The 1,137,944-nt window shown below is 47.5% G+C and overlaps 31 protein-coding genes, 4 long non-coding RNA genes and 1 pseudogene across 63 annotated transcripts; 11 read left to right on the forward strand and 25 right to left on the reverse strand.

The window, feature by feature from the left end:
• Positions 1-860: 860 nt before the first annotated feature.
• On the reverse strand, positions 861-28,669 carry SHISA5 (shisa family member 5). Of its 3 annotated transcripts, none has more exons than XM_063411233.1 (6): positions 28,536-28,669; positions 21,559-21,645; positions 20,345-20,401; positions 6,949-7,064; positions 6,001-6,219; positions 861-3,935 (listed from the first exon to the last, which is right to left on the reverse strand). In XM_063411233.1, exons 2-6 carry the CDS (start codon positions 21,642-21,644, stop codon positions 3,859-3,861), a joined length of 555 nt encoding a protein of 184 aa, XP_063267303.1. In that variant the 5' UTR covers position 21,645; positions 28,536-28,669; the 3' UTR covers positions 861-3,858. The 3 variants fall into 3 exon arrangements, with proteins under 3 accessions (XP_063267303.1, XP_063267302.1, XP_063267305.1); XM_063411232.1 differs by lacking the exon at positions 28,536-28,669 and adding an exon at positions 25,920-26,161; XM_063411235.1 differs by lacking the exons at positions 20,345-20,401; positions 21,559-21,645; positions 28,536-28,669 and adding an exon at positions 18,902-19,059.
• Positions 28,670-28,684: 15 nt separating this feature from the next.
• Positions 28,685-76,208, forward strand: RNF123 (ring finger protein 123). Of its 2 annotated transcripts, none has more exons than XM_063411219.1 (39): positions 28,685-28,817; positions 30,994-31,187; positions 32,224-32,308; positions 34,301-34,380; positions 35,243-35,340; positions 36,500-36,554; positions 36,882-36,967; positions 37,706-37,792; positions 38,290-38,357; positions 39,200-39,325; positions 40,025-40,139; positions 40,940-41,044; positions 41,175-41,300; positions 42,450-42,542; positions 42,727-42,800; positions 43,237-43,354; positions 43,848-43,947; positions 44,375-44,436; positions 44,526-44,597; positions 45,271-45,391; positions 46,167-46,268; positions 47,437-47,543; positions 48,024-48,222; positions 48,838-48,983; positions 49,167-49,250; positions 49,559-49,666; positions 52,227-52,404; positions 53,389-53,463; positions 53,866-53,953; positions 54,200-54,287; positions 54,412-54,496; positions 61,458-61,597; positions 61,734-61,922; positions 63,361-63,436; positions 63,586-63,670; positions 74,934-75,076; positions 75,398-75,492; positions 75,592-75,677; positions 75,767-76,208. In XM_063411219.1, exons 2-39 carry the CDS (start codon positions 31,106-31,108, stop codon positions 75,864-75,866), a joined length of 3,927 nt encoding a protein of 1,308 aa, XP_063267289.1. In that variant the 5' UTR covers positions 28,685-28,817; positions 30,994-31,105; the 3' UTR covers positions 75,867-76,208. The 2 variants fall into 2 exon arrangements, with proteins under 2 accessions (XP_063267289.1, XP_063267290.1); XM_063411220.1 differs by lacking the exon at positions 28,685-28,817 and adding an exon at positions 28,841-28,971.
• AMIGO3 (adhesion molecule with Ig like domain 3) lies at positions 70,743-73,671 on the reverse strand. The gene has a single exon (XM_063411225.1). The coding sequence runs from the start codon at positions 73,165-73,167 to the stop codon at positions 71,641-71,643; it is 1,527 nt and encodes a 508-aa protein (XP_063267295.1). The 5' UTR covers positions 73,168-73,671; the 3' UTR covers positions 70,743-71,640.
• A 67-nt stretch (positions 76,209-76,275) lies between the features above and the next one.
• On the reverse strand, positions 76,276-78,565 carry GMPPB (GDP-mannose pyrophosphorylase B). Of its 2 annotated transcripts, none has more exons than XM_063411230.1 (8): positions 78,334-78,565; positions 78,188-78,268; positions 78,066-78,114; positions 77,358-77,659; positions 77,203-77,302; positions 76,983-77,110; positions 76,620-76,802; positions 76,276-76,465 (listed from the first exon to the last, which is right to left on the reverse strand). In XM_063411230.1, exons 1-8 carry the CDS (start codon positions 78,460-78,462, stop codon positions 76,334-76,336), a joined length of 1,104 nt encoding a protein of 367 aa, XP_063267300.1. In that variant the 5' UTR covers positions 78,463-78,565; the 3' UTR covers positions 76,276-76,333. The 2 variants fall into 2 exon arrangements, with proteins under 2 accessions (XP_063267300.1, XP_063267301.1); XM_063411231.1 differs by having other exon boundaries at positions 77,203-77,281; positions 78,334-78,562.
• A 513-nt stretch (positions 78,566-79,078) lies between these two features.
• IP6K1 (inositol hexakisphosphate kinase 1) lies at positions 79,079-116,223 on the reverse strand. Of its 4 annotated transcripts, none has more exons than XM_063411227.1 (8): positions 116,036-116,223; positions 115,669-115,723; positions 111,195-111,294; positions 87,062-87,408; positions 84,630-84,840; positions 83,874-84,058; positions 82,390-82,565; positions 79,079-81,548 (listed from the first exon to the last, which is right to left on the reverse strand). In XM_063411227.1, exons 4-8 carry the CDS (start codon positions 87,282-87,284, stop codon positions 81,036-81,038), a joined length of 1,308 nt encoding a protein of 435 aa, XP_063267297.1. In that variant the 5' UTR covers positions 87,285-87,408; positions 111,195-111,294; positions 115,669-115,723; positions 116,036-116,223; the 3' UTR covers positions 79,079-81,035. The 4 variants fall into 4 exon arrangements, with proteins under 4 accessions (XP_063267297.1, XP_063267298.1, XP_063267299.1 ...); XM_063411228.1 differs by having other exon boundaries at positions 115,978-116,223; XM_063411229.1 differs by having other exon boundaries at positions 83,874-84,055; positions 116,019-116,222.
• Positions 116,224-117,872: 1,649 nt separating this feature from the next.
• Positions 117,873-123,903, reverse strand: CDHR4 (cadherin related family member 4). Of its 2 annotated transcripts, none has more exons than XM_063411160.1 (20): positions 123,794-123,903; positions 123,388-123,408; positions 123,069-123,259; positions 122,834-122,996; positions 122,669-122,754; positions 122,457-122,552; positions 121,918-122,021; positions 121,709-121,845; positions 121,463-121,628; positions 121,223-121,373; positions 120,829-120,931; positions 120,420-120,635; positions 120,200-120,339; positions 119,979-120,126; positions 119,703-119,905; positions 119,485-119,624; positions 119,371-119,406; positions 118,326-118,392; positions 118,201-118,231; positions 117,873-118,065 (listed from the first exon to the last, which is right to left on the reverse strand). In XM_063411160.1, the coding sequence occupies exons 1-20, from the start codon at positions 123,843-123,845 to the stop codon at positions 118,010-118,012; spliced, it is 2,307 nt and encodes a 768-aa protein (XP_063267230.1). In that variant the 5' UTR covers positions 123,846-123,903; the 3' UTR covers positions 117,873-118,009. The 2 variants fall into 2 exon arrangements, with proteins under 2 accessions (XP_063267230.1, XP_063267229.1); XM_063411159.1 differs by having other exon boundaries at positions 123,388-123,460; positions 123,794-123,850.
• A 13-nt stretch (positions 123,904-123,916) lies between these two features.
• On the forward strand, positions 123,917-126,894 carry INKA1 (inka box actin regulator 1). The gene is given in 3 exon segments (XM_063411169.1): positions 123,917-124,021; positions 124,023-124,103; positions 125,965-126,894. Coding segments are annotated over 3 exon segments (1,056 nt in total). The 3' UTR covers positions 126,835-126,894.
• Positions 126,895-126,903: 9 nt separating this feature from the next.
• UBA7 (ubiquitin like modifier activating enzyme 7) lies at positions 126,904-135,248 on the reverse strand. Of its 3 annotated transcripts, none has more exons than XM_063411153.1 (24): positions 135,153-135,248; positions 134,886-135,051; positions 134,029-134,163; positions 133,855-133,961; positions 133,599-133,689; positions 133,345-133,486; positions 133,144-133,241; positions 132,843-132,989; positions 132,605-132,763; positions 132,335-132,442; positions 132,175-132,255; positions 131,945-132,097; positions 131,682-131,850; positions 131,408-131,604; positions 131,116-131,180; positions 130,784-130,958; positions 130,596-130,670; positions 130,061-130,250; positions 129,793-129,902; positions 129,619-129,705; positions 129,352-129,543; positions 127,622-127,723; positions 127,443-127,543; positions 126,904-127,152 (listed from the first exon to the last, which is right to left on the reverse strand). In XM_063411153.1, the coding sequence occupies exons 1-24, from the start codon at positions 135,191-135,193 to the stop codon at positions 127,026-127,028; spliced, it is 3,018 nt and encodes a 1,005-aa protein (XP_063267223.1). In that variant the 5' UTR covers positions 135,194-135,248; the 3' UTR covers positions 126,904-127,025. The 3 variants fall into 3 exon arrangements, with proteins under 3 accessions (XP_063267223.1, XP_063267225.1, XP_063267224.1); XM_063411154.1 differs by having other exon boundaries at positions 126,906-127,152; positions 131,682-131,847; XM_063411155.1 differs by lacking the exons at positions 131,945-132,097; positions 132,175-132,255; positions 132,335-132,442 and having other exon boundaries at positions 126,905-127,152; positions 131,682-131,847.
• Positions 135,249-135,443: 195 nt separating this feature from the next.
• Positions 135,444-136,377, forward strand: TCTA (T cell leukemia translocation altered). The gene is made up of 2 exons (XM_063411168.1): positions 135,444-135,829; positions 136,279-136,377. The coding sequence occupies exons 1-2, from the start codon at positions 135,498-135,500 to the stop codon at positions 136,319-136,321; spliced, it is 375 nt and encodes a 124-aa protein (XP_063267238.1). The 5' UTR covers positions 135,444-135,497; the 3' UTR covers positions 136,322-136,377.
• A 53-nt stretch (positions 136,378-136,430) lies between these two features.
• Positions 136,431-138,627, reverse strand: AMT (aminomethyltransferase). The gene is made up of 8 exons (XM_063411164.1): positions 138,190-138,627; positions 138,035-138,115; positions 137,795-137,926; positions 137,558-137,636; positions 137,290-137,435; positions 137,021-137,201; positions 136,760-136,915; positions 136,431-136,652 (listed from the first exon to the last, which is right to left on the reverse strand). Exons 1-8 carry the CDS (start codon positions 138,610-138,612, stop codon positions 136,474-136,476), a joined length of 1,377 nt encoding a protein of 458 aa, XP_063267234.1. The 5' UTR covers positions 138,613-138,627; the 3' UTR covers positions 136,431-136,473.
• A 51-nt stretch (positions 138,628-138,678) lies between these two features.
• NICN1 (nicolin 1, tubulin polyglutamylase complex subunit) lies at positions 138,679-142,430 on the reverse strand. The gene is made up of 6 exons (XM_063411167.1): positions 142,235-142,430; positions 141,461-141,634; positions 141,058-141,171; positions 140,628-140,699; positions 139,126-139,230; positions 138,679-138,984 (listed from the first exon to the last, which is right to left on the reverse strand). Exons 1-6 carry the CDS (start codon positions 142,397-142,399, stop codon positions 138,943-138,945), a joined length of 672 nt encoding a protein of 223 aa, XP_063267237.1. The 5' UTR covers positions 142,400-142,430; the 3' UTR covers positions 138,679-138,942.
• Positions 142,431-143,596: 1,166 nt separating this feature from the next.
• DAG1 (dystroglycan 1) lies at positions 143,597-193,072 on the reverse strand. 3 transcript variants are annotated; one of them, XM_063411157.1, is made up of 4 exons: positions 192,927-193,039; positions 175,619-175,740; positions 158,742-159,151; positions 143,597-146,475 (listed from the first exon to the last, which is right to left on the reverse strand). In XM_063411157.1, the coding sequence occupies exons 3-4, from the start codon at positions 159,021-159,023 to the stop codon at positions 144,067-144,069; spliced, it is 2,691 nt and encodes an 896-aa protein (XP_063267227.1). In that variant the 5' UTR covers positions 159,024-159,151; positions 175,619-175,740; positions 192,927-193,039; the 3' UTR covers positions 143,597-144,066. The 3 variants fall into 3 exon arrangements, with proteins under 3 accessions (XP_063267227.1, XP_063267226.1, XP_063267228.1); XM_063411156.1 differs by lacking the exon at positions 175,619-175,740 and having other exon boundaries at positions 192,927-193,072; XM_063411158.1 differs by lacking the exons at positions 175,619-175,740; positions 192,927-193,039 and adding an exon at positions 192,411-192,874.
• Positions 193,073-193,521: 449 nt separating this feature from the next.
• Positions 193,522-198,183, forward strand: MST1 (macrophage stimulating 1). 2 transcript variants are annotated; one of them, XM_063411161.1, is made up of 18 exons: positions 193,522-193,689; positions 194,104-194,245; positions 194,407-194,519; positions 194,645-194,759; positions 194,968-195,104; positions 195,176-195,296; positions 195,396-195,514; positions 195,607-195,772; positions 195,856-195,986; positions 196,069-196,171; positions 196,262-196,398; positions 196,520-196,555; positions 196,638-196,749; positions 196,819-196,896; positions 196,961-197,107; positions 197,189-197,295; positions 197,727-197,866; positions 197,947-198,183. In XM_063411161.1, the coding sequence occupies exons 1-18, from the start codon at positions 193,638-193,640 to the stop codon at positions 198,106-198,108; spliced, it is 2,118 nt and encodes a 705-aa protein (XP_063267231.1). In that variant the 5' UTR covers positions 193,522-193,637; the 3' UTR covers positions 198,109-198,183. The 2 variants fall into 2 exon arrangements, with proteins under 2 accessions (XP_063267231.1, XP_063267232.1); XM_063411162.1 differs by having other exon boundaries at positions 193,523-193,689; positions 195,610-195,772.
• Positions 198,184-198,186: 3 nt separating this feature from the next.
• Positions 198,187-202,470, reverse strand: LOC134558275 (acylamino-acid-releasing enzyme-like; annotated as a pseudogene).
• Positions 202,471-202,577: 107 nt separating this feature from the next.
• On the reverse strand, positions 202,578-207,469 carry LOC134557892 (acylamino-acid-releasing enzyme-like). The gene is made up of 22 exons (XM_063411163.1): positions 207,186-207,469; positions 206,478-206,607; positions 206,243-206,369; positions 206,053-206,158; positions 205,883-205,958; positions 205,645-205,808; positions 205,435-205,572; positions 205,255-205,346; positions 205,102-205,142; positions 204,903-205,024; positions 204,676-204,736; positions 204,510-204,607; positions 204,383-204,434; positions 204,211-204,299; positions 203,964-204,102; positions 203,803-203,886; positions 203,648-203,728; positions 203,465-203,553; positions 203,165-203,355; positions 202,982-203,084; positions 202,808-202,914; positions 202,578-202,737 (listed from the first exon to the last, which is right to left on the reverse strand). Exons 1-22 carry the CDS (start codon positions 207,270-207,272, stop codon positions 202,632-202,634), a joined length of 2,283 nt encoding a protein of 760 aa, XP_063267233.1. The 5' UTR covers positions 207,273-207,469; the 3' UTR covers positions 202,578-202,631.
• On the forward strand, positions 206,273-209,248 carry LOC134557894 (uncharacterized). Its single transcript, XM_063411166.1, has 2 exons — positions 206,273-206,411; positions 207,838-209,248. The coding sequence occupies exons 1-2, from the start codon at positions 206,333-206,335 to the stop codon at positions 208,527-208,529; spliced, it is 771 nt and encodes a 256-aa protein (XP_063267236.1). The 5' UTR covers positions 206,273-206,332; the 3' UTR covers positions 208,530-209,248.
• A 64-nt stretch (positions 209,249-209,312) lies between these two features.
• Positions 209,313-296,504, reverse strand: BSN (bassoon presynaptic cytomatrix protein). 2 transcript variants are annotated; one of them, XM_063411325.1, is made up of 12 exons: positions 296,255-296,504; positions 274,500-274,887; positions 250,748-251,578; positions 223,095-223,559; positions 215,452-222,084; positions 212,593-214,717; positions 211,553-212,289; positions 211,108-211,201; positions 210,836-210,976; positions 210,600-210,654; positions 210,416-210,513; positions 209,313-209,921 (listed from the first exon to the last, which is right to left on the reverse strand). In XM_063411325.1, the coding sequence occupies exons 1-10, from the start codon at positions 296,410-296,412 to the stop codon at positions 210,614-210,616; spliced, it is 11,613 nt and encodes a 3,870-aa protein (XP_063267395.1). In that variant the 5' UTR covers positions 296,413-296,504; the 3' UTR covers positions 209,313-209,921; positions 210,416-210,513; positions 210,600-210,613. The 2 variants fall into 2 exon arrangements, with proteins under 2 accessions (XP_063267395.1, XP_063267394.1); XM_063411324.1 differs by having other exon boundaries at positions 210,836-210,979.
• A 3,159-nt stretch (positions 296,505-299,663) lies between these two features.
• On the reverse strand, positions 299,664-319,723 carry TRAIP (TRAF interacting protein). The gene is made up of 15 exons (XM_063411326.1): positions 319,458-319,723; positions 318,257-318,314; positions 316,965-317,048; positions 312,990-313,029; positions 310,315-310,442; positions 307,679-307,773; positions 306,930-307,043; positions 305,949-306,036; positions 304,373-304,462; positions 304,076-304,164; positions 303,284-303,436; positions 303,035-303,083; positions 302,381-302,506; positions 301,812-301,862; positions 299,664-300,858 (listed from the first exon to the last, which is right to left on the reverse strand). The coding sequence occupies exons 1-15, from the start codon at positions 319,553-319,555 to the stop codon at positions 300,730-300,732; spliced, it is 1,392 nt and encodes a 463-aa protein (XP_063267396.1). The 5' UTR covers positions 319,556-319,723; the 3' UTR covers positions 299,664-300,729.
• Positions 319,724-320,042: 319 nt separating this feature from the next.
• CAMKV (CaM kinase like vesicle associated) lies at positions 320,043-327,120 on the reverse strand. The gene is made up of 11 exons (XM_063411327.1): positions 326,973-327,120; positions 323,825-323,933; positions 322,501-322,632; positions 322,347-322,421; positions 322,134-322,272; positions 321,935-322,055; positions 321,622-321,697; positions 321,406-321,542; positions 321,250-321,328; positions 321,089-321,176; positions 320,043-320,952 (listed from the first exon to the last, which is right to left on the reverse strand). Exons 2-11 carry the CDS (start codon positions 323,917-323,919, stop codon positions 320,515-320,517), a joined length of 1,380 nt encoding a protein of 459 aa, XP_063267397.1. The 5' UTR covers positions 323,920-323,933; positions 326,973-327,120; the 3' UTR covers positions 320,043-320,514.
• Positions 327,121-337,299: 10,179 nt separating this feature from the next.
• MST1R (macrophage stimulating 1 receptor) lies at positions 337,300-345,467 on the reverse strand. 2 transcript variants are annotated; one of them, XM_063411518.1, is made up of 21 exons: positions 345,322-345,467; positions 343,605-344,908; positions 342,242-342,430; positions 342,036-342,161; positions 341,786-341,956; positions 341,419-341,588; positions 341,150-341,327; positions 340,919-341,064; positions 340,650-340,811; positions 340,414-340,507; positions 340,098-340,319; positions 339,865-340,011; positions 339,629-339,788; positions 339,453-339,545; positions 339,142-339,375; positions 338,981-339,061; positions 338,727-338,908; positions 338,544-338,653; positions 338,284-338,449; positions 338,074-338,210; positions 337,300-337,995 (listed from the first exon to the last, which is right to left on the reverse strand). In XM_063411518.1, exons 2-21 carry the CDS (start codon positions 344,820-344,822, stop codon positions 337,728-337,730), a joined length of 4,254 nt encoding a protein of 1,417 aa, XP_063267588.1. In that variant the 5' UTR covers positions 344,823-344,908; positions 345,322-345,467; the 3' UTR covers positions 337,300-337,727. The 2 variants fall into 2 exon arrangements, with proteins under 2 accessions (XP_063267588.1, XP_063267587.1); XM_063411517.1 differs by having other exon boundaries at positions 340,092-340,319; positions 345,322-345,466.
• Positions 345,468-346,702: 1,235 nt separating this feature from the next.
• MON1A (MON1 homolog A, secretory trafficking associated) lies at positions 346,703-351,883 on the reverse strand. The gene is made up of 6 exons (XM_063411878.1): positions 351,732-351,883; positions 350,353-350,494; positions 349,645-350,112; positions 348,692-349,457; positions 348,456-348,603; positions 346,703-348,006 (listed from the first exon to the last, which is right to left on the reverse strand). Exons 2-6 carry the CDS (start codon positions 350,477-350,479, stop codon positions 347,866-347,868), a joined length of 1,650 nt encoding a protein of 549 aa, XP_063267948.1. The 5' UTR covers positions 350,480-350,494; positions 351,732-351,883; the 3' UTR covers positions 346,703-347,865.
• Positions 351,884-352,017: 134 nt separating this feature from the next.
• Positions 352,018-410,270, forward strand: RBM6 (RNA binding motif protein 6). Of its 4 annotated transcripts, none has more exons than XM_063411875.1 (23): positions 352,018-352,140; positions 356,394-356,503; positions 358,697-360,035; positions 360,794-360,883; positions 362,180-362,249; positions 374,584-374,657; positions 393,948-394,022; positions 395,585-395,645; positions 397,109-397,177; positions 398,271-398,522; positions 399,011-399,171; positions 399,890-399,987; positions 400,473-400,515; positions 401,092-401,152; positions 402,092-402,183; positions 402,873-403,025; positions 403,923-404,012; positions 404,695-404,784; positions 405,414-405,680; positions 406,236-406,310; positions 406,896-406,993; positions 408,160-408,271; positions 409,971-410,270. In XM_063411875.1, exons 2-23 carry the CDS (start codon positions 356,460-356,462, stop codon positions 410,094-410,096), a joined length of 3,540 nt encoding a protein of 1,179 aa, XP_063267945.1. In that variant the 5' UTR covers positions 352,018-352,140; positions 356,394-356,459; the 3' UTR covers positions 410,097-410,270. The 4 variants fall into 4 exon arrangements, 3 of the variants coding, with proteins under 3 accessions (XP_063267945.1, XP_063267947.1, XP_063267946.1); XM_063411877.1 differs by having other exon boundaries at positions 398,274-398,522; XM_063411876.1 differs by having other exon boundaries at positions 352,060-352,204.
• Positions 410,271-415,766: 5,496 nt separating this feature from the next.
• Positions 415,767-439,598, forward strand: LOC134558188 (semaphorin-3D-like). The gene is made up of 18 exons (XM_063411817.1): positions 415,767-415,943; positions 427,919-428,119; positions 432,796-432,956; positions 433,632-433,694; positions 433,901-434,020; positions 434,354-434,456; positions 434,554-434,682; positions 434,993-435,138; positions 435,368-435,482; positions 435,629-435,698; positions 436,041-436,185; positions 436,270-436,492; positions 436,606-436,688; positions 437,176-437,217; positions 437,481-437,638; positions 437,861-437,925; positions 438,086-438,216; positions 438,297-439,598. Exons 1-18 carry the CDS (start codon positions 415,805-415,807, stop codon positions 438,705-438,707), a joined length of 2,505 nt encoding a protein of 834 aa, XP_063267887.1. The 5' UTR covers positions 415,767-415,804; the 3' UTR covers positions 438,708-439,598.
• On the reverse strand, positions 439,318-518,888 carry RAD54L2 (RAD54 like 2). 4 transcript variants are annotated; one of them, XM_063411816.1, is made up of 24 exons: positions 518,753-518,888; positions 505,356-505,464; positions 485,415-485,621; positions 460,985-461,183; positions 459,423-459,562; positions 457,742-457,873; positions 456,795-457,027; positions 456,122-456,304; positions 455,717-455,850; positions 454,816-455,012; positions 453,942-454,284; positions 452,519-452,696; positions 451,783-452,034; positions 451,111-451,229; positions 450,689-450,804; positions 449,600-449,699; positions 449,067-449,272; positions 447,706-447,881; positions 446,800-446,996; positions 446,491-446,687; positions 445,933-446,022; positions 445,289-445,381; positions 444,619-445,080; positions 439,318-441,996 (listed from the first exon to the last, which is right to left on the reverse strand). In XM_063411816.1, exons 3-24 carry the CDS (start codon positions 485,563-485,565, stop codon positions 441,929-441,931), a joined length of 3,966 nt encoding a protein of 1,321 aa, XP_063267886.1. In that variant the 5' UTR covers positions 485,566-485,621; positions 505,356-505,464; positions 518,753-518,888; the 3' UTR covers positions 439,318-441,928. The 4 variants fall into 4 exon arrangements, with proteins under 4 accessions (XP_063267886.1, XP_063267882.1, XP_063267883.1 ...); XM_063411812.1 differs by lacking the exon at positions 439,318-441,996 and having other exon boundaries at positions 442,156-445,080; XM_063411813.1 differs by lacking the exons at positions 439,318-441,996; positions 505,356-505,464 and having other exon boundaries at positions 442,156-445,080.
• Positions 518,889-519,064: 176 nt separating this feature from the next.
• LOC134558189 (uncharacterized) lies at positions 519,065-527,643 on the forward strand. The gene is made up of 3 exons (XR_010082304.1): positions 519,065-519,206; positions 519,733-519,868; positions 522,971-527,643. It is a non-coding gene; the product is annotated as an uncharacterized LOC134558189 (long non-coding RNA).
• A 9,986-nt stretch (positions 527,644-537,629) lies between these two features.
• Positions 537,630-859,003, forward strand: DCAF1 (DDB1 and CUL4 associated factor 1). Of its 2 annotated transcripts, XM_063411931.1 has the most exons (25): positions 537,630-537,761; positions 542,708-542,825; positions 547,383-547,459; positions 547,709-547,782; positions 548,741-548,854; positions 550,693-550,830; positions 551,647-552,150; positions 553,289-553,390; positions 554,594-554,752; positions 556,029-556,208; positions 557,449-557,658; positions 558,822-558,991; positions 560,167-560,291; positions 561,379-562,639; positions 563,536-563,734; positions 564,420-564,502; positions 565,286-565,370; positions 566,745-566,978; positions 567,439-567,532; positions 567,992-568,096; positions 568,805-568,878; positions 569,786-569,890; positions 580,509-580,764; positions 584,291-584,386; positions 858,991-859,003. In XM_063411931.1, exons 2-24 carry the CDS (start codon positions 542,716-542,718, stop codon positions 584,347-584,349), a joined length of 4,518 nt encoding a protein of 1,505 aa, XP_063268001.1. In that variant the 5' UTR covers positions 537,630-537,761; positions 542,708-542,715; the 3' UTR covers positions 584,350-584,386; positions 858,991-859,003. The 2 variants fall into 2 exon arrangements, with proteins under 2 accessions (XP_063268001.1, XP_063267999.1); XM_063411929.1 differs by lacking the exon at positions 858,991-859,003 and having other exon boundaries at positions 584,291-584,814.
• Positions 590,013-593,143, reverse strand: RBM15B (RNA binding motif protein 15B). Its single transcript, XM_063411879.1, has one exon. It carries the CDS (start codon positions 593,033-593,035, stop codon positions 590,294-590,296), a length of 2,742 nt encoding a protein of 913 aa, XP_063267949.1. The 5' UTR covers positions 593,036-593,143; the 3' UTR covers positions 590,013-590,293.
• Positions 593,398-598,354, reverse strand: MANF (mesencephalic astrocyte derived neurotrophic factor). The gene is made up of 4 exons (XM_063411880.1): positions 597,970-598,354; positions 595,590-595,717; positions 594,696-594,837; positions 593,398-593,741 (listed from the first exon to the last, which is right to left on the reverse strand). Exons 1-4 carry the CDS (start codon positions 598,337-598,339, stop codon positions 593,557-593,559), a joined length of 825 nt encoding a protein of 274 aa, XP_063267950.1. The 5' UTR covers positions 598,340-598,354; the 3' UTR covers positions 593,398-593,556.
• On the reverse strand, positions 602,087-757,832 carry DOCK3 (dedicator of cytokinesis 3). The gene is made up of 51 exons (XM_063411958.1): positions 757,807-757,832; positions 757,008-757,104; positions 728,684-728,832; positions 720,092-720,176; positions 712,548-712,589; positions 710,607-710,761; positions 696,958-697,039; positions 692,502-692,562; positions 690,365-690,512; positions 685,745-685,833; positions 683,505-683,630; positions 674,353-674,477; positions 669,183-669,345; positions 666,894-667,000; positions 666,042-666,213; positions 665,485-665,582; positions 663,772-663,855; positions 662,979-663,079; positions 661,561-661,642; positions 657,460-657,630; positions 653,795-653,987; positions 652,793-652,920; positions 651,777-651,881; positions 649,609-649,707; positions 647,409-647,503; positions 645,900-645,975; positions 644,945-645,045; positions 644,610-644,668; positions 643,067-643,215; positions 640,758-640,843; positions 638,717-638,812; positions 636,986-637,046; positions 636,398-636,491; positions 635,582-635,730; positions 630,925-631,011; positions 629,268-629,372; positions 624,619-624,760; positions 623,745-623,911; positions 623,143-623,229; positions 622,505-622,684; positions 621,456-621,539; positions 620,092-620,208; positions 619,536-619,657; positions 617,912-618,047; positions 617,320-617,401; positions 615,297-615,449; positions 611,820-611,938; positions 610,849-610,936; positions 607,415-607,537; positions 606,781-606,863; positions 602,087-606,308 (listed from the first exon to the last, which is right to left on the reverse strand). The coding sequence occupies exons 1-51, from the start codon at positions 757,830-757,832 to the stop codon at positions 605,802-605,804; spliced, it is 6,036 nt and encodes a 2,011-aa protein (XP_063268028.1). The 3' UTR covers positions 602,087-605,801.
• Positions 759,330-769,314, reverse strand: LOC134558233 (uncharacterized). Its single transcript, XR_010082323.1, has 3 exons — positions 769,230-769,314; positions 761,171-761,211; positions 759,330-759,386 (listed from the first exon to the last, which is right to left on the reverse strand). It is a non-coding gene; the product is annotated as an uncharacterized LOC134558233 (long non-coding RNA).
• Positions 794,716-827,284, reverse strand: LOC134558227 (uncharacterized). The gene is made up of 4 exons (XR_010082320.1): positions 823,878-827,284; positions 800,648-800,808; positions 795,691-795,744; positions 794,716-794,838 (listed from the first exon to the last, which is right to left on the reverse strand). It is a non-coding gene; the product is annotated as an uncharacterized LOC134558227 (long non-coding RNA).
• On the reverse strand, positions 836,915-882,396 carry MAPKAPK3 (MAPK activated protein kinase 3). 4 transcript variants are annotated; one of them, XM_063411933.1, is made up of 12 exons: positions 882,242-882,292; positions 881,606-881,689; positions 881,139-881,488; positions 850,824-850,963; positions 849,928-849,992; positions 847,772-847,851; positions 846,261-846,384; positions 844,739-844,814; positions 844,448-844,572; positions 842,541-842,626; positions 839,825-839,905; positions 836,915-838,556 (listed from the first exon to the last, which is right to left on the reverse strand). In XM_063411933.1, the coding sequence occupies exons 3-12, from the start codon at positions 881,361-881,363 to the stop codon at positions 838,398-838,400; spliced, it is 1,161 nt and encodes a 386-aa protein (XP_063268003.1). In that variant the 5' UTR covers positions 881,364-881,488; positions 881,606-881,689; positions 882,242-882,292; the 3' UTR covers positions 836,915-838,397. The 4 variants fall into 4 exon arrangements, with proteins under 4 accessions (XP_063268003.1, XP_063268005.1, XP_063268002.1 ...); XM_063411935.1 differs by lacking the exon at positions 882,242-882,292 and adding an exon at positions 881,885-882,213; XM_063411932.1 differs by lacking the exon at positions 881,606-881,689 and having other exon boundaries at positions 882,242-882,396.
• A 7,192-nt stretch (positions 882,397-889,588) lies between these two features.
• On the forward strand, positions 889,589-897,942 carry CISH (cytokine inducible SH2 containing protein). The gene is made up of 3 exons (XM_063411414.1): positions 889,589-890,290; positions 894,791-895,011; positions 895,499-897,942. Exons 1-3 carry the CDS (start codon positions 890,244-890,246, stop codon positions 895,999-896,001), a joined length of 771 nt encoding a protein of 256 aa, XP_063267484.1. The 5' UTR covers positions 889,589-890,243; the 3' UTR covers positions 896,002-897,942.
• Positions 897,943-951,002: 53,060 nt separating this feature from the next.
• Positions 951,003-979,186, reverse strand: HEMK1 (HemK methyltransferase family member 1). Of its 3 annotated transcripts, none has more exons than XM_063411171.1 (11): positions 978,975-979,186; positions 976,492-976,566; positions 975,295-975,386; positions 973,652-973,745; positions 961,686-961,835; positions 959,595-959,659; positions 957,125-957,174; positions 955,822-955,927; positions 955,000-955,095; positions 953,173-953,286; positions 951,003-952,911 (listed from the first exon to the last, which is right to left on the reverse strand). In XM_063411171.1, exons 1-11 carry the CDS (start codon positions 979,131-979,133, stop codon positions 952,857-952,859), a joined length of 1,056 nt encoding a protein of 351 aa, XP_063267241.1. In that variant the 5' UTR covers positions 979,134-979,186; the 3' UTR covers positions 951,003-952,856. The 3 variants fall into 3 exon arrangements, with proteins under 3 accessions (XP_063267241.1, XP_063267240.1, XP_063267242.1); XM_063411170.1 differs by having other exon boundaries at positions 976,162-976,566; positions 978,975-979,145; XM_063411172.1 differs by lacking the exons at positions 976,492-976,566; positions 978,975-979,186 and adding an exon at positions 976,138-976,251.
• A 41-nt stretch (positions 979,187-979,227) lies between these two features.
• Positions 979,228-989,676, forward strand: C14H3orf18 (chromosome 14 C3orf18 homolog). Of its 2 annotated transcripts, none has more exons than XM_063411174.1 (5): positions 979,228-979,362; positions 982,655-983,044; positions 984,335-984,360; positions 985,825-985,954; positions 987,163-989,676. In XM_063411174.1, the coding sequence occupies exons 2-5, from the start codon at positions 982,811-982,813 to the stop codon at positions 987,241-987,243; spliced, it is 471 nt and encodes a 156-aa protein (XP_063267244.1). In that variant the 5' UTR covers positions 979,228-979,362; positions 982,655-982,810; the 3' UTR covers positions 987,244-989,676. The 2 variants fall into 2 exon arrangements, with proteins under 2 accessions (XP_063267244.1, XP_063267245.1); XM_063411175.1 differs by lacking the exon at positions 979,228-979,362 and adding an exon at positions 981,686-981,821.
• Positions 988,737-1,007,117, reverse strand: LOC134557900 (uncharacterized). Its single transcript, XR_010082219.1, has 6 exons — positions 1,006,800-1,007,117; positions 999,493-999,703; positions 998,864-998,956; positions 998,382-998,429; positions 996,533-996,623; positions 988,737-993,305 (listed from the first exon to the last, which is right to left on the reverse strand). It is a non-coding gene; the product is annotated as an uncharacterized LOC134557900 (long non-coding RNA).
• Between the last annotated feature and the right edge of the window lie 130,827 nt (positions 1,007,118-1,137,944).

Here is a 1,137,944-nt window from a genome sequence, read left to right on the forward strand (position 1 = left end):
CAAACATTAATTTTATGTTTTCTAGATTTAGGTTTTTAGGAGCATGCATTTTGTCTGCTGCCCTCAGTATACTAAGAGAAAGTGTGAAATAAAACTGGAAGTGAAATTATTTATATTGCACCTCCAATATATTATCAGACTGCAGCTGAGACTCCAACAAATTCAAGAAGTAACACTACAAAACTCCCCAATTATTATGGGGTTTTGATTGGGTTTTAGTGGGTTTTTTAACAATTTCTGTGTTTCTCTCTTTGTTTTTCTTTTAAATGCTGCATTAGAACGTGGCTGGCAATTCAAGGAAATAATGGTGATACACTTAACACCAATTCACTGCTGTGTGGTGTCTTTATATAAAGAGTACTCTTGACCTGTTCAAAGGAAATATTTTCAAGTGAAAGACTAATGGGTATGGGATGTGAATACAACCTTTCTAAAGCATTTTTATCAAAACTATAAAATACACAAACACTTCATCAAAAACATTTTCAGACAGAGTAGAAAATCACTTACCTCATGTTGAATTGGTTAAATTGATGAATGAGGCACAATACTCAACACACAAGTCTACACAGGTTGAGAAGATATTTTTAATGGAATTACAGACTTCCCTAGAGTAAATCCTTTTGGACTTGCTTGGCAGCAGCCTGTCAGGATCGTTTAGGAGCTTACACTGTCCTTGCTTTATGTTGTGACCTGTAATTTTGGTTAGGCTTCAGTCTCTGAAAGTGATATTCATGATACAAGGTGACCTAAAGAACACTCAGTAACACAAGCTGTCAAACACATGAAGGAAAATGTAGCTTTGCAGATACACCCCTAAATAATACTCAAAATAAACTAAGAAAACCAAGTTGACAGGATGTACTTCAAACACTGCATTTATTACAAAGGTGCATAGAATTTATGCCATTTGGTTTGAATACTTATGTTTAGCCTACAAACAACATACAAAGCAAGGTTACAGTATGTAACAAAAGCAACAATGATTATCTAGTAAATTCAATATTCTACTGTATTTAATTTCACAAAACATTTCTGAAACAAAGGCACTTACAGAATTTAAAAAAAAATAAGATATACCAACATTTAAAGTCTTAAGCTCCCTCTCCCCTCCTGACAGCACTGTGGAGAACAAGTGTGATGTGAAGGCAATAGCTGCTGGGACTGACACATCAGCAGTGCTTAAACTGAAAACTTAGGGATCATCTCCATCTTTTCTGTAACCATCCCATTCTCTTCAGTATTTGAAAACAAGCTTCAACAAGGCTGCAGGGCAAGAACCAAACAAAATTTGGTCCTACACCTCATTGTTAATGATGATTAAGCACTAACAATAAGAAATTAATCACAATCCGATTAATTGTGAACTGGGGCAGTTTATCTTTTTTCAGTAAGTTTTGTAACTGAATTAGTAATAGTACTGCTAGGGCAGATCATTGTACATTAATGATTGATGTCTTCACTTGTATATAGTTACTATTTGCACATGTCCACTGAAGCTTTCCTTTGTGACATTTTCATGCTCCTGAACCCCACCCACCCCTCATCTCCCACCACCACACACAGAGCAGTGGCAATTCAGGACCATCTCTTTGGTCTGTACAATTTCCACCCCAAAACCTCCTATTTGGGAATGTCTGTTTTTGCTGCCACTTTTTTACTTCCCTCCCATCTCCTCGGGGATGATGACTGAGCCATCCTGCTGTGACACTGCAGATTTTCTCTCACACCCCAAACATGACACTGTGACTGCCACAAGCTGCTCCCTGTGTCACACCTGGGGGGACAGGAAGAGCAGGGCACAGTACAAACCTCAGGAAGGCCCACACTGGGTGCTGTGCCTGTGCTCTCCCTGGCTGGCTCCAGCCAGGCTAACAAAGGTGCTGGAACAATCTCTGCCCTCCTTCTCCATGAATAAACACCAGGGGTGGGATCTGTAGCAAGGGATTTATTTCTCCAGTTACTCAGTGCCCTCCCACAGAAACATTCCAGATTTCTAAGGCAACATTTCCTCCTCCATACAGGAGACACCATCCTCTTTTGGTTGTTCCCATGTAACACCTGACAGTGTACTAAAGTTTTGCCCAATTTCTCAGCTGACAGGGCAGGAAAGAGGAGGCACGTGCAGACACAGGATGCATGGATACCTGCTCTCTAAATGCCTCTTGGCACCACTTCATGCTATTAACTTCAACTGAGAGGTGTTAACAGAGGGGCACAGGTTGTCATGAACCCCAATGTAAAAGCTTTCAATGAGTTTCTTCTGAAATGCCCTGAAAACTTTCTTAAAAAAAGAATTGGAATAATCCAGAAATAAACTCAAAAAATCAGGGAGAGGAACAAGGCTGCCTTTGACAGCAGCAATTTCCATCCACTCCGTGAGGTAAAACAATACCACCAAACAATAATATACCCCAAATGTAGAATCACAGGACAAATGGCTCAAAGGCCTCTCTAAAAAAGTAAAATCAGTGTAAAAGATGTATTAAAATTATTTCGCTAATTATGTCACAGTGATACATGCAAATAACAACATAGTTCTAGGAGGATTAACGACAAATTGCATTTCATGTTGGAAAAGAGAATTGTTGAAGACAGTGAAAAAACCCCCCACCATATATGAGTAATGAAAGATTCACAAAGCCTAAAGCCCCAGTAGTGTTAACAGTCATGAAGATGTCTCAAGATGTTTCACGACTGAAAGTATTACCTTCCTAAAAATACATCACCTGGCTGTGACCAAATCCCTCCTTTCCCTGACTCCTCATTCTCTGCTCAGCTTTATGGCAATGTTGAAGACAAAAGGGAGGTTTAATGCCCACTGTGGCCCCTCACCCAGCACATTGTTACTCCAGTGCAGACTGGATTTATAAAAGTTGGTAATTCTTAGGTTCCTGCCACCTACAGTTCCCACTAGAGAAAGTGGAAAAACCCTGAGCATTTGAAAACCCCAACCTTCTGCCATCATCCAATCTCTCCTGTAAAATAAATTCCTTATCTGTGATGAGGCAGGACTGAATATCTCTGCTTAACATGTGATTAAGGGGCTGATTTTAATTCCAAACTCATCAGTAACAGATGGCTGAAGTAAGCTTGTCCAATACTACCTGAACAAGAAATACTCATCCAATCATTTTTAAGAAGAATTTTCAGGGTTTCAGCTTTTGATCTATTTGGTCCATTAAGTGGCAGAGACTCTGTTAATGTTTAGCTATAACACCCAAATGAGGCACAGTTTATAAACCTTAAAATTGGGACAGAAAACAAGGAAATAACCAACTTGTGCTATTTAGAACTAGCTCAAATGCAATTAAACATGGTTTACTACCCCTTACCAAAGGTAAATGTGTTGCAAAAAAGGAAAATTCCCTTTTGAATGGTAAATCAAACATATCAAGTGGTAGCTTACCTAACAATAGTAGCTTCAAAACAGGCAGAACTTACGTAACATGTATCAGGTAGTTTCTTAGAGGTTAAGTTTTTACATTTTAATACTGTGCAAAAGATTGCTACAGCTTTGGGTATTTGACAATGCTCATATTAGATCATTCCTCTCAAAATTATTGCACAGCAAATAGTATTGTGGTTCTGTATTTCTGAAATGCTCCATCTTCACATTTCTCTCCTTGTATCTAGAGCAAGATCTCTTTTTGTATTTGCTTGAGGTATAAAGGAACTTCTGCAAGAAAAATACTCCTTCCTTGGAGCATTAAAAATAAGAAGATACTGAACTGATTTTCACTCTACTTAGACAAAAGATTGTTGTCTTCCAGAGAAATATAGTACAGGTGCATGATGTAAACAGAACAAATGATATTTTGAAAAGTTTTGTATGGAGAAGCACAGTGGAGGAGCTTTTCAATAGGTGGGCTTCTGAGGATCCATGTAAGCAGGGTTGTAAGGGGGCTGGGTGGGGTAAGGGGCTCCAGCACCAGCTGCAAAAGCAAAACACAAGGAAAAACAGATTTATAAATTGTACATTCTGAATTCCACATATAAAATGGCAATTTCTGTTTTGAGCACACAGTTAAGAGGTTCAACTTAGCTAGTGTCTTAATTAGACTTGAAAACAGCTTGTGCCCACTCATAAAACATCTGCATTTCAGAACTAAGATCACAAAACCCTTTGTTCTTGTTGGCTTTGGGGCTTTTTTGATGCTGAGTACCCTTTAGGGGAGAACCTAGTCTAAAAAAAAAGGAACAAATCTGGCTCAAAAAAAGAGCCAGTGGAAGTTAGATGTGCACATACAAGAGGATATACCTGACAGTATGCTGGGAAAAAAACACTGGCCAAAAGTAAAAGGACTAGAGAAATCATCTTAGGATTCCTTCAGGGAAAATGCTTTCCTGCTAAGTGTCAAAAAATTAATTAAGGAAGTAAAATAAAAGGGCAAAAATATCCCACTACTCCTGAACACATGAAGGAGTTTGCCTTATATACCAGACGTGTATCCTTTGGAAGAGATCCTTATTTTCTACTGCTCTGAGAAAAGCTGCTCTTAAGTGGCATCTTCACTTTCAGCTCTGTCAAACAGCACAAGTTTGCTCAGGTAGCACCTGATCAGATCCCTGGAAAGTGCAAGTGTGGTTATCCTCTCCTGATCTTGTAAAGTGAGTGGGTTTGGCTCCTGTGTGGCAGAGCAGGTACTCTCCCCTGGCATCTGACCTAATTAACAGCCAGCTCCTTGGTTAACAGGCAGGAGAAATTATGGAAAGAACTCTCACTGTGAGGCATTTTCAGCTGGAAAAGTGCTTTGGTATGTTCCCAGAAAAAAAAAATCCAAAAAACAACTGTTTTAAAAACTAACAAACCAGCAACAGCCTGAGAAACCAGAGAGCAGGAGAAGTGAAATGACTAATTTATTGGCTCCCTCATATGAAAAACGATGAAGCCAAAGCACTTTGGCATAATCTTGTAAAATCCACAGCTTCTTTGGCATTTATGACAGAAAAACAGAGTCGACAGTCCTGCCAAGTCAGTGTTTTCACATGTGGGGCTGGTTTGCATATTATTAATGTACAATTTCTAACTGCATGCAAATCTTTCATACCATGAAAAGCCATTTTATATTTGAGTTGTCTCAGAAGTTACTAAGTGCATTATTTATTAGCCAGGACTATAATTTGTTACTAAAAAGGAGGAACAGTGAGGTTTCTAAGAGGGCTTGAAGATGCTATAGGTAACAGCCTAGTTTTGGCCCCTCTGAGCAGTCTGGAACCAGTCGTTCAGAGAACAGCTATTACCAGCAGAAGTGGGAATTAGTCATTGCAACAACAAGGCTGCCTGAAAACAATGCTGGGAAAGAAGGAAAGCAAAAGAAAAAAGATTCTGATAATTCTAACTGCAAGTTGTCAACAGACTTCTCCTTCCAATCCCTTTGTCATGGGCAGGGAAACCTTCCATGAGACCGGGTTGTTCAGGGCTTCATCCAAACTGGCCTTGGACACTTTTAGAGATGTGTCCATAGCTTCTTTGGCCAACTTGTGCCAGGGCCTCACAAACCTCACAGTAAACAATTTTTTCCTAATAACTCATCTAAACTTAATGTCTTTTAGTTTGAATCCATTCCCCCTTGTCCTGTCACTACATGCTCTTACAGAATAGAGCTAGCAAATATTAAATTAGGAAGGGAATGTGGAAACATCCAACTCATGTATTTATATATGCGTATCTATATGTGTTAATTGGCTTTGATTTTAATATTAAATGTCAGCTGAATTAGTAAAACCTTCTACTGGATCTGCTGACAGCCAAACTTTGCCAGTTCAGCCCCAGCTCACATCTCCTGTGGCAATGCTTAACACAGAAACAGCGAAAGGGAAATTTCCACCGGGGTGAATAACAGCGCCCACCACAGCTTGAGTTTCACGTAAAATTTGTTTCCCTTTTTATCACCACAGCCACAGAAAATAATCAATGTAAACGACACAAGATTTTCTCCAGAAATCTGTCTCTTTAGCCATTTAGGAGATGAACAAAAGCACGTGGTGCTGCCTTACCTGCCACGGTTTCATGGTAAGCTGGGGGTCCTGGCGGCTGCATGGGGTAGGGGGGAGGGTACTGTGCAGGGTAGGGGGCTGCGGGCATCCCCGGCTGGGGCTGCACAGCCACGGGCTGGTAGCCCTGGTACGGAGCTGCCGGGTAGCTGGGGGGCACTGCTGGCTGCTGGGGGTAGGCTGAGTGCACCACCGTGGTGGTGGCAGTGGTGGTCACCACAGCTGCGGGCAAGGAAAGGGAACACGGTTAGTGCTGGTGAACAAAAACCCCCCAACAAAAACCCCCAGGCAAACACATAGTGGGAATTTGCACCTTTTAAATGCTCAGAAAATACTTCAAAACATCTCTCTGCAACTTCACGTTCTAGAGCTTATTTTTAATAATAGAGCTTAATAATTAATTCAATAATTTAATAATAGAGCTTATTTTTAAGCATCTACATGCTTATTTTTAATATTTAGGTGTTGCCTTGGTTTGTCTGAGATTTTTTAAAGCCTTCTACTTGCTTATAAGATGGAGTCAGTTCTTTAGTTACTGTACAATATTAAGGGTCAGTTTTTCACTTTCTCACACTTTGGAACATAAACAACCTTTCTTGTTTTTGTTCACTATCCTTTGCTTACATATTTCTAGCCTGAAAATAATGTTGGTTGACAGCTGGTCTGGCCAGTGGGGTGAAGGGGTAGTAACCCCAGAAGCCAATCCACTACCAGACCCACAAAATTATAAAATGAAAAGAAATAAACAGGCTGGGTCCCTTTTCTGGGAGCAGCTTTTCACTGCAGACCTCTGCCTCCGTGTTGTCGTTTTTGTGTTCCGGTCAACATTTAGGTATTGCAACTTCTGAGCAGAGTATTTTCACCTCTTAAAGGAACACAGTTTTCTAGGAGGGATATAAAAAAAATTCTCTTCAAAGATGTGAAAGAGAAAATAAATCCAGAGCTACTTACGCTGTGGTCTTCGACATGCTTTGTACAGACAGCAACAGGAACAGGTGAGGCACAGGATAATAGTAACAACAATCACTGCAAAAACAGTAACTCCAATGGCAACAAGGGTTCCAAAACTGCAAGAGAGAGACCACCAGAACTGGTGAGAGTGACTCCTTAACCAAATCTGCAGCAAACACATTGCTCCACCTCCAATCTCTCAGTACTTACTGGACTAAGAAACAACTGTGCAAGGCAGTGCTGCAGGAGGTCAGGCCTGCCAAGCCAGGGGAAGCTGAACCACCCCTGAGAAGGGGTTCTGGATCTCTCTCATTTTAGTCTGTCTGTGATTGTTTTTGTTTCAGTGAACACACAGGTTCAGAGCATGCCCACAATGAAGTATCCCAGCTTTTGGCATGACAGCAACTTCTTCCCAAATTCCCTAAGACCTCCCAGTCCCAAACTGAAGACAATCTCAGCACTGAACAGATTCTTGGCAGGTTCTTTGGCATATCTAAACAGGTATTTTAGAATCCATGTTCAGTTAGGAAGAACTGAAATTCTGACTTTATTGCAACAGCAAGTATGCCAGGCTATATTATGGGATACAGAAACACTGCCTAAAAGTCACAGATTTATTATGGGAAGACCAAAGATTACAATAGCTTTGACTTCTGTGATGAGCACCAAATGATGGAGGCAGACAAAACTAGTTACCTCTGGAAACTTTACAAGTTCTGTTCACCACACAGGGGAGAAAAGGTATCACAGCAAAGCCAGTGACAATTCCCTTTGAAGTGCTAAGTGCAATGATCTGTTTCCTACTGTCTGAAATCAATAAAGCCCATCTGCCATGGAAGCCAAAGCCTCCAGTAGTCTTATTTCTTAAAAAACACACCATGCATCAGCTTTGGGAACAATTGCAGGAAGTCAGTTTTAACGAACAACCAGCTCTAAAACAGCGACCAGAGAGCCAGTTTCGTATCCATCCTGTTTTTGCTTGTTGGTAGAGATTTTGGCTACTGAGTTCTCTTTGTTTTTTCCCCTGGTCATTTTCCTGTTAACAGCTTTAAATAAAATGACACATCTCCATAGCATCCAGCAATTTTCACTTGGCTACCAAACACCCACCAAATGTGAAAATTGCATTTGAGCATCAGTGACACTGTAAGGTTAAATAACTGACAAAAAGAATTGCAAAATGCTTTACCCCTAGCTCAGATTTAAAAGACCTCACCTCAGGATCTTCTAGAGGAACTTAGCCCTTAGTAAGCTGAGCACTGACTGAATACAAGCACTGACAAATAAAAAAGGATCAATTTAAAAGGCATTCTTTCCCCTTAAGAGAGGTTGATATCAATTTTATTCTGTTTCGGCAAAAACTACAAGAAAAAGCTTGAGTCAAATCTCTTTCAAAACAATGATTTTATGAAACTGTATCTGACTTGAGCACTGATTTTGTGAAGCACTAAATACAGCACTGTGGATACAACCATGAAGTACTGAATGGGAGACTGTGGCTTGCACACACGTACTGCAAATGAACATTTACATGTAAAACAGGAAGCAGGAACTGCTGCAGCCTCCTGAGTCACAAGAGCCATGTCAGAGACATTGCCAGGAAAATAAATGGATTAGTGCAACACAACCACAGGATGTAAAGGTGAAAATAACGTGTTGAGGAACACATGCATGTTTTACTCCATTTATTTGCACCCTTACAGAACATTTTTGAGATGCTGACCTAAACATGCACTCCTAAACACCCAGCTTTTAAATGCCCTCTCATCCTCATGAGCACTAGCTTCACTTCAGCATAGCAAGTTCACAGCCACCTCATCACCATCCAAACAATTCAATTTCTTTCAAGCCTAAAAAGCAAAATACAAATGCCATTTCAAGAGAAGAAAACAGAGAGAGAACTGCACTCAATGGATTCCTAAAATCCACTGAGTTACCCACCCTGATTCCAGTGTTCACAAGAAAGAGCAAGAACACCTGTGACAAACTAGACAGCTTCAGAAACTGCAGGACAAGAAATGTCAACTGCAATTTCTGATACTTGCAGAGCAGCCAACAGCTTTTTTCTTTCCTCTTGTTTCCACTGCTGGATCAACCCCGAAAGAGCTCTCTCACTAGGGAAGTCAACATAATTTCTATTACACACAGTTATTCTCAGCAATATTAGCAGAGACAAAGTAAAGGAGTCTTCTAGGTTCTTCCTTGGGCTTTTTCCCCAGTAAAGGAAAAACCATTTTTTTCCAGTGAACTGTGCGAATGAAAGGAATTCTTGTGTCAAGGAAAGAGATCAGGGCTGACAAAGACAACTAAAATTCTTCACTTGTACGGACAATGAACTTCTTAGAACTTTAGCAAAGACTGGGCAGAATCAAAGATACCAGAAAAACTGAAATAAAGTGGAGAAATATTTACTCATTGTAAATTACCAAGCACAGCAGGGAACTGGTACAGCCTCCTTATCTTTCATGACTAAATTAATTTCTGATATGAGGAGAGAAAACAGCACAAGCCCATCCGCAGTCAAGCTGGCCATCAACAGATAAAAACACCAACCACAGGCTCCATTTGTTTATTTTTAATAAAGTTTTCTGTTCAATGAAGCCAGTATCTTGTATTTGCTACCTCTAACAAGGAACACGACAAAAGCAAAGCTAAAAAACCAACACACAACGTCCTTACATTCACCAAGCTGTTAGAGACACCCTGTGCCTTTGGAGCATTTGTATCATTGGCAAAATGACACAAAGACATTTTGCACCCATCTTTTGAGGAGTTAAATGGATTCACATGTTTGAAGTGCAGGTGTGTCAGGTGTACACGTTAGAGTTCTGTGTTTGTGTGTGCAAACACTGGGATCCAGTCCTACCCACTCAAACACTGTCTGATTGCTGCAGACCAAAATTATTATTTCAACTTATATGCTGAGACAACCCAGCAAAATAAGTAAAATAACAGAGGGGAGTTAGCTCTTCTCCCAGTTCTTTAAGGAGTGTAACAACCCATTACTGGCAGGCATTTTTATCACCTACTTCAGAGCAGATAATTTTTCTGCCAGTGCTTGGGTTCATGCAGGCTAATGTCTCAAAACAGCACAAAGTAAGGAGACATTTACAGAAAAAACAGTTAGTGCTGTGAACTTGTAATTCATGTCATCAACACTCTCTTTCAACACTGGAGTTCTTCAAAAAGAATTTTTTCCTAACTATTTTTATTGATAATCAAAACTAGCAATACTCTTCCAGAATTTCTGCATGGTCACTACCTTGCTGAAATAATGTATTTTTACTGCCCAAGGAGTACTGAGCACTTCTTGAGCATTTAAGTGATATTCCACTACTGAAAAAGGTGCAGGAAGGCTGCCACCAAGGGATGACAGTCAAGTGAAGTCAGAATGGTGCTCAACGTGCTTTACTCAGTGAACCTCCTAACCTTCAGGAGACAAGACTCTCTTGCAGTGTGCTAACCCCTTCTTGGACAAAAATTGCTTCATTTGATTGCTTTGACCTGATCAATCTGCCTAAAGGGCTCTAAAATATTTGCAAAAAAACCCAGTCACATTAAATTATAATTTAATTACTGTTAGCATTGTACATAAATGAAAAAGGAAAACGTGAGAGATTGCTGCTTACAGATTCTTCCCCTGAATGGTTAACCATGAGGAAATAAAAGCCAACCCAAACCGAAAGCACACCTGACCCCTGCATTCTTCAAACAAACGTCAGAGTGCAGAAATGAGGGTGGCCACAGCCCCAGCTCAGAGTGCTCTGCTGGCGTCAGTCACAATTCAGGTTCCCAGACTCCCACATTTCATATACCATAGTCTAAATAAAGCACACACAGTTATAAACAGCTTGGGCTCGCTCACTGACATTTCCTCCTTCTTTCTCCTCACGGAAAAGCGAACTTTTGCCAATGATTTCATAAAAAAACAAAATCAAACCTCACAGCAGTTTTACTGCAGCAATGACAAACTGCAGCTTCTCATAAAATGTACAGGAAAGCAAATACAGAGAGATTTACCCCATTTAGTAAAATTGGAGAGATAACACCCTGCCCTTTCCCACCACCACCTCTCTCCTGCCTTGCCCTACACCTCCACTTTCACCCCATCCTCTCAGCTCTGCAAGACACTGAAGTGTTTGTGTAATGAGAACGTCTCACAGACTCACCTTTAAAACTGTCTAATTATTCAAAATATCTATCAGCTCACATAAAGGGTGTTACTTGCCTATTTCACCCCCTTCAGGACTGAATGAGATGCAATGGGCATATTAAAATGTGAGAACCAAGCCCAGGATATAAATAATACTATTTGTATTATAATTTGTATTGAAGTTCATTCTCAAGGCAGTTGTTCATGTTGGAGATCTCAATCTTGAAGAGTCAAGTGGAAAAAAATGTAGAGTTTATTTAAAGCATTTTCAAATATCAAAGTTTCAATTCCAGCAATGTATTTTTCACTCTTCTTAATAGTTTGAATCACTTAAGTCAGTGACATTTTCCAAGCTGATACAAAAGAAGTTTTCACATATCTATGCCTTCATGTGAGTAGGACACACTAAAAAATTTGTCTTAAAACATAAAAAAATCCCAATGAACAATGAGACCACCTAGTTATGAAAAATGAGTTTAAGCAGCCTTTTTATTGTGCAAGTTTTAATCTATTCCAAGATTTGTTCCATACTTTGAGAAACACATTGGCAAGGCTCTTTTCAAAAGCATTGCTGCTTTTGAAAACAAACATTTACAAATAGTGAGTTATGGCTGTGACACGGGGTGGTCTGGAAAGCCTTCAAAAGATAATTTAGGCCATTCCTAAAAGTAAAATAAAAAAAATGAGTATATGTATGTCATTCCTTACTGCTCCAGAAAAGGATCCAGTTCTCAGGAAAGTGATGACATGATAAATATCCACATTTGCCCTGACTCAGGTGTAGGGCATGACCAAACAAGTCCCCAGAGAGAGATGCTTGATTAACATTTTTGTCACAGCCACACAATGCCAGATACTGCCTCTAAAGTTTAGCAGGAAAATAATATTGTTTTTAAAAAATGCAGTATGAATTCCCAAGAGCCTTTCAGAGGGATTAGTTTTTACAACTTCACTAACAACACACTTCCTCAATTGAATGTTTCAGCATAAAAACTCAAAACATAAGAACCACTTTTCTAAAGATTAAACGAAAATAACTTACTATTACTCAGAAAGCAAACTCACAGGAAAACATTAGGCTGATTTTAACAAGAGTGACCAGCCTATTTTAGCACAGCCAGGAGCTTCAGCACAAGCAGATAATTAAAATATACACCACAGCTAAGCCTCCCACTCCAGGTGCAATCACAGTAATTGCTGGTGCAGCCTTGGCCACCTCCCCACAACAGGATCTCTACATGATCAGGAAGTTTCCAAGTGATTCTTGTGGTAGGCAACAGGCAGCCTAAGGCTCAGACTGAGCAGCAGGGGTTCAATTTTACAAAATCTTGGTTCTTTCATCAGACTGGCGGGTTTGAGTAAACTGCAAAGTCATTTCACAAGCTCTGCAATGCAGTGAAGTGTGGATTGGAATTGTCAAGTGTTTCAGACAAATGTTAACTCAATTAGCATTTCAGAGTGTCTCTCCTGTCTGCCCATATAGAGTGCCTTAATGACATGAAAGGAGTTTCACTTTATTTTGACTAACCTCTCAGAGCAGCACCAGCTCACACCATCACTAACTGCAAACTGCTCTAGCAGGGCCACAGATGAAATGAAAACCCCTAAAACTCAGCACTACTGTCCAGAATTCTTTCTGGGTACCCCCAAAAGGAGAGTTTGCAGCGGGAGCCCCAGCAGAACAACCCCTCTGTTTACCTGCAGTATAAACAGCCCTGAGCTACATCTCCCAGAGCTCACAGCTGAGCACAGCCCAGGGCGCCAGCTCTGGGGTGAGAAACAACCTAAAACAACAACAGTAATGCCATGGGAAGCAAGGAACTCTGACACTGACAGTGCTGTAGAAAAAGGGAAGGCAAGAGTCTTTCAGGAGGAAGCTTGCTAAATACATACTAAATTAAGCCTTTAGCTCAAATAGGAATCTGATGTGGATTACTTCATGCCCAAAATAATTAATTTTATACACAAAGAGCTACTGGAAATAAAGCTGACTACTATTTTTTAATATTATATTTACTTGTCTTTTAAATTCTCCATTTTTATAAAATAACATGTTTAGCACAACGTGTTCTTAAACAGCCTTTATGAGAAAGTGGCAGGGAGGGAACTTCCTGGAGTTTGTGGTTTTACTCAGACATCTGACACGCTGACCCACCAGGTTACTATGGAATATGTATACAAGCATCTCTTCTTGGTCCATAAAGAGTGCACTTGTACTAAATATGTCTATTTATATAAATCTCTTTCTAATACATACCAAAAATACAATTTTCCGGTGAAGTTTGCCAGGAAGTCTATTATTGTACACTTTGTAAGCAACTGAGAGTAATTGCTGTAAGTAACTGGTGCATTAAAATATGCACATAACAAGGGGAAAAGTCAAGGCTACATTCAGAGAGACTGAAGTCTCTCATCAGCAGTGCAAGAATTAATGCTGCAGCTTCATCCAGACCCCCAGATAATTTTCAGTTCATTGGACCCTCAGCATATAAACTGTCCTAAAACACAATGAAAAGCATTGCTTCTGCAGGTGGTAAATAAATTTTAGATGTTCCTTTAGTGGCAAAAAGAGAATGTAGCTTGATTACAGATATTTAAGGCAAGCAACATGAGTCAGTTCCCTTCCTACCACCCACTTCAAGGACACAGGATGTTACCCCCACACCCAAATTCAAATTTGGCAATGGGAAGGATTTTTCTTAGATGGTTAACTCCATTAACAGAACAACTTTAACTGGGAAAACAAAACAAAACCCACAACTAAGTGCCACAAAAAAAATTCCCAAAAAACCTGCAATATTATGAATTTACTACTGCCAATACCATACTAATTCTAGAAAGATGTAAGCAACTAATTAGAAACTAATTTGGCCAAAGAATTAAAGGATTTTTTTCCAGGCAAATTGAAACCTGGTGAATGACTTGTCAAACACACTGGAACTGCAGTAAAAGGAAGTTTGGACTAGGTTACATCCACCTGGTTTGCCTGCCTTATAACCCAGCTTTTATAGGAAACACACCTTTTCCTTACCCACATTACTCATTTATGATCACATACGTAAAATTTCCAAACACTGTGTGCAGGCAGGAGCAAAGTTTAAATTACATAAATTAATTATTCTATACTACTATGAGCTGACATCCCGCCCCACATTCCCCTTCTCTTCTTGAATATTACTTGTGCAACACAAAAATGATCATCAAGGAAAATCTAACACTGTACAAACGAGAACAGATCACTGCAGCAGAGGTGACATCTGGCCAACCACTACTTCTTTTAAATGGCACTGATTATTAAAAAGACCTTCACCTTAAAAAGGGTCACAAAAGTGACTTTGATGACTAGTTCCTTTCATAGCCTAAAAAAACCCAAAAGTTTATCTCTTGGTGGAATTGAGAGCCAGACATCATGCTAATAAAAACACAGGTGTATCACAGCAAAAATAAATGGTATAAAATACTTTGAATACAGAGATTTTTGTCAAAAGGCCAATCTCTACACAAGTGGTATTTTCCTGAAATTAAATTACTTTCTTTATTTCACTGACTACCCCACAGCTGCAGTTTTAAAAGGCTGGGCAATTTGAGGGTATTCTCCTCCTCCCATAAGACATCTACAAATAATCTGTGGCAAATACATCCAGCTACACCTCAGGCCATGGCTTTTTTTATGGCAGTATATGAAAAAGCAGAGTTGGAGCTACCTTTGGAACTCACATGCTCAAATTTTTACAGATCCTAATAAATAGCCATCGTGGTGTTTTGAACACATTTTTAAAGGATTCTCTGTTTCTTGGGCTACAGGACCCTTCTCTGAGGGTTACCCTCCCTGCAACCACTTCCACAAGCTCTCTCCAGAGTCAACTTGTATTTTAAAATTTTACTGTTTTCAGAGTTACACAGAGGTAGAGCAAAACACACAGCTAGAGGGAACACTCTACCCTGGTAGGTACCTCCAGTCAATGAAGCACACAGCCACAGGAGAATTAACAAAATCCAAGTGATCAATCTTGCTGTGTCTTTGTATGCTCAGGGTTGTCTTGTTTGTGCTGTCACACAGCTCTCTGTGGTTAGCAGAGCACGCTAACCCAGCCATACACATCTGCCTCCTGTGCCAGGCCTGCATTTTTCAACCTCTCCTTCCTGCTTGGTTTCTGAGGAAATGAAACTCAAGTGCCTACAGCAGCACACCACAGCTCATAACTCTCTGCCACCTTCAAGCAGCCTCTTCACCAAGAACACAGTGAACACAAAACCAAGCAGTCTGCAATGCAAGTTAATATTGCTAATTGTGAAAGCTGATGTTTACTCTTCAGGCTGGTAAAAAGCATAGAACATTTTTTGAAGCAACTTCAAATCCAAGTCTCAGTTGTTTCCAGGCAAGAAGCTTACATTCCTTGGTGAGATTAGCCCGTGCCTGAACACGAGCCTCACAGAACAGGCTGCATGCAGTTTAACTCCTTTATTACAGAAATTACCAAGGACCAGCATTGGAAAAGAAATCCTCTGCTCATTAAACAGAGACTGCTTACATTTCTAGAGGCCTTTTTCCAGTTTTCATGGAGTCTTCCCTCTGGAAACATTCCACACCCACCTGGGCACATTCCTGTGTCACCTGCTCCAGGCGACCCTGCCTTGGAGGGGGGTTGGACTAGATGATCTCCAGAGGTTCCTTCCAACCCTAACAATTCTGTGATTCTGTAATTACCTTCATGATTTACTTTCTTATCACTGGCAACCTATTACAGATCCTAGAGCATCCAAAAAGACCAGCAAGTACAAACTGGAGTCCCTGACAGTGATAGCAGGGGAGGAGAAATGGGGCACAGTTCAATATCCCAGTATTTTTGATCTTGTCTGTGGAGAAAATATGGGCTTAAAAATATCTAAACCAGACAAAGCAGATCAGGATAATCATATCTTTCACTGTTAGAAATATGCTGGTTTTGACAGGTTGGCCTGTAGCAGCCTATTACAGATGGCACACTTCAGCCAAAGGCAGGCAGAATGACATGGATTTTCTACATATCACAAAAGGACAAGGAAGCCACAAGACTACACATGGTTCAAACCCCAAAAGAGCACATCCCCATCCAACAAGGCTGCTCTGTCTCCACAAAGCTTCCCAGGAAGATGGACATTCTGCCTCCCCCTTCTCCTAAGGAGGAACAACCTTGCCTCAAGCATTACTGTACCTGTTACACAATCTGCTGTGTTACATGCAGAAATTAATTCAGAAACAGAGCCAAATTAACTGTGTACAGACATGTGAGGTTTTGTTTCCAATTAGAAAGCCCAGTATCAGCTGCCCCAACAACATTATTTTCTTCTGTAACTCTGACACAGATGTTCTGAATTGCTCCACCTCCTTAAATGCTCAAATACTTCACAATTAGTTGAATTGTGGATCTGAGTCATCTAATTTCCTTTTCCAGTAAGGGTCACTATTGGAAAATTGGCATACCAAGGCTAAGTAATCACATTACCAATGAAAATAATAAGCTCTGTCCCGGTGAATCAGTGCTGTGTTTTTTGCACAGTTTCTTAAAATAAGAATACTACGTACAGCAGAATGAAAGGGGGAAAGCAACTAAATTAACCTTACTGCCCACAATCCATCTTTGAAATCAGAGTAAAGCAGGGAAAAACTCAGTAATCAAATTAAAAAGGGGAAAAAATATCCTGAAACACTTTCCAGTAATAAACTCTTGCCACAATGCATTCACTAGCAGCAGAAATCGGAGAAATCACTTATGGTCAAGGAAAAATCACTTATGGTGACAAATTTATCAAGTTCAGCAGTCTGAAACCTATGCCTACATCCTGACCCAAAAGCTCCACATGATCTTTAAAGACTAATCAACAAAGTAAAAGGCATGAATCTGAGTTAACCCTGACTTTTATACTTTTCCTAGAATGCATACATTTGCTTCCAAATGCTTTCAAGTTCTTAGAAGTGCATTATTAATACACTCCAATGGAGAGTAGTTTTGTTTTTAAAATGTTCAAAGATTATAGGGTATGGACTGCTTGCAATGTGAAATACACTTAAAAGGATTGCCCTAAGTGCATGCCTGCCTCAACAGCACCTGATACTCAATATAAATACTGACAGACACTAATATTAAAGGATAATACTAAAAAGAAACCTACTGAAACCTGGTGCTTTGCTGGCACTTCTGCAGAAGACCTCAGAATAAAGACAGCAAAAAAGCAAAAGTACAAGCAAACTAGAAATTGCTCAGCCAGGCAAGACAACAAAGAACAAACACTCCACAGCAGCCCTTCCCTAACCCTGTCCTTAGAATCAGGGTGGAATTGTGGCAGGACTTCCAAGCAGGGAGAAGAAACACCCAGACCACAGAGTCCAGTGGCAAGTCCACAGGTAGTTTGTAACTAGTCCTCAGAAAGGGGAAGTTCTCTTAAAAAGACAGGATTTGTGAGCCGTGTGCCCGGGTGGTAACTTGATCTAGAAATCAGCCTGATACAAGAATGGGGAACTGAACCTTTTCTGACCCATAATGCCAGGAAACCATCACCTCCTTCTCAAGGGCTGTGTCAAAGGTAATATCTGCAACTCCTAAGAAAGAACAGGGCACTAAAGGAAATTGCCCTTTGTTGCCTCCTGTCATGTTACAAACTGTTCAAAGAGAATGCTTATCTTGTTGCAGATACAAAGATATACTCCAACTGACATCAGCCCTTCTCTCTACACAGCGAAGAATTAAACTAACACAGCCATCAAGAAACAAGGCAAAACCTGCCTTTTAAAAGAATTTGGCATGGAGAGAGAGGGTGGAGCATACCTTGCAGGCAAGGAAGCAGGACAACTCTTCCAGAAGGAATACAGCTTACTACTTGGTTGAAAAAGCACAGAAACCTCAACATACACAACACAAAATACTAGGCACTGTCTGTAACTAAACAAATATCTTTTTTGGTGTCCCACTGGCTGCAGTCACAGATGGTGCCACTCACTGCAATTCCCAGTATTGAAGCACCCTAAATGGGACAGTTCAGTCGTAAGTCATTTTGGAAAGTTCTGAGATGTGGTTTTCCTCCAGTCATATCTGGGTGGCTCTTCAAGGATAGTATTCCTGTGAGTAATTACCACCTTTCTAATAAAATTGCCTAACAAGAAGCTAAGTTTGATGTCAAGTCTAGGCCTTTGCGCAACAGTAATTTTTCAGTGCTGCAATGTAATTGAAAGGGAAAAGAGAAGTCACCTATCTTCTCAAGCTGAGACGTCCATGGTTCTCTTTTTAGACATTCCATAGCTGAAAGCAAAGGTAATTAGAACAATTTTACTTCCTAAATTTCTTTTCTGTCATTTACAAAGAGCAAGCCCTGACTTCAAGATAAGGCTCATGCCTGCTGTACTGGAACCACACATCTGAAGACAGAACATCAGCCTAGCTGAGACGGGGCATCCCTCCTCCAAAATATTTGTTACATCAAATCCTTCTCCTTGTGGAAGAGACCAAAGCTCCAAGACATGCCGTGTACCCACGACACCCACGTTCAGACCACCGCGGCAGTGCCTGCCGCCCTTAGCTCGGCTCCCTACTCCCCGCAGGAAAAGCCGTCCCTGGATTTCCACAGCGCGGGGGCTCCGCCCGCTGTGCCGGGAAGGGCGCACGGCCCCGACCCCCGCTCACCGTTCCCGGGGGCGATGCCGCTCGCACGGCCCCGCTCGCTGCCAGTGCCGAGCCCGCTCCGCCGGAGGTACCGGGAAGGCCGGGCAGGCTCTCCCTGCCGCTGTCCGGGTCCGCCCCGAGCCCCCCGAGCCCCGTCGCTTACCCCATGCTCGCCGCCGCCGCTCGCCCCGCGCCCGCCGCCCTGCCCCGCGCACGTCACGGCGCCCGCACCGCCCCTTAAAGGGGAGCCCTGGCGCCGCGACCGCCCAGAGCCGCGCAGGGACATCCAGCGGGCAGCCTCGGCGTCACCGAGCCAGGCTAGGGAGTCCCCAGCAAAACAAGGACACGGAAGTGTTGGAGCGAGTCCAGGGGAAGGCACGATGTTGATAAGAGGGCTGGAGCACCTCCCCTAAGGAGACAGGCGGGGAGAGTTGGGGCTGTTCGGCCTGGAGAAGAGAAGGCTGTGTGGACACCTCACAGCACTTTCCACTGTCTGAACGGGCTCCAGGGAACCAGAGAGGGGCTCTTTGTCAAGAACTGGAGTGACAGGACAGGGAGTCATGGGTACAAATTGAAAGGGGGAAAATTTAGGTTGGATATTAGGAAGAGAGTTTTTACTGTAAGGGTGATGTACCAGAACAGATTGCCAGTGGAAGCTGTGGATGCCCCCGGTCCTGGTAGCATTCAAGGCCAGCCTAGATGCACCTTCATAAGTGGGACATGTCCCAGGCCATGGCGGGGGGAGGCTGGGAATAGATCATGCTTAACATCCATTAGAACCCTGTAACATTCTGATCAATCCCTGCCCTCTCTTCATCATCTTCTGCACTGTGAAAAACTGACACATTTTTACAGCAGGACTCCTGTCATCACCAATACATGTTTAAAAGAATTCACTTCTTCCCTAGATTGAAACAGATAGAGAAATATTGACAAAAACTAACTACAAAAGATGCAAGAAGACCAAGGAGATACTTCAAAAGCAGATTTTCTTCCAGAGCCACTATGGATTTTCTAAGAGTACAAAGCCCAGAGTAATGACCATGAGCTAAACCAGAGGATGTTCCACCTCATCATGAGGAAGAACTTTGTTTTGTTAAGAATGGCAGAGAATTCCCTGGAAGAGGCTGCCCAGGGAGGGCGTGGGGTGTCCCCTCTGGAGACATTCAAGTCACACCTGGACACATTCCTGTGTCACCTGCTCCAGGTGACCCTGCCTTGGCAGGAGGGGTTGGACTGGAGCTCCAGAGGTCCCTTCCAACCCCAACTGTTCTGTGCTAATGCTTCAACCTCCTGTTCAGCAGGGAGGATACAGATTATTATATATGGAGACTGTTAATGGTCTAAATAGCAATATCCAGCCTCTTCCTCATATCTCTCCTTCTTCCAACACATACACAGATTTTGAGTGCTCCACACTCTTAACACACAAATAAGCATTTCTATTTTTGTATAGCAGCACAGAATTATGGAATTGTTTAGGCTGGAAAGGACCTTTAAGATCACTGAGTCCAACTGTTAACCCAGCACTGTCAAGTCCACATGTCCAGATTACACAATGAAGAGCCTCTACACAAATCCCATTTTAAAAGGTTGCATGGCTTACCTGGGGCCAGAATTGAAGAAATCATCAGGATCCTGAAAAATCTCCGGCTCAGAGATCCTGTAACAAGAGAATTAATCTCAAAAAATGGATTTTATTACTTATTCAAGTTACCTAGCTAAGTTTCAAGCACTTATGAAAGGTAATGTACACTAAAAAGAGATTCTTTTTGTTGCCTGTGGTACTAAAAGTATGGATTTGACAATTGCCTGACAGCACCATTCCAAGGCAGTTTGGCAAAATCCAAAAACAAACAGACCACACATAGATTTGGAGCAGCTGTGGATAAATGCATTTACTGCATTAGCCCTAAATAACTAAAGTTAGTCAGTGATTAACAATAAAAATCAACAAATTTAGCTTTTTACTAAGCTCACCTTCACCATTAATTAAGCTTAGTTTCACCCAGGTAATGCTCTGACACAGACATCCCTGCTTTGGGGAGGAGAGAGGAGCAAGCACAGCAATTTGTCCACCAAGTGGGGTCATATTCTCATCCTCTATATGGAGAAAACCAAACACCAAATTTATGAGGGTTTCTGTTACCTTCAGTCAAACGGAACCAAAGGCAGAACAGAAGTGTGACATTTCAGTGTCACCCCCTCCTCCACCTGGCTAAAGGATATCTGACAGTCTTTGCTCCCACACTACAACTGCACATCACCATGGCCTCCAAGGACCAGATCTGTACTTTGAACAAGGCCTCTGATGCCTGGGGAGTAATCTTGCTTTCCCTGCAGAGATGTGGGTGCTCTTCTGTGCTTCACAGAGACAACATCGAGCTCAGGCCAGTGTTTCACCCCAGACATTCTTCAGTGGTTAAGCCCTGCCTGAGCCAGGTACAAGATAAGCAAGTTGGTGCTCAACCAGCCTCCCTCACTGATTTTCCAAAGCCAGCTTGGCAATTTTCCACTTCATCCACTCTGTGACTACAGTCAGAACTCCACAATAGGTAGTTTTAGAGCGTGTCCTCTCTGCTCCTTTGGGATGTCTTTCACTTGTTAACATTCTCCATCTGGAGCAGGCACCAGTGGTACCTATCTGGTGTCCTGGAGCATTCTAAAGTGTGAAGTTAAGCTTCCAATAACAAGGACTTCCCACATGATATAGTGACACTGACAACAACAATCATTTTAACAAACATAAATGTATATTGTATCAGGTCTTGAAGCCCTCCCACCAAGGTAAATAAAAGCATATTAAAGCTTCATCCCAACCAGTTGTTGGACAGCGATCCACTGAGTTCCCTCATTTTCTCGCCGATCTTCTTTAAATCTTCCAGAGAGTCTTCTAGGTCAGGCATCCTTTGAAAAATTAAATAGAGTGCAAGTATTTGAAAATGATCAAGAAGACAAACATCAGTTCATGCATTAATTTATCCAGCTCATTGTTCTCATTTCACAGATAAGTAACAAGCAATAATGTTGATCCCTGACAGAGCCCGATAGAGATATGGAGGAGAAAGGTCCTTTAGGAAGATTTAACCATTAAACAGTGTGGTTTTGTCATTTGATGACAAAATTATAATGTGTTGTAAACATTCAGTTTGCCTCATACCTTTCATTAAGCTGATTGCACTGGAATTTTTGTTCACCAAATTTTAGGAATACATTAGAGCAGCAGTATCAATCCAGACAAGATCCACAGCAGAAATCAGGACAGGAGTGTGCAAGTTGTACTTTGCCAAAATAACCAGTATATGCCTGACAATCCTCACCCAAAACTGGAAAAAGTTACAATCCAACAGGAAGTAGAGAAATTCTACAAAGTCTTTTTCTCATATTGACCAAATCACCTAAGTTAATATTTAAATATGCTGAAAGTATTTAGGTCAGGTCTTACAAACCAGGTATTTCCTTTAGTGTATAGCAAAGGCAAATAGTTACTCCTCACACACAGAGTATCTCATCTTCATCAAGCACCTCTATCCGAATGTTCACACAGACATAAGCACTAAACTGCATAAAAATACAAAATGCTGGTGATACTCTCTTCACTATATCTGATAGTAGCTACCAAATTAGTGTAAAGACTCCAAGAGCAACAGCAGTTGCCAAAACGGTTAAAAAAAAACCAAAAACCACCAAGATCAGTTAGAAGAAAATGTTAAATGTTCCTAGAGATTTGACTTGATGGAAAAGATGCAACACCACCGCATTCACTGTAGGTTTGGTTGTTTCTACCTGTTGCTTTGTTTACTTCACAATCCTAATCCTGATAATCCACTGCAGAAAACAGAGATGTCATACAACAGATCCTTAGAACTAAAATCAGTCAGGGGTGGCATTCCCACTGCAAGCATCACCATGGCACAGCCACACTGGTACTGCAATGGGGATGTTCATGTGCCAGGATGGCTCCCTTAGGGGACATCCCACACTTTTCAGAGCTGCATTGGGCTGGCACATTCTTTAAGAGACTGCCTGTTTTCTCTGACTTTGCCCTCCCAAGCCTGAGCCTGCACCATAAGAATGGCATATTAAAAGCTTTTAACTACCACATAAAAATACTTCTCAAAACTTAAGCAAAAATCATTTCCCAAGAAGGGTATCACGTCATTTATCAGTGACAAATGCTGCAATCAGATGGTTTCTATTCATCATTTTCCTTCCTACCACATATTATGTTAACAAGACATTCCCTGACATCTTGCTCCTAAACCACACTCCATCCAAAAAATTCAAATTCCTTCAGGTGTAGTTGTTCAGAGAACACAAACAGGAAGAGGCAATGACAATATTTAAACTGACTTTAACATTTGAAAATTAGTCTTCACTCTCTGGCATCAAGAAATACCTGAATATTTCAGCTGTTACCTGGAATAAAACATAAAACCTTACTAAACAGTGTTAAAATTATAATAAATGCAAGTCTTTAATTGAAAGCCTTAATGGTGCACAATATGCTGATATGCACACATGATACAGTATTTCTATGATTTTTATGAGGTTGATTAATATATCTATCAAATGTATATATCTATCAAATGATGTCTATCAAAAGTAAGAAGAGCAGTTGGTTAGGTAATTCTCTCCAGGTTCTGCCCCACTGGAGCCCCCCCATCTTTTTTAGCCCTACACTTTACTGTGACTACGATAAGGTAGTCATGAAGATAAGGCAAAATGAAGTGTCCTTGCTATACTAAAAGCAAGATTAAACAGAATTTCAAGAATGTAATATCAGAATAAGTTTGGTAAAGGATGGGGGAGGACAGGAAAAGTACTAGAAGTTGTAACTTTGTATTTACAGTCTACAAAGTTACAAATACATGGAAAATACATTAAAAGCTAAAAATATTTAGGCATCACAGCCAATCATAAAAACAAAATCTTCTAAGGGTGTAAAGAGGAAGATTCTTTAAACAGAAGCAAAGAGGAACTTCTGTACCCATAGCACCGTACTTTTTACAGCTTTACATATGCTTACACACAGGCAATCAAATTTTTCCTCTGCAGACACCTAAAGCCCCCTGATTCCTCCCTCCTTCCTCTATCCACAACAAGGAAATGACAGGTAGCTAAACCAATTCCAAAATACCTCGTGAAATTACACAGCAAGGCAACAACAAAATTCCTCCCTTCATCTCACAATTGTACTACTGCAGCACAATAAAATAACAAGGACAACCAAAGCCCTAGGCCAGTTCTCAGGTGGCTGAGCTGAGCCAACAAGGGCTGAGCACACCAAAGGAGAAGAATTTGGTGCCTCTACTTTGTTCTTCTCTTCTTCCATCAGCTGTGGCATCCATGAGATCTTTCTCAACTGACTGAATTCTCCAGCTTATCAGCTGATCTACTGATAGCACTTTTTTCCCCATCTGGTCTTCTGATAGGGTAATTCTTTGAATCGCTTGAGAACAAGTACAGTCCACACCCAACCCAACACAATCCACTTACTGAGGGGTTCCTCCTACCCTGCAGGGCAGCAGCGCGAAGATTTCACACCATCGGTACCACAAAAAACCTTTACCAGACCGACCAAGTTCCATCTGGAAAGCAGAGCTGCCAAACTCTTCCCACCCAATCACTGCAATAAATACCAACCTCCACCCCTATTCATGCAAGAGCAGCTTGCATACAATCACAGCTATAGCACCTTCAGGGTGAGTCAGCTTAAAGAACCCTTTTCTAGTCCTCATATCTTGAAGTACTTACAAATAAAACTTTGACCATTTCAGCCACACTGATTTCAGCTCAGCCCCCAAGCCAACTGTGATCCTGGATTACTCTGACCAAGTCAAATATCTTCTTGCATGTCACAAGCAACTTTCCTGCACAGGTTTGTGCAGAATTTAATCTCTCTGATCAAGTGACACCACTGATATATAAAATATAGGGAATGTTTCTCCTTCTCTGAGACCTCACCAGCTAAGTTCTATGATTACATCCACTCTTTCTAACCACACGGCAAAGCTAGGAAAGACCACATGGTCCATCCTCTAAGCACAATAACAAACTTGCAACAGATTGGGCTGCTGAAAAAAAACCCCCAAACAATTATCAATAATAGCATCTGATGTATGAAGTCGATTATCAAAAAAGCTTACATAAGTAGTGCTGTTTATGTGATATCATCATTTGTGATATCATCATTTAACACCTCAGAGTTTCTATTACCTTCCAGTAAAAGGGTGGAATTTACTGTGTCGAGGGTGAAAAGGTGAAAGTTTTTAATGGGATGCTTCAAGAATGACCGGCAGCCGCTTTAGTACCTCACTGCCTTCCCTTAGTTCCCAGCAGCCCGCACATCAGGCGGGGTGCCGCAGCCACTGCGGGCCGGCACCACCGCTCCACACAGACTCACCCTGCCTCGGCACAGCTTTTCTCTCACCGGGACTTTTCCCTCGGCGAATCCAATTCCGCGCCAAAACCGCTGTGGGTGTGGGCACCTCCCGCCGCCGCCGGGACCACGTGTCCCCAAAACACGCGTTCCTCAGCCCCTACACCGCGGATACACAGCCCCCAAAACACGCGTTCCTCAGCTCCAACACCGCGGATACACAGCCCCCAAAACACGCGTTCCTCAGCTTCAACACCGCGGATACACAGCCCCCAAACCACGCGTTCCTCAGCCCCTACACCGCGGATACACAGTCCCCAAAACACGCGTTCCTCAGCTTCAACACCGCGGATACACAGTCCCCAAAACACGCGTTCCTCAGCTCCAACACAGCGGATACACAGCCCCCAAAACACGCGTTCCTCAGCTCCAACACCGCGGATACACAGCCCCCAAAACCACGCGTTCCTCAGCTCCAACACCGCGGATACACAGCCCCCAAACCACGCCTTCCTCAGCCTCAACAACGCGGATACACAGCCCCCCAAACCAGGAGTTCCTCAGCGTCCTCACCACGGTTCCTCAGCCGCCCAAAGCACGCGTTCCTCAGCCGCGCCCCGGGCGGCTGAGCTGAGGGGGTTGAGCCCGCAGCCTGGGGCTCCCCACGCCAGAGGCTTCGGCCGGGCCTCCCCGGGGATGTGGTCACCGCCTCCGAAAGTGACCCCGGAGCCCCCCAACCTCCCCGAGCCGAGGCCCTCCCGCCGGCCGCTCCCGCACTTTACCCTCTCCCCGAGCTCACCGGCTGCCCGCAGCAGGAGGAGGCAGAGGACGGAGAGGAGAAAAGGCAGAAGCGCAGCGCTCCCCGACACAGCGCCTGAGGGCAGCCGCGCCCCGCGGAAAGCGGCAGAGACAGAGGGAGGGGCGGGCCCGGCACGGGAAGCGCTGAGGCGGTCCCTGACACCCGATCCCAGTTCCCCGACCCCTGTTCCCTGTTCCCCGGCTGCGGCTCCGGCCCCTGTTCCTCATCGCGGTTGCTGCAATACCAGCTGAAGGCTTCTTTTTCCCTGAGGGGAGAGCTCATCGCAATATCACAGAATCATTTAGGTTGGAAAAGACCTCTGAAGATCATCGAGTTCAACATGTGGCTGATCACCACCATGTCAACCAGACCGTGGCACCAAGTGCCACATCCAAGCTTGCCAAGGTGCTTGTTCCCTGAATGAATCACTTCTGTCAGCATCAAGCTGATGGAGTTATGTCATGCCCTGGCCTCGGAAGGCCAAGCAAAATACCAGAAAGGCTGGTGAGAAAACCCCAAGCACCAGAGTTTGGCTTGGAAGGTGGCTGGTAAAAGAGGATCGCTGGGGACACTCTAAAGGCAGGAGCTGAAGGAAGCAGTCACTCCCAGCAGTGTCACACAACTAGTATTGCAGGACTTCTGGGCAGCTCGGGTTTGTGTCCTGACCCTGAATTGCATTTCAGACCTGAATCGTTCAAGGCTGGATTTCATATTCCTTTTCCCTATTCTGGTTGTACCTGAGACATTGTCTAGTTGTTGTCCAGGCAGGTTCAGTAGTGGACTCTGATGCTGGTTGAGGAAACATTCCTGCTGCCTGGGCACTCCAGCTGAGCCCATAGCCTGGTCTGCCTTCCCCTGGGGACTGCTCCTGCCTCTGGATCAAAACCTGTGTTCCAGCACTGTTGCTAAAGAACACCAGGATTGATGAAGCAGCCTCTTGGCTGCCCAATAAGTTTCTGAGGGTAAACACCCTCTGCTCTATCCTTTCCTTGATTGTTTTTTTTTCCTTCACAAGACATCCTCACAGGCCTTCCAGAAGGTGTCTCAAGGAGAGGTTTCAGTCTCCCCTACCCTACCTGCTTCCTAGCATATTGCAGACTCTCTCCCTCAGAAGAGGAAGCTCAGGTGTGTTAGGAGATGACTTGGGAGCATTGGCAGAGGTAAATGGTCAGCAATCCAGAGAGTGGCACAGGCCTCTTCCACACAGAATCCCTTATTTATTTCAGGTAAATGCTTCAGTTTGGATCCAGTTGAAGAGCCAGGGCAATTTCTTGACTATGTGTTAGATAGCAGGTGCAGTCTACACCAAAGTCTTGGGTAGATCCAGACTTGTGACTAGGAGGAAGATCTCCCAAGCTCAAGAGCTTTCCCAAGGTGGTTTCTAGGAAAAGGCTATTTCTTGAGCTCCACCAATGCTATAACCAAGTGCATGTGTGAATTGTGGATTGTTTTCCACACCTCACCTGAAGGTTGTATGTGAGCTCTAGAACTGTATGAAGTAGATTGTGTAGATTTGCAGACAAGTAAACAAAGACAGAAATGGAGAAATTCTGTTGCTTTCCAGAAGTGAATTGTTCAGTGAGTCTACAGCTCCACTGTGGCCCAGTGTCTGGTGTTAAGATGGAAAGAGTGACTGAATTGTGTGGTGTTGTGATTTCCCAATACCTTAGGAGAGCGAAAGACAGCAAAGGTATTGTTTCTCATGCAGAAACCTTAACATTTTGATGAGTCTGCTGTAAAAGGCCTGGGTTTACATAGCAAGGAGAAGCTGCACAAGGTCAAACTTCAGGACACAGAGCATTTTGTTCTCAGTGGCCCAGTGTAATGGCAATGTGGCCAGATACTTTTGTCAGGCCTGAGAGAGCCTCCCAGTGCACTATATTGTGCAGGTGAGATGGGATCAGGGCCAGCACTGGGGGATGGTGCATGGTAGGTCCTGCAGGGCATCTGGGCTGGCTGTGGGGATTCTGGGCCCAACGCTGCAGGCTGGAGTAGTCTTGGATCCACACAGGCCCAGGGGTGCTGGAGCACCTGACATTTTCTGTGTCTCGGGAGACACAAGAGGACCCTCATGGTATCTGGCTGGTGGGGCTGGGGCTGCTGGAGCTGGATGCCAGTGAGCTGAGGGCAAGGTGAGGCCTTGGCACAGATTGCCCAGAGAAGCTGTGGCTGCCCCATTCCTGGAAGTGTCCAAGGCCAGACTGGATGGGGCTTGGAGCAACCTGGTCCCGTCGGAGGTGTCCCTACCCACGGCAGGGAGGTGGAATTAGATTACTTTTCAGGTTTCCTACAGCCCAAATCATTCTGTGACTCTGTGTTTCCACCTTGAAAGTGTGAGATAATCCAGTCCATGCTCCTTGGGCCCATGTGGATCCAAGACTGCTCCCATTTGCAGTGTTGGACCCAGAATCCCCACAGCCAGCCTGGACACCACCACAGGACCTGCTGTGGACTGTCCCCCAGTCCTGGCCCTGATCCCCCTCCACAGGCACCATAAAGTGCACTGAGAGGCTCCACGCTCATGTGTCCACTTCTTCCTTCTCCTCTCTGTCCAGGGACAGCGTTCGGGGCCTGGGACAGAGGGTTGTTCTCTCCCTGGGGGTCAGCAGCACCTACCCTGGCCTCCCTCGTGCGGGCTGGCCTCGGCCGCTTGCCCAGCTCCACGGCCGAGAGCTTCGCGTCTCGGCGGCCCCGACCCTGCTCGGTTTCTTCGAGAGACGTCCACACGAGCACCGAGGGGTTTCTGCCCCCGGTCCTTCCCCGGGGCAGGGCCCCGCGGCCCGGCCCTACGGAGCGCGGAGAGAGTCCCTCCCGTCTCCCGGCAACGCGTCCCGCCCGTGCGCCATGGCCCTCGCGGGCCGCCGTAGCGGCGGCGGCGGCGGCGCGGCCGGGCCGGCGGTGAGTGCGGCGGCCGCGGGGCCCGGTCCCGGCAGCGCGGGGGCTCCCCCGGGGCCCGCGGGGGGCTCGGGGCACGGCCAGCTCGGGGAGCGTCGTCCGGCTATGCGGGAGGCTCCCGATCGGGGGGGCGGCTGCCGCGCCTCACGGGTTGTAGGCAGGTGTAGGGGGTTCTGGGGTGTTTGTGGGCATGGAAGGTCCTGCCGGGTTTGGGGGTATCTGTGGCGGCAGGGAGCGCCGCCCGGTTCAGGGGGTGTCTCTGCGTTGTGGGGCGCCGCTGGGCTCGGGGCGTGCTGCTTTGGGGCCGGTTCCTGGGTGTGAGCACGGCAGTGCTGCCCGCTGTTGTGGGCTGGGGGTGCCGGCAGGCTGGGGTGCCACGGGAGCCACGCCTGGGGTGAAGGCAGGGCGGGTTTGTGATCATATCGGGCTGTCCTGTTTGCTTTGCCTGCTGCGAGTCTCAGGGCTCAGCCGGCAGCTGCCACACAAAGTTGTGTTGGACGGCCTGGCTTCTCAGCCTCCTCTCCTGCCTCCAGTCGCCTCCACTTCGGATCTGGCTGCTCCTGTGTTGTGTGTTCTGCCCTGGTGCTGGGAGCTGCTTGCTTTTGCCAAGAGAAGGGATTTCAGCCCGGGGCCAGGCTCAGAGCAGGGCTCATCTTTGCTTCTGTGAATCGCACGTGGGGCAGATGTGTGTCCCCCTGCTCTGCCCTTTCTCAGACCTGTTGAAAGCAGCTTCTGCTCCAGCCGAGCGAACACCCTGGCACGGCAGCAATGCATCTCACGTGGTGCCAGTGTGTCGGTGCTGCATGCTCTGCTTTGGGCATTCAGTCGCTTTCAGCAGCGCTGGTTACCAGAGGGGTTGCCTTTTAGGACAGCCGTGGGCACTCCTGACTGCCCTCGGGTGTTTTTAACTTGTCCTGACAGAGGTGAAATCATGTCATTTGTCGAGTACTTTTAGGGTAGTACACATTGTGCTGTCTGCTCTGCTTTGGTAGTAAACGATGTGTTTCTTTTTATTGTTTTATCTCTTGTTTTGAGTTCCTGACGCATCATTCAGGACTTTTGATCCAGGCTGGTTTTTGCTTTGTTCCCCCTGTTTTGCTCAGCAGTGCTGCAGGAGGGAGGCCAGGCAGCATTGCTCCACTGCTGGGTGCTGGGGTGGTCCTGAGGAAAGGGGCTTTAGGAAACCCTTTCCCAAGTCTAGCTGAAGCTCAGGTGATTTGGAGTCGCCGTGTTGCTTGTATTACTTGACACTCCTTTTCTGGAGTCACTAACTTTTCTTGGGTTCACCTTAGTTTCTGTTCTGCATGAGATTGCCAACAAGCATTTAATTCCTGCAACCTTTGAACCTGTTGCATCTCCCTGTTTTTGTGTGTCACAAAGTGCTTTGACAGATGGATGCTCAGGGAGAGTCTTCCAGTGAGGGTTGACTATTGGGACAGCTGGAAGCAGGAGAGTTCCAAATGTTGTAACCTAACATTTGGAAGCTGGATGGAACTAGCCACTTGAATGTATTCTTTTTGTCCCGGCACATGTCAGCTCTGATAGCATTCTGGTGATATCAGGAAGGCTCCTGAATCTGTAGTCTCGTGGTGGATTTTCACTTGTAAACACTATTGTATATTACCTGTGTCTGCTTTTGTCCCTGTGACTCTGACAGCTGGGTCTTTCCTGTTGTAGTCAGTGATATTCTATTGTAGTCCAGTCCATCTGCATTTGTCTCATTCCTTTTCCCTCTCTCTTTATTTTGGGTGGTGGAATAATCTAAACAGCTGTTAAACAGAAGATTAACCAGGCACATGTTGCTGTCCTAAAGAATACAGAGTGGGAGAGAAAGGCAGAAGTGTTTGTCAGGACATGAGCAGCAGTGCAGCGCGGTTCGCAGTTTCAGCGGTGTTTGGCAGTGCTGCTGGCTCAGTGCTTCTGGCCCAGGCTTGGTGGGAAGGTTGCCTGTGTTTCTGGCTTGGTTGTGGCTGTGCCTCTGTTTGGAGTGGGGTTTGTGTGTCTGTCTGGAGTGTGTCTTAGTGGCTCATCTGCTCTGGGAAGGTTTTGAGCTGTTGGACAACAGCAGGACTGAAGAGCAGGGTCAGCAGTTAGCTGCTTTGGGGCCTCTTGTGTAATGTCATTAGGATATGCAAGGACTGTAGCTATTTTTTTGGCTTATCCCTGTTGTTTAATTCAGGTAAACCAACCTCCAAGAACAGGAGAAGTCTAAAGGCGGCATCCTCCCCAGAAGGTTTTGTTCTAGGCCTCTGCCCATCTTATGTCTGCTCTGGAAGTGGTGCCTGTGAAGAATGACGTCAAGAGGAGCTGGGACTGCTTTCTCAAGGAAGAATTACAGGCTGACCACTGAGCCAGAGAAGTCCAAGGTCACAGGTAGGGGCCTGTACCTGCCTTGTGAAAACAGGAGCACTGTGGATCCAGGGAGCATCCCTTGCCTTGAGACCAGCTGGCTTCCAGTTGCAGTTACCTTGGTGGTGTGAGGTGTAAGGGGGCTGAAACTGAGTAAATCCTCAAAGTGAGATAAGATTTTGGATGGGACATTGCTGCAGTACAAAAACTCCAGAAACTCATGTCACAGAGCCTTTTCTTCAGCATGCCGTATAGCCCTGCCTCATAAGGCTGGAGAATGTTTTGTTGCCTGCCTGCCATCTGATTTGAGATTCATCAGATTTAGGGAGTCCCCCTTCCAGGATGAGCAGCTTGTCAGATTCTCAAATTAATCCTTTTCTGGGAAATTCTGCTACCTGCCAGGCAGTCTGGTTTTTTTCTTGGCTTCACCAGTCCAGCACAAGTGTGCTTATGAGACCACAAATCTGGCATTTGAGGGCACTGTTGTGCTCAGAAACAAGGAGTGCTGCATCAGTGTGACACTAGGGGTTGTTTAGTGAAGGTGAGGCACACATCATTAAGGAGGGTTCTGAGTTACATGAGGTGAGCTGCACCTGCAGCCTTTCCATCTCAGCATCTTTTATGTGGTTAAGAGACATCCTGAGTATGAGCAGGACATCAGGAATTGCAGTAGGGTTAAGCTGTTGGGTTTTTTTTAATGAAATTGGATTCCTACCTTCAGCTTTTGGAGTTACTTTATGAGGAAATAGCACAGCAGGATTCCTGAGGATGTACTTCCACCTGTGTGGAGCAGTTTATAGACTTCTGGTTGCTATGGCAGAGCAGCTCAAATTGGAAAGAGCCTTTTTTGGGGAGATGCACCCAATAATGCTGGACTCTGGTTCTGCTAGTGAGGACAGTAAGGTGGTGAATGACTGCTTGAAGCTGCATTTTCCACTGTGTTAATCAGCAAACATTAACATAATTTACCCGTAGTTACCAGTTTCTTGCTTTTACCTGAAATGCATGTTTGAGGTTACCCCAGACTCTCTAAGCTTATTTCCTTTCTGTTTTTCCCAAGGGATTGTGAACAGCAGGCTGCTGAATGATTATCTGCATCGAGTCTTTACCAGTGCTGATGGGAACCAGCCTGCAGCTGCTTACAGGTATCAGACTTCTCACTGCCCAGGTGGCAAGCGATGCCACCTCCAGATAAACAGCACTGCATGAAAGGAGAGATCTTTTAGTACCCCACAGTGATCTTTGTTAAAAGCACAGCAGCTCCATGTTACAGAAACAACTCTGAGGTCTGCTCTTTTAATGGCTTTTTCCAGGTGCTTGTGAGGAAGGATTCATTCTTGCCTGAAAAATCCTATCTAGAACATCAGCAGGCAATACTTTCGAAATAAGTAGCCATTCACCTGATTGTTCCTGTTCCCCCTTTGCTTGTAAATGCAACATGCACAGATTTCAGATGCAGGAATTAAAAATAGGTTGTGAGTGCCCTGTAACCTAAAGGCAAGACTGTCACTGATCCATGAAATACCATACATTTTTCAGGCTGTGGAACTGTTGGTAATTTTATTAGGAGTCACCAAAGGAGGAGAAACACAAAATTCCTGTCTAGTGACAGCTTTTTTTCCCTTTTTATTTTCAGTTCTCCTTCATCTTTTATCCTAGAAACTTGTGGTGTTGGATGACAGGAATTCCTCTCGCATCTCTTTTGCCAGAGGCAAGTCAGGCAGGTTGAGGGCAGGCAGGAGTGTGGCAGAGTGAGGCAGGCCCGTGGCTGCTGCTGCTTGGCAGTGCTGCAGCGTGGCTGGGGTCACATTCCACGGGCTATACTTAGGGCTGCCAGCTCCAACACGAGCTCAGGGCTGCTATAAATAGTTCCTGGCCCTCTGGCTCTTGGTGAGCCGGGGTGATGGTGCGGGGGAGGCAAAGTGGGTCATGTTACTTTACCACAAGCTCTCCTGCCAGCCAGCCTTGGAGCAGTCCATCTGCCTGAGCATTTTGGGTTTCAGCATTTCTGATTGCTTTGTCTGGTGATTAATGACTTGAATGCACAGAACTGATAGTTTTTTGGACTGGTCTATTTTTTTTTTCCTGCCTTCCACCCTTTTGCCCTGGATGTGACTGCTTGGTAGAAAGCCCAGCAGCAGTCAAAGAGGTCTTGGAAATAACGTTTGCCATATGAGAGCAACTTTTATGGTATGACATCTTGCCTTCAAAGGCCTGAATTCTTCATAGAGGAGCTCACTGCAGACATCTCTGCCTGGGTCGTGCTCTTCCACTCTCCTTCCCTGAACTCCTCCTCCATGCCAGTGCTGATTAAGCAGCTTTGCTGAAGCCACCCTTCTCATGCCAACCAAAAGTGTTTCTGTGATTTCACTTCTGTGCATCTTCACATCCATCCAGGCTTTCACAATGTCTCTCACCAGTCTTAGGGAAATCCGTAGTTCTGGAGAAGCGAGAAGTTGTTTCCCAGATGGCTTTGGAAATGGGAAGCAGGGATAGGAACAAATAGTGGTTCTCACAGTAAAAGGAGGTTCTGGTGCAAGGATCAGCTAAGTAAACTATCCTTGAAAGGAGAGAACCAAGGAAGGGCAGTAAGTTCTCTATAACAGTGACCCAAAGGGGATGCATGAGAGAATTTTCAGTATGAAAACAAAATGGTTTTAGCTCTTTTCACAGAGAGAAGATGCTGGACTATCCTGACCTTTGTCTGAACTGCTACAGCTGCTGCTGGGGTCCTTTCTCTTCTTTTGTATTGCAAAATACTTTGGGGGAAAAATGAATCCTGACTTGGGCCACATTTGTATGATGCTGGCTGCAGCAAAGTCATGTCCATAGTTATTGGTAGTACAGCTGGTTTCTTGCTGCCTTGTACCACAGTTTTCTTACTGCCTCAAAACACTTCTGAGCAGACTGAAGACTAAGATTCTTTGTTAACTGCTTGGCTTGTTTGTGCTGTGTTTGGTCCTTCCTTCCTTCATTGCCCTGACATGATGGGCAACAAATTCCTTAGAGTCATGACATGAAACAGATCGACAGAACTTCATGGTTCATGTCTCAGCACAGGACATGTGTCTGGGCTGCAGCTCTTGAAAAACTGGAGACAAAGGTTTTTTAAGAGCTCCTGTGTGTTTATTCCCTAGGAAGCACCTGACGTTCCAGAACCTGCAGGAGCACCTTGAGCGATTGCTGGCAGAGGAGAATGGCTCTGAAGACAGCAGAGGTAGGAGATACTGCCTGCCCAATTTGTGCTTCTTGCTTGTGCTGCTTAATTGGGAAGGACAAGTTGTATCATGAAAGGCATTTCCCTGAGTGAGCGCTGTTCTGCCTCCCTGTGCTCTAATTTACTGTGCTATTAAATCCTGCCTGTGAGGGGCTCATCAGCCAGCCCTGCAGCAGGTTTGTTTGCAGATGGAGGCATATTTCCAGGCTAAAATGTCTGGAAAAGCAGTGTGGGGCAAATGGTGGTGGTGTTTTACTGATAATGATATGCAGAGCCATTGCTTTGACCAGGAGTGTGCAGTGCTGTTGTCAGTGGGAGATACAGAGGCTTGTTGATAATTTTTACTTGCTGGTCTCCACTACATGTATTCAATTTGTGCCTCAGGCTGTGCCCTGTGTTCTTACTAGCATCTTACCTCTAGTAAGTTCTTACTCTTAGTAAGATTCTTAGTAGTTCTTACTAGTTTCTCTGAATGAATCAGGATGTGGCAAGAAACACCTGGCTCCCCTCCTAGAAAGGCAAATTTTTCTTGCTGGCTGCAATCGAAGTGTGACACGTTGGCCAAACATTTGACACAGAGTTTAGCCTTCAAATTTTGTCAAAATAAAATTTTCGGGAAAATTTAGTGTTGAAAATTTAATGTGTCCTGAATGCTTCATAGCTGAGTTGCTGCAAAGACTTTCCTTTAGATCTCTCTCCTTTTCTGAGTTTCTCAGGGTCTAACATAGGCAACACCATGTTAATCTTCCTCCCCTGTAGCAGAATCCAGGTGCTGTCACAGTCTAGATGGAAGCACCCAGCGGGTGAACTGTTAAATCATGCACAGCTCTCCCCAACAGGTTTTCTGCCACTCTTGTTTCAGATCAGGTAGCAGAGGGCCGCCTCGGTCCCTCCACTGTGGTGCTGGACCACACGAGTGGCTTCGAGGGGCTCCTGCTGGTCGATGATGACTTACTTGGGGTGAGTGTGTTGCTGGACACAGCAGAAAATGGTTCTGTGGGACTAAAAGCACTTGGGGCCTCTTGGTTTGTTCTTTGTAGTGTGTGTAAATGGAGTCTGCCCTAAAAGCTTCAGGATCCTGGAGGAAATGAGCTCTCCTGGGAAAAAGTCTAGCAGTCCCACTAAGCCTCAGCAAGGCCTGAGTGGGGCTGTGAGGAAGTGAAAGGATTACCCTGGCCCAGGGGCTCACTTGGTTAAGCAGCCAGCTCTCTTGTCCCTCCCTCCAGCAGGCGGCCTCTTCCTTCCTTCCTTCTGGTGTTCTTAAAAGGCTAGAAAGAGGCCAAAGCTGAGGTTTTCCTTTCTCCTTTATTTCCGCTAATTACCTGCTTGCTCCTTAGCTGATGTTGCCTGTGCAAAAAGTCAGCTGAAAGAATCCACTGGAATTTAACCCTTTCCTACTTCAGTAATTTCTGCACTCCTTTCACTCCTTCACCGAGCAAGCACATCCCCTGCTCTTGAGCTGATTCCCTCCCTTGGATCTATGCCTGCTTTTTAGCCTTTAACACATCAGGCTGCCCTGACCTCCCCTTTCCCTTTAACCACCTGATGTGGTTTACTTTGGCTGTACCTAGATTTGACCCACAGAATGGATAGGACTGCCTTGTCTGTGAATTCCCTGTTCTTACTTTAATTTCCTCTTCATGATCTGTCCCAAGATAGCAAGAATGAGGATTTAGAACGGTTCAATTTCTAGGCAGCATGTTACCTGCCAATCCTGGCCTTTATTCTGGACACCTTGAATCTATAGTTTTGTTCTAGCTTGTCCAGCATTCATGTATCTTTCCCATATCACAATCACTTTTGTATACAATTTGGTGCCAATTCACTGGGAACCTGTCTGTCAACATGTTACCCTTGTACTGCTGCCATGCTGGGTGCTTCACTGGGGTTTGTCAAGTACAGATGAGCTGTGAGAGGGCCCTGATGGATTCCCTGGGGCCAGCTGACTCCAAGGACACCTGCTGGGGTGGGGAAGATGTCCCTTCTTGTCCCTATACTGTCCTTCTGAATAGCTCTCCATCTTGCTTTGGTTTTGAGTGCTAGGACAGAGGGAAAAGGAAGGACTGGACAAGCCTCTCTTTTTGTCTGACGTTAAAATATCTTTTGTTTGTTGGTCCAGGTGATCGGCCACAGTAACTTTGGGTCCATCAGGGCCACAACGTGTGTGTATAAAGGTAAGGAGATAAACCAGTGCTGCTTTGAGAAAAGACCCTGGGAGGAGGGTATGGGGAGTTAGACAACTGGAGAACTCAGGAAATCTTGAATATGTTCCAGATCTTGACCACTCTCATCCCCTGTCTATTCACTGAACTTTTTCAGGGAATGAGAAGGATGGGGAGTTGTGTGATGCCAGAGTAAAGGGGTGGGAGCGGATTCCTGGGGATGCCCTGAACTTCCTTTGTGTGCCACATGTATCTCTGTGGGAGCAGTGTCAGGTTCAGCTTCTCTAGCAACAGGCCAGGGAACAAGAACTCACTGTGTGACATCTCATTTTCTTTCAGGGAAATGGATTTATGAGGTGCTCATCTCCTCCCAGGGACTCATGCAGATTGGCTGGTGTACTCTCAACTGCAGATTTAATCAGGAGGTAGTATAGCTACTCTGGGGGATGCTCCTGCATTGCTTTTTCAGTCAGTGAAGAGCATTGCAGTGGTGCTGTGCCCTGCTGGCATTCACACCAGGAATGCCATATATACACCCAAAATGCCAGGCCTGCTGTTTTCAGAGTCTTCATGAGACTCTGGTGTGCATCCACAGAATGGTGCACAGTGTGAAAGCCTGTGCTGGGTGTGTTTGTGCTCTTGCTGCACACAGAACTGCTACATATTGACTTTCGGCTGGTGTCTTTCCCAAAAAGTCTGTGTGTCTGCAGTGCTGGCAGCCTGTCCCTTGGGATGGGCCTCAGCAGCTGGTGCCACAGGACTTCTTTTGCCCAGGAAGAGGGTGGGATGTTGTTTCATCTAGGTGGGATGTTTGGTGCTGGAAAGGGGTGTCAGCTGCAGAGTTTCACTGACTTGTCACCCTGCATTACGTGAGAGGGGAAGTGATGGGCATCCCGGGGGGCTGCTTTGATAGAAATGGGAAATGTTGGATGCCAGCACACTTCTTCTGACCCAACAATGAGTAGGGAGTGGTGCATTTCTCTGAACCAAAGATCACAAGCCACTGGATTCATTTCTGGAGTGAGGACTTTTCCCAGGCAGAGCGTGTGTGCTGTCAGCTGCTCTCCTTGTCCACTGGTTTCTCCCTTAATGGTTCTCTTGCAATGAGAGGAATCTTCTGTGCCTGACCTGGTGTGAGTCTCCTCTTTTGTGCTTTGGTGCAGGAGGGCGTTGGGGACACGCCAGATTCGTATGCCTATGATGGGAACAGGGTGCGCAAGTGGAACGTGACTACTACAAACTATGGCAAAGTGAGTAGCTGTCCCCAGGAGTGGCATGGAGAGGAGGGAAGAGAAGGAAGGTGACTCCTTCTGGCCAGAGAATTCTGCTGGGCCTTGTGAAGGGCCCTCAAGCCTTCCTCCCTGCTTCAGTCTGGGTGCCAGCACTTGTCTGTACTTTAGGGATGCTGGACGTGCTGTCTGGGTGCTTTGTTTAGCAGCCCCCACAGACTGAATCCCAGCCTAGTGCTGCTGTTGGTCCCTGGAAGGCTCTGGTTCTCTGTAGTACATCAGAGCATGGTGCATTGTTGGGATAAATACACATTCCTAGTGCCAGAGGGGAAAAAGATCCCAGTCAGGGGCTTTATGTGCAGCTTCCAGAAATGCCTGAAAATTCTGTGAGCTGCTGAGAGAAGGAACTCTCTCTTCTTTAACCCTGAATCACAAGGGACTGGTTGGGTTGCAGTCTTTCTTGTGGTGTGGGTACACAAAAGAATACATGTTTAACCTCTTCTCCCCCTCTCTTGCAGTCCTGGGCAGCAGGAGACATCGTCAGCTGCCTGATAGACCTTGATGAGGGCACCATTGCTTTCTGCTTGTAAGCATCTTTGCTCCATTCCCTGCTTTATGTCACTGTGTAACAAAGTTTTCCTCACTGCTCAGCAGGTTGCTGAGCCCTATTTCTGCTCTCTCCCCTTTATGTTCCTTGGTAGTTCCAGCCTTTGTTTTCCTGCCTTGTGTTCAGAAACCATCTGAATGGGTTGTTGGGTCTCAGTTCAGTTAAAAACATTTGGCAGGAAGATGTTCAAGCTACAAAGTCTTTGTAAAGTTTGCCAGAATTTTAGAGGGAAGGGCATCTCTTGTGATGCTTAATGCCACACTTGGGTTTAACTGATTGCTTTTGTGGTCAGTGTAGACCTTGCCTGTCCTAAATTCACAAGGAGCTGTGGAAAGGGTGATAAATCTCCAGTTTCCAGCTCTCATGTACAGTGAGAATTGTTCTCTGGCCCTGGCCTGCAACAAGTCTGTTGCAGTTAAGAACTGTTAGATGGTCTGTGTCATCTTTTATGGAGGAGTAGATTGAAAACATTATCCTTGATTACCACCAACATCAAGTAGATGAGGCCAAAATGTCACATGCTTTAAAATGTCCCACTGCTTTAATTATCTCACAGATTTGGGTTGCCCTTGAAGCTGAGTGGGCTCTGCATGTTGTGTAGGCTCCAGTGCCTTCCCATGCTGATATGAAAGTGGGAGTGCCCCTGTGCTTCCCGTGGCTGTTACTCAGCAGAGCTGTGACATTTGCATGTGTGCCAGGTTAAGGATGACAGGAGGCATGACTGACTGTGTGTCTCTGTTGGCAAGCTGATATCTGTATTGCCCAGCTGACCTCACACCCCTCCTGCTGTGACTAAAACCTTGTGGGTTTTCTTTTTTCAGGAATGGCATATCTCTGGGAACTGCCTTTGACAACATCACCAGGGGGGCTGGAATGGCTTATTTCCCTGCCATCAGCCTCTCCTTCAAAGAGTCTGTTGCTTTTAACTTCGGAAGCCGCCCACTCCGATATCCTTTAGGTGTGGGGAGAGCAGGTCTGAAGGGAGAAGAGCCTGTCCTGAGGCCATCTTTGGAGGCTGTAGAATACACACACCTGGTTGCAGTTACCTTTCTGCTGTCAGCACTTGTGTGCAGAGCTGAGTCAGGGAGAGAAGAGTCAAATACCTCCTTAGCTGAAGCAGAACTCCAGAACACAAACATAAGTCTCTGAAATGAGAGTTGCTTTCAGCTCTGAGGCAGCAGCTGCTGCTTCAGCTGGGGGCTGCCTGCTCCTAGACACTCAGATCCTGCAAAATTCTCACTGCAGTTTTGGAAACCCTAAATCTGAGCCTTGTGGTCACTTGTCTATTTTACCTCCCAGCCTTATGGGATCTCTGACATGGTTTTAGTGTTGCCTATTGCTGTGTGAATGCTGAGGCCTGGAGCTCCTGTCAGAGCAGTCCTGGCTGTGCCTGTTGATGGCTGTAGTGGGAGCTCCAGCTGGTCTTTCTGATGAAAAAAGGATTTCACCCCAAGCAGAAGTGAAATACTTTCTGCCTACAGTATTGAGGAAGTGGAGATAAGAGCTTGTGACTTATCATCCATGTAGAAGACACTGTGTTTTGAACAGGGACTGGGTACAAAGTAAAGCAGACAGAATCTTCTCCTTGCACAGACAAAAGAAGTCCCAAAAGGATCAGATTGCATTTTCCCTTAACACTTCCCTACTTATCCAGTGGAAGGTTACCGGCCCTTGCAAGATCCTCCTGTGGCAGACCTGCTGAAGGCTCGGAAGCTGTTGGGCTACTTGAAGAATGTGATCCATATTGGAATAGATGTGACGGTAGGCTGGCATCGCTGCATGGATCTGAGGGCACCACACTGGGAAATGGGGTTCTGCTTTCCCTGGCACATGCTGCCAGCTCAGATGTTTCCATACACCCGGGAGTCTAAGTGTCTGCATGGGGCATGTGTGTCCCTGGAGCTCTCTGGCTTGCAAAATGGGCTTCCTGATAGTTCCAGGACTTAATTTAAGTCATACTGGGCTTTGCTGTTCTCAGTCCTATGCGGTTTCATTGCCAGTATTCAAGAAGTGTTGTTTGTCAGAGTCACAACTGCTGGATTTGATTTTGCACCCTTGAAATCAGTTTGTTCATATCCTAAGCTTTTTACTGATGTTCAGTAATGTGAATTCTGAAAGGTCTGCCTTGAGGATTGTTTTGGCTGTGGCACTGTTTGCTGTGGCACTGTTTTCCACTAGGATGAGGGATGATGTGTTTATGCCCAAAGCATAGGGAATGCTATATGCTATGGATTTGGCTTGAATGGAGGCCTGCTTTGCTAGTTGTCCTCCTCTGAAGGTGTTCCCATTTAATTATCATGTAAACTTAAGCCTTTTCGTAGAAAAACATTGTCAAAGTGCCTGCATGTGGTTGACAGTGACACCTGGACTGCACTGCAGCTTTCCAGAGGAATAGGCCTGGCTTCTTTGGCATTCTAAATTCCCATGTTCAAGGTTTTCAGTGCAGTCAGGCATGGGACAGCAACAGTGGCTGCTCCAGGCACGTGCTTCATTCAGTTTTTGGTGTACAGGTGGACTGGGCTAGATCCAAGCCATGTGTTTCTCTGGGTTTGTCATTGCAGGAGGGGAAGCTGGTGGAGAAAGACACATCCATGTGGCAGCTGCAGGGAGAACCCACAGTGCTGATTACATTAGCTCACATCTTCAATTATTTCTCCCCTCTTATGGTGAGTTTTGCCTGCCCATTGCCAGGTTCTGTAGTGCTTGTTACTGCTCTTGCAAGGCAGAGTAATCCCCAGCTTTTGCTGGGAAGGGGCTGTGCCACAGAGGAGTGCTGACCTGGCTGTCTGTGTGCAGTGCAAGGTGTACCTGGTGGAAGATGTGCTCATGACCTTCCTGCTGAGCATCCTTGAGCGAGGAGGGGCAGTGGAGGCCCACCCCCTTATTCAGCAGCTGCTGGATCTCATGTGGCTTCTTATGGAGGTGAGTTTCTGGGGTGCTGGTTCCTCCCTAGGGATCCCAGGGAGGTGCTGAGGATGGGAGCCTTCCCTACAAAATGGTAGTGTTCGGTGTCTTTCTCTTCTTTTTTTCTTTGTGGTAGACCACCCTCTCAATTAGCTCATGTGGCTGCTGCTGCACACCCAGGCACTGAGGGTTGAATGCAGACACTGATGGGTTAACCACGCATTTCTAAGCTTCTCCTACTGCTAAAGGAACAGATGATGGTTAATAACTTCTTGCTTCTGGAAACATCAAATTTATCAATAAGGATAGTCTTCTGATTGTTATTAATTTGTGTTTGACTGTGGAGGTCTTAAGTGCTGCCATGTGCTGAAGAGATCAATCAAAGTGTGCAGAACTTGGGTAGAAGTGAGCAGTGCACTCTCATTATCTCCAGCACTGCTGGAGAAAAGCCTCCTCCAACTTCCCTTCCTATCCATGCTGGATGAGCTTACTCCTTCCTGGGACAAACGTTTGAGGCAGCTGGGAAGCTGCTGCTGCTGGAGTGCTTGGGTGGTTACACAGAGCCAGTCACTGCCAGGGATTTGCTTGGAGACAGCACGTCTGCCCTGTGGGTAACAGTTCCCAGATGTGGGCACTGGCCCAGCCAGCTGCCACGAGAAGTTTAATGGAAAAACGTCGTGACTCCTTCAGGCCCACCATCGTGGCAGGGAATCTGGACCCTCTGGTAGGACTGCTGTGTTTGTGGAAGAGTTGTCCCTCATCCTGCTGGTTGGCTATGAGTTGGATTCAAACACATAACTCTTCTCTCATCACATTTACCCAAGACTTACTTCTTTCTTTTCTGGGTTGGTTCTACCAACACTGTGTCCTGGGTAGAGTCAGGGAATAAGAGGACTGGGGACTGCCCAACAAATAGGGCCTGGGACTTTGGCTTTTTGTAGGTGATTTTGGGTCGGACTTTCTGCAGGAACTTTTTTCCCTGTAGCAAAGCACTGGCACCAACTTCTGCTTGGACTCTCTCCTGTGGAGTCAGAGGGACACTGTGGGTTCAGAGCACCTGCTTTCACAGTTCATAAATGAATGCTTCCTTCCAAGGTCTCACTCTGGGAGCTATAGCTGTTCCTGACTCCTTGCTGTCATTCTTCAATGTATTTCTTATTTTCTCAGGAGTATGAAGTGCATGAGTGCCTCAAGCAGCTACTGATGTCCCTGCTGCGGGCTTACAGGTTCTCCCCCATCATCCCAGACCTGGGATTACAAGTGAGTATGCACTTCTGAATGCCCAGGAATCTGTGACTAGACAGCCTCTGTTATGTCCCCTTGTCCCTGATGTTTTGGATTCTGTAGTTGTTTCATCGAGAGATGGCAGTTTTGTCACACTGTAGCTATTGGAGAGTTGTGTGTTCTGCAGATGCAGTCACTTTTGCTTCTCCTGTTTTCCTAGATCCACTACCTCCGGCTCACCATTGCAGTCTTGAAGCATGAGAAATCTAGGAAATACCTACTCAGCAATGTTCTGTATCCTTTGTGCTTCCTCCTGTCTCAGTTTTCCCTTCCCTCAGTAGTGCAGCCAAGGACATCCAAGGACCTGTAGGTGCAGGGAAGCAGAAGCCACCCTGTCTTGAGAGGTCATTTCTCAGGTCTCCTCTGCCTGACACCATTCCCTACAAAGCCCTGCTTTGAGGGGAGGGAGCAGTGTTGTATAGTTCACATTCTAGTAACACACAGGAGCTCATTTCGACCTGACTGACCTCTAATAGAGCAAAAACCACTTTCAGAGCAGTCCATCTCTATAGTACCATTTGTGCAGCTGCTGATAGCTGTGTGTGGCTGCTCCAGAGGCCTCTGGATCTTGCAGTGGTAGTTTGGAAAGAAGTCTCTGACTGCAGCTCTGAAGACATTCCCTGTCCCTTCTCCAGCTGTGGTTTGTGTGCTTGCTTTAACTCCAACACAGCTTTGACGTGCTCCGTTCTGTTGTGTTCTTCTACATCAAGAGCCCGCTGCGTGTGGAGGAGGCGGGCTTGCAGGAGCTCATCCCCACCACGTGGTGGCCAAACCGCTTCACCAAGGAGGTGAGTACAGGCACTTCACCCAGGAGGCTGAGGAAATGTTGTCGCCTGCCATTTGCATCTTTTTCTGGCTGAGGAAGTTGGATGGCCCCTGTTTCCAGCTGTGTTAGCACTGGTGGGTCCTGCAGAGCTGTATGACAGCTGTAGTTTCTCCATTCCCCTGTCATCTTTTTTGTCCCCTTTATGTATGTTTGAGGTGTGATGATGCTCAGACAGGAGAGGGGGGACAGTTTTCTGTGGCAGCAGATTTGGAAGGGAACCTCACAGTATTTAAAGAATTACTGGGTTGACTGGGGTGTCCTTGGAAGATCTCCTGCTCTAATTCATTACAAGGCTGGAGGAGACCTGTTCAGGTGTGCTGCCAGCTGCAGTCACACACTGGCATGTTGTTTCAGGGAGTTTGTGCTCTCCATTTCACATTGTTTAAGGGAGTTTCTGGCAAGACATTTTTCCTGTGCAGTGGTCTCCTACTAATCAATGTTTGACCCCCAATCAGGGCAAGGAGAGTAAGGAGGTGAAAGAGGAGAGTGCTGAGGAGAGATTGAGGCGTCGGGGATATGAAAGAGGCTGCCAGCGGCTCAAGAAACGCATTGAAGGTTTGTGAGGAAGGAGGGAAATTGCCAAGATCCCACACCTTCTGTGCAGCCCTGATCTGTTTCCAAATCCCATTCATGACCTGAAGTACAGCTGTGTTCCTGCCAGGACAGGCTGTGGTGCAGAGGTGGGGACCAGCTCTGTTCTGATGGCACTGTAGGAGTGCTGGGACCCCACTGCACAGACCTGCAGCCCCTCGTGGTGGGGCAGAAGCAAACCTATGCATTGTTTTTAGCTGTGGATGAATTTGTTGCTAGGTGGTGGAAGAGACAATTCTCAGTGGTGGGATTAGCCTTCTGCTGTCACTGGTTCTTCCTGGGCCCCTGTGCTGGGGAGGTGTCCTTTCTCCTGGGTCCCCAGCTGGGGTTCAGAGGGGTAGTTGCTCTCCAGTGCTGCTTTTCTGATGGCAGATGTGTGTCCCCCTTTTAGTGGTGGAAGGTCTCCAGGTTCAGATTCTGAAGTTGCTGCTGAACAACAAGGACAGAGGAGGGGTAAGCACTCTGTGGGTCTTTTGTGACAGTATCTTCATGTCATGTGCTTTGTAAATCCTAGATTTACCACCTGGTTTTCCTTCTGCCAGGGGGAAGCTTCCAGATACATCTTCCTAAACAAATTCCGCAAATTTCTTCAGGAAAACGCTAGCAACAGAGGGGTAAGTCGGGCCAGCCTTCCTACAAGCCTGACCCTGCGGGCTCTCTGCATCCTCAGGCTGGGAACTCTGCCCTTCTGGCTGGGCTGCTTCCAGCAGTTGATCCACTAAGGTTTAGATATGGTAGGGAGTGAGGAGGGGGACATGTGAGGCTAGAAACCAAGCAAGTTAGATAAGTCCTGTGCAGTGATTTAAGGGAAAATGAGAAGTCCTAGGTAGGGGCTGAATATCCTCCTGTAGCCCCTCAGAGAGTGTGGCTGTGGAGTGCTCTGCCACAGTGGGGCTGCTGGCTTTGGCATCCTCCTCACAGCCTGGGGGAGGACTTTTCCTCTGGCCCTGGGTCAGGCTGTTGGTCTGAAGCACTGGGAGGCAGGCATCTGCTGTTGTAGGAAACCCTTTCTTCAGCTGCATCTCTGTGGTCATCATCAGCCACATCTTTCATGGTGGAGTGTGTGTTATCCCTCGTCCTCTGTCAGACCACTGATAGAGGGGTCCCAAGACTTCCTGGAGGTGGAAACTGCTGCCCACCATCAGCTCTGGGCTCTCTGTCAGAGCTGTAAGCTAGAGATGCTAGCGTGGCTGAGCACACAAAAGTTTCTGCCTGCTTCATGTAGCCCTTTGGACTGAGATGCACTTTCACAGCTGCCCTGATGCTGGACTCTCCTTCTTGCCCTAGAACTTGACTGTGTTGTGCCCGCCAGAGTACATGGTGTGCTTCCTGCACCGCCTCATCGCTGCCCTGCGCTACTTCTGGGATGGTCACAAAGCAAAGAGCCCAGCTGCCCTCAGCAGTGAAGGTGAGGCCTGGGGGAGAGGCTTTGCAGGTTTTTCTGTGGTTAGGACAAGGTTTGCCTCTTGGCAGTGCTTTCCAGGATGTTGGAAGTTTTATGTTTCTAATGAGTGCTTGAGCCTTCTGTCACCCTGGGAAGTTTCTGTGTGCAGATCTATTCCGGTTAACATCCAGATCTGAGACTGCCAAAGGACACCTGTACTGTTTGCTATTCCCCTGTCTGCTCTGGAGCAGAGTCCACTATTGACTGTGGGTCTGTGGAAGGGCAGCTGAGTGATCCCTTAGACAGAGTTTTGGGGAAGATATTTTTCTGATTTTGGAGTTCCCAAACTGTGGAATTAAGCGGAAACGAAATCTGTGCCAGTGGTTTTCCCACCCTGAGACACCACTGGCATTCCCTTTACTTACTTTAGGCTGACCTTTCCTCTAGACTCTGTAAGTGCCTTACCATTCCTGTGGGGCTAAGTGGCAGAGCTGGAGTAGCTGGGTGGAGAGCTGCCAAGTTTTCTGATGATCCAGTTTACCCCAGTGACTGTGGCTGGAGGGAGGAAGTGCTGGCAGTCTTGTTGATGGCTGTTGGTTGCTCCTGTTTCTGCATGGATCTAATGCTTCCTCCATTGTGGAAATCACCTCTGCCTTAATGGCCTGTGCTTTTATTACAACAAAAGTTGTCTCTAAATGTTAGTCCTAAATGTGGGGTCTGCTTTAAGAGCTCTTACATGACTTTGTGGATCCTGTGCATGGGATCTGTGGACAAAACCAAATCTCCTCTTCTGTTTTAGAGGCCTATGTCCCTCCTCAACTCTTCTATAACGGGAAAGTGGATTATTTTGACCTTCAGCGGCTTGGAGGTCTTTTGTCTCATCTTAAGAAGACTCTGAAAGGTGAGTGCTTTCATTGCCAATACCTGAATCCAGGTCTTGGATGGAATTCATGCAAGACATTCCAGGGGGGGAGCTGCGGCTAATGATTCTTGATTAAATTCAGGGAGAGGAGACTTGAATTTAATGGGATTCAAATTATTCTGAAGAAGACACTACACCTCTTAGGTAGAGTGTCCTTTAAGTTAACTGTTTGTGTCCCTAAATTGGGTATGTGGCAGTTGGAGGGAAGGGGATAATCTGGGAATATCCTCTGGTGTGGTGCCCTTGCTGCACCACAGGGCTGGGAGCTCTCAAAGCACTGACCATCAGCTGGGCTCTGCTGGGTGTGAAGGATGCCCAGGATTTTCTTGGTGCACCACTCTGGGCAGGGAGCCACTCTTCACTTACCTTGTGTGTGTAGTGCAGCTGTGTGTTTGTGTGCAGCACACTCCTCTGGCACCAGGCTTCCAAAGCCTGCCCTGTGCAAGGGTTAGAGACCCCTTGCCTTTCCCTTGGACTTGGTTTGTCTCTGGTTTCTGGCTAATGTGGTGCTTGTCTAGGGCTCAGATGTCTCTTCTCCTTCCCCAGTGTGTTTGCAAGTTGGGGATCTTTCTTTGTCTCATGCTGATCCCTGGCTGCTCAAAATTAGATTACTTAGCTTGAGAACCACGTAATCTCCTCTGGTTTCTTACCAAGGTATCCTGGCCCGCTTTAAAGACAGAGCTGTGGACTAAAGAACACTTTCTTCAGGCTTTGCACAGTGTAAGCCATCAGCATAGCCTTCCTCTGGGTGTGGTTCTCAGTCCTGGTGACTTAGGGACACATCATGAGACAGCATTGAAGAGCTGGATGTTTAAAAGATGGTCTCGGGCAGAGAGCTGCCATTCCCACACTAGTCCAGTTTGGCCCTGGTGGTTGTTTCCTGTTATCCTACTTGTAGCTGGTAGGACCAGGAGCAGAAATGGGTCCTGGGAGGGCAGAACCTGCTGCTGCTTGGTCTCTGTTCTTTTTATAAGGCAGATCTGTTCCATGTAATGAAGCTTGGGACAGGTGAGCTTGTTCTGATAGAGCATCTGACTTTTCTGGCTGCTTCTCTACTGCTGAGAAGCAGGAAAGAGGATGAGTCTTCCTCATGGTATGTGAAGAGTGACTCCTGCATTGACTCCTGGCTTTGGTGTGCTCTGTGCAGATGACCTGGCTGCAAAAGCCAACATCCTGATTGACCCTGCGGAGCTGCAGGCAGTGACTATGGATGATCTCGATGAAGATGAGGAATCAGCAACATCAGCAGCACAGGTGAGTTGTGTTATTCACCTGCAGGGGCCTCTGGCTGGAAGGGCTTTGCTTTACAGCAAGGCAGGGTTGGCCCAGGACTGTAACCAGTCCATGGGCTGCCAGCTAAACAGCTGCACTTGTATGAGAGTCACTGGACATCAGCGTGGTCTTGGGTGCACCAAGTTTGAGCAGCAAAATTTTCTGTGCCCTGCTCTCTCACTACCCACTGATCTGAGTGTGCTGCCTCCTCTCCGTGGCAGCTCTTGGTGCTTGCATTTGGAAAGGTGCAAGGCAACTGTAGACACACCAGCTTCTTGCTGTGCAGGTCTGCTGCTTGTGCCTGGCATGTGCCCTTGGAGGAAGGACTTACCCGTTTGCTACCCTGCCTGCTCATCTTCCAGTGGCCACTGTGCGTCTATACCAACATCCTTGCAGGGCCAAGGGAGGAGCAGCAGGCAGCCAAACACAGCTGGAACTGCTTCTCCCTTCGTTTCCTTCCAGTCCCAGCGCCCCTCTGCCGCCCTGGCCATCGGGGGAGCCCTGGCCAGGCCTGCCTGGCTCAGCTCGCCCACCCTGGGCCGGGCCAACCGGTTCCTGAGCACGGCGGCCGTCAGCCTGATGAACCCGCGGCGGCCCCTGGGCGCCCTGGAGAAGATCAAGGTGCTGACGCTGCGCGTGGAGCAGCGCACGAGGGAGGACAGTGAGTACTGCTGCTGGGTGCTGGCATGGTGGCCCAGCTGGGCCTGGCAGGATGGCATCTTCCAGCTCCCCAGAGGAATGCAATCTCCTTACTGCCAGCATTGCTCCTTCCCTTTCTCAGGGCAAAAGACCCTTTTGCCATCTTGGACATGACACTGGTGATGTTGTCACCCTCTGTGTGTAAGGAGATGCTGCCTTGGTTCCTCCAAGTGCAGTGAGGCTTTGCAGAAAGGCAGTTCAGAGGTAGCTGTAGCCACACTTGCTCTGAAGACAGACCAGCCAGAGGGTGATGTGTGCAGCAGCAGCAGCACTGTTGCTGTTTGGGTGGACCAGGCAGGGCTCTGAGGCCTGTACAGGGCTTGAGGTAGGGGAATTTGCATGATTTGGGTCAGTCTGAACAGATCTGACAGGTGGCCTGATGAAGATCTGACAGGCAGCAAGATGAGAATGGTGTGGTAGTGTGATATCTAGTGAACCCCATGGGCTGGGAAGAGGCTCCATGTTGTTATGTTACAGAGGCACAGCAGGGCTTTGGCTTCAGAGAGGAGCAGACAGAAGCTGAGGTGCCAAAATTCCTTGCTAAGAACTTCTTTCCTGTCTTGGTAATGCACTGCAGTTGAAGGCACCCATGGAAACGAGGGTCTCTTACTGGGCAGACCCCCAGAAGAGCCAGACCAGCCCATCACTGAGAACTCCCTCCTGGAAATCCTGGATGGGATAGTGATGATGTACAACCTCAGTGTGCACCAGCAGCTTGGGAAGGTGAGTGGTACTTGCTGTTCAGGAATCCATTCCCCTAACATCTGTGCTTCTACACCAACTCTGTTTTCTGCTTATTTAGTGACTGTTTGTGCCCTATCCTGCCAGCCTCCATTGGAGTTCTGGTTGCATGCTTGTATGTTTAGGGGGGAAAAAATGCTTATTTTTTGTTGCAAACTGCTTCAGATGGTTGGCGTGTCAGATGATGTGAATGAATACGCCATGGCACTGAAAGACACGGAGGAAAAAATCAGCCGCTGCCCAAAGAGGGTAAGTGTCTCTGGATTCCCAGCTTCCTTCCCTGGCACAGCCTCAGTATCTGGCAGGGTCAAATGCTGCTGCCTAACTGTACCAGCACCTGCATCAGGCCTTGTGGGCTTCAGCTGAGACTGATAAGTGCTTTTTATAGCACTGGTTCCCTGTCCCTCCACGGAAAGGCTGCTGACCCCTTTCTCCCCTGCCAGTGCTCCCTAGCCAGCCCCAAGGTGGTATATGCTTTTGCATTGTTTGTCCAGCACTGAAAAAGAACGCTATAAATGACAGTGACATCTGCCCTCACATCTCTGCACTCTTTTCAGAGGAGAGACATCCATGAGGAGCTTCTGAAGAGCCAAAAGGTCTTCTCCGAGAAGCTCAACCACCTGAGCCGGCGCCTCGCTTGGATAAATGTCACCATTTATTCAAAGGTGGGCAGGAGCATAACATGAGCAGCTGAAAGGAGAAAACTGAGCCTCTGCATCTCTGCTGCTTGGCTCACGTATCACAGGTGTCATTTTCCTAGTGCTGAAGCAACACCAATGATCTCTGGGGCTGCTTTTTCCTTTGTTGTGTACCGGAGACTCCTTTCTAGGCTTGGCCCCTCTCCTGTCCCCCAGTGTCCCATAGTGATCAACCCAGTCTGATCTACTTCCAGTTCATGATCTGAGCTGTGCATGGTGCTGTAGGATTTCCCTTAGGGCACTGCAGACAAAAGGGTGCAGATCAAAGGGAGATTCAGTTCTCAAGGCATGTCAGAGGATAGAGGCTACTGTGAGCCATTTCCCTGAGCTGTGCTGTGTCACAGGGGGGTCTCACTGCTACAGCTCTTCCTGGAATGTGGGATCCAAGTCAAGGGTTCTTGTTCAGGTGTTCTCCCCTTCTTCACTGGGTTTCTACGCAGAGAGTGTATTCCACATTTACTAAGGCAGTGGCTATTTGCACAGATTGGCCCTTTTCCCCCAAATTCACCATTTTCTAGGATAAAAGCTCTGGTCTGTTTTCTCACAAGCAGTTTGCTGATTTTTTCCTGATTTCCACTGCCTTGCCCTATCTCTCTTTGTGGCTTTTGTGTGTCCCAGGATGTAAACAGGTAGGGGAGGAAGAGTTCTTATGAATGTGTTTGGCAGAACTGCAGTGGCTGATCCTGACTCGTGAGCTCTTTGCTCATCCCTTCCTTCCCTCCCAGGCAGGATTGCAAGGCAGAAGCTCTTCAGCTGCATTAGCACAGCCTATGCTTGCCAGAAAATAATCCTTTCTTCCCAGAGTCTTCTGGGAAGGCTGAAGGGCATCACCGGGGTGCACTGCAGGTATCACTGTGCTGGCCCCTGCAGGAACACTATTCATGTCTCCAGATGATCCATTGTCATGCTAAACCAGGACTGCAGTGTCACTTTTCCTGATGAATCAGCAGCATCTGGGAGTGAAGGTTACAGCCTTCCCTGTCTGTGGCCTGTGCTGCTATCCTGGCCTGCAGGGAGAGCAGGAATGTGCCCCAGGAGCCCAGTGAGCTTGTGGAATGTGGCTGCACTGAGGAGCCTGTGCCCTCAGGGCTCCATCTCACAGGCATCTCAAGTCCCTGCTTTTTCCTCATAGAAGCATCCATCCAGCAGCTCCTGCATTCCTGGGAATTGGATGGTCACATCTGGATGATCACAGCTGCTGCTGTTGGAGAGAAAAAGCCTGGTTCTGTCCGGGGTGAAGTCCTGCTCTGTGCTGAGGTGTCAGAGCATGGCAGAGGCTGCTCCTTCCTCGAGGGAATTAGCCACTGTTTTATTCTGGGGTATTCAAAGTTAGGCAAAAGGGAGTGCTACTGCTTAAAAGCACTCGTGGTTTTAAAGCACATCATTCTGCCTTCAAAACATCCCTGTGGGGATTACAGCTTATTTTATTACAACACTGTATTTATCTATCTCACTGGCTAATCACATCTTTGTATCCTCTGGTGTAGGCTTTCTTCTAGCTTGGCAATACCTGAAATTATGTTTGAAGTTATCTTTAAGCCAAATGCAGCTTTTTCAACCTTAATGTTGTTCTGCAGAGTTGCTTTTTATCTTGAAAGTAAAAATTTGGCTGGGATGTGGGTCAGTGTTGAGAAAAGTATGTCTGTTAGTCAGTTTAGTTGATTTGCACTATTTCAGCCTAATTTACAGAATAAACCCATGCAAATCTCCCAAAGATGGTAACAACATACTTTAGAAAAGCCATTAAGCAAATGAAATGCCTTATCTGCACCTCTGATTTTAATTTCTTCCAAAATTAGAAGTATAACCCTTCTCCATCTATTTTTATGCAAGTAGCTATTGCTAATGCTATTTCTTGGCATTTCAGGATATGAACTAACATTTCCTCTTTTTATGGCTTTGGTGGCGCCCATTTTTATAGCTTAAAGTTATGTAGATTACCTTAAATTTCCTGTTTTTCATTTAGGACCGTCTGATTTTTGTTTAGAGAGACAAGAGTCTGATGTTCCTCTGAACAGTAAATCTGGTTGAATGGCTGGCACAGAACCTGAAGGGCTGTGGCTGCCTATTGCAAAGATCTGACTTGGTGTGAGCTTTCATCCCAACAATGGACCAGCTTTCTTTCCAGATTTCTGGAGAGTGCCAGTGCCTGCTTTCCTTCAGCAGTGTCCTTAGAATCCAAACTCACATGCTTGTTTGCCAGGCCTCTGTGGTTGCATATACCCTGGTAAGGAGACTCTGCTTGAGGGTCTCAAGGCTTGGTGAGACAAAACCATCACAATTAGTGAGAGTCATGCTCTGAGCTTGAGGTTAATGTAGACATCTCTGATTGTTTTTTCCAGCTGCCACTTCTGGGGCTTTATGGAATGACCAAATGGCACAGATCTGGTTACTGAACTTAGAGCAGTAAGATGTCTGAGCAAGGTCTCCAATATGGGGATGTTTCTGAGGCCTGAGTGCGATGCTGGTTGTTGTTTCTCCCAAGAGAAGCTGTCAGCTGACTGGGAGTGGTGTTTTTCCTGGGCAGGAGAAGATGCAGGATATCTACTGGCTGCTGCGAGTGTGCATCCGCACCATTGAGCACGGCGACAGGACGGGCTCACTTTTCGCTTTCATGCCAGAATTCTACCTCAGCGTGGCTATGAACAGCTACAGTGCACTCAAGAACTACTTCAGCCCTGTCAACAGCATGGAGGAGCTTCCAGGTGAGGGCATGGGGACAGCTTCCTGATTCTGGCCTGATAAAATCTAAAGCAAGCCACATCCTGATGGTGAAGCAGTAGCTGGGCGTTTTCTTTTCTGTGTCTGTTCCTGGTTTTGGTGTGCTGCAGCAGGGCATTGTCTGAGCTGTGGGGCAGGTAGTGAGCTGTGGTCACTGTGCTCTGGTGGGGAGCCCTTCGTGCCTTGCCTGAAGCTGTCACAGGGCTGGCTGTGGTGAAAATCACTGGCAACTGTGGGTTGTGTTTCCAAGGAGGTATCAGGAATGGGCTGGGGTGCTGTGAGATGTGATTGCCTCAGCAATTTCTACCATGGCCTTCTGGTTTCTGTGTGGGAGAGGATATGCCATGAGTGCAGAAATTGGGACTGCTTTCAAATTCCCCTGGGATTTGAAGAAATTCCTATGGAAATGACCACTTCCTTGATGCCAAGAGTCTGTGTTTAGGTGGATTCTGTCTGTGCACATTCTGTGTTTTCCTGGTTAAATCACCTCGCTGAGCTCTTAGCAAATAGTTCTGTGCCTTCCAGAGCCCATGAAGGTAAGAAAAGTTTCTATTCCCACCAGTAGGACATAGCTGAAATGCTCTTGTTTGGGAAGAGCAGACTTGAGCAGTAGTGGATTTCTGCAGGGCATGCAGGCTGGACATGGCTTTTCTGCACAGACCTAGGGTGTTCTTTGTGTTGCTCAGCCTCTTCTGCACCAGGCACTTCTCCCTCGCCATCCAACTCGGTTGCATGGTTTTGTCTTTCCCTGAATAACTGTTTCAGACTCTGCAGACTGAGGTGAGAGGCTCTCCTGCAGGTGACTGTGTCTTCCCAGCTCTCTGTTTTAACACCCAGACACACAACTAAGCTGCAGTTAGCTTTAGCAGAAATTCATTCCATGGCCTGTGCTGTGTCCCTGGGAGCACTGGGGCCACAGGGCTGCCCTCAGGCTGTTGCCATGACCCTGCTCCCTCCTTCTCTTGCAGGCTATGAGGAGACCCTTATGCGCCTCGCTGCCATCCTGGCCAAGCATTTTGCTGACTCGAGGATTGTGGGCACAGGTAAGGCTGCATTGCTCTGCGTTTGGGGTGATAATGTCACAGGTCTGGCCAGTGCCACTGCCAGTGGCTCACCAGACTTCTGCTGTGACCTGTCTGTGGAATCTCTTGAGTGCTTATGCCTCCACGTTCAAAATGAGGCTGGGCACTGTCCTTACCCTGCTTATTGCAGGGTGGATACATGACCTAGGACACCCTTTTGAGAGCAGGACTCGTGTCCCAGCTATCTGCACGTCCAGTCTGGGCTTATTTCTTAGCTGCTTGAGCCTAAGAATGCTCCCCATGTCAGCAGGGACAGCATGTCTCTCCATGAGGGCCAGTCCCTCCTGGCTGCTGGCATTCAGGTGCTCCAGGTGTGCTGGGTGTCCCTGAGTGCCTGCCCAGTCCCCTCTCATTCCTCCCCAGACATCCGGGACTCCCTGATGCAGGCGCTGGCCAGCTACGTCTGCTACCCGCACTCGCTGCGTGCCGTGGAGAGGATCCCAGAGGAGCAGTAAGTGCTGCCCTGCCTGTTCCGGGCAGCTGGGGCAGGGCTGGGGTGGTGGCAGGGCTGGGTGAGCAAGCAGGAAGGCTGCCAAGCACCACTGAGGGTCCTTGAGTCGCCAGCAGGGTGGTGGAGTTGATTTGGGAGCCCTCTGTCACCCTTTTACCAGTGGCTTTGCTCTGCCCCAGCTCCACGGGTCCTACTGTGTGTCCTGTTTGATCTGCTGTTCCCAATCCCTGTGTCCCTGTCTGGCAGGCGTATTTCCATGATGAAGAACCTCCTGGCTCCCTATGAGCAGCGACCCTGGGCACAAACCAACTGGATCCTTGTCAGGCTGTGGCGGGTGAGCATCCTGCATCCCTGCCCCTCTCAGCACCTGGGGCTGCTGGGACACTGAACATTTCACTTTCCCGTAGCAGCAAAACTGTTTTTCAGCCTCTAAGATCTTTCCTTGCCTCTTTTGCCAGGGCTGTGGCTTTGGGTACAGATACACACGGCTCCCACACCTGCTGAAAACCAAGCCTGAGGATGCCAGCCTCCCCAGCCTGCAGAGTGAGTGGGGCAGAGATGGGCACTCAGGGCTGTGATGGGTGCTGAGGGAGGACCAGACTCTTCTGTAGCACCTGTCCCTGTGGGCCTGGCCAGCTGTTGGGATAGTTGCCAAAGTAGGGTGTTCCTGGCCAAATATCCAGGCCTGGTTTTTACAGGCTGGCCATCCCCAGCCTCTCTACTGGTGATTCAGGCCTGCCAAATGGTGAGTTAGATCCATCATAAGTAGGGGTTCTGCCCTCTAAAGGAGAGCAGAGAGGCCCAGGACTGCATCCTTACCAGAGTTGTAGCCTGAGAGAAAGCTCTGTGATGTGCACGGTGAGCAGCTGCTGTGGGGAAGAGCTGTCATGTTTGCCCAGCAGCAGGTGCCCAAGGAGACAGGGCACTGTGAGTTTCCATCAGGGAGTGTTTTATCCTGGCATCTCTGAGCCTGTCCTGCCTTTGGCACTGCAGTTTGGTTTTTAGCACTCTCACTGAGCTGAGGGATTTCTCAGCTCTGTTGTGGCTCAGAAAGACGTGGGGAGAAGCTGCCTTTCTTGAGCTGAAGAACGTGTCCCCAGCGTTACCCTCCCAGGTTCTGGGCTTGTGTGGATACATTCCTGATCCTCCTCTGCTGTGGAAAAGGCTTTGTGCCAGACTTTGTTCCTGGAGAGCTGCACAGGGATGTGGGACAGAAGGACAGGTGGCACGTGGAGGTGTATGCTGAGCCCTGTCCAAGGAGCCTGTCTGTTCTAACAGCACTCTTGTTCTCTTTTCTCTCTCCTGCCCATCGTGCCCAGGAGATCTCTCTGTTGCTAGTTTCCAGAGTAAGTTTGTTGTGTGACCCTCTCTCGTCTGGTGGAGTAGCTTTAGAGAGCCCCCTGCTTCCCCTTTTCTGCCTAGAGAGACCCTTCTTTGTAGGCAGAGCTTCACAAGTGATTGTTTTCTTCAGTTCCACCCCTGGGAGAAGCCAGGGGGGCTGTGCCCATGTGTCAGTCTCTGAGGCTGCATCATGGATCCGCTCTTGCTCCTGTTTTACCAGGGTTACCTCTGGGCTCAGAGCCCTGCTGAAGGGATCCCTCCATCCTCACCCTTAGAGGCTGATGGAGAAGCCCTGGCACATATGCAGGAGGGACCTTGTGGCTGTCCCTACTGCACAACCAAGCCCCTGAGTGGCTGTCACCAGCCCTGGGGGTGGTACCCGAGCTCAGCCCATCCTGGGGGCCCTGGGGCAGCAGCAGAGCTCCTCAGCTGTCGAGGCCTTGCCCCACACGGCTCCGCACAGTCTGAGCCTGAGCCCGGAGTGGGCCCTGCTGCCTGCTGGGGACTTACTCTTGGCAGGGCTATTTTAAGGCTCAACCAAATCAATAATGGATGCTGATTTAATTGAGGAGGAGCAGGGGACTCAGAGGTGTCCTTGAGGTGCTGTCCAGGGAAGGAGGAGGAGGAGATGAACCGCCCCCTCTCTTTCACACCCATCACTCTTCACCTTGTTGCAATTTGAGCACTGGCAGAGTCAATGGGACAAACTGCTGAGCTAAGCAGGTCCCTGTTTTTCTGGGTCTGCTGCTGCAGGACAGTCTGAAGGGAGTGAGGGCAAATGCCTCTCTTCTGGTGCTCCAGCCTTGTCCTGCTTTTGGGATACTTCCTTGGAAAAGTGCACAAGTGGGGAAGGTTTGCTCACAGCATCCATGGAACACCCAGAGCTCAGACTACCTGGTCTCCTCTGCTGCCTTTTGAGGGTGAGCAGTGGATGCTGCCTGGCTTAGCCCAAGGGGGCAGAGGCTCAGAAAGGCCATCTGTGTCCCTGCTTATTCCCAGAGTTATCCCTCAGCTCTGCTGGCACTGAGCAGCCCTCATGCAAGCAGAGCTCTGCCTCAGTTTGGCTTCTGGGAGCAGATGGGGCTGTGTCCAGAGCTGGGTAGTTGTGCTCAGTGGCTGCTGCAGGGACTTGTTTTGCTTTCACAGTGACTTGTAGGCAAGGCCAGGCGCTGTCCCGGCATGCACAGCAGCAGTGGCTGGGCCCAGCCTGGCTTGGAAAAGCAGGAGCTGCAGGGTGGTTTCAGGTTGTGTCACAGAGCTGCTCTGCCCCAGGCCTTCTGCCCACGCACCCGTCAGGTGGAGGGAGGGTAGGTGGGACCATGAGATCATCGAGCTGAGATGTTGTGCAACACAGGCCAGGGAGTTTATCTGTGACCCCTTCCCAAGTGCAGCAAATTGCCTAAGATGAAGAGGGCATTCAGGAGGAGATCCCACCTTCATCTGACAACAGCAAAAGCATCAACTGGTAGTAGCTGAACTGTCCAAGCCCTTCTGATGGTGATTGCTCACCCTCAGAAATAAATCCAGAGCTTGTGATTCCTGATGGGGGTCACAGAATGGTTTGGATTGGATGGAATCTTAAAGCTCATTCCTGTTCCAACCTCCTGCCATGAGCAGGGACACTTTCCACTAGACCAGGTTGCTCCAAGCCCTGTCCAACCTGGCTTTAAACACTTCCAGTTGTGGGGTGTCCATAACTTCTCTGGGCAGCCTGTGCCAGGGCCTCACCACCCTCACAGGGAAGATTTTTTTCCTGATATCTAATCTAAACCTGCTCTCTGTCAGTTAGAAACCATTTCCCCTACCTAACCTCACTTTCTGTCTTCCACTGCTGCTGCCCTGCCTTTCTCTGCTTTACATTTTATTCTTCAGAGGCACTTATGTACCAGGGTAAACTCATTTCTTGGTCCTTTTCAGTGACGAAAAGTGCATGGCCTCTGTCTTATTCAGGAAGGTGTTTTGCTTTTCTGTGAGCCTTGTGGGGTGTTCACTCTTGCCATGTTTTAACAGCCCCAGAGGTTTTGGTGTCGTGCAGGTGGGAACTTTGCTGATATGCTGGTCACAGCCAAAACTCTCATTAGCCTGTTTGCCAGGGCTTTGCTTTGGAGGCACACAAGGATCCCAGGAGCCCTGGGCCATCCTGATGCCTCTCACTCAACCTTATGAATTTCTCATCCCCCAAGTGCTGCCTGCTTTCCTTCTGCCTTGCCCTGCAGCCTTTCCTTTGGTCCTCTCTAAATGCATCTCTGAATGGGCACATTGACGTGGCCTCAGAGATATGTCTGGAGCCTTTCAAAAAGTCAGATTAGCACTGGGTGGAGCTGCTTTGCTTCTGAATCTGCTCCATGTGGGGCTTTCCCCTTCTGTGCTCTGCTCTACTGTAAATGCTGCTGGCCCAGGGACCTCCTTGGGTTGCTGACCGAGAGGGGTCACATTTAGCCCTTTTATAAATCTTGCTGGGTCATTAGCCAACTATAAAAGGACATAATTACCTTCTTGTGATGAAAGTACATGACCCTGCTTCTTTGCCATTATCTAGTAGGAACACTTATTGAAGGAATCCACTTTGCCTGCTTTATTAATGTTTAACTCTAATAACGGGCTCCTGCTATTGTTAGACTTTCTGCCATTACTACTTCTATTAAATAATTCTGCTGTATTTTTTTCCTGTAGTTGTAGTTGCATTGCCATGGTCAGTCAAGGATGTTTTTTATGTCTCCTCCATCTATTACCCCTTTTCTCCTTGCCTTTGCCTACCATTGCCTATGTTTGATTATGTTCACTTTACCTCTCACATTTTAACTTATATCTTTGCTTCATCAGGCCCTCGGTGACCCTTCTAACCCAGCTGCTTGCTGGAGCACTGGGGTTTCTGGCTCCTTTATCATCTTCCTAAAGAACTCTATGTTTTAATTCACCCCTTCTCCTACCTAGATTTTCTTTTCCTCTATTTTGTTTATATATTTGCAGGGGAGTTTCTGTTGTGGAAACATCGGCTGTATCTATAACCCCTTGGTTCCACGCTCTGTTGCCCACATTAAATGTATTGAGGCCAAAATTTCTGGCCTTGAAAAACTTCCAATTCCTGTTCCAATGACTGATGTTTACCTATCATAATGAAGGCTAAGCCAAGATTGAGTGGCTTTTTTATTATGGAGGTACAAATTTTGAAGCATTGATGACTTACTAGTGCCAGGATCAAGAAAGTTTCCCCATCACTGAGTAGCCACAGGCTCCCTGTGAAATGCCATCCCTGCCTGCAGTGGCACAAAAGGGATGTGCCATTGCCCAGGAGGGCAGTGGTAACTGAGGTGGATGGAAATGTCCCATCAAAGGTGAACATATTGCAAATAATGGTGGGCACAATCATCAGGACTGGGTTTTGGATACCAGTAGTAATTACCTGATCTGGGAACCTGTTCAAGTAATGAAGCTGTTTGTGCTGTACTCCAGGGCTTGTTCCTTATGTTGCTTTCAAAGAATAGCAGTGATCTCAGCATCTTTAGATTCAGAATGCTCTTGGGATCAACAAAAGCCAAGGAAATAATTGTTTCCTGGTGTTAGCTTTAAAACCTTCAATAAACCTCTTTACCTGTGGAGACGTTTGACAAAAGGCACCAGTTTTTAATGCTCTTACAGTCTGGCACAGTCTGCCAGCACCAGGGAAAGCATTTAAGAACCCAGAATTGCAGAATCTCACCACTCATTGAAAAAAGACTGTGAGGAAATAGTCATTGGCTAAAAATCAGGATAAAGCAAGTTATTGCAAGCATAGGAGCATCCTTCAAAAAATCAAAGCTGCCTTCAAATGAGGTAGACTTTGGCTGGGCAGTTCATCCTGAGATCTGTCCTGACTTGCAATGTTAGTAAAAGTGGCTTTGGCAACAGACCAGCAGGACAACATGCAGAGTTCTTCCATGAGGAGTTGTGATCTCTGCCTAGAACTGCTTTGGTACCTGAAGGCTGTAAAGGGACTAATACATCAGCAGTTTTAACAAAAAGCGGTTTCTACATGCTGAAGGGAGGCTGGGGAAAAGAAGGCACTAAAAATTTAACCCTGCAAAAAGACCTTTCAATTCTGAATGACTGGGAGAGAAAACATGGATGGAATTCAGCATCACCAAGTGTAGAATGGTGGAGTAAGAATGTGCTGTTCCCCTTCATCCATCACTGACAGAGAAGACAAGGTGTGCCCCAGCATTGACTCCTGGGCTTCTCGTGCCTCAGGACCAGTTCCTGAGGGTTATCCTTGAACTGGCAACCTCTTGTGATCTTTTAGAGAAGAGCAGCTTGATGTTCAGTCCAAGGAACAAATCACACAACAGGAATTATGAAGAAAGCACAGCAGAACAAAACCAAAACCACATTATGCCTTTGTGCAAATCTGCCATGCGTTGTGGTTTGGATGCTGCATGTGCTTCTGACTCCACCTCTTCAAAGAAAACCTGGGAGAGATGTTGGGCTTCAGGGAGGAGTGGCAAAAGGGAAAAAGATGGGACAGTTTCAGTGTGAGAAACTGCACTGGCTGGGGCTGATCCCGTTTAAAAGACTGTCATGAAGGTCTGCAATCACAGCTAGTGGGAGGAAGTGGTTGGAGGAGGTGCATCTTGCTGTCTCTACCACCAGAAGGAAGGGGTTACAGAGAATAAATTTTAACAAATAACCCGAGTAGGAGCCAAGCTCCAATCTGAATTCCTCGTGCTACACACAGCTGAACTGTGGAATATTGCTCTGGGACATGTTTAATGCTGAAGGCTTACAGAGTTTCAGAGGACACTGGGCAAGAAATCCCCAGTGGACCAATAAATTGTAAAAAGGATGTCTGGCTTTGCCAGTCCCTGAGCCACATGTAGCCAAAGGCTGGGGTGGCAGTGGGACATCAAAGACATTTGTTGTGATGAAATCCCTCCCAAAAACGAGCTTTTAGTCAGGATCAAAGCCAGGGCACTGGCCTCCTTGGGGTGGTTATGCACTGTGAGATTCAGTGAGTGTCCTCCATAATAACACAAGTTCATTGCACTTGCTAGTGGGTATTCCCAGAATAATTCGTCCTGTTTCCATTTCAGATGATGGTCTCCTGTCATCCCTCTGCCTTTACTAATCCCAGCTAGCAATCTGCCTCTAGTTATGCCTTGCTTCTTGATCCCTAGGGATGTGATTGAAGTTGTCCTGTGTTTGCTTTGCCCATGCTGGCCCTTTGAGTAGTCTGCAGCCCCAGAGAGCTTTTGCAGTCACAGCACAGCTTGTTCCTCTGGGCATGACAGTCCTAGTGCTGCCAGGGTTCCCACCTGCTATTTCTAATAGCTTCTAGTTGAGGAAAATGTAGTTAGATTGGGGTTTTTCCCCTATGGTTGGTAAATCTGCTCAAGTTTCTCTTTCCATGCCCTGAGTTTTGGGCTGAATTTCAATACCCTTCCCTTACAGTGCTGAATGTTTTGTGAGCCTCTTGCTGACAGTGGGTCCTTCTGGTGGTGAGAAGCATCTGTCCCATTTGTGCCTCCTTCTTTTCCATGCCCATCCGTGGGGGCTGGTGTCCTACTCAGCCCTGACTGTGCTTCCCAGACCTCATCTGAGGTCTTGATAGTGAGGAAGCCCAGAGATGGGATGCCCCAAAACCGAGGGAATGTGTCTGTGCTTGGGCTGAACCTGGCTAGGGAGTGTGGGCAGTTCTGCCTGAGCCTGCTAAGGGCAGAACCAGCCTCAGCTCCATAAAGAAGCCTCTCAGGAGTGGGATTTACTGGATACCTTCCTCCCCAGACACAGGCAGACAGGCACGGCCATGTGAGGCCAGGGTGGCTGTGCTGGCTCTGGGCAGCTGCTGCCACACTGGTATCAGCAGCTGAGCTGACACGCTGAGCTGACCACAGGCCTCTGCAGAGCTGAGCTAAAGGGATGCTGAGCTGCAGGGCAGTGCTCCTGTGCATGTGGGCAGCAGCAAGCACGGAGGGCTCTTCCCTGGCTAATTCAGGCTGGCATTGGAAAGAAGTGCTGGGAGGCCCAGCAGGCGCAATCACTGCTAAGAATAGTCCTTGTGCCAGCTCCCAGTGTCCTGCCATCTCTGCTTACTGTAAGGCACAAGCCAGCATTTCCCAAACCCAGGACTGGTCTCTCACTGTGGCTGCCCTGGGATGGTGGCACTGAGGCTGTGGCTGTCTGGTTTCAGAGCCGTGTCCCTCCACCCTGCTGCAGCAGCACATGGCAGACCTGCTCCGCGGCGACCGCGAGCTGGCCCCCAGCTTCCTCAACAGCGTCCTCAACCAGCTCAACTGGGCCTTCTCCGAGTTCATTGGCATGATTCAGGAGGTGGGTGTGCCCCCCAGGGCTCGCTGGGTGCCCTGTCCTGCACACAGAAAGGCTTCAGGCACAGCTCACGGGGCTGGGGTCGCAGCCCTCCCTTGGGGAAGGGGCTCCTTTTTAAGCTGTCTCCGTTGCTTGGCAGATCCAGCAGGCAGCAGAGCGCCTGGAGAGGAACTTTGTGGACAGCCGGCAGCTGAAGGTGTGTGCCACGTGCTTTGACCTGTCGGTGAGCCTGCTCAGGGTGCTGGAGATGACCGTTACGCTGGCGCCAGAGATCTTCCTCGACTGGACTCGCCCGTCCTCGGAGCTGCTGCTGCGGAGGCTCGCCCAGGTATCACCTGTGTGGAGGGGCACGAGGACCCCTCTGCCCACTCTACAGATGTGGGGTGAACCGAGGGCTCCTCTTGCTGTAGTATTTCAGAGCTGCTGCAGAACAAGTGGTGCTCCCTAAAATCTCTGCGTATCAACTGCTCCCCTCCTTTGCAAGTGCTCTGATTTCTACCTATGCTGGGAAGGAGGGTGACAGCTGCTTAAATCTTCCTTATGAGAGGGGGCAGTAAATGCTGAATTCTCCTGTGACAAGCAGTGTCATGAAATCTGGAGGGAAGGTGTGGTATCTCTGGGTAAGGAGCTGTGCAGAGTGTAGCTGGTTTCACACACTCCAGTGTTTGGGCAGGCATCTTGATCCTTTATCCCTCAGTCCTAGAATGTGGTACCAAATGTCTCCACTTTCCTGCCACAGTGCCTGGGACAGCCCCATTCCAAGTCACAACACTCCTTAGGCTGCAGTAAATTCGATTCTTTTCTAAAGCATGGGCAATACTGGGAGGCCCTGAGGGCAGAGTGCCCGTGTACAAGCTGGATTGGCAGAGAACAGTCGGATGTGCCTTAGCAGTGCCCAGAGGTTGATACTCAGGGCTCTGAGCAGATGGAACAAAGCAAGAGGTAGCGGGGTCTGGTACCATAATCATGAGGGAAGTGCTCAGCTGAGTGGGGAGGAAAGTGAGGGGCCCTTATCAGGTGGCTTAGGTAGGCTGGGGAATGTGCAGCAGAGAATGGAGTGCTGCAGCTTCCTCCTTGCCACCTGGTGCTTTATGAAGCTGTACCCCACCAGGCCCAGAGAGGGGTGCAGTGTTCTGCTGTTGTGCATTGGGGCAGAAGGAGAAGGGATGCTGCATTTGAGAGATGGTGCTCAGCTTGCAGCACTTGTGTCGAGCCTGGAGCAGTCCCTACTCCTCCCACTGGGGTTTGGGTGAGAGCTAATGGTGGCTAATTAAGTGTCATCACAGCTGATTCCATTTCTGCAGAGCTGGTAGGTCCATCCTGCTGCCAGCTCCAGGCAGGGCAGGCCCTGGACTGTGCTTCACCCTGGTGACACTCACCATGGCTGCCAGCTCACTCCTCACAGGCTCTGGCTGAGGTGGGGACTGCAGCTTCTGCTTACCAGGAGCTTTTATCTGCAGAAGCAGCTTGGCTTCTGCAGGTGGGAATTCAGATTTAGGTGGAAGATGCTGACATTCAGGTGTCTTGACCTCAGACTGACTCTTCCCTGGGAGTTTTTGGTCTGGTACAACCACTGTGATGTGGTACCACTCCTTCCATGCCAGGGCCAAGCCAGGTGTGTGCTGTGAGCCTCCCTCTGTGCATCCAGCAGCTCTCAGGCACTGACTCTGAGCTATAAAGGACATGCTGCCCCAAAGCTCTTGAGATGCTGTTCACAGGAAGGCCCATCCAGAAAATACAAACCCTCTCTGCTTTTCCCTGCACAGCTCTTGAACCAGGTGCTGAACCGTGTGACAGCTGAAAGGAACTTGTTTGACAGAGTGGTCAACCTCCGCCTGCCGGGTGAGTCCACGCTGTGCTTCTCCATGGAAAAGGTGCCCTTGGGAAGGGAGGGGTGGCTTGTACTGAAGGTTAGTGCTGGATGGGGTCAGAGCTCAGAGCTGCCTCTTGTGCACAGTGGCAGCTCTCACCTTTCTCTTTTGCCTCCATAGGGCTGGAGAGCGTGGACCATTACCCAATCCTTGTGGCCGTGACAGGGATACTGGTCCGGCTCTTGGTGGACACTGATGTTCAGGGGTGAGTGGCTTTTGCCTTCCAAAGCACGGGGTTTCTGTGTGTGGCACTGCTCTGGGTGTTGCAGTGGGGCCATGGGAGGTGTTGCAGGAGCAACACGGGGTGTGGAGACTAAAGCAGGGTGAAGCTGATGAGTGTGGAGCAGGCAGAAACCAAAGAGCCACATTGCCCGTAGCAGCTGCATCCCAGTGCTGCTGCTGGCTGCAAAACTCCTTCCTGTGGTGGTGGAAAACCCCTGTGAGAGGTGGCTGTGATGGAAAACCCTTGTGAGAGGTGGCTGTGATGGAAAACCCTTGTGAGAGGTGGCTGTGATGGAAAACCCTTGTGAGAGGTGGCTGTGAGGTGCTGTACTGATGGGGTCTGGCAGTGTGATAGGACAGCTGCTGGTGGAGGTTATGGGTGCTGCATGTGATGGAGCTGTGCTGATATAGTGACACATCAAAGTGCACACAGTGATGGCTGAAAGGCAGCTCAGTGGGGCTCCTTCACCCTGGACCCCTCTCAGGAAGGCATCAGAATGTGTGCGGAGCTCTCTGGCTGCCCAGAAATGTGCCACAAAGGTGAGACCAGTCTTCTCCAGGCACTTGGGTGATGCTGATTTGAAGATGAAACAAATCTTGTCTTTATGGTAGCCAGTTATTCAGAGAGGCAGCACTAGGGGAGTGTTGTGGCTGGACAAAGCCACAGCTGACCTGATCATTTATGTGTCTGTGTCTGCTTGTACCAAGTCCTGCAAATAGACTCATTCAGACACTCTGCAGCCCTGCCTTTGCTGTTTCTCAGTGCCATTTGCAGGTGTCTTGCCTGGTCAGTGCTGTAGGAGATGGGGCTCCTCTGTCAGTGCTGTACATCCTGCCTGTTTTCATGTTTGGAGAACACAATAGTGTCTGGCTTTGCAGAGAGCAGAGTCCCATCTGGCCGAGTGGCTCAGCCCCGCAGCCAGTCTTTCAGCTTCTTCTCTCAAGGACTCAAAGATGTAAACAAATATATCTAATTATAACCTGCCTCCCGTGGCTGCAGCACCAGTCCCACAGCCCCAAGTGTGACAGTGCCAAAACCTGGGCACAAGGTCATTGATCAGGGGCCTTTCTGGGCTGTGAACAGAGGTGGATTCTGCTTGCCCTCACAACCTTGTTCCATGGAAAGGGCAAACATCATGAATTTGATGCCATAACTAGACACTTCTTCCTGAAGGGAAGGGAGAGGTGATAAAACAGTTCCCTGCATGCCAGGCCAGGATGAGAAGTCCTTCCCTGCCTGTCTCTCCTTTGAACATCTGTGTCAGGTCAGGTCACTTGTCAGGTCAAAGCTGGGAAGGGAAAGGTTGTGCCTAAGTTTATCAAACTCCAAAGAGTACTTGGGAAGATGGTAGTGGGATATCAGTCACACCCTTCCTAGCCTGCAGGGCATCCTGGAGAGACAGAAAGCTTCCAGAGTCTGTCCTTTCCCTGAAAAGCCCATTGTGCTTTGGGTTTGTGAATTCCAGGCAGCCGGTGTCATCACCAAGTGGCCCTGTCCCCTGTGTGCCAGCAGCATCCTTCGTGCCTTGGGCTGCACCATCACATACCAGAGACTGTGCTTGAGGGAACTGGCAAGTCTCTGATGTTCAAGGGCTTTGTAGTCACTTCCCTGAGCACTGGAAAGGAGAAATAAATGCAAAATAGTGGAATGATGTGTAAAAAGCATCATATGCTTAAGGTGAACCTAAGTGAGTAGGAGAAGAAGGTGGAAAGGAAGGAAGCCCAGGGAAAAAATATCCATAAAGCAAAATTCTTCTGTGTGATTTTGCAGAGCCATGCACTAAACCTGAGGTTAGATACGTCAGTGATCTATAAAAGGCAAGCAAATATTGCAGGGAGCCACTGAGGTCAGTCAAGACAAAAGAACCGAGGCAGGCAGCTTGGAGACCCTCTGGTGCTGCCTGAGGAGAGGGCATGGCAGAGACCAGGCAGAGATGAAAGGCTCAGTGTCAGGGGAAGGGAGAACTGAGTCCCTCTCAGCACCACTCTGAATTGAGGACTGGGTGTTGCACCTCACTTACAGAGCAGTTCTCTGTGCAGCCACACTGAGAAATGGCAAACAGATGGGATGGAGAAAACCAAAAAACTGAGGCTTTTCTGCTGCTTTTGTATTCCTTGAGGGCTCAGCCCTGGTTTCATTCTCTGTCCAAGGCACCATCACCACAGGGTGCTGAAAGCTGAGAGGTGCAGCTGGGGTGACAGTCACCCAAACCCAGGGTGCATGTCAGTGATGGCTGGCCCAGAGCATGGCAGGGGGAAGCATCTGTCTCCAGGTGTATGAGGAAGAGGAATGGAACAGGAGAATTCAGACCTTCCTCAGGTCTTTACATTTCTCATGGGAGATGATTGCCATGGCTGAAGTGATTTAAAGGGTCCTGTATGTAACCAGGCTCTCCAGAGCAGACCCATTTATGTGAACTCATCTGTGGACAGCTTTCCTTTTTCCTTTCTCTCAGTGCAGCAAGCAGGATAATAGAATGGGCTTTTGTCCTTCCCCAGAAGCACTCTGTGTGGGCAGTGCTGAAAGCTGGTAGAAATCTCTTCCAGGTCTCATTTGGTAACTCCCAGATTGACAGAAATCATTAACAGAGAGATTTTCCAACCCACATTTACACACAGGAACGTCCCTGTGGGAATTACCAGGGACAGGGTGACCCTGACTGGTTCCCTGTGAGGAGGCTGTGCCCCAGAGAATGAGGACAGGGACAGGACCTTGGGAGACTTCCTTGGCTTGGCTGTGTTTTTTCTGGTTGCCTCTAACCCAGACACTGTGCCAGGCGCTTGGTTGGAAGGTGCTACAAACATCTGGGACATGGGGAGTGGGCTCATCTGGTAGTGAAGAAATGAAGTCCCATTTATGGGATGAAGACATTGCATTGCAGTAAATAAGTGTGAGCCAGGGCCCTGCCAAGTCAGTCACTTCATCAGGCCCCAATCAGATGCCTGAGCTGCTCCTTTCCCAGCACAGGACGCTCATCCAGGCATTGAGTCCTCTTGCTGTGGACTCCTGGCATCAAACAGAGCCATTAAGCACAAGGAGAGGGAACATTGCCCAGGCTGGGCTGTGGTGAGACAGTTGATCCCTCATTTGCTGTAGTCCCTGGATGGAGCAGGTTGTGCTTTTGAGAGAGGTGCATTTCCTTGCTGGCTCAGGCAGGATGGGCTGGTGCAGCCTGTGGTGAGTGCCCCCTCCCTGCCCTCGGCTCTGAGAGCCTTGGGCAGCACTAGAGAGTGTCAGGGGCTGGCAGGGCTGAGGGCAGGGATGTGTCCCTTTGCTCCCTCTGCCAGCCTTAGTGACTGAGCAGAGGAAAGGCAGGATCTGCCAGGCTGAGCCAGGAGCTGGGCTGAAGCCATGCCACAGACCCTAGCTGTCTTCAGGCAGTATCCTCCCTCTGTTTGTCTGCTTGCTAAATAATTGAGCAGGTTTTCTATTAAGCCTCTCTCAGAGTGAGCTAATGGAGCAGCATTGGCCAGAGCTGGTGTCAGGATCCTGGCGAGAGCGAGTGGCAGGGAGAGGGGTGAGGCCCAGAGGTGAGGCTGTGGTCCCCTGTGTGTGAGAGCATGCTGTAATTAGGACTGGCTTTGTGAGAAGTGAGTGGCCATCCCAGAGTGCAGATGAGCTAAGTTGTCCATCCTGGGACAGGGCAGGGCCACTGCTCTGCTCCCTGGGCTTCCCCACACTCCCTCCATCCCCACAGAGGCAGGGAGGTGATGCTGTCAGGGTTGGGACACACACAAGGAGCCAGAGAACCAGTCTGTACAGGACAAGTCCTGAAGGGCCTTCAAGGTGCATCTCCCAGGGACTGCTGCATGAAGGATGGAGAGGACAGAAGGAAAAGCACTGTTCTCACTGGGAACATGGTGGTACCGGCCATCAAAGCACAGGACAGAGGCCCTGGACCAGGAACAGCCATGCTGAGCCAGTGGGATGCTGAGCAGGAGCCAGCAGGACCTGCCAGAAGCAGCACTGGGCTGGTGAGATGTCGGGGTATTTCTGTCTGGGTCTCCACACTCCTCTCCTTTGCAAACTACAGATGGGTGCAGAGAGATGGGCTGGGAGGAGACAAAGGGGTTCCATGGGCAAAGCAGCACACTGGTGAGCAGGAAGGTAAGGAAGCACAAGATTACGTGGGAGAGGAAGGCTAAAAAGACTGCTCAGTTGCTAAATAGTTTTGGGATCACCTCCACTGGAAAGATCAGAAGATCCCAGTCTGCAGATTCCCAGCCTGGCCATCCACCTGTGTGTTCATGTGCTGCTGGGACCCTCGGGCTTGGCTGGACCTGTGGACATGGCAGTTTTCTGCATAGTTCCCATAAGACTTCGTAATTACTGATCCCTTAAACACTAATGCTCCCTCACTAGTGTTGGTGAGCAAGCTGTGGTGGAAAGAGGGGCAGGAGTGGACATTTCATGGACTACACAGTCTAGAGGAATCCTTGGTACCTAAAAAAATGGGTGGTACTGCAGTTTGGCAGTGTGTGACATCAGGGTGAGTGTGAGCCAGAGCACAGAATGATTAGCTCTGGCCTAAGTTTATGGTTAAAAAATGAGTCTGGTCCCTGTTTCTACAAGCTGCCACCTCCAAGTGCTGCATCCTGAGTGATGGGACTGCCAGGGCTGTGCTCTCCCAGCCTCTTGGGGCTGTCAGGCACATGCTGGGAGGCAGGAGCAGCCTTGTGCTGGCCAGCACCAGGCTTGGCTGATTTGAGCTCTCTGGAAAACTGTGAGCATCGTAAGGAAAGGGTCTGGGCCCCACCATGTCCATCCTTGGTGACAGGACAGGATGGGACTGGTGCACCCCTGTTGTCCTGGCTGAGGAGACAGGAGTCAGTGTTGGTCCCCAAAGCCAGTCCTTATCCCTAAGCCAGTCCTTATCCCTAAGCCAGTCCTTATCCCTAAGCCAGTCCTTATCCCCACAGGCTGGCACATCTCCCTGCGTGCCAGGGCCAGTGAGCTTTGTGCTGACCCATTACTTTGCCCTGCAGAGCCAAGGAGCAGCAGGGAGGTTTGGCAGGGAGCCAGGGGTGTAATGGCAGAGACGGCTGCCAAGAGAGGACAGTAAATTCCTTGGGGAACATCCATTAGGTTTCCCAGCTCCTGCCTGTCAGAGGAGCTTTGCTCCTGGTTGTTTTTCCTTGCTGAGTTGTTCTGCCTTTCAGGCTGCTTAATGAACTGCTCTGACAGTTCAAACTGCCTCCCAGTGCTCATTGGATCAGCAGTGTGGTGTGGGATCCTTTCTGAGCATCAGGAACATGTGAAAAGCATCAGCAGGACTTTCCTGGGTAAAGACAGAGGGATCCCTTGGGGGCAGCATGGATACAAATCTCAGAGCAAGTCCCTGGAGAGCAAGCCTCAGCTTTCCTGCAGGGATAGGAGAATTGCAGCCAGCCTAGAAGAGCTCTCCTGTGCTTTTTCAGGCTGATGTGTCTCTGGAAAGGCGCCTGGGAGCTTTTCTTACGCTCCCTGAGCTTCCCCCAAGCTTCAGTCCTCCTCAGCTGAGGATGCAGGTTTGCAGGAACACAAATGCCTGGAAGCTGGTGTTGGCAGTGGGGATGGGGAAGATTTCTGGGGAGACAGACAAGGATGGTGATAATGTGTAGGTAACGCCCACTAGGGCAGCTGGGGCCCAGAGCAGCCCTTCATCTGTCCTTCTGGAGGAAGAGGAGCTGCTTAGATATGGCACATGCTCTGGCACGGGCTTGGCACTGCCTCAGGTGCACGCCACACTTGGGCCAGTGCCCTTGTCTGGCTGGGACCTGGGTGCAGCCAGCTGGGTCTCTCCTCTTCCCCAGACATTCCCAGGTCAAATTCAACCTTCCCTCCCGTGGGATCCTTGCCTGGGTGCCAAGCCAGAGGTGATGGCAGCTCCTCAGCTGCACCCTCCAGTGCCGCTCACCTCTGTGTCCGACACCTCGTCACCCTCTGGCAGCCCCCGGCATGGCCAGCACGGCCAGCACGGCCCGTCAGGACACTGCAGTGACACGAGGTGACAGGGCAGCGGTGGCAGGCATGGGGCAGCAGGGCACGGCCAGCAGGGGCTGTCGCTGTCACTGTGCATCTGTCACCCCCACGGCCGCGGGGTTGGAGCTGTGCAGGGTCACTGCAGGAGGCGCTGGGAAGCCGGGCTGTCTCAGGAGAGCTGCTCCCAAATGCTCAGCCCTCCTTGGATGGGGGGTATTGACAGTTTATTTGGGCACAGAGTTGAGTTTTTGCTGGGAAAAAAGCTGCTTGTTTCCTGGCTGGAGAAGTTGAAAGGATGTGTGCTGGTGCAGGCCTGATGCCACAGTGTTCCTCCCCTCCCACCAGTCCAGGGCTGCCTGCAGCTCTTGGGACCAGGGTGCTCAGCCATGGGAGGGACTGCAGGTCTCTGAAGGGTCCTGGTCCCCACGGTGTCTGAGCTGTGCTCCTGCCCACAGCCAGGTAGCCCCGGCCTCCCTTGTGCTGCTTGTGATGGCCACGTGCTCCTGCTCCAGCTGTGGATGGGATACTGGTGACTGGCAGATGGGTAGGATGCCCTTACCCCTCTGTGGGATCACACAGGCATTTTGGGGGGGCAGAACCACTCCCTATTTCAGGAAGAGGCAAGGGTGGGTGCCAGGGAAGGCAGCGCAGGTGAAACCAGGTGGGGGCTCCATCTGCAGAGCGCACCAGGCCCAAGCCAAAGGCAGCGCCAGTCCCACCCCTAGCAGTGCCTTTCCCCCCATCTAAACCCTGCTTGTTCCTTTTGGGATCTGGATGTGCCCTCGTGCCAGTCACTGCTGCTCCTTCCCCACCTCCCAGGCATCATTCTGGGGACCTGCCCTCCCAAGGACAAACCACTGGATGCTCCTCTCTCACCAGCACCAGGCCACCAGCACATTTACCCCCTTGCTGAGGCCAGCTGAAGGCCATTTGGTGGAACAGAGGCTGTCAGTGCAGTGCAGATTGCCTGGCTCCATGTGCTGGGCCTGCAGCAATCTGGGGCTTCCTCACCCTCCAGCCTCCCTCCGCTGTGCCCATGAGCCGCGGGGTGGCTGCACACTGCTGCAAGGGCAAGGAGACACTCAGCCCAGCGTGAGCTTAAAAAAATAGGCATTTTTATTCCAATGGAACTAGAGAATTACGACCCAGGAGAGGGGAGGATTACTCACATTTATCGATAGGCTGATTAGGTTACTGCCTAAATAGCTGTGCTTGAGCAGTGTCCGCCTCAAGGAGAAGCAGCGAAGGAGCGCGTGGTGCATCGGAGACCTCAGCGTCCTTGGCGTGGGGAGCTGTGAGCAGTGCAGGCTGGGGCGCTGTGGCACATCACCTAATCCTGCCTTGACGATTTACAGCTCCTTGGGAGGCAAAAGCTTTTGTAGGGTTTGCTTGGCTGCGTGGCTGGTCAGGCGCTGAGCTCCGTCCCTCCTGCGTGGCCACGTTTGGGGAGGGGTGTGTACCCCCCGTTTGTGATGGGGTCACAGTCCCCTGCTCCCAGCCGTGACGTGCTGATGGTGACTGGCATGTGCTGGGAGAGGACAGTGGCATTGCCATTCCTGAGGACCCTGGCATGAGCCAGGACAGTGTCCCACTTGTCACAGCTATTCCATGGCCCGGGGGTGGCTGTGGCAGTGGTGTCAGGTTGGGCATCTCATGCCTGAGGACATGGCAGACCCCCAGGCCTGGTGTCACATTAGGGAGGGCGGGTGCCCAAATGAAGGGGTTTCTCCAGCATGCTGGGTTCATCAGCATTACCTGTGTGCTAACAAGGCCATTGCCAGTGGATTATGCAAGGCGCTCTTACTGGGCCCCAGTGTGCCTGTGGCCCAAAACCCACCAGGAGCCCATGGCTGAAGCAGTTGTGGTGATGTCGATCACTCCTGTGGGTTGTGGTCAAGCTAGGAACTCAGGATGCCCAATAATCCTGTTCTAGCAGCGATGGAGGAGACCAGCTCTTGGGAGGCCTCAGCTCTGCTCCCAGCTCTGTCCCACTAAGACACAATGGGGGTATCAGAAAAGACAGAGCTGATGGACTCCGAGTCCGACTTGACCTGCAGGACCTTGGGGTGCTTGGGGTCGGGGAAGTCCTCAGCGAGGGCCAGGCGGATCTTGCCGTTCTGCGTCTCCCTGATGGGCTCCAGGAAGACGACGTGTTTGTTGGCGCTGGCTTTGCGGTTGGGCCCCTCGGTGGCGGGGGGAGTGGTGCTGAGGATGGAGGACTGGGCGCTGCACTCCTGCGGGGGGCTGAGCGGGGCCGGCTTCCTGCAGCAGCCCAGGCAGCGGCACGGCGTGAGGTACAGGTAGATGATCACCAGCACCAGGCTCACGATGCAGCCCAGCAGGGTCGTGAGGCCGGTGCTGAAGGTCTCTCCAGCTGCCTTGGGGTAGAGGATGGTCACGTTGAACTCGCACATCCTGCTGAAGTTGTAGGCGCTGTTCATGGCCAAGCCTACGTAGACCCCCGAGAGCCAGGGCCTGGCTTCATCGATCCTCAGGCTGCCGTTGCTATAGACCTCCAGGGAGCCATTGCTGTTCCCTGGGTGTCTGATGGGCTCCAGGTGAGGGGTGATCCACATGGAGGTGGTGGCTGCGGGCGGCAGGCTGGTGTTGGTGGCATTACAGGTGAGCAGGATGGGCTGGCCCACCGTCACCTCCAAATGCAAGAGGTGCTCGTCTTCAGCTCTCGCCGAGCAGTTCTCAAACATGCGGCTGTGTTTGAGGAACTTGATCAGGGACCGGGGCACGTTGTCAGACAGCTTGCAGGTGTGTTCCTCAAAGAAATCTTTCACGGAGCTGAAACCTCTCTGATTCCAGCGCTGAAGCATCAGGTAGAGCGGGCAGCTGCACCTGATGGGGTTGTTGTGCAGGTACAAGCCGTTGCCGATGTGTTCGGGCAGAGCTGCCAGCACCTCCACGGGGATGCTGCTCAGGTTGTTGGAGGAGAGGTCCAGCGTGCGGAGGTTGTAGATTCCCAGCCCCTGCATCGCGTGGAAGGGGAAGGCAGTCAGGTTGTTCCAGCTCAGGTAGACTTTGCGCAGATCACTCAGCTTGGCAAAGGCATTCTCATCCACCCGCGCGATGTGGTTGTTGTAGAGCAGCAGCTCCTCCAGGCTCACCAGCGCCTCGAAGTAGTGCCTCTTGACGGCTTGCAGGCGGTTGGAGGACATGTCCAGGTGCCGCAGGAAGGAGGCATTGTGGAAAGCCCGCGGGGTAAGGTCCCGAATCTGGTTGTGGTTGATGTGGAGGGCCTCGAGGTGCGGGAGGGCGGCCAGCCAGTGGTCGTGGAGCTGGGTGAGGGCGTTGTGGCTGAGGTCCAGCGTGCTGGTGGTGGGCGGCAGTGCCTCGGGCACCCACTGCAGCATCTGCCGGCTGCAGCTCAGCAGGTCGGAGGTGCAGATGCAGGCGGCGGGGCAGCGGCGGGGCTGCGGGGAGGTTCGGGGGACGCACAGCTGGAGCAACAGCAGGAACAGCTTTGCCACCCGCGGCCAGACCGGGTCCGCGGTCACCAGCGAGGACATTGTGGCGGGCAGGAACCTCTGTACAGCCCGGCGGCACAGCCAGGCTCGATGAGACGCGAGAAAAAAAATCTGCCGCCGTCTCTGGTCTCTCCCCCAGGGCTGGCTTGGCTCTACCAAGCATCCACAGACGCCCTTTTGCACCCCGGAAAAGAGGATCCCGATCCCAGCCGTGGGGCTGGAAAAGACCTAAAGGGCGGCATCGCCCTGCCCGGCTCCGCCGCGGCTCACCCGAGGGTGCCTCGTACCTGTGCTCCGGCCGGCCGGGGGCTGCCGAGGGTCGGCCGGGCGCCGGCGATCATCATCAGGGCGCTGAGGCGCTCGGGCGCTCCGGGGCTCTGTGTCGGGCTGCGCGGGCGCCTCGCTGCCTCCTGGAGCTGCTCATCCCCGGAGTGCGAAGTTTCTCAGGGCTCGGCGCCGCCGGGGCACAGCGGCAGCTGCGACCTCCGGGGAGCCTCGTCCGGCTCCTCCCGGGCAGCGTCTCCGAGAGCCGGGCGCGCTCCGGGAGCGCGGCCCCGCTCCTGCCCCTATTTACGCGCGGGCGGTGCGCGGCGAGGGGGCCGGGCGGGATCCCATTGGCCCCAGCGCGGGGAGTGGTGGCCGCGACGGTGGCCCCAGCCCGGTCCCCGGCCCCGTCCCTGGCCCTCCCTGCAAGTGGGCAGAGCGCTGCGCAGCCAGCACCGACCCTGCGTGGTCGCTCGTCCCCGGGGGAGCTCAGGGCCACTTCGGCCGTGCCGGTGTGCAGCCCCGGAGAGCCGCGGCCGGCTGTAATCCATAAAGCAGCGGCTCCGCCGCTGCCCAGCCTCTGCAGAATGCTGGAATAAACCCGTACCCTCCGGGAGCCCCTCGTGTTACATCCTGCACCCAGGCTGGGAGTGGGGACCGCGGTCAGCCCCCGGTGCTGCTCCTCTCGCAGCCGCGGTCCTTCCTGCTGCCCTAATCCTCAGCCCCCCACGAGCTGGGGACCCCCCGGCATCCCCGGCCCTGGGGCGAGCCGGGGGCTGAGCCCGGTGGGGTCCTCACGGCAGAGGGGGCGCCGCGGGCTGCTGGCGGGGAAGGAGTGGCCATAGGGTGAAGGACACACAGGAATGTCATTATCCAGAGCTCAGGCGGTTTAGTGGGAAGAGGAGAGCTGGGGAATTGGTTTCCATTAGGGCAGCAAAAAGCTAATTTGGCGGCTGCTGGAGTCAAGGAGCTGTTAACTCCCTGCGCCCCGGCTAAGCCTGTGCTGACTGGCTGCTCCTTTGCCCCTCCTGCCATGGGCCTGCTCTGCTCGCCCCCGGGCCAGCCACGGAGCCAGCTCTGCTCCTTGCCAGGGGCTGTTACCAGGCCACGGCACTGGTGCCCGAGGGAGACACTCGTTAAGGCGACCTCCATCCATCCTGCCTGTGCCCACTGAAGCCAGACAGGGCCACAACTTCTCCCTCCTGCCTTTTGAGGAGAGCTGCTTGCCCTGAGCACACCCTGAGCTGTGCTGTTGGGGCAGGAGGCTCTGCAGAGCACCTCCCCTGAGGTGCTGTGACCAAGGGCAGCGCTGGGTGCTTCAGCTGCCCTGCACCAACCCAGGGTCAGGCACCAGCCCAAGGGCTGCAGCCTCAGCAAGTGCTGAAGCACTGCATTGATCCCCGGAGCCTCCGAGTTGGGGTGGCAGATGAGGAGGAGGATGGCTGCTGCTCTTTGGCTCCATTTGAGCACGTTCCCCTGGACGGGGGGACACCAGGGGGATGCTGGTGTGGGAGCACAGGGTCTGAGGTGCGTGTCCTTGGCAGGACGGAGCGCGCCACCGCGGTGCTGCTGGCGGATCCCTGCTTCCAGCTGCGCTCCATCCAGTACCTGCTGGGCCACGCCGAGCCCTCGGCCCTGGCAGCAGCTGCCCCGGCCACGGACAAGCGCCACTTCTCCCTGCACACCTGTAAGTGTTGGCCCTGCACTGGAGCTGGGCTGTGCTCAGCACCCACAGCTGGGGAGGGAGGAATGGGGCTGCTGCTGTCTGTGTCATCCCCTGTAACATCCCAGTCCTTTTAGTTCTGGGGACAGGTATCTGTGCCCTCCTCCACCACCCCAGCAGTAGCACTTGGGGTGGGGATGTATCCAGTTCTGCCCTTCTCAGTGCCCAGTGCTCCCTGTCCTGGCTGCTCCCCAAGGGCAGCTGCAGCCCCTGTGCATCACTCAGCAGCCTCAGGACAGCCTGAGGATCCCATCCACCCCACACAAGCCCAATCTGCCCCCTCAGACACAGAGTACATCAGTACTGAGGAGCTGGCAAAGGTGGAGAAGATGCTGAACCATCTGAGTGAGGAGTTCAAGCAGGCAGCTGCTACCACATTGGTGAGTCTCCCCCTGCCCCGGCCCTGTCCCAGTCCTTGACAGCAGGCCTGGGACATGGGACTTTGGATGCCACTGCTCACTGCCTGGTGACCCCCACAGCCCACCAGCGAGGAAGACCTGTGCCCCATCTGCTACGCACACCCCATCTCGGCCATCTTCAGGCCCTGCTCCCACAAGTCATGCAAGTGAGTAGCTCCCAGGTCTGACCTTCCCCAGGAGTGCCAGCCCCTGGCCATGTGGGTGGGGGCTGATACTCTTTCCTCCTCTGTCCCAGAGCCTGCATCAACCAGCACCTGATGAACAACAAGGACTGCTTCTTCTGTAAGGCCACCATCACAGGGGTGGACGACTTCACCAAGCCAGCCAGCTCGTAAAGCCCAGCCCCACAGCACGGGCTCCCCCAGCTGAGCAGGGCAGCCCCCCCTGCCTCACGCTGGCTGCTCCCCAGACGCCCTGCTCAGGCCCTGGGACCCTCACCCAGAGGGTCAGGACCCAGCATGGGGCAGCAGCGTGGGGCGGGAGGGCCACAGGGTGGGAGGGGCAGTGCCCAGCAGCCCCGTGGGCCGTTCTCAGGGAGGGGAGCCCAAGGCCTCGGCTGGGAACACAGGGCAGCCCCGGGGCCAGGGCAGGGGGGCCGAGCTGGGCGTGTGGGCTGTCAACTTGCCCCTGGCTGAGGGCTGACTTCATGAAAAGCAGCATTAAATTATTCTTCCTTATGTGGTGCCCTGAAAGATGGGAAGCCCCTAGTGTTGGGGCCGCACTCAGGTGATGCTTAACAGTAAATGGAAATATAAATATTTAATCCAAGGAGAGCTGGGAGCAAAGGGCCTGCTGGGGGGTGCTACATGATGATGCGTGGCTCTGGCACGGACTCGGCGATGGATTTGTGTGGCAGCACGTTGGCCCCGTTGAGGTAGAGCTCGTCGTTGACGATGACATCCTCGCCCAGCACAGTCACGTTCTCCATGCGCACCTGCCCCAGAGAGGCCCCGTCACATCCTGGGCTCGGGGCCCGGCACCAGGCACCTGCTCCTGCCTGCAGGGACCGCATCCCTGCAGCTGCAGCCCCAGGAGGTGGGAGGGCAAGAGCTGAGTCCTGATCCCCTGCAGGGGCACCCTGTCCTCACCCACTGTCCCACAGAGCAGCTCCAGCCCACGATGCAGGACTCCAGCCAGGAGTGGGAGCGGATGCGGGCCCCTTCTAGCACAGTGCAGCGCTTGATGCGCACCCCGTCCTCCACCACCACGCCGGCCCCAATTGTCACGTTGGGGCCGATGACACAGTTTGCCCCGATCTTGGCGCTGGGGTCCTGAAAGGAAGAGAGCTCATGTCAGTGCTGGGAGGGCAGACAGCTCTTGGCACAGCCTGTGCCGTTTGGCCAGCCAGGAAAGAGGAGGGCACGGCTTGAGGATGGCAGCAAGGACAGCAGCGGGACAATGCAGAGAGCTCATGAGTACCCAGGGCTGGTGTGCTGGGGGCTGGCACTTACCACCAGCACATTCCCCACGACACCGGGCCCTGAGTGCAGCTTCTCAGGGTGCTGAGCCCGCAGCGCCTGCAGGTACATGCACATGCCCGTCAGGAAATCCTTTGGCTGCCCAATGTCCATCCAGAAGCCTGTGGGGACAGAGCCACGGTGACAGCCCCCAGCATGAGGGTGGCAGTGCAGGCAAGACCCCGGTGCTGCCTGCACCATGCACAGGCCTTACCCTGTAGCTCCATGGCGTAGAGCTGCCCATCCTGTGCCATGGCAGGGAAGATCTCCTTCTCGATGGAGGTGGGGCGCAGCTGCGAGGGCAGGGCACAGGGCTGAGCGGAGGGCACAGCCCCTCGGCCTGGCTCAGCCGGGCACCCCGGCTCATACCTGGATGCGTTGCAAGATGCCAGGGTTAAATATGTAGAGGCCAGCGTTGATCTTGTTGGACACAAACACGCGCGGCTTCTCCACGAAGCGGCAGATGCGGCCGCTGTCAGCCTCGCACACCACCACGCCATACTTGGCCGGCTCCTCCACGCGTGTCACCACCAGCGAGCCCTCGCCGCCGTGCTGCCGGTGGAAGCGGGCCAGCGCCGCGAAGGGGAACTCGCAGATCACGTCGCTGTTGAGGACAAAGAAGGGCTCCCCGTCCTCGGACAGCAGGTCCCGCGCCAGCGCCAGCGGCCCCGCTGCGCGGCCGTGAGTGACGCCGCAGGGACGTGGTAAGCCCAGCGCCCGCGTCCTGCTGGCCCCACCTCTGCCCGCCTCAGCATCCCTCCCAAGGCCCCCTCTGATCCTCACCCGGCCCGCTGTACCCGGTCCTGCCAGTGTCCATCCTGGTACAGCCCTCCCGATTCCCCTGCTCCTCCCGGCCCTACCCATCCACAGCCATGTTGCTCCCGGTGTCCCACTCCCGGTGTCCCCCAGCCCTGCCCATCCATACGCACCCTAGCACCCATGGTTCCCCCGCCCAGCATCCCCGGCCGTGCCGTATTCATCCCGGTATCCTCCCCCCGCACCCACCCCGCTGCCCCTGGATTTCCTCCATCCCGCCTGCGCCCGCCCTCCAGCCCCAAGGCCCTGCCCGAATCCTACCTGTGCCCAGCGGCTCCTTCTCGTGGGACATGGAGATGCGGATGCCGAGCTGCGGGCACAGCGTGAGCGGCGGGGCAGGCCGGGTTACGGGGAGAGGCGGGGAGAGGCGGAAGGGCCCTTACCCGTTGTTCCTGCTCCCGCATGGCGGCCTCCAGCGCGTCCGACATGTAGCTCACCGCCAGCACCACATGGCTGACGCCCGCCTGCGGGAGCGCGGGTCAGCCGGCGGCGGGGCGGCCCCCGCGCCCCCCGCGCCCCGCGGCCCCACCTGCCGGAGCGCCTCCAGCTGGTGCAGCAGCACCGCCTTGTTGCAGAACTCCACCAGCGGCTTCGGCCGGCTCAGCGTCAGCGGCCGCAGCCGCGTCCCGAAGCCGCCAACCAGGATCAGCGCCCGCATCCCGCGCGTCCCGTGTCCCACGCCAGCGGCCGCACCGACACGTCAGCGCCGGGCGCGTCAGCGCCGCCGACACAGCGCCCGCCCCCGGCACACCGATCCGCCCGTCCCCGGCACAGCGCCCGCCCCCGGCACACCGACCCGCCTGTCCCCGGCACAGCGCCCCGCCCGCCGGGACCTCGCCTCCCGCCCCCGGCACAGCACCCAACCCCAGCACTGACACACTACTGCCCGCCTCTGAATACACTGCCCGCCCCCCAACACACCGCCTGCCCCCGACACACCGCCCCGCCCGCCGGCCCCTGCCTCCCGCCCCCGGCACACCGCCCAATCCCAACCCTGCCACCCCGCCCGCCCGGGTCCTACTGCCCGCCCGCATCTCAGTGCCCGCCCCGCACACTCCCCCACCCAACAGGTCCTCAGGCCCGCCCGTGTGGCCGGGTCGTTGCTGCACCCACCGCACCCTGCCCGGCCCGGGGATCCCTGGGGATGCAGCAGCGACGGGGCGACCCCGATGAGAGCGGCAGCCACAGCCGCACCGGGCGAGGGGGTTCATCCGAGCCCCCTAACCCCGTCCCCAAGGCTCAGACGGTGGGAGAGGCAGGCACGGCACACCGCGGACAAAAACAGATCCTTTAATGGTTTTTGGTTCTCTGTGAAGCACAAACAGGGTGGTTATTCATGTAAAAACAAACGGGGCCAAGGCTATGTACAAGCTGTGGAGTCCCACCGCGGTGGTCTGAAGGGGAGGCAGCTCCCACTGAGCACCGGCCCAGTGAGGCGGGGAAAGGCAAAAATGAGCGCGGGGGACAGCAGGGGACTCTCCCGGAGGTGCGGCCTGACCCGCACACGGGGACAAGGACATGCAGAGGTGGCGGCGATGGGCCACGCTGGGGCAGGGCCAGGGAATAATAGGCCTGTTGAGGGTACCTACAGCCCAGCACTCACCCAGCCTCACTCCCTCCTGCAAACCTGCTCCCTGAAAATCCTGCGAGTCCTGGCAAGGTAGGGACCCGCAGGAGCGATAAAGTAACCCAGTGCAGGGCACCGTGCCATGCATAAAGGTCCTTGTTCAGAGAGTGGGAGGGGAGGAGTGCCTTGGGCAGGCTTTGAGGAGCTGGGAGACAGGCAGAGAAGTGGGCAGCTCTCCTGTCCGCTTCCACACCAGTGCCACAGGCCTGTGCCTGCTGTGGCAGCCGTGCTTTCCCAGCGGCGTCTGCGCACATGGAGTCAGCACACATGCGACATGCGAGGATTCCCCAAACGAGCTTTCCTGAAGTAATTAAAAAAACCCGCAACCCTGGCCCTGTGGGTACCCAGGGTAATGGTAGTATCATGGAACAAGTCAGTGAGAGCAGGAGGGAGCAGCCAGGGCCCTAGCACAAAAACTGGAGCTGAGGTGGAGCAGGGTTCGGTCCGGTACCACCAGGCCACAGTATCAAATGTTAATTCCTCATCAAAGGAGGCTGGGGGACATTTATTTCAGGAGACACTGACTCCGTGAAGCAAAGCTGAACAGTCAGGCAGTGGTACTCAACAGTCAAGACAGTGACACTCACTGCTCAGCTAGGTCACCCCTCACCTGCCCCTGGAGACCTTCAGGGAGGAGATGGGGATCAGCCCTAAGCCTCAGCCTCCCCTTCCACCACCCCCAGACCTGTTGGAAGAGCAGGGCCTGGGGGCAGAGGGTCCCCGGGGGAAGAGGGCAGCTTTGTGCTGGAGGGACATACTCTGCACTTAGAGGAGGGGAGGGGTTGAAATGGTCCAAAATGCCCCGCTGCACAGCTGGGGTCATGTTAACTGCTACAGATACTATTGCTAGCCCATGAGCTGAGTGCTTGCCAGTCAGTGGTCCAGAGCAGTCTCACTCCTGCAGAGCCCTGTGCCTGCCCCTGCCATCAGGGAGTGAGCAGAGCCCAGGCTCGAGCACAGCTCCACATCTGTGGCATTCCCTCCAGGCCACAGCTCTGCCAGGGATTGCATCTGGTCATTTCATTTCTGTGTTTGGGGTGGTTACTCACAGTGCCCAAACAGCAGAAGAAGGCAGCATCAAAAGCAAAGCCCCATCAGCAAAACCCAGGGCAGAGCCAGTGATCGAATGCAGGGACTGGCACCTGACTTCTCACTGGCCCCACAGACGCTGCCAAACCGTCACGTGAGCGCCCTTTCCAAATAACTCAGGAAAAATTCAAAGGGGAAGCTCCTGAGGCAGGAGGCTCCTCACAGCAGAGCTCCAGCCTCATCAAGAGCCCTGGGCTCTCCTGCTTTCTCTTCCCTATGTCCAGGTCCTCCCTCCACAACGCACATGTGATGAGCAAAGAACTGGGACACCTGACACCCAGCAGGCATCTACAGAGCCTCCTCCAGAAGGCAGAGCAAGTGCGGTCAGAACTATCTGGTTAGCACGAGGAGTTCTTCCATCCTGCCTCACCTCAGCTCTTCTATCCAAGTACATTTAAAAAACAACGGAGTGATACAGTTGTTTAAAACCAATTTTGTCTGTGTTTTTCCTGTGGTAGTGGGTGGTCTTGTCTGCTCCTGCCACCAGGACAAGAATAAGAGGCCACAGCCCAGGGCTACTGGTTTTCCTCACGCATCTGTTCCATGATGTTGATGAGGCTTTCCAGCCCGAACATGTAGCCCATGTCGGGCCCGTCGTGCACAGTGGGGTCGTCGCGGAAGCCTTTGAAGGTGCTGTGTGCAAAGTCAATCATGCGCACGTCCACCTTGGGCGGGGCCGAGGGGCCGGGCTCCGGGCCGCCGCCGTCCTGGAGGCTCTCCGGGACCGAGCCGTCCGCCCGCTTCAGGCGCGCCTCCGGCCGGCGCTCCACCAGCACCCCCTCCCGGCTGTCCTTCCTCCCGTCGTAGATGATGAGGAGGGAGCTGGAGTAGAAGCGGTAGGAGGCCTGTCTCTCCAAAACCGCCTTGAGGCTGCGCAGTTTGGCGAGGACAGGCTCAAAGAGGTCCTTGCGCAGCTCAATGCCGTTGTGCAGATACTGGTAGAGGGCGTTGCGGAAGCCTTCGATGGAAAGGCCGCGCCCGTAGTATTTATTCCTGCATAAGTAATGCCCTGTATCCAGCTGATACACCTGGAACACCAAAGGAAATGCACATCAAGGGGGAGCAACAGGCTACGGCCACGCAGAGAGCCCTGAGCTGTCCTGCACTGACAGGGCAGGGGGAACTCATCCTGTCCCCATTATGACTGTGTGGGAGCAGGACACAGCTCTGCCCGTTCCCTGAATCACAAAGCAGCTCATGGGGAGGCCAGGGGCACACTCAGGATGCCTGAGCACCAGTCCTCTTCCAGGACACCCAAATGGGGCTCACCAGTCCCAGTGCCCCAAAAGGCACACAACTGACCCCAAGAGTGAAAAAGCCAAGTCTTACAGCAATTCAGACAATCCTCTGGCAGCAGGAGCTGCCAACACCTATTGCCATTATGTGGCAAGTGATTAATGAGGAGCCCTTATTGCTTCAGAGTCTGTGGGCAGAGATCTGGGTTACAACATCTGTCTCCTTCGGCAGGTAGGGAAAGAAGTGATTATTGCACAGCAGCAAAGCCTTGTGCACAGGGCCCAGGCACAGCAGAGCAACTTCTCAAGATCAGTGCAGTATAGAAGGAAATGTCAGACACCTCCATCCACGGGCACTGTGATTCTGGCTGAACACTAAGCCAAAAAAAGAATTTTATTACAAAATCCCTTAATTGTCTGTGAACAAAAGAGCTCTGGCCAAAGCAGGCCATCTCAGGAGAAGCAGGTTCCTTTGCTTTAGGCTTTGAAATGAAGACAAAGATAGCACGAATACTGACATACCTACCTGCAGTGGGAGGTTCAAATTCAGTGCTCAGCAGGAAAACCCTAACTGGGAGCTTAATGGAGCTGTGACAAGGAAGGTGCAGCATGTGCAGCCTGGGGGAATCCCTACCTGCATCCCACACACACGCACACCCAGGGTGGCAGAAGTGCTCTGCTCACACTTCTTCATCTGCCGAGCAGCCTTCTCCTCAGAGGCATCGTCCCCGTGCTGTCTGGTCCCCATCTTCAGATCAAGCACACAGGGAAGCTTGAAGTGATGCACCACGTTCTCCAGCAGCAGGAACTCTGGATATGTGTCAAGGAGAGCTCCCTCACCAGAGACACCTCAGGACAGACAGGGACTTGGGCCAGCAGGAGACAGGGCTGGGCAACAAACAAATAGGAACCAAAGCACAGACAAGACAAACAGCTTGGTTGAAGAAAAGGACAAAATCCAAACAGTGGACCAAGGCTCTGACAGCTGGTAGAAGGGAACATCCTAGAAAGTGCAATGGCCAACAGCAGGAAGGTCACATGCAGTTGTACTGGAAATTCAGAGGGGAAACTGAAAAGCAAAACACTGGTGGCAGGAAGGACATAGTATACCAGTAGGAATTGCTGATCCATTAAGAGAGAGCTTAAAGTCTAATCAAATTAGCCATTTGACCATATGGATAAACAACACAAAGCCCAGGGACTGAAAACTCAAGGGTCAGGTAACGGCAGAGCTGGCCTGTCCAGAACAGCAGCACTGCCCAGCACTCGGGGGAACTGGGGAAGTGACAAAGCCAGGAAACAGAACAGCAACAGGAGCTCTCTGTCACCAGCACACAATGGACAACCTCCTGCACTGGGGCACAGCACTGACAACACACCCCAGGCACTCTGTACAGCAACTTGTTCCAAAAGGGGGGAAAAAACACCCCAGAAGTTTGCCCTAAGGAGTCCCACAGGGCACAAATCAACACTGAAATGTAAATACTGCATTCAGATGTAAACACTGAAATGGCAACCAGAGCACAGCTGGATTAAATCTGCAAGAGAGAAACCGTGTTTGGTTTAGAAAGAGGAACTTCATAAAAATAAGGAAGTGGGCTTAAAAAGGAGAGGGCAGCCAAAGAGAATGACTTCTCTGCAAGTGGTGAAAGCTTTTTCAAAATAAAATCTGGAGTCTCCAAGCACACATTTGGGAACCAGAGAAGAAGCCCACACAGTTAAAATGATGAAGAATACAACCATTAAAAGTAAGTTTGTTTCTATGTGGGGAAAACAGAATCCAGGTGAAACAAAGTAACCCCACAAGCTGGCACACTCAGCAAAAGCATGAGGAGTCATTTGTGAAGGCAGAGAAAACAAACCTCTTCAACCATATGAAAAAGTCATTCAGACTGCCTGGAGGTGGAACGAGAACTTTAGGGTCCCTTCCAACCCAAACCATTCTATGATTCCTTAGTGTCACAGTACTGGAAGCAGGAAGGAACAGCGGAAAGGAACATGCAGCTCAACTGTGGCTGAGGACAGAAATGCCAAGGGAAACGCAGGCCTGGCTGCCTCAGGGGGCAGGGCCAGGGCAGCAGCAGCCTGACACGCCCCGCTGTGCTTCCCAAAGGATACTGTACAGCTTCCTCTCCTTGGACTCGGACCGCATGCGGCTCAGCTGCTGCTTGTGGCAGCGCAGGCTCCAGGGGTTGTAGCTGATCTTCTCTGAGCTCAGCCCGCTGTTCCCATCCAACATCTGAAATGGAACATCTGAGTGGATGTGGCAGTCCACCCTGGGACTCTTCGTTTCCTGGATGCTGCTGGTGTAAAGACAGAACAAACCTGCCTGTTAGAATCCATCAGTTCTTCACACACTTAGGACTGTCACATCCTTCCCGGGCATACAACCATCTCCTGTTCCTTTTCCTGCTGCACACAATGCCAATCTTCTTAAAAGAAAATCCTCACCAACACCCTGGGCTGTGGACCCATGCTCCAGGATCTGGTCTATTTAATATCTCTGCTAATAGAGCAGACAGGAACACTTGTTTCTCTGGAAAGTCTGGCTGGGGTGAGGAGGTAGAGGACCCATATTCAAAATACCCTGGGAAGAAACCCCTGGGTTAATAACCAGGCGGACTGAAGAGTCTTCGAATCTGCTCTGTATCCAACAGTTACCCTGTGTCAGAAGCACTTCACGTGGATGAATTGGTCCTGAACCCAGCAAAACTCCTGACACAGTCTGCAATGCCAAAATGTGCTGGACTAGCAAAGTGCACAACAGCCTGGCCACCTCAAGGAATTGCAAAACATCCTCAACCAAAGGAGTAACAAAGAGATCTCCCATTATTGGTGTTGTCACTGGGCCTCCACTGGGCCCTCCAGGTTTACCTTTCAGTGGTGTCACTGGCCAGGCCAGGCTTCTCCTCCTTGTGCTCGGTGCCGCTGCTTGACCTGTGAAGGCTGCGGCGCGAGTGCTTGCGCCGTGGCTGGTCCCTCTCTGGGAGATCATCCTGCTCCACAGCCTCGTTCTCCACATAGGGATAGGCCACCAGGTTAATGTAGCCATCGCTGTCGCCCTCAAAACAGACAGACACCACACCTGCCACGGAGAAGGAACACGTCAATTCTCCCGGAGGAGGGAATACGCAACCATCAACCAAACGTTCGGCAGGAGAGAGGAAAATGTAGCTCACAGAGAAGCAAAGCAAACCAGAGCAATGAAAGAGGGGGAAGCTTTGCCACCGCAGGAAATAAGGACAAAAGTGCAGCTGGTAGGCTGAGGGTGTGATTTATTTCCTTCCTTCAGTCTTGCAGCAAATGTCATCAAGCTGGAGAGAGTCAAGTACAGTCTGCCAAGATGCTGAGGGGAGCAAAGCATGTTAAATAATATCTGGTTTGTCTGGATAAGTACCTATGTCCTGCAGAAACGTTCCTGCTGTTGACAGGGGCATCACTGGTTAAGCAGGACTGTGCTTTCTCTGCTAAAGGAGCTTTTGCATCAGAGTGATGAAGTACAGAGCCTTAATGCTGAGGTGACACCTGTCATTCTTATTGCAAGTCAGCCAGTCTCACAAAACAGGGACCTGCAAGGGCCCAGGGCTTCCTAGCAATGAAAACAGGGGGCCCTGGAAGCATAACTACCTCTGCCAAGGGCAGGCAGGCAGGACCATGTGTGTCCTGTCCAGTTTTACCTTCTGAAGGCTCCTGGAAAGCACCATGGGTCCAAGGGAAGTTACAGATCTTCCACAGCACAGACTGTATCTGGCCAGCCAAAGAGCAGGACCACTGACACTTCCAGTTAGGGCCAGCATCTTCATTTCTGGGACTGTCCCAGCCCTGATAATGAGGCCATCAGCCCATCTCCTGATGTGCAGTGACAAAATGTTTCATTAGCTTGTCACTAGTATTGACCAGCTGCCAGGAGTCTCAAATGACAGATGCGCTGAATCAAATGATTCATCACAAACGTGAGAAAACCTTGCCTGCTCAGTTGGTGCAAACCATCCTGTTCCTCTCCTTCCTTTCTCCTTATCTGCCCAGGACAATGTTAATGAGGCTCAAGGGGCTCAAACACAACTCCAGAGCAGATCAGGACTCCAGAATGTCACTACATAAATGCTATTCTCCAAGTGCTGCCTGGATGTGCTCAAGATATCTCTGTGAAGTCTTACAGTAACATCCAAGTGCTCAGATAGAATATATCATACCCAGTGTTCCTCTCATTCAGATCAGCAGGAAAGATTTCCGGGACTATCAGGAAACTGCACAGGATGAAATCTCACTGGGATGGACGTGCACATCCCCGTGCCATTAGGGCACCAGGAAGTACCTGACCTCAAGAAGACAAGAATCCATCTGGACCTGTCAGCTTTATTGGTTTAAAAAACACCTCCCCAGGAAAACTTCCTGTCATATGGGCTCTAGGAACTACACAGGCTCCAGTGGGATTTCTGAAGGGACACTAGAGCACTGTGTGGCCCCAGGGTGGCTGCAGGGTAAGAGAAGATCCATCTGTTGCAGACTGCACCCCTCACTCATGAGCTGTGTGCAGCACTGGGAGGGAAGCTGACGCTGCTTTGAGACAGTCAGGCTGTAGGCAGATGCCAAGGCAAGACCCTGAGCAGATGGTGGTCCCAGCTGTCTGTAAAGCACCACCCTCCCAACGCCACGTGGAGACAGAGCAGCAAGGGGAACAGAACACTGAGCCCCCCAGAAGGCTACCTGACCACACCACCATCCTGAACACAAACACACAAGGCTGGAAGCCTACTGAGCCTCTCAAAGACCCAGCTGAGCTGCCAACCTCCTACAATGACACAGGCACTGGAAAATTCCACTCCTTCACAGCAGCTGGGGACAAGGTTGCACTTCAGCACTGGGAAAGCTGTACTTCCTGCTTCAGCAGCTTGCTGCTGTGGGTCCATAAAAGAGATGGGACAAGGAAGCAATAAATTATGGAACTGGAATGTGCAAATGCTCAGTATATGATCTGGCTTCATTAGCTCAAGGTCAAGGCTGTAATTGACAATAATTTGGTAATAAAATTGCTTCAGTTACACATCCATAACCTCAAACTTTGGACTACAATTTTCACACTGCATATTCTCTGTCTAGAAAGAAGAGCACATTCAACTCAGAGCACCTGCAAAAAAAAAAAAACAACGCCTTCCTCCTTTCCAAGTGCTGCTATAAATTGCCAGCCCACAAAAGCAAGTTTAAAAAAAGCAAAATGACACCAAAAGACAGCAAGACAGCAGCAGCTGCAGGAAAATGGAAGGACAGGTTCTTCAAGGCTGCAACTGAATGCCAAGAGCCCTCACCTTTGTACTCAGGTGTGAACTCCTTCATTTCTGGGGGCAGGGACTCGTAGAAGCGCTGCTCCCGGGTGATGAGGGGCTTGCAGACAGTGTGGTCGTCGTAGCGCATCATGCTGCTGTGCCCGCCCACCTGGTGAATGAAAGGCTCCAGCAGCACCCCCCGGTCTCCAGTTTGAGTGGCATTCTTGCCATACTTGCCCACTTCCATGGTTTGACAAACACACATTGCGTTGGGCACCCCTTGCACTCTTGGAGCATGGGGGAGAGCCGCATGGGCTGGGAGGGGGAGCTCAGCAGCGGTCAGGCAGCCACAGGGGGGAAATCCTGGCAATTTGCTTCCTGGCAGTGATCTGAAAAAGCAAAAGAGATTCCTGCTAGTAAAGGACCACTTACACTCATTCCTTGTTCGCTTGGAGAAGTTTATGGTATTTATTTATACCCGTATCCTCTTGTTTTCTGTTTATATCCTGCTTGTTCCAGCATGCTCCTCACCAACTCTTTAATCCTACAGGTAAACACACACTAATTCTGAGGCAGTCCCATCCAGAGCTCCTCCAATAGGATTGACAGCAGCCAGGGAAAGGAGGAGATATGGCTATTGTGAGCCTCCCATTTTTAGAATATATTATTTCCTTCCCTGATCATTTTATTAGTAAGGCAGTGAAGCAGACTGTGAGCTGTAGCCCACACCTGCCCATCAGTAATGGTGAGTGACACAAGCAGTACAAACACTTCCAGAATCTGAATTCCCCTCCTCATGCCTCTGCATTTTTAACATCTAAATGACTAAATAATTCCTGTTCACCTGCTACTGACACACTGTTTCTTTCCTCCTTTAGTGCTCACTTCTCTTCAGATATTGACATGAAAGATGCAGAGTAAGACAGTCATTCTGTCACTGTGTGTGTGCTGGAACTGAATGGATTCTGCTCAGGTTCTCTCCCCTTTATTACTCTCAGCCTTCCAGGACAATTTTCTAATGCTTTCACAGCACCTATATGCACAACAATGCCCTAATCTATAGAGGTAAGCAAGATATACCACTAAATCCAAATGAGATTACAAGTGCTTTAGAGAAGCAGATGCTCTTTTAATGTTTGCAGAGTGCCCAGTACAGCCACAAGTGGACTGAAAAGTAAAGCTGCCCAAATTCTCTCCAGATTACTTGCTCTTTCCATCTTAGACCACAGCTGCCCCTGAGGTTGCTGGGGAAAATGTCATAGGATTTCCTCAACACGATGAGTTATCCAAATGTTGGTACAAGAACCAAGTGGTGACTGCAGCTTCTGAATGCATCGAATTTCCAGTTTCTTTGCACAGCCACGGCCAATGAATGGCAGTAATTTAAGAACGGAGGGATCCTGGAGGCCTGAACAAGGGCCATGGCTCAGGCTGTTCCTCATCCGGCCACGGGATGTCTCTGCAGCTACACAGCACAGGCTGGGGGAATTCCGGATCAACAAAGCTCATCTCCCCCTCTCCAATCAGCCATGTCAGAGACGAAGCTCAAGAGATTCAAAAGGAGGGGTGATACTTTATAACATGTTTAACCAAATCGAACCCAAATTCCCCACAGCAGGACAATGCTTCTCTCTCCTTGTCTGCTCGTTCCTGCTCACTTCCTCTGGAGTTTTTGGGATAGTATGAGCGTACATGTGTACGTGCATTTGAGTTGAATCATCTCACTGATCCCATGGAAAACATTTCCTTTTGTGGTTACATGACCACACTGCCACATTCAGTGCAAGGGGAATAATGCGAATATTCAGCTGGCTTTTAAGGCAGGGGCCAGGAAATAGGAGGGAAAAAAACCCACAACACAGATGGTCCCTCTCTGTAGCAACTCATATCAAAGTCTGTTCAAGGCATCCCTCAAAGTCTGTCTCCCAAACTCACTCAGAGCCTAAGCTGGATCACAAACAAAAACATGCTGGGGATTTCTCTCCTCTCTCTTATTTGCTTTATCAACAAGAAGACATTTCAACAGCAGTTATAGCTGTTATAACAATCACAGATGTTTTAGTTGGGTTTAACACAGTTAATATCCAAGAACAAGCACGGTACCACCATCTGCAAGAGGTCAGCACTTCACAGATTTCAGACAAATGTTTCACAGACTAAAGTCTCCCCTTCCTGATACAGCTGTCTTGGATTCAATTTCTTGAAATGTTTTTGCCAATGATTAAAGCAGAGCTTTCAGCTATTCCAAACAATACAGAGCACAAACTTAACTTCACACCTTCCTGTAGTTTAAACTTCATAGGACAAGAGAAATACAAGATTTATCTGTGTGACAGTTGTTGTCACACTCAGGAGACAGGCACATGATTCTCAGGACTACAGTCATCCAAGGGCTGCTAGGAAATGGCTGTGGCCAAAAAGTGATCTGGGCTCACTGCCCAGAACCCCAGCACCCCCAAGAAACCCCAACAGGACAGGCTGTGGGTGTGCAGGCACCCTGGGAGGAAGTGACAGCCATAAAACCGTAACATTCAGAGGCTGGGACACAAGAGAGGGAGCTGGGCATCAGGTGGGGACAGAGTCCAAAGCCAGACACAACTGCTCCACACAGGCATCAACACACTCTAGAGAAACAGTGATACAGGCAGTATTTTCCCATGTTCAAGTGAATGTGAGAAAAAAGTATTTTGTGGCAAGCAGCATTCCAGAGGAAACATTTGTAAAGAGGAAGATTTCATAGGGCTTGAGAAAGAGACACTTTATAGCTCAGATACAGCTTAGTGTTTTTCATCAAACTAATTCAAAGTAAAAGGGTTATTACTATGGACACTACGCACAAAGACAAGAATCCTAGCAGTTTGTAACGAATATAAAACAGAAAACTATTTTAAGTCCTAAATATTACTCATTCTTTCTCTGTTAAACAAAGGCATGAGTTCAACTATTTTAGCTGGCTTATAAAATTCCAAGTCCTTCCAAATAAACTGCAAAACACAGTGCACAGTCCAAGGAACAGCTTGAGGGAGACCAGTTCATTTAAGCAGATCCTTGGTATCCTCCACCACCACCACCACAAGCAGCAGTGAAACACCCGGGTCAGTTTAGCACCTCCTTCCAACAGAATGAACTCTCCTTAACAAGACAAAGTGCCCACTGAGCTGGATTCAGGAAATGTGGGGGCTGGGGCTCAGGAGCAGAGTTATCTGTGACTACACAGACATACTACGCCTCATATTTCATTATCCTCCCCAGTAACAGACTCGTGCACTGGAACACAATCTGCTCTACAATATTTACGTCTAGACATCTCTTTGTCAGTGTATCTGCTCCAAGTCTGATCTGCATACCTCACTGTTCAAACACTTCCTGGCAATAACATGTTTTTTCTTATAGGAACACGTATTTCCAAACAAAATTCAGTAAGACATCCAAGATAACTCTGCTGTTCCTAACTTATTAAGTGGAGTAAACCCTGTCCCCAAAACCAAACATCACCCTCCAGCAGGGAATATATCCCTTCATAGAAACAGTGCTGTGTTCTTGAAGACCCAGCCAGAGACCTCTTAAACTGAACCCTGGCTGAAGACTACAGGTGTCTTACCAGAGCAGCATCAGACCCAAGGAGATGCTCCTGCCAGTACCCAGCACCAGAGAACAAGAACAGCAATGTCTCCTCTGAGGGTGTAACTTAAAGGAGACAGAAAAATTTGCCTTGGAGGTCACCACACAATGAGAGGTGAGGGCAGGGAGCTGCAGTGCCATGGCTGTGAGAATTACTGCTGAGCACACCACCATGCTGATGTCCCTGCTCTCTATAAGCCACCTTGTACGGGAACATTGGCAATGCTTCACGACTCACTGCTAAAGCTACTTCCCTAAATAAAAAGGAGGACAAATGCTTTTAAATTGTGATGTATCACACAGCAAGAACCCTGACTGCCCTCAGCAGCTTGCACATCCGTGTTTCCTGCATTGCCTCTCCTCTGTGTGCAGCCCCCAGGCCCCGCCGTGCCCAGGGCTAAGGCAGATGGCTACTGACGGCTCTGGAGATGGGCCACAGGCAAGGGATAAATACAGACCTACCTGTCACGGTGACAACAAGCTGCACTTCCCTTGAACAACCCCAGAGCACTGAGGAGCAAAGCACAAGAATAGAAAATACCAGGATAGCAAACAAGAGGACTACAGCATTTGGTCAATTGGTTCCTGGTGAGCTAGACTCATTAACAAAGAAAAGCAGAAGCATCTGTGCAGGGAGAGCAGGGCTGTTTCTGGTCATGCTGGATTGGATGAGGTATGAGAAGAAAATCCAGTCTAAGAAAGTTATAAAAACCCCTGCGTTTCCCACTGTGCTATGAGATCAACTTCCCAGCACAAAAGCTGATCCCCACAGGTTTGAGACCTGTCTGTCTGGTCAGCAGTAAATGGAGATGAGCCCTGGGATGTGGGCAGAGATCAACTCTCCAGGAACCTGCAGCAACACTTAGGATGTAACCAGAAACATTTGGCCTTCATGATATCCAAGAAGATACAAACTTTCCTAGCTTGCTTAAGCACATAGCTTTGAATCCTGAGCCTTCTCATGCATCTTGTCCAACACTTGAACTGCTACCAAATTCTCCTTTTTGGACAGGCTCTCACCATGACAAGTGTGGCTTGCCAGACTGAGGCCAGGAAGCAGAATACAATGTGTATACATGCATCCAAAGTGGAACAGAAGTCTTAGGAAAAACTGCTCAAGAATGCCAGCTGAGGAGGAGAATGGCAACAGTGAGGACAATAGCCACTACCAGGCATGCTCCACTCTATGGCATGAGCTGAGCTTCCTTCACCAATCCTCTTTCTTCCTCATCAACAGGGCACATATGCACCAACTGCTAAATGTTCACAAGGAAAAAGCCTGATCTACTTAAGACAGAGCTTGTCTGAACCTGGAGAAAAGGAAAGAAAATTAAGCTTATAGTACAAGTCCTTGGACATACCCTGTGTTCCTGGTTCCCGAAGATCTGAAGGAGACTGTGCTGGTTTTAGCTGGGAGACCTAATTTTCTTCCTTTTAACTTGTATGGGGCTGTGGTTTGGATTTGTGCTGAAAACAATGTTGATAATAGAGATGTTTTTGTTACTGGTGAGCAGGGCTAACTGAATCAAGGTTTTTTCTGCTTCTGACACTGCTCCACCAGTGAGGAGGCTGTGGGTGCACAAGAAGCTGGGAGGCAACACCTCAACTGGCCCCAGGGATATGCCAGACCATATGGTGTCAAGCTTAGCTACAGAGCTGGGCAAAGAAAAAGGAAGGGGAATGTTTGGAGTGATGGTGTTTGTCTTTCCAAGTCACTGTTACTGTGATGCTTTCCTGGGGATGGCTGAACACTTGCCTGCCCATGGGAGGTAGGGTATGAGTTCCTTGTTTTACTTTGCTTGTGCATGTAGTTTTTACTTCACCTGTTAAAACTGTCTTTATCCCAACCCACGAGTTTTGTCACTTTTACCCTTCCAATTCTGTCCCTCATCCCACCACGAAGGGAGTGAGTGAGTGGCTGTGTGGGGCCGAGCTGCTAGCTGAGGTTAAACTGTGACAGACTATTTGTGCCATACTTCCATCACACTGATCACAAAGCTTCAGCACTTCTGCCAGCAGCCTGCGAGACCAAGAATTTTCTCCTCTTCTTCCCCTAAGAAAGGAGCGGAAGCCAAGCCTTTTCAGCTCCTTCTGAAGAAAGAGAGGCTGAGCCATGTACTTTTAACTCTGGCTGGAATGCTGAAACCACTAAACCACTCACTAAACCCAGTGCTTAGATCTGGGGTTAAACAAGGCTTTTTTTTTTTTTTTCTTACAGGCCAGATTAGAAAGAATTGCAAGGGCCCTTCTGCTGTCACCTACGCATCAAGCGTGGCAGGCTTTCCGGGAGGGATGAGGTACTGGGAGTCCTTGTTAGGGATTCAGAGCCAGAACACAGACAATACCCATTTTCTCACACTGGCACGCTACAGTGGTAGCCTCTCTCACTGTTTTTCCTCTTTCTTTTTTCTTTTTAAGCCAACTCAGCACACAGCCATGAACAGGGAAGGTCTGTCACATTAAGCACCATATGGAGCAGGTATCTGCAACATTTTGTGAACACCTGCCATGCAGCTGTCTGTACATGGAGGTAACCCAAGCTGGGGCTCAAATGGCCTCTTCCAGCTTGTATTCCTGTCTGGCCTGATGCTGGACAAGCTGGCACTACTGGGATAAGATGATGCTGGGGAGCAGTGGAGGACTGCACATAACGGATGATAGGATTTAATTCCCTTGCTGCTCTTTTCTCCAGGTGTCCCTTTCCCCTCTGGAGAAATGCAGCCCATTAGCAGGAGGGCACAGGCTGTCTGGGGACCTGCCAGTCCCTGTCACTGCTATCAGAGTCACTGCAAAGGCTGCAGGAAGGGCCAGCCCTGGCCTGGTCATCACCACTCTTTCCTCTCCAGCAGGAGGGGATGATGAGCAAGAGGGAGCTGAGCTGCTGAATCCTCGTGCTGCACTTTGCCACAAATACACTCTGCCTTGGTAGAAAAGGGCACCTTCCTTCCCTGTTCCAAAGCATTGGCTGCAGTCCAAGCCTGAGAGTTTCCACAGCAGCAAAACCTGACAGAGTATGTACAACAAAAGGTTGCTTTATCAGTACCAGCCCAGAAGACTTTTTTCAAGCCTGTGCCTAAAGAGAGCAGGGCCATCCAATATCGGCTTTGCATTTTATGGGACAGATGAGATTATGACACATGCTTTCTAGAGAAGGGCTTAGGGGAGATCAATGCTTGTGAAGCCTCATTGCTCAGCTTTCTTTGAGCTAATTTCTGGCTTCACATCATTTACAAAGAGGAAGAAGTCTCCACAGGTTATTTTTAAATTATTCCAATGCAAAAGCTGCTGTTCAGCACAGCTTTCCAATCCACTGGTCAGAGACAGTTAGAAAGGAACATACTTTCAACAGTCAAAAGCCACAATGAATTAACCTAACCCACCAAGAAAAGACATTTTTTACAATTTACATTAGTGCAGAGCTCAAAAACTCATCAACAGGCAGAAAATTGTCCTTGAGTTCACAGCACGATGGGGAGAAAAGGAAAAAGATTCAAGCCACTCCACTAATGAAGCTTGTCTCCAAGACTAACTCAGAAAGAATTTGTAACTCAATTTATGGACTGAATAAGCAGAGGGAACAATTCTACCTCCTGTCTCAAAAAATCTTATGTTTAAAATTTTCATCTAAAATAAAATACACCTACTCTTTAGTCACAGACCTTGGCTTCTTCCCTGACAGTGAGGCTTAAACAAGGCAGCTACAACTCTAAGAGAGCCCTGCACAGTCATCCAGGTAACCACCCAAACCCTCACCAGCAGGACGATGATGGAACAACTACGCTGAGTTCAGCATGAGGAGTCCATTCAGAAACTGCACTTCCACGTCAGCTGTGGGCACCAAATCCTACAATCTCAACAGCATCAGAAGGCAGGATGGATGAGCAGGTAAATGCACCACAGTTGCTGACAGCAAGAGAATGAGTCAGAGCTGGTGAAGGCTGTGCTGAACCAGAGGACAAACGCATTGCACAGTGAGCGCTGCTGGCAGGAAGAGGGAGGTGTGATTCCGTGGGAGCGTGGGCAGAACACGGGCAGATGGATGGCACAGGGAAGGGCTGCTCGGCACTGAGGAGCTGCCCCACCAAACTGAGGAGAATCCACTGCAGTCAGGCAAGCAGCTCTCAGGTTTGTGTTACAACGGGGCTGAAGAGAACAATTGGCACCTCCCAGAGTTCTCACCTCGTCTTGTCCTGGCTAAAAATGCCCCAGAAGACCTTGAAGGCATCACGCCAGAGGCAAGGAAAACAATTTGGCCTAATCTCCTACAGAGTAGCTGCTGGACTGAGCTGAAAGATGTTGCTGTCACCCACAAATCCAAACACCTCTGGAGCCTGAGCTCCCACTCACACCTCCACTGGACAAGGAGAAATGGTTGTGCACCTCAGCCTTGTGTCCCTCAGACTCCTAGCTAATACCCAAAAAGCAGGTGGAAAGATGGGACAAGATCCTTCCAGCTTCTCTAGAGAGAAAACTTCCAGCAAAAGTACCAAAATCCCAGAAAAAGGAAGTACTTGTACAGCAATAAAAGCAGTTTTTTCAGGCCTCAGAGGGTGGTTGACAGGAATTGAAAGGAACAATCAATGTGCTGCACCTTACACTTGTCCCCCAAAGAAAGCAAAGCACAGGTGCCAAAGTAAGGATTCCGCAAGAGGAAAACCAGTCAATTCCTCTAACTCAAGAGCAAGGGCACACACAGCTTCAGACCTTATGTGGGTAACCAAAACAAGAGAAAGAAGGTGTGTTTACTGGCTCTTTGCCCTCCACAACCATATAAAAAATAAGGGAAAGGAAAACACAAAAGAGCAAAAAACACTATAAAATCTATTTGAAGATAAAAGTCAAGAAAAACCTTTTTTTTTTTCTTTCAGAATGTGTAAAACCAGTGAATTAAGGAAGAAAACCCAGGTGAACACCCAGGCCTCCAGCCCTCTGATAGGGAAATGACAGTGAAAACACATACATCAAAAGTCTGGTCTGCACAAGAAAAAAGTGCACAGCAATACTTTATTCATCCACCACATTCTCTTCAGGCTGGTAAAACAAAGCAGGGTTTGGGCTGAAAAAAGCTTGCTTGTCTTGGTTGCTCTATAAAGTGATCCTCCACAGAGGAACCAACGCCATCCAAGTGCCTGGCTTTAAAAAACCATCCAACATTATGCTGAGATTCCTTCTGGCACTGATTGAGCCAAATCAGTCTCTAACTCCTCCTTCAGTTATTTCTTCAGACCATGGTTGCACAGGCAACCCTTTGACATCTGGAAGAGCAGTAACAGCACCCTCCCACTCAGCTCTGCTGCACTGGTACAACTGTTTGCAGCCTCACCATGAATCCAACTAGCAAAGTGATCGCAGTTAAAAATAAGCCAGCACTTTATTTTGTTTTTTTTAAGGATTACTTTTCAACCCAGGTCAGATCCTCAATCTATTGTGCAGCTGTACAAACAGTTGTATCAGCACAAGGTGCCTGAATTGCTGATGGTTATCCTTGTGCCTAAAGCCAGCGTTTGCATTCCCAGCTCACCTCGTTTCATGGCTGCTGGAGAACAGGATCACTGACCAAACTGAACACGTGGGAGATTTGACTGCCACTGCTTACAACTGTGGAGGGTCTCTTCAATGAGACAAAATGAGGTCACACTGATGTCTACCCTACAGCTAAGGCATGCCTACTGAGCTCCCTCGAGCTGTTGCTTGTCCAAAATTATATGTCATTTTTGCAGTGTGCATGCTGAAATAAACATAAAAACATGACTAACCAAGTCACTAATGCGAATGAACAGCTTTGGGCCAAGTTCTGAAACAAAACTCTCGCAGAAATTGCATAAGCACTAACTATCTTGGTGATCTTCCATTCAAGAAACACAAGCCTACGTGATGTGCAGATTCCCACTAATTTGAAGACTGACATTCAAAAAGCGAACAGGGAGCCTATCTGCAGTTTTGGCAGCTCTTCAAATTGCAGCTGAATTTTTATTTGAACATGGAAATACAAACAGAAATACTGACAACCAGAATAAGCACTAAGCAATGATGCCATGTTAGCACACTTTAGAAACAACTATGAGAGAAACAGACTGAAGGTTTTCCCAAATTACCAGCTCAAATAGTGTTTGATACAAAACCAACTGAAAATGCCTCTTTTTTTGATGGCTGCCTGGGAACCTACTGGGAAATACTTGATTATCTGCTTTCAGCTGGTGACAGGTACCTGCAACAGACACACACCATTGTGAAAGGCCTTCTCATTGAAAACAAGGCAGAAAAGACTGAAGAACCATAAAGATCTGACTTGTAGTACAGGGCAGGAGGCACATTAATGAAACAGCCTCAGGAAACCATCTTTCTACAGTTTCTGTTGTGTCTGCTCTAGAAGGCAAAAAAATAAGTCTCCAAGCTATTCAACAGCCTTTTTTTTTTTTTGTAGATGTCATCACATCAATCCACGAGGACACAAAACCGAAAAAAATGCTAATTGGCAAACCTTACCCTTTGCTCTTTAACATGCATCTCAGGCTATAGTTCCATGACAGCTTAAATAAATCTCAGTAAGCATTCTTCAAACCTATCCTCTCTCCTGAGTCAGCACTGGCACTCCCTGATCCTGCTCAGAAACCAGCCTGGCAAACAAGTTAACCCGGAAAAAAAGAAAAGTTGTTTTCGCCAATGTGGCTTCCTGAACTGGTTTACTGCCAGTGCCTAACGAAAGTAAAAGGGGAAAATCATTGAGCAGGACAAGAGCAGGCACAAGAGGAGCAGAGCCAATTCCATTCAGCTCCAGCTGCCCTGCAAACACACGCTCAGAGAACAGTCTCGTCCCCTGACTTTAAAGAGATGCGAGTTGTCACTTGCAGCAGAAACATCGTTTGACTTTTTCACCTCTCCTGACATCATCTTTACACCAGCACCCCTGAAGACAGCTACATTAAGTACCCAATCTGGTAGGAAAACAAAACAGCAATATATGAAACAAAAAAAAAAGCCTTCAGTTTTCAGTTGGTCCTTAATATATCTGACCAACAATCCCCCAGCATCAAAAGATGGGAGAAAGTGGGAACCAAGGCACAGCAGAACTCCAGCTCCAAGCAGCTGTGAAGCTGCTCTCTTACTCAACATAGATAAAATATCACAACATAACTACCTAATAGTTATAAAAAACCACTTTGGTTCAAAAGATTTAAACAGTACATTGAAAAATCTGCAATCTAATTCTTCATGTTTTCATCTTCCACAACACACCATTAATATTTAAAATGCCCTATTTCCTCAAAATTAAATCTTTAACTTATTTGATACCAGCATTATTTTCAGAGCAAACGAGCTGCTAAAATATATAGAGGAGAGTGAGGAACAGCCTGTTGTGATTAAATAGGGCATGACAAACAGCAGCAGCATGCACAAGCAGTACTGGGAAGCAAAGCCAGGGGGAACAGTGACAACAACATTATACAAACAACACCGATTCATGAACAACAAAGAATTCTTAGAAACTGCTGCCTGGGTTACATCCAAGGTTCTCTTTACCTTGGTTAAACTATTAAGAAAGTCCCTTCAGAAAGCTGAACACTTCTGCACAATGAAGCTTTTTAGGAAGGAAGAGTTGATCCATCTAAAGGGGTCTGTGTAGGAAACCACTGCAGCAGTTCCTGTGAAGCAATGGAGTTGCAACAACACTGGAGGTGACACAAGGCTGGGACACACATTTGTCCCCTGTCTCACCATGAAAGGGCTCTTGTGCCAACACAGGTCCAAAAAGCTGTGTCTGTACCAAACTGCTGGAGAGCAGACATCACCCGTGGCTGTGCACAGCAATTCCTCAGTGGTAGGGACATCCTAGGGTCTCCCAGGAGAATTTCACTAAGGTGTGTTTCATAACTTTAGCCTCACACCCTCATGATCAACATCTGCTGTAGCAAGCTCTCATCACTGCTTGTAATACCTAACTCTGGACACTGAATTATTTAAATTGGGGATTCCTGGAAGGCCCAGCTTTGCTTCAGAGATGCAGAAAATTCAGTTTTTACTTGCCTTCTGGCTGCCACATGGAGGACACCACACCTAAAGAACAGTCTGGGCCACTGCCATGCAGAATTCACTCCTCCAAAATTCATAGATTAAGTAGTGGCTGCTGCTTGGACAAGAAGCAAGTTACCATTGTATTTGGACAATCTTGCAAAAAAAAAAAAAAAAAAAAAAAAAAAAAAAAAAAAAAAAAAAAAAAAAAAAAAGTAGGTCTTTCAAAGAAAACACTAAGTTCATGAGCAAATGCTACCTCTCCATCCCAACACATCACTAAAATATCATAAATTACAAGCAAGAAGTTAATAAATTTCTGGCTGCTGACAGTCACTAACACTGAAAGTACTGCACTTTAAAAATCAAATACACATATTACAGGGTTTTTAAACATTAAGGAAATTTAAGTAATAAGTAAGTAAAGCTGTCATTTAGGACTGCACTTAAGACATCTGAATTTCTCACAACTCTCCAACGCAAGCAAAATACAGGTGCAACAAAATAAGGCAAAGGTAAAACTGCAGTGAAGCTGCAGAGCAGCTAAGCAGAAGCACATGGTTGTCCCCTTTAGATCAAAGTGTCTCATGGGGAACAGACCAGTATCGCTGTACAGTGAGACTTCATAACCCTGCCACACAAGATTATCAACCCATATACACACAGCTGTCTTCTGGCAGGTAGTCAAACCTGAGGCAGTGGGAGTTTTACAGGGGTCAAGACTCCTGCAGGATTCAGCTAGATCTATTTTCTGCTGCTGTGAGATGAAATATGAAAATGGGAGAGGAATTGATCACAGAGGCAACAGAGCTTTGCACAGGGATTGTTTCTCACCCCGCAAAAGGTGACCTTCCAGAGCCTCTGATTCTCCTCTCCTTTAAGAGGATTATGAATCCTACCCTTGGGAGACTTCTGCTCAGCGACCAGCCCACTGTTATTACACATTAATACTATGTCTTGTCTCTTCGTTGCTATCAGCAGAGAGATATTAGAAAAATTTATAAGATTGCTGCTCAAAGACCAGACTTTTAATGGAATCTCTAATGCAAGTAGGGAAAGCCACAGCCAGTGATGTTTGGAGGGGACTCTTCTTTGTGCTGTCACACCCAGCTGCAGAGCTGCTTAGTGCTTCCCTGCTCAAATCCCAATTCAGCTTATCTGCACATGCAGGCTGCAGACTACCCTGGAAGCAGACATTTCATCAAGGAAAAACTGAAAAGCAGAGATCATCATATGCTCAAAAATTAGGGCAAGTCTGTGAATGTAGTTCACAGCTCCTCAGCTCGTGTACTGAAGCAGAGCCTCAGCAGGCACCAAGCCCAGGTGGGCTGTCAGGAAGCGAGAGCAGCAATGCCCTGCAAGAACATGCTGGCACCTCCGAGGGAAAGCCAAGGAGCAGAATGCAGCACAATCAGTTACATAAATCCTTCTTTTTCACAGACATCAGACACCAAGAATTTGAGGACAACTTTCTCCCTGTTCTTCTGGGGTTTTTTTCACCTTCCAACAAGACACCATTCGGACACTTCTGAATGGAGTCTACAAAGCAAATCCTGAGTCTTCCCTAGACAACATAACCAGCAATCACTCCCTCCCCTTGTCCTCTACCCCAATGTTTTAACAGTGCACACATGTAAAGCAATCCATGCTGCCATAGAGCTGAACACATACATCTTTTCTCCATAAGGTAATCAAAGTTACATTGCATTATGAATTCCATAATTACAAAAAAAGCTGGGACTAGACATGAAGGGAAACCTCAACAGGAAGGAGCACACTGCCAGCATCTCTGTGAATGGAGATTTAGGATGATATCAGACACACATACAAGCTAAATCTAATGGACACAGTTCCCATTTGGGACAAATGGCAAAGTGTTCTCAGAAGAAAAACAAATTCCTGGCTAACATAAGAGAAGATCTCAGATGCATCTGTAAGAACACTCCATGGTTTTGGCTGTTTCAGACTACACAGTGCAATAGCAAAGTGCAGCCAAGAGTTAAACAGTTTTAACCAGTAACTGTACAGAGAAGCCACAGGGTTAACCAGACAAGTAAAAGCCATAAGGAGCTGAACCCATGAAGAATTACTGCAAAAGCCATAAAGGCAGAGGAGCTAAAATTACACTCCTTAGGCAGTTCTGATAAAGTAAGAATGATCTACAGCTTTCCAAGAGACCACTAACTGAAAGACAAATGTAAGCAGCTTGTGGTGAACTTGGATTTTTAGTACTGTTCTCAACTTTTAAATTATGATGCTTTTAAAACAGAAAAAACAGCTTTGATTAGAAAGTCACTTGCTGCAGATAATTGATCCCCACAGAAAAATACACAACTAGGACAAAAAATGAACTCCTAATTGCTATTTTTGATTCTGCAGTGGCAAAAAAACCTCAAGACCAGCGTTATGTAAGACCATTAACCTCTTTGCTCATAACTGGCACCTTAATTTAGCACACTACCACATTTGAAAGCTTAAACTGAATTCTTAATTCCAACACATACCACTGGCTGCAGCAAGGCAGTAATAGCAGTATCGGAAAGGAAAAAAAAATCCCAAAGCAAACACCATACACTGAATTTTGCAATTACAGTGTCTTGGGCATAAGTACATATACCTTAGCCTGACCAGATCTAATGAAACAGTATTCTTTTCTTTTCAGACTGGTAATCCTGAGAAGATTATAAGATGCTCCACAGTATTTTAGGAACACTGAAGAGAATTCAAAGTACACACTAGGTACAGAAAACCTCTAGAACACCTTTTATAATAGCAAATTTGTCAAACCCAAAGAAGCTGTAACCTGCTGAAAACAAAATTACTTTGTTTTGACTGACTGTTTTTCTTCTTTTCAAACTAACCTTGCAGCATTCCAAACACATACTCCCTAGGTACGACTGAAATCTCCAAAACTACCATGTATTGTGTTTAACTATAATTCAGTGGCAATCACAAATACACATGACTGAATGAAAAACAAAACAAGGTAATCTTGAAGAACATTCATGTGAACCCCTTTACCTCTTCCCAAGAAAAGACAGATTAATCCTCTACACTGATAACGAGCCAGACTGATGAATTTCAACCAGACAGCCTCTTAAATACTGTCTTCCATCTACTCTTATCACATTGTGGCAAAGAATTACGTTCAGGAGGAAAAAAAAGACTGATTAAGAGCCTACTTTCAGCAGCTAACATCCTGTGTGGAAAGAGCTCTATGAATCACCCGTTCATCCATGTCTGACTCCATTTACTCTTCAGAATTCCCTGATGTGATTGAATTCATACTCCACCCATCCAGTCTGTGATGTCCTAACTTGCATACAAGAATACTGTGGGAGTGTCAAAACATCCAGTATAGTCAAGCTAAACGGCCTCTAGTGTTCTTCCTCATGCACAAATCCGATTATTTCATCACAGAAAACAATGAGGTGCGTCACACACAACTTAAAGCCAGTAAATCCATACTAACTGTTCCCAGTCACATTCCTTTGCATGTTTCACACAGGAAAGGTGCACCAACAGGGCCTGACCCACGACTGTCCCCAGCACTCAAGTGAGACTGACCACTCTGGATTTTATCCTTTGGGCCTAGTTTGAAAATAAGTGATCAGAGAAGTGCCAGCACCCCTGTGACTTTTCCAAGATGGCCAAGACTGGCACCACAGCACCATGAGGACCCACGGGCTCCCATGGCTCCAATTCTCTCAAGTAATCCCCCACTCTGTTTCCATTGGCTTCTGCCTGCTGGTTCCTCTTTCAATCTTGTCTCTAGACACAAGAGCCAGGAGACCTTGTAACTGAAGGAACACTCACTCAGGCAGAAAAACCACTAAATACCTCAAGGAAGTCTGTGCATCACTCATCCAAGCCCCCTTCCTCAGCAGAGTCTTTGTTTACCCTTTTACTGCCAGTGTATAGGTAGAAGTTATGTCAAAATTATCAGGAATGTTGCAAAAAGAACTTCCTGTGAGAAAGTAGCTGCTTCCCCCCTTTAAAGACAGAAATGCAGACTAACATGGCCAAGTTTGTTCTGTCTGTATTCCAGGCTGTCAAAGAAATCCCAGGTCACTTTGCAGACATAAAACAAACTTGCTGGAGTTGCATGACCCCATTTCTAAAACATTTGGCAAAACAGCCTCCTTCTCACTGTTGGCCAGGCTGAGTGTATTTAGCAACTGGAAGTTAAGCCTGTAAAGAGCAAACTTAGACCCCTCTGAAAATCTCTAAGAAAGTTGCATGGAGAAGTTTCTTTCCAGCTTTAATTAAGAATAAAAATCTAGATGACAGAATAAGGAATTAAGATTTTCACACACTTAAATGCCAACTGTCCAGATTGCTCTTAGTACAGAAATAAAGATGTTTTATGATGACTCCACTCTCTCATGGCTTTAACATGCACATCATTTCAGTGTATCAGATGAGGGGGAACTGCAGGAGAGAACTCTGAGCTGTTGCAATGCTCCCCAAGTGAAAGGAAAGACAAGGCACAGAAGACTTGCAGCCCAGGTTCCTGGCACTGAGCAGGCGCCTCATCGTGCCACGCTCCCGCTGCCAGGGTGGCAGCAGCGCCTGCTGTGACTGAAAGCCAGCACAGAAGTGTCACTAAACCAAACAAAAGTACTTTTTATCAAACTCCACAACTCGTGAGTCTCCCCTGCCCCCTTCTGGGAACAACATGGATTTGAAAACTTCAGTATCTTCTTCCAGTGATAAATTGTTTACTTGTGCAAACAACAACAACAACAACCAAACAAAAAAAAAAAAAAGGCACTTTTTGCCTTAAGCGTAAGTCTCTTCAGCAAAGACATGGATATTATTAAATGCATCTCCTGCAGCAGCAGAGGCAGACTCAAACTGGATTTTCTTCACCCATACACTAAAGCCACTGTCAAGAGCTCTTGCCTGCCAGAAAATGGCCGGACAACTCAGTACAACTCAACTCTTATGACTGAGCTGATTCACTCCTTAGGTCACGATGCTGATGCGCAATGCAGGCTCCCTGTCCTCTACCCCGATGTTTTAACCCAGCTACTTACTACCCCCAAATTAAAAAATAATAAAAGAAGAAAGCATAGAAAAAATAGCAACTGCAGCAAAACTTGCACCATACACATTAGCTGCTCAAAAACCTCCACAAGTTATAGAAACCACATTCTATTAAGCTGCTGACTGAGACCTGACTTAAGCAAAAATCCTTTTGCAGAGACTTATTTATATTGAGACTTTAAATGCTAAAGACAAACAAGTCTCATTAGGGCCAGAGGCTGAAAGTTCTCCCACCTGCCTCTTCTTACCACTACTAACAAGGAGAACACCACGCTGCTGTTTATATGTGCAGTTTTCCATTTCACAGTGCTTAGAAAAAAAGTTGCACTTTCCTCTTCACCTTCAGAGTATAGTCCTGCAATATTCTGCTACTCAGAAACTTACACAGATATTCAAACACTTTTCCTTTGTCTTTGCTTTGCCTGTAGACTGCAGAGGAAAGCTAAGCCAAGACCCCACATCCCACTCACACCTGGGGCAAAGAGAAGGGAATTTTCAAAACCTGGCTGCTGGTAAACAGCCATTTAGGATCTCTGATGGGAAATGTTTCTCATCTTGAAGAGACTGACCCCACAGTCAAGATCCAGACACTTCATCCAAAAAGCACATTGTGAACAACATGTCCTGTGCAAAGGGAGGGGAGAGCAAAGTCAGCTGGTAAGGAGTAGAAGCTGGCTCCAGTACTCAGGAAGCAGCGCAAATATTTTGTTTCCTTAGGAATTAGGACAACATATAGATTTAAACCCATCAAGTCTAAGAGTTATGTATCAAAACCCAACACAGACTCGCCACAAAGAACCATCACAAGCCAGCTAATCTCACCCTTAGGGCCTCTGTAAACCAGTGTTTGATTTGGTTCACTTCAAGCTCACTGCAAAGCAGCTTTACAATTCCTATCATACACTGTGGGCTGTGACACCACTCTGATCCATCTCATCCTCAGATCTATACATTGCCCTCTTTCTCAGCAGCCTGAGAATTAATTATATGGAAATGAACAGTGGGATTCGAAGCAACTGGCTCTCTTAAAGGAGCTGGGAACTGCAGGATCTCTGCCTTTAGAAAATCTGTGGCAATGCCCATTCAGCACAACTCCTGTTGTTAGAGAGTGAGTTTAGGACCCAAACAAGCAAACATTGTTATTATATTCATCATCTCACTTCTCTGGCCAGAAACAAACATCTGCTCAGCCATGACTTGGGCTCGACCTCTGCCTCTAGTCACCACCAGAACACATCAGAGCAGCATCCTGACTGAGGATGTTCTGCCAAAATTTGTGTAAGTGATACACAAACAGCAGCTCTGAGCAAAAAGATTAGCACACTGATTTTTAATATGTTGTCTGCATAAGCTCCACCTACCCCTCCATGGAATGCAAGGCACTAACAGCTTCACAGCCTCCTGTGAGCTGGAATTTCAGTACCCAAGAGGACTTTAATCTCACATATGCAGACAGAGATACACCAGGGCGTTTTGGCAGTTACAACAGCATTTGAGAGTGAGGGGAGAGGCACGTACATCAGAATTTTCTCTTTCTCTGTTTAACTGTGAAGATAAAGCTAAACAAATGTTTTGCTTCAGCTACACCCATCTTTTTCTACACAGGGAAGCAGAAAACACATTTATTTGGCAGGTTGTCTTTAATGGCATCCTGCAGTTTTATCAGACAGCACAGCTTCTGTCTGAACACTGGTAAAACATTTAAAGCCAGGAGAAATGCAGCAATTCTTACATCTCTCTGCTGAAGCTTAACAAGTCAGCAAAGTGCTTTGTTTGATTTAGCTATTTTAGATATCTTTTAGATAACCATAATCTACCCAAGATTACCCAAATGGAAAGGAAAGAACCAAGAATAGGCTACTGGTTTTGATGCTTCCACTGAATGTTTCCATGATCTTGGTAAAACCATCCAGTTGTGGTGCACTTCAGCCAGCAGAAAAACAGATTTTCAGAGAGGAACAATTCACTTGACTATCTTGCTATTTCTATATTTTGAAGACAGAAGTTTGGCAATCATTTCACTTTTCATGATCCCCTTGCACTTCTTTTCAACTTAGTCTTGTCTGGTAATTAAAATTCTCGAAATCTAAAGAATTTGTGTCCCAGTACATGAACAACTGAACTGGTTTTGTTAATACAGACTCAAATTAGGGCACCTGCTTTGAGTGAATGTGATGCCCTTTGGCTGAAGATCCAAATCCTTGAGGAACTTTTCTGTTTACATGGCAGAAACAGAAAGACAATCCAGGAGCACATCAGTCCAACAGAAAGACTTAAGGGACTAAAAGCAAGATTATCCAAACAAGCTCACTTCACCCTGGTACACAAATTCTTGTGCCAAACGCACAAGGAGCAGTTGTTACCTAGTGGTTTGTTCTGCCACTGTAATTCTGAGACATCGATACTAAACAAAATTTGGGGCTTTCTTAAACATCTGAAAAAGGTCGCAGAAATGCAAGGCAGTCAGTTATACAGTACTCCAGATTATACCAATGCTCAGGACACCATTTAATTTACTGTATGAGAAAATGGAACTGCAGATTGCCTTGTAATTTCAAAGTAGACACCCATGCTAGAATAAATATACCTAGGTTTGTATTGATAGTTAAAATCTTCTATGCCCAACTGAGAGATGCCCTCCTGTCTCGCTGCAACCCCTTCAAATTTTATACTGCCAATGAAAAAATCAGTTCAGCTGGAAAAGAAGTATTTTGGGCCCCCACTTTTCTATCTAATTGCTTTTCCTTGCAAAAAGTGCTACTCACAATGACAAATAAAACACTCCTCACACTTTACCTTCTCAACACCTCCAGCAAAACAAGCTTTATCTTAGAAGTGTAGTTTTATCACTAATCACTGCATCTACATTAAGGGATTCCACTGGCAGAGCTTCACTAGGTAAGGATGAACATGCTGATTAATGCAGCTGTCCCAAGCAGTTGTAGCAGAAACAACCTCAGAAGCACGTCCACAGGGAGTTAAAGCCACATAATCACGTTGCAAATCCATGCCCCCTACTTGACACCAGTTTAATTTTCCTAAGCAGGTGACCCTTGAGGGTCACAGGCAAGAAAACATGAGCTGTAACTTCTCAACTGGACACTTTACTGTGATTTTTTTCTCCATGAGAAAGTACCAAAGGAAGGTACATTCTTATATACAGTATATTCTCTTATACTGTCAACCCACTGAAAAAAAACAAACTAAAAACACTGAAAGAGAAAAAACTGAGCTCTGCATCAGGAAGAAACAAATCTTGATGTAAGTGCTGCAAGAAAGCAAATAATGCCATGGAAAATTCAAAGATAAAGAGCAACATTTATTTTTTGAGGTTTGGAATGGGAAATATTGAGGTCTGTCATGGCAAACATACTTTAGACAAAGTGCACTAAATCTAGTACTTAATTTAAGTAGAATATATATGACATAGTATCTGATGGGACTGAAAGCTAAGGTAGTAATTTCATTTGAAACCAGGTGAAACTCTACACAGAATTTCATACAAGGATACTGTCACCCCTTCAACATGGCAGAACACACGACACACAACCCAGGGTCACTGAGGGGATTTTGATCTGGGCCTGTTGTTATCCTGTAACTCTCCTGAGGATCAGCATAATCTGCAAGGCTTTCATCGCTCATACTGAAAATCTTAAAGCTGTTAGAATACCTTGGGGTTGTTTTGTGGCTTGCAGCATGTCCTGGAAGGCAAAGGACAAAGAATTACCAGGAGGCCCAGCCAGGTGAGTGGAAATGAAAGGCAATCTGAACCTGAAGCTGTCTTCTCAGGAGACACATGCCATGAGTCAGACAATCACAACTTCAAGCTTGGCAAGGTGCTACATGTTCTGAAGCACATAACCCCAAACCTGGCATTTAAAAATGTCTGCAAGATTATTTTACCTAATCAGGAGCCAGTACAACCATCCTTTGGTACCTTCCTCTAGCAAATGTCACACTTCCAAGGGATCCAAGACAGGAACTCTGAACACAGTTCACTATATTCCTAAAGCATCTTCCAAAGGGACCTTTAACATTCCAAATCTTCATTATTACTCTCCTATACACTAACCCTGGGCAGCAGGCCCGTTCAAATGCTCCACCACATCAGCCAGCTCTGTTTGAGGGAACAAGAAACTCTTCCTCTTCCTTTGGAATTAAGAACCAGACAACCAAAGCAGTCATAAACAAGTCCCTGCAAACACTCTACAGGTCACAAATTCCCAATATCTTATCTACATGTTAAGCTGCTGAAGTGGATCTCAAAGCTCCTTCCAACAGGCTTTCTAGTGTGCCACTTACAACAGCTGAGGCCACTGGTTACGTAAGACACGTAAAGCCAAAGCAAAACAAAAGTATGTTAAACCTGATATGTCAAATTGGTTTGCAGATAATTAAATGCAACATCTGCATATATATATAAAAATTCTGCCCCATATGCTAAAAAAGCACAGCACACTCATCTGGAAGTCACACAAATTGTGGCAAGTTTTGTCTTTAACAGCAAAACCTCTCTCAAGTGTATTACAGCTACCTTGGCTTTTCACACTTTAAATTCTTCTAAAGACACTGCAAGGCCATGCTGCAGGTTGGTTTGGGTTGGGTTTTTTTCTACAAAATAACAGTCTGCCAAATCACGTGTATTCTCACAGCCACCACACATCACGGGCTGTAAACAGCTGGGGAAAGCCAATTTCCCTTTAATTTTCTCTTCCAGATCAATACAGTGTGATAACATGTGCCAAAAGCTTATCATCTCAGGCTGAAAAACACAAAATAACAAGCATTATGGGTGGAAAATAACACAGAGTTCTCTTCCTTGAGAATCATAAAAAAAACTGTAAATGACAGGAAACCTGAAACAAAGTGCTTTGCACTCACAAAAGAGTCAACCTGGCAAGCTCACTACCACAGGACACTGATCTTTGGAAGAATTCTTAAAAGGTTTTGAATGTTCTTCTGGCTGTCACGTCACAATGGGATGAACTCCAAAAAACAAACTCTCAAACAGTTCACCATCTAACCTGTGATCTTTAAATGCCAGGTTTTAGGAAGATATTTTAGCTGCAGTGAATAAAGACCTCGGTTCACTTTTGGCTGGTGAATGACACAATACCCTTAACTATTTTAACTAAGAATATTTGAGTCAAGCTGCATTCACAAATCAAATAATTTTTAAGACGGCTAGATTTTGTCATTAGGTGAACAAAATTGTCAAAATGTTCAGTTTTCTAAGCTGCTGAAATTCATTGGACATGTCAGTGCTAAGGATGCTACATAACTAACATACAAACCACAGGAATGGAAAATTCTGTGATCTGACTTAACTAAAGCTAAGAATAATTAAGGGGAAAAACAGAAACCCCCAAGTGCTGTTATTAAAGGAAAAAAAATACCAGTGTGCAGAGCACCTGAATAGAAGTGAAAACTATTCAAACTCTGCATGATGCACAACAGTGATACACCTATTCAGTCTGACTAAAATAGAGATATTTTCCTCAGTTCTGTAAAAATAAAAGATCCATAAAGCATGCCTGATAATGTTTATTGGTTCACATTTAGCTTACTGTCAAATTTTAGTAAGTGTATTCAGGTCAACACTTGTGGTATGAACTGTGAAGTATTAAGACCTCAATTACACAAAGAAGATTTATGCCCAAGTAAAGGAAATGCCAATTGCACAGCATAAGAAAACACACTTAAAATATCTGGTTCTAATGGAAAGTAAAGCAAATCAGTCCATTATTTGCAAAAGTACAGGGGATCCATAAACATTTTATACAGTGTAACATTTAATCTAAGTAAAATCTACATCGTTGAGACAAACATGATATGAGTTTATTACAGGAAGCACGGGGGTGTTTAAGAAACTATCTAAAAAAACCCTGCATGTGTATTGTTTCAACACAAATTGAGCTTCAGACAGCTTCAACCATTTTTTTGAGACAGACTCAAAAGACTGAAGTTAAAAGTTCTTTTTATTTCTGTGTTTGTGGGATGAGAGTCAACTTCAATGAATTCAACATGTCTATTCCTCAGGTGTGTCACAGGACACCATATATAAGTTTTGTAATGAGATCACAGCTCGAAAAAGTGCAATAAACCTTTCACCACGCAGCAGTGCTATGAGGGCCTTCCAAAACTCAAGGACTTTACCATTTTTTTAACCAACAAACCAATGGAAGAGCAGAATATCTCATCTCTTGCAATAGCTCCAGCAATTTCATGGCAGTTACTCGATGGTTTGATTCAGACACTGAGTAAGACACAGCACTGTGTAGCCCCCAGGCTTCTCTCCCAAATCCTTCCTGCTTTAAATAACTCACTGACATCTGCACTCGGTGGTGCACTGATTTTGGTGCTCAAAGCTGCTTATCGCCTATAGTTAGCTCTAATGAGATCATGACTGCTCCCCACACGTGCTTAAGCTGCTCAGACAGTTCTGTCAAAGGACACAGAACAAACAGCCAGCCCTATCTTCTTGTGCCCTTTTTAAGATTTCTAAACTCACTTTTGGAAATGCTTGACAATACTTTGATACCAACAATGGAACAATTAATTGGAATTAAAGATCACATGATATTTAGCACTAATACGCTCTGGAAGTTTAAAAAATTGGGGGAAATGCAGCTCAGCACAGAACTGCGGGGGGGTGGGAAGAAAAATGTCAGAACAGAATATATAAAAGGGTATACAGTAGTTTAGCTTTAGAGCAGCACTTAAGTCAGCTGTGACAGACACAGGAGCATGCCCTGAAGAGAAGACACCACGTGTCTCCTCTCTTTACTCCAGGAAGGTGGAGCTCAGCTTCTCTGAGCAAAAATGCATTTTGCATTTCAAACTAAGACCATTACCCATACAGGTCAGGGGCTTCCCCACCAGGAAACTGAAATGTGAGACAAACACTGCTTAAACACACCACGTCTAAAGAACACAAGGTCATCTGAGTCTGTTTATACCACAGGTACACTGAGTCATATCTTTGTTGATAAAGAGTTGGGGGAAAACAGATATGAATGACTTTCTTCCAAATTCGGGACAGCACAAAGCAACCTCTACGAAACTGAAAGACTGTCAGACCAGCCTTACCAACTTTCAGCAAACTAACCTCAGCATAGAAAGGAAAAAAACAGACAATGATGAGAGTTCTGAAACCATCATAAGGTGACTCAGCTGCAAATCAGCCACCTAAATGGCCAGAATTACTAAAGCATGAGTGAGCTTCCAAATCTTGGAATTCTAGTTCTTATTACAAAGAACTGACACCAGTTTGGTGAACGAACAGGACTGAATTTTTTTCACTCTGTGCTAGTAGTGCACTTACCTGGGTACTCCTGTCATATCTCTCAAAGATAAAACTCCAACAAACTGTATCTACATATGCTTACTTGAAGAGTAAAATTACCAAGGGAGAGGTAAAAAGCAAGCAGTTTATTTCTCCTTGCATCTCTAAGGTGGCTGCATATGTATTCTGATTAAAACAGAGAAAAGTTACCTTGGAGATGTCACCCAAGCTCCTTTGGCTGAGCAGTCACTGGAATATGGAGCCAACTTCTCTCAATCAAGAGGGAGCAGGACCCCAGAAGCAAGTCAGCCTGCAAAATGATGTATGGAAAGGCGTTAGCAAGTCCTAAATTAGCTTTGATTTAGATCTTTACTTGCTTGTCAATTCAGAATCTTTGAGAGCATGCCTTCCCTAGAGACTGGGACTGGAATTCACAAGTTCCTTTCAGGATGCAAATGCTCTCACTCACTCCTGTGGGCTCTGACAGATGCTCTTTACCCAACCCACCAGTTGGGCTGAGGGGACACAGTGTCCCCAGCTGCCTCAGCCACCCTCAGCTGAAAATTCCCAGCCATGGAGCAGAGCAGGATCCGTGACTGTTCCTCACCAGGCAGGGATGGGCATTAGGGAGGAAAGGCTGAAGCAGAGTATATTAAACCCCAGCAGCTGCACAGGCCTGCTTGGAGGCACCAACACAAGGGAGGCAGTGTTTGGCAAAGCAGCAGGACAGCTGGTGAAGGAGATAACCTTTCTAACTACAAAAGCTAAATCAGAGACAGCTTATCTACTGCAGCTCTCAAGCACGTGTAGTGACGCTCCTACCAGGACAGACACATCCATATCATAACCTCTTTAACTGCTTTTATCAGATTTGGTTGACACAGATCCTCTACTAATGTAATTATGGCAGCTTTCTCTGTGTTATTTTTTAACAAAACAACTGCACCCGTTTTAACTACTGTGGATACATTATACAGATCTGGAGACACCCTGCAATAGCAAAGCTTATTCCTTTACTCCCAAAGAAGGGTTTCAAACACTAATGACACCACATACTGACAGAGGTGATGCAAAATAAATGCAAGCTTAAGACGCTTGTCTTTTACACGCAGTTAATGCTACTCAAAATGCATACCGAGGAGCCTGTGGAAATAAATACAGGCAAAGGAGCTGCACCTCAGTACCATCTGCAGAGTGGTTCACACCAGTATGGACTACACAGGAAGCACAGGCAGCCCAACACACGGATTAAGAGAATTGCATCTATTAGGAAGCACATCCACCCGAACAGCACACTGGGAAAGCCAAAAATAACAGCTGCTGCCACATCAGCACAACACTGCGCACAGCGATGCCTGCAAAACAGAAACTAAGCAGCCACACACACACACTTCCTCTTCCTCCCCCCACCAGCAACAAACCTGATATTAAACACTGGCCAGCATCCTGCTCTGCATTCCTGTCACACCAGGAAGGGAAAGGAGGGAGACTGCTAGCTGCTCCTCCATATAGCTGAAGGGCTCCTTCAGTTTACAGCACATAACACAAATACTTGACATGGCTCTTGCAGAGGGTTCTGTCACATTTTCTTTTCTTTTGCTCCTTTTTTCAGGCTCACCCATTTCAGAGCTCACTAGGGACCCTCTGTACTTACTAGACTTGTTTTTGATACATTTCCTCTCACAGACTGAGAGGTCAGAAATAAAAGCAGTAGTTCCTAGTAGTTCCTGGACATGTCTAATGGCTTGTCCATTATATAAACAAGCAAGCAGAGAGCTACACACGAACTCTGCAAATCAAGCTCAGTGCTAAACCCTGCCCAGCACCAAAACTGACAATGTGACACTGTCAAATGCAAGAGTAAACAAATCAGGCTGCAGCTTTTAGTCAATGCTAAGTTCTGAGACTACAAGTCCCAGCATCAACACTCCACTAAGATGTTCATGTCTCCAACACGTTACAAGCTAATTCCTGATGGACAGATTGGGGGAATCTACTGACAGCAAGTGAAGTGCCTGGGTTACACTGCAATAATCAAGGTCTCTGTAGATTTTCCATGGCTTCAGTATCTTGCATTTCAACCACAGATGGAAGAAACAGACTTCTTTCTAGAGCATGGGTTCTGGATACCCAATTCAAACTTAGCACCTACATTTCTTATCCCAATGAAATGCACAGTCAGTGCCACCCCATACCCAGCATGCCAGCCAGAACTCACCAGATCCACAAAAACCTTTAGGCCCAGACAAACTAACTTAAAACTGAAATCTGAAAAGTGATCAAACCTTTTTATAAACATTTGGTGATCCACTGGACCACAGAGACTGTGCCCTGTCAGCAGATGGGCAACAAATAGCCCCGAGCTTGTACAGGGCTCCTCATCTCACACCAGTCAAGCTCAACAAGGTCACATTTCAGAGTCTGAGCATTTTACCCAGAAGGAATAAGCTCCACATTTGTGGAGAAAAGGAAAGAAACAAACCAGGCAGCTCAGATGGGATGAGCAGAGCAGACAACTGCGTCATTAAGAAGAAATCATAACACTTGTTTAAAAGGCCAATTAGCTGATTAAGGGCACAGGTACTACTCCAGCCTGGGCACTTTTCTGACCTCTGAGTGTTTGCTAATCTAACCTTGACTTTTCACTACGTGCAATGCAAGACAGAGTAACTTCCAAGTCAGTTGACTTGCATAATTTGCCAAGAGAGGGGATCTCAAAGTACATCTAATTTTACTTTCTATAATGTTTTTATAAGAAGGACATGCTCAGTGCTGTCAGCCTGATGATGAGGCACACAATGATTCACAAAAGCAAAAGGAGAGAAGCATGGGCACTACTGTTTCATTTAGTTCTTAAATATATGTGAAAAAGTAGTTTAAAATTATATTTACATACAAGAAAATGGATAATGTAAAAATACACCGTTGCAGTCTTACACAGTCCCACTGCAGGTTACCCTGAACTCAGCTAAGACCCCATTCCAGCCACAGCCCCATTTCCCTTGCAAATTCATTTAAGCACCCACAAAGCTGGGTAGAAAAACAGTTTGTCTTCAGCTTGATCAGTCTTTAAGGGAACTCTGATCCTCACAGGCACAATCAACAAGGCAAGAACCTCCTAAGGGTTGCAGTCTAGACTTACATGAGCTGAAGTACCTGTGAAACCACACATGGAACATGAAACTGGTGATCAGAAGCAGATCTTAAAAGCTGTCCCCTTTCTCATCCCAACAGATAATCGTGCTCAATTTCTCTTCTTCTATGCAAGAAACACGTAGAATTGCCACAAAGTGCCTAATGAAAAACCAGAGGGTCCAGGAGAGCATCCCACCTGCATATCCTACCCTTCCCATCAAAGATTCCTATACTAATAACGTTGTATACATCAACTTCCCCCTCCAGAAGCTAAGGATCACTTCCCCTGTTCTCCCAAAAGTCCTTACTAGACAGGAAGCAAAGGCAAGGCCATGAAAAAGGAGATCTCAGATCAGCCTAACAGGCTCTAACCAGAATAGAATAAAGTGTTCATTCATGCACCTGGAAATGGTTGTGCTGAAAAAGCTGAGAGGGTATGAAACACCCTTTAAGAAAGAAAAAATAAAAATTAGCACTAAAACAATTCAAAACATTGACAAAACAAGAATTTGATGCCATTGAAAAAGTAACCCAATGCTATCTTGCTTTATAGAGCTCACAACTAAATCTTTTCACAACCTACCACTTTCCTTCCAGCTCCAAAACAAAGCACTTACCTTAGGTCAGAGCTAAACTAACCCAGAAAAATACTTCAAAATCTACATAATAAAAAATGTTACATGGGATTAGGAGAGACCTATTTAGGGTTACAGTGACAACATGCAATAACTGATACACCTAATCCTAAAACACTTTGAAGCTCCTGACAGAATTTCTATAAAAAGGAAATCAGAACCTTAGTTCAGTAATAAACAACAAGGGTACCATTATTTTTCTCCATCAAAAGCCTGATCACACACACAAGTGTTAGCATATCAGCTGCAGGTGACAGTTCACTACAATGAGACTTTCACAAGACACTAATGCATATTATTTTGTGAGACAAGCTACCAACTATGCTTACACAGCCCTAACAATCACAAAAACATTACATTAAATATAAACAGAGACCCAAGCCCCCACCATTCCTGCATCATTCAGTGTTTCGTTAGGAAAGGCCAATTTTGGAATCCAGCTCTGGAAGCTCTGAATACCAAGTTAAGCCAGGTGAACCTGAAGGGAGGAAAAGCAGATGGAGCAAAAACAGAGCAATACAGGTTGAAATGACAAAGGCAGCACATACAAAAGTATATTGCTTGGGAAAAAAAAAAGGAAAATAAAAGGAAAAAAAGAAGGGAAGAATGAAAAGAAAGAGGGCTGGCGCTGAGCTTAAAAAATAAGGAATATGGACCCTGAGACCAGTATAAATTAAGAGTAGCTAAAAAACGATAAGGAGTCGGTACCACCAACCCTAATTCCACTCCTCCTTGGAAGCCCCGGGGAAGGTTGGTCCTGGTCCAGGTCTGCGGCCCCATGAGCACACCTGGCCCGGGGGACTGCCAGGCACTCCGGGTGTCCCCAGCGGGGCAGGCAGCGCTCCCGGGGCCACCCACACCCTCCCTGCCGGGGGGCAGCACGGACGGGCCCCCAGCCCCAGCAGCCTCCTCACCATGTTGGTTTCATGTTACCGCCGCGGGTTCCGAGCTCCTTCCTGCGCGCAGCTCCTGTGGAAGGCAAGGAAGGGCACAAAGGGAGGGGACGCTCGCTCTGCCCGCTGGGCACGGCCCTGCCCCGCCACCGCGCTGCCCAGCCCGGGGAACCCCGCCCTGGCCGTGCCCCAGGCGGGCCCGCAGGGGAAAGGTCCGGATCTCACCCATGCACACACCGGGACGTACCGGGCTCCCCCCAGCCCCTCCTCACGGGACCGCGCACGGACCCCTCCATTCCAGGCCCACCCCGGTGCTCGCTGCCCCCTCACCCCGGCTGCTCACACGGGGCCGTGCCTGTGTACCCCCTCACCCTTCACGGCGCCGCACCCGGATCTCCCCTTCACGGCAGCGCGCTCGGCTCAGCCCCCCGACCCTCAGCCTGGCCAGTCCCCGCCTGCCGCGGCTCACGGGGCCGGCGCTGCCTGCCCGGCCGGGACACCGGAACGCGGAGCCCCAGCGCCACCGCTCCCAGCCGCTCGAATCAACAACAAGATGGCGGCGCTCTAGCGGGCGGAGCCCGGCGCTGGCCGTCATAGCAACCGCGCCGTCCAAAGCCCGCCCGGTCGCGCTGCGCGCCAATCCACACCCGAGTCCCGCCCCACGGGGGCCCTTTTGGACGCTGATAGGTCAAAGCCGGTGTCGCTCAAGCGCGGAGCAGACCCGCCCTTTCCCGAGCGTGGACGGCAGCGCACGTTAGGCACACGTGACGCCCGCCAGAGCCCCGCCCCCTCCCTGGCAGCGCCGCCTCATTGGCTGTCCGCGGAGAAGGGGGGGCGCTCGACCAATGGGCGCGGCCCGCGCGGGCTGGGCGCGCCCCGCCGAGCCGCGGCTCCGCGTTCCGAGCCCACCCCGGCAGCTCCGCGCTGCGAACAGTGCTCTTCGGTCAGAGCCCACCCCCGGCAGCTCCGCGCTCCGAGCAGCGCTCCGCGGTCAGAGCCCAACCCGGCAGCTCCGCGCTGCGAACAGTGCTCTTCGGTCAGAGCCCACCCTGACAGCTCCGCGCTCCGAGCAGCGCTCCGCGGTCAGAGCCCAACCCAGCAGCTCCGCGCTGCGAACAGTGCTCTTCGGTCAGAGCGCACCACCGGCAGCACTCGTCACTTCCCGATCAGAACCCACCCGGCAGCTCCGCTCTCCGAGCAGCGCTCCTCGGTCAGAGCGCACCCCGGCAGCTCCGCGCTCCCCGCTCCGAATTCACCCCCGGCAGTTCCTCGCTCCTCAGTCCGAATCGCGCTCCCCGATCAGAACCCACTCCCGGCAGTCTGCACTCCATGTTCCCCCATACAAACTCACACCCGGCCGTCCCTCGGTCCCGCCCTCAGAGCTGCCCGCCCCAAGCCCCCGGGGCAGCTCTGCATCCCCCTCCGGCCTCCGCTCCGAGCGGGGTCTCGCCACTGGGGCACGCTCACGCACCACTCTGGTACCATGAAGGGTTAAATTTCCGAACGGTCACGGTTCCCGTGGGTTCAGGGCAAAAGGGACCCTCAGGCAAAGTCACACAGGTGACCCCTCTGACTGTGAAATTTCACGGCTGGCTCCTGTTCCCCTTCCCTCCCCTTAGTCACCTATTCCCCAAATTAGTCTCTTCCCTCTTATCCCGCCAGCGCTTCGTTTCCCGAGGAGATGCCAGGGAGGCGTCCCGTGGCGCGCTCCTTTGAAATTCAAATAACCAGTTTTCCGCCTCCCGCTGACGCCTTTATAGACTCCCGCCGCTCCCAGCTCCTCCTGCGGCGTCCCGCTCACCTGCACCCACGCTAATTCACTTTTCCTCCCAATTATCAACCCATCCCCTCTGCCGACCAGCTGCTCATCGCACCCGTTTGCGCCTGCGAGCGCTGTAACAAAACAGCTTGAGGGACACACGGGACTCAGGGCAAAAATTGCTGAAAATTACCCGTGGCTGGGTTTTCTTGCCCCAGATAACCTCCCTGTGGAGGACTGCCCTGGCTAGGTCACATCCAGAGGCTACAGAGATGCTTCTGTGACCCAAGCAGACTTGGCCAAAGCTCTTGTGATATTTTTCACAGTGCCAAGCCCGGTGCCAATCCTTGTCCTGGGTCATGCCACTCACACCGCTGACGAGACAGTGTTAATGACCACCACAGCAGGACAGCCACCAGCAGCACTGCCCGGCAACGAGACTCCCTAAGGCAATCACAGCAGCGTGTGCAAACTCTGACACCATTTATTAGGTCTAGACTGGCTGAGGTGCTAGGGGTCTGCCTGCACCCCGTGTGAAGCAGTTTGGCCACGAAGGATGGGTCTCCTCCTCGGGGGTCACGCCAGCTGTCTGCCAGTGCCTGGTCAGATCCAGTGCCAAGCCCCAGACACGCTGTTGAAGACATAGTCCCTGCCGGCGCCTGAGATGGAGGCAGCACTCAGTCACTGCCACACGGGCTTGGCCCTCATCTCCCCTGTCCCCAGACCCCTCTGCCTGGGGGACACAACCCAAGGCTGCTGTTGGGGCTGCTGGGGCTGTGGGACAGGGCACTCACGTGGGTCCTGAGCACGGCCATCACACTGCCTCTGTGTGGAGGAGAGACAGGAGAGGCTGCTGAGGGCCACAGAGCTCTTCCTGCCTCCCTGGCAGGGCACCCACCCTCGGCTGCCACACACTTACTGGGCTACTGGCACGTGGGTGTCCCTGTTCCTTTTTGCCCCCGCTGTGCTCCACCACATCCCAGGAGCTGCAGAAGGAAGAGGGGAAGGGAGGGAATGCTGTGAGTGGTGGGCTGCTGGCCACAACCCCAAGAGACGCTGGTGAGAGTGACTTGCCAGCCAGGTTTTGCCCTGCCAGCTGCACCCTGTTCAGCCCATCATCCACCTACCTGATTGTCCCTTGGCAGAAGGGGACTGTGACAGGGCCCTGCTCCCTCAAGCACCACCACCTTTCACCAGTGCCTGAGCACCAAGCAGGTCTGCCACCACATCCACTTGTTTCCCCATGTGGTGGCACTCATCTTGTGCTTGGAGGATGCTGTGCTGGGGGAGCCGCCAGGGCCACCCACAGGGGCTGAGCCCGGGTCTTCTCCCTTGCATAGTCACTACAGCCTCAGTGTCACCAAGCACTGTGTCCCCAACTTTACCAATTAATCCAGATCCAGCTATGCATCACCTCGGGGTAGTTATGCCACTGGATGTGGCTGTTACCCTGCCCATGAGCTTGCATGTCTCTTCCTTGCTGTGCAGACACTTGGCACAGGCTGGTCTCCTCAGGCTCTCTCCTCTCACCTGTCATTATCACTGATCCTCCAGGGGTTGTGCAGCCTGCTCACCTCCTCCCTGGGAGCTTTCCCTGACAAATGGGGCTCACCCCTGCCAAACAGGGGCTCCCCTGGTGAGCTGCAGTGACCTCAGCCCTAGTGCCAGGACCCAGCCTTGCAGTAGGCATTTGCACCAGCACTGTGCCATCCCACCCTGTCCACTGCAGAGTTTGTGCCCCAGCCTGGGCACCAACATCACTGTCTACTGGCCAAATTACCCTCTCTGCTCCTCTAGCTCCCATCAGGGCTGCAGCCTTGCCCTGGGCAGAGACAGCTCCCTGGCACTGCAAGCCACGGCCAAATGCGGAGTATATTAAACACACCCCATGTGCTGTGTCTCCCTGGCTACCTGCAAGGACAATACAACTGCCAACACGACCTCCCTGGCCATCTAGCACTCACCTCTTGGCCAGGAACAGCTTGCCAGGGGCCCAGTTTCTGTGGGAGGAGCAGAAGGCAGCCGTGAACCCTTAGTCTTGCTCACCATGCTGTGCTGTGAGGGGGGCTGGGGCTCACCTGCACAGCAGGTTCCGGGCCATGCAGCCCAGGGTGGCCAGCAGCAGGGCACCAGAGATGGTCAGCACGGCTACAAACCAGGCCGGCGGGAGCCACACTGCCTCTGTCTGCAGGACAACCAGAGGCTCCTTCCGCAGCGTCTGTGGAGGCAGTGGGGTGAGGGGCCACGGGAGCTTCAGTGGACCTGGAGCACCACCTGGTCACTGGGCTCTACCCACCGTGTGCTGGGTGGTGGTGCTGGGTGGCACCGGGGTGCTCCGGGGGGTGACGTGCACCACCAGTGCCACCAGCGTGCTGCGGTGGCGGGCACCAGAGCCGCCCCACACCTCCACCAGTAGGACAAAGGGCTGGGGCTTGGCTCGGTCCCTGGGGAGGTAGACAAGGGTGTTCCCTTCCAGCCGAAAGCGCCCGTCTTCATTGCCTGGACGAGAGGGTCTGCTCAGTGTCACACCACGGCGAGGGCCGGTTTGCGCCGCGGCTTGGCCGCTCCTCACCTCCAACAATGGTGTAAGTCAGTGCGGCGCCGTCGGGGCTGCTGTAGCACACCAGGCGGGTGACAGGCTGGCGGCTGCCCGGGGACCCGGCCGTGATCCGCAGCTCCTGCACCTCGGGGATGCACAGCGGCAGCTGGTCCGGCACAGCCTGCAGGGGGAAGCGGCAGGGCACGCACCGTCCTCGCACCCACCACGGCTCACCCAGCGGGCTGCCCTCGCACCTGCAGGCGCACAGACACGTCGCACAGACGGCTCTGCCTCTTCCTTAGGTCCAGGTCATTGTGCGTGTCCGTCAGCCGCACCACCAGCCTGTAATTCTTCTGCCGCTGGGAGTCCAGGGATCCCGCCACGCGGATCTCTCCTGCGGGAAGGCAGGAGCTGCTGGGGACGGGTTGGTGCCATGGGGTGTGGCCAGGGCTGTGGAAGGGACCGGGTGCTCACCTGTGTGCCTGTCGATGGAGAAGGGCTGTGCAGGGCCAGACCCCCCCTCCAGGCTGTACTCGAGGCTGTCCAGGGGGTAGTCATTGTCAGTGCCAGCCACACGCCCCACGACGCTGCCGAAAGCCGCTGTCTCTGGCACGGTGAAGGTGGCACCGTTGGGGCACGCCGGTCTGAATTCGTTGACAGGTGTCACCGTCACAAGCACAGGCACACGGGCTGTGTGGCACACAGCTGCTTAGCCATGCTGGCAGCACCCCACAGCCTGTGCCAGGCTGGGTGACACGGGGACAGAGGCACCAGCCCTGGGGTGGGCATCTCTGGGGCAGCAGGGAAGGAATTTTTCCTCTGTGATCCACTGGTTTGGGGATTGGGAGAGGTCTATTCCCACCCTAGGGACGTGGGCACTCACTGCTCTGCAGGGGCTGCCCTCCCACTGTCACTACAATGGTGGCTGTGAACTGGAAGCCCAGAGCAGCCACAGCCTGTGAGTCGTAGTCCAGGGTGGCGTTGACCTGCCAAGCCAGGAGGGGAATGTCAGGCAGAGCCGAGGTGCTCTGCAAAGCTCAGATGCCCTGCAAAGCCAGAGTATCCCACAAAGCCAGGGTGTCCCACAAAGCTGCAATGCCAGGGGAGAAGGAGGGAGCAAGGACAGAGAATGGGCAGGCCTTGGGGAGCAGGGAGCCCTGAGGAGCCCTGACCCAAAACCTGGCATGACAGCACGCGTCCCAGGGTCCCACTTGTCCCACTGAGCTCTGGGGTCTGGGCTTGCTGTCCACCTGGGCACTGCCCATGGCCGCACTCACCTTCAGCTGTGGCCCCTCCATGCACAAGTGGGAGCGGGAGAAGGGAGGCCCCTCAAGAGCATAGTGCAGACACCCATCAGTGCCGGTAGAGTCAGTGCACCTCAGTGTCACCAAGGTGCTGCCGGGGGACACAGTTTCGGCCACCTGGGACCTGTGGCAGGGCAGCCAGCAGCTCAGCCTCTGCCCCACGACCTGGGCACAGCAGAGAGTCCCATGCACCCCACTCCCCCTGAACCATACACGATGATGGCTGGGACACATCTTGGTGCCTGACGGTCTGTCCCCTGCACGGTGACATTGACTGTGGCGGTGGCCTGGTCTTTGGGGCACAGTGCGTTGTAAGCCCGGATGAGGAGGTGGGCACGGGTCATCTCCAGCCGGCGGGTGCTGCGGATCTCACCTGTCACTGCAGGAGGAGCCATGGCCTCACACTGGGCACAGGGACACGGACAGGGCGTCCTTGGGGATCCCCACTGCCCTGCTCACCCTCGTCAATGGTGAAGAGTACAGGAGCCACAGGAGCAAGGAGGGCATAGCGGACATTGTCACCTCTGGCATGGACCTGTGTGACCACCTCCCAGGGGCCAATGCCTCCTGTCACCGTCACAGCCCGGTGTGGCTCCCTGCAGGCGAGGTGGGCATTGTGGCACAGCCTGGTGCCACCAGCACCCCCCTCCTGGCCCAGCCCCACTCACGGGAAGGTGATGTGGGGACGGTGTGATGGCAACACCTCCACCTTTACAGCCCCGCTGCAGTTGTGCCCACGACGATCCCTCACCTCAATCTCCAACCTGAACGTCTGGGGGGCGGCACGGGGGAAGCTGTGAGACAGCTCCGAGTGGCACCAACAATGGAGATGGGGATAGTGATGAAGTTACTAATACAGACAGGAACAGGAATTGCAATGGGATGGGAACAGAAACAGGGACAGAGACAAAGGAGAGGGGGCAAGGGATGAGAATGGGGCATGGAGAAGGAACAGAGGTGGAAAGAGGTGTGGAAATAGAGATGAGTATGAGCTGGACACTTAAATGGGCAGGAATACAGACAGGGATGAGGCTATGGACAAGACTTGAGATGCAGAAGGGAATGGGGACAGGGCAAGAGCACTTGTGGGTCCAGGGAGACAGGGGCCTAATGGGAAGAGCAGGATGTGGAGAGCTGTGGCTGGGGAGGGTCTAAGCCCCAGTGGACTGAGAGGTGGCTGTGACCAGCCTGGACTGCTGGTGCCCACCTGGGTGTCCTTGTAGGGGTCAAAACCATTGTCAGGTGCCAGCACCAGGCCCCGGCGGGTGAGCGTGAGTGGTGTGTTGTGGTTTCGGAGCCTGAACTGCAGAAAGGAGGGTGATGGGAAGCCCTGTCCCACTCCTCCACACCCAAGGCTCTGATGTCTCCAAGGCTGCTCCCTTCTATGGGAGTGTGTCCCCCCAGGGAGCTGCCACTCACCGTCAGCCCACCAAGCGGCTGTGGCAGCACCGCATACAGGGGTGTCCGGGGTGCCACATCTGCCAGCACCTGCACCACGTCACCCTCTGGAGCACAGCACAACTGTGGGAGCTTGGTGCTGACTGGCACCCACAGCCCCCGCTGCCCTGTGCCCCCATTCCCTACCTGCACTGGCAAAGGGGCTGTCACAGCGCAGCACATGCCCTGCTGTCACCCAGACAAAGAGCCGCTCTTCCACCTCATCCTCACCGGGACAAGCAGCCCGAAGGATCAGCGTGTACTGGTTCACCTGGTGAGCATCGAGCTCTACACCAGCACGCAGTGTCACCTGCCATGGGGACACAGTCACTCAGCAGGGTGCCTGCCAGCTCCTGCCCCACCCCCTAGTCCCCAGTCACACCTCTGCCCGGAACGTGGTGGCATCCACGGAGCTGATGGCAATGGAGTTGAAGGGGTGGTTGGGCTCGATGCTATCCAGGGTGACATTGGGACTGCTGCTTGAGTTGCTGCAGGACACAGTCACCTCAGCGACGCGGGTGCCTGACATGGCGTCCTCACTCAGGGCCACCACACGTGGCAAGTCGGGCAGGGCTGGTGGGAGACCCCAGGGACCACCGATGGCTCATCCAGCTGTGCTTATGGAGCTCTGCTCCTGCACCTCAGCAGCAACGCAGGTTTCCCTGCCAGGCACAGCTGGGTCCAGAACTCCCCACTCTTACCTGTTGCTCTGACGAAAGTCCCTGCAAAGAGGAGAGTGTCATGCCAGCCTGCCAGGTGTGCCCTGCCAATGCCCTGAGGAGGCCCCAGAATTCCCTCTGTGAGCTGCTCTGATGAAACCCCAGGGGTGTCTGGATATGCCACAGTGCTGCCCAAAAGAAGCCCCAGTAACGTCCTGGCAATGCTGAGGACACCCAGGCAATGCCCTGAGTATGCTCGTGTGATGTCCCACCCCACCTCAACCCAGCCAGGCACCTGCCAATCCCTCTGCCTATCCTGGGGTCAGCCCAAGGAATGCGGGAGCAACCGAGGAGAGCAGGAGAGCCTCTCCCCTGTCCCCTTCCTCTCGGTCAGCCACCCAGCATCTGGCAAAGGGTGCCCCGAACACTGTGCCCTTGAAGCACCTACCTGGGCCAAAGAGGCTGAGGAGGAGGAAGGTGAGGTGGCCATGCATGCCCATGGCTTGCTGGGTGTTTGGGACAAGCTGCAGCCGGTTGCCAGGGCTGCTGGGCACCACCCTGGCCCGGCGTCATGCTGTCCATTCCCACCCATGGTGGCCGTCCCGGCCAGGGGAGGGACAGGGCACGGCTCCAGTGCCCCCAGCTCCGCACGTCGCCGCTCCCAGCCCCTTGCCACTGGCAGCTCCGTGGCGTTTGGCTGCCACCCCACGCTGCTTCACCACGCGGCACGCTCGGGAACCGGGAAAATTAGCTGGGAGGTAATTTTTGGCCGTGTTCTCGTTCATTTGCAAACCAGTGCCGCTTCTCCCGGGATCCCCATTAAGCGCTATTTGTTCTCAATTAACGGGCGCTGCGGCCAGGGTCACTCTTCCCTTCCCTCCTCCAGCGCCCAGCTCGCCTCTGGCAGCCCGGTGGCGGGGGGTGCCGAGGGGGGCTGCCCTCCCTCCCGGCGGGGCACACCGGGCTGCGGGACCCCCGGTTACCGAGGTGCTGCCGGCCGGGACACGGATCCCGCCCGGCCCGGCGGTGCCCGGGTGGTGCCCGGCGCGGGGCCCCGGGGCGGCGGGGAGGGGTCCGTGGGCGGGGCGGGGCCCCGGGGCGGCGGTGCCGGTGCGGGCCGGGCTCACGTTACGGCGGCCCCATTGGCCGGGGCGGGGCCGGCGGGCAGCGCCGGGAGGCGGCGGGCACGGCCGGGCGCTCCGTCCGCTGTCGCTGCTGCTGCTGCTCCGGCACTGGGAGCGGAGCCGGGAGCGGCGCCGAGGGAGCAGGACCGGGCATGCACAACGCCCGCCCGGACGAGATCGGCGCCGACCGGGTGAGTGCCGCCGCGGGCACCGGGAGGGAACGGGACCGGACGGGACGGGACGGGACGGGACGGTGCCTTCACCCCGCCGCACCGGGACTGCCGTGACGTCCAGGTGCTGCCGGTGACATCAGGGCCGTGACATTACACGCGAGGCCAAGGGCGGCGCGGGGGACGTGGGCCTCCGGTGGGACACTGATGGTGTGGGGGCACGGGTGGCCAGTGGCCACAGTGTCCAGCTGTCAAGGTGCCAGCGGCACCGTCCCCGCGGAGCTGCCACCCTGCCACCTACCTGGGCTGTCCCGAGGGACGGCGGTGACAGCCCTTCGGCTCTCCTGGGCCTGCCCGTGCTGACCCAGCACCTCACAACCGGCTGCCCCAGTGTTCCCGGCCAGTGGCGAGACTGGGCGGCTCGGAGTGGTGGCACACTGCCACTCGGGCTGGATTAGAGACGGTCCCAGCCAGAGGGGAGGGGGACAGGGATTGGGACGGGGACGTGGAGAGGGACAAGGACAGTCCTGCCAGCAGCTCTGTCAGGGCCAGCCAGAGGGGACAGAATTATCGGTCCTGGAAGCAATCCCTCCTGCACAGTCAGCTTCCCGCGACTCCAGCGCGGAAAGGAAAGCGGACGTAACACCCTGCTTTTGGGTTCAGACAATAGGAATTCAAGAGCGAGGAGCGGCCCGGCTGCGGGAGCCAGGAATCCCTTCCAGCGCCCGCCCGGCCGTGCTCCGTTCAGCCCTGGCTGCCTTGGTCTCCTGTATTCCTCTGCGTTTGGGGGGCCCAGGGCTGACGTCACCTGGGGTGTCCCCAGCTGGAGGGCACAGGGTGGGTGGGTGGCCCCGCCAACGCACAGGGGCAGAGCCCTGCCCCAGCACCCGTGGGTGCCCTGGGGCTGCCGCTGGCCCGGTGCCACCGAGTGGGACCCTGCTGGAGGGGTGTCCTTGTTGCCTCCCCCCCGAGAAGGGGGCACTCGAGGCGCTGTCGGGGGGGCAGTGGGGCGCCCGCTCCTACGTGCCGCGGCCCTCTGTCACTTCCCGCAGGCACGGCCGGGGTGGGTGCCTGCTGGCTCACCCGACAAGCCGCTGCACGCCGGCCGGCTCCGCGCAGGAGCCGCAGGAAAGCGGGGCCCGGGGCTGCCGGCAAGCCGGGACCTGCGCCCCGCTCTCCGCGCCCTGCTGCACGCCCATCGGGCCCGCAAAGCCCCCCCGAGCCGGGGCGGGGGGACGCGGGGTGCCGAGGAGGGCGGGCTGGGGGATCGCGGGGCCGGCTGGGGGCGGCGGGGACCGCCGTGCTGATGTGCTCTTTCCCTGCAGTGGTGCCGGCGGGACGCGGGCCCGACGCTGCGGGCGCACATGCACGGCACGCGGCAGGCACCGCACCACCCCGGGAGGGCGCCGGGACCGGGCCCCCGTGCCCCGCGGCCCGGCTCGGCGGCGGACTCGGCCTGCAGCCTGGATCCGGGCGGCGACGAGGAGGAGGGGGGGAGCCCGGCCGCTCGCTCCCCCCCGGCCAGCGAGCGCAGCCTGGAGTTCGACTCGGGGTACTCGGAGGCGTCGGGGGGCACGTGGAGGGAAGAGGAGGTGCCCGTGCGGCGCCGGCATCTGCTGCCCTGCCAACGGGCGCACCGGCTCTCCGCCGGCCCCGCCGCCACACCGGCCGCCCCCGCCCGCCGGGTCCGCCCCAAATCCACCTCGGACGCCTGTCTGGAGCAGTGGCGAGCCCTGGAGCCCGCCGACACGCAGGACTGGACCGTAGCACTGCTGTCGCAGAGCCGGAACCGGCAGCCCCTGGTGCTGGGCGACAACTGCTTCGCTGACCTGGTGGAGAACTGGATGGACCTGCCCGAGGTGGGCGCCGAGCCGCGGCGCCGAGCGCCTGCCGAGCCCTCCCGGCGGCTGGCCAAGCCCCCCGCCTTCCTGCTCAGCCTCTCGGGGAACGTGCGCCGCAAGCTGGCCAACATGGCCCGGCCTCGGGGGGCCGACGGTGCGCGGCCGGGGGGCCGCGATGCCACCAAGCGTTTCTCCTGCCCGCTGGGGCTGGGGGGACAGCCCAAGGGCGCCTGCTTCCACCAGTCCCACAGCAACATCGCCCAGCTGGCCACGGACTTCCACCGCTTCACCGCCTTGATGAACAGCCGCAGCCGCCAGCCCATCATCTGCAACGACGTTATCGGCTACATTTAGCCCTGTCGCTGCGGCCCGCACCCCCACCCTGTAAATAAACCCCCGTTTTGTACGGTCTGGGCGCCGCAGCGTTTATCAAAGGGAGTGCCTGTGCCCCAAATCTGGGCAGGGGCAAGCAGGGGTTTTTTGCAGTGAGGGCCATTGCAGCTTGCAGCTTTTATTGCACGGGGCAGGAGGTGCCGGCCCCGTGCTCAAGGTAGAGAACACAGGAGAGGGGGGCGGGTATCTTCAGCCTCAGCATCCTCTCCCTCGCACATATACAGCAGCTCCAGGTCCTGCTGCCGGGGCATCCTGGCATCCTCCAAGTTCTCTGATAACCTATAGCAGGAAAAGAGAGTGTTTGGGGCACTGGCTTGTCCCCCAAGGCTGGCTGAGTGCTCCAGGGGTGCCTTGGGCCCCTCAGGGGTGACTGGCCAGGCTGGTGGGATGCAGAGGCCAGCAGCAAGGGGCCGGGCTGGGGTCCCGCCACGGGAAGTGCTGCCGGCAGGATGTTTATCCAGCAGCTGGCTGGGAGCTGCACTGCAGCTGGAGTGGCTCAGGATTGAGGCAGTGGGGGCTGGAAGCCCCCTCCCCCCGGGCAGGATTGGCCCCTGGAACCGGGGACCTACCTCTGTGCCTTCTGCCGGGCCTGTGTCTCTGCATCTGCCTTGCTGTCATAGAGCACGATGTCGCCACACAGGAGCATGGTCACGGTCCAGCCATGTGTCCTCTGCAAGAGGTGGGTGTCAGGGTCTGGTCCTGCATCCTCCAGGGTGACCTGGCTGAGTCCTGACAGCACTGGGCTCACCTGCAGCCAGTCCAGCACCTCCTGCACCGTCATCGCCTGCCCATCTGCGCCGACTGCCTGCAGCTCCAGCCGGTCCCAGCAGCTCCACTCCCGCCCACCGTACTGCCGGGGGGTAGCAGCCAGAACTGGCACCCCATATCCTGGCTGCCCGGCCCCGTGGGGCAGGGACTGGGGCAGCACAAGTGCTGGGGGACATCAGGGCAGGCAAATGGGCAGGGTGATGGGAGCACCATGGCGGTGCAGGGGCAGTAGGGGACACAACTTCCCCCCCAGCACTGCTGGGGTCGACTTCAGGGGTCAGTGTCAGTGGGGGGCCAGCACTGCCCCTAGCCCCAGGCCAGCACAGGCGCACAAAAGGCCATTGAAGCGCTGCCCAGCCCCACACAATCATCTCTTCTCATGCCTGTGGCCCCACGACCCCTGCTCCGGCCCAAGGAGGCCAGTGTGGTGCCAAGCCCGGGGCCGAGTGGCGGACGTGGCCCCATGCAGTCTGGCAGGGATACACGGCCATCTGCCCTCGCTGCAGGCAGCGCCAGCCCTGCCTGCCTGGCCCCAGCCCCACTCGGGAGGGGTGTTCACACCTGGTCACTCTCCCTCCTGCTTTCTGTTGCCTTCTCACCTCCGCCTTCTGCTGCCTGCACTTATCCCACTGGTGGAGAGAAGCGCTTAACCCCATCCTCACCGGGGCAGCAACTGCTGAGCACAGAGGGAAAGCCATGGCCTGGCCCTCCACCACCAAAGCACATCACTCTGCCCTGGGAAGCATATTCCTCTGGACAAGGCTGGCCCCAGTATGGGCTCCCCAGGTCCCCATGGGGACACAGGTCACACCAAGCAGGCCTTGGGGACATGTGTCCCCACCACAGCCAAACAGCTGGGTGTGAAATGTCACGCCAGGTGTCCTCGCCCTGGGACATGGAGGTGTTGAGTGGTGCTGCAGGGACCTGAGGGCATGGGCAGATCCAGCAGCATCCTCTATTCAGGGATGATGCCAACCCAGGGACACCACAGCCAGGATGACGCAGGGCCGGGCATGGGGTTTGAGGGGGCCGGGGGCAGCCCTCAGCCCGCAGTGGTGCTGGAGCCGGCGCAAGGCAGTGGAGCTGGCTCCCTCCCCCTCTTCCTGCCCCCGGCCCTGGGCCCCCCGGGCCAATCTGGTTCCAATCGGCGCTTCCTGCCGTGCCGGAAGGGCTGCCTCGCACGCCATAAACCCCCAGACAAAGGCGCCTCTATAGCCCAGCCGGTCCCAATCTGGGCATGCCCCCACCCCCGCTCCCCTCCCTGGTTCCCCACTGCCGGGACCCCCGGCCTCGCTACCCCGGGCCCTTCCCGGCCCGGTGCCAGCCACAGCTGCTTTCCATAAGCCAGATGAGTGTGGCCTCCCAGCCCTGCCTGTGGGGCTCGGCGTGGGGCCTGCCATGGGGCACTGGGGCTGCCTCAGCCCCGTGGGCACCTCAGAGTGTCCCAGCTGGGCCTGAAGCTGGGACAGTGGGACAGTGGCAGTGTCTCAGTGCTGGGGGACAGCCAGGGGAAGGAGCTGGTTCCTCACTGCCTGGCAGCATTCCCAACCCACTGCAGCACCTGGGTCCATTTCTGGAGTGCCATGGCCAGGGCTGCCCTTGCTGCATGGCCACCTCCTCTCCCTCAGGTCCCCCTGACATTGTCCCACAGCAGATGCCAGTGGGCCCTGATGTCCCCCACCTGCATTTCCCCAGGGAAGAGGATCCTACCCGGTAGGTGGGGGCTGGTGAGGGCTGGACACGGAGCAGCAGGCAGGCAGACAGGCTGATGTTGCTGTTGCGGTAGCAGCTGAGGTCCTGGCACCCCCACACCAGCTTGTAGACCTCCAGGCACGCCAGCCCGGCCACGGCTGCAGTGGTGGTGATGATGGCGGGCACAATCTGCCCAGCAATTCGCTTGCTCTGAGGACAGGAGGGGTGTCACCAGCTGCCCCACACAGGACAGGGACTCCTGACCCCACAGGCTGCCCCTCTCACCGTCAGCCAGTTGGCAGGGGAGATGCCATAGTTCTCTGCACGCAGGTTGGACGCTGCTGTGATAAAGTCTATGTGGACATCATTGTCCTGTGGGGAGGAGTGGGGGGACATCTGCATCCCATGGGGACATCAACACCCCCCAGCTGAGCAGGGCCACCTGCCTGGCTCTGCTACCTTCTCAAAGTAGATGGGCTCCATCAAGGGTGCTTGTGCCTCCTCATCCCCCACCAGCTCCTGTCTCCATTGCACCAGGTCCTGGGTAAGCTCTGTCAGCTGCCTGTGACCTGGGGGCACAGGGACCCCTGGTGTGATACCCCTGCACTGTGGCACTGCAAGGGTGCCCCCACCTTGGTATGTGCCATCTTGGGTGCTGGAGCAGGGACACGAAGCCACAGCCCCACCACTACCAGGCTGGACCCAGGAACAAACCTGGGAACCTCACCTGTAGGAACTTGTGCCTCCTCTGTCGGTTCCTCTGTGAGGGGGATCTGGAGCCCTTCCTGGGGTGCAAAGGGTGGCAGGACCACATCACGGAGGATGGCCTGGACGGCCACCCGGTCCCTGCATGGTGGCACCCTGTGTACTTGGGCAAAGAGGTGGGCAGCGGCCATGACATAGTCCAGGTGGGTGTCCTGCAAAGTCGAACAGGGTGGCCATGGGGTGCCTTGCTGGGGTGGTCCCACACAGCCAAGGGCTGCCAGCACTGTCCCAAGCTGGTAGAACTGCCTGGCTTTACCCAGAGTGGAGGTGGAGGAGCCTCTCCTCCTCCTCTGGCCACAGAGCATGTGCAAGCTGTCCCCTGCAGTGCCCTCACTGACTGGGGGACAGGGACAGACCCAGCCCAGGACTTGGAAACCCTGCACAGGCTGGGACAGATGGAGCACAACCACAGCTCAGTATTTCCTGTATGCCCAGCTTGGTTCTCCCTCTGCCCATACCATTCCCACATGGGACTCCACAGCTCTCCCTGCACTCACATTGTCAGGGTTGAATGTCAGTGGATGGGGACAGCTCCTGTCCCCAGCCCAGAAGGGGACACCCGGGCTGGTTTCCTGGCACAGGGAGAGAAGAGTCAGGCCCAGGAATGTGTGCCCCTGGCTGCAGTGAGGTGGGCAGTGGAGAGAGGGGCGTGAAGGGGGTGCCAGCCCTGTGGGGCCAGGCTCACATGCTCCGGGGGGTAGATGTGCAGCAGCTGGGTGATGGCATCGTGGTAGCAGCTCTGCCAGCGCCGGCGTGCCCAGCACACACAGTCCCGCCAGTCCTGCGGCCGCTCCCGCAGGCTGTGCCACACCTGCTCCAGGACCTTCCCTGGTGGCTGCTGCTCCAGGAAAGCTGGGTCCCTGCAAAACCAGGCAACTGTTGATGCTGGCCTGAGAGCAATCCTGTGAGACACCTGGGTGGGATATGGCAGTCTGGCATGTTCTCCCCATTGCCAGCAGCACCCTGGCAGTGCTGGAAGTTCTTCTCCCAGCGTCACTACCCCCAAAGCCCACTCACTCCATGAACTGGTTGACTTGTTCTGCAGGTAGCTGGAAAAGCCCCTCAAACTCATCACGGGCCCACTGCGGAGGAGAAACGAGTGTTGAGCACTGGAACCTCCCCCTTACGGCCCCAAGCCCAGAGGGAGGGGGAGGCTCTGGCAGGGCCAGCAGCAGCACTCAGGCTGCAAGCAGGAAGCAGCTGGGGCCATATCCTGCCCGTGGCCCACCACGGCAGGGGAAATAGGGAAGGAAGACAAGGGTCCCGGTGCCTCCTCGCTGGGTGTTGTGGCTGGGGCAGCTCAGTCTACCTGCAGTGTGTGCTGGATGGTGCGGGGGAAGTGCCGCAGGGTGCAGAGGGGGAAGGTGCCATCCCTGGGGGCACTGGCTGGCTCCAGAGGCTTGGTCAGGGACGGTACCATGGCCAGCACATTCCCCCGTGTCCCCTCCGTGCCCGAGTCCAGCAGTGGTGTGCGGCAGCGGAGACAGCGTCTCTCCAAATAGGTGCCTGCAGGGAGCCAGGAGTGCTGGGGACCCAGGGAGCACATCCAGAGGCTCGGCCCCCTTGCCCTTCCTGGCACTCACGGGCCTCTATCGTGTCCAGGGCGCTGGCAACGCCATCCAGGTGCTGGAAGAATTTGTCCCCGTAGAGCATCTCGGTGGCAGGTCCCACCTGGTTCTGGTGAGCTGTCACTCTGACATCGGGGTTCATGCGCTGCACGGCTGCTGCAGCCACCACCGACTTTGGCTCCTGCTGGGACAGAGAGGGGGTGGGCAGCGCTAGGGAGCCCGTGGGACAGCCAGGATGCCCTTTGTGGGGAGCTCAGCCCTGCCTCCTGCTGCCTCACCGATATATCTGCTGAGCGATAGAGAAGCTGCCGATGGAGGTTGGAGAGGGCAACAGTGTCCATGTCAGTGACAATGAGTTCCCCATCCCCCGCCGCCAGCCCCATCATGGCAAAGTTTTTCAGCAGCTCGCAGCCGATGGCACCAGCTCCCACCTGTCAGGGCAGAGATGCTGCAGCTCCCCGTGTGGATGCTCTGCAGCCTCCCAGTGCCATGGCCCCTGCCCACTCACCACCAGGTACTTCTGGTGGCCCAGCTTCTCCTGGAAATTGGCCCCGAAGATGGCAATCTGCCCATCGTAGCGAGAGCCTCTCTGGCGGGACAAGGAGCTGTGTGACCTCAGCAGCCACAGCACCCCAGGCAGGCAGGAGGGGCTGGACACGGGGTCTCACCGGGGCACAGTCTGCCTCTGTCAGCTGCTCAGCCCCCGCCAGCGCCAGGCACTCCAGGGAGTCGAAGTACAACCACTGGTCCAGGGGCAGGAACTTCCCAGTGATGGCCTGGGGCGGACAGCCAGTGAGCAGGTGGCCAGCGAGGTGTTCCCCCTCACCTCGCCCCAGCCCTGCTGCCTGAGCCGGCGTGCCCGGGCGGGCAGCAAGTGCCCTCTCGTGGCCACCAAGCGCCGGCGGACAGCCAGGGCCAGCGGAGCCCGCCCCGCTCACCTTGAGCACCTCCTGGGCCGCCAGCGCCCCGAGCACGGAGGCCACGGGGCACAGGTCCCCCGCGCTGACGCTGGCGAAGGCGCGCACCACGTCCTCATCCAGGGGACTCTGCTGATGTCCCAGGCTCCGCGCCAGCTCCAGCACCCGCTCGGCATCCGCCTGCAGGCAGAGGGGAGAGGCAGTCCCCGGCAGGGTGGTGGGGCTCGGCAGGGCCCGCAGGAGCAGGACAGGGACTTACCGGTGCCCGGGGCCGTGGCAGGCGGCCCTGCTCCCTGCGGAAAGCGTGAAGGGCCTGGAAGGCGGCGTGCAGGCTGCGGCTGCGTGGCAGATCCTCGGGATTTGCCACCTGGATTTTGGGCTTCTCCAGTGCCCGGCACAGGGGCTCCTGCCAGCACAGCAGCAGGGATTCGGTCAGTGCTTTCCTGGGGCCTGGCATGGCACAGCACATGGCACAGCACATGGCACAGCACATGGCACAGCACATGGCACAGCAGTGCCCCAGCTGGGGTGGCAGCAACGTGGGGCCGAGAGGGACTTACGTGGGAACACTCCTGGGGCCGCTGCACCTGAGAAACCAGACCCCCACAGCGGTAGGGCGAGAAGGAGCTGGTGTCACCTATCTCCAGCCTGAAGGCATCTGGGGACAAGAGGAGCACAGATGTCACATCATGGTCACTGCCAAGGACCCAGCGAGTCCTCAACCCTGAGCTAGGGCAGCCAGGATCCCCTGGAATTCTCACCGAGCACATGCACGGGGACAGGCTCCTGGCCGTTCAGCTCTGTCATCCCCTGCACGCCAGAGAACGTCACCAGGTCACCATCGCAGAAGAGGTGGCCACGGCTGTTCTCTGTGCCCATGTATGTCACCACTCCTGGGTTGCCCTGAAGAGGGGAAGGCTACGTGAGAGTGGGGCACTGGACTAGGGTGGCGTAGAGCCAGCTGAGGAGGCAGAAACATTTTGGGGTATCCTGCAGGGGCTGTCCTCCCTCCTACCTGGGAGATGTGCTGCACAGCAGCAGACACTGGATCCCCTTCTGCTGGATCATCAACAACAAAGTGTTCCCCGAAGTCACAGAACAGCTGCCTGGAGGTGACCCATGGGGGTTTGCCAGAGGAAGTGCCCCACCAAGCTGCAGGTCCTGCCCAGGCTGAGCAGCCCCGCCAAGGTACTGGGGACATGGGCTGCAGCACAGGGTTGGGGGTTCTGGGGACAAGGTGACCCAGAGCAGGACCCCATGAGACCCCTTACCCTGCCAGCCCCTTGGTGTCAGCCACGATGAAGCAGATGCCCTGGGCATGGCAGAAGTCCCCAACACAGAGCTGCTCCTCCAGCGAGGACTCAGTCAGCACCACCACCTGTGCCAGGTCTGTCAGTGAGCGCTGCCATCCCGGGGGTCCCCGTGGTGCAGGGATGCAGGCTCACCTGGAAGGAGGCAAGGAAGGCCTCCGACAGCTCCCCGGTGTAAGCCTCGACCACCACACAGGGGTTCAGCTCGGCCAGGGCCCGCTGGGATGCCTCGGCACGGTTCTGGCCTAGATCGCTCTCCCTCAGGAGGAACTGCAGAGTGGACACATGGTGGGGCACCCTATGGGTCTGGGGTGCAGCTCACCACTGTGGGGTGCTCCACAGGCCCTCCCTGCTCTGGTAAGGGGGCATCTGCTAAGGATCCTACGAAGGGCACTCTGTACCTTACCAGCATCCCCAACTTGTACCTGTTATTGGAAGCCCCTCACCCCAAATCCATACCTGCAAACAGAGATTCTCCCAACTGCACCAGCACCTATTACGGTGATTACTGTATCCACCCACATCTATACCTGTTACTGGGACACCCTCCTGAGTCTGCACCTGTACCAAGACCTTTGTCTGTACTGTATATGTTATGGGGCCTTCCCATCCATGCCTGTACTTGTTCCTGGGATTGCTGTCTGTACCCATTATAGGGATCCCCATCCATACTTGTACCTGGTACTGGGAGCCCCACACGAGTCTGTACCCATTACTGGGACCCTTATCAATACCTACACACATTATGGGGCCCCTCATCCACACCCATACTCTGGGATCTGTGCCCATACCCATACTCATTACTGGGACACCCACCCATACCTCTGCCTGTTACTGGGCCCCCTGTCTGTACCTATTATCAGGGTCCCCACCCATACCTGTACCCACTGTCGGCTTTCTCACTGCTTCCTGCTATGAGATCTTCACCTGCACTGTTACAGTGAACCTCACCCGTACCTGTCACCAGCAGCCCCGCCCGGCCCCGCCGGTACCTGCTGGGTGCGGTCGGCGGCGCAGACGGCACCGCAGTCGTGCAGGACGACGCGCCCGGTCCCCGCCAGCACCAGCGCCGTCGCCACCTGCGCTCCGGTCCCGCGCAGCCCCGACACCAGCACCGCCGACCGGGGCAGGCGCCGCGCACCGCCGCCCAGCACGTACCTGCGGGTACCGGCGGGGGCCGTCAGCGGGGGCCGGCACCGCTGCCCCGCCCTGCCCTGCCCCGATCCTGCGGCGCTCCCGTCCCCGGTGCCTGCACTCACAGCTGCCGCGAGTACCGCGGCTCCTCTCCGCTTCCCGCCATGCCGGCCCCACCCACCGAGCGGACTTCGGCCCCGCCCCGGGGCGGAGCCAATCCCGTACGGCCCCGCCCCGGGGCGGAGCCAATCCCGTACGGCCACGTCCCGACGGCGCAGGCTTGGCGGCGGCCCCGGGCAGGCCACGCCCCCTAACCCAGCGCCCCCGAGGCCACGCCCCCAGAGCGCGGGCGGCACGCGGAGGCCCCGCCCCCCGGTGTCCGCGGCGCGGCGGCGGTGAGCGCGAGCAGAGGCCCCGCCCCCTCCGGCAGCCCCGCCCCCCGGCAGGCTCGCCCCCGGTAGCCCGCGGCCATGGCGGCGGTGGCGGCGGGCTGGCAGCCGCCGTGGCGGGCGCTGGCCGCGCTGGGCCGGGAGCTGGCGGCCGAGTGGGCGGCACAGGATGTGCGGGCCGCGCTGTGCCAGCTGCTGCTGCTCTGGCTAGGCATCAGCCTGCTGGGCGTCCGCCTGGCCTGGCGCGCCTACGGCGGGGCGGTGGCCGCGCTCTGCTACCGGACCGGCCCCTCCGGCCGCCGCTCCCCCGGCACCGCTTCCGCGGCCTCGCCCGCCCGGCCCCGCGCGCACTCCCTGTCCCCTGCCTGCCCCGCGGGACGCAACGGCGCCGCCGAGCGGCACTGCCCGTCCCGGTGAGTCCCGACCGCTACCGGGCCCGAACCCGCTGATTCCCCCGCTGAGCCTCCGCGGGCCCGCCCGGCTTCCCCCGCCTCCGCCAGCGCTCTCGGAGCGCAGCCCGCTGAGCGCCCCCTGCCCGGTGCCCCGCCGTGAGTGTCCCCCCAGCTGCACCCCTGCGCCAGTGCAGCCCAGTGACCGCCCGCCTGCCCAGTATGGTCCGATGGGGGCCTGTGGGACACCGGCCCCGGTTATCCCCACCCTGCCGTGGCTTTTGACAAGTGCCCCCCAAGCTCTGCCCCCCGACTTTTGAGCCCCCCCTCATCGGCAACCCAGCCCAGTATGCTTCAATAAGGGCTCCCCAGCCCTGCCCTGCCCTGCCCACCCCACACAGACCGGCAGGTGCCTGCCTCGGTGCCGTGCTCGGTGCTGCCCCAGCCATGCTCACGCTGCCTCTCTCCTGCAGGGACGGCCCGGCAGCAGAGCCCATGAAGACACACTGGGAGTGAGCAGCACTGGGACCGCCAGCTGGGTACTGCCAACATCATTAAAAGTGCTGTGCCCACCTGCTGCTCCTTGTTTTGGCACTGCCACCATCACCAGAGAGGAGGCCAGGGGAACGGGACCGGGTGTTTATTGGGGCCAGGGCACTGTGCTGGCCTCACTTGGCCATGTAGTACTGGGTGGGCACGAAGGGCATCTTGGTGATGACGGCAGGGTGCTGCTTCTTCCGCACCTCGACGGTGAGCTCGGTGCCGGCCCGGCTGTGCGCTGCCTCCACATAACCCATGGCGATGTTCTTGCCCAGGCAGGGCGAGGGACATCCGCTGGTCACTGTGCCTGGGATGTGAGGATACAGGGAGCTGAGCAGGGCCTGGGCAGCCCCTGTCCGTGCCATGAACACAGCTCAGGGTGATGCCTGTGCCAGCCCCACTGCCCCCACCTACCCACGGGCCTGCCTTCGGGACCCAGGATGGCCATGTGCGGCCGGATGGCGGGTCCCACCGACGTCAGCCCCACACGCCTGCGCCTCGGCTTATCCTTCACTTGTGCCATGATGACAGCAGCACCAGGGAAGTCCATGGCCACACGCCGGCGCTTCCCTGCAGGGCACAGATGGGTGAGGGTCACTGATGCCTGACTGGTCTCCTTGTACCCACTGGGGACACCTTGCTGCTCTGCCTGCCCCAAGGAGGAGGTGGACCTACCCAAGGTCCACATCAGCCCGGCCTCGGCAGGGGTGACGGTCTCGTCGATGTCATTGCCGTAGAGGCAGAGCCCGGCCTCCAGGCGCAGGCTGTCCCTGGCTGCCAGCCCTGCTAGCCACACATCGGGGACACCCAGGAGCTGCTCGGCCAGCTCCACCGCCCGCGCCGCGGGCACTGAGATCTGTGGTGGGACAGGGGCAGGGTCAGTGGGGCACGACTTTCCCTGCACTGGTACCGCCGTGGGGATGCTGGCGGAGCTCCCTGGGTACCTCCACGCCATCCTCGCCGGTGTAACCACAGCGTGTGACACGGCAGCCCGGCACGCCGAAGACGGTTGTGGAGATGCTGTTCATAAAGGAGAGCTTGGCCAGGTCATCCGACAGCCCTGCCTGCAGAACCCGTGCCATGGAGGGACCTGGGGAGGCAGGTGGCTGGACGACAGCAGTGCCCAGGGAACAGGGGGGGAGGTGGGGAGGGCGGTGACATCCACTGGGACAGGACCCAGAGGAGGGCAGGCCCATGTGGGGCCCCCACTACCTTGCAGAGCCAGCAGCGCGTTGTCTGACACCTCCAGGTGTACGTCACTGCCGGTGGCCTGCAGCTGTGCCGCTCTGTCCTGCCAGGGTGACAGTGGGCTGCTAGCACGGGGGCCAGGCCAGTGCCAGCCCCATGCGCGGCCATGGCTACCTCACCCCACACAACATGCGTGTCACCAAAAGGCCACCCCATTGCCACTGCGTGTCCCCACCTCCCGGGGCTCAAGCAGCCCCATACCCTCAAGATGGCCAAGTCCTTGTCAGCACAGGCGGCATTGGACACCACGTAGAGGTGATCTTCTGACGTGTTTGTGACAATGAGGTCGTCTGTGATGCCGCCCTTCTCGTTGGTGAGCAGCGTCAGGGTGCCCTGCGGGACACGGCCCACGAAGCATGGGCGGGCTGTCTGCACCCTCCCAGGGCATCCCGGGGACCTCTGACCCCACTGGATGCCTGCTGCCCGCCCAGTGCCCCGTACCTGTCCTGGCTTCAGCTCGGCGATGTCCCCCACCACCAGGCTCTCCATGAACCTGATGCGGTCCCGGCCGTACACCAGGGTCTGCAAGGGGCCGGGGGCGTTGTGAGGCGATGCGGGTATCCCCCCTTACAGCCCCCTCATCCCGACCCCGCTACCTGCAGCATATGGGAGACGTCAAAGAGGGAGCAGTGGCGGCGAGTGTGCAGGTGTGACTGCAGGTGGCCCTGCCCGTAGTGCAGCGGAAGGGTCCAGCCGGCGAAGGGCACCATCCGCCCTCCGCGGGCCCGATGCAGGGCATCCAGCGGCGTCTGCTTCAGCCCCTCCTCCCCGGCCCCGGTTCCCCCGGCCCCGGTTCCCCCGGCCCCTCTCCGCGGCGCCGAGCCCGGGGGCCGGCGGGACAGCGCGGCGCGGCAGCCCGTCCGCAGCATCTTCCTCTTCCTCCTCCCTCCCGGCACGGCTCGGACCGGCCCCGGGGCGCCTGGGACATGGAGTCCGCCCGGCCCTGGCCCCGGCCCCCGCCCCCGGCCCGGCCCGCCCTCGGCACCGCCTCCCGGGGCTGCCGGCACGGCCACCCCCATCCCCCAGAGACAGGCGGGCACAGGCAGGGCCAACGTAGCAGCTTTTAGTGGGGACCCCTCCAGCACCCCCGCGCCCCTCGGTGCCCCCGCACCCCCCTGCGGTGTCCGGGCTCTGCCCACGGGACGTGCCCAGGAGAGGCTCACAGGGGTCTCTGGAGTGGCAGCGCTGCCCCTCAGTGCCAGGCAGTGCAGAGGGAGTCAGAGAAGGGGCATAGGGAGGGCTTGGGACCCCCGCGGGGTCAATGGCCGAGGCAGGAATGCAGGAGCCCACTCAGGCCCCAGGAGCATGGAAGGGACACTTCTCCCCAGCTGGCACCAGCACCAGCGGGCTCAGGTGTAGGAAAGCAGGTTGACATCGTAGCAGCCATCCACCTGAGGAAGAGAGCGACTGTCACTGTCTGCACAGCACTGCTGGGATACTCCAGCCCCGTCCTGCTGGGAGCAGCCCCTCTGGAGGGCTCCTGAGCCGTGTGGCAAGGCCGGGGTCCCTGTCAGCAGGGTGGTGGGACTCACGTCAAAGCGCCCGATGCGGGCGGCTGCCTGGCGAGCCCGGATCACCTCTGTCAGCACCCACATTTGCTGGACCTCTGTCGACACCTTCTCTGGATCAGGGAGCTCCTGGAAAGAAGTGGGCACAGTGCTGTGGAGTGGGATGGCCCAGATGACCCCCGGTTTGGGCAGTGGTGTGGCTGGATGGCTGTGCCTCCCAGGGAGCCAGGCACGTGATGGTGCCCATGTTCCTGACCTGCTGGTGGTTTCCCAACGTGAGGTGAGCAGGGCCCCTCTCTAGGAAAACAAACCACTGGGGACATGGGTGAGTGACCCTGATCCCTGCGTGCCATGGTACCGACACAGCCCATCTCTGCTGGCACGTGGCCAGGACGAGGACAGAAAGCTGAATGCTGGCTAATCATTAAAAACCTAATCGCACAGTCCAGAGTTTCCCAACAGCCTCACTATGCGATGCTCCCTGGGCTTGGGTGCACAATCCTGGGCACACGTGCTGGTTCATCCCAGGATTTTTAGCCAGCTGGGACCTGTGGGCTCAGCAGCAGCTCTCCTGGCTGGGGCACAACTCTCATGGGGGCACAGTTCTGTTGCATTGGGCTGAGGAGCGTCTCTATGTGATATTGGGAAAAGCCAATCTCAGAGCAACCTCTGGCACCTGCCCCGGATACTCCTTGCCAAGGGGAACATGATCCAAGCAATCAGCACAAGACAGGGGTGCCCTCCCCAAACTGTCACACAGCTGGGCAAGGATTGGGAAGAACAGCCTTACTGCTGGTGCAGTGTGAACACTGTTGCATGGAAGCCCAGTAGCAGAACTGCCTCAGCAGGTGTGGGCAATGTGCACCCTCCTGCAGGCAGCACTTCCAGTTGATTCAGCAGGTTCCCATGGGTGAGACAGCTCCCATCCTGGCCCTGCTCTGCCCAGACTTTGGCCACCAGGCAGATGTGGCTGGCAATCTGTAAACACGTGCCGTGGCTGTGATGCCCCTCTGCCCATATGCTGTCCTGGCTGCAACGTGTTCCCCAGAGCAAAGTGCTGGGAACCAGCCCTGTCCTCACATGTCCCACCCACCCCTGAGCGATGCTGTGCACCCACTGCTCCCACAGTGAGGTCCCTGTTCCCACACATCCACCTGCCACTGGACCATGCTGTGCACCCACTGCTCCCACACGGATATTCGCGTTCCTGTCCCCACCCCATTGCACCCCACCTGTCCCACAGAAGTGACACTGTTCACCCACTTCTCCCTTGGGGATGTTCCTCTCCCCAGACTAGAGGGCAAATAGACGTAAGTGTCACCTCAAAAGCCCCCATGGAGATATTTTTCTTCTTACTACTACAAACTACTTTCAGCACAGGGCGGGTTATTTCAGGGCTCCTATTCCTGGTGAAAGCCTGGAGCCAACAAGGCAGGCCTGGGCCTGGCAGCCTCCCGAGGGATGCTCATGGCTGGTACCCCACAGAAGTCCCTCCTTCCCCCAATACCTCAGCAGTGATTACTCACCCCATGCAGGCTGGCTGGCTGCTCCGGAGGGGTCAGCTGGGAGAGCCAGGAGGGAAAATCCTTCTGGGGACTCTGAAACAGATCCATAGGGTGACACAAGGTGTTCTCAACCCTATCCATTTACAGCAGGCAGCATGCTGGGGCTTAGAGCTCAGCCCTAGTGATATTGCTATGGAAGTGTCACTTTACTATCCTTAAAGAGAATTTTGTAGGGAATTCTGTGTTCTAAGCAGTGGTCAGAGCAGTCCCCAGCATCACTGGAGCACAAGTGGATCCCAAGTGCCCAGCAAAGGACAAGGACTTGGACCCACATCCCTGTGTGTGCTCCCCTGAGCTGTAGGGGCAAATGCCAGGTATAGAGCTGGGGACAGTGGCGTGGCCTGGCCCCTTGCCTATGCCTGGCAGTGGGGTAGCTCTGGTACCTGCTCACCTTCTGTCCAGGGGGGAAAATCTGCAGGTCCTCGATGGTGAAGTGGAGCCAGACGGGGGAGGGCTGTCGCAGGATGAACCGCATTGCTGTCACCTGGTCCAGGTCACACAGCATCTGCAGGGCAAGGGCCAGCGAGCGTAACCACTGGGGCTGGCACTAACTGGGGGCAGCTTTTGGGGTATCCTCCAAAACCCCCAAGCCACCCCAGATGGCAGAAGCCCAAGGGAAACACCATCCCACGAGGGCTGGCTGGGCTGAGCAGGGCACAGGGACCCTCGCAGCCATGGGGGTCAGTGCGACATCGGCACAGAACCCTGGACTGGGAGCCATCCTGGGAGGTGGGCGAAGAGTGGAGAGCCCCGGAGGGCTGGGTGATGCCACGGTCCCATCCGGACATGCTGACCTGCTGCCGGCGGAGGCAGAAGTAGTCCTGGGAGCCCTCCTCGGTGTGTGGGCAAGGCATCAGGCACAGGTCCCGCAGGCAGGTCACCCAGCGCTGGGACCCGCCGGGGCCGGGCCGCTGCACCCGCACGCTCAGGAACGCCGTGTAGAAGTTCCTGAACACGATCTCCTGCACCTGCGGGACCGGCGACCTCAGCCCCAGCACGGCATCCCCCCCGATACCGACACCGGCATCCTTCCCCGTAATACTGGGACGGGCACCGGCAATCCCTCTCCCACACCGGGATCGGCACGCCCCCATGCCCCCACTAGCACAGCTCCATATCGGGACCCGCACCGGCATCCCCCACTATACTGGGAAGGGCACTGCATCCCCAGCATCCCGCCAGCATCGGTAAGGGCGGTACCCAGCACCGGCATCCACCCGTTATCAGCACCGCCCCCGGCATGCCCTCCGCCCCAGGACCGCCCCTCACATCTTACCCCTACCGCCCACGGCATCCCTTCTGCCCTGGGACCGCCCCCGGCTTCCCCCGTACCGGCACCGGCATCCCCACCCACCCCGCCCCCGCTGCTGCCCCCGGCATCCCCTGTCTGCCCCGGCGCCGGCACCACACCGGCCCCGACTCCCCCGGCCCTGTACTGTCCCCGGCACGGCCCCGGGACCACCCCGGCACAACCCCGTCCGGTACCGCCCCCGGCATCCCCCCGTGACCCCACGGGACCACCCCGGTACCCCCCGCGCCGGTACCGCCAGGAGCGCGGCCGCACTCACGTCGGCGGGAGCGTCGCGGGGGAAGCGGAGGTCGATGACGGCGACGCCGGGCCGTGCGGGCTCGGCACCCCCGGCCAGCTGGAGCGGGGCGGCGGGGCGGGGGGCGCAGGGCAGCGGGGAGCGGCCCGGCCCGGCGGGCGGACCCGGCCCCGCCGCTCCCGACATGGCGGCGCCGCGCGGCCGCCGCTCCGGGGCGGGGCCGGGCCGGCGGCGGCGTCACCGCCCGTGGGCTCCGGCAGGGGGCGCGGCCGCGCCGCGGCGGCAGCGGGGCGGTCCCGGGGCCGCGCCGGCTCCGGGCATCCCCCGCACCGCGGCCACCCCAGCGCCTCCCCCAGACCGGCACCGGCATCCCCGGGCGGGTTTGTTTTTCATACGGAGAGGACATCGCCCCGCGGTGCCGAGACCGGGGCCGGGGGTGGAGCACCCCGCCCCGGTGCCCTCCCGGGGCCACCCCTGCGGAGTGAAGCGGCGGGTCCGGCCCCGGTGTGCGGGCTCAGCCCTCCACCCGGGGCGCACACGGGCAAATCCCGGCCAGGGATGGCGGGGCGCGGAGCAGAGGGGATGGGGACGGTTCCGGTACCGTGGCGGGTCCCCAGAGCCAGCCCGAGGGGGCTGAGCCCGTACAAACTGCTGGCAGCCGCACACCGGTTTTCAAGTTGTTTTTTTTTAATAAAACAATCGGAGTCTGTATCAAAAATTTAGTAAAAAATTAGATTTGAGAGTTCACCGATTTTTTTCTTTTTTAACTATTAACTATTCCTGGCGTGCTTTTTTTCTGTTTTCTTTTTATTTTTTTTTTAATTATAGTTTTTTTTTTTTTTCTATTTTTATCTTTTCCAACAGTGTCCAGGCTGGAGTGCCAGCATGAGACCAGTGAGGCCATTCCTGCACAGTCCCAAGGAGCAGCGGGGACAGAGAACACACCCTACTCTCATCAAAACACCCCACAGGGAGGGGGTTTTGATTAAAATCGATCCCCCCAAACCCTGGTGCTCGCTGGGAAGCAGAGAAGTTGTCGTGGCACAGGGCTCAGCTCATCCTTCTGCAGGCGTTCCCCGACACAGCGATGCACGCCCTGCTCAGCCACGGACACCCCAGGCCAGGCTGACACAACTCATGACTATTTGATGATGCGTGAGAAAGATAGGATTTCTTTGATTAAAAATAAAATAAATGATAAAATAATCAAACCCTGAACCAAGAAGCTGATCCACCCCGAGAGGAGGAGGAGGAGGCTGGCTGGCCCCGCTGACCAGCCTGTGGAGCTTGCCTGCAGCACAGCACTGCCCTCCCCCTCCCCAAAAACTACACATCCCAGTTTAGGTAAACAGCAGATTAAATGTAAAAACTTAAACCATCGACTTCAGAAAGTCCCTTGAATTTAATTATTTTTAGGCTACCTTTCATGTTACGTCCTGTAGCTAGACACACGTGAATAGAAAAAACAGTACAGTTAGTGTTAAAGGCAAACAGCGGAGACCCAGAGTGCTACCCCAGTGCTGCCTGCTCCTCCCGACCCGGCCCGACCCATCCCGACCCCCCTCCCTGCCCACCGCCCCGGCCCCGGCCAAAGCCCAGCCGCCGGGAAGGCATCTTTGAGCCGAGAAATTTTTTTTTCTATGAATAAAATAAAACCAAAGCTTGTTAGGCAAAAATAAAACAAGTGTCCCCCCGAGTCCTGCGAGCGCTCCGGTGCGGCAGGCGCAGCCGGGGAGAGCCTGCTGGGGAGCGGGCTGGGGTTTCGTGTTCCCGGCTGGCGAGGGGGCTGCCAGCCCACAGGCAGCACCGGTGTGGAGCTGGAGGCCCCTTCTCCCCCGAGAGCCTCCCGTTTGTTAAGGGGGGACGTAGGGCGGGGGGGACCTGTACGGGGTCATGTTCTTCGGGCGGGAGCCTTTCCCCTCCATGGGTGCAGTGAAGGGGGGGGGAGGCTGGTAGGGCGGCGCGTTGGGGTCCTCGTCCCGCAGCGGAGTGTACTCCCCAATGGTGTCCTGGTTGAGCGGCGTGGTCTCCGGCATGCTCTGGTTGGGGTACTCTGGAGGGGGCAGTGGGGCTTTCTCCTCCTGGAGGATGAGGGGCATGCTGGAGGATGGTGGAGGCTTGGAGTCGTCCAGCTCATCGGCGAAGATGATGGGCACGCCTTTCTTTATGAAGGTGGCCTGGTCTTCGATGGTCAGCTTGCCTTTCCTCTTCTTGCGGTAGCAGATCATGGCAATGATGCCGGCCACGAGGAGGATGGCGGCCACCACCACGGCGGGGATGACGGTGTGCAGGTACACATCGTCCTCGCTGCTCTTCTCGGGGTCTTTGCCTGCTGCTACCGTTGGCGTCGCCTCTGAGATCACCCTGCCATCCTTGGTCACGGGCACAAACTGGATGTGCCTGCAGCTGCCGGAACCAACCACAGACACATTCAGAGGCTTGAACTCAGGCTGCAGGACATTGGAGAAAGCTGGGCTCGGCCTGCCAGAGTCATCCGCAATTTTTTTGCTCAAAGTCCGGATCTGCTCCCGAGGGCAAGGCTCCAGGGGCAGTGTGTTGTTGGTCCACTCCACTACGATGGAGCCTTTGGCGATGTCCTGCACTGTGATTGTGCTGCTGTTCCTGTCGCCAAATGCCAGAGCCAGCTTCTTCACCAGCATGATCTTCTTATGGATGTCATTCACCACTGCGTTATGGTCCCCTTCCAGCCTGGCCTTGAACTTCACTGGAGACTTGTCCCCGTGTGGGCGTTTGTGGACATGGATTTCAAAAGCATCCACGGCAAAAAGCCCGCCCTTGTCGGTGGCATACATGAAGTACTCGTGCTTCCCGATGTGGTTGTGGTCTGGCATGCCATACATGAGCTGGCTGGTGCTGTTGAACTGCACCCACGAATTCTCCTTGATCATCTGCTGCTCCTTCAGCTTCAAGGTCAGCTGCAGCTTGTCAGTGGTGGTGTCCTCCTTGTCGTAGAAGGTATCCGACGGTATCTTAACCTCAAAGTACGTGCCCTCCCACGCGTCGACCCTGTCGATGTGGTTTGTCAGCTTGGGTGGCTCGTTGGGCTCCCAGGGCCGGGGCAGCCCGCTGGCTGTGGTGCGCACGCGGGACGGCGGGGACGCCGTTGTCAGCTTGGAGATGGGGGATCTGGTTGTGCTGGGAGGCTTTGTGGGACGGGGCGTTTTGGGCCTCCGAGTGGGCCGCCGTGTTATTGCTGTGGACGAATCTGTCGTGGACGGTGTGGCTGGCTTCAGGGTGGAGACTCTTGGTTTCTTGGTGGTTGTTGAGGGCGGTGTGATCATTGCTGTGGGCTCTATGTACCCAGGCATGGTTGGGCGGATCGGCACAGAGGCTGTGCCCGTGCCTTCTGCTACCCTGGTTGGCTGGATCGGCCCCAGCGTGGGCGTCTGGACAATGGGGCCTCTGGTTCTGATGGTGACTGTTGGCTTCCTCGGCAGTGGAATGGGCTCCCGGACAGGGGGTGCCGTTGTCTCCGTGGGAGGTGCGATGGCGGGTGATGTTGGGGTGGGGACAATCCTGGTGGGTGGCTCTTGTGCGGCAGTGGTGGGCGGCCCGATGGCAGTCAGAGGCGTAGGGGTGGCGTTGATCTGCCGCCGCATCCTCTTTGGGAGGTGAGGTTTCTTGTTAGCAATGTGCCAGCCAACAACAGGGTAGCCAAGGCGGGCAGACATGGTTCCCTCCTTAGCTGGAGCTTCCACCTTGCTGATGTTGGGGACACTGTTTTGGCTCAGAGAGCATCCCAGTTTCCACGAAAGTAAGGCCCCGTTTTCCACCACCTTCTTTGCATTTCCCGGTCCTGCCATGAAGGCCGACATGTCAAAGAGTCTGTTATTTACAACAGGAACTAACTTCATGTTGCTAAGTTCCACCTCTGAAAAGCTTCTCATTCTGTTTAAGAGTTCAATCCTCTGCTTTGGTGTCATTTTTGTTAAGTCGGCATCCAAAATGACAGTCAGGATAGTGACTGGCTCTTCGGAGCCACACACGAAGGGCGCTGTGTCGCTCGTGTCTTGGACGGCCACTCGCAGCGACTGAGGCTCGTTGTGGTCTTCTTGGTGGACCTCAACAGAGAAGACGTTTGTGGTCTGCGGGACATAGCTCCCGTTTGGGAAGGGCTGCAGAGTGGTCACCGAGATGTAGTGGACACCCTTGTCCGTGTCAAGGGGCAGCCCTTCCAGGGAGCTGCTCTCCGCATTCCAGTGCAACCAAGAAGGCAAGGAGTCCTTCCCAGCTTCGGAGATCTACCAGACAAACAAACAGACAAAGCAGGCTTTTAGAAGTACATTAGGACAGGTTCTATCAGCAGTAGTGCTTAATGTCAAGGATTAAAGAAAAAAATCTGAAATGTAACAACTGGGGAAGGAACATCCTGGCCAGAGCATGGATGCCTTTGCCTCCTCCTCCACGTGTTGGCAGGGATGAGCTCTGCGGGGTGCACTGGACCCAAAGGGATTAAGGAGCCACAAGAGGTCAAAAGTCCCACAAGGCCCCCTTGCCTGCAAGTGCTCCAACACTTGCTGTGCAACTGCCAAGCACAAGTGGTTCGTTTTCTCTGAGGGCAGACGGTGAGTTTACGTCATGGGGACACTGACAAAGCTGAGGGCGATGTTATGCTGCACAGCAGAGCTGATCCAACAACTGCCCTCTTCCCACTCCTTCCTCTCCCAGCTTGGCCATCTTGCTCCTTTCCTCACCCCATCAGACCCTGCCTACCCTACATACATCAAGTCCACTGCTCCAGCAGCTCAGCAGAACATGTATTTTCTCCACTTACTTTCAGCTTATCCCACTGTCCCCAGAGCCAGGATCACCCAGAGGGGCCAGAAGCTGGCCAGCTGTGGTTCTGAGTCCCTGGCCTGGCTGGAGCACACCAGCTCTCAACAAGCAGCAGGAAATCCTGAGAGCTACAAGGTGTTGTCCTGCTCTACCAGAGGAACAGCAGCTGAGGATAGAGGAAGAGGACAGACCCAATGTAATGGCCAGTGGGGGCAGGCAGGGATGGACACACGGGCTGGGGAATTGCTGGACATGACACAGGACAGCATGCTAGTCTGGCTTCACCCCCAGGCTAGCTAAAAATGAAGGCTCTCCCTTTCACATAATAACTTTCTGCTGCAAGGGAAGCCTTTGTCTCAGCGCACAGGTACCCCAGGCCTCCAACACGCTCTTTACAACCTCCTTCAGCCCATGGGACTCTGTCTCCTCCCCTGGGTTGCAGATGAGGGCGGGTGCAAGCCCCCAAGCCCCCAAGCCCCCCCGGTTCCTGACAGCTGACACCAGTCTGCTCTACGGCAGTTCACGGATCACGGGGCACAGCGGAACCGCTTGGGCTGCGCGGTGGAAGGGGTGAGGCTGCCAGCTCGGTGGGCTGTGACATTTCCCGGCGCTGTAGGTACTACAGAGTGAGTAACCTGAGCTTCGTCACCTCCCAGGCCCGGAGGCGTTTGGCAAGGGCTCTGGCGGGGCCTTCCAGAACTCCCGGAGGCATCACCCCTGACACTCAGAGCCAACAGGATGCTTTGGGGCTCATGGAAACGCATTTAGCAGCCACTGCAGTGCAATACAGAGCCAGGCTCTGGCTCTCCTCCCGAAAGGGTGCTTCGGTTCTCTGCAGTTCTGTAAAGCTTATACATATTTCATAATTTACCCAAATGCAAAGCTGGGAGAGGAGCTTCACAAGGAAACCTGCCTGGCAGGAGCATTCCTGCATCCAGCAGCAGGTGCAGAGCCGGGGCTGGATTAGCCAAGACTGCAGGTCCTGCTGGGGAAAGCCCCTGGATGGACAAGGAAGGATGCCTGGTGCTGCAGGGCCGGGCACATTGTGAGCCCTGGGTGCCACTCCCGGGGTGCAGGCAGGGTTCATGCAGCGCCCTGGGGCTCAGCCCCACACTGGGGTTACACTGAAGGGTCTGGGTGCACAGCTCTGCCAGGATAGTGCAGGACCCAAAAGCCTTTGGGAAGAGCAGCATAAAAGCTTTTGTGCAAGAGTGGCAGAGGGTTTCAGCCACGATCACACACACAACACCCTTGTTCTTCTCCTCTGTGGAGGTCCAGCCCCACTTTGAGGCAGCCTGGACAAGCTGGAGAGCACACCATGAGCCACATGCTGGGTACAGCTTACAGAGCACAGTTTAAAGCTCTCAGCTTTAGTTAACTCCTCACCAGCCATATCCCAGAGCAGAGAATTCAGATTCCTGCTTGCAACAGCTGGAGGAAGCCGTCCCAAGGGCCCTACACCTCAATATATGCCACCATGCACCAACATGTGAGCATCCTTCCCCTGGGCCTTGCTGTCTACCCACGTGTCTGGCAGAGGACAGGGCAGAGCTGTGGCTGCATTCACTCCTCCTCCACTGCAAGAACAGGAGCTGCTTTTAGCCCAGACATCCCAAAGGAAAAGCAGCCCTTCACCTGAGCTGGGCACAGGGAGCCAAGCCTTGCTCCTGCAGGAACAAAGGAATGAATTGTCCTTCCTTGGCATTTCTTCTGTGAAGAGAGAACAAAGGCAAAGGCAGGGTCTGTTCCTGCCCAGCCAGAAGCACTGACCTACCCCTGTCTGCCTTTAAAAAAGTGTCATTTCCTCACACCCTCTAAAAACTGAGATGTCAGGACACTGCCCAGTGCAATAAAACATTTACAGTAGCGTTTACAGGAGCTGGATGGTTCCACTCTTTATCCTCTTGTGCCAAAATTAGCCACTAACCTGGCTGCTGTGGAGAATGGAGGGCTGGGCTGGGCACACATAAGGAACAGAAATGTAGGGAGCCAGGACAAAGCCACAGCGTTATTGAGGCTTACACAACCAAGAAGAATAAAAACTTTAATAGCGAGTGGTTAAATTCACTCTGAATGTGTAATTTTAGGCTACATTTGGAACAAATCTTCCCCTTCTGTGCACTCTGCAAAAGCCCTTAATTACAGGATCACACACTCCACACAGCTTTCCTGAGAGTTGGGGCTTTCTGATGCTGCCCCCTCCCTGGGCACTGGCATGACTTCGAGACCTCCAAGCAGCAGTGCTTTACCCAGTCTCATGTCACAAGGTGATTCTTCCTTCAGTCATGTCCACTCCTACTTCTGACAGCCAAACTCACTCAAGAAAGGTGGCTGACCCCACACAAAGAAGTGATGGTGAGGGAGACACAGGCTAGTCTGAATATTCCTGCTTGGAAAACCATTTTTAACCTACAGTTTACATGTAGGGCCCATGCTAGAAATAGAAACGGCAGCTGGACAGATTCACACCAAAAACTAGGCTCTCCTGAAAACCAAAAACAGGCCAAGCAAACACTGACAGCGATGACTTGTTCCAGCAGGGCTGCGACAGTTGCAAAACATTTATAAACCTTAAACTTGATTTAAAATGAGCTGAGCTAGTTCAGCTGTATTCAGCCTGCGAGGAAATGTGGACTGTTTCTAAAGGCTCTGCAAGAGATGATTAAGAAAATCAAATTTATGTGGATTACTCCTATGAAGCCTGTGCTTCCCCTGGGAAATTTTTGGAGAAGGCAACAAGTCACAAATATTCGATGTCTCTGCACTGCTTTAAACACAGCAACTGACCTGATAGTAGAAATCATCCATGTTCATGTGACAAAAAAGAGCCCAGAAAGATTAGAGTAGATAAATAAAGCTGTTATCATGATGGATAAAAATACTTGCTCCTACATTAATGCTGACCAGCGGAGCCCTTGGTGTGGGTCTGTCCTATCCATCGTCACTGCTGTGTTTGCAGTGGTGCAGAACTGGGAGGAGGGAGACCTGGACTCTGTTCTAGCAATGTTTCCTTCAGATATTGCTTCAAAAGGTATTTGTTGAGACTACACATAGTTAATGATTTGGGATCTCTAGTTTTCATGTTAAAAGTTTCCCAGTTTTCTATGTATGCAGTAAGTACCAGCCTTAAGCCTTGCCATTTCCCTCAAGGAGCCTGGTTTCAAATTAACTCTTCTGTTGCCCAATTAAAAAAAAAACAAAAAGGCTGTCTTTGTTTTCCCATTATTTGAGGTAATTGTAAATGAATGCTCATTGGCTAAAGATTACACAAGCCTGGCAGTGTATTGAAGATCATTAAAAAATAAGTCATGACTGTGATTTAAAATACATACAGTGAGTGGTCTGGATGGTTTTGAAGACCTTGTTCACAAAATCCTTTTGGATAGACATGGTCTGTTATTTTTAGGCCAGCCAAGAGCGGTCAGCTCATGAAAGAAGATAGCTCAGTTTGACTTGTTTTTTTAAACTTGGATATGAAAGCCCTGTAGCCAACAAGACAGAGATAAGCAAAGGAGCAGTGAGCAAAACTTCTGCCTCGAGGGAATTCAGGCAAAAACTGCATTCTTGCCTACAACAGTGCCTTTTAAGCCTCCAGGTATTTAGTCCTCCTCCTCCTGATTAATCTCTCAAAAAGGAGGCAGCAAGCCCTTTGCCAGGAGACAGGTACCACTGGATCCTGCCACAGGTCTCCACTATGAAGTCTTCCCAGTCCTGGAAGCATCCCATGGGATCTCCCCTGTCTGTGCTGACAGACCTTCTTCGCATGGGCAGCAGCAGCTGGGAGTCGGCTCCTTTCAAACCAGTCCTAAAAACCCCCTGACTGCTTTTGGGCAGAGTCAGCATGGACAGTCCTGCAGCTCTGCCAGATCTCCCACTGGCCCCTTCCCCTCCCTGTGTCCAGCAGCTGCTGAGAGACAGCCCCTGTGCCAGGTTTTTATCTGGGGTGTAATTACTGATGACAATTTACTGTAGCCAGACTCCTTCAGCATCACCCCAACACACATGGCCACCAATGAGGAACATCCCAGCTGGGCCCTGCAGAAGGTGAGCTGAGCTGTGCCCAACCAACTGACCCAGCCAGTGTCACACCAAGTCTGCAGCTCAGGCTTCTGCAAGCAATTAACCAGCAGGCAGGGGAAGAAAATGGAAATTCAAATGCAATTCAAATGCAAATATAACTGCAGAGAAAGAGTCAAGCCTAAGCTGTTTGCCTAAGCCCAAGCTTCATCTCAACCCCCTGTTAATACTGCAGCATGGGGAGTGTTGGCAGCAGAAGCAACAGGCAGCCTCAGCCCTGAATCAGATCCATGGGCAGGCAGATTCCCATTGCCTTGTCCCACACAAGTTGGGGGAGCGACACTGGTTTCAATCCACCCCAGTGCTGCTGGAACTGTGGGCACTGCAGTGAGCACAGCCAGACTGGAGTCAGGAGAAGTGACAGGCATGGGCCCTGCAGGCTCCAGCTCAGAGGATGGAGTCCTTGTTTTGGGAGGCAGGCTCTGCCTGTGGATCCATCAGATGCACTCCCCACCTGGCACAAAGGCTGCACCGTGCCTGCAGACCAAGCTGGCCAGGAAGCACAGCCCCAGGCAGGTCCCAGGACAGCAGAGGCTGGGTCATGGAATGTGATGGTGCAAGACAGGAGCTGGACAGCCCTCAGCCCACAGCAGCTGCCAGAGCCTGCCAGAGTTCAAGTGCTTGGACAATGCTTTCAGACTCATGGCGATTTTTCGTGTTGTTCTGTGGTGGCTCAGGGCTTGGACTTGATGGTCCTTGTGGGTCCCTTCCAACTCTGACTATCCTATGATTCTATGAAGCTGTGAGCCTTTGGCCCCGAGGAACAGCCCTGCCAGGGAGGTTGGCCTGTGTGCACCTGGGAGAGGTTGTGTGACAGAGCCTCCAACCTTACTCCCCACCTCCTTTCCTCAAACACACCAGAACGGCAAACTAGGACATCAGACAGGCCATGGTGAGAAAGACAGGGCCCAGAAAAGAGTGGTGCAAGGAGGGTGGGCACTCTCAGAACCTCCTCTGTGCTCACTGGGCACAGCTACGGTGCTGCTGCAGTGCTGTGCTGTGGGGAAGCTCAGGCTGGAGACAGGAAAGTTGTGCTTGGCACAGTGAGCAGGGAGGACCTGCAACACAGATGCTTCCCTGTGAAGGGACTGTGATACCTGCCAGGGCTTTTGGGTATCCTCAGCAGACACTGCTCCTCTGGGCTGCTGTGTACCCTGCACAAAAGGCCCAGGAACTCATGCACAAAAACAAGCTGCTCCAGGACATTTCACGCAGATGCCTCTGCCCCTGGAAGTCTAAAAATAGCCCAGAGACTTGACTGGCTTTCAGAAGTACATCAGCCATGGTGACCCGAGCCTTCATTACCAGCAGGAGCTCACCACCTCTGTTCAGAGACCAAAAGCTACACAAGAACAGCCGGTAATTGGTGCTTCCTTTGTGCACAGGTAGGTCAGGATGGTTGAACTAGCCCCACATTTTTGCTGGTCCCAGCCAAGCCCTGCAAAGCCCTTCCTGTATGTCTGCATGCACTGAAGCTGTTGCTTTAGAAAATCAAACCCAGCCCAGAAAGCTGAGCTAAGGGGGGGCATAAGGCTTGCAGAGGCCACATCACTGGTCCTGGTCCTCATCTTCCAGTTCAAACTCCAGCCTCTGAAGGACCAGGTAGCAAAGCTACTTGAAGCAGCTGCTCTGCTTTTATGTGCTCATGAAAACCTGAATGAGAAGTTTACGTGTCTCCTGCTAATCTGCATTTTCCAGCCATTCAAGGAGCGAGCCTCACGCACAGCCCCCCTCCTCTGCGGATGTGGGGACAGGGCTGTGCTGCGGGCTCAGCCTGCGTTTTACACGAGCTGGGCTTTGTCTGACCAGCTTCTTTCCCATCAGCAGAACGGCTCTGACACGGTGCAGGCTGAGTGGCTACGCCCAGCTCATGCCACCCTCGCATACTCCTGCCATGACGGCTCCTTTTCCAGATGCGCCTCTGTGTTGGCTATAAGGACACCATTCAGCGTCCCACTCTGCCTGGGCAAGGGAACACAACAGCTGTTTCACTGGGAGGTCACTACAAAACATTGAGTGTCCCAAGAAATCCTCCTTTCATCGGTCCATGCAAGCAGCTTGGAAGGATTTGTTTAGCCTTATTGTTGGAGCGGGAAGGCGCAGCCCGCCCGCGCCAGGGCTAGGGTCAGCACGGGCTGCCCACACCCCTTTATCCCTTGTCCGGGGGGCGAGCACTGGGCAGGAAAAGCCTCAAACAGCTTTTAAAAAAAAAAGTTTGGTCAGGCTCTTCTTTCAGCACGACTTTTATAAGCAAAAGGCCAAAGGGAAGCAAAAATACCACAAAGCAGAGATGCCAAGTTCTGGGGGTTTAGTGCCGCCACTGCACAGCTAACCAAGCCCTGGCAATTTATTCCTGCCATCAGCAGATTGCTGGAAAGCTGGCTTTCAAGAGCATGGCGAGGAAAGGCAGACTGGATCTTGCAGTCTCAGGTCTGCTCCTTCGCAGGATTCTCATTACCATCACATTCCTCTGTCTCCCTGCATGCTCAGAGCAACAACCTGTAAGAGCAGGACAAAACAAGGAACTTCCCAGCCCGTCTGAAAAGCCAGTTTATAATTAGATTGAGTCACATTTTCCACTCCTCCAAATTCAGAGCTTGTTACTAAGCGTGCACTGAAAATGCCAAATTTTCTGACTCGGTCTCGCTGCAGGAAGGAGATAAGCGTCCCCCTCGGCCTCCCCGCAGGAATCTTATCAGCTCATCGCTCAGATTGCCGAGTGGCAACCAAGCAAAGCCCTGCCCAAGTCTTCTCCTTTGCCTGGACCTGTTCCAGACACTTCCATTTATCCCAGTGTGCTCTCCTGTAAATAGCTGCACCTCCCAGTTAGCCCAAGAAAACCAGGGACCCCAGGGAGGAGGTGAAGCTCAAAAGCCTTGACACAGAGAGCCTTTCAAGATACCCAGCTTGATGACACAGCCCCTCGGGAGTGCTCTTTGCTTTTCTTCTTCCTTTGAGAAATGCCACTTTAATAAATTTCACATTCAGTTAAAATGCTTTGAAATAAAGATCATTGCAAGAGGGAAAAAAAAGTCAGTATTTTGTGGTTTTCTTCCCTGAAAGCAAGTGTGTCCTGGCACTGCAGGCTGGCTGCCAACATCCAGCCCTTGGCTTTGGGGTTGGAGCAGGATTGAGGTGAGCAGCACAGCCCTGACAGCAGATACTCATGTCAGGACTCCTGCAACCCAATCTCTGTGGATCCTGTTTATAAATCAAGCTCCCTGAAATCTGATGAGAGCAAAGCTGTTCAGTAAAAGCCACTTCAGCAGATGGCAAACAGAACAACCATTGGAAACTCAGCCTCTTGCTTGGAAAGTTTAGTGGTGGACTTGGCAGTGCTGGATTAATGGTTGGGCTGGATAATCTAAAAGGTATTTTCCAACTTAAACAACTCTGTGATTCTATGAAAGCAAGACTCCTTTTTTTCCCTGATGGATCTCCAGGCTCTGATAACCTCCAAACCCACTCCATAGCTGCACTGTATATTTCATCTGAGCGAATTCTGTTCTAATCACTTTCCCACCAGCTATGTTTGCTTACAGAGACAGTTTCTCGGGGCCTCTGCTACATGTTTTACCTGTTTTCCCAACAAAGTACAGTGAAACTGTGCTCTTCAAACCTAAAAATAATCAGGGGCTAAGACACACTTGGGAATGCTCACCTGTGCCCACCTGAGCTTCTCAGCATTGGAGAAGCAAAGGAGAAATGATGGCTAAAGGAACAAGGAGGGAAAAGAGATCCAGGGAAGCAGGGAGGTGGGAATGATGGAGAGAAAGTGAAAGAACAAAACAACAAAGTGAGGGAGAGCTGGAGATGCAGATCTGCTCTGTGGGATCCATCTCACACCCAACACTACCAGCACTGAGGGCAGGTCAGCAGCTTTACATGACCTTCAAGGAAGAAACAGCAAATCTCCTGCTCTGGCAGGGATGTGCCTTGGGAAGCAGCACACACCAGGAGTTTCTCTCCTTCCAGCACGCTTTATAGATCCACCTTTCAAGTTATTTAATAATGTCTCTGTGTGTTGTGGGTATATGAATTTAGGATATCAGGCTGTGCAAGGGCTCAGTCCCTTGTGGGGATAGCATCCCTTGGCTGGTGGGATGAGTGGAGAGCCATGTGTGACAACAGCCACCACCCCAAATCATACACCTCACCTTTTGTCCTCTTCTGCATCTCAACAACTGGAAGCAACAAAAACTACAGACCTGGATATTTCAGCTGATAAGAAAATGTCCAAACCAAAGCAAAGCAGACATGGAAAAGCAAACAGTCGTAGGATATAACAAACAAGGTTATTTATAGAAGAGAAAAGGAAGTTTTGATGCTTTTATAAAAGGTTCTGGTAAAATTTCATCTGGAATGTTTTGTAACGCTGTGGTCAGGCAAACAATAAGAAAAATAAACTCAAGCTGGAGGAGGTGCAGAAGACAGCTGCAAAGCTGAGGGGAAGGAAAAAAAGCTTATTTTATGAGAAATACTAAAGAGGTTGGCTTGTTTAACCTAATAAAATCAAGATGGGGAATAAGCCTGTCACCTATAAATACATAAGGGAAGTAAATATTATGAAGGTAGAATTTATTTAGGCTAAAGGGCAGCACATATAAATATTTCTAGCCATTTCTAAATTTAGGCTAGAAGCTGCATTTTTAATCAGAGCAGCCAAATTCTGGAGTAGCTTCAAACAGAAGTGCAGGAACAGGAAATCCAACTGGTCTTTGACCAGAGCACGTGTCCTTTGACAGCTGAGAGGTAACAGGTCAGACTCCACTCAGCCCTCAGTGGAAATGGGGTTCAGGAGATGATGACTGGTGAAGGTACCAGCACTAATGCCCACGTTTACTCTGTCCTAGCCAGCATCTGCCAGGAGCCAGTGGGAGACAGTGGCAACCCACTCACACATTGTTTGTATGGCAAGGGTGCTTTATGATATGGGGAAATTGGGTTTTTTAGCCCAGACCCTGTAAAAACACCAATGTTTTGGTGCCAAATACGACAGAAAGGGCTGCAAGGTGCCTTTTAGGAAGGCACAGCAAGGAATTTCAATTTCCAGCCACCTCCAGAGAGCAGTCTTACAGCCAGATGCCCTGCTATAGTGAGGAAGCTAGAAGACAGCATCTGGACTGACCTGCTGCCAAATCCAACAGCTGGAATACCTGCAAGCTCCAGCTGCTTTGCAGAGGACGTGACACTGCTTGACCAAGGCACTTGCTTGGGAACACAAGGCACAGGGGAAGGGCGTTAGCACAGCCCCAACGCCTTGCAGGCAGCTGGCTCTGAGCAACATGGAAACAGATTCTGAAATTATGACACGTGGTAGTCTTTTACTTCTCTTGAGCACATTCAAATAAATTTGCTTTTGTCCTTAGCCATAAAACTCTCACCTGTTGTTCAGCAGCTTTGGGGGTGGCAGGGAAAGGCTGGGGGCTGCTCCTGAGCACATACCTGACTGTGCAGGAGTGCGTGCCTGCGGGGCACTCCTCCAGCACGCTGCACATGCCTGGCGTTGTTTCCATCCCACAACTGAGTTTGCAGAGAAAAGTATTTTGTCTACAGCTGGCTGGAATCTGCTAACAAGCAGGGAGAGGAGCTGAGAAGGAGCTTCAAGGCAGTCCCCACCACAATCCTAGAAATCATCAGTGCGAATCATCTAGAAATGAAGCGATCTCACTTTCTCCAGGCTCCAGTGGGAGTCTGGGGACAGCAACTGTCACCTCTTTTTTTTTTTTTTTTTAATAAAAATTTGTAGACAATTTCTTTGAAATTTAAGAGGAAAAAATATAGGTAACCATATCTCATTGTAAACCCTGCCCCATCTCAGAAGGCACAGCCCTTATTCTTTCTTAGCAGGGTTAAAGTACACCAGAGACTAAGATTCAGAAGTCTTATGCTCCAGCTGAGAAATGTCAGGCAGCCTGAGAAAAAGACCAGAGCAATGTGCCCTGAGACTGACCAGTAAAACAAAAATGCACCCTAGCACCCAGAATTGCCTACGCAGTTCTCACTAGCCAGGAATGAAATCCCCATAGCAAAGGTCAGCTGTGCTCAGCAGCCAACGTGCTTTCTCCACAAGGAGAGCCCTTCCAGAGACAGCAGCTAAGTGAGAGCCTGCTGCATTTTTAAAATCAATTTCAAGGTGAACAGATGCAACATGCACTTGGATAAACCCAGGGATAAGCATGAAAATCACTCCCAGAGTTTGTTGAACTACACACAACCAGCAGCTGCTGGATCCTGCTGCAGCCCAGTCCATTCCAGGCTCTCCAGGCACGCTGGTGTTGGTCAATACACCTCATATCTACATGGCAGAGGCATAATTTGATGCCATCAGGTGGGTTGGAAATGATCCATTAGTATTTTCCTGCAGCTATTTGGGCTATCACAGACGACTTTTGTGCCAGGGAAAGATGACAGAGGAAGCTGTGGTGTTATATAAATACTGACACTTATTCTTGCCATCAAAGCAGCTATTAGACAACACCAGAACAAGCCACTTGGATGCAAAATCCCAAACCAAAGTTCTCATTTCTGTAACATGAAATCTAGGGCTCACCACAGCCCAGTGCTGTGCAGGTGCCCTGCTCTCTGAGCACAGGCTGTGGGTGAGGCCGGGCAGGGACCTCAGCCAAGGGCCAGCTCAGAGTCACTGAGAGCAGCCTGGCCCCTTCCCTGACTCCTCTGGCCAGGGGCTCACCCACTGCCCCCCTGCCCTGTCTGGCCCTCTGTCCATAACAGCTGCATTCTTCAGATTTTCTGCCCACCCTGGCACATCGTGGTCCAGCACCCTCGCTGGAGCCAGCAGGATCACGCAGCAGGATTGGGATAACTCTGTGACTGTACACAGAGCTAAACCAAACCTGCCTTCAAGGAGAAACTGAGATGTCAGACTCGCTCCTGACTCGCTCTCCATCTCCCTCTGATCTTCCAAGACACACCAGAGGCTCATCTTTTTAGAATGCTTTATAATGCTCTTTGAAAAGAAATCCTGAGACTGGAAGGCAGTTCTGTTTTTTAAGAAGAGAATTTTCTGAATTCCACATGATCCATGCAAACTCTTCCAGGAAAGGACTAACAATGAGCACACCTGTATTTGGCCATGTCCCTACCTTCCTCTGGGCTATTCTAACCCTCTCCTGCACTCAGGACCGATTCCAAAACTCAGTTTTTAGGTCCTTGCAGTGCCAGTGGCATGATTTTACGTCAGGTAATCTTTCCCAAGGGGACTTAGGGGCAAGGTCAGGAGAGACAGTGTCACAGACAGCCCAAAGCCCTGCTGGCAGGACAGGGTCTGTTTGTCTGGCAGTGTTTTGTTACCACAGTGAAGCAAACTCCCTGAGCCTGAGAAGCAGTCCCAGGGAATCTGTGGCTCCCCAGATCCCACGGCAACATCTCCTCATGAATGTGCCCATCGTTGCAGGGGCAGAGTATCTCATAGTTTAAATACAGCCTACAAACCCAATTAGTCATCCCTGAGAAGCCTGCTCTCTTACAGAAGAGAAAAACTTTGCAACATGAGACTAAGTTTTTATAAAAATCCTTCTACAAAACTGTAAGGCTGCTTCCCAGCCACTCTCATGACCAAGCCGATTAGTGGGGTGACTGAATCCTGCATGAATATAACCAAAAACAATCCTGGGGGAGTGGCATTTCTCACCTGGACAACTTCTCCATTGGAAGCAATTAAATCTGTGGGGATGGAGACCCTGAAGTAGCGGCCCACCACGGCAGAGCTGTCGGGAATGCCCACCACGGCCGGCACAGTCTCCCGCAGCTCCGACAGCACCGAGTGCATGGAGGCCTCCAGCTGGTTCTCCCAGTCCCGAACCACCTCTGCCGGCTCGCTGGGCCAGTGGCAGTGGGCAGAGGCTGCCAGCAGCAGCACGGGGAGCCAAGTCCTCCCCAGGACAGGGGCTTGCAGGAGGCATCCAACAGTCATTCTTCCCAGCAGCCTTGGACACCGTGCTCCAGCCAGAAAGGGAACCACGGGGAATGTGCAGGCACCACAGCAGAGGCGGGGGATCCACCAGTCCTTCACAGCAGCCTCATCCTAGGAGTCCTGGGAACCTGGTTAGACATAGGAAATCCAATCAGCATGTTAATTAAGATACCCAAGCCAGCCAGTCAACTCACAGTGAGGTTGCAATGGGCAGAGGGCTACTGGCCATGTTACTCTCTGTGCCTCAGCTTTTGATTTAACTGCAAGTTACCACAACTGTTAGAGAGCACAAGAGCTTTAAGCTCCTCTTCTGACATACACCATCTCCAAAGAAACAAGATCCTCCTGCTTTTCCGTACACACATGTTTGTGCTGCTCTGGAGACACAGCATCCCGAGATAGCCACAGGTAGGGAGACAGGGGAGATACAACCAAAGCTGAGACTGAGCACAACACTAATAGTTGACCTTTCAAAGTGAGCTGAAGCCAGGCTGGAATATCACTGGATTTAAATGGCAGTTACCCAGCAGGAAAGATAACAAGAAACCTTTGGAAGTCCAAAGCTGTCGTCCTAATGGCTTGACACATGACAGATGCTTCTGCTCCCCTGAGCCACGAGCCTGGTTTTCAAGCCAGGTCTCCTCACAGGTTCAGCTTTTTGTATTAGTGTGTTCAGAGTTGATCTGGGGGCCCACAACATGCAGCTCCAAATCAGATTGGAGTGAGCTATGCACACACAGTGTTTTATGCTGCCGTCCAGCTCTCTTGCTTGCACAGCTCACCTGTCCCCATACTCTGCCAAGACACATCTCCAGCTCTCCCTCACTTTGTTGTTTTGTTCTTTCACTTCCTCTCCATCATTCCCATCTCCCTGCTTCCCTGGATCTCTTTTTTCTCCTTGTTCCTTTGGCCATCATTTCTCCTTTGCTTCTCCAGCTACTTCTCCCTCCAGACTGCATTCCGCCATGGCAGTCGCAGATCTGTGCCACCACGTTCCTCTTCACAGACTGCTTGCAGGAGACCAATGGATTCATAGAACAGGACAGAGACATTTGGGACCTGAGGGAAGTCATACTGCCCACTCTGGTATCCCAGTCTGCAGCCAGCACAGCCCCTGGTAACCAGTCTGCAGTAATGAGTGGAATGGTGGGTCACACAGGATGGCAGGACAGAGACAGATCAAGCAGGTGTTGTTCAATGCCAGGAGCACACAAGACCGGGTCCTTAATGCCTTGAACCAACTCCTTTTCCCCAGGCTGAGAGAGAAGTGGCTCCAGATTCCCAGAGCAAACCAGCACAGCCTCTAACCACTGGCTCCCAGTCTGATTTATTTTAGCCTGTTCTGTCTGCACCATATTGATGCACATCAGGCTGTCCCAGGAGACCCTGGGGGCAGTCTGTGTGGGAAGGGAAATCCCACTGCTCCTTGGCCTTGCAGAGCTCTGGGAGCAGCACGACAGGGCTCAGCTGCCCGCTGTGCTGTGGCCAGGCAGGGGGTATTGCCCACCTGAGGCTTGCAGGAGCAGGCAGAGGGTCTGCCCATGCAGGCACCAAAGCCCAAGGCCACCTCAGGAGGCTCTGGGAGCAAGGAGAGATAAGGTTTGGCTGCTCACCCTAAAGCCTGAGCTCTAGAGAAGCTGAGAGGCAGCGTGTAAGGACCTGCACATCCACACCACCCAATGGGCCTTTCACAATAAACCCCACACAGAGAAGGGCTGACACCTCCCACCCCAAGGTACAGCTCAGGGCACAGCTGCAGCCAGCAGAGAGGGCTGTGGGTAGGAGGAATTAGGAGCTGAATGCAACAACCTCTGGCTACAGGATCCACTAAGCAGATACCTGATCTGACCGCTGCTCTGTGGAGAACCTGTCTCAAGTGAAAGGCAGAAGAGACAGCAGAGGCAGGATAACATTGCTGGGACACAAGACAGATGGGAGAATGGCTGGTAGGAAGGTCAGTGCCACAAAAAAGCCCACTCCCTGCTGCTCTTGTGCTTCCAACTGTCTGAGCTGACTGGGAGGGGAATGCACCAGATGAAACAAGAAGGTGAAGCCAGGCTCTTCCCAAAGGCGAAGTAACACAGATCCATAGGAGCTGCTGAGTTGGAAGGGACCCATCAGGATGATCAAGTCTAACTCCTGGTGCTGCACAAGACACCCCAAGAATCCCACCATGTGCCTGAGAGCCCAAATGCTTCTTGAGCTCTGTCAGCCTTGGGGCTGTGACCATTCCTTGGGGAGCCCATTCAGTGCCCCATCAGTCTCAGGGTGAAAAACCACCAGCACAGGATGGTCTTTATCCTGAGAGAGGTGCCTGAGCTGCCTCTCCAGACTTTACCCTCAGGAAGTGGCTGCTGGGCAAGGACAGGTCATGATCCCTATTAAGGCACATCTCTCCTAGCATCTCCCTGCGTGGTCAGAGGAGGATCTGACACACTGCAGCTGATTTCAGATGAGGACAGAGTCATCTCAGCAGGTAAATGAGTACCACAGCAGATGTCTGGTGGAGAATATTCAACAGGCCATGTGAATGAACTACAGAGATGATGCAGACATCTGCAAGAGGTCCTGAGGAAGTCACTGCTCATCACAGTGAGAAATCAGGGGACTCTTTGTCCCTGCACTGTGCCTCAAAAAGCTGAAAGAGCTACCTTCATCCTCATGGAGCCTGGAGCATGGCCACTGCAGCAATGATGCCTTGTCCATGAGTTACTTCTCCTGAAACCTGCTTGTTGAAAAGTCCTGATGCATATGGCAAGCACAGGCAGGACCAGAGACTTGTAGCTGGGGGAGGAATGTGGCAGCAACCCCACGGCTGCCGTGGGGCCAAGATGCTATCAAGGAAACATGACTGCCTCTCAGTGCTGCACTGAGTATCCACACCTGAGCAGAGGAAAGACACCCCAGGCAGCCAGAGACAGAGCACACAACTGCACAAGGCTGTAAAAACATCTGGAGAGGTGCTTCAGGCCAGTCCCTGCCCTGTCACACTGCAGTGGAGCTCGTGGTACAGCTCTGTGTTGCTCAGCCAAATGACGTGATCCAGCCTGGGGTGTTGTTGTTGGATGGAGAGGAGTATTTGGGCAGAAAGGAGCTGGTTCTTGATATCTGTGGTGAGCAGGAGAGGAAGATGAAGTCATCACCTATTTCAGAAACACTTATCAAAGCAGGCAACAAACACTGGCCAATACATGCCCCTCAGCCCAGTAAGTGGCCATTATGTGCTCATGTGACACTTGCAGGTTGCAAATTCAGTTTCATTTTAGGGAAACTGCAGAAGAACAGGCTCAGCATATAGGAGTGGAGCACACAGGAGGTATAGGAGTAATTCAGTAGCTGATAACAAAGAACAAACAGAAGAGCTGAGAACAAATGAGAACAAACTTGTGCCACCAAAAAAAAAAAACCAACTCTTAACAGCTCCACCTCACCACACAATGGACAGAAGCTGAACCACTGCCAGCTTCTCACAGTGTGTGAAGGAGGAAAAGCAGGGTGGTTCCAGCTATCAGTAGAGCTGTGCAAGGCATTGCCCTGCAGTGCTGAGGTCCACATGGACTATCAATGCAAGGTGGAATACTTTTCGGGATAGGAGATCCCCTGCCTAAAGCCAGTAGTGCTGCTCTGCAAGCCTACTGGCCACCAGCACTCTGGGTCTGGATGCAGCTGCAGAAGGGTTAATGTTACCTGCAGCAAGGCTGGAACAGTGATGGGGACCTGCCTAGTGCCTCTGGTTTGAGAGCCCACACCACCTCACATGGCACTACCATGGGCACAACCCTGACTCAACTGAGAAATCACCCCAGCTGCATTTGGAAAAAGTCATTGGGTCATTGTCCATGACCAGTGAGTGGCACAGAACTGGAGCTCTCCAGGAGCAAAACCTTCAATGCTTCACACAGTTCCCCACAAGCTCAAAACAGGGCCAAAAACCAAACACAGATGGAATTCTGCAGGCGGTTTCCTGCTGATCTCTGAGAAGCATCAGGCCATAGGGCTGACTGACTGAGACAGCACTTCCCAGTTATGAGGGAAGGCTAAACCACCCCAGCTTCTCTACATGGCACTGTGCTCCTCCTGGAGGATCTGCACTGCCCAGCTTCGCAGAACAAACACAAAGGTTCAGGTTACTCCTGAATTTCAGGATGTTTCCTTCTGTCTGATCTTCTGAAAGAACAGACTTACTCTTTATTCTCCTGCTTTGGTGAGAGCTCTTTTGGTCTCAGGTTCAAGCCTTCAGAGTGTTGGATGAAACATCAAAGTCAGTATCAACATCTGCTTCAGTCCTAGCACTCACTGCATGTGCCAAGGTTGATTCCTGATCTCCAGTGCCAAACCCTCTTGCAGAGCCACGGAACTGGGCCTGCTTGGTGAAGTTGTGGTGCTGCATTTGATAAGATGCTGACTTGTCAAGGCAGTGCTGGAATATTCTCCTTCTCCATGCAGCCATGAGACCCGCTGACACGGGGACAGTAGGGACATGCTGTACCTTTGCTATCCAGGAACACTGAACAGTGCAGGCAGAAGGTGGGACTGAAAGGAAGGACTGAGAGCAGGACAAAGTAGCATTTCCCAGCCATGCATTTTCCCAGATATCATTCCTTCTTCCCATCACAGACCCAGGAGTGTGGGGCCAGGGGATGTATCCCAGCCAGAGGAGGGTGGCTGTCCTAGAAATGACTCTTCCTCTGTGGCCAATTACGACACCACTTCAGCAAGAACCAGTGAAAGTGAAGTCTCTGTCCAGCTGCATCTAATCCAATTGCTCAAGCACACAATCACATCACTGGGCTGCGGTAATTAATCACCAGCAGCATATTAATGCCGCTGAGCCGAGCATGCAGAAACCTCAAGTAACTACCACGCAATTCCTGACTCTGCTTAAGAAGGTATTTAGGAGTTAGGAGGAATCCCACTTACCTGATTGCTTATTTACCAATATCCTCGTTAAAGAAAGCATTAAACAAGTGGCCTGTCTTTAAGCAAGCAAACTCAGACAAAAAGACTTGGTGCAACTTTGCAGAGCAGAGCTGTTGTCTCTGCAAAGATCTCCCGTGCGTGTTCCCACAGGAGGATCTCCGGGCAAGTCCCGTCAGCGACCGCCCGCCTGCGAGTCGTGGCAGCGAGCAGCAGGAATGATGAAACGCGGCGTCCCTGGCCAGGCACACAAAGATGGCTCTCTGCCGGCCGTGCTGCCCGCTCCAAACACGACAGCAGCAGCCCCGGTGCCAGCCTGGCGGCGCGGCCCGGGCACAGGCAGCTGGCGCTCCGTGCGCGTCTGCGCCGCGCTGGAGGAGCCCAGGAAGGGGGGCACAAGGGACAAACAGCTCAAGGGCAGTGTGTCTGGGCACAGCAGCCCATCACCAAGTTATGAACTAACATATCTTCAAGCCCAAAAGCGTCCTAGCCTGCAAAGCTGGCATGTAGTATGTACAAAGTACACCCTGGAGCATGAAATTTAGGAAACAGTCTGCTTCTGTGCCTGCCCTGCTCCGGACATACCCTGAAACAAAGGCAGCAGCCCTTCCAACAGACTGTGTTAAAGGCTATGGGAAGTGCAGCAAACGCCTCTGGGGGTTATTTCCAACCTCAATGGCTTCTGCCATGTGCATTCACAGATGACCCAAGCTCCAGATGCTGCTGCACACGGGATGAGTTAGAGACAGGGATGTACAGAAGAACAACCACGCAGAGACACACTGGTCACACACAGGCTCAGGGCAGGCATCTGCCATGAGAGAACAGGCAAGGAAGAGCACAGAAGATTCACCATCAGACATAAGACATAGCTCCTCACTCCACATTGCTTGGAGTGACAGGATCCTGTCCTGCACAACACTAACCAGGATTCTCTACAGATGGTGGCCTTACACGGAGACTGGAGGACATACTCGTGCAGTTTCTGGCTTAATGCTGCACTCACAGCTGCCTGCTCAGAGCCACACGTGCACCAAAACCAAAGCAGCAGGAGCTCATGATCAGAGATGAGACCCTGAGAGACCTGCCTGCCTGGGGAGCCCCAGATCAGTGCTCCTGAGGGCCCTGGAGCCCCTTCCACTCTCTCCCCTCCACAGCCATCAAGAGCTGCTCACCCCAGACACCGCCAGCTCAGGATGTACCAACCAAGCTGTACTCAATTCTTCACCCAAAACTTCCTTTCAACATGGTGTGCCCACCGTGTACTGTCACATTAAATGTGGTGACGGTGCCCAGAAGTGACACCCAGCCCAAAGGACACGTGCACAAAAAGAGCTGCTTTTTTCATCCTTGTCCCTTCTTGTATTTCTGTGCTTCTTGTCTCCAGCACATCTGGTGTCAGTAACAGGAAACCCTGACGCCAAAGAACAATCTAGGGCAAAAAAACAAACTCAAACAAACCTGAAACAGCAGTGCTAATAGAGTGTGCTGGGCAGGGAAACAAGCAGCACCCTCCTGCTGACGGGGAACTCGGCTGCAAACTGTCAGCAACTTGTTGCTTTCAAGTCCCAGAGGCCACAGGCAGTTTGGTGACGCTTGTGCAGGAAGTGGTCACCGCCATCAACACCTTGCAGCAGTTTTTATTCTGCTAGGGCAAGCACTGAGATACTTTCCTGTAGCTGACAGGAAGACTTCTGCTACCTTCATTACCACTCTGTGAAAGTGAGAAAAGATGCAAAGAGCCTGGTTTTCCTCCTCGCCCCTGTATTGCATCTGCCCAGAAGCTGGGTTATTACACTGTCCTCCCCAACTGGGGACTCCATTCCCAGAAAAACTTCTTTTCCTGGAAGAGGTAAGCACTGAGGATATGCTCTGGTAAGCACCTCAGCAAGTGCTGTGCAGGGAAGGAAGCAGCCTGGCAGTCCCAAAAACCCCCAGTCAGGGCAGCCCTGCTGAGGTAAGTGCAAGGAGCACTGCAGAGCAGCAGCAGAAGCACGAAGGACACCAGATCCCTTCTGGCAGCTGGAGCATGTTTTTTCTTCCCTGCAGAGCACATTTCCTCTGCAAGATGCTGTGGCAAGACTTGTTCTGGAGGCAGCAGCTTCCCCAGCCTCCTGCAGCCCTGAGGAAGGATGAGTATGGTACCCACAAGTGCCTCTTGACTATGCACCTCCAACACTGACCTGACAGACCTGTTGCAAGACCATGTGGATGTCCCCCTGCTCACCCACCCTGCTGCACTGGCCCCTCACAGGCTCTGTGAGCTACTTGCCCTGTGCTCGAGCCATGTCTGCTCTGCCTGACCCGCAGCAATGACCGGCAGCTGCAGATTTTGGCTAGGCAACACTCTTGACTCTTTGATGAAAGTTTCAGCAACCACAATCAATCCCTTCCTCCACTTTGTTATTCCCAGACAGCCAACTCAGATGATATCTTCAAGTGCAGTCAGTTGAAAGAAAACTCAGATATTATCTTCCCAAGTATTTAGAAGGCCTCAGAGATCTTTTTTTCTCTGTAATTACAAATATCGCAGCCAGGTAGAACTGCCATTTGCTTGCTGCCAGCAGCCAGGAAAAATTAGGATATAAACATCCAGCAACAAGCCAAAACAGAGGGACAGCTTCAACAATGCCACCCCACACCTCCTGCATCCTGTGAGCCGGGCCCATCTCAAGGGAAGGCTGGCAGAGAAAAGTGATGGGAATCAAGGGTATAAAATGGATCCTTCCTGAAAGAAGCTGGAAGAGAACAAAGTGGGATGCACTGGGGCACTAGGGAGATGGGAAATGAACCCCCACTCTCCTCTAATAAAAGGACCAGAAGCCAAACTAACTCAAACAAAATGGGTTTTCATAAGGATCCCGTGGGGTTTGAACAAGAACGCTTAAACTTCACATCGGTTTAAAAAAAAAAAGGGGTGGGGCAGAAAATTTTATAGAAGGCAGAGTTACCAAGGCAGCTTTTCTGGCTCAAGCAGCACTTGATCCCGGGGATGGCATTCAGGGAAATGATGACTTGCATTCCTCTCCAGGCATCTTCTCCTGGCTGTTACTGGAAAGGGCATATAGGCTAAATATACAGCTGCAGCAGGGCAGAGCAAGGGTCTGCTTGCCTCAGGGCATGTCCTGTAATGTGGCTTTGGCTTCACTTGTGTTTCCAATGCACAGCCAGCCAGAGCAAGTCCCTAAAAACTCTGCTTATAAGTCCTGGTTTTGTCTGAAAACAGAGCGACAGTGTGTAAAAATCCTAGTATTTAATTCTGTGTTTAAGGGAACGTAAGCCAAAGGTAGTAGTAAAATCCACAGGAAATTAAACTAGGAAAGTTTACAGAAAAAAAAATGGGACTAAGATCTCTTTCCATAAAAATGCATATTTTGAAGATAAACACAACAGATGTGTATATATATATATCTAGGCATATATGCACATATGTGCACACAAAGACACATACAAATGTTCTTTAAGTTCCCAAGGTTTAATAAAAACCAGAACTCAAGGCACCAAGATACAACAGGGAGTTTTGACTCCAACTTTCTCTTTAATAAGGAAAGTTTTGTATCATGCTGAACTTGTCACTCATTCTGCAATGAAGACCTTGGCAACAGAAGCAGAGGACACTGGGCTGGCAGCTGAGGCACCTGGAGACATGGCAAGAAAGAGGTAAAACACAAGATGGCACTTTTTAAATGTGAGGACTACAAGGTATCAGTCCGACCTTGTGTTCCTGAGCAGGCAGGTTGCTCCCCAGCAAGTGCCAAAGGACATGTGCAGGAGCAGCTAGAGTGACAGTCACCACTGTGTGTCCTGTCCCCTGGTATCACTCACCATCCACCAGCTGTTCCCAGCCTAATTCACACCTGTTAATGACCTTTGATAGAAGTCACCAAGATGGAAAGTGGGTTTCTATCAAAGAGGAGGTTTCTGCTGGCTCTGAAACAGGTTTAAACCAAGCCACCATCACTGAGAGGTGACTGCAGCCTTTCCTCTGCCCCTTGCTCCAAAGCGACAAAATCATCCACAAATTTCCTGCAGCATTTGAAATCTCAGCCTGGAAAAACCCTCCCTCCCTTAAGCTGCTCAGCTGTGCTGTGCAGGAGATGTTCTTTACTGCTGTAGTCATGAGCCCTGAAACCAATGAGACTAAAAAGATTTACATCTCTTGCTTGATTTCTTAATTGAATTAAAGGCTGAACAAAACCCCTCATGAGGCTTCAGAGAATCCACACGGAGAGAAACAACGAATATCCTAATTGGAGAGGAAGCTTCCACCGGACATTCTGTCTTGACAAGTACTCAAGAGTCCTTACAAAAAGAGAAAGACCCTGAGGGATAAACCCCTAAGTCCAGCAAGGCAGGAAATCTGCAGTTTGGGAGTACAGTACACGTTGAATGGGTCACACAGAGGAGGGAGGTGAGCTTCAGTGTCTTTTTAGCCAAAACTCTTCCACCTACCAGTTGGCTATTTTTCATTTATTAAATTTAAATAAACAAGGTACAAAAGCCCTTCTGCCAAATTAGCAAGCAGAAGCTAACAGAGGGGTGCAAGACATGAAAGACACTGACAGACAGGACAGCTCTGCAAATCACCTTCTTAGGAAACTTGATCAAACTTTCAAATCCTGTTCTAAGGAAATCCTCCTGAGATTGCAGCTCTCCCTTACACTTGAGTTAGAAGGCTCATGACAGAATCCTTGCCTGTGCTTTGACACATTTTTTTCATCACTAGAACAGCTTTTGGGGCTCCCTAGGACACGCTGGCACTGCGGCCACCAGGCAAGCACTGGCTTTGTTAATGCTACTGAAGCAGGAGCACCCAAGCGTGGGCAGCTTGGGCAGGGGATCCTCCAGTGCCAGAACACACAGCCTGAGGGCTGCAGGCACCAACCCCAAATCTGAAAAGAAGAAAGAGTCGGTGGAGGTTTCAGTCACCTCAAAATGCTGCTTGGCTGAAGTGCTCTGTGGAGACACGGCCACATTCCAAGGGTTTATAATCACCTTCTGGGTATTCCACAAAATTCCTCAGATAATGAAATATTTCTAGCAGGTCCTTGAAAGTGCTCAAACACTATAATTTCCTACAGGTTGGTGTCACAGTGCCAGGACTGAGGCACTAAGCAGAGGAATGGAGGCAAAGCTTTGGATCTCTCCCCTACCTGCTGCTGCTACCAACAGCTGACATTAAGCGGAGACAGGAACCAAGGAAAGCAGCACCAACAAAAAGCCATTTTCAGCACTTCAGCTGCGATGCAGCAGTATTTATGTTCTTTGTGGCAGCGTAACTAAGGGCAGGAACATTCTGTTTAGAAACATCCCACCATTCCATCAGCTTTACTACCCCACCCTGTTACTCCAAGCCAAGGCATTTAGATTCAACTTCATGGAGTTTCTCAGCCCTAATTTATTACTCAGCTTGCAAGACTGCTACAGGTCTTAATTTAAATATATTTAACCCCCAGTGACTAATGTGAGCAGCCAGGGCATCAGCTGGACCTCCAACTTTTAATGTTTCTCATGAAAACTGTTCTAAATGCTTCTTGGCAGAAGGAGATAGAAACGTTCCAACTTTAACCATCAACCATAAAATGGGAAAGCTGCAAAATGAAGCAGCATTGCTCCCATGCCACAGAGGCAGAGAAAGCTTCTGGAGGAAGAATTAAGTCCCTAAAGATCAGCAGCTTCCAGCTGGGCAACCCCCTCTTTTAAACCAGCAGAAATTCGGGAGTCACTAAAAGCCATCAAATGAATAACCTCTTCCTGTGGGTGCAAATTTTAAAGATGCCTTCTTTTCCTGGAGACCAGGACTGAAGGGATGGACTGCTCCAATGACACTCTCTGCTCCTCACAGTCACTTCTGGCCCAAGCTGGCCACCCTTTCCATCAAAGGGCAAGTCCAAAAGCAAGAGATCTCCAAGAGCACAAGCTCACCAAGGCAGAAGGACAGTGCACAGCTTCACAGGTCCATCTCCTTCCCCGATGCTCTGCTGCAGGAAGACTGATTTAAATTACAAAGCAAAGATGAACACCTCAAAAGACCAGACTCTAACACAGCCTGCATCGCATTCCTGCTGCATTAATTTCACTGTATCATGTTTGAACTAAATTATGTTGTTTAATTGCACTGTGTAATTATAAAATAACTCTCATCTGGTTTTGACCATGGCCTCAATGGCTCCAGCCAGGAGCAGGGAAGACGAGCTGCTCATCACAGGTCCACTGGTGCAGAGACAGCTCCAGCTTTTCTCCCAACCCTGCTCTGGAACTGAGAAATCAAGAGACAAGTTCAATTATTTCAAGGCGAGACCAGACTACTTCACTGCAGTGAGTATCAGTGAGATTTGGGCTTTTTAAAAAACACAAACATTCTGCCCCATCCATACAGATATCAGGATACATTCAGCCATAGCTCAAGCTCATTATTTAAACCAGGAATCGTGCATTCAAGATCTGGGCAAGAAGGGCCAGAGAAACAACTCTGACAGCACAAAGCCAGGTTAACTAAATACTGTGCAGGGTAACCTGCTCCTCTCTCACACAAAGCAGTTCCAAGGGTTGCTCTGAGCAATCCTCCTGCAGCAATTCCAAAATAAACATCCTGCCATTCCCTGATCCCAAATTCCACAGACAAAAAAGTCCAAAGGACTTAAAAATAGGATCAAACTGTCCTGGTCAGAAATCAGACAAAACATGATGCAAAACTGGGTCCCAAAGATAAACTGGGTAAAGAACATTCACAGGAGAAGGAGGAGGCAGAGAGATTGAAAGGACAAGGCAAGGAAAACTTGTTTTCCTTCTGTAAGCAGCCACAGAGCCTGTGTAGGTAACACATTTGCAACTGTTAACTGGCTGGCGTGGTATCTGGTATCAGCCCTCAAAAAATGGCCCTGAGGTTTAGCCACAGCAGTAATTTTTCCCTCCTCCATCTTGTACAGATCAGATATTTGAAAACAACATCTGAATGTTTACAAGGAAAAAACCTCTAAATTACAGTGTATTTCAAATAGTGTGAGCACAGGCTGCATCCCTCTATTTTGACTTGCAATGCAATCTTTCCACAGGAGACCAAAGCTGCTTGCCCAGCCCGCTGGCTCTGTCCCACACCTTCCTAGGTGACAATCTGGATGGCTGTGAAGGGACAGCAGCACAGACTCACAGCTGCACACTGACACGCAGCATGACAGCAGCTGTGGCAACTGAAGTGGGAAGATTAAAATATGAATTTAAGTTATCAAAAAATAAAATAAGATGGGACAGACCCTGTACTGACTTCTTTCCCAGTGCAAAGAAACACTGTGGAGCATGGGATGACTCCTTTTGCAAAAATCCAAAGAATGGGGGCAAAGTCATCAGAGCTCCAGCATATGGCCCAGGAAAACAGGGTCAGATGCCATTCTGAGGCAACAAGGAAAATTAAACCAGCACTCAACTGGGTATGTAATAGTTTGATCCTCTCTGAGCCAAGCAACACCTTTTCTCACTCACTGTATTTGGACACTCAAAAACCACTCTCCCCTTCACGTCTTAGCCAAGTTAGACATACTCTGACTGTGTAACCCTTTGTAACAGCAGTGCCTCGACACCCTTTTCCCACTACTTGGAGCTCTGCTCCCACAGAACCACCCTCTCTGCCTTGGGGCACCCAAGAGAAGAGAGCAGAGCCCAGGCACAGTCTGTGCTGATGACCTCGGGAAAGAAATGACAACAGCCCCACTTCCCAACCAACAGCCACCCACAACAGTCCTGAGCACTCCCAAAGCTGTGTAACAGCAGACAAATGCATCTGTCCTTAATCACTTCTGAATCCACCCCTCACCAAGTCACTCTCACTTTGATGTCGGCTCAGCACTCGCCTGACCTTCATCGCTAATGCCATGTCCAAAACCCAGTAATTAGTTTAAGAGGGCATCCTGTTACTTAGCACCCACTGGACTATCCTTGCTGTTCTCACTCACATTCCTATGGCTGCACATATCCCAGTAAGTCTGAAAAAATCCCAGGAAAACCTGAGGGCTCACTGCTACCAAACAGCACAGGAGAACACAAACAGTTTAGCAAGAGCATATGGGCTCTATGCAGAGATGCACAAGCTCCAGAGGAAAAAAGGCAGTGTTTGAGTTGCAGGGAGGCTGTGGAGCTCTAAAGGTGTGTTCAAGCCTGCCTTTGCTTACAGAGCTGCTGCAGATGTGGAGAAACAATAAAACTGCTTATCACAGTACATCCCATTCAGGTTCCAGAGCAATTGCAATCCCCAGGTGGCAAGCGCAGCAATTAGGTATCCAAGGACATGCACCAAAGCTTTGCTTGCTTATCTTAACTTCAATGGTTATACAGTATTTCCTGGGCTTACTGTCGTTAACAAATTGTTGGTTCAAAGAATGAGATCAGGTCAGTCCTGCAGGACCTTGTTGTACCTCGTCCAGCATTTGGAGGATGCAGAATGGTCCAGATGTAGGCAGGGAACTTACAAACAATTCAGCAGAGCCCCCTACAAAGCCTGGTCACAATCCCCTTTCCCTCACCTGGGGGGTGGGGGCTGGGCTTAAAGGTCAAAAATAAAAACCTAATTACACCACAGCCAGGATCTCTACAACAGCCCACATCTGAAGTGCAACGCTGGATTGGCCTCTTCTGAGCTTCATAAGGGGTTGTAGGGGGAAATGTGGTTTTAGCAGCTCAGTCCACCCCTTATAAAGCAGAGTTGCTATGCCAAAAATAACCTGGCTTATTAGTTACAGTCACCAAGCACTCACTTGGCAGCTCTCTGATCAGGGACCACACTGTCCACACCACAGCATCACCACAGTAAACCGTTTAGAGCAAAGAAATCCAGGTTACAGATCTGAAACACCTTCCACACAATCAAAAAACTCTTTCCAAGGTAATGATGATGCCTCCTACTGCAGGCAGCAGCAGCCAGACTGCTTCTCACTTATTCCTCAGGACCTTATGTGAGCCAGGAGCTTTGCTCACTGCAGTAGATTGAGCCTAAACCCCTCTGCCAACAGAGTATGATGCTGCTGTAGGTAACAAAGGCAACACCTAAAACCTCAAGGCTGCAAATAATGAGTTAAAAAGTCAGAATACCTGAGAATTAAGGTTGTCCATGAGCTGGTCCCAGCAAGCACCACAGTTTACTGCTTTTCTCCACCTCTACTTTGAGACAGGTGAGCCCATCACCCAACCATGACTGTCAGCAAGCAGCCCAGGAGAGACTGGATCCTGCTCCCAGCACTGGGATACTGGGAGAGGCAGCACCTCCCTCCCACTCTGGATTCAGCCCCTCTGGCCCCAGGCTGGAGGAGGTCCTGGATAGATAGGATCTGTGAAAACCAGTCTACATATCACTGTCGAACTGGGAGCCTTGCAGACCCCGGTAACCTGATAAGATCCGCAAGATACAGGGCATTTTGCTGGTAGGGGAGATAGCACATCCATTGCAATCAGAGCCCGGGGCTGCCAACCTTCCATGCAGCCTTTGTATCACCCTCAATGCAAGCAGTTAGGGGCTGTTTGGTTTTTAAATACTGACAAAATAAAACTTTTTTTAAAAGCATCTTTTAACTCTTGGAAATGGCTGAACTGCTTCTGCTGAAAAGCTGAAACAAAGCCTGAGGCAGGGACACAGGATGGAAATTCAGCATGGGAAATTCCAGTGCAAGCAGTTAAGTTCAAGAGTTAAATTCGACTCCAGTCTCTGTGGCAGGTAGTGTGACTGGTGTCACCCAGACACCGCTGCTGCACACTGCCCTGCAGAGGCAAAAGTGTCCCCAAAACTGCAGCTACAGCAGCCCACCCCACACCCAGGGCGTGAGCCTGGCTGCACTCCAAATGCGAGCCGATTTGGGAAAATCCTGCCCGAGGGAGCCCTGGCCGAAGGGCTGCGAGTGGGAGGCAGCTCCTCGGGAATGCGCTGCGGGGCCGGTGGATGTGGACGTGCCGCTCCCCGGTTACAGCACAGCCCCCGCCGGTGCCTCCCGTCGGGGCAGCTCCCCGGGAACACCGCCAGCACTGCCCCGCTTCCCTGGAGCCGGGCAGGGCAGCGGGGGCAGCCCGGGTGCCACAGTCCACAGTAGGGTGCTCCAGGCAGGATCCAGTCAGGGGTAGCACTGTGACCAGAATTGTTGCTTCAACTGCTGCTAAACTGAAAGCAGAGCTTCCCAACGCAAGCTCCCTTTAGCCAAGGTGGTGCCCTGTGAGCAGAGTTTGAAAAGGGCATTTTGCTGCTGGAAAAAGGAATGTTTCTGAGATCTTTATTCTGTGTTTGCTCCCTTATTCTCACTGTGCTTATTCCTTGGGAAAGCTATTTCTTTCTTCCACTGCTCTTTCATAAAACCAAGCAACAATCTGAAGAAAAACTGATAAGAAGGCTTGGGGCAGATGTGCCTTCATTTTTCTTAAAGATAACTCTCTACATCAGTAACGTCCCTACAAAGGCAAATCACTGCGAACTGGAGCTGGGTGCCCGGAGCACTGCAGACAACAGCAAGATCCACACCGCCTGAAGTAGCCAGGCAAAATACCTGCAAGCCACTGAAGGAGAGGTCTAATGACATCACCTGCAACCCTATGGCTTATCCTGGGCTTTGCAAGGACCAGTGCACAGAAATGCAGTGCATCCGAAGCACCGGGATAACACAGGAATTCTGACACAAGCACAGCAGCCAGACCGAAAGCTGGGAGGGAGAAGTATCCATAATGTCGTTTGTGACGGCAGGTTTGCTCTGCTTGTAACATACACTGCCAACACTCCCGGGAAAGCTGCTTAGAGATCAACAGATAAAGGCTTTTCGCCATTCAGCCTGTTACTTCATGTAAATCGGGTTGCCCTGCTACAAAGAGGCATTTCCATATGAAGTGAAAGGAGCTCAAAAAATCAGGAGCAGCCACACCAAACTATGGCTCGATCTCTCTGAACCCCCGAAGACCAGAGGATCCTGCTCCCCTTTTCACAGGTCCAGAACTGCAACCCAGAGTGTCAGGCTCCTCACTCAAAAATGCAAGTGATCTCCTCAAAACACCACCTCCTTAAAATAGGGTTTTTCCACTGAAATAACTCCAGACTCCTCTGAGATATGAAGTCATGTTTTGAAAAGCAACAGTGCAGAAAATTCAATTAACTAATCGAGTCTGTCTTCTGCTTGGGCACCACGGAAGCAAGCAAGACTTCCCAAATCCCATCCCTGAGATGTGGCACGTTATTGATGAGGTGTGCTGCTGCAACCCTTCCAGTGTGATTTACCGGGTCTGCCCCTGCCCTCCCCTTCTTCCTGGAGCAGGGAGTCCTGCACCAAGCATGACATGCCCCAGAAAACTGGGAAATCTACCCTGCTCTTAACCTGAACCTCGGCAGAGGCTGGAGGGGGTTGGAGAGGACAGGAGTAAACCAAGCTGGAGGCAAACAGTAGCTCTTTAGAGGAATAAACCACTCGTCAGCCTGTCGTGATTGATAAGTACATCTGCCAGTCCCCACCTGCTGTTCACATTCCTGGCATTTCTTTCTGCAGCATTTTTCCCCCAACTGCTGCAGAGGAGATTTAAAGGAAGGGAAACAGGCCCCAGCTTAAACAAAATGAAGAGATATCGGGCCGGTTTTCTTGCATCACATGGAGTAATCTGCTGAAGGGGTTTATTGCTGGAGCCCTTGCAGGTTCAGAAACTTGTAATGAGTGTTACGTGCTCACCTTTGCTCTTTCCTGCCATCATACTATTCAATTCCTGGCAGATAAAGCAGGGGGCTCCAAAAAAGTCTCCAGAGCCTCCAACCACGAAGCCAAAGTAATTTTCTGCACTGGTCAACCACTCCCTAGAACACAAAGGAGATAAGGGTGAAAACACACCAACTCCTCCAAAACAGAGACGGCTCTGCTGCCTTCCCTGCAGCTGAGCACAGGCAGCAGGGAGAGCAGCACAGCTGTTAGGAGCAGCAGCAGAAACTGCTGGGAGGGCAGGAGCAGGAGTTCTACTTCTGGTTTTCAGTCCTGCACATGGGCTAGGAGTTTCGCCTTTTCATCATTAGTTTTAACATGGTGAGAAGGTGATGGAAAATAAACCGGTACAATAATAGCAGAGGGTGGAACGTGAGCCTGCTTGTTGTCCAAATAGGAAAAAGCAGCTCTGAGGAGCTCTTAAGAGATTCAGTGTCTAAGTTCCCAACCTCTCTGTCGAACTAGATCAAAATTAGCTATTAGGATCAAGTTTATTAGAGCACATACCCACACTGAAATCGTATCAGGCTCGTTGCGGCAGGGAGCCAAGGCAAAGTCGCATTTCTAGAGCTCAGGTGTCCCAGCACCCATCTAAAGTGATTTCCTTTCACCAAAAGATGAACTTGGACACAACTGCAAACGAATCTGTGAGGTTTTACTTATTTGCAGTCTTTGGGGAAGGAGGGAGGAGGCAGCAGGAAACAATTGCAGCTTTCCCCACGCCTGGAAGAGGAGCAAAATATGAACAAAGTTTTTATTTCAGCCCAGGGTGGATATTTCCATGGCAGGCAGCACCACTCCTTAGGGCAAGAGAGCACAGCAGATCCTTTATGAATCACGGAGAGTGTGATACAAAATGTGACTGACCCTGGATGCTCCTGGGGAAGAGCCAGTCCTGATAGCTCTGGCTCGGAAAGGACATCCCAAACCCTGGGAGCACCAGCCACTCCTCTGCACAAAGTTTTTGAATATACTTCCCAAAGCTGCCACACTCACTTGCATGAAGGAGCCCAAAGTTAGTGGTGGTGGTGAGAAGGGGAGGGCAAGCCAGGGGTGAGCAGTGTTTGATTAGTCGGCTAATGCGTGCAGCTGTCCTCCGGTTTTACGGTCCTTGGAGGAAATTTAAACAGAAACTTTCTATAAATTAACTGCCCATAAAATAAGCATGTTTTCTCAGCACACCAGAAGGTCAGGAAAGGTCTGCTCAGCCCCCCGTTCCCAGGACACGGCCCACAGCCTCCACAGTTGCTGTTTCTCTTCCTGAAGCACAAGAACGTGAATTCAGCCCGTGCAGCAGTGAGCTGGCAAAAGCACGCTCGCAGAGCAATCAGAGTCATTCTCCATTCACAGCAAACTAATAATTTGTCTTTCCCCTAAAATCCCCAATGCAATCCAGATGTCTAAGTAGTCTTTGTCCCAGAAAACAAACTACACCATGGCCTCGGAGAGACGGCTCCGGCTCCGCTTGCCAAAGTCCTCGCGAGGCTGTTTATTCTGCCGGAGTGACACACACATCGATTTCAGCTCCTGCCAGGTCTCAGAGCTGCAAGTGATAAGGTGGTTCTAGACACTCTACCCCAACCCTTCTGGTTTCCTCTTCATCAAGAGGATTATTTAAGAGCTGCCCTTAGGGATATTCTGTTGAAAAAATGCACCTGACATGTTCCCAGTTTTGAGGAAATCAGGAGGAAGGGAAAAGGCAGGGTGAAGCCAGTGCAGCAAACATGGGAAATAGAAGAAATAAAGCAAATCGCTCCAGGGTGGCTGAGGAGGACAAGTGTGGTCACCCCGAGCCACGGGAGGAGAGGCCCTGTCACTGAGGCCCCTGGGAAGGGCTGTTCCAGCAGGGGACAGGATGGATCATCCCAGGAAAGGAAGAATGAGGCATTTGGCAGAAGGGCTGAATTCCTCTGGCAACAAAGGTTAAGCACACAGCTGCACCTGTCCTGGGGAAAGGGACCCGTGCCAGGTGGGGAAGGAGCTCACAGCCCCCCCAGCATCCTGCTCTGGGACTGCTGGCAAAGAGCAGCAGGTTTCCCGTGGTGGGGGTTCAGCACTGAGCCCTTCTGTTCCACTGGCTCTCCCAATCTGCTGGCAGCAGCCTGGGCTGCAGCACGCCAGGGAAAAGCTGTCCAAAACACCTATGGAAACGTTTGGAAGAGCTGAAAATAGAGTTTGGAAAACAAACGCTGACCAGCCACACAACTCTTCCAGGAATACATTAAGCGTTAGTGTAGTTGCATTCCAGTACCTGAGTATATTTTCTATAAATAAATATTTTAAACCGCTTTGTTGCAAAGTTTTTTATATTAGTCAAATATAGTGCGATGCTTCACATTTTAGACCTGCAGGCTGCCAGGCAAAATTACTGCTGATTTTTAAAACTGTGCTGCGCTACCTAGGGTATCACTTTTAGGTTTTTTTCAGGTACTTTTCTACAAACACATTTATTCTGTATTATAACATCAGATCTCTACCAATACATCAAATCCTGTGGATTAAAACATCTTTATTCACAAACCAACAATAGATTTATTTTCAAATCTACCTTTTTCCCCCCATTTTTACAGGCCAATAAGCAAAAGAAAATACTGCATGCACAGTAACCCTCTCAAGAACTAGGTATTTTTGTCATTGACAAAGCCACAGTGCGTTCCACTGGCAGCAATTTCTGGGAGCTCCATTTGAGCAGTGAGCAGGGCTGCCAGGACACAAGTGCTGCACGTAACAAGCCAACTACACTACAGACATGCCAAAGCTCCCCAAAGGCCCTGCTCCTCTAAAGACACGGCAAAGAGGAAAGTGAAAATGGATCACCCTGTGTCCTAACCCGGGTAGCCTGTCTGCACACAGACCTCAACCCAAACACACTGCATTCACAGGGATATCGAACCCTCTTGCAGAGGGGAAAACCCAAACACAGCAGAAGGGAAAACTTCCAAATACACAGTGCTTTTGGAAGGTACAAAGTACAGCAAACAGGAGAGTATGGCTGAGGGCAGGTCCTGCTCGCAGCATCCATGCCATTACAGATACAGGTCCTTGAGCACCAGATGCCAACAGAACACAGCTTAACCTTCAGAGCACGAACTTCCACTGGTGCTTTACAGTACACAAATATTAATTATTGACAAATAAATTCAGGCCTGTTTAATCCAAAACACACAGCACTGTGGCCAAGCTTGTGTTTTGTTTGGAGAACAGACCAGACACTCCAAGCCTGGCTGCCTTACCTATTTTTGAAAGCCAGACTTAAGTCAACCGAACAAATAGCAACCAAGCTGAAAGCCCAATCCTCATCACAAACCCCTCCTGCTCATCAAGCTCTGCAAACTGGGAGGGGAAAAACACCCTCGGGGTACTGCAGTTATCACCATCAGAGCTGTGGGGAGCTGGGGAAAACACATGCCTGCTAGGCCAGGTACCTGGGGCAGGTAAGTGCCTGCCAGTGTTCCTCCCCACTATCAGCTAAATCAGCTTAGAGGAGCTCTGTGACTGCTCAGCAGAACAGCACTACATGACCCCTCTATCTCCTTTTCCATCCTGACAGCTTAGGCTGTAAATTCTTCAGGGACAGCTGTAAGCAGGAGGTCCTGACGGAGCACTGCTGGCCATGGCTACTTGGGACCTCTGCAGGGAGCCACGGCAGCAGTGCCAGCAGCTCCAGGGTAAGGATGCTGGGTAAGCCTAAAAACTGTGGAAAATGTTCATTTCCTGCACTGGTATGCAGACTGCACCTAAGAAACTGCTTAATTGGACACGTGAAGTGAAGTGATTTGCATTAGGGTTTTTTGTCTTTGGTGTAGGGTAGCCAACACACACCAGATAATTGTAGGGGAGCTTTGGGGTGTGGAGACTTGCGAGGCCACTGAGGTGACACCGAGTCAGGTAAGGCTGAGAGAGGAAACTTCCTATGCAGCACAAACACCAGGTTTGGGTATGGATGCAGCAGAGTTTAAAGTGATGAGCAGAAGGTGATACAGGGCTGTTACCTGGAAATCTGGGCAGAGAAAGGGAGGGACATGGGCAAGGAAGAGATGGGTTCTGAAATAGGAAAAAATGGAGAACAAGGTGTAAGATGGAGGACAAAGGAGCGTCAACCTTCCTGTTGTAGAAGCAGGGGCAGCTACAGACAGTCATGACCCCAAAGAACCGACTGAACCCCCAGGAAGGCCCCAGGCAACCTGTTGGACTCCCCACCTGGTCTGTGGCCAAAAGATCTGCTGTGGGAGGGCAAAGTGGGGTGAACTTGCACACTAACACAAAGTGGGATGGGAGGGAGGGGTGACAGATCTGCCATTCAGAAGCGGTGCCATTTGTCAGATTTAGCAGTAATAATTATGAGCTTTAGAATACTAAGTGTGCAAAATGCTCTAACTGGAAATTAGTACCAGTGCTGCTGTTTATTAGCGAATCAATTAAATAGTCAATAATTCGACTGGCTTCTTGGTGGAGCGTTGCTTCATAACAAACACTGCAGCCCCTCTGATCAGCCTGCACCCCAAAGGGGCTGGATGAGCCAGGGCTCAGCAGGATCCCCCAGCCCAGAGGTGGGGCTGGCTGCTGAGCGGGCGCCTCAGTGGCAAGGTTAAGCCTGCGTGGGCAGAGACAGCCTTGGCTGCTTGTTACACATTTGTACAACACTGACCCAACCACTGAACACTGTGCACACCACCACCGTGGAGTGAACACACCACTGGACACACTTTTAATTACTTCTTTTTATAAACTGGGATAAAGAGCTCAGAAGTTGGAAGTGCCTGTGCAAAGCACACCTGCCATTAAAGGGGCACTCCTCAACCATACATCAGCAGGAGCAGAGAGCTGGCCATGCAGGGACAGGGCCCTCCATGCATCCTCCCACTCTTTGAGCAGGACTGACCTAAATCCTTCTCTTTTCGTACTCTGGTGGCAGGAGGAAAACAAGCCAGTCTCATTAATTTCACCTCCTGCTGCCTGGTGAACTTGTCTGCAGCAAAAAAAACCTAAAAAATTCAAAGCTATGCTGGTGACCTGGCAATTCAAACCTTGTGTGGAGCAGGAGGCACAAATGGCCTGCTGCAGCATTGCTCACCTCATGGCCAAGCTCTGGTGTCCCTCTCAAGTTATTCAGCTGTGGACTTTTTACAGATGCAGTGAGGACACCCAGCAAAGGAACTGTTCCTCTGCAGGGCAGTTGATGCAATAGAAGGGCACGTAGTCCATGGACAGCTGGTGGCTCAGAAAAGACTTCTCTGGTATGCAGGAGACCCCGAGACTGGCACACTGCGCAACACAGGCGACTCCTCCCTGCAGCTTCCCAAGAGTCTCACTGGAGCCAAGTACACCGGGGCACCCTATTTTCCTGTGATTTCCAGAGTTCGAGTCGATTTTTTAATCTGACAGTAACAGTAGAAGACTATTAAAAAACCCCACAGTGGCCTGAGCAGCTCCGGAGTCTAAAATAAACATGCCAAGCCCTGTTTGTGATGGAGTAAAAATAGCTTGTTTCTCATACCTTCCCAGGACCTCTGCTTCGTACACAAAAGCTTCACAGGTTAGCTACAAAAATATCAGATGTGCAAGGAATGGCTTGATTTGAGCTTTGCACTGTTTGAGGAGTTCAGAAAAGCACCCTGGCCCCGCAGTGAAGGGATGAACCCTCAGAGCTCATCTCCCGCCCAAGGCTAAAGGCCAGGCACTGCCAATTCCCTTTAATAGAAACCACTGTCCTTCTGGATGAAAAAAATCCAAACAAAAAAACCCACAAACGTCACTGGAATTACATCTTGTGCTCTTCCTTGGCTGGATACTTTTTAAATGACACTTATTGCAAAGAGCACTAACTATAAAATCTAGTGCAGAGCTGTGCAGCCAGGACAGGCTCCCTGGGAAGCAGAGGGAGCACAATCAGTGTCTGCATCAAAAGGAGAAGACAGACTGTGGCTGGTCTGTCTCATCTTAAGAAATGCCACTTCATAGCGAGTTCTGCTAAATTAACTTTTTTCCAGGGCCTAAATGTATCTCACCTGGCACCTGTGATGCTCCTGAAGAGAACAGAAAAACAAGACCTGGGAGGGAAGCTCGGCAGGAAAGCCGTCACGACGCTGAGTTTAATCATTACATCATTTCTAATGACAGCTCTGCCGGACCCACAAGTGAGCACCAACCTATTTATGAGTTGGGCTTAAAAAAGGGCCAGCATTTGAAATGCATGAGCCGTGCTGGTATTTATACAGGCACTAAAAGGCACCCAGGGAAAAGGCCAGGCATGCACGTCCCCAGCCCCAAGGGCCAGGCTTGCAGGAGCCACCAGCTCCAGGAGCCTTCTGAGAAACAGCCAGCACATCTCCCTACAAGGCAGTGGCACATGCAGCTGTCCATCTGCCTCAGGAGCACACACAGCCTTCAACCCAGCCCAGCCAACACAAGGCAAGGAAGGCACTGCCTCTGTGGGAGCCCAGGGAGCACCTCCACCAGCCACACCCACCACCGACCACCCTGCTCGTGCTCCAGGGTCACTGCTAAAATTCATCTCCTGAAACCTGGGTTCAAATTGAGGAGACATAAATTAAGCAGCAATCTGGGACTTAGGGTGAGATGCAGAGGCATCTCCAAAGAGCTCTTAGCACAACCACGTTCATTTAAAGTGAGAGGGACAAGAAAAACAAATTTTCTTGCTAAATACTCTTTTAGTTTAGCAGGTCACATTGAAAAGCTCAACATTTTTACTTTAGATTATGTTCTTAACGATGCCCACATCATATTGAAGGCATCTAGTGAGACCTGATCACAGGTCCCTAAAGTCTCCAGCTCTTGCTGAAAGTCACTTTTGCACCTTGCCTTGAGTCAAAGGCAGTCAAAGGAAAAGACAGTCTCCCCTCAGTTACTTCTTTACATTACTAAGCACTCTAGCAAGTAAACAAGGAAAACCACACATTTTCCCCAGCAGAACAAGGAGAGAGATCTGCAGCTTTCCAGCTTTCTTTTACCCCCTGCCTACACATTGTCACTGAATGGTCACCTCACCAGATGCCTGAAGGTAAAAATCACAGCTTATCTTACATGAATATTTGGTGTTAGCTGTTACATATGTTACATACATACATACTGCTGCTTTTAGAGGAGGCTTCTCTCAGGTCTCCTGCTCTCCTCACTTGCCATTGCTTCCCATTCTTTCAGCTTATTCTGAAAGAGCAGAACTCCTGGAAAAAATGGTCTTCATATCTGGTAGGTGGTGGTATGACAGCCCAGCCACCAAACATCTGAAACGTCAATAACCTCACCCACAGGTGCACCCCAGGATGTCAGCTCATGCTTCCACCCTCCACTGCACTGCATCATGCTTCCTTCCTACACCGGTGAACTTTTCCTCCTATTCAGAGGCCACAAAGATCTCAAGGGATCCTGCAACATGGGGCCTGCAAGCTGTATGCATCCTCCCATGCTGGCAAAGACTTGGAAAATCTGTAGAGAAAGGAATGGCTGAGCTTTCTCCGTGCCTCTTCCTCACAGGGCAGATGTGTACTGGCCTGCTTGAAGACCCACAGCAGCAACATAGGCAGCCACATCATCATTTTAATCACTGTACCTGCTCAAGGAAGCATTTCCACCTCTCCCATCCCACTATTCTCTTCCCTTTGTGCTGGTACAAGAGTTATAATGCACAGAGAAATGGATGTGGGAAGTGACACACATTAAAGGAATGCAACAAGAGACATACAAGGGGCCAGTTTCCATCTGGTTCAGTTTCCAGGCTGGATGTGGGGTCTGCAGGACCACTTCCCGTTTCAGCAGCACAAGGAAAAGGCAGGACTTCTTCTGCCAGCAGCACCTGCTCAAACCAACTGAGAAGCTGAGCACACCAAGTCTGGACCCTGCAACAAACTGTGCCAGGCACTGCACAAGGACACCAAGGAAAACCCAGACAATTACAAAGATAAAGAGAAATTAAACTGGCTTCAGCTGGACATCTCCCATTCATTTCCCACTATTGTCCTAACCAGCATCTAAGCAGCACACGCTGAGAGCTACGGTCACCTCCCACAGCCAGCTGCATCCTGGTAGCAGGCAGAGCAATTCCTTACAGCAGAAGGCTCCCACTGGATCTATTCCACATTAACAGTCCGCTCCAGCACTCCTGGGCAAACTGCAGCAAGCAGGCGAGTGACCTGACGCAGGTTTCTTTTCAGCCACTAAGCCACTTTAAAAGACATCTAAAAATACATGAAATGCTTTTCTCATGTGACTTTTCTAAGCGAGGGACTGCTCTAAAGCCTGCCAGCCACAAATGAAAGGAGACACCACTGCAAGACCTGCACCAACAGCCTCTACACTGGCAACCTGTTGTGTCCAAGAGACCAGCTGAAGATAAAAACCTGGAGTATTATGCTTGGCTCCTGATGTAGCACCATTCTCCCCAAAGGGCTGTGCTTCCTTTCAGGATCACCACCCAAATGGGGAGCTGCCATGTTTTGCTGTGTTTCTGCTCCAGAAGGATCTTTAGCTACGCCCAGAAGAGTTCAAATTTATACTCCTCCCCACCAAGCCTGAAATAAAAAATAACTCCTCAGCTCTGCTGACATAGGTAATTCCTCTCCACTGAGGAGAGGAGGTAAATAGGACAACTGTTTGCCTTTGAAAGTGCTTTGCAAATCAGCTCAGATGGCTGCTGCCACAAAGCCCAAGCAGGAGGACACTGGCCACTTCAGCTGATCCTCAAGCTCCTTAAAAATAGATTTACATCACCAAGTTTTCCATCAAGACTCTTCCTCCACCCCCAGACCAGAGCAGAAAAGCTCCTTTGAGATGCAGACCCTTGTGCTTACAAGCTCCTGTACATGCCAGTGCCCACTTTGAACTGGAGCAGACACACTGGGAAAAGAAAGGTGTCTGCTCCTGGACGAGCTCAGGCTGCAGAGCTGAGCCATCTGCCTCTACTGAAGCTGAGGGTGGCTCTTCCTTGCTCCAAACCAGACACCTCGTTGTGTGCCCAGGCAGCTCCAAGCTTTAGCTGACCTTTTCCAGTTGGCACAGCCTACAACTGCTGGTCCCAAACAGGGCTCAGAGTCAGCTGTGCAGAATTCACTAATAATCATCGTCTTAGTCACTGCTTAAAGAAGAATCTCACCCCTAAACACTTGCCTAGGGAGTCAGCTTCGCCAGCCTTAATTGCCATATATGACCAGAAATGAGGACTTCAGCATGTGGAGCAATCTTTCCTGGGCTCCCAGCTGGAGTGACCAAGCCACACACTACTCCAGTCCAGAAGACACTCCCAGGGCACAGCTCTGCACCCAGCCTTGCTCTCCATGATCTCCCTCATGCTGGTGGTGGATTGCTTTTCCAGCAGGATGCGAACTGACCAACTCATCACAAAACACAGGTATGTGTGGCCACGGTGTGCCTTCAGAACTGCCCCTATATGCAGTATCTTGACTTCCCCTTAACTTCAGAAAAAAATCAAACCCTAAATCTCACTGCCTCCTCTGTTCTCTGCCTTTCTTTACGGCACAGGGGAGAAGCTGCCTCAAAGGATCTCCTGAAGCATCATATCAAGGCAAAGGTTTTGAACCAGCATGTGAACAGACTGTAAGGAATCCATAAAAAGTGCAAAGAGGCTTACCTGGAGTCAGCAGGATTAAGTTCCCTATACAAAGCTGTGCACCTCCAGGGGAGGCTTTAGGAGCCTGCCATTCAGGGAAGAGAAAAAGGCTGGAGGCTGCTGAGCTGGGTCACGCTGGAGCAAAGCACACAGCACCAGGATGCAGCACAGAGGTCTGCAGGAAACAGCTCCTTCCTGTGACGGCAGGACAGTACCACGACCCCTCTCCCCTGGGATACCCACGGGGCAGGCACAGCCAGCTGCCAGAGCAGGCTGAGCTCACACTGCCACTCCAATCACCATGGCACCAGCAAAAGATGCACGGCCCTACCTGTCCCGGCAGCATCCTGCCCCAGCAGGGAAAGCAGGAGGTGCAGGCGAGCAGCACTTGCACCACTCCCACCTGACCCAATGACTAAAAAACTGGAGGAGCTTTGGTGGAGTAGCACAGAACAAAGAGAAGGGTCAGCATTCCAGCCTTCAGGAATAATGGGTGTGCAGTGCACTGGTACCGGTGCTGGGACGCTGGTTTGAGGGGAGGGTGGTGACTGAACCACATCACAGGCTGGAACTGTGCTTCCAGAGTGCAGGAGCTCGTCCACCTCTGACTGAGGCTTTGAGCAAACCTTCTCACGCCCAAATTAGCCATGGTAATTTCAGAGTACTTCCCTCTGCCACGTTCAGCACACAGAATCGCACACAACTTTTATCCTGGCTTATCACCACTACTGCATTGGGGAGCACTGCTGCCTTCTCAAAGCTTTAATTCCTCAATATACAATTTTACATCATTGCCAGTAGCAAGTGAAGCCCTTTTTCATGTTAGCTTTGACTACAAAGTTTTCATGAGGTTGTAAAGTCCTATTCTGACACTTTTCTTGGTTTAGTGCCAAGGGTTCGTGGGCTCTGCATGCAGTACTGTTACAACATGTTGCTCTAGTTTTCTCTGGACATTTCTGAAGATCTGTATTTATCTCAGCAATTGTCATTTTCAGATGAAATTTCTGATGTCCCTAGAGGCTGACCCCTGCTATTCAAACAAAATCTTATTCTAAGATGTGATAGCTCTTTCTTGAAAGAGCAACCAGCACACAAACACAAAGCACTGGCTTTACGAACACCACTGGATGCACAAAATTCCCCAGCTGGAGGACACAAAAGTTTCACATTTTGGCCACACAGCTCACTGTGGAGAGGTAAAGTGATACCATGGAAACACATACTGCACCATGGTACAGACCTTTATGCTGGATTTTATGACAGTATCAGTCCAATCACTCAGTATTACTGCCATCAACACAAACGTTAATGCTCAGCCTAAAAAACACCTGATCTGACCCAGACACTCATTAAAATCAAGCTGACTGCCCTATTCCTGATGCTCTATCCCACGCAGGATGGGCAGATCTGCATTGTGACCATGCTGCAGAACTTGCAGGACCTCTTACACATCCCATACGACAACTATTCTGTGCTCAAACACCACACTGCAGAAGCTTTCAATGAACTGAAAGTGAGAATTAATGAAACAAATCTATTATATGAGTTGTTTGTGCCCACTGAGTTCAGCTGATGCCAGTACCACTTTCCCACATGTCTTAAAGCTTTTGCTATGGTGGGAGAAATAAAAGATGCCAAGGAATTTCAGGAGAAGATAGGCAAAGGAGGTTTTGAATTTTACGAAAAATACTACAAGAGTCTCCCTTTGAACTGGCATAGTCCCACCCTTGACTCCAGCCAGCCTTTACCTGTATCTGTAGAGCCAGAAGTCTGATTTTTAGAGAATAAGAGAGAGCTCCACTGACTCTGTGTAGCTTCCTGGTAGGATTCCATGAAGTTGAATTCAGAGAAGGTTTTAGAATAACCACCTTTTATCCCCTTAATGTAGGCCCCCAGGCACTATCATAAAAATTCCACTAGAAATATTTCCTTTGGGGTGGGGAAACACCATGCATGGTCTGTCATGCAGGAATGGGCTCCTACAGCAGAGAATTCACACTCCACAGAGGTCAGGACCTCAGCACAAAGCCTAAGGGACATGAACAAGGAATCACTGCAGCCTCAAATATGCCTCTCATTCCCCACCTAGAAGCCCACACCTGTGTAAAGCCTTCGTGCAGGAATCCCAAGTGCCACAACACAAGGGTCACACCTTACATTTCAGCAATACTTAAACAGGACCGGATGAAACTTCTTGCTACAGAGGGAACTCCCAGCTAGAGACCAATACTGAAGAGCTGCTTTAGGAAAAAAGTTTATGGGAGAGGCACAGAAACCATACTGGAAAAACTCACAACTGTTTCCATCCTCATTAAAGTGGAATCTGTACAGTATCCTGGACTGCTGAATAAATGAGCACTACAGACAGGGATCTTGGTACCTCTCTGCTGAAATTGAGAAGTCCTAAAGAAGCCATGCACACAAGGAAATCCTGGAAGCTCTGGAACGAGATGTGTTTCCCAAAGAGCCTGGGAGAATCCACTTTGGGGGAAGAGGCAATCAGGGCCAGCCCAGCAAGGACCAGCAGTACACAGTCCCCACACTGCAATCTGAGGTTGTGACAGTGGCACAAAGCTTTCACATCACCTGTCATGATTCAACATTTCAGTGGAAAACCGCTGGTTCAAACCATCACTCAAGCTCATCCAAAAATCAATCCCTAGCCCTTGGGACTGATATAAAGTGATCTGTATCTGCTACTGGAAACTCTCATCAAAATTACTGAATGCTAATCCCCGCCCTTAAGGAACATACTTCACAGAAGATTAAGCTTTCTGAAGTCAAAATGCACAGTCTAGTTCAAAAAAAAAGAGAGAAGCCCGTGTGAATCCAGCACTGGTGTGACCTGTAACTATCCCAAGTAAACTGAAACCTCTCTGTAACCACTTCTTCACCCCCAGAGGAGGGAGGGCAGGAATGCAGCCTGTCAGGTCCCTAACGAGGAATATCTGCACCAAGTACTGCAGGAAGGGGCTTTTGAGCCACTTTGCTGGAATGTTCAGAGAAACCAGCACACAAAATATTTTAGAAACTGCCTATGTAAACCCTCTATGAATCGAGCCCTTCTCAGAAATTACAGCAGGAAAGGCACACCATACCCTTACTTGGGGTTGCAGTGACGGCAAAAGCACCGTGGTGAGACCACAACATGAGAAAAGAGGAGAAGAGAACTCATCAGCGGAAACTTTCACTCAGACACATTTTTACAGGTCAGGTGAGGCTGTGAGCCTGGTTCTCTACAGAAAAACCCAAAACAAAGCTGAACACAGTGGGGCTGGGACAAGTTTTATTGCTGTTTACAAGCCTCACCCTCTGCCATGTCAAAGTCAGATAATACTTTGAATCCCACCAAGAATTACCCTCCAGGCCTAGAGGATACCTGCAGGACAGTGTAACAGAGGGGACAACTCAACCCTGAAAAAGTAAATATCTGTTATGGCCAAGAGCACCATGAGAAAGGGAGAGCTCTGCTGATCCAATGGCTTCCTGCCTCCACAGATGGTCCAACACCCTTCCCTTGCAAAGCCTTGCAAAGTCAATAACGGGGCAAGCTGAAAAAACCACCAACTTTACACCAAATCAGCAGAATCAACTGGTCAATCAATTAGCTCAGCACCACAGCTGGCCCCTGGGAAGAGGCAAGAGGGCACAGCAGAAAGCAGAGAAAGAGAAGGGCCCTTTTAAGAACATCAAACCACAAGGGTGGCTGAGGTGACCACTTGCTCTGATCTAACCCACCACAGGGACCATGCCCACCTCTTCCTCCAGGCTGGGCCTCACTTCTTTTCCCCCTGCAGTGCCTCCTGGTTGGGGATTTACGAGCTCCTTCCATGGACAATCCAGGTTAGTAAACTGCAGAAAGTTAACCCAGGGACAGAAGAGATCAGCTGAGCAAGGTGACTGCAGGCACCACCATGGCATGAATGGGGTCTGACCTCTCCTCTCCAAAAGCACCCGGCTTTTTACCCAGCTCAGCCCTCCCACACCAGCCCTCACGCCGGGACAAGCACGGTGCCACCGGCACGGCCTGACAGTGACACAGCCAGGGGTCACATAGCTGAACACCATTTGTGTTGAGGTTTGGAAGCCACTGTGAGCTCTCCACAGACATGTGCAAGGGCCACAGTAAGGAGATGTGGGAGCACCTGATAGCCCTGCAGCCTTCATCTGGCTCTTAGGTCCCACCACATTGTCCAGGGACAGGATCCCAGATGTGGAAAAACCTTGCAAGGCTGCACTGCTGCCATGGAATCTCCTAGGGTGCCTCAAGGCTCTGAAAATCCAGCCCTGAGGTGACCTTGAGCAGGACATGGCATTCAAGAAAACAGGAGGCCCCTGCTGCCTACCCAACTCCAATCAAAGCTGTGCCACTCACCTTGCCCTGTCCCCTCTTCACTCACCCAGAACAGCTCACAAACCAGGCAGGGAGCTTTCTGCTGGTCCCCAGGTGAACAGCTCAGGCACTGCACAGGGAGAGGGCCTGCCTGCCTGGGGGACTTGGATCATCTCCTTCAGACACTGCTGCATCAGCATCAGTTCAGATGCTCATGAAAAATCCACTGACAAATATTGGTAACATCAAACATACACAGCCATCTTTCTTGCTAGCAAGCTAGAATTTTATCCCACAGAAGCTGAACCAGAGAGTTTCAGTCAACAGATAAACACGGGGAGATACAGAGATAGAAAAAGGCACCAGACTAGGACATGCATCTACCTTGAGTGTTCACACAGGTTAATACATTAACTTTCCAGCCAGCAGCACCTTAGTAGTTTGCTCAAATTCAATCTCACAGAACAAGCCCTAAAAGCACAGGTTCTTCTGGTTGATATTTTATTTTTCACAGCTTAAACATGGTCACAGTCCTTTGCAAATTGGGTTTAAGGTACAGAGCTCTCCAGACTGCACAAACATCCTAAGAACAAACATTTTCAGCATACCAAGAGCTCAGATACACTAGGTCAATCCAACTGTGTTTATTTGTATTTCACCCAAATCACCGCCAAAGTACTCGGAGCTCGAGGAGCAACAGCCTCCCACTGATTCAGCAAGAGACCAGAAGTAATTGGTAGACAGTCTGCAAGCACCACAAAGAATGCCAGAGGCATTTATTTACATGACCCCTGTTTGCCTAAGAAGAATTCAGCGTTTGCATTTTCCTCACTCAAATTAATCATCACTAGACTTAACCCCTCAGTACTGTTCCTCAGCTAACAGGAGTAAAGGCACAAACCACCCAAAATCGTCCCCACACAACTTTTCAGAGAGCTGACAGAGGCAGACCTTTACTCCATCAGCTGGAGTTCGTCTCCAGGCTGGCACAGTACCCTGCTATCTCTCCAGGCAAATTTGTTTCTTTATCTCTCCAAGGAACATGGAAAAGGCAAGGAGACACCATTCCTACCTGTGAGCAACACCGCTCCTGCCAGGGCAGAACAATCACCCCCTTCTCTGCTACACTGACAACACACTGCCCCTCACACCTGCTGCAGACACTAAAGCACGAAAACTCCCCCAGGATGTAGCTGCTGCAGCCACACTCTTCTCCCTCAGTCCCCAGCAGGACCCCTGGTCTTTAGTGCTGAGCCCCACAGCACCTCTCAGGCCTGTCTGCCAGCACGCTCACATAAGCCAGGACGCAGCAGGGCTCCCTCTGACGCTACCCCCTCGCTGCCAGGGCACGGCTCTGCCCGTGAGAGGCAGGCCAGGATTCCTCCAGAGCAGCTGCCCGTGGAAGACAAGGCACGCCTAGAGCCTAGAGCTGGGCCAGCTCTGAGCAGGGGCTGCACGGCTGAAGCTGGCAAAGGGTCCCACTCATCCTCCTTCGCTTCCGAGAGCGGCCGAGCTCTGCGCTCCGGGCACTGGGAGATGAGGAGAACAGAGTGTGAAAGTTACCGACCAGCATCAGCATTTCTAAAAGCAGACAAGTGCTTGGGGTCAACAGATCCCACACAGAGCAGAGCACCTTTACTGTTATCAGCCCCATAATTCTTACTGATTCCCCAGGCCAACAATTATGCACAATTTACTACTCTTATTTACACAATGCTTAAAGAAATGGGTATATCCAAGCCAGCAGGTGCTGTCAGCAACTTCTCCCAGTTATCGGAGCATTTGTGCCAGCTCCCAAAGAAGTGAGCCTGAACTGCAGTAAGGAGTCGGCATGACCTGGAATCAGCCAGGCTTTGCTGATTACTCCTCTGAGTAAACAGTGGTGTTCCCAGCACTTCAGCTTGCTCTCAAGCTCCTTCTGTTGGCATACTACCCTATATTTAGGATAGAAGAGTGCAATGACAAGCATCGGGACGAATGAATAAGTGGTTTAGGATGCTCAGTATAGCAGCAGAAACTGTGTGAAGAAATCTAAGAATCAGAAACTCCTAAAGTGAGGAAAGGAATCTGTAAAGCTAAAGGTGGGATGAGACAGCATTCCATTTGGAAAGTTAAACAGCAAGTTTTCAGCAAGTTTTGTTAAGGTACTCGCAAGGCAAGAGGCATTAGTAGTCCACCATGTAACAGCAATGGGCAGCAGAAAGAAGCTCCTGCCAGGAAGGGCTAAGAGAAAATAGGTAAATTCTTGGAGTTTTCTACACAAAAAGATGATTTTAATCTCGTTTTGGAGAGGTGAATGCCAGTGGTGTTTTCCCAAGCCTAGGAGCTCAAAGCTCCAGGACCAAGGGAGATATACCACCTCAGGGAGTGACCACAAACCCAACAGCCAGGTCCCACATACTCCTGCCCACACCTTCCCCCCTGAGCACCACGATCTAGTTATACTCCAAAAACACACGTTTGCCAACTTCAAACCTGTGGCAAAACTCAGTAAACCCAGGCCTGTTGACTTGACGGGCATTGGAAACTTGGGTGAGCCACATTACAGCCTGTTGCTTCCGAAAAACCAGGGAGGCCACAAGGAACACCCGGCATTTACACCTTTTAGGTGGCAGAACCACTAAGTCGCCTCTAGTCACCTGCACTGGGGACTGAAGATAAAGTTTGCCTGTCGGTGTGTCCCTGCCGGAACAGCCTCTCCTGTTAGTCACGCTCCCAGTGCCCGGAGCCAAGGTCAGCCCTGGGAAGTGGCGGGGCCCACGGAGCCCCACAGGGGCAGAGCCGACGGTGTCCCCGGCCACCCTGCCTGGGAAGCCACCTGTCCCCGAGGAACACACAACCCGGACACCCACCTGCGCTCCCACGATGGGCCCGGTGAGCGGGGACAGCCCGGGACGCCCACACGGGGTTTGTCACAACCAGAGGCGGCTGCCGCTACCGACAGCACCTGGGCCGCTCCCGGCGAAGCCCCGAGGCTCACCCGGAACAGCCCGGGCCGGCCCGGCCGCTTGAAGCCCCGGGGCCGCTCCGCCTCCCGCCCGGCCCCGCCGAGCCCTCTCGGGCGCGGCGCCCACCCAGGGCCGAGGGCGGCGGCGGCGGGAAAGCGGCGGCGGAGGGAGCGCGGCCCGGCGGGAAGGCAGCACGGGGCCGGCCCCGCCGGCCGCGGAGGGCGCGCCGAGCTGAGGCAGCGCCGCGCCGGGAAAGCCGCTCCGCCGCCTGCTCTCCGCCAGGCCCGGGCCTGCCGCCCCTCTGCCCAGGCCGCGCCGCCGCCGCCAGCCCCGCTCCCCGCCTCCAAGGGCAGGGCGGCCCGACAGGTGCCGCCGCAGCCACGCTCCGGGCGGTCGCGGTTCCCCCGTCCCCGCTCTCACCGTGCACGCCGGGCCCGGCCCCGCTCCCGCCGGCTCCGCGGCCCCGACGCACCGAGCGGGCGGCGCGGCGCGAGCGCGACCCCGCGCGGGCACGTACCCGGGGGCGGGGCTCGCGCGCGCGCGCGGCGCCTGGCAACCGGCGGCACGAGCGCGCCGCGGCCAATCGGCGCCGGGCGACAGCGCTGGCCACGCCCTCCCCCCGCCCCGCCCCGCCGGGCCGCCCCTTGCGGCCACGCCCCGTCCCAGAACCCCGCCCGCTCCCGTGGGGCCCGCAGCACAGCCCCGCCCCCTTCCCCGCCCCCAGGGCCCCGCCCCGCCCCCAGACCCCGCCTCACCGGTGCAGGGTCCGTCCCCGCTGCTCCAGGCCCGCCCCCTCTGTGCGCAGGCCCCACCCACGCCCCGTGCGTGTCCGCCGCGGGGTGACCGCGGCCCCGCCAGACCCCGCCCCGCCGCTCAGGCCCCGCCCCACGCCGCACGTGTCCGCCCCGAGGTGACCCCGGCCCCGCCTGGCCCCGCCCCGCTGCACCAGGCCCCGCCCCTCCGCCCACGCCCCGCCCCTCCGCCCACGCCCCGCCCCCGGGCACGGCCCCGTCTCCCCCACGCGCGCCCGCCGCGGGTGACCCCGGCCCCGCCTGGCTCCGCGCCCGGCCGCAAATATTTGCTCGGGGCCGTCCCGGAGCTCCAGCGGCCCGGGGACGCGGGGCCGCCGCCATGCAGCCCGTGCTGGGGGTCCTGCTCGCCCTGGCCGCGGCTCTGGGCTCAGGTAGGACCCCAGGCTGGGTCGCCGTGGGGCTGGAGGGCGCGGGGCAGTGCGGGGCCCAAGGCTGGGCCGGCGGCCGGCCCGAGAGCCTGCAGGCCATGCCCTGTCCCACGGCGGAGGGGGACAGCCGGACGCAGGGAACTGCAGCGGGGGATGTAGGGCAGGGACCCTCCTGCTCCACGGCACATGGATCGGAACATAGGACAGGGATCCCCTGCTCCATATTACATGGATCCCATGCTCCATAGGACAGAGTTCCCCTCCTCCAGGGGACACGGATCCCATGCTCTGTGGGACAGAGATCCCATGCTCGGTGGGACAGGGATATCCTGCTCCATGGGGCAGGGATCCCACGCTCCACAGAGTCCCAGTGCTTGTGCCCCCATGAGAACGCTGAGCTCCTGCCACACTCCCCAGGCCACCGCTCACCCCTCAATGACTTCCAGCGCCTGCGAGCCACCGAGCTGCTGGCGGTGCCCGCGGATCCACCGCCACCGCCGCCGGAGCAGGGCACTGCGGAGCAGTGTGCCCAGCGCTGTGCCTCCAGCCTGGCTTGCCGGTGAGCAGCACACGGTGCCACCGTGGGGCAGGTGGGAGTGCAGGGGCCACAACACCGGGTCCCTCTCTGCACTTGGATACTGGGTGCTCACGTGTGTGACCCAGGTCCCGCGGGCTCTGGCCTCACATGGTGCCGTGCCAGACTTCTGCTGTGCCTCCCAGGGCTTTCCACCATGACCAGCAGAGCCAGTTGTGCCAGCTGCTGCCCTGGACCCAGCACTCCCCCCGCATCCAGCTGCAGAAAAACATCCGCTATGACCTGTACCAGAAGAAAGGTGGGCTGGTGCCATGGGCGGGTGTGGGGACACCACAGACTGGGCACAGGCCACCGGCACAGGACTCTTTGCCCATGTGCCCTGACCGGGCCTGGGGCTCTGAAGAGGTGCCCGGCTCTGCTCAGACTTCCTGCGGGACTGCATTGTGGGCGATGGCTCCAGCTACCGCGGCACACGGGCCACGACGGAGAAGGGGCTGCGCTGCCAGCACTGGCAAGCCACGACACCACATGACCACAGGTGCCCCGTGTCCCTGGCTGTCCCGTGGCACCCACCGTGGGCAGCAGGGGGCAATGGGGAATGGGGAGGGAACAGTGTGGGATAGCGCAGGAGCAATGGGGACAGCCTGGGGGCAATGGCACTGACAGGAGTAGTGCATCATCCTGGCTGTGCCCATTCCACGGCAAAAGATTCCTGGCAGCTCTCCTACCCACTCTGCTGCCAGCAGGTTTCTGCCATCCTCCCACAATGGGCTGGAGGAGAATTACTGCCGAAACCCTGACCGGGACAAGCGGGGCCCGTGGTGTTACACTGTTGATCCCAATGTCCGACACCAGAGCTGCGGCATAAAGAAGTGTGAGGATGGTGAGTGCCACATCCCGGAGTCACCCTGTGCTGTATGTTTCCCCCACACTAAGCCCTGCAGTTGTTGGCAGCTGTCTGCATGACCTGCAATGGGGAGGACTACCGTGGCAGCGTGGACCACACCGAATCAGGGACAGAGTGCCAGCGCTGGGACCTGCAGCACCCACACAAGCACCCCTACCACCCCAACAAGTATTCACCCCCAGCCCCCAGCAGTGCAGGGCCCTGGTGGAGTGCCAGGTGCTGGGGTGATGGTGCCACCCCAACTGCTGCTCCCTGTGTCCGGCCCAGGTACCCTGACAAGGGGCTAGATGACAACTACTGCCGCAACCCTGACAGCTCCGAGCGGCCCTGGTGCTACACCACCGACCCCGGGCGGGAGCGTGAATACTGCCGCATCCGCATCTGCAGTAGGTCCCCACCAGCATCAGGCACAGCTGGGCCTGAGGGTCCTGGGTGCCAGCCCTGACCCTGCTACTCTGCCCCTCTCTGGCCACACAAGCAGAAAAACGCCCACGGCCTGTCAACGTCACCACCGGCTGCTTCAGGGGCAAGGGTGAAGGCTACCGTGGCCGTGTGAATGTCACCGTGTCGGGGATCCCCTGCCAGCGCTGGGACTCCCAGGTGCCTCATAAGCACCACTTTGTGCCCGAGAAGTACCCGTGCAAGTAAGGGACCCCAGGAGGGTGGTGATGGGCAGCACCCATGAGTGTGGGATTGAGGGGGGACAACCACGTGGCCCCTCCTCCAGGGATTTGCAGGAGAACTACTGCCGCAACCCCGACGGATCAGAGGCGCCGTGGTGCTTCACCTCCCGCCCCACCATCCGCATCGCCTTCTGCTTCCACATCCGCCGCTGCCCTGATGAGCAGGATGCACAAGGTGAGCCACCCCAGGCCCCCGTCCCTGGGTGCCCACCCCGGTGCCCCTGTGAGCGGTGCCAGCCCTCCTTGCCTGTCCCCAGAGTGCTACAACGGCCACGGCAAGCACTACCACGGCCACGTCAGCAAGACACGCAAGGGAATCACCTGCCAGCCCTGGGCTGCCCAGACACCCCATGTGCCCCAGTGAGTGTGCGAGGGGGGATGGTGGGTACAAGGATGGGGATGGAGATGAGGCTGGGAATGGTGACAGTGATGGTGACTGCCTCCTGGCAGGATCTCGCCTGCCACCCACCCTGAGGCACACCTGGAGGAGAACTACTGCCGCAACCCCGATGACGACAGCCACGGCCCCTGGTGCTACACCATGGACCCCCGTACCCCCTTTGACTACTGTGCCATCAAGCCCTGTTGTGAGCCCCTACCCACATCCCTGCAGAGCTAGAGGGGACCCTGGCCCCACACAGGGTAGTTTTGGTCTCCTCAGGGTGGCTGGATCCTGTGTCAGTGCAACCCTCTGTTTTCTCTCTGCAGCTGGCAGCACAGTGCCCTCCATCATGGAGAATGCAGGTGGGGGCCCGCGGGTCCTGGGTGGGCACCCTGGGGTGGGTGCTGGTGTTACAGGCCTGGCTGATGCCCACCCTGCCCACAGACACAGTGACATTTGAGCAGTGTGGCCAGCGGGACGAGAGGCTGCAGTGGAAGGGGCGCATTGTTGGTGGCCAGCCTGGCAACTCGCCCTGGACTGTCAGCATCCGCAACCGGTGCGTGGGTGTCCCACACACACTTCCATGTACTCGGTGCCCCCCAGGGCTCACCCCCTGTCCCCACAGGGCTGGCGTGCACTTCTGCGGGGGATCCCTGGTGAAGGAGCAGTGGGTGATCAGCACACGCCAGTGCTTCTCCTCCTGGTAATGCTGGGTCTGGAGCGTGGGGTGGTGGGATCCCTTGTGCCCTCATGTCCCTGTTCCACAGTGATGCCGACCTGATGGGCTATGAGGTGCAGCTGGGGACGCTCTTCAGGGACCCTGGCCCTGGGGACCCTGACCAACAGACCATCCCCATCGTGCGGATTGTCTGCGGCCCCTCTGAGTCCCAGCTGGTGATGCTGGAGCTTGCAAGGTGAGAGGCTGTGCCTTGGCCTCTGCCGTGCTCCACTGCTGGCCAGGCTGGCACCGTGTCCTACTGCCCCTCTTGCTACAGGGCAGCTGCTCTGACCAAGCGTGTGGCCCTGATCTGCCTGCCCCCCGAGCGCTACGTCGTGCCTGCGGGCACTGTCTGCGAGATTGCCGGCTGGGGGGAAACCAGAGGTACCTGCCATGGGCAGCCCCTGCTGGGGGATTCCCTGTTCAATACAGCCCCTGCCAATGCCTTTCCATCCCCTCTGCCCACAACATCCCCATGTCCATGGCATCTCTGTGCCCACAGCTTCCCTTGCTTGAAGTATCCCCTGCCCACAGCAACCCCCAGGTCCCTGGCATACCCCTGCTCACAGCATCTCCCTTCCATGGTGCTTTCCTGCCCATTCCATCCCCCTACCTACAGCATGGCTTGCCCCTGGCATCACCCTGTCCATGGCTTCCCTCTTCCACAACATCTCCCTTCCACATCCCCCTGCAATGACATCCTACTGCCGTGACGTCCTCCTGTCCATGCCATTCCCTGCCCGTGCCATTCCCCTGTATCCCTGCATGCCCGATGCTGCATGCCATGCCCGCTGCCCCGTGCTCTGTGCCCGCAGGCACGGCAGACAGCAGCGTGCTGAACGTGGCACGGCTGCCAGTGCTGGCCCACAGTGAGTGCAACAGGGCGCTGCGTGGGCGCCTGAAGGACAGCGAGCTCTGCACTGCCCCGCTGCGGGCCGGCGTGGGTGCCTGCGAGGTGAGCTGGGCTGGGGACACCCATCCCAGGGAGGTGGCAGGTGCTGGCACCAGGATGACACCGCTCTCTTCATGCCACAGGGCGATTATGGTGGACCACTGGCTTGCCTCACTGCTGACTGCTGGGTGCTGGAGGGGGTGATCACTCCCTCCCGTGTCTGTGCCCGCACTGACCAGCCCGCCCTCTTCATCCGTGTTTCCTTCTATGTCGACTGGATCTACAAGGTGATGAAGATGGGTTGAGCTGGCATTCCCAGCCTGGCACAGCCGCCACTGCATAATAAAGGCACAGCCTTGGCCACAGGGGTTGACACTGCACAGGGTCTCAAGTTTATTTAACACCAAACCCCAACCCACATCCCTGCCCCTGACCACGCTCACTCCATCTGCCTCTGGTCCTGGTGTGGTCCCCAGGGCTAGCAGTCACCCTGGGGCTGGCATAGCCCAGGACCACAAGGGGCTGTGCTGGCCTGTCCCATCCCGCCTGGGCTGCCCCAGGTGCTGGAGAAGCCAATGGGCACAGTTCTTGAAGACATCAGCCTCCATCTCCACACCAGCCAGTGCGTGGCCACCCTCCAGGTACCACAGGAGCCTGTGGGGAGGGACAGGATGGGAAAATGCTCATCCACCACCCCGGAGCTCCCTCCCTGCACCCCACTCACCGTTCTGGCACACCCCTGGCCCACAACACCCGGTGCAGCTGCATGGGGCTGATGCACTGGTCCTAGGTGCCCACACAGAGCAACACCAGTGTCTGCACCAGCACCACTGCCCTCCGTGGGTGTCTGAAACCCCACACCTGGCACACCACACCTGTCCTGCCCCTGCCTTACCTGGGCTGCCTGGGAGATGGGCGAGCACAGTAGCACGGTGGCCACCTCCTCAGCACGTGGCACCCGCTCAAAGGAGTAGGGCAGCCCCAGGGAGGCGCAGCGCCTGCGGCACAGAGACACTGGTAGGTGTCACAGGGACATGGCATGGCATGGCACAGGATGGGGGGTGGCACTCACCAGTCAGGGATGTCCGAGGTGCCCAGCAGTGCAGGCAGGTTGGAGATGGGACTGTGCAAGGTACAGGCTTGGTAACGCTCGGGCTCACGGGTGAGGAGGTGGAGGGCGATGAAGGCTCCGTGGGAGCCAGCCAGCAGGCCCAGGCAGTGTGGGGCCAGGGGCTCTCTGTGCAGCGCCTGCTGCACTGCCAACTTCACCCATGGGACACCCACCATTGGCACCCAAACATCAGCATCCCCTCAGCAGCATCCCCACAAGCACGCCCAGCCCAGCACCCCTCACCAGGGTGTCTGCCACATTCTGCTCACCCACAGGAGGAAGCAGGGAGCTGATGCTGGCCTGGCCAAAGCCCAGAGAGCCACGGTGACAAGGCCATGGATGCCATGTCTCCCCTGGGACACAGGGCCACATGTCCTCGAGCTCCCCAGCACTCACCCAGGAACAGGCTAAGCCCAGCTGGCACAGCACAGCGATCAAAGACAGCATGGCCGAAATGGGCATCACCTGGGGTGCCACCAGCACTGCCAGGCTGTACCCACTGTCCCCTCACTCACCATGGGGACACACAAAGAGGGGTTGTGGTGGTGTGCCATCTGAGGGGCTCAGCAGCAGGGCCTCAAAAGCCTGAGTGTCTGCACCAGGGAAGGGGTCCCACTCAGCAGCCCCACCTTGGGCACCAATAACCCTGCCCAGCCCCACTCCCAAGGGTCCCTGGCACCCAGACAGCACCGAGGTGCAGCAGGGGCCCCCAGGGGCTCACCCTGTGCAGCGGGGCCCTTCCCACTGCAGGATGGCTGGACCATCAGAGTCTTCCAGGTGACACCAGGCACTGTTGGGGTGTTTTCCACTGGCACCCAGCCAAGGGGCAACTCCTGGCCCACTGGCGACAGCACAGCCACCACCTGGGCACAGGCAATGGGTGACACTGGGGCTGTGCCGTGACAAGGCTGTGCTATGCCAAGGCTGTGCCATATTGGATCTGGCTGTGCCATACCACAATCCCCTCCAGGCAGAGCAGGCGCTGGCCATCAGGGCTCAGCCACGGGGAGCAGACAGAAGCATTTTCTGCTGGCAGCAGTTCTGTGGGCAGCAAGGGGTCAGCACTTCCAGGGCATCCCCCCAGGGACCCAGCGCTCACCGCAGCACCCGCTGGGCAGGTCCAAGTGTAAAATTCCTGACCTGGGAGGAAAGAGGGGGTCAGGTTGGACCCTCACTGTGCTGATACTGCATGGGCATCCTGGCATGGTGCTGGTTGCTGGCTGGGACCCACCTCCTGTTGGAGCAGGCATTCAAACCCAGGCAGAACAACCAGCCCAAGAAGACCATGGTCATCCAGGGACCACAGGGCCTATGTGACAGTCAGGCTCATCCCACAGCCCCAGGCTGGGTCCCCTGGGGTGCTCCCTGCACCCCAACCTGACCTGGCCAGGGGAGAGGGGCTCTGGGACTCCCTCCAGCACTGACAGGCTGAGGCCCTCCAGGTCCAGGACACAGAGGACTGGCACACTGCATGTGCTCAGGGCTTCCCCCCAGTCCTCGTGGTACATGTGAAAAACGAGGTTCACTTTCTTGGTAAATTTTAAGAAATAGGCTTAATAATAATAAAAAAAAGACAATTAGGAGACAGAAAGCAAATGGTTAATACAGTTAACCTGGTACTTTGGCCTCCCGGTGTCTTGGCACTCAGCCAAGAGCATACTCTCTTATCTTGGAGAGATTCTTTAAAATACATCAGCCTGTTCTATATGCAGAGTTATCACGCATATTCATCTTTTTCTAAGAACAGTTTAGCATGGCCACTTCCTTGGGTCCACCTCTTTAGAGCATGCATTTTTCTTGGCTGTGCTTTTATCACCACCTCCAGTTTGGGCTGTGGTCCACACTTTCTTCAGACAGCAGGTGCTGATAATTTGGCATATCAATAGCAGGGTCCTCTTCACATGTTCTCTGGATGTCATCCAAACCAAACAGACCGTTCAATTGCAAGCATAACTATATACCATGTCTAAGCAAAACCATAAAATCTATATCCTTACAGCAGAGTTATTTTAACACTATACACATAACATTCATTTTAATATTAGTGAAAAGCCAATACTATAGTATGTATCTATAACAGTAGAGAAACTGCTTGCCCTGTGGCACAGCCTGGTCAGCCCCATGGCCAGTGGGCCCAGGCATGGAGCTCTGTCCATGACACACTCATGGGATGTATGGCACACTCATGGGGTGCACAGCATGTTCAGGGGGTGCGTGGTGTGCCCAAGGGGCATGTGCCACGTTCACAGTGTGCATGGCATGCCTGGAGGTGCACTGAACACACCCATGGGGAAATTACATCCTCATCCTCATCCTCATCCTCATCCTCATCCTCATCCTCATCCTCATCCTCATCCTCATTCCCTGCTGCCGGCCAGGCTGCTCCTGGCACATCCCAGGGGCAGGGGCACTGTCGTTTGGGCCAGCTCTTCTCAGACACACAGAGCCGTGCCTCCTAGTGTGACCAGGCCAGGCAGGCAAAGGGCTCTGGCATGCCAGGAGGGTGCCAAAGCCCAGCCTGTCAGAGGCACAGCTGGGCACCAGGTAGCCACCAACAACCTCACAACCTGTAGCTCAACAACCTGTTGAGCCGTGACAACCTCACCCTTGCTGTGGGCAGGGACCATGGGGAAGGGGCTCTACCCTCCGTGTAGACGCCCCTATGCTTCCCCAGCGCCGTGAGATCCATGCTGTGGCTGCATCCCCCACTGTCCCACACCTGGGGGCACGGGCCCCAGCACCGGCACGCCGTGTACACGGTGCCCAGCACCCTGCACTGGCACTCCAGACACCCCGGTGAGCGGCCAGCACAGCCCCGTTACCGCCGCGGGCAGCGTTTGAGGGCGGCGCTCCCGCCTGAGGCGCCTGAGGCGGGAGGGACGGAGGCTGCGGCGGGCCATGCGCTGTGGGCACCGGGCACGCCGCAGGCACCGGCCGTGCCAGGGGCACAGCGCCCCGTCCCGCAGCCCGCCCGTGCCCCGCTGGTGGCGGATCTCGGCGCTGAGCGCGGTGCGGCTGAGGGCGAGGCCCTGGCGGCGGGCTGTGCGCCGCGGGCTGTCGCGGCGGTCCAAGCGCAGGAGCCGCCGGCGGGCCGGGTCGGGCCGGCTGCACCCTGAGGGACGGAGCCGTCAGCGCCCGGGTCCCGCGGGCCACAGGCGCGGGGGTGGCCGGGCCCGCCACTCAGCGGCGTAGAGCAGGAGGGTCCGGCCCCCCACCGCGGCCCTGAGGGTGGCAGGGTGACGGCAGGGAACCGGCTCAGCTCCCGGTAGCAGGCAGCGGGGCCGCGGGCCGCCTGGGTGAGGGAAGGGGCATGTTGGACGGCGGTAAGCTCAAACCCCTGCCCGTGCCCACCGCCCGAGACAGGGCTGCGCGCACCCACAGCTCCCCTGGGCCCCCTTGCACACCCTCCTCGGTCCCTGTGGCCACGGGGCTGTTCTCTGCCGGGCTGGGCTGCTGCCCGCAGTGGGACGCCGGCCAAAGCACGCGGGAGCAGCCTGGCGCCAGCGCCCCGGCCGCTGCCAGCCCTGCACCGCTCCCCGCTGCCCCTCACGGCCCCAGGCAGCGGTCACCCTTCCCATGGCCCATCGCCGGCGGCACAACCGGGCAGGTGAAAGGTCCACTGGGCACCAGGAGTGGAGATGACACCAGAACCAGCACCACCACTGGAGACACTGAACTGTATCGTTTATTGGGGGTCGGCAGCAGGGGTCAGCACCCTCAGCACTGCAAGTGCTTGAGCAGCCATAGCGCCGTGTTCATGAAGCCATCACCTTCGGCTTCGATGCCAGCCAGCGCGTGGCCGTTCCCTGGGTACCAGAGCACCCTGGAGGGGAAATGGGGATTAGTGCTGTGTCTGCACAGCTCCAGCCCCTAGCTCCCAGCACCACACTCACCGTGTGGGCACCCCCCGGGCCTTGAGGGCACGGTAAAACTCCAGACCCTGCTTGGGGGGCACACGCCGGTCATCCTCCCCCAGCATCAGCAGTACGGGTGCACGGACCTGTAGGAGCAGCACAACCTCAGCACTGGCACTGCTATTGGGGACACGGACAGGGACAGTGACATACCCGGTCAGCATAGCGTATGGGTGACTTGTGCAGCATCTCTGTCCACTGGGCTGGGTCTGGCAGGGCATCAGGTTTGTAGGGCAGCCCTGTCTCTGTCAGGCACCTGCGGGCAAGAGAGTTGGGGACACGTGTGGCCGGGATGACAAGGACCTTGGGAGGCTGGGGGCAGGAGTACTCACTCACCAGTCTGGGATGTCGGTGGTGGCCACCATGGAGGCAATGTTCACCACGGGGTTGCGGAGCACGCAGGCGTGGTAGGTGTCAGGGAACTGCCCGATGAGGTGGCACGCCAGGAAGCCCCCATGCGAGCCGCCGACCAGTGCCACACGGCTGGCATCCAGCGCCTCCTCCTGCAGCACCCGCTCCACGCAGAACTGCCGCCATGGGGAACACCTACTGAGCAGGCAGCCCCACTTTCCCTACTCAGGGCACCCGCAGGAGCACAGGGTGCTGTGCTACCCAGCACTATGTGCCAAGCCTTACCTGCACATCACGTACGTCCTGTGTGCCCACGTTGCCTGGCAGGGAGGCCACGCCGTCCTGGCCAAAGCCCAGCGAGCCGCGGTAATTCACTGTGGGGAGCAGCGTCAGAGCCCTTCCTCCTTCATGCCCCAGCCCCTGGCCCCTCCATGGGTGCTGGTCACCTGGAGCCCTTGTGTCACTCACCCAGCAGCACGGCAAAGCCTGCACGGCACAGCACTGCCGGGCTCAGCATCCACCCGGCTGTGAAGACGGAGTGAGGACCCCCTGCAAACGGCAAAAGCAAACTGAGAGGTGACACTGCTTGGCTGCGGTAGAGTGAGGTGGGGACAAGCTCTTACCATGGGGCATCACGACCAAGGGGGGCTTCTGGGCAGTGGGACCCTCACTTGGGCGCATGAGAATGACATCAAAGTCCAGGCCAGCTGTGGAAGCAGGGAGGGGGTTGTCAGGAAGCAGTGAGGATGGTGGAGCACAGCCTGACCCCATCTTGGGCACTCACTGTACTGGAGATTCTCCTGCTCTGGTGGGGGCTGCAGGGTGCGGATGCTCCAGGTGATGCCGGGCACGGGGGGTGCGTCCTGCAGGCAGATCCACTGTATCTGTGCCTCATGGCCGGCGGCGGGCAGGACAGCCACTTTCTGCACAGGGAGAGGGGTCAGTGCCTGTGCCAAGGGGCTGGTGGGCACAGGGGAGAGGGGTCAGTGCCCATGCCAAGGGGCTGGTTCGCACTGGGGATGTGACTTTACCAACATGGGAGGGCAGCTAGGGGTGGAGAACCTGGCCACCAAGAGGTCTCGGTCGATGGTGAGGACAGACCAGCTTCCCTTGGGGGAATCTGGGGAGGAGGGGGTCAGACCTGCAGGTGTGACCCTCTCCCCACCCCTGGCACCAGGATGGCCCCACTGGCCTGCCACTCACCAGCTGTCAGACAAGTTGTGGTGCCTGTTGCTGTGTCCACCACGAACACATCCTAGGGGCATGAGGGCAGAGTCAGTGGAGCCCTGACCCAGCCAGGGCCCCCTTGTGTCCCCCACCACCCCCTCACCTGCTGGCTGCGCTGGGCTGTGTCCAGCAGGATCCTGCGGCTGTCGGCCGCCCAGCACATCCCTGGCAGTGCACCGCAGTAGATTCCCGGGAAGGCACCTGTGATGAGAGTGGTGGCACTCAGCATCCCCCTGAGTCCCCCCCAACACCCCCAGAGCTGTACTCACCCCATGCTTGCCGTGGCACAGCCTCCAACACTGTGCTGGTGTGTTTGGTGTACCAGTCGTACTGCAGGAAACATGGCACAGGACAAGTTTTGCAGGGTCTCTGCCTGCCTGTCCCCACACTGCAGCCCAAGGAGGGGGACACCACTGCCCTCCTACCAGCCCCACCCTAGCACGGGCACCCTGGCACCTCCCTGGTGCCTGCCAGTGTTCCCCCCGGTGCTGCTCACCATGCGGAGCTGGCTGCACTGCTGGTGGGGGCCCAGGACATTGTTCTCCAGGTAGACGATGCGGCAGCCATCGGGGCTGAGTCGCGGTGACCACACGGCCCTGGTGTCCTCAGAGAGCAGCTCTGCATGGGCATGAGGGGATGGTGAGGGGCTGCAGGGGAGCCAGGGCACCGGCAGCATTGGGGCGTGAGCTGCTTACTGCATCTCCCACCCGTCAGGTCCACGTAGAAGAGCGCTGACCTGCCAGGACAGAGGGGTGTCAGAGTGGGGCTGGGGGCCAGGCTGTGGGGTGGGTGCCCTGCAGGGTCCTACCAGCAGGGCTGGGCTGTGGGGTGCCCTGTGGGGGACTCACCGGCGGTTCGTGCAGTACCGCAGCCCCAGGCGGAAGGGGTCGTGCCACCAGCCCACGAACACCACGCCAGTGTCCTCAGGCGACCAGAAAGCCTGTGGGGAGAGGGGAGATAAACAGCTCAGAATGCTGCTGGCACCTGAAACCTCCCTTCTCTGGTTCCCTGCAGCCCCCCATCCTGACCTGGCCGGGAGAGAGGTGCTCTGGGATGCCCTCCAGCACTGAGATGCTGTTGCCCTCGATGTCCAGGACGCAGAGGACGGGCACACTGCGGGTGCTCAGCGTCTCCCCCCAGTCCTCATAGTACACGAACTGCTCACCCTGTGGCACAGCCTGGTCAGCTCCACAGCCTCACAGCCAGCCCCCAGCTGACCCAGGGTGGGGAGACCCCACCTTGATGGGTGCATCCTCCTTCTTGGGGTGCCCCGTGTCTTCGTCAGAGGTGCCCAACTCGGGGACTTTGCTCTGGAAGAAGGACTCAGCCTTGGGACGCTTCTTCTCCGCCACATAAAGCAGGTGGGTCTCCGAGTGAGACCAGGCAAGGCAGCCAAACTGGTCTGCAGGGGCAGGTCAGCACTGGCCACCCTGTCCCCTGAAACCCCACATTGCCTGGCATCCCCCAGCCCCTCACCATCATCATAGACGCTGCCATGCTTGTCCAGCGCTGTCAGGTCGATGCTCTTCACCTTCTGGTTCTGATCCCAGACCTGGGGGCAGAAATGCCAGGCCGGTCCCGAGACACAGTGTGATTCCAGCCCTGAGCCCCAGTGAATATCCATTTCCCCCCAGACCCCTTCTCACTTCCAGGAACTGCTTGTCCTTCTCCTTCTCCTTCTGCTTCTCCTTGCCAGGGACCTTGCGCAGGACAGCCTTCAGCATCCCGCTAGGGGACTCACGGCTCAGCAGCCTGTGGGTGACGGGGTGAGTGCCCATCAGCCCCCACTTACCGCTACCCCGAGGGATCCTGTGTGGGGAGCAGGATGGGACTTACTCGTCCTTGATCTCAGAGCAGGTGCCAGTGGGCCCCGAGTAGACAATGGAGGCTCCATCGTGGAACATCAGGTACTGACGGCAGAACTTGATGTTCTCAGCCCTTGCCAGGTCCCGCTGCGACCACTCTGCAGGGAGCAGGGTGAGGACATCAGCTGCATCCCCACCAGGTAGGCAGGGACTGCCCCGACCCTTCTGCCCCCACCTGCCCCCACCAGTCTTCCCCACCCCCTTACCTGTGTAGAGGCTGCAGTACTTCCCCCCATACTGGGTGGTGAGGTCGGGGCCGAGGCAGGCAGTGCTGAGCCCCGGTCGCTGGCTCAGCTCTCGGTACAGCTCCGACAGCTCCTCTGCACGTGGCTGTACCTGCGGGACACGCCGGGGTGGCTGAGGTGGGGCACAGGGGCACTCACTGGGGCACCAGCATAGATGGGGGGGTAATTAGGGGGGTACTGGGGGCAGCGCTTGCGGGTAAAGAGCTGGAGTACCTGGGGGCAGGAGAGCAGAGGGGTTAGTGCAGCACTGAGGCAGTACTGGGGGTGCAGAGCCAGGGCACTACTGGGGCGCCAGGGACCAGGAGGGCACTGAAGAGCCCATCCTGGGGTACATAGCCGGGATCGGGAGGGTACTGGGGCAGTTGCTGGGGTACCAGTGGGTACCAGGATACTGGGTGCAGGTCCTGGGGTGCAAGGGGCTCCTAGGAGGGTGCTGCAGCACTTGGGGTCTCTGGGGGATTAGAAGGGTAACCGGGCAGTTCCCGGCGTGTTGCCGAGCCGGAGAGTCAGCGGAGCAGAGGGGTCGGGTGTGCCGGGTTGGCGGGGCGGGGGGGCAGTGCGGGACGGGATTCCCGAGGGAGGGACAGGGAGGGACAGGGAGGGGGCAGCGGGACCGGGGGGGTGGGGGGGTCCCGGAGCTCTGACGTCACTCCCGCCCCAGCCGCTCACCGACGGCTCCATGTCCTCGCGGCGGGGGCGGGGCCAGCACCGGCACTTCCGGGATGGGGCGGGGCCGCCGGCTCTGGCACCTCCCATTGGCTGCGGCGCTCGGGCCGCCTCCCGCTTTAATGCGCCCCCCGGTGGGCACGGGCGGCACTGCAGCCGCAGGCACCGGGGTTCCCGCGCCCCCGTCGTGTCCCGGCGGCCGCCCCCAGCCACCGGATCACCCTCGGGCCCCTCTGAGGCCGCAGCCGGGGGACAGACCGCGGCCCCGCAGCATCTGGATCGCGCCGGGGTGGTTTACCCACCAGGTGGCTGCAGAACAGGGGCTCCATGCACAGGACCTGGGGAATCGGGCCATTGAGGGGCACAGGGATCCCCAGCCCAGCAGCCTGGCCGGGGGGGATCGGGCCATTGAGGGCCCATGGGACTGAGCAGCCTGGTCAGGCAGGTGAGATGGGTCGTTGATGCCCACAGGAACCCCCTATCCCACCAGCGCGGGCGTGAGTGGCAGAGCTCAATAGTGCTTGGTGACAACTGGACCCATTCCAGCCACCCCCACCATGGCAGGGGTCCCGATCCCTCGCCCCCACACCTCAAGCAGGCAAGAATCGGGGCCAGTCCGTGGTTTGTGTCAAGTCCTTTTATTCTGTTCCCACAGAAACACCTGGTGAGGGGGCAGCTTCTGGGAGGGAGTCACGACACAGCGGCAGGGGTGGTACGGCACGGTACGGCACGGTACGGCACGGTACGGGGGTCACTACGGGTGGCACAGAGCACAGCAGACACGCACACCGTCACAATGTTCAGAGGAAGCGCACCCGGCATCGCACTCACCGCTGGAAACGGCACCCAGCCGCGCTCGGCCCTCGGTCTTTGCAGCCCCCCGGCCCCCCGCCCATCCAGCAGATTGCCACAACTCGGGCCGGGGGCCTGGCCCGGCGGGGAGGGGGCTGCGTGCCCCCGGTCCTGGCAGGCACCAAGGCAAGGTGGCGGATGTGCTCGGGCGGCGAGGTTGGCCCCGGCGGGGTCTCGGTCCCGCGTGCGATTTACACACTGTACAAGTATTTACAGCGCGAGGAGCGGCGGGGCCGGCGGCCGGCGGGAGGCACCCCGGCCTCTGCACTTGTCATCGGCGGGGAGAGGCGGTGGCTGTGCGCGGGGCCGGGGCTCTCCTCCCTGCGGTTGTCCCCGGCATCCCCGTCCCACAGCCGCCGGCCTACCCCCAGCCTTGGGCACCGGCAGAGCTCCCGGCGAGGGATCTGCCACAAAGCGTGGGCTTCCCGCGGCAGCCGGGTCCTCGATCACAAGTGCATAAATCTGCTAAGAGCTTTCAGTACAGCGATGGACTGATGGAGAAGAAAATAAGAAAAGTCCAGGCAAAGAACAGCAAGCACTGAAAGGCGGGTGGAACCGTGCAGAGAAGTAGCAAGCCATGCTCTACGACGGGACAGACGGTCACGGGCGCTAGGGCTGCCCTTTGGCAAAGTGGCCCTCCGTGGGTCGAACATGCCACGAATTCATATGCACGGGTGGTCGGTACAGAATAGTTCTCGGGTCGCTCGGCGGCACGCTTTGCGATGGAACCCTTAGGCGCGACATTGAACTGATTAGCTATTCACAGGTCTTGTTCTGGAGTCGTGTTATTTCGTTGCATAGAACATCAGGCGGGTGAGCGGGCGGCTGCCCCCCGCCGTGGGGGTGTCGGCGGGGCGCTGCCAGCACGGGGAGGCGGCGGGGCGCGGGCAAGCCCCCTCCTCGGGCTGCCTCCCCCCCTGGGAATCCCCTCCTGGCAGGGCGAGTGGGCTTTGGCCGCCGGCCGCTGCGCCGGCCGTCCCCGCAAAATGGCTTGAGAAGGACTTGGATTGCACAGTAAAAGGAAGGATACTGCCGGAGGCAAAGCTCTCCTGATCTTGTTCCACGGGATTTGTGCTCTTTTGTAGCCTCCTGCACTCTATTGCTTCTACAGACGACAGCCCGTGTGCTAACTCATCGCACAAAGCAAAGAGGGAAGAGGATTTGGTATAAACTTTAGAAAAATAAAACCCCGAAACCAAAAGAAAGTGAACCCAAAGAAACTGAGAAAAAAGGACCCCCCCTGACGACGCCTCGTGCCCCCCCCCCCACCCCCCGGTGCGGATGAGGTATCACAGAAATCAAAGTGGGATGATTAAGGCTGTTCTCGAAAGAAAAGGGGTGCCCGGCGGCAGGCGCGCTGGCTGCGTGGCGAGGGCGAGCGCGGCCCTTTCAATGCTTCCAATGGCTTCGGGACACGCGCCCAGCCGGCCGCGCCGCCTGTCAGAGTCCTATGGCCTCGTATTTCGGTAGTGAAACAGTGTTAGGTCCTAGCTGACGCGCTCCGGGGCTCCCCGGCGGGGCCGGGGTGGCCGCAGTGCAGGGGGCGTGGGGACGGCCCCCGTGGGGCGGGTGGGGTCGGGAAGGAGGAGCGGCGCCCACGGCGCCCAGCCCTCGGCTCGCGGGGGGAAAAACCTATGAAGAGGCCAGAGCTGGGGTTCAGAGGGAGCAACTCTGCGTATAATCTTGAGAAAGGGCCGCAGCCCACCTACGGGGCCTGACCCGACGGTCCGGACCAGGCCCATCCCCTCTGGGCAGCTGCCGGGGCTCGCCGTGTGCCGCGCCGGAGCTGCTCGCCAGGCGTGGGGGGCACCCGCCCCGGGGCATCCGCCGGGCCCCTGCTAGGCCGCCGTTTGGTCCTGCATCCAGGGATCGCCCTGCTTTCAAAAGCTTGCGAGAGACAGAGAGAGAGAGAGAGAGAGAGAGAAAGGCGTCAGTCCGAGCAGCCCCTCCCCGCGGAAGGGACCCCGCCGAGCGGCAGCGCTGGCCCGAGCTAAAGAGCCCCAGAGAGCCAAGAGGTACTGCCGGCGGAGCAGCTGCCGCCGCCTCCGCCCGCCCCCGCGCTGGACGGGCTCCCGGAGCAGAGCCTGGACAGCCCAAACCTTCCCTGGAAACCCAGGGTCTGCACCAGCACTGCCGAGACTGTGGAACTAGGCCAAGCCTTCACACCATGGCTTGAGGCCAGCACCTGAATGAAGGTGGATGAAGATGGGGATGAGTGGCCCATCACAAATGGGATGGGTCCGTGCATCTTTCCCAGCCTGGGGGCTGGAAGTTTGGCAAGGCAGGGTTCAGCAGGTGCTTGAGGGACAGTGGTGCCGCTTGTAACCTCAGAGACAGCATGGTGGAGGGGACTCGTGTGCAGGTGTGACCTGTACACTCACCGTTATACTCAGAGTCTGGCGCCGCGTGCTGAATTCATTGGCTTCTTCATAGGTTTTTCCACTGCAACGACTCAAATCTCCACTCACTTCCCAAACTCCTGCAGTGGAAGGGAGGAGGAGGGCATCAGGCATGGCTGGGGCAGGGAGAGCCCACGGCACAGTGCCCGGTGCTGGCTGCACTCACCTTGTGCCGTTCTCTCACCAGAATGAAGTGAACTTCTTGCCGAAAGCTGACACCGCTGTGGGGAAGCCAGGACAGGTGTCAGTATGGCATAGTGACCCTGGCCCCTAATCTTCCTGGGCCCCAAACTGTGAGCACTGCCTCCCACGGGCTGCACCCAGCCATTCCCAAGGTGCCTGACTCCATCTTGGTGCAGAAGAGCATCACCACCCTGTCCCCATCCCGGGAGCAGCCCTCACCTTCAGTCAGTTTGCCTGCTTGTTCTGCTGCCCCCCCTGGCAGGATTTTAGAGAAGACGCTCTCTCCTTCCCCGCCAGGCTGCCCCGTGGCCATGCCCGTGGGACCACGTGGCCCGGCCGCCCTTGGACCAGCCTTGCTGTCTGCTGAGGGACAAATGAAGCCACTGTTAGCAGGGGACAGGCCCGGCTGGGGAAGCTCAGCTGAGCTTTGGGGTGCCAGGCAGTTGGCACAATGGGGGACAGATGGCACAGTGCCACTGGGGCTCACCGACCTGCTGCTCCCAGGGGCTGTGCTGTTGGCGCTCTCCCTGGCTGCTGTGGCACTTTTGCTGCAGGTTTGGATGTGTCTGTTGGCTCCACTTTTGTCTGGAAAGAGGAAAACAGCTCTCAGGGCTCACACTCCCAGTAGAGCATCTGCTGGGAGTGGCCCAGGATGGGAAGTGACACCGAAACCCCCAAACACTGCTCCAAAACCCCAAAAGAGGCAGCAAGGGATCCAGGACATAGTCATGTCCCCTCCTGGGTCCCCTCGAGGGGACGGCAGCTTCCACAGCACCCAGGGGGTGTCTGTAGTGGGCCTCTGAGTGGGATACACTTTACTCCGTGTCTCCCATTCCCAGCCTTTCCTCTGCCAGCCCCTGGCCACAGTCAGCTGTGGCGATTCCAGGCAGAGCTGTGGGGTCAGGATGCAGCCTGGACAGCTAAGCCCGTACTTACCGCCGGTGCTGGGTGTCCGCCCGGCTGCGCGTGGAGCGTGGCTGGTGCCTTCCCTGCTGCCTGGGCTGGCCCTGGCTGCTGCTGCGTTGGCCGGGCTGAGGGGGGTCCCTGTGTCCTGCCCCTGGTCTCAGGCTGTGCCGAGCTCGCTGGCTGGGCAGCCTGGCGTGCCGCTGGCTGCTGCCGCGCTGCCGGCTGCCCTGCCTGCTGCTGCCTGGCCGCTGGCTGCTGTGGGTGTGTGAGGGGCTCCGCCTTCGGCGCTGGTGCGGCCGACCCATGCGGCTGGGAGGGTTTCTGTGCCTTGGGGGTCTCAGTGCCATGGTGGTGAGCAGCAGGGCGGGATGATGGGGCATAATCGGCGGAGCTGGGGCCGTAAGGCGTGCGGGACTCGGGCTGCTGCGCCTTCTTGGGGCCGGCTGAAGGCCCATGGCCACGGGGCTCATGGCGGCCAGATTCTCGTGGGTGCTGCTTTGATGAGCGGCGTGGCGGCTCGTCGCTGGCGTGCCGGGAGGAGCCAGCGTGGCGATCGTACTCCCTGTGGTGCCGGTGCTCGCGGTGCTGGGGGTAGTCGTCGTGCTGCCATGGGTCTTCATCGGGGGGCTCGTCATAATCGTGGTAGGTGTGCTTAACTGGGGGTCTCTTCTGCGAGGAAGAGTGGCCACCGTAGTGCCTGACCCTCTCTGCCCGCGCCTCCCTGGGCTTATCAAACCAGTCTGTCTCCTCCTGACCCAAATGATAGGCTTCGGAAACCAAAAACAAACCACAGTCAATCTTTCGCTCGAGGCTGCGCGGGCAGAAGCCATGCAATGAAGTGGGAGGGGCAAGCAGCAGGCACGCGCGCGGGGGACAGCACGTGCCGGTGGGGACGGGACGCGGCGCAGCAGGGCACCGTGTGGGACCGGCTAACACCGAACACCCAGGGCAGGGGGAGGAAGGCACGTGTCAAGCAAACTGAGGCGGTGAGAGTGTCTCTGCGTACGAGCGGACGGGCATGCCCGGGGGAAGTGCCATGCTCTGGGGTGGTCACCATGGGGAGCTGTTACCTTCGCTGTCCGAGACAACGCAATGGGCATCATCCATGCCGTAGCCCTCCTCGTGCTTGTACGAGTGACTCCTTGGCACGTCTTTGATGTGCTTTTGCACATCAGGCAACGAGTGGCTGGAGCAGAACTGGGAGCAGGGATCCCCCGCTGACTGGGGGCCTGGCCCTCCCACAGTGCGTGACCCCCCCATTGACTTCCCCACGGGGCTGACGGGGCTCTCCTCCTCCGAGTGCTGCGAGCGCATGGGTGCCCGCCCACGGCTCTGGCTCATGCTGAGGGATGAGGGCTTGGAGCTGACTTTCTGGGAGCGCTCCATGCTCTCCCGCTCATACGACTTGCTCCGGCCACCCATCTCCCGGCTGGAGGACTTTTCCACCCCATAGCCAGAGGAGCGGGTTCTGCTGCTGGAAGAGTAGACCCTCTCCTCCTCATCCACCAGATCCCGGCTGGAAACACCGTAGTACTTCTGCTGCTCGTAGACGTTCTTCTTCAGGCCGTAGGTGATCTCATCCTGCAGCTTCTTGGCCCTGGAGGCCACGTTGCTGCTGCCAATCGAGGTGGTTGTTGAGTAGGAGGCCAGGTCTGACTCCACATCTTTGGCTTCTTCAATGGGGGAGAACTTGGAGATCTTCTGCTCCATGCCCTGCTTCCTGTGCTTGCTGCGCTTGGAGGAGATGACGGCGGGTGCCAGGTTCTTGGATGAATGCTTCGGTAGTGGTGTGCCAGAGCTGTGCTTGTCCATCCGTGAGGAGTGCCGGTACTCACTGTCCCCATAGTAGTAGCTCGAGCTGGTGGAGCTTCCTGACACCCTGCCATTGCTTTCTGTGCCCCGGTAGTAGCTGTTCTTCCCACGGTGGTCGGGGCCATGGTGATCATAGATGTCCTCCTCAGACTCCTCCTCGGCTTTGGTGTAGCAGCAGGGACGGCTGGAGCCCTCAGTGTCCCCTAGATCACTCTTCTCTCTGCTGTGGCGGCTATCGGTGCTCATGCCCACCGGCTCTGCTTTCTGCCCATCCACTGCTGGACTCTCCTTGGTGAGCTCACTGATGTCCTCGATCATCACATAGTTACGGGGGATGTTCTGCTCCAGACTGGTGTAGAGGGACTCAGAAGAATAGCTGGCTGAGGGGCCTGGTGCCGTGCTGGTTCTATCAGCCGGCCGGGTCTCAGGCGCCTTGTACTGCTCGTAGCCACCGCTGGCCGGTGCAGTGCTGAAGGTGACGTCAGGCACGGCGGAAGAGCTGGTGGCTGCACCGATGACCTCGTAGTTGGTGGGGATCTTCTGTTCTAGGTCAGCCAGAGAGGTCTGCCGTGGCTTCTGGTGCGTGCCAGCTACGTCTGCCGGGCTCTGGTAGAGGGTGGGCTGTGCCGCTGGCACGGTGGCTGCCCCAGCATAAGCGCTCGGGGCTTGGTAGGGGTGTTGGGGTTGGAAGCCTGGCTGGGCCGGGGTGCCCAGCTCTGGGTATGTGGTGCCAGGGGCTGAGAACCCACCAGGAGCGGTGAAGGTGGGCAGTGGAGCTGCCGGCAAGCCATCCTGTGAGGTGCTGGCTGTGGGGTACTGGGGGTGCTGCAGGCGTGGTGGCGGGAAGGCAGTGGGGCCCTGCGGGGCAGGGTATGGGTATGCGCCATAGGAGGCGGCGGCGGCGGCAGCGGCAGCGGTGTAGTCGGGGTACTGCCCAGCAGGGCGCAGGCCGGCGCTGTCGTAGGCGGCGAGGCGCAGGCTGTGCAGCTCGCTGTCTGACAGGTAGTCGCGGCGATCCCCGGGGTAGCGCAGGTAGGGGTGGTCCCGCCCACCAACCCGATCCTTCAGCAGTGACTCCTTGCGCTGGGTAATGCCCAGCTCCAGGTACTTGAGCTTTGCATCGATCTCCTTCTCTTCCTCGTCCAGCTCTGCCTGCTTCTTCCGCAGCTTGGTGGCCTCGTGTTCCACCAGCCTCAGGTCGCGGTCCAGCTCCTTCAGCAGGCTGGCCTTGGTGACAGGCGCGGTGGCCTTAGGAGCCAGGCTGCTCAGGTAGAGCTGAGAGGCAGCTGGGCTTGCCAGGGGGACGTGAGGCTCCTCAGGTGGTGGGCTGGGCAGTGTCCGCTTCACCTTGCGTGCCAGTGAGCTTGACTGCAGCCCCCCCACCTGCAAAGCCAAAGGACATCTGGTCAGGGGGGCAGGTGGGTGTCCCCCCCATATCCCACCCCAAGCACTGCAGTGGTCCTCCCATGTCCTAGGGGCTGGGGTGAGGCATCCTGCTGTGCACGTGTTCCCCATGCACTGAGAAAGCAGCGTTTATGTAAAAACGCAATAAATAGGATGGAAGTAACAGGCAGGGCGCTTTCCGTGAGTAATTACCGGGGGTGGCAGCCGGCCAAGCGCTGAGCTGGCCATGTGCATACTCTGCTGCAAGAAATGCTTTCTGTCCGTGGGCACTTGGCAGAGGGACTCGGAGGACTGCCAGTGGGTGCTGCTGTCCCAGGAATTGCCCTGGGACATCTACTTGACTGCCCAAGGCAACCTCGGTGTGTGGAGGTAAAGATGTGAGCAAGAACCACCACAACCTTAAATGGAGCCGTGCATTGTGGTGGCTCCTCGAGAAAGAAGGGGGACCCATCTGGAGCAGGGGACAGCCTTGATGCTGCCAACCTGCAGCATCTCCTGCCTGCTGACAGGCTCATACAGCCGATAGACCTCCAGGGCCTCCCTCCAGCTGCTGGTATTGGCATGCACGTCTGTGCCTGCTGGCTGCCATCAGCTGCCGCAGGGAGCTGGCCTTTTGAAATATTAATTGCCACAGCGCTAATGAAACTGAAATGTCCCAAGGTGCCTCCCAGGGCTGCTCCCTGAGGGGAAGGTTGTTCCCTGTGGTGACGTACCTGTGAGCTGGGAAGCAGAGGGTGTTGGTAGAGAGAGAACCTGTCCTTGCCAGCCTCCTCAGAGGTGGGGCTGATGGGCTTGGGGTCGGACAGGGAGCGCTGCATGGTCTTGATGGGGCGCGGCAGCGTCTGCTGGCGCTGAGTTAAGTCGGTGGTGAAGTGCTTCTGTGGGGGGACGTGGGCCTTGTTCAGCCGCTCGCTGGTGGCAAAGGAGGACTCCAGGAGGCGATGGGGGGACAAGGGGGAGACGGGTGAGTAGAGGACCTGGGGAGAGCGGGGTGGCTGGCGGGTCACCAGCTGGGAGAGGGATTCGGCCGGCAGATGGGACTGGTAACCGATTTCCAGGGGATCTGGCTTTTTCTTCTCAAACTTGCCCAGGGTCTGCTGCCGGACAGTGTGGGGGTCCAGGGGGCCTGTGCTCACTATTTGGAGGCTGGTGGAGTAGGGCGGGATGGTGGTGGGCACTGTCAGCTGGGGGACCACGACACCAGGTTGGGGAGCTGGCTCTGGTTCTGTCTGGCAGGCCAGGCTCTCACCCCGCTGCGTCTTCTCTGGGGCTGAGATGTACTTCACGATCTCCACTCGGGGGTCATGGGTGGTGATGTGAATGGAGGGGGAGACGCGGAGGAGCTGGTCGGGCTCTGTCTGCACCGAGCAGTCACTGATGGTCTGGATACCCACGCTGGCTGTGCGGGTTGCCCCGTCCGTCTTGCCCTCCGTGCTGGCCTCAGAGTGCCGTGAGGCCCTGGAGCGCCGGCGGCGCACGGGCTGCTCCCACTCCCCGCTGTCCTCCTCGTCCGTCTGCACGCTGCAGTCAGCGCTGCGCCGCGTCCGGCGCCGCCGCGACAGCATGTACCGCTCCTCACCGTCCTCCTCATCTGTCTGCACACTGCTGTCCGCCATCTTCCGTGCCGCAAATGTCTCCTTCTCATAGGCATCCCTCAGCCGTGGCATTGAGTTCCTCTTCTTGATGCCCCGGCCGGGCTCCCAGGACTCCTCGACTTGAAGTGACATGTCCGAGGCCGAGCTGCTGAGTGGCCGCTGTGGCACAGGGTAGCGAGGACCGGCGGGCCCCTCTGGGGGTGTCTGGCCCTGTGGGGGCCACGCCTGCCCATTGTGCGGCAGCACCCGTGGCGCCTCAGCGGGCCCCTCGGGTGGGCGGGCGGTGGGCTCCATGGGAGCGGGGAAGATGGTCTTCTGCCGCTTCTGCTCCTCCAGCTGCTGCTGTAGCTGGTGCTGGAGCTGGTGGATGTGCTCGAGCTGGAGGCGCTGCTGGGCGAGCTGCTCCCGTTGCAGCGCCAGCTGTGCATGCCGCTCCTCCTGCTGCTGCTGCAGCACCTGCTGCTTGATGCACTGCAACTCCTGCAGCTCCCGCTGCACCAGCATCTGCTCCTTCTCTCGGTGCCGCTGCAGCTCTGCACGCTCCCGCTCCAGCTCCTCCTGCAGCCGCAGCTGCCGCAGCTTCTCCAGCTCCACGCGCTCCCGCTCCAGCTGCAGCACGTGCTCCTGCTGCTTGCGCTGACGCTCCTCTTCCCGCTCCCGCTCCTCCCGCTGAGCTCCATCCAGTGGTGGCTTGGGTGCCGTGGCCACTGGTCCGCTCTCCTTGGGGGCTGCTGGTGCTGCTGGTGCCTCTGCACTGGGGGCAGCTGGTGGCGGCTCTGCTCTCTGCAAGCCACTGGCAGGTGCAGCGGGGGCAGCAGGTGCTTTGGGAGCGGGAGCAGCTCCCACTGCTGCTGGTGCTGTGCTGGCGACGGGCTTCCCCAGGTAGACAGGTGTCTCCATCATTGAGGCAGCTGGGGCTGGCCGGCTTGGGGCCGGGAAGCGGTAGAGACCCTGTGCTGCAAGTGGGACACGGGGGGTGACAACTGGCAGCCTGCCCAAGCTGGCCAGTGGAACTGCTGCCACGCCGCCTGGGCCATAGGGTCTATACAGCCCACGCAGCATGGGCCGCAGCACGGAGGCTGGCTGGGTGGTGATGGGCAGCGTGGAGGCGATGGGGGTGTTGATGGTGGAGTAGATCATGCCGTCAGCCGCCCGCACAGTTGCAGTGGAAGGAAGCATTTGCCGGATGGCGCCCAGGCGGACACCGGGAACGTTGTACTGTGCCAGGTTGCTGAAGCCCTGCCGTCCCTCGGGGAAGGTGGGGTTGTACATCCCACTGGGTTTGGGGGGTACAGAGCCATGCTGCTGAGCTGCCAGCCCCCCTGTGCCCCCCTGCCCGCTGCTGGGGCCATAAGGCAGCACGTCAGGGCCGTTGGCATGCCGGCCCCCGTACTGGTCCATGGAGTTGAGGGCAGCACACATGCGGCTGATCTCACGCGCCGTGGTGGCACTGTAGTGGGCCAGGCTGGACTCCTGGAAGCTGGCCAGGTCCCCCCGGTGTGAGAAACGGTAGTCTGAGTAGATGTTGGAGGCCGAGCTGTACCTCCGCATGGGGAAGGGGTGGTTCAACAGCTCTCCTGGTTGGCGGAGGTCGGAAAAAGAGCCATATTGTAGCCCTTGGCCGAGGTAACCCCCCTCAGCAAAGCCCACGCTGTAGGAGTGCTTCATGGTGCTGAGGTCCACAGCGGCATCACCTGCTGCGGCAGGGAAGGGCTGATCTCCCTTTGTGTGGTAGTAGCTCATCCCGATTTCAGAGAGGTTTGTGTCTGACATGGAGGAGTAGAGACGTCCGAAGGCGCTAGGTGGGTAAAACTTCTGCTCCTCGTAGAGCGCAGGTGCTGGGGCCGGCTGCTCCCGGTAAGGGAAGGTTTCCGGCAGCTCTGGATCTCTGCTGCCATACATTGGTCCACCAGCTTTCCGACCAGGCATCACTGCCGCCTCCCCGGTTTTCTTCTCTGGCATCTTGGAGGTAGGGTTGAAAGCACCCGTGCAGCTGCCACCGAAGGGGAACTTGTAGACCATGTCACAGCAGGCCACCTGGCTCTCCGGCTTCACGCCAGTGAGGTCCAGGACGTTGGCTGGCACCTCCTCCTTCAGCACTTTGGTCACTGGGCCAGTCGCTGCCTCCTCCATCTGCACCATCATCACCTGGGATTTCTTGCCACCCAGGGCAAGGAGAGGGCTCTGGCTCTTCAGCTCTACTGGCACTGCCCGGTACACCTCCGATCCTGGCTCTGGTGGGAAGGACTGAGGGACACCGCTGGCATTCTGTGCCCCACTGGTCTGTGTGAGGAGCACATCCTTCTTCACCATCTGGCCTGGCATGCCGTACCTTGCAAATTTGGTCTGGGGAGCAGCGGTGGGCTCAGGCTTGCCACTGGCCACCCCACTGGCTCTGACAGTGGCCGTCTGGACACCCTGCTCCACCTGCTTCACCTGCGCCAAGCACACCGGGCTCCCGGTCCCCTGCCCGAAATCCACACGGCTCTGGAAAGGGTCTCCATAGACCACAGGTTGCTTGGACTGCGAGAGGATCATGGGAGAGGCGATGGCCAGGCCAGCAGTGCTGGCTGCTGCAATGATGGCATGGGGCTGCTCCTGGGCATTGAGGTTGATGATCAAGGGCTGGATGGCTGTGGACTGCCGGCTGGGGATGTGGTCCAGGGTCAGGCAGTACTTCCTGGCCTCAGTAGCCAAGGACGTGAGATCCATGCCTTGGTCTGTTATGATGATGGGGGCAGACTTCAGTGCGGTCCGTAAGTCCACGGCATTGCTGCTTGGCACCTTGGGCCCTGGCTCCACCCGGGACGTGCCGGGGATGGAGGAGATGCGGCAGAGGGAGATGTTTTCTGCAGGGAGCGCTCCCCAGCTGTACAGCCCTGTGATGCCGTCAGCAGCTGAAGTCACGGCAGGTGCTTTCTGGGCGTGGTCCTTCACTGGCTGTGCCCTGATGTAGGCACCTGTTGGCTCCTCTGGCTCCCGTGTCTGCGTGTAACCATGTGCCAGCAGCTGCCGGCTTGGCCTGGTGGGGGACGAAGTGGGAGATGTCAGGGCCCCAGAGCTGACTGGCTTGGTTTGGCTGGCTGCATCGGCCGCCAGTGTGATCACCATGAAGGGGGAGTCCTGAGAGGAGGCCTGCCGGGTCAGGCGTGGTGAGCCCGCCCGGTGCGGTGTTTGCGTCCCCTGTGCCACCATGGAGGAAGAGGTGTCCGGGCTAGCAGCAGAAGGACCCTCATAGGAGAGGACTGGGCTCTGTGTCTGCGTGGAAAACTCTGCTGTGGCCTTTGTGGTGCGGGTGGGACTCTGTGTGGGTGAGGTGGGTGAGAGCGGGGGGCTGGAGCTCTTGAAGAAGGTGTATGTCTTGGGCAGTGTGGGCTTGCTGTCACTCGCAGCTGGGATCTTCTCCCTGGCTGTCTGCACACTGATCTCCACTGTCCTGGTTCTGGTGGTGTCCTCGGTCTGTGAGCCATAGCTGACAGTGCTCTTTGATGGAGTGTAGCTTCTCTCAGCTATGGATGGGGCCTCTGGGCTTGGTGAGCTGTAGCTCTGCAGTGCACTCCCAGGGCTGCCTGCTGCTGTTGTCACCGTGCTGGTGCCTTTGCTGTAAGCATAAGGAGTGGTGGTAGCCTTGGATGCTAAGCTGGGTGCTGCTGGGGCACTCTGGAGCTTGGCTAGGTCTTGTCCTTCTTTTGCAAAATGCTGAGTGACCCGGACATCAGGAATAGTCTTGCCAGTGCTGCTGTTGGAGCTGGCAAAGGAGACAGGAGCAGAGAGCTGTGTGGGGCTTGTGCCAGGGGTGAGCGGGCCACCGTTCTGCTTCAACAGGTCAGCGTAGGCGCTCTCGGCGTTGAGGAAGCGCTTCTCCTGGTACGCCTCCTCCTGCCCCTTCACTTTCTCACCCTGCTTGAGGGCCAGGTCAAAGGAAGAGGACTGGTGCATCCTGGAGATGCTCTGCGAGGTCTGCAGGATCTCCTCGTACACCGCTCCTGCCTTCGGCAGGGTACTGGCATAGTCGGGCTGGGCGGGGCGCGTGAGGCTGCCGTCATACCGGTATTCCTCACCGTATTGGTAGTCAAAGCCGTTCTGGCCCTCAGTACTGCGGTAGCCACTCTGCTGGTAGGTGCTGCTGTAGAAAGAGGCAGGCTGTGACTGCTGGACCTGCTGCTTCTGCATCATCTCTGCCTTCCTCATCATCTCCTCATAGGCTTCCTCGGCGCTTTTCAGGGGCTTGCTGATGGGCTGGCTGGCACCACTCTCCACCTTCTCTGTTGGTGAGTACAGTGACATGAAAGTGGGCAGGTTGTATTCGCTGCCAGACTTGTACAGCTTGGAGGCCACAGCATCAAAGCTCTCTGCTTCTGAGTCAATGGAAGGCGAGTACTCGGAGCAGGAGGAGCGGTGCAGCTCCTCCATCTCCGCTGCCTGTCGCAGCTCCTCTGTGGGGGAGGCATCTTCGATGGGGGAGAGATTGCTGGGGGGGGTTTTGGAGCGCTCCCTCCTCCGCTGGGCCCTCAGCTCCTCCTTGTCACGTTTGGTCTTGCGTGCTGTGCTCCGGATTCGCTGCTGCTCCACCTCCCGCATCTTCTCCTGCTCCCGCAGGAGCTCCTCTTCCTCCCGCATCTCCTCCTCCTCGGATGAATCCTCAATGGTGGGCAGCAAGGGGCCGTGTGAGCGATGCCGAGCTTTCCTCTGCTGCTTCACCTCCTCCAGCCGCTGCCGGCGGCTGGGGCTGCTGTCGCTATCCTCCTCCAGCGAGGAGATGGAGGTGGGTGAGGTGCCCGAGGTGTAGCTAGGTGTTGTGGCTGGGAGGGTGGAGGAGTACTCGCCCCGTGAGCGCTCCTCGGGGGAGCCTGTCAGGCTCTCCATCTCCAGCTCGGGCTCCCGGTCCACGCTGGTATCTGGCTCCTGGCTGATTTCCATCTCCCGGCCATAGCCGGTTGTGCTGTTCAGCTCGATGGTCTTGAATCGCCGCAGCCCACCCTGGGCCGTGCTCAAGTCATCACCCTCCACTGCCTCTACCTCCTTGCTCTCCTCGGTGTACATGCTGCTGGCACCATGTGGCAGGCGCCGCTTGGCCGACGCTGGCTCTTTGCCCTTCTCCGCCTCGGTCTTCTGCCCAGCTTTGGGGATGCTGTACTTGGTGCGCCCATAGCCTTCCTCCTCCTCCTCGAGGTTGTCCTCCTCAGCACTCATCTCCAGGATCTGTCTCCGCATGAACTCCTCATCGGTCACCTCTGCCTCCTGGCCCTTGGTCCTGGGGGGCACTGGGGAGAAGCCCCCCTCACTGCTGTCCTCCACATAGTCATGCCGCAGCTTGCTGCCAAACTCATCTGAGGACTCCGCACTCTCCCGACGCTCCCGCTGGTTCTCCCACTCCTCATCCTCCTCCAGGATGTCCTCCAGCTCCTCATCTGAGTCAAAGGCTTCAGGGGTGATGGAGAGGTACCGTGGCCGCTGCTGTTGCCGCTGGTCCTCCTGCGGCTCAGTGCGGCTCTTGCTGCGCTCAGGGGACTCTGTGGGTGCGCCCCGGCCTTCCAGGAGGGGCCGCATGCTGCTCTCCAGCTTGGTGAGCTCGGAGGGGCTGGGGGGGCTCTGCCCGGCCAGCCCGGTGCTGCTCAGCTTCTCCTCTTCCTGCTGCACCAGGCCGGTGATCTCGCTCTGTGAGCTGGAGATGCCGTCGGAGGAGTAGCCGGTGTCGCTGAGGCTCTGGGGGCTGCGGGACAGCTCCGGGTGGTAAGGCTTGCTGCCGTCCTGCAGGCAAGGGGGAACACAGCGTCAGATCCAGGCAGCTCCACAGCTGCTGCTCCTGCTTCCCCCCAGACTGTCTCCCAAGGAGCACACAGAAAGTCTGGGCACCAATGGGAGCCAGACCAGAGGAGAGGGTGGGGGCCACCCTGTGTCCCCCAATTCATTGGCACATCAGCAACTTGTCTGTGCTAACAAAGGCAGATGAGAGGGTGTGCTGCAGGCAGGGGATGGTATAGCAAATGGCGCTGGGCATAAAGACATTGGGGAACCAATAAATATGTTTGAGAAACTGGGCCTTCAGCCCCCAAGGCACCCTTCAGAAGCAGGGCTGGCCCCAGAATCCTTGCTAGATGCCAGCAGAAATAAAGAGCCCCCTTTAATTGGCTTGAAAATTAAGCAGTGTGGGGGACAAGTCTCTGACCCTGGGTGCTACTGGCAGGACCTGTCACCCTGGCAGCACAGAGGCACCACAGACCACTTGATTTTGGGGGCACAAGGAGCTTCTTCCCTGGGGGCTGCTCAGCAGCAAGGGGACAGCCGTTCCCTCCCAGCTGGTGGGGACCTTCTGCCATGTCCCCTCCCCATGGAGGGCTCTGCTGGCTGCTGCTGGGATGGTTGCTTGTGGGGAAACACCATCCCAAGGCAGCCAAATGTTTCCCCAAATTGTGTTGAATTTTAGAAAAGGTGGGATGAAGAGCTTGAAAAACATCCACTGCTGCAACATGGAGTGCTGGAAAATGAGTTTTCCATTTGACAACAAATCCCAACTACCCTTATATTGCTTTAAAAGAAATCCAAAGGCCAGACATGACCTGAACTATTGCATTTTGCCCAAACTGATGTAATTCTAATAAAAAGAAGGCAAATACCAGCATGCTGCCATGGAGCCTGTGAAGGTCCTTCCCCATCTGTAGGCACAAGTACTTACAGAGTCACAGCTCAGTACCACACCAGCCTGGGGCAGGGTTTGGTGCCCAGGGATGCCTGGAGCCGGATGCACCCTGAGAGCTCACCTCCTGCTCCTTCGCCCGCGGCGCCTCGGGGAATGCTTTGCTCTCCTTGCTCTCCACCTCTGGTTTGGGGGTCACGCTCTTCCCCTTTGGAGCAACGCTTTCAGGAGCTTTGGAAGGCTCTGGGGCAGCTTTGGGCAGGGGCTTTTCCTCTGCCAGCACCGGGGGCTTCTTTTCTGCTGGCGGCTGGGGCTTCTTCTCCGCTGGGGCGGGGCTCGGGGTCCGGCTCTGCTCAGCAGCCCGGAGGCTCCTGGCGGGCGAGGGCTGCTGCTCGGGGGGTGCCGCTGGCTCGGTGGGCACGGGGGCCGGCGTGGGCGCTCTCTGCTGCTGGCCGGCGGCGGGCGGCTGGTGCCGCGGGGAGCCGGTGGATGGCGCCTTTGCGGTAGGCAGTGGCATTGGGGCAGGGTCGCCGAGGCTGCCTTCCAGGAGCCGCTGAGTTTGGCAGTTCAAGCACAGCCATTCGTTCTTCTGCAAAAGAAGAGAAGGAAAAGTCCTGTTGAAATTGTGGGAGCTTCACCCCAGCAGGGATCTCAGGGAGGAGCTCTACTGGTGGGACACCTGGCAATGGTGCAGAGGACTCGGCTCACTTAAACCACATAACCAGCTGTGAAGGGGCATGCAGGGTCACAGCCATACCCTGCAAACCATCCACATCCAACTTCAACCCATCTCTATCCTTGTCCAGAACCCAGAGATCTCCAACCAGCATCACAGGAATTGCACACTCTCCCCCACAGTCCCTCACTATCACCAGCTCTTTCATTCTTCAGCCTTGTGATATTTCAGTTTTAAGTGAAATTAAACAATCAAAGGCAGATTACTACCGTAGCTTAACACTTTTCAGCTCCATACAGCTCCTCTCTCGCTCTGATTTGTTTTCTTTGATACAATAAAGGTTTAATAGCATAAGCATAACACAGCGCTTTTTTTCTAGGTTAACAAAAATACCGGGTACACAAGTATGCCAGAATTTCCCAAAGATATTACCCAAAGTACACGCTGTGCAGGAAAAGAACAAGACAATCTTGTCTAGTGAAATTCTCAGCAAGAGCTGTCGTTTTATGGCCTGGATAAAGCAGAGGCAAGTGGAGCTGTGAGTGGCTGAGAGCCCGCAGGGCTACGGCAGGGGCTCTGCATTAAAAGATCAGAAGCGCTTTCCTCCCCCGGGTTGCCCAAGGGCTATTTTTACCCACCTAGGAATGTCCAGGAATAGGAGCCTGACATTTCCTTCCCTTTATATGTTTCAGCACCTTAAATCTTTTTGGTTTTGCTGCTAAGAGCACAATATGCTCCAGGTTCTTTTCCCAGACTTCTCCTTTGCTGATCCATGGCTCCCCAAAACTCAGGGTGGCCAACCTCAAGTGGTGGCTGGCCCTGAGGAGCTGTCATGCTGTCAGAGGGGTGGTCCTGGTCTTCAGTTGGACCAGCCTGGGGCCAGGGCTGTGAGCCAGCTGTGTCCCCTGGGGCCCCAGAGGCCATGGTCTGCCTGGAGAAGACGAGGTTCATCAAAGTGACATTGAGGAAACAGCCTCAGGTTGCGCTAGGGGAGGTTTAGATTGAATATTAGGAAAAATTTCTTTGCTGAAAGGGTTGTCAAACACTGGAACAGGCTGCTCAGGGAAGCAGTGGAGTTACCCTCCCTGAAGGGATTTAAAAATGAGTAGATGTGGTGCTTAGGGACAGAGATTAGTGGTGGGCTTGGCAGTGCTGGGATAAGAGTTGGACTCCATGATCTCGAGGGTCTTTTCCAACCTGAACAATTCCATGATTCTAATCTATGACTCTAAATCCCGTACCTATGGGACAGCAGCACTGTGATAGCCTTGACATCTGCATCCCAGGAGTCTCCAGGTTATGATAACATGCTGGAGATGCTTTGCAGCTGGTGGTGGCCAGGAGCAGCAGGACTTTCCTACTTCTTCACTCCTGCAGCAATCCAGCCCAGGAGCAGCCATCCTGCCTCACTCTCCAGGGAGCAGAGGGGCAGGAGGGCTGCTCCTGCAGGAAAGGGGCAGGTGTAAAACATCCTCCCACACCCAGCACCCTGCAGCAGCCCCTGCTCTTCACACCAACATCTTAAGAATACATTAGGGCTTTGGAGGGCCATTAAAAAAATCCCTTTCAGCACGGTAATATTTAATTACTGCTTAATCAAAGAGAAAGTCTAATTAAGGGGCAAGTGCAGCCTATTGTATCTTAATGATTGCATTTGTCTTGTTTTATTTCAGAACTCATTCCCATGCCTCTGAATCAGATCTGCTTACCCCACTCCGCTGTGTAATTATTCCAGACCGCAGAAGGAAATGTGATTGTGTGACACAAATTGAAACCATGCCTCATGGAAATACACGACCTTTCATTTTTCGTTCAGGAATCCCATTTTTCTTTGCCAGCACTCCCTCCCTGAGAGGAGGGCATGATGCACAGGGGATGGGTTGGATGTGCCAGGGCAAAGCTCAGCTCAGCTCCTGCCCATACCTGTCTGCCACACCATCACACCAGCTCCCAGCATGGTCCTGAAGGAGCTGGAGGAGATCAGCCTGCCTTGAGCTACCCAGCCTGCCTCACTCAGATCCTTCACACCCTCTCTGAATGGGGCATTTTATATCCTCATGATGTCCCAGCCTGCCAGACTTTGGTGACTGGGGAGCTCTGTATATATGATGGGCACAACTGCTTTTGCCCTTCCAGGGAAAAATTCAAGCCCAGAAAGACCGTGGAAGGCCAACACTGGCCATCAGGTACCAAATGCAGATGCTGAGTGCCAATCAGGTCCCATTCAAGGAGCCCATGGACAGCAGGTGTCACTGCTGGTGTGATCTCACCACCATGGGGTTTAGGGCTCCTCCACAACAAGATGAGCACAGTACTAATCTATTCCATGGGGATGCCCATCCCTGGAAGTGCTCATAATCAGGCTGGATGGGGCCTTGAGCAACCTGGCCTAGTGAAAGGTGACCCTGCTCGTGGCAGAGGGATTGGAATGAGGTGAAGGTCCCTTCCAACCCAAACTGTTCTGCGATTTTATGATCTGATGTCTCTGCAGGTTGGCCTGAGCCTCTTCCCTGAGGTTCCTCCCAGCTGTGGCTCTGCAGCCACTCCTCTTGGCAGCTGCCCCAGTTTGAGCAGCTCACCCTGCCATCCTGCTCTCGTGGATGTGACAGCTTGACTCTCCATGGGACCGCACTGGGAAGAGGATAAGGGAACAATCTCTGTTAAAAATAGCTCTGCCAAAAAGATTGTGGAGCTCCACTCTGAAATGCCCCTCGACTTTCAAAGCAGGCAGGAAGGCCTGGGTACAGTGGGAAGGCAGGAACCAAGGAAGGGCAGGCAGAGAGGGTCCTTTGGCTTTGCCAGCTGTGAGAAGTGCCAGCCAAGCCCCAGAGACACTCAAATTGAGAGACTGGCACATGCCGAGTTTGCATTTTCTCTGACTGACATTTCCTTCAGCACCTCTGGGGTCTTACATGCCGAAGAGACCCTGCTGACAGTCCTGCACCCTGCGCTTCAATCTGAACTTCCGTGGAAAATCACTGTGGCAGAAAAAAGGATAACTGAATTTTCCTGAGCTGTGGGAGAGCCACATCCCTGTCACACCCAGTGCCACGTGGAGCTGTGTGTGAGCACAGACTGCTGCAGCAGCCAGCGCATCATTTGCCATCACAGCTCACACTGGCTGCAGTGAACGCTCCAGCAGCAGCAGCTGTGAGCTGCCCAGCTCCCACAGGCACACGAGGGAGAGAGAAATCCTGCCCATGGCAGCTGTGGGAAGGTGGAGGCAAGCAAAGCTGCCCGTGCCAGTGGGACTGCCTCCGGTAAATCACTCCGAGCTCTTGGTTCCATCTTTAAGAGACCTCTGCAGCCCCATCAACCCCAGCACTGACACCTGTCACGTGTCTGGGGGCTAAATCCCGGGTGGTCTGTGAAGATCCTGAACCTGAGGCACCTCCCGGCCTTGTGCCAGTGCCCCACACTCTGCTGGTGACAAATGATCCGTCCCTCTCCCGCAGCGTTATCAGCTCGGTGTTTGGTTATCCCACAGCAACTCTGCTCCCTCTCAGAGGGACTGGCTCTGGAGCAGCTTCCTCCTCCATATAACCTGGCCTCGGGCATTTCCCAGAGAACAAGGCCAAGGGGATTAAGCTGCCCCTGAGAAAAATGCAAACATTGGAGGAGTCTGCTTTGCTAACAGCTTGTAAATCCCCATTGAGATTAACCAGATCCCACGAAGATAATAATAATTAGGCTGTATTTAGTGCTTTACATGTCCAAACCCTTGGATGCACAGGAAGCCAGGGTGCCTCTTGGGGTGGAAAATGGGTAAGGAGCTTATGGCAAAGGCATGGCAGTTTCTGTCTGAATCTCCACACTTAAAAATGCTGGAAACCTTAGACCTGAGCAGGATGGGGATTGGACCTTGCTTGGCACTGAGGTTTGCTGCCTTAGAACTGCTGTGGTGGTGAGCATGGGGGTGTTTAATCATGTGGAGCACAGGTTAGGGGGAGCTGGGGCTGATGGAGGCTGTGGCATGCAGGGAAGATGGGCAACACTGCTGGGATGCAGAGCAGGCTCCAGATGGAGGAAAGCATCAATAATTAAGAAGAGGGATGAAACCAAAGTGCGCCTGAGATGTCATCTGAAATGAAGAGGCGCTGGCATGGCAGGGCACACTGGAACACAGCCAGCCAGAGGCAGCAGGGTGAGGCTGCTGGGGGCTGTCCAGCCTAGCTGGTTATCAGTTACAGCCTTTGAGAGTCACTGCCCTGATTCCTGGGGCTCCCTGCTTTCCTTCCCTCCAAAGAACTGGGATTTGCAGAAGAGTCACAGAAAAAGTGGGTTTCTGGAGTGCTGGTGGGGTCACAAGAGGCGGGACAGAGCTCTGGATGCAAGGCATGAGGGACTGAGGGCAGGCAGCTTTGTTTAAGACACTGTATCCAAGTATGAATGACCATGCCAGTTTTCAACTGTGCACCATGCGAGTGGCATCAGGAGATGCCAGATTTGGCCACGATTCCTGCTGGCTCTGCTGAAGGGGCAGCAATGGGCCCATGGCTGCCCGTGCCCCCTCCTGGGTGGAGGCAGGGTGCAGGACAGGGGGGTCAGCAGTGAGGGCTGCAGGGATGGGGAGTGCCCAGCTCCCCAGAGCTGCCTGGCAGGTGGCCACAGCCCTGCTCGCCAACCTCCACTGGGCTTTACCCTGCAATTGTTTTAATTTACTAATGGGCAACGACAAAACTGTAATTAACTAAAATAGAAGTCTTCCTGCATAATTCTGGTCAACGTTACCACTTGGCAAGTTAATTAACTGCTGAATTCCCCCAGCGCCGCTGGGTTTTTTTAATGATGGAGCCAGAGAGCTTCAGCATCACAGTTAAACATGAATCCTCTGTTCTTGGAGGTCTGACAGGCTTGGTGGAAGCCACTGGTGCCAGAAGCTTCCCAGCTTCCCCAGTTAGCTGCTGGTTACCAGTCCCACCATCCTCATCAGCCCCGAGGACCCTTGGCTCAACCTCTCCAGTGTCTGGAAGATGCTCAGCCATGGTCTTTATACCCAGGCAAACTGCTCCCCACAGTCTCACCCCTGGGACTCTGCCTGGTTACTTTTGCTCTAGAGCATCATTTTACACAATCAAAACAGTATCTATTAAAATACTGGGACAAAAATCTGTACAAAATGAGATAAGCAGCATGAGGTACAAGTATCTTGCAAGCCAGATCTCATCTCCCAGCATTGAATGCAGTGAATCTCACCAGAATATTTCATGTATTTGCTGACAAGTACTGTGCAGGGCTCGTCACTGTGACAGATGGATGCCTGGAAAATATGGAAAACACTTCTGGTATCTGAATCAAGATCCAAATTAACAAGAACCTCATAAAATCACTTCCAAAGCCCTCTTCTCTGTCCTGCTAGCCGGAAAGCTCACTTTAGGAGGGCTCCTGACAACCAGACACCTTCCACACACCCTCCCACGGCAGAAATGGGGGCATTTCACCGTGTGATCCCAGTTCCCTAAGACTCTGCATCCTTGTGCTAAGAACACTGCAGCTCCGTCCGTGCTGTGTGTGGTTTTTAGCACAGTGTTAAAGGAAAGGGACTAAGTCATGCTTGGTCACTGGCTTCCAGGGTTGTTTCAGACCCACCTCAGGCAATGCTGGGGGTCTGGCTGGCAGGTTCCCCACTTTCTAAGTGCTCCTGTGCCCTTCCCTCTCTCAGCCAGCAGCGTCCCCAGGCAACCCTGGTGTTCAGTCATTTCAGATGCCAATGCCTGAGCACAGGCTGATGCTCACTCCCCCTTGAATTCTGCCCATTCTCTCAGCTGAACTCTCCAGAGCCCCTCCAAATCCCCCCCCACACTCTGCCAAGCACCTTTGACTGAGCTGCCACAGTTTTGGGACATGGGGGGGTGTGCTGACCAGTGCCACAGGCTCTTCTCTGGGGTTCTTGATTACAGAGGGGACGCTGTACAACAAAATCTGATCAGAGCACGTTCACAAAGGGTGCTTTGAACAATCATGTGCCATCAGCAGAGAGCCACAGGCCTGGTTTTACCTCCGCCCCAGCCCTTATCTCTCCTAGGAGGCTGAGGCAGTGATGGGATTTGAAATGAGGGCAAGGAAACAAAACGTGCGCTGTGACGGTGGAAGCACCAGCGATCAGGAGAGACGGAGCCCACGCAGGAGGTGCTTGTGGGATCTGCATCCGTGGTGGGAACAGAGGGAATTTGGGTGCCCCAGTACCAGGAAGGGACTGAGATCAAGGGAAACTGGGGGCAGTGTGCAGACAGGGGCATCCCCGGGGAGAGTGTGGGGTTGTGTGTCCCACACCATCACTGACAGCCAGGACACAGAACAGGGCAGAAAGTGTGGGGTACTTTATTAACCTGATTGTGCCTTTTTTGCTCTAAAACCACCTCAAAATCCCATTCAAGCTAGATGCAGAACTGTCTGCATGCATGCTTGCTAACTGCAATGCTGCTTCTGAAGCTTAGCATGTGTGTAGATTCATATATATACAGTCTGTAAACAAAAAAGGAGCACGATATTGAACTCCCAAACAGAGGTCAGCAGAGATGCCTGCTAGGCTGGGGGAGCAAGTGGAGCTCCCCACGCATCCTTCCCCGTGCCTGGCTCCCTCAGCCACAGAGGGGAACGCCACTCCCAGTGGAACGCCACGGGCTCCCAAGTCCATCTGCAGGGAACGGCACAGAGGGGACTGCACACACCTCAGGCAGCTGAGTCTCTTCAGCTGCCAACTGCTCCACACTAATTGACTTTATTACCATCAACTGGGCAAGTTTTAGCACAACCCCGGGCTTGCAGATCAGCTCCCCTGAAAGCCACCACAGTTATTTCAATCCCTTGCTATATATAGCGTTTGACTAAGCCACCCAGTGATGTGTTTTCCAGCAACAGACTATTCTTATCTGTTCCTGTGACCTGTCTCAGGCTGATGGAGCTGATGGTCCCTCCCCAGCTCTATTTTAAACGTGTGTGATGTATTGATGGCCTTCACACCGCAACAATGTGATTAAAAGCAGCACAGAGTAATGAGCTGGCCGGGATGAGCTCTGCCTCACAGGGCTTGCTTTCTGCCTCCCATCTGCTCCACTTCATCCCTTCTCTGTGCTGGGACCTCTCTCAGGTGGAAAATAGATGCAGAAAGAGAGGATGGAAGAAGCTGCACACGATGGCTGAGCACTGGAGCTGCTGTCAGCATGTTGGGGGGAAGGGAAGGACATGGGCAGAGGCATCTCCCAGCCCCTGACAGCTGCAGGGAAGATGGTGTGCATTGCACCAGTGCTCCCTCCCCTCCTCAAATCTACCCAGAGGGGACCTGGAGCAGGAGCAGGGTGTCAGCTCCACATTCACCCCCTTTACTGGTGCCATGGAAAGGGGAAGGCAAGTAGAGGTGAGCAGCCAGACAACAGCCAGGTGCTGAAGTGGCCATCGCAGTCCTGGTCCTTGTCTCTCCCTTCCCCTTGCACATCTCATCCCAGGGATTATGCTCCCTGCTCCTGGCTGCAGTAGGGATGCACCAGCCCTGCACGGCAGGACCCGAGGGTCAGCCAAGCAGCTCCCGTGGGGCTCACAGCCTCCCACCCTGCAGCTCCAGACTCCACAGAGCCAGCGGAGGATTATTCCAGCTGAAAGTCTTTGACTGATGAGTAATAGCAAGGCTACCCTCCGCTTGCCTTCGAGGAATAGCTGTGCTCTTGCCAAGTCCAGCTTATTCCACCGCAGCCGGGCCGGTGAGCACCGCCGCGCCAAGGGGAAATGTCGCAAGGCTCTGCGGCCGTAGGAGAGCTGCAGGTGGGGCTGTCACCACCATGACCAGCCTGCACCACCTGCAGCTCCTTGCCCAGCTGCAAACCCCACTGGCTGTGACCTTGGGTCAGGGTATCCCATCCTGGGCAGTACCTCCTGTGGCAGAAGTGGAGGTGGAATTATAGAATTATGAAATTGTTTAGGTTGGAAAGGAGCTCTAAGATCGAGTCAAACTGTTACTCCAGCACTGCCAAGACCACCACTAACCCATGTCCCAAGTGCCACATCTGCATGTCTTTTAAATCCCTCCAAGGGTGGTGATTCTACCACCTCCTTGGGAATCCTGTTTCAGTGCTTGACAAACTTTTTGCAAATACATTTTTCCTAACATCTAATCTAAACATCCCCTTGAGGCACAACTTGAGGCTGTTTCTATTATGGTACCATTTGTTACTTGGGAAAAGCGATCAACCCCCTCCTGGATACATTGTCCTTTCAGTCAGTTGTAGAGTTGAAGTTTCCCCCAGCCTCCTTTTCTCCAGGCTGAGCTCCTCCAGCTCCCTCAGCTGCTCCTCAAAGGATTTGTGCTCCAGACCCTTCCCCTGCACTGTTGCCTGCTGCAGTAAATGGATGGACTTTTTGGGGTGCTGACCTGTGGACAGGTATCCTACTCTGCTGTCCCCTGGGCTGTCCCAGGGCTCCCAGCAAGGCTCCTTCCCAATTCTGGCTTGCCAGAAGCTGAGGAAAATGCCACCAACTTTTCCATGTTATCAGGAACTGTGGTGTTAGTCAAGCTCAGATTACTTTTTGATATTGTTATTTCTCTCTTGGAGCCCCAAAATTTTATTCCACAGAACTAGGAAATCAGTTCACCCTGACTGACCCAAATGCCAAGGGGCCAGCTGGAAAACCTGTTTGGGACATCTGGCTGGGACCCCAGAATAAAGCCCTGGCTCTGGCATCCAGCTGAAGCCCCCACAGCCAGCAGCAGCTCCTGGCAGCTCCCACCCTGGAAGCATCTCATCATCTGCATCCCTGTGTGGCTACAGCCATGAGCCAGGCTCCCCCCTGCTCATCCCTGCCCATCTTCCATCCCCTCTAAAATTAGGGCAGCTGCTGCGGCAGGAAGCACCTTCTGTATTTTTGGAGCTTAAAAAAAAAAAAAAGAAAAAAAAATCCTTTTTGAATGGCAAGAATGTTTCTAAGTCAAAGGATTTAAACTATTTTGCAATCAAGTAAGCGTATTTCCAAACGAGCTGAAGGCGAGAGCCTGGGTGCTGTGTGGGCTGTGTGAAGGGGCTGCTAAAAAAGGGTATACAGCTGTCCAAAATTTGGAAACCGGTGCTTTTGCAGAATATATATAGACATCCCTCCCCACTCAACATATTTCCTTCCAGTTCATTAGATTAAAAAAAATAAATTAAAAAATCAGTATGATATTGAGGAGAGCACTTTGATGCTTTTGGCTTGTCTAAAAGCCATGGCCCCCATTCCCAGGGCTGTGGGTCAGCATCCATTGCCCTGGTAATGGTCTGCTGAGCAGCAGTGTCACTGCCACGCTCCTGCACTAACACAGCAATAAACCAGCTGCCTTTGGGAAGGGGAAGCAGAGGTGCCACCTCCCAGAAGGGCAGTGGTGGTGGAGATAAACGTGGGTTTCCCTGGAGATGGTGAGGAGACAGGGAGGCCAACCCCAACCTCCTCCAAAGGGCCATTCTCTCTGGTACTATCAGCCACTCCCATCTGCACCAGGTCACCCCTCAGCACTTCGGTTCAAATTTCACATTTCACCTTTGATTTCCCACAGTTGCCACCACTGGGTAGCAGCTTTGACATTTATCTCTGTTGTTATTTCCAATCTGGATGTGGTCCTGTCTTTTCTTGGCCATTGGCTATCACCACACATCTTCTGCTACCTTGAACATTACCTGATGTTTCCTTCTGCAATGAGCAGGGGGAGATAAAACTGCCCCTGGCCTGGGATGGAATCAAGATGGAGCATCTTTCCAGAGAAGTGGGAGAAAAGTCATGGCCAGGCTGGACAGCTGGAGATGCAATGATGGGAGGTGACACGTGAGCAAGTGCTGAGTATTTATGAAAAAGAAAAATAGGAACAAGAGAGCAAATCTGATGCTGAAAGCACTTTTCATTTTCCTTTTCACTGAGCCTTACTATTCCTCTCTGTTTCATCTTGGAGAAAGAGCTAAATTAACTACCAGCTCAGTTCCGAGAGACTGGATCCAAATGGATGAAGTATTAAGAAGATTTTCTGTTCACAATAAAATCCAGGCAATGGTATTAAAGCAGCAGAGGGTTTGGTCTGGTTTTCACAGATTAGCTATGGCTGTCCCAAGGATGGCAAGCTCTAATTTTCCCATTTTGCTCCAACGTGACGTTTATAGAGCTGTCTGGATCATTTACAGTCATTGCAGACCAGACTGGGATGATCATAATCTAACCATGTAGAGGAGAGGAACGCAGCTCTTGTTCTCCACCATGTCCAAGCTCCCTGTCCCTTCTCACCCACACACAGACCAGTTGTTTCCAGTGCACCCTCTCTGAGGGCTCTGCTGGGTTTCTGCTCTGCCACTGCCAGGAATGCACCTGCTGAAAAGCTGCATCTTCTCAGCAAGCTCCAGTGCCATCCAAACCCACCAGCACTGAGCCAGGAGTCTACTCCCCCAGCTGATAAAGAAGTAATATATTGTTCATTTTTGTCTGAATCGGTCTGGCCATGCATTGTAATTTACTCTGTGATCTGGGTGCTCCTTAATGAAATTTATCAGCCTGCCAACCAGCCTTATCTTTAACAGTGCCCATTATCAGGATGTATTTCTCAGCCAAGGTTAGCAGCAGCAGGAGCATCTCTGAACACCAGCTGCATGACAATAATCCCACAATAACGCCCAGGAGACGTGAAGCAGGTCCAGCAGAGCCCATGTCCAGTCACAGGGACCCCAATCCCATTGAAGCAGGTGTGGTGGAGGTGCAAGGTGTTGCTGGTGGCTATTTCACACGTTTGACACAGTAACTGTGACTCCTCAGGAGCCACTTGAACCTGCATGCAGAAGATTTCAAGTCTGCAGCAAAAATAATGCCTGCTAAGGGAAACCTGGCCAACTCTGCAGAAAACAAATACACTACTCTCTGTGTTTTTCCAACAGAATGGAAGAAAATCCAAAAGCTAAGTTTATCAGAGGAGTCTTATTTAACCAAAACCTTCTTTTTTCATAGGCACTAGTGTTGACTAAAATATCCAGCCATACAACTAGTAATTTGCTGCATCTGATAAAAGCAGATTCAAGCTGTCTGATTGCTCTGTTTTAAATTGCAGAGAGCCCCAAGTGTCTATCAGACGCTCATTTCCAAAGCAGAAGAAAATCAGCATCTTGGGAAGCTTCAGCTTCCTTCCCCTAGGAGCTGCTGAGTCCCCTGTCCCCTCACCCCAAAGCAGTCCAGCAGCAGCAACCTGGGTTTGAACCTCTTTCATGATCACAAGGGATCATTTTCACAGGCCGGGGAGCCATCAGTGGTATGGCTTGGAAGCTGAGGACATCACAAACCAATTTCCTGCAGTACCTGCACATAAATCTTTCCAAGCTTTAAAAATAGTTGTATTTTTTTATATTACTGCAAGAGACAACCCTCTGTTGGCAGAGACTGAAATCTGTACTGCTAAGAGCCACCAAATCCCTCTTCCCATGGTCCTTCCTTGGGGAGCAGATGCACCACTGGAGGAGATATCTGCATCCCTGAAATGCATGTGTGCCTAGAGGACTGGGTGCTTTGGTTTCTGTGGCCAGTGCTGCATGACCACATTAAATGACTGCTGCTTCAAAAAAGCCCATGCACTCTGCTCCAGGCTTCAAGGCTGTGAGTCCTAATTCCAGCAGCAGAAATATTTTAATTAAATGAACTACCTTTACGGAATAAATCAAGTGATAAGCTTGAAAAATTAACTCCCATAATCTTTCATGCTGCTGTGCAGGTCAATTACACTAAAAGGCTGGGAAATGTTCTAGAAACACGAGTTGTTACAATAGAGATGGATGAGCCGTTTTACTTCTCAAATTATACACAGCAGCATCTTTCCATACTCTTGCCTTGCACACCCTTTCCCCTCACCTGTTGCCCACGGCAGAGCTGGAGGGGCAGGGCCAGCATCTCCCACCTGCTTGGGGTACAGTTCCCTCATCCTCCCCAGGAACACATCCCCTGTCCTCACCATCTGTCCTCATCTTGGGTGTTTCCTGACTCCTTGCAGCCCACATTTTGGGGGACTTGGATGGAGTCAAGAATCACGAGCTGCCTACAGAAGGATAATGTGTCTTGGTGAGGCAAATTCAATTTTCATCATCTTCAGAATTTAAGATTCTTTTGGAAACCACTTTATTTTATCTTCAGCTTCTGTTAGGAATAGCTGATAGCCCCTCAGCTGGTACGTGGTGATTTGCTGGTGACCCTGACCCGGATGGATGTTCCCCCCTAGTCTCTCTGAAGCAGGAGGTAGGAACTGGCTACAGCTGCTGGGGTGGCAGAGCTGCAATTTTCCACCTCAAGAGTAAATGCAGCAAAAACGAAGCTGAGAAGCCAAAAGGAAATGAAATGGTGAAGTTCACATAAAATGGCTGCTTCAAAAAAAAAAAAAAAATTAGAAAATCATACGAATCACGTGTTTACTCAATTTAATATGATCTGTGAAGGCATTTCCTTCCCCAGCTGCCCTTTCTGCAGACAGACAGATGCCTGTGGGACTTTGTGGCTCCTGAAGCCACAAGAGGATATACCTCACATAAACCCTTTAAGTAATTTAAGAAGCTCCACTTTAAGAGTAGTTCGGGGCCACCGCAGAAACCTGCTCCTCTAAAGGCTGCCCTGACTTCCAGCCTGAAGAAAAACCCAGATTTGTTAAAAATACTTCTGCCTAGCTCTCGTTTTCTCCTCTTCTCCTCATGTCCTTTTGGCTCTCGGCAAACAGATGACTGTTGGTCATACTTAACAGTTCTGACTAAAGCAGGGGATTATGTAAAAAGGGGAATTTCACAGCTCCTTCGCAGGCCCGAGTGCGGGTGTTTGTTCCCTCACCCAGCCATGCACATCCCGAGGAGAATCCAGCTCCAGAGCCTGCACCCTGCCCTGGCTTGGACACAGCCCACACCTGCAGAGTCACGGGCAAACCCACACCACAGCTCATCTCCTCATACTCACATCCACACTTTGTGGGCTTATTCCCAAACCAAATACCTCATTTCTTTGCCAAACTAGGGTTGCTTTTCTTTTTCTTTGAGAATATTTTGTCTCTGTGTCAAGCAAACCCCTCTGAAATCAATGCTTACTGCTTCAACAGGTTTGGGAACCAGGTGCTCTTGGAGCTCCAAACAATTAAAATATCCTAACCAAAAAAAAAAAGCCCTAAAACAGCCCTTCCTGTTGGAGCTCAGAGACTTCTACTTATCTCCCAGTCATGGCACAAATAATGGCCAAAGGCTGCTAGCTGTGGCATGGGACATACAAAGCATTCAGTGATCCCATCTGAAAATCCCAAAACAGATCTCTAAGACTAAGAAATCCCTCTTATCGCTCCCAAAGGTGTCTCCAATTCCCCCAAATCCTCCCTTTGTGTTCCAGTGTTTTGTTTTACTCTCTCTTCCAGTATCCCATGGCAATGAGGTCTCTGGGCTAACCGTGCAAAACATCTTCTCCCCATCTCCCTTTCTGGGTTTTGTGTTGAGAGAAACACACAAGCAGATGAGGGACTGTGCTCTGCCATGTGTTAGGACACAGAGCGATTCCCAGCCTGTCCTGGTTATTCATATTTTTGGTGCAAAGAGGCCCCCAGAAAATCTGCCTTTGAGGCTTTTCATCACTCCAGGGAAAAGGGTGGTGGAGGTGGTCCCATATCTATTTCCTTACAGTAACTCCTTCGCAAGGAAAGCATGGGAGAGGACATCAAGGGATGAGAGCAGCATGAAGGACTTGGGCCGTTCTCCAGAGACTTAAGGTCTCCAAATGTAGGGTTTATTTCAATTAAACTACATAAAATTTAGGCATCCAGTCTCAGCAAGTCACCATCTGCCCCAGGTGGGAGATGAGCATCTCCAGGATGAGAAGCCAAACCCCTTGCAAGGCATCCCCCTGGGTGGGTACCACTCTTCCCATCAACTTGGAGAGATAAACCTGAAACTGGTGTGGGGCAGGGGGCAGACAAACCCTCCCCTCCATCCCCAGAGGCCACAGCATGCCAGCAGAGGGTCCCTGTGCTGAGCAGCCTGGGCAGAGCAGAGGCTCCCTGAGCACAGCACCGCTCACCCGCAGCACGCTGCCTTATTTTAGCAGGCAGAGCAGATGGCAGTGGGAAGATGAGGAGGCAAAGCAGCAGTGAAGAGAACGCTTTAGAAATAAAGCTCCGTGCTCTGCTGAGGGGGCCTGGTGCATTTTGATGGCTGTAGCCAGAATGAGCTTTGAGGCAGCTCAAGGGCTCGCTGGTGGGGGACCTATAGGCATGGAGAGGAGACAGGGAAAAGCCTGCCCTGGTTCCCAAATACTGCTTGGCACAGACAGGGACAACTGGCGCTGGCTCAGCACGGCCTCAGTGAGGCAGAAACAGAATTGAAATAATCCTCAGCAAAGGAGGCAGAGCCCTTGCAGAGGCTTCCAGCCCTGGCGAGAGGGTGCTTGGGCTCCACCTCCCCCCAGCTCCCACTTCCCCCAGGGGCTGGGGGAATCTGGGACTGTTCCCTTCCCCAGCATCACCACGGATTTCTGCGTGGCTGAGCCTGAACATCTCTCAGGGCTGGATCTTCCCTGCCTGAAACACAGGGGATGCTCTGCAGAGCACCCCGGGTTCTGCGCCTCTCCGAGCCTCTGCAGAGCTGGGGACCACGACAGCAGCACACAGGGACCAGTCCAGCACTGAGCTTGGACTGCAGGGTATGCTGGGGAAGATGATTTACTCACACCCACCCTGTGGCACCTGCCAGCACAGCCCCCCTGTGCCCCAGAGGCTGAACCCCACAGCGTGGCTGCCAGGATGCTCAGAGATGCCATCCACATGGGACAAGAGCTGTGACATCGCAGCTTCCTCCTGTCCCCTTCACCTGGCTCCACATCCGCTGTGACCAGCAGGATAAAGCACAGCAGTAACCACAGCCAGGGCCCCCAGATCCCTGTGCCTCCACTCTGCCCTCCAACACACAAAATATAACTACAGCAGCTGCACCTTTCAAATTGTTTCTCTTCCAAACACCCCAGAAAGTTGTTTAAGTTTCAAAGTATTACCTGGGGCTTTCTCATCAGCTTTTTAATTAGCACAAACGATTTGCTTGTTGTGGAATCGTTTCCAGGAGCTCCTAAAGAGCTTTAAAATCAGCTCTAGGAACAGTCTCAGAAGGGAAATGAATTTCAGCTTGGCAGAAAGTCCAGCACTGGGCTACACCTCTGCCCACCCTCACCCCAGCAAATTCCATTTTGCCACACAAAGAATTGAAGCAATTTTTAAGAAAAAGTTTGATATTCCCTTCTGTTGGTGCAGGAGGCTTCCCTGGCTGACGTTCTCAAGCTTTTAATTCCTGGATTCCTGGCATTACCCTCACTGGGAATTCCAGCTCCCTGCTGCTCTCAACACACCTGAGTTTGACTGTGACTGCATCAGGAATATAAACCAGCCAACATTCAGTTTGCAAACAACTATTTAACAACCCAAAAGGAGTTTTTTTTTTCAAAGAGAAGGTGCCAGCATTCCTGTTAATGGGCTGCTTACTTATAATAGCTCATTTTGTGTACTGCTTAGAAGATCTCACTTCTCTATGTGCCATTTCAAGCAACATATTTAGAAACTCTTGGCAAAGTACAAAGTAATAAGTAAATTTGGATGTCCTTTTGCCAAGAGGACACACACATGAGCTCCTGCTCAGTTTCCTGAGGGTGTGGCTACGCTCCCTCTTTAAATTTTGTGTCCTATTTCTTATCCATTTTCTTATGCCTTGCCAGGATTGCCTTTAAAATTTGGAGGATTTTAAATTAAAAAAAAATTTGGTGTCAGAGCAGCCAGTTTCAGGTGGAACTCACAATGCTGAAGTGATCAGTCCCAAGCAGATGTTGGCATTCCCTCTAGAAGATCATAGAATCCTAGAATAGTTTGGGTTGGAAGGGACATTCAGGATCACCTTGTTGCAACCCCCTGCCATGGGCAGGGACACCTTCCACTAGAGCAGGTTACTCCGTGCCCCATCCAGACTGTCCTCAACACTTCCAGGGATTGGTCACAGGGCTTCTCTGGACAACCTGTGCCAGGGCCTTACCATCCTCACAGCAGAGAGAAATTCAGTTTGCACTGCAGCAATCAATGTCCTTAGGAAACAGGCAAGCCCCTGGGGACACCGGAGCCCTTGCTGGCCCAGCCTTTGGCACTCTCCTTAGCTCTGTCAGATTCTCAAGGGACATTTCCTAAAAACTCCCCGTTTTCTCAGGGAATTATCACACATTTGATGGAGCATTTTATCCCCTGGTGGCTTCCAAATACTGCCTATGCTTTCTAAATACTGCAGGGTGAACACACAAGGGAAGGAAAAGTGGAAGCTGAAGCCCTGGAAAAACCTTTCCACTTGCTTACAGGAGCAGGAAAGGGATAAAAATCGAAGAAGGAAAAGAATGCAGTCATTGCTGGATCAAGCATAAGCATCTCTGTTAATGCCCTGGCTTACAATTACAATCACTTATGTTAATAATGGCACCTCCTGGCTAATCCCTCCTACGCTCCCAATCATTGGAAAGGAGCTGGTTTACAGCTTTATGTGAAGAAAGAGACTATGGAAGCATCGGGGTTTTAAGGAATCCTGTCTCACCACCAAGGAAGCTGCAGCATGGCTTCTGTCTGCCCAGTGGAGCAGCTGCTCTGAGGCACAAAAAAATTGGGACACACAGGAAAATGAAGCCGTTTCACATGAAATGACAGGGGTAGGGATGATGATCTGTGCTGAATGGGTTGACTGAGGGCCAGGAAATGAACAGGGAATGGAAAATGGAGGGACATGTCCTTCCCTCTTCTGCTCTGTGGAGAAAATGCAGATGGAGAAAGCCAGGGTTCACAAGATTGTGACAAGGCTTTTACGCAGGTAAGAAGCAAATGAACCCCCTGGAGGGAGTCAAAGTGCCTGTAAAGGTTTGGTACCCAACTCCTCCTCATGCCAGGATGCAGGTCCCCAGAAGCCATGCACAAATTTCCTCTGGGGGAACAGAAAATCAGTATAAATAAACCCATTTCTAGCATCTGGGGCTTTGCCACCCAGCATCTGCCCTGGGGTGCCACATGGAGACCCACCTTCTGTGAGGGTCTCACACCTCTGGAAGACAAACTGTCCCTGTGAAACATTTTCCTCTCAACTTACATAGCAAATGTCAACCGAAAAGGCATTCAATCATGTGTTTCCACTCAGTCTCTGACCCCTGTGACAGAAAAATTATTGGAAAGGTGGCTGTGAGGTGGCCACAGGCCACACTAATAGCTCCACCACCGAGACTGAAAATCAGCCTGGGTAATGTAAGAATGAAACATTGCTCAAAATATCCATTCAGAGATCTTCCCAGGCTCAGAGCCTCGGTGTGCTTCAAAGAATGAGCTTGCTTTCATTTTCTATTTCACTTTGGTGTTTATTTTTGCTTCAGGCTGGTGCCATCCACCTTCCCCAGCTCATCAGCCCAGTAACCAGGCCAGGAGGAGGAAGGAGCAGCTCCTTAGTGCACCTCCCTGGTCCATTCAGCTTTCTGCTTTTTCACATGCTGTGAGGTTTTGTGCTTTGAAAGAAGAGGCTGAAGTGCCCTGGCTCGCAGTGCTTGCTCCTGGCTGCTGCCCGGCTGCATGGATGGAATGGCTGCATGCAGGGAATGCTGCACTGGAGCCTGGGTGAGTCCTGGGCTCTGCAGCACTGCAGAACCCCGATTCTCCTGGCAGCATTAATTATAGAAGGCTTCTCTCTCCACCGCAGAGGAAGGCTTTGTGGAGAGGAACCTCGGGAGAACAGAGGTTATGCTGCAAAGCAGGGAGATTTGCAGGGAGGGATGATGGTGAGGGCCCAGCTCCCCATCCCACATCTCCTGGCAGGGCCACCTGATGGGACAAGCTTGTATCCCTCCAGCAAAGCCCCAGCACAACCTAATCATCCCTTCTCATAGGAGGGGATTGGAATCAGATGGGATTTAAGATCCCTTCCCACCCAAACCATTCCATGATCCTGTGATTTAATGGAGAAAGAACAGGAACACCCAGCTGGCCACCTCCCAAGCAGTAATTTTAACTACACCAATAATGCCATTTTTTTCCATAGAAATAAATGTAATTTCTCTTTTACCCAGCAGCGTTTTCTCAAGCACCCAGCATACTCCTTGGGAGATGGGCTCTTAGTCCTTACCTTGCATGGCTCATCCCAGTACATGTGTAGTCAGGAAAACAGGGCATCCCAGCACACAGCAAAGGCTGAATCCTGAACTACATGGTATGTGGAACACTGTTAAACCAGGGTGAATCTCTGCACTGGTTGAGTTGTAGACATCACAAACTGTCTTTCAGGTCCTGCTGATCCTTACAGAAGGACACAGCCTTCAATAGCACACACTGGGATCAAGGCTTGGGCTTTTTTCAGCAGCACAGCACCAATGCCCATCCAGTGCCAAAGCTGCCCACATGGGCTTGTCCTGCCCATGGACTTTACCAGCACAGCCTGGATATGGCAAGAAAGGAATCAATATAAGAGCCTGGCCTGAGCTAGCAAAACCCAACCCCAACAATCACATCCCATCATCAGCATTCCTGTTGCGTTCTTTCCCAGCATGGCCACACTCTTCACCTCTGGCAGCCCCTCTCCTCACTCTCATTTTGTCCCATGGACCTTTACAGATCCTAAAGTCTGTAGGATACAACTGCAAAATGCCACTGGGCTCAACAGGAAAAATGATGGTGCTTTGGTAAGTGCACCAACAACAGCAAACTCCGTCTGAGATGCTCCCACTGCTGCTGGAAAATTGAGCCTCTCCACTGCAGCCCAGTCCTAAAGCTGCCTCCTCCTCAGCCCACTCAGAAATCCACTGTTACAAAGCCAATTAAACGCTCGATTAAGTGTCCCAACATGTTCCCAAATAAAGCACTAACATGGCATGTTATTAAAAAAAAATAGAAAGAGGAAAGATACAGGTTGTATAATAGTTTGTGAGCCCATCAGGATAAGCTGCGGCTACTCCCAGGGGTGGAAATAGGAGCTGAACAGCCAAATCCTCTCACCATCTCCCACTAAAAGAGCTCTTTCTTTGTCTGCCCAGCACAGCGTTAGACCAAGACTCTAATTTAGGTGGTGCCACCATTCTCATCTTCTACTCCTGGTACCTGCTCAGCAGCTGCCAGCCCCCACAGTGCTGCTCCCAAGGGTCCCTCCAATGAACCCCCCACACCTTTTGCCTTTGCAGGAGCAGTGTCTACCACCACCTCCGCCAGCAGCTCCTGCTGTGGGCAAGGGAGAGGTCTAGGATGCAGGAGCCCATGCACTCCACCAAGCAGCCTGGACTCAGGGGTCAGTGCTGCCACATCCTACCAGACCCCAAGGAGCCAGCTCATAAAGCAAATACAATCCAAGTGTGATCCAGACCCCTCTGATCCAAGCATTTTGTCTCCCAGGGTTGAGATAGCAATAACCTGCTGATGTTTGGTACCAATCCCTACACTGGGGACTGATTCTGAGCCTCTTCAGACACTCACTGTTCAATGCAAGACACAGCAGGTGCAGCAATGAGAGCCCAGGCTGTCCCCATTGCCCTGAGAGCTCCATGCCTCCTCTGTACCATTGCCCTCCTCTTCCTCTGCCTTCCTCCATCACCTCCTGCTCTTTGCTGCACCTGGCACAGCGTCAGGAGGATGACACAGGAACACCCTCACTTTTCCCCCGTGCCAGCTGTGTGACGGAGTGAGGTGTCCACAGAGGTCTGCAGCAGCTCCCTGTGAGGGGGACTCATATGGGGGGCCAAGAGGGCATCTCTGGGTTAGTGCTGCAGTGGACATCAGAGATATTGCCCAAAGCAGCAGAGAGCACAGGGCTCCTTGAGGCACAGAGCTCCAGGGCTGCCTCACCAGAATGGCTGCTGGCTCTGACTTGAACAGCAAAGGCAGAAAACCCTGTGTTACAACCAGGTGACCTGAATTTTGTGAATAAACTGGGCTTTTTTGCTCTCCAGTACCTATATATATGAAACCCTTTCTGATATCTATAAAACACTACGGCAGCTTTAGCTTGTCCTGCTTCCTCTCTGTGCTTCCACTTTGCCTATTTTTGCTGCCTTCAACCTTTCATGTGCACAACAGTAACTCTTTTCAAAGCTTCTCAAGGTCAAGAACATCCCTAACAAGGTGCATTAGGGCAGTTATTGATCTTCTCTCAGCCTTTCCCGGAGCTGTTCCAAACTGTGAAACCTCAGTCGGGTGATGGAAAGTTACTCAGGCCCTTCCCATGTTGGTGAATTTTAATATTCATGGCACCCAACTGGTTGAGAATATCCAATGCCCTTGCAGTGACGGCCCCATACGTCTGTGTCCATGTCCCTGCTGCAAGGTCACTGTCCCTGTCTGTCTGCTCAAGGATGGCTTGAGTGACTTTCTGAAGGATGAGTCTGTGGAAGTTTCACGGATAGAATACCATCATCCCTGAGAAGCACAACTGCAATACCTCCCAAAATAAGCATTTGCTGGGAAAAGCTGTCAAAGCTGAGCTAGGGAGAAGAGCTGCCATGAAGACCTATTCATGTTATATGGGCAAAAAGCATTTCCCCACATTTTTCTTTGTCACTTTCTAGGAAACACCATGATCAATACCACATGGATAAAGTTTCACCACTAATTAAAACAGAACCCGCAGTGAGGTGGTGGCTCCAAGAGCTCTTACAGACCATTGAGAAGGACATCTGCAGTGGAGACTCAGGTGTCACGTCTGCCCTGCTGCCACCATGGGCTGGCCCAGAAGCTGTACTGACCTCCCCAAAGCCAAAGAGCTCCCTCTTGTAAGCCCAAATCTTTTAACTGCCTGACCCACAGTGAGCACTGATCCTGACATATCCACTCACTTCCCAGCAGGACAGCTCTGGAGACACCTTGGCACTGCTGGCCCTAGCAGCTTGCTAGCCCAGGAGCACAGTAATACAACAGGCAGTGGCTCCAAGTCCTAGGGCACAGCAAATGTGCTCTGGAAAACCAGCCTGGCATCGGGGAAGCATCATTCACTTCAAATATATCTTCATTTAGAAGGCAGAAATCCTCTATTCGCTCAGCCACTGTCGCCCCTGTAAAAATATTGTTTCGTTTTATGAACCATTGAAAACAATCTGTGGTATCAGAAGTATCAATCAGCAGGGTTGACATACAGCTGACATTTGTCCCTTACTAATATAATTGCAGCTAAAACAAGAAAGGAACCTGGAGCTCTGGGCTTTTTTACTGATTAAAGAAAGGAACAGCAGTTCTTAAGATAATTTTAAAGTGGTCAGAAGCTGAGAGCAGGCACAGTGAGGAACAGTCCCAGAAGTTCCAAAACCACAACCAGCAGAAGAGGAGAGCCAGCAGCAGACACAGCGGGGTTCTGCAGAAAATCCAGCAGTGAGGTCAGGCACAGAAACATGGATTGCATGAGTGGACCACCCACAGATGCTGCTCATCACCCATCAGGAGGGACCCCACTTATAATTCAGACTTCTCTGCAAGGTTACAATGACCACAGCCCCGTGTCTGCAGGAGGAGCTCTTGGGGAGCCCAGCAGCAGGAACCAGCTTAATTACAGCAGGTTCAGCAGCACAGAAAATTCCTGAGTCACAGCGAGCTGTTAATTACCAGGCCTTAACAGGATTTGAGGGCTCAGGCCAGCAAAACTGCCTTCCTCTCTCGTGCTAGCCTATTATGCAGAGCTCCCAGTTTGACTTAAGTTTATGTGACTGACCCAAATATTCATACCCTCCGGGCTGGGGTATTGTTTAAAATCATGATTTCTGCACAAAAATCTAGGAGAAACCCAGCAATTGCTGCACCTTGTGTCCTGCATCTGTGGCTACCTCTTTCTCCTGCAGAAAACTCCAGGGTCCAACCTTCTGCCCACCTTTCAAGAGTGGCACTTTGCTCTTCCTCTTCCCAGTTCCTGGAAAGGGGACTGGGCCATCCTAAAGCCCACCTGAGCTCCAGGGACACTGCCAAGCTGTCATTGCAGGACACTCGACTTAGGGAAGACAGCCTCAAAAGGGTGACTGACAACAGCTGCTCACTGCTCCATCAGGAGCTGCAGAGGATGTCCCTGCTGCCCTTTGAGCCTGGCAGGAACAGGACAATAACAGGACCTAGATTCCGATGGAAAAATGACGCCTGAAGCCCCTGTCCCTGATTGTCACACACCCTCCCTGTCGCCCTACGAAAGCAGGTGGCTCTTTGGGAAGCATTTCTGATCATCCCATGAAGGATACAGGGCTTTCTGACATGGAGAACTGCTGGATCCACAGCACACCTGTGCTCCAGGGGGCAGGAGTCAGGTTCTTCTTACCGCACATATATTCTGCTTTTCTGCCTTGAAAGGAGGGGGAAATGAGCCCAGACAACAGACCGAGGCTGGGATTTCCACCCCAGGACAGTGCTGAGCTGGAGGCTCTCTTAACCCCCACTAATCCTCTTTGCCTAGGAGCTAATTACATTCCCAGCGAGAGCAGGGTCCCTTGGGAAGGGGGCAGGGAGGCACACCGGGAGTTGAACACAGGCTCCTGGCTGTGGCCTCCCCAGCAGCGGGGGCAGGTGAGGCAGGAGCCTGATGCTCCTCCCGCTCTCTTTTCAGCTCTTCCCTGAAACCGATCTGCCCACACCAAAATAATTCTGGCACAAAACCCTTCCTCGGCTCTCCTTCTCTGACCCATCCTCTGGCTGCTGGCAGCGACACCCTGTTCTGCACAAAGGCTGACCTCAGGGAGCTTTTTTCATCTCACTGAAGTCCCTTTTCCCAGGCATTCCTCCCTGTAGCCGAGCGCAGGAGCTGCCGCGGCTGCTTCTGCAAGTAGGGCAGGTCAGTCCCATGCTCAGCATCAGCATCTCGAACCTGAGCACTGCAGCATCCCACCCTGGGGAGCTCTTCTGCTCAGGGACCAATTTTATCCAGCAGGAGCTCTTGGATCGTGATGAAAAGAGAGGTAAGGGGCTTTCCAGACAGTATTTGATACAGTGATTATCAAGCTCTTTGCAAGAAATCCACCTGAATGGGCTGGTTTGTACCTGGCTGCAGGTACAAGGGGAGCAGGCAGAAGGGAACATGTCCCGTGAAGGGCTCAAGCAAACGCTGCTCCTGCGTCCTGTGGTACCACATCCAGGATAATCACAGAATCCCAGATTTGAAGGGACCTTAAAGCTCATCTCATTCCACGCCCCTACCATGTGCAGGGATGCCATCCACTGGACCAGGTTACTCAAAGCCCCATCCAACCTGGCCTTGAGCACTTCCACAGATGGGAAGTCCAGAGCTTCTCTGGGAAACCTGTTCCTGTGCCTCACCAACATATGATAGGCATATACATATTATATATGAATATAATGCATGTAATAAGGAACCTAAGAGCATTAAGATCTGGTGAGATCAGACAGGGCAACACACCAGCACCACCTATGAAAACACAAGTGTTATTAAAAAAAGGATGTTTTTTACAATGCATGGGGAAATCAAGGGAAAAAAGCAGTTTTAGGATCTGATTTTGGATGGGGTATGGTGAGTACCACAAAGCAGTAAGAGGACCCTCCTGAGGGTCAGGTGGCCATTGGGGGTCACAGCCTGGCACCTGGGAATCAGCAGTGTTCTGCAATGAAACTTGTCACTGCTCCTGTTTCAGGCTGGTTAATAAGGCAAAGGGGCATCCTGCCAGGTTTATTTAGTAACACAACATGCATAGTTCATTTGTTCCTTAATGCAAAACCCCTGGAGTCAATTGGGGTCAACTGGGGTTACTGGGAGAACATCAGGCAAGCACAAGGGCAATCAACTGCAAGCCAGCTCTTGCCAGATCACTTGTTCCCTCAGCATACTCTGCCATAAACAGGAGAGGTTTTTTATGTTCCCAGTGAAATGACCCAGCACTTGGTCTTTCTGCAACAGAAAGCTCTTCCCTTCCTGCATGGCATGGGGCTGAGGCTGTAGGGAATTTGGGAGAGTCCCAAAGTGTCAGTTCTGTCTTGAGAACATCTCATGGTACTGCTCCCAGGATGCAGCTCCTGGAGGAGGTGTGAGGAGGTGGCAGGAGGCTCCAGGCACCTACACTGGTATTTCATATAAACAACTTACTTAAAGCTGGGTAATGTGTATTACAGCAAGCATGCAGAGGAAGTGGAAGTCAGGTGCTGTTGGGATTCCTCTGGTGGTCACCCACAGCTTCCAGAGCCATGGGCCACCACAGTCTACACACTTCTCCTGGGATCTACTGCCAAAGCACCACCCTTATCCCTAAACTCCTTACATGCCCTACGCTTTCAGTCCTCATCAGCACCTTCTGATCATGCCCACCAAGACCCAAAACCAGAGGAAAGCCAGTCTTGCTGGCAGATCTTGTGAAAGGGCTCAGAGGTATAACCCATGAATGGGACACGCTTGGAGCATCCTTCACCTGCATAAGCATCAGTCTACAGTGGTGCAAGGACAATAAGAGAAGCACAAGTTACCCTTTCCTTTGAGTGGCTCAGCACCAATGCAGCTCAGCTAGTGAGTTCACAGAAAAACAGCACTTTTAGTATCTTCTCCTCTTTTGGTGGGTTTGAGTGCACTTGGCTGAACAGACTGCTGGGGAGGAGGCAGCTCCTTGGATACCTCCCCAGGCAGCTGCAGAGGGTGGGAGGGGACGGCAGGGACACAGAGCCTCTGACTCCATCTTTAGATCAGGAGTGGGATAGGAATGAAAATACCACGGGTATAATAACACATTTTTCCAGGGAAATCAGAAGTTTTAGGGGGTTGCAAATAGGGGCAACAGGCTTCCCCGCTTTCTGGAAGTGGCAATACAAGTTTATTTGCAGGAAACACATGGGTTTAGCACTATTTTCCTGCAAAACTCCATCCTTCCTCCAAAAACCAGGCCACTGTGGGCCATGACCTCTCCCTCCCTGTGACTGATGCATTTTGGGGCCAGGGTGAAGCCTTGCCCAGGCTCCAGGGGTGTGTACAGAGCATGCTGCCCATTTCACCCACAGTTCATGCTCCTCTGCACTTACCAGACTCGGGATCAAATCCCTCATTAGTTTTCACACAACTTTCAAGGGCAGCTTATAGCCAAGGTCCTAATTCATCAAGCAATTAATGGATCAAACCTCACTACTTCAAAGAGTGAATTCTGGTATTTGCATGAACCTCAGGGCTTGGGACAAGCCCATGTGAGCTGCAGGCAAAAAGAGATCAGACCACAGAGCAATTTTCCCAGAAGATCAAGCAAACCTAAAGCCCAGCCATGTTACAGACCTTGCAATGCTTTCCTTTCCTCAGAAAGTTTTTGTTAAGAACATCCACAGCACAAGCGCTGCATTTCTTCTGCAACTCTTATAAAAATAAATCTCATGAACCAATCTAACCATGAGCTGGATGAAAATTCAGTGTAAAGGGAAACAAAACCCATGACAGCACAGTGCCTGGTGCCTGAGTGAGACCTTGCTGGGGGTCTTCCCTCTATGGGAAGGCTCGTAGATGTTGCAGGGATGAGCTGCAGCAAGAAACACTAAGAGGAGAATACATGCCAGGGTGGGTTTGCCCAAGGATGTCTGAAGGCTTTTGCTCAAGAGCTGAGGGAACTCAGGCAGAGTTCAGACTACAAAATCTGAAATTTAATCCCAGGTGTCAGCTAGTGGCCCTAGAGACAAAGGCTGAGGAGAGCTCACCTTTCCTTGGTACATGCAGAGATCACCGTGTTACTGGCTACAACCCAACCCCAAATTAATTCTGTAATTAATTAATTAGCAGCTGGGTGCCAGCGAGTGTTAAAGCCTTTTCACCAATCCATGAGCTTTCTGAAGCCTGGGAACACACTGCTGCCCAGGGGCATGCCAACACGGGGGGTTCAGCCCTACCCAAAGAACAAACACTTGGACAGATTCCCTCACTCAGGCCCCCGGGGCAGGGTGGAGGCAATAGTGGGAGCAACAGCAGGAGTAGAACACTGCCTTTGAAGACAGCATTGTGTACACTGAGATGGCCATTTGGAGGGTTTGCACCTCCACAGACACTCTGGGAGAGCTTCTCCACCATCAACGTGACCACGAGCGGTGGCAGCAGCAGCAGCTTCAGGAAGAACAGAAAATTACTGGATGTAATTGAAACTGCAGGGAGGAGCTAGGGACATAAAATGTAATTATCTGCTGTGGAACGGAGCCAAGATTAGCAATCCTACTTCTGGTCATTTCAAGTTCCCATTAACTTCTCCAAGTGCTGATATTATCAATTCTGTGTCTTAACTCTCTGTGAGATGCAGCACTTCCAGGAGCAAGCCCTGGGCCTCCTCTGCTCAGGTCTCAAACCACCTGTACAGGAGGGGGTGAAGGGCCTGGAAGAAGCCCTTCCCTAGCTTCCCAGGTGGAAGGGGTAGGAGGATGCTCCAGCTGAACCAGTTGCACCACTCTCCTCTCCAGGCACAAGGAGAGTGCTTTTTTGGTGCTTGGGAAGATGATCTATGTGGGCATCACAACAATTCAGACATTCTCAACTGTAACTATAAGACTAGGTGGATTTCAGACCATCTCAGCCTCTGTTCTCTTCTCCTTGCACTCCATCTCAGCAGGCTGCAGAATGCACACCCAATTCACATCCAAACAACACTGGGTGTCCCCCACATCCACCCAATGCTCAGCCCATTCCATTGTCCTGCACCCAGGCTCCTCTTGCTGAGGCCCTGACACTTTCTTCCCCTGTATCACCTTCCTTGCAGTCTCACCACTCGAGAATGCAGGAGCTGCAGAACATCCCTCATTATCCTCATCTGCACTCTGGCCAAGGCCTTCATCCACACCAACAGGAGGAGGATGCTAGTTGATGTCTGGCACTTGCATGGCCTCACCCTGGGACAACTTTGGGGAGCAGTGGGCACTGCTGGGGGTGCCCTTAACAACAGCCGTGCCTTGCTCTGCTCCTTGCACGAAACCAGCATGAAATCAGTGTACACACATGAAATCCATGTCTTTGCCAGGAGATGGAGGACCATGGACTCCATACCTGCAGCTTGCCCCAGGAGGGCCTTGGCTTCTGCAGTTTCTTAAAGGCTTATTAATAGACCTTTGAAAGCAAGCACCCCATCTTTTCTCCATTTTAAGCAAGGAGAGAGCACACACCCTCGGATCTGATGACGCCCGCCCCTGCCAGCCCCCTTACCTCCACGAGGTGAGGCGTGGGGTTGAAGCCACACATGTTGCAGACCTGCTGGTGGCAGGTTGTGCAGGTGTTGTAGTTGGGGGGCTCACTGGAGCCCACGTTGATCTCCGCCTTGCAGAGGGGGCACAAGACCCTTGCTTTCGGCACTTCCTTTGGCTTGACGCCCTGCTCCGGTTTGCCCGGCTTCGCAGCCGGCGCGGCACCAGCCCGGCCCTGTGCCCCTGGGGCTTTGGGACCAGCCTCTTTGCTGGCATCGCTGAAGACAATTTTTGGAGGCACTTTGCCAGGAGACGGCTGGCTGGGAGCAGGGGCCTCTGGCTGGACAGACATGAGCGTGCTGGCCTGGGTCAGGAGGGATGCCCCGAAGCCAAAGAGCTTCCCCGTGAGCCCCTCCTGGGGCTGCTCTGGTGCTCCAGCCCCGGGGGTCGGGGCAGCAGGCTTCGCCCCCGCATCTCCTGCCGTCTTTCTCTGCTCAGAGGGGGAAGGCTTGGCTTGCTGATGCTGCGGGGAGGCCCTGGCCTGATGCTGTGGGGAGGACCTGGCCTGATGCTGTGGGGAGGACCTGGCCGCCTCCTGAGGTTTTGGCTGTCCTTGGACGTGCGGTTCCCTCTGCGGCGTTGTGGGCTGAGGTTTGGGTTGCTCTTGTGGCAGGGGGCGGGGGGCTGGTGGGGTCTTGTCTGCAGCCGGGGGTTGCGGGTGCTTGGCTGGGGACTGGGAGGGGGATGGCGAGGGGGAGTGCAGCTGCTGCTGGCTCTTGGAGCGAGGAGCGGTGGTCATGTCCATCCCCAGGGCCCGCTGCATCTGGCAGTTCAAGCACAGCCATTCCTTCACCTGCGGGACAAGGAGAGGACACGGGCAGTGAGTGGTGGGCAGGCACAGCTGCCTGCAGGCAGCTCCAGTTCACCCCTACCTCCCCCCAAACAGACCCCACACAGCCACAGGAACCAGCCATCAGCCCCTGAACAACATTTTGGTCCATGTTCTTCACTAGCAGTACCTCACAGTCAGGGCGAGCAGCCCCCATCTGTCACAGGTACCCACGGCGCAGCACGCCGGCATGAACGCCAGCTTTAATTAGCCTTGGTCTGCTTCCAAGGCTTCTGCTGTGAAGTGACTGCTTGCCGTGAGGCTCTGCCTCTCTTCAGGGAAGAGGGGCCTTTCCGAGGGCTCATAGCTCCACCAACTCCCCAAAGCCCATTTTTCCCTCCTGCTTGGTGACCAGAGATACCAAAGAGAATAGCCAAGGCCAAATGAGGAAACTCCACTGTGCCATGCTCAGTGCCTCCCTGGGGCTAGCAGAGATTGATTTTCTGGAATCAGTGCAGTGGTTGTGATATTCTACCTCAAAATTTGGCTCTGGAATGCTATAAGGGAGTGCTGCTCCTTGCACAACGCATCTGCACTTCCAGGAAGGAAAGTGCAGGCTGGGTAGCAAAAGGTTAATTTTCACTCTCACCACGATGAACTTGCATGCAAATGAAAAATAGAACAGTTCCCTGGCTAAGTGGTGATAAACGAAAGACTTTCCCCACGAGAGATGTTCCCTGTGACACACTAATGTCTAAATTAAGTTAATTAAAGAGGCTGTAGAGCCTTTCCATATGAGGAATCACCAGGATGCTCAGCAGCTCCACAAGTATTAATATACAGCACAGTCAGCAGGACGGCCAGGTCTGCTGGCAAAAGACTTCTCCAAGACAAGCAACTAAGGTGGCAAAAAGGACCAGAACATTCCCAAAAACCGGAGCAGCACCCAGGACAGGCAGATGCAGAGCCTGGCAGGGGCAGCACACAACAGCTCCTGGCCCTTGCACTCTCTGGGGGCTGCACATTCACTGCAGGGTTGTGCAGGCCTGGATTTTCCTGCCTTTCATTCCACAAGCCATCTCTTCATTCCAGTGTTACGGATCACCTCTAAGGCTCAGCTTAATCCCTGCTGCAGAGACACTAATCACCTTGCCCAGTCCCACAGCTCCAGGTCCACTTGGCCTTTTGGTTCTGTGGTTGGAGGCATAGGTGACTCAGAACCTGGCCACAGGGCTTTTCCTCCTACACTCCAACCACACAACAGGCACATTTCAACCTTTTTCTGCTCGCAGGAGCTGCCTGCAGAGATGCAGTTGGGTGTTATTGTGGGTCTCATGATGGTAGTCCTTGAGAGGTGAGGCAGATAAGCCCTAAACACCTCCTTACAAGTCCCCTCCTCAGAAGGGTTCTTGTAAACACCAGCCTTCAAATAATAAACTTCTAAAACCAGGAAATTCAGATCAGCTAGGAAAGATGGGTTCAAATTCATGGTGGGTAGATTAAACATCCCACCTGCCCACTGCTCCCCTTCCCCTCTCCGCCCAGCACCTGCCGGGTGCCAGGGCTTGGCACTGCCTGCAGCAAAGCTCTGCCCATCACCTTACAAGCCTGGCTGCACATCAGCTCTGTGCTTTTCCCAGACTTCCCTGTACTTGCTGAGCTCCCACGCCACTTTCTACACCAGCCTCCGCTCGAATCCTTCACTTGGAGCTGAGAGAAAACAGCCTCGATTTTGCCCAGCAATTTTTGCACTACATTGTTGTTTCTCCAAGCTGTTCCAAAGAAGGCCCTTTATATTTAGTTCCTGAAAATAGTACTTCAGTTTTTATAATTTCTTAGGGTCTTGCCGTCTCTCTTCTGACATCCAAAATTTCTTGCGTTATTTTTGCTTTCACACCCCCTGGAATTTCTTCCCACAGTTCTATTTCAAGAGAGTGTCTACCAAAATCCCATCAGCTTTGCCCACCATCCCCATCAGCTCAAATTAAGGGAGAACCAAGTCTTTCTATTCAGATTCTTGCTCCCAGGATGCAAGAAATTCAAATCTTCCCTCTCTGCATAATCTCCTTACCCGCACTTTAGGACCCTTAGTGAGGTGGAAACTGGGGGAAGAGGAGATCCACTCCCTCCCTGTGCCACACCCTGTCCCCACTTTGCCTTTGGCCAAGGCTCCTCCAGGAAAACCCGGGCAGTGGGAGGCACAGGGAGGTCCTGGGGGCACAGGAGCCGTGTATGGCCCATGGACAAGCACACCAGGACCACCCTCAGCTCAGGGCTGAAGAACAATGGAATCATTTTAACTATCTCACTTTTCACAAAAAGCCACAGGGTGTTTTAGATGGGATAGGGGCATCCAATTGCTCTTGCCCTGAGGAACAGCTGAGGAACTGTCCTGGGGAGCAGGAGAAAGCTGCAGGAATTACAGTGGGCCATGAGCTCCCAGAGCAAGCATTTGAAATGTAAATTGAGTTGGGATTATCACAAATTGCCTGGCCGGGCTCCACTGATGAAACCGATGACACACCGTGTGGGTTACACAGATCAAAGACAACTTAAAGGATGCTGCAGGGAAGATAGCAAAGAAGAAGGGCTGAGTTGTCTTGCCAAAGATCCTTCCCCCAAGGAGGAGAAAGGAGAAGGGAAAAGCCTGGGTGATAAAGAAATAGTAGAAAAAAATCATTCTTTTCACTAAATCATTCTTTCCCCCTATTTCTCTCTACTGTTTTCTGAGAATCTTCCCCCTGTATGATGAATCTGCAAACTAGAAGAGAAGCATTTAGAAGATGGTGATGCAAGTCAATGAAATAATCACGTTCCATCTATTTTTGTGTCCTATTTGCCCAGTTCTTCACCAAATCAAAAGTTTCAGGGGTCAGATTAGTAAAGATTTACACCTAGACTCTTCCTAGAAAGGATGGGGGTCTATCACTGGGTGAAGATGGAGGAGCTGCTAACGAGACAGATATGATGGACATGCTGTAATCACTGTCCTGGAACATTTGGGAACAAGCAGGATAACGCTCGTTATCAGGATGAAGCATTTCCATCCTATTAGCAATCGAGAAGAACATTCAACATCTACCAGCACCAGAAGATATTTAAATTTGGCAGAACTGAATAATTTTGCATCCAAGAGCTCTAAGAGAATTAAGAAAACTGCTGCGTGCTGATGTTCATTTTTAAGAGGAAATTTTAGGAGGCTGAAGAGTCTTCTGCTTGAAGAAGGCAAAGGTATGGCCTGAAGGGGACAGGGAGACTGACATCTGTCCAAGGCAGAAAGACAGTGCAGAGAACTGAAGGACATACAAATATGCCCATCAACATGGTTTTAGGAAAAATAGGTCACAGCAAAGCAAACCTGATTTTATTCTCTGCACATCTGATATTAGTAATGCACAGAAGCAATATCCTTGATGTCCAAGAGGTGTTTTGACCTAGTACTGTATGACATGCTGACAAAAATGAAAAGCATTATAGAATATGAATAGTAAATATGCTAAATGGATTTCAGACTGGTTACCTGGCTGAGCTGGGGGCAACGAGAATTCACCACTGCCAAGGTATCATCATCTCACTACAGGCAGCACCACTCACACACAGTGGATTTTGCTAAAACCACAGAATCAGAATGGTTTTGGTTGGAAGGGACCTTAAAGATCATCTTGTTTCAGCCCCCCCATATCTTAAATATTGATGAAGATGAGTCTCTACTGCCTAGCAAACCTGTGCTCAGTCCATGCAGGAAGCCTGGAGCTGGAAGGAGGAGTGAGGAGGTGGCTCAGACTCCTCTTCCAGCACCAAGGGACTCCTTCCAGAGCCCTCCATGGTTCCACACTGACATTTTAAGATCAGTAAAACACTGTGGGAGACATGGGCCGGATCTGTAAGAGTGATTCTAGAGATGCAGAAAATGTCTGAAATGAGAGAATTGAAGAGGTTGATCTTTTTCGTTTATCAAAGAGAAGATTAAGAAGTGACTTGATTACGATAGAGCAGCACATTCAGTGGAAACAGTATCAGGTACTAAAAGGTTGTTAATTAGGCAGAAAAAGGCATAAAAAGAACTAATGACTGGAAGTGGAAGCCAAATATATTAAGCATCACTTTTAACAGCAGATGTTTCTAACCATTAAAGCCAATTATACACATGCAGAAGACTGCATGTTGGGCTCAGCAGAAGACTCGAGGAGGTAAAGCTTGCAGGCCTTTCATCTATAGGGTATTTTATGTCTGTTTTGATCTTACAAGCTTTGATAGCTTGAACCATCCCATCTGTATGGACATTTGGAGTGCTTGTATCTGATACCTGACCTGCCCCAGCCCAACACACCCTCGACCACCAGCCTTACCTTTCCCACCACAGAGCCCTCCAACATCCCAGAACATTCCTCAAAACCCCCTTCCAAATCTTATTATTCCTCAATGCACGGGTAGGTCAGTAAGTGGCTGTGCTTGCTGGGTCACAGCTGCCAGATGTGCCTCCTCCCTCAATGCTGTTCTGTGAGCACCAACCATTTTTAAATCCCATTAAGAATGAAAACTTTCCAATCAGCGTTTTCTTTACAAAAATTGCAGCAGGAATATCCACAGCAGGTGCTGGCTCTGCCCAGTGCAGATTTAACCATTGATAAGAATTATAAATTAAATATATATACACACACATACAAAATTACAGGCATGGTGGGCTAGATTGTGACCCTCTGCAGAGCAGGTACATAAGGGGGACCAAGATCCATCCTTGTGCACTGTGCTTTCCAAACCATCTAGAAAAATACCAAGCAAAGCACACGTTTAAAAAGGATCTGAAATGATAGACACAGCTTGAGTCTATAAGGCTTCTGCAGTTATTCTAACACCACCTATTTTAGGAGACTATGTGAAAATAGCCCATCCCCAGTATTTGTTACCAGGAGATGTGAGGGAGTTATGCTGGTGGTTATGTGCAGGTTGTTTTGTTCCCCTGAGATAAGACAATACAGCTCTAAAAGTATCTCAAGATTGAGTTTAGCCTTTGCAGGGGGCAGAAGCTTTAAAATGAGCATTGCAAGCAGAAAAAATTGTAATTGAACATCCAAGATGTTTTCACGCCAAAATTTGGGATTATAATAAAGAATAATTCTGTCTTTGCTGAGGGTTGGTTATTTTGGACCATTTGGAGGTCACCCAGGATGCTATCCTACTACAGAAGAATAATAAAACCAAAAAGGAGAGACCATATTTAGATTACCATATTTATGACTTTGGAGACGTGAGAGGGAATGGTTCCTCGCTGCAGCCAAAGCCATTGACCTTGCTAGCTACACACCCCCATGTCAGAGGAGGTTACAGAGCTCAGTCCCTCTGACCTGTTTCAAACAATTATTTTAGACTGGGAAGAACAGCTCCCAAGTCATCTTGAGTCCATCTTGAGCATGATCAATCCCACCCAAAGGTGGCCATTTTGGACAGGACAGAGAAAATGAGATGTGTTCAGCAGAAGAGACAACCCACAGTCATCCTTTGGCATGAGACAAGATATACAACGAGCTGAAAAAACAGAAACCAAGTTCATGGGAATTCTGAACAGAAAAGGAATGTAGATTTTCTGTGAGTTGATGAAAATGTGCATTTAATAATTCTACAAAACTGGAAATCCTGAAAAAAACCCTACTGTGTTTAGGAAGAGCATGACAGGGCACCTCTGGCAGCAGCTCTTCAAATCCAAGAGCCCCAAGGGTGTCCCTTCCCCACAGCACCCCCCCAGATGAAGCCACCCTCCAGCAGATGCACCCCAAGGCCACAGTCACAGCTGCCTCTGCCTTTTGCAGGCACCAGTATGAGTACAAAAATAACCCCAGCTGGAACTGGGTAATGAAGGTACTGTGTTAATCAGGCTAACAGAGAGGCTTAACAGCAGGATCGCTGACTGGATGGAGACAGGTTTCATTCATGGCTGCTACTGGCTTATCCTGGAGGAACACTGCAACAGCCTGGCCTCTCCCCAGAGCTGCCAGTGGCCTGCCTGAGAGTGTCCTTATGTGTCTTCAGCTCAGCAGCTCTGCCTGAAGATGTTGTCTCACAAAATCAGCCAGTCAGCGAAATGTCCCTTCCATCCATGCCTCCTGGATCCACTCCTGAGGAGCTCTCTGGGGGGCATGTCTCGTGTTTTACATTGTCACACAAAAATCTGCCAAAGCCACACACATACTCTGCAATTAAACAATATCCTGATCCAAGGGAAGAGGCAGTGCTAGAAGGCAGCCCTTGGCTAGAGAACAGAGGGAACAGCAAGTTGTGGGGAGCTGGGATACTGCTGGGAAGGCAGAAGGTGGGAATGGCTGCAGGACAGCAGGGAAAGCTCAGCAAATCCTGGAGAAGCTGCTGATGCACGGAAAAAGCTAAAGGTACCATGTGGATCAGGCTTCCTACACCATCCCAGACTAGCTGATGGAGTGCATGACAAACACCAATATACACATTTTTCTGAAGTTTTAGGTTTGTTTATAGCAGAACTAAACTCTCTCTGGAAGTGTTTGAGGCAAAGGTTGGACGGGGCCCTAAGCAATCTTATCTAGTGGAAGGTGTTCCTGCCCATGGCAGGGGGTTGGAACAAGGTACCTTTAAGGTCCCTTCCAACTCAAACCATTCCATGCTCCTGTTGCTGAGTTCTCCTACAGCAGCACAGGTACAGTTTGCTGTGGAGTTCTTGTGTGGAGGGTAGGAAAAGCAGCCCTGATTGTTTGGATCCGTGCACAGCCTACATGCAAATGGAAAGAGGAGCCTGCAAAGCATCCCGTGGAGGCTGTGATGTGGCCCAGAGTCTGGGCTGAGGGGCACAGATAGCACCAGGAGATGGAGTCTCCTGAGGTGCCTTGAGAGGACCATGAGCAGCCCAGGGTGCAGGAGGTGTTGTGAGCCCGGGGCCAGGCTGCATGTCAAGACATCACCAGAATTCACGCCTGCATCCAGGTGGAGAGGAGGCGGATGCAAACACGCAGGCAGCGTGGGCTGAAGCTTCCTGGTCCAAATCTAAAGCAGTTTGAGGAGAATCCAGGGCTCCAGAGAAAATGTGCAATTAGGAGTGTTTCAGCACTTAATTGACATGGGAATTGGTCACTGAGGCACCGAGTCACTTGTGAAAAAGGCCACCTTATGCTCATCTTTATCTTCAAACATCTCAATATAAATAAAATCTAGTCCTTGGCACTCCTGCCCAGAAGGGGAAGCCACTGGAGCTGTCAGTAATCATCCTGCTAATGCTTGCCAGAAAATAATCAACTTGCTCGCTTGTTGGCGAGTGAGAGGAACCAACCCCCAAACTCATCTCCTTCTCTGCAAATAACAGATGGGAAACTGCGTTTGTCCAGAGAATCGAGCTGCGAAATAAGACAGTGCCATTTCATCCTATGAGTCACTTCTCAACCAGTTTCCTCTCTCTGGTTAGCACTCCCTGAACCAACCCCAGGCTACTTGAGCACATCTCCTCTCCCCAAAGGGCTTCAGGAGGCACTGACCCCCACGAGGCTCAGCAGTTTCAAAGACCTCCAGCTCCTGCACCTCACTGCTCGGTCCATCTTTCCCTGCACCACACAACCACGGACACGGGGATGAAACAAACACTCGAAGGAAATGACTGCATGCCCAACAGCTTTGCAACTAACCTCGCTCCGCCGTCACAGGCAGGACAGTGCTCCCCGGCAGCATCCCCCATGGCTAGCTCCTCGGGAAGTGAGAGCATCCCCTCCTTCATGGCTTGCCCTTGCTGGCAGAGAGGAGCAGATGGGCAGAGGAAACCTTTCCAGCGCTGCTCCTCTGCTCCCCTCGGAGCGCGGGTCCCCCGCCAAACAAGGCACTGCCTAGCTAAGCAAGCCGGCAGTGCCGCTGCCCCAGGCAAAGGGACAAGTCCTTCCAGTTCATTAGGGAAGGTTTCTTGTGCGATTTGCTGCCTCACTAGCTCCTGTTTAGACAGCCTTTGTTCCCCGTCCGCAGGAGCGCATGAAAGGTTTGGACGTCTGTACGTGCTGGGAGGATGCTGTTCCCTGGGCCGAGAGCATGGCAGAGAGCTCAGCCTGGGCTCTAACTCCCTGTAAGTGCAGCCCCAGGTCCCTCTGGCTCCGTAATGCGGGATTTCCACGGGAGCCCTCTCGGCCAAGGAAAGCCTAATGGCTTGCTTTGCCTTTTTCTGCTGCTGCTCCCGTGCCTTGCCGCCGGCCGAAGGACGGACGTCCTGAGTAACAGGAGCCTCCGGCCCTGCTCACTCATTGTCTCCTGCAGAACTAAAATAGCAGAATGGGAGGGAGCAGAGGAGCTCAAAACTTTCCATTCCCTGGTACCTCCTGCCCAAAGAAGAAGAATACAGAGGCTGCGGGGCTCCTCAGGGTGTCATGTGCAGCAGCAATGCAATTCACAGCTATAATGCTATAAAGAGCACAGGCTGCTCCCAGTAAATAGACTTGAAACACATTAATTTAAAAGCAGCCCAGTTTCCTGTTAGTAACACAAAATAAAATCATCCATTTACTGCACGGCTCGCATTTATTCAGCTCTGAGTGGTCCCTGGTGTAGCCTTGCTCATGAGCTTCCAGCTCCTTTGGGAACCCTCCTGGACAACTACAGCAATGGGAGATAATGGCTGTAGCTCAGGGACTAAACACTCTTGAGTATTCAAAGGTCCCTTCACCCCCAAACTTTGAATTATCTTGGCAGCATCAACATCTGAGTATAGCACAGCTGTGATGAGGGCAGAGAGGAGTGTGATCCTCTGACCCACGTGTCTAGGATGGAAGGCTTTAAATACTATAAATCATTCTGGTGCTGGCATAAACAGCCCAAAGTGTTTTCAGAGACAGGGTTGCAGACCTGATGTTATGGCCTCACAGTTTTTCCAGACTGAAGGAGCCAAGTTAAGTCTAATTTATCCTGGGCTAGTGTGTATTTATGAGTTAAGCCACTGGAATGAAAAACTTGTGTGAATGAACACATCATAGTGGATCAGTGCATCAAAGCAGAGTGTATCTTCTGCCTTTTTTTTCTCTTGTTGTTGTTATTCTGGATTAAAAATGTAACAAATGTTCTTGCAGAATTGAGGGCCTGAAGATAGACAAGCCACTGCACAATCTTTTTACATACCTAAACAGACTTAATTGCTCAATTATTCCAGATAAACACGATAAGTTGCCTGTCATGAATAATTTATAATCCAGCTAGCCACACAATCTGTGAAAAACAAATCTATGGCTGCAGCAAAAGAAATACAAGCAGATGCCATGATCCCAAGACACCTTGCTGGGTACTAAACACTGGCTAAAGGAGCAATAGGCTGGCCAGAGCAGGTTTGATCCTCCACAAAACCCTTTGGAGAGTCCAGACCTTCATTTGGGTTATTGTGCTGCCAAGAGGATGCAATTATTGACAAATAAAATAGGCACAAAGTATGGGTGTGCACCTGGGAGGGGACAGGCACTGCACACACCTCCCTCCTGTTGATGGTCTAGACACAGCTGGGTGTCCCACACCAGCCCTTCCTGGGAGCTGGCTGTGCTGGTTTCCCCAGGAATTGCATTAATGATGGTGATGAGCTGCAGAGCTGCAGCGAGGCACAACAGGATGCAGTGCTGCAGGATGGAGCCCACAGGGCCTGCCTCGAGGGACAACACTCGGGTTGCTGGGGAAGAGCTCAGGGAAGGAGCACTGCCAGGGGGAGGAAAGGAACCATCCAGCCAGAACTTACCATGGGTAGGAGAGACCCAAGAAAGCAACCTGGAAGGAGTCCAGAAGGAGGATTAATCCTAAACCCATGACAAAGCCACCCAGGAGCTCCTTTCCCACAGCACAGGGGAAACGAACCAGGCAGAGGGGCAGGTACCAGCTCCTGGCTCCAGTGACCCCAGACAAATGCCAGAGGCTTCCCATGGGGCTCAGGGCCCCAACACAAACCTTGGGTCTCTCCATGACTCTCTGAGAAGCAGAGGAGAGGCACTGGGTAGATTTCCTCCAGCCTGGGCACTCCTTCCCAGAAATAGCTTGTCCAGTCACCAGCCACCTATTTTAAATAAACTAGAATAGGGATTTTTTTGTGTTGGAATTCCTATCGTCATCCAAATAAACCTGGACATCCAAATAGACCTGGCATAATGACATAAGTCATTATCTACTAAATAAAATTTACACAAGAATCTGCAAACAATTAGAATTTTTATAGCTATTATTTAGCTTTGAAGAAGGAGCTACTTCATTGCCAGCCAGTCTGCAAGAGCAATCACCCTGTAATGAAAAAAAAAATCATCAATTTGCAAAGCAAGATTAAAATTGGTCATTCAAATCATGATTTGGTGAGAGTTGGAGTTGTTCAGCTAGAAAGAGAAGGCTCTAGGGAGCCCTTAAAGCTCCTTCTAGTACCTGAAGGGGCTACAAGAGAGCTCAACAGGGACCTTTTACAAGGACATGGAGTGACAGAAAAACAGGGAACAGCTTCACAGTGACAAGAGGGCAGGAATAGGGAGGATATTGGCAAGAAATTCATTACTGTGAGGGTGGTGAAGCACTGAAATGGGATGCCCAGGGAAGTTGTGAACTTCCCTTCCTTGGACGTGTTCAAAGCCAGGTTGGATGGAGCTTGGAGTAACCTGGTTTAGTGGAAAGTATCCCTGCCCATGGCAGGAACTGGGATGAGATGAGCTTTAGGGTCCTTTCCAACCCAAACCATTCTGGGATTCTAGTGTGTGACATATTGCTTGCTGAGCTGAAGTCATCATTGCCATGGAGATCTAAACCAAATACACCAGAAAGGTGAATAAACGCTTAATGAAAAAGAATCCTGCTACTTGAAAGATTGTCTTTGCTGTCACAACTCCAGCCAAAATGTGAAGTGACCCTGTTTGGGAGCTTTCTGCAGCCTTTCTGAATGGGGGCCAGAGGATTAGAGTAGCCTGCTTAGGACCCCTTAGCACAACTGAAAACTCTTACAAGCTTACAACAAAAGCTAGTTTAGTTCAGCTTAAATAAAGGATCAAGTCCTTAACTGCAAGACTGGAGAGTGCTACAAAAGAGAAAAACATTCCAATAGGAATCAGTCAGGTAAAAAAAAAAAATGGCAGAAGCAAATGCCCTTCTAGGGCTTCTTAGCTTTCCTTTGAAAAATCTCCAAGAAGCAGCACACAGGCAGTGCCAGCTGCAGTGCTCCATGTCCATCCAGACAGCAAGAAAACTACAGAGGAGCAAACTGCACAGTTCAAGCTGATTTCATCCTGCTTTGATTTGCTCCAATGCCAATCAGAAACCACTTCTGAAGAGAAGACAATAAATCTTGTCATGTCCCAGCTGCAAGGCCAGGTGACTGGTGTGTAATTACCAGCCACGGGACTGACTCTGATGACCTGGAGGGCATTTCTTTTTGCAGGTGAGATAGCAGCAGTGATCACAGCTCCCCCCACTTTCAGGGGTTCAGCTGGAGAGATCTTGCCTCTGATTTTCAAGTATCGTGCATCAAAACATCCATCTGAACAGTGGGAGCTACGCTGACTGCAAGCAATCAGCCCCAAACTGCCTCAAACCGGGCAGAGAAGGCATGGATTGGCCACCAAGGGGGAAGCAGCAGGATCCACGCACCAGGAGGGAAAAACATTTGATATCCAAATAAACACCACCTTCCCATCAGCTTTTATCTGCCCACAGCCTTGTCTGTTGGCGTGGGCTGACTCCTGGCACACTGCAGAGAAAGAAAAGGAGGAGCAGTTCTGAAGCACGGGATGCAGCAGGCGTGGGGATGCGGCAGAGCACGCGGTCCATGGGGATGCAGATGGTGCACAGTGACCTGCTCCCACAGGGAGAGGGTCTTGCCATGCCAAGAGCTTTGCTTCCCAGTAGGATGCAGGCTGGATGGCACAGGACAAGTGTCTGCAGCTGGAAGACACGGGAAAAGGCATTGCATGGAAAAGAAGGCTGACTTGGGGTAAGAGCTTGGGCACTGAAGCTTTCAGTTTTTACTGGAAGAGTGACATCGCCTGATTTTGGCTCTTGTTTGGCTGCCATAACTTGGAGAGCCCTCAGTGGAGTCGAGCTCTTCAGAGCCCTCCAAATGACTTGTCCTTCAAAACCATCAGATCATAAGATTTTTTTGGGCAGAACTGCAAAATCTTTACATCCAGGACCTGCATAAAAAGTATTATTATTCCAACATATCCCCCTGGTCTCAAAAGGAATTTAGCACCTGGAATTATTTATGGAAAATAATATTTCAGAAATTGCTGGGTATTCTTTTCTTCCTAATTCAATAAAGCAATAACAATTGTCTGCTGAGAGCAAGTAGTGGGATCCCAGAAGCAGCTCAAAGACAGATGGCAGCAGCAGCATGCCTGTTTGGGGATACTTCTCAAAGCACTCTCCAATTTGAAAGCCACAATCATATCAGCTGGAAAATTAATATGGCAGGTCACAACATAAGGAAGAGTGTGTAGTAATAAATTTCAGGGCATTAGCTGGCCTGGCCCAGCATCTCCGTACTGACTTGGTACTCCAAGAAAAAGCAGGATTTATGTCCCAATCTGCCAAAGGTCCCTTGAGCAGGTTGCTGAGGACTAGATGATGGCACCATGCATGGGTTCAGGGACTCACTTTAACTGTGCTTCACCTTGTGGGATGGATCCCAGCACTGCTGGTCTTGCATTAACATACTGTGCTTCATCAAACATTGAGGGTATTTGCTTTTCTCAGAGCTTGAGAAAGTTTTGCAATACATAGAGTATGTGGGCAAAACAGAGGTAGGAGAGCCCAAGGACGGGTCTCTCCTGTAATAAGTATGCTCCTTATTTCAGAGGAATCCAGAAATACAGGTAATTCAACCCCTTCTCAGGTCCCCAGAGTAATTTCTACACAGATCACTAGTTTTTAGACCTCTCCACTAGACCTAGTATTTTATCTAGTGGGGGTCATACTGAAAACAGAGGTTCTCAGGGGGAAAGGGCAGCAAGCAGTGCTTTCCCAGAGATCAGGACAGACATGGGATGTCTTGTGGGGAGTAAGGGCAACATGGTATGCCTGAGAGAACAGGAGGGGGTGAACAGAACCAGTGAGCAGCTCAGAGCCATGACAAAGCTGTTTTTGGACAAACCTCATCCTCAAGGACTCACAGAGACATGGCCTTTACAGCTTCTAGGGTATTCTGCAATTAGAGGGGAAAGACCCCAAAACTAAAACCCCAAGGGGAGCTCCCACTCCTAGGTCTAAGCCCAGCAGTGCCCCCCTCCATCACACCCAGCTGGCTGCTGCACTACACGTGCAGCCCTACGTGTTTGTGTCCTTAGCAGGTTTTTAACGGGGAACACTTGCTGATCCTGCGATTCCTGCAAAGCTGAGCTACAAGCAGTGACAAGCTCATTTGCTCTTTGGGGACAGGGCTTCAAATAGCTGCTGGCTCGTGGCAATTAAAACGGGCAGAGCACTGCCACCGACTCTGCCAGCCTGCGCTGTGACTGATGCAAGCGCCGGCTGCAGCGCTCTGATAAGGATGTTGGATGATTCAGAATAATCTAGGCTTTGCTGAACAGATGAGCCCCAGAGTTTGTGCTTCTGTTTCCGTCTAATGGGAATACTGTGCTGTGCTCATCGGAAAGGGGAGAGGACGGCTGGAGGTGGGAGGGCACCAGAACTTCCTCTCCACGAGACTGATGGGCACATCTCTCCTGCCTGCCACCTCTTCCTTCCACAGAGGTCTCCAGCTTGAGGGTCTGGCCAGTCTGCTCCCTCAGCTTGGACACAGTAAGGGGGTGGCAGAGGAGCTGGGGAGGGAACAGAAAGTCAATGTTAAAACTTCTCATCCTGAAGGATCTTTGCAAGGCTGCTGCACAAGCAGCTGGGCTTGACTAAGATACAGGAGATAGGCATCAAAGTGGGCAGGGCAGGGACCAAGAGAGGAAGGGGAGGAACACACTTGTTGTTCAGTCTTCAAAAACAACTTCTAGCTGGTGCAGTGCCATGTTACCACATACACGCCTTAACTCCTCCTGACAAACCTTTAATCTCACCGGGCTGCTACATAGTCTGCTCCCATTCCATTAAGATCACACCTTGCTCTCTGGATTTCCAGGGCCATTCCAACAATTTGGCTTTGATTTACTCAGAGCAGCAAGCCATGCCATCGGCACAGCCTATTTACAACATAAACTGACTCCAGAATGGAAACATCCCCCCTTTGGCTGTCCTTGATCAAAGCGTTTGCAGCTAAAATAAAACACCATTTCAATCAGAGTTAAAATAATCAGTTTTCATAGTCCATCAGCACCATATCCCTCAGATCTGGGCTGTCCAAGAGCACAGCTGCATATCATGTGAGCTGGGTATGGCAGGAAGGTGAGGTCTGGGAGCAAGGCTTGAATTAAGACAGTGAGAAACACCTCTGCTGTTCCACTAACACCTCACTGCATTCACAGGGCTGCTTTCAGAAATCTCTGAGGCTTTTCAGTCCACCACACTACGTAAATCCCTTTTTAGCATCGAGACGTGACCATGGCCAAGAGACAGACAAGAGACAGGGTGAGTAATAAGTAAGTTGGTTTATTGTGGTGGGAGCCCACACAGCTCTTCAAATAGCACTGGTGATCAGCTAAATTCAGGTTACAAGAGACACTGGCAAGATGCCACCACCTCTGTCTTTAAGGACCAGACAGACCTTGCATGTCACAACCATTCAAGATGGGAAGAGCCATGCCACAACATCTCCTTTGCTGGGGTTCTCCTACTGGGCACCCCTTGCTGCACCAGAGATGCAGCCCCTGGGACAGTCCCGTAGGGGTGGGTGCAGAGTGTATGCTGGAGTGCCTGACACCCTCCATTACAGCCACCCTGCTCTCTGCAGCTTGTAGAAAGACTGTAAATAGGAATGAATTCAGCTGGGATTAACTCAATCCCCATCAAAGCACTGAAAGCTCTTGAAGTTTCCTCCTAAGCGCTCCCCGAGGCAGCGCAGCGTTCCGGCAGCAAACACACAGCGCAAAGCAGAGCGCACAGGCAGGGCTGTACAGCCCTGCGCAGCTCCTCTGCTCAGGAGGGACGCTCAAACACCGAGCGATTTCACACACTCCACCGGTAGGAAAACCTGGAGCAGCATCTGTGTGAGCAAAATATCCCCATCCACATCACGGGCTGTAAGGGATCCTATCCTTCTGCCTTCTGTTCAGGGGGAGGGAAGGAAGGCAAGCAGCCGCCACAGCAAAACTCTCAAGAACACAGGGAGCCTCTGACTCGGTACCCTGCTCCACTATGGAAAGATTGACAGCCGCTTCCCATCCTCAGCTGGCTTTTCTTTTTAATGATAAAGTGATCTGGGAGCTGAAAGCCAGAGGAAAGCCTTGTCTCATGCAAGCAAACAGCTTGTTATAAGTTAATGTGCCGAGGCAAGGACGGCGCGGGGTGGCGGCGGCTCAGCCCGTGCGGCTGCCGGGCTCGGCGTTCAGCGAGCGGCACAAGGCGCCAAGCAGAAAGGAGGCCACTTCCCATCCCTCGGGAGGGCTCCTCTTCACTTGCACTTGTTTTAATTACCCCTCTGCACCGCAGCATCGCTCCAGCCTGCGGGGAGCCCCGCTCTCCCGTGCCTTCCCAACAATTTCAGATGTCACCGCAGCCCCTCCCGTGTCCCCGCAGCCGCGGCTCAGCCGAACCCGCTGTCAGCGGAGAGGACCCACCCTGAGCAGCACCGGCCCCCTCAGCCACCAGCTACCGCTCAGCCGAGATCTTTTTTGACATTTTCTGCCAGCGAATTTTGCATTATTTGAATCATCCACGCGGAGTGCAGCAATAGGCGGCACTTTGGGAGAAACAGCCAGAATTACTCATGAGCTTTTTCTTTTCATGGGCTCTAAGTGAAATTGTGATCTGTCAAACAGATGAGCCGCATGTCACTGTGGATGGCTGGGAGAAGCTCCTGCTCAGGCTGCAGCACGGGCTAAAAAGGCAAATAAGCCATTTCTAAGTAGAAAAGCTCAGCAAGAGCAAGTGTGCTATTCTTCAGCTTCATAAGAGCTGTTTCATTCAGTGTTAATCACCCCATTAAAAAATTCAAGTCCACCAAGGGATAACAGACACATCCTTCACTGCAACGCTGCAGATACAGGATGGAACAAACACCTGGTGTAGGGATAAGGAGATTAAGAGGTGAAGGGCAACAGTGAGGAAGGCTTCAAACGTGGCAAATATACATACACGTACAACCTGTTGGTTCAAGATGGTGAATCCCATGTTCCTATCAGTATTTTCTCACCATAAAAAAATCCACAGAATATTCACTGCAGCCACAAAGAGCAGATTTTTAGTGCCCAGCTTACAGGGCTCTCTTGAGGAGAGGTGTAGGGCAGAAAGGACTGATCCCACCTGCCCATGGGGCAGTGCTGACCTCAGACACTGGGATGGAGCAGCCCTGTGGCAGCAGATGAGGCCAAGCATCCCTGCCCAGGCAACTGCAGCCCAAATTGCTGCATCCTTAGGAGAAGGCAGCAGGCATGCCAAGCCCCAGCTCCTGCAAACAGCATCACCCGCTGCACATGCGGCTCACTGCTGGCTGAAGCTCTACTAAAAACAAAGAAAAAGCTGGAATAAAGCATGCATCTCACCCCTATTGCACAGCGTGATCCAATGGAAAATTTCTCCCAAATCTGCAACGTAATGCTAACGGCAGATTTATTTTTACGGCTATATGGTGAAGGGGGATGATCTCAAAAGACAAATCATTCTAAAATGGGCAACCTGACTCAGCAACACAGGGGTCTGGCTGAATATAGGGTACATCCTACCATGTACACACACAAAAAGCTGTCTAACACCACAGCAGAACAAAAACACTGCTTGCCTAAGGGTGTCCAGGGGTTTGATCTGATCACAGCAGGAAAAAAACACACCTGTGAACTTGCTGAAAGGTGCACACAAGGAAGGAGAACTGACAGAGCCAGCCCCATTTCCCCAGCTACCCACAGACACCACAAGCATGACACCAGTGTGAAATGCCCCATGGGATGCCAGACCACAGAAACACTTATTTTTCAGACCCAACATCCATTCTTTAAAATGTGAGGGAACTATAAGCTCTAAACAGAGCCTTGTGTTTATCCATGAGCACAATAATACAGACACAGGACATGCAGGAGATGCAGAACCACACACATGCAATGGCTGGGGCTGAAGGGGCTTCATGGCCAAGAAAACAAACACTTGTTGAGGTCCCAAGGGCAGGAGAAAACGTTGTTGACTTTTCCTCATTCAGCAAGAGAACAGACTGTGTCAAGGTAATATCACTGTCACAGCTTTATCCCTTCCACTGTAAAGAGCTACAAACATGGAGCTGACGCACCCAGAGGAAAATTACAAATTTAAGACGTGTCATGCCAGCATGGCCCCATGGCTTCTGTGAAGAAGAAGTGAAGAACACTTTGGTTGCTTGAAAAGGCAGGGAGAAACAAGGGAGATCAAATTTCTCACAAAAGTCATGTTTAATTATCTCTCAGCAAGTAGATCCCTGTTTTCATCCAGTTCTTCAGTGCTCAGCCCTGGGTAAAAGCACTGATGCTTTTCCCTGCAAACAGGGATTCTACCCACACTTGTAAATGTTTGGATGTTGAATGAATGACAGGCAGGAGAGGAGATGGATGAGACCAAGAGATGGGATTCACTGCCATTAGTAACAGCCACTGGTTTCATGCAGGACTAATAACTCCCCTGGCATGCTAAGCACAGCCCTTGGCTTGCAGGGTTTCTGAACCAGTGGTCATTAGTCAAGCCAAAGCCTCCCACGGAGTAAATAAGTTAGATTGGGCCCCTAACTCACAAATATGCTGGGTTTTACTGAAAATCAGACAACAACAATGTGTAAAATTGGGACAATGAACCAAATGAGAAATGGGGTCCTTTGAAAGCAGTCTATGAACAGCTTCACAGTTTCAATATTTGAGTTTTTTTCAGTCATTTGCTAAATGACTGAGGTGATGCAGTGGGCAGGCACCACGCTTGACAGTACAGTCAGGTTGGAAAAGGCTTTTGACCACAGACATTCCTCCAGTGCCAATGAGCCCCACTCCTGCCACCAGAGATGCTCTGCATTGTGTCACCCTCAGCTTCCCTGAACTTCTTTTTTCCACTTTACCCAAATTTTCTTATACTACTGATCAGAAAACCATCTGCTGTGAGGTTATGACAGGATAAACACAGCCCTACACAATGCTCACATTATTTCAGATTCATCTCCTCAGCTGATGGTCTATTTTTTATTAATACAATTTAAACATTTACCTAAAAACTCTAAATTATTTTTGTGGCTACCTCCTCTTGCTACAGATAACTCAAGAGCCACTGAGAATTTTCTTCTCCTGTTAAGCAACCCTGACCATGGTTGGGAAACCAACCAGCAAGTTTTTAATCCTCCTTGAGACTTTCTATGTTTCACTTGCTGAAGGTCCGTGATCAAAGGTTTATGATGAGCTTACATGGCACAGAGCATGTAGGGAACAGATTTGCTCTCAAATATTTTCAGTATTTCATAATTCATTATATTCATAGCATAAAAAGTACGAAGAACCTCTTCAATCTCTCTAAGTGAAGCTAAAAATGTGGGGCAGAAGTGAAGTTAAACACCTATAAGTCATAAACACAGCCACATACAGCAAATAAAATCAAAATGGCTTGGGGACAAAAGCAGGGCCTTCAACAAGAAAGTAATTTGGTAAAGAACACACATGTATAAACATGTTCCTTTTATTCAGGGTGGTGCATCTGAATACTTAGGAAACTGCCTCTAATAAACACTACTTCAAATTGAAAAAAGCACAACAGAAATAAATGTAAGGCAGACAAGAAAGGTTTCCTACAATCCCAAGTGGTTCCAAGCAGACCTATTAGGCAGCCAGGCATTTTGAGTTTCATTTCAGCTCTAACTAAAGCACACATTTTAATGCTGTGCTGCTGCTCTTGATTAAAATCAAACTCAAGTTCCTCATGTTTTTGGTTTAGCACTTAGGATGGTGAGAAAACAAATTAAAAGAAACCCAACAAATTTTAAGAGAAGACTGGAGAAGAAAATAATGTATCAAATTAGCAATGTGCAGCGGCACTTCAAAACCCCAGAGAAGCAGAAAGGATGCCTGCAGGTTACTCCTTATGATACCAAACAGAGCAAATCCAATCAGATGAACATGCTGCTGGATCAGTCAGGCAAAAGCCACAGGAGCAGCAGAACAAAGTGAAAGATGTATAAAAAGAGGATTTTCTAAACCTATTGTACTGGTTTGAAACTGAGCTATTCCCCCCGGAGGAGATGACAGCATCACTGGTATGGTCCTGCAGAAAAAGCTGTCCAAAAAAGCCCTCAGAAACAACACAGAGGAAAAGTAGAAAAAAAGTTTTAATGAGAAATTAAAAATCATACTAGAATGTGAAAGCTGCACTGTTGCACTCAGAACAACACATCTTCATTCAAAAACTTACTTCGGGCACAGGACTGTAAACAAGCTGCTAGATTTTAGCACGTTACTTCAAAACTTGTTCTCTTTAATGGTCCCACCATTGCTCTCTGCTTGATAATCCCCCTTCTTTGCTTAAAATAACTGTCAATGGCAAGAGCACTGACCTTCAGGAATAAGTGAATGAACAAGGAAAGCAGCCCACCAGCACACCACCAAATTGAAAACTATGACAGCAGCTATTCTGGGGCACAGAGATGAACAGAGGGAACAATATAATTATCTACATGTAAAATATGAGTGACACCAGCAGCAGACAGGAACTTCTGTTTGCCCAGTCTTGTGAAACAAGAATGAGCTGCTGCTCAAAGGAATAAACAGACAGTGAAATAAAAACAAAAAAAGAGATTTTGTATTTCTCAGCAAGCGATCAACTCAAGATGCCACAGAGGCTGATTGCTTTGTCAGCACAGAAATTCATGACTTGCTGTTCAGATAAAATGGCCATCAAGCCACACAAAAAGGAACAAAATAACAGCCAAAGAAAAATAGTATTTCAAAGGGAATTACGTGCTTCTGAGCAGAAGGTACCACCAAAGTACAAAGTGAAGGGGTTTCATTAGGCAGTGCAGTTAACCCTCCTCTGAAAAATCTGCTCTTGAAGTCTTACGTGGCAAGATAGGGCTTGATGGACTACAATTCACACACTAAGTCTATTATTTTCTTTAAAGATATATTACAAAAAAAAATTTATACTATGGAGATATATATATGTAAAAGTCTAAGGAAAACAAAGTGTTTATATAAGATTTATACCCCGGCTCTCAAAAAAATTTGAGAGATCGTTATACAAAACCAGGCCTGCAGCTCCCACCTCACCATGCCAGTGGTTTCTGGCAGTTCCACAGATTGCACAGGAGAGGATATCCCAAGAAAAATACAACTTTGGTTTTCGTGAGTTTGATTTGCTTAGAAAATGTGGTATTTTTGATGATTTAATCCTGCAAGAGAGCCTTGAATGCAGAAAGAAGTCACAAATTCATATCTACTGCAGCACAAAGTGGCAGTATCAACTACACACATGAAAGTATATTCATAAGGAAATGCAAATAGAAAATGCAACACCTCACAAGCACTGCTGCAGCCACCCTGCAGCACCTGCAGCGTTCAAGGGACCAGACTGGGCAGAAGTTTTCCCCGTGAGGGGAGGCACTGGAGCAGCTGGGCCCAGCATGTCCACCCTTAGAAGGTTCCAGAACCTGAGGAGGTACAGCCTGGAGATCCCTTCCCTGCTTGCTGCTTTGAGCAGAGGTTGGAACAGGTAACCTCCAGAGATCCTTCCCAACCCAGCTCCCACCACCAACCTAGAGAGCACCCTCCCAGCTGCCTCCATTCCCCCCTCCAACACACCAGGATGCTTCAGGCACCTCGCTGTGTGACTCTGGAATAGCAGCACAAGGAATGATGTTGAGGAAAATGAGTCACACTCCCAACAAGGCAGCAACCACTGCTGCTCCCCCAGCCAGCCCATCACACAGGCTGCCAACATGAGCTGCAAACACTTCTCTTGGACAACTGTTTTCATCCCCCAGCTCCCACAACGACCTACTTACAAGTCATAAGGTTGGTTGCTGCTGAAATGCATATTAAACTCAGGACAGACAAAAAAACAAACATCTTTTTCCATTTCAGGTCCAATTTTCTTTGATTTGATGTTTTAAAATGCTCCGCAGTCAAACACATTTCTGAGGGCACAGAGACCTAGAGATGCCAAGAGCAAAATGGCCTAGAGCTGCTAAGCAAAGTCTCTGTGCACACACATATTTTAACATTGGTATCTGTGAGAGAGACTCAGAGAGAGCCCACTGTGGGTAAGCTCTTGGAGCAAAGCAGAAGAGACAAGACCAGAAACCGAAATCATTGCGTTTTTTATTTTGTTATTTCCTTGTTAACTGATACTATTCAGAATAATTGGACAACTTTCAAGGCAATGCTTGGAGACCAAATTAATGTTTGGCAAAAAGTTGTGAATGTCACATCCTTGGAACTGTTCAATACCAGGCTGGATGGAGGTTGGAGCAACCTGGTCTAAGGGAAGGTGTCCTTACCCATGGCAGGAGGTTGGAACTAGGTGATCTTCAAGGCCCCTTCCAACCCAAACCATTCTGTGATTCTATGATTCTTTCCATCAGGATAATGGACTGGAAGGCAGGAGTTCCTCAAACAATGATGTTCAGACACCACTGTGTCTGTGTCAGGAGCAAGCATTGAATGCTTACCACAAAATGGCTAATGGAAGTACATCCTGGCTATCCAGGGGGCTTCAGTGCCTAAATCCTGTCTTATCAAGCACTGAAGTGGCACAGTTGCTTTCCAAAGTGTGGCTTTAAATTTCTGTTTCAAGCTTAAGATAAGAAACCCCTGTGGGTTTGTCTCTTACCAGCTGCAAAAACCATGCAATCACTTCCCACCCTGTTTGGAGATCTGTCACCTGAGGGATTGGCACAGGGAGCTCCTCACCTCAGCCAGCCCCAGCGCCCACCTGTGCACCGCTGCCGGATCCTCCCCCAGAACCTGAGCCTCCATTTCACACATCCCCTGGGATGCTCACGCTCATCCCCGGCCCTGCCGCGTGCTGTGACTCTGGGCACTCCCCTCCCGCTGCCCGGAACCCACCAGAACCTGCCATGACACACTCGACACCTCTGTGGCCCTGCAGCCCCTCTGCTCCCCTCCTTGCTGCCAAGTCCTTTGACTCTGGGACAATTTTGAGGATGGAGACTTCAGCTAAATGTTCTGGCGTCTCAACAACAGACACTGAGCCCTGGTAATCTACCAATCCCCTTCAACTGTTGGAAAGGATGAAGTAGAAAGGCCCTGTAAATATGATGGTTTAGATTCTGGGAGTATGAGACCAACAAGAGAGATGGAAATGAGGGCAGGCTTTAGGGTGTGGGGTACCAAGCCATCAGCTAGTGAACAATAGTGTGCCTAGCTGAGGGCAGTCTACCTTGATTAAACAATACCCTCCTGCTTGCCAAAGGTAAAGGGATAGTTCTATTGGCTGTATGTAAATGTTGTGAGATTGGTATCTTGTATTAGATTGGTTGGTCCAACACAGACTATTCAACTTGGAAAGACATTTATTGTAGGGTATTCAGAACCTCCTCCTCTTTTGCCCTCCTCTCTTTTCCCTCTCTTTCCCGGCTCTCCTGGCCTGCTTTAGCTGTGCCTAGCAGCTACAAGCAAGGCCCTCACAATAAACCACGCGCTACCACAACTGCTTGGCTTACAGAGATACTTTGTTGCTGACTCTGCAGTCACCAAGAAGCTCCTACATTCAACTAATTTATGTCCCCCATCTCATCAAAGCTCACATTATCACAATTATTCCCTTGTTACCAGCAGAACCCTTGCTCCTGCTCAATGCTTTGCAGCTGCCAGAAGCAGAGGTGCAACTTCTGTGTTTGGAGAAAGCGAGAACCCACCCGAAGCAGCCAGGAGGGCTGGTGAGGAAGAGAAGGCCTTACCTGGGTGAGGTGTGGGTTGGGGTTGAAGCCACACTGGTTGCAGACCTTGCTGTGACACTGAGTACAGGCATTGAAGTTCGGCTGGCCGGGGGAGGAGGTGAGCTCTGTCGTCTTGCAGATGGGACACAGGGTGCTGCTGGGCAGGGGGGCAATCTGCGGGACGGAGTAGGGAGAGGTAGGAGTGCTGCCCCGGTCCGGTGACACTGAGGGAGACCTCCCCGAGCCCTGGCTCCTGCCGTCCACCTGCAGCGTCCTCCGCGGCCCCTCCGCCGCTGCTGCGGGCTGGCCCCGGCCCCTCATCTCCCGGGGGCTCTGGGAGCTGGGGGCAGTCTGTGCGAGGGAGGGCGATGCTGACCGCTGGTCCAGCTGCTCTGGTCTCCTCAGTGTGCTGAAACACCATCAAAACACACATCATAAGTCTGGGTTTCAAACATTTAAATGTCAGTCAATGTAGACAACTGCCACAGCACCCTCTCCCCCTCAAAATCCCAGCTCAGCCAAGGAGGCATAACAAAACCCCACTGCAAACCAGGGAAATTGCTCAGATCAGCAGAAGGAAACACTTTACCTTACGAAACAAGGCGCGATTTCAGCTTTCTCTTACATAACCCAGCGGCAGAGATGTAATTGAATTATTCGGTGTATTCTGAGTTGAACTTTAGTCAGAAAGTTGCACATAAAAATGTGCGTGAGCAGTTTGGGAAGCTCAGCCTCCTGCCAGCCAGGGCTCCCAGCACTTCTCCAGCACAAACTTCAGCACCAACTCACTGGAAGAGGCAGCCGTGACTCTGCTTTGCAGCCTGCAGGGCCCTTTCTGCAGGGACGCGGCCAACGCGCGCTAAACCAGCTTCTCACAGCCTACTTTCACGGCTGGCTGTGAAACCAGAAGAGCCTATTTATTAAAGGAAGACCCCTCCAGAAGTGTAACTGAGGCAGGAGAACTATTTGTACTTCCTCAGCTGTCAGGCAAAACCATGCAAGTTACAGGTGAAAGCAGCTAAGGGCTGGTTTCTCAGCAGTGGGAAATCAAGAGAGAGCACATTGGCTCTGATTTAGTAATCAGTACTGAAGTGACAAATACAGACAATAGGGACTTTGTGGGCTGGCTGCCCCCAGCTGAACTCTCTTCTGGATGATGTGAGTCTTGGCTGGGCAAAAAAAAACCCAGCTGGGATGACTGGTCACCAGGACAGGGTGATGAAACCTTCCTGTGAAACCAGAGCTGCTTACAAGGAGGAACCCTGAGGACAGCATTGCACCCACTGCTGGTTTGGCAGCAGTCCCACAGCCTGTGTAGGATGCTCAGCACCCTACAGTGCTGAGGGATGCTCCTGGCCATCCCAAGGAGCTCTGGAGCAGCTCCAGCTGCAAGAGCTTTGAGCTGTTGTGGTGCAGAGCACACCAGGACAGCCTGCACACCACTCTCCTCCCATGTGGTTTCAGGGCAGGCACCCTGTAACGTGCTGCTGACAGATCATAAGTGCACAAGAATGAATCTGTGATGGAAGATACTTATCTAATTACTGAATAATTTGGTCCATGTGCTTATCAGTAATGCCCACAAATATTTCTCGAAAAAGCAGAAGCCCTAATGCCCTCACTACCTGTGATCTACAGCCGTTTAAGGAAAAGTATTACTCAGGACTTCAAATTTAATACATTGTTGATTTACCCAGGCAGGGTCTGACCTTATAAAGGTTTAAAAAGGGAACTTAAATGCATAAAACTAATGAAATTCAAAGTGCATGTTGCCACAGCAATAGGAAGTCGGATGAAAATAAATAGTAAAATAGCACTTTGGGAATACTTTCTGGCTGCAGGTTGAAACCCACTTCTCTGAAGGAAGAATCACAATAATAATAAAGCAAAGCACTAAGGGAGGGAATGATCTGCTCTAGACTGAAAACTGCTGCTGGCCCTGCAGTAGGCACCTGCCATGAATGTTGTTGGCATGTGCTGCTCCTCCCTTGTTAGTTCTGACACCCTTCAGTTCAGATTTGGGGTTTGCCTTCTGATGTTGAGGGCTGCAGAGCTACTGCCCCATAAAACACATAAAACCATCTGCAGCTGGTGGAGATTGGAGAGCTCAGCCCCAGACACCAGAAGGAAGTACTGCCAGAAAGCAAAATGCATCTGCTCACCTTAAATTTAGTATTTCTATAAAACACCCTGCATTTATGCATTAGACACATGCTATCCTAATGATGTATTAAACAACTCCCCAGTAACATTATATGGCCAATAACTAATTGTTGTTTGGAACAGCAGAATGGTTATTCTGCCCAGAGAAGCTGTGGCTGCCCCATCCCTCGAAGTATTCAAGGCAAGGCTGGATGAGTCTTGGAGCAACCTGCTCTAGTGGAAGGTGTCCCTGCCCATGGCAGGGGATGGAATGAGATTGTCTGTAAGCTCCCTCCCATCCCAAACCATTCTGTGATTCTATTCCACTACAAATTTCAAAATTCAGGGTTTTTTTCTCCATTTGATACGAAAAAATATTTGCCATCAAGTAGGAATTCGGACTCCATCAAGGAGCTGTCAGATAAGACACAGACAAGTTCACATTTCCTACCCACAACAGGGTGTCTCTCTTGGAAGTGCAAGAGCCCATGAGGAACAATACACCAGGTGCTGTTATTTTACCCTGAGCCTCACTGCTGGCATGTAAGACAGAGGAAGGTGGCTGGATGCTCACTGTCTGGCAGGTCAGTGCTGCTCTAGAGATGCTTCCCCAGCCTGAGCGTGAGCTCCCTGCACTTTTTCAAGTGCTAAGTAATGCTGGGCACCACCTCCATCCCACTCCCAGCAGCAGTTTCACTCCATGCACTTGTACCAACACTGCATTTATTTATTTTATAATTATCCAGGATGCCTCAACCCCCCTGTGACACAGGCTGCACTGTCTCTCACTTGCACCAGTTGAACATACCCGTGAAATTTTAAGACCAGAAGAAATCATCTGGTCTGTCAAATACAGTAACTCAATCCAGGAGAGATGCCTCAGGAAAGAACATGAGAATAGTCATATGGAATCAAACACAGGCCCACGCTCGCTGCATCTTCTGCGAGGATGATCCAACATTTGTATGATTTGTACCCATCTATGAATCCTTTTTTTTTGCTGTTACAAAAGCCAAAACTGCAGCTCAGCCCAGATCAAAATTTTGATTTTTTCCCGACTTTATCACTGGTAGTTAACTAGCACTGGGCTTCTAACCAGTTCCAAAGAATTCCTCCCAATTCCACTAGAGTGTCTATTAACAATTAAATTGGAATGCCTTAACAATGCAAGGTTTCCCCTATTTGATGGGGGATGTATTTATCTTGCACTGCCCTAATTGCTGAATTAGAATTATTGGATGATATGAAGTCAAAGGTCTCTGCAGGGTCCAAACTCAGCAGCGCTCTCTGTTACCAACAGAGCAATAATTTTGTACAACTAAAAAATATCAACTGTTTGACTGAGTGTATTAAGAATTATACTGCTAAAGTTTTCATTTATGATATTCTATGAATGCTTTTAATCACAAGAAGGGCGGGCAGGCAGCTCTACTCATCTGCCCACAGTCAATGGGAGGGTGGGCAGCTGGGAAGATACTGGGAAGATGTTTCCTTCCTTTTTTCATTGTTTTTAAATTGAAAAATGGTGTCTTCTTGCTTGCTAAAACTCCCTTCATTTTCCAGCACAGAATTAAGTAAGCACCCACAAAAATTAACTCTCAGCTCCATAAAAGAGAGGAGGCAAAGCTGCCAGGTTGCTGCTACAGAGCACAGAGCTAAAAATCACCCTAAGACATTAATCCATACCCAGCTCTGCCTCTCCATCTTCTCCTGATTAAAAGGCCCAGAACTTCCCTAGTTCCACTCGGGAACAGACATGGATATGAAACCATGAGAGGGAAGAGCTGCCCAAGATGATCAGAAGCACAAGAAAAACCAAGGGCCAAAGCCAATTCACCACAAAACCAAGTTCAGCAGTGTGAGGTGTCACAAGCACCTCAGATTTTTTATGCCTGATTTTTTTCCCTAATGTAAAAATTATGGTTTTTCATTAAAATTACAAAAAGTGGGAAAGCTTTAAAAACAAAGTCCTACTTACAGCCAAAACAAATGTTAGACTGCTTGCTGGTTAATATTTAATTTCAGAAAAACATGATTTGTCCTAAACCAAGCTTTTGATGCCACAGCAGCACCAGGGAAAAGATGTCAGCAGCATCAGTGGAGATAAAAGCAATGCAATGACATAGCACTGGTTCACAATTCTGTGCCAGTAAATGGGTACAGCTTTCTTATCTGGGAATTCCCAGGTAAAGTCAGGGTCTGTGGGAGGGAATTGCTTTAATTTAACTCAAGTAGGTTCATCAGTGCCACTAAATTTTACAGGCAAGACCCAGGCTTGGAGCCAGCATCCCAAGAGATATCAACGGGCCCTTTTTCACATGAGGTGCTAACTTGGGAGCAATAACCACCACAAGGTAAATGCCAACATTGTTAATGTCTCTGCTGTAAAATCAAGCAATAACGTTATTACACAAAATCTACACGCACAGCTGGTAAATCAAGTCTTGTTGGCTTGTGTGGGAAAGTTCAAGAGACAGCATTGGTTTTCTACTGATTGATTGTTTTTTGTCTAATTTCACATCCCTGCCTTGAGCACACTGGCCACATCCACCTGCTCAGCTGCCACAAAACTCTGGCAGTGTTTGCATCCACAGGAGCTTGGCATTTGTGGTCCGAGTAAATCCTTCAGGAGCTGCAGCCCTTCCATGCAATTGAGAAACACAGATTGCATCCCTTTCTCTGCCTGGTGCTGAGGGAAATGGGTCCTTGCTTGCTGGGCAACTGATCTAATTGCTGCATTGTAGTAGATTAAAACCATGAAAATAAGTGTCATCACCATTTTAGAAATAGCATGCCCTGCTCAGGCTTTCCAAAGAGGAGCTGAATTTGTCCATGGAAGGGAGCTCCTAGCTTCAAATCTGGATCAAAAATCAGCAAAATGAGGACAGGCAAGTCTTTTCTGTTAGTAGAAAAAAAGAAGAGGGAAAACTGGGTAGAAGAAGAGGGAAAATGATTCTTTACCTGCAGTAAAACCAAGGGGATGAGCACCAAACAGCTCAAGATAAAGCATGAAAAGAGACATGTGAAGAGGCTCACACCCGAAAGAGGGAGGCTGGGCTGACCAACAAGAATTAGAGCTGCTCAGCTACGAGCACAGATTTGACCTAGTTGGTTCGACTGAAACCTGATGTGAATATCCACATGACTGATTTTAAGAATCACCCAGTATAACCTATTGAGAAAAAAAAAAAAAACAGGTAGCTAAACAAGCAGGCAGTTGTACTCTAGGTCAAAATAGCACTGGGTTTGACTTAATTCTGGGAAAGGCATAATTCTGAATGGTTATGGGTCGACAAAGGAGCAGCATGGGATAATAGCAAATGTTAGCTAGTATGTACTGCCTGTCAGCAAGTCTGACTAGAAAATAGGACAACCCTTTTAATAAATAAACAGAAAAAGAAGCGTCTGATGGGGAGGGCTTTGGTTTCAGCTCCGTGCACTGAAAATCTCACACTAGCAATGCTCAGTTATACTCTGAGCTTGGGTGTTTCACTGGGGGCAGCTTTGTAGCTCTAAAAAGTCCTACAACTGACACAGGGAATCCTGTATCAGGCTCTCCTTTGACAAAAAAAAAAAAAAAACAACCCAGCAGTTACAGAATTAAGCACCTGCCTAAATCCAAGTAGCCCTAAATTAATTACACTGATGTCCATGCAGGGAGAGGATAATTCTGGAAGTGTGTGTGCTGGATGGTTTAAAAACAGTGAATGCCACACAGCTGAAATCAAAATAGAAAATACGAAATGGTGACTAGAAACTGTCAGGCAATGTTTTATTAGAAGGCAACACAAGCACTCTTGTGAAAGGCCACAGTGTTTAATGACTTGCTTTTGTGAGCAGTGGAAAAACCCTATTCTCCTGCAGCTTTCTGCTCCAGGGTTGCTTTATCCCCATCAAATCGGATGCAACTTCTGTCAGGCATTTTCCCAGTGACTGAGGCATCCCTAAAGCACATCTCCTGATGCTGACAGTGTACTTGAGCTCCTGCCCCAGGCTTCCACACAATCTGGTAAACATTCAGGTCCTTAACCTCCATCCTCATACCTGTTCTCACAAATACAGAGAAATGTGATATTCTTGAGTCCTGTGCCTTGCTGTTACACCCTGCTGGGGCTGGGCTTCAAGGAGGGGCTGCCAGGCAGTGGCACAAGCCACTGGCAACCCACGCACCACACTAAGAGCCTTCCCCAGGGGGTGGTGCTCCTGTGGGGTGAGCAATGCTGCATGCACAGTGTGCCTGCCAGCTTCCTCCTCTGGCCCTGGTTCTGCAGGAGATAACACACCTACAGCTGCTGCTGGTTTTTCCTTTCATTTAAAATGCCATCCAAGGAAAGGTAATAAGAATCAGAAGATTTCCAGTTTACAGTTACCACTAACCAGTTATTCTCCATCTTAGCACCATGCCTAGTTCCACCTAGAATCAGTGACAGGAGAACACATCAATGTCACTCTCGCTGCTGTGCTGTCAGGCACGGCTGTTGAGAGGCATCTGCCATCTTATTAGCTCAATCCTACATACCACAAGAGGGGTTTATGACTGATTTAAGCTCTAAATAAGCATTTATTTGCTTATTTTCATTCCTGCACAACTGCCTTTTTGTAAAGGTTTGTGAGTCATTATCATTTGCAGTTGGACTAGATGATTGTTGAAGGCCCTTCCAACTCGAAATATTTTATTTTCTACCCTATTTTATTCTATTCTATAGTTTACCATTCTAATTTTGCAATGTGGGAAGCAAATACTTAATTTTCTCCTTACTTGGCCCTGGTTGAGCCAAGAGCAATTTCTCTTGGAGCACTTTGCAATATAAAACCAGAGCAGTGGCTGCTCCTGCTCACAAGCCCAACATCCCCAGACCTCTCCAAAGAACCCCAAGGTCAGATGTCTGTTAGACACCCCATACAGACCACAATGAACATCTGCAATTAAATGCAAGGCAGCTGATCCCTACAGAGTCCAGAGCAGCCTCTGTGAACCCCAAGACCTGAACTGGAGTTAGGGCAGAGTTTTGCATCTCTCACATGAGCTCTCACAAGCCAGAAGTGACCTGCAGACCACCACATGTTGCTCTGGGGAGCTGCTCTTTCAGCTGCTGATGCCTGAAACGTGTGGCCACCACTGTCAGAATCTTGGCCAGGCCCTTCAGAGCCAAAGGCAAACAGGCCTGACAGAAGAGTTGGCAGGTAATGATCTCAGTCCCATTTATATCAAAGAGTTCACTTCACAGTTAGCTTTACAGGAGCAGGCACTATAAAGGTCCAAAGGTTTGAACAGGGTCTCTTTTTAAAATTATATAATTGTTGCTGAGAACATTAATGATCTTGAACTTCAAAGCATTAAAATATCTCATGGGTAACTGCAGTGTCCAGTATTCCTTCTACTTCAGTGACAGGGAAAATCTGTTTCCTCTGACAGCTGAAAACTACACGTAAATCTTCCAGAGACAGCAGAAGCCATCTCTTGATCACAATGCCATCAGCTGCATGGTGTGAGAGGAGCTGTACAGCTCAGGGATGAGAACCAGGAAAGTGCAGGTGCAGAGCCAGGGCTTCACCATGCCTGGGATGAACACAGAGAAAGGCCATGGGGTATCTAATCCCTCTCTGCCTCTCTCTGGGCACTTAGGAGGTATCTGGAAGGTCCAGGACAAGGAGGAACATTACCTCATCCAGTGAAAGGGTGCAGTTGGAAGGTCAGCTTTGGACCTTCAGTGCAGATGAAGCCTTGGAGTCTTTGGGGAGACCTGGAGGGACAGGAGGCATCAGTCACCCCAGCTGCTGGACCCAAGGACACTGCTGAAGGGGAGGATGCTCAGCAGGTCTGCGGTCATTAAGTGCCCCTCATTAAGCACTAATTCAAGTGATGCTGAGGGTGGCCATGCAGGTGGCCTGCAGGTGGCCTGCAGGCTGGACAGGAAAGTGAGCTGCTGCCTGCAGAGCTCCTCTCCTCTTTACTGCAGGATTTAGAAGGTCTGCAATGAATGATGAAGAGCTGTGCCACAGAGTTATGGCCCTGCAACCAATACCAAGGAGCACGTAGGGAAATAGCAGCTAAACCAGGGATAAACATCCCCAGGAGCCACGGAGAGGTGTGGGCTGGAGCCGTCTCTTCAATCTGATTTCCACTCAGCTACTCGATGTGTCGCCTCCGTGTCCTTCCCTGGTACAACTGATTGCTATGAGCAAGTCATTTATGTGTGTTAAAATTACATAAAAGAGCCATGACAATCTTGAAAGTATTGTGGGCAGCAGAAAGGATGAGGATGCTGGGGAGAGTGCCCCAGGCAAGGAGCAGCCAGTCCCCTCAGCCTTCATCCTCTCACATCCTGCATCTGAGCTGTGGCAATTAAAGGGTGGGAGAGCTGATTGCTGCAGTCACGCTGAACTGAAGGCCTTTGTCCCAGGAAAGCCAACACCATGAATTACTGCTCTGTATTTACGAAATGCCAGCAAAGCTGAAAGATAAACCATGCCATGAAGCTAAGGAATTTTTATGGCACACGGCTGGTGAAAGCTTATCTTGTAAATCTATGATTATAACCCACGCCCGCCCTCCTTGAGAGCCTCTCTGATTTTAATTAGCAGCGACACAATTTTTTGTTTAGTTCGTTAACTATTCCCTAAAGCAATGCAGAATGAAACTACCTGCTCTGGATTTAATCCTGTGACAGGAACATGCCTGCTCTGAGGAGCCAAACCTGACATACAAACTTTCAGTAACAGTGACTGTAATAGACTTGGCTTCAATCTTTTTCCAGGACTGGAAAAAACCACAGAAATTCACATGATTACTGTAATTTTCAGATACCACTGGGGAAGAAAAAGAAGAGAAAAAGTGAGAAGGTTTGTTAGAAAGAAATTAAAAGCAGCAGGTGGAAGGGTAAGAAAGGGAAGCTTCCACAGCACCTGTTAGAAAAACATGCACCGTCAAGAAAAGGTTTAAGACGTGGCCATAACACAGCAATATCATTAAACAACCAAGCTACAGGAGTAAAAGGTATTAATAGTCTGAAAAATCATCTCAAGTGGGAGAATTGTTAGGATAAAAATCTAGAAAGGGGCGGGGGGAAAGAAGTAATAAAAGATAAAGAAATAAGGGGAATCCTTCTTATGGGTTAATAACTTATCAGGATTTAGGACACCAAGGATAGAGGCAGATGGTCAGGTTTGCACAAGCAATGGTACAGGATCTTGCCATGGGATAAATGGGATATTCATAAATGGCTTGGGAAGGAGGGGGAATAAAGAAAGGACAAGTTTGCTGAGCCATGCAAATTTATTCAGGGCATTCAAAGCTAAAGCTGAATGCAAAGAGCTGTAGAAGGCCCTCCTGAACTGGATGTCTCGAAACATCGTGGCAGGTGAAATCCAAGGTCAAGAAATGCAGAGTAAGGCACAGAGAACAACCCCAGCCACGTGTAGTGATGGGTTCTAAATGAGACACTGCTGCTCTGCAAAGAGTTCTGCAAGCCATGCTGGACCATTCTCAGAAAACGTCAATTTAATGCTCATCAACAAATATAGAACAATCCACCCCAAAAAATACACAATTAGGTTATTTTGGGAAAAACGCATTTTGGGAAGCAATTCAAAGAGAAGAGCAAAGGCAGCCCATTCTCTTCACTTGCTTCTGGCTTCCTTCCCCACAAAGAATGGCACCGAGGTCTGGTTTTGCAATTCTCCCTTTTGCATTCAGCCTTGACTCTGTCCAGGAGCTGGATGGATTCCTGCAGGTGCTGCCTGGCTGCACAAAACCAATCCAACACGAGCACAAACCAGTTTGTCACAGGTGGGTAAAAAGGGGTCAGTCCAGGGGTCTGGCTCCAACAGGTCAACATCCCTGGTCATGTCCACACCACCCAAGGGCTCCCACACCTCTACAAACCTCCAGCCACAAGAAGTTGGTATTCAATCATTAAGAAACTGGGAAGACTGCAGGGCCGTTTTTTTGGATGAGTTCCATCCATGATCCAAAATTAAAAGCTGATGCAAAAAAATGTATCATTATCCATCTCCATGACAGCTTGAGTCAACCAAACTGAGCCCAGAACGAAGAACAACACTCATTCCAGGCATAAAAAATAGGAAGATCTATCAGAAAGAGAAGTGCTGTTAAAAAAGAGGCAGTAATGACAGACCAGAAAGAAACTGGTTTATATTTTTAGAAAAAGGAAAGAAAAACTCAGTTAAAAAGCAATTTCCAGGAGAGGAAATCAGAGTGCCATACTGCAGAGAGACAGGCAGCTCCTGGTGACTATGCAGCAACCAAAAAATCCTGACTTTGCACGCTCATTTGTCTGAGCCTGGGCAAATGAAACAGAAGACCTGATTTTTGTGTGTGTCTGTAAAAAACCATAGCATTTTTATCCATCCTGCAGTTCGTGGTTTTGCACCTCTGCGCATTTTGGTTGTCTCATAATCATCCCTTTAACTCTTCCCCAGGCCACTTAGGTCCTTAATACTATTTTCTTGTTGTTGCCTCAGGTTACTAGAATGGATATCTGAGGTGTGGAAGAGCAATTGAGGCAGGGACTGAGAAACAGCCATCAGCTGATCCCCCACAAAGAGCTCCAAATACAGCACGTGTAGAGGGGTACATGGAAAAACCAATGAGCCCACACTTCCCTGTGAGGAGGAGAAATCTGTGTCCAACATGGCCAGATGCCCTTAAACAAAATCTTCACATCAGGTTGTGTTTCTCAGAAACACTTCTCAGCTGCAGAGGTTTCTCCCTCCTCACATTCCCCACATCAGCTCACAGGGTCCAATAATATCTGTTACTTAAGACTGTGGTTGCAAGTGCCTGGTGGGACACTACCCAGGGGCTGGCACTGGATAGGCTCAGTATCAGTGATTTGCACTTTCTGGTTTTTAGAGATTTGAATTTGAACAGCAAACCAAACTCAGAACTCTGTTTTTATGTGTAAAACTCGTTATTCACAACAGGAAAGGTAAAGGAAACCCAAGGAACAATACATTACCAATACTGTCAGAGACACCATCAACTTCAATAGCTCAAGCTGTTTAGTTTAAATGTACTTTTGAAATAGGAGAGTCTGAAATTCCCCTGTCAAATTTTTATAGGATCAAAGGAAAACACTTCTCCAGCTTCTGCAACTCTTTGAGGTGCCTTGTTCCTGCCTGCATTTCCCTGCTGCACGTACCTCAGCCCAGAACATTTGTCCCCAAAGAGATGGAGGCATCTGCATATTTGATGTATCTGTCCTTGCAGAACCCTCAGAAGGCTTAGCTTGGCAGAAGTGGCAGTAGGTAAAATTTAAGGCTGAGAAGTTTAGTTGGTAAGTGAAGCAGATTTTAGACATGTTGAGAAGCAGAAGGCACTTTATTCCTACCTAGCGCAGCTGGTTGGTTTTTATTTGTGTATTTCAAAGAAAAATAAAGGTGTGATAATTTGTCAGTTCAGAGTGTTTGGGCCTGTATTTTCACTTAATAATAAATCAAAAGTAAATTGGTAATCATGGACATGGGTTGGATGAAACTGAGTTGTACGGCCAAGAGGAATCCTATCCTAATCCATTAACCAGTGCTTAACATCCATTAACAATGCAGGAGGAGGAGAGACTGGAAGATGAGGAAGGCAGATAAAATAAAGCAGAAAAGGGATGCCTAAGGAGACATTTCTTCAGAGTTTCCTCCCAGAGGGATGTTTCTGGATGCCTTATTTTTGCCAGGTTGAGGTAGTCACTGGCATATAATGTGGTGATAGGGATCATCTTTTCCACTCCAACAGGAACTGATGTTCTGTCGTAACTGCAGCGTGTAACCAGTCAAAATGTCGTCTAATGCAGTGGTAAATGGGCTCTGAAAATCACCACCATCACGAAAGGTTCTATATAACACACTCTATATAAATGGAAACAACCTCTTTTCCTGGGTGCTCCTCAGCTACAGGATTCCCAAGCAAAACCTCCACAACTTAGATACGGGTGGGAAAAGGAGAAGGCTTGGATATTTTCACTCCTTGGGGCTACAGATCTGCCCTGAATACAAAGGATGGTCTGTTTTATAGGGATGAGAGCAACACCCAACATCACCTCCTCACGTACGCCGGCGTCAGGAGCATTTACGGAAAGCGGCCGCTGCTGCCTGGCCCCGACACAATGTGCTCCAGCACTATCTGCTCCAGACATCTCACTAGCTCATATTAGAGCTGGTGCAGCCCACGGATGTGTTTGAGACTGACAGCAGTTCCCTCACCCTCCCAAGAGCCATTCCCAGCAGAGGAGAGGGGAGAAGGTCCCAAAGGGCAGCGTTCCAGAGGGCCGCTGGCAGCGCTTGCCCAGAGCGTTGGGAAATCCTGCGATGAGCGGGGAAGAAGAAACCTGAATTATGGTGGCTTACCATTGGTGGGCAGGAGACAACAAAACTGAGAGAAAATATGGGAAAGATCGGCACACTTGAAGGACAACATGGCTTCTTTGTGTCCTACATGGACTACCTTAATGGGTCTCAAACCTGGAACCCCGTGAGTCTCAGACTGGAAATCAAAAACACGACAGAAGTTCACAGAATCACAGAATGATTTGGGTTGGAAAGGACCTTAATGATCATTTCATTCCTACCCCCTGCCATAGGCAGTGACACCTGCCACTAGACCAGGTTGCTGCAAGCCCCATTCAGCCTGGCCCTGAACACTTGCAGGGATGGGGCAGCCAATTCTCTGGCAAATTACTGCAGATGAAGTACTGAAGTAGCCTATGGCAAAATTAAAATCTAAAAAAATCCATTTACTCCTTGCTGTCAACTTGGGGGTTGTTGCTGAGCACAATGAGAACAGTTCAGGCTGTGACCACCTCGGTGTTCAAACAGACCAAACCCAACCTACCAAGGCAACAGGCACTGGCACTGCAGTGCCCACCTGCCCAACCTGCAAAGGCTGCAAAAAACCAGCAGAGTTTACTCTGCCAGTTAACTGGGAGGTTAGTGTTTAAAAAAAAAAAAGAGAGAGAGAAAGAAAAAACCCAACCAAACAACAATTTGTCTCCCTAAGAAGATTAATAGGTGCATTTAAAGAAATCAGGCTGTAGGCTTAATGAGAGAGAGGCAGCAACATCCTAAATGTGAGACCTCCTACAGTTTTTCAGTCCAATCAAATAATAGTTTATGTAACTAGGACTGAAACAAAATAAATTAAAAGTAATTTCATGTTTCGTCAAAAGAAAAAGTACAGTTCAGGGTCAATATGGAAAAAGATCTTGTTCAGACCCACATTTTCCCCAGCCTTTCATAAACTTTGTATTACCACCTGATTTGGTTTTTTTTTTTTTGCCACAAGACGAAGGCAAATTAGCAAGTCCCTTAAGAACTTATTATACATTTCTAATTTTCAACTATTCCTATTTTATAATGCATAAATTCACATATCTATAAGTGAAATGTTTTCTTTAGAAGATGAAAGAAAAAGAAAACATGCTGTTTTTCTTAGGCTGCAATCTGGTTTTTGGTTAAATAATAATAAAAAAAAAGGGTGGTTAGCAGCTACAACATGTCAATCTTTCCAAGTAATTCCCACGCACAACTTCATCCTTTTGCAGACATTAAATATGGCAAAATCTTTTAGTACTTCTCATGTCTAGACTGATGAAGGAAGGGTACAAGCTACCAACAGATTCTTTCTTCTACTGGAAAGCCCATGGCAGACCCATTTGGGTCTCAGGTGGGTTGTCAAGAACATCAAACCCCTCTGGATTCATTCAATAGCTGAAGAAGACACGTCTCACCTACATACAACTTCCAAGGATGGAGCACCCTGAGACCACATCAGAAGAGGCTGCATACTCCAAGCATCTCCTAACAGAGCTAAAAAACCATAAATAGAGGCAATTTTCAAAATAAATCTCCCTATTCATGATACAACCCTCAGGACTGGTCCTGCAAAGGGATATCCACTTGCGGAGCATCCTCTGCTCTGAGCCCCCCAGCAGTTGGAAAAGTCCATGAGCCCCCAAGGCCAGGAAAGACTCCAGACAGGCTAGAAAGCAATGTTCCACTGGTATGCAAGGAAATAAAGAGAAAAAAAGATTCAGGGGCTGCTCTCAGTTATTGACATCTGGCCTCTGCAAGTGTCCCTGCCCTGCAAGGCCTCCAGCACTCTGGGAGGGATGGAGGAGGGCCTGCCACCCTCGGACACCCAGGCTGAAATGTGGCATTTTGCCACATCTGTATCAAATGACATTTTGATTCATGGTGATTTTTCTTCTACACCCTTCAGAGGAGCTGTCAAATCCTCATCTGAAAGCTATTCAGCATGGGAAAGTGCTTTGTCATGTCTGAGAGCCTCTGGTCCCTGTCAGGTCCTGGAACCGAGTAAAGAACAGTTAGTCACACATGCCCAAAACCACTCAAAATTCTGCAACATTTCTCAAGCAGCATGGATGCATTTTCCATGCAGTATCTGCTTGCTCTGAGTTTAGTTACAGCTACGAAAAAGAGGGGAAATCCTCCAGGAGGGCAGGAAATGCTCTTCTCATGAGGACCTACGCATGACCAAAGAAGAGGTCCAGGTGGGTGTAAGGTCCCCCTGGAGCCTTTTTTTCTCCAGACCAAACAAACCCAGCTCTCTCATCCTGTATCCATAAGAGAAGAGTGTCTCATTCAAGACCTCTGTCATTACCTCATTAGTGGAGGTGTGATGGGGTGTCTAATGGTGTCTATCAGCAAGGAATGACCCAGAGGCTTCCTGTGCTTTCCCCAGCAGTACCTTGCACATTGCAGTCACTTGGTTCTTGCCCACCCCAGGGAGCACTAACAGTCTCCACACGGAGATTTTCATCTTGTTGCTCTAGGGAGAAGGTGCAAAGGCTCTTCCTTCCTGTGCTAAGGACAGGAGAGAGGTCTGGGAACAGACTGGGCAGGAGAGGGGTTTGTGTTGCAGCTCCTCTTAGAAGATGCCTAACGCACTCTACTGCATTAAATATATGAACATTTTTCTTCTATAGACAATGACCTAGAAACACAACTAAATCAAAAAAGAGAATGCACCAAACTATTTAATCACATCTTCAGGGGAGAATGAAGCCAGTAAGAACAGCTAATCTGCTGCTCATCACAGAAACTATAGTTTTGGACTGAGGGAGAATTTGGATATTCAGAGGTGAGGGTTTTATTTAAAACTTCTGTGATCATTAATCCCATTATGCCATATGGTAAACTGCTTCTACATTTATTTATGCTCACTGTTGACATACATTTCATTACCATTTGGCTACCATGGGCCTCTGGACTGCAGAAGTGTGCCTTTGCTAGCCATCATAACCATCTTTACCACCCAGTGACAGCAGCCAGGCTGGAAGGCAAATTCCCTTTCCATCTCCAGCCAAAGCACTTAAATAATAAGAGAAAACAGAATAAAAATTACATTCAGAGGTGCTTTTCTTGACCTGTCTGTGGGGACCTCAGCATGGGCAGAGAGCTCTGTCTCCTGCCCTGCCAACCCACTGTTCCCAGTCTGTTAATGGGGCTGGGGTCTCTCTTCAATATCAAACACTAGGAAAGCTGCAGAGGCCAAGAGTGAGCGAGACACCACCATCAGTGGTATTAAACATGAGCAGAGCACCTCATGAACATCCCCTCCAGCCACCCCATACAGCACAGGCCAGCGTTAATAGGGTCCAGTGATGCTGATTGCTCCTGAAAGCTCCTAAATAGCACATTGGAGGTGCTGGGTGCTCTCAGTGAGGAGTCACTCACTGCATTCAAAAGAACCTCCCAGCATCAGTGACATGAAAAGCGGTGCTACGTGCTCAGCGATGACTGACAGGCTGCACAGCAGCACCTCGGGGTCACACCAGAGCTTAGCACCTCCAGGCACGAAAAAAGACAAAAAAATTGTTCGTAGGAATAGTCATGCTCATAGACTGATACAAAAATAACAAATCTGTCATTCAAACAGACATTTGAAAACATGGTGATGGCTCAACAACGACGATCTCAAATTCAAGAAGAATAACAGCTTACAATGTGTGGGACTGGGATGACCATCAGCACTTGCTGTCATTCACTAGACAAAAAAAACCCCAAGGATTATCCTGGAGCAGCAATGCTCAACAGCAAAGTCAATGTGATAATCTTATTGTCACATTTAGTGAAAAACCAGACTGCCTTTGCCATGAAACTGTTTCACCCTACTGAGCTACCTGTTCTTGGGAAGCACTCTTTGCATCCTGACTGCCTGTCCCATCCTTCCCAAGGGGAATCTCACACGCTAGGAAATTAATCTGATATTGGAAAAGGATTGCAGGAAAAACACCCTGGGCCAACCACGATGCCAGCCCCAGCCGGGGAAGCGGTGAAGACAGTTGTGCAGAGAGGCTGTGTGGCAGGCAGGCTGTGGTGTTCTGCCAGTCCAGATGCACATCAAGTATTCCCCAAACTCATATAAACTGCAGGAATATGCCACAGCACTGACTATCTGTTTGCACTGAATTGGAAACATGATGGGAAACATCAAATATGTGCTCGACTCGCACAGCAGAGAAAAGAAACAGCTTTATTCCAGCATGCTGGAGAAGCAGAAGTGGAGAGGCAGAAGCCAGCTCAACATGAGCAACAATGTGCAGGGATCCACCAGCCCCAATAGATGCGGTCACTTGAGCTGCAGCCCCATTCCTGAGCATCAGCAGAAGAATCAGGATGGTTTGGGTTGGCAGAGACCCTAAAGATCACCGAGTTCCATCCCCTGCCATGGGCAGGAACACCTTCCACTAGAAGGCTGACCATCAGCACTCAGCTTTCCAGTGCAAGGGAAGTGGTCCTGCTGTAGCTTCAAACTGTACCAGAAGCAGCCAAGGACTCCTCCAACCTTTCAACCAGCAAAAGTCAACACAGCAAAGGACATCAATCCTTCCAAATTCTTCTACACCCTTTCTGAGCAGAAGTGGACACTGCAGGGACATCCCCTGGAGCCTCTCACCCAGCAAAAGCGAGGGGTAAAGACCCATGTCTGCAGCAAACCATCCAGGCTGGCTGCAGCAGTGAGAAACCCCAACCTGTGAGGCGGATTGCAAATCTGTGTATTTGTTTTGGAAATAAAGGCATTAAAAATTGATGCCAAACACTGTGAATATTGATGAGCACATTCCCAGAAGAGGTTTTGGAGTTACTTAAGCACCCGGAATTGTGCCGTCTGGATTCGGTGGCCTAATGGCTGCTGTCAGAGCAATCACAAGTGCTCAAAGCACTGTCACAGCCAGCACCACCTGCCCATCACAGGGGGAAGATGAACTGAAGCCCAGTGGGGTATTTAACACCACAAATATTTTGACTCGATCCATCATGTACACCATTTTCTACTCCTTTTACTTTTTGTTTAGCTCACACAAGTGTAATGACCTCAAAACATTGCACATCCGTTCTTCCCCTCCCCACTTAAAGCCAGCCTCAGCTCCCTCCTGACCCTCCAAATGTCTTGCAGCAAATAAACTAATGCTCAATAAGTGCAGAAGGATGGCAGGCTTTTCCAGAGTGCCAGTCTATGGCTCAGGCAGGGAAAAACTATTTTAATATTTGAGGAAATTCCCAGCAATGCCTCTGATGGTGATGCCTCTGCCCCATCCTGTGCAGGGCTCAGAGCAGAGCACAGAAATGAGGATGGAGCTGTCTCTCTGGGCTTTCCAGGTGAGGATAAGCCCTCTCTGCAGCCTGACTTCCCATCACACAGTCTGGTTTTATTTCTAGCACAGTCATATGAAAATGGACATCAACTGCTCATTTCTGCAAGCCTGGGAGAAGTGCCCACTTAAAAAGGAATAGGCAAAGTTGCTTTTTTAAAAAAAATTATCTTTATGTATAAACTTCTTATCTCTCATTGTGATAGTACTTTATGGCAAACAAGCACACTCAAGTGAGCTACTGAGAGGGTAAAAGGGAGCATCCAAACTGCAACGGTTTGTCCAAAGTTTCCCTGATTTAAAGGGCTATTTCTTTCAGTTCTGTTTCTCCTATACTCTTCCCTATCACCAGATTTTTTTACCTCAAGCTCCACCATCTGCCAAACAGAGCAATGCTGAATGTACAGCAGGGTAAACAGGATCAGCGCTTGCCTTGCCATTGTTCCAAGCCAAGAGAAGGCTCTGGGGGAGCTCACAGCCCATGCCAAAGGTGCTACCACGCAGTACTGGAAATATTCCCCCTTGGCTGCTTTCAGACCTTCAGCTAACAGCAAGCCTACCTTGAGGCTTAAGAAATGACCCACAGTATGATCCACAAAGGTGCTGCGAGCATGTCACAGGAGCAAGCTCCCTCCTGGCCTCACAGCCTGCAGTGCGTGCAATGTGCATCACCCAGCTCCAGAGAAACAGTGGTGCTGCAAACACTGCTGCTCCCACAGACAGCCCCGGGATTTGTGGCTCAATGCTTCCTAGGAGACTGGCCCTCTTTCCCCCTCCCATCCTTCAGCCTGAGCTCATGCATCCAGGTGTCAAAAAGAGCCTTTTACAAGCTCCACAGCTGAGCAGCAGAGAGACCAAAAAACTGAATGAATCCAGCATAAATCAAACACATACAATCAGAAGCAGCAATAAAGTCTCTCTGCAGGTTACCAGGAAAACCAGCCATGTAAAGCTCTGTGCCCCAAGCTGCAGTTCTGAACTTGGGATCATCCCTGCTCTGCCATCCAAGCCTTTTTCATCCATCCATCCATCCATCCATCCATCCATCCATCCATCCATCCATCCATCCATCCATCCGCACTATGGAATGAGCTTGTCCCTTCTGCTTAGGGGGTCTCTCTGGAGGAACAGACCAGAACTTGCCAGGCACTGGAAACCTTTTTCTCCAAATTCATCAACAACCAATCTGGGTTCCTTTGATCCTACAGGTTAATGATGCTCCAGCTTTTCAGCTCCTTTCAGAATAGAGGCTCTGTCTGAGCAGACCAGCAGTAACCCTTCCCTCCCTCCTCAGATTCAGCCTCTCCTTGCTGGGGTACCAGAGTCAGCCCCCTCAGCAGTGAGATTCTAGCAGTTCCTTGCACAAGGGTGAGGTCTGCACTGAAAGCACCTTGCCTGATGCAACCCTGCACCATGTTGGCCTTTTCCAGAGCTGCATCCTGCTGGCAGAGCCAAACCACCCCACAGCTCCCAGCTTCCCTCCAACCTCTGGCTCCCCTGTGCCTTGCCAAAGCATGCAAGCAGAAAATCAAAGTTTATAAATAGTGGTAGATGTTGCAACCTAGTGAGAAGATGTCCTATTTGTGGTTTCTACTCTCTGAAGTATCTTCACAGTGGATACACAGTTCCTTAGAAAATGTTATTATGGATTTAAACACAAGACCCCGAAATCCAGGGTACTGCCTATAAGGTATTCAGACTATTTCTCTGTGTAACACAAAGCAAACTGTGGAAAATGACACAAAAAATCCTACTACTATGGTTTTCACTGGCTTACATGTGGATTTAGGTTACTTAATTCAGAGGGGGAAAAAAATTGCTCTGATACTGAGAGAAACTCACTTTCTCTGGTCACTTGAGATTTCTGGAGCAGCACCTTTTGCACTGCACACTCACTGCTCAGCCAGCACATCCTGTGCTCTGCTGAACCTTTCACAACATATGGTCTGTCTTATGTGCTCGCTCCTTCACCTCACAAAAGCGACTTTCTTCTCAAGGCCTGATTTCCCCTCATTGCCACTTTGCTACCTCGAATTAGAATCCCTCAGTGTCATCTCAGCACCCCCCACCCCTCCCACGCTTAGGTTTTAAACACAGGCATGGCTCAGCATCGTCCCCATCCCACTGCAGCTCCATGGTACAGCCCCGCTTGGCCCACCTCTTTAATTGCGTTAATTAATTGCAAGGGAGGGCAGCTCCCCAGCAGCAGCTTCCCAGGAGGTGCAGGAGCATCAGCTCAGTGTGCAAGGGCTGGAGGATGGCTGGAGAAAACAACCTGGTGTTTCTGGCAGGAGAGGAGCGTGGATGGCCAGTGCTACAGACTGTGCTCCTCCACCTACCAGCCCCGTGTGCTCCAGGACCCTAAAAGCCCTGGAAACCTCAGTGCTGCACAACAGCAAACACAGACACAGGATAGTAATAGGGGAGCAGTGCCAAAATCAGACAGAGACAGCAGACTTGCATGGCTTCCTCAGCTCCTCTCATTAAACAGCCCCGCAGGTATTTAATTTTAAATTGTTCAAGCTGCTGCGAACAACTTTTCAGCTGCAGAATACAAAGTAGAGGGGTTGTCACTCTCTAGCAAAGGAAACTGAGAAAAATGTAAAGGAAAACGAGCACGATTTCACTCAGAGGTGGGGTTTTTTCACACTCCCTGTGTGAAAGCTCACAGGGATCTTACAGACAGAAGCCTGCCCACAGCTTGGCTGCCCTGTAACATCCCTCAATCCCACTGGATGTTACGGTGCCACCTGTAAGCAGTGATTGCAGCCCAGCAAGACAGAGCCCATTGCCAGGCGAGACTGCAGCTTCCTGGTCATACTCCTGCCTGGATTTTCCCTGTTTGAAGCAACACCACTGCAAGACCAGCAGTGCTCATCGCTTCTCAGGCGAGACGAAGAGCCCAGAAAGCCACTGCCTTGGCCACACACTGAGGGCAAACCACCCGCCAAGTCCCCCTCATCCCTCTGAGCAACTTTCTGCTCCTCGCCTTTATTTTTTCAGATAGGATGATGTTTCAGGATTAGCTTTTTTTTTGTTTTTAAGGAATATCTCTTATCCCACACTCGCTTCTGAAGTATCTCCCTCCCAGCTGGTGCTGACTGGCAGAAGGAGAAGGGCTGGGTGCAGTTCCCTGCGAGGTTTTGCACGGATGACTCCTGGCAGGGCTGCATGTCCCTCCTGTTACGTAACAACCTTTCCCGTTTGGTGCTGGCTCCACTTGGGGTGGCCACGTTTGGGAGTAGTCACATTTGGGGCGGCGACGTTTGCAACGCTCACATGCCCCAGTGCTCTCAGCCGTGTGCTGCCAGGCACCATCCCCCCATCCTGACCAGACCCACCAACCCTGAACCACCCTCCCTTCTCCTTGTGCCTCTCCCGTTGCTGCTGGACCTCTGCCCACCGGGCAGCACCCCACTTTCTGCTGCCTCTCAAACACAACACTCCTCCCCGGGCACTCCATCCCTGTCCCACATCCAGCCCCAAACCGCACCTTGTCCCTCCCCAGCACCCACGGGTGACCCAGAGCTGCCACCTCTCCTGGGGCTGCACCCTCCAGCAGTGACCTGCCTCGGGTGCGTCCATCACCTCCCTGAGCCCCGCTGCACCTCCCTCACGGCTTCTCCCTGCTGCCCACACCCCACAGCCGCACCGTCTCTGCTCCCGGCCCGCACTCCGTGCGCACTCCTGCGTTCGCCTGCAAGTGCCCCACAGACCTGCACCCCACGGCACCTCCTGCCCCCAGACATCCCTGCGCCCACCACACCAGCACCCACCACAGCTCTCCGCCGCACCCCGGCACTGCTCACCCCTGCGCCCCACAGCCCTGCACCTCCTGCCCGCGTGCCCCTCACACCCGTGCCCCCCACACAGCGGCACCCACCGCCCCTACGCACCTGTACCCACACCCCCCCCAGCCGTGCCCCGCGCCCTGGCAGCCCCCCGCAGCCCCGGAGCCCGCGCCCGACCCCGCGCCCCCCGCCGCTCCCCGCGCCGCGCTCTGACCTGGGCCCGGCGGCGGGCGGGAGCTGTCCGCCGCCGCCCGGTGCTGAAGGCGGCGCGGCGGCGGCGGCGGGCGGCGGCGGGGCCCCTGCGGCGGCGGCGGCGGCGGGCGGCAGCTGCCCGTCGTCGCCGCCGCCCTCCAGGCTGGCCTCGTTGCCCATGTCAGGCCGGGCGGGACCGGGACCGGGGCCGCTCCCTCAGCGCAGCGCCGCCCCCGCCGCCGCCATCAGCCCCGCGCCGCCATCGCCGCCCGCCCGCGCCGCCTCGCGCATGCGCCGCCACCGCGCCCGCTCGCGCCGCGGGCACGCGCGCGTTCCCCCGACCAATCGCCGCCCGCCCCGCGGGGCCCCGCCGGCACGTGCCCCCCGGCCCCGCCACGCCCCGCCCGCCGGCCAATCGGCGCCGCGCAGCGCGAGCGCTCGCGCCCGCCAGGCGGCGCCACGAGAGCTCCCGCGCTGGCCGTCAATGAGCGATCCGTCTGCCGTGACGTCACGGGCCGGCGGCCAATGGGCGCGCAGTCCCGCATGAGGTTACACCCAGCAGCCAATGAGCGCCTGCTCGCCCGTGAGGTCACGGGCTGCTGCAGGATGTCACACACCAATGACCAATGAAGTGTTCCCTCCTCCGTGAAGTCATGTGTTGCTCCTGGAAGTCACAGCCTGACAACCAATGAGCACCTGCCTCATCCATGATGTCAGAGGCTGCCTCAGGACATCACACTCTGTCAGCCAATAAGCACCCACCTCACCCACAATGTTATGGACTGTCCAAGAACATCATGTCCTGCCAGCCAATGATTGTCTTGTGCCATTGTGAGGTCATGCACTGCCTTGTGATGTCACTCTCTGCCAGTCAGTGATTGGCCTGCTCCCTGTAAGGTCAGAGGCAGCTCTGCAATGTCACGTGCTACTGTCCAGTGAGCACCCTGCTGCCTGATGAGATCACGGCAGTGGCTCTCAGGCAGGTAATGAGCACACGCCTCCCTGTGAGGTCACAGGCTCGCTGATGAGGCGATGCAGCTCAGCCAATAACCAGCCATCCTTCCATGGCCACCCAGAGCCCAGCCAGTGACCACCACTGCTCTTCTATGGCATCACTGGGCCCAACCAATAGGCTCACACACTGTCCCCAGGCGCCAGCCCCAGCCAACCAGCACCCCCTTCCCATGATATCATGCAGCGCTCAGCCAATGGTCACACTCTGTGTGGGTGAGGTCACACAGTGCTCAGCCAATGGTCACGCTCTGTGTGGGTGAGGTCACGCAGCGCTCAGCCAATGGTCACGCTCTATTTAGGTGAGGTCACACAGCGCTCAGCCAATGGTCACGCTCTATTTAGGTGAGGTCATCCAGCGCTGAGCCAATGGTCACGCTCTCTCTGGGTGAGGTCACCCAGTGCTCAGCTAATGGTCACGCTCTCTTGGGGTGAGGTCACCCAGTGCTCAGCCAATGGTCACGCTCTGTGTGGGTGAGGTCACACAGTGCTCAGCCAATGGTCACGCTCTATGTGGGTGAGGTCACACAGTGCTCAGCCAATGGTCACGCTCTCTCTGGGTGAGGTCACACAGTGCTCAGCCAATGGTCACGCTCTATGTGGGTGAGGTCGCACAGTGCTCAGCCAATGGTCACGCTTTAATTGGGTGAGGTCACACAGTGCTCAGCCAATGGTCACGCTTTATTTGGGTGAGGTCACGCAGCGCTCAGCCAATGGTCACGCTTTATTTGGGTGAGGTCACGCAGCGCTCAGCCAATGGTCATGCTCTGTGTGTGAGGTCATGCAGCGCTCAGCCAATGGTCACGCTCTCTCTGGGTGAGGTCACCCAGTGCTCAGCCAATGGTCACGCTCTGTGTGGGTGAGGTCACGCAGCGCTCAGCCAATGGTCACGCTCTGTGTGGGTGAGGTCAGAGGCTGCCCGTGGCGTCAGAGAGCAGCGGTGCCTGTGGCAGCGCGCCCAGCGCCGCCGGGGCCACCTCCCGCCACCTGCCGTTAATGAGGGGCGGTAATTAACGGGGCCGGCACCCGTGGGCGGAGGGACGCGCTGCCACCGCCGGTCCCCTGCTGTCACCACCGGTCCCCTGCTGCCACCCTGCGGCTCCCACGGCCCGGACCCCACCTCGGGGGGACCCCAGCGGGGACCAAAAACTGAGCTGGGGAGCGCCAGCCCTGCCGAAGCCGAGCCCGGGCAGTGCTGGCGGCTGCTTTTTATGGGCTGTGAGTCAACACACACGCGCTAAATCCTAAAATAAACGTGAAACTGGGTCCAGCCTCACCTCGGAGCGCACCGAAATAGCAACCGGCTCCAAGAAGCCCCAGGAACAAGAGACCTCCGCCCCTTCCCCGCCCCTTCTGCATCCCCCAGCCCAGGGAAGGGGATGCTGGCACTGGAGGTCACTGCTGGCCCCCGAGGAGCAGGTGTGGGGTGTGAAAAGTGCAATGCGGGAGCAAAAGAGCTTTGGAGGATATGAAAGCACTGAGTGAGAGAACTAAACAGCTTCAGTTCTGGGCAGGGGCAACAGACGTGCAATAAACCAGAGCAAAAACACATCAGAAACAACCCAGCAGTAAGAGTGCAGGAGTGGATGAAAGAGGTCAGGACGTAGTAGGGGCCAGGACACACAAAAAAGTTTGATTTGTTTGGATTTTTTCCTGTGTCCTCCAAACACAGGAGACTCAAAACATCCGCCTTGAATGCAGCAGAGGTTGGGGCAGCTGCCAGCAGCAGCACTGGTGCAGGTGGTGCCCAGATAAGGTGTTCAAACCTCAGTTTAAACTTGCCATGCTGTCAAAACAGCCCCAAAAACCCTTCTCAACCCCTCCACTGCAGGCTGGGATCTGCTCTCCCTTTATGGGCAGACACAACACCTGCTCTCCAGCACCCCAACATGGAAGCCCATGTCCCCCACCAGCCTCACACCCAGACCTTCACTGCTGCCTCCTTAAAAGGGTTTTCCTGAACCGGAGAGATCCAGAGCAAGTCTCACAGTTTACAGACACCTGACACCTACCTCAGAGACAAGGACAGCACACAGCAGGGTCTCTGCAGACCCTCCCCCAGGCTTCTTCTCTACAGAACTCCCTTTGCTTAAGTTCCCCTTCCCCCAAGAGTTTTTTTCCAGCCCTCTGAACCCTCTCCTTGCTCCTCCAAACTTCCCTCATCCCACTTAATTCTGAGGTCAGCCTCAAGTGATGCAGGTGAGACACAGCTCAAGCTCTGCAGGGCTTTGCCTTGTTCACTTCTCTGGGGATGGACATCACTGTCCCTCCCTGCACAAGGGGCCTGTCTCCCAGGGCTGGCACCCCAAAGGAGCCTGAAGGGTTGAGCACATCCATCACCCTACATTCAGCACTCGAGCTCAGACCTCCACTCTGCAATAGGGTGAAAAATGCTCAGAAGCCAGTTGGGTTAACAAGTGCACAATAATGTATTTTATTTCCTAAAAACATGCTTTTAGTCAGTCCACATACTACAGATTCCAGCCTGAAGTGTCAGACTTGTACAGTAGAGTGCTTTATTGCAGCTCAGACAGCTCTGCAGCAGGTGTGGATCTTCTGTTCCACAGCTCCAAGCTGAAGAACCCAGACAGGTTCAGCCCCACCAGTCTACCCCTCCCCTGAAGGGAAACACTCTTCAGCATTTCTCCAGGCCAATTCCAAACCCTCTAATCAAAAGGCAGAACAGTTACAAAATCATAAAAATACTCTACACTCTTATTGAGAAATAGAAATTAATACACAAGTTTCACACCAACACGTGCCAAGCACAGAGGTTGCACCAGCACACCTATCTCTGCCTCCAAGTGGAGCAGGGCCTCACCTCAATACTTTCCTTCCAAGTCAGTAGTTGCATTGCCAAGTCTGCAAGACCACTCTGGACTTCATGGCCCAAAACAGGGCAGGGCAACACAGCTCCCAAGTCCACCTGTGGATCTCCCCAGCCCCAACAGGCCTGTGCTTGAGGGAAGGCGTTTAATTTGATGATGAATATGCAGACACTCAACAGCCACACAGGTTGCTCTACACACTTCTTCCTCCAGTAAACTTTCTCAGAACTATTTACACCAGGCATGGAGCTCCTTCCTGCTCCCTGCTGCTCTCCAGACACCCTTCCTGCACCTCCTGCTTGTGGCTGCATCCAGAAGTGCAGTTCCACCTTGTGCCAGAGAGCCCAAGGCAGCAGCAACTGCAGAGCTCTGAGGAGAAGGCAAGAAAACTGTTAATTCTGCATGAAAAATGGAGGAAGGAACAGTAAAATGAGGATGGTAACTCAGTCCAGGCATTAGCCAGAGGCTTGGCCTCCAGAGGCTTGCTGCAAGGGCAGGATTCTCCACAGGGCAGCTCATCTCACCCACAAGGCAGCACCAGTGCTCTGCAAACAGTACCCCAGGCAGTGGTGGCTGCACATTGCCTCGTGCCAGACTCTGGGCAAGCGTGCTCTGTCCTGCAGCCTCTTCCAAGCCTCTCCCAGGAAATCAGGGGCTCTCACAGCAGGAAAGTGTCCATTCTGGCCTGGCTGCTGCTGGAGGAAACTGCAGAAGGAGCTGCAGATGCTGGTCTGGAGACCTTCTTCTTGCTTTTAACTGATAATGGACGGATTTCTGCCAGGTTTGTCTGGAGGTAAAACGGTCAAGGAAAGCACAGATCAGTGCCCTGGGAACACAAGTGGTCCAACCCCTGTTGCAGTCCAGCCTGAACCATAGACCTGGGAGCCAGCCATATATCTGCACCCAAGGAAAAACCCCCTGCAGGACAGGATGGGCTTTGCTACCCTCTCACAGGAGCAGAGCTCGGACACACACCTGTCCCATGTATCAGGGAACATTTTCCAAACAGGGGGTTTAAGTGGATATTAGGAAACATCTTTCACTAAACAGGTGGTCAAGCATTGCAACAGGCTGCCCAGGGAAGTGTGGAAGTTCCTGGAAGTGTTCAAAAAGCATGCAGATGTGTTGGTTAGGGACATGGGTTAGTGGTGGGCTTGCTAATACTGGGTTAATGGTTGGACTCTGATCTTAGAGCTCTTTTCCAACATTAATGATTCCATGAGTCTATGCTATCCCCTAGCACATAAACCAGCATTTTAACAGCATATTTATTTGAGTTGCAAGACCTCCTGAGCCAGGACACTGTGCAGGTGAAGGCAGAGCAGCCAGAGCCTGCAGCCTCCCATGGCAGAACAGCTCCACACCCAGGGGGTGAGCTCAGCCCAGCCACCCCTCACCACAGTGGAGCAGCAGCATCCTGCAGAAATGAGGGCTCTGGCTGCATGGGCTGGCAGGCACAGTCAGAAAAAGCGGTGCTACACTGCTGCTACAAGATCTCAAAGGCACAGGCAGTCCCTGAAAATTGCACTGACTTCTAGCTGATGCACTCCTCTGAACCAGCCACAAGTGCTCTCAGAAGTTCAGGTCCTTGATGCTTTTTCTGAGCTCAGATTTTTTCAGGAAGAAATCAGATCATTCCTTGAGGATCCCAAGGCTGTTTTTTGTTGAGACTAAAGAGACGGAATAGAGCTGAGGTGCCCACAGCATCAGTACTGCCACAAAAGCTGCAGGAAAGGATACTGGCTCTATGAACTTCGTCCTGCCTCCCATGCCATCGTAGCCCGTCCTCACCTAGGAGAGAGAAACAAATGAGCACACAGAGCCTTGGCTACCTCCCATCATGCTGGTTATTGGGAAGGGGGAGTCTTGCAGACCACAGCTTCTGGAGAGGGGCTGAAGGCATTTGGAAATACTCAGTACTTGCACTAAGCCCTCACTTTTGGAGAAAGACAGACCCATGGGTATTAACAAAGTTTGGGAATATTGGGCATTTTTTCAGACAAGCCGAGCAAAGCTTAGGATTTTGTCACTGGGATTGAGGAGTACCAGGAGAACACCTTAAGCTCCAAGCAAGTGGAGGAAAGGACATTGAGAGCCACTTAGTCTGCTGCCAGGAAGGGAATGAGCATTTGTCATCCCTGGAGCTCTGCAGGTCTGGAAAGTAGCCAGGTTATGCTCCAAGATTTACTTTCCACACATGGTATGTGGCAAGGTAAAAGCCTCATTCACTTCCTCTTTCAGGGTCAGTTGAGGACAGAGGTGGCAGTGCCAGCCCTGGGCACACTCACCAACTGGACAGTTATACTCACACAGCCCATGTTCTTGTGGGAACCCAGCAAACCACCTGAAGATGGTTTCTTGGAGAGAACAGAGTTCCTGATGAATGCTGGCAAGAGTCCTTTAAGAGCATCATCCTCCAGATCATCTGCCCCATTCTGTACCACAAAAAAACCCAAGAAAAGCCCTTTAACCAGCCCAGTCTGCTGAATGGAATCCACATATAGGCAGCACTAACAACACAAACAGCTATTTAAGGTAATGGTTACTGCCATACCACATGTCAGGTTGAAAACCAGCAGCTTCCAAACTCCCACTGGGGCTTACGTGGAACAGTGCCCAGGAGGCAGGACACTGCCCTCAGCAAGCCTGGGTGAAGAGCCACCTCAGCTGACCCCACAGCCCTTGTGCTCAGCTCCAGGTGGGGTTTGTGAAGCACATCTGGGGCAGAATCATCAGCAAGAAGCAAGTGGGTCCCCACCCTCCCATCTCCTGCCCAGCTCCAGGAGGCCTGAGGCAGCAACAGTGTTTCTAAGAGACCATCAAGAAAAACACTTTGAAGCACAGACTGGTTCTATAGATGGGCTAGTCTATGGCCACAAGGGAGAAAATAGATTCTTTATCCCAAGCTTATTAACAGGAGAACCAAAGAGGTGACATAGAAAAATCAAGACTGGTCCTTTTACCTCCACTGTTTCCTTCAGAACTTTCTTCGCCAGATTTACCACAGGAGGCCTGTAAGGAGCCCAAGGAGCAAATCAGCAGAGATTCATTGTTCAAGTGGAGCTGACAAGGACAGACAAGGCCAAGCAAATGACGACAAAGCTTGCAGCACGCCATCAGGCAGCTGGAGAGCTATCTGATCTCACACAGCAACTTCCAAAGCAGTGAGACTTTGATCTCCTTTAGAAGCAGAAAGAGCAAGGAAAACTCACGGCTTTTTATCCAGCTTCTGCCTTTTTGCAGGGCCGAAGGGAGGGGTGCAGGGCTGGTGTTCAGGGGTGTCCACATCGTAGGTAGCATCCAGATTGATCTCATCGCTGTGGGCCGGGCGGTGGAGCTTTGGGTGGAGCTCCACGGGACCAGGGCTGCAAGGCCAAGAAAACATCAGTCACTGGGCCACTGCCTGCCACCCAGGGGAAGGCAGAGCTGCACCCCACAACGCTGAGGGATCAGACAGCAGAGGCACCAGGAGCAGAGCCCCGTTCTACTTACAAAGAAAGAACAATCTGAACCCCGGAGTTTAAATTCCATGTCCCAAATTACTGTAACAGCAGCACCCAGAGCCCAGGAATCACACTGAGACACTGCTTGCTCTACTGGGGTAATGGCACAAGCTCCTCTAGAAAGGCTGGATAAAAGCAGATGTCATTTTTCAGGCTAGATTCGTCTGCCTAGCTAAGATCTTTGGTCCCCATACACCAGTGCATGCTCATCACAAAGCCAACGCTAAACCAACTAGAAGAGCAGCTTTAGGGATGTCTCCCAGGCAGGACACAGTGAAAAACACTTTATCAAAACTCAGGCCACTCCTCCACCCTCTCCTGACCCAAACCCTCCAAGGGTTTCCATGTAAACCAAAGGATACAAGGAACAAACCAGCCATACTTCGGCAACATCTGCCAGACTAGTCCACCTCTGCTTTCTCAGATGGTTAAACTGTCAGCTCTGGCTTTGAACCTGTCACCTCCATGCCTGTACTGTGCCTGAGGATGCAGCTCACTAACCTTTCAAAGATTAGCCGACTGAGTGTTTCCCTGGTTACTGATGGGACTTTCAGAGTATCCTGCAGGATGTCTATCTTCTTCTTCAAACTCTGGAGAGAGAAGGGAAAGCAGACAGTGAGATAAGGTAAAATTTAGCAGTAGATACTTTGCCCCTTTTCCATAAATCAGCATCAGGTGGAGCTCAGAGGTAGGCTGGGAAATTTAGCCACTGAGCAAAAGCCAGCACAACTCCTGGCTTTGCAGCTGCAGACCAGTCTGCAGTAACTGGCAGCTAGCCATGAGGAATGATATTCTCACCAAGATCTCCTTGTCTGCATTCTTCAGATCTTTCTGTGTGTTTTTTAACTCCTCCTTTGTCTTCTCCAAGTCTGAAGTTGTTTTCTGCAGCTGCAAAACACAACAGAGTGTGGGTTACATTGGCCTGGGTAAGGGGGACTCAGAGCAGTGTGCTCTGCACCACAAGCTACTTCCCCTGTTTAAGGGCTCGATTTTCCTGTGTCAGTCTGACCAATCCCTCCTGTATCAGCACAATCCAATCCCTACTCAATTCCACGAGCTGCCTGCAGAGGGATGTCCAGGGCTGCTTGCCCAGCGTTTATGCCTGACTGCAACAGTTTTTCCCTGCTCTAACACTTGGTGGCTGCATTCTGAATTCCTGCAGGACACCAGAGCACAGGAATCACAAACCACAGGCCGGAGGATGGCTGTGCATCAGCAGTGCTGGCACATGGACAAGCCTGATTCAAGAGGGAAGCATGCCAGCAGCAGGGGTCAGGAAGTGGACTGCTACCACTTCAAACACTTTGGTGGGTCCAGGAGCCTGGGCCAGCTCACAGACTGTGGATACAGTCAGCTCTCTGTCAGCCAAGCCTGGAGCCCCCTGTGCACTGACTCGCATCCTCCTGACCCACACTGGCTATCCCAGCTTGGCTCTGACTCAGCCAGGAGCAGCCAACTCCAGCATCAGCACCTTGTGTAGGGGTTAACTCCTCTGGGGAGCACAGCACAGCAATCTGAAAACTTCTCTCTCCATTTGAGGGGACAACAGCTATGGCTGAGTAACAGAAGTAGGCCAGATCCACCCACAGCTTCTCACTTTGTTGGCTTAGACATGGGGATGCCCCAGGGAACACCTGTGCCTTGGAAGTGAGGCTACACACACACTTTTCACAGGGTTGTGCTACCAGAACAGACAAAGACAGTCCTGCCTGACCTGAGCTGACAGACCCCAGCCAGGCCTGGAAAAGGAGGAACACAGCGGCAGAAGCACATCAACATTCTCAAGCTTTGCACCAGCTCTGGACCAGCCCAGGCAGGCTCTGTGCACGGCCACCTGGGTGTCCTCACTGCTCTAGGAAGCTCTCCTGCCTGGGCACAGCATGATGTGGGAGCCCTGGCCCAGTTCAGTTGGCTGAAGGCACAAGGCTGGGTGTGACTGGATGTGCCAAGCCAGGACTAAGCCCTGCTCAACTGACACTGGCTCCAAACCCCTTCCCACTTCCTTAGGAGCTCAGTTCTGCAGCAGGAGGAGCTGGCAGCTGAGTGCTCAGCAGTGTAGCCAGATGAAGGAATTGGTGCTTCCAGAACCCAGTGGGAGCAGCAGACCACCTGTGTGATTCTGCCTTCCAGCACAGGCTCCTCGCCAAACTCTGGCTGGCTCTGCACATCCTGCCCCAGCACTGTCCCCAGAGACCACCCTCCTGGCAACAGCCCACGAGCTGCTTGCTCACCACATCACATCCTGAGCCAGAAACCCCAGCCTGACCCTTCCACACAGCTATCAACCTGGGAGGGGGTCACTGCACAGGCCTTGGGCCTCAGTTATGGACAGGGACCTACAGACCAGATGTCACCCTGGCGACTGACACTCTACCTTATTATTGACAGAAAACAGCTCCTTCTTCAGCTTCTCTGTCATCTCACCAGAGATCTTCCGAGCCTCCTTCAAGTTCTCATATTCCCTGCAGAGACCCAAAGAGTCACACTGTTAGTAAGACAGCTGAGCCAGAACTTCTCAGAGATAAGCCAAGGCCCTTAAATTGAAGCTCTGAACCTGCAGAGCCACCAGAGAAAACCCAGGAGACACAATGCCCTTTAAGGAACAAAGATAAGTGAGTGTACTGACATTGTATCACACATTCCACCACACCACGGGGGAGAAAAAACCTGCATGGGGTACCACCAGCAAAATGGGAACCAGAGCCAGAGACATTTCAGTAGCCAGTGAAAAAGACAGAAAACAGAGCACAGCCTCCATGCTGGCAGCAAACAGGAGACTTTGCTTTAAGTGACTTTTCAGAGACTTCACACTAGTGGCCGTGCACATTCATTCCCAATTACACCACAGGGACACTTGCCTCATTACAGCTTTGTACCAAAGCTGCAGTTATTCAGCTGCCATCAGAACAGACACAAAAAAGCTGTGTTTTTTCCCCAGCAGGACCAGATGGATATCCAGGTAGGGGAGGGCAGCAGTGCTGGCTCACTTTGCCAGAGGCCACAGCTGCACAGTGCAGTGCTGCAGAGGGCACAACCCAGAACTCTGTATCCGCTCGCTTTCCCCCGGGCACGGGAGGAAAGCAGAGGGAATAATCATCATCACTTCATAGGTGCACTGACAACTCTGGAGACAGTTCCCATGGTGACACGCATGTCACTGCAGTGACAAGAGGAACAGTTCAGTGTGACAGGCTCCAAACTAGGTCCCCAGGATCTGTCAGTCAAAACCCAGTGGAAGCCCTAAGAGGGGGTGAGAGCCCCGGAGAGCCCATGTGCCTGTCGGTGCTCAGCAGGGGATTCTCCCTGGGCACCCTAGGACAGCACCAGCCAGCTGTGCCAAGCCTGCAGCACCTACTTTTTGAGGGAGACACAGTAGATTGCAAGCTGCTCCACCGCTGCCTGCCCAACTCCCATCTCTCTGATCATCTCCTCCACTTCTGGGCGCTGGCTCTGAAGCAACAGCTCGATCCTGCACAAAAAACCCCACAAGCAAACACATATCCTCAGCTCATGAATCACAAACAGACCGGGGAAAGAGACAAATGCCCTGCTTCCCCCTCAAGGGGCTGGTGCAGCCTGAGCTTCTGCAGGCACTCTGGGTATCATGGGAAAGAGATACAGCTCCCTCACCTTAAGCAGGGCTTTTCACTGGGGAAAAGCAGCACTACTTGGACTAGAGAAGGGACAGCTGTACACACATAAGGCACACGGAACTGATGCCCAGCTCTTGGTCCCTATAGCCCTGTGGCTGACTGTGTTGCTGGGCTGGCATTCTGCCCCAGCATCCTCTGATAATAGAAATGGCACATAGCCATGCTCAGTGCACTAGAGATGAAACCAGTACCCTGCCTTGCTGCTCTTTAATGAGAGCAGATGTCTGCAAACATAGCAGGGGCAAGAGGCATGCAGGGTAGCTAAAGCAGCCGTTTTGAACTTTACAGGTAAGATGATGCAGGAGGTGGGTGCTGCAGCAGGCCCAGCAGGACCCTCCTGCCCTCCCCAAAAAGGGAGAAGGTGTGCAACCCAGGCAACACCCTGGATCTCACCCCTGCGAGCGCCCCGGATCTCACCCCTGCGAGGCCCGGGCAGCACCCCGGATCTCACCGCTCCATGGTTCTCAGCTTGTTTCGCAACCGGCGGGCCTCCTCCTTTGAACTTCTGTTATCCTCCTGCTGCTGCTCCAGGAATTTCATCTGCTTCTGCAGGAAGCAAGCACACACAGACTGTTAGGAAGGCTCCAGGGGTTGTTGGAGAAACATCCCGGCTTATGCGCGCTGCGGGCAGCCGGGAGCATACATCAGCTCTGAATGCTATCGCCACCTCAGCAGCCCAGGATTATGGAGAGGGGAGCTCCCTCCCACTGCACCCCCAGCTCTGCTCCCCACGAGCACAGCAGGGTCTCAGTGCTAATCACGAGGCGAGGCTGGAGCTGAAACCATGTCATGGCCCCTCTCTGCTGGGAGCACTGGAGGGGCTGCACATTGCCCTGTACGCGTCAGTGACAATTTTTGTTTCTCAAAAGCAAAGGAGCCCACAGCAAGCAAACCTTGCTAATGCCTTCCCCTCCATGCACAGCTGATTGTTTCAGCCTCCCAATTCTCCTTGCCATTAGCTGTTTAGAGCATAGATAAGACTGGGTGGGTCTCTTCTGGGAGACCTCAGCCAAAGCAGACACCCACCCAGGCACCTCTCTCACCTGCTGCGAGCCTATTGCCTCTCAGCAGTAACACAGAACCTCAGCTGAGCTGGAAAAGCACACATCTGCAGTGTGGCAGAGGGTGGGGATAGCTGAATTAGCACCATCCTGATGCATCTGTGCTGTCTAGGTTTGTGTGTGCCTTGGCACCTTGCACAGCAACTTTGAAAGGCTCTGGTTTCAGTACGGTGCTGATTCCGGGGAAAGGCCTGGCAAAAGATCATTGCCTTGTAAACTCCTTCCCACACAGATGTTCAAGGATTTTATCCACTTCCTGCCACAGAAACCAAACAGCTGTGAAACCACTCGAAAATAGAGGATGGACAGTGTTGCAGGCTCATGTGTCAGCCTGTCTTTGGCTTTTCCCTAACCAGAACTCTCAACACTTGAGATCCCCACAGCAGTGTTTTGTGCCTGGTCAGAGAAGAGTCCCCAGCTTCAGCCCAGCTGAAACAGCAGCAAACTGACAGTGCCAGCAGAAGACAGGACCAGTTCACAGCCTTAACCTGCTTCACAGCAAGTTAAGCCTGTATTTTCACTGCAGAAGTTTAGAGATTAATCTTTAATGATGCAGTTTAAGACAGTGCTTGGTGTTCAGCTGGGAAACCCCATATGCCACAGAAAAGATACCTCCAGGTCCCTAATCCTTCTGCCCTGCCCAGCTTTCATTAAAGGGACTTAAGCATACAGAGAGGGTTTTGCAACAGGGAAGATAAGCACAGAGCCTCCTCCAGAGGTGTCAAGGCAGAAAAACCAAGCACTGAGATGCTGAGTTGAGCAGCAAGCACCAGCTTCCACTGTCACAATTATTTCTACTGGAGTAGGGGGCATCAGCAGCATCCTGCCACTGACCCACCCAGAGTCACACCAGCATCTCTGGCATGGCCAAGATGCCATGGCCAGGCTGCCCTTACATGCAAGCAGATTGGATATGATCCCATGGTTGGGCAAAAACAGTTGTGCTGGCTCACAGCTAGGCCTGCCTGGCATTAATTCCTTACTCTCTCTATCCTAGTGTCAGGTAGATCTCCCAGATGCTTCCTCCCAAAAGAGCCCAGATGCAGGTGGCATATAGCATGACAGCATCATGATAAGTCAACAAGCTCTCTCTGGGCTGCTTGGCCTTGCAGGTCAAGAATCATGCTGCAGTTTAGGATGCTGGGTCAGGCAGCTTGGGAAGTGCAGTAGATACCTATCCCACTTTTCAGCCTGCAGCTCAAAACCCCACCTGCTTGCACCCCACCTTCTTGAGACAGGCACATCACCTTCACATAGCACAAACTGCCCAGCCCAGCACCAAGGCAAAGCTGCTCCAAGACATCCCAACAAAGCTGCTCCTGCTCTTACCCTCTTCCTCTTGCTGTTTATGCATAGTACATGACTACACACTGAGTCACTGCACACTGAAGCACAACAGGAATATTTGATCCCTGGACTTCACAACATTACTAACCTAACTGAGGCAAAGCCCTGGCAACAGAACAGAGACAGGAGAGTTAGCTGGATCAGATCCCACTCAGCTGAAGCCTGCAACTCCCCCTCCATATTTTTCAGTTTGATTTCTACCCCAATCAAAGTAAGAAACTAATTTTCCTTGAATCTCGCTTGGCCTAAACCCATTTCAGAACATTCTACCTCAGGGAACCAGTGTTTCAGCAACGGGGTGCTGGGGCCAGTTCCCACACTAGATTCCTGCCATCACCTTTATGACCAGCACTGCCACTTCATTAGCGAGGCTCAGCCACATTCCTCAGGCTGGGCTGGCATTTCTCCCTCACCAGGGATACCTCTGCCTTAAGCACCTGTACACAAACCACAGGCCTGTAGGCTTTTTATGCCTCTGAGTCACCTCGGGCAGAGCACAAACAGGACCTCGAGTCCAGCAACAGCAGTTGCTTCAATTAATCAAACCAAAACGAAAACCCAGGCACCAGACCCAAAATCCCACCAGCACAATCTCTTTATTAGCAGGATCTGCAGAGATCTTCAACAGAACTAACAGTGACTGCACGATGGTTAGTCCTGCTGGGGACAGGAAGGGTACCTTGAGAGAAGAGCACAGCATCTCTGTCTCTCCCAGCATCTTCTGGAGCGACTCTATTGTGGCATTGCGCACGTCCAGAGTTTCCCTCAGCCCGTCCACAACACCCTGGCATTCCCGCTTTTCTTTCTCTGGAAAAGAAGAAAGAAAAAGGTCATGGCCTGGTAACCCAGACTCCAGCTGCAGCACAGCAGCAGGAGCACACAAACTGCTGGCAGGCTCAGCTCCAGGCTGCCAGGACTTGGCCATTCCTGGAGAGAGCCATTTCTCTAACTGCTGTCTGCACCAGGGTCTGTACTGAGCAATTGCTTCTCTCAGTGCCAGCAGGCTTCAAGATTTCTTTACTAAAGATAAAAAATTGCCTTTAATAGCTTTCCAGCGCCAGCCCTGCTAGCATTAAGATGATGTATCTTAACTCTTGCGTTTTCTCAAAGCCAGGCTTGCACAAGGAAATAATTCCTCTCGAGTTACACCAAGCTGTCAGAGAGCTGGAGAACAGAGCTTTGTATCCATCCTCTCCACATGGAATCTTACAGGTCAGGAACCCCTTTGGGGGCCATTGGGCAGCTATATGCAGGGGTCCACCAAGCTGCTGCACATGCCCTCACCAACCACTGCACCTACATCAAAGGGCAGCAGCCAGTGACACTGGGGACACTGCAGGACACATGACAGTTTAAGTAGATTTCCCAAGTGCCCTCATTTTGCAGGTCACAAAACCTTTGCATCCTGCTGTCCCTCCCCCTGGTAATTCAGGAGCAAAGAACATGCCGCTGACCACTAGAGAGAAGGTGGTGGAAAACACCACCAGATTGCAATTTGTTTTGTGGAGACAAGGGAAGGACAGCTCAGAAAGCAACAACCGCCATCAGGAGCTGCCAGACCTATGCAGGGAACAGCCAGCATCGCTGAGAAGCTTAAAGCAGTTGGGTAATGAGGGAAAGCAGGAACCCCTGCACCTAACCCTGCTGAGAGCAGGGTAAAGATCTTCAGCTCAGCATCTTTGGTCTTTGCTAAAATTGCCTGTGGCTCAAGCCTGCAATAGTAGAGCCAAAGAATGCCTTCCCAAAAAGCTTGCTCTCCTTGCAAGCCATCCAGTTTGAAATTCTGCCCCCACATGCTGTGGAAGTATGACCTGCAGTGAAGCTTCACTGTTCAATCAGGGAGTAAAAGAGCCATGTGGGACCGAGGAACAAGAGAGGAGCGTGTTCCAGCAGACGCATGCGGGTGGCTTCTCCATTGATCTGAATAACCCTTTCCCACCACAGGCACTGCCTGGAGATGCTCCCTTGCATTTGCAGGGACTCCACACCCACCAAAAGAATTAGGGCTTCCCCCTCCTCCGTTCCCAGCTGCCCAGAGGCAGATGGCAGGAATCAAACCCCTCCGTGCTGCAGGAATGAGTTTCCAGCTCATTCAGAGTGCCTCCCACAGAGCCTGCTGGGTCTGCTCAGAGCTCGGCACCTCTCGAGCCATTTGCAGGCTGATCAGAGCCTGGCAGCTCCACAGCTCCTCTGCAGCCTCACACAGAGAACTTATACACAGGGACCAGCAGAGAGCAGAGTACCCACAGCAAAGGAGGCAGGAGGTGGGAAGGAGCTTCACATTTCCAACATGAAAAGAGAATGGGACAGGGAATGTCAAATCCAACCTCTACTCACCAGAAGCCGAGAAGATTAGCAGGCCTTCAAGCAGTTTTTCTTGGATAATATCCTAGCAAGAATCCCAGCCACCTTCCCCAGAAGATCTGGCTCTCTACCAAGTCACTAAACTCAAGCAAGCTGGCAGAACAGGCCTCAGAATAGAGATGTGCAGACCATCCAATTCTGCTCTCAGGCTAAGGACTGAATCCTCAATCTACTGGCTATTCATGTCTGTCTCGTGCATGCAGGAACACAGAGGAAAGACAACTCTTGGGGCGTGGGTGAGCCCCCAGCATTCTTTAAACATTTTTTTCCCCTTCTGCTAGCATGTTTTAGGATTTCTGTCACTTAGACTGACATTTTCCTTTTGCTGCTCATGACTCATGTTCTGATGACAGGCTGCCTACAGACGATGCTTAAAACCCATCGACAAGTCTCCAGGGCTTTTGCTTTTCCTGCCTCCCTCAAACATCCTCTAAAATTAAAGATGGGAAGATGGAAGTGCGTGCACACTGAACTCCGTCTGCTCTTTGCGTGACACATGTGGCACTGCAACAGCCAAACAAATCCCACTGCTGCTTTTGGACATCACTTTCACCCTCTCATCTGTTGGAGGGAATGAGCCTTTGCCACATGCAGCTGTGAGTTTCCCAGCAAGCAAACCAAGGCTTTTGCTTTCAAGCCCGCTCTGGATAGAGCTTTGCTGCGATTCTGTAAGCTTGTGATTAGGCAGAGGGGCAAAAAAATTGCATCTATTTGCCTAAACTGACAGTGAGCTCCTGGGTTACAGCAGAGCTGGGCCAGGCTGCGGACTCAGGCTCTGTCATATAAGCTTTGCATCACTGTAGGTGTTCTTGCCTCAGAAAAAACTACAAAGAAGCTGCTCTAGTGAACAGTTTGCAACCTGACCCACACCCTCAGCTTCAGAGAGGGGTGGCCTCTGCACAGAGGTTCCTCAGACCTGGGCAAGCCACCTGGCACAGGTAGAGCTGCTGATGGTGGGCTGCCAATCCCCTGCAGGCAGCAGGAACTCACCTTTCAAGGAGAGCTGGGCCTTCACCTTGTCCAGTTCATTCTGAAACACAACACAGAGAACCCCATTAGGAAACCTGCAGAGATGCCTTCACCAGATCTTAAAAGGACCCAAGAGATTTCTCAGCAGGACTTTGGGACCAGGCAGGTACTAAGGAGGGAACATGGAAACAACAAGCACGGAGTTACAAGCCCGGACTATCACAGGGAACGGAAAGAGCACCTCCAACTGGCATTCTTCAGGGCTAGAAGAAAAGATCACAGCTTCCTCTTAGCCTTGTCAACCTTGTGTTTCTCACACTGTCAGTCATCCTGTTTTAGCTGAATAATTTTGGAAGGCTCTCAGGGAAACACAGGAAGTCAGGCAAGAACAATTTTTATAATGTTTTACCTAAACAAGGCAGTAAGGGAGGGATGTTGCCAGACTAAGTGGATTACTGAGAGTTCTTTAAACTGAAGTGAACTTTAATCAGATGCAGGTGGGAGACAGGAGCACACATCCAAACACCTGCAAAGGTAACCAAGCATGCACTCAAACATGCTGACAGGCACTGAAGTCACTGCAGTTTGAGATGCTGATATGAGCTAACAGCTCAATCGAATGGCTGGAAACAGATCACTGAGAAACCAATCCATAACACACCAACTGAGAGTGCACAACATCTCCTGGGTACCACAGGGGTCTGAGGAACATCAAATATTTCTAACACCTTCATCATGGATCAGAAAGAGGCAGCAAATGCCCTGTAGTTTAAATTACAGAAAATGAAGCGATATGCCTTAACACTGGCGACTAGCCAAAGGAAATGCAGAGAGGTTAAAAAGAGAGGCTATTTATATCTATATATCTATATGTATATTTAAAATAAAACCAGAGAGATAAATATATGCAGGAAAGAATCAACAGAAGATGACTTAAAAAGCTGTGTTAGAGAACTGCAGAGGAAAGCACATAAGTCAGGCAGGAACTGCAGTGGAATAAAACCACAATAAAATGCCAACACAGGCACACAAATCTGTGCAACCCGGAATGCTACATGCAAATCTGAGCCGAGAATAGCACCAGCAGTGACCACAGCTCTGACGGGACCGCAGCTAGGCTCTGCTAGTGACAATAAAGGCAGGAAAGGGAATGTGGGATGTAAAGCTTGGTAAGCAGAATGGACTAAACACAAAGCCTACCAGAGCTGACTGGGATTTGCCCCATGGGGCACAACTGCTGGAGGGCTAATGTGGAATTAACTCTGCTGCAGGAACTATTTTGAAGTAGCTTCCTCAGAGTCCTATTCAGGAACGATTAGTGAGCTCACAAGATGTGCTAATTATCATGATAGCAAAGAAACCCTGGGCTACTTCAGGCAGCTATGTAACATTACCTCATTCATCAACTTAATCTCAAATCCCTCATCCTCCACCACAGCTCCTAAAAGCTGCTCCCAATTTTCTCTCCTCTGAGACAAACTCTCTCCGCCAGGCTGAGTTACAAGACCGCATTTTCCCAAGATCAAACGAGTATATCCTGACCACAAACAGACAGCTATCCTCCAAGGCTTCTACCTTCCCCAGCAGGTTTACAGGCAGGAATCCTCCCCCCACCTCCTCTTCACCAAGATGAAACCTCATTAGGAAGAGCTCTGCATTCTCCGGATCACAGGCAGCTCCTGACAGACTCACTGAGGTGTTACACCCCAAAACTCACCCTTTTCCTGCTCTGGGAACAGCCACATGGAGACTGTTCTGCTCACAAGGACCACCTTTAAATTCAGTATAGGCTAAACCCAGGTTCAGTAATGAAAGAAAGGCTTGGACATTTAGCCTGTGGTCTGCAGCTACTCCAGGGATCCAGGTTCCCTCTGGTGTTTCTATTGAAGTTTTAGCCTGGGGATGGAAAGCAAAGCAGCCCCAGCACTCCTTTGACTGTAAACATTTCAGAGTAACAGCAATAATGAGGAACAGTAACAAAGACAATTACTGCTCAAAAGATAATTTAGCTAATTCTGCAACAACAGGAAGGGGTTTCAGATCATGAGGGAGCTCTTCTGACCACTTCACTGGGTACCAAAGACTGGTTCTCAGAAGAGAATCCCAAGCTTGTCTCCCCAAGATGACAAGCAGACCACAGCTACACGCTTGGCTTTCTAGCACATCCTTTTCATGGCAGGAGGCCAAATGCTCATTCCAAGACAGCTGTGGGCAGCACAGATGCAGCCCCAGTTGATTACAGAGATGAACACCACTCTGTGCCCAGGCTCTTGGAGGGCCAGGCAGTGGTTCATCACAAACCCTGGAATTCTTATTCTTTTTTTTCAGGTGAAGTTGCTTCTGGCTGAGTATGCCAGAAATTCTTATCTCATTCTCTGAAGAGCCCAGGCTTGGCTATCCATGTGTTTGCTTTGAACTGCTGCCTGGCCAGAATCAGACACTCCATTCCAGACAGACCTCACAACTAGGTGGACATTAGTCCCTCACCCGTGGTGAAGAAGGCATCTATGTTTAAGGTACTCCATGTCCTCCAAAATCGAGGCAGCACACTGCATGAGACTGGTGACAAAGGCAGCAGCACCCTGTGCAGAGTGCACAGCAGTGAATACCCACACAAGCTAATGATGCTGATTTACCCAAAAACGTATTTGGTTCTTTCTGTTGGTGACCTCAGAGCCCTCATTAAGCAGGCTGTACACTGAGGCTAGATGTTGCTCTGACAGACACACACAAGACTTATAGGAGCAGGAGGAGTTACCATTAAGCTTGTTGTGCAGGAGCAGCTCCACAGTCCTGCCCTTGAGCAAGGGAGTAGCTCTGCACAACCTGCCTGGAGCAGAAGGCTGGGGGAACCCATTTTGGATCCTGGGCTGGGGGTGAGAGAAAACAGGAATATTTTCTAGGGCAATTTTCTCCAGGCAACCCATTTCCAAGTCACCCATCTCATTACACTTGTGAGAAGAGATCTCAATATGTACGGAAGGAAATGTTTATCTGCTGCGAGGGCACGTGGCTCCCAGTGCCCAGAGATGCTCCTCCATCCCTCAGCACACTTTGGCCTTTAGTTTTGTTACTGGTGATCTTGTGAAAAAGACAGTGCTACTGACATTCTAGTCTGGCTGGTTTTATTTTAAAGACATACGAAGTACATATAGAATTGTCATGGCAACTGCTAATTATGGTAATTGCTGCACATGCTGCTTCTAAACACAAGAGGGTACAAGCATCCCGTTACACCAAGGTCAACCGGCCACCCTTTTTTTGGAACAGATAATTCCAAGACAGAAGGAGCCCTGTTTCATCCACACTACACAAAGGAGAACACGCAACAGCCACTCTGTGTTTATCCCTACTCACACCCAACTCTCCGCACCCAAAGGTGGCACTTGGAGCACACCACCCAGCACCCTAGCCCCAGCCAGGACCCTGTCAGGACCCAGCCTCCACGCTGTTCACTGCTGCTGGTGTGGCTTCAGGCAGTCTCCCAAACAATCTCTCTTGGGAATCGTGACTTTATCATCACCCTGCCCCACATCCTTCAATCTGCACAACCTCCCCGCACAGAAGGGAGGAGGAGGCCCTTCCTCCCACAGCCCCTTCTTTCCAGAGGGGTTAGCAGGGCTCATACGCAGCCGAGCCACAGATACCAGCAGCAATTCACTGCATCTGGGATTTCCCTTCTCCTGCCTTTGGGACAGCTCTGTACCCTCATCCCCAAGGGAGGAACAGTCCAACGTGATGTTGTTTCAGGAGGTTTCCAGGTAAAGTGAGAAGCAGAAGGAAGAGCAGGAAGTAGAGCAGGTTCCTTGAGTCACCACATGGGATTTGTCAGGGGGAATGCTAAATCACCACTGAGGCTGATATGCTTCAGGTCAGAAACACGAGCACAGCAAGCTCCAGCTTGGGAAGCACCCTCTGGCAGAGGACCAGCAGGCCAGGCCACCCTTCCAGGAGGCTGAAGCATCACATGAGGAAAGAACCCCTCCGTCAAGTTACCTGCAAGGTCTCAGCATCCGGTGCTGCTTGCTCCTCCAGGGTAACATCAAAAAACAGCTTATTGATGATGTGTCTTTTGCTGACCTAAACACAGGAGACAGAAGAGTTTGACGGGCACAAATATGGAAACAACGGATGTGGAAGAGAGATGGAGGGGGAGAAGGTACTGTCTTGTGACAAGGCCATGAAAGGCAAATCAGATCACGTGTTTGACACCATTAGTGGTGATGCTCTGCTTTGGCTCAACAGCACAGCAGCAGACCCCCCACTCAGTTTCTGGGAGTGTGACTCCAGCCAAGCTCCTGAGCTGCAGCAGAAAGATTCAGACATTTCTGAATCCAGCGCAGTCTGTTCTCTGGCAGCTCAGCCCCAAGCAGCTGATGCTGAGCTAACATGATGCCAAATCCTAAGACAGAAGTATGTGCTGCTTTCTGCAGGCAGAAGGTGCTGTAATTGAATTTGATAGCTCTCCACACCTCCCCCATGCAGTTACAGCTTTGTGTTTTAAGTATTATATACAGTCATGACACCAGCTAATTGCATGGTTACTGCCACATAAGATGTTATTTCGCGATAACTCCATGGTAACCCAGAGATGTAAGAGGTAGAGAAGAACAGAGGGAATCAACAAGTCAGGGAAGGAACAAGGGCCAAGACCTTGAGAGGAGGAAAGAAGCACGAACACAGAATAAGCCCAAGCAGCAGCTGGCTAAAAATTTACATCTGAGAGCAAGGAAACATCTCCTGCAGCCACTATGCACCAAGACCTACTGGTGGCATAAAAGCTGGTGACACAAGGGACTTCAAAGATGTTCAGGTCCCAGCTAAGCCAATGGAAACCTCAGCTTCCTATCTCAGAAACAGAGTGTATCCTTCTTTCTCTCCCCAGCCATCCCTTTTCTCAAGGGAGGGTTGAGTACTGCTAAGCCAGGAGGGGTGGTAAGGCCCACGTGCAGCAGAATGGGCTGTGCACCTGACAGCAATGGGCTGGGCATGCCAGAAACACCAGTCAGGTGTCCTTGTTAAGCCCTTGCAGCCCCTCCTGTCATCATACCCAGCCTTACAGCCTGAGCAAAAGCTGTGCAAACCCAGAGCGCCTTTCAAAAGGAGCTGCAGTGCCGACAGAGGCACCCACTGCAACCAGAGGGGCTGTGGGGAGGAGTTCATCCTCCCAGCCTCTGAGGAGTTCCAGGTGACAGAAAGTCCCTCTGCTTTTTACCATGAGCCTTCTTCCAGCATCACCCCAAACCACAGCTCCCTGGTGCCACAGGTGTGCACGGGGATGGCTTTACCTGGTTCCTGCACTGCGGGCATGTCCGGCTTGGTGCAGTGTCAAACCACTGGAGGAGGCTGAGAAAGAGAAGGAAAACATACAGTAAATCCTTAAAGTCCTGGAGCACTGCCTCCAGGGGCCGTCCCCAGCTCCCCAGGAGACAGCAGGGTCTGACTCCTCGTCACACACTAAAGCAGAACCCCAAACCTTCAGTCCAGCGGCGCGGCTGGCAGGAGCTCAGTGTTCCACACGCACGCTCCACCCGCATCTCCAAGACAATTCCTGGCTGAATTTAGCATGTGAGCTTATCTTCAACAGGGCAGAGCTTTTGCAGAGCTCAGATCTCTCTGGGAGACAGGCTTTGAACAGCCGCAGCTTCGCAGGAGCGAGTGGACCCACACATGAGCTGCTCTACCAGGATGTGAGAGCTGAGATCCCGGCCCAGTCAGCTCCCAGGGGTGCCACCAAACACGGATCTGCAGAGCAGGGGACACCAGGCTGGGCTCTGCTCTGGGATGATGAATGTAAACCTGCCGGGCTCTCCAGGAGAGCCACTAATGCATTTTGCAAGCAAGCCATCACGTCACACTGGGAAGGTTTATTTCGGGAGCAGGGTAACGATCTGGAGCTGGCAGGTTACCTTTGGAAGCTCTCCCCGCTCTGCTGCCTGCTGGAAGAGCAGGCCCGAGCAGCGCTGCTGAGTGAGAAGTGACAATCACACCCGTGGTCCTCTCCAAGCTTGTTAGCCAGGAAAGCAGATGCCCACCCTCTCCCCACACAAAGTTTATTTCCTCAGAACCATTTCCTTTCGACACAGACACTTGCAACCCCGTCCTAAAAAAACACGGAATTGCCAGGGTGGCTTCACCATAATCCAACACCACTCCCTCCAAACGCCCTGTGACACCGGCTCTTCCGGAGAAGGGAGCCTGCAGGCAGCACAGCGACAGAGCCACAGAATTAATTAGGCCGGAAAAGCTCTGAGACCGTCGAGTCCAACCTAAGACCGATCACCACTGGGCCAAGGGCATTTCCAGTCTCTCCTTAAAGACCTCCGGGGACGGCGACTCCACCACCTCCCGCTCACAGGTGTCATCGGCACAGCCTGGGCTGCCGCGGCAGCTCCGTGCACTCCTCAGAGCCCTCGCGCGGGGCCACAGAAGGTGCCCGTGGCCGTCACCCCACGGCCCGGCCCGACGCCCACCCGCCCCGGCGCTCACCAGGCCTGGTGGAAGGTGTGCCCGCACGGCACGGCCGCCACGTCCCGCTCGTTGTCGAAGAAGTCGGAGCAGATGGTGCAGTGGGCGCGGATGGGCATGGCGGGGTCAGGGGAGCTCTGAGGGGCGCGGCCCCGGCGCCAGAGCGGCCGCGCGGCCCCGCGCGGTTTAAACGCGACCGCGAGCGCGCCGCTTCCGGCCCGCCCCGGAAGTGACCTCAGGGGACCCCGCGCCGGGGCCAAGGGTGGGGCGGGATCAAATGGGCGTGGTCCCTGGGGGCGGGGCAGGCGGGAGTGGGCGGGGCCTGTCCGTGCTCCGCCCGGCCCGTGCCCGCGGAGCCCCGCGGCGGCACCGGGACCCTTCGGCGGCCTCCGCTCGGGGATCCCGCTGCCCTCACTGCCCTCACTGCCGGGCAGCGGTGCCGCTTCCAGCCCGCCGCGTCCCGCTCAGCCCCGTGCTGCCGGCACGCGTGGCACATCCCCGGCCCCACAGAGAGACTGGGCAGGCGGCGCTGGTGCTGTCTCAGTTTGTCCTCAGCGGGGTCTTTATTTGCCAGAGATACAGCGGCGGGGCGCGGGGCGGCGGCGGCAGCCGCGGGCAGAGCCGGCCCTGCAGGCATGCAGCTGCGAGGGGGGAAGCGGGGACCGGGGAAGGGGGCACGGGGGGGGTGCAGTGGGGATCCTCCAGGCACAACGCGTGGGGGGCCGTGTGGCTGCCCCCGGGCGGGGGTCCCCGTGTCCCCCCCCGGGGATCCCGGGACGGAGAGGGGGTCTGCGGGACGGCCCCCGCTCCGTCCCGCGCGGCCCCGCCTGCGGTCCCGCACATGCACGCGTGTCCCGGGGGGCGTGCGGCCGAGGGGGGCTGCCCCGCGTCTCTGGGCATCCCCGGGGCAGGGGGACGGCGGCGGGGGACAGACTGAGAGAGCTGGGAGGACATGGGGGAACGGGCGCCATGCAGGGCTCTGCCCCGCGGCCGGCTCTCCGGCGGGGCACGTAGAAAAGGGGGCGCAGGCGGGGCGGGGGGGCCATGCCGGGGCTATGTACAGGGGGTGCGGGGCCGATCAGCCGCTCTGCTCACTGGGGGGCTCGGCGGCGGCCCCGGCCTCGTTACATGTGCTGGCGGCCGGTGTGCCGGGGGCCGGGGGCTGCGCGGCGGCAGGCGGCGTGCCGGGGGCTGCGGGCTCCGGGGCGGTGGCGGCGGGGGCTGCGGGCTCCGTGGCGGGGGCTGGGGCCGTGGCCGTGTCGGTCGCGGGCTCTGTGGCCGCGGCGGAGGGAGCCGGCGCCGCGGCCGTGGTTTCTGCCGCGGCCGTGGTCGTGGTCGCTGCCGGGGCCGTGGCAGCTGCCGGGGCTGGAGTTGCTGCCGGGGTCGCTGCCGGGGCCGGGGTCGCTGCCGGGGCCGGGGTCGCTGCCGCGGCTGGGGTCGCTGCCGGAGCTGCCGCTGACTCTGTCTGCTCGGGCGCCCGCAGGCGTTTCATGAGCGTGGTCACTCGCACGGCTTTCTGCGGAGGAAAGACGGGGCGGGGGGAGTGTGGGGCTGACGGACAGGCAGGGACTGGCAGCCTCACCAGGCTCATAGCCCCACGGTGGGGGACCGGGCTCGGCTGGGAGGGGACACGGAGGCACAGCCACACCCACCTTCCACTTGGCCCGGGCAAAGTTCTTCTCGATCTGGGCACAGACGCCATCCTTGATGTTCTTGTCAGAGGCAGCATTCCCAGAGATCCTGGAGAGGCAGTGGAGGGTGAGTAGCCCCCACCAGCCCCCCTGGCTCCCCATCTGACCCTGCTGCTGCTCACCACTCATGGGAGATGGCCTCCTCCGCTGTGATCCTCTGGTCCTGCTCCACTTCCATCAAGCGCGTCACCAGCTCCTTAGCTGGTGGCACAGGAGGAGAAGTAAGTGCTGGTAGGGGACAGTATGGGACCCCACGTGCCCCCCAGCGTGGGGCTCACCTGCTTGCGAGATGTCATCCCAGTACGGCGGGTCGAACTCATAGTCCCCAGCCAGGATTTTGCGGAAGAGGTTCTTGTCGTGGTTCTCGTAATCATCCTCGTCTGCCTCCTCGTAGAAAGGGGGGTTTCCCGAGAGGCTGGGGAATGTGGTGGGGGGCTCAGTCTGGTCCCAGTCCTGAGCCTGTGTAGCTGCCCTGTCCCTCACCCCACACTCACAGGATGTACATGATGACACCGATGGCCCAGCAGTCCACCGGCCGCCCGTACCGCTGCCGCCCCACCACCTCCGGAGCTGCAAGAGACAGAAGAGCAACCATCCCCAGGGTCCCCAGCCACTCGGCCTCTTGGCTCTGGGGTGATGGGGAGCGGGAGGCACCCACTGGAAGCACCCAGGATCAGCTCCCAGGGTGATGGGGAACGGGAGGTGCAGCAGCGGGTAGTAAGGAGTGGATGGTAAAGAAAAGCAGGGACATGCTGGGAACCAGCACTGCCCACCCCTGCATGCCCAACCCAGCTGGCTCTCACCCACCCAGGTACTCGGGGGTGCCACAGGGCTCCTTAATGAGCCCGTTCTCCAGCTTGGCCAGGTGGAAGTCACTGATGACGATCTTGGAGTTCTTCAGGCGATTATAGTACACCAGGTTCTCCAGCTGCCGGTGCAGGGACTGTGAGTGCCAGGACAGGGGGCATGGCAGCACCCATGGGTGCTCCCACCCCTTGTCACCCACCTTGAGGTTTCTGTGGACGATCTTGAGTGAGTGCAGGTAGGCAACAGCCTCCAGCACCTGTCGGATGACATTGCTGGTGTCCTTCTCCGAGTAGTAGCCCTGGTCCAGGATCCAGTCAAAGACCTCCCGGCCAGTGGCCCTGCAGACAGCAGCTCTGCTGTGACCCACACCTGGTGGGGCCACCCCCTTCCCCCCTAAATGTCCCAAACTTACAGCTCCAGGAAGATGAAATATTCCTTGCGGGTGATGTAGACATCCACCAGCTGTAGGATGTTGGGGTGCTTCACCCTGCAGAGAGACAGGGGCGTGGGGTGGGAATTCCCAGTTTTCCCAGTAGCACAGGATCCTCTCCAGCCCCAGCACTCACATTTTGAGGATGATGATCTCGTTTTTGGCTGCCTTCCGCACTTTCCGCCCATCCCGCTTCAGAAACTTCTTGCAGGTGTACAACTTCCCCGTCGTCTTCTCCTTGGCCCGGAAGATTTCACAGAACTCCTCCCTGCAAGGGTATCCCCAGACATCACCCCGTTCCTGGGGCCCACTGAGACTGGGGTGCTCGGGTGGTCCCTGGGCCCACCAGCATTCCTCCAGATCCCAGCAGCCAGGGGAGATGCCACAGAAGTGGAAGAAAGCTGTGGCTCAAAATTACTTCAGAGGGGAAGAAAAAAACAGCAGTGAGAAGCAACTGATCTGGAAGAAGCAATTTGATAGGGAAGGGGGAGAATTTGCTGGTTTAAAAGCCCCAGGACAGGAGGGATAACACCTACAGGGAAGCCACTTGTGCCAAGGTGGAACAGCAGCACACCCGACATTAACATCAGCACAGCAGTCGGGGAGAAGGAAAGGGAGATGTGCGGGTAGCTGCAATATTTCTGTTCTATTATTAATGGTGCTTGAGCCAATCGGCCAGGCTGGAGCTGCAGGGGAGTCCCTGGGGGCTCTTGGCACTGCTCCAGCAAAGCCGTTGGCTTTCCAATCCCCCCAACTGCGGTGAAACCCTCACGGCCACTGCCCTGGGTGGAGGGAAACAGTGACCTGTGAGCTTTGGAACAAACTGCCCCGAGGATGGAGCAAAGACCTGAGAGCACCAGAGTCCCCACTGCCACCCACTGTGACTCTGGCAGGTGTGACCTCTGTCTACGCAGGTGTTTTGGAAGTTGATGGAAAAAATTCTGGTGCCTATTTTGTGGTCAAGCTGCTCTCCAGGGGTGCGAGGGCTTCATTTTTTGGAGTGCATCCTAACAGATTCCTCAGCAATGAAGGTTGGGGGAAGCAGCAGTGCTCCACTGCCCCCCAAGTGACATCTGCCTTTCATTTGCTGTAGCTGAGCCCTCCTGATTCACAAAATGCTCGAGGGAGCCAGGATCGTGTGGAATTGCTGCAATCCCTGCAAATCTTGAGGGGAGGAGGGAGGGATACGGGGAGCTGCCCAGCTGCAGCCAGCAGCAGTGGGAAAGCTCACCGCCCTCCTTGGAGCTAGCTGTGACTATCCCCCATGCACCCACGAGCAAGAGGGACTAATTAGGGTAAAGCCACCCCAAAATACACCCTGCAATCCCAGCCCAGCTGGGGACCAGCACCCCCAGAGCCCCCACAGGAAGTGTTGTGCCACTCCTCAGCACCCCAAGAGCCCCACACAGGTGGCTGGGGTTCCCCAGGGCATCTGTGGGGCCGTGGAGGGACCAACTCACGTTTTGATGACCTGGCCCAGGTCATATCTGTCGGTCACCTCAGACGGCTGGTTATAATCTTTCTTGTCTCCCAGCGTCACGCAGCCAAACGGCATCGCAGGGCCCGGTGCTGGCAGGGCAGGGAGAGGCAGTGAGTGCCCCGGAGCCACAGCAGACCCTCCCGAGCTGTGCTGATGAACATGGAACCTGAGCACAGCGGCTGCTCGTGCTCTGCGGCTGCTGCGAGCCACCCTGTGCCCAGCCCCACAGATGTGCATCCATCCCCGTGGCATCCAGCCTCTCTGCCTGGGCTGCCAGCACAGCCACAGGCTGGCCCCTCTGGCCTTTGTTTGTGGATTATTAATGATTAATTAGCAGTCAGGGATAGCACAGTGCCTGGAGCACCCACCGGGGAGGCAAGCGGAGGTGAACGGATCCTTCCTTGTTCCTCAGCCCAGTTTTGCCCACGGTAACATTTCAGCAGACGGGGCCTCCCCAGGCAGAGCATTGTCACACATTGTCACATGTGCAGTGGGTTACACCAGTCTCAGCTTCCCATCCCCAACCGGCCCTGACTGGCACCAGGCAGGTGGCACTGCAGCTTGGAGGTGCCAGCCCTCCTGCCACCGGCAGCGATCAGGACACCAGCCTTGGCACACGCCAGCTCCTCCAGCCCTTTAGGAAGGCTGCATTGCCCCTTGCTTCCCTGTTGGGAACCCTTCAAAACCAGATCCTTCCTGGAAGCTTCCCACAAAAAAAATTGGTCCCATAAAGTGATCTTTTCCCCTTTCTCACCGTGTTACCAGGAGGAAGTTTCAGCTGACACTATTTTTTGATGGCTCAGGAGATAACAGAGCTGCTTGGGTCCCCCCAGCCCTCTCAGACGGGCCTGAGCGGGACCTTGTGATGGGAAGCTGGCACGGTGCTGGAGGCACCCATTGCCCAGTGCTAAAGCTCCCCAAACACCATGCTGAGCTCTGCGGGCCTGGCTGCGCCGTGCTGGCAGCACCCGGGGCCCCGTGGCAAGGGCTGTGGGCAGGATGGCTGCGGGATGCGGGAGCCGGCAGAGCGGGTACCCAAGCGCTGAGCCTGTTGCTATGGCAATGGGAGCTGAAGATGCAGAAAGCGGCGCATCCTTTGGAGGGGGCAGGGACGGGCAGCACCCGGCAGCACCCAGCAGCACCCGACCCACCTGCAGGTGCACAGCCCCCTCCCTGCTGTGTGGGCCCTGGGAGGAAGGCGTGATACCTGCAGCACCCGGGGCATGCACTTAAGTGCTCCCCGGGGAGATTGACCCAAACCTGGGTGGGACGTGAGTGCAATGAGCCAGGGAATGGGGGGATGCTCCTTCTTGCCTCCATCTTTTGGGGTTGACTGCCTCCATACCTGCTGGAGCGATGCCCAGGGGATGGGTGCTCCCAGCTTGCAAGGCACCCAGGCAATGTCCTTCCAGGAAAACCCGCACTGGGTAAGAGCACCTGCCCCAGTCCCGCTCAGCGTGCACCAAGTCCCAAAAGAGAAGCAGAGCACCCGTGGGACACCACTGCTTGTGCCCTGGATTGGGTGAGGCTTTCCAGCCTACACCTGACTCATCCCAGCAGCTCTCCCAGCAAACGTGCCCTGCCTGGCACTTCTGTGTCCCCATGCCACACGACACCGGCTCTGCTGTGCCACTGTACCTGGCCAAGGGGAATGAGGGCTGTCCTGGCAGCTGCTGGAGGGGCAGTGGGCTCAGTGCCACAGATCATCAGGGGAAGGGCTGGCCGGCAGGTGGGCAGGCAGGCTGCCAGCACTGGTGGCACGATGCCAGGATTAGCCGGGAAGGGGACCCGGGTGAGATGATACATCGGGATTTTATCGCTGTCTCTGGGAGCACTCAGCTAATCTGCGCTCGTAACATTAGTTCCCGTTGGTTTAGTGGGGACCCATCCTGCCAGGGCTGAGCGTTGCCACCCTTCCCTGCCCCAGGCTGGCTTCAAGGGGCTCAGTGCACCTGGAATACCCTGCAAGGGAGGCTGGCACCCAGCCCAGCATCGGGGTCAGCACCTGCACCCCACAGGTGAGAGCACCCCCACCGGAGCAGGGGCATCCAGGCAAGAGGTGGGTGAAGGGATGAGTGCTCCCTCCCCGGGGTGCCGGGGGGAAGGCTCGGTGCTGCGCTGGCACCCGCACGCAGCCAGCACCCCCTCCAAGTGTCTAATTTGGGAGCAGAAGCAACAGCGGGTGTAAGACAATAGCGGGGAAGTGGGTGGCCGGGTGGGGATGGCACGGAGGGATGACGCAGCCGTGCAGCCCTCGCCAGCGGGGCCCCCCAACCCCCGACCCCCAGCTCTGCCCCACGGCGTGAGGTGCCACCGGCTGGTATTTCATTTCCAGCCCCGCTTCCACCTACAGCTGCCCTGGACATGTCCGTGGGGGGTTCCCCCTGCTATCCCGCCCCCACGTCCCGGGGAAAAGATGTACCGGGGAGAGGCAGAAAACGCAGCCGGGCTAAGACGGACCGAAATATTGCTAGTGCAGGCAGCGGGCAGGTAGCGGGAGGCGGAGGGGCCGGCCCAGCACTGCCCGAGACGCCGCCGCTGGGGCTGAGACAGGGCTGAGGGAGTCCCACCGCCCCCGGCCCGGGGCGTACGGAGGGACAGCCCGGGCCGCGCACCGCAGGGAGCTCTGCGTTTGGCCGGCTCGGAGCGCTGCGGCAGCGGGAAGGGAGCGGACTGCGGGAGAGAGAGGTGCGGGGTCCGGGAGGGGATGCTCGGCGGCGAGAGCACGGGCAGAGGCTCCCCGGCAGCATCCCCTGCCGCCGTGCCGGCCCGGTTCTCCGGGCTCCTCGCGTAGACGGGGGCGGCACGGGGGCAGCAGCGGGCCGGGGGGGCGAGCGGGGAGCGCGGGGGGAGCCGGGCTCCGGCAGCTCGCCGTGCGCACGGCGCCCGTCGGGGCTCGGGGTCTGCGGGGCGCGGGATGCCGGCAGGGGCGGTGCGGCGGCCGGCAGCCGTCGGGGCGCGCACGCACCGGACAGGGATACGCGCGGCCCCGTCGGGACGTCCCAGGCTGCCGGGGGCGGGAGGAGAGTTGGGGGCAGCCCCGGGCCAGACAGTGACAGATGTCAGCAACGCCCCTCCCGCAGGGCCCGGCCCCCGTCGCCCCCGGTCCGGCGCGGCGCGGCGCTCACCTGCACGCCTCTCTGACCGCAACGGGGGGCCGCGGCCCGGGGCCGCCGCTCGGGGGGAGCGCGCCCCTCCCGCCCGCCCTCCCGCGCCGGGCCGGGGCCGAGCCGAGCCGAGCCGAGCCGAGCCGAGCCGAGCCGAGCCGAGCCGAGCCGAGCCGAGCCGATCCCAGCGATCCCAGCCGATCCCAGCCGAGCCGTCGGTCCGTCGCGGCGCGGCCCCGCGCGCCCGGCGCGGCAAGTTGGGGGGGCGGGACCGTGGGGGCCACGCCCCCTTCGCGCCCCGCCCCGCCCCTGACGTCACCGCCAAACTTCGCGCCCCGCCCGTGGGGACGGGTCACGCGTGGCGCTGGGAGCGAGCGGCACCGCGGTGGGCGAGGCGGGAGGGTCGGCGGGAATTGGCACCGAGCGGGGACACCCTGGGGGCCGGGGAGCCTCTGGGGTGAGCCGTGATCCCCTGGGCTGTGCCATGGCCCCTGGCCCGGGATGGGAGCAGGATTTTAGCAAAGCTGAGCGTGGGCTCAGAATCACAGGTATCTGTCCCCTGAGAACACTAAAAGGCGCCATGAGGACATGGGTAGACACAGGTTCCTGCCTCTGTGCCATCATCCAGTGGGAACCAGGTAACTTCTCCTCCAGCAACAGGACCGAAGGCTCTGCTCACTTCCCCATGACAGGGTTTGTCCTTGTCCCCCCACAGTCTGGGGCAAGGAACAAGAAAGGGACAAGAAATCAGCCACCCTGATCCTCTTGCCTCTGTCTGCAGCCCAGGCACGGGACACAGCCTGGGGTGGGCAGCACGGCCTCCAGGACACAGCAGGGCGCCAGTCCCTTCCCCAGCCCCCTTGCCCCCGCTCCTCAGGCAGTGCGGCCACGTGTGCGGAGCCTCCCCGACGGCTGTGTGCCACACGCTGGCATTTGCTGCCCATATGGTGCTTCTTCCGAACTGCACCCCCACATCCCTCCCCTCCCGCCCCTGTGCCCACCAAACCCCAGGACTCACACCGTCCTCAGATGCCACGTGGGTGTGGCCATCCTCTCCTGGGACCTACAGTCCCCTCCTGTCCATGGATGGGGACACCAGGGTCCCAATGCCAGCGCCTCCCCTCTGCTCACTGGAGAGCAGCCAGCACTCCAAGGGAGAGCCAGCTGGGGTGCCCCTGACACCCACCCCCTGTGTGGCACCGAGCCCTGCTAGCCCCAGGCCTACCATGCTGGGTAATTAAGGGTGTGTGAGAGCAGGGGGAATTAGCAGGGCACTGTAGTTTGAGCTTCTAATCAAGAGTTTAATCATACCGGCTGGCAGCAGCGCACCACGGTTATTAATCTCTGCACCTCACGGGGACCTGGAGCGTAAGTCATAATTACCCGGCAGGGTATGTGGCTTGGGGCTGCCCGGTGGTGGCTTGCAGTGTGAGAGATGTGGTGGCACTTCTCCATTGTCCCTTGACCCCAGCTCGTGCCTGTCACCTCCTGGCACCAGTCTGCTGCCCGTGGCAGAGCTGCCACAGGGTCCCATTGCTGTGCCCTGGTCCCCTCCTGGTCCTGACTCTGGTTCAGATCTTGCTGCACTCTGTGCCTTATTTTGGGGTGATGAGCTTTGCTGACCCCAATGGCATTTGTGCTTGCAGTGCTGTGTCCCACCGCCCCATGCACCCATGCCCTTCCCACTACACCCCAAAGCTGAGTGTGGGGTGGCAGGGCTGGTGGGGGGTGATTTTTCCTACAGCACTGCTGGAGAGTGAGCCTAGCATGCCCGAGGTGGGGCCGCCAGGGCTGGGGCACCTGGCTGTACACCTCTGCCTCAGATGGAGGACATGGGGTGGGGGCACCTGCACATCCCCCCTGCTTCAGCTGGGGGACATATGGCTGTGTCCCCCTGCCCCAGGAGGGAGAAGGGGGTGGAGGGCCAGCCCAGATGGTGCTGGGGGGTGCCGTGGGGTGCAGGGGGGGGTGCTCAGCATGTTTGTTCTGGGGTGCAGCGGGATGCACGTTCAGCATGTCTGTGGTGGGGTGCAGTGGGGTGCAGGGGGGGATGTTCGGCGTGTCCGTGACTCAAGCACCACGCGGCACCGCATCCCTGCGTGCTTGCCATCGCCATGGCAACCGCCAGGCAATCAGCGATAATTGCGCACGTCGGCCCGGCAACGGGGCCAAATAAACCCCAGCCCTGCTTTCGGGGGGCCAGCGGGGAGCAAGGGGGAGAGAAAAAGAGGGGCTGCGGCTGCTGATCGCCACCCCTGGCCCTTTCCTGGGATGAGCAGCAGTGGGGGGGCGCAGCGGTAGGGCTGCCCTCCCCAGAGGTGTCCCATGGCACCCATGTGCCCTGGAAGGCGTCGAGGGAGACAGCCAGAGAGCCATTCAGCTCGGCCACCAGGCACGGTGTCCCCCACGGTGTCACAGCTCCGCCAGCCCATCCTGTGATCACACCGTGTGTGAGGACAGGGCTGCCCCACACCTGGCTGGGCAATACTGACCGTGGCTGCTCCTGATGTGGCCTGTCCCTGGGTAGATGACAGTACACAAAGTCTTGCACCTCTCCACTGGCTTGGTCCCTGTCCAGGGCTGGCTCTCATCCCTGGAGCCCTGATGGGGAAAGGGGCCTTGTTTTCCACTCCTGCATCACAGGGATGGCATGGCATCTGGATTCGAGTCCTCTTCCCCCGAAAGAGCTTTGGGTGTCCCCTGGGTCTCTGGCAATACCTGCAGCCATGGGGACCAGGGTACAGGGAGGCTGCACAGGGCAAGAGCTCAGGGAGAGAACTGTCCCCCAGGGAGAGAACCAGGGCTGGGACTGGGACATGACTGGCACTGGTCCTGAATGGGTGCCGGGATGGGGTGAGCCTCCCCAGCTGAGGGCTGGTGCTGTCTCAGGGGCAGAGAAATGAGAAAAATACATGCCTTATAACCTGGAGGGCTTTGGGGTAAAGTAAAGCTTCCTGAGGACAGCAGAGCTCCCCAGGTGCCAGCAAAGCTCCTCCGGGGGTCAGCAGATATCCCCAGAGACCAGCAGAGATTCCCAGGGACCACCAAAGTTCCCCAAGGGCCACAAAGCTCCTCAGACACCAGGAGAGGTCCTCAGGGGCTACCAAAGCTTCCCAGGGGCCCTCGAAGCACCCCAAGTATCAGCAAAGCTCTCCAGGGGACAGCAGAGCTCCCTGAGGGCCATCGGAACCTCAGGTGGGTGCAGGGGTGCCCCGGGCTGTGCAGGTGCCCGCAGTTGCAGTCCCAGAGCCAGGCGGGGAGGGCAGAGGGGCAGGGCTGCCTGCGGGGCCGGGGTGCGGGCAGCAGGGACCGGGGGTGCCGGGGCGCAGCCCCCCCGCCGCTCACAGGCATCATGAGCAAAACTTGCCGGTTTCTAAAAATGGCACGTCGGTGCCGCGGCGGCTGCTCTTTACGCCCGCTCCCCAGCACCGGCAGCCGCTAAAAACAGCTCGGCGCTGCCTCCTGCCACCTCTCACCGGGACGGCTGGCACCGGAGACCGCTGCCTCACCCAAACACTGATTGAGCACAATTTTCCCCGTCCCCGGTCCAGCCCCCACCCCGCGGCAGCCGCTGCCTGCACCCGCTTTGCCACCAGGAGCCCGGAGCCGCTGTCGAGGTGGCATTGCGGCATCACCGTGGCGGCAGATCCCCGGGCCATGCCGGTGGCGGGACCGTGCCCGGCTCTGCCTGTGCACCCGCAGCCCCGCGTGCGGCCACTCATGTTTTATAGATGGCTCCGATTTTAATAATTAATCCCTGCTAACGACAGCACTTTCCCCAAATAAAACATTTAAAGTGCTGTGTGTGCACGGCGCGTTGCCGGGATGGGACGCCGGCTGCTCTGCTGCAGCCGTGGTGGATGGGCACGGCACAAGGTGGCTTGGCACGGCTTGGCACAGCGTGGCACGGCCCGGCATGGTCTCACCTGCCCACAGCTCAGCCCAGAGCTCCATCAACCAGGCCCAGCCACACAGCACCTCAGGGTGCCACCACCTAGTGCCCACCTGTGGTGCCCAGGTAGCACCTCTAAGACACCCCTCAGCTGGGGCAGAGGTGCCAGGTGCTATGCAAGGTGCCATTCTGGGAGGTCACCTGCCTGTCCCTGGTGCCATGGCAGTTGGCACAGTGCCAGTACCAATCCCAGCTAGTGTCAGGCAGCATTGGACAGGGGTGGGCACATGCCAGCCCTTGGCATGGAAGTCTGGGCACTCGCTCCTCACCTCCCGCAGCGTAATTAGGGCAGGATAAATGTGGATTAGCATGAAATCTGTCATCTCTGCAAGCACATTCGTGGGGGGAGGGGGGCAGCCTAAAGCAGGGGCCGCTCTCACGGACATCACCATAACCACACCAGCCTTGTCAGCTAAGAAGCAGTGCACTGTGCCACCTCACTGCCTGCACGGACAGCCCTGCTCCCACCAGGTACCCTGCTCCCACTGGGTGCTCCCACAACTGTCCCCTGTGACACCAGACAGGAAGCCTGGCATACATCTGCCACCCAAACACAGCCCTGGGCGCCCACCCTGCTTCGAGCCAAGGAGGGCAATAGCCAGGGTGCCAGTCCATCTGTCCATCCATCCATCCATCCATCCATCCATCCATCCATCCATCCATCCATCCATCCATCCATCCATCCCTCCATGCATCTACACATCTGTCCATGCATCCACACATCCCTCCATGCATCTACACATCTGTCCATGCATCCACACATCCCTCCATGCATCCATCCATACCTCCATGCATCCACACATCCATCCATCCATGCATCCATCCATCCCTCCATGCATTTATTCATCACTCCATGCATCCACACATCCATCCATGCACTCATCTATCCACTGACCCATCTGCCCATCCATGCATCTATCCATCCCTGCATCCCATGAGCTGCTGGTGCTCCAGTCAGCCACCCCGGCTGCCCCCCAGGCATGCAGCATCCCCCAGTGCCAGTGCCCACCACCTCCCATTTCTGATCCAGCCCTAATAACCACACAGTGCCCGGCTCTTTCCGTTGCCACAGCAACTCGGCAGCGAGTCGAAATGGTTCTGCTTGGCCTTGCGTGTGCAAGGTCAGCACCTACACTGGAGGTCACGGTCACCCCAAAAGCTCTGCTCAGGGGAGCAGAGCAGCAACCATGGGGAAACTGAGGCATGGTGCTGGCAGCCGCCCTGGTTGTGGGATGGTGCACTAAAAATACCCCGGGGCGTGTGGCGGCAGAGCCGTGCAGGTGCGAGGCACCGGTGGAGATGGACAGCTCGGCTGATGGGAGCTGACGCGGCCCCGGGCTCCGGCGCTGCTTAACGAGCAGCAGAGGAGGTTTTATTTAAAGCCAGTGTTGGCGGCAGGGCCTGTATGGTTGGACATGGAGCAGGGGCAGTGCTGCCCACAGCCACAGACCGTGCGTGTCTCAGCATCCCTTGCCCATCCTGGGTTTGTCCTGAACATCCCCTGCCCACCCATCCATCCATCCATCCATCCATCCATGCATCCATCCCAGATCCTGCCCTTGTCCCCTGTCCCTAGCTCTGGACCTGCACCCAGATGAGGGATGCCCATCACTGCTCCCCTCCTCTTTTCCAGTGTCTTGTTCTTAGTGATTTTTGCCCCAAAACTGCAGCAGAAGGGACCTCTTCATCAGGACAAGTTCCTTGCAAATGTGGGATCTGCCACCACTTCCATCAAAAGGAACAGAAAGCCAGCTTGTTGTGGTATGGGTTTTTGCTTTGAGTTTCCAGGCCAGCTTTTTATTTAATTTGTGTGTTATGATTGTAATTATGCTTTGTGACATGCAGCTTTTCTCCCCTAGACCCATTCTCTCCCACTCCTAGAGACAGGCACTGTCCTTCATTTGTATCAGTTTGTTCTGTTCTTAGGTTCTGTACCTTAATTATTATGCATACTGTTACAGGTCAATGCCTTTACTTGTCAGCTGGCAACTCCCTAGAAGTCTCCCCAATGGCCCTCAAACCTTTGTCCCTTCCCTAATCCCCTCCTTCCCCAGTTGTCAATCCCTTGTATCCCTGCCCCTGTTTCTAGAACCTTCCCTGCCTATTTCCCCTTGTTTGATATATCATTTGCTGTTCTGTATTGTTCCACTCCCTTTGTGTGGAACATTGGGATTTGTGGAACATTGGATTTAGTTCTGTATTCCCTGCCTTAGACACCCTGAGTGTACCCTCATTGGTTGTTTGCTTTGTGCTGCCCCTTCTATAAAACCCACTGCCAGAGCCCTGCTCTTGGTTCTTGGGGCTTTACTCTTCAGTTGTCCATGCTTTCAATAAACCTCCTGAGTTTACCCCAAGACCCGTCTCATCTCTGATTCATCTGTGCTCCCCAGAAGCGATCGCTGAGAGCATCGGAGTCCCTGGGTGGGGAGGTGGGAGCTCCCCGGGGGGAAGGTGTCTCACCCCTTGCTGCCGTGTGCCCTGGGACACATCAGAAGCACACACCGCGACATTGTGGTGCCCAACGTGGGGCCTTCCTGCCTCTTCTCAGAAAACAAAAGGGCAAATTCTCGAGGACGCCCGCCTCGCCCGAGAAGAGGAAGGGAGTGAAGAACATCGGCAGCACGGGACTCCTCAGCTCCAAAAAGGAACCGAGAAGCAGGAGCGGTTCCGGGACTCTTTCGTGCCCGTCCCCAGTGGGGGCGTCTACCAGGGGCCAAAAAGAGAAAGCTCATCGAAAAGGCCCTCGCAAGGTGAAGCACGGGCCGAGCCTTGGACGGAAGGTGCAGGAGCACACCGTGGCTGAAGTCTCTGCCATAAGTGACTTGGGGAGATCCAGTTGTGGAGGCGGCGAGCCGAGAAAAGAAAGGAGTCCCCAGTAAGTCATCATTTCATTGAGACCTGCTACCCGACTAGCTGCAGGAGTCGTGGTGAGCCGAGGAGCACTGGATCCAGCGCCGGGGTGGCCCACCCGGAGGGACCAGCACCAGCTAGACCTGCAAGGAAGCTGAGGTGCTTTGAGGGCTGAGCACCTGTGACGGGCAGGGCTTTGGGGTCGCACCCCAATGATTAAACAGGTTTTCTTTTCCCTGTCGGTGAGTGGAAATTGTAACTGGCCAGGCAGGTAAGGAGCCTCTTTCAAAAGAAAAAAGGGTGGTTGGGTAGCTTGCTGTTCAGATCCTACGGCAATCTGTGGCTCTGCTCGGACCCTAGGGGGGAACTGCAGTAAGATACCCAGGAGAGCTTTTGGAGGGGGAGACGAGTAGGCTCCCAGATCCCTTCCACTCTCACCCCCTGTAACCGAGTGTAAGTCAAGGGTCACATCTCTGGGGGCAGGAGGGAGAGTGGAAGGGACAAAAGGATGGGACAGAGACTGTCAAGCAAATGGTGAGACGTTTATGTTAGATTTAAATTAATTTTAGTTACTTATGGGAGAGAGTTTAACAAAAAGGATTTTAAAAAAGATGATAATTTTGATTTTCAGGGTTTTCCCAGGGACCCCAATTGATGATTTCTTTAAGATTGAGTTTTGGGATTTTTGGGAGAATTGGATTTGGGAAGATGAGTTAAAATCCATTTGTGTTATAATTAAGGAGGCCCTTCACCACCACACATCTGGTCAAAATTCAGTTGCATCGGGCCCCTCTCCCATGAATTTCCCTTTGACTTCTGTGAAGCTCCCCTCACCCTCAGCCGCTCAGACTTCCCCAAACCCCTGCCTTTCCTTTTTGCTGGCCGCCATTAACTTAGGGCGTGCAGGCTCTTCCTTCCAAAATGGCAATGGGCACTCCGCTTGGAGCCCTCTTTCCCGCGCTTCTCCTTTTCTGCTCCCTCAGTCTGTCCCCGGTTCCACGCCTTCTTTCAGAGGCCCTTCCTTCCATCCCCATGAGGGTTCAGAAGGGGAGGTAGCCCCAGCGGGGTCTCTCCTTCAGAAGGGCCCTCCGGGGTCAGAAGGGGAGGGGTCAGCCCCTTTGAAGGGATTCCGAACTGTCAATCCAGCTCCTTCTTCCAGCCCTACAGCCCCCTCCTCTAAGGAGGGACGCCACTCCTCCAATGGAGGAGGTAGAGCTGGAAACCCAGACCCGGAGATTGTCGTCTTGCCTTCCCCAAAGTTGGCTACGCCCAGGTCACACCTTTTACCGATAACCCAAACCGATTGTGACAGTCACCCAACTCCCAGTTTCTTTTCTGCTTCTAATCATTCCCTCATTAATCCAGATGTTTTTGCTTCTCTTTTCAAAATGAATTTTCCCCGATTAGTTTGCGTTCAGTCCTTGGCATTTAATTTTTGGAGCAGTTTCCAAAAATCCCAAGCAGTTTCCATCCTTCGAGACCCTTGAGGAAGCCTCTCCAATCTGTAAGATTCTATTGCCCCAACAAAAGAAAATTAACAAGAAAAACTCCTAGCATTTGAATTGGCCTTATCTGATGAGCTTTAATTTAACTGTTTAATGCATCAAATTAATTTGCCTGTCTTTGCTACATTATTTCTTGGATTTGATCATTGAAAGAAAAGACGACTTCAGTGTAGGTTGCAATCATTTCATTTGTGGTAACTCCACAAGTTCCTATCCACTCCCTTAGTCATACCTTACCCAGTGTTCCTTTTGATTTCTTACTATTGTCATATTTATATTTATTATATTTATATTTATCGCATTTTATTATCTTTATTATATTACATTTATTACTTATATATATTTAATATATATTTGTTATTATCGCAACAGTATTTTTATTAATGTTTCTCAACTGGATGAATTTAAAAATATAAGTTCATGAGTCTACTCACTAAACCCTGTTCATTGCCTTCTTGCAAGGGTCCAGCAGAAAGTCAATGCTCACAGTTTGGTGATGGAAAGCAGATTCAAAACAAGTAATATATTAGTTAACTAAGTATCATTCAATGACAATTAATTTGCTTTGTAATGAATTTAACTATCAGTTTAATGTTTTGTCTAATGTGTTTCTTGCAAGAAATGATTTGTTGAATCACTTTGAGTTTCTACCTTAAACTTCATAAAATTAAGTGACTTAAGTTAAATGCCTTATTTCATAAGCTTGATTTAATCATTTAATTTCTGTATCCCAGTTTGTTTTTCCTGTGTTGCTTTTCAACTCGAGTGTTCTCTATGTTCTAGATAGTTTTGAAATAATTTATCAAGTTGTGTATTATAGAAGGAAAGTCATGTTGCCACACCTGCACCTGCCACCTTGTGCTCTGAAAGAATTGAGACTTCTGGGAACTTTTCAACCAGCTGACAGTGAGAACAGCCATCAATCAGATTTGTCAAAAGAGAAAGTTTGCTGCGACCTGCCCTAAGAGAACTGTTTCAAAGACTAAATGTCCTTGTTGTTATGCTGTTCCTCACAATTCAAAGAGCAAGTCTTCAGCTGCCCAGAAGATCAAAGGAAAGTGATTGCAGAACAAGTGGCATGAGCAGTACTTCTGTTGCTCTATTTTAGTTCTAAACATAATTTATTATCACTTTAATAAAGAAAAGTTTACTTTGTGAAAACACAGTAACCAGGAACCCATTGACACCAGATTAAATTTGGCATTTAAATTTCGGAGTTTGAGGTCCTCAGCTCGAGCTCTGACGTCAGGACAAAGGATTCCCAAAGTGCAAATTGGCGAAAGATAAAATTTTGCAATAGTAAATGCAGTTCCTGAATACTGTAAATGCTAGCTTCCTTTAAACCTGCTTTCCCTTTGTCTTTTGTAAACGTTATGTCTGGATATCACCCTCTCCTTCTTTTGAAAAGAAAAGGGGGAGATGTTGTGGTGTGGGTTTTTGCTTTGAGTTTCCAGGCCAGCTTTTTATTTCATTTGTGTGTTATGATTGTAATTATGCTTTGTGACATGCAGCTTGTCTCCCTTAGACCCATCCTCCCCCACTCCTAGAGACAGGCACTGTCCTTCATTTGTATCAGTTTGTTCTATTTTAGGTTCTGTACCTTAATTATTATGCATATTGTTACACGTCAATGCCTTTACTTGTCAGCTGGCCACTCCCTAGAAGTCTCCCCATCGGCCCTCAAACCTTTGTCCCTTCCCTAATCCCCTCCTTCCCCAGTTATCAATCCCCTGTACCCCTGCCCCTGTTTCTAGATCCTTCCCTGCCAATTTCCCCTTGTTTGATGTATCATTTGCTGTCCTGTATTGTTCCACTCCCTTTGTTATCCCCATTGGATTGAGTTCTGTATTCCCCTTCTTAGACTCCTCCCTGTGTGTACCCTCATTGGTTGTTTGCTTTGTGACACCCCTTCTATAAAACCCACTGCCAGAGCCCTGCTCTTGGTTCTTGGGGTTCAGGAGTGGCACTCACCCATGCAGGGGCACGAGGGTGCTGCCAACCTGGGGCATGGCCCCCTGAAAGACACAGCCCCAGCCAGGGAAAAAGTATAATAAGGTTTTAATGAGTGATTTGAGCAGCCAAGAGGCTGGAAACTCCATGGGAGCCCTGGGAAGGCCAGGTCATCCAACAGCACCCACTGGGTACGGGGCCCCACAGCATCCATCCACTGTGGGATTGAGCCCCAGACCCCAGAGTACAGACTCATCATGTGGGGCTGAACCTTGCACCACCCAGCCAGCGCAGGACTGAGCCCCCAGCATCCTGCAGTGTGGGACCAATCCTGGGGAGCAGTAAGCAGGCTCTGGGTGTGAGCCATGGGAGAGCACTCCACGGCACCCAGCTGCCTCCCAGCACCCATCCCATAGGGAGGGTGCCCCGGAGCATCTGGCTGCACACTGCATCCCTCCTTGGGGATGGATGTCTATGGCATATGGGGGTCTGGGAGACCCCACGGTGCAGGGAATCCCATCAGCACACAGACGTGTTGTCCTCCTCCTCTTCCTTCTCTTCTTCCTCCTCCTCATCATGTTTATCCTCATCCTCGCTATCAGGCAGCTCCCCCGGGGGAGCAGGGGGAAAGGGAGGACCCCAGTCCAGGTTGATGTAGGTGACAGCCAGGTTGACATAGTGCTCACCATCCAGCGTGGCCAGGACACGCTCCAGCTCACCCACCAGCCCGGTGAAGGACGGTCTCTCCTCGGGCGCCGGCGCCCAGCAGCTCAGCATCACTCTGTACCTGCACCGACACCCCAGTCAGCACTGGCAGCCCCCCAGGACAACCCCCTGCACCCTGCCCACCCCCAGCTCCACTCACAGGGTGTCGGGGCAGTGAGAGGGCTGTGGCAGGCGTCTCCCCTGCAGCAGGTAGCGGGCCATGTCGTACGGGTCCACTCCGGCATACGGCGATGCCCCGCGCGTCAGCAGCTCCCACATGAGCACCCCGAAGGACCACTGCCGAGGAGAGAGCAGCCGTGGGCACACAGGGAGGATGGAGATGGGGGATGGGGAGGGGAGTCATGCCTACCACATCAGACTTTGTGGTGAATTTTTGGGTCTGGAGGCTCTCCAGCGCCATCCACTTGACAGGCAGCTTGGCATGGCGGTGCTGCTGGATGCTGTAGTACTCCTTGCCAAACACGTCCCGCGCCAGCCCAAAGTCAGCCACCTTCACTGTCAGAGTCTCGTCCAGCCTGTAGGACACCAGGTCGAGGTGGGGACCCCTGGCACTCTCATACCCAGGTGGTGATCCTGTGGTGGAGGTCTGGAGGGCACAGCCACACTTACATGCAGTTCCTGGCTGCCAGGTCCCGATGCACAAACTTCTTCTGGGCCAGGTACTCCATGCCCAGGGCCACCTGCAGCCCGAAGCCAATGAGCTCCTTCACTGTGGGGCTCTGTGAGATGGGAGCAGTGAGCATGGAGACTTTGGCACCCATCAGCACCCACACCCCTTGGGGTACCTCCTACCCGCTCCTGGGTGCGGATGAACTGGCGCAGATCCCCGTGGCGCATGTAGGGCAGCACGACAAGGGGCAGCCCATGGCGGGGCAGGCACACCCCCAGCAGCGAGAGCACCTGGGGGTGATGGAAGCTCTTCATGAGGATGCCTTCACGCAGGAACTCCTCCACCTCCTCCAGGTCCGTGATGCCTGCAGAGAGCTGAGCTGTGGACATTCTGCTGCTGTGCCATGGGAGCATGCATGGGAGGGGGAGTTACTCACGGTGCAGGGACTTGACAGCGCAGTGGAGGTCCCCCAGCAGCGGGTCCGTGTAGGTGCCATGGTAGACGCTGCCAAAGTGCCCTGCAGGGACAGGTGGCACAAAGCTGGCACCACACACATTGGGCAGGTGACACCACAGCCAAATCGGGGTGCAGAGTCACCTTTGCCGATGACCTGGTGGCGATGGGTGACAAGCCGCTCCTCGGGGATCAGGATGTCCTTCACCTCCTCCAGCAGCTCTGGCCGCAGATCCTCCAGGCAGCAGGATGTGGCCCTGAGCAGGGGCATGGGGGATCCGCCACCCGCAGCACCGGCACCAGCACTGCCGTTGGCACCGGCACCGGTGACTCGTGTGCGGGGCCCCACGGGGCCGGGAGTGCCCGCTGTGTTCAGCACTGCCGGGACAGGCAGAGGCAGGGTGAGGGGCTGGCAGCACACAGCACCCCACCACCCTCCAGTGACACCCACTTACCCAGCACCTCTCTGTAGTCCACGCCGGGGCGCTGGGTGGTGACAGGGGGGTCGCTGCGGCCAGGCTGTGCCAGCAGCTCCAGGTTCTCTGTACCTGCAGGCGGCAGTGAGGTGGGTAGGGGGTGGTGTGACAGGGGCCTGAGGGGCACCACAGTGCCTGGCGAGCACGGCACTCACCCCGCCTCTTCCTCCAGCGCCAGCGGAACAGCACGGCAGCCAGGATGCAGCAGACCAGGAAGGTGAGGCCGGTCCCCAAAGCCAAGCTGGCGGCCAGGTCCAGCGAGGTGGGGGCGGACAGCACCCAACCCAGCGCCTGACAGGCTCCGTTCACACAGATCTGGAGGATCAGGGCCTCAGCATGGATGGGGTGGGGGGCACTGGGACAGGTGGGTGCCCACCTGAGGGGTTCCTACCTCCACGGGGGCCCCATCGGGAGGCAGCTGCAGCTCGCGGGGCACTCGGCAGGTCACCTCGTTCTTCAGGACGTTGGGGTGGCAGTCCCGGCCCCCCACCGTCATGGTGATGTTCATGCAGGTGGCCACGGCATCCAGCCGCAATTGCTGCCCAGACAGAGCACCGTAAGCTCGCGGGTCCTGGCAGCGGGACCCCCTACTCCAGCTCACCCCACTGCCCCACGTACGTGCACCTCGATCTCATCATCGCCGGGCTTGAGGCGGAGCCGCCTGCCCTCCTGCTCGAAGGGGATGACCTTGGGCTGGGAGAAGTAGCGGAGGCGGAACAGCCAGCGGCCATCGGAGCCATCCAGCAGCACGCTCAGGTTCCCCAGCACCACCTCCACGTTGCTCTCCAAGGGGAAGGCTGGACTGTGACACAGCAGCCGCTCCGGTGCCAGCGGGTCCTCACACTCCTGTGGGCAGGGAGATGCTGAGCACCGGCTCGGAATGAGCCCGGGGGATTGGGGTGGGGTGGGCAGGGCCAGGGGGCAGATGGCCGGTGCTTACCGTGGCTTGGGTAATCACACCCCCGGCTTCAAAGCGGACCTTGGCGCGATACACGGAGTCCAGGTGGGTGCCGATAATGGTGAGCAGCGAGCCCCTACAGCGGGCGGGGATCAGGTTCCCCGGGGTGCACATGGTCCCCAGGGTGCCTGGAATTCCCAGCACCTCATCCAGCCCAGCCAGGGCAGCGGGAGGACAGGGCTGTCCCCTCACCCAGGGGAAGGGTGCCACGCACTCACTCATAGCTGCAGCTGGGGACGATGGCAGATACGGCGGGGTCAGGGCGGTACTGGAAGGGCACGGGAGCCAGGAACTGCTCCCCGTCGATCCACAGGGCTACCCGGGCTGCGCCCAGGCCACCGGCGGCGGGAGCCGTGCATTGGAGTGTCCCATTGCCCTGGCTGGAGACACCACAGCCGCGGCTGGGAGGACAGCGGGGCTGCAGGGGCTCCCCGTGCCCCGTGCTGGGGACCCTTCTGTGCCGGGTGGAGACAGGGCAGGGGTGTACCTGGGCTGCCCGGTCAGGGCACACTCGGAGCCATTGACCATCACCCGCCAGCTGCTCCCTGCTGAGAGGTGTCTGCCGTGGAGTGAGAGCTGGGTGCCACCCCCCCGGGGACCAAACGGGGGGTGCAGGGCACTGACGTGGGGCTCCTAAGCAGAGATAGGGTCAGTGGGATGGGTGAGGGAGCCAACCCCCCCCAGCCCTTCCAGGGGCACTGCCAGTGTGGAACCATACCACAAAGACGAAGCCACCGAGGGTGGCGGAGCCGTAGACCCGGAAGCCTGAGGGTCCTGCGGGCTCCTCCACAGTGAGCACCACGTCGGCGGGGCCCCTCACTGCTGCCGGCCCCCCCGGCTCCAGCTCACACACCAGCACATCCACAAACTCCTTGCGGCGTGAGGTGGGCAGGGGCCTGTGGGACAGCGATGGGGGATCAGCCCCAGGCCGGGGGCAGCCCCAGGCCCCTCCCTCTGCTGCTGTTCTCTCCCGGCACCGCTGCACACCTGTAGCTCCTGCTCTCCTCCGGCAGCACGGCGCAGCCTCGCCGTCCCACTGCCACCCGGTAGGCACCGGGAGGGCTGTGGCTGGGGTCAGGGTCCAAGTGGGAGCGGAAGGTCATTCCACAGAGTGTCACCCGTGTCCGACCCCGCAGCGGGGCGCTCCGGGGGTGGAACTGTGGGAGAAGCGCCTGTGTCACCCCAAGCCCGCAAAGTCCAGTGACTGTTGAGGGTCCAGAAATACCCTTCTCTGAGGAACACAACACCCATCCCAGCGAGGGGGCCCTACCACACGCCACCCCATTTGCCATGTCCCTCCCCATCCGAGTGCCTGGGAGGTGTGAGGAGCAGGGGGACGGCAGCGCAGACCTACGTCGGTGAGGACAGGTGGGCAGCTGTCCTGGAGCCAGTGGCCGGTGCACTCGTGGCGGCGCCTGCACTCATCCCCGCACCAGCCGCAGCCCATGAAGCGCTTGGCCCGCAGGCACTGCTGGCATGTGGAGAAGTGGCGACAGCCAGGGCCAGTGACGTTCATGAGCCACACCTGGGGATGGAGAGGGGAGGTGAGGGGGATACATGGAGCTCCAAGCCCACCCTATGTCCCTCAGAGCCCCCCCACTCACCTTGGCACCAGCAGTGAAGAACAGTGAGTGGCTTTGCAGCCCCATGGCACCTCGGACTGGCCCCGGCTCTCCCAGGGAGAAGTTGGACAAGGTCAGAAGGTAGGAGCTGGAGCGCTGGAGCACCATCTGCAGCAGGGCAGAGCAGGGGGCTGAGCATACCCCACAGCCTGCCAGGACCTGCCAGCCCACCCGAGCCCCTATCCCACCTGGAAGATGCGTCCTTCTGCTGTGCCCAGGTGGGCCACAGTGAGGTCTCCCATGGCGGTGACGAAGAGGGAGGTGAGGAGGACACCTGTGAGCTGCCCGTTGAACAGGTCCACTTTGTGGGAGGCAGCAGGGATGAGGGTGGGCTGATCCCAGCAGCTGGTGTCGACCACCGGTGCTGAAAGGTTCACCTGTGGCAAAACATGGAGTGGGTGACTTGAAGCTGGCCCTGGCACCCCAACTCCCACACCCTCAGAGGTAGGCACCAGCCTGAGCTGTGAGATATTTTGGGGCAGCACCAGATTGCTTAAGTTCCCCTCCAGGCTGGGAAAATTTTGGGGGAAAAACCACATCAGCAGGCCCTCCCTCAGTCCCCCATGTAGCGTCAGATCCTGCCCTCCCATCCCATCTGGATATAGTTATTCGTGCTGGCACCACAGGATGCACACTCCAACCCCAGTCCTCCCTGACCCCTGGAGCTCAGCGAGTGGCTGGGGTTAAAGAGGGCCACCAGAAGCCATCGGGTCCCCACCGGACGCCCCCAGTGCAGAGGGGCTGCGGTCCCCTCTGAGTTTCCCCTGCCACAGCGTGAGTCAGCGGCAGTGAGCTGTCTGCTCTGTGCAGGAAGAGGAGGGGATTTGGCTGCACCTTGCCCTGAGCCTGGCTGAGGACACCAAAACTTGTGTCATGTGCTGGGATGAGGGGGCCCTGCCGGGGTGCCCACCCATCTGCATCCTGGCCGTGCTGGGGCTTGCACCTGGGACACGGTGTTCCTGCCCCCCGGCTGCGGGAGACGAGGAACCGCGGTGACTAATTGCACTTCCGCCTGCGGTTTGTTTGCCCAGAGAAGGCGGTGGCTGCCCCTGAGGGACAAGGCAGGAGCAGCCTGCACCTCACTCATCTACTACGCGAAGCACCGAGGCCCTGTGGCTTTCCAGCCCCTCCACACATAAACAAGCTGGAGAGGGTGGCTGGGGTCCAGGGACAGTCACCACAGGGGCCGGAGTCAAGGCTCCCAGGAAGGCCAGACCAGGAGAGGAATGGGCCTAATGCGTGACATGCAGCAGTGTGCCCATGTGCTGGCACATGTACCACTGAGGTGGGGGGCTCAACAGGATCCCCACCCACATCCGCCCTCCTCAGTGCAGCCGGGGCTGCGGAAACACCACAGCCCCTGCAGCAGCTGGTGGGTGGCTGCTGGGCTGATTCATGCCTGGGTGATGCCGCTCTCCCCCTGCCCTACCCCACCCCTGCCCACCATCCATCCTGCTCTACCAGTGTTACCCATCTCCTGAACCCATTTTCCCACGTCCCAGCCAACCCCCAGGGTCCTGAGCTGGATGCGGGGCAGGGTGGAGCACTCACATTGTGTGGGCAGTACTCCACCGGCTGGAAGAAACTGAGCCCCCGCAGCAGCGGCTGGTGCCCGGTGCCGCAGCACTTCTCCATGCCCTCCTCCATGGCCTGGTTGAGGAGGCGGAGGGGGAAGGCGCAGACGGCCGAGTTCTCCTGTGGCGCTCGGCTCTCCGGCCGGCTCTCCGCGAAGGCGCCGAAGAGCACCGTGTCGGTGTCGTTGATGCCGAGGTCGCGGGCCAGGCGTGCGCCGGGGCGGGCAGCATGGGCCGCCTGCAGCACGTTGTAGGCAATGTCCCTCTCAGCGTCCTCCTCGCTGCTGCGCCGGCGCCGGCGCTTGGACTCGAAGCGGCAGTCGAGGACGAGCTCGCGGTAGCGGCGGAGGTCGCGCTCGTGGGTGCTGAGCCGCGCCAGGCGCGTGTGGTACGCCGCCGATCCCGGCCGCTCCGGCTGCACCGTCAGGAAGTAGACGTGGTCCCCATCGGCAAAGGAGTGCACGTAGTGGATGGTGTAGTTGTTGCGGTATTGCGGCAGCACCGTCAGCCACTGGAAGTCACTTGAAAAGCCATCCAAGGTGCCCTTCAGGCGTCGCACGGACACTGACTGTGGGCTGAACTGTGCTGCCACACTGCTGTTGATGGTGGAGCCGAGGTAGAAGAAGGAGGCGTAGGAGGTGGCCACCACAGTGGCACTGGTCCCCAGTGGGCTGACCACACAGTCGGGGCAGAACTCAGGGCTGTTGCCCGTGGCTGAGTACAGGCAGTGTGTGGCTGTGATGGCCACCTTACCGTCCCGCACCTCCAGCTGGTGCTGATAGCACAGCCCGTGCCGTGCCGTGCCACAGCTGTACAGCCACGGCTCCAGAGGGTCCAGCAGCAACAGGACATTGTCTGTATCCTCAGGGCCATCTGTGGTGGCTGGGCACAGGCGACAGATCTCACACTTGGCACTGCCCACTGGGCCGGTGATGAGGATGGAGAGCAGGCGCAGCTCGGGGCTGACCAACAGGATGCGGTTGCGGACGGCCACAAAGACAGCGACTGGGCTGTCAGAGTCTGTGAGGACAGCAACATTCTGGATGGGGCTGCCAGCATCGAGGCTGGGCAGTGTGTAGGGGATGGAGAAGTTTCTGGTGGAGCTGTAAGGGATGCGGGGACACTCCCAGGCACCGGCACCCAGCAGGGCCAGGGCAAGCAGCAGCCAGGGGCACACACAGCACAACAGGCCCATGCTGTGCAGTGCACTGGTGTAGGGTTATCGATGGTGGTCAGCACCCAGCAGGTTCAGAACAGATGGAGGATGGGCCACCATTGCATCTGCCAAAATAAAAAAGGAAGGGTTTTACCCTCTTATTTTAGGTGAGGACCCGGGCACAGTCCCAGCTGGGTGTCAGTTGGGGGTGCCAGGGTTCCCAAGGGCCAGATGATGGATGGGTAGTGCTGAGGGAGGATCAGTCACACCAAACCTCTTCTGAAATACCATGAGTAGGAGGTGATGCCAAGCTGCCTGTGGCAGAGGGACAAATCCTGCCTTCTGCCACCTACAGATGCTGCCTGTCACCCTGGGGCATCTCTGCCCTGCAATGACCCATTCCGGGGACGGGGATAGGGACCCTGCCAGCCCCCGGGTCAGCAACGGGGAATGGGGATCCCTGCGGGACTAGGACAAGGCCTCCGTCAACCTCCCGGGACTGGGATCCCGAACCACCCCCGGCCCCGCCGCAGCTCACCAGATCCGGGGTCTCCACTGGGTCCGGCTGCCCCAGTCCCACCCGTCCGGTCCGGTCCGATCCGAGCGCTGCCGGGCGGCAGGGCGCTCACCTGGGCGCTGCCGAGCCGTGCCGTGCCAGGGCGGAGCGGAGCAAGGCCGGGACGGAGCAGGCGAGGCGGGACGGGACAGGGCGGGACGGGGAGGGCGGGTCCCGCCCCCGCGCCGCCCGGGGCTCCCCGAGAGCCGGCACCGGCACACGCAGCCCGGGGGCACGGGCTGTGCGGGGAACACGGAGATCGGGGTACCCGGGGGGTCGCTGGGCACTCCCGGGGGGACAGGCACGGCTGGGCACGGTGCCCGAGAGGCGCACCGGTGTGAGGCGGGGCCGCTGATCGGAGCGCGGGTGCAGGGCTGGCGCAGTGCCTCGGTTGCCCGCTGCAGGTCCGGGCGGCCGTCGGGGGATCCCCGTGCTGGAAGGTGGCTGCCAGCAGCATCCCTGTGTACGAGTGGGGTCCTGCGTGCCGGTACCCTTTGGCCCCTCGGCCGCAGCCCCCAGCCCCGCTACCATAGGGACGGGTGACACATGGAATCGAGATTGCCACTTCCCTAAAGTTCCCGCGGTGGCACCGCATTCGCTGCTCGCTTCCAGGCCAACAGGGCAGCCTTGGCGGGAGCGGCAGGCTCAGCACCAGAGCTCCCAGCTGGGAGAAAAGAGCACGGCTGGGAGAGCCACAGCTTTGCCAGGGCAGCTGTGAAGGTTATTTCTGTTGTGCCCACTCTGTGCCTCATGTCCCTTTCCTCCCTGGCTGTCCACAGTGGCAGGAGGTGCCAGCACCTCTGGGAGTGACTGCTGTTCATAGAGATGCAGGAAGATCCTTTACATCCCAATCCATACAAGGATTTGGCCTCCAAATGCCCTGCTGCCCTCGGGCGCTGGGGCCATGAATCCCAGCTTTGCACATAAACCTTTCCTCCAGGTGAGCAGGGCGCTGGGGACTTTGGTCCCAGGAGAGGCTGAGCCTGGTGGAAATGCCTTGTGCCTGCCGCCTGGCCAGCCCCGGCCCTCCCAGGGTCCCGCCCCGCGTTGTGTAAGGCCCGGCAGTTCCGCTGGCTCCGGGCCTTACCCAACAGCTCCTTCCTTCGGCTGCGCCTCTGCTCGGTTTCGACATGAGCTGGCCGTGACCAGCTCAGCTCGGGGATATTGCCGCTCCCAGTCTCCAGCCAGCGCCGCCTCCTGCCAGCACAACCCCGGCAGCCTCGCACCGCTCCCAGGCAGCGTTCCTGGCTCCCAGCAGATCCTCGGGGCTGGACTGCACCGTAACAACACCCGGAACAAACTTCCCCCCAGCTTGGTCATCCCCCCACTCCAGTGAACATACAAGAATGCAACAAGACTTAACTTAGGGTCCAGATAATGTTTATGAGCAAAGACAAGCGATTACACTCTGGCAGGAGCATAAATACAGGAGCAGATGCCTGTGCTAGCCCTGCTGGATCCTTCCCAGCTCCCTCTGTGCACGGGTGTCACCCTGACGGCTCTGCCCGTCCTCCAACACCTATTCCAGCACTATTCAGACAGCCCCAAACCATGGAGTTGGGCTGTTCATGGGTGCTCAGCCCTACACCAGTGCCTCGGGCAGTTAGGGAGGTACAGGAAGCTCAGCGGAGCTGGCTCGAGGGGCTGGGTTTGGGGGACGGGTGCTCCTGTGCCAAGGAGAAAACTCCCCATGGGCTGGGGAGCACCATGGCCCTGTCCCGGGGGGGTCTCCAAGGAGATGTGCTTGAGCTGCCCCTTTAGGGCCACTACCCACAGCCAGAACCAGGAGCCCACAGGCACGCTGACAAACACCTTGGCTCTCTGGAGCTGCTCTGTGTCCCTACGGTGGGGTGGGCAGGACCCTGCTGTCCCACCCTGCCTGCCAGCATCCCCAGGGACAGACATCCTTTTCACAGCCACAGTGGGAAGGGTCCAGGCTTACACAGATGCCAAGGGGGCAAACCCACTCTGGGGCTGCAGAGGCTCCCTGGCACTTGGGGGGTGCCAGATCCCCCAAGGCAGGGAGAGGAGCAGTGTGTGCCCCAGGCCAGCCCTGTCCCTCCCCTGGACGGTGTCACCCGCCATCTGCGGGCACAGCAACACAAGGGTCCCCTGAGTGCTGCCACATCTCCCCTGGGGACCCCCACCCTTGGCACAGCCAGAGGATGCCAGAGAAGGGAGATGCCAGACACAGAGGCTCTGCTCCTCTCCAGTAACCTGGGGTACCAGCAGCCCCACTCCAGGACCCCCACAACAAGGGATGGAGCTGGGGACTGCAGAGGAAGAGCAGCCCCCCAGCTGGAGCACTGCCTGCAGCTGAGATAAAGTCCTGCTCATCCCCTTCCCTTTCCCTGTGCACCCCATCTCTAACACCCAGGCTGGACAGTCCCACAGGTGGGGTTTCCCTGTGCTCTGGGGTCCCACCATGCCCTCTCCCCTGGACACACAGCCCGGGAATCCCTGGGAATGGGCTCCCCAGCACAGCGGGGGCTCTTCCAGCTGGCTCCATGCCCTGGGTGACGCCCATCAGTACGTCTGGGGCGTGAGGATGAAGAGTCGGTCTTCCTCCTTGCGGATCCACTTCATGAGCTTGTTGACAGCGTTGATGGCGCCGGCCTTGGTCCCCAGGGGACTGTAGCATATGTAGAGCTCAAAGGCGTTGGTTACCTGGGAGAAGGAACAGGGCACATGCTGGGAACAGGACTGTGCCCCACTTGTGGCTGCCAGTCCATCTTCTCCCCCATGGGCTACCAGCAATGGGCAGAGGGGCTCCAGTGCAGGGACATGAAGTGGCAGTGGGGTACCCTAAATGGCTGGCATCTGGTTTGCTCAGAAGTGGGAGAACCAAACCCTGGGGTTTGCCCCCAGAGTGAGTTTTCTCCATGGCAATGAGTTCACAAGAGGACATGGCACAGCCCTTGGTGCCAGAATTCACCAGCTCCCACTGCCACCCCTGCCTGTCCCTCCCTCACACAGGGGCAGACTCACCCCCAAAAGGACCAAGGCTGGGGTACTCCCTGGAGACCACAGAGCTGGTGCTATGTGGTGTTACCACCCCTTCCCCACCACACAAGACCAGAAAAGACAGGCTCACCAAACCCCACCAATGGCCTTACCCACGCCAGGAGGTTCTCGCGGGGGCCTGTGAAATAGATGTTCTTCAGAGGCCGTGGAGAGTTGTGGGCGCGACTGTGCAGGTACTGGTAAAGCCCCAAGAGCCTCTCCTTCTCCTCCTCCTGCACGTAGGGAGCCTCAATCTCGGGGCTGCAGGAACACAGCACCCCGTTAACCCCCTGGAGAACGGGCTTGGCCCATGCCACAGCCTTGGCCCAGGGGTTCCCCGGGGGCTCACCTGGTGAAGAGCCCGGAGCTCTTGGACTTGTAGATGAAGTGCCGGAGGTCAGGGATGCCCACCTGGGCGACACTATAGAAGGGGGTCCGCAGGGCCTCCTGCAGAGCGTGGTGCACCCCCCGCCGCCGCAGGCGCTCCTGGAAGCGCCGCTTGCAGTCGGACACGGTGAAGAAGTCCTCACGGTCAGTGGAGACCAGCAGCAGGCACAGGTCCATCTCCTGCTCCAGGTAGGAGATGTGGGCATGGAAGAAACCGCTGGAGTTGAACTTAGGGAGGCAAATGGGAGTCCAGGCTTCCCCCTCCCGGAAAGAGGAAGAAGAGCTGATGAGGTTGAAGAGCAGATGGAGGTCAATGGGGTGAAGGAACTGATCCTTCTTCCTCACAAGAGACACCAGCTGGTTCCCAGACAGCAGAATGGAGAAGACCAGGCTCTTGGCCTTGGCCTGCTGCAGGCTGCTGCTGACAGCGTCCCGCACGCTGGCGGCCAGGGGCAGGCAGCGCACGGCGCCCATCAGGAAGCTGGGGTCGTGGGCCATGAGGTCCAGCAGGTTGTCAGTGATGCGCTCGGAGCCAGCCAGGAGCCGGCGCAGGTCATAGTTCTGCTTCTGCTGGAAGATGTGGTTGAGCTGGGTCCAGGTGAGCAGGCTCAGAATCTGGTAGTAGATGTAGAGCAGCTCGTGGGCAATCTCCTGCTCCGACTGCCGGGTGCGTGCCACTGCCACCAGCACCAGCGGGCTCCTCCGCACGAAGACCACCTTGTAGCCATCTGCTTGGGAGGGAGTCCCCGGGGGGCCAGGGACAGACCTGTGAGCCTGTCTCCCTGGGGCTACAGCCAGGCTGCAGCCTCTCCTCATGAGCAGCAACCCATCTGCCCCTGGGGACAGCTGACATGGCCCATGGTGGCCATGGTGGCAGGCTGTGACCCCCCCCACCCCATTCCCCCAGGGCGGTACCTGCGTGGATGGACCGGATGGCGTTTTTCTCAGCCTCCAGGAAGGACACCAGGGCCATCATGACGCCCATGGTGCTGGACAGGGCCTCCTCAGAGCCATAGCGGGAGTACACGGGCTTGCCTGCCTCGCTCAGCACGAAGACATGCTTCCTGTGCAAGCGCCAGGCGTCCATGGTCACATCCTCCTCCTCCTTCCCCGACAGCACTGAGTCACGGCGGGTGGTCTGCGGGGATGGCTCCAGCTTGCCCTCCTTGCCCGGCCTCATCTCCTCCTCCAGGTCGAGGGCCATGCCCGTGAGCTGTGTGCTCAGCTCGCTGAAGTCCTTGCTGATCTGCTCCATGCTGCTCTGCTCGGCCGGCTCCCCCCGCCTCTCCTCTGGGCTCTGCACCGTGGCTGCCCCGTCCTCGGGACTGGTCAGGTCCTCGTAGGAACGGGTGTGCACGAACATGGCTCCCTCCTGGCCCGCCCCTGGGAACACACAGCCCGGGAATGCCTGGGAATGGGCTCCCCAGCACAGCATGGAGCATCTGTCCATGTGTCCCCCACGCTGGGGGAAGGATGCAAAGGGGACCTGCTTCCTCTCCCCATCCCACATAAGTCATGAGTGGGCCCATCTCCCCCTACCCACAGGGCTGTGGAGGTCCCAGCTCACATGAGGAGCTGCTCTTTCCCCCGTTGCTTCCCCCCTTGGTGAGTTGTGCTCCATACCTGGCTCCGTGCCCTGTGCCAGCCCCGGCGTGGGGCTCTCAGACCTCTCCACGTGCTGCCCATCTCCTGGTGCCAGGGACCCATTGGGTACTTCCCAGCTTTTCTTCTTGTGGACATCTGCAGCCATTCCTCGGGGCAGGACCTGCATGTGACCCACACTGTCACCCCTGTGTCCCTTCACTTTCAAAGCAAGCCCTGAAATGCTTTGTTCTCCCGCGGGGCCAGGCCAGCACCCATGGCCCAATTCCGCTGGCTCAGCAGGCAGCACCGAGCCCTGGTGAGATGTCAGGAAAGCTGCTCTAATCCATCAGGATTTCCTCTCTCACGCAGCCCCAGCTCTTTCCAGTCCCCTGGCCACGGCACCTTTTATCCAGGCTTGGCCCCGATTTCCCCCATGAAAACTGCTCAGCCTCCCTGTGCAGCGAGGGGGAAGGGACACGGCCTGGATGGAGCTTGTCCCACACACCTGAGATCCCAGAGGCCTTGTGTTTGCAAAGGGAGGGGTTTATGACCCTGCTTGGACCGGGTGAGGTGGCTGCGCTGGGAGGAGGCTGGTGACACTCCTCCTGATCTGGCACATATGGCGTCACCAAAGAGCTGGGTGCCCTCTCCAGCAGAGGCCATGCCTCCAGCCTGCTCCTTCTTCCCTTCCCTGGGGGAAAACCAGCCCAAAAGTGAGCACAAACAAAAGCAACAGGAGGCAGGCAGGCTGGCTAGGAGCCTGCGCCTCTGAACCCGGCTGCTAGGGAAGCTCATGGAGCCCGGGCTCTGCCCTGGCACACCTTCTGCCCCCAAACCCAATCCCAACTAACGCTGCACCTGGGGGAGCCAGACCAGCCCCTACAAAGTCCTGTGACAGCCCTGAAGGGTACCCTGGAGTGGATCAGGGCCCTGTCCTTAGGGGACTCCTCGGGGAGTTCATGCAGCCCCCACCCCCAAACCTGTGACAGCTCTGGAGGGTGTTGGGGTACTGGTCAAAGCTCCATCCTCCCCCGGGGGGGCTAAATCCTCATGCCACAAACCCCTGTGACAGCTCTGGAGAGTACTGGGGAACAGATAAGGGCTCTGTCCTCATCTGGAGGAGCCTGTGACAGCCCTGGAGACTGCCGGGGAGTTACTGGGATCCCGTCCGCACCTGGGGGAGGCAGACAGCCCCCTAAAATCCTGTGACGGCCCTGGAGGGTGCCGGGGAGTGGATCAGGGCTCCGTCCTCACCCTGCTGACCTTCCCCTAGGCGAGACTCGCCCCAGGGACCCCTCCCGGCCCAGCGCGGACCCACCCGGACCTCTGCCCCTTCACCGCTGAGGTGTCACCGCTCCTGCAGCCCCGGCACGACTCAGGCCCGGGACCCCCCCTAAGGACAACGAACAGGGACCCACCTCCGCGGCTCCTCCCGGGGCCGCCCTGCAGCCCCCTGGGCACGGCCTAGGCGGGTCGGAGAAGGGCTCGGAGCCGGCGGCGGGCGGTCACCTCCCGCCCTACCCCCGGTCCCGGCCCCGACCGCGGCGACACCCCCGCCATCGCGGGGACCCGCCGGGGGGCATCATGGGAGTTGTAGGCGGTGCGCGCCAAGGGGGATCATAGGAGTTGTAGTCCGTGAGCAGCAGGGACACGCCAGAGAAGGGGCGGCAGGGACTAAGGGACAGAGACTACAATTCCCAGCAGCCCCCGGGAGCCCGCGGGGAGGAAGGAGCCGGAAGTTCCGGATTCTCGCTGTGGCGGCTGTGGGGCCTGTGCGAGGCGGGAGCGGCGGAGCAGGAGAAGGAAGAGGAGGAAGAGGAGAAGGAGGTGATGAGAGTATCCCGGGAGATAAAAGGGATCGCCTGGGATAAAGGGGATCTCGCTCAGCGGGGTGAGAGGGGCGAGGAGTGTCCCGAGGGGCTCCCGGGGTGGGCTTGCCCGGGGTAGAGGAGGAGAGGCTGCGGAGTCCATGAGGATGGGGGAGGGGGCGGTGTCTGTTTTGGGGTCACCCGTGGTGCAGGAATAGAGTGAGGCGGGCAGCGGCCCGCTGCGGGTGCGAGGCAGCAGGTCCTGGCGCTGTGGGCCCGCATGCCGTGGGCTCGGTGTCTCCATCAGGACCCCCGTGGGATGTGGGTTGTGGGGTTGGGGTGCTCGGCCCCTGGATCAGGCTGCGCTATCCCACATGATAGCGCTGGGGCCTGCCATGTGTGTATCGTTGTCAGCAGTTGTGGTGTTTCTGGGTATCTCACTGTTGTTCTGAGGCCCTGATCAACACTAGGGCCTTTTTTGCACCAGGTCATATGTGTGTCCGTCTCTGAATGCTTGTGGTTATAAAAGGGATGGACCGAAGTGGGCTGGAGTCATGCCGGGGTGCAGAGGAATCTGATGGGAGCTGTGTGTTAGCAGATGTAATCCCAGTGATGGGCTAAATGGGGTTTTGGGCTGTAAGTAAAGGCCTCGGTGGAGGCAGGATGTGGTCTGGCTCTGGTGGAGGCCGGGTAAGGAACGACTGGGAGTGACGACAGTGACCTCCCATGCTCTGTTTTTAAAAACAATTGGCACTCAAGAGGCTGGTGTTGCTGCTGCTGTGTGGTGTTACTTTTAGCAATGCTGCTGAAGGTGAAGGAATCCACTTTGCTATCCCGGCAGGGTGTTGGTGATGTGAAAGTCTTTCCCAGCATTCACTGGCTGGGAACGCACTTGTGAAGACCTTTGAGACAAGCAAAGTCAGGGTAGTAATGGGGTGAGGTGTGTGTTATAAAAGCACCCAATTGTCTCTAATACATGTTTTTAGAAACGTCATACAGATGAAAAGTATGCACATCCTCTTGTTTTAAAAATTAAAATCCTCCAGCCTGACACCTATGAGAGCCAAAATGGTTCCCTCTCCCTTCACTTTCATATGTCAGTGACATGCTTTTGATATTTCTTCTGAATTGGGGATCTTCAACTTTAACACTGGATATAACTGGCTTTCTTGGCTACTTGCAGTTTCTGTAGCTTTGGGGAATAGTTTTCTCTTGTACCTCCTGCAGTACTTGGATTTCACAGAGGCTTTTTCCTTTCTTCAGCCTTACAAAAACTTTACTGGGTACAGAAAGTTGTTCCACAGCAAACTGCTTCCTCTGTGCCTGTGTGTAGTTCTGTATTCGATTTCCTCGTGCTCTATAAATACCAAGTCTTGGCAAAATCTGTTTGTAGAGAAGCTCTGAATATCAGAGTATTTTTCTGAAAATAGCACCCAGTCTGTCACCAATTACCCTTCTCTCCCCCATATTTGGAAGAAAAGTGCAAAGTTGGGTGTAAATTGGTGAGGAGACACTTGAGGGCTGTGCTGGCCTTTCCCACTCAGCCCCTTGACAGATGTCTTTATTTAGTCCTCAGGAAGACCAGTTCAGCTGCACAATTCCCATGATCAAAGCCACTATTTTACCACAGCAGGATATAAATTGGAATAAGAGATCCAAGAGTTTGCTGTCAGGCTTGGCACGTGCAGTTTGGGAAGCAGAGTCAGGAACTTCCCCAGAGTTGTCCGGGGAAGTACTGGGGAGGGCAGGGGCACGGTCCTGAGGAAGTCACTGGGTGTGATTTCCAGGGAGCATCTGCAGCTCCACCAGCCTCTCCTGGGAGGGCTGTGTGACCACCAGTCACTGGAGGAACTAAAACCACAAAAGAACTTCTCCTTGTTTAGTTGTGCCTTCTGTATCTTCAGTGGAGCTGAGGCTTTGCCAGCAGGAAGTAGAGCCAGCTGGGGCAGGAATAGGGAAAGATGATGATGCATACCTGCCTCCCAAATGTTCAGGGTAATTGTAACAGCTCATTATTGTCCTAGAGAGCTGTTGGTCTGGGCTCTGCGAGTGACTGGACTGTTTCCATCTCCTCAAACACTTGGTTGTGACCAGAGTATGAGAAAACTAATGGATGCAAGTTCCAAGCTCGCAGGTGGCTTTTTGCCATGATTTGCTGTTGGCCTGGGGTTGTCTTTGGCAAACAGCCTCACTCACACTGACCTGTCTCCCAGCATTTACCTGTGAGCTGGGAGGTGGGAGCTGAGCTGGCAGATAACTGCCCGTGGCAGAAGGGTGAATCCTCACGATGTCGCATCATGATGTGCTTTTTTTGGAGCAGTTGTAGCAGGGTGTACCTTCAGGAGATCCTGGCATCAGTGGAAGCCAGGCTGAGACCCTTCTGTCCCTGTCCTGCAGCTTGCTGTCACCTTGGTTTGGGGGGTTGTGTGGTGAAGTGTATCACTGAAGTGACCTGGGTTAAATATAACTCTCTTCTGAGGGTCATGCGTGGTGCAGACCCAGAAAAGCACAAGCTGGCACAACTTACACCCGGTGCTGTGCCAAAGGCGGAGGCAGGGAGCAGATCAGGCTGACTGGGGGCTCCTGGAGCCAGTGTTGCTCCCTGTGTTATTGAACCATGACCTCACAGTCCCGGAGGTTGCTGCATGGCTCAGCAGGTCTGTGCCAGGCCTGATAGCTGGCCAGTGGTATTTTTTTCCTTTTCTGATAGTTTGAATATTATGTCTAAACAGTTCCCAGCTGGCAAGGGATTTTATTTTTTTTTAAGTATCGGTAAGGTTGTTGACTTAAGGAGAACTGAAGTGGGGGAGGAGAGCCCAGAAAGGAAGAGCAAGAAATGTGAAGTCTGCAGGCTGCAGAAGATCTTGGATGAAAGGGCTGGCTGAGGACAGGAACCATCTCCCTTTGCCTGCCCTCACCATGAAAGGGGCGCAGTCTTGGTTCTCTTAGAAAGAGAACTTTTCCTCCTAGAAAGATGGAGGAAATTCTTGGGATGAGGGCGGTTATTTATCAAGAGCCATGTAAAATGTGAGCAGACTGGTACTCTCAGGCTTGAATGGCCAATGGAATGAACCTGTTTCTTTGGAAGTGACATTGGGGTGGATGGATCTGCCTTCCTCAGCCTCTGCATGCTTGGTTTCTGCCAGAACCTGCTGTCCCTGGCTCCCACCTGAGCCTTCCCCGGTGGGTGGTGGACCCTGGCAAGAGCATGGACTCTGTATGAGCTCCTTGGCACAGACAGCTGCCAGCAGCAGCATCTGGAGTTGCTCCCTGGTGGAAGCTCTGTCATAACCTGCTCTGCTGACCTGCCTCTGCTATGGCAGCACTGACCTTTGGAAGGGAGAACAAACAGGACTCTGTGTGCCTTTCTTTGACAAGAGCTGCTCTAGGCAGGCCTGGCAGTGACTGTCTGTACTGTCCTCTGTCCCCTCAACCACTGGAGTTAAATAATCCTGCTTTGTAACAGCATGTAAGCACCAGGTCTCCCAGCCTTGGACTGGTGACATGGCAGCCCTCCTGCAGTGGATTGGCCAGAGCAGGTATGAGGCCCTCAGGTTGCCATCTCCCTCAGTTTTCTCCATGCTTTGCTGCAGCCTTTTTTTTCCTTCTGGAAAGACGGAAGTACTTCCTATTTCAAGTCCTGGTTTTGGTTATCGCCAGGAAATCCTCACCTTCTCCGCTGGTGGGAGGAAGTGGATGAAATTTTAGATTTCTGTTGAGGCAAGTGTTACTTGCGTCATTCCGCTTGATGAGGGCAGCGTTGGAGAACAGTGCCTGTCATGATTTATTGGCAAAACCTCCTCTGTTATCTACATACTTCTGAGGGCAGAGTGTCTGTGGTAGACCAAGACTGGGGGTCATTTCCTTGAGCAGCAAAGGGCTTTTGGCAAAAATAGTTTGGATTAAACATTAATGGAAAACTGTTGTTCGGCAGAGGTCCGTGTTGTTTATGGATGGCGGCGTTCTCACATTTCTAGCTGCACCCTGAATAGTGTCAGACAGCACAGTATGTTGGAAAGCTCTATGTTAATCAAAGCAGATATCAAATTGTTTGCCCACCATATTGACAGTTTGATTTCAGGAGTTGTTTGACACTTACAAATTTGGACGTGGAGAAGTGCAACGCTTGAATTCATTCATGCCTGAGTGTGGTCTTGTATGTCTGTGGATCCTGATCAGATGTTACGCATTCCCCTTCCAACCAGCAGTGTTTTTCTCATGTCAAGTGTGTTCTTTGCCTTGTGGCTTATCATCATGTTGTTTATTCAACAGGTTGTGGTGTCTGGGTGTTGTTAGAGTGAATTAACCATTTCTGGAAGCCTACCAGACAAGATCAAAATGTGGGGAGACCATCGACAAGGCAACAGAATGGGGTCTTTTCGGTAAGCACTTGGATGTAAAGTTTATTTCAGGAACATTCTTAAATACAATAAGCCTTGGGAGCTCTCTGTTTACTATTTTGGTAGAAGTTGTGAGGTCTCTGTGGAGCTAGTTGTGATTGCCAAAGAACAGACGAGTTAATTGATGGTTTTTGCATTTCTGTGAAGTTTTTAATTTAGTTTTTAAGCAACAGCTGCTTTTAATATTCCTAGTCCTTCTTCACACCACCTTTTCTAGTGATACTTAGTTAAGCTGTTGTGAGCTAAGGTGATGTGCTACATGGCTTTTGCTATTATGTGCTGTTAACACCTGTAAGAGAAGAAAATGAGTTCAGAAATACTGGCACATTCATTGCACACACAATTTTATGAAAACTTTGAGAGTTTAATTCTTTACATGAGGTTAATAAGTTCACGTATCATAGAATCACAGAATGGTTGGATTGGAAGGGACCTTAAAGACTCATCTTGTTCCAAACCCCTGCTATGGGCAGGGACACCTTCCACTATCCCAGGCTGCTCCAAGCCCCATCCAACCTGGCTTTGAGCCCTTCCAGAGTTGGGGTATCCACAACCTCTCTGGGCAACCTGTGCCAGGGCCTCACCATCCTGACAGGAAAGAATTTACTGGTACCTAATCTAAACCCACTCTCTTTCAGTTTAAACCAATTCCCCATTGTTCTACCACTACATGCACTTGCAAAAAGCCTGTATCCCCATATACTCCTTTATAAGACATTTTTGAATATCACTGCAACTGCTCTAAAGATTGGTGTGCAGCTGATCTGTACAGCACAATATTTTTATTAGTTTGTGTTCCTCTGGTTGTTACTGAGACCTGTGTTTGCAAGAGAGTGCTGGGTATAAAAATGAAGCCACCAAAATCTAGAATTTTCCACTGTTGTGCATAATTCTTTCGTCCTTAGCTCCTGTGTGCACCTCAGTCCCTTGAAAATCAGTGTGATAGAGGTACTGCTCATGGCATGCCTTAGGTTTCTGCAATAAGAATGCTTCAAATAATTGTCTGCTGTAATATGTTGAGAAAGCTGATGAAAATCAGTATCCTCCAGAATATGTAGTAACAGTGTTGATGATGGAGTGATTGTGTCTTGTGATGATATCAATAGTGCTGTTCTAATGATTTTTTTGTGGACTCTGTTGGCATCGTTCTTTAATGTGTTGGGTGGGGAATGCTGACCTTGATCCAAGTTTTAATTGATATTCTACATGGTGATGAAATGGACCGTGTACCTTAGGAAATCTGTGTATGCTTTGATTAGTCTTGGTGAATGATTCTGTAGTGAAACTCAGAGTACAACATGACTTGCTCTAGTTGCTAAGGAAATGTCCACTGCTTTGGGTAGCATTTGGTGTTATTTTAAAATGTGCTGATACTGTATTACTCTGTTTTTTAAAAAATGTATTGGAGCCTTGCTTAGATGAATAATCAGATAGTTCCAAAAAAAAAAAAAAAAGAAAAAAAAAAGCCCCATTGGATTTTGAAAAACTGCCTTAGGAGGGAACTTCTTCCTGAGCATTTTTATGGTGATGTTGGGAGAGCTCATAGCCGTAGTCTTGTGAATTCGGTGTAAGACAGTCTGGAGGCACGAGCACAGGAGTATCTTGGATGTTGATTGTTGGCATAGTCCTGTGAGGCACCCTAAGTGTCTGAATTGATGGCTTTCAGAATTTGCTGGTTTGGACTCCAGCACAAGGAGGCATAAATGAGTTTTTGTAGCATGTCAGTAAAGCCTGTTTGGTAACCTCTGCTTTCACGTGCCTCAGGAGGATGTGTTACTTTAGCTGTTTCCAAACTGCCCAGAGAGCTTAAGCTCCTGGGTTCCTCACAGGCGTGTGCTGGTGATGCTAAAGAACCAACACACCAGCTGCTGGCACCTCAGACAGCTGCAGAGCTGTGTGCAGTGCAGGACTATGTGGATTGCTACCATCATTAACCCATTAATATTGCAGGTATTCCCTGTTGAGTGCTTCTGGAAATTGTGCTGAAATGGGAGCACCCAAGTTTACTTTCTCACATCTGTCGTATGCTGCCTCATCTTAAACTGCCAAACATCAATATCTTCTGCGGATCTTAGACTGTTACACAGCTCTATAAAAGTTTAGAGAAGAGTGTGCTGCTGTGTAGATTTCAGACTCTTAAGCACGTTATGAATAATACTGTCTTTATTTCTACAGTGGGAGCCAAGAAGAAAGGTTTGCTCCCGGGTGGAACAGGGAATATCCTCCTTCCCTTGATAGTCTTGGTCAAGAAAGACACTCTGGCAACTTCTCTGGCAGAAAATCACTTCCTTTTGATATCCAGGCACTCTCAGGCCTCCTCAATCCTCAGTTTGCCAACAGAGAGGAACCTTCTTTCAGCTATGGAGCTAGAGATGGACCACGTAGTGACTTCAGAGGTGGGGACGGGCACCATGATTTCAGGGGCAGGGATTTCCCACCATCTGACTTCCAGGGCAGAGACGAGTCTCAGATGGATTTCAGAGGCAGGGAGCCACCCCCTTCTGAGTACAGGGGCAGGGATATGTACTCTGGAGACTTCCGGGAGAGAGAAGGGCCCCCTATGGACTTCAGGGGTGGGGATGTTCCCTCAGGGGACTACAGGAACAGGGACACGTTCCGAATGAACTACAGGGATAGGGAAGCACATAATATGGATTACAGGGGCAGGGAGGAACCTCCATCAGACTTCAGGGGAAGGGGGTCTTATGATTTTGACTTCAGAGGTCGAGATGGGCCTCATTCGGACTTTAGGGCAAGAGACATGTCTGAGTTAGACTACAGGGGCAGAGAACATCCTTATTCAGACTTCAGAAATAGGGATGCACCTGATTTGGACTTCAGGGGTGTGGGCACCTCTGACCTGGACTTGAGAAACAGGAACGCACCATCTTCAGACTTCAGAAACAGGCACAGATCCCGATCTGATCAGGATTTTAGGAGCAGAGACGTGGCTCCTCCCATGGACTTTTCAGATAGGGAAATGCCTCCTGTGGATCAAAGCCTTGTAGATTTTAGGCACAACCAATCTACCGGACCTTTAGCAGAAAGAGAGGGCTCTGGTTTAAGCACCAGCAAAAGAGATGAATCTGCACTTAGTCTAGATAGAAGTCCCTTTGGTAGCCAAAAAGGAGAATTTCAACACTCAGAAGCACCAGCCAGAGAAGAGGAATCCCTGGGACTGGGTCTTGAAGATGACACTTCGCACAATTTCCAAAATAGCCGCGGACCTCTTCCTACTCTTCAGGACCAAGAGGAGCAACCTCAGACCTTTGCTAACAAGCAGCAACAGCAGCAGCTTTCTGGGGGGGAGCAGCAAAGATCCGATTCTGATCTTGGGTTAAAGGGTGAAGGTGACCTGGATTTCCTTGGGAGGCAAGATGCAGACTACCGGAACATGGAATATCGTGATGTGGATCACCGGCTGCCGGGGCATCACATGTTTGATTATGAGCATGGCAAGTCCTTTGCAGAAGGAAAACCCAGCAAAGATTCTAGGCCCTATAAGAACCTTCAGGTAGGTGGTTTTGTTAATTGATGTCTCTCTTAAATGTGTGTTGGCCAAAGAACGGAAGGAGTTGGGAAGGAGTCTTCATCCATATCCCATCACTTCAGTTCTACTCTAATTCACCATCCTTCTCTGAGATCATTCTCTGCTCTAGGTTATTTAATGGGTACCCTTTCTGTCTCAGAAACACTTCCCAAGAGAAGTGCACTTTAGCAAGTGAGAGTTGCTAAATATGTGGAAACAGATTTCATTCAGAAAGAACCCAATTTGAAAATGGCCAGACAGAGGGTGTTGGGGGAAGTAGTTACAGATAAACTTATTTTGTTATTTTCCCCTGGATGTTGCTTATGAGCAACATCAGAGAGAAGCTACTGTCTTGTGTGGGCCTGTGTACAGCTGTTCTCGTACATACTTTATTTTCCTTCAGAGTTATCTTGGAAACCTGAAGGTAGTGGAACTACTGAGTTAATAACTGCTATTGAATTTGAATAATTACTATTGAATTTGAATCTCCCACTGCTGGAAAGCAGAGATACGATCTGCCCATTTTATTTTCCTGGAGCTAGATCTTACTATACAGCTCAGTGAGCATGTGAAGAGTTCCTCCAGAGCTCCCTGAATCTCCAACAGGGGTTAAAGCTTTGAGTCAGGCTGCTTTTCTGGGCCTTTGCCTTTGAATTTTCCCCTGCTTTGTTTGGCTACTGCTTGTGTATCTTGTGAGGCAGCATCTCTCATTTCTAAAACCATCTTGATTGTATGAACTCAAGGACCAAGATTACCGGACCTGCCCCAAGTATGAGAAGCCAAGCAAGCTCATTCGACTAGGAGGAGTGCCTGAAACTGCCACAAAGGATGATGTAAGTGGGATGTTTCTCATCCAGAAACTTCTATTGAGGGTTTCTAAAGTACCACTTTTAAGTCTGGTTAGTGCATATCAGATGGTCTGTCATTTCCCCAGGGGAAAATCCAAATTTAGAAGTCACTGCAATGTTACCTGCTATCCGATTATTCTGGGTTTTTGGGTTCTAGAAGTGATGAGTTTTCCTTTGGTTGCATGTGGGGTGTTGATAGCTAGAAGCCTTGACTCCAGGCTCTGTAACATGCCTTACTTCATCACTGCTTTATATATACCAAATATTGTTACTGCTATTTTGGGCTCAGAAGTCACGTAGTGTCTAAGTGAACTTGTTTGTTCTTAGTTACTTGAAATTGCTTAAATGAGATCTTGAAAAGATGGTGGCTGTTCCTGCTGCTTTTAGTAAAAAACCATAAAATGATCTAGGCTACAAAGTGAAAGTAGCTCCATTTCCTAAAGCTTCTGCTATGAATTAGGACTTCAGTTTTGAGATTTTTTTGTTTATTTGGTGAAAATTCCAGGCATGAGAACCCCTACATATAGCAGGTTTTGCTAGGGTTAGCTGTAGTGATCATCCTCTGAGGCTTGATAAAGGAGAACTCACGGCAGGAACTTTGTCCTTCAGAGGGTGATAAGACTCAAAATAGTTGCCCTTGTACTTTGATTTTCTTAAAGGCAGGACATCTTTGACCTTAAATAAGGATGTGAGTTGAACTGTCTGCCTGAAACCATGCCCTCGTTTTGCAGGGAAGTGGTTTTTTCAAGAAAGTTACATTACAGCAAAACCAATCAGTGACTGGGTTTGAATATTGACGTCTGGTAAAGCCACTAGGAAGATCACACGCCTCTGTGACCACACAGGGTTAAAATCAAAGAAATCCCTGGAAAAGACCTCTTTTCCTTCTGGCCTGGGAACAGGTAACAGGGGTGGCCCCCCAGCCTGGTGCTGCAGCAGTCCCGGCTGCATCGGGCTGGCACTATTCAAACTTAGTCACTGATTGGTTTTGCTATAACTTTCTTGAAAAAAACATTTCCCTGCAAAACCAGCACTAACCAGTGTAATAAACCTTTGGAGAGTTGAACTGTGGTGTAAATGTGCTCATTTCCTCTAACAAAACCCAAAAATACTTTGAAAACTCGGTAACAATTCCCAGGTACTGCTGGAAAGTGTGATAGGTTGTAATGGACTTAAACTAGAAAGAATAGAATCCTTGGAGAGACAGAAGTGAGCACTGGGAAATGCCTTGGGTTTGGAGGTTTGATTCTGGAGGTGAAGTGGATCTCATGTTTCCTGTAGATCCTCAATGCTTTCCGAGGGCCTGATGGGACACCTGTGAAGGACCTGCGACTGAAAGATTACAGCTCAGGTGAGAATGCTTTTCCAGTGCTTCTAGCTTCAAGGTGACCACAGGGTAGTTTTTACACCAATATCCTCTTAGGCACTTTGGTTAAAGTCTTACATGCCCTAATTGCAGGTATTTTTTAATGAAAATGTCCTCTGAGTTTTGTAGTTTGTCCTGTTGTCCTCAAAATTGATGGCTTTGCTCACTGCTGCCTCAGAGGTAAAGCATGTGTCCAACTGCCTGTGGAAAGGTGTAGGAGCAGCAGGAAGAGCACTAAGACTGTTCTAATAGCACTCAAGAGTAAAGCCATGGGACAGCAGGTTAAATCCTCCATAGTTTGTTTTTTTTTTTTTTATGGGACAGCAGGTTAATTCCACCATAGGTTTTTTTTAACTATAACTAAATAATTTTGGATTGTTCTAAGTCCTGTTTCTGAAGTGGTCTTACTGTGAAACACATCCTGCACAAACAGTGTCCTCAGAAAACCTGTTCCATCCTAACATTTCTCCTTCAGTAACCTGAAACTGGTACCCTGCTTAGATATGACGACAGGTTAAAAAAAAGACAAAGTAAGTTTTATAAGCAGATATCCAAATACTGGGTCTGGATGTTCTTCCTCATTCAAAGAATAAAGTTCTGCTGTACTTCTGATCAGTGTGTATAGGATTCTGAAGAAAGAAATATTTTACAAGGCTGCTTTGTGAAAAAGTTGTACTGGAACAATGATGTGCGATGGTAGGAAGGGTGAGTCCTGGGGATTGGTGTGGGTAATACTAGTAGGAAATACCTGGAAACTGGTATTTTATTTTATTTTATTTTTTTAAACCTAGGAGAGTAGAGGCTTCTACATTCATCAGTGCTTTTTCTTACTTTCAGTATTGGTTGTATGTGAAGCAGCTGGAGTTCTTGGTGTCAATACATTATATAAAGGCTTCCAATGTGTTTAGTAACTGGGGAGAGAAACTGGGGCAGTGGGGTATTTCTCAAGTGTATTTTTGTTTCTGGAAGCTGTCAAAGGAGATTTCACAACCTTCTCAGGAACCTTTGAACTAAAGAACATCCCTGTGTCACGTAATCTGGCCCAACAAGCAGGGCTTAAGGGGCACAGTTAGTCCTTCTTGCTTCCTTTCCCTCTTTTCTAAGGGAAATAGTTCAGCATGGCTGTCGTCACCCCCACAGCCCTGACTGCAACACAGTAATTGCAACACACTCCTTTTTTGCCTGTGCTGGTGAGATTTGTCAGTTGTGGGTTTTTTTTTTCCTTCTGAAACGTGTCACTTCAGTAAGAAATCAACTTGAACTGGAAATTTCTTCCTAAGTCTCTTCCTATGTACGTTATTAGGGCTTACTGCCCTCATTAGAGAGCTGCTGTGTCTTCCTTCCCCTCCCCAGTTTCAAAGGCTGCTCAGGATGAGACACAGTGTCTGAAGTTCTGTGCAGAAGCTCCGGTGTCTGCGGGTGGTCACACGTGATGCGAGGGTTGCAGTTTTCTGCTGTCTCTCCAAAAGCTGCATTCTGTTTCAGGCTGTCTCTTCAGCTGCAAAGTTGGCTTTCTAAAAAGTTTTTCTGGCAATTGTGGGGAGGCAAAGAATGAAGTTAAAATTGGCTCATGGTTTATGAGCTGTGTAAAGCTGTTGTTTAACCCTCTCCAGTCAACATCTGTCATGTAAGTGGAGTAGCTTTGTTCAAGGTTACGTGGAGGCTCCAACATCTTTGTTTTGCATTGTGTCCTGAGGCTGCATTTAAACAGCTCTCTGATCCTTCTTGCACAAGATGGATATGTCTAGGGCAATAAAAGCTTCCTGCATTGCAAATACTTCTTTTAAAAATGGGGTAACTAGAAGCTGTAGTAAAATTAATCCAGCTTTTCACATTAGCTCCTCCTAGAGAGGCGTACAGAATTGAATTAATATTAACTTCTGAAAAGCTTTGAAACTAGAGGCCAGTCATGGACTAAACAGTGCTTTTGTGATGGGGTGTGTATGTAAATATCCATAAGAATTAAAAGCGGACCTTTTTGGATTACTGATGTCTTGGGATACACCTGCTGTATCGGCTCGGTGGGACAATGACAGCCTGGCTCAGAGGAGCACGTGCTAAGCCAGTCTGAGTGGGGTTTATATTTTTGAGTGCTGTCCAGAAATGTTAAAAATAACATTTATCATGAGTGTGCATGTTGAGTGTGTTTGAGAGAAGAATGCCTGCAGCTGTGGGGGGAACAATAACAGCCGTAACAAATAACACGCAATTAACTCGAAATAAGCAAGGTTCAGATCAGTTTCTCAAAAAGATAACGCTTATCATAAAGCTTATCTCAGCAGCTTCAGTGTAATGATTCCACTGTATGATCTTTTTCAAGGCTCTTTCTGGTTTGGGGAAAAAGATATGGTTGATTTTTCTTGGAAAAAGCAGCTCAATTTCTTTATAAAGCCCCCTTTTTTTTACATACTCTGTATGTGCGAAGGAAAGTCTATTTTCACTGAAGGCTGTGCTGAGAATGGAACTCTGTTCTTAATATACCTGATATGATTTTGGTATGCGTTCAAGCTGTTGATTCTTTAGATTATTTTGTCTCTGTAGCCCACAAACTGAAATGATGGCTAGATTTTAAGGCAGTGAAAGGAGAGACCTTAAGAAGTGGCATAGTAATTCTATTTAAATCAAAGAGGCAGATATTTACAATGATAAAATGTCAAAGTCAGACTTTATAGTATTACCCTAAAAGACATTAACTTGTAATTTCCGTCAGTTAGATTTTTGAGTTGATGCCTGTACATTCACATTGTAAGTGCCAAATCCATATTTTGGGGGAAGAGGTCTTCTTCCAGTGTGATGTGTCAGCCTTGGCAGAAATAACTATATTATATCTTTCAGCTTGCCTTCTGAAGTGTGTTTGATCATGTCTGTCCAATTAATCTTCGCAAAGAACAAACCTTGAGGTGCCCGTGGAGCCTTCTCAAAGACTGTCAGCTGCTTTGGTGTGCAGTGTGTCCTGGAGCCTTGTGTGGAGGCAGAGCATGGATGTCCCACTGCTCTGCAGATGCTTGTGGTGATGATTGTCAGCAGCTCTCTGGGAAGGGGTTGTGAGCTCCCTTATGCCATCTGAAGGTGCTTGTCTCTGCTTGCTGGGCTCAGGGCTTTCGTGTGGCTTTACACTGTGCTGTCCCCTCTGTGGAGGTGTTAGTGCAGGGTGTGACAACACTGGCTGCCCGTGGTATGGGATCTCTCCTCCTCCTGGTACTGTCCCTGCTCCCACCTTGGTGCTGACTGCCAGGAACTTGAAGCTGATACCTTTTGACCTTTGAGGAGTCTAACATGAACACACGTTGCCCTGGTTTTGATTTTGATCATATTTTAAACTTACCTCCTGCCTGATTTTCATCAGGCTTTATTTCTGCTTCCCTGGCTAATGTCAGACATAAGCCTGAGATCTCATCTTGAGGGTCTAATAAGCACAGAACTCCGGCTGAGTCACACGTGTGCCCTGGAGAAGGAAGCACATGGAGCCAGCTTTATCTTAAAGAGCTGCTTATCTTAAAAGACACGGCAGTGGTGTCCAAAGTAATAAGTGAAAGCACAAGGCACACTCTGAGCCTTCTGTTCAAATTGTTCTCCTGGATGCAGCATGCAGTGGGACAAGCTTGGAACATGTGTTTCCCAACCAGGATTCATGTTAGTGTTGGTACCAGCAGCTGTGAAAGCTGCTCAGGGAAAGTAAGCCTGAGAAATGGCTGGCAGCCCACGATGCTTTTCTAGTTCACTCTGTAAGCCCATCTGGGGAACTGAGAGGAATTTTTACTGGGCTGGGAGAGCCTGGTGGAGAATGGACACTCTCCCTAGTGTGGAGAGCAGCATGGCAGAGAGGAGCTCTGAAGTGGACCTGGGAGGGACCAGGTGAGCTGGATTCTAGTCAGGAGGAGCAGTGAGACCTACCCCAGCCCCTTTACATACTCTAAATTAGTGCAGCACTTCAGGAATTGGGGAATTTGGGGGTTTTAACCCTACTCTGACCCTTCCAAATACTTGCTTTTGAACCCTGGGTGGGTATGTGGGGATGCAGCACCCCTGAGAAGCAAAGCACCCATGTAACAGGAATGCCTGGAGCAGGTAGAAGCTCCCTGAACAGTAATAATGCTTAGGGCCAGAGCAATGTCCATACAGATACAGGTGACTGGTGCTAAAGGACAGACTTCTTCCTCTGGTGGAGGAACACCCAAGAAATGTAGTGTTACCTGAAAACATGAGCTGCTTTATGGCAGCTGCCTGCTCCATTTTGAAAAGCTTTTGTTTTAGCAAGTATTATTGCCACTAAATGTACTTTATTGCTTGCTCAGCCAGCTTCTTGTCCTAGCGTTCATGTTCTGTTTCATTTTTCTAGACCAGCCCCTTATGTGGTGCTTCTATTATCCTTCCCTGTGTTAAACTTGAAATTGCCTCGGCCAAGTCCTACAAGAAACTGGATTATCTTGCTTGTTCTCTCTAAGCTTTGCCGCATTGGTGCCCTGTTAAATATTAATAAGTCCCTTAGATAAATCTTTAAAAGGTGCTGCTTTTTTTTCCCCCCTCCAAGTGCAGTCTATCTTGTATATCACAACAGTGAATCATTGGTTTCAGGAATATATCAGGAAGCCTCTGGAATTCAGAATTGTATTTTTCAGTGTTATATTTTGTTAAAACTCATAATCTAACAGTCCAGAAGTTTCTAGCTCATGATGGAAAAATTGGTACTGATTTTTTTTTTTTTTAGATTGGTGCACCTCTCCTCAGTAGGGATAAGTTCTCCATTTTCCATGGCTGGAGTGCATTCCAAGGCAGTGAGATCACCTTTCCCTAGAGCAGATGTGGCTGTGCATTTGTCAGGCCCATATATAACATATAAGGGAACATATATATAGCTCCCTTGCTCTGGGTGGTGTTTGGGTACTGCTGCCCTTGGAGGCCAGAAATGCAAGCAGGGTGCTGCTCCTGCCACAGGTGCCATCATGCTGCAGTCCCCAGCCTTAGGTAGGACTGCTGCTCCCTCTGGAGGGAGTGTTTCTGGAACTGTGCCAAACAGAAACCTTTTTGTTTCCTTCCTGGAGTGATGCCCTGCCCTTGGGGAAACCCCTGGGAAGGGTGGATTTGTGGTGAGCTGGTGGCTTCCCCATATAGAGGGCTTGACACCAACCCTCTGGAGCTAGATGAGAACTAGGTCCCACAAGGACTTAGATTCTTGGGTTTGGTACAAAGCACACGCTGTGGGATGTCTCTAGCACGTGCTGTGGTGCAGAGGGACATCTGGCCTGTTGTGCTAATTATACAGAGGACAGCTTGGCTCACCATCGAGGCTGATGCACCAGAGGATGAATAATCTCCTGTTGCTGTACTTAGTGCTTTGCACAGTGAAGCTTGTGTGGCCCACTCTGCTGCATCAGCCATGACTCAGGCAAGCAGACCTCAGGCACTTGCTGAGAGCTGAGGTGACCATCCCTGAGCTCAGGAGATGCTGTAGCACATGAGGACTTTCCCCTTGAGGCGTGGTCAGATCCCTCAGTCATCAGCAGAGTTCTGCAGACTGCAGGACTCACCTGCCAGGACTTGTGGAAATATCTTCAGCACTGATCTGTCTGAACCATTTGATTCTAGCTTGTAGCCAGAATAGCCTGCCAAGAACCAAAAAATACACTTAGCTGGAATTAGTCCATGGTCATCAATAGCAGTCCTTGCCAGTTTTCCCAGCTGTGTGGGCAGTAGGCTTTTGACTTGTCTTGCTTGGTTTCAGGGCACTAGTGCATTGTCTCTTGGACACAACAGGTGTTCTTGCTCCTCTTTCCTCATCTGTGTTGTGGTGGCTTGGGAAATAGGAAGTACAAATCTGGTCTAAGTCAGTATTTATGATAGTGATCAACTTTGGTTCAGGGTTATAAGGCCTATTCTGAAAAGGCAACAAACATACCCATTCATAAAACATGCTCACAGCTTTTTTGACACGCAGAATCCATTTTTACAAAGGTGCTTATTCCTTTTGCATCTCTGGAGCAAAACTTCAAGGCTTTGCACAGTGTACTGACATTACCTTGATTACCTTGTGCTGATATATGACAAGTCATATATCCTGGAGAGCTCACATTAGCAGCACTTAAAGTTCCTGGGTGGAACACCTTCTCAGGTATGCAGCTCACAGTCCTCTCTGATGGAGTTTGAGAGCCCCAACCTTCCTCAGATTCCAGATTTCTGTACAAATATAATGCAATACTTTGTCTTTAATAAAACTACAGTGTGTACAATATTAGCACTGGGGGTTTTTCTCTCCTCTCCTTTGTGCTGGTGTATAAACGATCCTCCTTGGGCCAAGAAGGGCTGAGAGGCATTTGGGACTCTCTGACTGTAGTAGTTCCTGTAGTTTATGGAGCTGCTGGTGTCTGCACAGAGGGGATCTCTCCTTTGTGTGTCTTGTTCTCCAGGATGGAGGGAGGAGGATGGACTGTGGTGCTCTGTCTTTCAGAATACAGCTCTGTTTCATTTCCTGTGGTTTCATTGTTGTTTTTTGTCATGAATGAGTGTAAGAGTGTACTTCTTTACACAGAGGGACAGCAGGAAGTGACAGGCCTTTTCCCAGCAGCAGGTGTGGCTCGTAAATGCTCAGCCTTTGAAAGAGATTGGGGATATGACTTGTTGCAGATTGTCCTGTTTATTCTAGTACAGCTCTTCAGCTTTAGTGGCTCTGAAGACCAATTTATCTGTGCAGTGAAGAGATATGACAAATTTATGGATGCTCAGAATCCACCAGCTGGTATTGAGAGAGCTCATGATTTTGGCTTCTGTGGTAGCCTAGATAGATTGCTGCCGTCCCTGCCGTGCTGTGGGGGTGCCCTCCAGCTTTTCAGACTGGTTGGACAGATTTATTTCCTCTGCCTGCCACTACTCTGGTGTCCATCCTTGCTGCAAAGGCAGTGCCCTGCTGCACAAGTACAGCCATTCCTGCATGTCCAGGAGCTCCTGTTTTCTTGGAAGCATTGAGTGTATGATGCCTCCTAATAGTAGACCAGTGTAATAGCACAGGGATCCAGAGAAAGCCCTGTGTTCTCCAGTATTGTTCACTCTGGTATGGATGACCTACATTAGCACCTTTCCTTGGAGGAAACAGGTGAATCTTGTGCATGGGGTCATGGGCACATTGCCAAAATCTCCTATCATGAGGTAGATCTTCCTTTCAACCACAGAATGGCAAATTCTCTGAGAACAGGGTGCAGAGGCCCTGTCTGCATTACCTGAGCTCCCCAAAGGTCCGTGTGTGAGACTGCAGATTCCTTCAGGATGTAGAATTCCTTCATAGTCACTCTATACTTTATGCTGTAGCTGCGTTTGGAGCAGTAGAACTTTCTTCTCTGGCATGGGTGAAACACTCTGAAGCATTTCCTCAGCTGCATTCAGCTCTGCCAAGCTGTCTCTGGAGGTAGCAAGCAGCAAGAATCTCCTGCTTCAGCTGCTGGTCATGGCTCTGCTTTAATGTGCCGTCTCTGAGTCCTAGAAGTCCCCAGAACTGCAAATGCTTTTCTTCTGTGGTAGTTCTGTCTTATCCTAGGGCAAAAAACAGGTGAAGTTTTGTTGGGATGGTGGGGAAGCTCTCTGCCTATGGACACTGCATTGCATCCACCTGCCCTGAGGCTGCTTGGCCCCAGCTGGCAGATGCAGGGACCTTCACCATGCTAGCAGGTGGCCCAGCTGCCCAGGTTAGTGTAGTGTCCTTAGGTGAGCTGTTACATGGAGTTACTCTAATGGGAGACCATCCTTTTCCTGTCCCAGAGGAGAAGGAGCATCTCTGTGGTGCACCAGAGCAGCCAGGGGTTTGTCACAGTTGTTTTTGCAGAGGCAGGTGATGACTGCCCATCAGTGTGAGGTGACCTCATGCCTTAAGCTTGCTGGGGTTGTGCAGGAGCACGACTGACTGCACACTCATACCTAGAATCGAGAAGCTGGATTGCCTCTCGGATTGGATGTCTTTGTCATGTTGCCATCCTGCCTTCTTTCCAAAACTAATTTTGCTTTGGCACAGACAGGGCTGCTGTCACTACAGGATCTTTTCGTCTGGTCTTCTAAAACTCCAGAGATTTCTTTTTTTTATGTCTTCACACTGCTTGCAGCCCCTATGAGAACAACATTATGGTTTTCCTTTATTTAGATCTTTGATATAACAAACTATGGTGAAGTAACACATTACTATGTGTCAGTTGTTCAGTAGAAACTGTGTCTGTATAGAGACAAGACTTATTTTAAATCTCAAGTCTTTGATCTCTATATCTGAAGCCAAAGAACAGTAATTTTAGGGCAGGCTTTCAGGATTTTTAGCCAAACTATTGCATGCTAGCAGGGATGCTCCATTTGCTGTCAAAATTCACTTTACTGAAACACGTCTGTTTCAGAGGCAGAATGTTCCTTATTCCAGTGCTCGCAGAGCAGCTTCCCGGAGCTCTAAATGTGTCCTTACTTCCAAGTATTAAGCGTTTGTGCCATTTTCAGTGCAGAAGACAACCGAGCATGCTTTGGGAGCATCCATAAAGGATTGTGTATACATAGAAGCACTTAAGGGAAAGCAGAAGTCCTCTGCAATCTATGTGCACGCTCTCCTTGCATTCTGATTTCATCCATCACACACAGCCTGTGGTACTGTAGACTTGCACAGCTGAGAGGAAGTAGCTAAATAAGGTACAAGAGTCCTTAACACAGTTGACCTAAAACCTGGGGGGAGATGAGGACATGCATGTTTTATGGCTGTGCTAGGGCCAAAATCTGGGCAAGTTCAAGTGTTCCTGTTGGAAAGATCATTTGGATATTGTAGCTGTGCTGCGGCATGCTCGGAGGTTGTGTGGGGGAAATACCACACGAGGATTTCTTTCCTTTTTGACAGTGTTGATCATATATATTTCTGCAAATCATTACTCCATTCTAATTTCTTGTGGATCCTGAAACTGTAGTATGGTACTAATCAATACGTGAAGAAATCAGGATTTATATCTTCATGTGAAACCTTGCATGTGAAGTTAGGCCTCTTAGTCAAAAACCCCACAGTGTTCTTCAGCAGTGGTTTTGCTTTGCTGGTTTGATTGCTTTGGTTTACTGCTATGACCTGAAGAATACCAGAGGGTGTCCAAGACATCTCACTCACAGGGGAGCACTGCTTACCCTGGGATGCCTGTGGAACCCGTTCCTGACATTAGGTGCCTGGCCCTATTCCTCTGTCAAATTCCCATGCCCTGCTTCTGGTAAGAGCACCTAATTGTTGGCATTCTGACAGGCAATCTGTGTGAAGGCTTCAGAAACAAAAATATCTGAGCTCAGGAGCTGCTACACAGAGCTGGACCAGCCCTGTGGAGGAGGCAGGGAAGAGGCACAACGTTTGGTGGCAGGAGCCTCTGTAGTTGCTCCCCCTTAAGAACTAGCCTTGAGCCACTTGGTTTTGTTTCAAGTGTTGTTCTCTGGATAATGTGATTGTTGCAGATGGTAGAAAAACCAGCAGCCATTGCATTTTGAAGGTGTGGTGCCACTGTTCCACAGGCTTCCATTTCAGTCTCCTCCCTGCCGTGGTCTAAAATGGAAGGATGCTCTGGAGGAGCTGGGGGCAGGGGGGCAGAGCAGGGGTGGCATGCCGCCCAAGGCTGATGTTACTCCGTAGTTCTCACATCCTGAGTGTGCTTGTCAGATCCATGCAAAGCTCTGGATCTGGGGGAGGGGAAAAGTGTCAAGCCCCCACACATCTTCAGCAGTGGTTTTCAGCAAGTGGCTCCAGGCTGCTCTCTTCTTGCATCACTACTTCGGTGCTGTCTGTGCAAGGACAGCTTGTAGTGAATTCCAGAACGCCGTGTCCCTCTGCGAGTCGACCACGAGAGCTGAATGTCTGGCCTGGAGCTGCATTTTGGCAGGATATGGGGCCCATGGTTATTGTTTCTGTGCATGTTATTGGTGCTATGCTTATGAGTTCGGTGGGGGAGAGCAGAGGTGGGGAAAGTACAGAAGGAGAAATGTGCTGGGCTTCCTCTGGACTGTTTCCATGTAATGCTTGGAATGATCCTGTGGCGTACATTCCTCCGAGCGTCTGAGCTTTTGTATCTCTGTATAACATTCAGCCTTACACTCTCAGTTGTGTCATGCTGGATTAAATCCATGTCTAAACTGCTCATTCCCTTCATGAGGACTGGGATGTAAGTGTCCTCTTACTGCAGAGCAAACAGAATGAAAACTTCTGCAATCATGCTTTGTCTCTCATGAGGTCTCCTACACATGGGAGTAAGATAGTGCTCTGATCTGGCCTTGCTGATTACAACAGCTTTCAAAAATCCTCTCTGAAGGGGAATCAGGAGCCTTATGGGCTGACAAATGTCATTCATACAGCCCTTTTCTAAACAGAAGGGAAAGAAGTGACTTGAGAGTTCTGGATTTGCGTAACGTTTTAAAAGTACCACGTGAGGCTGCACACTGTGCATGGAGTAGCAGAGGTGTCTGCCCGGAATGCAGAGCAGTCTCCCAGCAAGGGGCAGCACTGCTTCTGGAGAGCAGCTGCTTTCTGCAGAGACAAGAACTCCTTCATTTTCAAAATGTGATCCGCCGTGGCTGTACTGCATAGCAGAATGGATGCTGTGGGAACAGCTGGGTCAATTTGGTTCTGTCAGTCCTGCCAGCTGAACCTCTAGTTCTGCAACCTCTAGTTGCAGGTGCCCACTTGATGGCAGAGTGTCAAGTGGCTTTAGCTGCCTTCCACCACAGATGTTGTGCTGCTGGACTGCATCTTCCACTGAGCTGAACAGCACACAGATTGATAAATTTCTGTTTAGCATAATTATATTGACTGAAATAATATGGGAAAGGGGGATGAAATTCCTCTGTGAGGTGGAAGAGGTGCTAGATTCAAACTGGAGTCTTATTATTAAAGGCAAAGATGCAAAGTCAGGATTGTGTTGTTTGAACAGCATGCAAAGAGCTTCCAGAATCAAAAAAAAAAAAAAAAAAAAAGAAGATTAAAAAATCAGTAGCATTTGATGATGAAATAGTTTTGTGTGGTCCTGTCTTTGATGTGGTAAAATACAAAGATGGTAAAGTGAGATTGAAGGAAAAACTCGAGAGTGCAGCTGATGTTCTTAGGCATAAGCTTGAGGGAGATACAGGCTCTTTTCCAGAAGGCTGGAATGCCTTGCCTAAGAGAAGCATGCATGGAGTTGCCTTTTCATGGAAAGTGAGGGGCTGAAGCATTAGGAACCAGATACGTACCTGGGTTGAACATACTGGAGTTGAGATGTGCATCTTTAGTAGGAGGGAAGATGAACTCTTCACCAGCACAGCTGGGTGCCTGAAATGGCACAAATCACATGCAGATCAGCCTTCCTCTCGCTCCAAACCAGCCAAAAGAGCAGCAGGAGGAGGGAACCAAGCCCTCTTACTGCTTATGCCTACACAGGATCATCTCTGCCCATGATAATCTGGAAAGTATTGCTTTGGAGTGTGGTGGCCTTGGCATGTGAAGGGTGAGGCTGTGACTTAAGGTTGTTCTCAGCGCTCCAGTTCTTGGAGACAGTTTCAATATCAGGGATGGATCTTGAGTTGATTTTAGATTCTGTAGGGTTCAACCCTGCACTTCACTTTGGGACATAATATTTCAGTGCAGGTGACTGGAGTACACAGTTAAATCAGTGGGTCTTTTCTGCAGTGACTGAGATGACAGCTTTCCAGGGAGTGAGAAGAGTAAAGGCTTTAGAGTTTCTTGAATCTAAACTTTAAGCTCCTACACCCTCTTGTTATGTGTGCAGTGACATCTATACCAAAATGAGAAAGTTGGAGTTCTCATTCCTTCTCAGGCTACACTTTTTCATAATGCAAGGGACAGGACTTCAAAAAGTAAGCAGGTGTTGAAAGAAAAATAGCAAAGGCAAAGGAATTGTGTTAGTTCTTTCTGAAATATTGCCCAATTAAAATGCTGGCTATTTGTGTAAAATACATCTGCAGCAAGGTACTTGGAAATGATTTATCAACACTTACTTTGGAGACTGCTGCCTCCAAGGTAGCACAAAATGTGAAACTGGCAATGAAAAGTCACTATGACTTGGAAAAAACAAACAGCAAAGCAATCTTTTCTTGCCCTAAGAAAAGGTGTGTCTGTCACTGGGTTATGTAAGGGAAAGTGAGAACACTACTATTAACGTTCGTGGTAAACTGCACAGTTAATCATCATCCAGTTAGTCTCTGGTTTCCTTCTTTTTCATTCTGAGGTAGAGGGGTGGTGGTTAGAGGGCTTGTCATTGGAGGGAAAGTGAAATTGATTATTTAATGTGGCTTTCTTTATGACAAGGCACTAACATGACTCCCGTCTGTATTTAAATGCTGTCCCCAGGTTACGACTATGGCTATGTCTGCGTGGAGTTTTCACTCTTGGAAGAGGCCATCGGATGCATGGAAGCCAACCAGGTTGCTTTACAATTCGGTCAATGCTGCTAGAAGATTTTTAATTTTTTTTTTTTGGTGGGGTGGTGGAAAGCCAATGAGGTTTTTGTGAAGGAAGATCTATTCTTGTATAATACACAACACCGCGGTTTAAATGTTGTTGTTACCAGAATCTTGTATCAGGCTTAGAAATGCCAGCGGGAAGGAGCTGCTGGACACCAGGCGGTCTGCCCTCCTCCCTGGTGTGTGTCAGCACACTGGCTGCAGTCAGAGGCTGGTGCTGACAGACTCCTACTGCAGGTTTTGACCCTGCTGTTTTTGTACTCGCTGAAATGCAGTCGGGAAGAGCTGTGCTGGCAGTAAATTCTTCCCCTGCTCATGTTGGTGCACACACACATGCACATGTGACTGTAGGTGCATACCCTCGTGTGTAGCTCTGAGTCAGCTGTGGCTTGAGTGTTCCACTTTGCCATGTGCCTTATGTGTGGGAGAGATGTTTAATTGTGCATCTCCCTCATATCTATCCTGTCCTTTGGCAACCTGGAGCTGCAGACACAAGGACTACCCTTACATGCAGTTGAGCCTGGTAAACCTGAACACTTCCAGCCCTTAAAGGGACAAAATGACTGAAGTCCTCAGCAACTATTCAAGAGGGGCTTTTACTCTGACCTGGTATTTGAAGCTAGAGCTGTTGTCCCCCATATAAGAGCAAGATGCATAAAATTTGTTAGAAAAAACATGAATTCCCATCTCCCTTGTGCCCTCCTTGTGCCTTGGAACTGCAAATGATAGATCCCTCAACACAGCCAACTTCTGATCCCCTGTCCTTCACCATATCCCTTAAGTCTCCTCTATGCTGCCTTCTTCCTCCTAATTTGCCTGAGTAAGAATCCATATCAATTATCTTAAGCTTTTTACCTGAATCCCGGGTCTTGCTGTCACGGGAGGAGAGTTATGAGTCAGAATCAGAGCTGTGCATCTGCAAAAATGTGCTTACAGTTAATGAGTATTCACAGCTGGGGTTTCAAAGGTCCCACTAAGCGCTCACATTTGCCTCTATTTTCAGTTGCAGAGGTATTGCAACTTACAGAAATGTTTTACAGAAATAATTCTGTTGCTGGGAAAGAGCCTGGCGCATTCCCACCGAGGTGGTGGTGAGGAGCAGAGAAGAGAGAAGGCTCCAGATTTAATTATTACTTTTACCATCAGTGACAACTTATATTTCCCCTTCAGTGTTTCTACAATTCCAAATTTATTTTGTTGTCACTGAGAAATCTGTAATTATAGATGACACTGCTTTTAACCAAATGCCTCTCCATATTCTCTCCACCATTCTGCTCACATTAAGTAACATCTTCATATGCAAGAGCAATTCCCAAGTATCTGTGGATTTGGGGAGTCCCTCTTTTTCTGGATGTTGATGCCTGCTCTGCCCTTTCTCCCATTTGGAGCATATAGAATTGGGCAGGTGTTTTAATTGATTGGGTTTGGTCCATTGCTGCAGGAGAGAGCCTGTAGGCACCAATCCTTAAAGTGAATTGAGTACCTGCAGGTAAATCACTGCACACACAGGCATGGGAAGAAGCTCTGGCTGGTGTTCCAGTGCTGCTTACACTGACCTCCCATCATCAGTTACAGCAGCCACTCAGGCTGGGGAATGCTTTCCTGTGCTTCCCTGCTGGTGACAGAGTTGAGGTCCCAGCCATACACATTGGGATGTGCTAAAAACAGATAGGGGATGAAAGATTTCCAGTTTTCTTCCTGCTGTACCTGGCTCTGTGAGTGTGCAGAGGAAAGCTGGAAGATGGAGTGCTTGGAAGGGATTGTCTCCCAGGCCTCCATATGCCAATCTTCATCATGTTTTAGTAGACTTACTGTAGTTAGTAATTAGAGAAGTTAGAGATGTAGGGTTTGGGATGACCCAAGCTACATGCATTTGGTCAGGAGAGCTGTAGCTTCTGGCTTGCCTCACATAGGTTAACTTGTCTGATCTGCTTTTGACTGAACATGAAAAAGAGCCCTTCTAATTACCTAAACAAAAAAAAACGTAGCACTATTTGCACCTGACACACTGCAAAGGAAATAGGTGACTTTAAAATTCTCAGTAAGAGACAAATAGAGACCTTCAGAAAGGGAGTTATGAATTGTCCCTAGAGACGAGATATTCCACTTCAGTGACCGCTGGGGCAGAGTTGCAAGATCATCTCCTTAGACCGAGAGTGTGCATTTTTGCAAGCTGCAAAACCAAAAACCTGTGCTAGCTAAGACACAGATCCTTTGATAGTTCAGTTATTTTCAGAAGGTTATCAACTGTCCCTGTCAAATTCAGTCACTTGTGAGAGCATAAATAGCAAGTGACATGCTGGTCCCTCGCTAGTCAACCTGCCTCTTTCTCTAGGCATCTGCAGGCTGGGAATAAATAGCTTGTGCAAAACCAGCATTTTTGATGCTTTTTAATGCCTGTTGTACTGCCCCTGCCTGAAGAACAATTTGCTACATCCCTATATTGTATCATTCTGGTATTGTGAAATCCTTTTGTTTTACTCAACACACACCAGCACCCACTTAAAATCATTGCCAGACTTGCAAACTACAGATTTACCAGGTTCAACTCCCTCCATTCAGTAAATCTTAGCATATATATGTGACTGCTGAGATTTGAGGGGGCTTTTCTGTTACATATATTGTGAAAAGGAAACACCCATATTCTGTGTTGCCCTAATTTTGCAGGCGAGTTTCATTCCATGTGTATTAACTGCCACAGCTAAAGTAATGACAACAGGCACCTTATTAATTGCTTTGACTTGTTAATTGTTGCATTGGCAACTTAGTCCAGTGCCACCTAACATGAGTGAAAGGTGCTGGGTCACAGTTATTCCCAGTGTGGAGGTGCTGAGCACAGGGCTGGGTGGGTGAGGTGCTGGGTGCTGGCTCTCCCACTGGCTTTGCAGGGGCTCTGCCCCAGCAGGGCAGATGAGCCCTTGATTTGTTGTGCAGAGCTGGATCCAGCCCTTGTAGCAGCCTTGTGGTTGGTGATTCTCCTGGTGGCCTTTGGTTTCACAGTGGCTGTCACTTGAGTTGTGTGAGACCTCTTTTCTGTTGGCCATGAGTGGCTTTTCTGTTGGGGAGGAAGTTATTTTGAATGGAAAATGGAGTTTCTGTCTGCTAAGTCACAGACAGATAATTTTCCTTCCCTTATTCTAGTTTTTGAAAGAGTGTGTTGTGGCATTTGGCGTTTCTTTGGCGTTGCCCCTGGTGTAGTAGTGTTCGTGTCTGAGGACTCCAGGTTGGCTTCTTGGAAGCAACTTTGGGAATACATCTCATGGCTGCTCTTGTCCATAGGCAAGGGATCTTTTTGCATTCCTCCTTCATGTGTAGAAAAGAACAGACATAATGAGCATGTTACTTGGTTTGATAAAACCAGACGGGAAATGAAGTACCCTTTGTGTACTGTTGTGTGTCATAATAGCAAGAGGAGGAGAAATGGAAGGAGCCTGTCTCTGCTGCTTGCATATTTTACTGTTTTCACTGAGATGGAGCTGGTTCTTACATGTATGGAAGCAAGAGGGGTTTTTTTAGCTCGAGAGCAAATGGTTTGTCTCAACTGACTCTGTGGTATTGTCTCCAAATCCGCTCAAGGCCTCAAACTTAGCAACACTGGCTGCATGAATATTTCCTAGCTTTTGTTGCTAGTAACTAACAGCTTTGTAATTCTTTCCTCCTGTTTCTTAAGCAAGAGGGCAAGACGAGAGCTATAGCATGAACTTTAAAAAATGCATATACTGTACATTACTGTGCAGGTTTCCAGGCATGTGCTGGAGTGGTTGTTCAAGACTTGCTCTTGTGCCTTCCTGCACTGAGGCCGGCACTTGTCAGAGCAGTTTCCCTGCAGTGCTGTCTTGGCTCAGCTTGCTGAGCACACCAGTGTCTCCACTCCCTGCTTGTTTTTTACTGGAGAGGGTAAGAGGCATTCTCACTGGATTTTATAGGTGCTCACTTGAGCATGTCCCACTCCCGTGAAATCATCACCTGTGTGTTTCTCCAGCTCCGAGCCTATTCCCCTGTATCCATTCACTGCGGGGCTTTTCTGGATTCTGTGTGAACAGAGCTTCTGGTGCAGATCAGATTTCACAGGCTTTTCACTGTAGCTGTTGGTGTTAAAATCCACAAGATGCTGTGACAAGCAGGAAAAGCTTAGGACTTTCTGTCCTGAAAACATTTGCAGTAACAAGCCACAACTCTGTGTGGCTTCCCAATTAAATAAAGAAGGAGCATGTGCTTATCCTGAGAATGGAACTTCTCTTGTGACCCGTAGTCTTGGAGTATTTATTGAAGCCTGTGGTACAGGGACTGTGTTGCAATTTATGAGAGAAAATGTGTGTCCAACCATCAAAACTAATTTCTTTCCTTTTGCTAGAATGTGCCTAATTGTGGAGTCTGGAATTCTTTTTTCTAGAATCTGCCAGATTCCCCCTATAATGGCAGATGGCACCTGCCTCAAATGCATTTTCACGGCTGTCTGGTATCCGTCATTTATTCACTTGAAAATGTTACTCTGTCTCTGTAGCTTTAACCTGCATTTGAGGGTGGGTGGCATGTCCACAAATACACTGAAATCCATTTGTGTGTTAGGCTAAGGGTGCTGGAGATGGCTTTGCTTCTGATCTGTCCTTGGATCCACAGCTGGCATTATATTCTGCTTTTCTTGTTGCATATTAGGCGTGTGGATTTAGCTCAGGTTGTATCGTTAGCACACTTCTTTTTCCCCTGCTCTCCCTCACCCCCACAAAGCCTGTCCTGCTTTTGACTATATGGATTTCTGGAATCTGCTTTTGGAGTCTGACTTGGAGTGAGGAAAAGGCTTGTATACCTAGGCAGTTTCTTCTGTAAACATCCCAATGGTTTGGGAAACATGCACGTTGTGGAGGAATTTTTACGAGCCACCTGACCTATGGAAAGTTCTCTCCACAGGCTAGTGGATGAGTGGATTTCCAGACAGCAGAGATGATTTTGGTGGTTTTCTATCTGATTCAGTGTGTGCCCTTGTCACGAGTTCACCCTGGTCTTACGTGGCAGAGGCTTGACGTGTTGAGTCAATCATTTTTTCATTCCCTCTTGTGTCTCACTAATCACCACATTGTGCCGGCATTTAACTGGAGCTGTAAGCTTTTGAGATCAGCATGGAAGCCTGCAGTGGGAAGCTCCTGGAGCTGGGCAGACACTTGCCTGTGAATAAGCAGTTGGATCTGCTGCAGTGACCTGTGACAGGGCTGGGTGTGTGGGTGCACGTGTGTGTATCCTGCAATGAAGCTGTGATAAATGCACTGCCTCTTTGGAAGGACTGGCTTAATCTCTGCTTGCTGCAGAGACCTTTCATGTGCAGAGAAGGGTGGCTTTGGTTGTAAAATGTAACTGCCAAAAAGTACTGAAAATATTTCTCTGGACCTTTTTCTCTTCTGTCTTCTCAACATCTTCTGTCATCTCATCTCTCCAAGCCGTGTGAATACTCTTAGTCCCTCTTCCTTTGGCACAGAAGGTTGTAAGAGATCTTCTGCCAGAGACTTCACACACTCTTCCTTTCAGCCAATAGTAGCTTCCCATCAATGTGTTTTCTCCAGCCCTACCCAGATAAAAAAACTACAACCTCCTTCTTGGCAGCTCTGTCCTGCCTTGCCTCAAGAAGCAAACCATGCTACCCAATGTGTTTTAAAATAAGTTCACTTCACTTGAAGAGTTGTGAAGCTGCATCTTCTTGCTCTACTTGTGTGATTCCCAGCTTGCCATGTCCCTCCACCTCCCTGCTCGTCTTCCAAAATCCTGTCCTCCTTTTTCCTTCAGCCTCACCTTACCCATGTGGTGGGGACTGTATGTGTTTGCTGCTGCTGAACTGCTCTGCAATGGGATTGTCCCAGAGGACAGCTTCTGGGTGAGCTGGCTGGAGCGTGCAGCACATGCTTAAGTGGGACTTCCTCAGTGTCTCTGATTGCTGCTGGGGATGTGTGGCCCAGCAGGGTTATCTCAGGACTCAAATATTGCTGTATATTACAGAATTGTCTATTCTGCGTGCTGAGGTTGGCTTGGGCTGCTGTATAAATAGGTTGTTTCACATAAAGCATCACTCTCTACCCTTCTCTAAAATGAAGCTGCTCTCCCTCCTGGCACCTGCATTTCTATTTTGGTGATGGGTTTGTTGGAATTTTTTGCCCCTTGACATTAACAAATCTGTGTGATGATGTAACTCTGAAATAACCATTCTTTCCCTATAGATTATAAACACCTTGTTAATCAAGTTGTTCTCTGTTGTATTAGATGTTCTGTTTACAGTAGCAGGAGCTGGAGGGAGTAATTGTGATTTCCTGAAATTAATAACTTAATTTAAATAACTTGATCTGTGAGTGATTGACAAGATAAGTGTCGAGTGCTCTCTGGTTGATTTGCTGTGTGATATGGTATATCAGGACCTGTGCTGCATCACTCACAGCTGCTGGACAGGAGGAGGTTGGAATTCCCTGCACTGGTGGCTCCAAGTGAGGCACCACCATGGGACAGCCGGACCTGTGGTCATGCCCAGGACTGATGTTGTAAAAATGGGAGTACTTGAAAACTTCTGCTTGTGCATGCAAAGTGCAGTGTGTACTATGGATAAGTCTGCTTCTGTCCCTTCCATAGGGCTAAAGTTGTGTTGTAGAGAACTCACCCGCAGAGCATTCCTTAAGAAATAGCTCTGGTTTGGTCATTTTCAGTACTCAAAGCATTTTCCTGAGTGATGAGGCATCTGGAACACTCATCCTTTGAATTCGTTTCTAGGTGAGATCTTGCCTTGAGCTAGGAAAGATTTGAAGTAATCTTTGGATGCATGGGCAGGATACAGATGGCACCCTGTCTCTGTAGCTGTCAGTTCCTCTCCTCCTAATGTGTTAATGGAATAATTGTGCGCCAGTGGGGAAATCTTAGTCATAGATTATGCTATGTATGCTGCACATAGGTGCAGTTTCACCTTAAAACAAAGAGCGGTGGTTTGCTGCTGGCTGCTCTTTATCACAGACTGGATGTTTTTTATTGTGTTTGCATTCATCATTAGTTTATTTTCTGCAAAGATTTGTAGAAACTCTGAATATATCGTTGTGTAACCATTTAGAGGTATATACCTTGTAGCCTCAGAGTGCTTCAAAGAAACATGGTAAATCAGGTGTAGGACAGGTTGTGTGGTGCTGCAGTTGATAGATTGTGTATATGGTCAGAAGGGGATTTTGGATTAGGATGTAAAATCCCTTGATCAAGCTCCTATATGAAAGTAGTAGGACTCATGCCATTAATTTGCTTTGATGCTTTTGAAGTCATCCTTTAAATAAGCTGGTGACTAACCAAACTGCGGCTGCCCTCTCAGAAATTCCCTCTGTACTCTTAGAAGTGGACGGTGCTGATGATGCAACTGAAGTGTCTTAGGGGAGATGAGCAGGCAGCGAGGGGGAAATGTCTGTACGGGTTCAGTCATGAATCAAGACATCTCAGTGAATGCACCACAACTTTCATTTCCAGAGTGAGACCATTTTCTATCACGGTTTTGCCACAATGTTTTGCACAGGACCCGTCACTGAGAACGAGGTGACATAAATTGTGACATAAATTGTTGGTCTGAGTCCAATGAGTCCTCAGCCCAATTCCAGCACTGTCGAGGGGAACACCAGATATGTTTTACAAGCATATGAGACAGATTATAATGCTAGGACTCCATCTGGACTGTTTTGATAAGTGGGAGCACACCAGAATGTTGCAATTTTCACTTGATGAGTCGTTTTTGTGAGCTTCAGCCTCAGAACTGTTCCTTCATGCTTTTGTGCTATCTTAGCAGCGATTGCTTTTCCATTACTTGATGCACTGTTGGTGTTGGATAACTGGAACAGGAAGGTAAAATGTTGACTCCAGAGGTGGAAAAAAATGCATGCTCCCTGGGGTTAAGGAAGAAGGCAGAACCACTGCTGAATTCTCTTCAAAGAAAATGGTCTGCCTACCGTTCTGTAGAAATGATATTTGTATATCTACGGTTTTGATAGTGAGAGAGAGCTGGATTCCCTTCAGATGTGGATTTTAGTCTCTGTTCTTCCCATCTGAGTTTGTGTTGGACCTTTTCAACTTTAATGACAGAAGTTTGGCTACCTGGAATTTGGCTTCATTCAAAAGGAATACATTGCACTTTGCTGTTTTCTGCTCGGGTTGTGAGACTTACACGAGTAAAATATTAAATTCAGATTCAAGTTTGATGATGCAAGATCAAAGCTCTGGCAGTCAGCAAGTTTTATTTGTGAATTTCTGTTTCCATTTGGCTGTAACTGGGTTGTTAATGTTCTTGTCCAGAAATGAAATTATTACAGTGGAAAATGGGGGTGGCACGCCTAAGTGGGCTGTTGTGTCATTATCCATCAATCACAGGCAACAAGGAAACAGGTATTTAACACAGGAGGACATGGAGTTATTATCCGCCCCATTCCCCTGCGAGCCACAGGGCACCTTCTAGACTCTTATTAAAGCTTTAATACCTACGGAGAGCACAAGAAACACTGTATGCTACCAGATCAGAGATTGGAGTTTTGCTGTCATTCTGCATCTGTGCAGCACCAGGAAACACATGAGGTGGGAGAGCACTGAGAGTGCTGGCAGGCAAAATCCCTCTGCACTGCTGAGGAGAGGCACCAGCTTCCCCTATCCTCTCACATAAGGGGGATAATTTCTTCTTCCATCCTATCAGGGAACCTGTGAATGGGACAGCCACTGACAAGTCCTCAGTAGCACTGTGTGACCAACTCACTGAATCCTGGCTGCAATTGCTCCCAGAAGAGGGTTGTGTGGGAAAATCTTGGAGCTGTTTTGTACAAAAAGACACAGGATGGAGGTGGGAAGTTCTTCCTGGCTTCTGCAGAGCAAAATCTATCAGGAGCTTTCTGCCTGAAGGTTTATTTTGTGGTACTGTTGCACTGTGTATGTGTTGATAGCTACCAGATGTTGCATCCAAGCATCTTCCTGCATCTCCATCGCGTCAGGCCACCTATAATTTCAGTTAGTTATGCCTTCCACAGGATGAACAAATAGCTTCTGAAAGACAGGAATCTAAAATCAAGTCTCTCATGTAAGGAATTACATTTTTAATGAGGGTCAAAGCAATAAAGCTGTAAACATACGATTTAAGTATTTAAAACTCTGAAACTGTCTTTAGAACAAGAGAATGAAAGTAATTTTCTCCTGTTTTTATAGACAACAGGGGAAATCTTAGTTTTCTGTGATGTACAGTCCATGTCTAACCAGAAAATTAGCAGTATTCAGATGGGCTTCATGGACCAGATTTGAGCCAGGATGGCATTTAAAGCCCAAGCAAACATTTGATGTACTTTTCCATCAAGAATCTCAGGAGCAGATTTAACAGAGAAAGTAATTTTAAGTCTTAAGAATCCCAAGATGTATTTTCATACACTTAATACCAGGTTGAGAAGTCTCACTAAGAAGCTTTCTCACGGTGCAAAGCTGTACATTAATGATATGATGACTAAGGTATTTTACTGTTTATAACCTTAAGTTTTTGAAAGCCTGATTGATTCTTCCCAACCTGTGGTATCACTGGAGAGGAGTGCTGAGGTGATTTGGGTTTTTTTCCCCTGACAAACTGTTGTTCTGTGCCTGGTTCATGTGGAACTGGTGTGTCCACTGCCACTGCTGCCTTCTCTGTCCATTCTGTTAGCTCATCTCTTTTTCTTCCTTCCAGTGTGTATGGGCACGTCACTAAATGTGAGAAGTGAATACCAGAAAGTTTCACAGATAGCTCCTAATCACAGGCAAATGATTGATCCTCCTGGTTCTAGGAGGAGCAGCTGAAAGCATCACCCCTCTGGTGCTCCAGTGCTTGCTGCAGAGGTGAGCCACACACAGGGAGCTGCAGGCAGCACCCTGTGCTTGCCTGCCCTCGCTCTGCACAGGCCAGTCTCTGTCCTGAGCCACCAGGTATTAAATCCCCAGGTATTAAAGTCCCACAGAGCATTCAAATGACAATATCTGAGCCACCCACTACTGTGCAGCTTATCTGACGATTTAAAGAGATGTCTGTGCATGCTGTTTCCCTTTCCCAGTCCCTAAGGAATTCAGCCATGCTGAGGCACTTCTGACTCAACAGGGAACTGGGTTCTTTTCCTTCCTTGGTGTCAGGGTTATCAGAGGAACTGCTGTCCTGCACACTCATCTCTCTGTCTCCACGCTCCCAAAGAGCTGAGATCAGCCACCAGAACCTTAGAGCCTGGAGAGTCACTACATCTGCACCCTGACAAGGCACTAAATTCCTGTCTTCAGTAGTTCTGGGAACGGACCAGGAAAGAATGATCTTAGTTTACCTCTGGACTTTGTGCAGTGCAGTTGCCTGAATGAACCTCTTAAACCTCAATGCCCTGAAAAAGGAAGAGGTGCTGAGTGTTCTCACAGGGAGCTGTGACACCCACTAGTGTTACATTGCACCCAAGCCAGGCTGGCAAGGAAAAACCATTTCCCTCCATAGCGCTTGGATAACTGTTCTCATGCTGTGTCAGGTTTCTTGACAAGTACTGACCCAAGAGGTTAAAGCAGCTGTTTTCCAAATCACCTCCTAAGAAGAGCTCAGGAGGCAGCATCTGCTCAGACACAGAAATCTGTACAGGAGCCAGCCTGGAGATGGGCCAGCTGCCTTGAGGTTCTGTCCAGGTGTGACCATTAAGGATATGGATACTGCTTTTGGACAGGCCACCTTAAGGTCACAATGATGTGCTGGGAATCATCACTGGGATGACACAGGTAAGTGTTGCACTGCTGGTGACAAATGGCAGGGCTCTTACCCTGTGGAAGGCAGTATCTGACACTGGGAATTTAGGAATATTGAGAAATAATGTCTCTAAGGATAAAACCCTCTTTTCTTCAGAGGTACTTCCTCTTCCCAGGGGTTTGGGTCTTTTCCTTTCAGCAGAGGGGCTGTCCTGCAGGGAGCTTGCCTGAGCACTGGCTGCAGAGAAGGCACTGCCAGGGAAGGCTCCGAGTGCCTAAGAATGGAGTTTAGAGGCGTGTCTGGAGGAGCCTCTGGAGCACGCCCTTCCCCATTACAGTTGGTGTGTTCTTAGCAAACATTTGCTGCTGCACAGAACACCTCGAGTTCTGTTCACTATGCAGGTGTTGGAATTGGAGTGTAATCCCATAGGTACATGCTCCACTAGAAGAACATGTGTTGTTTGTGTGTGGAGTCTTCAAATTAAGTAGCTTGAATTGTCTAGCAATAAATTTACCCCTTTAAGGCAGAGCTTTCCAGCCTGACTTTTTTTCCACCGTGATTTTGTATTGGGATTGGTCTTTAGGGTTTTGATATTTGTGCTTCAAACCTATGATTAAGGTGCTGGGTGTTTCCTCATTGTTTCCCAGCTTCCTTATGGCCGTTGCTAATTGTAAAGTATCCCTGAGGGAGGTGCACAGGAAGGTCCTGGACTGGATTAGTTCTTTGTGCTAATGTGCTTAAGCTTTATATTGTTTAACAGTGAGATGGGGTGAGATGACCTTTGAGGAAAAAGGTGGCCATGTGGAAAAAAAAAAAAGAAAAAGAAATATTTACAGGCAGTAGAGCAGCATTTTGGAGAGAGAAGTGAAATCCTTGTGTTGGGAGAGAAGGGCATCTGTGAAGCAGCTGTTGTTCAAACATTGTCCATGCAGTAGCCCATGATAAGTCAAGGAATACTGATGAGGCAGAGCCATGTGGATCCTTCCCTAGAGCCATCTATGAATAATGATACTCAATATACTAAATATTTAAATACTCTTAAGTTTTGATAGTTTAAGTATATTTTTCAAATAGAGGATTCAACCTGATTGATACTTTCCTGAGCATGAAGGTGAGTGTTTGACTTAGAATCATTTAGATTGGAAAAGACCTTTAAGATCAAGCCCAGCTGTTAAAGAAACTCACATGCGTGGCTTCCTCCACTTACCTTCCTTAACCATCCATGCTTCTCTTTAGCTGTGGAGTGGAAGCACAGCCAGTAACACCAGAGCACAGAACTTATCCCTCTTCAAGCTGTTGTCCCCAGATCCTCACTGACTGGGCTCTAAAAATCTTCTTCTGACTCCTTCATGCTGTAAAGGAAAGGCTTTCATTTTAAAATTTCCACTTTTCCCCAGTGATCCTATAAGCTGATCTGCAAAGGTGCCCTCTTCAGAGGAGTGAGGGAAGCTGGAGGTGGGTATTAGCCAGGCAGAGATGCATTAGGGCCTTGAGTGGCAGGTGAAAGTCCACTTGGCTTGACTGGATCAAAGAAAACTTTCAGATATGTTGAAATCTGCTTAAAGGGTGAAATGCAGAAGCTATTCCTATCACCTGCTGCCCAAAGCTGGCCCTTGAGCTTGTGAGGTCCTGAGCACATTGTGTGTTTTCCCCAGCTAAGGCACATCACTGTTATCCTTCCTGGAGCTGTAACTGGGAGCTTGCCTGTGCCCACCGTTTTGGTGCTCTCAGAGCAGGGCTGAGAGTGCTGACAAGCAAAGCAAATGCTGTATTTAAAAGATAAGCACTTTGAGAGTCCTAACTTGGAACTGAATTGGAGTTCAAAATTCAGGCATTAAAATGTAGAGAGCTGGCATAGTCTGAAAAGCAATTACTGTGTGTATTTGCGAAAAGGATATCAGTGGGGGGAGGTGAGCTGTAGAAAGATACTGGGACTTGCTTAAAAAGAGTATGGCTGGTATCCAGGGAATTTAGAAACCGTAGGAAGAAAACTGGAGGTGTCTTAGCAGGCTAGCTGGGGTGTCTGTGGAAATAAGGTACTTAAAGGATGCAGACTGGCACCTTCTGCTAAAGGACAAATGGCCTGGATAACCAGGCAGGAAGGGAGGCCTGAGGAGGGAGCAAGCAGATATGGAAGCTTGTGTTGCATAGTGGATGGTCCTAGTGCTAGTGGGTAATGGGTTTTGAATGAAAGGACTTTGAAAAAGAGGTACCACGAGCTATCTGGGATAAAAGAATCCTTATATAGCATCTTAATCTGTTACATTTAGCTACTGAATCTTTAGGACTCCCTCAATTATCTTCCTGATGCCTCAAGTTCTGTTAGTGCCAGTTTTGTTTAACATGCCCATCGGTGGTGTGCCCGAAGCAGTATTCTGTCAGCTCAGGATGGATGGTGATAGCTTTGGGCTCTCACTCTCAGGCCTCCCCTGACCTTGAAGAGCAGGAGCCCTGAGCATGCCATGCTGGTTAACCTTGGATCACTGTTGTAATAAATGCCTTACTGCTGAATGCTTCAAGGTGATGCCACATGCTCTTCAGCTCCGTAGCATCTCTGATGCCCAAGGGCCAAATATCCTGCTCTTTGGGTGACCACTAATACACTGTTTATGTTGTCAGTTCTCATCTCAGTGTTAGTCTTGATGGAAATCTGTAATAATAGTACATAGCAAAGTTGTTTGGATCAATTTGGTGATGCAGCTATTCCTCAGGGATCCACCACTTTTCAAGCCATCCTTTTCCCCTGTCTATCTTGAATCTTCTGCCTTGGCTGTCAGCCACTTAGCAGTAGAGTGCTGGACACACTGGAAGATCAGGCCAATAAAAGGAAATCCCTGAGCTGCAGCTGGTTTGAGTGCTCAAGAAAGAGGCTGAGTGCCTTGAGGAAAATCCTACCTCATGAGGAATTTGCTTGTAGTTACTCTTGCTATAGGAAATGGCAGATTGCTGCAGTACCCTGCAGCAGCCTGGGTTGCTCTTGTTTTTTCGGCTCCATGTCACGCTCCTTTTTCTTGCTGTTTCTAACTGTTCCATCTAACATACAGATGGATTGTGGTTCGTGGATTCACAGCTTTTCTCATCTGCTTTTTGTCAGAGGTAAGCAGATGTACTGCCTGTTGCTCTGTACAGTTGAGTCCCTTGTACAGCAGCTGCTGATGAGTTTGGAGATAAAAACTTCAGCATACAGAAAATGGGATGAGAAGCCAGTTTCTGTGGCTGAGGTGATCTTATTCTGAAATATATCCAGGTGGTCTCTTATCCTCCCAGGTGCTGCCCCTCTGCTTTGTCCCAGGAAGGTGCTGCCTCCTCAATTCCACAAGCAGCTGGGGATAGTTTGGGAGACCTTGAGTGTTTGAGCTCACCTGCCTGCCTAATTTGAAGGTGAATCCTGTCAGGGAGAGAACCCTGTGCTCTCCCTGCCAGCTCCCACTCAGCCTCTGCATGGTGCATGCCAGTGGAATAGGATGCCATTACATAACTTGCATTGTGTGGCAGTTGGGGGTTGTTAAATCTGCATTTCTAATCCATACTCAAATAGGAGCAGAACCTGAAAGCATTCTGATTTGCAGTTCCAATTAGATCACCTGGCTTGTGCTGTCAGCCCCTTGTCTCCTGTGCTGTGCCATCCAGTGCATTTGGAGGCCAGGGCTGCAATATACCCTGAGGATGGTAAGAGCTTTTTATTCTGGGAAGTGCTGCTGGGACCAGGGGCATCCACTGCATTCCCAGACTGTCTCCTGGGGTAGTGTCTGAGCATTCCCAAGGCAATAAACACTTGTAGTAAATAATTTTAAATAATTTTTAAATGACGGATGTATGCTGATTTTTGAATAACCATCCTAATTATAGTAAATATGCATAAGAGGGCTGAATTAACATCATATAAACAAGGTTAGTTCTGGTATGTTAATGTGACTGCTTTGCTCTCCATAAGCATTCTTTTGTCATAATCTTCATATTCAGTTTTTTATCTATTTACAAATGGTATTTTCAGTTAATTTTTATCATGTTGAACCACATCAGTCTTCCAGCTTGGTTATTACTCAGCAAGAAGACTACTTGAACCTTTCAGTTCATGGTACAGATATTTTCCACCACAAACAATATGAGGAAATAATTAGCTGATGTGGTGTTTGATTTGTGCATGAGCCAGGTGCTAAAGGGGGTCTGAAGATGGTTCACTTGTGGTGTAGGCACCTCCTGCCAAGAGTTGTAGCCAAGAAGAAAAGTTTGGCTTATTAATCCTTGTGGATTTGGGTGCTTGGTAGCTGAGCCTTGGTTCTGTTCCCAAAGTGATGTGCACCGCCCCAGGTGTGTCATCTGTAGAGGTGACACTGACAGCTGCTGTTCCACTGAGTCAGGCACTCCTGGTGTTCCTGTGACCAGGGATGGTGGCATCCCGGATGGATGGCTGTTGCCACCCCCCTGGAGGAGGTGGAGCACATTCCTCCACAGCAGTCCATGGTGGTGTTGGTTGCTGCATCCACATCTCTGTGATTTCACAGTCCCAGTTGTAGCTGCTGAAGCATGACCTGTGGGGTGAAATACTTGGGGCGCTGTCCGCCCATTGTTTGGAGGCTCCAAAGTGAAATTTTACTGAAGGTTTTAGTGTTTGGATAGATTCAGTTAAAGCAGAAGCCTGGTTTGGTTTGAGGAAGTGGCCATGTCCGAGAGCTCTCCTTCCACATTTCTGATTTTCTAGGTCACTCTTGGATGCTCTAATTTTTTTTCAGAGAAGCAGTTAGCAAATCTTTGACACTGATGATTTGTATTCTGTCATCTCCGTCTTGAGAGCAGAGAGATATTTTTTTGGCAAGTTCTCCCCCTCCTCAACCCCCAGTCTTCATCATTAAAAGGCTGTCAACAAGCATGAAAAATCCTAGTGTGCTAACTGTAAATGCTAGTTGACAGACAAGCAGCTGAAGCGGTGGCTTGTGCAGAGCCTGACCTGCAGCAGGCTGTCTCCTGGCCCTGGCAGTCCCTCCATAGATTCCCTAGGAAGTGTGATCAGAGTGCTCAGTGCTCGTGTACCTGCAGAGCCAGGCTGGGCTCTGTGCAGAGCAGTGCTGCTACAAACAGGGTAAACTAGAGGTGAGCTAAACCTAACCTCAAAAGTGGGCATGCTGTGTCCTGGGGTGTAGTTTGGCTTTTTTCTCACAGGTAAGCCTACCTTCCTGGTATTCTTTAATGCTTCTTTTGGGAACAAAAAGCTTGGGAACTGCTTTAGTAAAAGTAGCTTTGTTGCTGAAACCCTGTGCCCTGCTGACACAGTCTCCAGAGTGCTTTTGGAAGGATTGCATCACCTGTGGATATCATGGCTTAGGGATTTTCTCCTTTTTCTTTCCCTCTGTGAAAGCAAGCTGTTCTTGTGGGGTTTGTCCCTGCTGAGTGAAGAGCTTTGAGACATGGCTGTGCTGTGTGTGCTCTCTGCAAACAGGCTTTATGGTTTCCTGGCACAGCTCTCTAGGACCATCTCATGGCAGGGTGGCTCTGTGCATCAGTCTGCTGACAGGAGTATTTACATACTTGGCCATAGGGCAGATTTTTTAGTAGCTGAACTGGCTGGGGCTGAATTGTATCACTTAGATTAGAATTCACTGTTGCATCTCCAATGACCTCTAAGCAAAAAATCCATGTATAACTGTGTTTGAAAGGTATCAAGCAGTAGCACAAATCATTGCTCCCAGCAGTAAAGTCCTGATGCTCTGTTTTGATGAATTTGGCGATTCGGAAAACAGTAGAATCTTTTCATGCCCTCGGAAATCTGGGCATTTCCGTGGCTGAGAGCTTGCTGTCCTAATACTGCAAAGCTGTGCTGCCTTTTAAACCCTTCACTGGTGAGTCAACTCTGTGTTTACTGCTAGTTATGAGGGGGAGGTTCCTGACTGGGAAGACCAGAGAGACATTTCTGTTTCATTCTGACTTAGAAAAAGCCAAGCTGCTCTGAAGTACAGGGTATTAAAAATACAGAGGAATTAACAGACATAGTGCAGGTTGGTGAAAAAGTCCAGGATAAAATGCCTGAATGTGGAAGAGTATGGTGCCAGACACAATATGTGGCATACTTTAAGCTTACCCTTTTTTTTTCCTCCCTAGCACTGTTCCCTGAAATTTTCATTTCATCCAGATTTGCACAATTGAAATCTGCTCAATTGGACTGAAATTTAGAGTATTATCCAAAAATTTTGCACAGTAAAGGAAGATCTCAATGAAGAAGAGTAAGCAGAGACAGGCACTAGAGGAAATAAAGGTTCTGAAAATATTTGTGATGGAATCTGGTAACAAAATGGAGGAATGAGGAATTCAAAGCCATTGAATCCTGACAATGTGTGTCCTAAGTGAACGACTCATTTTGGAGAGTTAAATGATGATTGCAACCTTGAAAATTATTTTATCAAGAAGAAATCACTAAGAGAGATCTTGCTGAAAAGTGAGCAGGCAATCAGCAGGGTGTTAGAGAAATCAGGGATTAATTATGCAAGTGACACTTTCTGCAGTCTCCGAAAATGGAATTTGCTGAAGGGACCAGCACAACATGCACTTAAATACCATTTTCCATAAAACCAAAAATAATCTTAAGGCTTTTTGGCAAGGTTTGTCCTCAATGGCTGGTAGAAGAACGAAGCTCTGTGATGGATTGCCCCTGCCAGAGGAGGTGTTCTCTAATCAAGTTTTTTGTTTCCTGAGCTTGTAGGCAGGGCTGCAGCTGCCTGCTGAGGGGCTGCTGTTCCCAAGGACTTCCCTGGGCTCATGAGGATGTGCACCCTGCCTTCTCCTCCTGCCTCTGCTCGTTGTGTCCTGAGGCATCCATGGGCATTTCTAGCCTACTCCTGGCACTGCCCATCTCTTAAGTGTGTGCTGGGATGTGATGGGTACCCTGCCTGGGAGAGGGAACGTGTCTGTCTCAGGGACCAACATTTTCAGTGGGACAGCCTTGATTTCCACTTCCCTTTCTCACTTGTGTTTCCTCATGTGCCTTCAAGAAGGTGCAAAGCCTCTTGTAGACAGGTAAAGTGAGCAATGCTCCCTGCTGTGGATAGACCCTGAGCAGATTCTCCAAAGGTGCAGCAGTGTGCTCTGGTGCACACACCAGCCTTCAGTGAGGTCTGGTAATGGCTCAGCTTTCTGTCAGGCAAAGGCAAATCCATGTTGGAAAGCAATGCTTGAGCAGCTGGGTGGCAGAAAGGAGACCCTCAAAGTGTTCAACATAGGCCTGGTATGGTTTTGGTTCGTAAAAGGCAGGATGTGAAGAGGGGAGGTGGTGGAACCCTGCTGTGTTCCTTCGTAGGAGTTAAAGGATTGTTGTACTGCCACTCAGTGATTCCCTCCTATGAACTCTTCACTCCCACTTTGCATATTCCCTAGCATCTCCCTCACGTTCTGCAGAGCAGTTAATGCATGGGTGTATCATGACTTTTGAATAATAACTCTGGGAGCTTGTTTTCTCGTGTTCACGGTTGCACTGGGGGTTTTGTATGGTGAGACTACTGGGTCAGAGTACCTGGGAAACTCCAGACTCAGCAGAGGTCCCCAAAATAGGCTGGGACCGTTTACAGCTCGCTGACATCTGTCTGTGCAATGAGGCAGCTGCTCTCCTGGGACCTGGGGGAGCTGGGTCTGGTTCTCTTCATTGATACCGAGTCTCAAACTGTGGTATTGGGGAGTGGAATTGGCTGTGTGGTCTGGCAGTGCCTCCACTGACAGGAGATGTCTCGTGGCTGTGTGCATCTGTGACTTGGCCTGCCTGCATCCTGCGTGCCCAGGCGTGGCCTGTTGTCCATGGCAGATGGGAGCCACCAGGAATCATTGCTGCTCCAGGCAGGAGCCAGGGGACTTGTACCTACGACCCGTTTTATCTGCATTTCAGCAGAGCTCGTGGGTGTGTTGGCACGTCTCCAAAGCATCACTTGTGGATCTGGAAGCAGTGTATCTGTGGGCAGTGGAGGCCCTCAGGTACTGCTGCTCAGGCACTTGAGGCCAGCCTTGGCAAGGAAGGGCTGGCTGCAGAGAGGTGGCTCTGCTGGCTGCAGGGCCAGTAGCAGATTTCTGGTGTATTTCTCTGAAGAAAAGCCATGGTTTCATTACTGGCATGAAGACTAAACCAAATATGAAAATTCTCTAACCTAAGAGGATTTTTCCACACATTCCTCCTCAAGCAGCTGCATTGAGGCCAACCTGGTGGTGGCTGGCATGAGGGAGTCTGTCCAGCTGTCCCTTGCAAGCACCTGGACTAAAGCAGGTTAAAGCAGTTTCCCACTCTAGTTATTTGTCTCTGCTTTTCCTGGGAGGTGGCAAGGCCTCTCCTGCCTGGTTCCTCTGGAGCTAGCTAACACAGCCTTGTAGCCCCATGCTAGAGCACAGGCTGTTTCCCTCCCACTTCCATGGCAAAGCTCCAGCTAACTGAACTGGGAGACTTTCTCCCCCTTTCACCCTGTTTCACTTGCAAAACCTTTAGGAACCAGAGCTTTCACCCCTTTCTTTGCCTCTGAATAACCTGTGTCTGCTGGGCACGTTTGTCATTTACCCCCTTGTCTCAACAGGGAACTCTCACGATCGGTGGCAAAGAAGTGACCCTTGAATACACTCCTTGCCCAGAGTTTTGGCGCTGCAAACGTGTAAGTATGTGCTCAGAGCTGTGCTGTGCTTCCCCTGCTGGCACTTGTGGCAGAGGCAGCTCAGAGCAGTCTTAGATATTTACTTGGTGGCCAAAGTAAGCTCAGGGTAATTAATACCTGCCCTGAAGCTCTTGCCCCTTCTAAACTGTGCTTTTGCCTACCTTGTTTTTGGTCCCACCTCTGCGTGCATGTTGCTCTGGTACAGGTAGCCAGATTTTTTATGCACAGAGCAGCCTTGTCCCTATGCAGTGGTTCCTTTTTAAAATGTGGGAAAAAGTGCATGTGGATCCTTTCTCCTTAAAAACCACAATGAGACTGTGATTCTACCAACTGGAATGGAGCAGGCTTCGCTCTGGTTCATGTGTGTAACCACCCCTCTGCCTCACACAGGAATCTGTGGTCTAGCTGTGACTGTAGTAAGTGCAGCAGGGAAGGAAGCATGGAAATGGATCCAAGTCTAGGCAGCAAGAGCCAAGTCTAGTACATGCTGGAGCTTCCCATTTCTGGGAAGGCACAGTTGCCCAAGGGTCAGTTTGTTCCTGTGCCCTCCCCAAGGTTCTCCCAGTGCAGGAACTTGCAGCTGCAGCAGGCTGGAGGTGATTGCTGGAGAATGGAGAGGGTTGTTGCCTGCATCCCCACTGACTGCAGGCTGAGAGGTTGCAGCAAGACATGAAGAGATTGGTTCTAATTAGAGCCCCACCTTGACCACTGGATCACCCTGGGCCACAGAGACCCTCATCCAGCTGACTGGATGCACTCAGCTGCAAGCAGAGCTGTTGCTCCGTGCCTCATCTCTGCTTGCAGCGTTCCAGGGGTGGAGACACAAGTTTCAAGCAGTGGTTTCAAACAACTCTCAGTGCACTGAGGGTGGCTGCACTGTATGTCCCCACTGTTGCTGTGTGTAGTCATGGCCTGAAGGAGGTTTCTTGTGCCCCAGAGCATCCACAAGGCTTCAGTTGTAGGAAGAAATTGCTATAAAACAAAAGCAATGCATTGCAAAGAGCTTAAGGAGGAAGTCAGGAGTGCTGTGTTTAGAGAGAGCTGTGAAAGTGGGGCAGCTGGCTCTCCCCACAGTGGCTCTAGGCAGGATAACCATCCAAGCCTGTACAGCTCTGCCTCTTGGTTAGCAGACACCTCATCATTAACTCTCCAAATTACAGCAGGATCTACAGCTCTGATAAGGACTTCATCACTGCTTGAGGGTGAGTTCAGGTTAGAGAATGCCAAGGTAACTTTGGACCCTTTGATTGAACATTGTGCCTAGCAGGGAGCTTCTGATCCAGCATCACTTGAGAGAGGGAGGAGTCCCATCTCAAGGATTAGTGAATAAATACGTGCTCAGGAGTTTTGTGAAAGCCCTGTTCCTAAGGCAAACGCAGCTGTGAGTCATATGAGCATTTACCTGCAATTCCATGAGGGCCCCTCCTGCCATTCCCCATCACTGTAACTTTTTCATGGCTGCTGCTTTCTGAAAGCACACTGCAGAGTCTGGAATTCTGGAGCAGGTTGTACCCACTGCCTTCAAAACATGGCTTCCTCATGCTGTCCATCTTCCATTGCAGTGTAAGGTGTGTACTGTGGGCTACAGATCTTCCTGTTCCTATTGCAAGCTCCCAAGAGATGGTGAGTATATCTGGTCCCTTGAGCTTGGTTGGTAAAAGTTTCGTCTACCCTGGACAAGTAAGTTTCTCTTCTGGTTTCCCGTGGCATCCCTGTTGGTGGACTAGCTGAGCACTGTGTGGGAGGATTGTTAGTTTTCCTTCACTTAGACCCTTTTTGTCTGTCCACACTAAAGATGTTATGTGCAATGGGTCGCTGTCAGGTTCTCTGCTCATGTGAGTCTTGGTGGAGAAGTGTTTTCCTGCCCACAGCCTTTCCCTCGTATTGTCTGGATTGTCCTTTCATCCAGGGAGTTACAGTTGTATGTTCTCTGGGACTGTGAGCTGGTACTCTGGTACTGCTCCCTGTAGATGAGATGGTTTCCCCTCGACCCACCTTTCCTGGGAGATGCAGCTGCATGGCTTTAGTGTCACTCAGAGACTCTCAGGTTTGCATCACTTTTGAGACTCTGAGATTAGGATCACAGAATCATGGAATTGTTAAGGTTGGAAAAGACCTCTGAAATCAAGTCCAACCATTAACCCATCATTGCCAAGCCCACCAGTAACCCATGTCTCTAAGCACCACACCTACAGTTTTTTTAAACACTTCCAGAGATGGTAATTCTACCACTTCCCAGGGCAGCCTGTTCCAACGCTTGACCACCCTTTCAGTCAAGAAATTTTCCCTAATATCTAATCTAAACTTCCCCCAGGGCAACCTGAGACTATCTCCGTTTGTCCTATCACTTGTTTTTGGGAGAGGAGATTAGAGGTGAATCCAGCACTGGAATTGCTGAACTCACCTTGCTGGCTGTAAAAAATGCATGAGAGGAGTTATCCAGGAGCTTCTCCTCACCCTGCCAGCACCTCTGATTTCTGAGGTGGAAGGGTACAAGAGCCAAAACACGCTTCCTTGAGGAACTGATTTCTTTGGGATGATAGCTGTGCCCACCTTCACCATCCCTGGGTGCAGCACCAGGGGCTGCAGGGCCACGAGTGAGTCCTCCAGCCTCCTCTGGCACTGCCTGTGTGTTCCAACCACTGTTTAAGCCTTGATTCTGTACCTTTGAGCAGACTTCTGTGTATTGCCCCAGGCAGAAGGGCAATACATCAACTGCTGATGCACAGTCTCTGTTCACTGAAGCACTGTCCCTGTGGTTGTGCTTTCTGTGCTCTGTGGCTCTTCCATCAGTGCTGTGAAGGCAAAATTGACACAGCTGGCCCAGTGCAGCTGTGGGTTGTAATGAAACTGCTCAGGAGCAAATTAAACAGAGACCCTTTAAGCTGCTATGAAGACAGATTGTGGTGAGTGCTTCTTACTGACCTGCTTTTCTTGGGAAAGGGTGCAATAAGGTAACCTCGCTCTGACTGGTGAAGGAAAGCAACTCTCTAGACATTTACAGTGGTTATTGCAGCTTTGTATGTGTTCTGGTGTGCTTTGTGACTGATGGGTGTGAAATGGACTTAAGTGTTCCTCTCTTACAGGGAGCAGAGCAGGCCCAGAGTCCAGAGGTGATGCTGAGGGAGAGGACACGTCGGCTGAGCAAGAATTCAGTAAGAGACTTGCCTTCCCCATCTCCAGTGTTGTGCTCATGTCTGTGTCATTTACACAGGCAGTTTTCACAGCTGCAGGTGCAAACTGGTTTCATGTGCAAATTTTACATGAGGTTCTGTAGCCAAAACTCTGCACTCTACAAACTGCAGAGAAATGAGTACAAGCCTGTCTAAGGTGAGCTGTGCTGGCAGCCAGGCAAGGCACTGTGCAGCTTTCCCAACAGCTGTGTGCAAAATCGTTGTGTGTTCTGCTATGCTGCCCACTGCCCAGACAAAATGAGAGCAGAGACTTGCTCTGAGGGACACAGCTTTACTGTGCCACGTCTTGCACCCTCATTTGCCTCTCTTTGTGGGAAGAGGCTTCAGCAGCAGGTGCTGGGCGGGTGGTATCTGCCTTTGCAGCCTCACAGATTTGGCTTCACTTTCCAGCAGTGTTAGAAGCTCAAGTAAGGATCTCCTTTGCAGTGAAGCCAGGCCATTCAGAGGCCTTCAGGCACACAAGCTTGTTGGGGTTTATGTTCTCTGAATGGCATAGCTAGACTGGGTGGGCAGGGTGTTCCCACATTGTTTCTGCTCAGCCGTGGGCAGTAGGCACCTGGTAAAATCTGTGACTGTATTATGGATGTGTTTCACTCAGTTGTCTCAGGGGAGTCTGAACCCAGATTTCCTCTAGCATGTAAACAGGGTGACAATTACTAGTTGATATTGTTAGGCTGTGGATGATCAGGAATACGTCATGGATAGTAAGGATATCACTGCCATAATAGCTTGTGCTGGACATGGAAGGAATGTGTCTAAATCCATCCCTGATTCTTGTTTGTTCAGGCAAGAGCCAATCCTAACAGGAGGGCAAAAACCTCTTGTCTCTGACTAGAAAAGTCATGTAAAGCAGCCCAACACAAAAGAAGGCAATGGACGGATGACAGTACCTGAACAAATCTTGAGTATGCCAAGTGTTAGGACAGCAGATTTGCAACGTGCATAAGGTTGGCCTTTTATAAGGAGCACTGCTGCAAGGGCCACAAAATAGGAGAAGAAAAATACCTGCTGAAACATTCTTACGTGAAACCAATTTATTTCTCCTCTCTAATAGCAGAGACAAAGCTTGAAACACCTGAGCAAGAGTTGTCAGGTCAACCAGGATCTCCAAAGCAGCCTGTCCAGCCCTCAGTTCCTCCTCCACAGCAGGAATGTCAGCCTCAGGAACAAGAGCCAAGGAAGAGAGATGAAGGGAGAGAGCGCCGGCCTTCACAGGAGAAGAGAAGGGACATGGACCGGCACCAGGAGCCACCCTCTCAGAGGGAAACAGAGGAAGCCACGCCACCAGATGGTGGAGGAAGCAGAAGTGAGTGACACAAAGGCCAGTTTTGGCTTCCTCTTGCTTGGACTCCATGAGGCTGTCTGCAGAAAGGGCAGCATTTCACTAAAACGTCTGGAGGCTGTTCCTGTGTTGTGCAAATCCTCGGCGTAGAGTAATGGGGGGCTGTCCAGCTCCAAAGGTGCTGACAAATTGCCTTTAGGAAAATTAATTCAGGCTGAGATGGCTTTAGGGTGGTGCAGTTAACTTGGCACAGCTTCAAAAGTCTTTTGGGTGAGCAGTTACCCTGAGCTGAGCTCTGAGAAGGGGCTACTCTCTATTTTCTGGGAAGGAAAGGTTAGCAATTGGAGGCGATAACTGGAGCATCTTGCCAAGTGGAGAGGAAAAAGCAGTGGCTTTGTGACTCGACTGCAAGAAGCCATGCTCTTGCTTTGAGCGAGTTTAAACCTGGTTCTAAATTATCTTTTTTTCACTATGTTTTCTCCCTGGGCCACGTCCCTGGCTGTGTCTCTCAGCGATTATACTGAAGCGGATCACGCGGTTCACGCCGCCCGAGGTGATCGTGGGGCTCCTGGCTCCCTACGTGCGCCTGTCCACGTCCAGCGTGCGCATCATGAAGAACAAGGCTGGGCGGATGGGGCAGACCTATGGCTTCATCGAACTGGAGTCTCATGCTGTAAGTAGTTTCCTGCTTTCATATGCTCCCTCTGTTGGCACCTGATATCTGTAGAAGTAGAGAAACCACAGAAATACAAGAAATCTCTGTATTTGTGAGCCTGCTGTGCTGGAGAGAGTCCTCTCTTCTGCTTGTCTGACCAGGTACAGGAATTAGCTGGTACAGCTGTTTTCTCTGGCTTTAGGAGTCAAAGATTGGTTGTTGTCACAAGCTGGGAAACTGATCGAGTTTCTCACCTCAGTACATTTGTTTTTAGACACTCTTAACTTGAACACTTCTTGCATAGGTATTTTGTTTGCACAGGACTTGAATCCAATCATTTTTGTTTGTAGAAGGCAAGGATCTCAATTAACAGACCATCTCATGTTGGAGGGTTCACATTTTCTGTGTCTGGGTGGCTCCCAGACTCCATAGCTGTTCTTTAATGTTGGTCTAGAGGGTGTTTACCACTGGGCAGCAGCAGCCACAGTGTTGCACTGTCTGGCAGCCCTAGGAGAATGCCATCCCCAGCTGGCTGCTGTAAGTCGTCACAGGACAACCAGATAACATCACACTGCATTTATCCCTTTTGTTGCATCCTAAATACCCTTCACTGACACTTAGACTAATATTTAGCGTTTTTTTCTTGTCCTGCTGAGCACAAAACATTACTTTCAGGCAGGCTTGATTTGGAAAATGTGCTGTTTCCTTCTCATGTAAAGTGACATTCTTTTTACAGGAGGCACTGAGGTTGCTAAAGATACTGCAGAACCTGGATCCCCCGATCTGCATTGATGGGCGTACGTTGGAAGTGAATCTTGCTACAGGGAGAAGAAGGTACAGACAGATGAGGCAGTGGGGCTGTTCTTTACATGCTGTACCTTGTGGCTAGAACTCTGTTGTCAGAGCAGGTGCTAAAAGTTTGGCATGGGAGTTAGCACAGATGTTCCTACAAGCAAAAAATGTGTTGGAGAAGTGAAGGCATTGAAGCTTGGAGAAGCTTCAGTGATTGAGCAGAATGGGATTAGTGATCATAATGGCATCTTGTTGTCCAGCCATCAAATCCCATTCTGCAGGAATTAGTGGGTTCAGCTTTTTAAAAAACATGTGGAGAGATTCATCTTTGTAGACACAGCAGAGTGGTGTCATATTTCTTGTGGAGACAGTGGTTTGCCAAGTCTGTCTTCTGGGGATGGACACAGTCCAACATGTGACCAGAAAAGATGGTCTTTCTGCCTTTATTGGTCCTGCTGATCATTTTGAATATACTGAGGTTAATGTAAAACTAAATTGCCATTAACTTGCAACCTTTATCTCAACAGGAATGACTATGGGGAGCACGGTGGCAATTCCTACTATGGCCCGGTAGGTCTGCACAGCTTCCCTGCAGGTTGCTTAAAGAGAGGGAGCACTGGGGGGTGATGGGCCTGGCTGTGTTAGGCTTTTTCTCTTTGGGCTGCTGAGATACTGCAGAACATGTTTCTGCATGTTTGAAGATGGGGTGATCATGCTCAAATGTGCCCACTGCTGCTCTGCCCCTCATACTGTTTATTGTGTGCATAGAGGTGCAAGTCAGTGCTGCTGGAGGGAGTTCTGGGCTGGGTTACTTGATGCCACGCTTTACAGAGTGATTTCACTGATGACTGATCTCAGTTCCCAGAGTAAATGTCTCTTCAGTGTTTGTTACTAGACTGCAGGACTCTTCCCTTATGCTGGATGGGGTGGAGGCTTCCATACAGATTGCTGTGAGCCGCTCTCATGGAAGCTGTGGAGATCTCGTGCACTGTCCATTGCTCTGTAGATGAAAAGCTCTGTCTGCTTGTGCTCTGTTTAGGATGGCTAAACGAGCCCTTCTCTTGAACTTTGGGCCTGTCAGAGGGAGGAGAAGCAATATGTTTGTTAAAGAGTCTCTGACCTGTTTGTGTTGTTCACTTACTCCAGGGCAGAAGGGGCATGAGAGACAGGAGGGGTGGCGAATCACTGAGACGCACCAGAGCACAGTGTAAGTTAAACTCTGCTTCACTCCTACTGTGGAGACTTTTCTTCCTTAAAAGGGCACTGACATGTAGAAATCAGCCCAAAAATATTTTTAAAGGCTAAGAGTAGGTTTGTTTGCTACACCCACTTGTGAGTTCCTTTGCCAACTTTGTTTAGTCACATTTTCCTATCTGATGATGAGTTTCTCTCTATTCTCACTGTGCAAAACTACATGCAGATAAAGGAAACTTGCTGCCTATTTTTCCTTGTTGTGGAAAACTGATGGGATAAAATCAGCCTGGCAGTTACTAGAGAAGACAGAAGAAAATACACTCGATGCAGCAATGCCAGTAGCTGAAAGAGCGCTCCTGATTGTTTTTCTGATTTATATATAGCGTTCCTGAAGTCTGTCAAAGGACAGTTTGGAAATGAGAAGCCTTCCTGACGTTATGGGCCTACTACCCTTAAGACCTTTGGGTTTTCCTGTAGGAATAGTTCACTCCCTTTTCTTCTCGGAAGCTTTCATGCACCGATGGGGTGGAAGGGATGTGGGGAGTGTCATCACTTTAAACAGGATTGAGAGAGAACAGCTTTTCCTTGTTCACAGGAGTGGGTGGATGTAGATACTCATTACCCCATTCTTAGGGAAATTACTGAATTTCATGACCAAGTGTTGTGGTCTTGTGATCTCAGCACAGCTCCTGTAAGTCTGTTTTGATGTGGAAGTTTTGCCAGAGTCCTAACCAGAATTGTGAAAACTTATCACCCCTCTTACGCCTGAAGGAAAAGATTATGTAGGTCAAGTCATGTGAAGATACTCATACCTCTCTTGCCAGGAGAAAAAAACAATTCTTTCCCGTTCTAATCCTTTCACCAGTAAAGTGTTTATTTGTGCTTTTGTCTTTGTAAAAGGCAAGTTCTGCTTTTGGAAGCCTGTGGTGCTAACTCTTATCTCTCTCTTCAGCACCGTCAGATGTGTCCACATACATTTATGATCCTGACACTGGGAATTACTATGATCCCATAGCTGGGACATACTACGACCCCAGAACTCAGGTGAGTGCATGGGAAGGAAGCTTTACATGCAATGTGTTCTTACAAACTGCTTTTCTCTGGAGGGATTTTGCAGCCAATTGTGAAGATAAGCCAGCATAGGGCAGTTCAGAGGCAGCTTTGTGTCTTTCACTCTGTCTTCTGACCTGTGTGAAAGGGATGCATGTTGCAAAATATCAGCTTAATGAGAGGCTAGGAACCCATTAGCTGTGTGTTGAACCAGCTGTAGCCGCCTCTGGCCTCTGAAGCCCTGCCTTTGGAGGTTTCTTGGTCTGCCTTTCCTTGAGTAGACTTACAGGCAGAGCATCATAGCTAAATTTTGCTGTAGACATGTGATATGTGACTGTCTGTAAGAAAGAATGGACAGCAGAGCTCTGTTTTCTTCTGTGGTCTCTTTGCTTCTCAACCCTAGCCAGCAATAGCTGTAAGGATGCCAAAAAAGAGGCATCAACAGAGATTTTCTGGAACTTGTCTTGTTTCCATGATTCTGGGGATGTCCATGTTGTGACAGAGCAGAGCAGCGCTCTGGTGACCTGGCTGTGCTCAGCTGTCTTCTGCCCCAGCAAAGTTCTGAAGCCTTTGCCCTCTGCAGTCCCTTCTCACTGTGCCAGTCTCCCCAGCTGAGCAAGGACAAGAAGGCAGTGAGAAGACTGCAGGGGCTGGGCTAAGCCTGCTCCAAATGCCTCTTTCAGAGGGAAGTCACCATAGACCGGGAGCCCTCCTCACCCCCGATGGAGAGCAGAAGGCGGCGGCACGGGAGCCAAGAGCGGACGAGTGACAGGAAGGAGCCACACAGCAGGGACAACAGGGACAAAAAGGACAAAGGGAAAAGTGCTTCTGCTAAGGTAACTCCCTCCACGCGTCAGAGTGACCTGAGGCCAGGAGGCTGAGGGAAGACAGGTTAGAAGATAGAGAGTAATTAGAGGATTCAAAAAGGAAGGGACAGTGAGGGAAGACAGTGGGGTCAGCAGCTGGAAAGGAACATGGTGGTTGTCCAGCCAGGGAGTAAGTTCCTGAAGTTCTTCTCTCCTTACATTAAATCCAGGGCTTCTCATCCCTTCCTTATGGTGAAGGATTCAGACACATCTGGGTAACTGAGACGTGTTTCACTCACACTGCAGAAAGCACCCAAGTATTGTAATAGAGACAACAAAAAAACTAGCAAAGACATTTAAACACACAAGTCAGATGATGATGGAGACTCAGCTCTTCCCTAACTGCAGTTTCTGGCCCTCCAATCCCAGGACAGTGCCCTTCACTGCTCTTTCCAGTATCCAAATCCCAATGTGGGAGCTGCTGATTGGGAGTAGCTGCCTGAAGCAATGTTTGAGCACAGCCCAGGGCTGTGACACTTACAGGGCCTGAGGAATGCCAGGAGAGCTGGCAGAAGTGATCTAGCCACCAGTGCAGAAAACCTGGTGTTCTTCCTTGCCTCGTGGTCTGAATATGCTCAGTGGCATGACCAATCCTGGGCACCTGGGACTGGAGGGCTGTAACTGTCCCTGAGGCTGGTAACAAGCCAGCCAAGGAGTCACTGGGTATGGAGCTCTCTGGGACACTGATCTAGGAGAAGCATGGTCCTGTCTAAATGGAGGGTAAAAACATCTCCAGTAGAAATCATTCTGTTGTTTTTCCCACTTGCCTGTTTCCCATGGATGCTCAGAAGTGGCTTCCTGGCTGCACTGTGCACTCTCTGACACCTGTGTTGTTGCTGGACTAATGCCCAGTTTTGGGTTTTTCAGAGTGAGCCTGGAGAGGAGAGATTCTTTGCAGAAGATGTCTTCAAAAAGCCATTGCCTCCATCTGTGAAGAAGGATGAGAGCACAGGCCTGGTGAGGTGTTACACTTGTCTTCCTCGGTCAAGTATGAGTAACTCATGAGCCACTAAATTGGAGCCTGTCCAGGGCTCCAGCCCAGTTGTCTGTTAAATGTGTGAAAGTGAAGCTTCATCCAAGCCTACTGTCTGTGTTGCTGAGCACACAGCTGAGTATCACAGGCTCATCCTGTTGCAGTGCTGCCTGCAGCCTCTGGTGCCCTCTGTCCGGGATAAAGAAGATCCTGGAAACCCCACCGTGCTGGCTGGGCCTGGCCATACACTGTGCCACAGTCACAGCAGAGAAAATCGGTGTTGTCTGGCAGTGAGGTGGCTTTGAACCTGGTTTTCATGTCCTTTGTGTACACACAGAGGTGCTCAAATGTGACCTGGCCCTGTTCCAGCTCCCTCACTGATCCAAGGCATGACTGGGCCCACTGTCAGCATCGCAGTGTGGCAGAGAGTGAGAGTGGGGTGGGCTGGGACAGCATGGGGAGCTGCTGCAGCTGTCTCTGAAATCACAAGCATGGCTCCAGGAGAGCTCTGGATTCCCCAGAATGGGAATGTCTCCCACCAAAACCACCACCTCATTTCTGCCAACCACTTGGTTTCCTTGGAGGCCTGTTTGAATGAGTGCTTAGCTGTTGTGTGCTCAGAGTCTGTGCTGTGGCAATCTCAACACATGATCTTGACTGTTTCAGACTGAGACTGGAGAGGAGAAGTTCTCTGCAGAAGATGTCTTTAAAAAGCCTTTACCTCCTTCTGTGAAAAAGGAAGAGAGTGCGGCCCCAGTAAGTATCTCCATAGGACTGTATTTTGATGTGTTTGAGCCTGGAATACAGTTCTAGGGAGGCTCAGCACAGCCTGGCTGCAACTGTGAGTGCCAGAGGTGCCAGAGATGTTTCTCATGCCAGAGGAGGGAGTGCTGGGGGTGGAAGGCGGTTTGTTTTTTAAGTCTGACCTTGTTTGTGGGCTTCTTGCATGGGGAAGTTTGGTACCTGCATTTGAGCAGGATCTCACTCAACCACTCCTAAGGCAGAAAACTCTTCCAGCCACCTGCAGGCTGAGGAAGGCCAAATCTCACTGATCTCCATTTCTAGAGGAAGTGAGTGACAGCAGCTCACTGCCAAACAGCCACTGCCTCGATTGGCTTCTTGTGCTCTCAGGTGTGTGGCAAGTTGGAAAAGCCTCCCACCAAAGCACAGCCTGTCTAGAGAGCAGAAGGGCTTCCACCCCGTGGTGTGAAGGGAAAGAAGCCTGCCAGCTCCTCTGCTTCCTGCCTGTGCTGCTGGGAAACAACTCTGCCTCGAGGACTGGAACAGAGACAGGAGTCACGGAGAGATGGGTTGGGAAGGCAAAGCCCCGCTGGCCTGGCAGACTCGATGCTACAAATTGTCACACTTTTCTCCACTTCCCTCAGCCCAAGGTGGTGAACCCTCTGATAGGACTTCTGGGAGAGTATGGAGGAGACAGCGACAATGAAGAGGAGGAGGAAGAGGAGGAGCAGTCCCAGGCTCAGTGGCTGCCGCCTCCCCCGCACCCACCGGCTCCGCGCGAGGAGCAGCCGCGCAAGGTCAGCGATGACAAGCTGACTGACTGGAACAAGCTGGCCTGCCTGCTGTGCAGGAGGCAGTTCCCCAACAAGGAAGTGCTCATCAAGCACCAGCAGCTTTCCAACCTGCACAAGGTATGGGGAAGCTGGGGGCTGCTGTTGGCTTGGTGGCTTTGTGTGCTGCACAGAAAATGCAGTGGTTGGGTGGGAAGAGCTGTGCTGAAATAGACACAGTAGCAGGCAAAGTTCCCCCAAAGCTCTGTTCAAAGCATTGTGTGAACTGCTTGTTCCTGCCATGGGAGTGATGTAACATCAAGGTGTGACTTTGTAAGCTGTAGTGAGATAGCTAAGGCTTGGGGAAAGTGGGGTGCTGGCACACACGAGTGTGAGAGTGGTAAGAACTTGGCACGTGCACCCCCATGTTCTGTGCTGCCTTTCAGCTCTTGCTGTTAGGAGAGCCAAGCTGCACATGGGTTAAAATAGGACTGGTTGCCTTCCTTGCTGCAGGGAGGAAGGGCTCCAGGCCTCTGGGGGGGAGCAGGTAGTCTGGGCTGCAGGAGAGGCTGCTGTGCCTGGTATAGTGCACATACAAGAGCATGCTGCTTTACCTGTGCTCCTTATGGGTGGAGCAGATGACCCTGACAGCTTGTGTTCTCTGCTTGACACTGCTTTCTGTCTTCCTCCTTCCAGCAAAACCTAGAGATTCATATGAAGATCAAACGATCCGAGCAGGAACTGGCGTATTTGGAGAAGAGGGAGCGTGAGGTGTGTCTTGGTGGTGAGCAGGCAGCTGCTTGTGCTTCTGCACTGGGGGTGGTGGTCCCAGGAAGACCCTTCACTTATGCACCAGGTATCAGCAGGCATCCACTTAGGCATCAGGCATCAGATGCCTCCCAAAAGTGAGCTGTAGGCTCACTCTGCACTACCTGCAGGTAGTTCTGTGATTTCTAAGGGCAGATCTCACTCTTCACAGAAGGGTCTGAGTGTGGGTTTGTTGTCCTGCAAGCCAGCACCAGGCTCTGGGCTAAGTGGGACACAAATTTCCATCTGAAACTGGTGGGGTGTATGGGCTGCTGCTGCCTGGCCAGGGACAGGGGAGCTGTACCTGTCCATTGTTTGGAAGGTCACAGAGCTCCTGGTGTGGTAACTGGAAGGCTGCAGCAACAGGTCTGGGTCAGCCCAACAGATGGCATCTGGACAGGGCAGGTGTATTGTGGGATGTGAGCATTCAGTGTCTGTGAGTCCCCAGGACAGCCCTCCAGCCAGCTGAGGATGAGATGAGACCTGGATGCAGAGCAGTGTTGAATCCTTCATAGCTCCCATACTTACTTTGCTCTTTCTGTTGTGAAGGGGAGGCATAAAGACAAAGGAAATGACCGGAGAGAGAAATTCCAGCAGATGGATTCTCCAGAGAGGAAACGACTCAGATATGACCGGGACTCAGAGAGGTAATGGCTGTTGTGGGTTAGAGCTCTTGGGAATGCTGATGTTGGGATGTGTGCTGCTGGCAGAGCAAGGCTGGGCATTGTCCTGTGGGGTAGAGCTGCAAAGTAACAGCCAGACAGACTGAGACACAATTCCTCAAAGTGTGAGCCTGTTGTACTGCAGGACATCTCCTAGAGGTCAGGAAAGGACTGGAGGGGTGGAAACAAGGGTTTAGGGCAGAGCATAGAAAATCTGCCTGGTGCTGGAGGGGTGAGATGGGGTCTGAGCGTGTCTGGTTGGACACAGAGAGCAGAATTCAGCCTGTTCCCATCCACCTCGTCCTTAAGGCACTTGCTGCCCTCCTGTCCTGGCACCTAGCCATTGAAAGAAAGAGCAAAGCTGTGTTTCATCTGTTCCCTGACTCAGAGGAACGCTGGGAGCTGTTTCCATCTCATTCAGAGTAGGTGGAGGAAGAGATGCGTGCTGTGTGGAGCTCTCGACAGGCCTGCCTGCTGTAAGCTCGCGTGTTCAGTGGGCTGAGGAACGGCCAGGCATGTGTTGAAGACAGAGCTGGTTGTGTGCCTGTGTTCTTCTGGCATAACACCTCAGAAGGAGACCTTTCCTCTATGTCTTGCAGTTTAAACATCCACATCTTCTCTTCCCTGTTTTCCTGGAGTAGCTGTAGATAAACTGAAACACTTTGTGTGCAGTGTCACCAGCAGCCAGAAAGTAGAAATTGTCTGAAATAAGAGTCTTTCATGCTGAGAGGTTTTCAAAACTCTGGCTTTTGGTTAATGGTCTTGGCTGAATAATGAGGTGGGAGAAAGAGTGTCCGAATCAACACTGCATCTGTTGACCACTGGGGGAAAGGAAAACTCTAAAAGAGCAGCAGGGATTAGATTTTGCTTTCTTGGTATTGCTAAGACTTTAATTAAGAAATACAAGCATAGAAGGCTCCTGGCTTGCTTACACTGTAAATATTTTGGAGTCTGAGCTCATTTCCTGTGCCCTGGTGTATTTCCCCCTGAGGTGGGACAAGAAATGTTGCAGTCAGAGGTGTGTGAGCCTTGCACACAGAATCTGCCAATTTGATTTCCTTAGGCAGTGTGCTTCTGGCAAGAAACTTGGATATCCCTTGTGAGAGGCTGAAATGTCAGTGAGGGTTCTATTGATTCTGGTTCTTTTGCAGTGACTATGACCCAAGGCTTGACAGTAACAACAGAGGGAACCGAATGGTGCAGTCTCCGGGGTGGAAGAAGGGCTTTGGCCACAACCAGCAGGGCACAGCATCACCAGTGGAGGTGAGTCTTCCCTGCCTTTCAGAGCACACCACTGTCCTGCAGCCCTTAATGTTTCCCAGGACAGCTGGAGGGAGTTCAAGTCAGGCTGCAAGTCTCGGCATCCGCTTGATGGAATAATATGTGTGCACTGATGAACTTTGCAGGCTGGGAGGGGCTGCAAGTATGTTGGCTGTAGAACAAGGTTAGACTTTATATGGATCTGGAGGTGTTGAAAATAGAGTAACAGTGAGCAGGAAGGGTGTGAGCATCTCATTAGTACCTGCTCAAAGTCAGGCTGGGGTTTGAACAGGGCACCACCTTGGTTCTCTGCAGCAGTGTGAGCTGGGGAAAAAGGTGAACTTCCCCTGGGGAGGTGTGAGCATAGCCAAAGCCACAGGGCCCAAGATGCTGTTTGTCTGCTCTGCTTAGCACTTGAGAGGCTCTTGCTGCCGTTGCAGACTCTGGACATCAGAAGATAATACCAACATACAGCACCTGACAAGGAGCAGAGGCCCGTTGGCAAAGGATGTCAGGGATAGGCAGGGTCAGGAAGATCCTGCCTTCTGTGACAGGCTGGACTCTCAGAGGACCTTAATTTACTGCAGAGGGTTGATCAGAGAAGCAGCCTGGGGCAGGGTCTGCTCTGCCTTGCCCAGGGCCACGTGAGCAGCATTGTGCTCTGGTGGCAGGTTCGTGGCTGGCCAGGTGCTGTGCTGTCCAAGCTCTCTGCTGAAGGACAGGCAGCTTGGAGCAGGGCTCACAGGGTGACATTCAGCCTGCAGTCAAGTAGATCATTAAAGCAAGATTTGAGGCTTTGTGACGCACGTTTGCTTGAGCCCATATACACGAGGCAAGAGTCCCTCTTCAGTGCAGGCAGCAGGAACTGACCCCAGCTGCTGCTCAGGCCTCGTGGTGAGGCCCCCGTGCCCATAAAACAGGCTCTGCTCAGAGCCAGCTCCAGCGCCGTGCTCTGGGAGGTCTGAGCTCCCCTCAGGGCTCCCATGTGGGTGGGGAGCTGATGGCAGAGCACAGCCCTCAGACAGTTCATAGAAAGGCCAGAAGAGTTGTGTTTGCCTTTCACTCCCAAGTCACGCTGGGCAAAGCCATGTGACCACGCCAGCCCCACACAACTCTGATCTCTTGGCCCAGCTGGTGGGGTCTGTGGTGTTCAGGTAGGTTGGTCTGAAAAGCCAGAGAAGCTTCCAGCCTTGGGTCTGCTCTGCTGAGCTAACTCCAGGCACATTTCAGTAAATTATTATTGCTGAATAATGCAGGTGCTGGCTGCAAGATCCAGTCCTTGAAAACTGGTTGAAATTCCAGGCGAGGTACCAGTGCCCATGGGAGCTCTGTTAGAGAGAAAAGCTGAGCTTGTGCCTTTGCAGGCGAGCTGCAAACAGCTCCCCAGGAGCACGGCTCTCACCAGAGCTTTCCTTTGCTCCCTTTCAATCCTGGCTCGCCCGTGGCTGCCGGCGCCGCCTCTTGGCTGCCCACCCTTGGCTGCCCGTTCCTCCACAGGGGGAGGTTTGATTCCCACTGGGCATTTGCTGGCTGCTTTTGTTGCCCTCAAAGGGTCTGTGGTTTTTCCCAAACAGCTTTTGGAAGAACACAGAGCGCGTGCTCTTCCTCTGCTCGCGGATCCGCACGGGAGCAGTCAGCAGCCCAGGGAAGCGTTTTATTTATGGGAGGAGAGATCACTAACACAAGCTGTGTCTGTTTGCAGGCAGAGAACAGGAGGAAGGGCCCTGGGCTGGGGGCCCCAGGGAAGCCCCCCAAGAGGCAGTCCAATGAAACCTACCGCGATGCCGTTCGGAGGGTCATGTTTGCCCGCTATAAGGAGCTTAAGTAAACGGTGGAGGAACCCCAGATCTGTCTCTCTCCATCTCCTTCTCTTTCTATCTGTGTCATGTTCTTTTGAAGGTTTGGTCTTTTTTTTTTTTTTCTCCTCGTTTTGTTTTGTTTTTTGAATTGTTACAGGTTTTGCTGCTAGAATTTTTTTAATAAAACTGAAAATTTGTCAGTGCTTGTCTTGTGGCTAAAATGGTGTGTTTTAAAAGCACAGTGCTTTGGAAGATTCCCATGGTGTTTTACTCTCTGCTGATGAGGTCACTGGAAGTTGCAGCTGTGTCAGTGGGACTGGAACAGGTTTGGTAGCTTGGAGACCCTAGCAGCAGTGCCACTGTCCTGCAGCGTGTTTCCTGTCACCTCAGGGACAGATACCCCTGGTGCCATGGGTCAGGATGGGAGCTGGGAGCAGGAGATGGCCCCAAGGCCTGGGAGGAATTCAGGAGCAACAGTGATCTCTGGGGGATTCATCCTGGCAACAGATGAGGTCAGTGGGGTTCAATTAATAGCAAGAGCTTGGTGGCTGAAGGTGACCTCAGGAGTGCTGGGTGTTGTCTGGGTGTCCCAGCCAGGGCAGAACGTTCCACATGGGGTGGGCTGGGTCTGGTGGCAGTGTTGTGTGGGGACCCTCGTGGGGGTATAATCATGCCCAGGGAGTCAGGGGAGTAGAGCAAAAGCCAAGTAGATGCTGCTGGTGTGTCCCAAGGAGATGTGGAGGCAGCTCCCGGGCAGGGATTTGTAGCAGGGGCAGTTTGACCAAAGCACAGGGAGGTTTGTGTGTATGAGCACATCAGGGGGACAAGGGTGAGTGTGGCCTGCAGGGATAAGGATGGTTCCAATGGCCGTGGCTGATGGCAGCAGATCTCATGCCCAGTGAGGAGCTGGTACCCATCACCACCTTCCTGTTCACGTGGCAGAGAGCAGGGCCTGACACTGCTTTCAAATACCCCAAAGAAGGGAAAGCAGGAGATGTGGAAGCTGAAGACAGCAAGATTTGGAGGTGAAGAGTCTCCTGCAAGAGCTGACAACTTCCAAAGGCAGCAGCAGACCTGTCCAAGGTGTGTTTCCTTGTCCCTGGCATAGGCAGTGACAGAGGAGTGTGGAGCAGTCGTTTGCAGTATTGCAGCCCCTGGTGCTGCACCCAGGGGTGGCAGAGGTGTGCCTGGTGCTGGTGAGTACATGGGGGATGAGGGCCCCCAGCCCTCCTGGGAGCCCCAGGCATGTGAGGGGTGGGTGAGGAAGGTGATGGGCTCCTGGGGATGCTCTCCCACAGGGAGAAATGGTGGTGGCATCACAATCTGCTGCTGTCATGTCTGGAAATTATCCATGCACAAAGGGGGAAGAAGTGTGACTGATGGGGCATCGTTTTCAGGGAAGGAATCTGGGTGCAGATCAGTAGCTGCTGCACAGACTGTCCTGCACCTGAGTGTGCCGGGCACCTGGGTATGCCAAAAATGAGCACCCACAGAGCATCATTCCCAGGACAACCAAAGGGAGCCTTTACAGCTGCCAAATGTGGGAGCCCATCAGCTGATTTTATTAATTTGCTAAGTGGGTACATGCATCTTAGTGAAAGCCTGTTAACGACTGATAATACGTGATTAATTAGAAGATAATAAACCAGATAAATGTAAGAGCAGCTTCCCTTGGACAGATGGACCACACTAAATAATGCATGTTCCTTGGCTTAGTCGTGTGCTTGCCTGCTTCTAGTCTGTGATGTGCATGTGTGAAAGGAGAGGCAACACAACATTTTCCTTGCAGGCCCATTGCCAGGGCTGAAGTCAGGAACAGAAGACTTTGTGAAAATGAGAAAAAAAACTAATTAAAAATATCTACTTGCAGGATGTATCCATCTCCAATCGAGAGAAATCCTTTTTCTGCCTGTGGTGGTGGATCTACCTCCCATTAGTTGTATTAATCATATAAATACTTGGTGTGTTTGCTTCTACTATTTTGATGATCATAGTAAATGTTTATGGGAAATCAGGCATATTGTTTGTGTAGTAAGAGGTCAGAGCAACACAGAGTTACTCACACAAGGGTGGGATTTCTGGGGATGTGCTGTGTGTGCCTTGAGAACACCTGAACTGTAGGAAGTATCCCAGTGCCAGCCCATGGAAAATCAAGGAATCCCCTGGATAAAGACTGACTTAATTCCTCCAAATTCCAGTTCCCCAGGGTAACCCAGAGTGAGTTCCAGTGTATTCCCTTGAAGATGTGTGTGTATAGACTGTGCATACATCTCTCCATAGGCGTGGCATCTCCCCGTGCTGTGCATCTGCAGGGGGATATCCAGGATTAGGGGACAGGGAGCCCTCCACTGGGGCTGGGTTGAGGTGACTGGAATGAGGTTATTCACAAACTGGAACAGACAAATAGAGTGAGAAGCTAAAAGCATTACAAAGAAGCACCAAACCAGAAAACATCATATTCTCTTGGGAAAACAGCAGCGTAGTTGGTGATACAGAAACCCCCACTATTTATCCTTGGTGCGGTGGTTTTGATGTCTTTAATATTTTTTAAAGGATGGTGACCCAAAGCCGTAGCTGAATTGCAGCTCCCTTTACATCTTATAACTATTTTGCTTTTATTTCAGAGATCACTCACCACTATGCTTCTGCTGTGGCTGTGTTCAGCACATTGCCTTGTGTGCCATCATGTGGTGATGGGTATGGCTGAAGTTAGAATTTATTTTTATTTTTGGAAGGTCCTAATAAGAGAACTGGAGCAACTCACAGGGTAGGTCCTGAGCAGCTCCTTGGTGTGCAGATCTTACACACAGGAGCAGGACTGGGGTGACCCATAACCAGCACTAAGGTTGGGATGAATGGAACTGTGTGTACAAAAAGCCCAGGGAGGAAAGGCAGAACAAGGGGGTTAAAGGGATTATTTAATTTAAAAGGAACAGGCAACAGGGGAACCAAAGGGGAGGTTAAATCCACCATTTAGAGGGTTGGAGGCACTACTGCCTGGACCCCTGCCCAAGGGAGTGTTGATTCCTGAGCTCTGTCAGTCACACAGGTTGGTATGCAGGAGGCTGCTTCAGACATCTGAGAAGTTCTGGAGCAAGAGATTCTTTTTTCCACCCTTTCCCAGTGCAAAGCAAATAGATAGTTTTAGATTTTTAATATTTATTCATATTAATACTGACACAGCAGTGACTCATGCCCTTTTCAGAGAAACATATTTATGTAAAGAGCCGGGGCTGTGCTTTGTAAACAGAACAAAAGGGTAAGGTGGGCTGAGGGAAGTGCTTGTAAAAGGAGGAGGAGAGAGAAGCCAGGGAATGCACTACCCCCTGCAGCAGGACCTGCCTCAGGGCTGCTGGAAGGAGGACGAGGCTGGAGGTCACCCCTCAGGCACCAGATGAATATGATGAACAATTTTGCTCATTTCATGTTTTAGGACTCGAGAAACAGGAGTTCAGTGTTCAAAGGAGGTTGTTGCTCAGCTCCTGCCCCTGTTTTAATGTAGGTTCTCCATTTCCTTATTTATCCACATCCATACAAAGACCATTCTGTTCTTTGTTCCTGTACTGGGGACGTTAACGCTTTCAAATGTCACCAAGTATAATCTTTGTGAAGCTGCACTTTAATGGACTTCCTTTTGGTAGCACAAAGGTTCAAAGGAAGATGAATGACACCATAGTCAGTCACACAGTGCCCAGAATAGCTGGGATAAGCATGGACACAAGCCCTTGTCCAAGCTTCATGTGGATTTTTCTTGCCAGCACGTTTTGAAGGGGTTGTGGTCTGGTCAAAGTACTGCTGCTGGGTGTGTGGGTCTGTGTATGAGCTGCTGTGCCCTCTTTGCAGCCTAGGGGAGGCCAGTCCTGTCCAGCTGTTAAAGTGCACCTCTTTCCCTGTGGAGTGCTTGGGAGGGCTGCAAGGAAGTTGGGAATGAGAGCATTGCCCCCCAGGGACAGAGTCCCCCGTCCCACACAATGGAAGGATGGGCTGGTCCAGAAAAGGCAGAGGGCTGCAGAACAGCTTGGAGCTCCCCCTGAAGCTGCCCCAGCCATCACCTCACAGGCACTGCTGCAGCTGCAGACACCTGATGAGCATCTCCCACCCCAGGACAGCCCTCTGCCCACCCAGCAGGATTTCACACTGCCCCACGCTGGGCTCCATCACCAGGGAAGGCGAGGATCACCCTGAGGAGCTGGGGCTGTGTTGGGGTGGTTTGGATTCCCGTTAAGGAGGGGCAGCAGGCTTGTCACAACAAGCTGGCACCAAAGCTGCCTGTACCTCCTGTCCAAGGTCCATCCACATCCACCTCAGCCTGAAGTCTGGCCAGGAGAGGAGCCCGGCCCTGCAGCACAGCTTGAGAGAGTGCTCACAGCACTGACCTAGCCTTAAAGGGAGTCCCCAGTCCAGTGGGCAGCAGATGGGTGGGTGGGGGCTCACCTGAGGCCACTTGGTGTCCTCAGGGCCTCAGCAGAATCTTAGGTAACTCCCTTGGGTCCTTCTGTTGCTGGAGAGGGGCCAAGCAGCTCTCCTGCAAAGATGGGAAGTCCCTTTTCCCCAAAGTTCTCTTGGGCTGTGCCTGATCCATTAATTTGGCTCTGGGGTGCACTTCTGAAATCCATCTCACAATTCCCCCACTTTTGGATTGTGTCCTGGAGCAGCTCAAGAGAGGTCTGGCTTGGGCCAGTATCAACCAGATTCCTTTCAGATGAAACCAAACCCAGTGTGCTCCAGGAATGCACCTCATGCTCCCCAGCCACGGATGGGCGTTCAGGCCGCAGGATCAGCCCAGAGCCTGTCTGGAGCTGAAAAACACCTTGTAAATCACAGAATCCTTTAGACTGGAAAAGACCTCTAAGATCACTGACCCCAGCTGTTAACAGAGCCAAGTCCACCACTAAACCATGTCCCCAAATGCCATTTATACATGATTTTTAAATCCCTCTAGGGATGGTGACTCCACCACTTCCACGAAGAACATGTTCCAATGCCTGACAATCCTTTCAGTGAAGAATTTTTTCCTAATACCCCATCTAAACCTTCTCTGGCAAAACTTGAGGCCATTTCCTCTTGTTCTGTCTTCTTGTCCTGATTAAACCACAACACATTTGTTGCCTGGGGGAAGAGCCTGAACCCCTTCCGCCCAGCTCCAACCTGCTGCCAGGGAGCTGTAGAGAGCCATAAGGACTCTTTGAACCCCCTTTTCTCCAGGCTGAGCCCCCCCAGTTCCCCTAGCCAGGTTCTCTTCTCACCAAACTGTGCTCCCCTCTCCACTGCCCTTCTCTGGACGTTCTCCAGCACCTCCTGTAGTGAGGGGCCCAAAACTGAACACAGGATTCAAGGGGAAACACATAATTAATACATCAGGTCCTTGGTTATCTGTGTCTGCTCTTGCTGCTCTGTGCATCAGAGCCTGCACCGTCCCGGATTTGCCTTTCCATCACATTTCACTGGAGCTGCTCGTGGACAGGAGCTTTCCTTTCTGACCCTGGTGCTGTCCCCGAGTCTCTCCCATCCACCGCGCTGCTCTTCGGCTTCCCAACCCACCGCAGGAGCTGCACCCCTGCTTTCCTACGCCCTCCAGAAACTGGGCCGCGAGCTGCAGCGATGGAATTTCCCGGGAAAAGGCGAATATTCCCTGTGACTCCACGGCAGCGCGGCCACAGCCATCCCACACCGCTAGATGGCAACTGCGGTGTGCGCTCGGAGGGGCCGGAGCCGACGGAGGATCCCCGCGGCCGGAATGAGGGGCTGCCCCCGGCTGTCCTCCCCACCTCCGGCTCCTCCTGCCGCCCCCAGGTGCTCTGGCTCGGCTGGGAGAAGCCACTGGAGCCGCTGGGCTGGCGGCAGGGCGGGCATCGCGGCTGGGATCCCGCTGGCCGGTGAGTAATGAGCGATGGGTTGAATGATGGGTTTAATTGCTGGTGAGCCCGGGCTGCTCCGGGCTCCGGTCTGCTCCCTGTGAGAGCTGCCTGGAGCAGCATTCCCGCGGGGAACAGCTCGGGGCTGAGCCGGGTTCATCCCTCTGGAGCTGGTCCACTCTCACTGTCAGCCCCGTTGTGTTCTACAGCTCCGTGCGGAGCAACTCGTGAGGGGCTGGTCTTACCCCAGCCCCTGCAGGGAGAGCAGGGCTCACTCTGCCGCTCTGCTTGCCCCAGCATGCCGTGAAAAGTTCTGCTAAGCTTTACAGAATCACGGAATGGTTGGAGTTGGAAGGGACTCTAAAGATTACCTTTTTCTGATCCCCTGGCACTATCTTCCACATTTGTGTTGTATCTTTTGATGCTGTAACTTGGGTCCCAGGAGGTTTTGTGCTTTTTTACTGCACTGAGGCTGCTTCCAGAGCTGGTTTTTCTAGGGTTTCTTGGCTTCAATGCTCTGCTTTCTGCTGGGGTTTAACAGCCCAAAACCCCACTCTGGGCTAGTTGTCACTAGCCCATGCTGGGGGCTTTGCCACTGCTCTGAGATAACTTTGTCAGATTTCTCTTTCCTCACCAGATAAAAATCAATCATTTGCCTCCAAAACAGCTGTGACATTCTTGATCTAAGGAGAAAAAAACCCGGCCTCCCTGATCAGTGAGAGAATTATCCTCTGCTTGGGCTTTATAAAATCTGTTGGGACAGGAAAATTGTGTTTCTTCAACCCCCTCTGCAATGCCTCAGCTCTCAGAAACTCAGGTCAAATGATACAGCAGTCAGAAAAGAAACAGAGCCTGAGAAATGCTGAGTGCTCTCCAAAGGAGGAGTCCCTTAGCTAATGATCCTTCTGCTTGGAAGCATCAGGGATCTTGGTATGGATGGCCGGGAGTGGGAGCCTTGCACGCCTGAGTGTCCTGGGAGTGGTGGGAGGGTGTTTCTGTATGAGGGGCTGATACTCAGGGTGAGGGAGGAGGGAGGCTGAGCGGTTGTGTATGTCCAGAAACAAATAACAAAACAAATTAAGACAAAGAGGGCTATTTCTCTCTTTCTGTCCTTGAAATAAGACCACCCTTGGCATGAATCACAGGTCCTGAATGTCCTGAAGGCCATGGGATGCTGCCGTGAGCCTGCCCTCAGTTAAGAACTTTATTGCCTTTAAAGAACCACTGCATTGATCCAGCTGCTGAGCACTGTCAGGAAAATACTGCTGAACTGGAAAGCAGCATTTTTCTGCAGCCCAAGGGAAGGGGGGAAGTGCTGCAGATCTGGTCCCAGAACTGCACCCGTCCCTCACACACACTGCCCCACACCCCAGGCACAAGCCATGGGGAGCTTTCCCTTCCCTGAGTGGAGCTTGTCCCAGCTTTCTGCTGGCCACTCCTTGCTCAGCCTTCAAAGGAGGGGTCAGGCAGCCCTGATGGGTCACTGGTTTGACACGATGGGCTGCTGGGACAGACAGATTACTCCTGAAGAGTTAACGGTATTGAAAATGACACAGACACAAACACCCCCGTGATTAATGAGCTGGGGATGGGGAAGTCAATCTGAAAGCCAGGGCAGAGGTATCAGCCCTATAAGAAATATGGGAAGAATTTACCCCTAATCTAATCTCACTGAATTCCACAAGCGTGTAAAACAGGGATCATTTGCTGCAGTTCCTTAGGTTGAGAATTAAACAGGAAACCCCCCAGGATGTGAGATGTTCTCCCAAATGCCATTGTGCCTGTGCACAGAGGCTGGAGAGCGTCTGCCACAGCCAGAGCCATCTCATCTGGTTGGACAAGAGGTGATGCCCAGGCTGTGGAGCTGCCAGCAGCAGCATCCAGCAGCATCCAGCTCCAGGACAAGGAGCTGGAGCCAAGTCTGGGGTCCTTGGCAGCTCTTGCTCTTTGCCAAACCCAGCCCGATCCAGCAGGGCTGGCAGAGGTTTCAGATGGGGTTTTGCTGCCTCGCTCTCTGCTGTGCTCCTGTGACACCCTCTCAGGGGCTGTTTATAGCAGGCATGAAGATTTATTGTAAATTTTGGCTCCCAGACTCTTGGAGCTGCCTCTTCCTCCAAGCCTGTCTCTCCCCACTCCATCTGGGATTACAGTGAGAGGTGTTTCAGAGAGCAGAGGGCCATTAGAACCCTACAGACACTCACTGACATGGTTACAAACCTGCAGAGACACACAGGTCAGTCAGCTGTCACCTCCTGGCCTGGGGGCAGCCAGGAATGGCTTTGGATGGGGGACAGAGGGCACATCCAGTCCCACCTGTCCCTTTTGAGGAGCCCCCCATTTGAAGGAGGTCAGATCAGGGGATCTTGCTCCCCACTGCTTGGAGCAGGGAGCAAAGAGTGCAGTGGGAACAGGAAGAGAGGATGAAAACAGTGTTACCTGCCCTGGACTGCGTCTCCATCTTTGGTCCCCTCTGGTCCTTACCTGGTGCCTCCCTGCTCCTGCCCCGCTCACAGGAGCTGGCTGTAGCTCCTCCAGCACATTTTAACTGGGGAAGCTGAAGCACAGGATGGTAAAAAGACCTGTGTAAGTGACAGGGCTGGACTCACAGTACAGGGGACTTAGTCATTCTCCCTCCCTAAAGACTGGATTATCCCAAATCACAGCCATAAACCCCCAGCATCTCCCTGCAGGTAGATGCTGTGAATGACAGATGTTCTGTGGTACTCACAAGGGAGCACTCTATACTCCTGGCAGAGATAAGCCTTTATTATTCCCCAGTGTAGTCACCATAGGATATTTGGGCTCTGCCACCTCCATGCTCAGCCATTCCCTGTCCCCCCACCCCTGCACTGTACCTGCAGGCATGGCACACCTGTGCTCCAGACCAGCACAGCCCCTCTGCACCGTCAGCATCACATGGAGCACAATTGCTGCCAGCATCAGCCCCCGTTGGCTTGGGAGCCTGACCAGGACCTGGTTTCCCTGGAACGACGCCGTTCACAAGCACTCAGCCATGTGGGGTTATTGTTCTGCTCTCGTGTGCTGGCCAGCTGCCATTTATTGTGTGCAGGCACTCCTCTGCTTCTCCCACTGTTGGGTCCGGATTTATTTCCCCCTTTTCTAGGAGGAGACCACTGATGTCAGCTAACTTGGCCTGAGCTCTTTGTAGTGTGAAAAGGAAAACAAGGGCTTTCAGTTTCAATCTGTGCCTTGCTTGTCCTCTGAGGGGAGAACTGGCCTTCCCACGCAGGCGGGTGGTGACATGGTCACAGCTCTGCCACCATGTGCTGAAGCCACGTGCTGGAGTCAGGCTCGGTGCTGGGCTGCTCTGTGCTCAAGGAGGATGAGCTGCTCTTTGGGGGAAGATGAGACACTTTGGGTCAATCCCTGCCCTGCTGTGCTTCCCATTTGGCCATGAGCAGGTCACAGAGTCCATCTGTGCCTCAGCCCCACACTAGAGTAATGCCAGCCTCGGTGGCCTTCCACAGTGGAACCCTGTGCAGATGAGTCTGTGAGGGCAAAGAGGCCTTCACACGAGGCAGGGGTTGGGCAGGAGGACGTGGTGCTCTGAGCTTCTGACCCTCTGGAGACACTGGCGTAAGAGCTGGGAGGGGACAGCCCCACTTGTGTCCCTGCTCTGGGCTGGCTTCTCCCCGTGTTTGCAGGGCAGGGAAGTGACAGAGAGCAGGGGAGCTGTGTGCTTTGGAGCATCCTGCTGCGGCTGCCCTGGGTCCTCCACAGCAGCGCTGTGACATCTGCCCAGCCCCTGAGCTGTCCCAGCCCCTCCAGCCCCTGCACCTTCAGCCCCTGAGCTGTCCCAGCCCCTCCAGGCCCTGCACCTTCAGCCCTTGAGCTGTCCCAGCCCCTCCAGCCCCTGCACCTTCAGCCCCTGATCTGTCCCAGCCCCTCCAGCCCCTGCACCTTCAGCCCCTGAGCTGTCCCAGCCCCTCCAGCCCCTGCACCTTCAGCCCCTGAGCTGTCCCAGCCCCTCCAGCCCCGGCACCTTCAGCCCCGCCGGAGCCCCCCGGGAGCAGTCCGGGCCGGGGTGAGCGGCCCCGCGTCCGCCCCAGCGCCTCTGCCGGTCCCTGCCCGCGGGAAATCCCCGGCACAGGAGCTGCAGCCCCGGTGCGAGCAGCTCCCCAGGCCGCTGCCGGGGCTGCCGGAGCCTCGGGAGCCGGGCAGAGCCGGGCAGAGCCAGCCCCGGCCCCGGGGCAGCCCGGCGGGAGCTGCCGGAGCGCGGTGCTCTGCAGGGCTCCAGGGCTTGCGAGCCGAGACCTTACCCGGCTCCAGGCTGCAATTCCCGAGGAGCCCAGCCGGGAGGCTCTGAGAAGAAGCAGATACCAGGTCAGGCACCCTCCATGCTCGTTAAAATACTTTCTCCGGCGGAGCCCCCCACGCCTGGCCAGCCTGTTGCAATTAGCGCCGGGAGCAGGGCTCCCGCTGATGAAAAGAAAACACTGCAGAGCTTTCAAGTGTCGGGGGAGGCGGGTGGCCCCAGCTGGGACAGCCCGCGGCCCCGGAGTGCCACCAGCAGCCTGGCTGGCAGCTCATGAGCCGGGTCACTGAGCAGCAGAGCAGGTGTTTCACGGCAGCTCCTGCCTGGAATGAGGAGATGTGGCAAAGGTAAACGCTCTCTGAGAGGTGTGAGCATCCCTGTCCAATAGGTTTGGAGTGGGAAGCAATAATCCCGACGTGAGGGAAGAAAATCAGTGCTGCAGATCCTGAGAGTTTGCTGCAGAAAGCCTTGGCATCTTCAGTATTGACGACTGAAAGGGAGATGGGAAGACTGACTGGTGATCAAAAATTGTTTTTTACTGTGATTTCCAAATGTTTATACACTACCCTAGCAAGGCTAGTAACTTTTTACTACAATGATTAAGTTAAGCATCACACAGAGATGCATTTTACATCTCTTGCTTGCAGAGGTTGATTTAATGTTCTTTTACTGTCACCAGTCTAGACCCAATCTCCTTGTAATCTTCAAAGCTCTGTTTGTTCTTGCCAAGGCACCTTGGTTATCAAACTGACTATGCTAATTAAATCCACAGTACCCTCTGTCCTGTGCACCCCAATATCTTCTACACTTCAGGAAGCAATCAGTGCTGTCTTGGGGGTGCTGGGAAAGGTTGCAGCCTGCCCAGGAATTCTTTTCCAGGGCTAGCTCTCCCTGGAGACACCCCTGGGGATGGAGCTGTCCCTCCCAGCCACTGAGTCTTTGCAGGAATTCTTTGCAGGGGTCCAGCCAAACCCACCACCTCTTTTCCAGAGGCTCCCAAAGGAGCAGCAGCCCCTGGCCCTGGGTTCCAGCCCAGGGCTGGTGAGCTCAGCACTGAAACCCCCGGGTGTCACTGAGTCCTGCCCCCAGCAGAGGCTTCACAGCCAGTCCCTGGCGAGGAGCGTGGGCAAAGTGCCCCTGGCTGGAGTCCGTGCTGACTCCTGGCCTTGGAGCCCCTGCCAGGTTTTAGCACATGTGAGATTCTCCCAGGCTGGAAAATCTGAAGCCCAGAGAAGAACTCCTGTGTGGGGCAGGGCTCCCGAGCCTCCCCAGGGCTGTGCTGAGTGTCAGGCCATGTGGCAGACAGGTGACAAGAGTGGGTTTCAGAACGGGAGTACAAATGGCTCTGAGGAATTCAGTGGTGCCTCTGGGGACCACTGAGGCTTTGGGGACCTGGTCTGGCAGCTCAGCAGGCAGTGCACAGCCTCCTCTCTGCCTTATTTGGGTACTTTAACACAGCATTAAAGCATGGCAAGCCCGCTCCAATCATGAAGTGTCTCCTCTGAGGAGAGACTGCAGAAGCTGGGCCTGTTTAGTCTAGGGAAGAGAGGACTGAAAGGGAAACTCATTACTGCATATAAATATCTCAAAGGTGGGTGCCAAGAGGATGGTGCCAGACTCTCCTCAGTGGTGCTCAGCAGCAGGATGAGGAATAATGGCCATGAGGAAAAGCACAAGGAGTTTCACCTCAACATGAGGAAGGACTTCTTTACATTGAGGGTAGTGCAGTACTGGAACAGCTCCCCAGGGGTGTTGTGGAGTTTCCCTCTCTGGAGACATTCCAAGCCCACCTGGGCTCATTCCTGTGTGACCTGGTCCAGGTGACCCTGCCTTGACATGGGGGGTGCACTGGATGATTTCCAGAGGTCCCTTCCAACCCCAACTGTTCTGTTATTCTGTGAAAGAAATTTAAGCCTCTCAATTGCACTAGAAGGCAAATTGGGAGGTTAGGATGCCAAGTCAGCCCAGAGTTTAATACACCAAGTTAACCCACACTTGTCCCACCTCCACTTTGTCCATGGAGGAACCCAATCCTCTATGAATTTGCCACTTCCCACTAGTGTCCCAGTGTGGTTTTCCCACTCCAGAAGCTCTGGGGTGGGCAACAGGGCTGTGGCACTGCTCTGTGCTGGAAGGTGCCTGTGCTCTGGCAGCATTTTAGGTGAGAGCAGACCTGCAAGGTGCAATAAACTCTGTGTCTCCATTCAGCTTTCTGTGCACACTGGGCTTGCTGCCTCCCTGGGGCTGGATGCCCTTGGGGTAAATTAGGAAAAGAAAGAGTGGAGCTCCCGTTCAAGCAGCACATTCAGGAACACCTAAAAGTCCTGCAGGGGCTGAAAGCAGGGGCTGACGCAGCCCTTCACTGTGCCCTGAGACAAGCCCACTGCTGGGCTCCCTTCCCAGCCAGATGCCCAAGGGCCAGGCCGGGTCAGGCTTCACCTCTCAGTGGCAAGGGAAAGGTAGGGACTGAGCCAGCAGCCTCTCAAGAAAGGGATTAGCAGGATGCTAAGGGAAGCCAGCTCCTTATCCCTTCATAAACAGTTATTAATACCCTGGCCAGCCTCAGGCTTGGCAATTGCCCATTTGCTTTCAGGGGATGTGGGCCTGACTGGAGCGTGCCTGAAGCTGCTGTAACTGCAGGGAGACAAGCACTGCCAGAGGAAATGCTGTGCTTTTGCTCTGAGGTGTCACCACAGGCAGCGAGGTCCCTCTGACAACACCCAGCTGCCAGGGCTGTCCCTGCCCATTGCCATTGTCACCCAGTGCCTGTGAGCAAGGAGCCCCTGCCTGGCAGGGTGACATCCCGAGGCTCTGCAGTGTGCCAGCAGCAGCTGGGTGCCTCTGTAGCACCCGTGGTGCTTGGCACACTCCAGCAGTGTTGTCTGGCAAGGAAGGGTGGTCTGGGGCTGACTGCAGCCGGGGACTTGAATCTCTGGGGGCTGCAGTGGGGGAGATGTCCCTGCTGGGCAGGATCTGCTGGCCCCTGGCCGTGATGGCAGAGACACGGCTGAACCTGCAGCAGCCTCAGCCTCTGCTGCTGCCCAACAGGCCCTTCATCCAACCCCTGCAAAACTCTGCTTCCCTCCATCCCTGCAGATCTCTGTGGGCACATGACCTTGTTACTGAAGGTTTCCCTGGGACCTTCACACCGTGGTGTCCCAGTGCCACCCAAGCTCTAGCACTTGGTTTTACCATCCAAGGTTTAATGTCATGGAGCAGGACCGTCACATCCTCCCCCCACAAATCACTCAGCACCACAGCCCCCCTCAGGGGTTGGCTCTGCCCCAGCCTGGCAACTGAGGGGGAGGGCAGGGAGGGCTCACCCTTGTGTCTTTGTCCTTCCACCGGAGAAAGGCGACAGCTGCCTGTCCCCGCAGCTGCCAGGGAATCCATCATCCCTGGGAGGGAGAGGGACAGGCACAGCCTGCGCTGAGCGGGGAGGGCTCTGTTCCTGCCGGACAGGGCGGTGCTTTAGGCACAGCTGCGGGCAGGGGTGCCCGGCGCCAGCAGCCCTGGCCGTGCCCTCACACTCGGCTCCCGTTCCCAGGGCACGGGGCAGGCACCGGGCTGGCTCAGATGAGTGCGGGATGGCACCGGGCTGGCTCAGATGAGTGCGGGATGGCACCGGGCTGGCTCAGATGAGTGCGGGGTGGGCACCGGGCTGGCTCAGATGAGTGCGGGATGGCACCGGGCTGGCTCAGATGAGTGCGGGATGGGCACCGGGCTGGCTCAGATGAGTGCGGGATGGCACCGGGCTGGCTCAGATGAGTGCGGGATGGGCACCGGGCTGGCTCAGATGAGTGCGGGATGGCACCGGGCTGGCTCAGATGAGTGCGGGATGGGCACCGGGCTGGCTCAGATGAGTGCGGGATGGCACCGGGCTGGCTCAGATGAGTGCGGGATGGGCACCGGGCTGAGCCCACCGCGCCCCTGCCCTGCCTTGGCCCCTCAGTTTCCTTGCCGGGTGTGACTGCTCTGTCCCAGCTCCCAAAAGTGGCGGGGAGGGAACCACCCACACCAGGGCTTGTGCTGGGAGAGGCAGGACAGCCTCAGAAGCGTGGGGCTCAGGTCTGGGAGCCGGGGCTCGGGGGCTTGGGAGCCTTGCGAAGCACCAGCCCCACGGAGGGGTCTTGGCTCCGTGACGCTCCCCCGTCTCACTGCGAGCTCCAGCCCAACGCTTCTGTCCCCCCGTGAGGACAATCCCTACGGATGGATGCTGACAAGGGTGCAGCGCCTCTCCTCCCCCCGCTCCTCTCGCCTGAGGTCCCCCAGCTGCTGGGGACAGCATTTCCCTCCTGCCCCGGCCCGGGCGGTAACTGGAGCCGGCAGCAGGCTGCCAGCGGCGTGCCGGGATTACCCGCGACACAATCGGGCTGTGGAATCAGCGGGGCACAGGGCAACACGTGCGGCGGGATCGCTGGGGAGCTGAGTTCAGCACGCTCTTCCCTCTCAGAGATAATCTGCAGCCTGCTAAACCCACTGCCAGGGCCCTTCCCCCTCTGAAATTTGGGCTGGTTTAAACTATTCCCGGCGTTGCAACACAAAGGAGCTGTCAGGAGGAAATTGGTGCTTTCATGGATAAATGATTCCCTCCCCTACCCATGTCTCAGACAGAAGGGTCTTTTCTCTGGGCTGCTCACTCTCTGGCAAGGCTTTCCAGGGGATTTTGTGTGACAGCCCAGAACCTCAGACCTGCTGCACTGTTCTGTGAAAAGCTCAACTCAGCCTTACTGTAATTAAAGAGAGCTTATAAAAATGAGGGAGAGTGACTTTCCACACAGCCAGATAGTGATAGGACAAGGGGGAAATGGTTTTCAACTAAAAGAGGAGAGACTTAGATTAGATGTAAAGAAAAATTCTTTACTGTGAAGGCGATGAGGCCCTGGCACAGGCTGCCCAGAGCAGTGGTGGGTGCCCCATTCCTGGAAGTGTTTCCAGCCAGGTTGGATGGACTCTGAGCAACCTGACCCAGTGAGGGGCATCCCTGCCTGTGGTCATCTGGAATAAGATGATCTTCAAGGTCCCTTCCAACGCAAACCGTTCTGTGATTCTGTCACTTCTGCAGATCTCCAGTAGAAGGGGAGGGAGGGGGGAGGGCACAGGGAAGCTGCTGGGACCAGGGCACCTGGTGGACTGCTGGCAGACTCAGCCCAGCACTGTGGTGTCACCTCCTGTGCCACCTATGCCTGGCACTCCTGGTGACTGCCAGCCCCCCAAAACAAGGCTGTCACCCCCCAAGTCCTCCCCTGTGGGTCCTGTGGTGCCTGGAGTATGAAATGTTAACTCCCTGCCTCTCCTTCTCTAGGCAGCCCACCCTCACCAGCACTTCCCTCTCCAAACTGAGATGGAAAGAGCTGCAGCTCTGGACAGTTGATTATTTAAAGCTGTCGGGAGTGTTTAATTTAACCCTGGATTCAGCATTCCCAGCCTGTTTCCATCCACCAGGCACCCGAGCTCCCCCTCTCTGTGTAAACCCTGCCGAGCTCCTCAGCTCCAGCAGATCTGTCTCCCTGGCTCCCTGGGCTGGCTGGCACAGCCAGGGATGTCCTTGTGCCAGGGGCTGTGGGCACAGGCGGCTCAGGGGGCTGTGCTAGGATCTTAGCTGGGTGTCAGGAGGTGGACGAGCCACACCACTGCCTGGGCACGATGGGAGGGAGCCCCTAAAAATTCATGAAAGGATTACACCCATGGGAAGTGTTTCTTATCAGGGGGTTATCCACTGGCAGTTTTTTTTTTCCTTATCTGCTGCAAAACCCTCACTTTCCTATGCCTGTGCCCAGCTCTGCCAGGACTCTGGGACCCTCCTGGGCATGGCTGTGGCTCCTGCTGCCATCAGCCCTGCCTTTGGCATTCCCAGGGCAGGAGATGGAGCACTGGTAAATCTGAGCTGTACACGGGAGCGCGTGCCTGTCCCTGAAGTTCACCAGGAGTGAACGTGTCTTGAGGCAGGAGCAGTGCCCTGCCTGCCATCTGCAGAATCCCAGCCTGCCCTGGCATCCCCTGGGCCATGAAAGAGTCCTCCAAGTCTGCCTTAGCCCAAAGCTGAGCCTAGCACAGACCCTGCTCCATTTATAGAAACCTTCAATTAGAGGACAGCATTTTCCCGAGTCCAGCAGCAACACAACACACTTTGGCAAAGGAAAAGAAAAATCCCTGTCAAATCCAAGCCCCGTCCTTGTGATGACCCTTGGGCCAGCAGTGCTTGCTCAGGACATGGCTGTGAGTCCAGAGAATGGCTCAGGGAGAGCCCTGCAGGTGCTGAGCAAAGGGAGAGCTGAGGTGCAGCTTTGTCACTGCTGCCTGCTGGGGAGGTGCCTGTGAGTGCCCACGTGGTGACGGGCTCCCAACAGAGAACCCCACCTCTTCACAATCCAGGAGCAGCTCGAACCTGGCTAACCCCCTCATGCTTATGGGACTGTTTTTTCCCCTCCCTAGACAATGGTTGACATGTGGAAAAGTGCCCAGGAAGGGCTGGCTGGGTGGAGAGAGCAGCCTCAAACTAAAGAGGGACAGAGCATGGCACAGCCACCACCCTGAGGTCACATCCCTGTCCCAGCGTGGTGCCAGGTCTCCTGGTACAGGGGAAGGACCTGGAGCAGCAGCAGGTTGTGCTGACTGGAGTGAAGTCAGGGAAGGGGCAAGAACGGGGCTACACCCCAGCCTGGGGGGCTGCACCCCACCCTAACCACAGTTTGCTGCTGGGAGGCAGAGAAAGCCCAACCCCACCAACCCAAAACCTCCTCCCCAGGCAGAGCTGAGCACTCCTCCCTGTGCAAGGCAGTTGGAAACACTTGGCTCCACCATCCCTCCCACAGCCCTTCACTGGGATGGCAGGAATCCCCTGCTCCTTGTGCCAAGAGCCTCTGGCCAGGGACGAGCCAAAAAGCTCATTTTAAATCTTTCAGTCATGGGGCTGGAAGAAGTTAATATGCAGCAAGAGGGGGAGTTAGTCAGAGCTGCCATGTAGGGATCAGGTTTTTTATTAAGCGGAGAAAAAGCATCTAAGTAGCCTGAATTAACTGGTTGGAACTGGCAGGCGAGGCCTGCTCCTGGTAAGGGCTGTGGGAGCTGCTGTGCAAGGCTCTGAACCCTTGTACACCTCCAAAGGAGGGGGGATGTGTTAAAGAGCCCTTCCAATCCACAGCACCTGGAGCCAGGTGCTCTGAGGCCTGGTGGCCTCAGAGAGCTCTGTGGTGCCCAGGAACCTGCAGGCATCCTGGTCAGAAGGGTGCCATGCACACACAGAGCCACAGATGGCATTGGGGGGATCACAAAAATGGCATTTATGGATGGTGCTCCAAAACATCAATTCCCCTTTCAGAGAAAGGGGTGAAATTTAACCCCAAGCAGAGAACAGATGAATATTAGGGATCCTTCACCAGGCTCTGCCAAGCATTGGAATCTGAGCAGATCCTGATCAGAGGGTGCCCAGGCTCTGAGGGCCTGTTGGAGGGTGTACTCCTATTCTCATGTCTGTTACCTCCAGGATGCCCAAACCCCAGTGCTCCCAGGTACCCCATGGCGTGGGCATGCTGGCATCACCCTGCACACCTCCCCTAGGCAGGCTGGAATGGCCAGCCTGTGAAACCCCTGGACATGGAGTGTGCTGGAGCTCCCAGGGGGGTGGAAGGTCAGAGGGTGTCCCAGGCACAGCTCCCTTCCCAGTGCCCACACTGGTCCAGTGAGCACAGCTGCAGCCTTTTCCCTTCTCTGCTTGCAGCCGGCGTTGGAGGCGGCATCGCGGTGCTGGACCATGGTGCTGTGAGGGCCAGCAGCCCCTGCCCCCTGCCCTGTGCCAGCATGGGGGCTGCCCCTGGCCTCTGGCTGCCCCTCATCACACTCCTCTGCCTCCTCCTGCAGCAGCTGGGCGGCAGCAGGGCATGGAAGCAGCATGCCCCACGCCTTCGCCTCACCTACAAAGGTAAGGGGTTCCTTGGGGTCTGCACCTTGCCTGGGAGGGCTGAGAGAGCACCCTGCAGGGAGGAAAAGGGTGCTCAGGGCTTGGGAGACAGGCAGCCCTGTGGTCGTGGCTGTGACCTCTCCACACTCTGGCCCCTCAGGATGTTTCAGGGGTGCAGCTTCAAGCACAGCCCCTGAGGATGCTGCACCCGTGATTCTGCTACAGGAAAAGGAGAATCCAGCAGATCCCTGGGACCAGAGGGGATGTGTCCTTCTGCTCAGTCTGACTGTGGATCTCTCTTGGTGTGTCCTGGGCTGGGGCTGAACTGGGTATCCCTGGGGATGTCCCCTGCCTTCAGCTCACAGGGACACTGAGCCCCAGGACAGTCTCACCAGCCTCTTCCTCTGCCTCCCACCAGCACAGTTTTACCCCAGCTCAGCCCTTCTGCTTTTGATCCTCCTCTTCTGCTAGGAGAGATGGATTCCCTGTGCAGATGATCTCCCTGCTGCACCTCTCCCTTCCTCCCTACAGCTGTCTCTGTTTAGATGATGAGTTCTTCAGGGGGGGCAGTTTGCTCCTCTCAAGCCTGATGCAGAGGGGGATTACTTTGGGGACCAGAATGTGCAGCAAGGGCAGGCTGGCAGGTACAAAACACAGCCCAGGGAAGTGTGGAAAGGGAATACCTACAGAAAGTCTACAGGGAAGTGTCCTGAGCAGCTGGAACAGAACCCTGCCAGCCTGGCAGCTTCTCACCCTGCCATGAACCTGCAGCATGGATGTGGCCAATTGAGCTGCTTTCAGTTCCTCCTGTGTTAAAACCAGCAAGTTTCTTTGGAGAGTGGCAGCTCAGCACATCCCCAGTGCTGCCCTGCCTGTGACCATGGTGAGGGCAGGACCTGCCCTCTCCACACCTGAGAGGGGCAGGAGCAGCTTCCCCACGGGCAGGGCACTCCAGCTCCAGGGCCGTGCTCCTGACCCACTCCATCACCTGGGAACTGCTCCCCAGGTAGAGGCAGGGATGTCCCTGTCAAAGATGCCCCCCATTTGTGTCTGGAGAGGGCTGGATGTCCCAGGGATGTGGGATATCTGTGTGAGGAGATGGCCCTGCTGATAGCCCAGCTCAGAAACAGCTCAGCTCTGCCTTTCCTTGGAGCCACAGGAGGCAGATGGGGGTGCTGGGACAGCTGGAGAGAAAGGGGCTGCTGACTTCAGAGCCTGCAGTGCCCCGGGCCAGGCATGCCAGAGCCCCCAGGCCCTGGGCAGAGGCACAAGAGGAAGCTCCCAGCATCAGGAGGGCTCAAGGACGAGGTGAACAATGGCAAAGAGATGTGACTCAGGGACAGCGCGGGGCGGGTTCAAGGACACAATGCCTTGAGAAGTTCAGGTTTAAAAACCCCTAGGAAAAACAAAAAATAAATAAAAGGAGGCCTTTGAGAGACCATCCACGGGATCAGGCTTGCCCTCAGATCCCAGCATGGGGGTGGCAGGCAGAGCCCCCGGGGCGGGGGGAGAAAACGTAAGTGAGCAGGGTCGAGGGAAGGAAATGACAGCAGCGAGGGCCGGGAGAGCACAGGAAGGATGGGGCACAGGGCACGGGGCCAGGAACAACAGCAGCGGCTCCCACCCTGCCGAGGAGGTGAGGAGGAGGTTTAGAATAGCACACAGGGGCAGCCCGGGCTCGGCTGGGTCAGGCTGGGCCAGCCCCGGCGCTGCCTGAGCTCAGCCTCTCCTTCCCCAGGCTGTGCAGCAGTGCCACCACGGCCCCTGCCAGCTCCTCCCGCGGGAATAGCCCAGGAACAGCAAACGGGTCCTGTGCCAGCCTTTGATCTGCAGCCAGGCAGGGCTCAGAGGCCACCAGCACACGGCAAGTGCTCTGGAGCACGGGGAGGCCACGGGGCTGTGGTTATCACACCGAGGGCTGCCCCGGCACATCCCTTATCAGCCAGTAGCAGCGAGGGGCCAGAGCCCGATTTAGCACCGAGCTTCCCCTGGGCAGCAGGGATCTCCTCCATGCCTGCTGTGCCTGCTGAGGGGAGAGGGCAGGGGGCAGCCCTCCGGCACAGCCGGGCTGTGACCCCAGGAAGTTTGGGGTCACCCCACACTGAGGACGGTGTGGCTGAGGGGCAGGCAGAGATGATGGATGGGACAAGGCACTTACAGTGGTCTCAGCAATAAAGACAAACACCATGGCCTTGGGAGATAGTGAACACAAAGGAGAGGATGTTTCTCTGGGCTCACCCATAGCCATGACACGGCTGCTGCAGAGCCCCCCTGGTTCCCTATCTCCAAAGCCAGGTTTGGATCTAATGAGCCGAGGGTGAGAAGAAGCTGGTTTTTGTGCAGCAGCTCCCTGGGTCTGGATCCCTGCACTCAGTGTCCCCTTGGTGAGGGAGCAGAGCCATGGGGTCAGGCTCAGACCCTCCTGGTCATTAACCTTCCACAGGGTGCAAGTGCAGGGCAGTGAGTCCTTCCAGGGCTCCTCAGGGACTGCCAGAGGCAGCAGAGAGGGCTCTTCCCTCCCCCTGCCTGAGCCTGTCCTCAGGCAGGGCTGGTGCAGGTCAGGCGGTGACCAGCAAGTGACACTCACTTAGGACCAGTCCTGTACCCACCCATTCCTCTTAATTACACTCATGTACTGGATGAGCCTTTGCCCTCCCACCCCCCTCCCCAGAGCCCTGCCTGACATTTCCCCCGGATCAGGCAGGTCCTGGGAGCCTTGGCAGGCACAGGAGGGTGAAGGATGCACCGCACCCTGTTGGAGAGCCAGCAGGGACAATGGCCCGCAGGAAGGGACAGGAATTCAGCTGTTAATCCCATTCAGCTGGTGGGAAATGGCTTGGAAGCCTTCTGCCCTGTACCTCTGATACCCAGAGCAGAGCCCTTGGGCACCGAAGGGAAGGTGGGGAGTGCGGTGGGGCTGTGCAGTTTTTGTGGCAGCAGGAGGAGAGCCAGGAGCTCGCTGATGTGGCTTGGAGGTGCTGCTGGCAGAGGAGGATTTGTGTCCCTGCCTAACGGGAGCTGCCCGGAGCAGGGGAGATGGAAGTGCTTGCTGGGAGCCAGCCTGGCTGCTGGATCCGGGCAGGGACCCGCCACTGCCTGTCCCAGCAGGGGCCGGCGGACGTCAGCGGTGTCTCCAGCCCACAGGCTCCGGCCTCGCTTCCCCTCTGCCCTGGAAAAAGAGTGGAAGGAAGTGAAACAACCTCCAGGGTCAGCCGGTTCCCTTTGGATCAGCCGTGCCTGTGCCCACGTCCACCCCGCCTGCACCTGGGGCCGCACGTCCCCCGTGCTCCGTGTGCACCGGCCTGGCCAGCATCACCCCCTTCCCTCTGCTCCTGACTCACCGCCTCACTCCCTCTGATTCTGGGCAGACTTTCAGCACGGGTCTTACAGGTTTCCCTTGGTTTCCAGCCACATTCTGCCTCCATTCAGCCCCCAACTCATCTCCATCTTCCCCTCCCATGGCCCCAGTTTTGCTCATTACGCTGCACTACACCAAAACCAGCAGCAGCCTTGCCAGAGTAGCCAGCCCTCCATCCCCAGCCATGTCCTGTCACTTTTAGAGAGGCAAGAGATGTGTTATGACTTCTGGAAGCTCCGGGGACTGACTCGAGGCTGGTTTGCCCCGCCTTGATCCCCGGGAGCAGAGGCTGCAGCTGCTGCGCTCCGGTGTCGGTGGAGCCGCCGCTCTGGCTGCACTGGGGATGCTTGCCCAAACCTGGCACATCCCGGACCAATACCGGCCCCAGAAGGTTGTTTCTGGAATTTTAACCAAGACACAACAGCTTATTGTCCTCCTCTCACACCCACATGGCCACAACTGTGCCGGAAAGGCGAGGCGAGCCGCCCCGGCTGCCGCATGGGAGGAGCCGCAGCCAGAGCAGCAGAGCCTTTCCCGCTGTCCTGTGTCACTCCCGAAGGAGTGCTCTGGGTCTGTGGCACCCTTGGATCTCTCCCTGAGCCGGTCCAATACTGGGTTTAGGCTGTGCCTAGGGACACAGAGTAGGAAATGTGGGGTGCTGGGCTGGGGTGGCACGGGGACACAGATGGGGACTACCCTTGCAAGGGTCCGTCCCAGTGCAAGCACCCACCTGCCTGACTCAGTGAGTGGGGCAGAGCCCAGCAGCCCCTTCACAGACTCAGAGGCTGAGGGGTGGCTGCAGAGGGTGTTCAGACCAGGTTGTGTTGGCTCTGTTTCCATACAGCCTTTCCTTGGAGGGATGCTTTGCCCCAGCAAACAGCAAAAACCATTTTTATGGAGACTCTCTTGATCTGAAGCCCTGGGAAAACATGCCAGGATTCACAGCAATGGTCTCCCCTCTCTGCTCCATCCTCTGCCCACGGTTTCAGGGTGCAGAGGCTTTGGGTCTCCAGGAGCTCCTCTGGGAGGCAGGCTGGAAGCTGAGCACTCCGAGCTACTGGGGCTGAACCTCTGTCCTGCCCTGTGCCTGCAAACCAGCCCAGCCAGGGCAAGGTCAGCACAGCTCTGCTCTCTGTATGGGTGCCCCCCCTCAGCCAGGCAGGTGGAGGAGGCTCCATGATGAGCTCAGGGGCACCCAGGGTGCTGGGTTTTGCCAAGGCAGTGGCAGGAATGTCATATACCCTTGGAGCTAGGACAGGTAACCAGAGCTGTCCCAGAGAGGAAGGCATGGGGCCTCTGGATGGGTTTCTCTTTCTCCCATCTCGTTTGTGCTCCTCAGACCTGCTGAAATCCAACAGCTCTCGCCTGCTGCTGGCCTTAGGGGATGAGATGGATTTCCAAGCCCTCTTGGTGGATGAAGACAGGGCCTGGCTGATGGTGGGAGCAAAAGACCATATCTTCCTTCTCCACCTGGACCATCCCAGCAGAGAGCCTGAGAAGGTCAGTGCTGGGTGGATGGTGACCCTGGCCAGGCTGGCCTCTTCCTCCCTGGGAACCACTCCTTGTCCCAGCACCAGGGCATGGGTGTGGATGTGCTCTGAACGGGGCTGTTCTAACCTCACCAGGGACACATTTACACCAGGATGTCTCAATCAGTGGGGTCAGCCCATCCCTGGTGGAGCTGAGCCCTGCTGGGAAGGGCTGGCGCCAGAGGGACAGGGTGGCTTGGCCAGGAGGTGTGACCTGGGTGGACTGCAGGCAGTGCCCAGAGCCCTGCTGTCACACCCCGTCCCTGCTGCTGCCTCAAGAGCTCCAGCAGCAAGTCCATTAATGTCCCAAGACATCCTGCTGGCCGGGTGTACGGCCAGAGCCCAACAAAAGAAAATCCCATTATGGTGTTCCCACAGGCTGGGATCCAGGAGAGCCTGCCCACTGCCTGGGTGGGCCACGGCATGTCCGGGCTCTGTCCCCACGCCAGGGTCACTCTGAGTTGTTTTGGCAGGCTGCCACTGGGCCCTGGGAACTCAGGGAGGTGTCAGACCTGTGCCAGAGCAGCCCCGTGGCCTCGCTGTGCACCTGAGCCTGGCAAGTGCCCGCTGGCTGAGCCTGCTCCCACTGCTGCCACAGGAGGCCAAGGGAAGCAGGGGCTGCATCCACGAGGTCCTTGTGTTTCAGATTTTCTGGCCAGCCCCCAGGGAGCAGGTGGAGCACTGCCAGCTGGCAGGGAAGAACCTGGAGGTAAGTAGGGCTGGCAGCCCCACCCGTCACCTTTGGCAGCTCCCCACCGATGTTAAACAAACCCATCACCCCAAGGGGAGCCTGGGGGATTGCCTGGAATGCTGCTGTGGAGCCAGCCAGAGCCCAGCTGATCAGCTGAGAGGACAGGGCCTGGCCAGGCTCTGCACCCCCAGCAGTCAGCACTGACAAACATCTCCCCTGCACAGACCGAGTGTGCCAACTTCATCCGCCTCCTGCAGCCCTTCAACCAGACCCACGTGTTCGCCTGTGGCACCGGCTCCTACCAGCCCGTCTGTGCCTTCATCCAGCTGGGAGCCAGGGGGAAGGTGAGGGGCAGCCCGGACAGACACATCCCTATGGACGTGGATTCCCCTTGGCAGAAGATGCCAGGAGACCCCTCTCCCTGGGAGCAGGGGGAGAGGGAGCCCCAGAGCCTCGGGAGGGTGGCCAGCTTGGTGCAGTCCCTGGCATTCACATGGAGAGAGCAACTCTGGCTTGGGAGGGTCAGGGTGTCCCAAGGGGGATGGGACCAGGTTCTAGCATCCCTCCCGAGGAATTCACACATCACAGGCACACCATCCTCCTTTCCACTCTTTCCCCCAAGTTCCAGCTTGTTCCCAGACCCCCCTTGGCTGACATCTCCCCCTTGGCTCTGGCAGGGTGCCAGGGCTCCCCGCATGCAGCTGGTGAGCCACTCCTTGGAGTCGGGGCGAGGCCGGTGCCCGTACAGCCCCCGCGAGCCCTTCACGGGGCTGCTCATCGGTAAGAGCAAGGAGCAGAGGGGATGTTGGGAGGGGAGTGCTGGGAACAATCTGTCCTGGGAGCTGCTGCTTCCCACCCACACCCCCTGACCCTGCAGATGGGGAGCTGTACTCAGGCACCTCCAGTGACTTCATGGGCAGCAGCGCTGCCTTCTTCCGGACCTGGGTGCATGGGCCTGAGCAGAGCTACATCCGCACGGAGCAGAACCAGGACCACTGGCTACACGGTAGGAGCAGGGGACCTGTGGGGAATGGGGGCCTGTCCCTCCAGCTGGGGAGAGGCTGGGGCCAGAGCTCTGGTCTGGGTGCTCTCTCCTTGCTGAGGGGAAGCACTGATGGAGCCCCTGGTGGGACCCATGCTCCAGCACATGTTCCACAGCCTGAGCTCTGGGAATGGTGTTCTGCCTCCTGGGTAGCCAGGTCCCCACGGGCCCTGTATCCCCTCAGTGCCTCACACTGTTCCCAAGGGCTTTCAGGGCAGTACCACAGGGTGGGGTCAGGGCACAGGGCCATGCTGTGCTGCTCCTTCCCCCGCAGAGCCCGCATTCATTGGTGCCTACGCCATCCCCGATACCTACAACCCCCACGATGATAAAGTCTACATCTTCTTCCGTGAGACGGCCATGGAGGCTGGGCAGTGGGAGTGGCGGCAAATCCACGCCAGGGTGGCCAGGGTCTGCAAGGTCAGTTGCCAAGGCCAGCACTCTGTGGCCAGTTGCCCCCACCAGGTGAGCTTTTACCTGCTCTGGACCAAGGAGCATCCCAAGCAGAGGAATGTGAGGGTGTCACTGCACACCCACCACAGGGCAGAAGGCTCAGGGCTGGGGGTGTCCCTCTGTGGGAATGAGGAGGGCACAGCAGCGGAGGAGACTCAGAGAGGCTGGACTGATCCTGGCTCTTGGTGCCTGGCAGAACGATGTTGGAGGGAAGCGCAGCCTCATCAACCGCTGGAGCACGTTTCTGAAGGCCCGCCTGGTGTGCTCCATCCCCGGGCCTCAGGGCACTGAGACACACTTTGACCAGCTGGGTGAGTGCCCAGCCCTGCCTGCAGCCAGGAGCAACGCAGCCCCACCATGGCTGCTCCCTCCAGCATGGCCCCGGGATGCCCCCCCCGCATCCTATGGAGCAGTGCTCCAGCTCTGGGGTGCCTGACCTCCACCCCTCTCTTTACAGAGGATGTTTTCCTGCTGCGCACCCGGGACCCCCAGAACCCCCTTGTCTTTGGGCTCTTCACGGTGTCCAGGTGAGCAGGACCAGCCCCTGTGTGGGACAGTCCAGCCAGTGCTGCTCCCCAGGGGGCTCTGTGGGGAGAGGGGCAGGACCAGTGCCCAGCTGGCCAAGGAAGGGCCACCAGCATTTCCCTGCTCTCCCTGCACTGGTTCACCAGAGCATCGTTCAACCACGGTTTGGGCATCTGCACAGTCGGTGATCCCCAGGCTGGACTGGCTGTGCTGAAGGCATTCCTGTCACCCCCGGGGTGCTGTGCATGACTCCAGGGCTGGCAGGGGACAGCGTGGGCTCAGGGGTGGGTGGGCCGATCCCCGTGGAGCAGCAGGGACACTGAGAGCCCTGTGCTTCCCTCCAGCGGTGTCTTCAGTGGCTCTGCCGTCTGCATCTACTCCATGGCCGCAGTGAGAGCCGCCTTCAGCGGCCCCTTCGCACACAAGGAAGGATTCGATTACCGCTGGGTAGAGTACAAGGGACGCGTCCCCTACCCCCGCCCCGGCACGGTAAGGGAATGAAGGAATGGGGAGCAGCTGGAGCGGGGGTGGGACAGGCCGGTCTGGCGCTAATGCAGCCCCTGTGTCACACAGTGCCCCAGTGAGACGTACGACCCCCTCCTGCAGTCCACCAAGGACTTCCCCGACGAGCTGATCAGCTTCATGCGCAGCCACCAGCTGATGTGGGAGCCCGTGTACCCGCAGGGCCGGCAGCCCGTGCTGGCGCGGGTCAATGTGCCGTACCGCCTGCGGCGCCTGCTGGTGCACCGCCTGGACACGCAGGGCCGGGACTGCGACGTGCTCTTCCTCGGCACAGGTGGGGCTCAGCGCAGCTCAGGGAGCGCTGCCAGCACGGGGCAGCCTGTGCGGCACTCCGATCCCCCAGCCCGGGGCTCCCCACCCTGACAGCTCCTCCCACTGCCTTCACAGATGATGGCAAAGTCCTGAAGGTGGCCCTGGCCGGCGGGGCGAGCCCCGAGGTGATCAGCCTGGAGGAGATCAGCGTCTGTAAGGTACGGGCAGCCAGGGTGGCACCACGGGGTTTGAAGTGAGATGGTTGGACCACACAACCTCCCATGGCTGTGGCACCTCCCTGCAGGCTCTGGCCGCTCTCAGGGACGTTCTCACCTCACTGCTGGGGGCTCCCACCTGCCCTGGGCAGCAGAAAAGCACAGAGGGGTGCCAGTGGGACTGGAGCCAAGTCATCTTCTAGCTTGCCATCCAGTCCCTGAGGCAACATGCCGGTTGCACTTTGGAGCCCAAACTGGAATGGGAGGGCTGAGCCCAGGTTTGAAAGCAGGGCTGCTGGGCAGAGCTCTTCTGGGCTGCCCACGCCAAGCAGGGCTAGCCCAGGGCCCGGGCTCCTTGCATGGAGCAGGTAGAGCTGTGACCAGGGTCCCAGGCTCCTGGCATCCTGTAACCCCTGGGGACACAATCCTGCTTGGCAGCCTGGGGCACCCAGGAGGGACTAACAGCAGCACCCTCTTGTTTCCCCTCCAGGTGCCTTCTCCCATCCTGGACATGAAGTTGTCACCAAAGCGGGTGAGTGGCCCTTCTGCTTCTCCCTAAAGCAGTCCAGGGACACGGAGAGAGGCCAGCTGGTCCCTGCCGGGTCCCTTGGCCCCGGGGGATGCACATTTAGGGAATGGGATCCTGCCAAGGCATTAAGGGGAGGGCAGGCTCTGTCTCGCACTCCTCCTGTCCCCCAGTGTCCCCTCCCCAGCACGGGGCAGGGGCTCTGTCCCCCGCCAGCCCCGATGTCCAGCCGTGGGTGCTGACTGCCGCTGTCCCGCTTGCCCGAGCAGCAGGAGCTGTTCGTGAGCAGCACGCACGGGCTGCTCCGCCTCTCCCTGTACCGCTGCGAGCTCTACGGCAAAACCTGCACCGACTGCTGCCTGGCCAGGGACCCCTACTGCACCTGGGACAGCAAGAGCTGCGCCCCGCACCTGCTCACCGAGAAGAGGTGAGTGTGCCCGGCCAGCCCTGTGTCCCCCTGCGAGGTGATGCTGTTCAGAGCAGGGAAGGGCAAGCGGCAGCCCTGGAGCTTTTCCCATCAGCCAGACCCCTACTGCCCATCTGCCTGTCTGTCACCCACCCTTTCCCGGTGCTCCTTCTTGAGGCATTGCCACAAAGGGATCCCGGAGCCTGGGGTGGGACAGCCGCAGCCCTCTCTGCTCTCCCGCAGGCGTGCCCGCTGCCAGGACGTGCTGAAAGCCGACCCGCTCAGCCAGTGCCAGGACACGGCAGAGGGTGAGCGCCAGCCCCGGCAGGGACAGCCGGCTGTGCCCAGGGAGGGAGCGCCATGCCCAGGGAAAACAGAGCCCCCAGGGCGGACTGGCTGCTCCTTGCTGCCCTCCCTCCCCCTGGTCACACCGCCCCCACTCAGGGTACCCCCCGCTCCCCTGCACAGGGCCTGCTGCGGTGGAAAAGGTGGTTTTTGGGGTGGAGAAGAACTCGACATTCCTGGAGTGCGTGGCGCGCTCGCCGCAGGTCACGGTGCGGTGGCTGGTGCGGCGCGGCGAGGAGACAGCCCCGAGCGAGGTGCGGGGACAGGGGGGACGGGCAGGGCAGGGGTGGCCTTATCCCCAGGGACTGACCCACGAGCTCTGTCTCTGGCCCAGGTCAGGAACAGCGCACACTTCCTGGTGCTGGAGCAAGGGCTGCTGATCCGCCAGCTGGCCATGGAGGACGTGGGCACCTACGAGTGCCAGGCGGTGGAGCGCTCCTTCTCCCGGCTCCTCACCCGCTACAGCCTCCGCGTCATCAGGCACCAGGCCGCGGAGCTGCCGCCTTACAAACCGAGCAAGACCGAGCCGGGAGGCACCCACCACAGCCCCCGGGCCCGGACTGACCCGCACCCGGGCTCCAAGGGCTTCCCGCGGGCCCTGGGGGCACCGGGCACCAGCCTGGACGCCTACTGCCATGCCCTGCGGCTGCAGGAGCGGCAGCGGCAGCGGGGCTGGCATAAGTGGCAGCCCCCGTCCGGGGACAGCAGGAACGGCCGGGTGCGGAGGCAGCCGCAGCGCCTGTGAGGGGCAGAGGGGGCCAGGGCTGCCCACAGCTCCCTCCCCGCCCTCTCCAGGGCCCTCCTCGCACGACGGCACCAGCTCCGGGACTCCTCTCGCCTTCCCGTGCAGAACCGCCTCGCTGTTACTACCTCAGCCTCGCCAGCCCCGCCGCCTCTCCACGCCCCACGGGGCACCGGGGACAGGGCACGCAGCCCACGCCGGCTCCCGGAGACTCAGAGCTGTTTACCTGCGGAATATTTATTTTCCTTGTTTTCCCCTGGCCCTGACTGGCGATCAGCAGCAGCAATGGAGGGCTGTCCCGAGTGTTCCCTGGCTCCCGCAGCACCCAGCCCGGGCAGGGCCAGCCGTGCGATGCCTCCCTTCCCTCGGAGGCGGCAGGATGCTCACCTGGGTGGCTGCCGAGGTGTGGATGGAGCCCAGGTGCTGCTGGAAGCAGCAGGATGCAGTTCCTGGCTGAGCCTGGGCTCCAGGTGTGCAGAGATGCTCATGCCCAGCCCAGCTCCAACCCACTTCAAACGACACCACTTTCCTTTTAGCATTTTGACATTTATTTTACGGGGAAAAAAAAAAAAAAGGAAAAAGGAAAAAAAAAAAAAAGAGAAGCAACAGGCAGTTATACCAACTTACAATTTATTATTTTTTTAAAAAATGACATGAAACACAAGTAAAAATAAATACATCATATAAACAACAAATTGTTCAAAGTCTCTGTTCTGGGAGATCAGGCGAGCACATCCCGTTTGACAGAGAGAAGAGGGAAGCACATGATCATGCGTGGGGCCAACCAACCGACCCACCCTGCTAGCAAAACTCCTCTTTCCAACCACAACAAGACAGGCCACAAACTAAGGTGGTAGTAAAAAAAAAAAGGAAAAGAGAAGAAAAAGAAACCCAAACCAACAGAAAACCCTACATGAGACTCAGTGATGGATTCCTCCAGGCTCCCATGGATCTGCCTGACTCCAGCTCCGAGCCGAGGCAGCAGTGGTGGTCTGGGAGGTGGCAGAGGTTTCTCTCCCTCACTTGCCCCATCGTCCCTTCATAGGGAGCGTTTGCTCCAAGGTGCAAGGAGCCATCCCTCACTGTAATCTAGCTGGACTATGGTCCTTGTTCAACCTCTGCCCGCAGCCCTCCCCCACCCCTGGTCCTTCCAAGACTGGATCAACAAAATTTATTCCAGAGTGGCAAGAAATATCAGCTGTGAAGGTATTTGCTGTACTTGTCCCTGCCGGCCTGGAAGCCACCCCCAAACCAGCAGCAATCCTCGCACATTCAGCCTCTTGAATTTGTTGCCCAGAGAAGCTGTGGCTGCCCAATCCCTAGAAGTGTCCAAGACCAGGCTGGACAGGGCTTGGAGCAACCTGGTCTAGTGGAAGGTGTCTCTGCCCATGGCAGGGGGGCTGGAACAAGACAATCTTTAAGGTCCCTTCCAGCCCAAACTATTCTATGATTCACTGACATCATTAAGTCACAATACACATCATTTCTAGTGAAGACCCTGTGGAAATCCCACCCTTTGCTTGCCAGAATATTTGCTTTCTCCAAGTAGCTGCACCCAACCTCCCCACCTGGCCAGACACTCCAGGACAATGTGCAGCAGCTCCTGCCCAACATGGGCCTGGCTGGGCTGTGTTTCCCCCACCCTGCAGCCTCCAGGAAGCCCCAAGAGCCACATCAGCAGTGGGGGCAACAAGCCCACCAAGCACAGGGCGGCAGCAGCAGCCCCATGCCCATGGCACTGTCCCACAGTGGCACCCAACCCTCACCCAGGAGAGCAAACCTCCCACCAAAGGCAAGGGCTGAGGGCTGGGTGCCAGCACAGAGGGCAGCTGACCATTCCCGAGGCCCCCACAGATCTGCCCTGGCCTTGGGCTGTGCTCAGAAATCTTCCCTGCTGTCCAAAACCCTCTGCAGAGAGTCCTGTGTTGCTGTTCTCAGTGTCACCCACAGCCCTTCTGAGAATCAGCAGCTGCTTCCCATCAGGTCATTTGGAGACAGAAATTCAGCAGCAAAGGAAAAATTTAACCCGTGCATGGAAAGCCCCTGTTCCAAGCTCGGGAAAACCAAGAGAGGACCCTCTGCAGCAGAATCACATGCTGGAGAGGAGAAACCTCTGGGGAGAGCACATGAGGGAAAAGAGCAGGCCCCACGGGAAGGGAGTTTTAGAGCTTAGAGAGCTCCTCCCACGGGGATAACCCACACCCCCTGTGGCTGCTGTGGGGCAGAGAAATCCTTCCCATGGCACTGTGGTAGAGCAGGTGCCTCCAGCTGCCTTGGAGCAGCTCCAGGGACTGCCAGCTCCCACGGGAGCCCTGTGCTCAGGGCACCATGGCCATCTCTGTGAGCCCCCCAGGGGCTCTGCCAGGGCCCATCCCCTCACCAAGGGGGGCCCAGGGCCGGTGGATGGGGTAGAGCTGGGGCTGGGGCTGCATTTGGGCCCTTGCTGCTGCAGCTGCCCGGGGCTGTGGGTGTTTGCAGCAGTGGGTCATGCACAGGAGGGTGCCAGGGAGTGTACAGGCCATGGGCACACAGGAGATGAACAGCCCTCACACCTTGCCCCGGTGCTAGCAGCCAGCCCTGAGCACATTCTGCACCCTGTGGCAGCAGAATGCCAGTCATCCTCAGCTCCTACAGCCACAGGGCTCAGGCTCTGCCGGGGGATCACTGCAGAACATCAGGTGGCAGCACAGGGATGTGCCAGGGCCTGCTCTGGAAGCCCTGGGCACTCTCCTGGAGAGGCGAGGAGCAGAGAGGTGCGCAGTCACCAGTACCACAGCCAGACCTGACTGCCCCCAGCCACATTTTCACACCTTGTCCCAGCACAGGCCCCAACCAGAGATGACGTGGGAGGGTCACTGGGATGAGCCCCACTGCCCTGACCCCCAGAGGAAGGGCTGGGGCGGCTGCAGGGCTCTGGGGGGGTCTGCTCATGTTCCCTCCTCCCACACGCGCCCGCAGGTCTCAACGCTTGCTACTCTCGACAAGGAAAGCCCTTGGCTAGGTCCATTCCCCAAATCCACAGGAAAACTGACAGCCTCACAGGGACGCCACGGACATCTGGGCAAGCTGGTCATACAATCAGTGTCAGAGGGTAGTGCATGAGGTGGACACACAGAGCACAGGAGGGCATGACTCACAGATGCAGCACTGTCAAGTCTTTGGAGAAACTTGCATGAACACCATCAGTTAATTTGCTTTGTTACTTTTGTGGGGGGTTTTGATTTTTATTTCCATGGTGCATCCAAAGACAAGTTGTCCAGCAGTTTGCTCAGAACCCCTCGGTTTTCAACTCCTAGGATATGTTAAAGAAGAAAGCACTATTTTAATGTTTGTTTTTTAAAAAAATAATTAAAATAATTTGCATAGCTAAACTGTTGATCTAAGGCTTCTATGAATGGTGTGGTTATGTTTGACAGACAATGTCCATTAAACAGAGAAAGACACTAGGAAAGCCCCATAACAATTTTTATTGTGTTTCCGTAACACACGCGTGCACACACAACCCTCTCTCTCAGGAAGGGAGGTCCCCATATTCCAGCACCCCTTTGGTGGAGCATGTCAGGACATCCTGCCCTTTCCTACACCTAGTTGGTCCCAGCAAACACCAGTGACTGCAGCTTCCATGGCCTAGGGGGCCCCTACAGCCTGCCACCAGCTCCAGGGACATCCAACACAGGCAAGCACAGCTCCTGCATGGTGACCCAGATGTGACATGGAGGTTCCTGGATTTCAAGTGTCCACCCTAGTGCGTTCTCACACACTGTCATCTGCTCCAAGCCCAGCTGCACCTGGGTGTCCCAGCCTCTCCCTAGGAGCCCTGGAGCTGAGGAGCAGCCGGGGTGCTCGCTGGCAGGGCCAGGACCAGGCCCTGCACTCCTGGGACTGAGCAGGAGGGCCAATCCTGCGTGGGGAAAGGCACTTCCCCAGCAAGAGCTCAGTTTTCCCAGCTCCACACACCTCACAGCTCTCCTCCTTCTCACTAGGATTGAGCACAGCAGGCTCCCACATGTGCTCCTCCACCTGCCCCATGACAGGAGGATTCCATCCTCCCTCCAGCTGCTCAGCACCCAGAGCAGCTCCTGCTCTGGCAGAATGCCCTGATGGGACACATCCAACTGGTGCCACCTGGGCCAGCCACAGGCCACCTCCACAGTAGGCCCTGCTCCTAGGCTAGGCTTTGGTCAACCAGCTGCTTCTCCCCACACAGACAACCCAACAAGCGACCACTGCATGACGAAGGCCAGCTTTTTATTTTTTTAATATGGAAATTAACTTAAAAGTAGAAAGAAAGACTCTCCCAGACAATAAATATTAAGCCTTCATGAAATAAATTAATGTAGAGATTCTGTGCAGGGGAAAGTCTCTCCAGTCACAGATTCAACAGCAACTGGCACTGGTCCAATGTCCCCTCCAACCTTCTCCACTGCCTGGTGCTGTTCAGAAGCAGCAGCGAGCCCACCCACCCCTGGATCTGGTGGGCCACAGCAGGGTGAGACGTGGCCTTCACACAGCCTGGCAGGATATGGGGAAGTCAGCAGGATTCCCCTCTGATGGCCACCAAGACATGTGGGATTTCTCCACCCATCTGGCCTGGCACACAGAGGTGGCATCAGACACACAGGGCCAACCTACCTTGGACGGGACCCTCCAGAAGGGCCTGGGGGAACCCCCCATCAGAGCCCTGGCACAGGAACCTGCCTGGAGCCCTCACACTAGTCTCACGTGAATTTGAAGAGGGTGACAAATTGTGGGGTATTTTCTTTTTTTTTTTTTAATCTTTTTTTTTTCTTTTCTTTCCTCTTTTATTTGACATCAATCCCCTCCCTCCCTGCCCCAACATACACAATGTAGATGCCTCCCCACTCCCTCCCCATTAAAAACACTTTGTCCCCAACCTCTGGTGGAGTCACCCCCGGCCCACCCCTCTCGCAGTGAGAGAAGTTCACAGATAAGGCAGTTCGTGTGAGAGGGAGCTCGGCCCTGCCAGCAGTCAAGCCCGTGCCTCCAGGCCTGAGAAGGGCAGTGACTCACAACACCAAGGCTCCATGGCCAGACAAGACAGAGAACAGAGACAGACAGACAGACAGAGCGTGGTGGGGAGGCACTCCTACAGTTTGCATTGCTGCTTCCCTCCTCCCCGGCTCTTGCTCCCCTGGCTCTCAAAGGTCCACTCTATCCCTCTCCCATCTCCCAGCCCCTAATACAATTCTTATCCTCGACAGCTAAAAAACAACAAAACAAAACGAAAAGAACAAAACCACCCCCACGCCACACCCTTCGCATCCTTCTCCACCCACTGCCGTGGCCCAGAGAGAAAATCCTGACTCCCAAAAAGGTCCTGCAACTTTTGCCTCCTGGCGGAGCTGAGACCGAGCAGGAGCCGGGCCTTTTTATTTCCCTGTGATCTCTATGACATCGTCGTCTTTGTCCTCGTCATTAGAGCTGCATCCCACCTCTGGGACCTCCTGGGGTTCAAACTGAGGCACCTGGGACCGAAGGAGACCCCCAGTCGGGTAGCCCGAGTGAGGGGACATGTAGCCAGGGTAGGCAGATGCCATGCTCCTGGGAAGGCTGCTAGGCAAGACGGGGGCTGGGAAAGGAGCAAACATCCTGGGCTCGGGCAGGAGTGACTGCGTGAAGGGAAGCGAGTAATTGGGCAGCACCCCTGCCAGAGAAGGGTTTAGCATGAATGAGGGGACGCTGGCGGTGGCTGAGGTAGCAGCAGAAGAGCTGGCGGTGCCGGCTGTCAGCAGAGGGTCAGTAGTCACAGGGAACACCAGATGAGGGTCTGAGAGTAAATTGGGCAGCTGGTAATAAGAGGAGCCAGCGCCCATGTACAAGGAGTTTCCTGGCTGGGAGGCAAATGGATGGGTTAGGTTGTGGTTTAAAGAGACAGGAGGCATGGTGAACCCACCAGAGACGGGGTACCCGTGTTCGTACGGCTGCGCGGACGACGGCAACTGGCGCTTCTTCTGCTGCCTCCGGGACTGCTCCTCCGCGGCCGACGGCGACGTCGACTTGCGCTTGTTGCCCCGTAAGTCCAACACCGGGTGGGCGTTGCTGTGCTGGCTGGTGGCCGGCAGGGCCGAGGACACGGAGGGAGCCCCGCAGTGAACGCCCGCGTGCTGCTCGGCTCCTCGGGCGGCGCCGGGCGTGCCGTCGGCGCGGGCGGCGTGGCCCTGCGCCGCGGCGGCACTGGGGGAGCCGTGGCGGGACTCGCGTGCGGCCGCCGCCTCCGCGTACTGCTGCAGCTCGCTGATGATCTCAGGGCTGTCGGGGGAGATGGGCCGAGTGAGCTCCTCGGCGCTGGGGAGCTGCGGGGATGAGGCACTGTGTCTGCCGTTGCTTGTGGACTCCAGGGAAGAGCTCTGGGAGCCTGCGGACAAGGGGATGGGGCAGGTGAGAAGGATGACCTCAGAGAAACACCTGCGGGCCAACGGTGGAAAGGAAGGTGGGAATATCTTGGGGATATGGCAGGGTCAGCTCTAAACGCAGATGTGATGGAATACACCAGGGCCTGCTGCCCCAGACACTCCAGTAGGAAAGCACACGTGCAAGCCCCACACTGACCCACAGGCCCCTACCTGAGGCAGCTGTCCGACGGTCTTCATTGCCCTTCGGCTTCCCAGTGGTCCGGATGGCAAAAATCCGACCGTCGCTGGTCCGGATATACGTCCCTGGAACAGAGGCAGGACAACTTCATTCAACAACTTCATTACAACTCCAGTCTCAGCTCAGGACCTGGATCTATGAGCCTGCGAGGTTCCTTGGGCAAGAATTGGACAGCAGTGCTGCACAAGCCCAGTAGAGGGCTTCTACCCCCTTCCTCACCCTTCACTTTCCCCCTTCCAGCTTTCCTGGACTGAAGATCACCCCCTGTCAGTGTGCTAGTGGGAAATGTGGAACTCCACACTTGAAACAGTTTGCTCTGGGAGAAGCAGGGAGTGTTTGGCTGCCTCAGGACTTGCAGCGAGTGCTGAGTGAAGGAAGAACTGAACCCCAAAGTTCAACAGCTCCTCTTGGAGACAGGAGCAGCCACAGCTGCAAGAGCCATGCAGCATCAGCACACCCAGAGCATGGGCTGCAACAGAGTCACTGCAAACTCTAGGCCTCCTTCCCTTCTTGTTGCTTTTTTTCTCAAGGGATTGATTAATGCCTTTACATCATTTTCTTTTCTAACTAGCACTGGCTAGGACCCTCTCCACAAGTCTCAGCAGGACAGAATTACCTTTTGTCCCTCGGATGATGTGGATGCTCTCGCCAGCACTGATTCTTGCTTGTACATCAGTGGATGTGTTTGTACCCGGAATCACAATATCTGGCAGTGGGGAAAGAAACAGGATAATGCCCATTAAACTGCATGCCAGCCACAGCCAGGAGAGGGCAGGTGTGCCACCAATCCCTTTTTCTGAAGTGTAACTGTCTTTCCTATGTGCTGTGCCATAAATAAGCCCCGGGTTTATTTCTACACAGTGCAAGAAGGCAGCAGAGGCTCCAAGGAAGCAAAGCCATACTGTCCTGGCACAGCATCTCCAGAACCACCAGCAACAGCACTGCAGCTCCTATCAGGGAAAGTTCACTCCCAACAATCCACCAGGTCCATGGCTCTTGTATTCCTGCAGGGAAACTCCTTCAGGCACAGAGGAACCACTCAAATGCAGAGAGACAGTACTTTTGCCTCTGATGCCCATCTGCCCACAGCTCATGTGGACATCAACAACTCACCCTGATCCTCAGTTCACCATGGGCAACACAACCCAACCCACTTTGTGACGCAGCAACTCACCCGTGGTGGTAACAATCTTCTGCACAAAGACACCAGCTCGCTGTAGATAGTTGATGGGAAAGTTGACAGCAGGGTTGGAAGTTGAGGTTGATCCTGCACCGCCCATGGGGACATGCCGGGGCATCATTGGAATGGGGGTGGACTGAACTGGGCGGACACTTGCCACTGGTTTGTCCTCACCCTTGAGGGCTGGTCGCCTAGTGAGAGAGGAGGGGGGAGAGTGCAGCATCCACCCCACAGCGATAAGCATCCTCTGCCCCCTCATTTCATGTCTACAGCGTGGAGAGAAGGGAAGGGGCAGGTGCTCACCAGTTCCTCTGGCTAAAGGCAGGGATGCTCGTCAGGCTCTGGTCACTGGCTGGGTAATACTGTGCGTAGGACGGCCGGGTGTAGGGGACGGATGCTCGCTTTTCCTCCTCATAGCTCTTCTTGGCTGCTTTCTTCTCTGCCTTGGTCAGCTTGTGCTCCTTCCGGTCGATCAGCAGTGACTCATGCTGAAAAGGCTCCTGCAAGCCCACAGCACCGCGGTTCTGGCACCCACACACCGCAAGAGGGAGGCAGCACACCCCGAACGGCAGCCGCCACTCCCTGCGCAGCCTGACTCCTTCCCGGGCTGGCAGAGCCGACCCCGGCCAAGCACGTGTGGGGGGCACCGCTGTGGATGTGACCAAGGCTCATCCTGAAGGGTGACAGTCAGCTAATGCCATCCCCTGCCCAGCCAAGGCCATGAGCACACAGCAAAACCCAGGAGCTTTGGCCAGGCCAAGAGCACAAGCACGGAGCCTGCCAGGATGTCCCACAGCCCCCAGCACCTGGCACAGGCACACTCTGCAGCACCACCCCACCAGTGACACTCCTGACAGCACAGGACAGTGCTGCCTGTCCCAGCTTTGGCTTAAAGTCACCTCAGGAAAAGAGCTGGCAGTAAGCTGGGATGTTCCACTGCCACCTTCATGCCCAGCACCAAGTTGAAAAAAGGGGTGCCTGACAACCTGCCCCCACACCTGTACAGGACAGAGGTGTTTCTAGATGAGTGGAAGATACTACAGGGAAGGGCAGAGATCTTTGGGTCCTCTCTAGAGAATTTTCTGCCTATTCCCACCAGCACCTAGGTGCATCCTTCTTGCAACCACGGCCCCATCACACTGCCAGACTCCTCCAGGCCCACTCCTACCTGTGCTGCACAGTGCCAGCAAAGAAGCAGGCTGGTCTTACCTTGGTGATGAGGTGAGGATACTTGAGACAGGCTAATTGTAGAACAGACTCCTTCATCTTGCTTGGATTGAGGGAGAGCTGAGCAGGGTCAGATTCTTCTTCCACAAAATGCAGCAGGTTCTCCACCTCCCGTCGAGTGAAGTTCAGTACTGGGTTCAGATCATCCACCACCCGATCTGGAAAAGAGACGGAATCGATGAGCAGAGAAGGGAAGAGAGCACTGCTTGCCTGCTGCCTTTCTGTCCTAATACAGCTCCCTCCCTGCAATCTACACAATCCTCAGAAGTATTCTGTAAATGTCAGGGCAAGGAAAAAAATCATCATGTTCAGAGCTGAGCCTGTTTGACCAAGTCAGGCTGACAAGTGCCTGTGCTCCAGACTGCACAGCAAAGCTGTGCAGGTCACCAAGCTCCTGGCAAACGGGAACACAAAACTAATTATGGATAGTGTCCCACCTCACGTAACAAGGCTGTAAACATACACATCCTGGGACAGAACTGCAGCCACACCAGTATGTGTTCTCCCACAAATCCCACCAACAAGACTCAAATTAGTAACTATGTACTAAAATGGAAAGCTCAGAAAAGCAGCCACATTTCCTCACTCACAAGAGCTTGAATGTTTTCCTTGAACATTCCCTCCTGCACACAGGTCAAATGGAAGGACAAGGGGAAAACACTCCTATCCAGGACTCTTCTGGGAGCCAGGACAGAATCTTGAGTGCACAACAGCAAACTGAGCTGATCATGCTGGGCTGCTGCCTCTGGAGTTTTGAGAAAAGGAGACAGAGCTCTCTTTGGGTCACCACAACCCTCAGCTGCATGTTCTATGAGAGCAGCTTGACAACTGGCACAAGCCAGCACAAAAATACTTTTGGTACAAAGGCAGGTCAGAACCACAATGAATTAATTATTCTTGGCAAGCACTATCAGTCAAAGGTATCAATATATGTTTTCACTTAGCTATTTTCCCTCTCTTACTGCAGGAAAAATGGAGATACAGAGCTATTTAAATAGTAACACCCAGTTTGAGATGAGCAATATCCAGGCAGAGGGGAAAACAGGATGAGCACTCCCTGAGTCTCCAGTCTGTTGCAGTAGCCAGCAGAGGAGCAGGGAAAGCAAATGGCACAGCAGAGGACTGGGACCACAACTGCTGCAGGATGCTCTACCACCATGAATTTCTTACAGGATCCCATGTCACTGCCAACTCAAACCTCAAACACAGCCCTGGGGTAGTGCCTGTCACCTCTCTGCTTTTAAACCTTAAAGAAAGAAGTTACAAAACCTACAGAAACAGGACTTCCATGAACTAAGAGGAGTGGAAGCTGAGCATGGAACGTTGTGCTCATCTGTGCTTACCTGACATGCCCTGCTTGGAGATCTGGCGGTCGTAGATCTTCTTCTCCAGGGTGTAATCAGACACCAGTCTGTAGATGTGGCACGGCTTCCTCTGCCCGTAGCGGTACACGCGGCACACGGCCTGCGCGTCGTGGCACGGGTTCCAGGAGGCATCAAACACCACCACTCTGTTTGCTCCAATCAGGTTGACACCCAGACACCCAGCACTGGAAAATTAAGGCAAATTTCAAATTGCTGCCCGGGGCAATTTCCAAAACTTATAGGCAGGGACAATCACCACAGCCAAGAGCCCATAAAGGGTCTATGGAAAGTTTCTTCCAGTCAAACTTCAAGCCTAAGTTTGGTTTTCAAGACTGTTAAGCTGTTGCAGAGGCCTAAGGCTGAAACGCTACATTCCTAGGGAATTCAGAAGCAGATGGCACTATCACACCACGGAGAGCATATCACAAAAGAAGTTAAGAACTGAAAACCCACATGCATCCAGAACATCAGTACGAGTCCTCCCCCGTGCCCTTCTGCTCCAGCCAACTCACCGTGTGGACAAAAGGAAGAGCCAAACAGAGGCATTGCTGGGATCATTGAACTGGTTAATCAGCCGTTCCCTTTCCGAGGCAGAGGTGCTGCCATCCAGTCCTGAGAAGGGAATTAAAGATACATGTAAAAGCTCTGTATGTTTGGGGGATTTCTATCAGAATAAACCCACTTTCTGAAACTGGTTCCAAACCAATTCAAGTCGTGTACTCCAGAATCTCAACTAGACTACTCTGTATCTGAAATATGCCCAAAAAGGCAAGTGCAATGCAGCCAGCCAGGCTGGGACTTGATCAATTGAAAGATCAAGTAAACATTACTCAAGCTTGTCAAGGCCAGGCCTGTGAGCATGACAACACATCTAGCCCTTTAAGGCTCTGCTTTAGGCAAGGTGGATAGCAAGCAGGAACAACAGGAACAAAGGCCTCATTTATGCAGAAAGCTCCAGGAATCAAGAGAAAGCAAAATTGTAAAGCTTTTGGCAAATCCCCAGAAACTAGACCTGAGCGCAGAAAGTGCTGGTGTAAAGGAGTGCAAGGGGTGTCATGTCTCTGTTCCTGGGCAGCAGCCTGCTTCTGGCAGCTCTGCAAAAATCAGGAACACCATATCCACCATTCTTCTCAGTCCTGGCCTGTAAAGTAGCCACACAAAGCAACAACCCATACCAGAAAAAGATTTAAAGCTGGGGAAGAGGGGAAAGGAGTTCACAGCCTTGAGCAAGTGAAAGCATTCCACAGTGACTTTGCTTTGGGAACCAAGATGTAGCAAATAGCCAACAGGAGGCAAAAAGTGTCTTTTGCAACTTTAAAAAAGCAGTAGTGTCTAAGTGAGATGTCAGAGATGTCTAACATGTACTAAGCAAGATGTCAAAAGAGGATTTGGAAATTACTGTTTGGCTGCTATCCAACTGACATTGTCCTCCAAAACAACTAAAGCAAGAACAGTCTGAAAGAGGTTCACCGGAAGAATGCTTCAGCAGAGCATTTCACACCCAAAGACAACTACAAGAAGATGGTGGGTGACTTTCAGGAATTAGTCCTTCACACGATCAAACAGTGTCACAACACGAGAGGAGGACTGGATGCACTCACTGTAGTAGTTGATGTTCCGGACCCAGTTATGAACTCCTCCATCTGAGCCTGGAGGACTCGGCATCGGTCTCTTTGCCAAAAACTCTTCAATGACAGATAAGGTGGACAAGCTCTGGCTGCAAAACCAAGATCTCTGTTCAGGAAAAAGCCCCCCAGCAGCAGAAGTGGAGCATCAGAACCCTTCCCCATCCATGACAGTGCTGCTGGTTGTCAAACCTTGTTTGTGCAGCACATCCCTCACTAGTAAATGTGACAGTGGCAGAAGTATAAAATCCACAGATGAAAATCCACATTAATACAACAAAATAGAAAAGGGAAACAGCCACACCATTCATACTCTGTAAAAACCTCCTAGTACCAGGGGGGATCCAACTACTCCAGTATGTAATGACTGTAGGATCAGTTGGTGGTACTCTGCTTACCTGAAGACCAAGATCTTGTCTCCAAGCTTCACACTTTCCTCTATTAGGTGGAAAAGTAACACCATCTTGGGTGAGTTCTCCAGGACTCCCGTCTGGTAATCACACAAGATGTCTTTGGCCTACCAAGAAACAGGAGACTATTACAGGTGGAGTTGCTCATTCCCTGCTTAGTTCAACAACCCTGTCTCAAGGTGAGAGAAATAAATCGTGGAAATGAGGTCATTTACACCCAGTTGTTTGAGGTGACAATGTTACTCCCAACTACTGCTGCTATCTCCCTTTTCCAGAAGCTCCAAATGACAAACTTCATCCATGAATGAGTGTCCTCTTAACCTCTCATGACTCTTTTATCTCAAGAGCTTTCCTCCATCCTTCTAGATTTACCACCATCTTATTTAGATCAAACTTCACCCTAACACCTTTATTTAGAATAACAAAGTCCACAGTCTTTTTGGGCAATGAGATCAATGACATAAGAGTGCTGCCTGCACCTCTACCTCACCAGTCACAAACCCCTCCCAGTACCACGCAGATCTGCTTATCAAGATGCTCTGTGGTAGAGAACATAAGAGAAACCCACAACTCAGAAGAGTCTTCTCTTTACTCTGCTTCAGAAAACTGTCCAGTCTTTCAGACTCTCCAAATGAAGAGCTTTCCAGCAGTGACACTCACCCACTCATAAGTTACAACCTGATTTGCTCTCTCCTGAAAAGGGTTGAAGCCAACACTCTGGAGGAACTTGCTATTAGTGGCTTCTCCAACTGGTGATGCCAAAGCATTACTCTCTGTTTTGACTTTAACTCCCTGAGGCTGGCAGCGGGAATTACTGTTTGCTGTGCCAAGGTCATCCACATCCAAATCCTGCTCATTTGCCAGATTCTCCTTTTGCAGAGCTTCATACAACACATCTGGATGGTTCCAGATCTGAAGGGATAAAGAAAGAAGGTGGTTAGACCTGCACTGGTCTGCTGCTTGCCAATGATTGTAACCTGAAAGCCCCCACAGCTATTCAAAGGGAAGAATTAATACTTCTTCTAGCTCTCCTGTCTTTAAAAGTGCCTAGTTCTTTCCTTGAGAACAAACCAGGAGGTCACTGTGCACCCCACACAGCACAAAGGCAGAGGAAGCTGCCTGTCTGCACTAAGCAGGTAAGGTTATGCAGTTTCAGGTATCAACCCAGACTGTTTCAGCTGATGGCAGCAGGTTTCTTGCACAGTTTGAAAGAGACATTTAACATCCCTGCACCTCAGTTCTGGAAGCAAAGACAACAACACTGTTAAACCACTGCAGAGCACTCTGGGGAGAGATGATGTCCCTGGCCAAACACAGTGTCACCTCCTCTTTTTGACTTATATTCCCCTTTCCCCAACATATCAGAATCTTTCTTTGTCTCTTCTGCCGAACCCACCTTGCAGCAGACGCAGAAAGCTTTGAGTGGGTTCAGCCCCAGCCAGCCGCTGTTGCCGGCGTCTCGGAAGCGGTTCATGAACTCCGTGTACAGCGCCCGCTGGATCTTGGACAGACGCACCAGAATCACGTGTTCCTCCTTGGGTGGCAGCTGAACCTTCAGCACGTTGTGGCCTCGCCTGTGGAGGAAATAAAAAGGGTGAGATAAATACAGGGAAGGGAATTTCCCAACATGATCTCCCTGTGGCTGCCTGTAGGGTAAGATTTTGACTTCTTGCCCACCCAGCTGCAGGGAGAAGGACCTCTAAATTGCATGTTTCTCTAATGCATGACACTTCTGAGATACTCTCCCTGCAGTCAAATACCAATTGTAAACACAGTTATAAACGTCTCAAACATTACAATCCTCTAGCACAGGTCACAGAGTTAACAGGATGATGAAAGTTCTGTTTTCCATAGTAGCTGCAAAACAGAAGTAAGATGTAAAGTCTATTTTCAGCACTGCCAATGATTAAGACACTCCAGACCAGCATCTTAGAATTCTCATCTGAGAAAAAAATGCTGATTTGTTTCGAGTGGTGGAGTCACATCACTTTTCTTAACGCTTTCATGAAACACTTTCAGATCCTTGGATAAGGATGTCACAAAGCACACATCCAAATTGGCTATTAAGCCATCCAAATAAACCTAAGGTCACTCTGGGGCAGTTAGAGATGTAGTTCTCCATTATCAGTCTGTGGTACCAAAGCAAACCAACTTTACAGTGTGGCCAGCAGGGCCAGGGCAATGAACCTCCCCCTGAACTCAGCACTGATGAGGTCCTGCCTTGAATCCTGGGCTCAGCTGTGGGCCCCTCTCTACAAGACAGTGCTAGAGCATGTCCAGAGAAGGGAACGGAGCTGGGGAAGGGTCTGGAGCACAAGTCTGATGAGGAACAGCTGAGGGGGGCTCAGCTTGGAGAAAAGGAGGCTTTGGGGGACCTCTCTCTCTCCACAACTACCTAAAAGTAGGTTATATCCAGGGACAGAACAGTCTCTTCTCACAGGTAACAGTGATAAGACAAGAGAAAATAGCCTCATATTGTGCCCGGGAGGTTTAGATTAGATATTAGAAAAAGTTTATTCATGGAAAGGGTGGTCAGACATTGGAACAGGCTGCTCAGGGAAGTGGTGGAGTCACCAATCCTGGAGGGATTTAGAAGACTCATAGGTGTGGCACCTGGGGACAAGCTTTAGTGGTGGCTGTGGTGGGTTAACAGCTGGACCTGACAATCCTCCAGCTCTTTTCCAACCTATCCGATTCCACGATTCTATAAGGCAGCAAGACTCAGCTGTACCCCATGCACTCAGCAAACAAGCCAGGCAGCTCACGATGAAGGAGCTGTGTGCAGGAGCTGCAGCCCTCAAAGTGCCCTCAGGACTCACCGCTGCACGAAGCCCTCGAGCAGGCTGTGCAGGACGTGGCTGCGGTAGCGCATCAGCCGCACGTCCTGCGGGGTGCTGTCGATGCACTGCCCGTTCAGGATGGGCCGCTCGAACATGTTGCTGAACTCCTGCCGCGAGCCCAGGAAGTCGGGCCGGACAAAGTCCACCATGCACCAGTACTCGATGAGGTTGTTCTGGAGGGGGTAGCCCGTCAGCACCACGCGCCGGCGCGAGCGGATGTTCTTCAGCGCCTGGGAGGTGCTGGCATGGCAGTTCTTGATCCGGTGTCCCTCGTCACAAATGACCACGTCTGGGCCGGGGCGGGACAAAGCCTTCTCGATCCCTGAGGACAAGGGGCATTAAGGGTTAGTTAGAGATGAATAAGACAAAGTTCTGGTTTTATAAGGTCACGGCAGCTTTGCAGAAGAGGGGTATGTCTTAAAGACAAAGGGTTTGTCTTAAAGACAAAAAGCAGCATCCATGGGTGCATGCATGGGTGCAAGGCTGATGCAGCAGATAACATAGGACTAGTTCTGATTTAGCAAAATGTGATAATGAGCAAACATGACTGTCCCTTGATTTCTGTTCAATGACCTGCATCAAGTCGGGTGTCTCGCATCCAATCAGAGTGACAAATTTCACACTGACAAATCCCAGAGTTCAGTGTACTGACTTCCACACTTCCAGGTCTTTCAAGAAATTAAAGACTCAGACAAAGCTCAACAAGCTTCTGCCTCCAAAGAAACAACCTAGCCAAGTTCTATCATATCAGCGATACTAAAAGGAAGTTAGAGGTTGTTTCCCTGTGCTGCCACAGCTGACAGCCAGCTGGACAGCAGGGTCACACTCTCCCTCTTGAGGGCTGACTTCCCACCTTTCAGAAGCTCCTGCTGCCTGTCCTCCTCATCCAAGTCAATAATGACAGGGCCAGTTTGTTTCTTTGTTCTCTTCTTCCTGCCAGTGGCAAAGGACTTCTTCAGTGAGAGCAGACGGTACATCTCGTATCCCATCAGCAGCACACCACCTTCTGTCACCCAGTCATTCACTACCTTTGCACGTGCAGCTGTTGTCCTGCAAAATAAACCATAAGCTTTACTCTAATTTCAGGCTAAATCACTGCATTGGAGACTGCTGAGAAAAAAAAGCCCATTCAATTAATTTAAGAACTTTTCTCACATCAAATCAGATGGAGGTTTACAATGAAACTTCTTTAGGAAATAGATACAGAGGGAGAAAAAGCCTTTTATGTGCCACAGATAGCAGGATTGAGAATGACAAATCCTTACAGGAGCTGAGGTGTAGAAGTTTGTCATGCACAAAAGCATGTCAAACTCAAGAGTTCCCTTTTAATAGAGCTGTTGAGTTTGCCTCTGCAGAAACCATTTTCAGAATGAGCTGCCAATGCACATAATTGTAATCTTTGAGTTGTTTATCCCCTGTTGTCTCCTTCAATGCTCCTGTCCCCCAGGCTTCTTCCTTCCCTTCCAGCCAATTCTGTTCAGAATTGGTTCAGATCAAGACACTGTCTTTTCTCAGTCCAGCACAGCACATCAGATCCTGGCCAACAGTAAATACATGGCTGGAGCAGCATCAGCAGATTCAAATTTATCCCACCCAGAAGGTGAAGACATCAAATATTAGGTGTATAGACACAGCCAATGAACTGAGAACTCCCCAGGACCACTGCACTGCCCTGATCCATGCAAGGAAAATAACCCAGAAAGAAGCAGAGCTCCCTGAGCCAAGAGCTCAGAAAAGCTTTTCCTGTCACCTACTTGTGTTCATCATTCAGGATGTGGACTTTGAAGGTGCGGGGCTGGACCTCTTTGGAGTTATAATCAGCAGGAAGGTTTTCAGGTGCTGGGAGCCACATGTTGAACTCTGCTAGCCAGTTCTGGAGCGTATTCACCTGAAAAAGTTAGGCACGGAAAGATTAAAAGCCCAGTTGAGTCACTTGGGATTTTTAAGAGCAAAAATGAGATCAGGGAATGACACCCAGTGTGCTCAGAGGGAAGCAGCAGCTCACAGCATGCAAATTCAGGAACACAGGCAATGACAGAGGGGGAAGAGCAGAAAGGATGTGACAGAGCTTGATGAATGACGGGACACCAATCTTCTGTATGCAAAGAAAGAAGCAGTGTAAGGAAGCCCCTCAGCCAGCCCTTCCTGTGGCTACTTACAGGTACGATGGCAAGAACAGTCTTTGCCTCCGTGTGCCGAAAAAGGACGTCCAAGAAGGAGATGACCTGTATGGTCTTGCCCAGGCCCATGCTGTGTGCCAAAATACACCCAAATCCACTGCTGGTTTTAAATCTCTCCAAGGACTCCACCAAGTTGTCGTAAAGGAATCGGATCCCACCAATCTAAGCATAAAAGTAGAAAAAGTGTTAGAATGGTGGCAGACAAAAAAGCCCAGGATGGGTATGTTTTTACAGAGTGGCAAGTACATGAGGACCATGAAAATGTAAAGGGGATGTTTCAAGCTCACTAAAGTACTCTAATCTAGGAAAGGCTCAGAAACTCAGTATTTTTAGATGCTCATAGAATTTCTTGAGAATGTATCAATAAATCAAAATTAATTTGTAGTCAGAGGATCTGAATTTGGGTTGATTAGTTTGTTTAGAAATAAAATTTAATTTTTTAAAAGTTCTTCTGAATATACAAAGGTCATAATAACAACAGCTGGAGTTATACAGAGCCTTGGCCTTCCTCTAATTCAGTTTTATCATTTGACTGTCCACAACAGTCACCACCATAACCAGACTGGTCACAGGGCTCACCAAAGAAGCTCTGCTGAGATTCCCAGGTAGGCTTGCCCAAATTCATTGCATTTTCAAGGCTGACAAAGCCTACCTGATGAGGTTTTACTGCATGTGCAAGCTGGGGAGCCAGGAAAATGTCCTCCTCATTTGGTGGATGATTGATGTTGACGATGACTTGCCCCAGAGCATCTGACTGATTTAAGGCATCATTCACATGAGAGCCACTGCTCCCTTCACTGCCATCCTCCTCCTCCTCATTGCCAGAGTCACTGCTGTCCACAATTTGGAGAGTATCATCCTCTCCTGAGCTCAGCTCAATCACTTCTGTAAAGTAACCAAAACAGGAGAGGATAAGGACCAAGTTAACCCGATGTCAGGGTTTACCATGAATTGAGAAAACCTATCAGGAAATAAGGCTACCCCCACCTTTTGCAATTCCACCCTGGCCTGATGATGTACCCTGAATAAGCAGGCACACACGATGCCCCTCAGACCAGCATATGAAAGTATCAGCTTCCCTGGCTTCCAAATGTTTCAGGGAACATTAACTTGGGCTGATCCAAAGACAACATCAGACAGTTTCTAGGAGTGTTTTACATTCTCTTCCATGTTTTCTTAATTCCCAAGCCCAGACATGTATTTTATCCACTGATGTAATGCCTAAGGATCACCAAGTAGTCTGGTTGAATTCATTTGGGACAAGGGACACAAAAAACACTTCCAGCTGCAAATCTGAATACTTAGATGCTCCTTTTACATCCAATAAATGGTGCCACATCTCCTGCAAGCATTCTTCAGCAATGCACTGAGCAAAGTTAAGTGCATTTGTAAACACAAGTTCACAAGAGGGCCTGACAGGCCATTTATAAATGTCATTTTAGGACTCAGAGGCAGAACTGCCCATATAACTGGAAACCAACAGGCCTAAGAAAGTCTGAAGTGATTCACCACTGGAACATCTGACCAGATGAAAACAGACTTGTGGCTGAATAAACAGCATATGGTGAGGAGAGCAGGCTGAGGCAATTGGTCACTCACCATCTTTAATGCTGTTTTTTCCTTTAGTATCATCTTCACTGCCACTGCTAGTACTGTCGAGGCAGATCACTTCCTCAGCCAGCACCTGAGGGGGGAGCTGGGTTGCCTCTGCTGTCCTGAAAACGATGTCCTCTACAAACATAAAATACAATAAGTAATTCATAATAATGGGGAAGGAGACAAAACTGTTCAGAAACCAGACAGTATTTCCTTCCAGTTTAGCTCCAATAACTTAGTCCTGGAATTTTCCATAACAGACTCTCACTGTCTACAATCCTGCTATGACTCAGCTTCCTGGGTCACACTCTCCTCCATTCTCAGTGTGCTGAAACAATAGCCCATTGCTGATGGCACCCTCTGTTTCATGCCCTGACTGGGGCACACTGACCATGCAACATGCTAAAGCCCTTTGTTCCTCTTTTATTTGGTCTCAGTAAAAGTTGTGCTTCACCCAGCAGAGAAAGTACCAACTGCTGAAGGGATGATTACTGCCCTTTGTTAGTAGGGACATTGTAATAATTACATCCCACATATCATAAACAACTTTTGCTGATCAAGAGCATTTGTTTGTATGTTTTAAGTGCTGCCATGTGGGGGAGAGGCTAATGGGGTCAAACAGCAGCACTGCAGTGACACAGCAAGCAGTGACATTCTTCTGGGGCTGAACCTACTCTGCATAAGTTAAAGTGTTTTAAACAGCTCTTACTCCTTCTCCCACATGTAAAAGTGTTTTTAACACTTGCATATAAGGGAGAATATATATTTCCTCAAGAGGCAAGGCCAACTCAAGAATTCCTTACCCTTGCCCAACATCCAGCTGCACTTCTCTGCCCTTTACACCTTTTGAAGCTGTGCTAAACTAAATCACCAAAATGACCCAGATTGGGAAACAATGCAAGGTGACATATTCACCCAAAGACATGAATGATACTTAACCATTTATACTGCCTGCAACTCACTGCTTGCTGAAACATGCAAGGAAGGCCAAGGTTACATCACCAACATATATACCCAGCCTATTGTTCCACTATCCCCAGTATCAGACACATGTGTTACCAGACCATTCCCAGCACAAACAGGATCTGGCATTTCTGCCAAGCCTGTTGATTTAAGCTCCTATACCAGCTGGAAAGACAAGAGAGCTCTGTTTCAGCATCCCCCTACACACACTTAATATGTGTCAAAATATCTTCAACAAACATTACCTGGCATCTTTCACCAAGCAGCCTCTGTATCTTGATACAAAACAAGCACAGAAATGGAAGTGCCTACACTGAACCTACAAGTGGTTTGGAACTGCTGTTATTTCACACTTGAAAGCCCAAGTACAGCATAAAATCACAGAATGTTTGGGGTTGGAAGGATGCTTCAAAGGCCATCTAGTCCAACCTCTCTACACTGAACAGAGACATCTTCAGCTACATCTGACTGCTCAAAGCCCAGCCCATCCTGACCTTGAATGTTTCCAAGAGTGGGCATTTACCACATCTCTGCATAACCTGTGCCAGTGTTTCACCACCCTCATTGTGAAGCATTTCTTCCTCGTATCTAGCCTGAATCTACCTTCCTTTAGGTCAAAACCATTACCCCTTGTCCTACCACGGACAAGCATGGCACTACCTTCCTCATTCAGCTTCTATCCTTAGAAGTCTTGCTTTGGCTGGCACCTCCCAGTGCTTACCAGGAAGAAACTCCAGGGGTACAGTTGGTATAGAGGCTGGATAATCCTTCCGCTGCTGCTCAAGCCGTTTCCTTCTCTCCAGCTCTTCCTGCTGGGCTGCCTTTGTCACAGCTTCCAGTTGGTCCTCCCTCAACAGCTTTCTGAACACAGGAGCAAATGTGGTTTAGTTACACTCAATTTGTTCCACAAACCTGAATGGCTGCACAGCTGCTGCAAAGAGACTGACAAGCTCCAGGTATTCTGTCAGCCACACAGAGTAGGAACAGTATCCCACAAAAGATATGGGCAAATTCTACAGTGATTTCAACACTGTGCATTCCAACTACAGGTCAACTACTGTCACTCAAGGAAAAGACTAAAGTTTGACAGAAGCAAAGCCATGAAAGGAGGAAAAATGTAAGTGGGTAAGCACATATTTAAACTAGGTTACCAGAGCCTAGTCTTCTGCTTGAAAGGATGTTTTTATTGATATGCATCACATTATAAACACAAAATGCACTAAGTCATGCAAAGAAGAGATATGAGAAGAAAATGCATCAACTCCCCCAGAAAAAGTCATCACCCTGATTCTCTTCTGACAGCATTTTCAGGAGCTAGGATCTCTAATGGTTTTAACAATTGTTTCAAGGCATTCTCTCAAAGCACCTTCCCTTTACAGGTAATTTTGTTTATTTTCCAGAAGTTTTTGTTTATTTGCTTTTCCCCTGCTTCAGTGTCACCGGTCCAGTCCTGGAAATGAAGGTGCTTTTGCCAGAGGAGAGGTGCAGTACAAGCAGTGGTAAAATCTAGCTCCCTCAAAGTAGTCTTTAAAACCACTCAAACTCACACTTCAGGGACATCTTCTTCATCCTAATGAAGTCTCACTTTCCAAGGCCTATTCAGTGTTCATTCCCTCAGCTTTAGGAAATCAATCTGCACAAGTTTAAACCAGAACCAAAGACCACCAGCACAGGGCATGAGAGCCACTTGCTGCCACAGGAGCTCCTGCTCCATTAGTTCTCCTCTGAGCTTATAAAATTCCCTTGAGCAAAATTTCCTGGTGATTTACCACCTCACAACCTGTCCCAGAATATGTGATGAATTACAATCAAACAAATACTGCTTTATAAAACCCGGGTGAAACTGACTTCCAGGATTTCAGTCGCCAGTTGTAGCATCAACATTCCTGTCAACAAGTACCCAGGATAGTATAGGAAAGGACTGTATTTTAGGCTGTTTGCAATAGGATTCACCTCAGCAAATATCTGGAACTGGTATTTACTTAATGGTGGTGCTGTTTTTCAATTACATCTCTCAAAAGACAGCAGCAATTACACAATTTTTGCAATATATTCCATAACCAAATATTCACTCTTCTGAAATACCAAACAAGTCTGCACCCACATGCAGCACTCCAGTCTGAGATCACTCTACTCCCACTGGTGAAATCCTAAGGTTTTGGAAAAGAAAAACCATCTGGCTTGCCAGCAGTGGCACAACGTAGCTCAGAAGCAAAGTGCAGAGATTCTGTTTTCACCACCATACGTGACCCGAGCTCCTTCTGTCCTGCTGCTGCTGCTCACCTTATGTTCCTCCGCATGTGAGACGGTTTCTGAGCCCTCTTCTTTTTGGTGTCCTCAGAGGCCAGGCTCTTGTGCTGGTTCTGCAAGAGTTGCTCTGCCCGCTCGCTCTGAGATGAGGTAGTTGAAGTCGAGCGCTGCCACTCTCCATCCTCGGCGTGCTCTGCATGGTCACCACTGAACACGGCGTCCTGGGGTTGGTCTGCAAGGGCAAGAACATGGCATGGGAAAGCTGTGCCAGGCTGGCAGCTGGCTTTTCCACCAGCATTCAGCAGGATTTGAGCTGAACAGGAATCTACAAGCCCTACTCTCGCTCATTTGCAAGCAGGTCGCTCTGAGGGTCAAAACTGGGGTCCTTTCTGACAGTCAAAGAGAGTTAAAAGGTTTGTCAGTGAAGGGTCTGTCCCTAGTGAAGGCCAAGACTAACACCCCTCAACACAGCCCTAAAGTGTACTGACAAGAAGACAAAATTGTTTAGGTCCATGTGGAGCACTTGTAATCCCAATGGTCTGATTTTCTATGAAGGCTTGAAAAGCTCTGATTAAAACAAGGAACTTGAATCTCTTTTTCTTTGTTTCACATCATTCAATTAGGGCAGACATTTCCATCTATATGACACCTGTGTAGCCATCTCCTGAGCCAACAGAACACAGCATGTAAAAGGTTATCTGGTTCAAACACTGGGTCGGTCATGGCTCAGCAGGCAGCTCAGTGGTTTCAGCACCAGGCTTCACTCTCATGGTTTAAATGGTAATTTCCAACAAGCTTTTTGACAAAACCTAAGTGGCAATACTCTTTCTACATTATAAATCCCATGCATTCCTTTTTCTCTTCATTCTCCTATTTTCAGACCTCCATTTGTGCCCGATTCCACTCTTAAAGCACAATGTGAAATGACACCTTGTTCTTCGTGACACTTGGCTCTTCAACAGGCTGCCAGTGACCAAGCTAATGCTTGCAGAGCAAAGAAAGGAAATGTTTCTGTTCAAAAGCTTCCTTTGAAGCTAACTGTTTCTGACAAGCATTGTAATAGTTTCTTTGAAGCATCTTGTCTCCTTGTGTCAGGCAAAGAGATACCCTGAACTTCATCTAGTAATCAGCTTTCTTGCTTACATTGTGTATCTAAGCTAATGACTGAATTGAAATGACACTTAGACAGAACTTTGAAGGAAAGAAGACATCAGTGCAGAGGAATGTGGCAGATGAAGTAATACAAAACCAACAAGCGTCACATTGTGACTCAGGGATCTGGAGACACAGAGCATTCTTTCTCAAAATGCTGGGAGCTTAAATGAAGGATGCTACAGTACAGCACATTGCACCTACAGCTGTCACGTTGATATGCCCATTGAATTAATCTTATCTCCAGTATCACATCTTAAAATTGACATGACAAGAAGTAGATTCACACCTTATTCAAAAGCACCAACTTTGCAAACTTCCTCTCCAGACACCCCACCAGACCCACTCCAGCATTTGCTGCAAGTCCAAGACAAAACACATTTAGGACTTCAGAGCTCAGCCCACAGGGACCAGTACCAGCAGAGCAGCTCAAATATTTCTGTGAATATCTGTCTCTGCAAGCCCTACACGTACCAGAAAACCAGGTATCCACAGCTTACGGGATGGAACAGATCTCATGATGAATGCAAGGAGGGTTATGCATATGAAGATAAAGGCAAAGGGGTTCACTGCTACAAGCACAGCAGTTCTACCACAGCCATGGTCTTGGAGCCCTGTCCTCCCACCATGCCTCTTCAGAGTTATAAGCTCAGACATCAAGCATCAGGTCACTGACAGACAGAGAACTGTGCTGGAAATAAACCCAGCTTCTCAGGCTTCCCAGACAACAACTCTGCTATTTGAGCTACAGACACATTTTAGTCACATTACCTGCAATTCTTCAGCACTGTTTCCTTCCCCCCACCCCTCTTGACTCCTGGTTATATAACTAGATCAAAAGATTGGATGAAATAGGGCAAAGGGAAGCGGGGAGGCTGCACACGTGATCACATGCTCCGGGATGAGTCATTAAACCTGAGACAAACACTGCCATGGTTACACTGCTGCCATCTCACCCTGGGCCCGGAGGACCTTGACAAGGCACCAGAGAGCACAAAGCCATGCTTGTTTGGAAAAGGAAATGCTTCCCTCCCCACACTCCAGCAACTGCCCACATCACCACTGTGCCAAGCAAGTGCCTTGTCCTGAGGACATGGGTGAGAATAGCAAAACCTAAAGGCTCAGGAGCCCATATTATGTCTCCTCTATGTTTTCAGATGTGTTGTGTAATCCCTATGTAGACTCATTCCATTTCTGCATTTTACCTTTTCTTTCCTCTTAATGATATGTAATATGAGCTCTGGTGAAACCTACACACAGCTGGATCAGATACAGTTCTTAAATATAATTCTCATCTGATCAGGAGCCTGAAGCCCAAAATTTGATGATAAATTTGGTCCCGTACTGAGCACAAACTCTCATTCGCCACAGCCATGTCTGCTCAGGCTGGTGTTTGTCCTGCCAATACAAGTTCTGAGGTGAAGAACACAATCTGTGCCTCAGCCCACATTCCTGACAGATATGCATCAAGAGAGCTCCTCCACGCTAGCTACAGCTCCACACACTTCACTTACTCAGCTGCAGTGGGATTCAGGGGACAGCCGGCTTCCCAAAGGCTGCTCCTATCCTTGCCACCACCACGAACAAAGCTCTTCACAAAGTTTAACTAACACAATGACAAAATCACAGGCCTAACCTTGCAACAGCTCCCACCACACCTGTGGCATGAGCTGGCAGTTACACGCAGGAATTGTTCTGCTGCTGCTTTGTGTTAAACTGCTGATTATGTGCACAGCCTAAACCTGACCCAGCTTTAAAGCACGGCTCCCCACTGCAGTTGTGTGGCTGCTCTCCAACACGGTGAGCTCCAAGCTGTGTAAATAGGACCCACACTGGGACAGAAACACACTAAGAAATAATAACTACACACACAAACACCTATTTTGTATAAGAACAGGTCTGATCTTTGCATTGGAGGGAGTGTTGGAACAGCCTCGTAGAACAGGTCCCATCAGGTAATCAATGGAATAATCCTGCCCCATTTTTGCCAAACCTACATCTACAACAGAAATGCAATTAGAGTTTTGTAACAGGAGCTCAACACGCTACTCTGACATGGTTATACAAGTAGTGTTTTACACAACACAAAAATTCATCAGCCACGTTTGCATGTTGACAACTGTCTGGTCATGCTGGAGCTGCTGTGCACTCTAGGAAGACCTGGGATTTATCCACATTGCCAGCTTGAGAGGAGCACTGCCACCAGCCTGGAGGGAGACCACCCAGCACAGCCCTGCACAGCAAGATGAGCCACATCAGAAAAGCAGACCCAAGTCTGCCCAGCCAAAGACAGCCATGGGTCAGATATGGTTGTTGGCAAGGGTGTAAATCCATCCTATGGTTACACTCTGTGGGTACCAAGAATCACCCAGTTCACACCAGCTTTATTCCATGTTTTGCACCATCCTCACCAGATCTACAAAGAGGATTTCCCAAGTGAAGTGGTGCTGGCATCAATGCAGCTGCTCCTTCAGGTGCGTTACAGCTCTGTCTGAGAAAACCCCAAACAGTTCCCAGTGGTTATGGACACTGGATATACCCAGGCACTCTGTCCTGTGAGGTACCCTGAATGCCAAGAGGGGCACGACTATCCTTTCTCATGCACTTTAGAGGTGTGAAATGTGCCTGCACCCTCAAAACCCAACAGACCTGGTTTGTAGCTCTGATTTGTGCTGCAAGACCACAGGTTGCCAGTTTTCTTTGCTCAATAAGCAGCAGCAGCACCACCCACAGATGTACATACAAACAGGGGGGAGGTGTTTGACCGACACTTGCGTGCCACAGTATTACAGTTTAGAAGTCTCTGTAAGAAAGGGAGTCGTGACTGCCGTGTGTAACGCTGCTTCAGATGCTCCCTGTCCGGTGTGACAGCCAGAGCTGTCCCTAAACACTGCACACAGCTGTGACTCATGATGTGTAGCACAGCAAAAGACGTGTCCCACAGTCAGGTACCTCCTACAGCAGCCAAGCTCACCTCATCACCTCCTTCTCACACTTCCATTACAACAGCACAGGATTCAGCCTGGAGAATATTCTCTGGATCATCGATTCAGCAGAGAATTGCTCTTGACAGAGCCTGCTCTGCAAAATGGCTCAGGCTGGTGCAAAGTGTCATGAAGCACCAAGTTGTTTTGAGGTGTGACATTTGTGTAATTAACACTGTCTTCTAACACCAAGGTGAGTGAAAAACAGTGTTATAGCCCATCTCCATGCTCCAAGGCAGACCTCAGTAAGTCCAAGTGCATCAACAGTTTGCCTCTAGCAACAGTCAGCACTCCTAGGAGTACAGAAATTCCCATTCAGAAGATCTGAGGGTCTCCCACCTGAGGTTGCTGCATAAAAAGATCCAAGAGACCCCCTCAGTGGACAAACTACTGTGTAAGCTGGTGACTTTCTCACCTGCTCAGTTACTAGCCAACTAACAGGGCTAGCTAGAAGTATGTATACACCTCCTCCTGGGAGACCAGTTTCATTGCCAGGGTAACTCCAGTGACTCCAGGAAAGATACAGCACTGAAAACCAGACACTTGTTTATTTCTAAAATCATTTCACTGTGGAAACTCAGGATACCAAAGAGGACAATTTTGCTGAATTTTTAGGCATTATTTCCTACCCTAAGGACAGGGATGTGCATGCAGAGCAGTGAGCAGTTAATTCTTACTTTGGGAGCTTTCTTTCGTTGTGCACAAAGAACAAAGAGCAGTTAAATATTACTGCAGGCCTTTTGGGAACTTCTATGCAGTTTGCGGGCAAAAGCCTGTCAGAGACTAGCTAATACTAGCTAGTGCTACTACAGCCGGTACTGAGCTGTCAAAGCAGGAATGGGAGGAGCACTGAGGGATGGCACAAGAAAATCTAATTGCACAGCTCCAGCTGCAACTCAGTCCCTGACACACTGAACTACAACTGCAGTGCCAAAGGCTGGAGGAGCAAGTCCACACAGCAAGCCTGACTGCAAAGGCTCTGATAGCCTGGGAGGTGCTCTGTGGGGTTATGTGTTGTTCCTCCAGTGTGCTGGGAGCTGGAGTGGTGGGTAGGTGATGCCAGAGTGCAATTGTACCTGCAGTTCTCTAACTGCAGCACAGCAATCAGCTTGGAGGCTGGCAACATCCAGAGTCCTCTGGCTTATCCTGTACTCAGCTGTGCAATAGAAATGAAATATTTTCAAAATATTCTTTGCATGCAACTGGTGCAGCTGTTGCGTGGATGCCATGCAAGAAGGGAGAAGTGGTGTCAGCACAGAGCACACTTGAGCACCACAAGGCTGGGCTGGAGGCAGGAAATTCCTTGTGAAACCCCTCAAGTACAGTGTAGGTGAAAGCAAGGGAAAAGCTCAGACTCCCTTCCTCCAGGCTTTACCTGTTGCAACACCCAGGAGAGACACAAAGACGGCACACATCAACACCTCGTTGCTTCCACCCAGAGCACTGGAAAAGCCCAGAGGGGGTCGGAGCGGGACAGAGCGGGACAGAGCGGGACGTTCCCTTCGGGGACTCGGGGCTCTCCTCGGGGCAGCCGCTGTCAGGGCAGCTAATTAGCAACAAGACTTTGTTCTCCTCGGAAAATAATCGGGCTCAGTCTTCGACGGCAGGACGCCCCTCCCAGCCACCAGCGCTTAACAAAGCCCTAATTATGTAAGTATTATATAACCCGGCACACCTGCCCTCAGCTCGGCGGACCCCGCGCCCGGCCGCCCCTCCCGGTCACCAGCAGCTGTCACTGCCGCCAGCACGATGGCCAGGACGAGCCTTTTGTCCGCTTGTCCGCACCGAACCACGGCTGCGGGAGCTCCCAGGCCAGCGGGCGGCCCCGCCCGGCTCCAGGGAGCGCAGCCCCTCGAGCACAGCAGCGAGCGGCTCCCGGCACCGCTCCTGCCCGGTGTCCTGCTGAGTCACAGCCGTGGCACTGCCAGGCACAAAGGCGTCTTTCGGGCTGAGCCTGCTCCCAGGGGGAGCTCCCCTCACTTGTCAAAAAGCACGTACATCTTCATTCCCGTTGCTGATTTATCTAGGAGTTAACCAGCCCAGGTGTGTCGTTCATACCTGTCACTGTAACCAGACACAGAGTCTGTCATGTTGGTATAACAAAGAGCGCTGCTTGAAGTCTGAGTAACATGTTTTTCATGTCTCTAAGTATCAGTAAAGTGATCACTCGCTGTGGGTTCAAGACACCTACGTGAAATCTGCAGATTGCTGCTGAGGGATGGCAGGCTGCCTCTGTCCCCAGTGCAGGACCAGAGGATGGAGGGAAGAGATGAGCTCTAAAGAAAAAGCCACCAGCACTGACTCTGTGGGCACGAGGAGGGAGCCAGACCGTGAGCACACACAAGTCAAACCCATCTCCAGTCTCCTTTGGCAAGAACTAAGCCCAAATCAATGGAAAACTTTAAAAGACAAATTACAAGGCAGCACTGTCCTTCTTTTTTCCTTCAGACATCTTCCAGCATATCAGTTGCTGATGAGGTTATGCTGCAGAATAAAACTCCTTTCCTGTCCTGAAGGAATCCTTCAGAAACAAAAGGCAGCAGAACTGAAGGGCAGGAGCAAGGAATATATCACCCAGAAACCAAAGGGCATGGAAGCAGCCAAGAAGTGCCAAGAGGCAAACTGGAATATCCAACAGCCAACTTTGGTGACAGGCGATATATCTTCTAACCCTGGGATTATGCAAGCAGAACCAGGCCCCAAATACCCAACAGATCTTGTTCTGGCTGGGCCTCAGTGCTGCGGACGCTGAGACCCGGGTTACATAAACACCAAAGAGCACTTATATAACTTGTATAGCACAGGCTCGCAGGCACTGGCACCCCATTGCCACAGGAGTGTGGCAGGTACCTGCTGTGGGACCCAGCCCCTCCAGAACCTCCTCCCATCCCTGCACAAGCCCCTGAAGGCAGCCCAGGTGAGGTGCCCATCAGGTTGTCCTCTCTTTCGCAGGCACCACAGGCTCACGGTTACTCTGGAGCACTGGGCAATCCTGTATCCACTTCCAGCTCCAAAATGCTCAAAAGAGGGTCGTGAAATTTCAAATCAAACATTTTCATAGTGCTTTGAGACAGCAACACCTGGAGAGGTACAGAATGCTGCTACCTGCCATCCCTCTTCTACATACATAATCAAAACTACTTTTCCTGATGAAAGTCCTCAAACATGAACTGTTCCCTCCTGCCGTGCCCCCTCTCCTGCATAGACACTGCGGGCATTAGTGAAGACAGGGAAACAAAGACAGGGAAGGCCCCCACTAAGGTGGCAAGGGAAGCAGGGATCGGTCACATTTGTCCTTTAGCCAGGGGTGTGTGAGAGCAGTGAGTTACATAAAGCTGCTGCTCTGGAGTCAGGAAGTGTTTCAGGCTGTGTGCTGGGAAGTTTTCAACATGCTGTGCGCAGGAGGGAACTGAAACCTCCCCTTTCTGGTTATCCCAGTTAACTAGTAACCCAGAATAGAGTTCTGTCAGCCAGATTATGAAAATTACCATGGGGATCTAAACCACAAGTAACTGGATTTAACCTTATTTATTTTCACAACAGTTTGAAGCTTTTTAAAAAAACAGAAATATGATCTAGTTTATTGAGGGGGCTAAATATTGATTTAGGTAACAAAGATAAATTTCCCCTTTCCAGCTTCAGAAAATAGATGCATACGGGGGCTTGACACATTCTGAGCACAGTGAATCCAGCTGGCTGCTACCATAATTCTTCTAGGGATAAATTTCAGGGACTAAGAAAAGAGGACGAGTAGGGGAGCAAGCATTCTGCATTATGCAATGATTACATAAGCATTAATTTACACTAGGTAAGCTTGTGAGTTGTAGCTTTATACCAGCATACCCTCAGAACAATGAGAAATAATAAAGAAGGGATTATTGCTGCCACACACTTCCAAGGCCACCAAAATGGCAAACAAACAACAAATACCAGCTGAACTTTAATCTCTGCCTCAAGCTCTCACCACAGCTTTGCTCAGGACCTGCTAACAGAGACAGGTGACACTCACTCCTAATTTAAAAGAGCAGCATGGGAAATAATCCCAGCACAAGGCGTCCTCCAGCATCTGAGTCCTCCTTTGTTGCTGCTCCTGATGGCAGTGGTATAAGAGAGGAGTGATTACAAAATTATAATAGTGTCATTTGAGTTCTAGTCAGTGTTGAAGGAGTTCATGGGCATGAAGAGCTCCTCACAGCAACCTGTGAAACACCCTCCTGTCCATCTTGCAGAGGAGGAAACTAAATCAAAGCAATCAGGTAGGCATCAGTGCTGAGTAACTCAAGTTTTTGGCTCCCTGTCCTATGCTCTAACCAACTATTCTCTTTCTTCTCCTTAAATACAATTTCCTACTTGAAAAAAACAAAACACAGTTGGGGATTTTATTTTAGAATTGTAACAAAGCGCATAACTTCAGCTACATTCCCTTTTTTTGCCTCAGTCTCTAAAGTAATTTCAGAGGAATTTTTAAGTACTCTCTTTAATGAGGGAGGCATTACTTGGGAGAAAAATTCAAATTGTTGAGTTGGAGCCTGTGTGCCACCGCATTCCACTGGCACTTCTCTCATCAACTGCAGCCAGAAAAGTGACCAAGAGCACTGGAGAAAGTTAATAAGACCAGGATGAAACACCATCACTGAAAGAACAATCTGTTCCTGGTTTTCCTTTCCAAAATATTGGTGCTGCTAAAGGAGTTTGACAAAAGGCTGTGAAGTTGTTTACGGCAATCAGACTCACACAAATGGAAGTCACAATGTCACAAGGATCCCTCCACCCGAATACCCAACACCTAAGAGCTAAGCACATTTCAGCCTGGAAAAGAAACAGGTACCTGTTCCCTTGTAAGGTGGCTAAAATTACAATTACCTCTATGGTCAAAAATGAAATGTATGTGTATATGAGGAGGAAACAGGATCTTTACATAAAAGACATTTTTCTCTCAGGACAACAGGGGATAGGTAGTGTGCTGCAACAAACCTTGATTTACTAGCTGGTGGGTGCTACCATAAAATAATTAAAATTGCTCTAACTTTCCAGAAACATTTTTAAAATAACAAAAAAGTATCACAGCACTGCATATACAGGTTCTTGCTACTTTGGAGACCCCAAAGAAGTGTTCAGGCACCTGGAGTGAGAAAAGCCATACAAACTAGAGAGGAACAGAAACATTGCTCAGTGGTTGAAGCACAAAACCAGGGAAAAACACGATGTGTAAGTTCTGCACAGACTCACTCAGTGACCTTGTGCAGTTTATCATCTCTCCTGGGACAGAAAGATTGTACAGAAGTGTGATGGAGACTCTCCTGCATCCACCAGTCAGAACAGAACCTCATTAGATCAGTTAAAAAAGCTTCCTCAAAGAGAGAGAATTTTCTACTGCTACAGACTTTGGTAGAGACACCGACAAACCTTACCCCAGACTTTACAACTTGATGAGTACAAAGAGGAGTTAATTTGCACTTTTGCTCTCTTACTTTTGCATAAATACCGTTCCACCAAAATTTCTGAAAGGCCTCTAACCTTGCATTCTCCCTCCATCTGTGACCTACAGTCTAATTTCCAAAAGCATCTTTCCTTCCCTGTCTTCTCTTTTTATACCTATTATCTAGACTAAGTTACATAAGCCACTTGTATCATCACCCAGATTCCTCATTTATCCTAACTCATTTTCTATTGTAATTCCCTTTTTTCTCAGTTCACACTCTCCCAGAATTAGCTTCTTTGTCCTGCCACCACAACCAGAGAAATAAGATGGATTTTTTTTTCTAGAACCCCCCCTTCCCACTACTGGGTAACTAATATTACATGGCTTATTTCTGTAAAAACTCCTCATGACAGCGACACTGCACTTCTGTAATAAACCAGGAATCCAGAGCTGGAACTCCTGGGGACCATTTTTGATCAGTCTGTTAGGGTGACCTCAGAGGTATTTGCCACATGGTGCAAGAAGCTTGGCATCACAAAGCACCTCACCCCAAAGTAGGAAGTTAAATTACAAATTTAGAAAGTTCTTCAAATCTGAACCAAGTTTTTTCTCTAACACACAACATCCTCCTACCAGCAAATAAATTAAGTGGCAGCTATCCCCAATCTGTAAACTCCTGTTAGGATTTCACCAGCATCTTCCATTTGATAGGGGGGAAAACGGCCAAGTAGCTTTTAGTCTCTTAGGCACTAATTAGGGGATCTGGAGCAAGCACCAACAGCTCTGCCAGGTGCCCAGATTGTTGCCTGGTCAGCAAGTCACCAAATATTTCACTGACAAAAGAATATCTTGAAACTCTTATCAAGTAGGATGTTGCAGGGAAAGTATACACACAAAGTTGAAGTGGGTGGGGGAGAGGACAGTGGATATAAAATGATGCTGCTATTAACAACTGCCTCCTCTCTTGGAAAAAATAACTTTCACAGCATTACAACACAACAGCAGCAGAAACAGTAACAGCCAGACCCAGAATGTCACATCACCAAAGACTTCAGAATTATAGAGACAAAGGAAGAGTGAGCTTCCTTCTCATGTCCCCTCCATCAGGCCAAAAGGCACTGCAAGGCTCTGAAATCCCAACCTCTTCCACCCCTGCCTGACAGGGAGCACATTAAAACCTGAGACCTACAGAAGAGCCTTGGTTCCTGATGGAACCAGTGGTTTACCAGCCACTGAGTGTGGTGCTCCAGCCCAGGGCTGGGAACATGAATGGCCTGTAACAGGAAAGCAAGAGAGAAAAGAAAACAAGGGGAAAAAAAAAAGAAAAATCAACCCTGAAAATCCCCCCACAGGTAGCTGTGTCCTACCTGGAAACTGCTGAGCCTCATCCAAGAGTAGCATGCTGCTCAGTGCAACGAGCACACTTGTTCACCGTGGCCGTACACGCTCAGCTCTTCTGCTATTCCTGTCTCAGGGTCTTCAGGACAAAAGTTTCCAGTCACTCCTGACAACTCCTTATCTCTGCCCACAGCCCAGTGAGCACTAAATCCACTCTCACTGGCTGCTCAGTTTGCAGGCGGGAAGAGACTCCTGATAAAACAGTCCAGGGTACAGGCAAGGAAACCTGCACTTAAAGTTTCTGAAAATAACTTTGGTAAATAGCTCCTAGTGCTTGAATTCACCCAGCTGGTGTGACGAGAAGCAGTACATATATATCCTCCCTGCACCCAGCTGAGACGGACCAGGGTCACTGTTACATAACTAGTTAAATATGCCTCGTGTTCAGCCTAAATAAAAATTGTCACTATCTCCTCCCCTGCTTGGAGAGTCAAACAACAGAGCCCTGCCCGAGGTTCTGCTGCTCCACTGGGAACCGATGCCTGGAGCTGTGCTGCCGGGACGTTTGGCTTCTGATCAGCGGGAGCAGCCTCGGTTATGCCTGGGAAAAGAGTTTTAGAAGAGAGGAGAGGAGCAGGGAGGCTGAGTGGGTGTGTACGGGGGAGGGCTCTCTCCTCTGGAGCAGCAGAGCTGCGCGCCGTACGGATCAGATCCCATTCACTCACCCTGTGATCCAGTTCAACTAGTGGCAGAGACCAAGACGGAGAATAAAATAAAAATCCTTACATAACCGCTCGGGCTCCGCTGGGGCCCCGCGCAAGGGGAATCCCAACAGACAACAGGACAGGGGACACGGAGGAACGGGACTCTGCCTCCGAGTTTCAGAGCACACAGGGCAAAGTGAGTGGGGAGGAGATGCAAAAAGGAGCACAGCCTTTCTGGCTTTGAAAACAATCGTGATTTTACGAGCCATTTGCATGACGCCTGCTAATTTGCAAGAAACCTGGACAACCGAGACTGAAACTTGAGCAATTTGATGGAGCTGGTAACCTGTTTGCACAGTAACAGGTAAAAGAGCATCCTGTTCACTTGGTTAAATCAGCAGCTTGTAGACCACTGCAAGCTTCTCAGTTTTCAGGAAATAAGTTGTCAGAATTTGTGGAGTGGGAAACTACTTTATGTGAGCCTTTGTCCCAGCCACTCACTTGCACCAGGACAGGCAGAAGAGAAAAGAAATAAGTACAGAGTAAGTCCTTTAAAGCTGTGGTTGAACCCCTAAGGGTATCCATCCTGCCTAACCTTCTTCAGTGTTACAGAGACTTTATCCATGCCCAATTCCCTTCACAGGCATATCTAATGCCAGTAATAAACAGCAAACCTGGGCTGAGAGACATCTAATGAAATTAGCTCGCTGGTGGTGAGCATGTGTCCCTGTCACAAAGTCAGCTGCTGACTGAAACAACTGGTGAGAGAGTGCTGGGACAGCCAGGACATGCACAGGAAACCCAAAGCAAGGCAGTGTCCAAACTGCCCTCACACAGAGCTGCACCAGCCCAGGACAATGAGCTGCACTCACAACAGCAAAAGCTGATCTAAAGGTCTGCAAGCACAGCCAGGACAGAGCCCAGCTCCCCTTTCTTTGTGTGGCTCCAGCCATTTTTATTTTGAGCCTTTTATTTGAGAGGGCAGCAGGACACTGCAAATGCTTGCTGCCATCAAAACACCCTCAGTGCTTCAGGGTACATCACAACTTTGAAACAAACCCAAGATGCTTTTTCATAATTAGAGCTATATAAATTTTACCAAAAAAAACCAAAAAGAAAAAAAAAAAAAAAGAAAAACTGTATTACAATTAAGACACTCAGTAACAAGGCAGTCTTTCACCTATATTACAGATTCAAACAGCCTGGCTGGCACACAATGTTTATCAAGGGGGGAAAAAAGGGCAAATATATAAAGGAAGTGTATAGCCAAGGATCTTGTAACAGGCTTTATAAGGACTTTGTAGGGTTGGAATAAATAAGCAAACATGACCTCAGCATCTGAGCTAACAGATTTACAAAACTGGAAAGCAAGATTTAAAAACAAGTACCGGGTAAATACAACTGGGTATTTGCAAAGCACGCAGTGCTGGTTTTGGCTGGGAGAGAGTTAATTTTTCTCATAGCAGCTTGCATGGGGCTATGCTTTGGATTTGTGTTGGAAATAGTGTTATAATAGAGATGTCTTTGCTATTGGTGAGCAGGGCTAATGAAGAGTCAAGGCCTTTTCTGCTTCTGACACTGCCCCACCAGTGAGGAAGTTGGGGGTGGCACAAGGAGTTAGGAGGGGACACAGCTGGGACAGCTGACCCCAACTGGCCCCAGGTGTCATGCTCAGCATATAGAGCTGGGGAAAGGAGGAGGAGAGGGGGGATACCCAGAGTGATGGCGTTTGTCTTCTCAAGTCACTGTTACCGTGATGGAGTCCTGCTTTCTGGGGGATGGCTGAACACTTGCCTGCCCATGGGAAGGAGTTGATGAATTCCTTGTTCTGCTTTGCTGTTAAACTATCTTTATTCAACCCATGAGCCTCATCACTTTCACCCTTCTAATTCTCTCCTGTCCCACTAGGGGATAGTGAGTGGCTGTGTGGGGCTGAGCTGTGGGGTTAAACCACAGCACATCCATACTACAGCAGTCAAGCATGAGAAAAATGGAAGTTCAATACTCTGGGGGAACAGGAAACCTATTCCTGTCCTTCTGCAAACAGCAATAAAAAGGGAATTTCCTTCTTCATCTCAGTGTGCAAAATGGAAAAGGAATTTTTCTAGCTCTTCTACTCACAACAGCCTGCTGGTGAGGCCACCACTGTTAGCCAGGATAAATACATATTTGCACAACCAAGAACTAAATCAGCCTGAAACAGTCAGTTTATAAAATGATCTCCTCATGGAAGGTAATCTTGTTACAGATAAGTCTATTTGCTGAATAGCTTTTCCGTGAGGCCAGTCTTACCAGTAAGGAACAATATTCTCCCTCCCCTACAGTGTCTGAAATCTCACCCAGCTGTCACACCTCACCTTCCTCATCTCAAACCACAAGCTCTTTGCAATTGTACAAACTGTGCTATACATCACAAGAGGCTTCTCAAAAAGCTTTGGTGACCTGAGAGATTCCCTTGCTAACAATTTAGGAGATTACGTGTATTAAAAAAACCAAACAAACTATCAAGTTTGTATTTTCATAGAATTTGAAGATAAAGGTTCTTCAGAACATGGTATTTTTTTGGCTGGCAAGTGTTTCCAGCAGCAAAGTCAGCATCCCTGAATATTGCAAATTTACAAGCATTAAAACTCATTCCTAAACCTGTCTATACAGAAAAGTAACTTGACTGTAAAGTGTTTCAGGACACTAGTTCCTCTGTATAGCAAAGAACATTATCAAACTGAAGTCAGTTAAACTAAGTTAATTTCAGCAAAATGTCTCAAAACACGCATTCCCTTCAAGGTGGAGTAGCTCCTTCCCCAGCCCCATGCCTGTTGTCCACCATGAATCTCTCAAGCCCTGCTCCACAGGCTGAACAGCTCCATGACCTGATCCAAGCCCAGCAAGGACAGCCTCAGAAAGCAGCACTGGATCTCTGATGTGCCACTCTGCTCCAGGCCCCTGCAAGCTGGGGGGCTCCCTTCTCTCCAGGCTGTTCCTCCCCATCACCACCCCATAAGGCAGAAAAGACCTTCCTTGCCCACCCTCAGGTGCTCCAGGCTGCTGCACAGTCCCTTCCCTGCCCCACGGCTCCTCCCAGCCCTGCTCCACATGCACCAGCTCCTTCTGCACACCCCACTGACCTCCACTGCTACTGACCCAAATTGTTTGAGGTTACTGAATGGGAACTAGGCTTGACAGCCACATTTCACTCTTGATTAGCACCTGCTAGTAGCACATAACACATATCATTAAGGCCACTTTCCCTGTCCTAGTTTCCATGTTGTTTTAGCAACACAGAAAACACACAAGAGTACCAGGTTTGAGTTGGACACGGTATAAGGTGTTGTTTATCCACCCAGAACAGTCCAGACAGAATCACACTTGGACTCCACAACACTCTGTGTTGGCAACTGAGTATTGCTGGGCTTCGAGAATCATTTGCTTTTTAAACAAACACTGCAAAGCAAATAAAAATGATTTTTAATAATATCTAAACCAACCATGGAAAACCAGAGGAGTTTTTCCATTGAGTTTAGTGAGGTTTAGAAGAATCATAAGGCATAAAATTTGATCAATCTGGTTTTTCTCATTTTATTTTATTCATATAAATCTTGGTGTATTTTCTTTCCCAAACTCATGAAATCATAAGTGGGGGGAGGTTGGGAGGTTGTATACAATTTAACAAAAATCTAATTGCACAAAATACAGGAAGTGACACAATGCAATGCCTCTTGCAAATGCTTTTCACACTGGCACTGTGGCAAAACACTGCTCGAGATTCCAAGGCTTTCAAAAGTTGTTTAAATGTACCAAAGAAAACAAGCTGTTACTAGACAAGATGTAATGATTTAACGTCGAAGAATTTATACCACAGACATTTATCATCATTTTAATTAAAACTAAATCCACTGAGTTACAATCCCAGTTACATTCAAGAAACTGACTCCTCATTTCTGTAACTTGCTAAATTTCTCTGCTGTTGTAACGACACAACATATTTGTGCATCACTGAAGAGTTCTTTGGTACAACTTTAATTTCATTCCATTAATTTTCAGCTATGTGCAGATTTGGCATAACTCACAACCTGAGTACACAAAAGTATCACTTTGAAATTGCTTCTAACAGTTCAAGTATTTAAATACTTTACACAGATGAAGATTACCTGCAGATGTTTTAATTGCAAAATTTGTTTTGATGGAGATTTAAACAAGAAGTTTCTGTTCACCTAGCCCAAAAAGATTTTATCTTGTAACTTTCTCCTGTCTCATTCCTATTTGCATATTTGCAAGTGAAAATAAAATCCTGACTCCTACTTGGAATTTTTTTGAGGCTGAGTCAGTGAATTGCATATTGAAGAAAATGTGAACAAGACATTTTAAACATCTGCAGTACAAAATACTGTTAATAAAAAACACTTTGGTCCAAAAAAAATGAACCAGACACTTTGAAAAGTTTAGTGTTGCAGTTTCTTTAAAGCCTAAGCAAGAAGTTTAAAAGATAAATAAAGGAAATAACTGAGTTGTGATACTGTGACTTTGCCACTCCTTACCTGTTCAAGAGGGAAAATACCACATTACAAATTTGCTAATTAGTTTCCATGTGATTTCATCACTGTTACAGAAGTTGCAGATGAGGGAATACAGTATCTACTAGCAATGGGGAGGTGTGGTACAAAGCTGACAGTCGGAATGTACACGGGGGAAAAAGGCACCAAACAGGACAGAGGAGCACGTGGGACTGTCCTTTGTTAGAGATTCTCTGGCTTTATGAAAAGAAAAAGCAAGTTTTTGGCCAATAAAGCACAACCTCTATATCCTGCAAAGCTTATCAGAAAAGCAGGAAGATGACTTGGAGCAATTCTTTGTTCAGTTAAAAACTGCTCATTCACTGACCCTGCTCCCCACACCTTCATGCTATTCTCACATTTGTGACAGCTTTAAGAGAAGAAATAAAAAAAAGGCAAAAAGGCATTTGAGAAATTCCATATACTTATATATAGAAAATGCAGAGCCATGGATGTGGGCTGCTCCTGAACTGCATAGAGAGATTTCTATTTTGTATTCCGTCATACGCAATAGATGAAAGGGGAGGAGGGAGAAGAGAGGAGAAGAAAGCGTAGCTGGTTCCATCTGCCAGTCCTGCAGCCGATTGGCGGCTCCGAGGGAAGCGGAGCTCTGGCGTCATCACCTCCTTTTAAAGAAGTAAAGCAAGTCATTACTCCCGCTTATATAACACTCAGACTATGCCAGACTTTGTGCCACCCTCTCAAAAAGGAAGCCGCAGTCAGAGAGCCTGGGAGGCGGGCAGGGGAGTCACCGACGTTTTGTTTGGGAGCTTCCCGTGCTCGGGATAAGCCGAGGACAGCGGGGAAGAGGGCGCTGGGACCGGGCGGGCAGCGGCGACAGGCTCGCACTGACCGGCAGTGCGACACCTCCTGCGAGGGGACAGCGCTCCTCGGGAGCTCATCCCTCCTTCCTACACCTCACCCCGCCGAGAATAAACTCGTTCACAGGGTTAGTTAGAACGCTGGAATCAGTCAGGAAAGCCCCCGAACCTCAGGCACCGCTCCGCCCCATTCCTCCCTGATTTATTGGACCTCTACCGCCCTGCCGGCACCGAAACTGCCCCGACACAACAGAACGCCCAGCCAGGCAACCTGCAGCTTCAGAACCGGAGATAACAAAGCATCCAGCGCTGGCTGTTCCCAGCAAAGCACCAGGAGGATTTTTCTTTAACATCGCCATTTAGTGAGTCCAGTAAATCCAGTTCAGGGTGCGCACAAAGTGCTGGGGACGGGACTCTTGCTGGCCGGGCAGGGCCAAGCCCCTCAGACTGCACACACAAACATCATTTTGCTCTGACACACACACTGTGCTCCCAGGAAACCACTAGGATAAAAACAATGGGTAAAATCTGCAGCTTTCTGTAATGATGCAAAGCTCCCAGAGAAATCAGTGGGGCTTTGCCTAAATGAGAGGCAAACCTCATCTGCAATTTCAATGTAAATCTTCAGTATTACTAAGTAACCAGGTCTGCTAAAACTGTGAATCCTACCCATCCTGTCCCTTTCTACCTTTGATACTACTGGCATCTTTTGTATTTTATTCAGATGGACTGTGGAAACATAGAAGCCAGACAGCTCCTAATTTTTTGGGTCTTAAGAAACCAACACAAATCTCGAACATAACAAGGTTTGTGGACACAGAGAGCATATGGTGAACAGACACAATGCTCTTACCACTTTCAGGAACTGAGAGAACAACAAAACCCCCTCAACTTCTTACGTATAGTACATCACCTGAGAAATGCATTCACTATCTGCAATTGGAGGCACATTTACTGAGTCACCCACAAGCATCTGAGGCTGAGCCCCACATTCTGCACCTATATGATAAAGTACATTTAAACACTCTGATCCATAAGGATCATTTTCTAATGTAATGCAGTTTCCTACGACAATCTGATTAAGTTTAAACACACTTTAATAGGTAGGATATTAGTTCACAAGCAAATTCTTTTACAGGTAGTGATTGCTTTTGTACCTCTTATGCTCTTTGCAGGCTATTATTGGCTTGGAAGACAGTCTACATAAAGTTACTACAAGCATGAAAACAAACCAGGCTTGTAAAGAACATCAAAGTGCACAGTGGTACATAAAAATTCAGGTTGGGCTCTTTACTAAGACCAGAGCCATTGCATAGGCAACAAACCTGGACTTGAGCAAAGGTTTGTTTCCCTCAGGATATGCCCTTCCAGCTTCCTTGGAAATAGTACCGGTGGGCTCTAGAGGGAGCTGCATCCAGCCACAAGTAACCAAAATAAAAGAATCTACATAGGGAAGCCCATCAAGAAGGAAGAAGTGAGATGATGTCAATCATCACTCTTCCTCTTCCCTAAGAAATCCACCTTGTGCACTGCAAACATCCACTTGTAGATTAAAATGCAGGATAATGATTTATGGGGACTCACCACTCTGGCATAGGTACACGCAGAACACGGAGTTTACAGTTAAAGCCTCCCTCATGATTGTCTTCAGTGCTTTTCTAGATTTAGTACAGTCCTGACTTCTATCTCTTTCCATACCTTTTGCTCCAACTCATCCACTTTCAAACAATAAAAAGCGCCCGCTCTCCACTCCAAGCTTACTCTGATGGGCTTGTGCCTTCCCTTCGCCCCAGCACCTGCTTCCAGCTAAAAAGGACAGGAGATCAAAGCACAGGTCACCAGTCTGAGGAAGCACACAGCACCCAAGGCCGCTGTGCCACACACTGCAGCAGATGGGAGCAGGGCTCCTCAAAGAGCAGATCTGCTCTCTGAGCCTGCCTCGACCTTGGGACGCCCATCTGCCCTTGGTGCCACCTGGAGACACAGCTGTGAAAGGCTGCTTTCTAAAAAAGTGGAGATTAAAGCAGTACCTGATTGCTCCTCCTCTTCTTAAGGAAAAAATTTAATTTTCTAGCAGATAGGAAGGACAACTTAAAACCAGTGTTTCCTAAAAGAAAATGCTGTGCAGTCTGGGCAACAGTAGAAGGTAAAAGGTTTCAAGCTGTTGGAACAAATCTCCATTTACCAGCACAAGCAGGATCATTAATTTCAGGGAAAAAGTGCAGGGAATTTACTTCCTAATAGCAGTTTATTTTTTCTTCTCCTTTTTATCTCCAACATGATGGGCCTTTAAAAATCTGAATATAAAATGATATATAATATAATAGCACTTAGCAAGACAGGAGACTCTCCATTCTCTGCCTCTCTCTCAGTTTCATACAGGTAGGTATAACATGACCTAATTTATAAGAATAACTACAGTCAAAAATCAAAAACTCATGTATTTGAGGAGGAGCCTGCAAAATGAAGAGATTTATACCAAAGACTTTACTCTCTTCCCCTGTAAGGACAGAAAGTTGCTCTGTTCCCAACCACACACATCCAGCTGGGGACTCCCACACACCCCAGTTTTGTTTTGTTCCAGGACTTCATTGGGGAGAGAAAAAGACAGAATGCTTTGTGGTGGGAAGCACATGAATAACACTATCTCCAAAATGAGCAGCAGATCTCTGTACCTCAATGATGCATTCATGTATCATTCAAAGAAATACTAACCCACACTTCCACATGACTTTAAAAACAGATTTCCAAAATAATTTCAGCTTTAATAACCTCAGGTGTTAATGTATTTTTTAGTAAGTATGGTGTTAACTACTCATTTTTTCCGTCAGATTAGACAAAGAAATTGCCCAGGCAGCTAAAAATTGATTTCCCTTTCAATGTAATTGCACCTCACAATGACGACCCACGAAGAGCACCATATTAAACAAAATCCATACTTGCTATAATTGCATGCCAACATTTTTTCCCTCAAAAAACAAGGGAAAATTGTAGGAAAAGCTGATCAAGCAGGACCCATTTAAATGAACAGGTTTTCCTCTAGTGAAGGTTCAAGGGAGGCAAAGATCTTTTCAAGCCTGGATCAGCAGTGGCTGCCACCTGAAGTCAATAATTCCTGCCTTGGTAGCAAGGGGGGAAGCTCAAAACTGTGAATACCAAGAGGCAGCTCAAGTTCAAGCAGAAAGCAGCTACTGAAATACATTGTGGATCGTGCTGCAGAAATGAAAGGAAAGGCAGCTCTGTTTGAGCTACCAAATAAATGCCTTAAGCAGGATGAGCAGTTTTAAGAGGCTAGGGTGAGGAAAAGGGTCTCTCTCTTCCCCCTCACTCACCTCATGTGCCAACCTCTCAGATATTCTGAGGTTTCCTCATGCCCTCACCCTGCCAAGGAGCTCCAGTACAAAACATCACTACACCCATGTGTCCTCCTCTCCTGGACTGTTCTGTACCACCAACCAACTGTGCTGCTCATCCACTCCTCTCTAAGAGTCTGTATGTCCACAAAACCCCACACGAGCCAGTCTTGGTTTGCTCCAGCACTTTTCCAGGGAGTAGGAAGAACAGTATGAGTCTGAGCTGGGAAGAGAGAGCTCCTCCAGCTCTCCAGCAGTCAAACAGAGACGCCACAGAGCTCGCACGTTCCCAGCCCTGAGAAGGAAAGAGGGGACAAGAAAGGAGAAAAACTGCACAACACAGGGCAGGAGATGAGGCCAATTCCACGGAGTTTGTCTTATCACAACAGTGTAATCTGTTATTATTTGGTATTGCCTGGTATCTTTGTACAGTAAAAATTACAGCACCACTGTAACACTGGAAAATTGTTCACTAGTATACCCTAAAAGCACAGATTCCAACCCCTGTCTGCTGCACCATGCACTCTGTAATGCAGACACAACTAGGAGCCTTTGACGACAGAACCTGAATGCTTGTGCTCATTAAGACATCTTTAAGAGATGTCTTACTTTTACCTCAAAACTGCACTTTAGGCAAGTGTTTAACCCATATACTCAGAGGTAAGAAAGCAAGCAACTTGCCATCACTATTAATAGCAGAATTACAGCAATATGTATGAATAAGAGATAATGAATTCCAGAGACATCAGAATAATCCAGAAACATTCCCAAAGTGGAAAAACAGAACAGTTCAGTGGGATTCATGCAAACACTCAACAGCTTTCCTTGGGAGAGCTCTGAGGTATAAACAGTCCATGCATTTGAAATGATCTGTAAAATCCATATTGGAGGTTTGTTTCCTCTTTGCTCAAATTAGCTTTTATTCCTATGGAGGTCTACACAGCCCTGAGCAACAACCAGGATCAGAGAAAAAGTGCAGGACTTGAAACAGCCCTTGATCTCTACAGTCATCACATTTCTAGTGAAAACAATTTAGGGAGTTAACAAAAAGAGTTCCTAGCAGTCACGCATTGCTATCACAAAATCAAACACGATAAAACAGGTGCTGCAACCCACAAGTGGTGAGAAAACAGATGAAGTGGGCAGGGATGACAAGGCTGGAAGAGCAGTGGCAGCCTCTGGCTAGGACTGAAGTGCTGCTGGGATGGGTGTGCAGTCTGGCATTGAGGGAAGGGGCTGTCAGTGCCAGAATAGGTATGTTCTGGAAGGAGCATTCCAGAAAAAACAAAAATACTAAAGCTGTAAGAGCTCCTACACATGATGTTCAAGTTCATTAAGTGACCACCACTGAAGAAATGGGTAAAGGAGTAAGCCATGTGGTTATTAGCTTTCACTCAGAAATATTCAGAAAACTAGCTTTTCATGCTTTTTTGTTTCCTTGAGGGCAGGGGCAAAGGTTGAAGAGCTGCATTCTTCAATACTGAAAGCCTGGACCATACAAGTACAAACTAAACTCTAGACCACCTATAGGACAGCCTATACTAAAAGCAAATAAAACTCAGCAGAAATGAGATAAATGTACCAAAACTGAAGATAGCACTCCAGTATCAGAATATACAAAGAACTCCAAGACTATGAAACTACACACAAGGATTAACTCCACACTCAAGATGTATCAGAAAGACAAAAACAGGTTAAACCTACAAAACACAAGTCACTGCTAAGTCTGAGATGATACTGTCAACCACCACCAAGTGTGGATAACATTACATTAACACTGGAAAATTCTTAAGTTATTTGAACCACCATCAATACATGGAAATCCTAAACAAAGCCACTAGTTTCCAAGCAAACGGTAAAAATGTTATTTTTGTAATTGATATAATCACTATTATTTAAAACAAGTAATCAGTTTCAGTTTGGAGAAAATGTTTATGCAGCCCATCACCCTTCCAAGGAAATAGCTGAGAAAGATTAATAATCATCTAAATATGCATGAGCCCATCCACAGGGGAAAGATCCCCCCAGGATCCCCAGTGGGATCAGAACAATCACAATACCAGGAGGGGAGGAGAACAGCACAGCTGGGAATAGGGAGAGCAAAGTTTTAACAGAAATTATTAAAATTATGCTTTTTAAAAAGCTTCATAATATAAACATTAGAGCACTGCATCCCTTCTTACGAAGAAACTGTCTGTTCCAAATATGATAATTATGAATGAGGTTAGTCTACAAAGCAACAGGACTACAAATATCAGATGGACAAAATAAAATGAACCTATTAATTCTGAAGTTGGTTCTATTTCATAGGCTAAAGAGCAGGAGACCAGTTTATATTAGATCTAAGGTGATACAGATGCCAAATGACATTTTGGAGGCAGAGTGTAGCTGTAAGGAGATATCAGGAAAAGCAGACTGGACACCTCCACAAAAGATAATTATACATCTAAGCACCCAGAAAGCATTCTGATATTGTGGAAGACAGAATTAAAGCTGAACAATATGAAACCTCAGAGGCAATCTAGTTTTGCTCAGCTCCACAAAGGGAGTTTTCCCTTGTACCTAATGAACAACCACAAAGTATTTTATGTTCATTTTATGTAAATTCTTTTCACTGTTCCTCATTATTTTCTACAATTGTTAATTTTTTAAATTAGTCACTACAAAAATATAAACCAAACATGTTTCTAGTGTTCTAACATGAAAATAAATAGCTGTCACTAGCAGTTCACAATGTTCTATATACCTATATTGATCTCGTTTGCTTTGGAAAGAATAATCCTGACAAACAACAGTGAGTATTCACTCACAATAATATAGATTTTGATGATAAAGTACATAAGTCTATGACAAAATAACCATTGGGAATGACCCACTTGGACATGACACACAGACACTCCTATTAATAAAAGTTTGGCAACCACATCACACTTCCTCCTGCTCCACTGGCTGCAGGGTCCTGTGTGGATATTGGGAATTCCCTTGTTTCCTACCTGAACTAACACTTCCATTTCTGCTGCTTTCTCATTAGAAAAAGCCATCATGTGAATAAAAAAAGAGGAATACTTTTTTTTTGTGTAAACATTTTTATAAAAGCATTTAAAATCAAAACAGCATCTTCAAGTAGCACATGGCTGAAAGAATATAACAACAAAACAAACAACACTTGAGGACAACAATTTATTTTGAAGCCAAAAATTCTTTAGTAACTAGAAGAGAGAAGTATCTGTTTTTAACACATTCTATGCTAAGTAAAGGAAGACTACTCTTAGTTGGTTTAGGTAGGTGTATTCAAATACCTGCACACCCTCTGAAGTTATTAAAAATCGCAATTTTAAAGGAAGCAAATAGAGCATCCCCTTAGGCTCTGGCTACAGTTTTGTGATACAAAGGGTTTGGTGGCAAATTCAGCATGGGGAATTCCCACCTGAGCTCTGTATTCCTGTCCATGTGTCCTAGAACATCAGCCCTTCTGGACCAACAAACATTTCTAGGCTCATGCCATGACCCAGAACAGTTATCTAGCAACACTCACATGTAACCTGCACAGCACAGGCCCACAGAGACCTGCATTACCCTGACCTGAACTGCTCCTCTCCTGAAGAAGGGAGTAGGGCAGGTAGGACTAGGTGAGGATAGAAGGTGACAAGTTACTTAGCACTTCCATCTTTCATCTTGTAAAACAAACAAAGGAGAACCTAACCTGTATGCTGGCAGAAAAGAACATTTTCCAGCTGTTAAAGATGATTATTGTGAATGATTGTCCATAGCATCCATCAAATTGTTTGTATGGGGCAAGCCAATGACAATAATATTTCTTTTCACCAAATCCTTTAAATAATACAAGTAATTGTATATCAACTTATTTACTTCTTTATGTAATTGCTTCCCCAAAATTTGAAGCTAATTTAAAAATTCTATTCTCCTTATAATTTACACTTGTGGCTTGTTTTCATGATGGAAATATTTTTTTGTCAGGAGATCATACTCAACATGCATTAAATACCTATTTAAACTAAACAGTCACATAAGGACTTCTCCCTGTGAATAGCTGGACAAACCCTAACCCTTACACAATCTCCCAAGGGGTGACAGCCAGTTTTCTATAACAATGCATATTCCCAAGCCCATTCACTCACTGCTTTCATCAAGTAAGTCCTCCTCGTCATCCCCATCATTGTCCTCCTCCATCGCCTCCTCCTCATCTTCCTCCTCCTCCTCTTCCATATCCTCCTGCTCCAAGTCCGGGTCCAGGTCTGGATCACTCCCTGAGATTGACTCGTCTGACATGATTCCCAGTGGTGCTCCTTGTGCATTACCTGCTCATGTTCTACCGTGAGGCAGCCCTGCAAGGACACAGCAGAGGTACGTGAGCCCAGCAAACCCCAACATCACAGCAGCATTACTGCACATAAAAACCAAATCAGCTTTTTAAATAACAGATATCAGACAAAGCACAAAATCCTGTGAAGAAAACAGATGCCATAAGAAATGGATCACAATGATACAGGCCCAGCACTGAAGAAACTCCATCTCTTCGTTGGTATCCTTGACAGGCACAGAGCAGGAAGATTCCTGGTATCAACGCCTGATTATTCAGAGATGCAAAAATTAATGAATTATGTGAACAATTTCAGAACACTACCATCCAAACAGGAAGCATACAAGAAAGGATCAGTGGCAGCATCCCCTCTGGATACCTGTTACCCTGATCCCTGCAAACACAGTGTGCAGATGTGGCTCAGAGACAGGCATTCCCTCCTGCCTCAGCTGTACCCACTGCAACATCACCCAGCTCCTTATCACAGCCTGGCTCAACTCTCTGATCCAGCCACACAACAAAAACACTGTTACCTTCATGATTCGGGCAGAAGACAACAAAGATCCAGTTCTAAAGGCTGAACTCCTTTGTAAAACAAGGGATTTATAACAGGAAGAAAAGTAAACACAAAGGATGGATCAGGCAACATTTGCATTTCCTTTCTCTCAAAGACAAGAACTGGGGCTGGCTGTGCATAACTTCTGTTACACCCCTCCAGTGCATCACAGCAGAAATTGTGGTAGAACACAAAAATAAAGCCTGAAGAGAGGACCAGGGCAATCACAAAGTCACCAGTTTATCTGCTCAGATCATGCACTGTCACTGCTGGACAGTGATGGGTACTGCTAAGCACTCCTCTTCCACACACACAGAATGATCCTAAAGGAGCTGTGTCAGGTGGATGAAAAGGAACACAACCAAGAAACGAAAATATGGAAGGCGTCTTGATCTTAAGGAACATAAGCAAAGGAGGTATTCAAAGGTAAGTATCTTTGATCAATTCTTCTGCAGAAGAATTACTACCCACACATTCTCCAGAAAGCTTTAAAGCAAGATGGAGGAAACATTTCCTCATCACTCACTTCCCCCTGCCCCCTACCTACACCACATTTCCACTGTAAACTATAAAATGTTTGAGAACTAATCAGCCACTTAAAACAAAAAACCACTAACCCCCCAACTTCTAAGCAGATAAGGCAGTTCAAATATCTATAAACACTTCAAATTTCATTTAATACCTAATTTCATTTCCAGCTGTGTTTCAGCAGTTACCAGATTAACTCAGAAACCTGACAGTTAAAGACAACACTCCTGGGACAGGTCTGAAAATCTAACTGTTGAGTATGCTGAATTATTCCAGCTGAAGTCGTCAGCTCCTGCTCTGGCCCTCTCAGCTCCTCAATAACATTGAAGATTGTCAGAAAGAAAGTACACAAAGGGAAGAGGAGGCTTTGCAGAGATTTTCTTTGGAACAGGAAGTCTTTCAGCACTCAGTCCCAGGAGCATTTTACCACCAGGCAGAGACAAGTCAAGTCCCTCCACTAGTACATGTGTCACACAAAATAAGTTGGCTTAGTCAAGCAGATGGCAGAAAAAGCCAAAACCTGAATTAGTTCGAGTGGAACTGTGCCAGTTTACACAAGCCAAGATATTAATTCAGCTTCTGTGGTCTCCTGGTAGGCAGGTACAAGCCCAGTTGCTGTCAGGATGCTGCAACACAGTCACCTCCAGCATCCCTTGTTTTCTGACGTCTGGTGACTTCAGTCAAGGGCTGCATACACAAAGCCATCTATTACCAGTAGTTTTCCCTAACAAATGTTGTGCTAAAGTCTATGTGTATTCAAAACAGTGGCTTATTTTTTATTTTACATAGAACCAACCATCCAAAGAAACACAAACACCGCTAATATGGCAAGGGTGAACTCTCCTCCACAAACAGGAAAAGCAGAAGTGCTGTAATGTCACTGAACGCTCCAGGTCAAAGAATGACACACGATACAGTTTCTCCCATCAGTATCCTCCTGTGTGTCATCCTCTCATCTTCCGTCATTTGTCCCAGAACCTTAAAATAAAAAAACCCAAATCAAAACACAAAACATTCTCTGAAAATTGTTTAAAGGCAAGGATATGGGTCCCTGTATATCTACAGATAAAATCAAACCCGTGGAGAGCAGCTCTCCCTCAGACTGAAGCACAAAAAGACTCGAATCAAAGCTTTATTTTTGTTTAGCAGTAAGTACACATTCTGTACAAGCCAACTCCTGACACCCGGCCATATGCAGGGGAGTTAAACAGAACCTTTTGAAAAGACTTAATTAAATCTTGCAGAGCTGGCTGAAACAAAGATGGTTAACTCCTCTGTGCCTGTTGTGTTTATCCCTGTCCCTTCCCTCCCTGGCGCTGGGCTCCGTGCCCGAGCCCAGCCGGGTCCCGGGAGGGCTCCCACCCTGCCTGGTGCCCAGCCCAGAGCCTGCCCTCGTTTCTCACACCGATCTGACCCAGTTCGGAGCCTCCCACCAAGGGGAATTACACAACAGGGCCAGATTGTGGCTGCCGCTACTGTTTTATGGCTGAGTTATTCCAACCTGCCCCATCTCCTGCCTCTGCACATGCCGTGCTCGGTGTTTAATCGCTGGAGGAAGGGCACTTTGCGGGAGATAAACTGATTACCTGCACCGCGCTCTGCCCAGTCCCGCACCGGATCGGCCGGGAGCTGGCCCCGAGCGGGACCTGTGCCTGGGCAGGGTTACAGCTCCAAAAATCCAAATGAAACCCTCTGCACCACCCCTCCAGCAGATAGCCAGACAGCCCTCCAGCAGTGCCTCGACATTGGTGAGGCTGCTGAGAAACCGCGCTGAGATGTTAGGGGGAAACACTTGGAAAATTCCTCTTGCTTACTCAGGGAGGAAAAAAGAGCTGTCATGTTTATCCTACCCAGAAGTTAAACCCTGCAATCAACTGCACATCAAATTAACATCCAAGACAGCCTCTCTCATGTATTATGTCCTGTCTTTCAACATAGATAAAAATAGTTCTGAAGTTTTCTGGGCTTTGCTTTTTTAAGGTAGAACACTTAGATAGTAAATGCCATGTGCTGATGACTGCCTCCTCATCAAGCCTGCACAGAAAGGAGGCCCATTTCTACATGAGGAACCCTTGAGAATTTGGACACATTTCTGTTGTCCTCATGTTTTTCTTTCACTCTGCAAAGCTTTAAAATCACTTCTCACATATAAAGTTGAGAAAGAAATGTGAAAGCAACTTCTCCCCTTCTACACAGTTACTCTCAGCAGAGAGGAGTATGGCATGAGCCAAACTCTCAGGTGAAACAGCAATCATCAGGGGATGTGGGGACTTAGGGCATTTCTGTACATCACCTTCATCAGAGGATCCACTAGCACTGTAAATACTAAACCATTATTTAATTAACTATTATAAATACCATCTAGTAAAAAGCAAGGATGCAGGACAAGGCAGAATGGAGTCCTTCCTCACTTGAGAAGGAGCAGGGCTCCCCTGTACCTACAGAAAGCCACAGAAGCTCTCTGTCCACTACAATACAAGTGACATAGGCACAGGACATGCTCATTCCTGAGTACACAACCACCCCATACAAATCCCTTCAGAAAGGGCAGATGTAATGCTAATGCTGCTCCAGTGCTGAACAGTAAAGAGGATTCCATCACCTCTCCAACCTCCAGCCAAGCCCAATATCTGGGACTCATCAAGACTTGTCCCTTAAAGCCTGTTTTGTAACCAAGACTTCACACTGCCCATTGCGGTGCCTGGCCATAGAGACAGGATCAAGAACCCTGGCAAATCACAAGAGGATTTGCACAGACAGTTTAATAAAAACAGATATTTCTAAGTCTGTACTGCATAACACTCCTCAGTGTCTGTTACACAGTCAGGTTTTACAGCAATAATAATTTCCTTTCATGTTTTTCTTTTTTTGTTTGGCAGCAAAAAAGTAAAATGGTTGGCTGGGGCCATAAGATTCCTCTTAATACTCTCAGCTCACACACAAACACTCCAAACTGAATGTGTATGAAGGTAACTGCTGGTTCCTTGGGGGAAACCTCATCTCTGTGTTAGATCACTACTAGCATCATTTGGTACCTCATAGGCAGCCTTCACTATCTAGCAGAACATTACTATAAACCACACAGCTATATGAGTAAAGGAACTATGAGCTTAAGCTTCTCCATGACAAAAAGTCTTGTAACAGTTTGCAAATGATAACTTGCAATATTCTTGCAAAATAACAAGTAATATTTCTCTGTTCCACTTAATCTAGTAAGAAATAAACCTGAGACCAGTGGTTTTGAACAGTTTGATTCTAACAAACACTAGAATTTCTCTAATTTACATCATGCAACATATTAACATCTCTTTTAAATTATTATGTAAAAAACAGTGTCAGGGAGAATCACCTAAAAGGATAAATATTTTCTCAAAAAGGAGCCAACAGTTTTACTATACTAGTCCAGCAGACCCCTATGTGCTTTAACCAAAGTGAAGAAGTGTTTACTGAAAAGTCAAAAGGAACTTTTTCCCCACAAATTCCATTTAAAGCTATTCTTAATTGATTACTCTGTGTTTTAAATCCCTTCTTCCTTTGCAGCCTGAGACTGCTGAGACTCCAGCTATGCAGCTTCTCTGCCGTGACTCACACCTAACTGGTGGCCACACGCTGCTGGCTGGGAAAGAAGAAAACAATTCTCCTCCTTCATTTCATCTTGTTCAAATCACAAACAAACTAAGTGGCACTGATCCCCTCTAACTGATGTGTTCTCCACAGGAATATTAAACTGAAGGAAAAAGAAGCAGCCTGTGAAACCACAAATTGGGGAGCATCTGCTTGTCCTGCACCACCCTTCCAAGGAAGGCAAGTGTCCTTCTCCCCACTCCACATAAATATTGCACAATGGATCTAGTCTTCACCCACACTGGACTGTGTATTAAGGAGCCCGCTGTGATTTGTGGGGAACAGGAACTGAGAGGAAAAAAATAACAGACTGCTTTTAGAAACACATTCATATATCAGTTTTGAGAGAACTGCAGGACCTGCTCTATTATTCTATCCAGGCTAACAATCTCCCTCCTAAAAGGCACCACAAAACTAAAACCAGCCTGAAACTGGTTGTTCCCTGACAAAATAAACAACAAAAGCTGCTGCAAGAAAGGGTGGGAGAAATGAAAACAAAAATCAACCAAAAAACCCCCAAAACACATAAAATCAACCCCTAAAGAAAGAAAAGGGAGAGCTAATCCTTCCTGTGATATATGCCAATAACTCGCTTCTTGAAATTTATGAAAATTTAATAAAGAATAAAAATTGGTTACAAAAAAATTAATACAATAATAAAAGTTTAAAAAGTTTTCAGAGACAGGACAAATAATGAGGCAATAAGAGCAAAGAAAGGTAGCCCGGGTCTACCGTCCCCTCTCCTCTCAGACAAAAGCTGCGAGAAAGAAGGGCCCCGTTAGAGAGAAGCATCTCTATTTTTGAGGACAAACTTTGATGATTATGCATACTTTATCTAAGAAAAGCCCGTTTGCCAAGAGCCTTTTGCAAAACCCCTGGCGTCTTGGAGTCTGGCTTAACCAGGTGGCTTTGTGGATTCAAGGAGATATACAATGGTCTCGCTTGACCAGGGTAGATTCAAGGAGATATGCACGGTCTGGAGTGACCAGGGTGGTTTCAAGGAGATATGTATCTTTCCCTCTGAAACATCCAAGAGGGGTTTTTAGTATGGCTTGTTGTAATTGTTCTCTCTGTGTAGAAACCTCTGGGTTATCTTCTCTTTGCTCTTGAGCTAAGGACAATACCTTACACACAATTCTTACTTAGATTCAATGTTAAAAACTACATTTACTACATTATTTAAATGTTAATATTGCATAACTTTTCTACCTAGCATATTACATATAGTAAATATCTGCGTAGAGCCACACACCCAATATGCCTTTTTCACAATCCCTCCTCTTTCTTTTTATAATAAAATTGGCTCGAGCGATATTTACTGCTCTCTTGCATCCCTTCTATGTTCATTTTCTTCATAAATCAGTCTGGCTTCCTGGAGGGGGTCTGCTACTCTGTTTTGTTTCCTTAATACCATTATCTTTTGTACCGTTTTTGTTGTATCCATCTTTTGATCCAAGGTCACTAATTGCATACCTTGAACTACACTAGTGATTAATCTGATAAAACAAGGGATCAAACAAGGGAGGAATATTAAACCAGCTGTAGCACATAAGAGGAAAAAACCTAGTTTCTTCCACCATTCTATTCCTAGCACATTATCCCACCAGCTGGTACTTAGCATGGATTCCCACTTCTGGACTGGTACATGGGCGATTTTTCTGATATCATTGACTATATCCAGGACAGCTTCTCCATTATCATCTATTTTTAAACAACAATCTGATGTATTGAATTTTCCACACACGCCCCCTTCTTCAGCTAATAGGTAATCCAGTGCTAACCTGTTTTGGTACACAGCGGCTCTGATTTGAGTTTGTTGCCTGGATATTAATTCCATTGCACTACCAGTTTTGTTTGTTATTATCTCTACGACTGCTTGAAGCCTTATGATACGGTTTAACATATAAATGGGAGTTCGATATCCCCAACTCCCGTCCTGTGCCCAGGTGGCTGGTCCGTATGTTTCCAGTATGCGTGCAGGGGGCCACTCATCCTCTCCCCATTTTTGGAATCCTCCAATTACATCTCTCTTGCTTCTTTTTAGATCCTCATAAACTGGTATCCCTAAGTGATCCCCTTCAGGTCCGGGCAAAAGAAAAAATCCTGGTTGTATGACACCCAGAGTACAGCTCCCTTTCCACTTGGGAGGGAGTTTTGGATACGCCCTTTTCCCACATATCCAGAACAAACCGTCTGGAGCTTTCCAATAGTCCAATTTTTGCTCATCCATATTCTCCCAAAATTTAGAAATCTCTGGGATGCCAACATAAGGATTCTTTCCTGTATCATTACATTGAAAAAGCCTGATTTTATTATTATATTCACAATTTCCGTTTTTTTCTTTTTTCTGGGTCCAGTACATGGTAGGTTCTTCTGGGATCCACCATACAGAGGTTCCATTACTAACCTTGTATCTTTTACAGGGAGTTTTTCCTACTTCACGGAGGAACTTTTTTCCTTCACGCCAAAGACATTCCTCCCCTATGACTACTGAACTTAAAATCCATCCCCCTGGCCGATTTTCTCCCTTTATACTTGTTTGGTTCCACTTAAGGAGCTCGATTGGGCCTAAGCTGCTGCCTTTCCATGGCCATTCTTCTGACATCAAAGCCCCTCCACAGACCCAACAATTGGTTACGTTGAGTTCCTTACTTATTCTTTCTCCCAATTCCACAAACAGATTTTTACCCATCCGTGAAATATCTATTTCTTTCTCCAGTTGTTGTTCCAATTTCTTATACAAACCATCCAGCGAGATTGGTACAGGCTTTGGTGGTGGTGCAGGCCTAGCTTTTTTGCTTATCAATTCCTCCTTTACCAAATCCTTTGTTTTACTCCCAGTAATGTGGGTGAAACACATCCATTTCTCCCCTTTTGCACATTCACTTCCCCTCACATTTTCCGCCATCCAGTACTTTTTCCCATTGTGTATGCAGTTTCCCAATTTGGAAGGGTTATAACAGTGACTGTTGATATGAGTGTGAGAAATAAAGAAGGAGCCTCGGTGTCTTTCCATATACAGTTTTTGGTAACACCTGTAGCATGGCCTGGTCGGCATCCCAAAAGGGAAGAGCCAGAAAATGAGTGACAGAACCAGCAGAGGTCCAGTATGGCTTATACTCCCACCTCCCATGCCTATGGGGTTGCAGCCCACAGCAGGTGTATGTGATCTTCTCGGTGGCGATTACAGAGGCCAATCTGGTCTTGCCCTCTCCTCTATTGTCACTTTCTCTTAGCTAATTTCCAGGCAAATCGTTTTTGACACTTCTTGACCGTGGTCTCCCACTCTTCCTCAGCTATCTCCCATTCAACAGGCACTAATAATTCCCAACCACACAACCAAGTTATTATTTCAGTAGCTTCAAGTTCTGCTTGGATAGGGGGCTCAGGTGACACTCTACACTTCATGCAACGAGAGCGTCGTTTGTGTGAACTACAGTACCAATTTTTCCCACAGCTCAAACACTTACATTTACACCAACCAGCATGTCCAGTATTTGGGTGAATCAAACAGGGTATTTGGCTTGGCAATGTATGAGGTAATTCCCCCTCCTCTTTATATAAATCACAGGCTAAGGCAAAAACACAGGGGTTTTCTGTCCGAAACAATCCCGATCCTCCTGTCTGTGGTGGAAGTATTCCTCCCCAGGGAGGGTACCGGAGGTGTCTCAAAGTTTTCCCAGGTGGTATTTGAAACCACTGGTGCAAACTCGGTCTAGCTTCCCAGTCTGGTGTGATCCTGTGTATGTTTCCTGGATCATGCGGATCTCCCCAGTTCATCACCTCTCATTTCCGTTTTAGGGTTAATTTCGTTTCACCCGGTTCCGATGATATTGTCCACTCCTTAGGCTTTTCCACAGGTCCTTTGATTCTGCTGGCGTGGATCCACCCTCGTTCTCTGGTCCGGACCGCCGCCTCGGTCGTCAGCAATACCTGAAAAGGACCTTCCCATTGTGGAGTTAAAGATTGTTCTTTCCATGTTTTTACTAATACCCACTCCCCTGGATGAATATTATGGATTTTAAAGTCTAAAGGGGTGGTTTGAGGGATTATTCCTTTTAGTCTTAAATTCTCAAGGGTTTTTGCAATTGTGTTAATATATCCCTTAACACTCCTTTCCCCTACTTCATAAGTAGCATTTTCATGTTTAGTGGTCAGAAAAGGTAACCCAAACATCATTTCATAAGGTGACACTCCCAGATCTGATCTGGGTTGTGTTCGAATTCTCAGTAATGCTAAAGGCAAGCATTGTACCCATGACATTCGGGTTTCAACTATTAATTTGGTTAAAGTTCTTTTTAAAGTTTGGTTCATCCTCTCTACTCTGCCCGAACTTTGTGGGTGCCATGGGGTGTGTAATTCCCATTTTATCCCCAAGGCTTGAATTAATTGTTGTAACACTTTTGATGTAAAGTGTGTTCCTCTGTCTGAATCTATTCTATTAACCATCCCATATCTTGGAATAATTTGTTCCAAAAGGGTTTTACTTACCACATTAGCAGTAGCCTTGGCAGTGGGAACTGCCTCCACCCAATGAGTTAAATGGTCTGTTATTACTAATATATATTTCCATCGCTGAACTTGAGGAAGTTCTGTAAAATCTACTTGGATACTTTGAAATGGTCTAAGGGCTAATTCCCGACCTCCCCGGGTGGTTTTCCTCATTACTTTCTTATTTATCCTTTGACAAGTTATACATTTTTCAGTTACCCTTTTTGCTACCCCATAAATCCCAATGCACCCATAGTTTCTTAAGAAATGATCACACAAAGCCTGGGTACCCCAGTGAGTTTTTTGATGCATGTCTTCTAATATCCTTCTAGTAAGTATTTTATTGAGTAATTGCCTTCCATCAGGAAGTTTCCATTTCCCTGATTCATCTTGTTCACCTCCTATCTCCTTTAACTCTTTTTCCTCAGTTTCACTGAATTTTGGAATTTCCAATTCCTCCTCGTTTGTAGTTAATATTAACATTACTCTTTCCACTCCATTCTCTGCTGCGTCCTTTGCTTCTTGGTCTGCCAAATTATTTCCCCTTACTTCTGGAGTTACTCCCTTTTGGTGACCTCTAATATGTACTACAGCTATCTCTTCAGGTAATTTTAATGCTTCTAAGACCTCTAAAATGAGCCCTTCATGTACTAATCCTTTTCCTCTTGAATTAAGCAATCCTCTTTCTTCCCAAATTTTTCCAAAGGTATGTACTACTCCGAAGCAATACATGCTGTCAGTGTAAACTGTACCCTTTTTATGTGCTAAGTGTTCTAGTGCCCTTTTTAGAGCATATAATTCACAGGTTTGAGCTGACCAGTTTGAGGGTAATTTCCCTTTTTCAATAGTTTGCATGTTTTTCCCATCAACTACTGCATATCCGGACATTCTTTTTCCTTGTAGGCATCTGGAAGAACCATCCACATAAATTATTTCCCCTTCTAAAAGGGCTTGGTCCTCAAGGTCTTCTCGAATCTTTGTCTGGTATTGGATAATTTCTAGACAATCATGTATTAAGTTATCTGTTGGTTCCCCATATAAAAATTGAGCTGGGTTCAGGCTTTTATTTACTTCTAATGTCAAATCATCACTGTCTATCAAGATCGCCTCATATTTTAGCATCCGAGAGTCTGTCAACCATTTTTCAGCCTTTTGGTTTAACACATTTCGAACTGCATGAGGTGTGCACACAATTAGTTTACCTCCAAAAGTCAGTTTACGGCTTTCTTCAACTAGGATTGCAGTAGCTGCTATAGCTTGAATACACACTGGCCAGCCATGGCTCACTGGATCCAACATTTTTGATAGATAAGCCACTGGTTTCTTTACTCCTCCCCACTCCTGAGCTAGAACTCCATGAGCCACTCCCTTTTCTGTATTCACATATAAATAGAAGGGTTTTGATAGTGAGGGTAAACTTAATGCTGGGATTGAAGCCAGTTTTGACTTCAGTTTTCCTAATTTATCCTCATCTTCCTTGTTCCATCTTATATCATCTCCCTCTGTCAACTTTTTGTATAAAAATTTTACTGCCTGTGTGTATCCTTCAATCCATAATCTACAATATCCCAATAAGCCGAGTAGTTTTCTGATTTCCCTTTTGGAAGAGGGAGAGGGAAGGGATAATATTCCTGCAATCCTTTCTGGGCTGAGCTTCCGGTTGCCCTTACTTATTAAGTGTCCAAGATATTTTACCTCTGGTTCCACAAATTGTAATTTCCTTTTTGATACTCTCAATCCTTTTTCTCCAAGAAAATTTAAAAGCTTTATAGTAGCCTCTCTGACTTCAGCTTTTACTTCTCCTGATAGCAAGAGATCATCTACATATTGGATAACTTGTATCCCAGAGGGAGTGGGGAAAGTTTGTAATATGGTTTCTAAAGCTTGTCCAAATAAGTTTGGAGATTCAGTAAAACCCTGCGGCAATTTTGTCCATCTTAATTGCTGCTTTCTCCCGGTTTGTGGGTTCTCCCATTCAAAGGCAAAGATATCTCGGCTCTCCTCGGCTAATGGGCAAGCCCAAAAGGCGTCTTTAAGATCCACTACACTAAACCACTGATGCTGGGGAGGGACCTTACTTAGGAGAGTATACGGGTTGGGAACTACTGGATATCTGGTCCGAGTTCTCTTGTTCACCTCCCTTAAGTCTTGTACCAGTCTGTAACTCCCATCAGGTTTCTTTACTGGAAGAATGGGGGTATTATGAGGAGACATACAGGGTTCTAGTGTACCATCCCTTATCAGTCCTTCTATTACTGGCTTCAACCCTTCCCGTCCCTCTAATGAGATAGGATACTGACGCACCCGTATGGGACAATCTTCTCTTTCAATTTTAACTTTTATGGGGTCAATATTCAATCCTCCTCTATTTCCTTCAGCAGCCCATACCTCCTTTTTAATTTTCTTTTCATCCTCCTGTTCTAGTTTCAGTATTTTAGCTGTCATCTTCCCATTTTCTGGTATAACTCCTATTCCTAATTTTATTTGGAAGTCTCGTCCCAATAAATTACTGCCTGCCCCCGGGACCAGCAAAACATCTCCTACCCAAAATCTAGTTTCTCCCTCTATTAATACATTTTTGATGACTGGAGCAGAAAAACTTTCTCCTTTTGCACCTACTACCTTTACAGTCTCTTTACTTACTTTATAACCTTTGGGAATATCTATGAGACAAGTTTTTTCTGCGCCAGTGTCTGCTACAAATTTCACTTCCTCTCCTTGGGGACCCACTTTTAGGGTTATCACAGGCTCTAGATGGTATTTGTCCCCTAAAAAATAGAGCCTGAGACTTCCCTAGTCACTTTCTGTATTCATCTCTTTGAAGATTTTCAGATCTTTTGCCCGTTTAGGGCAGTCCCTTCTATAATGCCCTTCACCTTGACAGAAAAAACAGACATTTTTGGAATGCCTCTGTGGCTTTGTTGGTGTTGGGTTTTGATTTTTTTCCATTCTCCTGTCTTTATGACCATCATATTTAGAAGCAGTGCCTGTGTATCTCTGATTTTTCTGGAAATTGCTTCCCCTCATAGTAACTGCCATAATTTTTGCCTGTAGCTTAGTTTGTTCTTCATCCCTTCGAACATAGACTTTTTGAGCTTCCTTCAATAAATCATCTAAGGGTTTTCCATGCCAATCCTCAATCTTCTCTAATTTTTTTCTAATATCTGGCCAAGCATTTGTAACAAAATTTACTCTCAATAAAGCTTTTCCCACTTCAGTTTCAGGATCTATTCCAGAATATTGTTTTATATTTCTCCTAAGTCGATCTAACCATTCAGTTGGGGTTTCTTCTTTTCCCTGTTGTATTTCAAAAGCCTTTTTAGCATTTACTCCTCGAGGGGCTGCCTCTTTTATCCCCTTGATTATGGTATTGCGATAATCATTCATACATTTCCTCCCTTCCTCATTATTCTGACCCCATTCTGGAGGTTCTGTCGGCATTATGTCTTCTCCAGAGGGTCCCTGGGGATGCTCTCTATTCCATATTTTTACTCCTGCTGCTCTAATCATCTCCCTTTCCTCATGAGAAAATAATATCTTAATTATGGATTGCAATTCCTCCCAAGTATAGATATTTGGTCCCAGGAACTGGTCAAGCTGTTCAGCTGTGCCTATGGGGTCTTCCAGAATCCCTCTTATTTCCTTTTTAAAACTCCTGACCTCAGAGGAGGTTAGGGGAGCATTCACGAAACCCGTTCCTCCCCCTCCCATGGGTACCTCTCTTAGGGGAAATAGCCCAATTTCTTTTTCCCATTCCTTTTCTTTAGTTTTGTTTTCATGTGGTGAGTAATAATCAGGAGAAAGTTGCTTCCTAACTGCATTTCTAGTATTTTTGTAAGGGGCATCTGGCAGAGACAAAGAACTCTTTTTAACCGTAGCGGCAGCGGTTTCCATAGAGACGATTCCCCTAACAGGAAGTGGAATTCCTGGAGGACTCACCATAGAATTTTGGTCCTCCCAAGTAACTATAGAGTTTGAGTCCTCCAAAGGAGGGGCATGGGCGGGGTCTGCCACCGGAATTTCCGAAGGGGAAGTCATTTCCTGTCTACTCCATGTGGCTGGGCTGCCCACGCGGCCCATGGCGGCTGGGCCTGCCGTCTCCGGCACAAACGGGGCCGCGGCAGCAGCGCCCGGCATCGCCGGGGCCGGGGTCGTCGCCACGGTCCTCGGAGACGGGACCGGCGGAGACCCGCCACACGCTGGCAGCGAGGGACTCGCCGTCCCAGGAGGGCTAGGAGCCGCAGATGCCTGCGGCGCCATCACCGCGGCGGACGGGAGGGCTGGCGATCTCATAGCCACAGGAGAGGCGTGCAAGGGTCGGGCCGCTGCTGCCGCCGTTTCTGGCGATACTATTCCTGCGGCTGGCGGAAAAGCTTGGGGACCTGGGGTCGCGGGGGAAAGGGGCAAGAAACGGGCGGCCTCCGCGAGCGGGAGAGGGTCTGCTGCAATTACTGGCGGAGAAAGGGAAGGGAAAGCCTCCCCCGCCGCCGCCGCCGCGGGCGAACCCGCCGCCGCCACCGGCGGAGAAAGGGAGGGGAGACCTCCCGCCGCCGCCACTGCGGCGGGCGAAAAGGCGTGCGGACCTACAACTATGGAGGAAGGGGTCAGAAAGCCCGCTCCTGCTGCCCCAGGCAGACAGGGAGCCACTACTGGGGGCGGGCGGGGGAGGGGGCCCGGTGCCACCGGGGCTGCCGCCCCAAGCGGACCCACGCCCGGGACGGGAACCGGGGCGAGACCACACGACAAGCCGGGACCCGTGGTATACGCGGGTGCAGGGACGAACTCCGACATTGGGGCCGAGGGAGACCTCCCGCTGGGTCCTGACTCTGGCAATGCAGGCGTGCTTTGAAAAGGAGGGGGTAGAAACTGCAGAGGGTCCCATTCCTTTTCTCTCTTTTTCTCCTGTTCCCCTTTTTCCTGTTCCCCTTCCTTCCCTTTCCCTGTTTTCCTCCCTTGCTTTGTTCCAGGGGTTTCTGCTACTTTAAAAATCTTGATTCTCCTATAATCTCCAGTCCAACAGGCCGCATAATTTCTTTCTTCTAAATCACTCTGTTCCTTTGAATTTATAAATTCATTTAAAGCCTGACAAATCCATTTTTCGAAGGAACCATATCTAGGCCAATAAACGTGATCAGATCTTATTTTCTCTCTTGGCCATTCTAGCATACAGAATTGTATCATCTTTATTTTATCCTTTGTCCTTGTACAAGGGTTTTTTTCCCAATTATTTAACATGATTCCCAGTGGACTGTCTGGAGGAATTTCTGTGGATGGTTTTTTACTTTTTCTTTTCTTCCCTATCTTCTCTTTACTGGATTTCTGTCCCATTTTTCAATATTCTCTCTACTCCAACCCCCCTTGTCTCTGTTCAACTTCCCTTTACCCCCACAAAAGCTACTTTTTTCCTTTCTCTCACACTATTTCTTAATACAGTTTACTTTCTCTGAGGAACTATAATAAAGTTTAAAATAAAAATTTACACTTTCTATACTTTCATTCATCCACATTCACTCCACCCTATTTTCCACTTATTCTCACACACAACCAACAATCATGACAACAACAAGGTACCTTTTTTTTTTTTTTTTTTTTTTTTTACACAACTTTTACACTCTTTAAAGAGTCCCTGGCCAGATAATGTATTTCACAAACCTTCAATCTGGCAATGTTGGGATTTCTCTTCCCAACCCCAGATGTCTTGGGTTTATTTCATAGATTCTGCAGAATTTAACATAACCCTGGATGTCTCAGAATTTCTCTCCAATCCAGCTGGTTATCAACCCTGGGTGCTCTCAGAATTTTCCTCAACCCAGCTAAATTCTGGGTGTTCTTGGAATATTTCTTCAACCCAGCCGATTATTAAAATAACCTGGGTGTTCTTGGAATAATTTTCCTCAACCCAGCAAAAGCTTTTAGGGTTCCCTTTTCACACACTTCTTCCCGGGGGGGGTTTCTTTCACTCCTTTTTACCATTCACTTTCGTCCCGGTGCTGGCCGCGTCCCTCGCGGGACAACGGAACCGCAGCGTAGGGGACTCCGCTCTCGCTTGGAAGGTCTGGGTTTTACCCCAGCCCGCCTCTCAGACACACACACTTTCAGCCCCCGTTCCGCGCAAAACGCTGCCACCCCCAATCCCAGCAATTCTTACCACTCCGTTGTCCTTGGGTCTTTATTCTTCGTGCACACTTTGATGTTAGGAGCTGGTTACCGCGGTTTTTAGGGAATTCTTTCCCTTCTCTTTGCCTTATTGTCTCCTTTTGTCCTTGGATCTTACCCCTTTCTGGGGTACTTAGCGAGGACCAGAGCCGAGGCCGCCTAATGCAGGCGGGACGCGTCTTCCTGGTCTCTAATCCTCTCACAGCACCCACAGTGGGGTATTTTAACCATCCTCTGCTACCAAATTGTGATATATGCCAATAACTCGCTTCTTGAAATTTATGAAAATTTAATAAAGAATAAAAATTGGTTACAAAAAAATTAATACAATAATAAAAGTTTAAAAAGTTTTCAGAGACAGGACAAATAATGAGGCAATAAGAGCAAAGAAAGGTAGCCCGGGTCTACCGTCCCCTCTCCTCTCAGACAAAAGCTGCGAGAAAGAAGGGCCCCGTTAGAGAGAAGCATCTCTATTTTTGAGGACAAACTTTGATGATTATGCATACTTTATCTAAGAAAAGCCCGTTTGCCAAGAGCCTTTTGCAAAACCCCTGGCGTCTTGGAGTCTGGCTTAACCAGGTGGCTTTGTGGATTCAAGGAGATATACAATGGTCTCGCTTGACCAGGGTAGATTCAAGGAGATATGCACGGTCTGGAGTGACCAGGGTGGTTTCAAGGAGATATGTATCTTTCCCTCTGAAACATCCAAGAGGGGTTTTTAGTATGGCTTGTTGTAATTGTTCTCTCTGTGTAGAAACCTCTGGGTTATCTTCTCTTTGCTCTTGAGCTAAGGACAATACCTTACACACAATTCTTACTTAGATTCAATGTTAAAAACTACATTTACTACATTATTTAAATGTTAATATTGCATAACTTTTCTACCTAGCATATTACATATAGTAAATATCTGCGTAGAGCCACACACCCAATATGCCTTTTTCACACTTCCCCTCTGCTGACATGACAGTGCTGGCACTGAGAATGTGACAATGAACATTACATAAGGCCTGGCTCCCACTGTGTCTGGAACAAAAAGAGCCAGTGTGAGTCAATGGCAGCATCTGCAGCTCCTTACACAACCTGAGCACCCCTCACCTGCTGTGGGAGCCCTTCTCTCCTGCAGTTAGGGAGGGACGTGGGAACACCCTGCTGCTGGCAGTGCCAACCTTTTGTAACCCTTGAAGAAAACCTGAACTCTCTGTGAGGTGCCAGCACTCCCTTCCCCACAGACTTTGTGAGGTTCTTCACCTCTGGACACAGCCAGCAGAAATGGGTAAATGTTCTTCTGTTTGTATTTATGTATGTATATATATATATATATATGTATATAATTATTTGCCTAATCACTGATGCATTGCTTCTAAAAGCAATATTCTTTAATCATATCAAAGCAGAAACTGACTTCCTATGAGTCAACTCTCTCCTTTCAAACACTCAAAATGTCCTTGCCAGTAAACCACCACAGAAGAGCAGTTTGTTTTTTACTGCATGAAAGTTCAGCCTACCTGAACCTGTGATCAGTCTGTCTTCCAGTAATTACTGACATCTGGACTAACACCATCACAAAATAACAAAAAATTTCTCTTACTTCACAGAATCTCCATCTATGTTTTTTGCTTTGTCAAATTCTATATAAATGGCACTTGCATTACCTGCTAAAGGACGCTCTCCTTCCCTGATCAGTTTCTTTCAAAGCAAACAGCATTTTAATATAAAAGCCAATTTTAAGTGTGTTTTTACATGTTTTGCCCATGCTGTTACAGCTATAAAAAAACAACCAACACCTGTGCAAGGAGTAAAATCCCGAGAAAATATTTCAAATTATGAGGAAATCTCGCTAGTAGGGCACAGTGTGTCAGGATTCCAAATTACATTCAATACGTTTTATACAGCAGATTAAATTGGGAAAGACTTGCCTACCTTGCATTAATGATAACTATTCTCAAATTCCAAAAGATCAGTTTGAAAAGTCAGCTCATGGGAGAGGTGTGCCAAGCCTTCTCTTTGTGAACACCCAAACTATGTCAAGATGTGAGCCAATTCTGTGTTGCAGAGACATTATAAAAGAAAGGCCTTATAAAATATGGTTTAGGCCTTGCTACTCTGGCTAACCTAGAAGTAGCTTGTAAGTTCCCATAAAGAAAAATTATAATAATGAACACAACAACCTATTCTTAGAGAGAAAAATAAGTTTACAACTGTATAAACAATTAATCTGACCCATGAGAATTAGTAAGAAAATATGTAAACATATCCAGAGAGAGAAAATTTGATAGACATATACTAACAAATTAACTGAGTTTCACTGTATTGCTAACCAATTAGGTTTAACACATTGCCTTCTGATATTTCCTATAAATATCAGCTTTGTGAATAAAGAATTGGCTTTTCTACATGAGAAAACTGAGTTCTGTATGCTGATTTATTCCAACAATTCCCAAGCAGGAAAGATAGAGATAACTGGAAGATCGCTCTGGAATTTAAGCTCTTGTCATACATAGGTGCCAGAGAAGAAGTTATGTAATAAATTAAGACTAAATTACACTGTCTTAGATTGCAATGCAAGATGTGACCAGAAGTATGTGTTCTTCACCATCTGTTGAGACCAGGTGGAGCAGTGCTCTTCATCTCTTCTCCAGGGGGGATGTTCTCTGTTAATGGCCAGCTGTTAAAACCAGGTGAGGCAGTGCTCTTTATTTTCCACAACCCATCCTTCCTCCAGGGGATATCTGCTGTTAATGGGCCACTGAGGCTCACTGCATGGCTGATAAAATTACATCATCCATTGGGAGATGCTCCACCCAGCAGGAGGAGCCCAGCATTCCCACCTGGATAAAAATCTAAGATTCAGAACACCAGCACAGCCTGTGTGCACTGCATTCCCAGAGGAAGACCAGACCCATCTACATCACCACTAGACCTTCAGAAGAAAACTACACCCTTCTACAGGAACATTGCTTCAACAGGAGCACATCTGTCACTGCAGGAAGACTGTAGCCACTGTTTAATTAGACTGCTCCCAACACCCTGAGCAACAGGGTGTCAGGTTGTATTCCGACTGTCAGTGTTTTGGGGTTTTGGGTGTTTTTTTGTGTTACTACATTTTAATTTTAATTTTCCTAGTAAAGAACTGTCATTACTATTCCCATATCTTTGCCTGAGAGTCCCTTAATTTCAAAATTATAATAGTTCAGAGGAAGGGGGTTTACATTTTCCATCTCAAGGGAGGCTCCTGCCTTCCTGTCTTTTCAAACCAAGACATACATAAACAGAAGCAGTGGAACAGAGAGGAGTGGAAAGGCATGGAGCTATTCCTCTCTCAAGGAAAGATCAGTCACTGCCACTCTGTGAAGACAAGCTGTGCTTTGGTCATTGGGATATGCTAACATTATGGCTCCTTGAAGGGTATCCCTCAGAAACAGACTGGGACAGCTCATAAACAATGTTTTCATCCTTCAGGATGAGCAAAACTGCAAGTTTTCCAAATGTTAAGACGTCTGATTTTATCCTATTTTCTCAGCACCACCCCATCCACACACTCTTCTGTCTTTGCCTCCCAGAGAAGCACATTTCCCTCCAGGGGAATGATTCACTGCCTTCAGCTGTGTCCCTGCTCAGGAAATGAGCTTTCCCATCAGCAGCAGTCCAGGGCAGCCCACCACCCCCTGTGAGACAGATGCCAGTCACATCACACACTGGCATCACAGACCACAAAATAAACACAGCTTAACTCTGCCTTGGGTCATGGGTCTGCATTCAGTACAAAGAACCACAGAGGTCTGGGAGCTTGGTTTTGATGCCTCATCCTTCTCCCTCTTCAAAACTGGACTTAAAATCTGAGGTTCTGGTTTATGTGGTGTGTAGAAAAAGGAAGAATTCCACATGGGGTTTTCCCTCTTTATTCCCTACCCCACCTCCAGCAACAATAATTACACCAGGGATGAGGAAGCATTACTTATGCCACCTACAGTTTACCAAAGAAACTTGAACATGAACAAAAACAAGAAAGAGGAAAAACAAAAAATCCTGAAGTAAAGGAAATGGAAATAAACAGTTTTGAACTCATGGGATATGACAATTAGCATATGTTAGACTCAATTTGCTGCCAATCAATGAGACATTAAACTAATTTTTTAGTGAATTCCAGCATAGATTAAAAACCATTAAAGTCAAACTTCCTTCAGAAGTCATTCCCTCTCTGCAACATTGCACAGTGCTGGAAAAACTTAATGTTTAAGTGCCACTTTTCTGCTAGTTTTGAGAACAAAGTAATCAAAACCTGTTGATTTTTGCCTTTCCCATCAAGCAAGTCAAAATGAAACACTGACACTGATCCTTATCTATCCTGCACAAATACATCTGCTTTGATAACACTGAACATTGACACTGTAGGCAGCTTACATGGAAAGCAAATGGATGAAAGAGCCTCCTGTGGTTCTGTCCTTAGTAATGGAAGTGCCACTTGGGTTGTGCTTTGCTGGCTGAAAACTTCCCAGTGGTTTGGACAGGCCTGAAAGGGAAAAGAATGGAGCTTACTGCCTCTCCCCACAGAGCACAAATAACCCAACACACTGCTGAGGGGATTGTTTGGATACACACAAAAATCACCCCAGTGGAGATAATAAATATTATTTCACAAAAAAACCCAGAGCTATGAGTCTCATGATATGCATATTACATGTTCAGCTTAGAAAATTGTGAATATACAACTCTACATACTGGAGTTTACTTCCAAAAGAGCTTTAAAAGTAGCACAATGCAAGTTGGGCCAAGGAGATATACAAATATTAGCAGGAAGATAATATATCCTGAGGGACACCATACCCTTTCAATAAACATCTCCAACTGTCCTGACCCAATTTATGCTACACAGGATATCAACTACCAACCAGCACAAACAGATCCAGTGTTAAGCCAGGAAGAAGCAACTGAAAAGGGATATACTAACAAATTACTGTAAAACACTGTATGGCAAATAAGCACCACAACAATAATCCAGGGAAGTAACTGCTGGCTACCAAACATAGCTCTTTTAGAGTAAAAATGTCACTGCCTCCCAAGTGTTTAAATTCACTTAACTTTTGTAAATGCTAGCAATGTCTTTTGCAGTGGTTGTTCTTACCAAACACAGAATACTGTATATTCATACCTACACAGAATCCAAAATGTTACATTTCCAAGATTCAGAAGCAGAATGACAAAGAGTATTCGGCTGTGATCTTCAAAAAATCCACAACCTTATCAAGTGCTTTCCCCAAAGGACCACTTTTTCTATCAAAGCTCATTTAGCATTTGCAAATACTGCCTGACTGGAAGCTGTGCCCAGTGAGCAACAACAGGGAGAACAGCAGGAAAGGCAGGTCTTCTCGTGTCCTCTTGACTTGTTACCATCCCAAGTGAAGGCAACCAAGTCGTAAGAAGCCAACATCCTTACACTCAGATGCTGTTATCTCCCCAAAAACAACAGGAATTGAATGTCTTGCCTTACCACTACTTGTCTCCCTTCCTTTTCAACTATTAGTTAGATTATTGAATGATTCGTCTTGAATCATAGAACTGTTTGAGCTGGAAAAGAGCTCCAAGATCACAGAGTCCAACCACTAACCCAGCACTGTAAAGTCACCACTAACCCATGTCTCCAGGTGCCACACTGACACATCTTCTAAATCCCTCCAGGGCTGGTGACTTCATCACTTCCCTCAACAGCTTGTTCTGATGTTTGATAACCCTTTCAAAGAAGAAATCTTGGCTAATATCCAATCTAAAACTCCCTGGCACAACCTGAGATTGTTTTCTCTTATCCTGTTGCTTGTTCCTTGAGGGAAGAGACCTCAAAACCTGGCAACAACCTCCTGTCAGGAGGGGCAATAAGGTCCTGAGCCTCCTTTTCTCCAGGATGAGCCCTCTCTGCTCCTTCAGCTGCTCCTCACCAGACTTGTGCTCCAGACCCTTCCCCAGCTCCGTTCCCTTCTCTGGAGAAGCTCCAGCGTCCCAATGTTTTTCTTGTCATGAGAAGCCCAAAATTCAATCCAGGATTTGAGATGCCTCAGCAGTGCCCACCATAGGAGACAGTCACTGCCCTGCTCCTGCTGGTCACACCAGTGCTGGCACAAGCCAGGTGCCACTGACCTCCTTGGCCACCTGGGCTCCTGTCCAGCCACTGCTGACCAGCAGCCCAGGTCCTTCCTGCCAGGCAGCTCTCCAGACACTGCCCCAGCCTGCAGTGCTGCAGGGGGTTCTTGTGGCCTTCCTGCCCTCCAGGAGATCAACACTCCTGCCCAAACTGGTGTCACCTGCAAAGGTGAGTGCCTCGATCCCCTCAAGTAACTGATAAAGATATTAAAGAGGTGTGGGCCCAGTACCAAACTCTGGGGAACCCCACCAGTGCCCAGCTGGATGTGGCACCATTCTCCACCACTCTGGGCTTGGCCAGTTTTTTTGCCCAGTCATTTAACTGAACTTGCTCATTCATCTAATTGTAAGAATTCTTCATTATTATTGATTTGGGCTAAAGTGAGAAATTTGTGTAGTAACTACAACTCTTGCTTTGATAGGAGATTTTGGGTACAGTAATAGCGTTCTTTAACAGAGAAAACTAATTACGTTGCACTTCCAAAGGAGATTTACTGGCAATGCTGTAAATTGTGAAATCTCAATCAACTTCATTCATAGCTGTCCCCTTGCTAGGAAGGAAGGAGGCAAATGATAAAAGTTAAAGACTTTCTCATCACAATAAAGAGATAGATATTCACAAAGAGGTTCCACACAAGCACAGAGGCAGAGTATCTCATTCTGTTAAAATAAGCATTTCACTGACCAGAAGTATTGATTTAATTGAAATATAAGATCTCCTCTCTTACTTGTTGTGAGGGCCATGGTAAGTACAGGAGGAAGGAAAAGGCACCTCTAAACAATTTTTTGTAAAGGAGGAAAGAAAAAAGGCATTTTCCTACAGAGTCTGTATGACTAAGCAGATGACTCCAGTGTTCTCTACTCATTATCTGGGTCTTACTTCTCTCCAGCAGTTAACTATTGTCATCATAAAATAAACAAATTCAGATCACAGACCTGAACTACTCCCATTCATTGGAGAACAGGATGTGAAGTTACAGTTGACAAAAACTTAAAAATGCTGGCTAGGGTGAATCTCACTATGCATTGTCCAGAACTGAGAGCTCCCCCCACCAAAAAAACCCCAGCTTCCCTAGGAAATTCTTCTCCAGAGATAACAAAAACACACACCAAGACTGAGGGAAAAATCAGGGAAAAAATCTCTTCTGGGATAACAGCTTCTCCCCAAATATCTGATCTCAAATGCACTCCTTCAATTCCAGTTTTTCTCTATTCCATGCAACAATCACCTTGACACCCAGTTTTCAAGGCAACTGTTGCTCCCTATTTAGAGCCTGTGTTACACTTCATATTCTAAGCTCAAAAAGGCACTGGTCTTGTACAGTTTATTTCTTGATCCTGTTACCTAAATTTCTTGACCCCTACGTACAAGGAACTTAAAATCCAACTGATGTCACCACTCCTACGACAGCTTCTTGATTAAAGAAAATATTCTTTGTTCCTGCTATTTCCTCCACCCCAACATCCCCATAAAAGCAAGCTAATTTTTCTTACTTCCTATGCCCGGAAGCTTGTGTTTGGTTGCTGAGGTGCATTCCATAACCCAGGCACATTTTTTTAAGGAAGGAATATACAGCTCTTGCACTACTTCAGGAAAGGAGAAGCCACAGCCAGCTGTCTTTTCACACAAGTGTTAAGCAGCAAGGCTGCAAGAGTAATCAAACCTCTGGGCAGTTACATTACGCTGGGAATGCTGTTACTTTCACTTCCATCAGTAAGTGATGCAAACAATAAATGCAAAGACTGAATAAAAGAGTGCACTAAACAGAAGATGGATACCAAACCCTGATGCTAAACCCACCAATTAGAGAGACAGACATGCCTTGACACTGACAGAGAGTTTTCAGATTTCACAGGCACCAGAAGGGTAATAAACATTTGGCCTTGATTAAATTACCCATTTTCCCTCTTGCTGACTGCAGCCTCCCAGGCCTCAGACACATTTTCTGCAGCAGCTGCTCCTCTCCCAACTCACACACTGCTACCACACCGTGCCAGCACAACCCTCTGCATGGCTGGACAGCAAACTGATTCAGCTGAAAACCTACTTGGAAGCAAAATTCAGTTCCCAAATGTGATTTACCACTAAGTTGCATGAACAGCTGTGCAGGCACAAAGGGTAAAAAAAAAAACCAAACCAGTGAGAGGGTGAGAACACGCAGCCCTGGGTATGGGCTGATCCAGCTGGAGTCACTGTCACCAAGGCCATGCTCTAAGCAGGCAGACACTGCTCCAGTGCAAGGGACAGACAGCACTTCTACTTGAGAAAGTGAGATGGGCCTTGTGACAAAGCTTCCTTGCCTTCAAAACTCCAGCCCACAGGATGATGCATGTAGCCAAGGTAAAGACAATCTCAACTGTCTCTTTCTTTGAATAGTCATGGCATCACTATGTGGTTTGTGTAAACTGAACTTCATTTTGCTGGACTTTTTCAATTGAAAAAACCAATACAACTGCCACTCAAAGCACAGAAGTATCATAAATCATGCAGTCAGACACCCTTGTCTGTGCACATCTCTTTCCCCACAGCAAATACTCTTAAACTGCCCAAAGCTCAAAGCTAAATACACCTCCTCATGTAAGTCCTTACCATGTAGCATCTTTAGTGAGAGCCTCTGTAAACAGGTCCTTCCAATTACACATGAGCACCAGAAAAGGCAGGATAAGGCTCTGTTTTAGGGAACAGGAAGATAAGATGTCCCAACCTTGAGACACTGGTATCCTGCACTGCCAGAAATTTCTCTGGGTCAGGGCATGCCCCTTCCTAAATGCACTCGGGGGACTTGTTAAAGGAACACCTCTATGGGGTGACAAAGGGAAGTGATTCAACCTGTACTATGAGAACAAATGGGTAATTCCTTTAACCTCATGAGTAGAATTCACTTTGGCCATGATGACATCCCCCACCCCTCACGAGATCAAGGGCTGATTTTTAGTACTTGAATAAGAGATGACCTTCTTTAGCCCTCTGCCTTTCTTCTTTTCTTGTTGTATCTTATTGTCTGGGATAAGTAGATATTCCTGGGCTGTCCTGGAACATAGACCTTTCCCCAAAATGCAACCAGGAGCCACTGTGGGGATCTGGCCATAAATACATACCAATGTATGCAGCCTCTCATGCACATCCCCTGTGTTTGCTTTGTGTTTGTTTCACTCAACACTTGAATTTCACCAAAATTGTTCAAGGAGGCATAAACACCCTTGGCATGAGGTCCTAAAAGTCTTCTCTCATCCTTTCTTCTCACAAGAATGAAGTTGCCACTCCAGAGACTGCTGCCCTTGGTCTGAATTTTCTGACCCAGGCCACAGGTAAACTTTTTCACATTCTATAGCTTATACTAAATAATGTCACAGCCAAGCATAGATAAAAGCGAGAAGTGACAGGTCCCCTCAGCAACCATGAGAAAGATCCCTGTAGACATCCTGTAGGATACAGGAGGAGTTCCAGCACATTAAGGCCAAATGAAATAAAAAAACCTGAAATCCTTATCTCCTGAGTTCTAAAATCTCCTCCAATCCCAAAACCTTACACTGACTCCCAGACAATTAACTCTGCTCACCTTCAGTCTTCCCTGCCATAAAGCAGCTGCAAAGAGAAGCCAGCAGATCATTGCAGGGGGGGAGGGAAGGTAAAGAAATTGTTCACTTATAACCACTTCTGTCTCTCTTCACTGCCTTCTTTCTCTTTGTCAGCAAAATGGGTCAGACAAGATAACAGAAAGGAGAGCAAGAGATGCAGAGGAGACACACCCCCTCCAAGCTGCAGGGAAATTGAAAGATAAACAACTTCCCTCACCAGAAGGATTTACCTCTAAGTCTTCCTGCACAGGCCAGCCCAGGAGTGCAAAAAAAAATCATACAGACCTTGCCAAAATAATAAACTAAATCTTAGAGGGGAAAAGGTAACCCTTGGCTGGAAAATGCTCCAAGGAGGTAACTTCTTTCAGCAGGACAGCCTCCTTCAGTGATAAAATAAGCCACTTCTTATATTGCTGGCCCTTCCCCAAACCCAGAGGTCCCAAACAGGCAGATTGCATCTGATGCTTGCTGGAACACCCTCTGTGCACAAGGGCTGCTGGTGCAGGCACACCTTCCCTGCCGAGGGGGAGGCAGTGCCTGGGGAAAGGCCATGCAGGACAATCTGCCACGGGCAGAGCATCCAACTCCTGCATTTCCCACAGCCCTGCCCCTGACACATGACTGGGCACGCACCCATCCTGTGATGGGGAAAAGATCAGGATGTCTGGAAAGCTGGAAAGGTGCCCACCAGGCACAAGCTGCTGCCACAGCCAGACTACTTTTCATTGTACTTCCAGAAGGGTTTAGGAAAACATCCCAAACCAATTGTCCACAGAGAAACCCACAGACAACCAGTAATCTCCCCAGTGGCCAAGGCAGGAGAGTTTTTACACAGTTCTTTCCTCTCTACATCCTTTACTGCTTTGGCAGACAGAACACAACAGAAACCATTCCTCTGGTGGACAAGGGACACACTGATCTCATACCACCAGAGACACACAAGGCACAATATCCTTATGCACCCACACTCAGCCACCTCTGCCAGCAAGAGCACATGCACGTTCTTCCCCAATGAGAAAGCAATTTCCACAGAATGTAAAGACCACTCACTACTGGAGTAAACATCTTCAGCGCACATTATGAGATTTTTTGAGGAAAAACACTGGGGAAGATATTCCAACCTCTTCAGGAAACAAAACAACCATCCCTGTCCTTCCCTGTCACCAAAAATGACAGTGCTTCCCAAAAAAGAGATCAGAAATACCTGATTTCATTTAAGTACATGGTGCATACAAGCACATTTATTGCCCCAAGAAAAAGCATACACTCAGTAGATTTAAAGGACTGCTATAAGAGAACAACTACCACCACCAGATCCTTTGACTGACCTTAGCATGTGCAGGAAGAGTCTGAACACGACTGGGTGAGATTTGTTCAGCAAGTGTCAATGCCCCTGCATTTGTCTGGCGGCAGGTACACTGGTACACTGACAGTGCATTTCCTCACCCATCTCCTCCCAATGATACTCCATCCTGACTTGATGACTTCAAGAGATGGAGACATCCTAAGCTAAACTGATTGAGCAGTTCAAGAAAAAGTTTTCTAACGAGCAGTTTAATCTCTCAAATAACATTGAACACTACATCTTTCTTGCCTTTGAACATCTCTTTAAAAACACCAACATTAAACCTTGTCAAAATACTCCACAACTGATTTCACCTCTTTGTCCTTATTCAGTATTTCCTGTTATTATGAATGTACATTAGTATTAAAAAAAATAATTAGCTTATTTTAAGCTTTGAGGACTCACTGCTGTATATCTGCTCTGCTCCTGTCATCCATTCCAAGGTCACTGTTTTCTGGAAGCACAATTCTGTATTCTAAACCTACAGTATTCTAAACCTTCTGTACTCTAAAGCCTCCAGTCTTTCCCATAACATGCATAATGTGCTCCAGCTCTATGAAAACATTTGGCCATATTAAACCCAGTTACCCAAACAATTCAGAGGACACCGTACAGCTGCTGTTCCTTCTTCATGCTTCACCACTCAGGCACAACCTTTACATAATCCACAAATTTGGATTTGTTTTCTTCCAGGCCACTGACAAAAATACTACAAAGCTCTGGACCTACTATAAATCCCTGAAAAAATCCTCCATTCATATTCTATTTTCCACATCTACTGTTTTGAATCCAGTTGTTGACTCACAGATCACACATGAAACTGTATCTGTTGAACAAGATTCACTTTTCATCAACACCCTCACTGACTGAAGCAGTCATGGGAATACAATTACCACACAAATCCCATTTGTAAGTATGTGTTTGATACAAGAGATTTAATTAGAATTTTTTGATCTTTCAGAGCACTGCTACTCCCCAGCCACGTAACAGAGTCTCTTTTGCTTCACTAATTTTTAGTAAATCCCACCATCAGCCTTCCTCAGTCAATTCCTTTGTGAGCAACATTCCATTTTCCATGTTGGCTCAGCACACAGTTGGAGCACCTGTGCTCCACTATCCACTCCCAGGCTTTGACAGGTCCACAGATTTCGTTTTGTTTGGGGTTTGGTTGTTGTTGTGGTATCAGCAACAAACAGCTAGAGCAATTCACATAAGATCAATACATTTTAACAACCTATTTGTTATGGATTCAACAACTCCAAATACAATAACCCACACTGCATTGATGCTGATGTTCTGGGTAAGACTTGAGAAAATCTTTGGTGAACTATCATGTCTCTAAAAGGTCATCTCCACAGTTCCGTGGGGCTAGGAGAGTTCTCTTCCCAAGAATTTTAGATAAAAATTTTCCTTGTGAAGAGAAGGAAGTCAAGTCAAAATTATGTTACTTCCACTGTGTTTCAATTCCTTCCCATCCTGTGTTTGCCCTACAAACTCTTTGTACCCAACCAGCCAAGTTCTGCACTTTTTGTTGGTCAATTCTGCCTTTGTATAGCTCTACTCCTTTGTTAATTAGATCAAGCTGGTTTGCCACAGAGAACACCAGAGTAAAGTTTTCTGCCAAATCACTACAAAACCCCTTTAATTGCTTTTGTAAGTCTAGTGCCTCTCTTATATAAAACATGTTGTTTTGCACTTGACTCGACCCAAGTCCTCCTGGTTCAGTGTAAGTGTCAATGTATTTGTAACTAAAAAAGCATGTGGGCATGTTGAGCTTTTCCACCTTTGGTTTTCTACCTATCTGCCATCAGAGGTCCACCAGCATAGAAATAGTTACAGTGGCTGAAGAGAAATTTTGTTAATATGCTTAATTTCTGGCTAGCTCCTTCCAGTACCATTGTGTGTGCAGGTGTGGAGGAGAAGGAGGAGAGTAACTCAAGTCATACCAGCAAGAAGCTGGTTCATCTCATCAACTCTCATGTTTCAAATAGGTGTCCAAGAAGCAAATGGTAACTGCACTTTGCAGCTCAGAAATTCCTCTCAGGATTCAGGGCAGTAGTAAAGGGCACTGTTTGTATGGTTTGAATGCTGCACTCCACGTTTATACCACAAGTTGCACTGATTGCATCTAACAGATTTCTTCAGCCTGGTTTCAAAGCAACCAGCAAACAGTCTTCCCCTACAGATTTCTGCATCTTTGAATGAGCTCTTCAGTCATGAAGTTATTCAGCACTTTTCCCCAGCACAGGATCAATACTTCCTCCAGACAAGTGCCTACCAGCCTTTACATCTTTTCCGATGCTTGAATAACTGACTGTCACTAATACAAAACCTGGATCGTTCTTTCTTTCTTTTTGTGCATTTCAACTTGCAGATACACTCTCAGAACAGCAGCTTTGGGACAAGCTGACAGGCCATCCTAGAGGGCTTCAAATTGCTGCTCCTCCTTGCAGGTTTCAGAGCATGCTGAAAATGCTGCTATGAGGTCTAAGCAATGGATGTAACACTTCAAGTGAGTCACAGACACCTGTGAAACACCACAAGATTTCTGGAGGTGTCAGACTGACCCCAACTCCAGCATTACCACTGAGTAAGAGCAAGATTTCAATTACTACAGCTGCTCTGAGATTGCAATAGCACTGAATCAGCCTTGCTCACAGGACTGCACAGAAATTCTGCTACTCCACATAAGGCATAAATGGAGCCAGTGGTATATGTGACCTTTAAGAATTTCTGAAAGGTTATTTTCTATACCTTGAGATATTTCTCAAAGTAACCAGTCTTATTGATATTCTTATGCAGTTTTATATCTGCATGAATGAAAGCAATGTATACATTTTCACCTTCTTTTCCCCCCCTCAAAACTTGTTTCAACCTCAGATATACCAATTTTGTCAGCAAATGTGCAGTTGGCATTTGCTGGTTATCACATACAAAATACTGATCAATAACTCACTATTTAGAATGTCATGCTACCAGCAAGCCGGTTTTAAAAAACGACGACTTAAAAAAAAACCCAACAAAACAATACCATCATAGTTTCAGAAACTCAACCTTCTAAAGGTGCCTTTTCAACAAATTTTACCTTCTCATGGCTACCTGTAATTCCACCTTCTTTCTTCTTCCAGTATATAATGACACCTGATTTCATCAGCTAATTCTGTCCCTTTCTCAAACAACAAACAGTTGTTTCTTATTTCATCATTCCCCTTCATCTTTAAAATTGTTTCTCAATAAGCATAAAGCCCTAAAAAATAAATGTGAGGTTTCCAAAGTTTGTTAAGAAACAAAATGTTCCTTCATTGTTTCAAATCACCTAAATAGCAGATTCTATACACGTCTTCTTCTGTGCTGGCAAAAGTACTCAGCAAGCACTGATTTGGGGGGCAGGGGAAACCCCAGCTCTCTATAAATTATTTTTATATAGCTAAAACGTTGCTTAAACACAAGTCCCTGTCTTGAGATGAGCATTCTCTGAAACAAGTTTAGCTGTAATTAACTCAACAATCAGATAAATATAATGCAGAAATTATTTAGAGTAAGCAGAAAACATGTCTCAAAATTATATCTGTACCAGGATCTAGGAAAAGCAAGCAGTACTTAACCTCTGCAGGAATTAAATTCTGGAGAATTAGGTTTAAAATAAGAGACTTTGTTATCAGAGAATATTTATTCCACAGGGTATTGTCTCCCAAAAACTTCTAGGCACCTGATGGAAACAAGTTCAGAGAAATTACAGGAACAATACTGCATGGTAACTAACAGCATTCTTAAAAACCTTGTACCCAACTGTTTCATTCACCTCACACCCATAAACCACCTTATTTGAAAGCACACTGTGCATTGTTACATTCTGGATTTGATCAAACGGGATTCAACTCCATCTCCTCGGGAAAAGCCTGCCACTCCCTTCCTAGAACAGTGACTTGATAAATCTTAAGTGTTTGAAATAACAAAATTTTGAGGAACAAAGTGAAGGCAACGCAACAGGAAGACCTATCAGCTGGGAAGTGAGGACAGCTGGGACAGCAAAAGACTTAGGGAGTCAGGGAGCCAAGAGCCACAGCAGTGACAACTGGAATATGTGGAAAAGGATGAACAACTCCTGCTCAGGGCTGCAGGTGGTGTGATTTGACACGTGTGTGCACCTCCACACGTGTGTGCACCTCCACACGTGTGTGCACCTCCACACGTGTGTGCACCTCCACACGTGTGTGCACATGAATGAGGCTCTCTGCAGAGCTGTGTGGCAGGAGAGACATTGGTGGTGAGCACGTGTGTACAAACACATCCCTGCATGCAGGAAATGCAACACGTGGTGAGAGCACCGGGCTGTTCAGCAGGAGCACAGCCACCCTGAGCCAGGGAAACCACGGCTCCCAGGCACTCAGCACTTTTCAGAGCCACTGCAAACACCACAGGCAGTTTTGGGCACCCCCAGAACAGGCATTGATACACCAGGGTGGGTTTGGTGGAGATGACCAAGATGCTCAGAGGGACAGAGCTGTGTGAAGAGAGGCTGTGGGAGATGGGGAGGTCCAGCCTGGAGAAGAAAAGGCTTTAGGGAGCTGGCAGCAGATCTGCTGGACCTACAGGGGGGTCCAGCACATGGGCACACAGCAGGACATCAGACACAAACTGCAATGGTACAGGTGTGACCTGACCTAGAGAAAAGGCCTTTCCTGGTGAGGACAGTCAAGCACCACAACAAGGACACAGAAACTGTCAAAGCTTTGTCTTTGGAGGGTTTAAGACTGAGTGAACAAAGTCCTGGTCTGACCTTGGTGTACATCCACTTTGAGCAGCAGGTTAGACTAGACACCTCTTGAGACCCTTTCCAGCCTGAATTATTCCACAATGTCAACTTGGATCCCAGAGAACACCACAATGTCCTGTTACAAATATACTGTGCCAGGTTATACCTTTCAAATCTTCACTAAAATGCAATCACTATCAAGACAAAACCCATGCTGTCTGGTTCATCTCCTCACAAGAGCACAGGTTCCCACCCAGGGTCTGAATAGCCTTGAGTACCAAATATGGAATTCCAAGAGATTTTAGAGGCAAAGAAGTTACCAGTTACCTGAGTGCAGTACAAGTGGAACCCAGTGCCTAAACAAGCAGATCTTTTTTTGGGAGAAGGTGGTGTTTACTCCGAGGCAGAAAATGTCACACATGCACAACAGCTCTTCCTTAAAGTAGCAACTGAATATTTCTTGAAAGTTTCACGTTCAGCACCTACCCTCAAGGAACAACCCCTACATTCTGATGCTGTAAAGGCACAGGGTAAGAAGCTGCATTGTTGTCTCTGTCTATTCAGGGTGTACAGCTCCACACCTGGGAAAAGAAGCCTCACTTAGCAAACCAAAACCATGCCAGCTCCCACCAGGAGCACCTGCAGTAGTCTGAGCAGACTGCTTTGTTTTTATTCTTCTGCTGGGTGCTGCTGCCCCTAGAGCAGAGTTACTTAAAGCTATTTATTCTAAATTAATTGATTCTGCATTGAAGCACACAGAGACCACTCACAAGGCCCATTACTCTAAGTCAGGAAGGGGAGCTACCACCTTCAACCAGGCAGCAGAACACCTTGAACCAACAAAGACGTTTCTGCAGTGATTTCCCATAGGGTAAGAGATTATTCACCAAGCATGATGCTTGCATAACCACACAAAGGCTATCCAGTGTTAACAAAGTTATAAAGACAAGCAAGTGTAACCATCTTATTAGCATTAAAAAAAAACAAAACAAAAAAAAACCAACAACAAAAAACCCATTACTTGTTTTTACTGTTTGGTGGTTTGTTTTGGGGTTATGTTTGGTTTTGGGGGGGTTTTGTTTGTTTTTTGGGTTTTTTTAAAATCAGAATTCCCCCACCCGCACATAGACTGGAGGGATGCAGTAAGAACTTTTTAAAGCACCACTTTTGTACCAATTGACTATGAGACAGGAGGAGATTTCAGTGGAGTTTATGAGCACCTCAAATGTGAACACTGAAACACCTATTCCTATTCCTGAACACTCAAAACCTATTCCAAGGAGGGAGCAAGTTAAAAAGCTGTGAGACAGGATCCAGAGAGGAGAGGTAACAGGAACAGCACCACCAGCTCAGCACACCGAGCCTTCCCCTTGCACAGCCCACAGACAAGTCTCACACAGACAATAAATTATGACTTTGCATGTCTGTTTACCAGCCCCATGGCCCGTGTTTACCAGTGCCACAGCTCGCTGCTGCTCGGCCACAGCAGAGCGTGACAGGCGCCGTGCCCGGGCTCCGCCAGGCCCGTCCGCCTGAGCCCCGCGCTGCCCGCACGGGCGGACCCCGGGGAGCCACGGCCCCCACAGGGCCATGCGCACCCCCGGCTCCCACAGCCAGCAGAACCCCGCTCAGGCCCCGAAGCCCGGCCAGGCGAGCCCCGGGCCGGCCGCCCCGCTCCCGGCGGTGGGTGCAGCCTCAACCCCGGGCCCAGCCCCGCAGCCCCCGGCTCCTCGCCCCGCACCGGGACCCGCCCCCCGGGCGGCCCGGCAGCACCGCCCCTCTGCCCTCCCACCCCCGCAACGCTCCCGGCCCCTCGGACCGCGGGAGCCGCTCCCCCGCCGCCCCCGCTCGGCGCCCACCGCGGGCCGGGCGGGCGCCCCGCGCCGCTCCGCGCACACCCCCGGCGGGGCGGGCGGGCCTCCGCCGGCGCGCCCCTGCCCAGCCCGCTCCCATTGTGGCGGCGGCCCCGCGGCGCTGCGCTCTCACCTGGGCGGCGGGCGGGGGCTGCGGCCCGGCGGCCCCGGGAGCTGCGGCCGCCCTGGGAGCTCCGGCAGCTGCGGCCGCCCCGCCGCCTCCTCCCGCCTCCGCCGCTCCTCGGGCTCCGCCGCCGCTCGGGGCCGCCCCCCGTCGCAGCGCCCGCCTCGTCCCCCGGGCAGCAACAGGCGCCTCCGCCGCGAAGGTTCCGCAGGGCGTAGAAAGGTTCCCCCCGGCCCGAGGGGTCCCGGGGCGGCGGCGGGACGAGGCGGGGAGCGGGGCCCGGGCTGTGAGGAGAGCTTCTGCCGGTGCCATCGGCTGTGAGGAGAGCGACTGCGAGGGGCAACCCGCCACCGCCCGCGGAAAGCTGCTAATGAGCCACAGGGACCCATGGCCTCGGGGGCCTCTGCTGCGGCCACCCTCGAGGCAGGGACAATAGGCAGCTTAGCTCTGGGCCTTATCACGGGTAAATCCCTCCACATGCATAAAAACCCATCAGGCTTACAGCCCCTGCTCTAGCTCTGGGCTCTTCACAGGAGAGAACTTTTTTCTCGTACCCGGTGATACAGGACCCATTTATGCTCACCACTGCTGTTCCCTGTTCTCCTGCCACGAACCTGGCTCTGCTGCCTCCCTGCCCTGCCCACAGGGCCTGGGCAACCATCACTGGGCAACCGAGGGCCACCCAAGCCCTTCTCCAGCTCAGCATCCCCCCTTCCCTCAGCCTGTTAAACCCCAACCTTTCTGCAGCCTCCCCAAGGTTCTTTAAAATTCAAGGTCTCACATACCAGGGGTATCCAAAAGCACAGACAGCATTTCAGATTGAGTGCTGAGAAAAAGGTGAGCTCGTTGCTCATCTCCATGGGCTGGCTAGTCCCACAGAGAGCCCAGCGTGTCCATGGCCTCTGTCACTGCCAGGACACTCTGCTGACACCAGTACGAGATGCTCAGCCTGCCCAGCAGCCCAAGTTCTGTGTTTTTGTCTTTTACAGGGAAGAAAAAGGACAAGGCCAGCAAAGAAAGACCCTGTCTGGTTCCCCTGTGCTCAAATATCCAGAGCAAGAAAAATACAAGTGAGAGACTGGTCTGGATATGTGGCAACCTGAGCATCATCAGTGTAACTCAACTGTGAGTACTTCAAGGGCCTCCTGGGTTTTGGGGAAGCCAGAGTTAATCCAAAATAAAAAGGCCACAGCACCACAGGGCCATGTCACAAAGAGTGTGCCCTACAGTACTTGGCAAAGGCATGAAGGGATCACAGTAAGCCTTTATCCTTCTCACCATCTAGACACATCCAAATCCTCTACTGTACCTTCTGCTGTTAAACCTGATACAAAAGTCCAGATTTTCCTTCCCTGCCTCAGCCTGTCACACAGGGGAGACCTTCAGAGAGAGGGATGGTGGCAGAGGCCTCAGAAGCAGTGGAACAAGTCCAGGTTAAAGCAGGCAGAATGCTCCCAGCAGAGCATCAAGGAGTCCCTTATGGGCTTTTATTCTGTGTGACAACATTATAATGTGTCATGCTTCAGGCATTTGCCCCACAGCAACACGGACAAGCACAGCCCAGTAAGGGTGGCTGCTTCGCAGGCCACTCCTCTAAACACTCCAGCAGCTAAGCACCTACCTCCTCCTTATTTCTATCAAGTTAGCTAAAACAGAAAGCCTAGAAGGTTATTCTTGGTTTCTGTAGATGTACAACCACTGTCTTTCACAGCCAATGAGCCTTTGTCTGGTGGACACACTGGGCTGTGCCTGCACAGTCCCACTGCAGAGCTCATCCCTTCACACAGCTTCACATCTCCCACACCTCCCCAACAGGCAGCTCATGGTGCAGCCTCAGGATGCCACAACCAAAAACATTCAGTCCAAGCAGCCAGTGTGGGTTATGACTGCTGGTTTGCAACACTGAGGCTGGAGCTGCACCATCCAGAGAGAACTGAGGTTGCAAACTCAGGTGTTGTTTCTCAAGGAAGTACCCTCAAGTCCCACCACATACAACAGCTCTGGCTCCTTAAACAGGTACCAGCAGTCCTTTACCATCTCTGGTGGAGGATTAGTTTGTAGCAGTGACTCCTCCCAGAATAAGCAAATAAAGAAATGGTCTGAAATCTTCCATATGGGATCAGTGGTTGCCCCATAACTTCAGTGGAGCAGCTACCTGCACAACCCCCCAAGTGCTTTTGCAGCCTTTCACACATCAGCCATCAGCAGAAGTGCACTACAAACAGCCAGCACTGTTCCTCAGGCTGCTGGCTGGGTGCTCACCACAGCATGTGTCCTCTGCCCTTCCCTCGTGTCCTGTGCCTCAGCTGAATACGACAGGGCACCTGCAGCTGATTTTGCTCTGAGCTGGGCAGGCACCCAAGCATTGGGAAATTCCTGCAGCTGGATGTTGGGAAGCACCAAAGCAAAGGGACATAGAGTAATCCTCCTGCCTTGCCAGGCTCCTGCTCTAGCTTACAGCAGTTATTTCAGTCCCAGAGTTGACACTTTGCTTTTTCAAACACAACCAGTGCATGGACCCAAGGGGACACACAAAAGATCTGCAGAGCAGTTGATTTTCACCTGCAGATCAGTATGTGGGGGTGAGATATGTGAACAGCAACAGAACATTCCCCACCTGGGTCCCAGGCTTTCTGCAACACCCCATTGCCCTGGGTCTCCTTGGGAGATCCCTGCACATCTCCAAGGAACAGCAAAGCCACACCTCTAGGGATAAATAAAGCTGACTGATTGATGCCCTACAACTGGACCCCAAAAGAGCAAGGCAGACATTGTCTCAATACAGGAAAGGCCATCAGATTTCAAAGGGAGAGCTTCAACTTCTGACTCTTTAAATGCTCATATCATTTGCAGTCTGAATGGGGTTCTTGGGCAGTATCAGTTACATGGATTAGGAGCTGTAGAGGACATAAGTACAATTCCTCTTCCTGAGGTTTTTACGGCTTAATGGACAGGAAGCATCGTTGATGAGCCTCTAGCTTCTTACACTATGACCAGAATCTCCCCATCTTCCCTTTGTGCTTTACTCTGTCCTAGAATCACTCTCAATTAACAGTACAAAAATAAAACCGATGTCATCCATCTCTCCTAAGCTGCACATGCATTATTCATCAACATGCCCTAATTGATTCTCTTATAACCATGAGCACTTCTGCACTTGGCTGTGTTCTTCTTGTCCAGCAGAGCACAATTTATGAAGTTTTATTCCACTTGGAAAAGGCACTTTCAAAGTGGTACCTTCCATGACTTTTCTGATCAGAACACCAAGTTTGATCTCAATGCATAGAGGCTTCAGTCCTAAGTTTTGTGCCCAGATAAAAGTGTCAGTCAAATAACTCAAGATATTCAGTGTCCTGACTGAGAGGTCAGTACTGTTCTGGGTACTCTGGGCCTTCTTCCCCATAACAGGATCTATAAAAGAGGTAAAAAGGAAGATTTGAAAAAGACTCCACACCCCTGATTAAATGCTCTGAAACATGTAATCTACAAAACACATAGGGAGCCAAAATGCCCTTGCAGCAGCTTTCCATGGAAGTTACAGAAGCATCTCCTGAACTACTCAGCCAGAGGACAAGAATCTCTGAAGGCTCCCTCTAGAGCAAGAGAAAAATTCATATCCTATTTACGTGAGAATAATTCAGCTTTGCCTTCAGCACTGTGACACTAGAATACCTCTGGATTCTTTCATCCTAAGATTTGACCAAGATTTCTGGGAACTGAAAGCCTGTGACAGAATGCTTAGAAGCAGCACATACTATCAAGGTGCAGCCCAGACACTCAGTGAGATGAGCAGGTCTGAATTTCATTCTGCAACCCAAGCAGATACAAGTCAGCATATGACACCCTATACAAAGCAATTAATAAATCAAATCTCACCATGGGCACAAGTGTGTTTGGTTTGTTGGGACCATACATCACAGCAATTTCTTCTCAAGTACTCTATTGACAGCACAATTTCTCCTACTGGTGGATGTGCCCTGTTTGAGATCCTTCTTTTTCACATGTGGGTCTAACCTGTTATGCCAACTGCCACTGAAGAGACACAGCCATCAGTGTGCCATGGTGACACCACTTGTGCTCCCTGGAGACCTTCTGTGGCCAGGGGTGTCACACAGTCCTCTGGATCACACCTTCATTCACCATTAGCCACATCTGAGTTGCTTCCTTTTCCACCTGCCTTTACTAGTCTTTGATATTCCTCATTTCTCTATTTGGTGCTTGTTCCAGATGCTATTCACTGGTCCCTTTGCTTGCTGCTGCACTGCCCCATTGTGAAAGAAAGGAGGACACTCCAGCCACTCCCTCACAGGGAGCCCATCCCAACCACAGGATGGGAAACCTGACGGTGCTGCCAAGCTCTTTTCATCCTGAGAGAAGGGCTCAAGCAGTCATGCGGGGGGAAGTGGAAAATGAGAAGCAGAAGTTCACTCGATTTCTAATATCACAACGTATCGAGCTTTGTGCGGAAGACTTGGTCAAGGAGTCACGAGGGAACCACAACTCGGAGTAGCCGAGTTTTTAGGTTTGTGGAGCTCCAGCCTCACGGGCATTTCATCAGCGAATGATATCCAGGCTGGATTTCACCTGCGCTTCACCACTCAGCCTGCAGCCTCCTCTCTCCCCCGCTAGAAGGGGCTAAGAACCAGCCACTGCTGAGCAGGAGCGAGGGAGTTTCGTTATGGGCAGGTTCAAGGCAAATCCCACCACACGAAACAACTTAGACACTTCTCTGCCTGTGAGGGTCTGCACTAGCCCAATCCAGAAGGGATTCAGTGTCCCTACAAAGCAAGAGCTCTCTGCTTGAAAAGCTGGCATTTTGGTTTCTTGACCCTGTGGTGAGCTGCTCTGGGGAGGATTTCAGCACTGAAACGCTGTAACGTCGTTGCATAACTCAGCACAGCACTGCTCACTTGAAACGCTCTTCATCCTGCAAATCTCCACTGTCAAACACTGGGGGCAGGAAGGTAAAACAAGGCACCACTTCTTCCAGATGAAGATGGAAGGGTTTACAGTTTCAGGAAAGTAAAGAAAATAGCAAAGGTATGATGATATAACAGGAGGGAGAAAGATTTAGACAGGGTGTTTTGCTCATAGAAGAGGTAGTTTTATATTTAAAGAACTAAGATTAACAAGTTTACAAACTAATACAAGGCAACACCTTATTAGAAAAGGTCACACAGCTGCTCCTGGCCATCCCCAGAGCAGGGTGCTGGCTAGAACAGGCTCCCTCTTCTTAATCACCCACTCCGATGGTGATGTCTGTGAGACCAGCAGTGAACCCCCAGGTACCCACAGTGCTCACACCTCCCACAGAGGGGTGCAAGTTAAACCCACAGCACATGTAAATGCATCACTGAATTACCTTGGGAAGGCCCATTAGCAAATTCACAGCAGGGTCAAAAACATTTGATGTAGCTTTCTTCTTGCTCTGCTTTACCAGAACTACAGTGTGATATAACTGAGAAGCAAGCAAGCAAACAAACAAAAATTGCAATGTTACAAGAAGGCATCACCCTACTTGCTTTTAAGCCCAGCCTAAGAAACCCAGCATCTCTCCCAACAACTACAGCTTGCTCCTTTTAATTCCTCCTTCCCAGCCAGGTGGTTACAGCAGGTACAACAACGTGAGCCAACAAGATCCACCCTCACACCACCCCTGAAATGTGCTCCAGTGTTGTGATGCAAGCAGTGACTGGGGAGACCCCTACCCTGCTGGTCCTGGGATCCCCTTGGCTCCTGGTTTCTCGTTCCTTTAAAGAGCAGCAGGTATTTGCTCTTGATGGAGAAGTGAGGGACTCTTCAGCCTCTGCTCCTCTCCCTGTGGTTAAACCTGGTGACCCTCACCCTCAGAGTATGTGTCGATGGAGAGCCTGGGGCTTTACCAGGGACAGGGAGAAAGGCTACAGATTGCTTCAGACAGTGATTTTTTTTTGTTTGTTTTGCTCATTTCACAACTGCTTTTTAATTGATTAGCCTGAAATTTATCCTTAACACAAAGGTGGCACAAAAAGGAAGGAGGGTTTTTTGGGAGATGAGGCTATGTGCCATTAAATGGCTAACAATAAAAGACTTTTTGGTTTTGAGTAGATATGCAACAGACATAAGGACTATGAGTGGATTATCAAGGTTTGGGAAGAGAATTTAGTGCACTTTTCATGTTAATGCTGATAAGACCTACATTTGTTTCTTCAATCTGTAGACTCATCCAGGATTTATTATTAATCTGCAGCCATAAAACAAGATAGAGAACTTTGCTCTTCTTTTCAATACACTTTCTACTCTCTTGTTCTTCATATAGGAGCGAATCTTTAGTCTATTAGAACAGTTGTAATCTCTGCAAATTCTTTAAGCAACCCAAATGTAGGGCTTGGTGTTGATTTCACTTTTCATTTATTAGCAGTAATGCTGCTTTTTAGTATCATAGTCCTGAAACAATGAACAATGAGAGATGCCTGGTCACACAGGTGATTGTTCAGGGAATGAGTGCAGGCATTGCCCACTATCCACCATGCAGAGCCAGTTGTTCTAGAGGGGTGCAATCACACTAATGGCAAAAACTGGTGTGCTTGAAAGCCTCAATTCATTATGCTGTTTGTCCCAGCACCTATTGTTTTTGGGAGGAGTTGTTCACAGCAGTTATTTCTGCTTCTTTACTCAGTGGGAATACCCTGGTGTAATTCAGTGCTCTCTGCAGCCTGCTCTCCCGCAGTGGGTGGGATCTGAGTTTTGAAACAGGCAACCACTGTAGTTTGGTTTTTCTCCACAACAGGTGAATTCACTCATTTGAAAAGCAGTCCCTGAACAACAACTGTTTAAACTACATTAAACAATATTTTCTTTTTCATCAACTCTTCTGGCTTTACAGTTCTTTCTGAGGTTTAGGTGCTTAAGGAAGTTTGTGTTTCAAAAGCACATTTTCATTCCTGCACTGCTCAATCTCTGGGGCATGACTTAGCTAGATGATTTTGATGGTGGATGTATTTAAGTAGGGAAGTTACAGAACTGTATATATAAAGGAGGTAATTTGGGGCTGCCTGTATGAATCAAATGTCCTGATACATAAAATAGGAAGCACCATTAACACGTTGTGGGATATGGGGTTATGGACAGCAGCACTGCAGCTGAGCCAGCCAATGGGTGCCCTTCTTCTGTTAAGTTTTGGTTATGTTTAATTGAGACTACAGGTATAAAAGGGGAGTGATTTCTACAATAAAGAGATTTCCTTCACATGCATAAGAGGGTTCATGTCTCTTTGTTCCCCATTGCTACAACACGTGTTTTCTTCACCTGCATGCCTTGAGCCATGGTGATGACCTTCTGTGCTCAAATGCAACAAGATCTGCCAGCTAGGCCAATGCAGCAGCGAGGGGAGGATGATGCAATCAAGAGGCTGAACAATTATTTTTGGAAACTTACTGTTTACCGATCAATACAGCAGTTAAGGTGACAACATACCTGTTGCAAGAGCTTTGGAAACTGTACTGGGCTCCCTTTCAGGTACTACCTGAGAGGGCATGTTATGAAACACCAAATGGTTCTTTTTATAGTGCAGGGACATGTGTTTGGCATGTGGGGAAACAAGACTCAGATCATTCCCTTTCCCCAGCTTCTGGTAGAGTCAGCAGCCTCTAGGATTCTCCTCATCCCCCTGTGTGGTGACCCAGCACAGGCCCCATGGACATGTCCAGATATGTTCTTTTTGACTTGCAGTTGTACTGTGCTGCTTCTTTGCCCCTCACCACCCACCTTATGGCCCTGGTGAGAACAAAAGTGGGAAGTAAATTGAGCCATACAATTTGTATTCCTGTCTGCATTTTTGTCTAGACCACATAAAGGATGGTTTTGAAAAAGATTAATTTGCTAAAGTTAATTGGCATTAGGAGAGGGAAGGTATGAATAACAGCTTTATTTCCAAGCATCTAAAATAACTATACAAAAAAAAAAAAAAAAAAAAAAGGCAAATTAATCAGCAAAGTGTCCTCGCTGCAGCCAAGCTGCACACACACATGGAGAGGGGTTGTTACAGGCAGCTGAGCCTGCAAACCCTGCATAGCAACCAGAATTATGTGAAGTATTAGGGCAAAATTAAAGAAAAAACACAAAAGAAGAGACAGAAGAAGGCAGATAATAGCAGGATGTAGATGCAGAGGGTCAGAAATCAGCCAGGTGAGGGAGTGAAGTTCACCCAGACACATTTGTGTGTACCTGCCACCAACTCCCACAGCCCTGGTGTGCTTTGCCACAGTGACAAACAGGACATGGGCAGAGGGCTGCAGAAGAAGCCGACAGCCCTGCTTGCTCCTTTGCACAGCCCTGTGCTCCACAGGAGTGAAGAGCAGTGGGTAGAGCAGGTTTTACCACTGATACAGACTCCTGGAAGACCAGCAGCCAGAGGAGGTGTTTTGGCACATCTGGCAGATGAGCTGGACGCAGGGACTCTGGCTCTTGGGATGCCTCAGATCTGTGTCCCTCTCAGGGCTTTGCAGGAAAATTGCAGAGCTTTTCAGCTGTTTCAGGCTGGAGATAATTCCACAACACACGAGCTTGTTTTTCTTAGTCATCTTTCATTTTCTTAGTCATTTTCAGCTAGTCTACACTCTGGATTTAAAATTGCTTGTGTACAGTCTGGGTGCAGAGCTGAGCAGGAATGGATTGCTCCCAGCTGGTGTCTGTGTGGGAAGGAGACTGCTGAATTCCCAAGAGATGTTTGGGACAAGAGTACTGCCAGCAGTTCCCCAGCATCAAGTGATTTGAGATGGGATAGAGGCATGGACCAGAACTGGCAGACCTGGGTGCTGTGACTGTGGCTGAAGCACAGGGTGAAGTCAAAGAGTTCTTCCAGAAAAAATAGCTCAGGGATGTGGATGCTGCACCTGACACTTATTTGGGGCAGAGGGGAGTTACAGCTCCCTCCAGCAAATCCTCCCTGGCCAGTGCTGAATCCTTCCTGGGGATTGTTCCTAACTGAGCAAACCCCCCTGCCTCAGACACCGTTTCCCTTAGGAAGGAAGATACAAACTCTGGGATTCCATAGTGTCTGCAGGTTGACATTCTCCTGTGTGCACAGGATAAGGAGTGCACCACCATAACTCCACCAACTACCAAATCTATGTGTTACTAAAGTCTTGGCAAAGGTCCAGACACAGAGGACCAAGAGAGAAAGCTGCATTAGGAAGAGGAGCAAAAACATTGTAAGTGTGGGGTGTCTGCAAGCAGTCCAGCAGGACAAAAGGTTTTGTGAACCTGCCTGAAAGAAAGCTGATTTCTTCCTCCTCCTTTCCTATTTTCCAAGGCTCTTGGGAGAGTGATGCTGATCAAGTCCAGGCAAAGAGGGAACTAGATCAGAAGCACTGGATCTCAGCACTCCCTTTTCTCTTTGTGAAAGGGAGAGATGGGGAGCTGCATGGCTGGATCTGGAAATGTTGCTCTAAAGCAAACATTGAATATTCACCATCTGCAGCTCGCTTGTAAAACTTTCCACAGCAGGCAGTGTTGTTCCCTGGAGCTCTCCCTTGGGGATCCATCCTCCAGGGCATTCTCTCCTCGCTCATGGCAGTTTCCTGTACCCCAGGAGAATGTAACTGTGGTTAGCAGTAAGTAGTGGGAGGAGGCTGTGCCTCAAGGAGCTCATCTGGCCTGATGCACCTGTCTGCTCCAAAACAGGCTGAGAGCAATCCCAGCCAGCCTGCTGGGATGAAGAGAATTCAAAATGTCTGTGGTGAAATCTTGCCTTTATTATCCTAGGCACTAACATCCCACATATTTCAAGGAGACCAGCATTTTACTCCCACAATCCACAGACAAAGCAAAATAAATCTTGGTACTCTCAGCCACAGTGCAAAACTCTGATTTATAGAAAATAGCATCCTAGCCTTGAAGAGTGGCTAAACATGCCTCCTTCTTCCTTCTTGGCTTAGAGCTTTGCATCCCTATTGCTAAAATCTCCTGTGAGTTCTGCTGTCCAAACAGTCTGTAAAAGCTATAAACATCTCTCATTATGTCCTCCCATCTTTTTAACTTCTCTTTGGGCTAAAGCATTGTTTTCCTTGCAGACTGCGCTGAAGACTGCTGCACAGGTACTACATTAAATGTAATGAAATTATGATAAGCACACAAATGTTACATTAAACACAAATATAGACTGTGAAATAAGGTAATACAGGGAAAATTCCTGCTGATCCTATCCTAGCCTTACTATCCTATCCAGTTGTACTGGTGATTTGGTATGTCCAATAACTGAAAACGATCTTTTTTCTCTGGAGAAGACTTGAAAAGAGAGGCAAGATAAAATCTTGGGGAAAAAAATTTCTTCATTGAGGTATGCCAAAGTGATTCCTCCAAAATGTCCCTATTTCATAATTAGTAGCTTTTAATTGCAATTTAACATTCATATTGTTAAGCATCCAGTCAGAGACAGACACATTGTTGCAAATGCACAGTGCAATATTGTGAATCAAGGGCAGTCCCAGGCTGTGAATGGCATCCACTTCTCTAGAACTGTTCACTGATGATGTTGGGTTTTGGTAGTTTGTTGTTCCTCTGTGTCCAGAAGTGGTAGAAATGTGTCTTTCTCAGAAACCTCTTCCATTACAGGGCAAGAGGGGTGTGTGTTACACATTGTCTGGTGTTCAAACTGAATGGAAACACAGAGCTTTGCATCACCCATTGATTGTCATTTGCAGCCAGCAGTGCGCATCCGAGCTGCCCTTAAACCCCAGCTCCAGAAGCAGAGAGGATATTCAGACATTTTTCTGGATATCATTTATCAACGCTGGTTTTAAAATAAGGATACAGCACTTATCCACATCCCGAAAGGAATAGACTACTATACAAAATACCCTGCACTCCTATAAATGCAACTAAATGTTCACAAACAAGGTTCTCTGGAGACCAAAGCCCATGAGTAGTTGCTAACAGAGCATGCTGTGCCCTGGGAGGCAGTGGTATTTTTCTCCTTTGTGGCTTGGCATCTGTCTTGGTTTGGAAAGACAGGTGTCTGCCAGGGAAAGCTGGAGCCTCCCTTAGAATGGAGAATGTAAACCCCCTCTCTCCAAATTATTGTAATTTTGCAATTAAGGGGCTTTCAGGCAAAGACATGGGAATAGGAATAACAGATCGTTACTAGGAATATTAAAAAATACAAATGTTGTAGTTAAAAAACAAGCCCCCCCCTCAAATCCTAGAAACACTGATAGAGTCAGAATATGACCTGACACCCTGTTGGTCTGGGTGCTGGTAGCACTCCAGTTAAGTCCTCCTGGAGTGGCAGATGTGGTTCTGTTGGAGAAGATGATCCTGTACAAGGGTGTAGTTTTCCTCTGAAGGTCCAGTGGTGGTGAGATGGGTCTGCTCCTCCTCTGGGAATGCAGTGCACACAGGCTGCCCTGGTGTTCTGAATCGCAGGTTTCATCCAGGTAGGAATGCTGGGCTCCTCCCCTGGGTGGAGCATCTCCCAATGGATGATGTAATTTCATCAGACATGAAGTGAGCCTCGATGGCCCATGAACAGCAAAGATCCCCTGGGGGGAGGATGGGTCATGGAAGAGCTAAAGAACACTGCCCCACCTGGTTTTAACAGCTGGCCCATTAACAGAAATGTGCCCCTTCCCCCTGGAGTTATGAGCAATGGCTCATGGAAGAGATAAAGAAAACACCTCCCCAACTGGTTTCAGCTGATGGCAAATACACACTTCTAGTTACATATTGCAACCCAAGACAGCATCCAATTTGATTCTTAAAAGTTCAGTGCTTTTCCCTTTCCCTCCCTGCATATTGTCAGGTGCTTCTGATTTATTTGGGCAAAGAAAATTCATTAAGCTTCATTCTTGCTCTATTCCCTCTCCACTGACTGGGGATATGAAGCTCCTGGAAGGAAGAAAAGACACTGTCATCTACGTGAGGGAACAAGTGGAAGAGGGAAGGGAAGAGCCTCGAGCTGGTGCTGCTGTCTTGATGTGGCACTTTGAGCTCAGCAGCAGAACCAGAACTTTGTTAAGCCACCACAATGTCAGGGATTTGGGTCTGCACCAGTAACATCGTGTCCCAAGGCTCATCTGCATGCCTAGGTACCTGGGCTTGGAGGTGCTCAATGTTTCAGGCAGCTGTCCTCAAGAATCCCTGTCCTAGAATGTTTCTGGGGCTGCAGAAACATATCCCTGTTCAGGATCAGGGCAGCACAGAGAGAGGTGTTGCCAGAGGAAGCCATTCCTTCTGGGTGAAAAGACATGAGCTATTTCATGGCAGAGGAAAACTTAGGGCGAGAGTCCTGGGTGAATCCCAGCACAGACTCCCTCAGCTTTACCTCATTTCAGCTGGGGATTTTCCCCATTTCAAACACTGTTGGGTGCTTTATGCTGCTAAGGGAGCTTCAGAGCTTCTTCCTGAGTGTGGCTGAATGTGAGAGCCAAGTGTTCAGACTTTACAGTGCTCCTGGTCCCAGTGTTTGGGCAGTGCCTGCAGTGGGGCCATGCATGTGTGGCTGCTGGAGTCCATATCAGTGGAGTTCCCAGAGCCATGAGCACCACCATGGACAAGACAAAAATTAGGACTGCCAGGAGATGCTGCATGTGATGAACACCACACAGTTGTTATTAAGACCCTTGGTGCAATCCTATCACCACTAATTGAGAGATGGGGACATTCCGAGTTCTGATCAGAAGCCAAATCTATTGAGCAAAAAAGGCATTTATACAGGGTTTTTCTTGTATGGCACTTATACAGGGTTCTATCTTGGTAACAATTTCTCATTGGTTATGCATTCTTTATGACATCAAGTCACCTAGTATCATTGTCTTATCACAAGGTTTCACAAAATGTTTCTTGGTCACTTATTCCCCAGGGAGCCTTTATCTGTGTCTGTCTCTCCCACAGTTTCTGCTCGATCATGCCTAGGATATCAGGCTCTTTTATCAGTTCCATTATACTCTCTGTTTCACTCCCCATAGAATCCCTCCATGATAAAACAACTCATTAATACAAAATTAACATTTGCGCGTGTGCCTGCCACCATTATAGCCCACTTTCACCAATTTGCCTGTTGTTTCCACGTGCATCAAAAACTGAGACATAAATGCCGTTGACCTAATTAACTCCTATAGGGAGAAGTAATGAAGAAAGCAGATATAAAATCTGCACTTAAGACAAAAAGAAAAAAAAAGAAAAAGAAAAAAAACCCAGAAAAAACCAAAACAAACCCCACCCTCCCCTTAAAAAGGCTCGTAGTCTTAAAATAGTACTTTTCCCTGGTTCTGTTTAGTCTTTGTTTTTTAAAGCTGCTGTTGTTACAAGTAATCCCTAAGTTCCTTGTTGCTGGAAAACATAAGGAAGAATTTGTTTGTATTCCCAGTGTGCGTCTTGCAGGCATTTCATAGCATGCTGTGCATAGTTTTTTCTTGCTTCCTTCTGTACTTCCTCTGAAGAGTTTTCTTTGCTGGTTGTTTCCTATAGTAACAAAACAGATAAAAAAAGGAAAACCTTTGTTAAACCACAAAAACTAGCAAGGGATTTTGTGTAGTGCCTGAAATGAACTTTTAACATTCCCAGATAGAGAAAGGAGTTTGATGCCTTGTTGCCATGATGCCACTTTCCAACTGTCCCCCACTTTTCTCATGTTCTCTCTTTTATATTCTCTGTGCATGGCTTAGCTGTGCACCTCCAGTCTCTCAAAGGCTCTTCCCTTTCATAGCTTCATACCCCTGGATAGCTCATATATCACAGGACACATCAATAACCCCACCTTTCAGTAATTTGGGAGAAAGGAGAAGTATTAAAATCTGCATGAAGTTGCTGGGGGTGTGTGAGATGCTGAGCACAAAGCTCTGAGTGAGACTGCAGTAGCAGCGTAGTCAGGATTTGGGGGCCGTGCTGCTGAAAGCAAGAGGTGTATGTCAGTGTATACTTCATGCAGCTCTGATCACTTTGTACTATTTAACTTTTTTGTTGACTTCCAGCCTGCAAACACAGATGTGCTGTCACTCAGATGCTCAGCTAGGCAGAGTTATGTGCTCTTGGCACCACACTGAGTGTCTGAATGGAGCGTTTTGGCACCAGCCCGTTTGGAAGAGAGCTTTTTGCCTGATCATGTTCTCATTAGTATCTGAGCTGATGAACGACATTCTTCTGCATTTCCACATTCCTAGATATAGATCTGGCTTCTCTCTTCAGTCTGGGCTAAATGCTCGGGGGGAGCTGTCTGGGGAGCCTGTGCCTGCACTGCTGAATCCATCCATGCAAGCACCAGGAGAGCCTGGGGAGCAGCCTGCCTGATGCAAGTCCTGCAGGTCCCCTGAGAGTCCAGAGGAGCTGTGTAGTTGGCCATGGGAAGGTCCTTGATACTTTCAAGAGTGAACAGCTTCTGCTGATCTACAGTAGTAAAATAAGACACAATGGTGGCTCAGCCACTGCCAAAATGTGGGTCTCTCCCTGGCCCCTCCTCATCAATAGCTTAGCTAGTTTTAGTTTGTGTTGCTGTTTCAGCTACAGAGAAAACCTGTCCCAGAAGTGTTGCTATCACTCTCCTACCACTCTTTCCTCTCCCCACAAGCAACCCTTGAAATCCTTTTGCAGTAGATGCCATCACCCTGCTGTCACTGTTCCCCTCTGTATCTCTGTGAGAAACTTCTTGAGCTTTGTTTGGCCTTTTCTGCTGGAAGGAAACCCCAAATGCTCTCTCCACACACAAGAGCAGGCATAACTCTCAGAAAAGGTGGCAACTGCATTCCCTGGATCAGCGCCCACCTCTGCTGCCCTACGTGCATTTCCTCTCTGCATTCCATTGATGAGCGAGCCTCTCCTGCCTTGCCCACCGTCACTCAGAAATGGCAAAGGAGCACAGGCAGAATTCAACTGAATTAACACATTTTGCCTGCCCTTTTACATTTCATGTCTCTCTCCAGTTGTCGGGTAGTTTAGCCCTGTGTGTGTGAGCACACAGATGGCTCCCCTAAGCACCTCGGCGCCAGATGATTGCTTGTTAATTTTTGCTTTGGGCTATTTTGAGCTTTTTCCTCTCCTCCCAAGAGGATGCTGGTGTGGTGTGATGATGCCGGTGTGCCACCTAGTGATTGAACTATTCCCTTGTCACACATCAATTATCGAACACTCAGTGCCCGTATTTTGGCCCCACTCGCCCATGGTTACCTGGCTCGCAGGTAACCTGTGGCAATGCCTGCAGCCCCTTTGCTCTGCTCAGTCTGTCCAGGCAGAGGAGATCCCACTGAACTGTTTTTCCCTGCTTATTTCACTTTGTACCGTTTTTCTCCCTTTGTACCTCTTTATACTGTATTACCTGCAGTCTCTCTGATGTGGGCAAGAAATGGGAGATCATTTGAGGGGTGCTGGCTGCCAGTTTGCAGGTCACCCATGGCCATAATCCAATCCATTAGGCAATATTTTTATACAACGTGAAAATTTAGCACTACATACCTGTCAACCAGATGCTCTGGGGGAGTCTAGACAGTGTTTAAAGCCCTTTAGGCACGAGGGGTATCATTGCAGATACAGATCTGCTTCACACCTCATGAAACCATTTCTGATCCAGGGCAGATCCAGGCTGGGCAGCAATAGATGGTCCTAGGGTTGGAACTGAGGCCTTTCTGTCGGGGTTTTGTGCCTGCTGCCCACTCCCCATATTCCCAGAGGCACACAGGCAGGGGAGAAGGTTCTCAGCAGAGTGAGGGAGGGCATCACGGCTGGCTGAGCTCCTCTGCTGCCCTGGCAGTGCTCTGTTCCCAGTGCAGCTCCCCAGACGCCTGACCTCCTGCCCGGTTCTGCGCTGCCCTGGGGCGTGGGTGGTGCAGAGGAACACCCGTGGGTTTACAAGCAGCTGAGCAGGGCAGGTCCAGACCCTCCCAAAGGTTCAGGTCCTGGCACTGTACCCTTCCCTGGATGCTGCTGGGAAATCCAGCTGGGTGCTGGGTGCAGTTGCAGCTGCAGAGTGATACGGAGTGCTGGGAAGGGACTCAGCTCTATTCCGGGGCTCTCTACTCACCTGCCATGAGTCATGAAGCAAAATTCTGCTGCAGAGGCTGGTACTGCTCGCTCAGTAACCACTGCCACAGCTGCCCTTCAACAGGGGCTCAGCTGCAGGGAGAAACACGGTGACAAGCAAACTGAGTCCCACAAGAGGATGGGGCAGTTAATGAATGGGTAAGCGTAGGAAATCAACAAACTTTATCACTGTAGATCTGTGTTGGAGGTCAAGATGAGCAATCAACACTCCTAAAAGCCTAAAGAATCTGTCCTCTCCATGTAGGGCAGCTGTGGTGAGGCATCTCTGAATGTTGTGAGGTTTTTGATAATGACCCTTCCTCATTTTCAGAGCAAAGGTCTGTTCAGGCAGAAGACGAAGCTGCTGCCTGGAGCCTGGGTCTGCGCCTCTCTGCCTTTGCCAGCAGCTGTGAGAGATGAAGCATCCCAGACACTTTTCCACCCCTAGCTCTACTCAAGGCATCCTTTGGAAACACAGTTTGTGTCTTCCTGGCTTCTCCTTCACTGCTATTCCTCCTTTGATCCCACAGCTAATTGTCCTTAAGTCTAGAAGTTTACCAGGGCCCCATGAAATGGATTTATCCTTTCCTGACAAACCACAGTATTGTGAGGTGATCTGGGATGTGACAGCAATGGGGAGAAGGGATTACTTTGTTCAAGGAACCTCAAACTGTGACTCAGCCATAAGTCATTGTTACTCAGTTGGCCGTCCTGTGGAATATGTTGTTCTTCTGGTGGGGGAGCCCATGGAGGTGAACCTTCCTGTCCTTGCACACCACAGGCCTCTCCCTCAGCTACAAGATCCCACAGGGCAAGAGGTGCCAGCTCACTGCTGGCCTCTCATTTTTATTGCTCTGCAATCCATGGCCATATTTTGCATTTTTTTTGTGGATTTTTTTTCTTTCAATTGCATCATTAAGGGGAAGTCTATTGTGAGGGTGGGGGCTTACTCACTACATCCAGTGCTGCAGGATTCCCACTGTTGCACTCATTATCCTACAGTTAATCGAGACTGAGAGTCAAATGTTGTAAGTGTGGTAGCAGAATCTCTACCTGTGCAAGCACTGCCTGGGGCAGGGATTTATGCAGTTGCAGTGCAAGAAAATGGATTAATGTGGACATTGTGGGGCATCTTAGATAGGAATGGTGCTTATGAAGGTATTCCTTAAGAGGGAGGACCCTCCTTCCCCTTATTTACTCGTTTTTTATTCATATTTATTCTCCTATGAGAAAAGCTTCTGCCAGTACCTGGGCAATTACAGCAGCATAAACTGGGATTTGACTGCTTTCATGCTCTCTTATTCCTGACAGATGAACCAGTAGGACTCCTACCTGCCCCATGAGAAGCAAGAATGTTGGACCGGATCCTTCCCAAACACCTCTGAGGTGTGGAAATGCAGGAGCTGGAGGCCTGAGCATTTTGGGCAGGTTGTAGAGGAGGCTGTAGCAGAGCTGTGGTAGAGCCAGGGGGTGGCTGCAAACTGTGCCCTGTGCCAGCAACGTGCCAGGCAATGAGCAGCAGGCTCTGAGCCTCCTCACCTGCTCAGGTGAGCTGGGACCTGAAGAAGAGACCCTTTCTCTGAGAAGAGACCCTTTCTCCAGTGCACCATGGATACAGCAAGAACTGGAAACCCTAATTTTGCTCTCAGCCCTTTGAACGTGGGGATGAGGGGTGGGAATGCTGACCTCTGCAGCTCCTCCTGAGCAGCCCCACGGCTGCCTCGAGGTTCCCAGGTGCCTGCAGGGAGAGAAGAAGGCACAGCTGTGGATGTGAGGACCTTCCCTGGATGATAACCTTGCAGGCAGGTCTGATGCTTTTGATGCTCCAAGCAGCCAGGAGCCCCTGCGTGAGCAGTGTGCTTTTCCAGATCTTCCTTCCCCTCAGAAATGGTGACTTCACTGAGACCATGTGCATCTTCTCCATGGCTTGATGCAGCGGGGCAAGGGACCGTGCACCATAACAGCTCATTACCACTGTAAAAGCACACAAGAGCAGGGACATTCCCACTGTGGAAACAGCAAAGAAAAACAATCCCAGAGGAACAGACTTTGTACGTGGAAGGCACACAGGGATGGGGCTATCCGTGCTGGAGGGTTTCTTCGCACACAGACTCTCACCGCAGGCAGGTGCGCAGCTTCTCTGTAGTGACAGAGGGAAGGATGGGGAGTGTATGAGCTCTCCGGAGCTCCTAACGAGCAGCTGTGGGAAGGGAGGGAACGTCGGAAGAGGAATTTTCCTGAGACACTCGGGAGAGCCCGAGTCTCCTCTTCCTCCGTTGTTATGGTCCAGAGCAGAGGTGGAGGTGGGTGCTCAGTTCCGCTGTGGGGTTTAGCTACAGCTGCCCAAATCAGTCCTCGCTTACGGGTGAAGAAGCAGGACGATGTTCCTTCCTGTGCTGGAGATCGGAGGAATCACTCCAGAGCAGGAGCCGACATCGAGCCCTCCTGCAAGCTGCCCTCCCTGTGAAACACCTCGTTGTCCAGCTGGAGGTGACCAAACAGATGAACAACATTCAGCCTCGAGGAAGGAAGAGCAGCCGCAGCTGGTGATGGTCCCGCCGTGGGGCTGGAGGGCGGATAGCGGCGTGCCTAGCAACACGCCGCTATCGGGGCGGACACGCGGGTATCGGGGCAGACAGCTGCTGCTCGGCGGCTGCTCCGTGTCATGCCGTGCCGCGGAGCCAACAACCTCGCCCCTCCCCGTGAAGAACGCCTGGTGGAACACCGACTCCTCCGCCCGGAGACACCGCGCTGAGCAATGGCGGCGGGCACCGGGAACTACAGCTCCCAGCACGCCCTGCGGCGGCAGATCCCGGGGAGCGCATGCGCCCCGCGCGAACTCCCTTTCCCGGCAGGCCGGCCGAAAGCGCGGCCCCTGCCCATCTCCCTCACAGCCGTGACGCGCGCACCGTGACGCAGCGCGGTGACGCAAAAAAGTGTGCGCCCTCCACAGCGATCGCGGCCGCCGCGGGGTGCGCGGGGCCGACAGCAGGGGCCGGGGGCGGCGGCGGCACCGCGGGGCAGCGCGCAGGTACGGGGGTCGCGGCGGGCGGGACGCGCCGCCGCCGCTTGCCCGGAGCCTTGCCGGGCCGGGCTGGTTGGCGGCCGCGGCCTCCGCGCCGGGCAGGGGCAGCGGCGCGGGGTGAGGGGGGGCAGCGGCGCGGGGTGGGGGGGCGCCTCAGGGGCGCGGGGTCGGCTTCAGGTCCGCCCCCGCGCTAGGGGGCGCCCTCGGGGCGGGGGGCCCGGCGGGCCTGGCCCGGTCCGGCCTGGCCTGTCCCCCCCCGGGCCGTCCCGTCCCCCCCGGCGGGACCGGGCCTGCGCCGCCCCGCCCGCCCCGGGCCCCCGCGCCCGGCCCGCCTCCTGCGCTGGGCCCGCTCGGGCGGGAGGCTCGCTGGCTTTTCGCTCCCCCCGCTCTGCTCTCTGCCGACCTTTCAACGTTGTGGCCGCCCGTGCGTCCCGCCGAGCCGGTCAGTGCGGGACCCGCGGGAGCTGTCAGCGGCCGCCCCTGCGAGCTGCTGCCCGCGTGTTTCCCCTTCCAGCCGCGCGAAGAGGAATTGATGTTGAAACGGAGCGGGGCTTTTTTTTTTCCTGTTATTTTGTAGACAACAGAAATTTGTTCCTGTTTTTGAGGCTTGTCTTGCCAGATGAGAACGTAATTCTAAGTTTGTTTTGTAAAAGGAGAAATTCCGGGAAAGGGAATAACCTTGTAGTTTTCCTTGTCCTTAAAATACCTTAATTTAAAAAAACCCAAACAAACAACAACAAAACCCTGAGTATTTAAACAGATACTTAAAAGCAACATTAGGGGTGTGTTCTGTATAACAGTTAATTTGTATCTGTGTTAAACAGGGAAGTTGAATAAACGAAGACTTCTCTCAGTGCAGGTCGCCAAACCGTGTTTTTGTGCTCCAGCCATTGTGAGGCTTTTCTTACTTGGTGGTAATATTATTTCCACAAGTGAATTTCAGTGTTGACAGTTTGTGATACTTTAACTTCCACGTGGTTATTTCAGGCTCAACAGGTTTAGACAAATAGCTGTCAGATGTCTCATCTCTTTAAAGGATATTTGTGATGAGAGAATTTTATTTTTTCTTAAAATAAGGAGTTCCTTGTGTTCAAACATTAGTATGAAAGAACCCTCAGATGTGCTGCTCAGCTTTGCTGGGCAGTTAACTAGATTGCAACTCACTAGTGTTGCATTATTACATTAGTCCTCTCCTCTACATTGTGTCCCCAGCCAGACTTAGAACTATGTTTGGGAGCAATGTAAAACTGGACTATTTAAGCTGGCCCAAAGTGCAGTTGTTAGAATTTGAGTTGCCCCGTGCATGTGGAATTACAAATCTTCATGTAATTTTTGTCCATTAATTTAATGTGCACATTAATTTAAATGTGCAGTCTTCCTACAAAGTTGATTAAAATTGTGGTTTTCAGGAGTGTTTTTTTTTTTTGCTTGATGTATATTTTTTGGTTTTATTATGTATCTTATTCATTTTCCATTTAAATTGCCGAGTTAGACCTTTTGTGTTCATTTCCCAAATAACCAAACTGTTGGTTTTCAGATTTTACAGGTGTATTTATATTCGCTAAGGGGTTTCATGCTTCACAGTGTTTATCTGTGGGAAGTCAGTGTGCTCAGACCCTCCTGGACGTTTCCCTGAGCACAGCATCAATAGGGGACAGAGCTGTGGTTAGTGTGAGGCTGCAGTGGACAGAAGGGTGGAGCTGAATTGCTCCAGCTGTTCCAGGCACTGAGTCAAGGTTTGGGGTTAGAGGTCACTGGAATTTCATTTCCTCGCTGTTCAGAGGTGTCTCACTAGGGTGACTCAGGCACTAAAGTGTCTGAGTTTCAAAAACATGTGAACTCCTTGAGGAATCTGTGTCTCAGTACTCTCTGTGTTTCCCTTTTGTGTCAAATTCTTATATCTAAACTCAGAAGAATGAAATGCCCATGAAGCCTTTGCAGTGACACAGGAATGTTAAAGCAATTTAATATTAATTTTATATTAAAAGCTCAATATTAAAGCAATCCCATGTGCACCAACCACGGTGTGCTGGAATAGGCACATGGGGGCTTGCAGTGGTCACCGTGGTAGTTAAGACTGCAAATATTTGTCTTTCAAAGTCAAACCCTTTGAGTAAGTGCTTTATATTTTGTTCATATTGGTTCTAAATACATTTTGGCAATAGTGCTGTTTGAGGAAAAAATCCCATTCCTTAGGTTATTAGATGTTCAAACTGAAACCTGTAGTAGGCTGTGATTTTCAAAATTTACTAAGAGAAAAAAATTACATCCCTTGCCCCTCCCCCCCCCCCCCCCAATTTAAGTCTGATCAGTTCTGCTGCTTCTTGGAGAGCAATTTAAGATGGATTTTTTTCATCAACTTGTTCAAGGGAAATAGTGAAAGAGCTGTTCTCCCAGGCTTCCATCAGGCCAGGTGTGTTGCTGACAGTCACAGGTTATTTTGTATCATTTATGTCTTCTCTGCAGAGCTCTTCACTTTGATTTAAGATGGAATTCTTGAAAAAGTGAGCAGAGTAGGAGTTTCTGTGGTGCCATCTACAATAATCACATTTATTTGAATAGATTGGGAGGGATAAGCCTGTGGAAGAGAGGAGAATGCCTTGGGAGACATTCACTGTCTCTGCTGTGTCCCAGTAGAAAAGATTGCATTTCTATGTTATAACTTCATTTCAGGAAAACAGCTCTCTTTCAGCACCAGTTATTTGGATCAATAATGTGCTTTTTTGAGGAAACACTCCAGGTTTTAGGGCTAGCTGGGATTTTTCACTTGATTTTGGTATAGTACAAGGTGTCCCAGAGGGCGGTGTGAGCAGTCTCTGTGCTCTTCCTGGCGGGGGCTTTGTTGACCTGTTGCAGGTATTGCTGGACATTTTCTATTTTCCAGCAGGAGCAGTTAAGGGTTATTAGAGGAATTAAATTGTTCTCCACATTGCAGGAGAGCCTGTACAAGCTCTGAGGTGACAGGGCCCTTTTTTCTGTAGCCCTTGAGTACAGAACGGAGGGGGGTGTCTGAAATGGTTGGATGTGGGTTCCGTTACAGCACCTGCCTTCTGAGGCCCACAGTGGGTTTGTCTGAGTGTGTTTCTGTGATATTTAAAAGCTCTGAAGTGCTGCGAGCAAGCGGTGTTCAGTTAATGAAAAAGGAAATGGAGCTTTATGAGCTTAGAGTAGTTTTTATTTTCAAAGGTGTTTTGGGTGTGTGTACAATCTCATTATGTTTTTGCCTGCATCTAGGTAGTGTTTCTTCCTAAGCAATTTATGCATTTGCATTGAATTTCCTGACATAGTTCTGAAAAGAATGAATGAATAATGAATGCCCTTGATAAAATCATAATTATGTGCAATTTAGGAAACATCATCTTTCTTCATGCTTTGGTAATTTTTTTGTTAGCATATGCACACTTCATATAGTACTTCTCAAAATGGTGTTCTTGTAGTCACAGCTTTATCTTTTCATAGTCTTTGGGTGATGACTTCTGTGCAGTTTCTGTCAGTTTAATCTTCAGCCAGCATTCTTAACTTCATGTTTCCCATTTAACTAACCAGTCACAGTACATTAAATTCAGAAGCACCTATGAGACAAGAGCTGGAACTGTAAGATTGTTCATCCATTCCCTGAGTGAGGAAGAGTTTTAAACCAATTGGAGGTGCCCAGCACACAGTTCAATTATGTGATGTTTTTCAGAGACAACTTGGGCTATAAATGCATATGTAATCTATGCTGTGGCTGCTTTTAGAGTCTGTCATTTGACTGACTCCTGAGACTCCTGAACGTGTATTTCAGGAGTTATGTGTATGTCACTGTCTTAAACACTTCTGTATTTAACACTGGTTTGAAGACTTCTTTCTCTGGGTCAGTTATGACCAATGGGTATTTAATCTCCGGGCAGAGGGATATTGGCTATGTTATGGCTAATGAAATGGTGGAAATGCTTTGTGTGCTTTTGATGTGAAGAAATCTGTTTTGCTTTGTGTACTCTCCCCATACAAATACAAAGTCAGTTTATCATTTAAGTTTGGGTATTCCTTCCTCCAGAAGTTACAACTCTTCACAGCAGTCACAGTCTGTCAGGTTGGAAACTAGGGGCACAGCAGTATCTTGAGACAGATTTTGTTCAAGTTTAGGCTGTTAATATTTCCAGTAGGTTTTTATCAGATCGACAAAAGCTGACACCTGGAAATTTAAAGGCTTAAACAGAACCTACAGTGATAGTTCCCTTCATTAAATGGTGCTTCAACAAGTCACTCAGTGCTGTAGGAGTTTCTCACTTTGGAGGATGGGAAGATAAATCTTCTGTCAGCTGCTGTCATGCAAGTAAAGGCTGATAAATCTGAAGTAATTGCTCCTGTGCTCATCTTTCCCTCCTCCTGGAGCTGCTGGCTGTTCTGGGAAACCCTGGCTCTTTCCCCCCCGTGGCTGTCCTGGTGCTGCTCCACTGCCCGCAGTGCTGGGGGCTGCCTCTGCTCCTCAGCACTGTGACCTGAGGAGGTTGGTGGCACTTCCACCTCTGCCTGCAGGGCATTAAACCCAGATAGTGACACTGATCTCAGTCCTGCTGCCCTGGCTGGGTTGGTTCTTGAGTAAATCACCACAAAGGGTAGCTCGGGTCTGCTCCTGGAGCTGAGGTAGAGCTTTTCAAAGGCTCAGCAGTGAACGCAACCGTGGGGAGCTGTGCATTCCAACCAGCCTGCTCAGGGCTGGGGAGCACCAGTCAGGACTTGTGTTCAGAGGTGCACATGTTCTTCAGTCTGCAGGCAAAGGACCAGAAAGAAACTTTCACCTTTGAAAGCACTATTCTGGCACTTTATCTTCTCACTCCTTCTTGCTGAGTATTTGCCTCTTTCAAATGACTTGTAGTATTTGATTTGGATTGTTTCAATGAATACAGTAAAAGAGTGGCATTTCTTGCTCATTTTTATGCCTTTTTTTCTGGTTGTTACCTTTGCCTTAGGCTAAGCCATGACTTCAGGATCTGGGCATGTGGACTCCAAGGCTGAGCTCACCACTTTGCTTGAGCAATGGGAGAAAGAACACGGCAGTGGGCAAGACATGGTCCCTATTCTCACCAGGTAAGATCTGTCCAGCAAATCCCTGGAGCTGAATATCTGAAGAGTCATGACGGCAGCTTTTACCATGTTTTTTCTTGAGGTGTTCATATACCTGATAACCTGTAATTCATTTTCTTGGTCTGGAAAATGAACTGTTAGTGTGGTATTGAAATAAAAATTTTTAGTAAGAAATTTATATTACAAAGATGTCTTACACAGACTGTCTCTAAAACATTAATTTAATTCTCTGAAATAGGAGTCAGGAGCATCATTAAATGCTTGAAATAGCTTTGGTGTTTTCACTTGAAGCTTTTAAAACATTCATTAAGATGGGAAGCAAGGTGTGAGGGGATTGAGATTGCAGTGACATTGATCAGATTAAATGAAAGGATGAGAGTAGGATGAGTAGGAGGAGCTATATCGAGAAGATATTAGTTCATATCTTTTAAAGTGAAGTTTAAAATGAAACTTTAAAACCTGATTGTTTTTAAGCTGTGTGATGATCAGCTGGCATTGTATTGTGCGAAAAATACTCCCTGCACCAGTAAATTATGTGGGGAGGTCTAGGTAACACCATTAATTATAAGACAGTATCTAGTACAGAGGAAAGATTGGAATGATCAGTTGCATTTGTGGTTTCCCAAGCCAGGCTTCATTTGGGTAGACTGACATTACTCCTGCTTTAAGGGGAGGTTTGCAGGAATTCCCCCAGTTCCTTACAGCTCTGCTGGCAGATCCATGGCCTGGATGTTGTGTGCAGGACTCGGCTCTCTGCAGTCCAGGGGCAGTGCAGGTGTCTCTTCTGCCTCGTTGGGTTGGACAAGTCAGTGCACAGAGCTGCAGCTGCCACTGGGAGGAAATAACAGGAACCTGGTGGAGCTTCTTTGCTCAGGTCTGTGCTGTGCCTCACCTACTGGGCACAGCTTTTTCTGTTCTTGCTGCATTTTAAAAATAACAGCATAGGAGGGGGAGATGAGCAACAGAAAGCCAACCCTAAACCCTTGAAGATTAGTGGGTCTCTTGAAAATCATGAGATGGGTTTTGGTATATCTTTGTGTGTTGTCTGAGGGAAACATGTGCTACTTCAAGGTTTTTCTTGTAGGCATAACCAGAAATTTACTGTATTCTGAGAAATTTAAAGACATTTGAACGAAACATGGTTTTTTGTGCTTATAGCAGTCTGGCACTTCTTGCTCCCACTCAGCTCCTGGAGCGCTCCCTACATTATTTATGCTCAGACAAGTCTGATAATTCTGTTGATTCTCAAGGTTTCTGTGCAGCAGGCAGAGTGATTGGTGAAGGCTCATGTGTTTTTGCTTTAGTGGAGATAGTTCAGATTTATTTAAGGTAGCAAGGGGATCTACTGGCTTTGGCCAGAAGTTAAAATCAGAAATTAGATTTACAGTGCTTCAGTTATCAATGAGGGCCATATTTCTGTTTGTAGGAGAGAGTTTTAGCTATTTAGATATTTAGAGTTTGCTGGTAGAGATGCTCCTGAAGAATCCTCACCAACTGGAGCTTGCATTGGCCAATGTCCTGAGGCAGAGCAATGTCCTGAGGCAGAGCAATGCCCTTGCATGTTGGTTTGGTCTTAGGGCAGAGGGAGCTGTGGTCACACTTGTTGGTGAGTGATATTTCTGTACTTTCTTCCTCCTTGTGAGCTAAATGGAAGAAAACTTGCCTGTGTTGGTGGGGTGTGTTCAATGTGATGCTGAGGCAGCACAGGTGAGAGTGCAGTGACAGGACAAGGACAGCAACAGTAACAGCACCAGTTACAGACCAGGGCTGAGCTGTCACTTCCAAAAAGCTGCTTTTCTGCATTTACAAACACTGGACTGTTAAAAGGTATGAACTGAAGAAATTGTTTGGAAAGCCTGTCAGCAAACAACAGATATTTAATATACATGGTTTTCATAAATACTGTAAGTGAAATGATCCTGCAATAGTGTTGCTTCACAGACTGGATGCAAGTCATGTTCAACCAATCAGGCAAATCCTGGCACTCAGATAATCTATTTTATCCCAGGAGCCTCTTTCATCAAGGGAATAAATCAGCAGTTTAACATTATAACATCATCTCCACAGACAAACCATACTGAGCTATGGGATCCTGGAGCATCTTGTGCTGTTGCAATCTGCTGTACAGGCTCAAGTTGGTCTTTAATGCCAGGTGATGACACAAAGCAGGATTAGGATGGCTTTGTTTGTTTCTGGATCGCTGGGGACCTTGCAAAGTTGACATACTTTTCTGTATCCCTTCCTTCCCCACTCCCAAGGTGAACTCAGTTTGTGGCAAGCAAAAATGAGGATCTGACTAACTTTCCAAGGACAGTTGTAAAGAGAATAAAAATTAGTCAGAAGTAAATTGCTCCATGTAAATCCTACATCTTGTCTGCAGACTTGGAAGTGGCTGCAGAACCAGTATAATGCCAAGGATTGGCAAGAATGAAGGAAATCTTGAAATCAGAATGAGAGTTCTGTGGTTCTGTGAGTTGTGTTTTGTTACAGCCCTGTGTGTCAGGTGCTTGTTAGAAGGTGGGAATGAGCTTCAGTAGTTATTTGACACTTAGTTGCTTCAGTTGAGAATTGACAAAGCTGTTGATCTAGATACATTTATCTAAGTCAAATCACAAAACACCTTTGTATGTGTTAGTTAAAAGAAGAGTATTGTAAGCAAACTTGATTTTTTTTTTGAAAATCAATTTCAAAGAAACAATGCGCTTTTTTTTTGTATTTTGGTCAAACAATTGTAAATAATTGTCTCAAAACCCTCCATAATTAGTGATTCATGTTTATCTTTCATTGAGCCTGTGATGGTGTTGTTGTCCCTGAAAGCACTGGGAGCTGGCTCGCTGTTTGGCTGCCTACCCAGACACGATGCACTGGCCAGTGTTGTGCTCACTTCCCATGCTGCTTGCCTGTCCTTTCTGGCACATCACCAAAATGCTAATTATCACCTCAAAAGACCTGACAAGGCGAGAGTGCTGCTTCCCAGCTCCCCATTTGTCTGAGTTTTCTGTCAGCAGACATCCCTCAAGCTATTAGTTCTCAAGGAAAAAAATGAGGAGCTGGCAGTGGAGTATTCAAATAACTTGCTTTTGCCAGAATTTCTTGAGAGCTCAAGCTGTGCCACCTATTATTAACAAGGGACACAATTTGCATCCCTTCACAATCAGGCTTATAAAAGTAAATATTGGAACCCCACAGGATCAACAGTTTGTTGAAAGATAATTGTCCGATCAAAGCCAAGCAAGAAAGTTCTCTGCTCGTTCCCAATGAGCCAATTTGCTGTTCCTGGAATCTGGCAGGAGTCATCCTCTGTCACACTGGCAAGTCAGTGTAGCTCACAGAGGCAGGACTAAATGCATTTTTGCCTCTAGTCGTGCCTGGGAACACTGGATATTTTCTGGAAAGTAGCTGGAAGGGAGTAGAAGTCAGCAGTGTTCTGTAAGGGAAATCCTCTGTGAAAGACAAATATTTTTCCAGGGATTACTGAAGCCTTCCAGCAGTTTTCCCTCCCCTGTGATAAACTCTGCCTAGATAACTACTCCAAGGTATTAAGACCTTGTTTTAAAATGCTGTGCTGCACATAGATGGGGAAGGAATCATGTTTTATACCAAGGAAATGAGAATTAATTTCCTAATGCTTTTTCAATTGAATTGAGTGCTCTTTATTTCACCTCAAACTGCATATATTTCTGCTGTAACACTGTGTGGAGAAGGACACTGAATGACTATGAAATTATTTATTGCTTGACCATGAGATAATTTTCCTATTCTTGATTTTATGTAAATAAAAATAATAATTAATTCTCTTACTGCTCATTCTAAATGAATTAGCACATAGGATTTCTTATGTCTGCTGAGGCTGCTTCTCAGCTTAGGGGAAGGCATACCTCCAAAACAACTCAATTTTGTTTTTCTGACACAGAGGAGTATTTATTGTATTTTGAAGGTCTGTAAACAGGGAGCTGGCTGAGTTTCTCCTTGTCTTATCCGTGGTGGTAGTTGACGCATGGTAAAAACTTGATAACTGAATGGAGGTTACACAGCACTTAATGAAAGTATTTAATATTTATTAAACGCTTATATTGAATTCTGTAACACAATTGAAATTTATTGTGCAAAATAACACATAACTGTGCAGTTTGAACAGCTGCCCCTGCACAGGCTGAACAGGGAGGAGGACTAAGTCACCTGTTTGGGACTTGCTCTGCTGCAAAAGGACACTGGTGGTGAGAAGTACTGCTCTAGTCCTTTATTTACTCTAGTTCTCTGCACTGTGTGTTGTACAACACCACGAGGAGTTTAACATGAGTGAATAAAAGGTGTTGGCCCTTCAGAGTGTCATTTTTATGCATCTCTGGTGTGTTGCTAAGGGTTCAGTGTGTTTTGGAGCTAAAAATGAGATGAGATAGAGGCCAGTGTTGTCTCTTCCCCCTGTTGTGGACAGTCAGAAATCCTCTGGTGGCACTGAGCACTGATGGGCTGGCTTGGAGTGCTCTGACAGGCCAGAGAGTGTGAGGAGCTGTGCTCCAGGAGTGTGAGTTCTCTCACTTTGTGTTGTTCCTGCTGCAGGATGTCTGAGCTGATTGAGAAGGAGACCGAGGAGTACCGCAAAGGGGACCCAGACCCGTTTGATGACCGACACCCAGGTAAGGTGTCCTGAGTGGCTTTGGCAGTACCGGCTGTGTCCCAGTGCTTCCCTGGGAGCTCATGTTCAAAAGTAAACAGTTCTTAGCCTGAATGTGCCAGCTGCTGATGGAGATCTGACACTGCCTTTGCACTGGGAAGTTGGGCTCTGTGGTGCTGCCACTGGAGCATCCCACAGCCAGTTTGAAGATTCAGTATTAGTGCTGGCATCTTGAGGAAGGAGGATGAGTGTTTTCCTGCTTGTCCCACAGGTCGGGCAGACCCGGAGTGCATGCTTGGTCACTTGCTGAGGATACTCTTCAAGAATGATGATTTCATGAACGCGGTAGGTTTGCTCTCAGAACTATCTCTGTCAATTCCTCATGCCACCTTATTGCTTTTATTTCCTCTGTGCTGCTTGACCTTGCTACTTGTTTAATGTTTATTTTAGTGGTGTAAGAATTCTCTTTTTCGTAATACTGGTTTTTAAAATGGATTTAGGAGCAACTCATTTGCCACTGTTAAAGTGAGTCAAGGAAAGGGGAGTTCATGAGCTATTGGAACATGTGTAGCAACAATTGAATTAGCTGTTTTCAAGGTTTATCAGTCTCTTTAAAGAAAATGGAGCTTCTCTGGTACAAGTCCAAAATCATGATTTCTTTCTATAATGGAAATGAGTCCTGCTAATTCCAGTGCCTCGTTTCTGAGTGCTTGGAACTGAGTGCTTGGGCTGCCTGCAGGAGCAGAAGAGCATGTCAGCTCTAGAAGACTCAGGCAGAGAATCAGGAGGCAAGAGTCTGCCTTTCCACTTGCATTGCCAACCTCTAACATGACTTAATAGCTAGAATTTTGTTACCTTTGCACCCCTGCAAGCACCTATATCCGTATACATCTGGAAGGATTCTGACATTGCTTGCATGGCCCTCTCTGTCTTAAACTGCAAGTGATAAACAAATACAGGTGCAATTAAAAACATGCAATTTCTTATGTTAATTTTTTAGTTAACTTTTCATGTTTGCACTGTTGCTGTTACAGTTTTTCAAGGCACTTGTCTTTACAAATCAGTTCAAGATAGATGTTTAGTCAGTGAACAGCAGATCAGAGGCTCTCTGCTTCCCTGAGAAGTAATTTCAGCTTCGAAGGCACTGAGGGAACAGGCTAAGGGCTGGTTGTGTTGAGATCCAGGGCTTAGACTGGCATTCCTCACTTTATTGCTTTGCTGCTGTGGGAGCCGTAAGGCTTTCACTGCTCTGGGTTTGGTCAGAGCTGAATTTCAACCCGGTGCTGTTCCTGATCTTCTCCAGCTAGTGAATGCTTATGTGATGACAAGCAGAGAACCTCCACTGAACACTGCTGCCTGCAGACTTCTGCTGGACATCATGCCGGGACTGGAAACAGCTGTTGTCTTTCAGGAAAAGGTACCAACCTGGAATGAAGCTTGGGTTTTAAGCTTGCTTTATTTTGTACTCCAACAAGACTTCCCAAAGGAGAAACCAGTAAAAAGCCACATTGAAATCCTGTGTCTGAGAGACAATCTGTTCAGTCTTAGTAATGATTTGGGGATTTTTGCTCTTGGCTTGTTCAATTAATCAAATCTTGGGTATTTCATAGCTTTTTAAAGTGTGATGTGGCTGATTCAAACAGAGGAGCTGGATTTTAATGTATTGTTCTGGGAATTGTTATAATTTGAATTGTTACTTTTTAGGCCTGTGAAAGGAGCAGGCTGTGTAGAACATGGAGGACTTGCCCAGTAATCCCCAGCTCTGGCAGAGCCATGGCTTTCCTAGAGCTAAGTGATAAGGAAGTCATACTTTAACTAAGCAGTCTAAAATCCACAAGCTTTGTGGGGATTATCTGGAACTGTGATGGACAGCTGAATCAGACTTCAGCATGTTGACAAATTAGTTGTTCTGAGGAATGCACACAGAGTGGAAAGTGAGGAGAAAAAGTGAATTTCCCTCAAGCCACAGTTTCTTCATCTTGTAAGAGTTAATGTTTTTCTGAAGTTTGGAAGTGAGGTAGTGCTTTATATAAAAGTTCTAAATTAATTTCTCTACTATTGGAAATATGCATATAAATTCTAAAGCATGATAAAAGAAAATAATTATGTGCTCCCTTTGTGAAAGATTTAATTTAATTTGAGCTCTTTGTGATCTGTCCAAAAGCTGAGGCTGGGAAGCCTTGATCAAAAAACAAAACCAAAATAATGGTTCCCCATTTAAGGAGAATATAGCTATTTCCAGAGACCAAAGCTGTCTGTAAACTGAAATGAAGTTAAGTTTTGCACTTAGGGACTTTTTTCCTTTGGAGTTGAGAATATCAAGAGCTCTGTTCCGGCGCCTACGGCTGCTGTACATGGGAGGCTTTGGGAGGAGGGTGCTGTTCTCGTCACAGAGAGGCCCTCTAGCGACCAAGGGACTTCACAGCTCACCAGTCAGAAATGTCCTATATTACATAAGAGCTTTGCAATAATAATGCAATTGTCTTTAAATGTATAATAGGCAAGTCTAAAACTCTGTAAGCTGAAAGTTCCTGTTAGAATGTGTCTCTTCATCATTACTTTTCACTAATTTTTTTATTGTACTGAACCTATATTTCAAATTATCAAATTTCTGTCATGATAATGATGCATTGTTGTTTATGTTTCCAAATACAGTAGCAAGTTAGAGGAAACAATCTTTCATTCTAAACCACTGTCTTTTTAATTGTCTGTTTTAAATTTAGCTAAATTTCATTTTATTTGATGTAATTTGAACACAGATTCTTTGAAATTTGCTAAATTGCTGGAGACTTTTGTTAGTGAAACTGACTGGAACTTTGGGCTTGTTTGTTTGGACTAATTCATACCTGTAGTTTTTCGCTGCTTCCTAGGAAGTGCTTTGACTGGCCACTTTTTGCAGGTGTGCAAATCCAAATATCTGATGCCTGGGCATAGTTTAATGCAGCTTAACGTTTTAGCCTCCCTCTCCTCCTCCCTCTCCTCCTCCTCCTCCCTCTCCTCCTCCTCCTCCCTCTCCTCCTCCTCCTCCCTCTCCTCCTCCTCCTCCCTCTCCTCCTCCTCCTCCCTCTCCTCCTCCTCCTCCCTCTCCTCCTCCTCCTCCCTCTCCTCCTCCTCCTCCCTCTCCTCCTCCTCCTCCCTCTCCTCCTCCTCCTCCCTCGAGATGAGAGAACCCTTCCCAGCAGGTGCTTTCACTGGGACTGAAGTTAAAGATGAGATGTAACTGTTAGAGTTGGTTTCTTGTTTTCTCCCTTCTAGGAGGGCATAGTCGAAAATCTGTTTAAGTGGGCACGAGAGGCTGATCAGCCCCTCAGGACATATGCAACGGGACTGTTGGGAGGAGCTATGGAAAACCAGGACATTGCTGCAAATTACAGGGATGAGAACTCACAATTGGTAATGAACTCTCAATCACTTTCCTTTTTTGGAATACAGTTACCTCTTTATAATTTTTACTTATGGGGAGCTCACATTCATGGGTTAATATATGAGTCTTACAGTGGTTGTAATCCTATCTGTAAGAGTCACGGTTTCCAAACTTTCCTGACTGAGTTGGAGCATGCAGCCTGATTATTCTGTTAACAGCAGTTTGTATTCAAAATGCCAGTGGAAACCTAAGAAGTCAAATACTTCACTTTTTAATGAGAATCGTATTCATACTTTTCTTAAAGAGGAATTTTCAGAAGCTCTACCTGTAGAGCTATTGCACACTGTGATTTGCCCACCAGACAGACCTTTAAATGAAGGTAAGTCAACAAGGAGACAGCTCTGCTGAAATTGTGATGACTTCTCTTCTAAACATTACAAGTGAAAGCATGACCTTTGATTTTGTGGAACTGCAGTTTACCAAAGCTGCTGCTTCCAGAGGGAATGTTGCCTTTATTTCAGGCTGGGCAGAGATGGTGGAAAGATGCTGCAAGCTGGTTCTGTTAGCACCAGTGTAGCTCATCTGCTCCTAATGGCTTTCCAGCCACTTCCCTCTCGCATGGGAGACATGGTGGTGACATTTGAGAATGAAAGTAGCTGTAGCAAAATGGATTTGAGTTCTCTCGCTCACTCTGAAGTTATTTCTCTGGGCTAATGTACACCACAGCACATTCAGCACTTTCTGCTGTGGAGGGGTTATACAATGATAACAGAAAACATGGCTGAGGTGAGTGGCATGATCAAAGCAAGGAGTGTGTTCTCATGAGCGCTGCTTTTCTGCCACAGGTGGCTCTGGTGCTTCGTCGGCTACGAGAGCTGCAGGTGACTGAAATGACCACCAAGCAGGAAAACAAGCGCCCCAGTCCTCGGAAAGTGCCCTCAGACCCTCTGCTGCCCCTTGACGAGGAGGCTGTGGATATGGATTATGGGGAGGTGACAGTAGATGGAGAGCAAGAAGAGGTTTCTGGTGATATGGAGATCTCCTTTCATCTCGATTCAAGTCATAAGACCAGCAGCAGAGTAAACTCTGCTGCAAAGCTGGATGATGGGGGACTGAGGAAAGGCAAATCAGGGAAACAGCACGAAAGAGACGGCTTCCGCAAGGCCAAGCAGAAGCTGGGCTTCTCCACCGCGGAACCAGAGCGCGTGTTTGTCGAACTGTCCAACAGCAGCTGGTCAGAAATGTCCCTGTGGGTGATTGGCTCTAATTACACACTTTACCCCTTGACTCCTGCCATAGAGCAGAGGCTGATTCTCCAATACCTGACTCCCCTGGGGGAGTACCAAGAGGTGAGCATATGAAGGTGGGAGGAAGCACTGTGTGCTCTGATTTTCTGTGCAAAGCTGAGTGGAACTGTGGGGGAAAAGCGACAGAAGTGTTATATCACTCTCTGATATTTCCTGTCATCATTAAGATTGCTAACTTTTCCTGAGTTGTTGATGACTTCTAAATTGATGAAGTCATTCGTTTGAATATTACTTGGTGTGTAATACTCAAACCTGAACCTAGCAGATGTGTGAGCTGGTAGTTGGAGCATGACTCGGGATTTTATCCTATGTTTCTGCTAAATTTGGTGCTTCCATGGAGCTTTGTTTGAAGTGCAGACATTTTTTCTGTTTCCGCAAGTAAAAGTCTGAGGAAATAATCAACTTGAAATTCTAAATGAAGTGGTTTGCGTAACCTCTGTAGTAGTTCTGAGGAGAAGTGGCAGGACTGTGTTATGCAGATGCTTTTGAAAACTGATATTACTTTACTGGACAAAATAATGTGGCTGTGATTTACCCAAAGTGTGGTGTGGTGTTTTTTTTTTTTGGTGGAGTTTGTTTGCTTGTTTTTTTTCTTTTTTGTGGTTTACCTTAATTTATAACAGAACAAAGCAACACAGTTATGCTTTGTGGTAGATGTTCTGTGTATGCACATGTGTGCCTTGTTTCTGTGAGAGCCAGGGAAACCATCACCCCTAACACCCCACATTCAGACTGGATTGCTTCATATGCCAGCAGTAATAGGCTATAAAACCAGGAATGACTAGCATAAAGGTGTTACAAAGAATGATACAAAGGGTTTTAGTCTGTTGCCCTGCTCTCCTGTTTTTTCTGTTCAGTTGTTGGGTAGTTGTCTTTGCACAGATGGAAGGTGGAGCCTCTCTCCAGGGTGGTTCTGTGTGGACTTCCATAGCCGCACTTGGAGGAGAGTCTTAAGATTTCCGTGTGGCAGCTGCCATGCACCTTGCTGCAGTCAGCAGATGTATTACAAGAGGTCTGTTAACCTTTATTGCTTCCTATGGATGGAGCTGGTTACCTCTGACCTCTCATAACAGGTATCTGCTAATAGGGGGAAATTGGGGGTTTGAGAGAGTATAAACCATAAGAGACCTTGTAATTCTTGTGAAATGTTCAGCTAGTGTCCCATTTTTATTTTTCTCAGCTGCTACCCATCTTTATGCAACTGGGGTCAAGGGAGCTGATGATGTACTACATTGATTTGAAGCGAACCAACGATGTGCTGCTCACTTTTGAAGCCCTTAAGGTAAATTACTTTCATAATATATAAAATATACCATAAACATTGTAAAAACGTGGAATATGCTTGCTATGTGTCAAGGGCAAGTGCTCATCTTCTTTAGGCTGGTGTCTTGCAGCATTCCCTGGATTGGAAGTGGCTTCCACTCAAATTCATTGCAATTTTGGTTTTTTAAGTGTCAAACTTCAAATGAAAAAACAGGAATGGAAAGAGGGAATAAAAATATCTTAATTGTGCAGGAAAGGCCATTAAGTTCACCTTTCATCTATCTATTTGAAGATGATAAAAGTTCTTTTTCTGTCAAATGATTGTGTTCCTGCTGCCCTTAGATGGCATTCCTGAGTTATTCCACTGCCTGCCATCTCAAAGGACACTTGTGAGGGGTAAGAAGCATAAAACATCTTTACTCCCAGAGGCCCCAGCATGACATCTCTGAGCTCAGGGTTGAAATACTAGTTTTGTGTGAGTAGTCTTTAGGGGTACTTCCCCAAGGTAAAAAGCCACACAAAATACCCTTATTCAAGCCAAACCTGCAGTGCATCAGCACAAGTTAAACTTTTTTGTGAATTATTCCCCTCTTTCACAATAACTTCTCTGCCTCTTACCCTCTAGAGTCTTCCTCTCTGTATCTTTGTCATTTGTCTGAGAATTTATTTTGGAGGAGCAGTGTTCCTACAGTTGCTGTAGGTTACTTCAGTTGGGAGTAGAGTGGGTTTACAGTGGTTTTACTGTTTCCTCTTAAGGTGTAGGTAATACAGAAAAGCAGTTTGCAGTGCAGCTGCAAGTTTCCCTTTAATTGCCTTTACACCTCATTCTGTAAATTTTCTTATGTCAGCAGTATTTCATAATCAAAGTATGAATGGAAATTTAAATAGTAGTGATAATAGAAAGTGAGTGAATTTGAAGACAACAGAAAGACCTTAAGGTGGCTTGTTGGATAATTTCTGAGTTGCTCTGCTTTTCTTGTATTTCTTTTGCAAGATGTGTAAAAAATAGTGGTGGTGCCTCTTTTGGTGTTGTTATTGGGATAAATACTACATTCTGGATTAAATGTAATGGGAGGAGGAAGTGAGATGCACAAAACACAGAGCAGTTACTTTTTCTGCCTTAAACAAAGGCAGAAAAACAAGTCTGTTTTTCTAGAGGATGAGGATGGAATTGATGACAGTTTGAAGAATCCTAGTCTAATCTGCTTTTATGATTCCTTAGCATTTGGCATCACTGCTGCTGCACAACAAGTTTGCTACGGAGTTTGTTGCTCATGGAGGAGTGCAAAAGTTGCTGGAGATTCCTCGTCCTTCCATGGCAGCAACAGGAGTGTCCATGTGTTTGTATTACCTGTCATACAATCAAGATGCTATGGAGAGGGTAAGAGTTGTTCTTGTACTGTAACTGCAGTGATTCCCATCATTTCTCAGTGTTTCTGCCTGTGTTCAAACAGTGAATAAACATCTCCTAAGCTTAAAAGCAAGTTTATGTGGATGATTGATATATGCAGAGGCATTAGGGGGTATATGAACAATAGTGTATTGTTTCAAGGTGTGTACATGATTAACAGTGTTTTGTTTCACGGGTGTGGATTTCAGTTCCTAGGGAATTAACTGAAGACCTTGTCAGCATTATCCCAATACTTAAATCACCCTTTTCGTTCTATTCTTCCCTCTTTCCCTCAAAAAATCCCAACAAAAAACTCCTTCATTTTCATTTGCCTTTCTTTTCCTGTCTGTTCCAATGGACTACTACACCTGGGATTGTTTTTCTCTGTGTGGTTCCAGATGTTCTGCCAGATGTTATCCCCAGTGTGTTCAGATACCAGGTAGAGCAGGTGTCTGTGGTACATTTTGGATTTCAGAGGAAGCAGCTTCATGGTGCAGTCCCTTGTCAAGTTGTCCATGGCAGACGTCAGGTCTGAAGCTGGTAGCACTGTGTTCTTTGAGTACATCCAACACCAGCAGAGAAGAGATGGAAAACTCTGAACTTGGCACACAGCAGCTGCTGCCAGCACTTCAGTTCCTCTTGTCACTGACCCTGACAGAGGGTTCCCAGCTCCTCCTCAGAAGAAGTAAACAGGCAAATGCAAAAGTGCAGTTCTGAGCACATGGTCTGCACATCTCAGAGGCACGGTCTGAAAACAAGAAAAGACCAGATTAGTTGTCTGTTTCCACACAAAAGTCAGGCTTTAGACTTGCATTTGGCAATTCTTTCAATTCCCCTAGGCATCAGTGCTGCCAGAGTTTGCTAGTATCTCAACATAGCATATGGTTAGACTGAGCAGAATTTGTGTTTCCTCCATGGAAACTTGTCTGCCTCTAGGGAAGCATTCTTTGGATATGTGGAAGTGGTATGGAGAAGGACTCTCTGGAATTATACTGCACTAAGGCTGCTGAATTCATTGTGCTTTGCTCTGGGAATGGGCCAAGTTTTAGTCCTACATTGCCAAATCATACTCTTTATTACTCTAACAGCAGCTTTTTTTACTGGTCTGGAAATGGGACTTTTTATTTCATATCTCAGATGTCCCAAGTCAAGCTGGGAATAAGTGATACTTGTCCTCTGCTTCTCAAAGAGTCTTCATTCTCCTTGGACCAAATCTCTCGAGCAATGTGTTTGAAGTCCTCCTCAATCATGTTCTTTTGCTTCCTAGGTGTGCATGCACCCCCATAATGTGCTTTCAGATGTGGTGAACTACACCTTGTGGCTGATGGAGTGCTCCCACGCCTCGGGCTGCTGCCACGCCACCATGTTCTTCTCCATTTGCTTCTCCTTCCGCGCTGTCCTGGAGCTCTTTGACAGGCACGATGGGCTGCGACGCCTGGTTAACCTGGTAAGGGCTGTGCCTCTAAGTGGGGAACAGGGGTTTGCTGGCAGGTTTTGCACCCTGTAAGTGCAGCTGTGGAGAGTTCTGTTCTTCTCTTTGGTTTTGTTTGGGGTTTTTCTTCCTCAATTCCCAAGAGATGGAGAGGTAGGTTGAGTTTTCTAAGCAGCACTCACATGCATCCTTTTATCTTTATTATTTTTATTTTTATTATTATGATTATTGTCTAGAGACAATCTAGACAATCTCCCTTTGGGAGATGCAATCCTTTCTATCCTTTTTTGATGCAACACTTGGTTGAGCAATACTCATTCAAAGAGTGGTGATTTAGTGGTTGTCTAGCTGTTTCTTACCACTCCACATGCACCCTGTGGATGTGGATAAACACAGCCTTGTTCCAGGAGAGGAATGGCTGTGTGTGTGCTGCAGGATCCACGGTATCTTCTGGGCACAAGTTCATGCAGAAAAGCTGCAGTGTCTGCAGGGTGTTGCTGTGCACTCCTGCAGCTTGGGCTGTGTCATCAGAGACATCAGTGCTGCAGGGTGCAAGCACACTGTGTGGCTTGCACATATTATAATATAATATTATGCCTAATAGTACTCAGAGTACTCAGCACAACACTGCCTCCAGACCTACACTGATGTGACTTCTTTAGCCTAGAAAAAAAGAGGCTCGAGGGTGACCTTATCACTCTACAGCTGCCTGAAAGGTGATTGTAGTTAGGTGGGGATTGGTCATCTCCCAGGCAATGACTGACAGAACAAGAGGACACAGTCTTCAGCTGTGCCAGGGGATGTTTAGGTTGGATGTCAGAGAAAAAATCCATAGAAAGAGGAATTGGGCACTGGAATCATCTGCCCAGGGAGGTTGTGGAGTCACTGTCCCAGGACATCTTTATAAAAAGACTGGATGTGGCACTCAGTGCCATGGTTTAGTTAATGAGGAGGTGTTAGGTCATAGGTTGGACCTGATGATCTCAAAGGTCTTTTCCAACCTAGTTCATTCTGTGATTTCTGTCTTCATATGTAGTGAAGGAGAGGGCATGGTTCAGTTTAGGCTGTTTACCCCTGCAGAGACCCTTTTCTGTTCAGGGAAACTCTCTCAGCTCTCAGTATGCTTCTGTGTCCTGTACAGCACAGGCAGCGTGTTTGGGTTTGGTACGACAGCAGCTGACAGTTGTAGATGCTTTTTTTTCCTGAAGACTGAGCTGATGAAACCTTTTTTCCCACACCCAACTTCTTTCTGAAGATAAGCACTCTGGAGATCTTAAACCTGGAGGACCAAGGAGCCCTGCTGAGTGACGATGAGATCTTTGCCAGCCGCCAGACGGGGAAGCACACGTGCATGGCGCTGCGCCGCTACTTCGAGGCTCACCTTGCCATCAAGCTGGAGCAGGTGAAGCAGTCGCTGCAGCGCACCGAGGGCGGCATCCTGGTCCACCCACAGCCCCCCTACAAGGTGAGGAGCACACGGCAGGCTTTTCACAGGGTTGTTCATTTCTCAGTTGAATCCAAGCTGCAGACATACGTAGATACCCTTGGAAGCCAGTGCAGTAACTAGGCAGGCTGCCATTGTTTTATTTGTACTTTCCTGTCATGTGGAATGGCATTGTAACAGGAAAATACAGAGGACCTTTGAGGTTTGTCTGAATTACATCTGATTAAGGCTCCTGCTCATGTGCTGTGGTTCCCTTTCCATCTGTCAAAACCTCAAATACAGGTTGTTTTTGATACTTGAGGGGTTTTCTATGCTGTGAATCTTTGAAAGGATAAAATCTGTATGTGTATAGAAGTACATAATACTGAAAAACTCAGAAAAAAGTTTAATTTGATAATGATAACTGAAATGTCTTTTGGACATCACTGTTTTTAGGAATTACCCGTGAGATCCAGGTAGATAATAATCCAGTCTTGGCTATGATTTTGTTTTCCTGATTTCTCCCTGCAAAGCTAGTTTTTTTGGTTTGTTTTGGGTTGGTTTGTTTGTTGGGTTTTTTTTAAACTGGATTTTATGGGTGCTGGTTTTGAGAAAGTACATTCACCTGTGGTTTCTGATTTAATTTATGATGGTTTTCTGGAGAAGCTGAAGTAAGAAAGTATAAGGGAATTGTTGCTTCTGCAGAAATCACTTATTTTGAGTAACTAAAGAAATGTATATCAACTGTTGCATTTTCACATAATTAAAAATATTAAAAGGCAAATTTACTAGGAATTTTTCTATTCAGTATGTTTTGTAGTCAAAACTTAGAAACTGTAATTAAATACTTTTAGCAACTTTTAATATTTTAGTGTAAATGCATGTTGAATGATGGTGTAGTAAGTACTAGATTAGTAGCTTAAAGGCAGAGTAGAATTTTAATTAAATGTAACTTTTCTTAAGTTGGCCTTAGCTTTCTAAGACTGTAAAGGATATTATCGTTAAGCTTATTATTATTGTATACTATAGTGACAGTTGCTGTATTATTTTATAACTGGGGAATAAACCAGAAAGTAAATACTTAATCTGCAAGACTCGGTGGTAGTTTAATCTTACAGATGCAGTTTTCAGTTAAATCCCAGCAGTGGGGGATTTGATGTGCAAGTTTGTAACCCTTGTGATCTAATGGTGTCCCTTCCCTGCAGGCCTGCTCCTATACTCACGAACAGATTGTGGAGATGATGGAGTTCCTGATTGAGTATGGACCAGCACAGCTCTACTGGGAGCCAGCAGAGGTTTTTCTCAAGCTGTCTTGTGTCCAGCTCATGCTTCAGCTCATTTCCATTGCCTGCAACTGGAAGACGTACTATGCAAGGTGAGCTGTTTGCTGCAGTGCTCTGTTTGAGTGCAGCATTTGTGGCTCTTGGGCAGGGCATTACATTTCCAGAATTTCTACCCTGACAGTGTTTAAAACAGGCAAATGCTGGTTAGTGCTGTTAGGGCCTGTGCTGTGGCCACACAGTGCTTATCAGAGCTAACTCTGGGGAAAGCAGGACTAAAATTTTAAGATAGAGAGAGGAATGTCAAGAGATTTCTGAAGAGCCAAAATGCCTTTGATTACTATGCACTGATTTCTCAGAAAAGCCTCATCACAGTTCTGTTCCTCTTTCTACCTGTCTCAAACTTTGTTTACCTTTTTGTTAAGAGAAATGCTATATAATGCCCCAAGGAGAGGGAGAAATCAAAACATATTTTAATCCTGGAATGAGTTGGTCCAGGGCTCCCTGCTCCTTATTTCTGCTGCCTACAGGAGCTCCTTGCCTAACTTCAATTGAAAGCCTTTGAAATCTGTTTTGCTTCTGCAGTTCCCTGCCTCCCTCCCACTCTCAGGTTGCACTCTCCTGGGTAGTTTGTGTTCTCCTGTTTCTTTCCTTCTGCAGCTGTTTCCTAATTGCTGCCTGGGTTAACTCCTACCTTTCCCCACAGGTTATATAGATCTCTTCTTTTTTGCATTTTTCTGCTCTCACATCTTGCTGGACATCCCTTTTCACCTTCCGCACACCTGTGTCTTTCTTAAACTGGAGCCTAGACTGGTTTCTTTTTGACTATCAGAGTTGTTTAGATTGCTGCTAAACAGTTTCCCTTGATTTCAGAAAAACTTCCTTCCTAGTTCATAGTGACAGAGTATTTTGGACAGCAGTGTTTTCCCAGCTAAGATGTAGAGTTAGATCAGATTTAGAAGCCTAATTTAGAATGCTTTCCTTAGTAAATCCTAACATTCTTATTTTTATAAATACAAGATTACTATGCTTCTAGGAGCCTGTGAGCCACATGGGATAAATGTTAGCAGACTGCAGGCAGTGGTGTGCATGTGAGCACTGCCTTCTGTGGAGACCAGCCCTTTTCATTCTAAAATCAAAAGGCACCATCAAATGCAATAGATGTGACTGACTCCATTTCTTGGAGTAAAGTAAATTGGATACTATTTTATGTTATTGAAACAACTCTGTACTTGCAGTTCTAAGACGTTCTTCTGTTGCTGTGTTCCAGGAATGACACAGTACGATATGCTTTGGATGTACTGGCCATCCTGACTGTAGTTCCTAAAATCCAGTTGCAACTGGCAGAACCTGTGGATGTGTTAGATGAAGCTGGATCTACTGTTTCCACTGTGGGTAAGCTGAATATCATCCTAAGTCTTACACATTTAGGACAGTTGTCTTCTGGTACGTGGATTTTGGCTGGCTGTTCCTCACCTACAGGGAGACAAGGGTTAAAATAATTCATGGACTCAGAGTTACTGTCGAGGATGCAAATAAGTGGGAGAGTGCACTGTGGTTAAAATTGTCATGATTAATGCTGTGGTTGGGTTACAAATTTAGAGGCAGGTCTTTCTCTTGCACTTGTTTTCAAGAGCTCATCAAATACAGGTGGAGGCAAATATATTTTTGTAATGGGACTATTAGGTTTCCTCTCTTTCTTAGAAATTTAGGTCTCCTGAGGATATGGCATTTGAGAGTAAGGGAGAGGAACAATTATTGCTGTGTGAGTTACGCTCTAACTGGTTACCTCCAGGTTCAGCATGTAAATGAGTGAGATGTGCCTGGATCAGATCCAAGGCTTCTATTTTAACTGGAGCCTCATTTTTCTTTTTAAGAAAATAAGAATAAAAGGCAGGCAGAATACTAGATATAGGCAAAAGACAATTTCTTTTTAACAAAAAGTCTCTAGGCAAACACCAATTCTGTGAGGGTTTCAATTTTCTGAAGCAGACATGATACTAGCAGGAATTCTATGGGGAAAAAAGTCACCCTAAAGTTTTTTTTGCCTAATTCCTTTTGAAAGTTGTGATATGATTATTTTGTCCTCAATGACTTGGTCCCCTTCCTTCCTCTTAGTGTTTACTCTGTTAGTGTTTATACAGGAGAGCTCTATGCAGTAAGAATCAGAGCATGTCTATACATCTTGCTCTGTCCAGATCCCTTAGATTTTTTACTCCTGGGATGTGCTTGATCACCATGTCTAAGAGGTTGTGTGACACTACCTACTGATGATGAGGTGGAGGACCAGCAGTGCAGGAAAACATTTTGCTAGGGAGGTAGAAGAATATGTCTTAGACTAGTTAGCAGAACTTAGGAATTTCTGGAATTAAGGGAAGTACCTATTTTCTTCAAATTTGTTGGAAGACTCCCTTACTTCTCTGACCAACTTGTGTAAGATAAATTTTAGACTTCTAAAGAAACGGCTTCTTTCCCTCACCAGGTATTAGTATCATCCTTGGAGTTGCTGAGGGTGAGTTTTTCATCCATGATGCTGAGATTCAGAAATCAGCCCTTCAGATCATCATTAATTGCGTGTGTGGCCCAGATAACCGGATCTCCAGCATCGGGAAATTCATCTCTGGGACTCCTCGTAGAAAGCTTCCTCAGGCCCCCAAGAGCAGCGAGCACACGTTAGCCAAGATGTGGAACGTGGTGCAGTCCAACAACGGCATCAAGGTGCTGCTGTCGTTGCTGTCTGTGAAGATGCCCATCACCGACGCAGACCAGATCCGGGCGCTGGCCTGCAAGGCCCTGGTGGGGCTGTCGCGCAGCAGCACCGTGCGGCAGATCATCAGCAAGCTGCCCCTGTTCAGCAGCTGCCAGATCCAGCAGCTGATGAAGGAGCCGGTGCTGCAGGACAAGCGCAGCGAGCACGTCAAGTTCTGCAAGTACGCCGCCGAGCTCATCGAGCGCGTCTCGGGGAAGCCGCTGCTCATCGGCACCGACGTCTCTCTGGCGCGGCTGCAGAAGGCCGACGTGGTGGCCCAGTCGAGGATCACCTTTCCTGAGAAGGAGCTGCTGCTGCTGATTCGGAACCATCTCATCTCTAAGGGCCTCGGGGAAACGGCGTCTGTCCTTACGAAGGAGGCTGACCTGCCCATGACTGCGGCATCTCACTCTTCTGCCTTCACCCCTGTCGCGGCTGCTGCCTCTCCAGTGACTCTGCCTCGCACTCCTCGCATAGCTAACGGCATCTCGGCCCGTTTGGGTAGCCACACTGCTGTAGGTTCCACTGCCACCTCTGTCCACGCTCAGGCAAGGCCGTCTGCGTCCCAAGGTCCACCTGCCCTTCCAGGCCCTTCTTACGCCAGCAACTCTCCTCTGATTGGCAGGATTAGCTTTGTCAGGGAGAGGCCGTCTCCCTGCAACGGCAGGAAAATCAGAGTGTTGCGACAAAAATCGGACCATGGCGCCTACAGCCAGAGCCCAGCTATCAAAAAGCAGCTGGACAGACACCTTCCTTCCCCGCCCACGCTGGACAGTATAATCACAGAGTACCTTAGGGAGCAGCACGCCCGCTGCAAGAACCCTGTTGCCACCTGTCCCCCTTTCTCTCTCTTTACTCCCCACCAGTGTCCTGAGCCAAAACAGAGGCGCCAGGCGCCCACTAACTTTACCTCACGGCTGACCCGCAGGGCGGCCTTTCCGAAGTACGGAGGGGTGGATGGTGGCTGCTTTGATAGACACCTTATATTTAGCAGGTAAGGAAGAAAACTATGTTGTCGTGCCTCTCAGAATGTACCCTGTGCCAAAAAGCCTTACCTGGATTCAGGCTGTGCGGTCCCATGATGGAGTATCCTTGGAGATAAAAGAGTTTTCATTCCCAGTGGCAGTGAGAGAGCCTTGAAATGCATTTTTAGTAGTTGTTCTGTGTGTCTTTTCGTTAGTGCAGACCTGTAGTACACAAAGCACACTTTATTTTCAGTAGCAACATTGACTAAAGAAGCTGGTAGCTCTTTGTTCTTCCTTGGAAGGTGAGTATGTAGCACTAATTTTACAAGACTGTAACATAGCCTTGAGGATGGTGGGCTGACAGATGCAAGACAGTGAAATCTATATTTGGTTCTTGCAACTGAATCATCAGCGCCACCAGTTACCTTTTTATGTGGCCTTTCCTGAGGTTAAACCGGAAGATGAGGTAAAGTTTATGAAAATAAAGATTACATGTTCATGAAAGCATCTTCACAGTGAAAGCAGTGTCACTGTGGGAAATCATGATGCCAGGATGTTGTTTGGCTCATGTGATAACTTCTTGTGCTAAGTGTTTCAGAACCATTGGGAATTTCTTTGCTAGCTCTCTGTACTTATCCAGGTGTTGACATTACAGGTTTTCCATCAATCCAGCTTTGAAGATGGAGTCCAAGTGCTTCAGCTTAATGATTTGCTGTAGCAGAAGTACCACATAGTGGGAAACAAACCCTGAAAGATTGCAAACACTGTTGTAATACTTGAGCACTAGTCTTCAAACTGACACTTGTTTTACTCTAGAGGAAAGCTTTAACTTGTACCTCTTTAAGGGTTGGATTTAGTACCATCACACAGTGTTTCAGTTTTGCTTCTCTCCTTTGGGCTACCCATGTATTTTTGCCTTCTCTAGGTTCCGTCCAATTTCTGTGTTCAGGGAAGCAAATGAGGATGAGAGTGGCTTTACCTGTTGCGCATTTTCTGCAAGAGAACGATTCTTAATGCTGGGTACTTGCACGGGGCAGCTGAAACTCTACAACGTGTTCAGTGGACAGGAGGAGGCCAGTTACAACTGCCATAACTCTGCCATCACGCACCTTGAGCCATCCAGGGTAAGGAATCACAGCCCTGTTGTGATTTTTAGCAGTTCTCACTGCCTGAGCCCTGGGATGTTTTTGTGCCCATCAGGATACATTCATCTGAAATGTACCTACTGGCTGCCCTGCAGTGCCTGTCATTAAAGTACTTAAAATAGTTGCCTGTTCTTGCTCTTGTGAGTTCTACATTTAGGGTTTTTTCTTCCCGAGATAATAAAGAAGATACACAGTGGCTGTTTGCCTTCTTGGGAAATTAATATGTATGTCTGGAAGTGGAAAAATGCTTAAACTGACTATTACACATTTATTTATGTGTGAGATAATAGATCAGTGTTTATATGTCTTTGCTGGAGAAAGAAACCTTTCAGGGGATGATTCTAGGAAGAAAAAAAAGATTTATAAGTACAATGGATTACCCTCATGGGACATCAGAATTCAGCCATGGATTATCCTGATTTTATCTGCTGTTAACATCATAGATTGTTCCTATTGTTACCTGTAAAGTTTGTCTACCAAGGGCTCTTTGTTATACATAGCATTAGATACTTGGATTTTATACCTACAGGAGTAGTATTAGGCACAAAGGTCTGCTCTACAGTTTCTAAATTGATCTTGTAATTTAAAAGTGTACAGGTAAAATGATAACCTCCGTTTTCCCTGGTGTTCTTTTCCTTTCCTCGACTCCTATCTGGAAATCCAGGATGGATCTTTATTGCTGACATCTGCTACGTGGAGCCAGCCTCTGTCTGCATTGTGGGGAATGAAGTCTGTCTTTGATATGAAGTAGGTACACTCTGATTTAGCTGTGGGGTGTCCTGCAGTTGGAAGAACCATTTGATTCAGGAATAAACTTGAAATCGGAATAACACAGGTCTCAAAATATCTCTTGTGAAAAATAAAATGTGATCCCTTTCTTGTGTTGGTAATTTCCCTATTTTACTCGGTACAGAGCAAATTCTAACTAAGTTCTACCTGAAGTCCTGTTTCATGCAAGATAGATCACTAAAGTCACTGTTACTCCTGAAGGCAAAGAAACACGTTTATTTTTATTCTCATGTTTGTAAATGATCTTGGCAATCTTTCTATAGCCGGTTCAGAATTTGACTGGCATGGTGGTTTGCATGGTGAAATCGTCAGACCTGGACTGTAAACTCTTTAAAATCTATTGAAGTATTTACAATTGTTCCTTCCCATTAAGAAGTGGGTGGAAAACTCGTATTTTTTAAAAGGTTTGATTGTTGTCTACTTTAGCTGTGAACAACTGTTTTGGTGTGACCAAAACAGTGCCTGGGTGTCAGCTAGAGGCCTTTCTTCAGAGGAAAGGTTTAACTCCCTCAGGCTGCACGTGGTTCAATGCTCACAGTGCCATCCATTCCTGATTTCTCCAAAGAAATTTATGTTTATGGCAGGTCTGAATTTGCTACTGCAGTATGATGTGGTCAATGGTAAAGGAGGGGGTTTTCTACATCTTTTCTTTGTTGCTGAAACCAGTGCTGGAGCTGTTGGGGTTGTTTGGGTCATGTAGAATCTGCAATTCCTTGACTTCCTCACTGACTGTATCTGCAGGCATTCCTTCCCTGATGACCACTATGTGGAGTTCAGCAAGCACTCTCAGGACAGGGTCATTGGCACAAAGGGAGACATTGCACATGTAAGTACCAGGAAAGCTCATGGCTGTGAAGCTCTGGCAGAACTAGAATTCTCTACAGGATATCTATTAATTGATGTGAGGACTTTGATGCTCTGTGTAACTGAGGAGCTTCAGAGGGAAGCTTTGAAAGTGTCAAATAACTTCTCCCTGTTCCTGAGGGTACAAACTTGACCATCACAAGCAGTGTGGATGTGTTGCCTCTGGGAAAGTATCCTGGGCAATTTTAGATTTTGCTTGTTTTACTCATTTGGGAGAGACCATGCAGGATTTTTTGCCCCTCTGAAGTTGCTTTCTTAGCCTTGCTTTTCAATAATAGTAACCATAATGAAGTTCCACTGTAAACAGTAGCTCAGTCAACAGCTGTGGGAAGTGACCTATTAGAAATGTTCTCCTTCCCCCCCCCCCCCCCCCCCACATTTGCAGCTTACTTTTGGGTAATTTAACTTTACCACTGTATCTTCAGAGTATTGTTGTAGTGCTTTGCATGAATTCCTGCAAACTGGACAGACAAGGCTTCAGAGAGGTTCTGCTGCTTTGCAGTGCTAATTTGCATTTGTTATAGGCCCCATCTCTCTTGAAGGAAAATTTGTGTAACAATTTTCCATGAAATATAACTTACTCAAATTATTATTTCACATGTTACTCTGATTTGTTTAAGTAAACTCTCCATTCCTGCCCAGTTTTAAACTTGGATTTAGCTGGAAGTTTGTGTATTGTGTTTACTTGGCAAACAGATTTGTTTTCCAGTTCTAGGGAATATTTTCCTCTGTAAATTTGAACAAGAGGTAGGCTCTGAAGGATGTTACAGATCAGATTTATCTGAGGAGAGGATCATAAACCCTATGTACTAGTTTAAAGCCCTTATTATATTCCAAAAGTTTCTTGTGCCAAAGCTCAAATTTGCCTTTCTGTGTAAATGCCAAGAATTTTAACTCATTTTCTATAGTTTCTGGCTTTTTTCCCCCCTTACTGTGTGCTTTGGAGTTTTAATGTTTGTAAATACCATCTGCTCTGAAAGCAGTTCCATTTCTGAAATAGTTTCTGGCTAAGTGGTACCTTGTGATTGCAGCTTCCCAGTCCTCATAGTGGGGTTGTTTTATTTGGAACTTGTCCTGATTGTAGAGAAATGTGTCAGTGAACCTGCAGTAAGCCAAGCACTGGCCAAAACTTGTTGTGAGGTTTGGTTCCAGCTGTGAAAAAGCATTAAAGGGCTGGTGGGAAGGGTTATTTATGGAATGCTGTCACATGAAATGGAAAAGTGAAATGGGGAATGGGGGGATTCTGTAAGCAATCTAGGAAGGGGAATGCGGGGATTTTAGGCACAGGTATATTACAAATTGTGACTGATCTTTCTTTTTCTTTTTAATCTAAAAGATCTATGATATTCAGACTGGCAACAAGCTATTGACTCTGTTTAACCCAGATCTTGCCAACAACTACAAGAAGAACTGTGCCACCTTTAACCCCACTGACGACCTTGTCCTAAATGATGGTGTCCTCTGGGATGTCAGATCAGCACAAGCCATCCACAAGTTTGACAAATTCAACATGACTATCAGTGGTGTTTTCCATCCCAATGGGCTGGAGGTCATAGTCAACACTGAAATTGTATCCTTTGGGCCACTGTGGGGACTGGGACTGGTGTGGATGCACAAGCAGCTGTTTGCAGAGCTGTATTAATGGTCTTAATGGTGTTACGTGTTAGGTGTGGTCACAGAAGCTTCTATCTGTGAATCAAGGAAGAGTAGGGACTGTTAGGTAGCTAAGTTAAATCTAGATTCTGCCTCTGATGCAGTCTAGAGGAAATATGTAAAACAGAGAGAGAGCAAGGTCTCTTGGTGACTGCAGTCACCTCTCATGACTGGGAATGACATTTTGAGTAAGAGCTTTCTCATTTTGAACACAGGGAATGGAATTGGAGTGCCAGGGTCCAACTCTGCTTCCATCATATTTGCAAGACAGAGGCAATGAGGTTTCTTGAACACAGTTAGCCAGTTCTTTGCCACTTCATTGAAAAGGAAATAGAAATTTTCAATTGTTTGTTCCTCCTTAGTCTGTGTTTTTTCAGTGGGACCTCCGAACTTTCCATTTGTTACACACAGTACCTGCACTGGATCAGTGTCGTGTGGTCTTCAACTATACTGGCACGGTGATGTATGGAGGTAGGAGTTCTCCCCTCACATCACTCTCCTGGATCATCTCTTGTGAGATAAGCAGATGCTTGTTCAGTGAAATGGGAACCTTCAGAGGCTGTGCAACTCCAGCCTTACTTGCATATGTGAACTGGATTTTTTCCAGGATGTTCATGCTACATGTGTTGCTGACAAAGACAGTTTTCTGTAACTTCAGCAATATCACAACTAATTTGTGAGATTAAAAAGCAACCTGTGGTAATGTAATGGTAGATTTAGTGATGCTAGAGAAAATAATTTTGTCCTCTGTATTAAGTTTTGATGATCTCTAATATCAGTAAAGGCATCTCTGGAAAAGCAGATATTAAATGGGTCTTGCCAAGCTATTAAATATAAAGAAAGTTCATGTCAGAGTCTCATTTGATCTGAAGTTGATTAATGGTAGGGACTAATGGAAGGCAGATTTGTGGAATAATCTCCTTGTTTCAGCTATGTTGCAGGCAGATGATGAGGATGACCTTCTGGAGGAGAGAATGAGAAGTCCCTTTGGCTCTTCTTTCAGGACATTTAATGCAACTGATTATAAACCTATAGGTAAGAGTAAGAGAGGAGCCAATAGCGTTTGTCTGGAGGTTTGAAGGTTTTTTGAAAGTTTGCTTAGTAACATTCACTTCTCTCTGCATGTGTGAGAAAACAACTGCTTTATCCTGTTCTAGAGGAAGCACAGGAGTTGGGTTTAACACTGACATAATTTCAAGTATCATATCCCTTTCAGTGTGTGACTGCCTTGCTTCTGTTCAGCAGTTCTGGCTTTATTTCCTCTCCTCTTTCTAAGTAAGGCATAATCTGAGACAGTAGGTCACTTGGCCAGGATGGCATTGCTCTCATTTCACATGGGCATCTTTTTTTAGCTCGTGGAGCTAAGCTAATTGCTGCTGTGGACATAAACAAATGTGGCTTTTGCTATTGAACGGAGGCATAGGTCACAGCTCAGTCCCTTTGTTGCCACCTATTCTGAAGGATGATCTGTTGTGTACTGTGCTTAGGGAAACCAATAAATGTATTATCAAGGGAGGAGGCATTGTGCAGAGCAGGTTAAGAGCTCACATGGCTGTTCTTTACTATGGTCTCCAACCTTTCTATTCTTTGTTACAGGTTGAATTACCTACAAACATTCATTTCACTCATTTCAGCTGTTTTTTCTTGTCCTAAGACTGGGTTATTTGCTTTTAGACACTTCTTTTTCAGTGAGCATTAAGTAACCTGCTTTAACCACTGAGTTTGTTCTGTGATGTTTTCCAGCTACCATAGATGTAAAGCGGAATATCTTTGACTTGTGCACAGACAGCAAGGACTGCTATCTGGCTGTCATTGAGGTAAAGCAGCTAAAATAAACCCTGGTCTCTGTAGCTTCTTGTTTCTTTTTTGGAGTTCCTGCTGTGAAATTCATGTCCTAAGCAGTGGTGGTGTTTTGATGGTGCTAAAGCTGCTGTTTGTTTTTTATTCTGCACTCCATGCAGTCTTGTTTTGCTGCCTCTTATTCCTTAAATTTCCAGACACATTTGCTTCTCTTCTTTGAACTCTTCCCACTTTAAAATGTAGATATTTTCCTTGTCATGAGCATAAAGAAAAATGTGGTTTTTTTCTTATTTATAGCAATAATTTCTTATTATTGCAAATTAAAATGTGCACTGGACCAAATAACTGGGAAATGCAATCTTTTGGGGGCTTCCCACAGAGCTTTTCTGTGAATCACTCTTACTGTTCCTTTTGCACTTGCCTTCCTAGCAAAATCCCAGGAGCTAAGGATTTGAAGCAAAAATTGCTGAGCTAAACTTCTGGTTTGTTAGGGATGCAGTTCTTTGCTCCATACATAATGTTGTCAGAGCCCAGTTTCTTGAAACCTGATTATGCACATGTAACAAGTAATGTAAAATCCTGTCAGCTTTATACCCTTTGAACCACTGATCCCTACAGACCACAAAAGAAAGTCAAGAATTTGTAGCAGTGCAAATTTCATGTTTAACTTGAGAAGCTGGAGATGGACAAGGGTTATGAGACCAAGAAAATTTTCTTTAATAGGAGTCATTGGAAATGTTCCTGCAGGGAACATGGCAGGTCTTGAAACCAGAGAGATTAATTTCTAGTGCGAATTATAGTGCTGCTGGTAAATGAGAGGAAGGATTTTGAGAGTGTTGCTGTGATTGAGATGAGATGTAGCATTGAATGTGACAGCTGAGCTGGTTGCTGGGGTTAATTTCCCTGTGGGCATCTCCCCTGCAGAACCAGGGCAGCATGGATGCCATGAACATGGACACGGTGTGCCGGCTCTATGAGGTGGGCCGGCAGCGGCTGGCAGAAGATGAGGAGGATGAAGAAGAAGATCAGGTGAGAAGCATTGACCTGAGTGCTCAAAAATAGCTGTTAGCCCTCTACATGTGTTATGTTTTACCCAGAAAGTACAGAGGCCTCATTTGGCCTAATGTGAAATAGATCTCTTTACTGTCAGTGTAAATGAAGACCTTCTGTGCAGAACCTGCGTGGACAGTAACTTTGTGCACTGTAAACTAACACAATCATTTATAATTTGTTAATTTCCTTAAGTATTCAGTCTTGATCAGAAGCTTTGCTTTTTGTTCTGCTTTTTTTAAGTATTTCAGCCCTCAATATAGACAGTAGGGCTTGAGGCTTTCCTTTTTTCAATTCCAGTTCTTGTATTTGGACATAATTTATCACCAATTGCTGGAAGAGACACAGCTTGTGACTAATGCAGTGAAACTGCACAGTGCTTCTACACAGCAAAAGGTTTACAGAATTTTGAAGAGGGCTGTAGGTTTGCAGTGGGATGTGTTGGTTTTCCTTCTCTGATCAGCTGTTTGATCTCTGGCAACTTAACAGAAGAGCTCAGAGCTGCAGTCAGTGCCCCTCAGGGTGCAGCTGCTAGAATACACAGTAGCACAGAATGCTTACTACAGTAAAGTGAGAATTAAAATTCCACAGAATCAGTTTGTAACTGTGTGGGTGTCAGGTGTTTTGGGGGTATTTTTGGACAGGCAAAAACCTTATGCTTCAATTCCTTAAAGATTTAAAATGCATTATTCTTTGCTGTTTGATGTTTGCATTCTAGTAAATCATACATCATTTGTATCTCTTGTGAGAAAAGCTGATTTCACCTTTTTCCCAAGAATGCCAGAAGGTAATACTTGGGTGGGTTTTTTTTCCCCAGACTCTTGAAAGCTGGATTTGTGCTACCCTTTCTATCTCTGAATCTTCCTGTTGCTAGGTTGAAACTCGTACTTTCTAGTTCAGAAGACTGGAGAGCAGGTCTCAAGAAAGAGTAACTTTCTTTGGAGTGAGTTGTTGTTATTACAATTTCCCTGTAATTCTGAAGATAAAGCAGTAGTTCTGGTTTGGGTGTGAAATGTGCTTTCCTGGCCACTGAGTGTGCTACAAGGTTGCAGGTGAAGTCTCGGCCTTCTTTTGAAATCACTGGTCACTGTATCTATTCATAGATTGGACAGATTAGAGGAACAGAATTTCTTGGGAAGCAATGAAGAGGGAGGAGAGTTTATTGCTCCTTCTTTCCTTTCTACATCCCAGCCATGCAGTGCTTGCCATGGGCAGTATTTACTATTTCTATTTCCAATTCTACTATTTTTGTTCACTTTCACTATGTTTTATTATTCATATTTTCTTTATAAAGAAAAGTTTGTAGCAGAAATTGGTTTTGCATTGCACAGTGATTAACTAGCAGCTGTCAGGGCACTGCTTTGCAAAATCACTGCTAAGTGTTGACTTAAGGGAGATCTGTGTTTGTACAAGGCAGTCAATGGTTCCAGGCTGTAACACCGGGTACCCAGCAGAGATGAGGGATCTGCCATCCCTCAGATGTGACTGGGGACACTTTCTGTCAAACAAATAGAGGTGGCCCCAGGCAGAATCTAAGTGTGCTGAAAGCTTTTCTGTGGAGCTGATGAAGTGTTCAAACAAGCCTGCTCCTGGATTGATTTGCAGGCTAAGAGGGATTAGTTGGTATTGCATAGCTGCTGCTTTTTATGGTCTCTGTTTCTGGGGTCTGTACATGTTTCCTAGACAGCAACTTTTAGAGATGGTTACAACCAAGTTTCTTGAGTAAGGGAGATTTGATTTTAATATGAGCAACACTTAAGAACCCAAATTCAATTAAATGTACGCATATCTAGCCAAACATAAACTAAGCCCCTTGCTGTTGTTCTACAACTGTTCTGTGCTTTTTCTTCAGGTTTGTTTTTGTCTTAGGTTTACAAAATACAGCTTTTGTCTCTGTAGAGACATCCACCATTGAGCTGGAATGAACAGAGGTTTTCCTGAGTGAAGACAGAATCTCTTTGGTACACTTGTCTGTTAAATCCTTCCATCAGGGAACCTCTCTTGTTGGTGTGCATATCCTCACACATATGTAGGTGTTCAATATTTGCCTAGTTAGTTTCTGTGATTTAGCTTTTGAAAAATTTGGTATAACATTCCAAACTTATTGGAACTTCTCACAGATACTGTAAAACCCCTTCTGGCTGAAAGAGAATGCTTTCTGATCTTTCTTGAAAGTGGTGGTGAGGGGAAATGTGTGTGAATCAACATAAATCTGATGTCTTTGGTCAAGGTTTGAGGCAGAAATGAGTCTATTTGACCCCTTCTCTTCACACCTTGGCTTGATGTGTATTTGGATTTTTATATGTGACCTACATGAGTCCATGGGTACAGTTTTTTGCCTGTACAGAAAGTAATGAGTACTCAAAAGAAGAGTGGCTGATAGACAAGCCTTGCTAAGAAGTCATGTGATGCACAATGGAAGTGCTTTAAAATTTGTGCTAAGAGATGAGAACTACAGAGAAAAATATCTGCCTGACTTTTTTGTAAACACTGAATTTTGGTGCCTCACTATGTCAGTTCTGACAATTATCATCTGATGGCTCCATGACAGCTTTTTCAAAAAGGAAGGATTGAGAGTCTGTTAAGTGAGTCTGGCAGGGATGTTTGGCCTACAGATATCTTTCAGTTCCTTCTGTAATTTAAGTAACAAAACAGCTATGTTATTCCTCCTATCTGAAACCACCCTTGTAAGATCAACTGATCTGCTACATAAATAGCTCTCAAATTAAATGATGGGGCTGACTCAGTGGCTTGAGCATGGTCCTGCTGCAGTGAATGTTTATGGGTTTGTTTGAAATGCTCAAGGACAGCACCTGGTTCTTCCCTGCTGCTGTACCAGCCTGTCCAGTGAGGTCCCTGGAGGCTGCCTGTCCCCAGGTATGGCCAGTAATCCACAGTTGTCAAGCCTTGTTGAACAGAGCAAATGCTAACCAATGTTGATGCTCTTGGTCTGTACTTACTGTGCACTGAGGGAAAGTGAAGGTGTAACATGCTTAACAAGGGTCTGTTTGCAAGCTCTTTGGTTGGCTGTTTTACTCCCAAAATACCAGTGTTCCTGCCTTGAACTTCCATGGTTTTTGTGAATTATTTCACTACTGGGTGAGTGTCCAAATGTGTCCATCAATAACCAGCAGTCTTACTCACAAGTACTTGCAAAACTGTGTTCAGCGTACAGGGAAATAGGTAAGGGTTTCCTGTTTTTCAGTCTGGCTGCAAGATCTTCCTCTTTCTCCTCCTGTATTTGCTTCTGTTCTGATACACTCCTTCAGTTAGATTTATTGAAAATAAGTTGGGTGTCTGAGCTACTGGTACAGATCTTGGACCGTATTTTGGTTGTTAGCTGGCTTTATTCTTGCTTATTTCTCTTTCTTGGCTGATTAGTATCCCTTGTTTCACTTGTTAATCTCCTGTCTTCTGTAGTGAGACAGAGGAGGAATTTCAAAGGAAATGGCATGTGGCAGCTGCTATGGGCTAGAAAGGAAGACTTAAGAGACATTATGTGCTCAGAAAAGCTGAAACCAAGGGAACACAGAGTAGACTCAAAACTGTGAAACTGAAGTCTGAATGAGGTGATCTTCTGAGTGGGTTTGAGGATTTTCAGTCTGTGCATTTTTACTTCCCCGTTTTAGCTTTTCTTTCTATATTAGTTGTTTAAGGCATGTTTTTCTCTCTGTGGTATGTGTGGGTGATGTTGCATCTGTAAGGCTCAAGCAGTGTCCTCAGTTTTTGTCATGTTCAGAGAGATTTATGGCTTCAGCAACACCTTGCTTCACCTAGCTGTCCCTGTCCTATAAAGTGTGTTCTACTTCTTTTGCCAGACCTGAAGAACTGTTAATTATCCTGCAGTGCTTCTGGGCTATCGAAATGGTTGATGGTAGGTGTGTAATTTGTCTTTTTGCATTGGTTTAGAAATTCTAGGTGATGGGAAATAAGCTTTGCTGATAAGGCAATAAAGACTTTAAAGACAATCACTATTCCAACATTTCCTGGTTTAGCCAGGGTGGAGAAAGCTGAGAAAAACTTTCTCTGTGGTCTTTGTGATCCCAGTTTCTACTTTTATTTTAGGATTCTCCCCCTGCCTGCCTGCAACAGTAATTCCAACAGCAATTCCACTGTACTGTATTGCTGTTGTTTAATATAGTTGGTTTGTTTTTTTCATGTGAATACTTACTTGCTGGGGAAAGACCCCACAAACCTTAATCCATATTGGCACAAATATTTGGGAATCATCTGACCATGGTGGTGCTTTGCCAGTGTAAGCTGACTAGAATGACTTTTGTCACCAGGGACCCTAAAAAAGGATTTGTTTTAGGAGCTGTTCCTGTAATATTTGAAGGTACAGTTTGATTTCAAATCTTACTTGGGGATAAAATAGTTTACAGAATAATAGCTGTGAATGGGCATTTTCAGCCAGATTTCTCAAATGATAATAAATATGCATCTATTGCCCACCTTCCTAGAAATCTTTGAGCCTGGTTGCAGCTGGAAAGGCTGAGTAAAGAGTGGTTTCTGTCAAAGAAACTTCTTATATAACAGCCACATCTTTGAGCATGCATCCTCCAAAACAGATATTTAAAAGAACAGTGCCTGTACTTTTAACTGAATTTTATATAGAAGTGATTAACTGGGACTGCTTTAGCCTGTTCTACTGTTTCAGAATCTATTTTCAGTAGCTCTCAGGCAGTGCAAACAGAGGAAATTCTTGGAAAGAGATAAGTATTTGGAGTTTCCAGAAGGGCAGACTTAGTGTTATGGTGTAAAACAGCTTCAACAGAGATAAAAACATATTCTGCCTGTTCAGTGACATAAATCAAAGATGTCCTCCCTCTTGCCTAACATATCTTTCTAGAATTCCCACAGTAGTTGGGATCCAAGTAAATAAAAGCTGCCTCAGCTGTGATGAGAAATGCCAGTCAGAGGCTTGAGAAAATAAAGGAACAAATTTTTGTCCATAGAGAAGGAGTTCATTTACCTGCCAAATTCTTGAAATCCTTTATGCAATATTGTTTTTTGTCATGGAATTAAAGGAGTGAATTTATTTTTGTGGAAGTGTGAGATCAGTAAGAGAAAGGAAAAGAAGCATATTGATAATATTGAAAAATAACCTAGTTCTGTACTCCTTACATTACCTCTGAGCCCTGCAGCACAGAGAGTATAATACCAGTCACCTTAGAACCCCTTTATCCCAAGCATTAGGGAAGGTACCAGCTGTGAAATGGTGGCTTGCACACACCTCAGAGGACAGTGACTGGAGCCAGGCTGGTTATCATCAGCTGCAGATTGAAATGGAAACATTTCATAGGCAAAACCTGAGTTTGCTCAAGAGCCCCACCTGAACCTCCCAATCTATGTGAGGTCCATTTCCTTAAAGCTTTTGTTTGTCTGTATCATGGATGGTTTGTCATTCATCTCAGGTAAGTCATTGTTAGACAATCTAAACCCACTTACACAGACCAAGAGATTAACTGCTTTTTATTTCTTCACTCCATGTTTTGCCTCTGTGACATTCTGTACGCTGTGTGCTGTTTCCTGTTTTAAATCTGCACATACCTACACCTGCATAGAAGCCTATGGTAAGATTCCTTGCTTGTTACATATGGTAACTTCTGCACCTTCCCAGGCTTCTACGTTTTTAGCTCTGTGACTAATGGCTATGAAGAAGTAGAAATTCTAACCCTGAAGTAGCCAAGAAGGTAAAAGTAGGTGCAGCCCTGTAGTGTGAAGGAGATGAATATTTGGAATTAATTTATTGGTACATAACAGGAATTACAGGCTTGCCAGCTGAGGGAAAGGATGGGCACCAGGTAATCTAGGATATGAAAATCCCTACATGCTTGAACAGGGAGTTTGTTGGCTATATTTAAGCTTTTTCCACTACCTGTTGTCCAGGACTGTTAAGAAGTAGTTGAGAGGGGGAGGAATTGGATAGAAACTCTTAAGTGACTGAAAACCAGACATTGTCACTCTTGGGAATTACAAACCAAAGGCCCAGGAAGTGCCAACATGGTACTCAGTGAAGAGTACAATTGTCAGAAGGTATGACAAGGGGGTTGTCTGTGGAGAAAGATAAATTACTAGAACAATGAGAGACTTACTCCTATGGGTGAAACATTCTTCAGTACACTTGTATTTGAACAATGATCATGTGTCCTTTTTTATGAAAGTAAAGCCCCTTCCCATGCTGGAAATAGGGAGTAATTAAAATAGTGATAATCTGGAAGGCATCAGATTGCTGTAGGAGAAACTTGGGGAAGGAGGGTGAAGTAAACCAGTGGGCTGTTTATTACAAAAGCAAATAAATTAACCAAAATAATGAGACTATGGGAAACATGAATTTCTTTAAAAAGAAAACAAACCTAGATGAAATAAACAACTTCTAGAAGCAGATATTACCAACAGATAATTTAACCTGGCTAAAAGTAGCCAGAAGTGAATTAAATATGAGCTGAAACATTTGGAGTAGTGGGAAAAGCTTTACTAACATTGATTAGTTGTTCTGCAGATAGCAAAAGGATAGATGAAAATAAGAATAATTAGAATAATACAATCTAGCACGATTCAGACTTAGAGGTGCAATAGAGATTGTGTTTTCAGAGGCAGGAGGTGTTGCTGGAAAGCAGCTGGAGGTGAGAGTGCTGCACTGAAGGTGCTGATGGAAGGTGAGCAGGGGCTGGGGAAGGAGTTCCTGGAGCAGGCCCAGGAAGCTGGGCAGAAATGTTGATGTGCTGCTTGGTTTTGCACTGTGAATCAGCTCTAATAGAGGAAAAAAAAAATCAATGAGAGGTGCGAGAGAAACAAATGAAGCTTTTTGTAACAGCTGAAACGTGTCAAATAAGCAAAAAATCAGTGACCTGTAGATCTCAAAACTGAATCCAGATTTCCAACCCAAATGCCAACAGCTGAAAAAGACCTGTGGGGTCTTCCTTTGGCAGCTAAAGACCAGCCTAGTATAAATTTGACAGATTGTGTAATCTGCAGTGGAGAAGTCTCAAATTCTGGTCACGTGGTCATAAAAACCTTCTGTATTCAAGAAATGTAAGAAAGCTCAATAAAAATGTCTTGAGAGTACTTAAAAGCAGGCTGATGTATTTTTATGTACTGCTGATCTGCAGTGCTGCAAGTCATACTTCCTGAAGCACTTTGTATATAGACTAATTTAATCTTGGAATACATTACAAAAATATGTTAAAATCAAAAAGGTTAAGTTCTGCTTAGCTAACATGTATTTTGTATCAATTTGAATAAGTGAAATACTGGAGTTTCCCTGAGCCTTTGAATGATTTTTGGGAGATGAACACCAGTGAGTATGTCAACTATCAATAAGCTTTGCTACCCAAAAAAGACAAATTTGGGGATTTTGTATGTGTAAGATGATTGATGAATGGTAAGAGAGTTGTTGATGATTAAAACTCATGAAGTGTGTGCTAACAAGCATCAAAGAACAATATGGCAGAAAACACATAATGCTTGAACAAGTGCAGAGGGTATTTACCAGGCTCTGAAAGGGCTGTAAAAACTGGCAATATGAAAAATTAGGTCAAGTGGGGTTTTCTGTTCCAGTGCAGCCACCCCAGTATCTGCCATTCAGTTAGGGGATGTTGTTTCGTTTTTTCCTCTGGGGCTTGTAAATGGTAAATTAATTGAACCAAATCTACTCTGCTTTCTGGAAGCAAACTGGTATTGGAGTTAAGTTACCTTAATTTGCCTTGAGATGATCTCGAGATAGTTCTTTGCTGTGTAATCAACTTTCCTTGTTCTGTGAGTTTATGGCCAGGTTTTCTTGTACTCGTACATCTCTGTAAATTTTTCCTACACAAACCTGGATATGGTTTGGAATAGCTGTCCTGTCTTTCCTCGTGACATGGCACAAGGTTTTTTTTGTCTGCTCTTACTCAGAGTGCCTGTTTGAGTCCCTGGGGAAGGTGTGCCATCTTCTCTCTGTGCAGGGATGCATTACATGAGACAGCTGTGGTGTCTTGTGAGGATTCACCCTGGGCCCTCATGAACAGCCTGGATATCACTTACCTGTGGTGGTGTGGACTGCACCTGGCCCTCCCTCAGCCCTTCTCAGTGTCCCAGGGGCTGGGTTTGGGAGCAGAAGCTGCAGGGGCTTTCTTTGGAGAGCTGTCCCCAGCTCTGCGTGGAGCTGCACTGGCCTGCAAGGCTGAGGCTTGGCTTAGAGGCTGAGGCAGAATTGATTTGCCTGTAGCTTAGCAGAACCTTCAAAGTGTCCAAGTGGTGTTTGGGTTCTTTTAAACATGCCAAGGCCCAGGTTTCCTCCTCACTGATGGTGCTCCTCTTGAGCCCTGTGACGTGTCCCCCTCCAGCTCTGTAAGGATGTCACTGTGGTTGTCACACTCACATGCACATGTGACTTCTTGTAGCGTACCCACTATTTTCTGTTTTACCAAGGACAGGTGGAATTTTCATCTCATCTTACTTTTCTTAGGTGATTTTTAAATGAATGTGGCCTGACCTTGATCACTAACTTCAGATTAAAGTGGAAACATTTCATTTTTTCTGTTTGTGTTTTTAAAATTATTTTTTCTTCACTGATGTAACCCTTCAAAGTTAATTTGCAGCTAAATATACAACCTTCCTGTGTAATTTGTCAGCCAGAAGGGATTGTTAGCTCTATACAACTGTATTTAATTTCATCCTGTATTTGAAGGGTGATATGGGTATAAATGCCTTGCCTTAAGCTTGAATTAGAATGTTAATGAAACAGTAATTCAGTTTCCCAGAAATATGTTATATGTGAAACAGAATCAAATTTAGTAGTTTTGACATTTTGAATCCTTGTGGTCTAGATATTTAGGAAAAAAATACTTTCAGAAATTCCACAGGTGTCGAAACAGAGGGGACCTAACTCATTTCAGGGTCCTTCAAGTTTTACCTACAGGACTCTAAATGGATCTTGTAGACAACATACTTTTTTGTAATATATACAGGTGTGCCTCTATCTCCAGATACTGAGAAACTTGGTTTAATAGTTCCAAGATTTTCAAATAAGTTGATATCTTTTTTTCTGCTTTAAAGTCGTTTAGACACTGAAAAAGGAAAATAAACTCTCCTGCCTTTTCAGCTTTTCAATTCTGAGTAGAGTAATAAAATTTAAGACATTGGTCTCCTTTCAGATACTGCATAGAACAAAAAGAAATACAAATTATTAAGGCAAAGCTTTTATACTTGATTCAGTATGTTTTATGGAAAATTATACCCAGTATGGCACTGCAGTTTAAAACAGAACTGCAAGAAAGATGTTTCTTCTCCCAGTGTGTATATACAGTTATGTCTGTTTATCTGAGGACTTGTTGACTCAAAGTAAAGTCGTAATTTCCTAAAATAAGCACAGGCTTTAAAACAGGTTGGTTTTAATTTTATATTTGATATAAACTCTTTCGTAAAGGAAACTGTATGTAGCAAACCATTGCTTTTATACTGTAACCCGCATTTAAGAACATGGCACTTCTGGTCAGCAGTGAAGACTTGGCTGCCTTTTGCAAGTGAAGAAACAATACAATATACTCAGGCTTTTTGCCTTTCCTTATTTCTTTTGCCTGGGACAGATGTTGGATTTGTGTGAGTGTGGTAGTTTTTTATAGCACTGACTGAAGAAAAAATAGGTTGGGGGGATGACAGTAAAGGACTTTCCTCTGTCCCTTGAGATGTGAAAATGCAGCAGTCTAAACAGTGGGACTGTGGTGAGCTTGAGCACCAAAGGAATCCTTGAAATGGGCTGTTAGATTTCTATCTTAATTGCTTCCTAATTTTGCAAAATGTTTCTCCTCCTAAAACAAAGGGGCAGTTAGGACTGAAGGAGTTGAGAGCATTTTGTTAGAGAAACAGGCTGTGACTGAGGAGATGTGCAGGTGGATTGAAGCTTTTCTTTCAGTCCTGAATGCCCTGGAGCTCAGCTTGTGATGGGAGTTTGTCTGGAAGAGGGGTAGAACTCTTACAGCTCCTTCCCACTCATCCACTACACACAGATTTCTGATTTCATCTGTACAATGAGGAATACAGTTGCTTTACTGAATGCAAATTCTTATGGTTTGATGAAGATCTTGATCCACAGGTAAATACCAAAGTTGAGGTTTCTGAGCTGCCTTAAACAGTTCTGTCATCTGAAGCTGAGTGATTCAGGGATTGGCTTAGCCTAAAAGAATCTTTCCCTGCATTTTATGCCTCATCTAAATGGCAATGACAGAGACTGATGGTGCATGTGGTTTGATGTCAAGTGGAGGTTTTTGTCCTGCTGAAACTAAAGCAGTTTGCACAAGACTAGCAACAAAGCCGTGGATTAACAGGTCTTACTGCATGTCCTTCTCAAGGGTGCATTGTGGTGACACATGCTGGTGGCCAGTCCTGGAGAGGACGTTGAGCCAATGGTGCCAGCATTTTGCAGTTCAGATTTTGCAGGCCTACAGGTGATGTGGCTTGTGTGCTTAGATGGGTGATGGGAGTGTCTGTGATGTGTTTAAAATGTCTGAGGGCTGGATATGAGCAGAAGTGAAAACTAGGTTTTTCTTTAGTTACTGTTACTCCATTTTACATTTATCTTAATGTCTGCAATGGACTGTTTTTGCTGTCTTTATAGGAGGAAGAGGAGCAAGAGGAAGAAGATGATGATGAAGATGATGATGACACAGATGACCTTGATGAACTAGATACAGACCAGCTGCTGGAGGCTGAGCTGGAGGAGGATGAGAACAATGAGAATGCTGGTGAGGATGGAGAAAATGACTTTTCTCCCTCCGATGATGAGGAGATTGCCAACCTCCTGGAAGAGGGAGATGAGGGTGAAGATGAAGATTCTGATGCTGATGAGGAAGTTGAGCTGATTCTTGGAGATAGTAAGTGTGTGCCTATCTTGGTGAGCTTGTCCACTGCTTAAGGTCCTGACAAAGAGGCAACATTTAAACTTCCCCTGAAATGACTTAACTGACTTGTCCCTGGCTGGTATGAGTGACAGGCCATTGTCCTGCTTCACCTGGGGCTTCTCTTTCTGGTAAAAACATCTCTCATGTGAGAGAACAACTGTCCATTCTGCAAAAGGAGGTATCTCCTTTCTTCAGGTGCTTCCCAGCTGTGTGTGGGTGTGTGTGTGAGAACTCCATGTGAAGAAGCTTTGTCTGATTGCTTGCCTGTCCTGCCCTTCAAGGGGACACAGGTTTAACTCTCACTTCACCTGTCCTGTCTGCTCCATGTGAGTCTGTAAGGACAGAGAAGCACTTTTATCTGAATGCTGTTCTGTCTCTTTTGTAATTGCTTAAATTGCAAAGCCAACATGGCATTTCTGACTTCACTTCCTTTATTAGGCTATTCTGAAGTTAACAGAACTTTTGGGATACAATTTAAATTGTTCTCTTTTTCTGGCATTCCACAAATACAGTGATTTGAAAATACAAAGTGTGTGTGTATGTGTGTATAGAAAGATCTGAATGTTTTATGTAGCAATAACAGTGGGAAAAATGCTTCACAAGAAAGAAGGTGAGTATGATAGCATCAGGCTTGAGATTTGTGACACCAGATTCTGTTCCCTTTTTTGCAGCACATTTTTTGAGGATGTGCAGCCAAACCAGTTATTTATTTTTCATTTTCAAGCTGTAAAAATGAACATAATTACCTTAAGTAATGATGAACATAGTTACCTTAAGTTAAAAGGTTGATGAGGACGAGTAATTACAGTGTGCAAGGTGTTTGAAGTCCTGCAGTGATAGATTGATTCCCATCTCAGCTCTCCCATCAGCCTTCCCTGTCGGTGAGCTGGAGGATGAGGCATGCCAGGCCCCTCCTGGGCAGTGGTGTGGCTGGCACACATCCATGTCCTCCGCTGCAGTGTAGTTCAGGCATTTTTAAGGATGTGGCCACAGGAGGTTGCCAGGGTTATTCTGTGGGGTCACTTCTGTTTTTTAGAAGGAAATAGGTTTGTACTCCAGCACATATGGATATTTGCACAGCTCAGTCATTAATAGCATCTTGCAGTGCAACATTTTGGGGTTACAGGGAACCTCTGTCCTAGTAGGGGACAGGATCTTACAACTCCACTTGTTTTTCCTCAGGGAATGCAGGGTCAGAAGCTCTTCAGAGAGCATCTGGGGTGCTTTACCTTGAATTGTCCAAGGGGTAGAATGGCCAGGATGTTCAGGCCATTTCAGTAACTATTCCTGGAACAAACCAGGAGCTACTTGATAGGAATTTCAGGCATACTCTGCAGAGCACTGTGCTATGAAGTGGCCACATCTGTACATCATTTATGGCTAGAGCTACTTGAGCAGAACTTTGATCTGTATGGCTGTGGAGCTGCAGCCAGCCCATCCTGTGGCTGTTAGGTTGCTTAGCAGCAATTTTGGGAACTCAGAGCAGGGAGTGCAACTTTTCCAGGCTGATGCGTGCATGGTCCTTGGTGGGTTTGATGAGTGGGGTTCTGTGGCAGCTTCTCTCTGACTTCATCTGACTTCTTTCTGTTGCCCACCCAACAAAGAGCAACTAAAATTTTCCTCTGCTTATGCTTGTTCCAGAATTAGAAGTTGTAATGGCACTGCCAGTGTAGCACCCCAGGCACGGGGTGCATTTGGAGTGTTCCCCACTGCAGATTCTTGCTGTATTGTGGGTGAACCTCCATAACATACAGTGTTTCCACAGCAAAATAATTCAGAGAACAACCAAACAGGGGAGTGGTGGCATTGGTCCCTTGTGCTTTAGAAGAGGTTCTAAGTCCTTTTTTAAAATAATCCATGGAGAACCTTTTAAGTATGAATTTGTCTTCCTCCCCCTTTGTTACCACCTTGGGGACATGAGATCTATTTGTCAAAGCAGTTCATGCATTATGCAGATCTTTCCAGAGCTTGTTCCTGGGCCAGGTGGGTGTAATTTTTGAAATGCACAGGTGACATAGGGTGGAAGAAATATATAGAGTTCTCACCAGCAGCATGGCTGACTCTTGATTCTGATTCCTCTTTTCTTCCATGATCCACAATGGCAACTTCCAGGCAGGTCTGTGCAAACTACCTCTGCCAAGCACTTAACTGCAGTCAGGTTTACTTGCAGACATAGAGCTCAGAAGTGGAAGGTTGTGTGGTGAACTGGGGAATGGTGAGGAGATCCTCTCTCAAAGCTTTCCTCTGGTTTGAAAAAACAAAGCAACAACCACCCCTTCAAAACTCCAGCTTTCCCAGCTTCTCTTCTCCAAAGTTTCTGGATTTTTATCTTGCTTGTGCTTCCTTCCCTCTCACTGTGTAAGTGTAGCTGCTGCAGCAGTGGCTGGTGTTTTCTAGCTCCCCAACATGGCTGTGGCTGTTCTGGGAGCACTGATGGCCCTTCAGCTGAGGCTCACTCTGATGGATGGTGAGATGGAGAATCCCTTGCTGATCACAGTAGAAAGCAGCTGGCTGATCTTCAGGGAGGAGGGTTGGGGGAAAGGGTTTGTGCCCTCTCTGCTTGCCTGTCACTTTTTTTCCCTCAGGATAGCATCTGAGAAGGGTTGACCCTTTCAGAAGGTGTTTCTTACCTTAACAGGCATTTTAGAGATCCACCATTATTGAGATGGCTAAGTGGAAGTCTTGGTGTCTTTTTTTTTTTCTTTTTAACTATTTTTAACACCCAGTTATCTGCTGCATCCAATGAATTCGCATAAGAAAAAGAGCCAACATCACCTCTAAGGTAAGGCAGGAGCCCTCATGCTGCCAGAGCTGCTACCACTTCCCTCTTGCACAACTGAGGGAGGAGAGATCTTATGTTTTAAGACAAAAAGCAGGTGTGTGTATGTGTGTGTGACTGCTTCTGGTCAATCCCTTCATGTCTTCATTCTGTACCACAGTGAAGAAAACCAAGAAAAACACAATTTGCAGGCCACCTTTAGGAAGTGACCTGTAGTTAAATTCATTAGAGAAACCTTTGAATGACTAGAGGAAGGTTCTAGTGGAGAGTGTGTGGATTGCTTCCACCTTAGCGGGGTCCAGCTCACTGCATGAGGGATCACCTTGTGCACATCACACAGGGGCCAGGCTGGTGGAGCTGTGCAGCTGTGAGGAGTGACTGCCACTCCTCTCCAGCCCCTGCTGTGAAGAGCTGTTTGCCCTTTGCTGTGCACAAGAAGTTGTGCAGGCAGCTCTCCGCTGGTGTCCTCCCCACCTTGCCAGGGGGAAATCCTGCCAGCTCATAGGAACTGCACTGCTAAAGCTGCTCTCCTTGAGCCTGTTGTAAGCAGGGAAGGAAAGCTGTGGTGCAGATTTCCTGGCTGCTTTTGAGTGGTTTGGAGCGCTGATGGTGCAGGCTCTGTCTGTGCCAGGGAGCTGCAGCTTGGGTAGTGGTGCCCATCTCCTGTGCTGGGCAGTGCCTGTGCCACAACCAAACCTAACCCCGGTGTGTCCTTTGCAGCCGACAGCTCCGACAACTCCGACCTGGAGGACGACATCATCCTGTCCCTGAACGAGTGAGGAGCGGCTGCAGGGCGGGGAGTGGGCAGGAGGAGACCAGAGACCAAATTGGAAACCGACTCCGAGCACCCCAGCCCTTCTTTTCCTGGGAAAACCTGAGGATCTCCTGCCGATCCGCTGTGTTGGTTTGAGTCACTTTGAGGCTCTGGCCTAAGTCTCAATAAAGAGACCTGGGTTTAGGCCTCATTTCTCTCTGCCTTTTTTTTTTTTTTTTTTTTTTATTTTTCATTTTAGGCTGAGATGACTCTTCAAGGAAACTTCTGAAGATATTTCACAATATATTTTCTTTGTATAAAGTTCTTTCCTAAAGAACAGAAATAGTTTTATAAAAAAAAAAAGAAAAAAGAAAAAAAAAGGCAAGTGTTCTAGTAAAGAGGGAAGACCTTTGTATTCCTGTAGTACCTTGTTACCATGGGGTAGGTTTGGGGAGAAAAATTGTTTAAAAATAAAAGAAATTAAAATTTATGCAACTGCTAAGTGAAATAAGAGGATCATGGTTTCTAATATTGTTGAGGAGTGAGAATATTTTTATTTTAAATATCATTTTATTTTTAAAAAAGAACTACAGGTGTTCCACCTGCTAATGCACCAGTGTGTTCCAGATGCTTTTGTCCTCCAGGGAGAGCCCCTGGGGTGTTTGCTAATGTCGATTTGTGCTGTGGCACCAGCTGTAGTGGGAGGCTGAAATCCTGGCTGGGCCTAGTCAGAGCCTGGTATTCCTGAAGACATGGGAATCTGGGATTGAAGTTTGAGCCCTTTTTCTCCCCTCTGCCCTTTGTGGTTCAAGTTTTTTAATCTTTCTTTCTTTCTTTTTTTTTTTCTTTTTCTTTCCCTCTTGCCCTCTGTGTGGAAACTGCAAATTGAAGGCCTTTTTCTTTAATGTAAAGTGTATTTATTAAAAAATTAAATACAAATCCTGTCTGTGTGTATGGCTGTGAATTGTAGCCATGCAAAACCAGTGCTCCTTGTGCCTGCAGGGCTTGGCTGAGAGCAGCCAGGTGTAGCTGGAACCTGGCTTCAGTAAGGAAGGGCAAAGGAAACAAAAATGGGAGTTGGGAGCACAGCATGGCCATGGCACAGCAGCTGGGTTCCCTTTGGTTGTCTGACAGCCTGGAATTCTCAGTGGCATCCTCACCACATGGAATGGGAGCTGCATGATGCCACTGGTGCTGGGCTGTGGCTGTGTGGGGAGGTGCTCTGGAGCGTTCACTCTGCAGTTCAGGCAGGGAATTCCTGGTGTGTGCCAGGAGCTGGGTGCAGCGCCGGCTTCCTGCTGTGGTTTGGCATTGCCCAGGCTGCCCCGTGGTGTCAGGCACAGGGCAAAGGGGCTGCTCCTGCTGGAGCAGGGCAAGAGGAAGAAATGGCAGTGGAGTGTTTGACTTCCCTGTGCAGCACCCAGCTGCACAGCCGGGGCTGTGCTCACTGCTTGCCTGGACAAGGCCAGGGCTGGGCTCTTTATTCCCAGGTGTTCACATAACATCCACTCACCTTTTAACCCTTTCTGTTTTGGCCACTTTCAGAACAGGGCTTGAGGCAGAACAGGGAACTGGAGAATTCTTACTCCTTGACACTGCAACCAGTTTTCCACCAAGAACTGCTCTTTTCAACTAAGGCTCAAGGTCTTACTGCTTGAAGAGGAAGGATTTCCTTTTTAACTGAAGGAAGGGATAGCTTTTTTTTCCCCTCCAGTATTGCATCTACTTAAAGCACTTACCCAGGGCTGCTTGTTAATAATTGAAAAGAAAGGTTCTGCTGCAACTTAGAATGGATAATTGTACCCCACAGAGTCGATAAAGATGAACAAGTGACTACTACAGCATTTAAGACCAGCAATTGGAGCACCATTCTGATTAAATGAGGGGATTGAAAATCAGATATGCCACCCAAGAGCTGTGGAAGTAGCCTCTGCCTTATCAGAAACCATCCCACCCAACTTTACCACAGAAAAATGTGCAGCTCAGGAGGAGAAAAAAAATAAAGCATGTACTCAGCTACTGCTCCCAGCGAGCTGCAGTGCCAGATGTCCAGATCTTGTTCTGGCATTAAACCCCAGCTGTAATTGGCTGCATCTGCTACTGGTTTGGGCCTGGCTGTTTTGGAGAAATGTACCAGCTGGTTTTGTGAGACAGAACCAAAACACCTGGGATGGAGCTCCTGTGTATGCAGACTTCAGCCGAGGTGCTGTAAGTACAATGAGCCTCCCTCCCCTCCCACACCTGCCCCAACTCCACGGGACACAGCCAAAGGGAGGGGCCTACAGGGCACCCCCAAAACTGCTGAAGCAGCCCCCAGCCCCTGTCCTGGGCAGACCCGGCCTCTCTGAAGTTAAATACAGATCTGGGGAATAAATACACAGCCCATGTCAGTGCCTCAGTTCTGGGGGGTCTCACTGAAGGGTTCTGGGGAGCAGGTGACTGCATCAGCCTGGGTGCAAAGTGGAGTTCAGGACTGGGGACTAGCAGGGATTATTTAGTTTTTGTCAGGCCTTAATTCTGCAGCTTGGGATGAGGAGAATTCTCAGCATTTGGAAAATCACCTGCCACCCTGGCATCATGATTGAATCTGTTTAAAAGCATGTTGCTTGGCAAGAATCCTGTGATCTTCTGGAATACTCACAGCACGTGGCTGATGTGGTGCCATATTTATTTCTGCTATGCAGCAGTTCCAGACCCTGTCTTAGGGGGTGGAAGGAGATTTAAATGTCCTGCCAGCTGGCTGAGACATTCTCCCACCTGTGCACCAGAGGGGAGCAGGGATGCTGCTGTTCCCTCCCATGTGAGCAGAGGAGCCCAGCACAGCCCATGCCCTCCTGTCAGCACGGTCATTGCTCTGTGACCCGAGTGCCCTTGGCCCATTGGGTGCCCTGCAATGCCCTTCCATGGGGCACAGCCTGTGGAACGCCCTGAGCAGCACATCCCTGCAGGGCTGGGGCTAAAAAATCCCCACAGCCAAGGCTGGGAGAGCAGGGTACAAACCTTGCCACGTGTAGGAGCTAAGGGTAATGACTGAGCTCCTCAGCACTGGTCAGAGCATGTCCAGGGCTAGCCCTCATCCCTATTTCAGTAGGAAAGAGCCAGCAATTGCTGTTAGAGTCCTGGTAAGAGAGAATGTTTGCTGAATGGATGCCTAGAATAAAAGATGGGGTACCTCAGGCTAAGCATGAACTCAGCCCAGCCCATCTCACACTCTGTTTGCCCTTTGAGTTTCAGATTGCCCTCGAGGAGCCAGAGGCCATTACCCTGCCATGATCACCTTACTGCCCCACAGTACTGGGCTGAAAATCCTCCCAAAAACAACCCCCAGCACTGCCTTACCCAGCACCATCCAGCACCACCAAGGGGCTTCAGCCTCCCACCCCCAGAACTTCTCCCCAGAACTGCTGCCCATCCAGTTTAGGGCCCAAGTCTTTGCTGGTGTAAGATCCAGCTGCTGAGTCCTTTTGCTGTAACTGCCGACCCTTTTCCAGGTCTGCTTCTTTTGGAATCAGCCTGGATGCATCTGTGAAGGGAGGGGATGGTGGGCACAGCCTTTGGCCTTGGCACAGTCTGTTGAAGCCAGGGTGTGCCCCCTGCCTGCTGGGGAGCAGGGAAGGCTCAGGCCATGGGGTCAGACGATGCTGCTCCTCTCCCAGGTGTTTTTCCCGTAACTCTCCAACTTCTCCTTTACACCTGTTAATTTTGGTAGGAGGGAGATTTGCTGGTCTCACACGCTTAACAATCATCAGCCACTTCTCTGGGAACAGAAAACCCATCATTCCAATCTCACCCAACCTTTGTCTTCTAAACAACCCTACATTATTATTTACTTACTTCACAAGGAAAGTGGGAGATGGGGGATTTGGGGCTGTTCCTTGCCTTTGCCAGCAAACAATTGCAGCTTTTATAATTTACTGATTTTTTTCCATCCCCTTCCTAACATTCACACACCATGACACACACAAGGCCACGGCACAGCACCACGAGCTGCAGCTCCCCTGCCACCGCCAGTCAGGCACGCACTTGTCCTGGCAGCTCCTCACGGCCTCAAGCTGCCCGGACTCCTCCAAGGCAGGATCCTCCCACAAAAGGCTCTAATTGCTCTAGGAAGGGCCACAGGGGTATTTAATAGCCCTCGGTTTCAGGTAACACTGAACCATCACTGACATTTGGCACCGTCTGCGTTCCAGCAGCACCGGGGCTCGGTCAGGAGGGCGCAGCCGGTGACCCCAAACCCGTGTGAAACTGGGACACTGGAGCTGCTCCTCTGCTCCCACAGCACATTCCCGGATCCCTGCTGCTCCCGGGGGAGCAGTCAGCTCCCCTCTGACCCCTGCATCCGTGGAAGATGCACCAATTGAAATGCAGCCCCCCCACCCCAACAAACCAACTAGCTGATATTAATAACCCATCATCAGCTGATGATGTCCCTGCATCTGCAGGGTTAAAAAGTGAAAAATAAAAGCATCATTAGACTGAGTTATGCTCCCTACTGAGTAGGTCGTGACACCAATCACACCTGAGAGGAGGTTTAGAAGGGCTTTCAGCAACCCTCAGCGAGTTGCTGGGCCACAGGGATTGGTGCAAGGGAAGTCTGGGTCTCACACCAATTTGTTCACTTGCTTACCACGAGAAAAACAACAAAAAACCACCTGCAAATCTAAAGAAACTTTAAAATGTAGCATTTTTAATCCCACACAATTTTCTGTAAGTCTCCTAAAATCTACAGGCATCATTTTAAAAAATAAAAATATCCCCAAACAGAACAATGTGAATTTTAACTCCAGCTTGGACTCGTTACCACATCTTGATGTTGCTGAGCACTCAAAGGGTCTGGCCTCCCAACCAAGTACCTCATACCATAGCAAAGGTGAGGGATCAACCCCATTTTAGAGCTCAGATTTTGATCTCTAGTGGTTTCTCTGTTCCAGGTCATCTGTGGTAACAGGTCACATTCTCAGCCACACAGACACTTTTCTGGTTTTTTTTTTGTAAGCCTGCAAACAAATTTAAATTTTAGGAAAAAATAGCCATTTATCTTTCAGTAAAGGATCTCATGATTGACTGCAAATGGGCACCTCCAGCTCATGGAACACCTTCATGCCCCTGGCTTGTCCACATCGAATATGGGCCCAAGAGGGTTTCCCCTTAAATCACCTTTTTTTCTTCTGCTTGTTTTGCCTTTTATAAAAATTGGGAATGTCACACCTTTTTTGTTTTATCCAAGATCTTCTATGACTGAGACAGGTGGTCTCAAACCTCACCAACCTGAATACAGGGTCCACTCCTCAGTAGCAAACTTTTTGCCAAGTATCAACTAATTTTTTGGTGCGTATGAAAAACACTTTTATTCTTGATCAGGGTTTGCTTCCTTGGTAGCTGGCTTCCTGGGAAGCTTCTATTCTCAAATAGAGATTCAACAGCAAAGCATCCAGACTCAAATTTACGAAATAAAAAGCAAACATGACAAAAAAAAAAAAAAAAAAAAAAAAAAAAAAGAAAGAACCAACCTTTCAGTCTCTGATACAGCACAAAGAACCTCCCTTTCTCTCCCACCTTGAAGGACACATCTGAAGATGAAGGAGGTGCTCAAGGTTGGGATCTGGGGACTGAACTGGGGCCTCACCTGCTCCTGCAGCACAGGGAGCTCACCCTTCCTGGGCCAGAAGAACTCGGATACCGCACAAGTTTAGAAATCCATCAGTGAACAAGGCTTTACTGACAACTTTTCATACAGTTAAAAAATAAAAATACAGAACAACAGCGGACAGTGTCACATATTAAAAACGAATAAAATGGGCTCTATTTAAAATTTTAATAGATATTATAGGTATTAAAATTAATTAGAAACTAAAAATCTTACCACTTTGGTCAAGGTGTTTTGAGCCTCGACCAAAATGATCAGCCTTAAAAACAACTGGGCTGTGTGACACACAAAGAAAACATGGAATTTGAAAAGACAGTGTGGGCTAGGCAGTGTCTTTGACTATAACTATCACCATATGTTCTTCTTCTAACTTCCCCAATGTCCTTAGTGCTGACTGGAGGTACTGCTGAGAGAACTCGCAAGGAGGGAACGCGTAAAGCATGCCTGTGCTGTCCCTGCCCTTCGCCCCTCCCACGGGCAGGCTGATAACCCCAGCAGCCTGCTTCTGTTTCAAGTAGGAGACCAGATTCCTGAGAAGCCGTCGCTGCAAGCCAGGCTCTACCACAGGGACGGTCCCCTCGGCCCCTGCCGGGGCGGACTGGGTGGCCAGGAGCACGGCGTAGCCATTGGGGCTGCCTTGTTTGATGCGCCGGGTGACTTCATCCAGCTTGGGCTGGTCCAGCCGAAGTCTCTGAGCGATTTTGAGCTGCGTCAGCTTCCCGCCGGACGAATGGTCTTTGAGGAGTCCGTTGATGACACCCAGGTCTCCCTCCAGGATGTGCATAGAGGTGGGGAAGCAGCTGTTTTTTAGCACAAGAAGCCCATTCCAAGCAAGCTGCAGCGTCTGAGCATACTCTGATAAATTCTTTAGCTTTTTGGTCTCGGATTTTGGCTCCTCGTGAGTTTTTGATTCCGATTCACCAGTTCGATGATTGCGTTCGCTGTCCCTTTTTTTGGGCTGGGGAGCATCGGCCGGCTCGCGATGGGGTTTCTCCTCAGCCGCGTGACGATTGTTCTGGAGGGAGTTGCTCTGCTCTTTCTCGGCTCCGGGTTCTGTAGTGTGGTTCTCCTTGCGAGCCCTGTCAGGGCTGCGGTCCAGAGCTGGCCCACTGGCCTTTGTCCTGCTTCTGTCCTCGTAAGGTGAGTGAGTAGTCCTCCCGCGGTCGCTGGAAAGGCTCCGGCGTCTCCGCCTCTCTTCCCAGGGCTTGGGCACGCTGCGGTCGCCGTCGCTGCCCCAGCGCTCCCCGCTCCGGCTGCGCACGGACCGGCTGTAGCTCTCCAGGTTGTTCCTGCGCTCGGCGTTTTTGGCGGGGCTGGCCCAGTCCGCCTCCACAAAGCTCCTGTCTCTGTCCGAGTACAGGAGGTGCGGAGGAGTCCTATCCCGCACCCTCAAGTCTTGCTCCAGGCTGCGGTGCCGGCTGTAGCCGTCAGCCAGCAGCTCGTAGTGCACGGGGAGCGGCGCGGGCTGGTACTGCTGCGGGTATCTCGTCTCTTCTGCTTTGGCAAAATCCACTCGGAGCCTCCTCTCCGGTCCGCCCAAGGGAAAGCCCCTCATCTGCGCGCAGGCGGCCTGGGCAGCGTCCAGGCTCTCGTACTGGATGTAAGCGAAGCTGTCGCCCTTCACGTAGTCAATAGTCCTGATGCTGCCAAAGCGGTCGAACTCCCTGGCCAGGGCGGCCAGCGAGGTGCTGGGGCCAAGGCCCCCCACCCACAGGCGGGTGGTGGGGTTGGCTTTCCCGTAGCCGATTTTGATGGGGTTCCTGCCCACAACGCGGCCCGACATGGCCACCTTGGCCCGGTGAGCCATGTCCAAGTTCTGGAACTTGAGGAAGGCGTAGGCACCGCCCTGGCCGCGTGCGGGGCGCTTGATCACCACCTCCTCGATGATGCCGTACTTCTCAAAGGCGCGCCTCAGCTCCACCTCTGACACGTTGTGGTCCAGGTTGCCGATGAAGAGGTTGCGGGTGGCTCTCTGGTCATCCTCTGGCATCAGGTCTTCCTCGGCCACGATGGGGTAACTGTACGGGCGGCCGCGCTCGTCGTACAGCCCGTAGTAATCCAGGGCCCGCTCCCGCTCCCGGGAGAGCCCGATAGCGGCCGCTTCCAGCGCGAAGGCGGCAGCGGCGGCGTGGCGGGGCCGCGGCTCCCGCAGCAAGGGGCTGGTGACCGGCGACAGCGAGCGCTGCTTGTACTGGTAGGCGCTGTGCAGGGGCGGCAGGTACCCCAGCGGCTCCGGGGAGGGCGCGGGGGGCGGCGTGCGGCTGCGCCGGCCCCCGCGCAGGTACACGGGCTCCACCTTGAGCGGCCGGTCGTACAGGAGCAGCTGCCGGGCCCGGGCATGCCGGCGGGCGTCGCGGGCGTCCCCGGGGTGTCGGAAGTTCACGTAGGCGACGCGGCCGAGCTCGGGCGTGTGGGAGAGCTTGACACTGATGTCCCCGGCGCCCCCGCCCGCGAAGCGCTGGAAGAGGCGGAACAGCCCGTCCTCCAGCAGCTGGTCGGGCAGGGCCGCGCTCAGCCCGCTCACCAGCAGCGTCTTGTACTCGCAGGAGCCGGGCGGCTCCCCGGCCAGCCCGGCCGAGCCCCCGAGCGGCGCCAGCAGCAGCGAGGGCGCGGCGCCCGGCGGCGGCCCGGCCAGCAGCAGCGACGGGGCCACCACGGCGCCCGGCAGCGCCTTGGCCTTGGGCACGCCGAGCGCCCGGGACGAGGAGGAGGAGGAGGACGACGGGGCGGCCTGGCTGCCGCCGCGGACGCCCGAGGCCGAGCCGCTCCCCGCGGGGCGGTGGTTCGAATCGCCTCCGCCGCCGGCGCGCTCATCGCCGCGGTGGCTGCGGGAGCTGGAGCCGCCTCCGCCGCCGCTGCTGGTAGTGGTGGTGCCGCCGCCGCCTCCGCCGCCGCCGCCGGGCGTGGACTTGTCCCGGCTGCTGCGGGAGGTGCCCGAGCTGCGGTGCGGGCCGCGCCGGCTGCTGCTCTCACGGTCGCGGTCGCGGGGCCGCTTGGCGGCGGCGGCCGCGCGTCCGCCCGCGGCCCCCGGCGGGCTCGAGTCGCGGTCGCTGCCGCGCTTCATCGCGCCGGGCCCGCGGCTCAGGAGGCGCCTCCGGCGGCCGCCGCCATCTTGGACAAAAGGGAGCGAAGGCGGCTCCGGCCGCCGCGCCGCGCGGGCCCTACGTCATCGCCCCGCGCGCGCTGCGCCGCAAGCAGGCATCACGGGGCCATGACGTCACTCGGCGCTTCCCGCCGCCCGCGCGCGACGCCCGGGCGGCCAATCAGGGCGGGCGGCGAAGCCCCGCCCCCCGGCGGGCTGAGGGGGCGCGCGCGGCGCCGGTGCGCGGCTGGAGCGAGGGCGGGAGGGACGGGGAATGCCGGGACCCGGCGGTGCGGGGTGTGAGGGGGGAGTGTCCCGCAATCACGTCACACGGCACGGCTCCGCCCGGTACACACCGGCGAACTTTAATGGAAGTCCCGTACAAAGCGCGGGGCCGGCGTCGCCCCTCAGAGCCTCGAGGTCGCCCCTCACAGTCCCCTCGCATGCCCGGTCTCGCCCCTCAGAGCCCCGGGATCGCCCCAGCGTCGCCCCGGTCTCGGCACTCAGAGGTCCGTCCGGGCGCCGGCTGCCCTCGGCGCGTACTTGGGCATCAGTTCGTGGATCCTGCGGATGAAGTCGGACTTCTCGGCACAGCCCTTGCACACCTCGCCCCAGTCATCCAGGATCCGCCGCAGCTCCTTGACGCGCAGCTTGCGCAGGTCGGCGGTGCTTAGGTCGATCTGCTTGTCTGCGGGGAGAGCAGAGCTGTACTCAGACATGCCAGGTGGGTGAGGGAACCAAAACCCAAGAGGGAGGAAGGTGCTGGGGTGGAGGGAACGTCTAAGTTGGGTTTTGGACAGCAGATAATGCTAAAAATTATTAGAAGACAGAAAGCTTGGTTGCAGTTTAGATGCAGGAGTTCCACAATAGCCCTGAAAGCCCCTTTATTATATGAGCAACAACACTTCTCTTCCACTGGATAAAAGAAATGTAGCAGAGTGATTTCAAGGGAAAGATAAGAAAGTGACAACAACAAAAAGCTTTTCAGGAAGCAACACGACCTTAGTGGGAGAAATAAAAAGCATAAAGACCCGCAGTCCAAGGGGTGTCTCCTGGGGGTGTAATTGCAGCAATAAGGGAAAGTGGAAGAAGGCATTTCTATGCCTGTTTTTTTGTATTAATCTTTTCAGGAAGACGATTCATCTAGGAACATGAGAGTTCAAGGAAGGTGATGAGAAGCAGAGAGTGGAATGCTCTGAGGAGACACCAGAGGTGAGAAAGCAGCGTTTATCACCCCGATGCTGGGAACAGGAGAGCAGCCAGGGCTGCAGAGCTCAGCCAAGGGCCTGAGCCCCCGCCACAGCGACACCCCTGCCTGCTGCCAGCACCACACACCCTCCCAAACACGACACTCCACACAGCAGTGTGCACGCAGCACTGCTGCTACACCTGTTAGCTATTCCAGTGAGCTATCCCAGGGCTGATCAGAGGCCCTGCACAAGCCAAGAAGTGTCAGCAGCCAACAGTCTTATTACTCAGCATCTCCACAGAACTCTCTAGGATGTTCATAGAGAGCAACCAAGGTGGTGCAACCTAACTAGGCTGCAGAACTCAGGACTGAGTAGTTTTAGGATGTTGCTTCACCCCCAGTGATCCACACCCCAGCAAATCATGGGCATTTCCTCCTGTGCAGGCAACTCACCGTATTTTAGTTCACAGATCTGACTGTCTTTCTTCTTTAGCTTCTCACAGATCTTTTCCACAGGGATGTGGTGACTCATGGGCTTTGATACCTCGTTAATGATTTTGGTGGCTGCATCACTTGTGGCCCCAATGTAATAGCACTAGAGGGAAGAAAAAGGTGAAGTGGGGATGCATGGAAAAAAAGCTTCAAAAAGCAGAGTTTTGTGTCCCTGTCCTCATCTGGTTTTGCAGTTGGGTGTTTACTGGTACAAGGGACTGCTAGGACTGGGCAAAAGGAGCCTGAGTGAGCCCAGAATGCTGAGCAGGTGTTTTGCATTGCACTGATTTTACAGCTGCTGGGGCTGGTGGTCTTGTTTCTTAACTTTATAAAAATTGAATAGGATTAGGAATAAAGTTGTCTTAATTCAAAGAGCCTCTCTGAAGTGTTCCCCCTCTGCATCTCAGATGGTATCTCTGTAATTCTCTGAGTAGAGTTCAGGGCCTTTTCCTTGGGCCTCTTCCTTCACAAATTGCCTCTGGTTTTAGTTAGGGCAATTTGGTTTTCCTTTATTTAATTTTCAGCTGAACAGCCAAAGAGTATAAATATTTTAACAGATGTTATAGCACTCCAAATACCATTTAAGGGACAGGGAAGCCTTACAGCAAACAAAAGCTTTGTAATCTCCAGTGCTTCAGTAACAGTGAGACCCCAGCCAGTCCAATCCCTGTTGACAGGGTGGTGGTTTTTCTCCTTTTTTAAGGTAAAGAGATTGACACCTCAAAATAAATATAAAAAATACAGGACCAAATGTGGGCACAGAGCCAGCAAAAAAAGCCCCTGGGAAGCCACATGATACAAACTCCATTTCCCCTCATTGGCAGGAGGCAAATATTACTGACTCCCCCTACTTACCAGGCGGTTCTCTTTGCCCTTTGCTTCTTTGCAGGATTTCAGGAGCTCCTTTTCAATACTGGAAGGTGTGAATTCAACGTCATTGTCCTTTAGACTCTGGTAGAACCTTCCCAGGAATGTGACACACACTGGAAGGGAAGATAGATGGGGTTATCAGCCAGAGCAGCAATCTCATGGCAGCTCTTAGAGGACACTCGCAGGGAAATGGAACTGGGGGTTTGGATAACAGAACTTTTCTGAACTTCACCCATGGTTCCCAAAGTCATTCAGCACATGTGAATCAACAACGTGTGACTGCCCAAAAGCCCTGGTACTTCTGGTGGGTTTGTGACAATCTGAGAAATGAGATCCATGGAAGTGTCCAGGGGCCTCTGTACATTGTCCTGAGTGAGCACAGGATCACACGATGGATACAAAACCACGCCCATGAAAAAATGTAAATTTAAAGTTATCCTGCCGTTTTGGGAAGCAACTTGTACGAACATGGGTGTCAAACCCAGTGCTGATAGAAAACCAACTCTGTACATAATCCTCTGGGACTCCCCACATTCTGACTTCAGTAACAGGGTATCACTGATCACCAGGCTGCTTCAGCTGAAATTACTTCCAAGAGAAAAAGAAATGTGATCCCGCGCTATGTCAATGTGGCACCTTTCTCCTTCTTTCATTTCCACAAGCTTCTGGTGCAGTTTCAGATGGACAGAGGGAAGACTCTCAGTCATATCACAACTCCCTCAGGTGCAGCTGCAGTTGAGGACAGATCCCAGTTCCTGCCTGCGGGAAGGGCTGCACAACTCGGCCATGGCTCCTTCCCTTGGCAGCAGTCGCTCCAAAGCGCAGCAGCCCCATGTGTGGCTGGCACAGAGGGCAGGCAGCCCTTGGGATGACTGAGGGACACCCTGAGTGCCACATTTTGGTCATCCTGCTGCTCACAACTCATCCGTGGATATCAGCATCACCCGGACCAGGTGCTCTGCAGCTCCCCCAGTTCCTGCTCAGCACCTGGGGATTCTCACACCTTCCCGCACAGGATGAGCGCCAGGATCCATTCTGCCTCCAAGGAACAGCCATGAGTTACGTCTTTTATGGGATTTGTTTACCCCAGCAGGAAGGGACTGGCAAAGATTATTGTCATTAACAACTTGTGTTCAACTCAGAACACAATGCCTGGCACAATAATTGGACAGGACAGGAAATGGAGTATGGCCATCACAGAACTGAGTAGAAATGTACTCTCATTATATTAAAACTAGAACTAATTATAAGATGGGCCATTTTGGAAAACATTTTTGTATGCATACAGCACCCTTATTTACCTCCCAGCAATCTATCCCCAGTCACTGATTCCACTGTAAGCTGTTGTAAGCTGAAAACTTTGGGAAGAAAAAACTTGCTGCAGGCAGTGACACTGATGGCCACCGTAGGACAGAAACATATTTCCAGCCTAGTGCTGTGACAGCAGCTGAAGTTTTGATTTACGGGGTTCCCTCCCCTCATTCTGTTTTACTGTAGAGGGATATTAGTATCCCAAACTCCCAAGCAGCTACCAGAGCCCCACCTAAGTTCTTCTTGCTTCACTTGGGGAATCTGCTCAGTTCACTGCACAGGAGCAGCTTAATGTGCTGTGCAGCTCAACAGGTTCCACCTCCGAGGCGTTTGTATTTCCGTGGTACACAAAGGCCCGGCTTGATCCGGATCAGCTGCTCGCGGCTCCTGCTGTGCGCACTGAGAGGACTCCGAGCACTCCAGTCCTCCAGAACGCAGTACTGTGGTGACTAAGAGGGGAGTCCCGGCCAGAGTGAGTAACCTCACTCGCGTTCTCCTGCTCCCTGCCCTGTCACCGTCACCCGGCCGGGAGCGCTGCCCCGCCAGTACCGAGCTGCGGCAGTGCTGACCCCCGGCCCGCGGACGGTCCGGTCTCCCGGAGTCGTCGCTCCTCTTTCCCGTGGAGACTCTACACTGCCGCTAACCCCGTGGGGAGGGACCGGCAACTTCCCGACAGAGCGCAGCACGGTCGGGAGGGAGATCCCGTCCCCGGAGCGGGGCACGCCCGGAGCCCCGCCCCGCCTGCCCCGCGCATCGCCCCGGCACCGGACAGCCCCGAGCCCCGCCCGGCACCGGCCGCCCGCGAGGGGCGCTCGGCCCGGCCCGGCCCGCCCGCACTTGGCCAGACTTGGGAGACTTTTCCTGCCGCTGGAGGCAGCGCTCCCGCCGGCCCGGCCCGGCCCCACCGGCCGAGCTGTCACTCGCGGCTATCACAGCCCCGAAGCTGCTCCGCATCCCGGCCCCACAGCCCGGCGGACGGACCAGATTACGGGAGACGGCGGCGAGGAGCGGCCTCCCCCCGCCGTGTCCAGGGGCCGGACCCGTCCGCACTCACCCTCGCAGTCCCCGTCGCGCAGCGCTCGGCCACCGGCCGGCAGCAGGAGCAGGGCCAGCGCCGCGCAAAGCCCGTGGGCCGCCCGCATCCCGCCTCGCCCGGCAGAGCCCGCCGCACCGGCACCACCGGCACCACCACCCCACGCCGGCTGCCCCCGCCGCCGCCGCCCCATTGGCCCGCTCCCCGCCCGGCCGCCACGCTCTCCACTCCCATTGGCCGCGCCGCCGCCTCCACGGGAGAGTTGGCGGCCGCTGATTGGGGGAGGTGGCGGAGCTCCGGCGCGCGCCGCGAGTCCCCGCCCCCCCTCGCCGCCATCTTTGTAACGGGCAGAGCCCCGCGAGCGCTCCCTGACGGCGGCTGCGGGCGCCATCTTGGAAAGGGGCAGATCCTCACACCTGTGGGCGGGCGGGGCCTTCCAGCGTCTCCCGGCTGTGGCGGGGCCGTGTGGGGAGCGCAAGGCGAGGCTGAGGGTTGCTTGAGGCCCCTGAGTAGCGTGGAGTCGGCGGAGCAGAGGAGCCGTGTGGGATGGGTGTCCCGTGAGGGGTGGGAGCAGCAGGGACGGGCTCGGTGCCAGCACGGGCACAGCCGTCACGGGTGGCTCTGGGAACACCCTGTGAGGTACAAGGACTGGATGCTTTGAGGTGGGACAGCTGAGAGGTCAAAGCAGCAACCTGCGTGTACTTGTTTCTGGTTTCTTGGGTGGGTGTTTTTGCAGAAAGATTTTTTTTCTTTAATTCCAACTTAATATCCTAGTCGCTGGGCCTATTACCTTTTATTCAGGGACATGGGGTGATTCTTGGGGTTGTTCTGTGCTAATGCTAGGAGTTGGACTTTGGTGATCCTTGTAGGTTTTTTCCAACTCAGAATATTTTGATTCTGTTCCAAAAGCCCTCATAGTTTGTGGTGTTAACTACCTTCAACAATCCCCAACACTGTGAGTTTATAACTAAAATCGCCTTGAGGTTGTGAGAGGAGCACACACCTGCTGATAGCTCCTTGTGTGGCTTTATGTGTAACTCTGTATCCCGGGCTATCATTCCAGTGAAAGAAGGGAGAGGCAAAGGCACACAGCCCTGTGCTACAGCCAGGGAGCTTTTATGGATCTCCCTGGGCTCTCTTGCACAGGCAGCCTGGTGGGACAGTTCGTAATCAGAATTTTCTTGCAGACCATCAGGTGCCAGTGATGATCCTGACGAGGTGAGAGCGGCAGTGAGGGGAGGAGGAGCACCAGGAAAGGTCACAGCAGGTGAGCAGTAATTAGGACACTAATTGCCAGTGAGAGTTTATTAGGAGAGGTGGTTTTGCACATTTCTAGATCTTGTTGTCTCTCCAAATGGGGTTATTAAGATCAATATTAATATATTAAGTCAGTCCATAATGATTTCCAGAATTACTCAATATCAGTATACTTTAGGAAGATTATTGGCTTTTAAAAACTTATGCTCATTGCCCACTACAGTCACTTAGCTGTGCAGAAAAGTGATGGCTTACAGTGCCCTTGTTTCTTGTCAGGATAGATGCCAGAATAACTGTGAGATGAAGTGGCTTCTTAATTAGGTGGAAATAGGGCTTAAATTTGGAATTAGGAGACTTTAGGAGGGTCATACAAAGACAGAGTTTACCTATCAAAACAGCGCAGTTATGAAACATCTTAAACTAGGAACTTTATACATTTTTATGGAACAGGAGAGGGGTGATTTTATTTGGTTTTGGATTGGGAAATGAGCTTCTATTTCAATAAGGGATCCTGAAATGGGTCTGAGGAAGAACAAGAATCCCTTTTGTTTTTGGGGTTTTTTTTTCCTCCTTTTTATTTACAGTTTGTTTCAGCAGCTAGAATGGATTCCTTGCATTTTACCTTGTGCTTCTTTTTGGTCCGTGGTGAGGTTCTTGGGGCTCTGTTTGTTTTTGAGAACACAAATCTCTTACAGCCACGGAGGGCTGGAGGGGCTCAGCCTCGGGCTGTGAGGACAGGGAAGTGAATTCTGTCAGGGAAGGGGAAACAGTTTGGAAAAGGTAATGAAGTACTGCCGTGAATGAATGCTGAATGGAAGACCTGTAATAGACCCAGTGTTCCAAATTCGGGGTTCATTTATGTGGGATTGACAGTAAAGCCCATCAAAAGGGAGAAGTGGTGTGTGGAGCTTCTCTTAAGACGCTTGAGCTCAAAGCTCTGCCTTGTGAACTGTGTTTGTGTCCATGGCTTAAGAATCATCGACAAATGGGGGCACATTTATGCACAGGGTGTAGAAGGCTGAATCTTTCATCTGCCAGGTTAGAGTAATTTCTAGAGGTTTAATTTCTCCTCTTATCATCTTTGTAATGAAATTCATACTGGGTTGGACAAGTCATATATTGATACTGTGCTGAAGTTTTCTTATTTAGATAAGAAGAGGTATTTGGACATGGAATGTAGATTTCAATCTGACTAGTGGCAGCTTAAAGTATTGGACTTGCACTGAAAAAAATTGTTTTGTTGGTTTTAACAGAAACTAGAGTATTTTTTAAACTCTTGTTTAAAGCCGAGGGCTTCACGCATCTTTTGTTGTGCCAAAACACAGTTTTTATTTCCTGTGCTTGGCTAATAAATAATTTTTATCTGAATAAAAAATACTTAACTAAGGTTTAATTAGCTGGCTTAGAAACAGTCTCAAAGGGTCTGATTGAAGACAGGGTGAAGGTCTGGAACACAAGTCCTTAGGAGGAGTGGCTGAGGGTACCAGGGTGTTCAGGGCAGAGGTCTTATCTCTCTCTACAGCTCCCTGAAAAGCTGTAGCCAGATGTGGGTCAGCCTTTTCTGCAGGGAACAAGTGACAGGAGAAGAGGAAATGGCCTCCAGTTGTACCAGGGAAGGTTCAGGTTGGATATTAGGAAAAATGTCTTCACTAAAAGGATGGTGAAGCTCTGGAACAGGCTGCCCAGGGAAACGGTGGAGTCACCATCCCTGAAGTGTTCAAAAACCAAATGGCACCTCACAATGTGGTTTAGAGGGCAGAGTGGTATTTGGTTGAAGGTTGAACTTGGTGAACTTGGAGGTCTTTTCCAACCTGAATGATTCTATGACTGATAGACTCTTTTTTCAGGCATCAAGTGAACATTTTAGCTGAGCCACACTTTGATACTTTAGATGCACTAAAGTACCGTGTTACAGTTTCTCCTCTCAGTATTTGTGTGTGGTGTGTGCAAAGGGTGCCTTGGCAGTCCAGGTACATCCTGTGGCCAGCTGAAGAGTCAGACTTGCTGCCAAATGTCTTCTGACACAGGTTTCAGAAGGTTTTTTGTTGGTTTGTCAAGACATTAAATGAGTTATTTTGCCTGCTGTACAATGACCTGGTTTCCTAGTGGTAATGGAAGAAACTTTGAGCTTAGGAGGCTGTGGAAGTCACCATAGCTCTGAATTCCCACATCCTGTGTTCCTACATGTTTTAACTACTCTTCCTTCCCATCTGTTCTGTTACAATGATCAGTATTAAGTACTATTGCAATAAAGGAGTACCAATCTTTCCAGCAGTGAGGCAGTGATGGTTTAACCCCAGCTGTCAAGGGGGTGGCACCAGGGCACTCCCCAGCTGTCCTAGGGGAGAGCTTTGTCTCTCAAAGCGCCGCCCCAGAACCGTGCTGGGGCTGTGGCAAGGGCCGTGTCCATCTGCCTGGCTGGACTGGAGGGGGCTGTGCCTGCTGCTTCCTTGAGAAGGTGATATTAAATAACACTGTCGGCTAAAAGAGTAACATGGAAGCCCTTCCTCACCACACACAAAGTCCTTTTGGTTGCCCCCGTTTTTCTAATTCACACAAAGGTGGGAAGTGAGGGCTGTTCCTTTTCTCTTGAGGAGGTTTGGAGCAGCCTGAGGATAGCCCTGCCTCGAGGACAGCAATGACCATACAGCTGTACTGTTTTAATATCAGGTATTAATCTTTAATTCCACATCACAGCAGTCGAGTGAATGGGTAAGGGAAAGGAACCCAAAACAAACGGCAGATATTTACATCTAAAATTCACACCACTTATTTGTTGCTTCTGGAAACATGCTATCACAATATATACAATGAAGTACCTTTAGGACACTTGTACAAATTAATTTCTTCCTTTTGAATTTGATTTCCATTATAGATAAGATAGCTGTTTTCATTTTATTTTAAACATGAATACACAAAAGAGAAGTGGTTAGAGGTTTTTGCCTTTTTTTTTTTTTTTTTTAATAAGCACAGAATGCCAGAGGTTAAAAACACATTTACAGGGCAGAATACCAGTCAGACATCACAATCTATACATTTTTTGCTCAATTTCCTGTACAAATACACAGCATTCAAATGAGGGTATTTACAAAGAAGCATGACCAGAGGAAATTTTAAATATCACATAATTTGTTTCCCAAAGGCTCTTGCTCTCTCCAGCCTCCCCAGTTTTGGCTGATACTCCCACAGAAGGGATATACAATATCCCTTACCTAAAAAAGGGTAAGTAAACTAAAAACCAAACAGAGGAAAATACAAAAAAGAATCTGAGTCTTGCATACAGCAATAAAACCAACCCAACTATTGGGGAAAAAAAAGTAGGATTCAGAGAAATTGTTTTAATTGCTGTTCTTGTACCAGTGTAGCTCCTTCTCAGTTTTGTTTCGGATGGGACCAGCAGGTACACTGACGATGGAGAGATTTATAGCAGAATTCCACCATTTTTTTCCTCAGGAATGCACATGCTATTTTGTTATGCAAAGAAAACCCAATGAAGGCGAACACTGAGGTTTGAATTAGAGTTAGGTATAGAATGTCAAGGTCCTGTTCAAAACATCTTGTTGTGGTTTATACAAGGAATCTTCAAATCCTGTTGGGCAAGTGCAACAACTGCTGTTGCTTCCACCTACGCCAGGACTGAGCTTGATGTTGGAGTTGTACTATGCAAAAAGACACCTCACCCTACAGAGAAACAGTAGTCCAGGCAATATTAGTGCCAAGATTCACAAAATCTTAATATTAGTCTTTCTAGCTTCTACTCCCTTTAAGGCAAATGCTGAAAAGGGAGACAGAATACTTGGTAGATATCAGAACAATAACCGAAATTTAACTCCAGAGAGGCTTAAATTTGGTAAATTCAACATTTTTTTCCGCCCTTCTTTCTGTGGACCTGCCATAAATTAGGTACTTGTATACATCACCAGCTTGATCTTCAAACCTTTGCAAATACGTAGGAATGCCAGACTCCCCAAATGGACTCACTGCTGTTGTACCAGGTCTCTAATCAGAGCAGGATAATGCATTTTCAGACTGATTAGAGCTCTGGTGGGCAGGTTTTCCAGCTGACTGGGACTCAGTCCCATGGTAATTGCTTTCTTGATTCTGCAGAGTTTTATTTGCAAGACCTGCTGGTTTTTCACATTAAGGAAGCTCGGTAAGTCACTACATTTACTATTTTTAGTCTTGCTGCCAGGAAAAAAAGAAATTGGGGCAAGGGAGATGGAATTAAAACTTAGTTCTTTTAAGAACTTCACTGGAAGAGTCTCAGTGGGATTGGAGGATAGCATATGTGAAAACATTTCACCCTTTTCTAAGGAATTACCTTGACTTACCTTGACTGAAAACATCAGTTGTTTTCCTACATTTTTTCTATACCAGAGATCCAGCTTGGTTTGTTAACACTGAAGACTGTCCTAACATTGGAAAACTCTCCTTCCTGCTAAAGATGAAACATCCACTATAGGCCAGATTTTATTATCATCGTTTAAATTGTGAAGGATATCATGATTACAAGCAGCCTGTGTTAGTAACAAAATAGAGGAAGCAAGAGAGATTTTGTTCCAGCCAAACAGGCCATTTAAGAAACAAATCCATAACTTAGTGGTTTTGCATGGGCTAGAGCTTGAGAAAGAAAACAAACAAATCCTCTTATAGTCCCCTTCATACAACTGCTGAGTCCAGACTTTACACAGCCAGACCATCTTTAGCCAGTTCAGAAACCATGTACTCTGCCCAGTCACTGTATTGAGAGGTAGTGCTAAAGGTGACCTGTAAAAGATTTATAATAATCCTTTTTTGCTTCTTTATGCTGTTTTTAGCAGGAGAAACTGAGCAGTTAGGCAAGAATTCAAGAACTGTGGCACTAATTTATATGGTGGAGGTCTTATTTGAATGTGCTTCAGATTTGTCAGTGGTAGGAAAGAGGGAGGGCTGTTTCCATCCTACAGAGTGTGCTTTGCAGTCTGCAGGTGAAAGGGTTGTAAGGAAGGTTAAAATGTGTGTGGGTGTGGCAAGGGAAAGGAAGGTGGCTGGTTCATCTAAAAATATTAAATATATGATACTATTTTGATTGAAAATTTCTTGAAAAGTATGAAAACAGGAATAAAAGGTTTCTTAGAACCAAGATCTGTTCTTTGTAAAGAACAATACTACCTACAGATTTTTTTTCCTTTTAAAAGGCATGGTTTGGGTTCATAGACCTGTACTGTCTCAGCTCTGCACAGGTCTGGTTTGTGTGGTGTGGCTTGGTGTCCCTCCCAGTGTTTTTCAGCCCTTTCTAGAGCTTATCAATAAAAAAACATGGATGGGGAAAGGCTGTATTGCTGTCTGAGGAGAAAAAGAAATCAACCTTCCAGAAGAGAAAAGAAGCAGCTCTCACTACACATTCTAAAGAAGCAAAAGAGGAGACAAACACTTGTTCTTTACAGGTCCTGACTGTCCCTTAAGGTCCCTGACTCTGGGATGAACCCTTGATGCCAGGCATCGCTCGAGTCTCGGTGTTTACTGTCTGCTCTGAGACGGGAGAGTCCTTCTGCACACCAGCTGCAGGGAGTTGTTGGGAGGGACTGAGGATATTGAGTGAATGAATCTCAGCTCCTGGGTGATGGAAGGTGGTGAGAATTATGATGTTCAGCCCTGAGGCAAGGATCGTTGGATATGATGCATTTAAGCCACCTTTTCTTTACTGGCTGGGTCATCAACCAGCTTGTGGCATGAGAAACTCAATTTGGTTGGTTTTGTTTTAATCTGGAATAGAAATGCTGGTGTCAACAGCCTGCCCAAAGCTGGGCATGGGAAAGGCCTACAATGAGGTTGTAGCAGCTCCAGTAGCCACCAACCTCCTCTCATCCTGTAGCACAGATGAATTACATGATTCCCATGAGAAAGCAGGTTGGCTTAGCCAGTGAAAGCAAAATTTAAGAAATGAAACAGTACATAAAAAACAAAGGAGGCAGAGTTTGTTGAAAATGATATCTTGGAGATCAGTGCATCAGCACTGCTTAGATTGCCTCAGCACCTATGAACCAATGCAGGGAGATCACTGCACAGATATGTACAATCCTGCTCTCAAAAGAGCCAAATTCTTCTTAAAATTGCCATCTTTCCACTGCCTGCAGCTCATGCACCTTCCAGCCTGACAGTTCATAGAATCCCTGATTTCAGCAATGAGCTTTCAATTCTGTACAGCAAAGAAATATGTCCCTAGTGCAACTGCTTCTACTCATGTGCGTCTCAGAACTGGGAGGAAAGCAGGTTCAAAATCAACTTGCCACATTCCCCCGGTTTTCCCCTCCACTTAAAATCGTATTTTTCAGCTTCTGCAAGTCTCTATGGCTCGTATGCCGTCTGATGTGGTTAAGAAACTGCAGAAGGAATAAACTGTCCACTGCACAGAAAGTTAAAAAACATAACGGAAAGGTGTAAAAAGAAATTAAAAAGGAAAGCAGCAACCTGCCATGCTGGCCCAATCGCTTTTGTGGGCTTCAGACATAACCCCGCGGCAGTAGAAGATGGGTTTGCTGTTCTCCGAGTCCTGCTCTCCCTCAGTCCTAGCCAGACCTGGAATGCCAATGCCAGCTGTGTGCCAGGAGCTGTCCCTACTGCTCGCTGATGCCGTGCTCCCATGCCACCCTGGCCTGCTCCTCCTTCCCACCGCTCACGGGCTGGGACACTTTACGATGCAACGGGCGATGTTTGTCATCATCTTCAATGATCATCCCCTCCTCGTTCTCCATGTTTGGCAGCCGGGAGTGGTAGGGTTTGGGGGGTAAAGCAGGAGGGTCCATGGCATCCTGAGGAATGACTCCAGATGGAGCAGAGTGGCTTCGGCATGGCTGGGATTTGAGTGACTCCAGGACATCAGGCTCAGAGAGACTGTACCTGACAGGGAGGTAGGGTGTCTCTAGATCTTCGTCAGTGTTCCAGGCCTGGCTGGGCACAGAATCCATGGTGTCTGTGCGAGGAGGGGGTTCCGAAGAATGTCCAAAATTGCTCTCGCTCAAGGAAGAGACACCACTGCTGGCACTGCCAGATAAAGTGGAGTTACTGCCATCTAGACCAGACTGCGGACTGGTGGGCGATGCAGGGATAGGATGAAGAGGGGACTGTGTGGAGAGAAACAAAACCAGGTTAAAATTGACAAAGGAGGCAATGCTGCATCTTGTTGATCTCCATTTCAGCTTTTGACAGTGCTGTTAACAACAGCACAGTTCCATTTGTGTTCAGAATGCCAAGGATTATTGGTTTACATGTATGGAAGTACCACTTGTGGGCAGACAAGTGCACTCAACAACACCAGAGCTGTTAGAGAAACAGCAGCTGAGGTGATGATCAGGCTGCTGAAATCACAGCATATGGTGCAAAAAATGAAGAGGGAAGGACCTACAACCTGTGAATTATTCCTATAGAATTCAGCTGTAGAATAGGTTAAGAGCTGTCAGTGGGTTTTCTCATGTGCAAGTTACAAGCATGTTAAAAATAAAGTTTGTGTGTTCAGAAGCTGCTTGGTGGGAGCAGAGAAGGGGGATCCCTTTCAGAGCCCGCTGTCCTACATCCCTCTCTGCTCCCCTCCATTACCTTGCGCAACGTTCGTGCGGGCAGTGCTGGAGGAGCATCACTGAGCTGGTGGTGGAAGGCATCAAAGTGCAGTGAGTAGTGTCCTGGAATGAGACAAGGGGCAGAAATGCAGAGCTGTGAGCTGGGCTTAGCTCTGTAATGCCAGGAACAGCTCCAAACGCCGCTAACTCCGGCCCTGGGCTGCCTGGCTGATGGGTACTGCAGAGTGCATCTGTCACACACAGGCTGCTAAGGAGAAATTAAGTGCAGAGAGAGGTTTTTCACTGCTCCATTATCAAGGATCTCATGGCAAGGCAACAGGCTCTTAAACAATGAATGTCTGAAGTTTCATTGAATAGCTCCATAAGCTTAAACTGCTGCTGAAGTTGGTCATTGGCAAGAAGCCACACCAAGCTTCAGCACTCTCACACTTAATTCTAGTCCCAAAGTACACACATGTCAACACTGCTTAAGGACTGCAAGAATTTGAAGATTTGAAAACAAAAATTGGAAAACCAGCAGACCAGGAAAGCCTATGGGGTTGTTGTTTTTACAGAGGTGGGGGGATAAAGGCTACGTTCAGCTTTTAGGTGGTCTGGATCTGTGTGCATGTGACTGCAGGCACCTGCAGCAGGCCTGCTGGGCACGTCCTTACCATGGGGCAGGCTTCGGGGAGGCACTGGTGGGGCCAGGATGCTCCCAGCGTGGGCAGACAGGAACGGCAGCGCCTCTCGGCTCCCGCTGTCCAGGCTCCAGCTACTGGGTGCTGCTGGCACAGCTGAAGGATTGAAACACATGTAACTGGGGTAACAGGACAGGGGGCTTGTGGGGCCAGCACTGGCTCTCCAGTGTGCTCTTCAGCAGCAGAGACAGATTCCAGGGGCTCAGTGAATGGCAGGAGTGAAAGCACAGAAATGCTACAGAGTGTTAAGTTTAGAGATGCTGTGTTAAAGAAGTGAGAGTTAGGTGATTGCAGGGTTAGTCTGCCCAGCTCCCCTCCATCCCTAGGCTCATTTCTAGCAAATCTGAAGAGCAGTAGGAATCTGGCAGGCTTTCTGGCAAATCCATGTGGAGGTGAAAGTGAAATCCCACCAATGGAACGGTGGCTGGATCTCAGGTGTGAGCTGTCCTGCTTGGTGGGGAATGGTGACAAGAGAATGTGGCAAAACCCTCTGGAAACACAGGATGGCCTGTGGCTGCACTGCAGGCCCAGTGAGGACTGAATAAAGGATGTGGAGGAAGTTACACCTCAATCCCTTTCAATCTGTTGCAGAAGAAATAACTTCAGAGCTCCAATTTATTAAGCTACAGAGTTGATCAAGAACTTTGATGACAAAATATTTAAAGATAACAGTTTGGCCTCGTTGTATTACTAAGTCTCCTGAAGAGATCAAGTCTGTGAATGAGGAAGTATAGAGAGCAATGCTTGTTGCATTTAACAGAGAGTGAATATTATCTCCATGGACTTGGTTTTTTCATAGAAATAAAAGCTGCTTCTTGACATGAACATGAACCTCTTTCAAGATCTTGAGAATTCTGTCAACCTTAATCATTATTAAAATGCACCTTCCTTCCATACAAGACCTGATTTATTCTGAGAAGAGAGAAGAGACAGGCAATAGTAGTATGTTTATTTAAAAACAAATAAGCAACTGCAATTTCTTCAGATTAGCAAAGAAAAACAAGAAAGTAATTGAGCCTGTCAAAGAAAACAGAAAGAAAAGTAGCTGTTTCCATCTTCAGTTTACAAAATGGAAGCCTGAGAAATAAACATGGAGTTTGACATCTGAAGAGACATTCTCCTTAATTAAAATGCCTGCAGCCATTCTTGATGCATTTCTTTCTAAAATGACTTTGAAAGATTTATCTTTTCTTTTTTCTGGTCTCCCTAGGTCACGAGTTAGCATGAGCATGGGTTCCCCAAGGCCTAAAATTCCCTAAAGTAAAAAATTTCACAAAGTGACAGCTTCACAAGACAGAACAAACCCCATGAAAATATAAACGTAAATGGGATTTTTTAAAGAGAGACTCTCAGTCTGAGAAAGGCATATGAAGAAGACACTAAGAACCTTGACAGAGAACAGGTTCAAACCAGGGCCTACTCTCTATACAAGTGATGTGGCTCCAGATGGATTTTCCCTGTGTAGATGCCAGAGTGCTCTAATTTGCACTTCTGCAGTTGGTGTCAAAGGGTAAAACAGAGGGACAAGAAGCACAGCAGTGCCAGCCTTGCTCATCTCTTGCCATATCCCAGCATCAAATGAAAAGGACAGAAAACTTGATTTGCTTGGTCTGTAAAACTATTGCCGTGCTTGTTGTTTTAGGGTTTTTTTAAACACTGAGGTGCAGAATCAGAATATGAAGAAGAACACGTGGTACCCCAGTGAAAAATCCATTTATGCCTTCTCAGTGTTCCCTCATTCACAGCCTTTTGAGTATTTATTTAGGAGTGCTGGAAGCAGGTGAGGTGATTTTGAATAGTGGCTGCTGCCCGTTAAATCCAGTGTTTGGGCCAAAATGCTTCAGGGAAGAAGCGAAGCAGGGAGCTGCCAGTGCTGTGACTTAGCCCATGTCTCTCTCTGTGACTGCTCAGTGGCTCAGTGGCCAAGTTTAATTAGCAGGGAAGCCGCATTTGAACGGTTCTGCCCCAGGCGACTGCTGTCACCACTGTCACTGGGAATCACCCAGCAGAGCTGCTGACACTGCTGGGAGGGGCGGGGGCAGCCAGGCCCTGCCTGCTCGCACTCCCAGGGCAGATGGCAGCCCAGCTACACACAGTGCTGAGGGCTCAGGCTGCCAGCAGCACCTGCAGCTGCACTTTGCCACCAGCCACACAAGAGCTGGGATTCCTGCCTCACCATCCCCACTGAACGTCACCTGTATCTTCTGCGGCTTCTTAAGGATTCTGTCTTTGATCTCTTGGCACTGAATACCACACTCCTGCACACATAATATCACCTACAGATACAAATTCAGGTATTTTTTCCTAGACAGACAATAAATATTTATCTACCTTCCTTTTCCAGATCTTTCTCCTGTCTAGTACCAAGATGTCACCTTCTCTGTCATATGTTTGGTTCAAACTAACATGGCTAAGCTGGAGCTCTTAATCCTTCAGCCCCCAATCTTAACTGTCTTGTCATCACTCATTGTCATCATTCTGCCATTTATTCAGAACTGTGTTTGGTTTCAATCTGGACTGCTCACATTGAAGAAGGGTAATTTGATTTATTAGAAATTCTAAAACAAAATTTGGATTTTTTTTAAGGTACAGTTTAGTTCTGGCACAATTACTGAAACAAAAAGACAGATAAAAATCTGAGTGTACGATGTAGGTCAGATTAGAGAACTGCAGTGGTCTTTCCTGGCCTTAAAAATTATTTAAGATACCATTTTTCCCAGCCACACATGACTGTTGCTTGCTTAGGCAGCCTTCTTGTCTCACATTTTGATTCAGGAATTTTTCCCTCTTCTGCTCTTTTAGAATGCTGCCTTTCAGATAATTTTGAGCCCATTGTTTTGTCCATGACACCTCCTTCACAAGCTGCTCCTTTACTCTTAAACCAAACAAATTCTTTGTCCTCTTTCAGTTTTTTTTTTCCTGCAGGGACTCTGCCTGTTTTTTTCAAAGGAATGAGTTAAAAAAGCATATATTCCTAACAAAAAATAAATATAAAACTACCTCAGAGAGGGATTATAAGGAATGTTTGTATTTTGAGCAATAAATGTCTATTAAATGTCTACTCATGAATAAAAGATATAGTCCAATCTTGGGCTGTTCTGAGATAACTTCTCATTTGCTGCTTTGCAAGTTTGCTTGACAAAGGCTGCAGGAATTGTTTCAATAACAAAATGCTAAACTCAGAAAGTTTTCTGAAATAGGGAGGTTTGTGCCACCCCACCCTTCCGTGAAGGCTCTGAAATGATGGTAGGTTTGACAGAAGGCCCAGTTAATTAAACTGGTAATTAGAAAAGTGTGAGAGAAATGCACTCTGCCAGGAAATGTAGAAGCCCATTGGTTACTTGCTGTAGCATGACCAGAGGAATAATATTTTAGCAAGCATGCATGCTGAACAGGAGGAGGAGTACCTTTCTCAGCCACAGACAGGTTGGGATCACTGCAAGGTTTGCATGGTCCAATCATTTGCTGGATCAAGGCGCGCTGGAAATTTGGAGGCTAAGAGGAAATAAAGTTAGCAAAGAAGAGTTAAAAAAAGGTTACAGATCAGCTGGGAAAACATGGGGACTTTCTGTTCCTTTTTTTAAGCAAAGAAGTTTTTTAACTAAAGGTTCCATGGGAACCTCAGCCTGTGCCCACATTGGCAGGTACTGCAGTGCAATGTGAGTGATCTCTAGGGTGTAACAGTGCGGAGGGCCCACGGTTCCTGCTCTCTGCAGGAGTTATTTCAGCCTAGCTCCAGCCTGGCCTTGTGCACATTAGCAGCTGGAATACACTGTTTGCTCTCTGAAGCTTATCTTTGGTTTTGTTTGAACGTTGATTTTGCATGTTTTGAGACAGCTCCAATGCAAACTGAAGTGTGATAAGTGGTCAGAATGCAGAGATTTCCTTCAGAAGTGCAGGCCAGGGTGAGATTTAAATGCTTACATGTAGGCACACTTTTCAATTTGCCCAGAGAAATTAGGGCACAAATATTTTGCAGACCCTATATCAGTATATTATTTCAGCTTCTCATGGTTTTTGATACCTCTGGAAATCACCTTAAATTTATTTAAAATCAGCTTGGAGGCTAGACTGCAGGATGGATGGCCACGGTTCTAAACAAATAAAGAAAATGGTGTGACTACTTGCAATGGACCAGGGCTCACAGGATAAAATTGGGAAATGAGTCCATTTCCACAGGACATAGCTGCTCTTTTAATAGGCACTACAGTTTGTACAGTGGGTGCCTCCAGGAGTGGATTAATAGCAAATTGAAAACAATCCCAAGTTGCTGTGCTTTCCAAAAATAAAAAAAGAAAGCTTTACAGTCATCAAAGCCAGAAAAACGCAGCCACAGCTGCAGGAGGTTGAATGGCCCAGAGGAAATGAGAGGCGCTACCTGTCCGTTCTCCATGATGGCCGCGGGGTACATGGCGCTGCTGGGGCGGTCCCGGTGCGCTGGCAGCAGCATCATCATCTCCCGGGAGTGCCGGTACTTATCTGGTAGAGAGGGAGAGCCTGTAAACAAGTGAGAACAATCACGTACACGGGACAAACAACAGCCATGGCTGCATGCCCAGGGATCTCAGTCCTCCTGTGCTCTCGGCTCGGATGCACGAGCTCACAGGACTCGGGGAACACGGTGCTGAGCCCACTAAGCAGCTGACTGTTGGTGGGTGCATAGCACGAGGATGGAGGAGGAACTGGCTCGTTGGATACAATTAAGGACATACCACGGAGGGTGTGTAAGGTGTGTGTCCCTAGTTGTATGTTGCAAAGTGCTTCCTTTTAAACATAAAAAAAAAGTGGGCATCTGTGTGGAATCAGCTGTGGCAGTGCCTTGCCCTATAAGGTATTGTAGTGTTCCAGAAATGCCATAAAATTGTGCATTTTAGGACTGGATGTGGGAGAAAAGGATAAAAGCTTGAGATACACCATTCACTTTAAGCAGAAATCTATTGGAAAATACTTCATTCCTTGGTTCTGGATAGAGATAAGTGTTGCCATTTAATTGGTGCTATCTTGGTCAGCTTCCTGTTGTTAAAGCAAACCAACCCCAATAATAAATAGCATGTTCTATAAATGTGAGAGGCACTTTGCTTACAATGCTGCTGTAATGATGATTTCTACTGTGTTGCTGTACTGAGCCCTTTGATGACACCAGACATCTACCAATGCTTAGAGTTTTACAGTAGGAATGATAAGCTTGATTTATCTATTGGTTATCTGTATAGTTGTCATTTAAAACATTAGGGTATTTAATGTAACAGCTTCCTGGCAGGTGGAATTACTTGGGACTCATGTTCTTCAAGATGAGTGCCACATAACAATAAACCTTCTGATATGCAACAGCTGACAGTGGGTTTGCCAGAAGAATGATTGTCATTAGTGACTTCCTGAAGTCTGACACTCCTGATACACGCAGCCCTTGGGATGTGCAGTATTGGGCAGGAACTGATGTTGTGAAGCTGCTGAAGTGAGCTGCAGTTTGCACTGATTGTTTGACTGCGTCACAAACACGCACTGAACAGATGGCAGCACACAGCGCATTACAGAGCCATGCTGGCTTTTGGGGAATACATGCCCCCTCTGGCAAACTTCCACAACCACACACGTTACCTGGACAGCACTCCAACATATCAGCAAAGGCATTGGTGCTGGCTGATGCAGCTTTTACCCCAGCAAAAGCAAACATGCAGTTTGGGGGACTAATATTCAGCACACAGTGGAAGGAACAATGTGTCCAGCAGAATGCAGGATAAAGTCCTACAATTGCAACAATTCCATTAGGAGGGGCAGATGCCAGATTAATCTACACCCCCACTCTGACATGAACAGTGGCAGAGTAGCTGCATTCTAGTCCCGAACTCATTTTCTCCCCAGACACAGAACAGAAACATAATTAGACGACATTCTTTGGTTTTATGTACAACATCAGCTTGGAGAACACAGTGTAAATGCTTTGTGCTGAGTCTTTTCCTCACAGGTCACAGATTGTCCTGTTCTGCAGGACAAATGTTAAGATGCTGAACTTTTAGGTGTGCCCAGAACTACAGCACAGCACAACCTACACTGCAAACTTTTTCCTCTTTATTTATCTTGTCATCCTTGCTCTTTTATATCAAATATGCAAACCAGCTCTATGTGCTGTCAGTTTATATGGGATTAGAGCTTCAAAAGACCTTGGACTGCAGGACCTGAAAAATATCACATGTGCTGGGGAGAGCATAGTTTAAAAAACTAGTACCCTAAATTTATCTTTATAGCTATAAAAATGGCAATAGATTATGCCAAGTGTCCAGTCTGCAAATGAATTTTAAGTATTGTGCTTTGGACAGATAGTGAGCACAATAATTGTGGCTCCTTTCAGGGACTGGCAAAACTTAAAAAGCAAAGTCAATAAAAGCTTTTAAAGCTTCCACAGCAGCCAGTGCTATAATAAAATGCTGCAGCATGTGCCAGGGCTTACTCCTTTTAGCATGTAGCTGGGTTCACTTGATGGGTGCAGCACCATAGGTACTTGCTAATGAGAAAGGAAAACCTGTGCTAAAGCCAGAAATAGTTTTGCTTTTTTAATTATAAATATATTAATCAACTTGTGTCAAGTATTAATTTCAAGGAATAAAGTGAACATTAATGTAAACTCTGAACTCATTGAATCTCTTCTCCTGGTTTGTAATATTTTTATGGTTATGAAAAGTTTGCTCCTGCACCAAATCATAATTTTTTGATTTAAAAAGGAAGTTTTAATGTAAGCACATGTATTCTTGCAAAGTGCTGAGTAAGACACCAGGACTCATTTTCTACACCTTAACGAGGGGCAGTGTTGAGCAGCAGTAGGGATGCCTTTAGAGGCCAGTCATGTGAGAATTGCTTTTTGAGTGCACTGGAGGAGTCCTAACTGTATTTTAAATTAAATTACTGACAAGCCCTAACTCACTCCTAGCTCTTTCCGGGCCTCTTTGAGTTTCAGTTTCTCACTTTCTGAACCCTGGCTTGTGTCATCTTTTAACTGTACTAAAGTTCAGCACTGCCTCATGAGCCACCTCAAACGAAGCCAAACTGAAGTGAATTTCTTATTTTCCTTTTACACACCAACAGTGGTGCTTCCCTGACAGGGAAGAAGCTACTTAAGGGTCAAGCCAGGTGAAAACTGAGAGATACATAATTGTAATAAAGAGTAACTACTAATGTCTGTTTTAGCACAGAGTTAGCAAATTCTTGCAGTATTCTGATTTCACTTTAAGACCTCTGCTGTAACTTGTGTATATTATAATTAGTGTAAATTTTGATTCCTAATCTGCAGTTCAGTGATAAAATCAAATCATTGATCAACTTTCCTGATGACTTTCCTTTAAAAATTCTTTTTAGATTAATAGCTTAGTTATTTTCTTTGGACAAGCCAAATAATCACCTGTGTTGCTATTTTAAAGATCCATGAAAGGGTAATTTTTTGGAAGTGGAGAACAATTTAAATTCCTGCTAGATTCTTAATTCAAAAGGCCATGGCTTCCTTTGGTCACTGATGGAACTAATTTGTTATAAAGATACCCACCTCCTCTGGAAAGGACTGTGCAGTAAAACAGAGAAGGTGGTCTAAGTAGCTGCATTATCATTTGAATAAATGAGAGAAGCATCTAAAAATCAAGCTAAACTCTAGAAATACCACCCAATCACGCTCAAGTTAAAGCCACAGGTGACAAAGGCGTTAAGTTGATAAATTTAGGTGGCCTTTATGAAATGAATTGTCGGCCTGTGTCCAGTTCCCCTCTGACCAGTGTTCAGCTGCAGCATCGTGACTCTCGTAGCTTTGGTGGCAGTCTCAGCAGAAAGGCCAAGGGTTGGATGGGTCATGGAGACTGAACTATCCTCTCACCTCTAGAGGTGGTCCCTCCAGGACAGAGATGAGGCACATGGGTGGGGGCAGCGTGGGGGAACTTGCACAGCTGCCGCCCATGCTGTATCTGCTCTGTGGGGAAATAGAGGGCTTCAGCCTCCAGTGGTGTCAATCCAGCACCTTTCACCAGCGCTAAATTAAAAAGAATATAAATAAATACCAAAAAAAGGGAAAAAAAAAAAAAAAAAGGATAGAGGTGCATTGGCAGAGCTGCACATGTCATGTCTGTGAAGTACCTTGCTCCAGCCAGTGATACTGGTCTCATTTTCACAAGCATCAAATTCACCCAGTTAAAGAAAAAACAAAATGAAAAATCACCAAGGAGAAGAACACAGCTGCATTACCACAGTGGAATTTAAGGGCTTTTTCTCATTAGGAACAGCTCCATCTTCAACAGCAGTGTTGTAATAACCAGAACAGTGACTGGCACGCTGGGAAACACAGATTGTATCTGGGACCTTACTGGAAGTGAAATCCCATGAGTGGGTGATGTCTGAATGCTGTGCTCACCTAATTTAAAAGTGAACAGAACAGCAGAGAAGAAACGTCGTATCACAGGCTATATAAATATTTTCCAAACTCACTCCTTCTCTTACTGTTTCCCATTTGAAACCTGTCTGGGTCCCATCCCTGGGAGGTGCTGTTGGCTCGCCCAGCAGCCCAGACCCTTTGGAGCATTCATCACGTTGGTTTCTAAGCAACGGTGAATAATACCGTAAAGAGGGAAGCTGCTGATGCTGTGCACTCATCAGGCTCAGGAAGACTGTCACAGCCTGTCACAGCCAGCCTGTCACAGCCAGCCTGTCACAGCCAGCCTGTCACAGCCAGCCTGTCACTGGACCTCTAGAATGGAAAACAGCGTGAAACAGTACAGCACCAAACCCTTCAGATCCCCCAAAGATTCACATGCCAGCTGAGGCACATCCACTTGGGTCTTCCTGATACCATAGCTCTTTCCTCAGTTCCAGCTTCCCTTTCCTGTTATTCCAGTTTCACCTGGTCACTATTTGTCATGATTTTACTTCCAGCCCTTGGTAATTAGTGCAGCTATTTGCCTTTATTTGAAGATGTTCACTTCTCACCTTCCTACTCCATCTGATCCCTCAATTGAATCACCTTGCTGCATCTGTGTCATAACACCAGTCAATTAGATTTTACTGGCAGATGGAGCAAAAAAGCCCCAAGACTGCTTGAGAGAAAGGGCACTTCTCCATACCCCCTCTCCATCAGGAGACACAGAATTCCCCTACATGGAAAAAGGGGTAAGATTTAAATATCAGCCTCTGTCTCTGACTATATCCTGGATACCTTCTTCAGATGCCTGTGAAAAGAGGTGTAGAACCTGCAACTGAGAATCCAAAATGAGAGGAAAAAACTCAAAACCTTGAAGAAAAGTTATGAAAGTCAGGAGATCACACGGAGTGGTTTTGCTTCAGCTGGGGAAGAAAATAATTAGCAATATCAAGACCAGCTACTGTAACACAAAGGCAATATGAGTACCCCCAGAGACTGCTTTCATATTTTTTCTTTCTTCAAAAATTTCCCAGCAGGGAAGCCCTTCTTTATCTCCATTATTTAAAATTCATATCTTTCAACATTCATCCTATACATCTACTTTTGTATACATATATTTCTGCTAAACTGCCTCAAGTTCTTTTTTGTCATAATTTCTTTAAGCTTGTAAAATGATTTCTTTGCCTTTGTCTTCATGATCTCTCTCTTAAGTACTACAACGAGGACTATTCTTGTTTCCATCCAGACTGCCTGCCACAATTTTGTGGTGGAACAATGGAAATCATTATGAAATTCAACTGCCTGAAACCAGCATGTATTGGAGATACATTCAAAATACGGATGAAAAAATGTCTAAGTGGAGAAAGAAACCATTTGTAAAGAAGTATTGAAGAGGTATTTACATGTCCAAAAGAGAAGCAGTGTCTCATGTCAGTGTGGGTGGTGTTTCACCTGTAAGTCAGCAAGGCTGCCAGGTGTCCATGCTTACCTCGAGCACTGGAAGGGGCAGAGTTTATCATCTGGGACGGTGCCGAGTGAGTGGAGCTCAGGCTGGAGGTGGAAGGACTGGCCTGGGATGAGGACAAAACAGAGACATGGGTGACTGAGCCTCGGCACCTGGGGTTAGGGTGAATAAGCTGCAGGAGGCAGAGAAACCATCGAGAGAGCCCTGAGCACATCAGTGCCTGTCTCGGGTGAGCCACGGCAGCCTCTGCCCAGCCTCAGTGCAGGCCCCTGCTAACCTGCACTCAGGACTGAGGGACTTGTTCCACCTCCCCAAACCAAGAGCAACACGAACTGCACGTGTTCAGCAGGGAGGTAAACAAAATGGGACAAAAATGTCACTTTCTGAGAGCAGCAGGGTGACCTTGGACTGCAGTACCACAGTCACTGTACAAACAGTTTTCTTCCCAAAGTTAATCTGGTGAGTTACTGTCATCTTTCTTGAACAATGTTAGATTCTACCTATTCAGTTCTTTGAAAAAACTATCACAGACAAATCCCAACACGTGCACATGTGAGGTGTACTGCTGCTAAGCCAAACCCTGTGGAAGGTGTTCCGTGCTGTGCTGGAGCTGTACCTGCATGTGGTACAGATCCTCAGCAGTCTCCCCCACAGAGCTGTCTGTCAGGATAACCAGGTTCCCTGTTTCACTGGAGGTGTGCGATGACAGAGAGGATGAGGAGTGGCGCACTGAACCAAGCATATTCAGTGGGCTGGAAAAAAACAGACAGGGCAAGGGCATAAATGGTTTTTGAACCTGTTTGTGAAGACTGGTTTTTTTTTTTCAAACTAGTAAGTACCTGCAGTTACCTGCTGCTTTAGGTCACCTCTAGATGTCAAACACTTTTGAAAAATCAGACCAAATAAGCTCAAACAAATCCATAAATGTGGGTAAATATGAAAGAAGTGACAAGAAGATTACAGGTAAAACAAAACAGTACAGAAGATGTTGAATTTCAGAACCACAACCCAGGGTAATGTCACATCGTGACCTTGGGTGCATATTTGTTTTGTTTATAACAGAACACACTGAAACCACTCTCATTTTTAATGCTAAGATGAGTGGGAGCAGCTTAAAAAAAATTCCAAAGGAATCCAAGCACGAGACACACAGGTCAAAATCCAGTTTTCCTTATTGCATGCACTAGTGCCTCAGCATTACAGTTGAAGGAATTTTGTAGCTGACAGTAAATTAATACAGCCCAGCTAGTGTGCAGGCTGCACCCTGATCTCCTTCAGGGAATTAACTTTTCTCTGTCACTCTGAACCACACACACAAATACATCGTACACTACAGCATTTCACCTATTTGTCCTAAAAACTAAAAAAGCCTTTACAGAATGAGGAACTTGGAGGAAAAAAATGGTTTCACCCAGACACTGTTTGTCAACTGCTAAGCCATGGGAGCAGGATAAGCTACTCAGCTTTAATAGCATAAAGAATGTCATCGTCCTGGATTCATGGGCCAACTTTCCACAGCTTTTTATGCCAGCCTTTAGAAGCAGCTAAAATATAGTGACCCAATAAGAAAAATAAACACAGAAGAGCCATTAGCATTTTCAAATATGTAGTGTTGGCTGGATACAGAACCCACTATTTTGTCCTTATAATCCCAATTTTTATCCTCTGTCATTATCTCAGATTTAATATGTGGGCATTCAGTTTGTAAAAGCACCACAGGGTCATTTTTTGATGTACTGATCAAAACACCGTGGCAGCCTTTCTTGTATTTGGCTTCTGAATTGGTCAGAATTATAAAAATAATGATGTTAACAATTTTGATCCTTTAAAGTGGGTACATATTGAGTTGGATTCTAAAACAAGCCATACAATTTTCCTTTTATGGTAGATAAGGATTTATCTACCCAGTTATTTGCTGTTGGTGCAACAGAAGTAGGAGAGGCTGGGACCTCTGAAGTTGCACTGAGCCTGGAGAACTGAGTGGCAGATTTGTGTTTCTGCCTCTACAGTAAGTGAAGTGCTGGAGTCACACCTGGAGGTGTTCAGCATTCGCTGCAAGTTGGATTTCTCAACCTTCTTATTCCAATTCTCCAGCTTCAATGATTAGCACTGAATGAAGACAAAAGACCCTTGTGCCTAAACTCACGCTGCCCTCGTGCAGTACTGCTGAGCACTCCTTAGGTGCTGGAAGCTTGGTGGAACAGTGTTTGGGAAGGGGATCTGTGGGAAGAGCAGGGTACCTGTGTCGATGCACCAGCTTGATGCTCTCGGGGCTCATGGGGCCGTGGGACACCAGCACGTTGCTGCGGGGAGTGCTGGAGCCAGAACAGGCCGGGCTCAGCTTGTCCAAACCAGGTAACTCCTGCAGAGCAAACACACTTCAGCTAAGTCACTCATGGGAAACTGCAGCTTTTCTTCATTCATGCTGCTTCCAGTGATGGCACTTCTTTTGAACTGAACATCCAACACCTCCCATGAATCTGCCTCTGTCTTACATAATTTTCTGCTATGTGAGATAGCAACTGGAATTAAGCTTTACAATTGCTCTGTGATACAACAAAGAACATACAGATATTAACAATTCTCACTGAAAGGCCAAGTTAACATATTTTCTACAACTGCCTTCTTGCACAAAAATCAAGAATTCCTTTGGTAATTTGGCAGTCCAGTAGGTTCAGTCAATGCTGTTCTTTTGTGAACCTTACTGCAGTCAGCCCAGTTCTTTCATCAACCTTACTGCAACTGAGAGATGTTGAATCACACAATTCCAAAATGGCAAAGTGACTGTTGGCTTACGTGGTACAGGCTGGATCGCATCATCTGGAACTGATCAATCAGTTTCTTATGCAGGGGACGCATTTCGGGGTGTACAAATTTCTCATGGACTGCCAGACCCACTCCTAGGACGTGTACCTGTGGAAAAGAAAATGCAACATCAGAAACCCAAATAAGTTGTGTCTAAGGGAGAGAATAGAAGCCTGTCCTGCAGTTCTGGCAATGTGCAAGGAATGTGCCACTGTCCATTACAGGACTGCTGGTAATTAAGCAAGCCTTGGAGTCCTGGCAAGTTCATGCTACTCCAGCAAGTATTAAAGTACATTTGTGTCATGTTGCATCGCTTTTCTTAGGAGAGGACTGCAAAAGAATACCAGCTAGATTCTCTCTGCAGGGTGAACAGCATTATCCCCTCACACAGATAATGCCCTGAGACAAAAACTCCTCCTCCCAGTGCCAGGGACAGGATCTGAGCTGCCAGAAGAGACTTCTAAAATGAGTTCCTGATAATTGAGATGAACAGCAACAGTGTGGCACATGCAGTCACTCCTCCTGTTCCTCATTAGTTACTTCTAAAGGTCGCTTTTTCAAAGGTCAAACATATAATATTAATGTTGAATGAGGTTATATGAGGTCTCAGATGAAAGAAAATAGCAATGATAGGAGGCTTAAAATGTATGTAATTCCCTACATGATCCAAAGTCTGCACAAACAATAACTAATTAATCTTCAAACATCTCCTGAGGATTGAAGGGAGATAAGCATTATTTTACAGATGGGGAATCTGAAATGCAATTCAGTGATCTGTTGAAGAACAAGGCCTAGTAGCTCTATTCAGATTTGGGCACATTGTTTAATGGGGTGTATCTTGCCAAACTTTCAGTTAAGTGGGATGTGATTATCTGATTTCATTCCCATCAAAGCATCCTGCAGCTTTATCTACCAAGATGTTTCAAGGGACACTATGGAAAAATAAAACTGCAGATAATATAAATAGGCATTAAGTTTTCATATGTGGCTCTGTCACTTTAATCTCAAGCCTGGCCCATCCTGCCTCTGATTATCTTTCAAATTTGCTAGGAAGACATAGTTCAAAATGCCAAAAATTAATAGCAAGCTTGAAATGCAGCAAGATGTCAGTTGGATAATAAATGTAGAAAACAAATTTAATGTACTTTCACCTAAGCTTTACCTCACATCCCATAAAAAGAGTGAGTTGTCATAATCTCCCTGCCCACCTCCCTCTTGTTTTTTGTTTGAATGTACTTAGATCTCCTGTACCAAAATCTTTGCTTCTGAATGAATCAGTTGGATCTGATGTTTAGACTGACTGCTGATGAATCCAGACCATGTAGCAATGTTTTTCTGCACCTGAAAAATATTACCTGTTCCTGCATGAGTTCCTTGAGCTGTGTGATCTTCTCTGCGTCTCCAGGGTGCTTTGTGATATAATCCTTATCAAAAAAGGCCTGCAAGAAAAGGAAAAAAAAAAGTGCCTTTTGCTTATGGGAAGGTGTTTCGTCATAACTTGGTGTCAAAGGATGAAAGGAAAAGGTCCAAAAATCTTAGGAAAACGAAATATATTGAGATAACAGCAGAGCTTAATTTCATTGTTTTTTAGCACTCTGGGATGCAGAGAAAATGGTCGTGGCAGCTGAAACAATTCTGTTGAACCATGACTCTGACCGAGTCTCCCCCTGTGACAGTGATGAGCAATACCACTAAGCCTTGTATCTTCCAGTTACTTGAATTTTATCGTTTCCTTCACATAACTGCCTAAAGCTAAAGGGATTTTGTGAGTAAATTGGCAAGTAATGTAAAACCTGAAGAGCGTTCTCTCCATGGCTCTGTTCTGAAGACACATCCCACACCCCTGAACCACTGCTGCAATTTTTCAGTATTTTACCCTAAACCTACCTTTTGCAATGCTCAGTTTAAGTAACAGTTTGCCAGAGATTATGCTGGATAACATATTGTATATAACATCATTTTAGTTCCACAGCAAGTCTGAAATTAGCCCATCAGCAAAGACAATGGTTCAATAGCATGAATTAGTCTTTCCTGATTCCAGACCTATTCAGTTACCACCAGTCCCACAGCCTCTATTGCAAAATGGATTTATAGCATAAGCAGTATTAAAAAAGTTGCTTCACAGTTTTTCCTGCCAGGTGAGGATTTCCAGGTAACCAAAGTGTCATCTCTCAGAAACCCTGCTGTTACCTGTACCTGTTTCCATGTGAGATCCCATGATCCATGTGAGCCTCCTGGATGTGGCTATGCAAGCACTGATGCAGAATAACCAAGCAGGGGCTACCCCATCTTTAGAAAATGCACATGAGAATTTCCAGTCTTACTAAGCCATCCCACCATTGGAACAGAAATGCAAACACAGCTGAGGAAGGGTGATGCTCAGTGGAAGCAGAGCCCGCCTCACCTCCTGGTACCGCGCAATTCCCCCGTTAACGGCGGCGTCGATCACTCCGTTCAGACACATGCTGAGAAGATTAATGTTGCCATGCATTTGTTTGTGCTGGTACTGGCTTATCAGGGTCCGCAGCTCCTGGTTTTTGTTCTCAACCACTTGAATGGCATTTTCCAAAGGACTCACTTCAACCTCAAAGGCAATAAGATATACTTTAATTCTGTGGACACTTCACTGAGATTTATCTTCCTTGTAATAAAATGACACTCTGGGATTGTTCAGTGAGCTCCTTGCGCTTTTACTGCTTTGTAGAAAATTAGCTACATTAACAAACTCCACCCTTGGCAGTGCTGGATTTCAGGTCACTCGGTTGTAATAATAGATGTCTTTCTATGTACTGAAGACATGACAGCAGTGCAATTATTCCATCCTTTTGGCACTGTCTCCATTATACTATTAGCTCATACAATTCCCCTGGTTACATTCAGCAATTATTTAGATGAAGTGGTTGAAAAAGGATGTATTTAATGTAATGGTGTAAAGACCATTTTAAACAGCAAGATTTCAGCCCAACGAGTTTTAAGCTGCCTATCCCATGTCCTCAGCAACTCATCATTTCAACCCCAAATTACAGGAATTATGAATGTTACCAGTTCTCTTCTCTCCACTTCAAACCAGCGAGAGATCCCAGGCAAACTGTGAGTCAGGGTCAGAGTGGTGCGTTCAATCCACAAGCTCTGCAAGGAGTAATTGAGGCAGTGAGGAGCAGTGAATCACAGCTACATCCTCTGTACTCTGACCAGAGCTGCAAAGGGGCAAGGCTCTGAAAAGAATGCATTAACCTCCCAAGGTTAGATCTTCCTGAAAGTCACTTGAACAACAAACCAGGAATTCAGTATGCTTGAAACAACACATTCAACATTTCTATTAATTTGGAAAACTTGGCCAATTACCAGTTGTGTCATAGGACCCAAAAAGACATTGTAGACCTGTAAGTCAGTAATAAAAAAAAAGTCCAGCAAACAGTGCCTCCTGGCACTAAACTCACCTTTAAACTAGACAATGTCTTAATCAGGTCAGAACTCTGCAGTATTCAATCAGACCATGGACTTAACCCGTTACTTGAGTTACTCTGGTATCAGGAGCTATCTGCTTTCAGGATTACCTGAAAGGCTCTATCAGCATAAAATACCAAGACAGTATTCACCCTGAAGAGAGGAACACCCAAACACTGCTCATTTGCTCCTTGTACCTTAAACTCGTTCTCCTTGTCCTTGGGGCCCTTGTGGAAGGGTCTGTCGTAGCGGAACTTGCGGATGTTGTTGACACGGTAAAAGCTCTTGATGCGATCAGGGACGCGGTCCATTTGCAGCACGTCTATATTGTCTGGGATGGGAGTCACCGCGTAGATCTGTAAATCTGGTGATTGTGCAGTCAAAGAAAACTTTATCTGCGTGTTAGGAAAGACAGATAGAAAACTGCAACCCACACAGGAGGCTCCATTTGCTGACGGTGTCCTTACGGTTCAAATCCCGCACAGTCTCCATGCTGTTCTCACAGAATTCATAGTGTGGGTTCCATGACTAAGCTCTCCAAAGTCCCTGCAGTCCCCTTAAATGTGATGTGGTTCAGTCTTTAAATGCACTGAGCATTGTACTGGGTGTACCACATCCCAGTACAGGTGACCAATGAGAATAATGAGATTCAAAACCTTGGGTATAAAAAGGTTCAGCAGTTTTAAAGAAAGGGAAATTGTGAAAAAGTAAAATACTGATGTAGAAAAATAAGCAGAATGGAAAGCAGTGCTTTGGAAGTAGTATCTCTTCCCAATAAAATACTGGCCAAGAGAAGGCATCAGGAATGTTCCTAAGGATACAAACTGTGCGTGGTGCCAGTGCTGTTGGTAAAGCAATAAACATGGATATGACCAAGCACAGCCCTTTCCCTTCTACATGGAACATGACCTGCATTACTCCCCGAAGAAAAGTCACTGCTCTCTCCAACACCACATCCCACAACAAACCAGTTACTGTCTGCTGCAGAGAGGGCCTGGCTTTGTCCATATCCAGCTCCACCTCTGTGCCCTGCCCCAGCTCCAGGGAGTCTGCCCTTTCCCAGGAGGATACACTGGGCATCACACTGCAAGATGGAGTCATCGGGGTGGTTTGGGTGCTGCATTGCAATGGCCTGGGGGAACTCGCTCAGCATCCTCTGCTGGAAGGCTTCCAGCCTCTCATAGTCGTGGCCCCGACACACATACTCTTTGTTCTGCAAGAAGGACAAGCCTAAATTAGTGTCCTTAAAAATAACAAATTCTACTGACTTCCATCTCACTTTAAATGTTACTTCAAAACCAAAGATAAATGATAGTGACAATATACTAATGTGAGAGTAGATGTATTTTATTATCCCTTCGTTTTCCTTTACAATGTATTTCATGAAGAAGTGATGAATGAGACTATTCCACCGATCTCTAAACACCACAATACCCTCTGATTCAGGAACACCCAGCATTCAGTCCTGTGGTCCCTTTCTACCTGCTTTTCAGAAAAGGCACTATTTTTAATTGGACTATACTGAAATGTATCAACTAAAACTTAAGTCACCAGCTTGGCTGTTCTACGCTGGGAAAGCTGCTGTCAAATACAATTTATATCAGATGGATAAAAGTCCTGCTGAGGATCTCACAGAACAGAGGGAGATACATGCCTATCATTTTATCAGTTCTCCTTAGAGAGAAGTTGCAACAAACTATTCACAAAGATCACTGTTTAATCACTGCTGTATTATCACAGCCATACAATCCAGCTCTGATTGCGATGAACAAACAATACATGCTCAGCAACTCCCCTGTCTATAGCACAGTAATAGAGAAAAGCTTTACCAAGAATTCTCGGTGGCCACTTAACAAATTCCCCTTCGGCCCTAAAAGCACTTTCCTCTTGATGAACAAAATTTCATTTCTGCTAATAATGGAAAGCTGCATTTAAATATGACTCTTGAGGCATTAAACCACTTGTGCAGAGCTCTTGGATGCTTTTTGAGCCATCTCTAACTCCAAACGGCACGATACAGGATTTCTAAAGTCCTCAGTGTCAGGAAGATTGTATTCCAGTGTCTTAACCCTCACAAACCACAATTTTCATCAGTGTTAATATCTCCTGGTAGACCAAGGCAAGACCAATCAAAGCAGGCAAATTCTCTAATTTTGGTAGTTTAAACTCTCATACACACAGAATCACACAATGACCAGGTTGGAAGAGACCTCCAAGATCGCAGAGTCCAACCCAGCCCTAACCTCAACTAAACCATGGCACTGAGTACCACATCCAGTTTTTTTAAACACATCCAGAGATGGTGACTCTACCACCTCCCTGGGCAGACCATTTCAATACTTGATCACTCTTTCTGTAAAAAACTTTTTCCTGATATCCAACCTGTATTTCCCTTGGCACAGCTTGAGGCTGTGTCCTCGCATTCTGCCTGGAGAAAGAGACTGACCCTCATTTGACCACAGCCACCTTTCAGGGAGTTGTGGAGAGTGATGAGGTCACCCCTGAGTCTCCTTTTCTCCAGGATAAACACCCCCAGCTCCCTCAGCCCTTCCTCACAGGATTTGTGTTCCCAGCCCCTCTCCAGCCTCGCTGCCTCCTCTGGACACGCTCAAGTGTCTCAATGTCCTTCCCAAACTGAGGGGCACTTGGACTTATTAAACGTCATCCTATGGGACTCTGCCCATCCATCCAACTGTTCCAGGTCTCTCTGCAGAGCCCTCCTCCCTTCCAAGAGATCGACACACTCCCAGCTTAGTGTCATCTGCAGATTTACTAATGAAAGACTCAATCCCCTCATCCAGGTCATCAATAAAACACTGAACAGAGCTGGCCCCAGCACAGAGCCCTGAGGAACAGCCCTGGTGCCACCAGCTGCATGCAGCACCTTCAGCACCACGCTCTGTGCCCGGCCATGCAGGCAGTTCCTGACCCAGCACAGAGTGCTCCTGTCCCAGCCATGGGCTGCCAGCCTTTCAGGGGTGTCTGAGGGACACAGGGTCAAGGGCCTTGCTGAGGTCCAAACAGACAACATCCACAGCCTTTCCCCCATCCACCAGGAGGCCACCTGGTCATCAAAGGAGAGCAGGTTGGTCAAACAGGACCTACCCCTCCTAAACCCGTCCTGTCTGGGTCTGATACACTGGCATAGTAACTAGAAGAAGGAGGGGCAGGTTTTACCTTCATAAAACAATTTAAAAATTTAAGAAACAAGAACAGTCTTTTATTTCTTGCATTTAGAAGCTGCAGTATATTCAAGAATGTGTTTTTAATTGCTCTGGAAAAGGGATGTGGCCAAGTAGTTCTTGATCTTGTAGCAAAATCAAAGGGAAAGTAGCAAAACCAGACCTTAAAACACAGCCAAGGAGTTCAGTTATCTTTGGCTTTGCATTTCACTTTATGGAAAGGATCTCATGTTCTGGCTGTGACATGTGTCACTTTGTATGCATCAGTCACAGCAACCAATGGACTGGGAGAAGAATCACATGATGAATCCTGACAGTTCAGTCTGCAATGCTCAAACTTTGCAGCTATTATTAAATTTGGAGTGAGCCCATGTTTGAAGGTGAATCTCTTCATGACTCCTACTGCATTCTCTGTTTTAGCTTTTGATTGCAGCAGTCTAGAAAACTGTAATCCTATAAATAAATTAATTATTGTGATTCTAAAAATAATGCCCTGAAAACACATCAAAGATAAATTTAGTAAGATTTTTCAGACAGATGCCAATACAAGATCTCAAAACATGGCTTGTCGGGCCTTACTTGAATTTCTGGTAGATGGAAGATATGGACAGTTTTAATTTAAATTTACTTATGTAGCAAGGCTAGAAATAGATGCAGAATTCATAGAAACATGAACAATGACTTTTCTAGACAAAGGGTCGTCAAAAATCAAAGATGCAGAAAGAAGTGCTTATTTTCTGTCTTAAGTTATACAGCAACAGAAGAATACATGAGAAAAGGGCTCTGAGTTATTTGATCACTTTAAATCACTCCCGTATCCATTTGAAGATTTTAAATCCATGTAAATCTTTTTCTTCCCTAGAATAGCTGCTTCCAATCTCTTTACAGTGTGATCCATGCTGATGTGACAGATAATGGGCTTAGTCTGTGCTCCACAATGTGTGTGCTGTATGGATCATTAGGGAGAGAAAGGAGGAGGATGACTTTTAATGAGATTGCTACATTAGTAATCTGCTATCAGAAGTACTGCTACCAAATATAATTGCAGAATTAACAAGGATTATAATTATGTACGCTCGTCTTCGCTGGTAACGTCTCCAGCCAAGGATCCACGTTGTTACAGCACTTTGCAGAGGCAGGGCTGAGCACAGGAAGGTCAAGCAGTGTCACACACCTCGGCCATGCAGGATCCCAGGTAAACGTCAGGATCCACAAGATAAAAAGATAAGCTGGAGTCACTGACAGAACCTCAGATGTTAGGAACACTCGTGTGCCGTGATAATTGTGTTGTCACTCGCTGAAACATTTGTTGTTAAAAATCAGGAATTGTCATGAAAGGGCAGCTCTGGGTTCACACTGCAGCCCCTGTCCTTTCTTTGGCTTCCTCTGCAGGGGTGTTCTACACACTGCTTCAGGCTGCTGCATTCTAAATTCTGTGATGAGCAGCTGAGGGAGGAGGGCCTCAGACTGGAGAAAAGGAGGCTCAGGGGGGACCTTCCCACCCTCTACAACTCCCAAGTCTTTTCCAACCTAAATGATTTTGTGATTCTGATTCTGGCACTGTTCACCTTCAAATCACATGAAACCACCACCCTTTATTCACTGGTATTTCTTCTCCTTGACTAATTTCAACTCACCTTTAGTACCTCTGCCTGTGTTTCCATTAAAAGACTATAATTAAACCCCAATATTGAAATCCTTGTTAAAAAACCAAACAACCAAGTTCAAAAAAATAATCAGAGGGAAGTATAAGAGGGTCACTTTCAGAATGGCTTGTCTTTGTATGGCTTCATCCTGTGTACCTCGACTGGTGCCACCTCTTGTCAAACCATTCCTTCACAGAGAACACAAACCATGCACCTCCACTCCCTGAAAGCTCCCAGTTACCTTGTCCTGTCACATTCGATGGCCTCTGCCATCAATTTGCAGGCAGCTCTTGGAGCACTTGTCAGATTACATTCCTTCCTTGCTCTAAACCAGCAACAAGACATGGTATAAACAAATACCTGTTTAAAGTTTGATTCCTCATTAGGAAAAGAAGAAAAAATCACTTTTTAAATGGATTGGTACACCAGCAGACAATGAGCTCCAAGTGAGGACATGTTCAAAGAAGCTGTTTGGCTTTTTGTTGAAGAGAGGAAATTTTCACTTCCACGTAGCATAAGAGTCATCAGGCTGGGATTAGAATTCTGTCAAGTGAGACTTTTTTTAAAGTGTGATAATTTGAGATGATGAAAATTAGTTGTAATGACCCAACATTGCTGCAATACAGCATTTTGCTTAATATAGAGGCAATTTGTGCTGCATCTGCAGATCATCAAAAATTCACAGTGGTGTGAGTCAAATTTCTGATCTCTGTTCCCAAGAACGTTCCCAGTGGACCATGTCCTTCAGTTCAGCCAGAAAACTGTTTTTATTTGTGCAGGCATAAAAAATATGCTCAATGGTACACATCATATTCCCAAAACAAAAATACAGAGCCTTAACAGCTTCTCTGAGCCTGGTCACTTTGTCACATCCTGTGTAAGTTTGGCTTACCCGCAGGAAAAATGGGAATTTTCGACCGTAAAAACCAACTCTGAAAAACTCCGGTTCTAAGCGCTGCTGTTCCATGATATTGTCATAATAGGTAGCTTCCATTTTCTGTGGAGGAAAGAGAGAGCTGCTATCAGCCCCTTAAAGCGGCACTTAAAACATTAACATCTCAAGACTCATTAAAATATCACATTACTCTTTTACCCCTGCAATTTTTAGTGAAAAGACCAAAATTCTGTTAAAAGGTAGAAATTATTAATTAAACCAGTCTACATGGTGGAACAGACTAGAATATCACCATACTCATTTTACATTTTGGAAAATGAATTTTTCCTGTTTTATCTTATTTTCAGTTAAACAGGTCTTGCATGTAATTTTCTTTGCCTTGCAGAATTAATGGCAAAGCTGAGATTGAGATCCACGTTGCCTGGCTCACACTGTTCTATTCTCTCCTACAGATCAAAATCCATACCACTCCTGGAAAATTACATCTAATTGGGTTTGCCTTAATTGAGTTGAGGGGCATGAAAAAGGATAAAACAAAATTAAGTCTTTTACAGTTCTGTGCACCAGAAGGTTTTACATGGAAGAAAAAAGTGGTTGGAAAGAGGAAAAGAACTTTTATCCAGTTCCAATAACTGGTTTTGTGGCATTGTGCCAGCAAAGATCAAGAGTGGGATTTCCAGCCCCTTTGGCAAACTGAACCTCAGTTGAAAGGCTCACAGGAATTCCACTGTAGCAGAAGGTGGCTTTTCAGGGAGAAGAACCAGTCTGACACCACTGCTTCCACTGCAAAGAACCCTAACTTGCAACATTGCCTCCCAGTTTGTGCTCAGTTCCCACAAACATGAACTCCTTTTCCAGAAAGGAGAAGGTCCCAAAGTCATTGCAGGAAGTATCAGGGAGTGTGGTGGGGATGTGAGTGGCACAGAGAGTCCACTTTGGAGAGAACAGGTTCTTCAGCAGTGCAGTTTATCAGACATTGGTAGACAGGTGTCTCCAGATAAAATTAAACTGGACTTTTTAGAGAGAGAATTTAAACCACTGTGTATATGCATGCAGCATGAATCTCAATTTTGGATACAGGTATGCTGCCCCAGGTGACAGGAGGAGGTGAACTATTTTCACATTCAGAAAGTTTTTAATTAACAACAGGAACTTCAGCAGTTTCCGATTAAACCACGATGCTGCAAATGTGCCCTGAGTTCCTCACGTGTTTGCTTGTACCAGAGGACCAGGTCCTTGTGAACTGGTAAGAATGCCATAAACATTTGCCTTCTTCATTTTCTCTCTCTTGCTCATCTTATCTCATTGAAGCACAAGCTTTCCTTGATTCTTTTGCAATTAAAATGAAATATGTATTAAAAACTAGGATATTTTATGCAAAAATATATGTAAATATGGTATTGCAATAGCAAGCCCAGCTTCTGTTTGTCTGTGCTGTCTCCATACACTCACAGGATTTTACTGCTACCAGACTTTGGGATTATTTCAGTGAACCTACAAAATCATCCGTATCAATCAATGGCAAGGAGTGGCAGTGAATGGCTGGAACTGTGTAAGGAATGTGGTTATTTCTGAATTCAGAGTGCTCTGACAGGACAGCAGAAGGCTCTGGGAACGGTGTCAGTGTGCAGGGAGAGGAGGTGCAGGCACTCACCCGGATCCAGCTGAGGCTCTGGTAGTCGTAGAGGCTCTCGTACTGCAGGGCCAGCTCTCGGCACAGGGGGATGCCGAACTCCCAGCTCTGTGGGGCCAAAGCACATCACACTCACAGCAAACACAGCGCTGCTGCCAGCGCAGCCAGAGCAGCAGGGAACAGCTCTGGGGATTCACTCGGGTGAAATGGCACAGATTAGAGGGGAAAACGCAATGCCATGAAACCATTGCCATCAAACAGCAGATCAGTTCCCTCTAAAAGATGGGAACAGAGGCATATGCTCTGTGGAAATTACACACACACTCTGCTTGTTCTGACAGTCCCTTTATGAGGCTGGGAACTTATCTGCAGAAAGATAATAAAACTAACAATTCTTCTTTGTGCCAGACACCCCTTCAACCCACCCCCAACAGCTCCTTTGCTTCCTGCACTAGAACTCCCTGGAGCAGAGTTAGGGCTTGGCTTCCCAGCACAGTGCCCCCCTTCCCAGGCTGCTCCTTCCCACTGAAAGCACAAACTGGGAACACTCCAATACACAAAATATTCTCAGAAGTGACCTGCATTACTGCAGGCAATATCCATAATCAGAAAGCCACCCTAATTTCTTCAGCTCCAATCCCACACAGTAAATCTCTCCTAGCACACCTTACTCATCGTCCCAGAGGTCAGGAGGGGGATGTCCACACTGGGCACACCCACACTGAGAGAAAGACTCTCCTTCACCTAAAGTGGCTTTTTGGAGAGCTTGTTTTACCCTGAAATCTCCTCTCCCATCTCCTTTTACCTGCACACAATGGAAGCCTTTTAGGGAGTGTCTGTTTCTTACCATGCTTATGGTAAAGGATTTAGAACACCAAGGTGTCTCAGTTGAACCTTTACTGAATTAAGTTTCATTATGCATTACTGGGCTAATTTGCCTCTTGTTTTACATGGGACCTTGCTGTAGTGAAAACACAATTAATGTGTGAGTTAGACTATCACCTTAAGTTTTAGGAATATTCATAGCAATATTGTAAATTCTTGGTAACAGTCATTAAAAGCAATTATGTAAAATATTAGCACTTAATATGGAAACAGTTTTTCTGGTTACATGTACCTTCACATAAAAAAGTGAATCTCTACACAGTTTGACAGTTTGATTTAATTTATGAGGCTGTTTACAGTGTTTCCCTTTAAGTCCACATTTGTAGTGTCTGTTCTCTCCTTACTACAGCTCTTTAGCTTCAATTAATTACAAAAAACTTCAATGAAAACTTGCTAAATAAGATATTGTACCAGAATCAATTTGGATATTCTGATAGTATTTGCAGTTTGGGAGAACGGGAGGCCTGAGATTTATTTAGATCAAAGCAACAGATACAAAAGGAAAGAAACTGAAATATCAGTTTCCTGGCTACTCTGAGTATTAGTAAGGTATTTGTGATCTCAAATTAACAGGATTTTTGCTGTGGGTTGTCAAAGTTCACGACACACAAACTGAATCCACTGAATTGAGATCAACCATAGTCAGTGAAGTACTTGTGTTTGCAAACTCAAACACCCCTGCATTTTTTATGGTTGCAGCACATTCTTTACAGAGATACTACACACAGATTTTCAGTGCTCAGCTAGTCTATGTTCTCTTCTAAAACATCTGGCCAAGAAGAAATGGCTTTTTTTCCCCTCAGAGAGTGCAAGCAGTCTTACTTCCAATGGGATGCTGTGCCTAAAGCCTACCTACCTCCAATCTGTGTTGTGGACAGAAGCAGAAAGCTCACTGGCTGTTTTCCCTCCAGGTGATCTGAGGGATGTAACCTTTTCATGCTCCTTTTCTGATGTCAGTTAAATTAACAACGTGTAACCACATCTGATTTCTCTCTGTATTACCTTTCCTACATGTACCGTGACACCATTCCTGACATCCTAACTCAGGCTCTCTCTTTGTTTCAGTTTCCACACCAAGAAATTCCACTGTGCTACCTGAGTGTTCTGCAGATACAAGATGAGATAGAGAAGTGAGGAAAAACAATATACAGGTAACTTCCTAAAGAGAAAATGGTTTGTAGATATTTGAAAGGAGAAGGAATGAATGGATATCCAAGCCACTATAGCTTGGGTTTTAAAATCTGTGATACTACCGAGTAACATCTTCACAGTACAGATAATTAATATGTAATTCCATGTGACATGCAAGTGTCACTTCCCTCTTCCTGGTGTCTCCACTGGTTATTTTCCTCATTAGTGCTTTCTGTTTTGCTGATCTCTGATGTGTTTGCATGTTGTGTATTACTTGGAAGCCACATTGATGAGGCATTTATTGCAGCTTTCTCTTGTGGCACCAGCAACTCTGACTGCACACAAAGGGGCACAGGAGAGACAATCAACCCTCTGGAATGCCAGCATTTACCTGCTCACATCCCAGTGTGCAGATTTCTTTTGGAAATGATTCCCATGGGGGTACACAAGAGAAATGATTTCACGTGTTGAGAATGGAGCACATGATTAAACCTCAGTGCTTTGGGAACACTGCTTTGGGTCTAAGGAGAGCAGACCCTGCCTTGCCATGGTGGGAGCTGGTCAGAATTGCCAGTTAATAAATCAAGCAGTGAACTGGACACAAAAGAGCTGTGTAGTTTTCGAGCTATTGCTGTGCAGAAACATGATCAGTCAGGTTCAAACTGTTCTGTTCACAGATGTCTTCAACTAGAGAACTTCTGAGTTTCAATGGTCAAAAATGTAACTGAGGATTAAAAATATCTTCAATTTAAGTTATGTGCTTGCACACACTGCCAGCTGAGCCACAAAACAATTCACAGCATAGCAGAAATCAGCAGGAAGGGGCACATGACCAGTGAAGGCTGAAAGGGCTTTGGAACACCATGTTCCTTCCCAGCACAGGGCTGCTGCTGAGCTGCTGAGGGTGGGAGTCAGTTCTGCATCCACTGCAGCACCTCAGGCCTGCCACAGGCTGTGCCACTGGCATGTCACAAGCCACCCTTGTGCCCAGTTTTCCTCCCATTCCTGTCCTGGGAAATTTTCCTATTAACAAATGCAGAATTTTTACAGCCTTCACACTCTGCCTTGACACCTTCACCTGGTGTAGGAGGCCAGGAGCAGCATGAGAAATGGAACTCTGGAAACGCAACTGAGGGACAACAATGAGTCCTGCTCTGCAGAACCTAAGGAGGGACCCTCTCAGGACAGTGCAGAAAGAAGCTGTCAGACACAAGTAGAGGGAAGCAGGTTTCTTCCATTTCCTGAGCTGCTCCCTGTCACACAGCAGGAATGCTGAAAAGGAGGATTTGGCTTCTCAGCATCTTTGACTTCCATAGACTGAGTGACATACATACTGCTTAAGTGGATTATTTAATCATTCAGCTACCATTTTTAATAAAGGAGGATTAAAAGACAAATCACAACCAAAAACATCCAGTGGGGAGAAAACCTAAGAGGCTAACACTCTATAATCTGTTAGGAGTTTTATAGCCTAATTACATCAGTCAGTTTTTACTCTCCTTCACTGAGTATATGGATTCACTGTTGTTGTCAAAAACAAAGGCTCACTTGCTTTCCATAGTGCCTCTATCATCTTTGTCTAGTCCAACAGTACAGTACTGCAATATTTGCACAACCAGTAATTTGTTTGTAAGTGCAGTCTGAAAATCCCATAAAATTTCTGAAATGAGAGAACCATATGCAGTGTTATCACAAAAGAGCAACTCTGGCAGACACAAAAAAACTCTTAATCATTTCCTCATAAATGGGCCATTTCTTCCTTTACACAGGAATCTGACTTCCTTTTGCAGGTTCTGTAGAAAATGTTTCTGCCATATGCAACTCCTATTACCACGACTAGGAATGAATTATCTGGAATGGCAGCTCCATAAGAAGCAACTCACATTTGTATTTAATGCCACTGTCATTGCCATCACGGGCAAAACCAACCCTGAGGCACACATACAGATGTTATCTCCTCACAACATAAGCTGTAGGAATTTTGCTAGAGAAAGGAAGATTTGAAAATACTCCAACAGATGATGTCAATTTTAAGGTTCATCTCTGAAATGTTCCCAAAACACCATGACACAAGGGACTAAAACATCTACCAATGCAGTAATTGAAAAAAAATATAATTAACTGTAGAAAACCCATACTCAATATATGAAATTGAAATGGATTGATTTTCTTCTTGTGCAGTGGATGGAACTGCACTTTAATTGAAAATCACTTTAAAATAAGTGCCACTGAAAGAACTTAAATCTTTTTCAATAAAGAGACCCCTATAGCATTTGCTGCCATTTCCTTGTGTAGGTTAAGCACAAAAAACGTTCTCAAGGGATTCACAGCCCAGCAGTTTGCATGGACTGCTACAAAATGCAATCCTGCCCCCCAAAAGCTGAGGAACTAGCACTCGGCCACATCAGCTGATCCAAGGCTTGGTCTAAAGGTTTAAAAATGTTCTGGTGTTTGTCCTGTTGCCTCCCTAACCCGTTCCAAATGCCATACGTAATGAAATACCTTTTCTCATCTGTTTTTTCTGTCCAGAGAGCCAATTTGTCATGTTATAAACCCTTCTGATACAAATTTACTCCTACTGAGCTGAGATGATGGCTCGCAAGGCCTAAGGCAGTCAGGAAAAGGGAAGGAAGCTGCTGGAAGAGAGAAGAAGTTGGCATACCTTCCCTTTGTTGAAGTAATGGATAATCTTACGGCACAGACCTTCCTTACGTTGCCACTCTGACTGAGATGGGTAATGCAGGAACTCTCTCAGAGGTCTGTCCTCCCACTGGAGCAACTCACAGTACAAAAGCAAAGTGAATGCAGCCTCTGTAGGAAAGGCAGTTATGGAACACTGAATCAATGACAGCAAATAAACACAGCCAATATTGAAAGGTCACAGACCTGCTTCTGATACAGTCTGTGATTTCTGATTTAGAGTTTGTGAAAAAAATCTTAGCCCTAGAGGACCATTAAATTATTCAATTACTTATAATAGCAGGACACGATTTTTAGGTACAAATCTGTCAAGTTTCTTTTTACCAGCTCAGTCTTTTTACCAAATGCACAGTCAGATGTTCAGATCTGTAACTAGATTTGGGGCCTGCAGCTGTAACAGAGCTTGGACAACACAGAATTGGAGTCCAGACACGTTCCAAGTGCTCCCTCAGCACTGCAAGGCGAGCAAATATGACAAGTGGTAATATAATGGTGGTTTTGCATCTTCCTCTAAATTTCATTCTGCTGCTGTGATTTTTTTTTAATCCATCTTCTCCAACAACATTTTAATGTAAGATTTGAAGTGTAATGCAATGATTATGTGGTTTTGTAGGCATAAACCAACGGTATTTAACTTAAAGGAAGGAGCTGGGCCTCAGCTTCTTGCCTTCCCAGCTGCCATAACTGATCCATGCAAATTCTTTCCAAAAGAACGAACCAGATATAACATGGGAAGAGTTAAAAATGTCATGAGGACTGTGTGGAAAGTGTCCCTGACCTGTGTAGTTCTCAGCCTGCAGGTGCATGTCACACAGCTTGTGGATATAGCGGATGTACATCTCCTCCTTGTTAATTTCAGATTTGTAGAAATTCTGGGAAAGAAAAAACAGAGTTGTTGCTCTCGAGACTCTCCCTTCATTCAAGCACTCAGCAGCAGCTGTGGAGGTGCAAAGTTTGAGCATTGAAAAGAGAAAACGTTCTTAGTGGGAAAGAAAAGTAATAATGCTTTTCACATTGACACTGATCTAACCCACTAATTTCATTGTGGCATGATTTTTTTTTCAAAATGAAGGTAATCAAAGGCTGAAAGAAGAGGTGAGAGAGGCTGTAGAACCTGTGTCACAGGGATACACAGAACTCAGCTGGACACAGCCCTGGGGTGCCTGGCCCATCTGGCCCTGCTTTAAGCAGCCAGTAGGACCAGACGCCTCCAGGGGATCCCACAATCCTCATCCTTCTCTTCTGTCACCCAGTGCTTGGATTCTGAAGCTACACTTGCCTGACACAGATTCCTGTCCCAGCCTTTCCCATTCCAGTTTCAACAAGATTGCACAGTAGCACAAAGAGATAAAGGAAATGTCTTTACCATAAGGTTAACAGTGCAGCCGATCTTCTTGTTTTCTGTCTCATCTCCTTTCATACAGTCCCTGAGAAAGCAGAGCAATGTTGAAACAAACATCTGCCAAAACAGTCCTTTTAAAATAAATCTGAAGCTATTTTATCTTCCAGAATTTCCCTGGGTGACAAACAACAGATAATCATATACTTCATTTTATAAAGTTCCTCTGAGAAAAATTTCCATGTTAGGGCTTAGACGATGTGAGAACTGAGTGTCCCCTTACAAGTTTGCATCTGCCAACAAGCACCCAAAATTCTTACAAGAATCCAAACAAAAATCAGGTAATAGTGGTCAAAAATAATCTGAATGCAAGATCTACTATAAAAGTAAAACACTCTTATTTATCCAGATGTAAACATTTAGTCCTAGTCAAAGGGTTGGCTTCCATAAATGCAGCTCTGCAGTGTTGTGTGGCACACAAGGATACAACCTGAGGGACTTAACTAGATTTCTAACTTTTGCATAGGTAAGTTAAAACACAAAATTATTCTTTCTGGAATATTTAGAAATTATTTCTATTCAAACACTACAAGAGACTAAATTGTTAAAGCAGTGACACAGCAAACTGTCTTGAGAGCTAGTACAACTACTGACTGGCAGCTGGACTCTAAGAAATGCCTCTGTATTTCCAAATTCCAATGCCACATTCCAGTTCCCTCTCCTGGGAATGATAAATCAGCTGCAGATTGAAAATCAATTAAAAACTGCTATGTCTTTCTCAATTAAGCATGGAAATATGTATCTGTGTGTCAAATCTGCCTCGCCGGCAGCCGTTTATCATTAAAAACCAAAAAACAGAAACCAAAACCACACAGCATCTCCCATCCAGCCCCCCAAAAATCCCCAGGCAGCTCCCCTGCATTCCCTTTAAAAGTGTCTCCAGTACCTGGTTGTGCACAGTAGTTGTAGAGCAGTTGTTGCCAGGAAAAAACCAGGAGAATGGATCAAAGTGGTAGGGATAACAAAAAGAGCAAACTAAAAAGCACAGAAAAGGATTTGGGACTGCAGAACACCCAGCCTAGTCAGAGGGTTTCACCTCTAATGAGCAGCAGCAGAAGAAAAAACTATTTGAACTCTTGTCAGTAGGCTAAAGATAGAAATATCTGGGGCAGTTCTATATAGGTTCAAATTGTCTATTATTAAAAAAACCCTCTGAGTGTGTATGTATATATAAATCTAAAGTTAAAATATTTCCTTCTAACTGAGTCAAAGCTCAGCTGCATTGACACAACATGCCTGCAAAATTCAGTTTAAAACTAAATGAAGGCTGCCTAATTTGTAGTGAAATCTTGCTCATGGGCCACCAGCTGATGTGTCAGAGCTGCCAGATGGAAGTTCTCCAGCCCTGCAGGCCTGGATGAGGCATTCAGCACACCTTGGTTCAGTGAGGCTTTGGGGATCACTCTTGCATTTAACATCTATTTTGCTGAATTAGGTGAGATCATTTCAGTGGTAGAAGGAATTAATGTTTTAGCAACCTGAATAAACCCCAGTACAAAGCTATCAGGAGCGAGCACACAAGAATGACAATAAGGGCTCTAGAGATGAGGATCTTGCACGTTTGCTCAGAACCCAGCAGTGATGTGTTGGCTTGCCTGTATGCAGCTCAACAGTCAATAAAACATTCTCTGCAGGAATTCAGTACCAGGTCTTGACAAAGTTCTGATGCCTAGGACATGTTACTGCAGTGCCAGGTACCTGTAGTCGAGCAGCCGCTCCATGAGACGAGTGACGGATGTGACAAAAGAGATCCCAGTCTCCCGCCAGGTTTCCTGCTCAATCTTCTCCAGCAAACTGTTTGGAGATGGAAAGACAGCAGCTGAGGCTTCCAGGGAAATGGTACAGTGCATGCAGGCTGATACAGACAACTGGGTTTCTCCCTCATAAAACAAATTCCAGGAGAATTAGCATCTTACCTGGGATAAGGCCCAAAGAGTTGGGTTCTACTCCAGGCAGCATGAAGTAAAGACAAGGAAATTACAGAATTGACAGGAGAAGGGAAAATATCCTCACATTACAATTTAACAGATATCAAAAAGAGCAAGACTCATGGCAATACTTGATTCCCACATTATTATCTGTAGCTTAAATACTGCTAGCAGCAGTCAGAAACTGCAAAGGAGTCCAAACCTACTGCAAATCATTCTTCTTTGCTCATCCCTCCATAAATTTTCTTCTCTAGTCAGCAACCAGCCAACCCTGAATCACATTGTATTTAAACTGGAAATAAAAGCAATCTGCTCCTGCCTAACATAGGTAGTACAGTGAGCACCCATCTCACACAGTTGTGAAGGAAGAGAGAAGGCTGGAACAAGAACAATGAACACTGTGTTTAAAAATGGAAGAAAGAAAGCAAATTTACATGCCAGTTTCCCTGAAACTGGATTTCCAGTCCAAGAATTTGCCACTTCTAGGAAAGAAGTTCTGCTGGGTGTCACATCCTCCAAAGAGGCAAACTTCAGTACTGAGATGATTTACAGCTGAGAGAGCCAATTCCCTTTCAGCACTAGAGTTGAGACAGTAGAATTCAGGGTCAACTCTTTTTTTCACACAGCATTTAGTAATTTGTGGAATTTTTTCCTCATATTGTTGTCAGACAACTCAGTGGCAAATATAAACTAACTGGTTGCTGGAATTCCAGGCTGTTTCTTGGTAATGCATTCAGTCACTATCATCTAAAATGAGTAAAAAGCCACAGCCCTTGAATTCTTAACATTTCAAATATGAATGTCTTCAGCTGGACCAAAGGCACACTATTCCTCTTGCCATGTGAATAAAAAAAAGAATAGATATTTCCTTTCCTTCATCCCTGAAATAGACTTTATCTGTACACATAAGATCCAAGACTTTCCAAGGCTTAATACACACAAATCCAAACTGAATACATTTCCATACTTCCTGAGGATAAACACATGGGATGGGCAGGCTTATCTAGCTTGAAATGAATGACTGTGCAATTGAAAAATTCAGAAATAGAATATTTGGTTCCAGCAAAACTAAGGTTTATACCTCAAACAGCCAGTGTGCTATTGGGGGCCACGTAAAATGGTCTGGAATATATTGCTAAAATTCTGCAAATGATCTCTCTGGCTCACTAGAGTATTAGAAAAAATTGGGTTAACTGGTCTGGATTGTCAAGAGTTCAGAATAATTCCTTCTGAAATAAACTAGGAACACTCAAAATTTGGAGACATATCAGTAATCAAAGGTAGTGAACTGTAAAGTCAGACATAAAATCTTCAAGTTTATCCTTCTGAGTACGAATTATTGGTGTGAAAGGAAGTGGAAATGCAGTGTCACAATGGACTCTGAAGGAAGCAACTGGCAACTCTTGAGCCAACCAAAACAGGGCCTTTAAAAATAGGGGGAAAGGAAAGTGCAGAGGAAAATCTTTGCTCTGACAAGACCTGACTCAGTAGAGAGCGCTGTCTCTCTAAACAATCCTGAGCCCAGGATCTCTCTCACTGCTATGGAAAGAGAAGGGCCCTGGCTCCTGCAGCAAATGAATTTTTGATAGGAGGATGATAACCTGTGAGCCTTTTATTAGCTGTCACAGAGAGAAGACAAGGAAGAATTTAGGTCTCTGTATTACTTTGAGCACTGCTTTGCTGAGCCATTCCATGGCAACCTGCCAGGACGCCCTTTCCTGCCCTCCCCAAAGCCCTGTGGCTGCAGAGATCAGTGCCTGACTCTTGCAATGCCCTGCACAACACGAGGAGCACCAAGTGGCAAAGCTTACAGCAGGCTGAAGAGCTCCCTGTAGTTCTCATCCCCTTTTCCCTCGGACACCAGGCTGTCCAGTTTATCGATCAGCTCGGCTTCCACCTGCAGGGAGAAGGGACCAAATCCATCACTCAGACACTTCCAGGTAAACTGCATCCTCCCCTACAACAGAGAACCAGCACCACTGCTCTGCTGTGATGCTTCTGCTGGTGTAATTCATTTGCAGCCACCCAGGAATCATTATAATGGAAGATTATTTGTTCATTAAACCACACTTGTTAAGCCTCTCTATGATTATGACACTTCTGCTTTTTCTGTCACTTATATAAAGGGCACACCAGCATCATTATGTTTCTCTTAGAAAGATTTTGAATACATGTTAATTTCAACCCTAAATATCAAATGTGATATCAGATATTCTCATAAAATTGATTCAAATGCAGAAATTGATGTATGTAATGTTAAACAAAACAATTTCACATAGTCAGAAATCTTGCAGAAGACAGTTTCAATACTAATGAAGACAGAGGCTCCTAAAGGCTGAAACTATTTGCAGAAATATGCCTTACTTTTGTTTAAAGACAAGCATAGTTTGAGCTTCTCTACATTTTTCAGCTGCTGGATTGCAAAGGAAGTAAAGATGGGAAGGAAAAGCAAATCAGCCATTGGACACAAATGGACTTGGTGCTCTTGCTGCTGAAATCATTAAAGGGAGACCTGATTTCATCCCTGAATCAGACTGTGTTGTTATCCAGCCTTGCTGAAAAAACAACCTTGTTAAAACATGAACTGCTGAAGAAAATTAAAAAAGGGCTTGAAAATGAATTTTCAGGGTTTTTATATTTTCTGATAAACAACTGAATATTTAAAAGGTGAAGAAAAGCTCTGAATTAAAAAACCCCTCCCTTTGTTTGTGATCTACAGAAATCAGTAATGCTTGCATGCAGCTCTCCAGCATTACACTGGAAAGCAAATAACTCCCTGGTTCCAGCAGATAATGTTAATGAGGTTTATTATCTCTTGGGGTACCTAAAAATTTATTTAATTACTAATACAGATGATTGTTTAATCTTTAACTATAGAAAGTTACGGTATATTCTTTATAAAGCAGTGTGGAAATTTGTTCCACACGTAATTTAAGAAATTCTTGGAGCTGTAGTTTAAAAACATTAATGAGTATAAAAATTAAATGAAGATTATGAAGAGTTCATCTTGATATAGAAAATATAAATAGCCCAGAAACTCAAAGGTGACTGTAGGTGCTTATTACTGTAAATTCCAGAGAAAGACTGTTCTATTGTTGTGCTAAAACAAATGGAAAGAGGACTATGATCAAAATGCTATGGCAATAATAATAATAGTAAATAATAACTATTGCAGCAATCATGGGAGTTGAAGAGGAAGAAAAACAAGCTCCTGGTTATACTTTTCCATACAGCCTTTAAAATATCAGGTTATGGGAAAGGTCTGCTATTCTCCTGGAATGATAGATTAGATCTGGCATTTTAATGACTGTGCAAATAATTAATGACATGAATGATAATTTAACGGTGATTTACTCCTTCAGACCCTTCTCTGCAGATCCTGGTCCCCAGGATTGCCCCAGTGCAATGAAGCACTGTCACCCGAGGATCCAGGCCAAAGCCATCCTTCTTTCACAAGCACAATGCTCTGTGCTGCAGGGATAGGGTTTGCAGTGGAAAATCTAAACAATTCTCTGACCACGACTGGGAAACAGAACGATGAAGATTTCTCTCCCTGATTTGCAATCAGAGCTCACAGCAGGTGGAAACTGCAAAGCTCTTGTTGGACTTAACCCTTCTCGGAGAGCTGCTGCAATTTCTGAAAATAAAACCAGCTATAACGTCTGTTTCCAGGCATGGTATCATGATTTAATGATACAATACCACTTCCTAGCTGCAGAGTGAAGCCAGAGAAGCAGAGAGCACCGTTCACAAAGGCTGGCTAAATCTTTACATCCCCATTTTTGGTTCTCAGTGTGACCCATTTAATGGCTGACTAACGATCTAAGTGAAACCACTGGGAGCAGTGACAGCCCAGCACTTACAGAATTCTTTTTCCCATCTGTGATGTGCTGAGCACATCCCTCCTCTGCCCCACGTTCAAGGGAAATGCAGCTTGCATTGGTTAAACGATCTTGGGGGTCCTGTGACAGTTCTGTGAATTAGGTCTCAAATTTTCTCTATATATTTACAGGACATCCTCACAATCAGAAACAGATCAACAAATACAAATTTCCTTGCTTCCAGCTGCACACTGCAGACAGACAGAACAAGAAAAGGAGAGCTTGGGAAGTGCCCTGACCTGTTTGAAGTTGCCATTCTTTCTCTGCTCCCAGTCCATCATGTCATGGAAGATTGGGATCATGATATTCCGGACCTCTGGTTGTGGAACAAGTGTAACACCCAGGAAGGGGCCAATCATTCCCGGAATAAAGTGAATCTTGTGCTCGCCTGTACAACACAGAACAACTGTAATTAATAAAAGCCTTTGCTGTCTGTCACTGAGAAAATAGGGAACCCTTGCAACAACGACATTTACACAGCAGTAAGCATGAGCATTACAAAAGCAAACATTCTTTTCCTGAAAAGGAATGAAAAATCCGCATTTGCTTTACACCATTTCGTGCAAAGTCTCTAAGAGCATTTTTAATTTCCTTGTGAAAGCCTTCAGCAAAAATTGTCAGTGCATTTTACTTGCAAAGGAATTCAAACTCTCAAAAGTAACCAAACTAAAACATTCTATCTGGGGGAAAAGAGGCCAGGGGTACTTCTAATTCCTGAAGATTTTGAAAGGGCTGGTGAGAACAATGGTACCTAATAGAGCATGTTTAGATTTCAAGGAGCTACAGAGCTCTTGGTCCCCAGTGCTGTTTGATTTTCTAAGTGCCATTGGCTGGGACCAAGTGGATCTGCTCCAGGAGGGACCTGAGGCCCTTTGCTGACAACCTCTTCTGAGCCACGCTGCTGCACTGCTGCAGAGGGAAACTCAACAAAGCCTGACTGGAACAGCATCCAGTGACAAATGTCTGCATCTACACATCTAAAATTGGCTTCTTGCTTCTCACTTGAGTTTGTCCAGCATAATTTTCTGGGTATTGGATCTCTGTTACCTTGGAGGACCTTCTATTCTCCACACAGATCCTTTGAACTGTGACCAGTTCTGGCTGTATCATTTCAGTTGTGCAAGACAAATCAGGCTTATTCAGTTTTCCTGCTTCTGTAGTCTTCCTGACTCTCACCTGAACTTTGTCCAGCTTGTCTTAGGTTTATTTTTTTGTGTTTTGTTGTTTCTTTTAGCTGTAGAAAGCAGGACTGGGCAAACTAATCTAGAATTAAGTGCACTTAGGGAAAACAGTGTGACAGTAATATGACCCCTTTTCTCTTGCTCCAGATTCTTACATATTTTCACAAAGATTACAAAATCTCCTTTACTCATAGCATTTTACAGATAGCTCCCTTCAGCTGATTATCAGCATGAGACATTTGTTGTCTTTGTTTTTTTAAATAGCAACTCCTATCAATATTCCTACATGTAAAATGTTTGTATTTGGCTTGGTGAATATTTTGCTGCCACATTATTAAGTTATCCAATCTAACTTGTGTCACTCCTTTGCTCTCTTAGTGATTCACCCCCTCTCATATCCTTGTATTTGTTATCTCTATCACCAAACATTTTATTTTCCTCTAGAATACAGTGCAGAAGAGAGTTTTGGTGGGAGAAGTGCTTCTCTTCAGAGAAACAAAGTTTTCTGTGATGCCACAAAACATTAAAAAACCTTAAAAATCTGACAGAAACAGGGTTTTCCTTTGGCTTTGGTTGTCAGGTGAGAGAGGGAGAGGCTTACCCAGGTTCTGCCACATGCTGAAGAGCTCATAGGCCATCATCACTCTCATATCACCATATCTGAGAGAGAACAGAGACACAGCTGCCCAGGGAACAAAAACTTGCAAGGCAGTGATATGAAAAGATAATCAAATGGTTAAAAAAAATTCAATTTACATTTATGTCGATGCAAGAATATGAAACAACTTGACTAATCACTGATTGCTGTATTGGGAGATCTAGTTATTAATTTCCCAGGCATTTCCACATCCTAGGTTTCATAATAAATCACAGATACTTATGGTAGGAAAATAAGGCTCTTTTTTGAGGTGGGAACCCAACAAAACATATCCTTACTTATCCAGAATCTTCTTCCTCTTAGGTGGTGTGGCATTTTCTAGTTGGAGACTCGGCTGGTTTATAAACAAAACTGCCAGGCTGAAATAAGAGTTCCACACCTGTGACAAGAGAAGGAATTTTGTAACATTACACTCCAAGAGTAAGTTTTAAAGAAATAGAGAAAGACTCAGACTCCCTTTCATCATCAAGGGGTAACTTCATCCATATGTCTCTTACTATGGAGACACAAATTAACTCTTAAGGGTACAAACAGATTATTTAGAACCTGGTAGGAACTGAAATTCAAACCCCCACACAAGCAATGCCACGGGAATTTCCTCTTTGCACCAGAGCTCAAGAATGGATAAATTTGGTGATATCAGCAAATTTTAAATTGTTTTTCAGTAGGTTGAAGAGATTTTATCTGTCAAGAATCCCCAGAGATCAACTCATATTATGGATGAGACCCCCATAATTTGGTCTGTTTTCCCAAAGAGATGAGGGTTTTGGTGTGTGCCCTTGTGCCTGTCTGGCAGCTCTTCCTTACTAACCCTGAACTTGCTGCCCACCTCCAACTCCCCAGGACTGTGTTCCCCCAGGGTTTGTCATCACCCAGAGACACCTCTGGGAGAGGGAGTGCATGAATTCCCCACTTCAGGAAAACACAGCCTGAGTTTACGTTGCATTATCCATCAGGCTGGAATACAGCACGCTCCATTAGCCCCCTGCTTATGGAATTACTTGTTTCCTTTCTGAGGGACTGAATTCTCCTGATTTGATCTCACACTGTATCTGTTCTTCTTCCCATCAATTCCCCAGCAGATTCCATTCCTGTCCTTTATCAGTTAGGTCACCTTCCTGACAGACACTCTAATAAATGCTGCAAATATCATCAGCTAATGCAGAGGGCAGTTCCTGTTCCTTTGTTGGTGGTTTGAAAAGATGTGACAACATTTCCTGAATCAATTCTTACTTTAAAATCGAAGTCCGTTTCTGTGAAATTCTTATGCAGGGCAGAGGACAAGTACTGAACTGTTGTAACTATGATACTGCAGTGAAAAACAAAGAAAAGAAAGCAAAAAGAGAACATTTGAATCTGGAATACAACACATTATAGTGGTATTGCTGCTGGTTTTGAGCATTCTCTGTGTAATCTGTAGTATTTACACAGAAGGCACTGTTCTATGTTTTAATGAACAATTTGTACTAATTAATACAAGATTATGAACTTTCACTATTATTTTAACTTTTAGATTTTACACAGGAGCATTTTAAATCCTGTTATTTCACATGGCTGGGCCATATGATCACCAGGGAAATGGAATAATACATTCCTTTTCCTCTTGTTCTAAGCAGAAAGATTTTTTTTTCCCCAGAGGAGAGTAGCTCAAAAATTCTGAGCTGTCCTTGTCCATTGTCTGTACAGTGGTCTTTTATCTCACTCTCATTCAACTCAAGATATTTGTGTGTATGTTGCCTATATTTGATCCTGAGTTATTTTTTGTTGGTGGCTACACACACCTTAGTGAAAGGCAGTTAAGGCAGGTGTTAGATTCAGGAATTAATAAATGGTGTGTAGATAAGGCAAGAGTATCAAAAGGAGAGCACATCTCTGATTCACATGCAAGCAATACTCCAGCAGCACTGCAAATGTAACTGTCAGTCTAAAGCTTTGTGACAAAATGATGCCCAAGGGAAGAGGGAACCTGCAGCATCTGAGGGAGCTGCTGTTTCAGGTGGATTTCTTTTTCCTTACAGAACTTCATTGACTCTTTACGCCTGAATTACTGAAATCCACTTCTTTCACTTCTCATTAGCAGGGACTTGCAGAGCATTGAGCTCAGCTGAGCAGGCAGCCTTCAGCAGCATCCCCATGGTGTTTCCTCAGAGCGGGAATGCTCCAGCTCCCATTCAGTCAGTGGGAATTCCACAGCTGGTTTAGCCAAGGAAACTAGGGAATAATTCCAGCCACCCTGTGCTCAACACTGCTGCCGAGCCAAAGAGCACAGCACTGGGGTAAAACAGAGCACGAAAATGGCAGACACAACTGAATTGAGAGGAGCTCTGTGTAATGCTGTGGTGTCGTGGCTGGGGTCTGCTCCCCTTTTCCAAATTACCCGAATGCCTCTCCTCACCTGGCTAAGGAGGGATGTTCATGGGGAAGAACAGAAGTTCAGTGCAGGGATTCCCTGACAACATGAACACCCCTCGGTGTGGGGAGCTGGGCTTGCTCTGTGCCAGCCCCTCACCCTCAGGGCAGCTCCTTCACTCTGCCTTTAACCCCTGGCTCTGGGAATACTGCTGGAGTTTAACACAGCCACCAACACACAGGTTTGATCTACAGCGTTACAGCAACAGCAGAATTGACAACGAGCACTCCAGAGTTCCTGTCTTGATCCTCACATGTCAGTGTGAGGAAAACACTGCCCCAGGTTTTATCTGCCACAGAAGGGCAGCACTTCACACCTGCTCCTCCACTTACTTGCTGGTGAGCAACCTCATCACCATCCAGTCTCGAGGAAACACACTCATCTTCATCAGGTTCCGAAACACACAGAAAATCTTCAGCAGGAACTCCTGCCACATAGGGAAAATTAATTTAAAATCTGCAGCAGTTGTAGATGAATCTATTTTCTTGATTGTAAGAAGGACAGTTAAGCTAAGTGTGCTCACTTGAGCTTTGTATTGCAAGGCCATTCACCTGGAAACATGGGAGCAACATGCACTGGAATATGGTCCTAGTCCTTTTGTTTCCATCTAATATACAACTTGCAGCTTCTGTAAAATCTTCAGTTCTACAGGGAGATGGAAATCTTCCCTATGTGCATAATTGTATTTCACTTCTCATACCAGCACCCAGAGTTCCAGTGTCAATTTGCAGCTATTTTCAGATATACTGGACTCATAAACACTTCTTAATGCATTCATTTTATTAATTTATCTGTCCAAATTTCTTTGGACTTACGTCACAATTTGAGAACTAACCACACCCCCAAGCCCAATAAAACTCCTACACAGGCTTTCTAAAATAGCAACAGAAAACTCCATTTTTGGCAACACACAGCAGCAAGGAGTTCTTAGACACATTTAGCTGAATGTTTGCTTTCCAAAAAAAAATCCCCAAACCTGAAGACATTTCTGGTTTTTGATTTCCTGCACCTCCATGTCTGTACAGAACAACAGCAAACATTAGGCGTGACAAGTTGTTGGCTTTGCAGACTATAATTTTGTTGTTTTGTTTTCCTTCCAGACCAAATCAAAATAGCAGAGAAATTGGCAGAGCAGGGATTCTTCAAAACTGTACTACCATTATGCCTTAATGGAGGGTGTGTGATTAATATCTTGGTGTAATTGAGCTCAGAGTAAAGCATTAGAAGCTCCTTGACTTTTGGCCTCATTTTGCCTGAAGCATAACAGTGGTAAGTGAATAAAATGCCTTGCCATGCCAGAAAAAGTATTGGAATCTTATAACAGCCATATTTGATGGAAAAAAAAGAGTAATATGTACAATCTTCAGCCTTTGTGGTACTCTTGGAACATATACTCAGATCATCAGAGATACAACAGTTCTTTTGGGCATAAAGACAAATTTTAGTTCAATGACCTTTCCACAAGTCTGACATAATAACTATAGATGGCTTTTAAAACAGCTATTAAAATTTATTATGAATTAATTTACCAAATCCTTTTCCTGTGAGCAATTTGAAAGTTACCAGAAAGGCAGCAATCTCAGATAACTATCAACCTGAGATACTCTGAACCCTGCAACCTAAAGATAAGGATTTTATCATTCCACTTCATCTCCCTGATTTATTCAGCTTCTCTATATGCACACAAAATAAAAGCTGAAAGTCTTTAAAAGCTGAAAGTCTATCCAGAAAGGACTTCTCACTGCTTCTGCATTTCCTTTGTTAAGATAACAGATGTTCCTGTCACATTACATTGTTCTTACTGTGCATATTTGAGCGCCATGCTAAACAAAATTGTTTTATATAAAAGCTTGTCTTTATTTACAGGATTAGTCTGCCTTTTGAACGGGCTGTTGCTGGAGATACTCCTCTTCCCCACTGAAGCTGAGGTAAGAAGTTCTGCTGGTGTGGGATGTGAGATGTGCCATTTGGAAATGTCAGAGGTCTGTGCCCTCACCAACCCCTGCTGCTCACAGAGAGCCATCACTTAAGCTGATGTTCACAAAGCATGGAGCAAGTGGAGTGGTAAGGTTACAGCTTTCCCAAAAAATATTTCATCTGCTAGAGACATTTTAACCCCCAAAAGGCTTGAAATTCTCTTCTGGCACAAAATCAATACCCTTTGTAAGAAAGCTCCAGTGCATACTGAACATGTCGTAAAATGCTATACAACAACCGACTTCACATTCACAGGATTAAAAAATCCATGTTCCTCTGCCTGTGTTTTATATGTAACAATTACAATATCCGTATGTCCAACATCATCTATCCTGGGTGATTTTATCTATTTGCTGTTATAAAGATAATTTGGTGCCCTGTGGTCTTCAATGTGTTTTTGCCACACTACACCAATGACTCTAAAAGTGAAAGGAAGGTCCCTGAACAGAGTGCCAATGGATGGGAATGATTAACAGGGCAAGTGGTGCTGCAGGGATTTCCCTCTGCTCTCCCATTCTGAGGGAATCACCCTACAAACATCACATCCTTCTGTACCTTCAATTCATCCTTGCTTTGGAAGTTGTCCAGTAAGTGCTGGAAGTGAGTGTCTGACATCTGACGGAGCAGAGATAAAAGGCAGGAGACATATTCTCCCTGTTGACCAAATGAGAAACCCTTTCATTCAGACAATCTGAAAGTTCATGGAAACACAGCTTCACCCGGGGGAAGGTATAAAGGGAGGGGTCTGAAATGGCCCCAATGCCTGTGAGGGGACAGCTGACATGCACAGAGATTGAAGGGACTCCAGCTGAACAGTTCCTGAGTTACTGTCAATACAGGGATACACCTCCAGGAGGCTTCTCCACAGATGCCAGTTTTAAAGGCCTTTTAATCAAAGTTGTAGTCTAATAAAACATTATTTAAAATTATTAATACAGACATTAACAAATCACCCTCCAAGCATGCAGGTTTTGACAATACCTTTTCCAGGTACTTTAAATGTGCAGTGTCTGTCAGAGGTGTGACTGCAGCTCATGCCAACACACCAGCAATTATTTGAACTAGGTGACTCTGAGCAGTAAAGCAGTGACAGCTTGGGATCAGGCTGGGCTACAGAAAATGTCTGGAAGCTTGTAAATATATGGCTTATTAGTGTTCACCAAGTTGTGTGCTGTCAAAGCTCCAGTACTGACAGGACTGCAATCACATTTCCTGAGCACAGTCTGGGTAAGCTTACATGAGCTACAATTACATTTCTGTAATTCTGCAAGGCAGATCCACCCTAACCAGTTACCACAGCATCCCAAAGTGTTTTCCAAAGAGGAGCTCCCCCATTTTACAAATCTGAAAGCAAAGCACAGAGAAGGTAAGCAATCTGTCCAAGAGAACAAGCAAAGTGGTGCCAAAAACATCAGCACTGGGTTTGTTGCCTGCCAGTCCCTTACACAACACTATTTTATCCTGCAACAGAGAAACTAATTTGGAAAATGCACAAATCTAAGCCTTATCTAATAAGAATCCGCTTATCACTGTGCTGTGAAATGTAAATTGAGGAGCAAATACAAGGGACTGTGCCTTCCATTTTATTGTTATTCTAAATGGCTCAAACATCTACCCAGAAGCTTTGACACGGGTTGTTGCAATAAACTTTCCAGGGCAGAACTTCACTAGGAAGAAAGGTGTGCTCTTCTGTGTGGGCTGGCATGTGGTAAACAGCAGTAAGTCAAATGCAGCAGTGAAAGGAAACAGAGATATTACTGGACATTTGCAAGCCAGTGCCTTTCTCATACTGTATCAAAGAACATCTCGTTATCTGAGCTAGCAAGGAAAGATCCAACCTTCTCTCTCGTGTGAGAAGTGCACCTTAGTGCACATCTGCCCCCAACAGCACTGCTGAGGTTTCAGCCATTGGCTAAAAAAAACAAGTCTAAAAAAAGGATGTTCTGAACAGCAGCTTAACATCCTACATTGTGCAAAAGCGGCATTAGACTCTGACAAACAAAAATATGCTAAAATAGGCTGGAATAGAAAAGGGGAGAAATCTGGGAACAAAGAAGGCTGAATAGCAAAATTGTGTTCTTTTTCTTCTCTTCCACTGCTGAAGGAGTGCATGTCAAAGAAAAATTTCTTCCCTGTGGCTAAGGCTGGCAGCCTGGGTAAAGTGGTAGCTTCTCCCACCAAGCTCAACAGCTCACTTGACTTAGCATCTCTTAATTTCTTTTGAAAAATTATGTTGTGTTTCATTTGCATGAAATAATCAATGACCCTGGACAGATGTTCTCCAGGGTGTTAAGCAAAGGGATTTAACCACAGAGCACTGACACATCCTCAGTTTTGGAGCCACAGGCTGATACTCATTATAGACCTTGGTGACACCACCTTAGGGGTGAAGCCCCAGGCAGTTCTCCAGGACCTCAAGTTTTACACAATAACTCTCAATCACAGCTGCAAAGATAAACAAAATAATAATCTGTAAATCCACTAAACCATCCTGAGCTCCAGTGCTTCCTGCAGCCCTCACTAGTGCAGGGAGGAAGGAATGGGTTTGTGGCCGATTAAGGGACAGAGACAAAGCCCTGGGCATTCATGCAGCAGAGATGACAATGAGGTGCCAGTGGTGGTGAGGGACTGAACCAGAGGTTAGAGAAGCAGGAAATAGAAACTGATTGTTAGTTACTAACAGTGATTTCTGCTGTGCACTGCGGGCAGCGCTGCCCTCTTACCGCCTCCTGAGACTGCGATTTACTCATGATTGTGAGCAGAGTTTGTAACAGCACGTCCAGGAGGCTCTCCACCATCATCTCAACCTCCTCCACGACATCTCCCTCCTACAGCAAGTGGTGAGCAAACAGTTAGAAACTGGAGAGAAGGAACAGGTAAAGACAGTCCTGCTGAGTCAGCCATACCAAAGGCTTGCTGGGACAGAGCCACAGAAGTACAAATTCCTCACTGGTACCAGATCCCAGTGTTCTGTCAGTGTGTGTGTTACCTTGACAGGCTCTGATGGAAACATTCAGGGTCACAGCCATAAAGGTTGCTCTATAACCAAAGGTCTAGAACACAACAGGAGCAAATTATGTTCAGGAACATTTACTCCATGGCAGTATTATTTTAGCTTATTTCCATGATACCTTTCATCTCATTCCTTTCACACAGAACCATGACTTGTAATTGGAAATACACATTGGTATGAATTATATTTAGTATCATGAGCTTCCTACTTCAGTCAGGTGGGGAAACTTCACCACCCCCTCTTTGTGAGCATTGCTTTACATGATCTAGTTCCCATCTGAGATCAGAGTGGTATGACCGTCAAAGCTGGGTGTTGAAACTCAGCAGCAACTTCCAAAATAAGTGGGATTTCATTGATTGGATAATTTTAGAGCTTTCTTTTAATGTGAACCACAAAGTGCTGGTTACTGTCTCTCACAGATCTACAAGTCCTTGAGCTGTGTACAACTTTTAAACTCCACTGGCATCCAAGTTCTGGGCTTGCATGAAGAAAATGAAACAGTGTCAAAGCTGGTGAGGGTGTATGCGATTCCCCCTCCTCACAGCAAGCACTCTGTGTAATGAGGATGAGCCAGACCCTCATTTCAGATGTTCTCCTGCTGACAGCACCATCTTGTTTTTAAAAGGTTCTTTGAAAAACCTGTATTAACCTATAAACATGTCTCACTCTTCATTTTACTAAATCAGTGGTGCAAATAAAAAAATTAAATTCAAGTAGCAGATTTACCAAAGAACTGGTCTTGATTATGGAGAAGATACTGCTGAGGATCCCAGAGCAGATCAGCAGCTCCTTCTGCTGCCGTAGGTGAAGGTGAATGTGGTGAAGAACTACAGGCAGCAAGATGCGCCGGGACTCTGAATGAAGGAACATCGTTTCAAAGGTAAGGAAAATACCATTTGCAAACAATTACAATGGGTGGTTTCAACACAATTCTGTGGTGTGATCATTCTCACCTCGTACTGAGAACAATAATTTAAGTGCACTAACTTGAGGTCCTCACTACAGGAAAGAGAAACCCAGTGGAGCTTTCCATCTTCCACTTTACCTTCATAATTTCTTTCATTCAGACCTTTATGTATGAAATACACACACAGTCTTCACCCATTTCCCACTGAGTTCTTAAAATATTCATTTACATTCTAAAATTTTAAAGTATATGTAAGCAATAATAAAAGTATATTTAAGTAAAATTTTAAGAATGAAGGAGTTACTAAAGTCTTGAGCTAAAGAAATACTAAAGTTACAATATAAAGATTCAAGATGCTTCAAAGGAATATGGTGGGTTTCTCATATGAGTAGGCCCTCTGTTTCTCAGGCTGGGAAGCAGGTTTTCTTCCTATCCATGATAAGAGCAATGCAAAGTGTAAAGTGAGATTTGGCAGTTTTAAAAATTGACTTACCTTTAATAGCTACAATTTATCTAGGATGGATTTATAAACATTTGCTACCATAGCAAAGCTTGTAAAGTATTGTGTTGAACAAAGTTACAGAATATTCTGAGTTAGTTGGGACACACAGAGATCACAGAATATACAACTCTGAAGTGAAAGCCCTTGTGAAAGAGGGAACAAACCCACAATGTTGGCTTTATTAGCTCCAGCCCAGTGAATGAATACATTTCTCAACGATGCTGCCAAGGGGAATAATTCCCAACATGACTGGCATTCAGCAGGGAATTACCTGCCACAAACCACTGCAGAGCCCCCCAGGTGCTGGTGCCTGGCTCACCTGAGAAGGAGAAGAGGCGGCTGTCGACCGTGCGGGCGATGGACTGCAGCTTGACCACGTCCATGGACTGGCCGATGTGCACCGTGCTGGGCATGCTGCCCAGCGTGCCGCGCACGAACTCCGCCACCTCCTGCACCGTGAACATCTGCAGCAGCTCGTCGAAGATGGCCGGGAACGAGTTCAGCAGGGCGGCCTGCGGGGACAGCGCGGGCTCAGCGCTGCAGAGCAGCGCGTGGAACAGGGAACAACGGCAACACGGAATGGAGGGGCTGCACAAAGCTACCACACACTGTGCTAGGGCTGGAGTCGTGGTTGGTGGCACCTGGAGCTCAGGGGGAACGAGTCACATGTGAGCATGGAAAAATCAAGTGCTGCTGCAATAGTGAAACTTAGGATGAGTTGTGCACATAGATACAGCTTCAAAAAGCTGTGTTTTAGGATACAGCTTATAAAATAGAAAAAAAATTGAGATATCAGAGAACAGAAGACAGTCCATTTTTGTTGATCTCCTTTTTTCAGTTAATACAACACTTGCTTCTGATTAAGAGTTCTATACCATTTTTTTGTACTAAGCAACTACCTAAGACAGTTAAAACTCTTCAGAAAATATTCTCAAGTGAAGAACCTGCTGACAGACCTTTAACCAGCTCTGCCATGTGACATTCCAGGATTTCTACAGCAGGGGTGGGGTGTGAGTCCATGTGAAAGAGGCATCACATCATGCGAGTGTGCATGTGATTCTTGCAGTAACAGATATTTCTAGTAAGCTGGAGCTATCCTTGAAAGTGCTTCTTAAAGTGCAGAAATGGTGTCAGCACAACAGCAACAAAAACTTCTTCAAGTCTTATTTCCTATTTTTCAATTAATTTTTCACAAGAGTAGAAGATTTCATGCATCACCCTATGCATAAGTTCTGCACACTTGGTGTCCTATCAAACAACTGTCAAAACCTTTAATGTTTTAAAATTTCCTTTCTTCTGCATCCTACCCAAGCTCCACACCTGCTTCCTCATTATAACTATTTAAATTCCTAGATGGTTGCTTTCTTGAACCAGCCTCGCCTCCACTCTTCCCTTCCTGCCATTCTCACCTCCCTTTCCAGAAGCTCTCCACACAAACCCCCTGTGATTTCCTGCACAGGTTCAGATCTACCAGACTTCACTGCTGATCTCTGTTCAGCTTTGCCCTTCCAGAGTCTCACCACTGTCAGTATTTCCTTTTCCCCTGAGATTTTTTTGTTTTCTCATTGCATAAACATTTCTGTATCTCTTCCATACTGACATGACTCTCCCAATCCATACAATCCCAGCCTCCTTCTTTGCAAAGTCTTTTTTCCTTCAACTGTGAAATTATTTATTAGTATTTGAGTGAAATCAAGTTATTTTTAAAACTAACATGGTAGAGCTCATTAAATTATTTTGAATATAAATTTACCTGCTTCTTCCACTCATTCTCTCTCAAAATCTTATTTTGTTATAATCAACTCAGATGACACAAACCCCCACAAGGCCTCCTGGGTGTTGTCACCTATTTGTTCCTGCATACCTACAATGTCCTAACAAATAAGTATGAATTGTTTCACTAGCTCCTGGTACTCTTGGAAGGCAGGAACAGCCACAAATGCAGTCACTGTCTTTATCTTTGGGATAATACAAGTGAAATTAAAATATTGGCCCAACAAATCCTTACAGGAGTTTTCCTAAACTTTCTCTTGCTTATACAGCAGAAGTATTTCTGTATAACCCCTAGCAATCCAAGGATAGGCACGGGATCTCTTCAGGAAGATTTGGAGCTGTCCTGAGGTGACTTCATTTCAACAGTCCCTTGAAGGATCCCATTATTGCACAACACCCTAAAATATGCTGGAACATTACTCATGTGAAGCTAATTGCCTGGGAGGAAGGAAATCAGTTTTACTCTCATTGCTGGAAAAAAACTGAGGTACTGAGATCTCTCAAATATCCTGGAGAAGAGGACAAGTGTGAGGGAGATCATGTTTGCCAGGGCCTCAAGCATTTCTGTGGGTATTTAACAATTGTCCAGATTTCCAGATAATAATTTCTTATTTGATAATAATCAAATAAGAAACAAATGGTTGGCTCCCCTGAACAGTTTGACTTATATAATCTTGTGTGCACCCTCACTACTGGTTTTTTTTTTTGGTGTGTGGATGCCATAAACTGCTCCATGAATAACTGAAATATTCCTCATCTCCAAGTTTTAAAGTACTGGCTACTTAAACATCGAACTCCAGTTTATATGTAGGAAAAGAGTGTTTGGGGTAGGGTAAAGAGAGTAACTGGGAACATCCACAAGGAAACACTTGAGCAGTCCTGGGGATCATTACTTACAGAATTAAATGTCGGCCTTGTTGTGCCCCCAGATTTTTGTGGGGCACCTGTCCCGGCTCCGCTCGCCTGCCCTCCAGGCTGGGGGGCCTACGGGGCAATGGGATCAGGGGGCAACACAGTGGCAAGGGGGAAACAAAAAGTAAACTTTTCAAAGATTCAACAAGGACAGGCTTTACAAATTACAGAAGTCCAAAGTAAGAAGTACCATAGTGAGAGAAAGGAGGAAAAAAAATCAAAAAGAGAAACAAAGAGAAAAAGGGAAAATCTCCCATCCTCAAAGTAATCTCCCTCTATGTTTGGGACCAACACAACTGGAAAACATTTAGAAGATAATGTTTCCATTCACCATCACTTTGTCTGCAAAATTGTGTGCACCAATTCCTCTTGTTCTTGGCACATCTTATTATACCCACTAAATGGTGATTAAATAAAGCATGAGAGCAGCTGTTCTCTAATCTTCCAGAGCAGCTCCTTAAGAAAGAGATCACTCCACTGCAGCTTCCTGAAGCAGCAGAGTCACTGCCTGGCTGCCACGCTCACAGCAGCTGCTTCTTGGCAAAATACAGCAGGTGTTCCCAACATCTGCAATTCTGCATTAGTGATTCCAAACCACCTTCCCATTGCCAGGGAGCTCTGGGTGCTCCATTCTGGCATTCTCTGAGCAGAGGCAAAACCAGCATGTTCGACGTTTAAAACTTCAATGCAGGGGTATGTAATGCAGTGCAGTGGTCTTTAAAACTGAACCAAAACTCAGCAGCATCCTCTCTCACTTTGAGTATTGGCTTCAGCCCACATGGAATCTCCATGAAGTCCTCTGGGCCAGATTTAATGATGCATTAAATATGAGTACGGGCATCACAACATGTTTGTGGTCAGGCTGCACGTGGTCCTGACTGCAATTTTAGCACATGCTGGAATTGTTTATCTGAGTGCAAATACATCAGTTGAACTTCTCATTGTGATGCTGCTGTGACTGTAAGTATTGATTTGCAGTACTGTAATGAAGGATTTGGAAATTCTTGAGGCCAACCATAAGACACAGGAATGAGAGAGTTGAAAACGCAGTTTACTTTTGCAAACAGCAAAAATTGTATTCTCATGTGAGAAGTCACTTCCTCCTAGAGTGCCCCAGTCCAGCTCACCTGTGCAAAGCCTCTGTCTAATGCCATTAATGGGTGTCTTGTTCCTCAGCATCAGCAGCTTGTATGGGGGAAAACTGCACTGACCTGCATTTATCCCCCATGTGCCCACACTCCCACCCCTGCAGGAACAGCTGCCTCGTGGTCTGCCAGTGGGAGGTAGGAAATAGCAAACCTGTGTGAAGATGAGAGTCTCAGAGCTCCTGCTGTCCAGGCTGAGCACAAATCTGATGGACTGGAAAAGCTCCTGGATGCTGGAACGGAACTGCTCCTCCTCCATCCCACAAGTAGCTCTGGAGTAAAGGATCCGAGATTGGACAATGAACTTGAAAAGATATTCCAAGGCCTTAAGGAGCAGGAGAGGAAGGAGATCAAGACAGAGAAAAAGAGAGAAAGAAAATAAAGGAGCTTTAAAGAGAACCAGGAAAGACTCCACATGCATAATAACTAAATTCTTGAGCTTTAGAAAGGAGAATGAAAAACAGGTTTGATAAGTTACATAATTCAGTTGGGGAAGAGCTACTCTTAGGCAAGTACCCATTCTCAACCAATAATCTTTGTTACTTGCATGTCCCACTAACAGAAAAAGAATGCATTTACATCAAAGAGACAAATCTGAGTTACATAATTTGAGGAAAATTTTGGTCAAGGTAAGAAACATCTGGTTTTCTCATGACTTGGCACAATGACTGAAGTGTTGGAAGAAGCTGTTCTGCTTTCTTTCAGAATTTTGTAAATGGCATTATTTAGAACTGCATTTATTTGGCAGCAGTGACCATGAAGAAAACACATTGTTCTGAGCAGCTATAACAAGTCACTGCCCTATCAACAGCTCTGAGACACCAGCCCAGCAAGGTGACACTTCAACACCTCCTCGATGCTGGCTGTGCACAACTGCCAGTGCCAGAATGCAAAATGCCAAATACCAGGGACATCACTCCTTCCCTTGGTGCTCAACAGGATTCACCAGCAGAGCAGGATTAAGGGAAGATATAACTCATGGTTTGATGATATCCTCAAAGTCCAACACAGGAAAACACAGGCTGGACATTCAGCAATCATAGGCTGTACAGAAACTTTAGTAACATTTCACTGTATTCCATGGAAAATATTCTTGTCTCACTTCAGTGCTGGGAAACTGGAAGTTAATTCAAAACCAGAGTTTGCTCCCAAGAGATATTTTTGCATACATAAGAGTCCCTCATTGAACCACCACCCAATATGCACAAGTATGCAATGCTATGCTGTAAGTTTTAGAATGCCACAGCTTTAAGGATATAGAATGGGAATGTGAAATTCCTCATAAAGCCATCATGGATTTCAAAATGCCATTGACTCTTAAGCATTTTTCCCCCAGAAATAATGGCAGCTTTGGTAATTCAGCAGTTATTATTTGTACTTCTGTACTAAACCATTTCCCAGTGACACTTCCTTACACCAAAGGACTTCACCAGCAAACATCAGCTGTGTTCCTGGCTTGTTTCCAGGCCAAGGCCAGTTGGTTCCCAGTGAGCTCTCCAAGGCTGACACCAAACCCAGCCCATGCAGTGCTCCCAGGGGCTGCTTTAGGGGTTCAGTACACACAACCAGAAATCTCATCTGAACGCTCAGAACTTCAGTGTGAGGATTACATTCTGCAGTGAGTCTGAGCACTTGTGTGTGAGCCTCCATAATTCCCCTGAGCTAGCAGGGCCCAGAACCCTGCACCTCCTCAGCACAGACAGGGAGCACACACAGGCAGTGAACCAGAGTGCCCAGTGTTTGCACATATGGCTGGCATGCCAAAATCACAAACCAGGACTGACTTTGGCTCTTGCTGCCTCCAACATCACATGTATGATGAGTATTTGTGCCTAAAGACAAACAAGTGCACAGAGATAAAATCCCAGCCTTCAGTGATGTTTGGCATGATACAAAAGATCAGTGTCAAATGAAAGCAGGTCCCTTACAAACACAGTCTGTGTCCATGTTCAGTAACAGGGGAGCACCTCTGCCCTGTGATCAGCAGGGAAGACTCAGGGAAAACCTCCTGAGGCAGAAAAGCCCGTGCTGTTGGTTCCCTAATCTGGGAAAAACCCACCTATCTTCTGCTGGAAGATAACTGAAGCTGGAAGGGCATTTCCTTGACACAATTCCTTAGTTCTTCATTTCCTCAGGGACAGCAAAACTGGCTGTGGAGGCATTCATGGAGACTTGGTTACAGGAGTCCCTTGGGAGGCACGGGCAGCTGCTCCTAAGTGCAGCTTTTGTGGAGCTTTGTACAGGGCACAATAAAGGAGCATGGTGCTGTGCTCGAGGCAGAAATGTCCTTTCAGGTATAACTCCTCCAATTGCACAGGAAGTTTTCAGAATTAAGAGCAGTCTTGAGGGAGGTAAGAAATTTTAGCAAACCTCTGGAACTCTCTTTGCTAATGCCAGATTTGAAACCAGAATGCTCTGAGACATTTGCATGTACACGAGCAGCCAGGAGCCATAAGAGTGCAGAGTATCTCAGCACCAGCTTTAGGGCAACACACTGGACAGATAATTCAGGGAAAAAGGGATACGGAGCTACCCCTGTTTTCTCAGCAAAGAACTGCTAATGCAAGGAGTGCACACATCAAAGACCACAGAAATCCCCAGCACTAGAATCTGGTACTGGTAATGACACATTAGCAGTGATAATGTCTTTGGTACAAACTTGTTCCAAATGCCTGAAATAAAATCTGGAAACAAAGAAGGAAATCAATCGCTTCATTGTAATGGGAGAAGATAAAGACCTGAATTTGGGCCTGCAAGAGGTACCTGCAAAGGCAACTGTCTGAACAAGATGTGACAGCAGTGTGGGTGGCAGAGGACGTGCTGTCAGGTCTGCACAAACCCTGCTGGTAATTTTAATTCCTGTGCTTGGAAAGGCTTGGGCTGTCAGGTCTGCAAAGTGACCTCCCTCACAGAGGGAACAGCCACGTTCCAGCACTCGAGAGCCCCAGTAAGCAAAGAGCTGCCTTGGAGGCACAAAGTACCCCATTCACAGACTGACTTCCCTAACCCCAGCTGCTGAAGGACAGTCCAGCATTCCTGTCATTACTGTTTCCAAACAGGACTGCTAGGAGGTTCAACAAATGCAGATCATAGGGACAATATCCTACATCTCTATTTGCTGCGCTGCACAAAGCACTAATCAGTGGTTTGAGAGGCAGGAAAACTTCCTCAAAGTCATTCCAGCTGGAGATGTTCCTCTCATCTCATAACTTTAATAGCTTTTTTTGCAATTAAAAAAACATACAAGAATGGAAAAAAAAGAAGAATGAGAAAGTTGCTAATTCCTTGAAAAGGCATCTTTGCCCTATTTTTACCATTCCATATGAATCTGTGCTTGAAAATTCCAAAGAAGATGTTCCTAAGCATGTCAATATCTACAAAGACAAAGCAAGCACTGGAGTAATGCCCTTGTATTACCTGACTGGGATCCTAGCAGGGGATCTGGAAAGTGAGATAATGGCATTGGCAGTGTCCCTCACCTGGAAAAGCTTTCATGTATTTGTACTGACAAGTGACAAATCCAAGTGCTGATCACTGCCACTGCTCCCAGTTCTCCCAGTGCCCCCACTCAGGTGATAGGACACAGCCCCCTTGGAGGCAGAAGGTGCAGGAGGGCATTCACTTAAAGGAAAATATCTTCCTGCAATGTTGGCATCTTATATTTATGCACTTAACACACTGACTTCCAGGCTTACTGTTACACGTGGTTAAATGAATACTTTCTTTATTCTCTGGTTTCTCTGTAATAGCACCAAAACTTCCCTGGTGTTTCCCACAGCTGTGCCTCCCTGGGACATCATGCTCCCATCACAGAACTGTAGGTCAGGCCCTGTGCTGCTTCTGAGGGTTTCCATCCAGTTAGAGACTCATTCATCTGCTGCTTACAATACTCCTGGACTTCAATCCATGCTACAATGGAGCTGTGTCACAGCCAGAAATGAAGAGCAAAACTTTGATCCATAGCAGCCATGCCTGATACAGTCAAAACCACTGCTGCTTGCAGGGCAAGGTGTAGCCCACATCAACAGAGTGTTTATGCACTGGCCATGGATGTAAGCCCCACTTCAACTCTCCACAGGGTTGCAAAAGGGCTTAAAGGGACTTAATTCTTTCAATCCTTTCAGCATAAGAATGAATCTCCCCCTAAAACTAAAATTGTGGCTATGTATATAAAAATCCAGTTAAACAATGCCAGCCTTCCCTGGCTCCCTCTGCAGGCCCCCAGCCCTGCTGTGGCCCAGAGGTGGGTACCTACCCTCATGGCCTCCTGGATGTGGTCCTGGCGCACGAGCTCGGCCGAGCGGTCCATGTACCACTTGAGACACCGGATCAGCTCCCTGAGGACAGGACGAGGAGAAGCCTTCAGCCCCAGCTCTGACAGCCACCAAACACCCACCAGCTCTGACAGCCACCAAACACCCACCAGCTCTGACAGCCACCAAACACCCACCAGCTCTGACAGACACCAAACACCTTGGGTCTAGGGAGAGATCTCTAAACCACTCTCATTTCACTTCAGCTCACTGGTCAGTTACAGCTGTCCTTCATACTGAATTTACATACTATTTACATTTATTTAAGTGTCAAAACCAGAAAATTATCTCTTATCTGTAATTGACTTGGACCATGAGGAACTAAGAGAACATAAAAATGATGTTATTAGAGAGATAGCTTTGATAAATGCAAGGTTCTAAGACCAAACTATACTTTTGTTTTAATAAGAAATCCCAGCTTCATCTCAGTAAGAAGCTTTTAGAAACTGAGATCACAAAGGAAATACCTGCCTCTATTTTGCTGAGACCATCTGAACTAACTTACAAAGCTGTATTAAACTCATGTTTTATTTCAGACATCAGACCACCAAAACCCATTTGTTTTGTCTGAAAGGGGTGCTAATTAACAAAGCAGAATACCTTTTTACCATCTGAACACGACTATGCCTTCCAGCATTGTATACTATCTATGGGTTTTCACCTGCCATTGATAGAGTATTCTTATATTTATTTTAATGACACAAAAATGTGAATTGCTTAAAAGAAATTATTAGTTGTTTTTTATAGTATACTGAGGCCAAAGATAGAATATACTCAGCTATACAAAAGCAATGGTCTAGAAGAAAGAAAAACCAACACCCTGAAGGGTGACTGTTACTGATTTCAAAAAGTCAGTCACATTCTCTGATGCAAGACTCTTTTAAATACCAGAAAATAAGGCAGGATCTTCAAAGTGACAGTGAAATTTAGATTTCTGATCTACTGAAATTAAATTGTAACCAAACAGAACATCTTATGTGAATACCTGTCTACTTCAGAGGTTACAATTAGTTCTCTAAGCTTTCACACAAGTCATGTAACCCAACATCCTTAAGATGAGGAATGCATTTGCTGTTGGTAGCTCATCTGTATAGACTACAAACTGATACTGTGTTGTTGCTGAGCATCTCTTCAGTTAAAAAAAAGATTTGCCAGTCTGGAAGGGCAAGAGAAATGCCCAGAGTGGCCACGCTCAGCCACGGGTGCCATTTGGCAGCTTTTCCCCTCAGCTGTGCTAGAACACTTCCAGGTGAGTAGCTACTTTTGGGGACACTGCTGCCAGGAAGGTCGTGATCCTGATGGTGCCACCATCCCCAAGCCTGGGGATGCCACCTCTCCAGGGGAGGAACACAAGACCTACTTGTAAGCCAGAGCTCCTGCAAAGTGCTTCTGGATGTAGGTGTCCATGACGGGGCGGAAGTGGAAGTACTTGCTGTCGCGGAGCAGGTTGATGATGAACACCTGGGACACGGAGAGGGGAACCCGGCTCAAGGAGCTGCCAAGTGTGCACAGACAAGTGTTCCAAGGCAAGGAGCATTCAAATACACAGCTGCTTTCAACAGCCACAGCTGCTTTCAACAGCCACAGCTGCTTTCACCAGCCACAGCTGCTTTAAACACTCACAGCTGCTTTCACCAGCCACAGCTGCTTTAAACACTCACAGCTGCTTTCACCAGCCACAGCTGCTTTCAACAGCCACAGCTGCTTTCAACAGCCACCGCTGCTTTCAAGAGCCACCGCTGCTTTCAACAGCCACCGCTGCTTTCAACAGCCACAGCTGCTTTCAACAGCCACAGCTGCTTTCCACAGCCACAGCTGCTTTCCACAGCCACAGCTGCTTTCAACAGCCACAGCTGCTTTCAACAGCCACAGCTGCTTTCACCAGCCACCACTGCTTTCGACAGTCACAGCTGCTTTCACCAGCCACAGCTGTGTTTTCAGGGGTTATTGGTTGCTGCTCCCACACGAGAGCAAATACTGCTGCCCCTGGATATGCTGAGGTCAGCCTGCCCTCCTCACCCAAGATCAATACAGAAAACACAGCTGGATCCAGCTGAGTATTTCATATTTGACAGAAGCACAATGCTAGCAACATGATCATAAGAAACTTAAACCTCACTGAGCATGAGATAAATAAAAATCCAGCAGCTTACCAGAGACTGAAAGACCAACAGACCATACTTCTCTGTGTTGTCATCCAAAACTACAAACAACGTGTCCAGAATATCTTGTAGGAACTAAAATGACATGAACAAAGAATTTCAACTTAAATTGTATTCAAAAGGTTATTTCTCCCCTGCTTTAGTTCATTCTTACATGTTAATATCTTCGTGAAACATTTGCCAAGGACAAATCATTTTAGGTTCACCCATGTAATGTGACAGATTTTAATTTGATTTTACTAAGAAAAATGTTTCTTTTTGCAAGGATTATTTTCAAACAAAAATGATAGAAAACCAAAAAATAAGAAATATGTACTATATACCTGATTCATAATTTTGCCTGAGTGCTCCTCTCACTTTAAGCTGACTGGAAGTGCTGCCTGACACCAGTGGCAAAACAACTTTCTCTCATTCTCAAATCACTGCAATCCCAGGTACTGTTCAGCATCAAATCTGAGGCTGGGCAGTACATTAAATTACGTTTAATATTGAAATTTTTGTTAAATGACAGAAAGTAAAGCTTTTCTAACAAGCATTAATTGGGGCAAGTAATATGTTGCCAATTGCTTCTTCCACCCTTAACTCCACCGCTTGTTGAGCACTGACAGTTCAGTGATTTCCTTCTGAAAGCACAGTCTCCAAAAGGATGAGCATGAAGGAGACTGCTGGAGATCATTAACTGCACATTCTCTCATAATTTTTAAATCTACTCTACTTAAATTTCAGATGTGGACAACAAGAAATAAATTATAACAATTTATGAAGTCTCTGAAATGATAAAATATCTTTTTCTGAGTTATTACATTCTGTTCTTCATATTCCAGAGCCAAATGACAGCTGATTTATGGGGAGAATCAATTACTTCTCCCCATGAAATAATTCAATCCATATCTTTCTTTTTCTTTCTCTATAAAACCAGATACTTGTACTGCCCTACAAACAAAGTGTACAAAACATGACATTCTTGAAGACTTCCAGTATAAATGGGATTTTTGCTCCCCCTTTCCTGTTACCAAGTTACCATGAAGAGAAACATTCCAGATATGGCAACACTCACATGAGTTACAGTGAAGTGGCTTTAATGATAAACTACTTAAGTGATGGGATTTTTCTTCAGTTTCTTCTTGTTGTTTGTGTTAGAAATCAGCTTTTACTTGCAGATTTGTAGAAATAATTCCTAGGGAGAGTTCCCAGCACACCTAAGATTGTTAGAGGCGTATCTGGAATGCACTTTGTTTTGCTGAGACCACAAGTATTCAAACACAACTGGAAGTTCCTGGGCCCGAAGGAAGCTCAGGCCACACAAGATTGTCACGTAGAGCAACAGTGGCTACAGAACTGGTGAAATGATGAGCTGGCAGACAAAAGACTGCACTGCTGGCTGGAGGCACCAGGGAGCCCCTGCCAGGCTCTGTGTCTGCAGCAGCAGCTGTGTGGGACTGCAGACTGGGACCACTGGTGCTGAGGGCCCAGCACATGTGGCTGAGAGCGTTTGACCGAGGATTAGCTCTGCTGTCATCCCACAGATTTACTGTGCACTGATTTCTCCAGTGTATCTCCCTGTCCAGTTTCACCTCATAATAAAATCCCAGTTCCTACAGGGTGGAAGTTCACAGTGTGAGTGAAAAAGCACAGTAAGAGCGAGCCTCAGAAGTGGTCTGCAGGTCTGAACTCCCTGCCAAAGGCTGTAATTTCATGCAGTACCTTAACAATCTCCTCGCCACTGACGTGTCTCAGCCTTCCTAGAATATCCATCACTCGGTCTGGGTAAGCTTTCCATTTGAGCAGGGCAAGCAGATCCACTGCAGAGAGAGGGAGGAAGAGCTAGAGCCACACACAGAGGGAAGAATGGCAACCCCAGACCCACCAGAGATTCAGCACCTTACACTTCACCTCTTGATGCAGTCCACAGTTCTCGGGAAATGAGATATATATGTATATATTTTTATATATATATATATAATGGAAAAATAGAATAAGTCAGTACTGCTAATGGAGAAAGGAATAGAGGAATGGTGAAGTACTTTAAAAAGAGTGAAGGCTGCATTTTTCCCTGTATGACTTGACACTGCACTGCGGACAATCCACTCCCCTCTGCTCGTGCTTTAGGGACATTGCTGTAAAAAAGTCTTATTTACTTAGATAGTCTGCAAAAGCCAAGAAAAACAAACTCTGGATTGTGTAAAAGTGCTAATAGTGAATTTGTTTGCTCTTTCCTAATTCCTGCTGCCTTGGGCAGTTCTGAGGGATCAGCAACTCACCATTCTGGGTCAGTTTGGTAGAGGAGAGCTGTGTGGAGACTGAGAAGGTCTCCTTGGTGCTGCGCTGGAAGATGAGGCTGGAGGGGATGTTGGGGCAGCCGTTGTAATCCTCCTTGCAGCAGGGCAGTCCCAGGTACAGCGCGTGGTTGTTGAACGTGCTGTTCTCATCACACTGCAGGGATAGCACAAGGATGGAGCTGTACCTTGTCCATCTCATCCCACAGCCCCTCAGCAGTTCCCCAGCAGTGCCTGTGCTGGGGTTTTTGTGGGTGCACACCAACACTTCTAAGGGAAAGCTGCACTTGGGGGCCTGGCCATGCCCAGAACAGACCCAGCTCTACAGAGTGGGCTCCAACCACTGCCTCGTTAAACTCATCAGATCTTCCAGATGTACACTTAGTGCTGCTGCCTGAAAATTGTACTGAACAAATAAACCCAGGTGAATCAGCAGGAAGGAAAAACCCCAAAGCCCAAATCTCCTGATGCAGGGCTGCCAAGATGTGGCACTGCAGCACGAGGCATCTGAATGCAGCACAATGTCATCTTACAAAGGCACAGAGCAATGCCTTAGGCTGGTAGAAGTGCTAATGCTCATGGACACCAGCGTGTTTGAAGGCAAAATGGATGGGATTAACAGATAAATCATCAGCAGCAGGATGGAAAAGGTGAGCTGCACCTAGAATAGAAGGCTCTATCCAAACCACGTGAATTTGAATGTATAAAAATTTGAAACTACTATTAATCTGTTCCTCACACACATCTAATAAGGGGGAGAAGGATAATGTAGTGACCATTACTCATTTAAGAAATGAAGTGGAGATGAGCAGTGAAAAGTCTGCAGAGAACTGGTACCTTATAAACATAAAGCTCATGGATATCATCCGACAAGGTCGTGCCATCATCCCTCATCAATGGGGTGAATGCAAAACCAAAGAGCTTCTTTTCTCCCTTGTCTTTTGCTGCAGCAAGAGATAGAAAGAAAGAATTGTATTTGGGCATATCCTCTCTGTCAATATATACAAGATTACTCATCAACTTCTCCACATGCCTAAAAGAAAACAAGCAGCTTACAGAACAAACAACTTTTCTAATTCTAATTTCTTCTTTCTAGTTCTGTGTAAAGGACCGAGACAAGCTTCAAATCAAATACAAACACGCCAAACATAGCAAAATCTAAACTGTTTATCCTGCAAAGAAAATATTCTACAGAAAAACACAACAAAAGAGCAGCAGGGACAAACATCTACAAAGCGCTTTGCCCCGCACTGATCATTGTTAGTGCGCTGTTTGATAAACTCAGCACAGGGCTCCCAGCAGTGCCCCTCTCCTGCTTTCCCCAGTTTGATACACTCAGCACAGGGCTCCCAGCAGTGCCCTCTCCTTTCCCCAGTTTGATACAGTCGGCACAGGGCTCTCAGCAGTGCCCTCTCCTTTCCCCAGTTTGATACAGTCGGCACAGGGCTCTCAGCAGTGCCCCTCTCCTGATTCCCCAGTTTGATACACTCGGCACAGGGCTCCCAGCAGTGCCCCTCTCCTTTCCCCAGTTTGATACACTCAGCACAGGGCTCCCAGCAATGCCCTCTCCTTTCCCCAGTTTGATAAACTCAGCACAGGGCTCTCAGCAGTGCCCCTCTCCTGCTTTCCCCAGTTTGATACACTCAGCACAGGGCTCCCAGCAGTGCCCCTCTCCTGCTTTCCCCAGTTTGATACACTCGGCACAGGGCTCCCAGCAGTGCCCTCTCCTGATTCCCCAGTTTGATACACTCAGCACAGGGCTCTCAGCAGTGCCCTCTCCTGATTCCCCAGTTTGATACACTCAGCACAGGGCTCCCAGCAGTGCCCCTCTCCTGCTTTCCCCAGTTTGATACACTCAGCACAGGGCTCCCAGCAGTGCCCTCTCCTTTCCCCAGTTTGATACACTCAGCACAGGGCTCCCAGCAATGCCCTCTCCTGATTCCCCAGTTTGATACACTCAGCACAGGGCTCTCAGCAGTGCCCTCTCCTTTCCCCAGTTTGATACACTCGGCACAGGGCTCTCAGCAGTGCCCCTCTCCTGATTCCCCAGTTTGATACACTCAGCACAGGGCTCTCAGCAGTGCCCTCTCCTTTCCCCAGTTTGATACACTCAGCACAGGGCTCCCAGCAGTGCTCTCTCCTGATTCCCCAGTTTGATACACTCAGCACAGGGCTCTCAGCAGTGCCCCTCTCCTGATTCCCCAGTTTGATACACTCAGCACAGGGCTCTCAGCAGTGCTCTCTCCTGATTCCCCAGTTTGATACAGTCGGCACAGGGCTCCCAGCAGTGCCCCTCTCCTTTCCCCAGTTTGATACACTCAGCACAGGGCTCTCAGCAGTGCCCCTCTCCTGATTCCCCAGTTTGATACACTCAGCACAGGGCTCTCAGCAGTGCCCCTCTCCTTTCCCCAGTTTGATACACTCAGCACAGGGCTCTCAGCAGTGCCCCTCTCCTGCTTTCCCCAGTTTGATACACTCAGCACAGGGCTCTCAGCAGTGCCCCTCTCCTGATTCCCCAGTTTGATACACTCAGCACAGGGCTCCCAGCAGTGCCCTCTCCTTTCCCCAGTTTGATACACTCAGCACAGGACTCCCAGCAATGCCCTCTCCTTTCCCCAGTTTGATACACTCAGCACAGGACTCCCAGCAATGCCCTCTCCTTTCCCCAGTTTGATACACTCAGAACAGGACTCCCAGCAGTGCCCCTCTCCTTTCCCCAGTTTGATACACTCGGCACAGGGCTCCCAGCAGTGCCCTCTCCTGCTTTCCCCAGTTTGATACACTCAGCACAGGGCTCCCAGCAGTGCCCTCTCCTGCTTTCCCCAGTTTGATACACTCGGCACAGGGCTCCCAGCAATGCCCTCTCCTGCTTTCCCCAGTTTGATACACTCAGCACAGGGCTCTCAGCAGTGCCCCTCTCCTTTCCCCAGTTTGATACAGTCGGCACAGGGCTCCCAGCAGTGCCCCTCTCCTGATTCCCCAGTTTGATACACTCAGCACAGGGCTCTCAGCAGCACCCCTCTCCTGATTCCCCAGTTTGATACACTCGGCACAGGGCTCCCAGCAGTGCCCTCTCCTTTCCCAGGGCAGCCCGGAGCAGGCAGTGCAGGAGCCCCGGGCACTCACTGGAGCAGTGGCGGAACTCGAAGCGCAGGTGGGAGCCGCGGAAGCGGTCGATGGGGATGGGCAGCTTGATGATCTCCCCCCAGCGCGGGCTGTTGTTGTGGTACAGCACGAAGGAGTGGTAGGCGCTCCTGCTCGGCTCCCCCGAGCCCAGGCTGATGCAGTCCTGCCACCAAAGGAGACAAGCCAGCATTAAACACTTCACATCACCACCCATAACCATTTCATTACCCAGTGACAGCCTTTATATAATTCATGGCTTTCTGTAGGCATAAAAGAGTCCAAAGCAGAAATTCAGACACAGTGAAATGTGGAATTTTTTAGGAGATCTTGAAGCTTAGTTTTGGGTCAAAGGGTGAACTAAGGGTGAACTGTAATACTGGATGAATCCCAGTACCTTATGTTATTACTTAAGCTAAGTTTTCCATCAAACACTGACTAAATACAATAAACACCTAAGTCCACATATATACAGTTGAATCCAAAAAATAGGACATAATAGGACCATCACAATTAATATTAGCTTTCTGTGAAGAGATCCTTTAACCAGACTTCTGCTTCAGTATCTCAGTTCAGAAGTGATAATTGTCCTTTCCAAGCTCTTTACAAATGTTCTTCTTTGAAAACAACGACAATCCAGCCTCACCAAGTATCCCAGGAAATTCTAATCAAGTTACTTCCTCACTGGTAAGCAAAGTATTTCTGTGTGATACTCATCACCTAAAAACATAATTGGATCTAAATTTCTGCCTTCAGATATAACAAACTCAGAGATCTTACCCAATCTATGCTTCACAAAATACAGATGAAGAAAAACATGAATATCATGATACTGTTTAGAAATAATTAGAATACAAGTGAAGGAAAATAGGATAAATATTGAAGTTTTGAAATAAGGACAGTAAAAGGTCCTTTGTGATGAAGACATGGAGCAGGAAGCACATTTTTTAATATATGAGCACTAACCCATGCTCTAGACCCAGCACTAACAAAGAGATCCAGGAGATACAACATCTCCTAAAACCAAGCAGAAAAAAGACAGCTTGGAGATTCTTCACCAGCATGTCCAAGGATAATGAATCCAGGAAGAAACAAGCTAAGCAGACCAAGAATAACCCATGCAATATAGATTGTGAGGTAAAAGTCCCTCATGGAATAGTATGATGACAAGAACTGCTACTGGTCATTTCCCCAAGGCATCCATAAATTCCAGCCCAAGAAAATACCAGAAATGTTCATTTTTTTAATCTGTAACCATCTGACTGCCCAGTTAAGAACATCCCATTAATCAGATCCAGTTAGTTCAACCTCTGGCAATGATCTGCTGGCTTTGGGAAAGTTAAGAATTTACGAAGGAGCCCAGAAGGGAAGAAAAGCTCTCTGGAATTCTGGGATTCAGTGCAAGGACAGCCTACATGGACAGAGACTCACTGCAAATGCTTTGATCCAAGCTGAGTGACTGAAGGCTGAACTCACACACCTCAGTCCTCCCAAATAATCCTCAGCAACCACATGGGATGAGCCACAACCCCACATTTTTTAATACAGCAACAAGAATTAAGTGTTGCAGATATCAACAGGTTAGTAGAGAGCAGTGCCAGTACTCCATCCAGAACACCTCTAAGATCCCACATCTATTCTGTGGCAAGAGAAATGGCTGGGCTTCAACACAGGAATTCCAAGACCTCTTTAGGCTCTTAGGACCAAACAAAACAGTATTTCTATTTCTTCGACAAGAGACAGTAAAAATTCAAATTGTAATGTGAGCTTTTTTTGTTCCATCAAGAAGCCACCTGCTCTGGCTGACAAATGGCCAGTCTTTGAATGCAGTTTCATGCTATGAACTCCAAATAAATGAGTCTCTCCTTCTGGCTGTTAACTTAGTTTCCATGCAGTTATACTACAATCTGTAGTCTGAGGAGGGCTGACTGGTAAATCTTTAATTCTAAACTGTCATCTGCAAAATACAAACATCGGACTAATCTCCAGACTCCTGGTGACCCTGAGACCCAAATAAGCAGGGGAATTAGAGGGCAGGGGCAGGGAAGAGAAGCTAAACTAGAAGAACTATCAGGAAATTTCTATTGTTAAACGTGTGCCTTGGAATTCATAGGCTATTCCTGCTACTGGAACAGAAAGAAGAAAGAAGTGAGAAATGTGTCAAAGGATTTTTTTTTTAAATTTTTCAGACTATATTGAAAGATACTAAAAATTGAGTAAGACTGTTTTGAGAAGGAAATACTCATTTTCCTTTTGAACAGCACTACATTCTGGGGGTAATTTCACTCCTTTCAATAGGACTATTTCTGGATCAGGATACACTCAGCAGCAATGAGGAGCTGAGAAAATTCTCATTAATGCTGTGCATGGTTCTGCTAAAGGCTTCACAAAGGCACAATTCAGATTTGGATTGTGCTGCTGGTTGGGACAAGTTTAAGGATTTTACTCTAAAATCAGATGAAAACTCTGGCCATTTCCTCCTGTCCTATGTAACTCTGCACACCGTGTCTCCCTTGGCAGCTCTGCTCCAGAAAGGCCATGGGGCAGCAATGGTGGAGGGCATTCCAGGCAGGAACAGCACCCAGGATTCCAGCAGGGAACAGCACCCAGGGTTCCAGGCAGGAACAGCACCCAGCGTTCCAGGCAGGAACAGCACCCAGTGTTCCAGGCAGGAACAGCACCCGGGGCTCCAGGCAGGAACAGCACCCAGCGTTCCAGGCAGGAACAGCACCCAGGGTTCCAGGCAGGAACAGCACCCAGCGTTCCAGGCAGGAACAGCACCCAGCGTTCCAGGCAGGAACAGCACCCAGCGTTCCAGGCAGGAACAGCACCCAGGGTTCCAGCAGGGAACAGCACCCAGCGTTCCAGGCAGGAACAGCACCCAGGATTCCAGCAGGGAACAGCACCCAGCGTTCCAGCAGGGAACAGCACCCAGCGTTCCAGGCAGGAACAGCACCCAGCGTTCCAGGCAGGGACAGCACCCAGCGTTCCAGGCAGGAACAGCACCCAGCGTTCCAGGCAGGAACAGCACCCAGCGTTCCAGGCAGGAACAGCACCCAGCGTTCCAGGCAGGAACAGCACCCAGGGTTCCAGCAGGGAACAGCACCCAGCGTTCCAGCAGGGAACAGCACCCAGCGTTCCAGGCAGGAACAGCACCCAGCGTTCCAGCAGGGAACAGCACCCAGCGTTCCAGCAGGGAACAGCACCCAGCGTTCCAGCAGGGAACAGCACCCAGCGTTCCAGCAGGGAACAGCACCCAGCGTTCCAGCAGGGAACAGCACCCAGCGTTCCAGCAGGGAACAGCACCCAGCGTTCCAGGCAGGAACAGCACCCAGCGTTCCAGGCAGGAACAGCACCCAGCGTTCCAGCAGGGAACAGCACCCGGGGTTCCAGGCAGGGACAGCACCCAGCGTTCCAGGCAGGGACAGCACCCAGCGTTCCAGGCAGGAACAGCACCCAGCGTTCCAGGCAGGAACAGCACCCAGGGTTCCAGCAGGGAACAGCACCCGGGGTTCCAGGCAGGGACAGCACCCAGGGTTCCAGGCAGGGACAGCACCCGGGGCTCCAGGCAGGGACAGCACCCGGGGCTCCAGGCAGGAACAGCACCCAGCGTTCCAGCAGGAACAGCAGTGCTCCAGGGTTCTGCCCACAGGCATCATGAAACACCAGGAACCAAAGATCTCCCAGACACAAACTGAGTGTCTTTGCTGCTTTGACTGCAACCACACAGAGCAGCAATACCATAAAAACTGGGACAGAGAGTTTCTTTTAAATATGTGGCCTAAATTTTAAAACGCCACAGACATTTTTTATATGTAAAGTCTCTCCTTCATGGCAAATCCTAGAATGATTTGGGTTGGAAAGGACTTTAAAGCTCATCTTGTTCCAACCCCTGCCAAGGGCAGGGACACCTTCCACCAGACCAGAGTTCCATCCAACCTGGCCTTGAGCACTTCCAGGGATGGGGCATCCACAGCTTCTCAGGACAATCTGTGTACCTGATTTTTTACTAACTGGACTGAGCATCCTTTACAGTCTGTGTGCCATGCCTGTCCCACCCACCCATGTAAAGCCCCAATGTACTTTACAGTATTAATAACAGGCAAAGACAATGAAAAACCAACTTCATCTCCGTGAATGACCATTCCAACCAAAATCACCCGAGCTAAGACTGATAATGTCTAGAAATTATCTGGCTTTTGTATGTAATCATTAGGCACCATTATGTACACGAGCATCTGAAGATGCTGATATTGCAGTTTGAGAGACTTCAGCAGACTGAAATCAACTGATGATTAAAATGTTGCCACTCAGTTTGAAAAGCTTAGGCAGAAAAGGAATCTGATCTTCCTGCAGCAGCTCTGAGCACAAACGAGCCCCTTACAATAAATACACTTTACTTTTAATGAAACCACAAGCAGTTGTAGTAATGAAAGCTCTCCTTTCAATTACAACCAGAAGATTGTGGCAATGTATTCGGTACACATTTAGGTGTTCAGATTCTCCACTGGGCTACAAAGCCCATTTTATTGCAGTGGATGTAAAAGAAAAGGCTGGGGAAAGTTATTTCTGTTTGCTGCTCATGCTGAAATACTTCCTGTTTACTTCTCTATACTCACAACCTCCCACCCACCTCCTTGTCTCCAATAAAACTAAAAGAACAGAGGAGGTAAAACAGGAAACATAAACAATCCCCATCCCCAGCTGGAACGGAGCCAACCCGGGGTGAAATTTTATTCAAAGTTATTTTCCAGAACTACATTCAGTACTGTAACCCAACAACTCAGATTTAGAAGTCTCCCTTGGAATCACATTTCATCGTGTTGTATGACACACATTTAATTTTAGATGTGCCATATACTCCTCAGTTCTGATTACAGTTACTCTAAATTTTTTTACTTTAGCCACTGACATCACGTTTGGAAATCACGCAGGCTTTTCAGTTCACGAGTATTTTGTCCAATTCTTCTATCCCCATATAAGGGATGTGCCCCAAATCCTTACAGATTTATAACTGAGCCAAATATAGAGCTTACAAACTTCACAATTAAAAAAAAAAAAAAAAAAAAGAGAGCTAGTTTTGTTTTGGCTCCTCCCTTGCATCAGAGACTCTGGAAGAAGAGGAGGTGTCCCTGCAGGGAGCACCTGAGGCTCTCAGGAAAGGAGCACTCACCTTCAGGATCTCTCCATCGGCGTAGAGCACGTACATGGTCACCTCGATGTTCTTCTGCACACTTTTGCCACCCCTTTCAAAGTCCCCCTTCTCCAGGGTCAGGTACAGGTCATTCCTGATGTCACCTGCAGGGACAGAGGGGAGCCACAGCCTTAAACTCCACAGGGGACACGGGGGCTGTCCCAGCTCCATTCTGCAAATCGTTCTCTGTGTTCTGCAAGACGATGGCTGATGCCCAAATCATTCCAAGCAGCAAGTTAATTGTTAATAAGGATGAACAGTTTAATATCAGTGCATAAAATCAGACCGTTGTTAGTAATGCCTTTAATAATGTGAAGTCAGAGTCGAGACTGGTTTTAATTATGTAAGTGGGGAAGGGAAAACAACCTATTCCTGCTATGCTGTGCCTTGTTAGCTGAGCTGGAAGTGTCAGGCTGAGCCTGACAAAACATCCTCAGCTTCAGACTTCCTATTTCCAATACATTTTACAAAAAATAAGTATTTTTGTGATGATCAGAATAACATCATGTTCAGTTAGCCTTTCAAGCGTGTTGTATGTTTTCATAATTTCCTTTTATCATAACAAAATAAAAGCAGCCTTTTTGGGAACCTGATCACAATTCAGTTCAGATGGATTAGGAAGGAATTATAAATGTAACTTTTGCAGGATTTCTGGCTGGCCCCTGGTATCCATATGCATGGCTGTATGAAAGCAGGCATTGTGGACACTTGCCAGCTTCTCACTACGTCATTTTCAGGAGCTTTCAGACCAAATTACTATATTCAGAAATAGAACTGCTTGTGTCTCAGTATCTTGTTATCCTGAATTTCACAGACTCTAGCTCACTTGGTTTGGTTTGATTTTAGAATCTGATGTGGGAAACTGCTTTCAGAACTAATCTGTTCAGTTCTAAGGCCAACACCAAAAGGACAGCAGGTAACACCTACTTTTCTCTAAGATTTAGTTACTGACACCAGTTTATGATGGTTCACACTTAACACTTCTTTTTATCTACTTGCCAGAAAGACAAGCATACTAAAGGGCAATATGGAAAAAATACAAAAAAGAAAGACCCTGAAACCAACCAAAACCCAACAAGACCCCAAACCAAACAAAAAACCAAACAAAAAATGTAAACCCTTTCAAGGCAAGTATTTTGTTAATCAGCCCCAAGACACTAAAAAACAAAGTAAGGGAACAAAGCAGAGACTCCTTCAATGTCTGACTTCTTCCACTTGGAGAAGCTGATGCACTTAAATCTCTCTAATAATCAGAAGCACAATGAAATAAGGCAGCATTTGCTTTCAGGCACTGAGGGCCATCCTTTTGTGCCCCTCAGAGCAGTGCTTCAAATTCCTACTCAAGTCTAAAACCCCACAGAACTTGTTCCTTAATCTACTGTAGGGACAAACAATAGAAGCTTTCAGTCCTGCCTTTGCTTTCAGTTTTATTTCTGGAGATAAGTACATTTTCAGCATGGAAAACCCAGCTCTGTGGCTGCCATCAGTGCTTCCTGGCAGGAGCTCTGGGAATGGGAATCCGTGTGCAGAACCTGCTCCTTTTTCCTTTTTCCAGGAGCCTCCCTCTCCTGCAGAGGCTGAGTGCCAGGGGCATCAACTGGGAAAAGACCCTGGATATTGGATCTGCTTTGCCTTATCAGAGCACAGCATCAAATGCAGCAATCCACAGGCCACAATAGAGAAAATTACCTTAGAGTTCAAAATCAAGCTGAAATACCTCTATCCTGATTTTAGGGATATCAAGGAAATACAAAATTCATCACAAAATATGGTTGAAGTTGGGCCTTTTGTTTTGGAAATGCTCCTGCTTAACAGATTCCATCCCTTTTTCTCAGCAATTTGCACAATTAGGAAAAAGGTTTCAATTTGTATGCTGTAAATCTTAATAGAAATTAATTGTACTCACTCTAATTAGCATTTTGGAGCTCCCTACTTGTGACCTCTTTTCTGGAAGGCAGTCTGGCTGCACAAAATCCAATGTCAGATAGCAAATCATTTTCCAGCCTAAATTAAAGGCAGCATTTGGTTATATATAGCATCTTATCTTCTATTAAGCTTAACAGGAGGGATATTACTCCACTAATTAAAAAAAAAAAAAAAAAAGAAGCGCCTTTGGGGTGGGGTGTAGAGGGATCTTAAAACCAGTGGATTTGCATAAAAATTAAGGAAAAAGATGGGAAAAATAGGAAATAAACGTATCTAACAAAGACAAAAAGCATTTAACCATCAGGTGGGGTGATTATTTTAGTGGAAATCACCTTCCTACAAGGAGCAATCTCCTTTTCCTAACATATCAGTCAACCCAAGGCCTCACAAGGCTTTTGTTTTTCTCCATTTGCTTGTGGTTTTGATGGATGTGAGCTGTGATACCCCAGTGGGCGGCACAGAACCCAGAGCAGTTCATTGCAGTCTGTGCTCTGAGTGTGCAGGGCCACAGAGAAAGCTCAGTGCCACGCAGGGACACCTGGCATGGGACACTTGGCACAGTGGCACCACGGTGGCACCACGGTGGCACCACGGGAGCGGCCTGGGCAGCTCCAACCCCCCTGACAGTGACGTGCCCAGGCAGGAGCTTGGGCACGTGGCTTGGCAGCATTAATTAATCAATTAAAGAGACAAAGAGATAAACAATGAACTTGTGTGAGGTGTCAGACCTTGCTGCACAAACAGCCCTGTGCTTGTGACTGCAAATCCTGCATTTGGGGGGAAATGAGGCTGGTACCTCAGCTTGGAGCACAGAGGCTTCAGGCCTTCCCAAACAGCAGCACAGAGCAAAAATCTGGGTGAGCTGTGACCTCCATCGTCAGAACAGGAATAGAAAGTGCTACAAGGCCAGTGGGCCACGAGTATTTACAGAGCCAAGGCTGCTGATGTCATTTTGAGCTGAGGTCTCTGTGCTGGATGCTCTCAAGGATGAACTCAGAGTTTTCAGAATGGGAGTTGTTTCAAAGCCCATCTCTCTGTAATTGTTTTCCAGTCAAAAACAGAAGTAAACTTCTTTTTAGCATAATCCATGCACTTTTTATATACATGGTTATTGACATTAATTCCTTATCAGATGCCCTGAAAGACAATATTTTCCATTATAATATTAAAAAAATCATTTTCTCATGTGTTATGGGGCTCTTCCTTTATCAACTCCCTTCACCTTTATTGGGGTTTTGTTAGTCTGTTTTAACCTAGTTATAAAGCCCAATGTCCAACATACAGCTGTTTAAATTATAAATCATCAGTTATAGCTTGGGGAGGTTCACTTGTATTGAAAGGAAATCCTTTCTCATATCACCTGAAACTATTTTAATGGTAATGGGGGCAAAAAGGAGTGGTGAAAAAGGCTACATGAGCCAAATATTGATTTTGCATTTGCAATATAAAGGAATGTACTGGAAGACTTCCAAACAATTTTTTATAATTTTCAAGACTTAATAACCTGAAGCAGCCCAACAGCCACTCCTTGTCTAGTCCCAGCAGAAGAAATGGGAATTTATCCTGACAGGGTGTGCAGGTTTTCCACTGGAAGACTGACCAGATACTTGTACTGCAAAACAGCAACAATTTACAGGAGCTGTCTGCATTCAATGGAACACTTTTTATTCAGGAATCCTAAAGATTGTGGACACTGAGGACAGGAATGGTCCCTGTTCTGTGCAGAAGAATAGTGTATCAAAAAAGGGTAAATAATTCACAGAAGTTTCTGCAGGAGATAGAAACACAATTTTCTGATCACTCAATTCCAACAACTTCTTTTTCTGAGGTGTCAGTGTTTTGTGACTCTGTGGACATGTAATATATCCCTGCAAGCTGGGGAAAAGTGGCAGATCCCAGAAGTCTGCGTGTGTAGGTCGAGTTTTAACTAAGTATAACTGCTATTTATCCAGAGAATATTGGATTTTTTAAGGTGGAAGTTTAGTTTTAGAATCTAGGCTGCCAAGGGAAAAATATCAGAACATTAGTGTTTAGGTTTATTTTTATGAAATTGCTGAGCTGGTCCTATTCATTTAGGGCCCCACACGTGATGCACTGTCTGCTGGATTCTCTAGCACCCCTGAGTTTGGCATCTCTTCAAAAATAGTGGCATTTCACAGAAGAGTGAATGGGCAAAAAAGATAATCAGAGTATGTTCCACAATGGATCCTGAAGAAAACCCAAACCTGTGCATTTATGTCCTATCTATAAATGAACAACCAGAGCAAATCAGCATCACTGCACTGACCTGAACCAAGTTACAGCAGCTCAAACTGAGCACTTGGGCCAGCAAGGAGGAGCTTTGAAGCAAATCATGAAGTGCAGAGGATTTCTGTTCCTGTGCAGTGTTACCACATGTTCTGGCTGTGTTTGCTCGAGCTCCTTGCAGGGGAACTCTGCTTCCTGGCTGGGACTCTCCCATTATCCTGGACATTCCCTTTGTGCATGGCTCTTCCCTGGAAGCTGCTGCTTTGGAGGGGCCAGTGATGGGTCCCTGATCTCAAGCAGCAGAACTCCACCCTCAGTGGAGCTGCAGCTGCCTCCAGTGCAGACACAGTTACCTGTGAAGGAAGCGCCTTCAGCAGAGCTGAGGCTGACAGGAGCAGCTTTGTGCTCATCACATCGCTCCTCAAACCAGAGGGACAAGGACAGCGTGGCCAAGGGTCAGTGGGAAGGGTCTCCAGCAGCCCTGTCCTGCTTTCTGGCTGCCCCTCAGGACCTGTTTGCAGTCTCATCCTCCCCTGTGTGATCCTCCCTGGCTTTCACAGTGACATCCCCTCTGACAGCCCCGTTCCTGGCACCATCCCGCACTCTGGGGATCACATCCCCTCCATCCCAGCAGCTCACTCCTCTGCCCCTGCACCAGCCAGGCACCAGGGGTTTTTAAGGCCTATATTCTTGAAATAGCTACAGTGAGCAACTATTAGCATAATTGTGAGCAATATTACAGCAGCAAGGGGAAACAAAGCTTTTATCTGCTGCCTCTGTGGCAAATTAAATTAGTTTTTTTTTTCTCTAAAGAGAACATTATGCAAGTTTAACTCCGTGTGCTTCTCCAGCTTTCACTGAGCAGAACACAATTGTTTCAAAGAAAAGGGACAAGCAATACTTATTAGGTTATTTGCTCCCCATTGTTTGATTTCTATGTATAGAAAAGAATTTATACAATGCCCTTTTTAAATGCAGTGATTTCCCTGGAATAGTTGCCTTTCAGTAGTAGGAAGTTGTTTTTTAATCCTTTTTGTTTCCTCCAGCTTTCCATTCCCACAAGTTCATTTATGACAAGAATACTTTTTATTGTCCCTGTAGACACTTTTTAGTGATAATTATTACATAATGATGTATTTTGGTCTCGTTAACACTCTTGCCATGGACATTCTGAGAATGGCTGATGGATTTCACCTTGGCCTTTCCTCAGTGTATTTCTGCCATGACTTTGTGCTCAGTGACTGAACAGATGCTGAGATGTTTCTCACTGATCCACCTGCCACAGTTACTAAATTTGCCTGAAACTCTGTGGTATGAAGAGAGACAAAGTCTCCATCTCCCTGTCCCAAAGTTTCCCTGTGATGTTATGATTCGCTGTCTTTATCAATCCCAACATTCCATGGAAGATATGAAAATGGAAAAAAAGCAAGCAAAAAGCAGACATTACACAGAAAAGCAGAAACTTACACCCAACAATCTTCATCTCTGCACCAGAAACAAAGGGGAGAGAATAAAGGGAAAGGAACAGGAGAGAAGCCAGGAAATTAAGACAAGGAGAGAGAAAAAAGAGAAAGAAACATCACTCACGAGTCAGAGATGAAGCATGCACTTTTCATCAGAGGATCAAAGGAAAAGACAGAATACTCATCAGCACATGGGCAAGGGGAGGGATGTCCTTGGGAGCTGACAAACACCAAGCCTGTGCAACAGATTTCTGCACAGCAACTTCTGCACCAAGCCCAGCCGCAATCCCCAGGAGCAGCACAGGCCTCACTGCTCCCAGCCTGGGAGACGTAAAACTGGCACGGCCTTAAACCCAGGAGCCATTTAGAAAAGGAATAAAAAACAAACCACAAATGGACAAAACCCCACCATAACTTCGTCAGGAGACTGGTTTGATCGAATTTTGCCAAAAAAGATTACTGAAGTCTTTCCGATGCCCTTGTCAGATCACAACACAGTAAAAAACAAAGAACATTTTATCTTTACAAAAGAAGGCAGGAAGGGTTGTTTTGTAGAATATTAAGCTTGTTCTGCATAACCATGCAAGATACAAACCCATAAAGACCAGTTTCACTTTGTTTCTTTATGATGACCAGCTACCACTGATGCTGCTCCTATCTGAGGGACAGAAAAAGAGGGCTTGATACAGGGAGCTAACGCTACAGTTTAGAAAACAAAAAGGGATAGAAAAACAGTAATGAGACACAGCTACAGAATTTTAGTAGTTAAGAAGTGCACATGTGAAAGGATTTCCTGTTGAAAAAGAAAATGAAAACATTCAAACCTATGGCAAAAAAAACCCTAAGTTGAAATGCTTGAGGTATTTACTTTTATAAAAATAGAATTCTTGGTTCAGCAGAATGATCACTGCTTTTTTTAAAAGTACCGGGTGACATAGCCTTTATTAATTTATTCATAAATTTTTTTATACTGTCCTGAAAAAATCTGTATCCACTTGCAAAATACAAGTGATGAACTTTCTGTGCTGTTTTCTGGAAGAGGAAACCCTGTGTTTAGTGACAAACAGTTCTGAAGCAAAGCAAGGAAGAGCTGGTTTGACAAAGGCTGTTAAAGCAGCAGACAGGGCTGAGAACTGCTAATGTGCATGACAGGCTTCAGTCTTTGGTTGGGGTTTTTTGTTTCTTTTTTTGGTCATGTGAGTCCCTAGTGAATTATTTTTTTACTTCAGATAATACTCATAAAGCTAAGGAAGAATGTTTGATCCTGGCTGTAGAAACATAAGCAAGAAGTCAATTGACAGACATTCCTTGTTCATGTAGCTGGGCTAATCCACCTGAAAGGTAACAGAACCCAAATGTTCTGTCCTGGATGTCAGGCAAACACCAACCCCAGCCGGATCTGTTGTTTTAAAAGCAAACAACAGGCAAATATCTGCTGTCACTTGAGTATGTCAAACATCCTTTGATTTCCAAAATCCCCTGATTAGTGATTAGATTGAACTCTCTTTGCTGCATCAGTGGAGTTCCATTACATTTCAATCTCTTCATTTTCCAGAGATTTCATTATTCTGGAGAATACCCAAGATAGTGCAAGCCTTTGTTTGGAGCCCCATTCATGACTATCCCTCTCTGCTCTGGCAATGTCCTCATTTATAACTACAGTGAAAGTTCATTCACCCTTGCTCAGCTGCTTTGCTTTTCTTACTTGGTGTTTACAGACATGTACAAACTGCCTTTCCTCACAAACAGAAGTGTTATTCTTACAATGCCTAAAGCTTTGCATCTAAACTCAATCTATGAAAACCTCTTGTAGCACACCTGGAATCAAGGAGAAGTTCTGTGCTCAGTTACTCTAGAGAGGCAGGAAGCATTTAATACCAGAATGGTGATCCTTTCACACATTTGTTCCTATCAATCAGCATTTCGGCCTTTTATATATATGCATGTGTGTATATATATATATATGTGTGTGTGTGTATAAATGTGTATATGAATCCAATTCCAAACAAGTTATCATCTTAAAACCCCAGTGTCTTCCCAAAAAGAACAGTGGTTCTCACAGAGAATCTGGAAATTTGGATTAGCTGCAATGAATGGAGAATTTGAAAAGCTTAGGGCAGGAGTACTTTTAGTGTGAGCACTGCTGACCTGCTTGCTCCAGCCCTGGCCCAAAGCCTTGCCCAAAGCAGTGAATACAGGGGACACACTGTGCACCTTCCAGAGGGGCCAGGGCCCAGAAAACAAAAAAATGACTCAGGGGAACACTGAGGACACAAAGCTGTTCCTTCAGCTTCAGTCACCTGAAGCACCTGAGGTCCAGCTTTATCCACAGAAATAGGGGATCAAGCAGTTCTTGAATCAGTTCCCTTGCACGGGTGTGTAAATGTGACACATCCAGCTGTGTTCTCAGTTACAGATCACCTTGCAGCTGCTGTGTCTGTACCTCAGCCTGCAATAATTCATCTTTTCCCTGTTTGACTGCTTTGGGTTATGCTGGAACTGCTATAAGGTCCCTGAGAACCAAGATTTATAATGGGCTTTATAGCCCACATCTTCTGCTGCTCTGTTACCACCCTTTTCAGGCTCATTAGTAAATATACACATGTTGTTCTAAATCCTTTGACTTTAGTTTCTAGGAATGCTTCCCACCTACTCCCTATTGCACTGTGGTTTCTGAAGAGCTTCCATTACAAGGCTACAACTACTTCTGGTCCTGATGTCTCACTGCAGCTTTTTCAGTAATAAAATCTGATGCTTTTCCCATTGTACTTTCACTGAATCTCCCATGTCTGTAAAGTCATCCTTTGGCTTGCTCAGCAACAGTTCAAATGCTACCAATTAGCAAACCCACTGCTTACCACACTGCAAAAGCCAAGCCACTGTAACACCAGATTTTATCTGGTTGCCCACATTCTGGGTTCTTCTCTGAATGAACTCCTGGCTGTGCTGGGGCTGCCAAGCCAGGAAGCCTCTCCAGCTGCTGCTCCAGAGGTGGGGAGCAGAGGAAGCACAGCAGGGCTGCAGCCCAGACACTGCATGCACCAGCTGCTCTGTGAGGGCAGAGGGAAAATCCGACCATCTTCTCTGCTTCTCAGTAAAAACGGATCTCATGAACTCAAAAACTTCAGGGTTGCAAAGTGGAAACCCATTTTTTCCAGGATTTGGATTGTTGGGAAGAAGAAATTTCATGCATTTAAAAAGAAAATTCTCTATGCTGAGTGTACAAAGGGATATTAACTGGCAGAGGTTGTGGGGAATATCAGTGCAATCTTTCCAGATCCCCTTCCATCCACGTGACTGTAACACCTTCTGTCACTGTAATGTCTGTTCCTGACAATGTTTTAGCATTGCCTCCCCAAATCTGGCATTTACTGACAAATAAGACAACTCTGTTATGAATCCCACTCAAGTAAAGTGCCCATCCCAGCTGCACTTGATTGGGAGAGAATGAGAGAAGAATGACCAGCATTTTCAGCTTGGAGCTGCCCTGTTTACCTGGCATTATAACATCAGGGAATCCCAGCTTCCTGGTGACAGAAACGCCTCTGTTGAAGATCATGGGGTTTTCCCTTCGGATCTGCTCCATGTCACCACGAAGAAGCTGAAGAGATATTATAAGCCCTGGAAAAAAAACAAAGAGGTTCATTGTTTCTGACCAAAGAATTAGATTTTGTTTCTACAAAGCATGCAGGTAAACTAATGTTTTGCTCCACAGTTAATTTAATCCTACATATAAACACAGAGTTCTTTTCTCCCTTGGAGTAATTGCAAATTGAAATGAAGGAAACAAAACTGTTATAAGGGATCAGTTAAGAACACAGAATTATATTAAAATACAACTCCTAACAGTCAGAATACTTGATTTTGCAGACATGTCCCAGTCTACAGAAAGTGCTTCCATTATTTCTATTCCTCACACACAGCAGGTTACGACACATGTATGAGCAATGCCACCTCTGTCTGAGGGACCACCAACCACACAAAGCTCTGGAACATCTCTAAAGTGCCTTTCATCCTGCTTTATACCATGAAAAAACCTTAAATCCCAAAGTGTATCTGTTCTACTCATTTCTTTAACTGCTTCATAGAGGGATGTTGATTTTAATGAATTTCCCAGCAGTTCCTCAACATGTTTCAGGAATGCCAACTGGCCAAACCGACTTCAGCTCTGTTGTTCAGTGTATCATTGAACAGCTGGACTAGGAATAATTACACACTTAATCTCAGCCCAGCTGTTTTCTCTACTTGCTTTTAATTTACAACATAGGAGAGTGTGCTGGTAAAATTATGAAGTCCAGCATTACCATACAGAAGAAAAACCCCAGGACTGAGCTCAGCCATTGAAGCCCAGTCTCACCTGCTGAGCACACTACCAGCTCCACATATCCATGGGAATTACTTGCACAGAGCAATGTTCCTCATTCTTTATCTCCTGCAGTGTCACTTGGTTAAGAGATCTTTCTGTCCTCTCTGTTCAGGGCCCAGAACAGCACACACCAAAGCAAACACTGCCATTTTTAGATGCATATTTTTGCACCAGCCATTCAAAGTCCTGCTCTTTCCTAAGCTCAGTATCTGGGCTTTGTGACCAATATTTAGTCACCATTTCCCTGACAAGTTACCAGGGGAACAAAAGCAGGAGTATCGTGTACCTCCCACCCACTGCCTGCCTTCTCCCCTTGAAATCATCTCCAAGTCTGTTGTTTGGCTTCAGCCGAATTTGGCAAATAAGTGGATACCCAGATGACATGAAGATTGTATAAATTCAATGAATGCTGGGAGTTGGGATGAAAAAAAGAGCATAAACCCTTAAAACGAAGGAATGGGGAGGCCAAGCAGCCAGCTGGGCAGTCAGCATGTATGTGCTCAAAAGCTGCCAAAACAGGGGGACATGCAACTGCCCAGCCGGGCAGGCAGGAGAGCAGTGCAGGGAAAACACAGCTCTGAACCCATGTAAAAAATCCAAACCTTTGAATAGCATGAATGAGGGTGTCTGTGTGTGCAGAAGGTTTCACAGCATACAAGAGACACATGTTCATTAGGAATCAGCCTTGACTATTTTTGCCATTTACAGGAAAACTTGTTCGTTTTTTATCCTTGTTTGCTATTAAAAACAAACCAATGAAAATAAATTTTTAAAATTCCATGTAAAAGGACTGGAGCAAATTTGGTAGTTCAGACATGTTGCTCAAGTTTTCAAAAGTATAAAGAATTTAGGAAGATCTTTTAATGATGACTAGTGGATAAGTTTAACTTAACAGGAGGAGGAGCAGGGAAAGAAACCAGCTTTACACACAGTAAAATTCCAAACCTGAAAAATGTTTCATTTGCTTATTGTTGTGCTTAATCTCTTCTACGGGAGAATATGCACTGCATATTCCACTACAGTGTCTCAAAATGCAAACAAGCAAAATTAAGACAAATTCAGTATTTGGACATCACCATGATTCAGGCACTCAGTAATGAATGCAGAGCTGGCTGTAATGAAGCTGAACTGTTTCCTATCAGCTGCTTCATTTGGAAAGGGAGAGCACTGATATCTCTGAATTAGCAACTACAGACATCATTACATGAGGTAAACAGATAAGACAGGATTTACTTTCCCTATTTATCTGTCATTAGCTACGAAAGGAAAACCTCACATGCCAGTGAATTTCTCTGCTATAAATGATCAGCTGTTTCTAAAGGAGGTGTTCAGCTGCTGCTCAGACAAACAAGCACAAGAAGATATTTACCATAGTTGGAGCTGGGGGCTGTGTACTTGGTGCTGGATTTGCGGATGATATTTTCATGGATCTGGCACCATTCGTTTTCATTGTTACACCTGAAATAAAAGAACACTAATTCAGGTTAAATGCTTTCTGCTGAACCATCTTAGAATGCCACCGTCAGCTTTGCTGTAGAGATAATATGAAAGCTTGTAGGGTTTGGATGAATGAGAGAAATACCCCATAACTCTTATTTTTAAAGGTGGAAGGAAATAAAATGTTCTCCTATAGTGATGTCTTGTCAGTGGACACTTTTAGCTGGTGGGGACTCTTCTGTCATCAAAACCATCATTCTACTCTTCAGATGACAGAATGAAGAAAGCTCTGGACATTCCATCTGAATTCTGTCATGTAGAAAATGAGTGCTATGCTTGTGTTCAGGACCCAGAGCACAACACGCAGGAACTGAGGTGCCATGGAGCCAAGGAAACCAGCCCCAGGTTGTGAGGCCACTGTCCCACAGGATGGGAGAGACCCGCAGAGCCAGACTGGGGACAGAAAGGCAGAGAACTGAAGTGATCCTCTTTATCAAGCTTTTACATGAAAGATGAGCCATACAATCTTCTCTCATGTGAGAAAAATGGCACCTTTATCACGAACAGTGCTATTGGTTAAAAATAAAGGAAAAGCAGTGTGTTGCTCAAGTCTAACTGCATTTTAAATACATCTGTGCTTTATTTAAACCACAACAGCAAGATTCAATGATTCCCCATGAAGTCAGCAATTTTTACTTCAGCAGAAATAGTGAATCTCATTTCTCCTGAAAAGCAATTGAATTAAACAATTTAATTAAACTTCTGTCCTATTGACTCTTAAAGGTTAAAATAAAACCCCAACTAATACTCCAAGCTTTCAGCTCCGAGGAGTTTTGAGAAACAAATCACTTTGTAAAACTTCTCCAAGGATATTAGCATTTTTTCCCTTTATTGCTTCAAGAGTACAACATGTCAGCACAGCCAGGGTAAGTCACACAGCAGCTCCTGTGAGGACAGTGGGGATGTTTTTGTTTGCTGCATTATGTAACTGAAGAACAGCATGGCAGAAGGAATTCAGGCTATCTCACAAGCAGGAGCTGGTAATTTCCTACAGCTTCAGTCTTGCAAAACCATGTGCTGCCAAAAATAATGAGGTAACCCTCAAAGCCTGTGATGGCACAGTTACTGACACCCCCAAGTGTTCTTAGAACAGCAAAAGGAACAGAGACAACTGGAAACAAATGAAATACACAGAACATTTCAGTGGCTCTACTGCCCACCTCCTGTAAGCACTACGTCCCTTCTGGGAGGAGACAGCATTCCCACAGAGTCACACAAGGCAGATCAGCATGAAGTGCCCCTGCAGAACTTCACAGGATGGTAAATCTACTGTACTGGCACTCCCCAAAACAGCTCCTCAAAACCAAAACACAACAGAGCTAAGGCATTAATAGACAGAACAAACCCCCTGCCAACTGTGGTGTTGTGTGCTAATTCAGCACTCATCAAGAAAAAATAAAAATTATCTTCACACTGTCAACACATTAAGAGTCATTTATCCTACCCCAAATAATATTCTCCTAAAAGTAGAGAGAGAACCTACAGCACGAACTCAATACCATCCTCCCTCCTCACAGTTACAAACAAATGTCTAACCTGTGGTGATTTTTAGTTGCTGCACCAGCCTATGGAGTACAAGGTAAAATAGGTTCAGCCTCCAATGAATTATGTCTGCACATGAACCTGCAACCAAGTTATCCAAAATCAACTGTAAAGGCAGCTTAAAGCCAGTTTTGTACCAGCTGCCAGTGGAAGCTGCACTTTGCATTTCCTGAGTGCCAGGAGGGAAGATCTTCTCCAGCTTTGACAGGCTGGCCTGGAAACCCTTGCTTGGAATGTGTCGTACTGTGCTCACATTTTACTTGTCCAAATACCAAGCACATAAAAGAATCTATTTCTCCTTTAAACAAGGATTTTCTCCTGAGCCATCCATCACCTTTGAGGCTGGCTGGTCGTGCAGCAAATGCACATTTGGAATGTTTTCATCCCACGGCAGCCCCCGGTGCCAGCAGCTGAGGACAGCAGTGGGATGTGAGCTCCTGTCCAGCTGGGCAAACAGCAACCACGGAATGGCAAAAGGGAAAGACATTCAGGCATGAAGGGGTAAGGATTGTAACATCTAGGGCTGGAGAAGGAGGAAAAAAAAAGATGGAAAGAAAATAGGACAGAAAAAAAGAAACAGAAATAGTGAATATGGAAGAGAAATGCATGAAGTTTTCAGGGGAATTGTAAGATGGACACAAAGAGTAACGTTCAATGAGCAAAAAATTTCATTAAGGATAAAAATTAATACAAAATATTAAGTCAAGTTATTTCATTAAAAATGGACTGAGAATTTAACTTTCATCTCACTTTTAAATTATTTTGCATATATATTAAAAAGAATAATAAATGTAAACCTTTATGCTTTTGCATAATGAGCTTATAACTACAGCTGTGGTACTCTATCCTCTTAGAGAGATTTTAACATGACTGTGGGATTAACAAAGAGGAAAATCTCAATTGTGAGAAAAAATATTTTTCAGACATAAATCTTTAACAATAATAAGGCAAGCTGAGAAAGATTGGTGAAGTAAATTGATTTTTTTCCCCCTCCCATAAGCATTCTCTTGTGGATTCAGCAGAAGCCTCCATTGACAGGCTGTGTGTTTGTTTCAGCCTTTGTTAGGTTTTCAGTCTCTCAAATTTTTTCCAGCTTCTCCCTGTGAAAAGGCTTTTCTGGCTGCCTCATTTGTGGCAGCTGTAAGCTTTAGCCACATAGTGTATAAAAGGAATGCCTTTTACTGCTCCTTGAAAAATACAAATACACCTCTCTCCTTATTTCATCCTTACAATGTTTTGGAGCTGGCCTGAGGCATTTTAACAGTAATCAAAACAAGAGCAGCAGGTAAGAAAATCAGTTCAGGGCTGTTTAAGCACTCATATTCAATTTTAAACTTCCAAAGGACAGAACCCTGTCATTTCAATTGTAGCCTATGAAAAGGCAGGTTGGCTAAAGGAATGTGCAAAGAGAAGATGAAGACACAAACCTGTGCAAACCCTGTCATGAAAGAGCAGCAGCTCTCAAAGCTGCCAAGGGGATGAGCTGGTGCCCCTCAGATACACCCAGGCTCCCTCCTGAACATTTCTGCTGGAGGTTTACACAGAACACTGCAAACAGCAGGAACATGAAAGGATGATGTGCCAGCCCTGTAACAGCCCAGGAGAGCCATAACAGCCATACAGAATTACAAACATCTGATTACAGAGCTGCATTCAGCCAGGGGCTCTCCCTGCCCACCTGAGAACAACTGGTGTAAATCTGCTCAGGAATTTGGGCAAGAACTGTTGCTGCTCTGGGAATCCACATTGCAAAACACTGCAGATTAGCAGGAAGAAAAGGAAGCTCTGTATCCTGTGATTTTTATTTCATTACTGTACCAAGACCTTGGGTTGCTCTAAGGGGCTGAGTGGCTCCACTTGTCACTGACAAAGTCCAGGGTTTCAACAAGCTTTTTCTGTTCTATTTTTCAGAAGAGGAATTAAAGGGGCAACAAAACAGAAATTTAATAATCAGAATGTTCCATTTCTGTAAACATTCGAAATGTTGCAGTTGCAATTCATTAATACCATACCTACAAAGCCAATAGAACTCTACAGCCAAAACCCACTGGCCTGAGATGAGCTGAAACTGAATGTGACAAAAGGACAAGACTGGCCAGATTCTGCTCACAGAGACAAGAAAGATGACCATTTTCTTCCCTATAATTTGACATTTTCCTACAATTTTCATAACTTTTGGCAAAGGAAGAATGAAAGAGCTGACTCTGAGAGACTTTTGTTTGGACTATAAGAGATTTCCAGTGTATGAAGAGACATCCAAGAATCTTCAGTGAACAGTAAAAGACTTTTTTCATTTAGTTTCCCTTGAAGGTCACATTTTCTGCTGCTGAATGCACTTCTCAAAGAATGACAAAGTTCCATAACCCACTGAATTACTCAGTATTGGCCACAGACCACAAAGCAGTGTTAGCTGTGCCTCAGCCCATCTGCAAAGCAGATCTTGCCAGTATTTATCCTCACTGACAAGGGATTTAAATATTCCCTGCAGTCTCCAGTCAGTTTGTCTGTGTCCTCTTTATTACAACTGTGAGACCACATTTCATAATAAGAATTTGTTAGTTCAAAGTTCAAAATCACAAATAACTGAAGACAGATTCCTGCTCAAAAAATGTTGATTTGTTTTGAGCATTTTGGTCACACACTGTTGACTTCAGTTGTTTTCTACTTCTTTTGTTGGTTGCCATGAGTGGTAAGGAATAGCAGATGAGGCATGAGTTATTATTCCCTTCATCAGATGAAATGCAGCACATTTCTCTGGGTTTGAGCTCAGCAGATTTTAAATAATTCACATTAATAAAAGAGCAGCTTTGCAAGTCACATAGATTTGGGCAATATTCAATAACTTCTGAAGCATTTCAGACACCTGAAACATCTGTGGATAATATTCAGTAGTTTCTATGAGCTGCTGGAATAAGAAAGGAGCAAGAAGTTCCTTCTAGGAGTGACTCACGTGTAAACTTTGAGCACGAAGTCCTTCTCCTCCTTGATTTCCGAGAGGGACTGGAGCACGTCCATGATGCTGAGCACGGCGCAGCCGTAGGGCCGCCGGTAGTGCAGGTGTGGGGGCCCCTTCTTGGAGTCATTGAGCAACATGCGACCTGCAAGGGAGGGAATCCCACATCAGGGATGGCACCAAGCCACGTCCTGCCTGCTGTGCCAGCACCCCTGGGAGCTCACACGGGGACACTTCCAGCTCCGGGCTGCAGGCTGGGCCTCCTGCCGGGTCTGGAGGAGCTGGAGGGGTTTTCCCCAGCCCCACGAGCCCAGGGATGCTGGGCAGGCCTGGCACAGCACCAGGGCTCTGAAACATCCCCTCTGCAGGAGCCTGGGCCAGGCCTGGAGGAGGCACGGCCAGCACAGCTGACCCACACTGCCCAAAGGGATGTCCCACTCCATGTGACAATAAAAGGGGAAGGAGGAGTGGGGACATTTGTCACCGGGAGGTTTGGCTCTCACAGACTGAGGCCTGGCTTCCTGGGAAATGGCTAAACATCAACAGTTGACTGAAAGTGGAGAATGAATCTTTTGTTTTCCTTTGCTTCTGCTCATGGCCTTTGCTTTATCAGACTGCCTTTATCATGAATTTCCTTCCATCTCATTTCCTCCCCTGCCCCCATCCTGCTGATGAGGGGAGTGACAGAGAGCTTGGAGAGCACCCGGGGTCCACCTGGGCTCAACCCACCACAGCTTTTCACTGCTAAACTTTTCAAACCCAGAGGTGCATCTGAACCTACATCTCACTCAGCCAGAAACAGTCAAGGGCAAAGGGAAAAGCGTCCTGTCTGGCCAGCTTTGATTTGCAGCTCCATGACACATCTTTGCATCCAGCTGGGCTGACTACAAATCATCTGTGGGTGAGCCAAGAATGTGGCTTGCACTCACACAGATTCACTGTGCTCCTTCCTTGGGGTGAACTATTTGCACAAAGTCTCATTTTATTCAACTGCTTTAAGGGAATGTATTATATATTATATATAATACATGTAATATTATATATTGGTTGTTCATCCTGTTTGGATGGATGCTTCTTGGAGCACAGGAAGGAGAATTCTGAGGTACAAAGCTGCTCTGTAATTAACTTCCTATTATTGAGGAAGTTTTTAAATAGAGCAAATGATGCCACAGCCAGAAAAATCACTGTGATAATCAAAGTGAACTCATAACATTACACATAACAATTTGTGCAGCCCTTGCATCAAGGTTAATACAGCATCTTGCTACAAGCTTCATTTTCTACAAGCTTTCTACAAGCCTCAAGTGATAACAGAGCAATTCTGACGTGTGGGCTCTTCTGCCATGGGAAGCCAGATAATGAAACCCCGACCTGTGACACATTTGTGTCCCTGAAGGAACACTGCCATTCCCAGGACAACACACAGAGCTCTGTTCAGAGCTGCTCTACTTCAGGAAAGGTGTCTGTGGCTGCTAATGGGTGTGAGCAGTGACTGGGCTGGCAACAGGCTTAGAAACCCTTTCCTTGCAGACCCTGCCTGGCCATTATTCAGTCACCTGAAAACCTCAAACACACGAATGGCACTGCATTATCCACTTTTTTACAGTAACACAGCTGAGGAAACTGTCTCTGCTGCTCCTACTATACACTGTTAACAATTCAGGCCTAATATTTAAAATAAATTATACTTAACACAGGTAAAATGTGTGCTTGTGCCACAGACTCCTACAGCAGCAAACAAATCCTGATACATATTTGTGTAACAGGCTCTGATTTACTCAATGTGGATGGTCAGACATGCTGATGTCCTCCCCTGTAACCCAGCTATAGCATCAGTAAAAAGATCTCATCTGAAATTTTTAAACATGAAATAAAGAGTCTTTTTAGTTTGCCCCTCTCCTGTAGACGTGGCCTTTAATCAAAAATTCTGTTTCAGACTCAGAAAAACAAAATCCCTGTTAAACAGTCATCGGTAACTTTCTAACACTTAGCTCCATATGGTCTGAATGTCAATCAGTCTATGACTGAGTTTTCTACATGTATAAATCATTATGAAGTCAGCTAATTAAAACATATATTTAGAAATAAGAGCTCTGTTTATTACATATACTTCAAGCACTAAATCATACTGTACCTATTCGGATTACATGGGCAACTATGTACAAATCCCTCTTCATGTCCTTGCTGCTGAGATCCTGAAAGATTGGAAAAAAAGAGAGACATTCCAACATAAGTGCCTGCAATATAAATGTGGATGAAAACTCTGAAATCCCATGTTACAGAAAGGCAGGTCAAGACTTTTTAAAATGAGCTTCAAGAAAAACCAAACAATAGGAAAAGGAGAACTTAAAGAAGAGCAAAAGGGAAGTTGAAGGTAATGAAGATAAATAAGCATTATTGACTCTGACAAAAATTTAGAAATAAAGAAATAAATTAAGAAATTACACATAGGACACTTTTCAGTAATTCATTACTGCAGCATTTTGCATTCACATGTCAGAAGCCACCTTAGTTGCATGGTCCTTGGTATGTTGTAGTTTTCATTGATAGTTTCATAAACAAACAGCAACTTCTGAGAGATTCCTCCTGCCTTTTTATCTTTTTTGAGTTACAGTAAAGGTCTAAGAAACCTTTCTTCCTAAAAGCTCAGTTTTCCCTATCCACTCACCTCCCAGAGCAGACTTTAAACAGATCTTCTGTACTGGGAGAATATTCATCTCTGTTTTGGACTAATGCAAAAAGGCTCCTCGTGCTCTACAGCAACAGCTGCTGCTTCTTTCTCTGCTGTCACCTCACTGTCAGGTACTACTGACACAAAATTAACTGGACTCGTCTCTGATTCAGATAAAATCTCGTGGATTTCTTTAAAAAGCTTCTCAACTACAAGGTATTATAACCACTATAAAAGGAAATAATGCTATTTTTACATAAAGAGGGGAGGAAATATAAACTGTGGGCATCTAAGATCTGTTATTCCTAATCTGAACCAATTTGGAATTATAACCTGCATTTTGCTGAGAGCTAAAACATGACCCTTAAATGCACAGGGAATTTCTTTCCCATGTGACTTGAGAACCCAGACCCCAAGTAGTGAGATTATGATGGCAATGCAGCTCCAGATCACGGTGCCACACAGCCCAGTAAAAGCTGGCACAGTGACTCAGAGCTAGGCATAAAGGGAATTTATCCCAAGGAGCAGTTTCAGTCCCTTCCCAATTGTGTAACATAGCTAATCACAGCAGGGAAGTAATAAATTCATGGCTGTATCTCCTTGCTCTCTAAAAGCAGCTCTGTATTTCCCAGGGCAGCATATGCAGGGAGCTGCACAGCCACTGCTTGGGATGCTGCTAACCAGCAGACCTGTCTCTCCAGAGCCAAAAAATGAAGCTACATTAACCCATCCTCAGCATTTCCTCCTCGATTCTGCTGCTGCACCAAGAAGGGAACACACTTTCTAGGCTTTCTCCATCACCCAGTATACCAGGGAAACATATGGTAGCCTTTATTTTGCATGTCTTGGACACATGAAGTTCCACACTAAAAGGGATCTGACATAGTTCTATCTCAGTCACGCTTGACAAGACATGTCAAAAAGCAAAAATCTTGGAGGTAATACTTAATGCCCCAAGAGCAATAGATTCCTGAAAATATCTGTGCTTTGACAGGGGGAATTTTATTAGACCATCAGATTACCAGTTCTAATTAACAGCAATTTAAAGAGTTATTTTTTCAAAGGGCAGCTGTCAAAACATCAGAAAACGGCAAGGCATGAACATATTGATGGGTTCACACTTTAGTTGCTTTTCCAATTTCACAAATGTACTGTGTCACGGGCAAAAGACAAAAAATGTGGGCCCAGATGGCCTTGCATTTCAGTTTGTACAGCTTTGTACAGCACAGGCTTTTATAAGGCAAGAAATTCTTACTATGACAGGGCCAAACAACCAAAAGCCCCAGCCCCTGTGAGGAAGTTTTCAGGTAATTCCTCTGCAGAGAATCCTTGTACATCTCCCAGGACCAGGAGAGGATGAACTACATTTACTGGTTATTATTAGGACTGCATCCACAGGGTGGGTATCACCCACATCCTTCTGAGCTTCCTAAATGACACTGCCTGATATGCAACATAATTTCATTATAATTCTAACTGAATGGCTTTTTTAGAAAACCACCCCTAAATTTTCCTGGCTTTATTGGGTATGGAAGAGATTTACTCTACAACAGTGGTGAGTTCTTTGCAATGCTGGTCTCTAGAAAGGTCTGTTGTGTGTTAAAAACCCCAAACCATCACAACCACCCCCAAACCACTGCAATCAAGGATACCTGTCTGCAACTAATTAGTTATTTCATTCAGCTGCCAGCCTTATAGGATACAGAGAATAAAGTATTGAACAAAAATAACAACCTTATACAGTGTAATTCCTTTTTAATTCAGACCCAGGAACGTTTCTAACATGTGCACAGGCTGAGGTTTGCTTGAGTGAGCTTTGATCTCCACAGCAAGCAGTTCCTCACCTTTGCTATGAAATGACAGCAGACGTAAAACCAAAGCCTGGGTGAATTTCATGTCTTACACAAGGAGACAGCTGAACCCTTAGAAGTAACAGAGAGAGCAGGAAAAGACAGGGATCCCTTGCATTATCTAAGATATGGGCTGCTTGCCTTGGGGAAGGATGAGAGTTTTAGAAAGATACTGCAGTGTGGTGAGGGAGGGCAAGGAAATAAATAAATAGATTTAAAGTCAAGATGAACACAGGCTTGGGAGCAGACCTGAAAATCACAGAGGTATCTTATCTTAAAAGCATTTCATAATTAAGAAATTATGATAAGATAGAACCACCGCAGATAAAATGGTTATTCAAAAAGGCAAATATTTATTGCTGTTTTACTACACACTTTGGAAAGTTCTTGAAGACATCGATGAAAAATACTCTTTTAGAAATGTGAGATTTTTTGCACAGATAATTTTTCCAGTTCTAATTCCTGTTACATTGAGTATACACTCGTTATAATTCTTTTTATTTAGACTACACATTCTATAACAGATGAGGGAGGGAGTCTAAGCCCCTCCACCAGCCAGGGATGGGAGGGTGAGCACCCTGGAGAGCTGGGAGTGCAGGACTTTTGGTATTTTGGCACAGTGATAGGAAAGGGAGCTCAGGAGATCTCTCTGGTCAGCACTGGGGCTGCACTGGCAGATATCTGCAATCCCAGGGCTGCCTGCTCTGGGGCTGCACTGGCCCTACTCAGAACATGCAGCAGGTGTCTCCTGGAACTATGTCATGGCCCTGGCTGTAATTTATCATTATTGTTAAAGGGCATAAGGGCTGGTTTGCAGATCACCAGAGCAAAACTTTCATACAGTTCACCACACAGAGAGAAACAGGACACTTGTTCCATGACCCCAAGTTGTGTTGTATCAGTTAGGGTGGAGTTGGAGGCCGAAAATCTTTTCCAAATTGATGAACTTCAGAGGCCAGAAAGTGCCAAAGTTGATACAAAGTCTGTGCTGCCTTTTGGGAATATTCCTTAGGGCAGCTCCTAATGCTGCACTCCTGCCTTTCATCTGACTGGGATTCCAGTGCTGAACCTAAACCCCTGCCTACCCTCTCTCAGCAGGGCCAGGCTCTGGGTTTGCGTCACCATCCCTGGGGTGACACTGTCACCCCTGCTGAGGTGTAATCAGCTGGCAGCACTTCACTGATGGTGCCAAACCCAGAACTGCTACTGATGTCAGCACCCAGGTCAGCGCTGCTTTTGGACTGCATCTCCTACATACAGAACTCAGCGTCCTCCACCTGGATCTGTTCTGATCCCCAAGAGGAGAATTCTGCTGCCTCCCTAAGGGAGAGAAGGGAGCAGTGCTGGGGACTGTGCCTGGTTCAGTGTCCAGCCCTGCCTGACCTCAGGGTGTCCCTGCCAGAAACAAATCTCTGGATCTTTCTTCTTCACTGAAGGAGAAGAACTTCTGCTACAGAGCTCCCAGGCTGTGCACTGGCTGAAGGTGAGTCACGAGGGGAGGTGAGGATCACACCTGGGATCTGACATTCCTTACTGTTATTCTGTGAGGGGTTGTTAAGGTTCAGTGTCTCCAGATTTTCATATTCTTTCTGAGAAGAAGGAGCAGATAAAATGATGGTCTGACACTTGATTCTGAGGGAATTTTAAACACAAGACCAGCACAGAAGGGATTTCTGACAAGGCCATGCAGGGGCAGGATAAGGGATAAAACTTGTCTGATTTTCATTCAGAAAAAAAGTGCTTTGTTTTATGTTCAGGCCATCACAGCCTTTTCCTATGCTCTGTTATCAAAGAGCACAGCACATCCAATGAAAATATTCAAAATTTCACACTATCTACAGGAACAAATGCAAGCACTTCAGAATATTCACTTAGCCATAGAAATAATTTAGAAGCACATTCTATGCACTTTCTAGCACTTTCTATGTTAATATTTAGTCAAAACCGTAACAAAACTTAGCAACTATTTCTGTTCTGATTATATTGGAGAGGGAGAACTGAGTTTCCTTCCCCCCAGGAACCTCCAACCCCTCTCCTGTGAGGGGAGAAGAAAGGGAACAGACACGTACTGTGAAAAGTGCACACATTCGATCGATCTTCTCTGGATTCCTGGGCCCTCCGTTCTTGTTTAACCTCACCATGAACCTCTCACTGAAAAACAAACAATGGGAAAAAAACAATGAGCTTTTCCTGTACATTCTTCAACAGAAAAATACAGCTAGAATTGGGTTTTATTAAAAATGATGCAGTGGTTGCTATAATTCCAAAGTCTATAAAACAGTATTCACTGGTCTATACAAAATTACATGGAATAATTACAATTTTAATTAATTTGCTACCAATGCTTATAATCTCAGAGACTGCTGAAATGCCACAAAGAAATCCATAAGAAACAGATATTTGATAATTCTTTTGAGCTGTCAGTAAGCTCAGAACATTTTTCCAGATGCTTTAATGACATGGTAAAATCCATTCTTTCAGTGAGAATTTTGTGATGTGTTAAGTGGAGAGCAAGACAATGCCAGAACTTCACAATATTACACTGACAGTCACATTACAACAACATTCCATCTTCATAGCTACCTCTGTCTACCTAATACATAAATCAATGTTACATATTATATTTCAAATTTCCAGTGAGGTATAGTCCTGAACTTTCAAAACTGGGTTTTTTTAAATTATTATTGCAGCTCTGCTGAGCGTTTCATTTTAATAGAGGAGCTGAATGCAATAGTGTGTGCCACAAAATCCTGTGCAGACTGTCCCTTGGACAATGGCAGGGAAGGGGCTGACAGGTCTTTGAGCTGAGCTGTCTGTATGGGTTTCATTCATTAACAAAAGCTGTATTGCTTAGTGTGCTTTTAAAGCACCCAAAGAGGGATATTCTGGAGACTCACTTGATGGTCTCTTGCAAGGTTTTCCTTCATTAATAAGTGGAAATCTTTTAAAATTTGCAATTCATCTTTTCCTTGTTAAAGCCACGGAGAAGATCTGGTTCCTGCCCCCTGTTCCAGTGCTTTTCAAGAAGGGAAGCAGCCACCCCCTCTCTCCCCTGCCCATTGACCACTGCTCCCTTACTCCAGCACCACTGCAGTAACAACCTTTACATTCCCTCCTTTAATTTCCAGCCCTCCCCTGAGTCCTCTTGAGCTTGTGTGAGTAAATAATTAAAGGGACTTGGAGTCAATGCAGCATTTGAGAGCTGTGGAACAGGAAGGGGCGTTTGGCCAAAGGAGATCCACAGACAGGGGGCAGGGACAGGGCAGCAGGGCCAAGAGGCCCCCCAAGGACCAAGCCAGCCCCAGTTCTCCCTCTTCTCCTTGCACAATTCTCCTAAACCTGTGGGGTTTTTTCTCATCTTCCACATTCCTTTTATCTTTGATATTACTACTGACCAACAACAGTTTACGATTATTCTGCTATTCTGTTTTTATTCTACTAAGGTCTCACTGGTGCTGACACCTCAGGATCCCTGGAATGGTCCCTGGAATAGGACTGGAACCTTTTTACACTGGTGACCCACATTATGAAAGTAATTCAGCTGCTTCCCGTTTTACAACTGTAAATTTATTTCTATGTCAAAGCAAATCTGGAAGAATAACCCTGTTTCCAATGACCTGAAAATCCACTGCCTTCATCTATCACTGCAGGTCTGCTTTTAGACAAAAATACACCCATTCAGGGTCAGGAAACTTAATGGGAATTCAGTATCTTAATTTCTTCTTTTAAGAGCTACGTCCTTGGAAAAAGTTGAGTCTCCAGTGTGTCTTTTTCTCAAGCTTCTGCACAAGGACAAGACCATGCACAAAATCTAGGCAATATTAATTTAGTAAGACTGAAATATCAAATCTGAATAAACTCCACGTGGAAATTAATTAAAAACCCAGTAGTTACAACTGCCAAATGAGTGGTGGAAATGAAGCATGGGAAGTACTGAGATGCAATCTGACTGCTTGATCCTACTGCTGCCCAAAACCAAAAAAACCCACAGCACACCCACAACCAAAACCAACAATCCAATAAAAGTTTTCAGCTATTCTGAATATACACCAAAATCAGTTCTTTTGCAGAAAACTGGAGATAAATGCATCAAAAGAAAGAAAAAAAATAACATTTAAACCTGCTGAGCTCAGACCTAAGACGTGCCACACCAGAAGTAGTATCTTAAACAAAAGCTTATTTATTCCTCTTGCTCCTATATGCTATAAGTAAGCTCCAATTACTCTAATTGCAGCATCTCCTCCTGTGCTAATTCACATTACAGTGAAACCACCTCTTGTGCAGCACGAAGCCAGGGTTTACAATCACCCTCATGATTAGTAATTGCTACAGCTACTCAAATACAAGAACCACTGCTCTGACAAGCCAAGTCAAACAGCTTCTTGTTCATTCCCTTGAAAAGGAGGAAAATGAAAAGGGTGTAGTGTCTCACTTCTTGGCTGCCCCAAAGTGACTGAAAGGCAGGACCATACTGACCTCTCAGAAAGGAAGGAAGCCATCAATGGTTTGGGATGCTGCATTTTCAGTATGAAAAAGGGGGCAAACAGGGACAAAATTCACTGTGGGGTGAGCAGGATGGCTCTGTGCCCACAGGGAGTTTTTGTTGTTGAGGTTTGTTTGTGGTGTTCTTCGCACAACGTGTGAAGATGACAACAAAAGCAAAGGGCTGCCAAAGAGCCTGGGCTGGACTGGTGAGCCCCTTGCAGTCATTCACGGGCACATTTCATTGCTGGGGTGTTTAAAAGCAAAAATCCTGACTAATCATCACTCTGGGAATGCAGGTACAGCATTAATAGATGTATAATGCCAAAGCTGTGGAGGTCTGCAGAGAGGCTGCAGATCAATTTTCTCTTTGAATTGGATTCTGGTGATAAAAAACATGGACTAAAAAAATTAATTCTTTAACAAAGCATAGGAGATTGGTTTTCTGAAGCAGGGACAGCAGCACATTAGGGCTGCATTCTCCTTAGGCTGAAACCTTATATCTTACACCTTTCCCTTGCCTTAAACAATGGTCTAGCAGCTATTTCTCCCAGAAACAAAACCTCCTTCACCCTCTCCATTCCAATGTATCACTGAAAGGGAATAAGTATAAATGCTCCCTAATTTTTCTTATTTTCCTCAGTGCTTCTTATTTCCAGAGCAAACCGGGGGAATGCTGAAAACCCCCAATATTATTAAAAATATCTCAGTCCTTTCTCATTAGCTGTATTTAATTGTGTTTTCCGAATTTAGCATGTAGCCAACCCCTTCTCAGAACACAAGTTATTATAAAAATACATATTAGTCCATGACATATGTAGAAGTGCTCAGGGGAAGTGGTAACGTGGTAGCAGAAAAGATGATATAACAACTTGGTGTCTCCCTAGGTTTCTGTCTGACACTTTTAGTCTCATGTAAAACCGTACCTGCATGCAAAACACAAACTCAGGAACAAAAATCTGAAAGTGCTGGCACAGAAGCCACAAGTTTGCAGGAACGAGCTACAAACACTTGCCTAGCCAGGACAGCTCATCTCCCTTCAGTCCTACTGGTTAAAAATAAATTATAAACATGATACTGTTGAATTTCCTCCCCATTCTCCATCTCTGAAAAATCTGTAGTCTCCTCTTTAAAGAATGTTAACATGCCTGACAATAATTCCAGAGTAAGATCTGAGCTGACATACGAGCACCATGAACATTTGAAGATGCTGCTGTAAATCCACTGTATTTTGTCCCAGATAAACCTCAAGAACAAGCTCCACACAGGCCATCCAGGAGAGAGCTTGGCATGAGCTGGTCACTCTCTGGCAACTAAACCTTGCCAACATTTCCGTTCAAAACACCCCAGTCTTGCTATGCACACCGTATTTCGGGCAGTTTACTTCATCAGTGCCATCAAATGCTGCATTCCTCCTGCCCCTGTGTGTACAAGCTCTACAAGGACAGTATGCTGACCAGATCAATGGAATTTTGTTAGGAATTACTGGTATAGGATCAGAGCATTTTCTTAAAGATGCAAAAAAAAAAAAAAAAAGGAGCTTGTTTCAAAACAGGAGTTAAGTTAGGAGAGAAACACCATGAAAAAGATCCCTGGGGCTTGGTGTGGGAAGGGGAGAGAAAGCTGCACCATGGCCTCAAAACCTTCCAGTTTGGACAAGCTAATATTTGCATGGTTTAACTTGAGAAGCTGTTCCTGTATCAAAGGAGAAGTGCACTGACCCAGCAGAGCAGAAATTTTAAAGCCCCGGGGCAGCAGCATTAGCCACTTCTCCAGAAAGCAATTACTGCTCCCCACCAAACTGTTTGGAGGCTGAGGGAAAACTGGGCTCTGCTGTCCTGGCTTTCCATTTGTGCTGCACCCTGCAATACAGTTAATGATAACCACATGAGGCTTCTCATATTTGCTTGCACAACTTCACACAAGAAAAAATTAGACTTTTATTTTCATTCCGTTGGCATTTGGAAATTTGTCCAAATATCTCGAGTTTGTCAACTGCAAGAATATTATCACAGTCAGTGACTGAAAGGGTCACATCAGGACAGCACTGCAGCCTGATGCTTTTGAGAACACCCTGTAGGAACTTTCTAAAAAGGAAAAAAGCCTCACTTCAGGCCCTCTGAACTTTATTTCATGAGCATGGTCTCATGTTCATGAAGAAAGCACGCACCTATATCGACATTTCAGTAATTTCCCATTGTGAAAAATAATGGGTTTTACTCTTGAAAGATGATTTCAGCAGTAGGAGTACCCTCTGAAAAAGCTTTTCAAGTTTATTTTCTGTTCATCATTTTTATCTTTCCGAGTTGCTAATTTTTGCTCATCCGCTTGGAAAAAAATCTAGGTCCTTACAGCTGCTGTAAGACTGACCTAATAACAAAATCTCCCAGAGCTCCACAGAATGGTCTCTGCTCTCAGTGTGAGTGTGACAGGGAGCCAGAGCATATGTGCAGAACAGACCTGTGTGTGTGCAGAACTCAATTCCCACTCCCAGGGCAAACCAGCAGCCTCTCCCAGGGCAAACCAGCAGCCTCTCCCAGGGCAAACCAGCAGCCTCTCCCAGGGCAAACCAGCAGCCTCTCCCAGTGCAAACCAGCAGCCTCTCCCAGTGCAAACCAGCAGCCTCTCCCAGCTCCCAGCAGTGTCTGAGCAATCCATCATGGACAGCGGTCATGATGGATTGCTGAGCCCTGGGACAGGAGCTGAACTCTCCGTTTGCTCACTGTCTCAACAGTGACTCATGGACTATTCAAAATCTTCCTCTCCAGGCCAGTGCTCACGGAGTGTCTTTGGTTTTCTCCTTTTCTTTGGTTGGGGGGAGGCAGGAGAGTTCTTTTCCGAGCTGCCTTGTCCAGCAGCTCTGCAATAACCCCGCTTTCACAAACAACTGAGGCACAGTACACTGCTTTGGTTGATGCAGTGTATTTTATAAAGACATCTTAGAGAAAAGAACACCAAATCTTTGAGGGAAATGAATCTGGCCCTGAGAAAACGGCTCCAAGCAACACAGTTTGCTTCCCAGCAAATTCAGGCTTAATGCTCATGAATTATTAAATTACCACATCGGTGAGAAGCCCCGGGGGAGGATTACAGAGCTTACAGTAAGACTGTTACTGCAAACATTGGGTTTCCATGGAAACAGAAAATAGTGAAAATAACTACCTGTCATTTCTCTTGCCACATTCAAGGGAAAACCACCACAATGTTAAAATGTTATTGAGGCTTGCAGGGGAAAGGGAGCTAAGCACCAATTACATTCTCCTTGACTTCTCGTGACTCTGCCACGCTTGAACATTTGACACCATCATGAGGATTTTTCTCTTATTTCCATCATGAAAGGTGCATATTTTTGTTCCTGAAAGGAATTCTGTCAATTAGAAAAGGCTTCTGTTTCAAAAAGAAAAAAAAAAAGAGAGAGACTTCAATCACCTAGTGCAATTCCACAGTGCTGGAGATTTTAACTAGTGGAAGGCAAGGCAGAGTGACCCTGCCAGGTGGCAGGTGAGGGAAGCTTTGCAGGGAAGACTTCTAATTTTGGATTACTGGTATTTTGTAGAATAAGGATTTTATCACCAGCTCTACCCTGGGAGAAGCTAATGGTTCTGAGGTCTGATACAGCAGCTGTCACATTTAATTCTTGCTCCACAAGAGCTTCGCACGTGGCAATTTCTGTCAGGAACACAGAGCCGGCTTTTGAGGGGGAATTTTGCCAGAGAAAAAGCTCAAGAGTAATGAGAGGATTCCATACACTAGGCCTTCCTACAGACAGAAAATTACTTGGAAGTGTTTCCTCTGAGCTCACTTAGACATTTAAACAACACAGATTTCCCTGCTGCCCCTCAAGAGCAGAATTTCTTCCAGCTGTGTGTGTTCATGACACATTGTCATTCCTCCTCAGCAGGAAAAGGGAGGAAGTTCCAATGCCTGCAACTCATTGATTTCTTCCTGTTAACAACTTCAAAATCAAAATAACCCTGCAGATAACTCTATTTGTATGTCATATTTGATCTCCAACACAAACAGCCCCCACTTGGGGGGAAGGAGGATGGTGGAGGAAGGAGGATGGTGGTGGTGAGAGATACAAAATAAGATGCATATTCGTAAAAACTCCTGCTTTGGAATAGCTACCTATTAATAATTCCATAGGAACTATGAAAAATAGTAATTTTATTGAAATGAATTAACATCTCTGATAACACCACTTGCATCTCTTACAGCAACTTTCATGTACAAATCCAGATAGTAGCAGTTTCTTTTGCATACACTATTAGCAAGACAGGATAAATAGGAAAACCAAGCAAATGCAGATTCCAGAGAAAGAGCCACAGAATGAAAATCAGCTGAAGCAATCAATAAGGAAAATGAAAATGCATCACTCCTCCTGTGTCTTTTTCTAAAAATCTGCCCACCAAAAATCCTTATAAAACACGCCACAGGTTTTGTCTTCAGTGATGACAAAACTTGTGGTTTCCAGAAGCTCTATATTCTAGCACAAAGGCTCTTTGTTCCAGGACGTGTGCAGCAGATTCAGAGACACACAGATTTCCCATGGTCACTGCAGTGACCAGGACAGGGCCACTGCTGTGGGCAGCAATATTCCTTAATTTTGCTGAGGTTTTGAGCAAGTTCACCTCGAGCAGGATGAAAAACTCCTGCTGCTACCATTACTATGAATTATCTATTGCACAGAACTCAGAAAAATAGTTCCCTTGAAATACTAGAGCCACACCAAACTAAAGTACAGGAGAGCTGATGGAGGATTAGCCATCCTAACAGATCAGATTGCTAAAAGACAGGCAAAAATTGAAAGATGGGTTTTTTCATGACTAAGCAAAAGAAAAAACTCATTAGTTGGTAAGGTAAATCCCTGGGAAAATTTTCTGAATATTAAAGAAATAATTCTGAGTGATACAAAGTTATTTTTTCCCAGCAGACAAATCATTATACTGACAGTGAATGAGATAACTTTTCTATTTTAAAATAGTTATGCTATTAAAAACATAACAAAAGGAAAATTTAGCGCACATTGCACAATAAAAGTAAAATGTAATTGTCTACTTCCTTACATAGCAACTGGCAATAAAGGAACATGACAATATTTCAAAGCAATTAACTGGGGATGAATGCCCACACATTGTCCCAGTACTCCCAGGGCCACTGCTTGAGAGAGAAACTCTACAGAAAAAGGATCTTCAGGGCAGTCCCATACCGTGGAAGAGAATCCAGTCAGACTGGTTTGACACAGTTTTTACTGCAGATCCTTCCACATTAATTAACAATTTCTCTTTCAGCTATTCCACTTCAACCATATTTGCCCACCCAGTGACCCTTCTTTCATTTTCCTGCCCTCATTAATGTCAGTCTTACTCTTTTTTATTTCACCTGCCCCCTCTCTCTGCTCCCAGCTGCCAAACCTCCCTCTGCCCAAGCAGAGTCTGGTCTCTAGAATGTTTACAAGTTCTACAGCCCTGGTGTGGCACACAGGGCTGCTCTGTACAGGTGTTCCTGCATCAAGGATGCTGATCCTGCACATCAGAGCTTGGAGAGGAGTCAAAGCCCTTCTGGGAAAGGACTCGTGGGAAATTTGCCATTGCATTTCACAAGTTGGCTCAGTGTTTGAAATGGAAGCTCCTGAGAGTGGTAATTGTCTGCATTAGCAAGTGCTACAGGAAAATTATTCAAGATGGCATGTGTAATTGCAATGTAATTTTAGCTACACTGTTCCTGCTAACATTTTTTAGAAGTTGATATACATTCCTATTGACAGTTTAGAAGTAAAAAAAACCATGACTAAATGGTGATGAGAACCATGGAGCTAATGGTCATCATGAAATACAAACAGAGATGAGGGATTCCTGTCAAATTTGTCAAGGTAACCTTCAGCAGCTTGGTACAGATTTGTATTCTGACGTCTGAATTGGGAATACTGCATCTCAACAACTCCTACTACAGAAGGAGTGAAAATCAAATCCCCTACAAATTCATCATTTCTAAATCCAGCATTTCCAAAAGGTGCATTTCATTCTGCTCTCCCTAAACACTGGCACAAACATTTTCTTTTTATTGCCTCCCCCTGCCACTCAAGTGCAGCACTGTGACTTCTACAGGACCAGGTTGTACAAGCGAGTAGCAACTTGAGAAAACACCTCACACTCACACACTGGTTAAACCAAACCCAGCGTGGTCATGCCCCAGAAGTTTATTTAAATTGATAACCATGTTCTCTAACACTTTTACACCTTTAGTACCTTGAAATGTTTACACGTTTGTCTGTTGATTTTTATCATAGAAAATAATTTGGTTGGAAAGCGTCCCAAGATCCAGAGATGAGTTACAAATGGGAAATCATTACCTCCATTACCTCTGCAGTCACCACCAAGCCCCACTGCAGAGCAGTACTGACAGCCAAACATTGCCACTGAACATTTTTTGACTCAGCCTTGAAAAATAGGGGCAGATGATTTTATGTCAGATGACTTTCGAGCAGCTGAATCCAACTATCCTGCTGCAGACCCAGAGCATTTTTTCAGTCCATAATTATGTTTCCAAACCATGTTTCTCTCCCGAGAACTGCTTTGTCAATGGTGCTAAATCCTTAACACAAGACTTGGGACAGACTGTACTGCTCACATTCTCCCCATCATCCACCCACAAACTGAGAACATTTCCACAAAAAACATCTTTCCGTATCACCTATTAGCAAGAGCTTTAAAGAGCAAGCTTATGTATTTTTTCTCATTTTAAATTTTAACACTGAAATAGATGTTTCCCGACCAAACTCCCAGGCTGTGTTGCAGTGGTTACAATCCTGTCTCACCCCAAAGACATGGCAGGTATTTAAAGCAGACACTGCAGAGAACACCTGGACTTTCACAAAAGGTTTGATCACTTTCTGTGTGAGCAGTGCCCACGTGGAGCTCCTCAGCCCCTCCATCAGCACAGCCCCCAAGCCCAGTCACGAGGAGGTCGCTGCTATAACGGGAATGGCAAAGGCTCAGAGAGTGGGAGTGGAGGAGTTACCAGCAGAAATATGCACAACACCATTTTCCATGCATAATTACTGCTTAGGCACCCAGATCTTCAAATTCAATCATATCTGAGTTTCTCTTTTGTTCTGTTCACTCTCCATAATTAAGGATATTTCTAGATGACAAGAAAATTTTAAGTGCCAGTGGTGTGTAAAATAGGGTTACTGGTTGAGGATGCAGGCAGAAAGAAAAACATTCACATGTTTAAATATAAACTTTATGAAGAAAAAATAAGATGGAAATTTATTTATCCTTTTCCATACTCAAAAGGCTGAGAGAATTGGGATTATTCAGCCTGGAAAAGAGAAGGTTTCAGGGTAACCTCGTTGCCCCTTCCAGAACTTGAAGGGAGCCTACAGGAAAGATGGAGAGAGACTCTTGACAAGGGCTGGAGTGAGAGGACAAGGGGGAATGGCTTCACACAGAGTGGGTTTAGATGAGATATTGGGAATAAATTCTCCCTGTGGGGGTGGGCAGGCCCTGGCACAGGTGCCCAGAGCAGCTGTGGCTGCCCCATCCCTGGGAGTGCCCAAGGCCAGGCTGGATGGGGCTGGGAGCAGCCTGGGCTCATGGAAAGTGTCCCTGCCCATGGTGGGGGCTGGAACGAGATGGCCTCTAAGGTCCCTTCCAACCCAAACATTCTGGGATTCTAGGACAGTTAGTGGACTTATCAAGATTATTTTCAGAAAAAAAATTGCTACCACACTTCTGAATATGTAATTTTTTAAAGTTATGCATACTGCCATGCATTTCCCAGAAAAAAAAAGTTATTACATAGGTATCTAAACCTCACTGCTTTTCTGAATTTATTTTCACCTATCAAAATTATGCTGAAAATGTCAAACAATGTAAATATATCTCCTATTTGTTGCACCTTCCTAGCACAAATAACACTCTGCAGCCCTTTGTCTACCAGTTTCCAGCTCCTTTAGAGCAGTTTCATCCAGCCTGCATCTCTTTATTCTATCAAGTTTTTCTTCTGTTGAGGGAGGAGGTGCATTCCCATATAACCAAACAAAATTAGTTGGCTCTGATATGATTTGTGCTTGACAAATCCATGTTGACTTTTACTTACCATCTTGTTAGCTTCTTAGTGCTAACAAGTGGTTTATTTCTTCCACAACTTATTGCATTTGTCATCAGATTGACCTTCTTAGGGAGATTGAGGCAAAACAGCCATTAAATACTCCAGCTATCTTGGAAACATCTGCTCATGGTTTAATGTCCCCTTTAATCTCTTCAGTCATTTCTTGATTTTGTAAAAAAAAGGGGGTTTTGCTGGTAAAGCATTATTGAATTATTATCTTTTTTTTTTGTTTGTGATGCCCTTTGCTAGTTGTACTTTTTCTACAAGTTTCTGTCTCTTCCCATCCCTCTTTGTGCAATTTCATTTGTCCTTTTTTATGCTGCCTTCCTGACTCCATTTCACCACAGACATGATACAGACTTTCTGTTGTTCCCATGTATTTAAACTTTCCTTTGTACTGAAACAATTTGCTTTTGTGCTCTTCAACAGCATAATTCAGAAACAAACTCTCAAATGTCTTTTCTTTACATCAGTTTACCTATCTCTGTTTGATCTTTACTGACATCTTCCTTACTGAGTTTACCATCTTCACAGTAACATTTTCTTTGCTGCCTTTTTGATGTTACTCTCAACTTGATCATTCCATGATCATTCCCAAGGTATGTCTCCCACTGGGGTTATAATCATTGGCTATAATCCAAACTGGATCAATTATCACATCATTTTCCAGTAACTTCCACTTAGCAAACAAACTGAAGTGTTAAAAATGAGTCACAAAGTTGCTAGACTAGTGGCTTTTGTATGCAAGAAAAAAAGAAATCCCAAATATTTTAAAACAGACAAACTTTAATCCCTTTTTATCTGAGCCTTGAAGTTCTATTTACTTACAAGTATTATTTTTATCTTTCTGTCCGACTAAAAATCAAGTCACTTTTTGCTGGTGTTTACCTCGAGGCCTGACCCCTCTGATGGCAGTGTTGTTATTCCTGCTGTCCACAGCTCCCCACTGTCACCCTTTGTCTGCTCCTGCTTTGCTGACAACCATTAAACACAGGAACAGTTTTGTATTCAGGACCTGAGAACCACCTCAAACGTCATTTCAGCTGCTGCTCCAACCTTCTGATTGCTAAAATCCACACCTGGTGCATGCTGTTACTTCAGCCCTTGAAAAACACTGGAACTTTCAGCAATTCTTCACTTAACCTCCCTGGGAAATAACTCCTGGCACCAGCAGGTTCAGGGGGTTTGTAATCTAGCACATGTCCAAGGCAGTAATGCTGAAAGCCACTCAGCCTCCAGCGTGAGCTGCTTGGGTAAGAAATTTATCAACCTCCAAACCACTTCAGAAGTCAATTTTTCCCTTTCATTTAGAGTGCAGCGTGCAGAAGCCTTGCTTGGGTTTTTTACCTTAATGTACTATTTCCTGAGAGGAAAGAAAATGTTTTAAAGTAGATATAAAAACATCACTGTAAATTTGTAGCAATGTGTTTGTCTATTTTCTGGTTTCTTCTCCCAAAAAAAGCTCAGCCTCATTACACATTTCTTGCCCAGCACTCTTTGGGATGTCAGAAAATGTAAAAATTATGCTGTTTTCACTCCTGCAGACCACTGATGCTTAATGCAAGGAGCTAAGTAATAACAACTGTTTGCAGAAAATGTATTACTATATATATTTAAATTTGCTTGAACCACTCTTTGTGCTCATTATAACTATAATTTCCTTTTTTTTTAAATCAGTGGCAAAACCCTCTCCTTAAGGCTCTCCACTCAGTGTCTGTATACAAACTGCAGCCCAAGACAATTCATCTCCTTTCAAAGCAATTCCTGCTGGCAACAGCTTGTCCACCTGTCCCTTCCTCTTCCCAGCAGCTTTTCTCATCTAAATTATTTAATATTTTACTGCTTTGCAGCAGGAACTAGTTGGGTGTATTTTTTTGGTTTGGTTTTCCATTTTCACTTTTCCCTCTTAACAGGGAAATGGTATTTCTGGTGATTCTCTCCAGAGAGGAATCATAGGCACGTCCTGAACTACCTCAACTGGAGTGTCCAAAGAGCTGCAGAGATGGGAAGGGTTGGAGGGGAAGACTTTAGAGGAGCAGCTGAGGGCCCTTGGTTTGTTCAGCCAGGAGGAGACTGAGGGGAGACGTCCCTGGGGCCCTCAGCATCCTCCCGAGGGGCAGGGCAGGGCAGGGCAGGGCAGGGCAGGGCAGGGCAGGGCAGGGCAGGGAAGGGCAGGGCAGGGCAGGGCAGCAATCTCTGCTCTCTGTGCCTGGGGACAGCAGGGAAGGGCTGGAGCTGTGCCAGGGGAGGTTTAAGCTGGATATGAGGGGATCTCATCAATACAGACCAATTTTTAGTGGGATGTACTCTGAAGAGATACAAAACTGTTCTCACTCACTCTGAGCTTTCTTCTGAGAGAGGAAAGAACAATCTGTGTCTCTTCTGTCACCTGGAAACAAATCTAAATCCAATTGCTGAAAACTAGGAGAGTTTTGACTATGGCAGCAAGTGACTGTCAGGATATGCTTTTACCAAAACTCAAAACACCACACAGACATGGTCAGATCAGACTCAGCTGCATTTGCTGAACTTTCAAGACAAAATAAACGCTGCAATGCTCTTCTGCATACTCTGTTTTCAAAACACACATTTGTAAGAGAAAAGCCAGCCCATCTCATGTTTGCTAACACTGGTACCAATTAGTTCAACCAACTGAGAGCACAGACACAGGGATGAATGTTAGGAGTTTATGTTGAGAGCAATACAGTGATGAGAAAAAGCTATTTTGTGACAGGCCTGCAAGGCAAGGAGTGGAGGAGAGTTAGAGAGGCACACAGCAGTCCCTTCTCAAACCAGCCCCACAGCCTGGCCCTGTCATTATTTGTGCTTCTTAACCAACAGCCCTAAGGAGGAAGCTAAGAGCTTCAGTAATGTCTGGAGGCAAAACAGAAAACGAAAAATTCAACCATTCTGTGCCTTTAATGCTTCACTAAATTTCCCATGCAAAGACCAGTATTTCTGATATTCTCACGTAAGGATTGCAGGGCCAGCAGCTCCTGATTTTCCAGCTCTGTCCCTCCAGCTGGGCCACAAGAACACACCATGTCTTTATCTCCCATGTATCTGCTCTGCTCACAGCTCTTTTCCCAGGAAGCTTTTTGGCAATTTGACACATTCCTACCTGATCTGCTTGCCTTCCCGGACATCATACAGAGAAAAAAAGACGTCAGTGTCCTCTCCAATGGTGTTGTAGGTGAAGCTCTTCAGGCTGAGGAAGAAGTGATGAGGCACTGGCATCCGACAGGCTTCCCCGTGCCGCTGACGGATCGTGTCCACCTGATTCAAACCAGGGAGAACATTGGCACTTCTGGATGTGCTCTATAATTCCATATATTCCTCCAAATGAAGGACACCTAACCAACCTGACCATTTTAACTGAGATCCTACCCTCCTCTCGCCATCAAGTAAAAGCCTAATCTCAAATATATTCTGCCTCAGAGATAGGTGCTAGATTAAGCTTTCTGCTTCTATTTTTAACGCTTCTAATTTGAATAGATTGATGAAATTGTGATAACCAAGTAGATACAAAACAAATGGTTTATGCATTGGAAATCTGATTTTATCAAGTAAACCAAGTCAATCCTGTTTCTCAATTTTTGCCTTGATTCTGGTGCTGAAAATTAATTTTAAGATGGTACTGGGGTGGTTCCTGATGATTTCCATTTAAAGCAGATGGACTTTAAATCATTTTTAGTAACTTTTGTAACATTATTTCTTTTGAGCAGCTGCAGTTCACTTATAGGGGCCGTTTATGGGGGCAGTGACTGTGCCCCTGTACGGGGCACTGCTGAATCCCTCGAATGCTGGGGTTTGAGCCCCTCACCCCAAGGAAGAACTGGGGTGATGGAGCCTCTCCAGGGAAGGGAACGGAGCTGGGGAAGGGTCTGGAGCACAAGTCAGGTGAGGAGCAGCTGAGGGAGCAGAGAGGGCTCAGCCTGGAGAAAAGGAGGCTCAGGACCTTACTGCCACTCCTGACAGGAGGTTTTTGCCAGGCAGGGTGTGTTCTTTTCTCTCAAGGAACAGGCAATAGGACAGGAGAAAATGATCTCTAGTTGTGCCATGCAGGTTTAGATTGGATATTAGGGGAAAATTCATCACTGAAAGGGTTGTGACACACTGGAACAGGCTGTTCAGGGAAGTGGTGGAGTCACCATCCTTGAAGAGATTTAAAGGATGTGTGGATGTGGTGCTCAGGGACAGTTTAGTGGTGGGTCTGGCAGTGCTGGGGGAACATTTGGACCTCATCTTAAGGGCATTTTCACTCAAAAACAATCCATGACTTGGAACCAGGCTTAACAGGCCAGTTTGTCCTGTACGTATAACAAACTTAGCAAGGGCTGATAACGTCAGCAACCAATCAAGCCAAATAGCAGAAAGGTTTACATTTTCACTCAACATATCAAGAGCTATTTACAGCAGTGAACACTGGGGTAGCCAAGAAAAAAGAGTGTAAGTAAATGTATGCTTTCAGTTTTTACAGCCCTTTACATCCATTCATGCTGATCTTAATAAACAGGTTGCATGGATATCATAATTTCATTATGCTCATCACCTTTGAATGCATGGACAGGTAGGTTCTAAGCAAAAAAATCTTAAAATTTCCAGACCTACAATTCAGATTTGTACTGGTTTAAAAGGAATTTTGTTCTGGATTTTAAATTAAATCCCAGGAAATCGTTGTTCTTTAAAGACAGGTACCTGTGGAAGCACAGATCTCTGTCAAGATCAAAGCCAGACCAGGACTGGATTGTATTAGCACAAAAAGGATGTGTGGAACAGAAGCCACAAAGCCGTGTGTCACCAGGTAGAGAGAGCAATCACACGGGCAGAGTGAGCCTTTTGATCTCACTGCACAATTTTATCTTTTAAGAACAACAGCTACAAGCTCAGGAAAAGAGACCTAAATGGAATTTGAAGAAGGACCTTAGTGACTTAAATACCTGGAAATCTTCTGAGGAAGTCTTCTATGGGTAAGGACTAACCCAGTAATCTCCATCATATCTTTACCTACATTACCAAGAACTTAAAGACAACAAAAAATCCAAATATGGATGGTATTTACCTGTGATGTGCTCTGCTGGACACTGTGTCTACTTGACAAATGCTGTGGAGATACAAAATAGTAAAATTTAAACCTTTTTGAAAGTAAGAAATATTTACATTATATTTATGTAGCATTAGAACAGTAATTCTAAAATATGACTTTCAAAATGATTAGCAGCTTTTCATGCCTTTTTTCACAGTGTATCATCACTCACAAGACCACTCACTTTCCTAGAGGATTTTCTCAGTTAAGCTGTTTCTTTACCTATTTGAATTTACAGGAAGTATTTACCTTAGCTTTTAAAGTAAATGGCTGTCACAATCAGGCAGAATTTCAAAAAGCAATGCTATTACAGTGTTGGAAAATTTCATTATTCTATATAATCTCTGTCTTCTCTTGCTGAATGGGAAGCTACCTCACCACTAATCCTCATCTCCAGGTATGTTGTCTGTGAAAAGGTGCATTTGTTAAAAAACACAGGCGTCTAGAAAGAAAGATGGATTTTCGACATTGTTAAAACTTTTTGCTCTAATAAGAAAATGAAATCCTGAAAATTGTTAAAGACTCTTCTACAATTTCAGCTGCCCAACATCTATAAAGAAGAATCAGTATAAAGAGCTACATGTCAAAAACCTCAGAGGATGATGCTGTATTTAAAGCCTTTTATGCTAGAAGGAGATGTTATAATCAGAAAATGGACTGCTACACTCACTGAAGCCATTTAATCTCCAAAGGGAGATTTAAATACTAATCTAAATTGAAAAGGTTTCAGGGAGCTTTAAAAAAACATCATTAATGATTCTGCCATGCCTTTCACTGCACATCATCTTAATATTAGCATTTTAAACTGAAATATTAACATTGACACTACTACACATTATTAAATACCGTCTTCATTCGGCCCACCTCTCTCCTTCTATTACAAACCCAACATCTTATTCTGACAAAACATTTACACTCTGAATAAGAACTAGCAGATCAACAAACATGAGGCTTCAGAGGAGGTGAAAGTAAAAGATTGTCCACGAAATGTATTTGGCAATACTCTTAAACTATGATGCTGTCTTTCCCACAGAACACAAATAAGACTTTTTACCACCAAAGGAGAGATACCCTTCCTAATGAGAACAAACCAAGGTGATACTGGGGTCTGAGGGAGCTGGCAGAGGTGCTCACTGAGCACTTTCCATCCCTCCCCAGGATCCTGGTTCACTGGAGAGGTCCCAGTGGAACTCAAGGCAGCAGCAGGCCCAGCTGGCCAAGGACACCCCCGTATTTGCCACTGGTGATGCCACATCTCAAATCCTGAGTTCAGTTTAGGCCCTTCACTACCAGATCAGACATTAGGGAAAGTTTTGTCACCCAAATTGTTGTCAAGCTTTGGAACAGGCTGCCCAGGGCAGTGATGGAGTCCCCAGCCTGGAGCTGTGCCACTCGGTGGGGCCTTGGCAGTGCTGGGGAAATCATTAAGCTCAATGATCTTAAAGGTCTCCTCCAACCTAAACAATTCTGTGATTCTAAATGGCATATTTTGACATCTGTTTACATTCACAGTTATAAAAATGTCCTCTTTCTCACTCTTAGTAGAAAAATAATGATCTCCAGCTCCATTGTTTGTCTAACTATTGCATCATCTTCTGAATGGGAAAGCCTTCAAGTTGGCCGAGTTGCCTATTTAATCTTTTTATCACCTGCAACCACTCAGAAAGAGCTGGCATAGAAATGACCAGTTATTTAAGCTATCCAAGGCGTCCTGACTTCTTTTGATTAAATTAATCTCTAAATCCAAGTAAGTAAGTGAGACACTCAAGCAACACAAATAAGAGAGGTGGTCTGAAGAGATTCCTCAGCAAACACTGCTGCTTACAGAGCGTACACTGAGGTAAAGCTGTAACAATAAGCGGTAAAAACCTCAAGTTTTAAATTTTTCCACAACCAAAAGATTAGATTTGACTAACTCTCTGCTTTCATGCTTCAGGACCACATTATAACAATGCCATCACTGACTAAGTTAATTTATGTGCCCTTGCCTCTGGCCAGGCAAAGTGCCCAGAGGGTACATGCCATTTTTGGGTACTTGGATGGGAGCGTGACTGAAAATAGCCAAAATGGATTTATCAGGGGTACATTATGCTGGATCAAGCGATTCCCCTGAGGTAAAATAACCAAATCAGCAGATGAGGGAAGATTAGTGGCTGTTGTCTCTCCCCAGCTCAGCAAGGCCCTCAGCACAGTCTCCCACAGCATTCCTGTACCCAAGCTGTGAACTTACACCTGCATGGGCTGACTCAACTGTTTGGTCAAGAAACCCAACAAACAGCAGGGTTTTCATGCTCCAAAGAGAGTGGCTGATGGTGTGTATTCTTCAGTGGTCTTAAATTCCCACATGATCCCAAACTGGGGGCAGCAGACTGGCAGGGCCCTAGTAAAGCCAAAGGTGAGTCAGGGGAGCACTTGGGCAGCAGGGACATTTTACAATTTACTGTTTCTGTTATCAGGAATGGAGCCAGTAGACTGAGAATAACATTTGCTCCTTTTTCCTCAGCACTGAGTAAAGCACAGCTGAAATGCTGCATTCAGCAAAGGCCAGCGAAGCAGCACAAGGTGTTTGAGGAGGATGAGTCTGGAGAGGAGCAGGTTTGCAGGGGACCTGTGGCAGCCCTCCATGAAGTTCCCAGCACCAAGAGGCAGCCAGGCTCTCCACAGAGCTGCACAGCAGATTGGCCAAAATACCGTGGTCATCCACTACAGCATGGGATATCCTAATGCTCCAACAAGGAAAATGTAACTCCACCAGGGCAGCCATTAGAACAGGGATCCAATCCTTTCCCTTGAACAATCTGAACATCCAACAAAAGCACTGAGCAGCCTGGGCTGAATTCAGTACTGACCTTGCACTGAGAGCAGGAAGTTTGCCTAGACCTCCCTGAGGCCCCCTTCCAACCTGAAAAGCCTTCCAAAGCGATATAAAAATAGGACTGTTAAGAAATTATCCATCTCCATTCTTAAAAAAAAACAATCAGTTTTACCTTTATTTTTCCCCAAAGATAGTTGTCTATAAAGGTTGTGCAAACTTTAACAGATACAACGTTCAGTATATCTTTCCTCATCCAAGAGTTTTCTGATGCTTAAACTGATTCCTTTCTATTGCAACCTAGGCCTATTGATTCTTTTCTTATCCATCACTAGGATGAAAAGATTAATTAATTCAGCCTGTGATTCCATTATAACCTCAAATCTCCTCCACAGAACCACTTAAGCTTGTAGTGTCCCAATCTGTACTTCAGAGCCAACAATTGACTGCAGGAGTTTAAACCTTACATTTATGATTCCCACTGTTATACTACATATTTCATATAATTTCTTCAATTTTTCTGTATTATTTGGAATTCTGATCCTTCCCTCCACTGAAAGACTCAGAAATACTATTTCTCCAACTTTGTAGATTTTGTATATTTAACAAGCTGACTGCTTATTTCAGCATTTTAATTAAACTTGAAGGACTACAAAATGGAGGATGACCCCAAGAAATTCATCTAATTCATCCCTCTTCCAATTTAATCAAATTATTGACAACCATTCTCTTTTTTTCTTTTCTGAGCATGGGTTTTCTAATTAGCTCTGTGTTTACATTAATTTCATCTAGAACTGATGACCTTTGGAGAATTTAAATTAAAACAAACATTTAAAACCGTTATCAAAATCTACAGATGGCATCATCTATCCACCAGACTTATCTATGTTCTGGAACTTTGAAAAATTGCTTATTCTGGACAAGTTCACACTCACTATTACTCATGTCCTTGCTGCAAGTAATTATCATTTTCTTTTATTATTATTTTCCAGCTTTTTTTTTACAGGGAAAGAACAATTACCAGCTCCTCCTCCATCACCTATTTTTAGTGTGTGAAATTGGCTTGCCCTTTGCTGGTATCCTGGAATCATCTTCTCAATGATTATCATTAACATCTCTGATGTGGCTTCTCCAAAGATCCCATCTGTCCATGGTTTCAATTCCACTGGAACTGAAAACTTCTTGATAAAGTTACCACCCTACCAGAGTTCAGTGGGTAAGAAGGACATTAAGTGCCACATTATTTTCTAGCCTCATGTGCCAGTTGGTTTTCCCCAGTATAAGAACTTCCTTTTAGCTTCCCAGTTAGTATCAGGTTATTTATACAAAACTGTTTCTTGCCACAACTGACCACATTTGCTTGTTATATCTGAATTTGTGCATTGCCTTTCTAATTTTTCTATTTACCCATTTGTGATATTCTATTATACTTCTCTATAATTATGTTCTTGTAAACTGGCTCTTGGTAATCTCAATTTCCCTTTCCCTCTAATGCCTGGAGGAAATGAAGAATTCTTAATTTATCCAACTTGGCCTATTAGCAAGCAGTTTGTGGTTTTGTTTTTAATTTACTGAAAGAGCTGTCAATTCTCCTTATCTCCATTTTCTCATCAAGCCTCTTTCTCATATCTGACCTACCAATATCAGTTTTCAATGTTGTTCTTCCTCATTCCTTTCCTAACAATGCCTGCTGAGTGAATCCCATTGTTCCCATGTCAGTCTTAAACCACTTTCCATCTTCATATTCTCATCTCACTTCTTACTGGGCTCTAGAACCCAACATGCACAAACCTGTTCTCTGTCAATCTGCTTTGTTTTACAAAGGAACAACCAAGAAAATCACAACAAAGATTTCATGATCTTCCTGTCCACTTTGTGTCCAGTTGTTTTCCTTATCTAGTAGAGTTTTGGGTAACTGAATTCTTATTTTCTTGTCTATTCCTTCTTACCAATCACATCTACCATTTGAATAAAGAATAAACAGTTATGAGATGATGGCAGCATTAATTTGTAACTATTTATTTAGGTAATCTATTTTTTTATTACAAACTCTGGTGAACTCCTGTCATTTCTCTCACACAGTTGGAAGAAAAGCCTAAGCTGCAGCAGTTACACATGTAACACATCCTCACTTGGAAACAAATCTAAATCACCAGCTGTGCCTTTCATGAAGCCCCTGAACTTGTCCAGAAGACTCATACCCACTTCAATAACTTTATAGAAAAGCTAAACCTAACTAATCACCAGCTTTGAACATTTCTGATTTGTGAGACTACTTGAGACATTTGTGTCTTGTAACTCTGACACTAAAATGTCCCACCCAAGTGTTCCTGACACTCTGCAGGACTTTGTGTTCCTAAATGACAGCTTCAATCCAGCGGCAACTCCAGCGCTGAGCTCTGTGGCAGAATTCTGAAAACATATTTTCCCACCATTCAAAAGTAATATGTATTTTTAAAAAGTGCTCTGTCATATTTGTTAAAGTCACATTGTCACAGGGAAAGGGCAATTTGCTCTCCTTCAGGAGCAAAGCAACCATTCCTGACAAATGCTGTGCATCCTGCAGCCACTGGCATTTAGCTTCAGAATGGGTAACGTGGAGAAGCAGGACATGCAAGGCCTGAGAGCACAACAGCTCTGCAAGGAGATGAACACAGCATCACCCAGCAGCCACAACCACACTGAGCAATGAAACACCAGAGCTAAAAAACAGGCTCAGATTTAACAACTTGCAATTTATCAAGAAGAGCAGTGCTAAGTCTAATGACTGAGTAAAAAATGCTCGAATCTGTTGCCACAGAGAGAAAAGTCTGATGTGTTACCTCACCCACTGCTCTGCTAATGAGTGTTTCCTATGTTACATTTAACATCCTACAATCCTGAAAATATAAGAAAGATATCTGGCTCTGACACCTATTCCTGCAAGATTATTTTACAATGTAAAACCTCACTGCTCATTTGAGAATCCATTAGGTATTTTGTCACAAGGAGGATTCTCTCCCTGGGTTTTTGTTAAAGAATAAAACCAATTCCCAAACCACATTAAAAATCACCCGAAAACAATCTAAGTCACCAACATCCCCTTGTTTCATTTTTTATCAAATTTAGGTTTAAAAAAATAACAGGTTTTCAGCTGCTTTGGTCCCTGAAATTGCCTCTGAATTGAAGCTGACTGTGAAGAGATGTGATCAGACAGCACTGTCCTCTTGCATCTGCAGATGCTGGCAGCAGTGAAGTGTGAAGTGAGTAATGGTGCTGTCCTGGGCCCTGCCCGGGATGGAGCAGCACAGAGACAGTCACAGGACTAAGGGTGACATAATCAGGCTGCTCTGGCAATAAAAATTGCCTATTTGCAGTACTCCAAGTATTTGGAGTAACAAAATGTGTCTTCACTGATGGAATTTGCTACCGAGTTATTTCCACGCTGTACTGAAGGAGAACTCTGCTGAGCTGGCACCAAACTCTCCTCAGACCATGGCAAATTAGGAACTTTAACCAACTTTAAAAATTAGCACGATAGACTGGTGTATGTTCATATTTCTAATGCAATAATTCTTACTTCTTTCCATGAAACCCACTGTTATATGGTGCAAATAATTCAAACCAGCAACAGCACCCAGCTTCTTTACAAAACATGCCTTTGCTTTTAGGAAAAGTCACATCTTGCACACCAAACCCATCACCAAGCCACAAACCTCTCTGCCCCTAATCTTAAATAGCTGTAAGTCAAAACTGTTTTAAACCAGGAAATTAAAAGCTTCCTACAAGTGAGTGACACTCTAACAATATTATGTAGAAACAATTGTTTTCTTTGGAAGCTATTAAGTGAAGAAGTTGATTAAAATAACTGCTGAGGGGTTTGTATTTGGCTTTTTTTAGATAAAGCAGCATCTGAGGAAGGGTTTTCATTCACTTTCCTGAATTTTACATGCTGTTTGTCCCTCTACAGTTACACCACAATCCAAACCAAAATTATCTGTCTTAGTCCTACTAACAGAGAATCCAAACACAGTTAAGTTGTAAAATGCACCAGTGACTTTATAGTCCATTAATGGCACAAATCACATTTCCAAAACAGTTTCAACTTCATTATGTACAAACAGGACTGTACAAGTGACTAATAATGACTGAATTTAGAACCCACTTCACTTCCTTAGTGAAGGAATTATACTACTTCACCTGAAAATCCAAATGTTCTTATTCAAGTGCACTCCATGCTTTCTAAGGAGCATTGACATACAACAGGGATGGCCTTAATGTTCAAGGATTAGTTTTGCTTAAATTAACTTATGCACTGGTCTCCCTCCTCTCTCCCCTTTTTTTGTGAGCTCAAAAAAATCTTTGAAACAGGGCAAAGATGTTTATTATCTATGCAACCACTAACTCAGACTTTTCACTTAGGCATTCCTCATCTGCAAATCTGCTCAAAGAATCAAACAGTGGCTCTCGTGGACTTTCTGGACTGGGAGAACACTCCAAGAGTTAACACCATGTTACTTTGTAAATTGAAATTAAAATGTATCAAAGCATGCCACTGCTCAGGGTACCACAGACACTGTTCCAGTGGTCAGGGTTCAAATCAAGCAGACATTTAACTTACAACACCATTCCAAACATGAAAATATGTAAGAGTAAAGAATAAAAATCATTTTCCCTTCTTTCCCTCCCACAGTGAAAACTCAGAGGAATCTCCCACAGAATTTCTTACCATTTTATAAAGGTCTGAAACACTGATCTGATCTGAATCCACCACCTCGAAGTCCTTCCGTGGGACTAAGTCAAGGCCCAAATGTCTGCAAGAGAAGGAAGGAGCAGGGTCAGTGTGGCACAGGAATGGTCACCAGCACCTCCTGCGTGTGCCTCCTCCAGGGCAGGCACATGGAAATACTCAACTATCCCACTCTCACTGCAATTGTGAAACATTAAACAATTCCAAAGAAAATTTAATGCAAATATCAAAAAATCCCTCTACAAACTTGTTACTTTTTGTTCCCTGACTTCAGTGGAGCTCTGGTAATTAATGCAGGGGAAGCTTTTGGCCAAGAGTTGGTGCAGTACCCAAAATAAGGTGATTTTGTACATGGAAATATAGCAGGCAAATGAAGTTCATACTCTGGTTGCTGCTGAAGTATTTCAGTAAGATCCTTCACTATATAATTAAAAAGTTCCTGTGCAAATGTGCCAATATCTCCCCAGCCTTGGGAAGCTGCTTTGATATTCCTGGTGTTCAAAAAACTTCACCCCCATGGAAACATTGTGGGTTTTGTTAGTAAGAAACAATAACTGCAGTAACAATAATCTTAATCTGTATTTGTAACACACACAAAATATTTTCATTATTCTGAACAGAATTAATATTTTGGTTCAAATCAAATACATAAACTGATTTAAAAAAAAAAACAGTGCAAAGATGACTAGTTAAGGAATTCAGCTGAAGAGAAGGCAGTTCAGGTCACAGCTTCACAGGAGTAGCAGACAGAATAAGATATTCTTTATCCAGACAAATAAATGCAAACTGTTAATGATTAATTAATAACTGTAGACTGCAGAACAAGACAACCTTCAAGGTGACAAACCCCAAGTTCTGCTCCACAGATCTTCAGTTTCTGAGGCACAAAGAGTTCTGAGCATTACAATAAAAAGCTACACTAAACACACATTAGGAGTAAATTTTTAAAAAACCCAACACATGAATTAACAATTTTCCTGCTTTTGCCTTATGTAACTTTGACACTTCACTTCCAGACACTTCATATTGAAATTCTTAACAGTCTTTAAAAAAACCCCCAAAACTCCAGAAGAGGTGCCCTCATGAACTACCTTGGCACTCCTTCTGTCACGAACTATAAAGAAAAGCAAAAGTCAATTTAATTTCGTAATCAGAGAGGGAAACATTCTGCACAGATTTGTTCCTGATGGTAAATGAAAAATTTTATTAAGGAAAACCTCTCTGGTACTTTAGAATAATTGTGTGGAGCAATAACAGAAGGCTCCAGGCAATCCAGTGTCTCTTTCTGAGCAATTGGCTTAAAACAACAGCCGGGGAGAACGAGTGGTTTGGAGGAAGCTCAGCTACTTGTGCTCAGCACAGTGCTTTAAAACATTACCCAGAAGTTTCCAAACTCCATAATTCTTGTTTTGAAACTTTGCCCAAGCAGGTTTTCCTTCTTTATTTATATCCCTAAACCATCACATCTCCAAAACACAGCTCAGCCTTGGTCGCTTGCCCTGGCAGCATTGTTTGGTCACTGAAACACCCTCCTGACAAACTGGAATTTCCACATCCCAGTTCTTTGCTTAAATCAATTATATTTTCAGTGGAAAAAGGGGAGCAGCTTTCCTTTTTCAATGCAGTTTCATATCAAACACCGAATTCTAATGCTACATTGTTAATGTCATGGTTTCACACTTTGTTTTCATTAAACCTATCAAACACAAGCTATCTGTGGCCCAGGAGCAGTATCTGAAAACTGCAGCTGCAACGGTGAAAGTGACTGCATCTATTTACCACATGAAAAAGATGAAAATAAGGACACACTAGGGAATCCTTACCTGCAGCTGCCAGTTGAGCCTACTTATCATAGAAAGTCAAAATATTGTAATACAAAAAAAGATAATATCAGACAGAGATCACTGCAAGGGTTTTGTTTTTTTTTTTTCATGTTACTGCTCATCACATCCATTCACAGAATCTTTCCTGAATGTGAGTATCTAAACAGCCTCCCAAACACCCTGTCATTCACATGGGTGCACACTTCCACCCCTGAAGTACATTGATACAGGGATTTCCCCTCAGCACACAGATATGAACAAATGATTCCCTTCTAACATTACCAAAGCCACTGTGTGTGCACTGCAGTTCCAGGGCAGTCCTGGAGCTCTGTTAAAGCTCCCCAGGAAAACCTGGCTGAGACAATCCCAGCCTGAGGAGGCTCTGCTCACATCATTTCATCTCTCTGGAGAGCTGGGGTGAAGCAGTGCCTGCACTCATTACTCAGAACACGATCTTCTGCTTAATAATGTTCAACACAACTGCAGCAGCATCCCTGTGAAACTTAATACCCTATTTTTAGTTAAATCCCTTAACACCGTGGATTTTCAGCCCACAAGATTCTCATTCTCTAATACTATGTTAATCCTGCACAACACTTGCTCCCAGCAAATAAAGGTGTCTTGGCTGGAGCACAAACATGCAGCCATTTACTGTGCAGGTGGAAGTTCAGGTCTGTACACTCAATTTGTATCAATTATTTTTTTGCCTGTGAAGGACTGACAACATAATGCTTGAGATGGCAATGCCAGTCAGTGGCCCACTTTCCCTCTCTATTATCAAACTCTGGGGGAATAGAAGAGCCCCAGCTGCCAGGCAGTATTTCTCCAAAACAGAGCATGCATGAAAATTACATAATGTGCTGGTTTGTTTATTTGACAGTTCCTCTATCCACAACACTTTCTTTTACATGCAAATTCTTGTGCTCTTTTATTCTGCATTCACACTGAACTGCCCTTCAAAAACATTTCCCAAGTACACCTACAAAATAGCCCAAAGCCTATCAATTACCTCTTGATTGCATCTGTTTGGGACACCTCCAGCTGGCATTTAGACATTTTTCCTCTTCTACATACAAGTCTTCACAATTTTCCTCTCTTTGGGATATAAAAAATTTTAAAAATCCACCACCTAAAATCTCTAGATGGTTTTCTGTTAAGTAAGATGAAATCAAGCCAATTGACAAAAATACAGGGCTCTTTATTAGTGAAAGGGATGAACACACAACTGGGCTTCTAGGAAAAAATCAACTTGGGTTTAATGGTGATTTTGAAGCAGTCCTAATTTCTATCACCTTCATTTATTTACAAGATAAACACTACAGCATTTAGTATTCATAAAACCACAAGTTAGGACAACTCTTCCTAGAAGAACCTTGCAGAAATATGTCATTTGACATAAAAAAAACCCCAACAACTTTCAGATGCAAACTCAGTCTTGAAGAACAGATTGGGAGAGCTCATCACATCTCTGGAGGGTGCAAGATCTCATTCCCTCTGCTCCAAAAATGTCCATTTCATTTCAACCTTTTCAGCTTTAATTCTGTAGCCACCACTTTTTCTTGTATTCCCTCTCTCAGTATATCAAAGACACACTTAATACCATTTGTATTTCTCTTACATAAATAAAGATGGTGAAGAGAAAGAAAATGATCCTGGCAGTGATTCACATAAATTATGTACAGACTTTAAAAGAGACTTTGAAGGAAATACAATACAGAAAGCCATGGAAAATTAAATACATGAAAAAAAAATGTTTGTCAAAATGAGACTCTGCTAATACAACCTGATACTTTTCTTTGACAGAATTAAAACTACTACAAAAAACTGCAGGGGCTACAATCTACAAAGAAATTAGTAAAGTATTGATGTAATGCTAGGAAATTATTTCTTAAAATGAAGATGATGAGATGAAGGTAAAAAATCTTAGTTAGGAACTGATAAAAGGGAATTGTAGCAAATACTTCTGAGCATGGCAGTATCAGGCTAGAGAGAGAGGTTATTCAGGTCTTCCTCAAAGACTGACTTGCAGAAAGTTCCTCACACCTTTAATCCAACTCAGTCTTTACTCCAAGTATATTCAGGAGAGGGAAAGGTGCTGTACATTCAGAAATGGCAGCTGCTTTTCCTGCAATTCTTAAAGGCATTTCTTCATAGTTGTTTAACTTGGTCACTCCTATTTTGCTCTCCTTTGATGTAATGACAGCTACTGCAATAAAACTGCCTTTAATTCTCCAAACAGGTACTGTGAAAAAGGCTTGTTGTGTGTGTGGCTCTGTGCAGATATTTACTATATACAATAATGCTAGGTAGAAAAGTTATGCTGTATTGACATTTGAATAATATAGTAAATGTAGTTTTTAGCATTAAGTTTTAGTAATAAAAGAATTGTGTGTAAGATATTTTCTTTAGCTCAGAAAAGAAAAGAAAAAAAAAAAAAGGGAGAGGCCCAGAGGTGTTTCTCAACAGAGATAACAGTTACAACAAGAAGAAGAGAACCCACCCTTAGGACTTTCAGAAGACAAGAGGCATATCTCCCTGCATCCACAGAAGCCACCTGGTCAAGCCAGACTGAATTCACACGAACCACCTGGTCAAGCCCAACTCCTGGACGCCCAGGATTAGAAGGGGGACTCTGGGCAAACGGGTCTGTCTTAAGATAAAGATTGCATCATTTTGAAATTTTGGTCTTCAAAAAGGGGACATTCCTCCCGAAGGAGGCCCTTCTCCTTCACGGCCTTTGTCTGAGAGGGAGGGGGGACGGTAGACCCGGGCTACCTTCTTTGCTCTTATTTGTCTCATTATTTGTCCTGTCTCTGAAAACTTTTTAAACTTTTATTATTGTATTAATTCTTTTTGTAACCAATTTTTATTCTTTATTAAATTTTCATAAATTTCAAAAAGCGAGTGATTGGCGTTTATCACAGGTACCATCTGTACTTTGAATTCCTATCTCCAGCTGCATTTTACTAACTTTGAGCTAACTGTTACAACATTACCAAAAAGTCATTCCAATTTCTTTTATGTCAAGAAAATATGACAAGAGGATAAATCATTCCAAGTCCCAAAATAATCTAAGAGTGTGAGCACTACAATTTAGGGCTTTTTGAAATTAAAGACTGTTCTGGCTTCACTGGATCACACAATTCCTGCCCTCCAGAGTTATGGATGTCAGTAGTTAGTGAGTACTAACCAACTGCTACTGCCTTTCCAACTGCAATCCTGAGGTAGGAGAAAAATCATGACCTTAAAAGTGCGTTTCATTTTCTTTGTATGACAGTGTGAAAGATTTATTGCTAATATTTTGCCCTTTTTTTTTCTGTTTAACACTTATTTGTACCTTTTGGCTACCTGTGGATCTTTCTGTGCAGAATTTATGGCAACTATTTGGAAGATTTCTTTTAATGTAATGATTTTAATAACATTTTATGGGAAAAAAGAATAACCTTTGACTAAAAAGTAATATAAGCCTACAAACTCACCTTGTTTATGGCTTTTATTTGTCAAAAATATCAAGGTATTGGTGGCTCCCCCCTTTACTCTGTTTCTGACCCTAAACATAGAGTAGATATTCCACATTTACAGGGAAGGAGGTGTCTTCCCTGATATGCAAGCAGACCTGGACGCTTTCTGGTAATCTGACAGGTGCCACATTAATCTGAAAGAATCAGTCTGGAAGATCAGGTGAGATGACCTCTGATTTTCAAGTTGAATTCCTTTGAAGAAAGCTTCATCTGCCTTTCTGGCACACAAGGTGTTGCACATACTGCTGCAATTAGCTTTTGGCACTGAAGCAGCAGCAGAGGATTCACATTTCAAACAAAAGCTCTGTTTTTGATGCAAAAGTAGTCTCTACAATGAAACAGCTCTTCATCAGCAAAAAAGCAGCATTTTGGTTTCCCATTCTTAGCAATAGTAAAAGTTGAAAGACTTAGCCATTCACATACAAGCTAAAAGTCTAAAAAAAATTCAAAATCAAGTATCTATTTTACTTGAAAAATGATAGAAAATGAGTTCAAGAACTGATGATTCAACTTTATAGGGTGACTTAAATGAGATGATAAATAGCAGACTTCAGCTTTATGATGTTTGTTTCCTGCTTTACAACTTTTTCCTTGTTATTCACAGACCATTGGACACTTCCAACAGCATTTCAGATTCCATAGATCAATATTGTGGTCAATTGTATCAGAGTGAAACATGCTAGAAAGCAGAAGTATTTGCAATATTCTGTATAAAAGATAAGAAGGAAAGAAAACAGCAGACAAGGTTTTGGCTGTGCAAAAATACACAGAGAGATGCTTAAAAGTGCAAGTCTAAAACCAGCAAGGTGCTCATCTGAAGGCAGCTAATTCTGATGGGGAAACAAAAAATCCTCTGTAGCAGCAATGTCAGCCCTGCATGTGTACAAACCTAAGCTACCTGGGGGTGAGTGAAGGAAGATAAAAGCACAAATGAATGAATGAATGAATGAAAAAAGGATGAGTCCAGGATCTTTCTTTTGTAGAGGGGAAAAAGAATGTGTAAGCAACAGAAAATTGAATTGCTACAGGAAAAGGTAGTCATTATTGTGCAAGAAAAATGATTAGCAGCAATTCAGGGGGTTAGCAGCAATAATTGTAAAACAATATTCTCATATTTTAATAGGCCAAAGTACAGAGCAAAACTCCTTAATATTTACAGTAAGCACAAAAAACTAAGCAAATAGAAGGTCTGACAAGTGTCTAATGAATTCTTTCACACACACAAAAAGAAATCTGTAGCTATTCATCCAAGAAGTGCATTGTTCCCTGATTTCCACCAGCTCCTACCAGGACACGAGGGATGGCTTCCAGAGCCACTGCCAGTGTATCCAAGAGAAAATTGTAGTTTAACAAAGTGAAAAAAAATCTCTAATTGGTGATGACGAGAAGTATGAGTTTCATGTTTGCATCACTCCTCCCCAAATAATACAATTCACTGATGATCAATGTCAGGATAAAAGCAGTCTCTCACTAAAAAAGCAAACATGTTACATATTACATGAGAAATAATATTTCCTTAAAGCTGCTTGGCAATGGAATATCTCCTGTTACATTGTACTGTATTGAGTAATTACAGCCCTGCTCAAACTGCAGGGAGCTCAATCTTCTCAGACAACATTAATGCACATTAATAACAATGTTTTTCATTTATTTTATTTGCAAATCTCAAGTATGACAGAACAGCAATTAACACTGTTAAAATACTTGAGAAAGGGCAGTACTATGTGAATATGTGAAAATCATTAGTGTTTTTAGCAGATTAACACAGGTGGTCCTAAGTTTCATGACAAAACTCAGAGAGAGGGGATAGAAGAAAGTGGCAGAACTCTTACAGAAATTCTGTGGAAAAGAGTGATGTTGCAGAAATACCCCCAAAGTCCCAGACATTTAGATTTAAATACTGCATGTATCTCTGATATAATGCATCCCTTTCCCTAGGGAGTTCAATACCTGTAGTAAGAAACAGATTTTTTTTTCCTAAACAAGCATCCTGAGTAGATGAATATAATCCTGAACATATTTCCTGATTTCACTGATGCTTCTCCATAATCTTCATGCATTTATAGTTTATAGTTTGAATTACATTCCTATTTAATGGTTTAACATCAAAAAAGGTCTATAGGCACCTCATGGAACAACTCATTCTCTTCACTGCTGCATTGCTGTCTGCTCTCCTTATCTTTTTTTTTCTCCTCACAGCATTTTTGCAGCTTCCTGTTGCTAATTTGATCCATAAACTCTGAGCAAAACCAGGCAGGCGCAATGCTCAAAAGCAGTCTCTTGGTTCCCATTTACTCTGCTGGGAATAAGAATGGAAAATATCTGTGATTCCGCACTGCAGAAAGCCTTGATGCAATCTACTGGTCTTGTCCTTCAGAGCTTTCCTCCAAGAGAAGTGAAGTGCAGCAAGGGGGCTGCTGAACCTTCATCAGGGTGTTCAGTTATGGCCCTCAGAGGGGTTTTGAGGCAGGTGACCACAGAACAGAATCAAACAAACACAGCTTCATGAAAAACATCGGGTTTTCTCCTTAGCTGTCCACTCACAGGACTCCTTCCCACTCCCACGTGCTCATTAGCACTAATCCCACTCCCCAAGGGAAAGCAGTTGTTGCTTGTCTCAGAGTGAGTGTCATGTACAACTTACCTGTCTGATCCACATCACAGGACACACAAGTCTGGCCAAGGGTTGGTTTTTGTCTAATGGCAATTTATTATCATTTCCATGTGAATGAATTGCAGTTGTCTTTGCCTTTAAAAGAACCTCTCCACAAAATCACTATGGAAACTCTAAACCTCTGAGAAGCGTCATGATACAAAAAGTCTAAATATCACAGCCTCAGCTGCAATGGTCCTGGTTAACTGTGAGATTCTCTACTTTCTGCACCAACCATTAAAATACCTCCTCAATGGAAGACAAATGTGGTTTAAGTCCCTCTGAACACATCCAGGTCTAATATTCTCTAGGCTGATACCAAGTAAGTGAAGTGACCTAATCCTTTTATAAGTGCAAGGAGCCCTGGAAAAGGCCTGCTGGTAAACAGCTCATTTCACACCAAGAGCAAAACTCAGAAGGCAATAAACTCACTGTAAAAAGTTATACTTGATTTTCAAATAAATCCCAAGTTTTCCCTGTGCACAAATTGGAAAGAAAACGCTGTGTGTGGGGGTTTTTTTTGTTAATAAAAGTTACTGGATAAGAAGCAGAAGAAGCAGGAGCCGGTACTTACTCATTGCCCCAGTCCAGCCTCACCGTGAGGTGTCTCTTGACCTCTCGCACCTGATCCTGTGTCAGGTGCCCCGAGAGCAGCTGCCTGCGGAGGTCGATGAGCTCGTTCATCACATGCCGCAGCTTGTAGAAAAGATCCACCTTATGTTTCTGCAAAGGCACATTTTTGGGAGCAGGGGGGAGGAGGGAGAGAGGAAAGGAAAGAGGCAGGGAAGGGGAAAAACGCAGGGGAAAGAAAGAGAGGGGGAGAGAGAAAGTTTGGATAGACAAAGTGTGAGAAAGAGAGAGAGAAAGAGAAAGTGATTAATAAGTTACCCATTTTTCATTTAATTACCCTAGAGGAACATCAACCCAGTTTTTTTGAGCCTTAAAATATTTACATCAAAAAGTAGTGTTAACTGATGCAATTCACACTAAATAACTTCTTACTCCTGAGGTTTAGGCTCAATCTGCTAAGAGGGCCATTTTCTGATGGAACCCAATGCTAAATAAGAGGATTCATTAGGTACAGAAGGAATCGCTTATTCCAATTGTACAGTAAATGTAAAATTTTAGATTTAAAGTGATAGAGAGGTGAAAAAGCTTACTTCTCTAAGTAGCTAACTGAATGACTCTGAGCAGTCAGCAACAATGAGTCATCACAACAAAAAAGCATTTAAATTATTTGTGATATTCCAGTTATTACAATTCAGCCAGGTGTGAGGGAGGGCGTGTGAAAATTCATTACCTGGCACTCTAAAAAGGACTAAAGCAATTAATAATAAAATCCACCAGGAAAACTACTTTGACAGAAAAAAATTACCATAGATAATATAAAAGCCCCCCACACCACCATCATCAATAAAGACAAATAAACAGAAAACACCCCCAAAACTTACACAAGTAACACTGTAACCCTTTCCAAAAGAACTGGTATTACTCAGTTAGGAAAAAAACCCACCTCTTCACCAAAACCAAAACCAGACAGAAGTGGAAATATTTTCCCCATGCGGGAAATAACTATACATGAATCCCCAAAAAGGAAAATTTGAGTCCAACAACCAAGGGCACCCATGAGATAAAATAAAATAAGGACATGGGTCGAACTACTCCACTGTGAGCTGGGTCAGGACTGTGTGTCAAGGGGCTCATCTCCACACAATCAGTCTCCAATACTGCATAAAAGCACCAATGTGCCACAAAGGAGGAGCCCAAGAAGGAAAACAAGACCTCCTGATGCAGCTGGATGCTGGTTTCTGAACAGCTGAGCTCCATTCCCACTACTCTGCAAAGCTGGAAGTGTTTGAACCTCACTTGGGGAAACACTGAGTAGAGACTGAGGTGGAGACTCCATCAGCTGGCAGTGCCTGGATCACGTCTCTGCTTGTCCAGGAGTGGGGTATAAAAGCCCTCTGAATAAAGACACCTGCATCCACCAAGACTACATCTGACAGAGGAACATCCACAAAGAGAAACAGAGTGTTTTCTGTTGCAACACATTATTAGAACAAGTGTTTTTCACTTCTTGACCAAAAATAGCTGAGATGAGATGAAAAAGGGACTTCCACCTACTTGAGTTTGTTTTCCTGTAAGACCACAAGGTTTGCATGACTTAGGAAAACAGACATCAATGCAATCCATTTTGATAAGCATTTTTTTTAATTTCTCTGAACCTGATTACACATCTGTTTTGCTGAAGCAGGTTAAGCACAGATGGCATAATCAGTTGTTCCTATCTAACAATTTTGAGATGAAAAGATGCACAATCTTTCAACTCTGCATCAACACTGGCTCTGGTCCCACTTGAAAGAAAGAAAATCAGGCACCAGACCTAACAGAAAGACATAAATTTCTGGGGCTGAAAATATTTATGCAAGGAAGATAATCATGCATAGCTGATAAGTATAAAATTACTCCATTTTGTTTCGTTTTTATTACTACATGTGCTCACAAGTAAATCTTATATAAGCTGAAAAAACAGTAGGTATGGGAAATGTCCATTTCTATATGCTATTCATGTGAACAAGAACAGGTGGTCACTTTTTAAAACACAAAATGAAAACAATTGAGTTTGGTAGTATCAAAAAAGCAAATTAGATATATTTTAATAATAAAACAATTGGGAATGAAATTATCATGAGAATCAGGTCCTGAACCATTATATTCAGACTTCCCAAATAAACCTGCTAAGAGAGCCACTTTCTCACTCCTGTGATGATGGTTCAAGGTTACCAAAGCAGTCAGGTCCAGAACACTGCTAAATCACAGTACGGTTATGTTTAAACAGCTATTTTATACAAGAGTATCAGAAGTACTTATTTTAAATACAAGTAAAAGGTGTTTCACCTGCTTTAAACTGAATGCACAAGTACTGAGGGAGAGCTAAACACAGGGTGTCCTTCCAGAAAATCTGAGGTCCAGGGCAAGGAAAGGAGGAAGAGAAGGTGGAAGCCAGCAGAGCTGGGGCTGTGATCTCAGGGAAAGTGTTATGAAGAACCACAGATGCAAGATCCATGATAGTGAAGGAAAATGCTCATGAGAGAGAAAGGAGAGCTAGAATAGAGTTGAAAGTGGCTTTATTCCAGGCTTGCAGGCAGAAGGGAGTTTGAAGCAGTCAAAAATCAGTTTCTAACATCCCTCCTCACGCTACACGAGCCCAGGGACTAATGAGCTTCATTTGGGAGGGAAGGAAGGAAGGAGATACTCATGTTTTAATGACTTCTCTCTTTCAAAATTAAAAAAAAGCCTTCAAAATTCAACACGAAGCTAAGTTAATCAGGATTCCTACCCCTGCGTAAAAAAACCTGTAAAACAGATGGCCCCTGACACCACATTTACAGAACCACGCACCCCCAATCTTAAGTATTAAAATTTTAGTTAGAATACCACCGTAAATAAATGTGAAAGTTTATCATCTTGTTAGCAGGTAAATAAAAGATTGGCATGTCAGTCTGATGTGTAAGCATTCATTCTGTTTCACAGGTCATTTTCATACAACCTCTAAGCTCTCATTTTTCCAGCTGGCTTCATCACAAGCTTCCAAGCAAGGACTACTTTATCAGTCCATCCAGAATAATCTTCTGTGTGCATTTATAAACATATTTAGCAAATCTGGAATATAAAAGTAAGTATTTCTGCAGAACTTTTATGGTAATTATTAAAATGAGTCACAAACAAAGAACCTGGATGGCTTTAATGAATTGGGACTCTCCTCAAGTCCTCTAACACGTCTTGTTGCCTCATTTTACTATCCCCAGACACAAAAACATTTTTGGTGTTTCTTTGATCCATCATAACTAACAAGTCAAGCTAATCAATGTTTGGATAATCTTCAGATGTGCAGCTATGCATCAAAAAGTGGAATTCTGGCAGTATTTTCTTTTTCTGTTAATGATTCTATATTACCTCTGTGGAGTTCAAAAGCCAAAAGATGAGTTTGGTGTGGAGCTCTCCCCACCAGGCCCCTCTCTCACCACCCCTCTCCAACAGGCCAGGGCAGGGGGAGGAAATGACAATATTTGTGGGTTGAAATAAAGACAGGGAGCTCACTCACCAACCACCATCCCAGCCAAACAGGCCTCTCTTGGGGGAATTTATTTATTGCCAGTTCCACTGGAGTTGGGCAGTGAGACAGAAAAACACAAAGAACCCTCGTCCTCAAGCACTCCCTTCCCAAGCCCAACATTTTTTCCCTTTACTCCCGACTCCTCCATCCTTCACAGAATCACTTCCTCCCCACAGCGGCAGGAGAATGGAGGGGTCAGTCCATGGCAGCTCCTCCTCACAATTTCCCCTGTCCTGGGGCGGGTTCTGCCCACACAGATCCCACAGTGGATCCCAGCTCATTGCCCGTTCACCTCCCCCTGCTCCCTCCATTGCCTACGGGTGTCACCATGAGATTCTCCTCGTTTTCTGAGCTTCCATGTTAAAGCAGAAGTGTGCAGTTTCTCACACTCGTTTATGTTAATAAGGAGATCATATTTATAAATATCACCAGTGTTTTCACATTCTTATCCTTAGAGAAGAATGACTGTGTGACAGTCCCTTTGACCAATGTGGTTGAGAGGTGGGAATACCACTCTCCAATCCATGGTCACCTTGCTAAAAGTATATAATAAGAAGTAATAAGCAAAGCAGGAGATTCTCCCTGCTGCTTTCTGTCTCCGTGTGTCTTTTTGAGTGAGGCTCACAGCGACATCTGGGGCTGTTTCTCCCCTTCCTGCCTCCTCTCCCTGCCCCAAGGTTGCTGTCCCAAAGGCGGAGCCCTGTGGGAGCGGCTGGAGTTCTCCCTCAGCGCCGTCCCCTCAGCGCCATCCCCTCGGCCCCGCCCGGCCCCCCTCGGCCCCGCCCGGCCCCCCTCGGCCCCGCCCGGCCCCCCTCGGCCCCGCCCGGCCCCCCTCGGCCCCGCCCGTGATCCCGCCCAGCCCACAGCCCCTCACACCGAGCGTTCACCCGGCCCCGCTTCCATTCCCTCAGGTCCCTTGGAACACCGGGGCCATGCTTCTCAAAATAAATGCCACAAAATATGAAAATATGTAACAGACTGGTACATTACAGCAGGTGACCTATTTATGGTTCATTTTGTTACCATGACTTCATTTACCACCACTGTAAAGTCGGGGTTTTGCCTCTTTTTAAGAGCAGTCTCTTAAGACATTTCCTATAAAACTGCCTTAAGCTATAATGGGGAACAAGGGCGCAAAAAATTATTTTCCTTATGAAAGCAAGTGAGTAGCTTTTCCCAGGTTCCTTGTTATGGATTTTGGTATCTACATTAGATATTAAAGCTGCAAGCACCATCAGCACATGAAAGGAAATCCTAAAGCTAGAAACAACATAAAAGTCATGCTTTTCTTGTCAGTTTTGTCAGGATGATTTTAATTAAGCAAATTGCTTTATATTAAAACTCTGTTGGAATTTAAAGCTTTTTACAATATTTGTAGCTCAGTTTTACTCAAAATCTGTAATATTATTACCACACAAACCTTAAACATCACCTATCAAATTAGAGAGTATTCATCAAGCACCAGTTGATCAATAAAGGTCAGACTACAGGTCAATACAAAGTTGTCTCAAAAATAGGCAAAGGAATTGAAAAGGAAAAATTTGTGTGGGAGATGTGGACCGTACACAGCTGTCCTGACTGGCACCCACAGAAAAATCAATTTGAGAGCGCAATTAATACTTGCACATATTCATCAGTTCTCCGTATGTGCCTAGACAGCTGGTCCTCCTGGATTACACAACTAAAATGGACTCTAAAAGCAGTTAAAAAATACAGGCAACAAATATGAGAAAATGACATCAAGCAAGAATAAAGTTAATAAATTACGATTTCTCCTAATTAAAACTACAAACTCCATTTACTAAGGGTTGAGGTACCATCCTGGGGTTTCCACAAGAGGCTGGGTTTGAGCTCAGCCCTCTCTGACAGGACACCATTAAACACTCAGAGAGTCACTGGATCATAGAAAAGTTAAGGTTAGAAAAGATCTCTATGATCTAATAAACATCATTAGTCCTCCAAATCAAGTAACAGACTGAGAAAGGCATCTCAGTTTAGGTTTATTTTTATACTTCTGTCCTGAAACTCTCTATTAGTTCTCAATTTATTCATAAGGATGTATTATCATGAATTGTATTTATTTTGTCTAATGAATATTCATAGCTTTTAGCTTCAAACAGTAATTATTTACTCCAATAAAAATCTATCTAAATTGATTCTCTACTGTATTCACAGAGGGCATTTCAATTTACAGTGTGTAATAAAGGCCAGTAAATCAGAGTGGCAGAAAAAATAAGTTCTTCAGACTTTTGCCATTGAAAATGAGTAAAACAGCTTATAATACTGACATGTGACAAGGGAAGAACTTTAGCAGTAAAAAGAATGATGTAACATCAATAAAGAAAGCAAAACCAGAGAAAAAACAACAAAACAACAGAGATGTTGCTACAAGCTTTTCCTTTATATTAGATTAAATCATGTGCCTGAATTACCATATATCATACTTCAATACTACAGTAATTTTTTTCTAGAAATACTATGTCCTTATGCTTCTTCCAAAGAGCTCAAAAGCTGAAAGATATATTGAATTTACATTAGCATCTTCACAAAAAGGTTCCTCGCAGTCTTGGCAACAATCCAAGGAGAAACTAACAATCCTGGCTTTTCCTGAGCAGCAAAATAAGACTAAATTCTCATAAGAATGAAGCCTGTGATATGAAGCCCTAAATCAGAGAAGCTTATTGGATACAGGCACCTCACACTAGCAGTCTATATGCAAAGTTTTCATCCCTCCTTATTCCCTCCCCATTTCTCCTAAACGTATTAGAAATTCCATTTGTGCAGCGCTTGTGCTGACCTCTCCTCTCCTGAGAAACATTTAATATGCTTTACCAGAAACCTTGTGCGGCAAAGCAACAACTGGATTGCCTCCAAAATAATTTCAGAACTCCATTGGATTGGATTGCACATTAAAAAAAAATTAAATGCATGCAAATTCTTTATGATAAACTGAAAACAACATTGCTTTGTTCTGCTCCAAAACCAAAATGGTGTATTTAAATCAAAGCTATCTGCCAACACATCCAAAAACTTGGTGATATCTTTTATATGTTGCAAACCAAACAAACACCCTACAGCCTTTCACAACTTTAAACCCCTTGCAGAGGGGAACCCAGGGAGCACTGCAGCAATAGCAACACTTAAAGAACAACAGGACACAGGAGGACAATCCTCAGTGATAGCAAAGCCTTTTTGCCTTGGAAAAAGCCCCTCTCTTTCCTCAGATCTCCTATGAAGGACAGTGGGTGATATTTAAAGCTGTTGTCACAATGCTCTCTCTGACAAATCAACCCATCTCAGTTCAGAGCTCTCCACAGAATATTACAAAGAAAAATGTTTGTACAAAGGGTTAGTCTCAATCTACTGCTCTTCTTCAAGAAGAGAAGTTTTCTCCTATTTGTTTGGATCACCTCACAGACGTTAAATGCTTAACTCACACTAATGTGTAATTCAGAGCCTATTTTTATTTATAGTAACTCAGTACAGTACAAACAACATCTCCACTCTAAACATCAGTTATGCCACACATGTAAATAGCTCTGAGTACAAGTTATTACACTCCCTGGCAGTCAAGATGTGCATCTTCACTCTCTTATCTCCTCCTGATTTACAGCTCCTGAGTTGTCTAATACAGCAACTTACAGGGATAAGTACAAGATGACAACATTTAACAGTTACAGAAACAAGTAAAATATGAGACAATTCTGGTGTCTGACACTTCCTGCTATCAGTTTTCATATGCTCTTGCTACTCTAAGGCATCACCATCACCAGGAAATGCACCTTGGCCAGCATGAGATTGGTACTCTGGGGCTGAATTAGTGTTTAGCTTTTTTGGTTAACAGAAAAAACAGGACGCAAAGAAGGCAGATCAGTTTTATCCAGGAAAAAATATAAGGGCCCTGTGGGATAATTACTGTGAGAAGAGGAAGAATTTGGTTGAAGAAATACCCAAAAGTTGCCCTCTGTCTAGAGCCCATCCCTACCCCGGCTGCCACTGCTGACAGCTGAGGGCTGGAGAAAACCCCACCTAAGGAGATCGTGGCACAGCCTGCAGCTTTGCTGAGATTGAATTGAGTTCCTCAATCTTTAGTAGCAACAGCAACGTTAACCTCATTTCATAACATCATCATAAACTTCTAACAAAGCTTAAAGAAATGGAATTGAAGGGGATAAACTTCGAGGTTTAATTCTTCATTTCTATAATACTGCACAACAAGTGACATTAACACCCCTTTTCAATCCATATCACATTTATGGAATTCAGTTCCAAATCCTTTGGATATTAAATGTACTTATTTGTCTGTATGTTGTAAGAACATCTTGTTCTAGACATTCTCTAAATGTAAGAATGTACAACTTAGGATAAATTTCCATTCTGAGGAAAAAAAATATGCATGCAAGGCTTTTGCTATTTAATTAAGGATGATTCCCCCCAGCCTTGAATGCCTCAATCATGGCACAGATGTGTTAAGACACAACATGAAGGCAACACATTCTGTTTTATCAGATTTCTTCAGAAGGATGACTAACAAGACGAGATCAGTTGGCCTTCTGAAAGACAATACACCAAGGAAAGAGCCCAAGAACACGGAAGAGCTTCTTTTCCCCACTGGGATCCTGCTTTTTGTCCTGCTCCCTCCCCTCAGGATCCTGAGCTCTCCCATCTCAAGGCCACTCCTGCTAAGGATGCCTTTGACCTTCACATCCCCAAGCTGCGCTCCCCTGTTTGTAAACACGAGGTCCCAGCAGTGAAGGAGCTTTACTGAGCAGAGCTAGAACTGGTACCAAATGTTCCCTGCTCACATCATCGCCTCCTATTGTCCTCGCAGATTCGTGTCCCCTGTTTACATTAAAACCACAGCCATAATGGACCTTTCCTTTCCAAAATACATTTGCTGAATCAAGGAGAGGGACAACTGATGGTCTTGAAATACAGCCAAGGGATTTCTTCTCCCCTCAGAAGTTCTGGTCCCACAGAGCTTGGAATGTTGGTAAATGAGGGTGGAAGAGGAGCACTTCCCATCTCCTGCTGGGATCTCATCCCAGCCATCCCAAATGGCTCCTGCTAGAAGCACTGAGTGCCAGCACACCCCCCTTATCCCGATGGGCTGGGAAAGGGGAAGCTGTGTGACCTTCACTGGTAAAGATCTAAACCTGGAGGACCGGAGGAACATCCTGCATTCAATACTAACTGGTGCAATTTACCTGTAAGACAAGCCACAAATTAAAACATTCTGCTTTAAAAGAAACCGAGGCAGTATTGGATAAGTGTGGATGCCTCTATATTTCCCACTTCCAGAAGACTTTTTACTATCATTTAAATGCAAAAGAAATGAAGGTGTTCAGAAGAAAGCTTCCTACCCATAACTAAATAGTTACATTCTTTAGCAAATACAACATATCCCTCCACAAAAATCAGTATTTTAAGGTTATTTTCTGCATGACAAAGAATTATATTACCTTTCACATCAGTTTTAAAGTAGAGTTAAATGTTTTTGTTTACACTTTGACTAAACATGATATATTTATTGAAGTGGTCTTAATAAATAATTAACACTCATACTAATTGATAATAGTCATGCTGTCTAAGTTAGAACTTGCATGATAAATATCTTTGAGGAAATTCAAACTGATTACAGTATATTACAAGTTCTGTCAGATAAATAGTTTCCCTTTAGCAGTGCCTTACTGTGCCAAATTTTCAAGCTGAAAAATACTTTCCCTAAAGCATTTCCATTGCATTTAAATCAAACATCTGCTCTTCCAATGTTATTTACATTCCTAACAGGGAACTTCACATCCAGTGGGGTTCAAGGATACAACCTGATACCTTTTCCTTTTCCCAACTCTTCTAACACAGTGTCCCACAGGGCACAGAATTAATATTCTCCTTCACACATTGGAGGGCTCTGGAAGGAGCATTACTGCTTTGCACCTGACAAACACAGCAGTTTTTCAGAGAAAAAAGCTCAAAAGCAGCCCCAGAGTCTGTAGGACTGGGTCAGTACAGTCATCTCGAACGTCTCTAACAATTCTTTGTCTCTGTCAGGGTCCAGTCACGCAACACAAGTGCATTATGTTAGAGAATCTGCCAAAAGCCATTTTAAAGCAGCATTAGGGACACTTAAAACGCTAAGAAAGAAAACCACAAACAAAACACACACCATTATCCCCACCAAATACAGAACACAGAGCATTATTTGCAAACTGGTTTGATTAGCGCATTTTGTAATTAATGATCCTGGGCATGGAGCCACCATTTGTCTTCCAACATTTCTGTGAATTCCTAAAGAAAATTGCTGACTGGATTTCAGTGGTTTTCCAACTGAACTGTCTAATGCAAATTCAAAACAGTAAAGACAATTCAACTATGCTTCTCATAGACAGGTTCCAGTAATTTTCAGTTCTCTAAAAGAGACAATTTCAGCTTCAAAGGAACAGTTCTAAGCAAAAAAGTCTGGGTTTGCAAAATCCGGGTCCACTGGCCAGCAGAGGAAAATCCTTTATGTGGCAGCACATTTACCCAGCAATTCCAATAGAGATTGATACATTTCTACTGCTCCACACAGAAGTTTAGCACAATGCTAATCCTTCCTGGAAGCCCTAATTTTGTCTCTATAAAATAGATATATAAAATAATTACTTGATAGCATTCAAAAAAATAACACAACTGTTTTCTAAGATTAAGACCAAAATGTACTGAAAGTATGTGCACCTTACTTCTAAACTCAGCATTTTTTGGAAGGGATGCTGATCACCCAAATTGTCTTCTAACTTAAAAAACCTACGGATTTCAAAGTTTTCTGTTTCTGTTGTGCATTCTAATGCAGTTATTTCTGTTCGAACACCAGATACGAAACAAAATTGTGAGAATATGAAAATCAAATTCCCTTACACATGAGGATTTTCTCATTACTGAAGTAATGATTCTTTATGGCTCTTTGAGCTATTTCAGTATATGCAAACTCCTGTTGATTTATCAACAGTTTTAACAGTAATGCTCAATGATGGCTCAGACACATTTTATGCCTCCCACCATTATTAAAAAAAATAAAGGAAAGAGAGAGAGAAAATAAAAGCAGGAGCCACAGCTCACTTCTGCAAAACATCTCTGATGTTCCTACTTTGGAGCATGACAGGAAGAGGAATGAGGTGCAGAATAAAGGGAATCACACACTTGAACCAGGAGCTGTTACCAGTGACTACATAACCGTCCTCTCCCTAAAATAAACACATTTTAGTGTTTATACATGATGAACAAAACATTTCTAAAGAGGAAGATCCAAAGAATATCAGTTGTGGCAATGACCAGCACCATTTACCTGGAACCTTGATCTCAGAGGGGTCAGAGACACCAAACTTGTGAGAGCAGGAATTGGGATATTTGGGAAGCCAGGACAGACTTCTGAACCTTGCAGGCTGTGGTGGCTGTGCTCAGGTGCAGAGATCCCAAAGTTTTAGGGATGATGCCTCCAGAGAACAAATAACAAATGGAATTGCACTGTATGACCTACCCAGATACTCTGTGAGAAGAGAGTTTGGGTTTCAGAACAGCCAGAAATGCTGTTAGGAAGAGCCAGATCCATCAAAGTAAGATTTATATAAACAAGTCATTTCTTCTTCTGCTCCACACATAGCCTCGGGAAAAATACTGGGAAAATAATAACTGATTCAAATGCAAGCTAAGCTACTTCACCCCATGAAAGAACATGTGAGGCTGAGGAGCTTTAAACTCTGGCACTGAGCTGATAGCCATCCCATAATACAGCAGGAGTGAAAACAAAACACAATTTAGCAGTTAAACAAAAAAGCACAAAAAAGAAAAGCAGAATGCAGCAAATAGGATGTAAATTATAAATAAAGCCTGTTTTTAAATATTTGCTTTCACTCATTCTGTAAAATATTCAAGTTTTTGGTAAAAAAAAATTAAAATAGTTCAAAGATGAGAGGCAGAATTACAAATAAAAAGCAAAGAGAAAATAGGTAAAACTCCCAGGATAAAGAATTCATTCTAAGCTCTTCAATTTACAAATGTTTGTTCCACACATGTGCCAAAAACAGTGCAAATATTTGCAAAGGGACCTGTGGCTGGCAGCTGTTAAAACTGTAGATTTTAAACGAAGATCCCAATAACATGGGAACAAAAACATGTTTTTTGACTCTGGGCATCTCATTATTCTAAAAACAGTATCAAACATTCCTGTTAGTGTGGAAGTGCAGGTAGTTCCTGAGATTTTTGCATCTATTTTAAATAGGGTCACCTTCTGAGGTGGAAGTTGGGTGTTTTCACCAGGGCTCAGGATGCTCCACAGACAAAAGCCATAATGGAAAGAAAGAAAAATATCACTGCACAGGAGAATGGTTAAAAGCTGCAGATAGCAAATGGCAGCCAAGCAGTGTCAGCAGCAGTGTTGGCAGAGCAGGGCCCTCCAGGACACAGCTGATTCCCAGGCTAAACCTGCCCCAAGGCAAAGGAACCGGTCCTGACTCACCCTGCCACCTTCACCAGGCAACAGAACCATTTCTGCTGAGCTCCCACTCAGAGATCTCCAAAATATCTGCTGTTCCCTACAGCGTTTGAAACGTAGCAAAGCCCAAAAAAAAGGTATTGGATGTCAATCTTTTCCACAGTTCCTATATAAATAGCCAAAAAGCATGTCCTTATCAAGGAGATAACTCATCAAAAACCACAAAGAATGCATTTAAAGGGTACAAGAATTAGCACTTCATCTCTGAAAGGCATCACTAGACAAAAACTCCTAAAAAACCAAGAGTCTTTTGCATATAAAGTTCTTGCCTGAAAGAATATAAAACACATCAGTGCAGCACATCCCCTGCCTCATAGCATATTTTTTTGTATTTTAGTAATGCTGTTTTTCAACACAGCTGGTCCTGACTAAACAGATTTAAAGATTCATCCATTCCAAGACTATAAAGGATTATTGTGATTATCTAGTCTGACTTCCTGCAGGGCACATGCCATAGAAACCTGCTCACAGATTGCTGCAACGTACTTCCTCCAGGATAATGTGGCAACAAATCATTTAAAATAAAACCCAGTCTTGTTTTAAAGATATCAGTAATAAAGAAACAACTGCTTTCCATGATTAGTTTATTGCTAATCACCCTAATTATTAAAAAGTGCCTTCAATACTCTTCCAAATTTGTATGGCTCTTCTTTGCAAATACTGGGCTTTGTCCTTTTTTTTTTCCTTTGACAGAACTGACAGATTGTTGACAGATTATCTCAATTATCAATCATCTACCTGCAGCCCTCCCTCCATGTACCCATTTTTAAGTCACAATAGGCTGACTCACTCCTCACTCAACTTCTGCAGTTTGTCTGAGCAAATGTGCAAAGTAATCTCCTCACTCTGTCAGGCTTCTGCTGGAACGTTATTCTCACTTTTATTTATTGATTTATCTCTATATTTTTATCTATTATACATCAAGAATATGTAGATAAACAGGTAATTCTTTCAAGCCATAATGAGAATATCCAGAAAACAATATATTTTTTTAAAGGCTGGATTTGACTCTGACTTTTTAGTCTAGAAATGACAAAAACTACAAAAATTATTTAAATCAAAAACTTGCAGGAGAAAAATTGAATGAGCTCTTACCCTTGTTCATGGCAAATAGGATAAGAAATAACAAGCAGGAAGGAAGACTGAGCACAGGCTTCAAAAAAAACCCATAACACATATGGGCCAAAAAGCATTGAATTTTTGAGAGGCTGCAAAATATCCCCTGTTGCAGATTTTATTTTTTTTTGTTTAAACAGGCAACACAAGCACATGTTGAAAATGCCATAGCTAGAGATGACCTTGTAAAGGACTGAGATGGATGAGGTAACCTGGAGATCCACTCCAGGCTCCCCTCCAGGACTCCTGGCCATTGTGGATCACCTCGGAATGTTTTTGGCCATTCCCCTTCTGCTCTGAAGAGGACACTGCAGAATCAGCAGCAGATGCCCAGCAATCACCTCATTAATTTATGCAGAGAATTTTTCAATTATTCTCCCCCTCTGCCCCTCCAGATGCCCCCTGTCTAGAAAGGCAAGAGTTCTTCTCCTCTTAGCTGTCAAAAGCAGGAAGAGGCTGATGCTGGATTGGTTTCCCACAATAATGTTTCATCATGTTAAGTATCACTGCACCTCAGGACACAAACACCATCTGTGGGGCATTTCTATATTTGGATGTATTGGAGTCAGTGCTGTATAAATGAGCCAAGTATCTGACAGAAACCACACAATTTCTGAACTAATCACTGCTTAACTTCCTATTTCTGCATCATCAGCAATTCCTATGTCACTGATTTTCCCTGATTTCTATTAATAAGACTTGTGAATAACAGATTAGAACACATCCCTGCAGGTCCTATTACAACCAGCAGCACTGAATAAAAATTCTCCATTTTCAACTGCTTTTTTATCAATTCATCTGTTTTTAAAGCACTTAGTAAGTCCTAGATTTAATTCTACACTGTTAATTTCTTTAATCATTGAGTCAAGGGAGGGTTAGTTAATAGCATCAGTTACTGGAAATTCCAACTAGATAAAAGGAAAATGCTTTTCCCTTGTGGGTGGTCAAAATCAAGAACAGACTTTTTCCAAGAGATGTGGGTGCCTCAAAAGTATTCAAAATTTAACTGGACAAGATCCTCAACAAGCTGCTCTAAGAGGGTCTGGTTTTACTGGAGACCCCCAGAAATTCCTTCCAATCTCTCCAGTTCTGTGATTCCGTGCATGTAAAACTGGAGACACTAGAGCAGTAAAACTCCCTGTGAGCCAGGAGAATATTCTTCACCTAATTCTATTAATTTTTAAAGCTCAAACTCCATCATGGTGATAACAAGCACAGCAACAATCGAGTTGCACAACAGAAGAGCCTGCAGTTACAAAAATAATAACTCTGCCATTAGACTATTACAAATAATATAAAAACCTCTTTTTCTTGGTAACCACTCAGTTAAGACATGGAAACTTGGAACTGTGGCAGCACAGCCCGTTTATTCCACTGGAAATTCCTGTCTGAATTGCCTTCTGCTTCACAACATGGATGAAGCTGCACTGCAATCTCTCCTATGGCAGGAGCTATAAAATCGCATTTCTTCCCTCTACGCAGCCACTTATATCCAAGAAAATTAATTTCTTTGTTAGACTGAGTTCAAACTGGTAAAGAGGTTCAACGTAATAGGGTAGAGTAGAAGGAAAGGAAGGAAAGGAAAGGTGATGGCTGAGATTATTCAACCCATCAGAAGGTCCTGGCCAAACCAACTTGAGGACCTCTAGCAAAAGATGTTCCATGAGGCACAGCTCCCTCATTTCCTCTAATAAAACAGAGGAACTCCTTCAGAAAATGGTGCCATCCACTGCACAATAATGCTCTCAAAGAGCAGCTGAGATAGTACCAGTGTTTGCATTGAAAAGCATAAATGTATAAATGCTAAACACCATGTATAAATGTTTCAGTTTATTGTACATGTAAGAAAATTCTGGCTCTTTTTTTTCTTGTAAAGCCTGTCAGCTACCAAGATATGCATCTCCCAAATCTACTGACAAAAAAATCCCTTGGAAAATAGTAGTGGAATGTGTTAGAGGTATTAAAAAATTATATCTTAAAAGAGAGTATGGCTTTCCTAGGATAAATAAAACTGACAACTAGAAAAGATTTGTTTTAGATTGCTTCACACATGAGAACTCTTCAAAAAAGGAAAGTACACAATGTCTATGTTTCCTCTTTCTGCAACTATTTTAATACCAGCATTCTGCTCTTTATTTAACACAGCAATGCAGTGGCTTCAAGAGAAATATCAAATCACAATTCTGTTCCTTCCGGAATACTATGCTGTTAACAGAATAACTGTTAAACACAAGCCTTGCATTTAGCTGTGTTTCTAATGCAGATTCACAAGATGACAGCTCCACTATCACAGTGAGAGCTGACAAGCCTGGCAATTATTGTCAGACCCGAGACAGAACACTCACCAGCTATGCCGAGTATGACACCAAAACCCAACAACAAGCCTAAGTGGCTCATTAAAATCATACTCCTGACTCTAAACTTGTCAGTGAGGCTGTTAGCTCGCCAAAAACAAACTGCCATTCTGTTTCTGCTCAGTGACACAAGGACCAGACAAAAACTGGCAGAAAACTTATGGCTTGGTTTGTATCTCCTTAGCACTCGATTGGTCACAATATTTTCCTCTTTTGAAAGGCAACTGGATATCCCCATTTCCCCATCCCTTCTGCCCCTTCAAGCAATAACTGCAACATCTCTTGACACCACTCCTTGTCAGCTAAATATATTTAGTCCAGTCAATTTTTTAATTGCAGGAAAAATTAAGTCAACATTTTTTCTATTGTGCTCTTTCAGAAAAGTTAAAGTAACAACTAAACAACAACAACTGAGTTATTTGGGAAAGCATGAAGTACCCAACAAAATTCAGGAAATAAAAGAAAACACTCTGAAGTTTTATCAAAATAAAGACTGGTATTGACTGGGAAGTGCCTGACAGGGAACCAGGGAAAGGGAGATGAAAAGGTAATGACAAGCTCAGATTGGGATCCTGTAAAAAAATGATACAAAAAAGGACAGATGATGGGACAGAGTCAGATGGAAGAAATGGGGCAGCTGAGCTCACTGCATACAAGTACAGATCAAACTCTCCCAATATTTCGGGCGGGGTTTTTGTCTGTTGGACATCTGAGGCCACTGAGTCACTGACAGGAGCTCTGACAGGCTCCGGGGCTGGTCCTCAGAGCAGAGGTGAGCCAGCCTGAACGGGGCTGACACCCTGCACAGGGCTTTGGGAGCTCCACAAAGTGACAGCAGTTGGTGCCTTCTGAAAAAGCACATCTTATGTAACAGGCGCCTCCCTACTCGAAGTGAAGGTTAGTTCCTTTTTTTTAAATCATATTTTGGAAATAGAAAGATCTACTACACCTCTCTAAGGATCCAGCATGTCCCTTAACTTCCAAGATCTAAAGTTTCCATCGCCACATACATTTAAATGAATTAAAATACTAATAATACCTATATACAATAAAGTTGTTTGGTTGTTACAAAAGCCCCAAACCCACACAATGAGTAAATTCTGATTTTCCTCTTCCCTTTCTTCCATTCTAACAACTATTCCATAATTAGCATTTTTATTTATAGGAATTTCATTAACTCTACCATGAAAAGCTGCCACACACTGGTTTCTTTACAGCATCCTTTTCAATAGTGAACAGTCAGAAAGATTAAAAAGAAACCTTTGCTGCTGCTCTTTCCCTGTTTATACAGAAAATAAGATCATTTTCATTTAGTGTTACGAGCCACTGTTCTATGCTACATTTTAGAAGTTCATTAAATTCCATCTAAGCAGTTTCCAAGCATGTCCCTTTAATGAGAAAATAACAACTCCATTTGACAGTACCAGTAAAGGCACTTGGCAGCACCAGGCACTCACTGGGCAGAATCTCACCTGCAGAGAAATCCTAGTGGAAGGTAACTGGCCACAAGCACTTCAAATTAAACTCGAGCTATTCAGGTCAAAACAAAAATCTAATACCAAAATGTTACTACTTTACTCCTTGAAAGTGGTAACTTCTGTGTGTAACTATCTTTAAAGTGGTAGCTACTCTGTGCACTCTGCACAGCCTGCCAGGTCATACACAGGCCAGAAAGACTTTATTAATTGTCACCTCAAGGTCTGAGACTGCTGAAAAAACCACAGAAGAAGGCAGAGATGGAGTCCCAAAATAAAATAATTGCCTTCAAACCTTTACTGGCCTACCCTAAAAAATCATTAAGTGCTGTCAGTAACAGATGTGGAAATGTGCAACACAAGGATCACTTCCAGGACTTTATCACCTGTCTGTGCACCTGTACACTAAAAGTGTAAAGTGAGCTTAAGCTAATTCATAAAAGAAAGTTGGAAGAATTATTTTTAAATTTAGGAAACACTTCAGTAATATCCTAATCACAAGCCTGCATTTTTGATAAGCATCACTGGGAGGGCACTGAGCACTGCATCAGACTGAGGGGAGGCTCAGACTCCTGCTCAGGGGCCAAGTGAGTGCCCAGGGCCAGGCGGTTGCTCCCGAGGGGCAGGGTGGGAATGTCACTGGCAGGAGGGGACAGCAGGGGACAAAGTGCCTCTCTCAGAGCAGCGCTGCCCCACAGCAGTGTGGAGAGTCCAGGGAGGTGTGAGTCAGTGTCCCTTGGCTTGTGACAGGGTGCAGGCTCAGCTCTGCTCCTCAGTGCCTCTTGCACGGGCTACAGAACAGGCGTTCACATACCCTCCATCAGCTCTGAGGACATCTCAGGAAGAATAAACTGAAATCTGCTCCATCAACCACAATTTCATTTAGATCAAACAGCCAATGCTTGAACAGCACAGAACATAAAAGACACCACTGTTTGCCCTGCTCTGTAAAGTGCTTTGAACTCAGGCTTCTGTCGCTTTGCTGAAACAAACACACACTTCAGATAACAAACTTGGGGCTCAGCATCTTCCAGATTTATGAGAAGCTCTTTCAGCTCAGGGAGATGGCAAAACTCACACCCAGCTCAGCAAAACAGAGTGAAAAGAAAGAATTAATATAGTTACATTAGCCCTAGGAATCTCTGTGCCAGTTCACACGAGCACTCAATCTTAACTGCTGTGGTAAGACTTTGCCCAAAGAGTAGACCTTAATTACCATTTTCGTAAGACACCGAAGTTCCTTGAACCCAAAGCTGTTATTTCTCCCTCATTCCTACAGCAGGGGAAGTTCCTGGATTTCCTGGGTCCCTGCAGCTGCTGTGCACACCCCAAACCCCTCAGCACAGCCCTGGGGGATGCAGGATTTGGCCGGGCAGTGCTGGGCACCTCCAGCCCTTGCTGTGCCTTGGCAGCAGCAGGAGGTGGTGTTGCAGCAACACAAACTGCAGACCACATCCACAAGGAGCCACTGAGACAAAGAGCTACAGGTATATTATCAGAAAATGATCTAATCCTACACATGATTTATGTTTTCCATTATTCCAGTGACAGTTTTTTCTGTAGGATGTATTGGATCTCATCTAAACACACTGGATCTTGACCTATTAGTGGCAGTGAACACTGGCAGTAAAAAGAAATGAGAATTTGGTTTATAAACTGGTAGGGTGCCCTAAATACATTTTACCTTTTGGAGTTAATTCATCATATCATCTGATAGATTGTTTTGCCCCTCAGGGCAGTATGTGATTTTCAGAGATAAGCATGCAATCAGAATATCTTTCTCACTAAACAGTACAGTGATGGCAGTGACAGCAACTAAAGACTTTGAAATCAAACTTGGCAATCAGTATTCTTTTTGTATTTAATCAACTTTTAAGACTGAACCCAAAGCTGTATCTATGACCAACCAGCAATGCAGAAGGCTCTACTCTAAATTAAAAACAAAACAAAACCACCACGAAATTTACAGGAAGAGGAACACAAAAAAATATGAGAAGCTGAGTTCCAGTACTCTCACAGAATCTCTCCCAATTTTTTGATTTTTCTTTCTTTGTATTTTAAGCAATCTCTATGTGTAAACCATAGCATGAATAATTTCTATTAAACAATACAGCTTTAGGAAACAGACAGAAGAATTTCTGAAAGGAAAACACATTTCTCCAAAGGCCATTAATCACTACTAGTTTAAAAATAAAGATATAACAAAAGCTATTTAAGAAATTATGAGAGCAGTTTCCAAAGATACAATTTAAATTAATTTTCCCCTTCCTCATTCCAACAGTCACAAAAATCTGTGTTATGAGAAATCTGCTCAAAGAGAAAGTCAAAAACTGAAGAAAATGTGGGTAAACAACAGCTGAAGTTAGCCTTGCTTCCTCTGTCTGTGCTTTACAGTAGTTTTTGATTGCAACCCCATCCAGAACCTCTCTTCATTTCAACTGACCCAGGAACAACCATTCACAACCATTTGTGGCTCAATGTACAGTTCTTAGGGCTTAGTTCACTAAAAATTATTCAAACCTTACCATAAAGTTTGATATTTCCCATTCCTAACATTTCTACTGAGCATCCAAGTGCTTCAAACCTACAATATTTTTAAGAAAACACATGCAAGACTAGGGATGTATTACCTTGGTTTTACAAAGAGATTGAGGCTCTTATCAAAACCCTCAGCAACAAAGTAGACTGGGAATTGGCATTTCCCTGCTTCTTGGATTTTTGCCTTTGCCACCCTCCTTATACCTCTAGAACAGTTTTAATTTACCTATTATCCCTACACTATATCCAGTCATGTGGATGGAAGTTGAGAGAAGAAAGAAGAAACAGGTCTTTAATAATCTCAAATATTTTCATTTCACCTTAATACCTCAGGTAAAATTAATTGCCAGGCTTACTGCTGAGTTTTTAAATTAAGATGCATTTCATTTCCTGTTGGTTTATCAACCATTGCCTCCTCTCCAGCCAAATGCAACAATGCAGAGTAATCAGAGTTGGCAGCCCAAGTGCTGGCTGTCCACTGCTGCAGCCACAGTGTTTGCTGCTGTCACTCCAGTCACAAGGATTTACTCCCCTTGTGCTACAGTGGCCCATGTAACACTTTTTTTCTATCCCTCTCATCTGTGAAACTTCCTGCTACCCACTCCTCTTAGAAAACAAATATGATTTTGTTATAAATAGATATGTTTAAACTACAAGAACTATTAACCATTATAATTGCTATATGCTAGTTGCCTTTTTCTCTGCCTTAAGGACAGAAACAGCAGAAAGTGACACAAATCAGGATAAGACTGAAGGACATTTCTTGATACCACATGGACCATCCAGGCTGCCAAAAGGACAGATGTTCTTTGCTTTCCTACGGAAAAACAATTTCTGTCTTCTCTGAAGTTAAACCCAAACTGTCTTTTTAGTTCCAGTAAATGCCCACTAGAGATGATCAGTCTTTTCCTTTGTAAGCCCTCTCCATGCACAGCACCTTGCTCACTCACTCCAAAAGGCCACATTGCCAGGCCTTCCTAGCCCTTATCTCCCATTCCTAATTTTCTGTTCTTTAAAAACCAAACTGCTGTGTTTTCTCAAAATACATCTTTGGAATACTAAAGTCAAACCACACTACCACTTGCCTCTATTTCAGATGCAATTCTATAACATCAGCAGACTTGGGCCAGCTCAGGTGATTCTCTTCAGTGAAACTCTCAAACTTCTGTTCAATTTTTTGATTAAAACCTTCTTTCCTCGACTTAATGTAATTCAATGTTCAGTATGTTTATAGTGCAAAGGAAAGTGTTTGAAATCATCTGCAGGTCAGCCACTGGTTTCTCTGAGGAAATTCTGTTTCCCTGTTGGTTTTTTCCCAGCTGGTCTCAAACCAGCATTCAATAAACTCCAACTCCCATGTTTTAATATCACCCAAGTACTTTACATGTGTGCTGTAGCCCTGTTTGCAGCATGGACACTGGACACTGTTCTAGGGGCAGCAGCTCTTGTTAACTACAAATCAGCTAATACCTGAAAAATTTAATCTAAAAATCCCCACACAATTTGCTACTAATGTCAGCATCAGTAACACAACTACTCTGTTCTGTTTACCAAAATAAAATCCATATTATAACCTTCCATGTCAACGACTAAATAATATTTCCCTACAAAGCAGGAGATTATAAAATACCCTGCATGTCATTTGTCACAGTAGGACTTGCAAAGGACACCAGAAGGTGACTTACATTCAATTGTCTTTACTTTTAAAATCTATTAAAAATCTATCCATCTCCATGGTAACTCAAAACATACATTCCTCCCACACAGTTTGATTGATAGTTCATAGTTCTTGTTTTATAGTCAATCATTTGTTTGTTTGAAAATACATGAAAACTGTCTAATTGATCCTAATAATCTTAAGTGATACTATAAATCTGTATGTGGCAGTAAATTAAGGTACTGCATATATGGCTGCTTGCTATACTGTTGTTCAAACCCAATAAACTGCTATAATATCCTGTGGTCTTCAAACAAAGTAACTTCCAAATCAATACATTTTCAGATTTTAATGGTGTAAGACTTGCTTACAAACTAATTTTACTTTACTCTCCTACAAACTTACACCTACTTTTAATTCCTTAGAGCTCAGAGTCTTCCACAAATCACTAGGAGAGACTGACTACATAAAATTTCTTAAAATTAAGGAAGGAAAAAAATGGGAACCTGCTATAACCTTGAAATATGAAGCACTTGAACTGAACTTCAGCAAGTTAGTGCTAAGGGGAGAAATACTGAAATGGATTGCATTTTATAGCAGGAACCTAATAAATATTAAGTGAAATTTCTACATGAATACTGCTCTTCCAAGGAAGAAATGTAGAGAGAGGTCATGACATCCACTGAAGACCTCCAAGAAACCATAACTAATAAATAGATGTAAATTCAAGTGTAAATTTGACAAAGCAAGAGAAGGGCTTCTACTCAATTTTCCACCACACCTAAGCAGCACAAAAGTCTCCGTTTTTACCTACAAAACCTTCTAATTGCCTAAGATAACGAGCAGATATAAATCACACTGTGACACTTTTCCATTGAGGTCTTTATTCTGGTCCCCACAATTCAAGAAAGATGGGACAGACCGGAGCAGGTCCAGGGGAGGGGCACAAAGATGATCTGAGGGCTGGAGATCCTGGGCTGTGAGGAAAGAAAAAGCAGCTGGGTCCTGTGAATCCCATCCCAGCACTGCAGCCTCCCTAAGAGGATGGAGGCTCTCAGCCACAAGGAGACACAAAGGGCAGTGGGTGTAAATTGCACCAGGAGAGTTTCCATCCCAATGTAAGAAAGAAATGGCCTTCAATAAGAACAACCCTTCACTGGATTTGGACAGAGTGCCACATAATCTCATGCAGGATCCCTTTCTGGCAAAAAATTGGGCCAGATGATATTTCAAGGTCACTTCCAACCTGTAACATTCTATGGTTTATCTCCAGCTTCCCCCTCCATGAGCAAAGATACTGAATTATAAAAATATCCACCTTCAGCATACAATACTGAAGTGTTCATCATTCTGGCACTCTCCAAATCATTCTGTACACACCCATCACAACCCAATCAAGAAAAATCTGCAAGCATTTTCTAGTAATCAAATAACAAATCTGCTAAAAGCCTCAGATTCAGTTGCTAAGCAATGAGATGATTTCTCACTGCACTGTTCCCTCTGAGGAACTGAAGGACTAGCTGCTCCTGGAAGTGGAAATATTCACTCTCAGTTTCCCTTACATGCTGTGCAGTGCTTCATGAGACTATCAGCTGCCCCAAACTCCTATCTGAGTTCCTGGTCACTCCATGAAGGTTCATTCTTCACTCCAAACATAGAAAGATATAAAAATATCACACCACTGTTGAACACTATCATCCAGAGTCCTGTCTTCTAAAGTGATAACTCTGAGTCTCTCTGTTGGTGTCAGCTGAGGCCAGACAAGCTTTTCAGATTCTTGTAAAAGGACTCCCACAACCTGAACAATCACCCTAAAGGAGTTTTCCTTCAAGGTAACCTTGAAAATGACATGAAAATGAGAAAGGAAAGAAGGCCATGTATACAACCAATAGTGATTCTGTACATCTGTTTGGTACAAATACCTCATCTTTCCAGGAATTTGCTTGCACAGAATTTAAGAGTGTATTTAATATGCTCAGCCTTGACTTGAAGAAATTCTGTTCCTTGAAGGGAGACCTTCTGATGCAGCACATCCATTTTAGGTCACGTCACATTTTCCTCTGTCTACATATTTCAGAAAATCCATCAGCAATTCCATGTTTTATCAGACAGAGAGCAGAGCACACCTCACTGAATAAAAACGTCTCCTAGAACACTCCCCGTAAGAGTAAACTACCGTAGTGGTTCAGTGAATGGCATTTTGCAAGATGAGATTTAACTAGTGCTTCAATTTTAGGGACACCCAAAACCACCCAAATCACATAGCTGCAATTGCACCAAGTCCTGCTACCCACTCTGTTCCTTAATAGGATCCCCCAGGAAATTTAAACGGAGCCAATGGGAAATTGGTTTCACACTGAGCTGGCAAAATTTCCATCTATTCCCAACACTATTAAGTCTTATTCCTCAAAGTAGACAAGAAGTCACTCCACACATCCCCCACCCCCCTTTGCATAAAAGCAGCAAAAGAACGTTATTGATCTGACCAAACTCTAAATTGGGCAATTATGTTTGGTCTCTCCACAGTCATCTGCTCCTCCAACAGAAATAGTCCTCGCATCACATCTTAGACTCTGAGGAATTTTTTCACAGTTAAAATAGCTACTGTGCACCAACAGTGAGTTGCAGTGATCTCCTTAGCTGACTTAAAAACTCACAGGAGTCTTGTTTGACCTAATTAACAAAAGCTTACCGAGAACTTGCAGATCCTTTATTTAGAAGGAGTATAAAAATAACAAATCTTATCAACACACACAGGCTAAGAGAGAAAGTTAACAACCTTAGTGGTATCATTTTGCTGTCTCAACAGAAGTCAGGCTGGTGTGGGCAACTACCCGAGAGCTGCACACACCCATTTCACTGTAACAAATGCAATTTTGCATTTTTATCCACCTCTGTGCCTAAACAAGTCTCCCCAAGGTTTGTTCTTGCTTTTGTGCTCTCTCTTCCTTGTCCCTCTGGAGTAGGCACAAGAACAGGCTCAGCTGCTTACAGTGGTACACTAATAATTTCACTTTTCCTTCCTCCTCCACTCCAAATTAAGTACAGGACTGGGGAAGGGAATCACCGGCATCTTTTGCTTATTGCCTTTGCAATACTGGGAAACAATAAGTAAAACCCTCTTCTACCTTTCCTAGGCTTCCACATAGTTACAGGACATAGTTAATGTGTCCAAATGAATCTAAAGAATAACTGGGAGTATTAGAACCAGACAGAACAACAACACAGGATACTGGGACTGTGCACGTACTGACAGTACCCAAACACACGAGGGTTGTAACACACACACCTGGGGTTAGCAGTAACCCATCCCACACTATCCAGTGGCTGCATAGAACAGATTTTAAACACTGACATCCACACTCAGTGAGCTCCCTCCTAATGATTTTACAATAGCAGTGAACGTAGGAAAACCCAAACCAACTAGGTCAAATAGAGCAGTGGCTTTTTTGCCAGAGTAGCTACTAAATCTCACTGTTTCAGTGCTCATCTCTGAAAGCCTGGATACAGGATACAGCCTGGTACAGACAGATCAGAAGGCTAAGAACTGCTTTTCATTTTCCAGTGGCATGGCCCTGCCTTGTCTGCACACAGATTACATATTGAAATAGGGGAAAAATGTGCTCTTTAGAGCATTTCGAATTTCAGAATGGCTTGGGTTGGCAGGGACCTTAAAGCACACCCAGTGCCACCCCCTACCATGGGCAGGGACACCTCCCACTGTCCCAGGTTGCTCCAAGCCCCAGTGTCCAACCTGGCCTTGGACAATCCAGGGATGGGGCAGCCACAGCTGCTCTGGGCACCCTGTGCCAGGGCCTCTCCACCCTCACAGTGTAATTCTCCTTCCTTGTATCTGGTCTGAATCTGACCTCTTTTCATTTAAAACCATTACCCCTTATCCTATCACTACAGGCCCTGCTAAAAAGTCTGTCCCCAGAACCATTAAAGTCATATAATCTTTACTCCCTTATTAAATAATAAATATTTAAGTTCTATTCTTGATTATTCAATTATTTTAAAGAAGATTGTTTTTAAGTAGGCATAGAATTTTTAACAAGGTGATAATTTTTGCTAAACATCCTATCTAATATAAATAACAGATTCTGACAGTTTCCATCCCAGTTTTATTTGTATTGCTTTCCAATTGGAGAAAAACCTCTGGCATTTTAAAAAAATCTTGCTATTTTGTCAGCATTTAAAGAGTTATATGATCAGAATCCAACTACTCAGAGCATAATTTGTTATCACAGCAAAGCAAAGAACACATCATACATCTTCCTATTTCAATTTGATTTCAGGCACACTCCTTTCTCTGTGAACTCATTACAGACAAATGCCTTTTTCTCCTCAGACTAAAACTGGGCTTTCACCTTGATAGCAAAAATTACAGGAATATCACAGCCCTATGTAATGCAGTCATCTCAGGCTAACCTTTCTAACATATTTCTCAGAAATCTAAACTAAAATCACTGCACAACTCCCATAACTCAAACCCATCCCAGCTTCCCCACGCAGTTTATTCCCAGTACTAGCACAGACTCTCTGTGGTCAGAAGGAAATGAGGAAGACTCTCAGTATTTTACACCAACTAATTTTCTGTAACTGTCTCAAAGCTGTGCTTTACTTCACCCTTCCATTTCTCACTGTTCTCCTCCTCCCTACAATTTCTGTCAGCAGAACTTCCTTATCTTGGAACAACATAACATCCCTCTGCAGGCAGTGTTTTAATCACTGCAGGTTTCCTGGGTATTACAGCCCAGCTCCCATTGTTAACTGAGAAACAAACACAAACCTTACAATACACCCCAACAATACCACCAAGGTAATTGCTGGGAAATTTAAATTGGAACAAACTTGGTCTTTCCAACCATAATCCAGGTGGGGAGCTCACCAAAAAGCACGAGCTGAACATTGGAGCCTATTTAGAGGTGTTCAGAGAGGCTGTCACATTGTTTGGCAGCCCCACTGACCAGTGAGGGGCCCTTTGCAGGCACTGACTACTGAGAGTGTCTTTGCAACAACCAGCACTTGAATTTCCCCTGCAGTAAGAAACGTCTACAAAGCTGACTAGGCACAGCAGCGTGATAAATAACACTAATTACATTTCTTAGATGATTCTTATTACAGTTTGGAAATAATAAAAATTTCTGCTGGTGCTGATCCAGCGACAAACAAGGATTTCCCATTTAGTCTTTCAATATATTTTAAGGTATGTCCATACACAGCTTCCAGCCTGAACATCAAGGATAAAATTCTGATCTCAGTTCTGCCACAGGCACCTCAGTGCATTTTCTCAGGATTGCAATGTACAGCCCACAGATGGGACAAGTGTCTGCTACCCACTTAACACTGGTGAGAATTGTTCTTCTGCCAGAAAAGCTGTGGGACTGTACCAGTGGCCTGGGGATAAGAAATGTCTGAGGGTGCTCAAACATTGGCAGCTCGGCCCAGGGAAGCTGCAGAATCTCCAGAAGGAACTCAAGCCCTGGCTGGTGCAGTCCTGCTCTTGCTGACCCTGCTTGAGAAGGCAGCTGAGGATCTCAACAAGTCTCTTCCAATCTAAACAATTCTGTGATTATTTCCATATTAGATTTTTAAATTTTTTTTTAAAGTTTTGGTTTTTTTTTTTTAAACCCACAACACAAAACAATGTGTTTTCCACTCAGAAGCTCTGCCAATTTCTTTCATCATGGAGCAGATGCCTCCTCCCAAAGTTCTATGATAACAGTAAATTCTTTCCCCTGTTATTTAAGAATACAATAATGTTTTGTGCAATGTTATAAGAAATATAATGAGCTACAACAGAAAGCAGTCCCAGAAAGAAAAATCACTAAATGAAAGTTTATAGCTAGAGCTTTCTCTCTCCTTCCCCTCAAGGAACTGGTGTTAACAATAAAAAAGAAATACTTTAGTAGAAAAGAAAGCTTAACTCATTTTTAGGTAAAATGGTTCCCCTTTTTCCAATTTAATACCATTGCAAATATTACTGCTATCTTCAGCTGACACTGGGGAGAGGGGGAGGAAAAAAGTCTTACAGGAAGAAACCAGCAAAGATCACTTTATTCCCATACCCCAGAGAGGTAAATATGTGCAATGGAAAAAGGAGGAGTACTAGGTGTAAGGAGTGGTATTAAACATGGTATAGACCATGTCTTCTGCCCCTCCTCCGTTAGATCAGATGCTCCTTTCCAAGAAAAGGCCTCCAGGGACATCTGGCCCCATAGAAGAGATGGAACCATCAAGAGTAAAATTAATTTCCTAAGAGCTGATTGCTTTTTGAAGACAGAACACAGCTGGTTATGCGGGAGATGCACCAGACTCACTCCACTGGATTATTCCTGGGTTTGTTTCCTAGACGTGTAACTGTTGTCACTGCAAGTTTAAATGAGGAAACAAAGCTCCTGCAGCTCTGTGGAGAGGTATTTCTCTAAAGGAAGGAAATGCAAGCTTAGATCACCTACAGTTCTTGATCCTAATCCTAAGGCTTGCAATTACTCAGCTAAAAAATAGAAAATAAAAACCAGGAAAAATACCTTCAAATGTTCAAGATTTTTATCTGCTATGTCATGGACTTTGACTATTAAAATGTAAGAAAAGAAGAGGGATGAAAGCAGGAGACATTACTTGACAGTAACTGAAAATTATATCTAAAAAGATGTGTATAAAACTCAATACCCATATCCTAGTATTTACTTCTAATTTATGGAGGAGCAATTGTAAAACCTCCCATAGTTTGAGTTCTTCTCCCTTCAGACTCTAGACACTAGAACAACTACTTACAAACTGTGCTGAATAATTTCTGAAGTCTTTGATGGGACTTACAGAAGTATTATATTATTTCTTACATATTTAATAGCACTTGAAAATTGCTGCCTTTTTTAATAACACTGCAGTTTTCAGATCTAAAGGTAGAATTTCAGAACTGCAGAAATCTCCATTGTAGTCGATGTGACCCTTACATGATCCATTCTTCTGCAATTAGGGAACCCCCATTAAATACAAGGAATCCAGCAATCCTGATATTGATTCTGATGGATTTGGAATGCACAAAGGCAGGCAGCATTTCTCCCAGGGTATCAGAGATGTGCGAGGAGAGGAGCACTGCTCTTACCACATACAGCTGTTTCCAGAGCACAGCCCATTCCTGCAGCGTCGCTGTGACCTCAGTCACTACAGAATCTTCAAGAGGAACAACTGTTTCATATTGCCTGTAGAAAAAGAGGGGGGAATTAGGACATGTACCCTGGAAAAGGCAGAAAAAGAAATGCAACAGGACAGCAGTTTATGGAATTCTACAAATTACTGAGCTTGAACTTGAATCTGTTCAACATAAGGAGAATATCTTAAGAGGGTCATTTTGTCTATTGTAAAACTGAAGCAATTCCAGAGTCACAGCAACTGTTCCTCCATTACATTCCCCAATATGAAGCTTACGTGAAGCATTTCCTGGTTACCTGTTCAAAATACATCATTTCATTCTAATCAAGGCCAATGAAAAGTTTTCATTACTACAGCATGTTAAATTAACTTGCCTGTAAAGTGGGGTCTTTCACAATTTGGGTCCCTTCCCCAAGCCAGTCCACCCCTTTTTCCCCACTCCAATAATGTTAGCCAATATCAAAACCACCCCAAATACCTGCTGTCTACTAACCTGTCCTATCCAGAAGGCTTTTTAGACATGCAGATAAAATCTGAGGGATCTATCTTCTAATCAAAAGAATAAAAGCTGTTTCTTTGTGGTAAAGATTTTAAAAAACCATTAAAGGAGAACCACAAGAATGGTTTGGACTGGAAGGGACTTCAAGGCTCATCTCATTCCACCCCCTGCCATTGGCAGTGACACCTTCCTCTGTCCCAGGCTGCTCCAAACCTCATCCAACCAGCATTTACAGGGATGGGGCAGCCACTACCTCCCTCCCTGGGCAAACTGTGCCATGGTTTCAGTCCCCACAGCCTAAAATATGTCATCCTTAAGTGTAAACCCACCACTCCCTTGTCTGATTGCTACAGCCCCTGCCAAAAGCCCTGTCCCCACCTCTCACAAGCCCCCTTTGGATCCTGAAAGGACACAAGGCTCTGTCCAGAGCCCCCTCTCCCAGCCTGTCCTGCAGCAGGGTTGCTCCAGCCTGGGGACAATCCCTGTGAGCCTCTGGGGATGTCTGGGGAGGGCAGGGGCACTGACAGGGGCTGTGTGCTCTTCAGCTGCCTGCCAGGCTCAACACACACACTGTCATTTCACAAGTGCTTATAATGGTACTGAAATATATTCTGAAATAGGGAGGTTTTAAACAAAACATGCAATAGCCATGCCCCTCTGGTTCAGAACTGCATTCCATTCTGTTGTATCAATTGGTGCATGAGGCTTTGATACTTTTAAACAGCTTTCCTAATAAGTACTGGTTGCCCTTCACAAACTCTAAACTAACACCAAGGACTAATTAACTACACATCACAGGGAACTGCTCCTTCCCCTGAGGAGAGTACACATTAGGAGTGGTTATTCTATGCAATAGATATCATTTTATTACACCCCCAAATTATGAAGCATCAGTATTACAGCTGCCCTTACAACCTTTACTGAGGCACTTTGGAAACAAATCTATAATTCAAGACTATCAGAAGTCACCTGTTTTTCTGCAGGTACTTCACTAAGTGCCATTTAATACATTTTATCTTCTACATTTAATTTGTTGCCTCAGGTCACTGTCTGAAACATTGCAATTATAAATCTCCCCACAGCAGCCTTTATCTGGAATATGCAAGCAAAAGCAGCAGTGAAAACACAAGATACTGATTTCAGGAGTCTCAGTCAATCTCACAGGGAACTTTGCAGGTTCCAGAGCCCCCAGGCAGTAACTTCCCTGACATGACAATGCCACCAGTGTTGCTGTTCTCATGAACTGAAATAAACCCACTGCCAGCAATGCAGGAGCTACAAACAAAGAGAAGGGCAGAAGTTTTCAGCAGGGCGCTTCAGTCACTCCTTGGGTGAGGTGGAGAGGGTTGGATCCTTTGGAAAACATTCAAGGTAACAGTGTCAGCTATGACTCTGAAAATCTGTAGATAAATGAGATGGGCTGTCTACTGACTGGTGCCTCGATAAGAAACAGGAAAATACAGTATTTTGCTAGTGAGAGAACAAGCAGAAATGGAAGCATATAAAGAGAGTTCTTTAAATGCATGTGTTTCAGATGATACCTCTAAAGTTACAAGTTTATGAGCCAAAGCAAACAAGAGTAACCATCAGATCTGATTCTTGCTATATTATAACAAACCACCCCAACTCTGTAGAATTACATTTAAATTTCAAACTCTCATACACAAAAACAGGTACAATGAACAAAAACGTCTCTGTAAGTTTCAATAATTATTTCTTTGTTTCCCTTCTAGATAAAGAGTACTGGAGCTTCTTAAAAAGAAGGAAAAATACTCACCCTCTGTTACTGACAATTGCCTTTTTCAAGTGAATATAATTTGCAGGAAAAATCCCCTGCAAGAGGAAAAATTCTGTATGTTAGAAAAATACATTTGCAGGTTTTGGCATTGGCAATCTAAGCCACAATAACTAATGCCAATATATCTATTAAAAACCCCTAAACAACCATTGTGTCAAAGCTGCCAGTCAAAACTCTACATTCAGATTGGTAACAATGGACTGGTTTAGTCTGAGACCAAACCCCACGTGGGAAGATGAGAAAAGGGGCTCCTCTGCAGTTTGCAGCACAGCACCAGCAGCTCCCAGAGCAGGCTGATGCTGATGAGGGGTGACACTGACAGAGGCTTAAAAAGACAGATTAAACAAGAACTAAAAGCCCACCATCAAATTTGCATGGAGCCCCCAGGGAAGAAGTATTTTATTACTTCAGTTTTCCTCCCTTTCCAGGGAAAAGCTTCAAATCCCCTTGGGACTCCTCCAGTTATTTGTCTTTTGCTGTTCCCACAAGGGCTGGACTCTGACCTCGCCTGTGCCAGTGTGCTCTTGTGTGTTGAGTCATGGGGAAAAGGGGGAATTTAATCCAACCTTTCCCCAATGTTCCACGTTCTCTGTAAGGCACACGGCCCTGAATCCTCACAGCAAAGTCTGTCAGTGTGTAAGAACAGCAGCCTGCACTTCAGTGGAAATACAGGAGCAGCATTGGAAATCTCTGGATTAAAAACCAGCTGTCAGCCTCTGACAAAAATGGCAATAATCAAGTGTGGCCTTTCAATTTTTAGAGCTTTAAAATCATAGAATCTAGTAAGAAAAATTTTTGGGGAGAAGGGGTTTGAAAGGAATACTGAGTAAAGAAGATGCCAAATGCTAAGGAAAATTCCTTCTAGTTCATAGGCAAGACTAAAACTATACAAGATAAAAAACTGAATCTAAGAGGAATGGCTTCACCAGGAAAACAGCAAATGTGCTCGCTTTCAGCCACGTGAAAATGCAGAAAAGGAAGAAATGCTGCTTCAGTTTCTTGCTTGGTTCACCTCCAGTTAATGCTGCCTATTTCTGGTATCTAAGAAACCAGGGAAGGTTTGAAGGCCTCTCCCATCAAAACTGAACATATACAAAAGCAGAAGTACTGACACACACAGTGACTGCAGACATTTCATTTAAAGAGTATTACTGCCATGACAATGTAATATAGGCAATATTATATTCCATAACACAGGTAAAGATGAGGAATCTGGTACTTATCTCTCCTTAAACACAAACAATATTTAAACCAACAGATAATGAAGTGAAGCTCATACAGAAGTACCTACTGGCATGTTTGGATACAAACATTTTAAAATCTTAGATGTCCTCACAAAAACAATCACATCAGATTTTGACACAGTCAAAAAAGTTCTCCAAGAGCAAAAACAATGGAAAAAATGGAAAATAACCAAATCCAATGGTTAAACTGTAAAAATCTGAACCCCCCCATCTTACAAAATCCTTTTTCAACAGACTTTTTTCAAAGTTGTCTTAGATTAATAATTCTACTTATTAAATGTGTTCTTAAAATTGTTGTATTTAAGCAATGCAATATAACCCACCTATGCTTTTCTTAGGGGAGTAGGGTGGAGAGGATCAAATAGGATGAGATTTGTAAATGTTGAAAAAATTACATGTTACATGTCAGGAAGGTTTCTGATCCTTTGAATAATTAATGAGTATAATTCAGTTTGAAAAGAAATCCAATCCTCCCACAGGAAAAAAGTTAGAGAAGGAAAATGAAAAGTTTACTGGGTTGCAACAGCAAAATAGATTTAATCTCCCATTAGATTAACAAATGTATTCATGCTTACCTTGACACAGGGCTTCTTAATGGAAACACCTCTGTACCACCCTGAAACCAGATTAAACACATCATAATTATTTGTGGCACTGCTTTCTTTACACAGAAGCAAATTGACTATAACTATGCAGTTACTGAGATCACCTAAAAAACCAACTGTGCCTCACACAGGCAGAATTTTTAAAGATTTTTTTGCTTCAGGTTTTTTATAAAAATTACTTTTATTTTGCTCTGCTGATGACAAACCATTAACAACCAGCAATGCTCTTGTTTCTTCCCATCAGGAATAAAAGCAGATCAGCTAGTCCCTGTGCTAATAACCCTTAGTCGCTGTGGAAGATTCATTCAGCACTCAGGAAGAGCCTGCACTGAACACTTCTCTTCCAGGTTGGCACATGAGTCTTGTTGCAGTGTTTATCTTGACAAAATCTCCAGACTTCAGGAACCTGTAAAAGCCATTATCGTACATTTCTAATGTGCTTTAAACAAACATAAATTCTTTGCATGTGTCTGGTGCTACGTATGTCTGAGTAGAGAACAGGCTTTAGGATCTAATTTACACACCCCATTATTATTATTCTTGTATCCCCCTTAGGAAACAGCTCCAGACAGGGCAATAAATGAGGAGTAAACCACAAAGCTGCTAAAGCTGGAGCTGAACAGAAGAACTCAGTTCCTGCTGCTTCCCACAGGTGACAGCAAAGTCACTGCAGGACTCAGCTGGGAACAAAGGGACTCAAAACCTCACCCAGCTGAGGAGTGGAAGAGCAGCACACCCTGCAGCTGGGCTGGCACAGCCCCAGGACTGCAGGGGACAGGGGCTGCCAGCTCTGGGGAGGGGGTCTGGCCCTCCCTGGCCATCCCAAACTCCCGGGCAAACTCGGCCAGGCCCAGCTCCAAGGCAGGTTCAGCCCTCAGGGGTCATCAGCCAGTGCAGCCAGGCACAGCCCAGCCTGCAAGAGCCAGCACTGCCACATCAGCTGCACCCACTGCCCACAGCAAGGCCTCTCCTTTTCCCTGTGAATTCCCACTTACTGTCCTTCCCTCTCTCATTTAAAATTGCACTGGCAAAGCCTGACTGGAATTTGCTATGGAGAAGAACAGAACAAAGTAACTGGGTATTTTGTTTCTCTTAGAAAAGCTACTTCATATTTGGCTGAATTATGATAAGGATCAGACGTGGGGAAGAAGGCCTTGAATTTGTTTTAAAGACAGCCTGATAATCTTGAATTTTCATTTTGTTTTAAAAAGGGAATCTAAGTCAATATGAATTCAAGACAACTGCAAACCTTAGTACAGAAAAAACTAAAATCCATCTTCTTCATTCCACAAATTTCTCATGAAGACAGGACATAACACAGATTTGTCTTCCTATGAAATCATTGTTTATATTAAGAAAAAATTATTGTTGTTTTGATCATTTTAGTTGATCAAACTTCAGGGCAATCATATCAATATATACATATATGCACAAACAACACATACAGATCCTTAATAAAGTGATTTCTAGAACACCACACAACTGTGCCCACACCTGCTTTTGTGCAACAGATGCTGCATATTTTTAAGGTCACGGAAATAAATAAATGCATTTATCCTGTGATTCACTGTTACTAATATTAAACACGAGTCTGTATCTCAGAAAAAACCAGACATTTAAGCACTAAGACAAACAAAATGACAAACTTCTTGGTAAATGGGGAAAAAAAGTGATTTTATCCAAGTTTGTGAACAGATCTGTTAAAGAATAAAACCCAGTGAAGGGGTGACCATTAATAATCAGATCTGCAGGGTAGTAAACAAAACACATTTCCAAAAAAACGACCTAATTTCTTAAATCTTTGTTCTTCATTCCAAAATAAATTTTCAAAGTTTACACTCTCTGTGTTTAGAGTTGTTAAAAACAGGCAGGGAAGGACCCTAAGAAATCACCTGGCTCATCCAAGCCATGTCTCTAAATCTCTCCTCACATTTAGTCTGGTTTAAACAGCATCCAAACATTTATTATCAGGGCACAACAACTCTGCACTCCTTGTCTGTGGAAAATGATCCATACATCTGTAAAACCTAGATTCCAAGGTATTTCTGCACCAAATTCCAAGGAAGCTCTCTTTCTGCTACTCCACACAGACCAGTTTGAAAGCAGTGGTGTTGCACAGGAACCTTTTTAGAAAAGATTTCTTCTACAGGTCAACATTGGCCAGTAAAACTGCAGTAACATGTGAAATATTTTGGTATAATATTGGAAACCTCCACTTATGTCAAGTGGAGATGGCAAATCCTTACTGGACAACCTATTTCAGTGGCTCAAACATACATGCCTTCTACAACCTGAACTTTCTTTGATGCTATTTGAATAGTCGATTTTTTTCTCTTGGACATAATGGAAAAAAACCATTTTGTTGACTTCCCTCTTGTGATTTCCTTCATATATTTGACAAGCTGATAGATTTCCTTTAATCTTATAAATTGTGCTCTCCAGATCTTAGTTGTTCATTTCTTTTTTCTTTTTCAATGTGGTATACTTTTTTCAAGTCACCCCTCTCTATTTTGCGTTTCCTTCAACTTTGTGCAAGCAAGAGACAGTCGAGGAGCTCAGCAGAAGCTGAAATCCCCACACTGTAAAATTCACAACTCATTCTCTATCACAAAGCAAAAGCCATGGGAAAAGATAATAATACCATTTTTTTAAGGTGCATTTAGAAAATTGCATCTGCATTACATTATTCCCTAAAATGAACTAAACCTGCACTCTGGAATTAGTCTTAAACACATTAATATTGATGCAATCATTTAGCTGAAAGAGCATTTGTTTTGGAGGATTTAATGACAATAGTCATCAAATCCAGGCAGGTGCTTCAGCTAATTGTGATCCCAACAAGCACTCCCTGGTTAGACACAATGCTGACCAACAGGTTTAAGATGTCACTGCACTGCAAATAATAACTGTTAATATTTCAGAGTTATGGCCTGCATTTAATGGTGACACATGGTCTTTGGAGGGCACTGACTTCACAGAAGTGGTGAAGCAGATGGGATTTAAAAGAGCAGAAAAACACAGCTATGAAGTGACAAGAACTTTGTGATAAATTAATGTGAAATAATGATCAAGCCTGCAGTGAGGCTGAGAGAGGACACAGATGAGATGAGCTGACCTGAGTCAGCCAAAGGGATATTCCATAACACACACGTCATTTGGTACAAGAAAACCAAGAACCAGTCTCTCAGAAATGCCACTCTAAAACTCCCTGTACCTGTGGAAATCCAGTGGGGGAACTTGAAGCCCCATTAGAGAATCTGCAAACTGTTGGATAAAGACTGAAAACCCCTCTCTCCAAGGGTGTGCCACACTCAGGAGTCTCAGCAATCCTGCAGCTCTAGTTAAATTTGCAAAGGTAGCTCTGGGGCAGTCCTGCACATCTCAACCTCCTCATTTCAGTGACTAGAAGACCTACCAATGATTTTTTGATCTTTATTTGAAAGTGTGTTGAACTATATTCTTTCTAAAAGCCATCTCATCACCTTTTTCAGATTTCTATTTAATCCACAAGAGGTCTGGCACATGGAACCAGCTCACCCCTTTAGAGGGCTCAGTAATAAAAAAGCAAAAGGGTCCTAATTGAAAGATATTGATCTAGTTTTCAGAAAAATAAAGTTCAAGTATCAGTCTTAAGTAAAGAATAATGAGCTGCAGACTGTAGGAACAAATAAACTCTACATTTAATTTCTTGACAAACAAAATTCTGAAAATAAATTACGTAAGTATTTATAGTAAATACTAAAGCTAAAATTTGTTCTTATATAAAGTACTGCTAGTAGAATCTGCTACAGGAACTCAAGCGCTCTTTGTCCTACAAAAATAAATGTACTTGGCAGTAATGTGAGTAACCCTCACTCCTGCAGCAAAGCTGTCTTTTGCATATACAAGCCAATAAAGAATGGTTTTTACCTTGCTATCTGCATGTGAACTGCTGTGCAGAGCTAAAGGCACCCAAAGTGACCCGGGAGAGGGAGAAGCAGTGCTCAGCAGAACCCTCCCGCTGCCTGCAGCGCTGTGTCTCGAGCTGGCGGCTCCACTGCTGCCGGGCAGGAGGAGCAGCAGCTGAGTCCCGGCCCAGCCTGCCAGCACCACGTCAGGAGCAGCCCGGGGCCAGCACAGCCACAGGGATCTGCTGCTCGTGCTGCCAGGGCTGCCACGACAACAGGCAGAGAGGGATGGGATGTGTTTGCTCATGGCACTGGCCAGAGGGCTGTTGGGAAGCCACCCCTGTGCTCTGAAGGGTGACTTTCAATAACTGAGCAAGGCCTGCTGCAGCAGAGCTGTGAGTGCAAGAGGCTTCACCTCCATGGGCACATCCACAAAAGGCAGAGAGGGAAAAATGGATGAAAAGGGGGGAAAAACAACCAGGAAAAGGGATATCTCATGGGAGACATCCTCCTCAGGCCAAACACAAGTTACTGGGAAGTTACTTTGGCCCAGGCAGCCACCGGAGAGCTCCTCCTCATCTGTATGGCACAGCTTGGAAGCATGGCAAAGGCATCATATCTCAAACACCTTGAACTCATCAAGAACTTAAAAAAATCCTAATTCCAAGTTATATCTGCTGCTTATGTGTCCCAAATACCTTATTCTGACCATGCCATCACTGCTGGAATAACAGAGGGAAACTTTAAATATGTTTTCTGCATGGTTTAAGAATGCAATTATTAATGTACACACATGAAAACCATGTAGATAAATACTTGTGTGGGTAGCAGAATTTGCATGGGTGAAATAATATTATTTTAACTGCTGCTTCAGGCATCAGCTGGTGGTTCCATTCTTCAGTGAATATACAAAATTCTCAAGGTAATAATTACAGTTACTGAAGCTATAGCACTTTTAATCTAAAGAAAATTGCCCTCTGGCAATAAAAACAAACGGACAAACCAGACATTTTAAATCTAGTCTGAATGCCAGATGCTAGTTCCTGACAGCCACTGCCTGTGGCAGGGCAAAGGCCATGTGATTTGAGAGACAGGGTGTTCTTTAGAATGCACAGTCCAAATGTGCATTTCAAACCAGGAGTGTGCTCGTGCTTTGCCACTTGACAGAAGAAAACTCCCTCCTTCAGCACTTCCAGGTGCCACACTGAGGCCCCTCAGCTCCTGCAGGCTCAGCTGAGAGCCCCACTCGTGTCTCAGCCCTCCCTCGGTGCCAGGATCACAAGTGCAAGGGCTCAGAGAGGGGAAAGCTGTCAGTGACAAGCACAGGTCCAAGCAGTGTCCTGATGAACATTTCTAGCCTTTAGTGAGACCAGTGGAGGCTCTGAGAGTTCTCTGTGAACACCTCACACTTTACAGGTGGTGTTTGATAGAAACAGGGGGAGCCTTCGGTAGCTGCGGAGGAAAGGCAGGTACCAGTCCAGGGGTTTGGTTTCCTGGAACAGTGGGGCAGTGGGAGGCCTTTGTCAGACTTAGGAAGGGTTAAAAACCAGTGATTTAGATATTTGTGGTCTGGTATGAAGGCACACAGAGGAGCAGGCACACAAATATGGAGAAATCCAAAATCTCAAGCATGTGAACAAGATCCAATTGAAAAAAGACTACTCCATTCCATTTCCTCTAAAAATGAATAGATAACCACAATATTTTTTAACATGTTATCATTTGGTATTTATATTTATTAAACCTTAGAGACAAATACATGTGTGTGGGTGTGTGTGTATGCACCTACCTTTGTTTCTTTACTCTGCAAATATCTATAAAACTTAGCTGCAGTGGTACCCAAAATCTTGAAATAGGAAATCCCCTCCTCTTTCATTCAATTGCTCTAAAAGCAGTTTCTTTTAGAAAGAAGACTAAAAGACTGCTTCTTACTGCAGTAACTGCTTCTTACACCAATCACTACAGAAGAGCACTTGCTCTTTTATAATACAAATGCAGTTATTCAGTAAGTTATTATGATTAAAAAGCACATTCAGAAGTATAGCTACTCTTTGAATCTTTGTCAGCCTTGAATTCTTTGGCGACCCTCTGAAATTATAGCTCACATCACTAAAAGTTTTTTGTGTATGGGAATCTTTTCAACTCAGACAGAAAAATCCCTGCTGCAGACAATTATGCATAAACTATTCAAGAAGTGAAGCTGAAACAGCAATGGATCTCCTGTGACTCTCACAGCAGTGACCCTTACTTTGTGTGGGATAACATTATTTTATCCAGTCTGTCTACACAAAAGAATCCCCAGCAAACAATGCAGAAGTAGAGGACCCTGTTAAACAACCACTTAGACAAGAACGCTTAAAAAGCAACTGCTTTTTTTTGCCCTTTTAAGAGCCTACTTTGCACATTTAGTGTGCTTTTTTGCATAATTCACACATGCAAGAGCTGCAGCACAGACCATCTGAATATTCAGATGAGCTTCATAGTGTGGCGTTCCAGATGCTATTATCAAAATTACTGTGTCTTTTTATACACAAAGTCCGTGGTAAAGGCACCTCAACCAAAATGACAGGATAGAGGGCTTAAAAAACAAAACCAAAAAATTCTGCCCAAACCTCCGTCCATCCAGGAAAACCCTGCCTGAGGAGCTCCTTTGTCAGCAATTTGAAAACTGCCATGAATTGCTTTTGAGGAATCATCCTCAAAACTACCCAAAGGAAATACTCAAAGCCTAATTATTTTAACACTGTAAACACAAGTTGGATTATCCATTTGTTTTCCATCAACAACCTGCTCCTTGGAGATCGTGCCTTTATTTCCCAGTTTTAAAAATTGCCCAGAAATGGCTGGAAAATACTATGACTGGTTTCAACAATAGACTATGTTTGATTACCTTAGAGTCATCCCATCCTAAGCAAAGGGACACTTTTTTCCTGAGCTTCACCATGTTCTAATTCACAAGACTTGGTAGAATAACCACAGTGTGAGCACAGCTTAGCCCATCACACCACTTGTGGGATTGTTTACAGCAAACTTCTTTGTGGTTCATTTTCTCCACTGCAATGCAAAACTCTCATTCAACAGAATTTTCACAAATGTACATTACTAGAAAAATTAGCAAAGAAAAGGTGACTTTTTTGTGATGATTTAAGTCAGTAGGAGAACACCTGAGTACAAGAAAAAGCATCAAGAGCAAAAGAAAAGTTCCAGGCATGAGAGAGGCCAAGCAGAGTCTGCTGGCAAGCATGCAGAAGGTCTGGGGAGAAACATTAACACTGGAGATGAAAAATTACTTTAAACTGAACAAACGAAAAATCACATCTACAACTTTGTGGAACATTAATTTGGAATTCAAATTTGCGGATCTGGCTTTTGAATTTGTTTAACACTTTAGGATTAAGGTTACATTATTCCACCTCAGACTATAGTGAAACATGTTCTTATGCTGTATCTTGTCAACCTACTTCTCACCAGACATGTTTTACAACACTTGCTTGAATATTAGGATAAGAATAATTCTCCTTTTATATACAACTTCAAATCACATTCTTCATTGTGAATAAAGCAGAGCATCAGGACATTCAGTTTATTCACACACAGACATCTCCAGCCACGTAAGAACTATAAAATTTACAATGGCATTTTGCTTTAGGTACAAAAACATATATCAAGATAAATGCAAAAATCTCCCCGAAACCCATATTTTTTACATTTTTTCTGGTATTGGTAATCTAGTTAATAACCAATATTTTCCACTTGTTCAGATGTTTCCAAGCAATTAAACTAATGCACTTAACAGAAATGCATAACAGTAACACTGAGAAAATATAGCAAAAGAAGACACTGATTACATACTTTACACAGTGAAAATTCAGTGTAAGACCCAGTTACAATCCAACAATCAGGTCAGGGTTCAAGATTTTCTGGACAGATGGTTAACTTCAAACACACTGACCCCCTATCAGACTGGATTAGTGCCAGGAGCACTCAGCCTTTCCTACGGAAAGTGGGTCAGAGTAGGTTTTATTCAAGTGCTTTGATTTGATGCATCATTATTTCCAAAGAACTTACTAAAATCTGCCAGATTAAGGTATTGGTATATTCTTACATAGAAAATGGGGTTCCCTCTTGGACATGACGCTTACCTTCACATTTCTCCAGGATCTGGACAGTCTCACCTAGTTCCAGCACCAAACCTTGCGGAACAGTTCCTCGGAAGCTGCATATCACTGGAGGGTGGGGAAAAAGAGAGAGGCACATGAGGCTCGGATCTTTGTGTGAATTCTCTTCTAAGCATAGCCCTTTAGCTCACTCCCTGAATAAAAATAACTCTTACATAGCTGCCCAGAAAACCTGTCAGCCAACTTTTCCTCATCAGGTATCTTCATTCCAGCCCTTATCAGAAATTAAGCTCGACAACAACATAGAAGCTGAGCTTTTAAAAAGATTTTTAAATTAAGCAAGGCTTGCAATCACTTTAATCAGCAACCTCTGATTCGTATTGCACACAAAGGTTTCCTTGTCTCACAATTCTTGCTCTCGTCCACAATCCATCAATGGAACAGGCTGCCCAATGTGCAAAGATCACAACAGGAACTCAAGTCCAGCAATCACTTTTCTCAAGGATGAAATTATTTCAAATACCATTTGTGCATCTAATACACTGCAAAAATCCTATAATAACACACATTATATTTAAGCAGACATATGAAAGAATACACAAGAATCTACTTTTCATAAGCACTAATACGGTAACACATTTTACTTTTCCAGGTTTCTTTAATTTTCATTAACCAGGCAAAATAAGAACCCATCTTAATGTTTCAGAAAATATTAATATAATGAATTAAAAAAAAGAAAAAATGTAAAATTCAGTTTTAAAAATTCACAGTTATAATGATCTGTTCTTCAGCTATATTTATCAAAATACAACAGGGACACGGGCATGGGTAGATCCCTCAAACATGAGATGTCAGAACAAAGGGTGAATTGCAGGTAAGGTCCCAGCATTAAAACTCCCCTGGAGTTTTTAATTTCCAGATTTAATGCAAGCATTCCTGTACCTTGTTCCAGGTAAACACAACCAGGAGAGTTCCCCAGAATGTCACCTACACACCCCGGAGTGTTACGAGTGCAATTCCACGGGTTGAAACAGTGACCCCCAGTGGGCACCGTCCTTTTCTCCAACTCAGGAGAACGCTCCCCTTGGAATGCAAACACTCCAGCTGGGGCCAAGGTGTGATGGAGGCACATTTCACAGAATATTCTGAGCTGGAAGGGACCCAGCAGGACCATCGAGTCCAGCTCAGGTGAACGGCCCATGCAGGGAGCAAACCCACGGTCTGGAGTGATCAGCCCGTGCTCCAAGCAGCTCCTCCCTAAAGATCCCCCCTGCCAAGGCCACGAGTCCCTTCTGACTGCACACAAAGCAGAGGTGCTGCAGTCCAGGGGAAGAACACCACGGAACCCAGCACTCCCTGCTGCACCATGCACCGCCAGCTAGGGCTCTAGAACCTTGCATTTCTAAGAAATAATGAGAAAAGCAGAGACAGAACTTCCACCAAGACAAAACCGCATTTTAACCCCATACACACAACTCATAACAAGCAAAGGTAAGAAAGAACAAACTGCACCCACCAGGCAAATACCCACACTGATGAGGCCAATACAAGAAAGAACAAAAAAAATACTACAGGGAACTAAATGGCATCAGATGTTTGCATTTCCACTGTGAGACTCAATGCAGGATTTAATCCCAAGAGTTAAGAATTCAGAATTTCATCAACAAACCTAAACTGCTCTCTCAGCTCTTACGGCCCAGCAGAAGTCACCATCAGCTAAATGAGGCTTTAAATTCTTGTTTACATCAGAGGCAGGAGGAGCACAACAACTGGCTCCAGACTGGAATAATGCAGACAGCATAATCCAACAAAAACTAAGCTCATCAGCATTCTGGAACCATTCTTCACCCATGAAGAAATCATAAATATGGATTTCAACCAAAGAAAAACTACTTAAAGCATCTCCCAAAGTGCAGGAACACTGACAACTGAAATGATGAACTGGCAGGACATAATCAAACCTCCAATGGCTTTTGCTTCTTTTTTTTTCCCCTTCAGTATTTTAGATAGCTGGGTCCTTTAAGTATAGAAATTGTTTTCCTTTTTCTAATTGGCAATTTTACCAAATCAAGGAAATACAAGTTGATTTGCAAAACATCACAAAGTCCTGTTTAAAATGTTATTTTTTTAGTTCAAACCAACAAAACCACCAAAACATTCATGTATGACTCAAAAAGGGGAATTTCAAACATCTTGGGTAAAAAGCGGCCTTTGAAAACTACAGAAAACAAAATGGACAAGTGTTAATACAGTAATAAGATATTCATTTATGAAAGTAATTTTAGATAATTATTAATTTTAAAAATATAGGCGTGATAATATTAAAAACCAGTTTTCAGACCATTTTCATCTTTTCTGAACACGCCATGGAGCTCAGGATAGAGACACCAGTCATGGGACATGTGGGTTGAGGTTGGAGACAATAGAAAAGTTAAATCATGGAGGAAAACCAACTAGACTGGTCTTAGCCAAGCCCAAGAAGAAACAGTAACTCTGAAAAGTATTATTAATGCTAACACTGCTTTAGGTGCTCTGGATTAGCAAACAGCAGCTCACCTCCTATGACAATCATTTACTATATTAAAGCTACTGAATCAAGGATGCAGCTGGGAAAGAAATTCCCAGTTTTTGGCCATCAAATACCTGCCTACTGTGTAATAATACAGGTGAGTTTGGGGTAAAAGCTAAAGGAAAGGTACCAGGAAAACACAGTACCAGGGGTTTTTCAATTGCTGATAAAATATTTTTTTTTAAATATGGTCAAGAATGGTGACTAATATATTTAGTCTTATAGAAGTAATTCTAATAGCTGTGTTAGTTTACAGATACAAACTACCAATTTTTAAAAGGATTCTGCTGGTCACACAAAGAACATTTGATACAAGGACTGCAATGTGTAATCGGCTCTTCAGGACTCAGAGTGCCCTATTAATGAGACAGGCAAAGCTCTTTCCTTTGGTCTACTTCACTCAGAAAAAGAATAAACAAGCAAAAATCACAAAGCAGAAATGAACTGATCCCATCAGCTCTAGATACGATCTTGGTGATGATACTCAATTAGAAAATTAATTCTCATACAAAAGTAACACTCCCCCCCCCTTCATTCTCAATACAACAGTACAGAATCTAATTCCTTTTGTAATCATCAATAATTTATGCTAGGCTCTTCTGTTGGACAATTTTAATAATCAGTCCATAGGATTGATGAATAGCAATATAGATATTATCAAAACAGTGCAAGCCAAATCTCTAAAGTAAATAATTTTCCAGCCACACTAAATCAAAGTCAGGAAAAATTAAAGAATCCAAATAAATTGACCCAATAGACCAAACTGTCTTGCTAAAGTGTGTAATGATAACAAAATTTAACATTTCTGAAATAAAAAGGAATAAAAACCAACTCTTGATTATGACAGAATCACAGAAATTTAAGGCTTTTTTATAGTCTGATTTATTATTCCAACAGTTACTTCCAAAAAAGTTATGGATGTTACTCATTTGTTAAGCTAAGGATGCATTATGCAGGACAATCTTATTTATAAAGTCCCTTTTAGGTGCACAGTTCTTCTTAGCAGCATTATTTGAAAAATACGATCACAAATATAAATGAGAAATACAGAGTAATTCAACCATTCTGAAGAAAATCATTTACAGAGAGGACTCTGACAACTGATTTCTTTCCTTTCCACAGGGAAATTCTTTACCCTACATGATCACCTACAAACTGCCCATCAGTCTGTAAGCTTCCATCATTTCTTACAAGATTCACATCCTTGGTCACCAGGAATCCACGAGTAACACATCACCCAAACAGGCACAAAGCAAAGCTTTTACCCACCAGTTCACAGCTCTGCCTGCTCCCTCCTAGACTCCAGGACACACTGCTGAAATATTTAATATCCATTTCCAGATCTGAAGCCCCTTGCCACCACTGAGCTCTGTAAGGAGGCTGCAGTTCCCCTCACAAAGCCATTTCAGGCAGCAGTTAAAGCCAACATTCCGCTAAAGAGGAAATCTGTGAAAAAGCACCACATGCCATGTGATTCAGGAATTATCTCCAGGACTGAAGTCCCTTATCTGTGGTACTTACACTGGACCACAGTGAAGGAAATCCTTCCCTCTTCACCTCTGGAATTTACCAGTAAGAAAGGCACAAACCAGTTCACACAGGCAGCGACTCTCATGCTGTACATATGAAGGAATTGTGGGGTACAATATCTAAGAACAGATGGCATTGGAATAATGGCTTCAAAAGTCAAGGATCCAGGGGATGACAGATTTTTCACTGCCCATGGGTATGGCCTGACACAGTGTAATATAAACAGCTGCACTGCAAGTCCCCAGCAGAAGAGAAACTGCATCAAAAGAAAAAGGTCCTGATAAGCCAATGCATCTTTGCACACCTCTGAGTCCTCCTGTGCTCCACCTAAAGCAGCTCCTTGCCATGTGAACAAAGAAGATCCAATTGATACAATTCAGGAGGTTTTACAAACAAATAGCCCCTGTCAATAGCTCTTGAAGAAACTGCACTTGGCTGTGATAAAGTGGGAAGGTGTTTGCACAGATAAATAATCAGCAAAGTGATGTGAAATTAAAGAGCCATTTCCCTTAGTGAGGACAGACTGAGCAGCAAGCTCTGAAGGGATCTCTATTGGAATCTCTCCTGTTTCAAGTATTCCTAAATGATCCCAAAAAGCTCAGCATTTAGAGAAGCCACAAAGTTTATAAGGCCACTCAGGCTATTCAGAGTAATAAAGAGTTACAGATGGATCCCAGCTTCACAAGCAGAACTGGCAGGTGAGCAGTGTTCAGTTCGTGTGTGTTGTATTCCATGAGGGATGAACAATCCTCACCTCACACACAAAATCATCTCCTCCCTTGCAAGTGCCACAAGGAGTGGAACCCTGGGATGTCAGAGAGACGTCTTCCCATAAAACTCAGCCCTCAGCCACTGTCAGAGACCACCCCACATCACACACAGTATTGTCTTGGGGAAAAAGGAAGATACCACTACCCACAGTACTACATGAAATTCCCAATGAACTTCATGTGCTGGTTTTCCCCTTTGTCAAAAGCCAATCCTTCTCCAAAAAGGACTGAACAGCACAAGAACAGGTTGAAGGAAGTGAGAGAGGACACTGCACAGACTGGATAAGGGCTTTTATGTGAGTGATTGTTAACCAAGATGGGACTTGTGCAGCAGGAAGGCTGCAAGGATGGAGATGAGATAACTGACAGAAGGTGCACAGGGAATGGCTGCTGTCCACCTCTTCCAGTTCAAAATGCAGAGCAGTGTCAAATGCAGCAGCAGAGCTCAGGACTTCACTAAATACTTTTCCACACAGTGCATGAACTGTGAAACTCCCCATGAGACACTGCGGGTGACAGAAATTAAATAATCCCCCAAGTTCCAAAGCCAACAGGACAAATCCATGGATGCGTCCCTGTCCCGGGAAGCACCGGAGCCAGGGGAAAGCTCCAGCCCTGACTGCAGCCACGGCCGGGGCAGGATGCTGGAATTGGGATGGGATGGGATGCTGGGAACCCCCCACCTTATCCAGGAGTCACCCCCTGAGCTTCTGCTGGCCTGTGCTAGTTTGGGACCAAACCTGAACACCAGCAGGGCAGAGAGGAGAATGCACCTCACAGGGAAACGCTGAATAATCGGATTTACCCATGTCATTGTTACTTTCTGCTACCAGCCACAGAGGTGGTTTCATTTTTGCTGTGATGTAACTTAAAATCTATCTTCCCCTTATAATTCTCCCCCATTCAGGTTCCTGTGTCCCAGCCTCACCTGGCTGCAAGGCTGCCATCGATCATTTTATTCTCAAATAGAGGTCAGTGCCCTGATAACCACAGTAACAGAAATGTGCCACAGCTGCCACATGAGCAGTGGGAAAACCCAGAATAGGGAAACGCCACAGAACTGCCCAGCCCAACACATCCAGCTGCTCATTCCCTTAAAACATCTTTTTTTCCTTACTGTTTACACGAAGTTATGCAATGAACTGACAGGGCTTTATGCCTTCTCATGTACTTTCTTATTTTTTTTTTAACCTATTTCTACACATTTCAGTGAAGCCTACCAAAATATTTTGATCTTGCATAATATTCTATTTACACTACATAATATCAGTTCAGCTCATGAATAATTTGTTTATTTTCATAAAGGAACAGAGCCCTTTTCCTCCCCACTGTCCAAGATGTAACAATGAAAATCAGAATTTATACAAGTGAGGGCTGAGAAACAAAATAAGTTCAAGAGCTTTCCATGCTTACATTGTTTCTTTTTCCTTCTCCAAAATTAAACTATGTGTCTCAATCATTAAATTGGACTTCTAAAAATTATTATGTATTTCCCAGGTTTTCACATCCACAATAGAAATCATTGCTACCAGAACAGATCCAATATGCTAAACCACATTTTGATTTTTCTTTATTGTAAGATGTTGGTGAGGCCATGATTTAATGGACTGTATGGATTAATTTGGGGGAAAATTTTGTAATTTTGTGAATTTTCAGCACAACTCCATTTACAAAAGACAGACCTTCTTGCACTTTGTGACAGTTTTTTCCAGTTTTCAACTCATTAATTAATATTATTATCTGTCTTACTAAAATTCTGGTAGCTTGCAATATGACACTTGCAGAACAAGTGTATCAGGTTAAAGTATACAATTTAATTTTCATAAAAAATTCCTGAGGGTACTGCACTCAGCTGCAGTTACTCAGATTATGCACTGATCCTCAACTAAACCCATTTGAGGAGGAGTGGCAGGAGAACACCCAGCAGAGGCACAGCTGTATTTTATATTTATTTTATTTGGGTATTTCATACCCAAAATACCTTGACAAGGTATAATCACCCCGAGCAGACGCTGAGTTCGTTCTGTGCTGCAAACGTCAAAGTTCTCAAGCTCTCTGACAGTGTCACTTATGCTTTATAACACATAAGCATGTTTTAACCTCACACCTCTATCACACCAGCCAGGAATTTGGAGTATGTGTTTACTTAGGGTAAACACAAACTCTGAAATTTCACAGTCCTTATGTAGCATTTTGTATTCAACTACTACTCATTGTCACCAGTTAACACAGAACAATCTCTGAGTTTAAGATTGATTTAGGTTGATTAGTATTAAAGATTGAATTAAATACTAGATCAATATTAAATTATCTAATATTGAAGAAAATAATGTAATTACTCCAAACTGATAAACTAATATTATGATGAGCATGTATCTTTCCCAAAAATAATTTTTCATATTAATCCAGCTATTAAAAGTGTCTAATATGACACAATATATGTTAGGTTTAAGAGCTGAAAAAAAAAACCCCTTTATTTTCTTCCCTGTAATAGCCAGATGATGATAAAGGCTCCAAGTAACCCAAGAGTCACAGGTGAGACCAAAGATGGCTTTAAATCCAACACCTTTTCCTGAACAGAGGCTAAAACAAGGAGGGGAAGGAAGGGTATTAGAATAGGGCAAGGATGTGGCTTCCCCCAGCTTGAGACATCTGTGGACTGGGTCTTCCTAAAAGAAGAGGTTTATTTGCATTAATTTTATATATGTATTTAGTAGCATTCTCTATACATTTTCTTCTATGGAGCTACCCAAATGTTGGGAACCACATGAACTTTTAACAGCCCCATCAGCCCAGACTCCTCCATCACCCAGAAATGGGGGTTCACTTGCTTGGCTCCTGTGTCATCAACACTGCCAGGAATTGTCTTAAACCAGCAAACCAACAATTTTTATTCTTCCACTCCATGGTATTTGTGTTTTGAGAATTTTCTAAGCTACCTTTGCTTAATAATGTATTTTCCAAGGGCAGATGTGGATTTTCTGCACTTAGGGATGGCAGAGGGAATAGTCTGCAGGCCAGGGCAGGGTGACTGGGCAGGAAAACCAGCCCTGACACAAGTTACCCACAGGGCACACGAGAGGGGAGATTCAGCTTTACCTTTTTGTGAGGTCGTGTTGCACAACCACGCCTACCAGAGCACTGAATTAATCCTTCCCAAACCTTCCAGTCTGAGCCTCTCTCAGAACCACAAACCTTGTCCCAGCAAAACAAAATAAAACAAAAAAAGGAGTGGTTCTTGAACACAGAAAATTGTGGGTTTAATAATTTAAAATAACAAGATGCAGTTTATGAAAAAAAATTCATATTTTTATAACAAAATTAAAGGCCAATATGTTAAATTTTTTACTTTGTGGAACTGCATGATTAAACCTGGCAGATTCATAGATTGCACAGTGAGAGTCTGATAATATTTGACAAGGGAGCAGAACCATGAGGAAATGAAAAGAAAAACATTTCCATTTTATTCTACAAATACCTACAACAATGTTTTCACCCTCACAATACACCTTCCAAGTATTTAAATGATTAATTGTGGATGAGGGCTTCAATTATTCACCAGAAATTAATCTGAGAGCTGCAGATTTATTTGCAAGTGCAGGCCTCATTCAGCAAGTATGTTCACAAAGAGTACAGGGAACAAACCCCAGGTCCAGCACTTCTAAAACATTCTGCTGCTGAAGCAAGATAACAACATGGATAATTTACCTATGGAAGAAAGGATCTATCCAATTACACCTTCAAACCTCAAACAAAACATGAAGTTTTTGCAGAAGGGGCATTTCTTGCAGAATGCACTGGTACACACGACACAGAATAAGGCCCTAATGCGATTGGAATTGCCAGGCACTAATGTAATACACACACACAAAAAAGATTATCAAAAGCTGATTAAAAGCCATCCAAACATTACAATCGAAGAGTAGGGATTAAACAAAAGACATGATTTAGAAGAGGGCTAAAAATTTTTTGACCTTATTAACGGTCTTTATGAACTTTTATACCAAATCTTAATGAAGAAGAATATACCTCAGAACTGAAAGCAAGGAGTCACACTTTGGGCTCTGTGTCTGGCCAAAATTACAGCACAATTAAGTGAAGGTATTTCGGGCTGCTCGGGGAGCAGTGGCAGTTGCTAGGCAGCATCTGCTCCTGTCAGAGATGCTTCTTTCTTTGTGCAGTACAGAACCTCAGCCAGGAATACTGCCACCAATGGATTATTCCAAGGCAGCTTACTGCCATCACATGGCATCTGCAAAGTGCTCACCCGCTGCCTAGCAACACCGCCTCTTTCTACTGAGTCATACTAGCACCAGGAAAATATTCCTGCAAAAAAAGAAACAGATGCCTGAGAGGAAAGGTGATCATTCAGGAGCGGAGCAAAGGATTGCGAGCATCCTTCCCCTGCCCTCCAAGATAAAAATAGAGATTGGGCTCAGAAATCATGAGCTGTTTAAAATAGTTTTGCACATCCTGGTGGCAGGAGGTGGGAGGAAAGTAACACACCAAAAGCCCACAGTGCTGTCCACTGCCTCAGCTGTGTTTAGGAACTGGCCATGAGCTTCCAGCTCTGCAAGGATCCATCCTGTTACTTCAGCCCTTTCCTATCTCTCTATTCCATCAGTTCATTCAAATCCCTCACCCATACATCATTCCCTCTATGCAGGAAGGAGTGCAGCAGGTTTTCTCTCCCTTTTAAAGAGAGACAAAGGCTGTTTCAGTTTCTGAAACCTTCTCCCTCTTTCTAACACCCAGCTGGCAAAGAGGAGAACACCGAGCACACTCTGCCCAGAGAGGTGAGGAGCTGTTCTGCACTGCAGTGCTTCACAGGCTGCAACGTGAGCCTGTTGAAAACTCAACTGTTCAACACCACAAAACAAAGTAAGAAACCAGTCGAGTTTTGCCTCTCCTGGAGGGTGGGGATTGCATCACCTCTCCCGGCACCTTGCTCCAGGGCTTTCCCACACACACTGTGGGAATCACTGTCCCTGACTGGAATCTGCCCCTGCGGCTCCTCCTTTCACCCTGCAACTCTGAGAAGTTCCTGGCTCTGTCCTCTCTGTAGAGAAGCAGCTGTCCATGAGCCCTTTCCTGTCTCCATTTCCCAGGCTGTACCACCCTGGACCTCACTCACCCCTGGTACTGCGAGGTGCAGCCCCAGAGCACCTAAAGGAGGAGGAGGACACTTCCACCCCGTGCTGGTGCCAGGAGCTCAGCCAGGGACGGGGCTGCCCACAGGAGAACAGAACACCCCTGCCCATGTTCACAGTGCAAACCCCAGGGATCGCCCCACAGCCCCTTCCAGCCTGGCCCACTCTGCACAGGCTCCAGGTGACACTTCCACACCTCCTGTCTGGTAAGTTCTTACCACATTAAAGCTGCCTTGGCATTTAAATTTATGGTCAGTTTGCACATTTCCTAAGAGCAGCAGCAAGGGAAGAATAGGGCAGATTTACAAAAAGTGTATTTACCAGCATACAGCTCCTGCATTTTAGCTGGAAACTATTTTAGGCTATACAAGAACTTTGCTGAAGACAGCTATGAAACCTATCAACCCACCCATAAGAAGACTGAATTTTTTAGTTTGGTACTAAAACTCAAAAAAAGAAAAAAAAAATTTGACTGACAAAATTGAAGATGCTTTCTTTTCATGATTTTTAACTCTTCCAGTCTTGACTGAAGCAAATGCACATTATTTAATGCTATCAGCACCATCTGAGATGATGGGGAAATCCTCCTCTCTTTTTGTGCCCTCCACACAGGTTTATTTCATTATTATTATTATTACTATTTATTTCACTATTATTTATTTTTATTTATTAAACTATTTTTCCCCAGTGGTCTTCTGCCAGAAATACAGTCACTCCAGAAGTGGGGGAGAAAAAAACCAAGACCAAACCACACAAACCCAAAGAGATCAGCAGTTGCAGTTTGGGGCCTTGCTGTGATGAAGAAAGAGAGAGAAGCCTGTTTTCTACCTCCTCTGCCCTAGAGTCCAGAGACAAGCTGTGTCTGCAAGACCAATGCTTGAAACAATTCTTCCTTGGCATAAACCCCTTGGACCACAGAGATTACCAAACCCTTCTCTGTTAGAAAGAAAAAACAACACCAAACAAGGCAGCCCTCCCCAGCAGAGGGACCTGGCCCTCACTCCGCTCAGGTCAGGTCAGGGAAGGGCCCAGCGGGAGGATGAGGATGAGGATGGAGGGCTGCAGATCACCAGGCACTGCCAGGGCTGCTCCCAGGGGATGCTCTGCACTCACAGCAGCCACAGGACCCTTCCAGGTGCCAGCACAGCTCTTGCCACTCTAACAAGTCCCTGCTGGAGAACGGCCTCGCAGGATCGCCTTTGAACAGAGGCACAAGCATGGAGAGGATCCCCTCACCTCCCATCACGCCAGGCCCACGGGTAGTGCCAGCTCCATTCTGTACAGCAACAGCAGATGTCAGGGCAAGACCATTTCCCAAAAATACTGATCCTGCTCTAACAGGTCCAGCAGAACCACACTGCTGTTTCTTTGGTTTATCAAAATTCAGGTCACCAATCATTTGGATCATGAGCATTTAGAGAGAGAAACAAAACACAAAGATGCACCAAAGTTCAAACCACGGTTTTTGGTAACATTTTTTCCAGTAATTCATATATTTTTGGATTATTTGTCCCATTCTGGCTGATACTTTCTCACCTGAGCCTACACTCTCTCTGTCCACGTAACAAAGCCACCCATACACAAAACAGTGCCTAGGTGAGGCGGGCAGCCTTCTGCAGACACTTCCACAGGCATTTTTCTCCACAGAGGAAGAGTGAGTGAAACAAACACCTCCTCCTTTCCCCACATCCAGTCTCAGTCACTGGAAACAGCCATTGCTCCCTACAGGGAGTATCCAGCACTCTTTGGGATATTCTCCTGTCAAGGGCTCTCTGCTCCCTTCACCACTTCTTTGGGCAGCCCACCCAGCACTCACCCAGCAAGGCAAAGGACCCAAACAGTCACACACTGCTTGATCTGCTCTCCATTGAACACTTCTGGGTTTCTCTGACATGCATTCAAGGCTTCCTTTATCAGGTTCAGAAGACTAAAAGTGCAGGTACCCATAGACATCTTCTTCATAAACATTCTGAGAGGGAAGAAGGGCCCTGCTGCTCCAGAACACAGCCACAAGAGGTTTCCAGAACAGTGAGGCACCCACCAAAGCGCTCTGTGCCACACTCTGGCACCTCGGGTAGCTCAGGGACTTACATTCAACAGAAAGAAAATAAAATAATTCACCACTCCATCAACTGCCTATTGCCAGCACTAAAAGCATTTAGTGGCTAAGCCTCCTTGCACTGAAATAAAAATAAGGGTTTGTCTAGATGTTTCAGAGAACACCAGCTTACCTCTGAAAGCACAAAGGCCTGCTTTAATCACCAAGAGTTAGCTGGCACCACTTGTCATAAGCTTTTCTTCAGGCTTAATATCCAGAAAGACTCAAGAAAAGAAAAAGTAGTTAAAAGCTGAAGAAGGAGGGAGGGAAGTCTTATCCTTGGAATAAGTAATCACCTCACAACTGCACTGGAAAGCACTCAGCCTGCTCAAAGCCTCAGCTCCCTGCCTTCCAAATATATTCCCAAAGTTTGGACTAAGGACTTATTGTTTGAACAAACACTAAAACATGTCTAAGAGGAAGCAACTATGGCCAAAAAAAGCTTTGGAGATGCTTTCAGGATCTCAGAAGACCTCACAAAGTTCATTTTGACACAGAAAAGCTTGAACAGAGAACCTTAATTTTAATATCATGCACTTGAGTGAGATATTTGCCTTGAGGTTCAGTGTGCAGACAGATTTGAAAACAGAACAAAGTGAGAAATGTTGTGAGGTTAAAGTTGATTCATAACTTAAAAATAATCAGTGGAAAAAGCACTGTCAATCACAACTGGTTTTGGACCCAGATCCCATGGTGTGCTTCCTTTGGCCTCTTCCTCAGTGCATGGCACAGCTGAGAGAAGAACATAATGAACTTAATAACCACACAAATTAAAAAAAAAAATTCTTTGGAGAAGGAGGAAAAAGTTGCATCAGGCTCTTCAAGAGCTACATAATTTTCCACAGACTTCCCGTTCTTTGGTGTTTTCACACCCACATCTGAAGAGCATTCCCATTTCTCAAGAGAACAAATCCATGGAATACACACAGCCACCAATAACACCAGTACCTGCTGGACCCTAACCCACAGCTCATCTGTATGAGAACCATTTCCAAATAACTGTTTAATGTGTTATCAGAAGAGCTTGTCTATCCACGTGTCACTGTGCACATGAACACAGAAAACCTCCTCATTCCCAATTATCCCCCTTTGTGGGTTTCGAAATGCCAGCAAATACACGGTAGAGAATTTTATAAATAAAGTTCTGGTAATAGTTCTTACATGTTTCCATAATGTCTATGCTGGAGTCTGACTTGCTAAGGGCAGAAGTGCAAAAAAGGCTCTGCAAGGGTGGTGAGACTCCAGTCCAGCTGAGCTATGCCACTGACTGTGCCCTAAGGAAGTTGCTTTGAGAGGATTAATAAAAAGTCACCCTTCCTCTCTTCCCACACACAACTGCAAACCACAACCTGCACCATCCCCCCATGCTCACCATCAATCTCCTACCCCTTAAATGGTTCAAAAGAGAAATTACTTTAAATTTCCTCACTAATTTCACTCTGATCAAGCCTATAGGCTTGACAATGAATTTAAACCCAAAGCACACAGTAACAAACCTGATAGAACCTGACTAACCATTATTTTTCAGCAAGTCAGAAGCTTTTTATCTGCACTGCTATGCACAGAAATTCCAGTTTCAAGTTCTTCCCCACCCAGTCCTATTTCCATTAAATATGCAGGAAAAGTTGTCCAAGACTGCCAACTCACATCATAAAATTAATATTGTACTGGACGTATTGTTAGGTGAGGACAGAAAGCCTGAACACCAAAATATTTCCACCCTTAGAAAATCACTCTAAAAAAAACCCCTTCTGGGGATAAGCTCAGGGAGGAGCTGCTTTTGCCAGTGGCTGAAGTTCTGCAGGTCTTAACTGAATACCTCATACAGTACAACAAATAAATGGAGAAAATTGCTCTAAAACCCATCAAATCATCCAAAGTTTAACCCCATATTGCACTGCTATCACTTCCACATTCCCATACAGACCATGCAATGAGCTGTTAAACATACACATCTCACTTCTGGCCTTTGTGAGCAATTTCCTCCTCAACTTCATTCCTCCTGTGCTTAGGAAGTTTGGGCTAATTTCTACTGCAAATGCATTTGTGGACAACTGGTATTTAGATAATCTCAAAGTGGTGATGTCTTACAGGTTAATTCTCATCCAGTTCTGAAACCAGCTCCTCACAGGAGCTGGTCTAACCACAATGTCTTGGGCTTAGTCTTTTCTAAGACAGAGGAGCCAATAAATATGAATCTCCTGCCACAAAACAGGACATTTAATCCCCAAGTTCTATCAGCACCTGCAGAATTCCAGATTTCAGCTGGAATTTCTCCCACACTGGAGCTGAGGTTGCCCACCACATTTAATGACACTTTAGTAAACTCCCCTCTCTGTACTGAGTATCCCATCGGATGCACCTCGGGAGCTGCTCTTTTCCAGAGACATTTCAAGGTGTGATTCATTTCCCACCCAGTTAAATAACACAAATACATTTCCTTTATGATCACTGTCTGACAAATTCCTTTGCTCGTTCTTAAGGCCTACAGGTAAAAAAAATGCCCTTAGCAGAACAGAAATTACTCCAGTGCCTGGATGATCCCCTTTTCCTGACTAACAAGCAAGTCCCCAGGTACCAGCACCACTTCCCAAAGCAGCGGAGCACAGAAGATTTCCAAGTGCATCCCTGCACGTAGCTTTGGTTCCAAGACAGATCCCTGAAGAATATCCTTAGTCACCTCCCTCCTGCTGCCAGACAATTACATCTCCTGGCACAGGGACACAGCAGAGAAAATGAAATATAACCTGTGTCCCTAACACAGCACCCGATGCAAGGATTGATATTGCTTCCCATATTAACAAGGGACATTTTCCTAATTAGGGAGAGGGACTTTCCTCACCTCTGGAACTTTTCATTTTTACCCCAGTGAAGCCACAGTGCCACTCACAGCCCCCTTCAGCAGCTGCCTTTGTGGGAACAGCTAAGGCAGGGGCTTATGCCAAAAGCCCTGGGGAGGGAAGGAACACTTCCCTAAGTTCTGCAGTCCTGTTTTTCCGAGCATAAATATGACCTGGAAGTCTGCAAGCCAAGGTTTAGTGATGGAGGGAAAAAGAGAAAATCAAGATACTGATCAAAAAGCTGCAGTACAAAACTGTAACTAGGGCATTGTGATGTTCCATCCCTCCTCAGTAAGGGCAAGGGAAAGTTTCATTGTATGTATTTGTGCCAATGGATTTATTTTTCATTGTTACCAATTAAGTAGTGAAAAAAAAAGATTTAAAAAGTATTTTTGAATAAAACAACAGATTTTAACCCTAAATCTTTGAATAAACTGAAACCAGTTGCTGTTAATGTACGCAGGTCCTTCTCCTCTCTGAGTTAATACATATTTAATATGGTCAGCCATACAAAGTGGCTTGTTGATACAGCATCAACTACATTAAATAATGTCATTTTTCAAACTCCAAAAAAAACAAAAAACCTTTCCTGAGAGCTCCTTGCACGAAACTAAAACAGCAAAAACTGACAGCCTAATGAAATAATCAGCTCTTATACAGTTGCCAAATGTTGTTTACTAAAGAGTTCTATTTAACTTTTTCTTTTAATACATTAATATTTAATATTTTCTTCTCAAGACTAAAATAACTAATCCAATCACTTTAATAAATATTTTCTTAGAGACAGAGACTGCTTTAAAAGTACTAAAACACTAGAGGGCTAGAAAGAGAGAGTTATCCTCAATAATCAGTTCAGAATTGTTATTAATTGTGTTCATAACTGGCCATCTCAGGCACCTGTGGAAGAGCTGTCTGCTCTGCTTCAGCAAGTCTCAAGTTTTAAAAGCAGAGTTAGGATTAGAGGCACTGAATATAAGTATTTCTAAATAGAGGGGAATTACTCACAGCAGCTACCAGGTAGTTGCTATAGCAGCTGAGAAATAAAATCAAGGAAGATCTTCAAGGTTGTTAGGAGAGCGTTTGATTTATTTAGAAATATCCTGAGCAATCTTTTAATATCTCTGCTGCAGGCGCATGCAGTGATTTGTATGAGAACTGGGCAATACAATGGTGTTCTACAACTGCAAGTGTGGGAAAGTTCTTTTAATTGCAGATACACAGAGAACTTCAGAGCCGGCCAAAAAGGCACCAGCGTTGCCATCAGGAAATTTAACATCTCCTCCTGCAGCCAAGAGCCCGTGGCTGCACAGGAGCTTCTGCTGGGCGGCTGCAGCAAGCACAGCACAAACACCTTTGACAGTCCCTGGAACACACAGGCCTTCCACAGCCACGTGTGGAGAGGGGAATGTGGTGTCCTGAAGGAACAGTTCCTGTGAATTTTCACCTCTGAGCCAGCGCCCAGGGAAGGCAACAGAGCACAGCTTCAACAAAGACAGCAGCACCAGAATGGACCACTCCAAATGGAACTTTCCCTTTCCTGTCCAGGGCCTGAGTGCCCAGATGTTCCTTTCTGTTCCACCAGAAACCTCTCTGTGGTATTCCAGTTGCAGAAGGAACTGATTTTTCTTCCACCCAGCTTACATCAACAGAAAGTTTATTACCTTAATCCAAAGGCAAACCTTAAAACATTGCACAGTTTAACAGGAGCACAGACAAAACACACAGTGGTTTTTTTGGACAGAGACTGCTCTACCCAAATCCAAACTACTAAAGCTCAAAGGCATAAGCTCAGAACAGTGACTCATGCCAAGAAGATTATTTTTGAACATATTACTTGTAGAATCAGGATAATTTACACTGCTATTTTTTCCCCTTTTTGTTTGTTTGTTTGTCAGTGCACCTCCCAACAGCAAACCCTCAGGCTCATACTTTCTGCAGACTATTTGCTTCAAAATGCACAAAAATGACCCCTCCAGTCAGCAATGACAGATATACTTTTGAAAAACTGTTATGCCACTCCTCACTTGTAGTAACTAAACTCCAGATATAAGCAGCATTCTTCACCTATTTTCCTTCTCTGGAGGATTATCAACAAATTTCAATTACAGGAGAAGTAATTAAAGCTACTCAAGAATAAAAAAAGCTTGCCTAGAGATCACCAAAACTTGCACACTTAGCTGTTACCTCAGCCCTACCTGCAGCTGTGTTGTCTGCAAAAGAGAAATCCCCATCCTTAGAGAAATATTCTCCACACTCATTAAAATCACACTTGTTTTCCTTCACTGCCCTCCCTTCCACATGCCTCTTCCAGACTTGTTTACAACCTGAATGGAGATTTCCCAGCTCTCCTTTTCAAATATCTGCATTAAAAAAATCAGTTCACCCATTTTTTGGATCAAGGTAAAACAAGGATTTTCTTATTTGAGCACATGGGCCAAACACAAACACAACACTGAATATCAAACCCTGCAAGGTGGCAAAGAAAAACAACTACAGGAACAGAAGGAAAACAACAAGATCTGGAAGACAGATCATGCTTGTCTGAAGCATCCATTACAATTATAGCAGTCAGCTTCATCCCAGGGTAACAGAGGTGGCCTTGCACCAGCAGGTGAGGTATGAACAAAAGTACAGCATCAACCACATTAAAAAACCACAGCAAAACAACAACTTTGTATTCCTGGAGCATCCAGCCGGGATGTAACAGGGCTTGTTAACTTTATGTACTCCCAGTGACCAACAGACACAGCAACAGGACGGGGAGCAACAACTTCCAGGGGTGATTTTCTGCCACTTGTTTATATTACCCTACACTTAAAGGTTCTCATCTGATGCTGCATTTGATTTTAGTTTTTTAAACAAAAGTGATATACTTCGTCTCTCCTCCCTTCCTCTCTTCACTATGAAGACAAGTGGGGTGTACTAAGGAAAATATTTGCTGTACAAGATGAAAAATTAACAAGAGGTTTTTTTTATTATAAAATTAACAGAAAGCATTTTAATAAAGAGGCATTAAGGCTTCTAATTGCTTGCGAGTTAATTGCCAAAATCCCTCTTTAACAGTTCCGGTTACCAGATCATGTAGCAAATTTGTCGATTTTTAAAAAATGTTCGTAGAAATTCAATCAGCACTACACACGGTGGAACTTAAAAATCAATATGCACAGCTGATAACTATAAATTTAATGAGGTGTTTAGATAACTAATCAGGGTAGCAGTAGAAGCTTTTATTAGATAATACAAGTGAACAGTTTAAAAAAGAAAACGAAAACGAAATGAGCACAAGCGAAGTAAAAGAAATTCTGTATCTTCCATTTCATTAGATGTAACATTTCTGCTCTTATCAGGGATTTAACCGCTAAAACAACAAACCAAAGCCGCCGACGGTGATGCCTCAGATTAGAGCAAGAACGATGCCAACGACTGTAAAATCTGATTTATCCAAACATCGCACAAGCGGCGCGGTCCGCACGCCCGGAGGCCGCGGGCCCGGCCCGCCGCAGCCCCGGCCCGGCAGGTGCAGCTCCGACGCCCCCTAAAGACACCGCGGCCCCTTCCCAACTCCCTCCACACACCGCCTCGCTCCGCAGATGGAAACGCAGGGAAAAGGGAACCGCGCGCTTAAGTAGATTAAGAGCTCAGCGACTCGTTTTCTGATTATTTGTGCGATCCCGACCCCGGCGCGGGCCCCCGAACCCCCGCTCGTCTCTCGCTTCGCCGCGGCGGCGCTCGGGGAAACGACGCGACCTGAGGCGCACGCAGGGCGCATCCAGCGGTGCGGGCAGGGCAGGGCAGGGCAGGGCAGGGCAGGGCGGTGAGGCACCGCCAGGCAGCCCCGCTGCCCCCATCCCGCCCCCGGCTCCCCCTGAGGGGCAGCGCCGCGACCACCGCCGGCTCCGGGGGAGGGGAAGGGGAAGGGCCGCCCCCCCGCTCGCACAGCACAGCCCCGGGGTCCGGCGGGGAGAGGAGGGATGCGGCAGCACCTACCCACGCCGTATTTCTCCTCCTCCGTGGGACTCCACATGCTGCTGGATGGCTCGGCCGCGGCCGCCGGTCCCCGGGCAGAGCGCGGCGGGCGGGCGGGCGCCGCTCATCGAGCGGGGGCGGCTTCTCCTCCCCCCGCGCTCAGCGGGGGCGCCGCGCCGGCAGCCCCCGCCCCACGCTCCGGCCGGGGCTGTGCTCGGGGGTCGCTTCGCCGCCGCCGGGGGGCGGGGGGAGGTCGCCCCCCGCCCGCCCGGGCAGCACCGGCCGCCGCGCCGCTCCCCTCTGGGGCCGCTCGCCGCTGGCCCGGCGTCTCTTCTCGCGCGGCCCCCGCGGGCTCCGGCCCTGCCGACGCCGCGGCCCGGCGGAGTTCGGCGGCCGCGGGCCCCCTCCTCGCCGCTCTCGTTCTCCTCCTCCCCAGCCGCCGCTCCCGCCGCCGCCGCCGCCGCCGCCTGAAGGACTCGGGGCTGCCGCGCCCCCCCCGCGCTCCCGGCGGACCTGGCGCGCACGCGCGCCTCGCGCCGCCCCCCCCCTCCCCTCCCCGCGCGGCCGCACGAGGCGCGCGCGGGCGCGAGGCGCGGGGGCGGCGGCGCGCGGCCTCTGAGGGGGGCAGGGGCAGCGCCGGGCCCGCGCCGGGGCCACCCTCCCGTCCCTTCCTCCCATCCCCGGCCCCGGCCCCGGCCCATCCCCACCGCACCTGCCGGCCCAGCCGCTCCCGGGAGCCGGCCCGCAGTGCAGCACCGAGCCCGGCCGTGCCGGTCAGCAGCGGGGTCGGCCCGACCCCCGCGGGCTGCCCGTGACACGACCCGGCCTCTGCCCGCCCCTGCCCCGCGCCCTCACGGTCGCGCTCGGCCGCCCCTGGCAGCACCGGCCACCCCTGGCAGCACCGGCCGCAGGCACCACGCGTGGAGATTAAAATCTGGCTGATGTTGTGTTTAATTTTCTGGTCGGCATTATTAATCTCCAGAGCTTTTAAGGAGCTGGTGAAACTCGCAGTTTTCACTATGAAAATGTACCCAAAACGGGAAAGGGATCTATAGGTTTCATCTCTATGCTCAGCTTCCACTTCCTTCCATAAAAACTGAATTTGAATTCTTCACAGCAAAGGAAAAGCTGAAATGAGTTACACAAAAGTTTTTCTGCAACTGAAATTTTGCTTGCTGCAATATTCTGACAAACTAGTGCCCTTGCCCTGGTCACAGCTTCCCCAAAGCTTAGGGAAAAAAACACTTTTTATACAGCCTTTTCAGAAACCTTTGTAAACAACTTGCTTGATGTGAAGTTTTAGGATTGCACCAAACTTTTTAACAATATAACTTCAGATATACCCAACACTTTTAATAGAATATCTGTTCTCTGCTTATATAATAAAACAGAATGAAAGTCATCAATTTGCACTACAGAACTTGGGTTGCTGTGGAAACCTTCATTATTTTTTTTTTTTTTTTACATGTGCAACTACTGTTTCCCCACCAAGCAGGGCCGGGTTTCTGTTTGGGTTTTGGTTTGGCTTTGGGATGTCGGGTTTTGTTTTCCTGTGTGGAGAGCAAACAGCAAGTGGCCAAGGAGTAAGTGTGCTTGTACATTATTCATTTAGAAAAAACAACTTGCTCTATCCTACCTTAATTCATATTCACATTTAGGCATTTGTATTTACAATAGCTCCGTTCCTTCCCTTCCTGATGCACTCCCACTGCATGCAGAAATAGCTTTTTGAAGGGACAAAGCATGACAAAGTCATTGAGTTGCATCTGTTGGAGATAGGCTGCTCCAGGGCTTGAGAAAGTGGTTTTGGTTTTTTATCTCTGTATATGTCAATAATAATTACCTTTGCCTCTCTTCCTAGTACTTTGGGAGCAGAAAACCTCTGCAGTGACAGGAACTGGTTAATTCTTCCCAGCTCTTTATTCCACGGTCTCAGCTCCTCAACGAGTCTTCTTGCTGCCAAGCTGACCAGGACTTAAACTGATACTTTTCTTGCTTAAGGAAAAACACAGCAGATTTTTTTTCCAAGCTATAACCATGTCTGAGTTGACTCTTCCCTTAAAATAAACTCGGAATGAAGGTGAACTTGGGAAGGCAAGTGAGAACCTTCTAAGGTTAGATAAACCCTGAGGAGGACACCAAAACTGCTGGACAGTGTAGGACCTACAAGGACCTTACAGCTTGCAAAAAGCACTTTATTTAAAGGCCATAAGTATGATCATGGACATACAAATGACAGCATTAGCAGGGATGCTCACACTGGTGGCAGATCACCTGCATTTGAAACACGACATAGATTATTGCATGTTTATTGACTCTGCTAGTGATACCTATTTTCAGAGAGAGTCAGTAGATGGCCATGTGACCCACACGGCTTCAGGAAAAGAAGAAGTCAATGCACTTAGCTGTAGAGTCAGTGGAATGCAGGTTTGCTCAAGTTAAAGTTACCAAATATATTTACACCTGTTCCTGGATCTCTGCATTCACCCCTTTAATGAGGCTCCTATCACCTCCACAGAAACACTGATTGCTTTAGTAAACACTCTCAGCTTAAGCGTAGCAAGGAACAAACATCTCATCCTCCCACGGAGGCAGAGCCACAAATCTCCCAGGCACCAAGCTGGAATTCAGGATTACCCACGTGCCAAGGGGAGACCAAAGCAAACAGTGACTGCTGCACAACAACTGCTCCTGCTGTCTCTTCTCTCTCTTAACAGAGCTCACTCCTGCCAGCTCCAATACTCATACTACTGCGGAAAGCACAGGAAAAGCAAAAACGTACTGTACGAGCAGAGACAAGAAATTCTCAGGGTTATATGCCCCAGGGTTTTCTCTTTTTAATTTTTTTTCTTTCTTTCTTTTTCCCCTTTCTGGAGCTGTTTTCATTTTCCCTTACAAAGTTTGCACATTGAAAACACCACGTGATTGGAATCCAAAGCCTACTTCTAGTTAAGATTTTGTTAAGGAGTTTTTTAAATTGGCATCAGCAATCAGACTAATTTTTAAATCTGATGTAAATGTCAGAGCTCCTACAAGAAGAGCTTCTGATGATGGGCACTGTGGATCCCAAAAATTAATGAGAAAAGGGGCCTCCCCTTGCAGAAGTCTTTGAGATGCTGTTCTGTCACCAAACTCCTTTGCTGGACTGTATTGAAATAAATGCAAATAGAAGCTTCAAGACCTTGTTTAAAGGAACAAGTCAAGTCAGCAGAAAAACACTAATCTCTCCAAAACCCTGGCTAAAGTTACTTAGTGTCCACTGTGCTCGGGAGCTGTCCTGTCGGAGGTATTGTGAGATGCTTATGGTTCTGCTACTGCAAACACAATTGTCCCTATCCAAACAGAGCAGGCAGCAATGTTTAACACAGTGTTAATTAAAATACATTAGAGAGCTCATCCTCTATTGTCCTGTCTTGCCATAATATAGATGTGATCTGAAAGACAGCTGGCTCGGGATTGGAGAGATTTGACACAGTTTCTTTCTCTTAAATAGATCAAGGGAACTGCACGATCCTTTCAAATGCTCTGCAAGGGACAATGGAAGGTCAGAGTGCAGAAAGCAGAGAGATCCTTACACCTCTCTGCAAGCAGCTTTGTCTCAGTTATCCCAGCCTCAAGGTACCACAGAACACATCACCCTCCTGCCCTCTTTTTCAGCTGAGTGCAGCCCCACACTCTACCCTTTCTCCCCATTCTCAGGCCTGTAGTTGCTGGTAACTTCCATTATTCCTTCAAGCCTCTGTTTCAGTGACATGGCCCAGGACCCCTGCCATCAGAAAAAAAATCAGGGCTGAATTTCAACTCCCTGTGACAGATCAGACAATTCATTTGATTACATCCCCTCCTTTTCTACACTTGAGGTTCTGACTTTTTATTTGTGTTTCTTTAAAGTTCATATTCTTCTCCTGTTTTTGAAGATGAATTAAGCCACTGAACAACTTGACTTTCCCTTTAAATTATAAATTTCTTTTGAAGCACCAGGTGTTTCTACTTTATGCCTCAAAATAGGGATTCTTGTGTCCCAAGAACTGAGCTATCCTTCCTTTGGTGAAGTCATCTTCTAAAACTTTTAAGCAGGAGGTCTCAGGTTTTGATGTACAAATCCCAATTCTATTTTTTGTCCTATGGCACAGGGCCATCTCATGGATTTCTTCCTTACGAGGGATCAAACCAGAAACTTAGGAATCTAAACACAGCAAATGACAGATTTTCTCTCCAGGGCATTGTGGGGCAGTGTTTGTGCCCCACAATTTCACACACCTAATTATTGTTTAATTGGGATGATTTCCGATTAGTGCTCAGAACTGGGGAGGAGGTTAAAGTCCATTATCTTAAGATCCTTTCCAAATATTTAATTCAGAAGAGTTTCTTATAAACAAATCTGCTCCCAGCCCTCAACATTACTGAGAGTGGCAGGGAAGGAAAGCAGAACCCCACGGAGCAGCAGCACTCCCAGCTTGCTGCTGTCACTCCATCATTTATTCCTCACGGAGTGCCTGAAGCAGGAGCTCGTGACCAGCCAGGACACATTTCACTTCACCATGAAGCAAGCAGAACTTTCTGGTAATCCTGGGAACATCTCAAATACAATAGTTCTGGTCTTGTATTCTGGTATTTTTCTTTCATGCAAAATGGAAGTCAGCATAGAATATTACAGTATTTCCCCTATTTTTGGTGTTGTTTTCCCCAGCACAAAGGTAATGTGAAGTCATGGGGGGCAGAAAAAGAGGTGTTTCACGTCCTTCCAGAACACTGGACATGTGGGATTAAGCCTCACCTAATCGAACTCCCCATAAAAATGTCCAATTTACAGCCAATTTCCACAACAGTTACAAATATACTACTAAAACTTACTTTCACTCTATTTGTAACATTGCTTGAAAACAAATTATAAAACCTGAAAAAAACAGGACTCGCAGAAAGACAAGTACGGATCAATGTGGTTGTGCAGCACCAAAGTTTTTATGTTGCTTGCATAGAAGGTACCTGGATTAAATCAGGAGAATAATAATAATTTCTTTTTTTCAGTACAAAAGTAGAGAATGGACTGACTAATACCTTAATACCAATATGTCAAGTATGACTGCCAAAAATTTACAGTGCAGGTGGTAATTATTTAATCAGATGGACCTTTATATAAAAAATATTACAGATCAGGCTGAACAAATGTTTTCCTGGTACTAAAGAAACAGAGTATTTTGCCCTTCAATTAGTTTTTAAAAAGGGCAAATATTCATTTAAAACTTCTTGTACCACGAATAATTAAGAAATTTGAGGAAAATACTATTGCAGCTTCATTCTCACTTATCCTTAATGCTCTCACTACAGCAAATTACCTATTAGAAGGGTGAGAAATCATAGAATGTTAATTAGCACTGTTGTTGCAAATTTATACCTTTTCCTATTAATTTCTTTTAATGTTCAGGATATAAGAAACCCTATCACAAGTAATAATTAACTCCTGTTTAATTTTGTGAAATGGGAGTTCAGAAGCATTTGTGAACTCTCCTTATGAGTACGATTTTTCTGGTCTTTTTTTTTTTAATATTTCATTTCTGACCTTGTGCATGTGTTATAATTTATGCATTTATTGCCATGAAAGAGATCTCTTTCATGCTAAGAAATTTATACTATTGAAAGACAACATCAGAGAAGTGATGCCATCACTCATGGAAATGAGCATGTGGCTGTTCCAGAGGCTGATGAAGTGATTTGAGCTATCACAATCAGCCCTCAGTCCCTACCAGGGAGGGCAGGGTTTGGCTGGGGATTTTTGAGCGCTCTCTCTGATGCTGTGGCTTTGTTTCAGGGACAGCAGAACCTTGGTTTGCACACAACGTCTAAAGCATCTCCGGGGAGCGAGAGCTGAGCACTCCGGAGCTCTGCGCTGTGATTCGCCTGCGCTGCGCTGAGTGAGGGGGACAGGGGCGCCCAGGAAGGGCAGGGCAGGGGCCCCGCGTCCCTCCCGTGCTGGGCAGGGCAGGGCAGGGCAGGGGCCCCGCGTCCCTCCCGTGCTGGGCAGGGCAGGGCAGGGCAGGGCAGGGGCCCCGCGTCCCTCCCGTGCTAGGCAGGGCAGGGCAGGGCAGGGCAGGGCAGGGCAGGGCAGGGCAGGGCAGGGCAGGGGCCCCGCGTCCCTCCCGTGCTAGGCAGGGCAGGGCAGGGCAGGGCAGGGCAGGGCAGGGCAGGGCAGGGCAGGGCAGGGCAGGGCAGGACCCCGCGTCCTTCCAGTGTGGGCAGGGCAGGACCCCGCGTCCCTCCCGTGCTGGGCAGGGCAGGGCAGGGACCCCGCGTCCCTCCCGTGCTGGGCAGGGCAGGGCAGGACCCCGCGTCCCTCCCGTGCTGGGCAGGGCAGGGCAGGACCCCGCGTCCCTCCCGTGCCGTCCCTCCCCGCAGCGCCGCTGTGTCCCCCGCCAGCCCGGCAGCCTCAGGCCGCTGTGACCCCGCGCTGCCGCTCCGAGGAGCCTCCGCCAGCTCCGGCCCCGCCGCTCCCGCTCCTCGCCCGCTGTCCCTGGTGCTGGAGCCGCCGCCGGCCGGGCCGCGCTGGCCCCGCAGCTCGGAGCTTCCCCAGATCTTCACCGGAGATGCTCAGCCGGCCTCCCCCAGCGCCAGAGCCTCCTGCTCCCGCAGCCCGGCACCCTCCAGCCCTGCGGCCCCGGGCACAGCGAGCGGCCTCGCTCCCGCCGGTCCCTGAGCAGGGAGCACGCTGTGACCTGGAAATCAAACCAGCACCGACATAAGCGATGGTAAAACTGGAATTGAGAACTCCTGACATGGATAACTGGAAATCATGGTTAACCTGTCTGGGATCATCCCATTGCTCCTTGTGGGGCACACGCTGTAGCTGTGGGCACAGGTCTGCAGCTCAGCTAAAGATCACAGAAATACACGGTCCTGGCAAGGTGCAAAATACCCAAGGAACACTGTTAACATTTCCTGCTATTTTACTGTCCATGTTAATCACATATTTATATTTGAAAAGTAAACATTCTGTGTGTTTATCTGTAAAATTATTTTGATTACTTTTAGCTAGATAAATCCATTATTGTATGTATGTACAGTCAAAACTAACAGTACATCTTATAGTAAAATAAATAGTGTATTTTTATAGTATATAAATATTACAAATCTTTAAAAATTCAATTTTGTTAAGATGGGGACAATTGAACTGTCATTAGTTTGACAGAGAGCCAAATCAGGTTTCCAACTCCTAGTTTCATGTGCCCAGAGTGACAAGTAGTTGACAGTTAAGTGTTCATATAAGCTTGATAGTCCAAAATTAATTTGAAATATATCCTTGTGGAAGGCATTACTGTATTCCAATGTTTAAGAGATATGTTCTATAAGTGTTCCCAGCGCGCCAAAACCACTTCAGTCTTCTATAAAGCAGACTTGAAATTTCGTGTCATGCATGCCTCAATACAGTGACATCCAAAGACACCCACATGTGTCACTTAGGTTAACTGGGGGGGAAATCTGACAGGAATTCGTTTTATGAGCTTTAACCTATGTAATGAAACCAAATCTTCTTGAGCAGAATAAAAGAAAGCAGAATGTTTTGTTACCTGACACAGCAGAACAATGAGTCAATTGTAGCAATTCTGCAGACTGGCATGTCCCTGAGTAAAAAGGATGAGGTTACTGTAAATCCATCCAAACACATCCAGCTCTGGGAGTGAATCAGCACAGAGTGACCAGAGGCCGATTCATCTACATAACAAAAGCCCAGATACCTCGGCTGTCCCCACCAAGAAGTGATCAGTAATCACACAGATTCACTCTCCTGCCATAATGGACTGCAGCAGACTGGCCAGGAGCCCTTACACACACCCAGGTATTCTGCTGAGCACACAGGGGTGACCCCCACACACCTTCCCACTGGTGCTGCTGAGCATTCCCTTTCCCTAATGCTCCCTGACACCTCAGCAGTACAAGGAGTGCAGTTCTGAGCTGCTGCCGCGCAAAAAGGGCACGGACTGAGGTCCCCCAGCCCAGCGGGAGCCCCAGGTACAGCCCAGCAGTGCGTGGCTGCTGCACACACACAAACAGCTCATTCCTGGGGGGCACCTCCTGAAAACCAGAGAGGAACGTGCTGATGTCTTGAAGTGACTGAATCAGGGGACAGCAGGAGCACCAGCCTCAGTTAGAGGGGTGGAATCCACACGGGGAAAAATTCCCACCTGAGATTGCTTTGTGCAAAGGCAAGAATGTGTCCTGAGCCTCCTGTAAAGCTGTGCAATCAAATGGTAATTCTTTATGTTCTGTTAACATACTAAACAAAGAGCAACATAACAAACAAATTAACACAGCTGCCAGCAGCAGGAGTGCAGAGCTCTCCCCAAAAGCCCTCCCAGAAACTTTCCCTCTGAGGACAGGCACTGAAAGAGGGAACTACATTCACATTATAAAGCACTCAGTGACAGGCACAGGATCTCATGCACAGGGAAAAAGACAAGGAAAGCAGTTTAAAATGATCCCTCAGAGACCAGCCATGACCCAGGCACTGTTTCAGCCACAAAAATGGAAGTTTGCAGACAGTTTTAAATCCCTTAATTCCTTCAAAGTGAAGGGAAGGCCTGGAGAAGAGTCTGCAAAAGCAATTTTTTACACACTTCTACCTACAACGTGATACAGATTAAAGGATGGATTCAGTTAGAAATATATTTTTTGTATATGCTTTATTAATTATCCACCATCAGGTGGAAGAGTACCAGGTTTTGGACTGACCATGGCCACTGCAACTGTCCTACAGAGAGTGAACAACCTTACATATTTATTTAGCAGAATTAAACCCAGCAACCAATATAGAAATAACATGCCTGGCAAGCAAAGTGCAAACACAGACTGCAAACAGATCTCTCAAATAACTGAACTTGCTCAGATTATAAAGATAAAAAACAGGCAATTTTTAATAATTCATTTTTTCTCTCTACTGGTAACAGGGTAGGGTCTCCAAGAGTTTACACTCTCACACACTGCTACAAATGTGCTACTGTTTAGAATTAGAAGAGCACAGATTCTCACAGATCCAACTTTTACTTTTTCCTATTAATATGAAATCTCTGGCCTCTGGTGCAGCTCTCATTCCCACTGCAGCTCAGAATGCTGGGCTGTTCTCAGGGTGCTTGGCCACGACAGCTGCTCCCTGTCAGCCCCAGCTCAGATGAAGATTCCAAGCTGCTGTCCAGAGGAGCTGAGGGCAGGATTTCCAGGAGCCAGGTAATCTTCCATTAATACTAATTCCATTGCAACCTGCTAAAATCTGTTCTTCACCCGCTGAAAGGAATTCACTGCTCCTGGCGAGTTTATTTGGAATCATATTAATTGTTGCTCATTCCACCATAAATAATGGAAAAATAGAAGTACTTTCTATTAGATCAGCTCAGGTAAATTTGAGGGAAAAAATGGACACATTTTTGGGTGAAAAAGCCACTGAAGAAATAATGTTATTACAATCAGTACCAATGCACAGAAACGGGCAAAGACTGGAATTTATTACACAAATATAACCCTTTATAGTTGGAATTATGCAATACAGCTTTTCCCTGAAGAGTATAAAAATACAACTAATAAAATGAAAAATAAATAATATACAGCAAGATTGAGAATTATTTCACTGTTGTGTGTGAGATTGCTGTCTGAATAGCTAATAATTAACATGCATGTCGAATGCATCATTTAACAGAACCTGATGAAAACACCTAAGGAAAATTATAATGAAAAGTGATAAAAATAAATTACTGAACTATAGTGCAAAAATAAAGATTTACTTGTGTTATGAAACGAAGAGAATAAAAATGTGAGCAGCATGGACAAAAGAAAATTTGTCTGAGATAAAATAATTTTGGAGAATAACGAGCAAACAAATGAGTTTGCTCAAAATTTCCAAGAGCATTCTAGTACTGGATTTAACGAGAAAGGGTTTCAATTTTATTGCTCCTAGAAATTGTGTCAGAGTAGGAATTAACTCTCCGGTTAGAAAAGGGGAGCAAGGGGAAAATAAACGTTCCTGTTGCTGTAGCATTGACACTGTCATTAGTGTGAGAGCTGCCACGTTTCCCTCCAAAGCATCCAGCCAGCTCTCATGAAGTGATACCACCACTGGGATCTTGATCTGCAGCAAGAAGAGCTGACCAAACAACCTTGGAGCAAATGCAGAAAAGAGGACTCAATTTAAATTAAACAGAATGTGAGCAAACATTGGGCTCAGCCTTGACTTTAGGAGAAGCTTTGGGTAACTCTGGTAGCTGTTTACTGAAAATAATTGGACTGAAAAATTTTTGAAATTGAACATGAAGGTTTAGAATATATTTAATTTGTAAATAGATTACCATTTCTAAAATGTGAGTACCAATAAAGAGATTTTGGTAAAACTGGGCTCCAAAGGAATAATCATTCCAAAGGAGGTTAATACTGCAAATGAAAATCCTAAAAGGACTTTAAACAGGTATGAATTGGAGAGAGACAGGTTCAGCTTACAACTGTAAAATGTGCTGGGAGAAAGTCAGAACTTTCAGAAATCAATCTGAACTGTATCAAGGAAAGAACAATAAAATAAAAAGAATTTTCAGATCTGATTTTTTTTTTAAAGGCAAAAAAATGGGAGAACATTACAAGGAAAATGAGACAGAGCTTAAAAGTAATCTAGAAAATAAAATCCCCTTCTGTTACAGTTTTCTGCAGGGTGTTTGGCAGGTTCATGTGCTCCACACCAAATTAACAGCATTTGGTGTCCACATGAAAAGATTCATGGGAGGAGGCAAAGGCTGAAGAGCTCAACACAACCAGGAACAGCCACCCTGTGGCTCCAAATGCTGAAATATCTGATACCTTCCTGCCCTGCTCTGAAATCACAAATTTGTAATGAATTTCACCTTCAGATTGCAGTCTTAAAATGAGACAGACTCAGTACTTGCATTTAGATGGAAAAACAAGTGATCCAAGCAACAACCCAGCTGTTGAACCATGCTCAGAAGACACAATTGCTGGTAGATCATTACCAGTCCAAAGTCCATAAAAAGATCTTGTTTTGCAGTAAAAACTCTGCCTTCTGTTAGATTGCTACTGTAATAAAAGAAATATTTTATTCAAGGAATTCCCCCCTATTTCTTTACTAAATACATTTATCTCCACTTTCTTTTGGAGAGAGAGGTAATTATATGTAATTTTTATAGGTAATTTATCATGTACCTATGATAAAAGGAGAGAAGAAGCAGCATAACCTGCTTTTTGCTGCTGTAACCAGACAGAGATTAGGCCCAGGAGTCAAAACATGCACCCAGAATGAACGTTAAAGAGCTGCTGTGGGAGCTGCCTTGATTTTCCCAAACACAAACATGACTGATGTAAACAATACCCTCTTATGGACACTTCTGGAGAAATTTAGCACAATATTAGGAAATAATTCTGAAGCCAATAAACCATCTTCTGATCATAGCTAAGAGAAGTTGCAAATTTTTCTTAATATTACAAATATGATACTAGAAGAGATCCTATAAACTCAGAGTGAACTACAAGAAATCTGTACACTGTGAGTTTGTTTACAAAGATAAACAGGGTGAGCTACCTGAAACGAAGAAGTCCCATTTTTCTGTTTTATTCTAAATACATGTTTATGGGAGTTGCAGCCACTTGATTCAGCGGGCAATCAAGGCTTTGTGATTCACTCAGCAAGCTATAAAATAGTGATGGATCCTACACAGGCCACTTTGCATTCCAAAGCTCTGAGACATCTGATAAACTCCAGGAAATTATTTCCACAATTCAGACCTTCACAATCCACAGATGTCTAATTTCTCTAGGATTATTTGCTGAAATATAAATATAAAATTTATATATTTACGACAAATATGAATCATAGGAGGCTTCTCACTAAATGTCATCTAAATGTGTTTGCTAGAGTGTTTTTGGCACAGAAGTGTTATAACACTGAAGAACATCATGGTAATTGTCACTGCTACAGTCCCATTGATGTGTCCTGGGCATTCCTGGTCTAACCCAGATTAACACAACTCTGGAGAGTTCACTGCTGCTGGAATGGAGCAACCAGAGCCTGATCAGTTCCAGAGCTGAGCCCCACAAACCTCACACTGCTCCAAATCCCAGCCAGAGCTCAGATGGATTTAGATAAAAGGAAACATTTCCCTCTGACTGATTTGCATGGACCTAATCCCACCACAAACTTTTGCATCCCTCTTATGTTGCAGCACACTGTGCCAGCTTCTGATGCCCATCCTTCCCCATAAGGAAAACAGAAAATATTCAGGGAAAAGAGCCAAAACAGTATGATTTGAGACCTGGGGAACAAAAAAACCTCCTAATACAGATATTTAAAGTGCTCAATCTCTTTAGCTCTGTCAAAGAGAAGTGGAAGGTGTGGTATGATCATGTCTATAAGCACATACACAAGGAGTTTTCTGATTGCTCTTCAAACCTGGCAAAGGCATTCTAAGGCTCTGATGAACTGTTCAGACTGGAATAGCTGCAGTTTGCTAACCATGGGAATAAACCAGCACAACTTACCAGGAGCTGTAAAAGATTCTTTATTTCTTCAGCCTTTCACTCCAGCTTGGTTGTCACTGGGAGAAACATCCATTAGCTCAGCATGAAGGGCAGTCTTGAGGTAGTTCTTAGGTGAAATCCTCAGATTCATGTTTCTCAAGGGAGGTTGCTGTTACCACTTTCTAAAGAACAAATTATTAAGTAGGTGATTCTAACAAAAATTATTTTAATTATTGAAAATAAACTTATATTTATATGAATATCCTAGAACATACTGGCATTATTTTTAAATTACATCACCAGAGGCTACCTCTACACTACAGAGGTTTTCTATCAGTAAGTGTTTTGTTATAAAACAGACATTTCTAAAAATTAGAAGCAATTTTTGCATCATTTTCCATAAAAGAATTCCATTTGTGCATGAGAGAAGCCTTATCATTTATTGCCTGAAACAGCCTAACGATAGAAAAGATCACCACAAAACAAGGCTGCTTTGGCATTTTCACAGCCAGGAAAAAATAATTTAGCTGTTAGGATCCTGTCACTTCTCTTATTTTTGTGGTTCAAAACTTTCCTTCGAGGCTTAATAAAGCAAGAGATGCTGCAGACATGACAGCTCTCACTGGGCTCTCCCTTGGTCTCAGTGGGCAGCACCATCTCAGCTTGGTATTAAAGAGAGACCTACAGCTTCAGTGTTCATTAAGAATTGCAGCTGCTTGGATCTGCCCAGAGATCTGGAATGGCTCAAAAAATCCAGAAATGGTGGCTTGGCAAACGGGTGTCAGAAAGGCACTCAAAACCGACCACTGGAATTCACAGGTATTGGCAGTTCTTTAAATACACAAATCAAATTCTATCTACTTGATGTTACTTACATTTGTTTTGTTACCTGGCTGGCTACAAACTTGCTCTTTCCTCTCTGGCTGTCAGCAGTCCCCAGTGTCCTCAAGCTTCTTTTTGCTTAGAGAAAAGGACTTCTAACACTATAATTTCTAACAACTTTTCTAAACACGTACAGCTCTTGAATCATACAAGCCTTGACTCAATTACCAAGTGGCTCTGACTCAGATGTTCAGAATTTTTCCAATAAGATCATGACTTCTATGCACCAAAGTGACTTTGTGATGCTAAAAGCAGTCACGGTATTTTGCCATCTGCATGCTGGTCCCAGTTGCCAAAGGGATTTTCACAAATGGAGCAAGGGGCTCTCTGTGGAACAGCTCCCATGGAAAACCTGGAAAATGCTCCACTTTGAGCACTAGTTCTGTTTCTGCTCAGTGCTGGCCTTCTGAAACACGCCAGGTATATTTCTACTTGCTGTGCACAACATTTGGATTATACCTTGCTTTTCTGATGATTCATTGGGTCGGCTCATGCAATTAATGTTCTCAGGGATTTTTTTCAGATTAGGCTGAACCTGCCACAGTTTTATCATGTCAGCAGTCTCTACCAATTACTTATGGTGCTAAACACTCGCTGTAGCAAAGGCCTTGATTAAAATGCTGAAGGAAAAGGCTTCATCTCAGGGATTTGGAGCACCAAACTCACTTTTGCATGAGATTTTCAGTACACAACTCCATGAACTCAACTGCCTGTGGAAAAGAATTGCTTGTGCTTGTCACTGCCCTGGAGTGAGGAAAGCTCAGATGCAGAGGATTAAATCTGGGTAGATGAACCTTGCATTTTCTGACAGTTGCTATAGGGAGCAAGGTAGCCAAGGTTTGTGGGGAAGAAGCAGGTTTGGGAAGCACCTGTGGTTCCATGTGCTCCATCCTTCCTCGGGGGTCTTTCCAGTTGAGTGTGACTCTAAAGATTCCTGGAGCTGGAAACAGAGAGGGGCTTCAGCCTTCAACCTGCACAGCAAAGCCCTTGGTGCTGAGGACACAGACTGCAGTGTGAGTCACTTTGGCTAAGCTCTGGTGTGGACCAGGAACTGGTCCATGACTGCTTAATGGACATCCACAGGTGCTCCTGGAGTGCTTATTCTAGGTTCATTTTAGCCAGAAGGAATTGAATCTGTGTGCTCTGAGACACCACTCAGTGATATGAGGCTAGGTGCAGTAAATGGGAAGGACTGACTAAATATTTACTTGAAAATTGCATTGAAGAGAGATGCACTCTGTGGTAAAAGCTGCAGGTCAAGCTTTGTAACGAATGGTATCTCATGGTAGACCCTGAGATTAAAAAGAGAAATCAAATAAAATGCAGAGAACACTGTTTTGGAATAAAATATGAAGCAGCTCAAACTTTCTTAATTCAGTGTAGAGCATTGGGCTTTGCTTTGAAGGCAACCTGAGAGATATTAGAGAACTGATACAAACTTACACTACAATGGTACTTTTACCACAGGGAAGGGTGTGCCAGAAAATCCTGCCTGTCTCAGAGGGTGAACACATCCCCCTGTGCTCTGGGCCAAATTCAAGGATCAGTGAGGTAGGATGAGGTGCTTCTGTATCCTCCTTAGATTGCAAAGCCACAAGGTATGGCATAGATAGAAGATTCAGCTGTCCTAGGAGCAGATCTAATAATAATTGAGTAGGGCATTTATCACAGAAAACAGAATCATAAAATAGTAATTTACAATTAGTTCCAAATCAGGTTAGAGATAAAAATACCAAGCTAATTGGCTTGCCAGGCAATACTGAGTGGGAGGATCCTACAGGATTTCTGGAGCCTTGGTTCCCAGTGACTCTGTTGCTCGACAGAGTAAAGCTGGTTCATGTGAAAAATGTCCTTCAAGAACGTCACAGAAAGGAACAGATACAATGAGATTCCTCAAGGAAATAAATCACAACTTTACTACCACCAGGACAATCACTCACATGGCTAAAAAGAAGTGCAGTTCATTTAGGGATGACTGTGTTGCCAGACTAGCCAATAACAGGAGAAATTGCAGACTGAAGCTCCTATGAAAAGCCAATTTTCAGGGGCTGTGGTTCATAGCTTTCAATTTTACCCCTGCTGTGAACACTGATGTTGAAAAAAAATGATATCAAATTCTGAACTTGTATAATTGCATTTCCAATTACATACACAAGTACACAGTTGACTAGCAAAATGATCTGATACTTAACCTCAACAGCTTCAAAGAAGGCCATTTTTTGTAATGTGATTTCAAAATTTGTTTCACAGGCAATTTCTATTTCTCTCGTTCCAATTCTAACTTTGTGATTGCTGGCGATCCACATCAGCAAGACATGACCCCAACAGAGATTTTCAGAAGCATTCACTTCACTTCAGAGCTATCTAGAGCCTTGTAACACATTCCAAAGGGACTCCTCATCCCCCAACTTTGAGAGGACTTGAGGAGATGAACTCCTGGAACTGCCTGCATGGCTGCACACCAGCAGCTACAGACAAGTTTTCCCAAACGCTTCAGTACCCAGCAGAGTCTCAGTGGCAGAAACGAGCACTGATGGTGCTTGCACAGCAAACAAACTTTGCAGAAAACCTGGCCTGGGAGTCCAGAAACCTGATGAAATCAGGATTTCAGAACTGAGCGCATGCCACGCAGAACTCAGATATGTCTCGGTGCTCAGAACTGAGGCATAACTGTGCTGGCACCTGAGGCTGCTGTAAGAACTAATTTAATTAAATGGCAACAGCAGCGCATACAGGAGATGTGAATCACATTTCAGGGATTATCTAAATGGGAAACGAAATCATTGTAGTTTATACTGAGATAGGAAGACAAATGTAAATTATACCTATTTAGGTACAATACTGAGTTGGGCCTGATTATGCAAGTTTTAGAGATAAAAAGATTTTGAAGGTGCAGCTTCAAGTAATGCCTAAATCTCATTTAAAGTCTAGGAAATTACATGAATATGTAGCTGTTTAAATATTTTGTCATTAGCTTTATAATTCAGATCAGATTATCTGAAATAATTACCAAATGCATTTTAACAATACACTAAATGTACAATATATATTTCAGGTCCCTGAAGCTGATGAAGGCACCATAAGGAACACATTTACTCCAGCCACAGGGGTTGCTGCTGCACCCAGGAGAAGGAGACACCAGTGTGGAGCTGTAATTAGAGGCCGTGTGATGGCAGAGGGGAATGAGGAAAGGACAAGATGCAAGATACAGAGAGTTCTTCTGGGTGTCAAAAAGTCTCACTATAGCTCAGGAAACAGGGTGGGAAGGGAGCACATAGAGCTATTATGATATAAAGTGGAGCTGCAGAGACCTCAAGGGATAAAACCAGATGAAATTCTACTGAGAGCTTGTGACAGGAGTCCCCAGGGAGCCAGAGCAATCCATCCTTGTGTGCTTGGGCTTTTGTACATGGGGAGAAGAAAAAAGAGAATCCATGGTTTCATTGATGGGTATAAACAATTAAATGTGCACAAACCCAGAGTCCAGTGACACGCACACAGGGGGGTGTTGAAACTTTCAGAAGAAACAGAACAAGTTTTGGGAAAAGATGTTTCAGCACCCCACCTAGAGAGCACAGTTAAAATTCCACATACCCAAGAAATAAAATTGGAGCAAAGCAGTCTTATTCCATCCCTGTCAATGTGGATAAGAAGCAGGACTTGCAGGATTCCCCTCCTTTTTTTTTTAAGAGCTGTGGTCAGAAGCTTCGCTGGATCGTGTGTGACCAACAGCTCCTTGGAACAGCAGCCACCATGTCATTCCAATTCCAAATGTAAGATTATAACACACTGCTGCAATAGAAAGCAAGCTAAAACATGTCATTAGTGGCCTTTCACTGATGTAATTTAATCAATTTGCAGCTTCAGAAGGAATGAATATAATCCCATGGACATTGCCAGAAAGCCCGAGTTATGTACAGTGTTTGGAAACAAAAGGTCCATCATCTTTCCCTAGTTATGTGCTAATGCTTTCATTTCCAAGCTGAGGATTAAAACTCCCTAAATTTCCCCAGGTAACCACACTCTGCAAGCTCCATGCTTATTTGCTAACACAGGGTAAAACTCACTGATTGTTGTTTCTCTAATTTGGAAACTCCTCCTGGGCTATAATCACTTCAGGCACTTTGCACTGGAGTTGCCTGTGTGACTCTGGGTCCCAGAGCTGGGCTCTGCTCCGATTCCTGAGCCGTGGCTGTGCTGATGCGCTGCAGGAGCAGCAGCACTTCCCCAGCCCTGCTCAGGAATCACCTGCAGGCCCTGCAGGGCAGCTGTGCTGGCAAAAGGTGCAGAGGGAAGGGGCTGAGTGTGCCGTGGTGAGTCCCAGAGAGCTCCCAGGGTTCCAGTCCCAAAGTCAGCTGTGCAGGTGGCTGGAGCCCTCCCAGCTGCCCTGGTTTGCAGCAGGGGCCACACAAACCCCAAAAGCTCCGTTTGCAAGAGGCAGCACTGAGTTAGATGCACACACAACGAGGAGTTTGATCCAAGAGGTTTCACAAAACTCTGTGTTGGAGCATAGCCACAGCATGTAAACAAGGACCCGAGGTCTCCAGCCCTGACAAATCACCAGGGTCTAAGTGTGTTGGTTCTTTCTGTTCCTTCCTCAACCCACTGATCTGCTGAGAGACAACAGAAGCACATCACAGCCAGCACCCTTCAGTGGGCATTTGCCCGTATTCCTGATGAATATACTTCTAAAAGTTTCACTCTGTGCATACTGGCAACAAGAGAAAACCTTCAAAGATGAACAGGACAAAAAAAAATAGAAAAAAAAATCTACAGATTGTCTTCCTTGGGGGTTGGATTACATGATCCTCACAAGTCCTTCCCAGCCCTGACAATTTATCCTTTAATGACTTAAGTTGTTATTCACACATCTTGATTCTTCTGTCCTGAAAGATCATTTCCATATAGAAATATGTAAAAATATAATTGCATTTCTAAACTATACCTCTTCAGCATACCTAATGCTTGTTTTCCCAGTGTCTCAGCACATTTCCTGCAAGCCATGTCCTTCACACAGCAGCAACACACACATATTTGGTGTAAATCTGTTTAGCTCCATCCAAATAATTACTAGCAGAGGATCTGGGCTAATACATTCAGTAGATAAATTGTCTTCTACCAGACTAGAGTGTCTTCAAAGCTGTAATTTATCTGCACGTTCTACAGAACAAGATAAGAGTCTCAGGAGACATTTTTATCAAAGAATCCCATTCCCAGTCCCTCCACTCCCTCCCAAAAAAAGAAAAAAAATCCACACATAAACATCCAAACTTGCCTTTCTGTACAGAATATTAAAAACTTACTGAGAACTTCATGTGTCATATGGGGGACAATGTTCTGCTTCTTTGCAGAACTGAAGGGATGAAAAGGGGAACGAAAATGGAAGGTCAGAATTTCAGAATTGTTAGAAAAGTACATGATTTATTTGCTGAAAAGACTATGTATAGCAAAAAGTTTCTGGAAATCACCCATGGAAAAGAATTATTCCACCCTGAATAAACAGATGAAATTTCTGTCTTTCACCAGCTATTCTTAAATTTTTCTCAAAGCATTATTCCTTCTCCTGCCATTTTTGTGTACTGTGAAAACACTTTTGAATACAAAGCAGTCTGTTCATTAAGGCAAATTAAATATGGATAAAAATCTTATTGCTGGCAGTATCTGCTAAGTACAGCCACCTGCCTGTACTGAAATCTTCCTGCATGCCATACTTAATATAATTCCCAGCAATTTGTCCAGCTTCTCTTTCTTATCCAAAAATAAACCAAAAATATGAGCATCAGCCTCCTGCACTGCTTGCCCTGCCCCAAGAGCCACATTTCCTCACATCCTGGGAATATTCCCCCTTGGAATCTGCAGGCAGGGGGTTTCTGAGGCTGCACACATCACCAAGGGTGACACGAAGCACAGATCAGCACATGTGGCATTCACAACAAAGCCTGCTAGGCTACCTTGTGGTGATGCATTGGGAAGTTAAAAACAGGATTATTTGACTAAAATGAGAACTTGCAGTGACAGAAACATAACATGCACTTTCCTGATAAGGAGAAATCTGGGACTTGGATCAGCACGAGAACAGAAGGAGAAGAGGCACAGCGCAGCTCAACCAAAATGGTGTCAGCAGCACGTCCACAGACACAAACACCACTGAGGGAGATGACGACAGCTTGGTAGCCAGAACTGTGAAAGATACTGCACACAGCCCTACCCTAGGAATGGGAAAGAAAAGTTTCAGTGCTTCCAATCCTCTCTAAAAGAAACCCTTGTGTGCAAAATCCAGGTAGAGGAATGAAAATAGTGAAGAATTGCTGTGCAGTTTGGGGTGTCACACAACTACAGCAGGGAGGTGAGGAGAAATTCCTGCCACTCCTAAAAGAGCTACAAGAGCTTAAAAATTTATAAAAATGTGACAAAAGGGAGAAAATACTTGGGGCTGTGCATTCCTTCGAGCACTGAGCTGCCTCTGCAGCGCTGTCCTGGTCTCCTGCTCCCTGGTGAATGGGAGGGGAAGGAGGTTCACACCTGCCAAGGCCCTTTGGGGGCAGTCAGCCCCTGTCACCAGCTCTGGGGCTGAGATCAGAGGCAGGTACAGCTCCTCTGCCTGCTGAATAAATACAGACACTGCAAACAGCTGCAGGAATCGCTGCTATTCCTGCCAAACCCAACCGAGGCACCTGGGCCTCTGCCCTAGAAATGATCTCCAAGACACAGACACAGCTCCAGGTCTGCAGCCGTTCCCAGGATTGTTTAAGTGAGAGAACAGAAGATCTTTATGGCACTAGTCAAAGGCTTACTCTGAAACTGCTTCGAGCACTGGCACAGAGAGACATTTTCTAAACATATACTACTGGAGAGAAATGCTTTCATAGCACCATATGGATTGGTATGATATATATATATATATATATATGTATTTTTTGCTATTGCCTTGTAAACTACAATAAATTAGAGCGTGCTTAATCACCTTCAGTGACAGCTTCTGTATTGAAAGCAAGTGTTACATTTATCTTTAGCCAAAGAGAGGGATTGGGGTTTTGTGTAAAATTCTGCCCAAGGTAAATGAAATAAGAGAATGATGTTCAGGAATATGTTTGTTTGGTTAGATGAAGTCAACATTCATCAATTAATTGCTTACAGATTATATATTTCTCCCCAAGTAGACAAGAATCTTAAGATACAGCTATCCTTAAGGTTTCATCATTTTTGGATACAGACTATATGGTTATATTGGGTCTAAGCCTCATTCTTGGCACATAAGAATGAAAATGTTGTAGTTCCTAAAGAAAAAAGGGAATGCAAAAATTTAAGGTAGAAAGAAGGACAGGCTCCTACCTATCTTTCCAAAGAGTTACAGTTTTAGAGAAGAATTATCCACTCTAAATAATAAGCTCTTTCACTGCCAAACCTCTATTACATCCTAGCCTCAAGGAACAGCTTTTTATTCAAAACAAACAAATCCAAAACTTCTTTTAGGAAAGCAAACAGCGAGAAACCTGGGAGGTTTTGGTACCTCTTTTAACCAGGAGAGGGGAGAGGAACTGGGAGGAGCACAGAGCAACATCCCTGCTTCCAAAGGGCTGCTGAGTCCTGGCACAGGCAGCCAGCTCCTCATTTTTGTCTGTTTTGTCCTGTCACATTGGAATGCAGCACGAACATCAGATGCTCCTCAGATCAATATTGCTGGTAGATTTTCATCTCCCCCGAAGCAACATATTTTCCACAGTTTTTATTTCAAGTTGGAGTGAATTACAGTGATTCCTGTAAGTTATCATCCTTCTAATGGCACAATCTGGCACTGGTGCTGCAGGAGCTGGGGCATATTATGGACTATTTCACTTTGTTAGCTGAGGAAATCCATTTAGACTTTTATGCTGAGTAGTGCAAGACTAACACATGGAGACATTTAAACAGTTCAAGAAAAACACCTCTGTTTTCACTTTCACAGACATTAAACAGGGTTTATTTCCTTCTAAGACTCACTGAAGATTCTGCTAGAAATGTGCTAAAGCAGGAAAATTCTCTTCATTAAAACTGTTCTGACACTTGACATCAGGAGATGCAGTTTTGAGTTAGTTATAATTTTGCCAAACTTGACTCATTTAGTCTGATCATTCTGATGCTGAATATCACCTGCAGGATCATTTTTCTTCCCTTGGAGATAGATGGTTTAGGTGACTGTGACAACAAAGCCAGAGAATGGAAAATTGTTTGGCTAATACACAAAATAAGTTTGGGCAATTTTTGAAAAGCAACCAACTCAATTTCCACCAAACTTTCAGTGCTGGGCAATGGCCAGGCTGCTACTGAAATCCACACTCCAGGTGCATTCACCTCCTCACTCCATCTTGTCCCAGAGCTCTCAGGCTGGTCTGCTCCAAAGAAGCCAAAGACCACCTTGGCAAATGTTTAGAGAGAGTCTCAGGAGAACTGCAGAAAACCAGAGAAGCCTTCAGTGAGCTCCAGAGGAATAAGTTAGAATCATCTCCAGTTTTAGAAGAACACAGAGACTCCAGAGCAATTAAAAAGGAATGCTCTCACAGGCAAAATGACTCGAAACTTGAGTAATGACTCTTACCTGCATTAATTTTTATGCATAAAAGCTTTGCATAAAACAGAAGACTGGTCACTCAAGTTAATCCAGTAGTCTTTGTGCATAAAATATTACCTCTATTGCACTTTTCTGCAGGGATATTTTAATTTCTTTTTGATAGAATAAATGAATTTCTCATTGGAAGAAGCCTTCTTTGTTTACCCCATATCTTAAGCAAAACCAAACAAAACAATCCTGCAGGTATTCTTTACTCTTTCTTTATGTTATTATTGTATTTCCTTCACAATAAAATTCAAATCTAATCAAGGTCCAGCTGAGAAAGAGCAGAAAGGACGAATTTCTCTGGAGCCTTGTCAAAGGGAGGGACAGGGCTGGCAGGTGCCACTGGAGCCAGGCTGGGACATCACAAAGGGACAGGAGCTTTGCCCTGCCCAGCTGTGACTGTGCAGAGCAGCACCAGGGGCTGCAGAGGAACCCCTGCCCCAAGGCAGGGCGAGGGCAGAGGAGGTGATGGGGTGGAGCTGCACCGAGATCCCTCAAGGAAGCAGAACTGGCAATTAAACATCAAACCAGGCCATTTTCCCAGGCCAGCAAGGTTCTCAGACACGCTTACAAAAAGGGAAGAACTCCTACAAAACCTCCTTTGGGGACTTGCATTTTAAACTCCCGGAGTCAGAATTTAAGGAGAGAACAATTGTGCAGAGAGAAGCCAAAGTTTCGTGAATATTCAAAAGGATCTTTTCTGTCACATCACACCCACGTAAGGGCCATTAGAGATGGCAGAAGGGTTAAATACACCTCTCTGAAACAAAGGGGAAACGTCACCACTGGAGCCTCTTGCTCCGTGCTGGATCCACTTTATTCTGAAAATAGCATGTGCTAACTGGCAGGACTTGCCAGCACAGCTGAATTAGTCAGAGAGGCTGTCAGGGAGGTGGGAAATCTCCAAGTCTCTTTGCGTGCTCCAGGGCTTGTTTCGCTGTGGCACAATTACAAATACACAGCTGTAGGATCTGCTGTGCTGCTGGCTCTGAAACAATAGTTCAGGGTGTACTTTCTTCAAGAATTTGGCAATTAATGCTAACAGGAGCTGCACACACACACACTGAGGAAAGCAAAGGCTCATTTTTCTCCCAGGTAAAAAATTTCCCACAGATGGTCCATGCTTCAGGATAGAATAAGTTCTTCAGGCATGCAGGTTCCAGAGGTGCTGAAGCTGGCTGATTCTTTGAAGCCACTGCTCTCCTTTGCTCAGTAATAGTAACAAATTTGTTATTGCCTTACAGACAATCCATAGATTAATGTATAGGCAGATGTAAACCTTTACAGAACTTTCACACAAAGGATGGGTGATCACAGCAGGGCAGCCTGAGGTCTGTCAGCTCCCACAGAAGGACAATCAGTCATGGACAGAAATTCAAAGATCAGAACTCAGCTCATGGTAAAAGGGATTCTGCAGATGAAAATCATGAGGTTTGAGCTAAGCTGGCCTCTGAAAGCTTTAATGACACATAGTCTCTTTGTATATAAACTATACTCCATATTCTTTCCATATCTTTTGCATTAAAAGTAAAAAGAGTTTGTGCATTGAGACTTGGTGGTTCCCAGATTTCTATATAGCAAGGGGTCTGGGGGAATTCTTAAAAGAGAGAAAAGGAGAACACGGGAATTAACTGCAAAACATGTACATGGAAAAACGATGATGAGATCATTAGGCAACTTTGGGAAATTAGCTACTGATTAGTTGCTAATCATGGGTGTTGTTCTCACCACCTCTGTCAGAAGTCTGGTGGTGTAACATTACCAGCAGTAACCACTCACATATCCTGTTCTTTGCATTTCTGGAATGAAATCTTTTCTGATTCACCCTGAGGATTTTGCTCTCTGGGAACAGACCAGATGGGCTCTTGGAGATCTTGAAGTCGTGGGAATAGTTCCTAAAGCTAATGAGACTTGTGAAATGCAAAGGTTGTAGGAAGGCCAAATGCATCTCAAATGACCAAGGAACAATCCTGGAGGCTCCAGGTATTCCTTTCTTCTCCTCCTGGGCCTTCCAGGAGAAACAAGTGAAATACCTGAGCCACTGCCATGGCCAGGCTGAGCAGTCCAGGCTTTACTGAGCCCAGCTCAGCCTCCACTGCCTGGCTCCAGGTAACAAAAGCAAGGCTACAGAAGCTAAAGGTGCCACAAGGCAAACCAGCCCAGCCTTTCCCGCTGGGGTTTGAGAGGGTTTAACACCCAACAAATCCACCTGAGGGACTCCTGTATCCTATCAATGGCTCAGTCCTTAAACTCAGCCTGAGCAGTGCTTGGGGCCCCTGACCTCAATGCTTCTGCTCCTTATGCATCCCTCAGGTCTGACAGTGTCTTATTAAATGAGATAAAATATTCTAATATCAGCTTTACACTTTGCCTTCATAACTGCTGGATTAATTTGTAGATACACTCATTTGAATTATTTTGTTGTTTCACTCTAAGCTGAATCAGTTTAGTTACTGCATTTTTCTCCTTTGAGCAACTTAATTTATGCTTATTCTGTTTTCAATAAAGACTATTAAAAGCATGGAAAAAATTACATTTCCGAGATTATATGATAGGTTATGAACACATTGGCATAGAAAACCTCAGATAAGAAATCTCTAAGGCACTTGGCTTTGCTTATAATGTAAAATTTATTTATATCTAAAGAGAGCTCTGACCTGAATGCCACAGTCCATGCCTGCGGAAAACAGACAAGGTAGAACCAGATGGGAAATAATGGAATTATGAAATTGGAGAAGGGACCTGTAAAAAACTGTAAGATTTTTTCTTAAAGGCTAAAAACATTACGACTGTTCTGAATGGGAAAATGCTTTGCATGAAGATGATCACTACTGGTGTTCCTCAGCTTTGCATCTGGGACTGTGTTTATTTAGTATTTTAATGAATAGTGTTGATTCAAAAAGTAGGGGAGCACTTGTGGGAGTTCCTGATGACTGAGGGAGGCATAGTCAGCATATGCTGAGGCTACAGCATATGCACAGGCTGTTATACACAGGAATTTTAGTTGTGGAGGATCTTGCTTAAGAGAATAAATAAGGATAAAAATCTAATAATATACAGCTACGTGTAATGAAATAAAAAGGTTACTGTGAGCCTTAGCCTCACCTGTGGCCAGTGACAGAGGAAAAATCCTTCTCTTTATTGGGAAATCTGAAGCTGATCCCAAGTCCCCTGTGTTCCATGGGCAGGACATGGAGTGCACAGCTGGGAGAGACAGGTCAGGAGCAGGCAGAGGAACATCGACCCCTGGGCAATTCCCCTCCTCTAGAACTCTGGAGTGGGGTTTTATGTGGAATCATTTCCTCAGTGAGGCCATTTGAGGGACCACTATAACAAGATGGAGAATTGAAAGCTTTTTTTAAGAAGAGTAAAACAACCAGTTTATCTAAAAAAAACCAAAAAAGGTGAAGATGAGAATTATTATTTGTTTTAAACACTTTAAAAGGACAAATCCTCAGACAAGTGAGGAGGAAAGGCTAAAACATCAGCATCCCAAATCAATGGCCAGAAACTGGCTGAAGTGAAATGAAAGCTGGAAAAAAAATCTGTTACAATCCTCCAAGAAGAGCTTCAGGGGCAACTCAGATTTCTGAGACTAAGCCTAATCCACTTGCCAGAAGGATTTATACTGATATGATTGCCCATGATAGGAATGGCTTGGACTCTTGACCCAATTGATGCCTCTTCCATTTATTTCCTTGGAGCTTTAGCAGAGAGTGGATTTCCTCGGGGCTGGCTCAGTATCACTGTGTGTTATCAGACAGAAGACAATGTGCTACTTCAAATCTGATGACACACGGCTGGAATTTCAATTACACACTGCATTTTAGAGGACTCCCAAACTCCTTTCAAAAGTCAGGTTGCAGTTTTTAGAAATGGATTTGAGGGAGATTTGTCAGAAGTGTAATATTTAAAACTACTGATTACTCAGATTTCTTTAATTTTAATCCTCAGATTAATTGAATACCAGTGAGTTGGTAAACCCAGTGCAGAATTTCTGGCATTTTGGTTTCCCCTTAAGCAGTGGTTACATTCAGCCCATTGGATTCACCATCAGTTTTAGGGTAACACAGTATTGGTGTCTTATATAAGACATTGAGCTGATAAACATCAATTCACCTTACAGGTAAATATTTCAGATGGCAAACCCTCTGGGGCTCTGCAGATAAAAGCTGTGTAAAATGTGATCTGTCCTAAGATCAGCACAGCTTGACTTGGGGTGCAAAGCAGGAGTTATGTGCCACTTGAATTTTCCTTGATGGATCAACTCATCTCTCTGCATTTTGGTGTCAAGGATTTTACAAGGTTACAAGTGCCCAATAATCAATCAAAATAGTTGAAAAGTTGACTTTTCATGACAACTGTAATGAATGGTGTGCATCTTCTGAGAGAGAGGAATTTATGACAGAGAATTGCACTTGCTAAACTCTTGTTGTCAGAGACGTCTGTAAATACAAAGTAAATAAACCTTTCTGCAGTACAGCCCTCAGCAGGGAGCATTAATGGGTAACAAAAACCCAAACAAAACAAAGCCACTTTATGCAGCTTAGGAACTTCACTGGTGGTGTATATTCACATTCATTCAGATAATAAAACAATTTAATGGAGAGGAAAAGAAGTCACGGGATTGCCAAAGTTATTACAGAGATGAAAACACATTTTTGAGCTTGAAAAACGCCATTTCAGATGGAAGATTTGGAAAGAATAAAAAGTCTACTTGTCCAAAGTTCAGAGCCTCCTAAGCATGAAAACAATGAAATTGTCTTTCTGTTCTTATTGAAACAGAGAACAAACAAACAAAAAAAAAAGCCAAAACCCAAACTCCATTCAAATCTCAAATTATGGAAACATAATGAACAGGCAATTTTAGTCAGTTTTTTCGTCAAGAAAATGAACCACAAAAGCAGATTTTTCTTGAAACACTACTCCTATCTTTTGTCTTTTCATTTTGTTCAACCCACAACCTCTTGATTGATTTGAGATCTCATCCAGATCCTACAAATTCACAAAACAGGCAGTTTGAAAGGAAAGCACTGCTGTAACACCTTCTCAGAACATCAGAGTGAATCCTGATAAATAAACACATGGAAAAGAAGAATTGTTTTGAACCTGCATCACATTAGATACTGGGGCCACTCAAGTGAGATGTGAATGACAAGATAATATTTTTATTGATATCAGAGCTTACAGAACTACCTCTGTCATGTCTCCATATAAATAAGCAGCAAAATACTGCATTTAAATATATCTTTAGACAATTGCAAAACCCCACACCTCACTATGTGATATACAATGCAGCCATAATTTAATTCCTGCAGAAATAATTGACTGATTTTACTCTATGGGCAGGAGAGATGTTGATAAAAGTCCTCAGTGGGCTGGACCCAGAGGAGGAGGGCTCTGTGTGGGGTAGGGAGGGCGATCACACAGCTCATCCCTGGGAAAGAGCCTTCTGCACAATTCTCCCAAAAAAGATCAGGCTCCTAAAAGCAGATGTGACCACAGAGAATATGGAGAGTCATGCAACACTTCAGGCAACCACAGCAGAGACTGAAGAGTTTTCTCAAAAATCAAATCACCCCTGGTCTAACACACCCACTTGCACAGGAATTCCAAACCTGGGCTGTCTGGTTAAGGATAAATCTGCTCCGCACAGAGGTCCAGAGTGAAGAGCTGAGTTCGTGCTGGAACTGGAAGGGTTGCACCAACGCTGATCAGCTTTACTGGAGGAAAAGTGCTTATGGATTTTATCCCTCTAGGACAGCACCAAATAGCACCAGCCCTGAAGTGAAACTCAAACCTTGCATGGATGGCTTTTCCATCACTCTATGAAGTTTTTCTTCCTCTTATTCTCTTCAGCCTCCTTGAAGAGAACAAACTCCTCCTTTGTTTTTCTTCCTAGCCACTGGCAAATTTGTACTCTCATGGCAAGAGCACTTCCCTGGCAAAGGAGTGACAAAGGTTTGAAGCCCATGGAGTCCACGAGAGACAAAGATCCAGGATCTCTCACTGCCGTGTGGGGCACTGACCACCACTGCTCTCCCTCCCAGCTCTGATCCTTTCTGTGCTGATCCTAATGGTGCCTCTGTGTGTGTCCCACCAAGGTCAGGCACCTCAGAGGCCAAAGACCCCCGAGTTTATTAATCCCAAAGGGAGACCAATATGTACTAGGGCACTGGGCAATTATTTTGAATTTCATGGAGTTCTCTCGGGAAGTGTGAGGTGAACACATAATTACAATCCCCTTTGCCCTACTGCTGTCCTTTTGTAAGCAGTGGAGTCTCAGGAAGGCTGGAAAGTGTCTGGTTTTTATATGCATTGACATTCTGAACATGCCATGAAGAAAACCAGGGGATCAGTAAAAACTGTATTCTAGAATAAGTTATACAGTTTGCTTTTCCCAGCTTCCAAAAAGGAAACAGCTGTTTACAGAGGAAGCACTCTCTTGTGTTCATATTAACTTTCTGAAGCTGTACTATGCAATGTTCTTGCATTAGAGCTCAAAGAATACTCAACGTCATCTTCTAAACATCCATGGGATTTGGGCAGATTTCATGGGAGACTCAGGTTTGCTTTAGGAAAGAAACACAAATTTACACATTGCAGAGTACAAAACCACATCCAGCTATGCCACAAGAGGTGCCCAAAGAATCCAGTTTACTAATCAAACACTAGTTCTGGAGGAAGGAACAAAAGAGTTTTTGTAGCAATGCACCCCCTACACCTTAACAGGTGTTTCCATATTAGGAAAGAGTTTCAGTTTCATCCTTGAACTTAGCAAGGTAAAAGAACCAGAAACTTTGAAGCTCTTCTCACCATAATGGGCCCAGTGCCAGGACAAAGGCACTTGTTGGATGCTTGAGCTGTACCTCAAGAGCTGTAGCTATTTTCTGTTGGGCAGCATGCCAAAACCCCCTCCTGGACCATTAAATACTTCAAGGAGAGCACCGAGTCTCTGGGTGCATTTTCAGCCTGTGATAGCAGGTGTACGGATCCTCCCTGCACCGTGCACTGCTTGTTTTACTTTGGTTTTGTATAGTTTGTTATTTTTGTCTTAGTTAAAACCTTTTGCTTTTCAAACACCTCTGATCATGGTGTTTTTCTGTTTTTATCAGCCATTTCTGAGAGGCTGTGGGCAACCCTCAGGAGCTGATGCACCTTTGTGGGGTTTATAACACTCTGGCCTCACACAGAAACGCATCAGTTTTTTCCTTCTCCCTGCTCCTAAGAAGCCCTTGGAGCCAAATCCGCCCTTGTGCAACATCACTTTTCTCAGAGCGGCTACCCAGGCCCAGGTTCCAGCTAAACCAGCTCAGCCAGAGCAAAGGGAAGAGCTGCTGCTTGCAGTGGTCAGGAGCCAGGAGCCCTGTGAGAACTTCTCAGTTCCTCAGTGGATGGAGCTCCCATTTCCCCCTGAGCATGCACTTCCCTTCACCCACACTCCTGCACACTGCTTACAGAAATATTTTACAACGCAAATATAACTCTCAAGTTGGATCTACAACAGCCTGTAACTGTTCTTTCAGCAGAGTCCTCAGAAACAGTCCCCAGACTCCCTGGAAATCCCCAGATCACAGACTGGGAACTGCTCTGGGTCAGATGTGGTCTCTGGGAACCACAGGCTGGACTGGGGGACTGAAATGGATGACAAATGATTCCCCTCCTCCTCACACAGCCCTTCCATTTACTCTTTGATTTTAACAGTGAACAGTGGCTTTGCTGCTGGACTAACTTGCACAGAACTTTTAAACCAGCCACTCTATTAATCTCTTAGTGTACTCTGAACACAAGTGCAAATAATATTGATACATTTACTATCAAATACGGGATTTTCTTACTTAAAACGTTCTGTATAAACAGAATACACACAAACACAATGGGTTCCTGCTCCATTTTTCTGATGTCTGTTTTTATGAAGTTCTTCCAGTGGTTTTCACTGCACTTGAAAAGCTGGATTTGGTTCCCCCACTGTCTGAAGCCCCTGGACTTCCAATTCCCACACTTTTTGTCCCAATTGCAATTCCTATTTTAACTCATCCCACTGTGCTCCCTGGCATGATGAGGAATTCAGACCCATCAGTTCTAGCTGCTAAAGCTGTAGGGTCAGCTCCACATTCACACACCAATTTTCATCTTTCTTGCTTCACAGTAGGACAGATAGAATATATGGTACATAATATTTGGGGTTTTTTTCTTGCCATATGGACTTCAGTTAATAACACAGAATTTGCACCATAAAATGTCTTTAAAAGTTTTCCCTTCTCAATTTACAGGAATGGAACTGTCTGCCCAAATGTTGAAGAAAAACAGATAAATTTCAATCACACTTGAAGCTTCTTTTTTCTCTTTTTATGCTACTTAACTGGAAGGGAGTTTATACTATTTTCCAGGAACTATTTTGGAGAAAGTTTCATCTGAAACCTCTATTTTAAATTTGTGAAATTGTAATGAAACCAACATGAATAAAGGAAATACTGAATGCTTTAAAATCTTACTTTCCCTGACATAAGTCAAGAACACTGTTAAGGCTTCATGAGAAAACTACACCAGAAGGGACCTCTTTAACCATAAACTCAATTTCTAATGAGGAGGAAAGGAAGAACAGACACAAGGCAAAGGTCCTGCTCTGAGGTGCTGCTTTCCCAATGAACATAGAAGGGATTTATGTAGGGAGGAAAGGAAACAAAGAGAACACAGGTCGGAGAAATAAAGATGAGAAAGCAGCAAAGACAGAAGAAAGAGACACTTTAATCCCAAAATGGAAGGTTAGGAACAGATTTCTAATCCTGGTCTGCTCACCAAACTTCCCCCAAGGAAAATCACTTAATTCTTCTAATTTCATTTGCCTCATTGGTGCATGATTTGCACTCTACAAACAACTTATTGTTCCTCAAAGTACTCTGAAGCTACTAGAGGCTTATTAATAAAGATGAGACTGAGTTATACTGAGGGAGGAGAGAAAAGAGAAATTTAGAAGAAAGAACAACATGGAAAGGATGTGCAGATGATTTGAGTGATGGTGCAGCAGTAAGAGAAAAGCTAAATCAAATGGATTCAGAAAAATGTATCAGCAAAATCCCTCCAGCCCGAGCTGCCCACAAGAGTGACCACAGAGAGGTTTGTAGGTGACCTGCTGGTCACCTTTGGGTCTTTGTCATTCATGATAAAGGGTGACTTTCCTAATCCTAATTCATTTTCAGGCACAGCAGATTAACAAGAAGGGATCACTATCAAGCTGAATAATCTCCTAGCTCTAAATAATCACTGAAAGAGGAGCAGAAAAGGAACCACAGTCATTTCCTTTTAATACAGTGCATGAGGAATGTGCAGAAAGCTAACACAGAAAGGTGCTAAGCATGCTGTATTTTCATAACAATTGGAATTTTTTTATCCTAAAATGAACCCAGTCAAATTTAAAAAGTAATCTTATTTATTTCGCCCTACAGTGTTACCCACATACAGAATTATTCAAGATAAGGGGAAAATTATTGGTTGTCTATCTAGCAAGTTAAATCAGATTAAAATACTATCTGAATTTTAAACAGAACTGTTCCTACACACATTTATTTCAGGGGAATTGAATTTACTTAGAGAGAATTAAGCTGAAAGAACCAGACTTGCTGAGTTCTCAGTAGCAGGGTGCCCAAATTCAGCTATGCTGTGTTTTATGGCTACTTTTTAAATTTTCTTAGGCCCTGGAAGTCGCCTTCCTTTGCTGAACATCAAACAGGACAGTCACGTGCTGTGGCTGCTCCTACAGCTCTTAACTCAGTTCCTGCCAGCTGGTACACACTTACAGCAAGAGTTCAAGTCTCCACATTTTTTTATGTGTACATATGTGTGAACACAGATATACAAACACACAGTTTCCTGAATTCAACTGAGAAAATTGCAACACAATCTAAAATCCAAAATTCTTAGAGAATTAAAATACAAACCATAAAGCAGAATGGGAAATTTGGCCATTTTACCTTATGTCAAAGAAAAATAAAAAGTGAGAGTTGTTAAGAGGAAAAATATTGCCCACATTACACAAAGAAACACCTGAAATATGTGAAAAACAAAAATATATTGGCCAATATCCAAATCAGTGCATCTGTTGGCAACAGGCATTGTGTCTCTTGGTCTAACACCAGGAGCACATTTGCTCAGATCTCATCACATGCCCCTCATTACTGCCTGGCTTTTTCTAAAATCTTGTTTTGTTTTTAAGGAATAGTGCACGTTCTAGAAAATTTAGAGGACTTGGGATCTCATTTTTCTATTGCTCGCAGCATAACTCTCATTAATCAGCATAAGTTTTCCTCCCTGTGGGCAGGAACACAATCTACCAGAGTGGAACACAACTCTCCCCTTGATTCATTGGTTAGACAAGGTGGGGAGGGAGGAATTGGCAACTGCTCCTGTTCCTGGGTGATGCTGTAAGATCACTGCTCGGGGTCCCTGAGCACACAGATAAATCCTCCCCCTGACACAGCAGGGAAAGAGTGAACCAGGCATGCAGGAGCCTCCCAACTTCACCTGTCAACAAGACAAACTCAGCAAACCTTGCTTGCTCCCTCAGATTCATTAGATGTTATTTACAAGATTTGTGTGCTGTTACTGCCTGTCCTGTGGTGTTTTATGCTCCTCTGGTCACTGAACACTGCCTGTTCTGTAATGCTGAATCCCAGCCCAGCAGCCAGGCAGGGGAGAAAAGCCATTCCAATCAGAGAAAACAACACAGGCAGGACAGACTCATGGATTTTAAGCTGTGGCATAAGAACTAACTTTAAAGTATTACTTCCATGAGTAATTTTACCCCCAGACAAAAATGAAAAAGACAATAAATAAAATCTCAAAAAAAGAGTAATTTTGAGCTTGCATACAACTCTAACAATACCAAAGCATGTGTGTGAATCAAAAGAAGTGACTCTCATGGGAGCTTCTTGCAGATAGCAGTGAGTTGTTCTCACCATCACTGACATGTACCCAGTGCTTCCCCACAGAACTCTACTGCTGTGTCATCATCCTCCCATCTCCCTCCATCTCCAGCATGTCCCAATCCATCACCTGAGGAACATGGATCTCTCTGTGTGCTCCAGCATGTCCCAATCCATTCCCTCAGGAACATGGATCTCTCTGTCCTCCAGCATGTCCCAATCCATTCCCTCAGGAACATGGATCTCTCTGTCCTCCAGCATGTCCCTAATCCATTCCCTGAGGAACATGGATCTCTCTGTGTGCTCCAGCATGTCCCTAATCCATTCCCTGAGGAACATGGATCTCTCTCTTCCAGCATGTCCCAATCCATCACCTCAGGAACATGGATCTCTCTCTGTCCTCAGCATGTCCCAATCCATTCCCTGAGGAACATGGATCTCTCTGTCCTCCAGCATGTCCTAATCCATTCCCTGAGGAATATGGACCTCTCTGTCCTCCAGCATGTCCCAATCCATCACCTGAGGAACATGGATCTCTCTGTCCTCCAGCATGTCCCAATCCATCACCTGAGGAACATGGATCTCTCTCTGTGCTCCAGCATGTCCCTAATCCATTATCTGAGGAACAGGGATCTCTCTGTCTCCTCCAGCATGTCCCTAATCCATTCCTTGAGGAACATGGATCTCTCTGTCCTCCAGCATGTCCCTAATCCATTACCTGAGGAACATGGATCTCTCTCTGTCTCCTCCAGCATGTCCCTAATCCATTCCTTGAGGAACATGGATCTCTGTGTCTTCCAGCATGTCCCAATCCATCACCTCAGGAACATGGATCTCTCTGTGTTCTCAGCATGTCCCAACCCATTCCCTGAGGAACATGGATCTCTCTGTGCTCCAGCATGTCCTAATCCATTCCCTGAGGAACATGGATCTCTCTGTCCTCCAGCATGTCCCTAATCCATCACCTCAGGAATGTGGATCTCTCTCTGTGCTCCAGCATGTCCCTAATCCATCACCTCAGGCACACGGATCTCTCCCTCCCTGGCCATGCCAGTCTGCTGCTGCCTGTCCCCCACACCTGGATCTGCTGTGTTCAAGAGCTCCCTGCCAGGAGCTGCTGTGCACAACCTGCCAGAGGCATCCCTGAAGTGCAGGCCTGGCTGGTGTTGTGCTGCCAAGGTCAGTTCATCATTCAACACCACCTCCTTTCCTGTTCCTGCTGCACATCATGGAAATGCATTACCTACAGGTGAATTACAGGCACAGTGGTACTTTAGCCAGCAACCATCTAGACACTCACTTTAGGATTAATTAAAATCTCCACCCCACACTTTGTTTGTTTGTTTGTTTGTTTTCCTTCTAATATCTGGAGATGGTACTTTGTCCTGCTTCTGTGATCTCTTTCTTTTAAGATTGATTTTTGGTAGCAATTTTCTCCCATCTGCATATCCATGCAACCTGGGGGCTCTGCAGCAGAGCATAAACCCAGTCTAAAAATAAGGTGGCCTCACAAAAACTGAATCCATGACAGAAGAGCCCTGGTGAGCCATGAGCATGTCACAGACAGCACAACACAGACCCTGTGGCACACAGCAGCCCTAAACTATTCTAGGCACAGTTTTAGCTTAAGCAAGCAGATAAAAGATGACTCTTGGTTTTTCTGTCTCTAAAGAATTAAAAGAAATTCACCTTGGATTATGGTAGGGACCATGTACGAAAAGAGGCAGACAATAGATCTCTCTATGGGAGTCATTTTTCTCATGAACTTATTCTGATATTTTGGTGGGTTCCTGGTTACTCAAATTAATGATTCATGACTGCTTTCAACATTTGAGTATTAAATTACTGGATCAGAACCAAGGATTTATAGCTTCCTTCTGGGAAATCAGAAAAAAAGATCATCCACCAGCATCTATATGGAGGCCTTACAGGCTTTATGTTTTGTTTTGGTTTGGGGGCATGTCCTATGTGTAAATCACAAATAATTATCCAGACAAACTTTTAAATAACTTAACAAATATGCAGGTACTGGTAATAAAGTGAACAGAAAAGTTCTAAAATACAAGATACTAATATAATTTATTTCTTAAGGGGAACTGGACTGCAAACTCCAAGCTCTGCCTATGGCTAAAGGAAGAGGATATTCAGAATGAAGTGCATTCCCTACCACAGCTGTCACCACAAGGGAGCTGCAAATGCCAGGGTAGGAAACTTGTGACACAGCTCCTGGATCATGGGTGCCACATTAGAGATGCCAAGGCAGGATGTGGAACTCAGACATGTTTTACACCAGGAATGAGTTTGTGAAAGTCTCAGGCAGGGCTGAAGCAGACAGAAGGAAGCTGTTTGCACCAGCTCTGCCTTACAGCCAGGCAAAGGACATCTCACTGGTGCTGCTGAGTCTGCTTCCTGCACAAGTACTGAGTTCACATGGTTTAACTTCCTTTTCAAAGTTATTTTTACTCCAGGAAAAATGTTCCTGGACTTTGACATTACAGGGAACTGAGGAAGACCTTCTCAAGGCTCTGGATCTGTTAGCACAGCATGCACAGGCTGACTATTTTAAAAAGCCCAGGAATAAACACCATTTAAAAACTCCCTAGTCTCAGGAAGTTCATCAGCATGGTGCTAAATTCATGATTAGACATGGCAGAGGTTAAGAAATCATCTGCCATGAAAGGAATGAAAAGCCTGGAAAAATTTGGTTTTGTTTTACTGCACTGTGTGTGGTCACCAGCTAATGAAGAGTACAAAATTCAAGTATGTGCAGAAAAGTTTCTGTACAGAGTCTGAGAACAGATGATCTTAGAAAAATTGGTCAGTCTATTTTAACACTGAGAAATGGTGATTTTACCTTTTGTCATCTCCATGCAGAACTCTCAGTGAACTTCTGAGGGAAGGCAAACTGTGCAAATATCACAGTTGTGTTCCCACTGTACCTCTTCCCTCTTTTTTTCCTTAAACCTGGATCTAAACATAGAATCAGAGTCATTAGGTTGGAAAAGACCTTTAAGATCACTGAGTCCCATTGTAAACATAACACTGCCAATGCCACACTAAACCATGTCTGGCAGTTCTGTCCTGCTCCCCCTGACACCAATTCCTGAGATGCTGTGACCCTCAGGGCCAAGGAAATCATTCCTGAACAAGGACCTGGACACTGCATCCTGATCAGATCCACAGGGACAGAGGAGAGGATTAAGAGAGTCTGCCTAGCTAAGCTTGCATACAGAATAATTTAGACAGTTTTCAGTCCAGATCAATCTCTGCTGATGTTTCCTCTAATTTAAAATAATATTTGAAAAAATTGTTAAAAAATATTCCTTAAAAAAAAAGGAAGAAGAAAGAAAAAAAAAGGCTGATAATTGCAATAACTCTGGCAGTTGGCTTCCTATGCTAAACCAGAAAACTTATTTTCCTTTCTATCTAGAACACAGGCTTTGATTGCTCATGCGGAAAGCTGGCTTGAGATTTTTGGAACACTCTGATATTTGGTATGTCAAGTATTTTTACAAATAAAAATTCTGTGCATGGTGGGGACACACAGAGAACCATCTCAGGCCTCTGCCATCATCTTTGTGAGCTCAGAAAATCACAATATTAGATTGTAATGATTAGATATCGACATTCACCTGGCTCAAGGTACATTTTTTTGTTATTTAGTGTCAGTTTAAATTTTAGGATGAAGGCAGGACTTGAATCAATTGAAAGGGAGAATCTGAATGAGAACATCACTCTGGGCAGGCACCACAAATGACTCCCTCAGGTCTGTTATCACCTGAGATGGTCCCATCTGCAAACCTGTAGGGCTCAAGTTTCCCTCCTTCCTCTTCTTTTATTCATTTTAGGTTATTCCTGCAGATTTCCCTTTTTGATCATCTGAGAAAGCAAACCCTTCTGGGTGTGCTCATCCCTCCCCAGCCCTCTGGCCTCCAGGGAACAACAAACCCCTCCAGTGCTGCCCTGAGAAGGGAAAAAGTGCAGGCAGGACCCCAAACTCTGCAATCCAGCAACAGGCTGGAGCCAGGGAGGGATTCCTTTCCATGTCTGAGCAGGAAGTGATAGCAGTTGCTTCTCTTTGCAAGAGCAGTGAGTGAATTTCCATTTCTGATGGGCTCTGGGCTGCCAGCCACATCCTGCTCCCTGGAGAAGGAGGTGACACTGCTCTGTTGCTCCGAGAAACAGGGACCTGACCTTACCCTGCCTGCTCGAGAGTGAACCTCCCCTGCTCCTCTCACTGCACTTTATAAACTGTGTCCTGTGCTGACCTAAATACTGCAAAATGTTTGCTTTACAAACATATCAAGGGAAAATTGGTTTTGCCCTTGCTCTGCATTTCTCCCTCTTTTCCCAGTTTAGTATCTCTAACAGATTTACCTTATCCAAACTATGGAAACTTGTTTTTGCATAATATGTTTCAGTCATTTGCTGGAATTCATAAGCTTGTGAGGGGGCTTCATCTTCACTGTTTAGGTGGCTAGCACTGAATCAATTTATTTATATTAAATAAACAATTAACAATAAAAAAATTAAAGTGCTCATGTTTTGATTAATATTTATAAGGATATTTTTCTAAAAATAAAATTTCAGCCTGTTGAGGAAAACTTTTCTTGTTACAGCTTCTAATGCATAAAATAGAGACTCACCTCTTCTGACATTCATTTTCATTCCACTGCCTTTTTATTCCATCAGACTATTCCCTCTGCACACCTGCTCTCTATCTCCATTTGTCTGATTAATTATCTTCACTTCTTCTCTACAGGCTTTGACAAGTTCTTTTTCCTTCTAAAGCTTCATCCCTGGTTTTCACCTTGTGTGGCTTAAATCTCCACCCTAAATATACTGGCTCCTCTCAAAATGAAACAACATAGAAACTGCCAACAAACAGTTTTAAATAAACAATAAATAGCAGAACACCTTGGCTACAAAGCAATTTTTTTGAGAATTCATAAATTAAGTATTTTTCAGAGAAGGAGCTGGCTGAGGGCTTTAGGTTTCCATGGATCAGCACTCCCATGGAGAAAAAGCCAGAACCAAAGAGCTCTCTAGGACAGCATTTCACACATCCTTTCCCTTAGATGACAAGGATTCTGAATTGATAATTTCTAATATGAATGCTGAGCAGCATTTTCTGTATTTGAAAGCATCACATAGGTGCATCTCAGTTTGTTTTTTCCAACATCAGAATTGCCTGGTAATATCTGCTATAAATTAATTCTTCTCAGGATTCTATAATTACTATTCCTCTCTTGTCCTGCTTTCAGTTTGTTGAACCTTGCTGAAAAAATTGTGCTGCCAAACAAGAAGATACCTGTGCTTCATTGCTTATGCAGCTTTCAATATGGAAAATTTTAGATTTTTATTAGTAAATAATTGAGAAGCAGATATATCATTGCTGGGGGTTAGATTTCTTCCTTTTTTGCTTATAGAATTTTTTCCCATAAGTTGCTGGCAAACTAACTACTGAGTACTTACGGGTACTTAAGGAAGGGAAAGGAAGGGAAAGGAAGGGAAAGGAAGGGAAAGGAAGGGAAAGGAAGGGAAAGGAAGGGAAAGGAAGGGAAAGGAAGGGAAAGGAAGGGAAAGGAAGGGAAAGGAAGGGAAAGGAAGGGAAAGGAAGGGAAAGGAAGGGAAAGGAAGGGAAAGGAAGGGAAAGGAAGGGAAAGGAAGGGAAAGGAAGGGAAAGGAAGGGAAAGGAAGGGAAAGGAAGGGAAAGGAAGGGAAAGGAAGGGAAAGGAAGGGAATGGAAGGGAAAGGAAGGGAATGGAAGGGAAAGGAAGGGAAAGGAAGGGAAAGGAAGGGCATGTAGCACCTGGCTACACTTCTTTTGTCTCTGGGGGTTTCTCTCGGAGGGGAAAGATGCCGTGAGATTTTGGGGGCAGGTAAAGGACGGGGCTGGGGACTGCTGCTCTCACTCTTGGCATGGGAAGGAGCAGGGTGAAGCTGTCCCTGACTGCGGGGAGAATTCACTGTCACCACCGGAGCCCCGTCCTAGGGACCTTCCACCATCTGCTCGTGTGCCCGGGAATCCTGAGCTCGCTTTTCCTGCGCTGCTGGAGCGGGGCCGGCACTGCCCCGGCGCTGCTCTGGGTCTGTGCTGCGCTGGAGCCCCGCAGCCCCTGCGGGACCGCCCGCAGCTCCGGCTGCCACCGGAGCGTCTGACACAGCTCAGCCCTGCCCGGGATTCCTGCTCATCCCAGCCCGGGATTCCTGCTCATCCCAGCCCGGGATTCCTGCCCATCCCAGCCCGGGATTCCTGCCCATCCCTGCCCTTCCAGCTCCCACCGGAGCTTCTGATCCAGCTCATCCCCAGCCCGGGATTCCTGCTCATCCCTGCCCATCCCTGCCCTTCCAGCTCGGTGCTCCTCAGTCCTGCAGGGGCACCGGGATCAGACTGCCCCGGGGTTTGGGAAGCAAAGCCTCTCCTCCATCCCTTCCCATCCTGGCCGAGAAGGGGTCACTGGGTTCCTGGTTCTGTTTTGTTGTTAATGCCATAGTTGGTGTTGTCTGCCTTGTTACACATACTAGTAAAGAACTGTTATTCCTATCCTCATATCTTTGCCTGAGAGCCCCTTAATTTCAAAATGGTAATAATTTGGAGGGAGGGGTTTTACATTTTCCATTCCAAGGGAGGCTCCTGCCTTCCCTAGCAGACACCTGCCTTTCAAACTAAGACAATCACCTCCACAAAGTTGGGTCTGAGTGGTCCTTGGGAAGCTCTAGTAGAGAGGACCGAGATGGTTGGGTGTTCCAAGTGCATCTGTGACACCTGGTTCTGTGTTTGGTTTCCTTCTCTGCCCAAAATCCACGTCACCAAGTCTTTCAGCTCCAGGATCTCCAAGAACAGTCAGTCCTTGAGTATCTTCGAAATCAGACCAGTCTCACTATTCTCCTTTCCCCGTTTTGTGAGACTGGTACATCACCATGGGATGGGACTTTGGAAGCAGAGAGGGGGTGAGTGTCACCACCACAGTGGCAGCCAGGAGGGGTCAGGTGTCCTGTGGGACATCACACACACTCTCCTTCCTCTTGGGCACAGGGCAACATGGCATGAGAAAAGGCCAAGCTGCACAGAAACATTTACAAGCAATTGCAGAGCCTCATATTCCACCAGCCTCTTCTTCCACACAGATCTAAACCACTCTGCACATTTTAGATGATCATTTCATTCTTTTGCCCTGGGGTTTTGGCTGTGATTCATTCTTTACATTTAACAAATGTAACAAAGAGAACCAGATCACATATGTAAGATGAGTGGTGGGTGTCCTGACAGAAGGATTTGGCCTTGTATGTCCCACCTCCAGATATTTCTATTCCTTTATTTTCTCCCCTCCAAGCATGTTATTACTGTCCATGAGTCATTTCATTAATCCAGAGAGAAGGCCAGAAAACAAGTGAATAAACACCCTGCTTCACAACCTTCTGCTGCACTGTTTACTTGTCTGCTAATGAATGAACAGCTGAAAAACAGAATTATTCTAACTGGGGACATTCAAAGGGACATTATCTCCTCTTTGTCAATGGCTGGTGCCTGGCTCAGGCAGTGACTACACTGCAGGATCAGAGGATGATCTCTGCATGTTCCCTCTAACCCTCACACAGTGAGTGCAATGACTGGAAATCACAGAGCAGTCACACAACAGCCAGGCTTGGAAGGGACCTTAATCCCACAAACCGTGGAAAGGAACATACATGCAAGTCATGTATGAAGAGCACAAGAATCTTTTACCTTTCCTAGTAAAAAAAAAATTAGAAAAATGTGTGAGAAACACAAACAGCTGTGATACCAGACACAGGGGCCTGCTGCAGCAGCACAAGGCCAGATCTCATGTGAGCCAGGCTGGAACTCAGCCCATGCTCCAGCTCCTGGGGCTGGCTCTGTGCACATGGCCAGGGCTCTCCATTTATCATGGGTATGGCTGGCAGCCCCCTGAAATGTCCTGCTCCCCCTCCAGAGCTGCCAGAGCCATCCTATCTCCAGTGACATGAATAAAGACAGAAGATCAAGGACTAAATGAGAAACAAATTAGAGTAGCACCAGTTCTGCCCTCCCAATCAGAAGAATTCAAGGTGTCTCTGCCATCACGGATGCCTGGCTTTCACTGTCCCTTGCAGTCCTGCAGCTACAGATGAAGTGATGCTCAGTGCAGCCCACGCTCCATCCCAGCTCATTTGGGATTCACAGAATCAACAAGCCTCTCTCAAAAGCACAGACAGAGCTAAACCTTAGGACCATTATTTCAAACACTGAAAGGTGTTTAGTAAGTCTTTTTCAACTTTCAAGGAAAAGAACGTTTCCTTCACAAAACAACTGTTTGATGTCCAGAGATGGCACTCTAGGTAACATGCAGATTACCATGCATTATTTTCAAAATAAGGCATGGAGCTAAGTTTGTGCACTTTACATATTCTTTCCCCTTTGTTGCTACATGTGCTTGAGATTTTGGAATTTAGTCTAGCATTTATATTTCTGCACTTTGATGAACACTTGAACATACCCTGCTCTGATCCTCTTTCAAAGAGAATCCATTAATTTTTATATCCAGGAGGGTGATGTTTAACCCCTCAGCTAAACACACAGTCCAACAGAACATGAAATTCAACATTTGGCTGTTCCCTGATGACTTCTTTTCCTGCTCCCATTGCACATCAGGACAGCAGCTTGTAGATGACTCCTCATGTGAGTCCACATACACAAAATGTGTATTTCCATTTTTGTGACAATTGGTCACATGTGAGGTTTTTGACTCAATTGCACACAAACAGATGGATGTGCCTAAAATATATTCCTGGTCTGTGATATTGCCACAGCACACTGAATTGTGTCACCTGGACTTCTCACGACTGACAAAGCTGGACAGAGCCTCCAGACCTGAGACAGGATGTTGGCATCCTTGTGGCTGGCAGCATTTGAGATCGACAGTCACAATTTCATCGCACTCTTTGATAGCTTGTGGCACACAAACCAACACAAAGCTGGCATTCAGCACATCAAACAGCCCTTCCCTAATGGAAAACTACTTCAACAGAGCATAGTTTTCTTACAATCCAGTTGTTGCAGAAAAAACAGAAGAAACCTCAGATATGACATAGAAGTGGTCATGATCTGCCAGGGAAAGAGAGAACAGAGAAATGGCACCACACAGCATTCACTGGCTGAGAGAACCTTACCTGCATGATGCTGTGGGAAAGGGCCATAGGGAACTTGACAACCACATTTTTGGAGGCTTTGTACCTACTCCTATGTACAGAACTATATATTTGTGCTTCTGAATTGAAAGCATTCTGGTCACAAAACCTGAAATACTTCTGTTTGTACAATACTTTAGTATATAGAACTCCGAAGATCAAAGCAACACAAAAATCACTCTTGACATGGACATCATCATCACCCAAACAGAAAATTAGCATGGCTTTTTTTTTAATCATTTAGGCAGGATGGTATTTCTGATTAATAGGAATTTGAATTAAATTTCTCCTTTCATGTACACAGCTGTTAATTCTAATCAAGCAAGCTCAAGGTCTTCCGTTGCCTGGATAGTACTAATTAGATTCTTCCACGTTATGACTTCATCATATGCATTCATACATGGCATACTAATATCAACTTTCTTTTTAACAAAATGGACTTTCCTTTCAAATTCTCACTGGAAATAATTTTCCGGTGGTGGGAACAATATCTGCTCCAGAGGAAAATACAAAATCCCAGGAATCCTACAAAAAAAAAGTATCAGGCTTAAAAGAAAATGCTTTGAAATTAATCTACTTAGTACAGAACATGACCACCATGAAGGTTGTGCACAGAAATAAAAGTAACCCTTCATCTGGGACTGTGGTCATGGGAATAAGGTTTGATGTGTGTCAGTACAAACCAAGCAGCATTAATTAAGTAATGAGTGATGATTGCTGAGCTCCTGCTGGCCAGGCACGTCACCGTCCAACAGGAGGTGACGGAAGCTCCAAGGAGCAGCAGCAGATGCCTCGTGACACAGGCAGGCACCTTCTGAGCTAATCACTGCTCACTGCACGCCTGTTCCAGCATCCTCAAGGAACAGCCGAAAAACTGACTTTGTGCAGGAATGACAAATCATTGGAGAAAACATCTGATACCTCTCGCGAGTGCCAGCCAAGGTTTGAGCTGGATGCAGAGAATCTATTACGAAACAAGGAGGCAGACCGAGCTGAGTCACTTGAAATCAGGAAATGCAATTCCTTCCTACTCCTCAGATTTAAAATATCCTACAGCATAAAGCTTCTGTAGGGGTTTTTTTATGTTTAGGGAAGAAAATACTGCAGTCAGGTCTGTCTAAAGGAAGTACTCATGACTTCCAAGCAGTACAAAATACATCAAACCATTGAAATCAAGGAGGAGAAGAAAATCAGAGGGTTTAAAAGGAAGATAACCAGACCACCTCATTTTACTCCTTTTAGTTGGGTGCATTTCTTTGTAGAGACCTTTTCTTTTCCTCAGAGGGTGATTTTTTCCTGCTATTAGCCATTGCTTGGAACTTTCCACCTCACATTTTACAGACAATGAAGTTTTTTGCTTCCAGCCAGGTAATGGGATTCCTTGAAACTCTTCCAATTCTTTACACCACAAGGAGTTCAGAAATAAAAGAAGTGGTACAACTGCTACTGAGCCAAGAAAAGAGAGAAAAACCCTTGCATCATGGAATGGTAGCCTTGGGACAACTAATTAGAATTGTATTCAAGACAAAAAGCAAACATGCAGTGGTAAAGGGCATTTTTTTTTGCAATTCCAAAATCAAAAATGAAAAGTAACTTCACCTTACAAGGTTTCTGCAAGCAGCTCACTCAGACAACTTTAGGAGAGCAGAAGTTGATCTGCAAAGCTTATTTATTCAGTTATTAGTTGTTCTTAAAAAAAAATCTCTATTTGTTTGGTTCATTAACAGCATTTACTCAAAAGTTAAATTTATAAACATCAAGCTGATCCTTGCTTTAGACTAACTCAAAAAACCCTTGGAGTCTGTACTGTAGATCTATCTTTAGGAAAACATAATTATTTCTGAATCCAGGAACTGCTCTGGGTTGGAGCAGCAGCTGATATCCTAACCAGAATTTCCTTGATCATTACTCAAGCAGTAGCATTTTTATTTAAAAAAAAATCTTAGTCCTCCTCCCCCACCAGTATTTCTCTTCTAACACATTCCACACTAATTTTAGTCTTTTGAGAAATTTTTTTCCAGATCAACCCACTCTTTTTCACATTTGAATAATTTTCAGTTTTTAAAAGAGCTCAGTTTTAGCAGGTGCTTCAGTAGCTAAGCAATAAGAAGCCTCTTGGGAACATCTTCCATGTTTCCCAAATGGATTAGCCTGGAAGTTTGGGGAGAACACATTAGGCAAAATAACCAGGCTGTTTAAGAGTTCCATTCCAGCTTTGAAATTCAGAGAAAGAAATGCAGTCCCCAAAAGCAGCATTTGTGCTCCCTGTCAACAAATGAAGAAACAGCTGCTACACTTGGCAGTACCGGGATGGACCTTGGAGGCAGGAAAATCCAACAGACACTGACTTAGAAGCCTGACACGGGAGAAAACAATGCAGCTCCTCCTTTTGGCATTGCTGAGCTTCCCTGCAGCCCCAGGACCAAGAATTGTCAGTGGTTTGCAACCGTGGCCCCAGTGAGTGCATTTCCCTGGCTCACAGAGGGAAAGGCCCCAGCAGGGTTCAAAGCTGCAGAGATTTCACCAGGGCCTGCAGCCCCACGTGGGTAAAATGTGTTTGTGATCAGCAGCTCTGGGAGCTGAAGGTCAAGATATCCCTCCCCAGGTAAAGAGAGCCTGGTCCTTCCTGTCATCTCCAGCTATTTGAAAGACTCTCTTTCCTCTTTTGGCTCCTGGAAATGAAAACCACTGCAGCAGATTTCAGCAACTGCTTCTTTTTGTGGTCCCAAACAGCAGGAGGAAACCCACTGACAGTGATGTCTCTGTGCCATAATGCAGCTAGAGCAGACCTGTGAGACTCTGGCATCTGGCAGATTCATGAGGCAGGAAATTTTAAAATAAATTTAATGCTAGGCATCATTTACAGATTTACCAGAATAGATGTTCGTCTACAGTCACAGGGTTATCTTCCACATTTCCCTAGAGTGCAGCAACATCCTCCTCATCCAGTGCTAAAAAAGACTAATAAAGAGTTGAATCTCTCTTGCTATATCTGTACAGAGGTAGCACCTGCAGTAAAAAAGTAAGTTGGAATAGAACACAACAGCAGACATTTCTTACCTTATTCTTCAGCGTGACATATTATCCCCCATTTCTGCTCCCTTTGCTACATTAAATTCCTCTAACCACACAAAGTAAAAAGAAATAATGCTATTTTAAAGCTGGACTTAATTTTCAAAAAGATTTTTCTTACCTGGTGCAAAGATTTCAGGGAAACATTTCTTCAGCAAATGTTATTACCTAGGCTTGCTCTAACCTCAATTTTCCACAGGTGAGATACACTGAAGCACGAAGCTGAAGACTTGCCTGCGAGCTTGCAAGAATTTTTAATAGGATTTTTTTTTGTTTTGAGATTTGAGTACGTGTTCTCTGTCTCTCAAGTTTGCTTCACTGCCTTCTCCTTTTTAGGCTCTCTAAAAGAGAATTAACTATGTCCACTTGCAGCTATGCCAGCTCCACTACTGGGAACAGTTGGGTGAAGAGCAGAAATACTGGAACCTAAGAAAAAGAAGATTCTGATATTTCCACAATAAAACTCCCCCAAATATTTATTCCTAGAAAAAACTGAGTTCCCCTGTATGTGAAGTCACTCCCTGCTTGCTTCCTTCTCCTTGTCCCTGCGGTTGTTAGCTGAGCTGGCTCCATCCTTGGGCTAAGCAGAACACATCAGAGCAGCTGAGCACACATTAACACCTCCTCCCCACCTGGGCCACGGCTCCAAAACAGCACAAGTGCTCATAATTCCCTGCAAGTAATTAAAACCTTTGGCTCTCTCCTCCTCACTGAACCCACCTCTTCTCAAAAGCACCTTTGTCTAAACATGGGCCAAATAAAGTGAGAATTGAAAAGAGGACAGGGAAATTAGATCAAACTGAGTATGTAGCATTCTCATTATCCCTCATGTCAGACAAGTCAGAAGCACTTACGTAATTGGGCCTCCAGACTCAAGGCAGTGAAGTGTTAAGACAGAAAAGCAATCCCAGGACTGCATGCTGGGTTTTGACAAATAGAAAAACACAGAATTAGGCCAAGAGCTTATCATTAATGTGAGTTTTTAATTGTACCATGTCAACCCCAGGTTCACCATGTGGCACATGTGGACAAAGAGGTAAGGAAGCGTGTAGTGCAAGAGCTGGGAAAGAGAGGAGGGGGATTTCCTGCATGCCTGGGCACACATTTGTGTGTGGATCAGAGCAGGAGCACTGGTGAGAGCACATGAACCACGTGTGTGAGGAGCACAGTGCACAGAAACACAAGGGGAGGCAGTGGCCCATGAGCAATCTCTGTGAAAAGGGATGGGGGTGGGGAATTGTGCACAGCCCTTTTTTTTAGCTTCTGCTGGAAAAAATAAATAGACCTTTTAATCTGTGTTCTCCTTGAAGCCTTCTCTATTGACCATTCATTTCGTCTGTCCCTTTCCAGCTCTTTACCTCCTCTATATGGCTGATGAATATGCAAATGCATAATCAGTTCTGTAATAGCCTATCCTTTCTAAAAACAGGCTATAAATTTGGATCCTGAGCAGCAGGTTCTAAAAAGACTATTATATGACATGGCTGGGGGAAGAGGCAAGACCCAAACACCACCACCAGCTCACCAGAGCTCTTTATAATGTGTGTGAATGCAGGGAGGAGGAGGGTCCTCCCCAGAGCCTTGCTGGCAGCCAGAGGGAAACCACCTTCAGCAGAGCAGGGCCTGAGATACTGCAGGGTTTGGGGAACTGAAGGCAGGTTCAGGTTTGGGGAGCTGAAGGCAGGTTCAGGTTTGGGGAGCTGAAGGCAGGTTCAGGTTTGGGGAGCTGAAGGCAGGTTTGGGTTGGGGAGCTGAAGGCAGGCTGGTTTTGGGGAGCTGAAGGCAGGTTCAGGTTTGGGGAGCTGAAGGCAGGTTCGGGTTTGGGGAGCTGAAGGCAGGTTCAGGTTTGGGGAGCTGAAGGCAGGTTCGGGTTTGGGGAGCTGAAGGCAGGTTCAGGTTTGGGGAGCTGAAGGCAGGCTGGTTTTGGGGAGCTGAAGGCAGGTTCAGGTTTGGGGAGCTGAAGGCAGGCTGGTTTTGGGGAGCTGAAGGCAGGTTCAGGTTTGGGGAGCTGAAGGCAGGCTGGTTTTGGGGAGCTGAAGGCAGGTTCAGGTTTGGGGAGCTGAAGGCAGGCTGGTTTTGGGGAGCTGAAGGCAGGTTCAGGTTTGGGGAGCTGAAGGCAGGCTGGTTTTGGGGAGCTGAAGGCAGGTTCAGGTTTGGGGAGCTGAAGGCAGGCTGGTTTTGGGGAGCTGAAGGCAGGTTCAGGTTTGGGGAGCTGAAGGCAGGTTCAGGTTTGGGGAGCTGAAGGCAGGCTGGTTTTGGGGAGCTGAAGGCAGGTTCAGGTTTGGGTTGGGGAGCTGAAGGCAGGCTGGTTTTGGGGAGCTGAAGGCAGGTTTGGGTTGGGGAGCTGAAGGCAGGCTGGTTTTGGGGAGCTGAAGGCAGGTTCAGGTTTGGGGAGCTGAAGGCAGGCTGGTGCAGTGGGGTCGGGCAGAGCCGAGTCCATCGGATGCTCCGTACATCCCCACATCCCCACGGAGCACACAGGCCCTGCTGGGGGAATGCTGACACCCCAGACCTGGTCCATGCAGCCCCTCCCAGCTCCAGGTAACCCAGAGCCAGGTAAAACACCAGCTCTCCTGCTCTTCTGGGCTGCAGAAGGCAGCAGTGCCCAGAGCAGGGCGGCAGTCTGAGGCTCCAAACATGGCTCCAAACTGTTTCCCAGCTCCTAAGGAGTCCCCTCCTTCCCTGTGTGCAATAAACACAAACCCTTCTGTCCAGTACTTGCACACACTCCCATGTCTGCCATTTGGAGGCCCTTCTCAGTTCCTGCAGGGCTTTACAGCATTCCTGGGTGCTGTTGCTGCAGAGGAAAAGGCAAGAACTGTTAGGCTGAGTTTAATGAGACGGGACTGTCCTGCCACACAGGGACAGAAGGCTGAAGGTGCTGTGCCAGATGCCTCAGTTCCAGCTTCTGATCTGCAGTAAACACTGGAATCCCATAGGAAGGAATCGGGCTCAGGTGTGTTTTACAGGTTTTCTACAGAAAACTACCCAGGAACAGACACATCTGTGAGCTCCACACTGAACTGACAAGCCAGGAGGTACCAGGTGGGAACTGAGAACTCCTGCTCAAACCCTGGCCTAGGCAGGGGAAAAAGCTGATTTGCAACAGGTTCAGTGGCACTGTCCCCAAGGCAGGCAGGACAGCACAACATACCCTGCTTGCCCTGGGAACATCCATCACCCTGATGGGGCACAGAGATGGAATGGCAGCAATAATGTACATACCTCCCTCAAAAACTTTAGATAAAGGGACAGAAGCTTGGACCTGGCTCTAAATCCGACTGCTGCGCCCTGAACACATCACAACTCTTCATTTGCAGTATTCATTTGCAGGTAGTGAATAATATTTGCATAATTCATTGGAGTAATCTGGCAAAACAAAACCATACAGGACATGCAAAATCACAGATACCTGAAACATTAAATAATTTAAAAATACAACTTTACAAAGATCGATATTTAAAACCAAAACCTTGGGATCTTATAAAAATGTTCAAAGTTGGCCAGCCTTTTAATGTGGACATCATGGAACACTTTATCCCCTTCCCTGTCACCTTCAACACAGATGGATCTTGCAAAGCAATGCAAACTCTACAACAACTCAATAAAAACAGGGATGACAGGAGGAAGGAATGTTAAAAACTGATTTTAATAAATCATGTTACAAACCCCTAGGACCAGTTCACAAAGGAGAATTGAGGTCTCATTCAGCACTCTGTAGATGGGAACTGGGCTCCCCCAGCTGAGGTCCAAAGCCTCGAGCTGAGCTTTGCTGTCTCACTCTGATGTAACAATTCAGATCCACTCTGGTTTCCTTTTTGTCGTTTTACATTCTTCCAAGCCTATTAACACACCTGTGTGCCTACCACAAAGGTGTATTTGCCTGCATCACTGGAAGCACATAATTTTCATCCCAGAATCTGATAACACTTTCACAAATATTTGCTTCACCTAAACTAAAAATAAAGCCAAACCCCAAAATACACTGAGAGAAAATATTTTGATCACAAAATAAACATGCCAGCAAACCAAGGCCAGGTTCCCATGATATAAGAAGAACTAAAATAGGAAAAAAACAATGGGTGGATGTACTTAAAGTAATCTTCCTTAAGTGGTGAAAATCTTTGGATTCTGGAACACCATCAAATCACCATAAATAAAGCAGCATCCTCCCCTTTCTGCCCCCAGGAAACAAACCAAACCCAACACCCCACAATTTGCTGTAATCAGCATATCTTAGGCACAGGATCTGGAGATAATTACCAGAAGGGTTCAGAGAACATGCATTTGCCACTTCTTCCCAAATTTCAGAAGTCTCACTTCTAAAGCAATCCCTTGCATGTCCAGCTGCACACCCTGGAGGTTGTGGATCCAAGGGGAACAGCAATATTCTCTGCAGGATACTTAAATCCTTCCTGAAACTCTTCACATAAAGTACCAGTTAAATTGAAAATGTTACAAGAGAGGTGTCTGACAGTGGCAAAGACACATAATAGAGGCTACAGCTCAGAAAATTTACATGTTATCAAATGAGAATCCACGACAAACTCAGATCTTCACATGAGACTACACAAAGACTTTATGGAAATGGAAATGTATGGATGCTTTTTCCTGTAAGAAGAACAACTGTTTACAGTTGAGGTGATATTCTGTAACTAGAGGAGGTAAGTTTGGAAATAGAGACTATTACCAATTCTACTAAACTACTACAACACTCTTAGCAGAACACTTGGCACTTTTCTATTCCCCAGATTAAAACAGCAGCAGAAGTTACTCTTGTAGATGGCTGTTAAAGCCTCAGTGCACTAGGATCTGAGACTGCCTCCTGTTCTCTCCTCTTGTCCTAAACAGTTAAAGCCAAACCAAAACCCTGTAACATTTCTGGCATTACTGTACCTTCCCTTGCAATATGCAACAGAATCATGTCAGATCCATTAGTCTTCAAAAGCAAAGCCCTGATTCAAGTTACCGAAACGTTATCACACTGTTCCCTCTTTGCAGGACAGCGTCTTCCCGATCTCATTGCCTTTGTGGTGTGGACCGAGGTGCTCATGTGATTTTAAATTGCTGTGTTTAAGTTTCCCTCTTCAGCCCCAGTCCTTGGCTTCTGCCCTCACTGGTTGTTGCAGCCGGGGGCGGCAGAGGAGGCGCCCGCCTGCTTCTGCTTCTTGCGCCGCTTGTTCAGGAGGCGGTTGTTGGACGTTTTCAAGTCTTTGATTTTCACCTGATCATAGTCCACCCTCATGGTAGCCAGAGCACTGGTCATCTCCTCCTGAAAGCAAGCAAGCAGTGCAGTGAAGGCCCCGAGGCAGCGAGGGCACGGCCACCCCACCTGCAGCCCGGGGAGGAGGGACCCTGTCACCCCCGGGCAGAGCCAGCAGGAACTGCTCACACAGCATCACACAGGAGCTCTGCTGGCCTCAACCTCACCCTGTCCCTAGATCTTCAGAAGAATGTGCTTCAAATTCACACATCTCCTCAGCTGGAATTAATGCTTAAGTACTGGAATATTTTAAGCATTTTAATAAGGTTGTAAAGAAAAATCTGTTTGAGTAAACAAATGCATAAGCATTTGGAAAGGAAAAACAATTCAATATCATGGGTATGTTGGTAGCTCGAGGGATTGCCTCTGGGATCTATACAAAAGCACAAGCATAAGAAATTCTCATAGACATGGAAAATAAGGCAGCTAAGTGAAAATATCGGCTTGATCTCTGACTCAGAAGGTAAATGTTGCCTAGGTCCTAGAAATTTTACCATTACATAGCTCAGCAGCTGAGACTACACATCAGTGATTTAAATAAAATCAGGAATCAATAAAATACACCACAGGAATGTTGCAATTGTCAAAATTCTAGGAATTTGAAGAGCAGAAAATTCAGAGTTAATTGTAAAAGCATGCCAACCTGTTAAAGGCCAGCAGGAAAGAGTTAAGACTTTCAGTTCAGTGTGCCCTACAGTTTCACTTTGCAGGAAGCATTCAGCAGTCATTGGTACACACAGTAGGTGAGGCACCTGCTTAGATTAAGGAAAAGACTTTTTTTTTCCTCTCCTCTTCCCCCCACCAAATATCACAACAAGACAAGACTAAGGTTGTTCAGTGCTGTTCCACAATTCAAAAGCACTGCAGAGAACCAGAATGCAGCTCACCTGTCCCACCTGTCCCCCTACATTTTCATCACATTCTTCATTGTGATGAAGTTCAAGCTGCCCCAGCACTGTCCTTCTCCTCCCTGGGTACAGGCAGTGGCTCAGCAGGAGCATCATTAATGCTTTGATCATAAACCATCTTTGTTGATATCTGGTGCAGCTGTAAGGCTGCCAGATGAAGCTCAAATAGCATTCCTTCTTTTTTTAAACAGTTATCATATACACTACTGTTCTAACCAAGACTGTTTATGCCTCCCTTGTTTGATATGATTGTATTCAAAATAGCCACAGTATCCAAGGAAATGCACATCCCCAGAGAAGGCAGCACATTTCCTATCACATTTCATTTCCTATCACACTTGACTTAAATCTGAATTTGGATTGACTCACTTTAACTTCATCCCAATGGTCTTTATCCTCTTGCAGGACCCGTGCAGTGTGAAGAGGAGTTGGTGGCACTGACATTGATCTCTGAGAACAAAGAGAAATACTAAAAGGAGTTCTGAAAAACAACATTTGGGAAGTGATTTCTTGCTCTTCGCTGTGTATGAAGGGCATAAAACTTGCTCTAACATCCTCCAATGGCCCTCATTATTCCTGCTTCCAATCACTCCACAAATGAACTCGTGTGTATAGGAGAAAGGGACTACATTCCCCATGCAACATTTAAAGAACAAAAAGAAAGAGCAATCAGTGCTGAGCTTCTTTCCCTCTATCTACTCCTTCCCAGTCCAAACAATATATCCAAGCAGTGCTGGATAAATTTTTATGTATGTTTAGATTTTAACTGTCATTTCACTATTCATTAGTCAATGCCTTTAAGTGGTTCATTTGACCTTTATCTCCTGGAATTTGTTGTAGGAGACATTTTCTTGCACATAAGCATTAACTGAGATTATCACTGCATCAGACTAAGTGAGCCCCAAAGAGGAAATGACACAGCTCTTCCGAGCAAGGCACAGCTCAGGAGACTGCATCCACATGAACCTGAGATCTCTGCTCACCTGCCGTGAAAGATCAGGAGATACTTTACATTAGAGTAAGGGACAATTTCTAAAGCATGAAGCACTGTTCCCTGACTAAACTCAGCAAGAATCATAGCAATTCTTGCCAGTCCATACCTCAAATTGTAACTTCATTTGGATACTCTATTTTCCTTATGCTTTCTACCCAAACTTTTGCTGCTGTGGCATCCTACAGCTGCATGTCAGTGAAGTCTGAGGAGATCCCTGTACACCCCTGTGAAACAAACCCTACACTGAACCAGTGCCCATGTTCCCCTGAGCTCAGAGCAGCAGTGCAGCAGTCACACAAGTGAAGCAGAAATCCTGACTCCTGCCAGGATTAACCACTTAAATCCCCTGGACAAGGACCCCAGCTGGCCAGGGGACAGTTTTATCAAACACAGCTGGGACAAGAGAAATGGAAAACAAGTAGACTGCTTTCAGTGGTGTCCCTGTGGAAGGGGCTCTCCTTTCTGCTGTGAGCTGCTGCTTGTTGAAAAAAATCTTATACAGAGGAACTAAATGAGTCTGTACTCCACCTAAACTGACAATTGTTGCTTAGTTCACAGTAAAACACTTCTGCCATCCACCTCTTTAAAAAAAGAGGGGAAAAAAGAAAAAAGAGACACAGGCAGCCTCCTCCTCTGCCTGTGCAACTCCCCAGACATGTTTCCACTTTGGGATTTAGGAAAAGGGAGAACACAGACATTCACTGTATTGGTCTCTCCCTGTGAGCAATAGGTTCAGCAGGAAAAAAGCCAACCTGCAGCTTTCTTCCAGGCAGGGTATTGAAGCAGGGCTCCAACTGGAGCAAGTGCAGCAGTCTGCAGACCTTGTCTCTAATCTCCTCCTCATTAATTGGCTCTGTGCATATTCCAAGTAACAAATGTTGCTGTAGGTGGTAGCTTCCTCAGCTTTAAGGCACTCACTCCATGAAATTCCTCACTTGCCAACTTCTGAAATACCTTCTTAGGGCTTCAAACACTCAAAGCTGGAAGTATTTATTCTGAGCAGTGATTACATTCTTATTTGGTTAAAAACCACACAGAAACATTGTCTGGGGTCTGTTCTACAGTCTTTACACACTCGGTTTCTCAGCTTTCTCAGCTCTGAATGACACCACCTTTCTACTTCATCAGGATGTCCTCCAGCTGCATTTCACTTGATTCCAAGGGCTCTCAGACCCTGCAGCAGGCATTGTAGGAACAGGGACTATCAGCCACACTCCTGCTTCTGCCCCGTCCTTTGAGGATCAGCACAGACACAGCAGCACCATGGGAACGAAGGGCATCCTAGAGCAGAAGGGATTCTGTTCCTGGCTGATGATTTTTTGGGCAGCGAGAAGAAGACTGGTATTTTTTTAGACACAAATGTGAGAAGTATAACCTACTATTTTGAGGGACACCTACAGAGCAGAGATGGTATCATGAAACTCAGTCTTGTAACTTTTGGGATTTCTGTCTCTTATTTGGAAGAGTCCACACTGTCTTCATACAATAATTTTTTCTTTTTTCCCCAAAAAATTTCTTTTAAGGAGAATTAAATTCAGCCAAGTCATAGAATGAAACCTGAACTGGGACCATTTATAGCTCTGTGTACCACCCTACCTGGCAATCTCTCACAGGGCAGTAAGAGACCCTTGCTCCTCCCCGTGCATTTCCAAACTCTGCCAAGCATGAGAATTCCCACTGAGCACAGGAGCATGTTCACCCTAACACAGCTATGTACAATGGTGCCTGAGGCACTAATAATAGCTCGTTAAATCCTGCACTGATGAAGTAAGCACACAGAGTTTATTTTTATATTTTTAAAGAGAGTAACACATGCATATGCTGCAGAGTCAACAGAGACTGCCTGCTCACAGAATATAGAGACATCTTCAGCTGTTGCTTCCAAGGACATGGCTGTGGGTGTCTCCCCTTGTGTGTCCTCTGCTAACAAGAATTGTGGTTTTATGGGCAGGTGACCCTCTGTGGAGGGCACAGGAGGTTAATTAAGGGACCAACAGTAATAACAGCCCTTCTCTTGCTGTGCTGTGTGGAGCTACCTAATTTCTGCATGTGAGAATCAATGCATGGTGTCAAGAGAGATATAGGACTCACATTAATCCAAGGGTGATTCATAAACTGAGAGACTGTCATCCTCTCTGTTGGGTCAGTCTTCAGTAAATGGCGAATGAGTTGTTTGGCTGAAAAACAGAACCAACAGGGCATGGTGTAGTCTGGGACTGCATTCCCAGATAACCTTGGGAACACAAGGACCTGCTGAATGAAGAAACACAATTTTGCAGAACTGAAAACACCTCCCAATTCCTGTGACTGTGTTAAGAAGCCACGTACAGTGGGGCAGGTTACTGTGTTTAAAGGGGCACAACAGGAAAACATCCAAAACAAGAGGCAAGAAGGAAAGAAAAGGACTGGGGATTCCAGCTATGCTCTCCACATCACCAAGCCAACTGCTCTGAGAGGAAAAGAGAAGCACAGGAACACAAAGCTGCTAAACTGCCTGCCTGCCTCAAAAATGGCAACACACTGGGCATTATGGGCTGACTAAATACATAGTTCATGTTTTGAGAAATGATGGAAGACAACAACTAGCACAGGCTGTGGAAAAAAGGGACAACGAACTTTGACAACTGAGAGGCCACCAAAAAGATAAAAAAGTCAAATAAATGGATTGCACAAACAGACTTTGCAGCAGCTTTCTGTGAACATGGGATCTGCCAAAGCAACACACCAATAACTGAGATATGAGATGGTGAGAGTCTAGACTAATGAGGCTGGACAGACTGGAAACATTACATCCAAAGGAAGTTCTTTAGAAGGACTTGCACAAAACCTCCTCAAGGAACCTGTAAAAACCTCTAAATAAGAGTGCTCTTTTAGGAACATCACATGCAAGATGACTAAATGCTTGTAAGAAGTTGCCAGAGGTACAAGTTTAGTTTGTTGAGAGAGGCTGGAAAGGACAAGGACAGCACAAAGCAGGGAAAATGCAGCAACCTGCTGAAGGTGCCTCATCAGCCTAAAAAACACCCACAGATGAGATGATGTTAATAGAATCAAAGGTAGAGGGCCCCTACAAGTAACAAGCATACAGAAACCCTACACACAGTGCAAGTGCACGTTCTCTCACTGAGCTCCTCTAGTCTGTTTTTAACTGCTGGAATATGAACAAGACCCAAAGCAGAGAAAAGATTTAGCCACAAACCCGTGACTAAAACATCTCCCTCAACAATGTTCAGCAGGCTGTGCTGTACACACAGCCAGGAGATCCAGTGAGGGGTGAAGATGCCACAGAGCACTGCAGGGTCCAAGGATAATTTTTTACTGCTGAACAGCAGACAAAACCAGGATCACAGCAATATAAAGGGCTTGTAGGAAAAACAGATAAGCCCAGACATTGCTGACCCTTCCCTTTAATATCACAGGCAGGTGAGACTTCAGGCTTATGAGACTGTCAGGGTAAGAGGGAATCAAAAATGCCCACTTTCAGGACACTGATTTGAGCCCAGCAGCTTTTGATCAATGACTTACACAAAATAAACTGTTTACCTTGATTTAACTGGTGGCTGGTAAATTCCCACATCCCAAAAAGCTAGCATGAAAACTTGCCATCCTTGCTGGCTGGATCACCAAGGAGGGCAAAGACTGAATAAGTTCTTAAGACAGTTTGCCTTTCTTCCAGTTCAGCTTGCATTGGAGCTGTCCTGGCTCCTTTCTCAGGATTAGACACTTCTGTTTCCAGAGGGTTTAATATCAGCATTCACTAGCACTAGCTGCAGTTTGAAAGAAGTTTTCAGTAGACATTTACTTTTTGTAGCACTGAGCTTGCTGGCTGGTATCTGAGTTCCCACTCATTCCCTGCAGCACCTTACAAAAATTGATTTAAATTGTAGGAGAAAGGGAAACAAAAGCTGAGACAGATTTTTAGAAATAGTCTCTTTGTAAGCACTGCAGCACTGCACACCACCATGCTCACACTCATCAGCACAAGGGAGGGTTTTTACCTTCCTCTGACACTTCAGCCCACTCTGGATTGGGAAATCCATACTGCCCCATCCTGATTCTTCTCTTCATCCCTGGGGAAATGGCTTGGCCGGTGTTTGAGTAGAATGGAGGGAACCCACACAGGCTGTAAGAGTGCACAAAAGAATTTTGTAACTAGGGAAGTCCTTTCACCTCTTAAAAAGTTTTATCCCAGACTGTATTCTACTGCAGGCTGCACGACCCCAGTGAACAATTGCTTGTGAATGCGGATTTAACAAGTTGTGCTCTCCTTCTGTTCACCAAATACTTACAGGATATATGTGATGACACCCAATGACCACATGTCACATGATTTGTCATACTTCTCAGGACCAAGGACTTCTGGGGCTGGGGAAGATGAAAACCACAAGTAAACAGAGTACCAAGTACTTCATCTCTGTCACCTTCTAAGCAGCAGCACACTTCAACAACAGGTATCAGAGGCATTAAAAAAATGCAACTCACTGCAGGAACTGGGTAGCACTTTCAACTGACAAGTTCCTAAAGGCATCTAAAGTAGTTTTAAAAAGGAGGAACAGAGCTGGAAAAATGCCCTACTCCTCACCTTGGTGTCTCTCTGCTCAAGGGAGTACTAAGATTACCAAAAAGCAGAAGGAGCTACAGCTAAATGTGTACAGGGAGACACTGCACTGAAAGAGGCAGGAGCATATGTTCCAGCAATCAGAATAGAAAGGCCCTACTGGAGCTGTGATAAAATTTTGAATGATGTCTGGGTGGTGGTTTTAGCTCCAGCAGCTACAGGGCACTGTATTTTTCTTTGGCCTCCAGAGCATTATATTTTTTCCACTAAGTAACAAAATTAGACAGAGATACATTTAGAGGGGATTTTTTTTTGTCCCCTGGGGCAGGTAAACTGGCAGGGAGTTTGATTTTGTAAGGAAAATTATTCTTTAAACATACGAGCAATCATGCTGGTTTATAAAAAGGTGTTGAGAAGGGAAATGTCAGCTTGTTTATACACAAATATAAAGGCATAAAAACATATGTGTGTAAACTCCTTAACACTTTATCACTAAACCCAGCTTACAAAAATACAGAAGGCATCAGAAAAAGAGTATTGCTAATGTGATTATCTGCTCCCAGTGAATAAGTCTCTTCCAATACAGAAAACTATACAAACTTTAATCAGAGAAGTAATTTGTCGAACAAATTAAGTCCTTTTTCCAGCAAAGAAGTTCCAAGCATGGACTGCCCCAGTCAAATCATATGATGAATGACTATTAACTCAAGACTAAAATGAGAGCAGAAAGGACAGTCTGCTGTGGCATTCATTACACAGCGCTTCAACTTTGGACAAAATGAAGGAAAACTTCTGCTACGATTAAGTCATGTTAGTTCTTTATTACTAATTCCTCAATTTGCCAGCTTAAAGAAGTTTTACAGCTGAGGCAATACTCTTCTCTTTTATTGCATTAATTTAAGGTGAGGAAAGTTTTGCAGAGAAACACCCAAATATCATGAAGCTCAATTCAAATTATGGCTTTTACTGCATCATTCAGAGGAAACATCAGGATTATTTCAAGTGTAACCAGGAGGAAATCCCTCTCTCTCCTTGGATATCCTCATTTGTATCTCCTGTGAAGGCTGTTTCCTCTGCCACCAGGACAGAAAGCGAGAGCACTGAACTGTACTGGAACCAGACCAGGTTTGGATTGGATCCCAGTTTAAATCCTGGAGGCCAACACTTCACATTACATCCACAGTAGAAGATCTCCCACCCACTGTAAGGGAAGGAATGACTGAAACAGAGGAAATGTGCCTTGGATAACTCACCCACATAATAAGGAGTGTAACAGGGGGTCTGCAGTGCATTCACAGTGGTTTCTTTGGCAAAGCCGAAGTCTGTGAGTTTGAGCACAGTATCTTTGTCTTTAGAGGTGTAAAGCAGGTTTTCAGGCTGGAAGGCCACCAGAAGAGGATAAACAGGACAATGAAGAGATGTCTCTAATGAGCTGACAGGTCAAACCCACCATCATCATTTAGGTCTTCTCACTTCTATCACAACCCCACCAGACACACAGCATGTTCCCTCCCAACACGCAGCACTTTTCCTCAGGCTAAGCATCAATATCCTTCTTAGCAAGGTATTTGGGAGAGCTAACCACAAGATCCAGTCCAGTGGGCATCCAGTGTGGCTTCTTGAAGCTCTCCCAGTTCCCTGCACTTCCTGGGAATGATCTGGGTGGTGACAGCAGCTGATCCTCAAGCACCCACGGGGCAGGACAAGGGAAACCCTCAGGCAAACCCTCCATGAGCAAGTGACTCAACTCCACCAAAATGAACTGATACAGAAACAGTCCCTTTGCTGCTTCCCCCTCCTCTGTCTCCTGAAACCTGAGTTAATTCCACTTTTGCTCCACACTCCATACAGAAGTAGCACAGAGGGAATACAAGCTCTTGTGCCCAAGAACAGGGACAACAGGGTATTTCCATTATCTGCAATCAGTTCAGCTCGTTTCCCAGTTTGCCACCTGGTGACACCATCATGTGTCAGTTCTCCCCCCAGCTAAGCACACAAACATCTGTAGAAAATTCACTGGCTCAGAGCTGTGGAATTGCTCTGATGCCTCAGTCCCCCATCACATGCCCTGCTGTCCAGCACATTCCACTCCTCGCTGTGTCCCTGTGCTGGAAGTGCCGGGGTGCAGCGAGCTGGGCTTCAGAGCATGAACACAAAATACAGCCCCACAAACTCTGTCAAACCCCTACAACGAGACTGGGGTTCAAACTTTACTGCACTAAACACTGGCAGGAACTGAGAACTCCCTATTTTCCCAAATACTCACACACTTATTCAAGTGGGTTAGATGCATGAACCTGACATTATTCCTCCCAGATCTTCCCTTTTTTCTGAAGGGGGTTTTGATGTTTGAGGTTTTTGTGGGGTTTTTTTTTTTGGTTAGGGTTTTTTTTAATACAAGTATGGTGCTGAAAGTAAGTAATAACTGGCAAAGACTACACAGAGGCATCTATAAGTTATAGGTTCACTTGAAGCAGTGCTACTTTCTTGCTAATTAATGGATTGCAAGTGGGCAGTATCTCTTTACTAATCATCTGACTATCATGAGGTTTTTTCTGCATTCTGTACACAACTGGAAGGCATTAGCACACATGAATATTCCAACCTTGGACTAGTTGCAAACCAGTGAGCAAATCCCTTCTCACACTGGCAGAAAAACAGGAACACTTTGACCATCTGACTGCACTGCCAGCTCTGTTAAAGTCACTGCTGCCCAGTTTTTCCCTGCTGTAAGTTCCAGTGCCAGCCCACTGTGGGGCCTCACCTTGACGTCTCTGTGGGCGATGTTCATGGAGTGCAGGTACTGGATGGCTGTCCCGATGTCTCTCATTATTTCGGAGGCCTCTGTAAATACAATTTTAGACAAAGGTCACATTAACATTCCCACTGTAATTCAGGGCTATGCTTGGGAATGCTTATGGCTTACAAACAGCTTGCTGGAACATGGGGCAAATGTCAGGGCTAGAGAAACCCTAGAATTAGCCCTAACACCTTTGTTTTGGGTTTGCAGGCACCAGGCCCCCAACTGCTCTCCTCCTGAGCAGGCACTGCAGCCCAGCAGCTCAGGCTCCTCTGGAGCTTGGAAACTCGTGCTTTAATTTGATACAAAAAAAAAAGCAGCAAGAGCAGAGCAGGTACACAAGCAGGAACTGTTAAGAAAGGAGCCCAAATCAGAACCTTATCTCTAATAGTCCAGGACATGTCCTTGGTTGTTTGAGATGTTAATTTAACTTTCAGCTTCTAGTTCTAGTAGGAGGATGATCTATCAGATTTTCTAAAAATAGAGCTACATAACAATATAGTAATTTTAGGATAGGTCACATCTTAAGTCCTCACTGTCTTCAGAAGTTTTTTATCAGGAAGAACAAAATCAACAGTTCTATTCAGCAAAGCCCAAACTGCCACCTTTGAAATATTATGTTTCAAAACTTTTACATAGTCCCAGTGGGAAATTCTAGTGCCTTGCATCAGCAGTGCTCTGGGAGCCTGGGAGGGTTCAGTTACACAGGGAGGGGTTTCAGAGCAGGGAGCAATGACATTCCCATGTCAGCATTAGATCACCTCTCCATTGCAGGGAAACAACAGAAACTTCAGCCTGATCCTCTGGGCTCTGCACAGGCAGAACTTGTACTGCAGCCTGCAATCCTTTCTCACGTGGCTTGATACTGAAACTATACAGTCTCAGACAAAGACAATCAGAATGCAGAAACGCTCCTATTCTTTGGGGAAAACCTTGCACAACCTCCTTCTTTCAGGTCATAATGGGAAGCTGTGGCTACAAAAACAGGCAGTGAACCTGGGGAATCCAGTGGCACAGGGCTCATTTACCTCAGGAAAGAATGAAAGTGGTTTTTTGTTTAACCATGTGATTTCTAAGTATTTATAATGTTATACAATGCTATATAATGTGGAAAAATGATGTTTTTAGTAGAGTGCAGTTCTAATGTTCAAGGAACCAGTTTTCTCCCCGGAATTTGTACTTTAGAGAAGAACAAATAGAGTTTCTAAAAATGCTCATTTTCCCTGCACAAGTCTCTTATAGGACTAAAAAGGATTCATCCCAGCCTAGGAAACAGAGGAGAAGAAAACAGACTGGCCTCTACACCAGACCTAATAAGTCACAGTAATTTACAAGCCTGGGTGTGTATTTTTCTGCTTCTAATCATTTTGTCAGGCCAATAGTTACACACACTATCACCTTACAAACATTAATGGTTTTACTCTGAGCAGAAACAAGCTCTTGTCTGCTGTGAGGGGGCAAGGAAAACCCTAGTCAGGCAGACCTGTGGTTCTCTGTCAATAAGAAACAGCAAAGACAATAAAAATGGCAAGACTAGTCTGGTGCAAGCTTTGTAAATCAGGGCTTCACATGTGCTCAGTCCTCCCTCTAGAAGGCAGGTTTGTCTGCAGTGTGGTTAATAACACTTCCTTCCAAGCAGTGCTTTCAACCCCTCGAACAGGAGATGTTCCATCAGATGTGATTTGAGTGATTTGCTCACTGTGCTCATGAGCCAGCAGTGTGCAGTGACACTGCCTGAGGGACAGCCAGAGAGGGATCCCAGCAGGAGCTGCACTCATCGTGGCAGAGGTGGTCTGGCACAAGGATCAGAGGAACAGATGCTCTCATGTTACAGACGGGAAAAACCTGAGCAAATTTGTAGAGAGATTTTTCTCTAAACCTTCCACATTTTGCCTGAACGTGGCCAATTCTTATAATTCCTGGTTCTCAGGAACTTTTCATAATCACTCTTAACACACAGTGGGATAAATAACAATAATAAATAAACAAAAACCATAAATAACAACACCACCATAAATAAAATTAAAAAAAAAATCTTAAAAGGAAACAGGGGGCAGAGAAATGGAGAAGAAAGAAAAAAATCATTCATAAACTTTAAAATTGAACTTGTGATGTTTCACCTCTCTCAGTGAAAGCTTGGTCTCCTCTCTCCTGGATTCTGCTAAACAGCTCTCCTCCCTCCATGCTGAAACAGAGAAGACAAAAACCCCATCTTGTATTAGCAGAAAGGACAAAATTCACACCTGGCTGTGCATCCATACAATGTCATGCAACCACAGCAGGAACAGATAAAGATTGCAGGCTGCCTCCTATGCCAGTGCTTCTAAACAATCACACTCACATCAGAGCAGAAAGTCATTCTGGTGTGGCATAAATAGAAAACAAAGTGAGACCAGGGAGTTTTGATGCTTTCAGTTTGATGTACCCTGTCACAGGGAACACGACACACAAAGATGGGAGGTCAGACACGCAGTTCAGGCACTGGGAGGCTGACAATAATCTGGTTTCATGGAAAGGGTGGAGAGGAAGAAAAAGAAAGAAACAAAGACACCTAAAAGAATTATTAATTTGTCCTCAGTTAAAAGGACAATAGCTGTGGTATTGGAGACTAGGGAGAGAATAGGGAAAGTTAGAGTCAAAATAGTTACAACAAGACAGATCACACTGGATCATTGGATTTACATCTGCAGTTGGAGGCTGATCACAACCAAAGCAGGATGCATTGGTAGAAATATCTTTCAAAGGTGTATTAATCAGTCAATGTTTTAATGACGATAATTGTTATGGACCACATTGAAAATTTATTTTGTGGTAAAGGTTCCTCATTCTTCCAGCATACAGGATGCCTGGAGCAGCTGCACATTTCCTTACCAGTTCCATAAAGGGAACAAGAGATTTCCTGTGCAAGCCAAAATTGTGCTGCTGAGAAACCCCCAAGTGCCACCTCAGCCACCACATTCTCCTATTCCCTCCATCCCTCCCAAGGCAGTGCCTGGGGGCTGCTGCTGGTCCATACCATTCCATGACAATGAGCAGACACCTCTTCCCATGATGGATATTCTCATACACATCCAGCACATGGACAATGTGGGGACACCCCGAGGCCCGCCAGTGATACTCCACCTCCTGCCGGGCCTTGGGGTTGTCGTACAGGAGCTGTGGAGAAAGAGCAGAGAGCAAAGTCAGCCAGGCACCATGGTCCTGCCATCAGCTGCCACCAACAGGCACTGGGGCTCGAGATGAGCTCCCAATGAGAAACCTTCTCCTGCCAAAGGATGAGAAACCATCACGACATTTTCACCTCCTCTGGGCGAACTTGTTAGACACAACAGAAAAAATTGGTCCCTTGGAACTGGAAGGGTCTTGAATGACAGTAAGGAGGGATTTTGAATCTGAGATGGAGACAGGTCTGCCTTACCCACTTCTGGATAGGAAACAGCAAATTTTTCTTACGTGGTTGCAAAACTTTTAAACAGAGAATCTCCCTGCTAAGGACAATAACTCTCCCACCTGCCCCCAGCTGCTAGGAGAAGAGACTTCCAGATGGGTGCAGTGCAAATTCTGTAAGTTAAGTGAGATTTGAAACAATGAGGACTTTTACAGGGACTCTGAATGTGCTTCTTAAATATGACACCCCACCAAGGTAAGAAAGGGACCTCTGGCTATCTAGATGCTTGAACTATTTTGTATCACATGCAAGGCCAGTTTATTTTAAAGGCACTGATCTCTAGAAGGGCAGCAAGAGCTCATGCTTCCTTCTCTTGCAACCTCATGCACCAGATGTGTGTCCCTTCCTGTCTGAAGCACTGCTCTGTACCCGACACCACAACTGAGCTTTTGTGCAGTGGGGGCACATCCTGAATCCTGCCTGCTCCTGTCTCCAGACACTACTAACACTTTGTGACTGAGACTCCCTTTACTGCACATTTGTACAGCTCCTGCACAATACAGCTGTGATCTGAGTTTGATACTTTATGCCCTATGGTAATAATCTGGTGATGATGGAGCAGCAACAAAACTGATGCTATATAAAGCATTATTAAAGGTAGTGAAACAGAATAAAAAACAAGGAGAGAACAATCACATCAGATATATTTGTGTTAGAAGGGCCCACAACAACTATGAGGGAACTGCTTTCAGACAGGCAAATAAAAAGTGTCGTTGCTGCACTATTAGGCCTTAGTGTGAAGCTCTTTCCACTCATGTTTGCTACCAGGTCCCAGTGAAAACACAACTACATGATAATTGCTGAAAACAAGAATTAACACATAACCTGTCATTAGAGACCCATGAATCAGAGCAGGAAGCTGAAATTGTTTCCATCCAATAGCAAAGTTAAAACACAAATGGTGTCACAAGCACCTTCAATACAGGCAAACATTAAAGGTTACAGGAAGGAAGACACAAATTCTGTTTACTGTATTGAATTCAATACAGACTATTTACATCACTGTTAAAAAATCTTATACCTCTTTGGTGCCTCAGCAGCTCTTTCAGCAGAGCAGACACAGTAACATGGTAGGAAGGGTCTGCAGCCCTTCATACAATGCTGGGGAAGCGCTCAGGAACAACTGGAAAGAGAGCAAACACTTCTCTTCCAGGCTGGGAATGGGGAAAGGGTGACAACTACTCCTCTGCTGAGGGCACGTTTCTGTCCTTCTGAGAAGCACGTGAAGGCTGCAGGAGGGGACAGGTGGGCTCAGGAGGGCAGCTGGCTCTGAATGTGCAGGAGCCCCAGCCCAGGCCCCTCAGCCCCAAGGCTCCCGCACGGCAGCAGATTCCCAGCAGAGCAAGGGGCTGGAGGAGTTTTCTGGCCAAGCTCATTGCCCTCACAGCCAACCTCCTTCTGCACCCAGAGCACACCCTTTGGACATCACTGTCCGCCCCCTCCTTCCTGCCCCAGCCTGGCTGTGGCCTCATTTCCAACACAAATAACTCCCTAAAGAAAGAGATGGCTCCAATTTGGACAAAGAGCCCACTAGTGAGTCCAAGCGCGGTTGCTTTGCTTCTTTCAGCCATCAGCCCATTCAGCAGCCTTTCCTGCACAGCCACTGTGCTCTAGCTCAGTAGGACTGTCCATCAGAATTTTCTCCTCTGCCTTTCTGAGTCCGGGCTGTTGCCTAGAGGGCCTTCAAAAGTTCTTTAAATTATGTGTGCCACAATAAAGCCCAAACACTCTCAAGACTAACCAGGCCTTACAGTGTTTATTGCTTGGATATTACTGGATTAATGTCACTTCTAAAGAGAACACTTCCAAAAGCTTCTCCTGTATCCTGTGCTACTGATCAGACATTCCCATTTTCTAGACTAATGTAACTGCACTATCATCTGTGTCTATTGTGCTTGCACAGTGCACAGAGATGCTGTTTTTCAGATTTGTACCAAGTGCTTATGAAAATGGTTTCAGAGAATTGAATTCTCACTCTCTGAAGAGCTTTTACAAGGCATTTTGATGCACACAAGGATGCTGCAGTTTCCCTTCTCCACCCTTCAAGTGAGTTTTGTACACTTCTTCATGCCAAGATTGAATGTACTCATGTCGAGATGACACCTGGAGGAGCAGAGAAAGGGAAATTCAAAATAAAGAGCAGATACACATACCAAGTAACATCTGATGTACCACCCAACTGTTTACCTTTGGATTTCTCCTTCTGAACTTCAAGAATAAATTAAATCTTCTCCTTATGTCTAAAACTGGAAGGCAGAACTGTACCTTTTAAGACATTTTAGACACACAAACATTTCTAAAATGAAAGCCATGTAGGGTTGAAAGCACCAAATTCTGCAAAATTTAGGTGATGATTTAAAAACACAGTCTAATATTTTAGATTTGTGATTAAATATTACAAACTTGCAAAGAATCTCAATGGATAATTTGCCATCTTCCTGAGCCCAAAGAGTGACTGTACTTCTATTGCTGCAATGGGTTGGATAAGACTTCAGTCAGGTTCCCTGATACTGTGCAAAAGTGCAGAGGCAGTTGTGAACAAACCCAGAATTTCAGATCAGTTTTGCTGGTGGTATGAGGGTAAAGCAGTTTGGGAACAGGAGCCCCCAGTCACTGCCCTAAAGCTCTCTTGGGGTTCAGCTGAGTCCCAGCATTCATGATAGGCTGTGGGCAGGATCACAAACCAGCCCGATTCCAAAAGCACACAAATCCCACGAGAAATGCCACATCTCCCAATTTCTCATGAGACCAGAGGACCCAAAGCAGCCTCTGCACAACTCTGTGAGTGTGGGGTCAGGCAACACAGTTTGCACCAGGAGCTGCTCAGTACAAAACTGGAGCTCTGCTCAGTTTTTAGGAGTTTGCCTAAAAGCAGCAGCAGAAACAGGGAGGTCAACAAAAGCAGGGGTGATGGATGAAAGGCAAGAAAGCATAGGATGTGATTGACACAACTGTCCTCAATACTGAAAAAGCTAAAGAGGGAAAAGAGCAGCACAGTGGGAGTGCTCAGCCTGCTCCTGAGGAACAACAGGGCAGATGCCAGCACACACTCCAGGATGTGCTGCCAACTCAGGGCCTGGGCAGTGCACTGAACTCTTATTCTGGGGCATTGGCCTAACTCGGCTTGGGGAGCACCTGCCAAACAAACTCTAAACTGCAGTTTGGAAGGCTGGCTCTGTGGAATTTCTTCCTGTGCAGAATTTCTTGATAGAAACAAAAAAAAAAAAAAAAAAAAAAGAAAAAAAAAAGAGAGAAAGAAAAAAAAAAAAAAAAGGCTAAAAAGTGACACAGGATCTTCTAATAGCTTTTCCATTGATTCAGTGTGGTGCATACAAGGAAGGACAGCAGGAACCCTTGGTCCTTTATGGTCTGATCTATACAGGAAATAACCTCAGGGCTCCAGGGAGTGGCAAGTGATCTCCTGGACTCTGAAACTGTAACAACTGAGAGGGCAGATATCCATGGGCATGGGTAGGGAACAGGCTGAGGACAGGAAACAAGCACTTCTCAGTGACTTGCTCTTTAATATGCACTGCCAGATTACACAGATTTCTGTCAGACCTGCTATCTGCAAGTTATCATAGCAAATTAAGACCTCTGCTATGCTTTTTCATTTATTTTAAACTGCAACAGTTCTTCCTGGTTCCAAACAGGTGTTGTGCTTGGATTAGAGGTGTTACAGGCTCAATTCTCATCTAATCCATGTGCTACACTAAAGCAGCATCTGGCACTGCAACCGTGTCTTTCCTACATACACCAGTTCCAGAATCTGAACTCCCCTCCACAAGACAATCAGTTTTATAATCTCTATGCCATCTTCCTCACAGGAAGGCTTCCCATTATTAAAACAGAAATGGAACCTACAGAAATTTTCAGTCCTAAGGGTCCTCAGCATGCAGTACTGACACATAGGCCCTTATATCCAGCTTATTTATGTTTCTAGCTGGAAATAAAAAGTCTAAGGGGCTAAAGAAACGGGGTTTTTGCTTGCTTTCCTCTTTGTGTGTGCTGTTATCAAAAAACTGAATCCTACAAAGAAGTCTTGGGATCTTGGGAACTGAACTCACACTGATGCACAGAACTTGACACCATTTGCAGCAGAGAAGTTCTTCCACTCTCTCTTTATTCAAGAGGGGTTGATGGCAAAAAGAGGCTTGGATAATGTTTCTTTCATTCCTTCCCTCTCCTATGCTACTAAAAGAAAAGGGGAAAAACAAGAAAAAAAGAAAAGAGAGCTATCAGTACGGCTTTGGACATTTTGTCGTTTATTACAACAATAACCCTGATTATTTCCAATATATCTTTTAATTCAAAGTGAACAATCTTTATCTGTTCCCAGGCCTCTTCAGAAGGGATAAAGCCATCCTTTGTGTTAGAACACTCCAGGAATTGAAATGGTCAAGGTTTCCTTCCTCACCCCTCAGCGGTGCCTGGCAGTGGAGCTGCAGCACGAACCACTTGTGTGCCTGCAATGGAGCCCAGCGAGTGGGGAATCCACTCCTGCACACATCTCCAAGAACCAATTCTGTTCTTTAAAATGAAAACAATACAACGCATTTCTGCTTGAATTATTTAGTACTGGAGCATCAGTCTACAGCTAAGGGCTAGGGCAGGCATAGGTAGAGGGTCATCTGTAAACCTTCCACTTTTCTGCTGTTATTTCAAACCCAGCTTAGGCTGTTGGAAATTAAACCTGCTTGGAGGCTTCACTGAAATAAATTGTCATCCCGATTCCTGCAGAGCTGTCCAAGCTGCCACCACAGCTGGCAATTCCTGGGCTCTCATGGGGGCTCAGACAGACAGACAGTCCCAAAGGTGGGCTTCTCCAAGCTAACAATCGGGACAGTGGAGTAGCAGAGTTTTCCATCACTCCTGCCCGTGGTCCTGAATCCTTTCCCTCGCCCTGCTGAGGGTCAGGGTTGTGCTGCACTGAAGGACTTTTCTCTATGCACCTCTTCCAGTCTCTACTCAGCTAATCCTGGAAATGCCAAAAGCTGCAGCAGATCTTTGGGACAGCACCAGTGAAAGTGCAAAGGACGTGGGGAGGATTCTCTGCACACGGAGTCAGAGCCATGCTGAAACCAGCTGAAACAAACATGACTTCCAATTCCTTATGCATGTTTTAAAGGGAAAACAGGAGAAAAGAGTAGAATGGACAAAGATAAAATGAACAGGTTAGCAGAGATGATTTTTTCCCTAAGAGTTTGAGCACTGGACGTACAGCAAGTCTGCTGAAGAACTTTGCTCACTCCTTTGCTGCTCCATCCCCAGAGAGCACATGCTGTATAAATATTATTTTGCTCCAAGCCTCTCTCCTGCAGTGAATCAACCAGATCTCTCAAAAATATCTTGATGTGGTTTCTGAATTTTATTTATTGGAGCAGTACTCGAGTCACCACCAGACACTCGCTATGACTCTACAACCTGAGGTAAATAAATGAGACATAGCACTATTAATGCTCTAATTACACATGCAACTAGCCATTCACTCTGCAAAGGTCAGCTGTCTTTGCTCATAAATGTTACTGGAGATACAGGGAACGTAACTGAAATGGCAAAGCTAGGGGCCAGGATACATTTCAAAGGTATCCCCTTGCACACGTGAGGTTGGCATAAAGTGGAGCACAAAAATGAGCCAAAATGCCCACAAAGAAAAGTGACTTTCCTGATAATCTATGCTATGTATTTTGCTAGAACCATATTACTTTGTATTTTAATACTGTGCTTGTTCTGTGTGGATGGAAAAGTATTCCTACTGGCATTGTAGGATTCCAGCTATTCCCAGTTGTGACAGGCTACAAAACAGCTGCACGTGGCTTCTGCTGTATTCAAAACACTGCAAATGGATTTTAGAAGAAAAATAAATCACCAACAGCTACTAACCAGACAGGAACATCCTCAAACACTTGTTTATACAAGAAGGCCTAGAAATCAGCTCCTCTTTCTACCTTTTCCTCATAACAATTTCTACACAAAATGCTGTTTAGCCAGCACTGACTACTGCATTCAGCACCTGCAGTCCATATTCAGCAGCTGGGGACACCTGCTGTAAAGCCCTTTCCAAAACCCAGACACGCTAATCTGTGATTAAAATAAAATAATCTATAGCTTTGCCACTAGTTTCACTCTTCCTAAATTTCAAAATTGAGGAAAAGGAAATCTAAAATCCCAGCTGAAAATTATGACATTTCTTACCTTAAAATTTCACTCAAGTGTCTGATATGAGGTTTGCCTTTGAAAAGGGAAATAAGAGAAGAAGAAAAAAAAAACCCAACAAAACAAACAAAACCCCCAAATGTCTTGGTTTGGAAAGACAGGTGTCTGTTCTCATCCAAGGCCACACCATTTGGCAGAGAAATTCAGAATGAAGATATTGTCCTGTCATACCACTGCCCACACACCTCAACTCCCTTCCACATGAATTTCAGGTTGCCATCCATGCATGCAAAGCTTGGCAATGTGCCACCCCAGGCCAGCTCTTCCTCAGACAGAGCTGGCTCTTCCTCGACATCTCCTCCTTCTGCACCCACATTTGGGCACTCTGTCGCATGACCAAGCAGGGTCTCTCTCCTGCTGCATAGTCTGTCTCAAGTATTCATAAATCATCCAAAGAACCCAGAAATAATCAAAAAATTCCCAAATCTTCCCTCTCCCATTCCATGGGGCTCATCTTCTTTGTTTAAGCACTACCTTAAGGGGAGACTTGCTAAATCCCTGACATCAGTGGCACTGACAGCAACTCCACCTCACATCTCTCATAGCACAGATACTGAGATTTGACCCAGTTCTTGGGAATCTGACTGGAGTGACTCTGGCCAGTGCAGCATCAAACACTCAATCCAAAAGCTGTCACCTGTGGCAAATATTATCATCTGCAATAACAAAACAAAGCCCCAAAGCCTTCAGCAAGGACATCTGTAAGATTTCTTTGGCGCTTCGAATCACTGCTATAAGTTTTCACACTCGTGTCTGTGCAAGCTCTGCCGCTGGCATTTTCAAGCAAAGATCTGTATCTGTTTGTAAGGCACAACTCAGTCCACAGCTCTGTGGATGGAAGCTTAATGGTCCTCCAGGCATAAAGATCCCTGGAACTGCTTATTGTGTACTGCCACGACATGCCAGAGAATAGTGCAACTGTGAACAGAAACAAAACTCTGCGGCATTCAGCAGAGCTACAAATGCAAAGGAAGCCATTAGGAGAAAAGTAGATTGTTCTCCCAAGACTTCTTGTCCTTATTTTGTCTGAAAATATGTTTTAAAGCTAAGTAAACCAGTACCCAGGAAAGGCAAGGAAAGAAAAGAAAAATACTCCAGGGGGAGGGGGAATTCAACAGATGGAAACAACACAGGCAAGTGACACTGCAGCAGAACTGTTATTTATGTTACAATTCTCATTGATGGCTTTTGCCGGGTGCACTGGCTCAGCCACCGCTGGTTACAGCTCTGCTTTGCCACAATGGCAGCAGAACCCAGCACGACTTTCCTTTCAAGCCCCACAGCACACTCCTGTGCAGCTAATGCCTTACAGAACTCATTGCTTGATTAAGAGCTCTTTAATATCCACAGCGCTGGAAAACACTTCGTAGAACACAGCTGGGATCTTCCAGTCTATACACAGCCATACATTCCTTCCCCATTCCTTAAGAAACCTTAAACACCCTGCCAGCCACCGTTAATCAATATCCCCTCACCAGGTTGATGCTCCATCCTTCTAACCCACAGCCTCCTGACCACAGCTCCCTTCCCCATCCAGACCTGGCATCTGCCCAGCCCATCCAGGCTCCCACCCTGCCTGTCCGAGCAGCCGAGCCCTGCAGTGTCTCCTGCAGCAGCTGAGAGCTCCTGTTCCTGGCGAGCCACAGCTCCCAGATACTCCAGGCAAGCAGACTTTACATCCCCAGTGATGCTGAGGGATGGGAACATCATTCCATTTTGTTGCCCACTTTATTTCAGTTCTTAGCTACATTTCCTCACTCTGAAGATTTTCCCTATACCAGGATATGCCATGGAGTGAGAGGTGTGAGCAGAGGGCTCCTTCCCCAACATCCATGTTCCATTTCTTTGACAGAGGTTAGAGAGGAATGGGTCATGTTCCCTGCAACCAGCTGACAGGAAGCAGTCAGACACCACAAAGGTAGAACAGAGCAGCTTAAATGGATGGGTGCTTTTTTTGCCAAAATTAAGAGCATTTCCTTCACATTCCTGAATAATGTCCTCTCTCTCCCTGCCTTGTGTTGGCTGTACATGGAAAAGGAAGAGGAGGAGGAGGAGGATCTCAGGAAATCTAATGTTTTGATGTCTCGTCTAAAGCAGCATCATGCTCAGAGGACTGCACAGGGGTCAGAAAAATGAGATGTAGCAAAAGCACTGATGAAAAACAAGAATCATTCCAGGAGTCAGATCCTTTTCCTCTTTCCAAGCTGAAGCATATCAGTTTCCCTTTCTTAAGGCACTGTCCTTCCCCTCCTCTCCCTGCAGCAGGAGCTGCCTGTGGTACACTGCAATGTTGGCTCACTTCCACAAGTCAGCGTGTCTGAGAGAGTCTGGGTTGAGGAAGGGGGAGGAGGAGTGACAACGCTGGGGCAACAGAAAAGGGACTCAGCAGCCACCTGCCTGCTTCCAACTAACATCAATACCCTGCAAACAGCTGCCTGTGGAAGTGCTCCTGACTCCTGAGGTGATGCTTTCGCAGAAGCAATGTGTGCTCATCCAGTCCTGTTCTCCTGGATGTGACCCACCAGGGAAACAGGAAAACATCCCTGCACTAAAGCCATGTTAACAGGGAAGCAGATTGTCCGAGCGTGCAGCTGCTGCTCCCTCCACAGAGCTGCTCCAACGCTTCACAGCAGGCAGGGGCAGGGGGAGAAGGCATAAGATGCTCTTCCCTCTGGTTGGGAAGACAGATCCCCTGGTGGAGACCGCAAGGGCAAGGGGAATTTGCAGATTTTGAACATCCTGCCACACCCCAGAAGATCTGGATGACACCTGCTTAATATGCAGGCTTTTGTCCAAGACCTGTCAGATGGTGGCAATTTCAACTTCCATGGGCTAATCCTTCTCCCATCACCAAAAATGCTTTATGTTTATTTATGTATGGCCATATAACACTTGCCCAAGGAGGGGCTGCTTTGAAAACCTTTAGAAATCATTTCTTGATCCATCTTCAGAATTTCATAACCACGGGAGGGGGTTATTTGTTTGCAAATTTAGACACATGTTTGCCTCCTGCCCCCATTAGTCTCTAATGGAAGTTCCAAGGGCTGCTCACAACCAGCAGGAGCCCAGCTCCGAAGAGCATCCCAGCATCCCTGCCACCACAGGCTTCTCCACCCCCAGTGCTCTGCTTTGGGTCAAGGAGGAGAATCCCTGAAGGTCTAGGGAAAGAACATCAAGACAGTGATACATTGTTCTCATCACACAACTGTGTAGGGTGAGCTCAACCAGATCATCAAAAGCGATCCCTTTCAAAACACTTCTTAATAATAAACTATGATATCAACTATTGCAGGATCTGGAGAAATTTTTCAAACCTTAAAGCATTAAAACTCAAAACTCCTGAAGTCTCAGTTTCTTCTTAGAAGTGACAATTCTAAACTAAGAGGCTGTGATATTTTGAACATGGGGGGGTGAATTCATAATTATCTATCGCTATCTGTACTCCCAACTGCAAGATTAGAACTATTTTAGTCAAAACTAGAAGTTTCCCCATGAAAATATCCAGCAGACTGGTAGAAAAGGATTCACAGGTCCTGGACAGAACCACCATGGAAAACCACCAAGAGGCCCTGGATTTCCAGATCAGATAACACACAGCCAAATTCCTATAAAGTCTGGCTGCAGAAATCTGCTTCCAGATCCTCGCTCTGCCTGAACTAGATGAGGGTCTTCCCTCAGTCACCACCTGAGTCCTTCCAGCTCTTAGAGAGAACTCTTTGCATGCCTACAGTGTGCAGTGTCTCCCAGTTTCCACACCTGAAACACAAGCTGGCAAAATAGAGATATAGCCCTGAATTCCTCAGAGCCCAGCTGAGGGGGAACCATTCTCTATTTTGGGAAGGGTATGGCTATTCTCACTTCTCGTGAGGAGTTTAAAAGTTCCTGGGTGTTTCTTAGTGTGGGGGATGCTGTTGTATTTGATAAAATTTTCATGCAATCATAACACCATTTCCTGCGCAGTTTAAAGGGAGGTATTTCCAAAACCAATTGTCACACAATAAAAGAAAAGGTGAGCCTTTGCAAGAAAACCTCCCCAGGGATACATGGATTCATTACAGGTTGGGGTGAGGGGGATTCAGAAGAGAGTCTGAAAAAGGAAGACACCCCTAAGGCAAGTTTCATGAGAGTGGCAGAAGCAGAGAGCTGCACCCAGGACTCTCAGGGGATGCCAGGCCAGAGCTACATTTACTTTCCAGATTATACACTGCCATAGCCAGAACCACTGGAAAAACCCTCCTGCTATTTCCCAAAGGACTGTTACAGAAATATCTGCTTCACTCATGTACCCCGGGGAGCCTTCTGTGGAAAGACCACAAGAACTTGGTACTCGGATTGTGAAAGTGAAGCCTCTTCCTAACTCTGTAACGTGCTAACCCAGGCAATTCTAGTAAGGGTGATTCAGCCTCTGAACCAGAAAGAAAAATTATCTTGCCTGTTGAGAAAGATGGAATAAGGTTTGGCTGCAGGAGCAGGATGGAGGTCTGGATGCTTCACTCAAATTACTAAATGCCTATTTTTCAGAACCCAAATTCTGGTTACCCCAGAAGAGCACCAAACCCACAAACCCCCCCCAAAAAAATCTTATAAAAAAAATCACATTTCATATTCAAATGAAGCAATTATTTAGAGGAACTAAAAAAGAAACACAAACCACTCCAAGAACATGAATCAAGTGAAGTGAGCCACAGAGCCTGCCATCCTCCTTTAGACATGTCTGGAAACCTGAAATTCTAACATTTACCACAACCCCACCTCCTGCTCTGCCTAAAAGAGGTCTGGCTACAACTTTTAAAGCTGCACAGTGCCCACGTCTTTGGAAGCTTGTAAATAAATTCTTCCCACCTTTGAGCTCTGTTCAGCTCTGCAGGCCTTGGCCTTGGATCCCTGGCTGTTTTGCAATGTGTGCAGTAACTTTGTTCTCCTGGATACAACCACACAGTTGTCTTACAAAGGTGGTTGTCTTGCAAAAGGTACAAAGCCAAACAGATATCTGGCAGAAGAAAAAGATAGAAAGATATTTAAATCCCAGTGCTCTCTGGCACTTGAAAGGTGAAATTTAAAGGTTACATTCTGCAAAGATACCGTCAAATGTAAAGATTACAGATTTATAAATAGCCTATAGTGTTGTACATTATTGCAATATTTCTCAGTCCAGATTTCATCTATGCCTCATATGATAACATTATCTATGCAAATCTTCCAAAACACATTTGTTCTTGCCTGTCCTAAAACCCAGGGCACACAGTCAATAGCCACATTCCTCACCCTATCTTTCCCATCTCCGTGCTCTTTGCCTGTTAATACTGTTGCCATAGAGTTTCTTCTTATCAAAAATCTTGTGTTCAGTGGCCATTTATTATTTATTGTACCTTGAGCTCACACATCTTGTTTCCAAGTCTTTATTATCTGGGTAAAGTTAGTATAGAACTCACAGTGGTAGCTACCAATTCAACACATGGAAGAGAGCAGGCATCACATCCACAATCCCACATCCTCCCTCTCCCTGTTTCCAGCCCTGGAGCCTCCCTTCTCCCCTGCAATACCCTCAAAAGGATCCTTTTCCTTGCTCAGAGGACACAGGGCTGCTGGTTCCAAAACTCCAGAAACGTTTAAATTTTTCAGATACGCTGATATTCTTTTACACAGTTGAGCTGTTAATGCCAGGCCAATAAAAATTGGAAGGGAAAACCCAGCCTGTACAGTTTATTTTCCCACCAGGGCCATTTGCAGTGTGTCTTGCACGGCACACACAGAAGCACCTGTTAAAGAAACTTTGGCAACTCGAACCTCTGAAGCTCTGATCCAGTTTAGGCAAATGAGGTAACTTTTGTAAAGAAAAATGAAGAAGTAAAAACGAAATCATCTTCTTTGCATGCTCCTGACTAAAAAATAAATCAATTAGCAATAACGTAGACAAGGCTCAGGTTACAGGTTTCACTGCAAAGGCTTAGGAGAAAACAAAGGAAGAAGAGAGAGGCTTTATTGGAAGGGACTGATGGCAGCATCAGCAATAACCTGGGCACCACTGAACCCTGAGCAGTTCCTTCAAGGCTGCTGTGTGACACTCTCTCCATGTGGCACTGAGTCCACGTTTCCTGCAGTTCCAGGCCCTGGAATTGCCTGGAAGATTTCACCATGGATTGTTCTGACAGGATAATGTATTTACATACAGGCTAAGGCTTGGTCAAGAGCTTAAGTCTTCACCATTAAGAGACTGGAGTCAGGAATCTCAGATCCTTTTGTGGGTCACAGACTTCTTTTGGGACAAAACCTGTGTCTGGATGCCACTTTCTCATGTTTTACTGCAATGGGGTACTTTGGCATAAATTATTCAGCAATCTTCAACAGCGATGACAGAAACTGCAATAAATCCTAATAATACAAATTCTGTGCACATGGCAGAATTGAGCAATTCCATCAGTTCTGCTGTTTCTCTAAATTGTTTTCTCAGAACCATTTAATACCCTTTCAGTAAATGCATAATAAATAAAATGTTGTAGAAAAAAAAGAGAAGCATTTGTCTATCTTCTACTTGTGAAGAAACAGCCTTTGTGATAATTACCAAAAGCAAAATATGATTTTATACCTGCAACCTGAGCCTTGTCTACATTATTGCTAATTAATTTATTTTTTAGTCAGGAACATGCAAAGAAAATGATTTAGTTTTTACTTCTTCATTTTTCTTTACAAAAGTTACCTCATTTGCCTAAACTGGATCAGAGCTTCAGAGGTTTGAGTTGCCAAAGTTTCTTTAACAGGTGCTTCTGTGTGTGCAGTGCAAGACACACTGCAAATGGCCCTGGTGGGAAAATAAACTGTATAGGTTGGGTTTTCCTTTCCAGTTTTTATTGGCCTGGCATTAACAGCTCAACTGTGTAAAAGAATGTCAGTGTATCTGAAAATGTGTATCTAAAATGGCCTCTCTAACATCAATGAACTTCAGGATTAAGGTGCTTGAGTATCCTGAATATTGCCCTCTTTTGTGTGTATTAAACACAATATTATGACTCACTGTTCCTCCCCCTTTACCTTCATCCTTACACCGGAGCACAGCCTGAAGCCAGCAGGATGCAGGCTGGGATGCAGAGGGACAGGAACTGCCACTGCAGCCCCTCCCCTCTCCTCTGCATCCCACACAGACACTGGTAGAAGACAGAAGTGTCTTGTGGTTTAGCCACAGCTGGATGCTGCTCTGAGAAACCCGGATTCTCCTCCTGCTCTCCCTGGTGTCTCCTGCAGTGCTCAGGAAGTCAGCAGAGCACACAGGTACTTTCTAATTGCCTGTTCCTGGTTTTCCAGGGCCGGGACTGCAGCTTTGCAGAGTCCTGGGCACTCCCCGTGGGACACAGCTTGGCTCTGAAAGCTCGACTGAGCTCAAGTGCAATCTGTCCCTGTGGGGGAACCAAAACCGAGGCACCCTCACCTGAGATATTTCATACCAGCTCACAGAATTCAGTGGAATTTTACAAGTTTAACCTGCTCGCCTGCTCCACATACACAAAGCAGAGACAGTGCAAACTTACCTTAAAGCCACGTTGCAAAAATAACAGTGATCCAGGCATTAGAGTGAAAACTGCTCAAAGCACAGCCACGAGGAAATGAACAAAACAAACCCAAAGCCTGTTTTCAGAGCAGATCTAAGCTAACCTGAAATAAAGAAATCCATATACTGAACAATGACAATGACACCAGCTATTGAAATCAATCATTTACCACTCAAATATTTTTTGTCTGTGCACTGAAAAATCCTTAAGTGGGATAGAAAATACAGGGTGCAAGATAGTCAGGAGTATAAACACAGCGGAGATCCTGACATCTCCTACATCTGAATGCTCAGTTTACCAACACAAAGCTGCTGTTTATGAGAGAGCTTTGTGTATGTGAGAGCAGACTGATCATTACAGATCTGGAACTTGGCTGAACTTGGGGTGATTTTAAGGGTGATAGCAGGACATGCCTGGAACAAAATTCATCCCTCAATAAACCTCAAATCCAAGTAACAGGCAAATCACTGGACACTAAATTTGTATTTTATGTAATCAAAACAACTTTTTCCTCTAGTCTTACTGCTGGAAAAGGTTGAAAATTTTCAGCCCAAACAACTCCTGCAAAACTATTTCAGTTCAGCATGGGAAAAACCATCCTTCAAATTTGTCGGAACACTAAGATGTGTGTGAGGCCATGCAGACAAAGACAACCCCACCAGGAAGCAAAGTCTTGTCCAGCCCAGTTCTGCCTCTTTCCAGGGGCACAGTGGAGTTCCCTGGAAGAGCACTCATAGCACTGACTTCACAATAGCATCATTTTCCCTGACATCTATTTTTTTTTTTACATGAGATTTATCACATTAGTCACAGATATGATGTCTTCACCAAATAAACCACTCTCTCAACTTGCAGATATTTTGCCTGAGCAAGGACAATGACTTTGGTGGTTATTTTTGTTTCTTCCCACAATGAACTCTGATACTGCCCTACAGGCTAATTACATCAGGAAGTGATCAGCATTCTGAGATGCCTTTTCACGATGCTGCCTTCAAACCACATCTGTTCAGCTTTCATTGCTGCTCCTCCTTCAAACGCCCCTTATCCAGAAGGATCTGCTTTGGAACAATTCAATGGCTGATGTTCCCTTGATAGGCAGTGTCACTTGATGCTGAGAGTTGCAGGCTGCAAAGGCAGTTCCAGCCACACATTAAGTGCTTCCAGCACTATTGTAGTGAATCAGATCAACCCTGATGCACCAAAAGTAACTGAGGGTCTCCACAGAAAGTTCTTTAACTTCTTTAATGCTGCTGTGCTGTCATTAATTAATCCTCAGAAGGGATAAACTCAAGGATCTGCATGTATTAGGCTCAATATTTTACTTCTGCCTGTTTCACACATCTTCTGGAGAAGTACTTGTCTTCCAATTTGTTTTGATTTCATAACATCATATTGATGACTTTACTGTTATTAATCTGTACTCATACTTCTGCTTGAAAATAATTTACAAAAGCAGAGGAATCGATGACTTAATACAACCCTCAGCATCTTTTACTGCAACTTCTTCATTTGCTTTGCTCAAATACAGCCTAATTTTTCTGGCATAGTAAAAAATCAAAGACTTGAATAAAAGACTTGCTACCTTTATTAATGCCTGATTGATCCAATAATCAAAACTAGGAATTATCTTCATTTCAGCATTATATGACACAAAGTTATGATACTTCACTGCCCTTAAAAAAATGTAATTTTCTACCACTCTGATTTTAACTGAAATCATAAAATCAATAATTCTTAGACTCATTTATCTGATTGCTCTCCTCTTTCAGTAAGGGTCATTACCTCCACGTCTTTCAGCCCCACTATACTTATTAGTTGATTTTATTTTCCTCAGTTCTGCTGGGCTATACCAGATCATTAGTGTACCTTACTTTTTTTTTTGTTTTACAAAGTCTATGGGTAACTAATGTGCTGCCTCTTTTTCTCCCATTTCAAGCTATCAATAAAATAGGTGAAATCAGAGGATACTTATTTCACACTTCCTGACTTGTGGGGCAATAAATAATACATCATATTTTAAGAAGAGAATTTTAAATCAATGTAATCAAACTAAAGAAGCCTGAGACTGTTTGGCCAGTTCTATGGCTTTTATAATAACTTATGTCTCTTGCTCCAGCAGAGACCCCAGCTCAATGCAGTGTGAGGGAAGGGGAAGCAGGCTGATGCACAAGTGCACAGAAGCAGCTCTGGGAGCAGCCAGGCCTCCTGAGAGCCATGCAGTGTGACAGAAAAAGTTCGAGTGGAAATTCTGGTTTTATTTTTAAAGCGATTTTACTTTTTCTCTTTGGTGCCTTAATAAAAAGAAGTTACATATTGAAAACACCACATTTAGTAGTTTGGAAAAAATTAGCGGCTAATTTAATCATACTTCAGAACCACAATTTCTATTTATTGACGGCTAAATGAATTTAAGATCAGGTTTCCAATGAGCTGCAGACAAATCCTCGCTGCCTTCCCTAAACGAAGGTTACAGACTGGAGTCTGACACCTGTATTCCATGTTGGGTTACAGCCCTCGAAGGATCAGAGTATCCTGCGTGGGAAGGGACCCACAGGGATCGTCCACTCCAGCCCCTGGCCCTGCACAGACACCCCAACAACCCCACCTGCCCCTGAGGCTGTTATCCAAACACTCCTGGAGCTCTGGCAGCCTTGGGCCCATTCCCTGGGGAGCCTGCTCAGTGCCCCACCATTCCTGAGGGAAGAATCTTTCTGATACCCAACCTAAACCTCCCCTGACTTCATGTCACTCCTTGGAGTCCTCTCACTGCTCACGAGTGTGACGAGATCAGTACCTGCCCCTCATAAAGGATGTTGAAGACCCCAGTGAGGTCTCCCCTCAGTCTTCTCCAGGCTGAACAGAACAAGTGCCCTCAGCTGCTCCTCATAAGGAGAACTCACACTGAGACTGAGCTGGGCCCATCCTCAGCATGTGTGGAGTCCTCATCCAGACCACCCAGGTAACTCAGCCGCTCCCAGCCTGGCACCCGGGTCACCTCTGCAGAGGAGCCTTTGGGAGGTGGCACTGGAGACGCCCCTGAGGGGAGAGGATGTGCACTGGGGGACAAATAGACACATTCCAGAATATTCCTTGTGCTGGTGCAGTCAAGCCTGTCCTTTGCACGGAGCCCTTGTGGGGCAGTGACTGTGCTCTTCCCCCAGCACAGCTCTGTGGAGCACAGAGCAGCAGAACTCACAGCGCAGCCTGCAGGGGAACAGCACAGGGAACACTCCCCGCTGCTTCCCCAGACTCTAACACTGCATGGAAAAGCAAGAACTGCAAAAGTAAACAACTGTAAAAAGTACTACAAACAGCAGAAATACTAAACGTGCCTCACAGCTCCTGCAAGTTTTCGTTGTGAACACCTGAACAAAATAACAAGGAAAACTTCGGCATATTCTGCTGAATAAAAGCCTCATATATTCAAATTTTTCTACTCATATTTTGGCAAATTTTAAGATGTAAAATACAATCCTGTGTGGATAGACGGGAAGATGTAAATGTTGAAGTTAGAACACAGATCTCATGGGGACAGTGTTAAATGAAGGAACCTCAGGTTCCTGGAGGGTCAGAGGCACAGAGGCAGCACGGTTACATGGAACAGCAGCACCGTCTGCTCTGGGACTCCTCTTCCCACATCCTCGATTTACAGAGTGCACAGAAGCCTGAGCATTCCCCCAAATGCTTACTGACTTCTGCTTCCACAGCCAGTGAGCAAACAGAGCTTCAAAACCCAACTCCCAATTCCAGCCAAACTCCAACAGGCTTTTCAGGAAAAACACAGAAAGGCATCTAACATTTTTGGTTTAGTTACTCATCCCACAAGTTTGGGTTTGTTGTATATTTGCAGTTACTAACAAGCCTCTAGTGGGCTAGAGTTCCCAGTAATTAATGATTATTTGTTCCCTTTTCTCTAAATAATACAAATTTTGGCTCTCATCTTCTTACACAAAGATATATACAAACATGAAAAAAAAGGCAAACCAATGTATTTCATTTTGAGCTAACAAGGTCCATGATTTCATTAAAAAGAAACACACAAATAATATACCAGAGCTTATATTTCTACATAACTAGTAAAAATAAAATAAAATTAGGGGGAAAAGCCTCACTAAATGGGGAATATATCAACTGTAAAGAAAATGTAGAGATAATACATTTCTATCTTACCTCAGAAAAAGTTCAAGTGGAAATTCTGGTTTTATTTTTAAAGCAATTTTACTTTTTCTCTTTGGTGCCTTATTAAAAAAAGTTACATATTGAAAACATCACATTTAGTAGTTTGGAAAAAATTAGCAGCTAATTTAATCATACTTCAGAACCACAATTTCTATTTATTGACAGCTAAATCAATTTAAGAAAAAGGGAAAAAAGGTAAAGAGTGATGTCTCACAGATTACTTTCCCCTCATATAATTTTTAATAAAAAATTTGAAGTTTTGGAGTGGAAGCAAAAGTTGACATTTACTGACATTCAGTAGTTAAAATGTAATCCTTCCAGAGAATTAATAGCAGAAAAAGGTGGGGGTGGAAGAGAAGGGAATCAACTTCTGCTCTGATTACACAGAAGAAAAAAAGTTAAAAAGCGTGGAATAAACTGAATGAAAGCACAAACCCATGAGTATTTGCAGATGAAGAGTTCCCAGGAATACTGATTTGGGGCTCCCTAGAAATACTCCCTACAAAACAAGCAGCCAGCCCTGGACCCTTACTGGCCATCAGTCCCACCACAGTGGAGGGATCACTGCTGCTGATGTCTCAGCAGGAATCAGTGACCAGCACACACTGACAGCTCACAACTGCACAGGATTCTGTTTGTGTGGTGAGGAAAGTGCCTTATAAATGCCATTAACCCATTTCCTAAAAGTAAACAGAAAATTGGAACACACCCACGAGTTTTGAAGCAGGGACATCAGTCAAGATTTCTGTGTTATCATGCAACAAAACATGCACAGGAATCTCAAGATTGCTACAGAAGGTATTTCAATGAACAACCTCCAGATTTAGATTAAATGTGGTATGAAGGTGTAAATTATCTTATTAAAGTTAATTTATTTTTTAAATAAAGTTTAAGTATCATTTGAAGGCTGGAACTTCAATGCAGCCTAATTTGTCAGTAGGGTCATTGCATCAGCAAAGTTCCTCCTATGAATGGTTTCAAGTTCAAAAGTTGAAACTGAGGGAGTTCTATCCTGGTGACCTCTTTTGTGAAAAAAACCCAAACCTGGTAGACTTGGGAGCTTTAAAGGATACTGGTCTTCAGAGAAGGTGAGGAGCCCTTGGTAATAAAAAGCAACATAAACCAGAACCTTAGTTTATATTAATATTATAGTAACAGTGCTAATCTCAGCCAAAGAGCATTTAATGCTCTTGTGCACATGAAGGGGGAATGACAAGCAGTAGTCTCCTGGTAATCCCCTACACAGCAGGAATCCAAGGGATGGTGGAACACATTAATGCTATTAATTTTTAATATAAAACAGAGCAATGCTCCTTGGTGATGAAGGTGGTGTGGTGTGCACACGAGAAGTTGGTGGCCAGTGGTGATATTACAACACCTCCCCCTGCAAAGCCAACCCTATTTTAACTTGCAAAAATGCAGGTGGAAGATCAAGTTTAAAAGACAGAATTTTCCCTTTTGGTCTGCCAGTCACAGCATCCTCAAGAAGCAGAAATAAATGCCTGGAACTTGCATGAGTGAGTAAGAAAGCAGCTGTTGAGCACACAATACAGTCACAGCACACTGAGGGGCCTCAGGTGTTCGAGTTGGGTTTACATAAACAAATCCAGAGAACACCAATCTCCTCATGAGCTTTGATGGTTGGGGTAGATGGGAAAGGAGACATGGGAGAAGCTCCTCACTGAGCAGGATCGTGGATGCTTTCCCACACTGCCCTCAGAGGTTTCTGTCACACAGCCCAGGCTCCAAGCTTGAGCTGTGAAACCTGCTCCCTTCTTGTAGAGTGGAGGAAAATCCTGCTTTGGTTTTACACCCAAGCAGTCCTACACAGTTATTATCTCGTATTGACAAAAATAAGACTGCCACAAACAGCAAGAACCATTTAACAATCAATTACTATTCCTGTGTTGATGTTTTACTGAACCAACACTTGTGAGAACTTTTGCCTTATTTTCCCTGGGAGACTTGGCTTTTGTGCACACAACACAACATTCACCCTCCCTCCCACCTCCACACCTGGTGGAGGAAGACTCAGAACTAATTGCTCTTGTATAAGGTGTTTTATCAGTAATGTGTGCTGCTGTTTTCTGCTCCTCCCGAGTGCAGGTTTTGAGTGTCCTGTCCCATTTTTCAGCAGTGACAGATGCAGAGGCCCAGCCCAAGCTGAGGCAGTCACACCTGTCACCACAGAGACACCTGGCAAGCAGGGTTCCTGAAATCCAGCTGGAAAGGAAAGTCACTCTCACACTCCCTCCACCGTCAAGAGGCCTTCAACAACAGCATCTCAGCACCAGGAAAAAGTTATCAGAGGGCTGACACACTGGAGAAAAATTCTACTTGGTAGCAATCCACCAGAACTGGGACTGTTTCTAGATTAATTGACTTTCCCCATACACCACTCTTACTCTGGCAGTCTGCTTCCCTGCACTCTGGTGCCAGCAGCCTTAGGAGATGCTACTTTGAAGGTTTTCAAACATTAAAAAAAAATCAACTTTAAACCCTCCCAATTAAACATGATAAGTGTGGAAAACCACCTTGTTCCAGTATGACACAGGACAGCTATGCAGATATCTTGCCCTTTGTAATCACAACTTAGGTACCATGAACTCTCTGCAAAGCCAGATACTTGTCAAGAAAGTGAAATGAAGAGTAAGAATACAACCAGCTACCAAAATAGTTTGCAATTCTATTCCAAGTTCCACATACAAAGCTTAGTCTTTAAAAGTCAATAGCAGACATGCAAAAATTGAATTAAAACCTGCATTGGGGTGCAGGATTTCATCATATATTTAAGCGAGTTTAAAGTATTAACTACCCATGTCTCTAAAGTTTCAGCTTCTGGTTTTATCTGACTTTAGCAGTTGGTTTTTACCCTAATTCATATTAAAGGTAAAAGTAAGGAGTAGAATGTACCTGAAAAGAAGTTTCAGTAACATTGCACTGTTTGCATTTCCACAGGCCAAGTCTCAAAGCATCTTCCTGCCCTGCCCTTCAGAAGAGGGGGAAAAAGGATCCAAATGTGAATAGCTGTTGCAAAAAACCCTATTTCACCTTATGTTTACACCCATGTTTAGACAAGTGCAAGTTGCCCAGGAAGACACGCCCTTATATGAAACTATTGTGCAAGGGATGGACATCACCCAGAGGCACAGCCAGCAGCAGAGCTGAGGCCACAGCTCCATTTCCCTCTCCTCAGGCAGGAGGATGTTGTAGCCCTGCTGCAGCAGTACACTTAACACAAGAGAAACAATAACACGCCTTCTGAAGCTCTAAGTTTCATTATTTATCCTGACAGTTTTGTATTTATCAGTTGTAACAACAGGATCTGGAAGATCACAGCCCAATTTGTACAGTATATTAAAACCACAGGGGGTTTCTTCACATTTGAAATGCTCACAGAAGCTCCATTTTCTTTCAAGATCTTCACAGCATCACAGCCTCTCAGCTCCTGGGGCAATGAATTTCACAGGTTAACCGTGGTTTAGAAAATCCTTTTAAATAATGCAATGTTCCAAGGTCAATAGCATCGAGGCTCAGTTCCCACCCTAAGGAAATGGGTGCCTCGCAAAACCCAGCCAAGCAGGTTTAATTGGAGCAGGTTTCACATTACTGGGCAAGGTGGAAGGACTGACAAGTTTTCCCCTTCTCATTCACAGGCAGACATTGAACATGGGTCAGAAAGAACCATGCTCTGCTCCCCTTTATCACAAACCTACTGCTACAAGGTTTGTATGTATGCAAAAGCCCCATTTTGTCCACAGAAAAACTCTTTAAAAAGCAGAGGACACAGCAGCGCCCTCAGAACAGAGAGAGGGCTTTGAAAGAACAGGAAGCTTCAAAGCATCAAGGAACCACCAAGCCCCATCTACCTCCCAAGTGTCAAATTCTGACTGTAAATTGATTGGAAAGGGAAGAGTAGAACAAAATGAAAGGCTTTTACTCTTCATGAAGACAATGGGGACGTTGTGCTGTAGCGTGGCTGCAGCAAGGCCAGTACGTGGCACAGCAGCTGAGCCAGAAAACGCAGCCCCCTCCCCTCCCTACCTTGGAGCTCTGACATCTTTGGTGCTAACAACTCGTTGCTGTGGAAACCAGACTGCTCCTGACAAAGCCACATTGACTAAAAGCAACATGTGGGGAAATGGAAGGCCCTGAGAGAAATTAATCCTTTACGTGAAAATAAATACGATTTTGGTTAAAAATTAAGCATGCAAAGGGGAGTATTTCTCAGTGTTAGAACAATGGGCAAGGAGAACACTGGCAAAGGCCAGGCCTTGTGGCACTGCAAAGGGATTTTAAGGACATTTCATCCCTGAAATATATGGTAGATTCAGGGCTAGGGAGTACACAGGAGTCCAACACAGAACACAGGTGTGTGAGGCAGCTCCTCCCCATCCAGTTTTTAACTGCTCTCCTTTGAAAAGAAAATTACACCCAACCCCACCCCACGGTACAACAGGAGCCAAGGCTGGCACAAATCAGCACCCAAAGGCTTTCGCAAGGCCCACACTGACTCACACCTGGGCACAAAACCTCACCCAGCCAAAACCTCAGCACAACACAGTCGTGGCCAGGGACATCAGGAGCTGCTCCACGCCCTGCCGTGCCCAAACAGTTCATATAGCTCAGAAATGCCATCCAAAAAACCCATAAACAATCCGATTTTTTTCCTGATTTCTCCTCTTACAACAGTCTTAATAAATCTGTCCTCAGCCCTTGTTGACTCAGATCCCAGGAGCTGCTTTAGGGCCTGTTACTTGGAATGCCAGCATCCTTAAGAGAGTATTCAAGAAAAAAAAAAAATCCTGGGAAAAAACCCATGGAGAAGAGCCAGAGTTTGAACTGGCAAGACTTAAGATTTGTGCACAGTGCAACTTTAATAAGACTGGCTCCTTATCCAGATCATCTGAAATTACTCATAAAGATGGCACACTCAGAGCAGTTTGTTTGGTTTTGGGTTTTTTTTAAACAAACTCAGCAAGAAAACTTCTCTGGAGGAAGATTTAACTTTTACACAAATCTAATAATCAGGTTTTCTCTTAATACAGGCCATGAATGCTCCAGAGCAAAATGCCAGGTATCACAAAGATTCAGGAACTCAGAGGCCACTCGTGATTTACATGCTGAGCAAGAATCCTCTCCCCCTTCACTCCCGAGGTATTAAAATGCTGCAGTGTTACAGCTTAATCTCATTTATGGAGCTTTGAATCATCTTAAATACTTAGGAAGTCTGTGTAAAATACCACAATCCCTGCAGTTTATATAGCCTAATCCAAACAGGCCACACCACCAGCTTTCACTGCTGCTGATGGAAAGGAGTTCTCACGGCTCTCCAATTAATTAAGCAGGTCATTACTCCAGCACTGGCCACAGCCCTGCCACGTCCTCCCCATCAGTGTGGCTGTGGCTTTGGAGATTGTGAGAGCCACACAGACTTCACACAGCTCTGCAGGACCAAGAGACACAAAGCTCTGCAGACAGCTGTAGTGATGCTAATAAAATATTACACACCATCCTGAAGTCTGCTGTCCTAAAGACACATTTATCATGGAAGACCTCCAAAACAGGGAAATGTATTCAGGTCGTAGGAGAAATGGGAATTTCTTCAGGGTCAAGCAACTGGAAAAATATTTATGGATGCAAAATGCTCCATGATGGTATAAATAAATCAGAGATTGTATCATTTCTTAAAAGAAAAAGATAAATCACTGTATGCAGTGAAGGGATTAAAACAGAACAGTCTTCATAGGCAAGATATTAATCCAGTAACTTCCACAAATTCACATTGGCTCTTGCTCCTAAAAATGGTGACACCTTCCTTCTCTGTGCTTCCCATGGATTTATCACAGCATGAACATCATCTCTGCTTTCTGCTGAAACTGAACTGGCAAAAATGACAACAAGAAGCCATTTATTCTCAGGCCAGGCCACACACAGGGTGCTACCACAGACAGAGGAAAATACACCAAGGAAAAAGGGATGTGTGTGAGCCATGACATCCAGGAGTGGGCCTGATTCTTCCCAAATGTTATCAGGTTTTTCCAATTTGGGAAACTCTGTACATGATATGACCATAAGTAAATGCACCTGAGATACACTTGCATTGTAAATTCAGTTTAAAATTCTTGCATATTGCTCCTTTGCACTTAAGCTGATTTGTAAAATCCAGTTACCTGTAACGAGACTCTCACTAGCACAGATCGGCGAGGTTTTCCTTTGGATAAATGGCACGGGAGGATTTAGACTCCAAAGGGAGGAGGGGGGACAGAAGAGCCGCTAGTCCCAGGAGGGTGGATCAGCGGGTCTGACCGAGGCACACACGTGCTCTGCTTTCAGCACCTTCCCCCTGCTGCACTAAGACACTTCTCTGGAACATTATCAGCTCTTTGAACCTGCCAAGGCGGGGAACACGCCTTGATGTTCCCGGGCTCAAGTCAGGCTCTAACCTGTGCCAGCTTGCTGAGAGATTGGGGGAGAGCAGAGAAGGTGCAAAGTAGCATCAACATGGTTTTGCTTTTTCAGGATGACTTAATGGTTTATAGCATTTGGCTTTCTGTTTCTGCTTTTTAGGCTTAATGAATTGCCATTGGGAAAAAAATTATTACATATGGTTTCATTATTTCAGACCGAGTCCATCTTTTTACTTTTTAAATGATTTGCTGTATTTCAAATAAGAGCAGACCAGTCAAGAATGTCAGATCTTCAAAGTAAATTGATAAGTCCTTGTTTTCTAAAAATTAACTAGTCCAACTGACACTTTGAAAGGTGCCAGTCTGGCCCCAATAAGTACAAAGTGCTCAAAGACTCTGAATGACTCACTGGTTTAAAAACAATTCTTCTAGCAGTAGAAACGACCCACTTTTTAATCGACTGGAAGTTATTTTAGGTATTTTATGCATATTTACGTAATAGTCTCCAAGACTGGCACCGAAGGATAAAATTCAAGACCAGTCTGATGCTATCCATATTCTACTCCTCTGTAGACAGGGCTGCCATTTAAGCAGAACTCTTCTGAACCCATATTCTACTCATTCTGTGCTGTATCCAGCTCTGATCTACAACACAGCTCCTGGGCTTTGTTACCAGACTAAGCTGTGTTACTGACACTGAATTTACTGTAGGATGTGATAAACCAGCATAAACACTGCAGCAAACATGGGAGGTAAGAGGGAACTACAGAATACTTCACTAGAAAGTGCTGATTTCCCCCAGAATCATTCCAATAGAGCTGCTTCACCCTGGACAAAACCTAACCAACCATTACACTTGGTTCCCCAAATTGTCATTGCAGTTCTAAGCTTAGCACACCATTATTCTTCCTTATGCCAAAAATGTTGAACTGTTTCATTGCTAATCTGGCGTAATTCTGTTCTAAAAATGCAATCTGCAGCATCTAAGAAGATTGTCACCATTTCCTATCCTACAGGCAATCATCAGCCTAAAATAACTTTCACTTCCACTGTGTGCACTGCCTTCTCCACTGCTGCATCATTTTCCTTGGACATCATCTTACTTCAGGCAGCAAGCAGGGTATTTGACAAGCACCAGCTATTTAGATAACTTGCAAAACAAACACTTTGGACTGTACAGTCTCCTGTTTGTGAGCAATCATGACACGGTTTCAGGGTAAACTAACTGAAAACAGACCATCCCACTACTAGCTTTTGTCATGCAGTACTATTTAATGTAATCAGAAACATTAAAATTGAGTGAGAGACAGAAACATAGCTCAAGACTACATGAAACTGAGGGAGAATGCCTGTCTCTGTCCACAGAAACTCACCTACAGAAAGCAAAACAACTTTCTCTGGGTAGTCCTCACAAGTGTGGGTCCCAAGAACTATTTTGGGAAGGAGTTTTTTTGCAAAATTTCTTTCTTCATCACCTCTTTTCTTTCCTTCTGAGAAGAAACTTATGCTAATACTTTTATGCGTAACAGCAGAGACTCCTACTCTACAGTTACCATTTCTATCATTCACTAAACATTCTTTAAACCTAAAAGGCAAGGCGGGTGTTCAATTTTGTGTTTGCTTTTTGCTTTATTTAACATTTGGGCTATGCCTATTTGACTTCAAATCGGCAAGTTACAGTCACTTTTCTGCTGACACTCAGCAGCACAACACATTTTCTATGAGGCAGAGGATGGCTTAACTCACTGTTTATTCTAGAGGATCAGGTTTGTGTAGATTCTTATTATTTCTAAATCCCAGCTCTCAGCCCTTCCTACCATCTTCCACAAAAATAAAGGAGATCATCAAATACATTGAAGTATTATTTTGATACCACTTAGCAGGAATTTGTGTCAAAAAAGAAATGAGGGAGAAGGAAAGAAAGAACAAGGAGCTGTAGGTTGGGGGTATTTTTAATGGAAAGCAAGTCCCAGGAGTTCACATTTATCCTCACAGGTAACCAGCTATTTTGGTCTCCTCCTCTCCCTAAAAACGGTGAGGAATGCAAACACCAGCAGAGAACACTCAGGCTGATGTCAGTGTTAAAGAAGGGGAGGTTAAACCTGCCCTAAAGCCCCAAAAGGTAAAGTGAACAGAAGGGGGCATGCTGGCAGAGAGGAGATAAAAATAGAAGAGTGACTAGACTTCACTTGACAGCTATTTCTGGATCAACTATGGAAAGAGATCTGAGAAGCTTTTCTATTTGTAAGGGAGACCAAAACATAGCTACCTTCTAGAAGGCCAGAGTCCTGCACAGCAGTTCTGTTTATGCTCCTACTTTTCCAAATCCCTGTGTTCTCACTATTTGGAATCGGTGCTGCTCAGCCAAAATGTCATTATGTGTCTAAGTGAGAAACCAGATGAGATTTTCTGGAGCAGGACAGCAGTGCGTGTGGCATTTCAGTTTAACAGAAACAAAGCTGACAGCACATGGTAAACTGGGCTGCAAATCACAATGCCAAGCACAGTAAACTAAGCCACACAGTGTTTTAGGAAAATAACCAAAACCCTGCAGTATCTCCAAAAAGATGTCTCGTGTTTTCCCACTCCAAAATGATGAGTGAAATTCTAACCAGTTCCAATTATGGCTATGGACTAACAACAACAACAACAGGGACCTCCCAATTACAGCATGGAGTGCTTGACTGATGTATGGCTCTGGGGATGAATATTTTTGCCTGTTCAAGCCCTTTCCTCTTGAGTACCTCTGCTTAAATTCCTTCCATTGAGTAATTTCTATCCAGACCTTGGCTGTGCTGGCTTTGTTCCCATTTAAAAGAAAACCTGCAGGCAGAAAGCAGTGCCATCTGCCCAGTTAGGAGCTGCTTTAATGGGCAAGTTTTATGTGAAGGGGAACAGCCTATTACACTTTATCTTCAGCAGCAGGACTGATGTTCCTCCTTTCCCAGGAGCAGGTTACAGCAAGCACTCTCATGCCTGAAGTATTTGTCCACAAATATCCATAAATCTCAATGGATATGTGCAAGCAACCTCTGGAAAAAATCCATCCAGCATCCCTTTTTCTTCACGTTCGACTTGCAATTCAGTCTTTCCATTTCTCTTCACCTGTCATGCCAGTGGGGTTTTTCTGTGACAGCTTCATCAGCCTCCACTTTCTATTCCTGTAAGTGAATGATAACCCTGCCATCACACCTGAGAAGAACAAGCAGTGGCAAGGCCCTGTTGTCCCTACATAAAGAATTCTGCTCTGAAGCCGTTTCTGAATATTTTTTCCCAAGTTTATTGTCCCTTTTACATAACTGCTTTGATGGGATGATTTGCTCTGAAGTGTCATCTGGAGCAGGTTTGGGACTTGTGTGGCCCAGTTCAGGTTTCACAAGAAACAAAGGAAAAACTTCCTCTGAATATTGTCATCTTTGCAAATATCTTCAGGGCTGGGAAAATATCTTTCTCTTCTTGCCAATTAACCAAGCAGAGTTTTTATCCCTCCTAGTTGGGTAATCTTCTCACTAGACCATCTTTGCAGAGAGCAGCGGATTCTCTCTGGGCTGCTGGCAGTTTTACTTAATTGCATGTTTAACTTTTTATTCAGCACTTAAACCCATAACGATGAGAAATGCACACATGCAAGCAGCAAACTATTATCTGCCATTCAAACTCCTTAGAGAACTCATAAACATCTTAATATTGCTGCCATACTTCTGTCCCTTTCAGAAGGAAAAAGGATGGGAAACAGGATGACAAACACATCTACAGGGTAAGTTCAGTGATACATCAGCTATTGCTGACCAGTAATGACTGGAGAATTGGAATTTTGATCCTCAAAATATATTAAGAGTTCTGAAAAAAATCAACTCCAACAGTGCCAAATACAAACAGGTACTGGAGGCTCCACCACAGGTTCCTCCAACCCATCAGAGAGAAGACATTCTATCAGGGCACAGCAATTTCCATTCTCTTCTCCCTCTCCCCAACTCTGAGGGCTAAAATAAAAAAATATTTTCCAGATGGTAATACACATTGGAATACATTTCCTACTTCGTTCCAGAGCTACAAAATTTGCTCTGGAACATACTTGTTGCTACTGGATCAACCTGTGGAAAGGCAACTTCTGTTTTAAAATGCTTCCAAGCCCTTATGACTGCAAACCCTATGAAGTATGAATGATTTCCAACCAGCAACAAATCCACTGAACTCTTCAGAAACAGCAGATCAGCTTCAGCATTAACTATTATCCTTCATCACAGTATGCTAAGTTTAGAAATTAATGTTGCTGTCACTCCAGAAGGACCTGATGAATGGATCCCCTCAGAGATGCAAAGGTGTGACACTCCCCATGACAGGTGGATGTACCCAGTGCCTGCAGTCTGCTTGTCAAAACCTCCAGTTTCCCCACGATGAACTTCTGTGAGTCAGCTACGTGAAGCTCATACAGAAGAGTGTGATAAAGTACATGAGACTGTTGGAAACGTGAATTAATCAGTGAATTATTGTATTATACGCTTTTCTAGTTCTGCTATTAAATTTTTTTTCAGTATCCAAAGCTGCCAGGTATTTCCAGGCTTCTCTATCACAATGCAAAGGCTTTGGTGGGGACAGCAGTTCTGTTTGCTAGAGAGCATCTGCAGGCCTTGGCAGAGGCTCCAGCTGACCACTGGCAGCTCCACTCTGCTCCCAGCACACATGGAGAGTGTTTAGAGAAAGGAAGGATACCTGAGAGCCTCCTGGACCCACCAGGTTAAAACCAGCAAGGAATCTGTAACACTCATAAGTAATTCTCATGACACTTACTTCAGCTGCTTTCAGTCTTCTGGTGCTGAACCACCCTGGTTCATTTAGATTGTTTTTTTTTCCTAATAATGTGGTTTAAGAGCATCAGGGAAATTTTCAAGTTTAAAAGCTGCAGAACAAAAGGCAAGTGATCCTTATGCTCTCTAACAAATGGTTATTGTTCATTTATTTAAGTGGTAGTTATCACTATAAATATTTACTAAACTCGCTTGCCCTGCTGGTGTAACCAGTGCTTTCCCAGGAAATATCCTCCAATAAATGGATTGCAAAAATAAAGTTGGAAAATAAATTAACCCCAAGAAATGCTCCTCAAGAAAAGTCTTCAAACACAGGAAAGACTGAAGATCAATGAATATTTAAGTATTTCACAGCTTAGGCCTGTTCACTGCACAAGTTCCAAAATAGTTTCCTTCCTGGGTATTGGATAGTGTGTTCATTCAAAATCTAGCAAGTTTTCTCCCAGAACACACCAGGCCACTGTTCTCTCCCCTGCTTGTCTTTTAAACATGAACACAAGAATTTCACAGCTGATAACATTATTCTGGAAACTACACAGAATATTCTGGAAAAGGCTCAAGCTGGGACTCCAGTGTTGCAATAGCAAATGTTTCCACATATTCAGATTCTTCACGCATCACTCTTTGTGAAAGGTAAGCAACAGAACAAGTAGCTTTTACAGGGTTCTGGGAGGGAACTCTGGCCTCCAAACCATAAATAAGGAAAAAAGGACAAAACACACGTACCTTCAAAGCACATTTCTGACCTGTCTCCTTGTTGAAACATTCCAGTACTTTGCCATTGATTCCTAACCCTAGCACGCGTTTGGAGAGTTTGTAGTCGTCTGTAACTGCATGTTTTTTTATCTCTAGTTTGACATGGGCTGTTCCCCCAGGCAAGGATTTCACGCTGCTCTTGCTCTCCACATGACTCTCTGCCTGGGATTCCTGGTCACCTTCACTTTGTTCCATATCAGGGAAGAGTTCGGGATGACAGAGATATCCGACAGATTCCTGTGGGGTATCCTCAGCACAGCCCCTTCTCTTAAACAATCAAACCCAGTGCTTCACACAGTCCATTTGCTCGCCATTTAGTCCTGAGTAAAAATGTAAACAAGTGTTAGTAATTGATGTCAACTAACTGTTGTCCCATCTCGCTGCTTTTCTCTTTACAAGGTGCCCAGGTGCCAGAGAGGGCAGAAGTGGAGGCTCACCTCAGGAAAGCACACTTTGGCTTTACGGCCATCCCATTGCAATACACACCGCTCTCAGTCGGCAGGTATAAATCACTGCTTTTACTGCAACAAAAAGTAACTGAGTAACTGCTGAGTCCTGGAACGACACTACAGCTAAGCTCTGTACCACAGAACAGAGCTTCGAGCTTACAAACCCTCACCAACCACTTGTTGCCTCGATGTTTTATGCAGAAATGCTCACAATGGTCCCCTGCCTCATCCCGACACTCCCAAATTACGCAAGAGAACCCCGAGTACCTGGACTGAACCCCAGAGTGGCACTGCCTGTGCAGGCACCGATCCCTGGGCTGTCCTTTAATTGCCCGGGTCCGCAAGCGAGCGGCAGGGACCATCGAACCACGCCACAGCTGAAGCCCGTGGAGATGCCACGGCGTGGCTCCCAAAGCCGAGCGGGTCCCGCTGGGGGCCTGGGGGGATCCCCGGGGCGGGTGCCGGTGCCCGCAGCCCCGTTACCACGAGCAAGGGGCCGCTCCCTCAGCCCCCCGCGCTGAGGCGGCGGCGGAGGGCGGGAAAGCCGTGAGGCGAAGCGGGAGAGCGGGGGGGCGGCGGCGGCGAGAGCCGGGCGGGGGCGGCTCCACGCCGGAGCTCCATTACCTGCCTGTGGCGGCGCGGCCCCAGCCGAGGCTTCCCGGAGCGGCTCGGGGAAGGCGGGCTCTGCCTGGGTCCGCCCCGGGCAGGTGCGCGCCGCCTTCCCGCCCCGAGCCGCGCCGGGCCGCGGCGGCGGGACCGGCCCGAGCCCCCGACAGCCGGCGGGACTGCGCCGGGCCCGAGCGGGGAGCGGGAGCTGCCCCGCGTTCAGGTTCCACTGCTCGGGTCCCCCTGAACAGCCCTGGTGGGGAACGACTCCGGCGGGGAACAACCCCCGCGGAGATTTTAAGGTGATTTAGGGCGGTGATTTTAAGCACGGTATTCATGTATTGGGGTAAACGGCCCTGATCAGAGGGGGAAATGAGGCTGCAGCGGCGGCCCCGCGCTGGTACCGCAGCGCGCCCGCGCGGTGGCACCGCCGGCCCTTCCCCGATGGCTCCTCCGGGAAGGGGAGGAATCGCCACGTTCGCTCCAAACGCTGTGTTAAACAGGCTGTTCCAGTGAGGCTCCATAGCGGGCGGCCATCCTTCGGGCGCTTGCTTACCGAAAGGGTGCTCTCACTACACGCAGTCACCAAACGCGGGCAGTGTTTGTCGGCACTGTCGGATGCACAGTCAGGATACCAAAAGTGATGGTTCCCACAGCAACTACCGCTCATCACTGGTGCACAGAGTATGGTTCCAGGGATGTGAAATGCTGAGCTTTTTTCCCTACATGTGAAGATGAGTCATGCTTCGAAATGGAGCTGTATTCGTATCACTGGAAGGAGCTTAAAGTTCACATGCTTTACAAGTTAAAAATACATTTGTCATTTTACATAACATAATGGCATCTGGAGTTTTAGCAGTTAGGAAAATAATTAAAAGGGCTAATGAGCCCTTTCTCCAAGGAATAAAAAGTAGTTCAACCTAGCAGGGTGCAGATCTGCAATACATCACCATGTGATGTGACGCTAAAGCTATTCTGCCTCAGGTTTCCCTTCCAGGCGTTCAGCAGTTCAGCTGCTGCAGGGCCTGGTCCCCTGATTCAGTTCACCTATTCTGGGCTAATCAAATCCCCGAGGAAAAGAGCTATTTCCAATCTCTTCAGGTCTAGCTGTCAGCCTTCTTAGTCTCTGTATCACCTCCCACTGCGGTAGTCTCAGAGAAATGTATATGTAGCTGTGAGCTCCCAGGTTGCAAACCTTCAATAACATGATTCTGCAGTCACCAGCTTGCTCTGATTTTCCTTCCCATGGCTTCTGTCTGTCTTTGCTTTTCTGTTTCTCCTGGATGGTAACTTCCTTCTCTTTGCAACAGGTAACTATTAGTCCTCTTGTCTGCACTCGGTCACTGGGGTCCAGACCCTTCAGAAAACTTCTCAATCTCTCTGACCTCTTCTGCATTTTTTAATTTAAAAGCCAACCTCGCTCACACCCATCATAGCTCCCATTCCTGGCCCCACTTTGGATCCTTCTCCAACTCTCATCCAAAAGCCCATGGCTGCCCAAAGCAGGCAGCAGTTACACTGACTAGCACATTGAAGGCGATTTATGGCTCTATTCTGGGAAATATTAAATGTTGCAAAAATTCCAAGCAGATGTCTACTGAAGGGGTTGCTATTTTTTATAGTGTGTCAGAAGTAAGGAATTTCATTAAGAAACTATGACTCTAACTATTACAAGAATGAGTTTCTAAAAAAACAAGCTGTGCATGAAAAGCAAGGAGGAAAGATGAGGGAATGAGACAGGATGTGTGAAATTACTTGGTTCTACATGTCTTAGTTAGGAGCCGTGTCCAGAGTAGAAAAGTTAAACTGGGAGGATACAAACCACATTTTTCAAGACACAGATGAAAAGTTTGTTTGGGTTCACCACCTGATGTTGCCTGGATATGCTCTTGGCAAAGTTCATCATTTTACCAGCAGCCAGTAATAAGTTTAAACAGGGCAAAACACCTTAAAAGCCCAGTATAAATAATGGTTAGTAAGGCCTTACATCAACCTTCTGCTAATTTCAACCACCACAAACTCCTAAAAAGCCTTTCTAGCACCAGCCCAAGTATCAGACAACCTCACTCTACACAAGGATGACCCCAAAATAAAAAGCAGCTCCTGAAGCCTCTCTTTGTCCCTGTGGCAGGTGGAGCTCCATTAGCATCCTCTGGAGATGCTGATGGAGAATACACTGACAGGTTCAATGCAGTTCCTTGAGCAGGGGGGCATTTTTCATTCAAACAGATGTTTTTATTTATTTATTGATGTTTGCTTTTTGAAGTTAAAAGAAAAACAAAACCCAAACCCTAAAACAGTACTATTACAGGCTAAGAGCCCAGTACAGCAAAAGTTCTTTCATCTTCACAAAAATGCCTAACACTGTAAATTAAACATTAATCCTATTTTTACCAGAAGTCCCCAACAGCAACAACACAAAACAATTTAAATTTCAAAAGAGAATTTGGTAGCTCAGTTATGCCTGCTTTGTCCCAAAATAATAATAAAAAACCCAAAAACAGCTTATAGGAGAAACCAGCAAATATTAAGGCCCTGTTCTATCAAGAAGCTTTGGGGCAACAGCCCCTCTCCTCTAACCAGTATCTTAACCTGGTGAAGCTTTTTATTTTAGACAGCACACAGTCTGGATATGTTCTCCCTGATTTTATCGTGTCTTGGATATCACAGATCTCTGCTTTACAGACAGACAGAAAAGACAGAACAACTCTGCAGATAGAACAGCTTCTCTTGTTTAAACAGAGAAGGTTAATTCTGGCTATTCCACTGGGTATTTTCACTGCCTTGCTGCCGTGTTGTAGCAATTCAATAACTGGGATCAAAGACATTTCAGACTTTCTAATGTCTCATTTCCTAATAAAAACAAAATGAAAAAACTGAGTTTGCTGTCATCTGGAGAGCTAGGAAAGCTGACATCATCAAATGTCCTCTGAGGGATGGCATGTCTTGAGGAGAGATACCTGAATGGTACAGGGATCTCAGTTTCCTTATGTACAAAACTGATTTGCTTGGGGGTCAGCCCTTTGACAACAATGTCCCATGGAAATCCCATCAGTTATGATAAAAAAATTATCAGCTGAAAACCAGTGACTTGTTTTTCTGAAACTTTGCTTCCTCTGAGTAACAGCTCTCTGTTTTTTTCTGCTGTTAGGAGAAAATCATGCTCACAGGATGCATTATAGAGATGTCACCAAAGACAAAATCCTCTGTAGTGTCAGGTTGAAGTGAGGACATGGCTTTGTCTGGTTGGGTGGTTGCAACAACCTTATTAAATCCCCCAGGAAGTTCTTCAGAAACTGCATCTGTGATATTAAAAGAAAGGGCAGCTCTGCAGAGTAATATTTTGATTTGAAGGAGAACAAAAGCAGCCTCTGTAGGATCTTTAGTTTAGTCTGTCATGTACACAGTGGTCTGAAACACAAACTAGATGCACTTTTTTTTGCCTGTCTTTTGGCTCTGCTCTGGAGGTGTCTGTCTCAGACTTATCAAAAAGGCATGAAAAAAAAACAAACTCAAAAAGCTCATCAGCAAACAGCTTGGCTCTTTTCTCTCCTGGCTGACATAAAACCAGGCTTATAAAGCTCTTTCATAGGCAATGATCTTTACTGATGTTTTGTTGCTAGAACAACTTCTCTTTTATTCTCAACACCCCCTGTCCTTGTGTCCGTGGGATTATAGCATGGTTTCCAGGAGGAGTTAAAACTCTGGCTATGAAGCAGCTTCTAGTTAAGGAAAGGGAAGTCTCAAGAACAGGGAAGTCTCAAGAACACCACTCTCACCATCTGGAGAGCCCATCCTAGTACCTGACTTCATTCCTCAAGAAGAATTCTTCCATGTTAGCACATATTTTCCTGTAGAAATAGAGACAAGGATAGAAAAGCTGCTTTTTTATGCCTAGTCTCAGGTACCTTATTACAGGTATGACCTTGTCTTGGTCATTAAGAAGGATTTTGGAGGCTCCCTCCATGTTCCTCCACAGCCTATTGATGGGGAGATACCAGCTGGACATTTCCCTTTCAGCAGACAGGAAAAAAAAAGGATACATTTTTTTCACAGAAGAATCATAAATCAAAAGCATGAAAAACCTTCTAATCTGTCTACAGGAGACGATGCTTCATTTTATGCTGCAGTGGAGCAGAAGAAATTAATCTCTTTCATTGAAACATCCTGCGACTAATGGGTATGACAGCACTGCCTGGTAGTCCTGGGGTGGCCTTCCAGACCACTCAGGAATCCAATTTTTGCAGCATTTGAATCAAGCAGCAAAACATCAAAAGATGCCACACTGCCATCACCTTCTAGGTCACCATGTGCCACAAGCCTTGGGACAACAAATATGCTGAGCTCCTCACACTAACCAAGAGTACTTTTTCACAGCTTGAAATTACACCCATTCCTTCCTGCCCATCCTACTTCTCATGGAGCCAGCTCAGAAGCCCCTGTATCCATGGCATTGCTCACCCACACCCTGCAGACTCCTCCATTGTTGCTCACAGGGTTGGGAAATCAAAACCACAACGTTAAATGCACCACCTGTTGTTATTACAGGAACTGGATAACGAGCTGGGCGCTCTGAACAAGGAGCAGCTGCTTGTTATTGGTAATGTGGGGTCACTGTGCAGCTCCTTGCACCACAGCTCAGGGTAAGGGCAGGCTCTAACCAAAGGGGTGAGTTACTTTCAGCCTTTCAAGCACTGGTGAGGGTAAACTCAGTCCCCAGGCACACAGACCCCTCTCAAGAGTGACGGTTCTGGATGGCACTTTTGATTTACACCAACTCCACAAGATCCCAGGGATGTCCCAATGCCCAGCAGAAGCCGTGTAACTCCTGCGGTGGGAAGGGACTCTGGCCACCGGTTTTCCCAAGCACACATTTAGCAGCAGATGGTGCTGTTGTGTCAGTGAACTTTCCTGAGGGACTAACTGCCTCACTACTTCTGGATTTTCGTCCCTGACTTTATTGCAAGCTTTGAGCTTTCTTTGATACCTTTCATAACTAAAGCCTAGCACTCAATGATATCACCAGGATTTCTTACTACGGCCTCTGTAATGTTCCTATTATTCAAGACAAAGCAGTTTATATGAATATAAACTGGGTTTAAACAACTAACTTGTGTGAATGGCAGCAATTTATATTGACTGTGCAGGGCCTGGGACACTGGCACATCGGGCACACTGTGCTGCTTCCCTCCTGGGGCATTGCCCTGTGCCCGAGGAGTGCCAATGGGCACAACGTCCATGTCGAGTGATGCAGCACTGCTGAGCGCTCCTGACTTCAAACTGATCACTGATTTTCCACATAAAACAGCCCAGCCACTAGCCTGAATTTGTTTCGAGTTTTTTTTTGAGGTGGTCCTCTAAAGAAGTTTCCCATGCAAATGCAAGCTCCTTTCACTGATGCACACACCCATCAGCTACTTCGGGACAATGCTCATCTCTGCGGGTCCTGCAGGACAGAGCAGAGCGGCTCGGGTGCGGTGACTGCGGCTGCAAAAGCAGTGCGGGAGAGCGGGACGGGCACTGGGAGCAGAGCTGCCAGCGCAGACCCCGCTTCTGTTCTGCGGGGATGTTTGCTCTGCACAGCTCTGAGCGTGCCTTCCCCGCGCCGGAGATACAAAAAGCTGCTCAGCCCCCAGCACAGAGCCTGCACAAAAAGCCTCCTCCAGGCGAGGATCACTACATGGAGCTCAGTTCTAAGACGCAGACAGCTCCTCACTGCCGGCGCCGGCTGCAGCGCTCCTGCCGGCACACCAAGCCGGGATCTCAGCGTTCCCCTCGAGGCTGACGACGAATTAAATACCTTCTGAACGTGCGGGTTCACTGTGGTTTGCCGGAGACAAGAGCTGCTTCCATCTGTGTAGTCTAGGTCTGTTCAAATTCATCGTGCTGCTGCAGCACCCACAGAAGGCTCAGAACAACCTCGGGTTTAGATGTGAAGGGGCACAGGCACGCAGATGTCCTCTGAACGCCTGAGCCAGGGCCACAAAGGGGCCTCCGAATGATCGTCTGAATGTTGTGCTTGCTGTGCACAGGAAAGGTGAGGACTGAAATTCCTCTGCCAGCCTCTCGCCCTCCCTGTGAATTTACACACATTCAAAGGAAGCGTGAGCTGAAGTCTGTCAGAAGCAAACTGGTCCAGGAGTGTCTGCAGGCTGACATTTCCACCCCTTTAAGATGGCCCTCAGAGTGCTTAGATGGATGGATACTCAGGATACTTAGATGGCCCTCAGCACCTCTCTCTTCGCATAGCTGGGGTATTATTAGCAGCACTCATTACTGCACTGCCCCTGATTGAGGACAGAAAACGGATGGAAACGTGCAGGAGGCTGAGCAGCTGCCAAATGAAACTGCAGGGAGTGAAAGGCTGAGTCAGGAGCTGAACACAGCCTGCCTGCTCTCAGCTCATGTCCATAAGCTTAGAAGGGAACACCCTTCTAACCTCACCCTTATCAGCATCCTGCCTTCCCCTCTGCTCCTGGCCTATCCACTTCTGAATGTTCTGAATGGCACAAGGGTTGCTAATATTTTTAAGTATTCAGCCTACTGCAAAGGAGGTGACAGACAGACCACTCTCATTCTCTCATATAAACAAAGAGGTGGCAACTCGTGGCAGGAAAAGACAAAAGCAACCGAGCTTTTGTTATAAAGTGTTCAAAAATGAAAGGTTCAATAACCGTTAAAGAAACTGAAACATTTCCTCGTGGGCTGCCAGACTGTAACTCGACAGCGTTCTATAAATGCAGGACAATACGGTGGTGGTGTAGCCTTTTCCAGGAGACTTTGCTGAGCTGATACCCGATTCACAGGGGACTCCCGGGTGACCAAGGTAAACCTTTGAAGAAACCCGTGCAGCGTGACAACCACACAATCGCTGCCCAGAGCAGCCGACCTGCAGCACACCCTCCTCCTGGACTACATCACTCTCCACAGGACCCTGCCCCAGTCCCTGCTGGCCCCCGCAGCCCCCCGGTGCTCAGGCGCCGCCGAGAGCCGCCGCCAGCTCGGGGACGATGCCGGCACAAAATCACACCGCGAAACTACAAACGCTTAAAAACAAATGGCAGCAAAATTACACATAAATTTGCCCGTGAACGCAAGGGAGCCGCGCACAAGCCCGGGCAGGCGGCGGTGGGCGCTGCCGGCCCCGCCCCGGGCGGGCCCCGCGCATGCGGCGGCGGCGCCCATTGGCAGCGCCCGGCGCGCCGGCCCCGCGTTCCTGGAAAGTTCTTGGAAATGGATCAAAGGCGTTTCCACGAACACGCGCGGTGGCGGCCCCGCACGGCTCCCCCCCTTCCTTCCCTCCCCTGCCCGCCCGCCGGGAGGGCTTCGCTGCCCTCCCCTCCCTCCCTCCCCGGCCATGGCAGCAGGGACGCGGCCGTGCTGGACACAGCTATTTATACCTTCCCTTTTTTTTTCCTCCCCCCCTCCCCTCGTGGCTGATATAGGAAGAGTGATGAGAACACAATACGATTCCAGGAATCCCTCACTTCCTGGAACAGATTAAAAGGGACACACAAAAGATTACTAAGGAGGTTTGCCTTTTTTTTTTTTTTTTCCTTCCACGGAGCTTCATTTCTGCGGAGCCAGCGCTGAGACAGGTCGCTGCTCCGGCTCTTCCCGCAGCACTCGGGGAGATCTTATTTATTGGTACCTATTTATTACTATTTCAGAGTGCTCTGAAGGAAGATCAGTTCCTCTTTAAATAGATGTAATTTCCTTTTTTTTTTCTGGTTATTTTTTAAACTTTTTTTTGCTGCTGTTTTTTGGAAAGCAGAACAAGAATACATTATTTTTGTAAAGCACCGAGAGCGCACGCATTTTCTTGGCCAAAGTTGCTGAAGCCTTTGTCGGACAGCTCGTCTTCTGCCTGGCTTTCTCTGAAACAACCTGCAGAAGGGGTTTGCTGGGACTCGCCAGCCTTCTCTCACCGTGAACCCCAGCCAGAGGTTGAACGCGCTGCTTCGGGGAAGCAAAGAAGGAAAGAAGAGGAGAAATCGTTTCCCACCTTCTTGAAGACTTAATGCTTTTCCCTTGGTCCGGGAGTGACATGATCCTCTGTGTTCAGGGGTAAGATACTTTGCAGCCTTCTGGGAAAAGCTGTGCTTTGATAATTGTAATTAGGAAGGTTCTCTGGGACGGTTTTTCAGCTCGTGTGTGTTGCCGTGTGTGACTGTAATGGAATGGGAGTGACTTCGGCCAGCTCAGTGCTGAGTTCTGTGTGTCTGTCCTGTGTGTCTGTGTTTTAGATTCCAAGGCCAAAATCATGGAACCATAAAGTTCCTGATTCCTGATTCCTGATTTCCGTGCTTTCTACTGCTGAAAAACTACTCGCTATTCAAAGTCTTTGGGAGAGTAGAAATACCTTGGAGTGTGTTGTTCAGTGAGGTGGACGCAGCACCAGTGTGGACTCCAAACCAACACCATAGGTGCTCTCTAAAGTCCCTTTGGAATCAAACTGCTTACTGGAGTAAAAAAACCTTCCCTGGAGTTTAGGTCTATTGGTCTATTTTTAAGGAGATACATATATATATTCTAAATTATTGCCAATTTCATGTCAGTTTAGGTGTATGTACATATACACAGCTTTCTGTAGAGTGAGAGCCACAGGGGGCACACGGATAGTTCCATATCTGCCTCCAGGAGAACAGGTGACATCCAATCGCCTTCTCTGACATCAGTACTGAGCACTTCAGGGTCCCTGTGACCAGCTCAGTTCATCAGATAAAGAACACCTGGTGTGCAGGAATCACCTGGTATTTTTTACACACGCGGCATACTTGGAAATTGTGAGCATTTGTTTCAGTCTGAGCCATCATGTCAGATTTTCCTATCACTCTGGTGTATGGCGGATTTTCCTCACGGTAAAATCTTCCTTGTTTGCTTGCAGTGATCAAAGCACAGGGATTTTTCTGCCATTTCCCCCCCAGAATCTGTTCCACAGACAAAGAGAGCTCGAGCTTACCACTAATTTCCTGCCATGCAAGGGGATTTGTTCTCACTCTGATTTTCAGTCTGCAGCTGCAGTTCCTATAGCCATGGCAAAGCGAATTTCGTTTTCAGCTTGGCCTTTGGGAAAGCCTTATCTGAAGCTTTTCTCCAGGGTCAACATACCAGACTTACTGCTTCCTTTAGCCACCAAGAACTTATTATGGAGCCAGAGGGGTAGATGTTTTTCTTTTAATGTCTATTTTGAAGACCATTTATTGCTCCATTTTCATTATCCTTTAGGATTTCATAAATCCTGGACTCCATACTCTCTGCCCTGTTCAGCCCACGCTCCCACTGGAATATTGGAAGGGAGAGCAGCTCCACACGTTTTTCTGTAGTGTTTATACTGTGTTATGAATTTAACTTATCAGCACAGTAACTACAAAGCCAACACTAAATGGTGTCAGACATACCTGATTCTCCTGAACTTTCCTGCCGTTCCAAGGCTTTCTGAAACACTAATTGCCAAAGCACAGGGAAGTTCATTTGCTGTCTCTGGAGAGTGCACCCAGACTCCCAGCTAGACATGCCAGATTTCATATGGTTGTTTGCTTCCTCCTCACTGTTGTATGAACATTTTGCTCTATTCAGTCCTGATTCTCCACATCTTTCCTCTGCTTTCTCTCTTACAAGCGCTATTTGCAAATCTTTTCTTTGCCCCACCAAAGAACCGACTTTTTCATGTCAGCAAACCTTTTTCAACCTGTCCTCATGCCAGCAAACCTTTCTTAATTCTCTTGCAAATGTTCCTCATTGCTTGCTGATCCCTCTGCTCTCCCATTCCTGTGCTGGGAGCTGCTCTGTTTGCTCCCGGCAGCAGCTCTTCATCCTACGTACAGATTTGTTTAGGACACCAACACCTCCCAGTCTGCCAAAATTTTTGATCCTTCTCCTCTCTTCCACCATCCTTTGAGCCTGCAGCCACATGGGAGGTTCTGTAGGGGCATAAGGCCGCTGTATAGAAGGAAAATAGGAAATGTGTGAGCCCGGCCTTTCTCTGGCTGCAGTGGAAGGATCCCCACAGTGCCAGGACTCCTCCAGCCTCACCTGGCACAAAGTGTAAGGCAGCAGAGCATGAGTACAGTGGGAAAACTCACCTCAAGCACATGGGCTCTGTAAAAGAAACCTACTGAAAAATTCACACAAGTTGATGTGGTTTTTGGAGGACCAAACTGAACTGGTACAGCCCTTGAAAGTAACAACTTTCCTACTGATTCATGGCAGACATTTCCCTGTGAAGCTTTGCTGTCTCTCCCTTCCTTCACCACCTCTCAGCCAATTCCTTATTTCCTCTCTGAAGCTGGTATATAAAAAGAAGAAATGTTCCATGCTATGGAAAGTTTTCTTTATGTTCCAAACCTTTCTGGAAGGGTAGGCCAGAAAAATTGTCCAGGAGAAAATAAGTTCAGAGAGATTGGACGCTTGGGCTGCAGTATTCAAGTTCTGGGGAGTGAATGGTGCAGAACTGATTTTCCTTAGTATCAGTCTCAGTCCTTTTCAGCTCAGGGAACAGTTGGTATGAGAGACACTGCTCTGCCAGCAGGCCTGGGACAGCCTCTTTGCACAGCAACAATTGGTAATTAGGTTTGGCACAGGCAAGGATCAGAATCACAGAACATTCTGAGTTGAAAAGGACCCACGAGGATGATGAAGTCCAACTCTGAATGACCTGTGTGGGGATCAAATCCATGACCTTTATTTGCACCATGCTCCAAGCAGCTGAGCTGGTTTTTTCCTTGTGTGGGAAGGGGGTCATGGAGAATTGGGAATCTCCTTTCTCCAAGGAGACAGGTGGCTAGGCATTTGTAAAGACCATGACGTTAAGAGGGAGACATCCAAATATCTTGAAAAATGAAGCCCTCAACACCTATAAATGTATCTCCAGGAGGATTTAAAAGAGAACTCAGAGCTTTCCCAACAATGATCTCCAGGTATAAAAATACATCCAGATCTACAAAAGCCCCTGAAAATGCAAGTCCTGCAACCAAGGGTGACCAAGGGCCAGCAATCACTTTTATTTGGCCTGGCTTCCTATCCATTAATAGAAATGAAGAAACATATATTAGATACCATGAAAGCCAAGCAGGTATCCTTCTTCTGAAATGTGATTTGACACATAGAAAAAGAAAGAATCTTTCCTAAATACCAACAGAATAGTTGGAGGTTGCTACATATTGCAATGGCAAGAAGTATTTCTCTATAGATTTAAATTTACCAGTGGTTTTACAAAACCTTACTCCAAACCTCCATGGTTTGTTTGGAAATGCAGAGATGTGGAACTGATCATGGTTCTCACTTACAAGGTGTGAAGGTGCTTCCAGGTTCTCTCTAATCTACTTTCCTCCCACATCTCTTCTTGTTCTGTGTCCCATACTTGCATCTCAGCAGTCTGAGGTGGTGATCAGGTGCAGATCAGTGTACAGCACATTTATTGATGTACCTGAAGTGTCCCTGTTCACACAGAGCACAGGGAAGGAGGAAGATCCAAAGGGAAGCACTTGGACTTCAAAGTCTCCTTCTGCTTCTCTTCAGTGATGTGGGGAGGTGGCTGCACCCTGTGCCGTCCCTGTCAGCTCCAGTGGTGCTGTGGCAGTGTCACACTAAGGATTGGGTGTATTTCTCTCAGCCATCTTTTCTTTAAAGAGTCTGAAAAACATCTCAGGTGTGGTGGGGGGATGTAACACAGGACATGCAGCAGGACAGGGCACAGAGGCAAAGAGCTTACATACACTGGACCAGAAATTAATTTTTGTTCAGGAGCTTGCCTGGGAATGAAGCTTTTCCTGGCCTCTGACATCCATCCTCCCTCTGGAGCTCTGCTTTCCTTTAAGAATTCCTGTGCTGCTGAGGAGGAGCACCCACTACTCATGAGAGCTCCAGGCTCTGTGAAAATGCATTTAGATGCTGAATAGCTACACCACTTTAGGCCACAGGGGAATACATGTTGTAGCACCCTGGGCATGGCAGAGCCTCCTCCTGCAGTCCTGCAGGGATTACAGCCACACTGGCTCCTCCATCGAGCTGCTGAACGACGGGGTGGGTGTAGTGCACAGGCAAGGCTAAAACAAGAATTCCCATTGTTCTCCTACATGATCAGCTCACTCTGAGTTCTGACAGATTCATTTAGGACCAGGTCATCCTTGAGCAGAAAGTGAGTAGGACAAAACCCAAGATATTCCCAATTCTGCTTCTAATTATATTGCAGTAAATGACAATGCCACTGGCAGAAATAGAAATACTCCAACATTGTAATCACGTCAGTGAAGCTGTAATGCTGTTATAAACCTTACTGCCCCTGAAACTACGTATTAAAAGGCAACATCTAAAAATATCAGGTTCAAATCATCCTAAATGGCAAGACCGACTCCCTCCTATAAGGCCAAAGAGGTAAACCCACTGTCCCTAAGGGCTCATCTTTAGCTGTGTTCCTTCCTCCTCCCTTGCCTCTCTCAGAAACAATGGTGCTGAGGATCTGCTTGTAAAACACAACACATTGTAGTACAATGTAGCCTGCACTGAGTAGACCCTGCCATCGATCTCAAGGCAAGGAGATATAGCAAAATGTGCCTTTCATTTCAGACCTCATCCTTTGCTGGCAGAGGAAAAGATCAGGAGACTGTCACTCAGGGGCATTGAGGAATTGTCAGAGCCCATCATGCAGCCTCTCCCAGTTATGGCCTTCCAGGAGGAGTCTGTGCCTGCCCTTGCACCTCCAGTTCCAGATAACCCACCTCAGACACGGGACCCTGAAGAAGACCTTCTCTGCATTGCAAAAACCTTCTCCTACCTGCGAGAATCTGGTAAGACTCAATTGCAAAGTCACAGGGTCAGAAGGGTGCAGGGACCCAACTCCACAATCTGAGCACCAGGAGGAATCTCCTGATTCCACTTCAGACAGGAACCTGGTTCTGTCACAGCCATGGCTGGCTCTTGTGCACACAGCAAGTGTAGCTGCAGTCTCTACAAACTTACATCATGAACTAATTTATTGCTTTATCTTTTGTAACTGAATTGGGAGAAGGAATTGCAAAAAGCAAATTGCTTTTTCTCTGTAAACTGCAGCTGCTGCAGCAGCCGCCAGCCTCATCCCAAGCCCCAGCACAGCAATGGCAAGCACACGCAGGAAACCCTTAGAACTTGGTCTTAATTTATGAAGGTCTTGCCAACTCTGGCTCTGGTTGCTTCCCAGGCCCTGAGCGTGGTTTTCTTCAAGGCTTCCCTAAATACACTGCCAGTCCTATAATACATCCTTTCCCTAACAAATTCTTTCTGGGCTGTTTTATCCAGGCTGGTACTGGGGTTCCATCACCGCCAGTGAGGCCAAGCAGCATCTGCAGAAGATGCCCGAGGGCACCTTCCTGGTGCGGGACAGCACCCACCCCAGCTACCTGTTCACCCTGTCGGTCAAGACCAACCGCGGGCCCACCAACGTGCGCATCGAGTACACCGACAGCAAGTTCCGCCTGGACTCCAACTACCTGTCCAAGCCTCGCATCCTGGCCTTCCCAGACGTGGTCAGCCTCATCCAGCACTATCTCATGTCCTGCACCACGGAAAGCAAGAGCGAGGCTCCCTACCCGCCGCCGTCTCCTCCGCCTCCGCTGCAGAAGGAGGTGGCGGCGGCGGCGGTGCACCTGAAGCTGATCCGGCCGCTGGGCCGCAAGGACAGCATTCCCAGCCTGCAGCACCTGTGCCGCCTGCGCATCAACCGCTGCACGGCGCGCGTGGAGCAGCTGCCGCTGCCCCGGCGCATGGAGGAGTACCTCAAGCAGTACCCGTTCCAGCTCTGAGGCACGGCCCCTCTCTCTCAGGCACCCACCACAGAGACACGGCCACCAGAACTTGGTGTCTCCGTCCCATGAAAGGTGGGCGAGCAAAGACTTGATTATCAGCAGAGACTGCGTCCGTCTTTCCCCTCCCCTTCTCTTCACATCCATTCCAGCCCCAGGGAGGAGTGGTTGTTCCAGTGAGCAGGGGGCACCAGCTGAGCTCTGACCCTCGGGCCGTGCCAGCAGGGCTGTGAGAAGCTCTGTGGGCATGGGCCACACTACTTGAATGTCAGAGCTGCCGCGACACCGGACATGTTAACGTTGTTATTTTTGCTATTTATTTCCATGGCAGTTTCTCTCCTCATGATATTTTTAAAGCACCTTTTACTTTATTGTTGTTTTTTTTTCTTTTGTGGAATTAGAGGTAGCATAAAGGCTCCCAGCCACCTGGCAGCCGAAGCTCTGTGGGAATTTGGATTTGGATTCTCATCCAAATAGATTCTGTTTGAGCCTGTCCCTGTGACAGGTTACAGGAGTCCACATCCAAGCTCTCCTAGGCTTCTGGGGTATGTGAGACTCAGATGACTGTATCCAGACCCACCTCTACAGAGGTAAAGACTATTTGTTTTCTCCTCCTACAGAGGGTATCACAACCTCAGAGCACAGTGAGAACTCCCAGAGATGTGTGCTGCATACGTGGAAGGAGACTTCTTTGAGGAAGCTCTTCTTCCTTGAGACCTCTAAGCAGAGATCTGGGTAGTGAGGTTGGGCCAGGGAGCACTCATCCCATTTTTTTTTCCATCTTCTCCATCTCCAAAGGAAGTTTGTGACAAAACATTTCAAAACAAGTAATTAGAAACCAAATTTTCTCATATGCAGGCAGAAGGATTTCATTTCAGAGCACCCAGAGTTTGGCTTGTGTTTTCAAAGTGCTGTTCCCTGGCCTTGCCTGAGACACAGGGCAAGACCAGGGTCTCCTTGAGCGGGGGCTCAGAGACAGCTCTGCTGGGCTGCACCAGTGACACGCACAGCTTCAGGATATTTATTTATTTATTTCTGGGGTGCCCTTGGAGGCCCCTCAGCCCACAGAGCTGTCCTTGCTCCCTGCTCCTGCCGTGCCAGGCTGCCGCCTGCTCTGCTCCTGCCAGCATTAGTCACCGCCCGCTGGAGCACACACTGGAAACCACAATCCAGCATTTCTGCTTGCCAAGGTCCAGGCCTCTCCTCCTGCTCTGACTTGCATGTTTGTTAGCCATAATTAGGCTTTTGGCTCTGGGTTTCATCCTCACACCCCATTCCCTTTACCCCCTGCAGATGAGGCACAATGGTTCTTCCCCTGCTCTTTCACACACAGGAGGGACTCACAGCAGATGGGATCTGCCCCAAACCAGCACAGACAAATTGGCCCTTCCTGCTCATTCCCTGAATCCCATCATCTTCCCCAGCCTTGACATCAATGAGACTAGAGGAGGGAACAGACAGGTCTACAGAAATGATAATTTGGTTTATTTTGCCCCCAGGACCCCGTTGTTCTAGCATGAACCAACATTAGGGATTCCTTGCTCATCCTTCCCTGGAACTCTCTCTAAGGCTCTGTAAATCAGAATGGACAAACCCCCAGCTATAGCTGAGTGTTGGAAGAGAAGATGGAAAAAGATGGGATGGTGACCTGGGAGAGAAGCTCAAAAAAATGGGTGACTTTCTTCCACCCTATCTTAAAGCTGCCAAAAGGGACAAGATGGCCTGATGTGCTTAGTCAGTGTCCTTTTTTTTTTTTCTCCACATTTATACAAGTTTGTGCTGTTGCAAGCTTTGTTTTTGATACTTTGATGATTGACAGTGTGCATGTGTGATGTCAGGTTTGCTTTTTGGTATACCCTTCCCCCTTGCCTTCTATGGCAGCAACCACGGGAAGGTACTGAATGAGAATGAAAATGTAGAAGGCAAAAAGGATTTTTTTTTTTAAATAATATAAATGATAAACCACTGAAAAGGCTTCCTTTTATCCAAACACCTCTATCTGCCTGAGGACACTGGGAACAAGAAACCACGGCTCTCCAAGGAGCAGCAGTGATATCAGGAAGCCCACACAGCTCAGCCACAGGCCTGGTGACTACAGCTTGAGGAAAATCAGTTGGAGAAGTGTGCAGCAGGGAAGGGCAGGCTGTTCAGCTCTCTGAAACTTGCCTCCTGTTTGATCTGTTCTGTGTTGGGGGTGATGGGGAGGCCAAGCTGTGGGTTTGACTCACAGAGAGCCAGGAGCTCCTGGCTGACCCCAAGCTGAAGGCTGTGAGCTCCCACGGGCAGGGACCAGCTCTGTTCTGTGTTTGTTCTGCATTTAGCACAGTAGGGATCTCTAGGTGCTACTGCAATACAACAAATAAACAATACAGTTACTCCAAAAAGTCAGTTTCTTCTGTCTTGAGACAGTTTGTTAAAAATCATTTGACTCTGGATTTTAAATAAACATTTTAAATATACGTTAAAGCCACTCAATGTAAAAGTCTTTGGTAAACTCCAAATGGATGAATTCATTTTCTGTTTAGAGAAATCCTCCCCAAGAACACAGGGCAAACTTGTGTCCATTTTTTTTCAAACAAGACAAAAAGCCTTTTAACAAAAAAGGCCCTTCAGATACTGGGAGAATAAACACCAAAATCCTCAGTGTGGGCCTGGTTCCTACTGCACACAGATGAGCAGCAGCAAGTTAATAAAGGCTGAAGGAACTTTTTTAATTATGTGGAAGAACACAGGAATTATTCTTGTATTGTTTCTGTGTGCCATAGGAAACCAATACAGTGCAGGGGAAAGAAGACAGAACATAAATGGGCAGATGATGCTTTGGGTGGGAGATCCAGGGAAGATAATTTCCCCTTTTGTGGGGCCCTCGGGCTGCAGTGTCCCTGTACCTGTGCCCTGGCCCTGCAGCCTTTGCCCTCACACCACCTGAGACACCAGAGAGCAGGTGGGGAAACCACGGGGACAGGATCTGCCCTGTAATGGCAGAGGGATTCAGAGGAGACCCATCTGTGTAGCTTCTGAAACAGGGAACCCTCTGAGCTAACACCACTACTGGGAGGTGACTCTCCCACGAGAGATGGCCAGGAGATGTCCCTGCCCAGGGCAAGCACAATGTGCTCCCAACCAGTGGAAAATGGAACACACACTCAGAAAAACACCGACAAACTGCACTAGACATTCTCCCATCCTTCTTCCTCTGTGAATCCACTGGCTTCAAAGTTCAAAGTACTGCTTTAAAGTATTCCTGAAGCACGTGCTGTGCTTCCTATGCCAGCCATGGAGCTGGCATTCCCTAGCAAATACTGTTTCCACAATCTCATCAATGTGAGTCTGTGGGTAGATTTCCATTGCACACCAAACCAGGAAATGTGGGCAGTGCCATAATCTGTTCCAGATCAAGCTGTTAAACAAAAACAATCACATCCCTGTTCGTTTAATGGGAAATATGGAAACAGAACTGCATAGGATAGAAGCAAAACACTAAATAAGTGGAAACATGAAAACAAAAGGAAAAGCTGCATCTATCTTTAAAAAGAAACTTTGCTAAGTCTGGAAAACCTGGAAAGAAAAATGCAGCATTTCTGACACATTATTGAGTGATTTCTTAATTTCTTAGCTGGGCTAAACTCTTCCTCTGAGTAGACATAGGAAACCCTGCTGTTCCCTTTCAGGCTGAAAGTGGAGATGATTGGATGTGCCAGGCTGGCCCAAAGCTGCAGTCACACACGGTTTTACCTCATCAGCTGTTCCCTTAACAACTCCCACCCCTGCACCTTCAGCACTTCTTGTTAAAGAAAACAGATTCACGTTCTGAAAATCCCTGTGCCAAAGCTCTGTGCAGACTGAGCTGATTTTTCCAGTTGAGTTCCACATCTCTGGAACCAGGAGCACTCGAGGCAATGCATCCTGGCCTTTATCAGCACTGAAGTACAGCTGCAGCTCCTCTCCCAGTGACACCTGCATGGTTGTTGAGCCAATGCACAACAGTTTGGATTCTCTCCTGGTTTACAGTTTCTGCCTACAGATAGAAACATTGGTGTGAAGCCCTCACAGAGTCTGAAAAGCAGACTGATAGGACTGGGAATAGAAATCCCATCCACGAGTGAAACCCCACTCCCATGGCCCACTGCCACAGCAGAACTCCCCTGCAGTTTGTCAGGCACACATGGTATCATTTTCTGTCTTAAACCATCAGCCTTCTGAAAAAGCAACACATGCAAGGGTAAAATAACCACTTCACATGCACATATCCCTATCCTTTTTAACTTACTGAAATCTTAGTCCTTTCCTCACATCTTTTCAGGTGCCCACCATCCCCCAGTCCAAGCCAGGGGAACCAGCATCAAATCAAGTGTATCAGCAGAGTGTATTTACTTCTCTTAGGACAGTTATGGTCAGGTATTTCCATTTACTGACCTATTACATGTCATTCCTAGTCCAAATTCCATTGTCAGTCTTACCTGCTATCCATGAAATCAAGGGAATTAAAACTGAAATTAACTGGACACTGTTTGGCTGTTCTGCCAAACATATTCTTGTGTTCAAATCTGTCAGAAGCCAAAACCACAGCCCTCTCATCTGTCCCTAATGGCTGTTGAGACCTTGCAATCCTGGAGAAATTACAGTATCCTCTTTTCCAGCCCAGAAATCATCAGCAGTCCAAAGGTCTGGAGTGGAAGGTAAAGCAATATCCAGTGAAGATGTGCCAGAACACCTCTGGATGCCATGTAACATCCTCCAGCTCCCTCAGTTGTGGGCAGCATTGTCACAACATTCACATTGTGCTGTCAGTGACCCCCACCCGTCACTCACGGGGTAAACGGGAGGAAAACCCATCAGTCTGGGCAGCTCCCTACCAAAAACACCCAGAGATAAAAACAAGGAATTACTTAGTGATCTGCCCTGTCCTTGGGGGAGCTCATCCTCTGTCTGTTCACAGCAAGCCAGCTTTGAATTTGGGAGTCCAAGGGAAGGCAGTGAGGAGGCCCCGGCGCTGCCCCCAGTGTGGGTGACACACTCAGACTCAGACATGTCAGTCCCTGCCCACACCCAGACCTGCCTCTGTGGGGTTTTGTAACGCCAGGAGCCAGAGCCCAGGGAGCAGGAGCAGGAGCAGGCACGGCTCAAATGCCTCAAATGAACCTGGTGTTGATCTCCCCACAACCATTGTGAGGCTGCTGCTGCTGCTTACTGCACAAACAAGGGCAGCCGTGGCCCTGGGGACAGGCAGGACCCTGCACACCCAGCACACATCTGCCACGACCTCTGCTGCACGGCAGAAAACAAGCTCAGGGAAAAATGACACAGTGGCCCTAGCAATGAAATTAGAGTCTTTTAGTGTTCAATTATGTGGACTAGGGAGTCTACACAAACATAGTCTTCCAAACTTTAGCAAGAACTAGTAATTTTTTCTACTTGAAAAAGAACATATTTTTCAGAAGAAAAGGCTATTGGTAGGCAACATGTTGACCAGAGAGAAGAAAAGCAATTTTAAGGGCTTCACTGTTAGCCTGGGCCTTAAATTTTGAGAGAAAACTATGGATAGTAAAATACAATTTGGGCTTTACATCATAACAATGTTAACATAGTAATTAAGAGTGGTTTTTTATTTGGAAAGGGGAGGGAAAACAACAAAGTTTCAGAACTCCAGCTTATATTCACTACAGATGAGACAACAAAAAAGGAAGTTTTACTGCAAACCACTGCTGGCTTAGTCCTTCCATTCCCCTGTAACCAGTTGTGGCAGTAGTCATGGCTGGAGACAGGCTGTTGGCCCATTGATTCCCCCTGTTGCAAAATCCTCATTTGATTAATTTAAATATAGGAAAGAACAGTCCCGGGGGAAGCAGCCTGGCCCAGCAGAGGAAAGGGTTCAGTCAAAACTGCTCCAGCCTGACAGACCAACCTAGATTTGCAGAGAAGAGTTTCCTTTCATGAACAAGAACTGCCTTCCTCCTTTTACTCCTATTCCTCAGACCTCACTGGCAGGGTTTTCCCCTCAATGCCATTACTTCCTAAATGCAGTGTAAATGCACTTTGCAGCAGCTCAGACTTGAGTTGAAAACCCAAATACAATGTTAATTTTTGTCAAAACAGCTATTTAAAGAGAACACTCCATGTAGCCAGGAAAGGCATTTGTTTTAATGTCCCCCCCATGGTACTACAGTGACAATAAAAGCTTGAAATCATGCTGGTTACTGCAGCATTGGATTGCCCAAACAGATCATCAGAGACTTGGTATTTCTCAAAAACCTGATATAAATATACCAGATGAAAGGACAAAGGAAGAGCTGGTCAATCAAAACTCAGTGGCAGAGCTCAGCCAGGACTGAAGTTCCTTGGACTCTGGCCTGGCCAGTAACTCCACCATGTGACTGCCCTGGTCTGGAAGAAGAAAAGCTGCAGCTTTTCCAACTGTGGCTCTTGGAGAAATGCTGCCCTTGCTGAAACAGCCCTGCCATGGAAACCTGTAAAACACAACAGGCTAAATCCAGGTTCCTTTCCCAAGGAGTGGGATGGGAATTCATTTACTTCAGTGCAGAATTTGGTTCACTTCATATTCCTAGTTTTACAGACAAGAATTTTATCCCTGGTGAAATTCTGATGTGAATTTGTGTGCAAGGAAAATTGTAACACTGAAGTGCTGCTGATTTAACACAAGAAAATCCTCTCCTCGCACACTGTCTCCAACATGCACAAACCCAACATGGAGGTTTTTCTTTTAAAAGCAGAAGGAAAACCCATGGTGCAGTTTACAAATAAGTTCTGGCTTTCTTGAACTCACACACAAATATTCCAGTCAGAACACGTGCAATGCCACTTTGGGATGTAAACATCACCCATGGAAAAGCAAGCAGCCAAGCCTGAACTGATCTCAGTGAACTTGTTTCACCTTGGCCAGGACAGAGCTGGGTTATATCTGGGACAAATACACAGCAAGGCCCACCACTCATCTCCTGGGGTGCCCTTCCCTGCCAGCTGCTCCTCGTGGGCTCACTCAGAGCAAAGGAGCAGAGATTTAATGGCTGATCACAGACTGCAGAGTCCTTAATGTCAGGGCTGCTTCCTCGCTAGAACAGCAATATGGTTTGAAATCCAGATTACAGAAAGCAGAGCTGTGTTGATACTTGTCAGAAGTTACCCAATTTGGCAAGGATTCCTCCCATCATGCAAGTGTCACCACAGCCATTGCCAAACACTGCAGAGGCAGAGTTCAAAACACTACCTCCAAGCCTGGAAATAGGTGAAGAAATATGCTGCCCACTGCACATGCTGTATGTTTGCACTTGTCTGAAAGTGCTCAGCACTCACAAAAGGTGTTGTTATAATTAAAACATAAATCTGAAAATAGTCTGAAGCATGACCTGACATTGTTTATTAATTCCCAGGGAATTTTTTGGAAAATCTCTCTAACTTTATGAAAATACCTCCCTCTTTCTAAGCCCTTGGTTTTGGAATATGCCTCACATTCTTTTAAGATTCTTTGTAATTCATCTCTTTCAGGTTTGCTCCCTCCAGTCCTGTGCCATGGAAATCCCCTTGGCTGAGAGGCAGTGGGCAGCATTTTGGGAAGAGCAGGGATCAAACAGCGCTGCAAGGCTGGGGATGGATCAGCTGGGGCAGAACAAGGCGGGTGTGGGCCGACATGGATTCTCCACATTACTCTTTTCTTTCCAAGGATACAGGAGACTGAAGGCTCCCTGTGCATGCAGAACCTTTTGTTGCTGATGAAAGCCTGTGGAGCGGGGTTAGCGTGACCTGCCAGGCAGCTGACTCAGGATTATCCAAACAGCCAGAGTGTGCAGATGTTGTAACGCCCTCCGTGCCCCGGGACACTGAAACCAGCCGGGAGGAAGAGTTTGTGGAGCTTGCAGGGAAACACTTTGGTGCAGAAGGTGTGGATTGTGTTATGCAGGGAATAGCTGCACTGTCCACTCTCCATTCCCAGAGCAGAGCCCTCTGATGACACGCACCAGACTGGTCTCCCACTCCTATGGTCCCCACTACTCCTTCAGTCATCTCTCCTCATCCCCAGCAGCTTCCATCTGGCATGCTCATGCACCCCAGGCTGCACACAACCCCCTAGCCTGGCTCTGGGTTAAGGGAGGAGTTTCCCTGTGCCTTGCCCACCCAGGCAGGCGGGGAGGAGGCCTGGTCCACCTGCCCTGGAGCACGGGTCCCTCCTGTTAAGAAGTGCCAGGTGAAGAAGGCACCTGAAGGCAGTTTTGCCTCCCTCACCTCTCTCCTGCCCGGCTGAGCACAGCCTGAAAGAGGAAACTTCACTACATAAGCCAGAACAAGCCAGGCATGCAGCTGAAAACAAAATAACTTGTGCCAGTGTCAAGTGACAGTGTGACACTGTGACACTGACTGGAGCAGTAAGGGAAGATGTCACATGTGGCTCCTGCTGTTTCCTAACATAGAGGTGCATTGCTATTAACAGAAATATGCATTGATCATCACACTGGTATTAGTGCTTATACAAACCATCATTCCAATGGGATGGTTCAGCACAGCTACTGGAAGTGGGAATACTCCATCCATCCTGGATGAGAAGAGAGGTGGGTTCAGAAAAGTCCGCTCTATAACACAACCAGACAACCCCGTCACACGCTATCAATCCAGACCTATTTCACTAATAAACAATAAAAATAATACATTACCCTGCTTATGCTTCTCTACCCAGTTTGCAGGAGGCAACAAGTAAGATTTTGCATATTAATTTTGCAGTTTATTTTGTATTTGCCTTTTGGCCTATAAGTACTCCAATAATCACCTCCTTAGTCCCAGTTCTTCTTAGAGGAATTAGCTGATGGAAGAACAACACTCCTGTCAAAGAACTTCTTAAACCAAGGACAATCTTTGTCCTGTGAGTCAAAAGAAACATTCTCTTCTTATGTTTGAGTTAAGTGAAATAGGAAACTGTCAAAGAAGCTGTTTTTTCTCTCCTCCCACTTCCCACCAGCAGCATAGCTCTTCAGCCTATTATTTAGGCCAGTTAAAAACCAAAAGGCTTACAGGAAATTCTGTATACCCTACAGTGATCCTATAACCAGCATCACCAATTCTTTCTGCAGCAGAAAGAGAAAGCTCTCAGAATTCCCAGTTATTGACAAAACAAATGACCTAAGGCAAAGGGAACACGTTAGAGGCACTGGTGGTTCCAGGCAGTGCTGGATCTCGTGGAACAGCCCAACAAACACCGTGTGACGCAGGCAGCTGAGGTCAAACTCCTCACGAGGCTCACCTTGCCCAGCTTCAGAGATATAAATATTCCCAGTGCTGGGCTCTTCCAAGGTGTTTGCTTTCCAAGACGGGCACGTCAAACGGTGATGTCACGGAAACCAAGGCATAAAGGGATTATTTTTTTACCCTTTCCCTCAAGCCTTCTGAAGGCTGATATCATCAGTGCAGCAGTGCATGTTTGGAGGCAGCTGATGATTAAAGCCTTCAAAAGGAAGCACTTCCAAGTTCTGTCAGGGAACACAGACTTTTCATGTCTCTTCTGCCTTGTAGAGATTGCTTTTTGATGCAAAGGGAAATAAGTCAAATGAGCTTTTTATGTTATGCTGCCAACCAAAGGAAACGGGGAAAACCCAGGTCCCTTTAGCCTCTCTGCCATTAGGTGTTCGTGCCAGCTGGAATTGCTGCCAAAGAAAGAGCCCAACTCATCACTGGGAAAGACACCCCCAAAGCTCCACCTGTGTGAAGAATGCCAGTGAGCAAAGATGCTTCCCACAGATTCTCTTCAGCTTCATCTCCCAGCTCCATTTCTAAACCTTAGGATCAGTACATATGACAAGATGACTATGTAAAAAATCAACACGAAACGTGTTCTGAAGTCCTGCCCCATGAACACAAACCCCTTAACTTGACCCTTATCCTGAAAGAACCATGGCTGGGATACCTTCCAACAGCAACAGGGAAAAGGAGGGTGGTACAAAGATAGAAGAAAACCTGCAAATAGTTAAAGCAATGACCATCACTACAGCAAGATGTCAGACACTGACAATCTGCACTGAAAAGTCTCTGGATTTTTTAATTTTTTGATTGTTTAGATCTATGAACCCCAGCAATACTTTTCTTTTTCTCCTCCTTTCTCACTTGAACTATGTTTATGTTCAAGGAACAAAAGGAAAATGAGCAAATACAGGAAGTTTCCTCTTTGAAGGAAACCCTTTGAAGTTCTGCTTTTTGTTTTGCAGAGATGTTGGGGTGTTGTGTGTCTCCCAGTGGGGAGACAGGAACAAAAAGGCTGAGGACACCAGGACTCAGTGTACATCTCCTGCATGGTACTTGACAGAAGTGTCTGAATGGCTGCAGTTTTCATGTTATTCCTCGTTTCTGCTCCCTGTGCTGGTGATCTTCCACATCATCAGAAAATACCTGAGTGATACAAAATTATCACTGGTGACCAGCCTGACCTTGAGACACAGGAAGGCAAGCACAAGGTTCAGCAGCTGAGGATACACTGGGATGCTAAAGGCACTTCAAACCTTACACGGTTACCAAGTAACAATTTAACTTCTGTTTTCAAAGGCCAGCTGTCCCTGCCAAAAGTGGGTCATTTCTTCTACATCAAAGTCAAAGCAGCCCGACCAGAGCTGTGTTCAAACAAGTTATTCTGCCTGTACCAGGCAGCCCCTACTGCTATTTTACACTAAAGCAATCCTGTGCACCTTGTCAAAACCCCTTCGAAGCACCCAAGAACAGAGTTTGAATCATTCCTCTGTCCCCAGGGATGACACAGGGCTACAGGAATGCTTCATGTTGGGTCACTGGATTTACAGAGTGGTGTGGAGACAGGGGCTGCCCATGGGTGGCCTGGGGAGGACCCTGGGACCAAACTGTGCCCGAGTCCCCCAGGCTGCTGCTCTGACCCAGAACCTCATTGGCGCCTGGCTGGCGCCGCCGCAGCGGGAACGGCCTTTATGGGCAGTGGGCAAAGCGCCCGGCGCCAGAACAGGCAGGGCTCGACCCAGGCCTGAAGAGTCTCACCCAGGGCAGCTTCCAAACAAGGGAAGATTCCAGCAGCAATCCCAGAGAAATGCTTATGGCAGCACGCAAAGGGGTTGGTTCACCGCGCCGCCGCCTCCGCTGAGCTCAGCCCCGCACCAGCAACCTCGACACAAAGTGAGTCAGGCCCAAAGTTACTCTGTGCAAAGGTGGCTCTTTCTTGCCCTTTGCAACGCTGCCTCAAATCTGAGCAAGAGCAATTTGTAAGTAACCCAAGCTCCCTTCTTCCCTGCCCTGCCAGAGGAGACAAGTGCATCGGGGTGGTAGGACCATAAAGGAAAGCACCAGTGGCCTCTCTTGTCCCACCAGCAATCCGTGCCACATTCCTGATCCTGGCTTTATATCTCAGGAGGCAAAGCTGGCCCTGGGTTCTCACCACACAAAGTCTTCCCTTGGTCCTTTCCCTCAAACAGTGAACTCTGGCTGGACCTCTGATCCCAGAGCTCTCACCCCATGCTCTGCTGCTCTTGCACAAACCCCAGGGCTGTGCTCAGCAGTGCCCAGCCCTTCCTCCCCAGCGTGGAGAGGCTCTGCTGGAGCAGGAATCGCTGCTGCTCCCCGGGAGCTCACCCTGAGGGAGCAGCAGCACTGCAGCACCTCAACAGGTCTGACTCCTCGCTAATGAGCTTTCATGGAAAATTGGATTCTGTTCCTCATTACATCTAGCTACACCCTTCTCGTGACAAACACCTCTTCCACCCTGTGTTTACCTGACAGAAGAGAGTTAAGATGATTTGTCTGGAAAGGAACCAACTACAAACCAGCATTTCCTCATGCTGTCTTCATACAATGCATCTGATTAGTTTCACTTCCCTGTGCTGTTAAATGTCAAGTCCTTTTGTTATGAGTATTAGACTTATTATATATATAAAGATATATACATATATATATATATACACAAGTAGTATCCTTATTTTTTCGAGTCTCCAATGCTGACCAAAGGAGCATGGAAAAATAAATTTTTAATTGTACTTGACCCCCTCTGCTTGGAAAAGTACTTTTTGCCTTTTCTATATGGTGGACTAATACTAATGCATGAAGAATTCCTCCCATGTCGTGGAAAATGTGGAGCAGCTCCCAGCTAAGTCACCCAGGTGTGTGGAAGGGGCAGGTCACAACCCCTCTGTGCAGCAGAGTAGTGCACAGCCTAACAAAAGGCTTTGACCTTTTGGAGTCAAATGGAGAAGCCAGTGGGGGAAACTCAAGTTCCTGGGGCAGGAAACAAAAGCAGAGTCCTTTCTGATTTTCTCTAGCCAAGAAGCAGGGTTAGATTTGCTGCTGGCTGAGCACAATCCATGGAACAAGTGTGACATCAGTAGCAGTATCTCTTTCTTCTGCTTAAACTTTGAAGGGCCACCTGTGCAGGTGAGAAAACTTTAAATCTTAGAGCCAGTGGCACCTGAAATCTGAGGTGAGGCTCAGCCCACACTACAGGAGTGGGAATCAATCCTGAGTGGATAACTTCTCAGAGCAAGTGTCCGTCCTGCTGAGAGCCAGCAGAGCCTGCAGGCAGGTGGCAAATCCCTGCACCTCAGAGCACCCCAGATCTGCCATGTTTTGGTCTCAGTTTCAGACACAAAGCAATTAAGTCATTTCAGTGAGTTGTATAAAATTGAGCTCTCAGAGTACACAGAATACAAGCACTTTAAATCCAGGCACTGCCTTAGCTCACCCTGACTTCCTGACAAAGACAAGCTCCTGAGCTCAGGGCAGCTGAAGCCATGGGCTCCCAAGGTTTGCAGCCTTGAGGAATGTGCTCATGCAAAGCAGCATTTTCCTACATGGCAGGTTCAGTCTGACACCTTCCCGTGCCTGCTCACACCCCAGCCTGCACCCACAGGACACTGCACCCAAAGCAAGCTGGGGTGGGAAGAAGCTTCCAGATCCTTCCACTGCTGTCTTATATCCAGACTGTGTCACAGGCAGATTTTTCATTTCATGTGAACTCCCTTAGGCCCCTGCCATAAGGACTGAGGTTTTTCACTTCTTCCCTGGCTGCCCTCAAGCACGAGGCAACAGATATTTGGTTCAGATAAAAGATACCGGTGATTCTGTAAATATCATCTGTGAGATGACTGATCCAAAAAATCAGTCCAGGCCCTGCCACCAGCCCAGCCCAGAAGCACAAGCGAGGAAAAAGGTTAAATCACAGCTACAAAATTTGCAATTCATCTTTGTTCCTTTAAAAGCAGTGAGGCAGGAACAGTGCAAGTAAAACAGTGAAAGGTGAAGGAAAACATCATAAAAATGGGGATATGATGTAGAATTACAAATCTCTAATGTAAGGAAGGACTGGACAGATTTATCTGCTGAGCCTTTGGGTCTCTGGAGATGAGCAGGAGGCTGACAGCACCCACAGGGTGCCCAGGGGCACAGAACCACAAAAGGATGTCCCAATGTCCTCACTGCACAGGATGCTGCATGAACACCCCACCGATGTGGCTGAAGCTGTAACGCTGTCACTCCCTCCCTATCCCTGTCAGGCTGCAGCAAGGAAACTGAACGAGCTCTTCAGGCCATCCAGGCTGCCCTTCCCCCAGCAGGTTTCTGTGGAAAGCCCGCTGCTCCCTGGGGTCATTTCCACTGCGCTTCAGCTCTTCCAGGAACTGAGCCGTGCTGACAGCAGCCCCTCCTCTGCCGCACGCCTGAGCGGCGCACCGAGGGAGGCATTTCTAAGGAAAACAATTGAACAGCTTCATTGCAAAGAAAAAAAAATAAAAAGGAAAAATCTCCACCCAACCCAAATCTACTGCTTTGCTCAAAGAGCAAATTCTAGGAAACACAGAAAACACAGAAAGGAAGATGGATCAGCTGGAAATATTGCCTAGGGAAGCACACAAAGCTAAAAATAAACTTTCCCTGGAGTCTGGAAGGAACCACACCTGGCCTGCACTTTACACTGACAAGGGGTTCTCAGTTTGGGAAGCAGTGCCCAGAAAGGAGGTCAGATGGAAGCCTCACGTGCCCTTTTAGTGAGAGCTGTGGGGCAAAAATCCACTCAGAATTCACCCTGTGACAGGAACTGCTGCTCACTGTGCAAACCCATCTCGGGTGATCGCACAGCAAAGGGGGGAAGTAAGGCCAAGGACACTGAGCACACGGCCTGTCTGTGGAGCTGCAGGGGTGTGTGCTCTCCTGCTCCAGGCTGCTGCAGCAGATGGCTCTGAGCTGTGCCACTGCAGCACCTCCTGCCAGGCTGGGGAGTGAATTCTGCAAATGCCCCCATTTGCATCCTGGCAGCTCTAGGGGCACAGTGGGGTCTGGCTGTGGGGTCAGGGAGGGCTGTGCCAGCGGGGCACTGGCCCCTGCCTTGCCCTTTACTGTTATTACAGATGGTTTGTACAGCCTTTGAGCTGCTTAAACATCCCCTTGGGACTGAGAAGCATCGATGAAGACAACTGCTAATGCCTTATTCCAGGAAATTGTGTTGTTTCTAAGCGTTTCACCTGCTTCTGCTGCCTTCAGCCTTCTCCCAGACGGTCTCATGCAACAGGAGAATAAACTAATAAACAAGAAGGCAAACAAAGAGGGAGGGATATGCAGTCTCAGGAGGGAATTAGTACACTGGCACTACATCATGTTGCAGCCATATGGTGCTGTGAATACCTTTGGAAGCTTCCTACCCACTGATGAGCAAGAAATCTGCACAGGCCTTCCCCAAACCCCACCCAGGAGCCAGCTCATAGGGAAAACCCTCTTCCAAGGACAGCACTAATTTCAGGTTGGACAGATCTCTCCCCTGGCTAACGAGGCAGGGAGTGTCATGCCTTCTGCACCTTCTTTAGGATGCCACAAAGAGACCAGGACAGTCTTTAAACATTACACTGTTCCTGTTCCCACTTCTCTCCAGCTGCTCCACGCTCCTTGCTGTGCCAGCCCCGGCTGTCAGCGCAGTTCCATGGAGCCCAGCACGTGGGAATTTCCACTGCAGCTCCTGCCATGACAACGTGGCACAGAGAACACCCAGAGGAGGAAGGGCAAAAGCTGCCTTCTTCTAGGAGCCAAAACAGCCCATGGCACAGCCCACTTAGCCAAAAGGCCGTGTCCCACCTGCAGGGGACACAGCCATGCTCAGTGTCCCAACCTCAGGCATTGCACATAACTCACAAGGAAACTTGCTCAGGCAGGAGCTACCTCTGCATTTAATATCTGAAAAAAAGGGGGTTCTCTCACAGGACAAAGGAAGTATTATAGCAATAAATTTATGTGTTTAGGGAGGGGGAGGATCTGTTTGCTTTAGAAGTCCAGTTTCCCATAGGAAAAGTAAGCTGAACATCTTCCTCATCCTTCAGATTAGGTAACAATTTCATAAAAAATTAACTCCTTGACAGCTCCTTTGAGGAATCCCTGCACAGCTTGTTTGAAAGCCAGCAGCCAGAAGAGTCGAGACTTGTTTCAGCCTTTGTAGACACACATAACAAACGAGTTACGTGCAAGCTTCAAAGCAAACCTTTGCTCAAAGGAAAATCAGTAGAAAATACAACAATGCACGGATCAAAACTCCCTTGAGACTTCACAAACAAACAAGATAATTACTCTACTTCTCTGCCACTGATCTACAACAGCAGCAAAAAGTTTCTGTCATTGAACCACCCCTCTTTCTTGGCAGTCAGCAACAGCTGAAATGCAGGGTCTATCCACGTAAGCAGCAGCTGACAACAGAGAATAATGACATGGAGCACTTGCATCGGTTGCAGAAAGGGAAAAGGTGAGAAGAAAGAAAATATCTTTTCTTCCCTCCCATCTTCATATAGAATTTTCTGGTTTCCCCTCAGCTTCATCCTGTCTCTGCTGCAGCAAAGCAGCAAGTCACAAACCCAAGGAGTCCTGTGAATTTTAAACACATGCCTGCATCCAAAAGGAGAAAATTTGGTGAACAAGGGAAAAACAAATGTGAAAGAAAAGCTACTTCTGCTGTTTCAGCTACATTCAGGCTCAGTGGAGATGCTCTGAAAGACCTGGGAATAACTCCCTCAGAGCAGAGCAGAGCATCTACAAACAAAGCAAATATAATTGATTTCCCAGTTCCTCAAGGACTTTGCACAGAAAGGTGACAAAAAGAGAACTGAACCTGTATGGGGGGGAAAAAGAAAACTCCAGCTGAAGAGTCCACAGGCATTCTTCAACAGCTTTATTCACTGGCACCTGCATCAGCTACACACCAGCAAGAACTTGGGGAGAGCAGGGAGAAGCTGTGCCAAGGAATCACCCTCTAGCCAGCACTCACCCTTGTGGTGTGAAAGCACAGCAGGGAGAGAGGCTGAGGGGGTGGAGTGGAGGGGCTGAGCTCAGCATTCCAGGTGCGTCCAGGTAAGCAAGAGGAGAACCCCTTCACACCACAGGCAGGAGGAGTGCAGCCAGCAGAGCTGCTCCTGCCCGTGCTCCTGGAGACCCCAAGCTCTGGTAAATGCCCCCCTGTGCCCTCCTTCCACTACCCCTGATGGCAGGGACCTCTGCCCACCCCCCTGCAGGGCACACAGAGCTGTGAGGGGGACACTACCCCAGCACAGCACTGCAGCTCTTCTGTTTTCTTTCTAGGAAAGAGCTAAGCCTTTTGATCTGCTACCAAAAACTGAAAAGCAAATTAAATGTTAATAAAACCTTAATAAAGAGCTACTCTTCTGCATTTCAATTAGTTGTTCATAGAAACCAAACACATGTAACAGACTAAGAAAATGAATGGCAACAAGGAAGTTGCTATGGCTTTGATGGAACAGCTACTCCAGTGTCATAATCCTGTGAATGCTTTAAGGTCTTTTACATGAAGAACAAGAACAGCTGCCTCCCCCACAAACACGAGCATATGCTTCTGCCCAAAACCAGGGCATACATGAGCTGAAAAGACTTTGTTGGCTGTCATTTTATGGAAGTTTCTCAACAGTGGAAAAAACAGGGAACATAAAGAATGAAGAGGAGGAAAGACTCAACAGCAGTATCAGAAAGTCTGGTCAAACATTAGAAGCAGAATTGCAATAAATAAATGGGACAAAGAGGTTTGGGGGCTGACTGGTACCTGAGAAAGGCATTAAATGTGAAAGTAAAGAAGCAATCTGCACTTAAGTCTAGGGGAAAGCTGATGGCATTAAACAAACAGCCCCAGAGGACAACACACTGGCTGGAGCACAATGTGACAGAGCCATGGTTGTCAGCCCAAGTCAAAAAAGAGCAGCAAAATTCAGAGTCAGACTTGGTAAAGAGTTCACAGGTCTTCAAAGAGTAGGATGAGACTGGAAATAGTGTGCAAAATGATAACATCCCAATGAAATTCACAGCACTAATGAAGTCAAGGCCTAGGGGACTCATCTGGTCTGGCCAGAAAATGTGAGTTCTTCTCTCCAGTCCTGGAGCAATTTGTGTTAGGTTAGCCCACCTCTCCAGGAGAGAGACCCCTCCACATGTGCCTACCCAAAAACTGAGAAGGCAGGCACTGTCTGCAGCATTGCTACAGTGGCTGAGAAAAGTGCCTGGAAGCCAATATCCAATCTACACACTTCCTCAATTCCATGCTAATTTGAAGTCAACCCAAAGCAACTCAGCAACTGCATGTAAAAGATGTGTTTAAAGCCAAGTGCTGTGAGAAATTCACTCCTCTCAGGCTGCCAGCAGCATGCAAAATAATTTTAAATTCTAAGTGGGCAGTAAGAATAACATTAATTTGTCAGTGTCATGCTGAGTATTTTCCTTAGAAGCTCTGCAGGGCTTGGGAGAAAAGTTCCCATCATCTCCTGCTTTGGAAGGAGGGAACACCCAGCAGAGGCCTGAACCTGGACAGGCCAAGGACTGATGAGCTGTGGCACCGGGCAGCTCAAGGTGTGGGACAGCAGCACCAGGCAGGACAGCAGCACCAGGCAGTGGTACTCAGTCTGTCTTGCTCCATTTATTCAAGGTCATGTGGCTGTGGGAGGTTTCAGGGTCCCAAAATCTGTCTGAGCTCCTGGCACCCTCTCAGACTCCTACCATGGAGATGATGACTGATGGCGGGAAATTCTGACCTTTTAACTCCATATCCCTTTTCTAAATTCCTGTGGTCACTACTGCTGTCTCTTATGTAGCAAATTCCCTCTCTCGATCCCTCAAGAAGCCAAACAACATTCTGTAGTAAAGAGCTGAGTGGGGCATAAATCTCCAGCCCCTCCAGTCTCTGGTAATCTTCCCAGTGCCGTGGCCTGACTCCAAACTTCTGCCCCCGGCCACGGGGGAGCCTCAGGTCACTGGAGGAGCTCTTTTGCCATGCTTGGAATGGCAGCGAGAATTCTCTGAAGCGTCCCGCAGGGCAGCGCTTCTCGGAACTGGCGGCTGCTGACCGGGCCCAGCTGTTCCTAGAACCGCGGGGCTGCGCTCCCCGGGCCGGGCACGGCAGCGGGGAAGGGCGGCAGAGCGGCCACACCGCAGCCGCCCTGCAGCTCCCCAGACAGGCCCTTCTCCTCCTTCACTCCCAGGAGGATTGTTCTGACCCTCTTTTCTCGGCGCTGGCGGTGTGGATGAGCCCAGCCGCAGCCTGTCTGCGAGGGCAGCACAGCTCCCGCCTCTCCCCTGCCCGGCGCTGCCTTCCCCGCTCCCGCCGTGTCCCAGCTCTGCTTTCAGTCGCTTCAGCCCCCACCAGAGGCACAGCCACGCCTGGGTATCACTGAAAATCCCTCCTGGCGTCAGCACACATTATACCAGGAAGCGTCAGTGACAATAAATATCACCAAGGTGGAAATCTGCCACACAACAGCGAGGTTTTAACTAGGCTGAGCCTAACACGGGCAATGCAGGCTGGGCGTAATCTCCAGTACCACCATGGCAGCACAAGGACCACACACCAGGGCGGTCCTGGCCCTCATTTTATAGAGCATCCTTTCTACCCAGGCTTTTTCAGGAGCCACCTCAGCTCCTAACTCTACTCCCATCAGCTTGTGTGCACAGCCAAGCACACACCTAGCTATAAAATTTATTTCTAGATAAATAGATGGTTATAGCATGAGCCAAGACATGGCTGGGACCAAGTTCCTAGCTAATCCCATGCAGTTTCTCTGGTTCAAGAAAACTGTGCCAAGCCCATGGAGAAGGAAGCTGGCCGCAGTCTGGGTTCCCCCAGCACAGCATTCAGCTGCAGACAGATTTAGAGTTTACAGAAGGAAGCTTGCTGAGCACCTGGCTCACAAGTAACAGCCAGAAAAACCCAGAACACGGTGGATGAAAATCAGGAGTTGAAGGAAAGTAAATAAACTAAATGGATTTCCCTGCTGTTGACAGCACACACTTTTCCTTCAATCATCTGCACTGCCATGAAAGGTGATGATATTGCTCCACTTACTGCGTTTTTCCTGGCCTGTCCCCAAGGCCGCAATACTGCATGTTTGTTTGGTTTTTCATAATGTCAAAAAAGCTTATTTGGGTAGAACAGAAAGTTTACTATGGACTTTCACCTTTGGGATCTTAAACCAAGTATGACAATTGCAATGAAAAATATTTACAGCTCTCTACACATATTGGGGAAGGGATTTTGGAAGAAAGAGGGCTTTCAATCCCACATCCTTCTCAACAGCTTCCTTAAATATTATTTATTACACACAAGAGGAAAAAGAAGAAAATGTCAGGATTTAGACTGTACAATGATCCCAGAACACACTACTGGTCCTTTCAAGGCATGAATCGCAGACGAGTGAGGCACTGGTCTGTGTGGAAGAATTCCAGCAACAAGCACTGTTGTAAGAGCAGGCACCTGGGCCCTCTGTGCTCACACACCAGTTTAAATGGGTGGGCAGAAACTGCAACAAGCAGTGATGTGCAATATTGCCTTTTCCATGGCATCCAGAGAAACACTGGCTTGGCCCATCAGCTTTCCTTGGAAACCTCAACAGGCTGGACCCTCACATACTTGCACACCTTGAAATATGGTTTGTAAAATCAGGCCATTATTGAGCATGCAGAGTGCCCAAAAGGCACTCTGGGCTGCTCTTCACAGTCCCAGGGTCTCCACGGTCTGGCTGGTGGACAGTCTTTTTTCTCATTGTAGTGGCCAAGGAAACAGCCAGAAATCAAGAGGACTGTGTGCCTGACACTGGTCCACAGCTTGGTCTCACTTTTCCAGAAGGAACAACTGCAAAGGAAACCATTCCTTGCTAGACAAGTGGAGAACAAACAGCCAAACCCACATTCCTTGAGAGGTGAGAACATGCCAAATGGAGAAGACCAGGAGCTCTTGCTGAAAACCCACCCACACTGACTCTGGACAAACCTGCACTGGCTTTGACCCAGCAGCACAATGTCTACAGTGACCCCATGAGACTGCAGAGCCTGACTTCCCTGAAATCCAAGCCTCTTTCTGACACAGTAAGAAGAAAAAACATTATAAAATACACACCAACATCACCAGAGGCACCATTAAGCTGTTTTAACCAGTGGCTTTCAAGCTGCAGCCCTTAGGACAGAGGGATTTCCATGAATTACTGCTGCCATCCACAAAAGATGACTAACTAGAGGATGCCTACTGTCAGGAGGACTTTCTGGTGGCAGGTCTTGAGTTACATCGAATGTGTTGACACATTCAGCAGTGATGAGTTGATGTAATGAGTGCCAAACAGTTCCCCTGAGTCTTTGAATGCCTTGGGTGGGAGCTGACAGGTGATGCTCCTCTTCCTCCACCCATACACTGAGTTATATCCACTTCTTCTTAATTTAGCTGCCCCCCTTAAATTCCAAGCAGCTTCCTTAAGTAGTCATCTCTAAAACTGAGACTAAAATACAGCAGGTCCAAGAATGTGAAATAGGTTACAGATTCATCCCAGATAAGTGAAAAGGTGAACCATGTTCATAACCCCCTCTGACCAACACTGTGTAAAGCAGAATGCCCTTTCTGAGCAGCAGAATGGCAGCATCAGGTGATGTGGGCAACAGCTGTAAGGAAAATTCTCTGGAGGTGGGAGCTGGGCCTCATCAGCTCTGCTATGAGGATCCTAGGAGAAAGCTACCTATTAGGTATTAATGTATGGTATATGTGGGATAAACATGTAATAGACCTACAAAAAATGTCTTCAGTCGAAGTTACAGCTGCTGTAACTCAAACTGCTATGAAGTTACAGACAGTGAAGACAATACTCTCACTCAGCCAGAGCACATGAGGTGATTTTACTGATATGGCAGGAGAAAGAAGCAGGAAGCACTCCAAAAAATAAAACCACCACCCTTTTTTCTTTCTATTTACAAACCCAGCCATTATTTTTCCTTACTCTTCACTCCAATTCTCCTAGCCAAAACAGTGAAATTTTGAATCCCAGAAAAACAATCCCTTATGCAATTCCACCCTTTAGGCAACGTAAAACTGCACAAATTGAGTACATAACCCTGCCTTTACATATTAACTTCCCAATACAGTGTGTACCATCACTGCTGCCAGTTTGCACACACAGTGTACTCAAGCCTGATAAATCATTGGCCTTAGTTCTTTCTCCACAACCTTGTGGTGCTGCTTTGTCTCGCCTTTGACAGGACCTCAGAGCCTCCACCTTTTCTCAGAAAACAATTGAATCAGCTGAACAAGATATTCCTTCTTCTTTATTCTGGATGTACTCTTTCTGAAGCCATCAAAGCATAACTATAAATAATATTTACCCCACAAGGTGGTGATTAAAGTTGCTCATCACTGCTATAGCATCAGACACCTGCCTTGTGCCCTGTGTTCCATGGGATGGGAGTATCAGAAAGGAAGCATCTAGGAGAGAAGAGCTGTTCTCCACACCCCTCTTTAGTCCTTTTGGATTCTCAGAGTTTAAGCACAGCACCAACTCTAAGTCTGTCCAAACAGCCCATTTCTGAGAGAGCTCCTTCAGCCAGCACTCAGGTAACCAGGTAACTGCTGAATTTTTCCAGCAAACCACTGGTGTGCCAGGCTCACCTCAGAGGACTTTCATTCTATCCCCAGCAGGTCTTTCTGCCCATAAAATGCACAGTCATTCCCCACAGAGCTGGTTTCCAAAGAGCATTTGGATTGCCAGGATTTGACTTCATTGATGCTCAGAACTTCTCCACTTTTCATCCCCCAGCTACACCTATCACAGCTGGGCAGCCACGAGATTTATCCCACCAGTTTATCACCCCTCTCCCGTGATGAACTGCAGCTCCCTGCTGGGGCTGCTGGAACCAAGACTTGGGCAAAAAACCTTGAAAGCCTGATCCAAGCAAATTGCATCAATGCTCAGCGATGGCAGCGTGCCAGTGCTAAGGACTTCACTGCCAATGAGTTTATCAGGAGCACCCAGCCAGTGTGCTCATCTTTCCAGTCCTCTCCTGTCTCCAAGTGCTCCACCTTTCCTTCTTGCCCTGCTGAAACACCTGTGTGGCACCCAGAGAAACACCTGCTCTTCTCACAGGGCAGTTTATAGAGACAACAAGGGCTCTAAGAACAGGCTGTAATTAAGTGCAGTGGAAAACAGGATGAGAAACCAGGGCATAAGTGTTAAGATGCTTTAGGTCCAGACTGGAGCATCTTCTCTGTTGCTCAACACAGGAACATGGAGCTAGTGCCTATATGGAAGGGCAGGAGGCAGCTGGAACAGCACAGCGTGGGAGGGATGCATTCATTCTCCTCCCTTTCCCAGGAAGGCTGGGGAAATTAAACCAGGTCCAAGAACTCTTTCTTCTCCATTAACACTCATCCATCACCACCTTTTTTGCAGTCCCTCCCATCCTCCTTGCTGCGGTCACTTCAGCCAGGCTCTTCCAGGAACTCAGGGAAGAGCAGAATCCCTCATCTGCCAACCACCCAATCAGACAGTGGGGCAAGAAATTGTAAGAGGAAACACTGTTTAAAAAAGAAACTTCTTGCTGTTTCTTGGGATCTGGCTTCTGTGTAGAATGACACACAAAGAAACTTACAACACACAGTGAGGAATTCAGATTAGGGAACTACAGAGGGAAGCGGAGACAGCTCTGACCCAAGCCTGAAAACTTGCAGATCCTCAAAAGGCTTGTGCTAGGAACTAGAAGGAAAAATCAACCTCTGTTAAATGTTCCTACTTGAGGAGCTGCTGAAAACTTTGTTTAAACTGTTGGGTTTTTTTGACACTCTCCATGCCTGAATTTGAGGTGGGAGGAGGAAGTAAGTGGCTGCCAACACAGCAAAGCAACTCAGATCTCACCAGGGACAATCCTGAGTAACTGATCCTGAATGGAAAAAATGAACTCATGTCTTCTAAAGGGTGTTTAATTTTAAAAAAATCTCAAAACTAGACAGTGCTCTAAACTCTTATGTCATTAATATCTTGTAGGCTTATTTTCAATACCTCTCATCCATATGATATGTGTACATAAAAAGAGGGTCAATGTACTTTCTGGAGCTTAAATCTTGGAAGGTTTACACAAGAGCTATAGTCTAATTCTATAGTCTGGGTAGTAGTACTGCCTTGGGCAGCAGAGGGAATGCTTATTTACAGGTTGCTCCCTGCACCAACCTAGAGAACAAGGGATCAGGGATTACAGCTCACTCTGGCAAACCTGATTCGATTTATTGAGTGAAGCTTTCCAAAGCTGGTCATAAAATTGCCTTTCATGTCTCCCTGGATTCATACACAGCCAAATACAGCGACACCTGAGAGTGCCTTTGCCATCCTGTCAAGGCTGGATTCAACTCCTAAACTTCCAAAGGCACAGTGTCCCCAAGGGCACAGGGGGTAAACACACACTGACCTGAGCTGCAGGGAAAGATGAATAAAACAGAAAATATGGAACAGTTTACTATAGGTTTGATTTATGACTCAACAGTTTGTACAGTCTGCCCAGGAAAGCCTGGCAACCTGAAACTGATATAAAAATAGAACCTTTTCAAATAATTCCAGAACCAATCAAACCTCTGTAGCAAATTCACTGAACTTCAGGTTGTCACCGCGCTGTGTTGCGACATTTTGGAACTTCCCAGAACAAAGCTGCTGTCCCCAGGACAGAGCCATTGCGCAAAGCGGGAACACCCACTGCTGTCACACGGTGAATCCTGCACACACACACAGCCACTGCTGTCACACGGTGAATCCTGCACACACACACACAGCCACTGCTGTCACACGGTGAATCCTGCACACACAGACACAGCCACTGCTGTCACACGGTGAATCCTGCACACACACACACAGCCACTGCTGTCACACGGTGAATCCTGCACACACAGACACAGCCACTGCTGTCACACGGTGAATCCTGCACACACAGACACAGCCACTGCTGTCACACGGTGAATCCTGCACACACAGACACAGCCACTGCTGTCACACGGTGAATCCTGCACACACACACAGCCACTGCTGTCACACGGTAAATCCTGCACACACACAGCCACTGCTGTCACACGGTGAATCCTGCACACACACAGAGCCACTGCTGTCACACGGTGAATCCTGCACACACACAGCCACTGCTGTCACACGGTGAATCCTGCACACACACACAGCCACTGCTGTCACATGGTGAATCCTGCACACACACACAGCCACTGCTGTCACACGGTGAATCCTGTACACACACACAGAGCCACTGCTGTCACACGGTGAATCCTGCACAGACACACAGCCACTGCTGTCACACGGTGAATCCTGCACACACACACAGAGCCACTGCTGTCACACGGTGAATCCTGCACACACACACACAGCCACTGCTGTCACACAGCCACTGCTGTCACACGGTGAATCCTGCACACACACACAGCCACTGCTGTCACACGGTGAATCCTGCACACACACACAGCCACTGCTGTCACACGGTGAATCCTGCACACACACACACACACAGCCACTGCTGTCACACGGTGAATCCTGCACACACACACACACACAGCCACTGCTGTCACACGGTGAATCCTGCACACACACACACAGCCACTGCTGTCACACACACAGAGCCACTGCTGTCACGCGGTGAATCCTGCACACACACACAGCCACTGCTGTCACACAGTGAATCCTGCACAGACACAGCCACTGCTGTCACACAGACACTGCTGTCACACAGCCACTGCTGTCACACAGCCACTGCTGTCACACGGTGAATCCTGCACACACACAGCCACTGCTGTCACACGGTGAATCCTGCACACACACACACACAGCCACTGCTGTCACACGGTGAATCCTGCACACACACACACAGCCACTGCTGTCACACGGTGAATCCTGCACACACACACAGCCACTGCTGTCACACAGCCACTGCTGTCACACAGCCACTGCTGTCACACAGTGAACCCCTCACACACAAACACAGGCACACACAGCCACTGCTCCTCAGCACATAGGAAGGGTACCTGCTCCAGCATCTGCACATGGGTGCAGGCACACACAGAACAAACGGCATGTGCAGGTGTTTATTGAATTGTACTAGCAAAAGCTTCAGTAAGAGTATTTGCAGTCATGAACTCAGCAAAGCCAAAAGATAAGGTGAATATGCAGTATTGACACATCCCTCTTTGGGCAGAGGGCTTGAGAACAGGGACTCTGCAGATTCCATTTTTCCTGGGCTCTGATGACTTTGTGGTAGAGACAGGTGAAGTGAAACCTGAGCAGGGTAACTCTAACCAGAGAGTGAGATAGAAATAAACAATATTATTCCTGGAAAGAAGGGATAGTAGCTGTCCCTCTGCCAAAGTGCACTCCAGTCCAGAGCCTATTAGCTACAGATTCTTTTCTGGGCTCCACCTCCCAGTGTCAGGGCAACAGTCCCAGGTCTTGACGTCAAAGCTGCTTTTTGTTTGCTGCACAGATTTTCCCCTGTGCAGGTTTAGCAGATCGAGGCACCAGAGCAGATGTGCAGAGAGCTCCACTCTGATCAGATATGCAAACTCAACACAAACCTCCAAGGAAAGTCCTCTCCCCACATTAGTAATATCAACCGTTCTGGGGGGGGGGAAAGAAATAAGAAAGTTCAGTATGTCTAATTTGTTTTACGTCTGAGCTGCCCTTCTGCTAACCTTTCGTTCGATTTGTGCCCTGGGTTTTATCAGCTGTGGTTTTATCTTGCATTGTTTAGACTGCAAGTGCTGCCAAGCAAGGATTGTGACTGTAAGAATAAGACAAGGCTGTAAAAGTACCTCCTTAGCTACCAAATATATTAGCAGACAATCCTTACAGACTTGGGGGATAAACTCCCGGTGTTCCAGAGAGTACTCAGGGATGTCAGAGGGGGAATAAAGAATGATACCAGGTTCTATCACAAAATCCTTCCACCTCTCCAAACTGAGGACAGCTAGAGCTAAACTGGTTGTTTTCCAGAGTCAGAAGAGCAGCCTCTCCTCCATTCTCCTCCACTGTCCTGTGACCTGGACACACACAGACTATTCCTTGTCCTTCCCATCCACCTAACTCCCTGCCCCCAAACACAAACTACCCAGTGGGAGCACAGGGGAAGAGAGACCTGCAGTAGAACTTGCTGTTAGGTCAGGCTTTCCCTGCTAGAAGCACTTTAGGACACCCCTATAGCAGTCACTGAAGGGTTCCACCATTCCTGATATAAATTTGACACTCTGTTAGAACCTATAGCTTTTTTTCAGAAAAGGTCAATAAACAGGAGACAAAAAAAAACCAAAACCAAAAACAAACAAACAAAAAAACACCCGCACAGAAATGGGCACAGTAAACACCCACTACAGATTTCCAAGAGGACATGCCAGTCACCTCACATGCTCATAGTTAAGATCTCACCATGTCTGTAATCCCTCCTTTTGACAGCACCTTTGGAACCTGACATTGGCTGGGACATTCCACAGCACAGCTTTTCCATTCCCCTGCCACTGAGCATCTCCAGACCATCTCCCTCCACCTAAAGCAGAGGCCAGAGCTCTTACTCTTGTTCTCCAAACACAGATGTGCTAGGAGGCTCTCCTTGTTCCCCCCTCTGAAAGCTGGGAAACCTCTGGTATGTCTCAGTCTTTAAGCCTCTCCAGCTGGCACTCTGTGGTTCTTGCAGGAGTGCTGTGCTGGCTTTGTACACCTGTAACTGAGTGGAAAACATGACTATTGTCTCTGGCTCAGGCAGGGGCCAGCACTGCTGGCAGCACTCCTGGGCTATCACCAGCGAACAAGATGAGCAGCATTTGCTCCCGCTAATGAACACAAAAACAAAACAAAACCAACAGAAAACCCCACAAACTTTCTATGATCTTTGCCGTCAGAACAACGCAAAATTCTATGCTCAACCCAGGCCAAAGTGTTTCATCCCTTTTACAGCGTTGTTCTGGGAGGCAGAACATGAGTTTCAGGTGTTTCAATAGAGTCTGGTTGTACATGTTCTCCCTCTGACATGCACAGAAAGCCAAACTTCCTAAACAACTAACCCACATCCAGTTCCCTGGGACAAGCCCTTCACTGACTAGAGTGAGTAAATCTTCATTCAACAAGACACATCCTGGGTAGGAGGAGGGAGTCCTCACACAGTCACACTTCCCTCCCCTGTCTCTCCCTTCCCCTGCCAAGCTACAAGCACACAAATAAACACAGGAACTCTGTGTCACATTTATTCTCTTTTCAGCTCCTTCCAGTGTTTTCAGAAAAGCCATCCAGCACAGAATGGAAAGGCCTGCTCATTTCCACTTGCCCTGTACCAGCAGGGAGACACAAGCTGGGGGTCAGGAGGGTGATTTCCTCCTACTGACACACAGCTGGCATTGGGGGCAGATGTCAGAATCCAGCAGCAGCCACAGCCAGATCCAGAGCTCTGCAGGACAGTGCTACCCCAAACCAGGCTCTGACTCTCTATCAGCGTGTCCTGGAAACCCACACTGCCAGGCAGGTCACGGGGGAGATAAGCAGGACTTCTTAGAACCTCAAATGGATCCTTTCTCTTATCAGAAAGGCTTGACAAAACTGAGCCCTGGGGATGACTGGCAACCTGAACTTATTCATGCCACAAAGTGCACTCTAGAACTAGGCTGTGCTGCAGAGAGAGAATATTTCCAGGTACTGAAGAGGCAGCTATTTCAGTAACTCAGCAGTCCCCTCCCACTCCACTCAAGTAGGTGAGCAAGTGCACAAGGTTTATTCCAAGTGCTCTCAATGCAGGAATCAGCTCTCAAGAACACAATAGAACAAATGCTCATTGTTGGGGTGTCAGGGTGGAACAGCTGCATGGGACTGGTTACTGGCCTTCAGGCTGCTCATCCCTCACAGAGTCGGATTTTCAAGCTCTCCCTGTCACTGCAAGGGCTGAGAATGTGCTCAAAAATAATAATTAAAAATTCATATCCTAGACTATCTCATGACAAGAGAAACTTATAAATCCAGAGGCTTGAAGAAAACCAGCAACTCTGCAGAGAGAATCCCCTGATGCTGGAGACTGAGAGCTGGCACCAGCCTAAACTAAGAGCTGGCAGCAAGGCAAGCCCACCATCATTGCTTAGAACATCTGCTTTTAGAAATCAGCAGGCTCCTGGGCAGGATGTGTGCCACAGCAGCTCTGCCCACTCCCAGCTCCCACCCCTTCTCTCCATTCCACACTCAGATGATGCAAGAACAAACTGCCAGCCACAGGAGGATGCTCACTGCATTTAATTTGTACATATGTGATGGGGTGTTTCCAAATTAATTAATAGAAACCAGCCATGTAACTGAAAGTGCTCAGCTACGTCCCAGCTGTCCCAGGGAGCCAAACAAAACCCTCACCACCTCCTGAGCAGTGAGTGGCTCTCCACACACTGCCTGCTGGGCAGAACTGCCTTCCCACCCCAGTTCAGACCACGAGCACGGGGCAGGCACTCCTGGGGCTCAGAGGCCACGGCTGCCTTGACTGCCCTGTCTCTATCACTTTTCTTTTTTTCTTTGATGTTGGTGAAAAGACCTAAGGAAACAGAAGTCCTGGGAGGAAGTGAGTCAGGAAACCTGTACCATGTTTCAGGGGAAGTGTGACTCAGAGTGCTCAGAGCAGAGCTGCCTCTCCCTGGTGCCCTGGAGGAGGTGATAAGATTGTGTAATCCCCAAGATAACTTGCTGCACATCCTAATTCTGCTGATCCTCCCAGGGGAGGGGTGCTTCTGCCGAGTACTGTACATTAGCTGATTTCTTAGAATAAACTGTGACAGCTCCCTGTGAGCTCATCGTGTGGGAGGGGGTGCTGGGCTCCCTGCCTGCGCTCTCAGAAGATGCAGGAGTAACAGAAACACCAAATTTATCAAGAGCACAGCAAAGACCTTGCAAACCTTCATTGGTCTGTTTATTCTTAAACACACGGTGTGAGGACAAGGGTACTTGACAGCCACAGAGGAACCAGCTATAAAGTGGAGGGAAGGATAAGAAAGAGAGAATTTAAGAAAGAAGAGGACAAATGTGGTGGACACAAGAAGGGAGGAGGCAGTCTGTGCTGCTCAGGACTGGGAGGAGACAGTCAGGAGGACAAGATACTGGAGGAAAGAGGCCAAGAGTGCAGGCCAAGCAAAGGAAAAGAGAAGGGCAGGCAGGATGGAGATAAGATCGCAGGGAGAGCCCCTCAGGAGCGATGAGGAAAGTGCAGCGATAACAAAGTGCCCCTGGGATGGAGAGAGCAAAGAAACCTCACACTGAGGGAAGGAGGCCTCTGTCCCTTCTGAGTTCTCAAGTGCACACCAGAGGCAGAGCTCGTGTTTCTGGGTCTCTGCTCACCTCTAAGTGCCACTCCTGAAAAACAACTAAAGCCTCAAAGCCAGGGGATGCAACAAGATACAAACCATCCCCCTTTTCCAGCCATGCAGGGTTCTCTCTCTTTCCTCCTGGCACGAGCAGTGCCAGCACTCCCAAGCTGTGCCACTGCAGCACGTGGTGCCAAGGGTCTGGGACACCAGCAGGCTTCTGGAAATTTCTGCTGTACAAGTACAGTTTGCAGGCATCTTTGGGAGCCTGATGCCAGCTGAGCTCTCAAAACTCCAACCCTCTGCTTTCTGGAGACCCTACAAAATTGTTTGGCAAACAAGCTACTGAGTATGAATGAAAAGAGAAGGAAGCAGGAGCCAACAGTGATCAAACCATCCATCTCAGAGACTTTTACCCCCAAGTGAGGGGCAGCAAAGCTGCTGGCTGAGACCCAGAGCTTATTTCCCTTTCTGCCCAGACCTGTCAACTATCCTGAGACAAACAACTTGTGCACCCTGGGCTTCCAGGCCCCCTTTCCCCTTTATTTGCCTCACTGGTATCAAACACAAGTTTCCTGGGAGATGGCTTCCTGTAACATTAGATGCACCCCAGATTGCAAACTGCTGAATGGGTCTGTAAAGGAAATGTTAATGAGCACTTTTGGATTTCTAGGACAATTGTCACAGCTCATATCACCAAACATCCCAGGGCTAGCAAGCCTGGGAAGAAGTTGCTGGGTAGGACCTGTGTGCAGGGGAGCAACTGACCCTGCAACTTCTGGTTACAAAAGAGGAATGTTTTTACCATAAAATGTAAATCAAAGAAAATTCTCAGTCTTCACCCATGAAAATGCCAGGCTGCTGGAAAACAAATTTGTTGGAAATTTGTGAGTGTTATCATGGGCTCATTCTTTATTTCCCTGTGATCAGCCTGCTACTCAGAAATAGGATGACTGTATTTTATTCTTGTGGGTGTTATCTGCAAGGCCACAGTGCAAGGTCCAAACCCATCAGTCTCATGCCTGGTAAGTGTGTGTTAGTTATTCTGCAAACTCACCCACCTGGTGAGCACAGCACAGGGATGGAGCTGTGTCCAGACAAGCAGATACACACAGATTTCTGCTTAAATGATGTTTTGTGGGCCTGACTCAGCTGCTGACACCTCCTCACCACACAGGATGCCTGCAGTCTTTTGCAACAGCTCTGTTTTTCCCCTTGAATCTGTGCTAAAAGGAAAAGATCAGGTGGAAGCTATTTTTCTAGTTATTGTTTTTCAAGATGCTGCCTGGCCTAGATCAATTCCAAGAACTGAGGCAGTCAAACAAAGAAACCCTTACGGGCTGATCAGCAGCATGAGCATTGCTGCTCTGGCAACTTCCCACGCTGTGAGGAGAACGAGCACAAACTAAAATGAGACCACACGCAGCACAAGGGCTGAGCTGTGCACTCAGGGAACTGCCAGTGGCAGCACCTCCAGCCCCTCTGCACACCCACAGCTCCAGCTCCCCTGGAACACACACCCCAGGAGAGAGCTGCAGCCCCAGGCAGCTGCCCAGAGCTCAGCAGCTGTGGGAGATGCAGATGGGCACGGTCACTCAGCTCCTTCCCCAGAGGCCAGGAGCACAGCCCACAGCCTCTTCCCTGCCTCACAGGACTAGGGGATGCTGCCTCTGAAATTCAACTGAATAGCAGTGAAATCCCTTTAGAGGACAGGAAGGGGCAAAACAGAGTCTTGTAGGATCCAAGTGCTTCAGCCCTTCTTCCTTTACCCTCTATGACAGGAAAAAAACAAACCAGTCACTCCCATGAACTCTGCACAGGCACAAAAATCACCTCAAGAAGTTGTCTCATTACATGCAGCTACCAGTGCCAGCTGCCAGGGTTTTGCCACCCTCTCTCCTTTGGGTGCCCTGTGCCAGGTGCCCATGCTGGCACTCCTGACAAGTTTGTTTCCTTTCGCAGGTTACTGCAAAGAGGAGCTGAAATCAGGGGACAGCTCTCATCAGAGCTCCACTGACAAAGTAAACTATCAGTGATGACCTGTGTCAGTGGAGAAGTCTCAGCCAATTTTAAGCACAGGAAAAGAAATGGATTTTTTTTTATCCCTTGAATAAAGCAAGCTAAAACCATTGAAAAAGCAAAACCTTTGGACTACTTCTATTAATTGCATCCATGGAAATATCACTAGACGTGCCTGTTCTGCTCACTTTAAGCTGTTTCCTGATCTCATCAGACTCAGCTAAATTTGGCACTGGGGCCATGGCTGTGACATTCACAGCTGGGGAATAACAAGCTTTGAATCAATCTAAGTAAGGAAGCAAATGAACCAGTGCATTTCCAGTGGTCTGGTAATAGATTGTGTTTCTGGAGATTTCTCCGCCTGGGGACCCCACAGGCATTCATAAACTCTCAGGAACCACAGGATCAGGATATACCAAACTACCCAGGGAAACTGAGGCACTGGAGAATCCATCATGTAACAAGAAACAGAATCTACATTACAGGATCATAAACTATAAACTCCTCCTCTCTATCTGTAACCCTCATAAAAGTAATTTCATCTAAGTGAGTGGAATTTACCCAATGGCACGGCTGTTTTATGATTCTAAAAGCACAAAATCAAACATTCTGTGCATCAGTACACAGCACCAAGCTGGAATTGCCCTCTCAAGGTTTTTCTTAACTAGGGCAGTTCTGGGGAAGTCTGTGGCTGAGCTCTCTGCTCTGCAAAAGGCACTTCCCTCACTGAGCACAGAGGAGGACAGAGACACTGGTACAGCCTGGCTGAACAAATGCTCTGCTTCAACTCTGATGGGCAAAAAGCCCAATAAAAGGGGTCCCAGCACAAACCTGGACAGCCTGAGTTCCATCAGGGATGCATTCTGATGGTGTGACACTGCATTTCCGAGTGACTCCCAGACACACAGCACCCTCCTGAAAGGGCAGACTGTACTTTGTAGCCTGTCTTGGTGCAGTGAGGGTTAATCCTGGCTAGAGAACAAGCAGGATCGAGATCAGCTCATCTTTTCCACTGCAGCAGAGAGGCTACAGAAACTTTGGTTTCTCGATGCTCCTTGTCTCAGTGACTTCCAGGAACAGTGAGCTAAACTCAGCTGCTCTTCCCAGCACCAGCTGAGGGGGCGGCAGGGGATGGAACATAGCCTGTTCTTGGAAGGCAGGAAAAAATAAGGCTCTGGCAGAGCTGAGCAAACTCTGCTCTCTCCCCCCTCCTCTCCCCAGCAGATTCTTTTCAGCATCTCTTAAAGCCTCACAGTACAGCTGGGTTGGTTTTCCTTTTATCATCAGGCAAACATAAGAGCAATGCAGGAAGGCAATTCTCAAGCAGAGAGAGGTTAAGTTAATCAAATAAAAAACAATAAGCTCATCTCCATGAGCTCCCTCATGCCCCATGATATTGCTCAGTTTAGTGAATGCCCTACTGTACTTTTTAACATTTTCCTATTAGATAAACACAGAAAGTTATAGAGCCATCCAGCTCACAGAAACTATTTTTGGCTGCTTTATCTTCAAGCATTATGAATTCCAAGGGATGATTGGATATTTGGACTTCTCCCAGCCTAGCTGACTGTGAAGGAAGCAGACAGTAACCTCATTGCTATTCTTCTGTGGAAACAAACATCTTTTAGAAATGACAAGTGTCTGGCTTGTAGGTACAGCACTCTGAGATTCAGGGAAATGGAGCAGTCACCAGCTGTGAGGAATGTGAGAACAGCCTTGGGGCACAGAAAAAAAGGAAAACAGGAACCAGGATGAGTTTGGTTCAGAGTTCCCCATAAGCTGCCCTAGAAATACAAGGCAGCAGCACAGAGTTATGAAGAGAGGGAGAAATCCTGCTGCAGTCTGCAGTCAATGGCACAGCTGGGTGAGAATTCACACAGCTTTTTGAAAATTCAAGCCTGATCTTGTTGGAAAATACAAGAAATCTTTGTGTCAGCTGTGCTGGGAGGTGTGACACCTGTGTGCCCCTATGTGTGCCTCAGCTGGTGCCCTGAGCCAGCCCCGGGGGTGGCAGCGAATGCCCCCGGGGGTGGCTCTGAGTGGCGCTGCCATCCCGGGACAGGGCTGGCCCGATGCCACCAGGGGCTGCCCAGGAGGTGCTGCCCTGTCAGCTCACAGATAAGGCTCTGTCTCCTCTGCAATCAGTCTCTCACCTACTGCAAGTGCTCCATGCTCTGGTTTTGTGTCTGTTGCGTGTTTCTTTCAGCTGCTGGACAGAAGGAAAGTTCCAGTCTGCCTGGTAACACGGGAAGCTGGGGGTCCCTGCCATGCCAAGGTCTGGGAGACAAGCAGGCTTCATTGCTCTTTTACATGGATTTTAGGGATATTAAAAACCCACCTGGGGAATAGCACAGAAAGCAATGTAGAGTGAGCAGCAAGTCACAAGACCAGGTCACAGGCTGTTGAACATTTTTCTCTCTCTGATTTTCAGGTTCTCAAGCACCAGCTTAGAGACTGAATCACCCTGCTGTCCCTCCAGGACTTCTGAACTCCTCAGCACAACACGCCATTTATCTCTGCTCCCTTCAATTAGGAGCAGGAAGCACAGAATTGGGCACTGGGCTCATTTTTAGCTGTGCCAAACTGATGACCCAGCTCCTCGCCTATAAATCAATGTAGATGTGCTCATTTATGCTCTGTGAGAAATTGGTTCATTAGCTAGAATTAAACAGAGGCCCAAGCCACGCCATTTAAACTTGAACAGTGCTCTTGAACACCCTGTTCTGCCCTGGATCTGGGACTTGCTTGGTGCTTTCCTATATTTAGCATACAGTAATGTAATTGAAGCAATAAAATTCGACCCACAAATAGACTGGTTTCTCAGTACTTAATCAAGGACCTTTTCCTAGAACTGCAGAGGGCTGAAATTAAAAGAAAGGAATGTGTGGTAATCAGCCCCATGGAGGCAGGAGGAAACCACCAAGAGTTTAAACTCCAAACGCACGCTCTGGCCAGCTAAATGTACCCTTGTTTAAATTAAATGTGGCTTTACAGTGACCCCGGCCAGGGTCACGCTGCATGAACCACTTGAGAATGCACAGCCCACGTAGAGGGAATTGGTGAGCAGATACAAATCGTGGTCTGCGAGTCACTGAACAATGAGAACGTCCTTGGAGCCCCATCCATAATGGATGAAGGAAACAACAGCTCCAAGGCACCTCTGCAATAACAGGTACCTCTGCAGCAATGCCAATCTGTCAGTCCTGTCAAGCTGGTGAACAGCAACAGGTAAAGAAGTGACTGAAAGACAAACCCGGCCTGCAAACCACAAAAGGCATAAACCAGGCAGCAGTCACACTGCAGCTGGGAAAATGGCAGGAACCTGCAGCACAGCACTCGTTCAGAGGCACTAAGAACAGGTCTTAGAAGATAAACTGGAAGACTTAATTTTCTGGCCTTTTCTTCTGAATAATATAATTTTTACTGGGAGACAGCTAAATAGGAGAATTACATTTCAAAAGAATTATTTTCTATTATCAGTTTTCCTCTTTACATTCTAACCTAACAAGTGCTAAACGAATAAGACAAAGCAAATATTCCATAAACAGAAACACAGTCAGACATTTAAGAGGTGCTGAAATGCTTCAGAAACTGCAAATCTTCAGGCTGACATCTGGAGCTTCATTTTTATGGATTTCTGCAATATCAGCACCCCAAGCCTCACAGTGCCAGTTAGGACATGCAAACACCGATGCAGAGCTAACACCTAAGGAGGTATTTTAAAATGTATTTTCGAGGTGTATTTTCCAGCTTTGGCAATACCCTTGAGGAGGTCAGTTGTACCCCCCCATCGCCTCTGCTCACAGCCTGCAAATGTTCAGCAAACAGATGGAACAGCCTGTCACACTCCCAGTGTGCCCCTGAAAACATCCTCCAAGCAGCTTCTGCCAAAGGAGTTTTAGGACTGAAGTTACCTCCCAGATGTAGGAGATACTGATTCCTGGAAAATTTTTTCTGCATAACATGGGATCTCTGCTAGATCAGCCAGATGATGTAGAGAGATTAAGAGTTTCTCTGAACTGGTTTCATTTACTGCATTCCCACCCCCAGAAGATAAGGACAAGCAGGGCCCCCAAGCTCACTCCCCTCCCTCACCCTGCACAGAAAAAGCAGCACTGGGCTCTAAAACTGCACCTAAAAATCACCCACTGAAAGCTCCAGATACTGAGAATTGATTATGTAAATCTGCACCAGGAAAAGCATTCCTTGTGTGGTGCAGATCTTTCCCAATGCAGGTCTACGAAACATTACAGTGTAATTAAGCTTCCATAAATACTAATAATTCCATTTGTAATTCAATTTCTAGTTCCCAACATTCATGGAATAATGAATATTGCTTTTGCATCAGCATTACAGATACCAGCCTAATAACAGGAACAAAAGATTAGGCTGAGAAGCTGATTTGTGATGAATGGAGATGAATAATACCAGGTGCAAAGTGCAGGAGTAGAGAAACTGAATGCCCCTATCTCAGAGCTAACTGAACACATAAAAGCCTTTCTGTCTGATATTCACAGGTACTGGCATTTCCTAGAAGACTGAGAAGAAATAATTTACCCTTAAATTACGAAACACTCACTGGAGATGTCAGTACATCTGAAAAATACCTGTTAAATAACAATTCAGAGAAAAGCACTCCAGCATTTTAAGAAAAAAACAAATTACCTTCCCAGCAAGGCAGCATTAAGCACATAAAGTGGAATTACCACCCCTGCCATTGTGGTGAACCCATCCAAGCAGAGGCATAGGAGAAGCTGCAAGACAAAGCTGATGGGGAGGTGGGGGATGGTGCATATACTTATATATTAAAACCACAATAAATATCTTTTGTCATATAATTGAAAGCAGAATGAGCATCTTGCCTTCTTGGCAAGGGAGAGAAGCAGGCAAAGGCCGCTCCTTTGATGAGGTTTCCCTCTCCTGCTCCACCCTTTTGCAGTGAGAGCTCAGTGGCTTGGAAGCAGCACACAGACATGTCTGTCTTGTATTTTTGAACCTTCCTTGGGCAGCATTTCACCCTTTTATACTCCAGCTGGTTATGCAGGAGCAGTCTGGGCTGCCACATCTCAGCCAGGCCTCCAGCCCATAGAGGGAAGCCCCTGGTAGTGCCCCAGGGGAGACACAGCCAGCACACAGAACCTTCCTGGAGTTCATCTTGGGAATCCTGTCCTGGGGCAGGTACAAAGGTGGGAAAACTCCCTCACTTCTGGGCTGCCCCACAGAGCACCTGAGCCCTGCAGCTGGACAGTCCAACCCCAAGAGCTCACCTGCAGCAGACCTTTCCTTCAGAGGGAGGCTCCAGGCTGAACAGACTCCATGCCCCCTTCCTCACCCACCAGAGGAATTACTGATTGCAGCATCCGCATCATCACTCAGAACATTTCCACAGGAAATGAATCCCTGTGTAAGCAGGAGCTCAACTCACTGGTGGACAGAATATCCAGGAATAAACAGCACGGGACCACCCCCACTACCAGTGAGTCCAAAATCCACATTGCTTTGGGGAATGCTGGCCTGGAACCTCAGCCAGTCCACTTCTCTCTCAGCTCAGCAGCACTTTGGGGCTTTTCTTGATCCAGAGCTTTTTAAAAATTCATTTATTTGATTCCATGACTCCAAACAACCTGTTCCTAAAGGTGCTGACTTGTCATTCTGTCCTGTAAGAGTCATGACAGGCTGTAAATCCAGCAACTCTACAAGGGGATCATCTCCCTCAGGGCTTCTCCCTAAACCCACAGAGAAAGGGGGGACAGGGAAGGAGCCCTTCACTCTGAAATCCCCACAGGATTGTTTTTCTTTGACTAATCCAGGTTTTCTTTTGGCACATCAAGGTCCCAGAGTCCTGGATGGCCCCACTATTAAGAACTGCCACATGCACACCACCTGTCCTCTCAACACCTCTGCTGGGGCTCCTGCCTGCACGCTATCTGAACATGTACTTTCTAAAATGCTTATTACTAGTTAGTATTTTATAATACTTTTCTTTTCCTGGTGCCTAATAATTGAGAAATTAATTCATTGTCCTCCTGTGAGTCTCGTGTATTATCCTGCTGTCATCCAAACACGGATCAGAAATACTTACTAAATGCTTCTACTTATTTTCATCATCATTAATAATTGCAGCATTTCCATTTCAAAGAGACCTCATACAATTACTTTTTCTGTTTCAAGCAGAATGTTTAAATTCTTTAGCCCCCTTGAAGATAGCAGTCAAGGATAATTTAACATTTTCATTTCTAGTTTTCTGCACTTCATTTCTAATTTATATTAACTGCACTCAGCTCACCCTCCCCTTACACATTGCTTTCACTTTTTTGTTCCTAATGCTGTCTTCACCACTGAACAATGATCAGCTTTTATGAAGATAATTCTTTCCTGAGGGCAAATCATACTTTTTTGCAGTGTTTTTAAAGAATACCTAATTCTAATATTGTTTTCTCACACAATACTTGCCTAGTTTAACTCAAGAAGTCTTTTAACTTCGCTTAAGTTACATGTTACAGTATTAGCTGGGAGAGTCTTCTTTTTATTTAGGTTTACCTTTAACAAGGTCACAGTCATGCAGCCACCACCAGCTTCCAACCCAGCTCTGAAATCCTTTGCTCCCAGATGTGCTGGGTCTGTTAAAACACTTTTTAATTGTACTATTTCTTGGAATTCCACAGAGCACATCAACCCTTCCACTCCAGGAAGCTGCACCTGCTGGTTTGAGTAACCAAGCACCCACGTTTATCTTCCCAGATGCACATTCCTGGACTCCCATTGTCACTGAGTCAATGTGGCACAAGGGAATCACAGGTACCTTCACCCCAGCACCAGCTGAGGACAGTGCTGCTCTCCCTGGCATGCACAGCATCCTCCCACTGGTGCTGGACTTAGGCCTTAGAAATGTGCTCCAAAAATGGGTGTGAAGGAAAATAGTATGGCAGGAAAACTGCAGAGAGGGACAAAGGGAGAGCCTGGACTCTGTACGGTGCTGATCCTGACACAGGTTGAGACCCCACTGCCCCAGGGGGACTGAGGCAAGGACAAAAGGAAAGGCAAGGGAAGACACCATCAGTGAAAGGAGTAGAAATATCTTCTTGGGTCTCTTTTGGCACAAAACCCTTCTAGCTGGAGGCAAGAGGAAAAAACAAGAATGGAAAAGGACCACATGAATGGCATTTCCTGGAAAGCTTTTGACTCCTAGAACCATGGGTATCTTATGCCACCCAACAAGGAATTATTGCTCTCAGTCTCTGATGAAGTGTTTGGTCAAACTGTTCTCTCCTGGCAGCTTCACTGAATCAACCTGTGCAAAGAAAAGACAAATCTCCTGCGAGTGGCCAAAACCAACTGCACAAGACACCTGCAGCAGGCTGCTGTTAGGCCCATGGAGGATTAGAAAAGCACACAATGGAAGGGAGCACATAGCACTTAAGGCACAGCTTCCTAGAGGTATGAACCAGCCCCTTTGCAGCTCTGCCTGAACTCCAGGACTGGTGACAGCTGCCACCAATACCTGTGGTGGCTGTTCCTGCTGCCTGTGCACTAGAACAGCACAAATCTAGGAAACCCTGGCACCGTTACAACCACAGGCAGAATTCCTCTTTGCTACCACTTAAGGCAGGAGGAGTTCTGAGAAACTGCTGCCACATGTTCTCTCCATGACTCAGGGCTTAACCAGCAGCTCTTACTCAGTGCTGGCTTCATTTTCAGAGTGATTGTAGTGCAGGGTCCCACAGTCAATGCCTTGCAGAGGAAAGACCAGAGCTGGGCAACTGTGGCAATACTCATGGCTGTGAAGACATCTAAATGTTCTTCTGGCTACAAATGAACAGGAACAGTGGTACTCTGGAAGGTTTCTGTCCTTGGGGTCTCACTTAGCCCCTCTTATCAGAGAAAAGTCTGTCCCAAAGCCTTCAAAAGCAGCCCTACTTCATCTCTGAGACTCTGGTGACAGCCTGGCTTTAGCCAGCAGCCAGGACTGAGGTCAGTTCAGCTGTCTGGCACTTCCCCATGCCATGTCCTTGCTCGCAGCGCTGTCACTGTCAGGGGTGAAGGCCACTTTCACCACAAACCCACAAGGCACCTTCCCTTCCCCTCACTGGCCATGCCTGCTGCTGGAGGTCACAGAGATCCCAGCAATGACTCACTGTTGACAGTCAGAGAATTCTGTGTTGATGCCCAGAGTAAAACAGGTGTCTTTGTGGGTAAGCTTTTCCAGATCAGCACCCTGACCCTCCATCCAGGAGAAAGGCACTGAAATTCTGTTCTCTGTAAGGCTCCCTTCCACACAGAGGGAACTTGGAGGAGGAGGGAATGCGTGGCATAATGGGAAACACCTTTGAGGAAACCAAGGAGCTTCTGTCCCACTTCCTTGTTCTCTTCTGACCAACCCTGTGTTTCATGCACACAGGTAGGGCTGGATTTGTTTCCTTCCACTACATGTGGAACTGAGAGACAAAACAGTAACAACCCTGGGCTGATTCAGTTATCTTGGGAAGTCAAAGCTTTCACCAATGCTTAGGTTAATGGGGGAATGAACACTAGAAAAGTGGACATATTCACTTTTCAGAGAATGCTACAATTAACTGCACCACTAAAAATTAATATTAAGCACAATTCTCCAGTTCTTCTTTCCCTGCTCACACAGAAATAAACAGTGTTATTGAGGAGTAAACTTTTGGAATGAATCAACACAAAGTCAATACAGCACCATTTTGCTGCAAACTGCTGCAGCCTCATCCCCACTCTGTGCTGAGCAGCACCAATCCTGCCACAGTGTCTCTCTACCACTCTGTCAGGGAGGAAAGATCAAACAGATGAAAAATTAATCAATACCTGCTTTGAGACTTTACTCTGCCAGAGAGACGTGAAGCAGCACTTCTGCAAACCAGGCCCTGTACCTAAGCTGCTCCAAGCAGCCCCTGCAGGAGATTAACTCCTGATTTACACCCAGCACCTGAGTAACACCTGCACCACAGGCAAGCACCTAACAGCCCTCACCAGCCAGGAAAAGCCACTGGTCACAGATGTCCCCATTTACCACATCAGTCATTAAACACTTCACACAGAGCTCAACCAGCCCCAACGTGGGCCAAGCTCAGAGCAGAACACTGGCAGAACCCAAAAACAAATAGACCAAAACCCAAATAATCTGGTCATTTTTTCTGTTGTCACTTAAAAGAGAATGAAAAAAACCACCAAACTCTTTGATGCTCCACAACCTATGACACTGTGTGTTACATCATGAATGCAGCTCCTGGATCTCTGTCATTCAGGTAAAGCCACTGAAAAGGCCAGGAGCTTGGTGTGAGCTCTCAGCTTCAAGAGAGAAGCCTCCCAGCAGAGGTGGGTGGAGACAACACCCACATGAGCTGGTATGATCAGAGCAAGAGATCCTCCAAAGTGTTTGGCAGAGATTTTATCAGAGCTGGGCAGGCACCAGGCAGGGCCTGAGTCACTTGGCAGGAGTCCCCTGCCATTAACCCCTGCCAGCAGTATCGGTTTGAAGGTGGAAAATTCCAGGTGTGCTGCAGATCAAGGCTGTGTAACAGGTCACTCTGAGGGGTTGTGCTGCAGCTGCTTCACCAAGTGTCAAAGTGAACTGTGAGGTGCAAAGCCCTCAGAAAATGGGTAAAACAAGAAGCACTGCACCTTCATAGTAACAGGCTAGAAACACCTCGCACAGGTATCACTGTGATCTTCCATGACATTTGCAGCTGAACTTCACTTTTACCAGATGATAGCCTGTCTCTGTGTGATATCCCTCACTCTGAGCCAGTGAAATGAAAGGCAAATGCCTGCAGGGACTGCACTGCTTCTCCTGGTCAGCAGCAGCACACAGGAATCAGAACAAAAGGCACAACACTGAGGCTGGAGTAGTTACGGATTTATACAATTCTTTTCAAGGTATTATATCATGTTAGTTCACTTCCTCAAGCGGATTTCCTCTCCAAGGTCTGGAACCTGCATCATACAAACATTCCTTCCTTCCTGATTGTTCCACTACATTTAAATCCCACCTCTGCACCTTGCTGACTGCTGCCCGGACTCCCTTGCAGTCAGATGTACAAAAGAAGCGTCACAAGTATCTGTCTTATGTTGCAATGCAAAATGTAACCAGAAGTATGTATTCTATATCTGTTAAAACTAGCTGGAGCAGTGTTCTTTATCTCTTTGACCCCTCCTCTCTCCAGGGGATCTCTGCTGTTCATGGGCCATCGAGGGTCACTGCATGTCTGATAAAATTACATCATCCACTGGAGATGCTCCACCCAGGGGAGGAGCCCAGCATTCCCACCTGGATAAACCCTGGGATTCAGAACAGCAGGACAGCCTGTGTGCACTGCATTCCCAGAGGAAGGCTGGACCCATCTCACCACCACTGGACCTTCAGAGAAAACTACACCCTTGTACAGGATCATCTTATCCAACAGAACCACATCTGTCACTGCAGGAAGACTGCAGCCACCATTTCATTAGACTGCTACCAACACCCTGACCAACAGGGTGTTAGGTTGTGTTCTGGTTTTTTTTGTAGTACTGCATTTTTATTTTAATTTTCCTAGTAAAAAACAGTTATTCCTACCCTCACATCTTTGCCTGAGAGCCCCTTAATATCAAAAATGTAATAATTCAGAGGGAGGGGGTTTACATTCTCCATTCCAAGGGAGGCTCCTGCCTTCCCTAGCACACACTTGTCTTTCCAAAGCAAGACAGATTTTGGTGCCCAACGTGCACCCTGAGGGCCTGGAGAGAAAAAGGGTGAAAAAGGAATAACAGTTCTTTAGTGACCTAATTTTTTGTGTGCTGGATATAGAAACCTCGTTAGGTGGCACCATGTGGTGTAGCTTGCTCTGGTTTGGGTGGTCATGGCTATATTTCTCCCATTTGCAGGCCCTTATCTAAACATGGCCCCTATAACTAAGGCTGCTGTGGCTGTTATCTGGTTTGCTTTATGGGTTAACAAGGTGAGGAATTCGTGGATTTTTAACTTCCTCTGGAAAACACATGGAGTCATGGCTATCACACACTAAGTGTATGTTTTTGGAGTTACTTTAATAATGCTACTTGCTGTGAGGAAATGACACCGGGGGGCTTTCTCCCAGCCCTTCACTCAGCTCTTTGGGTCCACCCCATCAGTTTTCGAGGGGTTCAGATCTTCTCTGAATGCTAATGATACCATACAGTGGCTGGTGTTGCTGATAGGCCTATTCCACTTAGGGTTCAGAGATAAGGGGACATTGACTTGGATAATCACCCCGATACCTACCCCAGAGAATAGGGATGCTGCCCCAGAGCCTGACCCTGCCCCACAGCCCACCTCAAAAATTAACCACCCAGATTGGATGGGGGATCTGGTGAAGGAGATGCATGAGTTGCTAAAGGAGTAAATGTCCCCAGTTGGTGGCAAACCCTCCTCCTGCCCGGAAAAAGGGAAGTCCAACGGTGCAGCAGTGGAACCCACAGACATTACAACCATCCAGGTTCCAGCTGAACCACAGGGGCAGTCACAGCCAGCAGCAGTCGCCCCTGTGGAAATGAAGAAGTCTAAGATGAAATCAGAGCACCCAGGTAATAAGGATAAGAAAGGAGGGCCCTCACAACCCACAGGCAGCCAGAGGCTGAGAGCATCACCGAGTCCCTGTTGTATAAAAGTCTCCATAATCTGTGACAAGACAGTATCCATAATTCTAGACAGAGAAGCAGACATTAAACTCTGCCTCCTCCTTAGGAGCTGGGCCATACTTCCCAGCTGAGCACTGAGCTCTGTATTACAAGACTGTAGAAGCTCAGGCATAGCCAGGAAAAGGAAAGGGGAGGGTAATCCCCACTTCCTGCTGCCTTCTTCCTTGTCTCATTAATCCATCTTCTAACCCATCTGCTCCTTCTTTTGATCTGCTGCATCCTCACGCTGAGTCTGCAAGCAGTGACTGAACTGAGCATGGGAGTCCCTCCACATCCAAAGACCAAGATTCACCCCCTCAGATATTTTTATAATGAAGTGGTACAAAATGTGACAACATGGCACTGGTTATTACTGACACATTTCAAGAACAGGCTCACATCACTTAAATGTGAACCAAGCCACAGAATTGTGCCAAGTTCCCTCCTGCCACACTCCCCATCTGTCCCATGGAAAGGTGTTTATAAATCTCCAGGGCTGGCCTGTATTTCAGAGAAAGTCCAATCCATTGGGGGTTGGAACTCTGCACTGTAGAAATAGCACCAGGCTTCTACTGCCTTAGGGATAATGGCAGAGCTTGTTTTAGTTCCTCACTTTTCCTTCAGAGCAGGAAAAAACCATCTCAGCACAGGTGACCAACTGCACCGGCACCAAGAACAACCCCAGCTGCCAAGCTGAGTGTGGAGACAGGAACAGCTGGTGGAGCACAGGACAGCAGATGGGGTGTCCTCTGCATCAGAGCTGCACTAACGTCCTGAGACACAAATGGGGGATAGAACTTCTAGGATAAAGGCCTTTCATTATTCAGTGCAGGGATTTTATCCCTTTAATGGAAACATCTTGACAATCATTAGCAGGAGCATTCAGATTACAGAGCAACAGTAGCTGTGTTTTTCAATTTATCTTGTGCAACACACTCCAAACTCAGTTTGTTTTGACTGAAGCAACTTTTCTGAGTTCCTTCACTGGGATTGATGAGCACACCTTTGGGCATTCATGTACTCCACCCTGCATTGCTTACTGTCCAACTGAGGCTGATGCAAGCAGAACAGGACAGGTTCGAGGAGAATCTCACTGCAAGGACCCTCACCCCTGGCACCTCAATGGAAGAATGAAACTCAGCTTGAGGGAGGAGCTGAGCAGGTCATTCTGATAGCGTAAGCAGGAACCGTGGTAAAAGGGCCCCTTAAATGGGAAAAAACACCTTGAAATTTCATTCAGCCCAGTTATGGGTACAAACCAGCAAACACCATTCACCTTCCCTCTCTTGCTGGAAAATTCTGCCTGGCTTGCTCCAGGCTGCCTCTCCATCCAGCAGGGTGGGGTGTGACACCCACTGGTGGCTTTCACAAGCTCCCAGGTCTGTAGGGCAGCCCTGAGGTTGTGTAAACCAGGCAACGCAGGATTCTGTGTGTCAGCCCCACAGGCAGCAGAGACACGTGGCAGTGACAAGATAAAGAGACACAGAAAGCATTTTTCAAACATCTTCCATCATTCTGAGGGCATTGCCACTCTGGAATGTCCACAGCTGAGGGATTCTCAATATCATTTACAGAAATACACAAACTCTGGAGGATCCACTGTTCTCAGCTCAAACACCTGCAAACTCCTGGAAGTTTCAAAACTGAGTGTGTACTCAGGGCAACACTCCAAGTTTACAACTGCTAATTTTTCAGAATTCTTTCAGTCCTCTCTCACATCTACTACAGTTGATGACATCCACTACTCTGGTTTGGAGTAAACGGTATCAAAAAGGGAAGGCAAATGAGATTTGAGCCCTTTGTTTCTGTTACTGCCATTTGTCAGAACTAATATAATAAAAATAGCCTCTCAATGGGCAAAAGTTTCTTACATTAACTAAGAGAATTACAAAGAAAGGCATGAAACCAGTACAACACACGCACCTTCCTTTGTTTCATTTATGAAATGAAACCTTCCTTGGTTTCATTTAAGATGTGAGGAAAGAAAAGAAAGAATGGAGCAGCAGAGGAAGAAAAAAACCAGAAAGAAATCCAGAAATTTGTGTTGACTATCCCCTATACAGATTATTCTCTATGTTAAATTGACAGCAAGGACAAAAGAATTTGGGGGAAGCATCAGAAGGAGATAGATTAATCTTAATTATGATTTCTTGAGGCTTTCAACTTCTTAGTGAGGAGCATTTGTTGTACTCCCCTCTTCTATTTGCCAAAGGGAAGACTGTGTGTAGGCAGTTTCTCCAAATGCCTCTGTGTTGCTAAGGCAAACATCCTACGACAGCTTGGAACAAAGATATTCTTGTCATAGCTGAACAGGCATTGTTTGGACAACTGAGGAGAAAACTTTTGTCTCTATAGAATAATAAGTCTCTAACTCCATTTTTCAATTACTGCAGAAAAAGAAAAGTGAAAGAAAATCCCTTCTCCCTGCAGACTACAGATGTAGGACTCACAGAATCCAACCACTAGATACAGTCAGAACTGGATGTCTGCAGAGATCAGCTGCTCTGAAACTCTCCTGCAGCTGATTTGTACCTTGGCTATTGAATCCTGACTGCAGCTGCTTCACCTGCTCCTGCAAGCCACCCTCCTGTCTGGACTACTGGGTCAGGCTGTCTAAGGCATCTGCAGCCATGAAATGGAATGAGACTGTGTCAGGGAGAAAACTTGCTACTGCAGGCTCCTTTACAAAGCTCCCTTGGTTTCCATTTCTCCCTTTGAGACACTGCTCCAGAAGCTCACTACAGCGGTTGAAAATCTAATTTCCAGGCTAAGTTTATTAATAGCAAATTTGTACCACTTTGTCCTGGTGCCAGCATTGATTTTTATTACAAAGGACTTTTCTTCCCCTCTAGTATTTACTTGGCAATTAAGTGTTTACCCATTCTTTCCCAGGCTTTGCTTTGCAGGAAAACAAATTCCTCTCTTTTCGTTTTCCCTCATCTGCCAGGCTTTCCGTCCCTCATTCCTCCTCCCAGCCCCGGTCTGCACCTGCCCATTTTTCAGACTGAACCCCATGCAGGGTTCTTGGCACACTCCTGCAGCTCTGCTTAAACTCCCTGTTTGCAGCAGGGCTGTCTCCCTGAAACCATCCTGCAGCCATGTGAGCCCTGACTCCTCTCCACCACACACTCATTCTAAACCTGGAGCTTCTCTGGCTCAGGCAGGGGTGACAGAAGGACAGATCTCCATCAGACCCTCAGATCTCAGACCTGTCCTACTCACAAGTTCACAGCCCTTACCTGGACTGTGCAAGTTCTAAAGGCAGAACACACACATCCACTGAACCCTTTTGCTGCCATGAACAATGGGAACATCCCTCTCCTAACAAGGCTCAGTTTCCCTCAGGCTTCTCTGCTAATGAAATATCTGTTCCCTGCTCATGGGCAAACTCCCTGCTGCCTGCATTTCACTGCAGTTTCCCCACAGTTTTTAATGTTACGTAGCTGTGCTGTCTCCTAGACCCCAGCCTTTGCCTTGCCTTTCCAAGACCCACTTTCAGTACAAACCCAGGCTGGGAACAGTAGCATATGAAACACCAGCTAAGAACAAGCAAAGGCATTCTCATGCAAGCTTAAAGCACCAACTTGGACACAGCTAGACCCAGATCTTAGCCTAGGAAATAAATTCTTCCATAGCCCACATCTGCTTCTCCACTGTAGATGATACTCCCAAGCTGAACATATTTGTTTATAACAAACAAGCTGTTTTTGCAGTATCAGTTCATTTTCTTTTAACTACACAGTATAATAGCTGCGTGAATTTAATTTAAGACTGATGCACCGTTCACCTGTGCTGGGATCCACACTGGAATTTGGTTCCCCAAGCCATGGGTTCCCAGCAGTGTCTGTAGTGACAAAGGCTGCAGGGTAACCACAGGAACACTTTCCTCCAGAAGAGCAGCCAAGGCCCACCCACCAGACATCCCAATCCAATGTAAAGCAGGACAGGAAAGGAAACTCTGGCTCCATTCATTTTGTGGCCTCCCAGTCATGCAAGCTGCCATCCCCGCTCAGGACATCCTGGGGTTTTTTGGAAGTTGTGCTGAATGTTTGGGCAGCACTGGGGAGAAGAGAAACAGGCATGGTGACATTTGGCATTTCCCGCTGGTGGAGGAAGTCCGGCAGGGAGAGCAGGCTGTCCTGTCCCCGGGAGGGCAGGAGGGACAGCAGCCAAGCAGCACATCCCTGCCTCGGGAGAAGGGGGATCACCTGAATTCCCTGACACCTGGCAGGATGTGCCACAGGCAGTGCAGAGCCAGGGAGGGGCAGCTGGGGCAGTGAGGGGATTTGCAGGACTTTCACTATGCAGTCTTGGGTTTAAGTGAGAACATCCATGACTTCTCTACTGACAGTGCTCAGGAGCGCAATGAAAGCCCTTTACTGAGACAGGACAGCAGAAAAACCTCAGCAAAACAACTTCTTGGGAAGAACTTCTTAAAAGAACAAACAGTTTCTTTATTTTTTTTCTTTTGAAAGAACATTGATCAAAGTTCCTGCCAAGGCTCCTTGGAACAGCCTTGCTTCTGGCAGCTCAGAAGCTCCATTCCGTAACTTCCCAATTTTATCTTAAGAGGTCTTTACCCCACATGCATCATTATTACCTTGTCCTAACATGATAAAAACAGCGAAGTATTTTATTACTTTTCAGATCATTAAGATGAATTGCTCTTTACTCCATAATAAAATGTTACCCAGTGTTCTAGATTAAGCCATTGCTGGGTGTTGTAATGGCAGTGCCAGATTCTCATTACATTGCAAACAAGGCAGTTCTTGTTCTTGGGAATGAGATGTTTCAATCATATTAAGCAGCTGCTGTTCTTATTGATTAAAAAATATGTAACTAACTACCTTTTTTTAATATAATACATGTACTGTTACCTGCTACTAGGCTTTACTTAGCAAATCATCAGGAAGCATAAGCAGTACAACAACTTAAAATGGATATAACTCAAAACAAGATTTCAGAAATCCCAGAGCAAAACACTTTTAAAACTCAAAATCTGGGACACAGTGTCCTCATAGGAAATTTTAAACATTATTTCATTCAGATTACGGAGAAAAGAAAAAAAAAAGCCAAACAATCTTTATAGCATCAGAACTTCCCAGGAAACAGCAGTTCTGAGATAGACTAATGTGCTTTAATTCCAAGAAGCCCGAGCAGATTTTCTGCGGGGAACAAAGTCCAAGAGGATGTGGATGGAGGGAATTCTGCAGGGATCCAGAGCACAAACAGGGAGGTTATGGCAGGGCAGGCACAGCTGGCCCAGGCTGAGCAGAGCCTTGCTGGAGCAGTGAGGCACTGCCAGACTGGAGAAGGAAGGAGAACGGGGCTCCCTCCACGCTCTGCCCAGCCCTGCACAGAGCAGCAGGTCAGAGCTGGACAGAAGTGTCCTGCTCTGTGTGGGATGTACAGCCCCATCCCTATGGGAATGCTCATGGCTCTACTGACAAATGCCCACAGCTTCCAGAGGGGCTCAGGGAAAGGCCCAGCCTCACAGAGGGATGGGGCCTCTCCTCCTGCCTTTCCAGACTCTGCAGAGGAAGGTGCCAGCAAGCACCAACCCTTGCAAAGATGGGATCCCAAGCAGTTGTTTTGTGATCAGGACTCCAACAGGCTACAGGACATTCATCTGGACACCTTCATCTTTTAATTTTTGTGCTCATGACTACCCTGACCTTAGCCCTGTTCCTCCTTAGGAACAAAATTACGTAATTACTAAATTAAATGCTTAATTTAATACTTAACTAATGCTATTAAATTATCCAGCTTGCACAAGTTACCAAGACCACCTCTCCAAAGACAAAATTTTCACTCTCAAAGTACTTATGGCCTTTTTCTTCCCCACATAGGCAGCAGCAGATGGAAAAGCCAAAATAAATGAATAAGTAACTACCTCCATACTGTTGGCTTTATTGCTGGTCAATAGGGCACACAATCAAGCCCTGAGGTGGAACAGACAATATATTTGCTGGAGTTTATTGCACAATTCAGGACCTGCATCACGTGTGTGTTGTGTGTTGCTGAGGTGGAAAAAGTTGTGCTGCTGAACAAAGGGCTGCTGGCTGCTAACACAAACAGGACAAAAAGCCCACTGACCTGGAAATTAAAGTACAAAATCTACTTTCAGCCTGAGTGCCTGCTGCCCATACACATTAAATGAAGAAGCCTTGTTTGAGTGAAGAATGAGCTTAATCTGCCCTTCTCAAGCACCAGGACTCCACCCAGCAAACTCCACCAGCTGCCAAATCACTGAAGGACAGTGCAAGACTTAATTGCATTTTAGAGGGGATTTTTCTGTCACAAGGTTACTCCAAATTATATAGCATCAAGAAACTTATCTATGCAAGCCAACAACATTGGCTGGGGGAGAGTTACACAACAAGATACTGGCGGGGGAGTAGAGAAAACTTAGAGAGGAATGGAGCAACCTGTGAAGTGTTTCTAAGCACTGTGGCAATACAAACACACCACAAACTGCAAAGGCTCAGAGAAGGATTCTGGAGAGGCAGCAAGATCAAAGTCAAAAGGTGTGGTGAGAAGGTCACTGCTGGTAAGTAGCACAGCAATCAATACAGGAGAGGAAAAAAGATTAACAGCTTAACAGCCTCTAGTCCCTGGAAAGACTTAAATCAATGCGTGGATGCTGGTTTCACAGAATACAAATACCACACAGCACCAGGTGTGCCAGCTGGAATGACTGGGATGGCTCCACTGAGGTCAATGCAGTTGTAACAGCTTGCCCTGGGTTTACATCTAGAACATCAAAGTACTACACAAACCTAAGTAATTAATCATCAGCCAAGTGCCAGGCCAGGAATTTTATAATAATTCAAGGCTTTTTCAACAACCCAAGCAACTGCGCTCACATTGCAGACAGTCTCACATGAGTATTCCAGGAAGAACAGACGGTGGCAGAAGCCACTCTCCCACAGCACTGCTGGGTGCTGCAGCTCCTGCAGCACTCAGGCTGCCAAGGTGAGCACTCCACGGGCACTGTGCTACCAAGCTGATGGACATGGCCCACTGTGAGCGTGCTGCTGTGCATGTGGGAAACACACTGACCACCAGGAAAGGAAGAAGCAGCAGCTGAGGAGCTAGAAATATAGGGAGCAGCTGGCATAAAGTGGGAATCAAAAGTCTCCCACTGCTGAGGAAGAAGCAGAGTTCTGTCTCCCCTATCCTCACACCCAGCCTGGCAACTTCCATAGAAACTGTGTTTACAGAAGCTCAGGCCAGTGGTGTCTCTGTGACACATGGAGAGTGCTCTGCTCTTGATGAACAGGAGTGCTGTGCTCTGCCCACTGTTGCTTGCCATCACCTGTGTCCACCAGGAATCCATCCACACTGCAGAAGGGGCTCCACTCGCTTGCTGAAGTGCAGGCATTGAGCAGAAATGTTCAGTTTGCCTCCTATATACAACTTGCACCTTACAGAGACTCAGTCCCACACTTCTACTTACAATTTCAGAGTGGCAAAGCAGGAATGTAGACACACAGGCCTTCCCTCCTAAAGCCTTAGCTTCATTTTAACACACCCTTTCCCAAGAATCTTGTCTTCCCTAGATGAGCTTCATGTAATGGTTTCTTCACCTCTCCCATCCTCCAAACAATCTGTGTGTGCCTCCAGCCATTTAGCACTGGCTGTGCTAGTAACACACTGTGAAAGCTACTTTTCTGTCACATCCCAACACCATGGCTCTCAAAACTGAACATTTCTCTGGTAACAATCACTGCTTTCTGCTCTCGAGGCACCATCATCCTTCCAAGAAACAGCTGGGATTGACACTATTTAAACTATCAGTAAAGAGAGGAACAAGTACAGCTACAGCTGGGTTTGCCAGAACTAAGAGCATTTGAACTCTTGCTGTGACTCTGCCACAGCTCTTCTTTTGCCGTGCCTCAGTTTCTCACCACACCTGTTGCCACTGGATATTTGGATGGCAAACTCTTCTTTGTCATGTTGCAAATTTCAGCCCAGGACCTGATCCCTGCCATGGACACCATGATCTCAGAACATCCCAGCTGTCACAAAAGAAAGAATAAAGTGTGAAACTACTTATGTAGACCTTTGAAGCAAGCTGAACCCAGAGCAAACAGTGACTGGGGCCAAGGCCCCTTCCTCCCCAGGCAGGAGTTTGTTCACATGCAGTGGTTCTAAGGCCTTCCACCCTGGAGTAACCTTGCCCATGGTTATCTTGTAATGTTGACAGGGCAGCTGCCACTGAAATCACATCTCTGCCCAAAATGCTGAGATGAGCACACAAGACACCGAAGGGTGACCATTCAGGTGTGCTGGTGAAGGGGGCAGATGAAGCAGACCTCTAGGGCTAGAAGCTGCTGCTTAAACAAAGCTACAGTTCTGACATCAACCACACTAGAGAGACAAACCACACAGACCACAATATGGCAGCACTTCCCTGCACCTGTCTGCACAGCACACTTGACACTTGTGCACTGCCAGAGCAGCACTAGCGGCTGTGCACAGCCCTCTGCAGCAGCCCTGCCACACTCTCATCATGCTCAGGGAGGCACTCACTGCAGACTGCTGCTGCTCTGCTCACTCTCACATCCTCTGGGTTTGAACTGGAAAGCAGCAAAGCCCATCTGGTTCATCCCACTGCAGCAGGATGCTGAGCCCTGTCACCAAGCAGCAGAGGAGAGGAATTTCATGGAAGTGCCCTCTGTGCTCACCAGAGACTGGAGGGACCACACTGAGATTTGGCAGCAGCTGCCAAGGAAAAGAACACGTGACATGACCCTCCACAGAGCAACATCTGAAACTTCTGACACTGAACTCAAAGCACCTCGAAACATCTGTGGAAGAGGAAATAGCCTGGAAACTGGATTAAGTCTCTCTTGGTACCTCATTATCTTCTTGAGTGTGAGAAAGAAGCCTTCTTCTTTGTTCCTCAGGATTGTAGTTTATTAAAACTTAAATACAGTTTTTGGTAACTTTCCCACACACAAAAAAACCCAATCAAACAAACAACAACAACAACAAAAAAAACCCAACAAAAACCCACCACCAACCCCCCCCAAAAAACCAAAAAAACACCCAGTTAACGCAAATTTTGGCTTGGTCTTCACTTAGAAAATGACTGCTCTATAACAGGTTTATTATCCCACTCACCAGAGGCACAAGTATCACCCCTAACAAGTCTGAAGCACACACTGCAAGGTCCCCCTGACATTTCACAAGCAGAGAGGGATGGATGCAAGCAGCCTACAGAAAGAAGTGCTGGAGTTCTTTGCCCCAGAAGTGAAGACTGTGAGGAAATATGGGAACAGACTACCACATGGAAGGTGCTCTAAGGAGAGGGACAGCTGTTCACCTCAGAAGCGCTCAGCTTTAGTCACAGCAGAGCTGCCATGACAAAAGAAAACCTTCTAGCAGATAGAACCACAAAGCACCAGGACAGATTGCATGCTGAAATCCTTACCAGCAATGGGAGCCTCTGGGTCAGGCTGGGCAAGCATTCGTCAGGAATGATGTAAGGCAAGTTGATGCTTACTTGGATGGGGAATTTGGCCTGGATGACTGTCAAGCTCCCTTCCAAGCCATTTTGATCTACGGTGCTACACTGGGGAACTGAGTGCTGGCCAGTAATCCACACCCACGGTCATGTGGGACCCCAGAGATGTCCTGTGTCATCCTAACGCAGTCCCTCTGTGTCTGTCAGTTCCTGCCATGGAAAGCAGCCTCAGCCCTACAAGAGCACAGGCTCAGCAGAGAACACTGAGGATAAATGTTTGTCTCTCTAGGGTCCCTGCAAAGTCCCTTTCACCCCATACCTCAGGTGAAGACTGAAAGCCCAGTCAGAGCCTGCACTTCAGGGTGCTCACATGGACATTACACCAGAACAGGAATGGGATCCAGCTCTGACCTCCAGCCCCCTAGGGGGGCTTTGGGCCTCCCATCCACAACACGAGGTACAACCCCACTCCTGTCACAGCTGAGTCCCCTTCCAGCCTCCTGACACGAGCCCCTTGTGGAATTCCTGTTTCCCCAGCACAGGACTGAGGTTAAAGCCCCATTTGCAGCTGCACCTATACTCCAGTCCTCTGCCGACCCCTGTCCTCGCTCTCCCTGGGCCTGCACCTTGCCCAAAGCGGGAAGGCTGAGGCAGGAGCGTCTCCAGCACGGACACAGCGAAACCGGGACCGCAGCTCCATCTGCAGGGCTCTGCCACAGCGGCTCCTCCGCGGGGAAGGGCAGCGTCACCCCGCAGCAGCGCGGGGATGGACGCGGCTGCTGCTCCCTCTCCCCGGAAAGCGTCTCCTCAAGGAGCTGCTCGGGTGGAACACGGCAGTCACTGAAACCCGCACACACAAAAACACACACTAACACAAACACACACACAAACACACACACAGAGACACACAAACACACACACACCCATGCCCACACACACGCCCCACGGCCAGCTCGGCGGAGAAAGATGGGAAGGGTCTCCTGTACAGAATTCCAGCGAAATTCATTTTGCAGATTCACGCCGAAGGATCCAGGGACAGAAAGATCCAGATCAAAAAGAATGCCCAGGGTTAAGGGGGGTCAGAGGCCAATGGTCTGCGAGCACAGGGGCGGTACGAGGGCAGGGCAAAGGGCAATGACCTGCAGGGGACATAAGGGCAGACCATCAGCGATACCACAGCCAATGGGGAAACAGGGAAAGGAGAAACCTCGAGAACCAGAGACATACAAGAGCAATAGAGTGGGCAAGGCCCACGGGCCAATGGGAAAAGCAAACCTGAGGTGGGTTAACACGGTGCTGCAGAGCACCCTGGGGGAACCTTTCCCCTCAACCAAGCATGTGGCATTTCTGAGGCCTGTGGCAGATTCTTCCAAGGCACTGCCCTGGAAGTTTCCCTTAGAGGCTCAGGGGCCTCCACATCACCCCAGCATACACCACACACCTGGTAACCCCCAAAACACAGATGTGAGCACAGACATGCTCCTCAGTGTCCCAAAAGCAAAACCAGCCCCCCCTCTGACAGCACCACCTCAGGAATCAAATCACCATTTCGATACAGTTCCCAAGACACAGTAAATTCAATGTGTCACACGACGGATCATGAAGAATGCCTAGGGAAGCCTCAGCCTTTGTGGCTCCAGGGAGCAGCTCTGTCTCTGCAGAGCTCCTGTGCCCAGGGCAGACACGGCCCAGGGCTCCAGCCAGGTTCCCTGAAACCCCCAAAGAGCTTTGCAGTGCTTCTGTAGCAAAAAGAGCCCGTGCAGAGCACCGAGGAACACGCTGTACTGCACCAGCACATTCCCTTGGATGGGAGTTCAACAGGAACATCCAGCCTCTTGGGAGGAACAGCAATTTTTCCTTTTATGAAAAGGTCAGCAGCACCATGTGATTTTCCAAGATATATAACTGCTATGCAAAGCAAATACATAGAAATGCAAGTGTTTTAGTGATAAATATAGGAATTTAACACTTGTCCTACTGGATTAGACCAATAGTCTGTCTCGCAGGGGATTTGTCCTGCCCAGGGCAAGGACAAGGGATTGCCTGATGCTTCCAAGAAAAAGCACACTGCCTTCTGCAGTCCAGCCACTGGCACTGCTCGAGGGCCACCCAACACCAGCCTGCTGCAGGAACCAGCCCACCCCTAAAGAATGCAGCATGATGCTGCTTAACATCCCCATCAGCCCATGGACTATCCAGCTTTTAAGGCCTCCTGTAGAAGCAGGCTGTGTGTAATGTTCTGTGTATAATAACACAAACACTGCTAACACCCAGGAGAAATCTGAGAACTAATTTCTTTAAATTTAATTTTTAAATGGAGTCTGACAAACTGAACTTAAAAAATATCCTTGGTTACTATTAAAAAAATCCAAAACCACACAAAATACCACCCCCTTTGACTGTACTTTGTACTCACGGCTGTAGGAGGCCAGAAATCAGCTGTACTGAAATGGCATTTCCAAACCTATGCTCAAGTGCACTTTAACTGATCTGTTTTTGTTCTCTCCTTCCCTAGATTTCCTCTGCTGTGTTTAACCAGGGCAGGTACTGCAGGCCAGAGAAGACTCACAAATTCAAGTAAAGAGGGTACAGGACATGGTAAATTACTGGGGTGGATAAATGTAGTGTAAGATGTGCAATGGGTGAAAGGCAAGTCTATGAAGAGAGCTGTGAGTAGGGAGAGGAACCCAAGTGCTGGTTCATCAGAGAGAGCTGAGATGTCTGTGGGAAAGCAGGGCCCATGCTCAGGAGTTAAGGGGAGGGAGGAAAGAATCCTTTTAGGAGAAAGAGTGTGGGAGAGGCAGAGGGGAAAGGCAGCAGATGTATCAGTGCTCATGTAACACCCTCTGAACTGCTGCAGCCTTCCAAGAGACTCAGTCTGCTGCTGCATGCCCTGCCTGATGTCTGGCTGTGCCGCCCCAGCTCAGCCTGGACACAGCAGGGCCCTGTCTGGACACTCCCACCCCTCCTGAGTGCTCACCTCCACCGGCCCAGCACCTGCTTCCTGGGCTGGCAGACTTTCCTTGGCTTGCTTTCCTTCCTTCCCTGGCCAGCCATGGTCCGGAGGGGAACCTGCACCACTGGAACCGGCAGCAACAGCGAGCAGCAGCTTCAGTTCCATCCTGCCATTATCTACACTAATGTGATGCTGACTGTCCACTTCAGGGACTCCCCTCTGTGCTGCTTCAGGCAGCCCCAGTCTGAGTCCCCCTTCCCAAAGAGACAGACCTCAGCTGCTCCCACACCTGTCAAGGGCCCTACTCCAAACTCAGCTTGTCACATTTTGTGCAGGTCATTTCACCTCCTGTTTTTCAACTTCTCCATCTGCAAAACCAGAGTAATAACTCTGGCCTTCTCTGTAAAGTGTTGCAATTGAATGCCTCATGTGGAATTTAGGCATCTGTATCACTATCAGGGCAATGTGTGGGTGCCAGATGTTTATTCAGGCCTGCCAGCATCTCTGAATAGTTGCAGTGAAATTCTTTGAAGGGCCCTGATCTGAAGCACTCTCTTTATTACAATGCTTTGACTGTTTCTGGCAGCATCCACCAAGTGTCAAGGGCTGTAAATTCAGGTGCTGTAACATGTGCACTGATCCTTCAGGGACAATCACTCGGCAGGAGCAGGAAACAAACTTTGCTATTGGAGCATCAGGATCCTGGAACAGAACTGCACTTGAAATGTGCACAACAGTTATGTCCTGTTACACCTGCAAATCCATGTGCCAGTATAAACCAGGGTTTGGGATTATCATCCTATCTGGTCACATTCTATATAAATGTATCTCAAGGCAAAATTTAAAAAATATAATTCAATTCTTTCTAGGCCAGAGGGGTGATCTGGCACGTTGAGAGGTTGTATTTTTAATCTGGAGCTGTGAACTCTTCTTCTGTCTTGGGTCCTGAGATGACTGGGTCACTTCAGCAGAGCAGACTAAAATGTTTCATGCAGTTCCCTGAGGAAGGTGAGACACTTCCACAAGCTCAGCTGAACTTCTCCAGCTCTGGATTAGGTCTGTGTCAGGAAATGAGGGGTCTGTCACTCAAGAGAGAGTCCAGCTCTGGGGAGTGCAGATTCCTTTCACAACAAGCTGTTCAGCTGGGCTCAAGAGCAAAAAGGATGCTGCAAGGAGAGTTATGTCTCACACAGCTGCCAGCTGCTTTGTTTCTGGATGTGCAGAAACCTAGGCCTGTGGGAAAAAGCAAGACCAGAGCTTTAAGGGACAATATGCCTCTACCACCATCCTATATAAGCAGTGATTTTCCAATGGCAATAACCCCACCAGAGCCAGTCACCCCATCAGAAATGCTCATCTGTGTCAGAATTTCTGACTCATCCTTGCCAGGCTGCCTCAGGATATCAGAAGGATGATACTACCAGGGAGCCCCTATTTTGTCAAAGACAATAGGATGCAAAAGCTCCAAAAAGGTGAAGGCAAAAAAAGACTTACTTGCCACAAAAGTCTTCGTGAACAGCACGGAGGGTGAGCAGTAAGTCTGGCTGTGCCTGTAGCCAGTGCTCCACCATATCTGGATGCCTGGGATCAACTTCCAGAAAGACACTCCTGAAAAGACACATTGGGGAGATGCACATTTAGGTTGCTAAACTGATAAAAATGAAGATATTTCTTTCTGGATGACTCTGACCAGTGCAGGAAATGAAAAGGTCAGTAAACAGTGCAGTCCAAGAACTCTAAACCAGATCATAGCTGTCCGTGTAAGATGCAGCTCCCAGCTGCCTCCTTCAGGGGAGAGAGTGCTGATCCTGGGGGGAATTCTCGTGCTCACTGTGGGAGCAGTTAAAGCCTTGTACTGAGATGTAACGAGCCCTTCTGCAGCCCACCCAGAGATACCACCAGCAATGTGTGTCTGAAACCTCCAAAGATTTAGGGGCAGAAGGCAGTTCTTATGCTGCAGGAACACTGAGCACTGGCCTGGCAGCCTGAAGTCCCTCTGTGTATACACAGTGAGAGATGTGAAGTACAAGTCAGAACACACATTCTTCCACAGTACATGTCTCATAAATCAGTTATGAAAACAACACCAGGATTCAGGCCTAAACAGAACTGATCAAACAAGCTCAGTTAGGGCACCAGGACCAGGCCTGGACACTGCAGGGCTATTTCCATCTCTGCCAGGCTTTATGACACTGGCTCATTCCCCAAATCCCCTCCTGTGACAATGCAGAACCACCCCAGCTCACAGGCATGGAGAGTGATGGTGTTGGTTATGGCCTGGGGCACAGCAAGAGACACATTTAGCAGGCAAAGGACAGACCAAACCCCATCAAATGCTCTCCTGAGAACTCTAAAAACATCCCACACTGAACACTCCCTACAAATTCACCAGGCTAACTACAAGCTGGGTGTGGATCTCATTTCTGACCTTAAAAAACTTCACTCCTCAGTGTAGGCTCCACCTTATTAAACTAGAAAAAAGGGAAGGAAAAGAAATAATTTTAATGAATGGCCCCACAGGACCAATCTCTAATGCTGGGAAATCCTGAGGAGCATCTTCTGCTCTTGTGGTCATGCAAAGCATGAGGAATTAATTCCGCATGCACTATGCCTCTCAATATTCCCATTCTTCCTCTCAGCACATTTTCAACGACCTCTCTTGTGGTCACCAAATGTCAGGAATATTCAAAAGGATGTGTGAATGCCCTGGCACATGAACAGTTCACTCAGACTTTTGGGTATCAGCACGTCGACCTTCAAATGGATCCCACATGACAGAGAACAGGAACAATCAATCTTGAACAGTAATTATGGAGAAATTTAACAGTTAAGAAACTATCCCTGATTGACCTTCTTTCTCCTGGGACATTCAGCATTGTGTACTGGTACAACAAAAGAGTTTCCCCTAATTAAAGGGTGGGAGGGAAGTGGAGATACTCATCCACCCTAAAGAGTTCTCCATTGCTTCTCCTTCCCTCAGTTACTCACCTTAGAAAGCTCCCCTGCTTTCTGCACTCTCTTTCTTGGCTACTCTCTTCCATGTTCTTTTTGTTGCTGCTTGACCTTCAAAGAGTCTCACTTCACTAATGACCAGGAAACACCACCAAGAGCCAAGGAAAGGGCTCATACCACTTTATTAACCAATTTCAAGCTAATTTTGCTTACACACACGACATTTTAAAAACTGCTAATACTAATGGGGCCAATGAGGGGACAATTTGGCAACTATTTTCTCTCTGATTTGTTTTCATACAGGGAAGTACAGAATTTACAGAAGAAGATGGATGAAAGACATGAAATTCAAAAGAAGGTAGTGCTTACCCAGAAACTTTCAGAAGAGAAGGAGCCAAAGCCAGAATTGTTTTGATGACTCTCATGCCATCATCTCCCCCATCCAGGGCATCAAGGTCCTCATAGCTGTGGCAAGAAAAAGACATTTGACAGCAATACCTGAGGCCCTTGAGAATGCATCACCCCACAAAGAAAGGTGCACCTGACACACCTGAACTCCAGTGCTCCAGAGGAGGTGACAGCATTCATCCCTTTTGTGGGAAATACAGGGAGGGAGGAGGCAGCTGCCACTGCTGTGGTAGAAACCCCACATTTAGCACAAGCAGAGAACATCCCTGAAGTATTTCTGAAAATTAGGAGCCAGCAGTAGCTGGGATCTCTCAGTTCCAACACACAGGTCTGCTCTCTCTAAGCTGGGCAGAGAGCGAGGGTGTTGTACAGCAAGGGCTTGATTGATCCGTGCCAAGCACCAGCCCAGGCTGTGGCTACCCCCGCAGAGCCAGCTGGGATGCAGAAAGCTCAGCTGGCACAACCTGCTCTGGTGCACAGCTCATACAGAGAGGGGGCAGGACTTTCTCCTCACGTGCACGACAATCAGCTTTGGATTGGGTGACAAGAACTGGCTAATTTCAAACTGTGTGCTTTCTCCATTTTAATCCATCTTTAAAACACTTCATGTTGCTTCAGGCCTGTAAGCAAGCCTGTATTATTACATCCCAAATAAACACACCCATATTTTGCATGTGTATATTACATTTGCATGTTCTGTGTGCAGTTGTGTGTAGTACAAGGAAGGAGACAGAAAACCTTGCTTCAAGGAACAGGAGAGGAAAAATCTCTTTGTTTGATTACCGGAGGATTTCTGCATCCAAGGAAGCCATGTCTTCATGGAAAACATACGGGGGGTTACTGACTATAACATCTATGGGCCCCCAGAGCAGCAGCTGTTTGGCACAACCTAGAAAAGAAAAAGAATCACAGCATCTTCCCTATAAGCTCAGTGTCAGGACCCTCCCCAGGAAACTGTCTCCAGGCATATGTAAATATATTTGGCCCTGCTTTGTTATAACATTTTATCCTATTTCTTTCTGCAATAGCGTGCCTTGTTCCTGGTCCAGGAGTGCAGGAGTGATACAAAGCAAAGCACAGGCAAAGTATCATTTTTTTGTATCAAGAGCCTACTTAACAAAACAGGTTAAAAAGCACAGGAGCTTAATGCCCTGGAGCTCTGTGCCCACCTGGACCTACAGCAATAACCAGAACCCAGAGAGCCCACAAAGGCCTAAGTGGGAGCTCAGCCTGTCCAGATAACATCCTTCCTCCTACAGAGCTGCAGCAGGACCTCCCACGAGCTGCAGAGCCAGGCCCCACAGCAAAAACAACAATGGGCTGCTCTTCTGCAGGCCAGGAGCAGCTCCCTGCCCTCCTGCTGCTGTCTGACACCGGCCAGCCCTCAGTCAGACCTCGTGGAACCACGTGAGTGTGGCACTGTCCTCAGGCAGCCTCTTGGCACAGGGCTGCCAGCTCTAAGAGGCAACAGTGTCAAAAACCAGTGGCAGAAAGGTTTGCTAATGAACCCACAGTGCTGCAGCTCCCGGCTCCATGGCTGCTGTACTATTGACCTAACCAGATAGGCCACACCAAATGTTAGTTTTAACTGTTTTCAGCGGGCTCTGGGGAAGAAAAGCATCCTTTCCTGGTTCAACTAACCTAATTTCAGGTGAATAAGGTTGGGCATTTAATCCAAGCTAAATATATGGGCTCCCTCTAACAGCAATGGAGAGACAGGTATGTACATGTTTATCTACAGCCTCCATGTCTGCATGGAATGATTGACACTCTTTATGTATCTACCTTTCCCCAGCAACAGTAAAGAGCACCTGGACTCCCAGCTCAGACACAGCCTTGGACACCTAGGCCCAGGAACAATTCACTTTCTGATATAATCCTGTCAGCTGATCGTGTTCCCTGGAAATCTCTGCAGGGAAAAGCTCCACTGGCTCACTTCTTACTGACCTTTTTCTCTATTAACTTCAGCTCTCTTCTGCCCCCTGCATCCCAGAGCGGTCCCTTGGCTGTGTCTCAGGCCTCCCTCCACCCATCAAAGACACAAAGGGAAGAAGACAAAAGGGATTATAACAGTGAAAAGAGTTACTGTGTGAAACGTCTTGGTGGATGATGTGAATCCTTTCTTGGAGTTGCAGCCTGTAAAATTCCAGATGCAACAACAGAAAGAAGAAAGATTAGGAGGCGTATTTGTGCTCATGAGCAATACATTCTACAAACAGATCATTAAACATTGCATCTCTTATCTGACACACCTATATTCACAACTGCCAAGATCTTTCCAGCACATTCTCTTCCCCACCACTGTGGCCTTACACCCGAGTTCTACTCCCTTTGCTGAGGGCCTGTGCTCCTGCCCTATCAGGATACACAGGTATCAGGAAAGGGAGGGATCCCTGCACCGTGTGCCACATGCCCAGATGGATCTGACACTGGGATGGATCCAGTAAGGCTCATACAAGCATCCAGAGAACACAGCTGGGATAAGGGAGCTCTGAAAAGCAGGCAGGATCTAAGCTGGGTTCAGTCAAGCAGCAACACAGCTTATCCTGCTGGCTTCCCTCCCAAGAGCTACAGGGCACCATGCCAGGGACAAGATCACAAAGGCGCAATTAAAATATCCATGGGGAAATATGAAGCTCTCTGACATGGCATTTATACTCCCTCATGCACTCTGGAGCCAACAAGCAATGTTAATAAGCAAGACAATTTTCCCCAGAGGCCGGAGTTATAGTTTATCAAGGAGACAAAGATCTGGCCAGCTTTTATTATATCTATGAATGATTGCGACAGAATTTGGTTTGACACTGACACATTAGGAGGCAACCTCTGCTCCCCATTCCCTGTAACTGGGCTAGGAGGCAAAGGGTAACAGTGAGGGGACCAGTTTGGGAAGGGCTTGTTCCTACTCAGCCCTTCAGACCCAGTGCAGGCTGCACCAGAAGTAGCCCCCAGTGCTGGCAGCAGCTTGGGAGAAGAGGGATATGTGGGGCTGTGGACAGACATCTCAGTCAATGAGCACCTCTTGAGACCCATACCTGTTCTAGACTCATGGGAAATAGCAACAGGAATTCTTTCTGAGATGGCTCTAATTAATGCCCAGGGCCCAGCAGTTACTGAGGACATGAATGCAATCTGGAGCTCACTTGATGAACCTACAGAGACTCAGAAGCACACTGGGATTCCAGCTCTGGGCTTCTCTGTGGTTGTCATGGTCCAGAACAACCTGACAGAAGAACCAGCTGAGGAAGTGGAGCCACTAGGAAGGACAAGGACAACCTGACAGACATCTCTCTGACTTCAGCACAAGGTATTTGTCTGAGCCAGCAGCTCTGAACACCCATTCTGCCACAGCACAGGGGTCTGAACTGCACGGGATCCAGCAGCACCACTCCCACCAAACCAGGACTGCAGGGAGGATGCTGAGGGACACCACGCAGCACATCAGAGGAAAAGTGCTACTTGACTGTTGCCTTAGACTGCAATATGTAACCAAAAGTAAGTGTTCTATTGCCATCTGCTGAAACTGCTTGGGGAGGGGTTTTCTTTCTTTCTCTCTTCCAGGACCCCTCCTCCCTCCAGGGGATCTCTGCTGTTCATGGGCCATTAAGGCTCACTGCATGTCTGATAAAATTACATCATCCATGGGAGATGCTCCACCCAGGGGAGGAGCCCAGCATTCCTACCTGGATAAATCCTGGGATTCAGAACACCAGGGCAGCCTGTGTGCACTGCATTCCCAGAGGAAGGCTGGACCCATCTCACCACCACTGGACCTTCAGAGAAAACTACACCCTTGTGCAGGTGCATCTCTGCTCCAACAGAACCACATCTGTCACTCCAGGAGGACTTAACTGGAGTGCTACCAGCACCCAGACCAACAGGGTGTCAGGTTGTGTTCTGACTCTGTCAGTGTTTTCTTTTTTTGTTTGCTTTTTTGTGCTACTACATTTTTATTTTGATTTTCCTAGTAAAGAACTGTTATTCCTATTCCCATATCTTTGCCTGAAAGCCCCTTAATTTCAAAATTACAATAATTTGGAGGGAGGGGGTTTACATGCTCCACTCCAAGGGAGGCTCCAGCTTTCCCTGGCAGACTCCTGTCTTTCCAAACCCAGACAACTGTGCAAGCATTTCTGGAGGAGCGAGGACAGAAACAAGTACAATAATGATCGAGGGAGCCAAAGAGAGAAAGGCTCAGGACACACTTGTCCTTAACCTCATAAGTGACATAAACATTCCTAGTTCAGTCCTGAGCTCACAAACAGGGGTAAGAGTAGTTGCAAAAAACACTTTGAAACTCCTTGATGAACAGCATGTGAGTACCACTGCTTTATTTAGGCTGCTTCTTTGCAAAGCACGTTCACAAGCCAAAGAAATACACTCTGGTAAACGTAAGCATTTTTTTTCTGAATTGTTACACACTTTAGGAGTTCAACAACTAAATATTCTATGGTGGTGATGAACATGAACCACATGTGCAAGTATTGAGGACTCTTGGTCTTTCTCAAGCAACAATTTACAAAATGAAAAAAAATGAGTAATAGGTGGTCTTGTACCTATGTGCATTCTCCCTGGTGAGATCCACGGCAGCCTCCTCTTTATCCATGGCTATGACTCTGCTCTGGAACAGAGAAAAACAGCAAACCCTACCAAGCAAGTGTCTTAACACAAGATTCCCGAGCAGACACGCTCTGCCAAACATGCAAGGTCCAAACTGACAAGAGACTGCTCACTCGTGGCTGCTGAAGGAACAGCTCCTGAGGAATGCATGCAGGGCACAGCTGGGATCACGAGGGATGTGTGCACTAAGGTGACTGAAGGCTCTCGGCAGCACAGCCAGCAGCCCACCAGGACAGCAACAGAGCCACAGTGACTGCCCTCACCTGATCCCTCCCTGCTCCTGGCAGGCTGAGAGTTGACACTCTGGCTGGTCTGGGCTAGGCACAGGCTGCAGGAAGGTCACGTTTATCCTGGATTTATCCTCCCCAGCACAGACAGGATCCCTCTCGACAATAACACAACCACTGGGACACACATTCTGGCATTTTCCATCTGTTGTGCAGACACCTTTCACCCAGTTACTCCACTGCAGTCCTTACACCAGATTCACTGCCTGTACTGACTGCATGTACCTGACTGTGTGTGTCAGGTACTGGAGAGTTCTCCAGCATAATGGCAAAAGACAGAGCTCCACAAAGAGAGATTTGTTTGACCTTCAATTCCACCTTGGGAAAACCACAGGCCAAGGCCTAACTTGGTTTTGCTTGACTCAATATTTATTTAAGCACAGGTGTTGATAGGGATTTACACAGAGGACACATGCCTGAAGAAACTGCTTTGCATTTGGAGATGATGGTGTGATCACTCCTAAGGGGATTAATTTCATGGCCCCAGACTGGCACCCACACACATGAAGCTCACCCTTTAAGGTGAAGGACACAGCTGAGACCATAAATGAAAAGTTGCTGCTGCTTTCTCAGTACCTTAGTGCCAAATTCTGCCTCAAACACTAAGGAGATTACCCAGAGTGTAACTCCACTTAGCTGTCAGTGTGGCTACCACTAATTCTAATCAGTCAAGGCTCCTTATTTCCCTGGGCACAGCAGTTTGGGCTGGGAAATGACTGTTATGGGTTACAGAGACAGACTGACACAGCTCTTTAAGGTAACAAGCAAGGAAAAAGGCATGAAGCTCTTCTCCTAGCTCAGGAAATCAGTGCAATTATACTCTGAAGTCATGAAGCTCAAATATTAACCTTCTCAGGTCACTGGGAGGAGGAACATCCCTTCCATTAGAGGCATCAGCCTCTAATTCTTACACAGCAGGGCTTATACCTCTCCAAGAGGAGGGGCTGGCCACAGCAATTCTCATTCCTGAGAAGGAACTGGCTGGTCTGCAGTTCTGAGGAGAGGGAAATACTTCTCCCTTGACCACATGCAATGAGATCCTGGATTCATTTCTCATTTTCTTGACCAAGAATATCTCCATAAACATGTGACAGGCCACAAGAATCAGGGGCAAGAAGGGCTTTGGTCACCCAGATCTCAGTCCCTTTCCTGCTCTTTTGATTCTGTTCAGAAGCTGAGGGTTGTTACTAGGGAACAAAGGACTACAAAAACACGGTTTGGCAGTTGTGGCAGTGAGATTTGCTTGTCCCATTGATCCCAAGCACTGACACTGTTATGGTAACCCCTTTCCTGTATCATTTAGTCTTTAGTTTTCTAGAGACAAGATCTTTTGAGTCACAGCAAGGTGGTTTTCAGAGATGACTGCCTCACAAATTCAATTAATAGAGTGTGTGACCATGCCTCAGTCCCTCCTGTCCTCAGGCCAGGGTAGTATCTTAAACCAACATCCACCAATGCTACAGGGTAAGGTGATTATCAGTGAGCTGCAGCAGCTCAAGAATGAGCACATTCACTTTTTTTCATTCTGATTATGTCTCTGCTATTCCTGCAGACAGATGGGGAGAGGGACAAATGCCCAAATATCCCTCCTCTACCTGGTAGGAACTTACAGAGCCTGTCAGAGATGTGAGCTGCCAAAGTTCCATCAGAGGAGTCTGTGACATCTCAGTGAAGATGAGCAGAGTGGGATTGTCCTCTAACCCAGCACCTATCACAGCAGCAGCACTGCAGGGAGCTCACCTGTGGCAGTTTACGGAGCAGACTCAGAGCAATTGCTCCAGAGCCACAGCCAATTTCCAGGATCACAGGATGAGGAACAGGAACTGGGAAACAGAGGGCTGAATTCTCACATTTCTGAAATTCTTCCTCCACAACTAAAGAGACAAGATCCTAAGAAAACAAACAAACAAACAGAATTACAAAGGGAGCTGTTTTGACCCACATCTTTGTGATTTGAGGACTGAAGTTTAAATTTCTTGACTCTGTACCCAATAAAATGCATTTTTGTTGCTAATTTTAAAAACATAGATGGTAGCAATGGAACTGACATGCCAGAAGTCCCTTCAGCTCCATCTGCCCCACAGGGTGCTTTGATTAGTACTCAAATCCTCAGGATACAATCTCCCACAGATCCTCTGAAATCTTCTAGCACTTCATTGGGAAAAACAGTAATGACAGAGCTGGAGCACATTATCTTCTGCAACACCATTTACTCCAAAATTTTGGCTTTCAGAATTTGTAAGCTTCAAAGCTCAAGATTTCTACACAGTCTCAAGTAGTTAGGCAAGCAGGAGGCAGTTGCTCCTAATAGCATCTAAACCAGTAATCCCAACCTGCAGATGACAAGTCAAGGCAGTGAATTACTAAATGATCCAAATGAGCAGCTCCCTGTGTGGATATCAGATTGTGGACTCCTGCCACATTTTGTTGCTATAAAGTCACATGGCAAAGATTTTCATATATGCTCCAGGATGTGTAAGCAGTTCTGCCATTTCTGCCTCCTTTTATCTTTTAAATCCCTTTGCCATGTTATATGAAATCCAACAGAGCAGGAGAGGTCTCAAAGATATCTAAGGTTCGTGAAAATGAGATACAAGAGGAAGCACACATGTGCCTCCCTCTGAGTGCAGCATGAACTTCCTTTGTTATTCCCTGGAGAGAACTGTAAGATGGAAACCTAATGAACACCTTGAGTGCATCAGCAGCTCAGCAGGTGCTCTCAGCTCCCTCCCATCCTTGTGCTTTCAGAGCACAACAGCACACACAGGCCTGACTGCCCGAGGTGTTCCCAACATGGCTAGGATTCTCCCCTTGGGAGGGCTGCTCTTGGATCTCTCCCGTAAACACAGAAAGTTTAACAAAAGGTACAAAAAGTAACCGGCATAAGCTGTGATATATAAACTGAAGAAGTCCTGGCAGGCAGGCCACTTTCTCTTTACTTTACAATGGCTATTATCAGGAGCCTGAACTGGACAGGCCTGTGCATAAGGGCAGAGGCCTTTCCTTGGATCCCTCACCCAGACTGGGTGTATAGGAGATGCCTTGTGCAAAGCTGCAGTATTTCTGGAGAGATTCACAGCTGCTGGTCATCCCTCATGACAGGCCACTCCACATGTGCACTAAGCGGGAAGGGAGATGCAGACAGGTATAAAAATGAAGCGTTCAGGTAGATGAGCTTTGATGAACCATCCCTGGAACAGGCAAGAACAGGGACTGATACTGAAATATACTCAGCCAGGGATGAGGAGCCACATCACAGTGCGTTCCCTGGTCACTGTGTCATTACTGGCATTGCCAGTATGCCAAAATCACAAATTCCTCACTGCTCCTCCAACATTCCTTTCCTAGACAATTATGGATGAAAACAGTCTCACAGACTCCCAGCTTGGAGGAAACTATTACAGGACTCAGACAGCAAAAGGGAAAAATAAACACCTTATCTACCCACTTCTGTGAGGAGTGGCTTTGGCCTTTCAAACAGCTCCAGATGAATCAGCCTGAAAACACCCAGGCACTGCAGACAGACAGAGATTGCAACCGCAGCTGCTCTGGCCAAGCAGGTGAGGTGCTGAGGATTCCAAGACCACAGAAGAAAAGGCACACAAAAAATTCTGCTTGGCTATTAAATCACTTCTTTAAATACCAGCTATTTCTGGACACTTACAAACATTTCCTGGAAATCTCCACAGTAACTCAGAACCATCTGTTCCCAGAGTAGCACAAGTTACTGATTACAAATGTCCAAATGTGACTTCCATACACTAGAGCTATTCTAACCATTTATTAACTTCCTTAAGGTTTATCATTAGTAATTTCAAGCTTGATGGGTTTTAATGGAATGTCTATTTTACACATTCCACAGTGAAAGCATTTAGTGCGCTTGCCAAAGCTCCCATTTAAACATGACTGATTTCAGGTTTTACCACATAAAATATAAATAAAATGGGATGTTGATATTACTTAGGCTTTGTATCCTGCTTCCTGACTGCCTTACCTCACTGTCTTGGTTATTTCATTACAATTCTTACTGAGGCAAAGGCTGGTTTTCTCATAATACACATTTACCATAATAGTACAAAAGACATTAAAAATAATGGGACTACCTAAAGGAATGGCATCATTTGCCAGACATTAGTACCTCACTCCCATAAAAGGCTGAATAATTATTTTCAACCTGATTGGCAAGCAAAGAAGATGTATTCTAGCTGGCAAACAATCAGGAAAATCCAGCAACTGTGACACAGAGTATGTCCAGTCATCCCATACCCATTGCCACTAGGTTTCACGAATGATTAAATTATCAAAAATTGTTTTGAAACTGTATTTGTCAGATTCTTCTGAGTATTTTTCATCTTCTAGTAAATGATCCAGCCAAAATGTGTGCTTCTCCAATCACACCATCACCTCCAAAATATCACTGCTGGAAATTGATAAATTGATAAATTACAGCGCTTTGCAGAACACAGCAGCATTCCTTTCAAATCTCATCTTGGGAGATGAAGTATTTCTGGCTGAGTATTACAGTGTTCATACAAAGACTACAAAACACCCTGCAAGTCAGACATTGCCAGCCTTTGCACAAGGATCCGACTGGAACCACAGCTGGGGAAAAGCAACAAAGAGGCTGATGGTGCTAAAAAGAGGTGCCTGGGACTGGCACAGAGACACTGGGACTGGGACAACAGCAACTGGCAGAAGGCTGGGGTCTGTACTGGGTAGGACACCCCATGCCTTCTCAGACTGAACAGATTCAGAACACAAACGCCTGCTAATATAATGCCAACATTACCAAAAGCCATTTTAACCATCATTTTGATCATCAGCTTTGAAGGCTGAGATACAAAATTGCAAAAATTCCACTGGGAAATAAAATAAAACACTTTGTGACCCAATTCCATATTTGCTCACAGCATGCCAATCAGTGGGTAGAATGAACTCTCAATTGTAGAGTTATTAACATTCAAATTATTGCTTACAGAATGAGTCATTATTGTCAGTTACAACCCAATCTACAACAAAAAAAACCAGAACTACTTTCATCCTGGAGCGTGGTGTACACACACGTGGGTATCAGTGTGATAATTGTGTCAGAATGGGGAAATGGAACATTTTAAAAAATTTTCCTCCTCTAGTCTGAGCAAGAAGCTCCTTCCTGCAGCAAAAGTCAGTTTTGGAAGGAGTGAAAGGACCAAATGGCAAACAGACAGAACCAGAAGGACTCTAAAATCCTCTGCCTGCTTTTGCCAGCAATAGCAGCAAGGTGGAAGGGGAGAAGGGGAGAAGGGGAGAAGAAGGGGAGAAGGGGAGAAGGGGAGAAGAAGGGGAGAAGGGGAGAAGAAGGGGAGAAGGGGAGAAGAAGGGGAGAAGGGGAGAAGAAGGGGAGAAGGGGAGAAGAAGGGGAGAAGGGGAGAAGAAGGGGAGAAGGGGAGAAGAAGGGGAGAAGGGGAGAAGGGGAGAAGGGGAGAAGGGGAGAAGGGGAGAAGGGGAGAAGGGGAGAAGGGGAGAAGGGGAGAAGGGGAGAAGGGGAGAAGGGGAGAAGGGGAGAAGGGGAGAAGGGGAGAAGGGGAGAAGGGGAGAAGGGGAGAAGGGGAGAAGGGGAGAAGGGGAGAAGGGGAGAAGGGGAGAAGGGGAGAAGGGGAGAAGGGGAGAAGGGGAGAAGGGGAGAAGGGGAGAAGGGGAGAAGGGGAGAAGGGGAGAAGGGGAGAAGGGGAGAAGGGGAGAAGGGGAGAAGGGGAGAAGGGGAGAAGGGGAGAAGGGGAGAAGGGGAGAAGGGGAGAAGGGGAGAAGGTCCCCTACATGCTTTGGGCAGCCCCACAATGGAGCTGTTGACACCTGCATGTAGGGACAGACTGCACATTTCATCCCACAGATACCTGATCAGAGATGTTCAAAGAGCTACGAGGAAGAGACAGAAGTCACAGGGAAAAGTGGATTCAGTAGCCCCTGCTTTTCCTGCAAGTAAATCTTATGTGTGGCCATAAACTAAAACACAAGAAGCTTCACCTCAACATGAGGAAACTTCTTTACATCGATGGTGACAGAGCACTGAATAGGTGCCCAGGGAGGGCATGAAGTCTCCCCCTTGGAGATATCCCAACCCCAGCTGGACACATTCCTATGACACCTGTTCCAGGTGACCCTGCCTTGGCATGGGGGTTGATCTGCAGAGGTCCCTTCCAACCCCAACTGTTCTGTCACTCTGTGATTACCTTGTGCTTGCATGTACAGGGGACACAAATATTTGCTTCTCATGCTACCTAATTTCCAGCACTCAAGAGACTCTCAAGCTTTTGTCTCTCAGCCAAACCCCTCACAGGCTGTTCTCACCTTGTGATTCCAGGAAATCTTGCTTCACCCTAAGTTCACATTGTCCTTTATGTGGGTTCCACCTCCCCATCTTCTCTTTGAGTGCAACAAATGCAAAACTTTGTGAACACCTCCGGCTTCCCCTGAGCCCCTGCCTCACCGTTCCACCCACAAGTGTGGTTCCCCAAGGCCCCCCAGCACCCCTCAGCTCTCACAGGCTCGTGGTGTCACCTCTGCCCTGTGGCCAGGGCTCTGGGTCACTGCACTTCTTGGAACTGCAGCTGCACAGAGCAGTGCGAGGCCGGGGCTGCCAGCACCCAAACCACAGAGGCTGCACAGCTGCACCCAGGCACAACCAGCACAGGCTCAGCTGGGTCCCAGCCCCACACACGGAGGAGGCAGCTGAGATCCCTGGGCTCAGGGCTGGCTGCAGAACACGGACACAGCTGAGGGGATCCTCTGCTACAGCCCAGCACCCCGGAGTGACCCATCGTATGCTTCTGCCATCAAAAAGGACAAACTAAATAAAAGAAGAGGAAGTGAGGAACGGGACAGGCAAGGGTGGAAGTCACAAACTCCTGCTGCATTCTCTACAAGCACCCTTTTTCCACACCCCAGGGGAAAGCAGGGAAGACAAGGTTCCTGGGGTAAGAGCCAGGGTGGCAGGAGACTCTCAGTTCCCAGGTGAGTCAGCTGGAGAAGGAAAGCAAAAAACCCCAGGGAAACCCCGGTAACTTTCCTCTGCTCTCGCACACTTCCTGGGAATGTTTCATTTATTTGTGTGCTTTCCAGAAACTTCTGTTCTCAGAATCCAGGACTTTCCACAGAACCTGATCTGGTATTAACCCAACCACCTCTCCCATCTTGTTTGCCCACTTGGCTGCCAATCAGCACATGACAAACACCAGGAAGCCGAGCTGGAAACCCACCCCATGGCAATGGCCCTGGAAGATCCCTGCCACATATCCCATTTCTAACACCAAGCCACCAAACCAGCCCGCTGCTTCATGGGCAGGCAGGGGGTTTGTCCTGGGCTCTTCTGCCTGGCACCACAGTAGGAAAGAGCAGAACCACAGAATCCTCTGAGCTGGAAGGGACCCACATGGATCACTGAGTCCAGCTCTTATGCAAATGGCCCATGTGGGGATCAAAACCATGGAACTCTATAAACTATAAATATATGGGAATTGAAGCACATGAAAAACTCCAGAAGAGCCATTGATCCTGAAAGAAAGGGTGGCTTTAGGCATTAGCAATGACAGACAAGCATGTCAAAGCATACCTAACACCAAGGAAGGGTTTGGCTTTGGTCACACAGCAGCAGCTCCTGGTATCAGGGCTCTGACAGCACCCAGAAATGACTTGACCAACAGGCAGCAGCCCATAGGTGCTCGTGCAGAGGAGAAATTACCAAAGCTGTCATGTCTAAATTTAGCCACACCCGAGGGGCGAGAGGGGATCAGAGTTGCTGTACACTGGCCATACTCAGGTGTCCAGCACAGGGCTCTAGCCAGACACAGCTCTCCAGAAGAAAGGAATTTTCTTTCTCTGCAGGTACAGGCATTGATCATGGCCAGACACAGCATCTGGACAGATGGACTAGTCTAGCTTCCTAATCCCTAGCTCTAGTAACTTGGATGTTTGAAAAGAGCTTGGGGGAGGAAATAGATTTTTCCCCCCTTATGTGGGAATTTCCTTGAGTCCCATCTGTCACAGCCATTTCAGAGCTTGTTTTTCTCCAGTTCTAGTCCTACATCCTGGTTTCACTGCTGATGAGCTACAGGACTCAGCAGAAACACATGGAAACAGGTGGCTCTTTCAATCATAACAGGGAGATTAAATCCCCCCAAAATACAGGCATTAACAACAGGGAGATCTGTAAGAACATATTAGAAAAGTCTATGCAAGTTAACCTGGGGAACAGGTTTGTGCATTTTTTAAAAGAACAGCTGCTGCTTTCCCTGCCTTCAGCACAAATTTTAGCTATAAATTTCCATTTTTCAGTCTGTCCTGAAAATCACCAACTTGGAAGTAATTCTCTGCACTACTGGAGTCTTGTTTTCTTGTATAGGAAGCCAGCAGAAACTACCACCACCAGTCAGCCAGAAACAACCCTGCTTCTTCAATCATTTCCTTTTGAACAAGAAGAAATCTGTCCAGGAAAACATTCTGTCCTGATTTTCAAGTGGCCAGCAATAGACTCTTGCTACGCTGTTTCAGCATTTAATTACACTCTCTGTTGAGATGTGCACCTTTTCTTCTGGCCTGCATTCATAATGCCTATTATACACTTGTCTGTGAAACCAGAGGGACTTCAGTTTTCAAATTTCTGCTGTCTGTGCCTGATAATTTATCCTGAAGCTTGTCTTTGATGAGCTAGACAGTCTTCAACAACAAGGCAGACTTTTTCAACCTATTAATGCACATACTGTTTTTCCTCCAAATCTAATTTTCCACTTCTTCCCCAGGCAGTCAGTAACATAACTGGACATAAGAGTTCTGCAGCTATTCCACTACTGCAATACTCATTATTTACTGCTGCTATGTGCATGTGGCACCCCCCTGTTCCACATGCAAGGATCCCATCAGCCCCCTGGGCAGCAAAAGGTGGGTGCTCCTGGTCAGCCAATATCCCTAAGATACTGGTGATCCCAAATCTTTCTCCAAGCCCTTCTGGTAGCACAGGCAGCCACAAGGCACAGGCTGCTCTATTTCCCTCTCTCTATATGATCCTATTAAACACTCGTGCCTATCTCAAAGAGCAATTCCAATTGCTCTGCACAACAACAGGCTCCCTTTGTGATTTCCATTCCCCAGCTTCTGTGCCACAGCCCACCTGCAGAAAATATTGCTCTCCTCCAACACACTGCTGAAGTATTGCCTACCACACGGGCAAAATCTGATCTGTGGGGCCACAACAGCTCCACCTGTAGCACATGAGCTTACAGCTCTGTTTTGACAGATAGCAGATAATTTTTGAGTTATTCAATAATGCTCTACTGCATTTATGTTTAATATGCCTTATACAAGTCTACACATATTTCAAGGAAGGACCCTAAGCTATGTCAATTCAGAGCACTATTTGCCTTCTCATTTCCCAAACTGGGAAGCCCATTACACAGAAAGGGGAAGCAGCCTTCCCTTGAAGAGACAACTGCTCAGAGGCAAAACTATATAAAAAAGCCAATCTCCTGACTCTTGATTAATGGCTGTACTCACTAGACACTGTGACCTTTAGACCTTCCAAGAAGCATCCATTTGTGGTAAAGAAATTAGGGAAATGAAAGGACATTACTGCATCAAAGGCTTCCTTTCAGCACTAATTGGAACAGAAAATACATCACTGCTTTGACATGAAACACTGGAGAGAGAAAGGGCCCACCTTGCAATCTGTTTATTTGCATATACAGGTCAGGAAAGGAAAATTCTCCCTTCTCTGTGTGTTGGACCTTCTTGAAAGGTTAATGATTATGTTTATCTAGAAGTTAAACTTCATGAAAGGTTTCTCTGGGCCAGCCTTTGACTTAAGTGCTTTCACAGAACACCCCACACAATGAATGCCATTCCACAGGCAGGTGCCAGTAACCAGCACTGACTTTAGGTTTCAAGCATGGTATCTTGGGAAATAACCAACCTATTCTGGGAAAGAAGCAAAAAGAGCTTAAAATCACATTTGGAAAGGGAATAGACAAGAGACATAACTAAAAATTACAAATGCTGTAGAGAATTATTTAAGTGTTACACAGTAGAAACGAAAGGTTTTCCTTTATGCTCAAAGGAGCAGGCAGCACTGGAAGCAAAGAATACTTTTCCCATGTACAATGCAAGATCTGCTGTCACATGAGGCCAGGGAGGTTAGACACAGACAGACTCCAAAGAGGATTAAACAAATCAGTGGGGGCCAGATCCATTAGCAATTATGAAGCAGGATGGCCCCAAATCCAGCTTTGGCTAAGAACAGTCCTTAACTGCCGACTGTCAAGGGAAGAAGGGACCCTTCCACACCCACCTTTTCTCTTGTCATCTTGCTCCCACCATCTGCTATAGGAGCCCGGAGCAATAGCTGCGAGGCACCAAAGATGGCCATTTTTGTTTCCACTGAACATTTAAGCCTCCTCAGAAGCACCAGAAATCCTGGGATAAGGGATAGGAAATCGAACCGCAGGAACTCGGCGAGTGTGAGCCTGGAGCGCCCTCTGGGGGTGGCAGGCGGGTGTGCCGCGATCCCACCCCGCTGGAGCACGGCAAAACTGTCCCCGAGGAAGCCACGGATCACAGAGCCTGCAGCCACCCGACAAAAAAGGAATGACTTGTTCGTGGCTGGCTGAATTCTCCTCCTCTTTGTCCTATTTCTCCCAAAGCAAGGCCTTCTAAAATTTTAGAAGTTAAAAAAACTACTTGCTTTGGGAACGTCTTTCTTGTCCATTAACAGTGAGGGAGCAGTGCTGGGACAGGGATGCCTTGACATGACAATAATCCCCTAACAAAGATAATTCACTGTGCACACCCCATAACTCTGGTCCAAACACTCCCCTGTGCAGAAGCCTGGCTCTGGTGGCACTGAGGAGAGCTGGGAGGATGTCAAGCTCCAAAAGCCCTCACAAACCCACTCCACACTAACAACAGGCAGCCCAGAGCTCCCCTCCCAGCAGGCCAGAGCTCCAACAGGACCTGCTCCTTCCCTGCTTTGGCTGCCTGCCCCCTCCCCAGCCGCATTCCCACGGAACGGAAGAATGAAGCCACATGTGCTGCAAAAATATTCCCTGAGGGAGAGAACAGGACAGGGCCCAGCCACCAGACACAACTACATAGATGGCATGGGGGCAAATTTCACACAAGACAGAACTCAGCAGACAAGGGAGCTTCTCTCTCTGCATGTGTCTCTGTCCCCAGGCCTCAAACAATGCTCGTGGTTTGGGTCATGCTGTGTTTAATTTCATGCCATTACCAAGGCACTGGGAGCAAGAGTTATAACCCTTCTGTTGCCACCAGAGAACAACATGTGTCACAGAGATGGCTCCCCTTCTTCTCAGACTCCAATCAACACACAGGAGAACCTGCAGCAGCTACACACAGAAAACTGGGAAGAAAACTTGGAAGCTGCCTGTGTATCTGCACTAATGAGTCAGTTTAGGGAGTCACATTTTCTCAGCCAAAAACAAGACACGTGGCTTGTGTGTGCAGCCACAGATAAACTTGAACCTGGGAGAACAATTAACTACTTCCTAAAGAACAAAGATTATTTACAGAAACTTGTGAAAAGTTTCAGCACTACTGGTTTTAAGAACACTGCAGACAATTTTAAACAAAAGGAGATCAGGAGATGCAATGAACTTTAACATTTCTGAAAGCAGGTATTTCCACTGCAGTTTTCAAGTCCAGTGAAGGCTGAAAAGGATTACTCTGATGAAACAAAACACAGACAAAGCCCAACCCAAACATATCACACAAAGTCAGAGATTACCAACCTTCCCCTCCAGCAGAAGGATGTGGACAGCACTTTGTGCACACCTTACAGCACACAGGACACAGCTCCTGGGAGCAGCAGCAGTCCACAGCCATGTCCTGCCAGGTACTGCTCAACAGGGATTTTGTCCCTGTGGCTCTTCTGTCACAGGAACCTGCCCAGCACATCACAAGCAAACTCTCCATTGCCCAAAGCTCCATTCCTGAATCATTATCATAAATTCTGTAATAAATGTGCTAAAAATGTGCCTTCAGAGTAAGTTAGGTAACACAACAAATGAAGTTTTGTCAGAGACAAGGTTTGAGTTACGCTGTTTACACTCCATTTTTGCACCAGGGTGTGTTAAGTGGTTTCAAACACACTCCAGTTTGGACTAGCAGAGATGCTTTTACCAAAATGAGGCATGTGGGCTCAATTAACAACATTCTCAAGTGCTGGCCAGCCCAGCTTGCACTCCACACAACAGGCCTTTGTTTTGAGCACAGCTCCAGAGGAAGCCTCACCAGCAGATATTCTGACTTGCAGAACATACAACTTCTCCCTGATTTCAATGCTCCCATTGCATTCATGAACTAATTGGGATCTGAAGGTTGGAAATACCCTCTGGAATCATCCAGAGCAGAAATACTGTTGACAATAACAAAGCCAACCATTGCTGGCTCCAACTGGCAAAATTATTCCTTGGAGCTCCATCTCCAAACCCAATCAGCACAGATCAAGGCAGACCAGGCAGACAGCTCCCAGCTTCTCTGGACACAAGTGTCAGCACTATGATTTAGGGCCCAGCAGAATCTCCATGAGGTGCTGCTGGTGCCCCACACCAAACCAAGACTCTGGTTCTAAATATTCTTCCTCTCTCTGACTTGAGAGGATGTCTGTGTTGTAGCTAAATGCTCTGCAACCCCCTCTTGGATTTCAGTAGCACCCTTCTTCTCAAAGGCCACAAGAGAAGCACAGGTTGTCTTTTTCCTTAAATTTTTGTTTAACTTCTGCACATTACAACAGGCAAACAGTTGAAGAAATGATTACTAGACTGAAACAGGTTTAAGCTTCTAGGACTCATAAATGGACAAGAAGGTTAAGAAAATCAATTCATCTCCAAAAGCTAACACAGGCTCCAAAAGAAAACAAATTCTCAAAAGGTAAAAAACCCAAACCAATCCAAAATAAAAAACAAAAACCTCACCTTGCAAATCCTAAACCCTGCTGAGGACGAGTAAACAAAAAGTTTCCTTGCTAGGATGGCCAATGTGCTGAAAGTGAAAGCTAGGCTACTGTCAGGGGAAGTGTCACTATGTAGGTCGTAACCTCTTCCATAGCAGCAGGAATGCTGGGGAACACAGAGTTTTAACTTGGTCATGTATGGCTGTCCTTGGCATTCTTATGACTGACAGTCACATTTAATTCCAGCCCAGGTCAGAACTTACCTTTCAGTTTCCTGTATTTGTCCAGAAACCACCACGGAGCCATGACACAGATGGCAGGTGCCACCTCCTGCCAGCCAGCACGTGGACACTCAGGCTCTCTGGATTCCATTACTGTTTTCCTGCTACTCTGGACAGTGTTTAGATTCCTGTATGCCCTAAGCCACTGGGGTAGAGCAGTTGATGTTTTGAACTCCTCAGGAGTCCTTACTAAAGCAGAACTAAGGAAAGCAAAGCCACATCCTTCCATCAATGGCAATTGATTTCTGTGTAATTATGGGATACACCAGCTTGCAACATCCCTCCCTCTGAGGCAGAAGGCAAAGGTTACCAGCATCAGTTCCAGATCACAAGCTCTGAATTACCCCCATCATAAAAGAAGTGGAGTGATGTGATTTCCTCATCACTGCAGTCTCACAACGTGTAGGATGCCTTCACAGCAATGCCCTGATTGTGTTGTGTAACTCACACACCCAAGCCTGCCCCCACCACATTCCCCACAGTCATACCTCTGTTTCAGGCCGTGGAATAAACACCGGGGGTCTCATCTTCAGGGTCAGGTCCTGGAAGTCCCACTCTCCAAGCACGTACTGCACCGGCATCCTGCGGCAGGCAAAAGGAGCTTTGGGCTGTGCTCACCTCCCTGCCAACCACAGCCCCTGCCAGGGGCTGCAGCTGCAGGAGCAAAGTGCCTGTGCCTGCTGAGGGAGCGGGGAGCTCCCTTCCCACAGCCCAGTTTGTTATCACACACTGCAACTGGGAACCACAGTCAGCCTCACTTCCATACTGGGGAAAGACACAGAACAGAGAGTCCTCGAGGCTGTGTCCAAACATGCCAAGAGCAGGAAGGTCATTGGGAGTAGTCAGCATGGATTTACAAAGGGGAAATCCTTCCGAGGGAGCTGACAGTCACCCGTGACACAGTGACCAGTTTGGTGCACCAAAACCGCACCTTGACTTTCCCTAGGGTTCTGGCACTGCCTCCCATATCCCATATCCCATATCCTCATATCCCATATCCCCATATCCCTTATCATCTCCATATCCCATATCTCCATATCCCATATCTCCATATCTCCATATCCCATATCTCCATATCCCATATCTCCATATCCCATATCTCCATATCCCATATCTCCATATCCCATATCTCCATATCCCATATCTCCATATCCCATATCTCCATATCCCATATCTCCATATCCCATATCTCCATATCCCATATCTCCATATCCCATATCTCCATATCCCATATCTCCATATCCCATATCTCCATATCCCATATCTCCATATCCCATATCTCCATATCCCATATCTCCATATCCCATATCTCCATATCCCATATCTCCATATCCCATATCTCCATATCCCATATCTCCATATCCCATATCTCCATATCCCATATCTCCATATCCCATATCTCCATATCCCATATCTCCATATCCCATATCTCCATATCCCATATCTCCATATCCCATATCTCCATATCCCATATCTCCATATCCCATATCTCCATATCCCATATCTCCATATCCCATATCTCCATATCCCATATCTCCATATCCCATATCTCCATATCCCATATCTCCATATCCCATATCTCCATATCCCATATCTCCATATCCCCATATCCCATATCCAAGCTGATGCAGTACTGGATAAATGAGGTGGGCTAGAAGCTGAGCTTTCAGGCTTGGAAGGTTTACTCCAGCAGCACAAGGCTCAGCTGAAGGCTGATGGAGTGCCCCTGGATCAATATCCTGTAACATGGTCTGGGTGAAGGGACAGAGCACCCTTGGCACCTCTGCAGTGACAGAGGAGTAGTTAACAGACCCGATGGGTGAGCAACTTTCCAGAGAGACCTCTGGGGAAATGGGCTGACAGCAATGCCATGAAATTCAGCAAGGAACAGTACAAAATCATATAAACTGGGGAGGAATAACACCATGCACCAGTACAGCCTGGGGCCTGACCAACTGGACAGTGGTCTTGCAGGTGGACAAGCTGTGCCTCTCACTTGAATCACCATAAGAGACCACCCCAGCACAGTCACTTGACATCTGAGCTGTCTTCCCCCTGCTGCCATTCTCCTGGCTGCTTTTAGGCTGAAGGAAAGCCCTCCAAAGGAACAGCTACAAGAGGATGCTCCTACCTTTGCAGCCGCTTGTGGCTCAGCTGCTGGATTTGCTCCTGCTGCAGTGCTGTAAGTGGAGTGTGGAGGCTTTTGGAATCCAGGCTCTGAAACTGCAAACAAAGTCACTTTAAAACCTGCCCACCTGTGCCAGGTGTTAGGTGGGGTCGTTGGTTGGAGGCAGACAGAGGACACAGCTCACCCAGGGTCACCCACAAACGTGTTTTATTGTTCAGGGTTCTTTTTCTAGGGGGTTTGAATTTCCTGGCCTTGGGTAGCCAATTGGTTGGGATCTCTGTGTGTGCACACAGGGCTGGCTGAGCTCCCTGTCTGGGTTCAAACCTATCCTACCATTGTCTTATCCGGGACTTGTGTCCTTCTGAACTAGGCAAGCCAAACTGCATTTATATCATCACCAGACTGATCTTTTCCAGCTCCAGACTGGCTGTGCTGTGACAGGAGGATCCTCTGCCACCCTGCCAAGGGCACCCTGCAGGCTGATACAGGATGCTGACAAACACAATTGCCTGAGACTGCTGGAAACCAGCTGGAGGGCAATCAGAAGAACCTATCTGCATGTTTAGAAACACACCTTGACAACTGTTCTTCTGCTGCTTCTTGGGGTTCACAAGAATAATTAAAATTAAGAATCACTTCATCATGCAAGTCAGGGTGGATGTTTATGTTACACTTCAGTGTCTGCAAAAGAGCATTTAAGAGACCCCTGAGTGTTCTACTGGCAATAATAAACTATCCCTCACCCTCTCTGCCATCTAAGAGAGGATAAGCTGTTCTGCTCCCTCTAAATGAGATAGAAAGGTAAGAGATTCAATCAAAATGAAAAACTGAGAAGCATACACAGACCTTATTCTTTTCCTGTTACTTAACTGTTTTTGCTCCCAGGACAAATGACACAATGTATTGACTGGATTCTCGTGCTTCAGGGATCCCATTTGTCTCGAACACCTTCTGCCAATAGCTGACCATATCAGTGGCAGTCACGAGCCCAGGTCTTGCACTGCAGCTCCTCCTCAGAAACAACTGCTCTGGACTGAGGACAGCACCTTTACTTGGAGTCCCTCGTCCTAGCACACACCGAGGTGAGAGACTCCACAGCTTCCTGAGCAGTGGGGGGATGAGGCAGCTCATTGTGGAGGTTTCTGGCTGCCACACGTGTTCCTCGTTGTCACCTGCTGCTCTGCCAGTGCTGAGATTCACCTGGTGCTGCCACAGGTCACCGGCTGAGCACAGTCCATGGGGTCTCCACAGGGCAGCACGTGCAGCTCCTCCAGACTAGAACACAGGGCAAGAGAAGAGTGTGAATTCCTCCAGTTACTCAACAACAGCTTCCCCTGGGACAGAATGCAACTGCTTGCCCTAATCCCAGCCCTAGAGCACAAAACCAGTTACTCACACCATACCAGTAACAAAGGACTCCCCCAGAAAAGATTCACGTGACAGCCAACCAGCTAAGCCACTGCAACCCTCTTCTTGCCAGAGCAGCCCAGCTCCAGAGGTCAGAGGCCAGGCTGTGCCCATGGAGGGGCAGAAGGGAGCTGACACACACAGGCACAGCTCTTCTGCCTGTCCTTGGTCCCAGAAAGCCAGTGACACACCAACCCTCAGCCCCACTCCTTGGCTCTCCACCCCACAGGTGGGTCACCCTGGGTTCCCTGTAGGAACACCCTCAGTCTCTCCTAGATTCTTTCTTTTACTCCTCTCTCTGTTCATAAACCACAAGTTGGAGGTTGGCAGGGGCGCTCACAGAAGACCCAGACTTCACAGACCAAGGGTGTTTCACACTGTCACCATCCCCAGAAGGCAAACAAGGGGCACAGAGCCAGAGATCAGAGGAAGGAGAAAATCTCTCCACGTTCTAGAGGGAAGAGAAACACTTGGAAGATGGAAAGGCCAGAAAGGGCAAACCCTGCTAGAGGGAAGTCGGTCTCTTAAAGGAGAGAAGAGGCAGAGCCAGACAGGGAAGAAATACAAACAAGATGACTGCAGGAGACAAAGGAAATGAAACCCCACAAAACAGCTGCTGCATATCACACTTGGAACTGTGTGACACAAACAGAACAACCACCACATTTTCCTGCTGTGATCCATGAGAAGTGAGGGCCCCTCTCCTTTCTGACTCACAGTCCCTGGAGCAACTATGGGTTTCCCTGAGCACCCATTGCCATTCCGCTATTGATGGCTGCTTTTCAACACTGTCTCAGAGAGGAAGCCTCCTCTACTCCAATTTCTCATAAAAAACCACCACACAAACAACTAAATACCTCTCCTGGCCAGCTGGCAGCTGCCCCCTAGGAATGCTGCTGCGGGAAGAGCTCAGCTCCAGCCTGGCAGATGCTGGCACCACAGTCCTGCTCCCGCTGCACAGGGAAACCCTGGCACAGCCAGGCCTCCACTGCCCTCCTCTGTAAAATCAAACACAGCCCAGGGAAGCAGCAGCTCTGCTGCAAAGATCTCCAGGTTGTCTCACCTGCTACCTCCTGGCAAAGGGTGGATGCTTTAAGAGCCCAAGGATCCCCTTTTTGCCATCTGCATTACTCTCAGCAGAGAGACAATCAGCCCCCATGAAAACTTGCCTTTATGTAAAGTCTGTCAGCTACATTATTTATTTGGGAAGCCTCCCACATCAATCTTCACTGCTACAAGAGAAACACTAGAAGACTAAAACATTAACAACCATTAGTGTTCTAAGGGAGGGTGGGAAGACTAATTGGCCGTGGTTGAAACAATTTGCACAGAATCACAGAATTGCTGGGATTAGAAGGGAGCTCTGGAGATCATCCAGTCCAGCTTCCCAACCGAGGAAGGTGACACAGGAACATGGCCAGGTGGGTTCAGCATATCTCCAGAGAGGAAGGATCCATGAGCCCCTGAGCAGCCTATTCCAGTGCCCTGCCACCCTCAGTGTAAAGAAGTCCTTCCTAATGTTGAGGTGAAACTTCTTGTGTTTCACTTTATGGCCATTACTCCTCACCCTGTTGCTGAGCATCACCCTCTCGACAACCTCCTTTGATATATTTATATACATTAATGAGATCCCCTCTCACTTTTCTCTGGACTCAAACAGGCTCAACTCCTACAGTCTCTCATAAAACACACACAGACCCTTCATCATATTTGCTGCCCTCTGCTAGACCCTCTCCAGTGGCTCCTTGTCTTGTCTCTCTTAATAAAGGCCATCAGCTACGGACGTCACGTCCCTGCATGCTACTGCTTGGTACAAACACCTGTCTGCACACAGGTAGGAAGCAGATTTCCTTTCCCCTCTGCAGTTCCGTGGTTTGGTCCTTTCAGCCCCAGCTCCCACTCCCTGTAGCCTCACACGTGCACTGGTGCCTGTGGAAAGACCCAGCCACTCGCACTCTCGGCCCTGCCCCACTCACAGGCCTCGGCAAGGGCCGCAGCTCGCACTGCCCGAGTCCCGTTCCAGCTGCTGCCTGTCCGGCTGAGGCAGGGCCGCACAGCCCCGCGGACACACAGGGGAGGGCGGCCAGGAACTGCCGACCCCCGGCGGTGAACGAGCCACACGAGCAGCGCCGGGACCGACGGCGGCTCCACTTGCAGCCTCTCAGCGTTCCCTGCACATGCAGCACCGTGAGCACGGGCGGGAGCTCCCTTCGCCTGAAGGGCGAGAATGGGCCCGGGGCTGCTCTGAGGCGAGCGACCGCACAGCGACGCCTCACCTCACGGCGCGGCCGGGGGCACAGCCTGCTCCCTCGGGGGCCGGGAGCCCAACCGGCTCCCGGAGGGGCTGGGGGCAGAGCCGCCTGCCTCGGGGACCGGGGCTGAGGGGGCAGCCGCCTCCAGTCCCGCGGCGGGGCCGTGAAGGAGCAGCCGCGCATGGAGCCCGCCGCCGCCGCGCGCACGAGTGACAGCCGCGCCGACCAATGGCGAGCCGGGCCCCGCGGGCGCCGGCCAATGGCGTGCGGCGGCGCGCGGCGGGGCGGGGCCGCGGCGGTGCGCGCGGAGCCGAGCGGCGCGGCCCGGCCCGGCCCCCGCGGCCCCGGGCGCGCCCCCGGCGGCCGCTCCGCCCGCGCCCCGGGGGACCGGACGCCTCGGCGGGAGCGCGCAGTAAGTGCCGGCCCGGCCGCCCCGGCGCGGGGGGCGCTTCCCGGGAGGGGCGTGCTGGGCCGGGCCGGGCCGGGCCGGGCCGCGGGGGTGTCCGGCTGCGCCGGCCCGTGCCTGCCGCGGGCGCTGCGGGGCTGCCGCGGCCTCTCGGGGGCCGGCCCCGGCCGTGTCCCGGGCGGGCCCGGCGGAGCGGCGGCAGCGCCGCGCGGGGAGCCGGCTGCGAGCCTGCGGCTGAGCCAGCGCCGCCCGGGCAGCGGGAAGGGCCCCGTTATCCGCCTGGAAACTCCTCGGGATGGGGAAGGAGGGATTTCCCGCAGGGACGGAGCCCCCGGCAGCGGCGGGCGGCTCTGCTCGCACGGGCACGGCGCGGTCGCTGCTGTTCAGCGTGTCCGAGCGGGGTCAGGGAGCGGTGACACTGCTGGGGACCCGCCGGGGACAGGGCCGGGCTCCGTGGGACGGCGGGCGGGTGACAGCCGCGGGCTCCGGGCGCGCACGGTCCGGGCTTCCCCGCTGCCCCGGAGCCTGGGCAGCGCTGGAGGAGAGCTGGGGGAAGCCAAAAGTTCACCCGCTGGGAAGCCATAGCCCGTTGCCAGCAGCAACACAGCGGCGCTTGCATTGCTGAATTACTAGAGATACTTCATGTGGGTGAAGTACTGCAGAAACTACACTTGTTACTACTCTTCATCCAGAGACTCTCTGACCCATCCTAATCCCGGTGACACAAATCTCTGTTCCTGTCCCACCCAAAATGAAACACCAGCACAGAGAAATTAAATCCAAGACTTCAGAAAAAGCTCACGGTGGGGCCCAAAACAATTTTCTGCGTCTCAGAAGTGAGCAGCACCTATCAGAGATCAGCTTGGAAGAGAAACGAGAGTGTTCTGTTATTTGCAGCCCCAGCAGAGCAGTCCTGGCTGTGCGAGGAGCTCTCTTGGTGCAGGCAGTGGAACGATGCCAGCTGGCAGCAGCGGAGGATCTGGTTCCTCTTCTGCTCTGTTTGTGCATGGACTGTGCTGGAACCTGCCAGGGATAGGTAGTAGCTGTCCCCAGCCCTACAGCTGCCATCAGAGGCTTGGAGTGTGCCCAGCCTGCAGATCAAACTTCCAGCCCAGAATGGCAACTGGGAAAGGAAGGATAGGGAAAGATGATCCCCCCAGCTCTGCCGTGTGAGCCGTGGGCCCTGGGCCATCCTCGCACTCAGCCTCCCTGTCTGACCATCTGCAGCCTGGAGCAGAGGAGCTGGGGAGCAGAGACAGCCCCAGCTGGACCTGGCAGTGGTTGTGTAAGCCAGGTCAGAAAGCTTTGACACAGGACTGCTTTTAGAGCTAGGTCTGTGGGCATGGGAATCCTGCAGCATGAACAGGATGGCCAAGAGCAAGAAAAAGAGCCCCCATTCTCCCTCGACCAGATTTTCAGCTGGCTCATTTTAACCCAGCTTTTTTTTTTTTTTTTTTGGTTTTTCAGAACTGACACCACATTGAGCTGAAGGCTTAACCCAGTTGTTTCCAAAATTTAGGAGCTGTTCAAGATTTAGAGCCATACTCTGCAAAGCTCTTGGGCCTGCTTCACTCCTTTCACTTAGGCTCTTTTTCCACTTTTTATTTCCTTGGTAGTGGCTTTTTTAAAAATGAGTATTATCATTGTGGAAAGTTTCCCTGAATAGCACAAATGGATTCTGCCTGAGCAGCTGCTCGATCTGCTCAATAATTCCCTGCCTTTCCGTGCTGGGCTGTCAGTACTCCTGCTGCTGTTATTGTGACACTGATTTCAAATTTGCCACCTGTGTGCCCAAGTGCCCACTACCCCTGAGCCCTGCTGTGGTCAGTGTTGGCTGGAGCAGTCCAGGTGCCCCGTGGTTCAAGCAGGGTGCAGGACTCAATGGTCAGTGAAGGGCACAGTGCCCTTCAGCTGCAATGATCTCCTGACCCAGCACAGTGTTAGGAGAGACCAGAGCAGAGCTGTTATTATTCGCATTTTTCTGGAAGCTCCAGGGAGTTTCACAGCTCCCACAGTCTCCCAGGCACTTCAGAATTCCCCTTTGCTCCACCAAGTTGTTTCCAGGGGCTGAGACAGACCCTGCATGGCATTTACCTGCTCAGGGAGCTGCAGGACGAGTCGAGGTGACTCCTGCAGCTGCAGGCTGAGCACAGCACAGCCCAGTGCTGCTTGCCTGGGTGGTTTCTGTGCTCCAGATGTTCGTGGCAGATGTTGATCACGCTGCTCCCTGCAGTTGTGGATAGCAGTAAGGCACCACAGTGGGGGAACTGCACAGGAACCTTGCCTGGAATGGAGCAGAGGGGAGCAGAACAATGGCTCATTTCTCTTTGCAGGCACATCTTTTTCTGCTCAGAGCTCACTAACCCTCTGTCCCAGCTGCGTGCCAGCCCAGAGATGTAATGTCTGCTGAACTGCAGGGAAATCACCAGAGAACTGCTGCACGAGTTCTCAGCTCAGCTCCAGAGGTAGCTGCGTTTTCAGGGAAGCAGCTGATGATCTGAAGTTACAGACACTGCTTTACAAACAAAGTGTGCAAATACTTCCCATAGGCTCATCCCATGGTGTTTTGCAATTCTTGATTATTTGCACAATAGAATTATGAAGCAATTAAAGCCTTTCGTGTTCTCAGCATGAACAGATCTATCAAATTTCACAACTCCAATCCAAAATTGGAGTAATTTTAAAATTAATATTGATAATTGCCAGTGCATGACTAAGCTTGAGTGGGTGCTTTCATGAGGGATTGAGAAATACTTGGTGTCTTTTGATGGAGAACTGATGCAACCCACCCTTTCCAGAGCACATGGGATGAGCAGCAGTGGGGCAGTGGACAGTGCAGGGACTCACCACAACAGGGAACTCCTGCTTTGGCTTCAAAAAAAAGCATCCTGAGATAGGGATGCCTCACAGCTGAGTGTCATTTTATTGGGTGTGTTCCCACTGACAAGGGGATCAGTGCAACTTTCCAAAAAATAAAAGGAAGAGACAGAAGCAGGAAAATGCTCTGTCTTGGGGCAGATAGACTGCCTGGGGCACACCACAGACAAGGGTTCTGAGGTTGTCCCCCCACACATCTGCAAGTTACTGCAAGGAGGCAGAGCTGAAGCAGTGAGGGGAGAGTTATCACCAACTCCAAGTGAATCAGGCATGATTTGGGGGGCTCTCAGTACCCTCAAAAATGTTTTTCTTATTTTGAGCAGGCAATCAAAAACTGTGCTGGTGGATTGGGGAACTGCAGGAAAGGTTGTGCCTGTCTCCAAGAGCTCTGCACTGTTGATTTGTTCTCTTTCTCTCCTAGGCCAAGCCCAGTGTGGTTCCAAAGAAAACCCATCAGTGGTGATGCTGCAGGAGAGGTCTCACGTGGGGGCCCTGGATGGGAAGGGCAGCTCTGCTCTTCTGTAGCTGATGGGAGAGGACAGCAGCTTGGTACCAGGAGCTACCAAGAGCTGGCAGGATGAGTTCCAGCCCACCCTCTGTGCATGACCCAGATCACAGCACCCCCAGCACGGCTGGGCCAGCGCCAGGGACAGCTCTGGATGTGACTGTACCACCAACACCCCCCGTAAGCCCTGAGACCACCACTTTCAACAGCACCAAAATCCCAGACGTGGCCAGCACTGGACCTGGCATGAGCACCATGCTGCTTTCCTTTGGGATCCTTACTGTGATTGGGTTGGCTGTAGCAATGGTAAGAGAGCCCAGCTAAACCTTCCTGTCTCTTGAGGGTGGCTAGAGGTTCTGGGACTGATTTGCACTGAATAATTTATTTGCATTCTATTACAGTCTCACCCTAAACTGCTGGGAACTGATAGTTCCTGAGATTCCTTTCTTTTTAAGGCCTTTATCAAGTGCTCCAGTATTTCTGCAGTTTCCCTGAGGTCTGCTCCAAATGGGAGGCTCAGCAGGCCTAGAAGCAACCATATGTAGTATCAGGATTTGTTTTTAGCAGCAATAGGAAGTTCAGTTAAAAGGAAAAAAAAGCAGATTCTGTTCTAACTTGTTACCTGGAACAGCTGCACTGATTTAAACCTTCTCTTGGGCCCCACAAGAAGGTTTATCCATATTAATTTTTCAAGCACACTGTTGAAACCATGTCTGTGGATATGGGGTAAATCTTTTTGAATTCAAGTGGCCTGAACCCATCTCAGCAAGACTCACCCTGGACTGCTTTTCCAAGGTTCTGCATGCTGGGTATCAGTCCCTGAGGGTTTGGTGTGTCACTAACCTTGGCATTAATGCTGTGGGCAGAACCCTCGTTCTGGGCCCACCGTGGGCAGTGCCAGGGCTGCCTCTCCTTTTATGTAACCATATCCTTTCCCTGCTGACAGAGAAGGCAGCAGCAAGCTCCCATTCCTTGTGCAAGGCAGGGCTTCACTAACACAGCCATCAGAGGAGCCTACTGCAAAATTTCATTGCAGGCCCCAGGAGGAGTTTTTCCAAAAGCCCCTCAGAAAACCTGGAAACGGTCAAAAGTTCCCAAGAGCAGCATCCAGCGTTCCTAGCTCTCAGCACAAGGCTGTGGAGGCCCAAAACCTCCCTTTCTTCCCAGCACAGGCTGACAGAGGCAAGTCCCTGAGCATGCCCTCCCTCTTTGCTTCTTCCCTTTGTACTGGGGAGGGGGTAGCAGCACCTCTGTGCTGTAGGAAATCTCCACATGAAAACCACAAAGAAAAGCTTTTGCACCCACCCTTAAATTGCAACATACATCCTGCAGCCACAGAAATGTGCTGACTACACCTGATAATACACCTAATACTCTTACTCCTACTAACACACCCAATAACAGGCACTGAGCACTGAGTGACAGACGTGATGTGCTGCCAGGTTCACAGGGATGCTCATGAAGTGTCATTTTCGTTGTCACTTCTCCCTTCCCCCACTTTGGTGCACAGACACCTCTTCCCTGTGTGCCCAGAATTTCTCAGCTATTCCCCATCCTACTGGGACTGCTGTCATGATGCTTCTTTTTCTCTTTCAGGTTCTGTATATCAGGAAGAGGAAGAGGTAAGTAAGGTCTGTTACTGGCTGAGGGGAACTCAGAGCTTCAAAATGCAGGGCGAGCTCCGAGGGAGATGGGGAGAGTGTAAGGGATGGCTGTGTGAGGACATTGAGTGACTGAGGCTGGCACTGAGGGTCAAAGACTCCACGGCTTTGGAAGGAGAAGAAGGCTGAGCAGGGTCAGGGATCCTGCAGACTCATCACACTTCATCTGTGAGATGCACCAAAACAGAGGACAGGGTTCTGGCTGTATAAAGGAGCTGGGAACTCCATTGTGAAAGGTGTGGAGCTCAGGCTTCAGCCATTCCCAGATTTCTGTGTTTGCTAGCAGCCCAGGCAGTGACAGCAACTGGCAGTGGCACAGTGCAGAGATGCAGCTTCAGCCTAGGAGTTCATGTCTTAATTTCCTTGCTAAGCTCCTGGCTGAAAATAGAAAGGAGAGCAGCACGCAGGGAGAATCCTGTCTTGATTATTCCATCTCACAGGAGGGACTCCAGTGCAGATCCATAAGCTGAGGTACCTCCTCTCTCTGGCTCCTTGAGGCAGACCTGGCCAGGCCACAGACTTCAGAAAGTGCTGCTGCCCACTGTAAAACCTCCAAGGGCAGCCCCCAGGCCCGGGTGTGGGTGCTGCTGCAGGAGCAGTCAATGCTTGGCCTGTGAAAGTAGGCTGGAGGTAATGGTTGTGCTGCTAAGCCCATGGAGAAGCAGGGGAAGAATGTGTCATCCTAACACTTGCCAAAATAGATATTTGTGGTGGCACTGCCAGTAACTGCTTGTGTGTTTCCTTCTAGTCCAACACTCAGCTATAGCCAAAGGCAGGGCTCAGTGTTCTCCCAGGAGCCACCCCATCCATCATCCATCTCTGAGGAGACCCTTTGAGTACTAATTCATAGCTCTGTCTCTTGGAGCCATGATACAAGAGCAGGAACAGTGTCCACAGGCATCAGCCCCCTGTGAGAATCTCTCTCTCCTATTTTTTATTGGTTGTTTATTATTTTCTGTTTAATTTTTTGTACTTCAGCCCCAGATTCAAAGTCCTCTCGGGCCACTGGAGCTTGAAGTGAACTGCTGCTGGCAGACTGGCATGGCAGGATGGGCTGGAGGGGGCAGAGGGACAGGGGCAGAAGTCACAAAATGCCAAGCCACTATGTTCCACGGTTTCTTTTGTCCCTCCACATAAAGGCTAATGTTTTAAGGTCTGCAAGAACTTAAATCCCGATTCCTCTGTGTGTAAATGCCTGCCAGCACAGATTAGTGATGGCAATTAATCCCTGTAACTGCATTCTGGGTGTCTTCCACTCCTGCCAGCTGTGTGTGGTAGGTTCTTAGCCTCGCCCAGCAAGAGCCAGAGGAGCAGCATCCCCGTGCAGCAGGAGAAGCAGCGTGCAGAAAGCCTCAGCAGTGGGGCAGGGCAGCAGCCTGAGCCCTGTCCTTGCCAACCAAGCCTTTCCCTCCCTCCCACGGGCAGGTTGGAGAAGCTGCGGCACCAGCTCATGCCCATGTACAACTTTGACCCCACCGAGGAGCAGGACGAGCTGGAGCAGGAGCTGCTGGAGCACGGGCGGGATGCAGCATCTTCCCAGGCATCCCAGAGCAAGGTAGGCAGCGACCAGCACCAGTGTCACTGCAGCCACCACAGGGCCAAGGAGATTGTGGAGAGCTGCAGGGCAGGGAAGCCATGCAAGACCTCAGGAGGGCATCCCCATCTCTGCCAGCCCTGGAGACAGGGACTTGAGCATTTTGGAGTGCTTAGGGTGGGCTGAGGAGTCAGGCAGGTCTTCAGCAGGAGGCTCTCTCCTGCCCAGAGTAACAAGAGATAGCAGAAATTGGAAAGAAGGGGTTCTCACCACTGTTTGGGTCCAGCTTTACAGCGTTGTCTGTTCCCTTTGTCACCACCACCACCACCACACAAAAAGCCTTTTTCAAAGAGCCAGCAGGATGGTTGGACAGGTGTCTCACCCAGTGACACAGCCTGTCCTTGGAGCACACATACCTTCCCTTTCATGCATTCCTCTCCAGCTGCTCTGTGTTCCCTGTGTCATCCCTGCTTTTCCCATCCAGGAGCAGGAGTTCTCCCAAACAGTTCTCAGTTTCCACACACTTTATACCTTCAGAAAACCTGTAGCAAGCGTGGTGTGGGCAGAAAAGGAAAGAGGAAATAATAAACACTGTAATTATAAAATACTTACCTTGAGACATTCTCAACCTGCTAAAGATCAACCAACATATGGAATATACTAGTTTGGAAAAGCAGGAAATTTGTGTGCATAAAAGCAAAGGATCTTGTCCTCGAAGTAGCACATACTAGGGCAACATCAGATTCCTCTATTAGTCCACATGGGGGCTTACCTGGAGGCAGTAAAGGGGGGAAATTGTAAGGCCAGAGTTAACCTCAGCACAGTAAAACCAGAATCATCCTCTCTAGGGACCTCAGATACCTCAGATCCCTCTTGCTTGGGAAGTACAAGAGTTTGGAGATTCAATGTAAAAGGAGAGGGAGAGTCTAAAACAACAGCTCGAGTTCAGGCAATGGCACATTTCCAGGCCTTCTTGCTATCTCAAGCCTTTTCATGCTGCCTTGTATATATAAATAGACCCAGTAATCCAATGATGTGGGGATTTTACACTGGCACGGATGTGCTGAGTTGCTCTCAGCCTGTTGTATTTCCCGTCACAGCCTTGTAATGCCTTGTTAGCCAGGCAGCTCCCCTGGAAGGGGTGCAGGCAGTCCAAGCATGCAGCCTGTGCCCAGCACAGCCCGAGCCAAGGCAGCCGTGCTGGCTTCAGCTCTGCTGCTCCCCTGCAGGTGCTGCTGCCCAGCCAGGGCGCCCTGCAGAGACCCAGCCGCCTCGTGTTCACCGACGTGGCCAACGCCATCAACGCATGACAGGACCTGCCCCGCTCCCGGATCCACTGACAGCAACGAGGAGGCCAAGAGCAGTGACTGCCCTCGAGCATGGCTGATCCACTGAGCCCAGCTGGTCACCTGTTGGTTTGTGTCACACACGGGCACAGCAGTGCCATCAAACCCTTTGGCAGGGCAGTGGTGATTTTCTGGTGTGTGTGTTGCCACTGAAAGGTCCTGACTCCGCTTTCCAAGGGCTGGCACTGCCTGACACCGCCTCCCAAGCTCTGTGCTCAGGAGCAGTGCCTGCTTTGTGTCATTCACGTGTCAGAGCACAGAGCTGTGCCCTCTGGCTCAGGGAAGGAGGGAGGTGCACAGGTCAGAGGCCTTCCCCTGGCTGTGTGTGCCCAGGCCCAGGGAAGGCGATGGAGGAGTCGCAGTGTGCAGTGACCAAGCTCTGGCAGCTCCTGGGCGGGGACTGGTGGCAAAGCCTCTGACCCAGGGGAGCTGCCAGCCCCAGCTGAGGGGTGAGCTGGGGCACAGCAGGGAGAACAGCCACGGGATCATCCCCTCCCAGGCCTGTGGCTGCTGATAAATGTGCACCAGGGGGATGTTGAAGCACAGGGAATTCACTGGCTTTAAAAAGTGGAACAGTGAGCATTTGGCTGATAACAACTGAGGAAGTGGCTGAATATTCCAAATTAGAGCTGCTGTACAGACAGGAGTGTTTCACACAGCTAGAGGCTGGGACTGTCACTGTCTGCCTATGTGAGCCCTGCTGCTGAGCCAGGAATAACAGTGCTTGGGCCACAAAGAGGAGTTGAGCAGAACTAGGGTTCCAATACCATTTATCCCCTCCTGCTTTGGCTCAGGGAAGTTTCTACAGTGCAGAGTCTTATCCAGGAAAAAAGATTAAGCTTTGAAATACTTCCTTTTAAAAAAGGAAAAACGTGTATTGGCTCAACAACAGCCCAATGTCTGCCCACAGAGGTGACTAACAGCTGGTTTGTACTTCCTTACCTGCCAGGACCTGCAGTCAGAGCCTTCTCTTCTTCCTGCTGAAGGGAACACAGAGCTTTGCATTAGCCTCTGCTCGAGTTACCTGCTAGGAACAGGTAGGTGGGACTAGACAGGTAAGCCAGGGGTTTCCCTGTAGCCCTGAAGCATCTCTCTGCCTGTGCACCCTTCAGGGCTGCTGGAGGAACAGAGTGCAGGGGGTCTGTGGCCACCTTGGCATGTGGCAGGCAGTGTGGGGGCGCTGGCCCTGAGTGTGCAGACCAGCACAGCAGCCAGGGACCAGCAGCAGTGCCCAGCCCTGCCCTGATCTTTGTGTGGTTACAGGCATTTGTCAATCAGATTTTAATTCCATCCACAGCACCAGGTAAAAGGGAACCAGGGCAAGGCAAAATTGGAATGCAGATCTAAAGCTTTATGCAAGGAGTTGTTTCTGGGTAGCAATTCAGGTATCATGTGCTTTGTTTCAAGTCTGGACCTGCCACTTAGTTCTTGTTCTCCCAAATACTTTCTTTTCTTCCCCTGTGTGATTGTTTTTCCCATATTCATTAAATGCAGACTCTTCCTGGGCCCTTTTCCTGTCCCTGACCCCTGCAGGGCACAGCTCTTTACCAGCATTCCCTCTTCCACTGACACAGCTTCCCACAGGGCTGAGTTGGTTTTGTTTTTCAGTATCCAGCTGTCTTTTCAGAACTAGGGCTTCCAGGGAGGATAGTAGGGATTGGAGCATGGAAAACAGCCCAGTCCTCACTGCCAGGAGATGTGGCAGGGGGCACTCCCAGGCTGCTGCTGTTTGCCCCCAGGGATGCTGCTGGAGTGAAGGTGCACAGGTACAAATACTCAGCATAATGCAAATTAGGTCCTTAGAATTTTGAGTCTGTCTGTGGGTATTCTAGTGATCAGCTGAGAGACAAACACCCCCCAACACACAAACTTCTCCTCTCCTGCAAGTGTTCACTGGGAGCAGCCACACATCTGCTTTCTCCCTGCCCTGCCTGCCCCCTTTCCTGCTCTGCAGCAGCACAGGGATGCACAGGGCAGGAGTGTCCAGCTGTCTGAAATCGTGTTTTCCCCAGAACTCTCAGCAGTGGAAGGTCAATGGTTGTTTCAAACTCAACAAAAGGCAAGTGTGAGCTGAGCTGTTTGCTCAGCGCCTCAGCCCAGTGTGCTGCAGCACAACAAACACACCTACAGAGGAATTCTCTTGAACCACTCTCCCTGTGATGGTAGGCTTTGTCCTGTGATGACTGCCCTTAGAATAAAGAAGTACAGATAATAAGACTAAAAGAATATTATGGGGAATGGCTGGGCTCATACTGGAGTATTCTTTTAGTTGCATAGCGCCTCTCCTCTCACAGTTCTTGGATGTATAATAGCAGAAGCATTATGATGTAATTTAATTCAAGTGTTTCTGTGTTTTAAAGCATTGAAATATAATTAAACTATTTACATGAAAGTCTAGTATGATTGTCTTTTTCCCCCCCATCATTTGCATTTTCCCACAGAAACTGCTGGGAGTGCATCCCCAGTATCTGCTGGTAATTTGTGTGCAGATTTTTAAATGCTCTTTTAAAAACTGAAATAAATGTGAAAAACTTGGAGGGGGAAGCTCTGTGGGGGTCAAAGTTTAGAGTTCTACAGCACAGAAACTCAGATCTCTTCAGAAAGGCTTGCTGGAGAAGTCAGGGGGGCAGGAGCCTCCAGCTGCCAGTCCTGGGCATCCAGAGTACAAAAAGAAATCCCAACTTACCCTTGAACTGAATTCCTGTACAAAGCAGGGGTTCCTCAGCTCACCTGCAGCTCTGCCCACACCACGGGGAACAGAACACAATGACACTTGATAATTTCACATTTGCTGCTGCCTCATCTGGCCCACAGCCCCAAAACTTGGGCCTAGTTAGGAAAGCTGTCAGATGAACTGAAGAGGCAATGCACAGGCAGAGAATTAATTGTATGAAAAGCTAAACAGCCCACTGAACAATGTAGGGGAGAAACAGACTCAACTGTGGAGACTTCTGGGTGTACATGTGAAGCAGAACTGGCTTGTGTTCCAATCAAGCCTCCAAGACACACAGAAGGATGGAATTAGGCACCCACATTTGGCCTTTGGAGCCTGTCTGGTTTTCTCCATGTGGGGTTCCTCCTGCTCATTATTTCTTGTTCTCACATCAATCTGGGGCTGCTCCTGAATGACCAAATTTTTGTTTATAATCCCCAAAACTCCAGGTCAAGAGACACTCACCTTGTCCAGCGATGTGTGTGCGTGCTGAGAGTGCTGCACAAGGAGGAGGCAAAGCAGGAGCCTGGGGGGCTTTTGTTTAATACCTTTATTTAAAACAAACTTCAAGGCTAATTTGCAAGTTGCCAACACTCTCTTTGCCTTTACCAAAACCATTTATGGGAAACTTCCAAACTTTGCTAGACAACAAACCTCGGTCACCTCCTGTGGTTTAACCAACTGCAGTGACCTCTTATTTTTGGCCGAGTCACACCAAAACTGCCTGAGCTTAAAAACACTTGACATGCACTTGCTTAGAGGTAGGTTTGTCTACACAGAAAAGGTAATTAACTATATGGGAAATAAAAATGTTTATCATTTCAAAAAAGACAATCCAAGTGATCCAGTGTGAGATCCTGGCTCCCTGAAGATGTCTGGAATTCTGCCCACCTTTCACAGGCATTGACTTCTATTCTAATTCTGTGTAAATACGGAAGCTGAAGTTATGGCTTGGGGTTTCAACTACACACAGAAGAGCTCCTCCTAAAATAGTGGAATTCTGTTTGTTCTCTTTCCACCCTTGCATTTTTATGGAAACAAGTTCTTTACTGTGGTTTTTCAGCAGAGTGGCAAGAGGTGGCAAAGGCTAGATTTTTTAAAATTTTATTTTAAGAAAAGTACACGGCGTGCACTTCCCAGAGGAATACTGCTAACCTAAAGCAGATGGATTTACTATCTAGGCAACACAGTTTGCACCCCTATTCCATGCCACCACTGAGACAGGACTGACTGATGTCAAAGGAAAAGCTTGAGTCTCTTACAGATGTAATCCCTAATCCATTTAGAAGCTGAGGTTCCAGTCTCACTCTGCACCAGCTATTGCTCTCAGGTAGCAGGGGTTAATTAAACAGGCAGTAAAGCCGTGCAGACAGAGCACTGAACCTGCAAATTCACCTGAAAATCAGACACAGAAATTGGTGAAGTGTTTTGGTCTACTACAGGAGTGGCCTTTGAACACAGACATGAACTGCAGCTGAACCTGTGTGGACTGAAGGGCAGCAGAATTCAGGGGAGCACCAGCTGCACCTTCTCATGAGAGCATGAACAGCACAGACTCACCGGTGTCCTGTCCCACCTGGAGTCACCCCACAGCAGGAGCTGGGGTCAAACTCTTGTGTCTGGCAGCACAGCTCATCCCATAGCACAGGATTTAGGTCAGCCCCTGTGATCTAATCCATTTAGTCCCTCATTTCTCTGCTGTCTGGTAGGGGAGACACAAAGATGATCTGTTATGCAGTTTTCTGCTGTGACCACCAAGCTCCATATCAAGAGAGCACCCTCTGGGCACACCAGACACCACACAGGATTAAGAGTGGGATTCTCATCACCACTAAGCAGAATTAATGGAGTCATCAGTACTAAACTGGGTGGATTGGACAAAATGATCCTAAAGGAAAAAAACCCCACTTTCCCCTCATTATTTCTCCAATCAGCCCTTCTTCTTAATTCTGCATACATTTTCTTGTGTTAAATAAATACTTGCCAAGGGAACAGAACTCTGATGAAAAGATAATAAATGAGTTCAATATATACAGCCATTTCATGGGTTTCTGCTATGCACCACCATAAATTTAAAGCCAATTATGTTCTGTTTAAATATTTAACACTGTAAAGCTAGCCAATTTTACATCCTGTCAGAGATAATTGAAATACCCACTTTGTCCCTTTAACAGGCAGGCAGAACATCCAGGAGATGGAAAGTAGCACTGGGATTTCACTATTTGCAACTGGATATTGGAAATATCCTGAGTTGCTCAGAATTTAACAAGTTCAGCTCTGACGCCAAAAGCACAAATCTGCAAAACAGCGTGAAACTGAGAGCAGCCAGCAACAATCTCAAACCAACTGGCTACTGCTTGTCTCCCAAAACGAAACTATCAACAGCTTTTATTTGCATAGTTGTGACACTAGAGGACCCCACACACGCATGTTAGGGACTGAACTTCAACTAATTTAAACTGAATCCTGGGGCTCTGCAAGGAAGCAACTTCTGTATGACTGGTTCTTTACAGACACTTCTTTGATGGGATGAAATCCAGTGGCTGTGACTAAGCTTGTAAGCACTGTGCACTTGGAGCTGCCATCAGACTCAGGGGGAGAGGCACCAGGCCAGAAGAAGTTAGAGAAGAAGGCCCTGAGCTGATCATTTAAAGATAAAAATTTCAGAATCAATCTCTACTAAGACATCAAGGTGCAAACTTTCCCCTAAAGCATGCAAGGTACTGCCCACTGGAACAGCAGCACAGTGCAAGCTGGAAATGCCATGAAGGTTTTTCTTTCTGAAATAGTCCAGAAAGGACTCAAAGGCAACACAGCGAAACTTCACTCTTGGCACTGCTCCATCAGTCTGCCAGAGGTGATACAGCAGACAGGGCATTAGCTGTGTAAACAGAATTCCCTTCCTGTATCTGTACTGTTAAGTCAACTTTTGTTAAAATACTGCTCTCTGTGGCAGGGCAAGGCACCAGGTTATCCAAGTAATTTGAAGAGAAATTATCATTACACTCACAAAAGATATACTATGAACTGTAAAAGGGATCTCTCCAACAAGGCATTTGCCATTTCTTCCCCTAAATCCTTGTTTGGATGTTTGTGGTAAGCAAGTCCAGAGGCAACAGGAGAGAGCTTGGCTAAAACTACACAAATGAAGAATCTGAAACACAACATGAAAAGTCCTGTTTGCTTCCCAGTCCTCTGGCTTCAGCAAGACATGAACAGGTGGGACACTACTGAGCTGCAGCAGGGATGGCACTCAGGCCTCTCCTAAGACCAGCGGTTTTGCCAGACCGGGATCCCTCTTTTCCAGTGATGCCTAAAGGAAAGATCACAGGAGAGAGAGGGTTAGAGCTTTGGGTCCAGGAGCCCCAATACCCTTACAGAGCCAGTACAAGGCTGAGAGGTGTCAAGGATCCACTCCCCAACAACCAGAAGTCTTCACAAGAACATTCCCATTGCTCTTGTACCAGCTCCAGGCTGAATGGAGCTGCTGACACCAATGGCTTCCCTGGCAGCAGGGCTCAGCATGAGGCTCCTGAGGGCCCAGAAGGGACAGTCGGTGTCAAACTGTCTGGTTTGTGCTCTGCAAACCTCATCAACCCCCTCTGCTGACAGCCATTAACGTATTTCCTCAAATGAGACACCAAGGACTCCAAGTGCCCTACCCAACATTAAACACCAGGGAAGTAGATGTGCAGAGTGTCTGGCAATGGTGTGAGTGGGGAATGTTTGTGGCTACACAGGCTTGCTGGGATCTGTGCCTCACCCCTGCTTTCAGGAGAGCTGAGGGGAGCATTGGGGCAGCAGAGGAAACAAAGTGAGACAAAGTCTGTGTTAAAAAGAATGCAGGGACAGCAAGACAGACAAAAAGGAGCAAGATCCCAAGGCTGGCCAAGGCTGCTTCCGGGTTTTGCACTGGCTCTTGGAAATTTTACCATAAAGCAACTTCTTTCCCCCTCACACCCACAGTCCATTAGCCAAGAACAGTTACTTGGACAAACCAAATCTGCCACTGTGGCTTAGGAGCCTATGAAATGAGATTCATCAATCCTTCAGTAATGGTACTCACAGAAAAAAACCCAAATGCTTCCTGACCCAGAAAAAGAGAAATGTTAATGCTGGAGTTGTGATGGGCAGCATCTACAGGTAGCAACACAACAGAGCCTGATCCATTAACAAACTCCTGCCTGCTCTTGGATAGCCTGGAGTCCCCCACAGCCAGTGCCTTGGGAAAACTAGAGCCAGATCCCCAGGCAAAGGGCACAGGAAAAAAACCAGCTGGCACTAAATGCCCCACTGGAGGCTTGCAAATCTTGCCTATTTCTAATTCAGCTCTACATATATCTTGATTTTCTCTGTAACAGACTGAGAGTCAGTGTTTATTTCAGCAATTGATCTGAGTGCTGCAGACATGAAGCCCAGGGCACATCTCTCTCCCACTCGGAGTTGTGCAGTGTCCAACTTGCAGGATGGGCAGACACTTGTACCCTCCCATCCCCTCCCTGGTGCAGCACCACAAAAATCCTCACCTGGAAGGAAAAAACAAACCACCCAAGCTCTCAATGACCAAAGCTCTGGCTCTGTCTAAAGCAGAGGATCATTACGAGATCACAGACTCCTGCTAACAAGTCTCAGAGCAGTAGCCTCCTGCACAAAGACTTGCAGGCATATAATACCCCAGTTAAACCCAGACCCACAGAATGGGTTAATCCAGAAACTACCTGTCTGCAAGCTGCTACAGCTGCACTGTGCCTGCAAACAAGCCTGAGGAGCTACAGTTTGCAGCAAGCCAGAACAGCGTGCTTCCCCTTTCCCTTTCCAGTCAGAAGTTTTAAGCCAGGATTACCACTCCATCTCAAGCTCCTGAGCAACTAATTTAGGAACTTTTCCATTGGAAAAAGGAAGAGGATTGCCTGGTTTCACACTGTACACACTTATGATATCCTGCCTGGTTTTTTTGTTCTCACAGAGCTGCAGAGTTCCCCACAGCAGAGGTGCCCTCTCCATGCCCACGTGGGGCAGGCGCAGCAGCCGGGGCCGCGCTCTCTGCGTGTCCCACCAGCCGCAGCATCCGCCGCTCCTGTCACATCTGCGGCTGCCTCACTGCAGCAGCCGCCTTCCTGTGAGGGACAGGATTCCTGCTGCCCTGCCCCGGGCCCCCCTCACACCGAAAGGGAGAAGAAAGCCCCGCAGCCGCTGCGGTTTGGGCGGTGTTTAACTGTGCCGGAGCCGGCCGGAGGTGAGCTCATCCCTGCCAGCCTGCGGCTCCGCTGATGTCAGCGCACAGCTCCATGGCAGGAAGTGATACGGGAGCAGGAGCCCCGCAGGAAACTGAATTGAGCAACTGAGGTTAAACTCCTCTGCCATTTATTTAACCGTGGGGCATTTCCAGGGCCTTTCTAAGAACCTGGGGCTGGGCTGGGCTGCACAGTGTCGCTGTGCACAGCCCTGGCAGGAGGGAGCAGCTTCCCATCCGTTAGCAGAAAGTGATGAATCTGAGGAAAACTGCTCGGGAAAGTAGGGTAGCTTCCTTCAGGAGGAGGTGCTGGGGTGGCTGGACAAGTTCATTGTAACCATTTGCCTTCTTTGTCCTCGTTGCTAATAATCACCAAATGGCTCAGTTTGAACTCGTAAAAAGTATTTGTCTTTTAATTCCCTTTTTCTGGGCTTAAAATAAACCGACACCGGGAGCATCGGTGCCACCACATGGCAAACCAAGGCAACACCTGCCTCCCCTGGGATCCTGGCCTCTTTTCCCTCCAGGGAAAACACTCCATGAAGAGCTTCCTGCAAGGCCCACTGAAGGCAGGACACAGATGCACACAAGTTTTCCTGGAATCTACCTCAGAAACAGTCCTGAACAGTACAGACTCAGATTTGTATTTTCACAGGGTTCAGGCGAGGCTGGGGCTCTGGAGGGTGCATCTGTACATTCCCACAGCAGTGATAACAGTTACCTGGCATCCCATCTCAGAGAAGCTCAGATAAATTGAAGCCTTCTACAGAAACTGGCCAGTGCCATCACTGTCTGTGCTGCTGAGGCACCTCTGGCAGTGCCAGCCACTGTCAGAGAGCTCTGCCTTAGAGTACAAGCCAGGAAGGAGAGGGGAAGAGCATCCTGGAAGCGTTCTGGAGTTAATCCAGAGTACTAAAATGTCCCAAATACCAAGGGATCTTCTATTCATAAAGTTGTTCAAGTAAGGCAAGACATTAACAGCAGACTATTTTCACTTTTGACACACCAGCCAGGCAATTTCACTGAGCTGTACCTGTACCAGTGACCAGAACCTCAGATGTTTGAATTCTTGGAAAGACAGACAGATTTTCTTCCCTTCCTGTTTTTCTACCTCCACTTCTGCTGAAGTAGTCACAACTGAATTAGACAGAAGGAATGTACCTGGAAGCCTTCCAAATGCTCCTCTGTTTATAGGATTTACCAGAAAGACTGCAGCCAGTGCTGGAGCTTTGAGGGTTTGTGCATGGTTTGCCAGAGTGTGACTCCACTGTTTAGTCTCGTGTAATTATGATTATCTAATTTCAAACCTTGTGTGGCTGGTGCCGAGTTCAAATTCAAGTCACTGCTTTCCAGAGGATTTCCTCCCTGAGACTCTCCTTCTTGGACCACTGCTTGAGGCTACAAAGAAAAACACCAAAAATAAACGAGCTCCCCCCAAGCAAAATCAGTTCTTGAAAGACAAAACTGCAAATATGCAAAGTGGACGGATTATTATTTAAACAAGACTGTGCAGCCCTGAGAGCACATCCATTTGCCACCAACTCCTCCATCCAACCATAGGCAAGAGTACACACCAGGCATGGAGTGTCCACACACTTTCACAAGTCTCTGAATAGTTGTCAGAATCCACAATAAACCATTCCATTCCCAGCCTTTTGAGACACAGCCCAACACTTTGAAAAAAATCTGCCCATTATGCAGCTGTGGAGATTTTTTTCATCAAGAATATTTTCTATATTTCAGGTTATTTCCCTGTCTTCATCAGCTAAACATTTTGTCTATTGACAGTTAAAAATGATGGCTCTTTTTCTTCTGCTTTGGTTTTGCCCTCTGAAAATTCTTCAGCTGTTTAATTCTGAACTGAACCATCAGAATACTTCACTAACCAAAGTGACACATTTTGAAATGTTAAAAACTCTAGCTCTTCCTGCTTGTCTTTGAGATTTGTCAGCCCACAGATGACACCAGCAGAATTCACTGGGTAAGGTTTTGTTCTGTAAGACACAGCCACTTCTGCCTCTGATGGTTTTCCATGGAGTTTGAGGATCCCAGTTTGGTTTTTTTAAGCACTGGTAACACAGGCTTCCCTAATCAGTAGATTCAAATAACATAACATAAATGGGCTTAGGAAAAGCAATGGGCTTTGAGCAAGAGCAGTGTGCTGAACTAGACTGCTACCTTCACACCTGGATTGCAGAGAACAGATGTATGGAACAGTTTCCTTGTCTGGGAAGTTCTGCACAGGGTTTGCAAAGTTTCCCACTCTCCAGGAAATATCTGCATGCCAAGGTCACTGTCCCATTAGAAAAGACTTCTGATCTCTCCCACATCCTGGCACTTCCTTGCTGGTGAACATTTCCTTCCAAGCCTTCTGCGTGGTGCTCACCTGCTGCTCTGTCCCTGTGGTTCTGCTGAACCAGGAGTGTTCCTTTCCCTCCTGAGCTCTCCTGTGCCACCACAGCTGGACAACAAACCTATGGATCCAGCACCAAGTGCACAGCTTGGCTTTGGATCTAGTGATTTTTGTGATGCACATTAAGTAATGGTTTGTGGCTGTTGTGGGGTTTTTTAATCACTCCTAGTGACAGGTAATATACTATTAACAGTTCACAGGACTGAATATCCTTATTGATTAAAAGCTTTTGTCTTGTTTTCACACCTGAAATGGTTTATTCTTAGCTACTGATTCTTACTAATCCTTTGTTTGCTGCATAAAAGAGTCTCCTGCTGGCAAGACTCAAAGTTTCTCCATTTGTCAAATTTCTCTTTTAGCTTAATTTTAAGTTTTTTCTTTTGAGACAAACTGACATGCTAAGCAATTACTTCAGTCTTTCAAGTCTCCTGGGAAGACAACCCCTCTCTGTCAGACAGGATGGAATCTCTGGTCTGACATTCCAAGCCTGAGAAAGTGCCATACTGTGGAAGTCCAGTATGTCTTGAATTAAGTACAGCACCTCCCCTGGGCTCTCCGAATTCCTCAGTAGCTGAATCTTGGAGGCCATCAGGAAGGCAGTCAGAGCTCCCCTAATTATTTCCAGGCTACCAAGGTTGCAGGAATGTTGTGGCAGACACGGGGTGTGAGAAGGGCAAACACAGCTGAAAGCTGCCCAGGATCTGTGACTGGAGAAGAGGGAAAGGACTGAACACCATACTCACCCACTTACGGGGCCTCCCTCTTGGCCTCTTCCCAGCAGGAGGTTCTGCCTTTATGGAAAACAAAAGGGAAAAATATTGTCAGTCTCAGCTTTGCTGGGCTCTGTGACTAAACCCCTGAACATGGCCACGGTGACCTCTGTATAAAGGTCTCATCTCACAAGCAGCAGAAGCAAAAGCTGGGGATAAAGACAGTTGAGGAGGAAACACCTGCCTGACTGCACTGGTTGTGATGATTTGGCAGTGGTGGAGGAGAAACACTGGAAGGAAACTGCTGAACAGGAAGGCTGGGAGGTGAGTAAGGACTAAAACCACAATAACTGATTTGTCCAACAGTGGCAATTAAAGCTGAGCTGAATTAGGAGCAACTTTCACTGTCGTTAAGCTAAGAGAAACACCCCTGCTTGTCTGTCTGGCAGTGCTTCTCTCCCCTGTAAATGAGATAAGCCATTTCCTCTCACCGTTCCCCCAGTTAGAACACTCACTTTCTTGCTTCCTTTTGGCCTTCCTCGTGGTTTCTTCGCTGGCTGTGATTCCGCAGCATCCTGTGGGATAACAGCTGTGTTTCCACCATCCTCCTGGGATAAAAGGAGAAAGTGATTTAAGCAAGAGGATTCCTGAAACAATTTACGTTCTCTCCTTCTGGCTGGTCTTGGATCATCTCACCCCACACTAGGAGCACCCAGACCCCTGAACAGCTGGTTGTCTCTGTGAAGTGCATTAGAAGATGATCAGCAATACTCCTACCTCTTTGTCTTTGGGGTTGGGGAAATGAGTAAGTTCCAAGAACCCTGGCAGAAGGGCCTTGCCTGTTCTACCCAATTACTGGTACAGAAAGAGAGGGTGATGGATGTGAAAGTCTCCAGGCTAGAACAGAGTCCCTTTCATACATGTCCTAGCTGAGCTGTCACTGCCTGTCACGTCAGAGGTGCCTCTGAGGCCAGGAGCTGAGATATTCCAGGGTGCAGATCCTGCTGCTGCCCTGGGCAGCCCCAGCATTTACCACAGAACACCTCTCCTTCCCTTGTCCTTGTTAGCAAGCAGCATTCCAGGGCTGCCTGCAAACCCCATGATGATACTGCCATGGCATCCTCTTGGCAGGATGTTCCCTCACCTGTGGCTGCTTCTTTGGTCTCCCCCTCTTTCTCTTCAGGCCCTCAGTCAGTGTAGATGAAATGGGATTCTCAGGCCCCTCGTTGCTCATGTTGGCACTCTCCACTGTTTGTAGACTATAATCCAACAGGTTATTCTTCCTGGAGTGGGAAAGAAAACTTGTCTCTTCTTTTTTGCTTTATCTTGTTATGGATTCTCCTCTACCTGCAAGGCTGAAATGATGAGAAAGAATCAGGCATGGCAGCTTGCTATTGCTTTTATCAGCTGCAAGAGTTCAGGACCCAGCAGACATTTGGGAGCCTAACTGTGCTCTATAAATATTCTAGAACCATTCTTTTACCTGGCCTGTTCATCAGCTTTCTGAGGCTTTTGGCCAAAGGAGCTGAATTGCTCGAGGCATGGACGATGCTGGTATCTGCATCCACCTTTCCCTGTTTAATCTGAACTAAAAAAGACAATGTCTGCAGCTCTCTAAGCTCCCCTCCTGGGAGGCTTCCTCTGCACAAAGAGGAAGGAGCTGGGAGATAAAGTGGTGGTGGTGAGTTATAAACGCACCAGCCAAGTGTAAAGCTTCCTCTGGAGCTCCTATACTCTCAAATATCAACGCTAATCCTGAGATCAAAATCTACAGCTAAGAGAGCCTTACATGAGGATGCTCGAGAGAGAAAGTCCCAGGGTACAAACTCTGAGAAGTCTGGCTCTGGGGCTGCCCCTCAGGAGTTTGTCCTTGGTCACTGATTGAACAGGCACTGTCTGGAGAGATGGCCTGACCCCATTCAGTGCACTCAGCCCTTGCTCCTACCCAAGGCTCGCTGCTTTCTACAGGACAGCACAGGCCCCTAGACCTGGATTTTGCTTGGACCTTGAAGCACTAGCTTGTCTTCTGGAAGTTTGAATCAGCAGCCTTATCAGCCTCCTCTCTGGTCCCAAGCTGTACTCAGTGCCTCCTGTGGTTGGAATGAGCCCTCATCCAAATTGTTTGCTCTAAGAAATAACCAAGACCACGAGTACAGAATTCAGAGTACACAGGAAACCAGTGACCTTCCCTGCTTCTGCCTGAGGTGGAGGTCTGACTGCGAGCCTGGACACCCTCACATCCCAAAGCACAAAGAAGAAGGGAGACCTTGACCAGAACCTCAGCAGAAACATGAATCCCAGGCACATGAGGAGAGGTGGGGGTCACTGAAGTTTTGTTTGTGTGTGAGTCAAAACCCAGCCAAGGATCTGAGCTCAGTCCACTGACAGCACCTCCACACCTTGGCTCTCCTTTCCTTCTTACACACAAGGGAGGGCTCAACAAGATGGGAGGGCATGAGGAGGAGGAGGCTGAGCTCAGCTGGACAGAGGCCAGCAGTGCTGGCTGAATTCTCTTTTGTCAGTGGATCTTATCACAAAATACACAGCTGAGAACAGTGCAGTTAGGAAAGCAGCATCATTTATTGCTTAGGAAAACACGAGTATCTAGACAAATCATGCATTTCTACCTTCTCTGCAAAACCATCACCTGAGAATTTTTTTTGCAACTCTTCACTTTACCTGTTTTATGTCTTCTTTTCCACCTGTTAAATGAAAGATAACAGCAAGCCTAAAGAGCTCTTTTCCCCATCAGCCTTGAGCACTGCTGAGTCCCCAGGTCCCTCCAGCAGGCTCTACCTGAGGCAATAAAGGCAATACTAAGTAAGGGCACAGCTGCACCACATAGAGTGTGACTCTTGTGTTCAAAATACTGCTGGAGGGCAGCAGCTGGGCTCAGTTCCAGTTCATGCATGAGCAGCCCTATGGAGAGAACTCTCTGGATTGTGTTTGTGCACACTGCTGGGCCCCAGCTCACAGGTGCTGCTGCACACTCAGCTTTTCTATCAAACCCTCTGATCAGAGGGTGGTGGAAAGACTACAGCTCAGGTCTGAGTTCAGGCTGCATCTGGAGGAGAGGCAGTTACAGAAAAGAAGTTTCTTTCTACTTGTAAGCCATGCACAGTTGCCACCAAGTCCCTGAGAGACAAGCATGAAACACTTGCAGTCTCTTTCAGAGAAGAGCTGTGCTTTTACAGCCACAGTTTTGTAGTCTGACCAGATGTTGAAGTTCCAAAGAGGAGAGGACCTGAACTGAGGATGACAACAAATATCCTGCCCTGTGGCCAGCTACAGTTCCTTGAGCCTCCATTTTGTGGTCAGAATTGGGGCTCCAAGGGGCTGGTGCCAGCATCTGGAGCTGCCTGAGGCAGGAGGGGGTCACTGAGGCTCCAGAGTGCCCCAGGAGGAGAGAAGCCCCAGTGCCTCTTCCCAAAGGCAGGTCTAAGCCAGGCCCAGCTCATGTCACACACGTCTGCTCCTGGATCAGCCCAATGTGCTGCACAGGTGGCCTGAAGCCTGCAGAGCCTGAGCCTTCCCTCGGCTACCAGTGGAAAGGGAACACACATAACCACAGGAATGGACAAGGGTGAAAGTGCTGTGCACACCAGACCCCAGAGCAGAGATTCCAGCTGCTTATCCAGGGGAGGCTGTGCTGATAGGAGGCTGGAGTTAAGCATTTTCATTCTATTTTCCAGTCTCAGCTTGCATTCTCTGCTTGGTCACCACAGGCTGGACACACAGAATCTGACAGTGTCACTGACAGATGCAGCAAGGAAACTTGCAGCCTTCACTCCATATCCTAACACAACGTGTGCAGTTGTGACAGACATTGAAGCCACTGCTCTTACTGACACAACCTCTCTCAAGAGCTCACTGTAACTGACACCTGCATGGAACCCAAATTTTACACGTCATTATTCAAGTGGGAGCAACCACAGTGCACAGAATTCATTTTTCCCCAGATGCAAAGAAAGTCAGTTCTTGCACAATGATTTTTTTTTTTTTTGCTAAACCTTGCTAAACTAATACACTCTACAATGCCTTTAACATATCTGGCCAGCCTTCTACAGGCAGGACTGCAGACAAGCACCAGAGACTGCCAGGAGAGAGCAGTTGCTTTGTACACCTTCCACCTTCCCATCACCCACCAAAGGCACATCCTTCTCAAAGCCTGCTGTGAAAAGAAAAACACACAAGCAAAATTACACAAGCATCAGCCCTTAGAGCATTTGTCAGCTTTACGTGACTTAAGCAAAATGCAGACAAAGCAAAGGCACCACTATAATTTTACTTCAAATCTCTCAACAATTTTCCATGTATTCATATAAACCCCCAAACCAACACTGAACTGCACTGTATACCAAAAACCAAGGATACCTCCCAGGGTCACTGCATTCCCTGCTGGGATTGGAGCCAGCAGGGGTGAAGCCTAGGCCTACACTGTGTCCACAAGGGCACAAGATCTAAAAACCTATCCAAATGTTTGTGGGCCTTAGGTTACCTTGATGTCAGCCATACACACAGCTTTGCAAATGGCACAGGGATGTGAATGCATGGTTTTGGCAGTATTGAGACCTCTGTGTTGCAGAGATGTCACTTAAAAGAAAGCCTCATGTCCCAAATGCATTCTCAGGCACCTGGCAGAGGGCAGGGAATCCTCACAGCCACAGCACTTGACATCTGATTTAAGTCCCAAGTTGTACAAAGACAGTTTTTTTTTCACATCACAAATTCTCAGGAAAGAAAGGCTCCTCCTGGGGGCAATGCAGTTGCAGCCTAACAGAGTATTGAACAGTGTTCTTGAGGGACTTTTCCCTTTCCATAGACTACAGAGGAAGCCTTGGGGATGATGCTGCTGACTTGGGCAGGTAAATTAAACATCAGAACCCCTCCCTGTTTGTTTCCTCAGGGAGGTTAGATTTGAGGCTATGTCCTTGGGACAGACATGGTATGACACAGGGATGCTGAGACACTGCACTAAACTCCCCAAACCATGTGCAATTCAATGCCAGAAACACTTCTCTGGCTGCAGTGCTCACTCACAAAATAAAAGCCTTTTACAAAGCATAATAGGAGTGTGATCTGCATTATAGTCTTAACTTCATTGCTGTCTCTGTAATAACTTGAAAAAATATCTCCCAAGCACAACTCCCACCCAGCAGCACAGCACCATTGTGCTGCTGTCATGTGTGACAGCAAACCTAGGGGAGCTTCACTGGCATCAACATGTTCACTCTTTATTCCCTCTGCTAAAAGATGGAAGAAAAAATTTGGCCCAAGCCCTGCGTCAAGCAGAGGAGGATAAAAGACTTTGTTAGTCCAGACATCTAAAGGAGAGGACTAAGAAGGCCAGGCAGGGAGGAAACTCTCATTCCAATAACTGCAGCAATAACGATTTGCGCTTGCATTACGAGAAATTACTTTCACCTTCTGAGAAAGCAAATGCTCACATCTTTTCAGATCTCGCAGTAGATCAAGATGTAACACAGCTCGTTGTGGTTCCCCATGGACACTTCTACCAGAAAAGCAGGCTAGCCAAGCACTGGAACAGCTCCCTTGGGAAAGTACAGTAGCAGTAACACTCTGGCAAATGTGCCCTTTCTGCCAGAATTTTCTGTTGAAAGAGGAACTTATGGGCTACTAAATCAAGTTTGTGGCAACAGAAGGTAACTGCCACCAGCTCATAAATCATTTCTCAAAATCATAACTAACCTCTCTAGGTGATTTCCCTGACTACTTTGAGTAAGTCTAAAGCTTCTTTGATCTCATGCGTACAAACCTTCTAGTTCCTTGCCTGTTAGGTTTTTTTTAAAAAGAGCAATTTATTGTCACTTGTTCTTGCATCACCAAGTCCTTCAGCAGCAACATTTCTCTCTCCTCCATTTTTAAACTCTACCAGATTACACATGTCCCTCATCTTGCCTGGCTGAATAAACCAGCACATTCGTTTCTTAGATGTGATTGTATCTCCTGATCATTTTGGTTGTCATTTACACCCTTTCCAATTTGATTTGAACTCTATGAGCACGAGAAAGATTCTTATTCTCAAAACTATTTTCAGTAAGGACGGCTTGACTAACTAAACTTGACATGAATCTGAGAAGCATGGGTTTCAGCGGGGAAAATTCAGTTCTTGTGTAATGGTAATAGCATTGGCTTCCAAAATGATTCAACCAGCAGCCTATTCCACCACCTCCAGCATATCCTGACTGATAAAATACCCAGGTCAGAAGACAGAAACTATTTCAGTTTACAGAGGACAAAAGATATAGGAATCACACAGGCTTTTGCACTTCACATCAGTTCTAGAGAGACTTGCTCAAGGTCTGAAAGTTTCTGTAGCTCCACAGGGTTACATTTCCCACCCTATTATAGATTCCTCTGTGCCACCCTAATCAAAGTGCCCTTGTATGTCTCAGTTCTCCATCCACAAACTGCTGTATAGCTCCCTGAGCTGAGCAACACTTGCAATGGGGCTGAGGGCAAAGAGCCTGAGCGAGGCAAGCAAAGGCCATCCTGCCTAGGCCTGTTCTGACACAGCCAGCAAAGGAGGGACAGGAACTTATGGACTGAAGATCTATCTACCAGAAAACAGGGCCAGGAGCTTTTTTTAAACACTAGAGACATGCACAGCTACACAGGAAACGGGCTGATGATTACTGAGTTTCCAGCAATGATGTGGACATGAACAGGCTCTGTTTCCTCTTCCCCAACTCCTCAGTGCCCAGCATCAGCACAACATCAAGGCACTCCAAGAGCTCTCTTGAATGAGCCTTGCTTGATGCACTGCCTGCCAGTTTCTCTTTGTCCAGATACCAAGTCAATTATTGCTCTGAGAGGCAACTTGTTCACCCTAATCCATACCACAACCAGTTACCAAAATACCACTATGGCTCTGCTGTAGTCAGCCTAAAGTGTTCCCAGTTCTTCCTCAGAAAAGTGAGGCTTTGCATTTGCCTGTGCAACAAGTCCAGCCACACATGCAGCAGTCCTGACTGTGCTGAGGTTTTGTTTGTGTCCACATGCACAGGACTGTCCGTGAAAGTCACCACAGAATTCCACAGTGAAGGGTTCAACCTCAATCCTACCTCAGCATCATCAGCTACCAAGCCCTAACAAAGCCCCGGCTTCCTATGGACAGAGCAGGCAAACCAAGGAGGCTGTTACTGATCCCAGGAAGCCCTGGAAAAGCACTGTGGGGACAGGAAGATCAGAAACAAAGAGATCTGGAATCTCTTCCTGATTCTGAACTTGGCAAGTCATGTAATCTTGCTATGCTTCACATTTTCTGTCTATACGATTATGGAATAGCACTGAAGTATTAACACTTCCCTCAACCTGGGGTGGGGGGATTGAGGATTAATTCATTCCTTCTTGCAGAGTGACACTAAGAACCCCTTTTTGCAGAGTGACACTAAGAGCAGCAGAGAACAGAGCAAGGCATCATTAGAGGAATGCACCAGCAGCCTCCCCCATGTCCTGTTTGGGAGCACAAAGGAGAGGCAGTGGCAACTGAAGAAATGCAGCTCAGGATTAGCTCCGTCCTGCTGAGCAGCACAACACACCCTCTCTCCCCAGGAAGCTGAGGGCTCGTGGGACCAGTCTGGCCCAAAGCTGCCAGGTGGAGTTCCCTGCCCTGGGAACCCAGCACAGAGCATTTGGGTGGGAGCTGGGTTCCCCAGAGCCACACAGCACTTCCCACCCATCCCAAACCCCAGCAGGCAGGGGGACTGCTCAGCTCACTGTCTCTATCCAAGGAAACCCTTCTACCAGACCCAGGATCCCAACTCTTGAGGCCTGGGGTCTGAAACACCTTCCATTCATTCTCAGTACATTTCCAGCACTTCTCCCAGAATTATCAAGCCAGATCAGTGAGACTCCTGTGTGGACTGTAGACTCCCCAGCATTACGAATTGTGAGCCTGTTAGAATTCTCCCTCAGGGCATTTGTCCAAACACCCAAGTGTTTTCTAAAGGACTCTTATCTTAAGGTCTCTGTCCAGACACTTGAATCAAAAAGCAAGCATCCGAAGCACTGCAGACTTAAATCAGTGGAGAAAAACTCAACAGTATTTACAGAACAATAACAGGAAAAGTAGAAATCTGTGTTTACTAAGAATTTAAAAATCACAGTTACTTAATTTGAGATAGCATCAAGCCTTTTTCCTCTACAGAGAATCTCGTACAGCTCAACTACCGACATCTGTGAAAGATTGTCCACTTGTGCAAAGCCAGGAAATGCCCTCTGCACTTCCTGCCAAGGACTGGCACTGTGGCACCTGGCACAGGGACATTCGGGGCAGCAAGTTCTGTACCTCAGATTTCCTGAAAGTCAGTTTTCTCAATTACCAACCTGCAATTCCTTAATGCCCACACCTTAACAAACCCCAGCATCTTGCAGACGGGCTCTGCAGACGCATTTCAGATGACGCAGTAAGAAAGGAACAAGATTTACCTGTTGAGAAGCTGGGCAGCACCGCTTGGCTCGGCCCCAGCAGAGCTGGCAGTGCAGGCGGGAGAGGAGAGGGATCCAGCAGCTGGGAGGCCCCTGCTCTGTGAGAGCAGCTAGCCCAGGCCTCTGCACACACTCATCTCAGGAGCCTTGCACCCAGCCCAGCATGGGGTGCACTCCCAGTTTGCGATATGGAAACAGCGCCAGCGCTGCCAGAGATCTCCTTCTGATGGCAGCTCTGAGCAGCGACTGCAGCGAAACCCAGCTCCCCTACACCCTCCTGGAATCACACACCCAACACAACGACCAAAACCAAGAAAAATCCCCAACCAGACCTCTCACGCCAGCCAGCTTCCACGTATTGGCCTGATTACTGAAAATAAGGCCAGTTTCCCAATGTGAAATGAATGATCTGAATAAAGGGGACAGATCATTCACGTACTTCCCTCTTTACAAATGCTAGAGAGAACCATGCTGACCCTGTTTTCTGAAAGAAACAAAACCAAAACGAAACAAAAACCCCAAATGGGCAGCCCCAGGAAGGCTTGTGATGATAAAGTGGTTATTAATCTGAGTGCAAAATGTGCTCAGGGCATTTACATTAAGCCACAAATAAAAATGGGAAGCTGAGCTCAGTTGAGCATAAACGTATTTAGAAAGGAGATGTTGCATGGTTTTAAGTTAGGTGTTTTGTATTAGTTCTGTGAACAACCATTAGATCTCACAAAAGTCCCCAAAAGTATTTTGCAAAGGAAAACACAGACTTTTCATGACTGCCTTGACATAATTGAGACAACTAGATTGGGTTTTTTTGGGCACATCACCATTAGCAAAGCCACAGACTTAAAATATCTCCATCTGTACCTGCACAAAACCCATTGCAGTATCTTAGAGACAAAATCTGAGGCTTTTCTTTATGCCAAGTAGTAAATTGCTTACAGTGACAGTACCACTGAATAAATTGAAGACAATTTTTTTTCCTCAGAGTCATCCATACAAAAGGTTTCCATCACTTGAGCTCCTCAGTAACTTCTCTAAATCTAAATACAGCACCTAAATGATTTACTGCACTTTGGAACAATACCAGTGTTGACCTTACAGACAGGGAATGATCTTGTGGTTGAGGCTGTTCACAGCAGCTCTGGAGTGTGTCCAGTCCCTGGGGCTGCTTCCCCTGGGACCTCAGGAACAGCACTTTGCTCTGTACTCCATTTCCCACGTGCAAAGTGAGGATAACAAACCAGGTGACATCCAGCACATTCAGATGATATTTTCTTTGGGAAGAGATTCATTTTCTGCCCTGTCATTTAATGTCTTAGGCAAAGTGGCTCAAGATTTTGTTTGGAGCTCCAAACCACTAATCAAGCAAAATCAACATGAAATGCTAAGAGAGCCCTTTGATCACCCCCGCAACAATGTCTAATCCAAAAATCACTAAATAGTGTATGAAATCAAGTACCTGAAAATTATATTATCTGTTAATTTAAATGCATATATATAATCAAATATCCTCCTGCATATGCACTACTGTTCCATATGAAAATAGGCAAACTTTTTTGATTTTTTAATGACTTAAAAAAAGTTTTTTAAATATCACTAGAGACAAAGCTGTAAGCATGCTATATGAACATAGTGCAATCATAAGGACTGAGTCAGAACTTGAATTGTTACACTTTGTACAAAATGAAGAAATCTGCATTTCATACAAATACCTCCCAGCAAGTTTATTATTAAACGTGATTCTACAACACTAAACCAGAGAGGGTTGACAGTCCATAAGTGCTAAATAACATTACTAATATTCTACAAATTAAACTCCCAGTTAGGAAATGTCAGATAAAAAATTGGAACATGGAGTCCTATTTAATCTTTACTGGGCACATATTGGAGAAGTGTCTTTAATTTAATATCCACACTTCATAATTTCTTAAGTATTTAAGGCTAAGAGAAATGATTTGATCATTCTGCGTATAAATGACTGACATTTCATTATTATTCTTGGACTGTGTCCAAAAAAATCTCACACTTGACAGAGCCATCAGTCCCAGAAAATGTGTTCCTGAAGACAATCACAGAATCATTAAGATTTGAAAATACTTCTAAAATCCAACATCTGAACAAATACCTCCACATCAACTGAGCCATGGCACCAAGTGCCACATCCAGTTCTTTCTTGAACACCTCCAGGCACGGTGACTCCACCACCTCCCTGGGCAGCCCCTTCCAATGCCTGACAACCCTTTCTGTGAAGAAATTCTTCCTGATGTCCAACCTCAACCTCCTCTGGCACAGCTTGAGGTCATTTCCTCTTATCCTACCACTGGTTATCTGGGAGAAGAGGCTGACCCCAAGCTGGCTACCAGCTCCTTTCAGGGAGCTGCAAAGAACGAGGTCTCAAGAGATGGAGAATGTACCATACCCTTGGGCAGGTGTTCCAGTGGCTAACCCCTCTAAACAGGGTGCCTAATTTAGAGTTTGGTTTGTGCTTTCAGATTGCAGGTGCTGGTTCCTATCATACTTTTCTCAGAAAAGCACCCAGCTTCCCCTGCTCAGTTATCAAGTCCACTCAAACTATTTTTCTGAAAAATTAAGGAGACAGAGATCCTTAAGTCTCACACTCTAAAGCCTTAAAAAAAAAAAAAAATCATTGGTGCACCCCTCTTCTCATCTCCAAGTATTAGTACCTTTATGAAGAAGGGTACCAAAGCAGTATGCCCACTTCAGGAGCAGCCTTGAGCCCTGTTAAACCTCTGCTGTGGTTTAACAGCCATGGATCACAGGAGTCCTTTGAGAACAGGAAATGTTTTCATTTCACAAGCTGTCCCCTCCATCCAGTGAACACTGCTGCTTCTTTTCACTTTTTGGCCAGTTCTTCACTGCTCTGTGTAACCTGTCCCAGAAGAGCAGTTCTGCTATGGAGATGAGCAGCTCCTGGCCAAGGGCTGAAGCTGAATTGCACCTTCTGATGAAACGCCCTTTTTAGAGGTGCCCTGAAGGAGGAACAAGCATGACCTAGACCAATCAGCAGAACAGCAGCAGCCAAATCTAGAGTACAAGGATTCCTTAGATGGCATGGGGTCAAATTAGCACAATCTGAGTGACCTGCCAAGATATTCGTATTCCCAGAGAGTTTCATGTATCTGCAGCAAGACTTGACCTGCACGAGGGCTAGGCTGTGCCTGCAAGACACTTACTGCCTTCCTTTAGGAAGCATCCAGATTTTACCACAATGCAGTGCAAGTCTCTGCCTGTACTCCTATTCCTTATCTTCACTCTTCCAGAAACCAGACCGGTCACTGTGGCACACTGTGAGATATACAGGCTAGCACCAACTGTAGATTCATTTGTGTATAATCCCTTTCTGTTACACAGGTGTGTATAAAAAGCTTCATTCACTGCTATCCTGATCTTGTCAGAACCTCTCATGTGCACAAACCCGTATCTCCTGAGTGTAAGGAAAGCTGGCTTCATAGTAATTGTTCTACATTATTCAGTCTGTATTAATGAATATTTTAACTGGAGATTAGGCTGAGGTGTGATTTCCACAAGATAAGAAATAGATTTGCCATGCTCTATTTTATCATTGTAATGGAAGTGTGCCCCACAACACTATCCTTCTTAATTCTTTCATTCAAACTCTCTGGATGACACAGGGTTACAAAATCTCGCTTTGAGAAAGTTGTGGACTTGCTGGAAGACCTCAAAAAAAAAAAAAAAAAAATCGGAGGCTTAGAAAACATGGCCTGTAAGGAAAGATTGAGAAACTGGGTTGTTAAATCTTGAGATAGGAGAGCACGAAGGACATAATAATGACTTTCCAATACACAGAGTAGTACAGCATCTAGGAAAGTAATAATGTGGATAGGATAAAGAGTTAGTTTAAATGCACAAGTTAAGTTGAACACTAAGGAGAGTCTAATGACTTAATGGTCAGGACAGCAAAGTACTGGAATAAGTTATGAGTTTGTGGAGCCTCTTCCCATGGAGAAACTACATATGGGTCACACACTAGAATTGGCACAGATGGTAATAATAATTCCCTGAGAAATGAAGTGTCTGGCAACTCCTCTTTTCTGTGACATGAAGTTTATAACGAAGTTGCAGTTCAGTATGCTTACACAGAATTATCTATGAAAGGGCCAGAACAGGTGATTCCTGGGGACCAGAATGAATTTTCACTTGTCCTCCATGGCTGCAAAATCTCCTGAAGTGGTTGGGTATTACTTGAAGCTTTAGAATCCAGTTGGTTCTACAGCTACAAAGCTTGTGATTCATACTGGGAAAATTAAAGAATATTTCACAATTTCAGACCCCAAATTCTGTCAACTAATTACAGGAAGTGATAGAATTTGATTCTTGCAATGGGAAGAATAAATCTTGCCAAAGTAACGCCATAAGCACTGTCAGCCTGTAAGAAGGGTGACCTTTTTCTACCTTTATAGCAAGAGACAGTTACTGTTCCTGACAATGTGCAGACAAGGAAGGTGGGACAACTGAGAATGTGAAGTGAAGAGGGAACAGCTTTGCTGCAGGCAAGAAAGGTGCAGCTAGAATTAGAAAGAGCTCACACTTTGGTCGATAAAGCCATGTGGAAACATTGTGAAAAATGGCCTGGGGATGGCCTTGAAGGACCTTTGTAACACAAAATGAACCTTCCACCAGCAAATAGCTGGGTATGAAGGAGGACTAGATGGGAAACTGGAAGACTAGGGGTTGGTGTACATATGGAGGAAGATGTGTATTTCTGAGGGAAATGGTTCAGGCCCATGACTATCCCTTAGGCTGCCCTCCAAGGGAGGGGAAGAGCAGCACACACACAAAAGGGGGTCTGTGGGTATTTAAAGGTGCAATGTAGTGCACACCATGCTCCCTTCCCTGGTTTAACAACATGTATCCTGTGTGCAGCTTCAGCACAACAGTAGCTGAATCCTCCCTACAAGAGCTGAAGAGACAGTGAAAAGGGGAAGCTCACAAACACTTCTAAATTCTACCAAATCTCTTATGATCTGGCTGAAGAGCTCATGAAGCCACTGAGCATATGGACGGCTCAGCTGCAGAGACAGTGCCTGGTTTACAGCACAGGGAAAGCCTGCAGGCTATGCCCCTGGCAAGGTGGCTGCTGCTCACTGTTGTTCTCTTTTCCATTCAGTCTTACAACAAACAACTTCAGAAGGAAGCCTTCCTCTCCCTGGAGCAAAACAACAGAGTTAATATATAAGCTAAAAGCACTGAAAAGCAAGAATAAAGGTATGAGACCTATTAGTAATGCCAAATGACCAAATTATGAGGACACCAGCACAAGTGACAGAGAAGTTTAGTCTCAGTACAAGCACTGTGGTGCAGAATGCACATTGTATTAGAGGTATGATCACAGCACAGCCCCGGCATTGCTGGCACAGGTACAAGAAAACACAGCCCTGAGTACCTGAATTTGTGATGTTTATAGCTGAAATAATTTGTAACATATTGAATGGAAAAAATACCAAAACACAGCATAATGTCTATACATGTCCTGTTGTTACCTCTTTAGTTCCCTGGCCTTTGAGGAAAGACATTAACACACAAGTAGAAAAGAACACGTTTTGCCAAAAACTTTGTCAAAAGGCTATTGGGGTAAAAAAGGAAGGCAAAATATCATATAACCAAAATATAAATGTCTGGAGTGCTGCTCCTGCTCCTTTACCAGGCACAGCCCAAATCCTATGAAGAAATTAATCTTTCCACCAGCTTCAGAGAGATGCTCCTTCAACCCGCACCCCGAGCCAAGGACGCTGTGCTCGGTGTCACCACACAGCGGCACTCTGCCCACACATTTCCCAGAGGGAAACCTGCAGGTTTTTTTCCCATTACCACGACACCCACGAGCATTTATGCTCATTGCTGAGCAGGCAGGGCTTTCGGAAACCACCAGTCACTCAAACACAACGTGGAACCCGCAGAGATGGTCAAGCACCTGCTTTGACAGCACAAGCATTAGCTGATTACGAGCTGTTAGAAACCAAACACTAGGAAAATCTGATTTTAAAACTGCTGGGAAATCTAGTTTTAGGATCTTTTTTCCTTCTACCTTCTTTTCTGCACCCTTCAATAGCACTTCAACATTCTGGCAATACCATTTTGAGATCTCAGGTACTTCACACCCCTTCTCTGTTCCGTAACTCCAGCAGCACCACTCTAAACTCTGGCAGACCATTTATTCTCCATATCCCCCTTTAGGAAAAGCTCCAAGGACTCCCAAGCGGATACATATCCACAACAACACCTCTCTGCTAGCCACACATGGATTTATTAAAGGTGACAATAATAATGTGCTGATAGGAGTGGGCCAGAGAAATAGGACTGAGTGAGGGGGAGTGACAGAGAAGTAGAAATGAGTTGGAAAAGAGCTGTTTATACAGGCTTTCCTGGTAAGGGCTGATTCTTCTCCTTAAGTCCAGGGGCAAATGCAAGAGTTAATCTTTATGACCTAAACATTACACATACCTTGCACAGAGACCAGGTGCAGAGCTCATGTCTGTAATGATGCATATAAAAGAGAGGAAGCCTACACAACAGGACCAAGTCCTGCTCAGCCCTCCCAAGTGACCTTTGCATGGCCTGATGTGCTAATGTAGGTGGGAGCTGGCCTGCTAGTGATAAAACACTGTCCACCCCAACACTTCCCCCAGGTTCTTTAAGCCACGGATTGATGGGGATTTGCAGATAGCAAATTCAGTATGTTTAGCATGCAGTAAGACTATGCAGGTGCTCTGAGGTCCACACTGAGCCCTGCCCCTTCTAACTCCCCTTGTCACATTCCCCCCTCACCCAGCTCTTATGGAAGGCCCTGGGCTATGGGGACAGAGATGACACAGGGCAGTCTGTGAGCAATGGCGCAAACGTGGCAATCAAACATGCAACAGCTTCAAAGCAAAGGAGAGGTCTCCAGAAAGGGTCTTAGCAATTTCCAGATATTTCCAGCCAGTCTCCACCTTCACAGCTGCCAATTGTGATGAGCCAGGCTGGCTGCCAGTTACCCAAGCAGAAGAATCCCAGATGCCTACAGAGATCACCAAGATTACCATGCATGTATGGCAGAAATACCAGTGAGTGATTCATCTGGGCGAGGAAACTCCCTCCACAGCCAAACCTCTATTGGGAGGCTGGGCTAGCATAACGACTGCATAAATTATCACACAAGATTTTTACCTAGGGGGACTTCGTCTTCTCTTTTCAGCAAAGAAAGTCAGATAGGAAAGCCGTATTCCTCAGGAGAGATGATTCTGCTGCACATGGGAAAAATCACCCTACAGCAGAAGAGGAAAGAACATTCACCATGGTTCAAGCCAAGGCTTTCTTTGGAAGCCCCTTGTTCTTGTGTAGGGAAGGCAGTCCACAGCCCTTCCACCTTTGCTATACTTCTCAGACATGTCTTCTCCAAGCTGAGAACAACTTCTCATTCAATCCCATAAGGAGGCTGTTATTAGAATTTTCCCATGTCTAGTATACTCCCTGAGTATAAAGAAAGCAGAACCAAGTGTCGTATTCAAGGTGAAAGCACATCAGGCTTTTTGTAATTAAAACAAACAAGCCAACCAAAACAAGACTAAAATCAAACACCACCTCTCTCTCCAGAACTGTGCAACAGTGTTTTCCAGCTTTTTCTTAGCTTCTAGTATTTGTCTTTCTCTTAAGTTCAACCTGATGCTTTCACAAGGTTATATGACATAACCCCAAAATCTTGGTCAACTCCAAGCCCATTATTTTAATACACAACAATCCCTATTTCTCTGCATACCTCATTTCATATTTATTTACTCAAAATTTCATTCACCATTTCACTGGCCAGCCATTCAGTCTCAGGATTTTTCAACACCACTTCACTGTTAACCATCATCTTTGCAGTCTTGAAAAAATTTATTTTAATAGGCTAGTTTGAAGTCTCACTCCCCCTGTTTTCAGTGGTCATTCCTGAATAGATTCAACATTAGAAATCCCAGCACTGAACTGTGAAACTCCCTGGCAGCATTCTCCCACCTTGTTTCCAATCTCTTTGCCAATTATTTGTACATCTCAGGACCTTCTCTCCTTTGCAGTGTCTGCACATGTTCCCATTAAGGTATTCTCAACTTTGTCAAAACTCTTACAGAAACCTACTGCCAGCTCTTTCACTCTCATCTTCTTTCTTTTCAAAGAACTCCAAGAGGTTTGCAAGACAAATATCCTGGCTTCATATAAACCCCGCTGACTTTTCCCAAACTGATTGTGTTTATCTCATTGTCAAACATATTTTTGTCTATTACAGCTTTTACTAGTTTATGTACTACAGATGCCAGGCTTACAAGCTCTTGGTTTCCTGGATTCTCCCAAACCTTTTTTTAAAGATTAATGTTATATTTACCCACTCTCCATGCTTCAGGTGCCAAGAAATTTTTAAAAGCAATGTTACACACTGCCTTTGGCAATACAGCCATTTCATACTTGAGTTCCTCAGACCTCAGGTGAAGCCTTCCAGTCCTGGCAATCTGTTAGCATTCACAGCTGCTCAAATGCTGGATTCTGGATCCAAATCAGAAACCTGTTTAGCCAGCATTTTATGTTCTGTGACAAAGTGGGGGAGCAAGAAGGTGCTACCAACACCCTCAGCAAGCAGCCAGTGGGAGCTCACAACGAAAGGAGGCCTAGGGAAGCTGGGCTGTAAAGCCCCCCACACACCCTCCCACAAAAAACCCTCGCTCATGCCCTGGGTGGGAGGGTGGGACTCACTATAAATGTAAGAGGAGCAGTGATCACTGCACTCAAGACCCAACAGTGGAACTACATGACCTGTCCACTACTGATCTACAACCAGCCTCGTGCTCCCCCATTGCAGAGCAGCAGCAGCCACAAAAGGGGGGTGTTTTCAAATAATTTAATTATCCAACAGGGGGATTTATTTCATCCAACCACTTGGCCAAATGAAGCGTGTTAGTAAGTGGGTGGTTGTCTCAGAACAGACATTGTCACTCATCCCCAGGGTTACAGCCTGACTGAGATCACATCAGACAGCGGGGCCCTGGAATGGTCTTTGCCAGCCACCACACCAAGGTGCTGAAACACATGGACAAAGGTAACGTGTTAAATGAAAGAAGAGGGAGAAGTCAAAGGTTGTGTTTTTTAACTCTTCATGTTACTAAGGGCTGAAAGAGGAGGTGTCACTCCACTGAAAAAAAGCAGATGGGAAGATGACTTCAACTTGTATGCCAAGACAGCTGGGGCAGAAGTTGTGATCAAGATAGAGCTTTACCTGCCTTCCCCACCCCTCAATCGCCCCCAGATACAGCCATGATCAGGACAGACAGCAGCACAGTCCTACAGTACAGACACAGCCAGTTACCTTCAAGCAGACATTTCATAAATGGGACAGAATAAGGTTAAAAAATAAAAAGTCTCACTGTCCGGCACTCCTCTGCCATGAGTGACCCCCTGAACCTTGCTGACCTCCCAGGAGCACACAGCTGCTTGGGGTCCAAGTCCTCACTTCACACCCCAAGACTTCCAGGATGACTCTCCTGGCTGCACAGAACAAGCAGGGGAAGAGCACAGACCAAGTGCAAGGCACCTGCAGATGGATGCACAATAGGTTTTAACTCACACCTCAAAATACACGTTGCTCTTTGGTTATATTCATGAGCGTTGCAAATTTGGTTGCCAAAAGATGGCTGCTGTTAGAGTATTTACTTGTATTTCAGCTTGACTGGAAACCCAGTAAAACCTCCAGGTTGTATGAAGACAATTTCAAAAACACACCTAGAGCTTAAAAAGGAACAGACCTGAGCACTGCAGTGTCAAATGAGACTGAGCCCAGGTCTCTGCACTATGATTTATTTTGGACAGGACATTCCCACAGGCTGCTGCCTTTGCCCAAGTGCAGGTCTCCAGTGCTGGTGCTGTGCCACCCCGAGAGAAGGGACCTCTCCTGCTGCAGGAGGCCCCTGCAGCCAGCTACTCTACATCCACGCCTCCATAATACTGCCCCATCTCCCATCCCTAGTATACTATGAATTCTCTAAAAGCCTTTCCTTTTTCTCACCAGAAGTTCTGAGAATTCATCATTCTTCCAAAGGAGTCTATTTGCCCCCCTCTCCAACACACGCACTTCACGTGTCTCCGCCTATTCCTTTGTCTAACCACACTTTGTTTTCCCTGTTTCTTTACCAGGGCTTTGATTTCCCCTCTTCCCAAGGACTTCACATGCCATGCATTTCATTGTTTTTAATCTCACTGACAGGATCACAACTGCTGAGAAAGTCATGCCTCTTTTCCCTCCTCTGATCTTAAACAAAATCAGTGCCTTTCTAGCTAGAAATCAGTCCTGAATATTAGAGCTGATCAGATGCAGCAGCCTGCATCTACTGCACTGGCACCTTGTCACAGGCAAATAATGCAGAGACAGGCAAGTTCTTACTCTTTCACCTTGCTTCTCTAATGGGCAGATCAAAAACACCAACTGTGTGACAGAAATGAAAATAAAGTATCTGGGCTCCTCAAGATGTACTCATTAACCAGGTGCTAGGTTTGCCAGGGATTTCAGTGGCTTGGGGTTTGAGATACAGGCTTTGAATTTTGATAACGGTGGTGCCATTTCAATCGAGGTAGAATTCCAGTTCCACAGATATGAAAAGTGTTCATTAAGAAGAAAAGGGAAGGGAACTAAAAGAACAATCCTGCGGAAAAATCAATCTATTTTGAAACATCGGCTCAGTCACAGCAGGAAATGAAGCCCTCAGTTTGTTATCCGGCTTTGGACTCTACTATCCCAGGAAGAAAGGCGAGGCCAAGGCATGGAGCACCAGGACCTCTGTACGCTTTAAGTATCCATGGATTAATCTGAAATAAAGTAGTTCTGGTTTTGGAAAGTCTTGTGCTAGCAACGAGATTGAATAAAAGAAACTAGCTTTGCAGACTGCTTGAAAGTTGAGGGAAACAGGCAAACATGTTTGGCAAACCAACCTGTTTTCCTTACAATTATCTCCAGCTCCTGGAGTTTCCACTGGGTTTATTAGAAAGCTAGCAGCATCTAGCTCCTGGCAATCAAGCTCATCTCTTACCCCTGCAGTATTCACTTGGCTAACCCCAGGCAGCTTTTAAAGCCTGATGTCTGCTATCCTACAGGCCACCAGGAGACAGGAAAGGTTCATTGAAAGGAGAGGTGATCAAACAGGGAGGGGCCGAGGGGAGCTGGCACGCACCAGGCATGCACGTGGGAGCCCATCTAAAATTTCAAACCCTCCTCTGAAGAAAATCAGACGGAGCTCAAGCTTAGGATTCATTTGCAGGGAACAATTTGCTTTTCTAATCTGGCCCTCTATTCCTATAGCACACCTGTGACGTGATATCCTCCTCCTCATCTGTCTCTCATTCCTGATCCAAGCCTTCCTTCTGCCCACACAATGCTGCACCGTCCCACCTTCTCTCCTGGCTCCTACCTGTGCCCAGCGAGCCCAGGCACAGGCATTTGCTGTGACTTCTCATTACTGCTCAGAATTTTCCATTGCCCTCTGCAGCCCTCATGGTTATTATACTCTCATCACCTGGGCAAGTGAGCTCAATCTTCGCTTTTCTGGTTTTCTATTGTCTGTTTATTAGATGGGCCCTTTGTGAACTCAGCAGTTCACACTGTCCTGTGGTGCCAAGTGTAAAATTAATATTGACTAAAAAATCTGGGCACTTCTCTCTGGCCAGAAAGGAGACATTTCAAATTAATGGGAATGTTAGAGCGTTTCACACCCACTGCCATCCTTCTGAGCCCTCCAACTCTTGCTGCTCATTTCCAGTTGTAGGCATTAACTCTCAATGTGTGTTCTGAGTGGGCGGGTGCCTCCCTCGGCCAGCCCAGTGCCCACTGGTCTCCTCCCAGGCAGCCAGCAGAAGTGTGGTGTGTCACAGCTGCCTGGTCCTGCTCACTCGTTTAGAGGAGGCAAAGGCACTGCCTCTTCCTTTATGGAATGTCCCAGCAGCCTAACTGGGTTTGGCTGAGGGCTCTGCTGGCACCCAGGGACACAGCCCAGCCCTGCTGTCCACCCTGCTGCTGCTGAGCTCCCAGGCTGAGCTGGCACCAATGCCTCAGAGCATGGAGATGGTTCTGTCTCCATGGCTTCATTTCAGCTCTCTGGCCGAGAGGTGACTGCCAGTAACTGAGGGGACAATTAGTGACAAATCTGGTATTCTATTTACCCACACACAGCAGTAGCAACCTGGTATACAGCTGAGACCACAAGCTTTTTTGCTAAGTATCACCAAACAGCCCCTAAAGAGATGATAATAACTTCTGCTAGCTCAGAAGTTTTTAAGAGGAGAAATTTCCTATCAGTCAAGCACAGGCTGCAACTCATGGTGGGGACACCCATGTCAAAAAGTCCAGTTCCTGCACCTTTCTCCAGACATTGCCCCGTTTCCATAGGGAACTGCCAGAATTTTCTAACTGATGTATCCCACACGAGCGGTTATGGCCAAGTAGATTTGGCCAAGTTTCTGCTTGTGGTTCAAAATCCCCCAAGGAGGTCAAGAAACACAGTCCAGGGAGGAGAAGAGGATTAGAAAGATGCTGAGCATCAGGCAAAAGGAATCTTGCTCTTGCATTCCTTGAACTTCCTAATCCTTTATAGGCAAGAACTCCTTGCCAGCCTCCTAAAACAAATACCCAGTGCAATTACACCAATGTAATACCATTACCATTATTACCTCTGTGCGCCTGCATGGCAGGTGTAAGAACAGAGAGTTGGGACTTCATTAATTTCATCTCTTCAGGTTGTGTTGCCAACATGAATCATTTGAGAAACACTGAACAACAATTTTTTTGTTCCTGTTTTCCTCACTTTCATTAACTGGCCCTACCCAGACCATGCCTGCTACAGAAGACTCCAGTATCGCTTCTCTTGCTTTCAAAATGAAGGAAATACTGAATAAACTTTTGTCCTTCAGTGGAGCAAAACTAACGACAGAGGTCTGATGTGAATCTCTCCTGGTCACCTTGGACACACTGCAGACTTCTGGCCCTGTTATAAATGAAGGCATGGTAGAATATTATTGCACACAGGAGAAAACCAAGGCACAGAGAAGTGCCTGTCACATCACATGTTGCTGGATGACCAGGAACTGAGCTCCCACCTCCAGCCATGACAGATAAAGAATTTCCTTTTTTCAAACAGAAAGAACACATGGTCTCTAATGCTTCACCTGTGGACACTTAAAATAATTGGATGTGGACAGATTAAAGACAAATGGCAGTTGCTCAGATGAATATAGTGTACTATATGGAGCTATGAAAACTGCCAAAAGTACTTGATTTTCAGATTATACCAGCCATTAAAAATATGGATCACAGAACACTATCAGGAGAGGACGGCAAATGCTTTCCAAATGAAGTATCAGATCAGGCACTAACAAAACTGCACCTGCTAAGCAGGACCATGTGCAGTGAACCCCCTGCCCAGCACGGCCGAGCTGCAGGTGTACAAGCACAGCTCTCACAGCCAGCACAGGGCTTTGCAGCAGCACAGAACCACACGGGATTCTGTCCTTCCCTTCCTACAAAGGTGGAAAACTTCCAAGCGTGCAATTGAGTCAGCTTCACTCACACCACAAATAACAGGCAAGACCAACAGTGACAGGTTTTGAAATCCTCATCCTCTGGCTCACAGGAGGATCTATTTTAGTGAAGGTACAGAGGGATAAAAGCCTTCATGTCGTATGAAGAATTTCACTTTACTGAACCAAAAATTAAAAACCTTGTCCTCAGAAAAGGATAGCAGGTTCTTTCTGTCTGGCAAGATCTTCATATAAAAGGAAAAACCATGCACTCCAAGCTCTCCACCTCATTAAGATAAATCAGCTTAGGAGGTATATTCTTCTCCTGTGTGGTCCTGTACAACCCACAAATCATATTGTCAAATTGGTGGCAGATCAGACGAGGACAGGCTGGCGACAGCTACGCAGGGTGCAGCCCCTTGTGGGACAAGCAAATCAGCCCTGCTGCACACCTGACTAAAACCTTTCCTTGGTCCATCATGCTTAAACTATAAAAAAAGTGCACCTTTGAGAAGACAGGCCCAGCCCTCTGGCTAGAAAAAACATGTATATCAGTCTTCACATTAAATGTGTGAGCAGTCTCCAGGAGGATCAACCAGAGCAGGAGTGAGAGCTCCTGAAACAGCTGAAACATGTTGTTGGTATTGAAATATACCTTACAATACAACAATTTTCCTTCTTCAGAGGAAGCCAAAAAGGTAAGGACCTGTGCTTGGTATGACTACCTCCACTTAATATTAACAACTGAGACTTCACATTATTTCATTTGCTAACCGATACTTGTCTCAGTTTTTCACGAAATGGCCACAATGACTATTGTTATTGTGATATTTGTGTAATAAAAATGTAAAAAGCACGTTTTATTTAGCAGTTGTTTATGACTGTGATGAAGATAAACTTCAATAACCACTCAGTAATGATCAAGGCATGTTAAGAGTTTAAAGCTCTAGATTACAATAACCTTTAAAACCAAATTGTTTTCCTTTGCATTGCTGCAGGGCAGAGTAAAGGAGGTTAAGATACCTTAATTGCATTTCCACTCCTAGTTTTTAAATCATGTTTGGACTACTGTTCTGGAGTTTCTAAGGCTTTAGTTGAAAGGATGTCATCTAAACTACAAAAACAGGAAAAAAAAAACCCCAACCAAACTAACCAAGAAAACATAAGCATTTCCTGAAATTAAACCTCAGGCGATTGGAATATGTCTGACACTCAGCAATGATGCAGTGCAGAGACAACGGGATTAGACATCCACACAGCAAAGGACAGATTGTCTCAGCTGATCCAGACGGGTGTGCCAGGTCATTCCACATCTCAATGGTGCAGGGATCCCAAAAGATTTCACCTTGGCAATCCTGCTTCCAGTTGGGAATGACCCTTCAGTAGCTCAGACATCTCTGCACTGCAGCACAGCGTTGACACCACACACTGCACATCCACTCACACCTTCTCCCTGCGGATTCACCAACCGGCCGAATTTTACAGGCAATTAAAAGCTGTATTTTACAATGGAGACAGGGATAAGGAGAGGCAGAGCAAAGTGCTCCTCTGATCCCCTGTATAGTTCTTGAGACAGCAAACTTGTGCCAGGTACACTGAGCTCCAAGTGACTCCTTACAAAGTTTTGTGTGTTAATTCAGAGGGCAGAAGTTAATCTGGATGCCACTGGCTGGAGGCAGATGACAGCATTTTTTGTTCTCTAAATGGGAGCTGTTGCTTCAAGCACAGGGGCACTGTATTGGCAACTCTGTTTCTCAGCACAGCTTTAATAAAATGTATGGGAGTCCAGCACTCAATTTGTGGGAAATGGTTTGAAAGCTATTCTCTACCTCCCAGGCTCACATGTGATGTGGCTGGGATTTACAACCTCAGTTAACTTAACGTAGGTTTTCCAATTTGCATCTATTTCCTGAAAGATTCAAGTCTAAGGAAAGTGGATGCTAATGCAGGAGCCTGTGTTTGGATTGGTGAAGCAGATAATCCAAGATTAATTTTCATCTGACAAAAGAAATCTATTATTACAGTGTCAAACTCCAGTGTGCTGTTAGTACCTCTCAGCAAAGCTGGAAATGCAACTCAAAACTGGAAATGCAGGTGAAACGCACCTGCATTCTTGCACACAGGTGCTACTGGAAAATGCCCAGGGCAATTGGAGTTATTCTGACAGGGGCAAAATCCCTGGCCAGAACATCCTATCTTATCACCTGGCTTCTGGACAGATGGAGCATTGAGCTGGTGTGGACACTGCAGCAATAAGACTGAGCTGGCCACTGATGGGCACAACAGTCCTTTAGAAAAGCACAGAGCAGATCCAGCTCCTCACCACACACAGCTCCACTCAACAAGTCACCCACTGCAGATGACTCAGGTCCATTGCACCTCTGCTGCCCAGCATTCATCTCCAACTACATCTGCAGAAAAGATGCTATTTTATGTCCTAGGATGACTTTATGATGCTTGTATCCCCAGTCATCTGCTCTGTTTATGTTGGATATTATGTTCTGCATCTTTAAGACTGGTTCTAGCAAAGGGAGGAGAAAGAGAAGCGCCAAATTTGTTTTCACAAACTGCTCTCACTCCTCCACATTCTGCTCCTGGACTGTGCTGTCTGCAGCACGGACAGACAGCAGGACAGAGACCTCCTTTGCTTTTATTTTAGCTAGCTGAGGCAGAGAAGTTCCCTGGACTTTTTTTTTCCCCTTTCCTTTTTCTTGGAACTGTTTTAACCTGCTCTGGACTGAAAACCCAGAAGAGCACTGGGAGCTCACACCTGCACCCTCTGGGGCCTGGGCCTTGGCATTTTCCAGTGCCAAAGGAACCAATAAGAGACTGAGCGAGCCAAGCTACACTCCACGACAAGGATTTTCTCAATTTGCCATCTCTTCAAACAGCAAGAGGTTTTACTGTTCCATATTATTCTTTTTTGGTGTACTTGTGGATACTTTACTTGTTAAATAAATAGTTTTTTCCTTTTTTTCTCTATGGAAATCTTTTCCCAAATCAGTTGTGGGAGGGGGACACTTGAATTTGCTATTCTGGAGGGACCCCATTGGGAGGTTCTCCTAAATTTGCCCTAAACCAGGACATTTTAGCAATTGCAGTATTAGCTGCTGCTCTGACATTCAGAAGTGGTTGCTAGTGAGATCTATTGAAGTGAAGATGTTTTCTTTCATGCAAAGCCTAGAGCAATACTGTCATGGCCCTCAGTCCCCCACTCTTGTATTAGACACCAACATTAACATCAAAGCTTCTGCAGATGTTAGAAACATGTCTCTGTGCTACCTCAGCTGGGGAGGGAGAGGAGGAGGTAACAGAGAACCTGCACATGGACACACAAAGGCAAAACCCAGCTGCTCATGACAATAACACATTATAAAGCTTATTAACATTTTTTTTCCTGCATATTATGGGACTCCTTCACCTACCTGCCAGAACCAAGCTGTTGACATCACTTTGAGCAAGGCAGCAAGACAAGTGCATTACCCGTCTCTGTCCTGCCCCGCTGAGGTCAGTGGGAGCTCTGCAGCCACTTTCAGGGAAAGCAGAAAGAGGCTCAGCATTATGAAGGTCAAAGTCTTCTATGGTCTTCTAATAAGCCTGAGTGTTGCTCCCAGCTCACAATCCCGGAGTGTTTTACCAACATTTACCACTTAAGTCAATACGGTGTTTAAGGACCAGCAGTTTGAAAAGAGATGCAGCAGATGGAGGCACTTTCCTAGCTCAGCTCACTGCAATCTGGTCAGGATGGCCTGGCAAGGAACAAGCCCTCCTTGGCTCGTGCAGCCCTGGAGAAGGTTCCCAGTACTGACAGAAGAGCCATTTGTGACTGCACTGTCATCCAAACCCCATGGCATCAGGGAAGACTCATTTTCAGTTATGGCAGTGGTGACTGGTGAAAGCTGAACAAGTACTGAGAGAGGAAAGGCAGCACATTTCTACAAGTGAGCAGTGTTCAAGCCACCTTTGCCCACTGATAACACCAGAAAGGTCCTTTCCTGTTGAGATCAGCTCCTATGGATCACTGGTACAAGCCCATTACCTAGAGCAGAGAACCTCACAGAAAATACTCACAGACAATTACTAAATATCCAGCAGCAGGATTAACTCAATAAATCTAAACTATGGAACAGAAATTGGCTTTGCAATCCTGGTTACTGTGTGCAGACCATCTCAACCTCCTGGCATCATGCTGGGGATGTACCTGAGCACATGCACCCCTCCTTGAGCATGGGACCTTGGGCAAGCCCAGAGAAACCCCAGTATGTAGCCACAGGATCCCCCAGCCCAGGTGATCCATGGAAAAGCACACATGCTATTTGTCTCTGATTGTCAGAGTCCATTCACCTTCAGCACCCTGATTCTTTTAAGCTCAAATATTTCCACCTTCAGGGTAATGCAAAGCCTTCATGCAGCATTGCAGGGAGAGCGGGAACAACATCACCTTTCCAACCTCTGCTATGCAAACAGTTCACAGGCTGGAGCACAGCATTTATTCATACCCATCCCAGCATGAATAATGCCAGACCTCAAGCAATCTATCCTTCAGAATGTGGTAGAATGAGCTGGTTCAATGACCTACTGGGGTAGCAATTGCCCCTTGATGGTTACACAAACAGAAAGTCCTGTCTGATCCATGCCCCAGAGATGATCTGAAATCCCCTTGCTTGCCTGAGAGAAGACATAAAAGGATTACAGGCTTAAGCCATCTGTGTTGGGGTCCTCACTCCTCATATATGCCCCATGGTGCAGAGAAACATGTCATGAGATATGACACTGTCTTCCTCCTGTCGAGCTGAATCTGTCTCCTTGGAAGCAACAACTCACAGTGACATGTCACAACGGCATGAAGATGCAAAACTACCAATATTGTAACGATCCATAAGTCTCAAAATAAATCCTCGCTATTTTGCTGGAAGCAACAAAGATCAGTGGAAAAAAACCCCAAGAAACAAGGAGCCTCTCAGACTGTGGAGAAGGTAGCAGCTCAGAAAATAAACTCTGGGAAGGTAGGGGAGAGGCTTTTAAAATTACCCACAACAGAACAAACAAACAAACAAACCAACCACAGAAACAAAACAAAAAAATCCCGAAAAACACCACAACCCCACCACACAGGATCTGACAGAGATCCTCATCTTTCCTGAGTTTAGCTTTTGTGTCATGTTAATTCAACTCCTTGTCAAAACAAGTCCTGTTTTGCTGCTGTCAGCACAGTGGGCTTAACGTAGCTTAAGAAAAACATCTCACATTATTCTTCAGACTTCATATATCATCTCCAACAAGCCAGAGAGCAGCAAACAAGCTGCTACTGTGCAGCTGATTATTGGTGATCATGTACACGGGCAGGCCCCACGATGGAAGAACACTGCCAGACTGCTGAGCTCTGGTTCTAGCTCTGCACAGAGTAACAACACAGGGGGAGCCTTTGACTCAGGGAAACACCCAGACTGTCAGCTGCAGAAACACAGTGCAACATTTGCAGCACTAACAGCTGTGCCAGAGAGCACGACTCTGACAAGGCCCTTCTACATGGTACTCATTGGTATAAGAGCAACAAGGCAGTTGACCATACAAGACGCTTTCACATGTAAAGACTATTGGCAACAATTTGAAAGAAAAGTCAGAGGAGTTGAGATGGAATAAACACTGAGAAAAAGCACTGCTGTTCAAAAGTCAAAGCAAAACCTACCATTTGGTCTTTTCCTTTGTCAAAGGGTTTAGTTGCTAATCTGCTAGAAGCAGCGAGTCACTCCATTCTTCACAGTTATCTCATTTTGGCCAAATCCATTTCTCTGGATGGTATCTGTCTCTGCACATACAGTAATTTAATACAGCTTCTGGCTTCAGACACAAAATGTTAAATAGTTACTCACTTCTGTTTAATTGCAGAAAATCAGAACATTCTCCTAACAGGACGTTAATAAGAACTTGTGGGTTACATCCCTGAAATAATGCAGGTCAACTTTCTAAAGCATCATCTCTAACTCTGGAGAATCCCAGAAGACACAAAGATGATTCCTGACACCAAAGTATTCCTGCCAGTGTTTCACTGTGCACTGTTTTCTTTTTCATATCCACCCTGTGAAAATATCTCATCATCATTCTCCCCTGGTACTCAGATCTTGTACTGCTCTCAGCAGTCAGCAATAGTCTTCATACTCTCTGCTGAGATTTGATGGTTCATTTCCTCTGCCCAGACTAACTTCAATTGTCAATATTGCCCTGCAGTTCTGTAAAAAAGTACATGCAAAATATACTTATTTGTACTTAGAGCAGATAGTTCATCTTGAAATTTCCTTACACAGCAAGCCAGTGGTGATGAAACAGGTTTAAACTACAGATTATTATTATTAAACATTTCTTCACTGTCAAAGCTTCCATGCTAAATTCTTGGACTTTGCTGACAGCGTGCTCAAAGTGGTCTCGTTCTGCTCCTTTGTGAAGAACCTGAATACAGCAGCAATGCTTATTTCTCCCACTTTTCATGAGGCTAGGAGCTTAGCATAAAAAATTTAAAAATATAGGATCTGGGGTTGGCTCAGAAGCGATGTTTTGTGTTTTCAAGTGCAGTCTGTGTTACTGCTGGCACTCATGCCCTGTAATTCATCAGCAATGTCCTAGACAATTAGGTTTTTTCTCTCCTTTTCCTATGGAAAGATGCTTCACAACCTCACTCTGATGGTTGGAAACATTTTTCTTATTTGCAGCCTCCCTTTGTTGAGGACTAAATTGTACATTCTTATGCTCACATTTCCCTTCAGCTTAAATGAGGCAGCCCTTCCCCAGTACCTCTTCCTAGGATGCATTAGTAGACAGCTTCCACAGACCTGTCAGGCTTTTTTTATTGCTAGCTACACTGAGTCAATTTTTTAGCATTCTCTTACTAGACTGGGTCTCTCTTGGCCAATCATCTCAGCTGTCCTCGTTTCCCAAGCCAAATTCAGAATGTGAGATGGGGTAGTGGAACAAGGCTCAAACATGAACCTTAATCCTGTTGGATTCACCCTCTGGCCCCTCATTCCAATCTCTATGCAGAAAATTCAGAACCACCTGAGGTTCAAGACAAAACTCCCTTTTTCCAGATGTTACAGATACCATCAAGAACAACTCTTCCCTTTCCCCACAGAAAAAGAAGTTCACTTTAAGCTGTACCATAGTGGTGTTCCAGTTACTGCGTGGTGACAAACAGCCAAGCAGCCAGGAATGGCCAAGCTGGCTTCACCACTGCCAGCAGTGGGGTGGGTCTCATTAAGACATAGAAACTCTGAGCAGCCACGTCAGGACAGCACTGATCTGCCTGCACAGGCAGCACAGCACAGCCTGTTGTCAGGGCATCCTCATTAAACCCCTTGTCACTTCACCAGACACAAGTTATGTGAGCTCCCTGTCTTTCACACGTTTGCTTCAGCTCTTCTTTCACCCAGGCATTCATTAGGCCACAGAGTAGAGAAGCTGCTTCTTGTAGGATTCAGCACATACACCTCACCTTCCTGTTGCAGATTTTTTCACCTTATGTCACATCACTGAGAAAATTTGGCAATTAAATTGTTAAATGCATCATGCTAAACACTGTCAACCTGTAAAACCCCACTGGGCAGCTGCTGTACACACTTATCTCTATGCAACCAGGCTCTGCCATCTTGCTGGCTTAAGAGAAATGTTAATTTTCCCATGCAGAGTATGGAACTGGATTCAATTTCTATTCCTGCCCCTTTCTTCTCACTCATTCTGTCACTGCTTTTCTGCCCCCTTTCCTTTGTAGCCACATGCCTACAGCACAAGCAGCCTTCTGGCAGACCCAAGGCCAATCAGCCCAAAGCTTTCCCAAAGGCAGAAAAAGTTTCACCAGTCTACACTGGAGTAGGGCATGGAGTCACGACTCTTGCTGCAGACTGTGGTCCCTTTCCCTTAAAATAAGCTGCCTCAGTGCTAAAACCAGACCCACGTGGAGCTGAGCCAGCCCCACTGCTGCACTCCAGATTACAGAGAGGGATCCCAAGCAGCCAGCAGGGACAGACATGAGTGGGCACCTCACTCTGGCAGCCCTGTGCTCCACGACACCTTGGTGGCAGTAATACCAAGGAGTCGGTGCTCCATTTCCTGCCTACCAGCAAAGCTGGTACCAGACAGCAACAGAGCAATGCTTGTGTCATCTTGCTGTAGCACATCCTGGCAATTCAGAATTCTACATGAAACAGCAAAGACATTTTGCAATTAAGAGCTGGATGACAGGAAGCAGAAAGTTCGCACCTGCCACTGAGCCTTTCAGGCCAAACTGAAATAACCCACTTGGATTTAATCTCTTCTTCCTAAAGACAAAGACACAACTCATATGTTTCCATTCTGTTGACGACAGACAGATAATCTTGTCAGAAAGCCAAAGCCTTAAGTACTAAATTCTTGTTCCTAATTCTGTCACACATTGTCTTAGTCAAGTCATCCCATTGCTGTTCTTCAGCTTTCCCTCCAAGAACAGGGGAGCTGGCTCTACTGAGCCCCATTCCTGCACTCTGGAATCCATCACTCCTGCCACAGAGTAACTTGTTTTTGTTTCTTAACATTGGAAGGAAGGTATTGTTATTTATACACATGCACATAAAGAGTAACATCTGAGTAGCTGATCATACTGAAGGAGGAAAGAGCACAGGTACAGCATGGAAAAAAACCCAGCAATGTTCTGGATGTCTTCACCCAGATCAGAAACACAGCATCACTTCTCCCAGGCTTCAATGCCCTTCTCTTTCAATATCTGGAGTCTACACCTAAAATTGTGCTGGTCTACATTTAGGGTCTTTCATTTCCACCCCAGTCTTTTCCTCCTCTCCTGGATGTCCGTGCAGAGCTGTTCCAAGCACAGGTACTACACACACACTTTTTGCCTCTATTCAGGCTATACTGAAAATAAATATCAAACTGGTCAGGACAGAAAAGCAATGATGGGGCCAGTTCTTCTAAATGCAGCCTAAAAGGACAATCTTAGCAAGGCCTATGCTGCTAAACAGAGAAACTTGAGCTTCATGCTAACTAGGGATGAATGGGTGCACCAATTAAGAACCACTTTGAGATAAAGGAGGAAAACGTGTGATGATAAGTCATCAGATAAACTGCCTTGCACTGAGCATCACCACTTCTTCAGGGAAGTCAGGCTAAAATTTTGAATTTCAGTTTAGTAAGGTGAAAGCGAGATTGTGCAGTTCACAAAAAGAATTGTGTGTATGTATCCTACAAGGAATAAAGGGATGCTGTTTCTGCAGGGAGTGGGAAGAAGAGGGAAGTGGTACTTTTAAAAGCCTTAACGCATAGAAAAGCAGGACGGATAATGTTGAGTTCCTTGTGTCTCAAAGCCCTAAGAGTACAGAAGGAACAGAGGAGACTGCCCCCGGCCACACTCTCTGCTCCCAATGGAATCAAAGAGCTTTCAGTGCTGAGAATTTCAGCAACATCCTACATGGCCTAAGAAACAGAAACCCTGTGCAGGCCCAACCCGATCCCTTGCTACAGCAGGGGTTTTTTGCCAGATACATGTGGAATCACTCACTGCCTGAGTTGGTAAAGGAATCTTGTTTATTTTATTTTCCTGTAAGCAGAACTGAGAGCTGCTAAACAAGCAGAAATAAGAAGCACTTCTATTACAGACAATGCTGGTGTCCAGGGACTGGACAGTGTTCAGTGTTTCCTGATGAGTTCTTACCTGATCCAGCAGGACAATGGTGACAAACTCTTCATTTTGCAGTGTCAAACATTTTTTAAAGCACAGTTTGTGTTTCTGCCAGCCAAAATCTGTGTTTCTGTCAATGCTGGCAGCAGCACCAACTGCTCAGTATCACTGCTCTTGAGGGCTTTTTAGATCCTGACTGCTCTCAAATTACACTAGATATAAAATAATGCCCACCTGCACACTAAATATTCTTTGCCAAAACTGGACCTCCCAGTGAACAGGGCTCTGACAGGCAGCGGCAGCAAGGCTGGTCTCCTCTTAGCTCTGCCACTGTCCCTTGTGCCATCCTTCCCCCTCCTAGCTTCACCCAACACATCTATTTGAGGCGAGCTTGCATTTTGGTTGGACACACTCTATGCTTCCACACAGTAAGGACAAATGGTTTTACTTCTGTCAACTGCTCTACAACGGCTTGCTGCCATGTTACAGAAATCCCAACAATCCTCAAGTCATTTTACTGCCTCTCACAGACTTCAGTTCATTGCCTTAATGGGAAGGCAACATTGTTCGGGGTATCCACAACAGCAAAGGATAGTGGAATGCATCAGAGTTCTGTAACACGCTTGTTGGACCTTACTTTCTCTTTCCAGGAGCAGGATAATCCAATGAGTTGTATTTCTATTCCAGATTTGGAGTCTAGCTACATTTTGCAGAAAAAAGATAAGACATGAGACACGGGACTTCCACCACCAGCTGACCTTTTGTCTGCCCAGGAACACTTGCAGGACAAAGTCTCAGGAGAGTTTTGTTGCCATTTCTGATGTAAACGCAAACAGCCAGCAAGGACTCCCTTCTGGTAGCTCCACCCAAACACAGGTGGAACTTCAGACCTTTCACTGCAGGCTACAAGGCTGCCTCAGCTCCCCACCAGCTTCAGGAGAGTGAAAACTGTCTGTGCCAGTTGTGAAGGGAAATGCAGAACAAAGGGCAAGTTAAATCACAGCTGTAACACAGAAAGCCCTGCAGAACTAATTCCACATGGTGGCCTCTGAATTTTGAGTGGCCTCCACACTTGACCTGGGTGACAGGATGAAACAGGCAGATACATAACATTTTTTACAGGAAAAAAGATTCCCATTGTCACCACCATAACACTTTGCCAATCAGCAGTATCAGACAGGAATGAATGCCAGTAATTCCTGGCCTGCATTCTTACTCCTACTGCAGAAATCCACTGGTAAAAAACACAAATCCAAGGCACCCTCCTGGTACAGAGATGGCACTGGAATGGGCATGGGTTGTTTTGTGGATGGGAAGCCAACACATCTGCATATCCACTTCCTGCACTTGTCTGTTGAGGTCTGATAGGTGCAGGCAAATACCTGCACAGGCATTTTTAAAGTCTTTTTTAAACTCAAGTGTTTGTGCAGCCGTGATCAAGTTACTTTAATTCAACCAGAGGAGAAGCACAGCATGGCCATGAGATTAGAAACAGTGAAGTTTCCACGGCTTGCCAAATTCCTGTGTGTCCACTGGGCTGCGGCAGCACTCCCTTTTAATTCAACTCCAATGCAGAACAGGGCATTTTGGTTTAAATCACTGGGAAGGTGTTATGTGCTGTCATAGACCAGAGACAGAAATCATGACTTGAGTCCTCTTGATCACAGGACAAACAGCATGTTTTATTGTTTGAAACCTTCTTATATAGGGAGCTCAAAACTCCCAGGTCCAGACACTGACTGGTCTGGCTCTTACCACCACCCAATGATACATCTGCATTTAGGGTTGGAAGGGATTGGTTGAGGTTTCTGACTTTAAATCTATCCTATGATTGTCCACCTAGGGACTTTATCAAACTAGGAGAGCCAAATTTGGTTTATTATAGCCAGATTTATCTGTCCAGCTATAAACTATCTGTACTGTGACAACTCACCCTTTTGGTTATATTAAAAAATGAAAAAGTGTTCTTTGTTATCTTCTACAGGTGCCTTGCAGACAGGATGACAAGGACAGCATGAGTGTAATTTGAATTCTACTCAGTTTGACAAACCCAGCTCTCCCAGTTAGCAATGTGATCACCAGAGCTAGGAGCTGTCAGGCATAAACCACCAGTACCACAACCCTTTATGCAAGCATGCCACAGGTTAACTTCTTAGAAGTTACAAAGTTACAACTTAACGCTAAAACCAGTAAATAATTCAACCCCAAATCCTTTCAATTAAAAGCACACATCCCTCTGCCACTGATGCCTCCTGAATATTTGAGTCTGGGAGTCTGAGTAGGAAGATGGGCAGATTTTCTTACCATTGACAATCGTCTGCTTCTGGCAAGCTGTTGGCTTGCTAGGTTATGTTGTGAATGGATATAAAAGCATGAGAAAAACAGGAGAGCACCTAAGACTTTTATGGGGGGCGTGTATCCACCCCATACTTCTCCCCTTTCTTTGTTTTAGCAACTATAACAGGAAGAAAATATAGACTTTTGAATGAAATTAGCAAGGTGAAACCTAAACTGTCTCTACATGCTTTCCCATCACACAAGCTCTTTTTCACAATGAGGACTTGAAAAGCCTCTTCTGGACGAGGTCCCTCATGTTTATCTCAAAGGAAAAGGAGTTCAGCTTCTGCAAAGCCCAATGAGCTGGTTAAAGTGACTCACTTTCATGTTTAGCACAGAAACACCTGGCTTTGATAGTACATTTTCTCTTCCAAGTTAAGGTCAGTTTGACCAGAACTAAGACCTAGACTGGGAAGGTTTCCCTATTACATCTTTAAAAGAAATCTTTCAGTAATAACTCACAGAACAGCTGGCTTTGTTACCTATATTTAGCTAAATAATCAATGATATTTTAAAACCTTGTAGATAACTATAACTAAATACATATATACACAACTCCTTTAAAAGTATTATTTACTTTTTTGTTACAAACAAACTAATTGAAAACTATCAAAGGAAATATCTCTTTGTCTTACGTTTTACAGGTCATACCATTTTAATCAGATATATGATTAAAAGTGACATGCCCTTGTATTAATAGTGTCTTTAAAGTTTTTGATTCTTGTGGTCCTCAAGTCAAGTCATACGTAAATTGTCATTCCAAGGGTCTAAATATTAGTAATAAGGTTGGAATAGAGGTATCACCTTTACTTCTTAGCAAGAAAATCTCTTTCAACACTGTAAGGTGATGAAATCTAGGTAAATACTACCATGACTATTATATGAATATATTGCATGTATTAGTATATGTCATCAGTACATTATATCAGTATGTTAATACCTTTTCATGTATAGTTTTTATTTTTTCTATAATCTCAAATTACTTTAGTTCTATGATTAATATCTGCATACCTAATTGCAAAAATTCAACATTAAAAGTTATGGTTATATTTTGGTTTATAAATAAGAAAACGTGATTAGTATTTTAAATAGGAAAGGTAGTTAGAGTTAGGTTTCTCATTTTACTGGTAATCTTTTCACATTAGGGAAAATGTAAGGTGGAAGCTGTTTATTAGCAATGGCACCTTGAAAAAGAAATATCAGTTAATTTTTACTTGAAAGGATATCTTATTAATTAGAATTATTACAGGAACTTCTATTCACAAAATGTAATTCTAAATTGGGGGGTTTGGGATAATGGTAATATAGGCACAACTACAGTACTAACTCCCCAAATCATGTAGCTATTTCCATCTGAATGATAAAAACAGAAAACACTGCATATGAAAGAGGTGTGGAGTGGCTTTACACAGCAGCTGACCAGGAGAGCTGAGGGACAGGATGGCTTTGGACCTTTTATTTTGCTCTACACAACCCAAGTGGCTGCTGCTGAAGCAGGGACAGAATATATAGGCCAGTGACTTCTGCTGGGAATAAGCATGTAGAGGGAAGGCCTTTCCCAGAAGCTCTTATAATTACTACCTCAATTTTTTATTTTTGTACTTCTTGGAGCTGATCTGTCACTTGGCTGAATCTCACCAGCTGCCTCACTGCTCTTAGCTCAGCCTTTTTCTTACACCACCCCTTGCAGGAATTACCCTGCATCACTCTTCTTGGGACTGCAAAATGCAGTTTTATCTGCACTGCCAACTCATCTTGAACCAAGCTGCCAAAAAAGCTGTGTGTGCTGCCCAGACTCCTCAGTTCCAGGGAAGAAAGATAATTTGATTTAACTCTATTCTCTCTCACCTCAAGCTAGTGCCCAATGGGAGTAAGGAATCTAATTACACATGATGGCTGAGCAAGTTGAATAATACCAGAATGGTTGCAGCTGTGGCAGTGCCTGCTTCCACATCTTGCTTATTGAAAGGTGCTAACATGACTGCAGCCTTTCCAGTGGCTCCAGAGAGCTGAATCACTGCAGTTTGGACACGACTGAGCCAGAAGGGATGGAGCCAGAATGCTTTTATTCCCACATCCTCCTAGTGTTATGTAGCTGGGAGTGAGCTACCTACACCCAGCTGTGCAGATATGGATCTACAGCCTCTTCAGCACTGTGGTAAACTCATTGAAAAGTTACAGAAAAATTACAATTACAGTTCAAAATTAGCAGTAATATACCAAGCACAGCAGTTGGCAGTTTTTTCTTCTACTAGATCTGTTTTCAGAAGAGGTTGAAATGAACAACACACATGTAGGTCAGTGCTTGCCTCACAAGGCCAAGATCTCACCTGGGAACTTCAAGAGCTAAAGCAAAACCACCAACCCATTACCTTGGCTGTAGCCTATGCTGTTGAACCTGCACCTCCCCTGACATCACTTCACAACTTAAAAAAAAGTAATAAGGAGATTAAAAATATATCTCTGAACCTCTAAATCCCACAGGCTCAGCCCTTCCTTCTAGTGCTCTCAGAAAACCCAGCCACTTGCTCGGGAACACACCACCAACAATGGCCACAGTGAGAAAGCAAAAGGCCCTGACCATGATGTCAGTCTCACTTTATAACCCAGCACTTTCCCCACAGGAACCAATTGCTGCAGCAGGGAGGCTGGAGGCAGCAGATAAGCCTGAGCTGGGTGATAGGGATCAGCTGCCCAGTTATCAAGGGAGTACAAAAATCAAATAGATTTTGATTTAGTAGTTACAGCTTTTCATATATCCTGGGAAAAGAAAAGAAGGACCAGGGAGGGGGAAGGGGAGTTAGAAGGCTTTTTCCAGGGTGTTATGATGTCAGATCTTTTTAGCAATGAATTTCTAGGTTAAGCAGTTACTGAGACGTGGCTGCAGAGAACTGCAGTCAGCGCAGGCGTCTGTGGGAGGAAACTGAAAGCAGTGGAAGAAAGGCAAAGGATTGCACATGTGAGGGCTGCAAACCCTGCCTGAAGCAAGCAAGACAGCATAGCAGAGTCATTCCCAACAGGCACAGAAAGAACAGCAGCACTGCATCCTCAGAGAGTCACTTCTCAGTGTTACAATTCACCTATCTGATCTGGGGTAGGAAGTTAACTTAGTCCTTCTCTCAGATGTGACCTGAACTTTGGGCTGCAATGTCAGCTACAACATCCACTGCTCCATGCCATGGATTCAGCTCAACTTTGTGATGGGGGCAGATCACCACCAGAGGATTAGACCAACAAACATCACCTGTGTTGCTGTTTAAGTCCAAAGGAGAGCAGATGAAGGTAACACACTGGATTTCAGTGCTGGCAATAGAACAGGCAATGAGTGGCAACAGCCAGGCAAAGCTCAGTAGAAAACGCAGCAGACGCAAAGATGAACCTTTGATTACAGGAAATTTGACCCAGTAAAGCTTGGCATTGGGGTACTGTTCTGCTGCCATAGACATGGCTATGACAAGGGCTACATTTGTAAATCTCCAAATATTAGCAGTTCTGGCATAAGCTTCTAGTCAGAAGCTTTGGAAGCTGCAGCCATTTCAGAGAAATCTTTCACACAGCATATAAAAAGTATTCTTTAGCATATAATGTCTTGCAATTGGGCTTACAATCAAAAACTACAGGAATTTAATTCAGAATGTTCCCTGACATCATAGGATCAAGTGCATTAAGAAAGCCAGACCACTGGATCCATTCTTGTGGCACCTCAAAAGTGCCAGCAGGGCACCACAACTTCTGCTCTCAGCCCCCAGAGCCTGCTCAGCACCTGGGAACAGCATCCAGCCCCTCTGGACAGTGCCAAGCACCCATGGCACAACCAGGGAGACCCAAATAGGCCCAAATGGGGAGACACATCTTTCCCCATACTGCAAGTGTGACTCACAGAGTGACCTGAGCCACTCTTCATCCTCAGGGAGCTACACACTGTATTTGTGTGTCTGTAATCTGCTTCCCAGCTCCATCTCCATCCCTGTTAATTACTGTCACAGCAGGAGAGTTTCTGGGATTTCAAAGAATGGCCCTTCTTACTAAGCAGGAAAACAGGCAGAAGTAGCAGGCAGCACTACACACATGGGAACTGTAAGAGATGCTCTCTTCCTCCTGCATGGCACAGTTTGTTTTTTTCCCTTGGTTAAAGCAGGGGGAAAGGTGAAAAAGCTGCTCTAACTGGAGCTCCCAGCCTCCAGGTCTCAGCCAGTCTCCTGGGAGAGGCTGATGGGGCTGGGATGTACTGGCAGTAGTAAATCCCAGCCCCACAGTGTCAGGCATCTCAGCTCTGACACTCCTAGCAGGGAACTGTGCAGGACCACCAACTGCAAGTAGTTTGGACTGAGCATTGCTCACCTTCTTCCAAGAGGGCCTTCCACAGGACAGAAGGGCTACATGTGGCAAGAGCTCCACATTACTGTAGTTATTCTGCATCTAATTGCTTCTTTGGGCATCTCAAGCTCAATTTCAGATATATCTGCTACTGAAGCAAACCTTAACTCTGATGTTGGCTGGGATCTTAGACAAATTTGGCTTTTGAAATAACTGGTCCTCCCTCAATCAGCTGAATGAGACCATCACACCCTTCTGCAGATAAATGTGCTCTTTTCAGTTAGGACCTGCTTCCTGGCAACCTTGCTGGACTCAGATTTTAAGCACTTCCTACTGAACAAAAAGGTTATTTAAATGGGGGAAAAGATGTAGAAAGCACAGCTCGCTCTCTCCAGCTGATTGTCTTTGGAAACAGGACTGGAGGCTGCTGTCCCAGAAGACTGAGCTGCCCTTATCTCAGGCACTCTGTTAAAAGACTTGGAATCACTTATTAATTTAGTGAAAGCCTCTTAATTTTGATCTTTTGTCTGCATTAATTGATTTGCTATCAATAACCTGCATTGATTAGACCTCCAGACCTGGCAGCCGCTGAAGATGAAGAGACAGAGACTCTCTTTCAGAGCAGGAGTTCAAAGCCTGAAATGATTAAAAAAGACAGCACCAAAACGGCTGATAACAAAAAGGTGTCATTCTTTTTCCATTCAAGTATGAAACTCTGTGCAGTTAACCCTTCTGTACCTAAAAACGCTCTCAGGTCTAAGGTATTTGTATAACCTAGAGCTAGCTATTAGATTTACTCCATTTTGCCATTTTAATTAAAATATTATGGATGCTCTTAAACACCTGACAGAATGAGAACCAAGGGAAAATTTTATCTGCTTCAGCCACAAAGAGAGCTCAGGGAAAGCAACCTGACCCAGAGATTGGCTCAGGTGATGGTCTCGGATCCCTTCCAGCAGACAGCATTGTAAAGAGTGGTTCACTAAGATTTAATTTGTAGCTGATCCAAACCAAATGCAACAGTGAAATTTAACAGGCATCAGTTAAAATTCTGACAATAAAGTTTTGAAAGCTGAGAACGGCTTGCTAGTCCAAGATGCCAGGAAACTATAAATAAACCAGCTCCCTGTCACAGACTGTGCTGGAACGCAGCCCTGGGCTGCTCCTAACTCAGTATCCCCCCTGCATGAGCTACAGCAGGGGCAGGAGGTCTGAATGGTCACATACACTGTTCCTCCACCAAGAAAACCAAAGGTACTGGCTAGGAAGAGCTCTCAGGCCACCCAAGAGATGCTGTTTTGGGACAGACAATAGGCACCAGGTGGGAGCACCTGAGCTACCCTGTGTGCATCTAGGGGGGGAACCCAAAAAATCACAGCCAGTGCACGCATCCAGGGATCCACCATCTCAGGTGGTTTTGTCTGCTTCATATTCCAAATCTCCTGGAATAGCTTGCTAAACAGAACAAGACCAGCTATTCATTTCAGCCCAGCATATGAATTAATCCAGGTGGCCACTGCCCACCAAAGACACATAACTGTTGTTTGAGACATCCACCTACTTTAACAGTAAGGCAGCAAAGCAAATTTTTTTCATCCAAGCTGTGTCAAGAGCTCTGGCCGCCCCCCAGGTGTGACAGTACAAACCTTAACAGCACAGACCTGCAGATTTCCCAGTCAGCATCTCACTAGAAAACAACAGTGTCATTCCTCTTACAGTTTCTTTGGTGGCAGCACAGAGCATGGATCAGGTACAGCACAAGTGACAGCTCCTGCCCTGCAGAACAAGCTTACCAGCTGCTGGTTCCAAAGAACCTGGCTGGACCACTCCTCCAGCACCCTAATCCAATGTAACACAATTCTAGCTCATGGCTCAAACACACCCTGTGTGGTATCCCCTGAAAAATGTTTTATTCCCCCAAACCCCATCCATGGTTCAGCCCCCATGTCTGTCAAACCCAACTGTTCTCTCATCCCACACCCACCCCGTGTCCATCATCCCAGACCCACCTCCCAGTTCTGGAATGTTCCCCCCCAACTCTGTTCCCCATTTGGCAATATGTTCAATCACACCTTCGTGTTCTCCCTGGTTGATTCTCCCCCTATGGGGGGATCCCATACCCCACCCCTGAAAGTTACTGATGGGTTCCTGATTTTTGTACCATCGCTCTTTAAAAAGGCTCGCATTTCTTTGTTCTCTGTCTTGTGGTGCTGGCCCGCTTTGGACAATAAAGGTGCTTCGGAACTGCCAACCCTTAGGACCCCACGTGGTCCTTTATCAGCCCTCTGTCACCACCCCACTTCTTTTGGGCCTTATCACAATCCACTCCACCGAGCCTGCCGGGGTTTAGGAGTCCGGGGTTGTGACAACCCTGTGTGACAGCCTACAGAGCAGCACCTCTGCACTGGGACACTGACACAAACTGTACTGAGTTTCCACACTTCTACTCTGACCACAGCACACAGCTACCAGGACTCAAAATCCCTTCCTGTGCATCTCTGCCAGCTCTTCCTTATGAGAAGCTTTTTAATATCCCTCCTCTTTAATATCCCTACTCCCTTTTTCTCCCTCCCCTCCCTGCATACATTACATATGGGTGCTAAATACTCCTGCAGCTGCAGTCACTTTTCTCAAGTGTCCTGCCTTACTCAGGTGTCTCACGTTTACTGCGTTTGTCCTGCACATGTCCAGAAATCTCAGAAAAATGGGCCACACTCCGAAGTTCTAGCTATACAAAGTTTCTGGGAGAACAAGGAATGTGTTGGCACACATGCTCTGGTCTCACACTCTAAGGAGGGGTGAGCTCCTGAGCCCTCTGGCTCACAAACAGCTCTGGATATACCCAGTATATCTGGATATACCGCCACACCCGTGTCTGCTGGGAAGGAACCATTTTATACATCACATATGAAACAGCCCACTGAAATTAAAGATCCTGTGTATTCTAAGTCCTTTCATTTTGTACAGAAAGGCTGTGTCAGCCTTTGTCCTCCACAGATTAAATGTGAATAATGATTGGGACACTGGAATAGATTGCCTTGGGAAGTTGTAGAGTCTCCATCATCTCAATTTTTCTGAACAGGCTAAACAGTCATCTGTCAAAAATGGTCTAAGTATTAAAAACTCTGCCTTGGGGAACAGAGGGAAAGGAATAAATGACTTCATAAGCTTTATTTTCTGTTTCTGTAATTTAAATACAACTTCTGAGGACTACAGAGATTCCACTTGCTCCCTCAGCTGGGCACAGCACACCTTCTTCTAAGGCCTTGTGCTTGATGCTCATACAAAATCTCTGTCCTGCAGTAAGGGTGGCCTGCTCCACGCAATGGTCCAAGTGGTCCTTCCACTTTAGTTTCTTACATTTGTAAAATGCAGAGGGATGGAAAGCACAATACTGCAAATATCTCAAAAATCTCTGTATGTTAGAAAGGAACTTTTATTCCTGCTTTTAACAGATGACTAGCAGATCAAAATAACTGAAGGCTTTATCTGATATCTCCCAGATACTAACACTGGGTGTACATACATCATGCTGATGTGCACAGGATGAGAACTGAGGGAGCCAAGTTTTTTGCCACCCACAAAGAACAAAAATAGGCTTTTATTGCAAATTACTAATTTTAAACTAAAAACTAGAAAGAACAAAAGCAAAGGCTCCAGGAAGTGGAGTCTGCACTCGCATCTTATTTTAAGATGCAGCTTTGATTCTTCAGAATTTTAAAGCTGCATTGCACAGAAAGCAGAATCAGATCAGCGATGTTATATAGCTCACTATTTCCAAATATCAATCTAGGATCTTAGAAGCAATAAAGATTCAATAACTTCCACAGTCTCCAGCTCTGAAAATGCTAAGATAAAAAACTGTAACAATTAAGGACAGATACAGATATGCAATATACATTGCACAGATGTTTTATTTCCCTGCAATTATATATATGTCCTCCAAAATAAAACCCAACCTTCATTAACTCAACATTACAGTGTTGTTGTATATTCCTCATGAAAAAGAATCAGTTAAAATGAAGGAAAGTAATCATCAAGATAGCATCAGCATCCAGACTAATCACATACACATTCCACCAAATTAATTTCTGACATGTTCAGATGCTGGCCCTCCATGAGTAATTATTACACAAATATTTCCAATTTCCCTCTTCAGTCTCAGCAGACATATCCAAAGTAAATATTTTTGTGCAAAATTGGCAGCATAGTTTTACACACCTACTGAAAAACAGCACACGAACATCCTTTGGGGATACACACAATCATTTATGAAGACTCCACACAGCCACGTGCAAACTTATTAGGAAACAAAACTTCAGCATCAGTTATTGAGCAAAAATCCCTGCTGAGAGCACAGGCTCTGATGCAGATTGTTAATTCTGACCTCAGGACTGCTGGCTGAGGCGCACAGGCAGCGCAGGGCCAGATCAGCTGTACACAAGCACGGAGTGACTGGGATCTAGGGATACAGAAATTCCCCTCTCAAACACAGGGACACATCCAGCACTGCCAGCTTGCTGGCAGACTCCAAAGACTGTGTCCACAGCAGGCAAATGAAGCCATGCAACATTCCCATTTTCTGATGCACAAAAGCAAAAATTGTTCAGTTTCATCTTCAATCAATTTACTTATTGATTGGTTCTCCTAAATGATAGTCCAGAAATTCTCTCAGCTACCGAGGCAAATAAAAGTCAAATTGCCTTGCTCCTGGAAGTTTTTCCTAATCCAAGGGAGAAATTCAAGGGAAATAATTTCCTTTGATAACAGCTGGTTCCCTTTTCCTGGTATCCCACCCAGTGCTTGAAGAGTTTCCCACTCCAGAAACCCTTCACAGCATTCAGCTTTAATAGTGGTTGAGCTGCAGACTCACAGTCAGAGCAGTAACACACACTGTTCATTCTTCCTTTCCAGTGGGTGTTTAAGACAGCCCACAAAGATATTTAGGTACCTCAGTTTACCTTGAGCTCCATAAAGAAGGTAGCCAGCTAAATGCTGTACAGCTCTGAGCTTGCACTTAGAGAAAAAAAAGCTTTTTCCAATTTTTGCAAGTGATTGGAAAACAACTCTTCCAGTTCTGATGAATAATCTGCTTTGAGTTAAAACCCACAGCTGAACTGCAGCTTCCCTCCTGCTTTAATACAAAGGGACAGACCAGCAGAGACTACATTTCAGCACTCAAATTAGGAGGGGCAAGCTGTAGGTAGCAGGTGATGTATTGCTGTTGCATCACCTTTTGTTTGATTAGTGATTAGGAAGTAATAGCCTCTCTGCCCAAGAGATGAAATCTGGCAGAGTCCTTCTGAAACAAACATGCATTTATATATTCCTCTAAAAGCTGTAAAATACTTCAGTCTCCAAGTACTGTAGTCCTAATAATCTTTGAATATAGTTTGATACAACCCCTGTGAACAGCTCATTAGGCACTGAATTCTTTGAAATAAGAAACCCTTTCCTGTCAGCCTTGCACAAATCTAGCACAGATGCCCCCACTAAGCAGATGCAAAATGCCACTGCAGTAAGAGGTGATAATAAAGGAATTTGATTGGGTTAATGGAGTCACATATGGTGATGGTGTGGTCCTTGACAACATTCCCACTCAGCTTCAGCTTCCTCTCATATCAATCCTCTCCAGGGATTGAAGGAACAGAAGCATGGACAAGGCAAAATTCAGATTTATTGGCAGAGGTGACATTTTTGGATGAAAATTCTATTAATCACAGTCACTGAGGCAAGATCAATAAAAAATTCATAAAGAACACATCTTGTAACGGGCACATGTTCCAAGAAACACTGACAACCATCCCAGCACCATGATACTAAAATAAACCCAATGCTTTTCTTCCCCTGAGTTTTTACTTTTGTCTCTTCATCCCGTGTAGCAGAGCTCACAGTGAGGATGCTGCTGAGTGCCCCTGTGAGCACTGAGACCCTTCACCAGCTCCAGTGGGTGCTGTGCTTACACACGGGGTTTGGGACATGGAAGGTTTGACAGCATCAGCAAAGGGAGGAAAAAAACCTCAGTACTTTGCTGTGATCAGTGCTCAGACTCGAGGGAAGGGGGTGGATGAAGTGAGAAGTGTACAGATTGTACAGTACTATACATTTCCATATTTGCTTCATTTCTTGACCGCTCTGCAATTAACTCGTGTTCCTGAGAGCTGTAGGTCTTGCATGCAGAATGAAAAAACTATCTTTTCACTTGGATGCTCGTGCCTTTTCTTGCTGTAGGTCCTTTATATGTAGGCCCATCTGTAATGGGGCAAGAACAGTTTCCTCTGCTTGTCAAGAGTGGCAGTGTTCCTTGTATAAAATCCCATCCCACTGGAGCGTGAGAGAGGATATTCCTTATGACAGTGGCCTCCAGACTTTTAACTCCAGAGCCTGAGCAAAAACCAACCCCATTAAAACAGCTCATCTGCTGTCCCCAAAAGTCTGCTCTCTCCCCCACATCAAACCCCCTGCCAGTCAGAATAATAAATTTATGCACATGTTTATTTTTAGGGTACAGCTAAACCCTGATACCAATCCAACAGTGCAGCAAGAGCACTAGTTCTTAATTACAATAAATTCACTGGGGAGGAAAGGCAAAAACAATCCAGGTGAATTCCTAAAATGGCTTTCTCAAATCTCACCTATTTGATAAGGGACATAACCATACCTGACCCTTTCATTAAAGCTCCAGTGTCTGGACTACATAATTAAACAGTAATTCAATTTTCAATAAATTGGCTAGAATAACTGCATTGAAAAGGAAACCATGAAAAGGCTGTTGCATGTCACACCCTTTATAATAAACTAAAAAAACAAAATGTGCTTTCTCTGTATGTATATTAGTAAATATTACAGATTTTAAGTCAGCACCTTGATTTTAGGAGACCTGGCTTAAGACATTTTGAAGCAGACAGCTGCTCCAGATTAATATTGCTATGAAACTCTCAATAAATTGTCTTCTGTTCTCAGGGCTCATTGCTGCCTGAAGTACAGCTTAACCTCTCTTGAGAAAACAGCCCCAAGTGGAGCAAAGGAAACTTGTTTACAGATAAATAAATTTCCAGGGCCAGAAACACCCAACAGTTACCCCCAGAGAGTGAAGGTTCGAGATAGCACTGGATTAAATGGCTTTCCTGTGCCTCTAAAAAGCTAACAATGGACATGCTTATTATTTATATCCAAACTGGCTGGCATGCCTAATATTTCAAGAAACATATTTTGCAGCTGTAATACAACTTGAGGAACACCCTATATTTCACTGATATGAGGTAGTGTAATAGCTGAGCAATATACCTTTTTCTACACATCACATTCAAAGCTAGGAAATATTTTTTTTGTTGTTTGCTGCAAACACGCTTTTTCTTATCTATAAAAATAGACATAATAATGATGCTTTACACAGCTCTGGAATCTCACAGCCCTTTCAGGGAGCTCCGCATCTGTGTCATGGAGCTGAAACAGTACCAGCACCTCCACAAATCTAACAGGGAGTAGAAGATAAAACACTTGTGGGGGAGCTAAGACTACAAGTTAGAGCTTTTCCCTGCTGAGCTGCCCAACACTGTGAAACACTTATTTTCTATAATTACAGAGGTGCTAGTTATCACAACTTCAGAAGCTTGGTGCTATGAGGCAAATAGGATACAACTGCAGAGAACATTCTGAACTGATAAAGAACATTATAAATGCGGCAAGCACTGGGGTTTTATGGATAGCTTTTTCACTTTAACCAGGTTATGGGCCAGATATTTTGCCAGAATAACATTTTTAACATTAACTAGAACCCTCAATTCCCGGGAGACATATTAGGTTAAAGCACTCCTCTCTTAGCAAACCATACATCACCTCAAGACAGGAAACTACAGGCTCGGGGACCCTTAGAGCTTCCCTTTCTAAAGCCATTCTTTTGTTCTATATCACTTCTGACGCATGTCAATAACACACAAAAACCAGGGAAACAAGCCACCAACTCTTTCAGAGCAAGTAGAGGATGGGCATTAGAGGGGCTGAAGCTGCTTACCGGCCCAGGAGAGGCACAGAGCGAGCAGGATCCGGCTCCCAAATGGCACCCGAGGCCTCAGCCAGGCGGGAATTGGCACCTTTAAGGCCCGGCACGAGGCAGGTGGGGCGGGCCGGGCCGGGCCGGGCTGGGCTGGGTTGGGTTGGGCCGGGCCGGGGGCGCGTCCTGCCCGGGCAGCCGGGGAGCGGCCCCGGGGGCTGCCAGCCTGTGTGCCCGGGCAATGCCTGCGGTGCTGCAGCGCAGCCCGGCTCTGGGAGCTCGCCCTCGGCACAGGACCTTCCCTGGGGGCTGTTCAGCCATTGCAGTAATTCCCTGCATCCACAGGCACTCTCATGGATGGGCTGCAGCAGCAGGATGGGTACAGGACAAGATGGCTGCGTGTAAGAATTAAATTAAAACACCGCAAAGCAGTGCACTAGAGGTGGATACCATTAACAGCTGAATCACATCCACCTCCTTTAGGTAATAAACCAGAGTTCCAGGCTGCCTAGGCCAGAAAGGGAATCACCTGTAGGCACTATTAGCAGGAGGGCCCTTTAACACACGGTGTCACCGGCTCTCTGTGAAATACAGCTCCATGACACATGGGTTGCATTTCTGTGCAGTCATTGGATCTGTCTGAGGGCACCAAGTTTTCAAACCAGTTAGCAATGAAACCTGCCAGGAAGACAAAAGTGAAAAACTATTGCTTGCTCAACAATTTGGCCAGACTGAGCCAGCAGCTGGCAAGCCAGAAGTGTATTGCTCATGCCATGAGAGTGTTCTGGTCTGTGGGTTATGCTGCCTTAACCAGCACTGTATGCTCCCTAAAAGGCAAATCCCTACATCCAAGTCATTCTCATTTTGCTCATCTGCAGAGATTGGTGCTCGAAGTAACAACAATGGGACACTGAGTTTGTGTTCTAAGCTGTAAATAGCGTACCTGGCTGCAGTAGTTCTTTATCCATCACAGAAAAATTGCTTCTGTGCATGAGGTGCTGTTTCATGTTCCTGGGCAAGAAAACTGTTGAGAAACTCAAAAGCAGATGGGCATTTGGAATGGTTAGATGATAGAATAGCAAGTGGGAAAGCAAGCAAGCATGACAAATGCCTGTGCCTTTGGAAGGGGAAATCTACGGGAAATCCGACAGGAGCTTCTCCTGACTCTACACAGGCAGCATCTCCCTGACGTGTTCCACAGCAAGCATGTGCAAACAGGGATTTTCTAGCTGGTGACAAGTTCTGTGGTGTCTGTTGTCACCTGAGGATATGGAGTTACCTTCACTAGCACAGGAGCCTTCTGCCACTGACCTCCATTCCACCTCAGCAGTCTCACGTCAGCCAGCACTAACACCAGAGCTGATGTGGGTCTTGGAGAAATTCATAAAGACCGTAGAGCACTCATACACTCCCTTTAGCTGGGGAGCATTTCCGAGAGTGTGAGAGAGAGAGAGTTGTCTGCAGCATCCCTGCAGCAATATTTCACTGTTCACCTCCACACCTCATTTCCCCACCACGGTTACACTGCCGTGTGTGCAGGGCTTCTCTGGAAGTGTGGAAAGGTCACTTCACTGGCTGAGCCTCAGCAGAGTGCCTGGGGCAAATGTGAACCTCTGACAGTTCTCGATCTTCATTAGACATTCCTTTGCCTTAGCAGATGAACCCTTCATGATATGTGATGTGTTTCTCCTGATCACACCTCTGAGATGGGCAGCTCTAACCTTCTCCTTAGAAACTGGAGGCTAGGGCACAGAGACTAAAGGCATGTTTTAAAAGATCCTTAAGAAACTTATGGATGCATAGTTGGCTGATACACTCTTCAAACCATGAAATGTATAACTGCAATTCAAATTGCTGAATTGAAAAACCCTGGGGAGTCTATTTCCTTTTGATTGATATCAATGGGAATTAGATATGTTTGTTTCTGAAAATCATCATCTTTAAGAATCTAAAAGCCTCAGTTTCAGCACCTTTCATACCACGTAGCAGGAAATGCAGTCAGAGTTTTCCAAGCATGAGGCTACTGCTCTAGACACATGTCCTCTTCTTAATTTTTTTTTTAATTAATTAAAAGTCACCAGCCAGCCTGCAAAGGAGGAAGGTGTTATTAGACAAATTCAAGAACAGATCTACAAGTGGCCACTGAAAACAGGGCAGAGATGAATGATTAGCATCACTGATCCAACATTTCTGAATGTGGAGGGAAAGAGCAGAAAGTGCCACAGCTCCCAGGCTCCCTCTGAAGAGCATGTGCTTTTGCTGTGGGGGAGACAGAACACTTGACCAGATGGCCCAGTGCTCTGCTCCAGGAAGCAATTCTTCATACTCTCATGCTCTTATGTCTCAAGCAGTCTCTGCTGTGGCAGTATAAATCCACCAACCGCCTGCTCTAAGCACCAGCTTCTACCACCCTGCAGTCACTCTTTCTGCTGTAACTCTACCAGCTGGACAGGAACACATGGACCTTGAATGATCTACTTGCTATTTTGCTATGTAGTCTGCTTTTTGTCCTGATCCCATACATTTTTAAATTAGAGTCTGAGCTGGTTATCTTCTTTGGAGCTATTTCATTGGCACAGTTCCAAACCTGTGAATACGCTCTGCTTTTCTCTTTCTTCCTCAGACTCTTTTACATTCCATTTTTTCCTTTCACAGCACTGTTATTGTGGCAGTGGCTGGCATGATTATTGCTACTTACTCCCAATCCCCCAATGGCAGAGTAATACCTCTTTAATTGGGTATTTCTCCCTCCGACACTAATCTCCTAACAAATGCCGATGCCGTGTTAGATGCTGTGTGGGGATCTCTCATCACTATCTCTTCAAGCAGGCAGCTGTGTGTGGAATGAATGCACAGTCACTCAGCATGGATGGATTTGTCTGAGTCCCTGTCAGCTCCCTGGTTTTGTCACTGAAATCTTGCATTGCGGAACCGGATTTCTATTGCTTTAACTTTTTGAGGCAGATTTATCTCAACCCCTGTCAGATCAATGGGTTTTGTCACAGAAATCTATGTGACTTTGTTCCCTGTGGAGTTCTGACTAGTCAAGTTTGTGGAGGCTGATTTGGGAAGCTAAACCCGAGGCCTTGTTTGGCTGTTGGGGGGGAGGGCAGGAGGAGGTAACAATAAGAACTGAAAAGACCAGAGGCCTAACAACCAGAAAAACTTAAATAAAAACTTCAGTAGCAACCTACATCCAAAACCCAAGACAATATACATCCCAGGAGAGCATGTTCAGTCTCACATCCATGCACACGTGGGCTCTCTGTCTGCTGGCACCATCAGAAGCTGCCCATGGACTGCAGCCCTGTGTCAGTGGCTGAGATCTGACAGGGCTGTAGGTCTGATGCAGGTCAGCCTTTCAAGCTAGTCCCCTCTCTCCAAATCCTCTGGAGCTGTGGGGGCAGGAAGCACGTAGGAGGCACTTCTCCTTTAATGCCTCCACAGTATACTAGGAAACACTGTGCTATCAGAGATGATCCTTCTCGAGGGATACAAGCCCAATTTTCTTTTTTGCCTGTAGCCATCAGACTGCATGATTGTCTGACACTGCAACAACACAGTTCCAGATAAAGCTTAGCTTTACTGAACTGCTACATGTCCATTTTGTCTCCTTAGCTGATTCAAAAATTTCCAGGAACAGCTTCAGTAAATGGAAGTTTCCTGATGAAAAGTATGTTGTTCAAATAATCTTTCTGTTGCTTTTTGCTACTTGATTTTTTTTTTAATAATGATTATCACAGTTGAATTTGACCATGATCAGGGTCTAAGCGAACTTTTGGAACAAAATGGTAGTGGTAATAATAATAGCAATAACAACAATTGGAAAGCAGGTAACATACATTAAAGGAAGGCCTGGTGTTGACTGATAAAGACTCAGACTTGTCTGGAACAGCCAACTCAACCTGAAAGTTCAACACAGCGGGGATGGATTCCCTGTTGGTGAGACTGCCTCAATTTTGTATTTGAAGCAGAACATTTCAAAAAGAAATGGTACCCCAGGAAAGAGGAGATCTGGGGAAGGTAGCCATTAGCATCTCAGTATTAATGAGAAACAGTGCAAATTTTTGGCCATGGGTCACCTCATTGTTCTTTTTGCAATATTCCAGTCACAGGCTTTCTTTAGAGCAGATGCTCATTTCTGTGCCTGCTTTGTGATATTTCCTTTCTTTCTTTCTTTCTTTTTAATGGAACTCTCCTTTTGTTGTACGCTTTTCTATTTCAACTTTACCTCTGGAAATTCTCCATTACCATTTTTTACCTTCTAATCCTTCTTCATCCATCCTTCTTTCCCTGCATCATGTAAACTTTCATGCTTCTGTTTTACTTCTTCCTCTAGGTGATTATCTATTAACTGGTGCCTCTTGTTAGTTTTTTCCCTTTCCCATCCCTTCATGTCCCTCTGTTCCCCCTGCTGCTAAGGAAGCTCTAGTCCTTAGATATTGAAATGGCATGTGTAGTTCCTGCCTGTGATTCTGTGCTAGATACCTCTGTGTGCCTGTGCAGCTTCAGACCCAGTGGCAGCCTGGCTAAATACAGGAAGCTAAGCGGGAAGCAAAGCTGAGTGAAAGGTTGCTTCCTTGTGCCTGTGATTTGTGGTTGTTTAATAATGGCCTCCTGATTAACACAGACTTCAATTCCAGAAATGCCACAGTGATAGATACTCAATATTTATCTTAATAGAGACACACAATTCTCTTAACATTTAAAGGCAGTGCTAGCAGTACAACTATTATCCTGGAAGTTGTTCACACCGCTGCCTACGTGCATATCGCCTGGTGAAACACAACTTTAATTCTGCACGGGTCCCCAAGACTAACAAGGTGTTAAATGATCACCATTACCTGCAGCTGACACCATGCCTGCAGTTCTGTCAAACCATAAGAATGATGTTGTAGCTTTCCTGTTTCACTTCAGAACAATGCAAAAAAAATGTCTTCAATAACACTGCTGAAACTGTCCCTTCAGAAGTCATCTCGTCTGCTACAGCAACTGCTTTTCACAGAGGTCCTCATATTTTATCTGTTTATAGCTAGTTAACGAAAAAGAATTATAAAGTTTGACTAGACAAAAAGTGATGAGATACCTGTAGACATCTGATTGCTTTAGTCCATCTCTTTTGGTACATCCTAATGTGCAACAAGGTCACTTGAATAAGGAGCTTTAAAGTACTTGCTGTTGCTGCTTTTAGACTCATTCCAGATGCAATGAAGATTACTTTAGTCAGGTCACCTCTCTGTGGTCTCCTTCAGCAGGAAATATGTCCCAAGCAGGTAGAAAGGAAGGGCTAAAGGACAATAGCAGATCAGTCATTAGTAAGACAAGAACCAAGGCTGCCTGTTCTGTCCTGAGCTAATTTTCTGTCCTGCCTTCACCATAGGTGTAAACCAGGCTGATTAGCTCAGTCTGCCACCCTGGCTCAGTAAACCAGGCTGGCAGTTGCTGTTACACAGCAGCTCTGCTGGGGTTATAACTATCTTGCAGCAAAGATCCAGGTCTAGGAATGAGGGGTGCAGAAGTGCCTTCACAAAGATGAATACATACCTGGATTGCTGCAGCATTAACTGAGAGTGCCTGTGAGAGCACACCCCAGGTGCTGTCACACGTCAGAGCTGAGAAGGCAACATTTGAAAACTGGTTTGGAAGGGACTTTAGCACTAAGTGTGGGAGGCCACATTTGGGAAAAAAAAAGAATTACACTAAGTTACACCAGCACTGCTGTGGGAGGAAGACTTGCACAATGCCTTGACTGCAGCCACGGCTGTTTTTCCTCACATTCGTGGGCTCTAATTCCACATAAAATAAGAAGAGGGGGAGTGAGAGACAACACTGCATCAACTTGACATTCCTTTCTAAGTATCTAAAAATGAGCTGTAAGTTCCTCATCGTCTTGCTACCATAAGAGCCAGCAACAGCAAATTGCCATCTCTAGAGCCGTGCAGGACAATGACAGACTGGGGAAAGCCAGCCTAATTCTGCCAACAGCAGTGTCCAGCCATGCTTTCCAGTAGTTGGCTAATTAGTAGAAATACAGATTTCCAAGACAGCAAAGATGATTAGGGAGCTCTGTAAGAGCCTCAAGGCTGCCTGTGTGACAAATCTCAGAGGACTGTGATACAAAGTCTTTGCATGTGTGCCCCTGATTTAAAGCTGACAGAAATCAGTGTTGGACTGAAGGCCTGATGGACATTTATTACCTGAAACTAGGTGATGTTCTCTGCCCATCTTTTACTGGATAGCTACCCGCACCACTAAAGAAACAGGCTGTCAGTTCATACTTCCAAATTTGTGGAGATTCAGTGTGGAGCTATAAACTAACCATGAGGGCTAAGGTATCTTATCTGCCTTTGTGGAGATCCATTGGTTCAGGACTGAGACAAACTGGCAATGAGTGGGGAGAAGGAGCTTAAAGCTTTTGTGGTAACTGTGCAAATCAAAGAGAAGACTCATTTCTATGTCTATCATATAAATTTATTTGTTCATTTCTATACTTGCCACACACTAAAATTCTATAAAACTTAGAACTCTGGAACATTCTTGTTAAATACCCAGGGACACTGGTTAATAAAAGGTCACTGGGGGTGCAGAAACATCAGGATATAGCCTATATAACAACTGCAGGAACCATGGAAAATCGGGTGGATTTACTGGTTGGGCCACCCCAAAATTAGCTTTTCAAAATTAGCTTTTACAATATTGTCCCAAGTTGTAACTTGGGACAATATTGTAAAGCAGTAACTCCAACTGAAGCACTTGTGTAGGGCCCCATCTTTAGAATCATTAAGGTTGGAAAAGACTTCCAAGATTTTCCCCTTGAAATGAGTGATAGAAGTCACTAAATGGTTATACTCAAGTTAGACCCCGAAAAAATGAAGTTAGTATTGAAGGGAACTGCAAGATAGGAAGTTTCCAGTGCCACCAGGGAGGTTAAGGCCTCTCCAGTTTGGAACAAAACAAGCAGCTGTAATTAGTATCATGGTAACTACTTGTATGAATACCCCAAAAAAGCTATGGTTATTTGTCCAGAATCTCTTAGATCTGGAAATTGAGTCAGAAATCAGAATGTCTAGTCAAATAATCAAAATTCTGGTTACAGTAAAACCGTAAGGATTGTTTTGGAGTTTATAATCCATATATATGGCAATATTCAGCTTCTGTCTAGCCTGAGCCTCTATTAGGCAATCCCACTGCACCTTATATCATTCAGACTCCTCCTCAAAGACAGAGCCTACAGCTGAGTAAATATTGCATTGTTTAAAGATCAAAATTGTATGGTCAAAGTGCGGAGCAGAATTGTGAAGGTGCCAGTAAGATGTTTTGGTAACAGCCTGCTGTCACTTCTGAGTAGCAGGGAAATGTGATGTGTGAAAGACAGACTGACAAAACCTAGGCTCACATTAGGTGCTGCTGTAAACTCCAAATCTGTTGCTTTGAACTGCACTCTATAGCAAACCAGCATCTGATAGTGTCTACAGAGAACTGTTATTTCTGAAACTACTGAGTGGTCTTTTAAGGCAGTCCCATACAGAGCCTCCATTAGAATAGGTAATCAGAGTAAGAGCTTCTTCAGAGAGAAAAGGGGTGAGTTCCTTGGAAAGTACTCAGAAAAGATAATTTCAAACTGTCTTTGCAGGAAAAGATGTAAAAGAAATAGTAGATTTTTATCCCTGTTAATAAGTAATTCAGTAATGGAAACAATGCTGCATGTTCCAGCTACTTCTCAAAGAAACTGGCCCTGGTCTAAAGTCTTCTGAAACAGCCAGGCTGACCCTCAGAGAAAGTGCAAATTAAACAGCAGAATCATTACAGGGCATAGAAAATTATGCAGTCCAACTAAGAAGGTCTACTATTGCTTTTTAGCTGGGAAGACTTATTTAAATTCAATTAATCAGACCACCGTCATGTACAATTAGAACTGTATCTCTCAGTGATTCTTCTGCTTTGAGAACCACATGACCTTCAGGGAAACAGAGCTCAGCAAATTACTGCTTCTACATTTCATATATTGAAAATTTGGTGGGTTGTTGCAGTCGTGACTTTTGGGTGTGTTGAAATGGTGACACAGGCAGGCCAAAGGAAATATCCTTCCCCTTCTCCCTGCAGTGTTAAGCACAGATTTGCAGTTGTTTGGGAACAGCATGGGAACAGCTCTTGGTTTTGGTAAAACATCCCTCCCCCACTGTAAAAGCAGATTTTTCACTTCAGCTTCCCTGTAAGTTAAACATAATGGGTCAGGGCCCACTGCTCATACAGGCTGCTTTTAGTCTCCTCTAACATTTGTGAGATCACCTGTAAGGTGGCATAAATAATCAGGGAAAGCAGCAATGTTGGAAGCAGCTCAAGCTGAAAGTCAGACTAAATGAACTCCACTGCAGTCACAGTCTCAGGTGGGAACTCTGATAAAATGACAGCGTGGAATGACAGCTTAAGAGGAACCTGTGGGTGGGTAGGCATTAAACCTGTCCCAGACACACAGACTCATCACCTAAGTCACACAAGAAGAGGTTGGTGAAACAGCACAAAATTATCTAATTGTATTAGGAACAAGTTATCTAATTCATGTGTTGTTCTGCCAGAAATCCAAATCAGAGCTCACAACACTGGAATTTTGGATATCTTAAGACGTAAAGTGTCAGATAAACTCTCATCTTTATTCAGGATCAAAAGCGACTGGATTTTTTCGTGGTCATCACAGATTCAGTCCAAATGAAGGATGCAAAATTTGATGCTGCCTATTCCATAAAACCTTCTGTACCATAAACACCAGAGCAACAATATTTGGTGCTGAAACAGGCTCCCAGTCAGCCTCAGAGCTAGATGAAGCAAAATCAACACCACGACTAAAGCAAAGGGAAGAGGAGCTTGCAGTGAGCCACTGGTTTTATCTTAGAGTCAAGAAATTACCAATGTGTTTGAATTCTCTACACCTTAGCAATGCACAGTATAGAAAAAATATATAATAAGAATTCATAGTGCCATTGCTTACTGAAATAGCTAATGGTCCCTTCACAAGGCAGCTCTTGCCCTAGACTTGATTTCTTTTAGCATCCAAACAGTGCTGAGAAAACCACTAATTAATTCTCGAGCCCTTGCAAACAGCCACCATCCTATCGTGAACCTTCTTTGTACGAGACAATGACTACAGAACTGTCAGGCTTTGTCTCCACAGGGGACAGGCTTGGTGAGAGCTGATAAAACACTCGAAGCGTCTCTGGCCCTTCCTCTCACACAGTGCCCACAGCAGCTGCTCCTGTAAGAGTTCCTGAGCATCCAGAGGGGTGGATTTTGCCTGAGCCACAGTGTGAATGGCAGCCTTTGCCTTCTCGTGAGCCCAGGAAGGCTGATCCTGCGCTGCCCTGGGCCGTGCCTGTATCCTCACTGCTGATTAGAATCAGGGAGACACCCACCTCGGAAGGGGCTTGCTTGGCATGCAGTGCAGCCAGGGATTTGCAGTGGGATTCACTGCACAGCTTTAGGGCTGCTTTTAAATACCTCGCAGGAGAAAGGGCAGGCATTGCAATGGGGCTGGCAGAGTCCCCCAGCTCGCATGCACCAGGCTCTGAATGCATTTGGATATGGGAAGGAGTGAGGAATATTGTCCTTTCACAGTGATGTACTAACCCGGACTCCAGGAAAAGCTGTAATACTGGGATGTACTCCTGTGGCAAATTTGTTTATGTTTTTCAGTATATATTACTGAGATATTACTTATAATCTCTCAGTAAACCTGTTTTGAAGGCTTTTGTGTGTCCCACTACCCTTTGTGCAGTAGCAGAACTTCTCTGCATCCACTGTACAGACATCTTTCTCTCTGTTCAGTGAAGGGTTGTCTGGTAGCCAGTAGTCCCCTGGCCTTGCAGACCTTGGTCTAGTGTGAAGAACCCACGTTTTAGTAGCTCTCTGGACATGTACCCCAGTGCACAACTGAGCACACAGAAGTCCAACACAGGCTCTGGGCAGTGGGTGGTGAGATGCACACAGATACACAGAGGGATCACTGCTCCCCAGGGAGCCAGCATGAAAATCATCTGCCAAAAGAAACCCTCCTAACTTCCTGCCAGGGCAGGAAAAGGAATGACACCATGACCGACAGAGTGACAAGTGTGCAGTGACAAGTGTGGAATGCCTCACAACAGGGACTGATTTGTTAGTAATGCTCTGAAAACCCCTAATCCCCACGAGGAAGAGGAAGAACAAACAGCCTCCACCAAGGCTGTCACCTCCATGGTGTCCAATACCCTTTCCATATATTCATCAATCACGAAGCCACATCCCAGACGGGCAGGCCAGTAACTCTGGGGTAACACACACACGGACATCATTTGTGTTCCCTAGGGGATGTTCTGCAGCTGGGGCTCTCATCCAGTGATAAACTAATTCCCTTAATCATGAGCTTGTGCCCTGTCTCCTCCAGAAAGATACAAAGGACAGTCTACTTACCAGCAGAAAGGGCCCTGAACCTTTCTGACAGGTTTATGTGGAATCTGTCCTTGAGATTTCAGTGGAACTGATTCCATCTTTCATATCTATGTGACTATAATTTCCAATTGGAAATTTCTCATTCTCTGTCTCTGTTTCTTTTTGTAGGATGGCCATCAGTGCTGTACCTCAGTGCCAACACTGAGTTCATGTCACCTCCTGCAGTCAATAAATGCCTGAGGGGACAGAATAAATAGTTATTAAACGTACTCTAGATTTGCTGTCATATTGTAACTAAGCACTGGAAATCAAATAAATATATCATAAGACAAGCAGTTAAAATGTCTACAGAAAAAACAGACTCAGGCAAAATGGCTTAATCTGCAGCATTAATGAGTAACAGATTGTTCCATCAATAGTATATGAGGAGCAGCATGAAAGAAGGCAAAACTCCTACAAGTTCCCTGGGACTTGTATCTTTGTAAAAGGCCCAGTTCTGGAGAATACTCAAGAACATGATTAAGGTTAAGCATGTGTTTAAATTCCATTGATTCAGTGAGACAGAGATACAAGCTTAAAAGTTTGGGTTTTTTTAATCAAGGAATTTTACTAAATTGAATATTCTGTGCAAAAAGCTCAAAGTCAGAAGCAAGAGCACCTGTCAGGATGGGGATGTCCAGCTCTGTGCTGATGGATATATGCAGCCATCCTGCTGTCCCCTGCTGTTAGGAAGAAGGAACCATAGCTCCGTGTTTCTTTGACAGCCTAAGAACCTTCCCTAAGATGCACCTCCTAAGCCAGCCTTTGTCTGTGCCACACATTATCTTTTTTCCCTAATGTAATCTTCAGTATAAGGATCCAGCTTTGCCTGGAACCAAATGCATGTCCTGACTCCCTGCCTGCATGGGGGCAGCTCACAGGAATTTACCAGCACCATCACCTTGTGCTCCCTGCAGCACATGCACAGTTGCAGATCTGTAGCAGTTCCAGGATCCAAAGAGCACCAGGGCCACACTTGATACATGGAATGAAAAGCTAGATTCTTTCTCAAGGAGCTTGCTGACTTAATGAATGCTGAGAGAAAGAGAACAGAGGAATAAACACAAGAAATCTCAAGGTCTCAGAGGACAGAAAGAGAGTCTGAGAAAGGGAGGTAGTAAAAACAGATGGATAATATTTTGTCTGGTGAATACATGCACCTAAATCCCAGAAAAAACCATACAAGGATATGGATTTATGTGTGCAGCCCTGCCCACCAGAAAGTCCCATACCTTATTAATTATGTCTGCCATGTCGTTAACAAGATGCTGCAGAGCAAACAATGAAATTACTTCACAAAAGCTGTGAAGACAACTGGTCAGCTCTTGCTGTGCTTGATTCAGATTGGCTCTGTTTCTCTCATCTATTATTATTCAGTTTTAACTTTTTCCTTTATTTCTGGTGTCTGAACAGGCGGGGCAGAAGTAATGTTCTCCTCCATACACATGCTATGATCTGTTCCTATCCCTTAACAACGAGGGTCACCATGGACAGTGTTTAGGAAAGCAGCAAAAATCAGTGATGGGTGCTACTGAATGGCCTGCTCTTCCATGAGTGCTTTGCTGCCCAAAGCTTAAGAAGCTACATGGAGTGTTTAAAAAGAGAAGAAAATGTCATTAATTGGCAAAGCCTTTGGAGCCTAGGGCTTTCATCCAGCTGTTACACTGAGGTGAAGCCTCTGTGGTGTTTGTAGATACATGGAGCTTGGATTTTTCTGTTGTAACAAACAAGTTAGGTAAGGGGAAGGGAAGGATATCTCCACCATGCTCAGTGCAAAAATCCTTAGTTTTGCCTCCCTGGCAAGACCAATTGTCGCGATGTTTAATCTTTATGTGACCTTTAATCAACTCGGTGGTGTTAAATCCAGGCTAGCTCAGTTCATGGGTGGGATTTCTGCAAAGACAATGGGTCTGCTTAAATGGGTTTGCTTCTATTCATACCATAGTCCCTCTTTAAATTCCTTGGGAAAAGAAGACTGAACTTGCAGTCTCAAAGCAGTAGACAGTGATTTTATTTTAACTGCAACTAAGAAATCATTGCAATGACCTTGGATGAGTCAATGACTTTCTGGTGCCTGATAGGAGGCAGGAACCTTACCTGCATGAGGGACCATAAGGCCTGGAGCCAGGTGTTCTGACCAAGTCCTTTGACATTCTGGAGGGAAAAGTTTTAGAATAAGACAAAGTCATGGTCCTCCCTCATCTGCACCTCTGTGCAACTCACCCACTGTGAGAAATGGATTACAATTAAAATGAATTACAAATAATGAACTTGCCCCACTTTTTAAGTTATTGAGAGGAGAATGTGACATCAAATCTCCTAGAACTTTAACATTTGAAACTCAAAAAGCCCTTGAAAAAGTCAGTGAAGCTCTTCAAAAAAGACAAGCACACCGTTGTGCTCCAGAAAAGCCCTTTTTTCTCACAGTGTTAAGTTTGTGGTCTCATTTTTCAATGGATACTTCTGAAAAAAATCCTTTGTTAATCATTGAGTGGATTTTTCTTCCTTATAGGTCTCCAAAACCAACTTTTACAAACATGGAGATGACAGCTCAAATTATGATTAGAGCCAGAACAAGATTGCTGACTATGGCAGGCCAAGACTTCATAATTATCTATTTACTTGTGAAAAAAGATTACTTTGATTGGGCTTTGCAAAATTCAGAAGACTTGCAAAATGCAGTAAAATTATTCACGTGTTTGTTCTATTCATTATCCAGGCCACAAATTGTTGCAAGCAAAATTGAGTTTTAGAAAAAAAAAAACATGCTAAGTGAAGAGCCTTTGAGTGCTATAACTCCCTTCACTGATGGATCAGAGAAAACACATAAATCAGTAGTAGTATGGCAAAATCAAACAACCAAAACATGGGAATCAGATATTCAAAGAGAGAGAGCTCTCCTCAGATTGTTAAATTGGCTGCAGTAGTTAAGGCTTTTCAGCTCTTTTTAGGACCTTTTAATTTAATTATGGATTCAGCTTATGTTGCTAATATTGTTAAAAGAATAGAAATATCAGTTTTAAAGGATGTCAGCAATGATACCCTATATTTTTTGCTTTCATGTCTTTATACAGTTTTGCAATACAAAACTAACCAATATTTTGTCTCTCATATCAGGGCTCATTTCTCACTTACAAGATTTATAGCAGAAGGAAATGCAAGAGCAGACAAACTGATGATGGTTGTTTCAAACACTTTACCAAACATTTTTGAACAAGCAAAACTGAGTCATGCTTTTTTCCATCAAAATGCACAAATCCCTGTGTGAATGTTTCACATTTCTAAAGATCAAGCAAAAGCCATTATTGGTGCTTGCCCGGACTGCCAGCTTGTGCAAACTCCTGTTTCTACAGGAGTTGTCAACCCATGAAGGTTGCAAAGCCTACAACTGTGGCAAACACATATCACCAAATACTCATCTTTTGGGAAATTTAAAAATATTCACATCGGTAGACGCTTTCTCAGGCGCAATTTTTACTTCTGTACACACAGGGGAAACAGCCAATCATGTTTGCCAACGTTTTTTGCAAGCTTTTGCTTCATTTGGTGTACCCCAGGAAATACAGATAATAGCCCTGCATACACAGCTCAAAAATTGGCCGCATTTTTGATAGACTGGGGTGTTTGCCACACTTTTAGAATTCCCTATTCTCCCACAAGTCAAGCAATTATTGAAAGAACACATCACACTCTAAAAGGCATTCTAAATCAACAGAAAGGGGGAGTGGTCTAAGCAACGCCTCAGATGAGGTTGCAGTTTTTTGGAATAGCTCATTTCCAGATCCCAATCCACCAATTTTTAAGCATTTTTCAAATAACACACAGGCAAAATTGATAGAAAATCCTCCCGTTTCAATCAAAAAATTGAAGGACCATTTTTGCTAATAACCTCAGTAAAAAAGAAAGCAAAAAGTATCCTTGTGTTTCCACAGGTGTAGGACCTAAGTGGGTTCTAGTGAAGAATGTGAAGCCATAGCACAAAAGAGCACTGAGAGTTCCAAACGAGCACACAGACATGAGCCACACAGAGAGATTATGGCTCGTGCCTGACATCTCCTGCCCAGCCTGCAAAAACTGCAAACCTTGGGTTTTATGTCAATGTTAAAATTGTGCAAATCGTTAATATCATAGAGCTCTTTTAGCAAAAGCGCGATGTCCATTGTGTTAAAAAGAATCCCAAGATGTCCAAATTTGTAAAATTGAGTGTAAACAGGACAGCCAAATGCCTTATAACTGGCCAGTTCATGAACAAATTTGGGAAAATATAAAAGCATAAAGTGCTAGAAGATTTGCTTGGAAATTTGAAATACATGGGAAAGCTTTTTGACAAAAACTAGCTGAACAAGAACGTGGAGTTAGATCAAATGATATATTGGTGCTTGTTAATTTTGCATGCTTACTTTTACAATGCAGATATGCCTGTAGATCAACCAAAACCAAATGTTTGGGTTACCTTAGCCAAGTCAGCAGGCTCAAATACCTTATGTTTGACCAGTTCAAGCCCAGACAACCTGTTTGGTTGGTGTGCCAACACCAGGCAAAGAGTGACCAATACCTAACCATGACTGTTATTGGTGTGCAGTTGCCAACGAGACAAATCCCATGACCAATTGGTATCATTAGGCCCCTGATCTTCTTAAAGCACCTTCTGAACCTCAAAATTTAGGAACTCTTGGTTCTCTGACAATAGAATTTTGTGCTGAGTTTTAGTATCAAGGAGATCCACAATTAAATGTTACTCCCCATCATCCTGTGTACAGAAACTCAAGTTTTTAGTGCAATTGTACTACCCCTGTTCCCCCTCAGGGTAAGACTGATGATCTTAATAAGTTTCCATGGCAATTGCCAAAAGGATATTGGCTCATTTGTGGAGATAGAGCCTGACAGGGCATTCGTTCAAAAATTAAAGGTGGCCCATGTAGCATCAGAGAGTTCACTGTGATAACACCTAGTGTTAAAAAAGCCATCAAGAGAAAACATAGAAGAAAAAGATTTGCCCATCATTATAAAGAAAACTGTAATAGCAATTTTAAACCTTGAGGCCCTACAAAAAGAGTTACATCTGGTTTATTTCTACCTCAACTTGCCTCAGCAATAGCATTGAAACAATTAGACCGATTGGGGTGTTGGCTGAGCAAAGAAGTCAATGCTACTTCCATTGTAATTAATGATATGATGACAGATGTTAGTGCTGTTAGACATGCAACCTTACAAAACAGAGCCGCCATCGATTTTGTTTTACTGGCACATGGGTATAGCTGTGAGGAATTTGAAGGATTGTGGTGTATGAATTTGTCTAACCATTCAGAGTCCACCACAAACAGCTTCAAAAACTGAGAGATTTATCAAATCAAATTAAAACTGATGACAGATCATGGTTAGATGATGTGTTTGAAGGATAGAACTTTGCACCTTGGCTAAAGGCACTTTGCAAAATAGATTTTTATATATTAATTGTTACAGTACCAGTATTAGTCATAGTGACTCGTATACTTCATTTTGTGCTGTAAATGATGAATAAGACCATCAAAGAAGTTTTTACAGTTCAAGAAAGAGGGGGAGATGTGAGAAATGGATTTGTAGAGAATTCTCAAAGTCTGACTGAAAGCTCAGATAGTCTTGTACATCTGTATGCAAACTCTGAGATAAGGTGTGCTGACTTGGAAAGGCCATAGAATAGAGAAGATATTGTTGAGAGAGAAATTGAACAAAAAACAAGTTTGAAATGATGACCTTGCAAATAGAGCAGATATTTTGGAGAAATAGAACTATGAAAAATGTATTGTAGCAAAACCCACGTAGGGTATTTTAATAGACGATTTGCTTAGAAGCATTAGCAGCACTGTGTGGCAAAAGCTGATAGGCCAAAAAACGCTTATAATGTAATATAATTAGGAAATAGTTTGGCTTTTGATTTTGATGGTGTGAACTGTAACATCTGTACCATCTCACCTTTCTCATGAGACTAAAAATGGAATAAAAGTCTTTAAAACGTCTCTCAGAAGCCCCATCCCTGGGTCAGAAAAAGGGTTTTTCCAACAACCCACCCCACAGGGAGGTGCAATGACAAGGTCCATTGGAGCTGCTGGGCTGACAGGAGGACTCCCAGTTTGCCCGAACCCTACATAGCTCCAGAGGTGTGTGACTCTTGGCTTGCATCTCTCCTCCTGGACATGGAGTGCTCAGTATAAGTGCTAGTTAGAACCTTTCACACATGCCAGGAAGCCACCTTGGTTTGATGCCATGGAATAGACACGTTCATTCTCCCAGTGCTGGGACCTGCCCAGGATGGCAGCAGACATTTACGAGCACAGGTGTTCCTGGCAGGTGTTTTGTTTCTGAGTGAGCTGCCTTGTGGCTGAGCTGCTGCCAGCCCATCTATCCGCCTCCCCCATTGCCACACAACCTTGCCTCCCCCAGGGACTTTCAGGCAGGCCTATTTCAAACAGCAGGCACAGGCAATGAACACATCAGGCAATTAAACGGCAGATCAATTCGACTTAGCTTCTCTTGGGAAAGCAGCCCTTGGGAGACAGAAGAATGCGGCAGCAGGAGACAAAGGCAAAGAGAAAAATTGAGAGGTACAGGAGAGGAGGAGAGCAGAAGAGCCAAGATGGAAACACAGCAGGCAGAAAGGACCATACACAATGCAGTGTGAAACCACAGCTGCAGGGGAGGAGGCATTCAGGGAGAAAGGAATATGGCTGGCATAGGCAGCATGAGAAAGACAGCATTGGGGAGAAGACATTGGAAAGAGAGAGTATGTCTAAGGGAAGGTAAGAACAAGGCAGAGAAAAATGAGACTGGAAGGGGTGGGATGATGAATATAGCAACAGCAGGGAATGGCCTCAACTGCCTACCTGGATCTGCAAAAATGCAAGCTTTGTGAATTTGGAACCATCAGCAAAAAATGTATATTTGTAATATCCTATTCACTTTATTTAAACTGATGGAGAATCATTGGATATTGACAGAGGATTTCTCTCCCTGAAACATGCCATAAACTCAGGAGCTTCCTGGTACCAATATGAAAAACAGACAGTGGCACTGACAAGCAGAAGGAAAGGAAATTAAACGAGCTGGTATCACTCCAGCCAGCTGAGTGGAACACTACAAGAAAATACAACATGAACTTCTAACTAGTTTTCAGTTTCTATCTTTAATAATCTGAGATACCAGTAGTACTAACCCACTTAGTAATGCTAGTCACAGGCCTTCAAGAGTCAGGAGTAAAGTACCAAAAATCTGAGAGTATTTTCTTTTAAAAGCCACATGGTTCTTGTTTTTCCTTTATTAAAAAAAAAAACAAAAACCCCCAACCCAAATAAACAAACAAAAAACTGCCTGTGATTTACATGTTCAAAGGTGAAATTTTTGGGGAGAGGGAGAACACTGTAATTAGGGGACCCAGAGAAGTTTTGAGAGTTCGCAACACACATGCACTTTTCACTGTATGAGCATCCTGCCAGACTCCCCTTCAAGAGGAGGATGTCTCTGTTTGCTCTTTCTCCTCAGCTGGGAGCAGTGCAAATCCCTCTCTCCCTGCTGCCAAACCCAGTGCTGCTGCTCTGCAGGAATCTGCCCAGTCCTAGGGGTACACTTCTCATACCCTGTTTACAGCACAGCAGGAGCCAGCCACAGGAGGGGCATCTAAATGTCAGGCCTTGAAGCTGCCATGCCAAAAGACAAATTAAATTATCTCACAGTGATTCCAGGGAAGCTACCTCTTCCCAGTTTTTCTGCTAAGGCTCTGTAGTACTATTCTATGCTCTTATAAATTTTCTTCTTCCATGGCTTCTGTCCAAGCCAATCGAGTCTATTTACATACACCCACCATATTTACAAGAGTGCTGTGAAGAAGCAAAAGACAAAACCAAACCAAACCGTGCAACAAGTCAGTGCCAGAAATGGGGATAAACCCACACTCCTTGCTGGCTTTTTCCTTCTTATTAGGTAGACAGTGCTACCTTTCTTCTGCCCCTTTCAACTGTCTTGTGACAGATTTTGAAAAATAAATCTGGGAAGAGTTAATGTTTTAGTTTCTGCTTAAACAGAGGAGCCAAGAACATTAAATCCAACATTCAGGAAGACCAGGCAATAGGTAACCAGTTGGGAAAGCCTAGCTGGAGTGCACTGCTTCACACCTCAAGGTCACCACAATAGAAATGCCTTTTTTCTATCACCTTTGGCTTCTCTCTTTGCAGAAAAAGAATGAAGTTTCTAAGAATATCTAGAACCAGTTTGTCATACAAGGCAGAATGTGACCATAGTGTTTTTTTTAGTTTTCTTCTTTTCTTCTTCTATTTTTTAAAACTTGTTTTCTCTCCCTCTTCCAGTCCAGCTCCACAATTGGCACTGGCACTGTCCCTTCAGTGGTGACAAATTCTTTTAGTCCCATACTGTCCTGACAGTTATTGTTCCTCAGGCCATGAGGTCCATGAAGCAGAGCACAAATTCCTGGCTCTTTCAGGGCCCGCAGGTAGTTGCCATGGCAAGGTTGAGGATGAATTTAACAGCCAGCTGCCACTTCACTCTCTCTAACCTTGAGCCAGTGATTGGCATTGCCAAAGCACTGAATGGAATTAGATTGCTTGCACTACAACTAGAAGAAAGGTAATCACACAAAAGCAAGGTGGAGAGGGAAGAAAGCCAAAAAATTCAAACTAAGTTAACAAGAACCAGGATGGTGGGAAATGATGGGACAACTGCTCTGCTGACTTGTTCTGTCCTGCAAGCATACACACATACAGACAGATGTGAACATGTACACACACTCCTGTCTAATAAATCTGGGTGTCTGTATGTCCATCAGCTCAGCTCCACATCCCTCCTAAACACAGGTTCTTTGGCTACAAGATCCCACATATAAATGGAGCCATTATGTGGATCACACAGACCTGAGTAACTGTCTGAAATCTGCTTCTTCCTAAGGTCTGCCTCTGTAAACAATTAAACCTTTCAGCCTCTGCTTGTCTGACCTTCTAAATTTTTCACAGTGTTTAAACTGTAAATGGAAGGGGCACATTGGCAGAAGCAGCGGCAGTCTCAGCTCCCTGTTTCTCCACAAATAGAAGCCATGCATGGATTAGAGGTTGCGTGCTCCCTGGAGAGCAGGCTGCACAGTGGCTGTGCTGGCACAGAGCTCTGTCACAGCCCTGTCCCTAGCACAGTCCTGCGGGAGGTGGCACCATGGCTTTGGCAGCCGTGGCTGCCAAGGGAAGCTTCTCCTGGGGCTGGAGTGGGGAATCCACAGAAGCACCTGGAGGAGCCTTAGCATGGCAAATGCTCCCATCTCTCCTGCCCTGCTGCAGCACTGGCATGATTTATATTCCTAGTGCACAGCTGGAGCCAGGCTGTGGCACAGCACTGGAGAATCAAACAGCCGGTTCCTGCAGCAAGGCAGAAATACAGGAGCTGGAGGTAACTCGGAAGGGGAGATGAAGTCCAAACTCTCAGTGAATCCTCACTTCCACTGTTCTCTGCCATGAGACAACAGGAGAGCTAGCAGAAATCCTGGCTATGCTGTAGTGGCCTTGCTTAAAGCAATCAGCTCTTTCTGACGGGTGTACACCTCTTTTTTCAAATCATATATTTTACTACACCTACACTGTCATCAAAGGTGGCTGCAGCACCTGGAAACAGAGTGGAGAGGGTTTTCAACTATCTTGCTACTCTTTTTCATGCAATGCATGAATGATGCAGCTGCCTGCATTCCCTCTTTCTCACCTAATGAATTGCTGCCAAGGAGCATCATGAAATTAATTTTTCAATGGCCCCCCAATATGGCTTTTTCACTGCAAAATCCTCATCACCATGGTTCTTCTTAGCACCATGGAGCTGTATCCAGTTTTGACAGAATTTAATGGATGCTTATTCCCAGATATCTGCCATTAAAGAAAAGGAGCAGATAAATATGATAAATATTAAACATGAGGAATGTATCTCCAGGTAATAAAAGCTGGCTAACCTTTGTAGACTTTAGTTGTATTCGCTCACTTCTGTGAGGCACTTCCTTTAAATTTAAGGTTACTCAAGTCTCTGTATCTCATGTCAAGACCTACAGGTTTTTCAAAAGACAGTTCATGAAGATACCAGATCTCAAAACTGGAAGAATATGGTAAGAACTTCACATGTGCCTTGGTTCTGGCTGCAGGAAAGCCATTGTGTGTAGCCTAGAAATTCAAAATCAAGTACCCAGCATCAAGACATTAAAATATATATATATATATGTTGATGATTAGTTTGCTTAGAGTATGTACGTTTGTGCTTCCACGTCTTTCTTCACAGGTAGACAGGTTAGAAACTGACATTTTAAAAAATGAAAGGAGAGACTCACATAATTGCATGACCTGAGAGCTTAGACTTTAACATCAGATTTTACAAGGCTTACAATAAAAACGTGGTGACTGGTAGCATGGGGGATTCACATCCCTTTCTTTGTGCAACAAAAAGAGAGAAGAGCACGCACACTCCAAATACCCCCTGTCACCTGTGTTCTTCTTGATCTTTTTGAATTTATTGAGCCTGTCAGCTGCAATGGAAGCCAGTTCCACATGTGATCCCCCAGTGGTAACATTCACAAATAGGTTTGCAGTGTATGACACCACCCCTATAATAAATGCTGTGGTTTATGAACTATTCCTAGGGCAGAGGAAAAGGAGCACTTAAAATTGATATAAATTACACTGGTCATGCTGCCTGGCTTTATGTCCTGTCTTTTTGTACAATCCCTTCTATTTTCTTCAATATTTGTTTCTTTCTAAAATCTTTACCTTCCAAAAGTTCTGTATTTTAATTATACCTTCAGTCTTTTTTCTCTGTGGTGATTCTGATTTATTTTTGTTTCTCCATCCCCTCTTCTGACTCCTTCCCTTTAGCTGTCTTTTAGCATTTTGTAATGTATAATTTTTCTTCTATGCAGGTTGGCATGAACAGAGTTGTGATCAAATCTTTTATCCTGAGGGATGCAATGTCTCTGTGAAAAGACTTTGTGCCCTGCCAAAGCAGAAGGATTCTCTCTGCACCATCATTTCCAGATATGCCAGCTTCTTGAGCCCAATTTGCTCTCTGTGTAATCACCTCAGCTGATTTGCTGTTATTGGTGACAGTACCTGCATGTCCCTGTCCTAGTTACTGTGACTTGCTGATCTGTGTGTGCTGGGGAGAAACATATTGTTACTTAGTGCTGCATGTGAACCATCCTGCTGGACTGGGGCTCTTCTCTTCTGTCACCAAGCCCAGATCTGTCATTTACAAGTCTGTCACTCTCTTATGGACAGAGCTGAGGGCTGTGCAGCACCCAGGAGCAGCTCAAACTGTCAATACTCCCTCCTTCCTGCAAATTGTTTTCCTAGCCCTTTCTCACTTCTAAAGTTAAAGCCAAACCAAACCAAACAAATGAAAACCCCAACCAAACAAAAAAAACCCACTAAAAAACCCACAAAACCCCCCAAACAAACAAACAAACAAACAATAACAAAAAACAATTCTTTTTTCTTGCTGAAAATTCCTAATTTCCCAATGGTAATTTCCCTACATTCTTTTCTGGCCAGTTCTGGAGTAGAAACCCCTAGCACAAGTCTACCCGTGCCTGGTGTATGTTGCTGAATTTTGGTCAGTGAGAGTTTGCAGCTGAAGCCAGAAGAAACAAGCCCATGCTCTGAAACAAGGCAATCCCACAGACTTTCAGCTTCTGAAGGGCTGACGTGATGGGGCCTGGGGTACTGAAGTGACTCCAGGAAAGCGAAGTGACTGGAGTCACAAATCCCAAACCAATGATCACTCCCCGAGCCCCCCTGAGGTGTGAGTGGATCCAGCACTCTCTTCCCTGGCTGGGCACTCCCTGTGGAACTGCCCATGCTGAGGGACCCACCCAAGGTGTGGAGCATCCTCACGTCCCATTGCAGCAGCAGAGCCGGGGTCACTCCCGGCCCGGGCCAGCCTCGCCTGCCTCTCCCGTGCTGCCGGCAGCTCTTCCCGAGCTCTTCCCGAGCTCCGGAGCGCCTTTATAGCCGATGCTTTGTATTTGCATAGGCCATTGTCATTCCCGGCGCAGCTCCTTGCAGCTGGCATCCTGACTGGAGAAATATCTTCGTTAAGGAGAAGCAGGAACGACGCAGCTAAAGATAAAAATAACAATAATTTTACTAGATGAAACTTCATGTTAAGCACTTAAAAAGCCATAAAAAGTCAATTTTCTTTCTTTCAATTATTTTGCTTATTCCGTTTTTGAAATTAGGAAAAAAAAAAAAAAAAAGAAAAAAAAAAAAAAAAAAAAAAAAGGAGGAAAAAAAATAGGAAAAAAGGAGAGAAGCTTCCTAGGTAGAAAGATGCCTTTTTTCCCCATCAGCACCTAATGGCTTCATGACTTTTCACCTCTCTGTCTCCTCATTGCCCCCCAACTCTACTTAGGACCTACTCTCTGTGAAGATGAAAATAGCCATTGTCAGGCAGGGCTGGCACTTCCTGGCATGGGGAATGCAAGAGAAAGGAGCACTGATAAGTCCTGAGTGCTTGCTGCCTCTTTCAGCACACAAGCAGCTTTTTCAGGGAAAACGAAAAAGATAAAGCCAGAAATTACTGCTCTTGCACAATATATGCCAAATTTGTAAGAGCAGCATTTAACACTTAATCAAAATGGTTTGACAATGTAAAAATTAGGTTTTCAAATGTCATTAGTGCCTTATAATAGGTTCAATTTATATCACTCCCATCCCTGGTTTTTTCATCTCTGCTAATTTTTTTATTAATTTCTTTCATTTTTTACACTGTTGTCTTGTTGGTTTTAATTTTTAATTATCATAAGACTTTTTCTTTTACCTTGTTAATTGGTTTAGTTTTGAAAAGCCTGGTTCTGTCATTCTTTTTCTTCAAAGGCAGCTACAAGAGATTTTTTATGCAGGTTCTTTTCCATTGGTAGGCTCTCTTCTGGGCTAATGTGGGGAAAAAAGCACTTGCTTTTAGGGCAGCCTAAGCACCTTTTTTGTTGTGTGATTCACAGAAATGCTCTCTTACCTGTAAATTTCCTTCTATACTGGCATGCAGGATTCATTTGATATTGGCATAGAAATTGTACCTCTGTTCTACAGTTGATATGCAGACTCTTTTCTGTTTGGAAAAGGATGAAAGCTCTCTTCTGCTCTGGCTTGTAAGGCCTGTTCTGTATGGGCTCTCCTTTCTGTCACCCATCGAACACAGGCACACACACCCTTTATTTTCTCTTTCCATGTACAGGAATGTTCCAAGTCTTGGTTATCACAGGACTGCAAGATGTCATTTGCATGGAGATGTATATTGGCATCTTGTTTCGTTTTTTTCTGCCAGTATAAATGGAACTGGTTCAAAAAATTTCACTGACACTTTGGGGGCAGAAAACCATTTTGGGAATGGACATTTTTTAGGAAAATGCTGACAATTGCTTGGTTGTACTTGGCAAAGGAATGTACCTTGGGTCTTCAGGGGAAAATCTAAAAAAGTGAAAAAGCAAAAAATACAAGAGAAAATAATAATTCTCCAACCCCTTTTACATGTAGATAGATGAAGAAACACCTGTGGGAGCTCACTCCAGGGTGACTTTTTGCTCCTGAAGGAAACCAAAGCTGTTAAACATGGAAACTTTGGAATCTCTCTCCAATTGCCAGCAAGAGTGGGCTGTGGCTTTGCACCAATAAAGCTGCATTACTTTGGCACTGCAGGGACACGTGGAAGTTTATTCTTACTCTCACTCACATTCAGTTCAGTCCTACTGACTAGAAGATCCTGCCTTCACATTCCTGCTGGCTCTCCTGCCCCCTGACAGATCTGCAAGGACTTTCAGTGGCTAATGGGGCAGGAAACCCTTCACTTAAAGAGACACCATCTTAATAGAGTCCTGGTTTTCTTCAAAGAAATAATACTGGCATAATTCCTCCTTGTTCCCTCCCATTTGAGATGAGTTACAACTGCTGATGTCCAAAAGGATCTTTGCAGCAGCATCTCTTGTATGGCAACCCAAGTCCTCACAGTCAGGCTGTGAGGCATGAGCTGCATGATAGTTTTTTCACTTGGCCTTTAATGGTGTTTTAAATTCTCCCTGTTGGGCAGGCTTGTACTCTCATGTGCTGCCTAGAGGTCTACACTGTCTACTTCTCCTCCATCCACTGCTGCTTGTGTGCTTTACTCCTCAGCTTGTGGATGAAAACTTTTTCCTTCCTGCTTAGCCTGGAGATCTGTGTAAATGACACACAGCAGATCTCACAGAAATTAAGACACACAGACATTAAATCATCAGTGGCAGTGCTCTTGGGCAGAGTCCTACCTGACAAAATGCCAATATGTTCCTGGCCCTGGGAGACCTCTCAGCCTGTGTAATGTTCTGCTGGTCCCAGGCAGCTTTCTGCTCTGTGATGGACAGGCATGGCTTCATCAAAGGTTCTCCAGAGCCTTAAATCAGGAACAATACAGCTGTACCTGTGAGATGCTCTTGGGGGTTAGATTTCTTTCTTTTTCTACTAAGAGAATTTCCTCCCATAAGTTGCTAGAAACTAACTACTGGGTAAGTCTGGGTACTTAAGCAAAACAAAAGAAGTGGCCAAAGTTGGGAGAGGAGTGTAGCGCCTGGCTACACTTTCTTTGTCTCTGGGAGTTTCTCTCGGAGGGGGGAGATACCGCGAGTTGTGCGGGGGCAGGTAAAGAACGCAGCTTCTCTCTTGACCTTCGGAAGAGCTCAGCAGAGCTGTGCCTGGCAAAGGGAACTCACTGCTGCTGCAGGAGTGCGGCTCTGTCCTGTTTGTTCTGCTGTGGGATGAGCCTCTGCTCCTGCGAGCAGCCACTGAACTGGGCCCTTGCTATCGCCTGCCTCACTAGAAGAGGAGCCTGTTGCCATTTTCTCGGCTGTCCAGGGATCCTGGTCCTGCCCCTCCGTGCCTTGCTGGAGCTGGGTCACTGCTGTCCTGCCCCCGCTGCTCCTTCGGTGCTGCTCCGAGTTCTTCATTGCTCTGTAGCCCACATCCCTTGCCTGCTGAGACCTCCCGCATCTGCAGCCACAGCTCCGGAGTTTCTGATCCATCCCTTCCATCCTTTTTCCAGTCTGCAGCCACAGCTCCAGAGTCTCTGATCCAGCTCTTCCATCCCTTCCAGTTTTTAGCCTCAGCTTGTGAGTTTCTGATCTATCTCTTCCATCCCTTCCATCCCTTCAGCCACATCTCCGGAGTTTCTGATCCATCTCTTCCATCCCTTCAGCCACAGCTCTGGAGTTTCTGATCCATCCCTTCCATCCCTTCCCGTCTGGGACAAAGCTCCAGAGTTTCTAATCCATCCCTCCCCTCCCTGCCCGTGCGGGCCCCGCCGCCCTCACGGCGCTCCCGGCCCGCCCACAGCGCCCCCTGCAGCCCCGGGGGATCCCTGCCCTGCCCTGCCCTGCCCGCCGGGAGCCCCCAGCGCCCCTGCTGGCCGTGCCCGGAACTGCACCCAAGGGGAAAGCGCCGCGCTCGGGGAACGTTCCTGGGCTCGGGTTCTGTTTGTTATTAATGCTGGGGTTGTTGTTTTGTTTGCCTTCTTAAACACATTAGTAAAGAACTGTTATTCCTATCTCTGTATCTTTTCCTGAGAGCCCCTTAATTTCAAAATTATGATAATTCGGAGAGGGGGGTTTACATTCTCCATTCCAAGGGGGGCTCCTGCCTTCCCTAGCAGACACCTGCCTTTCAAACTAAGACAGATGCCAAGAACCTACACAGATGCCTGATAAGAGGAAGGCCTTTTACTCGCCCCTCTCTATATTTAGCAGCATTCCCAGGCAGTGTTTCTAAAATTATCAGCTGCAGTAATGTGATTCATATCCCCATCACTGCCAGCAGTGGATAAGAGAGCGTAAATGACAGGAGAAAATCCTGAGCAGTATCGCCCAAATCAGGACTGTACTGGTATAGTCTTTGGTGCTTGTATTGGCATCCATGCCAGACTTTCAGGGAGAAGCAGTTACCATTCTCAGAATCTGTTTTCTCTCACAGCAGTAGGTGGGAATGTCCCAAGCTGCAAGAGAAAGGGCTCGAGATTGCTTCCAAACTGTATTTTTGGGCAAGTCTGGTACAACGAATAATGACAAAAAATGTACACGAATTGTTCTTGCAAGGACACTGTGCTGCTTGGGCTGTGAATGCTGTCACTAGAGCAGGACCTCTGCTATCTAAGAAGAGTCTCCATCTGTAGTAAATCAACAGCAGACAGGGAAAGCATCTCTATCAGCTATGGGAACCCATTCCTGAGATGGAAGGAATGAATGTTGTGGTGGTTGTCATAGACTGCCCTGAACCAGTCTGGAAAGAGGCATTACTGTGGAATCAGTCCAAGAGCTGAAGCTGTTATGGTAAATACCATAAACATCTAAATCTTTTAGGAGGTTCAGTCTGCATATCTGAGTCATTATGGGATATTAACTAAAATGCTCATTTGAAAAATTACCCTGTGAGCCACTACAATGTAGCAGAGGAGCTGTTTTGCTCAGATAAATACTAATTGAAAACTGAGGCAGAAACCTGCAGCCATATCTGCCTGTGTTGTGATCTTGTCAAATCTCATCACCTAATTACTAACAGGCCTTGCTGGGCCATGGAAGAGAACTGCAGGAGAGGCAGAGCCTGAGAAAACAGTATTTATTATTCTGAGGCAAAGCTCTTCTTTCAGAGTTGGTGCTGAATGAATCCCTCAACAAAATTAAAAAGACCTGTGCTTTCCTGCAGTACTTAAAAAGAAAGTTAAGTGCTGATATTCTTAATTACTGTTCACCCTAAAGATCCTGGGGCCATGATGGGGTATTTATTCTGTTCGATCAAATTAATAATTGAGAATTCCTTTCCAGCCCTCTGAAACATCCCTCCTTCGTCTCATCAATACAACTCCAAAGCAAAACTGGGCTGTTCTCTTCTTCATGATTCCACACAGATTCCCCTGTGCTTTCAAATAGCTGTTCCACAGTCATGGAGTGATGGTTATTGCTACGCATATTGGCAAAGCACACTTGGACCCTTTGGGCTGAAAGAACATATGTTTACTATAAGAAATTATGTCACTGTTATCATCTCCCATTGTGATGTTAAAGATGTTAAAGACTCAAAATGAGGGCAGTAATGCCATTAGACAGAGGAAGGAGATCTTGAAGCTATATAAAACTCTAACACGTGCTGCAGACTCACTTTCCAGCTGAATTGCTCTTTGGTAGTTTGTTTTGGTGACCATTGTAAGTTCATATTCCTCCACTGTTGCAATGGCCACAGGCAGTACAGAGACAGAAGGAAATCCTCTCCGTGCACTTTATGAAAAACTTCAAACCAAGATAAATATCCACAAAATGCTGCATAAGGCATGCACACAGAAAAGTGTAACTCCAATGGGTGGCAGCAGAGCCTGGCAACATTTACATTTTTCTAGCATTTCGATAAAACTTACGCAAGGGAGAAGTCATAAGAAGACAATGGCCTCCATTTCTCTTAAAACAGGTGAAGAAAATGAGACTGATGAAAGAGAAGCTGAGTTTTTAATGTGAGGGGCTGAAATACAGCAACCCAGTAATCTGTACACTCCCCCCTCAGAGTAACATTTACAATTTATGCATAGTTTCTTCCATGATATTTCTTCTATTCAGATAATTTTCATTATCTTCACAGAAATACCACGTATTTCCTTTAGGGATTTTACTATTTTCCACCCATCCTCTCCAGCTCCACACTAGGTAGCATCCAGAGAACGCCCCAGCAGGACTAGAACAATGAAAGGGTTAACAACTCCTTCCCAGTGTTGGAGATAGGGGACATAATTTTAAAATCAAAGAGAAATATAGTTATGAAGCAATTTTATTCTCTATTAACCCAATCAATGGAAGGTTCCCATAAGCCATTACCACGGATTTCAGATGCAGAAGATGTCGCGAGGGGTTAAATAAAGATGTTTCTTTGTTCATTAGTACTGACAGCTCAGGGAAAGAGAAGGAAGGAGGGAAGTAGGGGGAGAGATGGAAGAAAAGGAAATACAGGTTTGGGATATGAGAGAAGAATTTACCTATCACCATGTGAATTGTATAGAATTCCTATGTAGCTATGACAGGATACACTAAGGCAGTGTATTAAGTCATGCATTAGGAACAGGAAATTAGGTGGGCCAATCAATGGTGAGCCTGGAGGTGACCTTGGAATATCAAATGCAGATTTACATGGTGTGAATAACGGTGATGAAAGGATAACTGCCCATGCTTGTCACCCACAAAACACTTGAGCCTCCAGCAAACATCAGTCCACACAGCAGTGATCAGTACTGAATTTCTTCCCTGCTGGAAAACCTCTAGGAGAGAGGCAGAGCTGATGCAGGAAAAACAATTCTCCCAGGGACTCCTGACAGCCTTTCTCACTACCATATGTAGGCCTAAACAATATTATCTAGCAATTTTCAAGTCTTAAGATTCACACACAATGGCAGCAGCAGTCAACAAAAAATAACTCATTTATAAAAGGAAGTCTAATTGCATCATCCATCTTCAGTAAAAATTCAATATTTCCCAATACAAGTTGTTTTGATTTAATGAATGGGGGAATCATCCTTTTCCTACTTCCTAGCATGCTCATGTCTTCAAATGAATCCTGCATCACTGGAAAGCAGACAGAAATTTTAACGGAAATGCTGGGAACTGCTGCTAACATACCCTTCTTCCTGGAGAAGGAAGGAAATGTGAGCAAACCCCTGTTCTTCCAGAAGGTGTGGGGTCCTCTGCTTGCAATCTGCCTCTGGCTTTTGGCTCTAAACTGGAAATTTAGATCATGTTTCTGTTTATCACAAAGGGGAGACTCAGCAGAGTTTCCACTGTGGAAAAAGGCTAGAGGTGTGTAGGGGCTGTGTGTTTGGCAGAGGAGCTGGGAGGAAGCACAGAGTGCTGCTGGTGGTGAATAGGATATGGCCAGCTCTTGGAGAGACATCTCACTTCTCATCTTCCAGAGGTTTTGATGAAACTGGTGTAGCTCTGCCTAAGGAGATAAGACCTCTCCTTGGTCATCTGGGTGTATTTAATTTTTCTGGAAATCTCCCCTTTCCTTCCTGAATTATTTAATTTCATACTAATGCAGTGTCCCTGTGCTGTTTACTAACCACACGCAGGCAGTTATTCCCTCTGCCTGCTCAGGACATTAATGAAATGCCTGCCCACCCATGCAGCCAAACACAAAGGGGGCTGCTAATGGCATCTTTCTTTTGAAGTGAAATCCCAAAGCTTTCGTTTGCTTCATGTTCCTCCCTGATAAAACTCTCCTGTCTCTGTCTCAATATGGGGCACTGTTATCTAGTCTCATTTGGGGGTGGCAGGAGCTCTGAGGCTGGTCTGGGGAGTGCTCTACCTTCTGTGTGGTGAGGAGGAAAAGCCAGCAACCACAGCACAGCCGAGCCAGATGTCTCAACAGGGACAGATGACCACCATTATTCTTGAGGAAATAAGGAATGTGCATAATAGATCAGAAAAGCAGGGAAACAGCCAACTTACATGTGGGGAACAATTTGAATATCCTAAGATGCACCTGCAAGATAAATTTGGGGGATGGGGACCCACAGACAAATCCTAGGCATTGCAGTGCAGGTTTGGAACATGGCAGTACTATAGTAAATACAAAACTCATGTGTTAATTTCTGAGATAATGTGTTTATACTGACAGATAGTATACTTCAGGAGAGAGGCACAACTCAGAGAATCATATCCATCCATTTTCACCTCAGATTCTGGTGTGGTAGTCAGTTCTGCGAATATAAGGCATTTATGTTTCTCAGTATTGCATCTAAGTCTATAACACACTTGTTAAAACATACAGAAAAGCAGCTACTTTGTGCTGCTGTGGCAACCTGTACATGCACACTGAGCTGTCTCTGACCTGGAGAACTTAATTCTGTACTTCTTGTTTGTTTCTCTAAAGATTGTGAAATTGTTCTGGCTTTCCCCTGGCAAGTATAGAAAGAGTGACATCAAGGCACATATTTGGGACCCACTTTTTTTGTAAGACAGGGTTTTACAACACAAGATGTTGTTTGGTAGCATGTCTCCTTGGGAATCCCCAGAAGAGAAGCAAAGATGGGGAGCAAACTCCCGCTGGTTGCATTTTCTTGGTACTCTACCAAGTCCCATTTGACTTCACAGTTTAATCCAAATAGACAGCAATCTTTAAGGGATTCTAATCCATTTTAACAAGAATTTGAAATTCTACACTGGGAAAACTTCAGTTTTCCATCATAAACACAAACTATGTCATTATTAGATGAACCATGAAACGCCCATTCTGGGAATAAGGTGAATGTTTCAGGGATGTTAGAGGTCTTTTCCAGCCTTACAAATTCAGTGATCCAAAACATGCTTAATTGCCACTGAGAAGTTATGTCTCCTTTTGAGAAGTCTTGATCTTAAAAATTATTGATATAGTGCAAATATTTATGTAGTTTCTAGAGTTTACAAACAAGGTTTATCAGCCCTACTCCCTGTCCTTTCCATTCCAAAGATGCCCATGCTGTACTGTAAGGAACTGAGAACAAGTGTGTGCATGCTGGCTGGATCCTGTGAACTTCAGGAGTCCGCAGAAACCTGTAGCCTTTCCCATCTCCTCACAGAGGCACTGCCCCTGCACCTCAGCCTCCTTGAACACAGGGGCTATGAGCTCTAATGGGATGGGAATCAGTTCTCCTTCCCTACCACCCTACCATGGTTTCATTCCTCCCCTGCTGAGGCTGGGTGACATGTTTCCATTGAGTTCACTGATTCAGCAAGATCGAGCCCTTGGTCTTAAATAACTAAAGACTGCAAACTGAATATTGTAGCCATGGCAACAGCCAGCTCAACTTTAAACCCTCTGATATATAAAAAGGCAATTTTCTTTATTTTTTCTCCCTGCATTTTTATATTTCCAGAACTTACAATGGTAATAATGGCCTCAGGCCCTAGCCTCCACCAGCCAGCCATTAACTTCATGGAAATGCTTTCTCCATCAGCCCCTATTGTCGACAGCCAGCACCATTCCACAGAAACCATAGGGCTTCCCCATGCTAACACGACTAGACATCTCAGCTGTGCCACAGCCCTTTGCAATCCTGCTGCAGACTTATTTCCTGATCATGACAAGTGAGCTGGTACTCCATTTAGAGAGGCTGCAGGACTCTGCAGTGCTCCTAACTTCCTCTTGGAAAATGGGGAACAAAATGTCCCTCATCAGGCTGATTGCCATTGTGTCCTGCACACATAAGCTCATGGGTATATGAACTCCTCTGCCCTGCCCCTCTGCCTTCCAGGCTTATCCATCTTTCTCTGAGTGAAGCAGGAATACTTTCACGTCTCAGTTTTATTTGGTGTCCTGTTTGTGCCTCAGAAGCTTTGTCAATGCCATTGTGGAGCCATTGGAAATAGTGGGAATAGCTCCTTGCTAACGCTGCTAAAGCACAGACAGCAAAGGGCCCTTTTGCATTTTAGGATTTTTTTTTTTACTTTTTCTCAGGATCTTTCTAGAAACTTTCCTTCAAGACCTAGGGCTGGATTAGCACAAATTAACTGTTTAGCATGTGTAAGACATTGCTTGCCTATTCATAACAGGAACAGAAGACTTCAGTCCTGTGTGTAATTTTGTCCTTGATTTTGTATGTGGCCAGTGGTTTAACTTTTGTGCCTCAGTTTCTCCTGCTGTAAAAAAGGAAAATGATACACTTCTATCTCTTCTAATGGTCATGAAATTAATTTCCCTGTAATGCGTGTATAGTATGTAGAGATGGCAGGATGAATGGCAATGGTAGCAGCTATTATTATATATCACTTTCAGCAGATAGCAATTTCTACAGTAGGTTAAATTCCGGCCCAAAAAGTACTTGACAGTGTCTCTTTAAGGTCACAAGCTATTATGAGTTGAAGACTAAAATGCTTTGTATATGATGATGAATAAATGAATTGAGTATCTCTGCCCAGCAATGTGGGATATGGAAACGATGCTGAATATCTTCAGCCTGTACTATCAACATCCATCAGCTTTCCCCTTGCTCATCTCTCAGCTGTCGCAATATGAAACCCACTTTCCCCCGAGATTTCAAACGGCTGGGGCTAAACAGCAAAAAAACATTTGGTGACTAAATTTGCCAGAGAAGGTCTCAGTCACGAATGACTAAAAACAAAATTATAGAGCAATCTCAGCTGACTGAGAGCAGAATGAAATGTGATTCATTTTCATCCAGCCGGCAGAGACTGCAGAGAAAAAAAGACTGGACTAACCCTTTTTCTGCTAGCAATGCCCATTCTCCCTGGGCTGGTGCACATGTAGTTTGCATTCCTCAAATATTAGGTCTTCTGCTTGTTTTGTAGGGGAACACATAGCTTTTATTACTCAGGTGGACCAGACCAGTAGGAGGACTGTGCTAAAAAGATTAGTGTGCTGTACTTCGATATCTTACACAGTTTATAGGGACATAACCGTAGATCCCACTGCCCTCTACCAAGCAAGACATGACTGCCTGCACAAAAAACCCCCTTGTAGTCTGAAGATGACAGACAAAATCTGGACAATGACATGTGGTAGTGGGATAAAACATTTGTCAGCAAGGTAGTCAAAGGTGTCAGCACTGCGTCACTGCAGGAGACAAGGAATTGTAAGGTGGGAAAGAGATGTGGATAATGACATGGCTCTCTGAATGCCTACAGGAGGGATTCCTCACATGCAAGGAGCAGGAGAGGAGAAAACATGGAGATGGTAGCCTGGAAGTTTGACTACAAGGCAGTGGAGCCTGGTGTCATGGCAATGCAGACAAATGCTTTGGGCAGAAGCTCTTGTTGCAGGCTTTCTCATCCAGTCCGCACTCCTAAGCTTGGGGATCATCACTGGAAGCCTCAGGAAGGAAATGGTGCTGAGTCACCTGTGCTCTGCTGCACCCTGGGCTGAAACTCCCCAGGAAATTTCTGACCCTTATTGGAAGGGGGGCAGGTGAGACTGCTGGCATTGAACTCCTCCCATGACAAATACCAGCACCTGAAGGGTGTGTTAAGGTTGGTCATATGCATCACATGGGTCTGCGTGCTGGCTGATCACCTGCTCAAATAAATAAATTAAAAGTATGTCTGCTGTCCCTAGCCCAGAAAAACTGTTTAAAGAAAGACATCAAAGTAAGAAAAATCGCATTTTTGTCAGTCAACATCACAGATGATCTTTCCTTCAGCATTTTCTCCACACTTTTAAAAGGGAGTGGATAAAATAACAAGTCAAGCAAAGGTTCTGAAACGTCATATAGTGATGTCTCTGGCAACAGAAGGAAAGGGGCTATCCATAAGTCAGCCTCCCTGAGGAAGCATTGTTTGTGAGGCCAGAGACTGACCTAAGAAGACAATTTGAGCAAGGGCTGCTCCTTCAGTGTCTGATGCCCTCCACATCAGCACTGCACTGAAAATCTCTGTGTAACACTGCAGCAGAGTCATGATACAGCAAGTCAAGCTAATGGATGATGAATGTGATACTCAGAGTGAAGTGGTAGCACAGGCAAAGTCCTGGAGCAGGAGCAATTTACTCAGAGCTGAACAAATGCTGGATACAAGGCAGACTTTCCCTGCCTTCTTTTGAGAACACTCAATGGAAAGCTCCCTTAGCAACTACCGGATTAAGTCAAGAGGACAAGCCACGGGCAGTTGAAAAAGTAGCAACTTTGTCATTCAACAGCTTGTAGATAGTACAAGAATGGTCCAAGACAGGCTTGGCTGATGCCAAATGATTTCTGCTTTATGCACACTGTGGTACAATTTACATACTTGATTTGGTTTCCTTCCATAATGGAAAAAATTCTCATGAACCTTAAAAAACTTGTTTTAAAATCATCCAGCTTTACAGCTTATTTAATAAATTTCTAATTGGTCAGTTTAGTCATGTGACTGTGCTTTTCAAACAACATCAGCAAAACCCTCAAGCTGAGTGAGCAACAGGAGGAAAAAAAATGAAAATACCCAAACTGTAGGTGTTTGGGTTTGCTGAGGTGTTACAGAGAAAAGGAAGCTCTGTTAATATGGCAAGGTTAGGGTCTGCCTGGCCAAACACAGCATCTCAGCAGGACTAGGACTCCCAGTGGAATTACCTCTATTGCACTGCTTCCTCTCTGTAAAACTGGCTTACACAGAACTGGCTCAAGTTGTGTGGCTGGTATGGTGGAGCTGCACCAAGAAACATCCAAAGGTTCCCACACTGCATTTCCAGCTTGAAATTTGTTCTCTCACCTCTCTTTTAAGCCAGCTTCGTGTGTTGATTAGATCAAATAAAAAAGATTCGCTTTCTTTTATGGTTAGCAAACTACCAACATGCCTGTAACTAAATAATAGTAATTAGCCAAATCCTTACATGATAAAATACCTCCTGAACAGCACAATAGTTATCTTGTTCTCTGATATATGCAAATAAATCCATTATCTTCAATGGAGCAGCACTTGTATGATGGAGGGAGAAAAAGAAATTTGGCCTAAGAAGACTCTTTCAAGAGAAGTGACTGAGTAAAAGGTCTGAGTTTTGCTGATTACCAGTTATTTTAGGAACCATATGCACAGACGCTTTCTGACTCATGTTGCTGTCAATGAAGGGCAGCTGTGCAACAGCAGATTTGAGCCCAGGAGTTTGGGTCTGATTCATGGCATGATCTTCTTCAAACCACTTCTCTCTGGGGTCAAGATCCTGTGTGAAGTAGGGTTGGTAGTATTGCCCTTGTTATCCAGTACAGATCCCTGGAGGAGATTGCTGTGCCAGTGCAGAAGCAGCAGTCCAAGCTGCCTGGCTGCCCTCAGAGAGTCTGAGGGGGCAGGATAAGGCAGGCTGCGCTGGGCTGGGCGTGAACGGGGAAGGTCCAACGTGGTCTCCTTTATGTACTGAGACACAGTGATAAAAGAAGGTGAACAAAAGCTTCCCAATGTTTGGCTTCAAATGGGAAGGTATTTGCTAAGTATAGATAGCATTTGCTTTGGTTCTAATTTGCTCTGCTTTCTTAAAGTAAAGCCAAAGAATGCAATTAGGATTTCATGCAGATGAAGTCCAGCTATGTTTCGTAAAATGAAATCTATTTCCTTGACCTGGAACCACACGGCACAGCCTGTTCACTGCACGAGGAGAAGCTGTAATAGAAATTTTTATCTAAATAATACCCAGAATCACAATCAACATCAGTTCCCCTCGCTAATCTTGCTGGATGGATACACACTGAGTAGAATTACTTGACTAAGGACTTGTCATCCAGAGAAAAAAGAAACAATCAGAGAAGTGCTGTGATCTAGGACAACACAACATGCCACTAGCAGACAGGAAAAGGGGCCAAAGTATCTGAAGTTCTCACTAAGTCCTAATTTCTACCTTCACAGGAGAAATATATTGCTATTTTCCCTGTCAGACAGCAAGTTTGCACAAAATAGTATTTTAGCATAAGATTATGAGACTGAAGGTGTTGATGAGACTGCACTGAATTTGCTGAGCAGTATTTGCAGGAAATCAGGGGAGAATTTTCAAAATGTCAAAACAGTTCATTTTTGTACAAAATGTTTCCTTATTGCTTTAAAATATCTTTTGCTAAAAAAATCGATTTGAAGTAAAGACCGGAAAAATAACAATGCAGGACAAATAAGTTGAGAACTAAAAGAAAATATTGTTTGATTCCCACAAATACAGAATTTCAAATTCAATGTTTTTTGCTTAAGCCACACAATCTATAAATTTATCATCTTCCCAACCCTGCTCCTGACATTTTAAGCCATCTGCCCTCCATTGGAGAGGTGGTGTTGTCAGCTCCACATCGTTACATACCCTGTAAGGCCACGGACAAATCTGTGGTTGGAACATTCTACATGGGAGTTCCTGTGAGCACAGTTCTGCCTCCAGTCTTTTCATGGGCCTCCTGTGCTGTAAGGAATTAATATTTTCCAGTATTAATTAAATAATTATTTTTCACCTGCAACTCACCGGTTGAATAAACACATGGGAATAAACACATGGGAAGGCATCTCCTTCTGATGTCCAAGAACATTTGTGCAACCAGGTAAACTCTTCTCATGTAATTCCTCCTGCTTTCTTTGGCTGTGTCAAACTTGGTGATAATTGACACCAAAACTACACTTGTGCTGAAAAGCCACTTGCAAAATGGTATGGAATCTTGCAATCCAAATGCAAAAAAGATAACCAAAGACATAAAAGACATGATCTGTCTTTGTATCCAGTCTGCAGAGGATCCCAGTCACTAAATTACCACACAGGACTGCAGAGTGCAAGTGAGAGTAAAGGCATGCAGTCCCCCTTGGAGGAACAGGCTTGTGCTCCTGTGACTGAGGGTAAGACATATAGGTAAGGGAAATTTTCAGGACAAGCTGCAATCCCTTCTTTGTGCTTTTTCCGAACTCAAGGCAAACTGTTTTTGCGCAAAGCACAGCTTTATGCCCTGGTTAGAAGTAAACCAGGTAAAGATGTGATAGTATGGACTGCACATAGCCACTGCACAAGTTCTAAATATAAATTTGGGCAGCTGCCCTATTTTGAACTGGCACTTCACTGCTGCCACTCAAGGAGGCTTGCCTATGTTTGCATATGCTGCAATTGCACCTGACAATCACACTGCAGACACGGCTCCGAGTGGCACCTTGGTGGCCCCACTTGTGCTGACACCCCTGCCACGCTGCCTTGCTCCCATGCCTCTGTCTCCAGAACAGCCATGTCTGGTGGTCATTGCACCTGGCTTTCCAGCTGTCCTGTGCTTCTTAGCCACAGCTCCCCACAGCTTGGCCAGCAGGCTCTGTCCCATCGGGGTTTGGAAGGGGCTCATCACACACAGGCTCAGAGGAGGGAAAACCCGCAGTATTTGGGGTGCAGTGGGACCGTGCCCATGCTGTGTGTGCAGTTCCACAAGGGATGTTGCCAAGTGATGACCTGGCAATGAGGAGAGAACTTGGGCATTACTGCTGACAGGCTTACTGCTCTGCACTGCACAGCCTCCTCTCATTCCACATTGCACAGAAATATGTATTTAATTAAGAGTCATATGCTATGCACAGCTCTCCTGAGAGAGGGGCTGGAGCTCCCACAGAGCCACCAGGCATTTAAGGAGCAAAGGGCCTCAGAAGAAGGATAGGGCTTGTTTGTTTTTCCTTGTTACCTGGAGCATTTCCATCTCAGACTGCCTAATTTAAAGTGCTTCCAAGCCTGTGTTCTCTGAAGGCCTGGCCCCATTCAGCTCACGGAGATGGAAAACAATTTAGGTCTCACAGCTACAGCAGGGTGATGCAGCTGATAAGGGAACTTCAAGGTTAAATAAACTGTTCCATGGGCAGGGAATTGGGGAAGGATCTCCACAGAGCCAAGGAGTGAGGTGGTGAAGCACAGGCAGTGGAAGATGGGCAGGATGGAAATACTTCCCTGAACCCAGAGAGACTTGTCTGAGAAAACAGCAAACAGAAGTCTTGGAGACATGATCCACAAATAACTTATTTTTTTTTGTCATTGCTGTTGGGCCTTGTATAAGGGAAAACAGGATATGATTTTTGGCTGGGCAGTACTGTAATAAGTGAAAGATAATTTTTTGTAATATATATATATCTTCATAGCATCTTCCAGTCAAAAACTTGCTGTGCTTTAGTCCTATCACCTTAGTGATGCCAAAAAGAGAAACAGGGAAATTCCTATATGAGAGGATGTCTTCACTGTAATAGAGTTGCACAAGCTTTATCCCACAAAATGACATTCACCCTGCAGGGAGGCAAACCCTTTCAGTCAAACAGCCCAAATGCAATGGCATTACACATCTCACCTATTTGCATGGCACATATATTAGAACTGTATCACCCAGTTCTCTGTCATCACACTGTTGTCCACAGGAAGAGAGCTTATCATCCTCACATCACACATGAGGAAATGCTGGAGGGAATAAGCACATTGCCCATGGTGTGCTACAAAAAGCCTTGGAATGGACCTTAGGGGTTGCTGCCCAATTCTCCCCTCTAGGTGTCAGACATACTTCCATGGTAAACAGGACACTTATCTCTGCTGACCAGGCCCAGATCCTAGAGGAAGGCAAATCCCAGTTTTAGCTGTCATCCCAGTGTTATCAGTCATGTACCTTCAGCTGGAGAGCAAATAGGAAGGGGCACCCTGTAGCTGTGGCTTTGACACTGCTGTTTTAAGCCATCAGTAGGGATGGGGCAAGCCTGTATTTTCATATGGCTGTAATCATGCCACTGCTATTTCAGATTCGGTAATTGCTTGCTGCTAGCAAAAAGTAGAACTCATAAGGCACATCCATCCTGCAGGGAGCTGAGATGGGCTTTTGCAGTTCAGGCCTCTCTCTAGCAGAAATATTGTCAGTGATGAGGAGTCTGGGCCTGATGGTAGATTACCATTCAGGTGATCCCTGGGTCCCTTGAGACAGCTTCCTCTTTCCTTTAATTTTCTCAACTGTTATTTTGTTCTTGCAGAAGCAAGAATGTAGTCCTTTAGAGTGTCCATTCGCTAGGTTATTTTGGCACTACACTTCCTAATGAAATTGTCGGTACATTACATAAAGTGACTAAACAATAACTTCTGCAATAAATGAGTCAGGATGGCCACTGGCATTATCCTCACAAAATGATTGGAGAAATGGGAGACTTCAGCCTATCCACAGGAGATCTTGCCATAATTGTGTATAAATAGAAAGAAATGCAGAGGCAACTCTCAGCTAAGGTCCTGCAGACTCAGTGCCACCTTGTGCTTTTACCAGGAAGCACAAGGAAGCTCAAGGAAGACTGTCAGTGAGGGGCAGAGAGGGATTCTGAGTGAGAACTCTGCTTGCTTTAGGCTGTGATATCACGGATTGACTCAGAGCAGCCACTGAACAAACACAGGAAGCTTTTCTCCTGCAGGAATGCTATGGCTCTCAGCCATCCAAGCCTTTCTGGAGGAGAGCTGGCATCGCTAGGGCAGCACGAGGTACAGAAGGGTAGAAGGGTTTTTTTGCCCTGCGTCACAGGGCAGTCAGTGAAGAGCTTTGGAGCAGGACTTGGTTTTATAATGATGACCTACAAAGTCTAACCTCTATTCCAGACTCTGGTGAGACAGAACTACGTGGGCAGCATTAGTAAATGTCATTATACAAACTTGCAAGATGCTACAAGAGCAGAGTAAGCTTATCCATATTCCTTCTTTCTTTCTTTTTTCTTAGTGGTTACCTTTGCAGAGGAGCAGCCCAGGAGTGCCATAGAGCTGACACTCCTCAGGAGCCCTGGTGTGGTTGATTGAATCCAATGTTTGTCCACTGTACTTTCACAGAGGTGGGAACACATAATTCAAGAAAGAGAGACAGAACCATACCCACCTCTGCTCTTGTCTTCCCTGAGAAGAGGATGGCTCGTGCAGTCTGACACCACTGCAGCCCCAAAGGGTGCCCAGTGGTGTTGGGGGACACCTGTGCAACTCACACACCTAGGGCAAACTCTGCACAAAGTGCCAATGATGGGAAGCTCTTGGCCCTCGTGGCCTCCCTCTACTCCTGAAGTCTTCCTAAATCACAGACAAAGGGAGAGAAGCTGGCTGTCAGCTTCCATTTCAGTTCTCCTATAATTCTTTTAACAATCAGGAGTGGTGTCCATCTCAGCACTGAAATTTTTTCCCTAGGTAAACTTTGTTTTTGTGACATGAAGAATCTGCTGACTGCCTGGAGCAGTCCAGTGCAGGCACTGTGAGCCCTGCCCACACACCACTGTCCTGGCCTGCAGCTCCCCATGGCTGGGCCTGCCTTCCTCTCCCTGTGGCTCCATGCCCTAATCCAGAACTGCTGCTGTAGATCTATGCCACGCAACTGAGAGACGGGACTTCAAAGGTGGGGGGCAAAATGTAGTCCAAGCAAGAAGCTAAAGCAAAAAAGAAATCAAAGACCTGAGCAAAAAGAAGTTGGAGTTGAAATCATTGAAGTCCAAGCAAAAAAGGGGTTGAAGTAGTTTATTTTGCTCTCAGTTCAGTCTTATGTACTGTTGCAGCTCTAAGCAGTTACAGCTCTAAGCAGACACATCCTTAAGCAACAATTTCCCCACTAGTTACAGAATTAGCCTATTGTTTGCATTACTTGGCAGCTTTACAAAACGACATAGTTCCAAAAACCTTGATATTTGCATATGTTGTATTTTCCCAGTTCTTCTCATGTCTGTGGTCGCTTATCCCATGGCCTGTATCCCACCAAGGCCAGGATATTATTAAGCTTCATTGTGCTATCTGTTTTGTCCCCCATTTGTTTTCCAACAGATCTATACCCAGCTTTGCCCATCCTTCTCCCTCAAAATCTGAATGCAAGCTTGCCTGTTAATGAGTAAAAAGCCTGCATACTAATTACTTCAGGTTCTAAGACCACTTTCATTATATAATATATTGATTTTACAAATAAATAGATTCAGACAAAGCTGTAGAGCTATAGATGCATAAATATACATTCTTGTTCCATCAAAACACAGTGCCATAGCATTTTTTGTAGCCTAACCCTAGCAGAGAGTATTAACAGAAAAATTCACTTTTCCATTTAGTACACATAAGTACACAGAACCAAATCTCTCCCTGGAGTAAATTTGCTGAAGTCAAACAGGGCTTTCATCAGAGATGAATTTGGCAGTCTGTTTTTACTGAGCTCTACAGCAGAAATTCAAACCTATGCTCAGGCATATTTCCATTGGACATGCTGAAAGCATGAGGCCACAATCAGGAGAGGATGAAGTCAAAACTCTGCCAGCATTTCATGATTAGTTGGGTCAGCCCATTTGTCTGATGTGCCCTTACCACGTCCTCCCTTCGAAAGAATGGAGAACAGGGTTGGATGGGGACACATTTTCCTCACTGTAAGGAAATGTTTGAACAAGAAATTTGAGAAGGATAAAAGATAGTCTGCATGAGAAAGACACCCCAGATCACTATTTTCCACAAGCAGAGGCCACATTTGCACAAAGCCCAGCTTACCAAAGCTAAGCACATCCTCAAGACTCACCCAGGCCCAAGTCATCAGTGGGATGCACTCCTTTACTACAGGAAGTTGCTAATACAATAAAGTATTAAACCAAACTCCCAGAGAGAAACCTTATCTCTACTGAAGACAGTGCAAGCTTTGGTGTTGGTTCCAGTTACCCCAGAATTTCATGTCTCCCACCTGATTTCTGTTCTTCACTGTTATTTGCTGTCAATGCACATATGGTGGAAAGATTTTCACTGGATAATAAATTGCTGCAGGTAAGTTGAACCCCGAGGAGCCGACCTGTGTAACTAAATGGAGCAAGGGACATTGATAAAACCTTGTCTGATCCTGTTCTTCTAATATTAATCTGAACTCAACAAATTTGAAACCAATGAAATGGATCTGAACACTCTGCATTTTCTTATGCATCTTCTTTATAGAGAGTTTTCTTATTAAAAGTGAACCTTTCTGCTATGTAACAGTGATTTCACATACAACTTTCTGTCCATGGGAAGAGAGGAGCTTGTTATAATCACAAAAAATGTCTGAGTTTGATTGCTCTCGATAATTTCATTTTGTCGGTGACAGTTCATTAATTTACCAAATACATATATTTTAAAATTGCATTTCATCAAGCTTTATATTTTGTTAAGCTGAAAAACAAATTCCTAAGAGAATCAATCAGCCAAATGGCTGAAGCTCATTTAATCCAGGCTCTATGTGTCCGTGCAACCTCAGCTCAACTTTATCAAGCGCTGAATGGTTTGTGTGCAATATGCCAGCAATCCCCATCTAGCTCTTCAGAGAAAAGTGTCCGTATCAGAGAAAGTCACCATCAAAACTAAAGAGGAGAGAGTAGAGACCAGTAGAGACTGCCCAGACCTTTAAAATAGTTCACCCTTACAGCAGATACCTCTAGTTCAGGAGCAAGTCACGTTGGAAGGAGAGACGGTGATCCTGATCCTGTCCGTCATGCACAAGTTCTGTCACTTAATAAAGAACCTCATTCCCCAGAACCCTTCAAGCCAGGACCTTTCACCCAAAGTGAATCAATTTTTAAAGTTGAAAGCCCAACTTTAAGATGGAAAGGAGAGTTTAAAACACTATTTCATTCTTTCAAGCTGTGCTACAAATGGCCAACACCCAGGGGGGAAACATTAACTCCAAGGACCAGTGAAAAGACATATAAATCACGTAGGAAACATCTTGGCCTAGCGGCTGCTAACTCAATGGAGATAAATCCAGGAAAAATCTTCCTGGAGTTTTGCAGATTTTATTTTAAAAGAGAAGAAATAGGAGAAAAACGTCTATTTACTGCCTTTTTTGCTGCAAATTCAACTGATGCCTTTTCCTGGTCTTAAAAAATTAAGAGCCAGACACGGTTAAGGGATAAGGGGTTTTTATCTCAGTTTAATATGGACCCTTATGGTGCAGTGTTTAACCAAGGTGGGATGCTCCGCAATACACACACACAATAGATCATGTGTACAATTTATAGATCTTGCAAATTAGCATATCTAACAAGGATACCCAAATGGGAGGCCTGGATGAACGGCATGATATTCCCCCATCCATGGAATTCCCCCGGATGGGTCAAATTTCTAGTTTACAAGATATGTTCCAGAGGGGGCCTTGGTTTCTCTAGGTAGCATAGAGTTTTCTGGCCTCTTACTATGAGGCCTTTAGGATGTTTGGTCTCCTGGCCTAACAAAGTACTAGGACTATGCTAAATTTGCAGATTTAAGGAATTAAAAGTATGCATGATAAGAATACTGAGAATACATAAAAGTTATATAAAAAGTATATAAAATAAAAGGCAAAAAAATCATCTTGGCATCACAATAACAAATATCAGACAGTAGTATAACATCTCTACGATACATCTTTTCTTAAATCAGTAAACCATGAAATAAAATATCACATCTTTTATGTTAAGCTGTAAAGCTGTTACAGAATTTTGAAATTTCAACAACAACCTTGTATTGTCTGGGTTTGCATTCACACCTCCTAAGGGTATGAGCTCAGTGAAGTTAGAGAAGGTAGAATATGAGATAAACTGTAGCAAAGAGGGCACCTAGGATGACTTTGGGGAGAAAAAGACAGAAATGTCTTGGCCCGCTATCTTAAATTCCCTTTTGGAGCCCATAGTATAATCCAGGATATTCAAGAGTCTCACTATCTCTTGTTGTTAGCAAGCAACAGTAAAACCCAGATGCAAAATGCTCACCTCATTCCCCTCTGTGTGCTGACCTACAAGGAAGATAACTGTGTACTTTTTCTATCAGTTCCTCCCACAGCCCGGGTAGCAGAGGTCTATACAGCATGTATAAATGTTCCCACATTGCTGATGAATCACCTAGGAATGAATCTGAACTCACATGATGGAATTTCTGAAGTTTTGATTTGCTTGTTTGTTCAAACACATGCACAGACATACATAAGAAAAGCAAGGCACTGAAAAACATCCTGATTCTGGTAAGTCATGTATTTCAAATATAGGAAATAGCAGGTGCAAATTGAACATGAAGACCTAGTAAATCCAGTTTCTTGGAACATATTTCTGATTATCTGATCCTTTCTTAGCTTATCAGAGACTATTTGCTGATCAAAGACTGACTTACATATTATATAATGCAGCAGAACAGGAGGCTATACTGAAAGAGGATGTTGTCTTTAGGATCTTTACTAATTTATTGCTAAGGTGGAAAACTGGACAGTAAACAAAGCAAGGAACTGAGAGGAAAGAAGAGATGGGTTTCAAGATGACTATATCTGAACGTATAGTGGGATGGGTTTTCTCCTGCCTGCTATTACAAATGTCATTTTTATGACTGTCGTGGTTTAAGTGAGACACTTGAGCCAAGTACCATGAAAGGTCCCTCGCTGAAGATGCTCTGTTTCCTTGATTCCTGATCTGAGGTCTGGACTGGATTTACAGGACATCCTGAACATAGCTTCATCTACCATGAAGAAAGATGGGAGTTGTTCAAATACATAAACAACTTCAAAACTCCTTCCTGCAATGTCTCTGCCTAAGTTTCCCAAGCAGGAACCCAAAACAATGGAATGCCCTCATCAACCAGAGCAGATGTTGCATTAAGTTGGTTAAGGTCTGTACAGCAGTTAGCCACTATAGTGCCTCCAAAAATGTATGGTAGAAAGTTCAGCATTTCCCCTCCAGAGCAGGGTTTGAATCGCATCCAGCAAATAGAACCTGGAGCCATATGCCAAACAATAAGAAGGAAATAAAATATCGACTAGCTGCTTACTCATAAAGCTCCATCTATTCTGTGCACTGTCCCGAGACAGAACTGCTGGGTAAAAAGTAGTGTGAGGAGATGCAGTTAAAGATTTATTGTATACCCCAAGGAGGACTCAGGCTTGTGTTGGCTAACTTTGTGTTTGACATTCTTTGAGATTTGAAGCTTATTTTACTGTTTTAAAGAGGTTCATAGAAGAGTATGTTCCTATGTTCAGGAGTGTTTCTGTGTTTACCCCAGCAGGATTATATTCAGAATTGGGTCCCTAATTCCTTTAGATTTAAGTGGTATTAAAATCTATTAATAGTAGTAAACTGTTAAAACAATGATGAGGCAAACTGATAACTCACTTTAAAACCAAAGATAGCTCCTGCAGTCAGTGACAAATACCCTTTCTCCTCCTGAATTCTTAGCTAGATCTGCTGACAAGGCAGATAAATGCCTCTGAGGGTTACTTGGGCCTCTGGGCCTCTTTGCCTCTCTCCTCACTTCTCCTTGGCTGAGATATGTGTGTTTTTCATGGGAATGGTGTCTGTGCCAGAGGTATAAACCCAAGAGCAAAGGTTTCAGGTAACCAATTGTGTAATCTAAAGGACAAGAGGTCGGGGTCTCGGAAGGGAATAGAGAACAACCCGGAGCATCTCTGGGGAAGGCAATAGAAGACCTGAGCTCCATTTTTGTGCTTCTGACTTTAATGAGCTTTGCCAGCTTTTGTGCTTCTCTGCTGCCCCTTGGACAAAGACAAAAGAGTACAGTTAAAGGAATTTACCTGCGGCCTCTATCAGAGAAGCAGGAAGACAAAATCTACAACCTCGAAAGAGAGAGAGGAAGAAACAATTGGTTGTCAGCTTCTAATCAATAAATTTTCCTTGGACTGTCTCTAGTTCACCTGAGCCTGATCAATATCCATTGGGTAACCTTCCAATGGGACCAACTTTTAATTTATCTCCCAATTTCCTCTCCAGAGCCAAGGCATCGGATCTAATAACTGTGCCTGTTTACCGGGTTTGCTTTTCCTCCTGACCTGAACAGAAGAAGGATATTATGTTTCTTGATGTTACTGTGATGTTACAAGGATGTTACTGTGCAAAGGAAGTGCTCAGTGCAAGAGCCCTGGATGTCACAGGATGGATGCCTTCTTAAGGAAAGATGAGGGTGCTGGAGAAGAGCCAGAGAAAATAAATTAATCACTTGAGAGATAACACCATGCATAAGAAGACCAATGTGACCAGATACTAAGAAGGTAATATGGAAGGACACAGAGGGAAGTAGGAAAGGGAATCTAGTTCTTGGGACTGGTTGGCTCAGAGACAAGAATATAAATAAGAATGAATCATGTTAAATATTATTATTATAATGAATCTACCAGTTGGTCCTCAATAGTTTTGTCTTGAGCTGTTACAAGTGACTAAGCCAATGAAATTCTAGGGTATCTGAGTATTTAATCCACTTAGTTTCCTCCAAAAATCCTCTCTACAAGTTTTTACTCCCCCATGTCCCCATATAGCATACAATAGGGACACTTTCTCTGTGAATACCACAGGGAGGAACTAACCCATGGAAATGGATTGAAGAAATGAATAGCTGCCTGGATTCTATGTTCCTGGCAGTGATTATTAGTGACGTGGTGTGACACACTTACTGGTGCTTTAGAAATGCTAAAGAAATGCTAGACTACAGGTTATGGGATAAATCTGGAATGCACTGTTGTATAGCAGAGATAACTTTGTTGGGATTTTATTGTCGTGCCTCTAAACTGAAGCCTTTACCACGAGGCTGATACAGCCCAGACATCAGATTTAAAAAATGCTACACCTTGTCCTGCTTACCTGTGGATTCCTGAACTAGGAATTCAGAAAACATGGGTTTTCTGAATAGTCATGATGGCACAAGGATGTAGTCATGATGGCAAAAGGATGGGAAAACAAAGCAGAGAATTCACAGTGCCACAGAAGGCCTCAGGTTCTTTAGTGCTCTAGCCTTAATAATGCCAAGGGCTTCCTGTTGCAGCTCTGTAACTCTTCACATAAGCTGTTAAATCAGTGCTTTTCCAAAGTATCACTGGCAGCATTTTCCCTCTGCTGTTTCCATGCTGCTATTCTCATTCTTTTTTCCTTTGTTGTCCTTATGCTCTTGCACTTTGTTTTCATGGTCTTGTACTGCACTGAGAGTCCAGGACCTCAGCCTTCCTGGCTGGTCCCTGAAAGGACAGTTTCCCCCTTCCCCTTCTCCCTTTGTGTTCTTCACTCACTCCTAAGGTAGATTTGGTGGAGCTGATGTGTGCCATCAGCCACAGATCTTGCTAAGAGCCCATTGTGCATGTAAGGATCACACTTCCTGCAGCAACAGCTGTGGCTGAGGTGCCACTATGACCAAGGGTGGCAATTCCTGTGTCACCAAGCCAGCAGAGAAGGAAAGAGCATCTACCAGGAGCAGCAAAGCCATTCCTGTGTTGGGGAGAATGGGAGTGCAAACACAAGCTGTATCCACACTCTTAACTCCTGTACCACCCTACTGGAGATGCCATTACCAGATAGCCACTCAAACCAGACATTGCTGGTTCTGTGCTAGAAACATCTTAAATAATACCCGTTAGTGATTAATGTGATTTTCATGTACTAGCTTAAGCCTGTTTATGGAGACCATTGCACTAGCAAGAAAGGAAACAGAATGAAAGAAAAAATTAAACAAAAATACTTGTGCCCTCTTTCATGTGAATTTAATTTGGTAAAGAGATGCAAGGCCCTTTGGGAAAAGCACTCTTTTGCCTGTGCCTATATAATCATGGATATGTTGGCACAATTCCACATGCATGATGTTTTCTATCAGTTCCTGCAGCCCAAGTGCAAGAAAAACCACACTGCTGTCCTTCTGGGCCTGAAAGTAAAGAAGGTCAAAGTCTCAGGACAATACAGAAAATAAGGATGCAGATGGTAAGGGCAAGACAGAGCAATAAACAGATTAAACATCAGGCAGACTGAAGCTTACCTGACAAATCCCAGTCTAAAAGAGCTGGGGATATGAAAGAGAAGAGGTTCATTTTCAGGTGGGAGGGGTGTACACAGAGGTGTGGCTGAGTGGCAGGTGCTGCACAACAGAGCATGCTTGTCCCATGAGTGATGGAATCCGGATGAAAATTCAGAAAGGGCAAGAGATGCTGAAGAAGATAAAGAGGAGAGATAGCAAGATAGAAAGCAAGAGGAATATGGAAAACAAGAATTTATCCAGATCCTGCTGAATTTGATAGGAGTGCCTTTCATGCTTTTATTTGACTGCAGACCTGGACTGAAGACATTGGTACACCTGGTACTGGAGTCTATAGAACTGGCTTAGTCTCAGTACAAGCTGCTGGCATGAAGAGCCTTGAACTGGAGAGAAAAAGAAACTACAGTAAAATGCAATTGAGAATCCTGGCCCATCTTCTTCCCCTTGACCTGGTATAGTTATTTTAACTTTCTGTGGAAAATCTCTTTAAAGGTCTGAATGTCAGGCAGAGTAGGACAGAGCCTTGGCAAAAGGAACCCTGGATAAAAACTCTTACTCTATTCACTTTGGTTCGCAGCATTTTCTATCCTCCTGATCCCACAAATTTTACTACTCCATGTTTATATGCTTGAGTTAGAGATGATGTTAGAAATAATAAAAAAAAACCAAACCAAAACCGAAACTGTCCTTGTAATGTAATGTATCTTTAGCATTACTGTTCAGCTTACTGAAAAGTGCTGCTTTACTTCTGTGCATAAAAGTGCAGAGCAAGGAAAAGAACCCAAAGAAGAGAGTCCAGAACTTGGCAGAGAGGATTAGAGGTACTGCTTAAAACTAACAATTTGTGCTTGTTAAAAATAACAGTCAAGTTTACTCAGCACTTCTAAGTCACCTGAATAACTCATTTCAGTAAATATGATTTTTAGATTTCTACAGCATCTTTCAAGAATCTGAGAGAATTTCTTAAGCAGCAATTAAGACTCACATCCTATCATGTGAGACACGCAAGTACTGTTATTCCTAATTTACAAACTGGATTTGATGATTTTCCCAAGCATTGCCAGGGATGTAGAGAAGCATTCTACCTCATTAAAAGAAAAACCTCTTCAAGCCCACCCAGCTTTTTAAGGAGTGAAGCAGTTTGTCCAAATGTATGCAGCTAAATTATGACATGCAACACAGGATGCAAAACTGAGGCTTGCCCTACTCTCCTACTCCTTTGATTTCAGAACAGTCTCTCCTCCTAATGTGACGGCAGAGGAGGAAATAGATTTTTTCCTCCCACAGGGAATTTCAAACTTATTCTTCATTCCAAACATAAAGGAAAAGTAAAAAGTCTGAGGAAAAGTATAAATGTTAAGATCTAGACATTTTATATCAAAACAGAATGATCCAACATGTCATTCTGTTGTGGCATTTTTAATTTTGAATCAACATATTGAGAAGAAAAATAAGCCATTTTATGTTGAAATGTCAACCCCAAACAAAATACTTTGTTATGCTTCCCCCAGCTGGAAAGCCTTTTTTTTCCTTTTTTTTCTTTCTTTCTTTTTTTTCCTTTTTTTTTTTTTTTTTTTGTCAGGAATGACATTTTATCATTGCAAATTTCAGTTTAGGTGAAATCACGTTGTCTGATGGGAAAACATTTCTGTGAGAAAAGTGTTAATCATCTCTGAAGTGACTATGTTTTCTGACAAAAAAAAAGGAAGACCTAAAATGCTGACTTTAAAATTCTGAAGAGTGTTTGAACAAAAAAGATCTGGGAGGCCTCTGAACTGGACTGAAGAGCTGATTGTGAAGAACAAGCAAATTTTCCTAAAAAGGATGTTCCGAATGAAGCACAATCAAATAGCCGGATAAATGAAGGAAGAAATTAAGTGTCTTTTTTAAAGCTCTAGAAGTTGCTTTCCTTATGCCTTGGAGACCAAGGTTATATAACTGGATAATGCATGCACTGGGAGGGCTACCAAAATTGTTTTTTGGCTCAGAGAAAGATAGCCACTCCTTGCAGTAGACATTTATGACTAAACACGTGCAACATAAACCTACTAACTCCTGAGATGTTGGCCCAGTAGCTATGCTTCATGTTTTGAAGAGCAAAGGTTTATATCCCTTATGTATGGGTTTTATACAACATAGTTCTTACTCAGTGGAACTTGAATTTGTAATAATCCAGGTTTACAGGTAATTTGTTACCTATAGAATTGCAAACAGCAGTAAGTGGTAGTAGCTCTAATCATTCACTACCCTGAACCATCCCTTCAGGTACCTTTCAGCTGCTGCCTGCTTATTTATTTGTTTGATTACATAACTTCAACATTCCTCTTTATCACCTGTGGTCTTCTCAGCTCTGAAATGTTTGCTGCAAATTTGGACTCTACTGATCACCTGACCTGCAGCTCACTGAGAAACACAGAATAAAATCATTTCTACTACATAGCCTGGCAGATCCCTGTTTCTGGAGACCTTACTGTGATGAAAATTATTAGCATTTAATGTTTAATATTTACCATTTCTGCACTTTTTTTTTTTTTAAAATATACAGGGTTTTTTTAATTTTTTTTTAAATATACATTATATTACTTGATTTTCCTTCCCTTGCTTCACTTTTGCAGACAGGAAAATGAAAATGTGGTTTATGAGTGAAACCTAGCATTTCTTTGCAGGGTGAGGTTGCTTCATCTCTGTCAAAGTGCTCTCCTCTACAAAATTTATAACCCTGCTTTTATTTGTTGCTTCAGTCAATCTATTTTGTTCTCAGCTAAGTAAGAGTGCAGTATTACAGTTACATTAAAAAGTTCAGATGCTTTTATTGTCATCATTCTCTAACTTTGTTCCTTTCCCTGTGCTCCCTGGATGCAAGACCACATCCACTGTCCACTAAAAACAGTTCCCACTGGTGCCCACAACCAGAATTAAACACCCTTTCATACATTCCCTTTTAAACAAGTATCACCTTAAATGTAGTTCGGTTATTTCCCCCTGTTCCTTATACAGCAGTTCCCTAACTCTTCTCTCAATATCTGTGCATTTTCAGCTTAAAAGCATCCCCAGCAAGGTCACCCCATTTCTTCTGGTGTTGCTGTACCTTGTCTCTCACAGGTATACACGATGTATTTACAACAGGTTTTCTGGTTTCTTTACTATTATTATCACAGAAGCATATACGGATTCAAATAACACCAAGGATCCTGTGGGCTAGGAATAATCTTTTTTCTGAAAGGTTTACAGTGTAAGTATTCAAGACAATGAGTGACACTGCAAGAAAGCAGAAGGTCAAGTAAATCATATGACAGATCAATAGCAGTGCCAGAATCCCTGTTTTTTCAGCATCCACTGCATTTACACTGCTTCCAAATGTAAATAAATCTGCAGTGTCTCAAGCTGCTCACCACAAACCACACAAAGATGTGTGGCTCTGTGTCACTCACATCCACTGTGTTGTCACACAGACCAAACCTGTGCTTTGGCTTCAACACAGAGAAATAACCCCACAATTTTCAAGGAGTACCTGGGTTTGAATCAGAATTAGAGCTGACTCTGCATCCCATTGCCAACATGTGGGATTACCAATATCACGATTAAGACTAATGAGGTTCCAGTGGTCTCATCAATATGCAGCCATCTCCCTCACTGAAACATCCTTGCTCCTCTCTTATACATGGAGGCTTCTACTGGGTGACAAAATGTATTTTTGCTGTCATAAAATGAATCACAAAGTTCTTTTTTATTAATAGAAGCCACATTTACTTAGATGTCCTGAATATTTCAGCACTGCCATACTTGCACATTCCTCCACTGGAGACATGTAAACATAAAATCCATCAAGTGGAAATGCATGCAGTCAGGTAGAGACAAGCAATTTTGATTTGTCACACAATTCCAAATTTTGTGGAGGCTGTGAAATCCTGGCAAGCAGCCTCAGCTGATTTCTGCCCTCAGGGCCTGGGGCAGGAGTGCTCACTGCCTGATACGCATCTACCAACTCCTTTCATCTGTACAACTGGAGATTTCTTGTCTATCTCCTTACCATTCACCCAAATCATTTTAGCAGAACTGACAAAGCAGGTGCGAGTGAAAACTTCCTCTTTTAACACTGCAAAAATAAAACAAAGTGCTGCACATACACCCACAGATTATCACAGGCTTAATGTATCCTTTTTGTGGGGGTCTGTCGTGCTTGTTAATGCCACGACTCTTGAACTTGTCCTTCATATCTCCTCTGTTGCTTCCTTCTCTTTGTTTCTTCTCATGTCCCTTTTAATTGGGGGAAAAGAAAAGAAAGTGTCTAATTTCAAGCACAGGTCTATATACTGGCAAAATGGTTGGCTCAAGAGAGCAAATACAGGGTCCTGTGCAGAGGCACAGGTCCTGTCTCCTGGTACAGATCACAGCAGAGAACCCCAAGGAAGGGTTTTCATTTGAATCCTCTAGATTGTTTAGTTAACAAATTAATATAATTTTTGCTCACTGAATTCTTGTCTCCAAGATAAATAATTTTCAAAAGATAACAAACACATAGTTAATGATTTTTAAATTTATCTATGTATTGAATGATAACTGGATTCAATTGGTTTTGGTAAGAAAAAAAAAGGAACCAAGTAATTTAAAAATTATTACTGTTTTTAAAATTTCTGACCTTTAATTTGACAGCTGTGCTAAACTGGGAATACAGAGCTGAGGAATCCTGAATTCCCCTCTGGCAGTGTTATAAATTACTGCTTTGGACTTAAAAAATTTGAAGTCTTTTAACTAAAGTCACTCTCAGCAGTCACCAAGTTTAATCACTAATTTTTTGTCCTAGTTCAGAATGTCAGTAGGCCACACCTATCAAGGCTAGTCCTGATCTAGCAAATCCCTTCAGCACGTGTATAGGCTGAACAAGGATTGCAACAAGAAACTTGGTTTCTTAGTGAAAAATTTAGCTAGCTATTACCCTACTCTAATATCATTTAGTGTTCATTACCTATCAGTAAGAAGAAATATCTTCAAAAACAGAAGAAAATAAGCAGTCTAAAAGGGGATTGTATCTCTTGGGGAAGGGTTTTCCAGTGCTGTCTGTCCAATAGTGCTGTTACAACATTTACGCTCTTTTCTTGCATCACACCTCTCCCAAACTCCAAACAACACGGTAGGGAGGAAATGTCATTCCCAAAATACACATTAGAAAATTATTAAAAATGCACAGCTGAATAAATGTCAACTAGTCCAGTCCAGTAGTGTAATTGATGTGAAAAGTATGAGAAGTATTTGCTGTCCTTACTCAGATCACGTACTGTCCTATTCTGTGAGAAACCCCAAGAGGAATTTATAGGATTATTCAATGAGTAAGGTACTATTCATGGTGAGTAAAGGTGGCAGAATCAACTTGCCACTGATTACAAGCGGCTTTTCCTCGCTTACACCGCTGTAAATTTAAATTAACTCTACTCAATCAATGGCGAATAATTGATATAAAATCAGAGTAAGAGGAGAATTAATCTGTAAGTATGTCTAGAATGAATAAACAGTGAAAATTTGCCAGCATATATAACTCCTCCTTGAAGCTCTGCTGCAAGGTTACTTTTATAACTGATTGTTTCATTCTCAGAACTGCTGCACTGCTGCTTTAAAAGAAAAATATACTGTGCTTCTGCATGCTAAAATACTCTGTGTTTTCTCAGGTCTTGTGTTTTCTTGGGTGGTATGAAAACCCCACGAATCCCACTTAGTTTAGTTCAGGCCACAGGCACATCCTAGCTAGCAGGGACAAATTGGTCTTTTGGTAGCCTGTGAGGTATCCTGCTCTGCCCCCCAGGCTTGTGGCTGGGTCTTGGATGTTCACTGGAGAAAGCTGGAGCAGCACAGGATGGAAATGTCACCTCCCCTCTCAGCCTGTTCAGATGCTCTGTACAAGAGGACAAAGGAGCAGTCCCTGCCTGCACCTTGCACGTTCCACACAACACCAAAGCCCTGTTAGGGTCACAGTGCCTCTATCTTCACTGGGCAGTTTCTGCTCCTTTCTCTTTTTCCTTTGCTTTATTTGTTTTTGGGGGTTTTTGTTGTTTTTTTTTTTGGAGCAAGAGATATCCTTAACTGTATTTGTATAACAATTCCCACCACAGGGTTTGGGTCTGCTCAGTGCCTCTAATTACTACCATAACATTGTTATTATTGATTAATCTACAGAGACCTCATGATCCCTTCTGGGTGGCACATTTTTATTCCCCATGACTATTGTCTGGATATTGTTTAATGTTAGCTCCACACATGAGATTTAGAGAATAATAAAATTGCCTTCCTCCTTCTGTGAGGTCGACCCATCCCTGTTCTCACTTAAACTCCTGCCATTGCTTTCTCTGTCTCCCTTTCCTCTCTGCCCCCATCTCCAAGCAGTGCATTGAGGGGGGTGCCATCACCTCTGGAACTTGCAGATTAAAAGGCAAAAAATTGACAGTAAACTGCCAATGGCTCATTTACTGTTGATGGTGAGTCAATAAAATCCTGCTTTCCCACTGCTTCCTGGCTTTCCCATCTGTGTGAATTCATGACCCGATTTCTGATGTGTTCCACACTGTTACTTTTTTCCCCTCAGAGTTTAATTGCTTCTGTTTCACATTTGGGTGCTGAAAAATTGACAGAAGTTGCACAATTCCCTCCAGCAATGGATCCTATTTATATTGTTGTAAACTATGTTTTCCAGTGATATGAATAGTAATAAAGGCGAGAAAATTAAACAGAAATTAGCGCCTCTTTGCATAAAATCTGGCTATCAGGCAGGTTTTGCTCTAAGGGTCAGCAGAAATGTTAATACTATTAAAGGCCCACCCCAAATCTCAATAAGTATGGATGATATCAAGTGTGGGGAAGATCTGGAAAGGATTGAGAAATAGCTGTGAATCCTCGGGGCCTGGAAGAGCTGCCCCTAGACTGCTGGAGTGCTCCAGCACAGGCAGACCAAGTTCTTCATCTCCAGCAGCCACTCTGAGGACAAGGCACAGAGACTCCAGCCAAGCACACTCAGAACACGCTGCTACAGATTTAGAGAGAAGATTGTGCAGCAAGTTGTTATGCTGTGAACATCTAAGGATGTCAATACAGCTAATGTCTTTTAAAAGACCGATCAGTATAGCTGAAAAAAAAAAAAAAGGAGAGCAAAGCTTTGGTTACATAAGCCCATTTTGAAAGACATTTCAACTCCTTTCTTCTCATTGGGTTTGAAATAGAGTAATTTCTTCTTTGTCAGGAGAGTGACTATAAAATTTTTGTCAATACTTTTCTACCTTTTTTTTTGTCTTGAGAACACATCTGACAATTTATTTCCTGAATACTATACATTCAGTAAATAAAAACTGATACATAACTTAATCACGTTTTGTTTACTTGAACATACAGAGCATAGATGATTTGATAGTAATTTTGATATTATTTCATAAGTACTTCAATTTTTAAAAAGTTAATTAAGACTACATAGGAAGAGTCATAAGAAATATGAATTTTAACAAACCTTGAGGCACTGATGTTTAATAGAAAACTTTTCTTTATAAATAAGTGTTTTTGTTCGGGAAACCTTTGCATAACATGCTCTAAACTCACTCTGGTGAGAAACACTCATTGCCAGAGCAATTGTAAGAACTTAACTCAGCCTTACCCAAAGCCTGCATGGGCTGATGGATGCTTATAATTCTCATGAGGTCACTGCAAAGTGCTGGACTCTGCTGAGATGCTTTGTAGGACAGGAGTGGGTCTATGATGGAAACTCAGTTCTCCACCCTTTCAAATGTCATTAGACTTTCCCCATGTTGGTGAGGATGTTCCTGAGCAAAGCAAATGCCCATTTTTATTCAGTTTACTTTGTCAGGTGCAGCTGGATATGTGGATACACTGTCATGTGCAGCTGGATAAAAGACAGCATGGCAAGATATGAGAGTAAGACCTGCTACTCAGTCAGATGGTACCAGACCTAGGCACCTTGAGTGAGGGTGTTGTTCTTTGGCTGAGCCACATAAAAGTTGCTTCCAGAGCTGGAATGGCTGTTTTATGGCTCTGATCAGGTTGGTAAGAGACACCATTGTCCAGAATTCCTCTGCTAATAAACTTCAATATGATGCTAATACTCTGCCTAATTGTCTCCAGCAGGCAGCTGCTCCCAGAGGGGAAGAAGTAGATTTATTCTGCCACCCATGGCACCTAGGCAGGAAGATACTCTTATCATTCTATCTATCATTTGGATACTCTTATCTATTCTTTTTTGCTGTGTTTGCAGAAGGTAACTGCTGTGTCATGAGGCTTGTGCATGGCTCTGTGACTGGGCACAGGCACTGATTCACCTCGGAGCTGCTGTGTCACACAGTGTCATAGCACGGCACCTTCGCTCTGCCAAGAGCTGTGCTGCTGCTCCCCATTTCAGCCACAAGGCTGTTCATACTTGGAGGTAAAAAGCTCTTCATCACCCCGTAATATAGCACCTCTCCAACATCCTAAATCCATCCTCACGCCAAAATGGAGTGCTAGACATACTCATTTACCTTTGATGGATGGGATCTGAGCTGTCTGTGAAGAATTTCTTTTTCCCTCCAGAAAAGAGGTGATGTTTTTCATATGGACCCAATTAGAGATCGATGAGATGGAAATGGGATGAAGACATGGTAGAGTTTGGTGGAAAATCAATACAGATCAGCAGGATTCTGCAAGTATTGATACCTGATTTATGAGCCAAAGACACCTCTGTAAAGAACTTGACAGTATCACTCCAGTTACTAATGGACACATCTTGTCATTAAACTTACATTTAATATTTAGGGAAGGACAGTAAAGTCAGGTTCTGTACAGGGAAATTATTCCATTAGCAAATTATCTAGTCTTTGGTTCCAGCCAAGTCTTTTGATTTTAAATCAGAGGTTCTGATTTTATCCTCCTCAGATGGTGACCTGCCAGGGAATATCATTGCCAACAGGCCACAATCATGTCCCTAATCTTGCAAGCTTCTCCAGACACTTAGCTGTGGTGGAGCAGCGTTTTTATTACCTCTCCTTCCTAATGTATTGTGATCCATGGGGAAGTGGACAGCACAGATATGAGCTTTCAATGGCTTCAGAGGCGCTGTATTCAGCCCCCACCAAGTTTTGAACAGGTAATGTCACATTTTCTTACGATCCATATCAGATTGGCAGCTTCTGGAAATGGTTCGTTTTGTACTATTGTTTTAGAAACTTGATTTGTTTCAAGGAAGCTGTTCATTCATGAGCCCAGAAACTCCACTTGTGTTTTAATGCTTGACAAGGAATGTGTGTTCCTAACTCTGGAGACAATGCAGTCTGACAGAGAAAAGACTTTTGTGAGCAAAAAAGGAAGCTGACAGTAAAATTGGACAGGTGAGTCCAAGACTCCCTCTGTGAATTTGAGGAAGTAACCTCTTTTCTGTGCTTTTATTTCCCTGCTTTTGAAACAAAGGTGATACTTCACCAGGCTTTTTAAGGGTAATATTCATAAATGATTGGGGTGATCAATAAACAATGGTCGAGCTGCACAAAGCTGTCTGAGAACCCAGCATAAATCTGCTAATTTATCTGGTCCAGCTTTTGCCATTGCAAGATTTCCCTCTACACTGAATACTCTTTCTCAGTCCTGTAAAAAAAAAAAAAAAAAAAAAAAAAAAAAAAAAAAAAAAAAAAGACTCATTTAACACTGGATAGCCCAATGTGTGTGGAAGTGCTTCGTAGAGGCAAAGAGTAGAAACCTGTGCTCCTGGGTTCTATTTTCAGTTCTGTCTTTTACCTACTATTTGACTATGGACAAAGAACCTACCCTCTCCACGTTTCATTTCATTAAAAACAGATCAAAGGGGTATTGCAAGGTTATTATTTTTCTAATTACCCCAGAGTCCTCGCATGAAAGGCCCTTCAAGAAGGAGGAGAATTTCACAGAAAATAGTAATCCATCACTTAGTTTCCAAGGAACCACAAAACTCTGCAGACTGAACCATGAACAAGCTGTGTCATTGAAGTTTATTTCCACTTCTGTGTGACAAACACCTGAGCGAATCAACTGTGGGAGTAAACATCATCAAACATTATTAGCTAACAAGTACTAATCTCCCACAAACACTTCTATACTAAAACAGGCACTTTCTAAACACAGGCTCCATTGCAAAAGGAATTTTGCTAAACCAAAGTTGCTTTTTCTTACCTATTACTCAGTACCTTTGAGTTGGCATGTGAGTATGAGCTGGAAAATGCTTTCTGTCAAATCAAAATTCCTTTTGTTTATGTCAAATGTGCCAGTTCCTCTCTCCCTGTTCAGAAGCAGTGGGGGATTTGATGTCTTTAGATGAAATCACTCAGACATTTAGAACTGCTCAGTTTGCTGTCACCCACCCTCAGCAGGCGGGGGCAGTGTCCCTGTCACACAGGCCTTGGCAGAGCTCTTGCACCAGCATGCCCTATGATCTGTCCCACACCACACTTCACTGTGTTTCCTTTATGGATATTGTGTTAAAATAATATGGTGGAATTGAAAACATCAAAGCCAGTTGCTTTGTCCATCTAAAAACTTTTGCAGTTCTACCTTTTACTGGTTCAGCAATGTGTTCAACTATGACAGCTGTGCTGAGTCCTTTAGAATGTAAGATTCTGTACAGTAAAATGCTCCGGGCAGGAGCCAGCACAAGTTTTTTCAATTCTAAAAATAAAAGGCTACTATCAGACCCAAGAAGAGCAAAGGGGCAGTTAAGTACCTACGACTATGCAGGAGTGTTATGAAATTTGTGTTGAAAATTTTAAAGTTATTTGAGGAACTGCAATGCAGATTGAAATTCCCTGATTGAGCATCTCCTCCCAGTCTGCCACTGATGCTGTGGCTTCTGGATATTCAGTGGTGAAAGAGAGGATATTTGCTCACCTTTGTTACCCACTTTGAGAACCATTTGAACAAATAGGATTTTACAAATTACTGCTGGAGTGGCAGGTTCAAGAAGCACTCAAACACTGCCTTTTTTACAGACTCTGTAGTCCTACTGAAGCTGACAGGACTATTCATATGCTGCAAGTCAAACACAGACTTAAATAGCTATTGTGTGAAGTCCCACCACAACTGAAGATTGTGTAAATGAAGAAGTCACCCCAGACTTCTTCAGGCTGAAACACTCAGTTGCCAAGAAATACAGTTATTTGGGAATTAACTCATCTAGCATCACATGAATTTCTTTCTCTTTCCACAAAATGACATGTTGGTGTGCAGTGTTTATAATTTACCAGCATTAGTTTCTGCTCATGTAAAAATCTCCTTTCTTGTGTATTACAGTAAAGAAGAATTTGTCACATTGCAGAGAAACTCAAAACTTCTGCTTTTGATTTCTGATCACAGCCCTACCTTCCTTGCCCAAGAAAATAGAAAATGATTAGTCATGTAGTGCCTATTGATTTAGTAGTCTTAATTTTAAAAATTATGTTTCTCAGTATTGTTCTTTTTTTATTACTGAAGCAAATTGTAACACACTGAATTGGAAATTGGTTAACTCCTTCCTATCTTTGCTTTTATAGCTCATTTTCTCTTTGATTGAACATAAGCCATAAAGTGAGAACTGTTTTCTCTAAACATAGGAGATAAAAGACAGGCTTCCTAAGAATGCATCAGGCTCAGGTTACTTGTGCCTCTCTAATTCTGTCTCCTGTTGTTCCTTCTCTTCCTTCCCAACTCTTCTATCATAATATTTTTAGGAGAATATCTATTAGCAGAAGCATACAGTAGATAGCTGCTTATAGTGAGGGGCCTTGGCTAAACTGTCACATGAATTATATGTTCTATTCCTTTGACAGGGGGGTGAAACAACAGCCTGGTTCACTCCCTGCATCAGAGAGGCACCAGCTAATCTCACAGCCTTGCTTGCCCTCTTCTACTGGGATCCTCCTGCTTTTCAAGGTGTCCTGGGAAAAGTGCAAAACAAAACCCAAGTCTGCCTTCTATGGATGTGTAATGATTTCCAGTGAGGCAGGCTCTGCAAAAGAGACATCACCACTTAAAGAGAAGAGAGAAAGTCTGTAAAGGTCCCTGGTATTCTTTTTCCACCAAAAAAAATGAGCTGCGGACAACAGATGGATCTCTTAGGTCATGAAATCCATTCTCCCAAATAGTAAATAATATGTCACATAAATCTTAAAATTCTTGGTCTACCACCCTAGAAACCACAGCACTTTTCCTCTAAATGATCTCTCTAGTTTCCTTTTCCTGAAATATCAAGAAGGATCAGGCAGTTAAGATTTGGATGGTGAAAATTCAGGACAATAGAATGGCTGATCTGGCTTTTATTAGGACAAAGGAACTTGGAAAGGTGAAAGAAAATAATCTTCATGGGCTAATAATAAGTATGGGTTTGGGCCACTGTGGAAGATGTAGATATTTACTAATGGATTCTTGAGGCAAGAGGATGCAAGTGCCAATCCGTATTGGACAGAAGTGATGTCAGATGCTGCTCAGAAGAAGGGAGTAATCTTCTGCTGGATTTCCTCAGAAAAAAAATCTGAGCAATTACTACAGTGTCGATGTGAGTTGGTGTGGTTGGACAAAGGTTTCCAATCAAACATTGGATGAATGAAAATACTGGTTTGGTTAGATATGAGGGACTGGTGGGATCTTAGAGGAGACCTGTAAGAACAAGTATGGCAGAGGAATGAGAAGAGGGGGTTTGTGCTATTTGTGTGCTGAGTTGCCAATAAAACCAGACTCCAAGTGGATGAAGGAGGAGAAATTTACAGAATGAATACTGTGCTCGCTCAGTGGGGAGTCCGGGAGTAGAAGTTCATCAAGATGTATTAAATAACAGCCATTGTCCTAGATATTTATTCAAAGATTTGCTAAGCTGGTTTTCATATTTTGCCCGGTGACCTTTATTTTGCCTTTTTAATACCTGGGACAGCCAGGTATATATGTTGTAACTGGCAAAGATAAATAGATTGATAGAATCGTTGTGTCTGAATTGCATACACAGCATGGATGCTCTAGAGATAAACACTTGAGTTAAGACAGAAATTATGGGCTTGGAACAAGAATTTCTAGGTGAAAATCTCTGGCCTATGTTATGCAACAAGCCAGACTCCATCACCTAATAGTCATTTCTGGGTTTAAAATCAATGTATCTATGAGAAAAAAACCATCTGTCTTATACTTTGCTTTTTCTGCAAACCTATTATCTCTCTAGTGTATCTATATTCAGCTTTCCAGAGCCTCAGGCTTGAAGGTTTTTAGTGATTATAATTTTACCACCATTTTGCACCTTCAAAGCTTTTGCACGGAAGCCTCCAGGGACTGGAGCAAGGCAAAGTCCAGTGGCAATCCCAGTTTACCAGTGAAGTTATAGACTGACTGGGTGCAACTGTATCTGTTATCAGTGCAGGAAAACAGAGCTGGTTCCTGAGAACAAGCTGACCTGGAGACTTTTGTCACTAAGAGCTAGAAAAGGCATTAGAAATCTGAGAAACATTAACAGCATTTTCCAGCTGTAGCTTCTTCCATTTTGCGCTTCCATACATTGTCCTCACAGTTCACCAGCTCCTAAGTTACAACGCTGTAATCCTTGTTCTGTGCCTTCTCCTTATGCCTTGAGCCAGACTCTTGGTTAAACTGGTGATATCTCATTGCCTGCAATGGGGTTACTTGAAATTTGCATACTTCTAAGGGGAGAATCTCTCTTTTCCTAGTCCCTCTTTCACAATCAGAAATGCTCATTTGTTATTATTTTTTAAGGTTCTAATTCAACCAAGCCATAGTCTCCACTGCCTCGGGAATCAATATTTTCTCTGTCTTTTGACAATTTTTTTTTATTTTATTTTTACATGCAGTCTCCAAAAGGCTATAATTTTCAGTTAATACCATGTAATCAAAGACAATGGCAGGATTCCTGTGAGCAGAGCAATGCTGGCTTCCTAATAATGGCTCTCATGCTCTACAGAAGAATTACAATCCTGCTGTGGAACAGCAAATACCTGTTCCTACAAACACATGCAGTATTTTACAGTTGCATTGAATGAGGGAAGTCTATGCTTCCTTTTGCTCAGGAAGAGTCGATTACCTAAGCTAACACCCCTAGGGAAAGGTGCCATGAGAAAAGAAGATTCCTGGTCTGGGCAGGAATCTTTAGTCTGCATTTTTGCATGGGTCATTAGCGTTCAGAAAAGATGCCCTCAGGTGTGCAAGGTGATTTCCAGCACCATTTTGTGACAAAGGCAAGGTGATTAGTGACTTCAGCAGGGCCTCGCCTTGCTAGCAGCTGATGCAAGGTGACTAAATTCTGATAATCTGCTGAGTAACCACTATACAGAGGAGTTATACCATGTGTAGTTCCTGCTTTGTTTTCCACTAACGAGACAAGTCCCACTGAATAGGTCTGACCGAAGGAAAACAAAAGCAGAAAATAAGGCAAGGGCTGCTTTGGTTTGAGATAATTCTGTAGGGCTTAAATAAGGATTAAACTTTGGTGCCCCAAGGCCTGAATGGACAGAGCACACAACTTCAAAATCCTGTGCTTGGCCATACCTAACCCACAGAAGTATTCATGCAAGGCTGTGAGTGCCTCTGGTGATGGAAAGGGTGAGAGGGTTGAGTCTTGGTAAAAAGACTCTGGGTACATCATGGCATTGATGCATTTTGTTCTGCATTATCCTCTTTTAAACCCTGTCTTTCCCTGCTTGCAATGGCTTTGTTGGAGGACAATTATCTCCGCTAAATGAAAACGACCAGAACGTGTCAGGGGTCAAGTAAAAAGCAATATACAAAGCAGCCAGAAGTAAAGGAGTATCAGGCAGCGAGCTGCTCAATTCTTCACTTTCCGTGAGGCCAAAGACATTTAATCTGCAGCTGCAGCAACAGCTATTCCACTGGCGGTGGAATGGAGGATGCCAGTGATCTTATTCTTTTACAGGAGGAGATCAAAAGGAACACCCTCAGGGCACAGCCTTAGGGGCACTTGGGAAATGGCTGGAGTGTTGTGAGAGGTTTCTATTCTCAAGCTGTTTGTCACTCTCCATCTCCCAAAGGAGGCAAGGTTTGCCGCAGAATTGATGGGAGCTGCTTAGCCTAGTTCAGAGCAAAGTGATTCACTTTGTATACTTGAGCAACTCCTAGGCAAAACTGCAGGACTTATCCCTCTAAGCTGCAGTGGCAGTAAGTATTGGAAAAGGAACCCTAGAGGCAAGCTGGAGGGACAGACTTTCATATCTTACTTTGCTCCACTCAACCTGTGTCAAAATGAGGTCTTAGCACATTTCAGTGAGTTTTCATTTACATATACTTAGCCACCTTGCTGCAACCAATCTCTTCTCAATGAAGCCAGTGTTTTTGTGTCTTTATTTGCAAGACTCCAAAAGTCCTCGGTGCCATGCCATTTTATCTGTGTTCTAGTAAGACGCAAAATCTGTTTATTTTGTCTTCCACTTTAAAATATATATAGTACTTGACCTAAAATCCAGTAGCTCCTTGGATTTTCCTTTTTATGTTCTCAGAGGAATATATAGAGAAAACAGGGTTCTACACATCAGAACAGACTGTTCTCCTACAGCATCTCATCAATGACTGTCATGGAAAAAAAAATCCATGTCTCACCTCAGAAGAGGCTCCCAAGCAATGAAGATGTGCTATTTCCCTCAGTCTTACTGCTCCTGTCCCAAACCCTTTCTGAGGAAGTGTTTACATTGAAAATGTTTGAGAACTGGGAGAATTTACCAAGAGAGACACTCAGTACATGCCCTTTTTCCTTTATTATTCCCTGGCAAATTGCTACAGACTACTGTAGAAAAGCCAGTATCAAATGCACAGAGAAATCACATTTGGTGACACACAAGGGAGACGTAAATAAACTGCAAAGAATTCGGAAAAGCTGCAGCCGTGTTGTAGCAAAAATTCAGAGCTCCTGGCTTTGATATGAGTTTCAGTGAACAGCAGAGTGTATCTTTGAGAAGGGCAACCCAGGGAGAGAGGATAATGCTTAGTATATAGTGCATTCAAGAAGAACTGAAGGGGAACAAAAGCATGGCCAACAGTGTACCCATGTGCTGCAGACAGGCAATTACTCTATAAATCACACTTAAAGGAGATCTCCACTAGCTGGCACCTACCACAGTCCCTCATCTCTCCAAGCTGCTGTGATCACAGGCAAAGAGAGACATTTGGCAGGGCAAAACTGTTAAGTTCTGTAAAAATAAGGTCAGCACCAGCACTAACCCCCAAGACCCCAGGTCCTGAAAGAGTAGGGGCATCTATGCAAGACTGAAAGTGCCTTGAGTGGAAAAGTTCTCAGACTGATTGTTGGGATATCTGACCTAAGGAGGGGTGGCCACAAGGGCAAGAGGAGCTGTTCTTGAATAGCAAGGGCTAAACCACTTATCATGATGGTTTCATTGCAGGGAACAGTCATGCACTATTAGTGCTGAAAGATTTCCCAGCCCTAACGGCTAGGATTTTAAGAATCTATTTAACTTTGATAGTCTATAGCCCATCACTGGAAGTCTGCTTAAAGGTGTGATTTCTCTTCTTTGTATTGGAATTGCTGACAGATCCTTAACTATTATGGCGCTTACCAGCAGTAACCCATTTAAATAGAAAGAAAGAGGAGAGCATAAATGGCTTGTGCTGTTTGAATTTGATTTACTCATCAGCAGAAAAAAAGTTCCATGTCTAGATCCTTGCTACACTATCCAGTCCATGCATTTTCTGTGCTCTTTGTATACCAATATATTATAAAGTTAGAAAATGCATCATCCTGCAGGAAAGATGCTACGCTGAAGGGAATTTGGGCGCTGATTGTTTTTGAACTGCAATATGTGGCATTGTAATTCTGTGTTGGTGATCTAAATGCTCTGATAGAGTTGGTGACTGTTTAAATGGCTCCAACCCCCATCCTCCCTGCCTGCAGTACCTCTCTCTTATGGATGGAAAGCTGAAAGTTCTGTTCAAGAGCAAAGAGTAGGAGAGTAGTTGGAGAGACCGGTAATTGTTTAGGGTGGGTTTTTTCTAGTGTTGTTTAAAAATATGAGCAAATATGGAGACATTCCACCTTCATATTTTCATGCTGAAGTGCAGCTAGCTGTGAATCTCAAAAGAGGTTGGCTGCAAGGCCATGTAACCCATTGCCCCTGCCCTCCAATTGGGAGGAATGGAGAGAGAGAGAGAGAGAAGGTGAGTAGCCCTTCAATTGCTTTTGTCATCCTGTGCCAGCTCTGCAGAGACGAGCTTCTGACAGGAGACAGCCGTCTCTCTAAATCAATCATCTGAGTTCTTGTTCCTTATTCCCCTCCTACCTCCTGCTAGTACCCAGCAGTGCCCAGCACGCAGTGTGACAAGAGACCTTAAAGGGCTGGCTTTCCCCTGCTGCGTTCCTGCAGGTTAGCCAGGGGTGCTGCTCTGCCTGCTTGTTCAGAGCTGCTCAAAGCCATGTGATTGTTCCTGCCCGGATCCTGAGCAAGGCTGAACGACAAAGTCAGCAACTGCAAATGCAGCTGATGAAAATGATCATTGTTTCTCTTTAGATTCTTACAAATAAGGCTGTCACTCAAATCCAGAGGGGAAAAAGACAAGTCAAGGCTGGAAAAATACAGATATGCACTGTGCAGGACTGAATCCCTCTGGGAAATAAGGTATCAGAACATCTTGTTATCATTGCCATCCCTATTAAAATCAGTAACTTCAGGTACAATCTCAGCAACTCTGGAAGGTCTAAAAATACTGAGTGATGGATGGTGTAGTACCACACTCCTGATATACATTTGTTAGAAGCAAACAACCACAGCTCACATAGAGTAAATATGTGATGCTGTCATCCCTAAGTGGTGGGGATAAAGAATGTATTACCCCGCTCCTTATCATGTACCCTGCCTCTATTTACAGTTTCTCTCTGTCATGCATGCTGATACAGATATAATGGAAATGGAAGGGGTACGGAAAGGGTATCCATCAGAGAGACAGAAAGTCAGTGACTCAGGTTAATTTTGTATCTTGAAAAAGTCAGTAGTAGGTGCATATACTTTGAGTATCAGCTCTTTGTGAGCTCAGTCCTAGTGCAAGTCACATACTCAACTTCTTTCTATTAAACAGGTAGCTACACAGGTACTGGATGGAAAAAAAGGTACCCTCTGTAAGACAAAAGCAGGAGACATTCATGAGTCTGGAACCACTTGCAGCAGGCAGTAGCAGATTTCCAAAGTAGAGATCCATTGCATCCAACTTCAGCTTCAGAAATTCAGCATCTGAGATGAACATTTTATCCTTCTAGGCTCTCTCTGCAGTCAGGGGAGAAGGAAACATCCATCCAAAGTGGAAAGCAGATTTTCAACAGCCTCTAGCTTTCCACAGTCCATACATACAAAGGACAAGCACATCCTAGCTGAAGCATCTCAGTTAAGTGCCTAACTTCAAGTGGGATGACTCTAAACTGATTTCACCTTGCAGGCTTCCCCCTCTGGCACTTCTGACAAGCAGATTCTGTCCTCTGGTAGGGTGATGGCTGTTGACTGTTTCTGAATGAGAAAGAGGGGTAGGTTAGGGGTTTGTGCCCTTAGTGGAGGGACAGCAGTGACTGCCAGTGAAGGGAGGAAGTGCTCAGAAACTCGAGAAAATGAATAATATGGTCAGTGACGCTCTGAGCAGAGAGTCGTGTGGGGAACCTGAAGGAGGGGAGCACACAGCTGAGGAGGGCTGCCTCCTCACGGATTAGGGTTACTAACTGCTGCAGACTGAGGGTGGCACCTGGACTCTGACCGGCCCCTGCCCAGCCACAGCTCTGGGGCAAGAAGAGCTGTACAGAGAAAGCTCTGCCAAACTACCTTAATGAAAAGACTGAAATTAGTGAGACTCCCAGCTGCTTGTTTAAAATGACAATGTTTTTATTTGGGCTGAAATAGAATGGGAAAGAGAAGGAGTGTTGTGTAAATTGTGCGCTGGCCTTTGTGCCTGCTGCTGGGGGAGTGATCAACAACACCAGCTGGCAGCTCTTTGGTTAAGAAAAAAAAATAACAGTCCTGGAGATTGCAGTGTGAACAAGAGCAAGCAGAGCACTCAGCACAGGAAGCACAGCTAGCGAGGGAGCCAGGCTGTGAAGGCACATATTGCAGTCAAGCCAATAAGAATTTCTTTCTAATGCACAGGAAGTTCTCTCTATTGCTCCAGCTTCCCCACACACTCCTTCTTGGCCTTCCACCACCCTACTTTAGTAGTGCAAATACAGATTCTAGGGTTAGAAAATCTTGGGAGACAAGCTGCCCATACTCCTTGGCCTGGAATACAACCATGGGGTGAGAAGCAGAGCGTGGGGTCTACCACAATGCAGGTTTGCACTTTTGGTGGTTCATGCAAGGTTTGGGATTTGGCAAGCAGTATTCTGTGAAAGCAGCTCATAGACCAGAAAAATGCATTGGTTCTGTCCTGCAGACCTCCGCTGCAATGGTAGCCACAGGCTCCATCCAGCTCTCCAAAGGTATTTCACACACTCATAGCTCCACCTGCCATTTCTGTCCTGCAATCTGATGCATCTTAGCCTTCACTCATTTCTGCCCTGAAGCTTCTGACTTCTCAGTTCTGCACCACAGAAATGGTGTAAATCCAGTTCTTCCCTCCAACACCCTCAAGTGTTCTAGAAGTCATTTTATTTTGATCAAAGTCAATCAGCTATGGCCAAACTATGGTCAGCTATGTTGTGTGTTGTTTGCAGTACTCCTGTACCGATGCATTCACAGCATAGTTATCACTAGAGAGGATGAGCAGCTTTTCCTCCCTTTGATTTGAGATACTAATTAAACATATTTTTATTTAAATTGAGGGCATTCAAAGTCTAAAGACAGTCTTTGTTTCCTGAAGCCAACAAGGTGAGACACAAGCAGGCTGTAGGAAGAGTTCATTAGCTTGGGAATGAACCCCTTCTCTGACACTGACCTACTCGATGACTTTGAGCATCTTACTTCACCATGCATGACAAATAGCAATTAACTTGCTGCATACTCCACTAAGAAGTTGTTAGCATACACAGTGATGAGAAATGAAATGCAAGAATTTTGAAAAAATATGCTGGGAGGTCAGATCTGAGCTATAGTGCTAACATATATCTTTAACTGAGTGATAACACAGACTTTGAAAGAAAAAAGGTGAGTTTAAAAAAACTAAATTAAAAAATAATTGTGCAGCCTTTAGCTCTAGATAATGGCAGCGTGAGAAGTGGGATAATTAAATGATATGATTTCAGAAAGAAAACAGTTTTGTGGGCATGCACAAGGTTATCTGTGTCATTAGTTAACCTGCATGCAGGAGAGGAATTCTTTGTTATCTCTTGATCTCAGTCCTGTGAGGTCTGCTGGGGGTTATTTTTTTGATTTTGTTTTCTAAGCTAGGTTGAGGTTTGTTGTTTCTTTCCTACGGATCAGCAAGAGCTGAAGAGATTGCTACAAAACAGAAAAGAAATATCTTCTAAAGATTCTTTAGAATGGTATTAACAGGGGAATGCTTTATATCAGTTGTCTGGTGTGGTATACTGATGAGGTTCCTGTCTCAGTTGCTTTCCAGTTGAGGGGAAACAGCGTCATTTTGCTAGATCAGCCGTGCTGGTAAGGGGGAAGAGCAATCAGGGCACTGCTATCACATCCCCATGATGTATTGACATATTGAGCACTGGCCCCCTCGGAGGGTCCTCCATCACCACCAATCAGCTATGGTGCTCTCCACCTTCAGCCCTCTCCTACCCAACTCCACACCCTGCAGCAATTCCTCTCCTAGGCTTCAGAAACTAGTCTTTAACAGGGACTTGTATTTCTCTCTGGAAGCAAGCTCCACTCTTCCCTGCAGTCTATCACCTCCCTTTTAGAGCTGCCATTCTATCAGGCTTTAGTTTTATTTGTTCTTGACTCCCGATATGCAGCTGGAATTTTGCCTGTTTACAGAGGCATGTATGGGAGTCTCTGGGGAGAGAAGCAGACAAGCAGAGAGCTGAGGAAAGGACTTTAACGTTTGGGTCTGGGACAGCGGCCAAGGCATTCTTCTTCCAGTGAGGTTTGTCAAGTTCAGAACAGTCCCAGCCAAATCAGCACATCTTCTTTGCTGTCATCCTTGGCAGAGATGCCAATGAACAACTCTGCCATGAAGGCCCAGCTTCCTTCCATCTCCCCTGCACATGATGGAGGCTCAGCTGAAGGTGGCACTGGGTGACATAAGCCCATCCATACAGTAGTTGCTCTGTCCAAAACACAACCAGTGTCCTATTTTGACATATAAGAAACACAAAAACTCAGGGACTGCTGCAGGAGTGGCAGAGTGAAGTGCTTTCAAATTTGGTCTTTCTAAAACACGTCCCAAGCCATGTATCCTACAAACCAGCATTTCTGTTGAGGATGTCCAATAACAATATAAATATTGAGAGCAATGAGTATGTATAGTAGACAGATATCCACTGGGGGAAAAGGAATAAAAGAAAGAGAAAAGACAGAGACGTGTGCTGTAGAAATGTTTCTTAGAAGCTTTTGATGGTGTTCTATCTTTGTCAAGAAAATAGGACTATGTTTGAAAGCTCAAATATAAAACACTCCCTTTCAAGCTTAAAATTTATCTCATCTTCCTGTTATATGTGTACATACAGACTTAATGTCATTGTGTATTTTTAAACCATCTAACATTGGTTCATCAGCCCTCTGAGGAAGACACTAAAATCAAAGTTTGCTTCTACGAAGTCTCATTCGTAATGTGAACCATTTAAATGAAGTGATCCCGCCAATTTGATCAGAACAGCAATTAGTTCTGCATGGAGATGTGGCACCGCACAGGGCTGTCCAGATCTTGTCTGTGAATTTCTGTTCTTATTTTGAGATTTCTGTGATTTCTAAACTTACTGATATTTGCTTTGTGACAGTACAGCAACAGTGATGCTGCTCTATGGGACCTGGTCATCAAGGCTTTGAGGAACAGCAGTATAGAAGCAGGTTTTGATGTGTAAAAATTAAAATCTGATGCTATGTCATACCCATTAGTAGCTTCACAGATCAGTTTTTAGGGTAAATGAGGCCACCCCATGGCACTGGACTGTGTATCTACAAAAATGGTTTTTTTCCTAGAAAGGCTAATGAACTTAGTAGAGGTGAAACTGCCATGAAGTGTTTTTTGCAAGGGCACAGAAAGCCAGAAGCAGAGATGGAGTTAAAATTCAAGCCTTCTGAGTCCCTGTCCCATCCATTAGAACATATTGCCTGTAATGTGAGTGTAGTGCAAACAGCCAATTGATAAGCTTTTTACAACAGGGATGACAAAGTGGAAACTATAATCTCCTAGATATGCTGCTTTGTGGCCAGGAGAGGATTCCCTTGTAATTTTTTTTTTTTAAACTAGAAATAGTAGGCTGCCTCCCCTTGAATAACAAAATAGTAGAAGAGGACAAATTATATTTGTCAGCCCTGTCCACAAACTCCACACAGTATTTGACCTCCCAGCCCCTTTCCTGCATCCATGAGAAGCAGAGGACTTGCGTGGGAAGCGCGGTGAGAGGCAGGCACAGGAGTGCAGCCAGAAGTGAGCAGGGTGTGTCAGATGGGGACTCATCACAACTGCCAGCAGTGACTTTGTCCTGCTGGGTCAGGCTCCTGATGGAAAAAGGAGTGAGCCCCAGCAGTGGTGACTTTGCTGGAGCAGGCCTGATGTCAATATTTGAGAAAGTCCTATGTAACAAAGGTCCCTGTGGAGCTTCCCCAGTCCTTGCAGTTCTGCCTAGAGATCAGTGGCTCCTCTTCTTTCTCCTCTGAAAAAGGTCTAGAAGGACTATCCTAAGGCAGGATATGACAGACCAAGGTCAAGTACTCTGCAGAGCCAAAATGAGGCAATAGGATTATTTTGAAAATTCATTTAAGAATAAAACTTGTGGATATTCTAGTGGTGACATTTTCAGATAAAATCATTATCTGCCCTGGAGAACAGCAGTCAGGAAAAAGATTATCAAGGAAGTATATATGAGCTACATAGGCACATTTCACTGCCATGAGATCTCAGTTTCCAGTTCACATGTTCCCAAAGGCTATTTATTCTTTTTAAAAGAATATTTAGTCAAAACTGGGAGCCTGCAGAAGGGAAGACAAATTACAGATACAATCAGCTATCTCTTCTGCAGTTGGTTGCATTTACAATAATAAACAAAGTCCTGAATGTTAAAGGGTAGGAGGATCCCATTCTCCAGCAGAGTTAGGAAATATTTTTAACCTAAGCCTCGAGAAGGACGGGGTAATTTCAGCAGAATTCCTGTAAAAGAAGTGCCCCATTAGATTGTACACCCCAAAAGCAGCACAGCCCCTTTCTCTGTTTTCTATTCTGAGACCTCATTGGAGAATTTCAAAAATTTGGCAAATCTGTCATGGAGCACCAAGGTGTTGTGCTGAAATTGCAAGAGATGCAGATTCAATGGCAGCAGCACATGAGAAAGTCAAACGAGTGGCACACACAGTGTATGTGCCCTGACATTTGTGCAGTGCAGTGTTTTACAGAAACAAACAGCACACAGGTTTAACCCAGAGAACCCCAGACAAGACCCCCAGAGGACCTTAGTTCAGGCCAAGGCATTCACTGCAGAGTGCTCTAACAGGGAAGGCCAGAGGCTTGTTGTTTCCCAGCATACTTCTGAGTCACTGAAATGCTAAAATAAGAAAGCAACAGAAAAATATTTTGCAGAACTTAGAAATGTTTGTTACCTCTCCATCTACCCGTTCTATCCCTGGTGTTTCCATTCCCTTCTGTGGGCATGCCTATTATGTGTTTCAGTGCCATGAGCACGCTGAAGGAGCCCGAAACCCCCTCCCTCCAACCACCAGCACTCACTGTCAAGCCTGCATACTCAGCAATGTAAGAAAGCAGCTAGAGGAGGGCATGTAAAAACAGAACCAAGTTAATTTGCTGAAATGTGGTATTTAACCAGGAGAAAATAAAAGAGCAGCACCCTAGCTACCCACAACCCTCTGCACTTGACAGCAGTGACAGTGTCAGCTTCCATCTGCTGGTGTTACAGTGACACTTGCTATGCTAAACGCTGATTAGAATTAAAATGGAAATGACATCTATGTGCATTACTCTGCTATTAATCTTGATGCCCTACGTTTTATGTTGACAGTGGGCTTTTGCAGGGGGAGCCTAAAAAGACACAGGGTTGTAGAGGAGGGTTTTTTTGTAGTTGTTGTTAAAGTAAATGTGATTCTGAACATGAGCATAGCACAATGAATTGGTGTGGTATCTGGTATCTTGGTATCTTTGAAAGATCTTTGCATTGGCAGTGCTTAGACAGTTTTTGAAAATACACATATGAGTGTGTGCATAGCAAATTTTTGCCACTAAAATGGGTATTTGATGTGGCATTAGCATGAGTTTATTCAAATATTTAATGCAGGTGCTTGCAAATCATGTAGCTACCTTATGTTGTTAACTGATTTTGCCATAATTGTGTACACAAGAGGTGTTCACAAATTGAGCATGGTTGATTAGAAAATGAGCTCTGTGAGATGAGATTCCTTCTAACTGCACTGGAGTGGCTGAATAGAGAAGCTCACATTTAGGGAAAGATGTACATTGCATAGAGCACTGGTTCAAGCTGGTGGAAGAGTTAATTCACATTACACATCCTGGGATGTCTGAGGAATGCTCCAGCAATGACACAAGCCTGTTTGACTGATTTTGACAGTGTCCACCCACTAGTTTACAGCTCAGCCTCAAAGGCAGGTCAAAAAGCCAGAATGACAGAATGGTTTGGGTTGGAAGGAACCTTCAAGATCATCTTGTTCCAACTCCCTGCCTTGAGCAGATACACCTTCCACCAGACCAGGTTGCTCAAAGTGTCTCCAACCTGGGTTTGAACACTTCCAGGATGGGGCATACACAACAGAACCTTTCTTCTGTGCTCTTCTTCCTTATTTTTGTGTTGTGTTGGAAGTTCCTTTCTTTGAATAACACCATAAACATCCCTTTCAGGAGGGGCAGATACTTTAAAAGCTCAATAAACCTTTAGTGGGGAGGTTACGTCTCCTCCACAACAGAACTAGAGCAGCTAAAATTTATCCTGCCTTAGATTAGGGCCTGTGTCTGACCTGTCTCCTCAAGTCAGGTCCTCCCACAGAATCACAGACTGGAGAGTGGAAAAGGTTTAAATTATTTCTGGTTTTCCTGATATTACCACCTCTTCCAGTTCTTACATTGCTGATGAAAATTTTTCTTAAAAAACCAATCAAAACAAAAAAAGAAACAAAAACAAGGCAGTTCAGGCTAAAACTTAAATAAAATTCAGTCTCTGTGGGCTGAAGTTTTGCATCCACAACAAAAGGTAGTAACAAATCTGATGTGTGACAGCTTTATGAGGGAGAAATAGAACTATAAGGACAGAGTGCTGTGCCCTCCTAGGCAAGAGTCTTGAAGATCTGCCTGATCCCATGTACAGAGGCTGGATGGACCAGGTCCATCAGGCTGCATCCATGTATCCAGGCTAACTCACATCCTGATAGCTCTGCTGAGCTCCGTGAGGAAGTGGTGACATGGCTACCGAATCAGAGACATTCCCCAAGCTACCTGCTTGTCCTTGCCAGCAGGTCAGATTTGGGAAATGATGTGCTTCACTTTCCACATTCCTGTACCTGCTGTATGAAGACTTAGCTGCTCAGGTTTAAGAACTCACATAATGCTATTTGCCAAATCATGGCTAAATTCCAGATTCAAATCTATAAAAATCATGTGATGTCCTACCAAAATTCCTAGCACCTACCTTAAGTCTGCCCCACGCCCCTGCTTCTCTTCCTTGTACAGAACATTCCCGCCCAGGCTCCAGGCATGATGGGTAGCTTCCCTCTCCCTTATCTCATCCCTACAACACTAAGGCACGAGGAGGGGCTTGAAGGGGAGGGAAGAAGATGCCTGTAGTGCCTGTAAAGTTGAAGATAACATTTAAGCTTTGTTACACCAATGAGGCTGCGTTAAGCTCCCACGACCTTGAGCGAGAGCTGCAGCTTGGGTCCTCTCCTAAAGACTTTAATAAAGGGAGAAATTGTTTCAATACAAAATAAGAATTTGGGACATTGTTCATGCCTATATTGAGCTTAAGTCGAATATTCTGTGTCCTCAAATCCGACTGATTAATAATTAGAACGAGAAATTCTGTCTTCACTCTAATGTGTTTAGGAAAACTGATGGATTTAATTTTTTTTATCAGCCAAAAAATAAGAAAAATGTAATCTTTCTTAAATTATCTAATACAACACTGCAGAATAATTAGTTTCTATGAAAACAGGCATAATGGGACTGAATAATAAATCACTTTCTGTTTTGTATCTGTCTGTCTGATGGAGGAGAGATTTACTATACAGTGTAGTGCATGATGCTGTAGGAAATACCAGGCAATAGAAGAAATCTAAAAGGGGATAAAGTATTTCCAGCTGTGCATTATAAAGGAGCATTTCATCTTGTGACCAAGCCTCAGGTATAGGTCCAAATAATTATCAGGCAAAAGGCAGCTCCTTGTAGAATGCCAACTTGCCAAAAAATGTTGGCCCTTAAAACTCAGATTCTGCATCTTCCATGGCCATTTATTTCAGTAGACCTGTGCACATTCAGAGTTTTCCTCTACCCTTTTCTTCCTTCTCTTTTGGTGCTTTAGACACACTAGTGCTGAAAGGGGCTCCGGGGCCTTCTCCCTGGGCACTGCAATCCACATTTTGTAGCTGGACAATCTGAGGCACAGGGAAATGTACTGGCACAGCCAAGGCCACATGACAGGCTGGGAGATGCCTGAGCCTGGATCAGAATAAAGTTCACTGCCAACAGATTTACCCCAAAGCTCTCTTAATTGAATTGCAAGGAATAATTCAAATCTCAGGAGGAAGTTGGATTGCCCAGCTGCCATAGCTCCATTTTACTTCGTCTAAGTTGTAGTTTTTCTTCGTTTTCTTCCAGGAAAGGAACCAAAATGAAAGCAGGTAGGTTGATATTTTGACTCTTATCCAGGTACATTCATGTGGTGTCCAAAACAGGCTTGTTGCTGGGCATTATCATCCTGCTGCTTTCATTGTCTGCTGCTAGCACATCATCTCTGTGCTGATTCCATTTTGACTTGACTCCAAAGCCATGATTTAATCTGACTCCTTTTCACTTTACAGGTGAATTCATGCTGATTTACACTGCCACATCACAACAGAACCTATCCTGTTCTGTTTAGTCAGTACTTCCAGAATAGTTTCCTTTGGTCCTGGCTTCAGCTTCCCTTCTTGGGAAATCTTTTGAGACCAAAAACATGTTTGAAAAAGCAGTATTTCCACACTGCTTATGACCTGAAATATAATCACATGGAGGAGGCTCTGCTGTTAAGATTCAAATGCATAACTTTCCTAAGCTAATTTGACTCAATTCATATGGAAAGTTCAAAGGTCTTTGTAGTTCCGTAATTCTTGTTGACTTCTTTGGAACACAATTTATGTGGTACATAAATGGTACATCTATCTTTTGTTTGGTAATGGTAAATGGTCTCCAGTGCTCCAATTCTTCCTCCTGATAGTAGGACATCGGAGAGTCCTTACTTTTCCATGAGTTGTCAATGCACTATACACAGTTAGCAGTGACCCTCAGGAATGAAACAAGTTAAATCCCTGCTTTTAGACCATAGTATTTCCACAGGTGTTTTTTTGTTGTTGGTTTGGTTTTTTTTTTTGTTTTGTTTTGTTTTTGTTTTTGTTTTTGTTTTTGTTTTTATGCAAGAAGGACCTTACCTAGAGCTGATAAGCAGTATGCTCTGTAGTGGATCATAACATCTGTTTAGCAGCACATAGCAGCAATACGTAAGAGTTTAGGTCTAGAAAGAAGAAATGAGCCACCTGACCAAAGCCAAAGTGTGAACCTAAGTAGATAAAAGAAATATTCAAAGCATATCCAGGCATACCCTGCTTTAAGAATGAATAAAGGTACCTTATTTCTTAGCTATGAGACATCTCTCCAATAATAGATCACCCTCTACAGATCTGCTTTGGTTTCTATTCCATACAGATTGATGCAGGCCTAATCCTGCATTATCAACCTGAATTCCACTATAAAGTGTTTTTTTCCTTACACTTTTGGCATGCCACAGCCCAAATCTTTGCCATTTGCAAGGTCATCTGAGATTTACAGTTTAAAGGGGTACAATCACTAAAACCAGCTCTTGTTGAAACAAGTTTCATTAGTAAATCAACAAGTTTCCTTAGTAAATAACAAACACAGTAACCTGTTCATGACACCTCTGTGACAAAGCTTACATATTGCCTGTAAATGCCAGAAACAATGAGGCAAATGGGGATCCTGTGATGATCACATCTAGAAAGAAATGCCATCTCCAGGTCAGTATCCAACACTCCCCTCTACTGGATAAAGCCCAGACAAATAAAGTGTTTTGCAGGTGCAGCAGTCTGACTTGGTACTTATGCAGCATCAAGCAACCACCCCCCTTGCTGCACTTCTGCCTTTTTCTGTACACAGGATCTTGAGAACCTTGAGGCACCCGAGCTGGTGGAGGTTCACTTGTAACCTGTTTCATGTGACAGTTGTCCAGTGTGAAATACAGTGGTTAGGAGACACTTTTCAGAATGACTTGTTCATTTTCTCACACCCAGCAGGGTCACTCCTGGCCCAGACTTGGACTTGTTTACTCTTTCAGCTGTTCCTTACCATAGGTAGCTGTTCTCAAGCTGCCACAATCAGTGTTGCAGGAAAATCACCACATAACACAGGTGACAAGTCACACCTAGACTGCACAAAAGGCAACGATGGATTATATTTGTGTATCACCCAACATCTACAGTTCATGAAAACTCACATCTCTTTGTTAGCTGAAGGAAATGATAAATTACAGAGCATGCAAGACTGAGGAACTGACAGGCTGTCACAGCCCATTCCCAGGGCACAAAACCAATACCTACTTTCCCCTAGCAAGTCTATATACTTGCATATATAGATAGAATCACTGCCTGTAGGTTGTGCAGGTTGAAAACATCTCAGAGAGCATTTCCAGGTATCCATATCTGCAGGTTGTCCTTCCCTTCCTCTGTAGATAACTCTCTGCTCTGCTGTCTCTTGAGCAATTCTCCCAGTGAAGTGGAACTGCTAGAAGAGGTAGCCAAGCAGGCTGAGGGATCAGTCACTGCCAAAGGTACAAGCCTGAAACTTCAGAGTGCCAGATGCAACTCCCTCCTCTGCCACTGCCTGTTTGTACTTTGGTACAAGTCATCTGGATTCTCTGAGCTTCAGCTCTCCCTCTGCTAAACAAAACAGCAAAACTGTCCTGCCAAATGAACTATCATGAGAATACCTATGATAAACAATGCAAGCACTCAGATAGACTAACCCACATTGATGTGTTCTAGCTTAAGCACCTTAGACAGACTAATAAGGGCTTTATGAAGCACCTGATGACATCAATAAATTGATGTCTGTGGATTCCAGCAGGCAGTGGGTAACCCCCTGTGAGAGAACAGGTGGTGTCTTCATTGCCAGTACAGCCAAGATTGCTGTCAGGCTTGTCCCTTGCACTTTTCTCTTCCCAACACACATAGCTTGAAATGCAGGAAGGATCTCAGTCACTGACAGCTTTGTGCATACAATTAGGTAGCTATACCAAGAAGGTAAAATAAGCTGCAAGCAGCAAATAGAGGAAAGACAATACCAAGCTGGGAACACGGAGGTTTGAGTTCAGTTCTCAGCTCATTCACAGATTCCCTGCATTATCTTCGATGAGACATTTAGTTTCAGTATGCATCAACTTCTCATCTGCAAACCGAAAAAGAATAATCATTCCTCTGCCCTTGCTTCCTAATTAAATTGTAAGCTCTTGAGGCTGAAGTTTCCACTTATTGTTGAACACTCTACATCAGCCGTGAAATGTTTCTCTAAATTGCAGAAAAACTGTTAGAGATACAGAATATCTCTACTGTTTGTAAACAGTCTAGCCTGGGTCTGGAATAGCCATGCACATTGAGCACAGCCAATGAGCTCCACTGGACCCTGTCACAGGCACAGCAACTGAAGCAGAGTGCTGTATTAAGAAAGCAAGATCCTTTGAGCAGTAGATTGTCCCTGCATATTTGCATAGAGCTGTGCCCAGCTAAATGGAATCCTCTGGACACAGATGTACTTGAGAGGTCAGTGAGTGCAGCAGTGTTGGAGCAGCTCTGTGAAAGTCATCTCATATCCAGAAGCAATGGTGTTATTTAGTTATTTCAAATGTCTGGAGCACTCCAGCTCTCTCTTACTCCTGATGAAGGAGAAGTGATTACATGTATGTAGAGTGTGAGCCCTGAGCCCCAGCAGTGTTCAGGAAATGTCAAAGTAAAGGTAACAGTGACTATAGAGAAACTCCCAGAGACAGGGTTAATCTCAGTCTGATGACAGTACTGAGACACACATCACCCAAATAATTCTATTCTCACCTTCCTTCTGTCTCTCAGAGACTTTTCTAGATCCCTCTCCTCTGACAGGAAGAGGTAGCAGAGCTCAAGGAGGACGTATTTGCCAATGACCATATAGAACCAAGGAGCCACCTCTCCACAATGGATTCAAGATCAGCCCATCTAGTTCCTAAAGAGGGGCTGCATGAAGAGAAAGTAGGCGAAGGTTGAAACACATCCTGTGTGAGTACAGGCTTCATCATGAACACAATGCCATTCCTATTCTTCTAGCACAAGAGACACCAGAACAAAGAAATGGCTTTTGTGGGTGGGTTTAGTTTTTTAACAAGTTACTATGTGGCTATTGTTTCAGATTTGGGGTGTTTATCTTGCAAGGTCTGTTGCAAACACTGTAATTTTCCAGCAGCCAGGTCCATTGGAGACAATAGTACTAATAGTACTAATAATGTGACATCATTACTTTTGTTCCATAGCAACATTTCCCCCACCCCTTACACAACAGGTTATAAGTCTGCATTTTACAGCACTATAGAACTCCTCCAGCTGTTATAAATATATCGTTTTAAGCACTTGCATTTGAAAAAAACGAAACAGAAAAATACCACTGAAAAGTTCAATGCTTTTTCTTCTCTGCATTCAATTGTATTAACTTTTTCCCTGCTGGTCTCCCAGACCCACTGCTGGGCTGGCAGATTTCCACAGAAACCAGGGGAACGCTCAAGATTCACGAAGGTTGTTTGCTGGTACAGAGCAACTATTTTGCTACAAGAGATGTTCAGTGGGGGTGAACCTTTACTAAAAGGATACATCTAGCTTGTTTGCCTACATAATGTGCACGTGCCATCTAATTGGATCCACGGCCATTGGCAGTGGACTTGTAGAAGTGGAATTCATCATGGTACTGGAAGATGGGATAATAGTCACTGGTAGAGTTGCAGCCAATCTGCAGAGAAAGGGACTGGTGGTGTGGCTGTTGGCTATAACTACACTTTATGCCCCAACAAAGTTCTCAGCAAAGCACTTAATCCCACCAGAAATTTTAATTTTATCAGTTGTTAGGTAGGAAAGATCTTCACCACAGGTGTAGCTGTAGGTGGGACACGCCTTCACTGAAGCAGGGGAAGAGGCAGAGGCCATACAGTGCCACAGGTCCAGCTCTTACCTAAGAAGTGCAGAGACACTACAAAGACAGGGAGTTCAGACTGGCTCATCTCTTGGCAATCCACTTGTTCTTAGAGATGCTTGCATTAAAAAGGCCTCTTTTGTTTTGGATATGTTGGTTTAAACAGTGTCTATAAAATAATTAAATCAGCACTATTTGAAACCAGCAGAAGTTTTCCACCAATTGAAATTTGGGAAAGACACTTCAAGTCTGACAAACACCCATGGAGTCTCTTTCAGAAATCTAAGGAGAGGCAAACCTCAGCCTGAAGTTGTGCATTTTGTGGGAATAGAAATTACTGTGGTCCTCAATCACCAGTACCTCCCATATTGAAGAGGTAGTGAAGAATGTTGTCTTCTTGCTGCTTCTGCTTTAACTGAAACATCTAGAGCAGTGTCTGGCTCTCAGTCTGTACAGTGATGAGTGTTCTCAGAGCCATGATTCTACTAAAAGTGTAAAGCTGTTGCTAGAACAGAAGTAAAACCAGTATTAACTAATTGCAGGTGAGTTGAGTTCTAACTCATGCATGCTGTAAGATGGGAGCCTTATTTAACTGGGCTGCAGATTTTACTATCAAAAATGCAGCTTCAGATTTTTTCCTGTTTATACATGCTACTATTATTTATATTTTCCTTGCCAGTGCTTGAAGCCATCATGACAGTGTATTGAGTAATGACAGGATAATTGTTTGTTTTATTGATCATTATAAACCATTCTGCATCTCTCCATGATTTATAGCGTTTTAAATAATCTCTCCTTTCCTTTCTATTCCCCTGGCATCAGGGCAGCTAAGTGGATCAAAAGCCCACTGGCTACAAGCAATCCAATTAACAATGACAAAAAAAGAAAAAACTGTGGAAATAAATGAACCCTTACACCACTTCCTTAATGGTTCCCTTTTCATCCTTTCACATAGAAAAATGTAAAGCAGTTAGAATTGTGAAGAAAGAAAAGTGTGGGAAGGAGGGAAGGAAGGAGGGAAGGAGGGAAGGAGGGAGGGAAGGAGGGAGGGAAGGAGGGAAGGAAGGAAGGAGGGAAGGAGGGAAGGAGGGAAGGAGGGAAGGAGGGAAGGAGGGAAGGAGGGAAGGAGGGAAGGAGGGAAGGAGGGAAGGAGGGAAGGAGGGAAGGAGGGAAGGAAGGAAGGAAGGAAGGAAGGAAGGAAGGAAGGAAGGAAGGAAGGAAGGAAGGAAGGAAGGAAGGAAGGAAGGAAGGAAGGAAGGAAGGAAGGAAGGAAGGAAGGAAGGAAGGAAGGAAGGAAGGAAGGAAGGAAGGAAGGAAGGAAGGAAGGAAGGAAGGAAGGAAGGAAGGAAGGAAGGAAGGAAGGAAGGAAGGAAGGAAGGAAGGAAGGAAGGAAGGAAGGAAGGAAGGAAGGAAGGAAGGAAGGAAGGAAGGAAGGAAGGAAGGAAGGAAGGAAGGAAGGAAGGAAGGAAGGAAGGAAGGAAGGAAGGAAGGAAGGAAGGAAGGAAGGAAGGAAGGAAGGAAGGAAGGAAGGAAGGAAGGAAGGAAGGAAGGAAGTGCTGCTAATGGGCTTTTTCATTCGAGTTCAGACTTTGCTGTGAAGTTGTGCTCACATACCAGGTTGTCAGTGTTCCATTGCTGGGTCAGGACTATAGGCAGCTCAGTCTGTTGGTGCTCAGCCCACAGTCCAACAGCACTGGGCAATGTCCTCTGGGGGATTCATCAGAGCAGCTGATGGAGGTGCAGCTCATTGTCACAGCAGCCCACTGAGACACTGCCACCATGTCCCAGAAAAGAAAAGCTGAGGGCAACCATTACAAGTTTTATACAGCTGTTCATTTCTTCCCACTTCTACTGGGATATTTTTATTTGTGCACGCAGCAGAAATGTATATCTGAGATATTTTAGCTACAGTTTACCCAATGGCCACTTACTCAAGAACCAAATAACCCTTTCAACTTCCTACTCACACCGTGTCACCCCACTCATCCAAAAAAAGCATCAGGCACCATTATAAAGACAGTACAGTACTGATACAAAGAATTTCCATGCATTTATACCTGAAATTACAGCAATTTTCTTTGTAGAACTAGAGTTTTCAGCTGCAAGATGTAAGCAGATGTCAGCATGTCATAAGCACCCTGCTATTCACACACTGCTAAACAGTATGAGGTGTCCCAGCAGATGAGAACGGGATCACAGTAGAGAACAGGCATATAATCACTGGGATAGGTGGTGCTTACCTGACTTCTACTTGGAAATACCTGAAGAGACAGGAATTAGCTCATTTACATACTTGAAAAGTCACAAGAGTGTTTTGGGGCTGTTGAGGAAACGACTAGAAACTGAAGAGGGTGCTGGAAGAGGTCCCTTACCCACTTTAATCTTTATCTCTGAATTTATAAGGAGATACTCACTGGAATTTTTATCTGTCCTTTCAGCAAATTGATTAGGAGAGCACAGAGGAGGGGAAGGGAGGTGAGTTGCCCCTTGTCTATCTTTGCAGGTTACTGAACCAGTAAGTAGAAATCCAGTAATGGAGAAGAGTCAGGCACAGGAGAAGTCCTTGGAAGAGCCCTTTATCCACCTGATGTTGTAATGTGAAGGATGGAGCAGGGACACTCCTAAGCCCTTTCCTCTCTTCAGGTATGACTACAATGCAATCAGGAATGTAATTGCAGCACATACTGGCATCCTTCAGCTACTTCAGATTTAGAGAGCAATGCTTTGTCCTGTGCACCATCTCTTTATTTATTAAAGACAGGAGCCTCTGTGAAAAGCCAGCATTGTGCCCCCATTTTTACTGCCATCTGGTTGAACATCACTGTCAGAAGGCAGGGAAGAAATTCTGGATGGAGCCCATCTAGTCAAAGCATATATTGAAATTATAAAAATAAAACCATATCATCATGCTCATTTGGCCCTCCAGGACTGGTCATCTTGGCCTGCCATATATATACATAGACACTGGCTCGTTTTGAAAATAGCTCACAGCTCCCAATCACCCTCACATTCAGGATGAACATCTCTTCACACGGGTTTACCTGGCAGCTCTGAATGAAAGCCCTATTCCTCTCTTGTAAATGTGATCAAATTCCATCCTGATTTTTCATCTTCCTTTACATTCAAGATCAACTTTTCTCTTCCTCAATGTTTACTTTTTTATCCATGAGACAGAGGCATGACATAATCAAGAAATCCAAACTCTATGTGCCTGACAGAAGATTTTCTCTGAAATACAGAACTACTTTATAGCAATCAATAGAGCACTAGAGTAAACCCATGCCTTCAGTGGAAATTCCTCCAGCTGAAACTCAGCTTAGCATCAGCTAAGGTGCCATCACTGGAGGACTTAACAGTGCACATCAGAGAAGAAACAGTTCTGTTATCAGTGCACCAATTGCTTTTGTCTCTGGTTGCCTTTGAAAACTCCAATCTAATAAGTATTCCCTATCTGTTTCCATCTCCTTACCCAGGAACAGAAAAGACAAAATATGATTTTGAAATCGTACAGAACAAATGTATCTGCAGAGTCTGCCTATTTAGTATGTGTAATGCTTCCCAGGAAAGTGAGTTGATGCCATCAAATGGGAATAAGGTTTGGAGGGGAGGGTCCCAAACACAGAAGACTTCTCCAATTCATTCTGTTGGTTACGTAGAGGAATACTGGGATCATAAGGAAGTCTCCGGAAACAGCGCAAATCAAATGCTGTTTCTTCAAACTCAGTGGAAGGGAAATTTCAGTCCCTTGAATGGTTTCATAATGCATCAGGGCACATCACAAGCGAAGGAAACAGTCTAACAGAATTGCATTAATTTTCATGAACCCAACAGCCCTGGAAAATCATGAAAACTGCAACATAATGAAAGCCTGGAAGGGAAAAACCTGCCCTCTTCTTCACTGCTGGAGAATCTGAATGCGGATTCCATCAAAGGAGAGAGCCTGAGAATCCACAGCAGGAATAAAAATCAGCCCTTTTGCTCGTGGGACTGCAGGGTTGAGGAGTCATCGCTCTCCCAGTTACTCGTCTGTCAAAAGAGATAAACTCCTGTATGAGGGCTGCCCATCTCTATGCAATTAGACCTTAGCACTCTGCATGACACAATGAACTGCTGCCAGCAGGAATTAAAGAAGACATTTTCTTCTGTCTTCACAGTATTTATCTTCTGCCCTCATTTCTCAGGCCATGTGTCACAGATTTTAGTAGAAATAGGATGCATGTATTGGACTGATAATGTCCCAAATGGATGAATGAAGCTCCCAAAAAACCAAACAAAAATAGTTTCTTGCTCTTATGTGAAGTGAAAAAAAAACCAAACCCCAAGTGCAAACCCTTGCCAGACTGTGTAAATGAGCTTATCCTTTCAGATATTCCAATCTCCTGCATTTCACTCAAAAGTTGGACCTCTGAACACAAAAAGCAGGAATTGTCTACCTATTAGTACTATTGTACTGAGCAGAAGAATAGCTTGATTCTCAACACTATCCCAAGTACCTCATGCCTACTTCATGCTACTGCATTTTGATGAAGCCACACCACTGAATGTAAACACAGATGACATTATGTGGGGCCAAAAAGGTACCTTGGTTTCATTCCTACCTTTGCTGGTTGTGAAGCAGAGAGCAGTTAGCTAAGAGCAGTTGCTCTTCCAGGAGCTTTGCTGACATCATCTCCAATGCCAGGGAACAAACAAAGCTCTTTTAGCAGGATAAAAAGCACAACATGCATTGAGGTGGTTGTTGTTAAACAAAAATAACCAAGCTAATTTCAGCTCCATGTAAAAGCATGGGAAATAATTATTGCTCAGTGAATGGGAAAAGGACAAAATCAGTACAGAGAGAAATCATTTGCAGGGTTGTGAGAAACTTCTACAAGCCCTGAGTACTGAAACTATTTTTAATATTATTCAACAGTGCCATTTAAATATCTATTGCCCCTAGTACAAGGTTTTGAGAACCTTTCAATTTTAAGAATTTCTATATGTGTATATTTTTCCCATTTTCTCATTTTCATCTCTTATACAATAAACATTTTAAATTAAACAAAATTATAATTTATAAAGCCTTGTTTGCCCAAGTGACTTACTCTCCTCAGTAAATTTAGCCCCCTTGGAAGCACACTGAGAACAGCTGATCAACACTGCACTGGGTACTGCACAATTAGAGAGCAAGAAACATCACTGGTTTAACTGGCATAGTAAAAAAATTGCAGATGTGCAAGTCAAACACAGATAAATTAACAGCCTTTCTCCAGTTTGTCTAAAGTGCTAATCAAGGAGAAAGGGTAGAAGCCACAGTTGCTGAGCCACTGTCCCATGCCTTAACCACAAAACCATTGTTTTTGAGATTTAGATCTTAATCACACTGGAACAAGCCCAGAACTACTTTATTGTCTCAGTGCAGCATCCCTAGAGGTACCACTGTAACCCTAAAGATCATTTTGCTCAGAATGATCAGCATCCTGCTGACTACAGCCTACCTCATTCACTTTCCTCCCGGTCATGACATTTCCCATCTGCTGGCCTCCAGAACAGCTTTCTCAGGAGCAGAGTGCTGGGATTTCTCACTGCCTCTGCACTTCAAACAGGAATGCTTCTCACAAACAAATACTGGCCCAGAGATCTAGGTGCATGGCAGGGCCTATCTTGACCTCCCACCTGCCCCACAAATCCAGAGTGAGACCAGACAGTGCATGACTTTGACCACCTGGGCTACAGGAGCACCCTCAGGCAGGGCAGGGTAGGGTTCACAGAGCAGCTGGCTTGTCTGCAGGTGAACCTCAGCAGACACTCCTTTGGGATCACTGTCGCATTTCCTCAAGAGGAGCAGCTACCCTTCAGGAGGGGTGGGCTGTCCTCAGGCAGATTCCAGCCTTTCCACTTTCAAAGGCCCTGAACAAAGCTTCCCAGCCAGGGCCCTACTCCCTTTCACATACCAAACCCACCTGAGGACATGGGGCTGCCCTTCCAAAGCCCACCCTGGCTGTGCTACCTGCCCTTCCCTGGCCCTTCTTCCTTCCAGCACTGCAAAACTCAGACAAGTCTGACCAGCTCCCCTTCTATCACAGGTACCTCCACACCCTCCATCTTCCCTTCAGACGATTCCTGAAGGGTATCTGCTCTTTACGGGACTGAAACCTGCTCACCTCAGAGCTCCTGCTCTGAGATACTACTCTACTTGCAGCCTTGGGGCTCTCCTGCTTCAAGGGCCTCTCCCCTCATGCTCTTGGGACTGACTCCCTTCAGGGGCTGTTCCTCTTGGGGCTCTGTTCCCCTCATGGTGCTAAGACTCACCATCCCTCAGGGGCTGCTCCCCTCACGGTGATGGGACCCTCTTGCCACCTCTGAGGTGCTGCTCTCCCCTCAGAGTGTTGGGACTCTCTCCTCATCTCTGAGGGACTCTGCTCCCCTCCATGCGCCGAGACCCTCCCGCCATCTCTGAGGAGCTCTGCTTCCCTCATGGTACCGGTGCTCTCTCATCATCTCTGAGGGACTCTGCTCCCCTCACAGTGGGGGTACTCTTTCGCCATCTCTGAGGGACTCTGCTCCCCTCACAGTGCCAGTACTCTCTCGCCATCTCTGAGGGACTCTGCTCCCCTCACAGTGTCGGTATCCTCTCACCATCTCTGACGGATTCTGTTCCCCTCACAGTGCCGGTACTCTCTCGCCATCTCTGAGGGACGCTCCCCTCACGGTGCCGGTGTTTTCTCACCATCTCTGAGGGGTTCCCCCCTCACGGTGCCGGTGTTTTCTCACCATCTCTGAGGGACTCTGCTCCCCTCACGGTGCCGGTCCTCTCTCGCCATCTCTGAGGGGTTCCCCCCTCACGGTGCTGCTCTCCCCTCCCAGGGCCATTCCCACAGGGTTACTGAGGAGGGCAGAGCAGCCCTGGGGGGAAATGAGGTGTGAGGCCCGAGCAGAGCACGGAATGCTCAGGGAAAATGACCATGAGTTTGTGTAATCCGATGCAAATGGGTGTATATTTATGCAAATGTGTGTTAAGTAGATTCTACTGATGCTCTCGCTTCAAATATTTGTGTGCGCTTATACGTATAAAACACACTTAAAACTCCTCTGAAAGCTGTAGGGACCCCATTGATGTGTTATTATACACAGGGACAAGGCACTGTCTTTACCTAAGTCCAAAAAGTAAAGTACCTGCAATTGTTTAAAGCTTTAATGAGGCTGCTGGGTGTATTTGATCAAGTTTTCTGGCCAAATTCCAGTGAGTATAATTATACCTCGTCTACCTACCCCAGCTCTCCCACCTGGTAAAATGTTTTTCTGTTTCTTTCTGGTATGAGGTGTTAAATATCTACTGCTACTCCAGACACTAATACATGGGTTAGTGGTTTCCTGTGTCAGGAGTGTGCCTGTTCTCAAGCTGGGAATGTTTCAGGGAGCATATGCTCCCCATCTCTGTGACTCAAAGGGAAATAGAAGGGTCAATTAGCTGCTGGCAATTTTAATTCGTGTGATGAGTATTCTTCGGCTTCAACATTGGCTTGTCGTGTTGCCTGAAGTTCTAATTTGCAGAGAAGTTTATGTTCTAAGCCTAGAAATGTTTGTGAAATTGATTTGTAGCTCAATATGTATACAATAACACCTGCATATATGAATGTATGGAAAGTGACTCTGTAACCAGATAATCAATGGATGTTGCTAAGTTCCTGAATTACGCTTGAGACAGAATTAAAGTGGTAAGGAAAAGGTCTGAAATTATTGTGTAAAATATTTGCTTTGAAACATACTGTGAAACTGATTCAGCTACCCCTTCAGAGTTGGGATGGGTAGGTATTAATATCCAGAAAATGTCAGGAACTTTATGTGGTAGAGGACTAGAAAAGTTGTGTTGAAGGTGGCATCAGCACAGCACAGCCACTTATAAACAGAAGAGAACCTCTGTGTTGTCTCATAAATTGAAGTTGAAATAAATTGTAAACAATATTGGGTTGAGGGATTTGATCTGATTCAGAGTTTCAGAGCAAATATTAAATAGCCTAGAATGTGGATGTATGCCATGTTTTATATTCATAAGAGTGTCTTTCTATGTGCATTAATTTAGTCACATAATGAGTGACTAAAATCTTCCTTTTCCCCAAAAGCACTTTTAAAAATTGCTACTAAATTTCCAGATATTCCTATGTGCTCTCTAAAAGGAAATAAAAATGCAATTAAAAGGAATGCTAATTTCCTCAGGACTAGAACACATAAGAGGATGGATCATCACTCTGTGTCTGCTCTCAGTCTGCTTGGTGGGTCTGGGCAAATTGGCTCTCCATGCTTGTTTGCCTTTTCTTAAAATGGAGATAATATCTCTAACCTTTGGAAGGTATTTTAAGATTTAATGGTGAAAAGTGTTGTAGAAGTGTTAGATACTATTAAGGGTGTTCAGAATTTTCATTTAGAATTTAAAAAGATAAGAGTTCAGACATCAGAAATTAGGGCTGTACTGATTGCTTCAGATCCTATGTCAAGTACTGATTTTATTTTCCAGAATGGCTAACAGAGTAAACAATTATGCAGTGCATGAATTGCAGTTTTGTTTTCCAAAAAAAAAGAAAAAGGTAAATTTTTCTTTGTTCTAGGAATTTCTTTGCTGTTTTAAGGAGCTATGCTTTGGGTTATTTTCCTCAGGGAACAATTTAAATTACTTTTTTGTTCATTACAGATTTCATCTGCATATTTTCATTTTGTAAGACATTCTTCTAGTTCGGAGATTTTTGCAATCTGCATCTTATTTAGTATGTTTTAAAACCACTTTTTTTTCCCAGCTTTTGAACTTTAATAACCTGAGAACATGTTTAAAGGAGCCAGAATCCACCTGTTCCATTGGAATGGTTCTCTACTGTGTAATGGAAGTGGGGAAAACCAGAGAATGCTGTGGATTGCCCCAGGTGAAAGAGGGCTGATTTCCTGCATTCACGAGGTAAGTGGAAATTTCTGGTTAGATCTGTAGCACTTTCTTGGCAACAGAGTCAGGATTTGGTGTAAGTTATTTAATAAGCAGTCATAGGAATTGACTTCTCACAGTTTTCACACAGAATTACAAAATAATTTAGGTTAGGAAAGACCTTCAAAGTCATCATGTCTGGCCTTTGACCAATCACCTCACGACAACCAGACCCTGTCACTAAGTGCCACATTCAGTTGTTTCTTGAACACCTCCAGGGATGGTAACTCCATTCCCAGGCAGCCCCTTCCAACACCCAACAACCCTTTCTGTGAAGAAATTCTTCCTGGTGTCCAACCTGAACCTCCCCTGGCAGAGCTGTGGTCTCTGCTCCTGTTGCTCCTGTTGCCATGGTCTCTGCTCCTGTTCCCAGGGAGAAGAGGCTGACTCCCACCTGGCTACAACCTCCCTTGAGGGAGTTGTAGAGAGCAATAAGGCCCTCCCAAGCCTCCTTTTCTCCAGACTAAACATCCCCAGCTCCCTCAGATGCTCCTTACAGGACTTATCTCTGAACACTTCCCCAGTTCCTTTGCCCTTCTCTGGGCAGGCTCCAGAACCTCGATGTCTTTCTTGCAGTGAGGGGCCCAGAACTGGACACGGGGCTCCGGGGGTGGCCTCACCAGAGGGTTTATGACTTTCCTGGTTCTCCTAGTAGCACTGTTTCTGACCCCTCTAGGTCCTCTTCCAGTCATTTTGCCCCCAGTGGTAATGCTGCACACCACACTGCATTTTATTATGTCTGGAAATATTTAAAGTTTTCCTTAAATGGGTATAATAATTTGAACCTTGGCTTTTATGTTAAGAGAGTGTATTTCTAAGTTGATGATAGCAAAATGAGAAGCTTTCAGATGTTTCAGCCTGTGCCATTGGACCTTGGAATACAGATAGGGTTATAAAGAAGCTGTGCACATGTGTGTAAGGTTTTCACAACAAATGGAGTTGTTCTCCTGGAACACAAAAGTAAACTCTGCATTGGTGCTCAGAGGTGTAGTTGTAGTTCTCTGCTTTTGTGTGGCAAAGGTCAGCAGGATCTGCAGAATTCCCTGGCATCCACGTGGATACTGTGGGCTCCTCAAAATCCTGCTCAGGGATTCCCACTCAAAGGCTGACGGGCAACTTGAATGCTGCTAAGATCATTTTGCTGTTTCTTTGCTAGACTAATTTTTTCAGTGACAAAAATACTCTTGCAAAAGTCACATTCTTTTCTGAGATTTGTCTTGGATTACTGCAGTGATATGCAACATATTAAAAGGATTTGCCTCGTGTTGTGATTGGCCTCTGTCCTGGCCAACACAGCAGGGTTTGAGCTTGTTTCTTCAGAATTAACAATTGTGAGGTGCTGTGGTGTGATCTCCAGGCTCTAGCAAGCCCATATATTCTCTGGCAGGGCATAAAGGGGGTTGGCAACCAATGCTCACCTGAGGTTCTGCCATGACTCTTTGTTTCCTCCTTTGCCCCACAGGTTTATTCCTTAGACATTCCCAGGTATTTACTCATGGAATGATGTTGCCCTGGGGTGTCATCTGTGACAGCTGGGGTTGCTGGAACAGGGGAATGGTTCATTTCAGAGGTTGTTTTGTTTCTAGAGTTTAAGGACATACATGAGGTGAATCTGTTAATCAGTAGAAGAGAACACCACTGCAATAGTGCTGCCCTGCAGAATCGCACTTGGAGCACCTCTAGGATTCAGTTCCGTGGCCCATTCTGTTGCATTACCTTGGGCAAATCACTGCAAACTCCATCCCTAGCCTAACACACCAGAACACTTGGCAGAGGCCTCAAATAAAAGCAATCATCTCCATAAATCTTCTGAGCTGTCTGCCTTCTGAAGGCATATCCCCTGTGGGGTAAAATTAGGAAGTGATCAACATGGATCATAAATCCATTGGCCTTGGCTCTGCATCTAACTTGTATCCAAAGTCGGATGCTGAGAGCTCAGTTTCATGGTACACAGGGGCGTGGGCTCTCTGCACTTTTCAGCTGCCAGAAAAGCATGCTGATCTCTCTGGGTCATATTCTTCCTTGTCCTAGCACAGTTTGCTCTTTCATCTCCCAGCCTCATTTTGTCTGTCTATAAAATCCAATGTGTATTTATTTGTCTGTGGAATCCACTGGATAGACCTAGATAGAGAAGCTTGTAATGTTCTCTATTTTACTCACCTCCAGGGGCCTGGAAGAGTTAATGTCTGCACAATGCCTTAGCAAGTGTAAAAGTGCTTAGCTTCATTATATATTGATTTATGTGCAAGGAAACTACACAAAATAATAAAACATGCAATGTAGGTAAAATTGACTGTGGGCAGAGGAAAGATCTTAAATCTAACCTTAAAACATATATCAAGTCACGTGAATGGATAGTTAGGTGGGTTTCCCACCCAATCCAGCACAAATGGGAAAGGGTCCTATATTTGGAAATAGCACAGGGCCCAGAGGGGGCTATGTCTAGATAAGAATTCCCATGTGGAGACAGAGGCACAAATTAAATTAGAATGGATATTAGAGCTCTGGGCCAGATTCATACCCTCACTGCAGCAAAGTAAACCAGAGGAACATCAGCAAATCACGGATGTAACACCAGCGTGAGCGAGAGAGAATCAATCCACAGGTAATAAGGGCAGCATCAGTGCCTGCCTAGGGTTTCATCCTGTGCTTTGTCCTAATTATGAGCAGTTTAATGGCATGCTAAAATACAAAACAGATTTATGAGCCATTGCCATCTCCCTCTGCATTGTTACACATCTGACTCAACAGTAATTTTACTCCTTGGCGAGAAGGTCAGCTTAGGTTTTAGTGAGCTAGGGCTGGGGCTTGGACTCAGAGGCTCACTGCCTCCCTGAATGCTGTAGAATAAACACTAAACTGAAGTCCCATCTGCTCTCCCATGTCCTGTCCAGATGGATATTTAAGATCCCACAGCACACCTTGAATAACTCTATATATCTAGCCAGCATTCTTTTTTCATTAAAATAGGCTAAGACCAGCTTGTATTTGAAGTCAGCAGAATTACTTCTATTTTTTTCTTGCAAAATCAGTATCTTTTCAGGCTGGAAATACTGTACCTAAAATGGGAGAGGAGTAATGTGTAAAATTAAGGAGGCAATGTTGATCCTCAAAGAAAATAAGGCCAAAGACTGTGGTGAGATTACTGTGGGCTATTGCTTGAAGCATATTTATTAAGGGCAGTGTACCTGTAATACTGCATTGCCTTTTGGGGAAAGAAAATGAAATGATGCACAAAGCAGATGATGAGCCACAAGATTTTCTGGATTTCCTCCTTAGTGTTGCCTCTAATAGACTGTAGGCAAGTTCTTTCATCTCTCTGTGTCTCAGTTTCATGACCTGCAAATAGCAATAGTAATAATTTGCTGGTTTTCAGCCTGGCTATGAAACTTGACCTGCCACAGTTAACAATGTGTTTTGACATTCTTGTGAAAAGAAGAATAGGTTCAGCTGCATCTTCACTCAGAGCTGCTGGTTGCCACAAAGTAGAAGGATGTCTCAAGAGAAAGATCACATAACACTTCTCTTGTTTCTTATATATCTCTTCCACCCTGAGAAAGCAGTTCTGGTTTAGACTGTTATTTTTATGCTTGGCAAAAATCACAATGACTTTCTAGCAAAACTTTATGGTTCAAGTTTCTTCATCAATGTGTGCAGCTTTTTCCTCTAAGTAGACACTTGACTCTCAGAGGAATGCTGCAGATTTACTTTGCTCTCTGTTTTCACTGCCACAGCTTTTCTCAGAGCAAATTCTCACTCACCTTAAGCAGGAATTTGCTTGAAGAGTTAAGTGAAGACCCTGGCACTAACCCATCTGAGATGAGCTTGCTCACACTCCTCTAAGAGGCGAGGTCATGCCACTGGTTACTGCATTAGCACTAATTTGTGCCTTGGATCAGTAATTCTTTAGTGAATTTCTCAGCTTCTACTAGAGAAGATCCCTGTTGAATAGGATTGATAGAATAACTTTGTCCCTTACCTTATCCATACATTGTCATGCAGGTACTTCAGAGTGGTGACAGTAAAAAGAACTTGGTCATAAGTTCTTCTTCATGCTGGGGTACAGGTGTGAATTCAGGGAGCAGGTAGAAGAACTTCTTTCTTTGGGAGGGACATCAAGTATGCACCATAGTGTATCCAACAGACTTATAGCCACATCTATCCCAAAACCTTTTCTTCTGGGCTCAAGGCTGCTCAAAATATGCTGTTATTTTAGGGACAATGTGGAAAAGGTAGATGGGGCCATGACATCCACAGCCCTCTGGATCCAACACCCAAAATCTCAGGTGTCTGCTGGCCCCTGATCTGGCTGATAGACTGTAGCAAACCCACTTCTCTTGGCATCAGCACCTCCCTGCTCAGTGCCAAAGCTGCAGCTCTCTAAACAGATCTCATCCTAGCATATATTACATTGCCATACAGGCAACACTATTCTAACTGATTAATAACAAGCAGCTTGATAGGATTTGGGGAGACACTGGAGTAATTAGTAAGATAAGGGCAGGTTTCTTTGTGCTGCAGTTTCATGGATGACAAAAGCTTTCCCCCTGAAGGATTTCACTGATAAATCTGTATATAATAATAAAAGCTTTTTGCTAAAATGCAAGTTAAATATTCCTTTAGGGAATAAGAGGAAAGGAAATGTTCATGTCCTCGTGCTGATTGGAGGCCAAGAGAATGGAAAAGGAGAGGAAGCTGCTAGGAAAGAATCTACTTTTCCTTCTCTGCTGACAGCAAGGTTTGGGATTTCATCTCCAAACAGGTAGCATGGTTCATGTTGGCTGGGCTGGCCATCCAGTTCTTGGAGCCTGGGCTGTCTGTGCATCACCAGGGCACAAAGTGCTGATTTCCACTGGCAAGACAGTGAGATGAGTTGTTCTAGACTGAGCCCTTCTCTGCCCTTCCATGGAGTCACTCCCATTTATATCGGTCTGGGGATCAACAACGTACAGACTCTGTGGGCCAAGTTTAAGCATCCACATAGCTAGTGGCAGTGGGATCATAAATACTGACTATTTCTTATTCATCTTCTCAGCAGGCATAGTTTCTGTTAGCTGCAGTGAGAAATTATGAGTGTGGGTTTGACTCATACAGAATAAGTGACCAGGTATAAAAAAAAAAGGGAGAACTAAAAGGCAACAAATGTTGCTGAAGTGACAAATGTTCATTTACTTTAAAAAATCTTTTAATAATGCTG

The sequence above is a fragment of the Prinia subflava genome, chromosome 14 (assembly GCF_021018805.1).
Source record: "Prinia subflava isolate CZ2003 ecotype Zambia chromosome 14, Cam_Psub_1.2, whole genome shotgun sequence".
NCBI classification, from domain to species: domain Eukaryota; kingdom Metazoa; phylum Chordata; class Aves; order Passeriformes; family Cisticolidae; genus Prinia; species Prinia subflava.

Bases quoted from the DNA above. Each gene is read 5' to 3' on its own strand.
- SHISA5 (XM_063411232.1), bottom strand. From the start codon at position 26,146: ATGAGGAACAGGGGCCGGAGCCGCAGCCGGGGAACAGGGAACAGGGGT. The intron at 21,646-25,919 runs GTGAGCTCGGGG...AATTTTTCAAAG, and splicing joins CCTCCTGCTGCGGGCAGCCG to GATGCCTGACCTAGAAGACT. The intron at 6,220-6,948 runs GTAAGTAGCTCT...CCTTGCCCGCAG, and splicing joins AGCATGTCGAAGACCACAGC to CTGTGGTGACCACCACTGCC.
- RNF123 (XM_063411219.1), top strand. From the start codon at position 31,106: ATGACGTCAAGAGGAGCTGGGACTGCTTTCTCAAGGAAGAATTACAGG. The intron at 42,543-42,726 runs GTGAGTATGCAC...CTGTTTTCCTAG, and splicing joins TCCCAGACCTGGGATTACAA to ATCCACTACCTCCGGCTCAC. The intron at 45,392-46,166 runs GTGAGGCCTGGG...CTTCTGTTTTAG, and splicing joins AGCTGCCCTCAGCAGTGAAG to AGGCCTATGTCCCTCCTCAA.
- AMIGO3 (XM_063411225.1), bottom strand. From the start codon at position 73,167: ATGTCCTCGCTGGTGACCGCGGACCCGGTCTGGCCGCGGGTGGCAAAG.
- GMPPB (XM_063411230.1), bottom strand. From the start codon at position 78,462: ATGCGGGCGCTGATCCTGGTTGGCGGCTTCGGGACGCGGCTGCGGCCG. The intron at 78,115-78,187 runs GTAAGGGCCCTT...CTGTGCCCGCAG, and splicing joins TGCGGGAGCAGGAACAACGG to CTCGGCATCCGCATCTCCAT. The intron at 77,111-77,202 runs GTAAGGCCTGTG...CTGTCCCCACAG, and splicing joins CTACGCCATGGAGCTACAGG to GCTTCTGGATGGACATTGGG.
- IP6K1 (XM_063411227.1), bottom strand. From the start codon at position 87,284: ATGTGTGTTTGTCAAACCATGGAAGTGGGCAAGTATGGCAAGAATGCC. The intron at 84,059-84,629 runs GTAAACCTGGAG...TCTTTACACCAG, and splicing joins GCCAGTGACACCACTGAAAG to CAGCATCCAGGAAACGAAGA. The intron at 82,566-83,873 runs GTATCCTTTGGG...ACACATATCCAG, and splicing joins CAAGGAGAGGAAGCTGTACA to AGTTCCTGCTGCTGGAGAAC.
- CDHR4 (XM_063411159.1), bottom strand. From the start codon at position 123,835: ATGGCCACCTCACCTTCCTCCTCCTCAGCCTCTTTGGCCCAG. The intron at 121,374-121,462 runs GTATGGTTCAGG...GCCCTGCCACAG, and splicing joins TGTGTCCCAGCCATCATCGT to GTCCCAGGTGGCCGAAACTG. The intron at 119,407-119,484 runs GTGAGCCCCAGC...CTCCTCCCACAG, and splicing joins GCCCGGAACCTGCTGTGCAG to AAACTGGGCCCCTGGCAAGC.
- UBA7 (XM_063411153.1), bottom strand. From the start codon at position 135,193: ATGGCGGGAAGCGGAGAGGAGCCGCGGTACTCGCGGCAGCT. The intron at 133,242-133,344 runs GTGAGAATTCCA...TCTTGTCCCCAG, and splicing joins TGTCCCCGTGCATGTGCTCG to ATGCCTTCAGGCTGGAGATA. The intron at 127,724-129,351 runs GTAGGATCCTCT...ACCCCCCGGCAG, and splicing joins CACCAGCCCCCACCTACCGG to TACGGTGGGCGGGAGTGGAG.
- TCTA (XM_063411168.1), top strand. From the start codon at position 135,498: ATGGCGGCGGTGGCGGCGGGCTGGCAGCCGCCGTGGCGGGCGCTGGCC. The intron at 135,830-136,278 runs GTGAGTCCCGAC...TCTCTCCTGCAG, and splicing joins GAGCGGCACTGCCCGTCCCG to GGACGGCCCGGCAGCAGAGC.
- AMT (XM_063411164.1), bottom strand. From the start codon at position 138,612: ATGGGGGTGGCCGTGCCGGCAGCCCCGGGAGGCGGTGCCGAGGGCGGG. The intron at 137,637-137,794 runs GTATGGGGCTGC...TCACCCTGGCAG, and splicing joins AGGACTTGGCCATCTTGAGG to GACAGAGCGGCACAGCTGCA. The intron at 137,436-137,557 runs GTAGTGGGGGCC...CTGCCTCCCCAG, and splicing joins CGCGCTGCTGGCTCTGCAAG to GTCCCTCCATGGCACGGGTT.
- NICN1 (XM_063411167.1), bottom strand. From the start codon at position 142,399: ATGTCGGGAGCGGCGGGGCCGGGTCCGCCCGCCGGGCCGGGCCGCTCC. The intron at 141,172-141,460 runs GTCAGCATGTCC...CTTGCCCTGCAG, and splicing joins TCTGCCTCCGCCGGCAGCAG to ATGCTGTGTGACCTGGACCA. The intron at 138,985-139,125 runs GTGAGTCCCACC...TCTCTTCCTCAG, and splicing joins CCCGCATCGGGCGCTTTGAC to GTGGATGGCTGCTACGATGT.
- DAG1 (XM_063411156.1), bottom strand. From the start codon at position 159,023: ATGACTGTTGGATGCCTCCTGCAAGCCCCTGTCCTGGGGAGGACTTGG. The intron at 146,476-158,741 runs GTGAGAAATGCC...TTTGTCTGGTAG, and splicing joins CCAATGGAGAAGTTGTCCAG to ATCTCCGAAGCTGGGAAGGA.
- MST1 (XM_063411161.1), top strand. From the start codon at position 193,638: ATGCAGCCCGTGCTGGGGGTCCTGCTCGCCCTGGCCGCGGCTCTGGGC. The intron at 195,773-195,855 runs GTAAGGGACCCC...CCCCTCCTCCAG, and splicing joins CCCGAGAAGTACCCGTGCAA to GGATTTGCAGGAGAACTACT. The intron at 196,399-196,519 runs GTGAGCCCCTAC...TTCTCTCTGCAG, and splicing joins CTGTGCCATCAAGCCCTGTT to CTGGCAGCACAGTGCCCTCC.
- LOC134557894 (XM_063411166.1), top strand. From the start codon at position 206,333: ATGTTCTCAGCCCTTGCCAGGTCCCGCTGCGACCACTCTGCAGGGAGC. The intron at 206,412-207,837 runs GTAGGCAGGGAC...CTGTTCCCACAG, and splicing joins ATCAGCTGCATCCCCACCAG to AAACACCTGGTGAGGGGGCA.
- LOC134557892 (XM_063411163.1), bottom strand. From the start codon at position 207,272: ATGGGAGGTGCCAGAGCCGGCGGCCCCGCCCCATCCCGGAAGTGCCGG. The intron at 204,737-204,902 runs GTGAGCAGCACC...TGTTTCCTGCAG, and splicing joins AGTGCAGCCAGCTCCGCATG to TACGACTGGTACACCAAACA. The intron at 203,554-203,647 runs GTGAGTGACACA...TGCTCCCCACAG, and splicing joins AGGCTTTGCCGTGCTGCTGG to TGAATTACCGCGGCTCGCTG.
- BSN (XM_063411324.1), bottom strand. From the start codon at position 296,412: ATGGGCAACGAGGCCAGCCTGGAGGGCGGCGGCGACGACGGGCAGCTG. The intron at 212,290-212,592 runs GTAACAGCTCCC...TGGTTTCCGAAG, and splicing joins CGTTGTCTCGGACAGCGAAG to CCTATCATTTGGGTCAGGAG. The intron at 211,202-211,552 runs GTAAGTACGGGC...TCCTCTTTCCAG, and splicing joins GCGGACACCCAGCACCGGCG to ACAAAAGTGGAGCCAACAGA.
- TRAIP (XM_063411326.1), bottom strand. From the start codon at position 319,555: ATGCCCATCCGCGCCCACTGCACCATCTGCTCCGACTTCTTCGACAAC. The intron at 307,774-310,314 runs GTACCCTTCCTG...TGCTTCCTGCAG, and splicing joins TGCTGTGCTCTTCTCTCAAG to AAGCAGATGAAATTCCTGGA. The intron at 302,507-303,034 runs GTAAAAGGACCA...TTTGTGGTACAG, and splicing joins TTCTGAAGGAAACAGTGGAG to AATGGGGCAGATGATCTGGA.
- CAMKV (XM_063411327.1), bottom strand. From the start codon at position 323,919: ATGCCGTTTGGCTGCGTGACGCTGGGAGACAAGAAAGATTATAACCAG. The intron at 322,056-322,133 runs GTGGGTGACAAG...CTGCACCGGCAG, and splicing joins TCGTCCACAGAAACCTCAAG to CTGGAGAACCTGGTGTACTA. The intron at 321,329-321,405 runs GTGAGCCCCACG...CTGTGCCACCAG, and splicing joins GGATGACATCTCGCAAGCAG to CTAAGGAGCTGGTGACGCGC.
- MST1R (XM_063411517.1), bottom strand. From the start codon at position 344,822: ATGGGCCTGTTGTGCTGTGTGTGCCCCTGGCTGCTGCTTGCCCTGGCC. The intron at 340,012-340,091 runs GTACGTGGGGCA...CTGTCTGGGCAG, and splicing joins ATGATGAGATCGAGGTGCAC to CAATTGCGGCTGGATGCCGT. The intron at 338,909-338,980 runs GTGAGTAACTCC...AGCTCTCTGCAG, and splicing joins CGCTGTCAAGTCCCTGCACC to GCATCACGGACCTGGAGGAG.
- MON1A (XM_063411878.1), bottom strand. From the start codon at position 350,479: ATGGCTGCAGATGTCCACAAGAAGAAAAGCTGGGAAGTACCCAATGGG. The intron at 348,604-348,691 runs GTGAGCCCCCGG...GTGTTCCTGCAG, and splicing joins AGCTCCGGGCTCTTCACCAG to CCCCGAGATTGAGGCTCCCT. The intron at 348,007-348,455 runs GTAAGGCCATTG...TCCTTCTCCCAG, and splicing joins GCGAGAACCTCCTGGCGTGG to GTAACCAACGCCTTTGAGCT.
- RBM6 (XM_063411875.1), top strand. From the start codon at position 356,460: ATGTGGGGAGACCATCGACAAGGCAACAGAATGGGGTCTTTTCG. The intron at 374,658-393,947 runs GTTGCTTTACAA...TTGTCTCAACAG, and splicing joins GATGCATGGAAGCCAACCAG to GGAACTCTCACGATCGGTGG. The intron at 404,785-405,413 runs GTAAGTATCTCC...CACTTCCCTCAG, and splicing joins AGGAAGAGAGTGCGGCCCCA to CCCAAGGTGGTGAACCCTCT.
- LOC134558188 (XM_063411817.1), top strand. From the start codon at position 415,805: ATGAGGGGCTGCCCCCGGCTGTCCTCCCCACCTCCGGCTCCTCCTGCC. The intron at 415,944-427,918 runs GTGAGTAATGAG...CTCTGCTTGCAG, and splicing joins GGCTGGGATCCCGCTGGCCG to CCGGCGTTGGAGGCGGCATC. The intron at 435,699-436,040 runs GTGAGCAGGACC...GCTTCCCTCCAG, and splicing joins GGGCTCTTCACGGTGTCCAG to CGGTGTCTTCAGTGGCTCTG.
- RAD54L2 (XM_063411813.1), bottom strand. From the start codon at position 485,565: ATGTCAGACGAGTCAATCTCAGGGAGTGATCCAGACCTGGACCCGGAC. The intron at 451,230-451,782 runs GTGAGTGTCACT...GTTTCTTGGTAG, and splicing joins AGGTTGTAACTTATGAGTGG to GCCAAAGACATCTTGTGTGA. The intron at 449,700-450,688 runs GTGAGTGCATCC...TTCCCTTCTCAG, and splicing joins CCGGAACATCAACTACTACA to GACTGGATGGCAGCACCTCT.
- DCAF1 (XM_063411931.1), top strand. From the start codon at position 542,716: ATGACTTCAGGATCTGGGCATGTGGACTCCAAGGCTGAGCTCACCACT. The intron at 558,992-560,166 runs GTGAGCTGTTTG...GCTGTGTTCCAG, and splicing joins TGGAAGACGTACTATGCAAG to GAATGACACAGTACGATATG. The intron at 565,371-566,744 runs GTAAGTACCAGG...TTAATCTAAAAG, and splicing joins CAAAGGGAGACATTGCACAT to ATCTATGATATTCAGACTGG.
- RBM15B (XM_063411879.1), bottom strand. From the start codon at position 593,035: ATGAAGCGCGGCAGCGACCGCGACTCGAGCCCGCCGGGGGCCGCGGGC.
- MANF (XM_063411880.1), bottom strand. From the start codon at position 598,339: ATGGCGCCCGCAGCCGCCGTCAGGGAGCGCTCGCGGGGCTCTGCCCGT. The intron at 595,718-597,969 runs GTGAGTGCGGAC...CTTCCCTTCCAG, and splicing joins GCGCGACGGGGACTGCGAGG to TGTGTGTCACATTCCTGGGA. The intron at 593,742-594,695 runs GTGAGTTGCCTG...CTCTCCCCGCAG, and splicing joins GATCTGTGAACTAAAATACG to ACAAGCAGATCGACCTAAGC.
- DOCK3 (XM_063411958.1), bottom strand. From the start codon at position 757,832: ATGGCACAGTTTGCCCAGGGAGGGAG. The intron at 624,761-629,267 runs GTAAGCCAAACT...TCCTTCTTGCAG, and splicing joins AATTCCCATTTTTCCTGCGG to AACAAAGAGTATGTGTGTCG. The intron at 617,402-617,911 runs GTACAGCTCCAG...TCCTCATCCCAG, and splicing joins AGGATCTGTACCACATGCAG to GCCAGTCCTTCCACCTCCAG.
- MAPKAPK3 (XM_063411932.1), bottom strand. From the start codon at position 881,363: ATGGAACAAAGTGAAGGTGACCAGGAATCCCAGGCAGAGAGTCATGTG. The intron at 849,993-850,823 runs GTATGGACCAGC...TCTCTGTTTCAG, and splicing joins CTGCTCATTGTCATGGAATG to CATGGAGGGAGGAGAGCTGT. The intron at 847,852-849,927 runs GTGAAACATCAC...TTGTATTTACAG, and splicing joins CCAAGCTTTCACTGAGAGAG to AGGCCTCCGAAATAATGAGA.
- CISH (XM_063411414.1), top strand. From the start codon at position 890,244: ATGCTTTTCCCTTGGTCCGGGAGTGACATGATCCTCTGTGTTCAGGG. The intron at 890,291-894,790 runs GTAAGATACTTT...CTTTCATTTCAG, and splicing joins ATGATCCTCTGTGTTCAGGG to ACCTCATCCTTTGCTGGCAG. The intron at 895,012-895,498 runs GTAAGACTCAAT...TGTTTTATCCAG, and splicing joins CTCCTACCTGCGAGAATCTG to GCTGGTACTGGGGTTCCATC.
- HEMK1 (XM_063411170.1), bottom strand. From the start codon at position 979,133: ATGCGCGGCTGCTCCTTCACGGCCCCGCCGCGGGACTGGAGGCGGCTG. The intron at 959,660-961,685 runs GTGAGCTCCCTG...TCTCTGTTCCAG, and splicing joins TGCTCCGTAAACTGCCACAG to AGCAGAGTCATAGCCATGGA. The intron at 953,287-954,999 runs GTAAGCACTACC...GTGTCTTTTCAG, and splicing joins TCTCTTCTGAAAGTTTCTGG to GAGTGTCTTTCTGGAAGTTG.
- C14H3orf18 (XM_063411174.1), top strand. From the start codon at position 982,811: ATGAGTTCCAGCCCACCCTCTGTGCATGACCCAGATCACAGCACCCCC. The intron at 983,045-984,334 runs GTAAGAGAGCCC...TTTCTCTTTCAG, and splicing joins TTGGGTTGGCTGTAGCAATG to GTTCTGTATATCAGGAAGAG. The intron at 985,955-987,162 runs GTAGGCAGCGAC...GCTCCCCTGCAG, and splicing joins CCCAGGCATCCCAGAGCAAG to GTGCTGCTGCCCAGCCAGGG.